This window comes from Sus scrofa, chromosome 15, assembly GCF_000003025.6.
Source record: "Sus scrofa isolate TJ Tabasco breed Duroc chromosome 15, Sscrofa11.1, whole genome shotgun sequence".
NCBI lineage: Eukaryota > Metazoa > Chordata > Mammalia > Artiodactyla > Suidae > Sus > Sus scrofa.
Window position 1 is genome coordinate 46,172,456 of NC_010457.5, and position 1,034,411 is coordinate 47,206,866.

At 38.9% G+C, this 1,034,411-nt stretch overlaps 15 protein-coding genes across 66 annotated transcripts; 9 read left to right on the forward strand and 6 right to left on the reverse strand.

The window, feature by feature from the left end:
- SLC25A4 (solute carrier family 25 member 4) lies at window positions 21,043–25,534 on the forward strand. Its single transcript, XM_003133345.4, has 4 exons — window positions 21,043–21,505; window positions 22,771–23,257; window positions 23,787–23,927; window positions 25,024–25,534. The coding sequence occupies exons 1-4, from the start codon at window positions 21,395–21,397 to the stop codon at window positions 25,179–25,181; spliced, it is 897 nt and encodes a 298-aa protein (XP_003133393.1). The 5' UTR covers window positions 21,043–21,394; the 3' UTR covers window positions 25,182–25,534.
- Window positions 35,326–85,023, reverse strand: CFAP97 (cilia and flagella associated protein 97). The gene is given in 7 exon segments (XM_021075563.1): window positions 35,326–38,504; window positions 40,804–40,954; window positions 63,548–63,619; window positions 63,622–63,749; window positions 63,752–63,814; window positions 74,633–75,675; window positions 84,917–85,023. Coding segments are annotated over 7 exon segments (1,602 nt in total). The 5' UTR covers window positions 84,934–85,023; the 3' UTR covers window positions 35,326–38,376.
- Window positions 134,512–215,949, forward strand: SNX25 (sorting nexin 25). Its single transcript, XM_013984049.2, is given in 19 exon segments — window positions 134,512–134,692; window positions 135,053–135,082; window positions 135,085–135,268; window positions 141,320–141,492; window positions 142,661–142,847; window positions 166,656–166,726; window positions 183,661–183,842; window positions 185,274–185,405; window positions 188,299–188,571; window positions 191,085–191,249; window positions 194,629–194,760; window positions 198,300–198,440; window positions 201,330–201,443; window positions 204,869–205,033; window positions 207,158–207,275; window positions 211,282–211,348; window positions 214,024–214,205; window positions 214,732–214,832; window positions 215,305–215,949. Coding segments are annotated over 19 exon segments (2,679 nt in total). The 3' UTR covers window positions 215,386–215,949.
- On the reverse strand, window positions 210,978–273,233 carry LRP2BP (LRP2 binding protein). 10 transcript variants are annotated; one of them, XM_021074535.1, is made up of 12 exons: window positions 272,854–273,203; window positions 271,919–272,010; window positions 257,750–258,036; window positions 257,166–257,292; window positions 256,345–256,457; window positions 252,560–252,673; window positions 233,090–233,232; window positions 232,661–232,766; window positions 231,462–231,685; window positions 229,675–229,849; window positions 222,498–222,610; window positions 210,978–214,225 (listed from the first exon to the last, which is right to left on the reverse strand). In XM_021074535.1, the coding sequence occupies exons 4-11, from the start codon at window positions 257,269–257,271 to the stop codon at window positions 222,545–222,547; spliced, it is 1,047 nt and encodes a 348-aa protein (XP_020930194.1). In that variant the 5' UTR covers window positions 257,272–257,292; window positions 257,750–258,036; window positions 271,919–272,010; window positions 272,854–273,203; the 3' UTR covers window positions 210,978–214,225; window positions 222,498–222,544.
- Window positions 273,334–277,591, forward strand: ANKRD37 (ankyrin repeat domain 37). Of its 2 annotated transcripts, none has more exons than XR_002339222.1 (5): window positions 273,334–273,680; window positions 273,812–273,964; window positions 274,812–274,903; window positions 275,728–275,931; window positions 276,173–277,591. XR_002339222.1 is itself a non-coding variant. In XM_013984052.2 (5 exons), coding segments are annotated over exons 1-5 (477 nt in total). In that variant the 5' UTR covers window positions 273,336–273,580; the 3' UTR covers window positions 276,174–276,498. The 2 variants fall into 2 exon arrangements, 1 of the variants encoding a protein (XP_013839506.1); XM_013984052.2 differs by having other exon boundaries at window positions 273,336–273,607; window positions 276,173–276,498.
- UFSP2 (UFM1 specific peptidase 2) lies at window positions 276,463–298,161 on the reverse strand. 2 transcript variants are annotated; one of them, XM_005671721.3, is made up of 12 exons: window positions 298,075–298,160; window positions 294,462–294,540; window positions 291,335–291,518; window positions 291,187–291,253; window positions 288,897–289,054; window positions 288,295–288,487; window positions 286,569–286,715; window positions 284,065–284,229; window positions 283,748–283,872; window positions 281,961–282,037; window positions 280,804–280,928; window positions 276,463–276,629 (listed from the first exon to the last, which is right to left on the reverse strand). In XM_005671721.3, exons 1-12 carry the CDS (start codon window positions 298,075–298,077, stop codon window positions 276,543–276,545), a joined length of 1,410 nt encoding a protein of 469 aa, XP_005671778.2. In that variant the 5' UTR covers window positions 298,078–298,160; the 3' UTR covers window positions 276,463–276,542. The 2 variants fall into 2 exon arrangements, 1 of the variants encoding a protein (XP_005671778.2); XR_002339221.1 differs by lacking the exon at window positions 281,961–282,037 and having other exon boundaries at window positions 298,075–298,161.
- On the forward strand, window positions 298,225–439,718 carry C15H4orf47 (chromosome 15 open reading frame, human C4orf47). 10 transcript variants are annotated; one of them, XR_002338985.1, is made up of 9 exons: window positions 298,377–298,584; window positions 300,600–300,776; window positions 302,454–302,673; window positions 308,274–308,411; window positions 308,506–308,581; window positions 310,764–310,943; window positions 386,554–386,817; window positions 393,700–393,828; window positions 439,459–439,718. XR_002338985.1 is itself a non-coding variant. In XM_013984045.2 (8 exons), exons 2-8 carry the CDS (start codon window positions 300,677–300,679, stop codon window positions 317,363–317,365), a joined length of 933 nt encoding a protein of 310 aa, XP_013839499.1. In that variant the 5' UTR covers window positions 298,225–298,327; window positions 300,600–300,676; the 3' UTR covers window positions 317,366–317,555.
- On the reverse strand, window positions 322,080–331,221 carry CCDC110 (coiled-coil domain containing 110). 2 transcript variants are annotated; one of them, XM_005671722.3, is made up of 8 exons: window positions 330,951–331,221; window positions 330,538–330,642; window positions 327,618–327,673; window positions 327,291–327,356; window positions 325,390–325,500; window positions 325,231–325,290; window positions 322,478–324,563; window positions 322,080–322,153 (listed from the first exon to the last, which is right to left on the reverse strand). In XM_005671722.3, the coding sequence occupies exons 1-8, from the start codon at window positions 330,958–330,960 to the stop codon at window positions 322,104–322,106; spliced, it is 2,544 nt and encodes an 847-aa protein (XP_005671779.1). In that variant the 5' UTR covers window positions 330,961–331,221; the 3' UTR covers window positions 322,080–322,103. The 2 variants fall into 2 exon arrangements, with proteins under 2 accessions (XP_005671779.1, XP_020931243.1); XM_021075584.1 differs by lacking the exon at window positions 330,538–330,642.
- On the reverse strand, window positions 343,723–374,203 carry PDLIM3 (PDZ and LIM domain 3). 3 transcript variants are annotated; one of them, NM_001001637.1, is given in 8 exon segments: window positions 344,398–344,677; window positions 345,928–346,039; window positions 348,051–348,184; window positions 349,999–350,262; window positions 354,848–354,915; window positions 363,073–363,157; window positions 364,870–365,021; window positions 373,879–374,091. In NM_001001637.1, coding segments are annotated over 8 exon segments (1,098 nt in total). In that variant the 5' UTR covers window positions 373,972–374,091; the 3' UTR covers window positions 344,398–344,487.
- SORBS2 (sorbin and SH3 domain containing 2) lies at window positions 413,144–738,224 on the reverse strand. Of its 27 annotated transcripts, XM_021075566.1 has the most exons (30): window positions 554,969–555,024; window positions 512,073–512,122; window positions 506,484–506,576; window positions 501,576–501,602; window positions 501,205–501,329; window positions 499,731–500,372; window positions 490,411–490,446; window positions 489,984–490,151; window positions 486,602–486,740; window positions 482,772–482,944; window positions 477,569–477,635; window positions 476,851–476,895; window positions 473,934–474,123; window positions 471,481–471,595; window positions 463,684–463,842; window positions 462,916–462,999; window positions 460,979–461,035; window positions 456,216–456,265; window positions 452,867–453,054; window positions 446,566–446,654; window positions 445,127–445,173; window positions 439,940–440,054; window positions 439,726–439,854; window positions 437,471–437,674; window positions 433,678–434,454; window positions 431,847–432,041; window positions 427,717–427,824; window positions 421,366–421,415; window positions 416,972–417,078; window positions 413,144–415,303 (listed from the first exon to the last, which is right to left on the reverse strand). In XM_021075566.1, the coding sequence occupies exons 2-30, from the start codon at window positions 512,080–512,082 to the stop codon at window positions 415,242–415,244; spliced, it is 4,251 nt and encodes a 1,416-aa protein (XP_020931225.1). In that variant the 5' UTR covers window positions 512,083–512,122; window positions 554,969–555,024; the 3' UTR covers window positions 413,144–415,241. The 27 variants fall into 27 exon arrangements, with proteins under 27 accessions (XP_020931225.1, XP_020931226.1, XP_020931223.1 ...); XM_021075567.1 differs by lacking the exon at window positions 462,916–462,999; XM_021075564.1 differs by lacking the exons at window positions 427,717–427,824; window positions 431,847–432,041; window positions 433,678–434,454 and adding an exon at window positions 448,975–450,540.
- Window positions 793,807–805,319, forward strand: TLR3 (toll like receptor 3). Its single transcript, NM_001097444.1, is given in 8 exon segments — window positions 793,807–793,860; window positions 795,147–795,296; window positions 796,551–797,002; window positions 797,772–797,963; window positions 802,840–803,317; window positions 803,320–804,524; window positions 804,527–804,690; window positions 804,921–805,319. Coding segments are annotated over 6 exon segments (2,712 nt in total). The 5' UTR covers window positions 793,807–793,860; window positions 795,147–795,296; window positions 796,551–796,558; the 3' UTR covers window positions 805,150–805,319.
- FAM149A (family with sequence similarity 149 member A) lies at window positions 822,895–865,479 on the forward strand. 2 transcript variants are annotated; one of them, XM_013984057.2, is made up of 14 exons: window positions 840,454–840,912; window positions 844,647–844,757; window positions 845,113–845,251; window positions 847,953–848,095; window positions 849,838–849,963; window positions 851,839–852,009; window positions 852,847–853,037; window positions 854,120–854,274; window positions 857,029–857,132; window positions 857,564–857,773; window positions 861,140–861,260; window positions 862,739–862,867; window positions 862,955–863,033; window positions 865,147–865,479. In XM_013984057.2, exons 4-14 carry the CDS (start codon window positions 848,010–848,012, stop codon window positions 865,284–865,286), a joined length of 1,512 nt encoding a protein of 503 aa, XP_013839511.2. In that variant the 5' UTR covers window positions 840,454–840,912; window positions 844,647–844,757; window positions 845,113–845,251; window positions 847,953–848,009; the 3' UTR covers window positions 865,287–865,479. The 2 variants fall into 2 exon arrangements, with proteins under 2 accessions (XP_013839512.2, XP_013839511.2); XM_013984058.2 differs by lacking the exons at window positions 840,454–840,912; window positions 851,839–852,009 and adding an exon at window positions 822,895–822,919.
- CYP4V2 (cytochrome P450, family 4, subfamily v, polypeptide 2) lies at window positions 865,623–895,860 on the forward strand. 2 transcript variants are annotated; one of them, XM_021075585.1, is made up of 11 exons: window positions 873,700–874,326; window positions 880,448–880,560; window positions 880,936–881,021; window positions 882,121–882,311; window positions 882,948–883,017; window positions 884,339–884,465; window positions 886,461–886,646; window positions 890,520–890,622; window positions 891,678–891,812; window positions 891,905–892,084; window positions 893,593–895,860. In XM_021075585.1, the coding sequence occupies exons 1-11, from the start codon at window positions 874,116–874,118 to the stop codon at window positions 893,763–893,765; spliced, it is 1,575 nt and encodes a 524-aa protein (XP_020931244.1). In that variant the 5' UTR covers window positions 873,700–874,115; the 3' UTR covers window positions 893,766–895,860. The 2 variants fall into 2 exon arrangements, with proteins under 2 accessions (XP_020931245.1, XP_020931244.1); XM_021075586.1 differs by lacking the exon at window positions 886,461–886,646 and having other exon boundaries at window positions 865,623–874,326.
- KLKB1 (kallikrein B1) lies at window positions 899,126–927,817 on the forward strand. The gene is given in 15 exon segments (NM_214074.1): window positions 899,126–899,161; window positions 899,788–899,846; window positions 909,540–909,702; window positions 911,237–911,343; window positions 913,097–913,256; window positions 913,709–913,818; window positions 918,229–918,388; window positions 919,156–919,265; window positions 919,408–919,570; window positions 919,665–919,777; window positions 919,936–920,104; window positions 923,223–923,398; window positions 924,639–924,734; window positions 926,422–926,561; window positions 927,362–927,817. Coding segments are annotated over 15 exon segments (1,932 nt in total). The 5' UTR covers window positions 899,126–899,138; the 3' UTR covers window positions 927,545–927,817.
- LOC100049687 (ADAM3b) lies at window positions 932,149–1,022,731 on the forward strand (the record flags this gene model as incomplete). Its single annotated transcript, NM_001098595.1, is given in 20 exon segments — window positions 932,149–932,206; window positions 932,745–932,827; window positions 935,576–935,631; window positions 938,827–938,905; window positions 957,853–957,929; window positions 958,395–958,572; window positions 961,806–961,868; window positions 965,431–965,502; window positions 965,735–965,901; window positions 966,948–967,029; window positions 968,642–968,781; window positions 977,591–977,777; window positions 987,466–987,564; window positions 991,022–991,217; window positions 991,700–991,790; window positions 992,054–992,246; window positions 1,001,913–1,001,999; window positions 1,003,812–1,003,926; window positions 1,015,016–1,015,190; window positions 1,022,682–1,022,731. Coding segments are annotated over 20 exon segments (2,248 nt in total), but the record flags the coding sequence as incomplete, so codon positions are not given.

The following is a 1,034,411-nucleotide window of genomic DNA, read 5'->3' on the forward strand; positions in this document are numbered from 1 at the left end:
GGATCTGTCATTGACATGAGCTGTGGTGTAGGTTGCAGATGCAGCTTGGATCCAGTGTTGTTGTGCGCTAGCATAGGCCAGTGGCTACTGCTCCGATTAGACCCCTAGCCTGGGAATCTCCATATGCCGAGGGAGTGGCCCTAGAAGAGGCAAAAAAAAAAAAAAAAAAAAAAAAGCTGTGTGGTTTTTTGAGGCAGGTCTCTTGGTCCCTGAGACCTTGAGTCCCCCGGCTCCCACCTTTGATTAAGATAAGTGTCTCTGTGTTTTATTTTATGTTAACTTTTTTCTTAAGTTCCACAGCACCAGTTCTTCAGCCCTCACCGGCCTACAGAGAACAATGGAAGCACCGAGCAACCAAACCAGGATAAGGACAGGGAAAAGCTTTCTGGGGGAAATGGCAGCTAATCTGAGATGCAAAGGATGAGAAGAAAATATCAAGGCCTAAAGGAGGCCAGAGATCACAGTCAGAAAGAACACATGCAGAAGTCTGCGAGTAATGAAAAGCCTGGTGCTTAAGAAGTGAGAAGAGAACATTCAGAGACATGGTGACAAAGACCACCAGGTCGGATCCAGGGGGATCAGGACCCCACGTTAATGAGCCTGGAATTTTCCTGAAGGCAAGAGGGGGTCACTGGAGAGAGCCAAGTGTGGAGTGGACAAGATTAGATTCAAAGTTCAGGAAGACCCCTCTGGCTCCAAGGTAGAGAGTTTTTCTTTTTTCTTTTCTTTTTTTTTTTAACAGCCTCTCTTGCAGCATATGGAAGTTCCCAGGCTAGGGGTTGAATTGCAGCTGCCGCTGAGGCCTATGCTGCAGTTGCCACAAGGCCGGATCCTTAACACACTGAGCAAGTCCAGGGGTCTAACCAGCATCCTCATGGATGCTAGATCAGGTTCTTAACCTGCTGAGCCACAACGGGATCTCTCAATGTAGAGAATGGATTGAAGGGGGTCATGCCTGGTTGAGGGAGCCTGTTTAGGGGGTTTCTGCAGTGAGTTTGGTGAAACAGGCAAAGAAATAGCCAAGGTCATGTTGTATTTGTAGTTTGGGACTTGTGCTTTTTTTACTAAATAGCCTGCAATTTAGTATTTTCCCATTTCATTAAAGAATGTCTTGGTAATAATTTTTAATGCCTGTATGGTATTGCACTGTGTGGGTATTCCATGTCTTTCTTTAACTACTTCCCTATTTTTATTTTTTTTATTTTTTATTTTTTTTATTTTTTTTTATTTTTTTTGTCTTTTGTTGTTGTTGTTATTGTTGTTGTTGTTGTTGTTGCTATTTTCTTGGGCCGCTCCCGCGGCATATGGAGGTTCCCAGGCTAGGGGTTGAATCGGAGCTGTAGCCACCGGCCTACGCCAGAGCCACAGCAACGCGGGATCCGAGCCGCGTCTGCAACCTACACCACAGCTCACGGCAACGCCGGATCATCAACCCACTGAGCAGGGGCAGGGACTGAACCCGAAACCTCATGGTTCCTAGTCGGATTCGTTAACCACTGCGCCACGACGGGAACTCCCCTACTTCCCTATTTTTAAAAGTTATTTCTAGGTTTCTGTCATTTAAAACAAGGAGGGTGCATATTTTGGTGTAAGAGTTTTATCCAAATTTTATGAGTATTTTCATAAATGTTAAGATTTTTACTAATCTCTTACAGCAGATGGCGGAAGAGATGTAAGAGAAAAGATTATAATCCAGATACACAAGGCAATGTTACCAAGGAGGGTGTGTATGTGTGTATATGTGTGTGTGTGAATATAAACAGTTTTACTTTATCCTAAGGGACCATTCTGGATTGCAGATCTTCCAAAGAAGACATAATCTAACAGGTACATACTCTAAGTGCAACAAGGAGGGCTGTGGGTTTAAACTCCACAGTATGTTGCTTTATGCCAGCAAAAGGTCAAGTGCTACAGATCAAAGCTAAAAATAAAGTGTAGCACTGGGAAAATTCAGGATGTTCAAGGGGAAGTGAGTCAGAACAATTTAGCACTTCTGTATTTTCCCATGCACTGTGGTAACCTCAGCCATGAAAGTCTCTGTACTGAAAATACTGATAATTTTAGTAACAACAGAGAGTAGTTTCATTGCTGTAACACCTTTGTTACTAACGGCCAACTCTTTGTTTTGTTTTGTCTTATGGATTGCACCCTCAGCATGTGGAAGTTAGAAGTTCCCAGGCCAGGGACTGAATCAGAGCCACAGCTACAACCTAAGCTGTAGCTGCAGCAATGCCAGATCCTTTAACCCACTGTGCTGGGCTGGGGATCGAACCTGCACCTCCGCAGCCACCCAAGCTCCTGCAGTCAGATTCTTAACCTACTGCACTGCAGCAGAAACTCGAAGGCCAGCTTCTTATGGGCCACTGTGGACCAGGCTGCCCCTTGCCATAATTCACTGTCTCCAGGAAGCCAAGGAGTTGAGTCTCACTGAAAGTTTATCAATGTTCTGGTAGGACTCAGTGGATTAGAAGAATGGCAATAACAATACAGAGGGTCCATAGAGCATGTGCATGGGCTTCATCACTAAGATCCAAATAACTAATGCCAGTTGGACTATTTAAAAGGTTGCATCTCTACAGGAAATCATCAAAATATTCTTTCTTCATTGTTTATATATTTTTTAAATTTTTATTATTTAATTAAAAAATTTTTTTTGTCTTTTGTAGGGCCTCACCTGCAGCATATGGAAGTTCCCAAGGTAGGGGTTGAATTGGAGCTACAGTTGCTGGCCTATACCACAGGCATAGCAAGGCTGAATCTGAGCCTTGTCTGCAACCTTCACTACAGCTCAGGGCAAGGCCGGGTCCTTAACCCACTGAGAAGGCCAGAGAGCGAACCCACGATCTCGTGGATGCAAATTGAGTTCGTGACCACTGAGCCACAATGGGAACTCCAAGATATTCCTTCTTTAGATGTAAGTCAAACTGAAAAATCTACTTTTCCAACCTCCAAGAGAGATCACACATTGCTGATTTACAACGTTTCCACAGAAATCATAGGTTTGCGTTTAAAGTTGTTTTCTTCCTGTTACGAGTCATGGAGAGAATGGTGAGGAACAATTCGGGAAGTGTGTCAGCATATTTTTTTTAAGATCTACTATGTACACATAAGACAATAATTCTATAAAGTCATAGTGACTATCTTCTTGGGGCTTACGTTATAACTGGAGAATTAAAACTCCATGCTAAGTCATTTGCACAATGTAACAATTACATACAAGGTGCTACAATATTCCAAAAGAAGGAAGGCTCATTTCCTGCTAAAACATTCAGGAAAAGGAGGGTAATGGAGTTTTTTGTTTTTTTGTTTTTTTTAAGGAAAGGTTATTTCTTTCTAATTAGAACCTGTACATTTAAGATTATTTTAAAATTTTATAAAACTTGCATTTATAAAATGATGAAAGAGGAGTTCCTGTTGTGGCACAGCGGAAACAAATCTGACTAGTATCCATGAGGATGGGGGTTCGATCCCTGGACTTGCTTAGTGGGTTGGGGATCCCTCATTGCCTTGAGCTGTGGTATAGGTCAAAGATTCGCCTCTGATCCTGAGTTGCTGCAGCTGTGGTGTAGGCCAGTAGTTGTAGCTCCAATTTGACCCCTAGCCTGGGAATTTCCATATGCTGCAGATGCAGCTCTAAAAAGCAATCAATCAATCAATAAAAGAATATGTATATATACATAAATGCTTAACGGTTGGATCAAGTATACTTTCTAATTGATAATTTAATCTGTAGATTCATTCTCAATCTTCATTTAACTCAACTGATTCATATCTTTGGCAGAAAACTAAAAACCAAAGCAAATTAGGTTGATTTTGTATATTGTTTACTGTGTCCCCAACTTGCCTAGATTTACTGCAATTTCTAAAAATCAGGGAAATGCTTTTCGGAGACTCACAGTAAAAGAAGAAAGCAGAGTGCCTTGATAAGACACAAATTGGATAATCAATATGGGGGATTATTTATGTGAATAACAATTATATACCTTATAAATCTTGAAATTAATAAAAACAACTTAAAAGAATTTAACAGAACTTTAAGAAGTTAATGAAAACAACTTAGAAGAAAATAAGAATTCTAATCAGGCTAAGCCTATAGAACCTACTGGCCTATTTGTCTTCAAGTTGATTTAAAAATGTAATTCAAATGGTAAGTATCTACCAAATGCCAATTATGTGTTCCCCTGTGGGGCCACAAAGATCAGAAAGACAAGGGCTCTAGGAGTTCCCGTCATGGCTCGGTGGTAACGAATCGGACTAGGAACCATGAGGTTCGGGTTCGATCCCTGGCCTTGCTCAGTGGGTTGAGGATCTGGCATTGCTATGAGCTGTGGTGTAGGTTGCAGACACGGCTCAGATCCCGAGTTGCTCTGGCTCTGGCGTAGGCTGGCAGCTACAGCTCCGATTAGACCCCTAGCCTGGGAACATCCATATGCCACTGGAGCGGCCCTAGAAATGGCAAAAAAAAAAAAAAAAAAAGACAAGGGCTCTAGCTTAGAGAAACACTGTCTCATGGAGAAAGTAGACATGTCAATATAGGTTAAATGACAGATACCATTTACAACCATTAAACTGATTTTAGAAACTATTAAGATTGATAAACCCAAGTATAACAAGTGCTATGGACTGAACTGTGTCTTCCCAAAATTCATACGATGATATTGCTTCTTTAACCCTCAGTACCTCAAAATGTGTCTGTATTTGGAGACAGCATCTTTAAAAAGGTTATTAAGGTAAAATGAGGTTGTTTGGGTGGGCCCAAATCCAATATGACTGGTATCCTCCTAAGAAGAAATTCAGACACAAAGACTCTCATGGAGGGAAAACCACATGACAGCACAGGGAGAAGGCAGCCATCGGCAAGCTAAGGAGAGATGCCACAAAAGAAACCAAGCCTAGAGTTCCCATTGTGGCACAGAGGAAACGAATCAACTAATATCCATAAGGATGTACGTTCTATCCCTGGCTTCACTCAGGGGTTAAGGATCTGGCATTGCCATGAGCTGTGGTGTAGGTCGCAGACGCGGCTCAGATCCAGCATTGCTGTGGCTCTGGCACAGGCTGGCAGCTGTAGGTCTGATTAGATCCTATCCTGGGAACCTCCATATGCTGCATATGCGTGCTGCCCTCCCCCCCAAAAAAGCAAAGAAACCAAGCCCGACATTTTGATCTTTGACTTCCACCCTCTAGAATTATTGGAATTAATTTCTATTGTTTAAGCTACCCAGACTGTGGTAGTATTTTGTTGGTTGGCCTTAGCAAACAAACACAGCAAGGTTATAGGCAAATCAGAAAATTGTATACACTGCTGGTGAATAAAGTGGCACAACTGTTTGGGTCAGTTTTTCCATGGGAGGTGTCTACCCTGGAGAAAGTCTTGCAGATGTGTCCAAGAAAATGTATAGAAAGCTCTTCCATATAGCATTATCTCTATGTAGAGAAATTAAAATTAACCTTCTTTTAGTAGGAAATTAGCTCAATAAATAAATGATTCATTCACACCACAGAACAATACACAGCAGTTAAAATGACTGAACTAAAGTACCTGCACGTATCAACTTGGATAAATCTCAGAAACAATGTTCGGTGAAAAAAATTCAAAAATCTTCGTACAGTATGATATGTACGTGTAACTTTAAAATTAAATTGTATATATTGTTCATGGATATATGTATGTGTGCGTGTAAAGTACATATATGGGCATGAGAAACATAAGATTGTGAAGACTGTGGTTAAGAGCATGGACTGTCACGCTCCCTTGCTTACCAGTTACACAATACTTTTTTTTTTTTCTTTTTAGGGCTGAGCCTGTGGCATATGGAAGTTTTGAGGCTTGGGGTTGAATTGGAGCTGCAATTGCCAGCCTACACCACAGCCACAGCAACGCCAGATCCGAGCCACATCTGCAATCTACACCACAGCTCACGGCAATGCCAGGTCCTTAAACCACTGGGCAAGGCCAGGGATCGAACCCGTGTCCTCATGGATACTAGTTGAGTTCATTACCACTGAGCCACAATGGGGATTCCTATATAATCTTTGATAACAGGACACATTCTGTGTCTCAGTTTCCTCATATGTAAAATGGGATGGATAATAGTGCCTACATTATTGGATTGTTGCAAAGACTGCATGAGAGAATTACATAAAATGTTTAGCTCCATGTCTGGCTAATTGTAAGTGCCCAATAAATATTAGTTTACTAGATAAAATATGAACTTAGTAAAAAAGAAAACTGTGTTCAACTATACAGTTAATCAAATATAAGCAAAATAAAATGGGCTGTTAGTTTTGGCAAAGCTTTATCTTAAAATGAAAATACCGTGATAGTCTCCAGACCTTGATATGCATGTCCTTGTATATGCCCTCCCCTCAAACATGGGCTGGACCAACTGACCTGCAGTAGCAAATAGAATATGGCAACATCATGAGTCATTGCTTCCAAAAGAAGTTCGAAAAAAAAGAGAGAGAGAACTTGGGCTCTCCCTCCCTCTCTCTCTCTTGCTTGCTCTGAGGGAGGCCAGCTGCCCTGGGGAGTGGCCCACATCACAAGGAATGAGGGTGTCTGATTAACAGCCAGTGAGTGAACTTGGAAGTGGCTCCTCTCCAGGTTGAGGCTTCATTCAGCAGCCCTTTCCAACAGCTCTACTGCAGGCTTATAACAGCCCCTGAGCCAGAGACACCCAGCCCAGCTTCCCCACCAACAGAAACTTGGAGATAACAAGTACCCATGTTTTCAGCTGATAAATTGCGGGGAGGTGATTTGTTATGTAGCAATAGATAATTAATACCCCCAATGTAGGCCAGGGAAGCGAATGCTGGGGTATGAAATATAGTGTTAGTTATAATGTGAATTGGCATAAATTTCTAGATAGCAATTTTAGCAATATTCCTAAAAATATTCACATTTTTACCTTAACTAAATACACAAAAGCTGATGCATATTCACTGAAGTATTAAATATAATAGATATAATAGTCAATAACTGGTAATAACTCACATGCCCAACACTTATTGGGGAATTGTGTCATTGTGATAGAATAAGAAATACATATTTTGGTCTTCATCCCTGGCTCCTGGTCAGTGCTCCCACAACTTTTGTAATTTCTTAAGTTATAAAAGTGCCAGGAGCATCTTTTGTTCTAATATATTGTCATTGCCCCAGTTTCTTACCCAGGGCTCCTAAATCCCTTGGAATTTCCTGGGTGACATGAGAGCCTTTTGTTTTAACGAGGCAACTCTTAGTGGGCTCCTAGATGGGGGCTGGTCTCCAGAAAAACCAAGCCATAATTAGAAGCTGGGACTGGTGGGCCCCACCCATCAACCTTGGGGGGGGGGGGCTGGAGATTGTGTTAATAATCCATTATCCCCACCTGATGAAGCCTCCATAAAAATCCCTAAAGTTTTCTAGGTTGGTGAATAGGTGCTGAGAGGGTGGCACACCAAGAAGGGGCATAGAAGCCCCCAACCCCTCCCCCATACCTTACCTCATGAAGATCTTCCATTTGCCTGTTCCTGAGTTGTACCTTTTTATAATAACCAGTCATCTAGTAAGTGGGCTGTTTGCTGAGGTCTGTGAGCTATTCAACCAAATTATTGAACCTGATAAGGGGGTCATAGGAAACTGACTCATAGCCAGGTGTTCTGAAGCACAGGAGACAATCAGGACTTGCAGCTGGTATCTGGAGGGGGGAAGGCATTCTTGTGAGACTGAGACTGTAATCTGAGGGATTGGATGCTACCTCCAGGTAGCAGAATTGAATTAAATGGTAGCACACCTGGTTGGTGGCACCCATGGAGAAATGGAGAATTGGTTGGTGTGGCAACATCCCACACATGTTTGGATACAGTTAAAGTATTGAGCATAGAGTGTTGAGAGTAAAGTAGAAAAAAATAGTTTTTTTATATGTCATTTCATAAAATCTTGAGCAGATATTAAAATTCATGTTAAAGTTCTAGTTAATGGTTTGTTGAAATGTTCACAATAACTACGTTCACAAAATAAAATCGGGAAGGACCCTAATTTGTTTTATTTATTTAATTTTTAAAGGACTAGATAGAAATATATCAACCTGATAATGGATAATGGTGATGGTCACCAAGTATAAATTATGAGGTGATTTATATTTTCTTGGTCATACATTTTCTTAAGTTCTAATTTTTCCACAGTGACTAGGTATTATTTTTAATCTGAACGATCCTTAATTATAAAATGATTAAATGTGAGCCTAGTATGATTTTTTTTTTTTTTTTTTTGGTCTTTTTGCCTTTTCTAGGGCCGCACCCGCGGCATATGGAGGTTCCTAGGCTGAGGTCTAATTGGAGCTGTAGCCACGGCCTACGCCAGAGCCAGAGCAACTCGGTATCCGAGCCATGTCTTCGACCTACACCACAGCTCACGGCAACGCCGGATCCCCAACCCACTGAGCAAGGCCAGGGATCAAACCCGCAACTTCATGGTTCCTAGTCGGATTCGTTAACCACTGCGCCACGACGGGAACTTCTAGAGATAGTTTTAAAGTGCATATCTTTTTAAATGTAACAGAATCTTCTACTATTCATAGCAAAAAAATAAGAACTCAGAAACATTTTCCTTTGAGACAAAAAAAAAAAATTCGAATGCTTAGCAGTTATATAGCTATTGCTAATTTTGCTCTATTCAATTCTAAAACAATGTTTCTGCTGGGCTTCATATGCAAATCAGATAATCATGGTCACGCTATACCATTAAAACTCTAAAATCTGTGGGTCACAGCTCTTGCTGCTGTCACCCGATGTACTACAAGGGCTGGAGTTTCTGATCCAATCCCCAACCTGCCCCAGTTGCAGTCTCCATTCCTCGGTCACTCCATTCACACTTTGGCCAGCGCCTTCCAACTACTCCCTTGGAGGCCCTAAAATACTATGGAACGCCCCCCCCCGGGGGGGTGCAGGTAGGGAGCCAGATGGAGCGAGTCCATAATGCCAGCGTCGCTCGGATGCAGGACCAGTCTCCCGCTTGGGTCCGCGGAAGCTCAGCGGCCCTGACCCAGGGTCGCCGAACCCCGCACCTGCGGGCCGGCTCCACTGCGGGGTCAGCCCAGGAGAGCTGGTGCCGCTTTGCGGCTCTCGGGGCGGCGTTCTCCCCTCCCGCCGCGACGCGGGGTCAAGGCAGCGCGTCTGGGAGGGACTGCGGGGATGAGAAGGGGGCCGCCCAGCAGTCAAGAGCCACCGAGAGTCGGCGAGCGCTGCGTCAGAATTTCTATGGGGCTCGGCGCACACAGGCACAGAGAACGCAGGGGGCGGTGATCCCCACCCAGCTTCCTTCCACCTCCTTTGGGCCCCCGCCACGCCCCTAGTCCCCTTCCTCGCCGCGTTCCCGCAGCTGCGCGGCTGCGGTGCAGTGCTCCAGAGCCCACCCTCCTGCTCCAGAGGAGCTGGGCTCCGCTCTCCGTAGGTAGGAGAAGGTTGCCACAGCAACGTGCCCCAAAGCCCAACACCACTCATCCAGAGCCCTGTGGAGAAGGAGAGGAGGGATGAGTGCAGATGGCCAACTCCGAGGCACCCAAGCCTGGCAGGAAAGGGTGTCTGCAAGAAAGAAGTTAATATAAGGGTAGCTCTGTTCTTTCTATATTAAGCAAATCATCCCTCTGCAGCCAATGTCGACTAATACACTAGGTGCTGCTTCAGAAACGCTTTTTATGTTACGTGTATTTTACCACAATTTAAACCCTCCCCCATAATTCATTCCTTTTTACTGCTGAGTAGTATTTCATTTTATGGGTGGTTAAATCAGATTTTACCTGTTCATCTGTTGATGGATATTTGAGTTGTTAGTTTGGTTTATCATTTATAAAGTTGCTAAAATATTTATGTACAAATCCTTGCATGAACATGTATTTTCAGTTCTCTTAGTATCTAGGAACAGAATGGCTGGATCATACAGTAGGTGTATGTTTTAAGTTTTTAAGAAAACCCCAAAACTGCCCAGTCATTTTCCAAAGCGATTGTATTACCTCACCAGCAAAGTGTGAAAGTTCCAGGTGCTTTACATACTTGCCAACATTTGGTATGGTTAGTCTTTTTTTTATTTTAGTCATTCTAAGAGATATGGAGTGATAGCTCATTGTGGTTTTAATCTGCATCTCTCCAAGCTAACAGTGAGCATCTTTTTATGTGCTATAGGCAATATCTTCCTTGGTAATGTGTCTGTTCCAATCCTTACCCTCCCTAGTTTTTAAATAAAACTGGATTATTTGTTTTCTTATTGAGTTTTGAGAAATCTTTGCATACACACACACACACACACACATATGTATGTATGTATATTCTGGATTCAAGTCCCTTCTCAGATGCATAATTTGAACATATTTTCTACCAGGATGTGGCACAACTTTTCATTCTGTTAACAGTGTCTTTAAAAGAGAAGTTTTTGTTTGATGAAGTTCAGTTTATTACATTGTTCTTTTACTAATGATGATTTCAATAGTCTATCCAAGAAATCTTTGCTCAATTCAAGGTCACAAGGATTTTCTTCTGTTTTCTTTTGAAATGTTTATAGTTTAGGTTTTACATTTAGGTCTATGATTCATTTTGAGTTAATTTTTATATTGGAATTAGATGTGGAGTAAAGTTTTTGTTTTGGGTTTTTTTTGTGTGTGTGTGTCTGGATATCCAATGGTTCATGTATTATTTGTTGAAAAATACTATCCTTTATCCACTTAATTACTTTTGCATCTTTGTCAAAAATGGTCTAAATATGTGTGGATCCATTTCTTGTATTTCTATTTTTTTCCACTGATCTGTGTGTTTATCTTCACACAGACATCACACTGTCTAGATTATAGTTTTAAAATGTCTTGAAATCAGGTAGTGTTAGTTCTCTAACTTAATTCTACTTTCTCAAGGTTGTCTTGGCTAGTCTATGTCCTTTGAATTTCCACATGAACTTAAGAACCAGTTTGTCAATAACTACCTCCAAAAAGGCTTGCAGAGATTTTGATCAGGGTTGAATTTGATCTATTTTGTCAGATTTATTCCTAAGTATTTCGTATTTTTGATGCAATTATAAATGTTATTTCTTAATTCAATATCCAAGTGTGTTCATTGCAGTTACATAGAAAGACAGTTGTTTTTTGTACATTGGTCTTGTATTCTACTAAACCTTGATTTTGGATTTCTAGCTTCGAGAACTGTGAGAGAATAAATTTCTGTTGTGTTCAGCCACCCAGTTTGTGGTAATTTGTTACAGCAGCCCTAAGAAACCAGTAGAGAGATAATGAATGAAATCTCTATGGATTTATCTATTTCTCCTTGCAGTTATCAAATTTTGCTTTGTGTATCTTAAAGCTCTGCTTTTAGATGCATAAACATTTAGGATTAAATGTATATCATCTTCATGAATCAACCCTTTTATCTTTATGAAATGACCTTCTTATTCTTAATAATGTTCTTTCTGTTATGCCTTTTTCTATCTTTTTTTGTTTGTTTGTCTGTCTGTTTGTTTGCTTTTTAGGTCCGCACTTGCGGCATATGGAAGTTCCCAGGCTAGGGATCTAATCAGAACTGTAGCCCAGGGCCTATGCCAGAGCCACAACAACGTGAAATCCGAGCACATCTGCGACCTACACCACAGCTCAGGGCAACACTGGAGCCTTATCCCCCTGAGGGAGGCCAGGGATCAAACCCGCATCCTCATGGATACTAGTTGGATTCGTTTCCACTGCACCATGACGGGAACGCCTCTATCTTTTTATTTCTAGTCTCTTTATGTCTTTATGTTTAAAGAGCATTTCTTGTTACAGCATGTACTTAGACGTGCTTTCTTTTCGCATAGGACAGTCTCTGCTTTGACTTAATTCTTTTTGTATACTATTTTGAGGCTATACGAATATGTTTTTTTTAAAGTAGAAAGTTTTTTTTCCTCTCGTTTTAGTGTACCATTGACAGGTTTTTAATAAAGGAGATTTAGAATCCTGTTCTGAGGATAGCTATATGTGACCTCCCCCTACTGGCCATATTGAATAATGCTACAAAATTCAAACAATTTCGGAGCTGGTCTTTTTTTTTTTTTTTTTTTTTCCAGAGCTGGTCTTATCCACTGCGAGCTACACATGTTTCACAGTTAGTCAATTCCTTATTAATTTGGCTTTAGTGTTTTCTGAAGTAGTGAATAAATTGGCATCACAGTCTGGAGAGATTCCCCTAAATAGGCCAAGAGGGGAAATTTGGCATTCTCAGAACCTGGCAAAACAATAGCCACCTAAAATGATAATAGTGTTATTAACACCTTAGTATGTAATTCAGAAACATATATAATGGTAGGCATAGGCTATTCCTGGTAAATAACTGACATAAATGGCAACTTTCGGAGTTCCCTTCGCAGCTCACGAACCCAACTAGTAACCATCCAGTTGTGGGTTTGATCCCCGGCCTCACTCAGTGGGTCAGGGATCTGGCACTGCCATAAGCAGTGGTGCAGTTCGTAGACACAGCTCACATCCTGCATTTCTGTGGCCTAGGCCAGCAGCTGTAGCTCCGATTCAACCCCTAGCTAGCCTGGGAACTTGGATATGCCAGGGGTGCGCCTAAAAAGACAAAAAAAAAGAAAAAAGAAAAAAAGAAAAGGCAGTTTTCAAGAACATGAAGACAAAGGAGGACAAATAGAAAAAACATAAAATAAAATGGCAGAAATAAAAATTTAAAATATGTGAATTGATTCCTTTTTAGTTTCTTTTGAATCTCTAATTATTTCAAATTTTAAAAATATATCAGTGGTCTCAACAAATAGAAATGGATCCAACTCCAGCTAAAAGAATAAGATTATCGGAGTTCCCGTTGTGGCTCAGTGGTTAACGAATCCGACTAGGAACCATGAGGTTGAGGGTTCGATCCCTGGCCTTGCTCAGTGGGTTGGGGATCCGGCGTTGCCATGAGCTGTGGTGTAGGTTGCAGACATGGCTCAGATCCCGTGTTGCTGTGGCTCTGGAGTAGGCCAGCAGCTATAAGCTCTGATTAGACCCCTAGCCTGGGAACCTCCATATGCTGTGGGAGTGGCCCTAGAAAAGGCAAAAAGACCAAAAAAAAAAAAAAAAAAGAATAAGATTATCAACTTATCCTTTTTTTTTTTTTTTTAACTTTTTATGACTGCACTTACAGCATGTGGAAGTTCCAGGGCCAGGGATTGATTCTGAGCCACAGCTGTGACTCAGGCTGCAGCTGCAGCAATGTCAGATCCTTTAACCCACTGTACTGGGCAGGGTATCAAACCCACACCTCCACAGTGACCTGAGCTGGCCACAGCAATAGAATCTTGACCCACTGTACCACAGCTGGAACTCCTAGACTTTTTTTTTTTTAAGAAAAAAAGAAAACATAAAGGTTTATGGAAAACATACCTCAAACATACAGGAATAGTTGAAAGCAAAGGAATATAAAAATGTAAACTAGGCAGGCAGATGCAACTAGAGATTATCATACTAAGTGAAGTAAGTCAGAAAGAGAAGGAAAAATACCATATGATATCGCTTCTATGTGGAATCTAAAGTATGGCACAAATGAACCTTTATATGAAACAGAAACAGATTCACAGACACAGAGAACAGACTTGTGGTTGCCAAGGGGGAGAGGGGAGGAAATGGGATGGACTGGGACTTTGGGGTTAGTAGATGCAAACTATTACTTTTAGAATGGATAGACAGTAAAGTCCTAGTGTATATAGCACAAGGGACTATATCAAATTTCCTAGAATAGACCATGATGGAAAATAATAATTTTAGGAAAGAATATATGTATATATATATATATATGTATGACTGAGTCACTTTGCTATACAGCATAAATTGGCACAACATTATAATTCAACTATATTTTAATAATTTTTTTAAAAAGAGAGACTAGGAAAATCCAAACTAAAGAAAAATAGCTCTTGCTCTGTTCATTTAGGGGACAAAGACTTTAGGGCATAAATATCACTACAGAGGAAGAGGACTAAAACTTAATGATAAAAACCGGATTGGCCAAGAAGCAATTCAAATTGTGTATGCCTTTAAGAACAAAGACTTAAAATGTGTAACGGAAAAGTTGACAGAACTATGGTAGAAATGATCAAATCCACCACTGAAATGACTATGGTTTTTTTGTTTGGTTGGTTTTGGTCTTTTTTGCCTTTTCTAGGGCTGCTCCCACGGCATATGGAGGTTTCCAGGCTAGGGGTCTAATTGGAGCGGTAGCCGCCAGCCTACGCCAGAGTGACAGCAACTGGGGATCCGAGCCATGTCTGCCACCTACACCACAGCTCAGGGCAATGCCGGATCCTTAATCCACTGAGCAAGGCCAGGGATCGAACCCTCAACCTCATGGTTCCTAGTCAGATTCGTTAACCACTGTGCCACGACAGGAACTCCCATGGCTGTGGTTTTCTATGGCAACACGCGTTGTAACCAGTAATATTTATGCTAGTCCATATACTCTTATAAAATGACCAAATTCCATGTACCTGCATTTTATGGTGCTCCACAAAAGTCAGGGTGGGTTCCGGGTGCTCCATCATTGGAAAAATTTAAGAACGAGTGCACTAGAAGTGAATCACAGTATTTCTCCATTCATTTAATAAATTTTTACTGAACAACTATTATATTTAACAATCATGGAGCTTATACATTAAAAAATAGTTATTGTACTTATTCAGTTTAGACATTTAATAGAAATGCATAAGCTGGAGTTTCATAGAGATTAGTAGAGAAAACTTCCCGGAGTTCCTCCTTCCCCTAACACCCCCACCCCCACCCCCACCCACCCACATGTTCTCAGCTAAGATTACCTCTTCTTGTTGAAGAAATGTGCTTGATGAAATGAACAACAGTTAAGAGTCTCCAAAATTATGATATGTCTTTAGTATATTGTTTTTTAAAAGGAAGACAATACCATAGCAAGTACTAATATTGCCACAAAAACTCAGCTGCAAAGCAACTTAATTTCTACCAAAGGGCTCCATTCTGCCAAGCGGAGGAAACAACGCGAGCCCCCTTTTTTTCTTAGGATTCATTTACATCCCAGGGGTGTCTGTTGGAAAAAGGGTGGGGTGGAAGGGACCTGGGGTCTGGATCTCCCCATGTTGGTTTCAGCTGCCAGGTCCTTCCTTACTCCCTTCTGGATTTCAGTCATTGCCCGGCGGAGGTCACGCCTGACACCTGCCTCATTTCCAAACACGGGGCTCATCAGGTCTGGCTTTCCCTCAGCTGACTTTGGTGTCCTTGGTTACAGAATGTTATTCTGCTGCTCCCACAGCCTGTAGGAGCAGGAGGAACGTAATGGGGCTTTCTAGGCCCTTCATGTGGGCAAGCTAACCTGCAGGTGCCTTTCATGTTGGAAGAACTCTGCCAGGCTGCCTCTGACCTGCGTCCTACAACACCACCCGGCCGGGTCTCCCCCCACTTCTCACTGCCACCCTGGGCAGGGGAGGGCACAGGAACCTGTCTTCTAGCGACCCAGGCGGACATCTCCCCACTTGCTTTCTCTCTAACCCTCTTCCATTCTCCCCAAGTTTGGGAAGATTTATCGCAGTCTTTGGAGGGATGGGCTGGGCAGGTAGTTCTGCTTTCCCTCAGTGCTCTATCAAATCTCCCAGGCAGACTTGAATTCTTTCTCTTCCTTTGTAAAATTCGAAGACCGAGAATAGGTGCTTTGTTTACTTTGCTTTCTGAATATCTTCTTTTTCCGAAGCAATGACACAGAACATCTAACTGACTGAAAAGGAAAGAAAGGGTCATGGGGTAAAGGCAAACCTATGGGGAAAAAGACTTCATACACTAAAACAGCAAAATATTGTTCTTCAACAGCCAGGGGAGCAAAAAACGGTCTGATAACATTTTTAAAACATTGATTAAAATAACCATAGGAATAAAGCAAGCGTTTTAAAAAGCAATTGCTGGCATAAGGAAACACTAACTACTAGGGGAGCCAATTCAAAACGTACTTAGTGAAGCAGTCAAGACAAGTCCAGGCTTTATTCACAGAGGCTGGAATTCAATGAAGTCAGTGAAACATGGAGGATGGATGGTTATACTGGGAAGACATTATGACAGGTGCATTTAAAAAAAAGGGGGGGGTTAACTATGCTATAGAGGATGGCCTATGCTTATTGGAGTTGTGGATAAAGTCAAGAGGGGATCCTAAGTGAGAAGAGGTTATGGACCTCTCCTTAGGAAGAGGGGGGTCCACTTCTGTAGGTGGGGACAGGCTTCAGGGGCTGAAAGCACCCAGGCTCCCTGCCTTTAGTAACTGCTGAGCTAGTTTCTCCACAGACAAGTGTCTTCTGGGAGAAAAAAAATCCCACGGACCATCTTTTTGAGAATTCAGTGGATCCTCTGCCGCAGAAATCACCTCCTTTAAATGATGCCTAAAATCTTTCTAACAATTTTTTGGGTCATAAGTATTCACAAAACGTAAAAATGCAAGCTCTGATCAGGGTAGCACTTTGAAAGGCATTCACTGAAAGTACACCCACAACTCTACTTGGACCCGTGTCCCCACCACCCCCTGCCCCCACTTGAACAACCTTGCAGGCAGCACAAGTGAGTCTGCTCCTGCCATGTGAGCTTGACAGCGGTCTTATCCTTCTGATTTTTATAGCACCAGTGCCCAACAGTGTTTGCATTCAATAACACCCAATGAAAATAAAAAGGAACCAATGAGTGAGTGAATGAATGAATGAATGAATGAATGGTATGTGAGTACTTCAGATAATTTCTATTTTGATGGATAAAAGTAGAAAGTGGAAACCCAAGGGAACTGATCAGAAAAGGGTAAGAAGATCCTACAATGAACAAATGGGTTTAAAATAGGACACATTTTTGAAGTTCCCGTCATGGTGAGGCGGAAACGAATCCAACTAGGAACCATGAGATTGCGGGTTCGATCCCTGTCCTCGCTCAGTGGGTTAAGGATCCTGCATTGCCATGAACTGTGGTGTAATTTGCAGACATGCCTCGGATCTGGCATTGCTGTGGCTGTGGCATGGGTTGGCAGCTGTACCTCTGATTTGACCCCTAGCCTGGGAACCTCTATATGCCACGGGTGCGGCCTAAAAAAGGTTAAAAAAAAAAAAAGGCACACTTTGTAGTTTCATAATTTTCTTGGCATGAACTAAGTAGGAACTGGCTGTTGGAGTGTTTTGCATGAATATGCATGGGCTTTACCATTAAGGCACCTGATTTTAAATAATTTGTTAATTAAGGTATTGTTTTAATTATTAAGATCCCTGAGTGAGAACTGTAGAGAAATAATGTGTTCATTTTGTTTGGTATTTTTTTCTTTTTTTAACTTTTTAGGGCCACACTTGTGGTATGTGGAAGTTCCCAGGCTAAGGGTAGAATTAGAGCTGCAGCTGCTGGCCTATGCCACGGACACAGCAATGCCAGATCCTTAACCCACTGAGTGAGGCCGGGGATTGAACCTGAATCCTCATGTATACTAGTTGGGTTCTTAATCCCCTGAGCCACAGTGGGAACTCCTTATTTGGTCTTTTTGAAATAGTGCATCAATGCACAGATATGAATGAGTCTGTAAATTCCTTTGACTGATTCCACAATTCATATATGATCAAAAAGTAAATTTTTAGAATTCATTCCTCTTTGCTTAATGCCCGTATTTACCACATGAACAAATAATAACAGCATGTTCTAATTCCTAGCAGTTTTAGAGATACATGTATACACAGGCGGTGTGTTAGCCTCACCATCATCAAATCCTGGAGTGTTTTTCTTTATTTCTTCCTCTTTAGCAGCTCCCATCCTCTAGCCCCAATTTGGTAAGAGACTAATTCTTTAAAGGCTGCCACTAAAATCCAAAGATTCACTCAATACCCTACTCTCATTTCTAACAGCCTTCTCCCCACCCGCCCCAGTGTCTGGGATACTATGCCACATTTGAAAGCAGAGTTTTCTCTCTTATCTCATATGCCTTGTCCATTCTCATGCTGGCAGAAAGCCACCAAGTGCTGGGATTGGCAGGCAGACACATGTTCTGAGTGCCACCCTCTCCCCTCCCTGTGTAAGTGATACCCAGATCTTGTGATCCAAGAGCTCATGCTCTTGGGGGCACCTGAGGCCTCTCCTTTCTGAGAAAGTCCGTGGAAGCAGAGGACAGTGTATGGGTTTCCATGAAAAACCTAATCAAGTATTCCAGCTACAGCTCCCTTGATATAACAGGATAATTGGACAGAAGCCAAGGAGAAATATGCTATCTCCCATTTAGAAAATACTAAAAATTCTGATCGGTAAAATTAGGTGTAACTTCCCGAATTAGTATGTTAAGTTAATATTTAATTTAACTTACATGATTGTTAAAAAGTCTTCCTGTGATGTTAAATAATTGGACAACTGAACAATAAAAATAAATCCAGGCAACTATTTTTAAAAATATTATTACTATCATTATTATTTGCTTTTTAGGGCTGCACCTGCAGCATATGGGAGTTCCCAGGCAGAGTCAAATTGGAGCTGCAACTACCAGCCTATGCCACAGCCATAATGATGCCAGATCTGAGCCATAGCTGCAACCTATGCTGCAACTTGGGCAATGCCGGATCCTCAACCCACTGAGCAAGGCCAGGGTTCAAACCCTCATCCTCATGGATACTGACCCATCAGTTAATAATCTGCTGAGCCACAATGGGAACTCCTGTTTTGTTTTTTTTTTAAATTGAAGTATAGTTGATATACAATATTATGTAACTTACAGGCATACAATATAGTAATCTATAGTTTTTAAAGGTTATACTCCATTTACAATTATAAAATATTGGCTATATTCCTTGTGTTATACAATATATATTTGTAGCTTATTTATTTATTTTTGGCTGCACCCTTGGCGTGTGGAAGTTCCTGGGCCAGGGATGGAACCTGCACCATAGCAGTGACCACACCAGGTTCTTAACCCACTGAGCCACCAGGGAACTCCTTTTGTAGCTTATTGTATACCTAACAGTTTGTACCTCTAAATCCCTTCCCCTCTGTTGCCCCCTCCCCCCTGACTGGTAATCACTAGTTTGTCTTCTATATCTGTGAGTCTGTTTCTTTTTCTGTTACATTCACTAGATTGTTGTATTTTTTAGATTCCACTTATAAGTGATATCATACAGTTCTTCCAAAGAACAATCTCTCAATCTGTAGTGGGAACAAAAACACCTTAAAGATGTTCAATCTATGTATTCCATTTTGGGAATACATGAGAAGGGAAAAACTTAAGGGGAAAACGAAATTTATGCAGAAGTATCTATATAGCAGCATTACTTTCCATAATAAAAATAAGGTACATCTCTATTGCACAATTCAGAAGAAAATGGTTTAGGCACCTGCTCTACATTAACAGGAGAGAATTCAGCACACTACCATAATTTAAAATAACTAATATGTGGGAGTTCCCTGGTAGTTTAGCGGGTTACAGATCTGGTGTTGTCATTACAGTGGCTCAGGTCGCTGCTGTGGCATGGATTTGATCCCTGGTCCAGGAACTTCCACATGCCCACTGCCTGCGCCCACCAAAAATAAAAAATAAGTAAAACGACTAATACGTGGATTGTGTCTCAGGGAACTCTATATATGAAGCCATAATAAAACTGAACAAGTGACAAATATGTCCTCAGCTGCCATGGGCATATTTGGGGGGTTCTTGGAGACTGAGCCATATCTTACTTATATTGAATCCACAGAGACAAACTTAGTTCCAGGTACTCAGTAAGTACAGAAGTGTTTGTTGAGTGAATGCATAAATGGCTTTTGTGTTTATGCTGAATTCTTGACCTTCTGCCTGCTCTGACCTTGGTAAATTTGCACTTCGATAAGCTTTCATACAGTTCACTGGATTTCTGAACTCTAGCCTGCTCCAATCTCGGATAAACGCATACCCTCTGTGGTCCTGGCACCCAACAAGTGACCTCTGTTCTACTGGAGCCTCTAGACCCAGGGTGACACAGAGGGGCAGCTCGCTCAATACCAACACTATGTCTGTCTGCACTCAGCAGTAAGCTTGTGAAAAAATGAATAAACTTTGTCCAGTGTACAAAGGAACACTGATAAACTTAGCAAGAGAACTGAGAAGTGTAAAGAGTTTAGATCATTCTAGGGAAAGGAACAGATGCATTTGAAAACCTGTATGATTATATTACCTGTCTAAAAAAAATGAGTTAAGGAAAAATCAAAGCTCATAGTAATATGGTTGAAAAAACAAATTGCCATCAATTCCTAGGACTAGATAGTATATATCTCCCCAACCCAAGGTCTCTATTAAAAAGAGACAAGTACAGCTAAGGCTTCGACTTTCTCTTACTTAACATCCTGGTCACCCAGCTATTCCAATGGAAAGGGAACTGCACTGACCCTCTAGAAGCCGCCAGCTGCCTGAGAACATTCTGCCCAGAACATGTGCTGAGATTCCATTGAGAGCAGAGCGGAACATTAAGCCCTTAAGGGATTTACAAAAAGGAAAAAAAAAAAAAAAAAAAGGAAGGAAGAAAGAAAGAAAGAAAAAGTGTTCTATAAATTCCTGTTCTCAGTGTTATCAGGGGCTGTGTGTCACGGGGTGACAGCCTGACCTGAGAGTAAAGCAACATACAACTTGCTAAAACAGGTATTCACCTAGCGGCCCCTTGTATTTGGGCTGTCCTGGTGCCACTGGGTGCTGGGCACAGAAACATTTGATAGCAGAATGAATGACTGAAAGATTGAATGAAGAGAAGAGGGATTCAGCAGTTCGCCAGATTATATGAAGCAATCACGGCATCAAGTAAATTTAGTGTATTTATTCTGGCGGATCTTAATTTATCTGTGAGAGCGCACAACTCGGAAGAGGACCACATCCAGGCAGGGAGTTCTGGTGAAGGACACCGTTGCAAGGAAGAAGAAAAAATAACGTGAAATGCCTTGGCCAGTAGCGGGTCGCGTGCAGGCCGGAGGTTAAGGCGAGCCCGGCTGGAGGCCGCGGGTCCCGTGTCCGTGCCCAGGTCCGGCCCGGCCTAAGCCTCCTTGTGCTATAAATACAGCTGCCCACATGCTGCAGAGACACGGTGTTCCCTCTCGTCGCGGGACAGATAACATGAATTTGCCCTTTAAACGTCCCAGGTGGAGGCACAGCCCCCGGCCCACCCCTGCCTCCCGGAAGCGCCTTCGCCCCCGTTGCCCTCTGGAGAGGTGGGGGCGCCGGGGGGTCCGAGCACCTGCCCAGCCAATGCGCGGGGCGCGCACGGCCCCGGGGCCCTCCTCCTCTCGCGAGAGGCTGGGCGGGGCATATAAGGCGGGTTGCAGGGCGAGACAAGCGGCCCCTTCGCGTTGCGCAGGGACTGAGCAGGGGTGGCCGTGTCAGGCCGGGCAGAGAAAGCGAGAGCGCGGCTCCCGGAGGCGGTGTGCGCCCGGCTGTCACCATGAGTGATCAGGCTTGGAGCTTTCTGAAGGACTTCTTGGCTGGCGGCGTCGCCGCTGCCATCTCCAAGACCGCGGTCGCCCCCATCGAGAGGGTCAAACTGCTGCTGCAGGTGAGGACAGCGCGGGTGCGGCGAGGGGAGCGCGGGGCCGGACGCGCGGGGCCCAGGAGAGCCGTGGGGCGAGAGGGAGCAGGGCGCTGGGCTGCCGAAGAGCCGCGCTAGGCCCGGGCCCAGCGCACGGCCTGCGCGAAGGGGAAGGTGCCCTCTGCGCAGAGACGGGTCCAGCGTCAGTAGCGGATTCTTGGTGTCGGGTGGCGCCCCGCGCGCGGGTGTCTATATATGGAAACCCACCCCAAGTAGGTTGCAGCCAGCCAGATCCTGCTCCGGGGACAGCGCGGGCATAACTCTTAGGCCTCTTGGGTCAGACTCCTTTCTTGTCAATGTCCCTTGCACCCTCTTACCTGCATCCACCTTTTACAATAAAGACATTAAAATAATTATTACTCAAGGTTATCACGGTGTCCCGATCGCTGTACTCTAGACTGACATAACCTATTACGTTATTCATCTTTGTATGACCTCTGCAAGACAGGTGTTATTTCCCCCATTTTACACATGAAGAAACAGGTTTTGAGAGACTAAGAAAGAGTTTTCATCAACTTGGATCGACTTATCCTTTTCCCACATCTTTTCCTCTCCAGCCTGGTGTCTAAATGGCTTGTGCTCATCATCTCTTTTTTTTTTTTTCCTCCTCCACTTGCCCAAAAGGCAAGGGACCCTCAATGAGGAATTAGGCCTCCTCAGTTGGGAAGTCAGAATGATCACTAACAAGAAAACCCCCACAAATTGCCCAGCGAAACAACTCCTCAGTAATTAATTACTTGGATAATCTCCTTGAAAATTTCAGGCTGTAATACCTAGCAGATTCTTTCTACTTATGTTGGAGATCCTTCTACTCAGAGATCTTGGTTTCTAGGGAGACTAGAGACAGACTGAAGAATGGCCATCTCCTGCCCATCACGTCTATTAAGTCAGAGCAGGTGTCCTTTGGTGCAAGGATCTTTAATCATTTTTGTCCCCCAGTAAGCCCCTAGTTTAGTTCTGGCACCTAGGGTAAATGCAACAAATAAATGACTCCCTTTACACAATTAAAGCATCTCTTCCACTTATTTGGACTAGAACCTTTTCTCTCAAATGCCCAGATAATTAAGGCAAAATTGGATTTGGGGGGCTTATTATCCAAGTAGCTATTTGCTCATCATTCATTAGATTTTCCCCATGCTTTTTAAAACAGGGAAATCAAGGAAGTACAGACCTTATTCTCCTGTGCTCTTTCCTCCTCTCTGCCCTGCCTGTCCTCCCGCTCCTCCCCACAGGTCCAGCATGCCAGCAAACAGATCAGTGCTGAGAAGCAGTACAAAGGGATCATTGATTGCGTGGTGAGAATCCCCAAGGAGCAGGGCTTTCTCTCCTTCTGGAGGGGAAACCTGGCCAACGTGATCCGTTACTTTCCCACCCAAGCTCTCAACTTCGCCTTCAAGGACAAGTACAAGCAGATCTTCCTGGGGGGCGTGGACCGGCATAAGCAGTTCTGGCGCTACTTTGCTGGTAACCTGGCTTCCGGTGGGGCAGCTGGGGCCACCTCCCTCTGCTTTGTCTACCCGCTGGACTTTGCTAGGACCAGGCTGGCTGCCGATGTGGGCAAGGGTGCCGCCCAGCGTGAGTTCACTGGCCTGGGCAACTGTCTCGCCAAGATCTTCAAGTCCGATGGCCTGCGGGGTCTCTACCAGGGTTTCAACGTCTCTGTCCAGGGCATCATTATCTACAGAGCCGCCTACTTTGGAGTCTATGATACTGCCAAGGGTGAGAGAAGGGCAACGGGGTGCAGAGAAGGGAGGAGGGGTGTGTATGCACAGGGGATCCTGAAGGATCTCTGGCTCATAGACTTTATGTTGGTTAATCTCCTTTTCCCCTAGTCCCTGGGCTAAACTGAGGCTTCTCAGTGAGGAGGTGGTGAGGCGTGGATGCATCGCTAGGGGTTCTCCTTGCCCTCTACTGAAGTCAGCTCTGGCCTTGAGTTACTCAGAAAGGACAAAGGGGGGGGGGGTCAGCTCCCTCTATCGGTCACCGAATTGAACTCGGAGCCACTTCTTCACGCCCTGTGCACTGGGCACAGCTCTGGCTTCTCAGATCCAGAGATGGTGCCACCAGCTTTTGTTGGCTGCCTGGTTACTCTGGAGGCACTCATCACACATCAAGGGGCAGTCCTCTCTGGAAGGCTGGGGCATGGAGTTGGAGGTTCCGTGGACTTTCCTCCATCCCCACCTGCTTTTTGCTCAGCTTCTCAAAGGAATCACGTCATAGCCATTTGGCCTCTTGGCTCTGCCCACAGGGATGCTGCCCGACCCCAAGAATGTGCACATTATCGTAAGCTGGATGATTGCCCAGACCGTGACGGCGGTGGCAGGGCTGGTGTCCTACCCCTTTGACACTGTCCGCCGTAGGATGATGATGCAGTCTGGCCGGAAAGGGGGTAAGCTTGAGACCTAGCTAAATCTTGTTTTTCTGCTCAAGAAGAACACTAGTCAGTGCTCTTTGGAGCGCTCATTATTCTAAGTTGTTAAAATTATGTGAGCTTAGAATGATTATAATTATAATGACTCCTCCCTAACATTCTCAGCTATTCCTTTAGAGAAAAGTTTTTATTTTTTAAATCAAAGAAATGATAAGAACACCAAAAATGGGATATTTAGAAGTGAATTTGGAGTTCCAGTCATGGCTCAGCGGTAATGAACCCAGTTAGTATCCATGAGAATGCGGGTTCGATCCCTGGCCTTGCCCAGTGGGTTAAGGATCCATCATTGCTGTGGCTGTGGTGTAGGCCGGCAGCTGCAGCTCTGATTTGACCCCTAGCCTGGGAACTTACATATGCTGCTGGTATGGCCCTAAAAAGAAAACAAGAAAAAAAAGTGAATTTAACTAGATATCTAGCATCATTGAGGCCTTAAGCCCTTTTCCCTTGGAGTCTGGTTGCAGAAACAAGGGGAAAGAATTGAAGTAATCAGCTCATTTATTTAAAACTACTTATCTGTTATTACAAGTATTTGGGGGGAGGGTGATTTAGATGGGGGAGGAGATGGCCTGAAGGTCTGTTGGAGTAGAATTAGTTTTGGCTTCCATAGGTTGAAACAAATGAAATTGCCACTTTTAAAATAAAAAATAACTAAGTGTTTCATGTGGTGCAACTTAATAATTGCATCTCTTTTAACTGTGTTTTAACTTGGGCAGTGTAATCTGAGATTAGGCTTCAATTTTCTCATCTATAACAAAGGGGACCACCCAGCTTAATGCCTCCCCTCCAGCCTCCTCTCTTCCTGTGAGGCATCTGTGAATTAGTTGGTTCATCACCCCAATTCTTCTCTTGATCTTGAGTTGAAGTAGGAATGACAAGAGAGCCTGCCCAGCAGTTATGCAAGGGAAGGGGGTGTCCAGCTGAAGGTACATGATGCTGGGTCTAAGGCTCAGTGTGACCTTCCTTTTATCACACTGGTAACACTGTGCAGGTGTCCTTTGGAGGAAAAGTCTCTCCTCCAGAATTATGGAACCCTTACCAACCTTTGTTTCCACAGCGGATATTATGTACACTGGGACAGTGGACTGCTGGAGGAAGATAGCAAAAGATGAAGGACCCAAGGCTTTCTTCAAAGGTGCCTGGTCAAACGTATTGAGAGGCATGGGCGGTGCTTTTGTATTGGTATTGTATGATGAGATCAAAAAGTATGTCTAATGTAATTAAAACTCAAGTTCCTTGGTTCCAGATCCATTGTGTGGTTTAATAGACTCTTCCTAGGGGAAGTCAAAGGAAAGATCTGGGATAAAACCAGACTGAAAGGAATACCTCAGAAAAAAAAAAAAATGCTTCACTGAGTGTCCATTAAACCACAGATGTATTTTGTATTTATTTTACATTTAAATTCCCATAATATAAAGTAACTTATCATACTTATACAATTAACTGAAGAACTGATAATGAAGAAAATAACTGAATGTGAAATGTCAATAAAGACCACTTAATGCATGTTCTCTATTTTACTGAATTCTTATTAACTGCCAAATGGATTAAAACAAGACCATAAATCTTATTTTCTAGCATGACTCATTTATAACTCAGGGGCCAAGCTTCTAAATGTCAGATATTATACTGTGTATCACGTGAGCACCTACATTGCTTAAAGTTCTGGTTTTCATCTGGAACAGGTTCTGCTCTCGCTTTACCTTACCTCACGCCATGCTGCTGTGGACTCCTAGTGGTAACATGATCCTGGCTTCCATAGTCTCACTTATTTTATGCACACTCACATTTTTCAGGAATTCGGAGGTTCTGCTTAAAGCTTTAAATCACTGTTTCAAGAGTTTTGCATGATTAAGAGATGTCTCTGTTAGTACCTTCAGAGAATTGAGATACTTAGAATTTTATGACAGGTGGACAGTATTCATTGAAAATCAGTTAGCAAGCTAATATTTCATGCCTATTAGGTCCTGTGGAAGATCCAAAAAGGCAGGAGCCCATTCTGAAAAAAGCTGAAATGGGGTTAGGAGAGAGTGAAATGGCATTGTTAAATAATCTAACATTTACTACAGTGAATCTTGGCTGAACGACTAGAAGCAGAGGTCACCTGGGGGCAGTGGTAGAAGATGGGCTTTGAAAGATAATGACTAGATTAATTTCAATCTTAGAGTTTCTTTACAGTGTTGTGGTAGTTTCAGTTGTACAGCAAAGTGATTCAGTTATACATACACATATATCCTTTTTCAAATTCTTTTCCCATATAGGGTTATTGAGTTAGAATATTGAGCAGCTCCCTATGCCATATAGTAGATCTTTGTTGATTATTAGATACGTGGGTATAGAAAGTATCAGCCAGCACTTCTTTTCTGTAACAATTTATCAAGACCTCAAGGAAAAGTCAGTTTGGGATTTGACTTTCATAAATCTGTGAGCAAGAGGAAAATAATTACAATTTCAAGTTGGAAAGTAAGTGTTTTTGGTCCAGGAGACTGCACAGTTCATGTGGTCCTGGCTTTTGCCAGGAGTGACCTGGAGGAGACAGTCCTTCCATCCCAGGTGAAGCCTGGAGGGCAGGCACGTGTCTTCTGTGGTTCCCCTGCCAGGTGGTTGGGGGTACCCCTGTACCCTCTCTTCCCTACCCTCCTTCCCAAGCTCTTCTATCTCCGTACTTCTGGCTCCCTGGTAAAAAATTGGTTGCCTTGTTTTACCACAATAACTAAGTTCTGTGTTTTGTTATATCCAGGTTCCATCCATGCTAATCTAGCAATGATCTCTGCCAGTGGAAAAGGCTAAAGAGCTAAAAAGAAAGTCACTCAAGGCCAGGTCCCAGACATGGGTTGTTGGGGTTTTCTGGATACGTTGTCGTCTGAGGGTCTGGGAAGCTGGGAAGGGTTTGAGTTCAAGTAACAACTGGGAAGAGAAGTGAGTGCCTGCCTCCAGGAACTTCACCCCTCACCCCCATACAAAGTTGTCTCCCTAAATGCAGCCCTCCTCCTACCAGCACCCCCCCCATACGCCCTTTTCATGTTTATGAATATTCTCCCTAAAAGCCTCACCTATGAGCATCTTCTGTCTTTATAGTCCCTTTATTCCATACTTTGAACGTAAGGGAAAAACCATGGAGGAAGACAGAGAAGCAGAAAGCTCATGATGGTAACTTTAAAAGAAAGCTTGCCTCCATTGTGTTTTAACCTCAGTTAACTGAATAGCGACTTCCATTCCATTTTACCTTGTGTAGAATATGCAGCATAAACTGTGTTGAAGCAAAACACCCACTACGTGTGAGACGATGAGAGAATGCAATAAGCTCAGTGAAAGCAGGGATTGTTTTTCATGGCCTTATCCCAGGACATGGATGGTGTTTAATACATATGTGTTGAATGCAAGAATGAATGGGGAAAAGGTGCATCTAGGAAACACTGGGAACCTGGAGAACATGGGGAAAGGTGAGTCCTCCAGTTGGGTGGAATCTTGAACATGCAGAGGGTAGTAAGTGGACAAGCATATCATGTGTAATGTCACAGGTGAAATTTTTTTTTTTTTTTTTTTGCTATTTCTTGGGCCGCTCCCACGGCATATGGAGGTTCCCAGGCTAGGGGTTGAATCAGAGCTGCAGCCACCGGCCTACGCCAGAGCCACAGCAACGCTGGATCCGAGCCGCGTCTGCAACCTACACCACAGCTCACGGCAACGCCGGATCGTTAACCCACTGAGCAAGGGCAGGGACCGAACCCGCAACCTCATGGTTTCTAGTCGGATTCGTTAACCACTGCGCCACCACGGGAACTCCACAGGTGAAAATTTATAGCTGCCTTAAAATCAAATTTCAAGTCCTTAAATACAATTTCACAGTCTATCATGCCATAAATTCCTTTTTATGCTTTTGAATATCAGTTTTTAATCAATGCATGAATAAGTACTGTTAACCCTCATTTCGAGATTCTGTATTTGCAAAATTAGCCTGTTCTCTAAAATGTATTTCTGAGCCCTGTGTGTTCACTTGCGGACATGCACAGTGCAGTAAAAAACTTGCCTGACACGCTGGTTCCCAACTGAGGTCAAACTATGTCATGATCTGCCTTTTTGTTTCCAATCTGCCCTCACTGCCCTATTTTTTTGCATTTTTGTGATTTCTGTTGAATTCATTGCTCAAAATGGCCCCCACGTGTAGTGCTGAAGTGATGTCTGGGGTTTGAGTGCTAGAAGGCTGACGTGCCTCATGGAGGACAAACCTGTGTTAGGTGAGCTTCCTTCAGGCAGGGGTTACAGTGCTGCTGGCCATGAGCTCAGTGTTAATGGGTCAACAATAGATATTAAATATATGGCTTTACCCACAAACACACATAAAATAAGGTTATATATTCACCGGTTGACAAAAGTGACCAGAGGCTTGGAGGAACCTAACTTAAAATTCCTTTAGGAGCAGTGGTTCAGTATTCGTTAATTCAGCATTCCTGGTAACATTATAGGACCTGACCACCACAAAGAATGAGGATCCACTCTATTATAATTTTAATGTATGGTATATAAAGATTATCTTTAACATGTCTCACATAAAACATTACGTAGAATATAATTTTTCTGCATTCTGCATATTCTTTTTTAACACTTGTAGGCCTTTACTAGAGCACCTTTACATATTTTAGTGTAGTTCAGTATCCCTATTTCTCACAAATATTGATGAGTGATACACTATGGCCTCACATTTGGCTGGATGCTACGGCAGATCTCTGCACTCAGGATTTTCTTTTGCTTTGGTTTGGGAAGTAAAACACAGACTAAAGGCAGTACATGAGACTGTATGACTTAAGTACCAAACCACATATACATAATCTTAAGTCAGTGCTTCCTAAGCTTTCTGCAGCTAATAAAACCCATTTCAGTAATCTACCTATGATGTGATAAAAGTGTGGCGTAGGAGGATGGCAGTGAGAATAAGGGATGTGTTATATTTTGAAGAATGGACAGGATATAATTCAGATACTGAAGAAAAATGTTAATGCACAAGAATGCTGTGTTAACACCCTACTGTTTGTTACCCCAGTGGCAACAGAGGTCAGGAGGCAGTCCTTGGGAATGTCAGTGCCTTAAATTTTGGGTGTAATGATTCTGAAGTATTGATGTCAAGTGAAGCTACATAATACACTCAGTGTGCTTTTCTGAAAAACCACAATTTTCAATCACAGTCTAGAGAAAGCCATTGAACCTTTTTGTTTTATTTGTTTTTATAGGGCCACACCGCACCTGCACATATGGAGGTTCCCAGGCTAGGGGTCGAATTGAAGCCACAGCTGCCAGCCTCCATCACAGTCACAGAAACACAGGATCTAAGCTTCATCTGCGACCTACACCACAGCTCACAGCAATGCCAGATCCCTGACCCACTGAGCAAGGCCAGGGATCAAACCCGTATCCTCATGGTTACTAGTAGGATTCATTTCCGCTGCACCACAATAGGAACTCCCCATTGAACTTTTAAAGCAAGGAAGCCAAGTGATCTCATTTCTACTTTAGCACTGGGATAGCAGTTTGGAGAATGGATTCAGGGCAAGGAGATGGCAGTAGAGTTGAGGAACGACTGCGGCTGGGATCAAAGCAGGAACAGCAGGATGATGTGCGCACTGGTGGGAGTACAGTGGGTTCAGCAGGAGTGCAGGGTGAGCAAGAGGGAAGAGGCTGGGGTTACCCTAGGATCCAGTCACTGATGAGAACCACCCTCCCACACCTGCCACCCTGGGGAGCAAAGTAGGGGCAGAGAAAATGGGGCTGCTGCATCTGACAGCTGCCCAGGCACCTTCAGGTTCAAGACTAACACAATGCATTTGGCACTTTCACTGTAAGATCCAATAATTCTCTCTAAAAGCAGAGTGTATGTATCTAAGACTCATAAAGGATTTCCATACTGGCAGACGAGGTAATGCAAATCAGTGCTCACTCTGAAAATAACTAGGAAAAGGGTTCACATTATTTCAAATAAAAATTGGCTTGAAGGTACTGGGGGGCTATCAAGGCATGGGAAAACAAGGCCAAGGTTTGAGAGAAGACATCAGAGAAAAGTCTGGTGTTGGGAGCCCATTTCCCCTGCTGGGTGTCTGAGAACCATGGAAATGCAGCTGGAAGACTGGGGAACTGGAAGGAGAGTCTAAAAGTCTCTCCGGGAGGGAGGGCCAAACCCTGAACCCAGGGCCTGCCTGGGAGGGGAGCCCCAGGAACCTACCCATGCTTTGGATTGCGGCCCCAAAGGGTGATATTGTAGAGTGACCAAAAACAGTGAGGCCGCTGTAGTCACTGATGTCAACCGACAGACCACCCTGATCCCTTTAACTGGATAAAGACAATTTGAGATTGAAGAAAAAAAAAAAGGTAAATCTTGTCTGGAAGAAAATATTATCCAGAGCAGGCGTCAACAAAGTTTTTCTCCAAAGGACAAGATAGTAAATATTTTAGGCTGTGTCGGCCAGATGGTCTTTGACACAGCACAGCTCTGCCCTGTTGCAAAAGCAGCCCTGGACAAGACAAATGATCCAGCGTGACTGTTCAGGAAAACTCCATGTACAAACACTAACATGTGAATCTCACATGTCACAAAATATTCTTTTGATTTAAAAAAAAAGCATTTAAAAAGATAAAAGCCATAAAAATGGGCTCTGGGCTGCTGAATGTAGCCACTGGGCTGTAACTTGCTGAACCCTGATCTAGAGCTTTCAAGTTTTCCCTACAATTTTTTTCATATAAACCAAAACCACAAGTATAACTTTAAAACATCCTATTAAAATACAGTTTCAAAAAGCTATGGGGTAAAAAGTGGGAATCAGAATGAAAACTCGAAAACATTTTGAACTTGAAAATAAAATACCATATTATCAAACTTGTGGGAAACAGCTAAAGCTATGCAGAGAGGAAACTTATAGCCTTTGACGCATAACCTTAGGAAATAAGGGCTGAAAGTCAGTGAATTATACAACCATTTCGATATGCTAAAAAAAAAAAAAAAAAAAAAAACAAACAAACAAAAAAAACAAACCAGCAAATGAAAACCAAAGAATAAGGCTGCAAGTAAATAACTAAGGTAACAAAATTAGTGAAAAAGAGATAATCAACATTGTCAGGTAAACTGCAGATCTAAAAAGTATGAAAGGCAAAACTTCTAGGAGTTCCCATCATGGCTCAGTGGTTAACGAATCTGACTAGGAACCATGAGGTTGCAGGTTCGATCCCTGACCTTGCTCAGTGGGTTAAGGATCCAGCATTGCCGTGAGCTGTGGTGTAGTTTGCAGACGCGGCTCGGATCCCGCGTTGCTGTGGCCCTGGTGTAGGCTGGCGGCTACAGCTCTGATTAGACCCCTAGCCTGGGAACTTCCATATGCCTTGGGAGCAGCCCCAGAAAAGGCAAAAAGACAAAAAAAAAAAAAAAAAAAAAAAAGGCAAAACTTCTAGAAGATAACAGAGCAGCATATTTTCATGCAGTTTGATAAATGAAAAATTAAGAACCCCAAGATTTAAAGAAAGTACTAACCATACAAGACTGACAAACTAGACTAAAATCAAGACTTTGTTTAGAGACACCATTTATAGTGAAAGGGCAAGCGAGACTGGGAGAAAAGTTTTGGAACACTCGCAAGGAGATTGATCAATTCCAGGATATATAACCACTCCTACAATTCAACAAAGTAAAAGACATCCAACCAACAGAAAAATGGACAGAAAGCTTGCAAAGGTACTTCACAAAAGCTATCCCAATGGGCTGTGTTCAATCTTATTAGCCAGAGAAAGGCAACTAAAAAATCACAAGACATTGTTACATACCCACCCAAATGGTTAAACTTTAAAAATGACTGACACTAAATATTAGGACACGGAGCAACACGAACTAATACACCTCTGCGAGCAAGTAAACTGGTGTACTTACTTTGGAAAACTCTGGCATTATCTACTAAATATGTGGACTCTGCCCAGAAACTCCACCCCTGAGCCTGTGCCTAACCAAAATTGCACACACAGGCAATCATCTACAAAAATCATCATATTGGTTGGAGTTCCCGTCGTGGCACAGTGGTTAACGAATCCGACTCGGAACCATGAGATCGTGGGTTCGATCCCTGGCCTTGCTCAGTGGGTTAAGGACCTGGCGTTGCCGTGAGCTGTGGTGTAGGTCACAGACGTGGCTTGGATCTGCATTGCTGTGGCTCTGGTGTAGGCCGGCAGCTACAGCTCCAATTTCACCCCTAGCCTGGGAAACTCCATATGCAGCGGGAGCGGCCCAAGAAATGGCAAAAAGACAAAAAAAAAAAAAATCATCATATTGGCATTATCTGTAATAGTCAAAACCTGGAAACCACTTCAAATGTCCATCAACCAGACTGGAGAAATGGATCACGGTATAGTCATATACTACAAGACTCCACAGAAATGAGCACAAATGAGTCACAGCCACAGGTGTCGACATGGAAGAACCTTACAAATATAAGTATGTTCAGTCAAAGCAGTGAGATGCAAAAGAATGTAACTCCATTTCAAGCAACGTTCAAAACCAGGTAAAACCTCACAGTGGTGTAAAAAGTGGAGATGGTGGTTACCTTGTGGCAGGCAGAGTTGTGACAGGGAGGGAGCCCAGGGATCCGGTGAGTTCTGGCACCTGCAGGTCGCCGAATCCGGGAGAGGTGGAAATCACAACCCCAGAGGTGCAAATGACTTGAGAGAAGTAGTCAATAAACCGATTCCAAACAGCACTGGGTAAGACACAGAAGAGGCTTGCCAGCCTATTTATCTGCTCCATGATGACTTGTTAGAAAGGTAAAAATGCTGAAGAAGACTAAGTTTGAACTGGGAAAAACTCACGGAGCATCCAGGAAGGTAGCAGTTCTGGAAAAGGTTGGGGAGGTGAGGTGCTGAAGTTGAACAAGCTGGTGGAGATGACCACCAGTCCAAGAACCTGCTGAAAACTCAAGCTTTGAAGAATGACAAAACAATTTTATCTATGAAAAAAGGGGGGTGCCGTTGGGGGCAGGGGGCAGATTTTGTGAGGTTGTGGCTGATAGTCTAACTCTTGATCCAGTTGGTGGTGAGCCAGGTATCTGCTTTATGACAATCTGCTTTGCAACAAGAGTTGTACATTTGTTTAGTGCCCCTTTCTGTATTTTTGTAGTACTTAAAAAGTTAACAAAATATCTATGTCATTTTCTTATGGATATTCACTTAAAAGACTACAATCCCAGAGTTCCTGCTGGGGTGCAGAAGGTTAAGAACCTGACTGCAGTGGCTCGAGTTGCTGCGGAGGCTTGGGTTCGATCCTCTACCCGGTGCAGCGGATCAAATGATCTGGTGCTGCAACAGCTGCAGCAGAGGTCACAGCTGCGACTTGGATTTGATCCCTCACCTGGAAACTTCCATATGCTGCAGGTGTGGCTATGGAAAAAAAAAAAAAAAGAGGACCACAATCCCTCTCACATTCCCCAAAATATAATTCAAAATGAAATCTTCTCAAATTAATAAAATGAGGTTTTTCTAGCTTCTATAACTATATAGGAAGCAGATACATTTGCTTAATTTTGGACATTTTCTTCATGAAATATAAAAATTCTCAGAAGGAAATAAAGAAAATAAAGCACACTTCAAACTTGGAGATCAGCTATAATCCCCAAATATATGAAATAAATGTTATATGTGATTTTCAGTGAAGACTATCTTTTTAATATATAAACTCTTAAGAATTTCAAACCATAGTTGGTGTTTTTTTTTTTCTTTTTGTCTTTTCTAGGGCTATTCCCACGGCATATGGAGATTCCCAGGCTAGGGGTCTAATCGGAGCTGTAGCTGCCGGCTACGCCACAGCCACAGCAACACCAGATCTGAGCCGAGTCTGCAACTTACACCACAGCTCACAGCAACGCCGGATCGTCGGCCCACTGAGGAAGGCCAGGGATCGAACCCGAAACCTCATGGTTCCTAGTCGAATTCGTTAACCACTGCACCACAAAGGGAACTCCATCAAACCATAGTTTTTAATCACTGTTGGGGTGACTATCAAACTCTTTTATTATAATAATGGACACAAAATTAGATTCATAGGAAAAAACCATGTCTCATTAAAATGGTAAAGTGACATGTTACCCTGTAAATTTTACTCTGTAAAGCAGTGAAACCTTAAAAATACCATCTAGAAAGAAGAGTACAATTTGAACTTACAAAGTGGGTTCTGAAATAAAGGCATAGGACATTAAGACTGAGTTATGGCGGCTCCAGAAATATCTTTTTGTGGATTTAAAAAGTCACCAGAATTTTAAAACCATATAAAATTTTCTGCTATAATGTAATCTTATTTGCTGTAAGTGTCCTTTAACTTTATGGTTAAGAGCTTACATATACTACAGTAGGAACACTCTGATTTATTCCAATGGCATTGTTATTTAACCCTCATCAAAAAAATCCTAATGTTTTTGCAGGAAGTTTTAAAAAGAGTACTTCTTATCATTTATAATACATATGAAATGTAGATGTGAACTTAAAAAAAAAAAAAAAAAAAACACCACTTCATGGAGTTCCCGTCATGGCTCAGTGGTTAACAAATCTGACTAGGAACCATGAGGTTGCAGGTTTGATCCCTGGCCTCGCTCAGTGGGTTAAGGATCCAGCGTTGCTGTGAGCTCTGGTGTAGGCCGGCGGCTAGGGGTCTAATTGGAGCTGTGGGCCGCCGGCCTACACCAGATGCCTACACCATATGCCTCAGGCACGGCCCTAGAAAAGGCAAAAAGACCAAAAAAAAAAAAAAAAAAAAAAAAAAACCAAAAAAACAACCCACTTCTTTAAGCTATAAGAGTGTCTGTTGTAGCATCATAACAATTTGACAGAACAAATTAGATGCTGTGGTTTAAAGAGATGATGATCATGAATGTAATTTTAAGCACTTTCCCACATAAATACCGTGCTTTTAAAGATATAAATGACTAATATCCTCTTTCTAGCTTTGATCACACTAATGCTTAGTCATATGAGGCACATGAAAGCTATTATTTTCCGTTTTTTTTTAAATGGCCACACCCAAGGCATATAGAAGTTCCTAGGCCAGCTGTGATCTACGCCACAGCTGCAGCAACACTGGATCCTTCAACCCACTGCACTGAGTCAGGGATCAACCTGCACTTCTGCAGCAACCTGAGCCCCTGCAGTCAGGTTCTTAACCCACTGTGCCACAGCAGGAATTCCTATAATTCTAATTTTTAAAATGGGAACAAGACAATGCATTTGAGGGACAGACATAGGATCAAAACTCAGTTATCTTTCTTTTCTTTCTTCATTATGCCAAGCTAACTCTTCATGCTTAAAACACATTATAGTGGACTGGAAAATTAAAAAAGGATGTTGATTTTTAAATTTCTTACTATTTTTATTCATAGAAATAACATAGCCATGAGAACTAAACATATCTTCTAGGATAGTTTACAATCATTTATAGGTTAAGACTTTGGCATTTAAGATATTAAACATTTTATGAATTTAATTATTAAAATTGTGTAACTCAAACTTGTGTCTCCAACTGTATACTGGTCATAACACTTTTCATAGTGTTCAGTATTTGATTTTGAAGGTGAAACATATCCATCCCAATGGCCTCTTTTTAAAACTACTGAGATCTCCATTTTGGACATTTGGGTTAACAGGCTGAAAACAACTGTGTTATACTATAGTGATTAGCAAACAAGAAAAATTTTATTTGGAGTAATAGCTAAGAACGCAGCTTTTTATGGAGATTGAAAAAAGAGGGTAAGTACTACATAGTTGCTATCCTTTAGGAAATAACTTTAATAGCTCAAAATCTTTCATAGAATCTTATTAAAAAGGATGCAACATTAGTTTAACACTTGACAGATATGAAAATAACTCTCAAGAAGAACCTTGCCTAATAATTTCAGGCCCTGGATTAATATAATTTCTAACTGCATGTGTAAATCTTCAAAATATATTTTTAGGTATAAGTGAACCAAATATAAAGTAGTGCTAGATGATCCTTCACTTTTTTATGTTCTTGAAAATGAAAAATAGTATACTTATGACTCCTTCATAAAAATACCCCTTAAACCATACAACTTCAAAGTACCATGACTTATATCAGGGAATATCACATTTTCAACTCTTATCCCTCTATTTATAGTTATCGTATAAACTAATCATGACAACAGAATTGTATATTCCACTTTGAAAAGATGTGATTATTGCTCTTCCTGACTTTTACTTCAAGTTGAATCCCTGTTATCAGTAATACTTAGACGAACCTCCCCTGTCAAAGTAGTAAAAATAAAAGGTATTAAATTAATATCTAAAATCAAAATACTAAGAAAAGATTTTTAAAGATCAAAAATAAAATAAAATGACAGTTTTATCAATAAAATTATAACTGTATCATGACATATGGCAGCAAAGACCATATAAGATGTACTCAGAGCCTAACACTATTACATAAAAGGTTTCATAAATTTTTTTTCCCTAACAACTTAAAAATCAATTTTTAAAAACCGGTTCACTATTAGGCAAATATTCAAATGCTGAACCTACTCTTATCACTCCTTAAAGATAGGTTGTTATAGGTTGTTATGCAAACATTAAAAGTTGCAATAACAAAACAAAACCTTGGTTTAGTATTAAGTTTATAATATAAAGCAGAACAGTAAGTAATGTAAAAATCTGTTCACCAGCACAGAATATCAAATAACAATGAACAAACATTATAGCTCAAAGAAAGCAGCAGAAAAATTTCAGTCAGGCCATGTTCACATGGATTTTTTAACCTCATCCTTTTCAGGCTTCACATGCCCTGTCCTAAGCAAAGTTTGTCAATACAAACTACGAACAAGAAATTCTGAATCAGTTTTTAGTAAAATGCAGTTTGGCTTACTAACAAAGGTGTTAGGAAACATAAGTTCAGTGTACAGGCAACAGAGCTTGAGTTAACTTGGAAAACCAACAAATCTTATTGGGCTACAGATCCAAAATTCACACTAAAAAAGGGAAAGAGTTGGCATTTAATATAGAAACTTTCTAACACATTCTAAGGTATACAGAAAAGGCCAATAGTGAAAACAGTGATAACTTGGACAGCAGAAGCTACATGACCAAGATATACTTCCTTACACAATGTAATAGCCTAGAGATTGACAGAAAAATATTCTAATTTTAAAAGTCAACTATATTATACCCTATTTGCTATTACTAATTACATTAAGATCACCAGGACTTCAAAAGTAGGACTGGCAAAAATGATACTTCCAGGATTCAACCCAAAAGACCAAACCAAAACAAAGGAAGAAAATTAGCTGACATTTAAAGCAGCCTCAACAAATTGGTGATTTTTTTCCCCTTTATTGTTCATATTTTAGTTTTCTTTTTCAGCCCTTAAAAACACTAGCTGGATTTTTTAAAGCTATGAGACAATGCATGTCTTTCCTCATTTTTCTTCTCACTTAAAACAAGAAACACCAAATTTAACACAATCTGTTTACAGCATCACTCAAACACTGTTCTAACAACTCAAGATTTGCTTCTTGGCTCTTCAAACTGGTGGTGCTATTTTGCTAATTCAACAAATACTTGCTTCCGCTTATGATGAGTTGGTCTTTGAACAAGCTATTCACAATGCAGTAGACTGTAGCTCTAAAGAAACCTAATTCCTCAGAATTATTAACAGTACTTCCCCCGAATGTATAAAAAACATGAAAGAGGAGCTTCTAAGGTGAACTTTCTAATACAGTTAGAAATGGTTTGGAATGGGTGATAAAGGGTTTAAGATCTAACTCGGTGCACTAGAGGAGTAGTAGAGACCTCTGGTGAATCACAAGGATGCTCCAAGCCAAGCTTCTCTCAATTTGCTCATCAAATCTAAATGAGCTCCACCAATGAAAACAAATTTCAAGATTTGTTTCATTATATGCAAGTGTAACTATCTTACAATGAAGTTATAAGTCACACCACCCAAGTTCTGAAGCAAACAGGAAACAAAGTCAGGAGCTATGCCCATGGTATAAAGCTTACAAGAAATGAAAACAAAAAAACAAAAAAACACATTAAACAAGACCTATATAGCTAACACCTCAGGTCCAACGTGGAATGATACTGTCACAACTCTTTTGCCTGTCTGACAGCTGAACCTGTTTCTATGTTGAGAAAATACACATGCATGCTACCATTTCTCTATGAAATACATGTCTCCATATATAAACACCTTCTCACAGGAAACACTGATTTTATATTAAATTGTCTTTCTGAAAGCAATGTTGCATTGAATTACAATAAATTACGAGTCATTGTTATACACTTTAAATTGCTGAAAACAGTATTATAGATTTTTACACAGAGAATTATGGTAATATGCAAGAGCACTTCAGTAAGAATTGGATGAACAATGTTTAAAGTAAAAAGAGTTTTATAACCAAGCTGTACGGACATTAGGGGGCTTAGGTCTTAGCAAATGGCCGCTGGATGTGTCAAAAGCTGATCGCTCACTCTTACAACTGAGACCACTGGTAGCACTGGATGTCCTGGAAGCATCTCCTGAAAATATAACAATGAGAAACTGAATTTTTTAAACTAAATATGTAAATCATCATCTGATAAACTTCCTCTCCTAATTTGAAGCCCAGAATAAAATTTTCTTCCTGTCTCACATGTATTTTTAATATTTTAATTTGATTCTCAATCAGGAATGCATTTCAGAATTCCCCATTGAACTTAAAAATGTAACAAACATGCCCAAATTCCATGCCAGAGCATTTTGATTCAATAGCTTTGGGATGAGAATAAACGTTTTTAAAAGCTTCTCAGGAGTTCCCGTCATGGCTCACGGTTAACGAACCCAACTAGGATCCATGAGGATGCGGGTTCGATCCCTGGCCTCACTCAGTGGGTTAGGGATCCCGTGTTGCCATGAGCTGTGGTGTAGGTCACAGATGTGGCTTGGATCCCAAGTTGCTGTGGCTGTGGCATAGGCCGGTGGCTACAGCTCTGACTGGACCCCTAGCCTGGGAACCTCCACATGCTACAGGTGCAGCCCTAAAATAGCAAAAATAAATAAATAAATAAAAACTTCTTAAAGGATTCAACTGGAGGGAAAATCTCTCTATATATAACCGTTTATACATTTATTCAACAAATACCACATTCAAAGGATAATACTAAGTAGGAATTACTGGAACAAGACGCTATCTTAGTCACTAACTATAACAAAGAAATGATGCTTGGAAGATAAATGAATGGAATCACTAATCGTCTGGGTATTTAAGACTCCCATGAGCACTGGCAAGTCGTGGATTACAAGTGGTTCCAACTTTCTCTTAGGATTGGCTTCTATTCTTTATGATTTAAAATGCATGTATGAAGTGGCAGCACAGACTTCTGCACGGGAAAAGGTCTGGCATTTCTGTGTGTCACATACCCTAGCACTAAGCAGTCACTCACACCCTGCATCCTCTGGGCTATGCGGATCATATATTGAGTACTAAGAGGGATTATATCTGATGACTACAGATTGCTAACTTTTGTTTTGATTACCAATGAGGAAGACAAAGCACATAGAAGGAATGGAACATACTACTAAAAATTCTTAAATGGCTAATGAAAATGTTTTGGCAACTTATTAACAGCATATTTGCTCATTTCTTCCTTTAATAAACATATAAAATTAAAAGTCTCTCCTCCAAGAGACTGCTGATATTTTCAATTGTTTTATTTCCAGGTTTTCTTCCTGTGCTGCCATTATATACTGTAAATGAGACCTGAAATTAAGTGAACTAACACACATAAAACAAAGCATGGCAGTGAACTATAGTAGATTGCATTGCAACATAAAATGCAGAAGCCAAAGTTCCCATTTGGCTGAGTGGTAATGAACCCGAGTAGTATCCCTGAGGATGTGGGTTTGATCCCTGACCTCACTCAGTGGGTTAAAGATCCAGCATTGCCATGAGCTGCAGTGTAGGTCATAGACCTGGTGCAGAACCAGCATGGCTGTGGCTGTGGCAGAGGCCAGCAGCTGCAGCTCGGATTCAACCCTAGCCTGGGAATTTCCATATGCCATGGGTGCAGCCCTAAAAAAAATAAAAAAGGAGTTCCCATTGTGGCTCAGTGGTTAACGAATCCGACTCGGAACCATGAGGTTACAGGTTCGATCCCTGGCCTTGCTCAATGGGTTAAGGATCCAGCGTTGCCGTGAGCTGTGGTATAGGTTGGAGACGTGGTTCAGATCCCATGCTGCTGTGGCTATGGTAGGCTCAGCTGCAGCTCCAATTGGACCCCTAGCCTGGGAACCTCCATATGCCATGGGAGTGGCCCTAGAAAAGGCAAAAAGACAAAAACACACACATAAAAAAAAAAGAAAGAAAAAAGAAAGAAAAAAGAAAAGAAAACGCAGAAGTCAGGGAGTTCCCGTTGTGGCTCAGTGGTTTAAGAAACCAACAGAATGTCTATAGGGATGCGTGTTCCATCCCTGGCCACGCTCAGTGGGTTAAGGATCTGGTGTTGCAGTGGCGTAGGCCTCTACCACAGCTCCAATTTGACCCTTAGCCTGGGAACTTCATATCTCACAGGTGCAGCCATTAAAAAAAATCATAATAATAAAAATATTAAAAAAAGGAACCTAAGCTAGGAGTTCCCTTGCAGCACAGCAGGTTAAGGATCTGGTGTTGTCACTGCATCCGCTTGGGTCGCTGCTGTGGTGCAGGTTCAATCCCTGGCCAGGGGAATCTCCACATGGCCCAGGTTCGGCCAAAAAAAAAAAAAAACAAAAACTGAAGTTATACATTTTTAAAAGAACAAAGGATACAAACAAGTACAATAGAATTTTGACTATGCTTACTTAATGGGCTGTATTGGCCAAGAGTGGACCTCACACGTCTAGAGGCGGGGGAAGAGCTGAGGTAGCCCATGTTGCGGTGATAGTCCATCAGCTGTTCTGAGCGTTTCATACCAACTGTTGGTTTCACAGCTTCAAGCCTTTTCAATAAAGCCTTCATTTAAAGACAATCAATTTAAAAGCCAATGTTAGATATGGAGCAATAGTTTTTAAAGAGGCAAATACATTCTAGAACCTGAAATTCACAAAATAAAGTAGAAAAGCCTTTAAATCACTGAGAAAAAATATTTCAAATATTGTACTTTCAGGAAAATCTAAGGGTTTTTACCCATTCTGTAGCTGAGCTAAACCACTATGATTTTAACAACTGATTGTAGGCACAGTTCTCTTGTATATCAAGTTACGAATCTTAGGAAAGGGGCTGTAAGCTGAAATACATTAAACCTGATTTTCTCACAGGATTGACATAATGGGAGTAATAATGCTAAGAGCCTAGTGCTCAACCCTAGAAATGACTGTGAATCTATCTAAGCAACTCTAAGTTCTACCTATGCTTACAGAGAAGTGACTATCAACCTGTTTATTTTCCAGTGGTAACTCAAGGGCTCCTATACTGTGAGGAAAGGCCAAGTGGGCTGGGCTCTCAGGTCTCCAACTCCTAATTCCTATTGGCCCATCTATGCTTTCAGTACTGCTTTTTTTTCTTTCAATTATTGGCCACCCTGTGGCACATGGAGCTCTCGGGCCAGGGATCAGTTCTGAGCCATAGTTACAACCTAAGCCACAGCTGTGACAATGCTGGATCCTTAACCCATTGTGTGGGGCTGGAGATAGAACCTGCATCCCTGTGCTCCCAAGATGTCATTGATCCCACGTGCCACAGTGGGAGCTCCTGAACTGTTTTATAAATTGAAGATCCTTCATAAAATTTAGTTTGGGGAGTTCCCTTCATGGCTCTGTGGTTACAGAACCTGACTAGTATCCATGAGGATGTGGGTTTGACCCCTGGCCTCGTTCAGTGGGTTAAGGATCAGGCGTTGCCATAAGCTGTGGTGTAGGTTGCAGATAAGGCTCAGAACCTGCATTGCTGTGGCTGTGGTGTAGGCCAGTGGCTATAGCTCTGATTGGACCCCTAGCCTGGGAACCTCCATATGCTGTGAGTGTGGCCCTAAAACAAAGGAAGACAACAAAACAAAACAAAACAAACATAAAATTTTGTTTGGGAAAAATAAAATTTTTTCTCTTAAGAAGTCTGAAAATTGATTCAGGGATTAAGATGGAGGAATAGAAGGACTGGAGCTCAACGTCTCTCTAAAAACAACAAAATTTAAAACTAAATGCTGAGTAATCTTCAACCAAAGGGAGGGAAACCTTAAAAAAGATATCCTACTCCAGAAGACAAAGAGGAGGCCACATCAAGAGGTAGGAGGGGTGATTACATGATATAAGCAACCCCAAACCTCCTGGGTGGGAAACCCCACAGACTGGAAACTAACTGGTTCACAGAGACTCAACTACAGGAGTGAAAGTTCTGAGCCACACATCAAACTCCCATGTGTGGCAATCTGGCACTGGGAGAAAGAGCCCCCAGAACATCTGACACTGCAGGCCAGTGGGGCTTGTGCGCAGGAGCTCCACGGGAGTAGGGGAAATGGAGACCCCATTCTCAAAAGGCGCACACAGACTTTCATGTGCACTGGGTCCCAGGGCAAAGCAGTCTCCATAGGAGTCTGGTTCAGACCTGACTGCAGTTCTTGGAGGACATCCTGGGAAAACAAGGTGAGTGTGGCTTGTGTGGGGGAAGGACATTGGAAGCAAAGCCCTCAGGAATATTCAGCAGCCTGCCTTTTTCTGGAGGTGGCCATTTTGGGAAAATCTGGCCCCACCCATCAGCTCTGAAAAGTCCCAGGCCAAACAACAATCCAGGTGGGATCACAGCCCTGCCCATCAGTAAACAGGATGTCTAAAGACCCCCCAGGCACACACCACCTCAAATCCCAAACTGAGACAGAGCCCCACCCACCAGAGGGATAGGAATCAGCTCCACCTACCAGTAGGCAGGCATCAGTCCCTCCCATCAGGAAGACTACAGCAGGCCCCCTACAACTTCAGTGACAAGGGGGGCAGACACCAGAAGTAAGAGAGGCTACAACTCTATTATTTGAAAAAAGGACACCACACCAAAAACCTAGAAAAAAATGAAAAGACAGAGAACTATAACTCAGATGAGGGAGAAAGGAAAAAACCCCAGAAAATCAGCTAAGTGATAAGGAGATTCCCAGCCTCCAGGAAAAAGACTTTAGACTGCTGATGCTGAAGATGATGCAAGACATTGGAAATAAACTGGAGGCAAAGATGGATAACTTACAGTAAACACCCAGCAAAGACATACATATATCTTTATAAAACTTAAACAAGAAGAGATGCAAAATACAATAACTGAAATAAAAAATTCATTAGAAGCAGCCAACCACAGAATATAGGAGGCGGAAGAACGAATAAGAGAGGTGGAGGACAGATTAGTGGAAATCACAGATGTGGAACAGAAAAGAGAAAAAAGATTGAAAACAAATGAAGAGAGTCTCAGAGAACTCTGGGACAACGTTAAACACACCAACATCTATATTATAGGGGTGCTAGAAGGAGAAGAGAGAGAGAAGGGAACAGAAAAAACACTCAAAGAGACAGTAGTTGAAAACGTCCCTAACATGGGAAAGGGGCCACTCGCTCCAATCCAGGAAGTGCAACAAGTACCATAAAAAATAAACCCAAGGAGGAACACCCTGAGACATACATTAATCAAACTGACCAAAATTAAAGACAAAGACAAAATACTGAAAGCAGCTAGGGAAAAGAAACAAATAACATACAATGGAACCCCGATAAGGTTCTCGGCAGATGTTTCAGCAGAAACTCTGCAGGCCAGAAGGGAGTGGCATGATATACTTACGTGATGAAAGGAAAAAACCTCCAACCAAGATTACTGGACCAGCAAGGCTCTCATTCAGATGTGAAGGAGAAATCAAAAGCTTCACAGATAAGCAAAAGCTAAGAGAATTCAGCAACACTAAACCAGCCTTACAACAAATACTAAAGGAACTTCTCTAGGCAGAAAAGAAAAGGCTGCAACCAGAAACAAAAATACCACAAATGACAAGGCTCACCAGTAAAGGTATATATACAGTAAAGATACAATATCATTCATGCACAATTATGCCACCAAAATCAGAAATTTTGAGAAGAGGACGGTACACATGCAGGACACTGGAGATGCACTTGCAATTAAGAGACCAACAACTTAAAACAATCTCATATATATATAAATGCTTATATCAAAACTTCAGAATAATGGCAAACCAAAAATCTACAATTAAAACACAAACAAGAAAAATCAACTCAAATACAGCACTAAAGATAGTCATCAAACCAGAAGAGGAGAGAACAAGAGAAGAAGGGAAGAAAAAAGAGCAACACAAACAAATCCAAAGCAATTAATAAAATGGAAATAAGAACATACATGTCAATAATTACCTTAATGTTAATGGAATAAATGCCCCAACCAAAAGACATAGACTGGCTGAATGGATACAAAAACAAGACCCATATATATGCTGTCTTCAAGAGACCCATTTCACTTCTAGGGACACATACAAATCGAAAGTGAGAAGATGGAAGAAAATATTCCACGCAAACGGGAATCAAAAGAAATCTGGAGTAGGACTCCTCATAACAGACAAAATAGACTTTAAAATGAAGAATTAAAAAAAAAAAAAAAAAAGGAGTTCCTGTTGTGGCGCAGTGGTTAACGAATCCAACTAGGAACCATGAGGTTGCGGGTTCGGTCCCTACCCTTGCTCAGTGGGTTGGCGATCTGGCGTTGCCGTGAGCTGTGGTGTAGGTTGCAGACGCGGCTCGGATCCTGCGTTGCTGTGGCTCTGGCGTAGGCCAGTGGCTACAGCTCCGATTCGACCCCTAGCCTGGGACCTCCATATGCCTCGGGAGCGGCCCAAGAAATAGCAACAACAACAGCAACAATAGACAAAAAAAAAAAAAAAAAAAAAAAAAGAAGAAATAGAAAAGATGAACGGACCAATCACAAGTACTGAAATTGAAACTGTGATTAAAAAACTTCCAACAAACAAAAGTCAGGACCAGATGGCTTCACAGGCGAATTCTATCAAACATTTAGAGAAGAGCTAATACCTATCCTTCTGAAACTATTCCAAAAAATGCAGAGGAAGAGATACTCCCAAACTCATTCTATGAGGCCACCATCACCCTGATACCAAAACCAGACAAAGATTCCACAACAAAAGAAAGCTACAGGCTGATTTTACTCATGAACATCGATGCAAAAATCCTCAACAAAATACTAGCAAACTGCATCCAACAATACATTAAAAGGATTGTTCATCATGATCAACTGGGATTTATCCCAGGGATGCAAGGGTTCTTCAATATCTGCAAATCCTTCAGTGTGATACACCACATTAACAAAGTGAAGAATAAAAACCATATGATCCTCTGCATGTAGATGCAGAAAGGCTTTTGACAAAATCCAACACCCATCTCTGATAAAAACCCTTCAGAAAGTGAGCATAGAGGGAACCTACCTCAACATAGTAAAGGCCACATATGACAAACCCACAGCGAACATCATTCTCAATGATGAAAAGCCAAAAGAATTCCCGCTGAGATCAGGACCAAGACTAGGATGTCCACTTTTGCCACTACTCTTCAACATAGTTCTGGAAGTCCTAGCCACAGCAATCAGAGAAGTAAAATAAATAAAAGGAATCCAAATTGGAAAGGAAGAAGTAAAAGTATCCCTATTTGCAGATGACATGATTCTATACCTAGAGAATCCTAAAGATTCTACCAGAAAACTGTTAAGAGCTCATCCACGAATTTGGCAAAGTCGCAGGATACAAAATTAATACATAGAAATCAATGGCGTTTCTATACACTAACAATGAAAGAGCAGAAAAGGAAATTAGGGAACCAATCCCATTTACCATCGCACCCAAAGAATAAAATACCTAGGAGTAAACCTACCTAAAGAGGCAAAAGACCTGTACTCTGAAAACTATAAGCCACTGATGAAAGAAATCAAAGATGACACAAATAGATGGAAAGATATACCATGCTCTTGGATTGGAAGAGTTCATATTATCAAAAGGACTATACTACCTAAGGCAATGTACAGATTCAATGCAATCCCTATCAAATTACCAAGGACATTTTTCACAGAACTTGAATAAAATATCTTAAAGTTTGTTTGGAAGCACAAAAGACCCAGCATAGCCAAAGACATCCTGAAAAAAAACAATGGCGCTGGAGGAATCAGGCTCCATGACTTCAGACTAGACTACAAAGCAACAATCATCAAAACCGCGTGGTACTGGCACAAAGACAGAAACAGAGATCAGTGGAACAGGATAGAAAGCCCAGAATTCAACCCACGCACCTACGGCCAACTAATCTATGACAAAGGAGGCAAGGATATACAATGGAGAAAAGAAATCCTGTTCAATAAGTGGTGCTGGGAAAACTGGACAGCCACATGGAAAAGAATGAAATTAGAACACTCACCACAAAATAAACTCAAAATGGATTCAAGACCTAGATATAAGACCAGACAATATCAAACTCCTAGAGGAAAACATGGGCCACAACACTCTGACATAAACGACAGCAACATCTTTCAGATCTACTATAGAGTATGACAACAAAAACAAAAATAAACAAATGGGACCTAATCAAACTTCAAAGTTTCTGCACAGCAAAGGGAACCCTAAACAAAATGAAAAGACAACCCACAGAATGGGAGAAAATCTTTGCAAATGAATCAACTGACAAGGGATTAATCTCCAAAATTTATAAACACCTCCTACCACTCAATACCAAAAAAACAAACAACCCCATCAAAAAATGGGCAGAAGATCTAAACAAACAGTTCTCCAAAGAAGACATACAGATGGCCAAAAAACACATGAAAAGATGTTCAACATCACTCATCATTAGAGAAATGCAAATCAAAACCATTATGAGGTACCACCTTATACCAGCCAGAATGGCCATCATCCAAAAGTCTACAAACAAGAAGTGCTGGAGAGGGGGTGGAGAAAAAGGAACCCTAGTACACCCTTGGTGGGACTGTACATTGGTGCAACCACTGTGGAAAACAGTATGGAGATGCCTCAGACAACTACAAACAGAACTACCATTTGATCCAGCAATCCCACTCCTGGGCATCTCCCCAGGGAAAACCATGACTCACAAAGACACATGTACTCCGATGTTCATTGCAGCACTATTTGCAATAGCCAAGACATGGAAACAACCTAAATGTCCATTGACAGAAGAGTGGATCAAGAAGACGTGGTACATATACACAGTGGAATATTACTCAGCCATTAAAAGGAACAAAATACCACCATTTTTAGCAACATGGATGGACCTAGAAATTATCATGCTAAGTGAAGTCAGCCAGACAATGAGACACCAACATCAAATGCTTTCACTGACATGTGGAATCTGAAAAAAGGACAGAATGAACTTCTCTGCAGAACAGATACTGACTCACAGACTTTGAAAAACTTATGGTTTCCAAAGGAGACAGTTTGGAGGGTGGGGGGATGCTTGGGGTTGTGGGATGGAAATCCTGTAAAACTGGATTGTGATGATCATTGTACAAGTATAAATGTAATAAATTCACTGAGTAATAAAAAAAAAGAAGTCTGAAAATCAACTACTATAGAACACAAAAAGTTTTAAAAGAGGTATATAAACCAACTAGCCAAGGCAACATAGTATCTAATACATGTATCTGCAGTAATATGATTCATTAACAGAATAATGTAGACAATTCCTAATTTATCTCATAATCCTTTCTTCATAAATCAGGTGAAAGAGTTTTTGCTTTATTTTCACAGACTTCAGTGAGAAAAGAATGTTTAAGTAGAGAAATGGACTGGGGAATTGATCCATGATTGTGTTTTATTATTTTTTTTCTTGTCTTTTTTTCTTTTTTTTTTTAAGGCTGCATCCGCGGCATATGGACCCAGGCGAGGGGTCTAATCGGAGCTGTAGCCACCAGCCTATGCCTGAGCCACAGCAACCTGGGATCCGAGCCGTGTCTGTGACCTACACCACAGTTCATGGCAACGCCAGATCCTTAACCCACTGAGAGAGGCCGGGCTTGAGCCTGCAACCTCATGCTTCCTAGTCAGATTTGTTAACCACTGAACCATGACGGGAACTCCTTATTATTTTCTTTATTGTTTTGAACTTTCTCAGCAGCAAACTAATTTTTTTTTTTTTTTTTTTTTTTTTTTTTGCCACAAGTGGAAGTTCTTGGGCCAGGGATTGAACCTGTGCCACAGCAGCGACCCAAGCCATAGTAGTCACAATGAGAACTCCAGCAAGCTGAGTTTTATTTGAGAAGAGAACACTGTTCCGTACTAAGATTTGCATTAAAAAAAAAAAAAATCAGCCTCATGAGTTCAGACACAGGACAAGTTTTCTCTGTACAATCTTTTTCAACTCAGTCTTCTCCTTTTATTGTGGTAAAATCCATCTAAAATTCACCATGCTTAGACATACAGTTCAGGGCCTTCAGTACACTCACTTTCTCCAGAACTTGTTCCAACTGTTATCAGCCCCACTCCTGCCCTGCTGTTCTGAGGCTCATTATCAGTGATCCTGAGCCATTCCAGAGAAGGAACAGATGGTGGGAGAATAAGCTAAAGAATTCACTGAAGAGCTGTCAAGGAAAGGAGGACAGGGGCTGCAGAATGAAGGGCACCTGCAGACAAGCAGCAGGTGTGCAGGAAGGAGGAGGCAGACCCACCAGGAGGACTCAGCCTGCCAGCTCATCCTCATGCAGGAAACGCCCTTCCTCAGACGGTTGCCTTCAAAAGCAGGAAAGAGTCAACTCCTCAGTGAAGTATTCTCCAACTACAGTAATGGAGCCTTTTGCTGAGCTCAGACTCAGGATCCATGTGACTGTAAAGTCTATGGTCTTTCCATCATAACATATTCTCTCTCTTTTGTAGACAGAGAAACTATATATAATTTAGGTGCCAAAACCTATTAATAATATATTTTTCTGGAGTTCTGAGTCATGGCTCAGCAAGTTAAGAACCCAACTAGTATCCATGAGGATGCAGGTTCGATTCCTGGCCTCACTCAGTGGGTTATAGATCCACAGTTGCTGTGAGCTATGGTGTGGGTTGCAAACGTGGCTTGGATCTAGTGTTGCTGCATCTGCGGTATAGGTCAGTAGCTGCAGCTCTGACTGGACCCCTAGCCTGGGAACTTCCATATCCCACAGGTTTGGCCCTAAAAAAAAAAAAAAAAGACTATATCTTCTCTACCTGCAGATTACACCTGAATAAGAAACTTCTCATGTATTATGTCATCAACAATTTTTACTAAGAGCAACATTTGCTGTTTTATATGATTATCCTATTAACTATGACTGAGCTATGCATGGTGGAATGGACAGGACAGAAAACTCAGTATTTTCAGTTACCTACTAATTTTGTTTTTGGACTGGTAGAAGATTCAATGTTTTTTAGATAAGCTGTATTTTAGATAAATTAGCAGTTGTATGTGTATTTTTCCCTTCTATAAACGTAAAAAAAAACCCCACCATCATACTTATTTATCAAATATAAAACATGATCAAAATTAATTTCAAAATAATCTGACAATACAGCAAAAAGGTAATAAACCCATTCTGTAGTCCTGATATATCACTTATCAAGTTTACATGCAGGAACTTGGGAAATAAGACAGCGATGATTTGGTTCAGCTGTCCAAATCACATGAAAACATGTCATTATCTGTGTGTTATATGAACATAAGAAACTAAGCAAAAGCTAAAGGAATGAGGAGTTCCTGCCATAGCACAGTGGGTTAAGAATCTGACTGCAGATGTGTGGGTTTGATTCCTGGCCAAGCACAGTGGGTTAAAAGATCTGGCACTGCTGCAGCTATGGCATATTAAAAAAAAAAAAAAAAAAAAAAAAAAAAAAAAAGATGAAGAAGAAAAAGAAAAAAAAAGAAAAAGGAATGATTTCAGATAGAAACAGCTCTTACTGGGCGTTCCTATAGTTGCTCAACAGAAATGAATCTGACCAGGAACCATGAGGTTGTGGGTTCGATGCCTGGCCTTGCTCAGTGGGTTAAGGATCTGGTGTTGCCATGAGCTGTGGTGTAGGTCACAGATGCAGCTTGGATCTGGCATTGCTGCGGCTGGCAGCTACTGCTCTGATTCAACCCTAGCCTGGGGACTTTCATATGCTGTGGGTGCAGCCCTAAAAAGAAAAAAAAAAAAAAAAAAAAAGAAAGAAAGCAAGCAAAAAAAAGAAATAGAAATAGCTCTTACTTACAGAAACAATATCAAAAGATCAAGTATTAATTACAGTGTAAAAAACCCTAAAATTCAAAGTATCTACTTTTCAATCAAGTCACTAATTTAGAAGTCCTGAGTAAAACTTTTAACAGGTTAGGAGTCCCTGTCATGGTGCAGCAGAAACAAATCCAACCAGGAACCATGAAAAAAAAAAAAAAAAAAAAAAAAAAAAAAAAAAAAAAAAAAAAAAAAAAGAACCATGAGGTTGCAGGTTTGATCCCTGGCCTTGCTCAGTGGGTTAGGGATCCGGCGTTGCCATGAGCTGTGGTGTAGGTTGCAGACGTGCTCGGATCCTGCATTGCTGTGGCTCTGGCGTAGGCCGGTGGCTACAGGCTCTGATTAGACCCCTAGCCTGGGAACCTCCATATGCCACAGGAGTGGCCCTAGAAAAGGCAAAAAGACAAAAAAAAAAAAAAGAAAATATAAGTTATCTATCCAGAGAGACCTGGATTTAAACCTTGGCTCTGCCATTGTGTGACCTTGGTCAAATGACTCAATGGAGATATTAACAATGAAGTAAAACTCAAAGAGTCAATTTTGAGTAGTAAGGCATATAAAATGCTCAGAACAGTGCCCAACATATAATATGGACTTATTAAGTATTAATGTTACCTTAATACCGCTTTAATTATTTTCTAACTGTTTGACACCTAGTACTATCTTCCTAGCTAGGTTATATAGCACATTACAGGGCAGTATTTTATATTTTTTCTTATATTCATTCCAGTTTCTTACATAGCTCATAGCAGACATTAAACAAGTATCTGTTAAATGGATTGAAAAATGGTAAGAATGGGTGTTATATTCCAATTTATGGTTAACAAAATCTTAGAACTGCTACTCAAATCAGACTCTAATAATGAATCCCAACAAAGTTTGTCCAAATATATCTTCTATTTAGGAAGTATCATTCTTTCTGGAAAGAAAATTAACCCAGCCTGAATCTTGTCTGTCTTCTGTGGTAAAAAGATTAAAACCAATGAATGGACAAACAGTGAGTTAAATGATTTCTGCAGTTGTCAGCAGAATAGAATTGCTTTATTGTTTCCAAAGTGAAAAAGCAAAGACTCTGAAGGACATTAAAGAGTAACAAGTGTCCTACAGTCAGGGAAAATCAGGACAATTCTGCACATTTTTTCATAGCTGGAGTCATATTTAGTTATCTTTGTTCTATGGACAATAACCAGAGGCGGAAAACCAGAGTGACTGAACTATAAATTATTTCAAGATCTTGGGACAAAGGTTCTGATTAATCCAGAGATTGATAACTCATCAGGTATGAGATTTGCTATAAATCTTCATCTTTGTGACAATTTACCACCCTCTCTTTAATAGTTTTCACATTCTATCTAAAATTACCTCTCTAAACCAGCAAAGAACAGAAGAGGGAGGAAGGACTTTACTTTCATTTAATGTTTTTAAGAACGGTTTGAATTTTATAAATTTATACATGCATTGCTTTTACTTTAAAAATAATACTTAACATAGGAACTACTGAGTGGAGAGATTATGGTTTATTTTATTCAATTGCTCTTCCCACCCACCTTCTTCCACAGCTCAGCACACTGACATACATGCATGTAGGGAATGAGATAATCTCATTTCTTTTGGAGAGTAAGGTGAAACTGTAAGTATCCTACTGACCTCTCTTCCTTCTGCTAAGATTATCCTTCCATTCTTTCATAATAACAGAATTCATATTATGTCTAAATGGATATAAGGAGATATAATTTAACAAGAATACTTCAAAATTCATGAATTAAAAAATTTGTCCCTTTCTGAAATCATAAATTTCTAATGTAATTGAGTTTATATGTAGCAAGGACGCCCTCTACTGGATAGAGTTACTTTTTCTTTACTATTTGATTTATTTCCTGTGTGAATGAGAAGGAAAGGTAGTATTTGCTTATTGAAACAAATAATGAAGAGCTCAAACTTCACCAGAAAGACAGATAAACATTCTGCTTTCAACCATAAAGCACAGGACTCAACTGATTCAATATCTTGCTCTCCTTTTCTACCTTTTCTGCACAGCACTACTTTGTCCTGAGTTCAACAGCGTCTGGATTGCTAAGGAGCTAATGTGGGAGTTCTGGAACAGAACTGCTGTAGTCATCATGCCCACCAGCCATCTGAACTGGCCTCAGGCTTTAGAGATGGAGCAAATGAAGGATTATAAATCATAAAAATTATAAAGTAATGGTGGTCCTGACTGTGCAGGACATATGACACAAAAGTGCTGTGTATACATGTGTGTTTTGACTGTGAACAGTCTAGCAAACAGGTTGAAAAGTATACCATCTCACACTGAAGAACTATTAGAGACAATGTGGCTCTAACTAAGGGCTTGATAGGTGGCTGGTTATACAATAAATACACAAAAATTTAGAGTTCACAAAAGTAACCAGTTAGAAAACATGATGAAAGACTTCACGGACAATAGCATCATAAAAACACATAGTTTTGAAAACTACAAAACCTTACCAAAGCAGAGTATAAGAAAGCTTGAGTAAATGGAAAGAAAAACCATATTTCTAGATAGGAAGGTAGTATTTTAAGAGTGTCAAATACTCTGCAATGAGAATGTGAATTCAACACAATTCTGACAAAAATTTCTAATAAGAATTTATAAGGAAAAATTTAATCAGTCATTATGACTATTATTATGAAGAATGCAAAGAAGTAGCCAAGAAAAATTTTTAAGGGTATAATATTAGTTTTATTTTGGTTTAGAGGATAAAGAGTTAAGCATAAATCTGGAAGATTACTTTTCCTTACAATAACATAATAAAAATATCTTATAATAGGAGTCCCCATCATGGCACAGTAGAAATGAATCTGACTACAAACCATCAGGTTGCAGGTTCGATCCCTGTCCTTGCTCAGTGGGTTAAGGATCCAGCATTGCCAGGAGCTGTAGTGTAGGTCACAGATGTTGCCATGGCTGTGGTGGTCATAGATGTTGCCATGGCTGCGGTGTAGGCCAGTAGCTGTAGCTCCAATTCAACCCCTAGCTTGGGAACATCCATATGCCACGAGTGCAGCCCTAAAAAGCAAAAAAAAAAAAAAAAAAAAAAAAAAATTATAATAAAATTGTTTATTTTCCTGTTTAGCTTTAAGCTACCTTTTTCCATGTCTCATGAATTAAGTTTCTGATTCAGAGCTGCACTATCCAAAGCCACAAACCACATGCAGCTATAGAGCATTTAAAATGTGGCTGGTCTAAACTGCAATGTTCTAAGTAAATATACAACAGATGTCAAAGACCTATTTAGTATTAAAAAAAGTAAAATCCTTCACCATTAATTTAATATTCATTATATGTTGAAACATAATATTTTTAACTAATTCAGTTAAAGATTATAGCAGAAAAATTTCACATGTTTCTTTGACCTTTCTAATGTGACTACTAGAAAAATTTAAATTATGTATGTGGTCCACATTATATTCTACTGTTCTTGAGGGTAACAAGTCAGATCTTACTCTGAAAGGGAGAAAAATATTGCTCATATATACAAACCACTATACAAAGTAAAAAGAATAAAATAGTGGTAATTTCCCACTGTTTATTAAAATAGCTGAGATGTACAACTGGTATGGGGAATAATAAAAACTGTAAACAGAAGCTGCTTAATGGTTTGCATCCTTTTTGTATACAAAATGGCCACTAGGCATTAGTGGTTTCAACTTCTCAAAAGCAAACACAGGTTCCTTAAAAACATAAATACAGAATTACTACAAGACTCAGTGATTCCACTCTTAGGTATGTAGCCAAAGGAACTGAGAGCAGTGACCTGAACAGATACTTGAATGTCAGGGTTCCCTACAGCACTATTCACAACAGCCAAAAAGTGGAAAACAACCCAAGTATCCATCACCAGGCAAATGAACAGTTGAAGTGTGACTCATACATAATAATGGAATATTATTCAGTCACAAAAAGGAATGAAGTTCTGTTATAGGCTACAACAAACACAAACCTTGAAAACATGCTAAGTGAAATAACCCAGGAGTTCCCTTCATGGCGCAGTGGTTAACGAATCCGATTAGGAACCATGAGGTTGCGGATTCGATCCCTGCCCTTTCTCAGTGGGCTGACAATCCGGCGTTGCCATGAGCTGTGGTGTGGGTTGCAGACGCGGCTCGGATCTTGCGTTGCTGTGGCTCTGGCGTAGGCCGGCGACTACAGCTCCAATTTGACCCCTAGCCTGGGAACCTCCATATGCCGCTGGAGCAGCCCAAGAAATGGCAAAAAGACAAAAAAAAAAAAAAAAAAAAAAAAAAGAAATAACCCAGACACAAAATGACAAATATTCTATTATTCCATGTATATGAAATATTTAGAATAAGCAAAATCAGAGAGACAGAAAGTAGATTAGAAGTCAGTAAGGGCTGAGGGGAAGGGGGAAAGGGAGGGTTACTATTCAACAGGTACAGACTTTCTGTACAAGTGACCAAGAGAGTTTTGGAAGTAAGTAGTAGTGATAGTTGTACAACCTTGTGAATGTTATTAATGCCAATGAAAGAATCACTTACAGTTAAAATGGAAAATTTTATGATGCATATATTTTACAACTTACAAAGAAATAAATAATATACCAGAACCCATTGAATTTTACACTTTAAATGAGTATGGTATGTAAATTTTATCTCAAAAAAAAAAAAAAATCTGTTAAAAATAAAAGTAACCCCAGGAGTTCCTACTGTGGCACAAGGGGATCCATGGTGTCTCTGGAGCACTGACACGCAAATTCCACCCATGGCCTGGCAGAGTGGTTTAGGGATCTAGCACTGCCACAGCTGTGGCATGGGTCACAACTGTAGCTTGCATCTCATCCCTGGCCTGGGAACTTCCACATGCTGCAGGGCAGCCAAAAAAGAAAAAAGGAAAAGGAAAAAAAAAGTAACCCCAAATCTAGGTAATTCAGATAGGATTCTGCCACCTGCTTGTCCTTTAACCTTGAGGAAATTCCTGTGTTGTGCTCAGGGGCTCATTTTCATCTCCATGACCATAGTAACTTATCTCATTAGATTGTTACGAGGATTAAAAGACCTAAAATTTGTAAAACAGTATGCACTATGTAATTGCTCATTAAATAAAATGGGCTCCAGAGCCATGTGGGAGAGTAAAAATAAGGTAAAACCAGATGTTCATGACATATGCTAATTCCGAATTTTCATAAATCAGGAATGAATCTTGAAATTGCTAGAGTGACACGCAAAAAGCTCACTACCTACCAACCTCATTTCAACTTGTTTTGTTGTTATCTATTCCCTACTACATGGAGGATAACTCTCTCCAAGGGCTTAAGACTATACTATTTTTTGTAAATTATTATTACCCTGGCTTCCCCTAGTGTTAGTGATTGTAATAAAGAAATTTAGGAGTTCCCGTCGTGGCACAGTGGTTAACGAATCTGACTAGGAACCATGAGGTTGCGGGTTCGGTCCCTGGCCTTGCTCAGTGGGTTAAAGGATCCAGAACTGCCGTGAGCTGTGGTGTAGGTTGCAGACGCGGCTCGGATCCCGCGTTGCTATGGCTGTGGTGTAGGCCGGCGGCTACAGCTCCGATTCGACCCCTAGCTTGGGAACCTCCATATGCTGCAGGAGCAGCTCTAGAAATGGCAAAAAGACAAAAAAAAAAAAAAAGAAATTTATGAGTTGTTACTCTTGCAAGTTCAGGTTAAGTACACAGTTAAACAGAACTATAGTGATGATGAAATGCAATGAGGGCGAATGTTGAGAACTAGTCCTGTAATTCTAATAAGAGCTTTAACAATTATTTTAGCTCTGAATTAACATGCTCATTAAGAGTCTTATTTTAGTTTAAGATGCTACCTGGGACTGGATCCTGGGGCCAGAGCCTCCTTGCCTGCCTGCTTGCACCTCTCACAAACATCTTATCTTAAAGTCTATTTCTTGCCTATCACTTTGTCTCTCGCTGAATTCCCTCTGTATGGAGCCATAAAAACATGAACCTCAAGAATCTAAGTTTGTAGATGGCGGAAGAGAAGGACTGGAGCTCAACTTCTCTCCTAAAAACAACAAAATTCACAACTAAAGACTGAGCACTCTTCACCCAAATGGCACAGAAACCTTAAAAAAGATATCCTACTCCAGAAGAAAAAGAGGCCACATCAAGAGGTAGGAGGGGTGATTTCACAATATAAACAACCCCATACCTCCTGGGTGGGAAGCTCCACAGACTGGAAACTAACTGGTTCACAGAGATTCACCTACAGGAGTGAGAGTTCTGAGCCACACATCAAACTCTCACGTGTGGGGATCTGGCACAGGGAGAAAGAGCCCTGGAGCATCTGGCATTGAAGGCCAGTGGGGCTTGTGCACAGGAGCTCCATGGGACTGGGGGAAACGAAGACCCCATTCTTAAAAGGCGCACACAGACTTTCACGTGCACTGGGTCCCAGGGCAAAGCAGAATCTCCATGGGAATCTAGGTCAAACCTGACTGCAGTTCTTGGAGGAACTCCTGGAAAAACAAGCTTGTTGTGAGGGAAGGACCTTGAAAGCAAAGCTCTCTGGAATATTCAGCAGCAGTGCCTTTCTCCAGAGGTGGCCATTTTGGGAAAATCTGGCCCCACCCATCAGTCAGCTGCTGAGAAGCCCCCTGGCAAACAACCCAGGTGAGATCACAGCCCCGCCCCTCAGTAAACAGGCTACCTAAAGACCCCTCAGGCACACAGCTGCCTCCAATCCCATCCAGAGACTAAGCCCCACCCACAAGAGGGATTAGAATCAGCTCCACCTACCAGGGCATCAGCCCCTCCCATCAGGAAGCCTACAGCAAGCCCCCATACTGACTTCAGCCACAGGGGGGCAGACATCAGAAGTGAGAGAGGCTACAACTCTATTATCTGTAAGAAGGTCACCACACCAAAAACCTATAAAAATGAAAAGTCAGATGAGGGAGAAAGGAAAAACCCCAGAAAAACAGCTAAGTGAGGAGGAGATGCTTAGCCTCCAGGAAAAAGACTTTAGACTGTTGATGCTGAAGATGATGCAAGACATTGGAAATAAACTGGAGGCAAAGATGGATAACTTCCAGGAAACACTGACCAAAGAGATATAAGATATAAAACTTAAAAAAGAAGAGATACAAAATACAATAACTGAAATAAAAAATTCACTAGCTAACAGCAGAATACAGGAGGCAGAAGAATGAATAAGCGAGGTGGAGGACAGATTAGTGGAAATCACAGATGCGGAACAGAAAAGAGAAAAAAGATTGAAAACAAATGAAGAGAGTCTCAGAGAACTCCGGGACAATGTTAAACACACCAACACCCGTATTATAGGGGTGCCAGAAGGAGAAGAGAGAGAGAAGGAGACAGAAAAAATATTCCAAGAGATAATAGCCAAACACTTTCCCAACATGGGGAAGGAATCACTCACTCAAATCCAGGAAGCACAACAAGTACCATATAAAATAAACCCAAGAAGGAACACTCTGAGACACATATTAATCAAACTGACCAAAATTAAAGACAAAGAGAAAATCTTGAAAGCAGCTAGGGAAAAGAAACAAATAACATACAAGGGAACCCCGATAAGGTAATCGGCAGATTTTTCGACAGAAACTCTGCAGGCCAGAAAGGAGTGGCATGATATACTTAACATGATGAAAGGAAAAAACCTCCAACCAAGATTACTCTACCCAGCAAGGCTCTTGTTCAGATTTGAAGGAGAAATCAAAACCTTCACAGATAAGCAAAAGCTAAGAGAATTCAGCAACACTAAACCAGCCTTACAACAAATACTAAAGGAACTTCTCTAGGCAGAAAAGAACAAGAGAAGAAGGAAAGAAAAAAGAGCAGCAAAAACAAATCCAAAGCAATTAATAAAATGGAAATAAGAACATACATATCATTACCTTAAATGTTAATGGACTAAACGCCCCAACCAAAAAACACAGACTGGCTGAATGGATACAAAAACAAGACACATATATATGCTGTCTTCAAGAGACCCATTTCACTTCTAGGGACACATACAAATCGAAAGTGAGAGGAGGGAATCAAAAGAAACCTGGAATAGCAATACTCATATCAGACAAAATTGACTTTAAAATGAAGAATATTTTAAGGGACAAGGAAGGTCACTACATAATGATCAAAAGATCACTCCAAGAAGAAGATATAACAATTTTAAATATCTACGCACCCAATATAGGTTCATCACAATCTATAAGGCAACTGCTAACAACCTTAAAAGGAGAAATCAGCAATAACAAAATCATAGTGGGGGACTTTAACACCCCACTTACAGCAATGGACAGATCATCCAGACTGAAAATCAATAAGGAAACAAAGGCCCTGAATGAAGCATTAGACCAGGTGGACTTCATAGATATTTATAGGACATTTCATCTAAAAGCAACAGAATACACATTCTTCCCAAGTGCACATGGAACATTCTCTAAGGTTGATCACATCCTGGGCTACAAATCCAACCTCAGTAACTTTAAGAAAATTGAAATCACATCGAGCATCTTTTCCGACCACAATGCTATACGACTGGAAATCAACAACAAGAAGAAAACTGCAAAAAACACAAACACATGGAATCTACACAACTAGCTCCAAAACAACCAATGGATGACTGAAGAAATCAAAGAGGAAATTAAAAAATACCTAGAAGCAAATGACAACAAAGATACGACACTCCAGAATCTATGGGATGCAGCAAAAGCCGTTCGAAGAGGAAAGTTTATAGCAATACAAGCCCACCTCAGGAAACAAGAAAAAACTCAAATAAACAAGCTAACTTTACATCTAAAGCAGCTCAAGAGAGAAGAACAGACAAGACCTAAAGTTAGCAGAAGGAACGAAATCATAAAAATCACAGCAGAAATCAATGAAATAGAAACAAAGAAAACCATAGAAAAGATCAATGAAACGGAAAGCTAGTTCTTTGAAAAGATCAACACAATTGATAAACCCTTAGCCAGACTTATCAAGCAAAAAAGAGAGAGGACTCAAATCAATAAAAACAGAAAAGAAAAAGGAGACGTAACAACAGACACCACAGAAATACAAAGGATCATCAGAGACTACTATATGCAACTATATTCCAATAAAATGGAAAACCTAGAAGAAATGGACAAATTTTTAGAAAAGTACAATCTTCCAAGACTAAACCAAGAAGAAATAGAAAAGATGAATGGACCAATCACAAGTACTGAAATTGAAACTGTGACTAAAAAACTTCCAACAAACAAAAGTCTAGGACCAGATGGCTTCACAGGCGAATTCTATCAAACATTTAGAGAAGAGCTAATACCTATCCTTCTGAAACTATTCCAAAAAACTGCAGAGGAAGAGATACTCCCAAACTCATTCTATGAGGCAACCATCACCCTGATACCAAAACCAGACAAAGATTCCACAACAAAAGAAAGCTACAGGCTGATTTTACTCATGAACATCGATGCAAAAATCCTCAACAAAATACTAGCAAACTGCATCCAACAATACATTAAAAGGATTGTACATCATGATCAACTGGGATTTATCCCAGGGATGCAAGGGTTCTTCAATATCTGCAAATCTATCAGTGTGATACACCACATTAACAAAGTGAAGAATAAAAACCATGTGGAGTTCCCGTCGTGGCTCAGTGGTTAATGAATCCGACTAGGAACCATAAGGTTGTGGGGTCGATCCCTGCCCTTGCTCAGTGGGTTAAGGATCCGGCGTTGCTGTGAGCTGTGGTGTAGGTCGCAGACGCGGCTCGGATCCTGCGTTGCTATGGCTCTGGTGTAGGCCGGCAGCTATAGCTCCGATTAGACCCCTAGCCTGGTAATCTCCATATGCCGCGGGAGCGGCCCAAGAAAAGGTGAAAAGACAAAACAAAACAAAACAAAACAAAACATGATCCTCTCAATAGATGCAGAAAAAGCCTCTGACAAAATCCAACACCCATCTCTGATAAAAACCCTTCAGAAAGTGGGCATAGTGAGAACCTACCTCAACATAATAAAGGCCACATATGACAAACCCACAGCGAACATCATTCTCAATGGTGAAAAGCCAAAAGAATTCCCACTGAGATCAGGACCAAGACTAGGATGTCCACTTTTGCCACTACTCTTCAACATAGTTCTGGAAGTCCTAGCCACAGCAATCAGAGAAGTAAAATAAATAAAAGGAATCCAAACTGGAAAGGAAGAAGTAAAAGTATCCCTATTTGCAGATGACATGATTCTATACCTAGAGAATCCTAAAGATTCCACCAGAAAACTGTTAAGAGCTCATCCACGAATTTGGCAAAGTCGCAGGATACAAAATTAATACATAGAAATCAATGGCGTTTCTATACACTAACAATGAAAGAGCAGAAAAGGAAATTAGGGAACCAATCCCATTTACCATCGCACCCAAAGAATAAAATACCTAGGAGTAAACCTACCTAAAGAGACAAAAGACCTGTACTCTGAAAACTATAAGCCACTAATGAAAGAAATCAAAGATGACACAAATAGATGGAAAGATATACCATGCTCTTGGATTGGAAGAGTTCATATTATCAAAAGGACTATACTACCTAAGGCAATGTACAGATTCAATGCAATCCCTATCAAATTACCAAGGACATTTTTCACAGAACTTGAACAAAATATCTTAAAGTTTGTTTGGAAGCACAAAAGACCCAGCATAGCCAAAGACATCCTGAAAAAGAACAATGGAGCTGGAGGAATCAGGCTCCATGACTTCAGACTAGACTACAAAGCAACAATCATCAAAACTGCGTGGTACTGGCACAAAGACAGAAACAGAGATCAGTGGAACAGGATAGAAAGGCCAGAATTCAACCCATGCACCTACGGCCAACTAATCTATGACAAAGGAGGCAAGGATATACAATGGAGAAAGGACAGCTTGTTCAGTAAGTGGTGCTGGGAAAACTGGACAGCCACATGGAAAAGAATGAAATTAGAACACTCCCTAACACCATCCACAAAAATAAACTCAAAATGGATTCAAGACCTAGATATAAGACCAGACAATATCAAACTCCTGGAGGAAAACATAGGCCAAACACTCTCTGACATAAACAATCATCTCAGATCATTAAAGTCATGACAGTAAAAACAAAAATAAACAAATGGGACCTAATCAAACTTCAAAGTTTCTGCACAGCAAAGGGAACCCTAAACAAAATGAAAAGACAACCCACAGAATGGGAAAAAATCTTTGCAAATGAATCAACTGACAAGGGATTAATCTCCAAAATTTATAAACACCTCCTACCACTCAATACCAAAAAAACAAACAACCCCATCAAAAAATGGGCAGAAGATCTAAACAGACAGTTCTCCAAAGAAGACATACAGATGGCCAAAAAACACATGAAAAGATGTTCAACATCACTCATCATTAGAGAAATGCAAATCAAAACCATTATGAGGTACCACCTTATACCAGCCAGAATGGCCATCATCCAAAAGTCTACAAACAAGAGGTGCTGGAGAGGGGGTGGAGAAAAAGGAACCCTAGTACACCCTTGGTGGGATTGTACATTGGTGCAACCACTGTGGAAAACAGGATGGAGATGCCTCAGACAACTACAAATAGAACTACCATTTGATCCAGCAATCCCACTCCTGGGCATCTCCCCAGAGAAAACCATGACTCGCAAAGACACATATACTCTGATGTTCATTGCAGCACTATTTGCAATAGCCAAGACATGGAAACAACCTAAATGTCCATTGACAGAAGAGTGGATCAAGAAGACGTGGTACATATACACAATGGAATATTACTCAGCCATTAAAAGGAACAAAATACCGCCATTTTTTGCAACATGGATGGACCTAGAAACTATCATGCTAAGTGAAGTCAGCCAGACAATGAGACACCAACATCCAATGCTTTCACTGACATGTGGAATCTGAAAAAGGACAGACTGAACTTCTTTGCAGATCAGACACTGACTCACAGACATTGAAAAACGTATGGTCTCCAGAGGAGACAGTTTGGGGGGTGGGGGGATGTGCTTGGGCTGTGGGATGGAAATCCTGTGAAATCAGATTGTTATGATCATTATACAACTACAGATGTGATAAATTCATTTGAGTAATAAAAAAAATCAAAAAATAAAAAAAAATAAAGAGGAAAAAATAAAAAAATAAATAAGATACTACCTGGGTTTAAAATCTTGGCTCAGGAGTTCCCATTGTGGCTCAGTGGTTAACGAATCTGACTAGGAACCATGAGGTTCCAGGTTCGATCCCTGGCCTTGCTCAGTGGGTTAAGGATCCAGCGTTGCTGTAATTATATAATTTTTAACAATCAGTGTCTTTCATACAGCAGCAGACCACCAAATTTGACATATATTGAGAATTTTTTTTTAAACAAATTATTTTAGCTTTCACGGCTATAATAAAGTGAAAGAGATTTAGCCAGTGATTGACTACTTCACATAAGACATACATATCTGACCCCTGGACACCATTTCTTATATTACTACACTGACTGAACAGATCCAGTCAAATAAATAATGGAGCTTTCAGTATTTTTTCTTTCTTTCTTTCTTCTCTTTTTTTTTTTTTTGTTTTTTTTTTTTTTTTTTGTTATTTCTTGGGCCGCTCCCACGGCATATGGAGATTCCCAGGCTAGGGGATGAATCGGAGCTGTAGCCACCAGCCTATGCCAGAGCCACAGCAACGCAGGATCCAAGCTGCATCTGCAACCTACATACACCACAGCTCACGGCAACGCCGGATCGTCAACCCACTGAGCAAGGGCAGGGACCGAACCCGCAACCCCATGGTTCCTAGTCGGACTCGTTAACCACTGTGCCACGACGGGAATTCCTTTTTTTTTTTTTTTTGTTATTTTAGGTCTGTACCCGTGGTATATGGAGATTCCCAGGCTAGGGGGTCTAATCAGAGCTATAGCTGCCGGCCTATGCCAGAACCATTGCAATGCCAGATCCGAGCTGTGTCTGCGACCTACACCACAGCTCACAGCAACACCAGATCCTTAACCCACCGAGCAGGGCCAGGGATCGAACCAGCAACCTCATGGTTCCAAGTCGGATTCACTTCCACTACGCCATGACAGGAACTCTACTTTCAGTATTTTCATTCAATATTTCCTTACAATATAGTTTCTGGATAAAAAAGTACATGCCATACCTTCCAGGCTCAAAGCTTACCATGTATTTCATTCCATACATATCTATCTACTCCTACTTTCATATAGTTAAGTTAAAAAAATTTGGCCATATTGGGTTTCCTGAAAGTTGGACTTACAAATCAGTACAAATGCATCTTCTTTGGTGACTGAAAAATGTTACTTACCAAATTTTCTCTTTCAATCCTTTGTTGTTCCCTCTGTCTGTTGAGAGCACTGTGATATAACTTAGGGGGGGACCAGTCGATCTTCTTGGAATCGTACTTCTGCTTCCTGGTTTTTCAGCCTGTCTTGACAGTTCTTTCAAAAGCCTCTGATTCTCCCGATCAATCTGTCTAACCTCCTCTCTTGAGAAAGAGTAGTTTTTCTAGGTGCTACTGAAGGCTGATCAAAGTGATGTTTTTGTGGTCCCTTTTTATCTAATTGCAGAAAAGCTACAAAAGTGAAAAAAAAAAAAAGAGGAAAAAATGACTACACAAAGTAGCATAGAAATATGATGGTACATGCTTCAACTCCTGTAAGTGGAAACTACATTAATTCATGAAAAGGGATGTCTGAAATAATGTCAATGACATCCAGACTACAACTGTGTAGAAAAAAATCTCGAGGCGGTTTAATGTTTTATGCTCATTGGCTTCTTTGGGAATAAATGCTATACACAAAACAATGAAAATGAATAAGAAATGTACATGGTACTGGGTGATCTGGCCAGTATAATTTATGAGAAATGCCTTTGTCACATTCACTTTATGTTTCCCTAAGGGAGCTTAATAGTTGGAAACTTCTGGTACAGTGCAATGACACAATTCTTGGCTGAGAGGGTTTTCGTTAGCTGGAGGGTATACTTCAAAAAGTAAAATGTTCTCAACAATGAAATAATGGCTAGAACATGACAAAAGCAAACTGTGAACATTCGGAAACTTTCAATTTAACTTGAAAATATGTTACCACACAAGATTTATGCTCTTAACATTGGCATTGAAACAAATATTTCTACTGCAAAAGTCAAACTTTTATTCCTGACTGAACATAAGCCAAAACGAATATATTATATAAAAGCAGTTTTAACCAAGAAAAATATTTTGCATACTATGATTATCAAGTGAATACTTAATTCTTAAAATTTCATATTATTTTAACAATTTTCAGTAAGTCATAATTATTACATTTGTTAGAAGCTTCTAAAAATATTAAGCCTGCTGAATGTTTCAGCTTAAGCCTGTGCTAAAATGAATACATCATATCAGATTAACAGATTTGCATCAACAGTATTTTTTAAAAGTAACCAGTGTTTGTTCTTATTACGGTACCTTTATGTAAATTCTCTTACTTGCTCAGCATTTTATGCTGTTAAAAGCACAGTGAGTATATGGGAAAGAGACTGTAAACCCCAGTTAAAAATGTGACTGGGAGTTCCCATCGTGGCTCAGTGGTAACTAACCTGACTAGTATCCATGAGGGCATGGGTTTGATCCCTGGCCTTGCTCAGTGGGTTAAGGATCCTACGTTGCAGTGGGCTACGGTGTGGGTCGTATAAGCGGCTCAGATCTGGAGTTGCTATAGCAGCTGCAGCTCTGATTCAAGCCCCAGCCTGGGAACCTCCATATGCGACACCTGCGGCCCTTTTAAAACAGAAAAAAAAAAGTGACTGGTGTAGAAAAGTTAAATTCTTTGAGCAAGGTCACAAAAACTGTAAATCTACCTCCCAACATTTGAACGGAAGACTAGCAAAGGTTACAGAAACTTTAAAAAAAAAAAAAAAAAAAAAGGTTAACAGAGGCTTCCTGATAGCACCATTAGGGTAATTTGTTGAAAACAATACCAAACTAATGACAAAGTCTGAATGAGAACACATTTAGAAAGACAGGTATGTACTGAATATAACTGAATTATCTTGCTTCCAAGAAATATCCATTTTGTAGACTCTAATAAGGTTTCGGGATTAATTTAGCTACATGAGAGCCTTTAAAATTAAACTCTAGAGGGAATTAAAAGTAAGCTATTTTCCTAATATCATTTTAAGAAAAAAGGTTTTAAAATAAGGCAATAGCTAAAAATTAAAAAAGAATTTCAATCTAATTTATTTTAAAAATAGCATTCTAACTCTCCTTGATGGAAAAAGTATATATGGAGTACTTATACAGTGATGCTGGGTATCATCAGCACATTTTCTAAAGTGGCTATACGTTTTAGTATGAGGCAACCTCTAATACATGATCCATTGTCTTTTCAATTAAGACCTGAACAATGTTAACTAGATTAAATGTTCAGGGACACAAACGTTTATATAAATATGTACATACTTAAGTTCACACATTTAAGAAATATTGCTTTTCCCAATTTTCTTTAATGAAATAATTTTGTTCAAACTCTTTATAGTATTTTAATATGTCCATCACCACTGGAGCTACTTCTTAAGTCATTTAACACCATTTGCCAAAAGTACCTGCTTAACTTGTACCTAAGCTAATGGAGATACAGATAGCATTTAAGTTTTATGTGCAATGCTATCAAGGGTAATTTTACCCCAAGCCATATAATGTCCTTATTCACATAATATCAGTTCTGAAAAAATGCATCTTATAGGCATTTTCATGATCCCTATTTTAAAAACCACTGATGCTTGTTCTTTAAAACGATTTTTTAAAGGTTAAAAAAATCCAACACTTATAACTAAGTGGTGACAATTCAAGGTATAATAACTAAATATACTTAATTTCTTCGTCTTCTTTATGAACATTCCGTCAGATGAGAAATTCTGTGCCATTCTTCTGGTCTCCTTCCTTTGCATCCGGGCAGGTGACTGAATGGACCAAGACGATACAGCCCAATGCTAGGCAAAAACAGAGATGCAGGCACCCCCACCGCACCCCCTTGTTCGCTGGAACCTTGTGCTTGGGGCCCTGAGCCACCCTTGGTGTCTGACTACCCTGAGCCATGAGGCAATCAAAGCACACAAAAGGGCTATTTGTTGGGTAGGCACTATGATCCTAGCCTTTGAGTCATCCCAGGTTGCTGCTTTACACATCTAAGTTTTGTGATTTGTTATCAGAGCAATAGTAACTAACACAGTGTAGTGCCAGGAGTTGGGAACTATTAAAACAAAATCCTAAAATACACTGCACTAGCTTTGAGACAGAATGGTTAAGTAGAGCTGGGAAGGGCTAAAGGAGATTGATAGTGAAGATGATGAAGTAGCAGAATTTTAGTGACACTGTTAGCTTTGATGACAAGGAAAATGGAAAAAAATACCTATGCCACTGGTGGATTTTGCTAAGCAGATTTCCATGCAGAATCTTGAAAGTATCAATGGTTTATTTTACCGTAATAATAAGAATGGAGAGAGATGAACAAAAAAAGGAACTGTCAGGCTTGAGAATGTAAGAGTCGGAACTGCTGGGGTTCAAAAATGTAACTACAACTTCTCTCCTGGCAGAAGATTCTCAAAGTATTCAAAGAGCTATAATCAAGGAACCACGTCTGAAGAGCCACAGCTATACCTGGACTTGATTTAAACCCTGGATCTTGAGGTTGGGGGGCCTTGGGAAAGGGGGAGCATATTTTTTGCATTTGGGAGGAATGTAAATCAATGTATGGCCAGAGGTTGGACTGAAGAGGTTTTGAAACATGTCCATGTAACTCGACATTCTTCCTATTAAGGAGGTTCTAGGCCCTCCTCTTAAATCTGGGGAAGTTTATAACCATTTAAACCAACAGAACATGGAAGAAATGATGCTATGTGACTTCCAGGCTAGGTCATAAAAGGTAATGAAGTTTGTGCCTTGCTTCTTGGAACACTGAGCAACTGCCAGATGTAAAGGAGCCAGGCCACAGGGAAAGGCCACAGCGGTCCATCTGCTCAGCAGTCCTGGTCTTCAAGTCACCCCAAGCCCAGACACCTGACACGTGAGTAAACCAACACTCACACGATTCCAGTCCACAGTTGTCAAGTTACCCCTGCCTTTGAGTTTTTCCAGACCCTAAGAGATGGGGTAATTTGTTATCTAATGGTAACAACTGATATTTCATCACTTAAAAAACTATTGTGTGACAGACAAACAAAAATACCCCTGGGCCAGGTGCAGCCACAAGCAGATGGTTAATGCTGCTTCTTCTGGCCGAACTGATCTATCAATCTTGCACAGTGACTATGGCTTTGTCAATTTCATCATCTGGTTCTGTTTTGCTTTTATCATACATTTCAAATCAGTGGCTGTTGAATTTTTTTAGTGTATTTGGTCAGCTTATTAATGTAAAACACTCTTCTTTGTCCCTTTTAGTGGTTTTCACATCTCGAATTCTATTTTGTATACTAATAGGATTCATATTTCTATTTTCTCCTTGTTACCTGCCTGGTTATCTTTTTTAAGCCTTTATTTTCATTCTTCTTATATTATTTTAAATATCTTTACTGAATTTGAATAAAAATTTTAACTCCCTCTGATATTATCTTCTGATAAACTGAAATCATATAAACATTGTTTCATCTCTTTTCTCACAATTTTACTTTTAAAAAATGCTTTTGTGGTTCTTTTTTCTCCCATTTTCTTTCCCTTTTTGGAAGATTGCCTATGCTAATTTTTTTTTTCCTCTACTAGACTACAAATCCTATTATTCTAATTCTATTCATCTAGAATAGAAGTTCTTAACCTTTTGGTCTCAGGACACTTTTACATACCTTAAGATTACTGGGGACCCCAAAGAATGCTTATGTGTGTTATATCTATCAATATTTACCATATAGAAATTAAAAGTTAAAAAATTTAAAGACATTTGTCTGAAAATAATAAACCAGTGATATATGAACATCACATTTTTATAAAAAAATAATGAAAACCAATCATACCTTAGTTTTATTAGTGAAAATAGTTGTCCTCACAGTTCCTCTCTAAAATCACTGCACTTGATGCTTTAACTCTGTTTCAAGTATTACATTCTTCACCTGAGTCTGTTGCCTCTGAGGATTTTAGCTTTTCTTGAATGTCTGGTAATATTTGGTGGTGTGTTGAGGATACTGAAATTCCCACTGGCCTCTCTGAATCCTGCTTGCTGCAGCCTGCCAGCAAAGGGATAAAACGTGCTGCCAGGGAGGATGGCCAAAAGCCACTAGTCCCAGCACGGGTATCCTCTTCCCCTCCACTATGGCACTCCATTTCCTCCTATGCTGCTATCACTTTAGCGACAGGTTTAATCAGTTTCTCTGCTCATCAATGCTTCTCTCTCTCTCTCTCTTTTTTTTTTTTTTTTTTTTGGTCTTTTTAGGGCTGCGCCTGTGGCATATGGAGGTATCGACACCAAATCAGAGCTGCAACTGCCGGCCTACACCACAGCCACAGCAATGCAGGATCCAAGCTGCATCTGCGACATACACCACAGCTCATGGCATCGCTGGATCCTTAACCCACTAAACAAGGCCAGGAATTGAACCCGTATCCTCATGGATACTAGTCAGGTTCCTTACCACTGAGCCACTATGGGAACTCCTGAGATGGTGCATTTCTAAGCCATCTCGAGTTTGCCCTCCAGATTCTTCCTAAACCAACCTCATTTTACCAATACAAAGGATGGAATGTACTGCCAAAGTCTAGTCATGTCAACTTTGCTTCTTTCCAAACAGAAGTGATAACCCAATGCCTAACTTTGATTTACTCCACTACTCCATTTTTAATGCCCTCTGCCTATTCAGGGATAAACAGCTGAAGGCTAAAGAAATATCTCCAGGGAGTTCCTGCCATGGCTCAGCGGTTAAGGAACCTGACTAGCATCCATGAGGATGTGGGTTCCATCCCTGGCCTTGCTCAGTGGGTTAAGGATCTGGCATTGTCGTGAGCTGTGATGTAGGTCGAAGACACGGCTCAAATCTCCCATTGCTGTGGCTGTGGCGTAGGCCAGCGGCTACAGCTCTGATTCAACCCCTAGCCTGGGAACCTCCATATGCCTCAGGTGCAGCCCCAATAAGACCGAAAAAAAAAAAAAAAAAAAAAAAAAAAGAAAGAAAGAAGGAAAGATAGAAATAACTCCAACCACACTTTCCCAACATTTATATAGCAAAGGTAGGCTTGGGGAAGGGGAGAGGTCCCCCAAATCAGGCCAACTTATTGAGCTAAGAGAGGCTGAACATTCGGAAAATCTACAAAATTTCAAGGTCTGCTTGAATTCCCATCGTGGCGCAGTGGTTAACGAATCCGACTAGGAACCATGAGGTTGTAGGTTCGGTCCCTGCCCTTGCTCAGCAGGTTAACAATCCGGCGTTGCCGTGAGCTGTGGTGTAGGTTGCAGACGCGGCTCGGATCCCTCGTTGCTGTGGCTCTGGCGTAGGCCGGCAGCTACAGCTCCGATTCGACCCCTAGCCTGGGAACCTCCATATGCCGCAGAAGCGGCCCAAAAAATTGCAAAAAAGAAAAGATGTCTAATAATTCATAATTCTAATAGTCTCTACTCCATCTTCCCTTCTTCTAATATTTCTCAGAGAACCCCAGAACCCGGAATTTAGAATGAACCTTAGCAACCTATATCAACTACCCCATCCTACAAATGAAGAAACTGGGGCACAGAAAAGTTACTGCTTATCTATGATCACATGGAAAACATGCAGAACCGAAAATGTTCTGATTCCACTTTCGGAATTTTCTTTACCTCTCTATGTAAGTATTCAAGTTCAACATTGTTTCATTATTCCATGGCCTATAATTGGGACACTTGATTTTACATTCTTTCATTATTCATCTTTGCTTCATAGGCTTAATAGTTCATAGTTCAAACTTACACAACTCATTAACAAAAGTTTTTTAAACCAATAAATAACATTAACACTGTCAGCTAAGAGAGGGATCCCGCAGCGTCTCAAATCTTGCCCAATATTTGCTGTAACAGTTTGCAAAATTTTTACCTCAGAATTCGCTCTAAGCTAACAAACTGTTTTACTGTATCTCTGTACTTAAGCTAGTGAAATGTTTAAATTAAGTGGATGTAGAGCAGATTATGTTCCCACTCAGCTGTTCTCTGAAGGTCCAGGTCTTGCTCATAATTTTTTAAAAATGTGTTACACATTATCACTCTCATCTTCCTCTCATTAAGTTAATTTATCTTCCAAGGAAGCAGAAAAGGCTGGGAAGAAATCAGGTGAGCCAGAGGCCTAGAAAGGCCCACAGAGAAGAAACACTGAAAGTAATAAGGCTTATTGAGATCTGAGTGCAGAAGAGGGGACAGCGGGGTCACACACACATTTCATCTCACCATGTCCTTCCTGTTTCTTCATTTTCCGCATGGCTTAGTTCTATGCAGAAAATGAAGAAAACTTAATATTCTTGGATCTGAAAAGCTTTGGTGGGTATATCAATCACAAATAATAAAATGTAAGATCAAAACCAAGCAATAAATTCTAATATAACAGACTACAATTTAATACCAGTTTCAAGTTGCACATTGCAACTGACATTTAAGAAACTACTTATAGAATCTTGGTGTGGTATCAAAAAATATCTAAAATTAAAACACTCCATTTCCAGTCATATAAATCTTGTGAGGCCAGATTTTCTCTATACGCTTCAATCAAAACAGTTTATCACAATAGTTGTATGCAGAAGTTGATATGAAAATCCAGCTACTGCCAGGTATTAGAGACTGGCAAAAATCACTAATTTGTTTGGAACTATAGTTATGTTGCATAAAACATGCTACATTAATTCATGATGGGTTTACTACCATTATTACTATTATTATTATTATTTGCTTTTTAGGGCCGCACTCATGGCATATGGAAGTTCCCAGGCTAGGGGTCAAATCCAAGCTACAGCTGCCAGCCTACATCACATACATCACAGCAACGCCAGATTCCAGGTGCATCTGTGACCTACACCACAGCTCCCTGCATTGCCACATCTTCAAGCCACTGAGCAAGGACAGGGATCAAACCCACACCTTCATGGATACTAGTCAGGTTTGTTACTGCTGAGCCACAATGGGAACTCCTACTACCACTATTCTTAAATAAACTAATAAATATATGTTTATTAAAATATAATCTATTAAAACATAATAAATAAATGTTATACATTTCTGATATAATTTCTAATATGGTAACTATTTACAAAGATATAACCCACATAAACAAAAGCTCCTTGGGGTCATCAATAACTCCTAAAAGAGTAAGTACTTATGATCCTAAGGCCAAACATTTTGAAAACTGTTGTGCTAGAGCACTGGAGCTGGTGCTGGAAATCTAGAAGAGATGAAGACAGAGGCAGTCCTCAACCCACTGAATCATACAACTGATCTTACAGTCTGGAAAGTGAACATTAGAACTTTTTTAAGTGGAAGCTGTTACACTGGATGGCTTGATAAAGAGCAATATTCCCTAGAGAAGAATACTAACCAAATATATGAAAATATATGAAATATATGAAAGCTTATAATTCAGACTTAGTCTATGGCAAACCTGAGACTAACGGGTAACTGTTACAAAATCAAATTTCAGTGAAACATGAAAAACATTTCCTAACCATTTGGGTTGTGAGCAACAGAAGCAGCCCCACAGTTCCTTCAGTTAACAAATATTGTCTGCTGGAGTTCCCGTCGTGGCACAGTGGTTAATGAATCTGACTAGGAACCATGAGGTTGCAGGTTCGGTCCCTGCCCTTGCTCAGTGGGTTAAGGATCTGGCATTGCCATGAGCTGTGGTGTAGGTCGCAGACGCGGCTCGGATCCCACGTTGCTGTGGCTCTGGCATAGGCTGATGGCTACAGCTCCGATTAGACCCCTAGCCTGGGAACCTCCATATGCCGAGGAAGCGGCTCAAGAAAAAGCAAAAAAAAAAAAAAAAAAAAAAAAAAAAAAAATATATATATATATATATATATATATATAGTCTGTTATGTCCCAACACTTGCTAAATTTGGAGATTCCAGCAAGGAATGAGATCCTGCCCTCATGCTGCTTACAATCCAGTGGGAGAGAGAAGCAAACAATCCACACTAACTCCAGCATCTAATGGATGGAAACAAACTTTTGTGACAGAGAGGCAGGGGTGGGGTGCGAAACTACTACATGGAACAGTCAGAAAGAGGATCCAGAAGGTGACATCTAAGCTGAGACCAGAGAAACAGACATAAGTAGCCCATTCAAAGAGAAAGGGCAAGGGCAAGTGCGAAATGCCCCATGAATGCCAAGTATTCTGAGAACAGTAAAGAAGCAGTGTGGGAGTTCCTGTCATGGCTCAGTGGTTAATGAACCTGACTAGCATCCATGAGGATGAGGGTTCAATCCCTGGCATCGTTCAGTGGGTTAAGGATCTGGCGTTGCTGTGAGCTGTGGTGTGGGCTGCAGACGAAGAGCAGATCCCATGTTGATGTGGCTCTGGCATAGGCTGGTGGCTATAGCTCTGATTGGACCCCTAGCCTGGGAACCTCCATATCCCCCGGATGCAGCCCTAAAAAGACAAAAGACAAAAACAAACAAACAAACAAAACAACAACAACAACAAAAAAAGGCACTGTGACTGGATCAAGGTAAAGGAGGGGAAAATATAGGAGCTGAAGGCGGTATCCATGGAGAGCAAAGGCTCTCCTCAACTTTAACTGTGTATCTGACCAAGTGCATCAGAATCTCCATGGTGAAGCCTAGGCATCACTATTTAACATTTTAATAGTCCTCCCGGTAATGCCAATCGACTGCCTGGGATGAAAATCACTGATATAAAGTCTGTTAGGCTATAATAAGGAATTTGGATTTTATTTTTAACCTAAGAGTAAGCCCACTGAAGAGTTAGGAAGGAAATTAGTATGATCGATTTACTTTTTTTTTTAAATTATTACAGTACAGTTAATTTACTAAATTTTTAAAAGATCACTCTGGTTGTTAGGAGAAGCAACCAAGGGGCAAGAATAGAAAATTCACTCTGGAAAGTTTTAAGAGAATGAATGAGCATTTATCAGGAAAGAGAGTAAATGCAGACTCAGCCACTAGACAACATCAGCCAGTGCCGAGTCCAACTTTTCAGACACACCAGACAATCAATAGGCACAATCAGAGCAATAAAAATCTACAAAAGAGGGAACAAATTGTAAACTGCTCCAAAATACAATCTGACTAGAGAATCATTTGACTAAATAATGGATTGATTTAGGACCTTACATTTATACCATAGGTAAATTATGTTGCAACATTTCAAAGACAGAGAGTCCAATTTACAACTGAAAAATGCTATCTTCGACTGCTCTAAAACCTAACCTGCAAGCTCAACATTTTTACAGTTATATTAACTAGTGCAAAGATGAAGTTCAAAGTCACTTTTATTTCATTGTTCCTTTCAAACGAAATACTGGGTAACAATAAAATGAGACAAATATAGCAATAAGGATTATCTTAACTCTGAAATACTTAAATCTTAAAGCAACTAAAACTTGAATTATGCTATTTCACCCACTTGGTAATTATTTTCAAGTAATGCTCTTTAGCCTTTAGCTTGAAATCTGAGAAGTCCTCTATACACTTTACTATGAGTTTTCTAATTTGCAAGCATTCTTCCCACTTTCCTTGAAGCAGGTCAGGTTATTTCAACCTTAGCGCAGTAGCCTTTCTCAAATAAGAAAGTGACACATCTTATGTCCACATCTCTACCAAACGTGGGAAAACATCTGACTCCACTTCTGTCGTTTATTTTATACATCTGGCCTCTCTAGGGATTTTGGGTTTGTGAGGCACTAAACAGAATCTGTGAAGTAGCTTCTAGTCCCAGTTGATTAGTTCTGCAATAATATAAATAATGATACTCCACTTTTTTTTTTTTTTGGTCTTTTTAGGGCCATACCTACAGCATACGGAAGTACCCAGGCTAGGGGTCCAATCAGGGCTGTAGCTGCTAGCCTACACCACAGCCATAGCAAGGTAGGATCAGAGCTGTGTCTGCAACCCATACTGCAGCTCACAGCAATGCCGGATCCTTAACCCACTGAGCAAGGCCAAGAACAGAAACTGCATCCTCATGGATACTAGTCAGGTTCATTACCACTCGGCCACAACTGGAACTCCGATATTCTAGGTATTTTTAAATGGAATATTTGGGAAAGTTACAGTAATATTAATTATCTCCAATGATAAAGTATACCTACTAGGAAAATCAAGGCAAATGCATGGCATTTAAGCTCACTATAATATATAATATTAATATATAATTAGTAATATTAATATATAATATTAATACTATATAATATTAAGTTTAACATTTGAATCCAATATATAGTTTTTTAAATTACCTTTTAAAAGATGATTCAGGTCCATTGTGTCATGTATGGCTTTTTGTTTATATCTGTGGTCTAAATTGGAATCTAACACTGATGACTTTGAGGTGAAACTGGGCTCCTGTTTTTCTTTTCCTTTTTTGACTGATTTCAAAGATTTTGAATTATCTTTAAAATCCTCAACATTTTCATATACTTCCTGACCCACGTTTTCTTGCCTTTTAACTTTCACTTTTTGATTGCTTGATGCCCCCAGTTCAAAAGACTGAACAGGGCTAATGTCTGGAGTTGATAAAGGAGTGACATCTGTCACAGTGTCTTCAGATTCCTCGGTGTAGTCACCAACTTTTGGTTTAGTGCTAGAAGGTTGTGCTCCTGCCGATTTTTCTGCTGGTCTGTATTTCTGTTTGGCTGACAAGGGGGTTACACCAGATTCACGCTTCTTTAATGATGGAGATGAATCAGATATACAGACATCAGACCCAGTGTCTGAAGAGTCTGAACTTGAAGACGAGGAGGACAAAGAGGAACAGGAACTTCTTTTAGAATACCTTTTACTTATACTTTTTTTAAAGTTATGAGATGGTTTAACTGACCTGGACCTGACATGAGGCTTTTTCTCATCATCACTGCTTTCCTCCCCATCTGTATAGTAATCATGTTCATCTTCTTTAACAACTTGGGGAATGCTACTTGGAATGGGCATGTGGATTTTATGTTCTATTGGAGCATCACACAATTTCGATCTTGAAGAAGTGGTCAATGACAAAGAATTTGTAGTTTGCATATTATCATTTTCTACAGGGTGCTGTTCTGTAGGAATTGTCTCGTTTCTTTCTGTTCCCTTCTCAAGATCACTTTTCCTTCTCTGCATTCCAACTCTTAAGTCTTCATTTTCTGTATCCTTATCTATCTCCTCTTTAGGGTCATCATTTTGCTTGTCAAAAACTGAGTTACTTTCACATTTCTTTGCCTCTTCAAAGTCACTGTCAAAGAAAGAATGGTCCACTTCACCTTCTGATATATCTCCAAACCGATCCATGATGGCAAACATATATCTGAAAAGCAGGAAAGTGTAACCATCAGGCTAAAGGGTAACTTCCAAATACTTTTCATTTTTATACAATAATTGCAAATTTTCCCAAAATGAGGTTTGGGTAATATATAAAGAGAAACATGAAAAAAAAAAAAGTACCAAGAAAACCCAATAAACTCAGTGAAATGATAACGGGGCTATCATTTCACTGGGATATTATCAGGTTGCACCAGTGATTTGAAAAATAAGCAAGTCTAATAGTTTGGTTCACAAGAAAATAAAAATAGACTATCAAGACAAGAATATCACAAACATGATACCTAGGGGAACTCTAAGGAAAATGTGAATTCTATAAATTAAGTACAATTAGAGATTAAAATAAGAAAGGATGGTGTTAAAACCTCATAAGATCAGCTAAGCTAGTCCAAACACACATTATTCTAGTAAAAACAGTTCAGTGGAGGAGTTCTCATCATGGTGCAGTGGAAACGAATCCGACTAGGAACCATGAGGTTGCGAGTTCGATCCCTGGCCTTGCTCAGTGGGTTAAGGATCCAGCATTGCTATGAGCTGTGGTGTAAAAAAAAAAAAGCTCAGTGGAGCTTAACAAATTCCCCTACTTCAGTGCTTGTTTTTGTCCTATTCTGCTCCTTCACTGCAGTTACTGGGGAAGCAGCAGGAGAGAACTCCTATTAAAAGTAAAGGCTCCCCTGTCTCTTCTTAAAAAGGAAGAAAAACTCTAAAGACAAATATATACACAGTACAGGTAGCTCAGAGGAAAATCTTCTGATTATTTAATCACATTGTTACATAACCACAATAAAAAAGATAATGGGGGAAAGTATACATGTCTCATTGTGTTAAAGGGAGTCTGGCATGAGATTTAATATTTACTGAGATAGTAGACAGATGTCTAAAATGTAACAATTAAGGCATACTAGATATATGGAGTTAAATATTAGAAGTGATGGATAAAAGAGTTCAACACAGTTGCCACCAGTGTGGTGCAGGGACTACTATTTTGGTTTTAAATCCTAAATTATTAGTTGACTTGTAAATTGTACTACTTATACTACTGAGATAAAACATTAAAGTATTTTAATACTTCATACAATTGGAATTAAACTGGAAACATCACTATAAAGTCCTATTTTTCTTTCTCTCTTACTACAGTGGTCTATATAGCAGTATCATACTATTTCACTATAATCTAAAATTCATACTATATTACAATAGCAATATCATACTATATTACTATAATATTAAAATTCTTTAATACTATTCTCCACATAAAACAAAACCAAAAACAAAACTCAGGATTCCTTGGAAGGCAGCTGACTCCATTTCTGGAGGTAAAGACAAACAATAAGCTTAGAGCAGTGGTAAGAAACAAAGGATTCAGTTTAAAGTGGCTTCCACTGTCCAAGCTGGACAATTTTGCACTGCAAAACACAAAACACACTAAAAAATGAAAAAATAATTCTGTGAAAAGCCATTAGTCCATAATGATAGTCAAACAAGGCAAACAATATGAGTGATGCTAAAGGAAAGGTATATATTTTATTTTAATAATCACATTTGGCCAACAATCAAATTATGGGTTCACTATACTAAAATCATGATTAATTCCATAACATCACATCAAGCAACAAAAGACCATGCAATCGGTATTCTAAATCAGCCATGATACTACTCTACAGTTTTTAAGTGACCCTGCAATCTATAAAAACAAGTGTACATACACATGATTTAAAAAGCAACCAAACTTATACTGCTAACACTAATGGGTTAAGTTAATATGATAGGTTAAAGTATGTACGATATAATAACATCACTGGGTAATTTTTTTCTGCCTTTAAAGTTTTGAAAAATTTAAGAGATTCTGACATACTAAACTTGTAAAAATTTAACTGTAATCAACTTCTAAACACTTAAGGGAATCTGATTAAATTAGTAAGTTTAGACTTAGGTTTACAAAAAAAATCTAAGTACTCAGATTTCCTTTATGAGATCTGTGGGTGCCTTGTCAGCTGCTTGAGGTACTAAAGAAAATCAAATATACTAAAATTGTAATCATGCCATTAATAAAGCAAGTTTGAAAATGGTAAGGAGATATTCAAGAAGATTTAAGCTAAATGAAGATAAATTAAGCTAGCAAGGATAAGTGAGTTTTAACTCACTAAGTACGAGTTTTAAAATTCTCATACGTGGAGTTCCCGTCATGGCTGAGCAGTTAGCAAACCGGACTAGCATCCATGAGGACATGGGTTCAATCCCTGGCCTCACTCAGTGGGTTAAAGATCCGGCGTTGCCATGAGCTGCGGTGCAGGTCACAGATGCAGCTCAGATCTCATGTTGCTGTGGCTCTGGCGTAAGCCTGTGGCCACAGCTCCGATTGGACCCCTAGCCTGGGAACCTCCATATGCCGCAGCTGTGGTCATAAAAGACAAAAACACCAAAATAAATAAATAATAAATAATAAAATTCTCACGTTATATTTAAGCTGAAATAAGATGTAAGCAGATGTTAAAAGACTGAAGAAAAATTAGATTATAATACCTAATAAGTATTAAATACAAGAAGTATTATTTCCTATGGAATAACACTCTTTATGTTTTAAAATTCCAATCAACAGAGGAAGCCTTCTCCCCACATCTCAAAAGAAAACTATCTAATAAGACTTTAGAAATGGTAGAAAAACAAAATTCATCCAAGTAAATTGTAACAATCTAATTGGCATCCCATCTAGAGAGCAGAGGAGAGTGCCAAAGGGCTACAGAAAGGGAAAGGTTTTTTATTTTATTTTATTTTTTTTTTTTTGTCTTTTTGCTATTTCTTGGGCCGCCCCTGCAGCATATGGAGGTTTCCAGGCTAGGGGTCGAATCGGAGCCTTAGCCACTGGCCTACGCCAGAGCCACAGCAACGCGGGATCCGAGCCGCGTCTGCAACCTACACCACAGCTCACGGCAACGCCGGATCGTTAACCCACTGAGCAAGGGCAGGGACCGAACCCTCAACCTCATGGTTCCTAGTCGGATTCGTTAACCACTGCGCCATGACGGGAACTCCCAGGGAAAGGTTTTTTAAAACAAGACAAGGAAATCATATACAAAAGACTACTTCTGGCTTAAGTAACCTACAGGACAGAAAGGGGTCGACGTGGCTCCTTACCTCATCTTCCTAAGGGGGGATGGAGAGGGCCAGTGTTAAACTGTCTCCCTGGGCCTGACCAGGAAACTTCTGACTGACTGGTTAAGAATGCATCTCTGAGGGAGGCAGAAGCTTCAAGTAGGTTAGGTATGAAGCTCTGGTTTGGGGGTGACCTAGCATACGTGACACTCCATCTGGAGCCTGTAGTTTTGTTCTTTTGGGTTTTTTTGGATCAGACAGCTTAAATGAGAGAGGTAATCAAAATTTAAGGCATTATTGCCATTCTCAGCTACGGCTCTGAAGTTCTCGAAGTTTTTCTTGTTCCTGTGTCTGGTATTCATAGGTTATGATGTTTTTGCTTAACCCATGTGATAATCACAGGTCATAGCTTCAGGCTCACATGCTAAGTCTTCTTTACTTTTCCGACAGTCCGTCTTGGGGAGATCATTTCCTTGATGGTCAGTGGATGTGAATATGCATTACAACACTACTTGTAACACTGAAAAACTTGAACACAGGAATATTACAAGTCCATTAAAATAATTATTTAAAATCAAGGGTCAGCAAGCCACTGTGTATGGGCTAAGTCTGGTCTGTGGTTTGTTTTGTAAATAGTTTTATTGAAACACAGCCCCACTCACAGGTTTAGGAATTGTCTCTGACAGCCTTCCCCCTAGGACTGCATAGTTAAGTAGTTGTGACAGAGACTATAGGGCTCACAAAGCCTAAAATATTTACCAACTGACCCTTTACTGAAAAAGGTTGTGGACCCCTGATTTAAGTGCCATATCAGCATGAAAAATGTATAATACAAAACTGTTATCCATCTTGGATGAATAATACAATTTAAACATTTCAACAAAAACTAGAGGGCCAAAAGACAAAAATGAAGAGTTGAAAAATCAATACTCCCACTGCTTTTTTTATATTTCCATTGTTGTTAGTGTAATAGTGTTCATGCAATAAACTAAGGAAGTAAGTGATGACAGGGAGTTTGCAGAGTAAACAAGAAAGAACTGAGTCAGACACTCAGGCTTACAACTTGGTTCTGCAGCTTCCCAGTTGTGTGTTCCTGGCACATGTACAAGGATGTGCATAATAACAAATGATGCACAGCAATTACTTAGAAAAAACTCAACATCTAGTAAGAGGAAAGTGGATGAGCTAAAATCAGTCAAAAAGGATGAACAGTCAAAAATGACGAGCAGAGATCTACAAAAATCATGTTTACCAAGAGGGCAAATTAAATGAACAACAATACAATAATGAAAAACTTAGCGCACACACAAAACAATGCTAAGTTCTTCAAGGGCACAAACATAAATACAATTCTACAGCATGGACTGGGAGGACATACAGTAAACATCCAAGAGTAGGAGCACATAAGGGGAGGGAGGAAAGAGGCTGGGAAAGAGGGACAGAGGAAAAATGAACTTGGGCAGAGGCCTGTGATCATGGATGATCAGAGATGTAAGGAGTATGACTGATCATTATCAATCTATTTCTGCCTACCTGAGTTCAAAAAGAAAACACAGCTACAGAATGATGAATAGCACTTATTAACATTGTCATTAAATTCCTCCCAAAGTTATCTGTTTTTGGTATAGTAATTTACCCTTTAATCCAAAATGTCAAGGGCTGGAATAAAAGAGCTGTGGTTACTATTTTTTCCATGGTTAAGAATGCCTTTACTATTAAAACAATTTTTTTATTAAGTTTCTACAAATTTTAAGGCAAATGGTTTCATAGCATAGCCCAGAGCATAAATTTTCCTAGCCCAGTTTAAAACACAAATCTTTTAAAAACAAATTACCCCAATCATTCCAACTTTCATCAGCAAATCGTGTGTATATATATATATGTTTTTATATACACATTGTCTTTTGGCCTTTTTAGGGCTGTACCCACGGCACATGGAGGTTCCCAGACTAGAGGTCTAATCAGAGCCGTTGCTGCCGGCCTACATCAAAGCCTCAGCAATGCCAGATCCGAGCCGCATCTATGACCTATACCACAGTTCACAGCAAAGCTGGATCCTTAAGCCACTGAACGAGGCCAGGGATCAAACCTACAACCTCATGGTTCCTAGTTGGATTTGTTTCCACTGCACCACGATGGGAACTCCAAAACATTTATATTTTTAAGGATTACTAAAATATACTCATTTGCACTAGTGGTGTTACTAATAGCTAAAAAGTACTGAGTACTTATATGCTAGCATTGTTCTAAGTGTATTATAAGCATTAACTCATTGAATCTTTACAACTTTAGATTTTGTTAGCCACTTATCCGAGAGGAAACAGAGGCAGAGCAAGGTTTCTAAAGCACAGCCAGGATTCTAAAGCAGGATGCTTTGAGGATTGTGTTACTAACCACTGTTCTCTGTTTTAGAAGCATGGCCCTTCTGTAAGGCTTTTTTTTTTTTAAATCCCCTGAGATCCTTTATCTCCCCCCCCTTTTTTTACTGATATCTATGATTTGAGGGTAAACAGTGAGCAAGATAACAAGACCCTTCCACCTGCCCATCATAGTGATTTTTAAGGGAAAACAGGACTTGTTTAGCAATATAGCTTTAGAAACAGCTCTCTGCAAAAAAGAAAAAAAAAAAAAAAAAAAAAAAAAAAAAAAAAGATGGCCTATACAGTTAGGATTAGATACATATGGCAGAGTTGGCCACACATTTTACTTGCTATATTTGCCATATATCAGTTTTGCTCTAACAAAGTTATCTGGGATGAATCTCATTGGCAACACAAATTAACCAGTAGCCTTAGGTAAATGTGTTTACTTAAGCAATAAGAACTTGGACTTAACTTGTGACTCTCTACCCCTAACTTAGCTTGTGACCAAATCCCCTTTCCAAAGAGTTATGAATTCCAAAGGTGTTCTTGGTAAAGAGAGCGACAATTCTGGAAGTCACTAATCCTGAAATATTTCCAGCATGCCTCCTTTTTGTGTGTGGCATAGCAGAAGAATTTCTCTGTGATCCCCGGAAACCTTCAATGAAATTTATGCCAAGTTCTTCATGATGGTACAAGGCATATAATAAACGTCAGAGCTAATGCTCTTCCCCAGGCCTGCCCTCACCTTTCCCCAAGAGATTTGAAAGGAAAAGATTTTACCCCCTTACATTAGGAAAGAAAAAACTAAGTCCTGGCAAATGGAAATGACTTGATGGATTATTTTGTTTGTGCCAAGTGTGCCTTCTCTAACTTTAAGTGTTATCAAACTGGTGAATAAAAGAAAAATGTTCCTGTTGTGGTGCAGCAGAAACGAATCCAACCGGTAACCATGAGATTTCAGTGGGTTAAGGATCCATCGTTGCTGTGAGCTGTGGTGTAGGTAGCACACTCAGCTCAGATCCCGAATTGCTTTGGCTGTGGTGTATAGGCCGGCAGCTGTAGCTCTGCTGACTGGACCCCCAGCCTGGGAACCTCCACATGCCATGGATTCAGCCCTAAAAGGCAAAAAAAAGTAAATAAAAAAAATTTTTAAAGAAAAATGAAATGGATAGTTGAAAGCAGGGATTCAAAAGGTTCTGGATAAACAGAAAAGAAGCTGATATTCATAGAGACTTTATTACATGCCAAGCATTGTTATAAGCACTTTTTCACTGACAACTCATTTAATACTGGTAACAACTTTGAGGTTGGAGACATAGAAACTGAGGGGCATACAGGTTAACTAACATTCTCAAGATCACATAACTAGAAAGCAGCAGAGCTGAGATTTGATTCCAGGCAGTTTGGCTAGAGTCAGCACTCTGAAGGATTATACTAAACTGAAACAAGCAGAGGAAAATTTATAAGCCAAAAACCTAGCAGAGAGGGATACTCTGAAACAGCCAAACACAATAATAGTAAAGAATGGGGGGAAGGAGAGGAGGAAAGGCCAACTGAGTTTTAAAAGAAGGTTCAGTTGAAAAAACTGGGGCTCTCCATGTAGCAAAAGCATGACATGGAAACCAAAAGACTAGTATGTTTTTAAGTCACACTGGGGTAGCAACATATAGTTTAAGATAACTTGCATTATATTCTGTGTGGTCAAGCAACTTTTTTAATAAAACACTTACTTCTGGGTGCTACAGTGAAGAGTCTAGAATTTAAGTTATAATATTAGAGACCAAGGGCTCATAGGAATAAAGGGAAAGGGTAGGTTCAGATATTTGAAAGACTCTGATATGAAAAAAAGGCTTTAGAGTTGTTACTTGTAGTTCCAGAGGTGGAACTTGTATCAACAGATGTAAGAAAGCTGTTCTAACATTAGAATTGCTCAAAAATGGAATGGGTTCAGAGTTCCCGTCGTGGCTCAGTGGTTAACGAATCCGACTAGGAACCATGAGGTTGCGGGTTTGATCCCTGGCCTTGCTCAGTGGATTGAGGATTCAGCGTTGCCATGAGCTGTGGTGTAGGTCGCAGACGAGGCTCAGATCCCACATTGCTGTGGCTCTAACCTAGGCCAGGTAGCCACAGCTCCAATTCAACCCCTAGCCTGGGAGCCTCCATATGCCGCAGGAACGGCCCAAGAAATGGCAAAAAAAGACACCCCCCCCCAAAAAAAGGAATGGGTTGCCATCTAAGATTAAGCTAAATAACACTGAAGCAAAGACTGGATATCCATTTGCTGGGGTGCTGCAGGGGGGATGTATGCATTTGAAGGATATGGCCTTGCCCAACCCAGCATGAACTAGGTCTGTATCAGTCCATCCATAAGCCAAATGATTACAGATACTTCTTTGAAATCCCTTTTTTTTCACAGCTGTTTCCTGCCTTGTCTGTCTTCTTCCCAGACTGTTATCATGTTCATCTTTATGTCCTGGTGCCTAAAGTAGGACCTGAGAAACACTACGTTCCAGGAATGTTTATCTGATGAAGGGGTTTGGAGTCAGGAGTCTTAAGATTGAGCCCCAGTTTTGCTCTTTGCTGGCAGGCTGAGTAAGCACCTCTTTCACTTGAGCTAGTTTCCTTGAGTTTCCCATAGTTTTCTCCCCTCCCCCCATCACTTATCTCCTCATGTGCATTTACATGGTTCCTGTAGTCCCCAGTAGTTGTAAGCATCTATGTGATCGCAGTTCAAGATAGGGGATGCATAGTCCAGTGCCTGGGAGACTTTTCCGGTTTAAATTTAGGTTAATAACATCCAACAGATGGGCTACTTTTAAGGACTTACACATTCAGGCGAGTTAATTTACGGAAAAATTATCCACCTATCCCATCCACTAACCAATCCTTTTGGTAACATTCATTTAAAAATTAATGAGATTTAATTTGCATTAGAGAATAAAAAAAATATAGATTTAATAAGACAGTAACGTTTCTCTTTACAACATACTGGGAAAGGGTAAAAATTAAATGACAGTTCACCTCACCACAGTAACCCTGCTGGTGCTCAAGGAAGACAAGTATTTGCCAAAGCTACCGGGAGTCACTTGGATGCTCACCGTTTGTTCAGCTCTGCAGAGCCTCCAGGAGAAATATTAACGGTTTCATGTTACATTAGGAAAACGCACATAAGAATCTGGCATTTTTTAAAACTGTCATTTTGATACCGTGACATTACATTTCTGTAGTGAGATGTATGATTTGATCCAAAGAAGGGAACCAACTGGGTACACGAAAATCTCCGCCCAAAGTAAACTGTTTTCCAAGAGCTCAGATTCCTTTCAGAACCCCCTCCTGACCCCGCGAGGTAGCTGATAACTGACATCCCCTCCCGCCTCAGGGTTCCGGGTTAAGCCCGCGGAGGTGCGCGGCGGTGATCGGAACCGGCATCCTGGTGGCGACCACATCTTAATTCAGGGCCGAGCCGACCCCCACACCACCCTCGAATGCGCCCCGATGGTAAACCGAGCCCTCCCATCCCGGCGGCTGGGGGTCTGGGCCCACGGCTCCGCAGCCCAGATGCCTCTGTTGCGGTTACACCCGCAGCCCAAGGGGCTGCCCGGGCCGGAGGGGTGGGGGGCCCTGGCCGGCCCACCTTCCCAACGTCCCACACCAGCTTCCGCATACCGACCCCGCTTGCTAGCCGCAGCCTGGGCTCCGGAAAAGAAAACGGATCCCGAACCGGGGCTGGCACGCCGCGGCGGGAGGAAGGGGTCCCTCGCACGCGCTCACCTGGACGCCGCGGCCATGGCAGCCGCCCCGCGCCGCCGCGGCGTTCCGGCTTCGCGCACGCGCACGCGCTCCCGCAGCCTCCTCCTCGCGCCGAGGCGGCCGGAGCTTCCGGAGGCGGACGGAGCGGAAAGGGAAAGAAGTCGCAGCGGGCAGGGCGAGTCCTGCGGGAACCGGGCTGTCCCAGACGCTTGGCGTGGAGCGGCTCCTCGTGGCGGGCGTCGCAGAGCGCGGTGGGCCCCCACAGCCCTGGGAGGCGGGGAGCTCGAGGCCGGGCCGGCGACTCTCCTCTCGAATTGGAAGGGACGCAGGAAGACAGAAACCCCCAGACCCTCAGCCGACCGGTGCACGGTCAAGGTGTTCCCTGCTGCCCCCTCCGCTGTCAGTGGCAGTGCGGGTGGGCCTGGAGGTTAAGGTTGCTGGTTTAGTAAGGAAAGCTGCTCTCTCCTGTAATTTCGTACCCAAACAACAACAGCAATAATAAATATGTAGGCGACTATGTGATTGTATCAGCAGTGTTCAGGTCAAACAACTAGTTAGTTCAACGGGCGATTGGCTGGTAATGTGTTAGGAAGTACTCTAATTACTGGTAAATGAAATTTGTAGTTAAAACCGTCTAAGAGAAAAATGATTTCTGTCCAATATATTTAAATGCTGCAATTTTTCGTTTTTGAACTCACAGGCACATAGTAGGGGTGGTAGAACAATAACCCCTCACAGTTGTCCACCTTCTAATCCCCAGAACCTGTGACTATGCTGCTTCACGTGGCAGAAGGGACTTTGCTCTGTGATTAAGGATCTTGAGATGGGAAAGTCAACCTAGGTTATTTCAGGTGAACTCAATGTAATCCCAAGGGTACTTACAAGAACTTTGAAGTCAGTAATAAGAGACAGGGTCACATAAGCAAGAGGTTGTAATGTATAGCATGGTGACTTTAGTTAATATTGTGTTGTATATTTGAAGTTTCCTGAAAGAATAGATCTTAAAAATTTTCTGCCTAAGAAAAAAAAAAAAAGTGTATGTGTGTGAGGTTGTTAACCAATGGTAACTAGAGTTGTGATCATTTTGTAATATGTACCTAAATCATTTTGTTGTACACTTTAAACTTATACAATATTATGTGTTAATTATACCTCAATAAACTGCGAACATTTTTTAGTTAAAAAATGGAAGTTCTCACTGTGGCTAATATCCATGAGGATGCGCATTCAATCCCTGGCCTCCATCAGTGGGTTAAGGATCAGGAGTTGCCTGTGGACTGCAGTGTAAGTCCCAGATGGGCTTGGATCCCTGCTGCTGTGGCTGTGATGTAGGGTGCCAGCCTGTATCTCTGATTCAGCCCTTAGCCTAGGAACTTCCATATGTGTGGGTGCAGCCCTAAACATAAAAATAAAAAAATAAAAGGCAGCAAGATGTCAGAGTGATGTAAGAGGCAGTGATCCAAGGAGTGCAAGGCACCTCTGGAAGCTGAGGAAGAGAAAGAAAGGAATTCTCCCTGAAGCTCCCGGAAGAAATGCAGCCCAGTTCGTACCTTTTTTGTGCACTTTGGACCCCTAGGATGGTAAGAGTATAAATTTGTGTTGTTTTAAACCATTTAATTTGCAGTAATTTGTTATAGCAGCAATAAATGAATCCAATAGGTACTTAATCTTTTTTACATGAAAGTGTAAAGAAAGTTAGGAACTTTCCCAAGGAGTCTCACTAAGGAGTTGACTTTTCTTTTCTTTTCTTTCTTGTCTTTTTGCCTTTTCTAGGGCCGCTCCTGTGGCATATGGATGTTCCCAGGCTAGGGGTCTAATCGGAGCTGTAGTGACTGGCCTACACCAGAGCCACAGCAACTCGGGATCCGAGCCACATCTGCTACCTACACCACAGCTCACGGCAATGCCGGATCCTTGACCCACTGAGTGAGGCCAGGGATTGAACCTGCAACCTGATGGTTCCTAGTCGGATTCCAACCCCATGCGCCAAGACAGGAACTCCATTTCCTTTCTGTCTTCATAATGCATTTTGAACTTGTTGGTCCTGACTATCAAGTACAGAGAATCATCTTTCTGTTCTTTTAGTAGGCTAAAAGGATTTTACTCAGTTTTGCTTGATAAAACAGTGCTGGTACCATTTTCCAGGGATGGTTGTCTACTCTGTGGTCAAAAGTTTATTATACAAAGGAGTTAAATAGCTGTTTCTCCAAAGAAGATGTTGGTAAGCATGTGAAAAGCTGTTCGGCCTCACTCATTGTAGGGAAATGCAAATTACAACCATGAGATATCACTTCACATGCATTTGGGTGCTATTTTAAAAATTAAAAGAAAATAACAAAGATTGGCAAAGATACAGAAAATTGTGAACCCTTGTGCATTGTTTGTGGGAATGTAAAATGGTGTGGCTCCTGTGGAAAACTGTGGCAGTTCCTCAAAAAATTGAATGTGGAATTACCATATGACCCAGCAATTTCATATCTGAGTGCATACCCAGAAGAATTGAGAGCAGAATCTCAAATAGATATGTATACACCCCTATTCATAGCAGCATTACTCACAAGAGCCCAAAGATGGAAACAACCCAAATGTCCACAGATGAGTGGATAAACAAAATGTCGAATATACATATAATGGAACATTATTCAGCCATAAAAGAAACAAAATTCTGGTACACTCTGCAACATGGATGCCCTTGAAGACATTATGCTAGGTGAAAGAAGCTAGACACAAAAGGACAAATATTCTACTTAGATGAGGTACCTAAAATAGGAAAGTTGTAGCAACAGAAATTAGAATAGTAATTCCAAGAGGGAGAAGGGAATGGGGAAAGTTATTGTTTAATGGGTACAGATTTTAAGTATGGGATGATAAAAATATTCTGGATATGTATAGTGGTGATGGTTGTACAGCAGTGTGAAAGCAGTACTTAATGCAGCTGAACCATATACTTAAAAATGGTTAAAGCAGTAAATTTTGTGTATATTTTACCATAAGGAAAACAATAAGAGATTATTATATCTCAAACTTTAATTTTGAAAGCCCAGTGAATGCCATCATTATTGTATTGGTTTTGTAAGAACATTTTCGTATAATGTAGAAAGCAGTTTAGCTTTGTCCTTTGACTTCACTTCTAACTATTGTATTTGAAGAATAGTATAATGAAGGAGAATCCTACAATTTAGATCCTATAACCAACAAGCTATGTGATTTCGGGCAAGTCATGTAACTTCTTTGAACCTGTTTCCTCATCTGCAAAATGGGATTTTAATATTTACCTTATCTCCTTTATAGAGTTGTAGTGAGAAACATGTTGGAAGTTCCCTTCCAAATAGGAAATATTCTTGCCAACTTTTTTGTCTACTCAATATTCTAGATATATTATCCTAGGAGAATAACAGATTTATTCATTGAAAAATATTTATTAAGAGCCTACTCTGTGCCAACCCTCTTCTAGCACTAATTTTTACTTCCCCACAGTACATTCTCTTTCCTATAGTAAATAAATGACAAATCAGAGACACTGACTTCTTTTAGGTAGGGTATAAAAGCTTTATATATATATGATTTTAAATATGTAGTGCTACTCTTAAAATAGTCAAGATCTTAATTTATGCTAGCACACTTAGCAATTGTGCACTGCCTATTTCATATTTTACTCTGCTCATGACAAATATCATGAAACAAGGTATAGGTGAATTCAAAACATTTTTCAGCCCACATATATTTTGGAGAAATTAGATAATAAGTAAACATGGTTTGTTTTATTTCTCTCTAATCTGCTGCCCAGTAATACAGGATATCAAAATCTAAATGAGTTTAGACTTTTTTTAATGCTTTATGTTTCATAATTTGAAGACTTTAGAGGAGGAATTCTCAAAGTGGGTTAAGAATCTGACATTCTCACTGTAGCAACTTGGGTTGCTGCTGTGATGTGGGTTTGATCCTTGGCCCAGGAACTTCCACATACTATAGGTGCAGCCAAAAAAAAAAAAAAAGAAAGAATAAAGAAAACTTTAGAGCAAAATAAAGCTAATGCCTATCTCACCAGACTCCCAATGGGCAAACATAGTTGAACACACTGCTTCCCACGTCCCAATACTTCCCCAGGCTCTTTTCTCTATCTCATAGTTAGATGGGAGCATATTATGAAGAACTATCAGTTCCAGGAACAAAAAATGTGAACTTTAACATATTTGAGTGATAAATCCTTAGATGCTACTGATTTTGGTGAGCAGCTGGATGACCCATCAGAAACTGAGTAGTATATTCAGCCAAAGTAAATTGTGATGGCTTGTTAAAGTAGTGGACCCTATGAATTTCACCTCCCAGTGTTTAAATCCATGTGTAGGCTCCTTCTCTTATTTAACTCCTGGTTGGCCATAGGATTTGCTTTAGCCAATGGATCACTGGCAAATGCGACACGAGCAAAAGCGTAAAAAGAACTTGTACACCACATCCCTGAGGTCGTCATGTGAAGAAGCCCAAGCCACCTCTTGGAGGATAAGAACACAGAGAGCAGAGACCAGACATCTCAGTGGAGGCCCCAAGCCCAGGCAGTCCCAGCCTAGGCACCAGGTGATCATTAGTGACCCAGGCAAGAAGAGCAGAACTACCCAGCTGACCCCAGCCCAACTGCTGCTCTACAAAATCACAAGCAAATAAAATAGTTGTTATCTGGTTACACAACAGCAGATAATTGACATACCCTATTCCCCTAAATTTCACATCAAAACTTAGAGAACTGGGGACTTCCTGTGTGGCTTACAACTAACTACTCGGCGTTGCTTCTACAGTGGCTGTGGCTCGACCCCTAGCCTGGGAACTTCCATATGCCGCAGGTGCAGCCGCTTGTTTAAAAAAACAAACAAACAAACAAAAAAACTTAGAGAATTGGAAGTAAACTTTTTTGTGATCTGCCCTTGCCAATTCTTAATACTAGTTGATTTAGTTTGCAGTATTTTATGATTCTTTCTCTTTGAAGATTACTATAAAAGCATTTCTGCCTGAAAGTTTCCTAATATGAATATTTTTACTTACTAATAGAGAATTCCACTCAGCATAATTTATATATCTAGGTTCTAAAATTTTTAGAGAGTCACCTTCCTCTTAGAGTGCTGCAATGTTTCCTTAAGCTTTAGCTTTATTTGTTTTTAAAGCATTTTATAATTTTTTCACTTACTTTTTGAAGTGTGGCCACACATATATCCATATTTTCCATAAACCATACTCGGCTTGAAAGCTTATAGGAAAGAGAGGGGTTAACGGGACTGTTAGGGTCTTATAGTGAATCAGTAGAAGAAATTGTAATGATACCTGTGCCTTTTGATTCATGTTAACATCTTTACTCACAATTTTTACCCAAAGTGGTCAAAAGCAAATACTATGGTTTTCTCTCTAATCCTGTAGCTACCTCCAAAGAGAGCCAGGGGATTTAAGAAAAAATAGACTAAATATGAGGGGAATATGCATCACATATTTTGACAGAGTTTGGGTGTTGTCTGCCTATTTACACTAATATTTTATTTTATATGATTTCATTTATTTATTTATTTATTTTTGTCTTTTTGCTTTTTCTAGGGCCACTCCCGCGGCATATGGAGATTCCCAGGCTAGGGGTCGAATCGGAGCTGTAGCCGCTGGCCTTCACCAGAGCCACAGCAACTCGGGATCCGAGCCACGTCTGCAACCACCACCACAGCTCATGGCAACACCAGATCCTTAACCCACTGATAAAGGCCAGGGATCGAACCTGCAACCTCATGGTTCCTAGTCAGATTCATTAACCACTGCGCCACAACAGGAACTCCACACTAATATTTTAAATGTCAATTTTTCACTGAATTTATCCTTATAATATCCCAGGGATGCCATTCCCACCTTACATAAGGGAACAATGAAGATAGCCCATGGAGCCTCTAGTTACAGCTTGTCAGAATGTGCTCGCCATAGGGAATGTAAATAAGGCATCTCTACTTCATTTAGTCTTTAACTTAGACCTGGTGGGACTCAACACTGACTTCTAGAAAAGAACACCTGACATCTCCCTCAATACCTCCTGATCCCAGACACTCTGTTGTATACCTTATCATCTCTCAATGTTCCTCAGACCTTGCGAAGGTTAGAACCTAACTACTATTTAAGTAAGTGTTTGAATTGTCAGTGCTGACTTCGCAGCAATATGACTTGTGCTTTAAGGAAGTCTTCTGACTAGAGTGTACATTTCTTCCAATCTGTATTTTTGGGAGAACAATATATAGGTGTGTTGGAAAGGTCATGGTCTAAGAGTTACAGACCAGGGCTCTCAAAGTTAGTTGCTCCTTTGCTGATTGTGGATTTTACTGACTTAAGTGATTATTATCACTTAGCGCTTGTCAGGGAGTTGGCTATGATACTGGTCATACAAAGCAACAAAACTAAAAGCTTAAAAGCGTGAAATACAGGTATTAAGTTCATGTTTTTTCTTTTTTAGGGCTCCATGTGTGGCATATGGAGGGATCAAATTGGAGCTGCAGCTGCTGGCCTACACGACAGCCACAGTTACACTGCTTTTGAAAATGGAGAAGACAAAAGAGGACTGGAAGGTAGTAACTTAAAGGGTGAAATACAGGTATTAAGTTCATGTCTTTTTTTTATTATTTTTTTCATTTTTAGGGCTGCACGTGTGGCATATGGAAGGGATCAAATTGGAGCTGCAGCTGCTGGCCTATGCCACAGCCACTGCAATGCAGGATCTGACATGCATCTTCGACCTACACCACAGCTCATGGCCACGCCAGATCCTTAACCCAATGAGCAAGGCCAGGGATCAAACACGCATCTTCATGGTTACTAGTCAGGTCCGTAACTCGTTGAGCCACAACAGGAATTCCTACTCCTGTTTTTTCTCCTTTTTAGGAAGTACCACGGCATAGTGCTTATTAAATGCACAAGCTGTAGAGCTAGACCACATGTGGGTGGTAACCAAATTCTGGCTCTGATATTTATTTGCTTTGTAATGTTGAACAAGCTGTTTTACCTTCTGTGCCTCAGTTTCTTCCTGTGTAGAAGGAAATAATTTTATAGGGGTTGTTGTAAAGATTAAATGAAGCATTTCCAGTGCTTAGAACAGTATCTGGCATACAGTAAGTGCTCAACTAGTTACTAGTAGTGTCAATTATAGTAAACCCATATTTTAGGACATTTTAAATATATATAAAGCCCTTTAGCACACTGTCCCTGGCATGTTAAGTGATAAAAAAAATATGGATATGATTGTTGGTAATAACAAACACACTTTATTTGAAATAATTTGGAATTGTAGGGTACACTTTGAGGAATTCCAGGGGGATGAACATTAACTATTTTAGAGGCAAAAGGGCTCCTTCAAAATAAGTTACATAGCTTTTGAAAATAGAGAAGACAAAGAGGTCAGGAAGGTAGTAACTTCTTTCAATGTCATCACTTAGGTATGGCGAAGTCACATCTTGCATAAGACACTATCTCCTTGTCTTGGAGTTTTAAGATATAATAATAATAATTATACTAATATTAAAAACAATAAGCTTTGTTAAAGTGACAAATGTGAGCACCTTTGTTTTTATAGAGATACATAAAATAATTCATTTCTGTGCTATTTTGTTAGAGCTTAATACTAGGGATAATTTTTTTTTATAGACCTCTTTCATCTCTCTTTCGAAATCTGTGCCATTCCAGATTACAAAGATATGAATACATGACTGGTCTTTGTTTTCTATGGATACCAGCATTTCTTTTGAATAATACCCTCTTGGATAATACTTTGTTTTAAAAAATAAATATCCACTAAATATTTTAGTTTACTTCATACAAATGTTATTATTTTTTTCTGTCAAAAGGACAGAATACTTACTGAAAAACACAGTATAGTCACAGTATTATAAAACTCAATGTATTGTTGGAGTTCCTGTTGTGGCTCAGTGGTTAACGAATCCAACTAGGAACCATGAGGTTGCGGGTTCAATCCCTGGCCTTGCTCAGCGGATTAAGGATCTGGAGTTGCCGTGAGCTGTGGTGTAGGTAGCAGATGTGGCTCGGACCTGGTGTTGCTGTGGCTCTGGCGTAGGCCGGCGGGTAGGTGGGTACAGCTCTGATTCGACCCCTAGCCTGGGAACCTCCATATGCCGCAGAAGTGGCCCAAGAAATGGCAAAAAAACAAACCCCCCCCAAACTCAATATTGTAATAATAATAGCGCTTTCTTTTCTTTTCTTTTTGCTTTTCAGGGCCGCACATATAACATACGGAAGTTCCAGGCTAGGAGTCTAATTGGAGCTGCAGCTGCTGGCCTACACCACAGCCACAGCAACGCCAGATCTGGGCCAAATCTGTGACCTACACCACAGCTCAGGCAATGCTGGATCCTTAGCCCACTGAACAAGGCCAGGGATTGAACCTTCATCCTTGTGGATACTAGTTGGGTTTGTTACTGCTGAGCCACTATGGGCAATCCAACAATAGTGCTTTTAAACTGTTGACATTCTTCATGATTGCTGTATGGACAGAGTTCTGGGCTTTTGCTTTTTATTGTTTCCCATATCCTTCAGGGCTTTCCTCTATTTATCCATTTACTTCCCCTTTTCTTTCCTCCCCCATTCTATTCTCGATTTGCCCTCTTTATTCTATCACCTCCTTTTAAATAATCATTAATCTCTTTATAATGCCTTCATTTCCTTTACAATTCCTTTATATATCTGCTCCTTTATTTGTCATAGTAGTTTCTAGTATTTATCTAGAATATTGGCATCTTCTAAGTAAGCATTATCTGTATATTAATGCTAGAATCATGATAGAAGAAAATATGTACTCTAAAAATTACTTGGAACACTCACTTGTGTGGGGTAATAGCATTTGTACTGAATCGTTGGCAACAAAAATACAGGGACTTGGAGCCAAAGAAATTATGGCAGCTGTGTACACCCTCTGGCACCAGGCTGACTTTTTTGGGCCTTTCTGTAACTAGGAATTGCAGGCTTCATTTACTGCTCCACATTTGTCGGATTCCGTCCCTAAGGCTGCTGGATGGGAAAGGGAAGGTTGTTAGGGGACCTGTGTTAAAAGTGAGAATCAGGAACTGTTGCCTATGTAATCTAAATAGCAGGTGCAAACAAGGCAGGAATTTTGCGGGCTGTAGGCACTAGAGGAGGTGATTTAGCGATGAGCGTGGAGAGGATTAAGGGATCACCTGAGCTTGAGAATTACAAGAGCTTCTGACACCTGAGGCGAAATTTTCCATCAACAGACGGCATCCTGGGGGAGGCGCGGGGAGGAGCGCAGGAAAGAGCAGTTTTCGCCGGGATTGGACGCGCCCCCTCCCCGGGGGCAGCGGCGGTCCGACCCCGCCCCCACGCTGCGGGTGGGCGGCCGGGCGGGGCGGGGCCGGGCGCCTCCCAGCTGTCACTCAGCGGGCCGCGGTGGCTCCCCGCCCCCTCCCGACACGCTCTCCTGGGCCGCCCCCACCCCCGCTCCGCCCCGGGCCTCGCCAGCTTAAGTCAGAACCGGGTTCGGCTACCTGGACACGCCCGGCCGGGCAGCTGCGGGCCCGGCGCCGGCTGGCGGCGCTGAGGGGTCGCTGAGAGGAGCTCGGCGGCGTCTGTCGAAGCCGTTCCCTCCGTCGGCCGCCAGCGAGGGCATGAACACGGACTCTCTCTGCCTCCGGAGCGGCGGGAGCGGGGCGGGGAGGAGGCGCCGCGCGGAGGCCACCGTCCAGGGCAGCGCTGGGGGACAGCAGAGCGGGAGATGTACCTGTCCTTAGCGGCCCAGGAAGCAGCATGCACCCCGATGCCACCGACAGCAGCAGCGCCGGCCTCACAGGCTCCCCGGGCGAGCGGCGGCCGGAACCCCGGCAGGACGCGGCGGCCCCAGTGGGCCCTGGCGGCTGGAGCTGGCGGGTGCCGGTGGCCGTGGCTGTCCTCGCCGCCGTGTCCCTTTCCTGCCTGGGGCCCGGCTGCTGGCTGGCGGCGGGAGGCGCGGGGCCGGGAACCGTCCTGCTCATGCTCAGCCTGCACCTGGGCTGTGCCGCGGCCGCCTTCCTGCTGGGGACCCTGTTATCCCTGGTCTGCCGGAGCCGCCGAGCCCCGCCGCCCGACTTCGCCGCCGCCTGGAGACGGCTGGCCGCGGCCGCCTGCTGCCGGCCGGGGGTGAGTACCGGTCTCCCCCGTTCAGCGCGCGCCCGCCCGCTTCCGGCGCCCGCTCCGGGAGAGCCCGGGTGGCGGCGGGCCCTTCCTCTCGGCCCCGCTCCCTCCGGGGCCCCGGACGCCCGGGGGAAACCAGAGCTGGGGTTGGCGGGCCGCTGGGGAGGTGATCGCGTCACTTCGGCCGCCGCGCGGGCTGGCTGCGGGCTCCGCGGGTTTTACCTAGGGGCATGTTAGTAGGCGGTGTGGCTGTTCCACACCATTCTCAGGCACAGCCCGGATAGTTGAATAATCCTCCCGAACCTTCGCTGTGGCTTCGCAGTTAGCGAGTGGGAAAGCGGAGTGCGACGCCCTAGGTTGCTCCTTACAGTGGGTTCTGATAACCGTTCTCTGTGGGAGGCAACTTGGTGCCTATTTACAGACGAGGAAGCTGGCGCAGAGGGGTTGACTTGGCTTAGGTCACCCATCGTGCCCAAGCCTGGGTACGCTTTTTACCACAGCATCCTGCCTTCCACCATGTTGATATATATCGCAGTCTGTGATTTAGAAGGGGGACGCCCGAAGTCACTGAGGTTTTCATCAAAGGGAAGCCTCTCATCAGTGAGGCATGGCAGAATAGTAAAGAAAGGTGGTTAGGGAATATAGGAAGGAACGATATTTTAATGAGTTCTCCTCTTCCTTGGTGCAAAACCACTACTTTCTCTTCCTCCTAGCTTCCTTATCATAACCCTTTAAATGAAACTTGATTCTGTGTTCGCTGGACACTTACCACTTGGTTGAGTGATACTGCCATTAAACTGAAATTATCTAAGCACTTTGGATAAAGGAAATGCCAGTGGCTCAACTTCATGTTTGTTGGAAGCATCATTACTGACCACCCCCCCCGGGGGGGGTTTGTATGTGGTTATGATATGACCTGCTCACTTTTACCTAAAAACCATCACACTCTTCATCAAAAGTACCCTTTTCTGAGTGTGTCATTTCAGAATGCAGAGCTGAGATAATGGCCGAAGAGTTGTAGGCAAGGAGTCAGGTGTCCTCACTTTGTAACCTGGGCAGCAGCTCAGTCTATTAAGGAACAGACACTTCTGTTTTCATCAGTAGTCTCAAGTTAGTCGTGTTTACTTCTATTAAAAACCTTCACTCATCTGTCCATTTTCCTATACCTAGAGTTGGTGAGTAGGTGTATTTTTCCTTTTGTTTTTTCTCCTCAATAATAAAAAGGACCCCAAGATTTTACTAGATGGTTTATCAATCCATGAATGACATTACAATTCTTTAGAGTATTGTAAGATGTTGTAAATTTATTCATTATGTATTTATTGAGCATTTCATATAAACCAGGTCTTTTGGAAGCTGGTTTGAATCAACAGGACAGACAAAAGTCCTGCTTTCTGGAGGTGATGTTCTTATAGGAGATCAGACAATAAACAGATAAATAAGTTACTTTTGGGTAGTGGTAAATGGTTATGAAACAAAAACTAACTAAGAGTTAAGTGATTAAAAGTGCCTGGGAGAGTTCCTGTTGTGGCTCCAAGGCAATGGATCCAGCTAGTGTCCTTGAGGATGTGGGTTCGATCCCCGGCCTCGATCAGTGGGTTGGGCATTTGGCGTTGCTGTAGGCTGTGGTGTAGGTTTCAGACACTGCTTGGATCTGGTGTTGCTGTGGCTGTGGTGTAGGCTGGCAGCTGTGGCCCAGATTTGACCCCTAGCCCGGGAACTTACATGTGCTGCAGATGTGACCCTAAAAAGCAAAAAAATAAAAGAAAGAGTGCTTGGTATGTGGGTTCAGGATGTCTGGCTGATGGGGTCAGGGTCAAAGCCTTAGTATTGCAGTCCACTCAGAGGGTGTGAAAGCTTCATGTTGTGGATTATTTCCCTTTTTTCCTGGGTAATACATTTCCCCAAACCACCCAGCTCACTTGTACTTCTGATAAAATTTGGATATTCAGAAATCCAAAAAGATGCTTTAGTAGAGGAAATAGAGAAAACGTTAAAATGGACAGAAAATGAAACAGCATATCTAACCTCCCATGCATACTATCTGAAGTATAATTTAAGGGAAGTAGATTATTGGTCATTCTTTTTGCATTCAGATTCTTATAATAGTGTTAAGAAAGTAAGTACATTTTGAAGTTTGGTTTCTAAGTTATGCTACTTAGAGTGGAAATGCATGTTGTTCACATAAAAGTATATGTATTTTACAGTACCAGTGCAGTTTACTTAGGCCTTTTGTTGTGCAGTTTGCTTAGGCCCTTTGTTCTGTATTTCCAGTAATTTATGCTTAAGGTTTTAAAAAAATGTTCTTTATGAATGGAAGCATAAACATGTGGTGTGGTATAAAATATCTGTCAGTTCTGAGGGGGTAGGAGCCGGACCATACAGGTCATCTAACATATGTGGCGGGGGAGGCTGTTTCATAGTGAACCAAATGGTGCTTCTTAAGATACAGTGATGACTTTACTACAGAAATTTTGAATCAGCATTAAGAAAAGAATCCTCATTTGTTATATATTTTGGGTTCTTCTAATGTCAGTTAGATATGTCAGACACTGGTATCTGTCCTCTCCTTCTTCCTTCCTCCCTTCCTTCCTTCCTCCTTTCCTTTCCTTCCTTTTTTTCCTTCTGGGCTTCCTTCTACAGAGAAAAAAAAAAAAGCATACACTATTAAACGTAGGCAACCAGGTAAACCTCACCTAAAAGGGAAAAGGTGTTTTTATGTCTAGGAATGTTCAAACGCTGCTTCACCCTTCACAAGGTAGTTATTGGCTGTCGACTCTATGTGGTTAGGACCTATAATTGACATCTTTTAAATCCCTTATAGCTTGTGGGCTCTCCAGAAGTGTATGCCGATGGTAATGAAGAAAATTATGTCTGTTTGTGGTCACTAACTCAATGCTTTCCTCCTTCAACTAATCTGGTATTTATTGGGCATCTCCTATGTGCAAGGATTTTGATTTTACTTGATTGGGAATCACTATGAAAGTGATAAAACTATTTTTCTTCTCAGGTATAAATACTATCCAGTGGTATATTCAGGTGGTAAAAAAGCTTCGTGTAAGGTCATGAAGGTTGACACTAAAGTCTTGACAGTTGCTGTCTGGGCTCCGCTTTAGAAAAACTTGAACTTTGTTGCAGGCCAGCTGACTGGAGATGTGATGCTCTGGGGCTGGCCTGCTCACTTGTTAGCTTAGCTTTGCTGAGTCGGCTGTCATAGTGTGATATTCCTAGTACAAGACTGGGGTTAGGTCTTATGTATTGCCAGTTAACTCATGTGGACCAAGAGCCTAGGATTCATTAGCTGCAGTTACTTGACCCTAGCACATGGTCTGACCCAAGGCAACAACAGAAAAAATATGGGACTAGCGAGTCAGTCATTTAGAAAACTTGCTTGCGTCACTGGACCAGCAGTACAAAGTGCCTCTTATAATGGAAACAGGAAAATTATTTTGTATACTTTGAGGACAGGAGGGTAAGAGGGAATAACTTCTTTAAATTATTAATTTAATTTAATAATTAAAATTAATAATTATTCACATAATTTATGGATTTTCTTTTATAGTTTACTAGATACTTCCTAATTTATGTCCCGTAAGTTCAAAAATAAGTGGTTAACTAAGGCGCACTAGCAGACTGATACCAGAAAGTCCACAATATTCAGGCACTTGGTAGCATAGGGGAAATTAAAGACCATGTGAAGAAATCAGTGAAAGACTTTTCCAAGTTTGGGCAGAAAAGTTCAAGAAGTCCATCAGATCTAATAAGCATTTACTGAATACTATCTGCTGCATATCTGCTCTTCTGATGTCACGAGATCATTTTTGGCCTAGGTAGTTGCTGAGTATCAGTGCCAGGCACGTAGTAGGTTCCCTATGGTGGATGTTTCCCCTAAATGAATAGATTATTATTTGTTGAGATGAGAACAGACTTGAGATGAAGAACAGACGTGAATATTTGCCTGACATTTTTAGATTTGAAATTTCAACCGCCCTTCTCTAGAGAAGGGATCGTAGGCTTGCAATAGGTGTCACTAGGAGCTTGGATAATTGCTTTCTGTTAAGTGCATGGCAGTGTTTTTAGGGTTGGGGAGGATTCAAAGATGAACAAGATAGTCCCTGTCCCTGACCTCCCAGGCTGAGTAGATTAGACTGATGGAGAAGAGTGAATGAGAGGGCAGTTGTTTATAAAGACAGTAAAAACATTCACACAGCAATCCATGAAGCCATTCGGCTTGGGTAGGACATCTAGAATCCCTAAATGAGTTCTTTTACTAATACAAAAGTTCTTTTGAGGAAAACAAACTTAATTTAATTACTTGAGGGAAAAAGGAAAAGAAACAAAACTTAGGGAGGCTGTACACAGCCTCTTTGTGACTTTCTCTTATTGTGCTAATGTGATAAATTATCCTCCATGACAGTGCATAGTGGCACAACACACTGTCTTCAGAATATATGTTTGTATTTTAATTGGGAAATTTAAGTCATTGTGGCTAGTTGGAAGAATGTTTTTGAGGAAGATGGCCTTCGAGTGCACCTTAAACCTGTATAACTCTGGCATAAGTTGTTTTCCTTTAAATTCATCCAATTCATAATTTTTAAATTTAATTATGTAGGTTATCCAGTCACATGGCTTTAATAGAAAACATATAAAAGGATATGTAGTGAGGGAAAAAACCTCACTGCCCTATGGGCAGTCGTTATTACCAGTTGATTATTCTTTCAGATATAGATTATGCATAGACAAGCAAATGCAAATATTTATTCAAAAAGGGGAGCTTTTGATGCCTGTAATCTCTTGGCATATGAACAATGATTACACAGAAAGGAAAATTATTTATTTTCTGTATCTTTATTATGAAGGAACTATTTCTTAGGATTAGTAAACATACGTTATGGAAAAATAGTGATAACTTCAAAGTAGGAAGATATAGTACACAAACCTAGAACATAAAAACTGCTAATGAAAATCAGCGAATGTATCCTATGAAATGATCGTGTGTTTTTGAATTCAGTAAAACTGTCTGAAGGAGGCAATATATATTTTCATAACTTTCACAAAACCCAAACAAACCAAGCCGACTGTTACAGATGGAGGACATGTACCGTTTGGGGTTTCGGTTGCCAGTGAGTACACGAGGTGACTCCTAGGAGGCAGGCTGCAAAGGTAGTTTGGGCCAGGTTGTGGAAGTCTGCAGCTGAGAGAGTTGAACTGGCTTTTAGTCTGAAGTCATGGCACCTACTCTCACTTTCTGAGCACTGAGTGTAGCAGCCACGCCGGGCTTTAGAAATGTCAGATGGAAATGTGATTGGGAGGGACTCAAGAGGGGAAACATTAATCAGTTGCAGTGATAAAAAGTGAGAGTTAATGAAGCTATGTGAATGGAGACCGGAGGCTATAAATTCAAGAGTGAGTGGGATGTTTCTTTCACATTAATTATCAGTAGTTATCATTACAGATTGGCTCAAGAATCTTTTCAAGAGTATCTTAACATTCTCTTTAACTAATAAATTCAGCCCCCAAACAAAGGGTCCTACTGTTTATTCACAGATCTGAAGATCAAAGTCTCCAAGCTTGAACTGTCTACTTGGGGCCTAAATTCTAGGCATTCCCAGGAGGTTTATTTCTAACTCCCTGAATCATAAGCTGCTTTTGCTTTAGGAATATGCTGTGGTGTCCTTGGTTATTGAATGTTGCCTTCTAAAAAACGTCTTAGGTTTCATTTCCCAACCTTATCATTTTGGGGTAGGAAGTGCCCTAGATTCCTTAGAGCACTTGTGTAGTCAGAGTCGTGCACACAGTTGTACTAAAAAAGGTGACTCAGCAAGTTCGGTGCTAAGGGTTTAGGCATTAGAAAAGAAGTAGTGTCTGTAGAAGGATGTTAGTGTTAAAATGAAGGCATACAAACTTGCCTTTTTTTTTTTTTTTTTTTCTTTCTTTTTAAATTGCAGGTTTGCTTTTGAAAGAAAAACTTAGAACCTGTATTTTTACCAGCTTCACTGTTAGGTCACTTTCTGAATGAGGGTTGGTTGTTTGGGTGGAGATGACAGATGACAGGGGTAGATAGGCAGCCCCTCTCAGGAGCTCTGCTGGGTATCCCAGGGGCTAGGACTTGGGTTCGGTTAGTTGTTTCTACACCCACCTTTAGTCCTGGGATGTGTGCTTATATAGTTTCTCCAAACACTGTGGACCTTTCTAGAAAGCTTAGTGGGGTTTGGTTGTATTTTGGTGGACTTCTCAGCTCGGGTGCTTCTTTGGGGGAATGCAGTTAGGAGCGTGAGGTGTGCTGGCTGTCTCCAGGGCTGGCCAGCCAGTGCTTATCAGTGACTCTAGGCACTGGCCAGTCCTTGTATGTTTGTCAGCCACCTAGGGCTTTGCATGTGTGAATAGCCATGAGCTGGATGTAAAGAAAAATAAATACAGCGACTCCAAGTAAAATGCCTCTGAGGCCAGGGGGGAGACTGGAATGAATGGTGCGTTTTTAGGTGAGACACTGGAACTTGCTTGGGGCACTAGCATCTATTTAGTAAGCTTTCATTTTAGTGTAGAACACACCTCCTGGAAAATCAGATGCATGTTTAACAAATTCTCATTTCTCAAGTACCCTGCATTTCTGTAGTTCTCACCCACCTTATATGTATGAGTTTACACTAATAGTAGTAAATAAAATTGTATAGCGTTTGCTCCTGTCTGCTCACGCAGGACCTCATCCTGAAGCACTCCTCTCATTTCTGCGAGCCTGCAGGCAGTATTTACATATTTAAGGACATATTCACTTATGTTCTTCCATTCCTAGTGCCTGCAAAACATTTAAGAGAGGTTTCTCTTTCTCTGTCACCAGTGCCAATCTGTGAAAAAGCACGGTTCTTCTTGGGCTACTGCTGGCTCTGTCCTGTAAAACCTGGTATCTGGAGTGCCTGTCCCTTTTTTTTTTTTCCCCTGAGCCAAAAACTGCCTTATGTGCTTTTTAGAAATTGAAAGTGTAGCCTTGTTTCTCACGCAGGTATACTTAAGGGTTTTGTTTTGTTTTGTTTTGTTTTGACCTTCTAGAAGCTGAGGAGCTTTGGCCCTTGTATCTCCTGTGAGCTGTGTCCCTCTGTCTAGCTCCAAGAAGCCCTGGGCTCAAGTGCCGGCTTTCTGCTTTCTCTCGTAACTCCAAAGCCTTCTCTAGCCTCTAGCCTCCAGCCCTACACACAAGGCACCTCCCCAGAGTCCTCTTCCTCATATACAGATACACACCTGAGTGCCATATGCAGATTCTGCCAACTCATTAGATATGAAATTAGCATTGTAACCATTTCGGAGATTTCAGTGTGTTTTTCCTGAGGCACAGTTGTTAATCTCATAATTTTTCCTTCTGATTTTTTTCTTTCCTGTTTCACTAAACTGTCTGGAGATTTCAACCCCTAGATAAGCTCAGGAGGTTGCCTTGTTTTCTAGATTTGAATTTTGATCATTCTTGAGGTCCCATTGTTTTGAATTATCTCATCTTTAGGCAGTCTCACCCTTGGGCCCTAAGCAGTGACCATCTCTATACTGAAGGTTAGAGATTTATTCCTCTGGCCCAGACTCACTTATTTAGTTACTTAACGTGACCTTTCCACTTGAGACTCTCAGTGGTGCCTGCAACTCAACAAGTCCAAGTATCTCCATCGTCTTATGATCAGTGTCCCTGTCCCTCTCACACTGCTCCTTTTGTCGGTGACTGTACCACTCAAAGTCCCCCAGCCAGCAGTCAGAGTCTTCCTGACATCCCCTCCTGCTCGTTCCCCAGATACAGTCCATCCTTGAGACAGGTCTTCTTATATCCTGAATATCCTATGTCCATCCACTTCTTGCCTCTCTCCTGCTTGGTCCCAGCTACCATCATGTGCCTCCTAAGTGACTGCAGTAGCCCCTCAGTTCATCTCTCTGACTTCCTGTCTGCTCCTCCAGTTCATTCTCTTAAAATGCAGACCCAGTCCAATCTTTTTCTGCAACATGTTTAATTAAGAGCCGCCAGCAGCTTCCTGTTCCAGATCTCCAGGCTAGTCTACTGTGCTAATTACCCTCACTCCTCATGCTCTATCATAAGTCCTCAAAGTGCCAAGCCCCTTCTGTCAATGGAACTTTGAACATTGCTTCCTGTGCCCAGAGCCCCTGCTGCCCCCTTACCTCATTACCTTCTTCTCAGACCTCAGCCATTCTTCTGCAGAGAAGCCTTCCTGGTCTTCCAACAGCATGATAAACCTTCCCTTCGCTGTTTAGTACAGTTGTAATTGGATACTTGGATGATTCCTTGTCCATCTTTCTCATTAACCCTTGAACTCCTTCCCCTCTTTATCTTTTTTTTTTTAAACATCTATAGCGTGATTAGGTAAGCAATAAATATTTCTTGAGTGAATAACTAGGCATCGGTAGAGCATAGGCATTAAGAGAATAGTATTAGAAGGCGTGCCTTTGTGGCTCAGTGGGTTAAGGACCCAGCACTGTCACTGCTGTGGCTCTGGATGCAGCTGTAGAATTGGTTTGATCCCTGACCCTGGAAATTCTGCATGCCTCAAGCGTGGCCAAAAGAAAAGGAAAAGAGAATGGTATTAGAGTCAGCCAGTCCATTTGAATTTGAATCCTGACTCTGTTTTAATAACTCTGTGACTATGGGCAGCTTAAGATTTCTAAGCCTCAGTCTCCTTATCTGGGAAGTGGAGATAGTAAATACCTTCAAGCTTTGTTTAGAACAATGTGATAGTATTTGTAAAAACAAATACTAGTATTTGTAAAAATGCTTTGAATTAGGTGTTAAATGTAGATTTTATCCTTTTACCTTTTAAAAAAACCTTTAGGGAGTTGCCATTTTGGTCCAGCGGGTTATGAACCTGACCAATGTCCATGAGGATGTGGGTTTGAGCCCTGGCCTCGATCAGTGGGTTAAGGATCCAGTGTTGCCATGAGCTGTGGTGTAGGTCACAGACGCAGCTTGGATCCTGTGTTGCTGTGGCTGTGGTGCAGACCAGCAGCTGTAGCTCCTGTTAGACCCCTAGCCTGGGAACCTCTGTGTGCCACAGGTGTGGCCCTAAAAAGAAAAATAAATAAATAAAACTTAAAGATTCAAGATGAAGATTTAAAAAAATCACACAAAGTAAATGTGTATTTGAATGAGAGATTGTAGAGACAAAACCCTGTAACTTTCAGAAACCCCAGAATCCCCTCTCTGTCTCTACCCCAATGTCAGCCCCTTCCCTTCCACCTAAGCAGCAGCATCTTGACTCTAGGAATCAGTTCCTTACATGTTGTCATAGTTTTATCACTCAAATGTGCATCCATGAACATTATAGTTTAGTTTTGCCCATTTGAAAATAAATGAGTTTTCCCTTTATCCTTTTCTTTCCCCTGTGAGTTATCTGTTGAAGAACTTGGAGGTTTGTCCAGTGGGTTCCTATAGTCTGCATTTTGCTTATTGCATGTGAGTTACAGCTCAGCTTGTTCCTTTCTCCTTTATATGTCCTTCAAATTGGCTCTGGACTCAGAGGCCTGATCAGACTTGTGTTTGATCCCTTCAGCAGGACTGTAGATGGTGGCGCTGTATTCTTTTTCATTGTCAGTTTTCCAAGATAATGACTTGATTCCCCATCATCCTCTAAAGGTGACTAATTAGTTATGTGTTTAAAAAAAGTGTGAACTCATGGGTTTGAATGTATTTGATGGGTTTCAGTTAGTTGTAATGATCATCTTTTTCGAAGCTTATGCGTTTATGTCTTTGGTGGTAGGAACCTTTTCGAGTTGGTTCCTGAGTCCTTTTGATATGACCCTACAAAGTCTGGGAGTTTTCTTGTAATCTGGTGTAATAAGCTATTTCGGGTTCATTTTGTCCATTTTCTAGTTACACTTGGAGTTAGCCATTTCTCCAAAAAGGGCCCTGATTTATTTTAAGGGGAAATAGTATTTCAAAAACTCCTTCTGAGTGGCACAGCTAGACTCAGGCCCACCTGCTGGGACTTTACCTGCTCATTTGTGGGTGACCGGATGTCCTGGTTTGTTCAGAACTGTCCTAGTTCTAGCACTGAAAGTCCTATGCCTGGAGAGGTCGGGGGCAATCATTCGGGCATAGAGAGGCTTCTTGCTTTTGGTTTGGCCATTGTATCTTGGCTTGGCTTTTGCTGTGGAGAGGTTGGAAAATATAATGTATGTGATCTGTCTTTTGCAGAGAATAATCACTCAGATTTATATACGCTATGTTGTCTTCAAGGCAAGTTAATACTTATTTTGAACAGTACTTTGCAATCGTCCTTGCCATTTGCTTATTATAGCCTGTAAACTGACCATGTTAATGGCTTCAGGAAAATGGTTTCTGACCTCAGTTTGATTCTGAGTTTGAGCCTCAGTTTAATCTGTGGCTGTGAAGACAGTGGACAGTTACATGTACTACAGGAGTTAGAATGTGAGTGTTGTAAAGCAAATGCCTTCAGAATTGCTATAGCTAAATTTAGTATGAATTGCATTTACTGTGTGCAGGTGCATATATGCATTACCCAATTTAACTTTTATATCTTCCAGGTGAGTTAGGGACTGTTTGTCTCATTTTACGGATGGGAAAACTGAGGTTCAGAGGGGCTAATTCATGTGCCCAGAGCAAGTGGGAGAACCAAATTGAACCCAGGCCTTTCTTACTTTGGAGCTTCTATACTTAACTCTATTATTACTCTTGTAATTATTAAAGATTAGTCTGGCCTGATTCAGGATTAAAAAAACTTGAGAGGGAGTTCCCATTGTGTTTCAGTGGAAACACACCTGACTAATATCCATGAGGTTGCAGGTTTGATTCCTGACCTCACTCAATGGGTTAAGGATCTAGCATTGCTGTGGGCTATGGTGTAGATCACAGATGCGACTTGGATCTGGCATGGCTGTGGCATAGGGCAACAGCTGCAGCTCCAATTTGACCCCTAGCTTGGAAACTGCAGTATGCTGCAGGAGTGGCCCTAAATTTAAAAATAAAAAATAAAAATGTGAGAATCTTTAGGATCGTTCTAGGATCTGTTTAGGAATTAGTGCCATTTTAGAGGTCTCAGAATGATGTCACAACTGCCCTTTCTATGCTCATGGCAATCAATGCTAATTAAGTAAGGCTTTTTTTTTTTTTTTTTTTTCTTTTTTTTCCCCCCTCCTGAGTCTGGATGAGGCCTCAGAATCCTTCTCAACTTAGCATTCCAGGAAGCCACTCAAATTTTACTTGAGTTGACACACAATGTAAGACTCATCTGCCATTCTGAGCGAGAACCTTGTAGAATGGCAGTCAACCCTCTGGAGCCCCACAGCACTTTTCTGTGCTCTTTTTGCCATCACTGTACTGTGTCACAACAGTCAGTTGTATGTTCTCATCATCTGTTCTAGGAAAATTCAGTTTTCTAAACTATGGCCCGTAAACATTTAATTGCAGAGATGTTTTTAGGTATACTGTAAAAGCAGAAGATGAAGGAGAGGCCTGTTGAGGGGAAGTCAAGTACACTTGAAGAACAAAGTTTTTAAAGCTTTACGTTGTGCTCTGTTACATTAACATTCCTAGAAATTGTAGTAAAGGAACCCATTTAGCTATTTTCTGAACATGACTGATGCCTGTAACCATGAACCCCCCCCTGCTTTTTTTTAAACAACAGGGGGATTTATTAATAACTAATACATAACCCAGAGGTAGGGGAGGCCCAGGAATAGTAGGGAGGCTCCACGTGGGAACGACAGGCCTCCAGGTCCATCTCTGTCTTTCTAAGCTCCGCCCTCACCGTGGGGGAGACCCATTCTAGGGCTGTTGTCCAGATGGCTGCAGGAGTTTCAGGCTCCACGGCCACACGGGACGAGATCCAGAGGAGGAAAGGCCCTTTCTGGAACAAGGAAAAATGTTCTTAGAAATGCAGTAGCAATGTTCCCCTTGAATGCATCTTCTTGGCCAGGTTTTGGCAGAGGGGACACCATTTCTATCACTGGCCTAGCTGGTCCTTTAGAGAAGAAGGAGGCAGTGGAGTCAAACCGATGAACACTTACTTATTAACGGTCTTCATGACTAGGACAAACCTCTTTTTAGCTTGTCTTTCACATCTTCACACACTCCTCACTTTAACGCACCTTCCTTCTCGCTGTTCCTGAGTTTCCCTTAGTGGGATATATGTATGTGTTGTACTCAGGTGCTTCTGGGAGGATCTCTGCCCCCTTTCTACACATTCAGTTCTTGTTAAATGCCCACTTCACTGCCCTTCCATCCCGACATCTCTACCATGCTCTTAAATTTTACCCAATAAACATTTGCGGAGGGAGGAAAGGGAGAAGTTGAGTGAATTCCAGTTGTTTGGCTTGGGTGGCTGAATGTGCAGGTTTGGGATGATGGAGGGCGAGGAGATAAGTTTTGACCATGTGAGCTGCATGTGGTTATTTAGCCTGCAGGTAGGCAAAGGAGTGAGAGAAGGAACATTGTGTGATGGTGAATAGGAGAGAAAAGCCCAGAGAAGCCGAGCAACAGGGGTTGGTGGCCAGCGGTGTCGGATGGCTGGGAGGTTCAGTAAGGCAGGGGTGTCCCAGGTTTGACCACTCGGGGTCTCTGGAGCCCTGTGCTGGTGGCATGTGGGGAGGGCAGGTGGATGTGGGGGCAGACGTGGTTTTTATCCTCTCCAGGGAGGAGGGGGAGGTGAGGAAGCAGAGACAGGTGCAAGGTGCTCTCTGGAAGCTCGGATGAGAAGGAGAGAAGAGAAGGCAGCTTTCACAGGTATGTGTGTGGTGTGAATGCTTTGGGAATTTTTGTGGCTGAGGAGAGATTTCATCATATTTTTGGGTTAAAGAGAAATCTTAAAGTAGCACGGAAGGGTCTGAGAGTCCCCGAGACCGAGAGCCGGGGCAGTGTGGGCACGGGAGCAGAGCCCAGGCCAGGGCTCAGGCTGAGATGAACGGGGCAGAGAGAGCCTTGCACAAGGTGGCCAGGGCACCAGACCCTTCAGGTGGGTTGCCTCAACTGTCCTGGGAAGTGGGGGCGAGGGGCAAAATGAATTGCTGATAGCGAGGAGGAGGATGTGTTGAGGGTAACTTTAAGAGGTAGTAAAAAGTTGGGGGGAAAAACATTTATTGAGCCCTTACTGTGTACCAGGCCCTGTCCTAAGTGCTTTGCACCCTCATTTAGTCCTCATGGTGACCCCATAACACATGGACTGTTATCTCCATTTTATGGCTCAGGAAACGGTTTTAAAGAGGTTAAGTGACTCCAAGGTGGAGATTGAAGGTGCTGGAGGTAGCCCTCCTGACCTCTGAGGACACAAGGTGGTGGGTGTGGTTTGGGGTTCAGGGCCCCATGTGAGTTGGAGGCCAGGAGCGTGTGGGAATGCCTTCAGCATGGCTGGGCTGGTCCTGCAGGGCTTCGTGATGGGCTCGGTGTCGAGGTGGGGAACAGGCGAGGTGGGGCACAGGGTTGAGCCATCAGAGTTGATCAGGTGGCAGCTCAGTGAGTGAGGGGGGAGCTGAGAGCTTCTGGAGGGGACCTCTGACTCGGTGGATCTGAACTGTCCTGCCTGGTTGGATTGGGGCCAAGGGGGCTGGAGAGGAGGGTTGCTGGAGCTGAGGAGGTCGGCACTGTGGGAATGACCTGCCGTGGGCCGCACGTGCTTCCTCTCTATTTCTCTTCATTTCTCTACTTTCATTTCTTCATTGTTTTGGCCTCATGTGCAGTATATGGAAGTTCTTGGGCCAGGGATTGAATCCCAGCTGCAGCTGCGACCAGTCCTGCAGATCCTTTAACCCACTGCAAGGGGGCTGGGGATGGAACCCACTTCTGCGAAACCTAAGCTGTCAGATTTGTAACCCGCTGCGCTGGTGGTTCCGGAACTGCCCTTATTTCTTATTTTGACTAAAGGAATTGCCTCTGGAAGTTCTCTAGTTTAATGCTGTATCAGGCAAAGGCTGGAATGGATAGTGGACTCTTGACCTCTGGCTGTGCCAGTATCCTTCAGGGCATCTGCTTGTAACTGTGCTGGGGGCAGTTTTTACTGATAAATGTAATAGAAGTTAGGTGTCAGGAAACATAGTTGTCCTTACTCTTCTTTGGAAGAATATGTTTTAGCCAAGTTAAATTCCCAAGCATGGTTTTATTCAGTGCCTATACACAGTGCAGACCATTCCAGGAATACAAAAAATTTTTGATTCAAGCACTATGTTTAAAACTACCTCTCATTAATTTAACTGATTTTCTTTGCATTTTGAAGGGATTAATGGTTCCCTTCAAATTGTGTAGTAGAAATTCTATACAGAAAATAGTTCATGCTACCTCTTTTCTGTATGAGAAAGAATTAGATTTATCATTTCAGTTAACTGAGCAGAGTCTAAGCTAGTGAATCTTTGACTCCCAATTTATGTAAAATGATTGCTCTACTTCTGTATAAAATAAATCTTCCAAATAATAAAGCTTCCCAACATTTTTCAGGGGTCATAATCTTTTGTCATCATGACCACTTAGTGTTTCTCAAAATGTGGTCTAAGAATTCATAAATAATTTGCTAGAAATGTTGTATTTCAAAGACAAACCTTAAACTTTTTGAAGTCAGAATCTTGGGAGGGTGAGAGAGAATAGGATGTAGAAATTTGCATTAGAACAAATTCCTCAAGTGGTTCTTGAAAATGAGTTGGTGTGCTTTCAAGCAGGGGAATGGGGCTTCCTGATGTCAACAAGGACTGAGCCGACTCAAAGCCACACCTGTGTCCTATGTGTTCGTAGACCCACATGTGTCTCTCCGTCCTCTCTGTTCACAGGTGGAATGGTTGCTCCACTAAGGCTTATCTTCACCATGTTTCTCCTAAGAGGTTTTGTTCTTTGACTTTCAACACATTTATTTTAGACAGAAACAAAAGAAAGGCCTTTCATGATCTAGATTGAGGCTGGGGCAGATAATTTTTCTTCTCAAGTTAGGAGGAATATAAAAGCCTCTTTAGATTCAGTTGAATTGTATTTTCAGTTTTTTGCAACTAGTATTTTTTTGTTGGATCATACGCAGGATATTTTTATCGTATTAGGCAACTGTACCACCTTGTTATCATCTTTATTTGGGAATTAAGCATGTTTTTAGGAGATGTCTATGGAAGCTAAGTTGACAGTAGTTCTACTTGGGTTGATTTATGTGTCACCTTGGCTAGGTCATGTTACTGGCATTAGGTTAGACGCTAATCTAGGTATTGCTCTAAATACTGTCAAAGTAAATTTTTTTTTAGGCCCACTCCTGTGGCACATGGAAGTTCCCTAGCTACGTCTTTGGCCTACACTGCAACTGATGGCAACACCGGATCCTTAACCCACTAAGCAAGGCCAGGGATGAAATCCACATCCTCATGGTTACTAGTTGGGTTTGTCACCACTGAGCCACAACGGGAAGTCTTGCACCTAGTATTTTTACAGCAGTAATCCATCTCACACATCTCAATGTCTTCTCCATGTGTGTCCCCAGGCCACTGCCAAGAGCTCAGCTTTTTGCTTCAAGGGAACTATGAAAATCGGAATCCTGCTGAATCAGATTACCAGTGTGGTATTTTTCCAACCAGGTCCTAAATATTTTATCACCAGTTTTCATTTAAAAGCCAGTCAACAAATTTAATAAGAACGGTATTACAGTACTCCAGGACAGTAATGGATTAAAAAAAATTATTGACTTCCATTACTAAAGATCCCTGTGGAAAAAAAAAGCAGCAGTTCTGTGTGACTCATTGAGTTGTTGAGTTACAGGATGGCTTTGAAGCAGGGGCAACCACTCTGGCACCTTCTTCATTTGGATTCAGTGGTTTCAGTGAGAACTCTTAGGAAATGAGGATAATTTTTGTAATTTACTTAAATATGTATGAACGTCAAAATTCTTATGAAATGATCTCATGGATTGATTGTATATTTGAGTAACTTTTCTTCCATGACCCTGATTGGAGAGCAAATTGCAGAGGAGCTACTAAAATAGGAAGAATATTAAAATTCGTAAGCAGAGCCTCCCACGGTCTTATAGCTCATTAGTTACTCTATTATGAGCTTCCATCAAGGATAGATTAAGCCCCTTGAGCACAGAGAATGTAATTTATTTACCTTTGTCTTTCTGGTACCCAACTAAGTGGCAGACACACAGAGTCCTCAGTACATGTTAGATGGTTGAGTTGTTGGAAATGTGATTCTTATTGTGGAAACCTCTGATTTCCCTTATGAGCTCAAAATTACAGTGGAAGCTAGTGATAAAAATGGCTACAGAATTTTTATTGCACAAACCTTTGCAGGAATGCAAAAAGCCTTTGCCAGTTTTCAGTGACCTTTCCTAAGCCAGTTTCCTTTTTCTTCCTTCTCCTGTAAACCTAGGCTCTGTTCTATACTTGCCAGTTTAGACAAACTGCTGTCTGCCTATATACTTCAAGTGTACCTTCTAATTTCACTTTCCAAATCTGTGTCTGGTTTTAAATATACTCATATACTTGAATTTCTCTTGTAATCAAGTGGAGCGTGTTTTCTAAGGATCTTCAGATTTGAGTCCTTGGCATTAGAAATAAAGCACATTTTTTTTTTCTTCCCATGAGTCTGATTCTTCCAACAGAATGGAAAAACAATCCTTTGGTATATTAACTTGTCTCAAAATCTACCTCCATTGATCAGTTAATAGAGATTTTGCCTTTGCATTAATAATTTTTCTCACAGAAAGCAGATTAATAACCAAGAAACATTACTAAAGGAATCTGCTTATGAAATCTGAAAGAATAATAGGTCATAATACTAATCATATGTAATAAAACTATGATCATTCTTTGACAAGGAAATTAACATTGTAAAAAAAATTTAGACTCTGACTTTTGGTACCATAATAAAAGTCTATATATGTATACTGCTCTGTAATTAAAAAAAAACTCTTATACATTAATCCTTCTTGAGATGCATAATAATCCTTTAAATGGAATAGACATTATTTAAACTGAACCTGAGAAATAGACATATTCATTACAGTTCAGCAAGAAAATGGCAAAGAATCAACCGCAGCCTACTTTTTTCTGGGTCTTAAGTGCTCTTGCCACCATCATGTGATGTCATGTGCTTTTGCCATAGTTAATAATAATGGCATTGTGCCCCAGCCTGAGGCACACTTGAGTTTCATATTTGTTCATAGAAAAAAATCTGATTTCACCACCAGTCATAGGATCTAGACTCAAGGCCTTTCCTCACTGATTACTTTTCATTATAGAAATAGAAACAGAACCTTGATTCCTACATTTGCATGCGGGTGGGGTTGGCCTTTAGCTTTAACACAACAATACTTTGGTAAATGGTGTCATAAGCCACAGAAGCTAGTGGTAATCTAATCTACCATTTATCTCTTGCCAAGTTCATGTTGAGTAAAATCTTCATAGGGATTTATGCTTCTGGAGGCCAAGGTGGTTTACATGGCTGCCTGAGGATCCCTGAGGGTAGAGGAGGCCCTGACCTGCCCCTGCTTCCTGTGTTCCTTACTCATTTCCTCATCTAGAAATACCTTGCAGTGTTGGGCTTTCGGGGCACACAGGTTCGTGTTGGTTGAAGAGGCTGGAAGGGGACTTTTCCTGTTGAGATTTGCATAGTTGGTGCTTCAGAGCGTTCCTATCCGCCACGCCTTGCTTTTCCTTCAGTTCCGTCTTAGCTAGTAGAAGACTCTTCTTAAGCACGACAAAATTCTTGAGGTGCAGTCTCCTTTGAAGTCAGAGTCCAAATCCATTGTATATTTTCATAGACTCTTTTAGGTCTTTAAAGAACATTTTTGGTGGTACTATACTTAGATCATCATAGAAATGAAAATATTTTTAATTTAAAAAAGTAGTGAGGAGTTCCCATCGTGGCACAGAGGAAACGAATCTGACTAGGAACCATGAGGTTGCGGGTTCAGGCCCGGCCTCGCTCAGTGGGTTAAGGATCCACTGTTGCCATGAGCTGTGGTGTAGGTCACAGACGTGGCTCGGATCTGACATTGCCGTGGCAGCAATAGCTCTGATTAGACCCCTATGCTGGGAACCTCCATATGCCGTGGGTGCGGCCCTAAATGGACAAAAGACAAAAAAAAGTGAGAACAAAGTAAATGCCCAGTAATAACGACAGTATATCATTCAAAACAATATATATATATTCCAAATCTTTTTTTTTTTTTTTTTTGTCTTTTGTCTTTTTGTTGTTGTTGCTATTTCTTGGGCCGCTCCCGTGGCATATGGAGGTTCCCAGGCTAGGGGTCGAATGGAGCTGTAGCCACCAGCCTACGCCAGAGCCACAGCAACGCGGGATCCGAGCCGCGTCTGCAACCTACACCACAGCTCATGGCAACGCCGGATCGTTAACCCACTGAGCAAGGGCAGGGACCGAACCCGCAACCTCATGGTTCCTAGTCAGATTGTTAACCACTGCACCACGACGGGAACTCCTATTCCAAATCTTTTATTACATAAAAGATGCTCATATAATATTGAGTGTGAAAAACTAGGTGCAGAGCAGTGTGAATATTGTGATCCTAATTTCTTGAAAACCATACAAAAATTAAAAAAAGAACCAATAGTAATTTTTAATTAATAATGTGTTGCCAGGCATTGTTTTACGTGCTTCATGTGTATCCACTCAGTTAATGCTTATATCAACCCTAAGAGATAGGTACTGTTTTTATTTTTGTTTTACAGATGAGGACATTGAGGTATATGAAAGTAAGTTTGTCTAGAGTTACAGAGAAAGGATTGGAGTCACCGACTAGGAGGAAACAGTTCAAAATATCAATAGTGATTATTTCTGGACAGTGGTGTTATAGGTCAATATAATTCTTTACATCTATGATACAGAATCTCTATTCTTGATGTAATTAGTAATAGCATTTTTAAAAGATATTGAAGCATGTTTGGAATCTAGAAAAACAACGAGTACGTTTGTAGGTTTGAATTTCAAAGAATGCCTTTTCTTTCATATATCTGAAACAGACATTGTATTTGATTAAAAGGGGTGGGGGAGACCCAAAACCAATCCTTTCTATCACTACGATCTCTCTATGTGATAACCTCTCCGTATATGTTTATCAGTTTTCTTTTATGGATAAGGAGAACAAGACCTTCTTTAGTTCATGATCAAACATTATAAAGCACAATCCAGGAAACTGGTTTTGATCAAACCAGGTTTTGTTTGAATGCTGAAGTACTTCACCGGTCTTAGAAAGTATAAAGGTACATACGCAATAGAACATCTTCAGGAAATGGACACTTTCCTTTCTGGAAAGTACAGCCTCAAAGGCAAAAATACTTAAGAACAATATGTTCTCTGTTGTTGTGTTTTAACTTGCAACCCTTCTCTCTTGCTTTCATTTCCACTCTTCCTTTCCCTTCAGAAAACCACCCAATCAACCAACTAATTAGCCTCAATTTGTTAAAGGTTGATAACATTTTGAGTTTCATTAGCAATGATGGCTGTACTTTGCTACAGTGTGCCAGGCATTCTGCTGAATGCTTTCTGTGAGTCAGCAATTATAGATTAGATGCCTAGGGTTCGAATGTGGCTCAGGGTTTGGCCCACAGTAAGACCACAGTGTTTGGAATCGAATTATTTGGAGATATGATCTAAAATTCTTGATTTGTATTTTTCGTCGAAAAGAATTGGACCTCCTAGCAATCCCCTCAACTTTGTTTATATTCCTTGCCAGGCTCCTGTTGTCTTTTTTCTTTTTTGGATCCCTGATGTTATTTTATAAGTCCACTTAAACTAGAGGGGGAGCAGCTGGGTCAAGGATCCATCATTAGTAAAAAGTCCTGTTGGACTTGGGAGCCTGTGTGCTTGCTGCTCTTCTGCTCTCATAGCTCTTCGTGGCCACTCAGTTTCCATGCTGGGCATGACTGTTGTGACTCATGTCACAGTCTTTTGTCAGGGTCTTAGTCAAGTCAGATGGCCTTTCTAGTTACTTAGTCCCTTCCTATCCTCCTCAGAAGGGATATGTGTGGCTGCTTTGTTTCTTCGGTTTTGAATAAATTATTATTACTATTTTTGCTTTTTACGGCCTCATGTGTGGCATATGGAGGTTCCCAGACTAGGAGTAAAATTGGAATTACAGCTGCCGGCCCATGCCATAGCCACAGCAATGCAGGAACTGAGCCACATCTGCAACCTAACCCACAGCTCACAGCAATGCCAGATCCTTAACCCACTGAGCAAGGCCAGGGATCGAACCTGCAACTTCATGATTCCTAGTCAGATTCGTTTCTGCTGCCCTACAACGGGAACTCCAAATAAATTATTTTTTGAGGATGAGGCAGAATATGGTTAGTTTGAAAGGAGCCATGGTTTTGAGAATAACATAGTTTAAGAATGAGAACATTAGTCATGAGATCCTGGTAGACTGTCAGATGCTGGGAAGACTTGGCCATGTGACAGCTCCATGTGGATAATGATGATTGGGGGTTTGTGTTTGTTTTCCTAAGAAATTCACTATTTCACCACCTTTACAGGAAATTATACCCATCATTCCTTCAACTCTGTACAGTTTTTTATTTTTAAAATAAAAATACATTAAATTTTTTTTTTAATGTAGAAGTATATAGTGAAGAGGAAAGGCACTTGTTTATTTGAATAATCAGGTAATAGACGTGAAAGGAATTACAAGTCATGGACTGGTTGTTCCAGCCCCATCTCTGCTCCCACAGGAAGGCTCACAGTAAACAGTGGCAAACTTGTAAACAATGGAAAATGAGGTGTATGTCTCCGCTGGATTCCAGATCGTTCCTGGTTGTTTAGTTGCTAATGGTGTCAGAGCACCCAGGTCTCCCTGCATGGATTCTCTCTGGATGTTGTTTCCACAGGAGAGGGACTCTTAACGCTGACTCGAAGACAGTTTGAGTGTATTATGGCTGTGGCCTAAAAGCTGACATTCAGAAGTAAACTGAAAGCTGATGTGTACTCAGGAAAGGGTTTGTTGATGTGGCATCTGCTTTTCGATGCTGAGAATCTAGTTACATATCTCAGAGAAAAGCTTTCAGGTTTTGCCCTGCCTTTGGAAAACATTTGAAAAGTGAGCAAATGAGGTTGTTCCTGCTGTGGTGCAGTGGGTTAATAATCTGATGTTGCCTCTGGTGGCAAGGGCTTGATTCCCCGGCCCTGTGCAGTGAGTTAAGGATCCGGTGTTGCAGCTGCGGGTTGGATTTGATATCTGGCCAAGGAACTTTCATATGTGCAGGTACAGCCAAAAAAAAAAAAAAAAAAAAAAAAAAGGAAAAGCAAATTATAGGTTGAGATCTCTCACTTTCTCTAGAGAACTCAGTGAGTGGAAAAAAAAATGATCTCAACAATCTTAAGCTCGGTTTAAATCTTAAAACGAGGATGGGTTTCATTTATTTTACTTAAAAAATAAGGTGTATTTTATATGTGGCAGACGTTCTGGTTCACCAGAAGCTCTTCCATTCTCAGTATTGGGATATGGATGCTGAACTTCAGATGAGAGCTGACTGGTAGATAGGACTACATTTGAAGTCCTCATTTCTGAAATCGGGCAGTGAAGATGTGTATCACTTACCCTTTGTGACGGAGGGAGAAGGATCACATTCTTCGCTCACCTTTCCTAACACCATTATTAGGAAGGTGATTGTCATGATGAGCTTTACCTGAGAAGTGGGACCTGCGACGCACAAAGAGGGGAGGTTAGCATTTGCCTTATTAACGTGTCCAAAGTCTCTGCCCTGTTGGGTTCCTTTTTTCAAACCTGTAAGTGGAAAGAGAATGAAGACAGGTTTTGCTCCACTGCCCTCTGGGCCACAGAAATGCTCAGGTGCCTGTGTTTTAGCTGCCAGCTTTCTTCCCTCCTCTGCTCCTCTCCTTCCTTCCATATGGCTCCTCCTTTCCTTCTCTCTCCATCTTGGTATAACGATTAATTGGTGAGTTTCAGCTCTGGGATCTGAAAATGAAGTATGTGGTGACTGATGTACACTCGTGTAGTAATTTAGTCACGAGATTCTGGCTCCGTAAATACTAAACCCTTAAAAACAGAGTTTCTATGCATGGTACCCTGTACTTTGGGCTCATGATGTTTCCTTTTAAATTCCTGTTTTCCTTACTTATGGACTCTCCATCAGGCTATGGGGACAGGACAGGGCTGAACTTTTTTTTGTTTTCTTCCCAGTAAGGGCCAGTGACCCCTGGGTTGGGGGGAGGGGTGCAGGGTAATCTAGAACTAGATTGGGAAAATGAAATTTAAAAAATAATAGCATTTTTTGGGGGGGTCTTTTGTCCTTTTAGGGCCGCACCTACGGCATATGGAGGTTCCCAGGCTAGGGGTCTAGTCTAATCGGAGGTCCTGCTGCCGGCCTACGCCAGGGTCACAGCAACGCAGGATCCGAGCTGTGTCTGCAACCTACACCACAGCTCACGGCAACATCGGCTCCTTAACCCACTGAGCGAGGCCAGGGATCAAACCCGCAACCTCTTGGTTCCTAGTTGAATTCGTTTCTGCTGCGCCATGATGGGAACTCCTGATAGCGCTTTTATGTAAAGAACCAACATAGAAAACATTATTCTCACAGGCTTTTTATTTTTATTTATTTATTTTAGTTTTTTTTTAGGGCCGCACCTGTGACACATGGAGGTTCCCAGGCTAGGGGTCCAATCAGACCTGTAGCCTCTAGCCTATTGCCAGGGCCACAGCAATGCGGGATCCAAGCCGAGTCTGCAACCTACACCACAGCTCACATCAACGCTGGATCCTTAACCCACTGAGCAAGGTCAGAGATTGAACCTGCAACCTCATTGTTCCTAGTCGGATTCGTTAACCACTGCGCCATGATGGGAACTCCTCCAGTAAGCTTTTTAAATTAAAGAGAGTCAGTAGTGATAAACATGTTTAATATAGGTGTTACATCTAAGTATGAGGCAGAGAGAAAAGAAATATTCAGGCAGATGGCAAGAATTAATAGAGCCGTGACTAGGGGGACAAAGAAAAGGTAAAAGGTAAAAATAAAATTGTTTTGAAGGAAGTTGTAAAGATAGACACAGGAGCGCTAAGTATGCTTATATGTGTATGTGCTGCCTCAGTCTCACTCACACCTGCTTCTCTCCACCCTTAAAGACAGTTTCCCATTTTAAGAACCCAATTCAGGGACTTCTCAATTAAGTGTCATCTGGCTGTGGTTTCTTCATCTGGTTAGTATTGTGCACAAAAACTACCTTTACCTGTATTTGGGAAGCTATACCAAACTGTCTGAGACTTGAGCAGTTGTGTGTAAAGTTATTTTTCAGTATAGCTCTCTAAAAATATTAATTCAGTTAAAAAATCATCTCCAAATTCTTGTTGTTTCAGTATCTGCCACATGTTCTAAAGAGCACTAGAATTTAAAAATTCCTCTTGTTCCTTACATTTTTTTCATTAATGAACTAAATTTTTTAATTACAATAAAATGGACTTACTCAATTTTATAGCAAGTTACTTAGAGACTAGAAGATAGTTTTAAACTATCTTTTATCTTCTAGTTGAGTTTTGGGCATTAAGTGGCTTTTAATAGGATTATGGTTAAGGGTTTTTAAAAATAATTCTTTGGGAAAGGGTTGGATGTTATATTCTAAGTTGTAGCATAAAGGGATTTTTTTCTGAGTGTAGCATGTACATCTTAAGGCTTTTAAAAGTTATTTCAACTACGGAACCTTAAGACTATGGCTTTTTTTATAATAGCAGTGATCACAGAAACAGATGATACTCAGCATTTGACCCATGGATAGAGTGAAATAAAGCCAAGGACTAGAAATTCCCCACTCATGGTTGGGTGATGGAGGGCCATGGGTTGATTGCACCTGTGTTGAGGGGCCTGCCTGAGAACAAAGGCATTTCCTCACGCTCATTTACTGGATTCAGGTGATTCTAAAGTAGCCATTTAGCTCTCCCGAGTGGTGTAGTGGTGCTAGTCAAGCACTTTAATATTTCCCATGCACAAAAAAGAACTCTGCATCCCACAATATTAGCTTCTTTTTATCCTCTGAAACCAATAACTAGGCCCAATTTTACATGCTTTTGATTCTTTGGTATGTGATCAATTAAACAATTTTCCTCTTTAGTGTAGTCTTACTGGCCAGATAGATTTAAATCTTGGATATTGTCTGATTTTTTTGTTTTTTGTTTTTACTTTTGCCAATTAGTTTCTTTTCATAATTAAATTTAAAAAATTACTGTTTATACATACATTTGTGGAGGGAGAAGTTAAAATCCTATGTCCCTGCCTATTAAGGGAAGCCACTTTTAATAGTTTAGCATATGTGCTTCCAAACATTTTCCATCACGGAAAACTTCCATAAAGGTATAATGTATCCCTAACTCATTCTTTTTTTTGTGAGCTGCATAGGAAGTCCCATAACTCATTCTTTTTAACAGTTGCGTTATATCCTAAAATAGGAGCATATCATAATTTAACTCGTTGACTATTGATATATACTTGGGTTATTTCCAGGTTTTTTGCCCTTATAACAGTGAAATTCTTGGTATATATATATACTTTTTTTGCAGTGTGCAAGTATTTTCCATTGGCTAAGTTTCTAGGAGTGGAATTGCTGAATGAAAAGATAGTGAATTTAAAATTTTGATACACAGCTCAGTTGCTTTCTTAAAAGCTTGTAGAAATGGACATTTCCCCCAACAGTACCTGAAAATGACCATGTCCACGTATCTTTGCCAACATTAGATATTATGACTGCCCCTGCTTTGGCAGTATTATGGTATCTCATTGCTGTAATTGGCATTTCTCTGATTAAAAAGGAGGTTTCATGGTTTCTCCATAAATTGGTGTTTCTCATTCAGGATTGTCCTTTCAGTTTCTTTGCTTGGTTTTCTTTTGAGTTCGTTTTCTTTCTTTTTTTATTGCTCAATGAATTTATTACATTTATACTTGTACAATGATCATCACAATCCAGTTTTATAGGATTTCCATCCCACAATCCCAGTGCATCCCCCCACCCCCCAAACTGTCTCCTTTGGAAACCATAAGTTTTTCAAAGTCTGTGAGTCAGTATCGGTTCTGCAGAGAAGTTCATTCTGTCCTTTTTTCAGATTCCACATGTCAGTGAAAGCATTTGATGTTGGTGTCTCATTGTCTGGCTGACTTCACTTAGCATGATAATTTCTAGGTCCATCCATGTTGCTAAAAATGGCGGTATTTTGTTCCTTTTAATGGCTAATATTCCACTGTGTATATGTATCACGTCTTCTTGATCCACTTTTCTGTCAATGGACATTTAGGTTGTTTCCATGTCTTGGCTATTGCAAATAGTGCTGCAGTGAACATGGGAGTACATGTGTCTTTCCGAGTCATGGTTTTCTCTGGGGAGATGCCCAGGAGTGGGATTGCTGGATCAAATGGTAGTTCTATTTGTAGTTGTCTGAGGCATCTCCATCCTGTTTTCCACAGTGGTTGCACCAATGTACAATCCCACCAACAGTGTACTAGGGTTCCTTTTTCTCCACCCCCTCTCCAGCACTTCTTGTTTGTAGACTTTTGGATGATGGCCATTCTGGGTGTAAGGTGGTACCTCATAATGGTTTTGATTTGCATTTCTCTAATGATGAGTGATGTTGAACATCTTTTCATGTGTTTTTTGGCCATCTGTATGCCTTTGGAGAACTGTCTGTTTAGTTCTTCTGCCCATTTTTTGATGGGGTTGTTTGTGTTTTTGGTATTATGAGTTCGTTTTCTTGTCTTAGGATCTCTGTATATATTAAATAATAGTATTTTGTTATATGTGTTGTAGATATTGTCACCTAGTCAGTCACTTGTATTTTATAGTATTTGTCAAACAGGAATTTTCTATTTTATATAATCACACTTGTCAGTTGTTCATTTTCCTTTATAGCTATTAAATTTTGTGTCTTATTTTAAAGAGGCCTTTTCAATACAAGATTATATGCAGTGTCTTCCTTCTTTCCTTTAAATACTTTTTTAAATTAAAAAAAATTAGTTCTGGGAGTTCCCTTGGTGACGCAGTGGTTATGAGGTTGTGGGTTCAATCCCTGGCCTCGCTCAGTGAGTTAAGGATCCAGCACTGCCCTGAGCTGTGGTGTAGGTCACAGATGTGGCTCGGATCTGGCGTGGCTGTGGCTGTGGCATAGGCTGGCAGCTGTAGCTCCAATTAGATCCCTAGCCTGGGAATCTCTATATGCCGTGGGTGTGGCCCTAAAAAGCAAAAACCAAACAATTTTAGTTCTTTAATCAGTTTGAAGTTATTTATATATAAAGTGTAGGGTAAGACTAATCTTTTTCACACATAAATATCAAATTAAGTACCACTTACAGAATAGTGTTTTCCTCACAGATTTCAAATTCTTATTATGTTCTCAATTCTCATATATATATATTCATCTATGTATAGACGTTTTTGTTCTTTCTACCATTCCATTGACTTATTTATTCCTGCACTGGCATCATACTGTTTTGATATTTGGTTGGGAAAATCCTTCCTTAATTCTTTCGAAAAAATTTCTTACCCTTAAGCATTTATTTACTTTTCCAGAAGAACTTAATTAAGCAATATTTCAGTGCTTGTTTAAATGGTATTTCATGCCTTTGGTTTTACTTTTGTATATGATTTATTCATTCTATAATCTGTATCTTTTTTTTCCTTTTACATTTCAGAGTCCTGTGTATGGGAACTCACATGAGTCAGTTCAGTCTAGAAGGGTAGTCATTTCTCATAATATGGACAAAGCTCTGAAAGAAGGTAAGGATTAAATGAGGGTGTATAATTACCATGTGAAGCAATTCATTATATTCTAAAAGGAAAATCTTAATTTATATTAAGTTTATCCTTCTTGTATGTGTGTAGCATTAGGATTTTTTCTTTATGAATTTTTACTTGAATGCCAAATAAATACATCCATGTTATAGTCGAACGGATAGGATTTAAACATATGTTAAGTAGCAATTTGCAGGTTACTTGAAACTAGACAGTTAAGTGAAGCTAATTCTAACATATGAAGCAAGGATCTGTTCTGTTACCTAAAATAGGTATCAGGAAGTTTTCTGTCTGTTTTTTTTTTTCTTTTTTTTTTTTTGTCTTTTTGCTATTTCTTGGGCGCTCCCGCGGCATATGGAGGTTCCCAGGCTAGGGGTCGAATCGGAGCTGTAGCCACCGGCCTACGCCAGACCCACAGCAATGAGGGATCCGAGCTGTGTCTGTGACCTACACCACAGCTCACGGCAACGCCGGACCCTTAACCCACTGAGCAAGGGCAGGGACCGAACCCGCAACCTCATGGTTCCTAGTCGGATTCGTTAACCCCTGCGCCACGACGGGAACTCCTTCTGTCTGTTTTAAGAAATAAACTGGAGAAGGTGCACTGGGGATAAATACACTCAGGCTCACTCTTGGGCAAAACAATTAGCCAAATTAAGGGGGATAGAGCAACCTTACAAAATAATGAAGGACACACATGTGAAACTTGTTTTGAGGAAGATTGAGGCAGGGAGTTGTGGCGGTACAGTGTCATATGTCTGGAAATGGGGATAAGTAAGTGTAGTTACAAATAATAAAATTTAAAAGAATATTTTGGTCAAGTTAAAGTTTGAGAAGGTATTTTAAATAAAAGTTCTAGAAGCTTGGACAGTTTCAGTTACACATATAGGAAAAAAGTCTGAAGTTTTTTGTATGAAAATACATGGTGGGAGTTCCCGTCATGGCTCAATGGCTAATGAATCCGACTAGGAGCCATGAGGTTGCGGGTTTGATCCCTGGCCTTGCTCAGTGGGTTAAGGATCCGGTGTTGTAGGTCACAGATGCGGCTCAGATCCCGTGTTGCTGTGGCTCTGGCATAGGCCGAAAGCTACAGCTCCGATTAGACCCCTAGCCTGGGGACCTCCATATGCCGTGGGGAGCAGCTCCAGAAAAGGCAAAAGGACAAAAATAAGTAAATAAATAAAATAAAAGTTGAACACGAATACTTTGTAAGACAGTTCGAAATTGTGTGGATTTATAGGATTTTAGGACTTTGAGGACCCTAAACTTTTAAAATATTTTTATTATATTAGAATATGATGACTTTGATAAGATTTATTGGATTTAAAATTTGACTTCTGTTATTCATAATCTCAAAATCATGGTTTAAAAAAGAGTAATGCTTAATTTATATACTTTGAAATGCACAAATCTTAAGTGTAAAATTCAGCAGTTTTCTGAAGTGCATATAACCACATACTCACCATCCTAATCAAAATAAAGAACATTTCGAGAGTTCCTGTTGTGGCTCAGCAGAAGCGAATCTGACTAGTATCCACGAGGATGCAGGTTTGATCCCTGGCCTCGCTCAGTGGGTTAAGGATCCGGCGTTGCCATGAGCTGCAGTGTAGATCTCAGATGAGGCTTAGATCTGGCATGGCTGTGGCTGTGGCATAGGCTGTGGCTGTGGCAGAGGCCAGCAGCTATGGTTCCTATTGGACCCCTAGCCTGGCAACCTCCATATGCTGCAGGTGTGGCCCTAAAAAAAAAGACAAAAAATAAAGACAAAACAAAAAACAAACATTTCTGTCATCACTGAAAGTTTGCTTCATGCCCCCCTCTAATCAAAACCCTCCCTTCATTCTTCTAATCTCTTCTCTCACATAGCTTTGCATGTTCTTAAACTCCAAAGACATAGAGTCATGCAGTATGTCGTCCTTTATGCCTGTCTTCTTTTGCTCAACCTAGTGTTTATGAGGTTTATCTGTGTTGTGTACATCAGTTCATCCTGGTGACTGCTGACTAGTATTCCATTATACTAATATGACTCTGTCACAGTATATTTATCCTTTCTCCTTTTGGACATTTGTTGTTTCTAATTTTTTTTGAAATATATATAGTGAATAAAGTTACTCTAAACAAGTATTTTCGTGGATATATGTTTTCATTTCTCTTGGATAGATTCCTAGGAGTAGAATTGCTGAGTCGTAGGGTAGTTGTATGTTTAACTGTATGATAAATTGCCAAATATTATTCCAAGTTGGTTGTATCTTTTTAGACTCTCACCAACAACGTATGAGAGTTCCAAGTGTTTGATATTATCACCAACATTTGCCTTTGTCATTCTATTTTAGCCATTCCAATGGTTATAAAATGTCATCTTACTGTGGGTTTAAATTGTTCAACATCATTAGTCATCAGGGATATGCATCTTTTCATGTGAATATTGACTATTTCCATGCCTTCCTTTGTGATATGTCTGTTCAAGTCTTTTTATTTTTAACTTATGTTTATTTATCTTATAACTTGTTTGTAAGGATGTTTAAACTATGTATTCTGGATTCACAGCCTTTGTTAGATAATAGGTATGGAGAATATTTTTTTTCCCAGTTTTTAAATTGACTCTTATTTTCTTAATATTGTCTTTGAGCAGAAGTTTTAAATTTTTATGAAGTCCAGTTTACCAATCCTGTTCTTTAAATAGAAGCATTTTTATTCCTTTGTCTTCAAGCTCACTGACATTTTTTTTCTCCTGTTATTTCCAATCTGTAGTTAAGTGTATCAAGCGATTTTTTAAATTTCAAATATTGTACTTTTCATGTCTAGAATTTCTATTTAGTCCTTTTTTTGTAATTTTTGGTTCTTTGCTGAGATTTTCCCATTTGTCATTTATTATGACCACCTTTATCTTTAATTCCTCAAACATATTTAAAATGTTTTTATTATATATATTATGTAATATAATTTATAATAGCTGCTTTGCAATTCCTGTATGCTAATTCTAACATCTGGGCCATCTTGGGGTTAGTTTCTATTGGTTGCTTTTTCTCTTAACCATGTGTTACTTTTGGTTTTTTCTTTTTTTTCTTGGCATGGCCACACCTGTGGCCTATGGAAGTTCCTGGGTTAGGTGTCAAAGCAGAGCTGCAGCTGAGGCCACAGCAATACCAGATCTGAGCCACATCTGCAAAACATGCTGCACCTTGTGGCAATACTGGATCCATAACCCACTGAGTGAGGCCACAGTTCAAATCCGCATCCTTACAGAGACAACATTGGGTCCCTAACCTGCTGAGCCACAGTAGGAACTCCATTTTATGGGGTTTTATTCTGAGGTTGTTATTCTTGATTGTATAATGAACAATGTAGATACTGCTTTCTAGACATTTTAGATTTCCTCTGATGCATTTTCTTAAATGCAGTTTAATTTCTGACTGATGACCTTGAAGATACTTGGTTTTATATGTGTGTGTGTGTGTATGTGTATATATATGTATTTATGGTCATTCTGTTTGGATTTTGTCCTTAGTCTAAAGTGAATCCCTCAATTTTGGGACATAGGCCTAACTCCAGTTCACAGTCCTCCCTCAGAGGCCCCTGGCCACACCTCTAACTGGGCAGGACTCCCTGTGACCGACAGCACTTGAAGTATCTGCTCAGCCATTTCATTCTCCTAGCTGCTGCTTTGCACTGATCTCCTTGTAGTCTTACCTCCATATGTGTGTGGTTCACGTTTAGCAATGGGTTTGAGAGTTTGTATGCAGGTTTTTTTGGTACAGATTGCTCCGGCAGTTCCTAACTCTGTTTTCCAATATCTTAGACTGAACATTCCTTTTTTTAAAATTTAAGTTCACACTGCCTTGTGCCTCAAGGACTGTTGAGTGCCTTCAGGGGAAAGGTGTATAAATATGAGTTGTATCCATTCCCTGTCCTTTCAAGGGTTGATTCCTCTTCAGTTTCTGCTCATTTTGGTTGTTCCCCTGTGCCTTTAAGTAGTTCTTTGATATTTTCTTTATGTTCCTGATTGTTTTCTGTATGACAACTAGTCTGTTATAAGCTATTTCACTGTTTTTAGAACTGGAAATCTGTCTTTATTTATTATTTTAAATTGTAAAATACACATAATGTAAAATTTATCATCTTAACCATTTTTAAGCATACAGTTCAGTGGTATTATAAGTACATTTTCATTACTGTACAAAGTTTTTTTTTTTTTTTTCTTTTTTGTTTTTTAGGGCTGCACCAGCAGTGTATGGAAGTTCCCAGGCTGGGGGTTGAATCAGCTGTAGCCACTGGCCTACACCCCAGCCGTGCAGGATCCTTAACCCACTGAGTAAGGCCAGGGATGGAAGCCACATCCTCATGAATTCTAGTTGGATTCGTTTCCCTGCACCACTGCAGGAACTCTGTACAAAGTTTTTAGAACTCTTTTCATCTTGCAAAACTGAAACTTTATATCCATTAAATAACAATTCCCAATCCCCCTTCCCCTAGCCCCCGGTAACCACCATTCTACTTGCTGTGTTGGTGACTTTGACTCCAGGTTCCCTGTGTAAATGAAATCATATAATGTTTGTCCTTTGTGTTTAGCTATTTATTTAGCATGATGTCCTCAATGTTCATCCATTTTGCAGCATGTGTCAGAATTTCCTTCCTTTTTAAGACTGATTAATACTCCATTTTATGTCTGTAACCCCATTTTGTGTATCTATTTATCCATCAGTGGACGCTTGGGTTGCTTCCACCTTTTGGCTATTGTGAATAATGCTGCTATGAACATAGTGTCTCTTTTTTATTATTATTATTATTATTATTATTATTTTTTTTTTTTTTGTCTTTTGTCTTTTGTTGTTGTTGTTGTTGTTGTTGCTGCTATTTCTTGGGCCGCTCCCGCGACATATGGAGGTTCCCAGGCTAGGAGTTGAATCGGAGCTGTAGCCACTGGCCTACACCAGAGCCACAGCAACGCAGAATCCGAGCCGCGTCTGCAACCTACACCACAGCTCATGGCAACGCCGGATCGTTAACCCACTGAGCAAGGGCAGGGACCGAACCCGCAACCTCATGGTTCCTAGTCGGATTCGTTAACCCCTGCGCCACGACGGGAACTCCGTGTCTCTTTTTTAAGATGTAGAGTTTCTTGGAGTTCCTGTTGTGGCGCAGGGGAAACGAATACAACTAGGAACCGGAGGTTTTGGGTTCAATCCCTGGCTTCAATCAGTGGGTTAAGGACCTGGCGTTGCCATGAGCTGTGGTGTAGGTCGAAGACGTGGCTTGGATCCTGTGTTGCTGTGGCGTGGGCTGGTAGCTGGTGTTCCGATTAGACCCCTAGCCTGGGAACCTCTATATGCCGCGAGTGTGGCCCTAAAAAGCAAAAAAAAAAAAAAGTAGAGTTTCTCTACACTTAAATATGACATGTTTATCTAGAGTGGACCAACTTGTTTTAGAAATGTTTATGAAAAAAAGATGGGATAAGGGTTGAGGCCTAGCTGACAAAAAACAAAAAAGAACAAAATAAAACAGAATACATTATCCTCAGGCTAATTCCTGTGAATGACTTATTTTAAGTGGAAAATTTTATCTAAAGCCAAAGGTTAGATTTATACTTTGATACAGTAATTTCTTTCTTTTCTCTTTACCATATTCTTAATGTTTACAACTGCCTGTCTTTTGTTTTAAACAAAATGATTTCCAGGGAAGTTGAACATTATATCATCTACCAAAAGGGGCACAATAGGCTGCTGTAAAATTGGTTATTGGGAATTAAATTTGTGCGTTTGGCAGTAGTTGTTAAAAAAAAAACCCACAGGAGTTCCTGTTGTGGTTTGGTGGGTTAAGGATCTGGTGTTGCTGCAAGGTGTGGCATAGGTTGCAGATGTGGCTTGTTGTGGTATTGCTGTGGCTGTGACATAGGCCTCAGCTTCAGCTCTGATTTGTTCCCTAGCCTGGGCACTTCCATATGCCATGGGTGTGGCTATAAAAAACAAAAATACAAAAACAAAACTAAAATTGCCTTCCAAAAATTTGAACGTTTGTCTTAATGGGAAATTAGAATCTAGAAATGTGTGTTGAGAAGCCTAACAGGTTTCATAAGAATTTAGAAAATCTCTGGTGATTATAATTTGCATCTCAGGATTATTTTAATTTACATTTCTAAACTCTTTAATTGAAATTCTGTGTGTTATTAGTTAGCTATAATAGACTTGAACTGGTAAAATTGAGGATGTCTTGTTATGATTGCAGAATCTAAATAATAGGGATGCTTGTTAAGGCTGAAGTCATTTGAGTTCAGTTGATATAAAATGTTTATGAACTATTTCTTTATTTTTGTCTTTTTGTCTTCTTACGGCTGCACCCGAAGCTTATGGAGGTTCCCAGGCTAGGGGTCCATTCGGAGCTGTAGCCGCCAGCCCACGCCAGAGCCACAGCAACTCGGGATCCAAGCTGCATCTGCAGCCTACATCGCAGCTCACCAGCAATGCTGGATCCTTAACCCACTGAGCAAGGCCGGGGATCGAACCTGAGTCCTCATGGATGCCAGTTGGATTCGTTAACCGCTGAGCCTCCACGAGAACTCTCGTGAACTATTTATTTAAATTAGTTTAATTTAAAACCGGATTAGTTTAAACTAGATAATATCATTTTTCCATTTTATCTTTATGTATTTTACTCCTTTTTAAATATGTAATTTAAAAACATTCACCCAGAGTTAAGTAAAATCTGTAAAGGCAGATGTATACATGTTCATGTGTGGATTTTTATTATGAAGTGAGCTGTGTTGTAACTCAGTATAAATTAGGTCTCAAGTCTTTCTAGGTCAAATTAAAAAGAAGAAAGAAGTCATAGTAAAAAATGCGGCACAAAAGAATATAGTTAGGCTTTCTGTGGAATAATAAGAATTACTAAAGCTACAAATGCTGGAATTTTAATGGCATACTTGGGGAAGATAATCAAAGCATATTGTTACCATGTTAGCCAATTTAAAATGTAAAACTAGGATTTCCATCGTGGCTCAGTGGAAAACAAACCAGACTAGTATCCGTGAGGATGTGGGTTTGATTCCTGGCCTCACTCAGTGGGTTAAGGATCCTGTGTTTCGGCGAGCTGTGGTGAAAGCCAATAGCTACAGTTCCGATTAGACCCCTAGCCTGGGAACTTCCATATTTTGATGGTTTGGCCCTAAAATAAATAAATAAATTAATACATATATAGAATGTGAAACTGTCTTTCAGCAGTTCAGATACAGTATGAAGGAACTATGTCTGTCAAGTCAGAACAGCTACTCTTCTCTACCAGATACCCTTAAATGTTTTTCTCCTAAAGTTCTGTTTCCTGGAAAACTGACAGAAGATAGACTTTTAAAAATCTTTTTGACTTACTATTAAATCTCGCTAGATCCATAGTCTAATTTTCACTAGGCTATCCTGAATTATCTCACTAGTATGGGCCAGAGAAGTTAATTCAGTAATTACCTGCTATTTGCTCAGTAGAACTTTCAATTTAAGTTCTGGAATTGAAAATCCAGTTTTGGGTAAGATTTTTATCTGTTTTAAAGCACTGGGGATAGTGGTGGCAGCACTTTCTCTCTCTCTCTTTTTCTTTTTTCCTTTTAGGTCTACACCCTTGCCATATGGTAGTTTCTAGGTTAGGGGTCCAATCAGAGCTCCAGCTGCCGACTTACGCCACAGCCACAGCAATGCTAGGTCCGAGCTGCATCTGAGACCTACCCCACAACTTGCAGCAAAGCCAGATCCCTAACCCACTGAGCAAGGCCAGGGATCAAACCAGCATCCTCATCGTTACTAGTTGGGTTCCTTACTGCTGAGCCACAACAGGAATGCCAGCAAGCACTTTGTCTCATTAAGGGCCTGTTTTAGAAATACCGTTATCTTCATTACTTTTTGTGGTGGTCTTCACAAATGTAATTAATGTTCTATATGCATTTCAAAGCAAATAGTTAGTTTTGAGTGGCTCTTACTACTTTTCTAGATTTCAGTGCTATGTGTGCCTGTAAATAAATAAATTGTCCAGGTTTATGCAAGAGGGCATAACTGGCATTTTTTTTTTTTTTTTGCTTTTTAGGCCCACATCCGAGGCATATGGAAATTCTCAGGGTAGAGGTTGAATCAGAGCTACAGCTGTCACCCTGCCCCACAGCATGGGATCTGAGCTGCATCTACGACCTACCCGACAGCTCACAGTAACACCAGATCCTTAACCCACTGAGCAGGCCAGGGATCAAACCAGCATCCTCATGGATCCTAGATGGATTCATTACCGCTGAGCCACGGCGGGAACTCCAAGAGGCTGTAACTCGAACCATCGTAATAACAGAAGATATTACAGTCATTGTCCAAGTGTAGCAGAACTTTGTTTCTTTGGAACATGTCCTAGATAAGGTGAACCTGATGTGGTAATCTCTTTTACTAGGCTCCCTCTGGCCAATTCCAGAGGAGGTTAGACTGTCCAAGGATTAGATGCTGACACAGAAGCAGCAGAGCTAGTACCTCAAAGAACATGACACCTCCCTCCCCGTAGGCTCTACTTACTTAGTTCATGACTCTTTACCCACCAGTAAGAAATACGTGCCTATTTTTGTTGAATGAATGAATAGATTCATTCATTCAACAGCCTCAGGTCTTCCCAGAAGATGGCCTTCCTTCTGCACACAGAGTGATTATTAATCACATTTCTAAGAACTTTGCAAACCTTAAATGGCCATCAACAGAATTACTGTTTTTTAATCGTTACGATTAGGGCAGTTCCTGTTTAAATGGGGACTGTTTCTTTGTTCCAAGAGACTCAGGTCACGGTCATTTGGGACCTGTGGGGCTCTACCTCTTGGGCATGCAAGATTGCATCCTAGATTGTCCTGGGGGAAAGGCAGAGATGGAAAGTGGCTCTCTTGGAGTGTTCTCTCATATTGTTTGCTTAGTTTGAGTCATTCCTTGCTCTGAAAATTTATAGCGATTACCTAACATCACATTATGTAGCTTTTTAACTGGTATCCTCACCTCTAGTATTTCTCTACTTTGTTACCTTAAATCCTCTTCTCAGATTAATCTAACTAAAACTAAAATTCTAATCATGTTATTCCATTCTCTTTAACCTTCAATGATTCTCTCTTACCTGCTTCTTTCTCTGAGAGCAGTCCTAGAAAATAGATGTATTTGAGTGGTTATAGCATCTGAATTTTTGTTGGCTGCTATTATGCCTTTAGACAAGATGCTCTTTGCTTGGCCGTGAGAATAAGTGCTCTTTCATTTCTCATTGTGGTTACATTACTTATGCTTATTTCCTAATGAAGGCCCATAAAATGATTTTATGATCATGAATTTCTCCAGCTCCTTGAATTGACCCAAAAGGCATATTTTAAAATATTTTGTTTGTGTACTTGTGTAAATGACTGTAGGTAGTTATGTAATACCTACTTAAAATCATGGTTTTGTTTTGTACTATTTATTTATTTTGTCTTTTTGCCATTTCTTGGGCCACTCCTGAGGCATATGGAGGTTCCCAGACTAGGAGTCCAATCGGAGCTGTAGCCGCCAGCCTACACCAGAGCCATAGCAACGCAGGATCGGACCCATGTCTGTGACCTACACCACAGCTCATGGCAACTCTGGGTCCTTAACCCACTGAGCAAGGCCAGGGATCGAACCCGCAACCTCATTGTTCCTAGTTGGATTCGTTACCCACTGAGCCACGACGGGAACTCCTGTTATGTACTTTTTAAATCTGTTATATTTTTATGACAGTTTGAAGAGAGGTGCTGATGGACTATTGATAGAAGATATGCCTGTGGCTAACACATCTCTATTACTGAGTATAGATTTTTTGCCAATATTCGTTTTTATTAATTTCTAACCAAGAAGTATAAACAGGAATATTTTAGAGCTATAATAATTAGAATATGCAATGTCGTTAACAAATTTAACGAGACATTATGTAGGTGAAGACGCCCTTCACATAAATCCTCTAACCTGTCAGAAAGATCTTATTTTTAGATATTTAGTCTCTTATAATTGCTCTAAGTTTCTTGCTTTAATTTGAGATTAAATTTTAATGAAAGGAAAATGCTTCTATTTTCCAAACATTTTTGGTTTGCAGATTGATTTGTTATGAGTTAAAAATTCTGTGGCATGAGAACTTCTGGTTTTATAAAAGAGTAAGAGAGAAGACATTTTCACTGTGGCTTAGTGGTAATGAGCCCAACCAGTATCCATAAGGATGAGAGTTCAATCCCTGGCCCTGCTTAGTGGGTTGAGGATCCGGTGTTGCCATGAGCTGTGGTGTAGGTCACAGACATGGCTTGGATCCTGAGTCGCTGTGGCTGTGGCATAGGTCGACAGCTGTAGTTCTCATTCGACCCCTAGCCTGGGAACTTCCATGTGCCTCAGGTACAGCCCTAAAAAGTAAAAAAAAAAAAAAAAAGAGAGAGAAAGGATTGCATGTGAACAAAATAGCAGTGTGGGGGGTCTTTTTGTTTTTTTAATTTTATTGGAGTATAGTTTACCTACAGTGTTGTGTGAAGCACTGTTTACAACAGCCAAGACATGGAAGCAACCTAGATGTCCATTGACAGAGGAATGGACAAACAGTGTTTTATTGCCAAGGTGTGTTTCACCTTGCCAGTATGCTCTTGTTGCTTGGCACTGGGATGCCTAGAAGGAGGATAAAAGGATATAAAGGCCTGGAGGTTGTGAAATCCAGCTCAGGATATAATTTTTCCATGTCATCCTTATCCATTAGATTTCCAGCTTGTTTAAAAATTTCTTATGATGGGGAGTTCCCATCATGGCTCAGTGGGTAGCAAATCTGACTAGGAACCATGAGGTTGCGGGTTTGATCCCTGGCCTTGTTCAGTGGGTTAAGGATCTAGTGTTGCCATGAGCTGTGGTGTAGGTTGCAGGCACGGCTCAGATCTGGTGTGGCTGTGGCTCTGGCGTAGGCTGGCAGCAATAGCTCAGATTAGACCCCTAGCCTGGGAACCTCCATATGCCGCAGGTGTGGCCCTAGAAAATGCAAAAAAAAAAAAAAATTCTTATGATGGAACATGCATCATTTAATATGGGAATCTCTTGAATAACTTAAATATTTTTATTTCTCCTTATGTTGAATAGAAAAAGCAATTTCCTTGTTATTTCCACCGATTGGTCCTATTTGTACCGTCTAGAACAATTTTTAAAAGTAGAGCCATTTACATATTTTTTTATACAAATGTGTTTTAAACAGGCTGGCTATCCAGTGGACAAGGGAGCTATTTCAGATTTCTCATTTCTTTCTTTTGTTCCATGTTTAGGCAGGACTACAGTGTACTAAGCAGAAAGAGCATTTGACTGGCAGAGGAGACTTTGGTTTTGCCACCTGTTTGACTTTGAGCAAGTTATTTCACTTCTCTGAGTCTCAGTTTCTTGAGATGAAACTCAGTTACTGTGTAGGAACCATTGTTCTTGTTGCTGATAAATGACATTATAGGATTGACCCATTCCTGTTTTTGCCGTAATTTCTTAGATGGGTCAGAAACCATTTCTACATTCTTTCTGGTGGAAGAGTCCAATTAGGGGTGAGATATGGCTACTTTTTACAAAACACAGAAAACGTAACAATGATTTGTTTAAATAAAGATCTGGACATGAGCAGAAAGTAGCTGAAATGTTTAGGAGGCGGTTTGTTTGTTGGTTTTCCTTTTGTTTTGCCTTTCCTTTCATGCTCTGTGGCTACTGATCCACGTTATGCACTGAAAACCCTCTCTAGATATTATGTAGTGAATAGTGAAAGATTGGGGCAGTCTCATTTTTTTCTTTTTTTCTTTTTAATGCCTGCCCCGTAGTCTTTGGCAAGTAATAGTTCTTGGCTCTTCAGCTCAGTTATCCAGAAGGTCTTATCCTCACCATGGAGGCCAAAGGAATGACTTTGAGGACTTACCCAAACCTTTGTGTGCAAAGTTTGTGTCTGTGAACAAAATTCTTGATGCAGTACATATGTTTTTGAGTCTTAGGATTTAAGTCGCCATTTCATTAATTGCTATAAGGCTGCATTCCAGAAATCCTGGAAATGTGGAAAAGCGTTGGATGTATTGTCATAGTTGATATTCTGGAAAAAAAAAATCACGGAATACTAAAACAAGAATAGTGCCTCCTCTGACGTGTCTGCTTTTGCAGAAACAGGGGGTCCTCACACAGGGTGAATACTGATCCTGAGCTAGGGGTTCCATTTTTTATTCAGTTTTCTAAGAAACCTGACTCCCCCCACCAAAACCTCCCCAACATTTAAAAGTTGGTGTATAGTGGCCAAGATGAATAAAAAGAGCACTAAATCTTATGCTAAAAAACTATTTGAGAATTGTTGGTTGTTCCTCTGTCTGCCAGGCGTGAAGCAGGATCACAAGTTATGGCTTGTTGTCAGGATTCCTGGGGATAAAGTAGTGGGTAGGCAAATAAAGCAGGGGGATAAATTATTTTTCTAAAATGATTTAAGATCACATCAAAATTAAGCCAAATCAAGTGATGGTTGAAAAAGGAAGGAAAAAACCTTGAGCAATAAGCAGTAATAAAAAGAAAATATCCCAGGTATCCTTAGCTGAAACAGGATGTGGCTCAATGTTTTTCTCCTTTGAGTCCCTTTGGGGAAGCAGCACTTAAATTGAGTAACATTGGGGAGGGCAGAGCCTTGGCCTGGTTGATGGTGGAGAAGTTTGAGAGAGACCACAGGCTGAGGGAAGCCACCCACACGGTGCCAGCCGAATTCCCTGGGAGGCTACTCTCTGGGTCCTGGGAACTTGCAGGGGATGAGCACTGTCCAGGGAGCTGCAGCTTCCAGGAATGATGAGAGAAGAGCCCCTTCCTCCTCCAGTGTACCGCCCCCTCCCTCCCCCCAGCATCCTCCACAAGTAAAACTCAACCCTATGCCAGTTGGCAAAGATATGTTTACAGAGTCCAGCTCCAGTACCGTAAAGCAGGAAAAATATTGTGAGTGGGAGCTGAGAGGCAATTAAATTGATAACTGGCACATTCCACATTTACTGTATAGTATGCTCTATTTAAAAAATGTTTTTTAAAAATGTTTTTAGAGAGTTTGGTACCAAGGTAGAATATTTAAAAATTGGGCTATCCAAGACATATGGTCACAACAAGCCAGAATTCTAGTTAGATGAGAGTCCCTCATTTTGAAAGGTTTTAGAAAAGGAGTATATCTTCCCTTGTTTTCTTACTCTCTTTGTATTTTAAACTGTGACTGTTAACTGATAGGTGGCCAGTTTCCAGTAGAAAAGGTGTCTCAGTGTCTGCTTTTACCTACGCTTGACATGTTGCTTTGTCTGTTCCTGGTAGTGTTTGACTACAGTTACAGAGACTACATCCTGTCTGGTATGGAAGCCTCAGCAGAGACGAGGGCCAGCTCTACCACCTGCTCTCCGAGGACTTCTGGGAAATTGCCAGACAGCTGCGCCACAGGCTGAGTCACGTGGATGTGGTCAAAGTCGTTTGCAGTGATGTCGTGAGAGCGTTGCTCACTCACTTCTGTGACCTGAAGGCGGCGAATGCCAGGTGACTGTTACAAATCGGAATAACCCCCCCCCCACATTATTCACATTAAAAATTTTATCTTGTTGTGAAGGGGGTCAAAGTCAAGACAAAACTCTAGCATATTCATCCTCTTGCTGGGATCTGGCTGGAAAGGTAGACATGTCTGGGGGAATAATCATAATATTTGGATAGAGTAATTTTTTAAAAAATTTTAATTAAAAAAACTTTATTCACTTGTTTGATTTGTGTGGATATATGAAATGTATTTTACTGAGCCAGCATTATGTTGAATTTATTTAGCTTAGTATTAAGGGTACCTTAATATTTAACTAGTTTTGGAGTTCCCATTGTGGCACAGTGAAAGCATATCTGACTAGGAACCATGAGGCAGGTTCGATCCCTGGCCTTGGTCAGTGGGTTAGGGATCCTGGCATTGCCATGAGCTGTGGTGTAGGTCACAGATGTGGCTCGGATCTGGCATTGCTGTAGCTGGTGTGAAGGCCTGCAGCTGTAGCTCTGATTCGAACCCTAGCCTGGGAACCTCTGTATGCTTTGGATATGGCCCTAAAAAGCAAAAAATAAATAAATAAATAAATAAAATAAGTAAATAAAAATTAGCTAGTATTAAGGGAAACAGAATTTGATGACAGTGTTTTATACTCTGAGAGAGTGTCGGTATGTTTTCAGTTTTCAGGGAAATTTAAATAAAGCTCATGTCTCTTTTTGTGAGTCCCATGTTAAGAAGTCTATTGTGTTACAGTATCCCCAAAATTGATTTTTAAAAGGAACTCAGTGTTGGAGAAAGTGGGCTGTAATTAGAGAAGGTGTGTCAGTGTGAAAATTGCTTGTATTTAGGCTTAGCAGCTTTTTGTACTGTTACACAGGAAAGGCTTGTGCCTGAGAGTCACCCTGCCTCAAGGAAGATTTCACCAAGGCCTTTCTGTGCTCATAGCAAGTTCTTACTCCCAGGTTCACTGATGGGATCTTAAATGCCTGAGAGCGTGGTGAATCCTAGCACCTCTAACTTGGACATAAAGTGCAGTCTTGGAGTTCCTGCTGTGGCTCAGTGGGTTAAGGACCTGGCATGGTATCCATGAAGATGTGTGTTCGATCCCTGGACTCACTCAGTGGGTTAAGGATCTGGTGTTGCCATGAGCTGTGGTGTAGGTCGCAGATGCGACCTGGATTCCGAGTTGCTGTGGATGTGGTGTAGGCTTGCAGCTACAGCTCTGATTTGACCCCTAGCCTGGGAACTACCATATGCCGAAGGTGCAGCTGTAAAAACAAAAAAATACAGTCTTATTGCAGTGAGTGGCCTTTTGCCCGTTTGGATGTGGCCTCAGTTGGAGCAGGAACGGAACTCTCTGCGGTTAACATGCCGCTTCTCACTGACACTGCTCTGCCTCTGCTGTAGGGAAGAGAGGAGGTATTGCAGACTGCATAAGTAAGCAGAGGAATCTTCCTTGAGCGGGTGGTAACTCCTATTCCTCTAAGAAGCCTGGTTGTGAGCCTCTGTCTGAAAGCACTTTCTCGGCCTGGCCACTGGGGGTAGTGGTGCAGCAGCAGCTCTCATCCTCCGCTGGGCTACCTCTTCCCACAAATTGTCCTCACTCCCATGTCCCCAGCTCACGCTTGTGAGGCTAGCTTCCATAGAGCTACCATGTGCCTTTTCTTTTCCATTTTGCTGCCCCCAGTGTTTAAAAATAAAACTGGGAATACATTTTATATTGTGACCAGTTTCATCCAAAAATATTCATTACCTGTGATAACTTTGATATTTTTTATTGTTTACCATTTAAAAGCATGGCCTTTGAGACTAAATTTTGTGGGAGTCACAACCCACAGTTTGAAAAAAATTACCATAGATCAGCAATTTTTAGATTTCGTGGTCTCAGAATCCCCCCGCCCCTTAAGTTTTTAAGGCCCTAAAAGAGCTTTAGTTTATGTGGGTTATGGCACGTAGTGTCCTGGGGCAAGCCTGGCTGGTTTGCAGGAGCTGACTGTGCACAGCTCTTCCCAACCCGGAGGTCACATTGTCCCATCATAATTGGCCACAGGAAAATGCTGCACCTTGAAGCTTTTTTCACCCTGGAGTGCGAGTTGTTAAACTTTTACCAGCTCACCACTCATCATATCTGTCAATATTTACCATATTCAGTATTAAACTAAGAAACTTTTTTAAGTGTAAGAATACAAAGTACACCTTCCACTCACCATCAGAGTGGCAATGTCATCACACATCAAGTAGTCTCTGAAAAACGCCACCACAACCCGTATGAGTGAAAAAGACACATGGAATTTTTGTAGTACTGTGAATATGGTTTGGACCACCTGAAAGTGTCTTGGGGACCCAGGAGCCTCTAGACCACCCTTTGAAAACCACTGTTTGGAGAGAAGATGACTTCCTGTAAGGAGATATGTGAATCATAGGAAAACAGGAGAAATAGACTCTTGGGTTAACTCCCTGGGGTCTCAAAGTTAGCCTTCTGAAGTGTTCAGCAGCCCCATGCAGCACCTAATTTGCTGTAGTACCTGTTTTATAAAGTGCTCCCTAGTTCTGCCTGGCAGAAAGTGTCAGACACTTGTTTAAATTCAGTGGAAGCTCACTTTAAGGTATTTAAAATATGATTCAATAGAGAAGAGTATTTTAGATCATTATTTTATTCCAGTAGGAAGACTGATGAATTGAGATTTGGGAGAAGAGCAAGTAGTTAGAGAAATTTACTGTTTTTATGATTATCTGATTTCAACATGAGACTGTATTTTTCACTGAGGCACTTATTTACCAGCTTCTGAAAATTGCTGCTTTTGCAGATGATATAAAGATGGTTTGGGTCAGCCCCAAAATAATAGAAACAGAGAATTGATTCCATTTTAGGAGCTCCTTCTCTTTGGACTTCTGGTTTTCTTCTGCCAAGTGTAGATTTATTTTACTGCTATGTAGGCTATGCCTAGAAACTCTAGTTGATGATTCTTATTAAAGAAAAAAAATGCCTCTGTTCTCTGAGATTATGGATATTTGGAAAAATGCCAGTAAGTCACCGGTGTTTTGCATATAGATGACCATGCCCTGGAGGTGAAAGCTGGGGATCCAGTATCTGATTATGCATCATCTTCTACCAATTACACAACGAGGCTGGCAGAAACACATCTGGATTTAATTGTTGTTTCTGTACTTGCCTGCCCCAGGTAAACAGTGCCCTCGCCCTGGAAATCACTGTTGGTATGCAAATTTCCATTGGCTGCAAAATGACTTTGGCAGTCAGGGAAGTGCCCAGTTGAATCAGCTGCTATCAGACAAGAGAATAATAAATTGCATTAATAAAAGCAACACATCCTCTGCTGACTGTTAAGCAATTGCGTGGAGGCAGCTTTCCGGTCAGCCTGTATTTATTCTCCAGCTGACATTCTTTTGGCTGCTCTAAGCCAGTCCAGATCATACTTAATTCTTGCCTCTGCTTCCTCTTGCTTTGCCCCATCTGTTTGTTCTAGAATGTTTCAGGAAGATCTGAAAATAATTGTTTTTATGCTGTTAAATCAATAGCATCTTTCACAGCCTCCTTTTCTAATCTCTGTGTGCTGTTTAAGGGAGAAATAATACTTTTATTCACATATTTTTCTTCTTTCATTCTTTTCCCCTTTTCATCTTAACCTCTGATTAGGGTGTAGAGTCTGGACTTGAAAGTCAGGCAGGACAGAACTTGAGAGTTGTTTGTATCCACTGTTTATTACCTCTGTGACTTTGGACTATTTGCTTAACCAGATCCTTAATAGTCTCATCTATAACATGGTGATGATGATATCTCCTTCTTGGTGTGGGTGGGAAGAATAAATATATTGCACAAAGGAATTTACAGAAGGTTAATGTCCTTTAGCTCACTCAAGGCATGAGAACCCAGTGGTAAGTTCTGGGAAACAAGATTTTTTTTTTTGTCTTTTTAGGGCCACATCTGTGGCATATGGAGGTTCCCAGGCTAGGGGTTGAATTGGAGCTGCAGCTGCTGGCCTACACCACAGCCACAGCAACGCTGGATCCAAGCTGTATCTGCAAACTACACTGCAGCTCACAGCAATGCTGGATCCTTAACCCGCACAGCGAGGCCAGGGATGGAAACCACATCCTCAGGGTTACTAGTCAGGTTTGTTACCGCTGAGCCATGATGAAAACTCCAGGAAACAAGTGATTGATCCACACTGACTGAAGGACTAAGGCTTCAATCCACCAAAATGCTGGGTGGACACCTCTTGGCCCAGAATAGGCATCTGCACCTACCCCTTCCTCAGCTTCTAAATGAATGCTTGCTGCCCATTTACTAGGGGCATCATAGGAATATCCTTCTTGGAGTTAGCAGAGAGCTCCAAGGAAACATTCACCTTTCCTTTTTTTATACAGCAAGCTCCTTTGAACAGCTGTCTGGGCTTTGGTTCACTCAGTGTTTTTCCCTGTCTTTAATTGTTTACCCTCCATGAGGACAGAGAAGGGACTTTGAGAGGGATTTTGATGTCCTATAAAGAAAGCTCTTTTGTTAAAGTGAATTTTGCAGGGGTGGGGCAACTCCCCCCAATAAATATTAACTGTATATATATTGTAAAATAAAGTTTTACCTTTGAAAGTGCTTGACATGACAAAGTAACATCTATATCTTACTGTATTAAAATATCAACTCTAGCTGGTAATGAGCTGGAGTTTAAAATAAATGAAGAGTCCATTTTTTTTAAAGTAAACATGTATTAGTATATATCCAAAGGCTTACTCTTAAAGTTGTTCATTAGTGTTGACTTTGTTGACAGTCCTAATTGTTGACACGTTAGGATTCAATTCCTCTTCCTTATTGTAGAAGATAAAGAGGAAACCTTTCTTTTTTCATGTATGTACACTAGAAACTAGTCTTTAGTTTTGAGTGCAAAAAGAAATCAAGGTTAACTCCTAGGACACATTAGTCATAAAGGCATCAATATGCGTTTATTTGTTTCATTTCCTTGGTGGTACCTGGTATGCTTCTTACCTTTCTCTTTAGTGTTTTGCTTTTGTTTTTGTTCCCACCATTGGCCACTAGTTACTATAAGAAGCCCATAAACTGCCACTTATCTGGAAGATATTAGAAGTATTATCTTCCACTCTTTCTTGAATTGCTATCAAGATACTGTAGGGGAAAGGAGGTAGAGGAAGTCCTACTTTCCACTCTTCTTCAGTCAGATCATCCAAATTAATGGTCCTGGCATGAGATTGGGTTAGTGCTGACGGGTAGTCTGTGGCCAAGGTTGGTAAGATTGGCTGGAAAATACTTAGGAGCCTCACAGAAGGCAATTTGCCATCAAATTATGTAGCATCAAGTTGTGGATCTTTTCCTCGGTGGGAATACCCATGCATTTGTTTTACCCCTTGAGCCCCCTAGTCAGGAAAGCTGCCTGGTGACCCTGCTTTATGCTTTGTGAGTTGTTGTTGTTGTTGTTTTTTTAAATGAAGCTGTATATCACATTGAAGAGCTCTGGGAGGGAGTTCCCATTGTGGCTCAGAGATCATGAGCCTAAATGTTATCCATGAGGACGCGGATTCGATCCCTGGCCTTGCTCAGTGGGTTAAGGATCTGGTGTTGCCGTGAGCTGTGGTGTAGGTCGCAGACATGGCTCAGATCCCACCTTGCTGTGGCTGTGGTGTAGGCCGGCAGCCTCAGCTCCAGTTGACCCCTAGCCTGGGAAGTTCCATGTGTGGCGCGTGTGGCCCTAAAAAGCTAAGAGGGTAAAAAAAAAGAGTTCTAGGAGACTCAAAAATAATTGAGTTATATAGAGATGTTCATTCCTTTCTGGATTGTTGCTGTGACTTGAGAGTCATGTATAACTCTTGATGCCACTTAAGGTTAGAAATCCTAAAAGGTCATGCATCTTCATTTTTCCAGATTCATCTGTGGTTGGGAAAATTGACTATTGATATTGTTGAAGAGTGGACACAGATATTAAAACTGATATGTCGCCCATTTGAAATTTTTTTTTACCTGATGGCACATAACCAAATTGTTTTTATAGAAATTTCCTTCTTGCCTCTTCCATCTCTTCATGTATTTTTCCTTTCAGACATGAAGAACAGCCGAGGCCTTTTGTGTTGCATGCATGCTTGAGGAACTCAGATGATGAAGTAAGATTTCTACAGACGTGTTCTCGGGTTCTGGTGTTTTGTCTCCTCCCCTCAAAGGATGTCCAGTCTCTCAGCTTACGCATAATGCTTGCAGAAATTCTCACAACAAAAGGTAGACTTTTATAAGTAATTGGTATTACTAATACAGTACTTATGCAAACTAACATGCTTCATGCTAATGTGATTACACTTTATATGACACCTGTGCATACCTTGTATACTGTGGAATATATGGGAATTAAAGTGCTTTCCAAACGTCAGGTTTAAATGTCACTTAAAGAAGGCATTGCTTGGCCATGCATGATAAACAAATTTTTTGTATAACATATTGCCAGATACATGGCCCATTCTGTTGTTTATAACACATGGCCAGTTCTTTGGCTCTCCACGGTGTGGCATCCATTTGGGTTAGTTTTTTGAGCTACTCAGGCCAATTATATGCATTAATGAAAGAAAATCTGTACTAAAACTCTAGTATGCATTTACCTAAAATATCTTTGCTATTTACACAATTCATTCATAAGACCTATAAGTAACTTACAATAAATAAAAAAGGAACTGTACCACAATATATGTGATTACTATAAAAAAGTGTATCCAGGGAAATGCTTAGCCAGGATAAGAAAAATGGAAGAACGTATGATGGGAGAGAAATTTTTCTTATCTTGGAATCTCAGATAACATTGTGTTTGATATGCATTGATTGAATATCTCATTTGTTATCTCAGGATTAGCCAGCTGTTCCCATTAGCTCATTCAGCCAACCACAGAGAAAGGGGGAACATTTTAACCTAAAGTTAGGATGAATCTGTCAGAGTGTCATTGACTGTTTAACAACTTCCTCCCTGAGGTCTGCTTTCACCAGTTGGGAGAATGTTGACTTTCATCTTTTGGCAGACAAAACATATTGAGCCTTATAAAAGAAACAAAAGGGAAAAAAATGAATGTACTTAATTTTGATAGTTTTGTTAACAACTTGGGTTCCAAATTATATATTTTTTTCATTATTTTTTTTACATGTAACTCATTTGCTAAAGCAACTACTTGGTTGTAGCCATAGCTGGTAGCAAACCCAGAGGGATGGGTAGCTGTGTGTGTGTGTGTGTGTGTGTGTGTGTGTGTGTGTGTGTGTGTGTGTGTGTGTGTGTGTGTGTGTCTAGGGCCCATTTGGGCAGCAGTTTTAGAATGTTTCCCAAATGTAGTTTCAATTAAATAACATAAAAACAATCCCTTTGAAGAAGAATACCCTTTTCAGTGGTGCTTTCTTCTCTGTTTCACAGTCCTGAAGCCAGTAGTGGAGTTGCTTAGTAATCCAGATTATATTAACCAGATGCTGCTTGCCCAGTTGGAGCACAGAGAACAGATGAATGAACATCACAAGAGAGCCTACACGTATGCTCCTTCTTATGAAGAGTTCATCAAGCTTATTAACAGCAACTCTGATGTTGAGTTCTTGAAACAACTAAGGTATTTGGTCTTGAATTATAGCATGACAATAGCAACTAATTATCCTCTTCTGCCTAGCTAGGTAAAAAAAAAATGTGGTTGTCAGGGAAGTGGAAATAAAGGAAGTTCATAAATCTTACTAATTAGTAACAACAAGATTTATCCAGCCTTCTCCTTTAGCAGTGGAATTTGTTTGTTCAAAGTATCATGTTTTGGAAATAATTAGGGTATAATAGAAAGCTGTTCAGTTGTTAGAACCTGTGTAGCTGCTTAGATGCTTACCTTGGAAAAGCAGTGGAAGGAAATGTGTTTTTAAAATTGTAATGTAGAACATTGTGTTGATTTTCATTTTTCTTAGAAAGTACAGAGGCCCAGGTTTGGGAATAAAGTGTTCTCGATTCGTTGTTTTGAGAAAACACTTTTGAAGTATATCCCAGGAGTCTCATTTAGAGGGGAGTTCAGTCTCCTTTATTGCACTTGAGATATTTTAGGGGTGAGTGTGTTTATTTTTTGTTTTTAAATACAGTGTATGCATATACAGTATGATTGTATAGTATCCTGTGGTTTGTGTATTTTCTAGTTTCTGTTTCTCTTGTTAGCCCTCTGTTTTAGTGTCCCAATCAAGCCTGCATGGGGAGAAAGGAAGCTCTGGTCTGTGAGCTTTGCTTTTGATGGATAATTTTTGTAAATCACTGATGGAAAAGTAAGATATTGGCTGAAATTGGGTCTTTGGACTGAGGAGTTTAGCCACATTTGCCCCTGAAATGGGGTCAACAGTAAAATGAGTTATGCTGGTTAATTTTCTAATCTGAATAATACACCTTCTAAGAAACATACGCTGTGGGCAGCACTGCTGTGTTCTCATCGACTGTGCCATATGTTAATCTAGGTCCCACAAATGTATAATGATGGGTTTGATTGTGTAGCTTTGTTTACAAGTAGTTTAGTTCTTGTGGGATATAGTCTCTGAAGATTTTAATCATGTTTCTCTTCCCATATGTAATCTTGAAGAGGCTATACGGTATTTATCTGTGATTATTTATGTCTGAACCTAGAAATTCCTTCTTCGTAATTGTGATACTTGAACTGATCAAGGACCCAAGAGCCAATATTCGAAGCTTGCTATCTGAACCTTACAGGTTACATCTACTCAAAGATCATCTTTACTGTGGTTTCCAGTGACTCCTTTTAAAGTGTCATGCCATGGAAAGTGCAAGAGCCCGCAGTGTCACACACCCTTGTTGCCTCCCTGTCCCCTTAAAATTCTCAACACACAACACACGCACCAAGCTCTGGTTCTGTAGGTGCTGTTCAGGCTTATACTCTAGTGTTCCTCTGCCTGGTGCTTTTATAACATTGTTCCCAGATGTGCTGTGTGTGGTGTGACCAAGGTAACGGGATGCCCTCCATGGAATTAATTTCCTTCTAAGATGCTGTTTATGAGCAGATGATCCCTCATGTTAATAAACTGTGGGTGCATTGAATTCCTAAGCATTTCCCTTGCCAAACAGTCTCTCCACAGTAAGGCCAGACATGGATCATTTGCTAACTGCAGGGAAGTTTAAGATAACAATCTCAGATCAATAGTGGCAGATACTTAAGTGCATCAGTATTCATTCTTCTTCCAGACTTAAGGATGAGTATTCTTTTTTCTGAACCAAATGAAAGACTCCAGCACTGCACACATGGTGACAAAGTTAATGGTGTAACAAAAAGGTGCCAAAAGGCATTTATTGATCAGAACTAATTATTTTGAATGATCAGCTATTGGTACTGTAATACTGTCTATCATTTTGTATCTGAGCACAGTTCCTCTATTATGAATGAATCTTGTTAAAAATTAATGGTTCGGAGTTCAGTGGCTCAGTGGTTAACGGATCCGACTAGGAACCATGAGGTTGCGGGTTCGATCCCTGGCCTTACTTAGTGGGTTAAGGATCCGGCGTTGCCATGAGCTGTGGTGTAGGTCGCAGACGTGGCTCGGATTCTGCGTTGCTGTGGCTCTGGTGTAGGCTGACGGCTACAGTTCTGCTTAGACCCCTAGCCTGGGAACCTCCACATGCGGGCGTGGCCCTAGGAAAAAAAAAAAAAAGAATTAATGGTTCATCTTCTTCACAGTGTACTAGCAAAAGGCTCTGGGCTATTTGAAATGCTTTAAATATCCTAATATTGGCAGTTTGTCATCTAGTAGGTAAAGAAGTAGCTCAGCAAGTACTGCCCTTTAAAAAAAAAAAAAAAAAAAAAGCACGATGTCTATTGTCCCAGGATGATTGGACAGCCTGCTTTTGTCACAGTAGGAGCATTATGGATTTTCTTCACCCTGTGCCCAAAGATACTGCTGAAAGTTCTTTTTTTTTTTTTTTTTTTTTTGGTCTTCTCTTTTCACAGCCACACCTATGGCATATGGAAGTTCCATATGTTCCTGGGTTAGGGGTTGAATCAGAGCTGCAGCTGAGGCCTAAGCCACAGCCACAGCCACACTGGCTACAAGCCACATCTGTAGCCTGTGCCACTGCTTGTGGCAATGCCAAGTCCTTAACCTACTGAGCAAGGCAAGGGATCGAACCTGCATCCTCATGGATACCATGTTGGGTTCTTAACCCACTAAGCCACAAGAGGGACTCCTTCAGTAGAAGTTCTGATTTTACACTTTCCCTTTTCCCTCTAATGTGTGATGGAACAAAAGTATTATAAGCACTTAAATCTCTTTTTTTGGCCATGCCCACTTCACACAGGGATCAAACCTGTACCACAGCTGCTACATGAGCCACAACAGAGACAAGGCTAGATCCTTAACCTGCTGAGCCACCAGGGAACTCCTTAAATCTTTTCTTGACATCACTTCTTGATAATAGGGTATTACTGAAGGGTAGCCCACTGGGGGTTGAGCCCTGGAGACTTAAGGGGCAGTAGAAGAGCTAAACTAAAGAATGGCTTTTTCAAGAATTGAGATACAATATACATACTGTAAAAGTCATTATTTTACAGTGTACAATTCAATGGTTTTTAGTATATTCAAAGGCTGTGCACCTGTTATCACTAACTAATTCCAGACTATTTTCATCACCCTGAAAATAGTTTCTACCTTGTACCTACTGACCGTCACTTCCCATTCTTCTTCTCCCCCTGGCCCTTGGCAACCACTAATCTGCTTTCTGTCTTGGTGGATTTGCCGATTCTGGACATTTCGTATAAATGTAATCATACAATATATGTCCTTTTGTGTCTGGCTTCTTTCACTCAGCATGATGTTTTCGAGATTCATCCATGTTGCAATATATATCAATACTCCATTGTATGAATATATCACATTTTGTTTATTTCTCAGCTGATGGAAGATTTGGGTTGTTGCACTTTAAAGAATGCCTTTGATCCTTGAGCATCTTCAGTGGTATTATCCATGACTGTTGAGAAATGAGACTAAAGTAAAATGTTGGAGGTGCCTAACCTCTTCCCACCACCATCTAGATCCCTGCTACCAACAAGGAGTATTCCTGGTACAGACAGCAGGAAAGGGTGTCCCTTTAGTGCCTTATTCCTTTTCTATATATTGTATTCTCTTTTATGTCCCCCACCCTCCTGTTAGAAACACCTTACGTTGGGTTTCAGTGAAATGGATACCTGGAGGTGCTTTGGTGATTAGATAATCAAACTCTTAAAGGGCATTGTCTATTAGAAGTAAAAAGAATCCATTTAATTAAGTTGGTGGAATGACTTATGCTTCTGATCTCCTTCCCTTTATAAACTTTGTTCCTCATGTCAATCTTGGGGAATAGGTTGATAACCTCTTCTAGAAGGACTGTGAAATTCTCTTATAACAAGGGGTGTGAGCTTCTTTAAAGAGTCATGTGTACCTGGCAATATCAGCTGTGGGGTCAGCGTAATCCTGAAGAACTTACAGTCCCCTTGGCAAGTCTGGCAAGGAACCTTGGGAGAAAAGACTGTGAAAGTCATTTTAGTCGACGTTCAGTGTGCACATCCAGAGTTGCTTTCCATACACCTGTGTAAATACCGCATTGTCTAGGGGCATCTTTCCTGGACCTGTGACTACAAGACAGTTCCTTGGGCTTTGCTGTGTTGAAAAGTTTCGTCAGTTCTCTTTGATGCGGCAAGTACCATGTCTTTTATCCACAAGGTGGTTATCCCTGCTTTGTTGTATCTGAGGCACAGACCTGAGGACTAGTTCTTATTCCCTGCTTCTTGGACTAGAGAGGCTACCGGGAACAGCTCTGGGATGGCAGAGATTGATGTTTTTCCCCCAAGAGTAAGGGATGCTGCATAAATTAGCTCGTTACTTGGCTACTTACTGTTTACCCGATAAGAAAAATTGCCCTCTATTTAAGGGTCAGTTCTGCTCCCTCTTACTGACAGGCAGAATTGCTTTTTATCAGACTCCTATCTAATACCCACATCAATGAGGCTTATCAGCCATGTAGCACTAGTGGAGCTGCTTTCTTTAATCATAGTCTCCACTATTCTGTTGTTTCCCTGGTTCAGTGAGAGTATTCTGCCATCTGACTTTATTAGTGTTTTACATCACTGTCTTCAAGTTGCTTTTGATAAAATTTTGGGATGCACTGCCTGAGGCAGGGAAAGAGTCTAATTTAGACTAAGTGAAACCATCCACTTTCATTTCATGTGTATTTGGGAGATAGATGAATGTTTTCTGAAAGAAGTAGTCATTCAACTCTGCTCGGCTGGAATGCAGTAAAAAAACCCAAAAAAGCCCCTTGAAGGTGCTGTTTGTAGGTCTGCAGTAGTTTGTTTTATTCTGAGTTGGCATGAGCTGCTTTCACAGTAGGATTATAGAGCTAGAAATGTGTCTTTCAGGTATATTAAATTTGTGATTTTTAACCCTGGCCGTATGTTAGAATCTAACAGGCTTTAAAAAAATTACAGTTTGATATCCTGCTGTCCCTTTGAGGCTCCTTCCTTTTTCTTCTCTAGCCTCGAAGTGAGGATATGGTAGCTAGACTGGTTTATTATTTTGAAGTTTCTGGATCTTCTGGTAGGAGCGGTGATCAACTCTGCTAACACAACAGAAGCCATAGATCTGAATGCCATGTCGATGTGGATATTAAAGGGCAAACAAATGGATTGCCACTGCTGCTGTGGTTGGGATGACAGCCATGGTCAAGGGAGGAAAACTCAAGTTCAGAGCAGAGATGCATCCATTAGTGAAACTTGGCAGTCACAACCATACTAGAGAAAGGATTGTGTGTGCCTATATTTTGAAGATTAAGCAAAGGAGAAGTGAAAGGTTTTGCCCTGACAGAATCTATTGTAAAGAAGTAGGCAGAGAGTGGCCCAGGAATCGGGCATATCCAGGGCTGCCTGTGTTCTGTAATTCTTCAGGGTATTTGTGAAAAGTGCCCTCATGAAAATCATTTCCTCCTCCATGGAAAATACAGATGCCTAGGCTTCACCTCTGGGAACTTTTATATAACTGGTCTGCAGTGGAACCTGGGTGTAAGCTCCCCAGGTGATTATAAAATGCAATTAATATGCTGAGAATCTGTTTTAAATGTAATGCTCTTTCACATGCTGCCGATCTGAAGGCTTGGCTAGATGTTGTGTCATGTAATTCATTGTATTCTGATTCTTTGAAAACTGTTGGGGTCAAATTGGAGCTGCTGCTGCCAGCCTACGACACAGCCACAGCAATGCCAAATCTGACCTACCCCGAAGCTGGTGGCAACACTGGATCCTTTAACCCACTGAGCGAGGCCAGGCCAGGTATCGAACCTACCTCCTTATGGATACTAGTTAGATTTGTTACTGCTAAGCCTCAACAGGAACTTGTGAAAACTGTTGATTCCTGTTTGAGATATATGGTAACTCCGCTGAGGAGAATACTGATTACTCAGGCCCCCTCATTCTCCTGCCATAGTGAACAAAGAGCCTTTTATCGCTGACTTTCCTGAGAGAGGTGTTTGACCCAAGGTTTGTCAGCCTTGGCACAGTTGACATTGGGGCTCGATAATTCTTTGTTGTGGGGGTTATAAGCAGCATCCCTGGCCTCTGTCCACTGCCTGGCGGTAGCACTCCCACAGTTGTGACAACCAGCAGTGTCTCCAGATGTCGCCATGTGTCCTCTGGGGGTCAGAATTGTCCTTGCTTAGGAGCCGCTGGTTTAACGCCATGAACAGTTTGGAGATGTTGTACTTTTATTAGTTAGGACTGGATTTACTGAAAAATTATAGAATACTCAATAATGACAGAGTATTATTTGTCATACTTTTGTATGACAAAAGTACAGAGGGTTTTTTTCCCTTCGTTACATAAAGGGAGTCTGGAGTAAGCAATCAGGGACTGGTACGGGGCTGCACTCCCCTCAAGGCCCCAGGTTCCTCCGAGCTCACTGCTCTGCCATCCTGTGTTCCACAGCCCTCCTGCCTCAGGATGTTCTGTAGAATGCCGTCCATCATATCCTAATCTCAGCAAGTGGAATAAAGGCAGGGAGAGATGGTGGCAAAAGTCATGTACTGGTTGTCTTTTTTTTTTTTTTTTTTTTAATTTTGTTGTCTTTTTAGGGCCACTCCTGTGGCATATGCAGGTTCCCAGGCTAGGGGGTCTAATTGGAGCTGTTGCTGCCAGCCTACGCCAGAGCCACAGCAACACCAGATCCGAGCCATGTCTGCGACCTACACCACAGCTCACAGCAATGCCGGATCCTTAACCCACTGAGCAAGGCCAGGAATTGAACCCACAACCTCATGGTTCCTAGTCAGATTTGTTTCTGCTGCGCTATGATGGGAACTCCTGTACTGGTTGTCTTTTAAGGAAAGTTCTGGAAGCTACTTCTTGACATTTTTGTTTATATTTTGTTGGTCAGAAAAATTGAGAAAAAACAAGAAGTCTTATTCTGGGCACCCTTAGACTTGAAAAGGGAATGGTATGGGATAGGCAGATAGCCATTTTTGCTGCACTGCTGCCCATCGAGGCTTGGGAAGAATGCTACTTTCCTGGGCTGGACATTGCCTGAGGTTAAAGAGATGCCAGATGCGTGCTCAGGATGGGGGGAAACGTTCTTTTTTTAAGCTCCCATTTGTTGAATATCTAATATGTATTGAGCACAATGCCAGATTCTTTATAATCTCTATTTGGTCGTTCTAAAAATTAACTGTATGAAGTTTGAACTGCGATTCTCATCATGCAGTTGAGAAGGAAGCGACTTGCCCTGGACAACATAGCTAATAAGTGTAGGGCTAGGATTTCAACTCCAGTCTGTCTGACTTCAAACCCTGTATGTAAAGCCAGGTAACTTGCTAGCCAGGTGGGTGGAACACAGCAGTGATACAGGACCCCGAGCCTGTGAGATTTCCTGCGGTGTGGAGATAGCTCTCTGCTCTTCGTGAGTCTCTGCAGGCCTGGGGAATGATACCATCAGGAGTATCACCATCTTTTATTGAGACAGCAACAGACTGCCAGAGAAACAAGTAGTAATGAAGAAAATCAGAGCCAGAGCAGCCTGTTACTGCCATAGTCTCATTTACTGCCAGCCCAGTCTTTATTAGATTTTCTAGGTCTGTATTTGTTTATTTCTGATCCTCATTTAAAGAGCAATGTGGAGAATCTAAAAATAGTGGAGAGGAAATTCTAATAATGAATGAAAGGTTTAAAATTAAAGAGATTAAGGGTTATTTAGCTTGGAGAAGGGAAGGAAACCTTTTATCTAGCACACAAGAGATTGGTGTGGTATTTTCAGTTTTATTTGAATAAAGCAAGAGGCAGTGGACAGAATACATGTATTAATAAGAGATCCTAACAGTAGAGTGGGTTCCTGAGGAGGGTTGTTAAATATTTCTTGTTTAGCTCTCATAAGGGGATGGATTTTCATTTCTGAATCAGATTAGGTTCATTTGCACATGAAGATAATATATTAAAAATAATAAAATTCTTAAAATTGTATGCTTTTGTGTGGAAGAATTTAAATTATTTGAATGTCCAGTGTTTTGAACAGTGATTCTGGAAATGTGAATCTTGAGCAGTATAACAGGATTACCATTATACAGGATCAGAAAGAAAGAAATGGTGCATGCCCAAGACAAAACTATTGCAGCATGTCAGAAATCAGTGAGCATGTGTAAACTGCTAAGGAGGGCTAGTGTGGGCGGACAGGGAGATGGAGATTCATAAAGTGTAAAACAAAGAGAAGCCTGGCTAATTTTTATGAAAAGAATAAATGAATATAAATTTAGTTTTAAAAAAACACATTAAAATGCAAGGCTGCCTAGGAAAAGTGTTTTGAAAGATCTTTCAGTTTCATGAAAAATACAGGTATTTAGACTTTAGAATATGATTCCTTCTGGTGTCTGAGAAATGGCAGAGAGCACAGAAATTATTCCGAGAACAGAAATTATTTTCTTTTAGGGAATAAAGATAATTGTTGGCAGCCATGTAAAAATTTGATACGAGAAGGGGAATTTTGGTATGAAGTTTATGATGTCTTTGAAATTAGAGAATTCATCCTGTGCTTATTTGTGGAGCAGCACCAGTGCCATTCAGGTGTGGGTGAAGTGTTACTTGCTTTGACAGGTTTTTGCTGTGGTAACCTTTTTACAGATAATAGAGTTGTAGCCTCTCTTATTTCTGATGTCTACCCTCTTGTGGCTGAAGTTGGTATGGGGGACTTGCTGTAGGCTTCCTGACAGGAGGGACTAATGCCTGCCCACTGGTAGGTGGAACTGATTGCTATCCCTCTGGTGGGTGGGGCTTTGTCTCTGGGTTGGGCTGTGTGCCTGGGGGGTCTTTAGGCATCCTGTTTACTGATGGGTGGGGCTGTGATCCCACCTGGATTGTTGTTTGACCTGGGACTTCTCAGAGCTGATGAGTGGGGCCAGATTTTCCCAAAATGACCACCTCTTGATGTGGCCTCCTCTTTGTCTTCTAGAGTAGGATATCTTTTTGAAAGTTTTCGGTCCATTTGGTTGAAGATTGCTCAGTATTTGGTTGTAAAATTTTGTTGTTTTTAGGAGAGCAGTTGCGCTCCAGTCCTTCTATTCTGCCATCTTAATCCCATCTCTCTGATGACAGTTAGGACCACAAGTCAGTTTATGTAAAACACTTTGCCCAGGACCTGCATATTCCTGATTGTTAAGCTGCTGCTCTTATTGTTATCATTTATAATCATTAGACCAAGGATTGCAGTTAGATTTAATTTCATTATGAACACTGAGCAGGTCTTGGTGGTCCCCCGGCCGGGATGCAGTGTTTTTTTGGGAGTTTAAGGAGGCCCAAGAAACAGCAGTGCTCCTCTCTTCATCCCGAAGTCTGACCTCCTTAGGGCCAAGGAAGAAGGCAGATGAAGACCACAGTGACCGATCCGGGAGAGTGACGTTTATACATGTAGGCAGTGCACACTCTAAAACTGAGTTTCAGGAGTTCCCATCATGGCACCAGTGGAAACAAATCCAACCAAGAACCATGAGGGTGTGGGTTCGATCCCTGGCTACGCTCAGTGGGTTAGGGATCTGGCGTTGCCATGAGCCACATGTGGTAGGTCATAGACACAGCTCATATCTAGCATTGCTGTGGCTGTGGCGTAAGCCAGCAGCTGTAGCTCCAGTTAGATCCCTAGTCTGGGAACCTCCATATGCCGCGGATGTGGCCCTAAAAAGACAAAAAGACAAAAAAAAAAAAAAATTAGGTCCCCCATCGTGGTGCAGCAGAAATGAATCCGACTAGGAACCATGAGGTTGCAGGTTTGATCCCTGGCCTCACTCAGTGGGTTAACGATCCAGCGTTGCCATGAGCTGTGGTGTAGTTTGCAAACGCAGCTCAGATCTGACATTGCTGTGCCTGTGGAGTAGGCTGGCCGCTGTAGCTCTGATTAAACCCCTAGCCTGAGAACCTCCATATGCCGTGGATGTGGCCCTAAAAAGACAAAAAAATAAAATAAAATAAATAAAACTTGAGTTTCAGTATTAGACATTCTTTTCCACCTTACACTGTGGGACCGTAATCCTTCTCCTCGTCCCTTCTTCTCCCTCGTCTCCACAGCAGGCGCAATCTACCTGCCAGCTGCCCTTGGGAGACCACATGCCCTTAAGAGGAAGGAGGACAGAACTGTGCTTCACATGCCTGGTTCCTCCTCTCTTGTGACCAGATTAAACCCTCTCCCTCTCCAGGGAGGAGAGAAGAATGAGTGAGAGATGGAGAGAGGCCAGGGGTGGAATTTCTTGAACTTGAAACCCACTGCCAACCAAAAAGAACTTGATCTATAGGGTGGTGAAGGGTGGTGAACACGGGGTGCAGGGTGCGGTAATTTTTAACAACTGGCTTTGTAGGGGGAGGGGTAGGAAAACCTGACTTATAGCATTTGACGATTTCTCTGGTGCTAATACCCCCATCACAGCCAATTTCAAGCCACCGGCATCACATCAGCGCATGTAGAGCTGGGGAGAGACCTGCATGGCTCACCGTTATGTTATGCTATGTTATGGTTATGTGTTATGTGTGTAGTGTTTCTGCTATGCTGATGTGATAGAGGTAAATATCCACCAACATAGATGATAGTAAAATGAATGAAATTAGGAGATGATGAGTTTAATTTTAATAACAGTGGGTTTAATTCCTGAAATGCTGTGATCATCCCTGCAGGGAAATGGGGAATCCTGGAAGAGAGATGGCGCGTGCAGTATAACAACACACAAGACTCTTACATTTAGAAAGTGGGGGCCCAGGAGGCACTCTGTTCTGCAGAACAAAAGCTAGGCTTTAGCCCGTATCTTTTTATTAAGGAAGGTGATGAAATTATTATTGATGGGATTAATGAAGGTGTCAAGATTAGTGGGCAGGAACAGGCATAGGCAATGATGAGATTAGCTTCTTTGTAATATCAAAAGAGGGTATCCTTAGGACATAATGCAGCTATAGAATAACATGGTTAATGCATAAGTCCTTCGTCTTGTCTTTGAAGGAGACTGCTGTCCTTTAAAACTCTTGAGTCCATAGATATTTGCTTTCTGCAGAGTTCTGCTGTTCCATGGTCTCCAACACTGAAATTCAACATACTCATCATTGCCCTGAGTATTGGCCACACGTGCCCTGTTTTTGGATTGCCCTGCACTTGACAGCAAAGTAGTTCTTCTAGAGACAGATAAGAGTTAGCATCACAAAAAGTCAACCTGTAGTGACAGATAAGCATCGAAGGCAGATCCTGGCCACAGACATGCTTGGGGGTCTAACAGGCCTGGATTTCAGACTTGGTTTCCCCTGTGGCTTCACTGCTTGCAAACTGTATGGCCTGAGGCAAGTTATTTGCACTCTGAGCTTCAGTTTTAACTGAAACAGAGAACACAGTTCTGTTGCAAGGGTTAGATGAGATAATGCAGGATGTGTAGCGTCCCAATAAGAGCTGAAAAAACAACAATGTGTGTGTGTGGGGCGGGGGGGAAGAAACATTCTCAGACCCTGACTTGAGTAGGATTAATGGATGAGATGAGGCAACACAATATCTTTCAGAAAAGCTTCGTTCCTACAGATGTGATAAATTCATTTGAGTAATAAAAAAAAAAATGGAAAAAAAAAAGCTTCATTCCGAAGCTTCATTCAAAATGTATAAAAAGTCATCAGGACATTTTCAATATAGAACGTGAACTAGACAAATTGAGAATGGAACATATGGAAATATAAATGATATTAATAGCTGACATAGAAATATGGAAACACTAGAAGAAACTTGATACAGGAAGCAGCAAGAAAAATTTGGCCTTTTTTTTTTTTTTTTTTTTTTTTTTTTGTCTTTTTGTTGTTGTTGCTATTTCTTGGGCCACTCCCGAGGCATATGGAGGTTCCCAGGCTAGGGGTTGAATCGGAGCTGTAGCCACCGGCCTACGCCAGAGCCACAGTAACACGGGATCCGAGCCGTGTCTGCAACCTACACCACAGCTCACGGCAACGCCAGATCCTTAACCCACTGAGCAAGGGCAGGGACCGAACCCGCAACCTCACGGTTCCTAGTCAGATTTGTTAACCACTGCGCCACGACAGGAACTCCAAATTCGGCTTTCTTAAGGTTAACTAAAGGGCACTGGTTAGTCAGTGGTGACAAAGTTTTGACTGCTTCTGTAACATGTAATTTATGTAGGCTCTGGAAACTAGAAAATGAATATGTGCTAGTTATTTTAGGAAGATTAAAAGCTATAAATAAGATTAAGAAAATAGAAATCATTTATTATGGATGAAACTGAATACTTGGTGTGTGTATGTATATATATATATTTCCAGATTATATTCTATGTGCATAACATGAGTGTGTGTGTGTTTACATACACTCAGGATTCCTTGGGCAGCTGTGGTGTAGAATTTTCTAGCTGATGTGACTCAAGTACAGAGCCCAGGTATGCAGAAATGACGGTCCCCTCAGCCTACAAGGTGGCAGGTAGGGCCTGGGATAGCTGGTTGCCCCAGGATCCTGATCAGACATTGTCATTTGCTGTGTGTGCCACAAATGGAAAAAGGCTGGGAAACGTGCCTTAGACTTTCTGTGGAATTAGCTGCCTTGCACCCGCTAGAAAAGTGGAAAACAGATTTAAAGCCCCTTGAGTGAAAAGAGCCTTCTCCTCCTCCAAGCCCTAACTGAAAATATTTTCCCTGCTTGTACTACAGCTCCCGGGCACTTCCTGCTTAATAGCATTATATACACTGCATGGAGAGGCAGCTCTTCCTTCAGCAGTGCTCAGTTAGAGGAACTAAACTGAGGTACTTTTCTTTGTTCATAATATTGGTGAAGATTAAAAATTTGGTACCTAGTGTTGTCAGGAATGTAGGAAAATAGACAACTTCAAGTCCTGCTTGTAGTAGTAAAAATTATCCCTTTCTGTTAGTTTTTATAATCTGAACAACTGGTAACAAAATGTGTATTCATTTTGATGTAATTATTATTCATAGGAATTTATCTTGAGGAAATAATCATGAATATGTGGAAAGATTTCTCCAAAACATTTCTTGGAGAAATTTAATGTAGTTTATTTAAAATTGAAAAAAAAATTGAGAAAAGCTTGAAATAAACAAAAAATCCAACCATATGGGTTTGGTTGAAAAAGTTTTGGTTCATCTATGCAATGGATTGCCATGTAGTAATGGTGTTGCATCAGAACATTTAATAATACTGGAATATAGTAACTATAAATTTATAAATTTAAAAGGCTCTATGCCAGTATTTAAAGCATAAATCCAGTCTTAGAAAACAAAAAAATGTTAGCATAGAAAAAAGGTTATAAAGATATACCAAACGTTAATAGTAGTTAACTTTTAATGTTGTCCTTTGTATGTTTTGCCATTTTCTTAAAAGAGCATCTGTTATTTTAGAGAAAGCAAAAATTGGCTCAGAATGTAAAAGTGAAATCTGCCTGTCCATTAATCAGGCTGGGATAACAGACACTAAGACCAGCTACAAAATTAACAGGAAATAATATTTCTTCCAAATACATGCAGCGGCTGTAAAATGTCATAATGATTCTCTTCTCTGAGTGACTACTGCTTTCTTATTCACTGAGAAGTTTTGCTGTGTGAAATGGTATCATAAGAATGACACATCCTCCTCCCACTTGGACGATTTCAGTCTCTTTGACACAGAGAAGCAGCCTCATTTATAACCCAGACAGAGTGGCAGATAAGGGGTTTCTGGACTCAACATCCCACATTTAGCTTAACTTCGTAGTTTTCAAGGCAGCGGGACCCTGTGTCCATTTGAAGTTGACCCCTTCACAAGCTCTGCTTTGAGCCTGTCACAGTGCTGCTTCATTGAAATTTCATCTATACCCACCCTTCCCCAGGGCCGTGTGGTAACTGGGGAGATGCTCCTTGGCTCCTCTTGCTCAGAGCAGTGGGGCAGTAAACCCAGTTTTGTTGGACTGCAATGACCCTGGTGGTCTCTGATCAGGCTGACTCTTTTTTTTTTTTTTTTTTGTCTTTTTGCCTTTTCTAGGGCCACTCCTGCGGCATATGGAGATTCCTAGGCTAGGGGTCTAATCGGAGCCGTAGCCACCGGCCTATACCACAGCCACAGCAACTCAGGATCCGAGCTGCATCTGCGACCTACACCACAGCTCACAGCAATGCTGGGTCTTTAATCCACTGAGCAAGGCCAGGGATCGAACCTGCAACCTCATGGTTCCTAGTCGGATTCTTTAACCATTATGCCACGACGGGAACTCCCGACATACTCTTATAGTCAGGAAAAAAGTAAGACTACTTAAAATGGTTTTTGTATGTATTTTTACACACACATACACACCCACCCACCCACACATACACACACCCCATCTCCCTAAACAGCACATAGCTGAAGAATCAACAGCAGTGTTAAGGAACAGTAATTTTTAGTCATTAAACTCTCACTATAAGGGAGGTCCCATTAGGGATCAGCAGTAATGAACCCAACTAGCATCTATGAGGATGTGGGTTTGATCCTAGGCAACCCCCCTCTGTCAGTTAAGGATCCGGCATTGTCATGAGCTGTGGTGTAGGTCGTAGACTCAACTTGGGTGTGGTGTTGCTGTGGCATTGCTGTAGGCTGGCAGCTGCAGCTCCAATTCAACCCCTCGCTTGGGAACTTCCATATGCTGCTGGTGTGGCCCTAAAAAGCAAAAACAGACTCTCACTGTGTGGCAGGCACTATTCCAAATATTTTGAAGGAGTTATCTCATTTAATCCACATAGAAACCCTATGAGGAAAAATACTGTTACTCCTCTTTTTTTACAGATGAGGACTCTTGAGTTTCAGAAAGCTTGAATAATTTTCCCAGGGTGACACAGTGAGTGCTGGAAGCAGCACTGGAACACAGGCCATCTGAACACAGTGCCAGGGTGCACATTCGTAACCGCTCTGATATATTCCCTAAATTATCTAGCAGACCCGGCAGTCGTCCTGTGGGTGTGGGAAACAGCTCCAGCTTGGGTAGCGGAAATCAGCATGGCTTCCTTGCCTAAATGCTTTAATTGATACCCCTTTAATGAAAACATATCCCTAGCCTATTACAAAGAAGCCTGTGGCGAAGTTCCCGTCGTAGCGGAGTGGTTAATGAATCCAACTAGGAACCATGAGGTTGTGGGTTCGATCCCTGGCCTCTCTTAGTGGGTTAAGGACCCGGCATTGCTGTGAGCTGTGGTGTAGGTTGCAGACGCAACTCGGATCCCGAGTTGCCGTGGCTCTGGCGTAGGCCGGCGGCTATAGCTCCAATTCGACCCCTCACCTGGGAACCTCCATATGCCATGGGAAGTGGCCCGGGAAAAGGCAAAAAGACAAAAAGACAAAAAAAAAAAAAAAGAAGAAGAAGCCTGTGGCAACTCCGAACTTTCTGATTTTTTTCTTAAACGTTTGTATGTATATTCTATTCTATTCTGTAATAGACCCTTGCTAATTTTGATATAAAACAGTATTTTAAACCATTTACCATATTGTACACCTTGACGAGGATTTGTGAAGCCTTTAACTCTTCTAAGACATTGCAGCATGTGCATGCCCAAGATAATACTCAAGCTAAAATGATACTTTAAAAAATCTGTGTAAGGTGTGCCTAATGAAATGAAGACACTACTTTTGGGGGCATGGCTTCTGAATAACTTTGAAATCAGTTCCAGTGGAATCCCAAAGCTGTCGTGAACAGTTGTCATAAGGTGTTGACTTCTACAATGATTGATTATTTTATAGGACTGTGTAGCATTCAGGCGAGATTAAGCTTGGTGGGAAGAGTTGGTAAAAACAAAACTTCCTAAGCATATAAAACTAAAGAGAGGTGAGGTGGTAGCTCAGAGGGGCAGGCAGCAGCTAGCTTTGTTGACTTTTTCTTTATCCCTGAGACAGTGGATGCTACCTGATAGGGTCTTGCCAGAATTGGAAAAGAGCTGAATTATCATTATGCTACTTCCTCCTGAGACTTGAGTTTACGTTATCATTTTGGAAAAACATGTGCTAAGGATCTCTGCTCTTCTAATCAAGAGAAGGCTTATTACAGGTATCGTCCTCCAGGAGTTCTTATTGTGGCTCAGGGATAACGAACCCGACCAGTATCCATGAAGTTCGATGGGTTCGATCCCTGACCCTGCTCAGTGGGTTAAGGATCCGGTGTTGCCGTGAGCTGTGGTGTAGGCTGGCGGCTACAGCTCCAATTTGACCCCTAGCCTGGGAACCTCCATATGCTGCAGGTGCAGCCCTAAAAAAGATTAAAAAAAAACACCCCAAAAACCCCAAATAACAAAAAAAATCAAATATTGTCCTCCTGATTGTTGAATCAAACTGGGCACCAGCAAGGCCATGTCCTCCTCTGGAGGAGGAGGGCCGAGAGGGTGACTGGTTCCCCCAGTCGAGAGGACAGGGAAGCCTGTGCCATCAAAGATGGTCAGCATTTGGATGTGTGTCCTTGTACGGTCTTGTTGAGAATGAGAAAGTCCCTCATTTCTTACTGGGCTTTTGGTATCAAGTGAAAGAGAATTCTGCAAATGCAGTAATCATCTTCACATGCCTCCTGTGGGGAAAGTACTGTGTGCGGAGGGTCTGGTATTTTTAGAGATGAGCTGTGTGGATCCTCGGGTTCTTACCCCTGCCATCAAGTGTTCATTGTCTGGTGTAGGAGACCCCTCTGGGTGTAAATAGCTGAATATGGAGCAAGTTATTCAGGCCAGAGGGAGAGTGTGAAGAGGCAAAGACATGGGCAGGAGCACATATTTTATCCTGTGGATAAGAGGCATCTCAGAAGCTTCAGAGAGGAATGGCTGGGTACTTGAGTTCTCAGGAGTGAATGGGATCCAGCAGATAAGGGGCGAAGTTGTATATAAGAGGGAGAAGAAATGAAGCAAAGTCTGGGAGTCAGGAAAGAGCTGGAGTGTGTTTGGGGTGTCTCATGAGGTCCGGTTTGGCAGGAAAATGGTATCTAAGGAAGGTTATGGAAGGCATTATTGCTGGAAAGATGGCCTGGCCTTGGCCATGCTGATATACTTTGAAGGGCCTTAGACAAGCTGAACATTAATCTGTATTGAATTTTAGGATAGTTGGAAAATGGTTAAGAACATGAGCTTTAGAATCAGGCAGCCGTAGGTTGTAATTCTGGCTCTCTTACTTAAAAGCAGTAAGAGCTTGTATAGACTTCTTAATCCACCTGAACTCTAATTTCTTCCTGGTAACCTGGGGCTAATTATAGCACCTTGTGAGGATTCAATGAGATTATATAAATTAAAGTATCTAATCATGTCCCTAGTACCTAATGAAAGGAGTCTATTAGCTGGTATTATTCTTAGGATTTTATAGATCCATATGAACATTTTACTTCTTACTCAGTGTATGATGTGTATTTTCTGCAGTACCACTGATGACTTGTTTGTCCCAGAATGTGAATCACTAAGAATATCAAAAGCACAGATTGTTCAGAAATGTTATGTGTACCTGTTATGTGTTACAGATGTTAACACATTAATTTAGCTCATTGTCTTAGTCAGTTTGGACTTTTATAACAAATTGGCCATAGAATGGACTGCTTGACAACAAACATTTATTTTCCTAGTTCTGGAGGCTGGGGAGTCCAAGATCAAGTTGCTGATAGGCAGATTGGGTTTCTGGTCAGCTTCTCTCTCTGTCCTCACTCAGCAGAGAGAGTCCTCTAGGGCTTCTTTTTTAGGAACACATATCATCCTCATGACCACCTAATGACCTCCCACAGGTCCCACCTCCAAATACCATCACATTGAGGCTTAGGATTCAATATGTGAGTTTTGCAGGAGATGAAAACATCCAGTCCTTAGCACTCATTAATATTTACTGCCAAGCAAGGTTCTGTAGGTGAATCCAAGACTCAATCCCTGTCTTCAAGTTGGAGAGAAAAAGGTAGCATATCTTTTTTTTTTTTTTTTTTTTTTTTTTTTTTACTTTTTTAGGGCCGCACCTGCGGCATGTGGAGGTTCTCAGGCTAGGGGTCTAATCGGAACTACAGCTGCTGGCCTACGCCACAGCCACGCGAGATCTGAGCTGCATCTGTGACCTACACCTACACTGCAGGTCATGGCAGTGCCGGATCCTTAACCCACTGAGTGAGGCCAGAGATGGAATCCGCAACCTCATGGTTCCTAGTTGGATTTGTTTCTGCTTCGCCACAGTGGAAACTCCTAACATATCTTTTTTATAGACAAAGCCACAATTTTGTCTTAGGCTCAGACATGTTACCATTTTGAAAAGAAATGCGAGGCCCTGAAAGCACTGGACACAACGTTTTCTTTGTTCACAACATTCTTTGTGGAAATGCGACTCTTTAGCAACATAGAATAGTAGATAAATAGGTACTATTATAGAGCAGAAGTAATTTAGGATTTCAGAAAGGTGAAATATTAATGTGAATTAGAGGGATTGGGGATGATTTGAGGGAAGACATAGTATATGTAAGATCTAATTAAGTGGACAAGTAGGGAGTTTTTTCATTTTTGGTTTTTTTTTTTTTTTTGCTTATTAGAGCCTAACCTGTGGCATATGGAAGTTCCCAGGCTTGGGGTCGAATCAGAGCTACAGCTGCTGGCCTACACCACAGCCACAGCAACGCAGGATCCAAGCTGCATCTGCAATCTACACCACAGCCACAGCAACGCTAGATCAACCCACATCCCATTGGATGCTAGTGGGATTCGTTTCTGCTGTGCCGCAACAGGAACTCCCTAATTTTTTTATTTTGGGGCAGATTGTCTTCAGAAGGAGAGAGCATGAGCAAAAGCCTGGAAAGTGACTATAGTTTGGGGAGAGCAGGATGGAAACTCTTCTGGGTTGAAGAGAGCCAGTGCCAAGTTGCAGTGGTAGTGTCAGGTTACTCCTTTGGCAGGGGGAGAAGGGGGGTCGCTGGAGGGGTTGAGCAAGGGAGGAGGCGATGAGAGAGTTCTTTGAGGAAAAGTGTTTCCTCAAGGGTGCTCAAGTTGAGTTGGATGGGGACAAGGTTGACGTCAGGGAGACGGTTAAACTGTTTAACACATTCTAGAAGGCCTGAAATAGAGTGGTGACAAGAGGAAGAGAGGGACCTATTTAAAAGATTCAAAGGACAAATCAGTAGGGCTTTAGATTCTTATTTACTGGGAGGGTGGATATCTAAGATGATGAGATTTTCGAGCCTCTGCATAGAGACTAGAAGGAAGGTCAGAGAGGCTAGTGTAGAAATGGGGAGGTAGGAAAAGCTTCTTGGGTAGGAAACAAGGTAAGGCTAGTTTGAACTGGCTAAGATAGATAAGCAGTTTGGGAAATTTTTAAGATATAATTCTGCCATTTAAATACAGATGCCCTTCATTGTTACCTCTATTTTGCTTTGTAACCCTGGTTCATATACCCACAGATTTACAAATCTGCAATCATAAATGAATGTTCCATTTTGCATTTTAGGATCAGTGTGTCATTAAAATCTATTTTACTGTGGTCTTCATAATTACAAATATTGTGAGCTGAGTGTTTTCCCTTTAGTCTGATATATCTCCAGAGCTCTCTGAAAGCAGATACCACATTGGTGGTATTCATTTCTGTGTGTCTAGGACATGGGAGACAATTAACAAGTGTTTATTTAATGAAAGCACATCGACCACATAGATTATTCTCATGCTTTTCTTTGTAGAAATTGCTATAACAAGCATATGTTTGGAGTTTGGAGACATGTGCTGGAGTTGAGTGAAAAGTCAGTGCTTTCCACTTTTAGAACCTAAGTCCAAGGTTAAATTAAAGACTTGGTGAAAGACTGTTAAACTTTGATGATTCAAGGTTTGCGTTTGCTTCTTATAAGCTATTTTCTTATCTGTTCAGTAACCGGAAGGAAAAGTCACAGAAAGGCTGTTTTTGTGTTTTATTGTTAATGGAGGAATGAAGGCAGTTTCATCAGAAAACTACCTATCTTGGGAGTTTGTGTTGTGGCTCAGAAGTAACAAACCCATTAGTATCCATGAGGACATGGGTTTGATCCCTGGCCTCTCTCAGTGGGTCAAGGATCTGGTGTTGCCCCAGATGTGGCTGGGATTGGATCCCTGGCTTGGGCACATCCATATGCCCTGGGTGTGGCTGAAAAAGGAAAAAAAGAAAAACTATCAATCATTAATGTTCTAGTAAGCCTTCATTGGAGTGGAGTTTCCTAGTGGCACAGTGGGTTAAGGATCCTTTGTTGTCACTGCTGTGGCACAGGTTCAATCCCTGGCTTGGAAACTTCTGCATGCTACAGGCACAACCAAGAAAAAAAAAAAAAAATCTTCCTTTTAGAGAACATTGCCTAGAGATAACTTTTCTATGTATGGAGTCTTTAGAGCTGTCAGTCAGATGGCACTTGGCTGTGAGACTTTTTGATGCAGAGTTACCTAAACAAGTTAGGGATTTATTTTCCTTATGTAATAAGATGTCCTGAGATGGACAGGCTGGGGCTATTATCTTGGCTCAGCGATGTCACTGGACACCTGAACACCTGCTGTCTTCTCCTATCACCGTGTGGCTTTCATCCTCATGGCTGTCTTCATCAGTTACATCCTTGTTCCATGCTGGGAAATTGAGGGAAGGGCGAGAGGAAGAGACCAAAAGGGCTTTTCCATGAAGTCCGCCCCTTTAGAAAGCCTTCCTGGAATCCCCTCCAGATAATTTCTGCTTATATCTCATAGGCTAGAACTATATCAAATGACCATCCCTATCTGCTAGGGAGAAGATTTGCATTTTTAGTGGGCTGCATTACTCTCCCAGATAAATGTGGCTCAGTTAGTGGGGAAGAAAGAGAGAAAAAGTGTTGGCAACAGCAGTCTGCCACAATCTCCAGGTGACACACCGGCAATGCTCCTGACAGCCTGTTCTTTGAGGTGCAAGAGGCAGGCATTGATATTTATATTACACAAGGGAAGAAATAAAAAGGTGGGAATTTGTGAGGCATCCATGAATAGCTATGACTGATGAATTCATGTCTGTCATCTGAGTTTTAGTTGAAAAGCAACAGAACATATTTTGTGCTATAAAAGCGAGCCAAACATAGCATTACATCCTAGAATGCTGTGAGATTTGTGTTCAGAGAGTTGATGTTGAATAGGTTTATTATGAGCAGATTCTTTTTTTTCTTTTTTTAGGGCTGCACCCATGGCATATGGAGGTTCCCGTGCTAGGGGTCTAATCGGAGCTGTAGCTGCTGGCCTAGGCCACAGCCACAGCAACACCAGATCCAAGCCTCTCTTGTGACCTGCACCACAGCTCACTGCAATGCCGGATCCTTAACCCACAGAGCGAGGCTAGGGATCGAACCTGCAACCTCATTGTTCCTAGTTGGATTCGTTTCCGATGCGCCCTGATGGGAACTCCTGAGCAGATACTTTTTTTAATTTTTTTTTTTTTGTGTGTGTCTTTTTGCTATTTCTTTGGGCTGCTCCCGTGGCATATGGAGGTTCCCTGGCTAGGGGTCGAATCGGAGCTGTAGCCATTGGCCTACGCCAGAGCCACAGCAACGCGGGATCCGAGCCACGTCTGCAACCTACACCACATCTCACGGCAATGCCGGATCGTTAACCCACTGAGCAAGGGCAGGGATCGAACCCGCAACCTCATGGTTCCTAGTTGGATTCGTTAACCACTGCGCCACGACGGAAACTCCCTTTTTTAAATTTTTAAAAATTTTATTTTTTATTAAAGTATAGTTGATTTACAATGTTAAGTTAGTTTCTGATGATTCAGTTATACACATAGATATATTCTCTCCCATTATGGCTTATTACAAGATGATGAATATAGTTCCTTGTGTTATAAACTCTAAGTCCTTTTTAAAAATCTCTTTTATATATAGTAGTTTGTATCTGCTAATCCCAAACTCCTATTATTACCCCCTCCTTTCCCCTTTGGTGACCATAAATTTGTTTTCTGTCTGTGAGGCTGTTTCTATTTTGTAAGTAAATTCATTTGTGTCATATTCTAGATTTTATGTGTAGGTGATATTATATGATATTTGTCTTTGAGTTACTCCACTTAATATGATAATCTCTAGGTCCATTCATGTCATTGCAAATGGCGTCATTTCATTCTTTTTTATAACTGAGTAGTATTCCATTGTATATATAAATCACATCTTCTTTTTTTTTTGGTCTTTTTTTTTTTTTTTGTTTTTTTGGTTTTCCAGTGGTTGAATCAGGTGTCTGCTACTCAATGCTTGTCTTTTTAGGGCTGCACCCTTGGCATATGGAGGTTCCCAGGCTAGGGGTTGAATCAGAGCTGTAGCTGCTGGCCTATGCACAGCCATAGAAATGCGGGATCCGAGCTGCCTCTGCAACCTACACCATAGCTCATGGCAAGATCCTTAACACACTGATGAAGGCCAGGGATCTAACCTGAGTCCTCATGTTGAGTCCTAGTTGGGTTCCTTAACCACTGAGCCATGACGGGAACTTCATAAACCACATCTTTTTCTGTTCATCTGTTGATTGAGATTTAGGATGCTTCCCTGTCTTGGCTACTGTAAATAGTGCTGCATGAACATTGGGGTGCATGTACCTTTTCAAATTAGTTTTCTCCAGGTATATGCCCAGGAGTGGGATTGCTGAATCATATGATAACTCTATTTTTAGTTTTTTGAAGAACCTCCATAGTGTTTCCCATAGTGGTTGCACCAATTTACATTCCCACCAATAGTATATGTTTCCTTTTTTCCACACCCTCCCCTTCATTTGCTCTTTGTAGACTTTTTAATGATGGCCATTCTGACCAGTGTGAAATGGTATCTCATTGTAGTTTTGATTTGCATTTCCCTAATAGTGATCTCGAGCATTTTTTCATGTGCCTTTTGGCCATCTGTATGTCTTCTTGGAGAAATGTCTGTTTAGGTCTTTGCCCATTTTTTGATTGGTTTGTTTGTTTGTTTGAGTTATATGAGCTGTTTGTATATTTTGGAAATTAAGCCCTTAATTAGGTTAGGTTGCATTGTTTGAAAATATTTTCTCCTATCCATAGGTTGATGGGAAAATTGTTCATCAGTCAGTATAATTAAGGGATAAGAAACACTGAAGATAGATGAGTTTGGTTAGGGCAATACTTAATAATTGAATAGCCCTTAAGAACTTAGGTTTACAACCTACCTGATTGAATGAGCTCAAAAAGCCACAGCCCCAGTGTTGTACTTGGCACTTAAAATGTAACCTTTATTTTTCCTGACTCAGAGGTGTTCTCAGTTACATGTACATATACCTGGTGTTCTGCTCCAGTGGTTGTCAGCCCTCTCTGTACATTAGAATTACCCGGGGAGCTTTTGACACTTTGGATGGTGGAGTCCCACTGCAGATGCCTTCATTCTCTTGGTCTTCATGTTCTTCTAAATGAGAAGTAATAAGGGAAATTGCGAAGGTAGTGACAGGGGGACTGGAGGATAGCTTTGAGAAGCATGTACCATCCAGTAGAACTTCCTGCAGTGATGAAAATGTTTGCACTGTCCAGTATGGTCCCTGAGGTGCATATAGCTGTTGAGCACTTGAAATGTAGCTAGTGCAGCCAAGGAACTAAAATTGTAGCTTAATTAAAATAGCCCACGTGGCTCGTGGCCACCTTTTTGGACGGTGCACACCTGGGAGGTGGAATCAAGAGGCTCTGGTTACGGATCAGGAGAGGAGGGCAGAGGTGAAGGGTGAAGGATAGAGAGTAGTTGATTGTAACCTCAGAGTTTGTGTCTTCAGTGAGGGGGCAGGTAGTAAGGTTTCTGTACAGAGGTTGGAGTAGGGGGGAGTAAGTTCATGATTCTTACATTGAGGTCTCAGAAATGAGCAGCACCTGGACCACTGACTTAATCCATGTTGGGTGGTTTTAATAATACCTTAAAAAGTAGTATTTTATTCCTATTCAATCTTTTCTTGTTCTCTCTTTTTAAAACTCAGGTATCAGATTGTAGTGGAAATAATCCAGGCAACTACCATTAGCACCTTCCCCCAGCTGAAGAGGCACAAGGGTAAGAACCAGTTTGTTTTCTTCAGTTACACATCCTAAAGGTTCTAGATCTACCCGCAGTCTTCTCTGTCAGACCTTTGGCAAGTATGAGCATTGCATTTAAGTATTTTAAATTTGTTAAAATAGTGGTGTAATGGCATAAGAGAAAATACGTATAATTTCATTCTAACAAAAACTTTTGTTTTTAGTCCTGTGCTCCCTTATAAATTTTATCCATCTGTAATCATAATTTTTAGAATATTAGTCAGTAGATATATAGTGCTTCTGTTTTTAAACTAATCATGGTTTCACAGTTTTTTCTCATATTAAAATTTAATCTTGCTATTCATTCATATTTCTACATTGAAACAATCTTGTAGTCATTTAAATGACTTCTGTGAGTTGATGTTTCATAATTAACCTTTTCCTTTAGTTAAACATTTGTATTGTGAACATCTTTTCTCCTTCTACTCATGTAGATTGAAAAATATACATATAAATGTTCTGTATTTTTTTGTTTCTCTTCAAATAAAGAGATGCTTACCCAGGAATTGATACTGAGGAATTATCAAGGTCTGCATTGACCCCCGACTTCCTTATGTTCCCCTCATATGAGATGTCACAGGGCGTATTACTCTATTGAGGACCAAGCAGCTCTGGATTTGCATCTGGCAGGCAGCTAACACTACTGCCTTGTAGACTAGACTTTCCACAAACATCTCCGCACCCCCCTCAAGTTCCTGTCTGGGAGTGGAGTGCCACAAGGACAAGGAACACTCAGTCCAGAGACTTTAACCTGTGCCTGGGTTTTAATCAACACACCCAGGCAAAGGGATGCTTGGGACTTGTACTTGTCTCTCTGAGTCACACAGAAGGTAGGAGCCATGTTTTTTTAAAAAATGAGGGTATAGACTCTGAAAAGGCGCTTTATTAATCTCAGCCCAGTAAGGAAGATTGTTCAAATGCATTCATTTAAAAACGTTTCCTGGACACAGATAGGTGGTTATGATTTAGTAGTAACACAGTGAAATCTCTGCATTCATCAAGCCCCGAAACTGGGCTGGGAGGCAATCAGATAACACATACAATATACAGTATTTCAGATGGTAACATGTGCCTTGGAGAAAAACACGTTCTACACCTGTTTAGCTGGGGGTGGGGCGCTGGCGTGGTAAGGAATGCTGGCTCCTCTGGAAGCTGGTGGGGGCACTTGGGTAGGATGCTCTCGGGAGACCTCACCCAGGTGGTGACCTGTGAGCCAAGCCTGGGGGCCCTGAGGAAAGTCTGGGAAAGGACAGGTGCAGAACTCTGAGGCAGAAGCACACAAGGCTTGCTTGAAGTGGCCTTTGTGGCTGGAAACGGGTGAGGGGGCAGCAAAACCAGAATCAGAGGTGACAGGAGGCTTGTACTTTTGGGCCTTCTGTGTTTACCTTGACTGAGGATGTCTTTGGAAGCTTTTGAGCAGAGATGTGATGTGATGATTTCTTCTGAGAGTCTGGGCTCTGTTCCTCTCCTTTCCCTCACTGTTCCCGCAGAGAAGATGCTTTATTTTCAGACACTTTGACAGACATTTTAAGGAGAATGCTAAAGAGGGATTTCTTATTGCCACCATTGTCTTTTCTCAGTGCCCCTCCTTGTTATGTGAGTTTAGATGGAAACCTACCTTTCTTACCTTGTGTTAACTGTTAGCTTACTGGGGCTGCTGTAACAAGGGCCATGGAGTGAGTGGTTTAAGCAACAGAAACTTGATTTTCTCACAGTTCTGGAGTTTCGAAGTCTGAGACCAAGGTTGGCAGGGTTGGCTCCCTTTGAGGGCAGTGAGGGGAGAATCTGCTTCAGGTCTCTCTTCTTGGCTTGTAGATGGCTGTCTTCCTCCTGCGTCTTCACATCATCTTCCCTCTGTCCATGCCTGTGTCTGAATTTCTTATTCTTACTAGGTTACCAGTCGTAATGGGTTAGGGTCTTATCCTAAGATGAGCTCATCTGAACTCGTGTCCATCTGTAAAGACCTTGTTTCCAAACAATGCCACACTCACAGATACCAGGCTTTAGGACTTAAATGTATCTTTTGCAATGGGGGTGGGGGTGGCAGACAGAATTCAACACCCAACTTTTTTTTGTTTTGTTTTGTTTTTTTAAGGGCTGAACCTGTGGCATATGGAGGTTCCCAGGCTAGTAGTTGAATTGGAGCTACAGCTGCCAGCCTACACCACAGCCACAGCAGTGTGGGATCCGAGCCGCATCTGAGACCTACACAACAGCTCACAGCAATGCCAGATCCTTAACCCACTGAGTGGGGCCAGGAATCAAACCTACGTCTTCATGGATGCTAGTCAAATTCATTTCTGCTGAGACAGGATGGAAACTCCCAACCCCAAATTTTGTAACTGATAAGTTCAAAATAGCATGGTAGTTCCTTTTTTGTGAGAATACTAAAGGGACTTATTTTCAGTAAGCTCTACAATCACATTCTTATTTACTACATTACTCACCTTTTGGGTTGATTCTGTTACCAGTAGTTAGCTTTTCCTAAATTACTCTTCTTTATGTCTATAGGTTCAAAGTAAGACGTAAAATCTCAGAAAAAAGTAGGATAGCTAAAGCCATATAGGCAATTTCAGCCACAGTGTATCTTCATGTCCAGAACAAAGAGCCCGTGGAATCAGTGTCCTAGCAAATTGTATGGGTCTTTCAAGAATAAGGTGAAGTATAAGTGACAAGAAATGTAAATAGGACTTTATCAAAAATTAAAAACTTGTGTCTGCCATCAGAAAGTAAAAAGACAGCCCATAGAAGATATTTGCAAATCATATGATGTAGAGCTTGTATCCAGAATATGTAAAGAACTCATACAACTCTGTAATCAAAAGACAACCCAATTGAAAAATGGGCAAAGGATTTGCAGAGACACTTCTCTATGCAAAGAAGATATACCAATGGCTAATAATCACATGAAAATATGCCCTAAACCATTAGACATTAGGAAAATTCAAATTCAAACTAATATGAGATACCACTTCGCACCCACTAGAGTGGCTAAAATAGGAAATGGACAGTAGAGTTCCTGTTGTGGCTCAGTGGTTATGAACCCATCCACCTAGTATCCATGAGGATGAGGATTCAATCCCTGGCCTTGTTTAGTGGGTTAAGGATCCAGCATTGCCATGAGATTTGGTGTAGGTCGCAGACATGGTTTGGATCTGGCGTTGCTGTGGCTGCAGCAGCTCCAATTTGACCCCTAACCTGGGAACTTCCATATGCCGCAGGTTTGGTCCTAAAAAAAAAAAAGAGAGAGATAGTAACATGTGTTGGTTAAGGATGTGGAGAAGTTGGAAACCTCATACACTGCTGATGGAATTGAAAAATGGGAAACAGTTTGGAAGTTCCTCAAAATGTTGAGCAGAATTACCGTGAGATGTGGAGGTTTATACCTAAGAGGATTGAAAGCATGTCCCCAGAAAACTTGAATGTTTGTAGTACCATTGCTTATAATATTCCCAAAATGAACCCACTCAAATGGCCACGCACAAAAAGCTGATTTATCCATATAATAGACTCTTAGCCAGCCATAACAAGGAAGCAGTATTGATACATGCCCCAACATGAGTGAATCTTGAAGACATTATGCTAAGTAAAAGAAGAAAGTTCTAGAAGACCACATATTATGGATTTCATTTCTGTGAAATGCCCAGAATAGGCAGATCCATAGAGATAAAGTAGATTAGCAGTTACCTAGGACTGTCAGGGTGGTGAGATGAGATGGCATGGAAATGAGTTGACTGCTAATGAGTACAGGCTTACTTTGGGGAGTGATGAAAATGTTCTACATTTAGATTGTGGTGATGGTTGCACAATTCTGAATATGCTGAATACCATTGAATTGTGTGCAGTAAATGGGTAAAATTTAGAGTATGTGAATTACATTTCAATAAAGCTTTTTTTAAAAACGAATGAGAAAGTGGAGACTGAAAATTCAGTTTCTGGCAAAGCTAGAAAGTGTGTGACCAGTGGCTGCCATAGTCGATAATATACAGCTAATTAGGAATTTCTAGGGGTCCTTAGTGCTTACTCAGTGACTAAATTAAGTAGCATGTTCAAGGGTCTAGCCTGGTTTCTGGCACGTAGGTACTTAGTAAAGTCTTATTTTATAAAGAAAGTTCTCTGATCAAGTGTATTTCTCTGAGTCCTATTTTAAATTACAATTGGGTAGTCCTGGTTGGTTTGGTTTGACTTTGAGCCAGAGAATCTCTTCCTTTCTTAAAGTGTAGGACTCTGCAAAACCAGCTTGAAATAACCTTATAGGCTTAGAGTTGGGGAGAAAGGATTTTCATGCCTGGTAACTTCACATTGGGTTTTGGGGGTTCTGATTTGTTTGCTTCCATGAAAGTCAAAGATCCCACTGTAAAGTAGACCAGTGCCCCAGGGGCTTACTTGGGCCCCTTCATTTAGGGATAAATATCTAGAGCTGTGAATAAATCAGATAAGCCTTTAGAGGAGAGACATAAAGGTGACTGGGTGTCATGTGGTGTTAGCATTTCTGTCTCACTTTGACCATTCGTTCAGTAAATAGAGAACATGTGCTGGGAAATTCTGGGGTGAGGACCAACTGTGACCTCACAAAGCAAATTATTGTGCTTTTTATAGCCTCATGTAGCAAATAAATGTGATGATGTCAGTGTGACCAAAGACTTTTCTATTTAACTTTCCACGTTAGTCTGTATATTACTGGCATATTTTGGTATAATATTTACATTATATTTTTTATCAAGTCCATCAAAAACATGTTCAATATTTTTCGTAAGTTATTTGAGTTCTTAGACGTTTGAAATCATATAAAATTAATTTTTTTTTTTTTTTTTTTTGTCTTTTTAGGGCCCCTTCCATGGCATACAGAGGTTCCCAGGCTAGGGATCGAATCAGAGCTACAGCTGCTGGCCTATGCCACAACCACAGTAATGCAGGATCCAAGCCGTATCTGTGACCTGCACCACAGTGCATGGCAACACCGGATCCTTAACCCACTAAGCAAGGCCAGGGATCGAACCTGAGTCCTCATGGATACTAGTCAGGTTCGTTAACCACTGAGCCATGATGGGAAGTCCTAAAATTAATTTTTGACAAAAGTAATTTTAAAAGTTGATTTCTCATTATTTTCAGGTTGTTGTTTTATAGCATGGTTACAAGTCAAGTCTATTTATGTTCATATTTTTATAATAAAACATTGAAATGTAGTGCCACTGGATGGACATTATAGTCCTGACAGGGTTGGAGAAACAAATGTAATGCCTAGTCATATATGGAAATGGGGAATGGAAATTTAAAAATGTAAAAGTCAATTAGCTATGAAATTTTTAAAAAACATTTTGAAGGATTTCCTGTTGTGGCTCAGTGGGTTAAGAACCTGACTAGTATCCCTGAGGATGCAGTTTTGATCCCTGGCCTCTCTCAGTGGGTTAGGAATCCAGTTTTGCTGCAAGCTGTGTAGTAGTTCTCAGATGAGGCTTGGATCCTGAGTTGCTGTGGCTGTGGTGTAGGCTGGCAGCTGTAGCTCTAATTCGACTCCTCGCCTGGGAACTTCCATATGCCACAGGTGCAACCTTAAAAAAACAAGACAACAAAAAAATGTTTCTGGAATATTCCATTTGGGAGGGTGATGCAGTGCCTAGGAATGAAGCCTAGCAATCTATGGTCCTGATAATGGTGGTGAAAAGGAAGTGATCAATCAGGAAGGTTGTGAAGGTAAGGTCACCTTGCTAGTGACTGATTGGATACAGGGATGAATCAGATGGTGAGCAGTATGGTGCCTGCTGACTTAACAGGTGAGGACACGGCTGTCCAGGGAAGGTAAGTAAACTCATCTGAGGTCGTAAGTCCTTGTCTCCTGCTGTTCCTATTATGTTCCACTGATGCTGGTTGGTGAGATGAGGTTTGGGGGCAGAAGGAAAAGTGCGAGTTAGGAGACCTTGGTTCCAGTCAGGTTCTCCGCCAGCTTCCCAGTGAAACGTGGGCATGTCCTTCATTCCTCTGGGACTCAGTTTCCTTGGTCTTTAGGCTGCCTGCTCTAGGTGACCCTAAAGGGTTTCCCAGTGAAGACGCTGAAGGAGTCAGGAAATGTGTTGGTGTGTGGGACAGCTCACTGGTCCTGGGCGTTCTGGATCCGGACCACAGGAGGATGGAAGAGTGCCTGGCTGGCGTTTCTAAGCTGGGATTCACTCCGTGGGAGAGAGAGCAGTCCTGAAGAGAAGTGTTTGAAAGTTACCAGCATAGGGGTAACAGTTAATAGTCTTCTGTTTCCGCTGTGCCAAGGCATGTATCTTCACACAACCCGTGATTAGAGGGGACCGATGTATTAACAGTCTGAAGTGACTTTTCCTCATAAATAATACCATCTGCTGTCTCACTCTTGAAGCTCATGTGTAGGTGGTTTCAGTTTTAAAGGATTATGTTATAATTTAAGTGCAGATTTTTTTTTTAATGTAAAGGTCACATTGAGCATTTCCCATTGTCCTTTTTCTTTTAATTGAATATCTAGTAGCATATTATTATTGGAAGCAGTTATTGCTTCTCTGTGACCTTTGGAGTTTTGATGTACAGTTGTCAAATAGTTACTTTATCTCACTCTTTCCCGAATTGATCTCTAGTTTATTTCCAGACAGATATTTGTGTTTCTTCTTCCCTGTAAAAGTCACCAAGGAAACCTTGATTTTTAGCATTAAAAGGCTCCCCCTAAATAGAGTTGCTTTGCTGGTTTTTTTTTTTTTTTTTTTTTGAGATCTCTGTGGTTTAGAGAGAGCATGATCTAGTGAAGACAGCATCGGGGAGAGAGTCTGGGAAGAGCCTCAGTCTGTACGTTGCCTTCTTGCTGCCCTGCCTGTCTGCCCTGTTTCCTTAAACTGGGAGAATCAGGCTGTGCCTTGAGTGACCAGGTGGTGATGCTGCCAGGTTGTGTATACAGTTGTAAGCGTTTAATTTCCAGTGTTGTTTCTCCTTATTTCCATGTTCTCTTTGTGAGTAGGAAACTGAAGAAGTTTTAAAAAAGAATGAACAGATGGCAGATCCTAAGAATATTTAGGATTCAAACTAGAGATGGGATATATATACTAAAACATTATGTTGCTACATATAAATGTTTCAGGCAACTCTTTTTCATTTATAATTGTTGATGACTAAGAAATGATATGCAATTGTGAATATATTTTGAGGATTTAAAGAAAAAAATGCCATGTAACAGCTGGGGAGAAATTACCTGATTGTATACCCCGTGAAAGCTTAAGGAATGAACTTGCTGATTTTGCACTGACTTTTCTCAGGATGACAGGAGGGCTGGGGGACCTCTTTACTTTACATACTCAGGATGGTTCAAATAAATCTTCCAAGGCTTCAGCAGACTCCAGCAAATCCACGTAAAACTCTGCACATGCTTTGGGTTCATAATAGATTAGTTTATCTTAAATGAGGAGCAAATTACTCTCCTTAACAGTTTAGAAATTTCAGTTTGATCCTTTTCTTAATGGCTTTTTTCTTTGAAAATTTTGATTTTTTTTTTTTAAGAAATAGATACCAGATGATCTTAAAAGTCTTCACAGTGCCTCAGCTAGTTTAATTGCTAACGTAATTCTAAGGAAGGATAATAATAGAAATAAGAAAAAAAAATTTCGAGACTATCTAACTCAGATCCTTGTCTTTTGAGCAGGAAAATTCGGTATAATTAGAGAAAGAGGTTCTATAGGGCCAATTTACAAATACAGAACAATTTGAAACACTTGGTATCAGAGATTTTAGTCTTTTCACAACATTTTCTTGCCCTGACTGTACTTTATCATCCATTCTGGCCAAACATTGACTGAGTCCTGAATTTTAACTGCTAGTGACATCAGCTGCTTGCTGGTCATGGAATTTGGGAAGTTTGGTACGTCCAACTAGCTGGTCTCAGTGAACATTTTCCCATCTTCGACTTGGCCATCCTGCAGCATGTGGCATTGGCGACGACTCCCGTCTTCCCACACTCCCCCCTGCCTTGGCTAACTCACACTCTGTCATCCCAGTTTGTTTCTCTTCATCCTTATTCATCTCTATTCGGCTTTTAGGTGTTGGAGTTCCTCACGATTTGTTTCTCTTTTACTGTTTTATGCCTGTGCTATACAGTATAGTCACTGTTAGCCAGATGTGGCTATTTATTTATTTATTGCTTTTTGGGGGCTGCATGTGTGTCATATGGAAGTTTCCAGGCTAGGGGTCCAGTCAGAGCTACAGCTGCTGGCCTACACCACAGCCACAGCAACACAAGATCTGAGCCACGTCTGCATCCTACACCACAGCTCATGGCAATGCCAGATCCTTAACCCACTGAGCGAGGCCAGAGATCGAACCCACAACATCATGGTTCCTAGTCGGTTTCATTTCCACTCCACCATGCCAGGAACTCCTGGATGTGGCTATTTAAATTTAAATTAATTGAAAGTAAATAAAAACGTAAAATGGTGGTCCTCAGTCACACCAGTTACATTTCAGATGTTCGGTAACCATGAATGGCTTAGATATGGTTACATATTAGATAGCATGGAGCCTTTCCATCATCACCAAAGGGTAGCACTGCTCTGTGTTATTTCCCTGGTTAGTCTTATCTTTTCCTTTTCTATATGCTGATGACTCTCCAGATTTCTATCTACAGAACCTCTGTTCTGTGCTTTTCTACTTACCCACCTGTTGGCTGAACATTTTTAGCTGGATATCAAAAGACACCTCCAAATGAAAATGTCCAAATTAAGTCACACATAATTGGTCATTTTCTGTAATTTCTTGTCTCTGAATGATATCCTGTCCATCCCCACAAGTCAAAACCTCAGGAGTCATTCTTGTTCATTCCTTGTCTGTCATGTTTTAAAACTAGTCCATTATTGTCACATAGACTGACCTAAATATCTCTCAACTCTGCTGTTTCTCTGCACCACCATTTTCTGCCACCAGTCTCTCTCAAACTATGGTAGTGGCTTCTCAGTTGGCTTCCTTATAGCCACTCCTGCCCCTGTTTAATATATTTTTCATACTGAAGCCGTAGTGATTTTTTAAAAGTACGAATCTTAATCATGTTGCCTCCTTGCTTACCCTTCATTGTCTTCCCATTGTTCTTGGGATCACAACTGTGTGAGGTGAAGCCTCTGTGGTGCCATGGTCCCTGCTTGCTCTGGCTCCACCTCTTTCCTCAGCTCTCCTCCCGTCAGTCCTTCCTCCCTTGGGTCTCCAGCTGCACTAACCTTTCTGTTTCCTCACCTCACCCCCGTTCCTCCTGCCTCATATGCTTTGCAGATTCTGTTTCTTCTTCTTGGAATGCTGCCCTACACTCAGTGTCACTCTGCCTAGATAACTCCTACTTGTCCTTTATATTTTATCTCGAATTTCTCCTCTTTGCTCACAGCCCCACCTCCATGATCCTGGGAAGATGAGAGAGCCCTTAGTTCATGTCTGTAGAGAAAGGACACTGAAGGTTATCTCATCACCAGAAATAGGTCTTCAGTCATTCAGCAAACATCTTTTGAGTGCCATGATGTAGCAGGCTGTTCCTGACCTTCAGGAGCTCACAGTCTAACGAGGAGACAGGTAGACAGACAAAAGTACAGTACAATTGATAAATTCGGCAAATGTGCGGGTTCAGAATTCAGTAAGTAGCACAGTGTGGAGTGTTCAGCTGTACCTAGGACAGAGCTTGAGAGAGGCGTTCCCTTAAGCGTAGCAGAGTTTGGTCAGAAAGACTGAGTGGCTTTCATACCCTTTGGGGCTTGTCAGGTGGACCCGGCTAGATGGCACCACACATGCCGTTCTGTGTGGGTTCTGTTAGGTGAGACCCTGTGGATGTTGGGATGTAATGGAGCAGTGGGCCTTGGCAGGAAGGCAGCAGCTGATCCTAAAGGGCTGTATGAACTGTCTGAACTGCCCTAAGAAGTCTGGGCTCAATCCTGCAGAGCAGTGGTCCTCCGTGGTTGAGTGCCTCAGAATCACCTGGAGGGCTCGCTGGGCCCTGCCCCAGAGTCTCTGGTTCTGTGGATCCGGAGTGGGCCCTTAGCATGTGCATTCCTCGCCACTCCCCAGAAATGCTGTGCCACTTCTCCAGGAGCTGCTGCTGCAGAGTCGTGGGTCTGTTCGCCTTTGCCTTTTAGCACCCAACTCTCTAGTTCTTTATTTACAACTAGAACAGCCCAAGTAGCTGAGAAATGGGCTAGTCATGTTAACTGGCTGCTGTAGTCTGAATACTTGGGTCCCCTTAGCTTCTTTTATTGAGGAGCTCCCGTCGTGGTGCATCAGAAACAAATCCGACTAGGAACCATGAGGTTGTGGGTTCGATCCCTGGCCTCGCTCAGTGCGTTAAGGATTTGGTGTCGGCATGAGCTGTGGTGTAGGTCACAGACACAGCTTGGATCTGTCGTTGCTGTGGCTGGGGCGTAGGCCGGCAGCTGTAGCTCCAATTAGACCTCTAGCCTGGGAACCTCCATATGCCGCGAGTGCGGCCCTAAAAAGCAAAAAAAAAAAAGGGGGGGGGTCTTTTATTGAAATCTTAACATCCCAACCTGATGGTATATGGAGGGTGTGAGTCGTTTGGCTAGCAGCCTCCTGAATGGGCCTGGTGGCTTATAAAGGAGACTGCAAGATCCCCAGCCTCTCCCAGCTCATGAGCACACAGCAAGGTGGCCATCTGCAGCTGACAAGAGGACCTTCACCTCATCTCAGTTGTGCTGCCACTCTGACCTCAGTCCCAGTCCCACTGTGAGAAATACATTTGTGTTTTTTAGAACCAGCCAGTCTGTGGTGTTTGGGTGTAGCCTCCTGAACTAAGACACTGGCCAAGTGTAGGAATTCCAGTAGTCATGGAACATTTGCTAAATTTTCCCTGTGGTTTGATGTGAATGAGCCCAGTATTTCAGCTCCCTTTAAAGCTTTTTTCCCTGCTACTGTTCTGGATCTGAAATGTTATCAAGAATCGTTAAACTGATTCAAGTGTAGTATTTACTCAGCTGACTGCAGAGAAGAACATGATGTTGATTTGAGTCTGATAGAAACTGCTCTACATAAGAACTACACACGTGGGGTGACACGCCCATGTGTAGACTGGGGGGCGTTGGTAACATGTGCATCTTGTTTAGGGTATAAGTAAAGAGTTTGGGAATTGAATATATCAAGAACTGTAAAAGAACTTCAGAATACATTGACTGTGTATACACACAGAGTTGTTGATAAGAACCATAATGATTTCCATTAGAAATTACTTTTTAATAATATTAATTATCCAAAGTGGGACTTAAAGATGTCCCTGCCTGAAAGAAAGAGCTCGTCTCTCTCTTAGGCCTTAATAACACTCTGATGTGATCTGATTTCCTAGTGTTGTAGTCCTTGGACACAGTTTCTGATTTATGAATGACCTCAGCTTCATTAGGTGTTGCAGGGCCCTTGCCGGGGTTTCTCCCTGTCCAGCCCTCCTGCCCGCCCTCCTCTATCAGGCTTCGCAGCCCTATCCCTTCTCCGCCTTGGGGACTGAGGGTTCGGGGCACTTCTGTTATACTCTCTAGTCTCATAATTGTGTATGCGGCTCTACTCCCAACTCTTGACCCCAGAAAACCCTAGTCATGTGTTCTAAGACATGCATTTATACAAATAAAGTTCAGGTCCAGAGATTTTAAGCAGGGTACCCAGTTAGTCACACCCTGACCCAGAACTTGAACCCACATCTCCTGGCTGTAGTCTTGGACTCTTCCCACTCCCCTGCTCACTCACACAGGTGGATGCTGTGAGAGTCATGCTCAAAACTTAGTAATGGGCCAGATCTGCATTCTGAGTGTCTGTCTACCATCTGTTCAGGTCATAGTTCTAATTTGGGGGCAGGGCTGTCCCCATAAGTTCATGTGTGCATTTAACTGATAGGACATTATTATTTTAAAAATGTATGCCAGGCCCGTTGGAAGGCCTTAAACCAAAGGAAGTGCTGGGTGTTTCAGCACCTGTGCTATTTAAAGGAGAGAAATAGAAGCTATGCTGCGGGCACCCTGACAAGGCCTCGCCAGGACTGCGAGCTCTCTGTGAGAGCTTTACAATGTGAGAGGTTCTGCCATCAGCTCCTGCTAAGATCTCTGCTCATCCTCACATAAACTTGCTATTAAAGTGGAGCGACACCGTAGACTTCAACATTTCAGGTGTTTGGTGTGGTAAGAGAATCCCACTTTGGCCTCAAGTTGAAAAGTATAGTCAGTATTTTTTAGTTCCTGGGCAGCTTTTAAGGTGAGTTTCAGATAACTTCGAAGAAGTATGTGACAATTGGTGACTACTGAGAATGGCCATCAGCCTCATGGTAAGAAGGGAGCATCAGTTCTCCTTTTGAAACTTGACTAGTTCCTCAGTAAATACGTATCTGCTTCTTGAACCCTCTTCTCAAGGGGACTTCTCAAAACTCCTTTTCTGTGTTCGAGAAGGATTTGAGGACCTGTTAGCCTGTCAGTGTGGATGGAGGGCTGACATTTTCAAGTGAGGAAACCCCCTAATCCCTTCCCTGGATTGCCTGGGGATGGTGGGGGGGCGTATGAGTGTATATGGGGAGCATGACCTCGTGCTGGGAAATCAGGGGAGGGGGGAGTGCAGCCTTGTCTCCTTTACCCTCACAGAAGCCATGCCTCTGTTAGTACTTCTTATGGGGTGGGGGTACAGTTTTGCCCCCTAGGGGAATGGGGACATTTAACAAGGTCTGGAGACATTTTTGGTTGTCACGTTTTGGGGGAAGGGATGCTATTGGCATCTAATGGTAGAGGCCAGGGATGCTGCTGAACACCCCACAATGCATAGGACAGTCTCACAGCAAAGGTTTATCCACTCAAAATGTCACTGGTGCTGAGGTTGAGAGATCCAGCTGTGTATCATTCATGGAAGTCCTCAATTAGCCTGCCAAGGAATTAGCTGCAGTTCAGCTCTGCCTTGGAATTCAATAGCATGCTGGAGAAAAGAAATACTCTGCTATTGCTGATTTTTGATAATTAAAAAATACAGTGGTGCCATCTTTATCCAGTTATACTTGAGCTATTTTTAGAGTCCTTGGTTGCACTGTAAGTTACTTCATTCCCTTTTGCCACATTAGAAATAGAACCTAAGAGTTGTCTCCTGGTGTTTTTGTTTTTCTGCAAATCACTTTACTTTTTTTTTTTTTTTTTTTTTTGTCTTTTGTCTTTTTGTTGTTGTTGTTGTTGTTGCTATTTCTTGGGCCGCTCCCGCGGCATATGGAGGTTCCCAGGCTAGGGGTTGAATCGGAGCTGTAGCCACCGGCCTACGCCAGAGCCACAGCAACGTGGGATCCAAGCCGCGTCTGCAACCTACACCACAGCTCACGGCAACGCCGGATCGTTAACCCACTGAGCAAGGGCAGGGACCGAACCCGCAACCTCATGGTTCCTAGTCGGATTCGTTAACCACTGCGCCACGACAGGAACTCCCCAAATCACTTTACCTAAGGAAGAACTCGGCAGAAGTTTGAGAGCAGAAAGCAGTTGTATGGTAATGTTCATAGGTCTGCTGAAACGTCCTTATGGGACTTGATTTATGTCTAATACAAATGTCTTTAAATGACCCCATTTCCTTTTGTTCTGACCACCGTAGACTCTAGACACTCTAGGGGGAAAAGCAGTAAACAATTATAATAAATTGTTATCACTTGCATGTTCTTCAGCACACATTTAAAGAGCCACTGTCACCCAGTGAGTCACCTGCCACTGTTTCTCATCTCAGCCTTCTTTGTTTTTTTGCTTTTAAGGACCACACCCATGGCATACGGGAGTTTCCAGGCCGGGGGTCGAATCAGAGCTACAGCTGCCACCTCCACCACAGCCACAGCAGCTCAGGATCCTTAACCCGCTGAGCAAGGCCAGGGACCGAATACTAGTCAAGTTTGTAACCGCTGAGCCACAATGGAACTCTTCAGCCTCAGCCTTTTTTTTTTTTTTTTCCCCTGTCTTTTTTGTCTTTTTAGGGCTGCACTGCGGCACATGGAGGTTCCCAGGCTAAGGATTGAATTGGAAGTACAGCTGCTGGCCTACGTACGCCACAACCACAGCAATGCTAGATCGGAGCCGCATCTGTGACCCACACCACAGCTCACGGCAATGCCAGATCCCCAACCCACTGAGTGAGGCCAGGGATTGAACCTGTGTTCCCATGGGTGCTAGTCAGATTCGTTTCTGCTGAGCCGGAATGGGAACTCCTCAGTCTTCTTTTTTTAAGCTAGGTTAAACATATGATTAACCCGGTTTTTAAGGGCTCAACAGAGAGACCACTGCGGGAGTCTGGCTTGAGCTGGGCCTGTGCCTCGTGCACCCACTTGCCTGCACTTTCTCTCGATGTGGAGATGTCTTGACTGGACAGGTTCACAGGTCACAAAGAGGTGTATTCATCTGCATCTCCGGATTTATAAGGATTTTTGCCTGGCAGCCCCTTGGGCTGCAGGAGCTCCCTGTTAGTCACTTAGCCCTGAACGAGGCATTATTTTCTGAGACAAAAATAAACAGGCTTGTCTGAGCAACAAGCTGCTGTTGTGTTTGTTGGCAACAAGCTTTGTGATCAAACAATGGCTTTGTCTTGACCTTAACAAATGGGAGGCATTCCCGAGAGCAGACAACATTCAGCCAGGACACTAGAATGTTTTCTCAGCCCTGCAGCTAGGTTTTAGGGGAAGGTTGATTGTTTTTTCCTTCCCTTTGTAAATTGCCTGAGTTCTTGTCCTTTAGGAAGGCTTTTAAGTTTTCTCAGGAGAAAAATGTGGTGGTTGTTAAATGTGTGTCAGTTTTTTCCCCATATGTGTCTCTCTCTTGGTTAGCCTATTTCAACCCAAAATTAAAATTATGGTCTAGGTTTAAATTTTATAAAAGGCAACTTTTTGGTCCCTTTTTAGGGTAGCTTAAATGTTATACACAGAATTTAGAATTTAAGGATATATGTTTAAAATACTTAAATGCATCTAATGCAAAATGGTTTAAAGATATATGCTCTAAATCTGTTTAAAATAATGTAATCAATGCAGAATAATGGAATTTAACTGTAGGAGTTTAAGCTTCTCATAATCTAAGTAGAATGTAAATAACAAGAGCTTTGGAAGTAGGAAAAAAAATGAATGCTGAAAAATGTACTATTCCAAGCATGTATTTCTTTAGGTACACATACAGATAATTTTAGTTTACAATAGGCTAATTTGGGGGCAGACTTCATTTACTTTCATCTTCCCACTAAGGGGGCTCTGAAATGCTCTTTTTTTTCCCTCTCGAGATATATGGTGAATGAGGCTGTTCTTTGCTCAGGGCCTCTCTTTCAGCCAGCCATAGGACCAGTTGAGAAACCATCACTGAAGTCAAATGAAAATACCTCCTCAGCACACAGATGAAAAACATCCTATAATATCTGAGTGGCCCTCTTGAACAAGGCCAACTGTTGCCCTGAAGTCGTTTGTGATAAATACCAGAAAAAGCTCCTCCGAAAGATAAAATGTTTTGTGGTCCTTATCTAAGTTTTTTCAGTGAATTTGCTCAGCCTGCCAAGCGCTATTTTAAGTCTTTGCGCAGATTGACTCAGTGTGACTTGAGGGTGGTCACGGCTACCCTGGGGAATTGGAGGTCTCCCCAGGTGTGTAAAGCTTCACTGAGACTCAATGTCCAGGGGCGCCGAGAAACAAAACACCGACCCTCTTGTATTACTGGTAGTTCCAGCCTAAGCCAGGTGTGTTCTGACTCACCTCAGAGCTGTGACCTGACCTGCCCAGGAAGGTTTATATCCACCCAGTGGTGGCCATGGCCTTGAACACTGCCTAAAACAGCCTCATTGTGTTCCTGAAGTGAGCTTGCCTTCCACTTTACACCATGGGTGTCATACTTTTCACACTTTCCCAGCTTTCCACCAGCCTCTGACCCTTGCCCTTTTTACCCACCTTCCTTTAAGCAGATAACATCACTCCCTACTTCCAGAGAATAGAATCCACATGAGGGGAATTGCCCCAGCTCCCAGCCACAGTCTCCAAACTCGCTTGTGTCTATACCCATCTCCTGTGCCCTCTGTGTTACTGCAGTGGAGGAGATGACCCTTCCCAAAGTCAGTCTCTTCACCTGCCTACTGGACACCGCTCTAATCTGTCGCCTTTTCCCCTCTTAACTGGTTCCTTCTCATCAGTTTTAAAACCAGCTCATTTCTTACCCATTAAAAAAAAGAAAAATGCCTTCTCTCAACCCCAACTCCTCCCTGCCTTCAGGTTGTATATGCAGAGCCAGTCCATTCTCCACAAGGAAAGGCTCAATGCTTAGTTGTTTTTAAAAATTAATTTTGAGTTCCCATTGTGGCTTAGGTTAAGAATCTGACATAATATCTGTGAGGATGTGGGTTCCATCCCTGGTCAGTGGGTTAAGGATCCAGTGTTGCCGTGAGCTGTGGTATAGGTTGCAGACGAGGCTTGGATCTGGCATTGCTGTGGCAGTGGTATAGACCTGCAGCTGCAGCTTGGATTCAACCCCTAACCTGGGAACTTCCATATGCTGCAGGTGTGGCCATAAAAAGGGAAAAAAACAGGTGCATAAAATGTCAAAAAAATTTAATTTTGTGTGAGTTTTTTGCTTTTACTTTGAATTATGTAATGTCTGCTTAAGGATACAAGCCATTGTAAATGTTTTTAATTTTTTAAATGTCTTGCTAAGACCACATAGCTTTCGGTAGTGGAGCCCAAGTTCTAACCTGATTCCAGACTCCAGTGGCAGCTGTCCACTAGAGTTGATGTGGAGGTCGTGATCTTGGCCACAGCAAGCACCTCCATACTCTTTTCCATAGTGGCATTTCTTTAGCACCCACTGATGTTCAGAAGGTACCACATCAGACACTAATCTGGCCCAGAGTTGTTGTGTTCCCTCCTCTGTACCTTGTCCTCTGACCAGCTATTGACCATCTATCTCATTCAAGGAAAAGAGACTGCGGCCATGAAAGCTGATCTCCTGAGGGCCAGGAACATGAAAAGGTACATCAACCAGCTGACTGTGGCCAAGAAGCAGTGTGAGAAGAGGATCAGAAATCTGGGAGGCCCTTCCTATGACCAGCAAGAGGATGGGGCCTTAGATGAGGGGGAAGGGCCTCAAAGCCAGAAGGTAGGACTTGATAGTTTCTTGATTTGCCATTTCCCATTTGTTACGAACACTGGTGTAAGAGCAGCCCTCACTTCTTGGTATTTAACCTAAGATATAGATCCAGAACACAGACTCACTCACATGTTTGTTTTTGTGTGTCACAGAGCTGTATTGCTTAGTGTCCTTGTGAGTGGTAATAGGTGTGATAGGTGTGGGGTGCCTGTGTGTGCACGTGCCTGGGTGTGTCTTCCTGTCCCCCCTTTGCCCTTCCACAATCCCACGGGAGCATTTTATACTGTCAAGGGCCCAGTCAGGTTCCCCACTATGAATTGGATAGAAGTTACCACCAGTGAAGTAGAAGGTCTCTTATAGGTTATTTTCTTTAGAGCACGCACCACAATGCTTCTCCCTATCCCCTTTTTACAGGTGAAGAAACAGAGTGGTTTAAAGTAAATTGCCTAATAAGGCCACGTGGATAGGAAGAGGCAGAACTAGATGAAAACCCAGATCTGGTTGATTCACAAATCTGAGTGCTTTCTCACCAAACGATAACATGTCAGCAACTGTTTTTGTGCAACAAAACTTTGGACTGTCTGATACCAGTCCAAAATCTTAAATCACAGACTTTAGTATATATCAGTTTTAAGAATCTTAAAAAGGCAAGTTTCCTTTTCATTGCACTATATTTAGAGGTCATTTTTTTATTACTAATTAATAACAAGGATATAAGATTTAACTTCCTTCTAAATTAATTTGAGGCATTTCTCCTAATTGAATCATGAATTATTGTGAAAGTCATCTGCTTTCTCATATTACAGGGGTCCATACTCAAGATCCTTTCCACTATGTCTTTAGTTTTTCTGGAAGTATGCAAAATAGTAAATAAAGGTGTAATTTTGGTACATCCATACAATGGAATATTGTGGACCAACTAAAATGATGCTTACAAAAGATTTTTTAATGAATGTGATATTATGAACAAAAAGATTTTAAAGTATAGAATCATTTGTAGATTTCCTCTGCTATATAAAAATATGGAAAGCAAAAATGCCAAATTATTAAACTCCATCTTCCTGGTCTTTTACACATTTCTTTTCACTTTTTCTTAATTGGCAGGGATTGCTTTTAGCAATACATCCCATAAAGGTAGGGATTTTCGTCTGTTTCATTTCCTAGAAATGTGCCTGATACAGAGATGTCAAATAAATCTTTTGCTGCATAGGTGAATGATTAGTAGAAAATTGGTATTATTGAATGTATAGATTTTGAATATTCAATAGACTTTTTCCATTGAAAATTTAGGAAGGTGAGAGACATGTCGTATTACATGGACTATGACCTTAGAAAATGGGGCATTTTTTCCTGAATGTAGAAATGAATCCTTTGGCAGTTCAAGCACACCAGTATTTAAAATTCAGTTTTTTAAAGCTTTTTCTTAAATTCTCTTACTAGATTCTTCAATTTGACGATATCTTGGCCAGTACTTTCTACCGAGAGCACTTTCGAAATTACATGGAAAGGATGGACAAGAGAGCTCTGATTAGTTTTTGGGAGTCTGTGGAATATTTAAAGAACGCTAACAAGGTAGGGTATATAGGCTTAGAGGAATATTAATTACTAGCTGATGAAAACTTGTGTTTTAGACAGTATCTGTGTTTCTTCGTAGAGCTGTAAGTATATGTTAAGAGAATATCTTAAACCAAATATATTGTTGGCATTATGTTCTAGCCCATAATGGTAAATATAATTAGATTTTATTTTTACAGAAAGTTTGTTTTGTTTTGTTTTGTTTTGTTTTTGTCTTTTTAGGGCCCGTACCCACAGCACATGGAGTTCCCAGGCTAGGGGTCAAATTGGAACTGTAGCTGCCAGCCTACACCACAGCCACAGCAATGCCAGATCTGAGCCTAATCTGTGACCTTTAGGACAGCTCACAGCAATGCCGCTGGGTCCTTAAACCCACTGAGTGATGCCACGGATTGAACGTGCATCCTCATAGATGCTAGTCAGATTCGTTTCTGCCGAGCCACGACGGGAACTCCCAGAAAGTACTTTGAATGTGTAGTCAAGAGAAAAAGATTTGCCAGTGTATCCAGATAGTGAATTTAGTTTAGGTAGTTATTTTTTAACCCATCATAAGATGTCATATAGGAGTTCTCGTCGTGGCAAAGCGGTTAACGAATCCGACTAGGAACCATGAGGTTGTGGGTTCGGTCCCTGCCCTTGCTCAGTGGGTTAACGATCCGGCGTTGCCTGAGCTGTGGGTAGGTTGCAGACGTGGCTTGGATCCCGCGTTGCTGTGGCTCTGGTGTAGGCCAGTGGCTACAGCTCCGATTCGACCCCTAGCCTGGGAACCTCCATGTGCCGCAGGAGTGGCCCAAAGAAATAGCAAAAAAAAAAAAAAAAAAAAAGAAGTCATATATATTCCCACATTGCTATTATAATGAATTTGATCTTGTCACCTATACCTGAGTCTCATAACCTTATTATTTTTAATATCGTAATGTGCACGTTTTATGCTACTGTTCTTTTATTTCATTTAAAATATGATTGTGTTAAGGAAGACGTAAAATAATTTTTGATTACAGATGCCTATTACAGTACAAAGCCCAACAATAAGCACTGTTATTGCACTTATCATGTTCCTAATGTATATTTAAGAATTAAATTGAAGAGTGTGAATTATGTCTATAAACATATGTATGTACAACATGTATAATACATGTATTTTGAAAAGCTTTTTAGAATAAGCACAAAGAGCACCATGTCCATTATATGAAGCACCACTTCATATGAATGTTGCTAGAGCCAAATGCCAACTTAAAATACATAGGTCACAAACTACATTGGTTAAGAAACTAAATCAAGTCCCAGTGTTTTTAAATCTTCTCAGGAATGTCTTTCATTGAATTTATAAGCCGCAAGTTACCTCATTTTAGTCAGTGTAGTATTTGCCAACTTTATTTCTCATGTTCCAAACTTGACTTCAAACTTGACTTTTGGCTGCTCTCAGGGAAATATTGTAAAGACCAATCTAAAAAATTTTTCTACACTACTACTGAAAACAAGTTGAACAATGTTAACGGAATAAGAGGATACAGCGTCCTCAAATAGCTAGCTATATGTTGACCTAGCAAAACTGATTTGGATGCTCATTTTATTCCTAATAGTCATTAAGTTATTTGTGTTCATTTTTTGCTACTCTTGAAGACTTTGCATAACATTCCTAGAGTCAATGAGTTGTCTCTTGTGGCAGTGTAAAGATTATGTTAATACAAAGAGATTTCCAAGAAGTGACCTAAGTGTAATGTTTAAGACCAAGCTGTCTGGGAGTTCCCGTCGTGGCGCAGTGGTTAATGAATCCGACTAGGAACCATGAGGTTGCGGGTTCGATCCCTGCCTTGCTCAGTGGGTTAAGGATCCGGTGTTGGCTGTGAGCTGTGGCATAGGTCGCAGACTCGGCTCAGATCCTGTGTTGCTCTGGCTCTGGTGTAGGCTAGCAGCTATAGCCTGGGAACCTCCATATGCTGCGGGAACGGCCCAAGAAATGGCAAAAAGACAAAAAAAAAAAAAAAAGACCAAGCTGTCTGATAGAAAGCACACTTGTGGTTTCTGAGGATGGGGGGGCGGGGGGCAGGGGGATGGACTGGAATTTGGGGTTAGATGTTGCAAACTATTACATTTAGAATGGATAGCAGTAACGTCCTACTGTATAGCACAGGAACTATATATCCATTTTTTGGGATAGACCATGATGGAAGATAATATAAGAAAAGGAATGTATCGTGGCAGGTAGCGCCAGACACCCATTAAAGAGCCCGTGTGACGCTTAAAAAAAAAAAATAGAAAAGGAATGTGTGTATATGTATGACTGAGTCATTTTTCTGTACAGCAGAAATTGGTACAACATTGTAAATCAACTATATTTTAAAAAAAAGTAAACTTTTTTTAAAAAGACCAAATTATCTAACATCAGCTTGATTACAATATGTCATCATTCTAAAGAATATTTCACTTGCTCTCTTAAATTATACAATTATATTGACTTTCTTCTGGAGTGAGAATTTGGCAATTGTAATTATTTATATTAGATGAGAAAGACAAATTGAATTTAGCTGATAAATTGTATTCCTGTGGAATTGAGATTTATGAGAAGGAATCGATTGCAGAAAGAGAACTGTTCTTATTCTTACTTTTTTCCTTCTAGCCTTTAAAAGAAATTATATTTGTTAACTGTTCAACATAAAGTGCTCATTTTAAGGCACCAGTTGTTTTTTCAGGGTTCAACATTCACACCTTGGCCCCAAATGTGTGCTTACTGGCCCCCATTCTAAATGTCTGCACATTCTAAAAGCTGCACACTCGCCCTGCGTTCTAAATGTCTTCCTTCCACCTTTAAAATGCAGAGAATTCAGAATAAAATAGTGTTTCTCAGAGGTGGTATTTCTTACTTTCCCTTTTTTTCCTGTCTTTTCAGAGTGAAATCCCACAATTAGTTGGTGAAATTTATCAGAATTTCTTTGTGGAGAGCAAAGAAATATCCGTGGAAAAGTCACTTTACAAAGAAATACAGCAGTGTCTTGTTGGAAATAAAGGAATTGACGTGTTTTGCAAAATCCAGGGAGATGTTTATGAGACCCTGAAGGATAGGTATTACCCTTCATTTATTGTCAGTGACCTGTATGAGAAATTGATGATGAAAGAGGAAGAAAAGCTTGCCTCGCAGCTGACTTCCAACAAGGATGAAATGGTGAGTCATGTTTAACTTGCTGTTCCCTTTTGAGTGGGTAAGTTTTGAAAATGATTATGTGGGCATGGGTTGTATAAGCCAGATTTGTGTACCTTCACCTCTCAATATACAGGACTTGAGGTGGAACTTTAAGCTTGGATTATGTTGTTGCTTCTGGTCTTCTGTGTTTCTTTCTTTGTTCTTCTGACCAGCCGGGTACAGCCAGCCCGAATTGAGTCAGAGACCTCCCTGCCTGCTCTGTCTCTCTGAAACTCACCTGGGTTTGACTCCTGAAAAGTAAGGGCAGAACATTTGTGGGGTGGAACATTTTGTGGCATAGGCCAGGTAAAAGAATCAAGTACCACAACAGAACAGACCAAAAGGATGGGGGGAAAATGAGAGGTAGAGAATGCAGGAAGAGTTTTGGGAAATAGTTTGGAGTTTTTAAAAACGCAGATAAAATTAAGATGTTTTGGAAGTAGCCTTGCCCAGCCATTCCTGTAGTCTAATCTTAGTGTCCTGGGTCATTTTGGATAGTCCCAGTTGCCGTCTTCCTTTTCTTTTCTTTCTTTTTTCTTTTTTTTTTTTTTTGGTCTTTTTAGGGCTATATCCGTGGAATATAGAAGTTCCCAGGATAGCTGGGAATTGAATCAGAGCTGTAGCTGCTGGCCTTATATCACACCCACAGCAACGCCAGATCTGAGCTGCATTTGTGACTTACACCACAGGTCACAGCAACGCTGGGTCCTTAACCCACTGAGTGAGGCTAGGGGTCGAACCTGCGTCCTCATGATTACTAGTCAGATTCATTTCCACTGAACCACGACAGGAATTCCCCTATCTTCCTTTTCTACTGATGACTTATATGAGTTTGAACCTTTGGAAGGTACAGAGAAAAAGTGTCTTAGAGCCACCTTACATAGAATATAATTTATCTCAGATTCTTTCTTTCTGTCCAGTTCACTGTATCTCAAGCCCTTAGGAAGCAGATGCTTATTCATGATAGTATTAGAAGCCAATTATCTCTGACTGTTGTTAAATTCATTCATTAAGACCTTTATCTAAAGTTTTGTTGCTTAGTTCTTTACATTTTCAATGTGTAAAACCACTAAAATAATTGGTTCAAAACATTTTATTTTTAGGATGGCACAGCTAAAACTCTCTGTCTCTCTACCTCAAAATTCAAATGGTTAATATGTAAATATTGTGAAATTCAAATTAGTTTATTCAAATTAGTAAAAATATGAGTACTCAACAGATAAATTGAATAAGGACTTGAACTGACAGTTGATATGAAAGGTAATGAATAGTAAACAAACATGAAAAATGTCCAACCTCACCTAGGATTCAAAGAAGGATAAGTATTACTGACTTTTTGAAAGTTCCCACTCTTTGTTCCAATAATCCTACTTCTAGAAATTTATCCTATGAAAATGACTAATATGTAGGAATAAAATGCACAGTGAAGCTTGTTTTAACACCTGGGATAGCAAAATGCAGAATCAACCCATGGCAGGAATAGCAAGAGGAATATGCCTCAGTCTATTATTGGTAGGATTCTATGCAGCGGTAGCAATTATAATTTTGAAGACTATAACACCCTCAAATTTTCAGTATTGCATATTATATCACAAAGGCAGAATACCCTCTCAAATGTATACAAGACGAAGAATAATGTCATAGTATATATACTTATGGACAAAGATTGGAACATACAAAAATGAAAACAGGTTAGAGTTCTATGATTATTAATCCTTTCTCTTTGAAAAAAAAATTACTGTCTGTTAAAACTAATAAAAATTGGAAGAAAAAAATTTGGAGGAAAACTGAGGAGTAAACAAATCAGAAGACAGTCCTCAGCAGTTCTTTTCATGCTTTTGCTACCCATGAATTTAATTACTAATATGACGTTTGTTGGTAACCTTCAGATTTTTCCAAGTTATGTAGTCCTTATGAATCCTAAGACACTTTCAAATGCTAATCATTTTACTTTTAAAATAATCTACCTATTGATTAGTAAAATACATCTTTAAAAGAAGGACTGTGCAAAGTATGTATTGAAAATAGTTCCATCGGTGGGAATTTGGAGATTTTATTTTAAAAGGACTCACATGAGTTTTCCATAATATTCTTAGGAAACCAAAAAGGAAGTCAAGTCTCAGTGTTTTTGTCAAAATTCAGTCACAGAACGTGTGGGTTGAGTTGGGAAGGTAATTCAGTGCAAGTTCCGGGTGTATGATTTAGGAAATAATAGTATGGAATTTTGTACACATTCTCTAGGCTATTAAGTGTTTTTTTTTTTTTAATTGAAGTTATAAATACTAGTTGCTTTGGTTCTAAATATTTTGATTTTTCACTCTGCTGAGAAAAAGCAGTCTACTTCTAGGCTCTCTACCATAGATTCTTTCCCTAGTGGAATCTAGTGCTGTGGAACCATGTACTGTAATGATATAGAACCTGTACTCTATAGGTGACATGTACTTGAACATTCCATCACTGTAAGATATGGTGGATCACGGGATGTTTTCCCCCAGGGCCCAGGAGGTGAGGCTGGCGAGGAAGCTGTGGATGAAGGCAGCAGTCGGATTAATGAACAAGCTAGTTTTGCTGTAAACAAACTACGAGAACTAAATGAGAAACTTGAGTATAAAAGGCAAGCTCTAAATTCTATTCAAAATGCGCCAAAACCTGATAAGAAGGTAACTCTTCCAATTTTCAAGGTTGTCTTTAAAAGTTTCCCTTTTTCTAATTTGATAAACAGTAGTCTTCAGTTTATGTTGAGAAGTGCCTGAGTTTCTTTAAAGGTCAATTTTAACCATAAGTTCAATTTTTTTTTTTTTTTTTTTTGTCTTTTTGCCTTTTCTAGGGTCATCCCTGCGGCATATGGAGGTTCCCAGGCTAGGGGTCGAATTGGAGCTGTAGCCGCCAGCCTACGCCAGAGCCACAGCAACGTGGGATCCAAGCCGCGTCTGCAACCTACACCACAGCTCATGGCAACGGCAGATCCTTTAACCCACTGAGCAAGGCCAGGGACCAAACCCGCAACCTCATGGTTCCTAGTCGGATTCGTTAACCACTGCACCACGACGGGAACTCCCAAATTCAATTTTTTTTTTACTTCTGGGGTAGAATTAGAAAAGCACGTTATGATTTGGGGTCCCTCCCCATCTTCAGCTGTAATTCTTTGTCTTTTATCTGATTTGCCTACAGTGCCTTTGGGGAAGGGGCAGAGCTTCCATTTGTGCCAAAGTTGTTTTTGAAAGTGAGATAACCATGCAAAGACAGTCTTTTTTTTTTTTTTTCCTTTCAAATGCTGCAAGTACAATTTGAGCACCTCTCAGAATTATGCAAGAAATACATTGTGTTGGTAAAAGCCAACAGAATTTAAAAGTTAAAAAATGTAAACAGTATCTCACTACTTGGCATTCCCCAAACCTATGTGGTGGTGTGGCTTTCTGTCTTATGTTCATGCCTCTTTGGTCCAACAAGGAGGTTTCCCTAATATAGGTATGGCTGGTGCTCTGCCTTGCCAACTCAATCTCCTCTGGCACTTTCTGAACCTCTGTTCAGAAATCTGTGTGATGAGTACGTGCAGCCTGCTGTGCTGGTCACTGTGAAGAGTCAGTGAAACACCCGCCCTTGGGGAGGAAACATACTGTGGAGCCAGACCTACTCTCACGAAAATGAAACAGTCATGGCTCCTTGCTGCTGATAAAGTGCAGGATGTGACTAGGGCAGGGGGTGCTTCCTGCAGGCTTCCGAGGAAGGAAAGGGCCCTCGTGGACTGCATGTTCAGGAGGGTTTTGAGGCAGAGCTGCTGACTTCAAACTACAGTTACATAACCCTATAGGCTTTCTCTAAAAACATCCAAGGAGATGGTGAGCACAGAATTCTTTAAAATAATTATTTTTTTTATTGTAGCTAAATATATATAACATAAACTTTACCGTGTGTACAATTCACTGGCATTAAGTTGTATTCGCATTGTTATGTATCCATCTCTAGAATTCATTTCCAACTTGGAAAACTATAACTCTGAACCCATTTCACAAAAACTTTCCATCTCTCTGCACGCCCCCTCCCCAGCCCCTGGCAACTGCCTTTCTCTTTTTGTCTTCTATGAGTTTAACTACTCCAAGTACCTCCTGTGAGTATAGTCATACAGTATTTGTCCTTTGTGATTGGTTTATTTCACTTAGCATAATGTCTTCAAGATTCAGGCTAAAGTACTGAAGGTTCATCCATATGGTATAGCATGTGTTAGAATTTCATTTCTTTTTAAGGCTCATGTTCAGTTGCATGTATATACAACAGTTGAGTTTATTCATTTATCCATCAATGGACACTTGGTTTGCTTCCACATTTTGGCTCTTGTGAAAAACACTGCCATGAACATAGATGTACAGATATCTCCTTCAGTTCTTTGAGGTACACACCCAGAAGTGGAATTGCCGGGTCATATGGTAATTCTGTTTTTAATTTTTTGAGGACAGTGTTTTCCATAGCAACTGCACCATTTTACCTTCTCACCAGCAACACATAAGGGTTCCAGTTCTCTGTATCCTTACCAGCACTTGTTACTTGCCGTTCTTGTTTTGTTTTCTTATTTTTTTTTCTTTTGTTTTCTTTCTAGTGGCTGCATCTGAGGCATGTGGAATTTCCTGGGCAGGGATTGAATCTGAACTGTAGCTTTGGCAACACCAGATCCTATAACCCACTGCTGGGCCAGGGAGCAAACCCGCACCTCCGCAGCAAACCTAGCCAATGCAGTTGGATTCTTAACCCACAGTGAGAACTCCAACTTTCTGGTTTTTTATAGCAGTCATTCTCATGGGTGTGAGGTGGTATCTCATAGTGGTTTTGATTTGCATTTCTCTAATGGTTAGTAATGTTGAGCATCTTTCTGTGTGCTTTTTGGCCATTATCTGTTTTCTTTGAAGAAATGTCCATTCAAGGACTTTGTCCCCCCCCCCCTTTTTTTAACTTTGCCCATTTTTTTAATCAGGTTGTTTGTTTTTTGGGGGGAATTGAATTTGAGTTCTGTATACATTCTGCACATTAATCCCTTATTAAATATTAAATATATGATTTGCAAATACTTTCTCCCATTCTGTGGTTGCCTTTTTACTGTGTTGATAGTCTTCTTTGCACAGAAGTTTTTAAATTGATGAAGTCCAATTTGCCTGTATTTTCTCTTGCTGCCTGTTCCTTTGGTGTCATAGCCAAGAAATCATTGCCAGTCCCATGTCATTAAGTTCCCCCATGTTTTCCTCTAAGAATCTTATAATTTTAGTTTTACAGTTAGCTCTTTTATCTATCTTAATTGTCCTATATGGTATTAGGTAAGGACCCACTTCATTGTTTTGCACGTGGCTGATGATCCAATTTTCTGAGCATCATTTGTTAAAAAGACTGCCCTTTTCTCTTTGATGGTCTTGGCACCTTTTCCAAAAATCATTTGACCATATACTTGAGGGTTTATTTCATGGCTTTCTGTTCTGTTGGTCTGTGTGTCTGTCTTTATGGCAGTGGCATGGCACACCATTTTCATTCATGTGGCTTTGCAATAAATTTTGAAATCAGGAAGTGTGAGTCCTCCAACTTTGTTGTCTTTCTTCAAAATTGTCTTAGTTATTTAGCCTCCCTTGAGATTCCAGTTAAATTTTAGGATGAATTTTTCTATTTATGCAAAAACATCATTGGGATTTTGATAGGGGTCACATCGAATCTCTAGATTGTTTTGGGTAGCCTTAACACCTTAGTAATATTTAGTCTTCCAGTCCATGAACATGGGATGTCTTCCCATTCATATATGTCTTCTTTAATTTTTTTTAATCAGTGTTTTGCATTTTTCATTGTAGAAGTCTTTCACCTCCTTGCTTAAGTTAATTGCTAAATAATTTATTATTTTTTATGTTACTGTAAATGGAATTGTTTATTTCCTTTTTTGGATTATCCATTTTTAGTGTATAGAAACACAGCCGATGTTTGTGTGTTGGTTTTGTACCCTGCTACTTTGGTGCATTGCATAGCATTTTAAATGGTTTCATAACTCCCAGGGTGTTTTCCCTGTGGCAGATTGTTTCTAAGTTGAAGGAGGAGATAATTCTAATAGAGAAAGAACGCACAGATCTTCAGCTGCACATGGCAAGAACAGATTGGTGGTGCGAGAACCTTGGCATGTGGAAGGCCTCCATCACCAGTGGAGAGGTAGGTTTGGCTGCTTTTCTTCTCAATTTTTTAGGCATTTATTCCCAGACTTTTAAGTTTGACTTTATCAGATAAGATTTTGTCCTAGAGAATTAAGGTTGGGAATAGAAAACTTCATTTGTTCTTTTAGACTGCATTTGTCCTGTCTTCCTCACCCTGCATTTTCACTCTGATTTGCCCATGACTGGGAACTATTACTGGGTTGCCTCATATCTATTTGATCTCCCTCCACTGCAGACACTAAGTTGTCTTTGTTCCCTGGAATCATAAGCAACTTTCATAGGAACAGTTAATGTCCTTGAATTACTAATTGGCTTTACCATTGAGAGTTGAAATAAAATGGGATGCACCACTTGAAATTTGGAGATGAAAAATTTTTAATGTGTTTCTGATTGATCTGTCCTGCTGACTGCAGTGGCTCAAGTATCAGTAGTGCTAAGATCTTTAATAATGAATATTTTTTCCTTTAAACTAGAAAATATTTTGCTGTTCTCTGAGGGATATGGGAAAATGGTTTCTAGAATACACTCTATCTCTTTTCTTTTGTCTGTAAAACTAATTTCATTTAAAGGAAAGTTGCTTATAGGCATTTAAATTGTTAATGTTGACAACTTCTTCCTTCCCAATTCACCTGACTATCAAAACCTGGAGATAAAAGTCAGGTTCACCTCAGAGCATACAGATGACAAGATTCTGAGTAAGACGGTGTGACTGTTTGGCCCCATCATTGTTTCAAGTGGCTAATTACTCAATGAATTTATTACATTTATAGTTGTACAATGATCATCACAATCCAGCTTTATAGGATTTCCATCCCACAACCCCAGCACATCCTCCCACCCCCGAACTGTCTGCTTTGGAAACCATAACTTTTTCAAAGTCTGTGGGTCAGTATCTGTTCTGCAAAGAAGTTCATTCTGTCCTTTTTTCAGATTCCACATGTCAGTGAAAGCAATGGATGTTGGTGTCTCATTGTCTGGCTGACTTCACTTAGCATGATAGTTTCTAGGTCCATCCATGTTGCTAAAAATGCTGGTATTCCGTTCATTTTAATGGCTGAGTAATATTCCACTGTGTATATGTACCACATCTTCTTGATCCACTCCTCTGTCAATGGACATTTAGGTTGTTTCCATGTCTTGGCTACTGCAAATAGTGCTGGAATGCACACGGGAGTACACGTGTCTTTGCGAGTCATGGTTTTCTCTGGGGAGATGCCCAGGAGTGGGATTGCTGGATCAAATGGTAGTTCTATTTGTAGTTGTCTGAGGCATCTCCATACTGTTTTCCACAGTGGTTGCACCAATGTACAATCCCAGCAAGAGCGTAATAGGGTTCTTTTTTCTCCACACCCTCTCCAGCACCTATTGTTTGTAGACCTTTTGATGATGGCCTTTCCAACTTATTTTTATCCATCCCTGCTTTTCCCATCCCTGACATGCTTCCTGGGGGGAGGGCTTAAATTCACTATCTGATGTTCATTCTTTTTTTTCCCCTCTTTTTAACTGTGATTTTATTTTATCTCATTTCATTTTTACTGAAATGTAAAAAAGTTTTACAGTTTTAAATTCACATCTAGTTTAGGTAGCAAAATAGCACACATTTTCCAAAAGCCACCCTGAAAGCACATGCATTATGTGAGAGCTTACTGGGTCTTTGGCATGCATGGACATTCACATTAAGATGAACTGCAGGGCAGTTACCTTTCCTGAGGAGAGGCAGGGGCCATGGAGCAGAGCCTTGGAGAGCCATGTAGAAACGCTTGATCACCAACAGGTGTAATTATGTTTAGAGTGGAAGTCTAGGAAGGGGTCGGCTCAGGGTATGTAATGTCAAGAGATAACAGAGGGTGGGAGAGGAACGCAAATTCTGTCACCTCCCAAGTTTTGCCTAGAGCTGCCTCTGACATTTCACAATTTATTAAAATAATCGTCCAGAGACAAATACTGAAGGGAGGAGGGAGGGAGGGAAGGAGGAAGCATTCTCATGAGGCACTTTGCCCTGGTGATCAGTTGTTACTCAGGAACTTGCTGTAACCTTGATCCCAGACAAGATAATGGAAGTGGACACAGAGGAGTCACCTGATTGTTAGGAGTTCAAGAAGCAGCCCCATATGGGAATGTGGAAGATGTGTTTACCTCATATCGGGCTCTCCAGGTTCTGAGACCAGCTGAGCCCCCTGTGAGCTGTGGGGTCCCAGGCAGCCCAAGGCCTGTCTGTGCTTCCACCTCCCATCCTCACAGGGGACTCAGCTGGTGCCCAGCAAGTCTGGCCTCTCATTCCTTTGCCTATCTTTCTGTTGACTCTTTCTCTCTCATTTGGTTCATTTACTAATTCAAGCTAAATTCAGTGTATTTTCTTTTTGTTTCTCCTCTTATCCAAATTAAAAGCAATAGTGGCCTATTCTGAATTGTGCTAGACTGTGTGCATAGATGTTTAAGAATTCTCTTAGTTGAGAAGAAGTTATGTTTCCCAATATGCAATTATGTGAAAATGGAAATCATGGTTTGTTGAATCCCATGTTAAACTGGGGAAGGCCCCATCCTCTGGGAGAGGTTTTGGTCTATCACATCTGTTTGCTTACTGTTAATTTGCTTTTTCAAGGAAACACAGGGTATTAGGTTTGCTATGTTAGTTTTCTTTTGCTGCATAGCAAATTACCACACAATGCATGGCTCAAAACATCACCCATTATTAAGCTCACAGTTCTGCAGGTTGAAAGTCCAGTGCTGTGTGACTATCCTCTGCTCACTGTATCGTGAGGCTGAAATCAAGTTATGGACGAGACTGAGTTCTTGCCTGGAGAACATGGGGAAAATCCACTTCCAAGTTCATTCCAGTCGTTGGCAGAGTTCAGCTCCCTTTGCTGGTGGGACTGAGGTCTGTGTTTCTTGATGTCAGTGGGGTGGTGTTCTCAGTTTCTGGAGATACTCCCAGAGCCTATCCCCGTGTCCCTTCCCATCTTCACGCTGGTACAACAAATCAAATCCTTCTTGTGTTTCCTCTGACTCCTCTACCACTTGCCAGAGAAAGCGCTTTGCTTTGAAAGGCCTTGTGTGGTTAGGATAGGCCTGCCCAGATAATCCCTCAGTTTAAGGTCAGCTGTGCTGTATAACATAACCTACCTTCCAGAATACAACCCATAATTTTCTTTTTTTTTTTTTTTTTTCCTTATGGCCACACCTGCGGCATATGGCAGTTCCTGGGCCAGGGGTCAAATTGGAGCTGCAGGTGCTGGCCTATGCTGCAGCCACAGCAATGTTGGATCCGAGCTGCATCTGTGACCTACGCTGCAGCTTGCAGGAATGCTGGATCCTTAAATTGCTGTGCCAGGCCAGGGATCGAATCCACGTCGTCACAGAGACAACATTGGGTCCTTAACCCTCTGAGCCACAACGGCAACTCCAGGACCCATCGTTTTCAAGTGTTGGAGATTGGGTGGGACGTACACACCAGGCAGATGAAGAGTGTGGGGGACACTTAAAAGTCTTAACTGTTCTGCTCACCACGCTTGTTGCTGTTGTGTCTGCTTTTCCAAGGTTACAGAAGAGAATGGTGAACAAATGCCCTGTTACTTTGTCACGGTTAGCCTACAAGAAGTGGGAGGAGTTGAAACTAAGAACTGGACAGTCCCCAGGAGGCTCAGTGAATTTCAAAATTTACACCGGAAACTTAGTGAGGTATGAATACCTGTGAACACAGATTTAGAATTACTGAGCAAGAAGAGATTTAAGGGCTTACTTCAGTTTTTACACACAAGGAAGCTGATTGACCTTTCTCCTGTGCTGTTGATACTGGCAAAGTGGCATTTTTATTCAGAGAGCAAGCATCTAGGGTCTAGTCTAAATCCTTTAGGGTAGATAATTGTCTGACCTCTGCCGAACCCCACAGAACCCCAGAGCTGGAAGAGAGCTGGGGATAATCTATGGGCAGTGGTTTCCAAGCTGCCAGTCGTGACCCATTAGTGGCTGGTGAGAGCAGTTATGGGTTTATGGATTTTGCAGCAATAGAAAGAGAATAGAATAGAAGACATTTCATCACATAAAGGAATTAATCTGTAAAGTGTCATGATTTTTTTTTTCCTGTCTTTTTGCCATTTCTTGGGCTGCTCCTGCAGCATATGGAGGTTCCCAGGCTAGGGGTCCAATCGGACCATAGCCGCCAGCCTACACCAGAGCCACAGCAACGTGGGATCCGAGCCGCATCTGCAACCTACACCACAGCTCACGGCAACAGCGGATCATTAACCCACTGAGCAAGGGCAGGGATTGAACCCGCAACCTCATGGTTCCTAGTCGCGGATTCATTAACCACTGAGCCACGACAGGAACTCCAAAGTGTCATGATTGAAAGCAAAGATGCTGGAGCCAGGGTGCTCAATTTGGATCCACTTTGGATCCTTGCTTTACTACTTACTAGCTATGTGGCCTGGGACCTGTCACCCTGTCTCTTTGTGCTTCTTTTTCCTCATCAGGGAAGTACAAATATTGATAGTACCTACTTACCTGTCTCACAGAGCTGCTGTGAGAATGAAGGGAGTAAGCGGGTACAAAGCCTTTAGAGGAATATGCTGCACAGAGCAAACCTCATCACCTTTAGTAGCAGCTACAGTGGTCATATGAGCATTGCTTCATGGAACTTTCGTTTCAGTTTTATGGGTGTGTGTATTTTAAGTATGGGTGTATGTGCTATAGGTATGGTGTGCGTATTGCATGCCTGAGTCGTATATGTATGTATGTGTGTACACTGCATGTGTGGGTGGGGGTGTGTGTGTGTTACATGTATAAGTGTGTATATCTGCACCTGTGTGTGGGTTGCAGTGTAGTATGTGTTTCCTACTGTGGGTTTTAGTTTAAAATGTTTGAAAGCCACTAATATAGGTCAGTTCTTTTATTTGATAGATGAGGGAAACTGATCCCAGAGAGTTTAATTGACTTATCACAGGATGTATACGTCACGGCCAAACCAGGACTAGAGTCCGGCTCGTCATTCGTTATTTTTCCATTTTTCTCGGAAGTTGAGTATCCTCTAACTCTCCACCTACTGGAGCTAATTTCCCTTTACCCCAGCAATTAAAGAGCTCTTCAGTCATTCTACCTTCATTTAAGTCCATTTTTCTCTTGCACAGATGAACTGGTGCTGGTACAACCCTGTGTTCACCTCACTGACCCCTCTTTTGCAAATGAAATATGTCTGTTTCCTTTCACCTTTTCTCCTAGGAGATTTTTTTAAAAAAACTCTTTTAATTACTAACTTCTTTCAAAAACAGTTGCACTGAAGCATTAAAGGAAACAAACTTTATAAAATTTCATGTCCGCCCTTTCATCTCGTTACCTTTCTTCATCTGTGGCCTGATTACTGGGTTCTTCTCTCCCCCTTGATAGTTCCTGTTGTGTGAGCTTTTCTTTTCCTTTGCTTTTTTCTTCCTTTTGTTTGTTTGTTTTGTTTATTCGTTTTTTGGAAGAACACTTCCTGTTGACAGTTGTGACAGGAACCACCTTTGTGGGTCCCTGGTGGTCTTAATCTTCCCTCTACCTCTCACTGCCTGTTTCATTTCCCTCAGATTTTACCCTGAACTTGAACCTTGGAGTCCTTGGGTGAATGCCCTCGTACTCGAGGTGCGTTACTGGGCTGTGTAGAAAAGGCCACTGTTTCCTTTTCCACCAGCTGAGGCACTTACATACCTTTGCTCTGAGTAACTTGCACCGGCCGTCCTTGCTGTGGCCAGGCTGGCGGGGGCTGCTCTGATGCTGAAGACAGCAGGAGGAAGCTGCGGCAGGCAGCCTCTGTCTGTGCTCACTTCCTTTTCAGTAGCAGCTGATTTATTCAGCATTTCCCAGTGGCCCCAGAGCCTTAATGAAGCGGCAGAGTCTGTAGCATTTGGAACCCAGTGTTCTCCCAGTGTCTGAGGGGCAAGTCCTGTGGGCGTTGGCACCAAGATCAGACTTTATAGTTGGATGATCTGGGCTTTGATCCCGATCCTGGTGTCTCACATGTGAAATAGTCCCGATCCTCCGAACTCAGAGCAGTTCTGGCACAGTGTGTGGCATAGTGTAGGACTTAATCCCCAAAGGGAAGTCTGTTGTTATTTATAACATTGTATTATTACTGATACATTTACGTTCTGCAATTTGCCCTTGAAAGGCAGTAGTAAAGCTGCAACCCAAGTAATTCTCTCTTTCCATCATCTTCTTTTGTCAACCTTGATAACTTTTTAGAGATGTTGTAAACAAAACAAAGAGAAAAACCCTCTTGCCATGAGCAGGGGTCCATACCCAGCACCTCGTGCTCTGGGCAGCTTGTGCAGACCCATCTTCTCAGCCCTGCTCCGGGACTCCCAGCTTCCAGGCGTCTGTAAGTCTAGGGACCAGCGTTTCCTTTTTTCATCACATATCCCACTCCTCCACATTCCTTGAGCCTGATTAGAACAAGTAGGTTTTCAGTGTCTTCAGTCCTAGAAGCCAAGTACAAGAGGAGGATATTTGGTTTGTTCTTATTAAAAATCTAAAATCTTTTTCATATTAAAATATAATTTCACAATACTAACATTTAATTTTTTTCCCTCACAGTGTTTCCCTTCTTTAAAAAAAGTCCAGTTGCCTTCTCTTAGCAAGCTGCCTTTCAAATCTATAGATCAAAAGTTTATGGAAAAGTCAAAGAATCAATTAAATAAGTTTTTACAGGTAAGCAACTGAAAAAGTTTGCACATGGGAGGGAACATCGGTTACTTGGGGTTAAACTATATCAAAGAGTTTGCCTGTTTGCTTTCTGTTCTCACATGTTGAAAATATCTTTGGGTTTTGGGTTTGCTTGGTTGTTTTTTTTCATTGTTAAAATATACTAGACATGCAGAAAATGCAGATACCATTTGTATAACTTTCTCCAGTTTAACAAACTGAACACCCCTTGTAACTAGCACCCAGTCCCAGCCGGGCAGCCTCACCACAGGTGACCACGGTCCTGGCCCCCACCATACATCACTGCAGTTTTTGAACTTAATGTGAAGGGATCACGTGGTGTGGTTCCCCTTCCATCTGAGTCCCTTCACTCAGATCTTGTTCCCGAGGTTCTCCCATCATGTTTCTGTAGTTGCAGGTCGTTCTTTAATTTCATTTTCAGTTTCATTGTTGGTGGGCTTCTGCTGGTGCCAATACCCCCCAGCCTCTCCAGGCCCCTGTTGCTGGGCCTTTAGCAGGTCTCCGGGCGGTGCCTGTTGGGAAGAGCATGGGTTCATGCTTCTAGGACTTGTCTTTGGTGACAAGCTGCTGGGTAATCCTTGGGCTTTAGGTTTTTCAGGTTTTTGCAGTGGTCATAGTAGTATACTTTCTCCAGCAGCATGTGGGATGCTGATGGCTCCACACTGCATGGTCTCTTTTGTGACGTTAAAGTTGTGTCTACTTTCCTGTGTAGTCTCCTGTCTCTTCTGTATGGGTTTGCAGGAGTTTTTGGGAGTGTTGGATGTGCATCTCTTGTCAGAGCATATGTGCTCAGAAATCTTTCTGTGCCTTTTCACTCTCTTAATGAGTTCTTTTAAAGAGAATAAGTTCTTGATTTTAATTTAGTCCATTTATCCATTTTTTTCCTTTTATGGTTAATGCTTTTTGTGCATGTTAAGAAGTCTTTGCCCACCCCAAGAGCCTAAAGATAGCCTCCTAATTTCCTCTAAACACTTGTTTTTCTTCAGTCTATTTGTAGAGCATAAGACCAGACAAAGGTATGCTGTCTCCAATGGCAACCACTATTTATTTTTCCCTTAGCTATGCCTCTGTACTCAGAGTATAGTTAGTTGCTCAAACTGTGGACTTCAAAGCCCTTATAGTTCTTAGGGGGTGTGAACCTTTGCCTCATCAAACATTTTTTGCCAATGCAGTAGCAGCTATAAGACCTGAGACTTGATAGCAGATGTTGCCAAATTCTTAGTAAGGGCTATATTAAAGTATATTCAACTGAATCAGAAGTATGGATCATAGTTAGAGTATATAACTTAAGCCAGAGTTGCCTTGCAAGTGTTATCAGTTTCACTTTTTCTCTCATACCTTTCTCTCTCTTTAAATGTATGTAATTTATAAAAATGTATGTGCATATATACGTGTGTGTACGTGGATGGATAGATAGATTGATTTCCCTCAGGAAATACAATAATTGCACCCACTTCTGGGTGTGCACTGCTGTTCTCTCTCCCCGGAGTGCTTTACACTCTTCATTGTCTGCTGCGTATCCCTCTTAGGTCTCCCCAGTAATAGAATAACATGCCCTGAGCTTTTGGGGGGAAGGAGTTGGGAATAGGATTCCATCCTCAGCTTAAAAATTGTAAAACCCCAATTATACCTTGCCTCACAAATGTGAGAACATTTCTAACTCTTCATACATATTCAGCTTGGTTATTTTCCTTCATAATAGAATATAACTTAGTCCAAAGACTTTTCATCCTTAACGATTTCATTATTTATATTGATAGTATAATTTTTGTGGCTGCACTCGCAGCACGTGGAAGTTCCCGGGCCAGGGATTGAACCCACACCACAGCTGCGGCAATGCCAGATCCTTAACCCACTGTGCCACAGGGGTACTTCCTGCTTTTATTATTTGAAACTTAACCATTTGTTATCATTTCCTACTATTTTATAAAATGGTGTTGGAGAATAGATTAGCCAAAGGAGATCAAGGTAGGGGACTGTCTCCCTCCTTCTAATCCACCTTCACATAACTGAACATTTAATACTCTATAGAAGCATAAAGGCTCTGGGGCCAGGGAAGGCAGGAGGGACACAGTGACACCACCTGCCCATTGCCTAACCCCCTTCCTTATGTCTGAGGCAGCACTTCACCTTCAGGCCAGTCTTCCTCAGGACATGGGAAGCTGAGAGCTACTAGAATTCTGGGGGTGACCCTCGGACCCCCATCCCCAATGTGGCAGTATTGGGTACCCTCAGAGGTACCCTTTCTAGGGTGGGTCATGGGGTTTATCAGTTTCAACCTTCATCTGGGACAAATATAATGTGAACATCATGGACCATCCCCCCAGGGGATTCATGCAGCAAAGTCTCCATTCATGCAGCAAAGTCTCCACTGGTTCATTTTTTCCTAAACCCTGTGTCTTGGTTTTTTTTTTTTTTTTTTTTTTTTTTTTTTTGTCTTTTTCTAGGGCCGCTTCCTGTGGCATATGGAGGTTCCCAGGCTAGGGGTCGAATCAGAGCTGTAGCTGCCGGCCTACACCAGAGCCACAGCAACACGGATCCAAGCCGCGTCTGCAACCTACACCACAGCTCACGGCAATGCTGGATCCTTAACCCACTGAGCAAAGCCAGGAATTGAACCCACAACCTCATGGCTCCTAGTCGGATTCATTAACCACTGCACCACAACAGGAACTCCAACCCTGTATCTTTGAATGTTAGACATTTACACATTCTTGTGGTCGCATTGGTGACTCTCCCGTCTTACCAGTAGCACTGGCTTTGTACACACACACTTGCTGCCTGTTCTCCTTCCCTCTCTCTTAAGGCCAGAGAAGTGTATTGAGAACTTTAGGAAATTTCCAGGTTATGGACCAGTAAAAACAGTTGTATAATTATGTAAACAAGCACTGCCTGTGGAGTATGGCAGCACAGGGACAGAAAACTACTCCCAGTAGTTCCTTCCTACCATGAGACAACTCAAAGCTCTTTTTTTTTCCGCTGATGGGCAAAGTCTGCACAGAGCCTGGAAAGGGAGTCAAGTGGAATCCACCGTGTGATATGCAAATATGTACAGTGTTCAAACACAAATGAGTGAAAGTTGACTTTCAAAGGTGGTGGCCCTGGGATCCAGGGCAGAGTGCACAACGTGAAACTTTATGTTGCCCTGAGCAGTGAGTTCTGTTTGCTGCACACTGTCTCCTGCCTGCAGTGATTCAGGCACTGGGTTAATCTAGAGAGGGTTATTTGCTATTAAGATCAGTGAGAATTGAGCTGATGTATTTTATCTTCGGGGCAGAGGGAAGTGGTTTTAGGTTCAGAATTAACGATGAAAGTAAATGTCCTTTCAACTCTTTGCCTTTACTTCTCGTGGCTCCCAGAGCACAGACCTGTTCCTATCATAGGAGGAATTAATCCTCTTTCTCCCACAGAATCTGCTTTCAGATGAAAGACTGTGTCAGAGTGAAGCACTTTATGCCTTTTTGAGCCCTTCTCCTGACTACCTCAAGGTTATTGACGTGCAGGGGAAAAAATCCACTTTTTCATTATCCTCATTTTTGGAAAGACTCCCTCGTGACTTCTTCTCCCATCAGGAGGTGAGCTGTTTGAAGGTTGTGCTGTTTGTGAAGCATATTTAAGCAAATGTATTGAAGGCTGTTTGAAGTAGCAGATATTTGTTGAAAGTTTGCTACAAATGGGGAAAAAGAAAAAACATTTCAGTTATCACTGCTGTCATATTTAGGGACAGAATTAACAACCAGGTAGGTGGGTGGACAGGGCTGTCATCATGGAGGAGTTGGTGCTAATAGGTTCGGGAGAGGAGGATGTGACTGGGGAACAGTCAGTATGTCTTTGTTTGCGGAGAGGGCTCCCGTAGTGAGTGGGGCTGGCGGAAGACGAGGCAAAAAGCAGAAGGGAGGGGTAAGGCTGTGCCGAGCTGAGAGTTCAGGCTTTATTCTCAGGGAATGGAAAGTCATAGAATATTCTGAAGCAACATGAACGTAGCAATGATGTGTGTGGGTGAAGGAAGAGAGACATGGCAGACCTTCGCCACCTCCTTCCTGGCCTGCAGCGTCCCTCCAGGGTGAGCTCCTTCCTGCGCTGAGGCTGCTGGGGCCCCTCACTTGGCTCTCCAGCAAGTTGCACGAGCCTGTCTCCAAAATTGGGTACCTTCTTAGTTCAGTGCCAGATGCCACCGCCTCTTCACCAGCGTTGGTTTAATGAGTTTGGACAGAAGGAACCAACAATGAAAAGGAGCATCTGCTTTACTGCATCCCAAGCCTCCAAGCATCTCTCCTGCCTCTTTCCTCATGGCCGCATATGCAGTGTTTGACCGCACTCGGCCCCGTCTCCTCCATCATCTCCCACTTCTCTCTGAACCTCTTGGGATTTACACTATGGCCCAGTCGCTCCAGGAACTGCTCTCTGAAAGGGAGGCCGGTGACTGACCAGTGGCCTCCTCTCCATCTGCAGCTCCACCACCCTCGGCAGCATTGGATGCTGCTGGACTTGTAATCACGCTGTGGCGTTTGGGGGACTCCTCCTGCCTCTTGACTCCCCAGCCTTCTTCTCTGCTCACCCGGCCCCCCAGAGCCCTGTCGCTAGATCCCATAGCTTCAGCTGCCACCTCTCTGCAGACATTGGAATGAATATCTGTCGTTCTACTGCCCAATATTTGCACCCCTGTTTCAGCACTTCATCCTGCTTGTAGAAACAGCCACGCGTATACTGGTTGCCTCCCCACAGAGCTGTGGGCCACGCCAGCTATTACACTAGCCCAATAGCTGGCGTATAATGTGTTTTCAGCTGAAATTTGCTGATATACAGATGAGATGGGACTGGCTAAAATACAGAATAAAAGCTTGAATCAGAAATTTGAAAATAAATTACTTTAAAATATACATGTCTTTTAAAAAAAAAGTGAATTTAAAATCATTTAATGCACATTCTTCTCAAGCACACATGGAACTAGTGGGCCACAAACCAAGCCTAAGTAAATTAAAGAAAATTTAAATCTTGTAAAGCATTTTTTATCACTACAACACTGTAAGACTAGAAATCAGCAACAAGAAAAAAACTGCAAAAAACACAAACACATGGAGACTAAAATCATTTAAATTAAAAGGCCTTACTTTTAAAACTCAAAATGGTTAGAAAACTATTTTGTTAATCGACTCACTCATTAGTATAGTGACAGAGGTTTTTCAGAATAATTTTATTATTTATTTATTTATTTATATTGGTCTTTTTGCCTTTTCTTGAGCCACTCCCGTGGCATATGGAGGTTCTCAGGCCAGGAGTCCAATCGGAGCTGTAGCCTCCCGCCTACGCCAGAGCCACAGCAACTTGGGATCCGAGCTGTGTCTGTGACCTACATCACAGCTCACGGCAATGCTGGATCCTTAACCTACTGAGCAAGGCCAGGAATCGAACCCGCAACCTCATGGTTCCTAGTTGGATTTGTTAACCACTGCGCCATGACGGGAACCCCCCAGAATAATTTTAGACCTTGAACAAGGCTTTCAGATCAGGCTTTTCCCTGAGGTTAGATGTACTTTGGCCTCTTTTTAAAAATGCATAGATTTCTGCATGTAGGAGGGTTGAAGGGCTATGTGAGGTTGAAATATGAGCACAGCTTGGAATTGACAGTTGGAGGAGAGGAACTCTGATACCTTTCTGGGGTGAGTGACCTGCTTCCTGTGACTTTTCTGTTCCCCCAGGAGGAGATAGAGGAGGACAGTGACCTGTCAGATTATGGTGATGATGTGGACGGAAGGAAAGATGCCTTGGCTGAACCCTGCTTCATGTTGATTGGGGAGATTTTTGAACTTCGTGGAAGTAAGCCTCTTTGTGATTATTCAGTGATGTTTCCTGGTTAAGTGGTTACATCTGAGGATACAGCCTCGGGACAGATAATCATGTCTGTACTCATGGAACCTCCTGAGTTACTCTGCACTGTGTTCCTCTGAATACAGAAAGGTGGAAGGCTTTGATTTTTTTTTTTTTTTTGTCTTTTTGCCGTTTCTTGGGCCGCTCCCGTGGCATATGGAGGTTCCCAAGCTCCAGGGGTCGATCCGGAGCTGTAGCCACAGGCCTACGCCAGAGCCACAGCAATGTGAGATCTGAGCCACGTCTGCAACCTACACCACAGCTCACGGCAACACCAGATCCTTAACCCACTGAGCAAGGCCAGGGATCGAACCCGCAACCTCATGGTTCCTAGTCGGATTCATTAACCACTGTGCCACAATGGGAACTCCTTTGAACTTCTTTTTATGGGACTTAGCATATAGCCTCATTGCTTTGGCACCAGAAGGTATGCCGACACTGATCTTGCATAGCAGAGGAAGAGCCCTGTTGTTAAAGGTGCTTATGTGGCCAGGGACGCAGGGACACCCAAGCCTGCTTTCAGCCACCTTTGCTCCCTGGAGGAGTGCTCATCAGTGGAGGTGCAGGGGAATTTTGTCTCCATGTCTGGAAGCATTTTGGGCTGTCACAACTTGGGGGAGTTGCTACTGGCATCTTGTGGGTAGAGGCCAGGAATGCTGCTGAATATCCTCAGAGCACAGGATGTTCCCCACAACCAAGAGTTACCCTGCCCCAAATGACAGGAGTGCCAAGATGAGAGATCCTACCCTAATTCTTGAGAGATGTACTAAGAAGAAACCAGAGTGAAAAGAGGATCAAAATATTATTTTGTGGAGTTCCTGTTGTGGCTCAGTGGGTTAAGAACCTGATGTAGTCTTCGTAGGATGCAGGTTCAATCCCTGGTCTCCCTCAGTGGGTTAAGGATCTGGCCCTGCCTGCAGTGTAAGTCACAGATGCAGCTCGGATCTGGTGGTGTTTTGTGGTGTAGGTCGGCAGCTGAAGCTCCAGTTGATCCCTAGCAAAGGGAACTTCCATATGCCATAGGTGCAGCCCTAAAAAGAAAAGAAAAATACTGTTTTGTTAAGACCTGTGCAAGTGCCCTTCTCCTAAAGCAGAACCGGGGTGAAAGATGAAACTGTTCTACTTGGCTTTAGTCTTGGGTCCTTAATAGGACTTTCTGCCCACCCTCACCTCCCAAAGCACCCCCCTCTCAATGCTCTGAATCTTGAGACCAGCGTATTTGGTCATACCTGGAGCTGCAGTTCTAGCTAGAGGTGTGACAGATGCATAAAGGCACACCTGACCACCTAGAAGAGGAAGCACTTGAGAAGAGCAGGGTTTTGTAAGACACAGTAATGTGACCAACCAGTAAAACGTGTCCTGAGAATGTCCTGGGCTCTGTCCACTCAGAAGAGCATACTTTTCCTTGGGGCGGGGAGGGTGGGCTGAGAGTTGGTCCTGTACAGAAAGTGGGGCTGTGCATTGCTTATTATATATCCCTTAACATGTCACTTAGAGAGTTATTCCCAGATGAGAAAACTTCAGGTGCTCCTATAAACCTATGCACGTCTTTTGTGTCTTTTAACCCTCAGTATCGAATATAGTGCCTCTTCAGTAGTAGGTGCCTGGACGGATGGATGGATGAATGAATGAGAAAATTTTCAGTGCTGGAATTAACTGTTCTGGTCATTGAACTTTTTCTTCCTCTAAAACAAATCTAAAATAATCAGCGAACACTTTGGGCCCTTATGTTTTAGATAGGGTCTGTAGAAGAAACAAAAGTATGTCAGAGGTAGGTTCTTCCTTCAGTGAACTTACAATATAAGGGTTTTAAAGTTGTAATTCACATTAAGCAGTAGACACAATTAAATTCTAAACCACAGGCTGAGATTTATATATAAAGATGTTTATTTGAGCATAATTCATTTCAGCAATACCGAAAAGTTGGAACTTAAGCTCAACTTCAGAAACTGATGATAGTTAAATTAAGAAATACCCACCTGACGGAATATCATCCAAGTATTAAGGATCCTTTCAGGTGAAAAGCTATAGCTGGTCTGTATCACAGAAACTTTCAGATGTATGCTGATGTTTGAATTGGTTCAGTATAGGCAGAAAAAAACAGTCCTCCCCCCAAGGTCTGGCTCTTCCTCAGTGAAATCTGCCCATTAAATCATGAGTCCACCTGTCTCCCTTGGAGGTGATCAGAATGAGGAAGCACCCCCTGAGTCCTTTGCTTAGTGTGTCTTTGCAACAGAGACTGAGATGTGGTGGATGGTCAGAGGCGGGCAGGGCAGGAGCAGGGCTCTGGGTCATTTCCTCCCTTGTGTGCCTTCTCAGGAGAATATTAGGTTTTGCTAGTGCCATTTCAGAGGGGCACAGATAGAGCATTGTTGATAATGAGATGTGATATATTTGCCAGCAGCAAAATCCTAGTATTGCTGCAGTGGCCTCTGTGGCTTCGAACAAAGGAGTCCTTGGAAGGAGCTGGGGGCTCTTTTGTGTGGGGCTGGAGTGGGGGGCATTGGGGAAGGTGAGGGAATGGTGGCATCGGGGGTATCAGCGGTGGAAGAGAATTGAGAATTGGTAGCAGAGCCATTTTTTTTTCCTGCTCTAGTTCAGTTTAGGGAAGGGACCAGAAATAGAGCTGGTTTAAACATTTATAGCCAGTTGCTTGGCCTTCAGGCAATCTTCCTGGAGGTGCACATGTCCTCTGTCCTCGGGGTCTGAACTGCCTCTCTCCTGCCCTAGAGAGTTCTCAGGGAGATGTTCTTGTCCCCAGCGGGCACACACCCCAGCTGACACTGGCCCCGGGTGGGCACGGCTGCAAGCCCGCAGCACCTCTGAGTTCCTGGTGTGGTTCTAACTCCATGATTTGACTCTCGCTTGAAGATTTAACAACATCACTGTCACTGGACTCTTAGATCCATTTTAAGAGCTAGAAATGATTTGAGAATCTTTTAAAGTTACAACCAAGACTGTGTTAGTTGTTGGGTTTTGTGTGTGCGTCTTCCCTTCTACAGAGGTATTTGTGAATTTACTCCTTAAAAGGTTTTCTTACGGTGCAGGGGCCCTGAATCCTCAGCTCCATCATACCCAAGTCATGCATCAGTAGCTACACATTTCAGTGGAGGAAGGTGAATATATAAATGGAGTATTTGGTTTAGGTTCTAATTTGCAGACCAAAAGTGTCCTCACAGTATTACTTTGCCTTCTTTTGGTTTATATTCGTATTGTACTTGTAACACTGTGTCTCCTAATGTAATGTTAATTTAAAAAGTTTAGATCTGTAGGATCCTTCACAAAACTCTTTCACTCAAAATATTGACATGACTCTCAACCAAAAAAAAAAAGTCCATGTTAACACTGTCCTTTTCCAGATGAGGACACTGAGGTGCTGAGAAGAGAGGGTGGTGCCCAGCTCTTCCAGGTGTTGGCACAGAAGCCCCAAGGCCATGATTCACTCAGTTCCCTTCTCTTCCCCCACAGGCATAAAGTGTATAAAGACATATGATCTACAAGTTGCCATTCAGAAGGGAGCAGTTAAACTCATTGATTCATTAATATTTCAAAATATTTGTCAACAGTTGACTGCAGATGCTCTCATTCGGAGTAGTGTGTTAGAAAATTGGGTTCAACAAGCCAGACAGACATGAAAAACAGACATTGTCAATAGCCCAGACACGTGAAGTTTTATTGCCACTTGCTAGCTCAGCTGTTGTTTCAGTCATTGAGAAGCTGTAAAAAGTCTCAGGTTTCATTTCATCACTTGCTAAGTAGAAAATGAAAGCTCAGTCATTAGAATTTCCCTGGGCGAAAGTGTGCTAACCTAGACCCAAACTCTGCGGATCTCATAACCCCTGACTTAGTGTCAGGCCTCAGATTGAGTGATGTGAGATTTTTGCTTTGTGCCACTATGAAAATGTCACGATTGTGACAGCCTGTGATAATGCTTTTCCTCTGATTTATATTTTAGTGTTTAAATGGGTGAGAAGAACATTAATTGCTCTCGTTCAGGTCACTTTTGGAAGAACCATCAACAAGTGAGTTGCACAAAATTAATATTTGAATTCATGTCCTGCCCTTTTGCCTCTAATAGTCCAGCTCCCTCCCCAATGGAAGGTATTTTAGTGTCTCTCACTTTCTGTTTATGATAGGATTCTGTGATCAGATAGGGAAGGAGGTTTCTGCAAGAACTTCTCCCACAGAATGCACGGTGCTCTAGAGGCCAGCGCTTGAGCTGGCTCTGGCAGGCTGGATGACGAGGGCCAGGAAATTGTTCTATAAAGTTCTCTTTTGACATGATGACTCGTTTGAGTATGTTGGGTACAGTGTTTTTATGTCACATGATAAGGATCCGTTTAAGGCTTAGACGCTGATGAAAGTAGGGTGAGTACTGCATGGCAGGTATTTATTGGGCGGGAAACGCAAACCATATATTTTTTAGATGACATTACAATAGTGTTTCCTCTTGTTAATATCTGAGTAGCCATGAGGGGTGTGTGTATCATGTAACAGTACTATAAGCCATAAGTGTATTCTAAGCTATATCACATTATCCATACACAGAAAAGTTATACTTTGTGCCCAGTACTCTTTATAAACAATTATGACTTTCCCACAAACAAAAATGTGAGTCAGTTGCTAAAAGGGGGGGAAAAATCAAAATTTTTTTGTATAGCAAAATATTTTAAGATGAAATTACCAGATTTTTCCAAGTGGAGAATTTAGTTGTCAAATATATGAGTAAGGTCAACATAGTTTTATCATATAAATCTTATACATTTTTATGGGAAACAGATTTTTGCTATATTTTTTTTCATTTGCAAATAGAACATATTTTCCTTGTGATCGTAAACCAAAGTTTACTTTACTTCTAAGATTAAAAAAAAATGTTAGTGGCTTGTTTAGTTGACTTAGTATTGTAGTCTTTTGTTTTAAGCAGAAAATTGTCCTGTTTAACAGCTTCAGTCTTAGGCAGACCTCTTAACCTTAATACTGACATGCCTTGGATAAAGAAATTTCCCATATGGCCCTATTTTTCTCAGAACTCTAGACCTGCTAATTTATTTTTCAGTTTCAGCAAATCATGCATGCATTCCTTGCTCCTATTTATGATGTGGGCTCTTAATTTTAAAATGAGCAGCTGTGGTTTGAAAGTGGTGAATACAGCTGGCAGTTATTTTCATGGGGCTGGGGGTGGGGCATCATGGAGAGAATTTTCAGGCTCTTGGTTTCAGTGGGCTTTTTCTCAGGTAGAGAAATTACTAGCACCTGGCCCTTTGCTATTTTTGCCTCAGGCAGATGATGACACACCATCAAATTAAGCAGCAGTACGATATGTACCTCTTGCCATGAACCAACGGTAATTTCACATCTTAGAATTACTTCAGAAGCTTCCCGTGGTTTTGGCTAACACAATGTCAGGCCTAAAGTGATAGAAACACTTAGGTGATGGCCTTTGGTAAGAGTCACTCACCAAATTTCAAGTTGCAAATTGAGATTCTCGATCTTCATTTCTTTATGAGGTGTCAGTGAGTAACCCAAACCCAAAGTAGCTGTCTGTGTAGACTTTATGTAGATTTCACCTAGGCAGGCAGGTCAAACAGGTTCTCTTAAAGTTGAAGCCCCCTGAATTAATAAAATTATTATATTTGGTCTAGATAGGAATTGCACGGTTCTTAGCAGTAAAGGGAAGTGTCTGAAGAGACGTGCAGTTACCAGCAGGATTACTGTGGTTTTGACTCCTAGTAGAGTGTAGACTTCATCGCTGACTAGACTCCTGTATGCAGAGTGCTGGGCTTGAAACATATATTTCAGATACTATTCCTGAAAACCTCACAGAGTCCCTTTAAACATCTGGCTAGGAAGTCCAGATGCTTAAAGGGTTTTTGACTTATTATTCCTAAAGTTAGAAACGTCAGGTTTTCTTGGCACTACGGGTCTAAAATGACTCTTCCCCCTTTCTACAGAGGGACCCCCTCCCAGTTCCACCACCACTTGGCTCTGAACAGTTTGTCTCTTGACAGCCCCAGTCGGGTGGTTGGCTGGAATCTGACAGGTGAAGTCGGGGGGGAGACTTGACTAACCACCTCATCTATAGCTGTAGGTCAAGGTCTCCCAGGTTCCATTCATGTGTGAAGCTGAAGTGGCTGGACAGCAGTGTGTCTTTCCACAGTCCCTCCTTTGTGGTGACAGGGGGTATCTTTTCTCCTTTGCCCTGGGACCTCTGCCCACTGTCTTCTGCCACAGCAGTCCCGAGGGCCAGCTGGAGGAAAGGCCTGGTTCTGAATCCCCAGGACTGCCGGACTCAAGGTTTTCCAGACCACTTTTCACACTCTTTATGTGGCTTAATGTTTTCAGTTTATACCACTTCATGGAGAAATTAGTACGTTAAGTACTATGCACAGAGTAGCTTGAAGCTTTAAACAAATTGGTGAGTCTATTCCCAGTTCTTGTCCTTCCAGGTTGAATGATATCATGAGGCAAACATGTAGAGAAATCAGTGCCAGTGAAAATGGCAGCTCCAGGAATGGTCATCAGGGTTACCGAAATGAAAAGTAACTTTCAGAGCCAGAGTTTAAAAATCCAATTCCTAGTTTATTCATCAAACGCTTAGATGGGGCTGTATCTTAACCTACCCACTGATAAATGCCTTTTGAGAATAGAGAATACAATTTTTGAAAACCTCATCCAAGAACCATTTTTCTCTTAAAAGACAAATCCGGGACACAGTGAATTGGATTTTCAGTGAGCAGATGTTGGTTTACTACATCAGCCTTTTCCGGGATGCTTTTTGGCCCAATGGGAAATTGGCACCACCGACCACAATCCGAAGCAAAGAACAAAGCCAGGAAACAAAACAGAGAGCCCGGCAGAAGCTGCTCGAAAACATTCCAGGTAAGGCTTGCCTTCTGATCCTGAAAGGCAGAGATTAAAAGGCCCTTTTTCACATAGGAAATGTTATTAACAAATGAAAAATGATCGTATTTTTTTCTTTTGGCTTCACTCATAGCATGTGGAAATTCCCAGGCCAGGGATCAAACCCCTACCACAGTTGGGACCTGTACCACAGCTGCAGCAACGCTAGATTGGTAACCCCCTGAGCCACATGAGAACTTGCTTCTTTCCTTTTAAATCATGTCTTTATCTCCTGCTAAGAATTTATACTGAGAATCCTAATAAGAAAGTACTGATTATGATTTAACAAGAAAAATGTCTTAGAAAAGATAATAAATGTTATGCTTTAAAAACCCTCAGTACTGTTTTGAGAGCTCAGTTTTTAGTTGGGTAGCCACATATTAAAATTATATTGAAAATTCTGTATTTATTTTCTCCTTAAATGTTGGAAAAAAACGTTTGTTTATGTATTGTGGGTACAGTGTGCACTGTAGCAGTAGCATGGAATATAAACTTAATTTTTCAGATATGCTTCAGAGCCTTGTTGGACAGCAAAATGCCCGTCACGGTATAATAAAAATATTCAATGCACTGCAAGAAACGAGAGCCAATAAGCATCTGTTATACGTGAGTAATTTAACGCCTCCCAGAGGATTCACTGTTTCTTCAGTTTTTAATTATGTTCTTACTCCTTATTATTTGTAACTCTGAGCCCATTTTCTCTGCTTCATTTTTGTCTGTTCAGTTTGGTTTAAAAAACAAACAGATAGCACCCTCCTCCTTGCCTTTTGGTTGTTTCTCTGACTTGTGAGGGAACATTTCTGCCTGGCTACCTGGCTTCCTTATTCAGCAGACTGTTTCCCAGTTGTGTGTCTGACAGCAGTGAACAATATTTAATACTATGGATGGTTAACGGGCCATGAAATAAATCAGTCTCATGCTAAATGGAGTTTATAAAATACTAATCACTTTTGTTGGAGAGTAACTTGTTCACTGAGAATCATCTCAGACCTGAAATCATGCTCTTGTCTAACAGTTTACTCATATCTATATACCTAAGAGAAAGACATTTTTCTGCATTTTTTCTTTTTTGATTCAGGTGCTGATGGAACTGCTGCTAATTGAATTGTGTCCTGAGCTGAGAACTCATTTAGATCAGCTTAGAGCTGGGCAAGTTTGAGACTGCACAAGCAAACCACCAGAGAAATGTCTGTAATAATAGACATGAAACATTTTCCTCTTTTCCACAGAGGGCTTGACTGAGAACCATATTAATCTTTTAGTTACCTCCCTCTAGTTTTATGTGAATTAAGCAGAATTGGGGGGAACTTGATGCTGTATAGTAGGCAACAGAAAAACACTTCTGTTCATTTTTATTTTAATATAACTCCTTTAACAGTCAACATACTGATTGAAATATAAATGTTAATATGTGATAAGAACCTAGGAAATATTTTAAATATTTATGAAGTTGTTTTAAATGAAGAACTATGAACTTGTACAGTTAATTTCCTCACTGAGGATTCTGAACATTCCTATATTCGTGTGTATTGAACATTGTTGTGCAGTGCTTTGTGTGAAGTTATTGTGAAAATTGTCTTTATTTTTACCAAAGATTTCCCATAGTTTGAAGCATTTGAAGCAATAAAATATAAAAATGAATCAGAATTCTGGTATTTAAGATGTTTATCTCTCAAAAGTTGAAACAGTTAAGTGCCTTTTTTTGTAAAAAAAAAAAAAAAAACCAAAAAACAAAAAAAACACCACTGTGCATGTAACATAAGTACTTCTGTAAGTATAGAGTTTGCTGCCTTTCTCCAAACAGAATGAATGTGAAAAATAGGATTTTAGTGTGAATGAGAGAATGCTGTATTAGGGAAGTGGGGTGTGAGCTGAACTTTGGAGGACGGGCAGGGATGAGCTGGGGAAACAGAAAGGAGGGAAGTTACTTCAGCCTATTGAGAACTGATGATGTCATCAAGCCTTATGGCTTAGTAGGGGCATTAATGTGAGGTCCAGGGTACGGATGTTGCTTTGTTTTTAATAGTGGGACTGTGGACAAATCACTTTAATTTTCCTGGGTTTTGCCATTTATTTTGCAGTGATAATCAAACACTTTTTACCCTTTCTAATCCTCAGGAATACTGAAAGCAAACCAACTAAGCATGAAAGAAAAATCCTATGTATATATATATATTAAAGTGGTACTGATTATATCATTGTTAAGTCATACCTGCCAAGTTCTTGATAGGAACCATAGGTTCTGAAAAACATATGATTAGAAATTTGTAAACCAAAGTTTATCTTTGAGATTCTTTTAGCTATAGCTTTCATCCTTTTTTCAAACCAAGATATTTGACACTTTTGAAAAACTCAACTTGGCTAGTTACATGGATAAGAATTATCCTTCACAGGGATGTAAAGAAGACATCCAGAGAAGAGAAGCAGGATGAAGTCAGCAAGCCCCGGGAACACATAGCAGTTACTGGAAATGTCCGTTTACATATAATTAATCATAGCTGTTAAAAAAAAAAGCTATTAAAAGTGAAGTCCCCATATACTGCCTTATTACATTTCTCTTCAGATTCTTAAAGGCATGAAGAACTGGATTGAGTGTGGAGAAGAGAATACTGGTTGGGAATTTGGATCTTCAAACAATCAAAGGAATGTTCTATGGATGGCATTAAGAAAACCAGAGCGAAGCCTCCAGGGTTGAGAGGAGAGATGCTGTCTTGAAGCTCAAATCAGACAAAAAAAGACTTAAGGACTATTACAAGAGATGAGGACACTACATAATGATTAAAGATCAATCTGAGAAGACGATATAACAACTGTAAATTTATATGCACCCAATATAGGAGCACCTTAATATAAAGGAAACGTTAACAGACATAAAAGGAGAAATTGACAGTAACACAGTAATAGTGGGGGAATTTTTAACACCCCATTTACATCAGCGAACAGATTATCCAGACAAAATCAGTATGGAAACACAAGTGTAAAATGACAAATTAGACCAATGTACTTAACTGATATTTGTAGATCATCCATCTAAGCAGAATACTCTTTTTTTTTTTTTTTTTTTTTTTTTTGTCTTTTCTAGGCTGCACCTGAGGCATATGGAGGTTCCTAGGCTAGGGGTCGAATTGGAGCTGTAGCTGCCAGCCTATGCCAGAGCCACAGCAGCGCCGGATCCGAGCCACATCTGCAGCCCACACCACAGCTCATGGCAAAGCCAGATCCTTAACCCACTAAGTGAGGCTAGGGATCGAACCTGCAACCTCATGGTTCTTAGTCAGATTCAGTAACCACTGAGCCATGACGGGAACTCTAGAATACTCATTCTTTTCAAGCACACATGGAACATTATCTAGGTTAAATAAAATGCTGCCTTGGTAAATATAATAGAAGTCATATCAAATAGCTTTTCCAACCACAACTCTTGTAGATTAGAAATCAAGGAAAAAACTGCAAAACATCAAAAATGTGGAGGCTAAACATATGCTGGTAAAGAACCAATGGATCACTGAAGGAATCAAAGGAAATCAAATATACCTAGAGACAAATGAAAACATGACAATCTAAAACCTATGGGATGCAGCAAAAGAAATTCGAAGAGGGACATTTATAGTAACACAAACTTACCTCAGAAAATAAGAAAAATCTCCCAACAGCCAAATCTTATACCTAAAGCAACTAGAGAAAGGACAAACCCCAAAGTTGAAAGAAAGATCAGAGCATAAATAAATTAGACACTTAGAAAAGACTGGTGAAATTAAAAGCTAGTTCTTTGAAATGATAATATTGATAACCTTTAGCCAGACTTATCAAGAAAAGGAGAGGACCCAAATCAACAAAATTAGAAGTGAAAATGACAGCCTCTTCAGCAATGGTACTGGGAAAACCAGACAACTGCATGTAAATCAGTAAAATTAGAACACATCCTTACACCATGCACAAAAACTCAAAATAGCTTGAAGACTTAAGACACCATAGGCAAAGCCTTCTTAAATCAACTGTACAAATGTTTTCTTAGGTCAGTCACCCAAAGCAATAGAAATAAAAACAAAATAAATCATGGGACCTATCAAACTGAAAAACTTTTGGACAGCAAAGGAAACCATTAAAAAAACAAAACAAAAAAAAAAACAAAAAAGACAACTTACAGAATGGGAGAAAACAGTTTCAAATGATGCAACTGACAGTGTAATCTCCATAATATACAAACTCATACAACTCAACAGCAAAAAAAACAAACAACCCAATTGAAAAAATGTACAGAAGACCTCAATAGACATTTCTCTGAAGATAACAGATGGTCAACAGACACATGAGAAATGCTCATCACTAATTATCAGAGAAATGTATATCAAAACACTACAATGAGGTACCACCTAATATCGGTCAGAAAGGCCATCATTAGTAAGTCTACAGATAGCAAATCCTGTAGAAGGTGTGGAGAAAAGGGAACCCTCCTACATTGTTGATGGGAATGTAAATTGGTATAACCACTGTGGAAAACAGAATGAGGTACCCCAGAAAACTAAACATAGAACTACCATATGACCCTGCAATCCCACTCCTGGGCATATGTACAGACAAAACTGTCATTGAAAAAGATACATGCATCCGTATGTTCATTGCAGCACTGTTCACAATAGCCAAGACATGGAAACAACCTAAATGTCCATTGACAGATGACTGGATTAAGAAGTGGTACGTATACACAATGGAATACTACTCAGCCATAAAGAACAAAATAATGCCATTTGTAGCAACATGGATGCAACTAGAGACTCTCATACTAAGTAAATCATAAAGAGACAAGTATCATATGATATCACTTATATCTGGAACAGACTTGTGGTTCCAAGGGGAGAGAGAGGGAGTGGAATGGTCTGGGAGTTAGAGGTTCGTAGATGAAAACTATTGCACTGGGAGTGGATAAGCAATGAGTCCTGCTGTATATCACAGGAACTATAATCACTTTTGAGGGAACATGATGGAGAATAATGTGAAAAAAAGAATGTATGTAAATGTACACCTGGGTCACTTTGCTGTAGAGCAGAAATTGACAGAACATTGTAAATCAACTATAATAAAAATTTAAAAAGAAATGAAAACGGGAAAGTTAAAACTGACGCCATAGAAATACAAAGGATCGAAAGAGACTACCACAAGCAACTGTATGCCAATAAAATGGACAACCTAAAAGAAATGGACAAATTCTTAGGTACAGTCTCCTAAAACTGAATCAGGAAGAAATAGAAGATATGAACAGATCAATTACAAGTGCTGAAACTGAATCTGTGATTTTAAAACTCCCAAGAAAAAGTCCAGGACCAGATAGATGGAATTCTACCTGAGAAGAGCCAACGCCTATCCAAAAAATTGCAGAAGGAACACTTCTGAACTCATTTTATGAGGCCACTGTCACCCTGATACCAAAACCAAAGATACCACAAAAAAAGAAATCTACAGGCCAGTATCACTCATAAACATAGATGCAAAAATCCTTAACAAAATACTAGTAAACCAAATCCAATAATACCTTTAAAGGATCATATACCATGATCAAGTGGGATTTATCCCAGGGAAGGAAGGATTTTTCAATATCTGGAAATCATGGTGATATACCACATTAACAAATTGAATAAAAAGTATATGATCATCTCAGCAGATGCAGAAAAAGCTTTTGATGAAATTCAACATCCATTTATTATAAAAACTCCAGAAAGTGGGCGTAGAGAACATACCTCAATATAATAAAGGCCATATATGACAAACCCACAGCCAACATCATAAGGGTGAAAAGCTGAAAGCATTTTCTCTAAGATCAGAGGAGAAATAAAAGGAATCCAAGTTGGAAAAGAAGTAAAACTGTCACTGTTCACAGATGACATGGTGCTACACATAGAAAGTCCTAAAGATGCTACCAGAAAACTCCTAGAGCTCATCAGTGATTTCAGTAAAACTTGCAGGACACAAAATTAATACAAATAGATCTTTTACATTCCTACACACTAACAATGAAAAACCAGAAAGAGAAATTAAACAATCCTATTTACCATCACATCAATAAAGAATAAAATACCAAGGAATAAACTTAAGGGACAAAAGACCTGTACTGTGAAAACTAAAAGATGCTGATGAAAGAAATAAAAAATGACACAAACAGATGGAAAGATTCACCAAGCTCTTGGATTGGAAGAATCAATAATGTCAGAATGACTACAGTACCCAAGGCAATCTATAGATTCAATGCAATCTCTACCAAATTACCAATGGCAGTTTTCACAGGACTAGAACAATTTTTTTTTATTTTTTATTTTTTTGCTTTTTAGGGCTACACCCTCGGCATATGAAGGTTCCCGGGCTAGGTCTACTCAGAGCTACAGCTGCTGGCCTATGCCACAGCCACAGCAACGCCAGATCCGAGTCATGTCTGTGACCTACACCACAGCTCATGGCAACAACAGATCCTTAACCCACTGAGCAAGGCCAGGGATTGAACCCAAACACCTCATGATTCCTAGTTGGATTTGTTTCTGCTGCGCCATGGTGGGAAATAACCAAAATTTAAAAAATCTGTATGGAAACACAAAAGATCGGAAATAGCCATAGCAATCATGAGAGAAAAACAAAGCTGGAGGAATCAGGCTCCCTGATTTTAGGCTATACTGCAAAGCTACAGTCATTAAGAGTATGGTACTGGTACAAAACCAGACACATAGATCAATGGAACAAAATATCGAAGAAATAACCCACACACCTATGGTCAATTTATCTATGACAAAGGAGGCAAGAATATGTAATGGAGAAAAAGCAACAGTCTCTTCAAATAAGTGGTGCTGGGAAAATTAGACAGTTACATTTAAAAGAATGAAATTAGAACATTCTCTAACATTATACACACACACACACACACACACACACACAAACACCTCAAAATGCCATGTAAGGCTGGATACTGTAAAACTCTTTGAAGAAAACATAGGCAGAACATTCTTTGGCATAAATTGCAGCAATATCCTTTTGGATCCGTCTCCTTGAGGAATGAAAATAAGAACAAAAATAAACAAATGGGACCTAATTAAACTTAAAAGCTTTTGCACAGCAAAGGAAACCATAAATAAAATGAAAAGACAACCACACAGGATGGGAGAAAACATTTGCAAACAAAACAACTGACAAGGGATTAATCTCTAAAATACATGAACATTTCATGCACCTCTAATATAAAAAAAAAATGGGCAGAATATTTAAGTAGACATTTCTCCAAAGAAGACATGCAGATGGCCAAAAAGCACATGAAAAGATGATTGATGTCATTAACTATTAGAGAAATGCAAATCAAAACTATAATGAGGTATTCACCTCATACCAGTCAGAATGGCCATCGAAAAGTCTACGCACAGATACTGGAGAGGGTGTGGAGAAAAAGGAATCCTTCTACACCGTTGGTGGGATTGTAAATTAGTACAACCACTATGGAGAACAGGATGGATGTCCCTGAAAAACTAAGACTAGAACTACCATATGATCCGGCAATATACATGAAATAATGCCACTTGCAGCGACATGGATGGACCTAGAGATTATCATACTGACAGAAAAATATCATTTATATCTGGAATCTTAAATAATGATACAAATGAGCTTATTTACAAAACAGAAATAGACTCACAAACTTCGAAAACCTATGGTCATCAAAGGGGAAACGTGGGAAGGAGAGAGAAATTAGGAGTTTGGGATTAGCATATACACTCTACTATATATAAAGTAGGTAATTAACAAGGACCTACTGTTACAGCACAGGGAACTTCACACAAATATTCTGTAATAACCTAAAAGGGAAAAGAATCTGAAAAAGTAGGTGTATGTATAATGGAATCACTTTGCTGTACACTTGCAATTAATACAACAATGTAAAATAAAGATTAAATAAAAGAATGCGGAGTTCCCTTGGTGGCTCAGTGGTTAATGAACCCAACTGGGATCCATGAGGATGTAGGTTCGACCCCTGGCCTCACTCAGTGGGTTAAGGATCTGGCGTTGCTGTGAGCTGTTGTGTAGGTTGAAGACACGGCTCGGATCCTGAGTTGCTGTGGCTGTGATGTAGGCCAGTGGCTACAGTTCTGATTCAACCCCTAACCTGGGAACCTCCATATATATGCCTCGGGTTCGGCCCTAAAATAGCCAAAAAAAAGAATGAAGGTAACATGGTATGATACCCAGGATAATGCAACATGGGAAACAGGAAACAAACATAGCCATTATAAAAATACATACGTTCCAAGGTGTTAGACTTGATGATCTTTGTTGAAATGCATTGAGGTCTAAATTCTTTGACGAATTAGTAAAGTGTGAAGTTCATCTGCCAATGCAGGATTCAGACGACAAGCCTTAAAAAAGAAAAATTTAGATATATTTTGAATTGTTGAAACATTTGTTTTTAAGAAACAGAGTACAGTGAATTAAGGGAATTTCTTAGTTACATTTCTATTCTGATTTCTAAATAATGGAAGTTCAAGTTAGCCTATGCATAATAGATCATACTAAAAATAACCATGCTATTATCATTTGAGAGAGAAAATTCAGTGCCAAAAAATGGATTTACAGTGATAGTCTTCTCTTACTAATTCTTTTTTTTCCCTTTTTATGGTCACACCTGTGGCCAGGAGTTAAATTGGAGCCACAGCTGAGGCCAACGCCACAGTCACCACAACACTAGATACAAGCTACATCTGCATGCAACCTGTGCCACAGCTTGTGACAATGCCAGATCCTTAACCCACTGAGCAAGGCCAGGGATCAAACCTGCATCCTCATGGAGACAATGTCAGGTCCTTATCCCACTGAGCCACAATGGGAACACCTGTTATGAATTATTAAAACAAGTAAAATAGAAAGCATTAACATTTGCCTGAAACTCATCATGTAAATAGCAGCATATATAGGGGGAGTTTCCCCTGTGGCACAGTGGGTTAGGAATCCAATTGCAGCAGCTTAGGTCTCTGAGGTGGCTCAGGTTGGACCCCTGGTGGTGGGTTAAAGGATCCAGCATTGCCAAAGCTATTGCCAAAGTCCCTGCTTGGGGAACTTCCATATGCTGTGGGTGCAGCCATAAAAAAAATAGCAACATGTATAAAATTATATTTAAAAATACATGGTTTCTTTATTCCTAGTGATAAGGTGCATAACATAGAACATCAAGAATTTGAAACAACTTTCCTCATCCAAACCTCGCTCCATGCAGAAATTGGTACTCTTGACAGTTGGTCACTAGATACTTGCATGGTTGCTTCTAGTGGCAAGAAGTCACCCCTTTATAGGTAGAACTTTTGTTTATTTCCTAAACAGGTTTTTAAAGAAGATCCTTTGTTTTAAGCTAAAGTCTACTATTCCCCCCACCCTAACGCACACTTTAGAATTGTTGACCGTCCTAGGAGGACATACATTGATGGTTTCCTGAGGACAGAGGGGCAGAGGAGAGGGCACTTGTGCAGCCTGACAGTGGCAGACCTAAGACCAGGCCTGTGTCTCCCGACTTTAGGCCCAGGACCTCTTCATCTGTGGCCTTACCTTCCCCATCACACGCTGCCAGGTGCTGTAGGTCTCCTCCCGTTCATCTGGAGAAGGCCACCATCAGGAGCCCTTCATGTCCTTTTCCTCTGAGTGAAACACTCAGCATCTCTTATTGTGCCTCACCTGACATGATTCCAGACACTGCACTGTTTTACTTTTTTTTATTACTCAATGAATTTATTACATTTATAGTTGTACAATGATCATCACAATCCAGTTTCACAGGATTTCCATCCCACAACCCAAGCACATCCCCCCACCCCCCAAACTGTCTCCTCTGGAAACCATCAGTTTTTCAAAGTCTGTGAGTCAGCTTCTGTTCTGCAAAGAAGTTCAGTCTGTCCTTTTTTCAGATTCCACATGTCAGTGAAAGCATTTGATGTTGGAGTCTCATTGTCTGACTGACTTCACTTAGCATGATAAACTTAGCATGATAATTTCTATGTCCATCCGTGTTGCTAAAAATGCTGGTGTTTCATTCCTTTTAATGGCTGAGTAATATTCCATTGTGTATATGCACCACCTCTTCTTGATCCACTCCTTGGTTGATGGACATTTAGGTTGTTTCCATGTCTTGGCTATTGCAAATAGTGCTGCAATGCACACTGGAGTACATGTGTCTTTCCGAGTCATGGTTTTCTCTGGGTAGATGCCCAGGAGTGGGATTCCTGGGTCAAATGGTAGTTCTATGTTTAGTTTTCTGAGGAATCTCCATACTGTTTTCCACAGTGGTTGCACCAATTTACAATTCCACCCACAGTGTAATAGGGTTCCTTTTTCTCCACATCCTCTCCAGTACTTTATTGTTTGTAGACTTTTTGATGATGGCCATTCTGGCTGGTATAAGGTGGTATCTCACAATGGTTTTGATTTGTGTTTCTCAATAATGAGTGATGTTAAACATATGATTTCTTCTACTAACTTTAGGTCTTGTCTGTTCTCTCTTGAGCTGCTTTAGATGTAAAGTTAGCTAGTTTATTTGAGCTTTTTCTTGTTTCTTGAGGTGGACTTGTATTGCTATAAACTTTCCTCTTAGAATGGCTTTTGCTGCATCCCATAGGTTTTGGAGTGTCGTATCTTTGTTGTCATTTGCTTCTAGGTATTTTTAAATTTCCTCTTTGATTTCTTCAGTGACCCATTGGTTGTTTAGGAGCATGTTGTTTAGTCTCCATGTGTTTGTGTTTTTTGTAGATTTTTCCTGTTGATTTCCAGTTGTATAGCATTGTGGTCGGAAAAGATGCTTGATATGATTTCAATTTTCTTAAAAGTTACTGAGGCTGGATTTGTAGCCCAGGATGTGATCAATCTTAGAGAATGTTCCATGTGCATTTGAGAAGAATGTGTATTCTGTTGCTTTTGGTTGGTATGCCCTATAATATCTATGAAGTCCATCTGGTCTAATGCTTCATTCAGGGCCTGTGTTTCCTTATTGATTTTCTGTCTGGATGATCTGTCCATTGCTGTAAGTGGGGTGTTAATGTCCCCTACTGTGATTGTGTTATTGTTGATTTGTCCTTTTAAGGTTGTTAGCAGTTGCCTTATAGATTGTGGTGAACCTATGTTGGGTGCGTAGATATTTAAAATTGTTATATCTTCTTCTTGGAGTGATCTTTTGATCATTATGTAGTGACCTTCCTTGTCCCTTAAAATATTCTTCATTTTAAAGTCTATTTTGTCTGACATGAGTATTGCTATTCCAGGTTTCTTTTGATTCCTGTTTGCATGGAATATTTTCTTCCATCCTCTCACTTTCGATTTGTATGTGTCCCTAGAAGTGAAGTGGGTCTCTTGAAGACAGCATACATATGGGTCTTGTTTTTGTATCCATTCAGCCAGTCTGTGTCTTTTGGTTGGGGCGTTTAGTCCATTAACATTTAAGGTAATGATATGTATGTTCTTATTTCCATTTTATTAATTGCTTTGGATTTGTTTGTGTTGTCCTTTTTTCTTCCCTTCTTTTCTTGTTCTCTCCTCTTCTGGTTTGATGACTATCTTTAGTGTTGTATTTGAGTTGATTTTTCTTGTTTGTTTGTGTTTTAATTGTAGATTTTTGGTTTGCCATTATTCTGAAGTTTTGACATAAGCGTTTATATATATATGAGATTGTTTTAAGTTGTTGGTCTCTTAATTGCAAGTGCATCTACAATGTCCTGCATGTGTACCCTCCTCACGATTTCTGATTTTGGTGGCATAATTGTGCGTGGATGATTTTGTATCCTTCACTGGTGAGCCTTGTATTTGTGGTATTTTTGTTTCTGGTTGCAGCCTTTTCTTTTCTGCCTAGAGAAGTTCCTTTAGTATTTGTTGTAAAGCTGGTTTAGTGTTGCTGAATTCTCTTAGCTTTTGCTTATCTGTGAAGCTTTTGATTTCTCCTTCAAATCTGAATGAGAGCCTTGCTGGGTCAAGTAATCTTGGTTGAAGGTTTTTTCCTTTCATCACGTAAGGTATATCATGCCACTCCCTTCTGGCCTGCAGAGTTTCTGCTGAAACATCTGCCAAGAACTTATCAGGGTTCCCTTGTATGTTGTTTCTTTTCCCTAGCTGCTTTCAGTATTTTCTCTTTGTCTTTAATTTTGGTCAGTTTAATGTGTCTTGGGGTATTCCTCCTTTGGTTTATTTTATATGGTACTCGTTGTGCTTCCTGGATTGGAGCGAGTGGTTCCTTTCCCATGTTAGGGACATTTTCGGCTAGTTATCTCTTCAAATATTTTTTCTGTCCCCTTCTCTCTCTCTTCTCCTTTTGGAACCCCTATAAGATGGATGTTGGTGCATTTTATGTTGTCCCAGAGTTCTCTGAGACTCTCTTCATTTCTTTTCAATCTTTTTTCTCTTTTCTGTTCCGCATTCGTAATTTCCACTAATCTGTCCTTCACCTCGCTTATTCGTACTTCTGCCTCCTGTATTCCTGTTGGCTGCTTCTAGTGAATTTTTTTATTTGTTATTGTATTTTGCATTCTTCTTACTTAAGTTTATATCTTGTATCTCTTTGCTCAGTGTTTCCTGTAAGTTATCCATCTTTGCTCCAGTTTATTTCCAGTGTCTTGCATCATCTTCAGCATCAGCTGTCTAAAGTCTTTTTCCTGGAGGCTAAGAATCTCCTGTCACTTAGCTGTTTTGTGGGTTTTTTTTCTTTCTCCCTCATCTGAGTTATAGTTCTCTAGCTTTTCATTTTTTATAGGTTTTTGGTATGGTGACCTTTTTACAGATAATAGAGTTGTAGCCTCTCTTAATTCTGGTATCTGTACCCCTTGTGGCTGAAAGTTGGTACAGGGGCTTGCTGTAGGCTTTCTGATGGAAGGAACTGATGCCTGCCCACTGATAGGTGGAGCTGATTCTATCCCTCTGGTAGGTGAGGCTTTGTCTCTGGATGAGATTAGAGGCACTGTGTGCTTGAGGGGTCTTTAGGTAGCCTGTTTACTGAGGGGCGGGGCTGTGATCCCACCAGGGTTGTTGTTTGCCCTGGGGCTTCTTACCACTGACTGACGGGTGGGGCCAGATTTTCCCAAAATGGCCACCTCCAGAGAAAGGCACTGCTGAATATTCCCTAGAGCTTTGCTTCCAATGTCCTTCCCCACACAAGCACATTCACCCGTTTTCCCAGGAGTTCCTCCAAGAACTGCAGTCAGGTCTGACTCAGATTCCTATGGAGACTTTGCTTTGCCCTGGGACCCAGTGCATGTGAAAGTCTGTGTGTGCCTTTTAAGAATGGGGTCTCCATTTCCCCCAGTCCCGTGGAGCTCTTGCGCACAAACCCTGGCCTTCAATGCCAGGTGTTCTGGGGGCTCTTTCTTCCAGTGCCAGATCGCCACACGTGAGAGTTTGATGTGGGGCTCACAACTCTCACTTCTGTAGGTGAGTCTCTGTGAAACAGTTACTTTCCAGTCTGTGGGGCTTCCCCCTCCCCTCCCCGGGAGGTATGGGGTTGCTTAAGTCATGTAATCACCCCTCCTACCTCTTGATGTGGCCTCCTCCTTGTCTTCTGGAGTAGGATATCTTTTTGAAAGTTTCCAGCCCATTTGGTTGAAGATTGCTCAGTATTTGGTTGTAAATTTTGTTGTTTTTAGGAGGGACGTTGAGCTCCAGTCCTTCCATTCTGTCATCTTAATCCCCTGGACCTGGTTTACTCTTAAACTGGAAAAAACTTAGAGGAAGTATCTTCCATAAAATCCAGTGGCTGAAATTGACAAATAGGGCTGTGTATCTCCTATCACAAGGAAAATAGTTCTAAGATTGCAGTCCTGTTTATGATGCTATTTTATTTAGCATGAACATATACCACATTTCAGGATTTTTTTTTACCCAGAATTCTCTGCTTATGTCTGTTTGGAAAGGATACGAAGGTAGCATAAAATCTAGAATGAACTTTCTTTGGAAATTGGTATAAAACAGAGAAATTGAGATTTTTAAAAGACTATTAGAATGGTGTAATGTAAATACCTCGAAGGTCAGCTGTATTTTTGTTCTGTGCTTCTATATTTGTGTGGGTGTGGGTTTAATACTCTGAAAATGTTAACTTCCAACAAAATAAGGTTCCAAAATTGTCTACACATTGGAGCTAAAATCTGCTTGTGTCTCACTCTGGGAGATGGTGATTTAATTGTTCTGAAATAAGGCCCAGACTTTGAAATTCTTAAGAGATTCCCCATGTGGTTTTTATATGCAAATAAACTTGAGAACTACTACTGTAATGCAATCTGATTCAGGCAGGGGACTTTGAAAATTGTTCCTTGCCTTGTTCCCCTGCTCCAGCTGAGCAGTTTGTGCACCACACAGATTTTTATGATGTGATTTTAATTTGGACTTCATGCAAGTCATGGACCTAAGGTGTACAACCTTTTTATTTTATTTTTTTAAAGAACTTGCAGTTACTATTCCTAATGATTCCCTTTCACACTCCCCCTGTACTTTTAACAGCTGGTTTTATATGTGAAATACATTTGGGGTATAAATAAATTGATCACAGGCTTAAAACATGAAAAGGCTTATTTTAACCGATTACCCCAAACTCATGAATATCCACCCACGTATTAAAAAACTTTAAGGAGGGGGAGTTCCCGTCGTGGCGCAGTGGTTAACGAATCCGACTAGGAACCATGAGGTTGTGGGTTCGGTCCCTGGCCTTGCTCAGTGGGTTAAGGATCTGGCGTTGCCGTGAGCTGTGGTGTATGTTGCAGATGCGGCTCGGATCCCGCATTGCTGTGGCTCTGGCCTAGGCTGGTGGCTACAGCTCCGATTCAACCCCTGGCCTGGGAACCTCCATATGCCGCGGGAGTGGCCCAAGAAATAGTAACAACAACAACAATGAAAAGACAAAAGACAAAAAAAAAACCAAAAAAAAAACTTTAAGGAGGGAATTCTCGTTGTGGCTCAGTGGTAATGAACCCAACTAGTATGGGTTCGATCCCAGGCCTCCCTCAGGGGGTTAAGTATTCGGCATTACCACAAGCTGCTGTGTTAGTCACAGATGAGGCTCAAATCCCACATTGCTGTGGCTGTGGTGTAGGCTAGCAGCTGTAGCTCTGAGTAGATCCCTAGCCTGGGAACTTCCTGGCCCCAAAACAAAACAAAATACCAAAACCTTAAGGATATGTACTCTACTATACTGGAATGAAGACAGAAGGGTCTTGGTGCTGGGCCTTTGGCTGAAGATAGTGAAATAGAATAATTTGCATCAAAGTAGAAATTTTACCATCTGAGCTTCATTATGCTAAAAAATGACAGAATTTTCTGTACATAGGCTGCACGTCTGACAACCTCTTGGTAGACAGAGGTTATCTGCACAATAAATATGAAAAAATATTAATTTATAAAGATGTCCAAGTCTCCAACCAAAAGCCTAGACGTTCCTATTGAGTCCATTTATATTTATTGTCAGGCTTACTTTAGAATAGTAGTGTTTAGCTGTTGCTTCATCTTTGGTGATGCCCAGGCCAAGCTGCAGACACCGGGCATGGTAGAAAGATGCCATGGCCATGCCTTTGCTGATGAATTCTGGCAGACAGTCCGTGAGCTGGGCTATCATGGGGATGTCGTGAACCTCATCGTAGTCAGCAATCCTGTTACCCAGTTATGAAATTAAAAATGGTATTGGTTACAGTTCACATTTTTATAAACATGCCCAGAAATCATCCTCGTGCCCCAAGTGATTTCCCTCTTCTTTCTCCCAGTTTGAGAACTTAAGTTTGCTGTGTGGTGAAGAGTAAATATAACCTTCAGTTAATACCAGGGGAAGAGGAATGAACAGCAGTCATTACTTTTCAGCCTCCTTGGGGTTACATTCCTCAGGCTTAATGATCACTAGAAAACATTAAGTTTAAATTAGTACAAGCACTCTTAGCACCTTGCAGATTTAAACAGTGGCGAAAAAAAGCACTTTTCTATTTCTTTGGCTATTTAAACATCAACCTTGAATTTGAACGTTTGTCACACAGGACTAGAAAACACATTAAGAAACTTGTACTTCTATATGTTAATGAGCAATAAAAAGGCATTCTTTATAAACCAGACACAGATATGGAGAATTCTGTGAAAATGAGTGAGCTCCATGTCAACTGTAAAATGGAAAATGGGATCATGGACAACAACGGAAAGTTCCAAAGTTTTTTTTTTTTTTTTTTTTTTCTTTAGTCTTTTTGCTATTTCTTGGGCCGCTCCCGTGGCATATGGAGGTTCCCAGGCCACGGGTCTAATCGGAGCTGTTGCCACCGGCCTACGCCAGAGCCACAGCAACGCGGGATCCGAGCCACGTCTTCGACCTACACCACAGCTCATAGCAACGCCAGATCCTTAACCCACTGAGCAAGGCCAGGGGTCGAACCCTCAACCTCATGGTTTCTAGTCGGATTCGTTAACCACTGCGCTACAACGGGAACTCCCCAAAAATTTTTAAAGAACTATTTGATGTCTTGCTTGTAACCAGAGGAGCAGTCAAGATTTGGGACAATGGAAACCACACCTGCAAGATAGCTGCTATCTGGAGACCAAGATGTTGGGGAGGAGAGGGTAAAATTCCTTCATCCTCCAGTGGGCTCTGTCAGAGGGGCATTCTTGGGAGGGAGACAAAACAGCATAGCCTTGCAGCCCTTCTAGAGGACATCCAGTTCTGTTTCTCCTTGTATGTTGCATTTGTACCTTGTGGATAAATGGAGGTGAGTTCATGGACTCAGAGGAAAATTTCCATGTACTTTATGTTAGTCTGGGAGTCTCTCTTCACCATATCATTTTACAGTCCTCAAACTATATTGCAGTTGTGCAGTTATAGAACCTTTGGCTGAGGGTGTAGGAAGAAAAAGTTTAATATATCTGATGTGCCAAGCTATGTTAAACACTTTCTATACACTACTTTTTAAAGATAATTTTTCTGCAGGATTACAAAACAACTGCTGTCCCCCAAATTAAACTTGTTTAAGGTCATGCAGCTGGTATATAGAGCAAATAGCACTGAACTCCTGCAGACTAGCAGCAGAGATGGACTATCCAATGGTAGCCACTAGCCATGTGTGGCTGTTTAAATCCCAGTGACACTTAGGAGTTCAGTCCTCAGTAGCACTGGCCACTTTTCAAGTGGTGACAGCCATCATTCCAATACCACAGCAAATTCTTTTGAATAGACCTGGCACAGAATATCTATAGGAAGTTTTCATAAATACTTTTATCCAGCTTATTCACCTTTTGGAAAATGCAACACACTTTGTGAAGAACTTCATCTTGTAGTAATACTCCACGAGGTTCCCTTGAGCATAGACATTTCCACGCTCCGCTGCTTCCCTCAAGCAATGCAGGGCAGCCTCCGTGTCCTGACGGATGCCTTGTCCGTAAAAGTACATGAGCCCAAGCGCACCCTGGGACTCCAGGTTTCCATTGCCACAAGCTTCTGAGTGCCAATAAAATGCCTGAGGAAAAACACAAGTCCGTAGTACAAGCTGGAATTCTAAGGGAATGTATAAGCTGGTACTATCAGCTCACCTCCAGGACATGGTTCTAGCCCCTTGAACATCTGTCAGACCAGCACCGGTTTCACAGCCTGAGGGGATGTGGGGTGGGGTGCAGTGGGGGAGCCAGCCTGTTGTCTGCCCATAGTGCCTCGCAGGGGCACCGCTGAGAGTTCAGCTGATGGATCCCAGGGTTCAGATTTTCCACAGTAGGGATCAAGAACATGGAAAATGGGAACCAAGCGTCTGCAAGGCTTTGCAATGAGGCCCAGCAAGGAGAGGGGAGCGGCTGATGCTGCGAACGCTACCACGTTAGATCCCCTTGCAGCTTCATTGGATGGGAGACAACCCAGGAGAGAAACCTGCGCGTGGCCTGAGCACATTTGGTTAGCACTCAGCGACAGTGCAGTGAGTTAGAACTGATTTCCAGGTAGCTGCTCAGTGACTTGACAAGGGTCTTGGGGTTAGGTGCCTCTTACCAGTCTGCCCTTAACGCCTCCTCCTTCCCTTCCCTCTGTGGGATTCCTTGGAGAGGGCTGCCATCGTTGATGGTCAAAGAGACTGTACAGCTTCTCCCTTCTTCTTTATCTAGTACGGTAGCATATTTGGTAGGTGTGCTTTTATAGCCTACAAAATGCTCACGTCTGTGAGCTCCTTTTTTTTGCAAAAGCGCAGAAGGCAGCATTCATAGTTGAGAAAAGGGTGATATGAGCTTGGAGAGCCTAGAATGTAAGCTTTCTTTACACTTGAAAGAAATAAGAGCTATTTAAGACTAGATACCTTTTTCCCCCACAGTAGTTTCAGGCTTTGATACCAAACGGTGTAAAAAACCAGATGCGTCTGACCGCCCCCTCTCACCACCCTCCATTCACAGAATGGTGAAACAAATGTCATCTACACAGGATGCTGGGATTTAAACAAATAGATCGCTGTTACCTTCTCTAACTCTTTGGGTTCCTTTGTTGAATAATACAATCCTAGGATACTTTGAGCCTTCACACTAGCTTTTGGATTTCCATTATCGGCAGCAAAAAGCCACAATCTAAAAAAGAGGGCAAGGCAGTTATTCTTCATTTCAGCTTTTCTTTTTAGGGCCACACCCACAGCATATGGAGGTTCCCAGGCTAGGGGTCAAATCAGAGCTATAGCTGCCGGCCTATACCACAGCCACAGCAATGCGGGATCCAAGCCTCATCTGCGACCTACACCACAGCTCACGGCAACGCCAGATTCCTAACCCACTGAGCAAGGCCAGGAATCGAACCCACCTCATGGATACTAGTCAGGTTCATTATCCCTGAGCCACAACGGAACTCCTGTTTCAGCCTTTGATTAAAACAAAATCTCATTCTCAGGTCAGATTACCTTTCAGCTTCCTCATCTGATCGTTTAACGCCTTTTCCTTCATAATAAGCTCTTCCCAGGTTGTAAGCTGCTGCAAACTGTAAGTGTCTTGCTTTGGGACATGGAGAATCGACAATTTTCTTCATATATTCCACTCCCTTTTCCTTCCATGAAGGAAAAGAACAAAACAAAAAAGTCCTAGTTTAGTTTTATTCAAACTAAGTTCTTTTCCCCAGTAATGCTGTAAAGCCTTATGTTCACCCACTGACATGATGTCTAATGTCGAATCTATACCTAACCAGTGTGGTTGTCCCAGCTTCTGCAGGGTGAGAAATAAGTAAAAGTCCATCTCCTGAGTCAGCATTCCCTCCTTTTATAGCTTCCAGAATCGCATTATGTCTCTTTTTTTTCTTTTTGGCTTTTGTCTTTTTAGGGCCGCACCTGAGGCATATGGAGGTTCCCAGGCTAGGGGTCGAATCGGAGCTGTAGCCACTGGCCTACACCACAGCTCTTTCTCCTTCTCTCTTCATGGCCCTTATCCCAAGTGGCACAGTTCTTAGAATGTAAAGAATTGCCAGTAACTTTCCCATGGATACGCCTCACAGGACATGTATGAGCCCCAAATACTGTCTTCTCTCTTCAAGCGCTTTCACTAGCGTGACTTGTGATCAATTTACATCTCACACAATCATCTTTATCTGACATGTGCATAGTCACGAAACAAAGACAATCTAACCACCAGCAATAAAAGCTCCCCCTCTCCCCACTCCCCCAAACCTGGACGCAAACAATTTACCAAAGCCAATTTCCTTGTGCCCAATAAACAGCAAGCCGAGATGCCAAGACACCGAGGTTTGCAGCAACGAGCTTGCAAGGCAGCCAAGTAGGAGATGGGAGAGCAAATCTCCAATCCACCTCTTCAAGGCAAGGGATTGGGGTATTTATGGGAAAACGAAGAAAGCAGCAAGGGGAGGGGGGAGCCGGGTTGGGGAGATGGTGGCTGGGAAAAGGTGCCGGAATCCTCAGGTAATTGTCTCTGCGCTGGTGTCACTAAGGTACAGGCCTCTGCACGTTCAGAAAGTCACCAAGCAATAGACACTCGTGCGTGTCCGGTTGGAAGGTCGGTGGTCCTGTCTCAGTTCCATCTTTCCTCTCTCCACAAGGAGGGGGGTGAGGACCACTCTGCCCACTTCCTGCTGATGCAGGGCACAGGCCTAACAGGGTAGAGGAATCAAAACTATTTAGCACTCACGTGAGAATATTCTCTTGTTCCAATTTCAGGCTAACGTTTTAATCCCAAATCCCACCAAGCTGTCAGGCATCTACAGGCCCAAGATTGGTGATAAAGCTATAGACAAATATATACCCTGTGGGGGCATGGAGAATGCCAGATGTGCTCAAGTTTAGACCCTATTTTAGGAATTTTTACCTGGCACATTGGCCAGCCATGCATCAGTGTCTTATTTTTTTAATCTCTTGGAGTGCCTTGGTCATTTTAAGTTTGACTGAAACACTTAGATAATATGGAAGGGACACAGGCTGGAAAAAATAAGTGTGGTTTCCTGCAATATCTTCACCAAATACAACCTTGACAGGGTCGATGCCAGAGTTTTTTGTTTTGTTTTGTTTTAAATTAAAAAAAGGTTTTTTTTTTTTTTTTTTTTGTCTTTTTAGGGCAGCACCGGCGGCATATGAAGGTGGCCAGGTTAGGGGTTGAATCGGAGCTGTAGCTACCGGCCTACACCACAGCCACTGCAACACAGGATCCACTGAGCGAGGCCAGGGATCGAAACTACGTCCTAATGGATGATAGATTGTTTCTGCTAAGCCATGATGGGAACTCTTTTTTTTTTTTTTTTAAATCTGAGGACATGAGAAGACCCAAAATTTTGGCTTAGTCGAAGAAAAAAACCACCAAATTCTGTTGATTAGCCTAATTTGATATGTAACATCTGAAAGTAGTGAGGTTACGGATGGTTGAAAATTAAGGACAAGCACACTCAAGGGTCAGCATGATCCACATACAAAGGTTTGGCATGACAAATCCAAAAGCTCAAGAAATTACCTACTTGTGCCAACATTTGAGAAATCCTAAATTACTGAATTGTCCTTCTAAGCCTGGAAAGTTAAAAACAAAGAAGGCATAACAAAAGAAAAGAGTTTATTTTGGTAATATCAGAAGTTAGGTTGCTTTTTGAGGAATGTTACTTTCCCAAAGCCACCTCTGCCACAAGTCATTTACCTTCATTTCTTTCCCGAGGCTTTTTCCTGAAAAGCCACTTGAGATCTGCTAGGGGCTCGCTTGCCCACTGGGAGAAGTCAGTGTCGGGTTTGGAACCAGTGCAGTGCTGCTTCTGCAGCGTGGTTTCTCTTTCCCATCAGGATCCTTGGAAGGTTCATCCAGGCTTTGAAGTCTCTTTCTGGAAATTCTGCTTTATCTCCTGTACTTTATTGAGGCTTCTTTGTCTTGGGATCCCTATATGCAATCCTGCAAGAATGCAATCTTTTGTCTTTTTAGGGCTGCACCCATGGCATATGGAGGTTCCCAGGCTCAGGGTCGAATTGGAGTATGCCATAGACAACACCAGACCCGAGCCACGTCTGTGACCTACAGCAAAGCTCATGGCAACGCTGGATCCTTAACCCACTGAGCAAGGCCAGGGATTGAACCGGCGTCCTCATGGCTGCTAGTCAGATTCATTTCCGCTGACCACGATGGGAACTCAAAGAATGCAATCTTAATGGTCACGTTTGGGCCCGTCTCCAGCATTCCCATCCCCAGTAGGCTCCGCAGTTGGTATAGCCACGCTTGCAGTGGCCTTTACCAGGTTGCCGGGGGTTTCTGTGTGAAGTAGATCTGCCTCCTCCCAAGGTTTCATCCAATGCCTTTCTACCTTCTTCTGAAGTGAAGAGAGTATTTAATAAATTTTGTGTTTTTTATTTGGTTGGGTTTTTGTCTTTTTTTGTTTGTTTGTTTTTAGGGCCACACCCGCGGCATATGGAGGTTCCCAGGCTAGGGATCTAATTGGAGCTACAACTGCTGGCCTGTGCCATAGCCACGTTGGATCCGAACCACATCTGCGATCTACACCACAGCTCACAGCAACGCCGGATCCTTAACCCATTGAGCAAGGCCAGGGATCGAACCCACAACCTCATGGTTACTAGGTGGGTTCGTTAACCACTGAGCCACAATGGGAACTCCATATTTAATAAATTTTGAACATCTGCCCAAGTAGAGTTGTGAAAACAGAAAAGATCTTCCATTCTTCTTGGTCCTTCCTTAAGTTGTCATATTATTCTTCCAATTAGGTAAATCTAAAGTGGAAGTGGGGGAATGGACCCAGATCTATCACCTGCCCGGTCTCAGCATTCACACCCACCACGGGGACTTGCCTACCTGCATTTGTGTAGCCCCTGGCAGGTATGAGGAATGATCATCCCCATCTTCAGAGACTGGCAGGAGTCGGGTGGGTGGGAAGCCTGAGGCTGCGGTTCAGGTGCTGACAGTGGACGAGCAGCCGCATCACATGTAAGGGTGGAGGAGCGCTTCCGCTAATAGCAAGATCTCCCCCTTTTCATTAGAATCGAGCAAAACAGGTTGGGCTTCCTTTTTTCCCACATAGATTTATTCTGATACAACGACATAAGAGACTGTACATAAAGTATTTCATCCCATTTTTCTTCCCATTTACAATGTAAGTCTACTTCCAAAGTTGTATTATAATTTAAGGATTCATTTTCAGGCCATTTTCCTCGAGTCTAGAGGATATTGTGGCGAGGCAGGGTTAAAAAAAATAGCCATCTTCTTTTCCATGGATTCATAACTGCAAGTCTGCTAATTTTGTGGAATGCAGCCTAGAGGACCGCGAGAGAATTGAATTAACATTGCCCATATTTTGAGGGGGTTTTGCTTCCAGGTATCACAGCAATGAAAAATAAGAGTCCTTACTACCATCACCAAGCAGCTCAATCTCCAATAGCCAATTAACAATTAAGATAATTAATAAGACAATAACATAATCAGACACAGAGTGGACATGGACAAATAAGACCAAACCACTACAAAAACTGGAGCTCTGGGCCTTTAACCTAAATACACAGCATTTCAGCAGCTGTAACCTTTTAGATTATCTGCCAAATCCCACCAGATGGGCCTCCAACCCATCAGCCACTCAGGTATGTTTTCTTTAATGAATTTACCCCAAAGACATTTTCTAAACCTAAAAGCCCCAAACGTCTAAAAACCTGTTAACTGCCTAGTGGGGTCAAACTATTTGCCACTAAAAAGCCAATACCTGAGAGGCAAGGTTGATGGAAAGGAAGGCTCGCTTTATTCCTGAAGCCAGCAACTGGGGGTGGGTAGACTCAGGTCCAGAGGCTACTCGCCTCCCCCCCCCACTGACAATCAGTGGGCAATCACATTTTAGAGTTTTAGAGAGGGTATAGGTGGAGGGAGGGGTTAAATGCAGAAATAGCATGGTCAGCTCTGAGAGTCTTTTTTTTTTTTTTTTTGTCTTTAGGGATGCACCTGCTGCATATGGAATTTTTCAGACTAGAGAATCAGTGCTGCAGCTGCAGCTGCCGGCCTGTACCACAAGGGATCCGAGCCACGTCTGAGCCCTCTACCACAGCTCAAGGCAGTGCTGGATCCTTAAGCCACTGAGTGAGGCCAGGTATAGAATCCACATCCTCATGAATACTAGTTGGATTCGTATCTGCTATGCCACAGTGGGAACTCCTGATGGTCATCTTGAAATGGGCCATGCATTTCATCAGTGGTCTGATCAGCATCATCTTGGTTGTCTTGAGTACAGCTGATGCTTAGTTCCAGGGTCCGTTTGTTCCCATTTCTTTGAGGCCAGTTCTTGCAATTGTGGCAGCTTAAGTGCTGGCTACAATCTTGACATCATGTAGCTAACTTCTTCCACCTGGTGAAGGGGTTCCGTATCTACAAAAGAGCTCAAAGGATAGGACTCAGAATATTTCTATAGCCCTTGAGGAGGAATTAAAGGTGCCTTGACTTCATTTAATGACTAAATTTTTTTTATTTGGTCTTATTTGACTTTTTTTCCCTCTGCTTCTGCATTTTTCTCACTTCTCTGATTAGATTCATTCTTTGACGAAAGTTTTCTGCAAAGGCAAGCATTCAACATGGACGAGGCGGGGGAAGGACTATGGGTCCTGCTCTTTTTCATCTCTTTGCTACAAAATGAAACCAAGTCCAGAGAGAAGATCAGGGGCACCTCCCGGGGATGTCCAGGACAGCTCCTGGAACAAAAGGACCAAGCAGCTACTCTGGCTCGTCCACAGTTCTCAGTGCCTGCGAGAGGCCATCAAACCATGGGCGAAAGTTTCGCCTGGGCTTACCACCTAGTCTGTCCACCAAATCTGTTACAGAACCAGGTTTGTCTTGCCAAACGCACAGCAAGTCTAATGCTGAGCCACTGAGGTTTGCAGCAAAGAGAAGGTTTATTCACGAGGCAGCCAAGCCAGAAGAAGGGAGAACAGATCTCAAATGAGCTTCCTGGCAGCCCAGCGGCCCAGGGTATCTATGGTATAACCAGCAGGGCAGTGGGAGGCGTGGGCAGTATGGGCAGCATGGCGGGGTGGGGAAAGGTGATTGGAAAAGGTGCTATAAAATCCTTGGTAATCTTTGCTCTGCGCAGGTGTAACTAAGCTACAGGCCTCTGCAGGTTCAAAAGGTCACCAGCAACAGACACTCGCACATGCCCAGTTGGAGGATCAGTGGTCCTAACTAGCTTAGCCCTAACCAGGCACAGCTGAGTCCAAGTTCCTAGAAAGCAACTCAGGCAAACATCTTATTTAGGCTAAGTGCTGCTTGGCTGACATGTGAGTCTTAAAACCACCTTGGTTAGTGACGGCAAATGAAATGCGTTTAACCCATGGTTTCAAAACCCTCAAAAAATACTTCAAAGAAGAAAATAATATTTGACATTCAAGTACATTTTTGTACATGCCATTCTAACTCTTACCCCTCAGAGCCCTCTCAAAGTGTTATTGCTGGCTAATCAGCGTAGGAATAGATGAGAAAATACAGTTGTTTTGCTGAGACCCAGGTCATACGGATTTATTTTTGTGACATGTAAAGTAGGTGGCTACCATTCTTTCCCCCAACTGATCAGTAAGAGAGAACTTACAGTGTAATGATTGTAGAATTTTTGTGTAACCACCCCCCACAATCTGGACCAAACATGAAGAACAACTTTTTAAAGGCATTGGGAAGTTTCCCAAAGCAAACATAAGCTGGAATAGGAGTAACACTAGAAAACTGCGACTGAAAGGGATCCCTGAAATTCACTGAACCCCAAATGGGATAAACAAAACTCTCTCCTAGGCACACATCACAGTCAAACTGCTGAAAACCATAGAAATCTTGCAAGTAGTCAGGGGAAAATGGCACAGTATGTACAAGGAAGAAAAATACAACCAGAGACTGACCTCTCATGAACAGAAATAAAGGCCAGAAGATTTTAGAATGACACTTTTCAAGCGAGGAAAGAAAAAATTCAACCAGCAAAACAATTCATCAAGAAAGAAGGTAGATTGATGACATTTTCAGGTCATCAAAATCTGAGACAACCCATCACCTGCACCCTGTACAAGAGATGCCCTTTAAAGGAAGTTCTTCAGATTGAAAGGAAAAGGAATATGGAGCCAGATGGCAACCCAGGTGGATAGGAAGGAATGATGAGCCCCAGAAATGGTAAATATGTACAAATATAAAAGGATACACAGGACACGACTATACATATGTATTAAGTATTTTTTCTCTTAATTTCTTCCAAAAGATATATAACTAAGGAAAACACAACACTATTTTGTATTTTGGGGTTTATAACATGTACATTTCATATATATACCATGACAAATGGCACCAGGGATGAGGGTAACTGAAAGCATACTTGTGCAAGGTTCCTACATTTTACACGAAGTAATTGAATATTCACGTCATTTAAGTTGTGGTAAGTTAAAAACGTGTATTGCAATCTCTAGAGCAACTACTAAAACAAATATATAGCTAGAAAATTCATAAATTAAAATGGTCATCAAAGTCCCATCATCATTTCCCATAGATTTGAAACAGCAATTTTATGGCATACTAAATACCCATATATCTGTGTTGGTGTGTTTCTGGACTCTCTATTTTGTTCTTTTGCTCTGTTGTCTATTCCTGAACAAATACCACCTTGTTTTAAGTACTACAGATCTATATTTGGGTCTTTGGGAGTGTAAGCTCCCCTGCCATCTTTATTCCTTCTTTAAAATTGGCCTGACGGTTACATGTTTGCTCTTTTATATGAATTTTAGAATCAGTTTACCAAGTGCCATAAAAAATCTTGTAGGGAATTTCCTTCTGATTACATTTAATACATAAAGTTGAATCTAGGGGGTGGTTAGAAGTAAGAGGTAAAATAGTGTCTGGAAAACTGATCAATGAGGGGCAGTGCCTCTGCCTGATGAGCCCGTGGACCATGAATTCCATAAACCAAACCACAGTCTGCAAACGGTGCTCAAGTCACTGAAATGATTACTGTCTTATGCTGAAAAAGTGTTTTAAAAAACTTTTCAGAATATATATGTTGTCATTTTAGGGCCACACTGGCGGAATTTCCCAGGGTAGGGGTTGAATCAAGCTGCAGCTGCTGGCCTATACCACAGCTATAGCAACACTAGATCTGAGCCGTGTCTGCAACCTACACCACAGCTCACAGCAATGCTGGATCCTTAACCCACTGAGCAAGGCCAAGGATAGAACCCACATCCTCATGGATACTAGTTGGATTTGTTACCACTGAGCCACAACAGGAACTCACTTTTCAGAATTCTGATGGTGAGATGTGGAAAGAAAAGCTAAAACAGGTGAACTTCTCCTTACCAAAATTTTATCTCAGCAAAAAATTGGTTGCTTTTGTTTTTTTTCTCAGCAGTATTTCCAAATTCCATCTGTAGCTTCCCCAAATGTTGAGGCCCACGTGTGTTATTATCTCTACGGGATAATAATGTTTTTTGAATGCTCCTTCGAAAAACAGACAAGTCTACCATGCAAAGCACATTTGGTTCAACTAGACTCTGGACCGATTTAGTGTCTAGAACAACTCAGTGAATAAGTAAAGTGATAAAAATGAAAGGAATTTGCTCTTTGCCCCTTGGGTTAATTGAAGGGACCTACAGAGGCCACCTTATTTTTTGCTCCTCTGGCCTCCATGTATAATTACAGTCAAGCCATTCTGTTGTGGAGTTGCCATATGCCGATCCATTGAATCGACCAATTTTCCTGGTCTTTCTACACTTTCATGTTCTTCCCACATTATCAGCTTATTCTGTATCTGTCACCATTCCTTCATCACCATTCTCATTCCTTTGTCCCTCTTTCCCTCCATGACCCTCACTCATGTAGCAAATATCCTATTTCTCCATCTGCTCTGCTGTACTTAAGCCACTGAACGTGGCTGAAGAAAAACATAACCTCAGGGACAGGTACTTCTAAAATTTGTGACTACAAATTTCAGAGCGAGTTCTCATCCCTCGCAATCAATATTGTCATTTGTTTCATCAATGATCTCCCCCACCTACCTAGAAGATTTTTTTTTTTTTTTAATGGATGCATCTGCTGCATATGGACGTTTCCAGGCTAGGGGTGGAATCAGAGAGCTGCAGCTGCCATAGGAACGCCAGATCTGAGCCACATCTGTGACCTACACTGCAGCTTGTGACAATACTGAAATGTACCCAGGGATGAACCCAAATCCTCATGGATACTAGTGGGTTCTTAAATCTGCTGAGCCACAACAGGAACTCCAAGAGAAGATACTCTTTCGAAATTTTTCCTTTCTCTTCAAACTTCTGCTGCCTCCTTGCTTCCCCTCCTTGGTCTCAGCTCATGGCTTTGCCTTTTTAAAGTTATTTTTATTACAAAATATGGAACGGTTCATGAATTTGTGGGTCATCTTTACCTAGGTGCTATGATCATTTTCTCTGAATTGTTATAATTTTAGGATACATGCGGTCACATCAAGCACATGGCTTCACTTTTATTGCACTGAGAAAATAAAATGAATTGAAAGAAACACAAAATCTATCAATTTGCCTGATTCATCATCAATTTTTCCCTCTCTACCAGATCTTATGTATCAACTTACAAATATACTGTAATATCTGTGATCTGGGAGAAAACTCTCCCTGAGTCCATGATCCCTTCCAGCTACTGCACATATATTTGTTCCACTCTATAACAAAGCTCAATGCTTTCTCTACTTCCTCACCTCTGCATCTCCTCAAGCCCCTCCAAACTTGGTTCCTTATGACTTCATGGAAATAATTTTGTCAAGGTCTCCAAAATGGGACCTAATTAAACTTAAAAGTTTCTGCACAGCAAAGGAAACCCTAAACAAAACGAAAAGACAACCCACAGAATGGGAGAAAATCTTTGCAAAGAATCAACTGACAAGGGATTAATCTCCAAAATTTATAAACACCATCTGCAGCTCAATACCAAAAAAACAAACAACCCCATGAAAAAATGGGCAGAATATCTAAACAGACAGTTCTCCAAAGAAGACATATGGATGGCCAAAAAACACATGAAAAGATGTTCAACATCACTCATCATTAGAGAAATGCAAATCAAACCATTGTGAGACACCACCTTACACCAGCCAGAATGGCCATCATCAAAAAGTCTACAGACAATAAGCGCTGGAGAGGGGGTGGAGAAACAGGAACCCTAGTACACCCTTGGTGGGACTGTACATTGGTGCAACCACTGTGGAAAACAGTATGGAGATGCCTCAGACAACTACAAATAGAACTACCATTTGATCCAGCAATCCCACTCCTGGGCATCCACCCAGAGAAAACCATGACTCGGAAAGACACATGTACTCCCATGTTCATTGAAGAACTAGTTGCAATAGCCAAACATGGAAACCACCTAAATGTCCATTGACAGAAGAGTGGATCAAGAAGACATGGCACATATACACAATGGGATATTACTCAGCCATTAAAAGGAACAAAATACCAGCATTTTTGCAACATGGATGGACCTAGAAATTATCATGCTAAGTGAATCAGCCAGACAATGAAACACCAACATCAAATGCTTTCAGTGACATGTGGAATCTGAAAAAGGACAGACTGAACTTCTTTGCAGAACAATACTGACTCACAGACTTTGAAAAACTTATGGTTTGGGGGTAGGGGAAATCCTATAAAACTGGATTGTGATGATCATTGTACAACTGTAAATGTAATAAATTCATTGAGTAATAAAAAATGTGCTTAGTTTTCATTCTATTCATATCTCAGCAGAATTTAAGACGGACGGTCACTCCTTTCTTGAAACAATTTCACCCTTTGACTTCCTGATCACCAGGCACTTCCGATTTTCCTCTGTCCTCCCTGGCTTCTCCTTCTCTTTCCTGACTAGTCCTTCTTTTCTGACCATTAAATATTAGAGGGCTTCCAGTCCTTGGCCTTGGCCTTTTGCTCTTGTCTATGATAGTCACTCATCCAGCAATTTTATCCAAACTGTAACTCCATCACTCCACAGATAGCCCTGCACGGATTTCTCCCCACTTGATGGCACCATTGAGCTCCAGACTCTACTTGACTGTCTCTACTTATGTGTCTTAACAGGTACTTTGAACGAACATTCAAACAGAAATGTTTCACTTTTCCTCCTATGCCCCATACCTGCTTCTCCCTCAGTCATCCCAGTGTTATTAAGTGGCAACATTATCCACTCAAGCCCAAAAGTAGAAGTGATCTTTGGTTCCTCCCCTTATCACTGCCCCTCTTCTGAATAACAGAAAGTCCAAAGCCTCTTAAAGGATATCCTAAATCTGTCCAATTTTCTCTATTATAACTTATTTTTTATTTTTTTTTTTAGGGCTGCACCCGTGGCATATGGAAGTTTCCAGGCTAGGGGTCCAATCAGAGCTGTAGCTGCCAGCCTACCCACAGTCACAGCAATGCCAGATCTAAGCCACATCTGTGATCTACACCACAGCTCATGGCAATGCCAGATCATTAACCTACTGAACGAGGCCAGGGATGGAACCCATGTCCTCATGGATACTAGTCAGGTTCATTACCACTGAGCCACAACAGGAACTCCCTGCTATTATAACTTTAGATAAAGCTGCTATTTTATCTGAACTATTGCAATGGCTTCCTAACTGGATTTCCTGCTTCTGCTCTGGTCTCCATTCAATCCTTTCTCCATACGACAAACAAAATGATCTTTAAAATGTAAATCATATTAATTTCACTCCTGTTTGGTGTCTTCACACTGCATTAATAATACAATCCAAACTCTTGGCCATAGTTTGCCATGTCCCATGTGGTTTGGACACTGTCTCACTGTTGACTGTATTTCAGCTGTACTATCCTCTCTCAGGTCTAAACACTAGCTATTTCCTCTGCCTAGAATGTGAGTCACCTAGACCTATACATGGTTGCTCTTTCTTGTTGCTCAGATCTTCATTCAAATATCAGATAAAATGATGGAATGACACAGGGAAGAAAACTGTAATTCCAGAGTCAAAGTCTTTAGATTAATATTAGGGAATGACCAATGACCAGGAAATTGATAAAACCGGGAAAGCAATGAGTTACTATGAACTTCAAAGAAGATACACTTTATGCCTGAGGTGGAGAAATAACAGCTGAACAGTGAATTGGGAAATGAAAATCATACCAGCTCCACCTTTGAGCACTCTGATACTTTGGAATGTTGTAAGGAGAGCCCTCCTCTAAAGAGGACGGCTTGTGGGACAACCAGGTTTCTGATGAGGCAAGGAAGTGAAGGAAGTAGCCTGAGAGAAGGCTGAGAGGTGAGGGACTTGATTCACCATTTGGAAGGCTTAGGAGTGGGGCAGCAAGAGTGAGAGAGAGGAAACACAAAGCAATAAGGACTCAAGAATACGTGAGAAGCCAGATGACCAGAAGCATCCATTTTGTGTGGTGGCCAAGATGATACAGCTCTGAGGTTGCTGCAAGCAAGTAATACTGAGGTTCCAGATGGAATTCTGGCGTCAAGTTCAGATATGGTTACAGTGGGTTTGCCTCATGATCCCTGGTGAAGCCCTACTGATGGCAGCAATCAAGCAGAGATAGCAAACTTGGGGCTTGGGTGAGGGTTTAGAATGACAGTTATTGGTTTGAAAACTAAAGAATTTATGAAGTAAGTGTTAATCTATATGGCTTCTTGGTGGCCAGCTAGCCACAATGTGATATCACCAGGGAGAATAAGATGTGACCTATGCTGGAGAGGAGATAAAGGAACAACCACAAAGATGAAGACTAGAGAATAAACATTTGGCATAAACAAGAAAAGCAGGGGTAACTGTGAGACTGTAAGCTGCTCAAAGAATTAATTTTAAAGCTCTTGAATTTGACAATCTATGAAATTAGAGTTGTAAGGGAAAACTGAATGCATTTTATCTGAAGCTTAAGGAATAAATGGAGTTTTCTCTCATAAATTTAGGGTGGGGAGGAGGTTGTTACGATCTTTGTGCTCAAACACAAGCTTAGTATATATGTTCTATTTTGGCAACAACAAAGGAGTCTTAAAATTTCATGGTAGGAATTTTATTGTGTGGATACTGAATAGTTTATTGAACTTTCCTATCATATATTGAAAATTATCTATAGTATTCAGATATTAAAATTAATATTTTATCTACTTTTAGCACAATATCTTTTAGGTAGTTTGATGCTGTGATCTTTGGCACGTATACACTGTTATGTTTTTCATATTGAGCAGAGCTTAAGTTTCTAATCTAATCTAATCTAATTATAATAATAATTTCTTATTAATTTCTATTCATTCTTTCTTTCTTTTTTTTTTTTTTTTTTTTTGTCTTTTTGCCTTTTTCTAGGGCTGCTGCTGTGGCATATGGAGGTTCCCAGACTAGGGGTCTAATTGGACCCTGTAGCCACCCGCCCATGCCAGAGCCACAGCAATGCGGGATCCAAGCTGCATCTGCAACCTACACCACAGCTCAAGGCAATGCCGGATCATCAACCCACTGAGCAAGGGCAGGGATCGAACCCGCAACCTCATGGTTCCTAGTCAGATTCGTTAACCACTTCGCCAAGACGGGAACTCCTATTCACACTTTCTTTGAATATGTTTGTTGAGCTATTAAATTTTTTTCTGGGAGTTCCCGTCGTGGCGCAGTGGTTAACGAATCCGATTAGGAACCATGAGGTTGCGGGTTCGAGCCCTGCCCTTGCTCAGTGGGTTAACGATCCGACGTTGACGTGAGCTGTGGTGTAGGTTGCAGACGTGGTTCGGATCCCGCGTTGCTGTGGCTCTGGCGTAGGCCGGTGGCTACAGCTCCGATTCGACCCCTAGCCTGGGAACCTCCATATGCCACGGGTGCGGCCCAAAGAAATAGCAAAAAGACAAAAAAAAAAAAAAAAATTTTTTTTCTGTCATTTGCTTAAGTGAAGTACATATTTCCTCTTTTATAAACTTATTTTTTATTGAGGTATAATTAATATATAACATTACATTAGTTTCAGGTGTACAACATATTGATTTGATATTTGTATACACTGTGAAATTATCATTACAAGTCTAATTACCATCCATCACCATGCATAATTACACATTTTTTTCTTTTTTTCTTCTGATGAGAACTTTTAAGATTTACTCTCTCAGCAACTTCCAAACATGCAATACAGTATTATTAACTATAGTCACCATGTGTACATTATATCTTTTATATCTCTATCTATCCTCTATTAACAGGGGAATTTAGACAAATTACATTTTTCTCATCATTATATGAATTATGAGTTTCTTTAAACTTTTAAAAACTTTTTATATGAAAATTTTTAAGCATGCAGAAAAGAAAGAATGCCATAAAAATTTACATAACTACCACATAGATTGTCAATAATAATATTTTGCTATATTTGCTTCATCTATTTTTTATGACTTGCTTCAATTATTTGCAGATATGAAAATATCAGGACTCTTCACTTCTAAATATTTCAGTACACTCTATAAAAAAAGACATTTTTCTGCATAAACATCATATAAGTGTCACCTCTAATAAAGTCAATATTATGAAAAAAGGCAGAAGAGAGAACTAATCTAGATTAAATGAAATCTGCAGACATTATAACTCAACGTACTGGGTGGTCTCTGACTGAATACTGGCTTGAAAGACTTTGGGACAACTTGAGAACACTGAATATAAACTGGATATTAAATGGTATTAGAGAATAACTATTGGTTTTGACAGATGTATTCTGTATTAATTCAATTTTTTGAAAGTAAAATTTTTAAGATTTGTTTTCACAAATTTTTGTTTCATTGCAATTTGTCCCCCAGTCTTCTCATGTTTGATTGACAAAATGTATTTTCTTAATTTTTAGAGATAAGAGTTCAATTGTCATCTAATTTCCACTGTATTTTTTCTAGACAGATCCTGTCAGAAATTAGGCATTTTTCAATTTCTGCTTTATTCTATTTTTGTACACTAAATATTTCTCACTGATTCCAAATTGCTTTGGGAATTTATTATTTCTTTAGTAAATTCAAATTGATTCTTTTTCTTGTTGTAAATTCTTTCTGGTTAGAGTGTTTAAAGGCTTTTAAAAGATATAGTTTATGAATATTATCCTACATTATTACCATTTTCTTAGGACCTATTTGTTAATTCCACGTTAAACAATCCTATTACTTGTATGATGGTATAGCCATGATGTCATTAAATATGAATAGGGGACCATTGAGTTAGAAAGCATAAATATGTACAAAACCAGTTTTTTTGGGGGGTCATTTTGCCTTTTCTAGGGCCACTCCCGCAGCATATGGAGGTTCCCAGGCTCGGGGTCTAATCGGAGTTGTAGCCGCTGGCCTACACCACAGCCACAGCAACACCAGATCTGAGCCACGTCTGCGACCTACAGTACAGCTCACGGCAACACCAGATCCTTAACCCACTGAGCAAGGCCAGGGATGAACCCTCAACCTCATGGTTCCTAGTCGGATTGTTAACCACTGAGCCACGATGGGAACTCCCAAAACCAGTATTTTTGAAATGATTCACATCCTAGAGAGAGACTTAAGAAGTTTTATGGCAAGTGTAACTGGTTAATGAATACATTCTAGTTTCCACTTACATCTCTCATACTTTCTTGGTCCCCTGTACTCTTCTAATTCCCAGTTAATTTTGGCAGCCAACTGACTGTTATCTCTCATTATAATGAACATAGGTAAACACCAAGGAAGCAAATGGCATGGTGATAGAGTAAATATCTGAAAAAAACTCCACACTTTTTAAATAATATCTTTTCTATGATGTTGGCTTTTTATTTTGCTTCATTTTCCTTTCAGTTTTGAGATGTAATTGACATACAGCACTGTATAACTTTAAGTACAGAATGTAGTGATTTGACCTACATATGTCATAAAATGATCACCACAATAAGTCTAGTGAACATCCACCATCTTATATAGATACAAAATAAAAGAAAAAAGTTTTCCTTGTGCTAAGAACCCTTATGATTAATTCTCTCTCTCTTTTTTGTCTTTCTCTCTTTTTTTTAGGGCTGCCCCTGTGGCATATAGAGGTTCCCAGGCTAGGGGTCCAATTGGAGCTGTAGCGCCCGCCTACACCACAGCCACAGCAACACTGGATCCAAGCTGCGTCTGCGACCTACAGCACAGTTCATGGCAACGCCAGATCCTCAACCCACTGAGCGAGGCCAGGGATCGAACCTGTGTCCTCATGGATGCCAGTCAGGTTCATTAACCACTGAGCTACGCTGGGAACTCCATGATTAATTCTCTTAATAGCTTTTATGTGTAATACAGGGTAGTGTTCACTATATCAATCATGTTGTACATTTTATGTCCCTAGTACTTATATAATCCTAAAACTGGAAGTTTTTTTGGTAATTTTCCCCCCTTTTTTGGCCACACGCACAGCATATGGAAATCCTTAACCTGCTGGCTGGGCCAGGGATTGAACTGATAAAGCCACAGAGACAGCTGGATCATTAACCTACTGTGCCACCATGGGAATTCCTGTAATGTATTTTTAAAAGCACACTGGAGATCCTAAGAACAAGACAGATATAAAAATAAAAGACTCCTGAAAATCTAGCAGGTAAAGAAAATTAACAAAATAAAATGATACTTTCAAGTTTCTCTGAACTTGTAGGCAATTTGGAGAGTCGGAATCACTTGAGATCAATTTTTTTGACAGATATTTAAATGTCAATGTGAATCGGTGAAATAATAAGCATAGTAATCTTAAAGCTTTTAACCATCTTACTTGTGAATCATCATATTTAAAATATTTTCTAGAATGGATTTTAATACTATTCCCTAAAAACTGCATTATTGTTTGAAGATCACAAAATATTTATAAAATTAGTATGTCAATCTACATTTCTGGCTTTAATTATTTAGTATATATCAGGATATTTAAGAAATCGCTAACTGCCTCACAGAGTATGGTGAGATGCAACTATAATTTATATAATTGGTATTAAGACTACTGTTCTGGCCCAGGATTCTATATACAAGATTCTCAAGTGCTTAGATGCCCATCTATATACAGCACAGTTAATGAGTAAGAGTTCTAAGACTCTTTCAGTCAAGGTAGTGAAAGGTGCAAAAAGACAGCTGAAGAAGTTGGATCTAAGCTACTGGAGGAGGTTTCCTGACATTGCTCATGTTGCTTCCACTATCTAAATGTCTTTCTTTCCCTTATGTACTGTTCTTATCTTTTAAGATTCAGCTGGTGTCAGTTCTACCAAAACTCCCCTGAGCCTATAGCACATGTATCTTTCTCAACCTAGGACACTTAACTGCACTTATTGTTTTCATACTCATCTTTGCCTCTCCAAAATCTAGGACTGTTTCTGACTCATAAATGTTTGTGGAATGAAAGTGTGAGTAAATAACACCACAATCCAACTAACTGGGCCTGGAAATGCATAAGAGCAAGCACATACCTCATGGATTGCACAGTAAGTGCTCACAGGGCAAAAAATAGAAATGGGTGTTCTAGTTGCTTTTATGTCCTTCAAGGTAACTCCAAGGAGGATGATAATCCTATGAATGGAACTAGTTCACAAAGAAACTTCATTGCCTTAAACATTAGGACCTGTGTATACTTTAAACATTTGTAGATGAACTAGATGTGAATCAAAGAGATGGGGAGATGCTTATTAAACATCTAGAGAGAGAAAGGCATTTGAATATATGGATCTCAGAATTCAGTTCTGGTATGAAGACAACAATTTAGGAGTCTTTAAAATATATACAGATAATTTAACCATGGGGCCAGATGAGCTTACTCAAGGAGGGAGTAAAATGATAGTAAGAGGAGCTGAAGCCTAGGTTCTGACCTACCTCGACATTTAGAAAGAAGAGAAGCAGCTAGCAGAGGTGACAGAGGAGTGGCTTGTGAAGAGACAACCAGAAAAAAATTTATTACAAACATATAGACAATGATAGAATGAAGTGTGCAAGGTATGAGAGAGAATCAGATGAAATAAAGATATCCTAGCACGAAGAGGAGGGTATTTAAAAGAGGGTTTGGTCAGTGACATTAAATTTGAAGTAAGTACAGGCAATGTAGTCATAGATTCTACATGTTACTTTTTTTTTTTTTTTCGTCTTTTGTCTTTTTAGGGCCACACCCACAGCATATGGAAGTTCCCAGGCTAGGGATTCAACTGGAGCTGTAGCCACCAGCCACAGCCCCAGCCACAGCAACGTGGGATCTGAGCCACGTCTGCAACCTACACCACAGCTTAATGGCAATGCCATATCCTTAAGCCACTGAGCCACAATGGGAACTTCTTTTTTTTTTTAAATTAATTAATTATTTTTACATTACTAAACTTTTAACAGGTTAAACTATAAATAGATTAAAGTGAGTATCTTATATTTAATGCAAATATTTATTTTTATCACTCATTCATTTCATCATAGGGTGCAATGATTATAAAAAAAGTAAAAATTAAGAATTTCAGAATTTCAGGAATGAAATTATAGTCCACATGAATAGCTTTATACAAGATAAAAAGTCAGGGAGGAAAATGCCTATTGGGGTCCTTACTCCTTGTGCCCTGTATTAGTTATTTTTATATGTTGTCCTTCAATCTCATTAACAACTACATAAGTTAGGCTAATGGGTTTTATTTTATATGCTGACTTCAATGGACTGAATCAATAATTCATCCTTAAAGTTTTATATTGATAAAAAGTCTGAGGTTATATTTGGACTCAGCTAGAAAGAAGTGTTGGCTATGGCCAAAAGATGGGGAGCAATGCCAGATGTATCTTTAACTTAGGTTTATTTATCTTCATTTTATAATTAGGACATTAAAGCTCAGAAATAATTTTCCAAAGATCATATTGCTAATAAGTGGTAAAGCCAAGATTTGAAACCAGAGGTAAAGCCAAGATTTGAAAGCCTGTGCACTTTTCACATTTCAGCTTTTTAATTAGACCAGTATGGGTAGGACACCTTTGCTAGTGAACTTAGAGAAATTAACTTCTAAACATCTTTAAAAATTTTTAAATAAATTTGATAGGAAATTTCTTTGTAAGATGAGGCCAAAAGAAGAGAAGGAATTAAAAAATAAAATTCATTGTTCCTGCTGTGGCTCAGTGGTAATGAACCTGACTTGTGACCATGAGGATATGGGTTCAGTCCCAAGCCTCGCTCAGGGGGTTAAGGATCCTGCATTGCCATGAGGCATGGTGTAGGTTGCAGATGCGGCTTGGATCCTGTGTTGCTGTGGCTGTGGTGTAGGCCAGCGGCTGAAGCTCTGATTCTACCCCTAGCCTGGGAACTTCCATATACCATACAAGTGGCCCTAAAAAAGAAAAAAAATAATTCATATAGAAGAGAGAAAATTGTAACACTGATATCCAAATCTCACACTTTAATTTATTCTTTATCTTTTTAAACACGCCAAAATTAATGAGGCCTAGAAATATTATTTATATGAGATTATTATGTAGATATTTAATGTAGATTTATCTATTGAAAAGGAAGGACATTCAAAATACATTGTTGGGTGAAAAAAAAAAGATATTATAAAACAGTGTATATATTATGTTCCTATATTTAAAAAGTGTATGTATGTATACACACACACATAAATATTTTTTTTTGCATAGGGCAATACATAGAAGAATATACTCTAATAAAATAACAATGTTCATATTTGATAGTAACATTTAGAGTATTCATATTTTTGTTTATTTTCTAACTTTTCCCCATGTTCAGGTAGTTTTGAAATAACTTTAAAACAAAGAAAAATATTTTAAAACAGGAATGTTATTGATGGCTAATAGTAGCAAGGAGAGAGGCGAAGAAATTTTGTTTTTCACATAAATAAAATATAAATCATTTTAAATTTATCAAATAATCCATAAACAATGAAATCTTAAACACTGTGAACAAAACACTAACTTACAGCATCTGTGGTTGTCCCCAGGCCATCATAATACATGACTCCTAGCTGGTAAGTTGCCTGATGATCCTTTTCCTTGATTTCTTCAAACTGTTCTAATGCTTCTTCATACCATCCCTATAAGCGCCCAGAAAATATTGAATTATTTTCATTTTTATCTTAAAGTAATCCCAGATACTTAATTCCCACCTGAATCTAACTAGCAGCATCAAATAAAACAACAAAAGACAGCAAGAAATTTATGGAATTTGCAAGTAAGTCACTGACACCTAGCAACACACTATAAGATCAATAAAATAAACCTAAATAATGCAACTGAGGGAAGTGACCAGGAGGAACCTGGGTGAGACTCTGGCTTTCACTCTTATTCTTGGCTACTAGCAAACCTCTCTCTAAATGATACCCTGGCCCTCTGCTCATTCCAGCCTGCCGTTTCACCCACCACTTCTGCAGTCTGAGAAACTCCAGAGCTGGGGCCAAAGTCTTGGAGAAAATAAAACATCAGGATATCCACTATTATGAATTACATATCTACTGTTAAGTGGCTCAGATCTTCCAGTTTTGCCATTTTCCAGCTGGGGAGACGACAAGGGAGAACAAATGTGTGATTCTTCCAAATTATCTTTCTTCCACACGTCCTTAAAAACCTATGTGTTACGTGTCATTCATTTAAGGCTCCTCAGTGTTATAGGATATAGTAACAAATATACTAAAGTGTAAGCTATACTGCTGAAGTTGGAGTGACAGTTTTCACAGGTCCTCTAGATCTACTTTGCAAACCTCAGCATCACGTGGATAAAGATGGCAATTCCCTCCTTACTCCACAGAGGAACAGATAAACCTACCTTTGAGTACTAGATAAGAACTAGGATTTTAAATTGTTATGTAAGCATAGTTTTGGAAGTCCTAGCCACACCAATTAGACAAACAAAAGAAATAAAAGGCATCCATATAGGAAGAGAAGAGATCAAACTGTCACTGTATGCAGATGACATGATACTATACATAGAAAACCCTAAGGACTCAACCCCAAAACTACTTGAACTGATTAATAAATTCAGCAAAGTAGCAGGATATAAGATTAACATTCAGAAGTCAGTTGCATTTCTGTATACCAGCAATGAAACATTAGAAAAGGAATACAGTTCCCGTCGTGGCGCAGTGGTTAACGAATCCGACTAGGAACCATGAGGTTGCGGGTTCGGTCCCTGCGCTTGCTCTGTGGGTTGACGATCCGGCGTTGCCGTGAGCTGTGGTGTAGGTTGCAGATGCAGCTCGGATCCTGCGTTGCTGTGGCTCTGGCGTAGGCCAGTGGCTACAGCTCCGATTGGACCCCTAGCCTGGGAACCTCCATGTGGCGGGAGCGGCCCAAAGAAATAGCAAAAAAAAAAAAAAAAAAAAAAAAAGAAAAGAATACAAAAATACGATACCTTTTAAAATTGCACCTCACAAAATCAAATACCTCGGAATACAACTGACCAAGGAGGTAAAGGACCTATATGCCAAGAACTATAAAACTTTAATCAAAGAAATCAAAGAAGATGTAAAGAAATGGAAAGATATTCCATGTTCCTGGATTGGGAAAATCAATATTGTAAAAATGGCCATCCTACCCAAAGCAATCTACAGATTCAATGCAATCCCTATCAAATTACCCATGACATTTTTCACAGAACTAGAGCAAACAATCCAAACATTTATATGGAACCACAAAAGACCCAGAATCGCCAAAGCAATCCTGAGAAACAAAAACCAAGCAGGAGGCATAACTCTCCCAGACTTCAAGAAATACTACAAAGCCACAGTCATCAAAACAGTGTGGTACTGGTATCAAAACAGACAGACAGACTAATGGAACAGAATAGAGAATCCAGAAATAAACCCTGACACCTATGGTCAATTAATCTTTGACAAGGGAGGCAAGAACATAAAATGGGAAAAAGAAAGTCTATTCAGCAAGCATTGCTGGGAAACCTGGACAGCTGCATGCAAAGCAATGAAACTAGAACATACCCTCACACCATGCACAAAAGTAAACTCAAAATGGCTGAAAGACTTAAATATACGACAGGACACCATCAAACTCCTAGAAGAAAACATAGGCAAAACACTCTCTGACATCAACATCATGAATATTTTCTCAGGTCAGTCTCCCAAAGCAATCGAAATTAGAGCAAAAATAAACCCATGGGACCTCATCAAACTGAAAAGCTTTTGCACAGCAAAGGAAACCAAAAGAAAACAAAAAGACAACTTACAGAATGGGAGAAAACAGTTTCAAATGATGCAACTGACAAGGGCTTAATCTCTAGAATATATAAACAACTTTTACAACCCAACAGCAAAAAAACTAACCAATCAATGGAAAAATGGGCAAAAGACCAGAACAGACATTTCTCCAAAGAAGATATACAGATGGCCAACAAACACATGAAAAAATGCTCAACATCGCTGATTATAAGAGAAATACAAATCAAAACTACCATGAGATATCACCTCACAACAGTCAGAATGGCCATCATTAATAAATCCACAAATAACAAGTGCTGGAGGGGCTGTGGAGAAAAAGGAACCCTCCTGCACTGTTGGTGGGAATGTAAACTGGTACAGCCACTATGGAGAACAGTTTGGAGATACCTTAGAAATATAGCCATAGAACTTCCATATGACCCCGCAATCCCACTCTTGGGCATCTATCCGGACAAAACTCTCCTTAAAAGAGACACATGCACCCACATGTTCATTGCAGCACTATTCACAATAGCCAGGACATGGAAACAACCCAAATGTCCATCAACAGAGGATTGGATTCGGAAGAGGTGGTATATATACACAATGGAATACTACTCAGCCATAAAAAAGAATGACATAATGCCATTTGCAGCAACATGGATGGAACTAGAGAATCTCATACTGAGTGAAATGAGCCAGAAAGACAAAGACAAATACCATATGATATCACTTATAACTGGAATGTAATATCCAGCACAAATGAACATCTCCTCAGAAAAGAAAATCATGGACTTGGAGAAGAGACTTGTGGTTGCCTGATGGGAGGGGGAGGGAGTGGGAGGGATCGGGAGCTTGGGCTTATCAGACACAACTTAAAATAGATTTACAAGGAGATCCTGCTGAATAGCATTGAGAACTTTGTCTAGATACTCATGGTGCAACAGAACAAAGGGTGGGGGAAAAATGTAATTGTGATGTATACATGTAAGGATAACCTGACCCCCTTGCTGTACAGTGGGAAAATAAAAAAAATATTAAAAAAAATTGTTATGTAAGCAATGATATCCTGCTGTATAGCACAGGGGACTACATCTAGTCACTTGTGATGGAACATGATGGAGGATAATGTGAGGAAAATAATGTATGTATATATGTATGACTGGGTCACTTTGCTGTACAGCAGAAATTGACAGAATATTGTAAATCAACTATAATAGAAAAAATAAAAAACAAAAAATAAATATGAAAATAATTTGTAAATGACGTTAAATATTTTGGGCAAAATATAAAACTTAGATTTTTAATTTATCATATGAAAATGGATTTCACACCAAAATGACTCCTATAAATGACATTCATTAGAATGAGTTTCATGGAGAAAGGTCTGGTGTCTCCTTAAGCTGGGACCAATGGATCATACTTAAAGCCACAACCATAATCTGAAACTTGACAAAATTTCCCTAGTTTAACAATGTAAGGAATGCTACAGGGAATTTTGCTATGAGGATCTAACAGCAGCTTTATATATGAAATGAAAACAAAACAAAACAAGGTACCTCTTCAAAATATAGTTGACCTCGTAGGAAATACGCCAGAGTATCCCCTCTCCTTATTCTTTCCTTCAAGAGCTGCAATGCCTTATCCACCAAATTAGCATGGTTGTAATGATCTGATTTTTAAAAAGCAAAGGATTCCATCTTTAGCCATGCAATAGAAAATTCTCTCTTGAAGTAATACATTATTAGAATTCCTCTGACACTGTTTATACTAGTTTCCTTCCTAGTTCTCATTCCTAAAACTGGCCTCCTTAGTTCAAGGGAAAAACACTACCTTAAAAAAAAAAAAAAAAGCACTATCACAGTCACAGTACCTGATATTGTGCCTTTTATAATCAGGAAATATCATGGGGGTTGGTTATCAAACTAACCCTCTTTACTACTAGGCAGGAGGTCTAGCAATGCACTGTATGTGCAATTCTTAGGAAAAACTGTCTTGTGGGTGCGTGAAATTCTTAATTTGAGCCTTAACTAGAAATATTCTAACTAATGAGCTAACCAGCCCCAATTTCATTTTTTTAAAGTCCGTGGGAAAACAAATGATAGGTTCAAATGTCAGTTTCAAATAAAGTATGGCATTGTTCTAATAGAAATGACATCTGGCTTGTCTTTTTTCAGAAGGGTGTCCTAAAGTCCATGATTAGGACCTCATTATGAAACCTCTTCACTGATGATTTGCTACCAGATAAGTTCGGTAGCAATTTCAGAGTCTTACAGAAAAAGCTAAAAAGGACTGTAAAGTTAACCACTTCCTTGCCAGCAATATTTCTTCTCTCTTTTGCTCTGGTGTACGTATTAGAAAATATCATCAGGATTTGTACCAGTCTTCTCCTTTCTCCACTGGAAGAGTTTTGGGTTCTTAGCAGCATAGGGGGACAGAGAGAGATAAAAGGGGTTCTTGGGCAACTTTTCACTGGTCAACTTCATCCTGTTTCCACAGTGGGTATTCTATAAACAAGAAAAAAAAAAAGTAAGATGTAGAAATATCTTTCTTCAGAAAAATGCAAAAAGAGACTGAACTCCCACTTGGCAGTCATTATATAAAGCACCCTCCCCTTATCACCTAGGGCTAGAGCACCAAACCACCAGCTCTGGGATGTGAACATTCTTTCTTAGGCAACCGGGACGTACCATAGCTATGAGAAGCACAGCCTGTCTCCATGTCTGTTTCCACAGCGTGGGACTAATGATGAGAGCTGTCTGCAAGCCCTCTCTGGCTATGAGATCACACACTCCAGGGAGGCATGTCACCCACCACAGCTGCTGCCGCTAGTGGAAATTGGTGACACTGCCCATAGATACAGCTCTTGTGCACTGCACCTTCCTGTTGCCTTATTCCTGAAGCTCATTGCACTAATGAAAGCATTTCATTTCCAATGAAAGCATAAGCATCTGTCTGTTTTACCTGGGAATACACTTTATTTTAGCTGTGCTGTTTGGTTTTATCTTCCCGTCTGTATTGGATTGCCATGTTATAAGGTGGATCACAGTTGAAAGGAAAATCAGAGTCTTCATATAAAATGTAGAGGCCGCCACATTTAGGATGAAGGAGTCCAGGTTGGCCTAGGCCGAGGGGAGTGAGGCAGCAAACTCAGTTGTTGCTATGCTTTTTGTTTACTCCTTGGAACTCTACTGTTACAGCAGCCCTTCACCAATCAGGAATGAGCTTCCCATAAAGGTTCCTGATTGGTGCTGAAGAGAAGAATTCAATAGACCTTTAGTGTGATTGGAAAGCAATAGTTATACAATTGTATGATGCTATTTTGGATAATACATTGCTTCATTGATGAGAATGAAGTACAGACAAAGGGGATAATTCAATATACTAGAGAAAAAAGTCTCTAAAGTCTATGTGATTTTGGAAACTGATTTTTAAAAAGCAGATTTTTTGAATTCCTGTTGTGGCTCAGCAGAAATGAATCCACTAGGAACCATGAGGTTGAGGGTTCCATCCCTGCCCGCTCACTGGGTTAAGGATCTGGTGTTGCTGTGAGCTGTGGTGTAGATCGCAGATGCGGTTCATATCTGGCATTGCTGTGGCTTTGGTGTAGGCTGGCAGCAACAGCTCCGATTGCGATTAGACCCCTAGCCTGGGAATCTCCATATGCCATGGGTGAGGCCCTCAAAAGACCAAAAAAAAAAAAAAAAGCCAACTTTTAAAGAGTCAACTTCCTCATCTGTAGTTTGTCCTATAAGTAGTATGAACCAGTGGACTTCAAAATGTCTGTTCCTAGACATGCAAAATTCTTTGCTTATATGATTCCAAAAATCAATGGTTGCACTAGTAAATATAAAAGTTTCCAAAGAACTTTAGGGTGAAGCAATATTAAATAAAGTATTTAGAAGAAAGAGTCCAAATTGATTGATGTTTATAGCACTATCGCTCTACTCAGAAACTGGTTATAGCAGTTTTAATTTCATTGAAGATACTAACCCCATGTGCTACTGTATCCAAAAAGGCTAAGAAAAGTTGGCACATTTAGGAAGTTCACCAGAAATGAAACAAATCAGAAAACAAAACTTTACCTAATTTAAACTCATGTTGGGAGTACCCACTGTGGCTCAATGGTAATGAATCCGACTAGTATCCTTGAAGATGCGGGTTCAATCCTGGCCTCATTCAGTGGTTTAAGGATCTGGTGTTGCCACGAGCTGTGGCATAGGTCACAGATGTGGCTCAGATCCATGTTGATGTGGCTATGGCATAGGCCAGCTGCAGCTCCCATTTGACCTGGGAACTTCCATATGCCATGGTGGGTACAGCCTTAAAAAAAAAAAAAAAAGGGCAAAAATAAATAAATATATAAATAAACTCATGTTGCCAACTGTGGTTATATACTGCACATGTATTTTGTTGCTGTAGCTTAAAAGATTTGAAGAGCATCTATAAAATATAAGCAAAAATTTATTGAGCTCTTACTATATGCCAGAATTTGTTCTTCTAAGTTCTTTTCAGATGGTAACTCCTATGAAACCTTATGAAATACCAGCTATTATTAGGCCCACTGAATGTATGAAGAATCTGAGGCAACAGTGAAGAAGTTTAGTAACTTGCCTCAGGTCACAGGGCTGGGAAGTGGGACAGCTGGGACGCCATAGCACCTGTGCACTTCACCAATATTCCATGCTGTTCTCCAAAGTGCAGAACCAACATGATTGTTCAAAATGGCAGGACTCTTATAAGAGAATAAGCCAAAATGTAGCACTTTTTTAATTTCAGAAAATGAGAACTAAGACATGATTTTAAAAAGCAAAAGGTATATATTTCTGTAGCCATCAAGACTCCTGGTAACCTCCTTTCTATACTCTGCATCTATAAGTTTGACTATTTTAGATACTTCATGTAAGTGGGATCATGTTATATTTGTTCTTGTATGTCTGGCTTATTTCACTGAACAAAATGTCCTTCAGGTTCATCCATGTTGCAAGTGGAAAATTTTCCTTCCTTCATAAGGCTGAATAATATTCAATTTATGTAGCTACCACATTTTCTTCATCTACTCATTCATTAATGGACATTTAGGTTGCTTCCATGTCTTGGCTATATGAATACTCCCACAATGAACGTGGGAGGGAAAATCTCTCTGTGAGAGATTTCAAATCTTTTGGCCACATACCAGAAGTGAGATTGCTAAATTACATGGTAGTTCTATTTTGAATATCTTGAGGAATAGCGATACTGCTTTCCATAGTGGATGCACCAATTTACAAAACTTTCAACATTCCTTTTCTATCTTTGCCAACACTTGCTAATCTTTTGTTTTTTGATACTAGCCATCCTAAAAAGTGTGGAATGATATCTTACTATAGTTTCGATTTGCATTTCTCTGATGATTAGTGATGTAAAATACCTTTTTATATAACTTTGTCCATATATATGTTTTGAAAAATACCTATTCAGGTTTTTTGCCTTTTTTTTTTTTTTTTCCTTTTTAGGGATGCAGCTGCAGTATATGGAAGTTCTCAGGCTAGGGGTCAAATTGGAGCTGTAGCTGCCAGGCTACCCCACAGCAATGTGGGATCCAAGCCGCATCTGTGATCTACACCAGAGCTCTTGGCAGTGCTGGATCCTTAACCCACTGAGTGAAGCCAGAGATTGAACCCACATCCTCATGGATACTAGCTGGGTTTGTTACCACTGAGCCACTGAACTCCTTTTTGCCCATTTTTTAATTGGGCTATTTGTTTTTTTGTTTGTTCGTTTGTTTTCTATTGAACTATAGGAGCTGAAGTTCAATTTTTCTAATTTTTTCTCTCTTTTTTTCTATTGTGCTTTAGGTGTCATATCTAAGCAAACCAATGCCTAATCCAAGCTCACAAAGATTTACCCTTATGTTTTAAAAATTTTGTAGTTTTAGCTCTTGTACTTAGGTCTTTGATCTATATTGAGACTTTTTTTTTTTTTTTTTTTTTTCTATTTCTTGGGCCGCTCCCACGGCATATGGAGGTTCCCAGGCTAGGGGTCGAATCGGAGCTGTAGCCACTGGCCTACGCCAGAGCCACAGCAACGTGGGATCCGAGCTGCGTCTGCAACCTACACCACAGCTCACTGCAACGCCGGATCGTTAACCCACTAAGCAAGGCCAGGGACCGAACCTTCAACCTCATGGTTTGGATTCGTTAACCACTGCGCCACGATGGGAACTCCTATATTGAGACATTTTTGTATATGACGTGGGGGGGGTTGGTCCAAATGAATTATTTTGCATGTGGATATCCAACTGGCCCAGTACCATTTGTTGAAAAGACCAATATTCCCCCATTGTTTGTTATACCTTTAACTGAGTAGTCCTGTTTTAAAGCATTGGTATTAAATCTTTTACAGGTAACTTTAGTCTTTACACTTTGTGTTCAAATTGTGTTCAAAGGAAAAAAAAAACCCTGTTATTTAGAGATAGAGTTAGAAATGAGGGAGTTCCTTCTGTGGCACAATGGGTTAATGATCTGGATTATCTCTGTGGAGGCGCTGGTTCAATCTCTGGCCTGGCAAAGTGGGTTGAGGATCCATTTTGCCACTGCTTTGGCCTAGGTTGTGGCTTCAGCTCAGACTTGATCTCTGGCTGAGGTACTTCCATTTGCTGAGGATGAGGCCTAAAATGCTGGAGGGGCAGGGAGGGGGGCAGGGGGATGTTTGAAAAAAAAAAAAAAAGAGAGAATTTCTACTTTAAGTGGTAATGTATCCAATTACAGAAGGAAACTTCTATTGATGAATAGCTTCTACTTGCATATTATCTGTAATAGGTAAAATAAGTATTTAGATTAAGTTTGCAGGTATTTTAATGGTACAACTAAGTATTGAAATCATTTAAATTTTAGACACAATTTTGTTTAGGTGAGAGTGGTTTTATATACTGAAATAGAAGGTGACTACCATTATGCACATACTCCATTTGGGAATGTGGCTTTAGAAATGGTGAAAACATGGAAGACTAGACTTTCCTCATCCTCTTTCTATAGTGAAAGATTACAGAAAATATTACACGAATAATATGGATCAATGGGAAAAATTTTCACCATCAAACATGGCCAGTCAGGTATCAGATCTGGTGAGGGGAGCCTAGTAGAGGAACCAGGCTGCTGGAGCTGCAGAAGACATGCCTGGACCTTAGTCATGCTGGAGATACCCTTGTCTCTGATTACAATCAGTCTGGACCTAAACAAGCTGAAAGATACAACTAGGGAAAGATGACAAAGTCAGAAAAGGTCAAGTGAAATAGTTTCTGGGCTCAAGATGCAGGGGAGGAGAATGAAGGCTCAGATGAAAAACTGACACAAGGGGAAATGGTTAAGCTCTGCAGTCCTTGGTGAAGTTGAGAGTAAAGACCCAACCCCAGAAGCAAGCAGAGGCTTCTGGTAGGAGCATCTCTCTTGCCCGGAAACAGGTACTAGCTGGACATGCAAAATGATATTCTCTTGTTAGCTATAATGTAAATGTAAAGTTGAAAGATCGAGAACCACACAGGGTCACTGCAACAAATCACAGATACTTAAAAAATTACTCCAACCAGGTCCAAACTTGTTTGGATTTTGGGAAAATCCCATCCCATCCTTGGAGGATGCTTGAATCTTGTATACCAGGTAGCCTAGAAGAAAATGCCTTGTGCTTCTCTCTGTGTTGATCATACATTAAACACACTATGCACATTGGGGCTGGCGTGCCATTTTATTAATGTAAAATTTTGGATATTTGCACTGAGACCTCCTAAATAGCCATCCTTGCTATACGATCTCTCCTTCTCTTTTTAAATTACCTTAAATAAAAATGTAAACCTTTGTGGATTTCCTGTTGCGCCCAACGGGTTAAGAATCTGACTAGTATCTATGGGGATGCGGGTCCGATCTCTGGCGTTGCTCAGTGGGTTAAGGATCTGGTATTGCTGTGGCTGTGGCATAGGCTGGCAGCTGCAGCTCCAATATGACCCCTACCCTGGGAACTTCCATGTGCTGCAGGTGCGGCTCTAAATAAAAAAAGAAAAAAAAAAAGCAAACCTCTGTGAACATGATAAAATGCTCTAAAAAAGGTTTGTAAATTCTTATGGAATAGCCAAAGGTAATTTACTTATTTATTTATATATTTTTTGCTATTTCTTGGGCTGCTCCCGCGGCATATGGAGGTTCCCAGGCTAGGGGTTGAATCGGAGCTGTAGCTTCCGGCCTACGCCAGAGCCACAGCAACTCGGGATCCTAGCCGCGTCTGCAACCTACACCAAGCTCATGGCAACGCCGGATCCCCAACCCACTGAGCAAGGCCAGGGATCAAACCCGAAACCTCATGGTTCCTAGTCAGATTCGTTAACCACTGCACCACGACGGTAACTCCGCCAAAGGTAATTCAAATGTAAAACTTCTACAAAATTAGTTTTAGGTATATTAGTGTCTTTTAGGGGTTATTCTTGTGTACCTGTGCATAAAAGAATTAGCATAGATGGGAACTTCCCATCAGTAATGAACCCAACTAGTATCCATGAAGACATGGGTTCAATCCCTGGCATCGCTCAGTGGGTTAAGGATCTGGCATTGCTGTGACCTGTGGTGTAGGTCACAGATGTGACCCAGATCTGGTATTGCTGTGGCTGTGGTGTGTGTTGGCAGCTGCAACTCCAATTTGAACCCTAGCCTGGAAACTTCCATATGCCATGGGTAAGGTTGGTTCTTGGCTGGCATCTGGGAACTTGACGCTTAAGCTGTCCTTTAGACTTACTAGCCTAATATGTAAGACAAATTTGCTATGCTTATATTACTTGTATCAATGATGTGATATATGGTGAATACCTGCTTTCCCTCTGGAATTCTATAATCTCATCAGTTATGGAAGATGCCAACATGATCAGCGCCCAATTGAAAAAAAAGCTTGGGTGTTGAGTCTCTAATGGGCTTCCTTAAGCAGAAACACAGCATATATGTTCCTGCCTTATTCACTGCTGGAAAAAGGCACACACTTGGTGGGTTTCTCTGTGGAGGGGAGAGAGCAAAAGCCAGTGCATGGATTTCTCCAGACTCTGTGTCTTTTTTTCCCAGCTGATCTTGTTGTGTATCCTTTCCCTGAAAAAAAACTTTAGCCATGAGGGCAACAGTAGACTGAGTCCTAGCCCCAGCACAGTGCCGTCGAGTAGGTTGTGAAAATATGAGGCTATACACTCTTTGTAACTTTTAGCAAGTTTTAAAATTCTGTTATTAATTTAATGATATTTGCTGATGTTTCTACTTGGTTCTTTTGGCACTTAAAGAATGGTTAGCCTAATCCAATACCGAAATAATGAAAAACTCTATTTAAAAGTTCTTTTAAAATTGAGATTCGGCACTAAAGTAACTGTTATAATAGATGAATAACATTCCTGGTGCCCATAAAAGCAGGGTTAAACAAGTATTTGGGCAAAGGACAAAGGCCTGTGTTTAATGTCACTGTTCTTGTCTTTGCCATTGTCCAATAGTTAGTTTTAAAAAGTAGTGTTCATATAATAACTGGAAGCATAATCTATACATATATGAAACTTAGCATATTCTAATTATTAACGAGACCTAAGAAGACAACACTGAATCCGGCAATAGCTTTCTATTTTTCCTTGATTTTCCCCCCCTTCCAGTTAGGTACATTTGTTTATTTAGAACAAAAGTGTTTTTTTCCCCATGCCCTTCCTTTTGGGTGTGGTAAATTTACATCATGCCATGAAATGAGAAAAAAAGCAGGGGAAGAGACAGGATGTTTTTTACTACCAGATAAAAACTGGTAAGTACTTATGGGAGAGCCTAGCAGCTTTTAAATTTTATTTTTCTAAGACACACGCACCCGTATGTTCATTGAACACTATTCGTAATAGCCAAGGCATGGAAACAACCTAAATGTTCATTGACAGATGAATGGATTAAGAAGATGTGGTATATATTCGCAATGGAATACTACTAAGCCATAAAAAAGAACAAAACAATGCCATTTGCAGCAACATGGATGGAACTAGAGACTCTCATACTAAATGAAGTCAGTCAGAAAGACAAATACCATATGATATCACTTACATTTGGAATCTAATACACAGCACAGATGAAACTTTCCATAGAAAAGAAACTCATGGACTTGGAGAACAAACTTGTGGGTTGCCAAGGGGGAGGGGAGGGAGTGGGATGGACTGGGAATCTGGGGTTAATAGATGCAAACAATTGCATTTGGAGTGGATAGGCAGAGATCCTGCAGTATAGCACTGGGGACTATATCCAGTCACCTGTGATGGAGTATGATGGAGGATAATGTGAGAAAAAGAATGTATATATATGTGTGTGACTGGGTCTCTTTGTTGTATCGTAGAAAATTGACAGAAACTGTAAACCAACTAAAATGGAAAAAATAAAAATCATTAAAAAATAAATTTTATTTTTATTTTTCTCTAATAAATAAGCAAAAAAAAAATTCTAAATTGATTTGTTCAAAATCTTAATGGGACTCACATGCCTTGATTGTCTTGTTCCCATTGTGTGGCTTTTTTGGCCAGTTAGGGCCAACATAGGGGATTCACTCAACATCCAAAGGTAAGTGAATAGGAAGATTAGTGACTGTATTTATTTTCTGGATTTATGGAAGTTAATATGTACAGAAGAGTTGCTGTTGTTATAGTAACAAATACACTAAAGATTTTATGTAGTAAAATATATGAGTAAGTTAATCAATGTGTAATAATTGCTCATCCTCGAAGTGTACAGAAAGTTGAGAAAAGACACAGAATCATAATGGGAAGTGACGAAAATCTGTTAACAACACAAATTTAAATTGACCTGCTGTCCTAGTGTCCTAATGATCTGCTGACCATGGAAAGCCTCACTGAACAGGAAAACTGGCTTAACTTTTTATAAAATAATCACGAAGGAACCCACAACATTGCTTGTCTCCACCCCAGGTCCTTAGACAACTTCTAGATAACAGTAATAATATCATCTTTCTCAATTTTGTTGGGTAAGAGATCAGATTTCATGAAGTCCTAAATATCATTATTAGTCTAGGTGATTTATGCACTTAATGGTATTTACACAAGGAACTCTCAAAGTATCTTGGTTATTTAATTCTTAAAAACATTAAGCATGTAAGAAGTTTATATTATCAATTGAAACTTGCATAAAATAACTATAATGAAATTATTTATTAGATAATTTGGGAAAATATGTTAAAAATTTGGAACTCAGTTCTTCTATTTTAAAAATACACATTACTTAAAGTAGCTGAAAAATGTAGGATATTAGATATATGCTTTGAAATTATCACAACATCATATATTACTGTTGTCCACTTGTTTTGTTGCTTGATTAGCAAAATCAACATTTTTTTTTTTTTTTTTCTTTTTAGGGCTGCACCCACAGCATATGGAAGTTCCCAGGCTAGGGGTCGAACCAGAACTGTAGTTGCTGGTCTACACCACAGCCACAGCATGGGATCTGAGCCTCATTTGTGACCTACACCACAGCTCATGGAAATGCCAGATCCTTAACCTACTGCCCACTTAGCAAGGCCAGGGATCAAACCTGAGTCCTCATGGATGTTAGATTTGTTTCCTCTGAGCCATGATGGAACTCTCAACATTTTATCTATATACTTTTTCCTCTTAAGAACAAAGATTAATTTGGGTAGGATATTAACAAATTTTGACAAATTTGATTTACTATAAGAAAACGCGTTTCAACTTTCTATACTAGATAAATTATACATCAAATATATCAATTAGCTATGGCCTGCAAAAATATTATAATGTATGCTTTTTCTGAAGGTAGCTATATATTCAGCGACTCTCTATTTCTTAAAGAAATAGGTTGTCCATGGAGTTCCTATCGTGGCGCAGTGGTTAACGAATCCGACTAGGAACCATGAGGTTGCGGGTTCGGTCCCTGCCCTTGCTCAGTGGGTTAACGATCCGGTGTTGCTGTGAGCTGTGGTGTAGGTTGCAGACGTGGCTCGGACCCCGCATTGCTGTGGCTCTGGCGTAGGCCGATGGCTACAGCTCCAATTCAACTCCTAGCCTGGGAAACTCCATATGCTGCAGGAGCGGCCCAAGAAATGGCAAAAAAAAAAAAAAAAAAAAGAAATAGGTTGTCCAATCAATGCAGTAAGAGCCCTCTTATCTAGTATTGTTACAACTTGTAGTTGGTCAATTAAACAACAAAGTGGAAATTAGTGAGAGTATACAAACATGATATACATTTTAAAATATGTACATATATATAGTTATTTTCCCATCTTTCCACTTAGGGTCAGAAGCTATTTCTTTAAATAGAGGTTAAATGTGAGTGTTTAGAGCTGTCTTTCTTGCATAAGCTGTATGGAAATGAATTCCAGATAATGATTCCTTAGAATGGATTATGAACTGAAAAATACCTGTGGAACAGTCTGAGTATAGAACTACTTATCCTCATCTTTTATAGTTAATTTATCTTAATCTACTATGAAAGCACTTTTTTTAGCTACTTGAGAAGTATGTAAGCATTCAATTTACTTTTCTTAAAAATTACAGCTCTTGGAGTTGCCGTTGTGGTGCAGTGGTTAACGAATCTGACTAGGAACCATGAGGTTGCGGGTTCGATCCCTGGCTTCCTCAGCAGGTTAAGGATCCGGCATTGCCGTGAGCTGTGGTGTAGGTCGAAGACGAAGCTCAGATCCTGAGTTGCTATGGCTCTGGCGTAAGCCAGTGGCTACAGCTCCGATGGGATCCCTAGCCTGGGAACCTCCATATGCTGCGGATACATCCCTAAAAAGCAAAAAAAAAAAAAAAAAAAAAAAAAAAAAATCACAGCTCTCAGAGTTCCCGTCGTGGTGCAGTGGTTAATGAATCCGACTAGGAACCATGAGATTGTGGGTTTGATCCCTGGGGGTTGGGGATCTCGCGTTGCCATGAGCTGTGGTGTAGGTTGCAGATGCAGCTCGGATACCGCATTGCTATGGCTCTGGTGTAGGCCAGCGGCTAAAGTTCTGATTGGACCCCTAGCCTGGGAACCTCCGTATGCCAAGGATAAGTCCCTAAAAAGCAAAAAAAAAAAAAAAAAAAAAAAAAAATCGCAGCTCTCACTTCTCGTTCATATTTCTCCAGTTATGTATTTAATTATATTACATATTATAATATCCTTATAGGCGTGGAAAAAAGTTCAAACTGATGTGTTCCCCAATAACTGAATATTCTAGAGAACAACAGCCTGAGACGACCTCCCAGTGATCAATGCAATGGGCAGGGTGTTTTACAAAGGAACTAACATATGTTGGTCAGAATAAAAAATTTAGCAATAGTTGTGATAACTTTGTGACATTTTTTGTTCCTTGTCTTGTTAAAACTAGCTTCATGGCGGTTTAGCTATCTTCTGTCATTACTATTTCTGGAAAGTTAACTAAGTGTAACAATTTGAGGTATGACAGCAAAACTAGCATGCATTTCCTTTTCCTTCTTCACCATTTCACAAATAGAAGTTTTGCTCTTAATGTAGATCCTAAGAACCTCAGCATACAATTTCTTACCTTTCCTTATTAAAAACTTTCATCTTTCCCTTAAAGGAAGCACTTTACAGCTTGTCTGACATATCTGAACTGCCTGCATCACTACTCTTGTGCTTTGGGGCCATTATAAAGTAAATAGAGATTATTTGAACACAAATTAATCTGGTAACCCAGATGGCTACTAGGTGACTAACCTGGACACAGAGATGATTCACCTCTGGGCAGGATCGAATGAGATTTCATTACCCTACTCAGAGCAGCATGCAATTTGTAGTCTCTGAGTTGTTTATTTCCAAAATTTTCCACTTAATATTCAGACCATGGTTGGCCTAAAACCACAGAAATTGAAAATGTAGACGCGGGGGCAGGGGGTTTCTACTGTGATTTCCTCTTTCTGTCCCAGGATCCCATTCAGGTTACCACACCACACTACACTACTTTAGTCATCCTGTCTCCTTAGCCTCCTCTGGTCTATGGCAGATTCTCATGTTTTCCTTATTTTTTGTACTGGCTAGCCAGTAGAATGTCTCCCAATCTGGGTCTATCTGATCTTTTACTCATGGTTAGACTTGAGTTATGGGCTTTTAGGAAGATGCAGAGGTAAAGTACCCTTCTCAACACATCATATCAGGAGTGCGTGCTATCATCATGACCTATCACTGATATTAACAATTACTAGCCAGCATAGTGTTTGACAGGCGTCTCCACTGTAAAGTTACTTTTGTCCCACTGCCCATACTCTACTTTTTGGTGGCAAGTCATTATGTGCAAGCTACACTCAAGAGGATGGAGTGGGGAGAGGATTACTCTCTACTTACTTCCTGGAGTGGGGAGTATCTACATGAAGTGTTTGAAATTCTTTTGTCTTTCTCCTCTTCGTCCCTCCTTTCTCCCTCCCTTCTCCTTTCTCTAACTATCCCTTGTGCCCAATATCCTGGAGCAGCAGTTGTGTAGAATAACTATATAATTTATCACCTTCTCCAAGAAGTTTGAGTAAGTGAGGCCGGAAGCATTTATATATTAAGGCACAAAAATTTCTTTGTAGGAAATCCTTTTACTTTTATAATCATACTAGGATCATGGATTTCCTGACTGCCCATGCCAATGAAGACCAGAATTGTATTTGATTAGTTCAAGTAATTTTCAATCTGTGGATGTTTGAAAAACTGTTTAAAACCAAATACCATTTATTGAAATGCCATCTTCTATCTTTGAAAAGTTTTCATACATCATCCTTGGTGTGTGAGCTATAGAAATACGATTGTCATGCACCATTATTAGTAATTAATATTTAGTTACTTTTAAGGCTCAGTGGAATATGGTCAACATTAAGATAAATAACATGGCTACCTAAATAATTTAAACATCATATTCAGAAATGTTTGGTGAATATTACTTGAATATATTTTGGGGTTATAAAATTCTCATAAGATTTAAAAGTAATACATGTGAAACCAAGTCAACTAGTTGAAACTTTTAGTTTTACTTTATATTCCTTCACTTTCTTCAGAGCTAAAGTTTTCCATGACATTATTACTAAATGTATACAATTTAGTGAAATGTTATATAATAGTGATAAATGGAGATTAGTAGGTATTTGTAATTACTCCTGCTTTCAAAGCTATTCATTTAGGGAATATTTTCCAGTTATCTTTTTGGTCAATAAAGGCAAATAGGAAATAGATGAAATTAGCCTAATTCTAATTCAGCCTATCCAACAAATACTTTTATTTAATAAATTTCACCTACTAGCACATATTCATTTACTCAAGAGGAATTCCTTTTATAGAAGGCACTGAGCTGAGCACTTTGGGATATTCAGTTCTAGAAACAAGGCTACATTAATGGTCATCAAATGAAAGAACTGTTTTTCAATGGATTGTAGTAATTTTTTCTAAGGACTTTCTTCTGCTTTATTTATTTGTTTGTGTATTTATTTACTGCCTTTTCTTTTAGGGCCACACCCATGGCATATGGAGGTTCCCAAGCTAGGGGTCTTCATCGGAGCTGTAGCCGCTGACCTACACCACAGCCACAGCAATATGGGATCTGAGCTTTGTCTGTGACCTACGCTACAGCTCATGGCAATTCTGGATCCTTAACCCACTTAGCGAGGCCAGGGATCTAACCTGCAACTTCATGGATGTGACTTGGCTTCATTTTCATTGTGCCATAAAGGGAACTTTTTGCTGCTCCCAAAGGGAACTCCTCTTCTGCTTTAATCTTAGTATCTTTGAATCTACCCAATGATGACCACAATTCTTTAAAATATAGATATATAAGACTGTGGGCTCTGGAGTCAAACTGGCTGAGTTCCAGCTCCATCTCTTAATGATATGATCTTAGATAAGTTATTGAAACTCTTAAGTCTCAGTTTGCTTTCCTGTAAGACAACCTGATAATATGTATCTGTATTAATCTTGGGACACAGTTAAGTGCCCAGTTAATGCCAATTTAATGTACTTAAATTATATTAATATAATAATAAATTGGAATAGACATTAGTGGTCATTTAATATAATTTTTCATTTGTAAGTCTTTATTTCACATCACTGCTGTTCGTGTAACCATACTGCAACCAGACTGAACTACACATAGTTTTCTTAACATTGTTAAGATATTTTACATATATAAATCCTCTTCCCTCCTGGACTACCTAGGAAAGCGCTTCCCTTTCAAGACTCATTTGGTCACTTAGCCATCACCCAACATTTTTCTTTTTAAAACATTCCCTCTAAAATGGTATATTCCTTCTGGAAACACATCTATCAGCAAATTAAGCATAAGCAGAATTATCAATTCTTAGAAGAGTGCCTGTTGAATATGCATCTTAGACCATCTTCCACTCTAGAAAATTGATCCTACCGGCTACATGTTTAGTAAAAAACTCCAGTTACTTGCCAGTAAGATATTGTCCCCCAAATGTATTTATTCTGTATATTTTTTGTACTCTACCAGCTTTGTTTAGTTTCTAGAAAGCTTTTAGGCCCATTTCTAAGAGTAAACCAGATACTTAGCTGACATATAAAGAATGTTTTTGAAACATTATGAGCAATGGACAGGTGTGCAGTGATTAAAGGGGCAAAAGCTTTAACAACTACTCACAAAATTCTCTTTCCTCGTGAAAATTACATACGTAATAGGCAGCTAACAATAGTTACAAGATTCAATGCATGCTGAACAGAATCTTGTTTTCAAGAAAAAGGATGCAATATGGATGTGTAGCATCACACAAATATCCCATTGCATATGTTAACTGCAATACCTATGTCCAGAACTCTAGGAACGCTCTCATAATAATTCTATTAGTTAGGAATTCCTGATAATGAACATCTGTGTAAACCTGAAGCTTAATATATGCTTTGAAAAATAGTGCTTATCGAATTGAAAAACACGAGAAAAGGAAAATTGGCAACATGGACAGGTATTCTCATATATCTCTCACATTCTTTAAATATAAACAAGGTATTGTGACTAGTTTAAACATAAAAAACAGAACACAAGCATGATTCTATAATATGTTTGAACACAAATATACATGTTTATGTTCAAGTATGCGTATAAATGTTTAAAACTACCCCTTGGAAACAAAAGAGCAAAGAGCAATTTGCTCACCATCCAAGTCTTCAAGATTAACCTGCTGCAGCCATGGGCCAACAGTGCAATTGATGCCTCAGAGAGATTAAGATGATGCCATGATGGGCACTCTGCTTCAGACAGAGGAAATTAAAGGTGATAAAGGGATGCTCTGTGCTTTGGACAAACAAGCCTTCAGGCAGTTAGACACATTTCACCAAGAATTTTAACAAACTCTGCTTTTGCACCTTCCCATGCATAGAAAAACACTACAATCATTAAGCTGAGCTATTTGTTCTCTGTGACTAGCAGTGATCTTTTACCAAGATACATGTTAACTGCATGGATTTCCTAACAAAAAAAATCACATGTAAACTAGTCTCCTAACCACCTCTTAGGAACAGTTCCTCAGAGCTATTTGAAGGCTGTCTCCGGGGCTAGAGTCCTCAGTAAAGTCTTGAATAAAAAACTGAACCCACAACTCCCACGTTGTGCATTTTTCTCAGTCGACACCTTGGACCAGTGCATAGTTCAGTACTATGAATTACTACCAAATTACTTTATGGCTCTTACAAAATATACAATAAACTATAACCAACAATTGGAACTAAAAGGACACCGATCTCAGAGAACAAGCTTGTCCTCTAAAAGTATAGCAATAAATTATTTTTCACTCCTGCTTTCAAAGATGTCAGTAGATAGAAGGAGATCACTGAAGATGTTAGGGAAAATAAATATATGGCTGCAGCTGTAGCTTTTAGCAGGATTAATCTGGGGAAAAAAAAGTGCTGAGGAAAGAGTTCAGAGATTAGATGTGCGAGTCACTGGCTACAGTCTGAAGTGAGGAAGTCTTTTTCTAAAGTTTTACAAAAAGGAATGACTCCAGCTAAACAGTATAAAGAGCTCCAGGAGAGCCTTTCCCCCAACCCAGCTTTCCCCCAGAGCAGCCAAGAGGCAGTCGCCCCTCCACCTACCCCCAAACCCCCAGATCCCGCTTTCTTCCCCAAGTGTCCAGGGCCCAGGGGACAGAGCGAAGCCTCGGGCAACTCTGAACGTGCAGCTAAAGAATTGGAGGCTGCGGCCAAGGCGTCAGCCCCACGCGTGGTAGCTTCCAAAGGTGGTATTGCCACGGAGCGCCTCGTAGCTCCCTCGTTTCCTGGTTACGTGCGTGCCAGCAGAAACCAAAACCTCCGCCCGCGACTCCCGTTTCCCCAAAAGCACTAGAGCTGGGAACTACCGCGTCCGACGTGGGGACTCCGCACGCCTCATGGCGGGCGCTGCATTCCAGCCGCGCAGACTGCCGTCGCTCACCGCGCACGCGCACCGGGACTCCGGGGGAGCGGCCCAGGGCCCCGCCTCAGGGTGGGCGGACCTAACAGCTCCACCGCTGGCCAATCGTCTGGCGGATCCGCGCTGCCTCCGCCTCCTTCCTCCCCGCCAGCCTCTCTGGCTTCCCGGTTGCACGTGCCAGTGTTTTGTGTACGTGCGGCTGCAGCTGGGCGGAGAAAGGCCCGGAAGCCAAGGGTTGGGCAGCTAGGGCTCAACCAGAGTTGGGGCGCGGCGGGGAGGGGCTGGCCCGCTGGCCCTGGCGATCTTTAAATTCTCCTGCTCTTAGGCAGCTTGTGCACTCTTACCTGTTTGCAACGAGTGCCCCACCGTTTTGCTCTCCCAAGGACTCCAGTCCACTACTTTAGGCGGGAAATGCAGTTGCTTGATAGCAACCCAGAGGTGAGACTCAGGCCGCTTTTGTCCTGCAGGTTTAAGCTTCCGGAGGTCTGACTTCTTGGGAGCGCTAGCTAAGGTAATGGTGGATCAATGGACCCTGTGTCTTCAGAGCTGGAAAATTTTTGCAGGGGGGAGGATGTTCAATTTTGGGAGGGCGTGAGCCTGGACAAAGGCAAGAATGGTGCTGGAGCTGTTCTCTTCTCGCAGGTAGATATTCTGAAGCAACTGCTAGAGACGGGGGCCTCCGTCAACGCACCTCCGGATCCCTGTGAGCAGTCGCCTGTCCACCTGGCTGCAGGTGGCGGCCTTTCTTGCTTTCTTCTTTGGCAACTGCAGACTGGCGCTGACCTCAACCAACAGGTAACTAGGTAACTGATTGTTGTGTGCAACCCTCCCCTCCACCCCAAATCCCCTCAAACAATTCTTAGGCACCAGGATATTTAGTGGTTTCACTTTCATGAACTTGACCGTCTCAGCGATGTCCAATAGAAATAAGTGAGACACATAGGTAACTTAAAATTTTCTAGTCGCCATATTAATGAAGTAAAACGAAACTTGTAATTAGTCTTAGTAATTTAACCTAATTAATCCAAAATATCATTCTAATATGTAATCAATATAAAACATTACTGTTAAGTATTTTACATTTTCTTTTGATGTGTCTTCTCAATCCGGTGTGTATTTTACATTTATAGCACATTTCAATTCAGACTAGCCACATTTCAGGTGCTCATTAGCCATATGTTGGGCTGCTGGTTAATATACCGGACAGCATTTCGAAGGTCTACGATTCATTTCCAAAGGAACAATTGCTCCATTACCAAATGAAGTCTCAGGGTAGCTACTGACATACTTGTGACTCATGCTCATAAACAATATAATTTCTTACAGAACTGAAGGTAGTTTGCATCTTCCACTGAATATTAAAGCATGGTGAATTTTAAATTGTAATTTTTACTTTTATAGATTTCGATTTCGCTGTTATTCACTTAAAATTTAATGAATGTAGCTGTGGCTGCACATGTTTTTATTAATGACAACTCTATTTATTAGGGTACCAAGTGAACTTTATTTAAAAAAAAAATTAAAAAATTCAGTCCAGAACAATACAGTTCTAACTGGCTTCCTCAAACAATAGACTTTACCCAGCAACTTCCACAAGCAAGCGTTTTGGGGAGAGACTAAAATGTGCTGTCTTATTTGTAAGGATGTTTTTGGAGAAGCTCCACTACACAAGGCAGCAAAAGTTGGAAGCATGGAGTGCCTCAGCCTGCTTGTAGCCAGTGATGCTCAAATTGAGTAAGTATGAAATCAGTGGCTTCAAATTTTATATTTTCTTGGATTATACTAATCAGATCCCTGCAGTTTAATGACACGATGCTTGCCTAATTGATAATTTAGTATTATCATTTAAATGTCACCTTAGGCTATTAATGATATCTAATACTAGTTAATTTGAATAAATAAAGAATGGATCCTAAGCAATCATAGACGTAATTCTGTTCATGTTTTGTCAGTATTATATTTTAGTTCTGGTTTAGAAAACCCATGCTACAGGAGTTCCTGTCATGGCGCAGTGGTTAATGAATCCGACTAGGAACCATGAGGTTGCGGGTTCGGTCCCTGACCTTGCTCAGTGGGTTAACGATCCGGCGTTGCCGTGAGCTGTGGTGTAGGTTGCAGACGCGGCTCGGATCCCGTGTTGCTGTGGCTCTGAAGTAGGCCGGTGGCTACAGCTCTGATTCAATCCCTAGCCTGGGAACCTCCATATGCCGCGGGAGCTGCCCAAGAAATAGCAAAAAGACAAAAAAGAAAAAAAAAAAAAAAAAAAAAGAAAACCCATGCTACAGAAGTTCGCATTGACTTCCACTGTGTACTTAATCACTGAACTGAAAACAGAATAGTTAACTTTCATTCATTCAAAAGTGAAATGCCCACTCTGTGCTGTACTCTCTGCTAGCCACTGAGGATATAATAGCAAAAATAGAATTCCTCTATGCTTCCTTTGCTTCTGTTCTGCAACCAACATTTGTATCAGCAAAAAGCACCTCTGTTAGGAAGATATTAAAAAAGTCTAACCAATTCCAGTTTTTTACTTAACTCATATTTTGCCTCAAATTCAGTTTATGTAATAAGAATGGGCAAACAGCTGAAGATCTTGCGTGGTCATGTGGATTTCCAGAATGTGCCAAGTTTCTTACAACAATTAAATGTATGCAGACAATAAAGTCAAGTGAACAATCAAATATAGGTCATTGTGTTCCAGCGCTCAGACAGAAACGAAATTTTGAAAGTGAAGAAAATACAAATGGGAAAAGGAAGTGTTGGTAAGTAACTCATAGTTTTCTTTTCTTCCTCCCTCAAGGATTTATTTAGCACAGAATTTGTTTTACGTAAATATTGGCGGTCTTATTTCTAATATATCTTTTCATTCTCATTAATACATTTTAACACTGGTCGTAGTAACTACTACTAGATTCTAAAGACCAAAAATTGTCCTGCATGGTGGAAAGTTGGGGAAGAAACCTTTAAAAAAAAGTTTGTAATGTTAATATTTTTTAACAACAGATGTTGTATTGGTTATGAAGAGGTATGGAGAAAGTCTTCATGAAGGTCTACCGCCCAGCTATAAACCATGGCTTTTGGTTCATCAAGTGTGTCTCAATTTCTTCTAAGAAGGAGGAAAACTTTCTTCTAAGTGAAGATAACATTCAAGAATACATGTATTTACATGCCTATAATGTTCTGGTTGTGCATGCTTTGTCTTTTAATTTATTAAAGGAATGTCTAAAGAAAAAACTCTTTGTGCAATACAACCTTTGGAAAAAAGAATAGAAACCTTCAAACTACACCCAGGATTTAATCTGAAATTAAATTTATTCTTTATTAACAAATTGATAAAGTGCAACTTTACTACAATCTTTGAGTCCAAGATATTTTAAATAATATTTGGTCGCTGAGGAAGACATAAATTATAGTAAGCATCCTTGTTCCAAAAATCTGGGCCCTTCCATCCACACCAGCCCTAGATATGGGAGAAAGAAAACCTTTTACAAAGTGATAGGACCTCATGATCAAAACTGTAACACTTTACAATCCTGTTCTATCAGCAGGATCTGGGAATAAAATTCTAAATACCTATAAATCAAATATTTGAATTCCTATACAACACAGAAAAATAGCTTATGTGGACCCATTTCAGACAGAATTTTTAAAAATTTTAATTCTATGATATTTAAACATAGAAATCATTAAAAAAAGAAAAGCTTCATAATGGTACTGTTATTCAATACCACATTTTATTGATTCTGAGATGTACCGTTTTACAATTCTCATAGTTGAGGGCATGTGATAGTTTAGCATCTGTCCATACAAGACATACAGACAGTGAGGAAGACTGCCATCCAACTAGAAAGTGGGCCTTGCCAGCCACTGAATGGGCCAGTGCCTTGATCCTGGAGTTCCCAGGAGTGGCATCTCAGCCATGAGAAATGTGAGCTTGGCCCTGGAGTTGCTTTCTATGTCCTGCATTTTTCTCAGGCTGTAATCATTCCACTTTCCAATCTTCATGTCAGTATAAATCCTTTTCCCCAGCAGAGAAAATGACTTTCAAACAAAATCTCACTATGAATATAAAAGTTTGTCAAATTTCTTCTAGGGCCATTGATTTATTTACTTAAAGACCCAAGCTAATGACTGGTCTGTTTTACATCTTTCTGAAATGAAATGCTTTGTTTGCAAATACTTGTGAGGAGGCTAGTGAGGACTTATTAAAAATGCCATGGTGTGAGTGACAGGTGGTGGCCTTCCCCTTATATTACCTAATGGGCAAGTTGCTGGGCACTCTGGCAGGGACCTGGAGTCAAAAGTCATAGTTACTACAGAAGAGTGTTAGCTTTGTTTTTCAGTGTGGAGGCAGGAGGGTTGACTAAAGGTGTTCTTTATTTTTTTCATTTTTGTTTTTCTGATTGTAAAAATAAGACATACATTATAAAAATTCAAATGAGATAAAGTTAAAAATTAAAAAAATCCTCCACCAGTGCTGTTCCTCTGTTCCCAGGTAACTACCATTAAGTTTATTTACCATTGTTTATTGTCATTGAGGACTGTTTCTTTACTAAACAAACTTCTTTTTATTATCTCATTTTTCAGCAAAACTTTATTGAATTTAATGTCTTAAAATCTGTTTTCTTAGTAAGTAGAAAAAAGGCTTATACTTCCTCCATTTTAATCTTTTCATGGTCCTTTCACACATGTGGCCATCTCCAGGTAACCAGACTTACACTTTTTTCAAGAGAAGTGGGTAGAGAGGGTGCCCAGACCAGAAACTGTGGAGTAAATGGGAGCTGGGCTTCTTTCCTTTGAGGTGACCAACTTAGGAACTTCAAACAGGAAAGCACTCCAACAGTGTAAAGAGGTCAGGCAGAGGCAGAACTGTCCTTCTGGCCCCTGCAATGGGCTTCATGTGTTCCAGATTCATCTGCTGAAACCTAATCCCCAATGTGATGGTATCTGGAAGTGGGCCTTTGGGAGGTGACTAGGTTCAGAGGGAAGGGCCCTTGCGAATGGGATTAGTGGCCTCATTAATAAAGAGGGTCCAGAAGCTCCTGTTGTGGCTCAGTGGTTAACGAATCCAACTAGGAACCATGGGGTTTCGGGTTCGATCCCTGGCCTTGCTCAGTGGGTTAAGGATCCAGCGTTGCCGTGGGCTGTGGTGTAGGCTGCAGACGTGGCTCAGATCTGGCTTTGCTGTGGCTGTGGTGTAGGCTGGCAGCTGTAGCCCTGATTAGACCCCTAGTCTGGGAACCTCCATATGCCATGGGTGTGGCCCTAAAAAGCCAAAAGCCAAAAAAAAAAAGAGGGTCCAGAGAGCTCCCTCATCCCTTTCATCATTGAAGACAGTGAAAACGACTGCTGTTTTTGAATTAGAAAGCAGGCCTCACCAGTCATGGAATCAGTGTTTGATCCTGGATTTCCCAGCCTCCAGGACTGAGAAATAAATTTCTCTGGTTATAAGCCACCCAAGCTATGGTATTGTTAGAGCAGTGTAGATGGACTAAGACAGCACCCTAGATTCTTGAGTCATGTGAGAGTTAAGAGCTCTTCTGCTGATGGCTGGGCCTTGGCCTCCAGGATTCTTGGAAGTGTAAAGAGAGCAAAGCATTGTTTGTGGTTGCAAAGTTCTACAGAAATATGACTAGCAAAGGAGAGTGCAATTCTCAGAGAAGGTAAGCAGGGACAATGCCTTACTCTACCTAACTGCTTCAGAAAGCCCTAATTAGATAATTCCACCTAGTGCAAAGTCCCTCTAGCCAGCCAGAAAGAAGTGATTTTATTATCTGTATCATGCCTCTTATTAAAATAATAAGGCTTCTCATTGCCTGTAAGATAAAATTTAAATGCCTGCTTCTCCGCTTGGCTGACATGACACTATCCCTGATTTAGCTCCTGCCTATCCCTCCAGCCATCAGCCACACCTCTCCACCAGCGCTGATCATGCTAAAACTGCCACAGCTACCAGAACATGCCCTGCTTTCCTCACTGCCTCCGCAGGATCAGCCTTGTTGTACATTCCACCTTAGATGCCATATTTTTACTGGTAATCCTTTTTGGGCTCTCCTCTGTCCTACACTACTAAGAGCTCCTTAAAGACCCCTTTTAATACTCTGTGCTTAGGAGAATGGATGGTAAACAGTAGGTATTTAATGAATGTTGAATGAATGAACAATTTACTACAGAGAGTGAATATTGCACCTATTTTCAGTAAGACACATGTAACACCTAAAAATATTTCATAGATTTAAAAGTTCAAATGCCTTGAGAAAAGTGTGTGGGTGTGGGGAGAACTTACAAATTTTAAGAACATATTTATATCCTGTTAGTATTTATAGCTATTCCTATAATTAGCAAAAGACTTTATTACTAAAGGAGATATGAATTTAGCTACACACACTAAAAAAAATTTTTTTTTGCTTTTTATGGCCACACCTACAGCACATGGAAGTTCCCAGGCTAGGGGTCAAATTGGAGCTACAGCTGCTGGCCACAGCCATAGCCACAGCAATGCCAGATCTGAGCTGCATCTGTGACCTACACCATAGCTCATGGCAACGCCGGATCTTTAACCCACTGAGGGAGGCCACGGATCTAACCTCCCTCCTCATGGATACTAGTCCGGTTTATAACCCACTGAGCCACAACTGGAACTCCTAAAAACTCTTTTACATACTAAATATCGTATCCATAAGGCTTTAGTAACCTCATGTAGTTCTATTCTTTTCAACTTCTGAAGTTATCTCACAAATGAATTTAAATGTTAAACCATCCATTTTCCCAGAATTCCCTAGGACTTCTGCTTTAAAAAAAAAGCAGAGAAAACTTTTTATTGGTACCAATGATGTTGACTTAAGTGACAACATGACAAAAATGAAGGGTAGTGGATAATAATATAATACATTCATTAGTTTATGGCTGAAAAGGCTGCATGCATTCTTTGTAATCAATCTTACCATACTTGGCAAAGAATATAAAAATTATTTAAAATTCAAGATAATTACATTTTGCCTCCTAAAGATTTAGTACTGAATTTCATGAAATTTGGTACTAATTTCTTAGAAAAACTCAATACTAAATCTGAATTAGTTGCCTATAAATTAAATTTATACCTCCTTTAGCTGGTAGTTTGAGCATCAACAAATACTCTTAAATCTGTTTCAAATTCAAATCCTTTATAGAATGGTATTAAGTTATATGTAAATAAATAAAAAATAGTCAAGTCTCTATAATATCTGGCATACTATTTAGCTAATTTCTGGTTAATTCTAAAATTATAGAGGTTATATATTCCACTCTATTCCAAGACATTGATAAACCTCACCATATTTATGTTTATGCAAAGCAGTAGTTTCCAAAGGAATGTATTTATGAGTTTTACATTCCGTTATTAAGTTTACTGAGAAACTCTTTATAAATCAAACCTAAATTTTGTCTTTCACAGTTTACTTTAGTTCTCCCTTCTCCTCCATTTCTAGAGAGATGGGCACTCCTCACAGCCTTAGAATCCCTCCTTACCGTGAGGATCACCACCCTAGGTTTATAATCCATCTTTCTGTTAGCTGCCTGTTTTCTATCCTTTGGTTCTGGATTCTTTGCCTTTAGAAAATTTGCCTTATCTAAATTTATATTAAATAGACACATACCTTTTCCAAAATAACTTGCAGATCTTCAGCTCCTGTATAATGTGGATCTAAAATTAGAAATTTTATCTGTCCTGTAATCTCATTCCATGCAACTCCTAGTATTGTATGGGCCAAAACTCCTCCCCCTGTAAAAGAAATATGAAATGAAAGAGCATATGCTTATCTCAACTTACCGTTCAATTTCTAGTTAAAAAAAGATTATTTTGCCTATTAATTGATCTAATAACAAAGCATTAAAATTGACTAGCCTACATTCTAAAAGGCACAATGTCAAATATCCTAGAAGAGATAAAATTACATCTTTAAGGCAGAAAAGATACAGTCATATGTATATTCATATTAGGTTCATGTTCCACTGCAATATCCATGGAATTACCTAAGCTGGATTTAAAAAGGGCCACAGAGGGTCTAAACTCCTCCCAACAGAGTAACAATCATTGCTGTGGCAACTCTCTGAGCAGATGGGCAATGCTACCTCTGCTCTGAGTTCCTCCAATAGTGCAGCGTATCTCCTCATTCAGAACTTTCTGATATTTTGCTGAAATCTGCCCATTTGCATTTCTTACACACCAGTCTTAGCTTGCCTTCTGTCATCACAGGAAAAGTCTTATTTCTCATAGAGTTGTGAATCTTTAGATGAGCTAATCCAATCCTCTTATTTTACAAATAAAGCCCAGAGAGGTCAAGCAATTTGCATAATGTCAAAGAGCCAGCCAAGTTAGTGACAGCTGTGACTTAGGATGCTCATGTGACTGACCACTGCCTCTTTTCATCCCTCTTTCAACTCTTTAAGTATTTGAACCATTGTTATTTCTCATCAGGCTTTTCTACTCCTGGTTATTATAATCTTTTTTGTAAACATCTGCCTTGGAAATTAAAAAAAAAAATGAATTTTAATGTTTTAAAATGACTGTTTTTTGGGAGGGGAGAGGGGAGGCATTGAGTCTGTGCCATGTACACATTCCCAGGCCAAGGATCAAACCACACCACAGCAGTAACCTGAGCCATAGCAGTGACAACACCAGCTCTTTAATAGCTAAGCCACCAGGGAACTTCCTAAAATGACTGATCTTATGTGTCATAAATATTTATATAATAAAAACTTTTACATAATCTTCACTCTACCAAAAAACCTCAAGATGCCCAAAACACCTTACCAATCATTACTGGAGTTCCTTCAGTCTGGAAATGATTAGCCAGTTCCCGTCCCTGAGAGGCCATTTCAGAACCTTGGCTAGAAAGAAAACCATTTTCTATCAGATGAACTATTTCTAATGTCAAATAATGAACTTAGGAACTAATACTTTCTACTTTTTTGGTTTCTTTTTTGCTCATTTTGAAAAACAATATAAATTTAAATAAAGTAAGTGGTAGAGAACTGAAAGAGCAATTTAAAGCAATACAACCTCGCTAAATATTTAAGGCCACTAAATGTGCTAGGAAAGAAAGCTCTGCCTTTAAAAATGCAGAAAGAAGGTCCTGGATTTTTAACATGAGATTGAAAATGGTTACTTTGATAGCCTGGGGAGAATTGTGGGTGGATTTAATTTGAGTTTTACATCCTGGGTTGTCTTTTTGCCATCAGATTCTGAGCCTGTATTTCCTCATCTTTAACTAGGACCAATAATACCTGCCCTTCTACAGGACAGGAGATTCCAGGACTAAAACAGACAAAGTTTGTGAAGCCAATGTGAAAACTGAAAAATGTTTTCAAGTACAACATATTTTTAGAGAATATTTCAAGGTCCTATACAATTTTTACTTTGAGAGGAGAAAGATGAACAGAGGAAAGAAGGAATATATATATATATTTATATATATATATATATATTTTAAAAATATATTTACAATGGAGGTGCCAGGTGGTGCTAAACCTCAGCTCTTGCTTTTTGTAAAGGATGTATAAATACTGTTTTAATACACCACAACTTTCACTTCTTAATCACCATATGCATTACTACTTAATCTATCACTTATTTGTTAGCACTGATTTCCGCAGCCAATACAATTATAATTGTGAACTCAGATGTATTAAAGTACTTGGACAAAAAGGATAATGACATTATAGTTACCAAGGCTGTCGTAATAGAAAATGTATTGAAAACATAAGCTCATAAATAAGGAGTAGGTTTAGGGATGGACATAGAAATCAACATTATTTCATACTTGCTCATATTTAAATAATAGAATCATGATTAAAATATACTGGAAAAGATATAATGAATGTATTATTTGGACATATTATTAATTAAAATCTTAGGAAGAGGAGTTCCTGTTGTCACTCAGTGGTAATGAACTTGACTAGTATCCATGAAGACACAGGTTCAATCCTGGCCTCACTTAGTGGGTTAAGGATCTGGTGTTGCCATGAGCTGTAGAGTAGGTCACAGACTCGGCTCAGAGCCTGCGTTGCTGTGACTGTGGTGTAGGCCAGCAGGTGTAGCTCTGATTCGACCCCTAGCCTGGGAACTTCCATATGCCCCAGTGGGGCCCTAAAAAGCAAAAAATAAAATAAAATCTTGGGAAGAAAAAGAGTAGGAGGTAAACAAAAAGGTCAGTCACAGATCAACATTTGGTTTTTCCTTTCAAGACTTTAATGACTTAAGCATTAAAAAAAAAAAAAAAAAAAAAAAAAAAAAAAAAACAGACTTTCTATAACACTACTCAAAGCTGACACACTTCCAAGTTTTCCTTTTTCAGACTAAAATTAGGCCTAGACCATACAAGCAGCTATCTCAGTTTACTCATAAACTCAAACATTTTCTAAAAAGTAACAAAAAAAAAATACTTAGGGCTAGAAAAATCAGATTTATAAAGCAATGAGGCAATGTGAAGGAAGAGAGAGGAATGGAAACAAATGTGGGAAAAAGATGCAGATTTTCTTTTAATAAAAAAGACAAATCACTTTGAAATGATTTCTCAAATTTCTTAAAAGTGTCCTTACCTGACAAATAGTATTTTTGAAGTTATACCAATCAAATGGTTCAGTACCAGCTGTACCTCGATAGATCCAATCCACTGCCGTGATCCAACAAATGTTGCTGGTTTGTCCCCAGCATCAACTAGAGCCTTTGTGTATTTAAACATACAAAAAATCCATACACAGACAGCTATTAAAAATTATGTTTAGGGTATTTCCCCTGATTACCAGTATATTTTTTCTTCAAAATAGAAATAAATCATGAGATAGGAGTAATTATTAATGGTATATTAAGGGTTAATGAATTTTATGATTATAATTCAAAATGGCATGTTCTCTACCTGCTGAATTTCTCTGTGTGTTGGAATGGGTCTCTCTGTGTATCCCTGATGTTTGAACCAAGAGCAGATAGTCTGCAGAGATCGATAAGCACAGCCCCAGCCATTGTCATCTACCCGGTCCTGCATATAATGATGGTAACCATATGTGCCCTGGACCACATAAATCTATATAAAAAGAAGAAACATAGTAAAATATTAACTTAAGATGATATACTTATAATACACACACAAAATAATGCTAGTCATGTTACTGTTCTCAGGGCTAGACTGCTACTTTAGTTCTTATAAAAAAATCTTAAAAAAAGAGGAAACACTCCCCAACTTTTTCAACAAGCCAGTATATTATTGATACAAAAGTGAGGTAAGAACAGTATGAGGAAAGAAAATTGTAAGATAATATACTATTCATGAATATAGATGCAAAAAATCTTAACAAAATATTAGCAAACTAAACCCAGCAGAGAATAAAAAATGGTGAATCATAACCAAACTAGGTTTATACCATGAATGCAAATCAATTGTTTGGAGATTTGGGTTGAATGACTTGCCTGTAATTTTCTTTAAAACGGCTCAGGGGAAAAAAGGACAAATGAAGCAAGTGTTGGCACATATGTAACAAGAGACACATACAGTAATGTTCATAGCAGCATTGTCTAAATAGCAAAAAACCCAGGAAAAAAATCATACCAAGTTATATTATCCAGCAATAAAGACAAATGAACCACAGTTAGGCACAATACCACGGATAAATCTTAGATACATAATACTGAGTGAAAAAGCAGGTTGTAGAAGACTGTACACAAAATTACACCATTTTTGTAAAACTCAAAATCAAGGAAAATTAAAAGCTACACTGTTGAGAAAACATATACATGTATGTTGAAACTATTTAAAAAAAGGAAGTAAATGATGAACATGAAACTCAGGATAACAGTTCCTCCTGGGGCCTGGAGGAGGCGGAGGAGTGGATAAGGAAGGAGACCACAGTCAGATGGGTCATGTTCTAGTTCTTAAATTGGGTAAAGAGTTCCCCAGTACTCATTTTTTTACTGTGCTTTATAATTTACATATATGTACATATTAAATATCATATAGTAAATATCAAGAAATATGTAAATGCTTCTTGTATTTTTGTAATACAGATCATGAACCCAGTTTATTGTCAAAAATCAATGAGCATTTATTCAGTACCTTCTGAGAAACCAGGTGCTTAGTAAAGAACTATTAGGAATTGAAAATGAATATATAATACCTACCCTAGAAGAGTTCCAAACATAATTTGAGAGAAAAAACATTTATGTAATAATTTACTAGAAAACCATCAAAAGAGTTATGTTGTTTGTTACACAGACTCTAAGATTTGTATTTCCTATTCCTGATTCTATGACTACGACAGAACAAGATTTTCAACCAGGAACAAGTCTCTCAAGATTTCTTCCCATAGCAAAATAAATGAAATGATTTAATATCACTGAAATGCTGATGAAAGACTCATTTGTGTACGTGTAACAGAGTGCCCAGCAGGGCCTCTCTATGTGAGGCTAGTCTGCCTAGAGGCTTGCAGATGTAGCTGCTGTCCCAAGGGCATGCTGATAGTCAGGACCAGAAGTGGGCCCCTAACTCCCCTCGGGTCAACGCTGTATCATGTATTCATTTTCTAGTCTTAAGATTTCCTTACAAAGCACTTGGAGATTCAGCAGGTACTGAGTAAATGCCCTAACAAGGTGGGTCCATCAAGTTTTTTCTTGGGAATTTGAATTGAGAGGTACAGGGTGAGTCAGGCAGTAAGGTTAAGGTGCAGGGAATGAAATTGAAATGATGCATACAAAGAGTGGCTAAGAGGAAGAGTAGGAAAAAGTTATATTAAGCTGAAACAATGAGGAAACAGAAGATGAGGCCAAGAAAAGATACAGCAAGTGAAGGAATAGGCCAGTTAGGATCAAAAGCACCCACATAATGCTTGGGACAGTGCATGTTTGGGACTGAGAAAGCTGCCAGTCATGGGGCTGCTTTGTTGTAAGAGGCCCAGCTATGAAACTTCTATTCTTGGTTGCCCATCAGATCCTCTCTTACTGACCTACATGTATCCTTAAAGGAACCCCACCTTAACACTCCTTTTCTGAACTACTTTTAATGAAGATCTACCCTTTAGAACTAGGTACAGAACTGTACAGAAACCATGTAGTTCCTTATAGCAGTCTCTACTGTGTCAGTTGGGTAGAAATATCCCCTTATTTAGCATGATTTATCAGGTTCAGAATAAAAATAAAATGGGATAAACCTTTAAAAAAATTAAGGAATGGAATTTTAGTAAGAGAAATGTGTTACATATGATCTATTCCTAACTTTTTTGGTGGATTACTGCTATCTTAAGCAATAAGCATTAAAAGAAATGGATGATAAATTGTTATGAATCAACCCTTAGAACTTCCATTGGCTACAAGCAAAACACAACTAATGACATTAAGGATTAATTGACTCCCATAAAGAATTATTAAACTCACCATACCAGTCTCTATGTTTGGTGGATTGAGATAAGTATGTGGATTTCTAATGTAACCATCTTTGTATGGTTCATCTGGAAAGTGATAAGCGTTAGACCTTTTGAAACAAGGTCGGTCATGAGGTAGATTGAAGAGATCGTGTAACTCCTAAATGAAATCAGAATCAAAAGGAAAGAGAGAAAAAAAGCTAAATAATTTAGATTCCTAGTCAATAAATAAACTCAAACTAAAGATATAAAACAAAATTTAATACATATTGGTTATAAAAATTATCAAACACATATAATTTAATTCACTAACATCAAAGAGGTAAGATTTAAACTAAAACCAAATAAGATGTATTTTTGTTTATCTATGTATACTGATAGAAACTGGAAAGGAATGTGGAAAAATAAAATGATTTGTTAAAGTGAGAGAACTAAGATAATTTAAAATTTTTTACTGTAACACATCTGTTAAAATATATACAGGCAAAAGACTGGTTTTGAAATAGCCTTATAAATGAGTAAGTTATAATCAACAATGATACAATTTCACTGAAGTTTTTTTTTGTTTTTGTTTTTGTTTTTGTCTTTTTAGAGCTGCACCTGCGACATATGGAGGTTCCTACGCTAGGGGTCAAATTGGAGCTGTAGCTGCCAGCCTACACCACAACCACAGCAATGCGGGATCCGAGCCTGCGTTTGAGACCTACGCCACAGCTCAGGGCAATGCTGGATCCTTAACTCACTTGGGTGAGGCCAGGGATCAAACCCACATCCTCATGGATACTAGTTGGGTTTGTTAACCGCTGAGCCACAATGGGAACTACGAAGTATTTTTTAAAATCACACTTAAGAGTACCTAACATATATTAAGGGGGTAGTGATTACACTACAAAGTAGAAACTGGTGGTATGAAATCAATCAATATGACATCAAAATAAAGATACACATAGATGTTTAAAAAACAATATATTCCTGAGTGTATAAAACTACGTAACAGTTACGGTGAAAAGTCTGACATCTTCTTTTTGGTATCTCCTGTATATTCTGGCAGTCTGAATGGGATCATCAGTTTGTGCAACTGCTGCCTCTGCAAATCAGCTCATCTGGCACTCACAGAGAACAGAGGTCCAGTGTTTTATCTCTTCAGGGACAGAAACTGGGAAGATGTTCCCCTGGCATAATTTGATGGGTGACAGACAAGGTCACATAAAAAACGTACTCTAAAACAGTCATTTTGCCAATAAATTTCATTTCTTTGAATGCTAGTCATGCTCTCTACAAGACGCCTCTGGTAAAACCCAAATAACTCTGGGAGGTGAGGGATGGAGTGTTATTATAAATTATACTTAAAATCAGCACAAATATTAATTTCCTTTCCCTAACTGTAATCATGTCTCCTTCACAAATCTGGAAATAATGGAAGATAAATGGAATTTATTAAATAACACTCATTAGCTGCTCTAGGCATGTAAGCATCTTTTCATTTCTAAATTTCATTACAGAAAAATAACTACACTGGACACAATTAAAATGTTTCAAATGGTTTAGCATAGTATTTTTCCATTAATAATGCCTTAGAAAGTTACATGAGAACAGAAGTTAAATTAGATATAAAACTAATAGTCTGTGTCCACACTTTAAAATTAAATACAAAACAATTTATACTTATTAGAAACACATAATTAAATACAATATGAATGATGGTCATATTTTTTCTAAGATTAATGAATTGGTATCACCTTTCTATAGTCCTGCAGTTGACCATCTGGAATACCTGATGGGTATGAAATTGTTACAAGATTTTTTCCCCCTGGTAATAAAAAGTGCAACGGTTCAGGGACCACAATAGATGTTCCTTTTATGTATTTCAAAATGCATTTTTCCATGTCTGTTAGTTGATTATGAATTGCATCAACTAGAAGTTTACGAACTCTGTGGGGGAAAATATACAAGTGCATTAACTAAAGTTACAGTGGTTGTAATATACAAAAGTATCGAGTAAATACATGCCTAATTAAAAAAAAAAAACAACAAAAACACATCAAACCCTTGATTGGACCAGGTTTATTAAAGTCTACAGAATACAAAGCTAAATGTTAAGTAAACTAAATCTCCTCATGTAGATAAAGGGAAAACCCTGTAGGTTTTACCTATTACTTCTACTTCTTCCAATAAACATTTAATTACTAGATGACTCTCAGTTTAATAATAAACAAGGAGTAAGTCATAGTAAAAAACAACAGCAATCCTGGATATCCCTATACGATACTTAAAATGGGCTCTTATTCCTCTGGGGGGAGGTCCTCATTTAAATGTGGCAATAGTATTAGAAACTACTTACTTTCCCCATGTTTCTTCTGGAGCAACAGATATAACTGCATCAACTGGTAAAGTCATATTAACATAGTGATGTCCTCCACTTTCTCTTTCAATGATGGGTGTTACAGCTGCCAGAGGAGTTGACATTTCCAGCATAAGGTCTATATTTACTATTTGATGCTATAAAGATAAACAGTAATAGTTAACACACTGAACAATAATGTCAAAGGTAAGGTAAAGGACTTTTTAAGGACCATATAAGCTATATTACAGTAAATTGTTTAAAAGCACAAATATCATCTTAAAGAAAAATTCTCTGCTTCAAAATAGATAATCTGAGGACAGGTAGAGAGTGAGAGGGAGTGAAGATGAAATCAGACTGATCATGTATTGATAAACATTAAAGCAGGTATAGGTTTATCAGGGTTCCTTATACCATTATACTTTTGTATAGAGTTAAAATTAAAAAAAAATTCAAATGAACAAGATACAAAAACCACACATTGAAGCAACTTTTAAACTTATGACTATATACCCCTGATCTAAACACATAAGCAACTGGACTCTATCAGTAGGTTTGATTTTGACAGTGGTATGGAAAAACAATTCTGAAAATACTTTCTATATATTAAAAAAATTTAGCAAAATATTAAGAGTACTGGAAACCAGGTTTCTCACTGGGAAAAGGTTAGGAATTGTGTGAGGATGAAGAAGAAGTGGAGGTATAAGTATGATTTACATAGCTAAATATGGATGTATGTGTTATATATATGTAATATTTATGTATATATGTGTGTGCTCCTTGGAGAACTGGCTGATTCCTGAGCTGGAACAGGGAAAGTACATGATGTATCTGGAAATTTTGTGGAAGCAAGTAGAAGTACTCAAAAATATAGTGTCAAATGGACACTGGAGCCAGCATGAAGTTTCTATTGGTCAAATGTGAACATCAAAATAACTAATGAAATAAATAAATTAAAAAAATAACTAATGAAAGAGTAACAGATTATAACTCACTGCAGAAAATAAGAATCCATGCTTCCATGCAGTTCATAAATAATAGGGAAAAGAAAAAGCTCTCCTCACAACATAATGTCACCTAATAAATCCAGAAGGAAACCACAGACTTAGAAAAATCACCACTTTGCAGCCATTAAGGGAATGCTAGATCCTGGCAAAAATTAACTGATGCTAGAAGTGATGGGTAAAAATTTGATGAGGAGTAGTACATGTGTGTGTATACACACACACACACACACAAAGTAGCGTGCACGCGCACACACACACACACACACACAAGTATCTCACAAGATACTTGCTAATTATAACGGCAAAAAAAATAGTGCCCTCTCAGCGGAGAAAAGTGGGGGATACCACATTAAGTGATCAAAATGACCATCAATACGAGAACAAACCGAACATGTCCCTCTTTCATACGAAGTGCTAAGAAGGACACACGTTAACTTCTGTGGTATTCCGACCAGCAATGACCATCTGAATCTATCACAAGGAAGCCTAAAACAAACCCAAACCCAAACTGAGGCACATTCGACAAAATAACTGACCTGTCTCTCTGAAAACGTCAAGCTCCAATTACTGGTAATTTTCAAATCCCTATCCTCAGCCCACAGTTTTTTTGTACACCCACATTTATAAATCTAACAATTCATGTGGATGCCTCACTGGTATCTTAAGCATAACATGACCAAAAGTGATCTCATGTCTTCCTTATCTTCCATCTTTACCTAAGCAGAAGCTTGTCATCCCAAATCCAATTAGTTCTGAAGTAAAATCCATTTTATCCCCTAAATATCTCTTGTAACCAATCCCTCCTCTCCTCCTGCCTTGAAGTAGCAGGTCCACTTCTTAATCTCTAGTATCAGGCAAAGTTTGTGGCACATGGCAGGTATTCAATAGTACTGGTTCAAAAATCAATCAGAAGCAAAAGAGTGTGAAGAAAAGTGAATCATTTATTATTTACTATCTCACATAGCATAATGTGACACTGTCTTGCATAATGTGACACTGTCTTGTTTTATTTTTCAATAATTTTTAAACACACTCAAGCTGTTTTATTTTTGTGGGAGCAAAGAAAGCATCCAAAAGACCCATTTAAGCTATGTATTATAATAGGATCAAAGTTTAGATATGCAAAACAGAGATAACCTCTGGCAAGTCATTTAATTTTTCTGGACCTAAATAATCTGGTATGTAAAAAAATAAGAAAGCTGGGTTAAGTAATTTCTAATATCCCTCTCAACTCCAAATTCAAGGACTTAAAATGTTTATAACTAAGACAGTGATTTGCTTACCAGGTCTGATAACTTTTTCTCTCTCTTCCTCATGAATTTTCGTTTTGTATCTTCTTCCTGTTCAAATCTAAGTTTTTAATACACAAAGATGTTTATAATATGCAATGACATTGTGAAAACATTTCTAGCAAACTTCAAGCATACTCACTGAATGAAGCGCATTATGTTCTTACAGGCAGAACTATCAGTCAGTTCTCCTGGGATCGTGTTCATGTCACTGTTAGGCCATATATAGACTGAGCTGTGGCAAATTCTAAACACAAGTGCATTTGAAGAAAGCTTGGTTGACAGGTCACTCAACACATGTTTTAGTGCTTTCTTGACAAAAATTTCTAAGTTAAAAGAATATAAACAGAAGTTAATAAGAGCAATTTAAAACATTCAACATGAATGCTTCCAAGTACACAAAAGTAGAGCGTAGTAAAACTGATCCCTATATAGCCATTCTGCAGAATCCATGATATATTTTTTGCCTTTCTTTTTTAAAAATTGAGATAAAATTCACAGACCATAAAATTCACTCTTTTAGTATGTACAATTCAGTTGCTTTTAGTATACCCTAAGGTTTACAATCATCACTATTTAATTCTAGAACATTTCATCACCCCAAAATAAACCCTGACTCACCAGTGTCATCCCCCATTTCCCTCCACTTACCAATGGCAATCACTAACCTACTTTTGATCTCTATAGATCAGCCTATTCTGGACACTTCATGTAAACTGAATCACCCATTACATGGCCTTTTGTGTCTGGCTTCTATTATTCAGTATAATATTTTCAAGATTCATTCATACTGTGCATTCATCCATATCACGATCAGGACTTTATTACTTTTTATGGCGGGATAACATTCCATTGTATGAATAGGACATATTTTGTTTATCAGTTCATAAGCTGATATACATTTGGGTATCATGAATAACGCTCTCATGAACATCTGTGCACAAGTTATTGTACGGATATATATTTTTAATTCTCTTAGGTGATAACCTAGAAGGAACTGCTGGGTTAAATGGTTAACTCTCTTTTTGAGTAACTGCCAAGCTGTTTTCCAAAGGAGCTGCACCATTTTATATTCTCATCAGCAACATATGAGGATTCCAATTACTCCTAAAATACCATCATATCATTTACAGCAATAAAACTGTTTGACTTTTTTTTTTTTTTTTTTTTTTTTTTGCCTTTTCTAGGGCCGCTCCCTAGGCATATGGAGGTTCCCGGGCTAGGGGTCCAATCGGAGCTATAGCTGCCAGCCTATGCCAGAGCCACAGCAACGCCATATCCAAGCTGCATCTGTGACCTACAGCACAGCTCACGGCAACGCCGGATCCTTAAACCACTAAGCAAGGCCAGGGATTGAACCTGCAACCTCATGGTTCCTAGTCAGATTTGTTCACCACTGAGCCATGATGGGAACTCTCTAAAACTGTTCAGATTTAAATTCTTTGTAATTCTTTTCTTTCTACATACCCACTAAGACTGTACACGGTATTGTGTTCTGAAGCCACAGTTTTTTTTTCTCTGTGTGGTATGTCATCATTTTCAGGGATTTCCTTTTTACTTCATAGAATTTTCTGAATATGAAAAACATTTTCATGGTTCCAAAGTCAAAACTATATAAGAAGATATACCTGAAGAAGACAATATTTAAATACTTGTCCTAGCTTTATACTCTTAAATCCTAAACCTATTTCATCCTGTAGTTAAAATATTTAACTATGACAGTGAAATCTTGATAAATAAGTATCTTGAGGTTGTGGTAGAGAAAAGATTACTTCTGACAATCAGATTTAAAGCTATCCTGATATGTTTCAGAAAACCAAATTTAAAGATTTTTTAGCTATACTACAAAAGACAAACAATTCCTGGATTGTCTTCTGTTTATCCTTAAAGGACCATGAGGTAAAGTAATCTAAATAATTGTTATGTCCTCAAAGTTAAGCATTTCCTTCCTCTATATTCTCCAATTAATGATGCCTTTCCTTGTTTGAGAGAAGGAATACTATCAAGTCAGAAGACAAGCTCAAATAAGAGTGGTTACCAGATAAAAAGTATCGGCAGTCCTTGTTTACATTTGAAGTGACAACATTATATCTGTTGACTAATAGGTTATAAGTTATTTGTTGCAATAAGTTCATAGCAAAGTATATTTTCAATTTACATTAAGTTGTGAAATGTACAGCTTTATCCATACAAGTAACATATTAAGGAACAACTAACTATACCTTAGTAAGGTAGGCCTAAAAATGAGTTTGATTCAGTCCTTACAAAAGGACTCATCTTGATGGCACATTAGAGAATCACCCAAAAAGCTTGCTGATGTACAAGTCTCTGTCCTAGAGACTTACTTTAACTGGTCTGAGAGAGGGGAATAGAATGTGAACCAAGACTGAGAACAATTTTCTAATATGAAGGGATGGGTCCGAAAGAACATTTTGCTTTCTCTCCTTCCTCTTTCCATGAAATCAATAAACAGTGGTCAGCTGGTGATCTCCTTCAACGAACTCTGACATTGTTTATTCCCTATATTTCTGACCTTCTCTGTGGGGTCCTGACACCACTGATCATACTTCTCTCGAGTAATTTCATTTAGTATCGAGGTATTAACTCTCAACCCTGAGAGATGCTAAGCTTTCTATCTTCACCACTGACCATTCTCCCCTAGACTTTAGACTCAAATTACCAACGCTTGTTGGGAATTTGCACTTGATGTACTGTGGAATCTCGAATTTAACACACCTCAAACACAGCTCCGCAACTTCCTCCCCTGAGATTCTTTACCTCAGTTTGTGGCAGTAGTCAGAAACAGGAAGACATCCTAGAATTTATACAAACTCTGATGATTTTTTGCCAACAGAGCTTGCCTACCAGTCCTAAGCAATACAACATTCAAGAGAGTAGGTTCTGGAGACTCAGGGCTACGTAGTTCCGAGTCTGCAATGCACACGTCTGGGCGCCTCATTTACACTGTGCTCATGGTGGATATTTATATTTATTGGGACAGTTGTCCTCAAGAGGGAAGTAAAACTTAAGTAAGGGATCAGCTCCTCTGTGCTTTCCTAAACTGCACAGAGGAGCCCCATGGGCTAGGGGTGATGGGGAACACAGCATCAAAGTTTAAATCCAATTCATATCACTTACTAACTATATGACCTTGGACAGTTTATTCATAGTCTCTCTCACTCAGCTTCACTTGAAAAATGGAAAGACTCTCAGTATATTTCATCATCAATTTTATAATAAAAAAAAGGAGAGTAGTTTGGCAGACCTACCATTAGGAGTAGCTAGCTGAAAAGCTAGATCAAGGCCTCCTCTTATTCTGAAGAGTATATCCATAGTCTCTGAAATCACCTAAGACAAATAAAACCAAGATTCTTTTGTAAAACAAAACAAAGTCATCCTCGAATAAATTAGAATCTAACTGAATTTAAGTTAAAGCATTAATTAACCTTAACTTTTCAATTATTTCATGAGTTAATTCCTTGTTTTATGGAAAAAAAAACAAAAACAAAAAACACCCTAAATTCTAAATTTGTTCCATACTGAAATCATCTGAGGAATTTAAAATACTGATTCTTGGGCTACACCTCCAGAGATTCTGATAATTGGTCTTGGAAGGCTTGAGGCACAAGGATATTTAAAACCTCTCCCATGTCGGTGATTCTAATATGGAAAAAGTTGAGGACCACTGTTTAAGATAATATTTCTATGTTTTAGTCTTAACAACTACAGGGTTTAAAAATGACATGAAAAGATCAATGGTAAGGAACTAGTTTAAGAATGAGACAGGAACACTGAACTTATTATGCTAACAACTGATGGTCAAGACAATGAAAGGAAACTATGATGGTGGAAGTAAAAACTCTTACAATTCTTCATAGGGTAATGTGGCAATAAGAATCAAAAACCTTATATTCACATTCTTGGCTTAGTAATTCTCCATTTAGAAATTTAGACTAAGGAAACACAAAAAAGCAAAACACAAAGATTCAAGTATATTAGCCTGTCAAAAAGAGAATGATTAAATAATTATGAATATTATAAAGCAATGAAAAATCATGCTTTATAAGAATATTTAATGGCATAGGAAAATGCCTGCAATTTCTTGCAACTAAGGGGAAAAAAGCACTTGTAAAATGGTTATCAGTAGTTCTTTTTTTTCTTTTTAAATTAAAAAAAAAATGGGGGGGGCACACTCTTGGCATGTGGAAGTTCCCAGGCCAGGGACTGAACTCACGCCAAGGCAACAATCTCGCCCACTGCAGGATCCTTAACCTGCTGAGCCACAAGGGAACTCAGTTATCAGTAGTTCTTAATTTGGGTTCTATATGCACATTTTGGGTAGTTGATAACCCATGGCAAAAGACATACATCATTTTGTTGGGAGAGAGGGGTGAGCACCTCTGGGAAACAGTTTCAAAGATTTCATCAGATTCTCAAAGTACTTCCTGAACAGGCTGAAGAACCACACTACACAGTAAGAACCCTATTTTGAAATAAACGAGTAAGTACTAACATTTACTGAGCTCTTAAAAAGTAAAAGATGGAGTTACTCAGTTTTCCTGGGTCTCTCCCATGTACATGTGTTATTAAACTTTCATTTAATTTTTGTTTTTTTAAAAAAGTAAAAGGCCCTATGTTAAATGAGTGGACACAGAGGTACTCTGATTCTCGGAACATTATTAAGTAGGTACTGTTACTATTTCTTTCACTTACAAATCCCTGGTCACATTTTTTTAAGGGTGACTGCTTTTATTTTTCATAAATTGTAACCTGTTGAAAGGTCATGCTCTTTGTCCTAATTCTACTTCTTAGAATTTATCCTAGGAGTTCCCACCGTGGCTCAGTGGTTAAGGATCTCGACTAGGATCCATGAGGACGCAGATTCAATCCCTGGCCTCGCTCAGTGGGTTAAGGATCCAGCGTTGCAGTGAGCTGTGGTGTAGGTCACAGAAGCAGCTCAGATCCCGTGTTACTGTGGCTGTGGTATAGGGCGGTGGCAACAGCTCCGATTCAGTCCCTAGCCTGGGAACCTCCATATGTCGCAGGTGAGACAAAAAAAAAAAAGGAAACTACCTAAATAGCTATCAGTAAAAATGTTAAAAAAAAAAACATGAGCACTAAGAAAAAAAAAAAGGAAACTACCTAAATAGCTATCAGTAAGAAATGTGTTAAAGAAAGAAATTGGTTAAACATGATGCACCTAGAAAAAAAAAAAAAGGAAAGGAAACTACCTAAATAGCTATCAGTAAGAAATGTGTTAAAGAAAGAAATTGGTTAAACATGATGCACCTATTTGAATAAAAATAGTTAATGTCACTGAAAGATACTGGAGATAAAAGTTAAAAAGACAGGCAAGAGAAAAATTTAGTTGTTAATTACTGTATGACCTTATAACTAACCATTCAAGTCTGTCTTCTCCTTTGTAAAACTGGAAAAATACACAACTTCACAGAGCTGTTGTGAAGGTTCCATAAGAGATCTTACATGAATACACTAGAATCTCCTTACATTTCTGAATTAAGATATTCTGAGGAAATAATATTAAGTTGAGATCTAAGCAGTCAATAGGTAACAGTATGAATAATTCCAAAGGAAAGATGGGGGTGGAGGTGGAAGAGCCCAGCCCAGGCAGGTGCTCAGATTGGCCAAGGCTTTCTTAAAAGACCATTTAAGGGAGTTCCTGCTGTGGCTCAGCAGATTATAGACCCACTTAGTATCCAGGAGGATGTGGGTTCAATCCCTGCCCTCCCTCGGTGGGTTAAGGATCCAACACTGTCTCAAGTTGCAGCGTAGGTCACAGATGTGTCTCAGATCCTGAGTTGCTGAGCTGGCAGCTGCAGCTCTGAACTGATTCGACTGACCCCTAGCCTGGGAACTTTCATGTGCCACAGGTGCAGTTGTGTTAAAAACAAGACAAAACAAACTAAAACAAAAAAACCCCACTTAAGAGGCCAAAGTGGATGGTTGGATCTGATAGTGTTAGAGTAAAGGAGTGACAACTGAGGCCGGTTCCTTACGATGTGATTACTGAACAGATGTTCAGGAGTTGAGAAGAGAGAGATGTCACGGATGATTTCCAGGTTTTTGGCTTGAACAACCAAGTAGTGGAAGGGCAGCACAATGAACTGAGATGGGAATCACTAGAGAAAAAGCAGGTGTGGAATGAGGGGAGGTGGGAATGGTCAGCTTTCAACTTGCTGAGTTTGAAATACATATGAGCTACTCAAGTGGGGATACATTTAGTAGTGTGCAGGTCTGAAGCTCAGAATAAACATCTAAACTGAAGATATAATTTTGGAGAGGAGTTCCTACTGTGGTGCGGTGGGTTAAGGATCTTGTGCGGCCATAGCTGCACAGCTGTGGCACAGGTCTCAGCTGTGGCTCGGATTTGATCCCTGGCGTGGGAATTTCCCTATGCCCAGGGTGTGGCCAAAAAAAGGTTTTTTTGTTTTTGTAGAAATTATAGGGCGTAAAGTACTTAACACCACATGATTAAAGGAGCTGGCTGAGCCATCAGGAGGGAAAACCAAGAGTGTGTGACATCACAGCAGCTAAGGGAATAGACCATTTGGAAAGTTACATCTTCCCCAGGTCCAATCCTTTTTCAAAACCCTCAAAAACCCCTAATAAACAAAAACGCCTGGTTCGCAAACTGCATTCACAAGTAAAAGGTGGAGCGCGTAGTCAAAAGTGGCTGCGCTGGGGGCCAGGGCCAGTTTCCCTCCGGCCCTAACTAGACAGCCCATGGACGAGATAGCCCAGGCCACTGAGTCGCAGCTGCCACCAAGACGCCGGCGGGACCAGTTCTTTCAAGGGCTGTGGAGCGGTACTAGTGAAGCCTGAGAGGAAAGGCAGTACTCGGTGACGAGAAGGGGTACTCACCATAACTGCTACGTGGCCAACACAGAGGACGCCCGCCTACCGCGCAGAACGCTGGGCCGGAAGTGGCGTCATCGACGTCTGGGCTTTGAGAAAGGCCGACTACAACTCCCAACATTCCCTGCAGCATACGTCATGGACGTACCACTCCACCACATCTCGCGGATGGATAAAGAGGCGGGAAAGAGAAGACTCACTTTCGGACAGTTGTGTTGACTGCGTCATTCGTATCCTACAGACACTCTCACGTCTTTCTGTGAGGTTCTCCAATGGGGATTCTAACCTTTACACATCCTCCGGTAGCGTTCTTGGAATGGATTCTCCCGTAACCGAGGCAACGTCCCAAAATAAACCTCCTCGCAAAACTTGCTGGGTTGCTGAGTAGCAAGGGCCGGCGCGGGAAGGGCTCTTCCTGAGGTTGCTCGTGGCTCTGGTCGCTTCCGCAGTTGACTTGACCCGGGCTGGAGCTGGGACGTCTGATCTCGCTTCTCGGATTGGGTACCCTTCTTAGAGGTGACTTGGTCCTTGGGGCCCCCAGGTGTTGTCCTTTAGATACCTACCTACTCTGAGCCTCCGTTTTCCTAGTGGGACGTCATTTTGTTCATCACCTCAGCCAGAAGTTTACTGTTCCTCTGTCCCACCTCACCCCCCGCCCCAAGGCACTTTATCCGTAACTTTCGATGGGAACTTGCTGTTCCACCCTGTTATACTTAGTTAAGTCTTGTCTACTGCTCCCTAGGGTCAGGATCTGTGCATTTATTTAAAATCTGTTTTCCTAGCTTGTACCACAGCCCTAGTCAGAGTGGCTTGCAAACTGTGAAATCATTGAATGAATGGATTTGTAAATGTTGCTCAAGAAGAGTTAAGCAGTGCAGAAAATGCAAGACAGGGACTCCTTTTCTATCCCTCCCCGTCACCCCCGCCACCCTGTTTCCTTTCTTTATTTTTTTTCATTCTGGTAAGGAAGAACCTCCTTCTTGGAAACCACAGTTCAGCGGGAAAGAGTTGTTGGTTAAAGGATCCCTACAGTGTAACATAATCCATTAGTTAACCATGGTGAGGGGTTGGAAAGAGTAGTAAAGAGAAGAACGTGCCGCTATGACAGAGGGATTTAAAGAAGTGAGGAATGAACTAAACAATTAGAAGGATCAGTATTAATTGGAGGAATGAAAGCGGTCTGCATAGTGGTACCTGGCTAAAGTGAAACAGCATATGCTAGGGTCCTGTGGCTGGAGAGAGCCTGACTTGAGAACTGAAAAAGGACAATTGGAACCCAGATGCCATGGAGGGGGGCGGTTCCCATGATGACAGATGAGGGCGATAGTGGCCTTGATAGAACCATTTCAGGATTTGAGCCTTTAAGGATTTAAGCCCCTGTAGCATCACAGGAAGCCTTTGTGGATGGTCGGTGAAGATGGAGCTTTGAAATCGATGCAAATCGAATTAATACACTCTGACTGACTTTTAGGTTTGTTGTTTTTTTTTTGCCTTTTTCTAGGGCCGCATCCGCAGCCTATGGAGGTTCCCAGGTCAGGGGTCTAGTCAGAACTGTAGCCGCCAGCCTATGCCAGAGCCAAGCAATGTGGGATTCTAGCCGCATTTGAGACCTACACCACAGCTCAGGCAAGGTCCTTAACCCACTGAGGGAGGCCAGGGATCAAACCCGCAACCTCATGGTTACTAGCTAGGTTCATTAGCCACTGAGCCACGATGGGATCTCCTGACTTCTAGTTTTAAAGCATACCTGCTCAGAGGAAGAGGTAGGATGCAGGGAGAGAAGGAGATGGGCCACAGTTCCAAATAGGCAACCTTGTTTAGTGGCATTGAAACATCTTCAAAATTTAAGACAAAATTTCTTAGCTTGGATTATAACGTACATCCAGTGCGTATAACTAATTGGTGTTAAAAAATATTACAGTGAAATAGAGGCAATTGTTCTTAGCTCTTTGGTCATACTTTTTAGAACGTGTCTAATTTAAAAGCAGTATATCCAAATAAATAATTATATATTTAGTGTGATATTTCATAAAAAAACCTCAAAAACAATAGGGTAATACCTAGGTGTCTTGTTCATTCTGAAAAAGGAAATTCTAGTATTTAATATGAGGGACAATGTAGTATGTTGACATAATTTTATCTAAACTCAATATATCTGCCTTATGTAATCAAGTTCTTTCAATCTACTTTGAACTTCTCAAAAGAAGGATTTATTTACGCAGTATTTATCCCACATTGTACAGTAATAATTTTATTATTTTGGACAGATGAATGGCAATGCAACAGATACACATTTCTTTATAACTTATGGCTGCTTTACCTGGAGAGTCAAAGGGAGGGTTCATGGTGATAACTTTGAATCCCTATTATTCCTGCTCAGGCCCACAAAGTAGATTCTTTCCCCACAGAGTTTGGGACTCTTGTTTTATGATATAACTATGTGCATGTTAACACTCAGGCTGAAAGTAATTTGGAGTAAAATTTAGTAATCACCTTTCCCCTAAAAATTTTCCCTGTATTTTTCAATGTAGAGTAGGAGTTTTGTTATAAAAGAAGTGACACTAAGAACCCACTGAAGTTACAGAGCATACCACCTCAAGAAGTAACCATGCCTGGGGAAGGAGGGAAAACTGATATGGAGAGAATTGGCCTCTTCAGTGAGATGGAATATGTTACTGTTGGTGATAAATATGTGTCACAATTTAATCGTAAGTATATTTGGTTTTCTTTACTGCTTAAGAGTGGTTATTTTCTATATGAACATGTGTTTAGTATTTGTTAAATGATATTTTTTAATGTCTGGATTTTTAAAGCATTAGAGTTAAATAAATTTTTGAAATTTCAATAGAGTTAAATAATTTTATAGGAGCAGGGAGACCATTTTATTGGGCTATCCTACCTTCATGTATTCTTCTCATAGATAATTTTATTTCTTTCCAAGGTGCATGGGGTTTCTTCCCAGAATATTTTGTTTTTAGCTTTTTTGTTTCTTAGGATACTTTACTATGCAGATAGCATTTGCATTTGAATCTGAAAAGGCCATCCATGATCACTTTCTTGAAAAATGAAATGCTGAATGAATAGCTGAGGGATTTTTAGGAGAGTCTTAAAAAAAATAAGAACAACACACTGATATGAGACATCTCTAAGATACATTATTAAATAAGAAAGTCAAGGATGCAGAATAGTGTATGCGTATGCAAAGCATTGAAAATGGAAGAGAATGTACATGAAAATATTCACTGGAGAGTGCATAATCATTCTTGGAAAACAAAATTACTGTCATGGTTGCATGTGGGCGAGGAACTGGGTAGCCGAAATTGGAAGAAACATTTAATGTAAAAATATTTACACTATTGAGTTTGGGACCAAGTGCATGAATATATTACCATTTCAAAATCTTAAGTTAGGGAGTTCTGGCTGTGGTGCAGAGCAGCAGGTTAAGGATGCAGCATTGTCTCTGCAATGGGGTGGGTTCGATCCCTGGCCCAGCCTGGTGGGTTAAGAATCTGGCATTGACACAGCTATAGCAGAGGTTGAGGCTGCAGCTCAGGTTTGACTCCTGGCCCAGGAACTTCCATATGCTTCAGGTGTGGCCAGAAGAAAACAAAAACAAAAAGCCCCAAACCCCAAAACTTAAGTTTAAAAAAAAAATCAGTGATACAAATTCACATTTAAATAAACAGTTGCATTAAAGTTTGTTTGCTAATCAAGAAAAAATTTCACACTATGGAAGGACTTTACAAATTGAGCTTTCCTAGAGGTACATTATAAAAGAAGTCCTAAGTATTCATCAAACCCACCTTTTAAAATTATTGGGCTACTAGTATTTCATTGTATAAGCATATTGCGACTTATTTATCTGCTCCCTTATTTGATGGACATTTAAGTTGTTTCTGGTTTTTGATTGTTATGAATGAAGCTGTGATGAACATTCTTGTTCTTGTCTTTTAGTTGATTTAGGCATTCACGTGTCTTGAGTATTTACCCAGGAGGGGAACTGCTTCATTTTGAATGTGGAACAACATTCCCCTTCAGCCTAAACACCTGCAAACACCCCCCGCCACACACTGACATCTGACACAAACAGTTTTCCTAGCGTATAGATGGGAGAGGAAGCACTGATTAGGTGACTTGGAAAGTCCAGCTCATATTCAGAATCTAACAAGAAATTCAATCTAATTATTAAAATGTTTTAATGTAAATCTCTTAGTTTTTATTGCCGGTATAGCCTTTAACACAGACCTTCAGCTGAACATTTTGAAACAGTGTTTAAGAGCTCAAAACTTACTGGCATCACATGTTGACACTTTTCTAAGTTATTTTTCATGTTCTTTAATTATTAGTGAGCTCAAAACTGTGAGATACCTAATTTATTTTTAAAGGATCCTTTAATGAGGCTGCAAGCAAAAACAGACAGATGCTACCTGGGGGATCCAAAGAAATGTCAAGTCTCCAGGCAGGCTATTTTGATCCTCATTTTGTAAGGATTTTTGAAGGTGAAGGCTACGTAAATCTGAATCAAGTGAGGAGACGGCATATGATGGAAGAAGCCAAGAAAAATTTAGGCAAAGCATTCCTCCCTAGTAGTGGAGATAAAAAGCCGTAAGTATTTGGGAAGAAGTCTTAAATATATCCCCTGCATCTCTCCTTCTTCTAGCTTAAGTTAAATATTTGTTTTTCCATAGGACTAACTTATGATTCATTGTTTAAAGTATGATTTTAGGTTAAGTTTGCTTAGATGGAGACGATTAATTTGGATGATTTAGGTTGACAGGTAATTTTAAGTAGATTCCATTATCACATTAATTTTTTGGTTATCTATATCACTGTTCTCTATCAGTTTATGTTTAAAAAATCAACTAAATAATGAAAAGAAGTTTATTAAACTTGCAATAGTCAGATGCAGGAGAAAATTGTTTTGGGTTATCATATCTGTGCCCTTCACTATTTCTTCTGCTTTTTAGAACTTTTCAAAAAGTATAAATAAAAATATGAAATTAGAAGAAATCTTTTTTGGATAAAGAAGATAATTTATCAAAGATGTTATGTAAAAATCACATCTGAAGATACACTTACGTGGTTTAGCAATATTTTAGTTGTGAAAATTGTCAATGTGAGATTTTTTTTTCTTGCCTTTAAATCCTTAAACAAAAATCATACAGTCTATATGATATCATATTATACAGCTGAAATTTATAGTATGTTGCCAGTTAACACTCAGTCACATTGATTCTCAATTTAGAGTTTGTGACTGATGAGGACTGGTTGAAAAATAATTTTGTGCTTATTTGTGGTATTGAGATTAGTGAAGCTGCAGTCTTCAAAGTCAGGTTATTAGGTTTTTATTAAAAGTGGAGAAAGTCATCTTTTTTGTTATTATAGTTTATTTTTTCCCATCTCTTTACCCTTTGGAGAGGTTTGAATTATTTCTTTTTATTATTATTACTTTTTCTTGGGTTTCTTCATTTTATCCTTAGATAGAAATTCAAACATGATTTTTTTTGGTTGCTACTTCATTTTTTCATGTAATATATATATATTTTATTATTCCAATAACTTTTTCTAATTTTTCAGCCTCCCACACCCCCCTTGATGAATTTTGACCTCTTGTAATAACCGGGAATTGCTGCCTTGCCACATTAGTTTATAACTTGCTTATATTCATTTTTCTACCAAGAAATGATAACAATTTTACAATAGGACTAGTTTTTCTTTCTTTTTAAAGATCACAGATATATGAAAACCATCAGTAAGTTAGTGGCACACAGAAAGTATCTTCAAAAAAGTATTGATATTATAAATAAGTCCTCATACTGGTAATTATTCAACAGAAAATTATGGCATTTAATAAATTCCATAGGGATTTAATATATTCTAAATGGACTGATATTTAATGCTTGCAATAAATCAAATTCTAGTTAGATTATGTCTGTGCATAATTGTCCTTTTCTCTGTGATATCATTGCTTTGTTTCCTAACTTTCAAAAGAATTTTATGACATGTTTATAAACAGCAGTCACTGAAAATGAATATCTTTTCTAATGGAAACTTTATTTGTAGGCCAGAGATAGTAAGTTATTAATGTTGATGTCTTCCCAGTTTTTGAAATTGTAAATTCAAATTGATAAATGTTGTCAAGTTCTCATCATAATATGGGTTTCAGTTGTCTTGTAGAAAATTTTTTTTTTGTCTTTTTAGGGTTGCACCTGTGGCATATGGAGGCTCCTAGGCTAGGGGTCAAATTGGAGCTGTAGCTGCTGGCCTACACCACAGCCACAGCAATGCCAGGTCTGAACTGCATCTGTGACCTACACTGCAGCTCAAGGCAATGCTGGATCTTTAACCCACTGAGCAAGGCCAGAGATCGAACCTGGTTCCTCCTGGATACTATTCAGATTGTTTCCCTTGAGCCGTGATGGGAACTCCTTGACAATTTTCTGATTATTAGAATTTGTTTCATCGATATCTTGGAAATTAGAGATTATGACTATTACAAACATTAGTTATCCTTTTTATTGTGAAAAATTTAAAGCCTTTATTAAAATGAAGTACTAGAGGATTGTCTAATGATTAAATAGATACTTCATGCCTAGGAAGTTTAACATTAAGTTGAAGAAAAGAAAATATTTGGTTAATTTTTTTCTACAGTGAAGTAATAAGTATAAACCAAAAAAGAAGAAAATCAGCAGCAAAATTCCATTTCCTATCAGCAGTAGAAACAATGCTTTTAAGTAGTATAGTTGCTACTGAGTATCCCATAGGGAATTTGTTCCAGAATCCCTCCACCACCCTCATGAATATCAAAATCTGTGCATGCTCAAGTTCCTTACAATTAGCCCTCTGTATATAAGGTACTGCGTCCATGAATATAGAATGTGCACATGCTTGCTTACTCTTGGGAACAAGGTAGAGGAAGCAGATTGAAACTGCTCAGGGCTCTGGCTTGTCTCCCATGATCACCCCAGAATGCATCCTGGGCCATCCTGCTCCTGCACCTCCACTAGGGTGAAGGCTGCCAGTGCCAAGAAGAGGAAGAGAAAGGAGTCAAAAATGTATCTGATGAAGTTATGGCTGAAAATGTCCTGAACCTGAAGAAAGAAACCAATATCTAGGTACAGAGATTGTAGAGCATCCCAAACAAGATGAATCCAAAGAGACCCACACCAAATCATATAATTAAAGTAGCAAAAGTTAAAGATAGAATTCTAAAGGCAGCAAAAGGAATATAGAGTCACATACAAAGGAACCCCTAAATAAACTTGTCAACTGATTTTTCTGTAGAAACTGTTGGACAGAAGGGAGAGGCATGGTATATTTAAAGTGCTGAAAGGCAAAACCTACAATTTAGGATGTTATACCCAGCAAGATTATCAGTCAGTCTTGAAGGGGAGATAAAGAACTTCTCAGACAAGAAAAAGCTAACATAATTCATCAATACTAAGTCAACACTAAAAGGAATGTTAAAGGTCTTCTCTAAGTAGAAAAGAAAAGACTACAACAAGTAAGAATTTATAGGAAAGGAAAAGTTCCACTAGTAAAGTCTGTAGGTCAACTGCTTATATAAGCTAGTATGAGATTAAAAGACAAAAATTATAAAATCAACTAACTACAATCAACAGTTAAGGGATGAACATTAAGATGTTAACAAAAAACCTATTAGAACTATAAATGAATTCAGAAAAGTTGTGGGATATCAGATTAATAGAGAAATCTGTTGATTTTCTATACCCAATAATGAACTAAGAGAAAACAATCTCATTTAAAATTGCATCAAAAAGTAAAATACCTAGGAGTAGACTTAACCAAGAAGGTGAAAGACCTATACTCTGAAAATTATAAAACATTGATGAAGGAAATTGAAGATGTTGTAAAGAAATGAAAAGAAGTTCCCCTTGTGACTCAGCAGAAATGAACCCGACTAGAATCCATGAGGATGCGGGTTCAATCCCTGGCCTTGGTCAGTGGGTTAAAGGATCTAGTGTTGCTTCAAGCTGTGGTGTAGGTCACAGATGTGGATTGGATCCAGTGTTGCTGTGGCTGTGGCATAGACTGGCAGCTGTAGCTTTGATTTTGATCCCAGCGTGGTAACTTCCATATATCACATGTGTGGCCCTAAAAGTAAAAAAAAAAAAAAAGAAATGAAAAGATATCCTTTGTTCATGGATTGGAAAAATTAATACTGTTAAGATGGCTGTACCACCCAAAGCAAGCTGTAGATTTAATGCAATCCCAGTTGAATACCCATGACATTTTTCACAGAACTAGAACAAATAATACTTAAATTTACATTGAACTGCAAAAGACCTGAATTGTCAGAAAAAAAGAGCAAAGCTGGAGGTATCATGCTCCTGACTTCAGACTATACTGCAAAGTACAGTAATCAAAACTGTATGGTACTTGAACAAAAACAGACACATAGATCAATGGAGCAGAAGACAGCCCAGAAATAAACTCATGCACTTAGGGTCAATCTATAGCAAAGGAGGCAAGAATATACATTGGGGAAAAGATAGTCTCTTCAATAAATGGGGAAACTGGACAGCTACAACAACATTAGAACATTCTCTAATACCATAGCAAAATAACTCAAAATAGATTAATAACTTAAATCTAAGACTGGAAAATCCCTAGAAGCAAACAGGCAGAATGTACTCTTTTACATAAATGGTAGCATTAGTTTTGGATCTGTCTCCTAAGGCAAAGGAAATAAAAGCAAGAACAAACAAATAAACTTGGAAACGCTTGTACAACAAAGGAAACTATCAACAAAACAAAAAGACAACCTACCGAAATGGGAGAACGTATTTGCAAAGTATATTACCAGATTGTACAAACAAGTCATACAACTCAGTATTAAAAAATTAAAAAAAAAATGTGTGGAAGACCTGAATAAACATTTTTTTCACAGAAGACATACAGATAGCCAGTAGGTACTTGGAAAGATGCTTAACATCACCAATCATCAGAGAAGTGCAAATCAAAACCACAATGAGATATCACCTCATACTTGTCAGAATGGCTGTCAAAAAGATCACAAATAACAAATGTTGGTGAGGATGTGGAGCAAAGGTACCCTCATGCACTGTGGGTGGGAATGTAAATTGGTGCAGCCACTATGGAAAATAGTATGGAAATTCCTCAAAAAAAAAAAAAAAAAAAAAAAAAAAAAAAAGCTCTAGTCTATGTCCAGTGATTCTGTTCCTGGGTATATATATCTGAAGAAAACTAATTAAAAAAAAATGCATGTACCCTAATGTTCATGGCAGCATTATTTATAATAGCCAAGATATAGAAGTAACCCAAGTGTCTATCAATAGATAAAGATGAAGAATATGTGGGACATTCTTTAGAACAGATAAAACAGATAAAGAAGATGTGGGGCGCGTGTGCGCGCACACCCACACACACATGCAATGGAATACTACTCAGCCATAAAAAAGAATGAAATTCTTCCATTTGCAACAACATAGATGGATGGACCTGGGGGATATTATAATATTATGCTTAGTGAGTTAAGTCATGCAGAGAAAGACAAATACTTTGTTATCACTTATATGTGGAATCTAAAAAATAAAAAAATGAATATAACAAAACAGAAACAGACTTGCAGATATAGAGAAGAAATTAATGGTTACCATTGGAGAGGGAGAAGGGGGAGGGGCAGTATAGCTGTTGGGGACTAAGAAGTACAAGCTACTATGAATAAAATGAATAAGCTAATTAGATATACTGTACAGCACAGGGAATATAGCCAGTATTTTATAATAACTTTAAATGGGGTATGATCTATAAAAATATGGAATCACTATGTCATACATCTATACTTAAATAAGTTTTAAAACAACAGGGAAAAAACACACAAAACGTCTATTTATTATTATAGTTAACTGAATTAATGTAAACTCTTCTAACTTCCTAGAAATTAGTAAGTGTTGTTTATGTGGAACATTTAAAATGAGCATAAAAATTTAAAAGAGCTCAAAATTCATGACTTTGAGAAACAGGGAAAATTAGATTAAAAAATAACAAAATTTTTTTCTTACCAAAGTTAGGCAAATTAATTCCATTAATAATTTAATTTAATTCCATTAAATTAATTTCCTCTCAATCATATTTTATAAATTATGGTAAAACATATATATATATAACACAAAATTTGCTATTTTAACTTGCTACTTTGTTGTTGTTAAACTGTATTTAAGATGTGGATTAGGAAGTTACTATGGAACCATAGGCGGACCAGTCCCATTTTTCAGTGCACAGTCAAAACCCAAAGAAAAATATGAGCCACCTGGAAAGAATTTATACACAAACCCAGGAAAGAAAGGAACTGGATATGGGTAAGATATTTTAAATATCTTCTTATCATTTGTTTTGAATTAAAAATACGAATTTCTGAACACTGAAGTCATTATTACTATTTTCCTCCCTTAGCTATGCAAATATTACCATAGGCAATCAGTTTTCACACTCTACTGATTTCTATGATGCAGCAAAACTAAATTACAAGGTAAAAGAATCTATTTTAAATTTTTTCAACATTCTCATTTAATTGACCAGAGAATTCACTTGTGATCGAATTAGGGTTTGTTAATTTGAATTACTTGGGAAATGGCAGATTGATGTTTATGAATTGTGATATTTTACTTTTTTGCTGTTAGATTCCCAGGATGAGCTTTTTTTTTTTTTTTTTTTTTAATCCTTACTTTCTTTTACCCTTTCTATCTTCTATCTCTAAACTAACTGTGAGTGGTCTGTTCACTTGGCCTGATCAACTATGTTTGATTTTGAGTAGAAGAATCACATTCTGCTCCTTAGCCTCATTCCCCTCACACCCTAATATTTTGTGTACTTCGTAGTGGTAACACTTTTGGGCTGATCAAGCTGTTAATTATGGTGAGTGAATGGAAAAGGGGAGTGATGGGGAGATGGGAGGAAGTGGGAAGTAGAGAATGACAGGAGCATGAAAAGATAGGAGAAAACAACTCATTTTATTAAATGGCAGAAACAAAAATTGGGATGTACTAGCATATGCCTCTTGCACTCACTTTATATAATATTTGACTTATAATGAAGTATATTCATGTATGTGGAAAATGCCTACTGGTAGATGAAGAGAGGAACTTGTAGAAACTTTGGAGCAGTGTCAACATAATTTAACAATTTTGATATAGCTTAAAGAAAGCCGGTAGTAATGAAAAGTTCATTTGGATGTCAAGAAACAGAAATGGAATTATGTCTATTTTATCAGTTTTTAAGTTTTTGGTTTTTTACACACGCAGCCTTCAGTAATTTTGGCTGTGATGATTTTAAGTGACCATGGGGCTGTGAGAAGGAATAGTAGCCCGTTTTGCAAATGGGCATATATAAACCCAGGAAAGGTTTTCTGTTAAATTGGACAGAAACCTTGGTTATTTGAAAATAAGCATCTCTTGTTTCTATATATGGATTATTCACTTTATATAAAATTCTGTGTAAAATACTTCTCATTTGTAGGAACAATAATACCTAATATATAAATACATACAAGGCAGTTTTATCAATGAGTCAGTAATTAGTGTTTCATCCTAAATTTATGGGTATAGGATACTTTCCCTTTTTTATAGTAAATCTCTTTAGTTCTTATAATTATAGTATAAAAATGTTGTAATGTAAAAAGTAAATATTCCTTATTCTTAGGAGGAGAAGCTGACATTTATTGAAGGGCTACCATATACTAGATATATACACATATCTCATAATTTATACACATAATATCATAATATTTAAAACAGCATTAAGGTGGGAGGATATTATGGTCATCATTTATAGTCAAAGAAAATGTGACACTAAAAGGGTCAGTAACTTTCCCAAGTTCTGTAACAAATGCTAAAAAGCAGGAAGGAGTTAGGGTTTGAATTAGAGACCATTTTTTTTTTTTAATATTAATTTTTTTTCCCTTTCTCTGTCTTTTCAGAAAAAAAAAAAAAAAAACCTTTTTAGGTCCACACCTGCGGCATATGGAGGTTCCCAGGCTAGGGGGTCTAATTGGAGCTGTTGCTGCCAGCCTACACCAGAGCCACAGCAACGCCAGATTCGAGCCGTGTCTGCGATCTACACCACAGCTCATGGCAACGCCAGATCCTTAACCCACTGAGCAAGGCTAGGGATCAAACCCGCAACCTAATCGTTCCTAGTCGGATTTGTTTCTGCTGCGCCACTACGGGAATGCCATTTTTTTTTTTAACTGCATTATATCACCCAGATAGTTTATATTTGTTCAAGTGATAAATAGATACCTATACTTCAGATAAACTTATATCCAAATGAACAGTCATAGTTGTGCTTGTTCATAAGTAAGCATATCTTTTGTACCAAAAATAAAATATAACGAAGGAATGTTTTAAAGAAAGTGAACCCAGCAGTATATATCAAAAAAATCTACTTGCTTATTGAGTTCTCTTTGTGGCTCAGCAGTTAGCGAAACCAACTAGGATCCATGAGGATGCAGGTTTGATCCCTGACCTCACTCAGTGGGTTAAGGATCCAGCCTTGCTGGGCTGTAGTGTAGACCAGTGGTGGTAGCTCCTATTTGACCCCTAGCCTGGGAACTTCCATGTGCCACAGGTGTCGCCCTAAAAAGCAAAAAAAAAAAAAAGTGCATGCTTTCTGGGTAATTTTTGCTATATAATTTCAAACTCTTTAATTTATAGAAAGAGAATGAAGAACACCGTCGTTTACTTAAAGGGACAGCTTTCAAATTAAATCTTTACCCAAGGGAATATTTTGATGCCAATCCTTATTTTTTTGAGAAACCTTTACCACCAATTAAGAAAGCAGAGAAGAAAGAAACACTTGCAAACCCTTTCAAGCCCTCTTCTCCTGGTAAAAAGGTAAGTTAAAAACTTTAGAATGAAAAAATATTTAGCATTATAAAGAAATGTTGCCTCTTGCTGTCATACTGTTTTTTTACCCATGTAAATGACAAACTTTTGTTTATATTCATGCCATGAATCGTAAAGCTTTTTATGAAATTATGGAAACTTACAAAGCATGGATAGCATTGGGAATAATGAAGCACTTAAAATGAAATAATTATTAATCATTTTCAAAAGTATTTTAATTTACAATTAGTTTCCTAAGTGCCTCTCTAGATCTTAGCCATAGTTTTTCTCAAAACATAAAATGTCAGGCCCTCTTTAGTTTTTGAAATGGTGATTAAAGTGAACTGTTTCCCTTCTGGTGAGGCTTACAAGTGTAAGTAAAAATGAAAATGCTTCTTACATTTTCTAAACCTTAGTTTTATACTTTGGTTTTTCCTCTGTGAATTGCTTGTTCATTTTCCTTGTGGATGTTCTACTGAGATATTTGTCTTTCTTGTATTGATTTGTAAGATCTTTTCTTATATTAAGGATATGGTTTTATCATTCGTGTTGAAAATAATTTTTCTAGTCTGTTGAATCTCTGACTTTGATTATAGCATTTTGTGCTGTTCAGAAATTTAATAATTTGATATAGTCAAGTTTATCAATCCTTTGTGCTGAGGTGTCATTCTCAGAATGAGTTTCTTGAGGAGCTGTATTAGAAAGATATAAATTCTTGCTTTATTTTACTAGTCTTAATCTTTTGCATTTAAATTTTGATCTGAAATATATTTTGACATAAAGATCAAGGTAAGGATTTAGCTTTTATCTTTTTCAAAATTCAATTTTAAGGGCAGAAGGAAGCATGAGGGGGAGTATGTTCTGTATGTTGATTGTGGTTGTGGTTTCCAGGGTGTATACATTTTGTGAAAACTCATAGAATTATAAACTTTAAGTGGGTGCAGTTGACTATACTTAAATTAGATTTAAATATAACTGAATTTTTAAAATGCCAGTTGTTCCTAATCTCACTGATAGAATATAGAATAATTTTTAACACCACTGCTTTGAAATGCTATCCTTATCAAATCAGAATTCCCATTTTTGGTTTTTATTTTTCCCTGAGTTTTCATTCTATTTGATTGATATTTGTTTATTTCTACCAGTACCAAACTACTTTTAACTGTTATTGCATTTTAATATTGGGTGGTCTACTCTCTTTTTCTTACTTTTTAAAAAAGTTATTCTTTAGAACTTTGGAATTATTCGTAAAGTTCTGGGAAAAAAAAGACTTTTGGTATTTAACTCTAAATCTTTAGATTTTTGCTTTTATTAGCATATTTATATTTTGAATCTTCTGATCTAGAAATAAGCTACTTATAAAACCCTTATATCTCTTGTAGATTTTAATATTTTACTTCACATAGATTTATATATCTTATATTTATTCTTACTTATTTTAAGGTCCTGGTCAATGGTTTCTTCCCCCATCATATTACTTGTTATTAAAACGTTTGATTTTTTAAAAAAATAACTGGCCTCGTCATTAAAGTTTCTTATATTCTATTGGGTATTTTCTTGATTCTCTTTGAATTTTTAGGTTATGTGATTATATTACCTGATCATAATTTTGCTCCTTCCTTTACAATATTTACATCTCTTATGTCATGTTTGTATCCAGTATTTGGACATGATGTGGTCATCATGGGAATTCCTCTAGTGTTCATTTTTATTGATGCCAAAATAAGAATAAATTAGGAATGTATGTAGAATTATATTGAATGTTTTGGTATAATCTATTTAGACCATTTTTTTCTTTCTCTGACTTGTTATAAGGTGAATAACAATGACAATTTTTTTGGAATGATTCCCATTTTGTTGTGTTGTATTAATCTTTAAATGCAGTACTGTTTTATTTATTAATATTTTATTCAGTATTTTTGCATCAGTAATTTTTAAATGTGATTGGTCTGTACTTTTATTTGTTTGTTTCTTTTTTGGCCGCCCCTTGGCGTATGGAGTTTCCAGACCAGGGATCACATTCAACCTGCAGATGAGACCTGTGCTGCAGCTGGCAATGCCAGATTCTTAAGCTGCTGCACCAGGCCAGGGATTGAACCTATGTCCCAGTGCTCCAGAGATGCCACCAATCCCATTGTGTCATTGGTTCAAAGTATACAGGAGAATGCCACCTGTATATTTATTTTTATATGCAGGAACTCCTGTACTTTTATTTTTATATGCCTTATCCTATTTGGTCTAAGAAGATGCTTGCATCATAAAATAATAGGGATATTTCCTTCTTTTTCTGTGTTCTATAAGAGTTTAATTGCACCAGAAATATCTGTCCCTAGAAAGGTTGAAAAAATTCTCATAGGAAATGTTCTATGCTTAATTTCTTACATGGTGCCCTTTTCCCATAGGCGTTCTGTTTTTTTTTTTTTTTTTTGTCTTTTCTAGGGCTGCACCTGCAGCATATGGAGGTTCCCAGGCTAGGGGTCTAATCAGAGCTGTAGCCGCTGGCCTCCTCCAGAGCCACAACAGCACGGGATCTGAGCTGTGTCTGCGACCTACACCACAGCTCAGGGCAATGCCAGATCCTTAACCCACTGAGTGAGGCCAGGGCTCAAACCCGCAACCTCATGGTTACTAGTTGGGTTCGTTAACCACTGAGCCATGACAGGAACTCCATTTTTTTTTTTTTTTGAGTCAATTTTGATTATACTTTCTTTGAATATCATTCATTTCACTCAGGTTTTCAAATTTATTAACAGTGATTTACAAAAATATTATTTTATAGATTTTTTCCCACCCATTTCTTAATGTTAACTATAACATAAATTTATCTGTTTATTTTCTAAGACATCATCTGGTGGTTTGGTTTGTTTATCATGTATGTTTTTCCACTTTCAGTTCATCCATTTTGCTTTTACATTTATTGATTTATTTTCTTAAGATTCCCTATTATTTGTTGCTCTTAAAAATAGTCCGTGTGTCTCAATTTGGAAAACTTTAAAAATTACAACTATATCTTTCAAATGCATCAAGTTTTCATGTATATCTGGCTTAGACATTGTAAGAGAAAGGATAGATAATTAAATAGGTTATTGTGATTGTATAAAGCTTTCTTGGTTTCCATGTGTAATATGATAAAAATCCTGTTAGTGAATCAGTTTAAAAAGTCAAAGCAAATGCTTGTTTGTTTTGTGTATAGGTAAAAAATAATTTGATTGACTCCTCTTAATAGATTATAAAAAAAGTATAATGTATGGTACAGTTGTCCCTCAGTATCCATAGGGGATTTGTTCCAGAATCATTCCCACTCCCCCACACCCATACCAAAATTTTAGGATATTCAAGTCCCTTATATAAAATGATGCAGTATTTAGCTATAACCTGTGCATATCCTCCTGTATGCTTTGAATCAACTCTAGATTACTTATAATATCTAATGCAGTGTAAATGCTTTGTAAATAGTTTCTTGCACATGAAAAGTTCAAGTTTTGCTCTTTGGAACTTTCTGGAATTCTTTTTTAAAAATATTTTTGATGCGAGGTTAGATGAATCTGAGGATGGATAGGGAGGGCTGACTGTGGATCACATTTTCCTCTCACTTTCTGTTTCTATATGCTATTCCTTTATTTTTATTTTTTAGTATCTTCCCCAAAATTTACTGACATTTAGGGAACTCATGTTGTTCCAGGCTCCCTGTTGGACCAACCTCACCCTTGGCTTCTTCTTTCATCCTCTGGTTCTGAGCCCCAACTCCCTTCTCTAGCAAAATACACATGACCTGGGTCTCATTCCTTCAGTAATGGGCTCACCTGTTAAGTAGATGATCCTGATCTGATAAACTCTCAGTAAAATATTAGCCCCTCGTAATAGTTTAGAATATTACCTTCTTATAAGCATTTGCATTCTAATAGAGAACTGTTGGAATTACAGTGTCTTAACCCCATAAAGTTGGTGGTAGGGAGACCCTTTCTTTGATGGTATTTGAATTAAACAGTATAGACAGTTTTCTTTAAATGTAAAACTAACTCCATATACAATACACAAGTATGTATGAACTGAAACTAATTTTGTTAGAAACATTTTCACAAAACCACATTAAATTGTCTCATTTTTGTTTGTAGGCTGGTGGAATGAAGGCAGGAACATTTGATCCTTACCCTTCACATTCTGCTGACCCTTATGTGGTTAAATTGACAAGCCCTATTTCCAGCAAAGGTGCTAAGATTTTCCATCCACCAGGTGGACCAAAAAGCAGACCAATTGAAAGTGTAATGACTTTGAATGTCAAAAGGTAGTAATGTGTTACATTTAGCCCTTAAGCCAAGACAAATTACTTTCAACTTTTAGATTTCTTCAGATCTAAAAATCAAATCTTTTATTTCTACATGCTTTAAAAATTGACAAATTTGGAGTTCCTGCTCTGGTGCAGTGGGTTAAGAATCCAACTGCAGCAGCTCCAGGTGCTGTGGAGGCGCGGGTTTGATCCTCAGCCTGGTGCAGTGGGTTAAAGGATCTGGTGTTGCCGCAGCTGCAGCCCAGATTCAATCCCTGGCTCCAGAGAATTTCCATATGCTGCAGGTTGTGGCCATAAAAAGGGGCCACAATCTGTAGCATGTAGAAATTAGGGGGACTTTAGAAATCCGAGCTTCTTCCTTATAGAAGTTCTTTCCCATCTTCTGAAATTCCCAGTTGAAAACACTTAGTTTATCTGTACCAAACTATACTGTCCCTAATTTGTAAAACAAATCTATACCACCTTATTTAGAGTAGTTTGAGACTATTTAGATATACATAGTTTGATTAGCAGTGTATGTCTGTTTCTCAAAATGATCTTTTGACCCTTTTAAAATTATTATCTCTATGTGGGCTCCAGGTTCTCAGTAATTGTGTGGGATCCTAATGACACTTATTCTATCCTTAACTTTTAAAAAACCTTCTATGAAACAGGAACTATTCTGATTAATTAAAAATGGTATTGCCATCACATTATAATAGTGTGAGGAAAAGTATATGTATATTATTAATATATCATAAAACTTCAATTTTACCTAGGCTTTGAGTACTCTTAAAACTAAAAAGAAGTTCAGAATGTAAATTAGAAAGCTACAATTCATTCTTTTGGTGTGTATACAAGATCATAAGTAACTGAAGAATTCATTTGATTGCCTTTCTACATAGTCACTTAAAAAGTTTTAATGCTAGTCAAACTAACTAACATTTCTAACTTCAGCATAATCATACAATGGATTTAGCTAAAGGATATCAAATTCACATTCTTTCCTTTTACATAAACTGTAGTACATCTTTATCACTTGTGGACAGTGATTATAATACCAACATTATTATTATATCACAAAAGTAAGACTGCCCTTCATTATTTATATAATTTAACTGTTGTCTACAGGAATTATATGCCACATGGGTTAGTTGGTAGAGGATTGCACTGGGAAACAAAAAGATATGGACCTTTTTTCCCATGTCCTTTGACCTTTATTCTTCGACAAATTGCTTATCAGTACTCTGTCCAACTTTAGCTATACAATGGAATTGACAGTAACGACAGAATTGACAGTAAAATTAGAATTTTCCTCACCACATTCACCCTCAAATAGATGGAATATTTTTTGGGTGTGGGAAGAATGGTTTCAGGTTTTCTGTGTGTTCTTTTCTATACAGAGAATAGATCTGGGAAAGTTGAAACTATATATATATATATATAGTATGATGTCCTAGCGTATATGTTTAGAGCAGAGAAAAGAAAAGAGTAACTGATTGTTCCTTTGGAAAATTAGAAGTTTACCTTTTCTTTAGTAATTTTGAGTTTATTGAACTCTCTTTTTTTTTTTCTTTTTTGTCTTTTTAGGGCCACACCTGTGGCATATGGAGGTTCCCAGGCTAGGGGTCAAATCAGAACTACAGCTGCTTGCCTACACCACAGCCACAGTAACTCCAGATCCAAGCCACATCCGTGAACTACACCACAGTTCACGGCAACGCGGATCCTTAACCCACTGAGTGAGGCCAGGGATTGAACCCGCAACCTCGTGGGTCCTTGTCAGATTCATTTCCACTGCGCCACGATGGGAAATCCTCTCTTTTAAAATATTATCACAAATGTTATCCTAAATCGAGTTTTGGCTTCTTTTGTCTTAGTTTTAAAACTAATAAAGCTCTGGGCAGCAGTATTTAAAATTGGTCTCAGAAATCATTTTTCTCTCTTAAATTACATTTAAAAAAGTATTTCTGACATATAATGTGAAGCTTTTTATTTGGTGAGAAAATTTGATTTTAGATTGTTAATTTTTTAATTGCTAAACGTTTTTAAGAGAATAATGAATATTTTAACTGCTCCTTTAAAATTAAATGTGCATTTATTTTCCACTTTTAGGGCACTAAATATGAAGAACTACAAGACTGCTTCAGTACAGTCCTATTAGCATATGGAAGACAAATAGCTTATAGGTCTGACTACCAGAAATTCATTATCAAGTTCTAATTATTTGAAAAAATATAAAATGTTGTGTAACAGATAGCTGAAGCATTTAAAAGAAGTTTAAGCCCATGACTCGAATACTCTTCCTTCTTTTAGTACTATTACATAATAAATAGTATTTGTTAATAATTTAACATATGCTTGCTGATCTGTGTTTAGATCTGTTTTTTTGAGGAGATGTTTAGGAATGTTTAGAAATGTTATAAAAATCTTGACGTGAAGGCTATCATTTGAAAGATTTTACTCCTAATGTTCAAAAATTGCAGGGTTGGATGGTAGGGGTGTTATGGGGGCTAAAGGGGTAGAAAGTGGACAATGAATTTTTAATGTGCTCTTCCTTCTCGGAGGTATTTGTCACTTGAGTTGGTAGCTATCCAAGTGTCATAGTCCATTAATTCATTCTTAACATCAAAGGAAAGTATCAGTCCAGTCATATTGCATAGATTTGTGCATATACACATCATATAGGGAGGCAGATGTCTCAGTTTATGTGGTATAATGCCTTCTATTGATGGCCTGTGTAAAGCATCAGATCGGCTAATGGCAGCCACAGTATGAGCTGGGGGAAGGGAGAGCGGAGAATGCACTTGCAGTTCAATATCTTATAAAAAATGATCAAGCTTCAAGATGGATGAGGTTGGTCTTTGTTGTCCTCTTGTGTCCCTCTATAGCTGTCCAGAGCTGCCTCTGCCATAGCTGCCTCTGTAGGACTTACCCTCCCCTTCCCAAGGTGACTCTTCTTCACTCACCCTACCACTCAGAAATATCTGTTCTTAAAAGATATGATTTAAATACATTACTGTAATTCATAGTGAGGTCTCTATCAATAATCCTCATTAAATTGGGGCAGGGTGGTGGTGGTATTTAAAAAGGGAAATTTACAATATCTAATATCATGTATTGAGGGAGTTAATTTTGATCCATAGTGCTTTCTTAGTACTTGTCCCTCTGCCATTCTAGGCTTCTCAGATGTGAAAATCAGAATGTATAAGGGTTGAAGTATTCTTCTGGACCTGTATTTTTCCCAATGAAGTGGGGGAGAGACTGTGTCAATATAGATATATACCTGGCCTTTAAAGGGGTTGCAGGAGCTCCGTAGTGGCCTAGTGGTTAAGGATCAGTGTTGTCACTGCTGTGGCTCCCATCACTGCTGTGGTGCAGTGTCAGTCCTTGACTGAGGAACCTCCACATGCCACAGGAGCACCCCCAAAAAATGTGTTTGGGAAAGACTTTTTCAGTAAATTTATTTTTTTACTCCTATTTCTTTCCCATCCTCAGTGCTTTCCCTGCTCAGGCAACCCAGAATTTTACCCTCCAGATTAAAAAACGAAACGTCTTGTCTCTGAACATTAGAAGAGCTACCTAAGGAAAATTGGGACTACAAGAGTAAGGTTCTTATTCTGGCATTATTATGCTGGTAAGAATAGTTCTGGTTCTTATCCTGGAGGGCTCTGTAGGCTAACGAGTGGCTCTCTGCTTATACATCTTAAAGTGAAGATTGCCTGGTCAATAGCCTTGTACACATAAACTCATAGTTACCGGCCACTTCTTTATAGCTGGGGGAGATTTGGTGGGAAAACATATCTACATATACCAGCTATCTAGAAAAATCAATATTATGTTCTCTCTATTCATAGGACTTTCCAAAATTCTCAAACTTGACTACCCCCAATTGGCTCCTGGCCAAGACAGAGTAGCAGGAATTGGATTTATACTTCTTTAAGGAATTAGAAACTAAACAATTTTATATATACAAAACATGCATAATAACTCTTTTAGACACTGGACATAGCTCGCAAGACTGAGCCATGAAGAAAAGGAAACAATTGAGGTGGGCCCTGCAATTGCTTTTTGTCTGGAGGCACTTTGGGACTGGAGAGGATGGAGGACTTGCGACCTCTTTTTTTTTTTTTTTGTCTTTTTGCTATTTCTTGGGCCGCTCCCGCGGCATATGGAGGTTCCCAGGCTAGGGGTGGAATCGGAGCTGTAGCCACCGTCCTACACCAGAGCCACAGCAACGCGGGATCCGAGCCGCTTCTGCAACCTTCACTACAGCTCACGGCAACGCCGGATCATTAACCCACTGAGCAAGGGCAGGGATCGAACCTGCAACCTCATGGTTCCTAGTCAGATTCGTTAACCACTGCGCCACGACGAGAACTCCAGGACTTGCAATCTCAAAGTATAGATAAGAGCCTCACTGAATTGAAACAGAAATTGGAACCTAAGGAATCTAAAATGGTTGGAATTTGTGGGGTAGAGTTCTAGAGAGGAAAGAGCTACATAGGAAAAGAGTTCAGAAATCCACATAGGAATCTCCTTAACTCCTAACATATGCATGAATATGGTTAAATTCCATAGGCAGTACAAAGTACAACATGGGCATCTCTGGTAACTGGTTCCTGGAGCTCAATCAAGGCTGGGAAGTTCCCCCCTCTCTGCATTCAGGTGAATCCAGAGGATCTAGAATAGGTTAGAGGTTCTTTAACACCCTAACAGAATTTTAAAAAACAAGCCTCAAAAGGATCACATTGAAACAGAAGTAATGTAATGCCTAATGCAACCAATTCCAACCATCTGTCAAGGAAAACAACAAAATTTGGGCAATTAGCAATGTAAATTTCACAACAATTCATCTTGCAGTAAAAAACTACTAGACATGCCAGGAAGCAGGAAAATATGAGCCATAACTGGGAGAAAAAACAGTCAATGGATATAAACCCCAAAATGGTAAAGAAGACGGATTAGCAAATAAGGACATTAAAATAGCGATTTCAACTGTGTTAATGTCTTTAAAGGAAAATCTGAACACAATGGGAAGAAAAAGCAAAGATATAAACAAGAAACAAATGAAAAATCTGGATATGAAAAATAAAGTAACTAAAATGAAAATCTTCATAAAGTGGGAGTTACAGCAAATTGGCATTCCAAAATAAAAAAACCAGTGAACTTGGAGATACAGTAATAGAAAGTATCCAAAGTGAAACACAGAAAAAAGACTGAAAAGAAAATGAAAATAATTCCAGTGAGCTCTAGGACAATATCAAATGTTCTAACATATATGTAATTGACTCTCAGAAAGGAGCAAAGAAAAAAAGATTTAAAGAAATAATGCCTGAAAATTTCCAAATGTGCTGAAAATTATAAATCCAAATCCAAGAAGCTCAGAGAATCACAAGAAATCCCAAATTATCATTGTCAGATGTGAAAAATGGGACATCACCACAGGTTCTCTGGACATTAAAAAGATAATAAGGAACACTATAAACAACTTCATAGCAATACATTTGAGAACTTATAGGAAATGTACAAATTCCTCAGAACATACAAATGATCAAAACTGACTCAAGAAGAAATAGAAAATCTGAATGGTTCTATATTAATGGAATTGTTTTTGCAGTGTAAAACCTTTTCATTTAAAAAACTCCAGGCTCTCTGGTGAATTATATTATGTATTTAGAAAGAAATAATATCAATAATACCAATTCTACACTAATTCTTTCAGAAAACAGAGGAGGGAACACTTTCCTGTTGGAAAACCTGGTGTCATATTTTCCTGAATATGAAAATTCCATATTTTCCTCAGGATTTTCTTGAACATCGAATCAGATAAAGACATTTAAAGAAAATAATAGACACCAATATCCTGAACATAGAAGCAGAAATCCTTAACAGAATATTATCAAATTGAATCCAGAAATGTATGTTAAAAGGATAATACATGATATCTGATGAAGTTCATCTCAGGAACTTAAGTTGGTATAATGTTTCAAGATTAATAAGTGTAATTACCATATTTACAGATTAAAGTGGGAAAAACACATGATCACCTTAAGATGCAGAAAAGGCATTTGACAAAATTCGACATTTATTTGTATAACAAGCAGTCTTGGAAGCTAGAGATAGTGTCTCCTCTGGAGCAAGACAGGTATGCTAACTGTCCTGTATAATAAAGGTAATGTTTCTGTCTAGAACAAAGGGCAGGCATGCTTACTGTACTCATAAAAGAAATGGTTTCCTAACCCAGAGTTTCTACTTTTTTTTTTTTTTTTTTTTTTTTAGGTCTGCACCCTCAGCATATGGAAGTTCCCAGGCAAGGAGTTGAATTGGAGCCGCAGCTGCCGGCCTACACCATAGTCACGGCAATGTGGGATCTGAGCCGCATCTTGACCTACACCACAGCTCATGGCAACATTTTTAACCCATTGAGTGAGGCTAGGGATCAAACTGCATCCTCATGGATCCTAGCTGGGTTCGTTAACTGCTGAGCCACAAAGGAAACTCCCAGAGTTTCCTCTTTTAATACAACCACTATGTAGCCTTTTTCATGTTGTCTATAGGAACTGGGGCTTGGAGAACCAGTGGAAAAATGATGTTACTTTGGCTACCACTCTTGCTGTGAGCAACAAGCTATCCTTTGTCTCTGACCCAGGGATTTCATGTTTTCCACTAGACCCATGAAACCGTGTCAGGCTACATATTAGCTTACAAGTTTGATAAAAATCTCAGACTGTTTATAGTTCCTGACAACATAAAAATATATACGGATGCCAGTTTTTAATTAAAAAATCAGTCTAATCAATTATAAGGTAATTATAATCATATGTAAAAGTGAATATAAAATTCTTCTGCTGGGAAAAAGGTACTTGGACAAAGGATTTTGAAACATTGATCTTAGAAATTTATTTGCATGTCTTGGATGGAAGCAATTGATACAGTTTACTTGGAATTCCTGTAAAAAAAAGAAGAATTTTTTTAAAGGTAGTACTGCTGTGTGTACTTCAGGAAAATAATAATTAAAAAAAAAATCTCTGCTTGCTGCCAAAGTTGCTTTGAGCATGCACAATACCTGGAAGTAGTATAAATAAAATAACATGAATTTCATCAAAAGAGCAAAATCTCTGAATAATTTCACTGTATAAGAAACCAGATACAAATCTTACAAAACTAAATTGTATTCACCTTAAAAGTTTCCTTATTACTGTCCTCTGGCTAATGCCCAATAGGCTAAATGAGTCTTCAACACATTTCTACTAATCCACCGTGATATACATACCTTTCAAACCAGGAGTTAAAGGCTTACTCCTAGAACTAGAGGTGTCCTCATAAATATCATAGTTGTCAAAATGGAGTTTCTCTCTTCTTGAAACATAACCCATTTTTGATAGGTCAATATGCTGACTACAGATTTTTTCACTTAGATTTAGATAGACTCTTTGAAGATTCTGCATCTCAAATTCCAAGGCATCCCTTTCATTTTCTATACTTCTTACATAGTTTTCTAAAAGTATTTTGTCTTCCTCAAGTCTACTGATGCTGTTTTCAAATTTTATACTTTCTTGACTCTGTTTTTTTAATTCCTCTTTTAGGATCTGATTATCAGTTTTAATTTCTATTACCATTTTTGATAACATTTCGCATTCATTGCCCATTTCTGACAAACTATTCTTATAAATATTTGCTTCTGATTTTGCATTTTTTATTTCTTGGAGAAAATTCTCTTCAGTGGTGGATTTATATTTTTGAATATCCTCAATTTCTCTTTTCATCATTTCTCTTGCAGTGGTAGATTCTTGTAAGGTAGTTTCAAGATTAAGCTTTTCATCTTTAACTGTTTCTATTAATTGAAGAAGTGTCTCTTGTTCAGTTTTTGCCAGTTTTTCTTTCTCCTTCAGCTGCATTATCTCTAGGTGGTTTTCTTTTAGTTCATTTTCAAGTGAGCCTTTTTCCTTTAGAAGTTGGTATGTTTTCTTCTCTAATATTTCCTTCTCTTCTTGTAGCAATAGAATGTTTGTTATCATTGATTCCATTTCTATGCTCAGTCGCTTATTTTCATTACTGACAATGGCCATGTCACTTTGAGTTTTGTGTTCCTTACTTTTTAGTTGATCTAATGTTTCTATCATTTGTTGCTTCTCTAAAGAAAGTTGACTATTTTTTTCCTGTAGGGTTTTATTTTGTCCTTGGAGAATATTATAGTTACTAATTATTTTTTTCAATTCGTTAAGACATTCTTTGCTATCTTCTTCTGTTTTAATTAACTTGGACTGAATAGTGTTCTTTTCTTCAACAAGATTCTTAAGTTGCTTTTCATATATTTCAATTTTCTGTATCAGAGATTGTGTGGTAAAGACAAGAGGTTTAATTTTGGACTTAAGAGTTAGGTTTTCATTCTCTAGTTTCATTACGTTTTTCTGGATGTGCATAGACTCTCTCAGGTAGTTCTGTAAGTACTGAATTTTTGCAATACACTGCTCAGTAACAGAATTGGCTTTGGATGTTTTCTCATTTTCACATATTATTGATCCTTGTTTTACTGCAAATGGTTGCCTTTCTTCATCTTTCATTTCATATTTTGTTGGGTCAAAGAATGACAGTGTATGTCTTGGAATTCTAGAATGGAATTTTAAATCTGTGATACTCTTGTCAGTGATAGGAATTTCTTTATTGTTTTTCTCATTCTTTCTCCCTCTGTTTATTTCACTCCTAGATAATTTTCTGCACTTCCTACAAAAATTCACGTGGAATTTTGACACTGTTTCCCTGAGAGGGAGTAATTTGTTGACTAATGCCTCTAATTCCAAAATTCTCTTTGATTTTATATCTTCATTTAAGTTACTCTCAATATTTTCTTCCTTAATAAAGTTAATTTTTTCCTTGTGAATGGGGGACAGGTTATAGTTACCATTGTTTGGAACAGCTTTTAAAGTTTGAAGTTCATTTGTAAGTGCAAGTTCCCTATCATGTGACTTTTGAAGCTCTTCCTTCATTTGTTTGATAGACTGGCAAATATCATCTAAATTTTCACAAAATCCATGTTTGAGAAAAGGCATAGTAATTCTGGACTTATCCAGAATTACAGTATCAGCTTGAGACATCCCATTTTGAGGTGTGTTAGGTAGAAAATTATAAAGGTTATTACGATTTTTCAACATGTCAGGGTTTTCTGAAGCTGAATTATCTATTGAGGTTCTCAGAGTTAATATGTCCTTGAGATGTATCTGGGATGGAATATTTACACCTTGAGAGCGACTGTTAATGCTATCGGTGCTGACTTTTTCTTCCACTGAATGAAGAGTCCTAGAATCCTCAAAATGATGAATTTTCTCCATAGAAAGGGTTTCTTCTTGATTCTGTATAGGCTAGTAACAATAAAAGGTACACTATAAATGTACTTTCACTTGCTATTTCACCAGCAAATTAAGATAATATTTTGTGGAGGATTTATTTTTACCATCAGAATGAACATTTTATCCATTTCTGCAGCAAAGAAGCCTAACAAGTATGATTCATTTTCTCCAGAAAATTTAACCATTCTTTAGAGTTCTGTAACTCTGGGTCACAATTTGCTTAGAAATTGCACCTATTTCCTTAGGGGATGAAATAGAAGGGCTAACCCCTCAATTCCAGAAATGGAAATTCAGCATTTCTCAAGAGACCATCAGAGATAGGTGGAGAAGACAGGTAATAGGTCAAAGGGAAGTTTAAGGAAGCGAAAATTTCCACGTCTGCTATTTGTCAACCTTAGTTTGGCTTCCTAGTTTCAGATGAGTCTAGGGCTATAGCTGTGCTGGAAATGTGGGTTCTAATAAGTGTAGATAGAATGACTCTAGCTTGGACCTGTTCTGGAGAATTCACTCTGGGTCTAAGTCACTCCTAAAAGTAGAAAAACTCTTAAGTGGACAGAAACGCTATAAAAACTTCCTTGTATTTCAGTTTGCTTTGTATCTGGACTAAGTCAAATGCCCCCCCCCCCAACACTTTCCTAAGAGAAACTAGAAAATTACAGAAATACAGAGGTAAACGCACGTCTTTTGTGGCTTTTAGGACAGGACTTTCCTTATTTTCATCTCCGACAGCCCAGTCACCCTGTGAAGAAGGGGAGAATGTAAAGGTGACAGTAAACTGGTTGTAGAAACATTTTTGATGTATCTATATATAGATATGATTTTGTACCGAATAACATACCAAAGCCTTTTCATTGCATGTGCCGAATACTAGATTTTTTTCTGAACTAAATTGTGGGTTTTCGACTTCAATAATACTTTTGTTCAATATCTCACTGATTTCAGACTGCACCTTTAAAAGATAAATGAAGAATGTTAGACTTTGAGTTCAGATTTATAAACTTATGAATGCATAAGAATAATAAATATTTATAGTTAAAAGTTATCTTTAATTTTCCTACCAGTAAAAATTCTTTTCCATCATATAAAATATAATTAAATTTATTTAATTTATTGTAATCTGTCATTGAAGGAATCTTTAAGTGTGCCTTTATTGTATGATTATAAAATCAGAAAGGCGGAGTTCCCGACGTGGTGCAGTGGTTAACGAATCCGACTAGGAACCATGAGGTTGCGGGTTCGATCCCTGGCCTTGCTCAGTGGGTTAAGGGTCCGGCGTTGCCATGAGCTGTGGTGTAGGTCGCAGACGCGGCTCGGATCCCGCATTGCTGTGGCTCTGGTGTAGGCCAGTGGCTACAGCTCCGATTGGACCCCTAGCCTGGGAATCTCTATATGCCGAGGGAGCGGCCCAAGAAATAGCAAAAAAAAAAAAAAAGAATAAATAAATAAATAAAATAAATAAAATCAGAAAGGCAATTTAGGAAAACAGTAAATCTTACGAATAAAAATAATTTTAGATGTTTGATTTTTACATTGTTGAATAAATCAGAGGTCTTTGATCTCTGTCATCAGAATGGAATCTGGTCTGTCAGCCTCGGGAGTATTTTATCTTCTCTTCCCATTTCCCTGCAGTTACTTTGAGTACAGGGCTACTAGGATGAAGTTTATATTGGCTCTTTAGTGAATATGTGTTGTGTTATATACCCCTGATAACCATGCCCTATCCTTCTATTAACACCACCCCTTATTCCTTCTGGATAAAGTCCATGTGCTTTTTTGTTTTTTTTGTTTTGTTTTGTTTTGTTTTTTTCAGGGCCCGATGTACGGCATAAGGAAGTTCCCAGACAAGGGGGTGAATCGGACCTATAGTTGCTGGCCTATGCCACAACCATAGCAACGCCAGATCTGAGCCACATCTGTGACCTACACTGCAGCTCACAGCAACAATGGATCCTTAATCCACTGAGTGGGGCCTGGGATCGAACCCACCTCCTCATGGATACTAGTCGGGTTCATTTCTGTTGATGCACAGGGAAGTCCTCATGTGCCTTTGTTAATACAAATCCCACTTCAGCTCCAAGAGATGGGCATGGAACTCAGAGTTAACCAGTCAGAGGGTTGGCTCCCTTTGAATAGTGATTGCTTCAGCATTGCATGTGGGGCCATCGGAATCAGGCCAAGAACTCATTATAAACCATTAAGAGAGAAAAGCACAGCCTCTTCTCTGTCTGACTAGAGTCTGAAAGGATAAAGGTGGAACTTCTAGCAACCCTTTTTCTACCACATGGAATCCGAGAAGCCATAACTGTCAAAAACAGAACTGAGATAAGGCGTGAGGCTGGTTTCCTGAGGGTGTGAGTCCTGGTCTCATGGATGAAGCCCTCCCCAAGTGAACTGTCCTTAGGGTTTTAGTTGCCAGAGCAGATAAGGTACATTTTTCCCTTAGTGGGTTTGAGTTGGATTTTATATCACTTATAATGAGAGTCCCTATTTGTAGATGATATTATATAGGTAGCATTTTAAACATATGTTCTAAAAAAATCAGTGAGTGTTACTTCTATTGGCTTATATCCAAATACAAGTATAACAGAATGTACCCAAATCTTGTGTCTAGAATAGGTTGTGGCCTCTATTTTATTACATTTGCTATCAGTTGATCAATTGACTCGTGACCATTAGCTTAGAAATGTAGAATGATAGCCTAAGTTTGGGTATTTTCTACATAAATTAAAAGAAACTTACCATGCTAACATTCTGTAAAGTCTGTATTCGGAGAGCCTGAAATGATTCCAGTTGATGCTGAAGGGCCTATGACAAAATTATACAAGATACAAAATTGAACATTTTTAGGTAGGTGAACATATACTTTGTTATGATTATAAAAAACAGCCCCCAAAGTCGCCTATTACAAGGACCATGTGAGGGTAAGGTGACTCACGTTCTTAATCTTTCTTGCTCACTCTCCATTGCATTTTGATGGAAATTTTTGTGGAAAACCCATATGTATTTAGGAAGTACTCTAAGAAAGATCAGACAGGTTTTCAGAGCAAACAAACTCAAATTACTCACTTTCAGTGCTGATTGCGGTTGGATTTGATTTTCTGATTCTGATGTGCAGCTATATTCTAAAAAGCAAAATTGAAAAACTCCATGATTTAATTCTTAAGTTTCATTTTTAAACAACATTAATAGAAAGCAGTCTCCTAGCTTTCTTGGATGATGAGGTAGAGATAATGAGGTGATGGATGGTCACACTGGGAAGAACCCATTGCTAGCCACATAATGAGTTTAAGAAATGATGCTCACTTGACTTATAATACTGTACCTACTCGAGATTTCAATAGTGTAACAGTGGTTTTACTTTTACAATAAACCACTAACTTTAAACATCAAACTTAGAACTCTCAGAAACTCAGATATCTTTGTTTCTGGGATATAAACTACATTGGGGAGGGGGTAAAGAAACTAACAATTCTCAAGTTATGAGAGACCCTTGGCAGAGTGCTATATAGGTCTCGGCATCTATGAAACAGCCATATGAAGTTTTTCTTCCTTGACGTCGAAAACAGTTTGCATTGATAGAACATAATTTTTGTCATGCAATTGAGCAAAAAGTGCTATGAAGATCTGTGTGTTCCTTCCTAGAAAACAGATTATAGATCTGAAGCAGGGGAGAGACTGTATGATTCTTGCAAATTTCCTGATATACATTCCTTAAAATTTTTTTTTTATCCTGGTTGATTTATAATGTTCTGTCCATTTCCGCTATACAGTACGCAGTTATACACACACACACATTCTTTTTCTCATATTATCTTCTATCATGTTCCATTGCAAGTGATTGGATATTGTTCCCTGTCTATACTCTTTTTTCCCAATGTTAGACAACTTCTTTTGGAAATTTTCATAAAAAAATTTTAAAAGTGTGTCCTGAATGAAATGAGAGCTGTGTTAGAATGTTCCCTCAGGCTGACAGTTTCTGCTATAAGAAAAGGGTTTATTTTTTGTTTTAAGAGGTCAGCACATCTTTGGAGCAACGGTCTCCAGATATTATAGAAGCTGGTTGAAAGTATACACCCCCCACCAACCCCATTACGATCTGACCCTCATCACTGAGAAAGCAGCTGTGGTTAAGAGCCTGGAGCCCTTTGACCACCTGAAGAATCTGCCTTCATCACAGGGCAGGGATGGACCATGAGTCCATCTGGATATTGCTCAGCTTTGTATCTTACTGGGAATAAAATGTAGTTAGAAATGTTCATCTAAGGGAGATAAGAAAGAACTCAAGTGAGGTCTGGATCAGTCCAGCAAGGCATCCCAAAGTTTCTCAAACTCTAAAATAACCTCTTCTGATGCACTCAGAGCAAAATGCAGATCAAAAGGAATATATAACCTAGAATCCCACAATCCAGAATTACCTCTTGCTAACTTTAGGTACTCACCCTTCAGTCAGCTGGTAATACACATATGTGGGAAAAAAATAAATGATTTTGGAGTGAATCGGGTCAGCGTTCTTTTGGTCAGCACTAGGGAATGGATCACTTGGTGACAATTGAGTGTCCCTAAGAGGACAGAGAGAGGAGAGGGCACAAAGTCACCCTTCCTAATTTTGCCTTTGTTTTACGCAGGAGATCCCTGCTGTCCTTGATAGAGCATGACTTGGGATATCTCTCACATATGGCATCCCTGTCCTTATGCTGGCTATGCTCTAGCACGGAAGACCGGAACTCTTACACAAGCAAATTTTGCATGTAACTTCTATGAATGCTGGCGTTTTTCTCTAGGGCTTTTCATCCTGCTTAGGTTCCAGAACAATCACATGGTCTTGCTAAATTAATGTCCCTCAGTTTCTTCTGACCTTAAATGCTCTCTGAAGTGCTGAGTTGTCTCAGTGTCTAAACTCTCTGGGAGGACTTTCTCCCCAGCTGGAGCTTTCCATTACCCTCCTATTGCACAGGGACACCGGTGGGGCTCACAAGATTGGAGAGGGGGTGGTCAGCACACTGTCCTGCTGGCCTCCACTAAGGTGTGGCTCATCCTGGTGGTCCCTGGGCCTCCAGTTGTCTTGTGTCTTATCTGTGAGGGTGTAGCTGCTCCAGCCCTTCTTTTGGGGCCCTTGACAAGACCTATATGAAGGTCCTGGATTTGGGAAGGTGGCAAATCCTGTGCTGACCTCAGGTCTCCACCTCACTGCTTTTCCTGGCACCTCTGCATCTGGGTCACCTGCATGTCCCCTATGGGCTGTGAGCAACTGTCAGATCGCAACCTGGCCCATCAGTTTAGATGTCACCTTCTGCCCACAGTACTCTGCTACTCCCCTGGAGTGTCATGCTGAACACCAGCCCCCTCTGAGGTATGTAGCCTCCTAAGGCTTCTTTCCAGGGAATGAGACTTCAACTTCAGTGTTCTCAGATCCCTCCTGGCTGGGTATTTACACACATCTTATTCATGATTTCTATGGAGCTTAAAAACTGCAGCTCTTTTAAAAAAAAAAAAACTTAATTTTTCTTTTTTTTAACAAAATAGGACGCTCAGCTGTGTTTCAATCTATTATTTAACATTTGGGTCTTTTTTCCTTTAATTTTTTCTTAATTATAGTTGATTTACAATGTTCTGTCAATTTCTGCTGTACAGAAAAATAACCCAGTTATATACATAGTTATATATATATATATAATTTTACTTTTGTATATAACTATATATATATATATATAAAACAACCTCTCTGTGCCTGTTTCCCCACTTGTAATAGGAGGAAAATGGTAGACTGACTTCATAGGGTTGTGAAGATTAGATAAGTTGATAGATTAAAGTGTTTAGAACAATATCTGGCACAAAGTAAATGCCAGATAGCGGTGTTAGTTTATTATTATATGAGTAGTTAGTGGAACTACACCAGGTGGGCAGTGGATTTAGGCAATGTACTGGCTGCCTGTAGTAAAAGGCAGAAACTTCACTGCCATCCGAGCCTTGACCTGGAAGGTTTTACCTTTTTCACTGCCACCATTTTCCTTTACCCCTTCAGAGGAATTTAGGATCTTGGACGCTGAAAGGAGAACGCAGGCCACCTCATCCTCTTCCTCAGGATGCTTTTCTGTTGGGAGAAGAGGCAAGGCCTGGGGATTCGGGACGCGGGAGCCCTGAGCCGCCACCGGAGGGCGCGCTGGAGCCACGCTGGGGCGGCGGGACTGGTGGCTCCCAGACCAAAGCCAGGCGGGCTGGGGGAGGGAGGCGGTGCTTTCCGTCCCGGGGTGAGCGAGCTGTGCAGCGAGTCTGGAAGATTCGCTCTCCGGACAGGACCCGTGTGGAGGGAGAGGCGGCTGGGGAGGCGGCGCCCTCCACTACCACCGGTCCACTTCCTAGACCGTCCCCCCAAGGGCCGGCTCCCGGCCTGGCTCTTACCTGGGCTCATTTCTGTTGCTCAGGCTCTCTTCCCAACCGACTTCCCTAACCCCTGGCATTCTGCTCAGTTGCTTCTGGCAGCCTGTTGCTTGGTAACGTGGTGGCCGGGACTCCTCGAGCGGCAGTGGCCCGCGCCTGGGTGGGGGATGGGGGAGGAAGAAGTTGCGAGTTGAAGTCGCGGGTCCGAGTACCTGATGTTCGCCCTGCTAGAGCTGCGCGGTGGGAAGGTCCCAGCTTTGCTTTGCCCCCCAAACCCAGAGGCAAGTTCATTAGGACGTTTCTCCCCTCCCCTTTCGTCTCCCCTGCTGACCCAGAACTTCATCGTGAGCAGACTCTTGATTAACACAGTATCTGTTAGACCGAAGCTGTGTGGAGAGAGGGGAATGTTTGGGGACACACAACCCCCCAGGAACCTCCCCTTGTCTGATCGCCATTTCGTTGTTTTATTCTGTTCTTGTTTCAATGCATCCCTCCGATTAGTTTCAGCGATTGGGGGTTCAAAGGGTCCTAGACCAATATTGTGAAAGGACTTATGTTTGCTGTGCTTAAAAGAAGACCCCTCTTTCCAGTAATGAGCTTAAGATAACTTGAAATGTACACAAACGGAGTTCCCGTCGTGGTGCAGTGGTTAATGATCTGACTAGGAACCATGAGGTTGTGGGTTCCATCCCTGGTCTCGCTCAGTGGGTTAAGGATCCGGCATTGCCGTGAGCTGTGGTGTAGGTTGCAGACATGGCTTGGATCTGGTGTTGCTGTGCCTCTGGCATAGGTCGGTGGCTACAGCTCCGATTAGACCCCTAGCCTGGGAATCTCCATATGCCGCGAGAGCGGCCCTAGAAAAGGCAAAAAGACAAACAAACAAACAAAAAGTACACACACATTAGAGCTGTCGCAGAATAGATCTTCATTTGTAGAACATGCTGATTTCCTATACACTTGGATAAACTGCCTGCCAAAAGATGGATGTTGTGCTGAAAGCTGGAGCTTGTTCAGCTGAGAACTGGTTGGCATGATGTGTCAGTCAAAACTTAAATAGAGTTCTTTAAGTAAAAGCTTTAAATGAGTATATATTATTTAATCTTGTGAGAACAACCATTACAGATAGAATATAAAATAATTGAAAATTCAAAATTTAAGACCCATAAGTTATGGTTTTATGAACTAGGATAATATTTCATCTAAATTTTCCAAAAGTATAGAGGAGGTATAAATTATTAATGCTGGAACTGGAAGTTCTTATTTCCTGCCATGGTGTCACACATCACCTGTACTACTTTCTCATTGTGGAGAGGTTTTCTGTTTCATTTGCCTTCATGTTAGATAGATGGGGGCACATTTCCTGTCAGATATGCTTTCTCTTTCCGTAGTTGTTGGCAGTCCAACAACTTCCCTGAAAATGTCTGCTTTATTTTTTATTGTGAGCTTCATTGCTAAAAGTTGGAATTAAAATCTGTACTGCCAGTTTTTTTTTTTTTTTTTTTTTTTTTTTTTTTTAATCTGTGAGTCACAATATTTCAGAATCTTCTAGTGGCTCCTCTTAGAGAACCCATTTTCACCTGTTGACTAACAGCTGCAGATTCAAGAATCTGGAACAAATTCAAGAGCTTGCACAAAAACAAGCTAGTCAAATCTATTCTTAGCAATTTATTACCAGACTAAAATACTTTGTTGTTTTTTAGCTTCAGAAGATCTTTTTAAAAATCTGAGATCACAAGGCTATCATTAATCATAGCTGAGATCTGTAGTAGTGTGAAAAAGTAACCAAACCACTCCTAAAATATAACAAATTTGGGCAGTTATCATAAGGTCAGTGCTTTAGTCAGAGAAGCACTGTGTTGGTGACTTAGGAAGTCTTGGATGGGTAGTGGGCCTTTGACAGCTCAAAGGCTTGGTGCAAATGCATATCCACAGCAGGCTTCCTCTATGTTTCTTATAGAATTAGTTTTAACCTAATTTTGTCTATATAGGAGATGGAACCCCACAAATCACTAAGAATAGCCACTAGCTTTGGCTCTTAGGAATTTGATTGCTGCTTTAAGGGGACTTATTAACATCAGTATAATGGGGATTCTGAGAACGTGAGTTGATGTACCTGTATGAAGTCTAGTGTGCTAAGGGATAGACAGAGAAATATCAGGATAGCCTGAGAAGGAATAGATGTTAGGGAAAGAGATATTTTTAGGATGGTGTGGAGTACTTGAGCATGCTTGCAGGCTGAGACGAGTCGGAGATTCAGAAAGGCTGGGTGGGAAAAATAAGTTGGAAAGAGAACTTGAGGAATAGAGCATGGGCATGGGTTGGATGAAGAAGACAGAGGGGCTCACAGTCTTTTCAAACTCGAGAAGTTTTGGCCATTCTTCAAAGGTGTTGGAGAGCTTTCCTCCCTCTGACCAAGGCCTGAGCAAAGGGGAACGCATGGCATGTAGGTCAGATAAGTGCTCTGTTTGTGGAGCTCCCTAAGGGTATGTAGGTGTTTATTGGTTTGAGTAAATAGAGCAGTCAGAGTCTCTGTAGCTTCTTCAAGACTTTAGTTCAGATTGAAGTATGTGACCCTCTTCTTCCTGATGCAAAGCTGCTTTATGCTTTTTTAGATACTGAAGAAACTGCACTAATTCAGGCCACTCAGTCACACATTAGTAATAACAGTGTGTTTCTCTTGCTATATAAAGATACTTAGAATATGTAATGAGTTTTTGTAAAAATGATTTTAATTTTGTTTCCATTATAGCTGCTTTACAGTGTTCTGTCAATTTTCTACTGTACAGCAAGGTGACCCAGTCACACATACATATATACATTCTTTTTCTCACATTATCATGCTCCATCATGAGTGACTAGATATAGTTCCCAGTGCTAAACAGCAGGATCTCCTTGCTTATCCATTCCAAAGGCAATAGTTTGCATAATGAGTTTGCAGTAATAAATCCATAGTCCTTGCTTAACTTCAGCTGTGAGCTATGACATGAGTCAGAGGTGGTATTGGTGACCAGGGGACAAAATGAAACTTCTAAATTGAACCAGGAGCTTGGCCACACTGACAGCATTCCCTCACTAAATGGAATGATCAGTGAGTTAACACCAATAAAGACAATGTCAAGAACAGATCAGGGACTTTTGAGCTGGTAGAGGTCCCAGGAGTTGTCCTGTCCATCTCCCTCTTTCTGCAAATAAGAAGTTGAAGTCCAATGCCAGAGCTGCAGTTAAAGTCCAGTCCTTTTATTTTAAAAAATTATTTATTTATTTATTTATTTATTTATTTATTTTCTTAGGGCTGCACCTGTGACATATAAGAGTCCCCGGGGTAGGGGTCCAATCAGAACTGTAGTTGCTGGCCCATACCACAGCCACAGCAACGTATGATCTGAGCCAGGTCTGTGACCTACACCACAGCTCACAGCAATGTCAGATCCCTGACCACTGAACGAGGCCAGGGATCAAACCTGAGTCCTCATGGATACTAGTTGGGTTCATTACCACTGACCCACACAAGAACTTCTAGAGTCCTGTCCTTATCCAGAGCTATTTTCATGACAGTCTTCTTACTTACTCTTTACTTAAATCATTAGTTAATATTTTTGTTATTCCACATTACCTTTCCCTAGCACTCACAGAAGAGATGGTTTTTATTATAAAGAGGCAAATATAGACTGTAAGTTAATGTTGAAATAAGTAAAACGATACAACAGAGAATTATACTAATGTTTAGAATTCATAGGTTTATAGAGTCCCAAGCCATATTACTTATTAGTAGGGAATATTAATGAGTCTAAATGCTGTTTTTAACTCCTAGTTGTTTGGCCCTGTACCAAAGTTAAACTCTCTGAAACTTTTTCTCATCTATAAAATATTTATTTGACAGAGTAGTGAGGAAAGAATCATGTATGAATGTGACCAATATTATGTCAAGAATTTTGTAAGGGGGTTCCTGTTATGGTGCAGTGGCAATGAATCCAACTAGTATCCATGAGAATGTGGGTTTGATTCCTGGCCTCGCTTAATGGGTTGGGGATCCGGCATTTTGGTGAGCTGTGGTGTAGGTTGCAGACTTGACTCAGATCCCGCATTGCTGAGACTGGCTGGTACTGTAGCTCCTATTTAACCCCTAGCCTGGGAACTTATATATGCTGCAGGTGTAGCCCTAAAAAAAAAAAAAAAAAAAAAAAAAAAAAAGAATTTTGTAATCATTCCATTAAAAAATACATAACAAATAAAATACATATAGGCAATCAAGGGACCTTAGTTCTCTTTGTAGCTACAAGATTATGATGTAGAGTATTGCCAGTGAGTCTTTAGTGGGGGCAGGTGGCTTGTGAACTCAGGCTTTTAAAATTGTCCTCCTCAAATGAAGAAAAGTTCCAGTGAACTTCCTGAACCTGATCAGTTTTAGTGTGAAATGTCAACTCTCCTGAAATCATCAGGAATAGGAATTGAGTTCTGTGACTCCTCCAATTTGATACAGTTGTACTCATGTAATTGGCCCAAAATTTCCAACACCAAAGAACAATTAGCAGGAATAAGGACATAGTTTTGAATCTAGGATTAAATGGTGAGATGTATGCATAATACTAGTTTGTTAGGTGTTTACTTACATATTACTTAATAGGAAATGTGTTAGATATTTTTGATACAAATTACCTTTATTCATTCCTTACAACAAACCTGTAACTTAGGGATTATTATCCTAATTTTATAGTTGATGAAATTGAGGTCCAGAGAGTTTTCATGATTTCCTTATATCTTATAGCCGGAAGATTGCAGAGCTTAGCTTCACTTCAGCTCTGCCTGTGTCCAAAGCTCATTTTTGTAAGCTCTGAAATCTGGTGCAAGTTAAACTGCAATGGAATCTAGGAGATAATTTTTACAAAGCTTACAGAGGGCTTTGTTGTTCCCATGAAAGCCTTATAGTCATCTTAAAGGAAAATCTATTAAATCTCTTGTGCAGAAGTAATGAGAAGCAGCACAGGGAGATCGTCTACAGCATGGAAGCTAAAACCCGACCACCCACAGTCAAATTCTGGCTCTACCATTTACTGCAGGACAAACCTTGGATAACCTCATCCAAGGTTTCAGTTTCCTCATCTGAAAAATGGGAAGGAAGATTATCTGCCTCACAACGCTGCTGTGAAGATTGGATGAATTAATATCTGTAAAGTACTTAGAACAGTCCTTGGTACATAGTAGGAGCTATGTAAGTGTTGGCTGTTGCTATTGTATCATCAGTGATCAAGCATTTTCCAGAAAGGGAACTCTTGAAACATTTAAATAAGAATGAACACTCCCACCTATGTTGTTTATTTTGGTCCTGTCCATTTCTGATCTTAGGAATCTATCTAATAGATTAATGATAAATACACATTTATATTAATAGTGTTCTTTTAAAAAATAAAAAAAACAGCATCACTCAGTGTTCTGTGATAACCAACATGAGAATGGGTATGTGTGTATGTATGGCTGAATCACTTTGCTGTATAGCAGAGACTAGTGCAATGTTGTAAATCAACTATACTTCAACAAAATTTAAAAAAAGAATAAAAATAAATAAAAGTAACAGCACTCACATAGCACGTAATTTGCTTACTTGACTTGTGATTCTGTGGTTCACAATATAGTTATGGAATTGTGCAAACCAAGTTAAAGACTCTTCAGTCTAGAAGAGGCTATGAGACACCTCTTGCTAAGTTTAAACACCTTCTCACCTTCATTAAGTTTCACAAACAGAGTACTTATCTGACCTAAGTGCCTGGGTTAGGAGAAAATGCATTCCTTATTTCTGGCCTTGGTCAGAGAGTGGAAAGCCCTTGATCACTGCTCCAGAATAGCCAAACTTCTCCAAGTTCAAAGAGACTGTTAGCCCCTCTTTATTCTCCTGGGCCCAACTCATGCCTGTTGCTTTATTCATCAGGTTCTCTTTCCAACTTTTTTTCTTCTATATCTAGAATTCCTACTATGACAGGCATTCCTTTAAGGAACTGTCTCCAGAACAAAACACAAGTATTTGGCATAAACAGGGGCAGTAGAAAATTATTCGTGTTTGTTAGCAGGAATTAGTCTTTTATATTGGCTGGCAGAGTGAGCACTGATCAGAGAATTGTGATCAAGGGCAGTATTGGTAAGAAGGAATGAAAAGGTTTGCAGCATGAAGCAGTGTTCTGGAAGGGTCATGGTTGGGAGCTTTGGGAACTCAGACAGCAGCATCTGGAGCCCAGGTGTGTGAAGGGGCAGACGGAAAAGCATGTGCGCCTGGGGCACAATGCAGGCAGGCTCTTGCATGTGACATTGGCAGCAGAACCTCAGTGCTTTATTGAACCACAGATAGCTGTGCACCTTGGCATACATACACATGATGGGTAATTCACACATCTGTGTTTTTCAACCCCTCAACTGCAGAAAAGAAGATGGAATTGGAATTTGGTCTCATGAGAGGCAGTTCTGAAACTCACAACATAAGTTTCTCTTGGTACAGAAATAATAACTTGTATATACTTCTTCACCAGATGAATAATTGAACAGAGAAATGAATGGAGTGATTTTCAACCCAAACACATATTTGGAATTTTATGGAATCTTAATTTAAAATCTTTACATTTAATACTTATGATAGGGAAAGCAATTAAGTTTTAGGAGCAGATATTGTATTATTCTTTGAATAATGGTTAATATAATTGTGCTCTGGGTTTTCATAAGATGTGCTGACATGCTTTATTCTTAGAGAAAGGAAAAACGTGTTAGACATTCTCTGCATACTTGGACAAACTTTTCAGTAACTAAAAAGACAATGTTTATATCTCATTTTATGTTCTGAAATGAGCAATTAGTAGTATTACTACAAAATTTTACCTCTTCCCTTCCAATTTGGATGCCTTTTATTTCTTTTGTTTGTATAATTGCTGTGGCTAGGACTTCCAATACTATGTTGAATAACAGTGGTGAGAGTGGGCATCCTTGTCTTGTTCCAGATTTTAGTGGGAAGGATTTCAGCTTTTCTCCATTGAGTATTATATTGGCTGTGGGTTTCTCGTAAATGGCTTTTACTATGTTAAGGTATGTTTCCTCTGTACCCACTTTGGTAAGAGTTTTGATCATGAATGGATGTTGGACTTTGTCAAATGCTTTTTCTGCATCTATTGAGATGATCATGTGGTTTTTGACTTTTCTTTGGTTAATGTGGTGTATGACGTTGATTGATTTGCATATGTTGAACGCTAAAGAGGTAAAATTGTCACTGTATGCAGATGACATGATAATATATATAGAAAACCCTAAGGACTCAACCCAAAAACTACTTGAACTGATCAACAAATTCAGCAAAGTAGCAGGATATAAGATTAACATTCAGAAATCAGTCACATTTCTATATACTAACAGTGAAATATTGAAAAGGAATACAAAAATATAATACCTTTTAAAATTGTACCCCCCAAAATCAAATACCTGGGAATAAACCTGACCAAGGAAGGGAAATACATGTGCTGAGAACTATAAAACATTAATCAAGGAAATTAAGGAGGATTCAAAGAAATGGAAAGATATTCCATGCTCCTGGGTTGGAAAAATTAATATTGTAAAAATGGCCATACTACCCAAAGCAATATGCAGATTCAATGCAATCCCTATCAAATTACCCCTGACATTTTTCACAGAACTAGAACAAACAATCCAAAAATTTATGTGGAACCACAAAAGACCCAGAATTGCCAAAGCAATTCTGAGGAACAAAAACCAAGCAGGAGGCATAACTCTCCCAGACTTCAGGCAATATTACAAAGCCACAGTCATCAAGACAGTGTGGTACTGGTACCAAAACAGACAGACAGACTGATGGAACAGAATAGAGAACCCAGAAATAAACCCAGACACCTATGGTCAATTAATCTTCAACAAAGGAGACCTGAATATAAAATGGGAAAAAGACAGTCTTTTCAGCAAATGTTGGTGGGAAACCTGGACAGCCACATGTAAATCAATGAAACTGGAACACACCCTCACACCATGCACGAAAATAAACTCAAAATGGCTTAAAGACTTAAATGTAAGACAAGATACCATCAGAGTTACTGTCATGGCTCAGTTGTTAACAAATCCGACTAGGAACCATGAGGTTTCGGGTTCCATCCCTGGCCTTGCTCAGTGGGTTAAGGATCCGGCATTGCTCTGACCTGTGGTGTAGGTTGCAGACACAGCTTGGATCCTGCATTGCTGTGGCTGTGGAGTAGGCTGGTGGCTACAGCTCCGATTGGACCCCTAGCCTGGGAACCTCCATATGACGCACGTGCAGCCCTAGAAAAGGCAAAAAGACAAAAACAAAACAAAACAAAAAACAAAACGACAAAAAAAAAAGCAAGACACCATCAAACTCCTGGAAGAGGACATAGGCAACTCATTCTCTGATATCAACCTTACAAATGTTTTCTCAGGTCAGTCTCCCAAAGCATCAGAAATAAAAGCAAAAATAAACCAATAGGACCTAATCAAACTGACAAGCTTTTGCACAGCAAAGGAAACCATAATAAAACCCAAAAAGACAACTTACTTACAGAATGGGAGAAAATAGTTTAAAACTATGCAAAGACAAGGGTTTAATCTCTAAAATAGACAAACAACTTATACAACTCAATAGCAAAAAAACCCAACAACCCAATTGAAAAATGGGCAAAACACCTGAATAGACATTCCTGCAAAGAATATATACAGATGGCCAACAAGCACATGAAAAAATGCTTAATATCACCGATTATTAGAGAAATGCAAATCAAAACTACTAAGAGGTACCACCTCACACCAGTCAGAATGGCCATCATTAATAAGTTCACAAATAACAAATGTGGGAGAGGGTGTGGAGAAAAATGAACCCTCCTGCACTGTTGGCGGGAATGTAAATTGGTACAACCACTATGGAGAACAGTATGGCGGTACCTTAGAAAACTATACATAGAACTACCATATGACCCAGCAGTCCCACTCTTGGGCATATATCCAGACAAAACTTTCCTTGAAAAAGAGACGTGTACCCACGTGTTCACTGCAGTACTATTGACAACAGCCAAGACATGGCCACAACATAAATGTCCATCAACAGACAGATGAATGGATTAAGAAGTTGTGGTATACATACACAATGGAATACTACTCAGCCATAAAAAGAACAAAATAATGCCAATTGCATCAACATGGATGGAACTAGAGACTCATACTAAGTAAAGTAAGTCTGAAAGAGAAAGACAAATACCTTATGATATCATTTATATCTAGAATCTAGTATATGGCACAAATGAACCTTTACACAGAAAAGAAAATCATGAACATGGAGAATAGACTTGTGGTTGCCAACAGGGAGTGGGAGGGAGTGGGATGGATTGGGAATTGGGAGTTAATAAATGCAGACTGTTGTCTTCAGAATGGATAAGCAATGAGATCCTGCTGTATAGCACTGGGAACTATGTCTAGTCACTTATGATGGAGCATGATAATGTGAGAAAAAAGAATGTATACATGTATGTGTAACTGGGCCACCATGCTGTACAGTAGGAAATTGACAGAATACTGTAAACCAACTATAATGGAAAAAGTAAAAATCATTATAAAAATAGTATTACTACAAAATTTGAAGAAATTATGATAAATTAACCATTTCTTTTAGGAGCTTGATCATATGAAGCATTCTAATTAGCTTGAAAATGTCAAATTGTAAATATAGCCAGCGTATTCAAAAATCCACTTTGTTATGCCTAGTGTTCAACATCTCTTACTTGGCACGTACTCAACTAAATATTTATTGGGTGCTCTCCAACATGAATAGAAGCTTAAGACAGTTATCTTGAAATAATCATGTTGATCAGGTACATGTTTTATTTACTTGAATTATCTGAATACTCTTAATCTTTCTTCAATTTTCTTTTTTATGCTTCAGATTCAGATGGCATAGTATAAACAAAAAAAGAACATTAGGCCATGATGACATGATAATAAAAAGTAATAGTTATAAGTGGTAGTTTCCAAGGAGTGAAATCAAATCTTGTTCAAAGGACAACTTGACAAAACTTTTGAAATTCATGTTTTTAATAGAAGACTCCTAAGGCTCCATTCTGCCTATCTTGGGACATTCCCATATTGGACAAACTTTAGATTATCTCATGTAGAGATCAGTAAACTGTTTGCAGGTCACATTAGGCATTATCTTTACTTAGTTTATACAGGAGCAAACATATGTGATAATTACAACTTTTTTTTTTAATTCAAAGGTCATCCTATTGATAGGGAGTGTAGCAACTCAAAACTGGGTTCCTGAAAAAGCAACAATTTAGTTAATCATGAGTCCAAAGTTCATAGGTTCCCAGTTCTCAATCACAGATAGTTTCATTGATCATTGCTAGTTTTTTAAAAATTATTATTAAAGTATAGATGATTTACAGTGTTTCATCATGTTCTGTTAATCATTGCTAGTTTTAGTGAGTTTGTAAATATAAAATAGTGACTGTTTCTAAGAAAATATGGTTGAGTTCCCTTTGGTGCAGCGAGTTAAGGATCCGGCATTGTCACTGTGGCGGCTTGGGTCACTGCTCCGGTGCAGATTCTACCTCTGGCCTGGGAACTTCTGCATACCACATGTGAAGCCAAAAAAAAAAAAAAAAAAGAAAAGGGGAAAAAGTATCTTTGTTTATGGCACACCTGGTGTGAATTCATTATTAAAGAGCAAATGCTAGTATAGGGGGAAATTTTTTAAAGCATTAGCTTGCTTTAAAAAAATAATTAAATCTTTTCCATTTTTTTTTTTCTTTTTAGGGCCGTACCTGCAGTACAAGGAAGTTCCCAGGCTAGGGGTCAAATTGGAGCTGCAGTTGCTGGCCAAAGACCCAGCCACAACAATGCCAGATCCATCTGAGCTGATCCTGTGACCTGTGCTGAGCAATGCTGGACCTTGACCCACTGGGTGAGGCCAGGGATCAAATCTGCATCCTCATGGATACTAGTTGAGTTCTTAACCCCCAAGCCACAATGGGAACTTCAAATCCTTTCCATTTTAACTTGATAAATGTTCAAGTACACGGTGAAAACCCTGTACTTTATATATTTTAAACAATTTTTATATTGTATTCATTTCTATTGATTAATTCTGTCATAAATTCCTCTGCATGTTTACATTTCTAGATTTAATTGTCAAAAGAATAATTTTTATTAAAAATAATGAAGATGCAATTTTAGGGAATGCTTTGCAAGCCTTAGTCATATAGACTAAATGATCAGCTTTAAGCCACATCTCTCCTGAATTTCAGATTAGAACTGTACTGCTCCTTTTTTGAAAAACTATACTATTTTTTTCTCTTTATTGAACATCTCAATAATAAGGAGCTCACAATGTACTCTACTATATATAAATATGTAAAATATAATTGTAAGGAAGTACTGTGATGTGTAGCATAATATATATATTAATGTACAACTTAATATCTGATGCACACTTTTTTGTCATGAGGCTTTCATTCTTATTTAATTTAGCTTCTTTTTGGTATGGTACATATACCCCAGACTGTGCTTCCTGACTTATAGAGATGCGGTTTTACCTTCTCTGGATAACACCTGCTGTGGGTGTGGGAGGGGGAGGGGCAGAGAGGGGACATGGTGGGTGTTAAGTGCTTTTCCAACAGCTAGTAGGTATTCCTCATCATAACTCCACTTTTATCCCCCAGTCCAGAAATACTGATGCTGTCAATTCCCATGTCTTTTCAAGATGCTGGAGAATAAATTGAGTTGGTTTTTAGTTTTCTCCATTACTGCTTTGGATTTTAACTTTCTCAAGTTTCTGAAGCCAGTTACCATTCATTTGCTCTCTAGCTTCCAAACTTTTAAGATTATGTCCTTCCCAGAAAAAAAAAAATTAAAAATAACATCTGAACAAAAAAAGTAATGTATTAGCTACATTCATTTCTTTGATTTCAAATTTCCTATTTCCTATTTGACTAGCTCTGTGAATGGATTTGTGTTTTGGTGCAAGGATTCCAGTTTCAATCTCAAGTGCCTTTAGGGGCTGGGCAGGTGTTCTGACTCCTCTCACTGGTTCAAAACCCCAGACAGGTCAGGGTCAGAAATAATTGGTTAATTTTGGGAAGATCCCAGAGCAGTACAGCTTTGGCCTTATTTTATTTTCCATTTGGGACACTAGGAGAATCCTTGCTCCAGGCTTAGGGACAGCAGCTGCAGTAAGGTAGAAATGACTTTGTGATAAAGTGTTAAGACAAGACCTGAGACAGTCCTCACCTCCCCAGCTTGCTGGGTCCTGTGGTTTTTACTGAGAGGACACATTCATAAGTTCCCAGTTGCCCCCAGGGATAAGCAAAGGAAGTAGGTTAGACAGGCAAGTCAGAGGCATTGCCATGGAGCCACCATAGTGAGAGGTAAGGTGACAAAGCAGAGCCAGGGGCCAGATAGTTTTCATGTCTGAAATGCAAAGGATCTTTGACTCCAGGGAAGGTTAAGCTGAGACTTTGGAGGTGGTGGTAGAGGTTGGGGTTGTTGCCTGGTTCCCAACTAGGTTGAGAAAACAGACCACAAGTGGAACCATGGATTTAGGCAGAGAATATAAGCAGAACTCCAAGATCCGAGTAGCCAGCACCCCCTTCCCCAGAGAGGGCCCTAAATGTCTCTTCCTGGAGAAGCCATCTTGGGAAGGAGAAGGTGGCAGTGGAGAGCCTTGAGAATATTAGATGTAGTCTTGATGGAGTCTGAACCTTGACTTTGAATATTTATCTGAAAGAGACATTTAAAATGAAAGAGACTATTTCAAAGCAAAAGAAACTTTTAATCTTAAAGAGACTACATTACCTTTTGCAAATTTAAAATTTCCCCTCCTATCAGCAGAAATTGTGGGCTCATAAGAAAGAGTAAATTAGTTCTAAAAGCTAAAGAAGCCACATTTTTCTTAAAATACCTGAGTTGTTAGTGTACAAGACAAAATATGAGTGGAGCTTCTCACTGGAATGTTGATTTCATCTGAATTCATTGAGTGCCACTTCATTAGGTATTTTAAAAATATTTTATGTATTTATTATGTATGTTGCATCCAGTGGGATAACTGTTTGAAGATGAAACTAGAGAGATCTAAGGAATCTCTCCCCGACATGCACTATAATAGTTAAAACAGATAACAGACACCTGCAGGTTGTGTTAGAATACAAGACTGCCATTTGGCATTTACTGCAATTGCAAAGTCAACTTGTTAAGGAAAGACAATTAGACTCCCCCAAATATCTTGATGTTTACATGTTTGGTGGTCATAATATAAATGTAAACTGTGGAGTATGACACAAAACATTTTTGCTTTAAATGTCATTAAATTATCGCTAGCTCCAAAGATAAAAAGAGTTGAATGTGTGTTTCTGTTACAGCAGGCATCTGCCTCCTATTCCTTCTCCTGAGAATACAGCAAGAGAAACATCCAAAAGCTAGGTTCTAGATTGGGAGTCGGCAGTTGGCTAGACTTCTGCCCAAGCCACTAACTGGGGTAGGTGCACGGAGGTGAGGGCATGCTCCGCTGACCTAAGATTTAAGCTTTGGGATAGAGAGTGACTGTGTCATAGCCCTCTGGGGGCCTCATGCGGGCTCGGGCATGAGTTTCGCAGTACAGCTCCCCCTCCACGAAGAAGTAGCCCTTTTGTTTGAGGTTAAGGTTGCAGTCAGCACATACGAAGCACTCTGGATGTCTGTACTTGTCCCGCGCCTTCACGACCGCACCGCTGTGGGGGCAAAGGGAGGTCTCGTGAAAAAAAAAAAAGAAAAAAAAAAGAAAAAAAAAAAAACCCCACAAAGCAAAAACTGTGATACAAAGGGATACAACACCACATCTGAGGCTGCAGTGTTTCATGTTCAGGAAACACTTGCCGCCAGCTGTGAAACTGGGCACAGCTGTGAAATGGATGCAATGGTTAGGAAGAGCCAAGACAGTCATAATAAACCTTTGCGTGTTTCTTTCTGAGGTTGACGTGTGGATACTTTTCAGATTTTTTTTGCAGACAATTTTTTTTTAGAAAAATGGTAGGATCTTACTTGACAATCTTTCTCCTTTGTTTCTTTGAAGGAGGAAGAGGTGATCCAGGTAAGACAGACACCTTTGCAAAGTGTTCTGATTTTGACCCAGGTTGTTGTCTACACAACTAAAAGTCCCTTGGATTATTGCTCTCTATTTTGGTACTCCAGCCTCTATTCTATGGAACACAGAGAAAACAGATCAAAGGGCAGACATGGAATTTCCATGGGTGGGTAGACTCGCCTCTACAGTCAAAACAGTTTCCTCCAACTTTGGAGCAATAACTTGGGTAACAACAGAGACTGTGGTATTTCATGAGGTCCTCTCTGCTCCTGAGCTCCCTGTCCGGCCTATTTCTCTGTCTCACCATCCATTCTCTGCTCTGCCCTCCTGGGATGTGTCCTGAATGATTGGACAGATGGTGCCTTAGTGTATAAGCTAATGACAGAGGAACAGAAAAAAGGGATTGAGGTGGCCACACAGGGCGTGAGGTGGAGAGATTGAAATGATCTGGTTCACCTGAAGATTTGAAGGAGCAAGTGTGGTTATTCACACATAAAGTCGCTTGACATGGAAGTGGACTGTATTTTTTAAAATCATATTTCAATATTTGTGCAATTTAAGAAACAGTAAAGATAATGTGTTTTAATTAACAACCGGATGACCCCCCCATATTTGTTTTCCTGGGTTTATACAGAAAAGGAAATATTTAAAGACTATACATTAAAAAAAGGGAGGGCTTTTTGCAGTGAAGTTATGAGTCTTGGAACTGATTTTTAAAATATACTTCTGAGGCAGTTTCTTTTCAGGAGAATCTATCTGAAATTATAAGTTGAGATTTCTGACTCACATTTTATGCCATAAAACTTAGTCTTTTCTATATAGGGAGTCTTAAAGTAGAAGAAATAGTGAACTGATGCCAAGATTTATGATGAATTTTGGGTTTAAAATGAAACTTACACAATGCCACTCCCACATTTGTCACAGAGTGGCATCTTCTGAGTGCCGCCAGCACCACCATGGATTTTTGTAACTGGAGCTCTTACACTCCGAGTTCCAGCAGGACGGTCATCTGAAAAACAAAGTGTTTCCATTTATGGCAAGGGAACAGCTGGCTACAGTTTATACTTTGCTTCTATTTTAAGGTGAGCACTTAAACCTAAGGAATTCTTAGTTGCACTCACACTATTATTTTGAAAGAAGCAAGACTGGTTCAAGTATAATTTGTTCTGAAAGAGGACCTTACAAACAAAATGAGTTAAAAATTGTTGTTGTGGTGGTGGTAGTTATTGTTGTAGGGAGCTGTTACAGCATGCCTAAAGGGGCAGAAAACATTTTGCATTTTTTTTAATTGTGATAAAATATGCATAACATTAAATTGACCATCTTAGCCCTTTTTAACTGGGTAATTCAGTAGCATTAAGGCATTCATGATGTTGTACAACCATCACCAGTATCTATTTCTAGAACTTTTTCATCATCCAAAACAGAAACTCTACCCAGGAAACATTAACTGTGAATTCCCTCCTCCTTCCTGACCCTGGTGACCTCTGTTCTACTTTCTGTCTCTGTATACATGGATTCATACAATATTTGTCCTTATGTCTCTGGGTTATTTCACTTAGCAGAATGTTTTCAAGTTTCATCCATGTTGCAGCATGTATCAGAATTTCGATCTTTTTAAATTTTATTTATTTTTAAGTTTTTTAAAAAATTAATTTTTTTAAATGATTTTTTTTTCCACTATAGCTGGTTTACGGTGTTCTGTCAATTTTTTACTGTACAGCAAGGTGACCCAGTCACACATACACATATACATTCCTTTTTTAAGGGTCAGTAATATGCCATTTTATGGAAATACATTATGTTTATCCATTCATCTGTAGATAGACATTTAGGTTGTTTCCAACTTTTTGGCTGTTGTGAACAATGCTGCTATGAATGTCCGTGTACAAGTATTGGTTCGAGTCTCTGCTTTTGATTCTTCTGAGTGTATACCTAGGAGTGGGATTGCTGGATCCTACGGCAATTCTCTATAACTTTTGGAGGCACTACCATACTGTTTTTTATAGTGGCTGCACCATCTTACATTCCCCATCAGCAATGCACAAAAGGTCCCCATTTCTCTACATCCTCACCAATACTGACTTTCCTTTTTTTTTTTTTTTTGGATAATGACTATACTAATGGGGCATTTTGCATTTTTCTGCGGTTTCTGAGGGACAGTATATATTTTTTGAAGTGGAGAAACATTGGTAAGAGTATGAACTCTGAAGACAGCAGTAATGAATTGGAGACCCAACTCTGTTTCTTTCTTTTTTTAGGGCTGTACCTCGGCATATGGAGGTTCCCAGGCTAGCGGTCTAATCGGAGCTGTAACCACCGGCCTACAAAACAGCCACAGCAATGCCAGATCCGAGCCGCGTCTTCAACCTACACTGTAGCTCATGGCAACACCAGATCCTTAACCCACTGAGCAGGGCCAGGGATCAAACCTGCAACCTCATGGTTCCTTGTCGGATTCATTTCTGCTGCGCCACAACGGGAACTCCCCAACTCTGTTTCTCACTTCCTGAGTGATTTTGTACAAATCCACTCTCTCTGTGCCTCCATTTCTCTTTTGTGAATAGGAAAAATAATAGCTCCTACCTCATTGAGCTCTTGTGAGGATTAAATAATCATGTATGCAAAGCACTTAGCATAGGTTTGAAACACAGTAAGGGTTCATTCTAGCATTATTTAAAAATTTTGATGATCATGATGTGGGGGAGGTTGGGAAATTTTGCCATATCAATTCAAAAATGTATTTATGATCTGTAAGCTAAGCTAGTCCTTGACTGCTGCGGATGGGATTTATCATTGGTGCCCTTTAACCACCAAGTTCGTGGCTACTTGGATATGCCCCAGGAGTGCCTTTCTTAAACCAGGCACCACCCACATCCTTTTTAGCAAAGATTAATTTGATGACTGATTATAATTGGTTTTTGGACTCTCATTCCCATTATGTTTGCTGTCCTCCTAGCCCCTGACACTTCCAAGAGCCTCTATCAATCACGTTTCAGTAGACGTTCATGACTGCTTACCAGGGCCATCATTAACTAGTTCCTGGAGCACTCTGAAGGAGCCTGACTGGCGAGGCTGAGTAGGTTCATTCCGGTTGTCATGGAGCATCCGGTACACATCTGATTGTGGGGGCACGGAGGCAGTGGTGGGTTCACTGAAACACAACATGGTGGGCAAAGCAGCATCAGGAGCATTGTGTATATGCAAGAAGTCACAAGATATCAATAAGCAGTGACCACTATATTTACAGCAACAGAGATTCAGTATTTTCAAGCAAGCCTCTATTATAGTTAAGAATATAATGTGAACTCACATGGGTTGTCTTAAAGATATCATTAATTAATCTGAGGGGTCACATCAGCACTTCTCCATGTGGCACAGTCTTTTGGAGGGCAACTAAAATGTGTTAGGAAATAGTAATTTAAAAAATAATGCTTGTGTCTGATGAATATATAATTATATTAACCTTTCTCAGAAAAAGAGGCAACATGCACATGATAGAAAGTGCAGGTGTGAGCCCAGTTTGATTATTGTCCATCATAAAGATGTCAATGAAATTCAGATTCATTTCTGCTGTTAAACCAAAGGATATGGTTTGGTTTTGTTAGCTCCTGGAAACAACACATTTTGCTTGTAAATTGAAGAAATTCAACTGGTCAGTGTTTGAAATGTATATATAATACAGCAACTTTCACATAGAAGTCAGTTATATTGGCTACTACCTAGCCACATTATAATTCATCTCTGAAAATGATAGAAGTTTTTTTAAAAATAAATTTTCTATAAATATATTCATGATAAACAAAAAAAATGCCACAATAAAACTACATGTCAGGCACTAAATGTTTTATTATTTTATGTCATTTAATTGCATTATCTAGTTGCACGTATTTTTATTATCTATATCATATTCAGAAATAACCACCTTACATATCTGAAATTCCTTGCAAAATAACTTGGAAATATATTATGCTATTATTATTTCATTGTATTCATCCCAAGAGTTATCTTTGGCACTCATGAGCATTGTAATACTTTATAAGAAGTGGTTCTATAATATTGAAAGAAAAATTGGATTTTTTTTTTTTTTTTTTTTTTTTTGCTTTTTAGGGCTGCACCCATGGCATATGGAAGTTACCAGGCTAGGGACTGAATCGGAGCTGAAGCTGCCTGCCTACACCACAGCCACAGCAATGTGGGATTTGAGCCACCTCTGTGACCTACACCACAGCTCAAGGCAATGCTGGATCCATAACCCATTGGGCAAAGGCAGGGATCAAACCCTCATCCTCATGGATACTAGTTGGGTTTGTAGCCTGCTGAGCCACAAATGGGAACTCCCGATTTATCTGATAATAAGTCTTTTTAATTGAATACATTTGATGGCAAAAGTACTTTGAACAAATATGCATAATAAGGAAGAAATTAGTCAAAATAGAGGCCAGTGTTAACTAAATATCTACATTAATAGCTTGAAATATTCACTTATAAACCCTTCCTTATTCATGGCAAAAATTTTTAATGGAAAAATAATTAACTCTCCACAGATGCCATTAGAAGAGAGAAGAGGTATCACCTCTTTTAAAACTTCTCTGAAGCTCCCTGCCCTCCCCCAGTTTTTGATTCCCAAAAGAAGAAACATAGTCTACTAGATTATGAATCACTTTGAAGAAGAATTATACTAGAACTTTATAAAGTTCATTGTAGTTTTTCAAAAAACATATATCCATTTGGTCTTTCCATGATTTCATTTTATTGCAATTTGTCACATAAAACTCTACTTGGTTAATTCTTCGAATCACCTTTATCATTAGGCCTAGATATTTGCAATAAATCCTTAGTATTTTTTTCTTGAAAGCTTTTCGCATAGCTTTCTCCCCATTAAGACAATGCTACAAAAGACCAGTAAAGTCGACATTGCCCATATGTTTAGTTAACATGCCCACGGTTCAAAAAGACTCATATTACCTCATTGAGGGTGTTTCCCCTAGAGCTGTTGAAACCTGACCCTGAAGTGTTTCCATAATATTGTCATCTGAGTACAACTGCATAGGTGTATTAAACTGAGCATGTACAATCTTCACACCAGGAAGTTCCATTTCCAAAGGAATGTTAGGGGCCATCTTAGCAGCAACTTTCAAGTCACCTGGGCAAATAGTACTAAGAGTACTGACAGAAGAAGGGGTGCTACGTCCACTGCCACCGTCAATACCGGACGGAGTACTGCATCCACTGTGTTAATGACCACGTGACACAGAGATGACACAGGAACCAGAACATCAGACAGGAGAACACAGAGAACAAGTGCAGAAAGGTTAGAAGGAATTGAAGACAAAAAGTAAGAGGTGAATTAAATCCAGTGAAAAAGAAATGTTTATTTCTGGTGAGAATTTATTTTGAAAGGGGTAGACAATTAAAACTTCATAATTGAAAAAAGTTTAACAAAATCAAAGGGTACAGGTGATATTGCATTTTTTGGCTCTATTCTACTTGACCATATGCTCTCCTAGGCAGAAGTTACACATAAAAAAAGTTGTGTGTAAAGGAAATGGTTCAGGGAAATTACTGGATATCATTTTACTTTCTGAGCTACAGTATTTAAAACTAAAGTATTAATGAATGATAATACCTGAATATGGAGCATGACTATCCAATCAAATATTTAGGTTAAACGTTTCAAAATAAGTATTTTCAGAAATGCAGTTGGGCTTTAATTAAATAGGAAATGGCCACTTGTAGGTTATATGATAATTATATTTTAAGACCATTTTGTAAATGTTTTATTGTTACTATTTTAACCTTTTCTATTTTCATTCTTTAATTTTGTGAAGACTACACTTTAAATTGTTCGGTGATTTAATGAAAGCTCTAGAAATAGCCAATAAATGCCTGTCACCTTGAAATTAATGATTAGAGGGCAAACAAGGTGATTTCAAACTCTTTGAGTGTGACTTAGGGCTAAGATATAAATATATATATTTCTTTTATACAGTTATTTTGTGTAAAATTTTGGAAGCACACATATATTTCCATGCACATTTCTCATTTCCTTTTAGAGGCAAGCTAAGTGAACTTGTTATTAAAACATCAGAAAGGCCAATCATGCAATTTTAAGAAATTTCATATTTTCTATGAATAGAATTCTCTATGGATAGGAGGTTAGTCATAACTGACATGCTGATGACTAAAAAGTCATTTTTTCTATGTTCATTTTAAGTGCAGCATGAAAAATGCATTTTTTGAAGAAAATGCTAAAGACAAAGCCAAAAGAAATATTAGTATTCATGTAAACCTCTCTCATGCCTGCAGATTAGTGTTGCTGTAAGCTGAAGACAGAGAACAATTTATATACTGTGTTTAAAGTCAGTATTCTCTTAGGGCTCAATTATGGCCCCATAACTCTTTAGGACTACTAATGCCATCCTCAGCCCCATACAGAGAGCAAAAGCCAAAAGGCAATATTTATTAGTCATTGATTTTGTAGGTTTCATCAGTGTGTAGCCTGATCAGTCTGGGCAACCCATATCACTAAGTGAATTAAAAAATTTTTTGTGTTGTGTTATCCAATTCAACCACGTGCGCAGATTAAACGAGACAGACTAAATGAGAATGTGAACTTGCTCCTTCACTCCCAGCTGCTGAGAACCTATTTGAAACTCAATCAGTAGATTGGTTGATCACATACAAAAATATCAAGTGGTTTATTCACTGTTATCATAGGCTCAACACTATACTGGCTGTTGAGATCTACTCCATTTGGTTAAAGAAAATAAATAAAATTTCAGTTATAGTCCTGAAAGTTTAGTCAGGATCATATTGATGTGACCTCAGTAGTGTGAAGTTTATGAAATTGCCATTTAGGGATTTGAAACACTGAGTTCAGCACTGGGAGACTTGAGCTCAAAATAGTGAAACTTTTCAGCAAGCATTTATAACCACTCTGACCTTACTGTGTGCCAGATATACTGCGAGATAATGGAGAGGTAAATAAACTATGGCCAACTTGGAACGTAAAGATATACCTTATTTTACAGGTGTAATTAGTATTATTAACACTTTTTCTATTATTAGTGTTCTTATGTACAGGCATGTTTGTATATATAACTTTAAGCAGATATGGCATCTTCTATTTCCTAGTTTCCTTATTATCTGTTTAGAGGCTTCTGCCTATTGACTAGATAGGGAACAAACCCTAGGCCAACAAGAATTACCTTTTTATAAATATCTAGGACAATTTTAAAAGCTCTCTTGAACTGATGCTTTAAATGGTATAGTTCTCATGGACTCCAGTCACTGTGCAGACCATCGTGGGTCACCATAACCTATTCCTGTGACCTGGAAAGGTAGATGCTACTAAGATTTCTTGACATTGACTTACTGGCTTGGAAACCTGTAAGGCTATCTAAGGTGTACTATCATACACCTGGATAGATTGTTAGGCAGAACTGATTTCCCTGTTATGTATACAGACTTTTGGGGACATGCTTCTGGAAGCAACTTGTGCAAAAATCACTCATTGGATAGTATTTTATGTTTTGGATCTATAACATGCCTTCTATATATTTTTAATGATAGCTTTGGCTTTAAACATTTTAATATTTTCATGTGAAAATGCTGGTCTTTCAATATGCTTCAATTATGATGAAATCATTAAAAGAACCATAAATAGTAGGAAGACTCTAGGAAGATGAAATATTAGCATATCTAACTTCTGATTCAAAAGTTGTTTGGTAATGATATACTTATTGCTTGATAAATAGCCACTCAAAATTCCACCTTGATGAAGAATCATTTGGTAACAGCACAAAATTCAGAAGCTAGAGCAAATAGTGTGGGGGTACAGGAAGAAAGGACAGATAGTAGAAGCATCTTTACAATTTTTAAGGGTTTGTACTGGTACCTGCTTTTTAAGCAAATCCTCTCATCCCTGTTTTTCCTCTCCCCTCTTCCGAATATAGCTAGATTGAAAGGCAACTTACAATGACCAAATTATGAGTGGCTTGTAATTTTCACTTACATAACTATATCTCTCTGACTTTCCCTGAATTTTTATAAAATTAAGTGTTACTGGTCTTTAGCAAAAGCAAGATCTGTATTACCCTATCATTTATGCAAGCTTCCTGAAGTCCTCTAGCTCAAGTGAGTGAACCTACAGTTATGCTCACCTCAAAAGAATGCAAGTACACCAGTTCTACTGTGTTTTTTAAGGAAGACTTTATATACATTATATATATATTCAATAGCAAAAGAGCATTTTAACTTTTAATCCAGTTTTTTATGTTATTGAGAGTGGGGTTGGGAAGCCGTTGAATGTGGAGAAATAGAGAAAAGACGCAGAGGAAAATGGTATGAAGGAGGAAAAACCAAGAGAAACAAACAAAAAAGAAGGATTATATGGATTTGCCAGTGTGAGCGAGGGGTAACAGCTCCTGATTCTTCTTGCTACTTAGGAAGTATGATTAGGCACTATTGAGATTCTGTTCCTTTACCTAATGAACATTTGATGAGCATTTACTCTGTCCCAGCCTCATTTCTAGATGCTGGGGATATAATACGTCTACATTTTGGTAGGGTAGATGTATTTGGTAGTCATTGCCTTTTTAGCATCCTTTTCTTGCTCTTCTACTCCATTGCTTCTGAGTCTGATATCACAAAATTTCCTGGCTTATTTTGAGGTAATTCTCTGCTTCACTAGCTTATGGAAAAGTCTGCACATAGAAATCTTACATCAAGTTGATGACGGACCATCCTTAGCAGGCATCATAAATTCAGATGTTTCCAGGGGCCAGGAGAGTCACACATATATGAAAATGGACCAGGTATCATATGCTTAGGAGTGATGGGCATTTTGCCAGAGTAGATGTTCCATCTAAAGGCACTTCCTTAAATTTAGTATTTTTAAACAATGAAAGGGTTAAATAAAACACTGTGACCTGACTCCACCTATGGAACAGTATTTGGGACACCTGGTGTAGATCATTATTCAGTGATCCTAACCTGTTACGATCAAGCCAGCCTAACCACCAACTTCTTTCCTCTGGGCTGATTGTTGTAGCTGAGGTCAGAGGAATGGGTTTGAGGTTTCTTGAAGTCACTGTTTCCTGATGTGTCAATACAGGGCATTAATGTCTTTCCTCCTTGGTTGGAATTCAGTTTCTAGAGATGATATGAAAAGGATCATCTGAAGATGATCTGTTTCTTCGACTGACAGACAAGAAGAGAGATTGCTCATTATCATTCCAATGTGTGCACAGTTATCCATGAGGCTGACCCGCTAAATCCCCTTCCCTCCCAACTCTTTCTTTCTTTACACTTACTATTCCCCAGGTGGAAAGTTCCTTTTCAATGGACTCTCTTCCTTGGCAAGTATCCATAAGAATGTGGTCTCAAACATATAAAGCTACACCAGCCTTTCTACGTTTGCTTCACCTGCTTCCCTCCACCTGACCCGGGGGCTCATTTTCATTTTTGTTCCTGCTGACGGGGCCTTCCTGACCTGGGTTGGGGATGTCTGCCTGCCTCAAAGGTCACCGTGTTCTGGATGGGATCCTCAGAACAGCAGGGGTATTAGTTATAAATACACACAGTGATTGCATAATATTTCACAGCTCTATAATCTTTTCAATATTTACTCTCAGGAATGGAGGCTGGTTGGTGCTTATTCTCTGCTAAGTGAGCTTGTTTTTTCTTTTGCTTTTGAAATAAGCTTCAAAATGAGAAAAGTCACTGCAAACACCTAAGAGTTACATTTCTTGGTGATTAGTAGGATTGTTAAAGAGGCATGCACTCCAAACTTCACACTCTTAAAGCTTATGACCTGCTTCGGCCTGGGATTATGAAAGGTTTGGGCCGAATATTGTGCTTGTGTTCAAAGTAGTTCACATCCTGTAAAAACAAAGGGTTAAAAAAGTCCCTCAGTAGAAGATTAAAATATATATTTTAGGTAAAATGAAATGAACAGTAATTATACAGAAAGGATTATTTACGACCAAATACTGACATGACTAGGAAGTGTGAAGATGGCACCAGAGTGATTTCTTCCCTTTAATCATCTATTTACTAAAGATTCGGGAACTGGTGGATTGGACTCCAGAACCTTGGAAACATGTTCTAGATGCTTGTCTTTAGAATAAAAATCTGCGCTCTCAGGAAAGTGAAAATAAAACAGCAAGAGCTGGACTTTTGAAAGGAAAAGAAGCTGTACTGTCACCATTAACATGGTGGCCAGAGACCAAGTCGGATACTTACTTTTGCGGTGAACTAGGAATGAGACCCCGCAGCTGTCCGTGAAGCGCATCTTGTATATTGCTAGTTGAATAGAGCCCAATGGGTGAGTTATAGGAAGCGCTCACTACCTGTCTTTTGTCATCAATGTTTGCTGCTGCAACAAAAGGCTGGGCCCTTCTGTTGTGCGCGGCACCAATGGGTTTGAACTCCTGTACAACGGCAGACAAAATACACAGAGCCACAGAATGCACCACACAGCCGTTAATGCGCAAACCAACAGCATCGCTCTTGTTAATCAAGGCTTCTTTACCCACTACAAGATTAATGGCCAGGTTAAAGGAGGACTACATTTGAGTGAACTTTACATGTGTCGTGTTCATCCACCGGATATTAAGGTGCAAAGGAACTGACCTTATTTAAAATATTATAAAATAATTCAAATACTGTACCTTTTGTCCACTCCCTACTGACTTCTACATCGAGAGTTTTAAAGAAATTCTTGTATGACTCATTTGAAAACAGAAGTTTTGTTTCAGAAATGAGATTTTTGGCATACAAAAATTATTCTACTTATTTTCTCAAGTAGATCACACATATGCTTTCTCTTCTATTAATATCTTAAAATTTCCCCAATTTTTAGGAAATGGGAGAATAAAACAAATGGAGTGAGCATTTATGAATAACTGTACTGAGTTATCTTAACTAATCCAAGTATTTTTCTTAATACCTACAACAAAACCCAAAATTCTTAATTGGCCTTAAGATATAATCTTAAATTTAGAAAAAATAATGAGTGAAAAGATGTTCCTTATGAAGCAGGAATAACATTTATAGACAGCCCTCCCTTTTTTTGTGATGATTTAATATTGTCTGTTCATGCTTATTTTAGTCCTAGAAAGACTCAAGTCAGAATTCAGAGATGGCTAATGTATATGATTCACAGAAGGATTTTCACTTTATTGCTTGGAGAAAAGGAGCAAACTTCAGTTCTAAACTCTGAGTTTGAAACATGTCTGAATGATCAGAAACTCTGTATTATTATCTTTTAATGTAGGAGTCAAGTTTTCCAGTTTCTATACAGATTTGTAGTTTTGTAGAGGCATTGATTTTTTTTCTAAGCAATAGAAGAAAACCAAAAGGGAGTGCTAAAAATACACATGAGCTGATTCTTTTTCCAAATCTTTTCATTTGGCAGAATTTGTAAGATATATCTTTATCATATTTTCACTCACATTCACATCCACTTCCTTTACTTCTGTGCCCGTGCCACCAGTGTTTCCTGGGGATCTCAAATAGTGCAAATATTTATGACTATTTGAACTGTTAATGGAGACCATTCTTATTTTTTAAAAAAGATCTTGTAATATTCTTGTTTGTGTCATTTTTTAATGACACATTTTTAAATCTTCTTATCATTATAGATGAGTAAGTTGTGGGATGGTGATTTTTAGAAAAGAAATTGTATTCCTTTTTTAGGGGTGGAACCAGAGTTCCACAACACCTTCCTTTAGGAAGCTGCAGGATGTTTCATATTAGTTCTCCTGAGCACGCAATTGTCATACATACTGCCTATTCTCCTTTCTGGGCCTATTGGCAAAGCCCACTTAAAAAATAGGACAAAGCAAATGGGGTTCAGCTTTAAATACTAGCCCTACTGAATCTTTGACTCCAGCTGCCCCACATCTCATGCTACCTGAACACTTGTAATGTGGGAAAGAGGAGCTTTTCTCTCTTGTCAACCTTGGGCAACATATTTTAATAGCCTCCTGAACTTGAAAAGAAGATCTGAATTGAGTACAACAGCCAATGATTCTATAGTATGATTGAATTGATTAATGTCTCCTTGACTCAGTTTTTTAATCTCCAGAATAATGGCTCACTGCCTAGGACTTAGTTGGGTGACAGTATTATTGGTGATAATAGCAGAATGATTGCAAAACATGGCTTTACAAAAATGCTGAATCCCAGAACATGTGAAAATGTGGGTAGTAAAACATTTATATAGCAGTATAATCTGATTGTTTTGGAAGATTTAAAAATGAATTTGGATTGGCCGATTTATGATTAACCATTATGATGAGCCATTATTATGGCATGAAAAAAGTGAATGGGAAATAATTGTAAGTAATGACAATGGCCATGATTCAAGCTTTTGTTACTTTGGATGTGAAAGGAGACAGAAGGCTAATTGCTTAATTTACTTTTGGTGGATTATAAATCTCTCAGGTTAATTAAAAGAGTGACTCAGGCAGTACTGAAACACTCAAGCTTTGTGTAATTTAGCTTTTTTAAAAAAGATAAGTGTGATATGCCTTAAAGATCTTGGTATATAGAATTGAATTTACAAAAGTTATCTGTGTGATGGCTTTATGGGAGAAAAATCTCTGTCCTTATTTCTTCTTAGTCTTAAAATGATAAATAAACACGGATGGTCCTGTAAGCGAGGCATCTTCCCTGAAAGTATTTGTGCAATAATAATCGCTAGTATTACTTCCAAAAAGCAGCACATAAGTTAATCAGCTCCAAGCTTTTTCTTCACCATTTTCAGTTTTAGTTTTGTATTGCGAAGGTCACAAAAGTGTACTTTGTTAAAACAATAAAACCCTCTTTTTTTTTTTTTTTTTTTTTTACTCAGATCATAAAAGGAAGTGTTTCTAATAGAGGCTTCAAACATTTGTATTCAGGCTTCGCAAAGCATTAGTTTACAGGCTGCTGGAGTCATTCCAAAAAAAAAAAGCGCAATGAAGTGTATAAACTAAAGGTAAACAAAAATGTAAATATGGCACTGAGAGAGAAGGGTCTATCCTAGTCTTACATCATTGTTGATGGGCAAACAGAATCAAAAGACAAAACAAATTAGAAGTTCGCTATCCCACTTTTATTCCTTTTTATTTTTTTCCTGGAAAATCATTAGTAATGGAAAATACCAGCAACAAATTTATATAGCAGTTAATATAGTCCAGCTCTTGTGTTTATTCTATCCAGACAAAAGCATCCAAATCATCCCTTCTCTTAGGAATTCAATAAGTGATCATTGCAATTAATTAGATTTTTAAAGATCATTTTTAAGTGTTAGGAGCTCATATTAAGGAATAATATTTTGAGTAAAAGCTAAGTAACTTGACAGGGATCCACTGACTCTGGGAGAATGAAATTCTTGACAACAGTCTCCCAAGTCCTTGAAATTACCTCAGCAACGACACCATTCAAAGACAGTTCACCTTTCAGCTTCCTGGACAAAGATTCATTCTGAGCACTGAGGCAACCAACCCTAACAGAAACAACATGTTTGATGCATGTGTGATAATATACAGATCTATTTGTTTATAAGAAAAAATGGTGGCAAAATGAGGGAAACAAACTATATCAAGTGATCATATATTTGATCAAACCACCTTGAGTAAATGATTATATTTTATTGTGTTTGGGATTTATGAGAAATCCTCACCCCCCCTTCTCATGCTCAGCCCTAAAGTGAAAAATAGTCATTCTTATAATTATTTTTTCTTCAGTGATCTGTTTCAAGGTTTCCTCATATCTCATTGGGGCAGAGTTTGGGAAATTTTCTGAAAATTTGTTTTGTGTAAAATCATTGTAGCATAAAGTTATTTTATGAAAATACAACTTCAACCCATACCCACTTGACTTTGCCTGAAATGTCTTTATTATCAAATCTTTATTGAAAGAATGCAATCTTTTATATGAAGATGGAAACAGCTATTTTCTCATTTAGACAACAGCATTTTTATTTCTGAAAAGCACCTTTCCTGTCCTGTGGCAAATACATTATAATTTTGAATTGTTCAGCTAATATTAAACAAAGATGAGGGTAATGTTTTATTGGAAAATGTAAGCTTTGAAGAAGGACCAAGAACTCTTAACACATACCTTTAGTTTAAAGCAATGCTTCATATAGAAAAATGTACCCATCTGCTCATAGGCCATGTTCAGGATTGTATAGAAGGGATTTAGTGAATGGCAGGGGACTGATCTAAACAACATTTAAGGTTTCTTTTCAGCCTAAGATTCAAGTCTAAATTCATAAAACTAAAATTTAGCTATTTAATAATACATAAAAAAGAAAATATTAAATTTTTTAAATCAAAATCATTTATCACTATAATTGTGTAAGAAAAAAGTCCCCAAAGCCTGAACCTATTTCTAGGGGAATAAAAAAACCTAGAGATAAATACACTAACATTTTGTTATTTGTGGCTGAGCTTGGATGGTAGAATATAATGTTTTTTCCCAATGAATATATATTGCTTTTAAAATAAAAAACTGTATTTTAGTTCGATAGCAAAGGTCACATAACCTACAACAGAAGTTTAACTTGGGTTGAGAAATGAGAACTCAAATATTTTATCACTCAATGGCATTTTACTATTCATCTACGATAGCATTTTAAAGATTTAATGGCATTCGTTTTTCAGACTGACACACCTGGATTGTCCAGAAGGGATTGCTTTATTTGTAGAGTTTTCATTTGGGGAAAGAAAAGATATTTCTTTGCAAGACACCTCTTTGCATAGCTTTGTATTCCTTAAATAAAAGGAATACAAAGAATTACAGTTTAGTCTTTCTCCAGTCTTAGCCTAAAGGTCTTAAATTCTCTGTTTGATATTTATCACTGCATTTTGTTCTACTTTGTGCTATAGGATTTTTCAATAGGAGAGGTTAAGCTATGTTTTATAGGGAATGTCTGTCCTGAAGTGCCAAGTTATATGAACTAGTCTTGCAGAAATCTGGCCTGAGAATTCATAAGTATGAATATTTGGTCCTTTAGGGGAAGAACTGAAATGTTTCTTATCTCTGAGCCCTTCAAACACTGGCCTCTTGGAGAGGGTGCAAGTAAGAAATTAGTCATGACTCAAACTAATGGAATGTTCAAAGGCTCCATCTGACTGATTTCTGTAGCCCTTAACCTGTTCTTGACCTTTAAAAAAAAACCTTTCTCATTCTTTATCTTTTCCCCAATTGTAGTATCATAAATATCCATATATTGTCTTAACCCCAGAATGGAGGACACACACACTAATAAATGATTGACAAGAGGCCAGAATATTTAAAATTTGGATTATCTTTTCAAATTAATTCTTGGAATAACCATAGTCATACACTGATACTTAGAGATCTATAAAAGGGGCTTCTTCTAGAGAAAAGCTCAGACAACTACCTTGAAACTCCAGTTTGGGAGCGGTATTAGCAAAGCACAGGTTCCCATCATGCTCGAAGCTCACCCTGTGCTTAATCAAATACGCATTTGCTGAGTCACCCACATGCCAGAATGGGTGCTGCAACATGATCAGGGATCACTGGGGGTTTGGTTCTTTGGTCAAATATGTGTAGTTGGTTCCATATCTTAGCATCCCATGTCGTTGAAATCGGTTTTAAAAAATTAGAATAGACTTGTGGTTGCCCTGGGGGGAGGGGGAGGGAGTGGGAGGGATTGGAAGCTTGGGGTTAATGGATGCAAACTATTGCTCTTGGAGTGGATTAACAATGAGATCCTGCTGTGTAGCACTGAGAACTATGTCTAGTTACTTACATCGCAGTACGACAATGGGAGAAAAAATTATGTGTACATGTATGTGTAATTGGGTCCCCAGGCTGTACAGTGGGGAAAAATTTTTTTTAAAAAATTAGGAGAAATTTCGAATGGAAATGTGCAGAAGGGTGCAGTACAATTTTGGATGTGTACTCTATATGGAAGAAGGAAATTCAGAATTCTATCCAATTTGCACTAATGATAATAAGAGATTGGGGGGGGCAGTCAACACATGCCTGGATGTGAGTTTTTCCCATTTTTGTTTTTTAAAGAAAAGATTTCTTTTTCTCATGTGTTGCCTCTAAGTGATGAGTTAACGAGGGTTAGAGGAAGCAAGTGGGCTTGAGCATTATTACAAAGGGCTGTCTACAGGTGACAGCTCTGCCTGGAGAACTTTGTCCTTATTATTTTTTCCAACTGTTTCTTCTATCAGAGAAGACGCTGATTAGGGTTGTTATTCATCTACCCACTTGGGATGCTGGTAAGCCACTGTCAGCATGTAGCTCCTTTCTCACCATAATGATCACCTGTTTCATCCACTTTTATCTTTTACTCACCTACCCTGAAGAGTAGAACTCTTACCTGACCTAAATATCCCCCTCAACTTTGCTGTGCATGCAGCCCTGAGGGAGGTGCCAGAACACCAGTCTGGTTCCCAGGATTGCAATGATAGAATCAAGTTTATCTTTAGGGCCTCCAGTTCCTTTCATTCATTCATCAGCTATTTAGTGAGCATCTGTTCTGTGCTATGCCTGGGAGATTCAGAGTGAGGACAACAGACACACTGGTTCTGCCTTCATAAATATTCCGTATCCTGTTCACTCCCTTTGGGGTCTGTTCTTTCCTTCTTTTGCTCTTTGTGATGTTTAGCCTCTTCCTTCCCTCCAATCAAAAATCTAGGACAAGAGTCTGATAACGCATTCCCTTTAAAAGTTAAACTACTTAGGATGTTTCTTCTCTGGTGGTGGGGAGGGTTGTATTTAAACTGAAATATAAAATTTTAATCCGACTTATAATGACCCTTGGATAGTAATGAGGAAGACATTTCTGGTTTCCGGGAAGCTCTGTCACATAGGCAGCCTCCTTTCTCACTGTTAAGAAAGGCCAGGAAGCCTTCTGATTACAGCCTGGTTGGAGGGGATGCCATACCTAATAATAATGAGCACCCATTTAATTGAGTATCTCTCTGAGCAATTCAATGTGCCAAGTCCTTTTCTACATTATTTGAAGTCTTCAGAAACCCTATGAGACACATGTATAAATGTATTCTATATATTTTACCAAGAAGAAAATGAATGGAGGCTTATGGAGACAAGTGGAAAACTTGGACAAATTCAGGAGTTGATGATCCTGAAAGGGGAAACCTTGCCAAAGCATAAATTATGAATGTTTTCAGTTTGTTTTCTTTAAATATATATAGAAAAACCATTATTTTTAGGACTATATAATCAGTTTAGTAAGGATATTTATTTGAAAAGGTATATTCAATTTACATATCGCTGTCTCTCTAAACTTGGGGAGCTTCTGACCAAGTAGAGTTTCTAAACTCCTTTTCTTGGTTAGATTTTCCATACAGCACAACAGAGGATTGGTTTAATTTCAGTTTTTTTGGAGCTTTGGAAAGTAGACATAGTCAGATAAGCATCAGGTTATTGAATTAATTTAGCTCATTAGATAGAGCTCCCTCAAGGAAAAATCCGTGAGGATTTTTTGTAATTTTGTAATCTTTTGTAATTCAGTTGCACAGTCATGATTACATAATGCAAAACTCTTTTTCCTATTGTAAACTTAACCATAGAATGCCAGAACTGATAATTAAAGAAGGATGTAACATAAGAGCTGGGTGAAGACCTTGAGGAATTGAAGTTCACAATAACTATTAGATTAGAGACATCTGTTTCAATGGTTGACCCTATTTTTGTTTTGCTTTGTGTTAATATATTAAATTCTTGGATTACTTCATGGTCATTTGGCAGACATCCATCATAAAAAATGAAAAAATAAGTGGACCATACATAGATAGAGCCAACTTTTTCCTGATGAGAACATATTTGTCTTTTAACAAGATATTTGCCTAGGCATATTGCTCTTTTTTTTCTGATATAAGAAGGTATGGATAATATGAATTCATCTCAGAGAATAAAGACCACTGCTTTATCAGGTGGCTTATTCCAACTTTTTATATTTGCCACTTTTATCTCTTGGAAGGCATCTACTTAATTTAAAAGGAAACATAATGTGAACTTCACTTACTCCAAAATTCATACCTGTGGTTCTGATTCTAAGTTGATTTTGAAAGGATGAGCCTTCCCATCTTCAGTTACCTGTGGAGACCATAAGCGAGTTTCCGCCCTGTAAATAAAATAAAGTTTGTAAACCCTAAATTCGAATGGTTCTCTAGTGTTAGTATACTTTAATTTCCTAAATTTGTGAAAATACTATCAACCCCTCACAATTTAAGCAGAAGCAATATTCCTTGCTCATTATCCTGCACTCTCTTATTGAATCAGTATTACGTTTTTAGTGTACTTTGGAGAAGACTTGAATAGATCAAGATTGCCTTGAGCATTTCTATGGACTGAATGTTTGTGTCCTCCTCCTGCCACCCAGTTTTTTTTTTTTAATGATTTTTATTTTTTCCATTATAGCTGGTTTACAGTGTTCTGTCACCCAAATTGCTATGTTGACATCCTGATCCCCTGTGTGATGACATTTGGAGGTGGGGTCTTTGGGAGGTACTTAGGATTAGATTAGCTCATGAGTGTAGGGCCCTCATAGTGGGATTATGCCCTTAGGAAAACAAGAGGTGTGAGATTCTCTCTCTCTCTTTCCCCCTCACTCTTTCTCTTTCTCACTCTCTCTATGCACACACCAGGAAGGACTCTGTAAGGACAGGGCCAGGAACAGGGCTCTCAACGACACTGGCACCTTGACCTTGGATTTCCAGCCTCTATAACTGTGAGAAATAAATGCTTTTTGTTTAAGCCACCCAGTCTATAGTATTCAGTTATAGCAACCTGAACTGACTAAGGCAAGGACGTTGTACAGTTTCTGGAGAAAGTAGGTCTCCAGTGCATGTGCGAAGCAGTACAGGAGAGGAAGGTTCTTGAGGCACACCCTGCAGATGACCAGAGGGCAACCCTAGGTCTCCTCAACTTCCTTCCTGTCCTATCCAGGGCACCACAGGAGGCAGTGAGTGATTTGACAGGTGGATTTGTTGGCATCAAGGAGATATGCTTGTTCAACCCTTCTCATGTACCTCCTTGGGAGCATGTGGCTCCTAAGAAACTATGTGCTTGGCAGGAACACAGGTTAGACATAGATAGGGAAAGAGTCAATTTCACCCCATGATTAGCTGATTGATTGTGCCTTCTGTACCATGGCAGGAAAACAGTGAATACTACAGCAGCCGGGTAAACACACACCTTAACAACCACTATAGTGGGTATAACAATCACTATTTTCACAATTCCATTTCAGATCACGGAAATGGCAATAGATCAAGTTCAATGTCCTAATATTGTTTTTGGTCAGAAATGTCTCATTGACTAACAACTCATATGGACATGCATTCTTATGCCTTGTAAGATTCTTCTGGGCTGAATTCACTACATAAGAGCCAATGGCATACAGGATGTTAACCAGTTTTTAACATGGTCACATTTTGATGAGCATGGGATTCTTTTAGGAGCATCTCTAAATTCCATTCCATTCTCTGCCATGTTTAGAATAGCAGTATAACTAGACATGCTGCTCAGTGCTTATGAGGCCAATACCTTTAGTGGTTCTATTTTCATAGATAACTAACTGGGTTAGGAAAAAATTCTTCCAGCTACTTTCATTATTTTGACTTTCCAGAGACTTCTCTTTAGAAATCATTTTTTTAACAGCTACTAGATTGACTGGGCTTAGTGAACAACAGACCAGAGTGGCTGATAAAAAGCCAGTCAAAATTCTGGAACTTGTGATTGACCGCCTCACTGGGAAGATGGGATCATTTATGGTTCTGGTTCAGGTTCTTCTGCAAAACAGATAAAATTTTAGCACCATTAATGAAAGAGTACCTGTCAATTTTGAGACACAGCTGGTGTGCTGCTGCTTTAATCCTGTCCTGTGCATCAGCATGAGTCATGGACTCCGTCCCGTAGCCATCAATGGCCAGGATGACATCTCCAGGACACAGGTTGGCAGCTGCTGCCTTGCTTCCTGGAGTGATCTGGAAGAAATCATCACATTTTTTAAAACAACATCCTACATTATCTTGTCTTGTTCTCTTTTAAAACATCTTCTGCAACTCTCTGTTTGAATCATTTTCTTTGCTTTAAACAAAATAATTTGATTTTTATAGGGTTTTTTGTTGTTGTTGCCCAGAATTCTCCATTGGGAATATACCACCTTTGGGGAGTTTTAATATTTGAACTGAAATGATTTAGCATTCCTGTAATGCTCCTAGAATGTAGAAATCTGGAAAGATAGTCACTCTTGTATTAAAAAGAAGAAGCCAGATAATATGCAAAATTATAACTTATTGTGGACTCTTCAGAGAGCTGAAGTTGCAGGGCAACCAACTGGCTTGGGATCTAAGAAATGAGAGGAACCTCCAAGGAAAGACAAGATATAAGCATGGGCTCACCTGTATCAGAGCATAGAGGAATATGGGGCACTATACTACTGTTAAGAATTCAGCTTAAACTATGAACACATTGCTAAAGGCTGAGTATGAGATAAGCGCTGAAAGTCTGGAACCCCAGGGAACCTCAGGCACAAGGAAAGTTTGTATCTATGCAGTCTCTTCTCCATAACTGAAGAATAGATGGAACAAATATAAAACAACTAACAAGGAGTTCCTGTCATGGCTCAGTGGTTAATGAATCTGACTAGGAACCATGATGTTGTGGGTTTGATCCCTGGCGTTGCTCAGTGGGTTAAGCATCTGCTGTTGCCATGAGCTGTGGTGTAGGCTGCAGATGCGACTTGGATCCTGCATTGCTGTGGCTGTGGCATTGGCTGGCGGCTACAGCTCCAATTAGACCCCTAGCCTCCATATGCCGAGGGAGCGGCCCAAGAAAATGGCAAAAAGACAATAAAATAAAATAAAACAACTAACAAGATGATATCTTTTAACTAAACCGTACCAGTCATTACATTATACATAAATGGCCTAAAAACACATCACAGCCTGTGTTTTTAGCAGAGAATGTCAGACTAGATTTAAAAAAACAAAGAGCAAGGTCTAATTTTGTGCTGTCTATAAGAAACCATATGGTTTTCTTTTTTGTGGGGGAAGGGCACGGGGAATGATATGGGGAAAATACGGTTATTAAATGTTTAGAAAATAGCAAATCTGTAAGTATTATTTCAGATATTTCAAATTACTTCAATAAATGTCAAGTATACAGTTAAAGGCAGTGATTCCAATTGCTCTACCTGCTCCCAATTTTTCTGGGTAAACCTCAACTATTTACAGCTGCCCAATAGTTCCTATCTGGTTTTACTCTGCCTGCTTCTCTAATGTCATCTCACACCACTCCCTGCTCCTCTCATCCAAGGCTCCAAGGCTTGTTCAGTTTCCTTACAGTTCCTCAAAGAGGCTAAGCTTGCATCCACTTCTGGACTTTGCAGACCCTATTACTTGTGCCTGAAATGCTCCCCCCACTCTTTACCTGGTTGCTCTTTCTCATCCTTTAGGTCTAGAATTAAATGTCATGCTCTCAGAGAGACTGCCCCACATGTCTGACATAGCTTCTGCAGCCCTCTCCCATCATTCTCCACTGTTACACACTGTTTTTTCCTTTATGAAGACAATCTGTACATTTGTTTACTTACTTGTGTATTGTCTGTCTTCCCAACTGGAAGTTCTAGAGAATATCTGTAATACGTGTATACTCCTAATGCTTCATGGTGCGTACTCAGTGTTTGGAAATAATGAATAATTACTTGAAAAAATGAATGAAAAAGACAGTTAACTCAGAGCATGTGAAATAAAAAGAACTAGTCCTTATATACCCAAAGATTATGGCTATTGATGTCAACTTCTCCTTGTGTGTTTTGCAAGTTCCCACTATTTAGAACAGAATAATATGTAGGACTTGACTGAAAAACCTCAAGCTGCTCCAGGAATAAACTAGATCATTCCTGATGTTTAACTTGAGGATTAGTCATTAATTCATGTTTTTTGGTCTATTTATTTAACTTGTTGATTTGATTTAACTTTATGGCCTGAGATCTAAAGATTCATCTAAATGAATAAAATTGCTAAAATAAATTGTCATGTATCCTAGATCTTCACTCTCATCACAAAAATGTTTATTGTACTCACTGCATGTCTCTGATCATCTCACTGTAGCAATCATGATCATTTTCCAGTAGGGACAGTTGGTGGAAAGTGGATGAGGACAATTGAGGATTATTACAGCTTTGGGGAGGCATTTCATAGCTGCTTTTCCATTTAGAAATTCTCCCAGACTAAGAACTGTTAGAAGAACAAAAGTTTCCATCCCTGATGTGACTTGTAGAGATAAAAATAACCTCAAACTTTTAATTTTCTCTAGGTTGGCTTGTCAAAATCAGTACAATCTATTTTTAAACTTCTGGACCAGGATGCTTTTATGGGGGGTGAAGGGGGGTTTAAAACATGAGAAAGCATGGCTCAGCGTGTTTGCATTTAAGGCCTCACCTAGCTTTTCTAACGTAACCTGAAATATATAAACCAAACCTGAAATTTGGTTTATATAGAACACTTGATCATGGTATAGAAAAACCAAAATTATTTCTGAGCTCTGGTTTGGATGAGTGGAAGGTAGGGTTCTGTGTGTATCTGTCTATATAAATTTTAAACAGAGACATCTGGTATGCTGAACTTAGATACTATTACTAAATTTTATTAATAGCATTAATATGGAAGTTAACACTACCTTACATTTACCCAAAATATTACATTTGCAAAGCTCTTTCTGATACTTTGACCCTTACAATAACTCTAAGACAGGCTGAACAAAGAAGGCTGCCTCTCTTTTTCAGAGGAGATGAAGTGACTAAGGAGCCTACGGCTTCTCACTAAGGTGGGAGCAGCTGTACCACTATGTCACCAATGGTTTCATTAATCAAATAGGAAACTAGTGGTTGATAGTGATGCCAGGACCAACTTCTGACTTTGCATTCAACCTGGTAACTGAGGTCCTGGGACCTCCAAGGTGGGAGCTGATAAGAAAGAAAAACACACGTAGAGAAAGGGATGGAGACAAGGACGTGATCCTTCACTTCCTTGGTCTCAAGTTCAGTGAGGCTCATGATCAGCAAAAGACCACTAACTTGACTTGTTTTAAGTAAGTTAAACTATCTCTTTAATCATAAGAATATATTATTTCCCTGCATGATTTAATATTGTTACTTTATTATAGTATTAGTTCGCTTTTTATTTTTATTACTTTATATTATTGCTCGCAGTTTATTTTTAACGTTTTCCCAAATTAGGAGACGAGAGAGCTAAAATGAGCCAAAGAATTGTTCAATAGGTTTTTATTATTCTGTTTCATCAAGGTCTCAAATGTCAAAAGCATTTGAGAGATCATTGAAAATAGTACTGTTGGCAATCACTTAGCACATGTTTTCAAACTTGTCTGATTAGAACAATCACCGAGGGTCTTTGTTTACCATAAAGATTCCAGTCCCATTGTAGATGCCTGGAATCATGAATCAGAAGTGCTAGCAGAGGGACTAGGGAATGTGTGTGTTTAACAAGCCCCTCAGATGATTTCCATTATTCACAGCAACCTATTACTTGGGTCCGTTTGGGAAAAAAAAAAAAAACTTATTCAAATCTTGGGTGAAGCATCTATCATGTCCTATTAACTGTGGGAGACATGAGGGAAGTCCAAGATATGGATGGCCCTGATGGGATTTGTGTTAAGAGTAAAAGTGATTGAAATAGTTATGGAACAAGACAAGTATATACTGAAGGGCTGTACTGTGGGGCATGGATCTAAATGGTGAGAAATCCTAGTGTTCAGTTGTTCCCCATTACCTACAAATAAATTCCAGTGCCTCACCGGACACTGAAAGCCCTCCAGCACCTGGCTTCAATTTACATATCTAAAGCCATACCGTATACCTGTTCACCGAGTAGCTCTGTAAGTAGCACCTGGGCATGGGTATTTTCAAAAGTTACCTGGACAAGTCTAATATGCAGCCTCGGTTGAGAACTATAATGATATTTTTATACTATGGTACTAGTACACTTTAAGATGAAAAAACTGATGCTCGGAAGGTATAGGAAACTTGCTTAGGGTCACACGTCCTGTGAAAATTTGAAATTCTTCATGGTCTGTGTAGAACTACAGCTCAAGCTCTTCCACTATCCCACAATGCTACCCTTGCAGGTGATCTCTCCTCCCACTCCTCCTAACTGTTTGGCCATACTTTTTTCATGGAATCCTGAACAAGTTTGTATCATGGTATTTTGTTTACATGTCTCTTCTACTGATACAGAAACTTCTCAGGGTGTAGAAGCCCATTAAGTTATAAAAGTATCCGTCACCATGCCTTTGACATGCAGTACATTCTGCACTTAATACCTACTGGTGGGAGGTATAAATATTAGGAACAGATGAACCAGTGCTTCCATGAAGACAGGTCTTTGTTAGAACAAAATTAAGTAAATAGTTACCCTCTGAATTCACAGGTTCCATATCCAGGATTCAACCAACTGAAGTTTGAAAATATTTGAAAAAAAATTCCATAAATTTCCGAAAAGCAAAACTTGAATTTTCCACATGTTGGCAACTATTTACATAACATTTACATTATCTTATGGTACTATAAGTAATCCAGAGATGATTGAAAGTACATAGGAGGATATTTAGGTTATATGCAAATACCATTTTATGAAGGACTTGATCATTCTGGGGATTTGGGAACCCTTGAAGGGGGAATGGGGGTTGGGGGACTAAAGGGGTAGGGATGGGGGGCCCTGGAACCATCCCCCAAGGATACTGAGGGCTATCTGGAAAAAGATTGCATTCAACTATAAACATTTCTTTCTAAAAGTTCCAAATTTCCAATATAGTTTATATTAAACTACTATACTTTTCTGTGTCAAAGCCTGCAAAACTTAAGAATACAATAACAATGTACCCAAGTCCATACAGCATTCTGAGTTACAGTGATCTTGATCCTGGGTGTGCTCTGTATAGAGAGGCGGGAGGAGAAGGAAGGGGAACTGAGTGGGAAGGGACACACTGGCATCAGATGTATACAGTAACTTTACATCGTGTACACAAAAGAAGCTTGTGCTTTATTCCAAATTGGACCATTTGTGAAAACAAACCATCTGTAACTTGGCTGTGATGGTAAATCCACCTCCTGGGTGGTCCAAACACTTAAGAAAGAAAGAGGCTCCTTAGAACTTTCTTGCCAGAAAAAGAAAAGTTGCTCACTTAGAGATGTGAACCTTAAACTTTATTCTTTGTAACTCTTAGGCCATTTGTATATGGTGTTTGCAATACAGTTCCCTCCCCTACGCTGAACATCCACAACTTAAATTTATATTGAGCAAAGTATAGCACACCCTTGCCTAGAAACTACTCTCCTGCAAATCGTATCACAAGCAAACTGTTCAAAAATTTTTTTGAGATTATCTGGTGTTTGATTTACCTTACTTCTAATGTTTGTTGATGATACAAAGTTTTACACAGCCGATTAATTGTGATTTCAACTTATGGAGAGAGTTCCACTTGTAAACCCCTCCCCCAACAGAGGGTGGCGCAGAGGATCAGGGTCTGAGGACCTTGGCAACAGTTTGCCTTTGTAGAGTGTGAGGAAGGGAGGGGAGGGTATTGCTTGTAGGAAGACAGAAATTCATTTAATTGGCTTGAGGAATACAACTCATTTAGGGGACTTTTTTGAGCAAAAAAGTGTAGGCATTGGCATTTCAGTTCCTTGCATACTTAAGAATTTATCTAAAACAGACAAATCAATGAATAATAACACAATTCTTACTTTTTTTTTACTGTGGACTATTACTGAGGACAAATCTGCACATATTATGACAATAAAATTATGCCAAAGGTGAATTAATCACTCATATTGTGTCTATATTTATTCTATAACATTTATGATTTACTGGACACTGTGTTTGGCAGTTCTAGCCCTGAGGGGAGGGAATGCAGCCTGTTGGAAACAGATGTATCCCAACATCTGTGGTACAAGGCACGATATAAGGAGAGGTTGTAGGTCAAAAGCTATAGTAATTAAATGCAGGCAATGATTGCCACTGGAAGAAGGCTGGAGGGGCAGTATTTGAATGGTTTCCATAGGCACAGAGGACAATGAGGTGACTGGGGAAGAGAATTCTAGAGAAAAATGATAGCAGGAGAAAAGCCATGTTAGAGGAGTCATAAGTGGTCCAGAGTATCAGCACCAGTACCTATTTACGGAGTGAGGAAGAAAGGAGAGAGGAGGAAGAGAGGGAGGAAATGAAGTTGGAAACTTGAGTTGGGATAGCGGGTCAAAGGCACGAATACCATGCTAAAGACCACACATTCTCTTTTCTATAAATTGGGGGTGCCATTGAAGAATTTCTAAGAATGGGAAAGATGGGAGCAATCAACCATTTCATATGTATGGTGAACATGCAGGTTGAATTGGAGAGGCAGACAGCATCTAAGGGTTAAATTATAAAATCTTGACTAGGGACAATGCTAGAAAAAAAGTAAAGTGGTATATCTTGAAGACATAGACTCAGTAGGACCAGGTGGTAAGTTGGATGGCACAAAACACCTATTTGGAAATATCTGTACAATAAGCAGATTTTTTCATGTGTGTGGGGGCTTTAGGATGCAAACTTTGGCAGATGGACCTGGCAGATTCTGTCCTGCCACTTGTGGTCATTGGCAGGTTAATGAATCTCTTGAAACCTCATTCTTCTCATCTGCAAAAAGGGATATTACTACTACTACTCTTAGAGGATTATTGTGAGATTTAAGTGAATTAGTGCAACTAAAGGGTTTAGAAGAGTGCATGGCAGGCAAAAAAAATATGCTAACATATATACAACCTCATTCACTGCCTTTCAACACAGTATAAAAATTATGAAATTAACAATTATTCTACTACCTCATTACAACACTAATAATTATTTTTGTGTAATATATAGTCTTTTTCCAAATGATTTTTTTAGTATTCTTATAGTTTCAGTGGAAATATTTTCAGTTATATGTCCACTAAGGCAAAAAAGTGCAAGTGAATATGTTTTCATTTATTCAGCAAGAATCCACTGTGTGAATGGCTTTGGGGACACTTGGAATACAAAACAGTTTAGTTTTACCTGCTCTCCTTGAGTTTAAGTTAATTGAAGAGAAGAGCCATAGTCAAATGAAATAATCATATATGGTTGTGTGGGATTATTGAATCAGGTGTCAATATGAGTGATGCAACTTAGTTATGGGTTAAAAATTCAAACAGAATTGGCTTCCCAAATAATAACTGTCATTATATCAAATGTATTTACCAATAGCTCCTGCAGTCAACTCCAAAATGTAAGTTCTGCTTTCAAATAAACACTGTTGATAATGTCAGCAACTCAACGTTTCAAACATAAGATTCATCATATTGACATGTTGCACAGTAATAGCAAGATATTTCTTTTATAAATCACTGAAGGACTTTTGTGACAAAATTAGTTCCTTAGGATTTAATATAAATCTGATTTATCCTTTGTTAGGATTCAAAAGCTTATTTAATTTAAACAAATGAAAACTATACTTTAGAAACTTTAAAAATATTTTTTGGTAGAGATAATGGAAACTGCTTTCTTTAGTAAATCCATAAAAGGCATTGCTTGGCCCAGATCACTGAACCATTTTCTGCCTAATTTACTTAGGAACTTTTGGGGGGTATGTTAAGTTTTTATGAAAACACATGTCAGATGTGTTTATATGTTTTTGAAAATGTAAAACAAAGCTTGAAATGGTCCATGGTATGCATCTGTGTGAAACATGTTTTGAAACCCAAAAGACACTGGTTCTTAAAACTCTTAAGTCCAATGGAATATAAAAGGCATCACCTTGCTTAAAATTTATGTGAATGTATCAGATTATAAATTATAGTTATGAAATACATTATAAGCAGTAAGGAAGGAAAATAAAGCATAGTAAAGGTACAAATATTATGAAAGTTTGCTTTTAAAATTAGGTTCAATATGCTTTATATGTGGTAACTGAAATAAAAACAATAATTTTCTGTTAAGTAAACACATGTTGAAAAAATCAGGTAGACCAACTATAAAGTTACTGACAGGACAGATGCTGAAGTTTCCATTTTCTTTTGTTCCTAATTAGACAATACTTTAGAGAATATCAAGTCAGGAAAGCTTGACTTTGATACTGAAGTATGACCTTCAGAGTTTTAGGCTGAGTGATGGTCCTCCATCAAGTAAACAAAACTATCTGACACGTTTTCTTTTTAGTTTGAGTTATAGATGATGATTTCTAAGCCAAATTCTAGCTTTGGAAAATATTTATTCAAAATGCCTGGAAACCCAGGAATACGGATTAGTAATATGTTCCCTGTCTGGGCTGATATGAGCAGTTCCGACTTGGCCGGCCCAGGTTGTGCCCTGCTGAAGTTTTCATCCAGTCAAAGAAGGCATTCAGATGGCGTTTGTTCTGCTCCAACCACCATGGCTACTGTCAGTTCTCTGTCTCTCTTCCTGGACCCCACCTGGTTTGTTACTGAAAGGAGACCGGGAGTAAAGGACAAAAAGGCAGCGCACCTCACAGCCTAGCCTTCTCTGAGCCCAGAGAAACCACGCTATCAGTTCACCTCTCCTCGGAAAGTTGCTGGGGTCCAAGAGGCTGCAGAGACCATTGCAACTGACTTGGTTAATTCTCAAAGCTGCTCTGCATCTTCCAAACCTTAGTTTGCCAAGATGCTGCCGTCCCTTGGGCTGTGACCCCATCCCGAGGCTGAGGACCCACCTAGAGCACCCCAGTGGCTCACTGGCCACTCTCCTTTCCAGGGGGACCCGCGGCACTCCAGAGTCTCCGACCTGCAGCAAAAGATCGGTAAACACCTACCCTGGTGATGATCAAGGGCTGGTTGAAGTCTATGCCCCCCGAGAGTCTGAAGCCCCAGGGCGCAGGGCCCGGCAGGATCACGTTTTGGGGCATGGTGCACGGCCTTCCTCAGGCGGGGGTGCAGCGAGTGTCCCGGGGCGGGAAAGCCCACTCTGATCCCGGGGCAGTGTCCTCGCGGGACCGCGGCCCAGGAGCTTTATCCCTGCTCCCGAGTGACGTCACCGGCCTCCCCTCCTCCCCTCCCCCTCCCACCAAGGAGAGCTCCAACTTTGGAAGAAAGACGCGCCAGACCCGCGGAGTTTACAGACGCTCACCGGCCGCCGCGGGCGCAGCCTCCCAGACCTCTTGGGCGGCCGCTGGAGGAGGCTTTGGGTTACAATTCTCATTACTCTCTTAAAGAAACACCTGTCCTCCAGTTTATCTTCTGCTTGGAGAGCAGCAGTGAGCTTCATTCGACTGTAAGCCGCAGCTGTTAAGCCACAACCTCTATGTTTTCAACTAAAAAAACCACAAGCATCATCAATGCAAATGGTTATTTTACAATTTTGATTGTGCTAAAGTTTCCTTACTAGTTGTGTAGTCTTGGTTAAATTACTTATCGTCCTTAAGCCTCAGTTTCTCATCTGTAAAATAGGGGTAATGATGGTACATCTGTGGTAGGGTTGATCTGAGAATTAAATGAGCCATCTCTGCACAGTGCCTGGCACAGCAGGAGTGCTCAGCAAATAGCAAGCCTTTCTGCAATTAAGTAATACGGTCAGATATATTCGTAGGTATATGTAATATACATTAATACAAATACATTAAAATTTTATCTTTATTTTTATTTTTAGTTTTTTTAGTTTTTTTTCATTTTTTTATTACTCATGAATTTATCACATCTGTAGTTGTATAATGATCATAACAATCTGATTCCACAGGATTTCCAAAATTTTATTTTTTGTCTTTTTTTTTTTTTTTTGCTATTTCTTTGGGCCACTTCCCGCGGCATATGGAGGTTCCCAGGCTAGGGGTCAAATCGGAGCTTTAGCCGCCAGCCTATGCCAGAGCCACAGCAACACGGGATCCGAGCCGCATCTGCAACCTACACCACAGCTCATGGCAACGCCAGATCGTTAACCCACTGAGCAAGGGCAGGGATCGAACCCGCAACCTCATGGTTCCTAGTCGGATTTGTTAACCACTGCGCCACGACGGGAACTCCCTAAAATTTTATTTTTAAAAATAAAGAAATCTAAAGTGAAAACGTCACACAAAGGTACTCAGTCCAATAAACCATCTGAAAGTATGTATGAGAAGATGATTTGTCAGTATACTCAAAGTATAGTTTAATTTTGTTTGGAGTAATTGTCACTTCCCTCAAATTCAGGCTGTAAACTTATGTTTTTGACACATGAGTGATGAGTATAACAGAAACCTAGGAGTTGAGACTGTCTTGTGTGGCTCCCACAAGAGGTCTAGACAGGATGAAACTGCTTAGAGGAAAAGGAGGGGTTGGGTATTCACTGAGCATCTTCATGGTCCAGGTCCTCTAGTGATTGCATTACCCATGTCATCTTCATCCTCATGGCAAGTCCATCAGTTGCTGTTATTATTTCTTTTTTTTTTTTTTAAATCAAGTAGAGGAAGTAATTTCTTAGAAGTTGAGTTACTTGCATAAGATCATACAGCTAATAAGTGACACAGTTGAGATCACAAACCCAGGTCTGTTTGTCTCCATTGTCTGCCTGGTATAGGTCTGAGGATCGGGAGATTCTGAGGAAGGTCCTGTCATAGCCTCAGAGTGTAATCAAGTACTTCTGGTGTTATTCACCAGTTTGCTCTGATTCCCAAAGAGAGGGGTAAGGATGAGGGAGGAGAAGTGCGAAATGTTTTAAAAACTCAAGAACAAGGATCTTGGACTTCAGGCCTGATATGATAGTGTATCAGTCCAGGAGAGCAGAGCTGCAACATACTTTATTAACAGAGTGCTCTGTTTGGATGTCGTTTAAGACTCATAGAGAAAAGAGATTCAGGAAACTGTAAACAAGGTGGACTAGCCCAGGGATAGTGTGAATTATAAAACTGGGTTGGAACTATGTTGTCTACTGTGGTGGCTTATATAAAAGTCCCAGAGGATAGGTGTTTTCTGTTCCCACATATTTTCCAGTGCCCCACCTATGTTACGTTATCAAGGAAATAATCATATATGTGTTGATTTTTGCCTATTTGGGATGGCTGTTTTTATCACAAAGCACATTTCCTCTGTCAGTCACTGGCTGTGTCTGCATGGTACACACACACACCCCCCGAGAGGTCAATTCAGGAAAAAAAAAAATCAGACAAGTTACTTGGTACTGTGTAAGTGTAACAATCGTTTATACCTTACCTTATGAGCTGGCTTATATAACAAATTGATTATATATTTTTTAACATTTTCTGCCGTTTACCTGTTCGTTTTGGCATCATTTAGATTAAGCAGTATCTATGCAACATAAATTAATACAGTATAATACCTGAAGAGTTCAAAAGAATTTGCAGAGAGCCTGGAAAGCAGGGATGTGAACTAGGTAGTTTCCCTACATCCTGCTATTTACTGAGGTCTCTAGGAAGGTATTCAGAGGTGACTGTCAAGGTGGAGTTGAGAATAACTGTGAGACAGTGTTCTAGGGAAGAAGCAGTGACCCAGTGCTAACTAGTCCTAGAGGTTCCTGCTTTTGGTTTGGGGACTGTCCTAAGAAGGTTTTTTTTTTTTTTTTTTGGATGAGTCTTTCATGTATTTTCTTTTATATATTTCCTCCTTTAAAGGATTAAGTTAAACTATGATTCCATTAGATATTACTTTTGTGGTTATTATTTCAAATCATATTTAGAAAGCCCTTCAACTTTTTCCTTTTAAAGAAGGTTAATGAAATTGTTCATTCTACTCTCATATAACTGGAAAAATTTGTTGATTAAAACAATCATCTCTTCTATTTTAACTCTCAGATCTAGACTTTTAACTTTTTTTTTTAATTGTTTTTTAACCATACCCAGCATATGGAAGTTCTCAGGCTAGGGGTCAAAGTGGAGCGGCAGCTGCCAAGTCCAAGCCCCAGCAATGCCAAATCTGAGCCACATCTTCGACCTTCAAAACAGCTAATGGCAATGCCAGATCCTTTAATCCTTTAACCCCTAGCAAGGCCAGGGATTGAACCCGAGTCCTCATGGATACTGGTCAGGTTCATTTCTGCTGAGCCATATGGGAACTCCAATATAGTTTTAACTTTCGTCTCTTGAATTTGAACTTTTATCTCTTCTGATCCTGTTTTTCTAACCACCTACTGGTACAAATACAGCTCAACCTGTGTAAAACTAAATCCATCCTTTTCTTTAATCACCTTAACCCGAATTCATGGCCACCCTCTTTAGAGGAAGAGTATGTGTTTGTGTAAGTCTGAGATCTCTTAGCCAGTGCACCTTAAGAGAGCCTAGGGGCTTATTATAAGAGAGGCAGATTCCCAGACTCCACTCTCAAGAGATCTAGATTGAGTTGCTGGGGCCAAAATCTGTGTGGTCTGTGGACCGCACATTAAGAAAAAGTAACTCAAATCAACACACAGGATTATAATCTCTTATACTATGTCTTTATGTGTATGGTTCATCCTTATTGGATTATTATTTTTTCTCTATCACATCTCATTCTCTTTCCACATTTTCTGGGAAGACTCCATTGACCACCAGTATCTAAATCAAACTTTTTCTCTACCCAACTCTTATTTCTTGTCAATGTATCTTGAGTTTGAACTTAGCTAGTCTTCAATATAACCAAGCACCTGGTGATGTGGTAGGTGCTGGACTTAAACAAAACGACAAGGCATGGACCTGCATTTTGAGAGGTGTATAATCTTATAAGAATGACTTTGGCACAAGAGCTATTTTTGCCTTTCCAACCAGACAATAGGCTGCTCTAGAGCAGGAGTTGTAGTTCTTTGTGTTGACAACCGCCATCCAGTGATGGGCCCTAAGAAAGTGAGGAGAAGGTCCAAAATTATTGATAGGTAGAAACTGGTTTTGTTCTTGACTGGAGCTGGCTGGATCGGGGAAGCTCATTCTACCTTCTCAATTCTGCCTTCCGCAATAGTCCGACGAAGAGGCACCTTCGTTAACAGTTGCTGTTATACCTATTGTTTACAGTTTCATCTCCCCCAACTTCACCTTGCTGTTGCTGTATCTGCATGTACTTGCTGATTTGGCTGCACAAACCAACTTAGCCAAGAGCCCGGGCAGCCAGCCAGTGTCCCAAGCCCTTCCATGCATTGTATCTGACTTCCTCTTTGGTAAGAGCCCGTGTGATTTTCATGCTTTGGAGGATTTAGGCCCTTGTGAAATCTCTTCTGGGGAATTAGCCACACTGAATTCCATGCTTTGTGTCTGCTCTTTGTGCTGGCAGGAGCCTATATTGTTTCATTCCCACGTCGTCACACTCCTTCGGACCATGCGATGGTTCAGCTCAAGTTCATTTGGTATTCCCCTCTGACATGTCACTGATTTTCCCACTGTTTTTACTGAATTAACTAATAACAATCAAGGGAGTCATTAGTATGCTGGAGACATGAACTGAGGCATTGTGGGCGGAGCAGCAAATAGAGGGGTCTGGCAGGCATCAGCCTCTGTTACTGCTTATGGCTGCCATTTTATTTTATTTTATTTTATTTTATTTATTTTGTCTTTTTGTCTTTTCTAGACATGCACCTGTGGCATATGGAGGTTCCCAGGCTAGGGGTCTAATCAGAGCTGTCGCTGCCGGCCTACGCCAGAGCCACAGCAATGCAGGATCCGAGCCACATCTGCAACCTCCACCACAGCTCATGGCAACGCCAGATGCTTAACCTACTGCGCAAGGCCAGGGATTGAACCTGCAACGTCATGGTTCCTAGTTGGATTCGTTAACCACTGCGCCATGACGTGAACTCCAATTAATTTTTTTTTTTTGGATGCCATTTTAATGTTAGTACCTTTGTAAATTGCAGAGTTGCAGAGAGAGAGAGAGAGAGAGACAGCAAGAGAGGGAGAAAGAGAGAGTTGGTCAGAGGAGGGGAGATTCTAACCTGTTTTCGCATTGAAACAGGCTACCTGGGGCATCTCCGTCCTTACTGGGTGGACTTCAAGCTAAATGAGGGCATGTTTCTTCCTGCCACTAACAGGGTGAGAAAGATGATTCTTTCCTTGTGGACTATTGACCTGTTTCTGTTCTGCGAAAGTGAACTTGACCAGAAGGGCTATTACAGTGTGTCAGGCATAGTGCTAAGCATTTAACATGCTAATTATTTCTAATCTTAAGACAATCCTGCAGAACAGATATTATCATCCTAGGATTTAGGGACTGTGAGAAGATAAGGAATCTGTCAAAGTCTTATACCTGATAAGTGGCAGAGCTGGATTCAAACCTAGATCTGCCCCTTTCTGCCACTTCCTGATGGCACTATTTCACGTTGCGTCTTAATGCACATTCGCTAAGGTTTATTGACTTCAAAGTGCTTCTAACAACTTTTCCAGACTGTTTAGTGCAATGGTTTGAGGTCTTTGAAGAGCTAGAAGCTCTGTCCACAGTGGAGTTTCATTTTCCCTGTGGAACAAGGTAGAGTCACAAGTCGCAGTGGAAAAGGACTCCTCAGGAACTTGAAGTCGATCTCACCCATTGCAGCCTGTTACTGCTATTGTCAGGATCCTAGAAATTCCTGCCTAAATGTGTCCCAGAAAAAACAAAACAAAACAAACCTAATCTTCAGTTGAATGGTGTTTTACTTGGCAGGGTTAACTGCCCTCAGATTCTCTCTAGATGTACCTTCACAATTTAAATGACACTCGCAAGCAATTGGAGGGGCCAGGATGCGTAGCTATAACAGAAATACACCGGAACCCATTCTTCCGTAACAGAGACCATGTGTTTTGGGGCTTTTCTGTTTGGAGTCAGTTTATCACCACTATAAAATCATTTTGGATGAGAACAGAGTGAGTGGAAACCCTGGGGAAATGTACAGGGAGCTCTAGATTTGGATGGCTGAATGCCTGGCTTGGGTTTAGTCAAAAGGTTTGAAGCAAAGCACTCATGCTAGAATTTAATCTATCACAGACGCCTTGGCCATCTCCCTGAGCATTTCCACCTGCTTCACCGCTGGGCTTTATGGCTGGTGTCCTAATAAATAAAACGTGTGTGTTCTGTACTCAACACATCGGTTTAGGCAGGAGAGAAATGTGTTCCATATATAGTCGTCTTAGTGGCCTCTCGTTTTATTTTTTTTTAACTTTTAAGACTTAAGTTGAAAAATGGAGATCATAACTAATGAATAATGACTTTATATAGTCCATGTTTATATTATTTGGAAAATATTATTCTTATTCTAGAATAATGGGCTCAGCCTCCTCTTATGTGGGAGACACATTCTGGAGTGGAGGAAAATTAACCCTTCTGTCTTGTTTTCCCCAGTTTTCTGGTGATACTGGGAAGGAAATGAACATTTTAGGTTCCAAGCCCAGGAAAACCATCAGCAAAGAACATACACTTGCTGCTCCCCTAGACTAGTGAAATCACTGTGTTTTAGACAGAATTGGATGCTCATGGTACAAATTAAAACCGAACTTAGCAAAGGCTCTGGGCTAGGCATTCTGTTAAAATGGTCCATCTCTTAGATCCTGAATTAGAATCTTCTGGACTTTCTCTGATCTATATCATTGGAAGTGCCTTCTTAGTTCCTTCAAGAGGCCCCTTTAATAATTGCCTCTTAAAGGCTGGTGATTCCCAAGCTCATCCTGTGTTCTGGAATCTTCAGTGAGTGGTTTAATTAAAACTTATGGCTTTTTAAAAAATAAAGCCTGTCTCCCCCAATAGAATATATATCACATTATTACTTAAAAAAAAAAGGATGTATGATCTATATATTGAAGTGTCTGTTAACTTTTTTCCCTCAGAGAAACTCAGGCTCAACTTGTCCAAAATGTAAACCTTTAGCTTCTTTCCCCGTCCTCTCATCTGTTCTAGTGAAGTGCATCACTGTGATTGTCATTCAAGGCTCAGACCTGAGTGTGGTCTTCCCCTCTCATCTTCAGCCACTGTGAATAATGACCACAGCCCGAGTCTTGCGGATACATTATACATCAACCAGTTCTTGTTTCCAACCCCTTGACTCCAAGTCTTGCTCCTACAGAGTCTTTCTGGGATGATGAGAAAGCTCTCATTCCTTCCCTCATTCTTGGTTTCACCCCCTCCAGTTCACTCAGCACATTGCTGCCAAGGTGATCCTCTCTAAACTATAAATGGAATCATGTACCGTATCTGCTTCAAGTTCCTCAGGGGCTCCCAGTCACATCCAGGATAAATGCCAGACTCCTTAGTTTGGCCTACAAGGCCCTGAAGCTGTGCCTCAACCAGATGGCTAGTCTTAACTCCCATACTCCTGACCTCCAACCTATAAAACTTCTTGTAGTTAACAGAACTCACTGAGCTGCTTAGTGTTTGTATAAGTTTTTGACAGCAATGCTTCTCTGGCCTGAAATTCATCAGTCCATTCATTGATTAAATAATTTAATAAAAAATGTTTGTTGAACATTTATTCTGTACTAGGCACCATTCCAGTTACTGGGGACACTTGTAGAGAAATTAGAACCTTTGTACAATGTTAGTGGGAATGGAAAACGGTGCTGCCACTATGTAAAAGAGTATAGTGGTTTCTCAAAAAGATTAAACAGAATTACCACAAGATCCAGAAATCCCACTTCTGGGTATATACCCCACAATAATTGAAATCAGGATGTTATAGAGATAAATGTACTTCCATGTTCACAGCAGCATTATTCACAATAGCCAAGATATGGAAACAACCTAGATCCCCACTGGCAGATGAATGGATGAAGAAAATATGGTATAATAACTAAATCACTTTGATGTACAGTAGAAATTATCATATTGTAAATCAACTATACTTCAATGAAACTTTAAAAAATGAAAAAAAGAAAATGTGATATATACATGTAATGAAATATTATTCAACCTTTAAAAATAAGGAAATCCTGCTGTATCTGACAACATGGATGAATCTGGAGGACATTATGTTAAGTGAAATAAGCCAGTCACAGAAGGACAAATACCGCATAATGTCACTTAGTCAAACTCATAGAAACAGAAACAGGGGCCTCAGCATAGGAGAAAATGAGGAACTTCTGTTCAATGGGTATAGTTTTTCAGTTATGTAAGATGAATGAATTCTAGAGATTGGCTGTACAACATTGTGTCTGTAGTTAACAATACTTTACTGTAAGCTTCAAAATTTAAGAGGGTAGATTTCATATTAAATGCTCTTACCACACAAAAAAGTTAACATGAATCCCATGGAAGAGATTGGATCCATAATTCACATGTAATTATTCAGTTTACCAAAGGTGGTCAGCGAGGCCGCTGGAGTTCTTTCATGCTTTTGATAAACTCTCCACCCTGATACTCGGCTGGAGTTTGTAGTCTTCTTTGAAGATTTTCTGAATTCCTACAGTCACAGAGTGATTATCTTCTTGGAGCCAATTGCCTGAAAGTTAACCAGGCATGTCAAGTTGGTGCATGTTTTCCGTTCTCAGGGCAGTGAAAGGTAGCACTGTTCTTGGGACCATCTGTTTTCTTAGAAAATTGAAAGAGGTAGATGGAAATCATGCAGTCCTTTAGGTGTGAAAATGAATGACTTTCAATAGGTCATAGGCTTGGGGGGGTGCATTTTCTACCAACAGTTATGGATATTTTTGCTGTTCTCTATGTAGTTCTCGCTTAGTTTCCCTGCACCTAAGGACCTGCCTGCTTGAGGTGCTTGGCTGGGCTCCTGGCTGTGGTCTGAGGATGTGAATTGAGTTGAAGCCAAACTTGTTATTATGGCAATTGAATCTTTTGATTTGTATTTCCTTAAGTTCCATTCTTCAACTAACAACTTGACTTACCATGGATCACAAACTTCCTGAAAATGAAAGCGTGCAATAATTTAAAAACTATTTTGAGATGTGTCAGATATTGAAAAATGTTAGTTGATTATGTATTTCTTAAGATGGCGTGCTGCCTAAAAATATCAGTGAAATAGTTTGAACATTATGCTAGTCTTCAACTGAAACATAAATAATGAATTGTACATTTACCTGGCAGCATGATATTGAAAAGAAGCCAACACAAAAAGGAAAAAAATTGCATCTGTGGGTATCACAGAGAAACTACTGTAAGGACGGCCTAACATTCATGTACTGCATGTTCATCTATTTTGTGGAAATATCCTCCTTTGTCCTAGAAAAATGCTGTATTCTCTGTCTCACTCTTTCATAGGTTAAATTTAGCCCCTCTCTCTACCTCCCTCAGCTTACAAGTTACTTTTAAATAACACAGAGCCTCACTGGAAGCAAGATATCCTTTTAGCTAAATATTTTTTGAAGGTGGATGAGATGATGATTGACTTGAGAGGTCGGTGGGAGGCTTAGCAGGCATTCCTAGAATTGCAGGCACGTCTGATTTCATTTTGCAAAGCAGTTTAAAATAGAGGGCATGGAATTAGTCTGTCTGGGGGCTTTAATATTGCCTGTTCAACCAGCTGTGATGGGGAGGCCAGACGTGGCAACCAGGGCATCTGGAGCCCTCATCTGGAGTCCTCACAGTATGTCCTCTTATGGGTCTTTCACTAGGGCCCTCAGGTTAGAAAACCTCTCTGTATCCCAGAGTTGTCTAAGAGAGTCTTAAGATCCTTATACTGTGATGTCCAGTTTTGAAATTCAAATTCAACTGATAAGTGAATTGTCAGGAACTGAGAATTTCTTTTCTTTTCCTTTTTTTCTTTTTTGGGCTGCACCTGCAACATATGGAGGTTCCCAGGGTAGGGGTCTAATTGGAGCTGTAGCCGCTGGCCTACACCACAGCTACAGCCACGTCAGATCCAAGCTGCATGGTGACCTACACCGCAGTTCATGGCAACGCTGGATCCTTAACCCACTGAGTGAGGCCAGGGATTGAACCTGCATCCTCATGGATACTAGTCTGGTTCATTAACCACCGAGCCATGACTGGAACTCTGGGAATTTCTTTTCTTGATGTTAAGTTTCTTTACCAACTGATGTAAGGTTTTGATGGGCTCTCTCAGGATCAGGACATAGGTTTTAACTTGTTGAAAGAAGGTTGTGAGGTTACTTTTAGAGACACAACAAAAGAAAACAAAGAAAAACAAAACTACCAAGTAATCAAAATTGAGCTGATAGCCTATGATCTTTGCAGCTCAAGGTTTGTGTTTTTGTTTTTGTCTTAGTTTTTTTTAATGGGAACAGAAAAGAGTTTTATTTGAGCCAAACTGTGGGCTATAATCCCGCAAACGGCCTCTTGGATAACTCTGAGGAATTGTTCCGCAGAAGCATGGTTTTCATCTTTATATTTTGTCAGAACAAAGAATATAAAACAAGTCAGGGATCCATTCCTTCAAGGTTTCAAAAACAAAAACAAAAACAGATCAACATATACACAGCCAGTCAATATGGCCTTGGCACCTGGGAAAGAAGTCTTGTCTTTGAAGGAGTACCAGCATTGGCTTCCAAGGAAGGAACTTTAATAGGGCAATCTTTACTTCTGGACAGTGCACCTTTTTTTTTTTTAACGATTAAAGCAGATATACAGTATTTATATTCGAGAGACCACAAACAGGCTGTTTCAGTTAGCATAAAATTTGAGTTAAATTATGTAAAAGCCAGGATGACTTTCCCCATACCTCAATATGTGAACATTTCTTCCATTAGTATCTAGTTAAAAAAAAAAAAAAAGAGGGATTGCAGTTTAATTTCATGTCCTCTTGTTCAAAGGAAGTCTGTAACAGGATGGTCCAGGATGCCAGAAGAGAAAAATGCACATTCTAAAAGCACTTACGACACATCTGAGTCTGGAGTTGGGATAATGAGGTTTTGTCTTTTAACAATAATGTTTGATAGGCCCGCCTACTGACGTGAAAGTATGAAACAGGATTAAACGATACTAGAAGCAGAGCATCAAAAACAATATTTTATTTTTATGGCCACACCTACAGCATATGGAAGTTCCTGGGCTAAGAATAGAATTGAAACTGACAGTATTAATGGCCCGAACCCAGCTGAACACAGATTGGGACTTGAACCCATGTGCCAGGACTCGAACTCAGCCTAAACCCAGATTGGGACTCGAACCCAAGGTTTTAAATTAGAATCACCCTGTGTCTGGACTCACTGAGGTTCAGGTTCTTCATGTCTCCACGCAGAAGGAATTCAGCGAGAGACAAGGTGATAGGCAAGAAATAGATTTATTAAGATAGGACGCTTGTGAGAGATGCAGTGGGCAGGTACGTAAGCTCTGCCGCAACTCAAGTTTTGAACTTCCAGGCCTGTCTACCACTTGGCATGAATAAAGATAAGTTCATTTCTCATTGTCTCTGAAGTAAATACTCTCAATAAAAGAAACATAAGTTTGCAGCAGGCAGACTCTGGAATTCAAGATTATCTGGGCATGTGTGAAGAAGCTTGTGAGCTGACCAGGTACTAAGTAGATTTTTAAATGAACAGTAGTTACATGAGTAACTTCTTCTGAAGAAATTGATCCCAAGGGGAGAGAGGATAAGAGGTTGGAACAAGTCCATGGTGCAAATCCAAGGTGAGGGGTGGGAGTTTGGATGGGGGGAGCACATTGCAGACTTGTTGTACCCAATAGTTATCATTCCAGATCAGCTGTATCAATGTGTTTCAAAGCCCTAAGGCAAGAAGTTATAAGGATGAGAAAGAGTGGTTTTATGAAAATATCAATGTGGTTTAAGCACACATACTGCCAGTTACACTAGTACCAGCAAAATGGTGGCATTAGAGGGCAACTTTCTTAGCCAGCAGCACACTCAACACTGGGCATGGTTAGCTTCCTGGGCTTGGTGGATCAGAACATAAGGGGACATTAGCAACCCTATCATTACCCCTGGGAAGGAGCATGTTGCAGACTTTATTGCTCACTCTTCTTGGAACTGTTATTGCAACCAGTGACTTCAGTGAGCATAGGCAGGAGTGATGGCAGCTTCTCTGGGCATTGGTGATTTCGACTTCATCATGTTTCTTTGGCCTAGTTGCCATTTTTGGTGTAAACAGTTCTAGCACCAGACCATGAAAGACAGCATCATGGAGTACATGTGATGTACGCCTGGGAAGAACAGAGAAGTTGGAATTACAGACTTGTGGGGGCAAAGCCAGTGTTGGAGCCTTCTGCTATTGATTGTGACCTTCTTTTTATCCCAGGTTAAAGCAACCCACGAATGTGATTTGATCAGTTTGGGCTGGATAATCAGCTTACATTTTGATGTTTTAAAATTTTAGGCATTTAGGGGGAACCAATGAATAACTGAGAAAGGAGAGTAGTAAAGCATTTTTTTCTATTTTCTTTCCATCTTCCTTCTATTTATATTCAAAATATTTAAAATTTCCTTAATTTCAAGATTTCCATCTTAATTTTGTGTTAAAATAAGCTTTTGTAAAAGCAAATATTACATTTATATTCTTTTCACAAATGTAAAAAGAATATAAACGAGGATGAGTTTTATTCAAGCCCTATAGGCCAGAGCCAACTAGATAGGGCCTTTAAAAATACATTATGGCAGTTACTCTGGAAATGAAACATCATTGTTTTCCATTCTCTCATTTTCTCCTCAGTGGCTCAGCTCCATATTGATTGTTAGAATCAAGCGTCATCTCTGAGTTTGGCAAACAGCTGCCCTAACTTGGTTCAGGACTAAAGCCTATTCTGGCAAAGAAGATGGATCTGCTCATTCCAGATGAGAAGATTTGGATGGAAATGGTATGGCCATCTGCCAGAGCTTCAGGGATCAGAGGGAAGGCTGCAGTACACGTACACTGTGAGCTGGACCCAGGAGTGTGGATGAAACCTATAGACTCAGGAGCCTGTGTGCTAAAGGAGTAAGTGAGCTCTCTAGCCAGCAAAATCCAATCATGGAACAATTAGTCTTGTATCTAGGCATATTGCATCATATCCCCTGAATATACTTACCTGTGGTAAAGCTCAGTTATACTTCGGTTCTCTTAGCAGAAGATAATTAGCCTGGTACCTTATAAAATTCCCTATCTGTATATCATGCTTAATGATAATAAGAGAAATAATTTATTATTCCTATAAGAATATTTTAGATAATATTGTGTTAGATTAGCCATTAAGTAACCATTCTGAATCTGCCAGCTTCTTGCTTATTCATTTCTTTAATAAACTTCTATGTGTCATTGAGTAATGACAGATAAAAATGGACAAGAAATGACATTCCTTAACCTTGAGAAGACAAGATATGCTCATATAAAATAACTTGAGGATATAGAGTTCCCATTGTGGCTCAGTGGAAGTGAATCTGACGGGTATCCATGAGGGCGCAAGTTCGATCCCTGGTCTCCCTCAGTGGTTAAAGATCCAGTGTTGCCATGAGCTGAGGTGTAGGTCACAGATGTGGCTCAGATACAGTGTTGGTATGGCTTTGGCGTATGTAGGCCAGCAGCTGTACTCCAGTTAACCTCTAACCTGGGAACTTTCATATGCTGTGGTATAGCCCTAAAAAAGCAATAAAAAAAGAAAGCTAAAATTAAAGATCTAAGAGTTAAAATAGCTTCATTTTGACCCCTAGCCTGGGAACCTCCATATGCCACTGGTGTAGCTTCCCCCCTCCAAAAAAAGACAAAAAAATAACTCAAATAATACAGGGGTTGGATGAGCGTTAGAGGTTTCAAAAGTTAAAGACAATGCTGAAAAGAATCAGGGAAGTATACCTGAATGTTTTGCACATCATGAGGAAAATGGTTTTTGAGTTTTTTTTTTTAAGGCCACACCTGCAGCATATGGAAGTTTCCAGGCTAGGAGTCAAATCAGAGCTATAGCTACAGGCCTACAGCACAGCTCATGGCAATGCCAGATGCCCCAGCCACTGAGTGAGGCCAGGGATCGAACTGGAATCCTCGTGGATACTAGTCAGGTTCATTTCTGCTGTGCCACAATGGGACATGTATGAGGAAAATGTTTAATCTTAGTTGTGAGAGAAGAGAGGATTTGGCTTTGCAGGCTAGTAAACATTAGCAAAACTATGTAGGTGGAAAACAGCATCTTGTATGATTTAAGGTCAAAGGAAAGACAGTGGGGAGCTTGGATGATGGTTGGAATGGTGGGGGGAAGACTGAGTATTGAAGAGACCAGGGTAAAATTTTTCTTCTTAAGGTTACTGGAAAGAAAAATTGGATAGGATGGTGGATTCCTCTGATGGAGGTTCTTAAAGTCTGGGAAGGGCCTTTCGATTATCATTCATTTATTCACTTATTGTTCATTTATTTAGCAAATGTTTATGTGTTAGGCATTGGACTAGACATTGGAAATGAACAGACCCATTGCTTGCTCTAAGGAATTCACATTAGGGAAAAGTGGCACATAAACAGTCATCACAACATAATAACAGTTTTAAAGAGGCCTGTAGGAAATAGCCTAGTAACAATGCAGAAAGATTCATTTTGCCTGGAATAGAGGCCGGACTGAAAAATCTTGGGGAAAACATATGTTCTTAAGCAGATGGAGCTGGTGAAAAAAATCTTAAGCAGATGAAACTGATGAATTAGGTTGTAGAAGGTGTTGCAGAACGGTGGGGACACAATGAGAGTGGAGTATATGCTGTAACCTAAATTCCAGTGGGTGCCAGCAACAGGGGAGAACAGGTGAAGTACCTTAAAGATGCACACAGTGGACCTAGGTTTGGGCTGCTGGGAAGAGGCAGTGACACAGAGAAGTTTGGTGCTTCCAGTTAGAAACTGCTGCTGTTTTAAGCAGAGATGAATTCCTGGCATCAATGCAAGTAGCAACATGCTGTGTGGGGTGGCTGTTGGACTGTAACCTGAGATCCCATTCATGGAGACAATGATCTTGGTCATTTTCTTTGCTGGTCCTCCAGTACTTCTGGCGTGCGTGCGTGCGTGCGTGCGTGTGTGTCTCATCTGTGATATTTCACTCCTTTCCCCCTCCTTGAATGCCCTTGTTCTTCTGGAGAAATCTTATTCCTCTTTCAAATGTCACTTCTCTGACATCCCAAAGAATTCTCATTCCTATAGGTAAATACATCTATTTTGTATATTGCTCTACTTCGGCACTTACATCTTATTATACCTAGTCTTTTACATGTGAATCTTCATGGTAGATTGTTCATTCTTTAAGGCCAGAGATTGTGTCTTATTTATAACAAAAGCGGGATTGAGCCTAGTCTTTTTTTTTTTTTTTTTTTTTTCACTTTCGTTTGAAATTTTATTTTCTTTTTTCTGGTAGGTTTTGTGTTTGCCTTTTTTTTTTTATTAGAGTATAGTTGATTTACAGTATTGTGTCAATTTCTGCTATACAGCATAGTGACTCAGTCATACACATACATATACATTCTTTTTCTCATACCATCTCTCATCATATTCTATCCCAAGAGATTAGATATAGTTCCATTTTTGGCTTCAAATCCCTACTTTACCACTTACTAGCTCTGTGACCTTAAGAAACATGGTTATTTCTCTTTACCCATGTTCCTCATTTATAAAACGAGGCAAATAATACCTAACTAATAAGATTACTAATTAAAAGCTAATTAAGATAATATATGTAAAACACCTATCAGAGTGATTTACTCATAAAACTTCATAAACATTTTTTTCTGCTTCCTTTCTTGTTTGTATTCACAGTGTCTGGTATATGGTAGAAATTCAGTAAACTTTGGTTGAATTTACAAACTTTAAACTTTATTGAGTGTTTATCACATCTAGGCATTGTTCTAAGCGCTATGGCTGCATATGAACTCATTTAATGCTCTCCACAACACCATGAAGCAAACACCAATAATATCCTCCTTTTGTCTGTAAGGGATCCAAGACACAAAGAAGTTAAGTACATACTAAGGCAAGCCCACAGAATAAATGCCAAAGCAATATTTGAATCCAGGTAATGCAACTCTGAAGTCCATGCTCTTAACCTTAATTCTACAGGTTAATTTTACGTAGTTTACATATGATGGTGAACCTTCTGGACATTTTCTGATGGTGATGATCTGGCCCACTCAGAGAGTTCCAAAAGGAGGATTTCCCTATACCTTGAACAAATCCATTCCTCATATATTCCTACAAGGACTTCTGACTGCTCTTAAATTCTTGAGAAATTATTTCCCAAATGAAGACCCAATTCTTTCTTTCATGGGAAATTTTCCATCTAGGACATCCATTCAAATTAGAATAGTTTGAATGGATGTCCACACTAGATGGACAGATGAGGAGTTCCCACTGTGGTGCAATGGAAAAGAATCCGACTAGTAACCATGAGGTTGAGGGTTCAATCCCTAGCTTCGCTCAATGGGTTAAAGATCCAGTGTTGCTGTGAGCTGTGGTGTGGGTTGCAGATGCAGCTCAAATCCTGTGTTGCTGTGGTTGTGGCATAGGCCAGCAGCTGTACCAGCAGCTATAGCTCCGATTCAGTCCCTAGCCTGGGAACCTCCATACACCGTAGACGTGGCCCTAAAAAGAAAAAAAAAAAAAAAAAAAAAAAAGGAATTAACCAAGTAACTTATTCGTCTGAGTTGTTCTTAGTAGTGGCTTAATTGTTGTCAAGCTATGGAGGTGTAAGACATTGTAGTTGCCTTTGATGAATAATCACCACCACCAATAACAACAGCTTCCACTTCCTGAGCTTCTATGTGGAAACACTATGGAGTAAGTCCTGCTATAGCTTCCTTTTGCACCTGAGAAAACTGAACCTCATAGAACTAATTTGCTCACAGATGTAGAGCCAGCAAATGTTTATACCTAGGTTTTCCTGACTCAGGCTATATTGGCAAAGCAAGAGCTACATAATTAGAGAAGCTGAATGATGGCTCCATAGTGGATTGTTTCTGGTTTAACTCAAGAGGAAAGAATGCAATATATGCAGAACTCTCTTGGGTAGAGTTTTCACTGTCTCTGTGGCATTCATGAGACTCTCCTGTTATTTCAGGGTGGCAGTGCAGAAGAGGAGAAAAGAGCAAAAGACCTAATGCAGGATGTCTTGGGTTTGAGGCTGGCTTCTCCACTCAAGTCACCTAACTCCTTGATTTATTACAAAAATGAGGGTAATAATGGTACTCACCTCAAAATTTTGTGAGAATTAGTTGACATTATGAAGGTGCCTCAGTAAAGTGAGACACTTTTGAGGACGTCTGTTGTTTTGTCTGCTCAGCTTCTATGAGAGTGAGAGGCATTCGCTTATGAGTGGGAGCATAAATAAAAAAGACACATGAACATGAAGCAGGAGAGTCCTGAACAAACCACCAGCGAGCCATGAGTATGAGGAGCCAAAGGGCAGAGAAGCAAGTATGTGGGCTGTTTATCACACACAGATGGTAGGAATTGTCATATTTCTATCCCTGAGGGGCAGGGAGCTAACCCAATGCATTGGTGTTCTATTGCTGAATATATACAGATGACCACGAATATAGCAGCTTGAAACAAATAAATTTACTATCACACTTTCTGTGGGTCAGGAGTCCAGGTATAGCTTAGCTGTGTCCTCTGCTTAGGCTCTCACAGACTGAAATCAAAGATTAGCTGGGGCTGTGGTCCGATGAGGCTCAGGGTCTTATTCCAAGCTCATTGACCATTGGCAGAATTCATTTCTCGTGGTTGTAGGACTGAGGCTGTCTACTCCCAGGGGCTTCCAGTCCACAGCCCTTTCTACATATGGTGGTTTGCTTCTTCCAGGCCAACCTGGGGATCTCACACCAGTCTTCTGCTTATGTGTCTTATGTAACAATGCAGTCAAGGTGTGACTATCATACCATACTCACAATTCTCTCCACATTCAAGAGGAGGGGTTGTAAGGGGGTGTTCACCAGGCAGTGGGAATCTTTAGGCCATCTTGGAATCCTGCCTACCACACCCAGTCTGGTCCCGGATGCCCCTAGAATCTTTCAGTTCCTGAGCTGTATTCCAGCTTCCTGGGTTCCCACCCAATTCCTGTCTTTCTCAGCTGCTAAATATTATAATTCCTTGAGTGAATCAAAAAACCCTATATAACACACATAAGAAGGAAGAATAAGAAAAACTATTTCTTCTGATCTGGGAAATGAGCATTTCTAGTGAAAAAGAAAAAAATACATGTCAGTTTAATTATTCCTGATTTAAATATTAGTTTATATATGAATTTTGATTTTAGCAGTATAGTGATTACATGACCTACAACTACAGTTCTCTAAACTCAGACTTTTTCATTAAGAAAAATAGAAAGCTTCAAAATCAATTCATTTTCTGACTATTTAGATGGAAGAATATTTTTCTATAATAAATTCCACTTTAAAATTAGCTGATGGGACAATAGTTTTCTTTTTTCTTAACTCACTATATAATTTTTCAATTTGTAGGGAAGCCAGAAGATGAATTTCTTTGTAGGAAATGAATCATAACAAGTATTTTCTCAGAAGAGGCCTGCACAGACAGTATTAATTATAATTGATGAAATGGTATAACCTCATGACATTTAATTTGGGTTGTGTTTTAGCATATTGATTGATGGAATTCAATTTCCTTTTTACTTTATTTAAACCCCATTTTATGATTCCTGAGCAAAACTCTTAGAAACGCGCAAACATGATAAATAAGATTAATGGGCACAAGGTACACATTCCTTTCCAAACTGGAAAGTACATACCTTCCTTTTTTTTCTCTTCTTTCCAGCTAAGCACAGACTGTACTTCTGAATAAGTCAAGAATAAAGTCATAAACTTCAGGTGTGCAGTGTTCAAAATTGATTGATATATGTTAATTTCCACATAGATGACATTCCATGGGAAGTCAGTACTGATGCCGAGCACAGACATGACTGTGCCTTTCTCCCCTGGTTCAGGTCTCCTTGAGGCTGGCATTAGTGTGCTGCAGAAGACAGAGAATAGTGACAACACCAGCCTCTGATGCTGGGAGAATGTGGGGCAGTCATGCTCCAAGTTTTCTCATGTTATTGTTTTTGGTCTCTTTTTCTCAGACACTAACTCTCAACACAATAGGAACAATCTACTCAATTACTCATTCTTGGGCTCTTCCTTTCAACCCAAAGGCAGCCCAGACACAGGTGATGAGAAAACATCTGCTTCTGTTTTACTGCGAGTCATACTGGTACTTAAGTGATGGCAGGCAGACTCACGGGGTTCCTAGAAAGATGGAGCCCATGAGCTGGATGTTAGTGCTTCTGGCCATAGGCCGGCCCCTGCACCTTCAGGTCTCTCTGGTCACTAGCATTTCTGCCTCCAAAAGGGATTGAGAGGACTTTTTCCTTCTGGTGGTCCCTCAAGCTCATGTTCAGCCAAGAATACCCCACAACAAAACTCCTTGGGTCCCAGGCCTTACAGCTCTTGGTGACACACCTTTTCCTATTACCACGTGTAGCCATTTGCCTTTTAGCACATAGGCTGTGACAGAGTGGCTAGAGTGTCAGGCACCCCTGACCCAGGATAAGCAATTTTTCTACCTAGGTAGGACCTGATCCATCCTCCAGATGCCCTTCTCCCATCATTATGATTAATGTCTCCATTGCCCTTTGCTGTTCCTGTGACCCACATAAGATTATGCTAATTCGGCAGGCATATGTTGAAATCTTTGGCTTTTAAACAGAAAGAGTATGGTTCCCAATCAATTTTTTTCTAGGTCCTCTGGCCCTTAGTAAACTCATGGTTGCAAAATGATGCCTGGGGAAGGGCAGCATGCAGTAACCTTAACAGCTGAAATGCAGATGGATATGTTGATGGAAGGTGACGTCTGTCTCCTCCGCAGGTGGTGTCCGGGACTCAAGATCTTGCCATGCCCTACATGACGTGAGGATAACCAAGGGATTTGAGTTAGATCCATATGGTGATGACTGAGTGCTCACAGCATTCCAAATACAATGCCACTTGCTTGCAGGTAACAGCTTCTGCTCTAAACAGTTGCCTCTGATGAGATTCCATTTATTTCTCTTTATGTGTTGAAAACTTTTGCAGTTGCCAAGAGGTTTTGTGTGGCATGTTTATCAAGTAGTGTGATGACAGAGGGATTCTTCTCCAAAGCACTGTCATGAATGCAGGATTCTGTTTCTCTCCTGATTCTAAAGCAGTACCTTCATGTTGAAGTGACGTTTTTCCTTACTCATGGACCTGTCCCTCTTAATGATAAAATTCAGGTTGGGGGACCTTAACAGCATTTCTTTCTCTTTCTTTCTTTCTTTCTTTCTTTCTTTCTTTCTTTCTTTCTTTCTTTCTTTCTTTCTTTCGCTTGCTTGCTTTCGAGGCCCTCACCCATGGCATATGTATTCCCAGGCCATGGGTCGAATTGGAACTATAGCTGCCAGCCTAAGCCACAGCCACAGCAACGCAGAATCTGAGCTGCATCTTCGACATACACCACAGCTCATGGCAATGCCAGATCCTTAACCAACTGGGTGAGGCCAGCGATGGAACCTGCACCCTCATGGATACTAGGGAAGTTCATTTTTGCTGACCCACGATGGGAGCTCCTAACAGCATTTTCTTCAATGTCTCTTTCCTTTATTCCCGAAGCAAAGCCCCTTCTGGTTCTGAGGCAACCGCACATCCCTCTGTACACAGAAGGAGTGTTTGCCAGTGCCTCCTCCTTGGGACCAGAGAGGAGCTTCTGAAAAATACAGCCACTGGAGCTAGAGAGGAGCTCAGTCAGAAGTTGCCTGATAGCTTGAGGGAGGAAAAGTACATTTATCAAGGATAAAATAGTATTAGCCCATCAGCATCTCTCTCTCTTTTTTCTCTGTCTCTGTAGATTTACTTTTTCTGGACATTTTGCATAAATACAATTATACAATATGTGGTCTTTTCCCCAGTTTTAGAAGGAAAAGCATTCAGTATTTTACCTATAAGTATGACACTAGTTGCAGTTTTTTCATAGAATCCATTTATCAAGTTGAAGAAATTCTTTCCATCTCTAGTTTTTGAGACTGTTTATCATGAATGGATGTTAGATATTGCCAAATGTTTTTTTTTTTGCATGTATTGACATAATCATGTGGTTTTGTCCTTTATTCATATTATTATATAAAACAATTTTACCTTGATTGATTTTTAGATATTAAGCCAAATTTATATTCCTGGGGTAATTCCATTTGGTCATGGTGTTTAATTCTTTTTATATATTATTGGATTCATTTGGCTAACATTCTGTTGAGGATTTTTGCATATAGACTCATGAAGAATATTGGTCTATAGTTTTCTTTTCTTATGATGTCTTTAATTTTAATATTAGTGTAATACTAGCATCATGGGATTAGTTGAGAAGTGTTCTCTCTTATGTTTTGTGGAAGAGTTTTGAAGGAGTGGTGTTGTTTGTCCTTTAAATATTTTTATAGCATACATCCGTGAAGACATCTGGCCTAGTCGTTTCCTTGGATGGTTTTCAATTATAAATTCAAATTCTTTACTTGTTATGAATCTATTCATGTTTCATCCTTTTCATTCAGTCAGCTTTGTTAATGTTCACCTTTCTATGAATCTTCCTATTTCATCTATAATACCTAATTTGTTAATATAAAGTTATCTGTAACATGTTCTTATAATCCTTTTACTTTCTGTAGGATTGGTAGTGATGTCTCTCTCCTCTTTCATTCCTGACCTTAATAATTTGCGTGTATTCTCTTTTTCGTTGGTCAGATTAGCTCAGGTTTCTCAGCCTCAGGACCTTTGAAATTTGGACCCAATAATTTTTATTATGGGGGGGCTTTCATGCTATGTAAGATGTTTAGCAGCATCCTTGCATGGCTGGAGTAACCATTCATCTGCTTTTTGTCACTGTGGACTTAGTTCATATTTTCTAGAATTTTATATGAATGGTATCATGCAGTAGGGACTCTTTTGTGTCTGGCTTCTTTCATTCAGTGAATGATTTTAAGATTCACCTATTTTATTGTATCAGTTGTCCACACGTCATCGTCCCCTAGCTTTTTTTTACGGAGTAGTATTCTACAGGATGTATATTCTACAGTTTATCTTTACCTGTTGATGAAAATTGGGTGGTGGTTTCCAGTTTTGGGTTATTATAAATAATGCTGCTTTGAACATTTGTATGTAATTCTTTGTATGGACTTATGTGGTGAATTCCTTGGAGTGGACTGACTGGATACTATGGAAAGTATGTATTTAACTTTTTAAGAGACTGACAAATAGTTTTTCTTTGTGGTTGTACCATTTTGCATTCCTACCAGCAGTGTATGAGAATTCCAGTTACTCTACATCCTTGCCAACATTTGGTATTCTCAGGATATATTACATTTTCTTGAAGTGTAAATTCTATAAATGAATGGTTGTAAATTTAAACAATTGTGTATATTACAAACAATCTTAAAGAAGTCTTGTGTTTTAGTGACTGAAGTAGTTTTTAGATCTCCCCTTTCTTTTCTTCCCTTATGTTCTATTAAATCAGACACTTAGGAAGGAAATATTCTAATCACAATTTAACCCATTGTAGCTGAGGTTAACAAAGGTACTACTTTTAGTGTCCTGGCAGGAAAAAAAAATGTGCTTCTTAAATCTCTAAATTACAATTGGGGAAGAATGGAGACGAAAAAAAATGACTAAAAATTGTATGTGGAGAAGAGGGACTAAGTTGGTATATATCGATTTCTGCAATAGTTCTAATCATATATGGATACATTCCTCTCCTCAGACCATAGTTTCCACCTATAGATTTCAAAGCCTGGGTGGTCAGATTGAGCCAGACCATATCTATTGACTTCTAGTGTGTTTTAAACTCAGTTTTTCATTTTCCACCATCACTCTCTGGCCATGTTAACAGAAGCTCCTAGGAGATCAAAGGTCATGAGAAGTTGGCAGCAGTCTTCTTGTAGACCTTAATGCTGCCCATTACTGCCTTTACTCTTAAGTTACCAGCAAATAGAGCAGCTAGACTTGGGAATGGGGTGGAAGCGCTGGGTGAAGAGGGGACGTGAGTGGGGTGGTCACTGAAGTACCACTGACCATAGCAAGTACCCTGGGAAGTCTCATGAGAGCTTCCCTGGACATGGTGAGGGTATAGAAGAATGAATGGGGCTCCAGTGTAAGGTGAGTGTGTAAGAGTGGAGAGAGGAAGGAGAAGAGAGGAAGGGGTAGAGGAAGAGAAAACAGAAGGAAAAATTTTGTGACCAAGGAAAAGAGCTTTTAAAAAATGCTAAAACAAAATACAACAAGGTTTCCCACTTTTACAGCAAAAATATGTACTATGACCTCTGCTCATGCAATGGCACTTTTTGGTGGGAGAGTATCAGCACCGTAGAAATCGCCTGTTATACCCAGAAGTATCAATGTAGTTTTATCTGAATCATAGCATGTGCAGGGTGGAGGCTGGATGAAGGGGAGAAGCAGTCCTGGCTTAGGTGGGAAGCTTAGCTCTGCTGACTACTGACCTCAACTCCTCTGGGCCTCAGTTTCCTCATCTATAATGCAGCAGAGATAACATCCTTATCAAAGGGCTATTGTGAAGATCAAAATGAAACAGCCTAAAAGTTGACACTTAATATACAGGCTTTCTGTTAACAATATTTTTGCATTTTCCAGTTTTGAAACATTATTCATAGAAGTTCAGTTCTAAACAGCCTCTTAATTGAATGTGTTTTCAAGGACATAATGGGAATACAGGATTCACATAATTTCTTCTGGGTGTCTTTTACTTTTATTGCTTTGATTACTAGCAACCCTAATACTTTCAGACAGGCAGCACTTGAAGGATCATGGCTCACAAAAGATTAATTCTTTCCTTTCAATTACTGAAGCTTAGCATTTAGTTACCCTCATTTTTTTTAATTTTTAATTTTTTTAGGTTTTTATTTTTTCTATTATAGTTGAGTCACACTGTTCTGTCAATTTCTTCTGTATAGCAAAGTGACATTCTTTTTCTCACCTTATCCTCCATCATGTTCCATCATAAGTGACTAATTACCCTCATTTTAGATTTCGTACTATCTGGCCTCACAGAACTACACCAACTGTCCTTCTCTCTCGAGGATTCTCCACATTTTTTCTCCATTAAACCCGGTAATGAGTTTTGTTACCAAGAGGTCTGTTGTTTCCATGCCTACAAGTCCTGTTTTCCAAACTGGACGTTCTCAGGCTGGCAAGAGGGAACTGATTTAACTCCAGAAACATTTTAAACTTCCTGCAAGCGTCACTGGCCAGAGGTGCTCCCACAGATCCTCTGCCATATTCTTTTTTTTTTCTTTTTTTTAATTAAGTCAAGGTTTCTGCTTCCTTTACAGGTATGATGATTTTCTGTAATTCTCTCTAAAATGCAGCCTCCATCAAGGCTGCTCTGCCATTGTCAGCAAACAAACCTGTCTCCCCACTGCTCCTCCTTCACCAAATCCCTTGAATGCTTTGATCGCCAGCTGCTTTTTTGGTGATTTTGGTTTCCAGAACTTTTACCTGTTCTGGATGAACAGGTAGTCCTTGAACTGCCTGGGTGATGGCTTCCCATGGCGTCTGACACTGATGACTAAAAATAGCAGGATGAGGCCCAAAGCATTCAACAAGGAAATAAAATCAAATAACGTAACTGAATTATTCTTGGTTATCTTGCAGATAATCCGTGTGACCAGACGTCTACAAATGGCAGTGAGATCACTTCTAGTCGCCTTTTAATCTGTTGGCAGCTGCCTTCTGAAAGCTTCTTGAGAATTTTTTTTTTTTTTTTTTTTTTTTTTTGTTCTTTTTTCCCCCAAGTCAATGGCAGCCAGCAGTTTTGAAACTTTCCGTATTGGATTGTCATTTTTGACTTTGGCATGTAACTTTGTAAGGTCCCTTTTCCCTTCTTTCCTCCTTTCAGGCTTGTTTGAGGGGGAGGGGAAGTAGGGTTGTACTTTTTCACAGTGGTTGCTAAGAACGCATCCTCTCTGTTTATAGGCCCCTAACAAACAGTGACAGCTGAGAGACAAATATGGTGTTGTGTTTGCAGGAGGAGGATGGGAGGCGGCCAGCAATTAGCAGCCTCTGAACACAAACGCTCACAATGAGGCCTTTGAGAGTGTTGGCTGGCATTATGCTTCTACAGATTGCTTGAAATAATTTATAAAGGTGCTTGCCTCATGCCTTCAATGACAAATGTATTTTCAGATACCAGCCAGGGTAGCATAGCTTGATAGGATTGTAAAATGACATGGTCTTTTCTTTCTCAAAGAAGCCTTTGCTTAACAGGAGCCAAATCTCAGAATGATTTGTGTCCGTTTTCAGAACAGGGGTCTTGGGCCTTGAAATCAGAGGCTGCAGTGTCACCAGCCAATAAAAGGAAGCCAGGAGTAGTTTTCTTCATGTTCACCTTTCTTGCCTGTTTGTTTGGGGGGGGGGGGTTACTCCATTCTGGTGTGTTTCCCTAGAACAGGATGGTGTCAGTTGGGCTGGAGTTTAGTTCTTTTTTTATTTTTACTTTTTTTGGTCTTTATTTATTTATTTATTTATTTTTAGGGCTGCACCCATGGCATATGGAGGTTCCCAAGCTAGGGGTCCAGTTGGAGCTGTAGCTGCCGGCCTACACCACAGCCACAGCAATGCGGGATCCGAGCCACATCTGTGACCTACACCACAGCTCACAGCAACACTGGATCCTTAACCCACTGAGTGAGGTCAGGGATCAAACCCTCATCCTCATGGATGCTAGTTGGGTTCATTAACTGCTGAGCCACAATGGAAACTCCTAGTTCTTTTTTTTCTTAAATATAATTTTTATTGAAATATAGTTGATTTACAGTGTTGTGTTAGTTTCAAGCATACAGTAAAGTGATTCACAGTTGTAACTTTATATATACTTTTACATTCTCTTCCACTATAGGTTATTATAAGATATTGAGTATAGTTCCTTGTGCTATATAGTAGGTTCTTGTTGGCTACCTTTTATTTATTTTTTTTATTTTATGGTCACACCTGAGGCATATGGAAATTCCTGGGCAAGGGACTGAATCTGAGCCACAATGATGACCTATTCGAGGGATTGAATCTTAGCCACAGCCATGACCTATGCCACAGCTGCGGCAATGGCAGATCCTACGCTGGGCCGGAGATCAAACCTGCATCTCAACAGCAACTCAAGCCACTGTAGTCAGTCTTAACACGCTGGGCCACAGTGGGAACTCTGTTTATCTATTTTATATATAGTATTGTGTATATTTTAATCCCAATCTCCTAATTCATCCCTTCCCCCCTTCCCCTTTGGTAATGAAAAGTTTGTTTTTAGAAAAGCATTATGCAGAAAAAAGAGAAAATGAAATTGTCTTTATATCTAATACTAATATCTCTGTGGGCATTTGGGGTCTTCATTTCCTAGTTATAGTATAAAAGAAATGGTTGCCTAGGATAAAACTGAAGGCCCTGGAATGATGCATGTAGAAAGGGAGGCCTAGTGGAAAGAGATGAGCAACTAGTCTTCCATCAAGGAGAACAGAGAGAGGACAGAGACTGATGGGTGATGGCCAGGATGACAGTGGTCAGGCCTCTTCTAAAGTTCTTCACATGTGTATCAGCTCATTTAGTCCCCACCACAGCCCAGGTGGTAGGTCTGGTCATGATTTCAGTTTACAAGGAAACAGGGGCACACCTCACTTGTCCCAGATTTGCAGTGACTGGTGGATCTGTGGTCTGAATCCAGGCATCTTGGTTCGGAACCAGTGTTCAGGACCGCAGCACGCTGTCGCCTCTGTTGGGAGGCCTCCATTCTCATAGCCTCAACTTTTGGTCTCCATCTTTTCATTTTGATCGACAGCTCTTATGGTTCTGGTGAGACTGCCCTGAACAAACTTTCCCACTGATTTGGTAGGGAAAATGCTTTGCTTGCCTCTCTTCTTCCCCTGTAAACCTCCTCTGAGGGAATGTTGTGTCTGTAAAATCCTGAGATGACTTTGGAATAAACACATGAAGCTTAGAAATGAAAAGAATGGTAAAAGATTTGATATTAATTTTTTTCCACCTTGGTACACAGTATCAAATCTGAACTTCTTAGTTTGGTGCTATGATCTCTGTATTTTCTTGAACCCAGAAGTGCCTGGATTTATTTATCCTGGGGTTCAAATTGTGTCAGAAACCATACCCAGGCACATGATATCAGGTCATCGGAGCAGTAAAATTCGAGTTCTTTATCGGAGAGATTTCAATCCCATTGGAAAGCTGAGATACAGATATATCAATAAAAAAATCAGATTAAGCAGGGTTTGTCCTTTGCTTCAGAATGAAATTCAGATTTCTAGTTGTCAAGGGCACTACTTCCCTTTACATCCTCTGGCAGGTGATTCTACAAGTTTGATTCTCTCTGCCTTTAATTCTTCTTGTCCTTCTTTTCTTAAAAAATCTCTAGCATCAAATCTCTCCTTTATTCAGGTGATCATACAGTACTGTAGATGATTATTTAAAAATAAGCTTGAGGAGCAAAACATGGGGAACAACATAAATTCCCATAAACTGGAGCCTACCTGAAATCATTTGGGGCTCAATGGAGATTTCTTTTCATTTTATATCCACTTGTGCCATATGATTATTTTGTAAAATTTGCATATTATTATTTTAAAAAGAAACCTAGCTAATTAAAAATAACAAGCCTTCAATTACTTGTAATGTTTAGTGAACATACCTTTTATGTGGCAAGGATCTGAGGGAGGCCTTAGGAAGCACCTCACCTGGGCAGTGAGGGGTATGTGGGGTTTATAACATATGGGAGAGAACTTACGTACAGTGGGTTATAATACAGCCTACAAATGCTCCACTGGCAGCAAGATTCACTTGCTATGGAAACACAGACAAGCAGTGGGCGTGGGGGGAGTGGTGGGAACATTAAAAAAGGTTTGCAGAACAGGTAATATTTGAGACAAATTTTGAAAGATTTATTCACCCATTCAAAAAATGTTGAATGCCTACTATATGCTAGCCTCTGTGATGGGTGCACGGTGTCCAGTGGGGAAAAAAGTCCCAGGCCCACCCTCAGTGTGCACACACAGGATCGTGAACTATCAGGGGCCAGGAGTTGGCAGGAGGATGCTGCTGTGGCAATGATCTGGATGCTGGGAGACAGTGTCAGGCTCAGATGTCAGCAGCGAAGGGAGCCATCATCTGCCAAGAGGCCAGTTGGGACCAGTTGTCCTGAGGGGCACAGATCCAGAGCCCAGCATTGTCAGGCCCCCACCCTGCAAGGCCTGAGGAGAAGGACAGCTCACCCTCCCACCATTGCTAACAGGATTCCCGAGGTTTCCCTATACACAGGTCCACTTGGGAAGGAAGGAGGAAGGGGAGAAACAATCTCTTAGCAAGTATACTTTAAGCTTAGTGAGTCATTACCAGAATTAAGTTGTCTTAAACTAGAAATTCTGAGATATTAATTGCTCAATTTGATCTAAAGTAACTTTTTACTGCCACCCAATGGCCGAGGGTCGGGGGGAGTTCACAGGGGCAGTTTGGTTGGTTACATAATATATGATCCAATTGGTATTAAATATATAAAATAGGCAAAGGGATAAATACAGAAAATAGATTAGAGCTTACTGGAGGCTATGGGGGAGGGGAGAGAGGAGTGACTGCTAATGGTGCAAGGTTTCTTTTTGGTGTGACAAAAATGTTCCAGAATTAGATAGCGGAGTGGCTGCCCAACTTTGTGAATATACTAAAAACCACTCAGTTGGACACTTTAAAAGGATATGGTATATGTGAATTATGTCTCAATAAAAAAATACACGAAAAAGATTAAATCAGTGTACAATAATAAGGAAACTATGATTTTCTACACATATCTGAGTAGTTGTACCAGTAAAGTCCACTCTGTATGATCATTGTTGATAAAACATGGATTTTCCAAACATCCTAATCTGGTACCATGTTGGACAACAGTCTACATAGAGCTTTATATTATTTCTACCAAAATAATAAACTTCAAAAAAACTCAACTGGTAATCAGAATTCCATTCAACTCCCACTTGAAGCAAAAAAATACTCAGATAATTATGTAAAAACAAAGCAATCCACAAGGTGTATAAACTCAGTGTGAGATGACACTTGTCAATTCAAATAATTTAAGTCACTGCTTTATCTTTTTGATTTCTTTTATCCTTGGAAGATAAGAAATGACAAACTTTGTATTCTGAATCAGAGTGCTTCTTATTGTTTTTAAATAGACTGATTCAGAATGCATTTTTGAATTTAAAAATTTTTCCTTCTTTACCTTTAGGTCAACTGATAATGTTATTGTTATAACAGAAAACTTGTAAGTGGAAAATGAATTAATGTTCTGTTTTAAGAGTGATACTCCACTATACTCCACTATACTCTGCAGTATATTCCACTATACTTCCACTATACTCAGCCCCTGCCCCGAGGGGCTGAGCATAGTGGAGGTAAGATAAAAGCTTATTTTATATGTTATTATTCCTGAAGTTAGCTTAACTTGGAGCTCCTACTTGTCATGGACCCCACCATTTCCTTCAATCTTTAATCCAAACTTTGGCCAAGTCTTCCTTATTTTATTTATGTAACCCGTCTCATATGTATTCCACTGCTGCAGCCTTAATTTAGACTATCCTTTTCCTCCACCTGGACCAGCATGGTTGCTGGCTTCTTGGCTTCCATCTTGCTCCCTCTAAGGCCTCCAGAGTCATCTTTCTAAAGCTTTGGGCTGGCCGGGTTACCTCCCACAAACTGTCACCCCACCTTCTTTGATTAAATGATCATTTTCTTCCATAGCTTGGGTTATCTACTTTACAAAGCTATGTCATTTCCAACGTTTCTTTCTTTTCCTAATTAAACTTTTTCTGTGTGAACTAGAGAGTTTATATCTTTAAATGCTTCTAAAATAAACATTCTATTTTTTTTTTCACAGCTCCTTAATCATATACCATTCATTTTTCCTGTAGAGTGAGAGTTATTTCCATCAGCTACTTGGAATCCATTCTGGAACAAGATGGTAGACAAATAAATGAAGACATCAGTGTTTTGATTATTTATCTTGGTCTCTAGAAAGTTTTATGCTGATAGCTGGAAGATTGTGGCTAACATAATTATTACTCTCTGAAGCAACTTGAGTTTGTAGAGAAATATATTACACATACATAGGACATTTTAGCTCTTATCTTTCAAACTGTCTCTGTGGTTTGCACTGGTTTCTCTTAATTCCCCTCATTCAGCATCCTCCAAGTGTCAGTTCACCCTTTTTGGTGTCTCCCCGTTTTATCTAGGTGTGTACTTAAGCTGACTCTTTTTCTGAAATAACTTTATAATAGAGCTAAAGTTTTAAAGTAATTTTTTTTTGCTTTCTTGAGTCAAAATCTTTGCCTCTTCTGCCTTTAGCATCCATTTAAATGTAATTTTTATAGGGGACATGCCAAGAGAAAGACCAAGGTAATATTCATTATTAATATCATGTGATTGAAAAATGTAATGATATAAACTATTGTCATGTAAGCTATTTCTTGAGAAAGGCTTCCTGCATCCAGTTATCAAATTAATAACTGAGCATAGAGATCTATATTCAGAGAGTCTTTTCATAATTCAGAGAAGATACCCCTGGTATAGCGGGGTGGGGGGGGTTGAATATAGTGGAAGTAGGAGAAAAGCTGAGCCATATTCTCCCTGGGAAATGGTGGAAAGATGGAAAAGGAGAGAGAGAATGAAGAGAATGGGGTGTCTCTTTTTTTCAATGATTTTAATTTTTTCCATTATAGTTGGTTCACAGCATTCTGTCAGTTTTCTGCTGTACAGCAAAGTGACCCAGTCTCTCTCTCTCTCTCCTCTCTCTCACACACACACACACACACACACACACACACACACTTTCTTTTTCTCACATCATCCTCCATCATGCTCCATCACAAGTGACAAGATATAGTTCCCAGTGCTATACAGCAGGATCTCATTGCTTGTCCATTCCAGATGCAATAGTTTGCATATATTAACCCCAAATTCCCAGTCAATCCCACTCCCTCCCCATCCCCCTTGGCAACCACAAGTCTGTTCTACAAATCCATGAGTTCCTTTTCTGTGGAAAGGTTCATTTGTGCCATATATTAGATTCTAGATATAAGTGATATCATATGGTATTTGTCTTTCTCTTTCTGACTTACTTCACTTAGTATGAGAGTCTCTAGTTCCATCATGTTGATGCAGATATGGCATTGTTTTGTTCTTTTTTATGGCTGAGTAGTATTCCACTGTGTGTGTGTGTGTGTGTGTGTGTGGTGTGTGTGTGTGTGTGTGTATATATATATATATATATACCACATCTTCTTAATCCATTCATCTGTCCGTTGATGGACATTTATGTTGTTTCCATGTCTTGGCTATTGTGAATAGTACTACAATGAATATCCAGGTGCATGTGTCTTTTTCAAGGAAAGTTTTGTCTGGATATATGCCCTAGAGTGGGACTGCTGGGTCATATGGTAGTTCTATATTTAGTTTTCTGAGGTACCTCTATACAGTTTTCCATAGTGGTTGTACCAGTTTACATTCGAGAGTGGGGTGTCTCTTGATTTCCCCTCTGGAGGTGTATGCTTTAAGGTGAATTAACTTCAAGGGTGATCTGGACCTCAGGCACATCAAGGTAAGCTGGCAAAGCAGTGAGGTCAGGCAGGAAAGGGGCTCTGGGGTTTTGCTTTTCCAAGTGACCTTCCTTCTCTGTCTGATGGGGATGCAGAATTGAGAAGCAAAGAGTCTACAGTGATACACACAATGGCAAGTTGAGGTGACCCCACAGCAGAGGCTGGGTGTGTGCCAGGTCAGGAGGCTGGAGGAAGAGCATGACAGATGTTCAGGAGTCTGTAGCCTGCAGAAGCTAACATGAGGCTAAGTCAGCCAGAAAGTGGTCATCCTGAACAAACCAAGGGAGATAAGATTGCCAGCTATACCATCCTCAGATTTCAGCCTGAAGGCCAGGAGATACTCAGGGGGTAAAGGACACAGCCCTGGAGTTCAGAAGAGATAGAGGACATCCTGCTCAAGAACTCAGGTCTGTCCCATCAACATGAGGATGTTAAACTTCCCTTCTTCTCATTTATCTGGGAACTCTTTAGGAAGGAAGCATAGGAGGGAGGCTATTTTGAAGGACTAAGTGTTTTTCCTGATAAGCGCTTCTTTCCTAATAGGAGTGCTTAAATCTTTGAAATATATTACATGAAATAGGATTAGACATCTGGTTAATTTAACATATATATATTTACATAATACATAAATACATACTATATTATAAATATATAAACATGAATTATATGCATATACATATCTATCAATCATAATAGTTTGAAAGCCAGAGTAGTTAAGAAATTACATTATGTTGGGCTTTTTAAACTTGTATGTAAATTAAATATTTGATCTCATTAAAACTTTTTTCTTATATCAAAAGAAATATACTTAAATTATAAAAAGTTTGAAAAATAAAAGTATAATCACTGAAGATATGGCTATAGTCAACATTTTTGTGAATATTTTTCTAGTCTTATTCCAGTGTATATGCGTTCATATAATAGGTGGAACCCTATGAAATAACTGCTGTTTGACCATTTTTGACTTACAAATTGTGATTTCATAGGGACAACCTAATATATTTGTTTTTGTATACACACACACACACACACACACACACACACACACCCCTCTATTTTCTAGATACATATGTAAAAGTATACATCCTCTTACAATAATGGGATCACATTGTTTTGTAACTTTTTTTTACTTAATAGTGTATTGTGAACATGTTTATACGTCATTCAGTATTGTTCCATGAGGCTTTTTTAAGTGATTACATGGTATTCCCTAGTTAAAAAGTGCCACAACTTAACAATTCCTTTATTGTTAGATATTTTAAGTTTTTCATAATTACTTAATGTCAGAAATATCATGACAATACGTACTTGTGGCTAAAAATTGAACATTTGTGATGAATAAATATATACGTAGAATAAGTCTAGAGAATCTATAGAAATAATATATAAAGATTATTAGAAATATACATAGAATAAATATATAGAAATGACATGACTGGCAACAGGTATGGAGCTCTTTAAAGTTTTTGTTACGAACTGTCAAATTGTCGTCCACAAATTTTATCAATTTATACTTCCAAGAACATGATATGGAAATGAACTTTTACATGGCTGCCAATTTGCTAGATAAAAATTCTAACATTTTATATTTGATATCTGGGGTTGTATAATCATTTACATGCTTAGTAGTTCCATGTTTATTTTGTCTTTATCTTAAAAACAAAAAACAAAAAACAAAACCCGTCTCTTCATGCCCTTTGTTTTGTGCTGTATTCTTACTGAACCTGCCCACACAGGAGACTGAGCTCACAGTCTGGGCTCTAGTCATTAATTCCTGTATCAATCCCAAGGCAGGATTTTTAGCCTCAGAACCAATGTTTCTGTGTTTACATTTCTTTGAGATCCATTTCCAGTTGCCACGCAGTCTGCTGGTATTTTGGGGAAACATTTCCCATGAAGACTTCATGGGCAGTTTAGAAGTGGAAGGACCTTGATCATTCAGTTGTTTTTCTTCATTTTACCAATGAGGATATTAACATTTTGGCCATTCTGCTAACTTACAATGTCACAGATCGCATGAGGACAGAATTCAGGGCTCTGTAAAGCCGCTCTGGATGTCTAGTCTTATTTCAGTGCATATGCATTCATATAATAGGCGGGACCCTAAGAAATAACTGCTGTTTGACCATTTTTGACTTATAAAATTGTGATTTCATAGGGACAACCTAATCCATCACCCTCAGTCCTCATAGGGTTTCTGAAGATTGAATAGACCTGTGTTGGCACCATCAAAATAGTTCATGGATGGTAGCATTTTATCCAAATTTCCTGCTCTGTTCTTTTTCTATTTCTAGCTTCTAACTTTGTTTTTATGTCAGTTCCTTCTTAAGAACAATTAGTTTATATGAAAAATTATAATGTGTGTTTTATACAATAGGATATTTGCCAAAAGTCTTATTAATTTAAAATATTTTTAGTGCTGTATTCTGACTGTCCTCTTCAGACATCTAGACTCTAAACCTTGGTACTGCAGCCTCCAGGAGCATCTTTATCCATAAATCCAAACATTTGATGCTTATTAGAATCAGCCAAAAAGGTAACTTCAAAGGGAAAAGAAGATCAGGGAACCAGCCTTTATTTAGAGCTGACTCTACTTGTATATTTTTGTCTCGTTTACTCCTCTAATAAACATTATGTGATTTGTAAAAAATTGTATCCATTTACAAGCTAACTGAAGTTGTCACCAGTTCAGGGCTACTTCCTTAGAAACCTAAGTGAGTCTGAATTTGAACACTTTGCTTTTCATACAGCTTTACAGGCTTTGTGTTGGCAAAGCAAGGCGTCCACTCTCTTAGGCTTTTTCTCTTGCTAAATTCTGAATTCTAGAACAATCTTCAAATAATATGTCACTAGCAGCACCCACACACAATCAGAAAGGAGGCGTAGCTACATTTGGATTTGACGTTTACACCATAGCCTTTGTTGTTTCTTTAATTTTTTTTTCTGGCAGGGAAAAATAGCTCTTGCAGTAGGAAGATTATTCACGACCCCGTTTAGAAAATAGGTCATCTCATCTATGCATCATCAGTGTTGAGACGTGCTGTGGTTTTCAATACAGCTGTCTTGCAATCTATCTTTGATAGTGAAAGAAATACCAACCCCATTAATCCATGGGCAGATGTCTGCTAAGCTTGTTGTCATATCATCTGACAGCTGACCAAAGGCATAACTTTATGTGTTGAGGGATGTTAGGTGGGTGGAAAGTCTAGATAGCAGTAGCCCAGACTTCATATGCCTTTTGAGATTCCCCCATTAGAAGAGAGGAGAGAAAGAGAGTGAGGGAGAAGGAAGGAAGATGGTATGTTAGGGGCCTTATTATAAATACCAGTGTTTTCCTCAGGAGTAGGTCAAAGTTCAGCTTGCTAGTTCCAGCTCATTTCTGTCTGCCAATAACTATCTTTCTTAGCTGAAGAGTTAGTGGCGGAGGGTAGGGGGGAATGCCAGTAATTCTAGAGGGAAGCCTATGCTATCAGCAACTCTGTTAAGTTATTGAACAGCTGGTTAGTTTGTACAGGGGCAGCCTTTGAAGGGGGTAGTCTTACTAAAATGTAAGGCTACAAATGGCCAACAGACACATGAAAGGATGCTCAGCATCACTCATCATCAGGGAAACACAAATCAAAACCTCAATGAGATATCACCTCACACTGTCAAAATGGCTATCATCATAAAGACAAATAACGAGTGTTGGTCAGGGTGTAGAGAAAAGGGGAAGCTTTATGCACTGTTGGTGGGGATGTAAATTGGTGTAGCTCTTATGGAAAAAGTATGGAAGTTCCTCAAAAACTTAAAAATAGAACTACCATATGATCCAGCATTCTACTTCTGGGTATTTACCTGAAGAAAACAAAACTAATTTGAAAAGATAGCTACACCCCCATATTCATTGCAGCATTATTTGCAAGACATGGAATCGACCTAGGTATTCATCAATAGACAAATTGATAAGGAAGATATGGTGTATATATACAACGATTATTCCTCATCCATAAAATGAATGAAATTGTGCCACTTGTGACAGCAGTAGATAGATCTAGAGGGTATTTTGCTAAGTGACATCAGTCAGGTAACGATTACAACATGATCTCACATGTGGAATCTAAAAAACAAAACAATTGAACATATGAAAAACAGAGACTTATAGAGACAAAGAACAAATGAGTGGGTGCTGGGGAAGAGAAGGGGAGATTGGGTGAAATAGGTAAAGAGGATTAAGAGATACAGACTTTCATGTGACTATAAATGAGTCATAGGGATGTGCTATGCAGCAGGAGGAATTTAGTCACTAATATTGTAATAATTTTGTATGGTGACAGATGGTTACTAGACTTGTCATGTGGTAGTCTTTTCATAAAGTATCTGGCCATTAGATCACTAGGTCGTACACCTGAAATGAACATGGTATTTTATGTCAACTATGATTCAGTAAATTTTTTATTTTCATTAAAAAATTATTTTTTTGTCTTTTTAGGGTTGCATGCTTGGCATATGGAAGTTCCCAGGTGAGGGGTCAAATCAGGCCCACACCATAGCCACAGCAATTTGGGATCCAAGCCTCATGTCCTCTGAGACCTACACTGTACCTTGTACTAGTTAGGTTCTTGACCTACTGAGTCACAATGGGACTCTCAATAAAGTTTTTAAAAAATAAGCAAATCTCATGTCCCCGGTGTGGTCTGTGGTGACATACACAGGCTATGAATAGCCTGATGTCTGTGTACATGTTTTGTTTTGAATTAAACATCCTCTATCCATATTGAGTGACCAAAATGAACTCAGCAGAATGATCAAAAAGAGTCGTGTCTTGCTGTGTCAAAGCTCTGGGTCTCAGTTCCCAGAAGTGTGTAGTTGAGATGTTGGCAGCATTCAGTCAGAAATCTTCAAGCCAGAATGCCTTGAATGTGTTGTTTTGATATCCTATTCCACGTATCAAAGCTCATCTGCAGAAAACCCCAGGGGCACTGCCTCAAGTAAAGGTGTGTATATGAGCAATGAGAGTAAAAAAGCACTATGGGTTGGCATTGCATTAGAGACCCAATAAAATCAATGTTTATGCTAATTTAATTTTGAGATCAATTTTACTTGATATGGTTAAAGAATGGTGAGTGAATCATTAGAAAAGGCATACTGATTCCTTGCCATTTTGTCCAAGGGAATTTTATCAGAGTATTATCTATAAATTCTTGAGCTTATACCTTATCCTGATCTTATCCATACTTGCACCCTCTGGAAAAACATTAATATTTCATGAGGATCTAGATAATAAGTTCTGATATTATTAGCTTTCATTTTCTGCCTTGTTGTTATTATTATTTGTCTGAGCTCTGGTATTAGGTCTCAGATGCACTTCAGATGCTACGTTGCTGTGGTGGTGGTGTGGGCCAGCAGCTGCAGCTCCAATTCCACCCCTAGCCTGGAAACTTACATGTGCTATGGGTGTGGCCCTAAAAAGGAAAAAAAAAAATATTGACGGCATGATTCTCCTAAGTAGTATAAGTTCCCCTAAGGCAGGGGTTCTGAACCTCAGCACTACAGACATTTTGGGCTGGATAACTCTTAACTGTGTGAAGACTGCTCTGTGTAGGATGGGGAGTTTAACAGCATCCCTGACCTGTACGTACTAGCTGCCAGTAACACCCTCAGTTGTGACAGTCAAAAATGTCTCCAAACATTACCTAAGGTCCCCTAGGAGAGGGACAGAATCACCCTGGATTTAGAAGCACTGTGCTAGTACCCTATAAATATATCTTAGATCAATTTTTTTTCTGGACTATATCTGCTTTCAAAATAAATTATTGTATGTTTTCTGTTTTGATTCAAAACTTGTGCACTTAGCTGTCTCCCAGGATGGTTTGGATGTTGTATCTAACTGCCCTGTACTTCATGCATTTCTCATCTTAATATCTCTCTTCCTTTAGCCACTCCTTAGCTATAAAAATGCCTCATGCATGTGATGGCTTATGGTAGAGAAGTAATAAATATTCTTTTCTTTTCTTTGGTTATCTTTTCTTTCCTTCCTCTACCAGTTCCTCAGATTGCAACAGATTTTCTGGCCTAGAGGTAATTCTGTAGCTCTTGCCACTTGTCTTTGAATTAATTGCATTTTCATGAATCCTAGGGATTGACTTTGATTTTTTTCTCACTTTTTTTATAAACCTTGCTAATGTCGAATTGACTTGAAACACGATTTATTCACTCTAGTTCAGAGTCCTGTTCAATGTTGAGGGTAGGTTGTAAAACAGTATGTTCAGTATGATTCCACCCCCAACCCCCACTCTAACAAGCCTGTGCAGGAAAACACTCTGGAGGATTATGTTCCAAATAGTAATCTTTACCCTAAATGGAACTCAGCAATTCCTTGTTTCTCCTTTTTGCTCATTTCTATTTTCTGATTTTCCCTATAATACGCATCTATTGCTTGCATAATTGAAAAAGAAAAAATGCTTTACAAAGTCATTCTCAAGCTTTCTGTATGATCAGTGCAGGATTTGACACTCATCTGCTGTTTTTGTTGATGGTAACAAGAGTTTTGTTTGAAATGGCACTTATTTTTGGAAGACACCAGGACAACTGAGTCACCCATCGTATTTTAGGGAAAAGGATGAAACAAGAAACCCCAAAGGAACAGGTGAGGATTCGCTAGACAGATTTCTGTCTTGTACTGAAAGTTTTTTGGGTCAAGATATATGTATGTGCATGAGCTCAGATGGAACTTTCCTGAGCTACTGGAGGGGCTGAATTTAGCAGTGAGCTAAGGCTCTCAGTCACTTAGTACGTCATGCAGCAGAGAATGGCTAGTGAGTGCATCCTGGGGCTTTGTACATTGAAAAGATGTCCGTTAAGCACACCGCGTTCTTAGAGCACACTGGCCTTGCCTGTTTCCAAGTGGCTCAGCAACACCAAGCACTTCCCAAAGCACCACCAGCTGCCCATCTGACTCACAGGCAATGGGCTCTGGACCTTAATGAATCACAGCTCATGGGCAGGCTTATGCTCAGTTAAAACATCAAGTAATTGAAGTTAAATCCTCACTGGTTACTGTGTACTTTTAGAAACCAAATTAGCTTTCCTCAGGAACACGTTGCACTAGGCAGGGCATATTCCTCTTTCTTGTCATCTTGTGAACAGCAAGATCCTATTGTGAATGGCTGGCTGTTCACGATGGCAGAATTTGCAAGAATGACGGAGAGGGAAGGAGATGGATGGATGAATAATGGCTGTTTAACTTGGAGTGCACAGTTTGATCAAAAGTGTTTAGCACCAACCTCGGCTCTCAGTGAGAGCTTGTGGATATTAATAGAGTTGGCCATACCAATGGTGATAAAGCTTTTAGGGCAAGGATTTTAAAACTGAAGATAGTTGAACTGGGAAAGTACTTAAGACGTCTTATAATTAACTTTTTAGAAAAATAGCTGTTTTTGAGGAAGAAATATTTTAAAATGTGTTGTTTTAGCTGAAGAACAGTGTTTAGCTAAAGAATATTTAGCAATGAGGTTTGGTGGTGGGTTTAAAAAAATTTCTTCTCTGAGCTGATGCAAACACATCTTTTCTCCATTTGTGTGTCAAGATAACACAGAGCAAATGCATTTTCTCTTAGTTTATCTAACAGATTGGGATAAAATATACAATTCACATAAAGATAAATGTCAAGAAGAAAAACTGAAGTATACTTCCAAGCAAAATTTATTAGATGTCTATTCAAGAAAAACACAATGACCTTTGCTTGTAAGAATTCAAAGTCAATTACCTAAAAGCTAGGTATGAATATTTTTCCTTTTAAAATCAGATACAGAGAGTAGAAACAGTCATTTTTCTTAAATATTACAGGCAACAGATATTGAAGTCTTTTCTCATAAATGGCATCAAAAGTAATTATTCATTTATCAGCAAAGCTGCATGCAGTTGACCTAATTTCAAACCCAAAGCCTTTAAAATATAAAGCTGGCTGTGAACTTGACAATAATCAAGGTAGGCTACTCAAAGATGTTTCTTTACCTTCTTCCTAATGAAATTCCTCTGTAATCAGTATTTACATACATTTCAGTTTGGTTGCTAAGATATTTTATGTTCATAAACTTTTGCATAAGTGCTATCTTACAGAATCGCACTATCAAGGCATAATGATGATCTGTGGGAGATGTGGAGGATAATCTGTGGAAAGTGTTTTAGCTTAGTTTAAGTGAAGGATAAAGACCAAATTAGGAAATTCCCCTGTGATCTCAACAACTCAATAGTCTGTACAAAAAAAAAAAAAAAAAAAAAAAGCAAACATATATACAAAATTCTAGAGTCTACATACATTGTGAAAAGATCAATCACTGTCCACAGAAGAAATGCTGTAAAAAGTTTTTATCTATAAGGTGCTCAAGATCCAAATATGAATAGTTCTTATGCAAAGTCATAAGAAATACAAAGCTAGTTCTCAGGGTATGTGTAATTCAGGCACTGTTAACCACATTAAATCTTTCAGGTCCCAATATCATCTTGTAGGTTTCTACTTCAGGGAAGAAAATATAACCTGAAGGATTTAACATTGCCTCTAGAAAGTGCCTAGTGTTTTCCGAGGAAATATTTTACACATACCAGAAAATCAGGCTCAACATATTCCTGTCCTCAAATGTGCCAGGATTCTGAGTTCCATTGAAGAAAAATAATTATCATAGTAAAAATAATTGTATGGATCACAACCCTTGCTAAAACCAGCCTTAATACTTGTGATGCTTTTGAAGTACTCTATTTCTATAAAATAATGTGTGAGATTCTTTTACATTTCAGTAAAATGTACAGCATATCATATGGATTGTCTGTTCTCATACAATCTCAAATGTGTATGTGTACACACAGTGAAATCTTACCTATGAATATTGCTTACAGATACTTTCAAGTGTCTATATTAGAATAGTTCTTTGCACCTCTCACTAACACTGCTTTTATTTAAATTTTATCAGATAAATAAAACACTAAGAGCTCATTGTTCATGATGCTGATTATTACACTTTAATAGAAAATAGCAATGCAACTTTACAACACAATAGTTTTTTTGTAGTCTAGCTAAACCTCTTATATTCTCATGATTATTACCAAAGGCTCTTATTCATTTATTGTTTGCACTTCTAAAAAGTACAAAAAAACTGCAGGAAAAGACTCCTATTTGAAACTCACGTTCAATTCAACAAAATCACACTCATTCGAATTAACTTTCCTACTCTTGCTTTAGATTTTGTAATCACTGTGCATATTACAACATATAAGTGCAGGCAAACAATAGCTGAAGTACAGTTGTCATATCGTGTAAACCAGGACACTAGGCAGACTTGTGAAAGGAAAATATACTGCCAAGCTAAGAAGGTGAAAATGCAAACCACAGCAAGTAGTAATAAACTTGGTTGCCTGGGGGAGAACATCTTCCAAAGTGGACCAGGGAGCCTCTTTGAGACAGTAATATTTTTTTTTTTTTTGCCTCAAATACTCAACCCTCAATAAGTATAATGATTTTCTTTCTGATGCCACATATCGACTTATCGAAGTTTAAAGCAGAAAGCAGGAATAAGTGCTTTCACGTGGAAGCAGATCCGCCAATCTCCCCAAGGCTTGGCGGCGGCAGGTCCGTTGCTGGTGGTTTGGTGGCAGGTGGAGATGGTGACAGTGGGTGATTTCTGTTGGAAACTGGAAGGCATAACAGCAGGAGGCCTGCAGGGATCTTTCAGGCAAAGTTCTGCAGAGATGGGGCTGAGATGCGGCATAAATAATGCAGGAGAGTGATTCACAGCCTCTTGACATAGTTTCCGGGAAAAGTACCAAAGAATTTGGTTCTTCTTGAGGTTCCTGAAAATAGAAGTGATAAATGAAAGGAGGGTAACAACAGTGAAATATCAGTTCATATAGGTGGGCTTGAAACTCACTAAGAGAGTAAACCTACAGGGTTTGGAAAAGAAGAGAGAAAAAAATCATTTTAAGAGATAGGAAGAGAAAGTAAGCAGTTTTATCTGTACTGCCTGATGCGTTATTGCCTCTGAGCTCTGCCTTCAATCTGAGGGGAAAGACAATCTTGCTGAGGAGGTGGGTTTAAGTCTAGGGATACTTGGGCATGCTGAGGGTCTGTCACCAAGGATGCTGGACAGGAGTGAGGAGCAGAATAGGAAATGCATCTGGCAAGTGACATTTTCTAGGACTATCTTCTGAATAAGGAGGCTGGCAGCACGATAGGATGGACTGGAAAAGCACAACAGTAAGGCTTGGTTCAATGGGCAGGTGGTCTGTCACAGCTCCTTGGCACAGGTGTGGTGTTAAGGCTCTATTGGGAACACTGTCATTGTCCAGTTTTATTATCACATAGGAGGTCATGCTGAATGCCATATTATTCATTTACAAATTGTACTTCCAGGATCCTTAAAATAGAAAATTGAACAATTTACCAAGTCACTAAAGAAAAAAGGATAAATCACTCTTAGTGGTGGGCGTTCTATCATTGGGCATTTTTCTGATATGAGGAGTCAAGCCAAATGCATAAATTGGCCATCATGATAATCGCCTTTAGTTTCAAATAATGTCATTCCTTTGAAACTTTTGGAAGAGCTGGTTCACTAAGTTGTTCCTTAGGATTTCCAGCTCACGTAGAATGGACAATGTCTCTATACTTCCCTTTCTCATTTACACTCTGGAAATTCCTGTCTTGGTTTGATGACTGATTTTCTTTTTCCCAGTGTAGGTAAGCCTTTTTATTCTTCTGAGTGGGGAATTAATACAAACAGAGGCAGATGCTTGTGGCTGCAAATGTGGCCTTTACTCTTTTATATATCCCCACTGTTGGCCTATCTATCAAAAGTCCTCATTCCCTCATCTTTTGTCTCATCAGCCCTCCTTTGCATCTATTTCCTTTGCATCTCTCTCTTCTGCGATCTGGTGTATGATACTCTTGCCTACCGAAGTTTTATCAGAAAAACCTCTAGTTTTCTTTTAGGATGGTAAGACTAGGATTTTTTTTTTAAGTGGTAAGGATGGAACTTCTCTCTTTTTCAACCACAAATTAAAGCTGAGGTGAAACACTGGATTTCTAGGGCACCTGTAGCTGACTTAGTAATGGGTGAATTGTTCATTTCATCTTGTTTTTGCAAATTAGATCCTCACTGCTGACGACTAACATTCTCCACTGGACCAGATTATTTGTATTTCTCATCAAGGGAATATCTTTGTTGTTGTTGTTCTTTAGATCTCAGTCTTTCCACATTGGTGCTATTTATTTAAAGATATTTTCTTCTCATTTCAATTGGCAGTAAAACCAGCAGAAATTCACCTATACCTGAAGCAGGAAATACTAAACTATATTAAAAATGCAACCGCCTTGGGATTACATAATGCATATGGATATATAAAAGAATTAAAGGCATTATGAAATCAAAGAAATCCTGACTGTCATATCAAACCATGAAGGGGAGCAAACATTAAGCAAATTGTAAGATGGCCACGTGTGTCTGAAAGGAAATGTACACATACCCACAAACCATCCGTCATCACATTTTTCCATCACGTCAATGACATCGCTTTCTCTGAGCTCCAGCTCATCTTCGTTCCTAGGAGTATAGTTATACAGAGCCTGAAACCTTAAACAGGACAAATGGATGTGTTAAAAACTTTACCACTTTGTGGAACTATAGAAGAGAGTACAATATCTACTTGAGAATATTTTTATTCTTACTAACATTAATTAGGTAGTATAACTCTTTGGTAAGCATGTAAAAAGTAGAAGCATTTAGACTTTCATGGGAATTAGACCATTCTAATAGCATTTCAAAACTCACAATGAGGAAAATTTAGGGACGATTCTAATATCCACCAGCTGGATTAAAACATTTTTAACATTTATAAATTGGACCTGCATTTCAGTTGTCCAGTCATACAAAGATATCCTTCAGACATTAAATAATAGTACAGAATAGAAAAGTGATATGTGCATTATTCAGCTCTATAAAAACAAGAAGGAATTACAGTTTTCACTACCTATAATCAGGAGCAAATAATTGCCGCTTGAAAGTAGAATTTTTAAGTGATTCTAAATTGAGATGTACAAAATGTCTCAGATACAACTTTCTAAATCACTGTGTAGGAATTACTATAAAAGAGAAGGTTATTTCTTTTTTTTTTACCAGGGGAATTCTTTAAAGTAATTTAGTTTCATAGTTTGAATTAGTGTAAGTGGTGATCTCAAACAGTAGGTTAGGGAAATAGCTCCTCTTTAAAGGGGTTCTGGAGAAATTGTGTTTAATGTAAGAACTCTCTCGAAATAATTTTATATAAAAAATTACTCATAGAATGCTACCACTTTCCCTTCTCTGCTGAATTATTTGAACGCGTGCGCGCGCACGTGTGTGTGTGCATATATATATATATATATATATTTTTTTTTTTTTTTTTTTGTCTTTTGTCTTTAGGGCCACACCCACGACTTATGGAGGTTCTCAGGCTAGGGGTCTAATTGGAGCTAGAGCTGCTGGCCTATTACAGCCACAGCAATGCCAAATCTGAGCCAAGTCTGCGACCTACACCACAGCTCAGGGCAACGCTGGATCCTTAACCCACTGAGCTAGGCCAGGAATCCTTCGAACCCACAAGCTCATGGTTCCTAGTCAGATTCATTTCTGCTGCCCACAATGGGAACTCTGAGCGCATGTATTTTGATGACCTTGATCAGAAACAAATTCAGACACTGGATTTTTGTAATAAAATAGAAAGCATTTTAATGCATGTTAATATAGAAGGACACAAATTCTAGCAAGTTAGGAAGCATTTGATATACAGTTAACGTGAAAACTTCATATTACTCCTAAAATATTACCAGTATTATCAGGGTTTTTTTTTTTTTTTTTTTTAAGTTAGTGAGTTGTTTCTGTTCCTCTTCATAGCAGTTAATGTAATTCTGCCAGTGAAGGAAAATAAGAACCACATTTCAGGGCACTTTGGATTTTTTAAAGCTAAGTCTAAAAGGTTGATAATATTGGAATCTGTTCAGGAACAAGAGTGATTTATTTCTGATTACTTCATTCAGTCAGAAAATTTGGTCGAACAAAGCTATTCTGTCACTTGAACTCAAACATTGTGTGATAAATCAGGGACACGGCTGCACTGGCTTCCCTGCCTGTCCCTGAACTTGTTCAGACTTGGGGGGGGGGGCTGGATAAAGCTGGACTGGGAGAGGGTGTATTGGGGAAAGAGCTGGTAAGATGTGGTGCCTAACACCCTTTCCTAGAAAACACTATCTTCCCTGGCCTGACAGCAAAGCCTGAAATGACAACATTTGAGCTTCCTTCCCCCTGTTGGCATATTGTTCTCCTAGTAAACCCTTTAGCCACTTGGGCTTTTGAGGTCTTCTGTGGAAAAAGGATTCTGACTGTGGGGAAGTACAAAGAAAGGCAGCCTGAATCTCATGTCAGTGGCCAGACAGCTAGGGAGGTCTTGAATACCAACTTTCCTTAATTTAGATGTTTGCATGGGGCCAGCCCTGGTTGGAGCATCACGTTTTTTTTGCTGTTTGATTTGAAGATGCTCCAGAGAAGGAATGGTACCTTGTCTATCCCCAGGGAAAGCTAATTTCACCATCATTCCTTTTCCAATTTCACATTTGAGGGATATAGGCATTCCTGGGCCATAATTCAATGGATATTGCATCTCTCACTTTGGAAAACACTGATTTTATGAGCTTTTCAGGCTTCAGCCTTCACCCAGGCACATATCCAGTGAACTTACAGAGACAGGCCTATTTAAGGCCATAAACCCCAGCTGCTTGAAGAATCTCAAGGTCCCAAGAGCTAAAAAACCCAAAATTGGCATGAACTCCTGCTTCACTTAGTATGATGAAAGCCAGTGTGCTTGTCAAAATTTACTTACCATTCTGGTTTAATTAGACCATTAAAAAAAAAAAAGAAAAAAAAAAGGGAGTTTCATGGAAACATAAACCTTCCGGAAACCACCCTGCCTCTGCTGGCTTTCAAAAATCAGTGTTGCACGACAGGAAATGCAGTTGAATTACAATAAAAAATGCTGTTTTGAAAGATGTGTTGGTGAGATGAATGATGGTGGTGGGGTCAGGATGCCTCAGAAAGAAATTTGTCTTTTAAATGGGAAATACTTGGCCAAACTTGAAACTATTTATAACTTGCAACTTCTATAACATATTTTACCATGCTTCTGAATCTCAGGAACATTATCCTATTTTCATTCAAAATCCATTTCATAAACGAAAGAGACTGAGTGACATCCCATTGTCTTACTGGGTGGGATTGTAGTCAAATGGAAGTTTTTTTTTTTTTTTTTTTTTTCTTTTTTTTGCCTTTTGTCTTTTTTAGGGCTGCACCTATGGCATGTGGAGGTTCCCAGGCTAGGTGTCCAATCGGAGCTGTAGCTGCTGGCCTACACCACAGCCACAGCTACTCAGGATCCCAATCTCATCTGCGACCTACACCATAGCTCACAGCAACACCAGATCCTTAACACATTGAGCAAGGCCAGGGATAAAACCTGTGTCCTTGTGGATACTAGTCAGGTTTGTTAACCACTGAGCCACGATGGGAACTCCCAAGTGGAAGTTTAATTAAGAAGTTTATAATGTCCAAAGCAGGACATTAAAAATGTGCCCTCTCTCACCTGTGAGCTCGTCAACACACATGAGCATAAACTGAAGCATAAACTCCATATGACATAAAACAGTGAAACATCATTTATACTTTCATTCATAAGTTCATTAAAAGCTACTTGCAAGATAATGCAATAAACCTAAATAGCCTTGGGGTTTACTTTTTGTGATGTGATCCTATCACCACTTGCGTAAATAAGAAAACAAAGAAAACCTTTAGAATTACAAGATGTAGTTAATTTTTTTTCCAGTTAAATGAAATTTTTAATGACTTATACCTTTAACTGTTCTTTTCACAGTCTTTTCACAGTCTTTTCCTTAACAACAAAAAAACATCTTTCTGGCTGTACTCAGTGAGAGCCAGTTTCAGGTTAGAGATGGTTTCTGAGGAGCATGCTTTTAGTTCTATGAGGAATGAGGAGGAATTGATGGTGAGCAGGCCACCAGACCACAGGCCGGGCCCGATGGTTAGCTCTGCTCCTGGGGCGCAGAGCTTGGACAGTGCGCAGGAGGTGCATTGCATATGCTTAGGTGAGCTAACAGGGTTTAGTCCTGCAAATACTCCTTCCCAGGGGTCTAGCTCCTGACTCAGAATAGGCAGTAGCCAACAGGAAGTGGAGAACCTCTAAATGGAGCAGAAAAAGACACAGGGAAAAAAAGCATCTTAAATGTATGACACCTTCAGGTTGATTTGACTTAGTATAAGAAAAGAGAAGGAATTTGAAAGAAAGTATGAAAAGACATTTTCTGAGTCTTCAGGGTAGTGAACATCATGTAACTGAATGACAGTGCGTGTTTTAATACTCCCAAGTCCAAAGGAATGTAACTTTGGAATTATGTTACTAATTTATCGCTTTAGGTCTACTTTGACATTCTCTTGCTCGTCAATGTGTAAAAACAATGTTAGGACATTTTCTGTGTGTCTTTAAGGCTGTAGTTACTAGACTCTACATACTGAGTAGAACAGAGAGGGAGACAGATTCAGAAGTCTTAGGAAACCCTGCAGCATTGGAAGGTTTTTCTAATGCATATACCAAAGTCTTCTCTGCAAAATCATAGATTTTTTTTTTTTTTTTTCAAAACTAGCTTCTGTTCTCTGTTGTTGCAGACTACTGCAATTTCTCTTAATCTGGGAGGTCTCATCTCATTTTACTCTGATCCCTTTCACCTGCAAAGTTGTACTGTCCTCTCAGAGTACATCAGTGGTCCATATTGTGGGTCAAGTTTAGTCTCAAATTTAGAATATAAGAAGAATACTTACGGTTCCCCCCCACCTTGAATGTTTTCATGAGTAAACACAGGACGCTGTGGCTGAAATGAAATGATTTTCAATGTAATCAATGCTTAAACTGGTACTAATTAAAAGATAATTTGGATAATGGCATGGCACTTTTCTTGACATTTAATATTTCCTGTTGTAAAAAACCAAGAGGAAGGAAGAAAAACCAAATAAAGGGTTTCTGCAGGATTAATAATTAAAGTATTTTGAAGAGTGCTTTAAAATAAATTGAAATGACCAGGGTTCAATTGTTTTGAACATATCTGCAATCTAGTCTGTCAAGCTTTAAGGAAGAGTCAGGGTTTAGTCCCATTGATTTTTCAAAAGCCAGGAACATGGCAAGAACATAGACACCAAATTACTAGACCGGGAAGTCTGGACACCTTCATACAACCTTATGCTTCAGCATTATCTCAAACAAGCAAAAAATAAACCACATTTAATCTAACATTAAATTATCCACATTCATTCTAATATACTTTTCCTTCACAGACAACATTTTCACATACAGTACAGATGCACGTCAAGAGGCAGACATCCCATGCTACATTTGAATTAACACTCTCTGTTCTCAATGCGGAGGAAAGACATGCATTTTTTAAAAAGAGAAAAACAGAGAATTTGAAATAGAATGTAACAAACAATATCCAGGTAACATGTAACATTTTACCTTAGAAGAGAAATACTGGTAGAAATTCCCAGTGCACTGAACTCTCAAAAGAGTTTCCTTTCTTTTTAAACTAAGCATCAAGACCAGTATCTGTAATAGATACTTATAATATTGGAAATGACAAGCCTTCACATCCCATATATCCATATAAATATATTGCAATGAATACAGTTAACACGTTTCTCGAATATGTAAACTCAATGTAGTTTATATCAACTCCCTAAATGTTACCTTTTAAGGAGGACAAAAGCATTACAGTTCATTTATAATACACTTCAAAGGTCATCTCTCCTTGATGCCTACTTGGTAAAATGAGATAAATGAGATAAACTAAACTTTGCATGGCAAATTGAATGACAGTTATAAGAGGAATTCCTTAATGATGACTGCATCATTAGTTAATAGATCTGTGTCTTTAGACTTCAGGGCCAATTCCTGGATTCTGGAGGTATGAATGGATTACTGTGAGTAGGGAATTCCTCCTGCAAATTGTCCATGGAAACCCCATTGTCCAAGAATGGAGCGGGCCTCTGGGGTTCCTTTCAGTCTATGAGTCTCTAATCTGCTCCCTTCCTACATTCTTTATTCACTCCCTTCCCATCCAAGCTGTCTATCTAGCAAATAAATCTAGGTGATTTCTACTAAAACTTTAAGCTTTCAATTAATAGTAATTGGAAATGTTTATGAACAGTATTCTTAGAAATTTTACCTAACAGTGTGCATGGAATACATAAACATAAGATTAAAGAGTTACTTAAGAGTATAATACTTATCCTATAAATAAAAATAAAGTAACTAACAATGTATCTATTATTAAAATTATAAAACATACTATTTTAAGAAGGATTAAGAGTAAACCACTTTCCCAGCCATTTTTAAGTCATTTAATTCAACATGTTAAAATCAGTTTAAATATATGAAGTAAATATAAGTGATTCATAAGCCTCTATCCTATTACATTTCTTCTATATATCGTATATATCTTATGTATAAATATATGCATAAATAATATTTGTATGTATCAATTTCTATTAATATTTTGCAATAATTTCCAGTCTCCCTTTTTTAGTCTTCTTTTTCATTTTAAATCACTGAAGAATAATATTCTCTCAAATGTGTATATATATCTTTTTTGGTTGCCAATCATTTCTCTTTCTTTTTTGGTTTTGAGGTTGAGATTGATCTAGCCTTTTTCACTGTCATAAATAACAATGCTATAAACATCTTTATACAAAGAACTATTTTCTTCTTTTGAACTATTCCTTAGAACACATTTTCAGGAGTAAAATTTTAGGCCAAAGATTATGCATTCAAGCTACACTACATTGAAATGCTGATATTAGTTACTCAAAAGTACCATATTTAAAAATGTAACTTAAAAAAATTTAAAGTGCTATATTTTAAATCATATACCAAAGTAGCTTCTGTCCTCTAACAGAAACAACCATAGCACCATTTATGGTGCATAACAAAGTTATAAATAAAATATTATTTGTTCTTTCCTTGAGAAAATGTTTTGTAAAATGTTTCATTGTGCTCTAAAAATGGTATGCCTATTTCCACATATTTAAACATTTCTAATATTTTTGAGTCAAGCGAAAGTTTCACTTTTACATTGTGGCATCCAGTGTTTGGTAAAACTAGTTGATCTTATTTCATTGTTCCCTTATGTTAAAATGTGAATATTACTTTAAAGATCAGATTGTTCATCAATATAAAACAATCTACTTATAAACCCATATAGCACTTTTTCGTTACTGTCATTACAATTCTACCAGTTTAATTCCTTTAATTCATCTCATCTCGAAAATCATTTAGATGAACCCTCCCTTGACAAATATGAAAACTGGGCTATTACCAGAAGTATGTGACTCCCTTAATTCTACTGGCCTCTGTCCTAAGAACTTGTGTTCCTGGGTATGTCAGCCAGTAACATCCTTTTTTTTTTTTTTTTTTTTTTAAACCAATTTTCCTTAATACTTCCTTCATATGCTTTAAAAGGATTCACTCCCTCCTTTTTATGAACTACCAGTTTTGTCTACTGCTAACATACTCAGGCCAGGATTTATCACAACTTTTATTAGCAGAGAAGTTGCATATCTATAATAACAGAGAGGTTTAGAACTTTTCTGATGTTCCCTTTAATGGGAATCATCTCCATGTGAATGAGGGTAACTAGGGTCCAGTTTTGACGAAGGATGACCTGTTAGTAGGTGAATTAATTGATGTGAAAAGTATTTGGTCAATAGTGGAATAAGCAGCATAGATATTTATGAGGGCATGTTTGTGTCTTTCTGGTGTTGGCAGTAACTATATAACCTTGGATATGCACCTCAGCTTTCTTATCTCTAAAATCAAGGAGTTGGACAATATAGTGGTTTAGAACTTGTTCCCCTAAGGGAATCCATAAAGGAATGGATTTCCATAGCTATATTTCCTCTGTTTTACAAAGGTGCTGTCATCAACCTTACCCATTCAGTTGTCAGAGAGCTGTGACAACTGACACTGTTTAGTTCCCAAGTGTCTCAGTCGTGTAAAAACAATTTTTAAACAACAATTAAACTTCATTTTTTTCCAGGTCGGTAAACCAAAACCCAAAGATAATTTCTTAATATCACAAATAGGTAAGGAGGGACAGAATTATAATTTTGACTCTCACTTTTATTGCATAAAATATTACTATGGTGAACAGATGGTGTAGGCTTAAATTAATTTCTTTCTTTCAGGCAAGTCTGTATGTTCTGTGTGGATACTCTGACTAATTGTCTTATGAGGCTGTCTTTTGCCTTTCCCCCTCCTGGCATTTTAACTTTGGGCACAAACCTTGAGGCAAAGACCTGTAAAGTATCTGCACTTTGATGCCACCTATTGGTGAATAATGGTAGCAACATGTTAAACGTTTATGCCTTTGGACAGTTCTCACCAAATTCCTTCAGCCTGGCTTCATTTTGAAAGGATATTTTAAAGACACAGAGGGATGTGGAGTGGCTACTCATCTGTTTTTCTGACTATGTTCTTCCTATCCCATGTTTTAGAGTCTTGAGAAAGGATCACTCTTTAGCTACCATTATTTTTGCTCTGTGTTCATTTGTATTTTCACTATCTGCTCAGGCATTTCTATTACTCATATAACTTCTTAGCAGTTTTGTGATAAATATAGAACAAGATACATGAGTCGCATTCAGAGAAGCCCATGTGAGCTGTGAATTTAAGAAGATGATTTTGCAGTTAACAGGTTACAGTCACTATGCTGGAAATTTTGAGAGTGAATTATGTCATATTTATATTTCCTTAATGAGTCTTAAGACTACAATAAAAATTAGAAAATCCAATAAAACATTATGCTGTTTTTATAGAATACTAAATATTTAACTTTTTCCTTCGCAATGTAACAGTCTTTTTTTTCCTGTCTCTTTTAGTGTAGCTACTTTTTAGTGTTGTCAAAAGCAAATACAAATGAGACAGGTTTTATTTTTATTTAAAATTTTTTTTGGTCTTTTGTCTTTTTAGGGCCACACCAAGGGCATATGGAGGTTCCCAGGCTAGGGGTCAAATCAGAGCTGTAGCTGGCACCCTACACCACAGCCATAGCAACGCGGGATCCTTAACCCACTGAGCGAGGGCAGGGATTGAACCCATGTCCTCATGGATACTAGTTGTGTTTGTTAACCACTGAGCCATGACAGCAACTCCAAGACAGGTTTCAAACACACACTAACTTTCAAAGCCAGAACCAAACACAAACCATTGTCATAAGGAAGCTGGTTTGAAATATCCTAGAATCTCTGGTAGCAGTAAAATATATACTTTTCTAGCCCAGACGGTGAGGTACGGTCTCTCTAAAACTTGTCTACTTCTCCATGCTTCTGCTGAGGAATCTGGAGGATTAGGTATCTCTTAGGTAAAGATTGAACATTATTTTAAATGCTGATGTGGAAATATCTTTGAAAGAGCTGTAAGCAATTCTGGAGTTCTTAAGCTATTATTTTTTTTTCCAGAAAATGTTAGGTGTAGTACTTGCCATCCATAATTAGATGAAGTTCTCCTAAAAATAGGACCATGCTTATATTCGTAGACTTATTTTTCTCTCTTACATTACACAATTATTTTAAATATTTAAAGTATTTTATAAATTAAAATACAACTTTTCCTAAATCTAGAGAATGTAGAATATTTATGTTCCACACAAACACATGTGATAGAACATATAGGGTTGTAATGTAAAAATCTGACAAAGAAATAAACTTAAGGTGACCCAGAGCAAACCATCACACTGAGCCACAGGAAACTTATGGATGGATCATCCATATGAATTCTGGAAGAAGCTTTTTCTTTGGCTTTGGAAAATCCTTACATGAAGTCTAAAAATCTCCCCAATCAACAGTCCACATTCTCTATGGCAACACAAATCTCTGCCTCAGAAACAAAACCAGGTCTTATTATACAAAGCAAAAAGCTCAAAAATGAACTAAACTCATAGATATATCTACATTTTTAAAAAGTGGGAAAGGAAATCTTCACCATCAAGCCCTTAAAAGCTACAGAACCGTGGTCATGTAATGGAGCATGTAAAGTTAAACTAGGGGCCAACAGAATAGAAATGGGTTCAGCATAGGGAACTATGTCCAGTCTCCTGGGACACAACATGATGGGACATAGTATGAGAAAAAGAAGGTATATACATATGTATGACCGAGTCACAATGCTGTACAGCAGAAATTGACGCAGTACTGCAAATCAACTACACTCTAAGAAAAAAGAAAGTATAGAAATGGGAAAGGACTGACTTATGCAGAGATGAAAATTCGCAAACTCCTTGGCTGTTGTCCTCAGAATTGATGGTACTGTTTAGAATCCATTTATTTTCAAGTGCTGTCAATGCTGTAGAACTATGTAGTTAAAGGGAAAGTAATCTGACCTTTGAGTTCAATCAAAGCTGCCAAGAGACTGGGAATACCTAAGTCCAGAGAAGCAGCACTGGCTTGAAAAGGTCATGGAGTGAATGCACGAGAGCAACAAGGTATTTTACAACAAGGATGATGGATTAAAAAAAATCCATATAAACTGAACAGCACAGAAGCAGATATCACTGGAAGGGTGTGGGTTCAGTATGTGATCGGCCATAGCTTTATTCTTTGCGCTAAATATAGTCACGGGAAAGCAGTGATTTACAGAGAACATTTTCATAGAAGCACAAGATGGATGTGGAAGACAATATACACCACAGCCTTATTTGTACAGAGGAGAACTGGGACGTTCTTTTTGGATCTGGGAAAACTATGCACACATATAAAAGGGAAGCACATTGCCCAAAGACTCTGTTGATCTGACTTCATAACTCATCATTGGTGGGTCATTTCCTTTCTTTCCTTCCTTCTTTTCTTCCCTGCTTTCCTTCCTCCCTCCTTCCCCTCCTTCCTTTCTTTCATTTGCCACACCTGGGGCATGTGGAATTTCCCAGGTCAGAATTCAAACCCACACCTCAGCAGCAACCCAAAACTGCTACAGTGACAAAGCAGATCCTTCACCTGCTGAGCTACAAGGAAGCTCCATGTATTTCCTTCCAAGGGTACTTCTAGTTGGACTTCACTGGTAAAGCACAGCAATGACAACTAAGGAAGAGCCAGCCCACTGAGGGGGGTGGGCAGGTGTTATGACCCTACCCTGTGGGAACTGCTGAGCCCTCTGACTGGTGAGCTGCAGGATCTCCTGGACATCACTGGGCTACGAGGAGGCTTACCCAACACAAATAGCTCGTTTTTTAAATCAGCCTGGAAAAGCCATAAGAAGTTAGTTAGTTCTTGTCTTCTTTGTACAGTCTTCAGGAGGAGTTTTCCTGTTTTGTTTTTTTTCCCATGCACACGCAGCATGCCAAACTCCTGAGTAACTGCAGAGCGGAAAGGGTTAATAGTCTGCAGACAGCTCTTTGGAGGCCCAAAGTTTTCACAGCACAGGCATCAGTTTCTGCTTTAATAGGGGACTCACAGGCGGAGCAGAGAAAGATTTACAGAGAGAAGTTGGCATAGAGATGTTCGAATGCAACTTAAATGGTTAAAAATGCTTACAAGTATTCTATTAAATAGAATGCTTAACTAACAATTGAGTTCAAGATGCCCTCAGATCTGACTTGTCTTTTTTGTGCTTATTTGAATAGGGGCAAGGTATGATATGGGGAAATTTTGCTTAATACCCATCAAATTTCATAGAAAATGTCAATCATTCGTCACAGGCAAATTTTCTGACAAATGCATACAAAGGAAATACAGCTTTTCTGGGTGAAATGGTGAAATAATTAAATACAGAATATTGTTCTAACTCTAAGACTATTTTGGTATTCTTTCAAAGTAAGATTTTTAATATGACAGTGAATAAGCTAACCTTTCTTGTGTGTGAATATGTTTTATTTTCTTTCCATTAGTAGACAAGACCTAGTAATGTACCATCTGGTATTTGACTTGGCTTACAGGAACTTTAGCAGGACTAAAGGACTTTAAATAAAAGCATGTGGTTTTCTCAACTCTCATTTAGGAGAAATTTTGTAATTGGTAATGATTGACCTCATATCTTCAGTCTCTGGGAATGAAATGCATCAGGCATTTTTTTCTTTAAGGGTTGTGGCAGAGAATGCTTGATGTTCTCCAGTATCCATTTTCTTCTTTGACATCCTCAGCAATGGGATCCCAGATGTTGGGTAGGCACAGGCCTTTCTGAATAAAGACTATTTTCCAACCTTCCTTGTGTCTAGATGTGCGCTCATGGGATAAGTTCTGACAGATGGGAATATGTGTAATTTCTGAAAAATGGCCTTTAAGGAAGAAGGCATAAGTTTCCCTCCTCTCTTTTTTCCTTTCTGTGGGCTGGAATGAGGAAGGGGCTGCCGGAGTTGTTGCAGCCACTTTGGACCTTGCAGTGGAAGCTTCTTGTTGAGTATGGTGATGTGCCAAAGGAAAATGGAGTCTCCTGGGGTCCCTGATGACTGTGGAGCCCTGAATTCCCTACATTTATGCATATTCTACTTTGTTTAAGCTAAAATTATTTTGAGTCTTCTGGCACTGTATCTGCCCCAATCTTGACAAATACAAGGGTTCTTCTATAAACATCAAGACTTATAGAAGAAAAAAAGTAGCCATTGGAATGATGTGGATAAACAGCTGGAAAGATCATTTGAATATTCTAAGTAGACTTAGGGCTTGATTTCATGTTGGAAACTGTGCTCCAGGGAATCACCTTCTGATGAGATGGCTTTAGGGTGAGGAGACTTCCTTTTGGGACCATTATAACTGGAAGAAACCCAAGAAAGAGTCTTTCTATCCCTCCACAAAGCACTTTCACTGCAGTTTGAGTTCACATGTTATAAATCTCTTTTACAGAATATTCTTAGATGGAATTAGAAGCTCGGCTTATAAAAAGGCTGAAGATTACAATAATTTTTGACAAAAACCCTTATTTAAAAAAAAAGATGCTGAAAAGACTAGAGAAAATATTGAATTCTGACTTACATATCAAACTTGTAATTTATATGTACATTTAGGTCTTCTGTTAATCTATGAAGTGGTGGTAACTTTTACTTTTATGGAAGATTTTGGATTTCATATGACAGACTTACATTATCTCAGAAAATACTTTAAAAGAATAAAATTGCATTACATTTACATGGGTTAAGTAAAACAGTAGGTTAAGTAAAAAAAAATAGGGGTTGAGGAGTTCCCTTCGACTAGGAACCATGAGGTTTCGGGTTTGATCCCTGGCCTTGCTCAGTGGGTTAAGGATCTGGTGTTGCTGTGAGCTGTGGTGTAGGTCGCAGATGCAACTTGGATCCTGCATTGCTGTGGATACTGCATTGCTGTGGCTCTGGTGTAGGCCGGCTGCTACAGCTCTGATTAGACCCCTAGCCTGGGAACCTCTATATGCCACAGGATCAGACCAAGAAAAGGCAAAAAGACAAAAAAAAAAAAAAAAACGTGGTTGATAAAAATGTAATGATTTCATTCGTACTACACTGTGCCTATTAAAACATTAAAATTTTATTTTCTCTTTGCTTTTGTGCTAGGTTACTTTCCTTCTTTGTAATGAACATAATTTCTAACATTCAGATGAGAGAAACAGGAAGCCTTCTTTAAGGATTCACATCATCAATTTGTTACTGTGTCAGGTGTGGATTAAACTATAAATAATAGCCTAAAATTTGTAGTTGAATCAATTTGTATTTATACTTACAGGCATAACTTCAGTCAACTTATATTCTTTCTATGACTACAAAAATAGATTTATAAGGTTTTCAAAAAACTCAGTGGGATCAAAATTAGCATTTGCTCTCAAAAATGAGATAAAAATAGAAGAGACAATTTCATTGTACTGGAATTAGTTATTTGATGTAGTTATTAAAGTGTTCTTTAAAAGCATTGTTGCTGTGAATGCATCCATTCTCTCATATCATTCTGCAAACAACTGAAACAGGAAGAATGTATGAAATGAGCTTTTTTTTTTCAGGAGAATAAACCTATTTAGATTCTAGTTTTGTCTTTAATACTGCAGTGGTGAGTGTGCCATCTCTCTAAATGAGAGAACTCTGCCAAGTTACTTGCTCACTTATTGACTAAGCATAAAGGCTGAAGAACAAGTAGGAAAGACAAGGAATAAATATTTTGGCCTTAAAAAGAAAATCACGGAGAGACAGAGAGGAAAAAAAAAAAAAAAAAAAGGCAAGTTCTTAGTCTGAGACCCTATCTAAGTATTATTTAAAAAATTATCCTAATCATTTCCTGCCAGCTAAGATAGAAATCTCAAAGGGCAAAGAGGCAATTAGTCTTTAAAATATATTACATTTTCACAAAGACTCCTTTTCTACCTAAGATAAAATTCACATAGATGGACTATTTTGGTGGATACATTTGGTGATGGGGGCTTGGAAGAGTGTGTAAATGTCACTTGTTAGGTGTTGGTACTTCCTAGTTCAAAAACATGACTCTACCAGAGTCTTCATTTTTTCTTTTCTTTTCTTTTTTCTCTTTTTTCCCCCACTTATCTGCAGAAGCTCTTATTTCAAGTTGAGAAGATTGAGTGTGAGGCCGAGTCATTATTTGAAGTCCTTTTGTCTAAAAGTAAAGGTTTCAGGATCATTCTGAACACAGAAGTAAAACTTTTCTGTGATGTATTGAGTTCATGCTGTGGTTGTCATCTCTTTCCAAGACCATTCATTAATTTTGTTAAAAAATCTTTTATCATGGTATCCTAAGAGGGACTTAAATACCAGCAGAGCTGCCAGCCAGCCAGCAAGACTCAGAGATGGATGCTTCGTTAACTGCTACAAAAGGAGCCTCCTTCCCACATCCTCATTACTTTATTTCAGTTTTGTGGAAGAACAAGGCTCAAGTCAGTGCCAGAGATCATCCAGGCCTCAGGCTTTGCTGAGCATGCTGATTAGTTGGGAAATTTGGGAGGCAATGAGCCCACTAAGAAGGGACAGAGGCTTACACCTTGAATGGGAGGCTTACACCTTGAATGGGAGGGTTCATCTGCTGACCCTCAACTTAAAAAAAAAAAAAAAATCTAATGATTACTTTTTATTCTTACATAAATTTTAGTTTGTTTTTCTCCTCAATCTAAGTATAGTTGCTATGCACATATATCTTTTAAATTTTTGGACAGAGTCCAGGTTAATGATGTTAAAAGTTAGCAGCTAATATTGAATGACTTTTTAGATCTCATAAGATGGCACACATCTAAATCCGTACATCTAATTAAGTAAGCTCATTGAAAGACATGCAATAAACCACACTCAAGATGCAGTTACCTTTGATTTTGGTGAACTTATCTCCTGTTGATAAGAGTATTTAGGGAGGAGCAGAGATGAATAGGGCTGGGTAGACTGAGAAGGTGTGGGGACCAAGTCAGAGGCAGTGGCCAAGGAGGAATAAAAGGGAGGGGAGGAAAGCAGACAGCTGGGGAGAGATGTAGACATTCGGTCCCCCGAAGAAAATGAAGATGGCTTAAATATTGAGGAAAAACAAGATGCAATTATGCTTGTGTCCAGAATGAGGTTACATGCTTTTTAGAGAATTTCCCCCACAAAGAAGTAATTTTAAAGTTACCGAATATCCCAGGGGTATATGTAACATTTATGACAAATTCTTGCATTGAAAGCACTAACTCTTTCTCTGAATTTGATCCCAAAATCCCAGTGGTGATGATCAGTTTCGCCTTTATGACATAAGTGGCTGGAGATCAGAACCCCCATACTCTACAATTTTATAATGTTATCTGTGTGATGAATCCTTCTAAACATGAAGGCAAAAGGTATACCACTGGGCGATGACTCTTTGTAACTTGCTTGTAAAGTAGATTACGATTTATAAATAGTTTGTTGCAAAGCTAGGGAAGTTAGGACCTCTGCCTGTGGGTGTGCAGTGCCTGGTGGGAACTAGTTGTGAAACTAACTCCCTGAGCCCCACGCCTAGGGTCCTGCCTGCGCTGGTAGAAGCAGTTCCCGGAACCAAGCCATATATCTAATATGTCTTAAAATTGATTAAATTGAAGGGGAAATTAGTTATTTAAGTACTTTACTTAAAAGTGTGTTAGACTTAACTGCCATGAGTGAATGATCTTTATTAATGAGCAGCGTGTTTATTTTATACACATGCAGGTGTGGCTGGGTTCTCTGTCCAGATGATATTTTCTCACCTGGCTGGGCAACAGCCAAGGCTTAGGGTTTTGTGGGGGTCCAGTGGCCTTATGGGCATTCATCATTATTTACCTCAAGAATACCCTGTACAGGCCAAATGCCTCTAGCTTTGTTATTGGTAAGATCCTAATAGGAAATTATGCGGTTTTAAAAATGATCTTCATTTTGAGAGATTTCTAAATAGAGGGGCCATGGGGGAAAGTGACTTGTATAATGGCATAATATGAATCATTAATTTTGTTTCATAATTTCAATATTTTCCAGTAATCACATTTGCTTTTCAAGTCACACATTAAATATTTGAGATATCAAGGTTTGTTTTCGTCGTTTGTTTGTAAGGCAACAATGCAGGCTGCCACTCTTAAGTAACCACCAACTTGAAGAAATGACCTCTTCAGAAATAGGGAATTGGAGTATATCCTTCTTTTTTGTTTGCTTTTCTTTCTCTTTCTTTTTCAAACTGCTACTATATCAAAGATATGGCATGTAGTTTTCTTTCCTGGAGGATGAGACTAATCTAATCTAAACGAATCTCTCTGGTATCAATTTCCTCAACTCTAAAGTGGGGATAATAATACAACTTACCCTGTTGAGTTTTGAAAAGTAAAAATGTAGTATTCTTAGAAAACTGCTTGAAACTCAATAACTATTGCTATTATTATTAATGTTAAAATTAGAAAGACTTTAAATTACAAAGACTATTTAAATATGAATTTAGAGTAATAAATAAATAATGGAATACTATCACATATTTACATCATCTTATTAAAATTTGGCATGTGGCCATCCATCCCTCCACCCCCACCTTGAACAGTGCTTGTGGTTTCTGCATGGAAACCTTCTAAGGCAATGTCAAAATGGATGTTTATTAATATAATTAACTGTACTAGCTAAATGTAATAAGACTGGTTAGTTCTTTGGGAATTAGGCAAAATTCAAGTACCTCGTGACTCATTTTTGCTGCACTGCTCTCTTCCTTAGGGGTCCTAGGATCTGTGGGGTTGGCTATCAGATATTTTAAGCAGTCAGGCTTCCTCTCCTCTTCCTCCTCTTCAATGTGCAGGTGTGGTGTCACGTTTGTGCCACTGTGACCGTCCCACATGGCATCTGGTTCTTGAGATTCTGGCCCTCTTCGGATGCCTGTCATGACCCCCTCACAGCTTTCCTCATTTTCCTCTCCAATGACAGGAAGGATGCGGGGCAAGGGACCCACATTAGTGTGAGCAAAGGTCACAAACTTATCACCCAGGACTTCGGGAATTTTTGCAGGGCCTGCAAAGCCCCTTCTCATTTTTGTCAAATCTGCAAACTTGTTTTGAGGTGTTTTTCTGGGATCCTGAAGCGGCATTGCCTCAGGAGGCTGGGCTGTAGCTGAGGTCATCCCCGTGCGGGGGAAAGTTAGCAGAGGAGAGGGTGATTTGACGGGCACAGATGCCGGGGGCACTGGGAAGAGAACAGGGGACTCCTCCTTAATTTCAAGAGCCATCTCCCCAAGGGTATTTGGTTTGGCTTGGTCATCTGGTAAAGCCAAATTGCTAAGCTTCTCTAGTTCATCCAAGAAGCTGTCCAGAAAAGGAGTTGGTGTTGGGGCCAAAGGCTTTGCCGGTGGACACTTGGCTGTCAAGGACAGCCACCCCTGGGTGATTCCCTGGAGCGCTCCTTTATCTGAGCCAGGTGAAGCTTTGTGCAAGAGAGGGGGCACTGGTTCACTGGAAGCCAACTTAGAAATGAGCGGGGATTATGCAGTAAAAAAAAAAATAATAATGCACACAGAGACAGAGAAATGCAGAAAAGTATGACAGTGAATATAAAAAATATTTTATGCTATAGCCTAGATTTGCTGATAATTTGTTGAATTTAAACACATAAAATCATTAGCATGTTAACTAAAGATTTATCTGAAAAATGAAACTATGCTAGTATTTGGACTAGGTCTATTAAATATCAAATGACAAGATAAAGCTGTCGTAGAGACAGCTTTGATAAAGACAAAACAGTAAAATCTTAAGAGATTTAATAAACTAGTTCTTTCAAACTGGGTTTCCATATATTTGGTATAAAATGACTCTGAAGTAATGTTAATGTAGAATGAAAATAAATAATTAAGCCTTTTTATTCCCAGATTTTATTTAGTATTCTTTCTTCCTGTGCCAAATCTTTTGAACTTTTATCATTTTCTCACTTACTTTGTGAGGTGATTATAGCATATGGCATAAAATATTTTTACATCATTATGCGTTAACACATTTCTAAATGAATCAGCTCTGAACAATATTTTTTAAGAACAGAAACCTGTGATCCAAATGAGATTGAACTTAACATAACTACCACTTCAAAGTTTTAAAAAATCCAAAGTAAGAAAGGGGGCATATGATGTGAACAGGGACTTCCATTCTCCTTTTCTAAAGCTTAACATTTTATGTAAACTAGCAGAGGCCAAATTTATGAAACTATCTCCAGAGGTAAAAATATATTTCTGTATATCTTAATATTATTGCTATATTTTAGATATATTGAATAAAACAATTTTTTATGTAAATTCATCATAAGTTGTTCTAGAAGTGCTGCCTCGGAGCATTCTAGTACGTTTATCTATTGTTGTTAGACTAGGGAGGATGTTACATGCTACACACATGAAGCCTTGAGAGAGGCTGGTGGAAGATATTTTACCGTAGTTCTTTCTGGGTAGATGATTTGAGTTTGGAAAGAAAAAAATCTTTAAGAAAGATTTTGGAGATGAACTTTCTGGTTGTTTTTTTTTTTTTTTTTTTTTTTTCCTTTTTAGGGCCACATCTGCAGCATATGGGAGTTCTTGGGTTAGGGGGTGCATTGGAGCTACAGCTACCGACCTACTCCACAGCCACGGCAACTTGGGATCAAACCACATCTGTGACTTATACTGCAGCTTGCAGCAGTGCCAGATCCTTAACCCACTGAGCGAGGCCAAGGATAAACCTGCATCTCAAAGGACACTGTGTCGGGTTCTTAAACTCACTGAGCCACAACAGGAACGCCTGGTTGATTATTTAGGGTGAGACTTCACCGGTGCACTCAGCACTCTTGGTCAACTTAGTATGGATCAGTGCACAGTAAATTCTCCACTTAACCTTTCACTTCTGTCCTATAATAGGAATGGGACTTTAATATAACTTATTTAGATTTTTTTAAAGGAAATATGATGTCATGTCACCATGGGATGGGCCGAATGAAATGAAGTGTCACAAAACACTTATGAGCACTCTTATGGAAGAGTCAAGATTCAAGGCTACATAGCAACTTCAGCGCTAGAAATATTCTGTGAATGGGGAAGAAAGCACTTTAAATTCCATTGTTCTCATGACTACCACTGTCACAATGATACACACTGCTTCTCCTGTTCCAATGCCATTACCAATGCAGTTACTATTATACATGTTAATGGGTTCAAAGTGCTTAGCTTTACAATGGACTTGCTTCTGCTGAAAGTTAAGTATCCCAAGATGCCTATATCACAAAAATATACCTATAATACAAACATCGTCTAACTGTCCTGTCATCCAAAAGCATCAGTATTGGATTCTTACGATACTAAAAGCATAAATATCAGAAATAATACCAACCTACATTTGATTGTGCCCTAAAACAAAGATAGTATGTCAAGAAACATGATTTGAATGTGTCTAAGAGTGATTCATAAATCATTTAATGAATTCCTTCTTCTATTTACAAGTATCAGTTAGAAAATAGGACATTTAACATTTAGTATATTTTGGGTATCATGGTTTAGAAGTACATTACAGCTCTTTTTCTGAAGATGATTCAATTTAACACTACTGAGAAGTTTCCTTCATTAAGCCAATAACATCAGAGCATAGATGACCAGTTGGTGAAACCATTAAGTACCTTTTACATTTATGGTTATAAGATTTTCAACACATTTTTCCTGGTAGTGAGACTAAAACACTAATTAGTTATTAGTGAAATATGTATATTTCTCTATTTATAAAATGTAAAATCTGATATTCTAAAGGAACTTGGGAAATTAAAAATACATTTAAATCGTATTTACAACAAAGATTAAAACATTGTGATCTAAAATATTACATTGCCCCTCTTAGAACACTAAAGAAGAATTTCTTAAATTTTGCATAATCCTTTGTAGATACATGGTTATTATTTCTTAGAGACTTTTATTTGAAGGCACAGTCACTTTGAAATTTATCTGGTAGTTCTTTTAAGAAGACTGAATGGTGGATAAGACAAACATGTGGATGAAAATTCTTTTTGTCAATAGGAGCTACTGAAGGTAGGGTGTTAATCTCTAAATGCCGAGCTCTGCTAGTGAAGTAAACACACTAGAGAAGATTCTGGAGAAATTTATAAGCAATCACACAAATTGCAAAGTGCCAAATTGTTCCATTATCCAATGATAAAAGATTGAGAGTAATTACCCAGCAACCCAGTCTTTAAAGAAAAGAATAAATAAGATGCCTAGCTCTTTTAAAAGAAAGTGTCTCTCTTAAGAGAGTGGATTCTTTATGTAGTTTCCCTTTATGTAGCTTAAACCTTTATGTCAGCACCCATTAGAAAAATGAATTATATTGACTTGACCTGGCACACACACTTGGAAACAGAACACATAAACCTTTTGCTTTGTACTAGATGTGGTGTTGTAGTCTAATGTCCTAATCTCACGTATGGATTATCTTATTCTGAGCTCCCAAATATTATACTAAAATTCTAGAATGTTTTCTTACCTTATTTGAACTTAAGCTGTGGATTCTATCACTAGAATAGCTGTGGGGTATTGGAGGGTCAGGGTATTCCTCAGCACCTTTGGTTGTATTCTTCTTGACGACTTCTACATAGGAAACAGGGAAGATGCCTTGTCTGTTGGTTCCTGGAATTTTACCTTCATACCAGTTTTGATCAACCCTTTTAAGAAGAATAACTCTATCTCCCTGTAACGAATATTAGGAAAATGCATTATAAATACAAGTGTGATGACATAAAATTATAATTTATCAGTATTTTCTAATTATATTATAATTTGTCAGTAGTTTCTAATAAACAATTGTTTTCCATCTGGGAAAGTCTTATATCACCAGTGTTTTGTTTTGTTGTTCATTAGGAGAATGCGACTAAAGCCTCAGAGCTTCCTCCCAAATTATAGCTTATCAACATATATTCAATTTAATCATCTATTCATGACATTAAAATCTTTCTCAAGGATGCTTACACTTATCCATGTTCATATTGGTACTGTGGCAAATGACATATGTAAGTTACTTCAAAAAGCACAGTAGTTTTAACAGGCAGTGTGTCGATGACAGTAGCATCATCTGATGACTGACAGAGACAAGGGAATGACCTTCTGTAGGAGGAGCTTCAGAAAAGTGCCTCATGGCTTGATGTGACAGTGTGGCAGAAATGAGTTACAGCAATCAACCTCTAGAAGGGATGATGCTGGATAGCATACCATATTTATTCTTTAGCTACATGTGTTGAGTAGTAACAAAGAGTGATACTAACAGAAGGGAGTAAAGATAGCATCTTGCATAAACCATAGCTGTGGCCAGGGATGATATCCACCTAGTCTGCATCCAGGTGATGTAACACAAGCATCCATTCTGATGAGTGGGTGGCTGTACCATGGCAGTCAATAATATTTTGATAGAACCCTTGGCTTTTGCAGTGATAGGACTTTGTAACAACCATTATTCCCACTACCTGCAGGATCAAGCCAATATCACAAGACCCAGTTTACATTTTAACTCAAAACCACACGTGTCCCAGAAATGAGTAAGTGAGAAGTGGTTGAAGAGCAGACACTCTGCAGCTGTATCCAGCAGGTAGTACAGATAGGGCCTGCCTGCTGACGATAGGGCAATGGGGGAGACGCATGGTCAGAATGTCAGCACAGCAGGGAGCCTTCTTCAAGTGGTACCCAATGTGCAAGTTTTCTACTGCCAGAATGCTGGATGGCTTATATAGCCTGTCCCTCCACCAGCGAGCAGAACATATTGAAGAAAAGTGAATCTCCCTTATCTTAAAATGGCACTGACTTTCTCTTTAGTACACTGCTGTTGCTAGGCTGTGACTTGAATATAAACTGCACTGGCAGAAGCTTCTCTTAAAAGTATGAAACAAGCTGATACCATCCATGTAATGTGTGTTGCAGCTTGGAGGGCAGATGATAATCAGTTTTGATGTAGGACTAGGACTAAAAGGGGAGAATGAAATGAGGTTCTGCCAGGACAAGAAGAGTGGCATCCCCTTCACTGCTGCTGGCTGAGGATTTCACCTGTAGGCAAGCGAGGTCCTAGAACCACCCTGCATTTTACTATCTGTGTTGTGTGCAGACCTGTGGTTACCTCAAACATGTGTATGTGGTTTCCTGGCAAATGATAGCTCATTTCATCATTCCCACCCATGTAAAGTTAGAAAGAGTTCTTTTTGATGTGGTTAGAAAGAGATGCTAGAATTGGAGAGGTTGCTAGTGAAGTTTGGGTCAGTTGCAAAACCTAGAGAAGGCTGATCAAGGAGATAATGCCACACTGGTGGCTCCTCAAAAAGGCTGCCCTATAAGATCTTTATTGCTTTGGGACCATTTGATTCCAAGATAACAGAGAAGTATGTATTGGGACATCTCTCTCTCCTTTTTTTAATTGAATAATAACACAGAACAACAATATTTTGAAGTGTATTAAAATGTTATTTTCTTTTGATGTTTCCACACGTATAGCTCCTGGTATTGAACCTGAGGAACCCTTTGGAGAGGATTTGGAGCCTCCCAGCTAAACCACAGGGGTAAACTCTCCTGAGAAGCTCTGCATCCCACAGGGACCTCATCTAGAAGGACATAGGAGCAGTAGGTAAGGGTGACTCAGGGCCTAATGGAGTTCTTTGCAGAAAATGAGAAAGACACAGAAATGTCTAAGGGAGAAGATGACCTATTTTGGTTCTGAAAATATGCCTCCTTTCAAAGGCACCAATGAAGAACGCAGGTTACCTTTCTCAGTGATAGCTCCACATTTGTGTCCGCACTGAAATTATATTTGGCTACAGCTTCTCCGATTTCTCCAAGCTGGGCTGGGGGAGGTGGTCTTGCGGGCTGTGCTTTCTCAGGAGGTGTGAGTTTCTATGAAGGAGAACAGTTCTTGATTGTTGACCCATGCTGACTTTGGAAACAACAACCACGTAAGAGGGAAGGGGAGAGGGCTTACCTCCACGTATGAGATGGGGAAAATGCCCACTCTCCCGTGGTGCTCTCCCTCATACCAATTTTGATCAATTTTTCTGAGAATGTAGACGGTATCTCCTTTCTTAAATGATAGCTCCCTGGAAGAGATAACGTTCACATGTTTTTTATTCTTGATGTATAGCCATTATTCTTAAGATCAACATTCTCTCTAGATCTGTATTTTGGCTGGGAAATATACTCCTGATATCGAAAAATCCATTGAGGCCAGTTGGATAAGGATTTTCCTTGAAAATTTTTTAGAATTTACTTGTAATGCTATAACTTTAGAAATGCTTTCAAAAAGAGCAAGTAAAACATCACATCTGATTGAAATCACAGGCAGATTAATATGAAACTTAAAGGCGGGGACAGACTATAGCTAGCTATAATTGGTTTATAGTAGAGGAGTTGTGATACTTGCCATAATGTTGGATTTGTTCTGCACTGATTTTTTTTTTTTTGTCCTGAAGCTAATTAGCTAGTTACTTCTCTCGCTTTCTGTCACCTTTTGATATGCTAAAGCTTACAGTGAGGATACCAATATATTTAGCCTTAGTACAGAAGTGCCAACATGAGAAACAAATTTTATTTATGGATCCTTTAAGCTGGTTGATAGGTATTTAAATAGACTATCTCAATAATGAATATATTTTGTGAAACAGAAAAGATTTTATACTTTGATTTTTCAATGAGCCACAAATATAAACATTTTCCAACTGAAGTATAATTGACATGTAACATTATATTAGTTTCAGGTGTACAGCATTTCAGGTGTACAATATTTGTATATATTGTGAAATGACCACCACAATAAGTCAACACCCATCACCATACATAGTTACAAATATTTTTCTTGTGATGCAAACCTTTTAGATTTACTCTGTTAGCAACTTTCCAATATACAATACAGTATTATTAACTATGGTAACAAAGATAAACATGTTTTAAGTGCAAAGACATGCACAGATTACTCGTAGCCTATTTTATATCTTTTGTTTTTTTAAAAATACAGTATGTTTTTCCATTTTGGCTGTTTCTAAGGATACAGTAGGCAAATTTGAGTGTTTAATTTTAAGTTATAAAGACATTACTCATCATGAATAATTCATGTCTACATTCTCACCCTCACAGCTTCAGTTTTTCATGGCTTCATCCTCCACAGTAATTGTTTCTCTGTGTTATTTTGCTTCACAATTATGTCCCATTGGATGGTACTTATTTCAGATCTTTTGCCAAGAGTCCCACTTTCCCACACATCTGCTTTCCCACTCACGAATTTTCTGCATTGTTTAATTCAGAATCTCAAGTTGGATCATTTATGTGTGCAAAATGTATAATGGAGAGGGATAGAGGTTTATATCATATGTGGAATATTTCTTATTGATTAAAATAATTAATTGAAAAAAGTTGAAGAGTAAAAAGAATTATTACACATTTAGAAGTGCTAAAATCTTCACATTGAAAGTGTGCTAGGGAGTTCCAATTGTAACACAGTGGCAATGAATCCTAGTATCCATGAGGATGAGGATTCGATCCCTGGCCTTGCTCAGTGGGTCAGGGATCTGGTGTTGCCTTGAGCTGTGGTATAGGTCACAGATGTGGCTCGGATCCTGCACTGCTGTAGCTGTCGTATAGGCAGGCAGCTGTATCTTTGATTTGACCCCTAGCTTGGGAACTTCCATGTGCCGTGGGTATGGCCCTAAAAAGCAAAGGAAAAAAAAAAAAAGAAAGAAAGAAAGAAAGAAAAAAAGCATGCTAAATGTTCAGTAACCCTAAAAACAAAGAAGATTCACAGAGCTGTATATTCAAATACAGTACTTCCCTCATTTATGCAAATGCCTGATGTAGCAAACAAAACCCAGAATTTAGTATTTACAATGCAACAGTTTTAATTATACCAGTTATGTTTTTTTAAATTAAAAAAAATTTATTATTATTATTATTTTTTGCTTTTTAGAGCCTCACCCATGGCATATGGAAGTTCCCAGGCTAGAGGTCAAATCAGAGCTGTAGCTGCTGGCCTATGCCACAGCTATAGCAATGTGGGATCCGAGCTGCATCTGTGACCTACACCACAGCGCACGGTAACACCAGATCCTTAACTCACTGAGTGAGGCCAGGAATGGAACCTGAATCCTCATGGATGCTAGTTGGATTTGGCTGCGCCACAATGGGAACTCCCTACAACAGGTATGTTTGTTTCTGGAAATGAGACTAGCAAACCTAGCCTTTTAAAAAAAATAAACAAGAAAAAACTAGTATTTTTCTTTTAAACACGAAATCCTTCCTATGTGCAAATACTTTGTGTTTAAATTTTTGAAGTCATGTAGAAGAAGGACAGTGCTCTTACTCTCCAATTTTCAAGGTTGTATCTCTCTCATCTCAGAGCTAGAATCTCTGAGAGTCTAATTTTGATAGGTTTGCTCCACTGCTAACCCCCACTACTTTCAAATAGTGACCATTAACAACCTTTGGGAATAGCACTTTACCATTATTTCTTCTCTAACGATTAAGATGTTATGGTTGGTGAGTGACTTAGCTGTATTTTTTAAAATTAAACTTTCCTATGTTAGGTACAGAAAAATAGTTTTTGTTTGTTTGCTTGCTTTCAGAGGTGCACCCATGACATATGGAAGTTCCCAGGATAGGGGTCAAATCAGGGCTACAGCTGCCGGCTTACCACACAGCAATGCTGGATCCTTAAACCACTGAGTGAGGCCAGGGATTGAACCCGCATCCTCATGGATCCTAGTCGGGTTTGTTAACCGCTGAGTCATGAAGGGAACTCCGAAAAATAGCTTTTAAAACAGATAATTATTTAAAACAGAGATATGTGTCCCTTGTTTGTGCGGTGTTAGGCACAAAAAGCACTCACATCTCTTGCAGGACATTTGGTCCTGTCCAAAATGTCCATAAGAAATTCAGTCCATGCCAAAAGGCCCTTGATATTTGGTCCTGTCCAAAACCATTTGGCAGGGACCGAATATGCCCATATTGGATAGGACCAAATTTCAAGGACTTTTTGGCAGGGACCAAATGTCTTCTGGATGTTTTAGACAGGACCAAATGTCCGCTAACCTTTATATCTAGACAATGATTGAAATGACTTTAAAATGTGGCTGATCTTCCTGTAACTTTCCGTGCTGTCTGGGTGTGTGAGCCTTTTTTAAAAAAAGCTTCATGAGTCATCCACAACTTTGGTTTTGTGTCAAATGGATAACTACACTGGGGGTAATGAACAGCCACTCTTTGCCTCTCCTGAGAACACAACAAGAGGAATGTGGTTAAGCTGCAATCAGATAAATTTATTCATAGTATGAGGGAAATAATTTTTTCTTACTAAAATTATAGGATGGCTTCCATGGGTGATTATTCAATCCACTTCTCTGAAGCCTTTTACAATTAGATTTTGTTGGTTGAGGGAGACCTTGGTGAAAGGTGGGGGTGGTATAGACAACTCTTCAGAAAGGCTGTGCTGTCTACACTCCCAGGGGTAGTGTGAGGGAGGTCTGGTTTCCCTGAACATTTGCCAACTCCAGGCATTCATGACGAGGACGTGGCCTTAGGGGAGGGTGAGGGGCTTGGCACTTGGGTCAAACAAAAGCCAGTGACATAATCATTACCACAAACACCTTTCCCCTGCAATGTACCTCATCTTTCTTTCAATGCTTGTTTCTAATTAAGGTTTCTCCAAAAGCTTGTGAGCCCTGGGCATATTTTAATATGCCCCATCATTCCTCAGGGCTTCACACATCTAAGGACACTTTCAATTGACTGTCACAAAGAAGAAATGAAATTTATATGTTTTACGTTGTTATTTTATAAAACGGACATGCCTGGTACAAATTATTGCACCATACACAAGACCAGAGTGTAGTTAGAAACAGCAGATGTTACTCATCTCATCAAAAAAGATGTAACCTTTCCTTCAGAATGTTTTTCACCCCCAGATTTAAGCCATGTTCATCATCTTCACTTCTAAATAGCAGTTTCTTATTTAGTTTAGTCCCTGTCTCAGCAGTATTACCAAATTCTGAGTGGTTTTATTTCTTACATTCTTTATTTCTTCTTTCAGAGACAGATTCTATAACTATTAATTCATATAATATGCATTTTTGTGGATAAATATTTGAGTTTATATGATATATATTCAGCCTAAACAACACAGTGTAATTTAGTGCCAATATCTTGAATTCTAATGGAAACTAAAGCTTCTTAAATAAGGTCTGCAACATGGGTCTTGACAGAGCTGAAAGACTCCCTCCTATTTAAACCTCACGTGCTTGGTACTAGCCTTCCTCAATCACATGCCATCTGATGAACAAGTTCCTAAGGCAAAAAGTTAAAAAAAAATCACAACAGGAGTTTCCATCCTGGCTCAGTGGTTAATGAACCCAACTAGTATCCATGAAGATGCAGGTTTGATCCCTGGCCTCGTTAGTGCGTTAAAAATATGGTGTTGCCTTGAGCTGTGGTGTAGGTTGCAGATGTGGCTCAGATTCTGCATTGCTGTGGCTGTGGCATAGGCAGGCAGCTACGGCTCCAATTTGACCCCTAACCTGGGAACCTCCATATGCCGTGGATGCAGCCCTAAAAAAGATCAAAGACCAAAGACTAAAAAAAAAAAAAAAAAAAAAAAAATTACAACGCAGGAGTATGGAAACACTGGTATCAAAAGACCACAGGATAGAACTTTGCTCAGAATCTTGAGAGTATTGAGAATTGGAGATTTTCCTATAGGAGTCTTTGTATACAGTTCTAGTCTTTACCCACAAACTATCCTTGAAACAGTTGAATAAATGTTATCAAATCCCCCCAGTTAGTATTAATTATTCCCAAACACTTTATTTTTACTTCATTCTTGACACAAAAATTCTAGAAACAAAGATCCTTAAATTTGTTTTGTTTTTCATATCCTTTTGAACTCATTGTTCTCTATCAACATGTTTAATATAATTTAAAATTCAATGTTTCTCAGCTAAACTTAAAATGAAAGTAAAATTACACACATCCCAGTTAATTCAGAAGGAACCATTTAATTAGAGTAGATTGCTGAATTGGAAATTAGATCTTATTTGTAACACATCCCATTGCAATATTTATCTTATAAAGTATTAGTAATGTATTTAAAGTCAACTTAAATCATATGATGAATACTTATTTCACTTACTTGGATGTCTGGGCCTTAAAATCGTAAACAGCTTTTGCAGGCAATTTCTGAAAAGGAAGGAAACGGTACTAACGTAAAATTTGGATTTTCTATAAAAAGCAGTTTCACGTGAATTAAAAGAAATGCAATCTCAAGGAATGACTATGCATATACAATGTAAATCATATATGCAATTTATAAATAAATCAGTTCTTCATTTATATATTTAAATTATAACAGGAATACAACAGATGACTTATTCACCATAACTATTGAATATCACATTTCATCTTAGCATCTACGGTAAATGAATACCATAAATGGGGAATAAAATGCTGGTGGAGGATCTGGTTCTAGGTATTATTTAGGCTTTTCCTGGAATAATTGTGGAGGGTCAGTTGCTCTATGTCCTAAATATTAACACAAGTTCTCCTGAATCATATTAGCAGGACCAAAAAAAGTCATGAAAGAAGTTATCACTCCTTTTATTAAACATTTATAAACATAATAGCAAAGAAATATTAGCCCAGTTATCATTGGGAGGCTCATTAGTGGCCAGGAGTATGGGCATGGGCATCTTGTATTCCCTGAGAGTTCAGGAATTCTTCCGCACACAGTAAACCAGCTGGTAATTTTTGAGTCATGATAATGATGTGACAGGTCCCCACACTCAAAACTTTGGGGCCCACAGATCTGCCTGGGCTCTTGCTCTCTGATTCCAGTAATCCCCTTACTGCACTCCCTTTCCCTGTGTTTCTGGTGAACTTTGGATTATTCCTGACTTCTTTGGGGGAGAGGAGTCCCCACAGGCACTGGACTATGTCACACACCTGTAGAGAACCTTTGGGATTGGCTGCCAGCCCAAGACCAGCCTTCAGTTTCTATCATACTTTCATGGCCCAAGATAGTACAAGGCAGACCACCAGCCCTGGCTCAGGACCATGAACACGAGCCAGTTGTTCAGTTCCCAGGTAAAACAGGTTTTGTTTGTCATCTGCTCCCCCCCGCCCCCCACATACACCAGGGATCGTCTCCAGCGAAAGCAGGCCAGCAAAAATTGTTTCTGTATGATCTGTATTGATTTGCGACACAGCTGATCTAGGGTTCTCCCCTACATCACTGGGCCAGAAATTTGCACAGGGTAAATCTTCTTCCTTCAAGAGGCAGCCTAGCTCAAGACTCAGACACAGCTGATACTTTATGGGTGTCAGATCAAGGCTCAGAGGGGCCTCACTGTCAAAACTGGACTACAGTTGGGAGAGATCTGTGGTTAGGGTCAAAATGCAACTGGCTTCTATTCCTTTGCTCAGGTTCCAGGGAAACTGTTTCTGGAAGTCTCTCCATCATTATTTTTATGTTTTTAATCCAGGTTCTTGACTGGTTTTGAATGTAACTTTGGCTGGCAAATGTTTTATTAAGTATATTGTTGAAAAATACTCAAATACTATTAAACAGACTACCTCTTTTTCTGGAGTTACTCTTCTTTCTCTTGATGTGCTTCTTCCCAAGTCAGTCAATGTGGACGAGTAACTTCTAGGGGACTCATGGTCTATTGGAAAGGACAGGGCCAGAGTGAGTATCCACTTAATCAAAAGCAGACTTGTTTAGCCATTTTTCCTAAAATGGCAATTATTTTCCCTGTCCAATTTGGAGAGACACCACAATGGAAAACGTAATATGGATCTAAAACTCATAGGTGATTATAAAGTTGTGATATAAGACACAAAAACAGAGCATTTCAAGAGGACAAATATCTGAGATTGCAGAAGTATTATAATCATAATTGTTGCATTGCTGATGTAATTATACTACAGTACTTGGTATAGACAATTCATAGTCACAGGGATTTTTCATCTCAAAGATTTAATACTTTCTATTTCTATTCTTTTGCCACCAGTTTATAATTACTATGACAGAACCTATAGAGGATGGAGAAAGTACCAACAATTTATAAAGACTGAAACACATTGTGGGACAATTTAAGGATGTAGTAATGAAAAAAGGAGAAAATTAAAGAAGCATGATGATGACAGAACTATGGTCATGGCCATTCTCTTCTCTCTTTCTCTCTGTTTACTTATTAAGTCTGAAGATATCATCTTAAGGCTTAAGGCTTAAGGCTTAAAAGGTATAGTCTTGCCTTCCTTTGTGCTCAATTACCTTATTAGAAAGTAAATTTTATTCCAAGAAACAAAGGTATAAATATTTCCTAAACAGAAAGTGTTATATTGGTTGCCAAATTACTTATGAACTATTGCATTGTTTTTGTTCACCTTAAAGTATATCTAATTAATTACATCATCCAATTATGATCACAAGTATCTCTTAATAGTATCTTATACATTTATACATTGAAATGTATCTGATACAGAATTACTGGAAAAAGTGGCTAATTTATTAAGACATTAGGTTCTGACATGCTTCAGTCAGTGAAAATTTCAAATTGTTGACAATGATTTTAAAAATTCAAATTTATGATTCTTGAAGCACGTTGTATAGTATAAGTGGCAGCAAAGATAAATACTAATATGATAAGCATATTTGTGCAATGGCAACTAACAATTGGGGCATATATATTACATTAATATGAAATTGGAATTATGTGTCTTTTTTTTTTGCTCATAGAGATTATATTCTATATTACAAATTCTGAATTACAAGAGTTTGAATATTGTTTCTCCTCCTACTCTCTGCGTGACCTTGGTCAACTTTCTTGTCCTCTTTGGCTCTTAATTTCCTCAACTGTAAAATAGTGCTGACAAAAATACCCACTACCTAGGTTTATGCCCATGTTAAGTAGATAGCGTATGTAAAACACTTTGTAATATCTGGTGCGTAGAAGACTGTTGACAATCTAAGCTTCAGCCTGGAATGTTCATTTTAGCTTTGAAAAACTTACACAGCAAACAGAGCATTAATGAAAATAATTGGATAAAAATATCAAAATGTCCTTTGTTGTTTAGTAATGTAAACCTGAAAGAATAACCTCTGCATTTGAATTGCTATTTGTTCTTGTGTTCCACTCCAAGGATAATCCATCTATGAAAATGAAGTTAGAGTCACTTTTAGCCTAAATAGTCTAATTCAAATGTCAATATAGGACTGTTTTAGCAGAAATAGAAAATAAATTAATTAAATAATGGAAAGAAAGAGCTAATGAATACACTTATAGTAATGGAAATGAGACTTTTATAAATACAGCTTAAAGACATATTCACAAAAATTTTATCCCAATCATATCTTTTAAATGGAGAAAGCTATTTTAAAAATCCCTATTCGCTTTTAATTGTCCATCAATTATTATACTATGTATTTCAGTTTTGCTTCCTGAGTATTCTGACATAGTAACTTCTACATAGAATGTCAGCAAATTTTTTATTGAGTGAATGACTATAAAGTTAATACAAGAATCAAGGAAACAACTATTAAACTATTGGTTTTGATTCATTTTACAACAAAAAAAAACAGCTAATGCAAAGTTGTCAGTCTCTTGAGGATACTGATATCCAATTATGATTTCTGCCTTGAAATCTTTTTAAATTATTAGAATAAGTTTAATCTATTGTTTCAATGTAACAGTTGTTTCATCCCTAACATCAAGCTACAAAATGGTTTTCCCCTTTGATTGTGAATGAGTAAATTTTTGTGAATTGATGATCACTTTAAGCTCCACATCAAGTCCAAATATCCCATGGGCAAATGAGAACTATTCAGTAGGACATGTTTGCATAACAAGCATTTGCTTCACAACACATAATGATGTCAAATGGTCTCACAGCTCAAGAATGATGAGATGTAGGAATGGAAAATGAAAGAGCTGGAGGGTGGGTATCTGAACCACAAGGGAAAAGAAAGAAAAGTTCATCCACCTTGGAGGCTCAGTGCACTGTCATGGTCTTGGTGGTAGTTGTTGTTGGTGTCATCTGGGAAGGAGGCACTGTGAGGCAGTCTCCCACAATCATTCTGGTACAATGGACAATGAATAGCACCATCTTGAGGCAGTGGGTGGAAAGGCTGGTGCATGGGGCTCCTTTTTAGAGCTTTGAGTGAGGAATTCCTTTCAGGAATATCTGGCAGCAGTTCACTGATAAGACGGTGAAGTATACTGTTGTCTGGCAAACTTCCCCTTCTCTTTTCGGCCTTAATTTGGTCACAGATGTCTTTAAGGGCAGAGTCCAGAGCTTCAAATACAGATGCTTTACATTTTGCTTTTTCTGTCTGTTTTTTGGGAGTCGAATTTTTTTTCCTCCGAAAAGGCACGGGACTGACCAGAAATGCCAGTTTAGAAAGGCCAGGGTCCATTTCTTGTCGTCTGGGCTCTTCAGTATTTTCATGTTTAGCTCTTTCATGTTTTAACATTGTGGTGAATCGAGTATAGGAGGCAGGGCATCTACCTTTGCAGGTGCTGATGAGGTGCCGGTGATGGTGGTGGTGATGATGGTGATGATGGTGGCTGGATCCATAAAAACTTTCAGAGGAAGTGAAAGAAAAGTGATCGAAATCACTCTCGCTGCAAAAGGACGATCCTTCTACATGAATGTAGTCACTGTGGTCAGACACCACTCCGTCTTGGTCACTGTCAGAAAACTCCATATGAGTTCTCGGTTGCTCATCGCTGGTGACTTCGATGTGGATCGGCACCAGGGTTTTAGACGTGTAGCTTCGCTGTACCTGAGATGGGTGCCTACTCTGATTTTCTTCCTCCAGCAAGGACTCAATGGAAAATCGCCTTTTGGGACATAAACCATTTTGTTGTGGTTCTAGGGTTACAGGTGATAACATTTCATCTCCTAAATTTGGCATGGATTTTGACTTCTGAATCAACTTTTCAAATTCGGAAATGCGGGTGGGTACCATGTCCCTGGGCACCTCCTCAGTGGAGGACTGGCTCCATCCATGGAGCAGGCCCTTGTGTTGCTGCTCCTTTTCATACTGCATTATTCTCGACTTCACAGAGCAGATCACCTCTGAATTCATCAAATCCTTGCGGTTGATGCGGTGCATTTTCTTGTACATCTTTAGGAACCCTGGGGCATTGTGGGCTGACCTGTATCGAAGCCTTGATCTGCCCTCCTGGATGTAGGGGGAAGCCCATGGTATGGGGCAGCTCTCCTTGGAGTCCTCTTCACATAACAGAGAACCCATACTTTCCGACTTGGTTTTGGGGTCAGGGAAGCTATCACAGTCATCATTTAGGAGATCATCACAACTACGGGATTTGATTTTGGGGGAGACTGTTTCTTCAGTGCTGCTCCAGACCTCTGCATTTTGCCGGGCCATTTGCCAGCCGTTTTTGAAAGCAATGGCCCTCTGTGAGTCATGCGGGACGTCCAAATGCTGTCTGTAAGTGTTACAGTAATCTAACTCATGGGAGGGGTTGCCGTTGAGCCCTGAGTAACTGCAAAGGGATGGACACATTTTGCTATCATCCCCACCTTTCAGTCCAGGGCAGCGTGGTGGAAGAGAGATGTTTAGAGAAGTTAAAAGGCTCATAAAGAGGAGAGCATGTCAGTTAGCATCAGATAGCACAGCAAAGAGAAAGCAGTTAGTGGGGTTTAATGCAGACACTGTTATATATGTAGCTTCAACTTTAAGGAAGAAGTCTAATTCTAAAGCAAGATAATACTTTTTTGATAAATGTAGCTTGGCAGATAGTAGTTAACAAACCCATGTATAGTAAGTAATTGGTGTAGCTAATACACCTATTTCTATCGCATACTTCATCCATCTTTCTGTAAATACGGTTTGTCAAAAAATGCACTAGTAAAGCTAATAGCCGGACTTAGTAGTGATTTAGAATTTTTGTAATTAATACTAAAAATGTTATAGATTTAATCATCCTACTAGTGTCAGGATTTGAATATTATTTGATGTATAACACCACAGAGGTTGAGTAGCTTATAATTTTACTTTTAATTAATACTACCATAAATGTATCAAATAATTTTTCTCGGGCATTAAATAGAAAAAGCTTCAAGATAAAATATTTTCCAAAATTGCAAAATCAGGTTCATTGCCGTGAACTATTGCTACTAACATTTTTCTAAGAAAAAACTAACTAGCACCTATGTAAGTGAACACATTTACCTCTAATTTCTCTACCTTCAACCTCTTGTTAGGCAGGCTTCCCATAAGCAAAACTGGATATAGTGTAAAACTCTCATTGGAGGTAAACACACTTGCTTTCTTCCAGGAAGGGTCTTATTAAAAAAGTCATTTGCAATCTAATTACGTAGAGCTAAACCTAACCTCAATTTCAAATATCTGTGGAAATAGTCTTCTCTTTTGTGTTGCTGAGTTAATTGATAAATGAGAGGCCAAATTACATTTAATGGGACATTTTCTTCTTAGAAATATGCCTAGTGGAGGAAAAATCTCTATTGACAGCTCCTGCCTTTTCCAAACCCTTCAAAAGTAAACAAGCACATTGAGTAGCTATGTAGTAAGTATTTGGAAAAGAAAGTTACTTCAGATTCCCTAGAATAAAGACAAAGATCTAAATTAATCAAAGTCTTTAAAAATGTTGGATGGTATCCAAGCATAATGAATCAATGGCATTTCATGACCTATTGGTTTCCTTAGGGTATTTGTTTGTGATGATTAGAATCTTATAAGGGTACCTCTGTTAATTTGAGGAATGATATGATGAGAAGGGCTCCCTCCCTCTGAATTTTCCAGCAAGTATTCTCAGCTTTACTAGGCCATGGACAAGAGCGGGTGCCTCCTGCCTATCCAGAGCAAATCATCAAAACGAGCCTATCCTGTGCACACAAACAGGCTATCTCCTAGCTTAAATATTATGTGGCAACATTTTCAGTGCCTACATTTGATGCGTGCCGTTGAATCTCTGCTACTTTATGGAAACTTCAGATATAGTTCCTTTTCCTCACAATCTTCAAATTTCTCCTCTCTCTTCTTTTCCAACCCCAGAGGATAGGAGGAGACCTTGGGTCCCCAGATCCTAGGTACTAATGGATGCTTGTTCAATCCTAAGGTCTCTGTCTTAGGAATATTCCCATTACAGCTGTAGTAATACACTAAACAGTATTTTAGAGACCTGAAGGAGGGATTGGTCCCTTTCAACACAACTCACTCAATTTCCAGAGAGGTGACAGGCCTTACAGGAAAGTGGCTTAGTGATACCTAAACTTCACAATTATGGCCTGAAACCAGTTAGTTCCTACTAGTGGACTGATGTGAATTGAACACTATGTTACAAGCAGAATACGGATATTCTCTATGTGTATGAATATTGACCAAACTATAAAGCAAATGATTAAAGAAACAAGTTCCATAGGTAAGACACATTTTTGCCTAGAATTAAATAATTAAAAAAACCCAAACCAATTTATGTTTTAAGCAACAGTGTTCTCTGTTGCTACTTCTATAAATCTGATTAATTTTGCTAGTTGTACTAACATTAGACAATTTTGACAATATGCAAATGTTTATAAATGTAATCTTTTAATAGTCTGGCATACATTTTTTGATACTTTGAATTTGTTCCAAAAACCAAAAATGATGTTTTTGGAGGAAAGAAAGCATTAGCAGATGATAGAGTCCTTTAAGACACTCAAATGGCTCACTAGCCTCATTTAGTCTGTGTATAAAGAAAGCTGTTGTTCTGAAACTATGTTTTATTTAAGACACTGTATTTCAGTGCTAACTATCTCTGGGTGGTTATCACTGGACAACTTCTCCCAGGGTACTCTAGGTTAAAAAAACTAGTAAATTGTTTGCACACCATTTATTGTTTCTTACCTTTTGCTCTTGATGGGGAAGAAGGAGAAGAACTAATGAAAGACTTTGTCAGGGTAGTGCTTGATCCTGGGAGGTCCGCTCGACCTGGGCTAGTCCTGCTTGCACTTGGATCCCCCAAGCCCCTCGGCTGTCCCACCGCAGGCTCGCTCTTCCTCCTCTTCCTAAAGTCACTGGCCATGCTTGCAGAACTGAAAGAAGGAATCAGCTTCAGTTTGGTTCATGTCCCAATGGATTCACATGTGCACCAGAAATACTAGTGGAAGGTGCTGGTGGTATGACTCTTACCTCTGGTCCCCAAATTGCATTTTTCAGAATTAATTCCTGATACTAAAAACTATTTCTTTATAATCACTTCTTAAAAATTAACAGACTCATCTGCAAACAGTGACAGTTTCAATTTCAATTTGGATTCCTTTAATTTCTTTTTCTTGTCTAACTTCTGTGGTTAGGATTTCCTAGACTTTATTTTTTTAGAGCAGTTTTAGATTTATGGAAAAATTGCTTGGAAAACAGAAAGTTCGCATAGACTCCCTTTCCCTTGCACTCAGCTTCTCCTGTTATTAACATCTTCTATTACTGTGGTACATTGTTTACAGTTGATAAACCGTACTGATACATTATTAGATATAATTAAAGTCCATGGTTTACAATAGGGTTCATGTTTTCTGTTGAACATCCTATGCATTTGACAAATGTATGATGACATGTGTCCATCACTACTGTTTCATGTAGAGTAGCATCATTGCCACAAAAATCCCTTAATGCTCTATCTCTTCATCTCTTCCTCCCTGTGTACACCTGGTGACCACTGATCCTTTTATTGTCTCTGGTTTTACCTTTTATGTCATATAGTTGGAATCAACAGTATGTAATCTTTCTAGATTGGCTTCTTTCATTTAGCAATATGCTCTTAAGGTCCCTCCATATCTTTTTGTGGCTGGACAGCTCATTTCTTTATAGAGCTGAATAATATTTCATTATATGGATGTACCACAGTTTGTTTATCCATTCACCTATTGAAGAACATCTTGGTTGCTTCTAAGTTTGGGTAATTATGAATAAAGCTACTCTGAATATTCATTCATAAGTTTTTGTATAAACATAAGTTTATAATCACCTTTTAAAGTAAAAATTCTCCCATTAGTATAATATGTTATTACTGACAATTCAGTGTTATGATTTGTACCATATATCTTTTCTCTATTTAGAAAGTTTGCAGCAACATGAATATATCCAGATAAGGGATGCCAAAATGGAGGAAAGGATTGGAAAAAAAGGAGGAAATCTTGAAGGAATCTGATAAGACCAATTTCTCTTTCTCTTCTTTTCTCAACAATCTTAACTTTACAAACCTTACACTGGAATTCCAACATTTTTCTGTTTAAATAATGAATGACCAGTCATCTTGTCATCAAATAAATTATTAGATATGTTGACAGTCTGTCAGGGCAGGGAATTTTTACCATGGTTCTGGATCTAAGTATACTATTATTTAAGACAAACATTAGTGAATGAATATATACACATCGCACAGGATGCAGTCTGTCAAATCATTAGGTAAAATTACACCACCACCAGCAGCAAAAGCACACTAGCTCCTATGAGCCAGAAGTACGCTATTTTGCTCTACTGACATCATTGTCTTATATGGCAAGCACAGCAACCTTTGAGATGTGCTGTTGTCATTGTTTTACAAATGAATGAATGGAATGCAGGAGCTTCTCAGGTATGGAGGTGGAGCCAGACTTCAGAATTTGCACTCTTCTAAAGGGGATGCCCATCTTCTCCTAGACCTGTTTTCACTGTCATTACCCTGTCATGTGAGAGTCTGTGTGTCTTTATAGCAATCCTTAGGTCAGATAATTTCAAAATTCAAACATTTTGGGGGATTTCTGTCATGGTGCAGTGGAAACGAATCTGACTAGTATCCATGAGGGTGCGGGTTCCAACCCTGGCCTCACTCAGTGGGCCAGGGATCTGGCATTGCCATGAGCTGTGGTATAAGTTGCAGACTCGGCTTAGATCCCACATTGGTAGCTGTGGTATAGGCCAGAAGCTGAAGCGATGATTTGACTCTGAGTTGGGAACTTCCATATGCCATGGGTGTGGCCCTAAAAAAGGAAAAAAAAAAATCAAAGATTTTTGGTGCATACGTAATTGTAAAAGAATGAAAGGAGGGGTTTGTGGAGCTTCTTTCTCAGTGGCATTAATACTGTTGAATGGCACCCACAAAACCAATTTATAGAAGATCCAATTTACCAAGATTTCCACTTATGTTGATGGAAAATCTGCAGAAGGACAAATTGTTGTTATGTGAATATTTGTTGCTGATGTTACGATATGGCTAGGAGTTTGTGTTATTCAATATTGCTATTGAACTGTGTCTGAATTTCTATAATAGTTTATTTTTAAGATTTTAATTTTTTTCTATTATAGTTGATTTACAATGTTCTATTAAAGTAAATGTGATATGTAAAGCCTACCAATAGAACTTACCTGGGTAGATTCTTAGGGTGGTCAGGACCAGTGGTTTTAAGCTATTTTGGTTCAGATCTACTTTGTCCCTTGCAAACTGTGTAAACTTGGTATGTTATGAAGCCCAAGTTTCACTTTGCTAGAGGTAAAATGGGGATGATAGCTCTTTATTTTTCTTCTTTTGGTCATATTTGGTGGCCCCGCAGCACATGGAGCTCCTGGGCCGGGGATCAGAGCCACAGGTGTGACCTAAGCCACAGCTGCGGCAGCGCCAGATCCCTAAGTCACTGTGTAGGGCAGGGGGTCAAACCCACATCCTCGCAGCATCACTGATCCTGTTGAGCCACAGTGGGAGAGTCAGGATAACAGTTCTTAACTTATAATGTTTTCTTAAGGATTGAATATGTTTATGTACTTAGAATGTCTGGTGTACAGTAAATCCTCATTTATCAGTTATAACAGCGTTTCTGACTTGTGTGGTCAGATTACAGTGAACCAACATATGTAGAACATAATTTATAAATTTTAAAACAATTTGTTACAGTTTTTTTCAAATACATCATTCTTGTGTCATCTGACAATATTCAAAATTAGATTTTTATAATCCTTATCTAAGGAGAAGAAAACTGGTATGGAAGAGACAGGGAAGTCAAGAATTCCTAAGACTGTAGAGGAATCCAGAATTACTTCACTTAGTTTTTATGCATTCTTGAATATGATCATATAAAGTGATGCAGATACAAATTAAAACAACTTCATGAATTATGGTGCTTAAAATAAAGATAAGGGATACATAATTTCTCATTTCTATTTCACTGGAAAGGAAACCACTAGTATTGAATATTCTGGTTGCATAATGTAGGGAGATTCTTACCTAGCAGGTCTTTCCAGGCTCCTGTCTATAGAGGATTGATACAAGGAGGCCTGTTAAGATAGAAAAATAGTACCATGAAAAGTTTTTACCATGAAAAAATTTCATTTATCCTTGGACATTAAATTAGATATCCTAAAAGAAATATTGTCAAAATTGAGATTAAAAATATATCATTTATTATGAGCATAAAACTGTCTTCCCAAATAGAAATCATGCAACCTAATTTCTACTTTCTTCTTATCTACCTTCTCTTCTGATATGCAGTCATTTGTTGGTATCTGGTGAGGGGGACTGGTTCCAGGACCACCCCCAAGGATACCAAAATCTGAGTATGCTCAAGTCCCTTATATACAATGGTATACTATTTGTATATGAGCTATCCACATACTTCTGTATACTTTAAATCATCTCCAGATTACTTATTATATTTGATATGGTATAAATGCTATGGAAATAGTTGCTGGTACAGCAAGTTCAAGGTTTTCTTTTTGGAAATTTCTGGAAATTTAATTTTTGGAATATTTTTGTCCCTAAGTTGGTTGAATCTGTGAATGTGCAATCCAGATATGGAGGACTGACTGTACAGCACTGCATTTCTCCCTATAACTCAAAATATCCACAACTCAAACGTTGCTTGGAGAAAAAAAAAATCATAACCACCTTCATGAAGAAATAGACTGTAAGTAGAAATCTCTTACTTAAAGGAATGGTTTGATATTTACAGAAATATCTGTAGTCAGCATGTGATCCTTATGAAACATAAACCTTTCTGAATTTGTTGTCATGTTTCCACATGTTCTTTTTAGGTAGACATAAAACTTAGCAGAACTTTTTTCATCTGTCAACATAGATACGACTTTTTACAGAATTTGGTTTGAATTAAACTAAACTACCTGGTTTTTAAATCAGGTACAGATTTATACCTTTGAAATTTGTTACATTTAGGGTTAGTTTAGAATAAATGATTTAATGCACAAAAATATAAACTTTTTTTTTAAAGTAGGCTTTTAACATTTCAGTCAGAAAATCAACTCTCAGTTGTCCATGGTTGTAGGAACATAGAAAAATAGCAAATACAGATTGATAAAAATTTTGTAATGCTTATTGTATGCACCATTTTCATACTCCTTCATTCTGAACAATACAAATGAAATAGATATGAAACAAAAATATCAGATACCTGAATTTGAGATGAAAGTAGTTGTGGTATGATGTATGACATCTCAGATATATAGGGAAACGCCTACTAAGTATATACATATACACTGTACATATAAAATATAAAGTCTTGGTTTTGGTCATATTTGATGGTCAGTTCTTCATAACAAGTAAACTCTGGTTTGATAAACAACTGAAATTCTTGTTTGAAAATATTCTTCTATATCAAAGTTAAAAAAATGCCAGCCAGAAAGGCAGGATTTGACAAATTTTATCTTAGGTCCTATCACATAGAAATATTTTACCAGAGTTTTAACAACCTACTTAATGGAAATTAAACCATACTTTAAAAACTATAACTTTATTTTCTACTTGTAAATTATCACCAACTAACCAGTTAAAATATTAGTAAGTAATTTTGACATTCTTTATGTAGATCAGTCTGACAATCCCCCTTATGCATAACTCTAAAATTGCTTCTATTAACTATATTTTCATTTAAATCCATCTTACTGAGTGGAAGGGAAATGACCAGAAGCAAAGGCATCTCTCTGCAAGAGAATGTTCCTCCTCCTTTTTAGACAGAAAAAAATCATACTATAATACTTTAGTTCCTATAAAATGTTTAGAATCTGAAATTTTCAAAATGTAAAGATAGGAAAAAAATTGGCCTGCTAATGGGATACGTTTACATGACTGTTTTAACTTGCTGAACTCTGAATTGGACACTGGAAAGGTGGAAAGATAAATACTAACTAAGAAGGAAGGCAAATAATAAATAAAACCAGATAATTATATTCTGATTTAGAAATATTAATTCCACATGTTGGCAGAAGAGCCACACCAAAGAGCCTCTGAGCCTTGGCATCTGTGTGGATCACATCTTTCATGAGACACCAAGCCACAAACCACAGCTGGCCTTCGAAAAGTGTCTACTTTGGAACACTCTTAGAATAGCCCTAGAGTGATCAGAAAATTTAAATCACCAGCTTGAGATGAGCCTAAACAATATTGTAATGTGAAATAGAGCATAGTGTAAGAAGTGAAGGCTCAATATTGATAAGTTAATTGTGTTTTAAACTTAGGCTAATAAAATACAATTATTCCTCCTTGTGCTGGTTTCCATAATCTAAAATAAACTGAAACCAGTATTGTTATATGTGTTCAGAGGAAAAAGTTCAGTATTAAATTATAAGGAAACAATAAATAGATGACTATGAGAAAACCTTGTGTGATAATTATATGCATGGTACACATTCTGAAATGGAAAATTGCCTCTAGAAAGGAGTTATCTATTTGACCTATTATGGTCTACTGAGTATTTGCATATTACCATTATTTTAGCAACCTAAATGAAGGTCATTTTAATGAAGTATAGACTCTGAATTGCTCTTTATGCTAAGGGATCATGCTATTAAACTTCGCTTAAAAGTCCTTAATTGTCCTTTATTAATGCCAGTCTCTCACTTATATTTATGAATTAAAAAGTATGTTATTTGTGGCATAAACTAGGCATTTGATAAATGGTACCTTAGATAATGTCTAATCAATTACAAATTTTACCAGAAATGTTTCACATAAGGTTATTAGAGACAGAATCTAGTACCTTATTAGAGTATTTTTAACACTCTGAAAAACCCTGATGTGACATTAATAACATAGTTAATATGCTATCAGAACATATAACATCCTCTCCTTGATCTCAAAGAAGTAATGAAAAATCAGTTTAACCATTAGCAAAGTGCTTTTTTGTGTGATTTTTTTTTAACCGCTATGGTAACTTTATAGAATGCATAGAATTAAATTTCCATTATTTTTATCCCAAGGATTATTGTGTAATAGTCACTATGGGAACTTTTTTCACAGAAATCAATAGTTAAGGAATAGTATTAAGAAAATAATTTGTTTCTAAAGGATTTGAGCTTTAAATACATCTCTTGGAAGTGCTAAGAAGTATGGTATAAAGGAAATAGCACTGAAATGAAGGTTAAGAGAGCTGTGTTTTATTTTGAATTTGCCACCACACTACCATCTGATTGTGGACTTCTTAAAATGGTTGGACTCTACTTTTCTTGACTGAGTTAGAGATGGCAATCTCTAAATTCCATTTCATGTCTCAATTAACTGTCTAAAAAAATCCTAAAAATATCTGACCAAATTGTATCCCAAAGTAAATTATCTGGCTGTTCATATGTTTAAATGATACCCTTTCTCCCAGTGTGGAGGGAGCATGGCACACAGAATAGAATTGCTTCTTGTATTTGATTTTCTTCAGATTACATGCCTTTCTATAGCAAATAAACCTTTATGTTTGGATTCAATAGCTCAGAATGTTCCTGGTTACTCTATTTTACTTTTTATTTAGTATATAAATAATCAACACTTCTCTGTTTTAACATGCACTCTGATGCATACCTCTAGGGAAATAATTTGGAATTGCAAAATGCAAGTCTAGAAAGTTGGGTATTTCTCCTGAGACTGTGCCTGCAATTCCAGTTGTCACTACCATGTCAGTAGTACATCCTGCAGCATAGGCATTCTACTAGTTTTATTTTCTAGTTGCACATATTTAACTGAGAAAGACCTTTCAATGAAAATAAGATATTTATTAAGTGTTTTTGTTTATTTAGAACCACAGAGAAACTACTGTGTAAAAATGACTGCAAAAAACAAGTTTATTCCCTTTGCTCCCATCCTAGATGCTTCTACGAATTCCCATAGGAAGTCTTTTTTAAACAGCTGATGTTTAGAACAACTGTCACTTTTGTTTGTGTCCACTAATGAGTCCTAAATCTGCTTTCCAAAATAATTTTATTTTTCTTTGCAGCGAGCGGGACAAAAAGTTTTCGACTCTGCATTGATTCTGCCTTTTTCATATTCTCTTTGACTAGTTCAAATAACACTTTACATTGCCAGGCATATATATATTTTTTTAACCTAGCAGATTGTCATGAACATTCCTAAACAGAGATGGAAAAAATGTATTCATCTCATGTGCCAGGGATAATCTATTATAGTGGCTGCCTGGATTACCATGTTGAGAAGGATTAGTAATGTCTGTCAAGGAGGTGGATCTGGGAAGTTGTGACATGTGTGCCAGTTATTTGTCAGTCCTATTCTTGACTTTTATCTGATGCTAAAATCCACAAATTTATTTAGGAAAATGAAAGAATTAAAATTTAAGAATATGTGGGGCATAAAAATTTGATTATCTGAGAATCTAAACTGTCATTCTATACCTCCAAGAATGGTGACAAAATGGCTCTGAGGAGACACCTAGTAGTATTTTACTCGTCTAATCAATTATATGCATCAACACTACCACTTTTGCTTTTTGATTGTCACACTCCTGGATACCAGGATGCATCGAATAGTTCGCCTGGAAGTAATGATTTGGAATGAGTCTTCACCTACTTTTTAGAAGGAGCCAACTACTTTGGTATAATTAATGTCCAGGCAATGATACTGCATACAACACAATGATGCAAGTTTAGATTTTCAAAAACTGCTTAGACACTGTAGTGAATTGTAAAACACGGATGTTCAGAATCACAGTAACAGGTCCTAAAGAGAGAAATCTGAAAAAGAGAATAATTTGTTTTTACCTCATTGGAAACACCAGAAGAATGATCTTGAACATAGTCCAGAGCCTTTTTAGGAGGCTGGGTGGAGATGCACCACATAAGCGGAAGTGTAGAGATGGAATGGAGGAGAATCAATGGCAGCAAGGAATGGACATGTGGAAAAGGTGACAACAGTTAGAAATTGAGTGCTGACAGCATCAGATACACATAAAGAGGGACATGAATGGAGCAAAATGGGGGTAGCCCGGGAGGGAAAAAGTGCCATGTTTGTAAATATTCTCAAGCACTGGGCAAAATTACTAGTGATTTGATTAGTAGATTTATAAACTCATTTCATCAAATCAAAATTAGAACTCCTAGTCTCTTGCCACAGAGGAATGCAAGGTATATTAAAGAAACATTGAAGGAGCAGGTGGGTAGCATGCTGGTGAGTTTCCATGTGTGGCTGAAAATGATTGTGGAAAAATGCTGATAATTGAGGCTCAGAATAGAAATTGGCTGTGTCCCTATAAACTGTCTAATCAACAATAGCAATATTTATAAAGCAAAGCTAGGGAATTTTTTCTTTAAAATAAAATGCATTTATGTGAATACCTGGCTACAAAATAGGTAAAAGATTCTTCCTATTAGTTATAGAAATTCTAAAAAAATTATATTAATTTACAGTCCCTTTTGATCCAGTTCAGTAAGATGTAATGAATCTAGCCATTTTAGATTCTTTATAATCTAATGAGTTAGATTGCATTTTAATGAACAAGAGGGATTAACTACTATTATCACCTGGTATACAATATATGGTTAGTATAAGAGTTCATAAATCAGTATATGATGTGATAAAAGAAAGATTGTACTCTTGATCTTTAATAAAATTGTTGTGCAATGTATTCAGTATGTTCTTTTAGTGTTTAGAATTCAGAAACACCAGTGAGAGGATTAAAAACTATGTAACTGACTGACATCAGATGTGCTGTTATTGGTAGATACAGTTCCCTAATAAAACTTGAGTTAATAAAGGAAATTGTGATTTGAAGCTTGGGTTGACTCTTCATCGCAATAGATTAAGCAGTTCTCATAATGTGCACCTTTGTTGGTGGTTTGGGGACTAGAAATGTGGTGGTTTGGGGACTAGAAATGTGGTGGTGGTTTGGGGACTAGAAATGTGGTGGTGGTTTGGGGACTAGAAATGTGGTGGTGGTTTGGGGACTAGAAATGTGGTGGTGGTTTTCTGTAGCAGGACGAGAAATCAAGGTCCACAGAGTTTATCTTTCCCTTTCAGTTTATTCCTAAGCACAAACAAGGTATTTTAGAGTGGGGATATTCTGGCAATATATTTTGGTGGGAGTTTCCCACAGGTGTTTTTTTGTTTGTTCATTTTTATTTTTTGATAGGTCTGGTTTTAATTTTTGGCTCTGTCACTTACTGTCTTGGGCCTATGGTTTCTTCTTCCTGGAGTGACATTGTGAGGACTCACTGAGATAATTAGTACAGAACCCAGCACTCTCCAGGTGCTTAGTGATTCCTCAGCAAGCTATCATGATAGTAATTATTATTATTATAAATTCCACGGTGCTTTTCCTATTGAGCTAGACCCAAATGGACTGTAAACAAATATAATTTTTCTATAAATCTGTAAAAATTGTCTGACTATTCTAAGACAGAAACTATTTCAATATTTTGAATTTGCGATCAGTTAGATAAAGAGCAATCCTAATGCAAGATTTGGTGGTAAAGAAAACTACGTAGGAAGTATTTGAGCATGTTTAACTCTGGTAGAGAAGTGAATATGGGCTAAGCTGTACCAGATTTATGTATATAAAATATATTCTTTTCAGTGTATTTTGAGTGTATATAGTATTCAGCTTTTGTTTTCTAAATGACCCCTCTCTTCTGATAATATGTTTTATAAATCAAACAACATTCTCCTAATTGTTTTATATTAATAGTCTAGCCTCACTTACCGGGCGTCCAAACTCCAGTTCTGAAAAGAATTTATACCAGGGCTCATTTTCTAAATCTATGTCATCTGGATTTATGCGATCAGTCTGGAGCAGATGTGAAGGAAAAGGGAAGGAAAAGTCACACTGAGCTAAGTGAGGGCAACACTGTGAGGCATGAAAAACACACATTCGCGCACAAACATGCATCAACTCTCATCCAACAAATCTCAGCCAGAGAGAACAAAGGAAGTAAAGTAAAATGAGTAAAATTAGGATATGAAGATGAGCTTTGATGGCATCACTTAGGCCCCTAGTTATTTCCTCTGCCATCAATTCTAGTTTTCTCCTTGGCTTGATGCATAAACTATGTCAAACTCTCTGTGACAGTGACAATGAGCATTGATAGCACAGCAGGGTATTAAAAATAGGCTCAACTCAGTCATGAAGTAGCTCTTCTGGGTGAGTCACTCCATCGGCCCTGCCCTCATTGGCCTGTGTGTAGTAAGCCTGCAGTCTGCAGACCATTTGCTCAGGTTCAGGCATCTGGAGAGCCCAGGGGAGGGAAGGAGAGACGTGGGGGAAGAAGTTCAAGGTGGGGCGGAGTGAGAGGTGCTGCGAGACTGTTAGGGGTTGGTTGACATGAAGAACCTGGGGTCTGGGTGAGAAAGAAAGGGTAGCAAGGTGGGGGTGTGGTAAGTAGCCAGCCTCTGATTATCTTCTTAGCTTCTAGGGAACAAGGGCTACACCTGAACTTCCCTACAGCATTAGGTAAAGAAGGAAGGAGCTCACCCAGATGGGAGAGAGAGCCGGGGTGCACCGGCTTGGTGTGGGGATGCTGGTCCTGGGCGGAGGGGAGGGGCTACCAGTTACTTCTCCGTAGGGTGACATAGAAATAGGCTTCCGGCCAGGGTCCCTTGGAACAGGTGTCGGAGTGGTTGGGAGAGGGGGCTGTAAGAAAAAGGGGTGAAGGAAAAGCTGATTCATTAGATAGAGATTCTTGATGGAACCAAGAGGACACCAGCTAGAGCACTTTGCGTCCTACATTAGGTAAGGCAGGAGGAAACATTCCAGAAAGTTAAAATGTCCCAGGGGTCCCAGATAATTTAGGGATGGTCTGGATTACCAAGAATGTGTGAAGACAAAGAGCCTTTACAAAGTGAAGAAAGGTCATGTTTTATGAGATACTCCAAGTATCACCTCCTACCTGTCTACCTTGAGCTAGAGAAATGGAAATGGATGTGGGTGGGTTGGGTTTTTCATATTTCTGCGGTTGGTCAAGGTTGAGGATGAGAGAGGGTCAAAATCCCACCCTTGTTTGGCTAACACTTTAATTTAGATAAAGAACCAAGTTTTGTAGTTGACTTACACCCTTCCAGTGGTTTCCAAATGTCGTATTTAAGATACAAAAACTAGTACTGTTAATATAAGAAGGTTGAGAAAATATATGCAATTGCTTTAGTAACAGAAAAAAACACACAGAACATTTATCTTACCCTGTGATATCCTTAATACTTTTAAATAATACATGCCTGACCAGATTGACTCATGCCATTGATTTTACACTTAAAAGGGGATGCTTAAAGTACTACATATGGGTTATGACTTCTTTGAGAATGTATTACATGACACTAATTAAACCTGGAGCAATTGGACTGTAGTATTTTAAGCCAGGAGGAAGAAAAGCTCCAGTTTCCTAAAAGCCATTCACCTAGGCTGGGAGAGAATGTGTTCTAGGAGGTCTATGATGTGCTCACTGCCTCAAAGCAGATCTGTATCAGTCCCTTCCAATTCCTAAAGAGCTCAAGGACCTCCACAGTGTAAGTGCATTCAGCTCAGGAATAAATGATCTCCAATCTTGTAATACAACCTTGTAACATGGTGCTTGGCAACACACCGTATTCATACAAAAGCCATTATTTTGACATTAGCTTGTCCAAGCATTTTATTGACCTGTTGCATTTGGAATAGTTTGTTAATAAGACACAGTCTATATTTAATAATCAGTCTATCCAAAGTCTTTTTTAGAGATGTGCTTTTTATTTCACTATTTTAGGAGATTATAATAGTTATACGCAGTGATAGAAAAGTTTTAGACATTATAACACAAAGTGAAAGGGCCTACATTATCCAAAATATGTGGTGATCATAAGGATAAAGACCATGCAGTATCCTTGGGACGTGTTTACCATGGGGCCCCAAGTGATAAAAACAGACTATAATGATAGGTGTGGTGGTGTCACAAAGCCTATGTCTGGTAAAGCACAATATTGAGATTGTTCTGTCCTTTTAAAATATTATCCTCCTTTACTGTTACAATGTTATAGAGAACATCCTATAATTACCATGAGAAATGTTGCAGAAATCTTAATTTATAATCTCTTATTTATGTCAACATATTACATATACATTTCGGATATAACAGGGAATTTGATAGAAAATAATATTCTGGTAACTAATTTACCATTTTTTTCGGTTTAATTTAAAAACTTGGTTTGATGTATATCTGATTCAATAGTGCAAAAGCAGTAATTGAGATTTTGATAGCACTAAAATATTGTTTTTCTCAATTATCTTTTAGATAACAGCTGCGGCATGTAGCTAGTTTATGGAATAGTTTGGCTGGAGCTGATTTGGGGAGGTCATTGACGTTAGAGAGAATTTTCCAGTATTTTGTCCTCTCTGCAGAGGCCCAGTACTGCTTCAACAGGAAAATGAATCTTTGCTTTTTCACATTTTCTAATATTACATACTTAATGATATTAGTAATTCTTGACTTTATAATCGCTGTTTTCACGTATGATACTTTATTTGGCTAAGGAGAGAGAGAAACATATCTTCGAGGAAACAAATTTGTTTAAAAACATCTTGAACAGTAGAGGGCAGCAAATTTACTAAACAAATAAGTACCTTGACCAGTGGTTACAACTTCACTTTGATTTCCATCTTAAATGGTATGTGCAACAAACAAATATACTAAATCCTGATTTATAGAAAGCTCTTCCTAGGATAGAATATGGAAAAGGGAGCAGAATATCTGCTATCCTTCACTGTACTTGAGGATGGCAATTTTCCATGAATTACGATTTTGTAGATTAAAACTTCAGTTTATTGTCTCAATGGGCAACTATCCATGCCAATAGAAATTAGAAGAGAAAACCCCACAAACAATAATATTTGGTGATTATCTATCTTTGAAACATAATGAAAGGCACATGCTTGAGCAAAGCCTCTATGGTAGAGAAATGGTAAGTGGCTGAACTAGAATTTTCTCTTTGCTGTGGTTGACCTTTTGAATCTCTTTAGTCAGGCAACAATTAAACTACAATGTAGCAACCTAGTGTCACTCTAAGGTACACAGAGGCCTCACAAAATTAAAAGTCAGTGATATTCATATAGATGGTCAGACATACATGCAAACCTACTCATGATCTCACTAAATCAGCATTTTCCACTGGACTTGAGAGGTTTTTTTACTCGTTCAAAATGAAAGTTAACACTCAGAAACTCTTGATTTAGCTTTTACTATAATTGCTCAAAATGACAACAACAACAACGAAAGAGCAGAGATACTACTGTACCTCTTTCTACCCTCTTTTGGTCTCCTCACTTTGAAAAACTCAGCACACCTGTGCCTACAATTAACTCAGCACACCTGTGCTTACAATTAATGTGTCAGCATGAGCAGAGTGTTTAAGGAAACCTAAAACTATAAATTGCACAGGATTCTTATTTAAAGGTAACCAAGTTTTTAAAGTTTTGTTTTCTACAGTTTGAAAGTGTTGCATTACTTTTCAGGTTAAAGATTCTAGCTCTCAGGCTTCTTATTGTAGGCACGGCATTTCTATTTGCTGTTCTGAACAAAAAGAAATTGCCAACATTGTTTGGTTCTTTATAACTCATGCTCATTATATTTTTAAGCTTTAATGGCATTGGCTACTATGTTTATTTATTGAGATTCCTCAATAAATGCACTGTGCATTGTTAGTTGGGATAATTTTTTATGCTTCAAACCAACAGATGAAACTCTTAAAATTTTTATAGCTTAAGTAAGCTTTGAGTGACAATTTTCATTGCTAAAGAAGCTTAATTTCCCTGATGGTTTAAATTTCATTTCAACTTGGCACAGTGTTTTCAGTGATTGTTTCTTTCACTTGTATCATTATGTGTGGATTTATTTCTTGTAGAGAGAGGTAACATCTCAATATTATTTTCTATTTTCAATAATAACAGGGTCCTAAATAAGTGCTTAATTGAATTTATTTTATTTTAATGTGGGTTATCTATAAACATAGCCAACCCAGATGGGATATAAAATTTTTATTAATATAATCTCAGTAGAGAGTCTGTATGATTGTCTCATGGAAAAAACTGTGGATCAAATCAGTTTAAGATAAATTCCTGATGATTGCAAAGTGCTTTCCTTAGGCCTATTTAATCATAATTTTTAAATTTAGAGTAGATGAATATCTCGACACTTCAATTTTTTTTGTTTGTTTGTTTTTTGTTTTTTCAGGGCTGCACTCGAGGCATATGGAGGTTCCCAGGCTAGGGGTCCAATCAGAGCTGTAGCTGTTGGCCTATACCACAGCCACAGCAATGCAGGATCCGAGCCACATCTGTGTCCTACAACACAGCTTATGGCAACGCCTGATCCTTAACCCACTGAGCAAGGCCAGGGATCGAACCTGCAACCTCATGGTTCCTAGTTGGATTTGTTTCCATTGTGCCATGATGGGAACTCCCAAAAAATTGTATTCACTTTTACTTTCCTGTACCTTATATCCTAGAATCAGTGGACCAGAGTTACTAATAGCAGTTTGTGGAATCCCTCATGGGTGCTCTGATGAGACCCATGGTGCCTTTGTCATTAGAAATGTATATACTTCAGAGATAAGCAGCAGAACAAGGACTCAGTCCCACCAACTTTATCCACTAACTGCAAGTGTAAAACCTTCATTTATTCACTTACATATTAATTCAATGAGTACTCACTGAACACCTACCATGTGCCAGGCATTGCGCTAGGTGCTGGGGATTCAGCTGGTGCACCAGACATGGTCCCTGCCTTCAAGGAGCTTAAAGTCTAGTGAAGGACACAGACAGGTAAACAGGCCATTACAATTCAGGGTGGCGATGGGCAGTGCAGCAGCTGTGGCTCACAGCAGGGGATGCCTGGCCCTGAGTGTCCAGTTGTCAGGATGGTGCCCAGGGGGAAGTGAGATAGGTGGAGGATGAGCTGGGATTTTCCATGGGAAGAAAGAGGTGGTGGAGAGAGCTCTCTTGCCAGAGGGAACGCCTGTGCAGAGGTCCAGCGAGGAGGAAGTGAGAGCCCTCTGTAGAGCTGGGACACAGCCAGTGAGGCAGGAAGGGCTGGAAGATACTTGAGACTGGAGAGGTCAGCATACTTGAGGCTGCGGCCGGGGGGGGGGGTAAGACCACAAGTTTTCTTTTTTGTATATTATGTTAAGGACTTTTGGATTCTGCTCTAAGGATACTTGAGAGCTAGGAGAAAGTTTCGAGCAGGAGGTTTTCTAAGATTACTCAAGCCGAGGTGTGGAGATTAAATTGGAGAATTAGAAACATCAGTTAGTGGCTGACATTCTAATCCAGGCAATGGACAACTGTGGACCAGAAGACAGGCGTGGCAGTGGCCTTTCTCCTGTGGCATGGGACTTTGAGATCACTAGGGAGAGGGAATCCAAGATGACCCTTGGGAAAACTGGGCAGATGATAGAGTCATTTCGGAATTCAAAAGAACAACAGAGAAGAGTCTAGCTGTAGTGTATTATTTACAAAACTTGATGATGCAGGGAGCAAAGAAATGCTCACAACCTTCTTGGAGTAAAAAGACCTGAGAGTGCTTAAACCTTGCGATCCTTAGATCCTTAGGTGTTGCTCATTTGCTCTTCTATCGCTCTTATTTAGCAAACCTGTTATCCATCTTCTCTCTCTGAGGGCCCCTCCCCCTTGAAGGCACTTCAAATCTTATGCAAACTGTATCAAGATGTAGCCAGTCTCTGCAATACCACTGTTCCCATGGGCCTTTGTTTCTGACTTAGGCAATTGGGATGGATTCCATGTTGATGAAAAGAAAAATAACGAGTCCTGTAATACAAAGCCAGGCCAAAATGATACAGATGACTAGTTCAAATCATTTTGCATAAGGCTGGCCCTCAGCAAAATTGTTTAGGAAAGATAAATAATTTTTTTCCCATTTCTTCATAACATATCCAGTCTCATTTCCTTCCATGTTTCTAGGTTCCTTCCACTACTCTTTTCCTGTGGCTGCAGAGACCCATCCATACACAAATCTTCAGCCATACCCACGCTCCAGATTTTTCCATTCTTCTTAGAGCTAGTTGACTATACTGGTCATATGGCTTAACTACTCAGGGATCAGGTTGCTGGTAAAATAAATCTAGTATACTAACATACTATAAATGAACAAATAAATTTATACTGCAAAATAACTAAATAATCTAATTAAAGTAATAATGCCTTTTAGCTAAATGTACTTTTGACTTTAATCCTGGTGGTGTGGCAGTATGGTGGTGATTAAATGCACCAGACATGAGTCTGCTTGGCTCATTCCCAGGTCCAGCATTAACCAGCCACATGAACTCAGGCAAGGTTACTTAATAAGTACTCAGTCTCTCTATCTGTAAAATGGGAATACCGCACTTCTATTTCATAGGGTTGTTGGGATCATTACATAAAGTATACATTACTAATTACAAGGCCTGGCACATAAGTAAGCACTCAGTGAGGCACTCCAACAGTTGCTATTATTGTTGCTATTATTGCTGTTTTTACACTGGGAACCTTCAAAGCTCTGGGTCAAAGACATGAGTAAAGTAGGAATTTTAGCCACAATGACAGGGTCTATGAATAAATTCTGGAAGGGGCAAATCCATTCGGTGTGTCTCTGTTTTAACCATACAGAAGATGACCTACTTCACACAAATGTGGGTCTACTCTGTGTATTGATTAAATGATAGACTCCAAGTTCCTTGAGGTAAAGACTGTGTCTTGTTCACTGCTACGTCCCTTACACCTACTACAACGTCTGGCACATACCTGGTGCTTCATAACTTTTGCTGCATCATTTAAACTAGAAATTATCCTTATGGGTTAGATTACCAAATCCATCCTGTTTCTTGACACCACAGCTACAAAAAGCATTCCAATACAAGTACAACCCTCATCATCCTAATTCTCAGACACTGTTAGAACGATCATTAAAGTTTTGTTATTTACACTTATCTGAGATTCATTATTTTGCATGCTTGTTTTGCTAACTTTCAATTTTATGCAATGGTGATACCACTCAACTTTCATCCTAGAAATTTCCAAGGTCTTGGTATTTAATCATATAACCTAGTAATGGGTTATATATTTGCAATGGAACCTGCAATTCAGCGGTGTTCCCTTTTTTTCTTTTAGTTTTCTTGGCAAACTCCTGTTACTCTAAAAGATAGGATTTATTTGAAGAAAGGCAAAGAAGGCTTAGAAAAATATCCTGTATGAATTATGTGATTATAAGGTTTTCGAACATGTTTCTTAAGAACATAACCATAAATATGGGGTTTTAGAAACTAAATTAAGGATGCTCATGTTGGGTGTGGTGAGCAATGCGCTCTAATCCAATGTCGGGGCTGGCCTTATATATAACAAAGTGGTTTCTTATATACTCTTAAAGGCACTAACAAGGAAAACTCTCTCTATCCTATTCACTGACACCTAAAATTCTTTTAAGACAAGGATGAGTAAATTGCAAATGACATCAATTGTTTCTCTAGAAGCAGGTGTTGACAGAATGGTACAGAGGAATTATAGAATTGCAAAGGGATTCTGAAGGCACTGGTCTAGGAGAGAAGCAAAAGACTCAGAAAGGAGAACTGGGAAAATCAAAACAAAAGCGGGCCAAGGGAGAACCTATTTGTTCAGTTACACTTTGAGGAGGCAAGCAGTTATTTTCAGCTGTATATCTCTTTTCCTTTGCATGTAATTAAACTATATAATTGCAAAAATATTGTAACGTTAAATATAATCTTGATCCATTAGATTGACAGTCAGTCAGGAAGCTTGAGGCTTGGTAACCTGAGAGAGATTTAATAAGAATCCATTAAAACAACTTGCTATAAAAAAGGGCTTTTGGAAAATTTCCCTTTAAGCCAAAGAAATATTAAGAAACCAATATGGAAACCAAGGGATGGAACTGCCTGGTCCATTTGTATTGGAGAGGTCAATGAATGAGTGTTCTCATTAGCCATGTAGACTGGCAATTCAGTGTTGCTTTTGAGTGTTATTTTTTTTTTTATTATTAAACTCAGGGTCATGATTAGGCACCATTATAGTTACATGCGAATGAGTCCTATATTTGGTTAGGGACAATATATTGGATAATGCATCTTTAATTCTGAGACAAGATGCACAAATCATGATACAAAATAAACATGACTTCTAAGTAATATGAAATAAATTACCTTTGTGATACAAAAGTTGCTAAAAAATATGAAATTCAGATTTATTTGGAAACCCAGGAGACCTAGAAAACTGACATTCTGATTAATGACAAGTGCTTACTGGTCTTTCATGCTGCAGAATTGATGATTTCCCAGGTTCATATTCAAAAATACTCCTTGGCTCAGAACGAAATTTTCTCGTGTCCACTTTTCTGTCTGGAGGATCCCAGTCATGCCTAGAAATCAACAACAAATTATATATTAAAATAATTCTCTATACTTGAAGCAGGTGCATAAAACCACGAATTACCTGTTCCCAAAGTAAATTTTAGTACAGAGTTAAAAAAAAAAGTTGCAGGATAAAATGTTAGTCTGCCAAAAATGCTGCATTTATGTTCTGTTTTACCTAAATGATTTAAAGAAAGCCATTTCTTTTATTTCATATTACATTTTCTTCTTCTTCTTCTTCTTTTTTTGGTACAAGGACTGTCCTCCTGCTGGCTCAATAACTCAAATGAGGGATTTGTAGCTATGTAGCCAGTGATCTGCTAGTAAACCCTGAGGTCACGAATGGTAGCAGTGTGTGTTTGTGTTTAGACTAAGTGGCAGTTATGCTCCATTAAGCTTCATGAGTTTATCCCACCATGCTGGGACCTGGCATCCTTGATTTGAAGTGACAAAGAGTAATGCACACGTCATGTTTGTTCATGTTTACCTTGCAAGTGGCATCATAGTTTGTCTGTGAAAAGTGTAAAAGTATCACTCAAGTTGCCATATACTGCAGCAAGCTGTGTGGCCAGGAAGACCCGCCATGATCTTACTCTTGAAAAATCAGAGCCTAGTATCTATTCATCACATAGGAGACCTCGGAATCAGCTCTTTTTCCTGAATAATATCCTTCAAGAGACAGTCAAGAAGGGACTTCAAGAGTAAAGCTTTTCTAGGAAGCTGAGGCTGAAGAAGCCTTCCTTTGGGTGGCTAACTTTTGAGGAAGAAGGATTTTCTGACTATTGACTATAGATGGGGGCAACTCTTTTTTTTTTTTTTTGGCTACATCCATGTTACTTAGGAGACCCCCAGACAGGAATTGAACCTGTGCCACAGTAATAGCCACAGCCACAGCAGTGACAATGTCAGATCCTTAACCCGCTGAGCCATCAGGGAACTCCAAGATGGGAGCAGTTCTGACCATGGAATGGGATGAAATTCTGACTCCATGGCATGCTGGACATAGAGGTACACTACTAGACAGGAGTATTAGGGGCAGGTCTGGGCTTTCTAGTAAACTGATGAGCAATATTCAGCAGAGGTACTTTGAACACCAAAGGAGGCAATGTATATGAAAGCCTTATAGAAAATTTTAAGGGATTATCATGTTTCTTCATGAAAGATTTATTTTTGCTAGACATAGGGGACAAATAAGATATTTAAATCTGACTGAATCTGGGTTAGTTTTTAAGGCAGAGATACTGTGTTTTTGTCTAGACAATTATTTTCAAACTTAAGACATCAGACTTATGTAATTTATCATAAGGAAATTGGCATTAAAATGAGAATCTCTTCACACATAATATATGTCTATTTTTGTGACATCTTATACTCTATGTGATCATCAGTTACTCTTAGGGTACAGTGGGGTGTTGAATATAATATTTCTGGGATGGGTATGATAGATGGATGCTTAATAAGAAGTATTAATACTGAATAATTCTGATGTTCATATTTATTCTTGCTACGGCTTTAGTCAGAGCTGGGTGTGAAACCTGGCTTGGACAAACTAGCTGAGCTGAGCAAATTAATTTTCAAAAGCACAGTTTCTTTCTTCTAAAATGGGTTTAAAATAGAACATATCTCATTGGGTTGTTCTCGGAATTAAGTGATATAATACAGGAAAAGTGCTTCGCCTAGTGTTTGGCTCATAGTGAGGTCTCAATAAAGGTTACCTATAAGTGGAATTATTAGTCATCATATGAATAAAAGTGGCACAATAAAACTATGTTTATAAATTTTTATTTTTGTGTGAATAGTTTCCATAAAAATATTTTGGTGAGGAAATTAAAATTAGTGTGTGGAAATGAGTCACAGGTAGACACTTATTAACCAGTGCCTTACTTATGATTTATGAATAACCTCTGTTTTCAAAAAGACACTTTTGCGTATCCAGGGGGAAATTTTAAATCACTAATAGGCCTAATATTTCAAATCTGAGGAGACTGAAAGTTAACTGCACAGTCTCTGACCTGCTGTGCCAAAGGGAGTAGAGGCCACTTATTTGTATTTGTTTTCTATGCATTTGTTGATCCAAGAGTAGAGATGGTACTCAGTATACTTCAGGTCTGACTTAGGTGGCTATCTTACTATGAACCCAGATTGTGAAGGTGTTTACTACAGTCTTGATAGAGGAGGTCAACTGTAGCACCCATATTGACTAGTAAGTATACATATAAGACTACTAGTAGATTATATATACATATTTTGTCTTGGTAAGGTAGGCAGCAATTCTTCTGCTGAATGCCATGTGGGCTTATTGTTATCCTAGGCTGAAGAGAGGACACTTTGGGGAAAATGCCTTACTTTTCTGTTGAAGACCGATCTCTTGGTCGCAGAGGTGGGACTGGAGGAGGAACATGTGGGGGAGGGACAGGTGAGGAAGCATCCTTAAAGGCGTCGGTGCCATTGTCAGAGTGGCTTTTGGAGAGGGGTCTGTAGGTCTGGGTCTTGGCAGCAGGATGTGACTGAGCACTGTAGGGTGAGTTGTACAGGCCTATTGGGAAACACAACACAGCAAAACAAAAACAGAAGAGAAGCAAGTGACACTTAAAAAGTGCATTACATTATGTGTATCCCACAAAATAGCCAATGACTTTACTAAGATTATTATAATCAAGATTATTCTTTACCAAGAATATAATATATTCATAATGCATGCATTGGAATGGTATGCTCTTCATTTATTAATATTATTAATTCACTAATCATTATTGATATATTAATGCATTAATGTATACACAGGCATTGGTTACAGTAAATCTTCATCAATGATTATGGGATTAGTAATAATTCAGACTGGTACTAGAAATAAGCTCACAGGCACTCAGCAAATTTTCTCCTGGATAATGTAAATAACATAGTTAAGATTTCAGAAGATTAAAAATTCTTAATAGAACTGTTTCCAAGTATCTTCTATTACTTTAAAAGCTCTGGTATGCCTATGATAATTGACATATTAATTGTAATCAAACAAAATGTTGAGCAAGTTATACGTGTGCTGTGCAGGGCATAAAGTAACATAAACCTGCAATAAGCCTATAGCGCATCTGGGGAAAAGAGACAAATAGAATCATGATGAAAATAATTGGTAACATATGACAAAGGCCACATGAGGAAAATATATATTAGGAGTTAAAGATTTTAGAAGATGGTGGATTGTCAATACATATTTGTCTTTTTAGGGCCACAACCCCGGCATATGGAGGTTCCCAGACTAGAGGTCAGATCCGAGCTCTAGCTGCTGGCCTACCAGATGCGAGTCACGTCTGCAGCCTACATCACAGCTCACAGCAATGCTGGATCCTCAACCCACTGAGTGAGGCCAGGGATCAAATCTGCGTCCTCATGCATGCTAGTCAGATTTATTTTCACTGAGCCATTATGGGAACTCCGAGATATTATAAAATTGATGCCACTAGAGTGAGCCCTGAAGGATTGGTCTGGGTGGGTAGGGGAGGAAGGTAGCTGAGGTGACAAAGGAAAAAAAAGAGGCAGAAGATGCAAGGCACAGAACAGCGCAATGATGTAAAGTTAGTAGAAAAGGAGGAGACTGGTTATAGTTGCTGTGTCTACTGATTACATGGTAAAGATCTCTGCAAGTTGACATGTAACTGCTGTTCGACTAGTTACTAATGGATACAAACTTCAATATTAAAAATAATTACAAAAATTCTGAATTTCCTGTAACCTTGAGCTTTTGAGCTAAGTCTGCTTTCACTCATCCTGAACGGAAGGTCAGTGCAAATCAGCTCTGAGAGACAATGTCTGCACTTTTCTTTTGCCTCAGTTCTACAGTCAGATTTCCACTTTAGAGCTTGTTAAACACCAAACAACAGACATAAAATGGGGTTGCTCATGCTAAGCCCCATGTCACCAAACCGAGACTTAACTTCGTTACATTTTAGGCTCTCCCAGAAATGGAAACTGAAACCAGTCCACCAGCATCACCTGGTCAGCACGCCTTAGACACTCTGCCTGCTGGACCTCTGCCCTCCCCTCAAGGAAAGCCACCTTGCAGTAACCTGCCCCCTCTTTTGCTTAGTCTTACTTCCTTGTCTCCACTCCCTTCGGCCTATTTAAAGTCTTCTGTTTTGTACAGCTCCTCAGAGCTCCTTTCTGTCAGCTAGACTGGCTGCTGCCTGGTTCAGGAATCATCGAATAAAGCCAGTAAGATCTTTAAAATGGTCTCAGTCAAATTCCGTATTTTAACAAGTGAACACAGGAGGGGTGTTAGGAGTAGCTGTGACCAGGAATAGAAGCTGAGGGAATCCATAGCGGTAGCAGGCCTCCTACCAAGGCCTGAAAACCAGATTCTTGCAACCTGCTAAGCCTGTTTTGCTTGTTTTTTTCTATTTGTCCCTGGACACTAGTAGCAGAATCCTAACCAGTTGAGCGGCCTGTTCAGGCCACACAGAGGGGACAACCTTATCCAGTTCTGGGGCCAGGCTGGTGAGGGGACCCTGATGGGAGGTTGCAGCTGCTGAAGGGGACATGGGCCTCAAAGACTGTGCTGAAGAAGGGAATAACAGACTGTGCCCAACAGTCCCGAGCCTGGGGCTGGGAAGTGACAGGAGGCCCTGTGTGGGATCCCTTGATGTGACATTTAGGAGAGAGTGACGATGGGCAACATTTTTCAGGGGTCCCTCATGCCAGCCTGCAACCACTCTGCAAGCTACAACTCACTCAAATACAAGTGGAAATGCCTAGAAATGAAGTCATTCCATTATGACCACTGGCAAATCTGAGTCAGAAAAGCAGCCCAGCAAAGTGGGATTTTTAAAATCCTTCAATGAATGGTTGCATTTGAGCAAAAGTACGGACAGGGTCACAAAATACCGCTTGACTTGTTTTTTGTGAAGCGTATCTGAAAGATGTTATGTAATTGTAATCATTCTCTCTACCGATAAAAGGAGATCTTTATCTTATTTTGCACCCCCTGTTGCAGTCTGTTCTTTCCTGCTGTCCTTCACACTTTGGGCTAAACATTCCTGAAGAAAAAATTAACAGTGTGGAGTGAGAGAGATTAAAGAGTATTAGTTCTCATTTCAGGAGGAAAGATCAAAATTTTGTTATGCATGCTCTGAGAAAAAGATAAAAAGCATCTTCGTAATTGTAGAAACTGAAATTTCCACACTCACACGGAATGGTAAAATAAGTGAGAAATTCTTCCAAGCATGTCAGGGCACAGCATATTCATGGCAAGCAAGGAACCCCAGCCTACCTGCATTATATGTATAAGGAGTATTATACATGTCTGTGTCATCATCTAGAAAATGAAACATAAATATTATGGTAATACAGATTCAGTCACCACATCCTAATAAGATAGCAGAACTTCAGAGAAACAGCAGACTTGTTAGAAAACCAACATATTTTGCTGGGTTCATAATACCGGTTTAAAATTTCCAAATATTGTGGTTTTTTGGCTGGGCCTTGGCAAATTGACTTCTCTGGATTGTTCTGCTGTCCACTTCATAGCATACAGACATCAATCTCTTTCCCTCCTTTCTGCCTGTTCTGGATCATGGATTTCCTTTAGTAAGTGCTTTAAGATCTCTTGTAAACTCAGTGAGACCCAGCTATGCATATTCTCTTGATAAGGGGCAAATACATGTGAACAGAGAAATAATGCATCTGTTTAAGCAGACAATACACTGCATCCATTTATTCCATGCATAGGGAAGGATGATGGGATAAGGCCAGGGCCCCTGGCACTCCTTCAAGGGTCACCTTCTAAGAGGCTTCCTGGTAGCTCAGGGGTGAGGAAGGCATGCAGGTGTCTGGAAGTCAAGGGGTGATCTAAGAATAAGGAGGAATGTTGAAGAGAATGCAGGGCTGTGAGATTTTCTGGGGTCTTGACATTTTGTGTGAACTCAAACTACACAAGAGAGTATATACATCCTTCCACCCACGAGGACCTGATCAGAAAACATAAATACCTGGCTTGTGCACCATGTGGATTTGCTTAAACATGGTCTTGTACCAGTCCTTCGGTCTGTCAACTGTCTGTAAAAGACAATGTACAACAGTTACAAAACTCGTTCTAATTGCAATGTATACATGTAAGGATAACCTGACCCCCTTGCTGTACAGTGGGAAAATTAAAAAAAAAAAACAAAAAAACAAAAAAAACAACAAAAAAAAAAACTCGTTCTAAAAAAACATTGTTTCCTTGATGGTTTTTTTTCTATATTATTTATTTATTTATTTATTTATTTTGCTTTTTAGGGCTGCACTTGAGGCGTATGGAGGTTCCCAGGCTAGGGGGCAAACAGGAGCTACAGCTGCCAGCCTATGCCAGAGCCACAGCAATACCAGATCTGAGCTGCATCTGTGACCTACACCACAGCTCACGGCAACGCTGGATCCTTAACCTACTGAGCAAGGCCAGGGATCAAACCCACAACCTCATGGCTCCTAGACAGATCCATTTCCACTGCACCATGATAGGAACTCCTATTTTATCTTTTTAATAGCAGATTTCTCTTCTGTGATAAAATTGTCTGACTCTTTACTATTTCATGATGACAGTATCAATAATTTATCCAGGTATGCATGCAGTTTGTAATCATATTACTTCTTGTTTGAGTTTAGGCTGAGTGGAACATTATATGCTATGGTTTGATTTTTTCCAGGTCACAGCTGTGCCCAATCTTAGACCATTGATATTTGAACACGCTTACTTATATAAAATTAACTGAATAAAAGTTATAGCCTTGTAATTGTTTGCTTCTCTCCTTTTGGTGATAATTACCATTCTTCTTAAAACTTGTTAGCAAGTTTACGGCTCAAGACATTATTTTAAAAATTAACCAGGAAATATTTTGGATGCAAACTGTATTCTGACCATCGGCTTAGAATTAGAGAAATAAAGATTGGATAAAATTTACTAGTCTAAGTTACTAAAATCCTGAATATAGTAAACAATCTTGAGTCCTAGAGAAGTCCAAAAACATAGATATTGTTTCAAAATTTCTTTAACATGATAATAAAATGTTGGCAACATTTGAATGCTAAGTCATAAATTCCTTAAGTGCAGAAGCTTCTATCCACCTGCTTTTGACATAATATAAACAGTTGGCTGTAGTGGAAAACTGAGATTAATGTCAGATCAATCTAGATTCAAATCTTGGGTCCTTTAATTTTGGATTTTAGTACTTCCAAGCAATATGAATTTGGGCAAGTAAGGTAACCTTTTAGAACCTCAGTTTTCTCTTTTCTAAGATGAAACATTTGCACCCACATCATAAAATTGTAATGGAAATTGAAAGAGTGTATACAAAAAGACCTAGAACATGCCTTGAATATAAGAAATGCTCAATAAATAACAATAGGGAACCTTGAATATTCATAGACTAAAATAATGAATGAATCCAAGTTATCAGATGGAAGTCTACCTAATCATATACTTGTAAAGGTGGACATATACCTTTGCAATAATAATTAAAGATTGCTTGGCAAGATCTTCATCTCAACTCTTGCAGAGCTATTCTGGTAAAAAGCTCAACCATTCTGTACATAGTAACTAAATATACCAGATTTTTTGAGATGGTTCTCTTCATATAAAATATCCTGTTAGAATGGCCACAAAAATATTCTTGTATTTGTTAGACTGAGCTTTGGTGTAGATTTTATACCCTGATTTTCCTCTCCAATATGGTCATTGAACTTTTCATCTGGAAATTGAGGGTTTTGTGCTGTATCTAAATTTATTTTGATCTCTAAGAATATATAATTCTGGTAATCACCACAAATGTGGAGGAGCATCAAGGGCTACTGGAACTTTTTGGGAATCACCTCTTCATTTATTCCAGATCTTGCTACAATGGAAATTTTGAGCAGGTCATTGGCTGACTTTATACGAAAGTGGTACGAGCTGGTGGGAGGGGTGGTGATAACCAGAGTCTAGCTATTATTTGCTGGTTTAAACAAAGTTGCTGAACATGTATCTTTAAGGGGCATTTATTTTCATAAAAGATGGATTTCTCTTTCATTAAGCTTTGGTTCCTTTGCAGTCTTTAGCAATAAAAAATAAGACATAACTTCGTGTAAAAATGTTTCCCAGCCATATCTGGACACAACCAGTGGCCACGAAGAAGCTGAATAAGTGAGTTATATCGCTGTATATGGCAGTGTATCCTGACAGACAGGATTTTTTCTTCACTTGCTGGAGGGCACATATCAGGCGGCGGGATCTCAGTTGTGCCATCTGCCAGCTTTATATGGCAAGCACAGAGATGCCAGGAAATGCCCAAGCTGGTTGGCAAAGAGGAATATGAAACTGGTAAACCAGAATACTAAAACTCTTCCCTTTCTAAAAGAAATCTTCTAAGCATTTAAAGTTCCTTTTATAAATGCCATCAGTTGGTTAGAGTGTGGTGCTTATAAATGCCATCATGTAGGTTGTTATGCCAAATATTGAGATTAGGTAAACAGAAGTCTACTCAAATTTGAGGAAGTTTCGTATGTGTTCCTCAAAATGATTTTGCATGACAGTAACCCTAGTAAATCACTATTCAGTTTTCTATAACCTTGGCTGAATCAACCTGAAATCTTACATTCCTGTAGTTTACAAAACATCAGAACTCTACATTGACTTATCATGCAGAGATTTCCAAAAAAGGAAAAGACATATTTTCTACACACGGTAAACGGTATATATTCTATTCTATTTTTGCCTCCTTTCAGCTTCAAAAAGGCTCAAATGTTGTTATAGTTGAAGTAGAAGAAAAGAGTCTTATATTTCACTTAACTAGCTGGCCTTAATTACACAATCTCGTGGGATCTGAACCCTAGTGGGTTTTGTTGTTGTTGTTGTTAAGGATGGCAGTAAAAGGCTAACATCGAGGTCCCAGGTCACATAGGAGAGGGCAGTCTGGGGAGCTGCTTCCCTTCATTCAAATGGCTCAAAGTTGCATTTGTTTAACTCTTGGCTTTCTAGAGTTTCTCGGTTACTTTACAAAGTCCTGTTTCCTTGGTCTGTGCTGGTTGTCTGAAATGAGACTAGAGATGATACATTGAGAAGTACGGCCTTTGGTATGTACACAGCCCACAGCCCACGTGAAGCAATGTAAGTCTGATAATCATTACTCTCTATGCGGATGAGAAAGAAAAACAACCTTGGAGATTCTTGGCCTGCTGTGGCTCAGAGATGGCCTGACTCCACATTTATAAACACAGCTATACTTGGGGATGTTCTCTGCATGGCTGAAAAATAGGAAACGTGAATAAGAGTCTTCAGACCTGTATCTCCTCTGTAACCTTTTAAAAGTCTAAATGAGAGCATAGCTGTCCAGAAAAATGCTGGTTCCTTACAAGGAACTTCTGGGTTGCTTATATTTTATTTTCTACTTTATAGAAAGGAAACTTGCATTTAATGTCTAATATATGTGTTTGATTATGCATATCTAAACATGCTTTTGATTTGGCAGTAAACAATATGAAAGTTGTAATAGTTCTTGATTTTCACTAAACATCTCAGTGTTTTCCTTTTAAAACATAAGCAAGTGTTTTCTTGTTATTTAAGAAAATTATGTCTATGGATAAAAATAGTTCCAGCTCTGCAGGTCTATTGGGGGGATCACTTATTGACTTAAAAATATACCTAGAGGTTCAGATAAAATCCTTTCAGACCAAATCTATTATTACATAGATCAGGGATCTCTTAATTTGTGTATCTATTATGCTTCGAGGGTCAATTAAATGAAACCAGTGACACCATACCTGTCTGACACTGTATTCTTACATTATTAGGTTAACTTTAATTCAAATTAAACCATTTTAAGTCAGAAATCTCTAAAGAGAAACAAACAACAAAAAGCCACCACCAGAAACACGTAGTCACCATAAAATTAAGAGTGTTAGTCACAATCCCTGAACTTTTCCTGTCACTTAAATATGACAATCATCAGTTCCAATATAGTTTTCAGGACCTCATAATTAGTCAAGATTCAACATCCCCAGAATCTAATGTGTCTAAAGCCCCAGCACCCGCTCTACGGATTTACTTTCTGGCCTCTAGTTCTAACACAAATGCTTGGAATAATGAATGTTTACCTCTTCTCTCTGAACACGGGATCCTCATCTAATAAATGCAAATTCAAAGAGAGGAAAAAAGCTCCACTCTTTGCCTTTCATTCTTTTTGAGCGATTCCAGTCTTCCCCCTGATCTCTTTTTCTTGTCGCTTGCCCATTCTTTTCCTCTATCCACTCTTCTCTTTCTCCCCCAGGTTTGCATTCCAGGCCAGCAGCTCTGGCGACAGCCCAGTCAGGTATGTGGGTGCTGGAGACCCAGTGTTAGCAGTCCGCGCTCCCTTCCCTCTCCGCCCCCCAGGTTCACCTGCAGAGGTGTGGCGGCTCTCATCCTGGCGCCCCCGTTGTCGTTCCCGCCGCCAGCACAAACCTCCGCTCCAAGTGGACTGATCAGCCAGCAGCTGCCTGCCCAAGCCCGGCCTCTGCTGCTGCTGAACTTTGCCAGAAGGGGCTGCCCTGACACACTGAGCAATGCTCTGGCAGAGTTTAAAGACTTAAAAAAAAAAAAAAAAAAAAAAAAAAAAAAAAAATCCAAACACTTTCACTTATCGCCCCGGACAGCTCTCAGCAGGAGGAGCTGACGAGGGGACACTAAAATGTGGTGTGTGTTTTCTTCAGACTGTTTCTCCTTTCCACGACATGAACTCCCTTCCCTCCAATCATCTCCCTTCCCAACTCCCAGTTCACAGCTCCCAGTCTCCTGGTGTTACCACACATCCATTTCAAGAAACAAATCACTGGGTTATTTGCAATGCGCGTGGGAATTCAGTGCAGCCAAAGAATCCACATTTTCTCCTTCCTTCGCTTTTCTCTCCCCATCGCCTTAACACTCCTTGGTGAAAGGTAAAGCCAAACATAGCATACTTTTATCGTTTCACAGAATCACAATTTTCGTGATTTTTAATTTAAATGGAAAAACAGATGGGGTCTTTCTCTTCAATCGACAGTTCCCTTTCTCTGCCACACACAGCATAATATTCATGAGCGCTCAGATGGCACAGAGGGCAATCCTCATTATATAAGACCGTAGGAATGCACAAAGCCATTGACAATCCAGCCTTTGTGGAGTCTGTGCACAGCCCCAGAGCGACGCGCGCTGGCATTTCCTACCGTTCTAATTGCTGTGGGGATTCCGGATTCATCCACGGGCCCGATCCCCGGGTAGTGTGGCGCTTTGATGACCGTCACTCGCTTCTCCTCCTCTGAGGATCTGTACAGTGGTATCGAGCTTCCCATGGTGCCGTCCAGAGACTGTGCGTGCTGGGGATATGTGTCTGTGGAATCTATGGCGAAAATTTGGTGAAATGTATTTATGCACAACGAATCAAATGAATGGAACCTGTTGTATATTTGTGTCTACTGTGACATAATTATATGTATTATGTAATTGTATGTAGTTATATATAAGCATATAATGCTATGCTTATAAATAAATATAGAGCATATTTCCACCACTATTTGATCTCATTTACCTTAAATTTGAGCCACTCATTGTTAACATGTAGGTGTATACTGAACAGATCTATAGCAACAAGATCCTCATCATTCAATGATAAAAAGACAAAGGACAAAAAAAAAAAAAAAGTGAAGTAAGTCAGAAAAAGACAAATACTGTATGATATCACTTATATCTGGAATCTAATATAAGGCACAAATGAACCTTTCCACAGAGAAGAAAATCATGGACTTGGAGAACACTTGTGGTTGCCAAGGGGGAGGGGGAGGGAGTGGGGTGGTTGGGGAGTTTGGAGTTAATAGATACAAACTATTGCCTTTGGAATGGATTAGCAATGAGATCCTGCTGTGTAGCCCTGTGAACTATGTCCAGTCACTTATGATGGAGCATGATAATGTGAGAAAATAGAATGTGTACATGTATGTGTAACTGGATCACCATGCTGTACAGTAGGGAAGAAAATTGTATTGGGGAAATAACTATTAAAAAAATAATAATTACCAAAAAAAAAAAAAAGAAATCCAAATGTATAGTTGGATGTGAAGATTATGGGCAAAAAAATGATCATAAATTATTAGTATTAATTTTGGGGGAGGCTGTACCTGCTACATATGGAAGTTCCTGGTCTAGGGATCAAATCTGAGCTGCAGCTGCCAGCCTGTGCCATAGCTGTGGTAGCACGGGATCCCTAACCCACTGCACTGGGCCAGGGATAGAACCCATGCTGCCACAGAGACAATGATGGATCCTTAACCCACTGTGCCACAGTGAGGACTCCTGTTAGTATTAATTTTTATTTAAGACTCCATGGTGGCCAAAATGGCTTTGCTTTTACTTTAAAGTAGCAAGAACCATGACTTCTCATCCCCTGAATATAAAAATTGCCCTAAGCATACATTTTTGATGAGATTTATCATGCTCTTATTTTCAAACCATCTTTGTTAACTTTCAGTGTATTTTCATAAGAAATAGAGAGGACATGTATACACTCTATATTCCACTTACTCATAGTTTATAAGTATTTATGAAGATCAATGTTATTATTTATTTGGTACAATTGATAATATGACTTGCTGTTTTTCTGTAGTAAGTTTCAAAATTTTGCTGATCAAGAATGACTTTTAGCCATGATTTGTCAGATCTGTCACTCTGGATATGGAAAAGTCCTTATGTCAGAGTAGCTGTCATTGATTGCATGTAGATATAGATATAAATGTAGATATAGATAGATAGATCTAAAAAAAGACCATGTTTTTATAACAAGTTTATGCAAAACTTCATAAGTAAGATTTTAAAGAATTTAACTCATCATTATAAGCAGAGATAACCCCCTGTACATTCAAAGCCATTATAACATTTATAACTGCTATTACTATGGTTATGTTTTAGTTTACAACAGAAAAGCACTTTCGGACGATTTCTGATGAAGAATGAATAAGGCTAGGAATAAAACTGCTTCATGTGTCATTGTATGTAAAAGTAATATCTTTTCCAAGCAACTCCAAATTAAAATGCAAAGTGATGTTTGACTCTGATTTTCCATTTAACTATAGAATGGATTTGTGAATGCACAACCATGATGCTATCATTTCTATCGAATATTTTTTGAGCACCCAGTATGTGCAGAGTCCCAGCCTAAATGGTGTTAACTCTGTCTTCATATATGGTTCATAAAATTCTCTGAACTTATAGTTTATATAATACAGGTTAGCCTTTTATTATGTTCTTCTATGATCCACTCACTCTCATTCTTGCAGTCTTTTGTCCTCAGCTTTATATTTCCTCTAGGGTAGAATAGATTTGTATATCATTCTCAGGATCTATCTCAGCATTGGCCAACTGGAATTTGTTCAATATTTAAACACAGAATTATTTTCCCTTGTAGTATAGTTTGTATGTAAAATCTACCAATTGATATGTCCTAATATAAAACCTGTCCACATTCAGGTATTTATATATTTTGTTTGTTGGGGTGGTAGGGACAAAATTATGTTCATTAAGACAAAGAAGACAGAGAGTCCAACTTTTGACAATAATTTTTGGGGAAAATATTATGGCTAGAATAATTTATAGAGTTTTATTATAGATGTGTAATTATGCATAGCTCCATAAAAAAAATCTAGATATAATGGACCCTTATTATAGTACTACACTATGCACTGATTATATAGGGCAATATTTTAGCATCAAGACGTTCCACTTTCTTATGCTCTAAAAGGACATCATTATAAGAGTCACAGATATCTCAGGAGCAGCATTAGAGAAAGCACAAGTATATTTAGTCTTTTCTTTAGTGAGTCTCATGGTTGCATGTAAGTCTTAGGTTTTGTTGGCCACAGAAGGCGAGTCCTGTAGTCTATATGCTGCATATTCCTGGGTGACTAATAGCCTCGCTTTCTTTCAATACAGCGTTGGAGAGGAGAGGGTGCTGCTTGCTGTTCATGAGGAATGGGAGTTAAAAGGCTCGCGTTCCAGTTTCTTTCCGTCTGCTGGTTGGTCGTGGCTAGAGGATCAGTCTCCTGCTTTTCTGAGAGGTAGGCTGCAGTTTCATGGTCCCCGTTTCCTTCCTGCTTCCTGCTGCCCTGGAAGCCTTCTAGTTGCTCAATATCATGGAACTTTTTTCAGCTTGAATTCACAAGATGGTTCTGTTTGGTCTGTTTTTCAATGTTTGGTTTTTTTTTTTTTTCTCACACTTTTAAAAACTAAGAAATATTTATTATGATTTTTAAAAATCATTCTTATGTATTCTGCTGAGTAAAAATGTTTCTAGCATCATATAGTATAGCTTCTTTTCCAGGAGGCTTTCAATAGTTCATAAACCCCATGAAATTATGTGTTTAAAATTTTATATGAATGGTCTAATGTTCTTTTTTTTTTTCTGGAGGAGAGAGCTATCTTTCATTTAATTCTTAATTTCCAAGGGATTAAGAACGACCTTTCTATAAAATTCTGGAATCATCACTTAAAGGAACTTGCATCCCTGACTGATGGTCTTCTGGTCTTGGTTTGAATAGTTTTTTACTACTTTGTGAGGCAGCCTATCCCCTTGTCTTAATGGTTAAGCAGTTCTTCTTTATGTATATCAAAAGAATTTTCTACAGTGAAAGTTTTCCATAAAAAAAGGGCTGTCTCGAACATGGATGGCATTTGCCACCCATGGAAATGCACTCCTCGAGTGTTCTGGTGATATGAACTCTTCTCTCCCTAACTGGCCATCTTTTTCTTTCTTCCCCATCACCCCAAATATCCAATAGCCTTCTCCAGACTCAGTCATCATCTTGGAATAGCTGGGTGCCTATTTTCTCCAGTGTTAATTCCTCTGCCTTTAATTCCTATCCTAGAATAGGTTATTAAATAGTGGAGTGTTGAATGTTTCTGCTTCCTTTTCCCAAATTACTCTGATGCTTTACATTTTTCTCATGTGGTTTAAACCTGCTATATTGAAATTGTCATGAAAATAAATCATGGCTATCAGATGACTTACCAAGTGACCGGCCATGCTGCATGATAATGCTTGAATTGAATGAGCCAGGTAGCGAGTAAGCAGAAGGGGAGAACGGCCTTTGATAGTAACTCATTGGACTCACAGTGCCTCCGGAGTTTCCATTCACTGTTATCTGGCTCTGGGAAAAGTGCAAAGACATCCTGTTAAAGCACACAGTCCACTATGAATTCCTTTAGATGACAATAAAGGCTTCCAATCACATGACAGTAATCAGTTGTCAAGTATTTACTTTGAAAACTGATGTCAAGAAGGGCATGGGGCATTTTTTTTTTTTTTCAGTATCTTCTCTATCTTCCTTTACTTCTGAAAATCACTCTCTGTATGTCAAAGGGCACAGGGGGTGATTGGAGAGTAGAAGAGCTGACCAGTGGGCATGCCATTCTGCCAACAGTGATGTCCGAAGAGATCAGTAGGAATCAGTATAAAATAAATGTGGAGGATGAATCTGTGTCTATGTCCTGACTTAAGTAGTTAGAACACTGTCACAGTGCTCTGTGTGTGTGGTTTGAAATGAACATTCTTTAACAGAAGGAAAGGGACTGGTTCCCAGACTTGGTCAGGGATGTAAATCCTCTAGTGAATCAGTGTTCCTGGGGCAAGGTGACTAACATAAGGTGGACAGTTGTTTGGATTTATATATCATGAGGCAATCTATTCTGGAAGAATCAACAACCTGGCAGAGCATCAGAAAGACATTTTAAACCCCTGGCTTCTTCCAAGTCTCATCTCATTTTGCACTTTATAGGTCTCTTTTTGGTTTCTTAATAATTTATTGTTTTGATTGCTTTATATTTGAGTGTTTTCATATCCCCAGTGGTATCTCAAGATTCTTGTTAGAGATGGCCATATATCTGCTTTCTAAATATATATATATTTTCTATAACATGCAAGCTGGTGCTAATAGCATAGTAAATATTCAATAGATACATATTCTAAATAAATTGAATCAGCTCAGTTCAGAGAGGTTGAGCTCACTGTTATTAAGCTGCCTGTCTGTCCACAACACAGCACAGAACTTTGTGGAGATTGCATAATGTGCAGAAAAAAGGTAAAATGTTAGTTAAAGCATTTAGTTAAAGTACCTTAAACAGAATACACACTACACACACACATGCATATAAGAAGCATCATTTGTGAACTTTATCTGCTTATTTTAAAACAAATTAAACTGCTGTTGTATAGGCCTGAAACATAGGTAGTCAATTAATTTCATACTTGAATGATTTTTCACTTTAAAGCAGCTATTTTCAAATGATGTAGAATTAATCTAATTTCATTACTTTATAGCTATACCACAACTATCCTAAGGTCAGTAAGCACTTCATTATAATGATTGTGCTTAATAATGAAGTCCTTCTCTGAGCTGTTATAGAAATCACTCTTATATTATAAATAACCCTGAAAAGCACTGGCCACTCTAATAAGTGGAATGCACAGATCTATCCAAATTTTTCAGAGCACTTATGTATCTTTGATGAATTATTCGAGAATATTTTTGCCTCCTTGCTCAAATCCAGTTTGGTTGATCTTTGTAAATATAATTTCAATACTATTGCTATAATATGTTATATAGTTAATGTTAAAGGCAGGAGAATTCTTCTTATTAAAAGCCATCATATTACTATGTAACATCACATTACTATGACTCCTATTTTGATGGTTTCAACAACATTGGTTACGGGTTAAAAAAAATGTTGCAAATAGAGTTAGTTTTCATCATGTTAAATCAATTAGAATTTTACTAATGAAATACTACTATTAGAATTTTAGAAAATACTTTACTGTTATAGTGAAATAATTATTAGGAAAATCATCTCACAGAAAAGGTATGTGCAATTTTAAACTGTTACTTGAAAATAAGTTCAGTTACAGTTAGCTCCCCAAGACTATATGTATGCCTCTCAGGCTCCTAAGGAGTCTTAGAAACAGTAAATTAAATAGGTGAGTACATAATATATTATCACTGCTTTGTATTTTTGAGTAAAGGCATTCCATAAGGTTTTAGACGTAAAGAGCTATTGAAAGTATAATAGAACATGACGAGGCTTATGCCTGCTGGTACTAGTGGCAGGGAAGGTGTTAGCCATGGAAAATGAAGTTGCTTCTGTAGCTAGTCTCTGAATGGAACATTTCAATGAAAAGTTTTATACCCAGCCATGGAATGAATACTGAAGCCCACACAAAGTATTATTAAGTATTTAGCAAATATTCTAAGAAGTATCTTTTATGTTTTGTAATTGCAATGTCTTTAAAAACATATGCTTTTTTAAAATTCAAGTCTCCTATTATTTTTTAGGTATTTATTTTTTAATTTCTTAAAATACTTAATGAATTTTATTACATTTATAGGTGTACAACAATCAAAATATTTCTCCATGCATGAAATTCAGATTTATGACCTTAATACAACATACAAATTATGTAGTCCAGCTAAAGTTTTCTCTATGGTAGTGCATATTTAGGATTTCATTATTAAATCAATTTTAGAAAAGGAATTCCATTTATTTTGCCTGAAGTTATGCACCTTTTAAATTGAAGTTATTATCTAAACATTATATGCAATTGAAAATTGGCTCTATAAATTTTTGAAACCCTTTAACTCATTCATAAATCATTTACTAAGGACTGCTTGTCAAATAGACATACTTAAATGATATAAATGTGGTGGTAAATATGTATATATTGCACTAAATGGAAGAGAGATTATTGATATATAAAACAGTAAATATTCATAAATTTACTGGAATGTCTCAGGAAAATAATTCCAAAAATCATAGGACTAAATTTCTGCTATGTAAGTTAAGATTATTTACATCATTTAACTCATCAGATATATGGGTTCAAAAGATGTAGCAGTTAATGAAGGGGGGGCAAGAAGAGTTAACTTCATTCAGTGAGTAATTATGAATGTGAAAAACAAGGAGATGTGAACTGTTCACATAGGGCACATTCAAATGAATCTCTGAAATAAACTATTATCTACCAGGATTTTATAATGGGTTAACATTTTAGATTTTCTCTATAATCTAATCATCATCATATTTTGTGTACCTACCTAAATTTCTGAGAAAACTTAATAAGGCAGATCACTGTATAACTCATGAGCTAGAGCAACACAGTGTAAAACATAAGGGCCTCTAAAGTGAAGAAATATAATTGACCTTTTCAGCCCAAAACAGGCTTATGAGAATGACTGTAATGGATTCTCTAACAGGTTGTACAGAATTGGTTTAGGTGGAATCAACACCTGTGCAAATAAAAATGCTCAGCAGCAAAATCAGATGGCAGACAAGAAATTGATTCTTTGGCCTTTGGAGATTTGTTTAAAAAATGATGGAGCAAAGGAAGGAAGAATAATTACATGCATGATACCAGGGATGGTTAAGGTGGTGCCATCTATCACCGCAGACTGCTGACCCAAAGTTGGGGAAGGTGTTTCAGAACGGTCAGTGGTGTCAGAGTCAGCTATCTGCAGCTCATCTGAGGTTGCTGAGGAGGACTCCCTGGAGGAGCAGGAGGAGTGCTCGCCCTGGGAGAAATCTGTAGTGAGAAAGCCTGTGGTGTTGCCATGGATAAGGGGAGGAGGAACAAGGAGAATGACTTTATAAAAAACAACGTGAAAGGGTTGGAGGTATTTGCAGGTGTGAAGGCCCCAAATCAGCAGGTGTGGATGCTGGGCCAGAGCTACAGGCTGGTGAAAAAGTGGTTGAGTTAAAAGGTACCACAGAAAGAGGGCATGAAGAAGAGGCTTCTGGTGGGGTTTGTCTGTATGTCTGTGAAGCATTTACCTCCAGCACATTGGCAGTTAAGTTCTGGTTTCCAAGCTGAGTTTGAGGAAAAAACAGTGAGAAGAGATATAAATTATCCAACTAATAAAAACATCTTTTGCAATGTGGCAAAGAAGGCAAAGCATCAGTTTTATTTGCAAGCACTTGAAAGAAATACATTCAGAAGGATTAGGTGCCAACATACAGTAGAGGAAAAGCATGAAAACATGCAGAAATGGAATCCAGTAAGTGTTTTTTTGGAAATAAGATCAATTTTCACACAGTTTTAGTTTTGGGTGGAGCTTAAGGGTATTGGCATAATGGATTTTTTTTTTTTCTCAGAAATTTTAGTTTTGGTACTTGTGAGAGCAAATTAGTATCAGGTTATCCATTGGTTGGAAGAATTAGTTTTCCCTCTGCCAGAAAAATCTTAGAGTGGATTTCTCCTTACTGCCTCTATCTTGGAAAATACCCCCAAATATAAGCCAGTGTGCCTCATGTTTTTCTGACTTAGAGATCTAGAGACTGATCAAATTAAAGACAAGTAAGTGGAAAGGGAATTTTCTTTCCTTTCTGCTCATTGAATCTCTCTTGATTTCATTATAAAATACCAAAGGAACTGAACTTTAAAAATCCTAGCAGTGCGTATAGTGAAACCCTCGCGTGAAAATGAAAAGGAAAAACAAACAAACAAAAACAGCTACTGATAATGTTAGCGTATACCCTAGCTGGTTAGAACTATAGTTGGTTTTAAATCTTAGGTAAAGGAGAAAGAAACTGAAGGAGAAAGAAAAGGTTTAGTACCTCCAAGGGTATATAACCCAAGAGGCTAAACATGGCAGAGGGGTAGTCTATAAAAGGAAGAGAGTGGATGGCCCATTAAAGATGCTGTAACTATTTGTTCTAACCTTCATGATGTCTCGCCACACAGATGAAATATGACAATAAGCAGCAACCTCAATGTGAGTGAATGAAACTCAGAAGCCAATTTTTTTTTTTTTCCTTACTCCTCATACCCCTATCTCTAGAATAGAGGGTTTTTTTTTTTTTTTTTCAGTGTTTGGTGTGGTGCCAGTTGTCACATAGATAGCCAAACTATTATAGGATATTAATGTAAGGATGGGGATGTATTAAAGGGAACTGTATAAGCTTAGAAATCTTGCTTGGCAATCCTGAGAAACAAAAACCAAGCAGGAGGCATAACTCTCCCAGACTTCAAGAAATACTACAAAGCCACAGTCATCAAAACAGTGTGGTACTGGTATCAAAACAGACAGACAGACCAATGGAACAGAATAGAGAATCTGGAAATTAACCCTGACACCTATGGTCAATTAATCTTTGACAAGGGAGGCAAGAACATCAAATGGGAAAAGGAAAGTCTATTCAGCAAGCATTGCTGGGAAACCTGGACAGCTGTATGCAAAGCAATGAAACTAGAACACACCCTCACACCATGCACAAAAATAAACTCCAAATGGCTGAAAGACTTAAATATACGACAGGACACCATCAAACTCCTAGAAGAAAACATAGGCAAAACACTCTCTGACATCAACATCATGAATATTTTCTCAGGTCAGTCTCCCAAAGCAATAGAAACTAGAGCAAAAATAAACCCATGGGACCTCATCAAACTGAAAAGCTTTTGCACAGCAAAGGAAACCCAAAAGAAAACAAAAAGACAACTTACAGAATGGGAGAAAATAGTTTCAAATGATGCAACTGACAAGGGCTTAATCTCTAGAATATACAAGCAACTTATACAACTCAACAGCAAAAAAACCAATCAATCAATGGAAAAATGGGCAAAAGACCTGAATAGACATTTCTCCAAAGAAGATATACAGATGGCCAACAAACACATGAAAAAATGCTCAACATCGCTGATTATAAGAGAAATGCAAATCAAAACTACCATGAGATACCACCTCACACCAGTCAGAATGGCCATCATTAATAAATCCACAAATAACAAGTGCTGGAGGGGCTGTGGAGAAAAGGGAACCCTCCTGCACTGTTGGTGGGAATGTAAACTGGTACAGCCACTATGGAGAACAGTTTGGAGATACCTTAGAAATCTATACATAGAACTTCCATATGACCCTGCAATCCCACTCTTGGGCATCTATCCGGACAAAGCTCTACTTAAAAGAGACACATGCACCCGCATGTTCATTGCAGCACTATTCACAATAGCCAGGACATGGAAACAATCCAAATGTCCATCGACAGAGGATTGGATTCGGAAGAAGTGGTATATATACACGATGGAATACTACTCAGCCATTAAAAAGGATGACATCATGCCATTTGCAGCAACATGGATGGAACTAGAGAATCTCATACTGAGTGAAATGAGCCAGAAAGACAAAGACAAATACCATATGACATCACTTATAACTGGAATCTAATATCCAGCACAAATGAACATCTCCTCAGAAAAGAAAATCAATCATGGACTTGGAGAAGAGACTTGTGGTTGCCTGATGGGAGGGGGAGGGAGTGGGAGGGATCGGGAGCTTGGGCTTATCAGTCACAACGTAGAATAGATTTACAAGGAGATCCCGCTGAATAGCATTGAGAACTATGTCTAGATACTCATGTTGCAACAGAAGAAATGGTGGGGGGAAAAACTGTAATTGTAATGTATACATGTAAGGATAACCTGACCCCCTTGCTGTACAGTGGGAAAATAAAATAAAATTTAATAAAAAAAAAAAAAATAAAATAATATCAATTGCAAGGATAGTAAGTGAAGATACAAAATATTTGATGAAAAAAATCATAAGGCAAGACCCTCCATCTAGTATGCTATTAATGTAGTATTGCATGTGAGTGGTGGAATATGAATCTTTGTCCATATATGAAAGAAATAAAGGAGGCATGTTTTCTCAAGAAAAAAAAAAAAAAAAAAAAAAAAAAAATAGTGGTAATACTCTGGATTCATGTAAAAAATTACCAATTGTCATTTTTCTTGGAAATAGTGTCTCACAATTTGTAGTCTAAGAAGTTATACTCTCTAGGCAGCATTAATTAACTTATTATTAATAAATTATAAATAAGCAGAAAAAAAAAAAAAAAAAAAAAAAAAAAAAAAAAAAAAAGAAATCTTGCTTGGTAAAGATTTAAATGGTTCTTGGCCAGCCTCATCTTCACAACTGTTGATGGCATGCATTATACTTAATTTCTCTCCTCTGACTTTTAATGGAAGAATTTCTAAAAATCCACTATATAAAAAGGTCTCTATTGGTCACAGTTACCTTAAAAATCTGAGAACTGATGATCCTTCTCTTAAAAAAAAATGCACAAATCCATGTATACATAAAATTTTGGCATCAACTTTAAGGGTTATGGATACTTGAAAGCACATCTTTAATCTAACACGTTAAGAAACTCCGACTCTGGATAAAAGGACAGATTTTCTTATTCTATTTTTATCTAATAAGATTTTGTTGTTGTTGTTTAAAGACACAAATTTTGAATGTGATACTTTGATACTACATATGGTTTTAAGATTTCTAGAATTAACTGACAGAAACTTTAAAGTTATCCATAACTTAATATGTTAGTTATCCATGAATTAAAATGTTTTAATAGGAAAATATCCTTTTAATTAGTAAATTTTAATCTATTTTCAGAGTTTTGTGGAAGTGAAATTGTAATATTATAAAACTATAAGAATTACAACCTAATAGGTTAGAATCTTGCTGCAAGTTGAATGGAATTCAGTATAGAGCAGTCTTGGGTTATATACTGTCAATGAAATTTCTCGTAACAATGCAGTTTCACTAAAGAGGTTTCCACATAACATGAATTTCTTTAGTTTTGCTTATGTTAATTTAACATTTTATTAAATAATATAAATCATTCAAAAGAATTTGAGTAATCTACTTAAAGGAAGTTTTTGTTCCTTTAAAATTGAAAGAAAAATTTAATGACAGTACTCCTCAGGGATTATCTTGCCCATATCCTTTGGACTTGAAACATGTCAAAAGCTAAAGCATATTCTCTCTAAAACCACCATTCTTATGGGGAATATGCTCAATTTGTATAGCTTTGTATCAGGAATGATCTTTATTCATTTGTTCTTCTAAAGAAAGTTGTCTACAGAAAACAGAGTTCTGTCTACAGAAAAGAGAAGGATCAGAGTTTCACTTTCTGAATTTCTCTTATCACTGGCTGATATGCTCAAACTTTTCATGTGTATGTGTGAGTCAGTCACAGAAGAAATGCCTCGTGTTGAGTCACACCACAGTTAAATGTCCATAGATAAAACTCAAAAGTTCAACAGTCTACTGGTCACCCACACAAAAGCTTTGAAATATCTTGGGGTTTTAAAGGTGTAAATTCCTTCTTAGACTAGTTGGGGCTGACCCTGATGTCCACGTTAATGAAATGCCCTCTTAGACACGGGAAAAGAGAGAACCACAATATACATGCTAACCTGATGAGAATGTGAGATGAGTGGGATAGAAAGTGTGAAAAAAAGGGAGGAAGTATTTTTCTCAATTTGGACTACTTTGAAGTAGGGAAAACTAATTTAAAACAAGTTCATTCTTTTCCCCCTACTGAATTGGTGGCAGATAGATGACTGCAGAAAATAATCATAGAGTTGTTTTGTGTCTCCATTTTTTCACAACCATGTAAGGTGAAGGTGTTTGAATATAAATCAAGGTCGCCAACTTTTTGTGAGTTTAAGTCCCCCCCCCTTTTTTGGTCTTTTTTGTCTTTTTAGGGCTGCACCTGCGGCATATGGAAGTTCCCCAGGCTAGGGATCAGATTGGAGCTGTAGCTGCCAGCCTACACCATGCCATAGCATGCAGGATCCGAGCCACGTCTGCGACCTATACCACAGCTCATGGCAACGCCGGATCCTTAACCCACTGATCAAGGCCAGGGATCGAACCCACAACCTCATGGTTCCTAGTTGGATTTGTTTCTGCTGCATCACGATGGGAACTCCCTACATCCCTTTTTACTTTTCCCCACTAGTTGAGCTATAAAGGAGGGAGGAGCTAGAAACACAAATTTGCTGTTGTCTGGTCTCTACAAAGGAAAGGGACAGCACTTAAACCTAAACATATTTAATATTCTATGAGAGAATGCCTAGTTATTCAGAATAGCATTGAGCCTCTTGGTCCCAAAGAATTCAGCCCATAATGCTAAGGAGATCCTGTGGTGAAAGAGATCACTAAATAGATTGCATTCCATGAGGAATTTGGGAGCGAAGGGACTCAGAAAAGGTGAGCTCTAGCAGTAGGAAAAGTTGGAGTGGTTTGGATGTGGGCATTGCAAGCTTGAGTGCTGACCCCGAGCCAGGAGTATATCCAGAATATGCAAATCAGGCAAGTAGTTAGATAAGAGAGAATGATGGAAACTGGTATAAGGGAAAGGGCATATTTCCCCTAAAAGCAGCCAAAGTAAAAATAACTTAGTGGCAACCAAACAAAGCATATCTATAGTCATAAACCCCTAGGCCATCGATTTGTTTACTCAGTAGATGTAGAAACTGGACGTGCACAGAGAGCAGTTAGTTTTGGGCTTGGAGTAGAGCTGAGTACAGAGAAAGGGAGCCACAGCTACAGCAGTGCTAGAGCCTTAACCCACTGTGTTGGGCTGGGGATCGAACTCAGTCTGCTGCAGAGACAACATCGGCTCCTTAACCCACTGCACCATAGCAGGAACTCCTGAATCCTGGATTTTTAATGGAAGCAATAATACTCTGTATTCTATCATCACACACGACTGATATCCATTCATTGTGTATGACAATTATATTATTTCATAATAGAGGAGCCAAGTTTATCCTCCTGAAGCAAAGGGCACGGTTCTAAAAAATACCAGAGAAAATGTCTAGGGTGCAGAGGTTGTCTTTCAAAGCTTCTGGTTTAGACCTTCACTTATCTGACACTGAGAACAGTGTGACATTTTTAGCAACAGGATATGTGTTCACAGAGTGACAGAAGGATGACATACCTCATTTTGTGTCCTCTCTATTTGGGAGGTAAATTAAAACATATGCAGTTTTAAAACAATATGTTAAAGTATCAAATATGGAGAAAATGAAATTCCTAATGGTAGGCTGCAGTTTTCCTCTTATACTAATGGCCATAATTTTAAACAACAAAAGTACACAAATGAAAATTCTGGAACACTAAAGTTTCCATTTCACCTTTCAGTGCAGGGCACTTTTGTTTCTTGGGACTGCTAATTTCTAGGGAGGATAATTCTTTGTAATAGAGCATATACTTGGCTGATTCGTGGTGTATAGCTGACAGCTCTTGGCACTTAATGTAACTTCTTGCAAGAATGTGGAATGTAAGTATTTAAAATGAAAAGGTCACCATTGTGAAAGACCATTACATGGAAAATGAGACTTAAAAATAATGTATATCACAATAGGCAAGATGTGAAAACATGTCTAGATACTGATAAATGGATGAATGGATAAAGAAAATGTGATATAGCTCTCTCTCTTTCTCTACCTATCCATCCATCCATCCATACACACATACAATAGAAGATTATTCTGCCTTAAAAAAGAGGAAATCCTATTATATGAGACAATAGGGATGAACTTTAAGGACATTATTCTAGGTGAAATAAGTCAGACACGGAGGGTAAATGTTGCATGATTCCACATATGTGAGAGATCTAAGATAGCTAAGCTTATGGAGGCAGAGAGTAGAATGGTGGTTGCCAGGAGCAGGGGAGATGGGAAATGGGAGTTGTTCTTCAATAGATCCAGTCCCATTTATGCAAGATGCTGAAGTGATTATGTTCCAGAGATCTGTGGTACAACATCGAGCCTACAGTAAACGATATTGTATTGTACACTTTAAAATGTGTTAAGTGGGAAGATCTCATGTTCAATATTCTTACACAATAAAAAAAAAAGTCAAATCTGCCGCAGTTTTATGCCACCTTTTGACAAAGCGTTATGCAAGACTACACACTGTCATTTTGGAACAAACTGCTGGCTGGAGGAAACAAGTTTTTATCTACCCAAAAAATGTATTGTGGAAAATAATATAATTCCTTTTCTGAGTCAAATGTGTAGTTTGGAAAAAGGATATTATTTAAAAATAACAGTGACTACTCCATATTGAGAGATTGTTATGTAGCAGACACTATGCATAGCTCCCTATGTGCCATGTCTTATTCAGACCTCACAGCAGCAGTCTGAGATGAAAGCTATTATTATCCCCATCTTATCCCCATAGATGAAGGGACTGAGGCTCAAGGAAGGGGAATAACTAGATGAAAGGTTTTACATTAATAATCCCTTAAAGAACTGACTGTCCAATTGCTTTGCTCCCAGTGTCTCTTAGGCTCACTTCAAGAAAGCGCGCCTCCCTCCAAGTCAGTGGTAGGTTAGCAGATTTCATCTTACACATGTCCTATCAGCAGCATTTGTTCAGTCAACCATCTCTTCTTGATATCTTTGTCTTTTAGGGGGCCATATTTTCCTGGATTTCCTCCTGCCTTCATGGACCCTCCTTTTAATCTCCTAAGCTAGTTCCTCCTCTTCCTGTTGGAATGCACCTGGGCTTAATCCTTGGGCTTCCTCTTTCCTCTACTCATGTCCTGCATTTCATTCAGTCTTACGGCTACAAACCGTCTATTAGCCTATGACTAATATCTCCAACCTAGACCTTTCCCCTGAATTCCAGACTCATGTATCCAACTGCATACTGGACCTCTCCATGTGTATGTCTAATAGACACCTTAAACTTATCATATCCCAGATGGAACCTTTGATCTTTCCCCACACCTGCTCTATACATGGTTATCCAGTCTCAGTAGATGAAGGATGGTAAATTCCATCCTTCCCTGTTGCAAAGATGCAAAACTTCGGAGTCAGTCTTGACTCTTCTCTTTCTCTCACCTCCCACATGCAATCTGTCAGGAAGTCCTATTTACTGTAGTTTCAAAATACATTCAGAATGCAGTTTCTTACCACCTCCACTGCTTCCACCCTGCTTGGAGCCACCACCATTTCTCACTTAAGTTGTTGCCATAGCCACCCGCCTGGGTTGCCTGTTCTCCTTCTTGCCCTACCATAGTTCATATCAACAAGCTGCCAGAATGATTCTGTTGACTATAATAGTAGTAGCTTCAGAATCCACCAATGACTCTCATTTTTTTTGAGAGTAAAAGTTGACATTACCTTAATTCAAAGAATTTACTCTAATGAGTGAATTTTGAATATCATGATTAGCTAATGAAGGAGATATCTTAGTAAAGGTATGAAAACACCCACTTGTTTTTAATACCTAAGTTTAAGGTTCTGCTTTATGGTGGGGGCAGGGAGAGGATGTTGGCGTCAGTCAGATGTCTGTTGAAGATTTTCTATGAAGTTTGAAAATATGTACCTTCAAGAATAGGTCTTGAATGATCTTCAATAGCACAGCTAGAGGAAATAGTATTATACAAATTATTTACTTCGGTACTAGTGTTTTCGGTGCTTCCACTCCTGCAGCAGTTGTTAGTATATTTTTATAAATGGCTGCCAGTCCTGAGTAAGTTACCTCTGCTCTCTCCCTAGTCTTTGCAACTTATGAATGAAGGATTAATTAATATTCAGACTCACGGGGAAGTTAGGATGGTTGCCTCATCACATAGCCAGTGATAGAGGTTGGATTGAAATCTACAGTTTTTCTTTAAAACTTATGCTCTTAACATTACAACATTTTGTGGAAAAGCCAAGAAGAGGAACACATTTCTCTTCTAACTATTAACAAATGTCAGTGGAATGACACAATGCGATTTTTTTACATATAAGGAAATAAAGATTTACTTCTTAACAATTTGAGTACTAAAGATTGATTTATGTACTTTCTGAAATGATAAAAAGGTAGAAACTGATCAAATTTCAATGAAAATGAATACTGACCTACCAAAAATAAACTCTGCTTGCATTTTTTCTTGCCAAAGTGAATTATAATGAACAATTATTTTGAGATTTTACACATGTAAATAAGGTAAAATCTAGGCACTCAAAAATCTGGCATGAAAAGTATTTCTTTAAAACTTAAAAGTACTTTGCAGTCTTAAGTGATAACCAATCATCAGTGATTTCTAACAAAGACTGAGAAGGAAGAAACTTTTAAAACATTATTTCTAGATTAAAGAGCTGTAGATATTTTTAAAAATTAAAGGATACTTAGAAACTTATGGACAGATTCAGTAGGGATTTCAATAGGAAGATGGTTTCTTTCTCCTTTCCCTTCTTGATTGGAAACTAACAAAACATTCATTGGGTTACATAAGAAGCCCAAACCAAAGGAGTTAGGGTCTCAACATGCTGAAAGAAGAGATGGGAAAGTATAAGGTACCACTTGGCAGTCTGAGGGCTGAGAGGCCGCAGCACCTGCAGATTTTTGTCTCTCTGGCGGAACAGGTATCTTTGCAGTCTCTGGAGAAAGCTCAGGTGGCTGTTTGTGGCTTTCAGGACCGTGTCCTGAAAGGGGAGTTATCTGAATGGAAAGAGATGCTGTGTGTATCTCAGGCGCTGGATTAGGGGGTGGTGAGCAGGACCTTTTGAGAAATGATGGTACTTCAACAGATTTGGAAAACTGTGGAGGATTAAACGGGATGCTACTTCCTGGATCCTGACTATGGATTAGTTTCAGTGTAGAAATTCTTCGAGTTTGAGAATCTTGCATATAATCCTCTTGTAGAAATGGGGTACTTATGTCAGCCTTTGCTGGGGCATTTGTGCCAGAAGCTGATGGTAGTGGATTAGTGATTTTTTGTGTATATGACACAGTTGTGTTAGATTCCTCAGAATACAAAATCGTCTGGTTGGAGTCATCATTAGAATACATTGTTCCCTGAAGAGGTGTTTTGTTAGTAAAGAGCTCTGTACAGGAGGGAATTTGTGTGTTAGTTACTAATTGGTCTAAAATGTCACCCTTTGTGTGATTGGTTACCAAGGAGCTACAAAAGCTCTCTTTTCTGGGTGGTAAAGGGGGTGCCTGGATTACCAAAAGCATCCGGAGAAAGAAATAATGTTGAAGGAAAAACAGAGAGAGAGTCAAAGTTAATCATTAAAGAAACCAGCGTTAACTCTACCCTTAAAGAAAGTAAAGCAACATTATACCTTCTTATTAGGCTATGCATTTCATTGGTAAGATTGAGTGATCATTTTTGTTTTGTTTAGAATGTGTTTTAATTTACTACCAATAGTTTCCCTTTGGGGAAATAATTTTGTAAAGAATACAAACATTATAAACTTTGTTTCTGCCTACCTTTTGAGAAATTAGGTTAAAAGTGAACATATGTTCTTTTGGAATATTTTTAGACCTTGAGGTATATATATATATATATATATTTATGTTTAGTATCTAGTCACATCATTTTGGTAACACTTTTCATGCCTGTGACACAATTTAACTAAGAAGTAATTAACAGAGTTCCTTTAGTTAATATAATGAGTACTTGCATAACTCATATTTATTGTATAAATAATGTACTGCTGACCTCATAACTTTGAAATGCTAATAATCAGCTGACAGTTTTTCAAGAATTAGAAAATATCCTAAAAATTATGTCAGAAACTGACTTGCTTATATAAGCTGAATCAGAAAACAACCAACCAACCAACAAGACCAAAAAACCAATTTTGAACTTAAGACTTATCTTCCATGTTGTAAATACAAATCTGGCAAGCAACACAAATACAAAAGCAAAAACATATTAAAAATAAAACATATCAAAATATGCATGTTACTAGAAAAGAGGCTCTAGACCAGTGGTCTAATAACCATACTTTAAAATAACACAGTATATAACATTATGAAGGGTTACCTGAGTTGGTGATTTTTTTTCTTGTAGATTTGGTCGAACGCTTCTAAAACCTTTTGCTGCAAGAGAGGAATATGTAGCATCTCCATTCAGTGTCTCTTGATTTCGATCATTGTAACATCTCCAAGCTTTTATTAAGGGAAAACAAATCGGATACAAAAATATCTACATTCACTTTTAACACTTTTAAAGTGAAATTTATTTTTATTTCCAATTTTCCTAAATTGAAGTTTTCTTTTGAGAAACTTAATACACATAACTGTATATTTCATCTTAAGTTTACTGTCGTGTTAAGGATGTGGCTATGCATGTGTTTAAGAAAAAAAAAACTCACAACAAATGTAGTGGTTATTCAGAATAGGTTTTTTTTGTACCTGAGTCAGGGGACTGAGAATCACGCCCTAGAAGAAAAAGAAATGTTGAAATTAATACTCTGAATAAAGAAATGAACAATCCAGTAAAGATTATTTGGCAAAGAATCATATACATTTTTTGAGGGGCAAATGTAATCTCAATTCTAAAACTCTGGGTACATTAAATATACTAATAGCTTTTTTTGGTGCAGTTATTTTTACTTCGATCAGACTGCAATTCATTAAATATCTGTAATATATAGTTAATACATGTATCAAACATGATTTTCCCCCTCAGTGATATTGCAATCATTTAATTTTATCTTATTATTGCCTAAGCTGGATATTTGAAATTCTAAATGTTAAATTAAAGGATCAAAAGTTTTGTAAACAATGAATGCTTCTCCCGGCTTTGAATCAAACCACCATGTCCTTAGTTTCCAATGCTATCAATATTTCGTAGTTTGCATTTTTTTTTTTTACTTTAAGAAAGCATATATACAACTATCATATTATGTGACATTTTAAAATCATTCTTTAGACTTTGAATTTTCCTCTCATTGCCATTTAAATGTCATTTTACATTCAATTATAAAAGAGCTGCTACAATGTATTCCATTGTCTTGCAGTAAGCATTTCAGTACTCATAAACTACTTTTGATAATGCAGAAGGGAAGTGGCTTAATGACATATTTCCTATCAGTTTTATTTAGAATTATACACTCCAGAATCTCCTATAACTATGCATAATTTTAGGTAAGCAATTTGTATTGCTTGGCTCTATTATACCACATAGTCAGCTTCACCTAGAATCATGAAGTCTTAATTTTGGAAAGGATCTTAGGGTCATTCAGCCTAAACTTCTGTCTAGGTCTTGGGTTTCTTCTACCTGTTCCCTGAAACCATTATTAATTGCTGTTATTTCAATGCCTAATAGAACTTGAAAGTTCCATATAAAAAGTCTTTAGACTCTGTTTTCTTTCTAATGCTTAAGGAATAGTTTTAAGTCTAAACACATAAATGTGAAGTGATAAAAATTTGTTGAGAAATCCAAGATTTGACTTTTAGATAAAATATTTGTAGTAATAAGAGTCTTTCCAAGTCAAAAGAAGAAAAATAAATGTGAACTGGCACCAAGAGCATTAGAATGTTTCCAGCTCAGGTGAGTTAGAGAAGACTAACAAATCTTCATTCTTTATGATAGTTGCTAGTTTAGGGTAGGCTTTAACTCCAGTGAATTCAAAACCAGAGTAATAAAATGAGTACCGTTAAGTAAAAATAACTTTAGTAGGAATTCCCGTCACGGCGCAGTGGTCAACGAATCCGACTAGGAACCATGAGGTTGCGGGTTCGGTCCCTGGCCTTGCTCAGTGGGTTAACGATCCGGCGTTGCCATGAGCTGTGGTGTAGGTTGCAGATGTGGCTCGGATCCCGCGTTGCTGTGGCTCTGGCGTAGGCTGTCATCAACAGCTCCGATTGGACCCCTAGCCTGGGAACCTCCATATGCCGTGGAAGTGGCCCAAGAAATAGCAAAAAGACATAAATAAATAAATAAATAATAATAATAACTTTAAAGAGTTATACGTGAAATATTTACTGGACTCTATTTCTAGGATTTGATGGCAGCAGAAATGACAAATTCTTAATCACTTCAGTGATGAAGAGGACTCAATGTAATGAAAATACACACAGTGCAGCAATGCAGAAATATCATTAGAGTTCTGCTTTAGGCCACCCAAGGAGAGAGATTTAATAAGCACCTGGGTGCCACATACTGTTATTGGACAAGGAAAAATTTGGGGGATTTGGGGAAATGGCAATGAAAAGAGGAGCAGCATGAATAGTTGTAGTTATTATTTATAGTCTAATTTATTTGCTTGAGAATAGAGAATTAATTTTTGTGGTAAATTGTTTCATTTAGTTTCTTCATTTACCCCTACTGAATTTCATTGAATTCTGACATACCCTTATGAGTTGGGAAAATGATTATTCTCAGAGAGGTAGAAAAATGACAAATACATTCTAATTTTTTTTTTTTTTTTTTGGTCTTTTTAGGGCTGACCCACAGCATATGGAGGTTCTCAGGCTAGGGGTCAAATTAGAGCTATAGCTGCTGGCCTATGGCACAACAACCTACATCACAGCTTATGTCAATATTGGATCCCTAATCCACTGAGCGAGGCCAGGGATCGAACCTGGGTCCTCATGGGTGCTAGTCAGGTTCGTTTCCACTGAGCCATGGCGGGAACTCCCCATTCTGATTTTTAAAGAAAGGAAACTTGGGGTACAAATAGGCAAATTTTCCTAAAGATGTAAAACACTCAGGTGGTTTTGGCATGACCCTGTGAATTGACACCATTTCCTGGTCACCGCAGCATACCACCCATATCAGTGTGACCTTAGCTGCCAACTGTTTTTTGTAAAATAAAATGTACTTGGAAAAAGCTTATTTTATCTCTGTAGTCATTGTTTTGGTGCTAGTTTAGGTTTATCATGAATTGTCCACTGGGACTTTACTTCTTGTAAAAGCAAGAGAGAAGGACTGATTTAGTGGACGAATAGTTGGTGACTAGTAAGCTCCTATTGACTCTCTGAACTGAGAGGAAGGAGAGGGAAGGTTAGAACCTTTTGTGGAGGCAGTCCAATTTTTATTTAAAAGCTGTTCTAGTTTAGCAATATCCAAAGCAATAAATGTTTATTAATCTTTTGATTCACAAAAACTCTGTAAATAGATGCTTTTTATGAAGACTACCACATAATGTGAATGGGCATGAAAAGAGACTGATTTCTTTCTTCAAAATGTTATTAAAACTTCTTTGAAAAGGGGATCATACCTTACGTGTCTAATTAATACAGAAAGATCTATTTTTTTTTTTTTTTTTGTCTTTTTGCTATTTATTGCGCCGCTCCCGCGGCATATGGAGGTTCCCAGGCTAGGGGTCCAATCGGAGCTGTAGCCACGGCCTACGCCAGAGCCACAGCAACTCGGGGAGCAGCGTCTGCAACCTACACCACAGCTCACAGCAACGCTGGATCGTTAACCCACTGAGCAAGGGCAGGGACCGAACCCACAACCTCATGGTTCCCAGTTGGATTCGTTAACCACTGCGCCATGATGGGAACTCCAGAAAGATCTATTTTTAATGGAACAATTAAATCCAAAATTGAGGGGATCTTATTCTCTAGAAATCTTACTCCTATTTGATATAATGAGTGATATAAAATTAAAAATGGTCCAGAGCCACTACATACTTTTATTAAGATTTTATATTCTTAAAGTAGTAGATCTTTTCTATTATTTTGATTCTAAAGCATTAAATATTCCTATCAAGTTGAATGATATGAAATTACTAATATTCTAGTGTTGACTCTCCAAAAAGGTAGTCTCTAGTTCAATATTATTCATTCTATGATTACTTTTATAAATAATAACAATTTGGCATTATTGAAGTAGTGCCACGTTCCCTGGTGGGTGCCTTAACGGTCCAAATCTGAGTCTGGGCTAGAATTTTACTTGGTTGAAATGGCAATGATATTGATGTTTTAGGCATTCCAATTGTCTGATGTCCCTGGACTTTATTTTCTTATTTTCTCTTCATTCCCATTTCCCTCAGGTGTCCAATGTAAATACAGTCATAACATTTTTCATGCCCACGTACACATAAACAAACATGTACCAATACATATATAAAACTTTTTTTCAAACCAAAATGAGATTAAACTACATACATTGCAATGTGATTTACATTTTTTTTAAAATATAATACATTATGGGACCACCTGTTATTTAAACTTAGACATTGAAATCCAGTTATGGAAGTTGTCTGGTTCTTGTTACTGCTGTGTTGTGGGTTTGATCCCTGGCCCTGAACTTTACATGCTGCTGGTGCAGCCAGGAAAAAAAAAAAATTCTATTTCTGGATTGGAGGTGGTCGGCAGTAGTGGGAGTCTCTCTGTGGAAGCTTGTTTTTTCCTCAACAAAGCTAAGCAGTTTAGGATGAAGTGACTTTAAAGCCACGGGCATCCTGAATATTTAATAAACTGCTAAATGTATATGTGTAAAAGACACTAGTACATACAATGAGAATTAGAATTAAACACTTTTCGTCCCTTTCCCACTTCTGCTGCAAATCCCATGAATATTATAGATAAAAAACAAGGAACCCCCAACTAGCCAACCAACAATCAAACCAACTACCCAACCAGCCAACCAGTCATCAAAAGGTAGGAGTATATTTCAGAGTCTAGAGAGACCAGACACTGATTAAAAGAGGCTCACATCAGTGGATGCTGAAATACCACACTCCCAGTTAGTTTCCAGAGTTTATTTATACTTGTGGGTACGCATTAATCTTAATTGGACCAAGATGTTTAAAAATATATATTAGAAGGGTCTTTGCTGATTAGATTGAACGAATGTTTAAGGTTTCTTTCAAAACTAATATTCTATCATATTTGCAAACTTAAGCAAAGGAGCAAATCAATAAATATTCAGTTTTCAGCCAAATCCCACTTCCTAATCCTCTGTCCCCCCACCTCCCAATAGTTTTCAGGTGAAAAAAAACAACCCAAATACCTATGAATTATCTTAATTAAATATGATGTTACTTTAGTTCATGGGATACAAAAACTTCAATATTTATTAACACTTGCAGTTACTTAACACATTTTGGCAAATGACTGTTGTTTTAAATTAGATTTTTAAAATGTTTTCTACAAGATATCAGTTTCCTTTGACTTCTTTATTTTTAGAACAAAACAGTCATAAGAGATAGGAGCTATTCTTGAGACACGAAAAATAAGAACTTGTGGGGCATTAGAAAGGTATTTACAGCCACTTTCATCATCCAAACAGGATAATTCTGGAAAGAGAGAAAGGTCAGAGAAAGCCATTCAAATGTGACATTCTGTGAGTTAGTGATATTATACCTGTAGCCAATAGGTTTGGAGAACTTTGAACTCTCTTCACAGATGTTAATGTAACAGACATGGCGGCACGTTTGCGAGCACACCCACCGCTATCTGGAAGCAAAAAAATGATATAGCAAAGGCCATAGCAAAGGAGAAAGCACATGCAGTATCATGCGTTTTCAGTGAAATGTGGCAGACATCCATGAGAAAGATGAATAGTCAGAATTAGTAACCATGGGATACTTCTGCAAAATTTACACTCACCCCAAACTAGAACAAACAAAACAAGAAAAAAACAGGGGTCTGTCTTGGAAATAGATGCCAGCGATTTAGTAAAAAATCAGACTTTATACTTAACATTTTACAATTTTCCTTTAAAGAACACACAAATATAGAACTCAACTTTGTTTATACCATTTGTTTTATTTTATTTTATTTTGTTTTGTTTTGTTTTTTGGTCCTTTTGACTTATTAGGGCCGCCTCTTTGGCATATGGAGGTTCCCAGGTTAGGGGTCCAATCGGAGCTGCAGCCTTGGGCCTATGAGGGATCCAAGGTGGGTCTGTGACCTACACCACAGCTCATAGCAACGCCAGATCCTTAACCCACTGAGCAAGGCTAGGGATCAAACCCAAGTCCTCATGGATGCTAGTCAGGTTTGCTAACTGCTGAGCCACGACAGGAACTCCATGTTTATACCATTTAAATTCAATTATTAAATGTATAAGCAGTGTGACTAGCTTTTGGAATTATGGATAACCTGTATTTCAGGACTAAGAACTATGGTATAACATACTTGTGTATCTGTCATTTAGGTTCTACTGTATTTTAGCAACTATGATTGCTGAAGAAAGTTTGAAGGACCTCTTGAAGTAAAAGTTGTTAGCTGTTATATACATAGTATGTTTTATATATAAGATTCATGAAGGAACATATGATGTTATAGAAATTTTCTGTCTTCCTATAGTTATTATTAGACATGGGAGTAATTTGCCTAATTGAAATCAAAGACAATATTAATATATGCAGTATTGAAATGACCATGTTTTAAAAATTTTTTTTGTAATTTTGAACAATATATATATTATCTATATATTTATACTTAGGCAAATCACAACACGAAGCAAAATGAGAGAAAATTCATCAGCTATTGTAGTGTGATTTGAGAAGTTTAGCGTAACAAGACTTCTAAAATTGGAAGGGTAATGTTCTATTTATGAACAGATTCCAATTCCATTCCCACATTCCTTTGTGTTTGGAATGTGCAATAAATAGTTTTGCTCATTCCGTGGAACCAAAAGAACTTTAATTATTTTTGAAAGCTGTAACAAGAAAAATAAATTCTATAACCACTAATATTGTAACATAATATTTATATATTGCCACATGCTGGTCTCATATATTTTGTCTTTATTTTTTAAGGAGTGTACCCACTTTGTTTACTGAATGTGAGGGAATTTGAGTCCTTGAAAGTATGATTTGAATTAATTACTCGTAAAATCACAAGTAGTAAGGTCAGAAGACTTTATAAATTGGTAGAATGATTCTCATGTCAAAATATTATTTCTTAAATATATACTTAAAACAACAATTTCCTAGTTCAGATAATTAAAACAGAAAAATGACTTGAAACAACACAAGAAGGTAAGTCAACGAAATTAAAAACTGTAAATCAAAAACAAAATATAAAAAGACATAAATGGTAGAAACATACAACTAAAGATGTCTTCAGGAGGGACCAATAGGATTTTAGCAAGCTCTGCAAACTGAAAATAACTAAGAGGGATGTGTGTTTCTGAAAAAATGGAGATAATGTTACTGAATATGCAGTGAATCGCAGCTCCCAATGTTTAAAAGGGTGTTGCAAGTGTAAACGGAAGGTTTTCTAAGAGATTTAATTTTCTCTTTCTTTTAATTCTGAATCTCTGAAAACAAGCAGAGATGCAAAGGGGACATTTCAGAATGAGGAGCCCCAAGGTTACTGGTTAAGCCCTTGGTTTCCAAAACTGTGTGCTGAGCGCCCCAGGGGTCATCTCAGTGGATTCACAAGAGTCTGGGTACATAGTTCACATTTTTGAGGAAAACACGGTGATATCTATCAGACAGATGCTGCAGACGCCACTAGCCTGAGGTAGTTAATGTTTCAGCATAAAAGATTATACTATCTTCCTTTAGATGACGTCACATTTTTGAAAAGCTGGGCTTTTGGTGATTGTAGTGATGGAAAGCAAGCACCCTGTGAAAGTAATTTTGGACCAGCAAGTGCAAGTGGTGATATACGATCTAATTCCAAATCTAAGTTTTGCAATGCCCAATATGCATGCACATTCCATTAACAAGTAACTGTGGTCGTAAAGAATGAGATAAAATGATTTTTTTTTCTCAATGGACATACATTTTTTTTTTTTCAAATTGCTTCTGGGTTGGTAGAACATGAGTACTTACTAAGTTATTTGTGCCTAACTGCTTAACTACTAGGTATTTCTCTTGGTTTGAGAGTGTGGTGAAAAACTGCTGAGCGATCTTGGCTCTATAAACCAGGAAGTGTAGGAACCTCTGGATGAAATAATTTTTGGCTTTTTTTTTTTGGCCACACCCCTGGCATATGCAGGTTCCCAGGTTGGGGATCAAATCGGGGCTACAGATGCTGGCCTATGCCACAGCCACAGCAACATGGGATCCGAGTCTGCGACCTACATCCCAGCTCACGACAACGTGGGATCCTTAACCAACTGAGCAAGGCCAGGGATAGAACTTGTGTCCTCATGGATACTAGTCAGATTCATTTCTGCTGAGCCAAAACAGGAACCCCTAAATAATTTTTGTATTCTAGGAAACTCTAAGGTCTAGATAAAATAAATGGAGAATCTGTCTTTATTAACAGTTTAAAGAAGAGCTTAATTTGAAAAGTTGAAGCATTTGTGAGATGGCTAGAACAGGAAATCTATTAGATTTTGTTTTACTTACTTATATGTTTATACTTTCTGCTATTTCTTGAAGATATTTTTAAGATCTCAAAATGAGGGTGCTGTCTTGCATATTTAGGTCATCCTAAAGAATTCTAGTGGTACTCTCACCTTCACACTCATTAATGACCTGCATGCTTCCCTCTGTGCACAATTCTTGGTAGCTGTTTCTACTGCTGGAAAATACTCACATGGGTAAATCACATACAGTGAATCATTTGGTGTCTCTCTTTCCTTTCCTGCATAGCTAAGATTTTCCTTAGAAAATAGTGGGTCAAAATTTCTAAGAGTACAAATACAGTGTATTTAGTATGTTTTATATATTATTTAGATGCTTAAAAATGTATCATCACTCCCTTGGTTCGTTTATTATGTATTTGACTAAAAATAAGGAGGTGATTTAAAAGAATCTTTTTTTAAGCTTTATTGACTGACACATGAACATTGAAACAGCAATATATCTTTTTAATGACTCATCGATAAATAATGAGGACCCATTTTATTTATTAGATATTTAGGAACTAATTTCTACTTCATTTGAGATACAGTAACAATGCTTTCTTCAACTTTCTGCAGTATTATTTATATATATTTTCAAAAGTGATATGTTTTTATAGCAACATTATATAGTATTACTTTGGAATTTTAAATGAAAAGTCCAGGCACTTCTAATCAATTTTTGATGCATGTTTGAATATCATATTTTACATGCATACATAGATGTGTAAATTCACTCATATAATCAAAATAACTGTGCAAATTAGCATTCCATATAAAGCCCAGATCACTCCTTTTAATGAGAGTGTGCTTTAGAGTGTTATAGTCATGCTCCTATAGCAGTAACTTGGCTCAAGTATCCCAGAGAACTAAACAAATTTTCAAATTTCTTTTGCCTACTTTGCTATTATGGGTTGATTTTTATGAATAGGAAGATTAATTATTGAATGCATTGTAATGAATATGTATATTTAGTATAATCATATATTATACACCTGTCATAATAGGGTTATTTAAATGGGAAAACAAGACTCAACAAAAATGAAGGATCTTCAACTTCAGTTTAGAGGAAGACATTGTGGAACAATCAGTAAACATACCTTCCTCAGATGTACATTCTGCTGGAGTGATTTTACAGTTTCACACAGTATGACTTAGCCTAACTCAGCTGTGAACTCCCTATTCTATTTGCTCTCTTCAATCTCCTTCACCTAATGATATTTCTCCTTTAGTTTTCCATGTATAATTCCTACATCTGCAATTGTCCAAATGGCTTTACATGGCTCATTTCCAGGGTTATAATTTCTCAGCCTTCCTCGTGTATTTTGACTGTCTCCAATATCCTAATATTGTCTGGTGCTCTGTACATTTGTGAACTGACTGCATCTTTAGGGTTAGCTGACCTAGAAGTCTCTGAGGTCGGTTACAGTGGGTTTCTGCTAAGGGGCAGCCATAGAATCATGTTCAGTAGCACATGTCTCTGCACTTGAGCTAGGGATTAGATATTGGTTCTCTCCAGTGGCTCTTAATCCTCCCGTGAGGGATTTTGATAACAAGAGACAGTAAAAATGCCACCAACTTGATGCAAGAAAATATCTTCCACCATCCTTTCTCTTTTGCCTTAGTGTGACGTGGCTAACACAACTTTGCACTGATCACTTGTGGATAGGAAGTGGTATTTTTTAAACAAAAGTTACACAATTTCAGTGAGAAAGTTTTTCCCAGGATTATTCAATACTGACTATAAAAATTTCAGAGGAAAAACTATGGAAATATAAGCTAAAATGCTTTATGGTATGGAAAAAAATCATATATACCTAGCAAGTATTGCAAACATTTTTCTTTTTTCTTTTTTTTTTTTTTTTACTTTTTAGGGCTGCACCATAGAAGTTCCCAGGCTAGTGTTGAATTGGAGCTGCACCTGCTGGCCTACACCACAGCCACAGCGATGGGGATCTGAGCCGCATCTGTGACCTACACCACAGCTCACGGCAATGTTGGATCCTTAACCCACTGAGCGAGGCCAGGGGTGGAACCTGAGTCCTCATGTATACTAGTTGAGTTCATTTCTGCTGAGCCACAATGGGAACTCCACAGACACTTTTATAATTAACCTATATGCAATACAGTGTTCAGAGCACCAATGCTGTTAAGGCTACTTGGAGATACTGTTCTCACATTTAAAAATATAATGCTTACTTTAAGTGTGTTATGTCTATGGATTAAGATGATTTCCTGTAAAGCTTTGCCACTCCACTGACTTTGTTAACATAAAATGTTTATAGAATAAGGAATTTTAAATCTTTTCTGCTAGAGCAACTTGCCTATGAATTTAGCTTATTATCAGTGAGGGATTTCAAATATATCATCAAATGGTATGCTCCCTCTTTCTAGGGCTTATAGAAGTTAATTTCAAGATATGATTATAGAAAAAGGGAGTAAGAATAGAAAGCAAAAGAGAAAATTCTACTTTTGATAGCTATAAGATTGAAGCACAAAAACAAAGAAATCAAGTGATGAATTGAGATCAATCAGAAACTCAGTATCACATTTCGAATCAGCAGACTTCTAAACTAATGATTTAGGGCCAAGATGATTTTTAGAGAGCCAGGCTAAAGAGTTTAAAACTAACAGAGACAGCATACCTGTATTCATTTTGACCTTGGAGGGTTTGTTATTAAAGTCTTCAGTTTTCCTGTAGAAAAAAAATGATGTATTAATTTGTTCACTAGCGTGAGGTACAAAATACCATGAAAGAGTGTCTGTTTTTGTTTTGTTTTGGTATACCTGCGAGTTAATATCACATTACCTTTAGTCTTATTTAAATCAGAGTTTAATAAGGTGGGCAGCATTTACAGCTCTATTCAAGCTAAACTTGAATTATTCTTGGTCCAATTATCATAAACCTGTGTTTTTGTTTAATAGTGACCATTAATGGATGAAAATGAAGAGGAGTTTTCATTGTTAGAAATTACATTTCTTTTACAAACATTTATAACAGCTTTTGTTCTCTGATCCCGAGAGGACCACCAGTTGTTAGGTCTCCTCTTCCAGAATTTTAAAAGGCACTTTGGTACCTTGAAATCATTACCTTACATTATTCAATTTATGGTATTATTTAATTTATTCTATTTTGTTTGAGTTTTCTACTTTATTCAATTTATATTAAATTCATTATTGAGTCAATTTATTACCAGGGAATATTTAATGTATTTAATTTTCAAATATTCAAAGAAAATGAGATTCATCAGTTTTTATTACGTTGCAATAAATAAATGATTACTACAAACCCATTTTTCAGTATCAAATATGATGGTTTTTCCAATTGAAGTGTTTGCTGTATAACAATTGAGATGTGGTTGGGGAAATGGTGCTTGTTGTAGAAGAAATTTTAAAATGTTTGTATTATTTTATGACATGTGAGAGGACTTAGTTCTTTCCCTGGCATTTTCTCTTAGCCCATTTTTTAGAGTTTCATACTTATCCATGCCCTACAACCAAAGAGAAAGGATAGGCTCTCTAGGAAGCAAGTCTTTTAAGAGGAAAAGTCGATGTTTAACTCTGGCCACTTTGCCTTGACTCTTGAGTAGGGCCTATTGAAATGAACACAAACTTCCCCTGTACCACACAGACAGTTTCCATGTACATTTGCCTCTAACATCTGATAATTAAAAAAGTACATTTATACCTCATGGATGAGTAGGGATAAGGTTGAACTGAAATTATCTGTCATGATCTGTCAAGAAAGACTTTCAACAAATACATTTTTTTTCATTCTCTAAAAAGAGCCCCAGACGAGCTTCCTGGATTTCTTATTTTTGTCTATCATAGTTCTGGCCCTCTCCTCCTTTCTGACCATTTTCCCTGTCCTCATGAGTTCTGCTCTAGTTATCATCTGCCATTTTCTTTCAATGTGGATGTTAAAGTGCACCTCTTATAGAAAGCCTGGCTCTGTTCATTACTACTGTGAAATTCCAAGAATAAAGTTAAAATGTTCAATTGGGAAGACTGGACAGCTACATCAAAAGAATCAAACTAGACTACTTTCTCATACCATGCACAGCAATAAATTCAAAGTGGATTAAAGGCTTTTATGTAAGACCTGAAACCAGTAAATGTCAGATGAAAACATTACTTGAAGTTGGTCTTAGTAATATTTTTTTGGATATGTCTTCTCAGGCAAGGGAAACAAAAGTAAAATTAAACAAGTGGGATTGCATCAAACTAAAAAGCTTTTGCACAGCCAAAGAAACAAAATGAAAAGACCACCTACTAAGTAGGAGAAGATATTTGCAAATGACTTGTCTGATGAGGGGTTAACATAAAAAATATACGAAGAACCCATACAACTAAACATCAAAAAAATCAAACCCCCAATTAAGAATGGGTAGAGAATATGAATAGGCATTTTTTCCCCAAAGAAGACGTACAGGTGGCCAACAGGCACGTGAAAAGATGTTCAACATCACTAAGCATCAGGCAAATGCAAATCAAAACCACAGTGAGATGTCACCTCACACCTGTCAGACTAGCTATTACCAAAAAGACAACAAATAACAAGTTTTGGTGAGACTGTCAAGAAAAGGGTACCCTTGCAGACTACTGGTGAGAATGAAAATTGCTGCAGCCGCCATGGAGAGCAGTAAGGAGATTCCTCAAAAATTTAAAAATGAACTACTATAAGTTCCAGCAATTCCACTCCTGGTATTTATCCAAAGAAAACAAAATCACTAATGATGTATCTACCCCTGGTTCATTGCAGCATTATTTACAATAGCCAAGATATGGAAGCCACCTAAGCACCCATCAGTAGATGAATGGCCAAAGATGTGTTATGTATGTACAATGGAATCTTAGCCGTAAATAAGAATGAAACTTTACCATTTGCATCAGTGTTGGTGGAACTAGAGGGTATAAGTGAACTAAGACAGAGAAAGATAAATACTGTATGATTTACTTACATGTAGAATCTAAAAAATAAAACAAATGAACAAGCATAACAAAACAGTCATAGATACAGAGAACAAACAGGTGGTTGCCAGAGGAGAGAGGGATTAGGGAATGAGAGAGAAAGATTAAGAGGTACAGACTTCCCACTGCAAAATAAAGGTGTCACGAGTGTGAAATGTACAGTGTGAGGAATATTGTCGACAATTACATAATATCTTTGTGTGGTGACAGATCATAACTAGTCTTATATTGTGGTGATCATTTTGAAGTGTATAAAAATAGCAAATCACTATGTTGTGTAACAGAAACTAACATAGTGGTATAGGTCAATTATACTGCAAAAACAAATGAACTAACAAACTTACAGAAAAAGAGATCAGGTTTGTGGTTACCAGAGGCAGTGGATAGGGATAGGGGGATTGGATGAAGGCAGTCAAAAAGCACAAACTTCCAGTTATAAGAGAAATAAATCCTAGGGATATAATGTACAACATGATGAATATAATCAACACAGCTGGATGTTATGTATGAAAGTTGAGAGTAAATCCTGAGTTCTCATCATATTGAAAAATACATTTTTCCTATGTCTTTAATTTTGTATCTATACGAGATGATGGAGCTCATTAAACTTATTGTGGTAATCACTTCATGATGTATGTAAGTCAAATCACTATGCCTCACACCTTAAACTTATACAGTACTATATGTCAATTATACCTCAGTAAACCGGAGCAAAATTTTATTTAAACTTGCAAAAACAATTTAAGTATGAATGCCTGCTAAATATAATGATAGCTATCTTCCCTCCCAGGATAGAAGGAGAAATGGGGAAATAAAATAGCTTGAAAAAATGATATGAGATGTATATATGAGCCAAGAGGAGAAGGATTTTATCGTTTTTATGCTGTGCTGAATTTCTAATGCCTTGATACTCAATAAATACTAAAGAGATGAACATTTAGAATGGTTAAAACCACTGGACTGATGTTTACCCAATATAATTTTTAGAGCTATAAACTGAAAACAACAACAGATGGTATCCTTATTATGCAGTGTTTTGGTATCACCTGTTTGTGTTTAGTGTGCCATTCTTGCCCATCCTCCCTGAAACAACACTGCAGTGTAGGAGAAGCAGGGCAGGGGTAACGGGTAGGGCTGCCACAGTGTCTGGGAAATTAGCACAACGTTACAATGATTTTACGGTAAGATTTCACAGCCAGGTCGACTTTAAACAGTGATTGAAGGAAACTTCTTATGATGAGTTGTATCTCTTATTTTTCAGCTAAGACAGAGAAAGAGGCACATTTCTACTTTCTTTTTCAGAATCCAAAAATAAACGCGGTACATAGCTAAGGAATTCTACCTCGGTAGCCTTAATACCGCCTGGATTGAAGGGATGCCAGCGAAGTCAGGGAATAAGGCAGTGGTCAGTGCAGGAGCCTTGAGAAAGCTCCATCAGATGTATTTATTTTAATGTCTCGGTAGCAAAACTCCTAATATGTTTACCTTAAATGGACAAAATAAGTGGAAAAGAAAAGCCTCAGGGGATGTCTGTGACCAAGGCTGAGGCCACTGCTAAAACAAGAAGGAATAAACAAGTCTCCAGAAAAAGAGGACTGTCAAGACTTCTCAATTCTATTTATCACTCCTTTTCAAAACACTTGATATTTAAAACTGTTTTTAAGTTTTAAAACGGAATGACAGTGTTTGAGCTGAAATAATACCAATTGATAAAGAAGACATCAAACAGAAGGGAGCTTTACTCTCAGAACACAAAATCTGCTACTATAGTAATGTTTTTATACCAAGTTAGGGAACTGATTATCAGCATTTGAATTCAAATGCAGATATTTACAAAATATCTGACACTTAAAAAGTAAAACAGGATTAACAGGAACAAAGAAAGGCGCCACAAATGCTTGAGTTTTTCATCTTTAAAGTGATGTATCCTGTTACTTATAAAGGTAATTTGTGAGGTTTTTAAACTTTGCATTGTTTTAGATGTCAAATGTAAAATGACTAACTTCCTAATCAGGCAAGACATTTTCCAAGTTGTTAAAAGAAGAGCCACAGTGATTGAGCTCTGTAGAAGAACCCGAAACCCAAGGCTTCTTGGGTGACTAATAAAAATGCATGATCCTATTTCCATTATTTGTACTAAAGCCATTAACAAGTCCACAACTGAGAACTCTCTTTAGACAGCTGGAACTAAAGCGAATCTAATCTCTTTTGTTCTGTTCTGAAAAAGTGTCTTTGATTGTACTTACATAACAAGCACAGATTATTCTGGAAAGCATCAAATTCCTAGAGTGTTTGCATGCTGCTAGAAGAGACAGTATTTCAAGTATTCTCTTAAATTGGAATTGAACCGGGGCCAAGACTATGAAAACTGACCATAAAATGCAGACTACCTTGAACCTCAGCAGATAATCCATAGAGCAAAAAACTGTCCTGCATTAGAATGTCAAAATGATTTTCAGCTGGTGGTGTGGAGCTGTACTACTTAAGTTCAATTCTTGCCAATTTTTTTCTATAAAAGGACACATTATATGTATCTTAATTTGTGTATAGCAATGGATTTTTCTCATAGGTCAAAGTAGGCTTCTTTCCCAATGTACGTATGACAGTAGGGTTGTGCTGGTTGTTCATGCATGAGCAACAAGACTTTGTAGCTATCGTCTTTTAATTTTGCTTGAATTTCTTTTAGGGATCAGATATCCCATTTTTTTTCTTTCTTATGGATCAGAGTAGCCTTTATTTCCAATATGCATATGACAACAGATTGAATAATTTAGTTTTGAGTGAGGATCCTAAAATGTTTGATTGTTCATTCATGGGCACCAACATGACTTTGTGCCTATAATCTTGTAATTCTGCTTGAATTCTTTTGATTATCAGTCATCCCATTCTGAAGAGGAGCAGAGGCAAAACCTCCCCTCAATTTTGGCCAAGAATTCTGTGTTAGTCATTTTGTTTTTGTAGACTTGAATGTAAGCACCAAGGCCATCTATATAGCTATAGGACTCCATTTTAGCTCAGTTAATGTGAGGGGTTTAAGACTGGAGACCAAAAGATTTTCCATGGAATAATTTTAAGTCAGTAAATTGCTAGGGTTGTTTTTAAATTATTCTATTCACAGTTCATATATAATTCAGAAGAAAGGACACACAGTCAAAGTGGTGGGAAAACACTGAGGGATGTTAGAATTTTTTAGAGATACATTTTAAACACAAGAATAAAAATATGATGCATATGAATATTAAGCACTGGATTTTAGCCTGAACTGACTTTGAAATGGGATCATATATACCACTCTTTCTGCATAAACTACCCTGACTGGTCAATGCATTTTTCTCTCTCTTTGCGGGAGGATTAGAAGGATTCATAAGTGCCAAATGATTTCACTTTTCAATTATAGCCAAATGACTTAGGTTGCTGGCATTTATCTTTACTTATCTTTGTGAATATATTAATGTGCTGCTTTGAAATTTTCACAGGAAATACCCCCAAGTAGTTTATTATGTCTTTTATAGTCCCTAAGTTTAGAAAAATGAGAATCCAAGTCATGGTTTTTCTGAATGGTTTCTCTGAGTTGACAGCCAATATATGATGCTAACTCAGAGACTCCTTTGCCTCTGAGAGGGTGTACACATCATCATAGTCAATAAGGAGGGCGTGCTTGTCTGTGCTCAACCTCCGCATAAGGACTCCAAAATCCCTCCCAACATTCCTGAGCAAATGGTGCTTGTAGATGGTCCTTAGTATTCAGAAGCTAAGTTATACACAGCATTCATACATGAAGCTGGGGTCAGAGCACAATTAATGTCATTTCTAGGAATAAGACGAAATCATTGCTGCGAATAGTAATGAACAAAAGGACATGAGGCCATTGATTCTTTTCAAAAAAATATAGAAAGTGTTCTTTTTAATTATACCAAATTTCATGATAAACTGGAAAAATTTCCTGAACAGCACAATATGTTGTTCAAGGAAACTAGCAATTTTCTTTCTGAGACTTTGCAATGCAAGTTAGTCTAAATATGTACAGATTTTCCTTAAAAAATGTGCTAATTAAGAAGTCAGTCCTGGTGGATAATTTTCTTTCTGATGCTATTCCAAAGCCTCAAATTTTGTGATTTACTCTCTTATTTAATTATAAAAGACTACCGGTTACCTCTTGTACTAAATGGTCATGGGATGTAATATTACTCTAAGATCTCACTTTCATGATATCTTTTGATTTTATACTGTAATATTTAGGGATGATTATAGGGTACATTTAAGTACTAACAAATGCTTTTTTTTTTTCAAAGACAAAGTTGTTGTTCAGACTGATAGTACAGTACCAATTTCCATTGGTTTCTAGTCTATAAATCAAAAGCCAAATGTATTCCTAATGAAAATAAAATAGAACCCTAATGGGAATCTGGTGAGTCAGGCATATCATCAAAGAGATACATGAAGAATTAATCAGACTATAGAAACACATGTTATAGGTGAACTGAATAGTGCTGGAAGGATAGGTCTTGACATCAAACAGACCTGGATTCAAGTCTGGTTTTGCCTACTTCCAGCCATCTAAATGATTTATGGCAACATCATTATCATCTTCAGAGTAGCAAGAGCAGCAGGATCAAACCCCCTCCCGACTGCAACAAACCATCCCCAAATTGGCATCATTCCCATTCACCAACATTATAAATATTTTGAAACAGATCTTTAGCTTTGATGGAGTCATGAGAATATAATCTGGACTTTCCTGAAAATACACAGACAGTATTTTATCCCTTTAGATTGACTCGAACCCCATAGTTTACAAGGTTAATTTGTATGCATTTTCCCATTTCCCAATTATCCCATGCCCAATTTAGCAACATATTGGGACTGAAAAGGAATTCTGCTTTCTAGGCAGCTTTTCTTTTTTCTTTAAACAGAGCCTTTTTTAGCTGAGATTCCCTCCTCACTTCCCACAGACCTAGAGAATAATTGAATCCAACACTTGTCTCCCACCCCAGCTAAGTCATTGCTACTGAACCTAAGGGAAGGTGACACTTGAAGTTTGTGACAAATTAACCTTTTAAAAAAACCTTTCCATTACCTGTGACAGTTTATGATCCAAGGTGATGGTTAGAGGAAAGAGATATTTCTACCATGAGGAGCAAATCTTTTCTTTTAAAAGAACTGTTTACAGAGTTCCTGATATGGTTCAGTGGTAGCAAATCCAACTAGTATCCTGAGGATGAGGGTTCGATCTCTGGCCTTGCTCAGTGGTTAAGGATCTAGCATTGCTCTGACTGTGGTGCAGGCCAGCAGCTACAGTTCTAATTTGACCCCTAGCCTGGGAAATTCCATATGACATGGTGAAGTCCTAAAAAGATAAAATAAAAAAAAATAAATAAATAAAATAAAATAAAATAACTGTTTACTTCTCTCTTTCTGATTTGGAAGAAGTAAAGGTGTCTCTATTTGCAGATGACATGACATTACATACAAAAAATATTAAAGACTCCACCAAAAAACTGTTAGAACTAATACATGAATTCAGTCAAGTTGCAGGATAACAAAATCAACATGTAAAAACCAGTTGCGTTTCTATATGCTCATTACAAAATATTATAAGAGAAATTAAGAAAATAATCCCATTTACAATTTCATCAAAAAGAACAAAACATCTAGGGAAAAACATGAAACCAAGGAGGTGAAAGGGGGTATATATCTGAAGGAAATGGAAATAGAACATTGAAGAGATACCTACACTCCCATGTTCATTATGGCATTATTCACGATAGTCAAGATATGGAAACAATTTAAGTGTTCACCAACTGATGAATGGATAAAAAATGTGGTGTATTTACACAATGGAATATTATTTGGCCAGGAGAAAAAAGGAAATCCTGCCATTTGTCACAACAGGATGGACTTTGAGGGCATTATGTGAAGCAAAACATGTAAGATGGAGAAAGACAAATACTGCACTGTATCCTTTATATGTGGAATCTAAAAAGATAAAAAAAATCAAACTTGTAGAAACAGAGAATAAGTGGTTGTCAGGGGTGGGTTGGTAGGGGAAATAGGGAGAAGTTGGTAAAAGGATGCACACTTTCAGCTATAATATAAATAAGGAGGGGAGTTCCTACTATGGCCCAGTGGGTTAAGGATCTGGTGCTGCCTCTGCAGTGTCTCAGGCTGCTGCTGTGGCATGGGTTCATTCTCTGGCTTGACGTGGAGGGTTAAGGATCAGGGATTGCCTCAGCTATGGCATAGGATTCGATCCCTGGCCTGGGGAACTTCCATTTATCTCAGGTGCTGGAAACAAAGCAAAAAAAACCATGGTGGCTATGATTGATAACGCTGTATTGTATAATTGAAATTTGCTGAGAGTAGAACTTAAATGTTCTCACCTAAAAAGGGAAAGATTAATACATTTCATTTTATATATTGATATTACCAATTGTCTGATATAAGAAGAAATTTTGTCATCTAATTTAGTCTTATATATGTCATATTTAGACTTTAAGTGGAAGCAGATAAAAATGCCGTGGTGGTGACAGAGAAGAATGACTCTGTGTGTATGTGTGTATGTGTGTTTAAATTCCATCTTCTGAAAGGGACTTGGGTCAATCATTTTGCTTTTGAAATTAGGCTCTTTAGGATAAGAGAAATGACTGCTCCAAGATCAAAAAACAAGTTGACACTCAAAAATGACTTAGCTCTCCTGACCATTAGTGAAGAAAGGCATCTCCTTTTAAGACATCTTGAAATGTCAAATGAAATCAAGTTAATTCTCCTCAACACATTACAGTTAGTTATAATACATTACATTAAGCATAGTGCCTAATTGAGTGCTGAATCCTCTGTGGCAGGGGTTAGAGGAAAGAACAACATATCAAGAGAAGATGTGGTAGAAGGCAGGTCTGACTGATGAATAAGGAAGGACTGTTAACAGAGGACCATATACTTATTCTTCTAGAACTAATATGGATATAATTGTGATTTATAACAAGGATTTCTTTTGCCCAGCTACTGCAAAAGCCCAACTAGAAAGCTTTATTTAGATTTAAGCCCACACCAATAGGTTTAAATTTTTTTCTGCTATTTTTTCACAAAACCTCAGAATTTTGAGTTAATGAAAATGTTTATTTTAATGTATTTCCATATTTCCATAATGTTATTTTATGAAATGACTACAGTTAAATAATCCTGCTTACTGTTAATTGACTATTAAAGAAGCGGTCACATTTTTTCTTTTGATTGAACACACCCGCTTCCTGAACACCTGAAATAATGTTTACATAACTTAGCAAGGTCAAAAGCCTGCAGTATACTGCCAGTAGTATTACAAACCTGTGTTTGTATGTGTCTCAGATATGAAATGGTGAAACTCTGCTTGCTATGTGCAATTTGAATTTTGTGGAGGGTGGTAAAACATTTGCTCTAATTTGGTCATTTAGTCCTAACATTTAAATAATATTTCTCTTGCAACATTTATCTACATGAACATATATCTTGAATTACTTCCCATACATTGTAGGACAATTGGACTAATTTTTGAAAATTCAAAGAAGAAAATAAAGGACCACTGGGGGGAAAATAACTGTCTCTGAAGAAATTTGGAATTTATTAAAATTTGAAACTTTTGGTATTTTTATTATTGAGTAGGCAGTTTTATCATACTCTTCATTTGGAGCCAATGAAAATAGATAATAAAAGTAGATACCTTCTATTTCATTGTTAAAATTATTTATTTCTGGAGTTCCTGTCGTGGCTCAGTGGTTAACGAATCCGACTAGGAACCATGAGGTTTCGGGTTTGATTCCTGGCCTTGCTCAGTGGGTTAAGGATCCGGCATTGCCATGAGCTGTGGTGTAGGCTGCAGACGTGGCTCAGATCCTGCTGTTGCTGTGGCTTTGGCTGTGGCGTAGGCCGGCAGCTATAGCTCCAATTAGACCCCTAGCCTGGGAACCTCCATATGCCGAGGGAGCAGCCCTAGAAAAGGCAAAAAGACACACAAAAAAAAAAAAAAAATTTATTTCTGATACTAGAGATGTAACATTAGGCGTACCAAAGTAGATCACTAGATTTTTAGCAAGAAATTTGGCAAAATTCTTTATGACATCTCTGTGTACTAATTGTAAAAGTGTTGGGAGGAATTATAGGTGAATGAAAAATCCTTTCAGGAGTGGCTTTCCCTGGCTGTGCGTCTTCAACATTTTTATTTTTGAGAAAAATACCTGGCACACTCATCAGTTCTACAGAAGGCATACATACTAGAAAGGATTAGGTAATGAGTGGAAAGACAGATTATCTTGACAGGCTGAATTAAAGTTTAACAGAGGGTAAATAAGTCTTGCAATTTAGCTCAACCAAATTATTTCATGATTAGGTTGAAAAGATTGATTTCTCAAAACTTTCTCTGAAATCTATCTAGGAGCTTTAGTGGGCTGTGAGCTCAGTGTGACATAGTTTTAATTATATCAATATAAAAATGGGCAGTGGTTGTAGAAATCAAGAAAGATTATGATCCCAGTTTTATGGCCATGTTGAGGCCTCGTTGCCTCAATTAAAAATTGACCTCTTTTTGCGTTTGGCAGTGAACCAGTCTGGTATGGATGTGAGTGTATAACCAGGTTTTCGAGGCTGGTTCTGAATGCTGAAGGGAGGTGGTGGGGTTACTGAGTGATTTGTGGAAAGAGCTGCCATGTGAATGTTAGCAGCAGTAAGAAAATTATTAACAGTACTGAGATTATTTTTTTTTCCATCTCAGGGGAATCACCCCAGTGGCTCTTAGGATTAATGATCTCAAATCATCCACATTTATGCCTTACATTGACAAGGGGGCAGATAACAGTTGCAATTAGATGTTTCAGTATGCCCTTAAGGTCTACCTGCATTTAAGCAACATGATGTCCAAATGAAACTCTTTCTCAATGCTGGGTTTTTAACACCTGGTTTACAACTCTCATCAGAAAGGATGTAAATGACTCCATCCTAGAACTAAGTGCTTTAATAATTCTGAATTATACAAGTAGTCTTGGGTTGACATCTATTACTCTTTTGCTCAGCAAAATGCCAACCCAAATAACCTTGCTTCTAGGTCTTAACCCAACTCACATGTTCCCAGCATTCTTCATTTTTTTATACCTAATATAGTCCTTCATACCCTGCCACTATTTAAAGCTAAAACTTTCACTCAATCCACCAAAAATAGGCAAAGAAAACAACATACAAATTTATACTTAAAATATACATTGGAGAACAGTGAAAATTATTTGAACAAGAACTTTGTCATTTCATAACACCCTTACTTATTTGACAGTTTTTACATCTAGAAATGGTTGTAATACTCTTTATGATGATTGTTGGGAATATTTTAATTTTAATACATATAGATTAAATCTTATTTGAGCTGCTGTTTCTTAGCCCTTTTATCTATGGAAACAAGCTCTTTACTTTCTTTCTTTTTTTTTTTTTGGACTCCTGCTGCTCTTTGAAAAGCAGAAAAGACCTCATCTTGACTTCCCACCTGCATGAGAACAGGAACTCTTTCAGGGCAGGGTGGGTTCACCTCCAGGGTAAGCTGTGGTATGGGGTCATGACCTTAAAAACCCACCCTTGGCTTTTTGTTCACGTGAATTCTACTGTTCTACTTCAGGTTCACAGGTAGAGACTGTATCTGCATGAATTCACCTTCCCCCCCAACCGCCATGACAAAAATCTGACACTCACTGACTTCAGTGTCATTTCTTTCTGTTAATGGAGAGCAAAAGCATTCCCTCATTTCTCTTGCAACATTTGGAGACCTAGAAACTGTGTTGGGACCATGTGCCATCACACTGATTCTAGAAAATACATTTGAAGAAAGCAATCACTTTTATTTTGTAATGTGAACTCACTATTGTTGGGATGTTAGCTGTCTGCCCTTCCTGTGTAAGGGTAAGAAAATAGAGCGCATCATATTACAATATATAAATGTATCAAACTGACAAGTCGTACACCTAAACTTACCCAATGTTGTTTGTCAATTATATTTTAATTTTTTAAAAAAATGTAGCTCATATTAGGGGGGAGCAAAAGATAGTGGGTGGCCCAGAAAGTTAGAAACTTTCTTTCTTGTGGGAGGGGCAACTTCAGAAATAGATACATACCTTCATCAGCAGCTAGTAAGTGGCAAGAGTTAGGATTCAACAACTCATGTTTTAAGGGACTTTCAGGTACATGTTTTTAACATTCCATCATATTCTTCATTGTTTTAAAGAGGGTGTTTGTATTTAGTCTTATGTGCGAAAGTGTGCTTGGGAAAATCTTTGCACTTCTTTCTGCCTCAGTGTTTTAATTTATAAAACAAAAAGAAAGATTTGTTTTAAAATTCAAAAGCACACAAGGTCCTTTTATGGCCTGAAGTTTTCCTAAATCCAAGAAGGGTATATTTATTTAACTTATATTTATAGAACTTAACATGCAAACCAGTATGCTTACTAACATGATTGTGTATTATATCAAGCAGAATCTTACTGGAAGTCAATGTTGTAATGACCCATTTACACATTAAAATTCAGAAGAAAGAGATTTTTAAAGATCTGTGTTTCTAAATGCATTAGGATGATATATATATATATATATATATATATATATAGTATATGATATATGATCTATGATATATAGTATATATTTTAGCAGAGGTCCAAGCCATCATCCAAGGCTGGCTTCCTCTTAGCTGCCTAGTTTATTTATGTCCAGAAATGAGATCTATAGCACTCTAGGTAATATTATCTCAAGTGCCCTTCAGTGGAAATGATCAGCTTTAGGATTTCATCTTTCCTAAAATAATATCCATTTTTCAAATGTACATCCAAAACAATTTATATAAAAATAACTTCAGTCAATAAATTTTCATCATCCTTTTTAAAGACTTTTTTCATCTTGGGTGGTGTGATGGTAGCAGGGACATTAGGGGTGATAAGAATCATTGATTTTTTTTTGTTTTTTTTTTGGTTTTCTGTTAGTTTGCAGTGAAGAAGTTCTTCAAAATAGATAAGTCAAGAATGTGGTTAGGAATTCCAAAATGTTTTGCATATCTTGTGTTTCAAAAAGTAAAGTCTATTGACCTTTGAAGAGACAAAAGGCTAAAAGATCTCAGTACATTGTGTTCCAAACCATTTTCTTACTGACTGAGTCAGTCATGCCATCACATGCTAAATTATAATAGCATGGGAAGTACAGTGGTATTTTGTGTTATTTTTCATGTGGATGATTGCTGTTCTAGGTTTCGGTTACTGTTGAAGAAGTTTGGCATCAGGCTCACAAACAAACTGCCAAAGTCTTATGGCCTGCAAAAATTTCAATCAACATCTTCCCCTTTTCAGAAGTTTCGGAATTAGAATGTTTACTTAGCATAAATGATGATTTAATATATTTGGTCGTTTGTATGCCAACTGTGTGATAAATGTGGCATTAATTTAAAATGATTGAGAAAGACAAGTGAATTAGAGAGAAGTATGAATTAGGGAATGTTTGTGAAGAAACAATTTATTCTCCTTCAAAAATATAGATTAACTCTAGGTCTAGGAAATAATGCCAAAAGTGGGTCCTTTAGGGTCCTATTTAAATAAACACTTAAGAATGATTTGTACATATGATATCAATTTATGTGTAGTGAATGTTTCAAAAGAAAAGGTTTATTTTTATGTAGTTTAGGTATTTATGCTAGCCTACACCAGAGCCACAGCAACGAGGGATCCAAGCCATGTCTTCAACCACAGCTCACAGCCTGAGCCACAGCTCATGGCAACGCTGGATCCTTAACCCACCAAGCAAGGCCAGGGATCAAACCCACAACCTCATGGTTCCTAGTCAGATTCGTTAACCACTGAGCCACTATGGGAACGCCTATGCTAACAGGAGTTTTCTTTTAAGAAGCTAGCTTTTAATATCAAAAGTAAATGACAGCCAAGATGCTCATCCAATTATCCTCATTTGTAAATTGATGCATCTAAGTTATAATTCAAACACACTTCATATTTTTTTCCCCCTTTCATGCTGGGTTCATGAGAGTCCCCTCTTCTTAAACCTCACCCCATTTTATAGCATTCCCTAACTCAGAGAATGGCACCATTCATTCATTATTTAATGCATTAGTTCATTAATCAAACCTTTGGAAAGGCAGGTGTTGTATAAACAGAACTTGGGATTCATCCTTGACAACTTCCTCTTCCTCAACTCTATGTGTTTTGAGAAGTAAAACGAGAAACATGTAGCCCTGGAAAGAACAATATGTCTATATCTCAGCCCCACAGTTCATTTGGCCAAGAGATTTAGGTGTGAGAGGATAAGCATTTTTAGCTTGCTGGACTTTACATGGGCCAAATACAGGTTAAGTATAGTTTAACATCCAGGGTCAGGAGATGGCAGCGCATGAGGGTAAATGGTGATGCAGGGACTAACATTATTTCTTCATGTTCCTATGACAGCAATGAACATTAAATGGATAATCTTCAAGTGGAATGTAGGTAGGGGGCCAGCAAAGAAAATAATATCAGCTCTTTACCTATTTTACTGCACTTATCCAAGCAAAATTAGATCAACATAAAGCAAACAAGCAGTCCCTCAACTGACTCTGTTGTATTTAATGACTTGTAATATAACAGTAGTGGAAGTGATTATAACCATGCATGATGGGGGAGTTCCCATCATGGCTCAGCAGAAACGAATCTATCATCCATGAGGATGCAAGTTTGATCCCTGGCCTCATACAGTGGGTTAAGTATTCGGCATTGCCATGGGCTGTGGTGTGGGTTGCAGATGTGGCTCCAATCCTGCATTGCTGTGGCTGTGGTGTAGGCTGTGGTGTACAGCTCCAATTTGACCCCTAGCTTGGGAACTTCCATGTGCTGCAGGTAAGGCCCTAAAAAGCAAAAAACAAAACAAAACAAAAACAAAAAACAAAAACAAACAAAACAAAACAACAACAACAAAAATCACACAGGAAAATTACAACAAAAAAACAGTGTGTGATGGTTGTTGCTACTTTTGGCCCACAACTGGATAAACTGTATCCTTGGTTCATGACAAAGTCTTTATCATAGTCCATGTACATCTCCTTCCCAACTGTCCCTCTCTTACTTATCCATTAATGACTACACATCCATCTAAAATAAGATAGACTTTGATAAGAATCTACATCTAACCAAATGGTCTTGACCATTTTTCCATCCTTCGCCTCCAAACACTGGAAGTAACCATCATTCAGAACTTCACGTGGGCCATTCTCTTGCTTTACTTTTATCTGCTTTCATTGAATATATACATATGTGTTCAATATAGAAAATATATTTATTTTAGTTGTTTTTAGTCTTTTTTTTTTTTTTTTTTGTCTTTTTGTTGTTGTTGTTGCTATTTTGGCGTCCGCGCATATGAGTTCCAGCTAGGGTGAATCCGACTGTAGCCACCGCCTACGCCAGAGCCACAGCAACGCGGATCCGAGCCGAGTCTGCACCTACACCACAGCTCACGCACGCCAGATCGTTAACCCACTGAGCAGGCAGGACCGAACCCGACCTCATGGTTCCTAGTCAGATTCGTTAACCACTGCGCCACGACGGGAACTCCTGTTTTTAGTCTTTATAATGATGTCATCATGCTGGATATAATCACATTGCTGAGATTTATTCATATTGTTGCCTGTTTCTATAGTGTGTTCCTTTTGTCTTCTGTATAATATTCTATTGTGTGAAAATACCACAGTTTATATATTTAGTTCTTTGTGGATATTTGGGATGCTTCTAGATTTTGCTGTTTTGAATAGTACTTCCATGAATATTAATATATGTGTTTTTGTTGCTTGTTAACAAACTGCTTGCTGGGTAACTTAATCATAATAGCTCCTATTTAAGTGCTTTTATGTGCTGGGAACTGTTCTTAATGATATTACATACATATTAATTCACTTGATCCTCACAGCAACCAAATGAGGTAAACACTATTGTTATTTTACTGATATAACCCCCCCAAAAAAACTCAGAGAAGTTACGAAATTTACCCAAGGTCACACAGCTATTAAGTAGCAGAGTCAAGCTTGGGAATCCAAGTGTTTGGCTTCAGAGTCTGTGTTCTTAAACACTACACTATAATGTCTGTCTTAGATCTAAGAAGCTTTGTGAATACAACAGTTTATAATGTATAGCTTGGTTAGGGACCAAAATTTGAGCCTGGGACTGTCATAATTTGGCCTGATGAATGTATAGTATACTCCGCAATGAGCAATACTGAAAATGCATGTGCCTATTATTATTCTAAAACATATTTCACATAAACTTCTTTGTATGTTTTGTATCATGGTCACAAGGCTCTTAACAAATTTGTTTCAGTGGGATGAGCCCTGATTTTGATGCTGAAGGTAACTGCTTGCCCTGCCAACCCAGTGGTGGCAGTTCCTTGATGCCCTTCTCACTTCTCAGACATCTCTGAGCGCATCCCTCCACATCACAGTGGTAGGCTGCTCATCTTCACAGTCAGCCTGCTCATCTTCATCTTCCTTTAAGATGCCCAGGCTTTCTCTATGCCTTTGTGCTAAGGGCACAACCCAGACCCTGGGTGATTCTCAGGGAATCAGATAATGAGCTAAAGGCAGAGACCATATGGATTCTCTCTTCCTAGAGGAGAAGATGGTCCTACATGAAGGGTGAAAATGCTTATCCACCAGTAAAGCAGCAGCCTCAAAAATATAGGGACATTCTGGCAAACATAGGCAGCATATCTTTCCTTAAGTTTACCTTTGTTACTATGTAATAATGCATAATAAACAAATTTGGTCAAGAAACTCTATTGCCATATATATACACATAAAATATAAAGATAGGAAGCACAAGCAACATTTGATTCCTTTGCCAGGACCAAAGCCAACATCAGAGCCATACTGTGTAGCTCCATTAGGTTCTTGTTCATCCTGATTCTGAAGGTTTAGTCCCAAGAGGAAGAATGAGCCATCAGATGAATGAGTCATATTTTAGTTATAATCACAGGAACATTCAAAAATGAAATCATTTTATTCAGCTGAACAAACCTTATAAAAAGTAAATTACTTCACATACATTTGGCAAAAGACTAATTAGCTATTTTGAGTTCTCCCTGGAATTATCTCACCCATTCTTTCCACCCTCTGTGACGCCTGCTTCCATCTCTCCCTGTTCCCAGTGCTTTCCTGGTCACACCAGTAAAACAGGAAAGGAGGAGGAAACATGTGGTTTTGACCACCTTCACATCATTAAGGCAAGAGGGAAAAGGCCCAACAATCAGTTATCTTTTGTTTTTTTCTTTTTTATAATGATTTTTATTTTTTCCATTATAGCTAGTTTACAGTGTTCTGTCAATTTTCTACTGTACAGCAGGGTGACCCAGTCATACATACATATATGCATTCTTTTTTCTCACATTATCATGCTCCATCATAAATGACAAGATAGAGTTCCCAGTGCTATACAGCAGGATCTCATTGCTTATCCATTCCAAAGGCAATGGTCTGCATCTATTAACCCCAAATTCCCAGTCCATTTCACTCCCTCCCCCTCCCCCTTGAAGAAGTCTGTTCTCCAAGTCCATGATTTTCTTTTCTGTGGAAAAGTTCATTTGTGCCATATGTTAGATTGCAGATATAAGTGATATCATATGGTATTTGTCTTTCTCCTTCTGACTTACTTCATTTAGTGTGAGAGTCTCTAGTTCCATCCATGTTGCTACAAATGGCATTATTTTGTTCTTTTTATGGCTGAGTAGTATTCAATTGTGTATATATACACCACATCTTCTTAATCCATTCATTTGTCATTTGGGTTTTTTCCATGTCTTGGCTATTGTGAATAGTGCTGCAATGAACATGCGGGTGCATGTGTCTTTTTCAAGGAAAGTTTTGTCTGGATATATGCTCTAGAGTGGGACTGCTAGGTCATATGATAGTTCTATATTTAGTTTTCTGAGGCCCCTCCATACTGTTTTCCATAGTGGTTGTACCAATTTATATGCCCACCAATAGTGTAGGAGGGTTCCCTTTTCTCCACATCCTCTCCAGCATTTGTTATTTGTGGACTTATTAATGATGACCATTCTAACTGGTGTGAGGTGGTACCTCATAGTAGTTTTGATGTGCATTTCTCTAATAATTAGCGATGTTATCTCTTAAAAGTGATAAAAGAAACAAAATACTTTCAAGATGGCTTAATGTTATCTTTATCATTGCTTTGATGTACCATCTTGTAAAGTCTGAATTAGAATATTATTTCTGGATTTCCAAACTTTAGTTCTATCTGTATCTATCTCTACATGTGTATAAGTGTATGTCTTTCTCTCTCTCTTTTTCTCCATGCAAGTTTTTCAATATTTATTGATAATTAATATAAGAATCAGAGTTGAATATGTGTAAACTTGAATTCCTCTTGTTTTGTTCATCAAAAATTTCAGTTCAGTTCTTGTGAACCAAAGAGCTCTTTGGGTTCTTTTTTTTTAATAAAAGGAAACAATTTATAATAAAGGAGCTTATGTTTTATTGACACTAAATAGAAGTTTTAAAGAAAGACTAATCTGTTGTATTAGAGTTGGGATAATTATTGGTGACTTCCTTCTGTGATTTTCCAAAAGTTTGTGATGCATTTTGGTTACTTTAAAAATGAAATAAACACAAATATATAAGTAAATGATATCATATCCACACACTTGTATTTAAAAGAATATATCCCTGCGACATGACAGAAAAATGGACATACTCTTCTCTAACATAAACCTTCATGTGCCTTTGAAATCTTTGATCACCTGAAAATCCTGTCTTCTCATACTGAAAGCACACTCACTTGCTTTTCAAAGTTTGGTTCAGGCTCTTCGTATGTCCCACTCTGGCCCAGTCACCCACATCATTGCATACTTCTCCAGGCTCACCACATGTGCCATTTATTTGATATTAAATCAGAAACTCTCTTGCAACATTCTGATATGACTGCTGTTGTACTTAATGTTTTGTATGCATTTCTTTTCCAACCATGTTATAAGTTTCTGGAGAGGAGAGACGAAGTCACTCAAAGTTTTTGGCCTCAGTTTCCTCATCTGTAAAATGACAAGGATGACCTCTACTTTTCCTTACCTCTTGCATGCTGTGCTTCTTCTTCCCAGGACTTCAAATCACTGTTATTATTTTAGCTTTGCTTTCACAAAACCTCTCCTACCCAGAGATCTTAAAGTCTAAACTGGAAGATACAGAATGCTCTCTTAGTCTTGAGGCCTGCTGGCTGCGAATGCTTTCATTGTTCTTCATCTTGGGACATAACCATACCATGTTAGTGGCCAAGATGTATGAAGGGTTTAAACTTACTACTTACATTACTTTTTCTTAAACAGGCCAAAGGGAATTTTTCTACTACCAATTGAGTGTGTTAAAGTTGTTTTGTTCTAAATTAGAGCTATGTTTACCCAAATTTTAAGGATGGATTAAATGTGTTTCTATCTCTATTTACCACTTAAATTCTCTCCCACGTGAGGGCATGGTACCTGTATTTGTATTATGGTTGTTAGTTTGCAGCACTTGAGGGTTTTTTTGTTTTGTTTTTGTTCTCTGTGTGAAATACACAGCTGGTTTTGAGCTGTGGGTGCCCTCATCCGATCGGTTATGTTCCTGGAGTCCTGTGATAGCTGTGGCTGCTAATGGCAGCTGAGCACTCCCCAGTCTGTTGCCCACACTGTGTGGGAGGCGAGAGGGGCCACTGCCAGTGGAGATGCAGAGAGACCATGTGCCTGATGGGGTGAGAGAAACCAAGCTCTTCTGGTAAACATTGATGGGCCTTAAGAGATGCAATATTGAGTCATAGCTCTGTTTGTAAATTTCAAATTAATACATCCCAAACATAAGAAGGATCTTTATAATTCAATGTTTTGAGTTATTTTAAAACCAAAATACTGCTTTCTACAATTTAACAGGACAGAATTATGTAACTGTAACAGATCTAGACAACTTTTTTTTTTTTTGGCTGAACCTGCAGCACATGGAAGTTCCTGGACCAGGGATTGAACCCATGCCTCCGTAGTGATCTGAGCCACTACAATCAGATTTTTAACCCACTGTGCCACAGCAGGAATTCCAGAATTGGACAAGTTTTTGTTACAGATATTTAATTTCTCAGGTTCAGCTAGAGCAATTTGCATAAATGCATACATGGGTCTAACCATGGTTTCAGATCACTTGTTCTCTTGCTGCACAGCCTCATCCAAGTGAGCTCCAAGGGTCAGGCACCTGCCAAAATGGCAGAGCAGGTGAAGCACACCCTTGGTGTCCTTCCACCTTAGTTCCATGTTTTTACCTCCATCATCTTTTTGTATTATTATTATTATTATTTTCATCACAATTGGATCTACACTCAGTTCAAACAAAATCCCCAAACTTGTGTTGGGGTTTAGGCAATCATACTGGAGGCAGTGGCAGAGTAAAATATGGATGTATTTGAAAGAGGGGCTATGTAACCTAAAAATATGGCTATTTGAAGATTCTTAAATTACTTCTCAAGTCCCATATGTCCCCAGTGTGCCAGGCTTGGAATATCACCTGCCTACTCACCGTGTCCATGTGAGTGGCCGTCAATCACATCAACCTGACCTTTCATTTCACCCCACCACCTACCCTCTCCACCTACAGCCTTTTGCTTCTCTGTAAATGGCATCACCATTTTGGTTGCTCAGACCAAAAACAGTGACATGGTATTTGACTCATATTTTCTCCTACATCCCTGACCCTCATTTATGAGCAAATCCTACCATTTCTGCCTTCCAAATATATCCAGAATCCAAGTTCTTCTCATCACCTTCTCTACTACCGCCTTCCAGCTTAGTCTAAATCTAAACTACTTCAGTAGGCTTATGATTGGTCTCCTTTCATCCGCTTACATCACCTGCATTATGCTCTTCCTAAAGTACTCAGAATGATGTCTCCAAAATCTGAGCATGGGCACGCAACCCCCTGTTGGAAACCCCCTTCATGTCCTCTCATCTTCCATTTTGACCACAGCCTGCAGGGTCCTCCATGTTCTGGGTCCCCACTATACCTCAGGCTTTGTTACTATCACTCCCTCCTGGCTTGTTCTGTTCCAGGCTTGCCGCCTAGCTCCCTGCTCCTTGGATATGCCAAGCTCAAATGGCCTCAGGGTCTTTGCCTCTCCCTGAAGTACTTCCTCCATCCCCAGGGTTCTCCCGTAACCCTTCAGGTCTGAGCTCAAATGCCACTTGATCAAAGAGATCTTTCCTAACCACCCTGTATAAAATTCCTCCTCCATATTTCCTTTCCCCATTACAAAGTTTTCTTCAGAACCCTTCTTATCATCTCTCATCTTCCATGTTTGTTTACTATCTCTTTCCCACCCTAAGAATGTAAGCCCAGCAGACCAGGAACTTTTATCAGGAGAATGTGATTTAGAGACAGGAAATTCAGCCATGGGGTGGAGCCTCCTGAGAGGTTCTCCTACTCACTAGCATCCTGTGGCTCCACATAGGGTGGTTAGGGAAGGAATCAGTATTGCAAATTCCAGAAATCAATATCCCCACCTCCTTTAGTAAATGCAAAGAGGTAGTCAACTTTCCCACTTAGGCAGCAGTGGGAAATATTGCTGTGGTGGACCAGAGTGCAAGAGAGCGTCGAAGAGTGGACCAAGTTAGTGTTTTATAATTTGATCAGTAGAAACTATCATTCTAGAAATCATCATTACCATTTGCTAATTGCTCCACTGTCATTATGCTGCAGCATTGCACAAAATAATCCTGCTGTGTGTTCACCCTGAACACCATTATTTGCCTTTGTTGTCTTCTCATATGAAACTAGACAAACAATCATGGTCCAACTTTGGACTCTAATCATGGGCATTGATTCCAATAACACTGATGCAATTCAGTGAAATTTGGAATCACCACCACTACTCATGATCTTAATTTTCAGTTCTATAAATGGGATAGAGTTAAACCACCTATCCTTATTGTAATAAAAAAATTGCTTTCTTGGAGGTAAAAACCTTCATTACATGACAGATTTCCTATTTTACATTGACAAAACATTGAGTTTTGTTAAGATTTTGAGTGGTGAGCTTTTGCCTTATAAAAATAACACATTTGTGTTTTAATAGGTTGTCTTTAATTTCTTTTTAAATAAGTTCCCTGAATAAAGGGAGGAGCCAACAGGCTGAGCATAGTATATTTTTGAGCAGCATCTTACAGTGAGCCTCAAAGCACCATTGGTCCCCCTAGCAAGCCCTCTGGTTATGTACGTGGTCCATACCAGGTCTATACTTGAGTTTCACAGACATACTAAGCTAGCTTCCTGTAGGGTAATAGCAGGTTGCATAAGTTTCATGTTTATTTAAATCTTTATTTGATTTTGGTTTAGGTCTTTTTCTACCTCATTAGCACACAGAACCTATACCCTAAAACTTGCACAGCGTTATATCTTACTCTTACAACAGCAATAGGTAATACCATCTTGCTACCTGTGTATCGCAAATGACATTAGGCCTTCCCTTAAGTCAAATTCTGAACACATGTTATAATTCTATAACATGGTAAGGAGTTGTATTTTTGGACTACAAGTTAAAGGTTTGTGAATCATTGTAAAAAAAAAATCTACTTTACAGTGGCATTTTTCAAGAAAGCTGCCAGGAAGTATCAAGATTTTCTAGTAAATACACATGAATTAATCTGCAAATAAGAACAAGTTTATTTTACTTAATACTGCTTTTGGAAAGCATATCTTTGTAGTTTGTCTAAATGGAGAGAGCAGTGTTAAGAGTAAAAGGGGAATGTCATTAATATTTATGCTGACATAATAGGCATAAAATGGAATTATATCAGACAATAAAGCAAAAAAGGAATTTAACAAAATTCATTCTATTTTAATATTAATTTAGGGTCCAGAAATTTATAGCTTTTCTCTCCAAGAAATATTCCTGCATTCTAAGAAAGAGGCAGAGTTGAGGAAAGCCATATAACAAGGTGAAAGGGACAGATGTAAAACAAAATAGAATAACTTTTCAAATTACAACAAGAAAAATTTTAATTTAACTCAGAATAATCAAGGCTGAAAAGAAAAACAGGACTAAAATTTTAAAATCAGAAAAAATATTGGTAAATTAATTCTAATTTTTCCTTAAGCCCTAAGGCTTAACAGGATTAAAATATACTCCTTGCACTTTGAAAAAGTTTTTTGATAAATGTAGATGAAATACTGTTTTATATAGGGAGTAGAAAATTTCAATAATTTGAACTATAAAGACTGAAAATGTAGACAGAATCAGAATCCTTTATAAGTTTGCATGAGTAACAGCCCCATTCATGTCTCTTTTTTGACTATAAATGGTTTAGAGACAGAGATCATAAATAGTAAATGAAAAATATGAAATGCTTAATAGATAAATACGAAATACTAATGACTCAGTATAGGTTTTTGGAATGTATAACAGAATAGTTTTAAAAGAAGTATATCAATGCTCACCGCACAGTTTCCTAAGACTGCTACTGTACTGGAGGGGATGGAGAAAACCTAAAGCTGATTACATTTTTCAGTCTGCTCAGAACATGAATATTTTTCCATATGCAAACCACAGTAGGAGACCTAAAAGAAAGCAGTCCTCTTCCTCTTCTTAACAAATCAAAATAAATGTTGCTGTATCAGAGGCTTTCATAGAACTATTTCAGAACTAATGTTTGTGATCCAATTCATAAGCATTTTCAAGCAATGGAGCACCATCACCTTTTGCCCTCAGTCTCCACTCAGAGAGTTGGGGGGTACCCATTAATGCCTGCAGCTGGGGCTAGCTAGTATGGTGATCACAATTTTGGGGCCAAGCCACCTGGGTTCAAAGCCCATTCTACCATATCCACATGGATAACTTCAGGCAACTTATTTATCCCGTCTCTGAACCTAACTGAGCTTCCTGATCTATAAATAGGAATAACAATAGTGCCAACCTTCTAGCACTGCTGAAGAATCCAATGATTAACATACATAAAGCATTTGGAAGTGGATCTGCCACATAACGTCAAATATTACAACTACTGCTGCTAAAAAGTGAATGTTTCTTTGGTGTTGATACTTGTGACTAGTGCCTGACTCACTTCAGATATGAGTCCCTTTCTTGCCATGGTCATTCGTTCAAATGAATTCTTTACTTAGGTTTTTTCTTTTTATAAACTAAAAATTTGAAAGGCATGTACTAAATCTGGGTTTGAAGAGATGAAATGAAATCTCCTGGTGTCACATTTGCTTCTTTAATGCACAGATGGCTGAATAAAATCTGGTTTGACTGCACCTTCATTTGGCACATGAAGGATCCAAGGGTACCGGCTTCCCCAGACTGACGAGGAGCTGATTTTGATTGACTGGTTTCATCAGCACAGCAGACTGTGGGGGGCAGATAAGAATCCCACTGGGGGGGGAACATCAAGGAAGGCAAGGATGCTGTGATGCAGTCCAGCCTTAGTTGACAGATGTCCCTTTATATTGAGAGAGTTGGGGAACAGGCTTCAGTAAAGGGGAGCTGCAGAGCAACCAAATGATCTTGATGACTAGTGCCATTTCCTTGCAATTAGATTTATAGTGACAACAAAAAAAGATTATAAAACTCCTCAGTTTCTTTCACCTAAAACTGCCCATGCTTGGGACATTTTAGTGGCCATCCTTCCCACAACGTCATCAAAAATGGGTTCACTGTATCTGCATGATATTGAAAAGAGTTAATGGCCAGAACAGGAGTTCTGCTGTCCTCAAAGTTCAAAGTTATATGCGCTCAGACTCAGCCACACAAATTATTCCCAAGGAGTAATCTTCAGTGAGTTGCTAGGAGATGACTGGTTTATGTTTTTCCTTTGATTACAGGGCATAGCCGCCCCACTGTCAGGATGCCAAAGTTAAAAGAAAAAAAAAAAAAGGCAGTGATTTCTTAAGAATAATTTTTTCCTGTTACTTGCGATGAGGTATTGAAACCTGGACTGATTTGCATGAAGGGAGATTAAGGGAACCACAAAGATGGATGTAATAGAATTTTAAGGATTGTTATCTGAGCAGAGCTAGCTCCAGTGTGGTTGTCATATTACTGATACTTAATACATATTATTTGTTTAATCAAACAGAATCTTAATTTTTAGTGATTTCTTAAAAAATAGTATCATGCATAGGTACAGTGGGTGGCTTATGGCTTAAAAGAAGTGCTTAAGTGTACATGTAGGAGCTTAGCATGGGTCAAAAGATAACTGGTGTCACAAACCGAGGAGGGTAATTAGCTCAATCTTCTGAAGTAAAATTAAAAGAGAAAAGACCTTGAGTCTTCTGGCCCCAAGACTAGGGCTCATTTCATTATGCCTCACCATCTCCTATACATACTATATATCTACAGCTATATATGTTACGAGTTACAGAATTCTTTTTCTATGTGAGCCAACATGTTGCAGTGATTGCAGCTGGCGAATTGGGTTTAAACAATAACACTTGCTACTTATTATCTGTGTGACTTGGGGTGATTTACATGCTCTGTTCCTCAGTTTCCACAACTTTGTATTGGGGGAAATAATGTAATAATAATAATTGGGGTCAATGTGAGGATGGAATGAAATAATATACTTAGAAAATAATATGCTAGGAAAGTGCCTGGCAATAAAAATGATTAAGGGAATAGAAGCTCACTAGGATTATAAGCATTATTTTTTTGCTCTCTGAAAACAGCTCATCACCATCCAAGAGATAGAGGATCAGGTGTATGAAACTTTAAAAGGTTGGAAAGCCACATGTTTAGCTAAATAGGGCAGACTCACCAAAGCAGGTAAAGCTCAAGAAAGCAAAGAAAAAGCTGAGGTTTTCTTAAGTCTCCTGTCGTCATAGCTGTTGATTATCACCTTATTCTCAGGGACAGTTATGAACTTGGTGTGTACGAGCTCCAGGCTACCTAAGGCTGGCTGCTATTAAGCAGATCCTGTGCACAAGGACATCTATGTTTATCCCACTTAAAAGTCCCGTTGTGGAGTTCCCGTTGTGGTCCAGTGGAAATGAATCCGACTAGTATCCATGAAGACCTCGGGTTCAATCCCTGGCCTCGCTCAGTGGGTCGGGGATCCAGTGTTGCTGTGAGCTGTACTGTAGGTCACAGATTGCTCTGGCTGTGGTGTAGGCCGGCAGCTGTGGCTCCAGTTCGACCCCTAGCATGGGAACTTCCATATGCCGCAGGTGCAACCCTAAAAAGAAAAAAAAAAAAGTCACATTTCCCCGAGTGTCACACAATAGACAATGCACTTCTCTGGGATTTGGGAGAACCTGGGATCCAGGTTCTGTCTGCTAACTGGGTGGAATCTTTCTACCTCTTGTGTACTTCTGTGTGTCCTCATTCGCAAATGAGAGAGTTGGACATTTAGACAATGTTTCCTTGATCATGATTTTCAAATCCATCTTTATAAGAGCAGTCCTATGCTATAATTTCCTTTGCAGATTACCTGTAAGCAAACCTGCTATGTGGAAACCTGAAGTTATAAATCAGGAACTGTTAGATGATTTACTTTTGCTCTACAAATGAGTCATACTCTCTATAAATGTATTATCAAGTTCCATTAAAAGGCAAGTTTGCCCAATGACTCTAAAAAAGAATCTAGTTTTCAAAAAATCAGCTTATCTGTTGTCTATTGAATAAAGAAAGGTGTGTCACTGAGTTGTTAAATGGTTCATTTTTAAAACTACTCTGGAAAATCATTTTCTTAGAGAGAGGTCACCAACAGAAAAAAAAAAAGGAAAATTTAATCTTTCTGATTTGGAGAAGCAGCAGGTGCAAGTCACAGCTCTAGTACTAAATCGAGAAAGCTCCTTAGAGAATGATGTTTACAGACTTGCCTGTAGTATTTTTACAGAGACTCTCATACCAGCATCAACTGTACACTGTAATTAATTATTAATGTGACCTGAGTTGGGCAGTCTATGCTGACACAATTCAGATACGTTTTTCTTTTCAGCATTTGGTTATCAGTTATGTGATATATAGAGTAACAGTTATAAGGATCAGTTTCTGCAACTCCATCCCTCAACCTACTTTTTTATTGTAAATAAACCCAGACGAGGGGAAAAAGAGGAAAAGGGAGAAAGTACCATGTTTCAAGAACATTTGTCCTGATATTTTAGTGACAAGCTTGTTCTAATTAATTGTATTTGGCTCTGACTAGCTTAGCATAAGGTGTTAGCTTTCAATTGCAAGAGGGTAGCACTTGACAAGGTGAGAAATCCTCCTTTGATTGTTGAAGCATCCAGCATGCATTTCTCATCTGCTTTTGAAAATGAAAGCTCTAGGAATATGTGATAAAAAAAAAGGCTTTTTTCACCCATAACAGTGGAATTCTACAGTAGGAGATTGTAGCATGGTTACCACACATGGCAGAGGTAACCAGCTGTACTCCTGTACCCAGTTTCTCCTTCCTGCCTTATCTTGGGAGTTTTAGCTGGGCGCATGGCTTAAGCCAGGTGAAGACTACATTTCTCAGTTATCCTTCTTTTGTGACCAACATTTGGCTGGTGAGTGTGAGAGGAATTGTGTGCTCCCACCAAGAGGCCAGGATCTTACAGGGAAGCAGGTGCCTTCTGCTTTCCCTCTGTCTCCTCTCTGCTGGCTGGAATGCAGACCTGGCATTAGAGTCTGGAGCAGCCATCCTGACCAGAAGAGGGATGCCTTATGTTGAGGGTGGAGGAAGGAGACTGGGTCCCTGGTAATTATGTAGACACTCCCCTGGCAATCGGGCAGTACCAATTTGCACTTTCACATGAGTGGGAAATGAACATCTCTCTTATTTAAGCCTCTATTATTTTGGATCTTTAACAGCACTGAGCTTTTATCCCAATGAGTGGACTGCCACAGTTGGAATCCAGCAAATTGTAATTTCTCATTCACTTTATATTCATGCATAAGGAGAATGTCTCCAATTTTATAGTGAGTTGTATTTTCCTTCTGTTACAGACTGAGTGAAATGTTGGTTAGCAAACATATTCCTGGTGGCATTATAAACCCTGCATCTCTTTCAAAGATTTTATTTCCTTCCTTCCTACCTTCCTTCCAATTTTCCTTCCACTCTTCCTCAAATGTCTTATCATTTCCATTGGACTATAGATTCCTTGAGGTCAAGACCTACATTCCATGTTCCAATGTTTACTATCTCGCAGTCTAAACACAGTGTTTTGCACTCAAAAAGTTCTGAGTGAGGCTTTGTTAAAGAAATACTCCAAAGACATGCACAGAGCCGTATTAATTTTTAACATTACCTTTCACGTAATTGAATTCCTGAAATGGACAATTTAAAAACAAGTGGCTAAATTAAATATGAACAATTAAATATAAAAATTAATTTCTAAGTTTCCAGACAGATACTATTAATTGTTAGTGGTAACATATTTAAGGAAAAATTTCAAAGTAGTTTAAAGTGATTCAGTATCTCAAGAAACAGCCCTAGGAATAACAAACAGTAGCATGATGTATTAAATAAGATGGAATTCTTAAATCCATAAAGACTTTCAAACCCAGTATTTATTCCCTTATTGATCATTTCCAGTAAGAATTATTTAAAGGTTAAGAGGACCAAAAACTATAAAAGGCAAAATATCCATGGGATGTCTTATAGAAAACAAAATAAATTATTCTGAGGTTTATAAAATAATTTTTTTTTTTTTTTTTGCTTTTCAGGGCTCCACCCGCGGCATATGGAGGTTCCCAACCTAGGGGTCAAATCAGAGCTACAGCTGCCAGCCTTCACCACAGCCACAGCCACCACAACGCTATATCCAAGCCGTGTCTGTGACCTACACCACAGCTCATGGCATTGCCAGATCCTTAACCCACTGAGGGAGGCCAGGGATCAAACCCACAACCTCATGGTTCCTAGTCAGATTCGTTTCTGCTATACCATGATGGGAACTCCTAGAAAATAAATTTTTAAAAAGCCTTAAATTCCTTATTTTTCCTGAATTCTTCACTTTTCCTGAGTTGATATAATAGTAGATTCTGATTATCCACTATATAATGTAAACATTCTTTACAAGTGAGAACATTATAATTAAACAATGAATCATGTTGTCCTTTACCTTGTGTGCACCATGTGTGCATAGAATCTACTCTGTCTTTGCAGCGTAGAAACAGGGACAATATTAAATTTTCTGGATATTTTCTTAAAAAAAAAAAAGGAGTTTCCACTGTGGCAAGTAGGTTAAGGACCCAACATTGACACAGCTGTGGCGTAGGTCACAGCTGTGGCTCTCATTTGATCTCTGGCCCAGGAACTTCCATATATTGTGGGTGTGGCCACAAAAAAGAGAATTTCAGAAACATTTCTTGGCCAAGAAAGGCAAAATCTTTCCTGTAGCTAAGAGGTGTTCCACCTCGCTAATCCACCTTATGTGAAAACATTTTGTTTATTATCCTTTGACTTTGAGACCTGGAGAATATATTTACTGAATTTTAAAAGATATTTACATTATCCCCACAAAGAATAAATTGTTCTTTTTTTTCCCCATGGCAGAGCTATTGATAAATCTATCCTGGGTCAGTGTGGGATGAGGAACATGGAACCAGGGTTTTAAAAGCTTAGATTCTGAAATTTGCTAAAAGAGCAGACCTTAGACATCCTCACCAAAAAAAATAAAAATAAAGAGAGTAAGAATGTAAGGTGATGGAGATGTTAATTAGCTCCATGGGGAAATCATTCCTTTCACAGAGTATATATATATCTCACCATTACAACGCACACTTCAAATATTTTATAATTGTATCTGTCAATTATACCTCAGTAAAGCTGGGGAAAAAAAAAAAAAAAAAAGCTTAGACTCTAACAGTGACTCCAGCACCTGATTATCCATGTGACCACAGCTATATATCACTTTGTTTCCTGGACTTCAGTTTTCTCACGTTTGCAGTGGGAATGACGCTAGAGTTCCTGATCTGTCTACCTGGTGGGGAGAGTCAGAGACTAAAGTGAGACAATCTAGGACAAAGTACACTGTGAACAAAAAAATCAACTACAATGAAAACTAACTTCCTAATTCCTTCTTCTCCTCTGCCTGCCCCACACCTCTTGAAGTATGATGGAAATGTTTGATCTTTAATCTATTTGTAGATAAAATCACCATGGTGATTGAATCTGTGCCCTAACTTTCTCAAAGAATAACAGAACAGGTAGCAGCTAACTCTTTGAAGCTTGCATAAGCAAACTTTCTAGAGCAACCAATCAAAGTCTTGCCCTCATTCCTGTTTTGTCACATTTAATTGGAATTCTGATCCAGATGTGAAATGCAAATGAGGTCAAGAACCAAACAATTATTGAGAAGGAATTTGGTGGGGGGGGGTATAACCAGAAGATGAACCCAAGCCCACAGTTTCAAAAAAGCCAAGTATTTCACCAAAAATGAAAGAAAAGAAAAAAAAAAGACCCAGATCTTTCTGAAGAGTGAATTGGTTTCTGTTTTAACATGCACTAGAAAAATGGGGGAAACAAGAACTGTTTTAGGAGACTGAATCAATCACTAGAGGAAGAGCCCTGTTCCAGAGAACTGAGGTCTTCCTCTTAATTATAGACTTTTGTTCCTGTGTTGCTCAACTTCCAAAGAGTTTAGAGAAAACTCTCATGGAGATTATATTTTTTTCTCCAAAACAACCTTCTTAAATGGTAGTAAAATGTAGTAAGGGACAAAAATGAGAAGTTCTTCAGATTTTAGCCAAAACAATAACTAAATATATAATTTATATTTATAACTAAATATTTATATAATTTATAATTATATTTATATAATTGAGCACCATTGATACCTGTTAAAAGATCATGATATCTCTAACAGATGTTAGGACAAATCGTACTTCAGAATAATCCACAAAAAACAAATAGAAAGGAGATATGTTTTGTCACGGGGCCCAGAGAGGATGATGAAACAGCTATGATCCTGTATAAGCTCTATCTGCTTATCTGGAGAATGGTGTCAGGGATGAATGTGCTACGTTTTGAGTTTTTTTTTTTTTTTTTTTTTTTAAGAGATGAAAAACATCCATGAAAATCTAATAAGACCGGAGGATTCCTATTCTTTGGATCTCAAAATGATCCTTCAATCTGAATCAGCTATGACCTATTACATTTATTTTTCTTATAATTATTGTTCATGTGGGTATTTAATTAGAAAGTGGTATTATTTGGGAAACTGTTTCTGCAATTTATTATGATTGAGTTTAACATGAAGCAGCTATGTTGCCTTTTGGGATACATTTAGAGATGTGAAAATCCTGAATGTCACTTCAGGCTTTGCAGAATGGTGCTCTACAATGAATCTGTTTCTGGCATATGATCGGTGATTAAAAAAACAAAACAAAACCCAGGAATGGGTCACTAGTTATTCTGGGATAGAATTTTGAGAAAGCTGTTGAAAGAGGAGGACCTGAAGAGGTCTTTTCCTTCATCTCCTTATTGAGCCTAAGAACTTCATCTCCTTTTTCCTATAACTAATGGTTGAAACATTGAGAATACTATTGATATTCAATGTCCACTAACAAGAAACACCTGGGCTTTTCTTAGCATCCCTTTACTGTTACCCAAAACTCTCCCCAAAATGGGCAACCAGAATGCCAGGTTTTAAAATAGGCAGTTTTTAAAGACTCAATATAATTGTATTTGTGTGAAAGTTGGAGTGGGCCAGAGCTGAATTTCACATCATCATGGAGGGAATAAGGAAAACATCTGAGAAATTAATCAATCCCAGAGCCACTTACAGGTATATTGTATTGGGGCCACCACTTTGGCCATAAAGGTAAGCACCTGAAATAACACAGATGCCTTCTTGCCAGAGTGTTGCAGCAACTTCACTGAAAATACAAAGAAAAGGACTCTTTTGTTCCATCTTCCCTTAAGAACTTTGAAAACAATCTTATGTTTTTGGAGAATAGGTATCAATTTAGTTTAAATTACGGATCTCATAGAACAAGGTATGTTCTAGTAAGCTTAAACCTAGGTAATGCATATTAACAGAGCAATCTATTTCTTTGAGGATCATGAAAAAATAATTATGACGCTTTACAAGAAGCCAGGAGGAGAAAGATCTGCTACACCAGTATAAGCGGGCTCCAATATCATTTGCTCCAAGCACTACTCTGTCTTATTCCCTTCATTTCCTTAGGATAATTTCCACTTATGTTAAGGCATACAGAATCTGGAGGCCTGAGGTTGTTAGCGTGTCTTAGTCACATTGGAAATATTATAGCTTTGGGGAGTTTTGGTAATGCTTCTTTGTAAAGCATTCATCTTTCTAGTTCAATGATCTCTGTAGAGCTGAGGAAGAAACAGTAGAGTTCATAGTCACCGAGCCGGATGTTGACCTTGCTTCCGTGAATGTCAAGGTCCTGGGTTCATGAGGCGTGAGGAGAGAGTGGCAGTATGTTAATCCATGGATTCCAACTGCCTTGCAGCTACATATTTTTAATGACTTGACTTTAAATTTTTCTTGATATGCCACATACACAAAGGGGGGACACACAGAAGTAACAATTTTCAGTGTTTTTAGCATTTATATTTTAGCAAATTACTTGAATACTGCAGATAGTGTCACTCCTCTATTCTGAAGGCCAATTTCTTTACTATTGGATAACAGGAAGCAGTTTCGAGGGTATAAATTACCTTTTGTTGTTTCAATTTCCAAGCAGTTAACAATCCAAGAAGCTTAGTATTAAAAAGATCTTTGGGGAGAAAAAAAAGATCTTGGGCTTCTTGACTTACATATAGAACCTTTGGTTTTTCTCAAGGATGCTTGGGGGGTTTTAAGAAAAAAAAAAAGAAAACAGTAAATTTAGATCTTGAGCTGTGCTGGGACTACTTTGGTGTGTTTTTATTGACTATTTGAGGGTATTTTCATGCACAGAGAGTGAAAGAAGACAAAGGAATAAGCAGCTACTCAATGGTCTTCACAGCTACCAGGAGGAGCTAGCTATCTTCAATAGCAAATATTTTCCAGAGTGCTGTGATATTTGCAGAATTGACCTAGCAGTTTCCTATTGCACCATCCAGTGATCAGATCCATACTTTGTCTCTGAGATATCAGGTCAGGGTACCTAATGAAACTCCCCTACATCTTGTCACCATCATTTATACTATTGCCAGAGAACTCTTCCTAAAACCTAGCTCAATTATACCACTCCCTTCTAAAACTTCTCAGGGCCCTCTGCTGTCCAAGAGGTCAACTTCTAACAAGTGGCCATCCCCTGACCTGACTCCACTCTCCGCTTTCAATGTCATCTTCCACCACAGCCTTCACTACAGCCCTGTCTACATGCTTTTCCTGAAATCCACCTTGGACAGTCACGCTGTTTTCCCAACCCAGGTATAGAATTTCCTTAACCTTTTGTTTCCCCCAATCCCACCCACTCTTCAGCCTACCTCAAATGAATTATTCTTTTCTTACTGTGTTTTTAAGAATGTTTTTAATCTATTCAAATCCTGTAACATATAATTTATCTCCCCCCCGTCATGTCTCTGAAGTCATGCATGTATTCCTCATAGCCTCAAACATGAAAAGAGACTTTAGAACCAGCTTGTTCATATGCCTGATACACTGACTGTCATCCTCTGTGTTCTTTGGCACTACTAGAATACTTATCTATTTCACGTCTGTCTGTTTCTCTCACCGTAATAAATGTGAGACTAAGGCTAATTTCTTTTTCACCATTTATCTCACATTCCATCTAGTTCAGCACTGTGCACATCTTATGATGTTTTTAAAGTGAATCACATATAAGATTGTGTTGCCAGTTTATAATTTAATGGAGGGTTTTTTTTTCCCAAAGCAATTAAAGTAAATCTTTGACTTGTCCCATAAAGAGAATTAGACATCTATTTTTGAGCATTTCTCCTGTTAATATTTACAATGAACTTCAGCCTTCTGCTGGTCAATAGCTATAAACTATCACAGCCTACTCTAATTCAGCAGTTACAAAAGGGTGGCAGTTATCCCGCAAAAAGCGCTGTGCTGCAGAGATTCTAGTTTGGAATTATTACCACTGGTGCTGAATATTCTAGCTAATCATTTGTATTCAAAAGAGAAGCTGCATTTGACAAAGCTCCAAATGTGGGCTTCTGACACCTACCATGTAGAATTCTATTGCAGAGGATCAAACAAAATGTGGCATACTAATATAGCTTCTAGTAGAGCTTCTTTGAGGAAGTTACTTAATCTCTCCAATTCTCAATTTCATCACCTATAAATGTGTGAATTACAACTTTGTAGTAAGCGTCCCAAGAGGTAAATTAATAGAAATTTTTGCTTTGTGCTTGGCTATAACATGGATCATTAAATATCAGCTGTGGTTGTGTTTCTCATTGTTTTTGCTGTTGTTCATAGAGTTCTTATGACTACTGCTATTAATTCTAGGGTCATCATTTCTGTCAATTTATCAAACAAATTATCTTCATAATCTTTTGATTAGTTTTCCTAAGTCTAGTCACCCCCTACCCCCATCTCTCTCAATCTCTCTTTCTCAATTGGATGGTGCAATTGTTGCAAGGCTGATCTTTTGAAAAGGAACAATGACTTGACTTTATCTATTGGTAAATTCCAAATCGAGCCCAACAAAATATGTTCCCATCTGATTTTCAAGATTTATATTCCCTTTCCCTTCTCATATTCTGTTTTTTAGTCCAACTAGACTTTTTTTTGCTCCTTTTTGTGCATATTTTATGTTTCAGCCTTCATTTGAGTTTAATTGGCACATTTTAACTGCACGCCTACTCTGTGACAGACACAGTTCTGGGTCTCAGGATGCTCAGATCATCAAAACCAGTCCCCGTCTTCCGGGACTCCATGACTGGTGTAGCAAGGCGGATGTAAGTCACATCTTTCATGATATGTTTCCTCCACTGGGATTATTCCTACTCACTCTTAAAATCACACCCATTCTTTGAGGTCCACCTCAAAGTTGCCCACTGTATATACAACATAAATTGCCGTCTTTCATTTAAATGAATATAGTTCCTTGTCTGCACCACCTCGTCTTGTCTTACTTTCTGTTGTTTGTGATTATGTTTTCTTGAGGACAAGGACCATGGTTTATTCACTTTTATGTTCTTCATTGTGCCTTATACATAGAAGCTTTCAGTTAATACTGGCTGAATATCAAAGGAACATATTCATAGAATTTTATTTAAGTGGAAAAATACCCAGTTTTCATAGGTCACTTTTTTTGTTTCAAGCTCTATCCCCAAAGATACTTCATCTAACAAAGCCTCCTTGATAGGAGCTCCCTGCTACTTAAGAGAAACAAATGACAGTTTGAATATAAGCATGGAGAGAGAGATATACACCTGCAACTTGACCAGACTTAGGTTGAGTGAATAAGGAGATTGACAGCTTATTTTCTTGGTGTTCTTATCTGTCTTACAAGTACGTATGTGTTAATATATTGGATATTATGGAAACAGATGCACGATAAATAGAAAGACACAAATATAAAGATAAATATAGTATAGGAGCCTGGAGATTGACCAGCGATTTCAGAAATAGAAGTAGTAGAAATGTGTCTGGGAGTAGGGCCTGTTTTTAGCACATTTGGACACACATCTTTAAATATGAGACACACTTCTGGAAAGAACATAGGGTCCTGTGAGTGAAGGATTGGGTTGCCTTGTTTTATATTTACTTGAGGCTATTCTAGAGAAACAACAAAAGTGTGAAGGGAAAGCCAAACTCAATGAGTTTGGTTTTTTGATACACTGAAAGTGCTTCTAACAGATCTGGACCCTTGAACAGATGCCCCCACAAAAGCAGCAGCATCTGGAAGCATGTACACACGTTCCTCCCTCCATACTCCCCGGAGTTATTTCCATGGTTCCTGAATGAGTCACTCACTTCAGTCACCACTGATGTGATAGAAATAGCTTCATCACAGCAAATTTTCTTCCCTTCTGAAAAGTCGACAGATTACTAAGGAATGTCCTCAGTTTGCATTAATGGTTCTTTTACTCTGGTAGTCACAATTACACAATTCCAGCTAAGTAAATAGGTGTCAAAGTCAGCAAATTGTATTGACAAATTACCATCAAAGTAATAATACTCACAAGAAGAAGTTAGGAGGATTTTCATAAATTCAGTGATTGGCCTTTATTATACTCTCAGGTGAGGGATTTTTAATGAGTCAATCTCATTGGTTATTTCAATATCTTTGACTTTTTTCAAAGTTAGTGAAAAATTAATGACTCTTTTAGCAGATTACCAAATTAAGCCTTTTATGAGATCATACCTACATTAAGAAAGACATGCTGGAAGAGGTTTATTTCATTTCAATAAGCTCCTTTAACTAAATGTGTTCATTAGGACACAAGCCTTATTTATCAAGGTTATTAAAGTATTATGCAAGAATAAAACTTGATTTCCAAATAATGTCCCATGATTAGGCTTATTTTATTTTGATAAAGCCAGGTTTGCTATACATTTTAAGATAAAGCAAGAGGAACAGACTGCTCAGGAAAAATAATTAAACCCAAGTAAAATTACCTCAATCACTGTTTTGAATTACTGATTAATGATTCGTCCCTAAGTCTGCTCCAGACAGGTTTTATGCTTTCTTTGATGAGTAACTCTCAAGGGATTATGACTTACTTTTAAGAGTAAACTCATCCTGGAGGTATAATCCTTGACTAGGGGTCCAATATTAAAAACCATTTGAGGGAGTTCTCATATTGGCTCAATGGTAATGAACCCAACTGGTATCCATGAGGATGCGGGTTTGATCCCTGGACTTGTTCAGTGGGTTAAGGATCTGGTGTTGTCGTGAGCTGCGGTGTAGGTCACAGATGTGGCTCGGATCCTGCATTGCTGTGGCTGTGGTGTAGGCCAGCAGCGGCAGCTCCAATTGAACTCCTAGCCTGGGAACGTCCATATGCCGAAGGTAGGGCCCTAAAAAGAAAAAATTGAAATTTGTCAGTGTCTTAAAATTAATTTGAGTTTTAGTAAACCTATTGAGAGTAACTTTTGTGGACATTATTAGAATGTTCAAGAAAACATTTTTATTCCAAAATCAAAGTACTTGCTTTCTGGGTCTGTGGGTTTTTCCAGCCAGCCCAAGAATAGGACACAGGTAAAGTTTTCTTTTCCATTATGAAGACCAGAAGATCCTGCAGGTGTCAGTACTGTGTTCCCTAAACAGTCTCCTTGCATGGTGGTTGGCAAGACTGTGGCCACAATTGATGCTCCCAAGCTGATTCTACCGACTCTCACTTGGGCAGATGTTTTCACCTGGTGTGGGTTGTTAAGGGCTCTTGGCTTGCCAAATATAACAGTATTTGTGGATGGGGATCACTTGAAAATATTTGCTAGGGTTCTATCTTTGCCATTCTGTCTAATTCTGGCCACGGCGATGAGTTTTGTGTTCTAGGGAAATACTGGTGTACTTCACTTCTGTAAGCATTCTTGTCTCTTTTGTGGTGTTTGATAAGACTCTTTTTAGTGAAGCAGCAAAACCACTGGGCTTCATTTCTAAATCTGGTTAACCAAATGCCTCCTGCCTTCACCCCATCACCACAGAATGATGTGCAATAGCACTAGTTGTTTTCATCCTGATTTCTAAATTTAATCACAGTGAGTCTCAAATCAGGAAGAAAATAAATTAAGACGCAATACTATTTACTGGTCTCCTGTGAGATCTCAGGTTTCTTTTTAAATAGCACTGTTGGTGTTGGATTCGGTGCTTTAGGGATGGACTGACAGATGCAAATCCCACCTGTGAGTCCTGTCCATTCGGGAGGAGGCAGAGATGATGAGCGTTTTCCCAACCGCGTCTTCTGCATTCAAACCATGCGGGCCACACATTAGGAACCAAATACATATTTTTTGAGGGAGTACATGGGAGAATGAAGTCAGCCCTCCAGTCTTTCCTTCCTCAGCTGTAGAATAGATGATGACATATACCTACCACTGATTGTATGAGAATTAGATAATATATATAAAATGTTTAGCATAGGGTATAGCATATGATAAGATTTCCATCACTGGCAATTGCTTATCTTCCTACATCAAGGCTGTATTTCATTAGTAGAAACTGGTTCTTTTATTTCCTACGCTCCATTATTTTTTTATGTGGTAAAGTGTAAGTGCTCTGGGTATTAAACATGTAAACTGGGGATAAAGCTGCTAAGACATTTAAGTCTGTGTACTTGAAAAACCAAAGGACTCTAGATATTTCATTGAATTTCTACCCAGCCCTCTCTGGGCCAGCTGAGCAAATCTCTGCTCTTTCAGAGGACTTTTCTCGAAGAGACAGGATTTTCTTCTGAATTTTCCTCTGTTCTTCCAGTTTCTGAAAACGTAAAGAACAGGACTAGATGCTTAGTGCTTAGTGCTTTCTGTCTGCCCTGTCCTTCTGTTAAACTGATTTGGGGAGAATGCCCCTCACCATCAGGTCAATTGATGGCTGCAGTTTTGTAGGCACACAGATCATCAATACTTAGGGTCAGTTAGTTCTGGAAAATCATCCAATCTAAGGTTTGCCCAGATCCCTAGTTTCCAGCCTGTGAAATGCAAGGAATAATGCAGTGCTTCAGGTTCCTGGGAAGATACTTTGTTTCTTTTTCTTCTTAGTCTAATTACTCACATTCCAGGTGGTTCTGCCTAATTTTAGAATTATCATGATCTACTTTATAGGGAAAAAAACCCATAACGTTTCATGTACAGTATAACTTAACATAAATTTTTTAGGGAGTGAGGAAAAATACAACAGGATTTCTGTCTCCTTTAAGATTAGGAGATATATAAAATTTTAGTAGTTACCATTGGGTTGTGTTGTAATTTACTTACAGTGTAACCACTTGTGCAGCCAATTAACTTGCATTTTCAGAGAATACTTAATGAATGAAAAAATATTCTCAAAATAATGAAGTAAAATTGAAGATGCAAATCAATACAGTGTAATTCCAATTTTGTTTTTTTTAATTTTTAAAAAATTTTTATGTCTTTTTTTAAGGCCACACCCATGGCATATGGAAGTTCCCAGGCTAGGGGTTGAATCTGAGTTGCAGCTGCTGGCCTACGCCACAGCCACAGCAATGCCAGATCTGACCTGCATCTGCAACCTACACAGCAGCTCTTGGCAACCCTGGATTCTTAACCCACTGAGCAAGGCCAGGGATCAAACCCATGTTCTCATACATACGAGTTGGGTCCGTTACCACTGAGCCACAACAGGAACTCCCAATTTTTTTTAAAAAAAGGTCACTGTGAAATTGTTTTAAGAACAGGGGAAAAATATCCCCAAATGTTCATTTCATCATCTCAATGGTGGGTTGAATTTTAATAAAAGTCACCTCTTTTTTCTCTTTTGTGAGCATGCCTTCTCTCATTCATGAGACACTGTCAGGACAACCAAGGAACTAATAATTCATGTTTTAGCTTTGATAAATCTTCACAGATACAGGCAGCATATGCATTTAATGAGTTAGAGTACTGATAACTCAGCTTTTCTGATAAGAAGTCCTTGAGCGAGGCCCTTTTAAGTTCCTCTAAGAAAGGACAGTTGGAGAGCCCTCATGTGAGTTGCTGCAGCCCAGTTGGCAATAGTCCATTTGCCACTAGAACCCAGGCTTAATAGCCTAGCTCAGGGCCCTGCTCCAGAAGTCATGGACTTGAGGAGGTCCAGGCTTTAAATTCTGCCCAACTTTGGAGCTGGGCACCCAGGCAACTGCCTGCCTGCCGAAACAGGTGAGCAAGTAGGGACCATCTTGAAACCTGGAAGGGGCTTTGCCCTGACCTTACTGCCCATCAGTGTTCTACCCAAATTCCATTGTTACTGATAAAGTGTCATGTTGATATTTTTTAAATAACTGATGTTATCTGCTTACTGAATACTTTTCCTATGAAAATCACTGAACGGTCATTTCCTTCTATTGGGGAAAAATGACTCATGCTCCTCACTCTTTTGTATCTTTTTTACATGGTCAAGTATTCATATTCTTTAAATGGCTAGGGATTAAAAAAACTCAATCCCATTGGTTAATTTAAAACCTTACTTTATCTATACGTAGAACTTATTTTGATACACAGTCTCATCTGAACAGATTCAAATACAGAGGCTCTAATGCTACCCACCTAATATGGAAGGACCTGGAACGCAGACTAGAACATTCTTCCAAGTGGAAAACAGCTCAGATGGTTAATGCAAATGAGGAATTTCAATTGGCTTTGAACATAGCATAATGCAAAATAACCATCTCATAAATTACTTTCTCTCGTATCTGTGTATCAAAATATTTATAAAATGTCTTGCACTGTCATACCTAACTAAGCCTCTTGGTATTTACTTTTTCAGTAGGATTCTCTTTGTCTTAACACAAAGTCAGATGCAGTGACTAAGCACTGACTTAGAAAGTGGACTTTCTCTCTCTCATTCTGACTCTGTCTCTGTCTCTTTTTGGATATACAGTCAAATTAGTGTGAAGATGGAGGACTAAAAAATATCACACAGATTATTATGGTAAATTGTGGATAGTAAATTCCACAATCTGATATGTGATCTGCTTTCTTGAAAAATATGTGCATTTAAAACCAACCCAATTTACAGTTGAGGAAGTCAAAGTTTCCTTTTAAAAGTTATCTATGAGTAGAAAATGGGAAGTTCAATGGAGATTGATGAGCTTATAAATTGTCTGTTTAGGAATAAGTAACTCCAGGGTATTCTGCAAATCTCTAAATTCAGAACAATCAAGGGAACCCATGAGCTTTTAGGAAAACTCATTCCCTTGGAAGATAATCTCAATACTGTGTGTGGATCGGAAGAGCATCCAAGTGTGACAGAAAGAATGTGAAAAAAAGAATGAACACTGTAAACCAACTATAATGAAAAAATAAAAATCATTATATATATATATATATATATATATATATATATATGAATGATCTATTATAGGATGGTCATAGTACTTAGGAAAAAGAAACTTGTGGGTTTAAAGTTCACATGGACCAAAGTGCCTGAATGATAGTGAGGGGTGATTAGTCCTCCATGCTCTGACCTCACTCAGAAATAGCCTGGACCAGGTGGGCCAGTCTGGGCGGTAAGAACTCAGGCCACGGCCCTGCATGGCCCCTGCAGAGGGTGAGTGCTGAATCTGGGGACTGAAGTGTGTGCTTCAAATTTGGGATGCACACATGGAAGCTGCCTCTTGCTCAGAGATGACCCATGCCCAGTAGTGGCGATTGTAGGGTAAGCAGTGTCCCCAGAATCATATGTTGAAATCCTAGTTCCAGCACTTAGGAAAGTGACCTCATGTGGAAGTAAGGTCCTTGCAGATGTAATCAAGTTAGGATGAAGCACAGAGGAATAGAGTGGGTCCCAAATCCAATGACTGATGTCCTTATGAGTAGAGAGAGATCTGGAGACACATGCACAACAAAAAGGAGCACTACCACGTGACAACAGAAGCAGAGATTGGAGTGATGCTGCCATTAGCCAAGCAATGCCAAAGATTTCTGGCAACCACCAGGAGCAGGGAAGAGGCAAGGAAGCATTCTTCCCTAGAGCTTTTAAAGCAGTGTGACCCTGCTAACATCTTGAATTCAGACATCTAGCCTCAGAACTGCCAGACAATCGATTTATTTTGTTTTAAGCCACTCAGTTTGTTGCTCTTTGTTCAGGCAATGCCAGGAAATGAGTACAAGGACTACAAGGTACCCTTTAGGCATCTCTTCTTTTGCAATCCAAGGTTGCAACAATTTGCCTTGAAGGGGTAAGAGAACTACTCAAGGTTTCCAAGGGGAAGGGGGTAGGTTTGGGTAGATTCCTCTGTGATGAGCTAGATGAACAACATATGGTGGAGTCCAATCCAGATCACATCTGGCCAGGGTGACTTCAGAAACAAAGAGGGTCAAGAAGCCTGGGCATTGGCAGGTGAAGCAATCCAACCAGCCTGAAGCCACAGACAGTGACATCCAGGTGAGGGCTTTGCTGTCCTGTCCACCACTGGAGCCTAGTTGAGCCAGGTGGAGAGCCAGGGAAAATTCCACATGGGCACATGGCTTGGAGGCCCACAGCAGTCCTGCCATCAGGGGTGTTCGTGGTGATAAGAGACTTCCCTGTACCCCATGAAGTGTCAGTGAGCAAGAAGCTTCCACTCGCTATAGCAAATAGGACTATAGGGCCTGCCTGTAACTGAGAAGCAGCAGGTGGGAGGATTTTTAGGACAAGGGTGGGGCCTGGTTCTAGTTTCCTCACAGATTTCCTAAGACCCTCCAGCCAAAATATTTCGTTCTAAAATAATGCAGAGTAAAGAATTCTAAAACCACCCATCTGGCCTTTCCCTGCCTCACTTCCTCCGATTTCCCCCCTGGCCTCCTTTAAATCAGCGCAAATCAAGGGCATGTCTGCGGAATCTCACCAGAAATTCCGCTGGGACAGGATAGGAATGGATGTCAAGGGGAGGTTAGAGGAGCCTCGTATTCTTTGGCGCCCATCATTTTATTTCCTTGACTTCCCTGGGAAAACATTTTGTTAAAACACATGCCTTGATTCCCGCCTGGCCTCGTTAGCCCCAGGCAGCCGCGGTTCCCATGAGCACAGCGTACCTTCTGAAGAAATGCACCCAGATCAGAATGGTATATGAGTCTGTCCTATTCTGGCTCTAGAAAAGAAACGTTACAGTAAATAAGTGGGCGGGATTGGCACCGCAATCACAAAAACAACCAAAACAGCAATGAAATCAAACTGAGGAAAACTTAACTTTAGCATCATATATACACTCTTTGACTGAGTTGGACTGTACTTCTGCAAGAAACAACTGCAAAAAGGAAACTGTGCAAAGAGTTGTCATTATTTTTGGTGTGTTGCATACTGCAGTTAACCGTCAGAATTAAATAGAATTGGGTAGATTGGGGGTATTTTCAGGTGGGTCTCAGGTGGGCTGAAGCAGGCAGCGTGGCTTTGGCAACCCTGCGTTGTTTTGCTAATTCGTTCCTACTTTCTTTGCGCTTTTTCTTGAAAACAAACTTTCTCCAACAAAGCTTCATCACCACATTTTCATAGAATGAGTAGGCCAAGACTATAGTGTTTGTAGGGTTTATACCCACTATTCCGTCTCCTCTTTGCTTTTCTAGGCCCACCACCGTCACCAAGTGCCAGGCTACCATCCCTCTGCCCACAGCCAACTCCTCCTGCACGGAGGCCCCATCAGGCCCCCCTCCTCAAAGGGTCCTTTCTCCCAGCTCTGGTCCTTTCTTTACAGTTTAAACCTCTGTCGGCCAGACGCTTTGCACGAATTGAAAATCGCCTCTGGACTACTTCCATCCTTAAAAGGGGTGCAGGAGCTTACCTGACCATTTAAGGTCCCTAAAAGAGGCTAACGGAAGTTGCACACACTTTCCTCTCACAGGTAAATTCATTTTAAGCAGGTTATCTGTATTTTTGAAACATAGGATTGACCCCATGGGCAGGAATTTCGGACCAGCTAGGATGCGAGGCTCACGGGGTGTGGGGAGCTACTTGGGGGCTGGTGGGAGCTGGTCAGAGGTCCTCATCTCTTTTTCAGGAGGCAGTTGCCCAGCCAGCCTATTTCAAGGGATGACCCTGGTTTTAGGGGGAGAAGTGGTACCTGTTTCTGCAGATAAATCAATCCTCTCACAGCCATAAATACTCCATTTTGATATTCTTGGAGATTTGCTTCAAATGAATCATACTAGCTCTTTTCTTCCCTTCTGGGCAGAATACTATTTGCAGACATCGGCAAATTTGGGAAAAAAGCTTGTTTCCTAAGTGGAACCATTCTGAAAACAAGGGAAAAAGGCAAACTGCACACTCATATGCAACCATTCCCCCTGAATATCCCCAAGTTTTCATTGTGTTTAAACTACCTGTTTATAAATAATATCTGATGAAAACCTCATTAAAAATGTATCTGCTTCTATGTTAAACTTTAGTTAAATTTCCACTCCTGGACTATATCTTTAAAGTATTTGAGTGTGTGTGTGTGTGTGTGTGTGTGTGTGTGTGTGTGTTTGTATTTTTAGGGCTGTACCTGCAGCATATGGAAGTTCCCAGGCTAGGGGTCGAATCAGAACTGCAGCTGCTAGCCTGCACCACAGCTCAAGGCAACCCACTGAACAAGGCCAAGGATCGAACCTGCATCCTCATGGATACTAGTCAGGTTTGTTAACTCTGGGCCATGACAAGAACTCCCTAAATTTTTTTTAATGGCCACACCCATAGCAAATGGAAGTTCCTAGACCAGAAATTGAATCCGAGCCACAGCTTCGACCTAAGCTACAGCTGTGGCAATCCCGGATCCTTTAATCCACTGCTCTGGACCGGGGATTGGACCTGTGCCTCCCCAGCAACCTGAGCCACTGCAGTCAGGTTCTCAACCCACTGTGCCACAGCGCGAACTCTATGTGTGTGTAATCTTGTCTCCTTCATCTATGATGGATCAGCATAAATGGTTTACCTGCAGAAAACTAAACTCCTATACATGTGCCTTAATGAAGTTCAGATTATTTAATAGTAGCAATTAAGATATATCTCAGAAAATGTTGATAATATGATTTTTAATACAGTCCTAATGTTTTGGGGGTCCCAGTAACACAATTACAGTATCTATTGCAGCCAACATTTACCCAGGTTACTGTGCGTCAGACTCTTTTCCAAGCTTTTAATATTAACTTAGATAATCCTCCTAGTAATGCACTTGGTGGGGCCACTGACAGGTGCTAAGTTACCCAGGTCTGGGGGTGGGGGTTGCTGGTCTCCCACACAAGCAGGGCTCTGATGTTCTCTGTCACTGCTTCAGAAAACGTGGCCTCTTGCAGTACAGTAGTCCCAGAGAGTGTGGCTATCATGGCTTTTTTTTTTTTTTTTTTTTTTTACTTTTTTGGGCTGTACCTATGGCATATGGAAGTTCCCAGAGTAGGGGTCGAATCGGAAGTACAGCTGCTGGCCTACACCACAGCCACAGCAACACGGAATCTGAGCTGTGTCTGTGACCTACACCACAGCTCATGGCAACGCTGGATCTCCGACCCACTGAAAGAGGCCAGGGATTGAACTACTAGTTGGATTCATTTCCACTGTGCCATGGCTTCTTGAGAACTTGGATGCTGAGTGAATCAAGAGCTGTCTCAATAAACTTTCTAGTTCTGTCAGCCTCTGAAATCACTAACCTTCATACAGGTGCTGTAGCACAAGTCTAGGTTTGTACTAAGCTAAAAGGAAACATATGCTTTGTGTCTAAGGCAATTACAGGATTAAAACAAGTAGCATATTGGTGTTGCTATTTAAAAGTGAAGGCTAGCAGAATATACTATCCCAAGTTACACTGCTTTTGTTTATTTGTTATTTTGAGCTGTAGGCACTTCAAAAACTGCGAATGAGGGGAGGGGCTTTCTTTGAACTCCCTTGATTTGCCTAAAGACAGAATCTCTGAAAGAAGTCAGTGGTCACAGATCTCCTCCTGGGAATTTTGTTAACCAGGGAAGAGGGATGCCTGTCATGAGAGAGGAGACTAGAAATGACACCACATCCAGACCCACATAGTCACACTATCGCACCTCCTGTGTATTCTTCTAAGGGCCCATTCATTTTCCTGAAAATCATTTCTTCTCCCCTAGCAGGTCTATATCCCCCCTCTTCTTTCCCTATGAAGATGGCATTTAAGCCTGGACTCTAAGCCACCTTGGGGAGTTTCTCATTTTCCCCTAGGTATCATCCATGTATGCATGTTAATAATCTTCTGTTTGTTTCTCTCTTGTTAATCTGTCTTTTATTATAGGGTCTCAGCTAAGAACTCAGAAAGGTAGAGTGAAAATTATTTTTTCTCCCCTACAAGAGTCTCTCCTTGTCTGCAAGTGCCCTGGGGTTAACAACATAGAAGTCTGTTCATGAAGGAACTGGGCATTCTGGAGGTCATGAGGCAGACCTAGGACTCAGGAGGAAGTAGGAAGGGAAAGTGGGCTTTAAGGGGAGGTTGAGGCTGATGACATTCAATGATCACAACCTTTGTTGCTGTCTGTGTCCTTTAAACAGTCTGAAAATGAAGCTTCAGACAAAATGCCTTTCGTACATGGAGCCAGTGCTGGTGAGTCACAGCACAGGGTTGCCCTGTGGATGATACCCAGACCCCATGAGCTCTCCAGTTTTGTTCCCAAGTGTCTTCTTCAGCCCAGGGCCACTCTGACACCACCCACTCAACCCAAGGGTACTCCAAGACCAAGCTTAAGACTTGTTCGTTCAAAAATGGGCCATCCAGCCATGGCGGCTCACTCTCAGCAGTGACTTGGAATTAGGAACTGATAGTCATTATTGAGAAAACTGAATGGTTCCCCAACAGGAAAGCCTGATCCACCTTGTCTCACCCAGCAATACCATCACTTCTCCCTTGGTCCCCGTTGCTAACATTTTCACTTCAAGGTACACGTCAAGTAAAGCATAATAAAAATGTCTAAGTCCTGGGTTGCTTTTTGCAACATCTATGAATCTGCGCTTCTTACCCAATTTACTAAAGGGTAATAACCAACATAAGAACTGGCAACATTCATTACTGTTGAGGTTTGCCCACCGTTTCAGCAATTATTTAAGTGCTTTCAACACACTGCTTCTTTCACTGTTTTTGAGGGAGAAATAGAAGGAGAGATTGATTTTTCCAATGATTGTTTTGACTTGGTGTATATACCGAGAATTTCCACTGCTTTCAAGTCTCAGGTTTAGGGCTTAAAGAGGTTTGGTAGGAAGAGCAGTAGCTGTCCAGCCAGCGTGCAGCTGATATCTGCTCTGGGACCAGAGGAGAGAGGAGGCAGGGAGGACTGCGGGGATTACCAAGCAGCCTTGATCTCCTCTTATGCCATCACTGTCTGCTCCTTTAGAACCTGTGCCTCCCCTAGAATGGCCGTACTATTTAGGGAGACCTGTGCTGACAATAAGGTGCAATTCAAAAGAAATGAGGGTTTTTTTTGAAGTTAGGGGAGGGAGAGTGGAGGGGAATTCTATGTTTTGTTTGTTTGTTTGTTTTAAAAAGACAACTTAAAACATGTCCTTCTCAAAGACTAGATAGTCTATAAGACCCTTGATGGTTTGAAGGTTCTGATTCTGAAGGCTTGGGTGGGGAGGTGAGATGCATATGCTCTCATCCCAGCGTTGGAGAAATAGGGCATCTTGATGAGAATTTACATTTTTACAACATGGGAGAAATTAAAGGGCTTTCCTGCAGATAAAGCAAAATCTCCACAAAATCAGGTTTTTTTCTGCTGCCTAGAGACCCAGACCTCATGTTGAACTTTGAGGTAAAATGGAAAAAAAATAATAATTCAGTGCAGTTTCCTTTCAATAAACAAACCATTCCACTCTCCACTCAGCAGATAGAAATACACTTCGTTGACTCCAAATATGAGACCAAAAGAGCATAATGGCCTACCAGTTTTGAAGAGCTTGTTTTCTAGTTGCTTAATCATCTCAGTGAAATGGCTTTAGGAAATATAACACATTAGGGGACAAAACCCATTGAGAGAGAAAATCTCCAGAGTTAAGAAGGAATGGTAACAGCACATTTTTCTTTTTCTTTCTTTCTCTTTCTTTCTTTCTTTCTTTCTTTCTTTCTTTCTTCTTTCTTTCTTTTCTTTCTTTCTTTCTTTCTTTCTTTCTTTCTCTCTCTCTCTTTCTTTTCTTTCTTTCTTTCTTTCTTTCTTTCTTTCTTTCTTTCTTTCTTTCTTTCTTTCTTTCTCTCTTTCTCTCTCTCTCTCTCTCTTTCTTTCTTTCTCTCTCTCTCTCTCTTTCTTTCTTTCTGTCAGTCTGTCTCTCTCTCTTTCTTTCTTTGTCTTTTTACAGATTCACCCTAGGCATATGGAGGATCCTAGGCTAGGGGATGAATTGGAGCTGTAGCCACTGGCCTATGCCATAGCCACAGCAACACCAGATCCTTAACCCATTGAGCGAGGCCAGGGATCGAAACTGCATCCTCATAGATCCTAGTCAGTTTCGTTTCCACTGAGCCACCACTGGAACTCCCATTTTTGTAATTTCCATGTCTTCTTCTCTGGCATCTGCCTATACATGGGATGCAGTCAGGACAGCTTGTGTGCAGCTTTTAGCAGACACAGATACTCTGTCTATCCCAGAAGAACACATGATCCACATTTGAAGCAATTTTTGTGTAAATGATTGTGCTGTTAACCTCTGAGGGTCACTCACATATTTTCTGAGAAATTGGCTGCTTTAACTTCTTTTTCAGAATGCCATGTGTTCATTTTGGGGGCAGACAGATGACAGCCTGGGCACTCCAACAGGAGTGATTAAGTTAAATGTAACTAATCCCCATTGGGAGAAGGGAAGTGATGGGACTCATAAGGCCATTCCAGATGAGAATTTTCCTTCTCCCCCAACAGAAAAGCAAAACATACTGTGTGGTTTTGTAACTGGTCAAGTTGAGAAATGTTTTTAAGCTTTCCGCTTTGCCAAGTGTTTCAGAAAAAAAATTCTTTCTATTTCATGCCAAAAAATGTTTCCCTTTAAATATTTTTTCCCCATATCTGGCTACATGTCCAGGATTTCTTCTTTTCTAAGAATAAATAAATTTTTCTGGGGTATAAAAATGCCACTTGCTCTATCAGATTAAGTGTCTCTTTATATAGAAAAAGCATTTGAAACATTCCATCGGGGGCCTAAAGAAGAATCCTTACATAATATGATTTTGTTAAATTAATTTTGATTAAATATTTGTTTTTTGAATTCTTTTTGTGACCCTTAATGGAATGTCTAGGCTTGTTTTATAGCACTTTTAATTCTACATTTTTCTCTAACTGCCCTTATACTATTCCCTTTTATTAGAAAGCATTAAACATGAATTAATTTCTGTCTTTGACCAAAATGATACCTTGGAAATGATACCAATGCAAGGGGACCCTCTGGGTTCCATTCTCTATTTGCATACTTAGCTGGAGTTGGAAGGGTTCAGCTGTCAGGGTTTCAAGAACTCTAGCATTAAAAAAAATGTGAACTTGCAAATTAGCTGTCAAGTTTAATAGAAAGTGAATAATGCAGCCCAGAGCTGACTTGTTTCCATTCCTGGTGTCCTATTGATCTTGCTGTTATAGGTAAAGCACAGACATACAGGAACACTGAAAATTGCAATTTGTATGGGTTGGTTTTGTATTTTCTTTCTCACAAGCTGAAAATGGTAGTTACATTCACAAAGTTAAAAAGCTGGATGGTATTAGAATCGAGAATATAGGACAAAACAAAATCATGCTTGAAAAAACAGTAATAGCTGTATACCTGAAATGTGATAAATATTCATAGAGAAATAAAGAGCATTAGCTCTCATAGATCCCCAAACGACCTGGTGAAATACATTACAGATTTAAATTTGTCCTGTTATTAACATTTAATGAATCATTCTACATAAAACTAATGTAAGCTAAGAGCATTCTAAGTTGATATATAATGTTAGTGATAGATAGCTGGTTAATTTTTTAATCTCTTTGTGTTCATTAGTGTGTGAGGGTATGGGGGAGGGGTCTTATGGTCTTTCATAAATGGTTCTCTCTAAGCTTTTTGGTTTGCAAATCTTTATCATTCATTTTAAAGACTAAAAATGCAAGCTTATTCAATTTGGAGCGCATAGAAAGATGAGGACATGCAAACCTTTCAGAGAAAGCATGTGCCAATATGATTCTGAAATGTCACAAAGCTGCTATAGAATAAACTAAGATTCCCTTCGAGATTGATGATATACTGAGAAACTGGAGGATGCAGCAAATTATTTTGCTTGTCTTCAAACCCACTGTCATCCTGCCACCACTTGTACCAAATAAAATTTCCATCTCTGTTCCAGCTTATCATGGCCCTCTCCCCCCCTCATGCATGGGGAATTAGTTATTTACATTTTGAAAATTTCAGGCATCTCAAAACACTTACGTTTTGTTGAACTGGGTCTCCCATGGTAAAGGATAAAACCCAACTCAGCGAGCCTGCTTCCTAGGAACGGCAAATCAGCATGGTGATGCACCCAAGCCAGAAATAATATCCTTCATTTGCTGCAATTGGTTTAGTATCAATGCTATAAAAAATAGATGATGGAAAACTGGAGCCCTTGACAGAAATACAAGTCTGCTGTGTGTGGCTTCTACAGGGCTAGAGCAGAGCGAAGTGCTGGTCTTTGCCTATGCATTGAACTTGGACTTCACCTGTGCTGGCTGGCAAAAGCACATGCACAGAGTGCTCACCAAGGCCCTCAGCACTGCAGGTAATGCCAACTTCATTTACATAAATGATGGAGAGAACTAAGCATATGCACTGCTGCCAGAAGTCAATGGGCACAGAAACTTCAGCCTATGGAATATCACTGTGGAGTGGGCAGGCCAAGTTATATATGGTGCTTGGGTTTTCCTCTTTGCTTTTGCAAAAAGGTAATTTTAAACACAGGAATGATCTGCAGCTTTGGCATAAAGAAAGCTGGAAGTCAGTGAGATAAGGCTTGAAGGTCAACTCATGCACACTGCAGCATGGAGTGATGCTGAGACGCCAGAAATGCAGACCAAGCACCTCAGACCCATTCTCACTGCGTGTACTGCTCTCTTGGCACAGAACTGGGAGCCCAAAATGTTAAAGTCTAACTAAAAACTGCAAATTAGGGCCTGTGGTCTGTGCTTTGTCTGAACATGGCAGTGTCTATGAATACAAGTCATGAAAGAAGAATATGCTTTGCAAACTTTAACATTATGTGAGAGAGAGCAAGAGGAATCAGGAGGGAAAAGGGTGGGAGAGGAACAGAGAAATGCCTGAAAAATGCCTTTTTTTCTCCAGTCCTATCCCTGATTTAGAAGCAAGGTCAAGCTCGAGACCTCCTCTCCTCCTTACTGTCACTCTGTACCCTTGGCTTTGTGGCCCTGATTGGACACTACATGAGACTCTACACAAAGTAAATGAAAAATACTTTTTGTCTTTGTTATCTACTCTCTTTCTGGTCCTTTAAATTGAACTATCCCAGCCACAAATCATACAGTGGCCAGCATACAGGAGCAGGTGGATACTTGACTTTAGAGGTGATTATGAAGATGCTCACCACCTCCCACTCCACCTGGTCCTCCACCTGATCCTGGTCTTTATTGGTTCATCTTATCTCCTCCCTTCAGAACTGCTCCAAGCTTGATGCATCCTCAAGTCCCAAAGGGCTTGGCAGCCCTTCCTGACACCTCCATTTGCCTTTCTCAGAAACTGGTATCTCAGCCCCACTGCATTCTTTCTGGTTTAACTTGCCCCACTGGCTTCTTTATTCCTGGGGAAGATAATAATTTCTAGTTCCTGGGGGCCAGCCCTGGCTCCAGGAGTTTGGGAATGGGGTTCAAATAACCCTGGAGACTCTTATTTTTCAAGTGTGTTGGCTGGCACTTTAGGGTGACTCAATTACTAAAGCAAGCAGTGAATAAACAAAACAAAACCCACCTTATGTGAATACAGTCTCTTACAGGAATACAGTCTCCGGGGGACTGACTGCCTGGCTTTGTATCTTGTCCTCACCTTTGATTGGCCACTTAACCTTGCACGTTGCAAAATGGGGGTAATAATAGTACCTGCTTTCTAGGCTGCTCTGTCACTCACTCATCCATTTGCTCTTTCCTTCAGCAAAGATATGCTAAGTACCTACTACCTACCTCCCACCCCCAGGCAAAAGGAATCCACATGAGTCCAGAACAGATCAGAGTTCATGCCCTGGTGGAGCTTATGTCCCAGTGCAGCTTACTTCCAGGATTGAATAAAATAATCCACCAAAATGGTTCACCATAGTGTCTTTGATGTAGAAAATACTTGAGTTGTTAGCTATTATTATAATAACAACAAACTTTAGCAAAGGTTCAAAATTGGAATAAAGATATATCTGCTGGAGTTCCCACCATGGTGCAGTGTGTTAAGAATCCCACTGCAGCAGCTTGGTCACTACAGAGGCACGGGTTCAGTCCTCTGCCTGGCACAGTAGGTTAAAGGACCCAGTGTTCTTTTCTCAGAGGGTAACTAACTAAGACCAAAAAGATCTTTAGAAACATGGCTCTGCTTGCTATGGTTATGCGTTTTTTCAAAAATGCATATTTAGGAAAGTTTAACCAAGACTCTTTTAATAAAACTGGTCTTTGATAAAACCATGGGATTCCACAGCCACCAGTAGGGATCAGTGACCACTGCCATTAGTCAGCCTCTGGAAGTGGTGCTGAGGACATTGAAATATCCAGCTTTCTCAGAGGTGGAACCACTCCTGACCATCTGAGGAGGAGAGAAACATTGAAACAGTCAGTATGAGTTGCTGCTGCAAAAAGCATTAAGGTCTGGGACTGTTTTTCGAGTCACTGTCAGTGGGCAAGAGGGCCTGAAGTTGCCAAGAGCAAACAGCTCCCAGGAATTGCCCTTGCTCTGAGCCACCTCTGGGAACAACAGAGACTGTGTAAGAAGATTTAATTGCTTTGAGCTTCCTCCCTTCTTGATATCTCACTGAGAGTCAGCTTTGAGGAAGAAGGAGACCAAGCCTCAGTGTTGTATTAAGTAACAACAAGAAAGAAAAAAAGACTTTTTTTTTCACCTGGAATCTTTTTTTTTTTCTTTTTAGGGCTGCACCCAGTGGCATATGGAAGTTCCCAGGCTAGGGGTTGAATTGGAGCTACACCTGCCGGCCTATACCACAGCCATAGCAACGTGGGATCCCAACTGCATCTGTGATTTACACCATAGCTCAAGGCAATGCGGGATCCTTAACCCACTGAGCGAGGCCTGCAACTCATGGATCCTAGTTGGGTTTGTTAATCACTGAGCCACGAAGGGAACTCCCTCACCTGGAATCTTGATGGGCTTGGATATCAGAGCAAATTATACCAACTAATTAATCACATGGACCTCTGATTCCTGGCCATTCTGGATTAGAATTACAGAGACAAATGTGGGAAGTTACGTAACCTCAGAGTAAATGGACTTTTAGGCCAGTGGAATTTTACGAAGGGAAGAAACCGTAAGGATAAATTAGCTAACATATACGTTAACATATGAGGAAATAATCTGGAGATGCTGCAGAGGCAAAAGCAGAATATGCCAAAGTGGACTAGTTTGCCAGGAGTTTGCAGATCTAATGGAAGACTGTCAGTCGCCTTTAAGACAAAACAAATACAGAAATGACGATCAAAGCCTCTGACACAATCCAAAAAAGAAACTGTACACCTACGAAGTGTATACTCATTAAACTCCCTATAAACAAAAAATCAGAAAGCATTCTTTGGGGATTGTTGCTCACCTGCTGCCTTGACTGGGTGCTATGGCTTCATTTTCTGTCTACAAACAATGGTCGAGCTGGTTGCTATGTGTGTTCACTGGGGAAACAGTCAAATATTCAGATGTGACCAGTTATATGGATACTTGCAAATCCCTTCCCTTAATCCCATCAACATACTGTGGAGACATTCCTGTTGCAGTGGACTGATCTGGATGCTGGAGTGTCCCACAAGTCCAGGTTGGAATCCCTGCTCTGCCACTACTAGCTGTGGGACTTTGAGTAAGTTAATACTGCTGAAGCTCTTCCCCATGTGCAAATGAAAACGATGATACAAAGTATGGCAACTATGTGTATGAAATATGCACAAATTATAAAATCCAACTTCATTTTATCCCTGTCATACTGTGGATTTAAATTTCCTCATAATTCCAGCAATACTGTCTCTTTCCCATTGGAAAACATCAAGAACACAGAGCACATCTACATTCAGAATCTGCACCTCACAAATCATATATTTGAAAAGAATTTCACAAACTCAACAGCATCATATTACCTGTCATAACCTAACAGCTAAGATGACCAGCCTTCACCATCCCAATCATATGACTTAATAGGAAGCTATAGAGTGGATCGGTAAGTGCTGTGGAATCCCCAACATTTGATCTTTTTGGGAGTTGATTGACAAGTTGGTGTACTTTTTGCATTGTCTTTTTTTTTTTTTTTTTTTTGTCTTTTTAAGGCCACACCTGCAGCATATGGAAGTTCCCTGGCTAGGGGTCGAATTGGAGCTGCAGCTGCCAGCCTCTACTACAGCCACAGACATAATAACGTCAAATTTGAGCCATGTCTGCACCCTACACCACAGCTTATGGCAATGCCAGATCCTTAGCCCACTGGACAAGGTGCATTGTCATTTTTGTACCATATGGAAAATAAATGGACTAATTCCAAAGTAAAAAATAAGCCCCACTTTCATTCACATTTCCTGAGTTACTCATCCAAGAATTAGAAGCTTCCTCTTTGTGTAGTGAGTAGTGCTCAAGAGTGATAGAGAACTTGAATGAGAAAATGTTATTTTCTTTTTTTCCTTATTTTGTTTTTGAAATTTGGGGGTAAACTGCAAGCTACTTAGGAGTATTTCTTTTTCTTTCTTTCTTTCTTTTTGATTTCATTTCTCTCTCTTCTCCCTGACCTTACATGGGTGTTGAAATTCAAATCACAAGAGTAAATAACAATCACACTCCCATTATATATATAAGGGGACTCTAAGGGATGTAAAAATTTACAACATGATTTCTGTCTGAAAAAGTTTATAGCCTTGTTTGGGAAGATAAAACATACCATATGAAAAGATCATGATGTAAGATTTAAACAAGGGCTCAAGCAAACCATAGATGGATTGTTACATAACATGGAAACAAATTAATTGCTTAAGGAATTCCATTAGCTCTAACTACTATATGAACTTGGAAAAGAGAGGGATCTTTTGGCTTTCCAGTCAAGATGGAGGTAGGAGCTAGGGGGGGAATGAACGATTTGAACAGAGTGTGGGTAGTATAGTCAATCTGGATGTAAGAAGTAGTGCTAAGAGTCAAAGGAGGAGGAAGACCAAAACCAAACTGGAACAAGATGGGCCTGAGAAAAAGTGAGATGAACAGAAGGTTGGCGATCATCTTTGACATTTTGCTAAATCAGGTGGCAAAGGCACAAGAATAGGCAAAGTCAATCTCTGACCAAGCTTGATGACGCTGGATTGAGGACTGGGAGAGGCAGGAAAGGCAGCTGCCCAGAAAGTAGATGAGGCTTTCTGAATGCAGGAGATATATACTGATTGCAACAGAGGCAAAGTGAGCATGTCCACACGTACACATGCGTGAAAGAGGCTCGGATACCTGAGAGCATCCAGGAGACAGAGAGGAAGGAGGCCAAGGAAAGACACCTGACTTTCCCCAGGAGAAGCTCAGGCACAAGAATGACTGGGACAAATCCAAGATGCTTTGGAGAAGGGTTTTTACTAGAGTCTGTATCTACAAACAAGCAAAATCATCCCTCCATGGAGGCAAAAATCTAGGGACATTTTATTATCTAATGTAGGGTTTTATTCTCCAAGGCCAGGGTGATTTTGGCTTGGGCATATTTGACAGTCTGGAGACATTTCTGGTCTGACTGGCATCTGGAGGGCAGGGATGATGCTAAATACCCAAGAGCATGCAGGAGAATCCCTCACAACAAAGAATTATCTGGCCCCAAATATTGAGTGCCAAGGTTGAGAAACTTGCTCTAGAGGATCCCAGTAAAAACAGAACACTATCTTAAAAATAAACTACATTACTTAGTTGCAAACTAGAACTATACAGTTGAAATGGTTAGCATTACGCATATGCTAAACATGAATTTAAGCAATTATTATCGTGGTTAGAATTTAATGTATACATTTACTGCAAGACTCTTAAAAGAATATCTGCAGTTTCATTATCCTTTTTAAAAATAAACTGAAAATACTTCCATCAAAATCATGCCAATGGAAAGCAGTGATATTCTGAGGTTATTTCTTTTTAGAAAGAAATTGGATATAATGAGTGGAAAATTGCCTTAAAAAATGGAAAGAAGTGACAACTTAATGAAATTCAGCTACTGGTCCCATTTTATACTTGTCTTCCCAAACTGCTGATGAATTCTGACCCATTTAGTCATGACAAAATGTATATCCTAAAGAATCTGTACCCCTTTGAGATGATTAATAGATATTTATTAGACAAAAAATTGCATGTCTATTATTCATAATATTTGATCTTTAAATTGGCATTAATATGCTACATTTAGATGAGTGGGGGAAACCCCAGCCAAATTATATAAAACAGCTACTGCGATGAAAGACATTCCACAAAGGGGGACCCAGTCTCAGAGCCAGTTAACACAACCATGAGTACTTTATGAGTTGCTACAGCACATTAGCCACAAACAATTTCCATCCTAGGAAGTACACTTAGTGGATCCACTGGTGCATAATAAATATTTGATCCTAATTAGACGTAATGAATGAATTTTATTTCTGTATCCACTATGCTTTGTAGGACACTCACCCACAAGTACAAAAAAAAAAAAAAAAAAGGTTTTAGGGGAGTGGGTATAGAACTATGGCCATTTTAATACCAGCACTAACAATTTTTCATTTTCCTGAGTCATCTAATATGAGAAATTGTCTGGAAGCCTTTTTTAAAAGATAGGCTGTGATACAAAACAAAACACACTATCAGGTGAACTATAAATTATATAAAGATTCAATAAGATATACTACTTTGTAATAAGGAAATCTCAAATTTCCCTTTTTTGATTTATTTTAATCTATGGAGGAGTTCAAGGTAAAATATGCTTTCTAAAAATCTAATCTGGCAAATTTTAATTGAGGTACCTATTTGGAACTTGACAGGTTCAAGTCTGTTTTTAAAGATTATTCATAAAAATGTTCCTCTCATATAAAGCAGAAAGGGTAACTGCTTCATTGGGGGGAATGAAAAATGAATGTCTTGTGGATTTTTACTTGTGATAGAATAACTCTTATTCTCTTATAAGGCAGAAATATTTAATGAGCATTGTCTAGAAGACATATATGTAAGAAATACGTTCCAATGAAATTAAAAAGTTAAATTCAGTGGTTTTTAAAATTCTTTAAAAATCATGGCACCACTGGATCTGAGTTTCTGAAGCTATTCACCTATCTATCAAAGGAAAAAACTTCCCTTGAGAAATATATTTTCATGCATAATCACAAGATCTATTAGGATATGTTGACATATTACATAATAGAGTCATGTAGCTCTATAGTTTCCCTAACTGGATAAGGTTGGCTGATGTCCGTCATTGACAAGCCCTAGATTTTAGTGGCTAAACACAAGATGAAATATCCAGTGAAGGTCACTGGAGGGTGAGGGTGCAGGGGTGTGTGTGTGTGTGTGTGTGAGGGTTTGTTGGGGAGGCCTCTGTTCCAAGCAGTCATTTACAAACAGGTCTATCATCAGTCAGTTATCAGGCCCAGACCACTCTCTTGGTCTTCTGAGCAACCATGCTCTTTTCCCTTTGTGATTTACAGTCTTGCTTCCAACAGCAATCATGTCTAGTTCATGGGAAAGATTTGATTAGTGTCACCTGCATTTTTGCCTTAACATAGGGAAGAGTCACTGTTGCTTGGAATAAGACCATAGATTCTGCTATGCATAGACTATATCAAAAATATGCTCCTTGAAGTTATTGAAAAGTCACGACAAAATAACAGGCACCGAAAATACTACAAATGTGAGGAGTCTGACATGAAAGATAGTTTTCTAGTCATAAAATATACAACTTGAAGTTTGGTATAAACATCAGATCCTGAGTAACACCAGCCACATGTTGACTGACAGACATTAGCAGAGGGGATAGTTCAATGAAAATTGTCATAGAGCTTGGGAGTAGCATCAAGTCTTGAAAACCTCGATTTGACTCTCAAGTAGGGGCTAAACCATCCATTAACTTGGATCTCAAGGGCTAACAGTCTCGTCTGGACCTTCTCATCATTTGGAAAACATCACTCTGTGCAGAACACATCATTAACATAATTTTGGACTGAGAACAGTCGTAGTCACTCTTTTAAGACCTTTCCTTCCAATTATATATAAAGAAGGAAATAGCTTCCCATTCTTCGTATCTCATTGGGGTAAAAATATTTTCTTTGTTCATCTCTCTGATCCTGATCTCATACACAGTTACATCTATTAAAAGACCAAATTTAACTTTGAATGTCAGAAAGTAGGTCTGAAGTAAATATCAGTATATATATGTGTGTGTATATATATATATACATATATATATATATATATATATATATATATTTAAGCCATCTAAAAACTCAGGGTCTATTCATTGTTGCGTGTAGCTTGGACTTTGTCTCACTTTAATTATGCATAGTCAGCCCACAAAGGTTTATCTTCTGCATGTTCTTTTAGGTAATATAAGTAACATGCAGGGCTGGGTCCTAAAGAGGGTTTCCATCTCTCCACTTTGGGAATGGTTTCCTCACTGAACTGCATGGAAAATCAGGAGGGGCACTGTTCAGGGGGCCTGATCTTCTACTAGAAGATTTTAAGATATTGTCAAGTTTAGTGCACTTCTCTGGACTTCAGTGACTTCTTTTATGACAAGATAGTTAGAGCATGCACAAGCCCCTTCAAGAAAAATGAATTTGAAAAAGAAACATCTGATTGATTATGTTGTCATTTCATAACTGGCCTCGAAATGAGACAAGAAATTATTTAAGAAGGCAGAGCGGGGCAAAATACCCTGAATGCTTTTCAAATTTTGATTTGTGGGTAGGAAAAACACACAACTAAACTGCATGTCAGACTTTAGTCTTCTTTGTGTATTCAAGCTTTTAGAGATTTTTGTTAATATTCCTTCATTGTTAATATGATGTTCAAGAGAATTCAGAAGCTAATGGCTTTTTTTTTTTTTTTTTTTAGGGCCGCACCTGTGGCAAATGGAAGTTCCCAGGCTAGGGGTCGAATTGGAGCTGAAACTGTCTGCTTACCCACAGGCACAGCAATGTAGGATCCAAGCTGCATCTGCAACCTACACCACAGCTCACAGCAACACCAGATCCTTGACCCACTGAGCAAGCCGGATCCTTAACACCGCTGAGCCACGATGAGAACTCCAGAAGCTAATGACTTTCTAAAATAATTTCAAGATATGAAAATCCCACTTATCCTTAATCCCACTTGTCATTTGCTTTGTACAAACATCACAATTCTCTTTTAACAATTATTCTGAGTCCTTGGAAATTAAACTACTGTATTAATGCCTTCAAGGTAACATAATCAAGACACAGAGGCACACTAACAGACTAGCAGAGAGAAACCTATTCGGTATAGGATTTCTTCATGTTGTATAACATACCACAGAGACAAGAGTATAAATTAGTTCAGCTATTTCAAGTACTTAAAACATCTGTTCTCCCTCCAGTTAGACCTATACAACCAGATGGTAAAGATCAGCCTTAGTTGTCTAAAACTCTTCATAATGGTGGCTTTCTTGTTTTACTCTTCTTATAGGAGTTGTTTGCAAGCAACAGCTTATACAAATTGGTTGGTTCACGAATGTGGTTGAATGTAATAAATGGAAATTGCTATAGATTGTTAACATAGAAGTTTATGACCAGAATATCATGTAATTTTTCACACAATTAGTAACACTGGTGGTGCGGAAATGCTCAGGCTCTAAACAACAATTCACAGATTACCAGTCAATCAGCATAATTTTGCTTGTGTTATATTTCATTTTTTGGAGTAAATTCATTTATTGGTACCCATTTTATATAGTTCAGTGAGGTAATCTACAAGTATAAAATCATTTTTCTTTTGGCTATCACCATGGTCCATGTAAATACCCAACAGTCAGAGATGTCTACAGAAACATACCAGGTAACATGGTTAGGTTTACAGACCTGAATACACATATTTCATTAAACACTGGCATTTGTGTACTCAAGTGGTCCAGTGGCTTTGGATTATATGACTACTGGGCATGTGGAATAAAAATAATGTGGAAGTTTAAATCCATTGAAAGGGAATCAGTCATCAATAAAAACACTTCAGTTTTTTAAAATTAACTATCATGCGAAAGATTTTCCAGAATTATACCACTCCACCAAACTGCTCTTGTTAAGTCACTAATAATTTCCCAAATGTGAAATTCACTAGCCGAATCTCAGTTGTCATCTTACTTTATCCTGCTCCTCCTCTGATATTTTTTCTCTTGTTTTCTAGTGGACTTCTCCCTCTTGCTTATCCTTTCTCCTTAGGTACATTTTCTCAGGTTCATAGGCTGGCTTCTCTTCTTCCTCCTGACCTGTCAATTTTGGAAGGTCCCAGGGATCTAATACCCATGGAGAACCAGTCACTTCTTGTTACCCCTTCCATCCCCACCCTGTCCAAAGCTATCATCCTTGATCACCTGGTTATCACACTAGCTTCCTACTTAGTCTCCCTGATTCCATTCTTCCCTTCTTACAGACTATTCTCTATGAAGAGGCCAGAGTGATCCCTTTATAACATGAGTGCCTTTCTTGTCTCATCTTCCAATAGCCTCTCTCTTGGCTGCAGCTGTACCTCAAACAGGGAAGCCCTGGCTGCCTTGAGGGGCATTGCTGGGGCAGTTCCTTCTGCCTAGAACATATGTTGCCAAGAGAACCATATGGATAACTCCTTACCTCCTTCAAGTTCTTTGCTCAACATTTAAAATTCTAAGCTGCTCAGTCTCCAACACATTCTCCAGATTCTCTTTACCCCATTATATTTTAAAAGTGCTCTGTTACTTTCTTACCTACAATTAAATTACTTCTTATGTTTATCTTCTACTGTTTGTTTTGTTCCATGGGAATGTAAGCTCTTTGGAGGAAGGGATTTTTTTATTGGTGTTGTTCATTGATGTGTCCCAAGCTCTCAGAACAGTACTTGGCTTAGAAGGTGCTTGTATTATATCTGTTTGAGTGAATGATGGTACTGTTTCTAGAGTGATGAGAATGTTGGTCTTTCTAAGTCTAGAAATGTAGCAGTCCTGTGGGATGCCAAAAGCTGGAGAAAGGATAACAGTTCCTTGGTTAAAGATATGAAATAGGAGTTTAAAATATTTTTGCCTAATACAAGGAAAGCACCTTTTAAGTAACAACTTCAAAGAGTGATTGCTTTTTTCTCAGTAAATCTAATAATGCTACGCTTTATCAGGTTCATAGATGAGGGTAAGGGGTTCCATTGATATGTCTAGAAATCAAATATTGTGTGTGTGTGCGTGTGTGTGTGTGTGTGTGTTGGAAGGGAAGAGGGGATGTCTTTTTCTAAGGTTGAGCTACATGACGTAGGATATGACATATTCAGTGACAGTGGGTAGAGAGAATATAATTATACCAACACACCAAATCTCATAATACTGAAGGAGTAGAGAAAACCTAATAAACTTCTGAAAGATGAGTTTCCTATGGTTGAAAGATTTTTTTCCTTCACAGTTTTTAAAGAGTGTGAAAAATAATTTGATAAAATTTAACTGTGATTTGCATGAGTGCTCGTAGAAGTTATCCTCAAAGATAAATATTCAAAGATAGGTTTTGATATTTCAGATAGTCAATAGACTAAATCTATATTCTATAGAAATAATTATGGAATTACTTTCATGGTCTTCTCTATTATTTTTACTGAATATTGTAGCTTGGTACATTTATAGCTTGGTACATTTAACACTTGGCTGTGCTTATATTTAAGAAGAATGTCCTTACATATAAATCAGAAAGGAGGGAAGTTAGGAATTTACTATTAAAACTGACTAGTATTTTAAGTGACCATGGATAATGACTTAATGCACTAAGCAATTTCATATTTACTGAATGAAAGTTTATCACGTTTTGCAGAATCCTATACTGTTATCAATAATCTAAGTCAACTTGAGCAACCACTTAAGGTTAGATCTTCAACATCTATAAAATACTCTATGCCACAGCACTTTCATATTCCTATGGAGCAAATTTCTGTTTTCTACTGCAAGTCGGCTCATTGAAATGGCATATGCTCAAGGGTAGCACAGCTTAGGGGACTACAACAGATGTTTTGATTCTACTTTTCAACATTTCTCTATTGCGCATCCATGCCCAGATTTCCCAGCTCTCAAGTTCGACTTTTAAATCAGGAACAACTATCTACGTACTTTGTTTACTACTCATTGACTTGGAAGTGACTCATTGCTTATCACCCTCTTTCACTCCTTTTTGTTACTGCTTATGGCTCAGCCAAACATCAGGGAGGAAAATTATGAATAATTACCAAAAAGTATCTGTACAGATATCCACTTCATGATTTCAAACAGAATTTTCTAGACCAATACTAATCCCTGGAAAAGAAATGTCATGAAAGTGCTTAGCTGCCTTTTGCAAATCTAAGTTCATGAACAGTTGCAGAAAAGTAAAAATGTGTAGTGCATTAAAAACCATGTTTCACTTTTTTCGTTGCATGCAGATATTTTTGTTGGAAAACACTAAAATTCTTAAAGTAAGCTAGCCTCACTGCAGATTTCAAAAATGTGAATGAAGGTATAAGGAGCAGAAGAAAAAATTGTTATCAAGCCTACTCTAAATAATGCTATTAAAGCAGAAAATATTTTAAATAATTGCCATTTCAGATACATAATAAAAATTGACAGCTATCACTCCAACCACAGATTTGATTCACACATACACATATTTGTGTTGGTCTATGGAGGAAATGTATATTTTATGTTGAAATTATGTATTTCTTTGAAATGTGGTTCAAAGTGAGGAAGAAAACTTTAAACATTTTCTTTCACGCTTTACATGCCTCAAAACAAACACCTGACCGTATATTAAAATACTTGAATTCAGAGCTGCAATCAGTAAGGCCTTTATTCATTGAGAAATTTTGTTTCAATATCCTTCTTGTTAGATCTTTCCTTGGATGTTTATCTTGAAAATCCTACTCAAAGCTCAAATAAGTTTTTCTCAAAGTCACATTCATCTTTCATAGATCATTTTGGAAATCATAGTCGTTCAATATTTAAATAGTAGCAAATACAACACTATCTCTATAATCCATGGAAAATCTATATATACTGGTGCAGTTAGCTATCATTCTAAAGATATTTTCCTCAGGAGACAGAGTCCATCACATAAATTCACTTGTATTTGGAGGGTGGATGTTTACAGTGATGCCGACGTATCTGTTTTTGCCCATATTTCTTTATTCTTCATCCTCAATTGCTTACAAAAGGGGCTGTCACTCTTGGCACAGAAAATGCTTCTTCTGGAGTTCCCGTGTGGCTCAGTGGTTAACAAACCCGACTAGGAACCATGAGGTTGTGGGTTTGATCCCTGGCCTTGCTCAGTGGGTTAAGGATCCGGCATTGCCATGAGCTGTGGCATAGGTCATAGACATGGCTCAGATCCTGCGTTGCTGTGGCTGTGGTGTGGGCCGGCAGCTACAGCTCCGATTAGACCCCTAGCCTGGGAGCCTCCAAAAGCTGCAGGAGCGGCCCTAGAAAAGGCAAAAAGACAAAAAAAAAGCTTCTTCTGATTGCTGCCATAGTAATTCACCATCCTGATAATTTCACTAAGTTCCAAATTTAGTAGTTTTGTTATTGACCCTTGGTTCTCAAAATTGTAGATTCTGCTTTTATAGCCTCTTCATCTTTCTTTCATGACCTTTATTACAATTCTAATTATTGATTCCTTAGCCAATTGCCTTTCAATAGCTATCTCCCGTTGCACGAGGGAGAGTAAAGACTAGTCCACAGTGACCATCACAGAGACCAGAATGGATTACCAAGTAAACTCTTAACAAATGATTATAGATTAGATGACATAAAGAGCAATGGTGCCATAAATGTTAAAAGATCCAGAAGACTGGTATTTAGAATTTCTCCCTTTACATCATGCTATTCACATAAAGTTGTATTTACTTAAATTATGACAATAATTCAATGATTGGGACATTTCTGCTGTTCCAGAATATAACTCCATCACTTGTTTTTGTATTTTTACTGAAGATTGTAGCTTGGTACATTTATAGCTTGGTACATTTAACACTTGGCTGTGCTTATATTTAAGAAGAATGTCCTTACATATAAATCAGAAAGGAGGGAAGTTAGGAATTTACTATTAAAACTGACTAGTATTTTAAGTGACCATGGATAATGACTTAATGCACTAAGCAATTTCATACTTATTGAATGAAATACTGTCATAAGGATCTTTTTATATTGTTTTAGTCATGTCTTTTTAAATATGTAGCTTTGAAGATATTCACATTTTTTTAGACTTGAGTGGCTATCATCAAAAAGATAAGAAATAGCAAGTCTTGTTGAGGACGTGGTGCAAAGAAATCCTTGTGCACTGTTGGTCGAAATGTAAATTGGTGCAGCCACTAGGGAAAACAGTACAGAGGTTCCTCAAAAAATTAAAGTCATTTATTTCTTAAAGATTTCTTTCACTGTTATCTATGAATCATATGGTGTTTCTGATTTAAAACTTTGCATTCTGGCTATGGTCCAATTTTTTAAAAGTTTATCATTTAGCATTTACCTACACCCTTCACATCAGTACACAGTAAGTGGCAATGAAACAGGTGATTTGCAAACATTGTCATTGCTCTGTTAGGAGAATCAGCAAAAAGGTTCTTTAAGAGAAGTAAAGTACTGACATTGGATCTCTGTTTCATGACTGGCACAGTAAGCCACACCCCATTCTTACTAAGGAGTCTGGAAAGGTTGCCAGCTCTGCCTTTTATCTGGGAAAACAGAGGGCTATTTATGCCTGAACACCATGTACTGACTTTACTTCCATTGGTCGACATAGTCATCTTTCCTGGTCCTTCAGCCTGAAGAGAGAGCAAGGTGAATGTACTTGCTATATGGTAGAAGAATTTGGGAGATGGGAAATGTATATGCAAAGCTTGTTTATTTTGGTAAAACAACTCTGGCTTCAAGGGATTACACGGGAAGGCAGAGAGAATGGATGTCAAGAGTGATCCGGTAGTAGTGAGAAATCCTAGTAAAGAATGTTGCAGTGGCCTTTACACTAGGGAAAGGGGGGGTATTGAAAATGTGTGTGTGTAGATAGAATTAACAACAGTGACTAAGCTGATGATGGAGGAAATTTTGAATGCTTGTTTAAGATTCTAATTCTGAGTAGCTAGGTGATACAGTTATTAAAATGTAGCCCTGGGGAGGAAGAACACGTTGGGATTTGGAAGATGATGAGTTTTAAAAGCATTGAGTTTGAAGCACACTGAAAATATTCCTATGTGATATTTTCCGGTTACCTGGAAATGTGAGTTTGGAACTTGTGTGATAGATCAGGGATAGAGACATAGTTTTTTGTTTTTTTGTTTTCTTTTTAGGGCTGCACCTGCAGCATATGGAAGTTCCCAGGTTAGAGGTCGAATCGGAGCCACAGCCACCGGCCTATGCCACAGCCACAGCCACAGCCACAGCAACACCAGATGCAAATCATGTCTTTGACCTACGCCAGAGCTCACGGCAACTTTTGGCAATGCCGCATCCTTAACCCACTGATCGAGGCCAGGGATGGAACCTGCATCCTTGTGGATACTAGTCAGGTTCATTTTCGCTGAGCCACAACTGGAACTCCCAGACATAGATTTCAAGATTTTCATAAAGGAGGAAAAGTGAAATTTCTGCACCGAGATTGACCTACAGAATGTCAGAGTGTAAAAGTTTTAAACCTCAAGCCCCATATGATTTATATATCACGGTGAAGGGAGTCTTTAAGAAGTAAATGACTGAAGCAATATAAAAAGATCCTTATGACAATATTTCACTCAATAAATACGCAATTGCTTACAGTATTAAAAGTTATTTATGATCACTTAAAACACTATTTGGTTTTACTAGTAAACTCCTAATTTCCCTCCTTTCTGATTTGTATGTAAGATTCTTCTTAAATTAATAAGCACAGCCAAGTGTTAAATGTATGAAGCTATAATGTTCACTAAAAAATTCAAACTGGCCAAGTGTTTTTACACATATGCATTTATGCAGTCATTTGCAATATTAGTGAGAAAAAGGATGTATGTGAATATGTAAAATTATGATTTAGGTACAAGTGATTATTTAACCCTCAATCAATGATTTTTATTTAATTTCAATACCAAAGTAGATAAAATACTGTCAGGAGGATAAAAAGTCTCACTGCAGTCTAGTTTTCTCACCTTAGCACAAATATTATCACTTTATTTCCAGACAAGTTTTTACAAGTTTTTCACAAGCTGTAGTTATTACGTGATGGATCTCACTACATGAGGCAAAGCCCGAGTGCCAACTTTAAATCAATTTTAAATATGAAATACATCCACTTATTTTTAAAGTAAAGTAGCTCAAGCACAAACTAAAATGAAATCTATTTTATACTGAAGACGAGTAGTCAACTTTAAAAAAAATTTTTTTTTATAAAATCAGCTTTAATTATTCTTTCTACAGAAAAATCATCTGTTACAGAATTTACCATTTCACTCAGTTTTTCAGTCTTTTACTCGGTTTTTTAAAGTTTCTCGTCATAAGCCACAGTCCTTTGTGATATCAAGATAAAGTTTAGAAGCTCGTTTACATCTACTTTTGTTTTTTTTTTTTCTGCCTTGAATGAAAATGATATTTGATAGAAAGAACAAATTTTAATTATTTATTTTATGTCCAAAATCAATAGTAAGTGATTGATTTTTGTAGTAAACACTTTGTAAGCACTTTTTTATGCTATAACAGTTTATATTTCAGGTTATAAAACAATTCATAAATAAATATAATACAGTATTTTATTTATTTAAAAATTTACTTAAATACATTAAAAATATAAAAAAATTATATTTCAAATTACAAAATGATTTTTGTCAAAAGCAATTTGATTTTTTTATTTAAAATAAGCTATGGAGAAGTGATACTTCGTAAGCTATCTACTTCTCCTCAAGGGTATCATTTTACTTCCCTGTACAGTCAGGAATAATGACCTCCTTGTACATCAGAATGAGGCCTGGATCTCTTAGTTTGACATTTGACATCCTTCTTGAATTAGCACAAAACTTCCTCCACTGTCTATCTCCAGGACTGCTCTGCTCAATCCTTTAGTACAGGCTCACTTTTCTGGACTACTCACAGATGTGCACATGAAGGTCAACCAGATGCCACCATACCTTCCAACACTTGGCCCAGCCAGTACCACAAGGATGTGGTTTCTATTGTAACTGCACATTTAGATGGCCGTATTTGGCTTTGGATAGTTTTCCATTCTTAACTGTGGTCTTTAATCTCACTATAATAACAATTTTTAAAAAGTGAATACTTTCATGGTAAAACAGATAAATGTGGAGTAGAAAACATTTTTGATCTATAAATCAAAACTGTATTTGTTAACTCTTCTTGGTTATATGGTCATTAAATTCATAGAAAATGTACCAATGTATAACTTTTTCAATATCCTTAGGTATTTTTAACAGTAAGAATTTGTTCTGAAAGTTAAATGTTGCATAGTTTTAAAATACTTAAATGGTCAGGTCAAACAAACACAAAACTTCTGAACATTGCTTGGAGCTAAATTCGAAACCAATCAAATTTCTTAGCTTTGCAAAATTGAGCAAGAAAACCACTGAGCTGAATGCATGTCAAGAGCAACGTCTCTACTAGAATTAAATCAATTCAAAGTTGTACTTGGATTAGTATTTGCAACGGGTCAAAATAACCAAAACGCAAGTCTTTAAAAACACATGCTGGGAGTTCCCCCTGTGGTGAAGTGGGTTAAGAATCCAATAGCAACAGCTTGGGTTGCTGCAGAGGTGTGGGTTGGATCCCTGGCCAGGAGCAGTGGGTTAAAGATCCAGCCAGCTGTGTGCAGGTCATAGCTACAGCTCAGATTCTATCCCTGGCCCAGGAACTTCCAGGTGTGCTGTACTTTTGTTTTTCCATAAAACTAAATTCGATTTCTTTTTTCAAGCCCAAATTTATCTTTAGAACAAGAGATTAGTGTTTCCATCCGATCTTTTCTAATGCTGAATTGACCTTTCAGTAGAGAGTACATTATTTTATTTAAACCATGTCAAGTTACTAACCTGATTCTTTTCGTTGACCTGCATCCTTGGTTTTGATCAACCAAGTCATAACTACTGGTTCTTTATACCACTGACACATACTTGTCTTTCTCTGTAATCCTCATCCCTTTTTTGCTTATGTTTTGCTCTTAGTGAAGCATAGAAAGTCAAAAGTTGTTATTCCAAATAGCTCTTTTATTGCTTAGACCAATCGTCTTCTCATTATCCTTTGACTGTTATTTTTAACCTGTTTTAAATTTTTGTATTTTATAATGGAGTGAAATGGTACACTTTCAAAGTTCTTGACGTGAGAGCCAACATTCCACTTGCTATTACTAGCGATATAAAATGCATGATGCAAGCAATTCTGGGGGGCACCTGTACTTTGGGAACACAATGCCTGCAAAACCAACCCCATATTAATAGCAATACCACCCTATGGTACTGGAACTCCTTAGTTACTAATGTATCAATCCTGGTCCTTCAACTATAGCAAAGTTACCATATTAATGTCAGATATTAATAATAGGGGAACTTGGTGTGGGTTATATGGGAACTCTGGTCCTATCTTCACAATTTTTCTGAAAATTTAACATTGTTCTAAAACAAAAAGTTTGATTTGAAAAAATGGATATTTTGTTCTGACCTGAAGGATGGCTGTCAGGTCCATTTTATTTTTATTTTGGTATGAATTCTTCAACAGACCTCCGTTATTATTAAACCCAACTCTACCTGTGACACTTATGCAGATGTTCTTCCAACTCCGGGCCCATGGACTAGCTTTGTAATGTGCATGAATCTTACAGCCCCCAGAGCTAACTACCTTGGGATTTTTTCCTCCTTTAACAACGTAGGAATGGTGACATTTGCAAGGAAGGCCTTTGTTTCTTTTGGGAAAAGATAAGTGGAAATAGCAGGAAACAAAGATAATGCCATGAGAAAAGAAAAAAAAATAGTTGGACCAAGAGACTCTGGGAGGCCCTCTGCCCTAGTACAGAGAAAGAGTGCCCTTCTCTTCCCTCCTCTGTTCTAACTCTGGCAGGTGGACATTTCCCTGGGTGTAGAGGTGATTTAAAGGGTCACTAGGGCTTCTTACTCTCTTATTCCCCAGGATAAAGCCCGGAATGAGAGTGGTATTAAAGAGACCTGACTTATCCCCTGACAGCTATCTTTGTAGTTAAACCTTCCAGAAAAGCCCACATATTTTGACAGTCTGTCTTGATAAAATGAAAGAAGCCTTTACGATCATGGTAGCTTTGGGATTGTTATTACTAAAGCATATTTTCAGTACTATTTCTTATTTCAGAGTAAATAATAATATCTAAGTAACAAACAAAAATTTAATTAGAGAATGATGACTTTCTTGCTTCCAGTAAATAACCATCTTTGGTCTGTCAGGGGAGGCACCATATTTTATGTCATCATGGTCTGATCAGACTGATACTAATTTTTTTTTTCTGTCTTTTTGCCACTTCTTGGGCTGCTCCCACGGCATATGGAGGTTCCCAGGCTAGGGGTTGAATCGGAGCTGTAGCCACCGGGGCTACGCCAGGGCCACAGCAATGTGGAATCCGAGCCATGTCTGCAACCTACACCACAGCTCACGACAAAGCTGGATCCTTAACCCACTAAGCAAGGCTAGGGATCAAACCCGCAACCCCATGGTTCCTAGTCGGATTTGTCAACCACTGCGCCACGATGGGAACTCCTGATACTAATTTTTTTAAGAAAACAAATGCAATGCATATCTAAATTTAGGCTATAATAGTATATCCTTAATGAATGAATAAATATTAGGTGGATTCCATACTCTGACAGAAAATTAAGCATGAGAGAAAAGGTTTTTTTTTTTTTTTTTTTTTTTTTGTCTTTTTGCTATTTCTTGGGCCGCTCCCGCGGCATATGGAGGTTTCCAGGCTAGGGGTCCAATCGGACCCATAGCCACCGGCCTACGCCAGAGCCACAGCAACGTGGGATCCAAGCCGCGTCTGCAACCTACACCACAGCTCACGGCAACGCTGGATCGTTAACCCACTGAGCAAGGGCAGGGACCAAACCCGCAACCTCATGGTTCCTAGTCAGATTCCAGATTCGTTAACCACTGCGCCACGACGGGAACTCCGAGAGAAGAGTTTTTGCATTCTTAAATGGCTGGTGAGGCCGTTTTTGAAAGAAGAATGATTTTATGACTTAAAGAAACATCTGCATATGCAAAAATTTAGAGTTTATTTTCAATCTGATATCTTCATCCTTTCCTTTACAATTTTTTATTAAAGTATAGTTGATTTACAATGTTTGCATCAGTTTCTGCTGTACAGCATAGTAACCCAGTCATATACATATATACATTCTTTTTCTTGTATTATCTTCCATCACACTTTCCTTTTTCCTATTTTATTATAGATGATGGTTGTTTCCAAAATACTCAATTCTTTATACTTTGATATGTTTGGTGAGAACGTTCATGTAGGATGGTCATGAATTGTTTTCTCGTATTTTCTTTAGTAACTTCCATTGAGTATCTTCCTTTCCTCTGCTCTCTTGGGCCTTTAGTAACTTCCATTGAGTATCTTCCTTTCCTCTGCTCTCTTGGGATAGTTTGGGGATATAAAAATCAGATATATATGCTGACAAATGTATACTATGAATAGTGAAGTCGGTGTTAAAATGCAGCTTGTACATATAAGACCCCTAAATTTGTTATTTTTTTCAAATGTTTTACTTAGTATGGGATCAGTTTCAGTCATTTTACTAGTCACTTGCTAAAATGCAAACTTTAACAAAAATTTCATAAAAACAAGATTATAAAATTATAAAAATGAGAGTTGATGGCAATTTATTTTATAATGAATAACTATATATTCACTAAGTTTAATCTGACTAAAGGTCACAAATTCATTTTTATGAAAATTCTTCAAATGAATCCAGAAATACTCCAGCTAATAAAATGACATTTAATAATGTGGCTTAGCATCTATAATGGCCATAGAATCATGACGATATTTCTGAGATGGATTCATGGAAGCCCACCTACAACTATGTAGGTCTCCCAGTTGGTCCTATTTTCAATGGAGAATATTTACCATTTCTGGAATTCTAATGATCAGAATTGTAATCCTTTGGGTCTTTAATGAGAGAAAGAATACCACCCCAAATGCAATGGCCAGTCAACATGAATTTATATGGTCAATAAAAGAAAAGAATGTTTTCATTTTCAGATCCTGGACTTGGTTATTTTGGGTTTAAATGTGACAGATTTGCTGAACAAAGATCACAAATCCCCTCTTCTTTTTCAACCACTCAAAACACCACACACACCTTCACAGCCCAACCCTTTTTACTGTTCATCCACAACAGCTCTAGGTCAAGGTTTTCAGAAGCAAATTGACTCTGCTGGGTACTCCTTTATCCTCTGTAGACATTACATTAGAAGTAATGGAACTAAACTTTTCAATGCTTACAATGTTCCCTAGGAGTCTATAAGCTGAGCAGGCAAAAAAAAAAAAAAAAAAAAAAAAAGCTGGAAGTTTGTTATTTTTCCACCAATGTATTTGACACCACCTTTGGATAGTGAACAAAAGACATACTGTCAAGCAGATAGACCTGGACAAAATGTTACTGTTTGTTTCACACTAGCACAGAAGTATATTTAAACAAAGAAAGACATTCCAGGACTCTCCTGGGACTGACTTCCTTCAGCTGAATTATACCAACATGTTCACACCACTTGGTTCGGACTGTGTTGGAATGTAAAATGCAGACTTCTATTTGCCAATATTTTAATACCACAGCTATAAAAATTCATATTAGAATTGAATCTGGCTTTAAAATATCATAGAACAAATGGGAGTTTATTGGAAAAATGTGTGTACTCGTGAAGTTACAGTTGGAGATATGAAATAAGGGGCGTCCTTGTTTGACAGATTCTATACTTCCATAGTACAGCCTCAAAGTTGCCAGAAGTCGCCTGGTTGGGGATCAGGTTTCACATCAGGCTCACTGACATTCATGAAACTTTTGGCAACACATGGGCCAAGTTTCGAGCAAGGCTGGATAGAATACTTCTTTCATGTGGAACCTGTGTGAAACTCAGTGGTTTTGGCTAGGTTTCTCCTTGAGTTTCATATTCAAACAAACCAAAGTTTCAGAGTAAAATTAAGGGGCTAATGGAAACAAACAAACAAGAAACCCCAACAGAACAGGAAAAAATGGCTTGCCTAAGAGTGGAGTGGCCTCTCTCATGTTCCTAACCCATTTCATCTTGCTGCCCTTGGCTATATTCCTATACATGCGTCCTCAGCAATGCCAAAATCAAGGCCTTCTAGAACTAAGGGGGAGAGAATTCTAGATCCCCCAAAGGCAGTGAAGTATATGCTCAAAATAACTGGAAGTTTTGACTGTACACACATCACAGAAATGGGATGATGAATAAACTTCGTGTAATGAAGATCTGAAAGGAAAGTTAGCAATTAAATGTCCAGGTTTTGGAAATTAAAAAAAAAAACAAACAAAAAAAAAACCTGAACAGCTCTAGGTTTTCCTACTGTATTAGTCCCAATTTTAGATCACATTGCATCTGCTCCTAATCCAGAGAGACCTCTCCCTCAGCTTACTCCCTAGCTCCACCCCTTGGGAAACGTGTCCTGCAGCCACTGGCTTCCTCCTTCCTTAACAAGGTGTGCGACGCAGGGGACACACTGTGCCAGCTCTGAGGAGCCACAGTCCTTGGCTGGGACTTAAAACGGTCTCCTGACAGGATTAGGCTCATTCTCCTCTTAACCTTCACCAGGCTCTCAGGGACAGCTTGCCGGGGAACATCAAACTCAGAATCTGCTGAGGACTTTGAAAATAACCTTTGCTTACAGCAGAGAACAAGCGAGTGACAAACAAATATCATATACACATGAGTTTTCTCTAAAATAAAGAGAACATCTAAAAGTTGATTGAATGGCTGGAAAGTGCTACCCTCTGCTTACGCTGAAGAAGTACATGTTTTTTCATTTCTTATTCCTCATTCAGCAGAAGCTTCACTAGCATAACAGACTTCTGGCTACAGAGACTTTCTCCCCCCACTCCCCCCTTTCCTTATTTAAAGTTTCTTTTCTCTCCTTTTAATTTTATTCTTTATTTTTCTTAACTTTTTTTCAAAAAGTTATTTTGGAAGATGTATGTTTAAAATGTGTATTTTCCTTTGACATGCGGTCTGTGATACCAGCAAACTTTTTGGAAACCAGACTCTGTAAATTCCAAGGACTTCAGTGTCCATGTTAAAAAGCAACAGCGAAGCCCTGAGGCACATGGTAATTTGGAGGCACTCAAATGAGGGTTGATAGAATCTGGTCCTGGGCACCATCATTTGCTGCCTGATTTTAGACATCTGCTTGGAGGGGAGCAGAGAGTTGTCATAAAGTCTATAATGGTCAGAGAAACCTGCCATAAAATAGTCTTTGCCTTTCAGTTGGGGAGTTTCTGTACTAACAAAACCTAAGACATATCAGTGAGAAAATACCGATAGATTATTCGAAGGAAATGATATAAAAACCTTAAACCAAAAAAAAAAAAAAAAAAGACTTTTTACTGAACATAGTAAATCCCCCAAATCAAATTAAATGTTGTGTTTGAAGTTAAAGTCCACAGATCAAAGTACTTCACAAAATGTCAAGACCAATCATAAGGTGGGGGAGGGGAAGGCACAGAAAGTTCTCCAAAATATTATATATTGTCACATTAGAGAAACATGCTAGCCTAAGACATTCAGCCAGGTGAGGGAATCTCAAAACTGAGTCACCAGATTGTGCTAGGAATATACAAAAACCAAACAGACAAACCCAAAACCATTCTAATTCCATAATAGCAATGAACAAAACAGTAATGAAAGAATATAATAAGACAGAGCTATCTCATTGTCCTTAAAGAAAAATCACCAGTATATTTCCTTTACTCAGGTAGTTGCATCGTTTTCCTTTAAAAAAAAATGCCTTTAGAAAGTTAAAAATAAGTAAGCAGTCTAAACAAGAAAATTATGATGTCTGAAAGGTTCTGGAACAACGCTGGCAATCAGGCTTGATTAGCATTCTGATGCGGCTCGATCACAGGCGAGTCTGTGCTGCAGGTCAGCATTACAGAGCACATTCAGCAAAGTTTAAAATTACAGCCACAAAAATGCACAGATGCTACTGCTGTATTCTGGAACACCATATTTACCTGAAAATCGCTCACAGCCCTCATTCATTTTCATGATGAACAAGTTATTTAAAAAACATGAGTCCTAAACATATCAGAAACCAATAATTCCAGAATAAAAAAAAAATCTTACCTACAGTCAGCCGGGTTCAACAGTTGCTCTGAAGAGAGGAAGTAGGAGTCAGTGGCCTTTTACATGTGGAGATTGTTTATTTAGCCCTTTTTAAAAGGTCTTGAACTCCAGAGGTTTAAGATTAAGTCCAATCCAAGTGTCTGAAGGGAAAAAAGGCAAGAGAGAAGGCAAATAAGAGAGGAAAAGAATCCCAGCTGCTGGGTGGTGCTACTGTTCTGAGAGCATTTGAGCTATTTTCAGCATTAACAGCAGCCAGGGTTGTCTGCAAGGGGATGAAAAAACCTTGCCCGAATCGCCACACACACACCCCTCCTCGGGGCGGTGGGGCGGGTACAAACCAGGAAACCCACAACAACTTGCTTCACTGTGCAAATATTCATTTACATTTTGAGGAAAACTTCCAGCACTATTGAAAACAAAACACAACAAAAAACTTGACTAAAATCTTAAAGAAACATGGTACTGCTATAATCCTCGAGTTCTCAAAATGATTGACCTGATTCGTTGAAAATAAGATGTTCTATTTATGCCTTTTTGAAAGGATAGATTTTTCTTCTGGTATTTCCTTGCTTGCTCATATGGGTCTTAAAAATATTTTCGATTTTTCTGGGAGGAATAGCTGCTGTCAGCCTACCCTTCTTAAGTCTGAAGACAAATGGTTTATTTCTAGCATGCACCCAAATTTCCAGTTTCACCAACTATGCTATTTTTGAAAGCTACTGGGTTAAGCTGTTGACATTTCTTATCTGCTGGCAGAGATTGGGGGCCATTCAGTGACAAGATGTAGACAGGCACCCATCTCCTGCTTCTCCCTTCGAGAGCCAATGAAGACATACTTCAGATTGGGTCGCCAACAGTGACCAACAAATTCTGAGCTTTCATTTTGTTGCTGGAACAATGAATTAAGAGCTAGACATTGTATCTGTTCATTCATGCAACAAATATTTTTGTGGCAAGTACTTCTGCATCTACTACATGTCAAGCACTCTGAGAATACAATAGTGGACAGAATTAACAATGTCTTTGCCTGGGATGATTGACATCCCACAAACACAGCAAGGAGAAAGACAGAAGTTGCTATAAACTTTTACAGCTTCTTTTCCGCATGCTGTTCAAACCATAGCAACTGGCGATGGAGATCTCTTTCTTCTCTGACTGAAGGAAGATATGCGTCATCAGACTGACTCCTGACTTCCATGGTCTCATTATGCCTTTCGCAACACCCCTAAGAGGGAAAATTAGTTACTTCCTACCAAGGAAACACTTAGGTATTTTTTTTTTTTTTATAAAAGCCTTTATTCTCTGTAGATGAAATCCCGAATCCTCTCAACTCGCTAGTCCTCATTACAAAGAGAATGCTGGCGCAGTCAGGAAGGACTCCTGGGAGGTAAAAGGAGGTGAAAGAAGATTCTCTGATCATGGTCCAGTGTAAAAACCACCTTCATCTGTTTTATAGTTAATACTACGAAGGTGGGTTCCCAGAGGCTCCGATCATATCTAGAAAATACTAAGGAAAGAAATAGGTGAGGAGGATTAAGAGGTACCAATTCCAGTTGCAAAATAAAGAGTCACAGGTCTGAAATGTACAATGTGGGGAAGACGTAGCGTCAACCACCATGTACTGTCTTTGTATGGCGATCCAGCAGTAACCAGACTGATTGTAGAGATCATTTTGAAATATATGGAAATATTAAATCATTGTGTCCTGTAACAGGAACATAGTGTTGTAGGTCAATTATATTTCAAAAACAGAGAAATTCATAAAAGAGGTCAGATTTGTGGTTATTAGAGAGACAGGGTTGGAGGAGGAAGGGGTCAGATGAAGACAGTAGAAAGGGACAAACTTCCAGTTATAAGATAAGTAAGTATGAGGGATATAATGTATAACAGGATAAATGTAATTTACACTGAAGTATTTGATATATGAAACTTGTTAAGAGAGTAAATCCTGAGTTCTTGTCACAAGAAAAAAAATTTTCTGGTTTCTTTAATTGTGTCTGTTTGAGACGAGGACCATTCACTAAACTTACTGTGATAATCATGATGTATGTAAATCAAATGATTACCCTGTATACCTCAAATTTATACAGGACTGCATATCAATTATATCTGGAAAGAGAAACAAAGAGAATATTGAAGACCATGTATGATTATGTTAAAAAAAAAAAGGTCACATGACTGCTCTTTCAGTTACAACTACTACAGTAAAATAGTGAACTCTTTTGGTGCAATACACCTATGTTAAAACTATGCAGATATTTAAATTAAAAAAAGAATTATAACATGTTTGAAATATCTAATCCACATTTTTAAATGAGATCAACTTTAACAAATATACAGCAGGATTATTTAAAAAATCTCTGTAGAATAATGCATTTTTCTGTTCATTTGTTTCAAGTGGTCCTATTTTAATATATCTTAAATACCTGTCAATTTAAAATTGGATATTTACTTTCCTTGGTCAAAATGATAAATGGTAATTCTGGCAAGAAATGAAAGCCTAGCCTCAGGAAAAAAAAATTTTTTTTAATTGTTTTTACTTTTTCCTCCTAGTAGTAGTTTCAAATGAAAAGGAAATGTATTTAAAAATTGGCCTTCCTTGAGAAACTATGGAAGTTAAGGGAACAGATAAAGATTAACTATTTGAGTACTAAGTCAACCATTATTTTTAAATTCCAAACTGACTGCTTTCCACACCAATACTGAGAGAAGCCCAATGCCTCACCTTTAACTATTTATTATTAGACTCGTTTTAATGTCAGTCTGCACTTGGATGAGCAGGTTATGACCCTGCTGGCTGCTCCATTTAGGATGAGTCCTACCCTGCCAGGTTTCCTTTGTTCCCCCAAATCCAGACTAACTAGGCAGCCTGTCCATAAGACCTTTCAACAGATTTGATGTAACAGAACAGTGCAAACTGGACTTGAGGCATATCTTAAAAGTTAGAGGATAGTAAATTTGGGCTTTTCTACTTACCCAACTTCTACGACTTTTATAAGGTATTAACACCTTAGCAATTGTACCAACTGTACTACTTTTAATCATTTTATTTAGTTTCTTTCTATTTTTACAAATAAATTGATTTAAACTAACTGGGAAGTGCTTATATCATAGTAGTCTTCTTATATTGGTGAAACACTAAATAAGGCTTTGGCATAACTCTTTTCCTGCATAAAATAGGGATAATAACGGTACCAATCCACAGAGCTGTGATAGAGCTTCTATGATTATGCACATAAAATGCTTAACCAGGAGTACCTGCTGAGGCACAGTGGATTAAGAATCTGACTGCAGTGGCTGGTGTCACTGTGTAGGTGAGGGTTTGATCCCCAGCCGGGAGCAATGAGTTAAAAGAATCTGGCATTGCCACAGCTGTGGTGTAGGTCACAGCTACAGCTCAGATTCAATCCCTGGCCTGGGAACCTCCGTATGCCGTGTGTGCAGCCATTAAAAAGAAAAAGAAAAAAAAAAAAGCTTAACCAAGTAATGCCAGATACATAGAAAGCATTAAATTTAATGCTATTATCACTATAAGTCCAGAGCTTGGCTATCCAATATGGTGGACACATGTGGCTACTGAGCACTTAACACGTGGCTCATCAGAACTGAGATGTCATGTAAGTGTAAAATGTACACCAGACTTTGAAGCCTCAGTATGAAAAAGAGAATGTAAACAATCATAGTCCTTTTTTTTTTAATGTTGATTTTATGTTGAAATCGTATTTCAGACATATTGGGTTAAATAAAATATTTGGTTAAAGTTAACTTTATCTGTTTCTTTTTACTTTTTACTTTTGGTGATAACCAAAAATGTTTAAATTGCATATGTGGCTTGCTTTGTATTTGTATTGGGCAGTGCCATTAGGTCAGTGGTTCTCAAACCCTAGCAAGCATTGGAATCACCTGGAAGTCTCGTCAAAACAGTATTTTTTGGGTCCTAGCCTTAGTTTCTGATTTAGTATGTCTGAGGAGGGGCCTGAAATTTTGCATCCCTGACAAGTCCCCAGGTGATTCTTGACCATACTTTGAGACCCACTGGTCTTGATCCTTGCTACTCAAAAGAGTGGTCCATGGATCAATGTCTAAGTCATCACTTGGAGTCTTATAAGAAATGCAAAATCTCAAGCCATGCTCTTACTGAACCAGCAAGCAAGTTTTAACAACACTCCGAAGTTACATGTATGTACATTGAAATTTCAGAAATATTGATGTAGAGTAGTATCTCTCATGCCTGGGTACACATGAGACTTATCTGGAAATTTTTCTTAGGTACAAGTACTCTGGATCCATCTCTAGAGAATTTGTTTTAATTAATCTGGATGAAACCCAACCATCTGCATCTCTAAAAAGCTCCCCAGTGATCCTAATGTAAAAGCAAGCACTGAGAGTTTGATAGGGAGTGGGGCCCATCAGATAAGATGCAGAGTGACCTAGAAATCAGACATGTTCTTCTTAGTGAGGGGTGGATGCTTGGGGATTGTCAGGTGCTAGGGGGACAAGACCTGAGCAGGTGGTGGACAGGGTGGAAACCACACAGCAAGGGTAAAGGCATGTTGCAGCCAGCAGGGGGCGCCTGGCAGGAGGTGCTTCATGCCTTTGTGGCTCTGACAGAGGGTCCCCAGCTGCTCTGGGTTTGGACTTTAAGGGAAGACTGGATAAAGCAGAGCATAGTCTTAGTTTTGGAGGAATGAAAACACTTGGCGGGTTATCCAGGCAGTGATGCAGGCTCCAAAGAATAAGGACCTAGTTACAAGAACCCAAATGCAAGGCAAGAGTGGGACTGGCCGCCATGTTCACTGAGGTTCTTAAACTCTCCAGAAGGACTGGTTTCAGAAGTTTGAGCAGGAATAATCTTTCAGAGATGAGGTGTGTGTGGGGGAGTAGATAGGAATGTTTACAGTTGGTTTAGTGATACATTTCCTTCTCTCCCTTCATAGCTCACAAGAAAAACTGAGAGTGTTTTCAGCTAAATATTGGTCTAATCAAAACAATATAACAAAAGCACAGTTGCTATAGAACAAACCATCCTACAGGGTATGTATATCTCAAGACAGGATCTTCTTAACTTAGGAAACACTCCAATTGTTAGAACCAGGAGGAAGACTGGTATTTTGGAATAGAAAGTCTTCTGTTATTCTCTGCCCCAGCCTTAAATAAGTGAGCACACAATACTGAATGATCCTGCCAATTTGCCAGATGACTTCTCACTTCTTCAGGTGGCTTCAAAGGGCTTCTTAAAAATAAAATCCTCATTATAAGAGAGAATGCGGATCCACACTGATAATTTTTAAAAATCCCAATTCTGTATGCCGTGACCATTTGTAGCTTTATGTCTCACTGGTTGTTTGGTTGGTTGTTTCAGAAAACTTTAAAATAACCTGTATTGCTGAAGAATCTGGAGCAGTGTGTCTGGGTCTGAATCTCAGACCTGCCACTTTTGTGTGATCTTGGGACAGTTCACCTTGCTGTGCCTCAGTTTCCTCCTTTGTAATAAGACCTATCTCAGTGGGTTGTTGTAAAGATTAGAATACTTGTCATTTGAAAGGACTCTAGAAAAGTCTGGCACATTGTAAATGCTATTATTGGTTAAATAATTAAAATATAGTAGAATAACTGCAGACTTCCATATATGGCCAAATTTAGTAATTTGTTTTCAGATACCATATTGATTTCCACGGACTTTTATGTGCATGGTTTCTTGAATACATGTATTTTGAGGGCTGCACTTTGAGAGCTGTTTAAATTTTTTTCCCAAGAGAACTCCAAATTCTCACTTGATTCCTCATCACTTCCTATTATTTGAGAGGATCTCAGTAGGAAGGAAGTGAATGTAGTTTTCCCATGAATATTGTGTTCTAGGTTACATTTTTTTTCCCCCTGAAGTTCTTTGAAAAGTGAGTTGCACTATAAATGTTTGAAGGTTTTCGTGGCCATGTCAGTCGGGTAGCATTGTCTAATATTCCAGGAGAACAATGCGTCATTCTCTTAGTCAGATATTTTAGTGTTTAGGGAGAGGCAGTTCGACTGCCTGGAACACTGGCATAAGTTTCAAAAATGTGTTGAAAAGGCAGTCATATTCTCATATTATGGAGATGGTAGAAATCAGATAACGCTGATTAAAAGAAGGGGTGGACCCCTGAAGCCAGGCCTGGTGGGTGCAAAGTGAAGGCTAGATGAAGTGTAATAACATCTTTGACACTTGTCTGCTTCATCTGCAAGAAACAGAGTGAAGCACATGCAATAAAAATGGTGATGCTTCATTACATCACGCACTTAGCATCAGCAGGGCTGTGGCTATGGGAACCTCAGTGTGTTGGATGCTGAACAGTGAGTAAAGGCACTGAGAAGGGAAACCTAAGCCAAAAAGCTTGAGTGATTTCAGACTAGTCATGCAAGCCCTATGTGCATGTGCCCTGAAACAGACGCAGAGGAATTGGGCTGTAAAACCCTTCCCACCCTAACATCTTGACTTTTGCTTGGACTTACAGAGGTTCTATTTGGTAATTCCCCATCACCCTCATAATCTACATCTGCAGGGGTAATTACTTTAAAGTTGTCAAATCACATGTCTGCTTATTTCTACTTCCTGATTAGGAATGTGAAGCCAATGTGTTTTAGGAGGTGTTTGGCCCTCCCATATGCCATTATGCAATCTGGGACTGGATTTTACCACAGAAGGTGAAAATCTGAATGGAGGGTTAGATAACTATTATCAAATGCAGGAGATCCTATAGACATAACTTTTTTTTTTTTTTTTTTTTTTTCTTTGCTTTTTGGGGGTTGCATTCACAGCACATGGAGGTTCCCAGGCTAGGGGTCTAATCAGAGCTACAGCTGCCAGCCTACACCATAGCCACAGTCACGTCAGAATCCGAGCTGCATATCTTCGACCTACACCACAGCTCATGGCAACGCCGGATCCTTAACCTACTGAACAAGGCCAGGGATCAGACCCGAGACTTCATGGTTCCTAGTCGGATTCTTTTCCACTGCACCATGATGGGAACTCCCTATAGACATAACTTCTTAAAACCTTTTTTACAAGTCACTTTTCTGGTTAAAAACTTTGTTTTTCAACTTACTGTCTGAACTACATATGTATTTAAGAAGTGTCTCTGCTGTTTTATATAACCATGACTTAGCTTTTCTTGATATTTATATTCCATTGAAATTGAGCATATGCAACAGTTGCACATATGGTAGAAAAATCTTTAAGATAAGCCTTCGTAAAGTGGCCTATTTAAGGCTCTGCGCGATCTGCTATCTTCTCACATCTCCACCCACATCTCCCTCCCCTCTTTCTAGTTCCATTTCCCCCAGCTTCTCTGCTCTTCTCTTGGCTGGTTCCTGGGACTGGCGGTGTTCAGGGCCTTTGCGTGCTGGCCTCCCGCCTCCCTGCTCAGTGCTGAATGCCTGCACCCTTTAGCTCTCAGCTGGAGTACCCTTTCCTCAGGAAGGGTTTTCCTGCTCCAGCCAAGGTCAAGCTTTTTTTGTTCTTAACTCTTGAAGAATCACATTCCTCACATTCTCTTGAACATCAAAGTCTAGGTTGCATTTATCTGAGTGACAGATTCATGTATTTCTCCTCTAGTCGCTCATAAGCTCCTGTTTCCCCTTCACATCATTCTCTCCACACATGTATTGTGTTTGTGCCTGGCACAGAGGAAGAACTCAAGGTGTATTTGTTGAATAAAGAAACCATTAACTAAGTTCTGCAAAAGGCATTAAGCAACACATGATGGCATTTTTGTTATATATTTATGAGAACTTATAAAATAAAAAAGTGTCTTATATTGTATTCTGTATCCAAATTAAGCAAGCAGCTGTTTCTAACCAAGAGAATTCTCTGAAATATACTGCCTTATAGCTACGTATTTGTTTTAAAAGCTTTTTTAAGAGACAGGTAGCCCTTGTTTTCTGCCTCAGGATGTAAAATATTTTCTTATCTTAATAATTTGCATTTATTTTCTAAAATAGGCTTGAAATAAATCAAGTTATCTGCATTCTTATGTTATACCTCCAGACCTTTTTTTGGAACCAGGTAATACTCCATTAGGGTGTGTGAATCCCTCAGTTGGGGTCTCTGATCAAAATTTCTTTTGATGAGGTTTGTTGAGAGAATGATATATTTGTCTGTTATAAATTGCTAGACAGTTATACCACCTGGTTCCCTATGAGGCATACCCAGTGTTGTTTATAGAGTACTTGATAAGCAGACAGACAGACACTAAATTTCCCACCAACAACACTACCTGGTCAGGCCATTGTCAATCCTGTGGTGTGAAACCCTTTGTTATGTCCATATAGTACGTTAGTTATAAATAGACAATGAACTGTCAGCCACTGAGGAACTGGGAGATTTGTGATCTTGTTATCTGGCAAAGGGCCATATGTTCTCAACAGAAGAGGAAAGGAGAGCTTTATGTGGCCTGGGCTACAGAGCAGAATTGGAGACTGGGCTTGGTCTTTGCTCTGTTGCCTTGGAAGAGGCTGTGTAACACTTTCTTGTACCATGGAAACAGGGACACTGCTTATAGCTTAAGAACATTTGAAGATGTACTATTTTGTACATGCTTTTTATACATTTGTGAAACAGCTTGAAATCACCAAAGCACATCATGAAAAAAATATTTTCTGAAGCATTCAAAAAATAAACTAATTAACCCAAAAGCCATGGCACATTTCCATCGTTACTATGACCACAAGAGTTAATTTTGCAAAGATAATCACTCATAAGTGATACATAAAGTGTTAGGAAAGTGTCCTTGAAATTCAGAGATGAAAGGTGAGTAAATAATAAGGAAGAGTTGACCAGCATTCTAGGGTTATAAGGAACTATAGGTTTGTTGTATCAAGTACAGAAGAAAAATGTCTTCCTAAAAGTTCCCACTGTGGCACAGCAGGTTAAGGATCTGACATTGTCTCTGTGGTAGTGCAGGTTTGATCCCCAGCTGGGCAAAGTGGATTAAGGATCCAGCATTACTGCAGCTGTGGTGTAGGTCACAGCTGTGGTTTGGATTTGATCCCTGGCCTGGGAACTTCCATATGCTGTGGGTGTGGCCAAAAAAGAGAAAAAAAAAAAAAGAAAGAAAAATGTCTTCCTAAAACACATGCGGATTAGAAGTGAGAGAACCCTTAGATATTGGCCGTATTAGTATTTTCTATGTCATCTGTCCTCTTATCCAGACCTTCCTACCTCTTTTGTGTGCCCTATCAGTGTGTCCCAAGCAGGTTACAGATGTTGCTACAATAATGATCCTCTCAATTGTCACAAGAACAGGTGAGGACAGGGGTGGCTGGAGCTTCTGGACCAGTCACCTCTGGCGATTAGCAACCACATCTATTTACCTCAGTGTGCCTATAGATATCCTCGTGTTTATGTATGCCAGACATAGAAAAGTTTGGGAGTGAATGTTCTAACCAGCAAGGTCAACTTACTAAAAACAACAACAATAGTCTTATTAACAGAAAGGAAACAGAAGAAATAAGATGCTATGGGAGAGGCATGTTAGAAATGTCAAGAAATGAGTAATCATATCTCAATTTAAAAAACAAGGGGGGAAATCATTGTTCAGACTCTGTCCTGAGCCAGAACTGGCCTGGTCTCTGGAGGAAGGTGTTACAGACCCACCCTGCCTGTAGCAACAGGTAGGGTAGTTAATGTTCAGGCAGAGGGATGGGGAATGGACATCTGAGTCAAAATGCTCACATTTTTATCATCTAGTGAGGTTCCTTTTTCTCAGCAAGAATTCTTTAAGGGACATTTTTGAATGAAGATTCTCTTCAATACATTTTATTTTACAATCAGGTCATTATTTCCAGACTCTTTATTATTTCAAATAAACACAGTTGTGGCAGACACAGATTTCTACCTATGGAGGATCCATCTTTGCTTTCAACTTTGCCACAGCGTCCTGTTAACATATCTGTTGAAAAACTTACCTTCTCAGATCCCTTGTAGTTTGTTCTGGCCGATAAGCTACATGCAAGATACCCCATATGCACAGTAATGATACGGAACCCCTGAGGAGAAGGCTTCTCGGCTCTTTGCCTTTTAACCTGGCACTGTTCCTCTTAGCTGCTGGAAATTCAGATGTCATTCTAGGAGACACCTGCTAAGGCAGAGTTGAACCCACCCCAGGCTTCTTGTTGTTTCACAGAAACCAACCTCTCACCTGGTTAAAGGTAATCTGTTCCTTGAAGCTAGAAACACCCCTGATACCAAACCTCAGAAGAACTTTCTCACATCATATTGGCTGAGAGACAGGAGAAGACTGGTAAGCTGGCCATTAAGATCCATTGGTCAGCACATGAAAAAATGCTCAACATCACTGATTGGTAGAGGAATTCAAATCAAAACTACCATGAGATACCATCTCACACCAGTCAGGATGGCCATCATTAATAAATCCACAAATAACAAATGCTGGAGGGGGTGTGGATAAAAGGAACCCTCCTGAACTGTTCCTGGGAGTGAAAGCTGGTACAACTACTATGGAGAACAGTATGGAGGTACCTTAGAAATCTATACATAGAACTACCTTATGATCCAGCAATTCCACTCTTGGGCACCTATCCGGACAAAACTTTCCTTGAAAAAGACATATGCACCCACGTGTTCATTGCAGCACTATTCACAATAGCCAAGACATGGAAACAACCCAAACGTCCATCGACAGGTGATTGGATTAGGAAGATGTGGTATATATACACAACAGAATACTACCCAGCCATAAAAAAGAATGCAATAATGCCATTTGCAGCAACATAGATGGAACTAGAGACTCTCATGCTGAGTGAAGTAAGTCAGAAAGAGAAAGACAAATACCATGTGGTATATATCTGGAATCTAATATATAGCACAAATGAATCTTTCCACAGAAAAGAAAATCATGGACTTGGAGAATAGACTTGTGGCTGCCAAGGGGGAGGGGGAGGGAGTGGGATGGATTGGCAGTCTGGGGTTAATAGATGCAGACTATTGCCTATAGAATGGATTAGCAATGAGATCCTGCTGTGAGCACTGGGAACTATGTCTAGTCACTTATGATGGAGCATGATAATGTGAGAAAAAAGAATGTATACGTGTATGTGTAACTGGGTCACCATGCGGTACAGTAGGAAAAAAAATAATGTATTGGGAAAATTAAAAAAAAGATCCATTGTTCAAAATAGTTTCAGGAGTTTTGAAAGTACTACTGGACATCAACATTTAGCCTCACAACAGTGGCTGCATTCAGCTTCAGCCCCATTATCATTTCCTAATGGAGTGAAAATTACCATGAAAACTGGAGCTAAAATGTTTGAAGGCCTAAGAGCTGCATCACTTGAATCTTTTTGACTTTAAATGTAGTCCAATAGTTGGCTCTTCTTTCTAAAACTAACATTTAATGATCAGTGATATCAAGAGAAATAAGTACATCAAATTAATCTACAGGAAATACAAAACAGGAACCCATTGTTTATCCTGTTCTCAGCGTACACTGCCAGCACATTGTTCAGAAAACTTTGAACAGGGTCACTTCAATGTAGTTTACCGAACTTTTAAAAATCTCAGTTGAATGATGGAATCTGTCCTTGGTACAGAAAAAATGACTTTGAGAAGACCTTCAAAGCTAATAATGTATTGAGTTTAAATATTAAATAACCTTAAAGATTTCTACTTACAACTCTTAAAATGGTAAGTGCTATGAGTCATAATTGAGGCAAAGGCATATTGAATTAAGAAGCCAATAATTTTTATAGTTTTAAATAAAACTAAAGATACAGTGTGGACATTATTTTAAGTGTTCTTGTCTCATGGCTTCTGATTAAGCACCATAAATTGAAGAAATGCATGTAAATCATAATACATTTCATTTTATAACAAGCAATCATGTATAAATATTGTCTTTCTATCCATGTTTGTGAAGTATATGATGATTGAGAGGAAGGTTCCAGAGGCTGTTGTAGAAGAGGGTTTGCTATCATTTTCCTACCAGACTGTAGGCTCCTTGAGGACAGGTCTTCCTTTAAAAACATAAGTATTGCCAGTTCCCAGCACAGTGTCTGGTCACTGGAACATACTGAGTGAATGTATATCTAGTGAAACCAGGTGGTATTACCCTGAACGGAAAACTAAAACAACCATAGTTACAGAGAAGGCTTGAATTGTTTAATTGAAGAGCTGAGAGTGACAGGCATTGACCAATTGAACTGCTATTCTGGGGAACAGATTTATGTAAAAAAGTAAATAAAAGACATCAACAACAAGTCAACAAATAACACGTGCTGGAGAGAATGTGGGAAAAGGGAAGCCTCCTTCACTGTCGGTGGGAATGTAAATTGGTACAAACACTATGGAAAACAGTATGGAGGTTCCTCAGAAAACTAAAAATAGAACTACCATATGATCCAGCAATCCCACTCCAGACAAAACTTTCATTCAAAAAGATATGCACACCCTCTAAGTTCACTGCAGCACTATTTACAATAGCCAAGGCATGGAAACAACCCAAATGTCCATCAACTGATGTATGGATTAAGAAGATGTACATATATACAGGGGAATACTACTTAGCCATTAAAAATAATAATGACATTTGCAGCAACATGGATGTAACTAGAGATTCTCATATTAAGTGAAGTAAGTCAGAAAGAGAAAGACAAATACCATATGATATCACTTATATGTGAATTAAAAAGTATGGCACAGGATCTCATTGCTAATCCATTCCAAAGGCAATAGTCTTCATCTGTTCACCCCAAGCTCCCAATCCACCCCACTCCCTCTCCCTCCCCCTTGGCAGCCACAAGTCTATTCTTCAAATCCATGATTTCCTTTTCTGTGGAAAGGTTAATTTGTGCTATATATTAGATTCCAGATATAAGTGATACCACATGGCATTTGTTTTTCTCTTTCTGACTTACTTCACTCAGTATGAGAATCTCTAGTTCCATCCATGTTGCTGCAAATGGCATTATTTTGTTCTTTTTTATGGCTGATAATGTGAGAAAAAAGAATGTATACATACATGTGTAACTGGGTCATCATGCTGTACAGTAGAAAAAAAATAACGTATTGGGGAAATAAAAAAAAAAGTTCTTTAAAAATGTGGCACAAATGATCCTATCTACAAAACAGAAACAGATCACAGATATAGAGAGCAGACTTGTGTTTGCCAGGAAGGAGTCGGGAGGGAGCAGGATGGACAGGGAGTTTAGGGTTGATGGAGGTAAACTATTATATTTAGAATGGATAAGCAATGTGGTCCTGCTGTATAGTGCGGGGAACTATATCCAATCTCTTGGGTTGGAACATGATGGAAGATAGTATGAGAAAAAGAATGTATATGTATGTATGACTGGGTCTCTTTGCTGCACAGCAAAAGTTGAAGGAACACTATAAATTGACTATATTTAATTAAACAATTTTAAAAATTAAAAATAAAGTATGTTTTATGAGAAAAAAATTAAAAAAACCCAAAACTAGCATATTGTCAATGCTTAGAATCCCTTTATTAAAATGTATTTTGTAATAAAAGAAAAATATTTTACTGTAAATAAAGAAAAAAGTAAGTAAAAGACAACCTTTTCCTTACACAACATATTTAGAACAGAAGACAAGGTGTAAGGGACAGAGAAGGGTTGTCTCAGGGGGCATTATGCTACCTGATGGGATTATAAATAGCAACTTTAAATGAGACTATTTCTATATAGCACCTATATTTTCTTCCTTTGTAGAAAGACAGTAATGACATTAGTTCATGATTTCTGTGAATGTTGTCTGATTTCTTCTTTGATTTACAGGAATTTCTATATAAAACCCAGATCTTCTGATTTCTCTTGGCGCCTCCTCCCCCACCCCCACATTCTCTTCCTCACATTGAGGGAGTGTCTCCACTGTGGGGACTCATGAGTTTTATGCCTCCATCCAGTGACAGTGATCCTAGGGAGGCGGGCTTTATGTGTGAGTCCTATCCTAGGTCTCTGTTACACAACATACATATCCTTGGATATGGTACAGATTTGGGGCACCGATTTTGGCTTCCCATATTTCATATCTTTCTTAATCTTGAATTATAACTGGAAGGAACACTCTACAATCTACCTAATCATCCCCTTTAAATTTTGAAAATTGGGGAATTCCCATTGTGGCTCAGCAGAAAATGGATCTGACTAGCATCTATTAAGGATACAGATTCGATCCCTGGTCTCACTCACTGGGTTAAGGATCGGAGTTGCCATGAGCTGTGGTGTAGGTCACAGACACAGCTCGGATCTGTCGTTGCTGTGGCTGTGGTGTAGGCTGGCAGCTATAGCTCCGATTTGACCCCTAGCCTGGAAACCTCCATATACTGTGGGTGTGGCCCTAAAAAACAAACAAGAGAAAAGAAAACAAAATAAAAGACACATAAAGTTTGAAAATTGGGGTGCAGAAGGTCCTTTTATAGAAAAGCTATCACTAGGACCAGGGTCTGAGGAACTTTGTGCCAGTAAGGCTGAGAGGGTATGAATAGCATCAACAGCAGATTCTAGATCTGAGTTGGGAAGAGAATTCCCACAGGGTCCTGTCGTCGGTACCACGAGTGCCAGGGCCACTCCTTCACCACTGCTACTTTCTTTTACCTGGGAGCAGCTTTGATAGAGACTTGTATTCATACCCCTGATGAACTAAATTAGAGATAAATGCTACCCACAGTAGTAGACTCATTAAAGTATCAGCTGTTGGCCTCAACTGCAACAAAAAGAGGTTTTCAGAGAGAGAAAAAAAGGCAGAAACAGTAGAGAGGATGAGATGTGTAATAATTCTAGTGAGAAGGGATTCAGTGGGGGAAAGAATGAATAGACAGTGTCCTAAAGAGAAAGGAAGTAAGATTTGGAGCTTCAAAGTTCAATATTTTAATTGAGGCATAGTCAGACACGCAAGTAGAATAAAGTGATCTTGGAATCAAATCAATTATCAAAGAAGAATAACCCTGTTTTAGATAATTAGAAAAATGACTCAGAAATAAGATAGTTCTCAGCACAAAACTATTTTTATTAATGCACGGATTGCTGAGTAAAACTCTTCTAAAAAAAATCTGCAGCTGAGTTCATTTTATGGCATTACATTAGGGTGCACTTAATTGCCCAGTTTTACAATTCTACTCTGTAATGAATCCTACTTGCAAAGACAGATAAAGAGGGCTAAATTCAGGTCGCCTTTAGGTTTGCATATACCACGCTGGGTAAGGGAAGAAGGAATTGGAAAATTCTTAACAAACGGTGCCCATCACTTGTGCCAAACCAAACCTGAGCTATAAATTGCGGTATCTCTACCATTCTGTAATGCGAACTCTGTTTTCGTGTCTCTGTTTGACATCTATCCACTTGACCTCTTTTTAAAAGCCTTGTGGACATTTGAACACATCTTTGAGACTCCAAACTGGACTTCTGCACCCCACTCTATTTTGGGTTACCACAAAGGTGCTGGAAATTTCAAGCAGTCACAAGTACCACAACCTACAACTGAGGAACATGAATTAGTGAATACCTGATTCCCAGGTGTCAGAGCACACCTGGGCTGTGTGCTGCAATTTTTCTTTGCGGTTGTTGGACTTACAGATTTAGTTCAGGTTAGGCCACCTTTGTTGTGATGATTTTAGTCTTCCAGTTAACATAGTATTGCTCTTTTTTACCTTTAACTCTCAAAATTCAGCTGAAGGTCCATTTTTAAAGCTTGCTTTTGTGCTGCCCTGAGATGATTATTAGGTACTTTTACTGTTCATAAGAAACAGTAGTGCCTGCCTTCTGCTAAACATCCCCATGAAGAACGCATTCTCATTCATCGTAGCTCATGTTATCTGGATTTTAATTGAATACAAAGATATCAAAGCCTTCATGTCTCATGCAGAAATTATTCACAATAGAGTCATAATAAATTGATTGTCAAAATATAATTTGTCAAATCAGTTATAAATTACATTTATAATTATAATTTATGTATTATGTAGTTAAATAGATATATTTATAGAAGAATAAATTTGTGTGATGCCTTCAGACTATATGTTTCTTACAACAGAATCATTCAGACAGATATAACATTGAAATCATCTTGATTTTGAATGCGATATTTCATGAATCTCCTTTTTAAATATTAAAGCATCTTGAAAACATGCAAGGTGAGGAATGGTTATGTAATTTTGCTGCTATTCCTGTTTCTCAACCATCTTCTCACTGTCTCATTATATTTAGAAGTTAGTTTTGAGTTTGAAGTTTCTTCCCACACATATAAATTCATAAAAATTCTTGCACTGGTTCCAAATCAAAGTGAGCAGCCTCAAGGGCTGTGTTTGCCATTTTTGTCTCGATAAGAAACAGTATATGTATGGTGATTAAAAGGCTTATGAATGGTCTTTGCTAATTTCTAAGCTGGTGAAAAATGGCTCTAGTTTCACACACTTCAGGAGGCAGGAGATTTGGGGTCTTATTTCTTATTATCTCCACTCACTGCTTCAGCGATTATGTTAACTTTGTTCTAGCAGCTACCATTGGGTTAAGATATAAAGCAAGAACAATGAAGTAAGTAAATCAGCCTATTAACACATACTGATTAGTGCCCAGACTTACACACAAAAACACATTTAAACTAAAACAGTCCTTGTTCTCGCTTACATGATAATCACAGTGGCTCTACAAGTAAACTAAATGTTATCTTTGTCATTTCATCTGTTGGATATGTACTAATGGTTTCCCGCAAATGGATAAGGACTATAAACTTCAGGAATTATTGCAAGACACCTAAGTAGCTGAATGACTCTAAAATTGGAATGATTTCTATCTCAAAGGAGCCAAGAAATCTACGGGCTCATATTTCACTTCATTTATTTGCACAGCCAGTCACACTTATAGATGGTCTCTTCATGTAAAAGACACTTTAACAATTTTTAAACGGAAGTATAGCTGATTTACAGTATTGTGTTAGTTTCACTTGTGCAGCAAAATGATGCAGTTATACATATTTTTGTTCAGATTCTTTTCCACTATAGGCTATCACAAGACAATGAATATAGTTCTCTGTGCTATACAGTAAATCCTTGTTTATTTTATATATGGTCTTATGTATCTGTTATTAATTTCATACTCCTAATTTATCCCTCCCCCACTTTACCTCCTTGGTAACCATAAGTTTGTTTTCTAGGTCTTTAAGTCTGTTTCTGTTTTATAAATACATTCATTTGTATTATTTTTTAGATCCCACATATAGGGGATATCATACAATATTTTTGTCTTTCTCTGCCTGACTTAACTTAGTATAATAATCTCTAGGTCCATCCATCTTGCTGCAAATGGCAATATTTTAATCATTTTTAAAGGCTGAGTAATATTCGGTTGTGTGTATAGATCACATTTGCTTTATCCATTCATCTGTTGATGGACACGTAGGTTGCTTACATGTCTTAGCTATTGTAAAATGCTGCAATGGATGTTGGAGTGCATGAATCTTTTCAAATTAGAGTTCTTGTCTTTTCCAGATATATGCCCAGGTGTGGGACTGCTAGATTATATGGTAGCTCTATTTTTAGTTAATTTTTTAAAAATTTTTATTTATTTATTTATTTGCTTTTCAGGGCCGCACCTGTGGCATATAGAGGTTCCCAGGCTAGGGGTCTAATCAGAGCTGTTGCTGCTGGTCTGCGCCAGAGCCATGGCAATGGCAGATCCGAGCTGCGTCTGAGACCTACACCACAGCTCAGGGCAATGCCGGATCCTTAACCCACTAAGCGAGGCCAGGGATCAAATCCGCAACTTCATGGTTCCTAGTCAGATTCGTTTCCGCTGCGCCACGATGGGAACTCACTCTATTTTTAGTTTTTTTAAGGAGTCTCCATACTGAGAAACTTTAGCATTTTAATGTCAAGAATGTTAATTTCCTTATTCTTACAATAGTCCCTTGGGCTAGTAGAAAGTGTCTCTCATTTTATAGATATATACTCTAGAATATATTTATCACTTAACCACTGGCTTTATTAATTTAGGGCAGAACTCAAGATTTCCTGAACATGCTTTCCTGAAACGAGTGACTTTCATAACACAGCATTGATTCTGTTTCATTGAAATTGCTTTCCTCTTTCACATCACATAAATGGAAAAAAAGAGCTGATTTTGGTGCTTAGTTATAAGTATTCCATAATGTTTGTCCTCTGAACAGTTTGAACATTGAATTGAAAGCTATCAGTGTGGGGGAAAAGCAATAAAAGGTGTCATGTGATTTAAAAGCCTGGCCATATGCTGCTTGTAATGATGCTTATTAACACTTTGCTCTACAGTAGAAATCGACAGAATACTGTAAATCAACTATAATGGAAAACATAAAAATCTTTAAAAAATGACATTTTTCATAAACAAATTTAAAGCTTCTTCTAAGTATTAATTCTGAAAAGTATGCTCATTTTCAGTGCACTTTAAAAATGACTCTATTTAAGTTAGAATATGAGTATACTTTTGCCCGTGACCCATTTAAATATCATCCACCCACATTAGAATAAATATAGGAAATATATTAATGAATACAGTAAATGTTTAAAAAATCTTTTCCATATTTCATATCCTCAAATGTGTTTTTGAACAGGCACATACATTCATGCATTGGGCCATTCGGCCTCATATACAAATTATAAATAGATCTTGAGAGTACAGCCTCAATGAGAGCAAGAATTTCTGTTTTGTTCATATAATACAGTCCTAACTCATAGAAAAAGCTTACTTAAGGCCAGTGGAGAGTGAATGATGAAATAATGGAAGAACCAAGGCAGGTAGGGCAAGCCACATAATGTATACTGAATAACAGATGTATTGAAAAATGATCTTTTGAATTTTTTCCCCTCTTATTTTTCTTATTTTAAATGCTTTGGATAATCTATTTCACCAAGTATGTTAGGACTTAACCTGTGAAATGTAATTTACCATAAAGTTATAGGACTCTTATTGGCGATCTAGCTTACTAAGTACTCTTAAAAATGTGCAGAAAATAAGATTGTTTTTCCCCAAAAGCTCACGCTCTCAGAGTGGCCACTTTCTTCTTGAGCTCACAGTGCCATGGTTAACAAAGGGAAATTGTTCCGCATGTACGTAGCCACAAGACTCTTAAGTCTTTTCCGAACTCCAGTTGAACTGTATTTGGTTCCAAAGTAGAACTAATCATTCTTAATCCAAAGGTAAAACCATCACAGCCAGTAAACAGGCCCATTAACGTTGAGCACAGGAAATGAAGCTGGCAGTGATCAGTGTTTCAGTGGTACATCTCCCAAATAACCTCCCCAATTAAAGTGGAGGTGAATTATGACAATAAAAGGGAATTGATAAAGTATTTATATCCAGAGAGCCACTTGCTTTTAATTTCTATTGCTTAGCATTGCAGCAGCATCGTTAAATGTGTGAACATGATGGGTACCCCACAGGGTCCTTCAGTCCTCACCTATGTGCATCTCCTTATGTTTAATTTTTCAAAACTGGAAGTTGATTTAAAAAATATGGACAAGCAAAGGAAGAAAAGATAAATCATCTGCAATCTCACCACAAAGAAATATTCATTGTTGGCCTGCCTTCCTGTCTCTATTGTTGTGCTCTTTCTGGTCTTTGAGAATAAAGACACTTGGTATAGTCTTGAAAATAAATGTTTTCATCGATGCCACCAACAGAAATACAGAGAGAATGATAAACATGGGAATTATAACATTTTGAGGGGGTGGAAGCTAATCTGAAGTTTCCACAAAGAGGCAGTCCAGAAAAATGTCAGAGCACAGCGTTTGGAATCTGGCTGACCCAAGTTTGCATCCTACCCTCCCCACAACTGTGACCCTGTACAAGATGTTTAACTTCTCAGAGCCTGTTTCCTCTTCCGTAAAATGAGAATAATACCCTCATCAGAGTGTTTTTGTGACTAGTCAATGAGAGGTATTTAAAGAATTTGGCAAGCTGCCCAACACAGTATGCATTCAATGAATGGTAGCTGGTATTATTATTTATAAGAATACTTACTGTAATTTTACATTCCTTACTAACCTTGCAGATCACAAAGTTCAATACCAGATGACATGATTAATTTTAGATCAGCCCAAGAGAAACATAATTAAGCAGGTAAATCTATTGGCAAAAGACTATCGAATACATTCTGAAGCAAGTGCATTAGGATTGTAGGATTAATTAAAACTCGTCTTGTTAGCTTAGTTAATGGCTGGATGGCTATTCTTTGGAATTAGGATCTTTAAAAACAGTGATCTTCTCCATTCTCTCCTAATGCTGTGTTTGCAGTTAGTACTTTGCATATTTTGCATTCATGTGACATAATTCAGACAAGACCAGAAGTGTGTGGTTAGACTCATCTAGAAATTTCATCTATGTGGAAATTCATTTTTATTTTATGCAATTTTGGCTCTGGGCCCAGTGAAGCTTTATTAGGTCAAGATCTCTGGTAGAGTCCCATTTTTCTCTCACTCTCTCTCTCTCTCCTTTTTTCCTTTTTTGGCTGCCTTGTGGCATATGGTTCATTTATCTTTCATCCCAGGAGAATTTTTATTGACAACATTTATTGAGAGCCAGTTATGTGCTAAGTGCTGTTGTGGGTCCTTTGCATGAATTATCTCATGTACTAGAACAAATGGCCTGTAGTCCAGATATAATGTCCCCATTTTTCTGGGTTCGGACCTGTGGTTGAAAGATGTTAAGTCACATGCCAGCAGGTACATCTCCGTGAAGATGGGTTCCATGACTGGACCCTACTCTACAGTTCCCCACAGGCTTCTCCCCCCTGCTCCCCCCTTTCCTGAAAACTCGGAGGGACTTTCCTACAGAATTGGAGAAAACTTGCCTTTGATGAGGCTCATACAAAGGGAAAATAAGTTATAGGTTATCAAAACATAGAAGTACATAATTCAAACTGTCATTTACTGACTTTTAAAACTAAGCAACTGAGACTATCAAAGTTATTTACTAAATACAATAAATGGTGAATTGAACTATACTTTGGAATTTTTACAATAACCATTGTAAAGAAATGACCTTAGACAGGGAAAGGAAAATGGAGAGACAGATGGAGGAGGAGGAAGGACACACCAGACCAGAGTAAGGGGGTCTGGGGGGTACACTTACATTCATGCGTGTCTTGGCATCTGGTGCTATTCAATGAGGCAGATCCCTACTTTCTTATATAAGGTACTACAAGTAAAATCTGAAATTGGTCATTTTATTTACATTTTTAAGGTAGGGGGAGTTCTACTCACAGAAAACCGTCAATACAAAAATCCAAATGTGTCTTTAAGCCTTGGTCTGAAATTAGAGCAACTGAAAGCAGCCCACCCCAAACTCTCTAGCTATTCTGCTTGCTGGAGGAATTCCAAGTTATGTGTCCTTGACCCTCCTTGCCCCATCCTCTAAGGAGGTTCAGTCTTCCCACTTTCTGAGCATGTGCACCTTACCCTGTGCTTAGAAAGGCCGGCTGCTGGGTTTAACCCTCTGTAGTCATCATCTTGAAATTATCAACAATTTTTGAATCAGAGGTCTTGCATTGTCATCTTGCACTGTGCTCTACATGTTACATGGCAGGTCCCATTTGTATGAAATTTCAACACAGATAATCAAAGTCTCCTGAAATCTGAAACTCACATCCCACATCCTTAAAAGTTAAAAGATCAAGGTTGGGGTAGCATTCTTCCTGTGATTAGTACAGTCCTCCTGTGTGAAATCCTTGCATTTAGTCTTACCCGCCCTGTCGTACTTTTACACCAGAGTAGATGTTTTATGGTGGAAATCTTATCGTTTCACTTTCCTGTTTGAACTCTTTCAGTGCCTTTTTTTTTCCCCCAGTGCCTTCTTATCTACCTGAGCGTGACACAATGATGCCACAATCTGGCTCTGGTCTACTTGTCCATTAGTGTCTATCTTTCCACATCAAGCACTGTGCATTCCAACCACACCAAACAACTTGACTTTCAGTCTTTAGAACATGTCCTTCTTGTTTTGTGCTTTACTTTATCACATGCTGTTCCTCAATCATGGGGGCTCAGCACATTCCGAAGCACCTGAAACATTTTCTCAGTGATACTCGGGACCTTCTCCACAAGCAAAGTAGATCCAGTGCGTGTCCTCCATTTCTATTACTGCAACACCACACTGAATCAGAATCACCTCTTTTTTTTAAGACTGTTGAGCAGTCACTGAGATGCACTGTGGTTACCAAGGGGTCAGGGGAGGGAGTGGGAGGGACTGGGAGCTTGGGGTAAATAGATGCAGAATGTTGCCCTTGGGATGGATTAGCAATGGGATCCTGCTGTGTAGCACTGGGAACTCTGTTTAGTCACTTACAATGGAACACGTAATGTGAGAAAAAAGAATGTATATATGTATGTGTAACTGGGTCACCATGCTGTGCAGTAGAAAAAATATACATATAAATAAATAATTAAAAAAAACACTTAGAAGTGCCGATCACCATATAGTAATCTTGACAATAAACCCTCACTTTTCTCCCAGACCCACCACTTTTGTTCATGCCTGTTGTTCTCTTGCTTAAGATGCTGAAACTTTCTATAACCATTTCTTGCTCTCTTCATTTAATTTAATAGACTCTTACCAGGTGTATCTTTGTTTACACACAAACATGAGCATGACTTTTACCCACTTAAAGAAACCTCTCTTTTAGACAAAAAAAAAAAAAAAAAAAAGGAGTTCCCGTCGTGGCGCAGTGGTTAACGAATCCGACTAGGAACCATGAGGTTGCGGGTTCGGTCCCTGCCCTTGCTCAGTGGGTTGACGATCCGGCGTTGCGTGAGCTGTGGTGTAGGTTGCAGACGCGGCTCGGAACCCGCGTTGCTGTGGCTCTGGTGTAGGTTGGTGGCTACAGCTCCAATTGGACCCCTAGCCTGGGAACCTCCATATGCCGAAGCAGCGGCCCAAGAAATAGCAAAAAGACAAAAAAAAAAAAAAAAAAAAAGAAACCTCTCTTTTTTTTCTAGAGAGTTAATCCAAACTTCATCAGGAGGCTGATCCTGATAATGGTGATAAAAGTGTGGCTACCATTCCTCCTGTGTTTTTGATATGTCGGTGCTATGTCAATCACTCACAATAATCTCATATAATCCTAACGTTAATCCTCAGAGGTGAGTGCTATTATCTTCACAGGTACTAAAATAGAGATCTAGAGAGGCTGAGGGACCTGTTCCAACATACTCAGCAATCACATGACTGGAAATGAAATCCAAGTCCGCATGACTGCAAAGCCCATGTATTCGCCCCAATCCACGCCAGGCCCAGTTCTCCTTCTGGTTCCCTCATTCCAAATCCACCAGCCCACCTCCAGTGTTCTCTCACACCCCATTCCTGTGCACATATGTCTGCTCCTCCTACAACCTTGCACACTTCTGAGATCGTCCAGGTGGTCATTACACCCTATTCTAAGTGCTCATTTACTTCTGTCTTGGTATTTGTGATCATTAGCTTCCCCTCCCTCATCCCTGAAGACTGTGAACAGTTCTCAAGCACTGAGAATGACTTGTCACCATTGAACTTGCACAGCCTGGAGAATCACAGCACATGCCTATTTAGCTCACTTATGTAAAAATGATTGCTAATAATATTTGCTAATACTTCTTGAGCATCTTCTACATGCCAGGCCCCATTCTACACACTTAGCATGCATAATCCATTTAATCCTCAAAAACTCTTTGAGATAATTTGTCTTTTTAATCCTTATTTATTTTTCCCAGGAAAATTAAATCCATAATTTAATAAGTGCTCATAAGTTCAATGGGAAAAATAACTTTTGATGGATACCAAACTACGTAAAATAACTAATGTTGATCTAATAGGCCGGCGTTTGTTAATTTGCATTATTTCTTCCCAATAATTACATTTAGACCAGTCACATCCCATATCTTTTTTAAAACAAATTTAAAAAATTTTAAATTATTATTTGGTTTTAAAATCTGTACATGAAGATAAATGGAAAAAAAAAAACTGATGGAAACAGTTTAGACATTTTGACCTAAGTATACTTAGCAACCATATTCAATGGCTTAAAATAAACCAACAAACCAACAAATGCCACACAGTTTTTTGAAATGTGGAACTTTGCAGAGTAGCTAAAAAGATATCATTATAAACTCTCATTAATGGACCATGTTATAGTCAGAAAAGTGACTTCAATAGGGTAATAATATATTAATAGAAGTAATAATATAATATTAATAGAGGTAATATATTGTCAAGCTTTATTCAGTCATTAGTCCATTCCTATCTTATACTACATTTATACTACATTTGAGGTCCTGATTTATTCCAGATTTTGCCTCACTTTTTCCTGATAGCTAGAAAAGTATTTCTAGCTGTCTACTAGGCATCTTCACCCAAACGTTTTCAACAAATACATCAAGTCATCTCATCAGACATTCAAAATCATAGCAATTTATGCTAACAGTTTAAAAAATGTGTCTTTAGACATTTAGAGCCAAGACATAAAGGAGGACAGAGTGTGAGCCAGTGCTCCTGACTCTGGCTCCACTGGCTTTTATTTTATCTTCTGTGCCTCCTTGTTGATTCACTGCTGTGGACAAGACAAGGTTGACATTCCATCTCACATGGACCTGACCCATACCTCGTTGTAATAAGACTGTCCTTTGGGATTTCCTTTCTAGCCCTTGGGAGTTGATCCCATTTATTCAGTTCCCCCTGGAGGTCCCAGCCTCCCTGGCTCCTTTTGAGGCTGGCTGAGCTGTTCCTTGTCCTTGGGTCTTAGCTCTCTTTGCTGCCCTCTCTGGGGTCTTGTCCTAGAGTAGTCCCACTTCCTCTAGCACCTTTCTTTTCTCCTGCTGGTGCTTTTACCATGACTGTAAATGGGCTAAGCTCTTTGCCAACACAAATTTCTTCATTTTTCTCCTTCCTTCTTTTTTTTTCTTTCCACTCTCTCATCCAGAGTCTTCTCCATTTATTTTCTAGTTGTATCTGTTGCTCCCACATCCTTAAAAATATTCTCTCTTTTTAATCTTTAGATATACTTTACCCTGCCCAGGAATAAAATGCTCCTCAAAGTTAACAAATGACCCATATATATAAAGTCTGATGGACCTTCCACTGAGCCTCAATTTCTTCTTTTTTCATGTAAAATGGTGATGATAGTTCACACCTCACAGGTTGTCTGTGCAGATTAGACAATTTATGTGAAAGCATTGATGGAATGCTAAATAAATCAGTGGAGCAAGACAATTCAGGATGCCTACAAATCTTGTTTTTCCAAGCTCTCAAAAATCCCACCTCATTCAAGGCCTAATTTAAAGAGCATTTTCCCTAAGTCACTTTCCCTGACCCTCTAAAAAAAACTCCCTTTCCAGAGCTAGTACCATCTTCTTTAATTCATGAAACAATTAGAAGACATCTACATCCACCTGGTATGACAGTTACTTTTATGCATGTCTTTTTGAAGGAATAAATAAATGCACTGTTTATACTTCCCTTTTAGTACTTATCACCTTCCATCTTCTAATTATAGCTAATAGTATTCCTATTTTATCTCTTTTGCTAAACTATAAGCTTTTTTTTTTTTTTTTTTGCCATTTCTTGGGCCTCTCCCATGGCACGTGGAGGTTCCTAGGCTAGGGGTCCAATTGGCGCTGTAGCCACCAGCCTACGCCAGAGCCACAGCAACGTGGGATCCGAGCCGCGTCTGCAACCTACACCACAGCTCACAGCAATGCTGGATCCTTAACCCACTGAGCAAGGCCAGGGATCGAGCCCACAAACTCATGGATCCTAGTCGGATTCATTACCCACTGAGCCACGGTGGGAACTCCAACTATAAGATTTTTAATGGCTTTCTGTTTTGTATCTTTTTATCCACGCTAAATGCATAAGTCCTTGATGAGTGAGTATGTGAGAATGAAAAAAGAATGATATGAAAATTATTTTTAAATATACAGTTACAACTTTGATATCTGTATTTGGGTCTGGTCTCTCCTTACATTGTTTCCAGAACTTAGGATATTTCTCATTCTCTCTTTTCCCTATGAAAGCCTTCTTTTCAGTATCAGATAAAATCAGAAGCCAGCTAACTTATATTAACATACCAACAACTGAGACAATACTCTTCAAAGGTCTGGAAAAAAGACAGTTAGAGAATCTTATTAGTATATGGTCAAGCCTATCTACAGGAACAGGTGACAGTAGATATTCTAGTTCACTTAGCAGTTCTGAACTCGTGGTTCCGATGTGTTTGTTAGCCAAATAGAGTTTGAGGGTAGTCTTAAAATCATTTGTCCCTGGCATTATACTGCCAGATGCAATTCTGATTTTATTTCCCTAAAGAATACACTGACTAATTAATAATCTGACCTTTTGGGAAGTGATATTTCTCAATGACAATCAGCAATGGACCATTCTGTTTTCTTGGCCAGATAAAATACTCTCACTCTGTGAGCTGCATTACATAGAATGTGTTTAGAGTTCTCTAAAAATGCCTTATTTTTGGCTGAAAATCAGAATATGTGACTTTCAAACTTTTCCTAATTTCTCTTGAACTCAAAGATCTTGTGGTTGAATGACCCCATCCAATAACAAACACTTGGGGGATTAGGGTTCTCCTTGTTAAGCTCTTGTCCTCTCCTCCCCATAGGCTTTATATAGATCATGGAAGCCAGCACTTCCTCTCACAGGCTGGGTTAGAAGCAAAATGCAATGAAATGACAGGGGCATCTGGGAACAAGGCAGTTCTTGAATGCACCATTCCCCAGGAAACCTAATTTTACAATCGTTATCTTTTAGTTCTTGACAGTTGCAAAGTTAAATATCAGTGCCAGGAAGAATGAACCAGAGTTTTCAGGGTATATTTTCCCAGTTCATTTCAAAGGGAGCAAAAGTCTAGGGTTCAAAATGGTTATGATGTGTTAATATACCACATGATAATATATAGATTAGGTGAAATTGTCTTACCAGAGAACTGTCAGTCTGAGGCACTGAGAGGACATTTGGGGCTTTGGGTCAAAAGGAAGGTGATTTTCAAATTAAATTAGATTTTTATGGCTTCGTCACTTTTATTTATAAAAGAGGAATGATGAAGCTCCTCTCTGCTGCCAGTAAATCTAAAATTTAATTTAAAATGTATTAAAAGCACTTTGTGAACTTCAGAAAGAAGGGTTTTCTTTAATTCAAGAAAGTCATATTAATTATATAAATCAGTTATGTTAGTCCTTTGAAATTAAATTTATGGTAGAAAGGAAGTCAGTGATATAATCGGCTTTCAGACCACATAGCATATAAAAAGTCATGTTTCTAAGTAAAGAAAGTGTCAAAGAATTCAGGATATATTACCAGTCATCTTAATTATTGACCTTAAAAATCCTTTTCCCAAAACTGATACATCTTCAGCAAATGAATAATGGTTTTTCTGGTAAGGGAGATAACCATGCTTTCCCACATTTTTATTGTTTCCTTGATTGTCAGAGATAACCAATACAAAGTTAACTTGTTCAGGAGATTAAATTCTGGGGGAAAAGTCTATAGTGTTTTAAATGAGTCTGATCATTTTTGATAGTGTCATAATTTCCTCTGTTGAGGAAGTCTGATATCTTAAAAAGGATTGCTCTGACTTTTAGCTTAGTGGTTTATATGAAAACATAACTAACCCAAAACAACAGTAAAACTATAATGAAACAAATCAATAAACATTTAAGGATATGTAGACAGAATTCGTTTTCTCATGATGGTTACATGGAATTACATACAGTTTTTATTACCCTAACTCCACCTCTTTTTTTTTTTTTTTTCTTTTAGGGCCCCACTCATGGCATATGGAGGTTCCCAGGCTAGGAGGCAAATTGAAGCTACAGCTGCTGGCCTACACCACAGCCACAGCAACATCAGATCTGAGCCGCATCTGTGACCTTACACCATAGCTCACAGCAACGCTGGATCCTTAACCTACTGAGTGAGGCCAGGGATCAAACCTGTGTCCTCATGGATACTAGTCAGATTCGTTTCTGCTGAGCCACGATGGGAACTCCTCTTTTTTTTTTTTTTTTTTTGCATCAATTTTATTTGTTGACATTTGATTCATCAGCTTACTTGGGCTAATCATCTAGCTTCATCTGCCATTCCCATGACAAAATGAAGAGAGTAAACTAGAAATAAAACACTTGGCTCCTTCAGTAAAGTGTTTTCCGCTTTCATATGGAAAGATTAAATACATATAGAAAAACTTCATTAAAATGAAATAAAAAATAATATAATTTACAAATGGTATGAAAGCATTTAAGAAAGAGCAATTAAATGTGTTGTTCATTCAGTCCCTCTCTGGAAACTAATTTAAGATCATATTTTGGAAAAGTCCAGTTAAAATATCCATAAAAGCTTTGTGATTTCCAAATCTTTCCATTAAGTTAATATATATTACGTTCTTGGGATAGTAGCTAGCACAGAATAAACTCCATGTACAATAGCCAAGATACGGAAGCAACCTAAGTGCCCATCAAAAGGCGAATGAATAAAGAGATCTGGGGGGGGGTGTATAATGGAATATTAGTCATAAAAAAAGAATGAAATCTTGCCATTTGTGATGGTATGGATAGACCAGAGGGTATTATGCTAGGTGAAATAAGTCAGAGAGACAAAGACAAATACTGTATCATTTCACTTATATGTGGAATCTAAAAAACAAAACATCACAAAACTGAAACAGAGTCATAGATACAAAGTACAAATAGGTGTTTGCCAGAGGGGAGGGGGTTGAGGGAAGGAAAGCAACAGGTGAGGGAAACTAAGAGGTACAGACTTCCAGTTGCAAAACAAACAGGTATGAAATGTACAGTGTGGGATATATAGTCAATAATTATATAATATCTTTGTATAGCAACATATCATAACAACAAAAAAATGTTAATATATATAAAGCTCTTGGGATAGTAGCTAGCACAGTGTAAACACTATATGATTTTTTTTCTTATCAATATCTTTTGGGTGGAAAATATTGAATATTTTTCTGGAATTTATTGAAATCTTGTTATTCAGGTTTTTATTTTTATCTTTAGATTAATCAGAGCAGATATTTTGATTGGCCATGGAAGTTCTTACAACCGTTATGGTTTTTAACTTGAAAAATCTCCTGGAAGGATACTTTTTTCTATTTTGAATTCTGTTTAACTGTATTCTAAAGGCTTAAAATAAAGCTCTTAAAGTTTATAACTCTAGGTTTAAACTTTTCTCTCTTATGCTTATCTAAAAAGGAAAAAAATTACTCTTTATTGTTGATCACATTGCTTGATGAATGTAATGGTAATCTGAGACTTTAAGACAGTTAACAGTAGAAATCAATTTTCTTGGTGTCTGAATTATTCACTAAAAGATGTGTTGCCTTTGAGTTTTAGCTAAGCTTCTGGTAATATTTCTGTTTTATATCATTGTTAAAATATAGTGCTCTCATCAGGAAGACGTGTTTTCTAAAATTTACATCTTTTTCCTTCTCCTCAGTTTTATGATTCCCCCCAAAAAATCAGAAAACCCTGCAAATTACCATTTTATCTTTAAATTCAAGCAACGTCTTCTAATCAATATGTTGAGATTAGCACAACATTGAAGGAAAACTGTAAGCCATTCACTCATTCATTCTGCAAATACTGAGCGAATATTTAATAGGTTGACTTGTTATGTGCCTATAATGTTCCAGCTGCTGTTCTAGAGCAAGTTGAATCTTCCCTGCAACTTTAATTCTGCCCAAGCAATCTGTACCTTTCTTTTCCTGTCCTCTTGCTTCTTGCTACTCTTGGGATATCCCTTGAACCTAAACTGATTCAAGCCGGTGTTCAAGGTATATCAGCCAACACAAGTCTGTTCACATTGTTCCAGAACAACCAAGTGGTTATTACATTTTTATCTTCACTACCACTAATGTTATGCTATAGATGTCTCCAAATCTAGATATTGAGAGGCAAGACCTTTTACAAATTATGTATACCCAGAGGATATAATATATAGTATTTACTGTATTGCATTTATATATCTGACAGATTAAGTGGACTTGTTTCAGAAAGTACCAAATGGTTCACCAGATGATACAGTTAGCACAGAGAACAGTTGAAATTGTTATCTAATCTCTTTTCCTTTGTTGACTTTAGCCCAGAGAATTGAAATCATTAGGTGTGAAGGCATTTGATAATCTACAAAACAGCTCACTTTTAAGCAACCAAGTGTTTCTTTTTTAAATATTTGTGATTAATAGCATAAAGTGGAGAGGGACCTTCTAAAGCATTAAGAGGTGATATGAATATGAACCAAGAAGCAGAAGTAGCCAACACGTGCGTAGGTCACAGATGATCCCCCACACAGGTCAAAAGCTTAAGCATGTTTCTTTCCATCAGCAAGGCTGCTGTCTCTACAAACAGTCACCTTAGTGACCAGATGTCTCCAAAGAAGCTGACTAGACATAGGAACAGGGACTTCAACCTTTTAGAGGAGGACAGAATGAACATTTATACTAGCACATTTTCCCCAACATGGCCAATTACTCAGAAAGTCTCATACATTTTTACATATGCATTTAAAAATTTTTCCATCTTTCACACCATTCCTTGCTTGGACTCTTAAGGATTTTTATAATAAGTGTTGCAGCTCTTGGTTTAGGTGCCTATTTTTGCAACAAGTTTTTTTTTTTTCCTTTGGATTCCCTTATGGCTGATCGTTAAAACCACATTTATCTCTAAAGGATACTAAATTGTTTGGAACGTGGGAGGTTTGTTTATGACGTCCCTCACATTCAACCATTCCTGAAAAAAAAAACTATCAGGAAAAGGAATCTAAAAAGGAGGATTATATCTACGTTGATTGGGACTAACTCTCCTACTTAAAGCAGAGAATACGATTGATTATAAGAAGGTATTTTTGATATGCAGTTTATACCAACTATTGAGAAAATATCTCAAAGGAAAGTTAGAAGAGTGTCTAGGTTATACATAAAAATAAAATAAAACATAGGCAACAGTGCACATTCAAAAACCAAAACCACTAAAATTTTCAAAGAATGTTATTAAAAATGAAATTTCCTTAAATTCAAACATGGATAGAAAAAGAAACTAGGAAATACAGTGAGAATACTGTAGGGTTTTTGTTTGTTTGTTTTGTTTTTGCAGTAGGAAAATTTTCTTTGAAAGTGAGACCTTTGATTAGAGTTAGGAAAAGTAAAAGTTTTCTGGACTTTTGTTCAAATAATGCTTTTCAAAGGTGCAGAATTAATACTGGATCTGCATATACCAGATGGGGAAGAGTAAATCATTGTCTTTTTGGCCAAAATTCCGAGTCAGCAAAATTCTGTTCAGGATTAGGGTGAAGTGTCCTTCCACAAGGACATATCATGTTGCCAAAACCCATAACTCTCTCTTGGTTCTCTGTCATTTATTCAAATAAGATGATCCTAGCTGAGCCTAAGCTGGAATGAGGTTCTTATTTGTCAGTATTTAGAACTAGAAAGTTAGAGAAGTGTATCCTTGTAGATAAACATGAACGACCTAACTTTTTCAGAAACGATGTAAATAAAAGATTTTTAAAATCTCCATATAATTCTTTGCAGAGATAATTTAGAAATTAATAGGCATCCATAATTACATTATTAGTTTGAGGAACTTTAGAAAAATTATCTAATATAATTATATAGCACAATTACTCCATTATAAAATGCAACAAGCACACACTCATTTCATTTGAATGGCAGCAGAGGTATATATAATTTAGGCCTTCAAACTATTATAATTTACTTGAAATAGAAAATCTTAAAAATGTTGGAGAAATACTATGGAATCTTGTTTTTTCTGAAATCTAATTACTATATGCAATATTAAAAAATTGATTAAACACGATTAGCCTTAAAGATGAACAGACCCAATTTCAACTTTAGCTATTATTTAATTAGCATGCTATACATTAAAATAAGCTGGAAGATAGCAAAATAAACCTTTAAAGGACAGGATAATACTTAAGAGTTGCTACACATCTTATTTTGATGATAAACTTCAGTGCTAGAAAATAGTGTAAAAATGTCTAGAAATAGGAATTTAAGTAGTTTCCTCAATATTTTGCTCTCTATTTCCAAACATTTGGATTTTTAAAATTTCCTAATCTTTACTATCTTACATACAAAAATTCATACCAACGTTCATACCAAATTAATTCCAACGTTTGCTTTTTTAGATGTATATATTAGAGATGAGGGATTATATATTTATTAATCCTTAAATCATACATTCTTATTTTTTATTACAACATTGTGATAATTTTTCCATGAAAAGGCCATAAAAATTTAGGCTTTAGTAAATAATAATCATTCCATCTAGTAGAGGAAAAATGTTGGAAGTATCAATAACCGAAAGCCTATCTGTATCAAGACTGATACTAACATACTGTTCTCTCTGTCTCCCAAGAGCTCAAATTATAGGGAAATATAGTGTAACCAGTTATTACCAGTAATCTTTCAGGTTTATTTAAGAAAATCAAAAGAAATTCTGCCATTGTAGGCTTTATTTAAATCTTTTGGTCTCTTCCAAATTCATGACCTCTGCTTTCCTCTGGTTTTAGTATGAAAAACAATTCCATAAGTAACTTTTTTATAATCAACTACTAATCATCATCAATTCAACATTAATTTTAAATGACCTGATTTGAGACTACATTTCTAACAGGGATATTTACTGTATGTATTTTCCCCTGAAAATTCTATAATAGCTATAAACAGAAAAACAATATCCTCTAGATACTAAAGCTTTCAAGCTGTTTTTGTTTAAAACTTATATGCTGTAAAGTTTCCTTTCAGAAAATTCTGATATATTATAGGACATTTATAGCTTTCATCAAACCATGATCTTGAAGCTATACTTTCATACCAGGGAAGTTAAAGCCTCACTGCTGGTTTTAAATGTTTTGAATTTCTATGATCAAATGCAGTATAACAGATAATAGGACCTCTATTTCAAGATCAAGCCTATATATATTTATGGTAACTAATAGGAAAACAGTGAAATCCGAGGAAAACAGTGAATGTCTGAATGCCAAGTGCTAGACACTGGACAAAGCACGACGTTCAGAAGTCAGTCAGACCTTGGGAGCCCATGAGCAGAGACAAATGTGCTACAGTGCAGTAGCCAGATCTACAGACAGATTCAGATGTAGCCGAAGCAGGTAGTGTAAGTAGGTGGGAAGTGTCTGGGGAGACATTGTAGCTGATTTTGATGGCAGGTAGCTGCCACTGTGGGGGATCTGAAGAAACACAGAGGGGGGTGGCTTTGCAAGTTTGCTGTAGTGAGTTTGAGAAACTACAAAGTATTTGCTATTGGTAGCAGGTGAGTTGGGAAGCGGCAGAAAACAAGAGTACCTAAATAGATAAAAACCAAGGAAAAATGTCTTGAAGGATAGAGACTGTATCTCTGTGACTGGTGCTCAAAACTGTTGCATTAAAAACGAAGTAGATGTGCCATGCAGAAGTGGATTTACAGTGCTAATCTATCATAGCATGTCACCTTAAGAGGTTATTAATGTGGGGCGGGGGGGAAGCACAGGTGTAAAGTTTGTGTGTCACTCTTCCCGTCACACACAGTGCACCACAAAGGCAGCAGGGCACACAGCCTTAGGTATTTCCATACCTGGATCTTCTAAAAGCTCCCCCAAGAAAAACTAACATGAAATCATTTTCTTGCTGCAGAACTTTTCACTGTATTAATTCTAAAAATTCCTTTTGCCATGCAAAGCTCTGAAAGGAATTAAATCAAAGAGAGACTTCTCTTCACCTTTCATTCTGCTATAGCAGAATCACTTTCTTGGCTGATATTTTTATTTACAAAATCTGACTCAAAACTAAGTCTGTTTCTCCACCTTTCCTTTGAAAGGTAGATGTAAGTGAAGTGCAGTTCTGTCACTTTACTATTTTACCCTGTACGATGTCTCACATGCACAAATAGACATATTCCTATTTAGAGTTCTGATTATCAAATGTTTGGAGGTAACTTTCTGGACTGAGATTGCTTATATCTTGAGTTTTTTGGAATATTTTTCTATCTTGGATATCGATGACATTTAGAATAGAAGTTTTGAAAATATTCTCCCTATGCTTTATAACTCCCTTACCTGAGGGCATATTGGCATTGCTGTATTTGTGAAACAGGTGATGTGTGCTGCTCTGTAGCAATGAAAATTATGTTATTATACCTAAAATTAAAAGGTGACTCCTATGCCATCCACATTTTGGGGAAAAGGATGACAAAAGTATACTTCTTAGAAGTAGCTCTCAAATACTATTTATTTTACGTTTCATGGTAGATTCCATCTTTAGCTCGGAGAATTTTTTTTTTTCACGTTTTGAACATGATGTTTTCCCTTAAATGTTTTCAGGAGCATTGTAAATGATGTGACGTTTCTGGTAGACCAACAATAGAACTGATTTACATAAAGCAGAAATGTTGCTGAAACAGAATTTAATCATTTTTTGGTCACTTTCTTACCAGGGATTTTGATGTGACTGACTAATTTCAATCCATAGGAACAGCTCTGCTCCTAAGAGACTATAAATCAAAGAAATACTTGGTAAGGGGTAATTCCAACTGCAATTCAAAGTCTGTGCTACTGTCACGTAGTGATGGACAGCAAACACCCACTGCAAATATTAGTACATTTGTAGGAGGAGTGTCGTGTTTTGGGTTCCCCTCTCTATCTCTGAAACCTATCTGCTTGTGAGAAAAATTGTGCAATAAAAGAAGTTTTACAGACACATACTATAGCTGTGCTTGAACTCAATGCAGCCATTCACTTCCATTCTTTCCTTGGATTCCAAGCCAGGGAGCACAATGAGGGTGTTGTGCTCTGGGCTAGCGTGGCATGCCTGATCGTTGGAAGGACCTGTGAGCTGTTTCCAGTACCTACACCACTTTACAACTACCCCGAACTAAATTAAACAGCACACTAGCATTCTGCATTCAGAACCACCAAGGGCATGATCCACCAACTATTCTACCTGCATAGGGAACGGAATTCCTTAGTTTAAACATATTTAGAGGTACGTTAAGAATTAAAAACCTCACTTATGAGGCTTATAAATAATGGCTTCACAATTTTTGAGCTGCTGATTTTCCATGTAGTTTTCTTAATGTGTGTCAAAGTGCAGGGCATGAAAGAATCCATTGTTTGTGAGGGAGAAAGGTTGCTGGTTATGAAGGCTGTCCAGAAGGACAAGCTATCGTGGTTTGTTAAAAGAGCAAATATTTATTTAAAGCCCAAGGCATATCTGTAATTTTTGAAAATCATACGATTTCTAGAACCTGAACTTACTGAGACAACCCTATATTTCTGACACTATTTTGTGGCTGTGTGTATCTGTGTGTGTTTGTGTGTGTGTGTCTTGCTTTGGTAAATCCAAATAACACAATAAACATACATGTGTAGATTAAGTTCTGCTCAGAGTTATTGTTATGCTGTGATTTAAAAAGGACAAAAAAAGCTTACCTCTATCAGTCAAGTGGATACACAGGGACCTCCTTCTCAGCCGCGGCCTCAGTGTGCAGGCAGATGCTCTCGGAGCCAACAATCTGTTAACAGGAAGCAGGTAAACCCGAGAGCGTCCGCCTGCGTTACAGTCCAGTGCTCATACGAACACACACCTGCTTCTTCAGACCTGCCACTCATATGCCACAGCCACGCACAGGACCCGTATCCGCAGACGGAAACACTTCCTTTGGGGTCGCTAGTTTTCAGGGTAAGCAGCTAGAGGGCTGCTGAGATAATGTTGCAGGGAAGGCTTGCCTTCCCAAGACAAAAACCTTTTCTGCTGTCTGATAGCAGATAGGCAGCATTATCTCTCTGCATTCCACGTTCTCAAATCAGCTACTAGGAAAGGCAGTCAACAGCTCGTCCAGATGGCAGCTTGTAGGCATGCTTGGCTCGACTAATTGTCTACTAACATGCCCACTACTTCTCTCTTCCCTCAATAGATTTTTTTTTTTAAATGCTCCTTCCAGGGTAAAGCTCAGCATAATATGCCACACTGTTTTCCATAAGTAAAATGGCTGGTCCTCCCAGCACTGCTGCAGACAGCTCATTGGGTTCCACTGGCTTTTCGTAGTCATAGCAACAACCAACAGACAGACTTAGCAAGCATGGCTGATCACGTGCAGCACACCGACACAGCCTGTTAATTTCTTTCATCAAACTCATCATTTCTGGAGGACGGTAGCTTCTGTTATCGTTCTAAATATTTCGCCAATAGTACAAGTGCTCTGAGTTTTCTAGCTTTCAGAAGGAACTTTCGTTATCTGAGCCAGTGCTTCATGTGAAATCAAGAAAAGGGAAGCCCTTCTCAATAGATAAATTGGGGTCTATCGAGGTTAATAACATGCAAATCACTGTAGAGACAGGAATTGAAACCATTGTCAAAACAGGTTCTACAGTCACATCACAGAATGAGAGTCAAGGAGATTGGCAAAGCTGGGCAGTTACATTTTCTGTTTTTCAATGATAATCTTGTAGCCACTTAACTGAAACAAAGCCCTGTGACTCATTATATGTGGCCAATATAACCAAATCAGATAGGCTATTTTAACAAGCTGTTGTCTATGATTCCATGTATTTAATTATTTTAATATACTTTTTATGTGTTACAGGATTTAAAATAAAACTTTAAAAATTCCTGTTGTTTCCTACTGCAGAAAATTATTCTTTAACTCAATTATAATTTATTTGTAAGATTAACATACTCTGGAAAATCCAAACCAAATTAAAAGTCCTTTGCTTTAAAACTCAACTTCAGTGCAGGAATGGTTTTACTTCCTCAGCGAGACAGATCACATCCCACCATCCCCTTAAAATTTCACCTCTTCAGGGAATTTCCCATAATACTCACCATTAAGCATTTATTCTTTCTGCAAAATCTCCACCCTTTAATACTGTCACCAGTCGTATTCTATTTGATATATTTCCAAGTTATCATCCCATTTATTTTTGTTTCTAGCAACTTGCTTGATGTAGTCATATTCATACTTTGGACTTATAATCATAGATGTTTCCTTCATATGCTGATAGTCATTGATTTATTGTTTTGTAAATATTGCATTTCCCTACCCCTATTAGGGCTCCTGCCTTAACAATGCCCCAAGCTCAGTCTGCATATAATCCTGTGGATGCAGATTTGGGGATCTCATTTTCCTTCCTCTCCAACCCTATTCACATTTGGTAGGTTTGCAGCTGCTCAGGTTAGCATATCTGCTGGAGAGAAGTGGGTGGGCTCTTAAGTCTTCTCTGATTTAAGTTACCTTCCCTTAAGTTGTTTCGAATTTGCTGCTCCTGAACTTGCTCCTGCCTTCAACTTTAGCCTTGTATTCTATTCTTCACTCACCATGTTCCAGCAGTTTTGAATGATAGCCCATTTCTTGCTTCCTTGCCCTGCAGATGTCCCTGCCACCTAAAAGCTTCTGGACCAGATCCCATCCCCCCAGCACCTTCTGCCTCCATCCCAATCTGCCTCCTAATCTATCTTTCAACACCTTGCTCAAATAGACCAGTCCGGGGCAGGATTTGCAAGTGGCTTCCTCAGTGCCTCCACTCTACCTGGAATCTGCTTCTACTATTACACTCCTGTCATGCACCGTGGATTTTTAGCAGTTTTCCTTTCTTGTCTGAATCCTGTCCTGCTCTGTCAGCTCCCTGAAACCCAACCTGGTTCATGTCTTATTTGCCTTTTATGCTTGGAATATTCTGATTTCTCAATATAATTTGAATGAGGACCTAAAACACTGTGGACAGGTATTGAATGATTGGATACTGTGAAAGCTGGGCTTTAACTCATCTTTTTAATACCTTGCATTTTTGACTTATTATAACTCCGGAAGAATTTAAGTGATTTTGATTAAATGTTGGCACTTTTTTTTTTTCTTTTTATGGCTGTACCTATGGCATATGGAAGTTCCCAGGCTAGGGGTTGAATTGGAGCTGCAGCTGTGGGCCAGCCCCACAACCACAGCAAGGCCAAATCTGAGCCTTGCCTACAACCTACATGGCTACACTGGATCCTCAACCCACTGAGTGAGGCCAGGGATCAAACCCATGTCCTCATGTATATTAGTCGAGTTCATTACTGCTGAGCCACAATGGAAACTCCAAAATGTTGGCGTTTCTTAAAAGTTATCAAGAAACATCTAAAGTTCATCTATGGTTTCAGGGTGGTTTTTTTTTTTTTTTTTTTTTCATTATATGTCTGAAAATATCTTTATTCTACCCTCATGTGTGATTGTTTGGCTAGGTTTAAGAATCTTTGAAGTCCCTATCCTTATCCTTTAGAATTTTGAAGGTCCAAGAAGGTGTCTTGTACCTTCTTGCCCCAATGCACCATCAACTATACTTTCCTGAGGAAGAGGACTAGAAAACATCCAAAGCTGCATAGGGTTAGGAACTGGAAAGCTGGCAGGAACTGAGATGATTTTTTTTGCTCCCACGGCACCTCTGTTAATCATTATAAATCACTCTGTGGGAGGCTGTGTTCTTTGCATGCTCTGGCTTCATCACCTACCCCAAGCCTCTCCTCTCATAACTCTGGCTGCCGTGGCCCATCACTGTCACTCTGGCTCTCTGGCTCTGCTCTACAGCATGTCTCTGAGTTTTATTCTCCCTTTAGCAACTTGTTAAATACAGATTCCCAAGAAACAAATACGATTTTCCCAGCTCATCTTTCTGAGCCAGATAGATAGCTCGTAAATTGCCAACAGCTGTATACCTGGATTGTCCTAAGTCAGGTTCTAATCCTTGGTCTGATCAGCTATGATAGGGACACTTGGCATTATCTAGTTTTCAAAGTTTTACCAATAAAGTAGGTGTAAAGTAGTAACTGATTATTGTCCTAATTTGCATTTCTCTAATTACTGAAAAAATCGAACATCTCTTCATGTTCAATGGTCTTTTGGCTTATCTTTTCTACAAATTTCCTGTTCATAGCTCTTGCCTATTTTCTCTGTTGAGGTTCGTTATCTTGGTATAGAATATTAAACAAAATGGCCATGAAAGTACTTTCAAAATGTTTATATATTTAAGCATTACAATTAAGTTGTTACAGAATTAAAAGTTAATAAGTTATCCATTGATGTAAAAGGGAAGTCAGCAATTTATTACTAAATGTTCTGGTTTTCTATTATGCAGAATTTGTTTCAGAATTTTTTTGGTATGAAATTATTTTTCAATATGAAAGTATGTACTACCTATTCAGAATGTTTTTTAGCATGAAAGTATATACGACCGCACTGTAATATGAAGAATGATTTTCTAAAACACAAGGTAAGGTCATAAATCACATCCCATTAAAATATTGTCAGCAAGAGTGCCTTTCAAAATTAATATTACTTTGAAGTTCCATGGAACCCAACTAGTATCCATGAGCATGCAGGTTCAATCCCTGGCCCTGTTCAGTGGGTTAAGGATCCAGCATTGCCCTGAGCTGTGGTGTAGGTCACAGATGAGGCTCAAATCCCACATTGCTGTGGCTGTGGTGTAGGCCAGTAGCTACAGCTCCTATTTGAACCTTAGCCTGGGAACTTCCATATGCCATGGGTGTGGCCCTAAAAAGCAAAATAATAATAATAATATTACTTTTATTTTAAAAATAGCAAGTATCATGAAAGAAAAGCTGAGAGAAAAGCTGAGAAATTGTTGTCTGCAATGAACATGTATTGCTTGTAAAATTAAAGCAATGAATGTCATAAAAAAAAAAAAAGGCCGATAAACTGATGCAGATGAAAGGAGACTCTAGACAAACTGCAAGCGATGTGTGACCCTGGGTTGGGCACAGGATCAAGAAAAGGATGCCATAAACTGTACTGTGGAGACAATCCATTTGAATATGACTGTATGTTATATCGCAGTGTTGTTTCCATTTTACATTATATTATGGTTTTTAAAATATATCTCTTTGTTCTTAGGAAACCCCTGTTGAAGTATTTAGGGTAAATGGCTATAGGCTCTGCAACTCGCTTTCAAATGACTCAGCTGAAAAAATAGTAATGCATAATAATGTATTTGTCTTATCGTGTTTTCATGATATAGTTTAGCTTTTATAAAATAGATAGATGATAGATGATGTAAGGATAACCTGACCCCCTTGCTGTACAGTGGGAAAATTAAAAAAAAAAAAAGAAAAAAAATAGATAGATGATAGGTTTATCTGTATAAACCTATATCTATCCTTGTAACTATCTATCTATCAAGGGCTAACACTAAATGTGGCAAAATAATAACACCTGATGAATCTTAGGTTAAGGATATTATCCATTTATTTTATTATTCTTTCCATTTTTCTGTAAGTTTGAAGTTGTTTGTTTTCAAGATAAAAAGTGTGGGGAAATGAAATAAAATGAGAACAAAGCAATGTTCAGCACAAACACAGCCTTTAGGTAAGAGTACTTGATAAGGGCATGTTTATCAAAGCTAAAACTAAAGTTGATAAGTTATGGTCTAAGACGATGATGATGAATATTATGAAGAGGCTACTTTGGTAGAAAGTAGTAGAAACATTTTGTACTTTCTTGAAAGAAGTTTGTTATTTGCCTACATTTACCACTTCCCAGAATCCTGACATGAGCCATTTATCCCTTGTTCCTCATATTGAAATCCTTCTTAATTTGGGCCATTCACTGCTGTAAATATTCAGCAAGATCACTGCTGATTGAAGCAGTATATTCTCCAATCACACCTGTCCCCACAGCCTCCACAGCTAGGTGTCAATATTCCAAGGGATCTAACCCCTAGTATAGCAAGGAAGCTCTTTGTATAACTTAGAGAATAGATAGAACTTGAGCATGGTTCGCTTAATGGGGTAGCATAGACTGTTATAAAGCTTACACTGAATTTTCTAATTCCTAACAACACACAGAATATGCCAAAGGATCTAAGTCTTATATAATTAGTTATGTTAGCAGTAACATGAAAAAATGTGCGGTTAAATGGCACCAGGATGGGAAGTGTGACAACTACCTTGGAGAGGATTAGAAAGGGGCTTGGGGTACCTCTGTGAAGCAAATTGGATTTACTTCTAAGATTCCATCCTCTGAGAAATAAATACTGGGAAGCCAACTGACTCACAGGCTATTTATCAAATGGCTTCATATCCTCTGAGGAAGTCTGATAAGTATCCAGAATGACCTTGATAAATCAGAGGTACCTGAAACCAAAACAAACTCAGCAGAGTGAAGACTTTGTGGAAATCCACTTATTGAATGAATGACAAATGAGAAAATGACCATAGAACAAAAACACCAGAGGACGAATGATAAGAATATAAATGTCGAATGCATTAAACTGTTTTTAAAAGCTGAATTAAAGTGAAATCTATGAACACAAAATATCCTATGGAGACCACAGAAGAAAATTCCATTAATAGCTACAAGTACCCACTAGAAATTCTGTATCCCCTCTAGATCAGGAGGAAGAGGAAACTGTAACAGGAGGTTTAGAAAGAAGACCTGACCAGGTCTAAATCAAGAGAACTTGGTCTTGACTGGCCAATAATAACAACGTTGTTTTCAACATTTCAGGTTTATCAAGTTCTGGGCTTACAGATGCCTATAATTGTAGGGCTTTCAAGAATGACATCTGAAAATGTCCATTACTATGTGTCAGTACCAGGTAGGGAAAAAATTGAGGCATTAGCCAAAAAGCAAACAAAAAACTGACCTACAATGACTCATCCATGCCCTGTAGGCCCCTCAGCCCTAGTTAACAGCCCCCGCCCCATGCCCCATACATCTTGCTTGCCCATATCTCCCCCCAACACAAGCTAAAGAAAAGTGCAGGGCTTTTATTAAGCCCACAGTATGATGGATTCTTTGAGCCACATAGAAAAGGCTGCACTTGCTTCCAAGGAATTTGATTGTTTATACCTCATAATGATAAGCTTAAAAAGCTGCCTAGAAAGAGGAGGCTGGTGGCTTTTACTCTCCAACAAGGGGCTGTGCTTTGTTCTCTAAAAGGCACTCGGACCAAGTTAACAGAGTGTGTCTCAAGGGACCTTTTCCACTTCCCATTGTTTCCTATGGAAACAGTGGCTCCCAGGTACCCTGGGGCAATGTGGCACAGTGCCTGACCCCACAGAAAACCACCCGGCTCTGCCGTCACTGCATTATTGAATTAGTGAAGAAACACATCAGCCTCGGCAAACAACACCGGGCAAGAGGCATTTTAAAACAAATGCTGCTGGTTTCACCTGAGCCACTGAAATGAATTATGAAGTACAAGGTGAAACTTGGCAGCCTCGGTAAACTCTGAAGAGGCAGCTGCCAGAGCGCTCAGCAGCCAAATGCGCAAATCTCAGAGGAATGAAAATTAGAGGGGGTCGCCCTTTACCCTTTAGAAGCACCTCTGATATAATTGTTTTTCAGTGAGATTTATTCATCAAAATGAACAAAAAATGAGGTCTGAGCAATACGTGATTTGGTACCTGTTTTGGAATCCCAGTGTCTAATACCAAATGAGAAAAATGTTGAAAACAAACAAAAAAACCTCAAAGAGACAAAATGTACTGGACTTAGCAGACGCATAGTTAAAAGCCTCTCAGTGACAGTATACACAGCTAGAAAAAATAAACAACCCGTGTGCGCTTGCAGAGTACTGGATGGGAGCTCCATTTTATCAGGGTAGGACTGTAATCCCGAATGGCAATTATCTTACTGAATCTATCCCAAAGAGCATTCATTTCCTCTACTATCAAAAGTAAGCCTCAGGTCCTAATTGTTGGATAGTTACCTTGACCTGACAGGTGGGCAGAATGTTCTTCTTCTGGACATTTTCAACATCAGAGAATTTTGATCAAGAAGGTTAACTTTGTAAACAGTCCTTGTGGGTTTGAATTAGCACAAAATATCCTTTCACAACCACCTTTACTGTGGGCTTGAGAGGGTATAAAGGAAACTCTTCTAAGAGCTGATACCTAAACTGTATTTTGAAAGCCATGGAGGCCTTAATGAGGGAAAGACATAGAAAAAAGTCTGCAAGCCAAGGGAATAACATAAGCCACGCCTAAGATATGTAAGGGAACTTGGTGGGTTTTCTGCCATAAATTGGGTGAAATGAATGTATCTCAGTCTAACTGCCTAACAGGACTTTTATGAGGATCAAATAATATGTGAAAACCTCAACATTGTAAACAAACTCAAGTTACTGTTCAAATTTTTGGTAAGACATGAGAAACCGTTCTATTGCAGTATTTATTAGAATTAAGACTTGCCACATATAGGAGAAAATGCAAACCACAGTGCTTAAGTTAGACAGTGTATTTTCCTCTTGCTTTTAGAAGGGCTCATAGACAATTAGCCCATGATTATCAAGACTTTAGTTCCTTCTCTCTTTTCATCTTTAGACAATAGCTTCTGTCCTCAAGTCATCCTCATAGTCTTGAATGGCTACTTGTACTCCAGCCATCATGTCCTTGTTCCAGGCAAGAAGAAAGGAAAGAGGGCAAAGGGATACACTTCCCATACATTTCCCAGTTGAATAGGCCTCTTCTTTTTTATGGACATATAGCATTATTAATTGGCTCTTGAAAAGAGCATTTCTACAGCTCTCTCCCATTGTTTCTAATCTGTCAATGCCCATTCCTGGCTACAGAGAGGCTCAAAAATATCATCTTTCAGCTGGGCACTGTGGCCCCAGGTAGTCATTATTCTGTTATTGAGGGGGAAATGGCGAATGAGAATGGGTAGGCAATAAGCTGCCTCTGCCAGGCATCAGCCAGGAGTCTTCAGCCATGACTCAGCTCAGGGTGGTCCTTTCAGGAAAGTCACCTTTTTCTTCAGGGCTTCTAAGCTGGACTTTGAAAGTGATTCTACTTATACACAGGGTGCTGGGGCGGCCCAGGTACAGACAGACTACATGCGCTGGTTATATTTGCTTGTGGATTTAAGTTCTGTCTGTCCTGCTGGATCATAAACGTCATAAGAGCAGGAATCATTTCTATTTCACCTTTAGCTCATTTCCACTTCTTAGCATAACACCTGGCACTCAGAAACAGGCACGTTGAATGAACAAATGAATGAATGAATAGGCTGGGGAAGTCATGGGTGAATTGTATCTTCCTCCATAACCCTCCCCCCCATATAATCCAACAAACATTCCTTTAACCTGTACTTCCTGCCAAGAACCTCATCAGGTGTCAGGTTACTGAATTACAGCTCACATTCTGAGTGGGGGAAAACACAGTGACCCCAGTAGTTATGCTACAATGTGGATCGCTCTCTGTGCAATTATACCCAGATAGCCGGAGAAAAATGACTAGTGCCTGAGCTTTTTGAAGGGGCTCTACTTGAACTGGGCCCAGTTTAGGAGGGGTTTTGCCAGTCTGGGAAGTCAGGGACAGGATTTCCAGGCTGAGGAAGCAGCCTTTGTGAGAGCACAGAGACAGGAAAGCAAGTCCAAAATTTGTAGAACCTAAGAGGTTTTGCGTAGCTAAAGCACAGGCTGGGGCAGGCGTGGGAGGAATGAGATGGAAAAGACAGATGTGTGACAGTTTGTGAACTAACTTGTTCTATACGTTAAGTTAAGGACTTGGGACTTTATCTTTCAGGAAATGGGAAGCCATCACAGGGTTTTAAAAAGAACAAAGATGGGACCACATTTGCATTTGAGAAAGATGGCTCTGGAATGTGTTTACGTAGGCAGTACATTTTAATGGAGCAACTTCTAGGGCTGAATGCTTTTCATGACTCATTATTATCAGATGTTTCTTGAACGTCTTTATGTGAGGTATTATATTAGATGCCGAAGATGTGCCAGCAAAATGAAGAACCCCCAAATCATAAAAAACATCAATATTTTATGTTCCTCTCAAAAGAAAAAAAAAAAACTTGCCAATAACATTGTAACATAACATTCCATTTTAGGTTCGCATTTTTATTATTTGTCGGAGAGCTCTTTTAAATGTACATGGATTAAATTTCATCATCTATCCCTCTGGGCATGTCAAGAAGAAAGACAGAAAAAAGTAGGGAAAGTAGTTAAGATAGTCCTAAAATTCTTCATGTTCAGTGTCCAACTCTTCTGAATGGCATTTAGATACCTTCCCTTCCCTACCCCCCACACAGAAGTGTCATCTATGTCATAGTTTTCAAATTTTGGTGTGTTTCAGAATCACTTAGAAAGTGGTAAAAAAAAAAAAAAAAAAAAAAAAAAAAGAGGCCCAGGCCATGCTTCATTCCAACAAGCCTAGGCTTCTGTGGTTTTTGCTGTTATTCTGGGAGATTCTAAGACACTCAGAATTTGATCATCACTGCTCTGTGCCATAAGGAGAGTTGATACAGGAGCTTAAAGTGGGTGTATACCTTCTGTTTTCTGAACTCTCTGACATGCGGTGTTTCAGTGTACATGCACAAGATAAGGCTGTCATGCTACTGCTTGGCGGAGAAGCATTTCATTTCCTGAGATATTAAATGACAGAAAGCATGCCTCTTAGAATTATTGAAATATGATATCTTCTTTTAGAAAGAGGATGGGAATTTTACAAAGTAGGCAGGGAGTACATTAAAGATAATGATTACTTGATTTCTGTAATAGGGAAGTGATTAAATAGATTATGGTCCTACACACCATGGGAGATTTCAAAAAGCGTCCTTTCCCTAGGCATGGTTTCTGACCCATGGGTGGGCTTCTGTGTTCTCTTCAGACATTGATTTCTGAGAAAACATGTATGATTTCATTGCATCTCCAAAGGCAGGCATTTCTTCTTATTTCAGACTCGCCCAGGCTTTATACCATTCTCTGATTGTAGGTCAAGCTCTTTTAGTAACTTCAGACCACCAGTAATCTACAGCAGTGAGTGCAGCTTTTGAATGTACCTAAAATCTCAGAGAATTATTAGGTACATGGAGAACATTTTTTTGTTGTTGCTGTTCATTTTCTTCTTTTTATTTTTTACTATATTGAAACTCACTTGCCATTTCAAAGCATAGTTTAATGGTCCCTTTGCTGTGTCAGTATAATTTATTGAGATTTACCATGCGCCAGGCACCACGCTACAAGTTTTATAAATATTAAATCTGTTCTTCACAGGAAACCTGCCATGTAGAAATTATTTTTATTTGAAAGATGAGAAATGGAGAAATTAGGCTTTGAAAAATCATGACTTCCAAGGTCAGAGGATTACATGATCTTTCTACCATGCTAAATTTCTTTTTTTATGCTAAATTTCTTATTGAAGCACTTTGTAAATTAATTTTATGTAAATGCAGGGACTCCTGTTGGTTCTGTTTGGATCAGATAAATGGAAGTCAGCTATAAAGGAATGGTGATATTTCCATTTTTTTTTTTTTTTTTTTGCTATTTATCCAGGATAAATCATTTTGATCATTCTCATTATAGTTTCTGCATCTTAGAATAAAATATTATATTTTTTCATTGCTTTGAGGTAATGCACATAGGACTGTGGAAAGGGAGCAAGTATTATTAGAATTTAAGTGATTTAGAGCAACAGTTATCACATGACTATCACACTAAAGAGTTGCTCCTGACTAAATGAAACAACTTCTGCTTCCAGCTGTTTTATACACTAGGTCTAAGTCCACTGTGAAGAAAGAAGAATAATGGTTTTGATTTTCTCTCAGTTGCAATGACCTGAATTGCTCAAGATTTCTTCTCTCAGCTATAGCATATCTTCACCTAAAACCCCTATGAAGTGAAATATCTTAGGTCACCACAGGGAGTTTTTCTGCAGTTAATTAAACAAGCTAGCCTGAAAGCATTTAAAGTCCATGGCTTAACCAGCCAAACAAGAACTTGATTCAAGCAAAATCAAAGAGGGGAGCAACATTTTAGTCAGCAAAACTTAAATCGGTGACACCTCATCAAATGTGGACTCAAATGCTTGTCAATTGATTTGACACATCAATGCATTTATATCATAATAAACATTTCTTAGAGCACAGATACTCTTCAGAATAAGGTGAGTTTTCTCTACCTCTAGGACTTAGCAGAGGTCATTTTTACAGAGTGACCCATCAGGTCCACTCACCAAGCTGAGTGAGGTATGTGCACTTATTGACTGTTAATACCTGTTATTCAAGTTATACTGGACTATGATAAACATAAACCCAGGAACACAGCACAGTATGTTAGCGTGTCGTGAAAATATTTCTTGAGTATTCTTTTGAGAATTTTCTTTTTCTTGGCTCTGTGCATTATTCTTATACAAGTCATATTTTGTAGACAAAATAATTTGGTCCTGTCAGCTGGTGAGTATAAGCAGATTTATTGAAAACATAATTCAAACTATTTGAAATTATGATTATCTTGCAAAATCAGACCATTAACCTAAAAAAAAGGCACCCATTCCATCCCCATCCTCACCCTCACTAGACACACAGACACACAAACCAAGAGATAACTTTGAAGGACTATGCGAAGCAGATTGAATATCCCACTTACCGAATGGTAGAGGAATGAGTTTTCCTTTAAGTTTTGCTCCCTATCACCCAATTTCTATCACCTAGTCTTTATTTATAAAATGTTAATAACTACCCTGTACCTATGCACTGGAATAGAATATCATAAAGAATGTCAAGATGCTTTTTCATTATTAATTCCATCTGCTTTGCACAATCCACAATCTAATTTCTCCACCCAACTCTTTGAGTGGTAGCAAAGATATATTGCTAAAGAAGATCCAGTAAATAATTGCTTTTCAGATTTAAATCTTCAGTTGAAATGACTTTACTAAATCAGCCTAAGAAGGGGATAGGACGTATAATGAACACTTTCTGCATTCTACATCTTTTAATTCAGTAGTTTTCACTATGATTTCCTCAAAGTTTCCATCTCCTTGTATAATATAATTTTAAGAAGCACAATTGTAATTGCAGATCACTTGATTATACATATATATTGACAGTTTTGCAAGTCAAATTGTATTCTTTTCCCTTCTTTACATTTTTTTCCTTATTTCCATTTCTCTGATTACTATTATTAACCTAGACGCAGCAAATTGAAAGGAAAATAGTGAGAAAAATTCACATTGGGTTGGCCATCTAGATGTCCTTAGGCCATGGTTTGGAGACTGAGACACTAAACTATTGTGAGTTTCCCAATTAGTGAGTCTGCATGATAGTCATAGAGAGGCAGGAACTCCAGAACACATCAGAGGGGACTCTGAGGTGATAAAGCACATTTTTACCCAGTCGTTCTTTGAATTACCCAACATCTGGAATTTGAATCTGTAAACAGAAAACAGTTATGAGAGGAAACAGCTGAACAAACATCATTATAAACACTGTAGAAATAGGAGCTATATCTTTAGTGTGTTGGAAAGGCCTCCTTTTGATCTCTGAAGTGCAACCAGGTCCAATTTAAGAAAGGGATTGGCTTCTGTAGTAAAGGTAAAGAAGCTGATGTCCAAAGAATAAAGAAAAACTTCTCAGGATGGAGCCTGACTGGTACTAATGCTTCTTTTTTCAAGGCATAACCCAAGTGGCTCAGATTACTGCTGTTTGTCAAAGTAACATGGTTAATTATTTACCTTTCTCACCATCAGTTCAGATTCTTTTCTTATCAAACTGCTGTGCCCGAACCCAAAACAAACAACCTGCCTAGAACAGTTAGTGATCAATGATCTCAGTGATCGTGTTAAACGGGGTTTGTGTTTTTCTATCCCTTCTCTCATGGTTCCTCTTATTTCCAGTAACCCATTCTACTAGAGAAAGTCAGGACTAATTTGTGCTGCAATGTTGATACTTATGATTTGCCGTGACTTGGTTCTTTCTGACCTTTTAAACCTACCATTGAAGATTTCTTGTTTTGGGGCTATTCTAATTCCTCCATTCAGTAGGGTATTTCAGATTTCATGAGAGAAATAAGCCTATTTTCCTACCCAAGGTTTTTCTGCTGTTTGGATTTTTGATCATTTGCTCTAAAATAGACCTAACATGATCATCTAAAATTGGAATGATTTAATGATTGAAAAATAATTAGGCAGCAAAGCTGATATTTTGGGCTTTTCTCTTCTCTTTTCCAAGAATCCTTCCAGGAGCAGAATGCTCTGTCCAAATGTGGCAGAAGAAGAGTTGATAGGTGGGGTGGTTTCGAGCACATGCTCCTTTTCTGCAGCAACTTTCAGTCTAAATTCCACGCTCAAATGAAGCAGCTATTCTTATCCTTGACTTGGGGTGTAGTTTTTCCCCTCTTAAAGTACTTCACACTTGATCTTTCATCCTTACTTTAAAGGTCTTATGTTGTTGTATCTTGTATTATGACATTTGAAATCATTTTTGGAAGCAAGGAAGATATAAAATAGGAAAGAAATTTTAAAAAAGAGTGGAGCCCAAAGGGGTTAAGCAACTTGACCAAGATTATACTCTGAATTAGTGGCCCATTCAATCAATCATTCTAGAAGTTCTCATTAGATATTCATACTGTCACAGGTATTAGGGTAGAATAGTAACCAAGACAGCGTCCTCAGGGAGCTTTCAGTCTAGAATAGAATGCAGATCTCTTGAGTCTCAAAGTTCTACTTTTTTTTTCAACTATACTCTACTGTGTTATTGTGCAATTGGTGTTTTTTAAAAAAATGCATTTCCTCTGTGTCCTCCTAGGGCCAAATGGAAGCAAAACTATGAAACTATAAAGACCTCAATTTCCTCATCTCTGAATTGGAACTAATAATAGCATCTAACAGGGCTACACATTAAATGAAATAATTCCTACAAAGGCTTATCCCAAGATCTAAAATATATTAACTGTGCAATAAGTGTTAAATATTATTATCACCATTGTTGATGTTCTCTGCTTATAAATATAGTCCATTGTATAATTATTGCAACCTATTTTCAAAGTCTAAGTTGGGAATCATTGCTGAACCAAATGAAACTCTTCATCATTAATCATTTGTCTGAATTCAAGTGTAATGGTTGAGGTTTAATATTTTCTAAAGCGTGTCTTTACTTTTTTTGAAAAAATTCCTTTCCTCTCTTTATAGCAGAGTTTAGCAGGTTTGATATTTATTAGATCTTGCCTTTCTAGCTATTGCAGAGTATTAAAAGTATTACTGTACAAGCTAGAATGTTTTTCAGAATTACATTTTCCTCATACGTGGTCTTAAAATGGCTAATTCCAAAGAACAAAGGCTAAGTTATCCATGGAAAATGAAGTCATAATTTTATTTTTATCTCTCCTGTCTGAGTATAACTACCACGGCACATCATGTCCAAGTAATGCAAACATGTCTGGTTGGCACAACTACAATAGCAGGGCTGATAAGTAACTGATCAGCTTATTCACAGCATTCTTTTCATGGGGAGGTCACTGTCCCCTTTGTTCCTGAAAGTTGCAACAAAGCTTAAACATTCCAGAAAATGGTCATTGAAATTAATTAATGGCCTCATGTACACTACTCCTGGGATTATCTTCTTATAATACTGTAGCTTCTGTGCTTTTAGGTTTGCCTAATTAAGCCTTTCAAATGTAAGAAGTTAAGCAATTAGTACTACTAAACCACATAATTAATATATGTCTTAAACACACTTTTAAAAATAAAATGGTATGGGACCGAAATATTTTGAGTAATAGATTACTACTCCATATGAAATACAGAAGGATTATCAGTATCTAAAACTACATGACTATGGAATATTATCTTAGTGATTCTTCATATATAAAATGGGAATTACAGTATCTAATTCACAGACTTTTATAAGGATTTTCACAGGGAAGTTAATTCAATTAATATTTAACTTTGATGTTTAATATACAATTAATGTTTGATACCAATTCTCAACTCATTTTTCTTTCAATTAATACAAAGCTAAAATGTAATAAAATGCAATACCATAATTCTCCTTTTTTTTTTTTTGCTTTTCAGGGCCACACCTGCAGCATATGGAAGTTCCCAGGCTAGGGGGTGAATCAGAGGTTCAGCAGCCGTCTACGTGACAGCCACAGCCATATGGGATCTGAGCCGCGTCTGTGACCTACGCCCCAGCTCACCAAAATTCCAGATCCTTAACCTACTGAGCGAGGCTGGGTATCAAACCTGAATCCTCATGGATCCTAGTTGGGTTCGTTAACTGCTAAGCCACGAAGGGAATTCCCAATACTATAGTTCTAATGGAAATAACTATTTTAAAATTTTGATTCAGAAGGCACTTGATGTTTTTTCATCACATAGATAATGACTAACTCCCTCACTAGACTGAAAGTTCCAGGGGTGTAAGTCTGCACCAAGCAGTACACAGTTCCTGACACATACCGCATGATCAACAAACAGTTCTAGAATTAATCAATGGATGATATGAATATAAATTATGACATTGGAAATGCAATTAACAGATATTTAGATGATAAAAGAATGAGAAAGCCAGCTTCTATAATATAAACAAAATATAAAATGTATACATATGATACCCTAAATAAACATATATATTTTACAATGTGCTTTTAGCATGTGTACATCACTACCATGTGTTTAAGAAGGAAATATGCCCCTTGCTCTTGGAAAGTTTAGGTTCATGAAGTGAAGAAAAAAGTATGCACAATTATTCTTAAGTCTGGCAGGATTGGATCAGTCCTAAATACTATACCCCTCTACTAGATATATGCTACTAGATCCTAATGAGAATTACTCTTCATGTTACCAAAATAGTGAATATAAATATTGCTACCTAACATAATTTCAAGGTTGGCCTTATAAATTTTAAGACCAAAGATGACCCAATTTGGATGTTATGGTATATAGGTATACATTTGATTTGATTTGTACCCAATAAAAATTTTTTTTTTGCTAGCAATTGCACTACTGTTTTTCAAGTTTGTATTCCCAAAGCAAAAATGTTTGTAAGTTGTAAAGTAGCCTAGCAGCAGTAGCTCTGATTAGACCCCTAGCTTGGGAACCTCCATATGCCACAGCTACAGCCCTTAAAAAAAAAAAAAAAAAAAAAAAAAAAAAAAAAAATAAATAAATAAATAAATAAAGTAGCCTAACCAGGGTAGGTAGAAAAAACATTGAAAAATCTCCAAAAATTAATTTCAATAATTTTATGGAAAAGGTGGAATGAAATAAAACATGCAAATGACTATAAAAATGTTGATCAAGGAATATAAAAGAATATTTTAATTCCAGCAAAGCTCAAAATTCTATTGACTTGTTTAATGGAAAAAGGAATGAAACTATTTTATCTTCTATTCAGGTGATCCATTGGCATTTTCCCCTAAGGAATCTAGACAACAGTAGAAAAAGAACTTGTCAAGAGAACGTTAGACTGTGCTTACATAAATAAAATTGTATATAAGCAATGTTCAAAAAAGTGATAAAAATGGAGGGATTTAAAACGTTGGGGTGTGTATGTTTCCAGCAGTATTCAGCTAATGGGGTACTAAGCTACAGAAAAGCACTTTGGTCAGTTCTCTTTACCCAGGAACCAACATAAATGGCATGGGAGTCAAATTTCAATTTTTTAGGAAAGCTCCCCTTGATTGTGGGTGACTGGTTTTCTTCACAAGATGAGGAATTTCTGAAGAGACTAAGTCTGACTCGTTGCCTATTTTTTTAATTTTTTGACATAGGGTTGATTTACAATTTATAGTATTGTTGGTTTTAGGTGTTCAACAAAGCGATTCAGATACATACGTGTGTGTGTGTGTGTGTGCGTGTGTGTGTGTGTTTGTGTGTATTTTTCAGATTCTTTTGCCTGATAATCACAAAATATTAAGTATATACTATGCAGTAGTTCCTTGTCAGTTATCTATTTTATATATAGTAGTGTGTATATGTTTATCCCATAACTCCTGATTTATCCCTCTCCATCCTTCCCCCTTTGGTAACCATACTTTTTTTTTTTTATGTCTGTGAGTCTTTTTCTGTTTTGTACATAAGTTCATTGGTGTCTTTGTATCTTTTTTTTTTTTTTTTAGATTCCACATATAAGTGGTATCACATGATATTTGGCTTTCTCTATCTGGCCTACTTCACTTAGTATGATAATCTCTACATCCATCCATCTTGTTGCAAATGGCATTATTTCATTCCTTTTGCAGATGAGTAACATTCCATTATACATATACATACCACATATTCTTTATCCATTCATCTGTCAGTGGACATTTAGGTTGCTTCCACGTCTTGACTACTGTGAGTAATGCCACGCTGAACATAGAGGTGCATGTATCTTTTTGAATCATAGTTTTTTCTGAATATATACCCAGGAGTGGGATTGCAAGATTATATTGTAGCTCTATTTTTAGTTTTTTGAGGAATTTCTACAGTGTTCTCCATAGTAGCTATATCAATTTACATTACCACCAACAGGGTAGGAAGGTTCCTTTTTCTCTACACCCTCTCTAGCATTTATTATTTCTAGACTTTTTGATGATGACTATTCTGACCACTGTGAGGTGATACTTCATTGAGTTTTGATTTACATTTCTCTAATAATTAGCAGTGGTAAGAACATTTCTTTCATGTGTCTGTTGGAGAAGTGTCTCTTTAGATCTTCTGCTCAATTTTTGGTTGGGTTGTTTGCTTTTTTTGATATTGAGCTGTATGAGCTGTTTGTGTATTTTGGAGATTAGTCCCTTGTCGGTCACATAATTTGCAAATATTTTCTCCCATTTTGTAAGTTGTCTTTTCATTTTGTTCAGAGCACTAATAAATATTTTTTCCCCTTAAGCATTTCGAAAACCTCAGAAGAAAAGCCAAGTATGAGGAAAGTTCTCATACAATCCTTAATCAAATGCAGCTAGGGTGAAAGAAGATATATGTGCATTGCTCTGCTAAAGTGGCTTTCATTCTAATTAAGTTGAGGTAGATTATTCTTCTTTAGACTTATGAACATAACCCCTAATATAATTGTTAACATTCATGCAGTCATATCATTCCATACAAATATAACTCTTTGAGACATGTGAGATATTTCCTTTGAAAAGCTTATAAATCTCTATGTAGTTACTCATCATAAAAGTACTTAAATACACAGTCCTAAATATCAAAAAGATCTAAAGAGAAAAATTATGTAAATTATTCTAAGACTACACAAACTATCCCCAAAAGGTGTAGCTTCTTTAATAAAAACACAACAAAAACAACAACACTGCTTCAAGAAAAGGAAGGATTTTTTGTGGTCTGTTTGGGCAAGTCACCTAACCTCTCCCATTTGAAATTTTTTTTATGTGCAGATGGTCTCTAACAACTCCTCCACTTATCCCAGTCTCGGAGTCTGAATCCCTACTGAAATTCTGCAACGTCCTTTATAATGTTCCCCATTTGATGCTAATTTCTGGCATGCTAGAAAGTGCACAGAACCCGTATTATATGCACCCTAGTTTGGGTGCATCAGCTTCCTGTGTCTTCCTGGCTTCCCAGCTGTAGTGGTCCCAGCCATCAATCATGCCATTCCTGTGGCTGCAAAACCATAGCTGCAGCCTCTGCTGTCTCCTCTCCTCACCCACAGACTGCCTCCACCTCCCTGGGGGTGTGGGCAAAGCCACCATCACATCCAGCAGGTTGGAGTCACAGTAACCCACCACCCAGGTCTCTCCCAGCTCAACTCACAGACACAATGGTTTTCCCCAGAGGGCTCACATTGAAGAACCTGGGCGTGTCAGGGGATTAACACCCACTGAGAGAATAAAGAAAGAGAGCCAGCAGAGCTGAGATGTAGTAGTTCACTCCTGGTGACCTAATAACCACCCATATTTCCTTGAGAAACTCTAGCCAGCTCAACAGTGTATTACCTCTTTCCCTGCCTCACTTTTTATTTTATTTTATATTTTATTTTATTTGTCTTTTGTCTTTTGAGGGCCACACCTGTGGCATATGGAGGTTCCCAGGCTAGGGGTCAAATCGGAGCTGTAGCCGCCAGCCCACAGCACAGCCACAGCAACGCAGGATCCAAGCTGTGTCTGTGACCTACACCACAGCTCACGGCAACACCAGATCTTTAACCCACTGAGCGAGGCCAGGGATTGAACCCGAAACCTCATGGTTCCTAGTTGGATTCATTTCCGCTGCACCACGACGGGAACTCCCTTCCTCACTTTTCAGTTTTTCCCTTTCTTACTTCTTGGGATTTCATATCCCTATCCCTCCCCATAGAGCATTAGCTTAGCACACTGGTGGAGACCTAGTAATAGCACCCATCCAGATTTTTCTGTCCTCACCTTGACATAGACCCTTCTCTCACTAAGAGCTCACCATGAGGGTCTGAGAATCCCTGGGAGGCATCACACATAGGCTCACAAACAGGTCTGTGCAGCCACCTCATGGCATCTGGTGTGTTGATTTACATGACATGTACTTGTCCTTCTAGCAGGTCCCGCTGTCTTCTTGGGGCATCAGCTGGGCATCCCTTTCTCTCCCTGCCTTAGAGACATTAAAGCTCCAAAGTCCTGATGCTAAATGGTGTTCTCTTCCAAGTTTGGAGAGAACATTTCTCTTTGTTATATTGTGAAGACTGTCTTTAGAGAGATGCTGTAACAGCAGAGCTTAGGCTCTATTGTGAAAAAAAACCTTCTTTAACTTTAGGCAGGGAACTGAGTCAGAAGACAAATTCAAAAAGCAAATGCCTAGGATAACTTGGACACCACCCTCTGATTCAATCTCAGAGAAAGAGGGCATATGGAAGATGGATAAAGTTTCTGAGAATTTCCAAATGAATCTCTAGACAGGCACTGAAGCAGATCTGGGAAAAGTGGGATATTTTACATGAGATCCATGCCCTTAAAGCAGCTCTGGGGACTCTGGCAGTGACTCAGGGATCAGGAAGGAGAGCTGCAAGGGATTGCCTTTTACTTTTATTTTTTGGTGGTATTTATGACATCCAGGTGCCCTGCGGTCCCATTCCAAAGAAAAAGCTCTAGAGCATTGGGTGTTCCCTAGGGAAGAGGCCAGGAGAAAAATGGAACTTCTCATGCACAACAGTGCTTCATGCATTTTCTTCTGTTTATAGTGCTGTCATGAGTTGTTTTTTGATGGGTCTATCTTCTGAGTCTTGTTCAATAAAGGGCACATTAAAAAAAATCCTGGGAAACACATTAAAAGCCACTGCACCATAAAACTAAAGGCAGTTTGTACAAATTAAAATGTTATGTGCTTTGGATTCTGGGGAGGTAAAATGAGAAATCTTAAATGACTCTCAGGATCATTAGGTACTTGGCTGGGTAAAGGAGGGCCTTCAGAGGGGCAGAGTCATAAAGTCAGGGGAAACGGGCACCAGAGAATGGAGAGGGCATCAATGGGTGGGTGGAGAAAGAAGTGTCATGAAACGTGTTTATTAGGTAGGATGTAATCTGGTGCTTTCCACGAGCCATTTCTCATGGAAAAAATGGAAAGAGAGAAGAGCAGCTGTGAGCAGGGTTTCACCCTAGTGCTTCCCTGTACGTGTGGACATAGCTGCCGTCAGCCTGGGAGCACAGATGTGGTTCACTAGTTCTTTTCTTTTCTTTTTTCTTTTCCTTTCCTTTCCTTTCTTTTGTCTTTTGTCCTTTTAGGGCCATACCCATGGTATATGGAGGTTCCCAGGCTAGGGGTCTAATCAGAGCTGTTGCTGCCGGGCCTATGCCAGAGCTACAGCAATGCTAGATCCAAGCCACGTCTGTGACCTATACCACAGCTCACAGCAATGCTGGATCCTTAACCCACTGAACAAGGCCAGGGATCGAACCTGCAACCTCATGGCTCCTAGTTGGATTTGTTTCTGCTGTGCCACGACAGGAATGCCAGTTCACTAGTTGTGAAGATCAGTAAGGAGGTTCTGTGCTATTTAGGTTATTGGTAGATGGAAGATGTTTTATGGATGAACAGGGCCTGTTCATTTTATATATTATTTAGGTAAACAAAGAAAAGTCAGACCTTCCCGTATTGTAGAAATGCTCTGAGAAGAAAAAGCAACTTTGCAAGAATGGTCTTTTCGAAGACATAAACACCTACGTATTGGTAAACAAAAAAGTCTCTCATTCATGCTGGATGGAATCAGGGTGGATTTGGCTGTGGCTCTTTCATAAGCATCTCTCTTGTGCGGCCAACTGCCTGTAGTCATAAGAACAACAACGCTCCTACCTAGCATATCTGATCCACCTCCCCTGCTATCAGTTCCCCCCAGGTTTGTCTGTCAGCTATCTGACCAGTGAAAAACCTTTTTAGTTCCAGGCCAATCTTCTTTTTCTTTTCTTTTTTTTTTTTTTTTAATCAAATACAACTAGGCAGAAGGAAAGAAAATGTGTTACCCTTGGAAAAGAAGTCAGAGGTAGTCTCTGAGAAATGTGAACTCACACACCTCTAATACATAAGCAAATGCTATAGATTTTATGGTTCACATATCTCAAATGTACAACTCTACTTCATTTCTCTTCAATTCTTTCCTTGCATATACTCAGATATTAAAAGTAATTAAAGGGGAGTTCCCATCATGGCTCAGCAGTAATGAACCCAAGTAGTATCCATGAGGACGCGGGTTCCATCCCTGGCCTTGCTCAGTGGGTTAAGGATCCGGCATTGCCATGAGCTGTGGTGTAGGTCACAGACGTGGCTCAGATCCGACATTGCTATGGCTGTGGTGTTGGCTGGCAGCTACAGCTCCAATTTGACCCCTAGCCTGAGAACTTCCATATGCCTCAGGTATGGCCCTAAAAGGAGAATTAACTAATTAATTAACTGGTCCAGCTGCATGTAGTATTTATGTGTGCATGTACTCATTCCTTCATTCATTCAAACATTCATCAAATGTCTGCTGTGTGCTCTAAAATGCCAGGCACTTGGTGCTAAGACAAGTTGGCAGAATCTCTCTTCTGAAGGTGATCACTCTTGCAGCAAAGACTGATGCATGAACTGACTCGATCATATGAAAAGGAGTGCCAAGAAGATGTGGCTAGCTCCGATTGAATGTTGACATTTGCAGAGGGGAAAGTGAGAGGAAAGGGAGAAGGGGTGAAGCAAAGCTTTTGGGGAAGGTGACACCTGGGCTGTATCTTAAGTGGAGAAGGGTGGGAAGCATACCAGGCAAAGTGGATGCGATGAAGAAAGGCCAAGCCATGTAATATGCACAGTGTTGCAGAAGAATAAAGGATGTCAAAAAGCCAGGCCACTAGTCTCTGCTGTGGAACTTAATTTTAAGGCTTAAAGCAAAGGAGCAACACAATCAGCTTTGTGTTTAAAAAAATATCACCAGAGAAAACAGCTTGTTGAGGCATATGGAGAGGGTAGGATTAATGGAGTAAATATTAGAAATATTAAATCTGACATGGCTCTGGGACAAACAATTGGCATGAAATTGAATAAATAAGCCTTCTGGGAAAGGTCTGGTATTGAATACGGAATTAGAAGTCACATGCACATAAGGGACATTAGATATTCTAAGAGTATATGAAGTAACCCAGAGGGTGTAAGTAGAAAGAACAGAACATCTAGTTAGGGCAGACTCTGTGGAGTTGTTAAGGGTAGCTGAGTAAGAAAGTCCTACAAAAGAGATGGAGGAAGAAGATCCAAAGGGAATCTAAAGAGTGTGGCATCACAGAAGTTAAGAGAGTTTTAGTAAAAGGAGTTACTGCTTAGAAGGTATGAGGTTTCCTTTAAGAGTGATGACAATGTTTGAGACTAGATAGTAGTGATGGTTGTGCAACACTGTGTGGTAAACATCACTGAATTGTACACTTAACATGTATAAAATGGTAAATTTAATATTATATGTAATTTACCACAAAAAAAAGCTCTAAGGCTACAGAAGAAAACAAAGAAGAAAATCTTCATAACCTTGTGTTAGGAAAAAAAATTTCTATAAGCACACAAATGCACAAGCCATAAAAGGAAAAATTAATATCCTGAACTTAATAAAAATTTAAAACCTGTGTATTTTCTACTGCTAAGACAGGGAAGTCACAAACTGTGAGAACATATTTGCAAAATATATATCTGATTATAGACTGGTAGTTAGAATATATAAAGAACTTTCACAATCCAATATGAAACAGACAACCCAATTTTTAAAAAAATAGGTAAAATCTTTGAACCGAAATTTCACTGAAAAGAGATACAAATGGGAAATTAAAACATGATAAAATGCTCAATATTATTAATCATTAGGAGAATGCAAATGAAAACCACAATGAGGAATTCCATTGTGGCGCAGCAGAAACAAATCTGACTAGTAACCATGAGGTGGCGGGTTCAATCCCTGGCCTCACTCAGTGGGTTAAGGATCCTGCATTGCTGTGGCTTGTGGTGTAGGCTGGCAGCTGTAGCTCTGATTAGACCCCTAGCCTGGGAACCTCCATATGCTGCAAGTGTGGCCCTAAATCAAAAAAAAAAAAAAAAAAGAAAAAGAAAGAAAACCACGGTGAGATATCATTACACACTTATTAAAATGGCTAGAATTAAAAAGAAAAGCATGACAGTACCAAATAGTGGCAAGGATATAGTACAACAATAACTCTCATTCATTGCTAGTAGGGATGCAAAATGGTACAGCCACTTTGGAAGACAGTTTGGCAGAGAAACATAAATTTCACTAGTAATCCTACTTCTTGGTATTTTATCTAAGAGTAATGAAAACATGTATCACCAGAAGAACCTATATACGAATGTTTATATGGGGCTTTATAATCACTGAAACCTGGAAACAACACAAATATCCTTCAACCGAAGGATGGATGAATCCAATATGGTACATCCATACAAGCAAATGCTTCTTGGCAATAAAGAGTAAAAACTACTGACGCATCAAACGACATGGAAAATATCAGGAGTTCCCGTCGTGGCGCAGTGGTTAACGAATCCGACTAGGAACCATGAGGTTGCGGGTTTGGTCCCTGCCCTTGCTCAGTGGGTTAACGGTCCGGCGTTGCCGTGCGCTGTGGTGTAGGTTGCAGACGCGGCTCGGATCCCGCGTTGCTGTGGCTCTGGCGTAGGCCGGTGGCTGCAGCTCCGATTCGACCCCTAGCCTGGGAACCTCCATATGCCGCGGGAGCGGCCCAAGAAATAGCAACAACAACAACAACAAAAGACAAAAAGACAAAAAAAAAAACAAAAACGACATGGAAAATATCAAATGCATAATGTTAGTAAAAGAAACCAGGCACAAGAGGCTACGTGTTGTATGTCTCCCTTAATACTGACATTTTGGAGAAGGCAAAACTGTAGGGAAGGAAAATGGGTTAAAGTTGCCAGGGGCTGGAGTGCAGGGAGGTCACTGACTACAGTGAGACACAAGGAGCCTTTTTGGAGTGATGGAAATTTTCCGTATCTTGATGTGATGGGAGTTACATGATTGCATACCTTTTTCAAAATTCATATAACTGTACACCTAAAAAGAGTGAATTTTACTGTACAATAAATTACACTTTTATAAATCTGACTTTAAAAAATGACTGAGAATACCAGTCGGTTAAGCCAAATGAAAGGGCATTGACAGTCCTATTGAGGACAATTTCACTGGTAAAGCTTCAAGCAAGACTGAGATAATAGCATCCATTTATTCAGTGAGGTAGAAAGCGAGGCATTCTGCAGAGAAGGAGTGAGTGGGCCTCTGCCGCGTGCTCCATTAATCAAGTTAAACTGCCATGTGTCTTTTCCTCTAGGCTTGTAATCCAAAACCAGGACAGTTCAGGGGGTGGGACAGAAGGAGGGGGATGTGGGGGTCATAATTCAGGATCTCCAAGGGCATTTGTGTTTGAAAAATCTTACTTATGATATTTAATTTGGAGAAAGAACCCTATTTATCAAATAAAAAGTAGGCAAAGTAAAGCTTGACAAAACCTTTTTGTTTGATGAGAATGCCCAGAAAAAATAAGATGACTCACTGTGGGTTCATCATCCCTGTGAGTGTGCTTTAGTGTGGCAGGAGTGGCAACGGAGATGAGATATTTGATGACAAAAGGGAGCATAGGCTAAGACAACAAGAGAAATTCCGCACTTACACTCATCTTGTAGTTAATAACAGATCCAATATTGATATTATTTTAATTTTTCTTACCAGCTCATGTTTAAGTCTTAACTAACAAGAAACAATTTGTTTTAAGATTTAAAAAAAGTCCTAATTTTGTTTCTACCTACTGAGTAAATGGTGAGGTAAATCCCTTTCTTTTGGAGTTGGAAGAAATGATCTGATTTGGTTTCCTTTTGCAAACACCTTCCGTATCTTTTGGACTGATGCACCAAATTCTCACCCTGCCCAGCGTGGAGGTGACTGCTGAGTGCTGAAATGCTGGTACCATAAAATCAAGCTGAACAAGTGAGTCATGGTGACCAATTATAGCTCAGAAGCCATCCTTGCAGGATCTGGGGTCCCTGTGTTTGGATCGTCCAGACACATCTCCACTCCACCCCACAGGAGCAAGTCCAAGCCAGACCTCACAGGATGCGTAAGCGACACATGGCATGTGTGAAATTCCCCTCCACTCTGTGGCCCTTCCCAGAACTGCTGTAGTGACAAGTATAGTAACCTGGACTCCATAAGGAATGTGACAGCTTAAACCCCATAGACTACTTAGCAATCTGTTATTCCAGAGCAGTAATGTGTACCCTAGGGCCCCTGGAATGATGACTAAATTTCGGAAGCTCACATCTAAGGAGATTTGTTCTTCCTGTGAGAAATTGGCTTGAGAAAATGATTAAATTGTCTAGAACGAGTGGTATCTCTTACACAATGAAAAGGATTTTTTTTAACTATCATTTTTTCTTATTTTTTTGTTTTTCTTTTATTCTCTTTTATTATAGTTGATTTACAGTGTTACATCAATTTATGCTGTACAGCATAGTGACCCAGTCATACATATATATACATTGTTTTTTCTCATACTGTCTTCCATCATTGCCTATCCCAAGAGATTGAACACAGTTCCCTGTGCTGTACAGCAGGACCTCATTGCCCATCCATTCTAAATGTAACAGTTTGCATCTACCAACCCCAAACTCCCCATCCATCCCACTTCCCCTCCGCTCCCCCTTGGCAACCACAAGTCTGTTCTCTAAGTCTGTGAGTCTGTTTCTGTTCTGTAGATAGGTTCACCTGTGCCATACCTTAGATTCCACATATAAGTGACATCATATATCCAGACCAAACTTTGATTTACTATCATTTTTGATGCCTAGTCTCATCAAAGAATGGTTGACTCATCTTTCACATTAGAATTAGCTGATTCTTTGTCATTCCGTAAGCTTCTCACATTCATGCCTGGACGCAGGACTGACCTGGTCTGTACTTTAGGATCTGAACAATCCGGAAATTTAAGAATGCCGAAAAATTTTCCCAAGTCATGGTGTGGGATTGAGGCAGTCCGGAGAATCTGATCAATCTCAGAGACCCTGGGGACTATGCTTTAAGCTCTAGCCTCAGATACCTCCAGATTATACAGGTACAGTAAAATGGAGGCAATAAGGATGTAGTTCCTGGCAATTTTTTATAAAGGCTCTAGGACTCAGGTCAACTTTAATGGTCCCAATGGTGACTGAGGTATTAAAGGGCATTCCAGGAAAAGTCGAACATCATGTGGGCGATAGCCAGCCTACATTTAACCACATATCCCCTAATATCATGAAATAAAAGTGGAAGTAGAAGTGAATGCATTGGGAGGTGAGGGTGGATGATTTTTAATCCCGTGAAACCCCACTGAGACACACAGTTTTAAATTTTGCTTTGGCAATTTTTTTCATGTCTTTGACTTCTGTGACTCTTGTGATTTTTGAAGTCAGGGAAACAACCTGAATGCAAAAGGAAATTCAAATGGACACAAATTTATGAGAAGTAAATGTTACAAAAGTAGGAGGAAGCTTGTCGCAGAAATGGAAAATGTCATGGTTCATAATTAAACCCAAGCTTTAAATGTCCTTTTTATAAGGACATCGTTATCTAAATCTGTATCTATATCTATAACCTCCTTATAAGGACACTTCTAACAAGGAGTTTGAATCTCTCCCCTAACTATAAAATCTTCCGGTGCAGTTCCGTACTTCATTCCTATAGATAACACATCCTAAATATTTTCAAGTTGCTTGAGATCATGAGATGCCCTTGGACAAAGCAAAGTGAAATATCTACTGTGGCATTTTTGTCACTGGAGTTTATTTATATCAAAGAGACAAATAATAGTGACACACCCATGTCATAGTGACTTTGCTGCTAGCTGGGCTGAAAAAATTTTGGTCTTGTTTTTTGGGATAATACCCTTCAATCGTGAGAGTAGTATCTGAACCTCCTGTTTAATACAGTGACCGCTGGTGTTCCATTTGTCAGATCCACAGAGCAAGTCTTTCCTATGCAGGGTCTGGTAAGGTCCCTCCACCTTGGCAAATGTTTGTGGGTTCTGTCACCATTCCAGAGAACAGGCACCCTATGATGGAGCCAGGGGAGCTTCCCAAGGCCACTATGATATCTGGCTTGAGATTTTTCAAGACAGCCCTTCGTATTTTGAAGTCAGATTTTTCTTAATGGAAAAGTCTTTCTTCATGAGTTCTGTTCAGTTGACAAGTAAAAAATTCATGGATTCAAAGTGACATTCTGAATTGACTGCTTAAACTGGTAGTTGGGTTGGATTGTCACTTACCACTGTCCCTCCCCTTGCTTTTTCATTATATATAGTATATTTTAGTAGCATTCCCATGATAAAATAAGTCATCTCCAATGCAAAGATAATTCTTTAGTATACACCCTGAAATTCTTTCTCCTAAGTGAGCCCTCTCCTGTCTGCACAATTACTCTCTTTTAGCCACAATCTTTGATGCTTCAGCCCTCATTGTAGAAGAAGACAGTAGCCCAGCATGCCATGTATTCACAGGGTAGGCTTGGGTCTTTGCCTATAAAAATGGAAAATTAGCAGCCCATTATTTCAAGTCCAGTGAATGTGTCAGAACTATAAAAGGCCTTATTCCATCTGGTCTTCTTCACAGGAGACTGAAAGAAGACAGGCAAAATGTTGATGGCGAAAACCACTTAATTTCTACTGAGACTAAAAAGGAAATAAAGAGCAGATCTAGGTTGCCAGAAAACCGAAGACAAGCATACGGTTGTTAAAATTACATGACCTACTGGAATAGTGAAGGCAATGTGGTTTCAGTGGCACAGGATTTCTCCATTGCTTTTAGATCCACACTTACCCTGGCAACTACCTCACTGTATATAAGCCTTTAAATCTTCAAGATTGTGGAGGTACTAATTTAGACATGGTCCCTACGTCTAAATTGGTTTGTTAAGAAATGAAGCTCGTTCACAGCCTAAGTGAGAAGCAGAAGAGAGTCTGACGTGAAGATGCCTATGAGGCTTTCTTCTCATCCTGACTCTCAAGCGTGAGTCACCATTTCCTCTTAAAATATGGAGAAGTACCCAATGTGGCTTTCACGTGGGTTGTAGGATTGGTGATGACTGAGTTGGCAAAAACGCACAACTCCCTAACCATCCACATGTCATGGGTTCTCACAGCAATCTGAGAGAGGCTGTGCTATAGCAGGAAGTTTAAAATTCTGTTCCACTGGCTTATCCCATATGTCAAGTCTAACATCTCTGTGAAAAAATTGCTAGAAGGAAAGAGGACAGTTTCTTCATGGTTGTCAGAGAAACACAAGCAAATGACAGGGTGTAGCTCCTTAATATCCTGGCATCATTGGTTTTAGAAAACTTTTACCCCAAATGATAGCTCTGTTCTGGTGCATCTGAAAAAGGACGCCATGCCTTTGATTCCTGAGTAGTATTACAAACCTGCCCTCTTTTCTTTAAGAAACAGTAGTTACCCTGGCCAGCCACCTGTGCCAAAAATGTTTTGCATGGGGTCAGGATCTACTCAGAGCCTTTATTGAAAACTGTGTAGAGCCGAGAAGATGAGCAGCTTTTCTTTAGATTTTGCCGATAGCATGGCTGTCGTTAAATGCAAAAAGCCCATATTTTCTGAGAAATGAAGACATCTACCTTAAGCTACCACAAAGACCATGGTTTGGTATTTACAAACCAAATTATTTATTTACAAGCAAATGTCTTTTTTTTTTTTTTTTGTCTTTTTTTGCCTTTTGTACGGCCACTCCCATGGCACATGGAGATTCCCAGGCTAGGGGTCTAATCGGAGCTGTAGCTACTGGCCTGCGCCAGAGTCACAGCAGCTCGGGATCCAAGCCACGTCTGTGACCTACACCACAGCTCAAGGCAACGCCGGATCCTTAACCCACTGAGAAAGGCCAGGGATCGAACCCGCAACCTCATGGTTCCTAGTCAGATTCGTTAACCACTGCGCCACGACAGGAACTCCAAAATAGATGTCTTTTTAAATGTTCTCTTTCTCATATTCCTTTCGGGTAGTATAATAATATCATTACAAAGGAAAAGGTGGATTTATTTGTGGTCATTTTTCTGAGATGGCTTCACCATTCCCATGAGAAATAAGGGAGGGGTTACAAACATTTCATAACTTACAAGCAGTCCTTATGGGATCTTCATGATCCATGTTCACTTTTCCGTTTTTAAATGACATCCTGTGGTTGTAGAGAAAAACCTTCAGAGACCCTCACATAACATAGGGCCTGGCTGCTATCAGGATATAATTCTTTGTTAAATGAATAAACCCTTTTAGGGTATTAAAAAAAAGGTCTTGATAAATTTAGTAGCAAAACCCCACATAGCCCATGATGCCACAGGCAGAAGTTCCCTATAAACATTTCCAGGGCACACTTTATAGCTATGAACTCTGTTCCTTACATTCTGATATACCATCTTCTAAGTTGCTAGTCATGATATCCTTTCACTCAGGTGGATTGGAACAGAAAATAGATTAAAAACTAGTGCTTTGGGCCTATTGCCATTCTTGTTCATTGATCTCGTTATCACCTTTTGGTTCCAAACAGATGTTTACAGAATGAGGCACTATTGTGTCTCATTGAGGATTATAACCATCTTTCACAGATATAAAGTGATTATAGTTACCCAAGTTCAAAACCAACCAAAAATGGAGCTTCAGATAAATGGTATCAAATGCCACAATCATCCTTTCTGTGGGTGTTATATGGCTAATTTTGTGGGTTAAGAAATTGAAGCTAAAAGAAATGATAAAGTATGTATCCTTTCCCAAATATACAATGTAGAACCAGAAAGTACATTATCCTGGTATTCTTTGAGGCATGATCTTGGCTTCATTTAGTTCATACGTAGGATTCCTACCACACCCCAAATGTGTGCAATGGGGCGGGCTTGGGAGAGCTGTTCAATGGTGACAGATTAAAGCAGCTGTATAATTCTTTCTTTCTTGTGGGTATTATAAGGAGAATATAAAAGGGATGTATTAATGGGTTATACTGCCTGTCTACCTTTGGGGAGAAATATGCAAACACTTAATTTCTCTAAATGAGCTATAAAATAACTGTCGAGACTTCTTTCTCTATATTATTCTTAGAAGTTCTTAAGCACTTTCCTAGATATATGTGTATGATATTATCACATCATCATCAGACAAAGAGCAGAAACAGTGAATGTGCCAGAAGATTTCTTTCTGATGGAGCTGAAACCTAGGAACTCTGAATAAGGTCTAAGGAAGAAATGGAAAGAAAATCATTTTTGTATTTTCTATGGTGAAGGCAAGACTATGGAGTATTTGGATTGTATCTCGGATTTTTTTTTCATGCTCTCATGTTATTAATTAATTTAATTGTGGGATAATTTTTAATTGTGGGATAATTGACACGTATCCTAGGACTATTGGTAAGGCTTTCAGTAAGTACCAAATAGGTAAATAATTAAATAGAGACAGATAGAGATAAAGATGTGTTGTTCAGATGTTATTTTTAGGTTACTTATAGAAGCCAGACATTTGTACTACTGAGGGTTATCTTTACATAAGAGTTTAAGAAAAGAGTTTCTGAAACAAAATATTCAATACATAAATCATTCATCACAGGCTCTAAGCAGGTAATTATACTAAAGAGTGTGGCAAGTGTTTTTTTTCAAGTGTGAGCTGTAGATGTTACTAAATAAAGAGGGAAGGACTTGAGGAAGGCATCCCAGAGTAGAAACTTGAGCTGAGTTTTGAAGGTGAGCAGTAGTTGGTCAGCAAATGTGTGGGAGGATGGAGGGCAGACACGCATTCACAGGGAACATGAAAAAGATGAATGGTAATAGCATCTTGTTTTGAAGTTTAGCTATGAAATACAATGATCCCGTTTGAATTGAAAATTCTTTACTTATATAAGGTCAATGAAGCAGACGTACTGGTTTTTTTTCACCTTTGGCAGGGAGCCTGTCCCCCCTCTGAATACTTATTGTTGTATTGGCAAAGCAGCATATTCAGACCACCGTGCACTTGAACCTGTGGCTGCAGCTGCCTGTCTCAGGGAAAGGCAGCAGTGCCAAGCTAGCAAAAACATGACTGTTGCGGTAATTAACATCCAGGATGTTAGATTAGCATTAAGAAACTGTTTTCTTTTAGTCATTTGAGGTACATTTGGCTCAGTTGTCAAAAGATGACAAGGCACTGCCTTGGTTATCCATTTTGTGGAACTAATCACTATGTTTTAATGAAATTGTGCCTACTGTGAATCTAAATTTGGAGCTAAAAGATTCTGTTCTCAAACTGATTCTCTTGATAAGAGAGAGGCTCAACTATAAATTCTTGTGGTAGCCAGAGAAACTCTGCACAGTAGGGAGGAGGAATGAAAAAGCTGCTGAGAGAGAGAAAGGGAAGCAGACACAAGAGACAGAGAGAGGGAAAATTTGCATCCTTACCCTTAGGTGCCATGAAACTTCTCCCATAACGTTTAAATGCTTTTTGCTAATTTCGAACTGTATGGCACTAACAGGTTTCTCTTCCTTAAAGATAAAAGCATTTTATGTGTACATATGTGTATGAAGGCATCGTAAAGACTATAATCTCTGTATATATTTATAAACACATTTAAATGATGGCACGATAAAGACCAGTCTAATGGTTTACTCACCTCTGCAAAAAATCATCATAGATTATCAGTTTATCAAAGAATTTGCTACTTTATTTGGGGCATAGTGTTTCTACCCACTACATTCTTAAGTTCTCTTCTGGACTTGAGGAGCTAAAATGAAAGCCTACTAGCTGTGTTTAGGCTAACAAGGAAGGTGTTTCCTCTCTGAAGTCCTGAGACTTAAGAGTCCATTTAGAGATGTACACATGGTAAATTGAGCTTTATCTACACAATCCAAGTGTACGATGCCCATAAAGCTTTTGCTTTAATACCTACTGTGGACATGCAAATTCATCTATGGGGGGGTGGCATCTGTATCTTTGCAGTAACCCTTATGAAGTGTACCTCAGAATGCAAAAAACTGCAAGAAGCACTTTACACAGAAAGCACTAGATTTTATTAACCACTTGAAATCCCTAGAGGGAAATGTCATTTCATTAGGAGGCTTCTTGGCGGCTAATCAAGGGCTTTTCATTTCCTTAAGCACATTGATCTGGCAACTACTTTCCTCCTCTGAAAAATGAACCATTCAGGAAAGCACTTTCTGAAAGCACACTCAGAGAGGTCTGTGTTTGGTAAATATCAATACTGAAGAATTATCAGGAATCAAAATGGAATAAAAACCCAGCATCTATATCTTGATTAGATGTTGGAATTCACACTAAATCCTTCACTACCTACCGAAGCGCTCCTTCTACCACCATGATTCTCCCTGTGGTGTGTGCTGTTGTCATTTATATGGGATCCTAGTTTAGCATTAAGATGCCATTTTCTTCCAGTCCCTTAAAGTATAAACTGCTATTGATTGTCCAAAGATGATTAGACACTACCTTGCTGGTAGTGAAATCAATCACTTTTTAAAATAATAATAATAAAAAAGCCATCATGCTTCTCAGCATATACTCCACACTCAATAAATGTAAGTCAAATATAGATCTGCATTGTAGATTACGACACTCTATTTCCAACTCAAACTACTGTTTATTGCTAGGATTCAAATCAGTGCATTTCTCACATTCCTTTCTGTTATTTATTTAGTCCAAAGTCCAATTTAAATCATGCATGTAAACGAGGATGTTCCTCGTTTAGGATAAGAAGCAAGGTCATGAAGCTGAAAGATCTTGGGCTTTTGGATCAGACTAGATTCAACTGCATCTCCTGTACTGCTGTGCGGCCAACTCAGGTTACTAGCTCATTGAGTTTTAGCTTCCTTATAGGTAATATCCTAATGGTGCTATCTGACTGTGATTTAAATCATGGCAAGTAATAAATAGGATTATGAATTAATATGCCAAGGGAATGCATATATACATGTGTGTGTATATATATGACTATGTATATGTAATTTAAATCATGGCAAGTAATAAATAGGGTTATGAATTAATATGCCAAGGGAATACATATATATATACACACATACATACATACATACATACATACATATATAACTGGTCACATTCCCACACCATAAATTGGCACAATGCTGTAAATCAACTATACTTTAATTTAAAAAATAAGATTACAAAAGGAAAAAAGAGAAGTAATATGCCCAGGTCATTGCACATCAGAAGTTACATCCTCCTTCCTCCCACCTCCTCCCTTTTAACATCACCTCACAATCTAATCTACACCTAAGACCTTTGTGAGCTTCGCAATTCCCTAGATTTTTCGCTGGAGTCAGGGCCCCTCTAGCCACTCTTTTCTTCGAGCATCACAAGTTAAAATGCTCTGTTTTTCTTTACTACTTATTTTTGTATTTGCTATTCTCACCTTTTCTCCCCATTCTCCCTTATGCAGCAGAAATGAAAAGGGCTTCAGTAAAATAAGGCACTCTGCCTTTCTTGGGGGTGGCAGATTGCTATTTGACACATTTTCTGTCCACCAAGTCCATAAATCGCTTTTTTTGCTGAGGTTGCCATAAGCACTGTCTTCTTTTTAGCAAGCCTGCGTTTCAGAGCAGGCCGCTGAAGGGAAGGCACAGAAAAAATTGTAAAGGAGCTCACATCTCCCACCATGACTAATAAGATTAAATTCTACCTTTAAACAGAAAACTGAATACATTTTTATCCAGAGAATAAATTGACTTCATGAACTTTGTGTAATAACTGGATAAAATCCAAAATATATGGGCAAAAAATGTGACAACCTTCCACTTTCTTTCCTTGTGACAGTTTCATCTATTTTTACAATAAATGTGAACAAGGCTGAGAATGTCAAGAGGAGTCGAGCTATTTACAATAGTCTCCAATGAAGCCTTGAAATTACTAATTAGTTCCTGTAGAACATTTTACACTTTCTTGATATTGGAATTAGTCCATTTATGCATCATAATGAATGTGTACTAAGTTCCGGTAAACCCAAAAGGCTGGTGGAAAACAAAGATGTGAGGAAAATTACAGGAAAGTGCAAACTCAACCACCACCACCACCACTTTGGTTTATTTTGTTGTCTGCAAGGAGGTTTCTTCCAAGTTTTTAAAAAACGTTGTATTGATCTCAATAAGACAACTTTAGTCAGAAAGACTGAAGAAATTAAGTTCATTCTGAAAATGCACTATGGTTTTCTTAGGAGTCCTTAGGGTGGAAATAGATGCTTTTAGTGACCATTGTTTTCCCAGGGCTAAAAAACTCAACTATTTCAGCAGAGCACATCTCATCCTCCTAATGGCTCTGATCCATGACTTCCTCCACTCCCCTCATATCCTACACTTCCCAAACTCTGCAGTTCCTCCCAGCACTGGACTAGTTTACAGCTCCTACTTTTACTGGCCTTGCTTCCTCACTAGGAAGGCTGTTTCCTCTCTCTAAGATGGCTCTGTGGCCACGTCCTCCTCAGAGCATTTCCTGACCACCCTGTCTTGTTGCTATGGAAAGGTGGCCACTCCCTTGTGTTTTGGCTCTGCTTATTCTCTGCATATACTCATTTTCTAGACCTTATGACTCATATTGTTCTTGCTGGCTTAGATACCATTCTTCTCTTGTAGACTATAAGCTTCCTGAGGCTGGGGCCATTTTGGGGCCACCTTTGTGTTCTCAGTGCCTGGTGCGTAAGAGGTGACCAGTAAAAGATGGCAAATAAATGGAGAGAGGAAATAGAGGGGATAAGAACTTGAAGCAAGAAGAGTGTGGATAATGAGTAAAATCAAAGTGCCAGTGGCTGTTATTTCCAGGAACAGGTGCTTGGAAAGAATGAACAGGTAAAGAAAGCAATACTATGAGTCACTTAAAAAGATGAACGGCAGGTAAAATTGATACTGAGTCTTTACAGTTTTTGCCATATGCTCAAGATTCCTCCATAATTTATGAACTTTGTTTCCTGTTTCATTTTGGAGGTGGCGTGAAAGAGGCTCATAAATAAAAGGTCATTGGTAATTGTATGAGCAACTGCAGGTTCTGGGAAACTTTCCACTGGAGGCGAAATAGAATTACATGGGCATACAATGAGCAAATGAAAACAGAGAAGAGCAAGAGAAAGAAGATTTGCTCATTAAATCAGGAAACAGTTGTCAAGTCTTTATAAATCATCAGCCCTATATGAGGCACTGGATAAACAAGATAAATAAAGTTCCTTACCTTAAGGGGCTTGCATTCTAGTGCAGGGGAAGATGGGCAAGTAAACAAGGGAATATCAAGGCTCAGTAATTGCAGATAGTGGAGTTCCCATCATGGCCCAGCGGAGACGAATCCAATGAGGAACCGTAAGGTTGTGAGTTCGACCCCTGGCCTCGCTTAGTGGGTTAAGGATCGGCGCTGCCATGAGCTGTGACCTACACTGTATTCTTCTCTCTGCTTCTACTGCCCTGCCCAACCAGCCATCTCTTATCTGAACTATTGCTGCCATTACCCGGCTTCCAATTGCTTCCCTATTATCATTGCTTATAAGCAGAGTGTAGATCGCAGACATGGCTTAGATCTGGCATTGCTGTGGCTGTAGTGTAGGCCAGCAGCTGTAGCTCTGATTCGACCCCTAGCCTGGGAACCTCAATATGCCATGGGTGCAGCCCTAAAAAGACCAAAAAGGACAAAAAGTAATAGTAATAATAATTGCAGATAGTGAGGAGTGTCATGAAGGTAATAAAGAGCATCAGGTGATAAGAGTGGGACTGAAGGACTCTTTAGTTTGGCTGATTAGAAGAGGCCTTGCTAAGGAGTTGACATTTATGCTAAAACCTCAGTGAACAGAGGAGCCAAGACAGCATCTGGAAGAAGAGTGTTCCAGGCAGATGGGATGTGTGTGGGTCCCTGAGATCAGAGGGAGTTCAGAGTGCTTGAGAAACCAAGAGAAGGCTAGCGTGGGCAGAGGATAGAGCTGGAGGAAAAGAGTGACTCATGTAAGGAGGCTGGAGAAAAGGACAGAAGCAGCTAATGCAGGGTCTTAGAGTCATGGGGAGGAATCTGGATTTGATTATATAGCATTTTAATTAAATAAGTGGAAAGAGGTCTGACTTTTTGGAGTTCCTGTTATGGCACAGTGGGGATGAATCCAACTAGGAACCATGAGGTTGGGGGTTTGATCCCTGGCCTCACTCATTGGGTTAAGGATCCAGCATTGCTGTGAGCTGTGGTGTAGGTTGCAGATGAGGCTCAGAATTAGCGCTGCTGGGGCTCTGGCATAGACTGGCAGCTGTGGCTCCGATTAGCCCCTAGCCTGGGAACCTCCATATGCCACAGGTGCGGCCCTAAAAAGACAAAAAAAAGACCAAAGAAAAAAAATAGAAAAGAGGTCTGACTTTTATTTTATAAAGAACACTCTGCCTGCTGTGTAGAGTCTTGATAATAGGGAAGCAGTTGGAAGCAGGGCAATGGCAGCAATAGTCCAGATAGAAGATGGCTGGTTGGGCAGGTGGTAGAAGCAGAGAGGAGAATATTAGAACCAGAGGGAGTAACTGGGTACAGAGTGTGGAGAGGAGCATGATTTCTGGAAATATTGTGCAAATGGAATAGAACAGTGTGTGTGTGTGTGTGTGTAAAATGCAGGGGAGGGACACAGAGGGAGAGAGGAATTAAGAGTAAGTGCAGTTGAAACCTAGAGATGCAGTAGGAGTTGGACAGTGACTACAGATTAGATCTGAAGTGGTGAGATTATACAAAGCCTCAAGCCTCACAGATTGTGGTACAGAGTTTAATTCATCTGAAAAGCAGTGAAGAATGGCCACTGATAGGTTTTCAGCTGGACAGTGACATGGTAAGTTTGCCTTTGAACAAACGTTGCACTTCTGTGACTCCAGTGAAGAAAGGGAACAAGACGTTCACTAGATGTGCTCACCACGATGGTGAGAGAACTCTCTGCGAGGTTTTCCTCTTCTAAACCCCAAGTCCATTGAGATCCCTCGCGTGGCTGAGGTCACTGCTTCCCTTGCCGTGTGGTTATTTACACATAGGCCTCACCTCCCGCACTCAATTCTTTGTGCATTAAGGGTAGCTGCTAATGTGACTCATTTCTAAAACATTCAACAGGGTCCAAACAGTGTCTGGCACATAATATGCAAGAAAACATATTTCTTATATGAATATTCCAGTTTAGGATCATTTTTGTTCTGGGGTGAGGCATGGGGACTCTGCCTCTTCTTCCTCTGTCCTCCATTCCTAGCTTCCCCGTGTGGTTCCCTTGCTCTGGGGATGCTGAGGGTGTGTCTTCCCTTCTCACATACACCTGCCACCTTCTGGATGGGTCACTAAACCTGGGCTTAATTACAATAGGGCAGCTGGTAAAATTTGTTCTTTTATGCACCTACCCTGTCAGAGCTTTTTTTACCTTGCAGCTCACCCAGCTCAGTGGTCTAGGGCTGTTCTCTACACTCTCTCATCCCTATCAGAGCCCATACCCTGCACCCCAGGCCACTGGTGAGATGGGCCAGTGGTGAAAACTCTCAAATAGCTTAAATTTTCTGTTATCCTAATGTATTTAATGCGGATTAGACTAAATGCCTAATCTCCCACCATGGCATTTGCATTTTTACAATAAGAGAAGCATGGTATTAACATTTTTTAAAAGAACACTGGGCTAGAGTAAGAATTAAGAATCTGCCTTCTTTCAATGTTGTGTATAATCTGAATAACAATACATTTTTATCAAAAGTCTGTATGTGCCAGACAATGTGCCATATACTGAGATAAAATAATACGCAGTCCTATGAGGATATGTTCATTTCATCAGGGAGACATATAAGTGAATAGACAATTGCAATCCTGTGCAAAGTCCTCTCCTCATTTCATTAGGGAATTTATTACAATTTGCCATCCGCCATCCTTGCAGCTTTAACTCATCAACAGAAGACCACATGTTAAACGTACTGCTTTTGTACCCATTTGGGATTAAGTCATTTCATAAATAGGTTTATAAATATCAGTGCCATTTCCTAAAATTATTATAATTATTCAGTCTCCAGGTTTCTTATTTCATCAGGCTCCTTAATTTCATTTATCATCCTTCCTCTGGTTTGGGATTGAAACTGCAAACAGCTTTAATGGTATTTTTGTAATTTTTAAACAGTAGGATCCCACAGGAAATGGGGAGATTTGTGTAACCTCCAAAGAGAACAATCAGCTTGTCAATTTTCCCATTTTTATTAACCTCTCAAATGTTATGATTATGAATTAAATGTGACCTCTTTGGTATAGGACTTTTATCATCTCCATTTTAGTGTTACTTAGAAAGGACTATATTCAACAATACTGAGTTCTTTGTTTAATTTTTTAACTGTGAAATAAAACATAAAAAAAGATAAAAGTCTCTAAGGAACACAGATTATCATTTACAAAGACAACGGCAAGCTTCACATGTTTTCCATCCTATTTATTCTGCTCCACAAGATAAGGTGAGGTATGCAATGGCTAACTCTTGTGTTATAGTTAATTTTAACTCCCATATCAATAAGCAGATGCCTTTTCAAGTTATAAAAAGTATGCCGTTATTATCAACTGGAGAGAATGAGATCATTGTTCTTATCATACTATAAAAAGCCAGAAGGGCGAAAACATACCTCAGGGGAAAAACCTCATCCAACCAATGAAATACCTTTGAGGCAGAGAATATCACATTGAATTTTCACCACAAGAAAGGGTTAGATTCAAAGAAAGAGATTAAAAGCCCCAAATGAGTTACAGAAATGTAACGTACAGTCTTAGGGAGCATAGTCAACATTTTATAACTTTGTATGATGTTTACTCTATGAAATATAGAATCATTATGTTGTACACCTGAAACTAATATAAAATTATAAATCAACTATACTCCAATAAATAAAAAAAATAAGTCTTAAAGGGAAGTGATGGTTCAGAAATGAAAGGATTGTTGTATGTGAAGTTTACTTCATGATGCTTTATAACTCGTACAGTGAGATTTTTTTCATGCTGATTTGCAAACTCTTCTACAAAGCAGAAACATTAGGATAGAAATGCCCTGTTGAGGAGTTCCTGTCATGGTTCAGCAGAAACGAATCTGACTGGTATCCATGAGGATGCAAGCTCGTTCCCTGGTCTTGCTCAGTGGGTTAAGGATCTATCATTGCTGTGGCTGTGGTGTAGGCCAGCAGCTACAGCTCTGATTCGACCCCTAGCCTGGGAACTTCCATGTGCTGTGAGTGTGGCCATAAAAAGACCAAAAAAAGAAATGAAAAAAGGAAAGAAATGTCCCATTGAAATTTGGATTTTTATCACATTTGAAGATTTGAAATCACCACCCATCACTAGATTTATTCACTCGGATTAAATTCTAAGGAGTTGGGAAGGGGAGGCAGGAAGGGAATTATTTAACAATTTACCAAAAGAAAGTCACCTGATGGAAGCAAAGCAAATATTTAGTAGAAAGTGGGTCGTGTGTAATGAGAATGGAGGTAAAGATTAATAGAAGCTGGCGTACAATGGGAAAGTTAGCATGGGTACTTTAGGATAAATGTCCACCTTGCCCTGCCCAGCCCAAAGTTTTGCAGGCCTCCTACCTCCCCAAATAAAAGCTGAGTTTAGGCATTACCTAAGGCATCTTTCTGTTCTCTATTTTCCTGCCTTTGATGTGGCTGCCAAGGTGGAATTATTTAGAATTGCCTCTAATTGTAAAAAGGAATAATTCGCATAAGTTTAATTATCAACCTCCTGAAACTCAAGTGACTTCAGTATAAGCCACCTAACAATGGCACAATGGCTGTTCCCCTGCTGAGAAGCAAAGAAAGCCCCAGCCCACGTGACTCCAGGGCCTCTGCTGCTTTTTTCCTTGTGTCCCTCTGCTCCCTGCCCTTGGCAGTCCGCCCTCACCTAGGCCCACTAATTAGCCTAACTATATTGGAAATAATCCTCTTTGCTGAAGTGCTAGGTACAAATCTCAGACCTAAAGTCAGCAGATTAACTCCTTCCTCTCCCCTAAGAACCAGAAAAAAGAAAACTCTGACTTAGGATATATATTATATATAGAAAGAGAGAGAGAGAGAGACTTTGAAGGGCGTTATAGTCTGTAATGGGAGCATTGAAAATTGTACCACATTTACAAAAAAAAAAAAAAAAAAAAAAAAAAAAGGAGTTCCTGTCATGACTTAGCAATTAACAAACCCGACTAGTATCCATGAGGTTTCAGGTTCGATCCCTGGCCTCACACAGTGGGTTAAGGATCTGGCGTTGCCATGAGCTGTGGTGTAGGTCGCAGATGTGGCTGGATCTGCATTGCTGTGGCTGTGGCACAGGCCTGTAGTTGTAGCTGCAATTCAACCCCTAGCCTGGGAACCTCCATATGCTGCGGGTACAGCCCTAAAAAGACATTAAAAAAAAAAAAAAAGGAAAAAAGAAAAGAAAGAAAGAAAAAGAAAATTGCACCACATTATCTCAAAGAGCATCTTTCCTAAAAGAATTATCCACCTACTCAGGAAATAGTCATTGTATTCCTACCTTAACTACTAGGAATTTTCTTCCACTTCAAACATTATTGTCTCTAGTTCTCCCTAATATAACCTCTGGTTCTAGTCTCAAAGAAGCCTAATCAAGCTACAGCACCATCAGATTTTAAATTCAGTTCCCAATTTTTATCGGATACCCTAAAGCAAAAATCCTCATTCTTTCCTGATAAACATGACTTTAAACATAACTTAGTTTCTTTTGCCCATAGTTCTAACATTTTTATTTTAGTGGTGGAACAGGTTTGGCTCTGAAGTACAAACTGTCCGCAAACTGGTCTCGAATGATATGATTTAACTAGGCTTTTTGCCATGTGTCTTCTTGAACTCTCACCCAGGAAATGCAGACCATAATTTAGACAAATTGCCAAGGGAAATTCCAGAAGGTTTAGAAAGTCTCAAAAAATGTAGCCCTGTTTGAGCGGGTTTTGGTGTTTGCTAATCCCTGCTCTAGTTTCTGTAGTTATCAGCCAGTTGGCATTGTAAGACACAGATAACTGTTACTAACAGGTGGCTGAGGGAAGGTGGTATTGGGTGGGTACCAGTCAAGACAAAATGGGCCAATGTTTCTAGCTCAGCAAAACAACCAAGTGCAACAAACATGCCAAAAAAAGGAGGACTTGCTCCAAATCAAATTTCATTTCACTTCTAATTCAATTAATCCAATTGTTAGTTAACAACACTTCATTAAATAAAACATCATACATTGGAAATGAGTTTGAGTTAAATAGAACTACCTTTCTTGAATGCAAATAGTTAAACCCTCACACACGTATATTACCTAATGCACAATTTTAAAAGGGCCATGCACTTTATATAAGAGCATAATTTTTCTTCTTCCTGTTTTTCGTTCCAGCATATATAGTGGAAGTAATAATGGATTCAAAGAGCTTACTGTACATAAATTGAGACAGCTCTGTTATAATGCTTTTAGTTCAAATCACTTAAAAAATTATTTCCGAGTAAGACAGAATCAGTTGTTTTTTCTCATTTCCTCTTCTTTCTTCATCTCAAAATCTTTAATTCTAATCTGTATAACAAATCCTACTTTATGACACATTTTATGACAGCTGTCTTCGTGGCTGGCTGGAAACCTCAGTAAAATATACAGATTCCTGCCACCTCAGAATTTATCACTAGTACTATTATCCCCTGAATTACCTCCTTCAATAAATGTACATTTCTTAATTTGAAGTGCTTATTTCAGCTAGTTGTTCATCTCCATGTCAGAATTCCAGAACTTCCAGAATGAGGGTGGAAATCTGAGTTTTGAGAAAATGATACCGGCAGTGATTTAATGAGAGGAGATCTCATTCAACTGTAATGCAATGTATACTAAAATATTGAAGTTTATTTTAAAAGTTCAACTAGTACTTCCTATTAGCAAAAGTTTAAGCAAATAGTGTTTACAAATCCTGACTCTGACTGATGTCAAGATGATCCCATTCACCTGATGAGATACATAGAGCTAAAAATATGCTTAGGATGAGAGGGGACTTACATCATGACTGTACGATTAGTATTTGCCGATCTTTCCTTTTCTCTAGAAGCCATATCATAGGCGAGAATCTCTGTCTAAGAAGTCAGGTGAGGAGGGATGTTCACATTCCTCTTTTGTTTAAGTCAACTTAAATTTAGATTTCAACCCTTAAACTGGCAAGAATTGAAGCCTTAATCATGACTAGAGGTTTTTTCTTGAGCTCCATCCTTGCCATGACATGATGCTGGTGTCTTGCTAGTTCCAGAAGTGTGAGGAGAGTCCCGAGCTCTGAGTACAAACGTCCATCATCTAGCCTGTCTGTATCACCTTCAGGTCGAAGGACTCTACTGCTTATCACCACACTTGGCTGTGGACATCCTGGTATAGATATAGCTATAGATATAGATATAGATAGAGCAGAGGATCTGTGCCTTGAGGTCCCACTAACTCCCCAGGCTATTCACAGGACCAACACCACCTACCTCTATCTCTGTTAGGAAATCTCTCTCTCTGGAGGCCTGCAAAGGCTAAATTCTTTCCCCCTTCCCTTTGGGACACTGGCCTACTCTCTATTCATTTATGACCCTATAAAAGATAGGGAATGCTAAAGTTCAACAGGAAGTAGCAAAGCAGAGGAGAGGAGAGTAGCATAGGAGCTCCCTGGTGGCACAGTGGGTTAGAATCTGGTGTTGTCACTGCTGTGGCACAGGTTCGATCCCTGGCCCAGGAACTTCCATATGCCATGGGTGTAACCAAAAAAAAAAAAAAAAAAAAAAAAAAGAGAGAGAGAGAGAGAGTAGCATAGGGTGCTAGAGCAGAAACAAAATGCTCCCACTTTCTTCAGAGAACAACTCTCAAATCTAAGGATAAGGGATTCATGTTGGGGGAAGGGGCATGCAAAAAAAAAAAAAAAAACAATCAGAGTGAACACAAACACATTTTAATATTTCAGTAAATTACCTCACCACTATTTAAGATCAGGATTGTTGACTAAGGACTATCTTTTTCACTCTGTCACCCTTTGTAACTTTTTTCACTTAGACCTCTCTCCATAAAGACTTCTTAATGGAAAAGAGAAAAGCTAAGGGCCTGGGGCAAAATTCAAGAGTAGGGAAATTGTCTCCACAACCAGGAGGATGTCTCATTGTGAGAGATTCATTCTGAACCAGCATGTAAAATCCCTTGTATTGGGCACTGGCTGGACAATTTGTCAGACAGAAATCTGATGTTCACTCAAGATAGACCAGAATGTTCTGCTCTAAGGACACAGTGATAAAGACAAACAAAATCCTCTAGCATTAAATCTAGAGGAGAAACAATGCTGATTTTATGGATCGTAAGATAAATACACAATCTCCACAAAGGTCTGAATGCTCAGATGGTTGGGAAAGAATTTGCCTTTGGTGGTGAACACGAGGAAACACAATGGAAAGCATATTGGGGAAGGATGGGGACCACATCAAAGATCCAGGGATGCAAGTGCACCCCTAGAAAAGGCAAAAAGACAAAAAAAAAAAAGAAGAAGAAGAAGATCCAGGGATGATGCAGCACAGGCCGTTTTCTAGCCCAAGCAGGAATATCTAAGAACAAAGATGATAGACATAATTGATGAAAATGCTATGTTTCTAATCTTTGTGACTTACTAAAGGACTGCAGTTAGGATAGTCTTTTTTTTTTTTTTTTTTTTTTTTTTTTGGTCGTTTCGCTATTTCTTGGGCCGCTCCCGCGGCATATGGAGGTTCCCAGGCTAGCGGTCCAATCGGAGCTGTAGCCACAGTCCTACGCCAGAGCCACAGCAACGCGGGATCCGAGCCCCGTCTGCAACCTACACCACAGGTCAAGGCAACGCTGGATCGTTAACCCACTGAGCAAGGGCAGGGACCCAATCCGCAACCTCATGGTTCCTAGTCGGATTCGTTGACCACTGCGCCACGACGGGAACTCCATAGATAGTCTTTCAACTCATAGAAGAAGCCTGAAAAGCTGCAGCTTAAACAAATTAAGGGTTTATTTTTTTCTGCGAAAAATAGTAGGTAGGCAAATCAAGACGTGTGAAGGATCTGCCATACTATTACTGTCACTGTTCCAGTTTCCTTCTATCTTTGTGTTTTGCCATCCTTAGTATATGGCCTCATACCTGGCACATGAAGGATGACTCACACAACCTCAGCGATCACAGTCATACAAGAGGAAGAAACAGGAAGGGCAATAAGGCACATACTAACATTTCATGAACCCCTAGGCAATGACTGCAGCTCCTGTTTTATTGACCCAAACTGGCTGCAATCAGTGCTGGGAAATGTGGTTTTTCCCTTGGGCATGTTTTTGCTTCGAATGCAACTGGGATTCTCTTAGTAAGAGAGGAGATTGGCCATTGGGTAGACAACTTGGAGTGCATGTCATAGTCACCAGGCCTGGAATAAAGTCTTATGGACCGATCCATGAACATGGAAATGGAGCTTCATTTTTGCTTTTGACTTTGCACATTTAACAAATTTCCCAGCTGAAGAATGGACTTTTTTTTTTTTTTTTTTTTTTTTTTTTTTTTTTTAGTTGTAGGAGGATGGGTTTCTTTGAGGACTCATTTAAATGTGTCAGTTACTTTATCAAAATTTTCTTCACATAAAAGATAAATATAAAAAGAAAAGCCTCTTAGTTCCAGCTTATTTATAAGCCTCTGGGGAATAAAAAATTTAAAAATCTCTTTTAGTTGTTTACTAAAAGAGTAAGAACTTCAATCAACTATATTATACATTAAAGGGGAAATAATTGTAACAGCTAACCACTACAGTAATTTACACAGTTAACAAAACAATACATTTCCTTTTTTCTTTTTATTACTGCACCTGCAGCATATGGAAGTTCCCAGGGTAGGGGCTGAATTGGAGCTGCCGCCGTAGGCCTGCACCACAACCACAGCAATGCTGGATCCAAGCCACATCTGTGACTACACCACAGCCGGTGGAAACTCAACAGATCCTTAACCCACTGAGTAATGCCAGGGATTGAACCCACATCCCACAGAGACTGCCTTGGGTTCTTAACCTGCTGAGCCACAATGGGAACTCTATATATTTTCAAATTTATTGGCCATTGTAGGATCTAAACTTCTGCCTTTATCTGTCTTTTAATTTAAGAAAATATAATTCTTATAAATAGTGCACGTAGTTTAAGATCTAATGCAAATGGACATCATTGAAAAGTTGGATTCCCTGCTTAGAGGAATTGCAAGAGATGTGCAATCTTCAGGAGATGGAAGCTGCTCCAGGATAACATAGCATGGCCTGCCCAGGGCCCTCACAGAAAACTCTTCCCTCTCTTGATCCAGCCTCTTTTCTTTTCATGACCTACCTGCCTTGGAACTCCCAACTCTTCAACCCAATGAAGAAGACTCACTCAAACTAACTGGAAGTCACAGCCACTTGTGTAGTGTTCTATTTGCAACAGTTTGTCTCTGATCCCTTTTGAACTTTGATCATGATAACTATGTCTCTAATGAGAGTAAACTGCTGGCAGCATTAGAAAACCCAGCCTAGTAAGTCTCTGGGGTTAGCACAGTTAGACAGATGCTGTACTGATAACTCATGGAGGACTATAGGGGCCCCTGCTTTGCTTTCTCAGGTGCCTTCTGCAATGAATTATCACCACCACTCAAAAGGTTTCAGGATCGTGATAATTGCTAGGTGAATCCAGGGAGGCCAGGCCTTTTTGGAAAGTTTTAATGTTCTGTTTTGGTAAGGTGAGGCTATTGGTTGGAAGGGTTATAGTGTTGTCCTTTTTAAAAGATAAAACTAGTGTTAATTAAGAGTTTTTTTCTAAGTAATTCCATGAATGTTAAGGAAAGAAATCTCATTCATTCATTCATAAACTTTCTGAGCACCCGTTAAGATCCCATTCTGTGTTAGGGTTTGAGGACACAAGGTTATACGATGTCGGTCAGTCTCTTTCTTTAGCTTCTTTCCACATGCATCCGATGGTGTTTACCAGACCCTCAAGTACATTTTAGTGACTCAAAGGAATGTAGATGCAAAGAGAAAAGATTAAAAAAGCTATAGGTTATAAAAAAATCTATAAACTTTAGTTATCTATAAGTGGTGGAATTATGCAGAATCTGTTCATTAGAACACAAGCCTCTTGAGAGCAGGGATTTGGGTCAGTTTTGTCCACTGTTTTGTTCAGCACTGGGACAAGGCATGGAACAGTGTAAGAACGCAATAAATGTGTGTCGAATGCATTTATATTCTTAGTTGTACACATTTATGATTTTAAAATTTCTATTGCTTGTTGTAATTAAAAAAAGCATTTTTAGGGAGTTCCTGTCGTAGCTCAGTGGTTAACGAAACTGACTGGACCCATGAGGACACAGGTTTGATCCCTGGCCTTGCTTGGTGGGTTAAGGATCCAGTGTTGCTATGAGCTATAATGTAGGTTTCAGACATGGCTCAGATCCTGCATTTCTGTGGCTGTGGCATAGGCCAGCATCTGTAGCTCTAATTCAACCCCTAGCCTGGGAATATCCACATGCCACGGGTGTGGCCCTAAAAAGACAAAAGACAAAAAAAAAAAAAATGCATTTTTAGGGGCTTGCTAAAGTTAGACAGAGGCTTTAGGGCCACGTCATTGTTTAATACCATCTCCCCCGACACATTCAACTCCCTATTGCTATTTTAAGGTAGTTTTTATAAAAGACCAATTATAAATAAATTCCACCATATCTTTAAGTATTTCAACAATTGTTTTCAGTTACTTGTTGACGTTAACTTTCCCTTAATTGCCCTTGACTATAATTGTGTGGATGACCTTGCTACTGATATAGGGATAAGACCATTTATTTGATTCCAAAGTTAAATAGTTATTATCACATTTTACCCAACTTTGTTTTTTGCATGTTATGGGGTATTGTATTTAGGATAAGGTCTCACAGGGAAAACATTCATATATTTTTATATCCTGGATCTTTTTGTTTTTATGACTGACTACCAGGTTGAATGGAATGAGATTGCATCATGCAAGTGCAGGAATGATTTAGAGAATATGCTAAGGAGGCAGTGTTTTGACAATCCCCTAAAAGTTCTCACACAAGAAGTCAATGCTGAGCCACTTGTTTTATAATTCACCCAACTCTGAGGTTAAAATTCAAACCGAAACAGGAGTTATCGCTGTGACACAATGGGGTCGGAGGCAGCACCAGAGACACAGGTTCAATCCCTCTCCCCGCACAGTGAGTTAAAGGATCTGGCATTACTGCAGCCATGGTGTGGGTCACAACTGTGGCTCTGATCTGATCCCTGGCCTGGGAACTCCATGTACTGTGGGGTGGCCAAAAAAGAGAACTTTTGGAGGCATCAAAAGTCCCCTTGTGGTAAATCCCCATTGCTGTAACTGAGTGGATCTTTATGTTAAGGATATTAGTTGATGGCATCAGTTAATAGAGAGTGGCTTTTCTTTTTTCTGTGTTTGGTTTTTAAAAGTTATAAACAAGTGATATAATTCCTTTTTCTCTGTTAATGTTTTAAACAACGCAGATACAGAAAGAATAAATGTAGAAGTCATCTCTTGGCTTTTGCCTTTACCTCTTCTCTCTCCAGACAAATACTATGAACAGTTGTGCCTGGCTTCTTTCAGGAGTTTATCAGGTGGATGCTTACATATATATGCATGAGACTACACATTGACATAGGTAAACAGTTGTTGCTTTGTCATAAATGTCATCCTAGAATCCGTATTGTTTTTTGCCTTGCTTTTTTAAATTTTAACAACATGACTTGCAAGCATTTTTTTTAACCTAGTATATGCAAATCTAGTTGTTTTAAAAGCTCCATAATATGGCATAATGTGGAATTGCTGTACGTTAATAACTACCACTCAACCACTAGCGGCCATTCATATTCTTTTGTTTTTCTCCATGACAAACATTTCTCTGTATTTGCTCCTCTTCTCCATATACCTTTTGGTCTAGGTATAAAATACTTCTGTATGGCAGAATCCTAGAAGAATTGCAATAAATTGATTTTAAGTTTTAAACGCTTTGTGTATTTTAAGCTTTGCTCTTTATTGGTTAAATGCCCTTACACTCAAAAGGGGATTTACTAATTTTTATTTCCACCAAGACTGGAAGGAGGAGTACCCATTGTGGCTCAGTGGGTTAAGAACCCTACTAGTATCCATGAGGATGTGGGTTTGATCCCTGGCCTCCCTCAGTGGGATAAGGACCTGGCATTTCCATGAGATGGTGTAGGTTGCAGACGCAGCTTGGATCTTGCATTGCTATGACTGTGGCATAGGCTGGCAGCTGCCGCTCCACAAGTGCAGCCATAAAAAGAAAAAAAAAATTACTGGAAGGCATTAGTTGCCCCTAGCTGCCTATGTCCCTGATGCACTTTATCATGGAGTATATTTATTCTATATTTGAAAGGAAGAGATTGGTTTTAATATGTCAGAAAGTTTTTCTAAAAGACAGAAGGGTTATCACTAGTCTGTTTTCAGATTTAGCACCATTCTAAATGAGCCTTTTTTTCTGCTCATATATTTAAAACACTAATAGCCCAAACTATGGCAGAACCTGGAAGAATGAAGTCTAAGCTCTAAGCAGTATTGGCTTATTTATGTGCAAATATTAGTCAATGTTATTGCAATGTAAATATTAATGTGTTGTTATGTTAACAATGACAACAAAAGTAATATTCAGTTAACACGGAAATTCCAGGACAAATGTTAAACCAGATAGGACACTGGAACTATAGACATAAATTTGCACTAGACAAACTGGTGGGTTAGCAAACTATTCCTGTTCCTCCAAAACCAAACTTTAAGAATGAGAAAATGTGCTGATGACCTTAAAATAAGGTATCTTTTTAGTTGGCTAATTCTTTTTAGTCATGATTGTAGTTTAGGATTTTTTTCAATTTTGAAATGCAATTTCTTTTGGATGATGAGATCATAAGTCAGAGATCTGCTTCAGTAAAAGAATAAACTTATTTGTAATAACCTCTGGATCATGAAGGATAGAAACATAATTATATTGCCTTTAAAAATGGCTTCCTGAGAGCCAAATAAATAAATAGAAGCCATAATAATGTCATATATATATATATATATAACTATCCATGAAAGAGCTAGGGAGATAAAACCTATTACTACGGTTTGCAGTCCGTTAAACACATAAACTATAAAATTAAAGGCTGATTAAAAAAAAAACTTAAAAATTGTCTTTTATAAAATTGTCGAGGTAAGCAGAAAAAAAGAAATTTGTTTAATAAATTGCTTTTCTCAAGAAATTAATGCAATTACATAACAGTTCAAATGGACTTGCAAACTGCATTAAACGTTAATTCTAACTTGTCAGTGTTAAGAAGGAATCAGCATCACATATTTGATTTGATAATTTTGAAAGTACAACTATCTCTCCTAAAATCATAAAATTTTAGATAATCAATCATATACTGAAAAGGCGGAATTCAGCAGTCAATGCCTATTAAAAATAGAAGTAAATTGAGACAACCAAATACAGCAACTCTTTACCAAAAACCAAAAATACATATTATTCTTTTTTTTTTTCAAAAATACATATTATTCAAAAGGCATGACATTAAAACATCTTCAACTAAAATAAATAGCTAGACAGAACATTTCCTACTACTATTATCACCTTCGAAGGTTTTAGTATATACAATTAAGTTGTAAAGTAATTGTATAAACATTGAAAAAGAAAAAGTCATACTGTCTCTTATTGCTGGTGATGTTATTTTATATCTAGAAAAACCTAATGATTCTCTCTAAAAGAAATTTACAGAAATTTTATGTATATAAGATAAATATTTTTTAATGTTTGCTCTACTTTAGCAAGTAAGTAGAAGTAGGAATGTGGAAAAAATTTATTAACATAATTTGAAAAGCTATAATATTTTCAGGAAATCCATATATGAAGTTCATTATAAAATCTTATTTAAAAACCTAAAATCAGGAGTTCCCGTCGTGGCTCAGTGGTTAATGAATCCGACTAGGAACCATGAGGTTGCGGGTTCGATCCCTGGCCTTGCTCAGTGGGTTAAGGATCCGGTGTTGCCTTGACCTGTGGTGTAGGTCGCAGATGTGGCTCGGATCCGAGTTGCTGTGGCTCTGGTGTAGGCCAGTGGCTATAGCTCCGATTTGACCCCTAGCCTGGGAACTTCCATATGCCGAGGGAGTGGCCCAAGAAATGGCAAAAAGACAAAATAAATAAATTAATTAATTAAATTTAATTAAATTAAAAAATTAAAAAAAAAAAAACCTAAAATCAAACAAAGCATTTGATCCGGCCTCACCCTCTTTCTACACTGCCCTTCCTCCTTCTTCCTTATCTTGGTATGTGACACCTCCATCTACCCAATTTCTTAGGTCAAAAATTCAGGCACTATCCCTGATTCCTCTTTTTCTCATCCCACATCCAAATCTTCAGCAAGTTTTGTTGCCTTTGTTTTTAACTACTTGCTAAGCCTAAACTACTTTTCATCACCACCAATGTCAAAACCTTAGCTCGAGCCATTTTTTTTTTGGCTCTCCAGGATCATGATAATTGCCTCCTAGCTGGTGCTTTTGCAGACACTATCTCCTTTTTGCAGTATGTTTTCTGTCTAGAAGACAGGGTAAGCTACAGCTCAAATCTGCTTCTATTGCTCCTCAGTGAAGACCCTGGTTGCTTCTCACTGTAGTAGAATAAAATTCCAGCTTCTTATCTTAGCCTGCACAATCTGTACTCTGCCAACCTCTTGACATCATCGCTTCCACGCCCACCCCCATCCCCACATTCACGCTACCACAGCAGCACCCATCTTTCTGTCCCTTGATCTGGCCAAACTCATTCATGTCTGTGTCAGGTCCTTCTACAACTGCAGCAGCTATTTTAACACCAACTGTCCAGTCATTTTTTGTTGTTGTTGTTTCTTCACAAGGGCTTACAACCCTCTGAAATTATCTCATTTATTAATTCTTGGGGAAAATACCTACGACAAACAATGGAAAGTAAGCACCACAAGCACAGGGTGTTCAAGTATCTGTCTTGTTCCATGCTTTACCTCCTGTCAGTTACTGTGGCACATAGGGGGTTTTCAGTATATACCAGTTATGTGACTGAAAGAATGATTAAAAGAAAACTAAAAATATTCCCATTTTACATATTGAAGACTTGAGGCTTGGCAAGAGATGTAAATTGCCCAGGATTAAATAACTAAGATCTGGCCACGTTCAAAATCAAGATCAGTTCCAATTCTTGTGCAGTTTCCCCAATGTATGCTACCTCCCCACTCTACCTTGTTGCTATCTATATGTTTGTTTGTTTGTTTGTTTTTTGCTTTTTAGGGCCCAACCCATGGCATATGGAGGTTTCCAGGCTAGAGGTCCAATTGGAGCTGTTGCTGCTCCTATATCACAGCCATAGCAACGCCAGATCAGAGCCGTGTCTGAGATCTACACCACAGCTCACAGCAACACCGAATCCTTAACCCACTGAGCAAAGCCAGGGATCGAACCTGCAACCTCATGGTTCCTAGTTGGATTCATTTCTGCTTCTTCACAATGGGGACTCCTGTTGCCATCTGTATCTTAATTTTTCAGAGTCTACCCCTCTAGGAAAGGAAGAAGAAGCCTATATATCTTGTTTTTTAGTGAATCCAGTTGCACAAAATGATTTTAGGATAAATAGCTGTAAGTGTATTTTGAATCTTCAAATAAAACATGGGTTATGCTGACTCTGCATGGTTGGGGAGAATATGAAATTTGATGTGGTTTATAAATGCATTCGAATTGTTCTGTAATTGCACTGATTTCTTGAGAAAAGCAATCTTATTAAAATAAAATGAGGAATATTATACCCTGTCAAAACTGATCTATCATATTATAACAGGAATAAAATAATGAATGGTGTCTCGAGGAAAAGAACATTGTTTGATTATTGCAGCAGTTGTACTTAAAGACAAAAAAAAGTCTTGAAGACATATTTTTAAGCAAAGAATTCTAAACACAAAACAAACCTTCTACGAAAACAGCAATATGGTATTCATAAACAATTAGAATAAACGTAAGTTTCTCACTGATATTTTCTGACAAACAAAACCTAAAAGACCTTAGGGCCACTTGGCACTTTGCTTTCTTGCCAAACTCTCAAACTATAGGAAATCAAATAGAACAAAATAGACAATTTTCACTAATGGGCTAGACCTTGGTCGGATAAAGTCTGATAAAGGGTAACTGGTTCAGAATTCTTTCCCTTGTTCTGGGATAGTAAATAAAAGATCTAGAAAGTACTGTCTGTGGTAAGCATAAGCGTCATGGAAAATGGAATAATAGTTATACAAACATAGCATGGAGGAAGGGATAAGGAGATAAAAGAGGAGGAAAAGGAAAAGGAGAGAAAGGAAGGAAGGGGAAGAAAGTTAAGGAAAGGGAAAGGAAAGGGAAAAAGAAGCAATTCAGTGAGCCTAACTCTGAATTTTTAAAATAATAAAATTTAAACGAAGTTACACAGTGATACCCCTTTCAAATTCTTAGCACACACATGGATCCAACATAATTTAGTTTAGATGGTCAAATAACAAAACTATGATATAAAAAGGGATATTGTGTCTTAAGGAAATTGAGAAACAAAATAATAGACCTTTATAAAACAGTATGTTAGAGTCAGCAATAAACAGATAATGAGAGTGAAGTCACAGGAAAAGAGATTAAACCAAATGGAGAGAAGATAATAGGTTTGGAGACTAGACAATAATGATCCAAGTAAATAGTATTTTGGATAAAAGAAACTATCATAGCACTCAACTTTTTTTTCTATAAGAATTTTGTACCCAGGAAAAATTTCTGAGATAAGGGACAGGAACGGTGTTCCAGGGAAAATACATACAGAACAATTGATTCCAAAATATATTCTTTTAAAATGATTTTAAATGATTTGATAGCAAGCATAAAAAAAAAAAATCAGACATCCAGACAGGAAAAAAGGAAATTATCCACAAGTGATAAAAAATTTAGGCACGTCATCACAGACATCTTCAGAAGTCAGGGAATATGGGACAAATTAATTCATCTGAAAAAAACCCCAACAACTTTTGACTGTGATATTTAGCCAAATATGTTATTAATCAAAGCAAAAATGTCAAGAATAGAAAAGCAATTATGAGAGGATGGGTATGAAGATGAATTTTTTTCTTAATATTAACATTGAAGTTAACATTGTGGGAATTTTGGTTACGGATTTAAGGTGTTATAAATCTTGGCAAAATGAAGATAACAATAAAACCAAAGAGCAGCATGTGAAAAAAGTAAAAGAAGTATAAAATTATTAATTTCCTTAATCTTTCACATCATTGGGTTCATCAATAATATCTAAATTTAAAATAGAGTTGTCAAAAACTTAATGAGCCTAAGTGCTCAATGATTTTAAAATGTTTTTCATTACCCTGAAGTAATCTTTTAGACACTAATATTTCATGTGACTAAGAAATATTTGTCTGTATTTCTACACTTCACTCTGTTTTTTGTAATTTCTCCCTTGCATTAGTACACAATTGCATTTAGTACATTTTGAAAATTAAACTGGTGAAAAAGAAGTGAAAGTCAGACTGATTGGAAAGAAAGAAAAACCTGTCTTTATTCAAAGACAGTACGATTGTGTGCATAAAACTTCTCAAAGAATCTACCAGAAACAATTTATGTTCATGGATAGGGAGACTCAATATTGTTAGGATGTCAGTTCTTCCCAAACTCATGTATAGATTGAATGCAACCTCAACAAAAATTCTAGCAGGGTATATATATAATATTTATAATATTCTAGTAGGAGATATATATATATATATATATAACAAAACTTATAGAAGAAAGTACGGAAGAAAACTCTTTGTAACTCTTCTTAGAGATGATACCCAAACACAATCCATAAGAGAAAAAATTGATAAATTAAACTTTTCTAAAATTAGAAAGTTCTTTACTATGGGAGACACCACTGAGATAATGAAAACACAGCCGGAGACAAGGAATAAATATTTGCAAAACACTTATTGGGAAAAGAACTTATATCCATAGTATAAAAAGAACTTTAAGAATTCACTAATAAGAAAGCAACTCAATTTGAAAAACAGGCAAAAGCTTTGAAAAAGACAATTCACCAAAAAGACATATCAATGATCAATGAAGCACAGGAAAACTATGTTTAATGTAAGTCATCAGAAAAATGCAAATTAAAACCATAAGATACCACTATACCACCTTAGATGGCTAAAATTATTTTAAAACTTGACAGTGCCAGTGCTGGTGAGGATTCAGAGGAACTATAATGCTCATTGCTGGGGAGATTGCAAAATGGTACAACTGCTTTGGGAAATGGTTTTCCAGTTTATTGTGGTCTAAAACACATACTGACAATAGTAATTCTACTTAGGTTTTTACCCAAGAGAAAGGAAGATTTATATCCCAAGTCCTGAGTAAAAATGTTCAAAGCAACTTTATTTATTTATTTTATTTATTTTTTATTGTTATTTCCCCCAACACACTTTTTTTCCCCCACTGTAGAGCATGGGGACCCAGTTACACATACATGTATACATAATTTTTTCTCCCATTGTTGTGCTGGTTTGTAAGTATCTAGACATAGTTCTCAGTGCTATACAGCAAGATCTCATTGTTAATCCATTCCAAAAGCAATAGTTTGCATCTGTTAACCCTAAGCTCCCAATCCCTCCTACTCCCTCCCCTGCAGGCAACCACAAGTCTATTCTCCAAGTCCATGATTTTCCTTTCTGTGGAGGGGTTGTGGAGAAAAGGGAACCCTCCTGCACTGTTGGTGGGAATGTAAGCTGGTATAGCCACTATGGAGAACAGTACGGAGGTACCTTAGAAATCTATACATAGAACTACCATATGATCCAGCAATCCCACTCTTGGGCATATATCCGGACAAAACTTTCCTTAAAAAAGACACATTCACTCGCATATTCATTGCAGCACTATTCACAATAGTCAAGACATGGAAACAACCCAAATGTCCATCAATAGACGATTGGATTAGGAAGATATGGTATATATACACAATGGAATACTACTCAGCCATAAAAAAGAATGCAATAATGCCATTTGCAGCAACATGGATGGAACTAGAGACTCTCATACTGAGTGAGGTAAATCAGAAAGAGCAACTTTATTTATAATAGCCCAAACTCAAATGTCCTTCTACTGGTGAACAGATAAACAAAATGCGCTATGTTGGTGCCATGAAATATTATCCAGGAACTAAAAATAAAGAAACAAACTATCATTACCTGTACATTATCAAGGAAGAAACTCAAAAGCATTATGCTAAGTGACAGAAATCAGACACATAAAACTGCACACTGGGTGATTTCACTTTTAAGACTTTCTGGAAAAGCAAAGCTATAGAGACAAGTCAGATCAGTTTTTCTAGGACTGGGAGAGGGAGAAAGTGATTGACTAAAAATAGTTAGGAGGGAATTTATGAGGTGACGGTAATATTCTATATTTTAATTGTGGTGGAAGTTAACAGCACTGGATATGCCAAAACTCATAAAACTGCACACCTACAAAGAGTGAATTTTATTGGATGTAATTATCCCTCAATAAATCTGACTTTAAAAACTAAACTGATATGTTTATAGTTCCTGTATGTGGAAAATGTTCCCATTTGTCTTTTCTATCTGGATGTCTTTATAAAAAGATAAATATTAATATTAACACTCATGATGGTTATATATCAAGGTGATGAGACTTTGGGTGACATTTTCCATTCTTTATACATTTCTGTACTGCTTGATTTTTAATACAAGCCTGTACTATTTTTAATAAAACAACAGTCATTAGTCTTTTGTAAAAAGCCCAAAATAAAGGTTCAAAAATAGAAAGGATCAATAAGATCTTAACAAAAGAAATTCAGACTGGCACTGACAGCCCTGAGAGGGAAGATATGATTTCACTGGGGGGATCAAATCAGACTTCTTTTTGGGTTTCAGGAGTTCCCTGTGGTGCAGTGGGTTAAGGATCCAGCATTGTCACTGCAGCAGCTGGGGTTGCTGCTGTGGGGGTTCAATCCCTGGCCTGGGAACTTCCACATGCCATGGGTGTGGCCAAAACAAACAAAAAAACACAAAAATCAAAGACTTCTTTTTGGGTTTCTTGTCATGAGCTGAGGAATTTTGTAGGTGAGTCACCATATAGATTATCGCTTCCTCAGAAAAGGACCCACTTCCCATGTGATCTCTCAACATTCATTGGTTCCAAACACACCCTCGACTCATAATAAGTGTCTTACATGGTCTTTTATGAAGTCAGTATATTCCTAGTATGCTCATATAACGCAGAGTTTCTTTAAATAAGCAACAAAACTGGTAGCCCTGAATAAACTGATACATTAAGTTCACCATCTGTTCTCGGTGTGTGCATCAGCTTTTCCATACCTGTCCTGCGGTTATCTTGGAATGGATACCAATAATAAGAAAAAAAAACCCCACAAAGTGTTCAAATAATGTTGCTAGAGAAGAAAGTGCCCTTTAGCAAAACTGAACTTAGAGATAATCAGAACCAGTTCACAGGCTTCTTACAGACATTAAGACTTGAGCTAGAAGTGAATAGTTCCTGTTTGTAGCCTTCTGATAGGTTGCTGGGGATGGCTAAGATGCTGTTACGTAGAGTACGTAACCTGAGAATAACGTGAAAGCCCACTCTTGCCCTTTCACCTTCCTGCCTCAGAAGTAAGACTCAGCTCCCTGGGGCACTTGTTGCTTTGGCTTACACTGCTGAGTAAACAAATCTTTTGGGGTAGTCAACATGGTAATGAAGGCCTGTCTCAGATTGCTGGAGTGTCCATGGCCACACTAAAGCTCAGAGGCCAAATCTTACCCCACATCCCTTCCAGGCTCATAGACCCCATTCAGGTCTATGGGCCTACCTCCACTGCCAATTTCACTTCAAAAGGCTAGCATTTCATAGTTTACTTTTCAAGTTCTTTTTAGGGCTACCATGTACATCACCATATATAAACTCAAGACAGAACCAACCAGTTATTTTTATAACTTCTCATCACGCTCTTCAAAAATTTTAGGAAAGGATAAAATATGTAATGATGTAGACATGAACTTGAATACTTGGCTCTCTGTTTAGAGTTCCTCTAGAATATCCTTGGCATCTCTGTAGAGAACAAAAAGGGTAGCACGATGAATGCCAAATCGTGCTTCACACACACCCACTCCATTTTCCATTCCACTCTTCGGGGATATCTTTTTAGAGAAAAAAAAGAATTTCGTCTTATTTGTATAAGTTTCTGTAAAGTAAATGATGCTTGATTTTAAAACTTTCTATTTTATTTTTTAATTGAAGTATCGTCAATTTACAATATTGTGCTAGTTTCAGGTGTCCAGAAAAGTGATTCAGTGTGTATATACATATACATACATATATATATGTACACATTTATATATACATACATGCATACGTTTTTTTCAGATTATTTTCCATCAACAGGTTATTTTCCATTACAAGATAGTAAATATAATTCCCTGTGCCGTATAGTAAATCCTTGTTGTTTATCTCTTTTATATATCATGGTGTGTACCTATTAATCCCAAACTTCTAATTTATGTCTTGTCACTTTCCCCTTTAGTAACCATAAGTTTGTTTTCTAGGTCTATGAGTCTGTTTCTGTTTTGTAAAGAAATTCCATTTGTATTAATTTTTAGATGCCACATATAAATGATACCATATACTTATCTTTCTCTGTCTGACTTACTTCACTTAGTATAATGTTCTTTAGATACACCAATGTTGCTGCAAATGGCAATATTGACTCTCTTTTATGGGTGAGTAATATTCTATTATATAAATATATTTATATACCACATCTTCTTTATCCATTCCTGTGTGGATGGACATTTAGGTTGCTTCCATTCTGACTCGTGTGAAGTGATACCTCATTATGGTTTTGATTTTCATTTCTCTAATAATTAATGATGTGGAATATCTTTTCATGTCCCTGCTGGCCATGTGCATGCCTTCTTTGGAGAAATGTCTTTTTTGGTCTTCTGCCCATTTTTTGATTGGGTTGTTTGTTTTGATACTGAGTTGTATGAGCTGCTTGTATATTTTGGAAATTAACCTTTCATTGATCACATCACTTGCACACATTTTCTTTGAATCCCTAGGTTGTCTTTTCATTTTGTTGATGGTTTCCTTTGCTGTGCAAAGGTGTTTGAGTTTGATTAGGTCCCATTTGTTTATGTTTGCTTTTATTTCTTTTGTCTTGGGAGATTGAGCTAAGAAAATATTGCTAGGATTTATGTCAGATAAAACTTTGTATTTTAATGTATAGGTACCAAAAGGCAACTTTCTCAACTTATCCTTCCTATTTTAAAGTTCCGAGAAAATCCATGGCATTAAACATTTCTTTTCTTATAAGTGACTGTGTTCCTTGGTAAACCACCTGACAAGCTAGTAAACAAATAAATGTGTTACAAGTGGACACAAGTCCATGGATAAAGATAAAAGATTATGAACTGACTTGAAAGCATTAAAGCCAATTAATGACTTTTTCCCGGACTATGTCCCAAGGGTTTTAAACCCATGCTAGAAACTGTTTTGAAAGAAAAAAATGAGGTAGGCATCAAAAAGCCTAGGGTATTTTAGGCTGTATTGAGAGATGTATTATATTAATGTGGTGTGGTCTGGTTCTGTTCCACCAAGTACTGATCAGGCCAAATCTGGGACACGGGATTCAGTATAGGGAAGCACACCCTCAAAGGAATTTAGAACATCTGTAATAGGAAAAGGAAACAGCATGATAAGAGGACTGGGGCTTATGAAGCATAAAGAATGATTGAAGAGATCTGGGTCATTGATTTAGCCCGGAGCAAATTCAGCGTGCCAAGAAGGAACATTGTCACTATCTGCAAATATCTGATGAGCCGTGCTTTGATGAGAATTGCATATTGTTCTGTGTGCCCCAAATGGAATAACTGAGACCAAATGGTTGGAAACTGTAGAGAAAAAGATCTCAACTCAAGAAAAACTCAAGTAAGAGGAAGAACCTTCCAGCCAGTGTAAAGATAGAAGGGGCTACTTGGGAGGTGAGTGCTGACTTCTTAGGTACACTTGGGTCACACCAGCAAAGCCTGGGCAGCCGCTGGGGGAGCAGTGAAAGGCATTCCAGGATTGAGGGGATGGAGTCACTGTAACAAAGCGTGGTTGTGGAGTGAGAAGGTAGATACACTCACTTCCTTAAACACTCACAGTTCAAGTGATGAAAAAACATACGATTCCTTCTGTTAGCAGAATGCTACATGGGCTGGGGAGAAAAAAAGGTGCTCTGTGTACCGAGGAAGTCCTTGAGCAAGCCAAATTATAGTATTTGAAGAAACACACTTCCCTCTTTTACGCAGTTCTGAGGCTGTTATAAAGATTTGGTTGTTTGAAGAGTCGAAAAACTACTGCTTAATTAAGAACCACAGTCTGGCTTCAGGAAGGGGAAATCACAACTTATGGGCTGTCCCAGACTGTGGTTTTTCTTGTTGAAGAGTTTGATGCTATAAATTCACTACAGGCAGTATGCATGTTTATGGACTAGAGACGTTGTGGTTTGTCAAAAATATTTTTCTTGCAAGTGATTTGAAAACTGTTGTTTTTGATATTTCAGCAAATGAGCTACTATAACCTAGGGAAAACAGCTTCGCATTCTTAGCACCGGGAACCATAACATAGCAAGGTTTGGAAAGCCTGACGAGTGATCCTCCTCCTACCAGAAAATGTTCTTCAGTTAGTTCTATTACTGTTGCTAGCACCATTTCATTTCTTCTAGAGGGTTACTAAGAAGATGTGATTGCTGACCTTAATAGCAAAGAATCCATTATATATCTGTAAACTTTTTCCTCAAAAACTTGACCCATTATATATCTGCAAACTTTTTCCTCAAAAACTTTATCCTGTTGTTGGGTAGAAAGAGTTACTAAGTTATCATGGCTGAACAGCACAGTCTATATACATGTACACATTAAATTATTATAATTTTGATAAGTACACATTTTATGAAGCCTACCATTCTAGATTTTTTTGTCCTCTGGCATCCAACATATTGCTTGTCCAAATCTATTTATTCTGAATTCTTACTGCATTTGTTATCCTCTGTAAGGTGTTTATGATGCGTGGCAGTGGCTTTCAAAGAAACATCCATGTACCAATCTCCAGAACCTGTGACTCTTAGTATATTTGGAAAAAGAATCTTTGCAGATGTGATTATCTTGGATTTCCTGGGTGGGTCTTAAATGCAACTGTATGTATCCTTGTAAGAGAGAGGCTGAGGAAGATTTGAAACAGACACACAAAGGAGAAGGTGCTGAAAATGAAGGCGGAGATGACAGTGATGCAGCCACAAACCAAGTAATGGTGGCGACCACTGGAACCTCGAAGAGGTGAGAAATAGATAAATGATCCTCCAGAAGGAGTGTGGCCCCACTGACACCTTGACTTTGGACTTCTAGCCTCCAAAACTCTGAGAGAAGACATTTCTTTTAGCTTTAAGTCACCCAGTTTGTGGTAATGTGTTATAGGAGTACAATACATTGGTCTTCACTTCTGGAGTGTGTTTTGCTGCCTTTTCCTGACTCCTAAAAGTTGCTCTCACAATGTTATCGAATTCCCTTCCCCATCACTGTGCACTGAAATCCTGCCCATGCTTCAAGGCTTAGCTTCACACAGTGTGGCTGAAGCAGCCTCCTGTCTTCCCTCCAACCAGCCTAACAGGGGAGTCACTCAGCTCCACCACCAATCACTCAACACCGAGTATAGTCTTTTCCTCTATTTAATCACCTCCACTTCCCCTGGGACTTTGCTCTGGCCATTTTTGCTTTCTGGAAAACATTTTCATTTTATCCCTCTTTGCACCTTCCTTGATACTGAAAAACATAATAAGGCTCATTCATGTTAAAATGAAGAAAATGAAATTACTCCCAACTATCTACCACTCTACCCAACTTTTTTCCACTGTCTTTTTTTTTTTCCAAGATCACATCCAATACCTCCTCATTCACTTAATCTAAATCATTTCAAATTTGATCTCCATATTTACCAGCTGCTCCTTTTTTAAAATTCACTAGGGATTTCATAAAGTCCAGTTTCTGCTGCTTTGGCATCACCTTGTTTTCCCTGCACTTAACTCTATCATGGGCTACTTAAAAGACATTTCCATTGGTCTTTTATATTCAATATGTTTATAGCCAATATCATCACCTTGAACCCTAGTTTTATCTTTCAGGGTCCCCATCTCAGTCTCTAACCTGGCGGCTAAATGTTCATCTTCGGTATTTTTTTTAAGCTTTCTTCCACTATACCCAATCATTTCCTCTATTCTTCAGCTCTTCTTGCTGCTAATTTGATCTTAACGTCTATATAATTTATTCATTATTACTGCCACTCCATCAAATGTTATGAGGTTCTCATTACTTACTTGTCATCTGGGCTATTACAAGTACCACCTAACACACATTCTACCTCCTGCCTTCCTTCATTTCTATCTGTTACCACAAAACTCTTACAGATTAATTTCTCAACAATGTATTTATTAGCATAGCATTCCTTTGTACAAAATCCTCTAATGGCTATCCATTTCTATTAGACTAAGTATATCCAATTCAGTTTACTTCAGCTGACATCAAAGCACTCTTTGCAGTACAAGATGTGTGGCTAACATTTGTGGAGCTTTCCTATGTTCCAGGCACTATGAAGCATTTTACATTTGCTATCTTTTTTTATTCCCACAATAATCCTATATTGTGGGGGCCACTAATAGTTGGGTGTTCTAAAGGAGGACCCTGAGATTTAGCCAGGATTAGAACCAGTCCTTCTAGCTCTACAGCCTAATGAGAGAGCCCAGGAGAGAGATGGTCCCTCAAGCCCTCCTCCACACAATGCTCCTTTCCTGAGTCTCCCCCAGAGCCTCATTCTTTCCTGACTTCATGTCTTGATCATGTTGCTCCTCAATTTTCTCATCTCTGCCTGCTCAGCTCACCCACATCCTTTGAAGCCTGTGACATGTCCTAGCTCTCTCAAGTAGTCACTTATTTTCCCTTGATGGATGTGATCTCTACCTCATTTAATTCCTCACTGTGTCCCTAATGCCTCCCGGGGACCATTTCTAACAGTATAGTGCATGTGCATCGTGTCTCGCTATTGGTTTGAATGCTCACTGAGTATGGGTCTGTCTTCCTTCCCATCTTTGTATCTTCTTCAATATTGAGCACACTAGCCTGAACAAAACAGTGGCTCTGCATTTGTTGAATTTCAATGCCTAGGGTGTTTGTTTTTCTGTAATATAGGCTCTTTAATGGTAGGAATAAAACCATAGGCAATTTGTATGTGTTTTATAGTATTGGACACAATGCATCACATAAAGTTGACACCCAAATATTGAATAAAAAAAATGAATAGAATAAAAAGAGAAACCACGTAAGTTCTCTGGGTTTGTTGCAACTACAAAATAAAGGAATTGAGATAGATTGTCTCTCTAAGTTTCCTTCCAGATCTAAAATGTTATGAGTTTAAGATTCTGTATATTTTAGTATTTCTCCTGTGCACCAGGCAACGGAAAAAAATAGGTAAATTTTTCTCTCCCAAAATATAAAAAGCTATTATAATGCTTTTTTATATTTCATGCTAAATTTGATGCCAAGTTAATTCCTTTACTCTTATTTTTACCAGAAATCCTTAAGCATCAAAGTAAACTGGAAAGTTTAAATTGCCTTGGGAAATTAGCCTGACTATACAGAAGAATAAAGATTTTAAAGAATATGCCCAGCTTTGAAAGAACTTTGAAGTTGTTGATGTTTTAGAATTGTGTCATGTATCCTTAAAGGGCAAAGGTTAGACATAATCTAAAATATCCACTCAGGCAGCCCACAACATTTCCTTTTTGCAAACACCAAGCAATAAATGTTAGTTATTCCTCAGAGCAATGGCAGAATTCCAACTTATTTGTTTTATTAGGAAGGACTTTGATTGTAGACCCATGTTCATAGGAACATTATACACAATAGCCCAAAGGTGGAAGCAATCCAAGTGCCCATGTTAGGTAAACACAATATGGTATATACATACAATAGAATATTATTCAGCCTTAAAAAGGAAGGAAATTCTTATGTTTGCTACAATGTGGATGAACCTTGAAGACATGCTGCATGAAATAAGTCAGTCACAAGGAACAAATACTGTATGGTTCTTCTTACTTGGGATAGCTAAAGTAGTCATATTCATAAAGTCAGACAGTAGAATGGTGGTTATGAGGGGGTGGGGTAGGGAAGAAAAAAGAGTTAGTATGTTATTGGTAGCATCTTCATGGAAGATGAAAAAGATCTGGAGATGGATGGTGGTGATAGTTGTACAATAATGTGAATGTACTTAATGCCAGTGAAGAAATGTACACTTAAAAATGGTTAAAATGGTGAATTTTATATTATTTATACTTTACCACAAAAAAGAAACAACAACTTTGAGCAAGTAAAAGGACAACTGTGTCAAGACCCAAGAATGAGGGAACCATATAATAAATTCTCTGGTCCAAATACTCTGACTGGGTATTATCTAGATTTAATGAAGTGTCTGGTCTTGAATTTGCTAAGGATGCTAGATGTGGAGGAGAGGAATAAAGAGACAAGTGTGCATGAACTAGGGGAGGATACAGTGATTTCTGTTGTGTTATGAGGAAGAAGGATGAAGAGACAGTTCCCGTTATATTGAAGCAATGGGCTGTCTTTCGCTGTCCTACACCATGAGGAACTGAATTGTGCCCTCCCACCACAACTTTGCTATTCCTATGTTTATGCTTTAACCAGTAATGAAGTTGTATTTTGAGATGAGGCCTTTTGGAAATAATTAGAGCTAGATCAGCTCATGAGGATGGAGTCGTCATCAAGGGATTCACTTATAAGTCTGTTCTCCTTCTCCACCCCAACCCTGTGTGCACACCCCAAGGAAAGGCCATGTGAGGAAATGGCCGGAAGGTAGCCTTCCATAAGTTAGGAAGAGAGCTCTCACCCAGAACTGAAGGGGCCAACATCCTGATCCTGGATGTCTAGTCTCCAGAATTGTGAGAGAGAAAGTTAGACTGTTTAAGGCAGCCACTCTAGTTATTTTGTCATGGCTGCATGAGTTGACTCATACATATACTAGAGACATGTGTGGTAAAAAGGCTTGATATAGTGCCCTGACATTTGCCCTCTTGAGCCTGGTTGAAGCAGGATGGTCAAGTTGAAGTACAGCAGATATAGCATCCACTGCCACATCAAGGGTGAGATGCCAGGGAGTGATGGCAGGTGTTGGCATACACCCACTGAAAGACCCTGAGTTTGTGAAACTTCATCCTTCTTTATGATCTTGAGGCCCCTCACCACCTCATTCATGGAGATTATGAAAGTCTGTGTGGAAAGGAATCATGGGAATACGTGTGCATATTTTTAAAGAGTAAAAATAGTGTGGGAACATGTTAAAGGAGAAAAGATGAAAAAGAACAGAGCAAAAGGATCAAATGCAGAAGAAAATGTTGGCAGGAGGTGTGGGGGGAAAGTGGGAGTAAAACTTGCCAAATGTTTCACAGCCCCCAGCATATTCACAAAACATTAAAATTAGATTTTGACTAATTTTCCAACATATTACTTGGCTGCAGAAGTAAGAAACATAAAGAGATAGTCATTTCTGCTATTGGAATCTTCAAACATAAAAATAGATTTGAAAATCTCAGTGTGTACTTCCAGTTCCACAGACATATTCTGCAGTTCCTTTTGAGAATGGCCTTAACCCAGAGCAGTTCTGTCCATTCCAATTAAACCTCACGTTGCACTGAAGACTTGGTCAAGGATATCACAGGCACACAGATGTCTTATCCACAAGGCACCAATTTCCCCCTTTAATTGTTTGCCTGTCAGAATCGGTATCTCCCTGGGGTCTGCTTTTGGGGCCCAGCCAATCAGCTCTATTGTGCTGACACAGCTCAGCTTATGCCAAATGGAGCTGCTGCCTCAGTCCCCATTAAGGGAACAAAGCATGCGATCATCCCAGACATTGCACCCCATTGCTACGGCAAACATCACCGTGACTTGAAAATCAAAGACTGTCAGAGAATGAAGGAAGCCTGCATTTTACTGAAAAAGGGACAGAAGGGGAGCCGTCACACAGTGAGCTTGTGGCAGAGCCTGGGCCCACCCACACCTTCAGATTCTCAGGCCAGTTCCATTTTTACCCTGCCTAGTACCACAATAGCATCAGTTTTTAAATGATCTCTCCATCTAGTTACATTGCACATTTACCTTTAATTTTAAACCTAATAAAATGTGACTTACTAGTTGTGTGCTCCCAAGAACCCAAGATATAGAAAAGAAAGAAGAGTGTTCCATCCCTGGCCTGGTGCAGCAGGTTAAAGGATCCACTGATGCCGCAGGTGTGGCATAGGTTGCAGCTGCAGCTTGGACTCAATCCCTGGCCCAGAAACTTGCATATGCCATGGGTGTAACCATTAGAAAAAAAGGAAGAGGGAAAGAAAGAAAGAGAAAAGGAAGGAAGGAAGGAAGAAAGGAAGGGAGGGTGGGATAGTCTACAGAATGGGGAAAATATTGGCAAATCTTATATCTAATAAGTGTCCAGTATCCAGAATTCATTTAAAAAAAAACTCATGCAACTCAAAAAAAAAATGACAGAAGAAAGAAAGAAAAAGAAAGAAAGAAAGAAAGAAAGAAAGAAAGAAAGAAAGAAAGAAAGAAAGAAAGAAAGAAAGAAAGAAAAAGAAAGAAAGAAAGGAAGGAAGGAAGAAAGGGAGGGAGGGAGGGAAGGAAGGAGGGAGGGAAGGAAGAAAGGAAAGAAAAAGAAGAATGGATTAGAGCTCACTGGAGATCAAAATTCTGACCCTAAACCAACCTCTTCTGAGTGACAGGGCAAAAAAGTGATGTCCTTGAAGCAAAGGCAACCGACTATATCAAGATCAAGGTGTAGTGGACATTGTTTCAGCAACACATCTGCTGAACTGAGTGCCTGTTTGAGCTATTCTCTTCTGTAGGAACTTCTGCTCTCTTAAACCATTCCAATTCAGAATCTAAAAGAAGCCAGGTGCATATTTTCCCTGGACCTGTAACCTCACTCAGCCTGTGCTCCAGCCTCAGACTTTGAATAGGAAACAGAAAACCCACAGAGGTGAGGTCTGTGGAGGGCAGTGTGGCAGTGGCATGAACATCCATTCTTCAGGTTGCAGGGTTCTGGGGTCAGGGGAGGGAACTTGATGTTCTATGGCCTCATAATGTGGTTCCAGCGCCTGGCTGCTTCTGTGCTCAGTGTCCAGGTCTCAGTGTTCTTACCTCAGACTACTTTGCCTGTGATTGGTCCAGACAAGGCAGCTGAGAATGAAAGACTGGGAATCTTCTCTGAGAACTTGGCCGTAGCAATAAGAAGCTTGAATAGAGTTTAAGGAGGATGGGCACCAATTCCTCTTTATATGTTTGATAGAAAAAATAAACTCCAAATGGCTGAAAGACTTAAATATACGACAGGACACCATCAAACTCCTAGAAGAAAACATAGGCTAAACACTCTCTGACATCAACATCATGAATATTTTCTCAGGTCAGTCTCCCAAAGCAATAGAAACTAGAGCAAAAATAAACCCATGGGACCTCATCAAACTGAAAAGCTTTTGCACAGCAAAGGAAACCAAAAAGAAAACAAAAAGACAACTTACAGAATGGGAGAAAATAGTTTCAAATGATGCAACTGACAAGGGCTTAATCTCTAGAATATACAAGCAACTTATACAACTCAACAGCAAAAAAGCCAATCAATCAATGGAAAAATGGGCAAAAGACCTGAATAGACATTTCTCCAAGGAAGATATACAGATGGCCAACAAACACATGAAAAAATGCTCAACATCGCTGATTATAAGAGAAATGCAAATCAAAACTACCATGAGATACCACCTCACACCAGTCAGAATGGCCATCATTAATAAATCCACAAATAACAAGTGCTGGAGGGGCTGTGGAGAAAAGGGAACCCTCCTGCACTGTTGGTGGGAATGTAAACTGGTACAGCCACTATGGAGAACAGTTTGGAGATACCTTAGAAATCTATACATAGAACTTCCATATGACCCTGCAATCCCACTCTTGGGCATCTATCCGGACAAAGCTCTACTTAAAAGAGACACATGCACCCGCATGTTCATTGCAGCACTATTCACAATAGCCAGGACATGGAAACAATCCAAATGTCCATCGACAGAGGATTGGATTCGGAAGATGTGGTATATATACACGATGGAATACTACTCAGCCATAAAAAAAGGATGACATCATGCCATTTGCAGCAACATGGATGGAACTAGAGAATCTCATACTGAGTGAAATGAGCCAGAAAGACAAAGACAAATACCATATGACATCACTTATAACTGGAATCTAATATCCAGCACAAATGAACATCTCCTCAGAAAAGAAAATCAATCATGGACTTGGAGAAGAGACTTGTGGTTGCCTGATGGGAGGGGGAGGGATTGGGAGGGATCGGGAGCTTGGGCTTATCAGTCACAACGTAGAATAGATTTACAAGGAGATCCCGCTGAATAGCATTGAGAACTATGTCTAGATACTCATGTTGCAACAGAAGAAATGGTGGGGGAAAAACTGTAATTGTAATGTATACATGTAAGGATAACCTGACCCCCTTGCTGTACAGTGGGAAAATAAAATTTAAAAAAAAAATAAATAAATAAAAAAAAAAAAAAAAAAAAAAAGAAGCTTGAATAATAGGGATTTCAGCACACTGTGACATTAGTATTTCTTTCAGAGAAATAAAAAGTAAGCAAACTATAGTGTATCTTGTCCTTCCAGAAGTATTATTAATGAAAAAGTTTGATCACTAATTTGAAGCACAAATCTTCTTTTGGATTGTTATTAGTTAGGACTGACTAAAAGAATATATTGGTGTGATTCGAAATCTCAACAAAAATATGGCCATAATTATTCATCTCTGAAAAAGGATCAAATGATCATTACCCAAAAAAAAATTTTAGATTAGTCACAGTGAATTCATTTAATGGAATTGGGTAAGTATAAATACTTCAATGGATTCCATAGCAATTTTACTATGGAATTTGTTATGGGAAGTAGGTGGAAAAGATAGATTCCAGTGAATTTATGCATGGGAAATACACTTAAAATGGGTAATTTTTATGCATCGATGAGTTCTGAGTTCAAAGCAAACTCCAAGAGGAGATTTAAATGCATTTGCTGTTATTAGTATATTCAGCAGGTGTGAAGAATAAATAGACTGTTGGATTAAAAGGAATAATAGTAGTTAATGATAATTGTATTAACACCTCCCACAGGGCAAGGATTGTACCTTGAAGCGGTTTTCACTGCAAGAACAGGCTGTAATGGGGTCTGACCTCAGTGGAGCTGGAAACAAAGATCAAGGTCAAGGAAATGCCAGTGGTGTCCTGTTTTCATTTAATCATGGATATTAACATCAAAAGTTAATTTTGAAATCCAAGAGAAAGTTCTGACAATGGTGGAAGAGCAGGGCTTTATACCTTCTCAAATGATTACAAGAATGAAAACTCAAAAAAAGGGGAGAATATCAGAGAAATAGACATTTTTGAGATATTATTTATACTGAGCTTAACTAGAATCTTAATATGCTGATAAAGTACAACTTCCAACAGTGGAATTTTCCTGCACTAGCTGCTTTCATAAGTACAAGTAAAGAGTAACTTGGACGATAATATTTTATGTCAGTTGTACTGAGGTTACACATTATAAAGTCATTTTCTTTAACAGCCAATAACTTATTTTTGAGATATGGGAATTCCTTACTTGGTTCAACATACTCCTCTTTTTCTAAACATAGAACTACTGTGTGGCATAATAAAATGATTGATAAGGGGTGTTCTGTGACTCACAACCTCATCAATGCAGCCACGAGTAAATAAAATCATGGAACACCAATGGATATGATGGGTTCATGCCAAGATGTGAGAGAATTCAAAAAGCTGAAGTAGGAGCTCCTGTCATGGCGCAGTGGAAACAATCCAACTAGGAACCATGAGGTTGCAGGTTTGATCCCTGGCCTCGCTCTTTGGGTTAAGGATCCGGTATTGCCATGAGCTGTGGTGTACACCATCACAGACGTGGCTTGGATCCTGCGTTGCTGTGGCTATGGCATAGGCTGGCAACTGTAGCTCTGATTTGACCCCTAGCCTGGGAACCTCCATACGCCACGGGCACAGACCTAAAAGAAAAAAAGCTGAAGGATTTAACAATTCCATAGCAGAAGTTAACACTCTACCCATGCATAATGACTATAATACTCTGACTTTTGGACATACAAATAATTTTGTGTCTTTATTCCTGCAAGAGGATAAAACAAACACGATAGGGCAAGATTCTTAAAATAATTCTACTTGGGTGATATACAAGGAAACTCATTTATATCCTAAGCCATTGGAAGTTTTAAAATTTATGTTCTCAATAGATCCTTCTAGCAACTGAATAATGCATAAATGAAAGGAGGGGAAGTATAAGAAGAGAGATAAGAAAGGAAAATATTTCAATAGTCTGTGTCAAAGATAAGAAAGGCCTGAACAAAAGTCACGCATGTAAGGAAGGAGAGAAAGGGAGTTGTTTGTTTGTTTTTAAGTTAGGAGTTAAATCCGTCACACTCAATGATTCAGTAACTAAAAACAAGGACTAATCTTTTTTGATTTTTTTTTTTTTTGTCTTTTGTCTTTTGTCCTCTTATGGCTGCACCTGGAGTATATGGAGGTTCGCGTAGGCTAGGGGTCCAATCAGAGCTGAAGCCACTGGCCTACGCCAGAGCCACAACAATGCCAGATCCGAGCTGCGTCTGCAACCTACACCACAGCTCACGGCAACGCCGGATCCTTAACCCACTGAGCAAGGCCAGGGATCGAACCCGCAACCCTCATCAGATTCGTTTCAGCTGCACTATGGGAACTCCCACAAGGACTAAATTTAATCCAGAGTCCAAGGATAGTCCAAAGAAATCAGAGCAATTACCAAGTTGTCTAAGACACCGTTTATGGATATCTATTTTTTTCTGAGTCAAGGCCTACTTCACTTTGTGCAAATCCAGCATTTACAATCTCAACTAAATGAAACAAGATAGATTAGGTTGCATTTGTTTACTTTCCTAAAGAATTAGAGTCTCTAGCAATGGCTATAGGATCTTTGGATAGCATGCAAAAATAAATTTACATTTGCTAAATTATTCTTATTAAGGCAAATGTTGAAATATTTATTAGGGTTTCAAACAAAGAATCATAAGCTGCTTAGCATGGAAAGAAATGTGTCTTTACTGGACAATTCTAAGGCAAACATTAAAACAAATAAGATCTCAAGGTTAAAGTTTAAGTGGTCAGAAAATTCATGTAACCACATCATCGACATTTGTGGTCAAAAGAACTTCATGCTTTCCACTTATTTTAACTTTTAAATCTTCAGTTTTACAAAATGTGAAACAGTAGTCCCTTAGTAAAAGCATAGGTCTCATAAGAAAGATCTATTGTAGGAAGAGCTGTTTGGAGATTATCTATCAATCAGAATTTTTATGAGTAGCTTGCCCTCTTCTTTGTAAATTATATCAGGAAATAGTATTTTCCTTGAAATAATATCTTCACTGAGCATATTACATATACTTCTATCCATTCTTCAAAGTTTGGGTTAAAAATATTTCTCAGAATAGCACTGTTAAAAATGCCACTTAGAAACAATATTACTTTTTTTGAAGTTCAATTTCTGAGTCTCCCTTTGAAGAAAACAAAAGGACAAATTATTTTAAAATCCTTTATTATACCTTTTTTCTAGTATATTAGAGTAGCAGGAGTTAATGATAATATTAAGGGCAACAGAGTCTGCAACAGTTATTAAAGGCAATGTAAAAAGACCATCTTTGGCCAGGCTGAGATAAAAAAGGAAGAGATTCTAACTTGGTAGTTGTAAATATATACAGATAATAATTATTATTATTATTTATATAATGAATAACATACATTAATATTATATAATAATTGTTATATAAAAATCAATTATATATGCATCCTTTATGTTCAATCCTAGTTGCTTTATATCTTGCTAAAGCTGCTATAATACCTTCTAAGTTGTAGATTTTGTATTTTGTAAATTACTTCTGTTCACCTCTGTTGAGAGCAAATGGTTTAACTGTTCTGGGTTTTATGCAACACTCCCAAATGAGATATTAATTTTATGGCAAAGTAATTAAAAGCACCTGCTCTGGAGCCGTAATGGCTAAGTTAGAAACTGGCTTTGCCATTAACTAGTTGAATGCCTTCAGAGAAGTTACTCAACCTCTCTAATCGTCAGATTCCTCATCTGTGACCTGAGGATGACAACAGCACACTGTCCATAGGGTGTTTTGAGCATTACATTTATGGAAAGTTCACAGTGTGGTGACTGCCTGGTGCATAATAGGCATGCAATAAAAATAAACTATCATCATTTTGTTACTAAGAAATCAAGAGAATATAACAGAGCTTTATTTTTTGTAGTCATCTTTTTGGGGTTATGCCATGAGAAATGATTTGATATCTCTGGATCCAGGATTCAAAATCCTTAATCCTTAGAGGAAAAACTTAGGCTCTGTGAAGTTTAGAGGTAATAAATGTGGAGCATGTCACATAGTGACAGATACTCAGTAAGTGGTAGGAGATGCTTTTGTTAGTATTATTATCATAATTTCTTACATTTATTTCTTGTCCATTTTTGCTTGACACATAGATGATTGAGGCCCAGAAGCAGAAGTTACCCATGGCTGTTTGGAACAGTATTGTGGAGAAGCCTGTCTGTGGTTAGTGTAAATCTTTCTTTAAATTCCTTTTCTCTCAAAAAGAGGTACCCCTTAGGTACCTACTTATCTAGACCTTGTCCTTCCTCCTCTGCCAAATAAGTTTTTGCAAAAGCATTAGATAATTAACTTAAATAATTGTTTCATATATTCTTTTTAAGCTAAATTTTATGTTTTACACAGTTCATTAAGCCAAGATAACAATGGAATGGCCTGCATAAGCATTGGTGACTACCTTGTGAAAATCTTTCTCAAAGCTTCTCAAATTGCACTATAACCTTGACTCTTTCAGAGCTGACTCTGGTTATAAAGGAATCACATTCACATTCAATAATTCAGTGGAAGGTGTCAAAAGTGTTAAAATCAATAAAGCATGCAGAGAACTCTAGGATAATTTCAATGGAGTACTGTCCAGATTGTACTTGATTTAGAAAACTATTGGCCTAGGAGTTCCCATCTCGCAGTGGTTAACGAATCTGACTAGGAACCATGAGGTTGCAGGTTCAATCCCTGGCCTTGCTCAGTGGATTAAGAATCCAGCGTTGCCATGACCTGTGGTGTAGGTCGCAGACATGGCTCAGATCCCGAGTTGCTGTGGCTTTGGCGTAGGCTGGCGGCTACAGCTCTGATTAGACCCCTAGCCTGGGAACCTCCATATGCCGCAGGAGCGGCCCTAGAAAAGACGGAAAAAAAAAAAAAAAAAAAGGAAAAAAGAAAACTACTGGCCTATACAATTTTGTATTTTTGCCATTGAGAAATAATTCTCGAGCAAAAATAGCCCATTCTGCTGGAAATTGATTCCCTTGGCAACAGTATGATCATATTTTTTTTAAACTCTAGAAACTATCATCCGTTCATTTAAAACTACATTGAGACTGGAATTTTATTTACCTAAGAACTGTGGCCTCCTATTATGACCCCAATTTTATACATTTAACTTATGAGCGCATAAATGTACTAATTAACTAGTCTCCTGTCTTTCTGTGGGAAAGTAAAAAGCTTTCCCTGGGGTGACACTCTGCCTGTATATAACCTCCAAAAGCAGGTAGGAAAAAAAAAAAGAACGTTCCAGAGTTCCCACTGTGGCTCAGTGGTAATGAACCAGACTAGTATCCATGAGGACGAGGGTTCGATCCCCGGCCCCACTCAATGGGTTAAGGATCAGCGTTGCTGTGAGCTGCAGTGTAGGTTGCAGACATGGCTCCTATTTGATGTTGCTGTGGCTGTGGCGTGGGCCAGTTGCAGCTCTGATTCGACCCCTATCCTGGGCTGGGAACTTCTGCAGGTGCGGCACTAAAAAGCAAAAAACAAACAAACAAAAAGCATTCCTCTGACTTAGTATTTCTTTGAAATTTATGATTAAATAGATAACGTTACATATGGCCCAAAGACAGAAATGACTTATTAACATCCAATGTTAATGTGAGATGATCTCAAATCCAATTTTGATGTTGTGGAGTGAACTTGATGTTTCATTGGACCAAGAAGAGCAGAAAGCACAAAAACAAGCAGTTTCCCAGGGAGTTATGGCACAGCCTGGGCCTTTAAACAGAGACAAATCCACCTGAGAAGTGCAGGCAAAGCAATGATACCAGCCTAGGATTTTCTAACAGTAGCTGTATCACTCTAGTAAATCAGCTGTCCCCAATCTGTCGACTTCCAACACGTGGGGGTAAAGTGTGATTTCAGGAATTTCATAAAGCATATCTAAATTGAGCTTGTTTATAAATGATTTTATATATGTACATACACACATATACACAAAACATATATAATATATATTCCTATCCATAATACTTTCATTGTGTGTAGAAGCTACTTAAATATACTGTCAACTGTAGAATAGTGTTTTATTTTCTCAATCAAGAGATACTCAAAGTTATATAATTTTCATTACAGAGATCTGCAAAATGTTTTGGCTCAGAAAAATGACTCTCGTGAAAATGCTAGAATCCACAGAAAAACAGTATTCCATTCCTAAAACATAACAGCCTTCCATTTCTTAAGCATAATGATGTACCTATTAAAATGGTTATTATTTATTTTGTTTTGTTTTGTTTTCGTATTTTTAGGGCTACACGTGCAGCATATGTAAGTTCCCAGGCTAGGGGTCAAATCTGAGCTGTAGCTGCCAGCCTACACCACAGCCATAGCAATTCGGGATCCGAGCTGCATCTGTGACCTACACCACAGCTCACAGCAACGCCGGATCTTTAACCCACTGAGTGAGGCCAGGGATCAAACCCACATCCTCATGGATCCTAATTGGGTTCATTAACCACTGAGCCATGACAGGAACTTCCAAAATGGCTACTATTTGAGTTTGAACTAGGTTTTAATTGTTCTGCCTTTTTGCATGTGTTCGTGTATACTAAGTAATGACTTCATATGAATTACCAGGTCAAAGACCACAAGAGCAAGGAAAATAGCACAATCAGAGCCCTTCAAACAAAAATGGGGATTCTTTGCTGTCACAGCCATGAATGGAACTAGACATGTATATCAGAGTGTCCTCGCAGGTGCTTTGGGAAGGTTACAAACTCAGCTCAGCTTTCCAGTAGCCAGTGCAGAAAAGGGATCCACGATTCTTAGTGTCCTTGAGATAAAAACAGAACAACTGTTGAGAAGTCATGCAGATCATCTATTTGATAATTTGAGTTTAAGGGGTATTATTTCTCCCTGAACTCCCCATAAGGAAGGCATTCTGGAATGTACTGGATAAATGACTGGACAATATCCTTACAACTGATGTAACAATGATGCCACAAGACTCCATACAAGTTCATGGCTCCCCAATAAAATAAAAAATAAATCCAGAATGATAGTTTAAGACGATCTTGTTTAGCTTATGCACTCTGGCATCCTCATTGCCTGGCACAGTCTTGGCACCTCAGTAAAATATTGAGTGTCATCATCCACAGGATTTTACTTGCTAAGAAATGCTTAGACTGGCTGTATGATAGAGCTGGTCAGTATAGTTCCATATCCTCAGCCTAACTGATCTGGGATTAGGTTTAACACCCCTTAGTGAAAGTTGGGGTGACTAATACCACACTGTTTAATGTATCGTTGCTCTATAGTACATGTTTTTTAAATCTGATCGGGCAAATCCACTTTCATTTTGCTTTTTTCTCAAAATATTTTTCCTATTATTTTATATCACCTTTAAGTTCAGTCGTAGCTAAAATGATCTGTTCTGTTATCACTGCGTACAATATCCTTAAGTCTGCTTTACCCACGGCAGTCTAGTTTTATGCCTGGTGTCCCAGCACGTTATTTCATGCTCAAAAGTGTCCAGATTCAGATGCTGAATTGTGTATTTCTCAAGTCTGTCCATTTTATTTATTCCCACAGCTATCACCAGACTTTCCCCCTTCCTAGGGGACCATACAGATCCATTATCTATTCCATTTTCTCCTGCTTCCATTCTTCCTCTGCTCCACTCACCTCTCTACTTTATAGTCCTAATAATGCCCCTTCTGCCCTAAATATCCTAAAACATATATATGGAAAAAATGAACTAACCAATTCTCATACATTTCCCCCTAAATGTTTTACATTTATTTTGTCAAACTTCAAGAAAAAGCTCTGTTGAAATTTTGTGCTTAATTGGTCTGGATAGTAGTATACATTGTATATTGTTCTCAATCACTTAGTAAGTTTTATCTTATTTATTAAAGAATTATTTCCATCCATTTTCCCCAACACTTAACCTTTCAAATTTTATGCAGAATGCAATGCTAAGTTTATAGTGAGCTTTGTTATTTGTGAACCTTATTATAAGGATATATTAAGAATAAAGAGCCTTAGGAGTTCCTGTTGTGGCTCAATGGATGAACCCAACTAGTATCTGCAAGAATGCAGGTTCAATCCCTGACCCTGAAGCTCTGATTTGACCCCTAGCCTGAGAACTTCCATTTACCGCAGGTGTGGCCCTAAAAAGAAAAAAAAGAAAAGAATAAAGAGCCTTGATTCTTAACCTTCAATTCTAGTACCAAGGATCTCTCACTGTGGCAAATAGTTGGTGAGCCCTTTGTGTACTTTATGATAAAGCTGCTACTATACTATAATACTTTTATTCTTAAAAGATTTTCACCTAAATTCATACTTTCATTCTCATGTTGTATCTCCTGAGCAGGCATTTTATTCTGAATAAGCAGAGGAGGAAAATGAAGAGCATGGGTTTTGCTCAAACAACAAAGGTGAAAATAGAACCTTTTTGTCTTTTGTCCAGTCCTGATAACTTAATTTCTTTCTGAGATGAAACAGTTAAAAAAGAAGTAAAATTTGACATAGTTAATAATATAAAGTTATTTCCTTAATCCTCAAAAATATCTTTGTTATTTTTATGAAAAAATAATTCTGTTTCTATTTGGAGATTAGATATATACCAGCTTAGGACAATCAGTAGTAAATAGCATGAATATAAAAATATTTTGTGTACTTTATCCTTTCTCAATTGGAGTAAGGAAGAAGTTGATTTAAGTAGGACAAAGCCCTTAGCGTACATTAGATGTGAAACTATAAGTCCCATCCAAATGCTTAATAGGAAGGGCAGTATATATTGTTACAGACTAAATATTTTGCAACACAGTTTAGTTGATAAACTTTAGAGGTCCCTAAAGTTGGGTATTCTCCACCTTTAAGAGTTTCTTCTTGGTCAAATTAGGAGAGAACAGAGATTATCTACAATGAGAAGCTAAACCTAGATGGAAAAACACGTGATTACTGCTGAGGTTGTGGCAGCTGCATTTGTTGTTGTTGTTGTTTTTAAGTCCTCCATTTCACCATGTTAATTATAAAGAAAAATAAACTTAAATTTATTTTGCTGTGGCAAATAGCAAGGAAAAAACTTGATCCATTGCCTAAGCACTTGCTAGCATGAATACTTTGAAATGTTAGACAACACATAAAGGCATTAAGCACTAACCTTTCAATATTGAATGTTACCAAATCAACAGCCAGATACTGTTGACATTAACACCTCTTATTTTGCTGCATTAGTTTTATGGATACAATAAACACTCCTGGATGATGAACATTTTGTAATTCAAAGAATGACTCATGGAAAATATAGTTTTCATTTACTAAAATGCTGTAGGATTGAATTTAGAAATGTCTTGCTGCGTTGAAATTGATTTAATTTGAATGGAAATCCAAGAGCTACAATAAACTTTAAAAATGTACAAAATATATTTTGCTCCTTTCATCTATTTGGGAAAACAGAAGCAAACAAATGTAATAATGTTCCTGGGACCCACAGCACAGTTATATTCTATTACATAAACAAGCATTTATAAAACATTCATGGTTATCACTTCTATTTATAAAACCAATAAACATAAACAAAATAAATCCAGTTTTTAAAAGATGTTAGATGGCATCCAATAAAATATTGTAATTGAGGTTCATTCTATACAAAACTTTTTTGAATGTTTGTATAACTTGATTTAGATTGACCTAATGAGACAAGGTCTGGATTTTTTTCTTAAGTATCTGCTAAAGCCATTTCAAAGGATTCACTAAATGATTCTTTTAAAATAAGTCTAAACCAATACAGTTAGGATAGAATTCAGTTTAAACTTGAAATCTGTACTTGGCTTTTCTCTGATCTCAATAATTGAGTTAAAAGCCTTAAGTGGTCATCTATCATGGTTGATTCTCTCACTTTTCTTGAGGATTTAATTCCTTCAGACTCTAAAAAGCATGAGGACTTGTTGGTCATCCCAGCAAGGTAGCAGTTAGAGGAAATAATTTCTTAACAGTATGAAATGTCTTTCTTTGGGATCTCAAAATAGAGTAGATTCTCATCATTCTGGATTTTAGGATGCATGAGCGACTTTTCAAAGACTCATTCATTGCAATGATTTACTTTGAATGTATTCCCAGAAAAATAATTTTTTTAGCTTTAGAGGTTAAATTTTTAAAAGTTCGTTTAGAAAACATAACTTAATCTTCATAATAACTCCCTGTGGGAGAAGGTTAAATCTAAGTCACATTGAATTTAACTGTAGCAATTCCTCATAAAACCCTACACCTTTCTCAAGGTTTTCAACATACATCCCTTCAAATATGTACAACTGTTTACACACAAAAATTAACCGAAAGAAAGAAAGAAAGTGAGAAAGATAAAGAGAGAGACAAAGGAAGGAAGGGAGGAAGGGAGGAAGAAAGGGAGAAAGAAAATTTGAAGTACCGAAATAGAAACATCTTGAAATATTCCCTTTCTAGTCTGAAATTCCATAATTATGTAACTGTGTTGTTCTTACTGTGGACAAAACAGGTTTGATCTAGCTTTGCCAAAGTTGTAATATCCATTTGTAAGTAAGGAAACATGCAAAACACAAAGATGAAAAAATCAAACTAGAGTGTCCATTTTTCTCTAGGCAACTTAGAAATAGGTATATTCTCTCTCCTTTTAACTTTGGCAAAAGACAAATAATCTTGTATCATTGCATTTCACTAAAAGAAAAATAATCTTTATCATTGAGATTTCACTAAATCTCAGTTGAAAAACTTTTTATAGTATCATTTTCCCATTCCACTGTAATGTCTATACGCAGAGTGGTTTCATTATTTCACTCTTTCTTAAAAGTATGCTTTGATAATCTCGTCTACAGAGTTGCCATTCTAGAGAAACCGCACATAGCCTTGTTTTATGACAAGTTATATAGACTCATACTGGACTCTAATTCACCAGCTGGTTCAGAGGTTGATGGCTTATAAATGTGCAAATATATGAGATTTGGGAATGAAAAGTACTATTATGTTATTACCATGAATGTACGATTACTGCAAATACCATGGTAAGCCAGGCCTGAAAGAATCTATTAAGTTAATATTATGCATTCTTGGGGTTTTGAGGTTTCTGAAATTCATCCATCACTCAGTGCCAACTGGCATGTATAAATACCACAAAGCCTATCAGGCGGCTTTCTCTCTGCCCCTCCTTTCCCTTCTTCCTGTCCCACCATCTTTCTGACCTCTGTAACCAATCATGCTCATTTATTATCGTTTGAAAAATAGTGTGAAAATGTTTATACACAATCAATTTGTAATTAATAGGAAGTGACTTTGTGGGACTGTTTGATGCCTGCTGGTACAAGAAAGCCTCGGTTATGTCTGACGGTTTTTTTTTTTTTTTTTTTCCATCTCCTTCAGCAACAACGCGTGGCAAAAGGATTGTCAAAGAAGAAAGACTGTGTAATGAATTATGGCACTCAGGACGACCGTGAAGGACAGTTGGGAAAACAAAGGGCTTTCGTCCGATAGGATGTTCTGTGGAACAAGGTCACAGGTATCGCTTCTCAATTTTTCATGTTATTTTAAAAGGTTTTTTGGCCTTCAAACTACTTTTGGCAAAATTTTTATGCAATCAAGTGAACAAGGTGAATGGTGGCTTTAAGAGAGATCTGAATGGAGCATTTGTTTTCAAACAACTTTTGCCCTGTTCAGTTTCATCTCCCACGAGCCTGCTTCTAAGGGCGTTCACAAGTTCACATACACTCCATATATGTTTTATCTAACACCTTGCAAAGCATTTTCCTAAAATGTAAGTCTTGAGAACATTTTGCCTACTGACTAGAAACCTAAATGATAATCAACTCAGAAGAATATTATGATGGCATGGAAAAAAATATTATGCTTTGAAAAAAAAAAAAAAAAAAAAAACCAACTGTTAAGTAAGACTATGTAGGACCAGGAGAGCAAAAACAAACAGGTTGCATTGCGGTCACACAGTGATACTTGCCATCTATTTTTTTTTTACTTTTCTTTTTTACATTTCTATCCCTGCCTTCCCTTCCTCCCTCCATCTCTTCTGCACCTTCTTTTCTTTTAGAAATATTTATTTAGAATTTCCTATGTGCTGGATTCATACCAGAAGGGGGAAAAAAAATAGTAGGTCATATCTGCACAGGCTTTAAGTCTACTGGAGGAGAGACATTAATCAAATAATTGCTTCACTGAATGTATACCTGTAGAGCAAAATAAATGCTCTGAATTTGAAAGGGACATAGCTCTATAAGAAAGTTAAATTAAAAAAAAAAAAAACCCTAACACTGATAACCTTGAGTTTCTGACATCTGGCAGTCTTGTATGAGAAGCAGCATTTGAACTGGAATATGAAAAATGTGGAATTAGCTAGAAGAAAAGAGGTTGAGGAAGTAGCCTATGCAAAGGCCCAGTGGTGGGAGGAGTATATGAACTTGTGTATCAAGATAGCAGAGTGAAATGGTGGGTGGTTTAAAATGAGATTGGAGAAGGTGTATGAAAAAGTGCTCAGTATTACTAATCATAAAGAAAATGCAGATCAAAACCACAAGGAGATATCACCTGTAACACTGCCACTGTTAAAATGGCTATTTTTTTTTTTTGAAATAGATAAGTGTCAGTGAGGAAGTAGAGAAATTGCAGCATTTGTACACTGTTGATGAGAAGGTAGAATGTTGTAGGCACTTTGAAAAATCGTATAGAGGTTCCTGAAAAATTAAAATAGGACTATCATATGATCCTACAATCCCACTTGTGCATGTAAATCTAAAAGAATTGAAATTAGGGTCTCAAAGAGATATATGCATACCCATGTTATTTGCAGCACTGTTCACAATAGCCAAGATATGGAAACAATCTAAATGTCCACTGATAAATTGATAAAGAAAATGTAATTTATTTATATGTATATATGTGCAGTCTTTTATATATTTTATATATATATAAAACAAGATCATGCATACACACACACACACACACACACACACACACACACACGTACATACACAATGGAATAGTCAGCCTTAAAAAAGAAGGAAACCCTACCGTTTGCAAGAACATGGATGAACCTAGAGGGTATTATGATAGGTGAAATAAGCCAGTCATAGAAGAAAAAGTATTGCCTGATTCCACTTACATAAGGTATCTGAAAGAGTCAAATTTGTAGAAGCAGAGAATAGAATAATAATTAAGAGGGATCTGGAGGGGGATCTGGGAGGAGAAATGGGGGATGGATGCTCAATGGATGTAAAACTTCTGTTATGCAAGATGAGTATATTCTAAAGATCACCTGTACAACATAGTGCCTACAGTGAACAATATGGTGCTGTGTACTGTAAAATATATTTAGAGGATAGACCTCATGTTAAGTGTTCTTACTACAACAAATCAAAACAAAACACAAAATAACAGAGAAATTTTTGGAGGTGATGGATGTATTAAGTTTTTTTGCATTTTTTACTAAAGTATAGTTGATTTACAATATTGTGCAAATTTCTGCTGTACAGTCATTCATATATATTCATATATATATGTGTGTGTGTGTGTGTGTGTGTGTGTGTGTATGTGTATATACACATTCTTTTCTTCCTACTATCTTCCATCATGCTCTGTCCCAAAGGATTGGATATAACTCCCTATGCTATACAGTAGGACCTCATCACTTATCCATTCTAAATGTAATAATTTGCATCTACCAACCCCAAACTCCCTGTGCATCCCACTCCCTCCTCCTTCCCCTTGGCAGCCACAGGTCTAGTCTCTATATATGTGAGTCTGTATTTAGTATCTTGATTGCGGTGATAGTGTCACAGGTGCAGGCATACGTCCAAACTCATCAAAATGTATACATTAAATATGTGCAGATTTTTGTGTATCAATTTATACATCAATTAAAAAATAAATAAGATGAAGTTGGATAGATCACATGGGGTCAAATGGGTCAGGAAACTGCTGAAGCGTTTCAAACTAGAGAGTGACAAGACTCTATTTTTTCGTTGTGAAAGGGCCACTAAGGTGGCAATATGAATAGTGGACTAGATGGAAATAAGAATGAATACAGGAAAACTAAATGAGAAGGTTATTTCACAGTCCGAGTGGAAAACAGTGGATCTCTATCCCAATTCGTTGGAACTCAATTAGACGAATAGGGGTATCGCATTGTTCTTTGGTCTGTTTCCATCTAGGAAATGTTTGTATAGATGTGGCTTCCCCTCCAGGACGTGACCAGAAGTCATAGACGGGAGGATGACTTGCAAAGTTATTCTGAACACATCAGTCTTTGTGCCTGTCATGCTCAGGTCACTTTTGAGTTAGAGCCACCCAAACACCTGCTCTGAGAAGCACAGTGAGACAATTCTTTGTTAATGATTACCTGATTCAAGGTAACTCTTTTTATAGACTGATTCTTGAAGTGACCTAGTATGTGAATGGGGCATTTGATGCCCAAGAAGTGACACTCCCAGTATATCTCCCTTTGAGTAGTTCTTCTCAATGGGATCAATTTTACTTCCCAGGAGATATTTTCAGTGTCAAGACATTCTTGTTTGTTACAGCTTAGGAGCTGAGTCTACTAGTATCTAGTATATAAAGGACGGGAATACTACTAAACGAGCTGTAATGTACAGGACAACCCCACAACAAAGAATTGTTTGGCCCAAAATATTGATAGTATGGAGGTTGAGAAATGCTTGACTTTCAGGAAATAGAACCGATCAAGACTTCCATGTATCATAAATGTGGCAGACAAAACACACTTCCTAGCTTAGTAATGGAAATGTGATGATTAAGAAAAGCAGTTGAGACACAGTCGAACAGTGTTATCTGCAGTACCTTGGATGTTTGTTCAACCTTGCAGTTGATACACAGATGATATGTATAGCATATCCAAATAAATTACTTTCTATTTTATTTTATTTTATTTTATTTTATTTTATTTTATTTTTTGCTTTTTAGGGCTGCACCTGCAGCAAACATAAGTTTCCAGGCTAGGGGTTGAATTGGAGCTGCACCACAGCCACAGCAATGCCAGATCAGAGTCACGTCTGCGACCTATACCACAGCTCACAGCAGCGCTGGATCCTTACCCACTGAGTGGGGCCAGGAATCAAAGCTGCATCCTCATGGATACTAGTTGGGTTTGTTACTGCTGAGCCACAAAGGGAACTCCAAGTAAATTAAAATGAATCCACAAATGCAGGATTTCATGCACAAGACTCTAAATGAAATCAAAGTACACGTCTGAAGAACAATTCTGTACCTCTTTAGATGTTTCCAGGTGTCAGTACAGCATTTATGTAACCCATTTAGAACACGGCACTTTGAGGGAATCATGAAGATTTAATTCTTTTGTGAATTATTTAGCAAAGCCAAGTCCTTTCTCTTATGACCCAACAGAGTCAACCCATCTCCTAAAACATGGGTTTATTATTATTTAGTTCAATCTCCAGCTTCCTTGGTAGACTGAAAAATATCTCTCATGGAGCTCTTTTGTGCCTCAGCAGGTTAAGGATCTGGAGCTGTCACTTCAGCAGCTTGGGTCATACTACTATGGCGTGGGTTTGATCCCGGGTCCAGGAACTTCCACATGCTGTGGGTGAAGCTAAAGAAAATAAAAGAAAAATAATATTGTAATTATATGTGGAGTTCCCATTGTGGCTCAGTGGATTAAGAACCTGACTAGTATCCATGAGGATGAGGGTTCTATCCCTGGCCTTGTTCAGTGGGTTAAGGATCTGGCATTGCTGCAAGCTGTGGTATAGGACACAGATGTGGCTTGGATCTGGTGTTGCTGTGGCTGTGGTGTAGGCCAGCAGCTGCAGCTCCAATTCGACCCCTAGCCAGGGAACTTCCATATGCCATGGGTGCAGCCCTAAAAAGAAATGAAAAATATCTCTTAGGTATTTCATTGCACGGGCGTTCTGCCTAGAAGTCTGTCTCAAGTCATCATCTCTTCACTCTCCGAGGCTGACCTGCTAAAAGCAGAGGGTGGACAGCTCTGTGAAGTGAGATGGGCATAGGATCTGCAACCAGACATACTCAGGTTCAGACCTCATCTCAGTCACTTTTAGATCTGTGGTTCTGAATAAACTCAAATCTTTCTGAGCCTTAGTCTCATGATCTGCACAATGTAGTTAACATCTCTTCCTAAGCATTTGATCATAATTAAATGAGATAAATATAAAGTACATAGGTCATTTGTCTGTAGAGTTTTAAATTAATTATAATATCTGGTCTGGAATATACAAAGTGAGAAAAGTAAAATACATATTATAACAAGAAGCAATTTGACACATGTGCACTAATAAATCACCTCATATAAACATGCTATTAGATTGAGTAAGTAGAAAGAGATGATGCAGTGGGCTTAGCTTATTAGCAGTCTTTTTGCCTTCTTTTTCATTTTTATTTCAATGGTATGTTATTTTCTTCTTGTCATCTTTCCACACTATGCATCTCTGAGAAACCCAGCCCAAGATGAGACATATCTGATGCTCTAAATTACCTATTGAATTGTATAAGTGAGATATTGGCTTTGCTTTTCCCATGTCTTAACTTTTCTTATAGAGTCACAACAGCATCTACTACTTATATCACAATATTTCCAGGGGCACTTCCAATGCCTTTTCCATAATATAATTCCCCAATCAGCTTCACAGTAACTCAGAAAATAGGGTAAATGATTTCTGACAGTATGAACAAATATTTCAGAGTCTGACAACATGCAAAAAAAATGACTACTATTCTGAACTATTATTCAAAGAAAGGAATTAACTTTAGATGTCACCTTCTTCATTTATTTTCCTCAATAATACTGATAGTCTTAGTATTTCCATTTAAAGAAATGCAAACGATATGCTTTTCACTTTGGATGAAAAGCAATTCTAAGGAAAAATATAAAGCCAGATAAAAATAGTGATAAGAAAATTAGATTTTTATGTCACACCATTTTAAATATTAAGGGGGGGGGAATTTTAGACTCAGAGTTCTAAATTCAGAATGTTCAGGATATTTAAATGGTCTTCATACTGTCTACAAAAGAGGACTTTAAAATTCACTCCTTTTACAGATCTTGAATAGCCAGATAAAAATCGGAACTCAAACCTATTCCCACCATCTCTGATGTGAACTCCCGTTTTGTGTGCCGATGACTCAGTGGAAGCCTGGGCAGATCAATTTACGGCAGCACAAGGTGTCTCTGTCCCAGGATTTGTGTACCTGCATTAGTAGCAGGTCCAGTCATATATTACACACCTACTTTGGCTGTAACTGGAGACAGCTGATGTACAATAGTGCTGAAAGAAGTGTACTTATTCAGCCAGGGAACTTGTAACAGATCCTGCTTGTCTAGCATTGCCACACAAAGTACCCCTTCCATCCTTCCCAAAAGTGCTCAAGTGATTGAAAGTGAAAAAATAGAGCAGAATAGAGTGTGTAGGTCTGAGAGAATCCGGTCTGAGAGAATCCAAATGTGATGTAACTTAAATCTTGAATGTTTTTATTTTATTTTTTAATGGGCAACTCAAAAGAAATTGACAAGAAATAGTGTACTTATGAATGTACACTAGTTTCCCTTAAGAAGCTAGAATGCTTCAAAGACTCAATACTTTAAATCTTGGAACTTAGTAAAATTAATTTTGAGTCTATTCACAATGTTGAATTTTCAATCAATGCAACATTTTGAATTTTGAATCTTGATAAAAAGGAAAGGAAAGAATGTTATTATCTTCTCTTTTACTGATGAGAAGTTATAAGAAAAGTCACCTGCACAAATTCACAGAATATGAGAGTCCTAAAGATGGGTCATCAAAATGCTTCTTTAGTAATCCATTTAATGAAAAAGAAAGCAAGCTATGGGAGTTCCACTTTTGATGAGATCCCCTTAGCCCATAAGAGGCAGAGGCTTGGAGGAGAAGGCTGACACCTTCCTTGGCAATTGCCAGTCTAACTTCCTCTTCATCGAGGGTGCAGAAGATCAGAAAGGCAGAAAGCAGGTAAACCAGATAGCTTTTAGCTTAAGTCATATTTCTGTATTATTTGTGGGTTTCAATTTTCCATGCTTCCCTTTCTCAAAGACATAAAACAGCTACCATTTAATCTTTTCCTGGGCAGCTTTAATCTTTCTCCACTTAGCCATTTCTAAATTAGGGATAACACCAATACCACAAGGATTAGCTAAGCATATTTGTAGGTACTTAACAATCAGTGCAGGGCTTTTTTTAAACTTTTTAAAATGTCACTTGAAAACTAAATCTCGCCTCTTGTGGCGCTGATCAAGTTGACTATCTCCTAATAGTGAAAAGTTTGTGGAAGTGAAGATGAGAAACTCAAATGCTTCAGAATGGTGGCTTTGGAAGAAGATTTTCTTAAATGGCTTCCTATTATCCTGGAAGAATATGTCTAATAACAAAGTTTGAAGAGAGACAGAGATTTTTTTTAAAAAAATGGAGTAGGATCTATTTTAATTGGGATAGTAAGAAATAGAATATCCATGGGAAAACACAGGTTTATAAAGATCCTGAGCTCATAGGCTACCACAAAGTAATTGACATCTATTCTTTTATCAGCCTACCACCAAGCTGGTTGCTATTTTTAGCCAATTCTTTAATGCAGGATGTTTACAAGCCTGCTAGGATTTCACAGGAATGCCTTGGGTCTTGAAAAGTAGGTCTGCATTCCTTAGTACTTCAAGTATCAACATTCTTCAGAGCCTTCACTCCTAGGTATTAGTTTATTCAGATGCTCTACTGTTGAATCTACCTGTTACAGGAACATCACCGAATAAGTTACCTTTGGAAAAATGGGAATTGTTCACTTCATGCAAAGCAGTCTTCATCTTTTTTTTTTTTTGTCTTTTTGCCTTTTCTAGGGCTGCTTCCCGTGGCATATGGAGGTTCCCAGGCTAGGGGTCAAATCAGAGTAGTAGCCGCCAGCCTACGCCAGAGCCAGAGCAACTCGGGATCCGAGCCGAGTCTGGGACCCACACCACAGCTCACGGCAACGCCGGATCCTTAACCCACTGAACAAGGCCAGGGATCCAACCCGCAACCTCATGGGTTCCTAGTCGGATTTGTTAACCACCGTGCCATGACGCGAACTCTAAAGCATTCTTCATCTTATGAACAGATTCAGTTAACAACACAGTCCCTTAATAGGTGAGCTCTTGGTTCAGTTACGAATCGCCTTAGCCCTAATCAGGCACATCATGGCTACATATTGTGAAGTTTACTGATGGTGTTGGCTCTCTAGAGGGAAATACACTTAGCTTTAAAAATCACAGCTAGCACTTTGGGTGATTATTCTTCATTATAAAAAAGTTCTAAGACATCAATTTTTTCTAGCAGGTTTTGATAATGGTGGTTTTCACTAATCCTTCTCACTGCCCCAGTTCCCATCACAGACCATTACTTGAAATGATTTGTAAGACATTAAAGGCTAGAGGATCACACCATAGTCTTGATTCTGCCTCTGAGCAAGTCATGAAATCCTCCAGATCCCTGTTCCTTCACTGAAGTTTCCCTCTAGCTCTTATACCTTGAATTCATAGGAATGAATCATGGACTTGAGTCCCACAAATAAATCATATTCTGGTGATTTTCTAATTTTTTTCCAGGACCTGTCACAACCAAGTCATAACATTTCTGCTGCTTTTAATATTTTATCATTTGTAATTAATGACGGCTATTGACCCCCCTCTTTCCTCCATAAAATGTAGTTGATTATCAGCTCTCCATTTTTTTTCAAAAAAATCTTTGTATCTTAAATACTATTTATTTTTATCTTTTTTTGCCTTTTAGGGCCACACCAACAGCATATAGAAGTTCCCAGGCTAGGGGTTGAAACTGAGCTACAGGTGCGGGTCTACGATTACACCACAGTCACAGCAACACCAGATCCAAGAGGAGTCTGCGACCTACACCACAGCTCACGGCAACGCTGGATCTTTAACCCACTGAGCGAGGCCAGGGATTGAACCTGCTTTCTCATGGACCCTATTTGGGTTCATTACCACTGAGCCAAGACGGGAACTCCTAGACTTTCCCTATTTCTTAACATTAGTAATTGTTGTAGTTCCCAGAGCGTCTTATTATGGATTACCAAGTGACTTCACACAGCTCATCTTTTACAAATTCTATCGTATGAACTAAATATTATTATTCTAATTTCTAAATCAGGAAGGGAAAATCCAGGAAGTATCTGCTTAAGATTTCAAGATTTTAAATTGAGAGAACTGAAATTTAAAATCACATTTATCTGACTCCTAACTCGAGTTAAGACTTTGACATTAGATGCAAACCCTGGTGAAGCTTTCTAACTAAGGACATCAGGAAAAGAGAAAGCTGGGAATGATAAAACTTTAGTTTTCTCCTCTGTAAAATGACAAGAACAATGGCCAGTTGTCAGTGAGGGTGTAAGGTGTATTCAAGAAAATAACCTTTAGGTTGGGTGCTTAACAGAGTCCAGCATATACTGAGTAGATACTTCATAAATCTGAGTGTCCTTCCCTGCATTCCTACATATTCTTCTATTCTGGCTAAACTTGGATCCATGCAGCTCATGTCAGGACAGTAAGCCCTGTGACTTTTCCTGAAGAATTTATTCAGTCGTAGTACTTTTTTATATAAACCTTCATGTAAAATATTTATGAAACTCCAGTTGAGATCTGATAGGCAATGAATACTCATTTTCCACAGTGATGATTGCTCTGGAATGTAGACTTAACAACACACCACACTGATAAGTTAAAAAGGCACAAAAGGAGACAAAGTGCTCTCCACTCCTACTTCCTTAGAAACAGCATTAGGGTTCTCGAATTAGCTTCTTTAAAACATCTAAATTTTATTTATATGAAAAAGAAGAAAAATCTCTTAGTTTCATAGATCCCTTCCTCAATCTTTAAAGCAGTAGATTTTCAGGACCAGAATTTTCTATAGAATTCAATTAAGAAATTATTGGATTTCCTTGGTGATTCAGTGGATTAAGGATCCAGCATTGTTACTGCTGTGGCTCAGGTCACTCCTGTGGCGTGGGTTCAGTCCTTGCCCCAGGAACTTCCACATGCTGTAGACACACCCCAACCCCCCCCCCAAAAAAAAAAGAGAAAAGAAAAGAAATTACCATAGGTTAAGAAGTAGAAATTTCCAGTTAAAAATAAAGTCAGTCATGGGAATATAACGTATAGCATAGGGAATATCAATGGTAAAAACTTTTGTAATAACTTTGTATGGTGATAGATGGTAACTAGACTTTTCCTGGTGACCGTTTCAAAAAATATATATCAAATCACTATAGTGTGTACTTTAAATAATATATATCAATTATACTTTAATAGAAAAAAATTTTAAAGAAATTTCTATGTATTAGTTCATCCTCTGTAATATGTGTTATACCACTAGAATGTAACAGCATGAAAGCAGAGACCTGCTCTGTGCTGTCCTTTACTCTGCCTCCATAGCCTGGGGCAGAGCTGTGAATCCAGTTGGTGTCTATAAATATTTGTGATACGAGAAATGAGTGAAATGAAAATGTGAAAGAGTTGAGCCGTCTGTGTGTGTGAGGATAGATATACAGAGGTATAGAAGATGCCGTCTGCCCCCAAGGAGCTTCCTGTCTGCTGCAGGAGACAGACGCATGTCAGGGTGGCGTCAGTGAGTGGCTAGAGAAGGCAGTGTCCTAGGAGTTCAGGGGAACAAAGGTTCACTGTAGGGGTGAAAAATCACTTGCTCCTGCCACAGTAATCATTCTGACAAGGCTTTTAATGTTTTATAATTTAAAAAAAAAATTTAGATTTTTTGGTTTTTTTTTTTTTTTTTTGCTTTTGCTTTTTAGCGCTGCACCTGCAGTATATGGAGGTTCCCAGGCTAGGGGTCATCGGAACTGAAGTTGCTGGCCTATGCCACAGCCACAGAAACGCAGGATCCAAGCTGCATCTGGGATCTATACCACAGCACTCATAGCAATGCTGGATCCTTAACCCACTGAGTGAGGCTAAGGATCAAACCCGCATCCTCACGGATACCAGTACGGTTCATTATCCCTGAGTCATGACAGGAACTCCCCTGACAAGGCTTTTAAAATACACCTGGCATTAAAAGAATGACTGTACTCATGCTCAAAAGACGCCACCATTTAAGTTCAAATAAATGCTGAAACCAAAAAAACAAAAGATAAAGAAATTTGCCATGATATGAAAACATGGTTCTGTTTGCATCTATGATATTCAGTTGTCTGATTATTAGTTCAGTTTCCTGGTACGCAGTAGAATTTGTGAGACCACATTTTTTTTCTCCAAAGTGGTCGTTCTGCTTTCTGAGAATTAACACATCTTTTAATGCCACTGGTCCTTAAACTTGTACATGTACAATTGGCTTTTGGATTGATAAACACGGCACCTTGGGGCTTTAGCCCCAAATATAGCATAGGATATGGTGGGTGGTCAGAATTCATATTAGAACAAGAAAAGGACACATTTTCAAAAATTGAACACTGCTTCTAATTTTAAAGATGAAAATAGCCAATAGATAATTAGAAAGCAGCTATATATATTTACACACATGGAGGACTTAACCATTAAAATAACTTTAGCTTATGTTCTTAAAGTCATCATCACATATTCAAATATATATATTTATACACGTCAATATTAATGTATATTTGAAAAATACAATTCAGCAATGTATTAAGATATTTATTAAATGTCAAATCATTTACCAATTCTACACATTTGCTGAGTGACAGCTGTATGAGGCTCTGTATCGTAGCTGTAGTTCCAAGGTAGATAGGTGGGAAAAAAAAAAAACAGATAGGATTCCATCTTCATGAGATTACAATATAGTGAGTGAAGTAGATCTCAGTATAATCTCAAATGATATTTTATTTACAAAATGTACGAGCAATATTGAATCTGAATGCAGGGTTGTGAGATACTATAAAAAAAGGACAAATAAGGGACCCCGTCCATATCACAGTGCATGGACGTTTCCTCTGACAAAGCAGGATTTAGCTGGGAGGTCACAGATAAGAAGGCAAGTCCTTGATAGAAGGAGGAGTGGTATGCAGAAGTGAAGGATTCCAGGCCCAGGGAGAAGGATACGATAAGGGAGAACCAGCGACCCTTCTGCAGTGCAGGAAGTAGGATGGGGACTAGTGTGAAATGGGACTGGGAAGCAAGGCAAGAACTTCATCCTACGGGATTGTATCCCTGGCTGGGGTATTGCGGGAAGCAATGGAGGAGCATGGATGGCTTTAAACACACAAGTGGGTATGGTCTGACTTACTTTGTTTTAAGCAAAATTTTGTTATAGTTGATAGTTCTGTTGATTTCTGCTATACAGCAAAGTGACCCAGGTCTGACTTACATTCTTAAAATGACTACCCTGGCTGCAATGCCAAGAGGGTATTGGTAAGACACTCAATCACAGTTTCCAGGGAAGAAGTCATAGTGTCTTGGATTAGGGTGCTAGCAGTGGAGGAGATGGAGAAAAGTGGATGAGTTCCCATTATGTCTCAGAAGGAATGCCTTGGGGCCAACAGGATTTACGGCAGTATTGGGTATTGGAGATGAAAAACAAAGGAGGCGGTTACAGAGGCAATTTTTCAGTTGCCCGCCTGATCAATTCAGGGGAGGTGGAAATACTGACTCATTTGTAGATGATGAGAGGAAAAGATTTGGTTGGAAAGAATTTAGTTTTGGACAAGTTGAGTTTGAAATGTCCACACTATATTTTTTTTTTAAATAACCACATAGAATTCTATTACATGAGTCACTTTTTTAAAAGCATCTAATTTTGGAACATAGTTTGTTTCTATTTTAAACCAATTTAGTTTAAATAGTGCTCTGATAAACATCCTTGCAGATGTGGCTTTGCCCATATCACTGGTTGTTTCCTTAGGAAACATGCTAGGTTAATCGGCACAGTTAAGAACTTTTTGATGTATCACAAGACTCTTTATTTCTAAGGGAGTGACTTTGACAGTCAGGTTTGAGTACATTATGGGCTCCCCTCACACACTGCTGACCCTGACACAACTCCACGACTGCTTAAGGGGTGAAGAGGAATTTGCCTGAAGGAGAGCAGAGAAGGCAGTGGAAGCAGGAGGAAAAAGGGATTGATCCCTCAAGAATCTGGAAAGGGTTCAGGAGACCCTGCTGTCATCTTGTCATAAGCCACATGTAGTCTTTACAGGGTCAGCTTCCACTGCCAGCAAGGAAGGGCTGTGATTCTTTGCTCCTCTTAATTGCGTACCCTGAGGATGATGGTGTATGTATTTAGGCCAGTGACTACTGTTGCCATGAAAAAGACATCCCCTGCACACTAAGTGTTAGACTGGCTATATATAGGCCTAAAAACCTTGACCAAACCAATGCCATTAAGGATCTAAGCCAACTGTGAGGCCTTTTCTCTTTATTCAGAGCCAAGCTGAAAGTATGGCATTGCAGGGCTGTGTTCACTGGGAGCTCCTGAGACCAGCATCTGTGTGCAGACTCCCTGGAGCAGAGGGACCACCCTGTATTGAGCCCTCTGGGTCCTATCTATGACTTATCCTCTGAGGGGAATACACCCTTTTCCAGACACTCATGAAGTTTCTGGAGACTCTTGTCACCCATTATAAATGCAGATGTTTAGGGATCATTTCATCAATTATCCTTTTATAATGTTTTCAACTCTCAGTAATCAATACCTTGGCACTTATGGGAAAGCATTCGTTTTAAGCCTTTGGCTTCAAAATGCTCCTCCTAAAAATGTCTGCCTCTTCTAATTAAGTGCTGTTATCATTATAATATGGATTCCACGCACTCAATGATATGAAAGTTTGTTCTTAGTCTCTCAGAAAGACAAATTCTTTTTTCTTTTTTTTTTTTTTGAGGGCCGAACCTGTGGCATATGGAAGTTCCCAGGCTAGGGGTCAAATCAGAGCTATAGCTGCTGTCCTACACCATAGTCACAGCAATGTGGGATCCGAGCAACATCTGCGACCTGTATACCACAGCTCCTTAACCCACTGAGCGAGGCCAGGGATTGAACCTGCATCCTCATGGATCCTAGTTGGGTTCGTTAACTGCTGAGCCATGAGGAGAACTCCTCAGAAAGACAAGGCTGATGAAATATCACTGTGTCTGGTAATGGCCAGTTTCCTCAAGGAAGGTGTGAATCACTAGCACCAGCACTGTCCTCAAATGCAGTACAAAGCACTTGGATAATTATATTTTCATGTCAGTAAAAACACCATCCACCCAATGATCTTACGTCTACTTTAGAGTTAGAGCACTTCTACGGTATTATTGCAGTATTACTCTGAAGTGTGGTATTCAGCAGTAGCCATTAAAGTAGCAGAGCTGTGATTGAATAATCTCCATGGGTCTATTAGTTCCCTAAAGCTACTACAACAAAGTACCACAAATCATATGACTTAAGCAACAGGAATTTCTTGTCTCTCAGTTCTGGAAACTAGAGGTCAGAGATCAGTATGTCGGTGGAGTTGGTTGATTGGTTCCTGCTGAGAGCTGTGAGGGGGGAACTGTTCCCTCTCCCCTGGCTTCAAGTGGTTTGCTGGCCATCTTTGGCATCTCTTGGCTTGTACATGATCCCCCAGTCTTTGCCTTCATCTTCACGTGGTGTTTTCCATATGTGTGTGTGTGTCCAAATTTCTCCTTTTTATAAGGACACCCATCATATTGGATTAAGTGCCTATCCTCCCACTAGCAGGACCTCATTTTAACTAACTGAATTAGCAAACAATCTATTTCCAAATGAAGTCATATTCTAGGCACTGGGAGTTAGGAGTTCAAAATATAAATTGGCGGAGTTCCCGTCATGGCGCAGCAGAAATGAATCTGACTAGGAGCCATGAGGTGGCAGGTTCGATCCCTGGCCTTGCTCAGTGGGTTAAGGATCTGGCATTGCTGTGAGCCGTGGTGTAAGTTGCAGACACGGGTTGGATCCTGTGTTGCTGTGGCTGTTGTGTAGGCTGGCAGCTACAGCTCTGATTAGACCCCTGGCCTGGGAACCTCCATATGTCGTAGGTGCGGCTCTAAAAAGACAAAAGACAAAATATACATGGATTGGCAGCAGCAAGGGTAGTGTTAGGGGATGGGACACAATTTCACTTGTGACAGTGGTATTATGGTGAAAGTAGGTCACCTGAAATCAGAATCCTTCTTGAAAAGATGATTAAAGCATAGGTATAGAAGATAACCTCTGACTGGCTCTTAACTAACTCTCTCTCTCTCTCTCTCCTGCTATGCTGCATGCTTTCCAAAGATTCTAGATTTGTTCTAAATCAAAAGATTCTTCTTCAAAACATTTTTTTGCCCATAGGAAAAAAACAAAGTATTTACAAAATACACATCCTCAAACTTTGCCCAATAAGTTTTATTAGAGACCCTCTCTATTGCTGGCAGTTTTGCTGATTTTTCCTTTAACCCTCATATCCTCATTGGATAATATAGCAACTCAAAAACAATTTGAGGGGAGTGCCCGTCGTGGCGCAGTGGTTAACAAATCCAACTAGGATCCCTGGCTTGCTCAGTGGGTTAACGATCCAGCGTTGCCGTGAGCTGTGGTGTAGGTTGCAGACGCGGCTCGGATCCCACATTGCTGTGGCTGTGGTGTAGGCCGGTGGCTACAGCTCCAATGGGACTCCTAGCCTGGGAACCTCCATATGCCGCGGGAAGCGGCCCTAGAAAAAGGCAAAAAGAAAAAAATAAAAATAAAAATAAACTATTTGAATAAGGATCTCGAGAAGGAAAGGACTTTCCTTCTTTGCTTCACATATTCATTCCACAAATGGTTTTGAGGACCACTCTTGAGGATGTGATCTTGCAGATTCTTTTTTTTGAATGATTTTTATTTTTTCCATTATAGTTGGTTTACAGTGTTCTGTCAATTTTCTACTCTACAGCAAAGTGACCCAGGCACGTTTACATATATACATTCTTTTTCTTGCATTATCTTCCATCATAAGGGACCAGATATAGTTCCCAGTGCTATACAGCAGGGTCTCATTGCTTATCCATTCCAAAGGCAATAGTTTAAGGATAAAAACACAAAGAAGACTTGACTCTCCTCACTATGGAGGCTTGTACTCTAGCAGTAAAGCCAAATAAAGATACCCTTCTCAAATAAAGATAGCCATTTGAATTGGAATTTAATTTAGAAAAAATTTCACCATTCTACAAAGCAACATGAGATTTTACACAGTAACAACAGCAACAAAATTTTAAGGAGGAAAACAAGGCAGTTGTTCATGTTTGATTCTGATCAGATGCTCAGAACTAGATCCCTTTTCCTGAAAATTGTTCAATGGTCACCTGCATGCATCCTTAGGCTCCTCTAGGAATAAGGTACCTGATCATGACTCGTGCAGATGATTTATTACAAACAGCTTTTCCATTATTTGCATTTTAGATGTTTTAGTGGCACTTTCTGTATATCAACTGTGTTTTAATTGCAGATAAAATAGTTAAAGGTATCAAAATAAACCAATAACTAAAGGCTATTGCTCTTTCTCAAGTTCTTGAGAAAAATTCAGAGATACACAGTTCATACCCACAATCTAGTGGACAAAGTTCTGATTGCCCAATAGGCTACATAATAAAACCCAAGCCAAATTCAGTAACTGAGAAGCTTTTGTAATCTTAAAGGCACAAGGGGCTTAATCCAATATGCCTGCAATGTCCGTGTCCCTCTAACCCCATCATAACGGCCTAAGCAACTACTTTCAGTGCAAAATTTCCCCTTGATGATTCTTTTACTTAAACACCACTTGTCTGCAATTTGGAAAAGTGAGTGAAAGCCATGGGAGACTATGTGTTTGCTTTTGCCTCATATGCTTGTTGAGATGAAAAGACAACAAAATCATAGCAAACACATAAATAGAGTTCACTGGATACAAGCACCATTCTAAGTGCTTTGCCAGTATTAAGATATTTAATCATTGAAATGGAGTTCCCATTCTGACACAGTGGAAACGAGAAACAAATCTGACTAGGAACCATGAAGTTGCAGGTTCTATCCCTGGCCTTGCTAAGTGGGTTAAGGATCCAATGTTGCTGTGAGGTGTGGTGTAGGTTGCAGATTCAGCTTGGATCCCATGTTGCTATGGCTGTGGCTTAGCCCAGCAGCTACAGCTCCAATTGGACCCCTAGCCTGGGAACCTCCATATGCCATGGGTGTGGCCCTAAAAAGCAAAAAAAAAAAAAAAAAAAAAAAACATCAAAACACACACCAAAAAAAAGAACATTTTTACCACTGACTAACCATGGTTTGTACCCAAGAATGAATTCTCGAGACATACTAACTTCAACTAGGGTATTGATATGGGGAGTTATCAATTTGAAACTATCCAGTTGAAAACTTGTTAAGTGGGCTGCTTTGAGATGTGGACATAGGTGGAAAATGTGATTTACTCTCCAGAGAAGACCCCCACAATCAAATGGAGGTGTAACTGACAAGTAATGCAAAGCATTATGGGAGAACATGGAAAAGAGATGTAGGTTATCTCTGAAAATTGAGTGGTAGGGAGTACACAGGTAAGTTTTTAATGAGGTGGCACCTATTATTCAAACTTAGCCCCGGATGTACCTAAGGTAGTAAGCATGAAGCCTTCATGGAAAAAGTAGCAAGAAATGTAGTTTCTTTGGGCTCTGATTGGCTCCAGGTTCACCCACCTCCATGCTTTCAAGCAACATTTATTGAGTGCCTACTGAAAGTGGGCACTCAGGGATTTCCTGGTGGCCTAGCAGTTAAGGATTCAGCATTGCCACTGCTATGGCTCAGATTTGATCCCTGGTGCAGCAACTCCCACATGCTGCAGGCACGGCAAAAAAAAAAAAAAAAAAAAAAAAAAAAAAAGAAGAAGAAGAAGAAGGGTGGGCACTGAGCACTCTACTAGATGTGGGTCTACAAAGATTTGATAAAGTTTACACAAACAATGTACAATGTTATAAAGCTACTATCCCGTGTTATAAAGCTACTAAATGCATACCCAGAAGGTGTAGGATCCTTAGAAAGAAGAAATTTAGTAGAAGTTGGCGGTGGGCTTTTAAGACAGAGTATTATGGTCATAAGTGTCACAATTTCAGAAATTAATTTTCAAACAAATTTCCTCCAATCTGACCTAAGCTGTAAGCCTGGTTTTCCAAGCTGACCCTTCTATCACTGATAATAGAATAATAACTGTAAAGCTCATGCTTCTGTGTTAGTCCTAATTTTATATATTCTGTTTCTTTGTCAGGCCACATGTACCAACTTGGGGGCCAGAAAATATGGTCACTGTGGTTAATAGAGATGCTGTTTACAAAATATTGCCCTTGCTCTCCAGGTGCCAGAATGTGCAAGCACCTTCCTTTCCCCCTCCCACTTGCCATCTTCTGTTCTCACTACTAACAACACAGCAGCTCTGGGTATCAGTTTCACTAAAGGTGAAAATTCCTCAGCTAAGTCTAATCAGCATGCTTTAAAAAGTAAATTCAGCTATCTAGAGAGTAATACAACTACAGAATTAAAAAATTCCAGTATAATTTTTATTCTAAATTTAATTTAGGGAGTTCCTGTTGTGGCTCAGTGGTAACAAAACTGAACAGGATCGTGAGGTTAAGGCTTCGATCCCTGGCCTCATTCAGTGGTTAGGGGTCTGGTTTTGCTGTGAGCTGTGGTGTGGTATAGGTCGAAGACATGACTTGGATCCTGCATTGCTGTGGCTGTGGTGTAGGCCGGCAGCTGCAGCTCTGATTCTACCCCTAGCCTGGGAACTTCCATATGCTGCAGGTATGCCCTAAAAAAGCAAAATGAATGAATGAATGAATGAATGAATTTAATCGAAATTTTGCTCACAGGTATCTTCTTGAATAATATTATTCTAACATGGCATTTGATTGATTTTAGTTATGACACAGTTTACTATCTGCTTGTTTCTTTAATCTGATTTTAAGGACACTAGTGTGAGAGTGAGTGCTTTAAGAGATTTAGATGAAAATGCTTCTTAAACCTTTGAGAAGAGCATTGCCTGTCCACTTTAATGTCTTTTTGTAAAATATATTATGCTCTGCAATTTACCATCTGTCCATTTGTGAGTGAGTTATCATCTGTGGGTGAGTTAGTATCTCTCAACTCAGTCATACAGTAGGATTAACCTTTTTTTTTTTTTTTCCTTTTTTGGGTCTCACCTGTGGCATATGGAAGTTCCCAGGCTATGGGTCGAATTGGAGCTACAACTGCTGGCCACAGCCACAGCAACACAAGATCCGAGCCACATCTGCAACCTATACCACAGTTCACAGCAATGCTGGATCCTTAACCCACTGAGCAAAGCCAGGGATTGAACCTGAATCCTTGTAGATAATAGTTGGGCTCATTACTGCTGAGCCACAATGGGGACTTCTGGATTAATAATTTTTTAAATAGACATATTGTAAAAGTTAAATAAAATGGCTACTTAACCATGTGCCTGAATTCAAATCTTTTGCACTTTGGTGCAACCACAATGTGTTAATCTCAAGGTCGATGGGCTCTTGTGGTTGCGGTCATGACAGCCTTTCAGAAGTGATGAACCCTGGCCATACCTCCTGGGAACAAGAGCACACACTCTGCTTTGTTGAAAAGTACTTCTAGGTCTGGCCTCTTGCCCCAAAGTGCAAGAGATACATTTAGCAGGACTCTACATCTTTGATTAAGACCTCCTATACTCCTCTGATTCATCAAGCGATGCCTAATTTAAACCATGAAATATAAACCGCCACTTTGCTTTCGTAAGAAAAGGAACAGGGGGAAAGAAAGGAAGCGATGGATACAATATGATGTGAAAGACAGGTGCTGCCGCAGATGGCTTTGGAACTCAGTCCCAGAGATGTGTTCTGTTCATCAGCTCCCTCATCTCTCCCTTCCTGTGCAACGTCATCTTTTTTTACTTGGAGTATCTCCTCTTCCCTCTGTGCCTTCAAACTCAGTCTCATTTTTTTTCTAAATAGTACATTCATCATATTACTCCTGTTCAGATACTTTCGATGGCTGCTCACTTCCTAAATTCTAGAGAAGTAATTCTTAATATTTTGCAGTTCAGATAAGGCTTTGATAATCTGAGAGCACCTGGGATCCTCTCACCCAGAAAAATGAACACACACACACACACACACACACACACACACACACACACACCCATACACACGGCCCCTTTTATTCTGACTGAGTGCTTTAAAGCCTGTCCATAAACTCCAGGTTAAACTCTCTGCTCAAGAAGAGAAGAGCCCATTCTTCTTGCCATAAAAGTCATAACTCTTTATAACCTATCATTCATTTCCAGTGACTTGGCCATTTCTGATATCTCAGTTGTAAGGGTCCACTCTGGTAATTATCTCTTATCCTATTAGATGGCTAGTCCTAATACTGCTGCTTCAAGAATTATTTCCCTTAGGATTCCAGGCCACTGACACTACTAAGTTCAGCTCTGCTCCCCATGTGCCACTTTTATATTCAATGGCATGGCTGCCATTACCCTTTTGTGCAATCATCCCCTTGTATTCTTCCTTAATTCCCTCATCCTTCAATCTTCCCCTTGTATACTTGTCTGACAATATGTCCGGTCTGGTTACACCCAACTCTCTATGTCTACTTCAGATAATGAACGAAACTAAGGAAATGCATACACACATGCTGATGGGTCTTACTTTATTTTTAAATTTTATTTTATTTTCCTTTTTAGGGCCGCACAAGTGGCATATGGAAGTTCCCAGGCTAGGGGCCAAATCAGAGCTGTAGCCTCCGGCCTACACCACAGCCACAGCAATACCGGATCCAAGCCTCGTCTGCAACATACACCCACAGCTCATGGCAACACCAGATCCTTAACCCACTGAGCAAGGCCAGGGATTGAACCCACATCCTTATGGATACTAATCAGACTCATTTCCGCTGGGGCACAACGGGAACTCCTCTGATGGCTCTTACTTTAAATATATGACTACACATTTTTAGTAGGTATTAATATTGCCTGGCAATTCTAGCAAATTTCCCAATAAATTTTTTTTTTGTCTTTTTGTCTTTTTAGGGCTGCACCTGCGGCATATGGAGGTTCCCAGGCTAGGGGCTGAATCAGAGCTGTAGCCGCTGGCCTACACCACAGCTCAGGGCAATGCCAAATCCTTTACCCACTGAGGGAGGTCAGGGATCAAACCTACAACCTCATGGTTCCTCGTTGGATTCGTTTCCGCTGTGCCACAATGGGAACTCCCCAATATTCTTATTCACACTCCTAAAGGACTTTTTAGTCTACTTTTTATTTTTTTGCTCTTTAGGGCCACACATACAACATGTGGAAATTCCCAGGATAGGGGTCAAATCGGAGATACAGCTGCCGGCCTACACCACAGCTCATGGCAACGCCAGATCCTTAACCCACTGAGCGAAGCCAGGGATCAAACCCACATCCTCATGGATACTAATCAGGTTCATAACTTGCCACAAGGGGAACTCCAATCTTCTTTTTAAACTTTCAACCTCCACCTGCCAGCCACATGCCGTCAGCTAATGATCTTGCTTTATACTTTTGTGAGAGAAGAGAAGTATTCTGATGGGAATTACTTCATTTTCTACCCTAAGTACCTCACTTGACCTAGATTTTTCTTCTCTCCCATTTTATTAAACTGTCCCTCCTTTGCTCTATAAAAGACAAGCCGTTCCATTGCAAACTGGAGATTTTACCTCTTTCATGACTCAATAAATTCGGCCATACAATTATTTCTAACATGTCCCAGGGCCATCACTTTCTTCCTCTTCACTGGAATGGTTCTGTTATTGTCCAAATATGCTGTAATGCTTCCCATGTTAACAAAAGGATATCCTCCTTTGGCCCACATTGCCCTCTAACTGCTGCCACTCCATCTCTATTCCCTTTCACAGCAGAAATAGCTACACATTCTGCTGCAATTTTCTTACCTCCCATTCTCTTGAGAATACACTCGACCTTTCATCCCCACAATGTCAACGAAACCATTCTTGTCATAGTCACGACTCTCTCCATCTTGTCAAATCCAAATGTGTGTTCAAAGCCCTCTTCTTCCTTGACCTCTTCATAGCATTGGACCCAGCTGACATTCTTTTTCTTGAATCGTTTCTTGTCTTCTAGGACACCAGCCCTGTCTGGGTTTTACTCTGACATCACTGGCCATCTCTTCATTCTCCACTTCTACATGTAGAAATGCTTCAGAACTCAGTCCTGGGTTTTCTTATTTTCCCCTCCATTGATGATCTCAGATAGCCCCAGGCCGATGACTCCTAAACTTAACTCTCCAGCCCCAACCTCTCGTTTTATTTCCAGTGTAGCCAACAGCCCAGTTACTAGGATGACTAGTGGGGAACTCACACTCCATAAGGCCTAGACAGAACTTATTAAACTCCTTCCCTACAGACTTGCTTCTTGCATGTTTATGCTTTAATCCTCATTTAACCCATCCTATAGGTTCTTCCCACCAGAGCATATCAGTATCCTGTTACACTTTGCTCTGTCCACAACCGAGACCTCTAATTACCCCCATCCAAGCCCCTCACTTCTCTCTGGACTATGCATTTATCTCCTCCCTGGTCTCCTGCTTCCGGGGCTGTCTTTCTGCTGTCCAAGAATGAACTTATAAAACAGAAGTCAACTCATATCATTCTCCTGCTTAAAATCCTCTGATGTCTTAGCATATGTGGAATAAAATCCATCTGTATTACTATGATCTTTATTGACCTTTATACTCTGACCCAGCCTACTTCTCTGACATTTTCTGCACCCCTCTCCAGCCAAGCTGCCCATCCCGACTTGATCCTGCTTGGGGCCTTTATCCTTGTTGAGTTTTCTTCTAGAACACTCTCTCCTGGTTTTTTTCATGGCTGCTGGTTTTTTTTTATCATTCAGGGTTCTCTTCTTATTCTTCTTCAGAGAGTTCTTCTCTATCATCCTGATTGAAAGCTCTGCACCTGTTATTTTCTGATCTGGTAGGTCTTAACCAGGAGTGATTTTGCCCCCCAGGGGACAATTAACAATGTCTACAGACATTTTTGGTTGATGCTACTAGGAAGCTACTGGCATCTAATGTGTAGAGACCGAGGATGCTGCTAAACATCCTACAATGCACGAGACAACTTACTACAACAGAGAATTATCTGCTCCAAATGTCTGTAATACTGAAGTTGAAAAACTGTGCCATTGCTCTGCTTTATTTTTTTAAAGCATTTAACAGTATAATAATAATAGCTTATATTTGTTTCAGATTTACCATGTACCAGATACCGCTCTATAAATACAATAAAAATTACAAAGCTTTTTATGTATTTTTCTCATTGATCCTCACACCAACCCTACAAGGTAGGTGCTATTATTATCTTCATTATATGGATGAGACACTGCAGCATGGAAAGCTTAAATATCTTGCTTGAGGTCAAATTGGGGAACTGGAATTTGAGTCCAGACTGTCTGGCTCCACAGCCTACCCCTTTAACCATTATGTTATAGGACTGTGAGATTACATTTTTGAGTATGTGTCTATTATCTGTCTTCTCCTCCTGGTATATAATCTCCTTGTCTGTCTTGTTTATCCCTGAATCCTCTCTATCTAGACATCTAGTAGGCACTCAAAAAATTGAATGAGTGAAGGGTCCTATGTACCTGTCTAGTATTACCTCCTATGATTTGCTCAAACAAAGCCTATTTGCCAGGTAATGACATTCTCTCTATCAGTGAGGTCTTCCACTTGCTTTCCTTCTCTCTAACTTAGCCCACACTCTCTCCCAGGTCTGGTTTGTCCTCCTAACACCTTTCCTGAATCCTCACACGAATTGTACCTATTCCTCCAGCCTCACCTCAAATCTTACAGAACACATTTTGGGTTCATACATCTATATTGTGTTCTGGTGGAAAGAATTTTAGAGATCACAAACTTCAAACTGATTTTACATTTGAAAAACACGAAACTTAGAAAAACTAAGATACTGACCAAAAAAAATTTCTCTTTCTTCTCTTTGGAATTTGCATATAGCTTTGAGATTCGGTGGGAGGAGATCATTTGTAGACGCTTCTGGGGCAACATGTCCCCTGTGGCTTAGCAAAGGAGCTTTTCTCTTCCTCGGGTTGAGTACTGCCTTTATTTAACTGACTACATTTCTCCAGTTTCATATTTTCTTTATTCCTAACCTTCAGGACAATGTGTCCCCATGCTCTTATTTAGAATAATTTCCACCTGTGCCCCTGATTTATTTTCAAAACCTCAGAATTATGGTTCTTGCCTTTAGGGACTTGAGAATAACTAGGAAAGAGACAATGTATGTTTTTATCTTAAGTCTTCCTTTGTGATTCATACCAGCTCATATTCTGAGGTAATTGTTGGAAGAACAGGTCATGGCTCTGCAAACTGTTCTGATTATTTCTGGGAGTGCAACAGAAAAAAAATGTGGTTTTGGTTTATAGCTAGATGTGAAACAGACAGTGTTACACACTTATTAGGACCAGAGAAAAGAAATTCCACAGTTAACTTGTATGATATCATTTATATGTTCTATGGTATAGATGATTTAATTCAATGTACAATATGAGAGGCTTTGGCACTTCTGATGAAATGAAATTGGATAAATGGTATTTCTAGTGAAATGCTTTCTTCTTAGATCACTATTTAAACACATTCAGGAAACATATATTCAGAAAAGTTTTTTTAGGTTGTTTAAGGCCGTTTCATTGTGGACAAATCCAATAGTTATTTGGGGAATAAGATATCCCACATGGTGGCAAATTACCATTTTTCAGTCTACCTAATGATCCAAAGAGGAAAACCTTTCTTTAAAGTAGGAGGAACACTACCTTAACCAAAAAGTCCAAAAGCAGTGTGGGTGAAGTTTGACATGATTAAGATGTGTGCCTCCAGGTGTGATGCCATGGAAAACATCGCTTAGGACATGGTCTTCCCCAAAACGTATAAACAGCATCTACTTGAGCAGAAAGAACACATTCCCAGTTTATAGGACACAAAGAGAATGAGAAACCATGTAAACATTAGGATGGAGCAGCCACACACTGTGGGACATTTTCCAAGACAACTGGTTTGCTCATTTCAAAAAGTCAAGGTCATAGGGAAAAATAGTGGAGGACAGTATACTAGGTTAATAGAGACCAAGTTAATGCATGAGGCTCAAGTATAACCTGGTTGAAGAACAAAAGAATAAAATCATTAACATGGAATAATTTAAAAAGTTTGAGAATGAAATGGACGTTAGATATTAGGAAACAATTTTCTTGGTGGTGTTTTGGAACTAAGGCTTTGTAGAATAAGGTACTTACTGTTAAGGCTCTATGGGGCGGGGACTGTGTTGTGATACTTGCAACTTAACTTCAAATGTTTCTTCAAAATGCACACACATGGGGATGTAGCAATATGACAGATGTTAATGATTAAACTAGGTAGTGGATATCTTTCAATTTTTCTGTTTGAATGTTGAATGTAAAAATGTTGAAACAAAGTTAATGGTGGTGTTCTGCAAAGTTACCCACCAAAGCTATGTCCCACTCATATTTGTTAGTCTGCATTCTTTCTTAGGAACCATTTTATGAAAATTCTCTACCCTGTAAAATAACTTCAATAGCCATTTACATTCCTTTTCCAAATCTGCTGCAAATTCTAATCGGTTATAGGCAAAAATGTACTAGAGGGCCCCAAACAGAGATAATTAGATACAAAATGAAAACCATTGTATAGCTACTGGCTTGGGAGTATCAAGATCTGGATTGCAATACAGATACTTCCATTAACATGCGTATGATGTTGGCCAAACCCCTTAAATCCCTACATAGATTGAGCCTCAATTTCACTTTGTTTCAAAGGATCTGGATTTCATGGTCTTCCAGTTCTAACAAATGAGACCAGGGTATGAATTTGTATAATATAGTAAAATTAGATACCATAAAGACATGGCATGTCTAGAATTTGGATCTGCAATTGCACAAGGCAGAAATCACACAGCCCTTTGAAGCATTTACACTTTCACACTGTAGAAAATTGAAATGTGGCACAGAGTAATAAATATTTAGCAAGAAAAACTTGGCATAAGAAAAGCATTCAGCAACACATGTGTGCGAAGCTTTGCTGGAAGCAGTCACTGGACAGGTGGATCAAGTGATTTTATGTCCTGGAAAATGAAGATTAAATATAAAGGATATGAGTCTGTGAGTGTTATGAAAGTCACTGGTAGGCCAATCAATATGATGGTGTGTCTAGCAGTCATGAAACATGTTTTCTCTTTAATCCTATGACACAGGTCAGTGTAGGGATGAGTGTCACTATCAACAGCTGAAATGTATGTTGTCAAATATCAGTTACAAATCGCCTTCTAACTTAATTCCTCAAATATGGCAACTAACAACCCATAGGGAAAGGGCCCTGATCTCAAGGCTTTCAAGGATGCTCTCAGTATATGATCATTGGTACTCTGGGAACCTTGGAGATTATGAATCACATGAAACTAAGTAATCATATAACCAACATGTTCCACATTGCACTCAAAAGTTAGTGTTGATTTGGAAAGGGGCCCTGAGTGTTAAATAGTATATTGACCTTTAGCAATTATTGAGCTAAATGCTAGAACAGCATTTGTTTGACTGCTTGTAGGCTTACTCCACCTATTTGGATTCTGTCGACTAGTTGATATGGTTGATAGAATGACTCTTGCAATGAGAGAATGACCATTCTGAGAAGTCTGTGAACCCCATCAGCTCTCTTCTTATAGAATCATGTTAAATAAGTGAGAAAGCCAAACCAAATGTATAGACAGGATTACCAACATGTAAAAAGTACATCATATTAATTAGCAAAATTTAAAACTATCCCTTCGGAATTTTGACTCAGCTTAGGTCAAAAGGAAGCACATTTAATGGGCAGTATTTTACATCAAGAATGAAAAATGGGGAGTTCCTGTCATGGCTCAGTGGTTAACAAATCCAACTAGGAGCCACAAGGACGTGGGTTAGATCCCTGGCCTTGCTCAGTGGGTTAAGGATCCAGCATTGCCATGAGCTGTGGTGTGGGTCACAGACTCAGCTTGGATCCCACATTGTTGTGGCTGTGGCATAGGCCTGCAGCTTCAGCTCTGATTTGACCCCTAGCCTGGGAACTTCCATATGCCTCAGGAGTGGCACTAAAGGAGAAGCAAAAAAAAAAAAAGGATTAAAAATGATGATAATTCAAATCCCAAGTCATTGTATGATCATTGCACAATTTTGGTGAATCTTCAGAAAGTGTATTTGATTTCATATACAGCAGCTCTTATGGCATTCTATTTATTACGCTTTCATAGGAAATATATTTTTCTTTGCCGCTTTCATTATAGAGGATTCTTAATTTTCTCATCATTCATTTATTTATTCATTCAACAAACATTTATTGAAAACCAAGAAAAGATAAAATAAAACATGGTGCATATGTTAGAAATATGAACAGGGGGGCTAAATGAAATTCAGGAGAAACATCTAATCCCTGCTGGGTAAGTGTGTAAACCATGGAAAGAATGAGCAGAGGATTTCTGTAGGATGTGACACACCAAGACGGAGATGTGGAGGGTAGGAGTAGGGAAGTGACAGGATGGGGGGGATGGAGGACATGAGCCAGGGAGAACCAGCTCTAAAGGGTTGAAGTGGTGAAACAATAAGATACATTTGGCAACCAAGAGATAGCTCAAAATGCTTGAATACAGAGTGGGGGTGCAGAGGCAATTAGGAGAAAATCTCACATATTGAGAGGTGATCAAGAAAGACTAACAACAATGAAGGAAGCTAGACTTTATTCTGAGAACAAAGAGCTATCTACAAAGTTTCTAACATGAGTAAAGGGTTTAGAAAGATAAGGCTGGCTTTTACCTTCATGTTGAACAGGGTGGGACTAGAGATCTGTGCAAGATTGTTGCCGTAATCTGAACAAAAAAAAGCTGAAGATGTGAGTTAAGGCAATGGTGAAGATGAAGAAGAAAAAAGATGGTTTGGAAAGAGTAGTAAACCCACAAATATATTTGTAAGTTTAAGCTATCTGAAAAAAAAAATCTAAGAAAGTGTGAGACATAAAGTTATGATGAGAGTTAGCTGTAGCTATGAATTCCAGAAAAATCAATGTATGACATTTATTGAGCAGTCATGTTTCAAAATATTTTCCCTTGGTAGACAATGTTCTAATCCAAATGTCAGCAAAGGGAATATGAACCAAACCAAACAAAATGAAAAACAAAACAAACTTCCATATCCTCACCCACCTTATTTTCTTTCCTAAATAATGGATTTATTCTTTTAAAAATATATCGTGGAACAAGTTCAATACTTGATGTACATCTGAGCCCGATTTTGTGACTAGAACATATTTTAGCATACGTCTTCAAAATGTGAAATGTAAAGGGCTGAATAAAATAATAAAACCTTCTAAAAATGTCAGTTAGCCTTTTATTTTATCAAACAGGCGAAACACTTAATAACATAGCATGCAACATTATGAACTGTCGGACTGCTCACTGATGCCAGAATTCATCCTTCATCACTGTGTTAAGGTGATAAAATTAGACACCTCTCCTCAAGCAGAAACCCAAAATGGTCCCTGCACTGTAACATAGCATTATCAATTTCTATCCCATCCTCCACCAGCCACACACCCTGGGGAAGGATGGGGTCAAAAGACAAAGGAGAATGTTTGCCTCTGCAGTTCATGGACCTGGCATCTATAGCTTTCCCCTTGCAGTCTTCTTGAATTCCCTTTCCATCTTCTCCCTATTCCCTCATCCAGAGGAATGCAATCCACCTATGCAGTTGGTCTTCAGGGTCCACAGGCCTGGGTCTCTTACGGGATGTGCTCTATAGATGGGCAACTCTCACAGTCCTCAATTAGTTTAGTATAGAATGAAAGATTTTGTCTCTCTGGTATCTATGTTTCCTTTGCTTTCACTTTCTTGATTTTCCTCTAGTTCCAAACTTTGGGGGAGATATCTTGTTTTTTTCCTCCAATGTAATTCAACTTTTCTCCAACTACAGTCATCTCCCATAGTTTAATTAAAGAGCCAGAACAGCAGAGTAATAAAGGGTGTTAGCCCTAGAGTTAGGCAACAAGTTCAAATCTGAGCTTTTAATTCCCAGCTCTATAGTCTTAGACAAGCCTGACCATTCCTCTGTTGGGTTTCATCTATAAAATGGTGATTACAAAATCTTTTTTCTCTTGGGCTTTGTTTTTTTTTTTTTTTTTTTTTTTTTTTTTGGTCATGCCCACAGCATGTGGAAGTTCCTGGGGCAGGGGATTGAACCCATGTCATAGCAGCAATCCAAGCCACTGCAGTGACAACACTGGATCCTTAACCTGCTGAGCCACTGGGGGAATCCCTTAATGTTTTCTATCAGACCAACTGTACTTATCCTAACTGCCCCAATCTCTATCAGTCCATTCTGGTCTAAGTTTGCTTTTTTTGTTTGTTTGATTACATAGTATCTTCTCTAAAATCCCTGGGTAATCCCTGAGAAAATGATAATTTTCTCTCTATTATTATTTTAATAATAATTATTATTAAATAATTTTATAGTTTTACAGTCTATAATACACATTAGCCTTCCCTCTCTTCTTCAACCCATCTATTTGGCTCTTCATTCAGTCAAGCTATGATAATCACTTTTTTTCTATATTCAAGGAGCTCAAAATGTAATAGGGAAGATAGACAATATGTTGTGAGGAGTAGAATAATGAATTTCAATATTAATTAGATAACATGTGTAAAATATGCTTGCCTAAATGAGCACCTGGCCGGTAGTATGGATCATCAAATATTAGATATCCTATTATAAGGTATAAAGAATATCACTGAGAAGAAGGACGTGATTCTTGAGTTATGTATTCAATGATGAACCAGAGATTTCTGGGAGATAAGAGGAGGAATAAACTTTACATTCCTTGTCAAGGAAACAACACAACACGTATTGAAGCCAAACATGGTGGAATGCAGACTAAAACAGCATGTAGTGTTTGTGAACTCCAAGTATTTCCAGAAAATAAGGGGAGAAGAAGGCAGTGGACTGGTGGGCTAAGAGGTAAATCTTGTAGGCAGATGTTAGTGAAAAATCTCCTTTATACCATGCCAAGTGTTGCATTTGAACTTGACTCTGGAGCAGAAAGAATTTGCTTTCAAATTATTAAATGCCTACTCTGTAGCAGATGGCATCATAGATACTTGACATTATCCTATTTAAACTTCAAGAGAGATACCAGGTAGATAGATACCAGTCTGGCTTCACTGATAATGAAATCAAAGGGTCACCTGTGAAACTAGTACAGACAAAATTTGAATGAAGGTCCACTGGACTGAAAGTTCGTATTCTATTGTACCACCTTTTAGAAGGGATTGGATGAAGCTAGTGGGAGGTAAGGGGTAGCACTCTGACATGTCTTAAGAAAATGAATAATGTGAATAAATGTGCTTTTTAAAATCATAACTTTGCAGCAGTGTGGAAAATTGAAGGAAAAAGGAAGAACCCAGAAGCAGAAAAGCCCATTAAAACCTAAAGCAGTAATCTGATGAGAGGTGTGAGTCTAAACAAAGATAATAGGAAATTCAAAGAAAATGCTGAACTTGAGACCTATTTGGGAAAAATAACTGATACCATCAGCATTCTCAAAATGCTCATGGGCATTTTATCACATGAAACTCATGTTATGGAGGGTCAACCATCACATATAACAATCCAAGGACAAGAGGAGGGGAAAGAAAGAGCAAAGATTTTGCTACAACTGGTCATTGGTCCTAGCAAGGATATTTTAAGAATGAGCTTTTCAATATCAGGCTACAGCTCAAAATTTAACCTACTTTTTATAGCAAATAAGGAAACATTCCCAGAGCTGATGAATAAAATGAAATTAGAGGCAGGTAAAGGATAAATTTATCTGCTATAATCAAAGAGGCTGTAATCAAGGGAGAAAGTTATGATTTTGCCACAGTTAGTAAAAGAGGAGACCAGGATGGGTTATAGAAGCTCTATGTTAATGTGCAGGTTGAGGGTTTGGAGGCAGTTTTTATAAGTTAGTTCACAGAGATTCTTTATTCAACTCAAATATTTACCTAGTGTTTGTGGCTGCCCAGTAGCCTGGCTGGGCAGTGATGAATGCCTCTTCCAGGATCCCAGCAATAATGTTTTTTCAAAATGTGTATTTGGAGCCTTAAGGAATACAAGACCAGAGTTCCCGTCATGGCCCAGTGGAAAAGAATCTGACTAGGAACCATAAGGATGTGGGTTCGATCCCTGGCCTCACTCACTGGGTTAAGGATCTGGGGTTGCCGTGAGCTGTGGTGAAGGTTGCAGACGTGACTTGGATCTGGCATTGCTGTGACTGTGGTGTAGGCCAGCAGCTATAGCTCTGATTTGACCCCTATCCTGGGAACCCCCATATGCCAAGAGTGCAGCCCTAAAAAGCAAAAAAAAAAAAAAAAAAAAAAAAAAAAGAAAAGAAAAAAGAAATATAAGACCATGCTGTGAACAAAATTTTTTATTTTTAATACACATTTTGACATGTTGAGGACTTTTTAAAATTAGTATTGCCTGTTTTTCTTCTACAAACAGGATGAGTGTGCTTTAGAGAGATGCAGAGGGCACTTGAGAGTATACAGGGACCTCTACTAGGGGGCAATCTGTTCTCATGGTGTTGGGGAAGAGGAGCTCAAAAAGTCCCCTGAACTGGAGTACCCATTGTGGCTCAGTGGGTTAAGAACCCGACTAGTATCCATGAGGATTGGATTAGATCTCTGGCCTTGCTCAGTGGGTTAAGGATCCAATATTGCCATGAACTGCAGTGTAGATTGCAGATGTGGCTCAGATCTGGCATTGCTGTGGCTGCGGCATAGGCCAGCAGCTGCATCTCTGATTCAACATCTAGCCTGGTAACTATGCCTTAGGTGTGGCCCTAAAAAGAAAGGGGAAAAAAAAAAATCCCCTGAACAACATACAAATAGTCTAGAGTCGCAGGTGGTTCAAGGGGAAGCTGAATGGCCACCAAATGAACATGCAGTTTCCCTGTGTCTGCCAGGGGGAGAAAGTTCTAACAGTCCAGTTTAAAGAGGGGAAGGATGGTATCTTTGATTCCCAGGTCATAAAGCCAGACACTCCCTTCAAATGATCCCTTACTGACATCACACCAACACCAAACAAGACAGCCTTTCTTGGTGGTGTTCCAGCAAAATCACTCCATTGTTTCCCATGACCTGCATTAGAGGGATTTTATAATAACACAGTCCTGATTCTTAACAAGCAGGTACCGTCACATCACCACTTCAGGCATATTACAGAAAACAGACACTTGTCTTCCTTTCTCAGTCCATGACAAGGATTTTAAAGTCATGAGAAAGGCTTATATAATTGTAAGGGATGCAACTGAACAGATCCTACAATGCCTGAAACCTGGATTTGTGTGTTCCTTAATGATTAGAGTAGGGTTGATCACCCCGGCTCATTCTAGAAGTCCTTCATCTGACACCAGAAGGACAGCTCACTGCCTGATAGTGCTGCCCTATAGTCTTTGCTCTTCATCCCTCTTCGAAGCCCATCTTCACCTCCCAGAAGGTGCCAGATACTCCTGGTGTCCCTTTACGGCTGTTCTCACCAGCCCATCTTGATATAGGACCTTCTGGACTTGACTCCTCCACTAATGAGAGTGACCTCTTTATCAGAGTGGACTTACCAGATTTGCCTGGGCATAAACACAGTTCCCTGGTATTAGAAGTACCAGGAGGGTGCCAGGACAATTGACCTGAGGCTTCTGAGAGATGCTGAACAAAAGTAAATTTTTCCTAATTCACAGATTTTATTGCAAGGTCAAATTAAGGCTATTAATTCAGCCACTTTTTGTGTAACTTAGGTAGCTTGGTAGTTCACCTGCATACGTTGCTGAGCTTCTTGGGAAATGAATCATGTAATTGAGTTGTAAGTAAATGAATTGAAAAAACACTCATGAGTATTTTCTATGAGACAGAATTTACCCTTGCTAGGCAATGGTAAATTTGAAGTCAGATCCTATTATTTTCCTGGAAGAACTCCAGTCTGGGGAAGTAAACAAATAAATATCCCCAAACTCTAAAAAGAAGGCAGAGTATTAAAAGTGGTAGAGGAGAAGTTCCCATTGTGGTGCAGCGGAAACGAATCCAACTAGGAACCATGAGGTTTCGAGTTTGATCCCTGGCCTCGCTCAATGGGTTAAGGATCCGGCATTGCCATGAGCTGTGGTGTGGGTCACAGACACGACTTGATCTGGTATTGCTATGGCTGTGGTGTAGGCTGGCAGCTGTAGCTCCAATTAGACCCCTAACCTGGGAACCTCCATATGCCGCAGGTGCGGCCCCCAAAAGACAGTAAATAAATAAATAAATAAAAGTGGTAGAGGAGAAAAGTTAAAATAGCTTTTTATATCGTTACTTTATCCAGAAGTATTTGCATTAAAGTCAGTCAGTGACATCAAAGGTAGAATTTAACACTGGCCAGTGGGTGGGGTTGACTTTGGGACCATCAGGACCCTCCCCTTAGCCATACTCCTGGGCACTGCCCTACCATTCAGTCCTCAAGTAGCAGGCAAGCTCCTCTACACAGTCCTAAACATGTGGAATGCATAGCAGTGATTGGGAGTTAATTTAAGAAAATCAAGGAGGTACAATTGAGCTACCTTGAATGAGGGAGAATTTGGAGGGCTTCATAAATGTGAGGATTATTCCTTTTCAAAGGCTGTCTTGATATTCTCTGTCTAGACCTAAGTTGAGCATGCATACAGCCTGAGTTAGTCTTCAACAAAATCATCCTTCGAATGATCTCACATGCACCCTGGCCAAAATAATTAAGTCATAAAAATAAACATTTTGCTCTGTCCCTTAGATTTCATTTTCTGTCCCTTTGTTATTCCCCCTCAAGCCACTAAATAAGTTTTTCCTTCAAGCAGCATGAGGTTACCGCTTGCAGCAAGCATCCTCATAGGCGACCAAGGAAAACAATGTGTGTTTGTGTCATGTTTCTCACCACTATTACTGCTTGCCTAGGCATTCTATTTTATTTTGGACTCATAGCTCAATTTTATGTTCCTAGATGACCTGGTCTGTCTGCATTTACTAAGTTGTCTTGGTAGGTTTCCCAGCCTCCAAGTACCTCTTTTCTCAGGGGCATCCCTTTTGCCCAGACTCCCCACCTGCCCACTTTTTAAAAATCTCTCTCCCACTCAGCAGTCCTCTATCAGCATCTGCTCCGGGTCCTGCCGAAGACCAGGGTGTAATAATATCTTAAAGTAGTCTTGCCAAGGCTATTTGCATTTAAATAGGATTCAAAGCATTACACTGAAGGCATTGCTCTCACAAGGTAGAAGTTTAGACATTATTGGGGGGAGGGAATAGAACGGAGCGGTTGGAGGACAGCGATGAACAAGGGCCTTTCTCCTGCTTCTAACGTAGTCAATCTCCTCTTCTAAGTGTTACAAAGAATCCCGTCCACACCCAGTCAACCTCAAGGAGGTCAGACTTGACTTTGATGTCATATCTTTTTAATTACACCCTTCTCATATTTACATAAACTGATTATAATTATGTGGATTCCTCTAACTCTCACAAGCCAGCCAGTAAGGCTAATCTACCCAGGTTATATAGGGAGTAGGTGACAACGCTGGGATTTAAGCCCCGTCTGTCTGGGGCCAAAGGCCCAGCTCTGTCCATTATTTTGCCCCCACACTGGTTCAGAGGAAAATGCCCCTCATTTTGGTTTAATTTGGTTCCTTTAACCTGTCTTTCTCTTGTCCTGAAATGCTGATTGACTCTAACCTTATTTTTTAAAATTACATTTTGCCTGTTCCTTTTATGCTTTTTTTAGTAGAAATATGTTATATCATCTCAGGTATAAGGACACTTCTTACAGCTCAAGTAGAAGATATCACCCTTCTGTATTTTCTTCTGCAGAATAACACTAATTTCTGTATTTCCATTACCATTCATCAAAGTTGCTAACGAATTCCCTATGGTCATCTAGTTAATTGGCTAATTTTGCATTCTCCAAAGCAATGTCTTTTAAACATTGAAATAAAAAGGCCGTAATTTCACATATGTGGAAAATAGTCTTATTTTATTGTATACTTGATTTGCAAATTTTAAAACTTAGAATTTTAACTTTTATGTATCTTCATGAACTTATATTCCATATAACTAAATAGTGACTTTTCAAGTTTAAACTGTTATTTAAAAATATTAGTTTTATATATATACATATTATTACTTTTACGGTTTATATGACATTCTATGAATAAAATCATGCATCTTATAAATATTTATAGAACCTGAGAGTCACAAAGTGTATCATAATACATAGTTGATGATACTACAGAGGCAAAGTGTATTTAGCCATACAGACCATAATTAATAAATAAACTAATAAAAACAAGGATAAAAAAATTTAGAAACTATAACCAATGCCTTAATATCCCCCCTCTTTTAACAAATACGCAAAGAATCTGCATCACTTAAAAGCAGAGAGCTTTCGGAGATGTAATATGATAATCAACTGTGGAGATCAAAATTTTAATGGGCCATGCTTTTCAGAGATAACTAGAAAATGAAGTAAAGCACTTCCTGAATTCGTTTCTGTTGCCTGATACAACAGTTTATCTCAACTTATGCAGGCCACCAGTGATAACCCACCAATGTGTAATTTCAAATGTCCCACGTTGGATAATGCACAACTTACTGGTGAAACCGTTCCATATGACTAACAATTTAATGTCTTAGACATAAATTAAATCTTGCCTAATAAGGCATGGTACATGATGGAAAGCCCGTTACATCCATTCCTTCCAACAGATAATTGATGCAGCCAAGAGACAAAAGAAGGAACTCACCCTAAAAAATAAATGCTTCACAAAGCAATCTCATGCCTCACCTAATGCAATATGTTTCTCCTGGGTCTTTTGTTACTCTGTAACATATTAAATTATCCTCCCGATTACCTTGGCAACTAAAACAAGAGCACCTAATATGCTGATGATTTTTGGATGATTACACCAGCTGTCAGTAAGAAATGATAATCAAAGTATCTTAATTATTAAGCAAAATGAGAATACTCAAAGTGTTCGTTTTTTATCAAACTTGCGTCTAAACTGGAGAGAGGAATCCTTCTGCTGACAAAATTCTTCTTCCACCAGAGATCAGCAATGTGGCCCCTTTTTTCTCTGGGGCTGGTAGACAGCTAGATAAATTGCAACAACCTTGGAGAGGTGTCATTTCCCCCTGCCCTTTACACCCCAGTTCTTTCCCTGGGTGTCTTTAGTTATGAACGTAGCAGAATGTGATGATTTAAAGCTACATTTTTAGCAGGCTTACCTCCAGAACAATAGCGATAATAACAAAGAGTCAGCCGAATCAAGGGTTTTTAAACAGCTTAAGCCTTGTAAAATTGTCCCTTTATTCTGCTTCTTACCGTCTCCCCCCCAGAGGTTAACCATCTTAAAAGGCTGGCATTTAGACCAAAAACAGGAACAAAGCATTACTAGAAAGCAGAGGGCTCTTCCTCCAGCACCAGCATCTCTGCTTCCCATAATTCTTAAGAAATATAACAACTCAATGAAAAAGAACCGATACCTTTGAATGAGAACATTCCAGCATAGGAATATCGTCTTGTTGGCTGCTGTGCAGAATGAGTTGCTTGGGTATATATCTCTCTCTTCTTAGCTACGGGGTCTGTTTGGCAGCTGCTGCCAACATAGGGAGCATTAAAACATGTATGCGATGTTCGTCCGCAATAAAAGGAGACTAACCAGCCCAGCTTGGTGCTGCTTGTCTGAGGCATCGGATCTTTAGACCCTCGCCATCTGATTGGCTGCTTCCTAGTCTCACTGTACTCGTCTCCCTTAACCTTCCACTGTGTTCAATATATTTTCCCCAGGGATGTAGTCAGAGAATTGCTGGTTAGGGGATTAGAGGCAGGTTAAATTGAGCTGGTTTAAAAAACAGTGACATGATTTTCTGTGAATATGTTTAATGTTTAATTTTCCAAAGTTCTACATAACTGACCCAGGAGAAACCTAATAAAATTGATATAATTTAACAATAGCAGTTTTATGTTTCCTCTCTGAAAATACTTTGAGTTGAATGCACGCATAACACAGCACTGAAGTGATCAGGTGGCATCTTGCAGCACGGCGTGTCTGTGTAATCAACATTAAATCAAAACAGATGGGGATGACAGAATATATTAAGAGAGTTATTAAAAATGCCAGGAGATGCTGTTGAATAAGGCTGCTGAAGCCATCTCAAGAAAGTGTTATAAATCATTTACACAAAATGCTCTTACAGTATTTATGGCTGACTTTATATAGCTCCGATAATGAAAACCTAAAAATCAATGACAAACAGTAAAGGCTTTATCATCTCTAGAAGAAAAGTACCAGAAGGAGATATCAAAGCTTGTATTCTATTAAAGCAGGCCAAATAAGAAAAGAGTTTAAAAACTATAGCATTATCCTCTCCTGTCCATGTTCAAATTTTATATTTGACTTATACAAGGATTTAGAACAAAGTATTAAAAATACCTAATGGGGGAGTTCCTGTCGTGGAGCAGCGGAAACAAGTCCGACTAGGAACCATGAGGTTGCGGGTTTGATCCCTGGCCTTGATCAGTGGGTTAAGGTTCCTGCATTGCCGTGAGCTGTAGGTCACAGTCGCGGCTCTGATCTGGCGTTGCTGTGGCTCTGGTGTAGGCCGGCAGCTACAGCTCCAATTAGACCCCTAGCCTGGGAACCTCCATATGGCAAGGGTGTGACCCTAAAAAGACAAACAAACAAACAAACAAAAAAAACCTATTGGGGAGTTCCCATCATGGTGCAGCCGAAATGAATCCAACTAGGAACCATGAGGTTGCGTGCGGTTCGATCCCTGGCCTTGTTCAGTGGGTTAAGGATCCGATGTTGCCATAAGCTGTGGTGTAGGTGGTAGATGCAGCTCAGATCCCCTGTTGCTGTGGTGTAGCTGGCAGCTACATCTCCAAGTAGGCCCCTGGCCTGGGGACCTCCATATGCCAGAGGTGCAGCCCTAAAAAGACAAAAGACAAAAAATAAAATAAAAAAATTAAAATACCTATTGGTATGTTTTTTAAGTGGGAGTCTTCAAATTAAAGAGAGTGAATTAACTGCATAAATTTAACCTTTACTCCCTTACAAAATCTCACTATAATAACAATAAAGTTTTTATTTTAAAAACTGCAAACTCACAAAGAAAACAAAACAGAGGAATACTGCAACCAAATTTAGAGAACTAGAAAGCAGATAGAGAGTTGATGAGTGAATAGGAAAAGCTGCTAAAGTAGCAATGGAGACAGTTAAGAAATGACAAAATGTACAACATGCCAGCCTGAAAAAGCTCTAGAACTGGTGGCATAGTGAATATTTGGAAGTGGAGATAAGGTGGAGCTTCAAAATGGCAGGTGGCTGACCACCCATCCTTCACCTTAGCAGAACACTGGAGGTTTATTCTCTCGAGAGACTAAAACAGGGTGTCTCTGAACTGACATGGTTAAAAATAAAGGTACCAGAATGAAAATAGGAGAGTTAATGGGAAATGGGCCTCCTTTCCTACCCTCAGCTCCTGGGAGACAGGTAGCAGTGTATAGCCTTATCAGAAAGGGCATTTGAAGAGGGCTCTTTAGGGGGAACCATCCCAAAAGATGACTTAAAGACACTAATATTGGACACTCCCTAACAAATGGCACAGCCAGATCACCCAGTAGTAAAGCCATATTAACAAACTCTATACATGAGATTTTAGTGCCCCACTCTTATATATAAGTAAATCAGACAAATATCTAATATCAAAGTAGAGAATGGAGACAAATATGGAAAAAGTAAACTGGAGCAAACAAACAATGGGTGTGTAAGGAGAACAGTTAAATACTATCATTCATGCCCTTGTCGAAATAAGAGATGCACAAGCACTTCTCATTTTGCATGGTTCCAATATGCATGAATATCAGTTACACAGTTTAGTTTATAGCCCCAGTCCCCTGGTAATACAGCTCAAATTGCAGTTGCCATGGCATATTAACTAAGGGTAAGTGCATAGTGCACAAACTTTTTTGCTGGCTCTTCTGCCCATAGTCACTAGTAGTAATAGATACACATCATGATCAGTAACCAATCACATCACTTCTTTCAAAGTCTGTTGGTTACTGCATATCTGTTACTTCACACACAGACAGTAGAGTATGTAGTTATGTGACCACAGAATATGCAGTTATTTACTCCCATTGATAAACCCACATGACATTTTCCAGAATGGATAATGGAAAGATTAAATTGGCCAACAGAAATGAAAGTACAGCAATAAAGTGAAAAAAACAAAAACAAAAAACAACACACAGGAAGTGAAATGTGATATGATTAGTAAATGGAGATAGCAAAGCAAAATAGAAATGGATTGCATAAACCATATCGCAAAGTCCAATGAATATAAAAACCACGGTAAAGTTGCTTTAATATCTTTTAGTTTAGAATATACTGGGAACAGAAATCTGCTCAAGCCTGTATTGAGGACTGTCATTTAAAAAATTAATTTGGGGAGTTCCCGTCGTGGCGCAGTGGTTAACGAATCCGACTGGGAGACATGAGGTTGCGGGTTCGATCCCTGCCCTTGCTCAGTGGGTTGACGATCCGGCGTTGCTGTGAGCTGTGGTGTGAGTCTTAGACGCGACTCGGATCCTGCGTTTGCTGTGCCTCTGGCGTAGGCCGGTGGCTGCAGCTCCGATTCGATCCCTAGCCTGGGAACCTCCATATGCCTCGATAGCAGCCCAAGAAATGGCAAAAAGACAAAAAAAAAAAAAATAATAATAATAATTTAATTTGGTTAGCATTCAGGTCAAAGTGTTAATGTAGTTGCCACAGTAAAAGAAAACGATAATTGCAAAAGAAAGGAAGTAAAAGCTAGTTTCATTTTTTCAAAAGTTGGTGTGAATTGATTGATGTTTATCTTGTGAAATTGCTAGAGCAGAAAAGAATTCAGCTATGAAATTTGCACCTAGATTCCAAGGATTGGCTAAGGTAACTGGGTGTGATAATTGGCAACTATTTTATATGGATGAAAAAAGGATGAAGATATCTGAGAGGAAAATAATTTACATTAAAAAGCTCTTGGAAATATTTCATAACAATAAAGCACAAAATATGAATGGTTGGAAACTGATCCAAAGTTAGGAGTATGACAGTTCTTGAAGACATGGAAAAGATGCCCATTTAGAATTGCATGTTACACCACCAAAAGGAGGCAAGTATTGTTTTCTGAAAGAAAACATTTTGATTTTTAACGTTATTAATGTTTAAAATTACACCACACTAAGTAAATATTAGTTTTGTCATTTTAAATTCCCTATACATTTAAAACTGTTATGTTTTTAATGTTCTGAAAACATTATTGAAGTTCACAGAACAATTGTCATTTTCCCCATTGATTATTAAGATAGCTTGCATGGTTTCCGCTTGAAAAGTTATTTTTACAGTCCCATACTGCCATGCAAAGTGAAGGCTGACTTTATTGTATCTGAGAAACAAGAATAGGCAGTTGCAAGAAAGAAAGAAATGGGATGTAAAAAAGCTCTTGAAAAACTCAAGAAAAAGGAAGATAAAGTTGAAGAAATGTTCTTGAAAGTTGAGTAAAAAGGTACACAAAGGAAAATCATGAGAAAAAAATGTAAGAAAATTAGAGGTATAGTCTAGGAATTCAACATCTGAGAAACAAGAGATCTAGCAAGAGAAATGGAAGAAAATGAAAAGAAGAAAACTATCAAAAAATAATTCAAGAGAAATTCCCATGAGTTTCCGTATTGGAATTATACCACTGAAGTACACAATTGGCTCATGCTTGTGGAATATCAGAAAGTTACAAAGATGCAGTCCCTATTGAAATTTCCCTCTCAAGAAAATTTTCTCAGGAGTTTAAGAGTATATGCCATCAAAAAATAAGAGACTAAAACAAAAAAGAGGAGACATAAATTCAAAAGAATTTATCAAAACAAATTATCCTCTCATTTTAACACCAAATGCTTTTTATGAAACTATACAATGATAATTTTATAATTATAGATTTTACTTAATGAAATGAAAGCAAAGTTAATCAAAAATTTTAAATACTCATTTGATAACTATTGGGAGATTTTGAGAAAATCAAGGATGTTGCCAAAATTCGTCCTCTGTCCGCCTGGTGCCAAATACAAACGCGGAGACAGAGTTTGGTTGAAGGAGAAAAAGACAGATTTATTGCTTTGCCAGACAAGGGGAGCCACAGCAGGCTAATGCCTTAAAGTCTGTGCAAGAATTGTGAGGAATTTTATAGTAAAAAAGAGAAAAACACTTTTTCAGATAGGAATCAGGATTGGGACAAATATGCATTCTTCTTTCTTTGGGGGAATCTGTCATCAAAGCTGGAGTCAGGAGATCTCAGCATGATCATGATGGTGGTCTTCTGGGTTATTGCCTAGAATCATAGTACTTGTGAAAAGGGCATATTGACCAGAGATTAAAACAAGTTGGGAAAGTTCCTGAAAAACATCATGTAGTAATAATCTTTAACCCACAGGCAACTGTGCTCGGGGTTCCTAGTCTTTAGTTTACGGGTGGTTTAGGGTGCAATTAAGCCAGGGAGGCCAAGGATGGACTCTAAGCTATTCTATTTTAAAGCATTCATTTCTAAAAGAAGCGCAAGAATAAGACGCCTATCTTACCATGTGTATCCCTTGAGAGGGTTCCAGGACCCTGCCCCAAGGCTGCACTATTGTTTCTTGACTGTTCCTCCCTTGTCTATGCATCCCCTTCCTTCCCTGATAATCGAGTGTCTGAGCCTGTCCGTTGGAACTCAGGGAAGGTATTAGAGGCTGAATGAGGCCCAAAACAAGAAATGGGGGACACAGAAAGGCTTTTGTGCTCAGGAGCCCCACAGGGCCCTGCTTGGTTACAAGGATACTTGGTTCAATTGCAGATATCTGAAAGGATTTTGCAGCCATAGAAACTACCTTTTTAAATAAACCTTTTTGGTTAGAAAATAAAATAATCATTCCTTTCGTGTGTACCCCTACCCTCAGAATCTAATCTATAAGACTAACTTGTCGTAAAAGATGGCTTTTCAGAGTTGTTATTTGTATTCAATCATATATTCATTTATTTATTTATCAAACATTGAATACCTTCTTCATGTTGGCGCTTGAATTTGTGTGGAACTGTGGATTTCAAGTCATAGAAAAGAAAATTGGAGGGAATTGTATTAGAAAGAAGAGACTGATCCATCTGGTCCATTCTGTACCTTCCACTTCATATGATACACCAAGGATATTATGTATACATCTTTCTATGTCTATGTAACAAGCAGGTGCTTTTTGTAAGTCTTACTAGCTTTAATTTGGGTTTGCCATGAGCGATTATGGACTTTTCCTTAAATCTTTGCTTTTAGAAAGTAATTGAATAATAGAGTAACTTCTTCCACTGTATGGAAGTGAAATAGATAATTTAAATGGCAGACTGCCTATTTAAATAATTGAATTTGTACATTTCTAACAGACACTTTACAATACAGTAAGAGAATCTCTAAAGTTTTGAAATATAAATGTTAACTGCCTGTTCAAAATCCAAAAAATTGGGGTACAGAAAAAACTTTTGATAATTAACCAATGGTATAAAAAGGCAATCCCTTTCCTTCCTAAGCACACACTCTGTTTACAGTAGGTTTGTTTTTTTGAGCTTGTCACTGCTTTTGTCTGCTCACTTCAAAGCCATATTATGCTGCAGATCTCAAACAATGCAAAAGGCTGGTGTCTGCTTACTGGCGCTGAAATGCTCTGTTTCAGATTTGCCTTAGCATCTACACTTATTAGTCTAGGTTTACCACCTCGACCTACTTCATTCATTTATTTTCATGAAAATAGAGACTTCTGATGCTGATTCATTCACAAGAAAGGCATTCATTAGACCAGTGTGCCTATAAAACTAATTATTATTCTGATAAATTTTTCCACTCCCGTTAGCACTTCCAGACAATAAGCAGAGGAAACAAAATACTTCTATCTCTGTGAGTAATTCTAGGGAGCACTGACATTCCTACTTTAAAACATGTTTTAAAGCACCAATTTAATCCCTGATAAAAATAAATCAGCCCTCAGCTAAACTTCCTATTGTCTCCAGTTCCTTCAGGTATATTTAAATCATTACCACCTGTAGTTGACACATGCCCCCCAACCCCTCACTAAAGCAAAGGAAGATGGAGAAACAAGTGGAAAATGAACTGAATGCATTTTATTCAAAGCATCTTCCTTCTACTTTGACTCAAGAATAAGAGGGTAGAGAGAAGTCTAAGGAAAGCCAAGTCAGATACAGAGTCAGGGGAGAAATAAGGAAAATTCACTGCATGCACATTGTAGAAGAAAGCTGGTAAAGGTCAAAACACAGCAAAACTGTTATTGAGGGTCAAAGTTCCCTCAACACCCACAGAGGCCCCTTTTATGGCATTCCTCAAATGGGTACCATGATTTCAAGATATTGAATACCAAATGAGTTGCATCTATTAGATAAAAAGTCATCTCTCTTTGTCTTTAATAGATCAAATGTAAATATTAGTAACCAATAAAGCATCAATCACCATGAGATAAATGACATGCTTTGGTTAGTTGACATGATTCCAGTCAAAAGCTAAAACTTTAGGAGTTCCTGTCGTGGCACTGTGGTTAACGAATCTGACTAGGAACCATGAGGTTGCAGGTTCCATCCCTGGCCTTGCTCAGGGGGTTAAGGATCCGGCATTGCTGTGAGCTGTGGTGTAGGTTGTAGATGCAGCTTGGATCCCGTCTTGCTGTGGCTCTGGCATAGGCTAGAGGCTACAGGTCTGATTGGACCCCTAGCCTGGGAACCTCCATATGCCATGGGAGCAGCCCTAGAAATGGCAAAAAGACAAAAAAAAAAAAAGCTAGAACTTTGAAAATGTTATGGTAGCTTTTACTGCTCTGTCACAGGAAAATGACAATATCCATCATCATATAACATATTGAACACTTTTGTAGACTCCCATTCTTAATTTCTCAGATTAGGATCCCAGAATGAAAATCAATACCTGATGTAAATAATGGAGTTAGTCATAAAATTGAAAACTAAAATTCAGTAAATGCCCTTGTTTTGAATTATTAAAAATGAACATGTATTTAATTCATAGACACTTTTATTGAGTATAACCCTATTTTATTTTATTATTTTATTTTACTTTATTTTTTGTCTTTTTGCCATTTCTAGGGCTGCTTCTGCCGCATGTGGAGGTTCCCAGACTAGGGGTCTAATCAGAGCTGTAGCCACTGGCCTACACCAGAGCCATAGCAATGCAGGATCCGAGCTGCGTCTGCAACCTACACCACAGCTCACAGCAATGCCAGATCCTTAACCCACTGAGCAAGGCCATGGATCGAACACTCAACCTTATGATTCCTAGTCAGATTCGTTAACCACTGAGCCACGACGGGAACTCCAAACCCCATTTTATAATCTTTCATCATTTTTTCTGGTTCTATGACCAAAAACAGTAAAATATGAAACTATTTCTTCATTATTTATCAAGTTTTTGCAAAAAGAGAGGGAAATGAATGATATTAGGGAAAGGGGGAAGTGAGTAAAAGAATAGGAAAAAATTGTTATCCTTTAAATTGGTGATTTTCAAACTGCTCAAGGGAGTCCTACACATTTTTCTGAGGAATCGGGCAACTGGGAGCACAGAGGAGATGGATTGTGGGTGGGCTTTGACAAACTTTTGCTTTTTGCCAAATCTTTTCAACTGAATAGCCTATGGTCTGTTTCATAAACAGTGGCTCCTTGTAAGACTTCATTTGAAGAAAGGAGTCTATTGCTAAAAAGAAGGTTGAAAATCACAACTCCAAAGCAGTAGTAGCACTGAAATCTAAATGGCAAAATACCTATTCTCTGAAAAGTACTTATATGATATCACACATCTTTTCTTCCTTCTAACTGTACTCTTGTCATTATTGTATTTATCTATAAAATCAATTCATTTATACACTATGCCATTCCAAAAACATCTTGAGGCAACTCACTTATTTCTACTTTGTGATTTTAGTTCATTTGGATTCTCCTTCTCCACGAAGTTATGAACACCTTAACAGCAGATACCTTCTGTGCCAAATGTCAATGGAAGATAATCTCTGGAAACCCTGTGAATAATTTCACATTCATAGACTCAGATGTTAGACTTGGAAGCTTAGATTTTAGGTCATTATACACAGTTTGATAGTACAACCTATTTTATTAAAAATAATAAGTTAATAATAAGTTTAATTTTATTAAAAATAATAAGTTTCCATCCGGGCACAGTGGAAACAAATCCAACTAGGAACCAAGAGGTTGCAGGTTTATCCATGGCCTCACTCAGTGGGTTAAGGATACAGTGATGTCGTGAGCTGTGGTGTAGGTTGCGGACGAGGCTCAGATCTGGTGTTGCTGTGGCTGTGGTGTAGGCCGGCAGCTGTAGCTCCAATTCAACCCCTAGCCTGGGAACCTCCATATGCTGCGAGTTTGGCCCTAAAAACCAAATAATAATGATAATAATAATAATAATAAGTTGATACATGCATAGAAATACCAGGAATAAAAAGTATTAACATTGGTTACACATGAGGATGGGCTTATGGAGACTTTTATTACCAGTGGTGCCTTTCTGAAGGTATTTGAGTATATTATTTCTTTAAACTTTAAGAATTTGAATGGTATTGGGTGGATATTCACTCATCTGTTGCCCGATGGACAATGAAACGCAGTGTGCCTTCAGTATAAATAAAGATGTTTTCCTCTGTGTCTCAAAAATCCTCTCCGATCTAGCACTTATTGTTGACCCCCGTTCCGGCTAATCTGTATATAATAAGTGCTAGATAAGAGAGGATTTTTTAGACACAGAGGAAAACATCTTTATTTATACTGAAGGCATATACTGTGTTCTGAGCAGGATGAATATATCCATACCTACACATATTACAACCATGTAAAGTTAAAATCAAAAACAAAATTGTAAAGATAAAGAGGGAGAAGAGACAGTTTACCCACCAAGGTGAAACAGTTGGGTAAAAAGCACACTTCTCATTAGTAAAAAGAAATGTGGAGGAATTGTAGAATAATATCTTCAAACTAATGAAAGGAAAACAAAAGAGAAAAAGACCTCTTGACTTAGAATTCCAAATACAGCTAAAATATTAATTAATGTAGAGGAGAGTGAGCAGAAGATAAACACCAAACAAACCATCCAGAGCTCAATGCAGAAATTCATGTCATGGTGCTAATTGCTGAACACCTACCAAATTCCATGATCTTTTTTTTTTTTTTTTTTTTTTTGCTATTTCCTTGAGCTGCTCCCGCGGCATATGGAGGTTCCCAGGCTAGGTGTCCAATCAGAGCTGTAGCCGCCAGCCTACATCAGAGCCACAGCAACGCGGGAGCCGAGCCGCGTCTACGACCTACACCACAGCTCACGGCAACGCCGGATCCTTAACCCACTGAACAAGGCCAGGGACCGAACCCACAATCTCATGGTTCCTAGTCGGATTCGTTAACCACTGCGCCACGACAGGAACTCCCAAATTCCATGATCTTGATCACTAAAGACAGTTTAGTCTCTGAGAAGCTTTTAACTTAATAGTCTTTTAGTTGTTGTTGCTGTTTTGTTTTTTGGGTTCTTTTGCTTTTTAAGGCCATACCTGTGGCATGTGGAATATCCCAGGCTAACGTCAAATCTGAGCTACAGCTGCTGACCTACACCACAACACAGCAATGCGGAATCTGAGCCACATATGTGAACTACAGCACAGCTCACAGCAATGTCAGATCTTAACCCACTGAGCGGGTCCAGGGATTGAACCTGGGTCCTCATAGATACTAGTTGGGTTCATTACCACTGAGCCACAATGGAAACTTCCTAATTTAACAGCCTTTATTTAACTGTATGCACTATGTCCAGAAGTAGCCTTTGAAAAATGTAATATATTAATTTTATTTCATGCTCATACCAACCATTCATTGTTTTAAATATGATTTTATTGTAAAGACTTATAAGGGAAGACACCATGTCTCCTTTATTCATTATTTTGTTGCAAATTACTAACACATTCCCTGGCACTTTATAGGAACTCAATAAACAGCTATGGGCTAAATACATAAATTAACTGTTTGTCTAAATCTCAGCCTCTACAACTTTCCTCCCTCCCCAACCAATATTTCTTCTTGAAGTTTAGGAAAAAAAAATCTCTTTTTCTTAATCTTTTACATTTTTGCATATGATATGGAATTTTTTTTCTCAAAAGACATGAAAAATGAAATTTTTTTTCTAGAAAGAGAGTAAGAAATTAAACTGTAGGGTTGAAATTAAGAATTCCCAGAATACATCTAAATAAGACATAGATGACCTTCTCATTGAGGGCAGGAGTCCCAAAGTTTAAAAAGAGAAGATAGAAAACAATAAAAAGGGCTGTGACCTATGATAAATACAATTAAAATGTATTGAAATTTACTTCCCAAAAACTATGGATTTTCTGGAAAACGCCTCTTTAAAAACTTTTTAAATACCAGGAAGAAAATACAATAAATAAATACTCTGTTGAATAGTAACTGAAGGATATGACTCTATTTTTAGGTGTATAAACAAGGGCTAATACAGTGAGTCCCTGGAATTGTTTGCTGATACCAGAAAGTTAGTTTTGAGTTCTAATGCAGGGGAAGATAAAAGATGAGGCTTTATTTAGGTCAACACATGGTAGAATTGGAACAAGATTCCTTCACAAATCCAAAGTCCTTAAGATATTAGGCCTTTCTTGACTAAAGAATGGGTTAGGAAAAAATCCTTTTGTTGTCAAAGTGTAGGACACTTTTTTCTCAGCATCAGATGCAAGTGAGGGGAAAAAAATATTGTACTTTTAGGCATGGCCTAAAACAGTTTGTACTTCCCCCATGATTCTTCAAACCTCCAAAGGAAAAATTAAGATACTGGCTCAGGGAATTCTCTCGTGGCACAGTGGGTTAAGGATCTGGCATTGTCACTGCTGTGGCTTGGGTTGCTGCTGTGCTGCAGGTTTGATCCCTGACCCCTTACCTACCTAGGAACTTCCACATGCTGGAGTGTGCCCCCCACCCCCCCAAAAAAAGTTGTTTGGGTCAGGATTGAAGATTCCCTCAGGTATATGTTAGAAACAAGTTCTGGGAGTTCCCATCATGGCTCAGCAGTAACAAACCTGACTAGTATCCATGAGGACACAGGTTCAATCCCTAGCCTTGCTCAGTGGGTTAAAGATCCAGCATTGCCATGAGCTGTGGTGTAGGTTGCAGAGGAGGCTTGGATCCTACATTGCTGTAACTGTGGCATAGGCTGGCAGCTACAGCTCCAATTTGACCCCTAGCCCGGGAACTTCCATATGCCACAGGTACAGCACTAATAAGCAAAAAAAAAAAAGTTCTTTCTGGAGGAATGGTCCTTCAGCCAAGGTCTCTTAGAGACTCACTAGATCGCTAGATTTAGCTGAGCCAAGTAGGCTAGAAATGGCTCTCTTTGTCTTACAGCTTTCTTGAAATTCCTATTCTATCAAGAAAGTTGTTAGATTAAAAGAGTTTTAAGGTCATTTCCAACTAGGGCTTTCTGCCTGTCTTCTGTGACCTGTGTGGGATATCTAAGGTTTTTGCAACTGATATCACAGTAATTTCAAGTCATTGGAAAACACTAAGTGACTTTTCCAGTATCTGTCATTTCCCTACAAGGTTGCAAACTATGTTGGTGCTTGATACACAGCAATTAACATGATAGAAATATGAAAGATTATTTACTCAGTGAATTCCAAACTAAAAAAGCAGCTCTTGTCCATATTATTAGAAATCTTATCCTATTAAGATGAGCAAAATTCAACTAAAAAATTAGCAACTAAAATAGCATTAAATTTTACTTGAAAAACTTTGTATAGGCAGTCTAGTTCTCAATTCTGCAAAAAATGAAAACAAACATGTTTTGGAGGTTGCTATAAATTAAACAGAATTAAACACCTATATCTACCAGTGCTTGCCAAGCTGAGGAAAACACTCTAGTTAACACAATTGAAAACTTCAGCGGTGGAGTTTCTTTTGCTGCAGTTTCACTAGAGCTTTACCAGGTAAAAAATATTTCCAAATGGATAGAACTTTCAATTAGCACTGACTACTTTTGGCCTTATGTCCCTAGAAAATCCATATCAAATTGTCTAAGGCATTTCTGGCACTACTAATAGGCAAACTGAGAACAAGTCATTAAGGCCCCCAAAACAAACTTTTGAGGTGAACCTGGGCTAAAAGTAAAGGAAAGGAACTATATACATTTTTTTAATGGAAAACACACAAAATTAAAATCATTTTTAGAAATTCAAATTTAAAGAGGAAGAATATGCACAGAGACAGTAATTGTTGCCACCTATTCTAGGAAAGACTAGAACATAATTCTTCACTAATTGCTTTCAGCTGAAAAGGTCAATCGCTCCCTTGATTCATTAAGAAAAAACAAAAACAAAACTTTACAATTCATTCCTGCTGGGCTGCTAAGGCATGTTTTGGTTTGCCGCTTATGTCATTCTCTGAGCTCTTATTAGGTGGTGGAATAAAGTCAGATCTAAAACTTTTTAGGGCTTTGGGAAGGAGAGGAATGTATCAAGCACCAAGGGAAAAAAATAATTTCTTTCCACAGTAATGCAGTCCTCAAAGAACGTTTGTTAAGTTTAATTAAGTTGAATTGAGCTGAGTCAGTTGAATTGAATTCAGTCTCAATGAATCAATCACAGGTCATACCGTTGAGTTTTAGAGTAAAATTATTTTTTTCTGAGAGTCCTTGAAGCCTGTCCTTCAACAGGGGCTAAGAACTTCTATCTGTAAATCCTTTCTGGGAACAGTTAAGAGATTTAATTTATCAATTTCTAAATTTATTTATCAATATGCATATTGATTTTAGCATCACTATCTTTATGATGCAATATTAGAGAGCTTTCATATTCATTTTTTTCAGTTAGAACCATAAATTATGTTTCTTACTTCACCTCTCCTTAGCATCTGACTCCACAACTAGACTCCTAAGATGTGGGAGGATAAGGATGACATCTGTTTTGTTCACCCCTCCATCCCAGGATTGACTTAGTGCCTGGTATGCAATAGTGATTTAATAACTATTTGATAATGGATCAATTAATGAATTAAAGTAAACAGAAAAATAATAAGCTATTCATAATTATGTAATTATCATGGCACCCAGAAGGAAAAAAAAAAACTTAGAGGAAAGTGTTCATTTTTATATTTATTCTTAACCAAGCTGTGGTTGAAGTTTTCCCTCAATATTAGCCTTTAACTTTGTAGGATGTAGAAGTAGGTATTTTCTTTGAAGTGCACAATTCATTGTTGACGTTAGTAGTAAAACAAGAACAAACTGGTTTGAGACCTTTTGCCAAGAAGGCAGACCATCACATACGTGTAGTGGAACAAACAGAATGGAACTGAACTTATTTAGCCCTGACAATGGACAAAGGTTTTAACTTTTAAAGTGGATATTACATCTCCATTTTATAAGTGAAGAAACTGAAGTCCAGAGACGTTAAGACCTTGTCCAAGGTTATCGGCAGGGCTGACACATCTGCTCCACATTTTGGCTGCAACTGATCTCTGCTGAAGCCCCCACCTTTACTGTTGTTGAGATTTGGATATTACTCTGGCCATAGAGTACAAACAAGGAGTTCCCGTTGTGGCTCAACTGTAATGAACCCAATTAGTACCCATTAGGTTGGGGGTTTGATCCCTGGCCCCACTCAGTAGGTTAAGGATCCCACATTGCCATTAGCTGTGGTATAGGTCACAGACGTGGCTCAGATCCCATGTTGCTGTGGCTGTGGCTATGATGGAGGCTGGTGGCTGCAGTTCCGATTTGACCTCTAGCCTGGGAACTTCCATATGCTGCAGGTGCAGCCCTAAAAGAGCAAAAAAAAAAAAAAAAAAAAAAAAAAAAAAAAAAAAAAAAAAAAAAAACTACAAACAAAGATAAGACTCCAAAATCCCTGTTCTTTCCAATATTCTCTTTGGCCTCTCACCATGTTTTGAGTTAGGAAGCCTGAATATAATCCAAGATCTCCTTTATATTAGCTGTATCATATCCCATAAGGCCAGGTCTCTGTGCCCCTTTCACAATACATGCCCCCCCCCCACACACACACACATCAGTGGGGCAGGAACTGTGCTCCTGCAATGAAGACTTCCTCTGGAAAAGGGAGGAATGACATGCAGATTCACTGATGGTCCTTAACTGGGCAGGAATCCTGTTGATTCTCTGCCCTGAAGACTAACTGTGTCCTTGGCCAGTTCCTCCTGTCACAACTGATTCTACTTCTCTCAGAGTAACTCTGGACCATCATCTTCCTTAGCCACTGGCTGTGCCATTTGAGGAGGATCTTCCTTGTTCACTGTTTCCATGCTGATATCTGAAGTAGATGTGAAGTAGACCCTTGCTTGGGGTTTAGATAGCCATAGGCATCTGTAAGCCAGGTTTGCGATTTCAGAAATTCATCAGGCTTCTGACTGATTTTATTTCTTCCCATCAGTTCCAGATTCCAGTCACCACACACAAAATCTTTTTTGGCACATAGTTCTTATGCCAGCCTTATTTCCTGGGTTCTGGGATCCATTCTTCTTTTCCTTATTTTAAAAGCACAAGGGATGGAACAAGGGTTGGGATTGGCATAGGCACACTGATGTATATGGAATGACTGGCCAACGGGGATCTGCCGTATAGCACAGGGAACTCTACCCAATATTCTGTGACAACCTATATGGGAAAAGAATCTGAGAAAAAATGGATGTGGGTATATGTAAAACTGAATCACTTTGTTGTACAGCAGAAATTATCACAACATTGCAAATCAACTATACTTTAATAAAATTCTTTTTAAAAATAAAAAAGATAAAGGCACCTATTTTGATGATATTTAAAACAGTGATTTCATGTGTAAACACTCTTAATCTCAGTGGCTTAATGATGAGTCTTTGAGAAAGGTTGGAGAAGCAATAGTTAGGAATTTATAGCTGTTTGAAGTATAGATGCAAGAGGTATTTCCAACCCCATCTGTTCTATTTCATCTCTGCTTTGAAACTTGCCAATTCTTGCCAGTGTTTCTTTCTTTCTTGTAATACCTTGCTAAATGAAGCAAGGACTAACCAACACAAATTAACATTCTGGCACTGTGGCTACAGATTGCATAGATACACGTGGTCTTTCAAGTCATCACAGGGGATAATTTTATCAAATATTTTGCCAGAGTATATCCAGTCTCCTAACCTGCTGTATACATATCCTGATGCCCACCACATGACTACTAATCACACCTATTTGAAGTCTTGTTATGTTAGCATCTGATGCCAGGTGCCAGTTTCTATATTGGCTGTAGAGAAGCTGAGCTACTAATGTAAAGAGGTAGCATGAGCCATTGAATGAAAATAGGGGTAGTTACCATGTGATTTATTTTCATATAGTGAAAGAGAATGCCATTTATAATTATGCCAAGGCAATAAACATAAGGCAGGACCATCCTAAGCAAAATGGAGCTATGTTCATGCTATTTAAAATTTAAATATTGAAAGTTGAGAAGTTTTTTTCCTCTTTTGTGATAGGACTGAGGTGCGTGACCAGGATTGGCAGAGTGACTCCTCTGCAAGCTCCAAAGGGCCTTCAGGGAGGCTGGATCCTCCCATTTTCTTTTATATCCATCCTATATAATACCTTCCTTGTAAGTTAGTGACTCCTCAGTGGTTTAGCCCGAGATAAGAAGTATGGAAATGTGCATACTCAGTATTTTAAGACCAAGACCAGACCAAGGGACCATCACTTCATGACATTGTATGGATGGGAACTGAGATCCATGGTCACACGTATATGCCAGTGAGCCCTGAAACCGTGCTGTCTGATTGGGCAGTTATGAGCCCAGCAGCAGCTCTAGTGCTGTGGGAAAATGGAAGAGAGATTTTGTTGGGCTTCCAGCAGCTTCCACCAAACAGCAATCTTCCTCACAAAGGATTATTTCGTCATTTGCCATTTAAGGATAAAATTCCTCATGTTCCTAGGCTTTTGTGAGTTCTCTATGATGGAATCTACTTGTCTTTATAAACTCCAGTTCATTTACTAAATATCCTAGTTTAGAAGTATCTAGGGCTGAAGCCTTAACCAAACTTATTGACATAAGTGGTCTTTCACGGTTCTTTTCATCCTTATACTTAGTGCTGTAATATTTTGATAGCATACTATCTTTGACAGATAGTCTCCCATCTTCTGGGGGCAGGGGTTGACAAAATTTTCTATTGTTAAATACCAAAATCTTCCCTACTACATTAGTAAGAGAACCCTGGCTTTTTCTACTGAAGGAAAATTATTTTTTTAATTCTTCTCTTTTCCCAAATACCTGAAACATGTTTTATATGTTCCCTTACAGTGCATAGGAGTGGAGGAACCATTTAGAGAGGAATAAACATCCAGCGTACTTTGCTGGCTTGTGTCGCTTTCAGAAAGTTACTGAAACGGATCTAACAGTATAGTCATCCAGTCATCTTTATTCCATTTCAGTAGAAGCATGAACATTGCTTTTTGTGGTGGATTCTAATCCTTCTATGCACCCAGTGGGGCTAATGGCCTATCTGATTCTTTCTTTTCCCAGGAATGAGAGTTTTCCAGCACTTTTCATACCCACATAATTGACTTTGGGGCTTAGGGATTTACTAATTGGAGCCTTGACAATCTCCTACTGGTAGAGAGACTTGTTTTGGCAAAATCACTTAGAGACAGTCTTCAGGGAATGGGGAAGGCTAACGATTTTACTGGATTCAGAGGTGCTGAGGTTCAGTCTCTAGGACTTGTTAATCCTTCCACATTCCCAACTCACTTTCACTGTCAAGAATAAGAGAAGCTCCAGTGGCTTCCTGGAATCTTCATGGGAGTGGAATAATAAGTGCAAAGCGAGTATAGCAAGGTGCTTTTTCTCCTTTACCTTCTCTGGGACACATTATCCAGGCTTGAAGTCCATTAATTCTTGGAGCAAGCTGGCCAGCGTAGCATTCAGACTAGGTCACTGCAGCAATAGCCCAAAACAGCCAATGTACTTTGCAAAATTAGGAGTTTTAGAAGTAGAAACAGCTGAAGGAGTCTGACTCACTGTCCTGCTGAGAGAGAGAAAATCACTTTGCGCAAAGCGGCTTAAAGGCGAAAATGCCAATTTATAATGTGTTGTACGAACATGAATTTATGACATTACCAAGTGTGACAGGAACGATTAATGACTGAAGGCTGAAAGGCTCACACTTCTACATAGGTCATAGTTACGGTAAAGGGGACATCTGAGGGTACCCTTCTACTCCGGCTATTTCATTTCCATAAAATATTATCAGGAACATGATGGTACCTTTTTTTTAAAAATTATTTCCCTAATACAGTGTAGGGGAAAAAAATAAAGCCTTTCATGGCAATTAAAATGAAAGAGTCTTTTCAGAGTTCCAAAAATATTACCCAAACTCTGCCAAGATTAATATGGTCAAAGTTTCCATGAAAAGCATAATTTCATGGGCGTTATGCCTGTTCAGATGTGTACAAAAAAGTATGAGGTGCATACTTTTTGATATGCACCTCAAGGAAAGATTAATTTGGTTCATCCTTTCATCGTGCTATTCACACAGTCATGAGGGTTGTTACTGCCGATGTTGTCATTAGAAAGTGGAAGGTTTTTTTCTAATTTAACATTATACCTAACAGTAAGACCTTGCATTTTGTAAGTCCTTATTGCTTTTATGTTTATGTTGTACTTTGTCGGAGGTAACTTTGGCAGGTAGACTCATTATTTCTTTTCCAGTTTTTAACAATGAAGAAAGCAAAGCATAGACGACTTCAGAGACTTAAGGAAACCCATATAGCCAGTTAATGGTGAATTAAAATTCGGGTCTCCAAGTTCAATTATCAGTCTCCTGAAATACTGCTATAACATACTAAAATTTTAATAAACTGAATAATATAAAGGAATGGGTTGCATTTAACGTAATTGGAATCAGGGACCTCCACTTTTTACTACAGTTGTGCCTTAATTTTCAGAAAATGCACTGGCCACTTCAAATGATAAAGAAAACAAAGCTCTTGAAAAACAAGGTCAAATCTAGACTTGGAGCCTCTGGGTCTGCCCAGGAGAGTCTGAAGAGGAGGAGAAGATGATTAGAGCATTTACGGTAACTATGCTGTCTTTGAGAGATATCATCGTTGTAACCAATACCTTGGTCTCATTAGCACAAATTCTAATTTGGCTTTGTGTGAGATTTTCCACCCAAGTCCTTGGTTATTGTCCTTTGGTGGAGAGATCTGGCAAATGATATTTGAATGACCTCATTCCCCTGAAACATGGGCTTAAGCCAGAAGTTGAACCCTGCAAAATGGGCGTGGATTGGAGGGAAAAGAAAGTATGGAGACTGTACTATAAGTGAGAGGCTGTAGAGCGAACAAATAAAAAATATGCCGGCATTAAATCTGGCATCCCTTTTTAGAATCAATTAACGGGTGATGCAGTTCCAGGTGGACTGGTTAGAAAAAGAGTTTACCAAGTATAGATGTATTAGATTCAGTGCACTGTAAACCAAATTAACTCCAACAACAATTAAATTTCCCATAAAACGGTAACTTAAATGTGCCAGAACATACATAAGACTTGCATCATATTCTACTTCAATAGATCTCCAGTAAATTACCAGTAACAACTGCAGGTAAAATAAACTTCAAAAAATCACCAGTATATTGACTTAATTAAAAAGCAAGCATATCTTAGATTACTGTAGAATTATAGTGTCAATTTTAATAGGACTTACCATGTAATGTCTTCTACAGAATTAAATCAGAATGGTAAAGACACACACACACACACACACATACTCATACGAAAAGATGTTACAAATGAGTCTAAAACATTTTTGGAAAAGTAACAAATCTGGGGTAAATTTATAAAGTAATGCATATCGGCATACAAAAACTGGGCTAGAATTCTCTTTGTAAAGAACAACAAAAAAAGCGGTGCTCAATGTACCTTGGTGTGACATGGTTTGGCAGAAAGCACACAGAATCAGGCAGTCTAGCTGGACCTCTACTCATATCTCAGGTAAATAAATTTACATATGACCTTCGACAAGTTTCTTAATCTTCCTGATCCTCAATTTCCTCATCTGTGTAATGGGACTTGTCATAAAATAAGAAGAACTTGGCATTCAGCAGATATGTTCCCTTTCTTACTCTTAGGATAGCTGTTGCATGTGGTGGAATAAGTTTTGGCATCTAATGTCTGATTTACTAACAGTCCCGAACTTTCTAAGGCCAATGCCATAAATTAGTGCCCTGTAATATTTTTAACAACCAGTTTTTGCAATTTGAAAAATTTTATGGAATGTAAAGTTGTATTTTAATTATACATCACTTCCTGCCATATGTTCACAGATCGACTCAACTCAAACTACTCAATTTCACAGGAGTCAGAAATTTTCCATAACTCTGCAAATGATTTAGAAAAAAAAAAAAAAACCCACTACTTGCAAATGGTATTGCTTGTTCAGTAAATTGTCAATACTTTCAACTAGCTGTCTTCTGCGTTTGGTTAAAAAAACCAACCCCCTATCCATGTGTCAAAGATGGATAGGAGGAATGAATGAACACTGTATTATAACCCAGTAGAATAACTAACATGCTCTTGTTTGGTAAGAATGGAACAGTGACTGTTGCTGATTTTAGGATGTTAGGAGCCACATTCTCTGAGTTGACAGCATAATTGCTTAGAGTCTGAAAGGCAAGGATTCAGATAAACTGATCACTCATAAACACAAGATTTCATGCTCTGAATTTTCACTCAGTTATAATAATATTGGAGGAAGGAGCTTCCAGGTTTCAGATCTAGGTCATTCACATCCCACTTTATCAGAATAAACAGGTTGTTCTCTTGTGGCACAGCAGGCTAAGGATCAGGCTTACAGTCACTGTAGCAGCTTGGATCACTGCTGTGACATGGGTTCAGTCCCTGGCCTGGGAACTTCCACATGCCATGGGCACAGCCAAAAAGCATATAGATAGATAGATAGATAAGGATATAGATATCAGAATAAACAAATTCCAGAGAAATTTGAACTTTGGGGCTGAATTACATTTAGCATCATTTCACCAGCCCAATTGAGCACTGAAGGCATGTTCTAATGTCTAAGGTTCCTTGGGATGGTTTGTGTTTAAAATCTACAAAGCTGTTTTATTTGCACTGATGTATAAACCTCTAGGAGCCATTTCTCAAGCACTTTTCTTCATGCCCATAAAAATCCCAAGTATTTTCCCTTTTTCCTCTAGGTCAGTTAATATGTTCATATTTTCAATTAAATATATTGACTTTTAAGTTTCATTATTTATAGCTTTATACCATTGCCTTTGGCCTACAAAATCTGCTTTATGTATAATTGTAGAAAACAAAACATTATTTCAATAGTTTATTAGACATGGGTTTTCTTTAAGTTTACAGTAGCAAATTAATATGCTTAAGAACGGGTGAAGTGAGCCTAAATCCAAAACCCTAAACAGAATAGCTTCTCAATGTCTAGAAGTAAAGATTCAAGTTGGGTTTGAAAAGTTCTCGTTTTCGTTGCCCATTCAGTCACCTGCCTTTGTGAAGAGTGTTCTGCTTTTTTTTTGGCAAGCCATGACCTTCCTTCTTTCCTCTCAGTCCTGTGGGCAAGAGGTTCCTGAGGCCATCCCCCAGATCCAGGTGTGGAGGTTAATTCTGGTCCTGACCATGAGCATACACCATGCTTCTGGCTACACTGATTGTGTTAAGGATGGTCGCATGACTTAAGTTGTTCCAAGGGGAGCTGACCTCAGGATTTTTATTGACCTACTAGGGGGAAGGGAGCTGTCTTTCCTATAGGGCTGCTGAGCTGCTCTCGTGTGAGCCTGGGAAAGCAAGAGACATCTTGCCATCATGGTGCAAGAATCTCCCCTAGAATGAAGCCCACATCTTCAAAACCAGAGCTAAGCTATAAAGACTGGCTTTTTGCAACAGGAGTTATTCTGGGTTTGCCTGAAGTAACATCTACTCCTGGAATTTACAAATATGTAAGACCACAGTGCCCTTGTGTAGTAGGCTGGTTTGTTACAGCAATTTTTGATTGGATTAATGTCACTTGCAACCAGAGGAATCTAACTCATGATTTATTATGCATAAAGATGTCTGTTAGGATCCTAGGTTTGGGGACATCAGATGATATTTAGGTGCCACTCTAAAGTGTTTTGGTAGTCCATTCTGCTTCCTGATCTAGGAAACAGAACCCTTCCTTCCAAAAGTTAGTCCCATCATGGTACAGGATGAGAGGGGCCAGACCCCAGCCTGACCTTTACAATTGCACTCTGACCTTTACAACTGCCCACAGGACACAGGGTGGGTCTTACCTCTCTGGGTTTCTTAGAAGGTCACCAAGGGACACCATTCTCCACCACAACATGCATCATGAATCTGAAAATGGCATCTCCACTGACATTTCAACTTTAAATAAATAAACTGTAACATGTAATTTGAGTCCTATGAGAAAGACAAAATTCCTCCTGAACCCCCCCCAGCCACCTATTTATTTTTGAAGTGTTAAAATGATGCTGTAATAAGAGATATAAGTATAAAAGTTAGAAACAGAACTATCTTGATTGTAGCTCATTTTAATAATGTGCTAATGTAAGCATGGCTGTCTTCAGTTCCCAGACTATAAAAAGTGGGAAGCTGTATTGAGTGTTATGCGTGATAACAAGCCCATTTATCTACATTGAACAATAGCTGTAAGTGGTGGCTCTCATACCTCTACTGTAGATGAGGCCACAGACCCTCCTGACAAATTATTTTATGTCTAAATCATTCCAGTACTTACTGATATATTTTCTTTATTCTTTGGCATCCCTTTCCTTCTCGAAGTGTGCTTCTCCTGTCACTTGTAAGATACCAGTGACATAAGAACCTGTTTCTGAACATCTCTTGTAAAGGCAGCAGCTGCTTTGGGGTTGACATACTTACTTGATTCTTCTCCAAATATTCTGAAGGGGTTTCTTCAAACAATTTAAAAGCATCTATATTTAGGAATAAAATCTATGAAGATGACTTCTGAAGATTTTCTCCCTTCTGTTAAGAGCAATTCTAAAAGATAAATTTTCATTCTCATACCCGACACTCTCTTACTTCTGGTACCGCTTCCAGGTGTGTGTGGGTGATCAAGATTGACAGTTGATCTGCTACTGCATAGATTGATAATGTTTGCGATTAGATAAATAATCAGTTATGGCTCTGGGTGGCCAAAAAGGAAAAAAAAAAGGGAAAAAAAAAAAAGGAAAGAATCAGAGTCTCAGATTTATCTTGGGCATCAGTGATATGATCTGTAATATTCACCTAGGGTTTTTCTTTTTAACACCTTAAAAAAATCCAAATCGAGTGAATAATAAATTATGCAGGGTCTCGGAGTTCCCATTGCGGCACAGCAGAAACGGATCTGACTCTTATCCATGAGGATGCAGGTTCGATCCCTGGCCTTCCTCAGTGGGTTGGGGATCTGGCATTGCCGCTGTGAGCTGTGGTGTAGATGGAGATGAGGCTTGGATGCCATGTTGCTGTGGCTGTGGTGTAGGCCAGCAGCTGTAACTCCAATTCGACCCCTAACCTGGGAACTTTCATATGCTGTGGGCCTGGCCCTAAAAGGACCAAGAAAAAAAAAATATGTAGGGTCTCACCTGGAAAAAAAAAAAAAAAAAAAAAAAAAAAAACCCTAATGGGAGCATAATCAAAGTGAAATAAAACTGACCAAGAAAGTGTCTGGAAGAGAAACTGATTTCATGGATCATCCCACTGCATCTACCAAAATTGTAACTGATGGCCTTAAGGAGACCACCCAGTCTCTGATGTATCACTTTAACAATATCTGGAAGGATCCTTAACTCATTGCTTTATGAAGCCAATAGGAATATTTGTGAAGATGTTCCAAACCTCACAAGGAATAAGAACTATCTTCAATTTGCTGTGCACTTTACTTCAAAAGGAGTCATAAAAAGCAACAAAAGCTAATACTGTAAGTTTTTTATTTAAATTGTCCAATATCTCCATACTGAGAAACTGGTAACGATCTTTAGTCAAGTTTAATTAAGAAATTAACCTCCATTCTGATTGTATCAGGATTCCTCATTGTTTTCCCCTTGCTCCAATTCTGCTCATCATTGATTTTTAATCCAAATTTTGCCCCATATCAGTGTTCAGCTCGACAGTCTTTGTAGATGCCATTTATACAAGATCCTCATTCTGTCCATTGCTCAGACCTTAACCCTATCCTAACTAAGTACCATGTCTTCCACTCCTAAAGAAGCTTGCTCTTTCTAAAACTATCTTCAGAATGTCTCCTGCCAGTTGATGGGTTGACAAGGAATGGGATTTTTCTGCATTTTCAACCTTACAACTTAGTATTTTCTGTGATCAACCTTTCACCCTCCTATTTTCTTTGTACCTGCGTAACATTAAATACCCCTCCAATTATTCTGATTCATTGGGAACATGGTACAAGCTTTCCTTCTGTGTTTTATTTATCGAGTTATTTTGTATTCTGGTAGAACACTCTGTACTTCATTTTTTTATGTTCTTCCTCACTGCCATCTAGCCTTGAACTTATTCTCCATGGTGTGTGGAAGATAATGTTTACACTCCCAATCTTGAGAGAACTTCTCCCTAATCATCTAACAACTGTAATTAACTGAATGCAGTAATGTTGCAGGTGTAACCTGTGACACCTACATAGACTGAAGGCGGTGGAACTAAAAAAACTCATAGATATTCAGACTTTGCCACATATTTTTGCAATTGCTAATTTGGGTTGGAAGGCCAGCTCTATTGACAAGACCAGAAATGAGAACCACTGGAGTTGATTTTGCTAAGGAAAAATTATTGAAAAAGTTCAACACAGCTTAGCCTCCCAGGACTGACCACAATGCCCTGGTTCAGGAACAGCTCAGGCCTGCAGGTCCAAGGGGGTCTTGTGCTGAATCCCCCAAATGCTCTCTAAGATGCTGGACAAGGTCGAACCCAAGGCCACACATATATCCTAGTGGTTCCCAGTCTTTATGATGCATCACCGTTGTCTGGGGATAGTTTTAAAACCATCTCATCCCCTTAGAGAGCCTGTTTCAAGTGGTCATGGTGGGTCAGGTAACTAAATATTTTTAAACTGGGTGGCTAATTCTAGTGAGCTGCCAACATTAAGTAATGCTGGTGTGTGTTCGAGTGTGTACACACACACATACACACCATGTATACAGGTCTATTAACATGGGATCTACTGGAGCCTCAACCAAGTGGCTGGCTCCCTGTTGAGGACACCAGAGGCCTTTTACTTGAGGAGCCATTTTTAAGGGAAGAGGGACACGTACGTTAAGCCTTAGTCCCAGGGATGGACAGGGTGAGCTCGGCATGACATCCTCTCTCCAGTTCTGTCCCTGCCACATTTCCACAGCTGTGGGTCTGGGAGAGGGAGAGCTATAGAGGAAAAACAAACTAGAAAAGAACAGCTATTTCAGGTTGCACCAGGCAACAGAATGCAACAGAGCAATGAATGAAACATGCTCTCAGCTCACAAATGAACTTTTACTTGGCTTTTGCACAGGGAGGCCATCCGTACACTGCAGGGGTGTCTAGGGTGGTGAACATAGGCATGGCTTTTAGCACGCGGCAGAATTGGCAAGACATGTCTGGTCTCCAGGCTTCCAACTGGACCAGGAAACTGGAGCAGGAAACGGCTCTGCCAATCATTCCCAACATACACAGCTAGCGACTTTTAAACTGCCTTGAAAAAGCTAGGCAAGATGCTGTATGTGATCAGGGCTAGTGCTTCTGTTATTATTATTTAGTGTGACCCCATCTATTTATTCAGGCTAGAAGGATGCAGAGGAGCACACACACATATATACATCCATACATATATGTGTACATGCATGTGTATACATGTAACACACACATATACACACACAAATGGAGTCATCATTACATGGGAGGGTGACCGCAGGTTCACACGCCTGGGGATGTGAGAGGCAGAAAGTCAAAATGGAAGCTTCTCCCCAAACAGAAGATATTTGAACCCTACAGGCCCAGCTGACTTGCTCCTTCCACAACTATAAGAATTCTTATGAAGTGAAAACGGACCAAGTCAGCAACGCCAACACTGGAGTCCTATCTTGTCCTACGTGTAAACACACACACACACACACACACACACACACACACTGCAGGTTATATGAGTTTGTGTCTGGTATTGATCAAAATCCTTCCTCTCGTGGAACTGTAGAAAATGTAATTAGGAATATATTGCTGACATGGCATGTATATATATAATTTTAAATAGTCTTTGTCTATTTTTAATGTATCTAAAATGGACTAGCTATTTTCTTTTTAAAGGAGATTTATGATAGCTATTGAAAAATCTAGTAACTGTCTACAGCAAGTAAGTCACATCTCAAGCACTGAAACACCTACCAAGGAATTTGTCCCTACTCATTTTGTGTACTGCTGAGACCAAAGCGTATCTGTCATCTTCCAGAGCACTCTACAAAATAAATGTCTCTTAAAGCCACCCACTAGCCACAAACGTCTTCTCTGCATGTGAACTTTGACAGAGCACAACTATATATAGATGATCCTAAATTGTGGTGAGAAGGAAGTCACTTCACTGTTAAATACTTTCCGAAAATGTCTCTCCCACATTGAAGATGATGTTGATGATGTTACTTCCTAAATCTCACTGTCAGAAACCCTGCTCTTCCCACCCAGGTTTGACTATTTAATTCTTCAGGGATATCCGCACAGAGAAAGGATTTGGAGTTAAATGAGCCTCTCCTTTGGGAAATTTTTAGAAGAATTACATTCTGTAAGAAGTTTTAAAAATTTGTAACTAAAAACATCAAGTCTATGAATTAATGACACCTCTGGGATTAGCCACTCCAGATATGTGGGTCTGATGTCGAGCTTGTTTTCCAAGCTCTCTGGGGAGGCCCTGCCACACACTCAGATATTTTATCATGAGATTATTAAGTCAAGAAATCCAAGCATTTACCAAAACATTTCAAAAATTTTCAAAGAACAAAGAAATTTGATTTACTTTCTGTTTCCTTATTAACTGACAACTCCCACCTTTCCTGTTCCCATCAGAGATATTGGTACCAATTGCATGCCCTGCTAAGTGAGATAAAAGATGTTTTTATAAGAGCCCATGAAAATGACTAATTGCATGTTAAAGTTTTGAGGCCAGATAATATTTGCACCATCCCCACAGTTTTTACGGATTCCACACAGACCGGCCAATTCCTTCATTGCTATTCCTTTCAAAGGTTACATCCGAGTATTCCATATGAATCCCACAGACTAGTAAAATGCAAGACTGGTGTTCTTTGGTGTTGGATTTGTTTTGCACAGAGTCATTCTTTTGAGAATCTGGGGACATAAAATATACTCACTTGGATGGCTGTGGGTTAGATTCTTTCAAAGGTTTACAGTTGGGAAAAAGCATCTTTCATTCTCTTCTCTGTTATGCACACACACACAAAGACACACAGATACACAGTTTTAGCTCCATTGTTTTCTTTCTACATAAAGATAGAAGGACTAGACCGGGTGATATCTAGACCTGTGAGACTGAGGGTCTATCATTTTATGAGATGTATTACTCATCACTGATCATGGTCCACCTGCAAGTCCACCCTCGTGGAGAATATAGAAGGTATAGCTCTATCATCAAGAAAGCATGATTTAACTGAGAGTACATTGTTAAATTTACCAAATACCTAAATAGTTTTCTCTTCATTTATTAACTTAAAAAAATCTTGATGGTCAAATAAGAGGGATTTTTAAATATATCTTTTAAGTCCATGATTTCCTGAATATTTAATTAGATCAATCAGCCTGTAAAAATGCTGTCCTCTCACCTATTCTGTATCTAAACTATCACAGGATAATAGCCTGATAAAATCCTACGACTGTCAGATCTCTTAGTCCCATACCCTTATGTAGAGGCCAACTACTAAAGACTAAAATAAAGTGACTTAGTAAAGGTCACCTTCAACTGGATCAGGTCAAATGAGGATTGGAACGTAGACCTTCCAGACAGAAGTATTTCTTCCACTTCAGGTTCCCTCACCACAGTTAATCTTCAGGTTAATGCTAATGAAATACTATCATATTATCTAAATACAGATTAATCGTATTGGCATATTATGCAATTAAGGAAAGAAGTCTATGGAAATACTTTAAAACTATTTTTAACAAGGGAGTCTTTAAAAAGGATTTTCTGGCAAGTCTGTGTTAAGTAGAGAAATCAATTAATTTGAAAGTTTGCCACCCCAGTATTCTTATTATTCTAAATATAATTCATCACAGGCAAGACCACAGGTGTTAACCAGTATATCTATTTCATGGGTGTTTCAGATAAACAAACAGCTGGAAACAGATTGTTTTTTCTTTATTTCTGTGTTTTTTTTTCCTCTCGCTAGCTCTTCGGCTTCCTTGTATGCAATAAATATCACACACTACTGCTAAATGTTATTATAATTCTTCCTCCTTAAAATCACCCTGACTGCCTTGGGCCTATAGAGCTCTGTGATGGCCAGTGCAAGAAACCATGCCACTCACTGTCTCTGCCCCCTCTCCGCTCTATCCTCTGATTGGTAACAACTCTGTTAATTCCACACTAGAGTATATTCTTTCTCATAGATATCCATTCAGTAGGGTTTGTTGAGCCTCTACTGAGTGCCAGGCACTTTCCTGTTCTGGTGTTAAGCTGTGAGTCAATAGACAGGTCCCACGCATTGCATTCCAGAGGCAAGAGACAGAAAAATACAACACCGAAAACACAAAGGTAATTAGAATCGAGAAGATAAAGAAAACATAGATTATAGGTGACTCCTAGGAAAAGGGACATTTTCCAAGAAAAGCAATATAATCACGGTACATGATTATTTCTGCACTAAGCCAAAGCTACAGTCATGAGCATGTAAACAGGGTAAATGCTGTTCATAAATAATTGATACATACTGTGAAAGTAGAGTTGGCAATGCAAAGGGCATACATAATAGGGCCTTAGACAGCTAATCTAGCAGGTTAAACCTCACCTTCCATAATGGTGAGCTAATAGATACTGTCTACAACTGAGTAATCAAAAATAACAGCCTAAATATATTCCTTCCTATTCAGGACTATTACCTAAGAAAGTAAGAAGTGGTCACCCCTGGAGTGCCGGCTCATGAGAGGTTAATAGTAGGCTGGGGACTGCTGTTGTTGCATTGTAAGCCTTTAGGGACATTTGATTTTTTTTTCTCAAACTTTGTGCAGCTGTGGCTCTAATAATTTCTAGGGGCAGGATGTTAAAAAAAAAAAATACAATTAAAAAATAGGGAGTTCCTGTGGTGGCTCAGCAGTTAACAAACCCAACTTGTATCCATGAGGATGTGGGTTCAATCCCTGGCCTCGAGCAGCAGGTTAAGGATGCCACGTTGCTGTGGCTATGGCATAGGCCAGCAGTTGCAGTTCTGATTCAACCCCTGGCCTAGCCTGGGAACTTCCATATGCAGCAGGTGCAGCCCTGAAAAGACAAAAAAAAAAAAAAAAAAAAAAAAAAAAATTTAAATAGACCTTGATGAAAGTGACTTATGACTTACAGAAGGACGAAATATTTTTCTATTGACCAGTAGAATCAGAGTTAGAGGCCAGGCTACATGAATGCTTCATTTGTGGACCGTTCTGCACCATTCTGTGTGGTTGGACGAATGCAATAAAATAGCGTCATTGCACTTGTCCTATCAGAATCGGCCAATAAATGACAGCTATTGGTATCATAATTCAGTAGCATTGATCTGATAGTTGTGATCTTAATGCCTTTCTATCACATTTTTCTCATCTGTAAGTTAATGATAACACCTACCTTAAGGAATGTTTGTGTGAATGAGGGAGATGTCTGAAGATCACCATACCCTAGAACTCCAGAGAAGGAGTAGGCTCAAGATTTGTCCTCATGTTGCTTCCCCAAATCTGCCCCTCAGCTCTGCAACTCCTAACTCGGCTGAGCCCTGGGAAGGGCAGGTGGGCAAGTGAAAAGGAAGGTGGGTCTCCTCCTGAGTCCGACATCTTTTTTCTAATCTATCGCTCTTTTCTCCCGATCCAAATTACAGAGTTTTTATTCTTCCAAATCTAATTGGTTGTTAATGTAGTAGTTGTTTCTTATAGGCCAGGATCATAGCTACCTCTGCTATCTTAGGATATAGGTTTTAGAGTTCCTGTAGTGGCTTAGCAGTTTAAGAACCCGACATAGTGTCCATGAGGATGTGGGTTCAATCCCTGGCCTCCCTCAGGGGCTTAAGGATTCAGCATTGCTACAAGCTGTGGCATAGGTCACAGATGCAGCTTGGATCTGGCGTATCTGTGGTCATGGTGTAGGCTGGCAGCTGCAGCTCTGATTCAACCCCTAGCCTGGAAACTTCCATATGCCACAGGTATGGCCCTAAAAAAAGAATAAAGAGAAAAAATATATATAGGTTTTATAATTACTGGGGTATGGCAAGATCAGTGCATCAGGAGATAATTACCATTGGAAGAAAGTTTGGGGAGTTCTCTGGTGTTGCGGCAGGTTGAGGATCCAGCATTGTCACTGCTGTGGCTCAGGTCGCTGCTGTGGTACAGGTTCAGTCCCTGGCCCGGGAGCTTAGACATGGTGCGGGCACGACCAAAACAAACAAAACGTGAAAAGTGAGCCTTTTGAAAGGCTGAATGTGAGCTGTTTATTATCTCTAGGAATTGGTTTAACCCTAGGTCAGCAAGGACCTAGAGGCAAAGCATCAAAATGCAGCAAATACAGGAGTTCCTGTTGTGGCTCAGTGGTTAACAAATCTGACTAGCATCCATGAGGACTCAGGATCGATCCCTGGCCTGGCTCAGTGGGTTAAGGATCCAGTGTTGTCGTGGCTGTGGTGTAGGTCGGCAGTTACAGCTCCAATTTGACCCCTAGCCTGGGAATTTCCATGTGCCGTGGGTGTGACCCTAAAAAAAAAGAAAAAAAGAAAAAAAAGAAATGCAGCAAATACAAAAGGTAAAATCTTCCAATTAGGATGAAAAGTCCTGGGGACCCAGCCTGGTGACTATAATTAACAATACTATATTGTTTACTGGAAAGTTATGGGAAGTGTAGATCTTAGATCTTCTCACCACCATAACCACAACAAAGAAACAGTAATTATGTGCGGTGAAGAATGTGTTAATGAGCTTAATGTGGGATCATTTTTCAATATCTGCAGACATCGAATCCCCATATTGTACAGCCTAAACTTATATAATGTTATATGTCAATTATATCTCCATGAAGCTGAAAAAGAAGAAGAAGACGTGGTTGGTACACCTGCATTCTGCAGTGTCAAATAACACTTGGGCAACAGAAAATTCATATCTAGTCTCCCCACATAGAAGGAAAACGGGAAATATTAGGAAGAGTTAATATTGAAAAGTATTATCCCACTAAACACTCTCCACGTTTTGTAATGTGGAGCCTTGCTGATCAAGATCATCACTTTATCAATGGATTGTTTTTGTTATGGAGCTTTCCTTATATGCTTCTCTGCATGTGTAAAGTATCTTGGGTTTGAACGCTTGACCCTGCTGAAAGCGTCTTCTGTGTAAATTGTTTGGAAATCCCTGAACTGATCATCCTAGAGACCTAGCTAGTTCCAGGGCCTTCCATGATTCCAGTCCCAAAGTCTTCATTACAAAGCATCCTTTGCTTATTTTGCTTGCATTTAAACCATTTCCAGAGATTTTCACAGGTGGTAAGCTTCCACAGGCTCTTCTGGCACCATGTCTAAGCCACCTTTGACCTTCCATTTTCCTGAACTGATGAAAACATGTTAACACAGATAAACGAATATTTCTTAATGGCCCACTCTGGAAAATGCTGTGGTTAAAAGCTTGATTTACCAATTTACCCAAAACGTATTTATGGAGTGTTGATTATGTGTCAGACACATTTGCAGGCATTGAGGCTACAGTAGTGAACGAGGGAGACAAAAACTCCTTTATGGAGTTTGTTTCTGATGGGGTAAGGCTGGCAATAAACAAGGTAAACATTGATGGCGAGTCAGAGGGTAATAAGTGTCATGGGGTTAATGGAGGGCAGAGGAGGCTTGGGGAGAAAGGTCTCTGTGGAGGTGACATTTTAGCAAAGACTTTAAGGATGTGTTGAAGAGAGAACCATTGGAGAAAAAAAGAGGGAGGCAGCGGGCATTTAAGAGGTGGCAGCTAGAACTTGGGATGCTTGAAATGGAGGTTATGGAGAGAATATATAACAGCAATAGAGGGAAAAATGCAACATAAAATCACTTCCCTGACTTTGAGAACTTTATGGTCTCTTTAGGGAAATGAGGTTGATTAACATGTGATCATCGAAAATAGGTGATTAATGACAAATTCTGCTGTACGGTTCACACAAGCAAGTGGCTTCTGTGTTAAAGCTCAGAATAATCATTAAACAGGTGACAGGCTTGGTCACCCCTAAAATGAAGGCAAATTCCCACACTCATCATCATGACCCTGCCCAAACATTTCCTCAGTCTTTACTACATACAGTTTACTCTGCTGAAAATCAGGAACTGGCAAAGCCAAGCCTGTCAGTTTCCCAAGGGAGCGTATCTTTTGTGCTCTGACCCTTGTTGGGGAAGGCTCGTGGTGGAATTTAGAGGTGCCTGGGATGGCGGCTAGTGGGAGATCTGTGGCTGAAGGAGAATGAGCCGGGGGTTGTCACAGATATGTGGTGATGAAGAGAGATGAGGAGAGTTTAGCTTTGCTTGGTTGCTCTCTCAGCCTGGAGGTGGGTGGTGTATGTAGGGAGAGGCTGTGGGAAAGGACAACTTCTGGTCTATTGAAGACCTGGGGGTGGAGGGGCAGTCAGCTGCTCATGCTCCCTGGGGCACAGCTCCCTTGGCACTGCCTCTTCTGTAATGTGGGCAGCAGCCACAGAAGGAAACCTGGATGTCACGGGGCTTTGAGGGTAACGGACGTGAATGAGGGTGAGTGCACAAGGCAGAAAATAGGGCGTGTTGGTGAGACATCTAAGGATCCCCAGCAATAGCTGAGGGAAGCATTGGGAGTTGTAAAGAGGGGTTTCCTTGAGAGCTTGTGTCTGCAGGAGAAAGGACCAGCAAAACAGATCGCTGTTGTCAATGAGCTGTCAGAGGAACTGGATGCCTAGTAGTAGAAGGGAATGTCTTACATCAATATATTTCAGTTTGCAGCTTAGCCCTAGGCAAGGCATTTGTAGTAAATCTTTACTGAACTGAAACAAACTATCAGTCTAGTCTCTCTGGAAATTGCCTCAATACACAAGGTAGCAGAAGGTAAGTGCCAGAGGAACACAGATATTCAGTTCAGGAGAGTGAGAAATCTTGAAACTCCAAACATGAGAAGACTTCCTTTATAAGATAGGGTGTGGCCACGTGAGGCTTCATCTTGTTGCTGAAGTGTCATAGACCAGAAGTTATTATTTCCCGTCGGCATTTGCAATGAGCACCAGCCATACTGGCTGTGAAGCCAGGCAAAGTTAGGGATCATTACTTTGCACAGTAAAAACTTTTACAGGTTCTTTTTATATCCTCTTAGAAATGCTCAACTGTCATGCAATCGCCAAAAACTCTTTCCACCTACTCACCCATAGAAGCTTATTAAACATCCGTGAAAGCACATAATACTTTAGGTAGTGCAATATGTATTTTTATGTAGCCATTTTTAAATAGTATTTTTTATGTAGTAGTTAATCACAGGAGCAGAGAATTTTTTTCTCTCCTCCTCTCCTGGTCTTCATAATTTTTTGATGCCTAATAGTGTGATCAAAGCAATCCATTCACCTTTTTCTTTTCTCTAGGAAATGAATCAAGGTGAAAGTCTATGAGCCTATGATAACAATTACTTATCTATAGCTTAATACTTAGGAAGAGGCCTCTAGGTTTTAAAGACTTAGTTGGAGCCTCAGTGCAGAAGCTGGTTAATGAAAAGAGAGACCCTCTCCTCCCCTCGCCCTAAACCACACCACCTGATTTAGAGGCCAATGATCTGCTAGTGCTTGGGGTTGGCAGATGAGGCACCATCTAGAACTGGGGGTTCAAAGCCACATCCCTGACATATACCACTGAGATGCATCCTGTGAATGTGCGGGATAGCTGGATTGAGAGAAGCCAATATTTTATCTTACAGACAGACAGGCAATATGTGCAGAGAGAAATACTGCCCTCTAGTGGTAAGAGTAAGAATTGGACATCAAGACACTTGTTTTCATGTTTCTGCCTGATTCTTTCAGGGTAACTCCCAGAGCCAACTACTGCTACCATAGTGAAGGAAACAATTGATACAATTTACTGGGTAAAATCCAAGCCCAAATAATCCCAGTTCTGTCTGACTTGTCTTGGTAATGACGGCTGCATGGTCAGATCCAGCCTTTGGGACAGTGAATTGTGTATTCATTTTTATTCTTAATGCAGTTTTTCTAATGGCAAATTCAAGATGATTCTATCTCCATTAAATATGTATGTAGTGTTTCATCAGTTAAATGAGGAAATAATGTCTCCTTGTCCACCCCATGGATTTCTGATGAGGATTAAGAAAAAGTATATGAAAACAGTTTAAAGTATAAAGCTCTGAACAAACATTGTTATTGAGGAAAATGCATGTTTATCTGTTACCACTGAAAACAGTTCTCTAATTCATCTTGTGTTGTAGGATTTTTATGTATAAATACAACATAATAATAAAAAATACTCACAAGTAATGAGAACACAATTTACATGCTATGCAATTACCTCACTTCTAGACCTACTAATGAAAGCCTCACTATGGAGAAAATGCCTTATTGGTATTTGAAACTTTGAGAGATAAAAGTCCTTACCCTTTAATGATTCACCCAAAGGGATTTCTTTAAAGACTGTATAACCCACACCTTCAGAGCCTCCTCAAATTATGGTGCCTTTGCACAGCCATTATTATGAGACCCACTTGCTCGGTGTGGGAGGAAATTGACAGTGGAGATAGTTAACCTTGTGTCCGTGAGAATAGTTTCCTATTGACTTTCACCATCAGCTGACCTTACTTTAAATCTCTTCCTATCATTAAAATACAAGGAAGGGAATGATCCTAAATAATGTCTTGGATTGCTGAATTTTTCCTCTCTTAGGGTTAAAATTGTGTGGTAATACTTGAATTCAAATTATATAATGTGATGGGTTGTTGGTTTTTTGGTAGTTGGTTTTTTTTTCTCCCTTCACTGGAAAAATATTCTCAGTAAAATCTTATATTCTGAAACAAAACAAGGAGTTCCCGTTGTGGCTCAGTGGACATGAACCCAACTAGTATCCATGAGGACTCGGGTTTGATCCCCGGTCCTGCTCAGTGGGTTAAAGATCTGGCATTGCTTTGAGCTGTGGTGTAGGTCTTAGATGTGGCTTGGATCTGGTGTTGCTGTGGCTGTGGCATAGGCCTGCAGCTGCAGTTCAAATTCAACACCCAGCCTGGGAACCTCCATGTGCCTCGGATTTGGCCAGAAAAGAAGAGAAACAAAACAAGAGGAAACACATTCTCATCTGCTGCGCAGGAAAGATGGGATATGAAGGAACATTTCCAAATTTCCAACAAGGAAAACAATTACTTAAAGTAATTTGGGGGGGTTCTTTTATAACAACCTTCAAGATGTTGAAGATCATGTCTGGCAATGTTGACAACTGTTTTACTTCAGACTTTGAAAATCCAAACATAAGAGCAAAAGTGGTCAAAGGGATGCTAAGACAACTGAGAATGAACCAGCTGTTGAATTTGTATGTGGAATGAATTTTCGCTGTGTGGGGCTCTACTCGCCCACCCCTGCCCAGGTAAAACCTTAAATACCAAGGAACGAGGACATCCATGTGCCAGAGTTTGCAGCATCCAACTGTGGAATTTTCTACAATAGCCTTTTTTCGTTCCCTTCTATAGGGAACCCACTTGTTCCCTTAATCAGTAAAGAAAAAGGACATTTTTCAAATGCTGAAATATTTTGTTTTTTAGAATAATAAGATCTGTGCCTTTACTAAAATTTTTATGCATTTTTCCAAAGCTACTTTTCCAAGTGTATTGTCAACAAGTTGACTCTTTTATTTGTTGTTTTGTTTTTTGCTTTTTTTTTTATTGTGCCCATGGCATGGGGAAGTTCCTGAGCCACGGATCGAACCTGCACCATCACAGTGATCCCAGCCGCTGCAGTGACAATGCCGGATCCTTAACCCACTGAGCCACAAGGAAACTCCTAGTTGACTAGTTTAAAGTATCTCCTACAGTTTCCTGAGCACAGGGACGCGTGCTCATAGTTGTGCTTTGCTGGCTGTGTATTGTTCTACTTAGAACTTGTGGCCTGCACGTTTCTGTGTGTAGACCCTGCATGGTTCTCAGAAATGATGTGCAGCTGCCGGTGGAGACGAGCGATGGGATTGTGTCTGTAGGTGTGCAGGCAGACTCTGCCGACCAGTCACCTACCTCATGGGACTCCCTGGGTAGCCTGGCTTCCTGTCCTGCTTCCTGCTCCTGTCTTCGTCTGTGTCACCAGCTTCTCATCCTGGCTTTGTCCACAGACTGAGGAACAGTGTCCTCACATGCCTGGGAGATAACATCTTTTGCTCTGCTAGTAGTCAGACTCCTACTGGCCTACGTGCCATGGTCTGCGTGGGCATCTGACACTAACCACTCCCTGTTTGGCTCCACTATTCCTATCTTGGCGCAGACATACTATACTAGGCTAAAAGGACAGCTTTGGCAACTACATAGCATCATCTTTCTTTCTTTTTCTTTTTTGGTCTTTTTTCCTTTTTTACGGCCGCACCCCTGACATATGGAGGTTCCCAGGCTAGGGGCCTAATCAGAGCTGTAGCCGCCAGCCTACGCCAGAGCCACAGCAACACCAGATCCGAGCCGAGTCTGCAACCCACACCACAGCTCACAGCAATGCCGGATCCTTAACCCATTGAGCGAGGCCAGGGATCAAACCCGCAACCTCATGGTTCCTAGTGGGATTCGTTTCCGCTGAGCCACGGCGGGAACTCCAGCAGCACCTTTCTTTTCAGAGCCATGCTGCCATCTCTTCCCAGTGATGCAAATAAACCAAGAGCCAAACATCTACCCCGTTGAGGTGCAACAAACCTAGAAGTTAAGAAAACTACAAAGAGGGCAAGTGTGAATGAAAGCATCCTAGATATTGGCTTCAAATTTCTACTTTTATGAAAAAAAATACTGAGTTTAATCAAATGTGACCTACTAGATTCCCTTTGATCTAGACCTAGAACCTACTGACCTTGCAGAAATTCTAAGTTCCCCTGCAGGACTCAGGCACAGAGCTGACCGTGGCTAAGATGGGGCTGACCCACCAGACCTCAGGAAGAGAATTCTGATCCGGGCTAACCCCAGCATAAGAATACAAATGAGAATTCCATTTCCTTATTCGTGAACAAGGAATGGAAGGAACCCTTTTCTCTGGATGATGCCTCACCTTTTCTGTCTAGAAAACTCTTGCTCAAAATTTCAGAAATAATTCAAATAATTATATGTCCTTAGTGCCCCGTGTCCACCTTACTCAGGCCTGCGTTCCTGCAGTGTTTTGTTCCATTCCTATTATAGAAGTCATCACTCTGCTTTATAACATTTGTTTATGTGCATTCGCTCCCTTTGGATTGTGAGGAACTGCAGGGCAGACTGTGGCTTATTCGTCTTTTTACTCTCAGCTCTTTATATGGTGATGTGCAAGTAGTAGGCGCTTAATAAATGCCTGGTGAGTTAACAGATGTCTCATGTTGGAACCTTTTTAGCAGCACAGGTGCCTTGATCTCTTGCCCGGAAGAACGCACACTCCAGACCCCCCAATGCTGGGTCTCTAAACAGAATTAAAGAATTCTTTTTTTTTTTTTTTTTCTTTTCACAGCCAAAGCCGAAGCATATGGAAATTCCCAGGCTAGGGGTTGAATTGGAGCTGCAGCTGCCAGCCTCTGCCACAACCACAGCAACACTGGGTCCAAGCTGCATCTGTGACCTATACCACAGCTTGCAGCAACGCTGAATCCTTAACCCATTGAGCAAGGCCAGGGACTGAACCCACATACCCATGAAGACTACTTCATCAGGTCCTTAACCCAGTGAGCCACAACGGGAACTCCAGAATCAGAATTCTGCTTCCGCTTAGGATGTGGATAGCTTCAAGAAGATGTCACCCCACTTCAGCAATGAGAAAAGGCCAGCTAATCTACAGAATAACATTCTTGAGCAATCAGAAAGTAGCCAAGTGACACGACATTTTAAATCAACCATACTCCAATATAAAATAAAATTAACAAAATAAAAACCAGATAACCAACAAGGATCTACTATATAGCTTAGGAATACTTAATATTTTGTATAACCTATAAGGGAAAAGAATCTGAAAAAATAGATATGTATGTGTGTAGAACTAAATCACTTTGCTGTACACCAGAAATGAATACAACATTGTAAATGAACTATATTTCAATTAAAATTTTTTTTTAATTTTTAAAAAAGAAAGCAAGCAACCACGTGAACTCAGTTCTGAAGAAGGACAAGGCCAGTGAGGGGAAATGGGTGACAAGGCCCCTTCACTGCGGCAGAGCCCAGGAGGAGGATGGAGCTGCCATGAAAGCAGGTTGGAAAAAAACAGTTAATGTTCACAGATTCTTAAAGGCCAAGGGCAGGCGAGTGATACGATTTGGAATTATGGGAGCGTCAGACACAGGGAGCAGGTGCCCAGGCTCCTCTCTCTACCGCCCTCCACTGTGGGTGTGTCAAAGGATGGGGTGGGGGTGGGGGGGCAGAGCAGGAAACAGTCCCCCTGCCCCAGAGCTCTGGAAGGATCAGGTGCAGGAAGCTGCTCTGGGCACGAAGGAATGTTCTTTAGATGGCTGAGTGATACGCCACATCTTCTTTATTTATCATCTCTTGATGCGCTCTCAGGTGGCTTCCTACCTTGCCTATCATAAATAATGCTGCAGTGAACATAGGGGTGCACATATCTTTTCAAATTAGTGTTTGTTTTCCTCTGATAAATACTCCTCGGATAAATAAATGCTGGATCTTATGGAAGTTCTATCTTTTGTATTTTGAGGAATCTCCATACTGTTTTCCATAGTGGCTGCACCAATTTACTTTCCCACCAACAGTGTACAAGGGTTCCCTTTTCCCTATGTCTTCACCACCACTTGCTATTTCTCATCTTCTGATGATGGCAATTCTGACAGGCGTGAGGGGGTATCTCATCCTGATTTTGATTTGTGCTTCTCTGATGATTAAGGTTGTTGAGCCCCTTCTCATGTGCTTGCTGGTCAGTGGTGTGTTTTCTTTGGGAAAAACCTCTGTTCAGATCCTCTGTTCTTTTTTTAGTTGGGTCGTTTTGTTTTTTGACATTGAGCTGTAAATCTTGCCATTTGTGGCAACATGAATGGACCTGGAAGGTATTATGCTAAGTGAAGTAAGTCAGACAGAGAAAAAGAAATATTGTATGATTTCACCTATATGTGGAATCAAGAAAACAAAACAAACAAACACACAAAACAAAACTGAAACAGATTCGTAGATACAGAGAGCAAACAAGTGGTTGCCAGACAGGAGGGTGTTGGGGTGGGGATGGAAGGAAATAGCTTAAGGGGATTAAGACGTACAAACTTCCAGCTATAAAAGTCATGGGGATGTACTGCACAGCATAGGGAATATGGTCAATAGTATTGAACCACTTTGCGTGGTGACAGACGGTAACTAGACTTATTGTGGTGATTGCTATGTTGTAGACCTGAAACCAACATAATATTATGTGTTAATTATAACTCAATTAAAAAAAAAAGAAAGGCATCTTGAGATGGTTACCATGGGGTGGTTACCATGGGCGGTTGCTTTGGGGTGGTTACCATGGGGCGGTTGCCATGGGGTGGTTACCATGGGGCGGTTGCCATGGGGTGGTTACCATGGAGCAGTTACCATGGATCAGTTACCATGGGGAGAGGAGACAGAAATGTCTCTTGTGCCAAGGTGTCAGAAGCTTTGCACTCAAGAGACAGCCGGGAGAAACAACACAGCACAGATATGTCTTTGTATTAATCTCAATGCCGCCACCTGCCTCTGGGCACCTACAGTGTGGAGATCAGGCAATAAGCTTCTGGTCGAGCAATCTGGATGTGTCTACTGCTTTTGCCACCGGATTGGCTACGACCCATCTTTTCACAAGTGCCCACTGCCTGCCTCTGTCATTGCCTCCGTGGGGCCATAGTCAGACCCTAGCTACAAGCGAGTCTGAAGAGGGTCACTTGGATTTTTTATTTTTTTGGCTTTTCTGCTGCTACAGTTCAAAGAGGCATTTTAGCTATAGTTTGGGAAGGGATCCTATATGGAGGTTGGAATAAGAGTCACAAAAACCAGTCCAGTTGTACCTGTCAACCAGCTAGACACATTTCCATCACCCTGTTTATTTCCTCTGGTGCCAGCACCTACAGAACAAAATAAAATACCCACAGTTATTTCCTTTTATTTGCTCAGCACCTCCTTTTACCTCATTCTCTTGTAACTTCCACTCCTGAGGGGACCCTGCCCCCTTGTCCTTAGCTGTACACTCATGATAAACCACAATGCACAGTATGTAGCTGGCCTTCAATCAATACTGGAGAAAAATCAGCAGACATTTTGGGAATTAAATAAAAGCAAATGATGGCCCTTTCTCTGGAAAAAAAATACTTATAGTTACAGGCACGACACTTATAAAACTGAAAATACTTATGACTTGAACCTAGCCGGAACCCAGATGGGAACTTAAACCCATGGTTTTTAAGTTAGAATCACTCACCTGGTGTCTGGACTCACTGAGGTTCAGGTTCTTCATGTCTCTGTGCAGAAGGAATTCAGCGAGAAACAAGGTGATAGGCAAGAAATAGATTTATTAAGATAGGACGCTTGTGAGAGATGCAAGCGGGCAGGCACAGAAGCTCTGCCCAGAGGATCCGGTGGGCTACAGTTTTATCATCCAAGGGAAGTGGGGAGGGGGGAAAGACCGCCTCTTCCTCTTTCTTCGAGTAGACACCAGGCTTACATCCCTAGCCCCTCCTTCATATCCATAAGTGAGTATTTGACCCTATGAGGTCAAACTAGGACTGTCATAGTGCTTATTCGAATCAGCAGAAGGGCGGTCCTTAAACTCCTGCCCTTGGTCCTGAGGGTCATTGTCTTGCTGAACTTGAATTCAGGCCTGACTTTATCTTTCACTTAATGAGCTGAGGCATATCTTGTGCTTTTGTTTATGGGTTTCATAGTTAAGCAAGCCTGCTTCATTCTGGTGGCTTTCTTGAGTGATTGCAAACTTGCAGGGGTCTCCCAAAGTTCCCTAGGTTTCCCTCTCTATCTCTGGTCCCCTCCTGGGACTTCCACAACTGCCTGTGTAACTATCCTGCTCCATCTCTATCCTCACACTCCACTTGCAGAGATTCCCCAGGAAGAAAGTAGAGGGAGGAGGCTGCGGTGACATGTGCCCTCCTTACTTTGCTTTCGATGCAGTGATTTTGCTCAGAGAATGATGACAGGGTATGTGACACCCCTCCCCCACCCCCGCCAGGGGGTAGAAAAGCCATATTTGAAATGGCTCGAGCCTCCCTCTTTGCAGGTGGGAGAGCACCATGTGTTATGAGCAGGTCACTGCCCTAAAAGTGCAGGCCAGTGGCTAGGACCATGTTTGGAAAAGCCTGGCCGCCCGCAGACACTGCAGTGTCTCCACCGGGCATTTACCCAAGTTCCTGGAGCCCGTGCCAGCTTGCTTTTCAGACCCACTCACCAGCAACAGAAAAGGAAGCAAAAGAAACGCTAGGTCTTAGGGTGCATTTTTTCATTCTCTTTCTGCAGCTTAAAAGAGGCTAAAAGCCTGAGAAGGGATTCACAGTCCTTGAATAATAGCCAGAAAGGGAGATTAATAAGAAAAGAAGGTATGTGAGTTTCCAAGCGCTGGGGGATTTTCCTGGGTTTTAGTATGAGAAGAATTTCATGCTCTGTATGTGCCTTCAGCTTCCTTGTTCCATTGGTGTCACCCACTGCTTAGCTCAGGAGCTCCTATTTGCCTTCTATTTTCTTTCATGGGGAAGGAACTAAATCAAGGCCAGTCACAAGGTCACCAGGACTCGGTCTCCCAGCACCCCCTGGAGGGTTAGGGCAGGGGCTCTGGCTGCCGGTGGAGAATAAAGAGGAGGGCTTCTTTGCTCTATCCAGCTCCCCAGGGAGAAGGGGAGAAGTTCTGGTGCCTCAGAGAAACCCGGACTTGGCCTGAAGACACACTCCTGCCAAGTGATGATTTGTCAGATTTCCATATTCCAAAGGACAGCCAGCAATGAACAGGCAGACAAGTGTGCAGCAAGTTAATAAAATTGCCCCTAGCTTCTTTGTAACCATCAGCTTTCTGCATTAGTTTTCTTTTTCCAATGGAAAATCTTCCCTATGATCTTCCTTCCTAGAGTTGTGTCATTTGGCCAATCCTTATAAACTCATTTCCCCCATAGGCAATGGGATAATATTCATGAAAAGACAGTTCCTTACACTCATCTTCCTTCATATGAGGGATGGTTCAAAATGAGCATGATGGCTTTTGAAACGTATTTTCTGGAGTTCCCGTTGTGGCTCAGTGGTTAACGAACCCGACTAGGATCCATGAGGGTGCAGGTACGATCCCTGGCCTTGCTCCGTGGGTTAAGGATCTGGTGTTGCCATGAGCTGTGGCGTAGGTCACAAAGGCAGCTGGGATCTGGTGTGGCTGTGGCTCTGGCGTAGGCCAGCAGCTATAGCTCCCATGAGACCCCTAGCCTGGGAACCTCCATATGCCACAAATGCGGCCCTAAAAAGACAAAAGACAAAAAAAAAAAAAAAAAAAAAAGGAAAGAAATGTATTTTCCAAGGAATTTCCTTTCAGACATTATTTCCATTTCTGATGAATCTCTGTGGGTGGGCATCCCAGCCTTCAAGGTGATAGGTTTCAGTGCTTTAGGGGAAAAGTGGATCCCTGCCTGCAGCAATATGTTTATCAGTGGAACTGGGATTTGGTTGCTGTGGGCAGCAGGACAGTAAGACTAAAGGCTAGATTTTGGAGAGAAGAGAATTAGAAAAGAAAAAGAGTGAGCCAGAGAGAGTAAGAGAAACAGGAGATGGAGAGAGGGGGAGGAAAGAGAGAGAAAGAGTTTCATGACTCTCTTAAGCATAAAAAGATGCTGGGAAGTTCCCGTTGTGGCTCAGCAGGTCAAGGACATGATGCTGTCTGGAGGATACAGGTTTGATCCCTGGCCTGGCCCAGTAGGTTAAGGATCTGGTGCTGCCAGAAGCTGCAGTGTAGGTTGCAGCTGCAGCTCCAATTCAACCCCTGGCCCAGGAACTTCCATATGCCTCAGATGCCGTCATAAAAAGAAAAAAAAAAAAAAAAAAAAGATGCTGGGATCACAGAGCTTCTGCCCCAGTGTACTGAAGTTACCTTGCGCCAACAAGGGCAGGAGACCCATCCTGATCTACTAGAAGGATGTGATGGATGTGGGGAGTTTTGAGGGAGGGGAGCGAACTGCTGTATCTGTTCCCTTGGTGTCCAGAGAAGAAGAAGAAGAAGGAGAAGGGAAAGGAGAAGTAGAGGAAGAAGAGGAGAGGGAGGAGGAGGGAGGCAATCTAGGAAACTGAGCATCTACTGAAGGGTGATTTTAAATTTAAAAATCGGGTTGAGGGAGTTCCCGTCGTGGCGCAGTGGTTAACGAATCCGACTAGGAACCATGAGGTTGCGGGTTCGGTCCCTGCCCTTGCTCAGTGGGTTAAGGATCTGGCGTTGCCGTGAGCTGTGGTGTAGGTTGCAGACGCGGCTCGGATCCCGCGTTGCTGTGGCTCTGGCGTAGGCCGGTGGCTACAGCTCCGATTGGACCCCTAGCCTGGGAACCTCCATATGCCGTGGGAGCGGCCCAAGAAATAGCAACAACAACAACAACAACAAAAGACAAAAAGACAAAAAAAAAAAAAAAAAAATCGGGTTGAACTACGTCTTGAGTCACCATCCTGCCCCATCATCACCAGTCCCAGCAGGATGACCATCATGAGTGAGATGTGATCAGTTAGAGAGAAATTGAGACACTACCTTTTCTGGACCCACCTGAGTGCAATGTGGATAATTTTGCTGCCTAGTCCCACCATTCAACTTAGCCAGTGCCTGCGGATGTACTTTGCTGATGAATAGTCCTGCGAGAGACAAAAGGAGACTGTGAAAGAATGAACACCTGAAGTTATCTGAGGACTAAATCCTTTCTTTGGCTACAAGGCACTGAGGAAGGAAACAAACAAACAAAAAGATATTAGTCACATCAACTTCTCCCTAATCCATAATCCCCCCCAGAGAGACAGAACTTTTTGTCAACTTGAATTCCAGTCAAGCACAGGTCGGTTCAGCATCTTGAGTTATTTTCAGCCATGATCTGTGTTGAAATTAATTTCCAGGCCCAAGGTGCCACCACTCCTGCCTGGGGTGTAATATCAGCAAATGGAAACATGCATAACTTGTGTGCCCCAGTAGAAGTTGCACTTGACTGGAAATGCAGTATATCTAGTCAGCCAACCCCCCAAAGACAACTCTGGACTCTATGCTTACTTCCTGATCCTTATTTATTTTCTATTTTCACTTCCATGTTCCTTATTCTTTAAGCTATAAAAGTGTCCTGCCTTCCGCTGCACTTTACAGATCTCTGGACACTCCGGAAGAGAGACTCTGTTTCATGAAGTGTTAAAAATTTGTTTCTATCACTAAATTGTCTTCTTTAATTATTTTTAGCATCTGAAATGACTTTGCTTTGGAAGAGCAGCTGATCAACTTCAGTTTCTGTTTTTTTGAGAATCCCCAGGCTTATATCAACCATTAGAGCAATCAGCATTCAGCTCATAATGGAGTTTTTTGCTGTGACCTGCAGACAGCTATAAAGACTAGAAGACACTCAAGAAAACAAGAGCAGATAATCCAAAAATGTGATTAACCTATTCTGAGGGAAATTAAGCCAACTACCTAAGCAAAATTTCTGGCACCTCTAAAGAACATAAGTATGTAGTGAGGAAAGCAGAGGAAATTGGACTTGAATGGGCGAAAACCAACCAAACAAACAGAGAACCCCCAAACTTGTTGTTTCTTTTAAAATAAATTTTATTTCATTCATTAATAAAGTACCTATATACATGAAGATTTGCTGTATGCATATGTTTGGCTGCTCCCTGCAAGCCTGCAAGCTCTGTACCTGCCCAGCTCAAGACTGAAGAAAGAGCCCAGGGTCAGTGACAGCCAATCGGTGGTCTGAGAGATTGGGGAAGGGGTACTAAGAGGGGGTACCAGCTGTGAAGGGAAATGAAACCAGCAGAGGAGCACTCCCCTCACTGCCCCTCTGATAACCTATCATAGTGGAAATAGTTCTGATCTAAAGATTAGAGCAATCACCAGCTGGGTCGGGGGCAAGTATGTAGGCATCTACTGATTAGGCTCCATGATTAAGAGGGAAGGTCAGTCAAGTGAGTGGGGTGTAGGGACTGGTTGAGCAGGGGATGTACAGAGGGAGAGAAAATAGCCATCTGAGTGGCCTGATCATTCGACATACAAGAGTTATTATTTATTCAGTGTGCAGATAATTCTTGATGCACTTATGGATTCCCAGTCCTCTGCTATAATATTGTGGTTCATCCCATTCTCAGTTCCTACCCCTATAGGGAGGGAAATACTTCTGAAGATGTAGGATGATTCTTAAGAAAAGACTCCAGCAATTTTTCCTAAGTCACATCTAAACATCTACCCATTAATGTTATTCCAAGTCAAATTAAATCGCTATGAAACACTTTATGATGTGAAAAAAAAACTGTTGTTTTTACACATATCAACTTTTTGATAAATAATTCTTAAATAGACAATTACCAGTCAAGATCTCAGGCATTCTTTGTTTTAAATATGAAGTAGTAAATATGCTTATGCACATACTCAGTGGCTATTTTAATGGACTGGCACATGTTGGGAGAAATTTTGCTCCTGACATTTAATATAAATAATGGGAAACAGGTAGAAAAATTATGTTTCAACAGTCTTCACATTGTGGAAAATCAGTTATCTGTCGGAAAAGGCTGGGAATTGCCCAGGTGGAGGTGAGCAGCAGTCTCAACTCTTTAATATATTTATTTGCCTTTAAGACTGTTGGAGTTCCCTGGTGGATCAGTGGGTTAAGGATCTGGTGTTGTCACAGGTGTGGCTAGGGTCTGATCCCTGGCCCAGAAACTTCTGCATGTCACAGGCAAGGCCAAAAACAAAAAAGCTGACCCACAGATTATCCTTTGAAGAATTAAGCTCATTTGATTCCTATGTTTACCTGTTACTCCCTAAGGATCCAAGTTACCAATTTCAGTTTTATTTTTACCACCTTACTACTCGGATTTAAATTTCATTTGCAAGCTGAGGTGAATCCAAATCTGCCATTTCAATAACTATCTCAATCAATCCATTTTAGTGAGCAGAACTCTAATGCACGTAAGCCAGAGATAAATGTGGAAAACAAAATACCGAAACACTAGCAATTAAAATGACACAGCAGGGAAGCAGTGGGAGAGCTGCAGGAAAGATTACATGAATGAATTAACTTGAAAGGGAGGAATTTGAACGAGGGCCCTAAATTCAATTACTGGAAAAGGACAATTAAATGATCAGGACAAGTAAATAGAATGGGAAGTAGAGGGTTGGGTCGGTGGGGAAGAGAACAGGAAGGTAAGTGTTGGAGACGGATGAGATCAAGGGAGCTAGGCCTTCATCCACTTAGAAATGCTTCAGGGAGTTCCGTTGTGGCGCAGTGGTTAACGAATCGACTAGGAACCTGAGGTTGCGGGTTCGATCCTGCCTTGCTCGGTGGGTTAACGATCCGGCGTTGCGTGAGCTGTGGTGTAGGTGCAGACGGGTCGGATAGCGTTGCTATGGCTCTGGCGTAGCATGCACAGCTCGATTCGACCTAGCCTAACTCCATATGCAGCAAAAAAAAAAAAAAAAAAAAAAAAAAGAAATGCCTTCATTGCCTGAACAAACACTTTTTTTTTTTTTTGTCTTTTTAGAGCTGCACCCTCGGCATATGGAAGTTCCTAGGCTAGCGGTCTATACCACAGCTCATGGCAGCACCCAGATCCTTAACCCACTGAGTGCAGCCAGGGATTGAACCCTCATCCTCATGGATACTAGTCAGGTTCATTACTGCTGAGCCATAACAGGAACTCCAACAAGTGCTTATTTAGAATGAATTTTGTAGAAGGTTGTGTGAGAGATGAAATACAGGGAACAGAAGGGAAGAATAACAAAGGAATGAACTGGTCTTGACCAAGAATCATAAGCTCTTTAAATTAGGAAAGTGGGAGTTCCCGTCGTGGTGCAGTGGTTAACGAATCTGACTAGGAACCATGAGGTTGCGAGTTCTGATCCCTGTCCTTGCTCAGTGGGTTAACGATCTCGCCTTGCCATGAGTTGTGGTATAGGTTGCAGACACGGCTCGGATCCCGAGTTGCTGTGGCTGTGGCGTAGGCCGGTGGCTGCAGCTCCAATTAGACCCCTAGCCTGGGAACCTCCATATGCCGCGGAAGGGGCCCAAGAAATGGCAAAAAGACAAAATAAATAAATAAATAAATTAGGAAAGTGACGGTAGAATAATCTGATTCAGGAGGGAACTGATGAAAATTGTGCTCTTCTAGGCAGAGATGAAGATAAGAGAGATGAAGGTGTAGAAAAAAAGGAGCCATGTACAGGGAAGGCTGGGAAATAACAGGAGGGAGGGAGAAACACCTGAAACAGGTAGGCTCACTGGTGAGCTTGACCTGCTGAAGGGGGACGGGAAGGACACTGAGGACAGAGACTGGCCACAAGCCCAACATACCAGGTTCCAGAATCTAGAAGACAAGCAGCCCAACCTATGGATGTAAAATAGTCCTCTGGGTTTCCACAGACACAGAAGATCGGCCCTGTGGATCTTTTACTTACACCTGGAAAACCATTGGGAAAACCCTCTCCTTTTTCTATCACTGCCAGGGAGCCCAAATCTCAAGGCTACGGCAAGTCCGGACAAGTCAAACGAGAAGACAGAAGAGGTAAGGGAGGAACAAAGGACAAGCTCAAACGTCTAATTAGTCTCATCTCTGATTAGCATAGCTAGTCACCTAATTTAAAAATGACATTTAATTTTGCCAGTATTTAGACTTTCAGGACGGAGATGGAAAAAAAAAATGATCTATTTGCTCCATCTAGTGTTGCATCTTGAAATGACACCTCTCGCAACCCAAAGGAACTGCAGTGTTATGCAACCACATAACCGGAGGTTGAATGAGGGACATGGTAAGATGAGCTTTTCTGTTATATAACCCTGTGCAGTGTTCCAAAGCAAAAAATTATGCCTTCAGAGCCCCAGATGAATTTCCTCCAAGATCTCTCAGGACATCCCCAGATCTAAGGAGAGGCAGTAATCCATGATCCAGTTACTGACTTGTAAGTTCAGGTATAAGACTCTAGCTCCCAGTTCAATGAGAAGAAACATGGCCTAAAAATGTAACCCCTACAGATTAACTTCAACATCAGCTTTTTCGATAATGACATCAATTACATCATAGACTGTATGTATGTATAATTCTAGAAGGAAAGAAAGAAAGGTGGTTATATCTATACAACCATACCTGGTAAAAAAAAAATAAGTAAAATGCAGGGTCGTAAGGCTATTGTAATCAGCATATTGCTAAAAATGTAAATCAGCATATTGCTAAAAATGTATTAAGATGTATAGTAAAATTATCGAAAGACACTAATGGTAATGGCCATTAATTGAATATTTACTATATGCCAGACAGGTACATACACTATTTCATTTAACCCTCACAATAGTTCTCTAAGGTAAGTGTCATTATAGCCATCACCCAGGTATAGAAATTGAGGCCACCCAAGGTCATACATAGTCATTAACTGACAGAACTATAATGTGAACCTCAGTCTTTCTGATTGTAAAACTCTGCTTGTCACTGCTGTGCTGTGTGTGCCTCCTCTTTCTGTCAGAAATGGCATGACTGAGTATAAATCTAAAAGCTCAACTTCCTCTTTATCTGTCTCCTATTTCCTTAATCTGTTTCCTATCATTTTCATCAGACTAGTTTAAAACTATATCCAGAAGTAAACATTTGATGCTGGGAAAAGTGCACCGTGGCTGAAATGATCATTGAAAACTTGGACCACACCCAAACTGCGAGGTGAAGGAAGAGGAATTTCAGAACTTCAAATAGTATTTGCAAACGCTAAGGTGCAAGTCTCCACATGTCAATTGTCACAAATAAGTCTTTTTTTCCGGAAACCCTGGCTCACTGACTTAATTAAGCAACAGCAGGTTTGCAGTCTCAGCACCAAAGGGAAGATTGTCAGATTCTCTCCTTGCTTAGCAAATTAGCCAATTCCCAAGGATCTTACATCTCCTGCTAGGACTTGTCATGAGCTTTCCAAAAGCAGAAAATAGGAGAAATATTCTCTCAAGTAGCATTTGATTTGTTCAGAGCACGCTTTATGCTGTCTTAAGTGAATTACATTCCTGCTAATAATTTTGTTCTATACAAGGACCCACCATCCTATAATGCTCTGGGTCATTAAACCCTTCAAGTTGGGAACAGAAAAAGAAACATTTTCTCTGTGAATGGACATACAAGAGTGTTGGGCCAAAGTAGCATTTTTTTAGGTCTCCAAAGTTTGAGTTAGGACTAAAGTGCATTTTATTGCTAAAGTAGTCAAGCTTGATAGTAGAACTGTTATGGCAAGGAAATCTTAAAGATGTCATCTACTTCTAGAAATTGAGAGTTGATTTTTCCCATACTTTAAGGATAAAAATCATTTCTAAGTTCAAGTCATCAGTAAAACAAAGAAAGGTTTATTTTTTAAATGTTCTTGGGTTTATGTAAGGGAGAATTTTAGGGATCTGGCTGGATATAAATTTACATATTCGAAAGTTGAATGCTTACTTAGGTTTGTCAAATGCTACATCCCCCTAATTTCTCCAGCATGGATGCTGATATGATGCTGATCTTATGGATGCTGACAGCTTATCCTTACCCTCTGATACTTTGCCAACTAGTTTTGTGCCTCTGCAACAAAGATTCTAAATTAACTTAAATATTTGCAAAGGTACACCAATTGATAAAGCTTCATAGACTTAATCAGTATGGGGCTCAAGTTATAATTATTGGCCTCATCTGGAGCCCCACCATATTTAAGCATGGTAACCTTTATAATCTCAGGAAAATAAATATAAAATAGAGAAAAACTAATTATGCTTTGCCTAAATTTCCTAAAGACCATAAATATTTTCAAAAATATTCCACAGTGTCATAGACACCTAGCACAGTGAGTAAAACATTGAAATCAAATTAAGTTTTTGGCACTTACAAATCAGCTTGACAAAATGGCACTCCATGGATCCCAGTTAAGATGGTTAATATAGCCCAATGTAAATTAAAACAGGACCTTTCAAGGATTGAGATTTATTAGGTAAGACCTAATTAATGGGTGGATGATTGTTCTCCCTGCTTCTACATTTTTTAGGTGTTCTTTAAAAAAAATTTTTTTTAATTAAAGTGCAGTTGATTTACAACTTTTAAGGGTTCTTAACCCTGGAAAGAATGAATGATTTCTCACAGTGGGTTATACAACCTTGATGCTGTGGTTCATCTGTGAAGTCCCCCATACCAAATACCCAGTATCATTATAAGCTCTAGGCATTCTATCAGCAGCCAGGGGTTATTTGCGATTATAGATTTGGCTAATGTTCCACTCAGTGACTATTTCAACAGTCTCTCAGCTAGAGTTTTCCTTCATCTCCAGGGGGACACAATATACCCTTTTCTGGCTACCCGTGGGGTACCTCCATGGTTCAGCCATCACACACCAGCTTTGCAGACCAGATCTTAATTGCATCTGTCTTTTGCCAGGAGCATAAGAATGACATATTTATGATGTCCTTCTCAGAGGAGATTCACTTGACTCCCTCCTAAGAGCATACAAGTCCACAAGGCCAATATCTTTTAGTGGTTTTTGGATTCTGGAATCAACATATTCTTTTTTTTTTTCAACCAGTTTTACTCAGTCTCACTAATGCTGCTACCTATGGATCAGCACACCTTAAATGAAGCCCCTCTAACAAAAAAAAAATCTCTAGAACCTATTCAAATTAAAGTCAACTGGCACTCCTGTTAGTGCCCTCAGGGACTCCTTCACTGTAATGGTGTTGGCAATCTCTTCCCATGCTTCCTGGAGTCTCTAGACCATGGTCTAGAAACTGCCCCTCTTTGCTCCACACTATAGGTCACCAGAGCAAAACTTGCTGTCCATGTGCTGGGTTCCCCTGTACATAGAAGCTCTCAGAGACTCTGAACCTACGGCCCTCCACACCCAGCTTCCCATCATGTCTTGGGTCGTGGAAGCAGCATCCCAGACAACATTGCCCTGGCCCAGGGCCTCAGCTGCTAAAGATGACATTACTCCCAACATCAGAGAGACCTTCACCCTCAACTCACATACCATTGCCTTGGCTTCCTGTCTAAGGTGCTGACAAACTGGATGTGGGCTATCGATTACTTTTCTTCCTTTTTTTCCTTCTTTCTTCTCTATTTCATTTCTTTTCTTTTCTTTTCTTTTTTTTAGAGCTGCACCTGCAGCATATGGAATTTCCCAGGCTAGGGGTCAAATTTGAGTCACAGGTGCTGGCCTATACCACAGCCACAGCCACAGCCACAGCCACACCCGATCCAAGCTGCATCTGCTGCCTATGCTGCTGCTCATGCTAACACCGGATCCTTAACCCGCTGAGTGAGGCCAGGGAGGGAACCCGCCTCCTCATGGATACTAGTCAGATTCTTAACCTGCTGAGCCACAATGGGAACTCCCTTTTGGTATCAGAAAGGCAGTTACACTTCCTGGGCTCAGTCTGCTCACTCTGTGATCCTGGTATGCACCTGTTCACCTTGCTCTCTGCCTGTATCCTACGCTGCCACGTCTAAAGGGAAATCTTGGAGAAGTTACTACCCTCTGTGCCATTCTAAAAATAAATGACATTTCCTAGTCTACCCCTCATTCCTAGCAGAGAGGGCCTCCCACTTCGCGGCGCCTTCTCTCACAGCTTTTTACCACAACCCCGCACTCTACTGTCTGACCATGACCTTCACAACCACCCTTTCCCTTTGCTTACAAATGAATATCATTAATCTTTACATATCCCCTCCTAAATAATTAATGTATACCCCCAACAAGGTAACTGCTACACCTCCCCCCTTGAACCAAGAAATACACCTATTGTCACAAAGAGACAATTCATATTTTAGCCCACTTTTCAACTGCACCAAGATATTTTTAGAGACCCCAGAAATTTCAGATCTGTTTTCTTGGCTGATACTAAATAAATGAGGAACTTGGTTATGGGCTCCCCACCAAGACTCCTTGTACTTCTTTTCCTCCTTTCGAGTCTCATGACAAAGTGTTTTCTATGCTATTTAGAGCAACATATGTCCTATCTATAGAAATCGCCTTTATTATTTAGGACCCTCATATATCCCCCCAAAACTGAACTCAAAACTAATGTCTAGACATCAAGGGGTCAGTGATAGCAGAGGCTCCTTTTTTTAATGCTTTCTTGACCCAGTTTTGAGGAGGCCCTTATGGGGGGCCAGTCGGCTGCTCTTCTTTTTTTTTTTTTCCCCCAGGCTAGGGGTCCAATCGGAGCTGTAGACCCTGGCCCATGCCAGAGCCACAGCAATGCAAGATCTGAGCCGTGTCTGCGACCTACACCACAGTTCATGGCAACACCGGATCCTTAACCCACTGAGCGAGGTCAGGGATCGAACTCTCAACCTCATGGTTCCTAGTCGGATTCATTAACCACTGAGCCACGACGGGAACTCCTTAGCTGCTCTTCTTGAGGAGATGCTCCCTCACATCCCTATGGGGAGCTCACACTCCAGGCCAATGTTGCACCAGTAATTCAAACAGAAAGGTTACCACTTCTTTTGATGATGTTGAAGTGTACATTCAGCTCTTACACAGGCCTATTTCTAGGTAGAGAATAAGGTTCATCTTTTATGCAGACTGTAAACCTTTGATAGCAGCTTTCTGAATGCCATTAGGTTTATGTGCTTTATTTCCAAACCTTTAGCATAGTAAACCTTCCCCTCCTCACTTTCCTTCCACTTCTACTTCTCATTTTTAAAGGACCAGTTCTCTTATATTCTTGGCATAAATCATCCCAGACACAGATACAGCTTCCTCCTAGGAAAAAAACAGGAAGCATATTCAAAAGCAACTACCTGTCCTTCCCAACGGTGGACTCTCTTTAATATTCCATGTTGATTCAAAATTTGTGTGATAAAGTGGAATTCCATCGGCATGAGCATTAACTCTCACCAATGATCAGTTCAGTGCGATTGCAGTAAATCTTTAACTGTTTTTGATACTTTGAACTTCCTTGTATGGCGTGTGATTGTTTAATGGTTTTGTCTGACATTTATGACTCCATTCAATGGCTGCCCACTAGCCAGCAATCTGTTCATACTTAATTAGGATGTTTAAAATGTAGCATGAACGTGAAGTTGGGTCTAGAATTTTATTTTTTATATTAATAAATGAATATCAAATTAAGGGGGGGAGAGAGTGGGATGGACGGGGAGCTTGGGGTTGGTGGCACACTGTTACATTTAGAATGGATAAGCAATGAGGTCCTACTGTACAGCACAGGGAACTATATCCAATCTCTAGGGATAGACCATGATGGAAGGTAGTATGAGAAAAAGAATGGACATATATGTATGACTGAGTCACTTTGCTGTACAGCAGAAATTGGCACATTATAAATCAACTATATTTTAATTTAAAAAATAATAAATAACATAAAAAAGTTTAAGACATAGAGTTTGAAGAACCCTTCAACATTTCATGAGGCAGTCAGTGAAGGAGAGTGAGACCCCATTCACTCGAATCCACCTCACAGATTTATAACAGCTGGAAGAGATCACCATTTTTCATGTACAGTTACAAAAATAAAAAATAAAAAAATAAAAAATAAATAAAAGTTCAAGTTGAGCTAGAAGCTCTGTGCATCGAATATTGCTTTCTTTTTCAGAGGGGAAGTTCAAGTTCAGTCCTGCTTAGTAGATGTGAGTGAGAGTAACAGGAAGGACAGTGTTATTCCTCTCTCATTAAGGTTCTTGCTGAGTTTGTTGTCTGGTGGGCAACTTAGAGTCAACCAGCTGAAGCTCAGTGTGCTGATATAGAAGTGACGCTTGTAAGAGGGATTGTACCTTTACTTTAGAGAAAGATTTCAAAAAAAGAGAAAAAGAAATGCCTTCTAGAATTTTAAACACGACAGAGCAGGACTGTGTCCTTTCTGAACGGTGGCTGTGAAGGAAGACCAGTGAGCACTTCAAAACGACTGTCTATCCAGAGTTCCATGGTGGCTCCAGGAATGAGGATCCATCTTTGTCACTGCAGTGGCTCAGGTTTGATCTCTGGCCTGGGAACTTCCATATGCTGTAGGTACAGCCAAAAAAAAAAAAAAAAAATTTGCTGTCTAACTAATTTTCTAAAGCCAATGTAACTGGTCTTCTAGGTCCATAATATACTTCTCACATTATAAACCCACGGCAAGGTTTTTTGGGAATCAGAATTAACATATCATATTATATTAGTGTCATGTGTACAACATAGTGATTTGATATTTATATGCATTATGAAATGATCGCAATAAGTCTAGTAAGCATCTGTTACCATGCAAATTTCCAATATTATTGACTATATTCCCTATGCAATATATTTATTTTGTAGCTAGAAGTCTGTACCTCTTCATAAAAATAAAATGGGGATTTTGGTTTTTTTTTTTTTAAGGGCCACAACTGGGGCTTATGGAAATTCCCAGGCTAGGGGTCGAATTGGAGCTGTCAGCCGATGCCACAGCCACTGCAATACGGGATCTGAACCATATCTGCTCACAGCAACACTGGATCTTTAACCCACTGAGCAAGGCCAGGGATGGAACCCGAATCCTCAGGAATCCTAGTCAGGTTCATTACCACTGAGCCACCACGGGAACTCTGAAACTTGGTCTCTTCTTTGATCAAAAGGTTGATTTCTGGGAGTTCCCGTCGTGGCGCAGTGGTTAACGAATCCGACTAGGAACCATGAGGTTGCGGGTTCGGTCCCTGCCCTTGCTCAGTGGGTTAACGATCCGGCGTTGCCGTGAGCTGTGGTGTAGGTTGCAGATGCGGCTCGGATCCCGCATTGCTGTGGCTCTGGCGTAGGCCGGTGGCTACAGCTCCGATTCAACCCCTAGTCTGGGAACCTCCATATGCCGCGGGAGCGGCCCAAGAAATAGCAACAACAACAACAAAAGACGAAAAAAATAAAGAAAGAAAAAAAGAAAAGGTTGATTTCTGGAATTCCCGTCTTGACTCAGCAGTAACGAACCTGACTAGGATCCGTGAAGACAAGGGTTCCATCCCTGGCCTCCTCAGTGGGTTAAGGATTCGGCATGGCAGTGAGCTGTGGTGTAAGCCAGCAGCTGAAGCTCCAATTAGACCCCCTAGCCTGGGAAATTCCACATACCCATGCCGCAATATGGCCCTAAAAAGAAAGAAAAAAAAAAAAAAAAGGTTAATTTCTGCATTATTTGTCTTCACAAGGTTGCTAAGAATGAGATAAGTGAAAGTTCTTAGCTTTGATAAGGAATTGAGGTTATTTTTTTTTTTCTGTTCCATTGACTGCACTCTACTAAATGCTGACAGTCACACATCAGACTTTGTTTAAAAAAAAAAAAAGAGGAATTCACTCTCAGATATTCATTAACCTCCTGAGTATAAGCCCGGCCCACATCAAAGGGTGAGGTCTTAATCCTTTCAACTTTCTCTGTTACTAAACCTGTGACCTTTTAATAAAACCCAAAGGGACTGTACCTGAAGAAGATAAACAAGGCATTTTAATGGTACAATGTAAAACACCTCCGGCTGAGATTGTGGGTTTTTTTCCTTTGTCCTTCTTAGACGGTACCAACGTGTTTTTTTTTTTTTTTTCTTTAACTTTAGTTTCACTTTCAAGATTGCAGCAAACTTGCCACACTTCCCAGATGAAAACGACTGGAATTGGACTAAAGAAAAAAGGAATGGCCAGCTGTTGTCAGAGTAAATGAAGGTAAATATTTTAATCTCACTGGGATAGGCTCTCTCATATTTGGTAAAGCTAGAAGGCACGTTGGTTTTAGCATTCTTGGCTCTTTTTTTGATCTGGTGCTTGAGATCTAGTCAGAATCATTCAGCAAGGAGAGAAGAAAAGGGAGGTGAGATGGGTGGGGAGAACTCTATCCTAACTCAGAGGACAAGCGACAGTAATTAACAGTAATTAATGAACTTCTAATTAACGTGATAAATCATTTTATGCAGTGTTTTTTTTTTTTTTTTTTCCTTTGTGGTGTTCTATAACTGGGAAACATGTTTGGGAAGTGATGGAAATCAGTTTGCCACAGCCTTTTTAAAAAAAAAAATCACATTTTGTCTTAAAGATACAAAACCCCATGGGCTGAACAGAGTTTATCTCCTTTCTTGGCTGGAGAGGAGTTGGGAGCTGGCATTTTGTCATGGGCTTGACAAGGAGAAAACACTTCAGGTGTTCCTAGGTGTGAGAAAATGGCTTTCTTTGGCGTCAGAAAGGAAAATGGAGGAAGAGGAGACATGGAAAGATGTGCAGATGTGTAGAAAGGTCGGAAATCTGGATAAGTGAGACTCATGCAGTCTTGGTTTCAGGAATCTGCCTCCCAACTTTACATTAGGATTGCGTGTTAGTGTGTGTCTGCGTATAGGTTTATCTGCATACATTAGGGGAGAAATCCTGTGAACTTACAAACCAAACTGTACAAGCCAAACTGTCAATGTGATTGACTCTAAGCAGCCTGACTCCAGACAGCACATCCAACCATGATGCAACGTTGTCTTTCACTCGAACAATGAAATGTGTGAGTAATCTGCTTTTCATCTCTTTTAAGCCTGCTTTGTTTCTGTTACATTTCATGCAACATCAACTCTTCACTCTCATTTCATTCTCTCCCTGTGTTTTTGTTTGTTTCACTGAAGCACATTTCAGGATAACTTTTCACGCAGGTTGCCTAGAGATAAACTTTCTGAGTCTGTGCATATCTCAAGATAATTTTTAACCTCATCTTTAATCTTTCAGCTGGATATGAAATTCGGAGTTCGAAATTATTTCCCCTGAAAGTTTTGACAGCTTAGCATGATTGTTTTCTAGTGGCTCATATTGTTGATGAAAAGTTCTGCAGCTTTCCAGATCTTTCCTTTGGAAGTAATTGAACACATGTTCTCCTCAGAAGGTTTTAAAAAGGTTTTTTTTTTTTTTTTTTTTTTTAACATGTGAATGGTTACAGTTCTGAAGTTTCATAACATTCTGTGTATTTTTCCTTTTTCAGTCACCCTGCCTAGCATTTGATGAGTCTTGTCCATCAGGTGAAGTATATCTTCAGATCTGGGAATGAATATCTTTCAGTCCTTATGTGTTTTGTCAACGGCATAGTCCTTCTCAGTATTTCTGCTCTCTAACTACAACCCTTCCAGAAGAGGTAAACATCACCTAGACAAGTGAGGGGAATGTATTGCATACACTGTAATATGTTTGTTATATTATTTTAATATATGTGTTAGTTGGTAAATAGAGGTAGTACCCTTATGGTACTGGAGGAGAGGTTTAGGATTAGCCTTTACAGTTAGAAATGTAGCAACAGATTAGGTGAAATAAAAAATAACAGGACATAGGGAGTCTGGGGTTAATTGATGCAAACTATTGCATTTGGAGTGGATAAACAATGAGATCCTGCTGTATAGCACAGGGAACTATATTCAGTTACTTGTGATGGAACATGATGGAGGGTAATGTGTGACATATATGACAGGGCACTTTGCGGTACAATTGAGAGAACACTGTAATCAACTATAATGGAAAAAGTAAAAATGATTTTAAAAATTAAGGAAAAACGTGAAGAGAATGAGAAAATAGTATGATTAATTTCCTTATCTTTCTAATGGAAAGAAAATGCTTAAAGTCAGGAAATAGAACACAAGCATAGGGTTCCCATGGTGGCTCAGTGGGTTAAGAACTGGACTAGTATCCATGAGGATGTGGGTTCAATCCCTGGCCTCACTCAGTGGGTTAAGGATCCAGTGTTGCCACAAGCTGTGGTGTAGTTCGCAGATGTGGCTTGGATCCGATGTTGCCACAAGCTGTAGTGTAGTTCGCAGATGTGGCTTGGATCCGATGTTGCTGTGGCTGTGGTATAGACTGGCACGGCAACTCCCATTAGACCCCTAGTTTGGAAAATTCCATATGCTACCTAAAAAGAAAAAGGAAGAAGAAAGAAAGAAAGAAAGGAAGAGAGAGAGAGAGAGAGAGAGAGAAAGAAAGAAAGAGAGAGAGAGAGAGAGAGGGAGGGAGGGAACGAGGAAGAAAGGAAGGGAGAAAAGGAAAGGAAAGAAAAGAAGGGAAAAGAAAGGAAAGAAACATAAGCATGTTATTTAGGTTTGTGAAAATGACCATGAGAATTAAAAGTAGAAACTGTCAAGAGGTTTGCCTTGGAACATTGCTGCGGGAGTGGAGGTGAAGAGTGAGGAAGGAGGTTGTATGTTCCATTTGTTACTTTTTTGTGCTGATTTCCATTTGAAGTATTACCTGTTGACACATACTTGAATATCATAAAAGTTGTGAGTAGCGAGGTCACACAGTCACACTTGGTTTTGTATCTTATAAGGAATAAACTAATGCATATGAAGGCATATGCTATTAATGTTGCCCCTTACTTTTTATGTTTTTCTTTTATAAGGCAAAATCATGAGCAGGAGTTTGCCTTGTCATATCTACTCCTTTTGGGTACTGTTGCCCTTTTGGATACTGTATACAACTTCTACCAACAAATGTACTGTTAGACATGAAATAGCTGACTGCAGCCATCTGAAGTTGACTCAAATACCCGATGACCTCCCGGCAAATATAACAGTGTTGAATCTTACCCACAATCAACTCAGAAGATTACCACCTGCCAATTTTACAATATACAGCCAACTTACTACCTTGGATGGAGGATTTAACACCATCTCAAAGCTGGAGCCAGAATTGTGCCAAAGTCTCCCTTTGTTGGAAATTTTGAACCTCCAACACAATGAGCTCTCTCAGCTTTCTGATAAAACCTTTATCTTCTGCATGAATTTGATTGAACTCCATCTAATGTCCAACTCAATCCAGAAGATTCAAAATAATCCCTTTAAAAACCTGAAGGTAAGATGGAAATGAACATTTCCATGAATGCAATAAAAAACATGTTATCAAATGTCGTTTTCAAATCATTTCTTCACCTTTAGACTTCATATCTAATTATCAAGGTGAAGAATAAAAAATCTGATCTCCCCAAATGGCAGAGGGGGGACCCCACACACCAACACAGCCTTTGTGATTAGAAACATTTGCAAAAGAGAAAACATCATCTTAAATCGGTTTCAATCTTAATCTTAAAGAACTCTGCCAAACAAACAAAAATTAACGTTCTGTACTAGCCATGATGCAAAGTTTACATAACTACCAATATTGCTCAATATAAAAATCTTTTTTAAAATTTCATGAACAGCAACATTCTCCTCATACTTAAGAAAATATTTTTTCATCTTTTCTCTTGTTTAATTTCAAAGCTGTTGCATGTCACTATATGTTTGATTAACCACATGAATATTTCTTAGATCATAAATAATGCTTATATAAATCAGTAAATAAATTCTTATTATGAATATTCCTTATACTATGATATGTAAGCTTAAATCCTTTTATCTTGGTAAGAGGAATAAAGTGATACTTTGAAGTAAAAAATTAATCTTTATAGAAATGGTATTTTTATCACCACCAAGATTTTTTTTATTACTCTGATTATCAATTTTCTATAAAATTATAGAAATGTGACATTTTACTCTTCCATTATTTCTAATATTCATGTACATTTAGAAGAACTATTTTTGATGGCAAGATGGTAACTTATATACATATTTTTTCTCCTCAGAATTTAATCAAATTAGATCTATCTCATAATGGTTTATCATCTACTAAATTAGGAACGCAGCTCCAACTGGAAAATCTCCAAGAGCTTCTATTAGCAAATAATAAAATTTCTGCACTAAAACGTGAAGAACTTGATTTCCTTGGCAATTCTTCTTTAAAAAGATTAGAGTTGTCATCAAATCAAATACAAGAGGTAAGATAAAGATTTGTATGTTATACTTTTAAGTGTGGGCAGCCCCAAATTTTGTCAGGTGGAAAAGAACCTAGGAGTTCATGTTGTGGCTCAGCAGGTTAAGGACCCAGCATCTGTGAGGATGTGGGTTCCATTCCTGGCCCCACTCAGTGGGTTAAGGATCCGGTGTTGCTGAAAGCTGTGGAGTAGGTTGCAGACATGGCTGGGATCTAGTGTGGCTGTGGCTGTGGCTGTGGCTGTGGTGTAGGCAGGCAGTGCAGCTCTGATTCAACCCATAGACTGGGAACTTCCATGTGCTGCAGGTACAGACATTAGCAGGAAAAAAAGAATCTAAAGATAGAGGTAGTGAGGAGTTCCTGCTGTGGTGCAAGGGATTGGGGGCATCTTGGGAGCGCTTGAATGCAGGTTCGATCTCTGGCCTGACACAGTGGGTTAAGGATCCGATGTAGGCGCAGCTGAGGCTCAGGTAGCAACTGCATCTTGGATCTCATCGCTGGAGCATGCTGAGGGGGTGGCCAAAAAGGAAAAAAAAAAAAAAAAAAAAAAAAAAAAGGTCTAGTGAAAGTGGTGATAACCTTTATGATGTCTTCCAGAAATCCTTCACACTTACTGCTTGGGGCCATTGATATCATCCTCACAAGAAAGGGAGTTTGGTAGCAGTTGGGAGCTGGGGCTCTGCTCTCAAACAGAAGTGGGTTAAAAAAAAAAAAAAAAAGAAGTGGGTTAAAATCCTCCTTCCATTGTAGACGAGGACTTTGGCCTTGGGGAACTTATTTAATCTTTCTGGATCTAGCTTTCTTGACTGTAAAGTGGAAATAATACTGTCTATTGCACAAGATCCCTGGAAGAATTAAAATATATGATGGTTAAGAGCACAGGCTTTAGAGTCAGATGAGCTGACTCCCTTCTGGGTTTTTTATGTGTTGCTAATTATGTAATTAGGCACATTATTCAGTTCTCTCTGCTCCAGTGCTTGAGTTTTAAAATTGGTATAGTAATAACACTTCTCCATAGGCTTGTGTGACAAAGAATTTAGCACAGTGTCTGGCATATAGTAAGTGCTCAATAAATGGTAACTAGCATATTTTTACAAAAACCTTTTATAATGGGGTAAACTTAGCTAACCTTCCCTATTTGGATCCATGATCTCCATTTTTTTTTTTCAAACTTCTCTTATTTTTGCATAGTAGTGTGTCTGTATTTTATTCTTTTACAAACCAGAAATAAGAATACTAGGAATTCTTAATAAAATCAGACTTTTTTAAAGCTGTATTAGTCTTCAGACACAAAGATAGACTGAATGATATTATCCTGAGTAATAATTAAATATTTTATGCAAGCTACTCATGTTGATTTTTGAACAGCATTTTTAAGAACATTTATTGTAGGAATATACAAATAAATGTAAAGTATATAAATAATGAGGAGAAAAATAAAAATCATCCAAAAGCCCACAATCCAAGGACAATCATTTGAAGATATTTATCTCCAGCTTTTCTCCATGTAATAAAAGAAGAAACAGTAGCAGCTGAAATTAATAGAATATTTATGTGTCAGGCATTGTGACAAGTTCTTTGTGTGTGTGTGTGTGTGTGTGTGTGTGTGTGTGTGTGTGTGTGTGTATAGTCTTTTTAGGGCCAGACCTGTGGTATATGGAAGTTCCCAGGCTAGGGGTTGAATTGGAGCTGTAGCTGCTGGCCTACACCACAGCCACAGTAACGCCAGGTCCTTAACCCACTGTGCAAGGCCAGGGATTGAACCTGCATCCTCATGGATACTAGTCAGATTCGTTTCACTGAGCCACGATAGGAACACCATGTAAATATAATTTTATAAAGCCCTGTAATAAACTTAAACTTATTATCATTTTGCTCAAGAGTAAATTGAGATGAAGAAAGATTAAAGAACCCTGTCCAGAGTCTCATAGGTGACGGTCTGGTGACAGAACTGGGTTTCTGGCCATGTGAGACCAGGGGCCATGCTCTTAACCACTGTGCTGTGTTGTCTCTCTGAGGATGACAGTGGATCCTCCCTTTTAAAAAGTAAGATCATTTACATGTATACCTTCTTTTTTCTCGCATTATCATGCTCCATCATAAATGACTAGACATAGCTCCCAGTGCTACACAGCAGGATACCACTGCTAATCCATTCCAAAGACAGTAGTTTGCATCTATTAACCTCAAGCTCCCAATCATCTCACTACCCCCCACCCTTGGCAACCACAAGTCTATTCTCCAAGTCATGATTTTCTTTTCTGTGGAAAGGTTCATTTGTGCCTTTATATTAGATTCCAGATATAGGTGATATCATATGGTAGTTGTCTTTCTCTTTCTGACTTACCTCACTCAGTATGAGAGTCTCTAGTTTCATCCATGTTGCTGCAAGTGGCATTATTGCGTTCTTTTTGATGGATGAGTAGTATTCCATTGTGTATGTATACGACATCTTCCTAATCCAATCGTCTGTTGATGGACATTTGGGTTGTTTCCATGTCTTGGCTGTTGCAAATAGTGCTGCAATGAACACGTGGGTGCGTGTGTATCTTTCAAGGAAAGTTTTGTCTGGATAGATGCCCAAGAGTGGGATTGCTGGGTCATATGCTAGTTCTATATATAGTTTTCTAAGGTACCTCCATACTGATCTCCATAGTGGTTGTACCAGCTCACATTCTCACCAACAGTGCAGGAGGGTTCCCTTTTCTCCACAGCCCCTCCAACATTTGTTATTTGTGGACTTTTTAATGATAGCCATCCTGACTGGTGTGAGGTGATATCTCGTGGTAGTTTTGATTTGCATTTCACTAATAATCAGGGATGTTGAGCATTTTTTCATGTGCTTGTTGGCCATCTGTATATCTGCCTTGCAGAAATGTCTCTTCAGGTCTTTTGCCCATTTTTCAATTGGGTTGTTGGCTTTTTTGCTGTTGAGTTGTATAGTTGTTTTTATATTTTAAAGATTAAGCTCTTGTCATGCATCATTTGAAACCATTTTTTGCCATTCTGTAAGTTGTCTTTTTGTTTTCTTTTTGGTTTCCCTTACTGTGCAAAAAGCTTGTCAGTTTGACTAAGTCCCATTGGTTTATTTTTGCTTTTATTTCTGTTGCTTTGGGAGACTGACCTGAGAAAATATTTGTAAGGTTGATGTCAGAGAATGTTTTGCCTATGTTCTCTTCTAGGAGTTTGATGGTGTCCTGTCTTATATTTAAGTCCTTAAGCCATTTTGAATTTGTTTTTGTGCATGGTGTGAGGGTGTATTCTAGTTTCATTGATTTGCATGCAGCTGTCCAGGTTTCCCAGCAACATTTGCTGAAAAGACTGTCTTTTTCCCATTTTATGTTCTTGCCTCCTTTGTCAAAGATTAATTGACCATAGGTGTCCAGGTTTATTTCTGGGTTCTCTATTCTGTTCCATCAGTCTGTCTGTCTGTTTTGGTACCAGTACCACACTGTCTTGATGACTGTGGCTTTGTAATATTGCCTAAAGTCTGGGAGAATTATGCCTCCTGCTTGGTTTTTGTTCCTCAGAATTGCTTTGGCAATTCTGGGTCTTTTGTGGTTCCATATAAATTTTTGGATTGTTTGTTCTAGTTCTGTGAAAAATGTCATGGGTAATTTGATAGGGATTGCATTGAATCTGTAGATTGCGTTGGGTAGTATGACCATTTTTACAATATTAATTTTTCCAACCCAGGAGCATGGAATATCTTTCCATTTCTTTACATCCTCTTTAATTTCCTTGATTAAAGTTTTATAGTTCTCAGCATATAAGTCTTTTACCTCCTTGATCAGGTGTATTCCCAGGTATTTGATTTTTGGGGGGTGCAATTTTAAAAGGTATTGTATTTTTGTATTCCTTTTCTAATATTTCAATGTGAGAAAAATATGTATACATGTAAGTGTAACTTGGTCACCATGCTGTACAGTAGAAAATTGACAGAACACTGTAAACCAGGTATAATGGAAAAAAATAAAAATCATAATATTAAAAGTTAAAAAAATAAAAAATAAAAGTAATATATTGTGACAATCCACCATGTCATTAAGAATTATTCAAAAACTTAAATTTAGTGACTGCACAATAATCCTATCATATGTTTTACCATAATTATTCTTATCACTTCCTGCTTTGCATTTTGACTCACCTTACTTATTATAAAGCACACTTTTCTTCCATATTTCTGTCATTTCTTCCATTAGTCCTAACATCACCCACATGACAGTAGAAAGACTCTCCTGGTAGCCTTAATCCCTATTCTCTCTGGATTCCTTCTCTCCTGCCTTTTGCTGTCTTTCCCAGCACTGAATCCCAGAGCAGCCCAGGCTTCCACTGAGGGAATGGGCGCCAGAGTGGAAGGGAGCTGACAACACATAAGGAAATAAAGTCAGGAGAAAACCTTAGCAGGAAGACACAGGGGAGCACTGAAGCTCAGAGTCACAGGAAGGAAAATGCATATCAATGTTTTGTGATAAAATCCACCTATTCATTCCAGGATGTTCACTGAGAACAGTGGTCACCAAGAGAGAAACAGGATCTGTCCCAGAGGTGGCTTTACAAATAACTTATTAATTACAATTATACTCGGTATGAGGAAGTAAGAGTCCCAGAAGCCTTAACCGAGACTAGGAGATCAGGGAAGACCCTCTGAAGAGGTGGCATCTAAGCTGAGTCAGGGATGCTGAATAGAAGCTAGCCAGTGGCCAGGGGAGGCAAGGGCTAGAGCAGCAGGGGAGGGACACACGGGGATGGAGAAAAGACCCAGAGGAGGTGGGAAAGAGGAGAGGGTATTGAGTAAAGAATTGTGCTTAAACTTTTCAAGGGCCATACAGACTCCATTGTATTTTAGTTACTAACCTCTTTTTCCATCCCACTCTTAGTTCTCTCCAGGGTGTTTTCATGCCATTGGAAAATTATTTGGCCTCTCTCTGAACAATGTCAAACTGAGCCCCAGTCTGACAGAGAAACTTTGCTTAGAATTATCCAACACAAGCATTGAGAATCTATCCCTGAGCAACATCCAGCTGTACAAAACCAGCAACACGACTTTCTTTGGACTAAAGCAGACAAACCTCAGCATGCTTGATCTTTCCCATAACAGCTTAAGTGTGATTGGTAATGATTCCTTTGCTTGGCTTCCACATCTGAAATATTTCTTTCTGGAGTATAACAATATAGAGCGTTTGTCTTCTCGCTCTCTTTATGGGCTTTCCAATGTGAAATACCTGAATCTGAGACGATCTTTTACTAAACAAAGCATTTCCTTGGCTTCACTTCCCAAAATAGAGGACTTTTCCTTTCAATGGCTAAAATCTTTGGAGTATCTCAACATGGAAGATAACAACTTTCCAGGCATAAAAGGAATACTTTCACAGGATTGATAAAGCTGAAAAGTTTAAGTCTATCCAACTCCTTCTCAAGTTTGCGAACTTTAACAAATGAAACATTTATATCACTCGCTGATTCTCCTCTTCTCATACTCAACCTAACCAAAAATAAAATCTCAAAAATAGAGAGTGGTGCTTTTTCTTGGTTGGGCCACCTAAAGGTACTTGACCTCGGCCTTAATGAAATTGGGCAAGAACTCACAGGACAGGAATGGAGAGGTCTAAAAAATATTGTTGAAGTCTACCTTTCCTACAACAGATACCTAGAGTTGACTACCGACTCTTTCGCCTTGGTTCCAAGCCTTCAACAACTGATGCTCCGAAGGGTGGCCCTTAGAAACATGGATTGCTCCCCTTCACCTTTTCACCCTCTTTTTAACTTGACCATTTTGGATCTAAGTAACAACAATATAGCCAACATAAATGATGAACTGTTGAAGGGTCTTGAGAAACTACAAATTCTGGATTTGCAGCATAACAATTTAGCACGGCTCTGGAAACACGCAAACCCTGGCGGTCCTGTTCAGTTTCTGAAGGGCCTTTCTCACCTCCACATCCTTAACTTAGAGTCTAATGGCTTTGATGAAATCCCAGCAGATGCCTTCAGGGACTTATCTGAATTGAAGAGCATTGATTTAGGATTGAATAATTTAAACATCCTTCCACCATCTGTCTTTGATAATCAAGTGTCTCTGAAGTCATTAAGCCTTCAGAAGAATCTCATAACGTCAGTCAAGAAGACTGTTTTTGGACCTGCATTCCAGAAGTTGAGTAATTTAGATATGCGCTTCAATCCGTTTGACTGTACGTGTGAAAGCATTGCCTGGTTTGTTAGTTGGATTAATAGTACTCACACCAACATCTCTGAATTATCCAGCCATTACCTCTGCAATACTCCACCTCAATATCATGGTCTCCCAGTGATTCTTTTTGATACATCACCCTGCAAAGACAGTGCCCCATTTGAACTCTTTTTCATGATAACTGCCAGTATGCTACTGATTTTTATCTTTATTATACTGCTCATCCATTTCGAAGGCTGGCGGATATCTTTTTATTGGAATGTTTCAGTGCATCGAGTTCTTGGTTTCAAAGAAATAGACAAGCAGCCAGAGCAGTTTGAATATGCAGCATATATAATTCATGCCTATAAAGATAGGGATTGGGTCTGGGAACACTTGCCCCAATGGAAGAAAAAGATGAAACTCTCAGATTTTGTCTGGAAGAAAGGGACTTTGAGGCAGGTGCCCTTGAACTTGAAGCAATTGTTAATAGCATCAAAAGGAGCAGAAAAATTATTTTTGTCATAACACAACATCTACTGAAAGATCCATTGTGCAAAAGGTAGGTGAACCCTGTGAAATCTGAAGTGTGTTCTTGTTTTTAAATTGAGCTTTCATAATATTACTAACATTATTGCTCACTACCCAAAGAATTTTAAAAAATTAAGAAAAAACATAACCTGGTTTTTAGTGACAGATTAAAGTTAACTATAAGGGGAATTTTAGATTTTAGAGCTTTTGGCTATTAAAAATTATGTATTGACATATAATTAATAATTTTTTTAAACTTAGATTCAAGGTGCACCATGCAGTTCAGCAAGCTATTGAACAAAATCTGGATTCCATTATACTGATCTTTCTTGAGGAGATTCCAGATTATAAACTGAACCATGCACTCTGTTTGCGAAGAGGAATGTTTAAATCTCACTGCATCTTGAACTGGCCCGTGCAGAAAGAACGGATAAATGCCTTTCATCACAAACTGCAAGTAGCACTTGGTTCCAGAAATTCAGTACATTAAGTTTATTTAGAGATTAAAGGAGTAATTTTCCTAATTTAAAAAAGTTCCATGGTAAACTTGCATTTTACTTGACAATAATGTAAATCTACTTTTTCATATCTATAGGTAAGAGTATATTATATTACATCTCTTCTAGGGAAATTGATCTCCCTAATTAAGGCTTTTTATTACCAATTAACTTCATTTAACCCAAAATAAACATATAAGAATATCCTTTACTGATGAATACACAATTGTTTACTGAGGCTTATGGGAAAAAAAAGTTTCAAAATACTCCTCATTTAAAGAAACGTTAGAATTATATGAAGATTTGTGACTATTATATTGGGGTTTTGTCTGGAGGTACTCAGAATAAAATATAACCATATTAATAGGTACAATTTTTTTCAGTTGTGAGAAAGTAAAATATACCTTCATATTTTTATTTTTAATTTTTTTATTATTATTATTATTATTTTGGTCTTTTCAGGGCCTCACCCACGGCATATGGAAGTTCCCAGGCTAGGGGTGGAATGGGAGCTATAACTGCTGGCCTACACCACAGCCACAGCAATGCAGGATCTGAGCCACGTGTGCGACCTACACCACAGCTCATGGTAACGCCAGATCCTTAACCCACTGAGTTAGGCCAGGGATTTAACCCTCCTCCTTATGGATACTAGTCAGATTCATTACTGCTGAGCCACAACAGGAACTGCCTACCCTCCTATTTTAAAAAGTTTCATCACAGTAATTTCCAGTTGAAGTGCTTTGTATTCTAGTGGTGCCTGTCGCACTGTTGGTTTTGTTAAATGTTAAATGCCGTTTTAATATACACACTCAAGGCAGGAAACATTTACACTTCCTTTGGTCATTGAATGAAATAAATATTTTAATAATATTTATGTTTTTCTGATATTTGGCTCTACGGCCATATAAGAAACAATTCTTTTAACCCAAGTGTTGTAGAAAGGCCCACTTCCTGAGGGTTAATTAGTAGGTTGGCTTTGTGGAAACAAAATGTTGCCTTCCCTTGGTCACAGACTCAGGAGATGGCCCTACTCAAATCACTGGGTTCCACTGGGATTTTTCGACTGCTGATCTTGAAAATCATGGTGATAAACAAAAGCTTAGCTCTTTCCATATCATTAGTGATGACAAGTCTGGCAAAATACATTCACAGAGAATATTTTATTGTACTATAAAGGAGAATGTTGTGTGCCAATTCATCCTTATGACTGTTTCTGTTTTATTTTGGTTCTACAATAAAAGAGTCTAATTATTGAAAATAGATGTGAATAGCTTTTTAAAGTCTTTATACTTCTAGTATTCAAATATAAGGGAGAGTTGAAATGATAATGTTGAGATAATTTCTATACTTGAAGCACTCACTTCTCTGCCAGGTTAAGGGAGCATTTGAGATGTCACGTTTTGGAACTTTGATTTAAACAGTTCAGTATCCTCGGGACTAAGTTCACATAATCCTAAAAAAAAAAGTCATACCCATTGTACTGCTGGTTTCAAGACTCTATGGTCTCCTCACCACATGAGTATGTGGAGAACTTTTTTCACTCTCATATTATACACGGCCCTCACACTGGAGACATTTGTTTTATAGCTTTTCGGGTTAAGATTTGTTTTCTAATGGTGAAATAATCTTGTTTTATTTGGGCATCATAAAATAAAAATCACAATCGCTTTTTTCTTGATGCATTTTATGTGTTATCTATCAATAGTCTCAACTTCATTAAAACATTTCTATGATGATGATGATGAGTTTATCAATATATTATCAGTTTGTGAAAAACAGCAGGAAGCGATTTGGCTTTGTTTCTCTTGTTTATTTGCTTGTAAGGTAATTGACCAAATAGGCACAATTTAAAATGACTTCAAATGTCATTTTTAAAAAGTTCCTTAATATTTAAGAGGTTAGATACACAAAGGATGGCCTGTTTAACGGAATATGAGTAAAACTAATACAAGGTGTAAGGCTTGCCTTGTGTTTGACCTACACAGGAAGCGACATGCTCAACCTCTGCAGGCTGTCCTTTCTAATTGTTCTCAGAGGAGAACATCTCCCTTGGGTTCAAGACAAAGGGAGTGCAGAAAAGGATGTTTGTCTGACCTATTTAATTTCCACACGTGAATTGACTTGTCTGAATGCTCCCAGGATGTCATCATGTACTCTGTTCATCCCAATTCCTTCCTGTTTTCACTTTCAAAAGAAAACCCAGAGTATCAACAATATGAAGTTTAAAATACATCTAGGTTCTTAGAATTTTACCTAAAAATGATACCTTTTTAGGCTGTGATAAGAAGTAGATGTAATCAATTTGTTAGTGAGAGGGGGGTTCTTGTGCCATTTATTTAACAATGTTTACTTTTCCAAAGGTCTACCTTAGATTATTTGTGAAAGGGTCTCAATAGGTGATCATTAGAAAATGTAAGGCTCTTCCAAATCAAGAACACAAAATATATTTCTTGAAATCTAGAGAGCCAGTGGCATCAGAGATCTTTTGGGGGTGATGGAAATGTTTTAAAGTTGGATTGTGGCAGTTATTTCACAACTATGTGCATTTACTAAAAATTGCTAAATCATACACTTAAAACAGGTGAATTTTTTTGGCCACACCCCTGGCATATGGAAGCTCTCAGGCCAGGGATTCAATAAAGCTTCAGCTGTGACTTATGCCACAGCAGTGGCAACACTGGATCCTTACTCTCTACACAACAGCAGGGACTCCTATGTGAATTTTTGGTATGTAAATTATATATTAATAAAGATGTTAAAAATATTATTCATTGAGGATCTAGGTACATGTGCCTAGCCCTGTGCTAAGCAATATGGGATACAATTGGATATGAGATACAAAGTTGAAGAAAATGGGGCAATAGGAGTTAGGGTGGGAAGAGCTTGTCAAAGGTGGGCTGGACAAAGAAGGCTCCATGGAAGGCTCAGACCTTTCAAAGTGGGTAGTATTTGGGTGGGTGAGGAGGAAGATGGCAGAGTGATTTATAAGATGGAAGGGAGGGAGACATGAACTTGATGTTGGAAGACAGTGGGGATACTGCAGAGGATGGAATCATGCTGCGGAGGGCATGGCCGAGGAGTTTAGGTTCAAGAAGTTAGGTATTTTGAAATTGTAACTTTAAGGGTTTCTATTAAAAAACCAAAAATTATAATAAAATTCCCTCTTGGGGTCCATAACTTGGATTTATGGGACATCTAGTTGAATAGAGAAGCATAACTTATAACTCCACAGTCCAAACAGCAGGCTTAGACTCACATAACAGAAGGGGATTTGAAGCATTTATTTTTTTCCCAATAAATATATAAATCTGTATTAAAATAGCAAAGCATAACAATCAGTTGATCATTAGTTACTAATTACACCAGGTGATATGTTAGCCATTCTTAGCTCTTGCAACTCTCTCCCTTTGATCCATCTTTCCGTCCAAGGGAGAAGCAGATTCTGTTTCATGACTTTCCCCCACCAGTTTAACAAACAAGCCATTGTATCCACTGGGCAGGAGTCAGGGCACTTTTCAATGGTGGAACTTTTCCATTCTATATGAGAATTTCTGGGAAACCTGTTTTGAATTCTTAGCTCATTTTTTCGTTAAGTCAGTTCCCCAGCAAACAGATTCTGAGATGGAAATTTACATGAAGCAGGTTAAGGGAGTGCTCAGACTTACAAGGGAGAGAGATAAGCTGAATCAGGAGCACAGAGATTGATAAGTTGTGGTGCAATTGCAATTGAGGCCTTAGCAGACCCCATGGGGAGCTCTGGAGCAGGAATGGCCCTGCAGCGTTAAGGCTAATCTAGGCCAAGGGGCTAGACCGCTATACTCTCACATCAGCCAGTCAACGTATACAGACAACCCCAGGAAAGAAGTGTGATCTGAGCAAAAAGCTTTGCCACAAAGCAATTCCAAAGAAGGGCTTGGTTGTGAAACACTGGAAGCTAATGCTCTGGACAGCTCAAAGAATAGGTGCCAGGTCCTTGAAGGGGTGAGTTTGGTGGTTCACTACAGCATCCACTACACCTTTAAGATATTTAAAGTTTGGTTGGTTTCTTTAAGCACTTCTGCAAGCTTGCAGCTATTTTTATTTATTAAAAATAAAGTCCCAGGAGTTCCAATCATGGTACAGTGGAAACAAATCTGACTAGGAACCATGAGGTTGCAGGTTCGATCCCTGGCCTCCCTCATTGGGTTAAGGATCTGGCGTTGCTATGAGCTGTGGTGTAGGTCACAGATTCGGCTCAGATCCCATGTTGCTGTGGCTCTGGTGTAGGCCGGTGGCTACAGCTCCAATTAGACCCTTAGCCTGGGAATTTCCACATGCCTCGGGTGCGGCCCTAAAAAGACAAATAAATAAAAAAATAAAAGTCCCAGAAATTATCAATCTACCCTGATCTATGGATTTCGAAGAGGCAAAAAGAAGTAAACCAACTCAAGCTCTGGAGCTCACAGAGGACGATATTAAGAGAATGGCATTGTCTCCCCCTCGTCATGTTAAGTTTCAGAGTGTTAGCGGTGTAGCTATATTTGTTCAGTCCAATCAAGATGAAGAAGAAATGAAAGAATTTCTTATTTTACTCTCACTGGTACTCCAGTCTAGTCAACTCCTGTGGAATCCTTCTTCACTATACCACCCACCCTCTCCCTGCCCCACCACACCAGGCAGAATGAGTCACTTCACTACTTATGCATCCATAGTATTTTTTTTTTTCTTTTTTCTTTCTTTTTTTTTTTTTTTTTTTTTTTTTTTGCTTTTAGGGCCGCACCTGGGCATATGGAGGTTCCCAGGCTAGGGGTCTAATCAGAGCTACAGCTGCTGGCCTACACCACAGCCACAGCAATGCCAGATCAGAGCCACATCTGTGACCTACACCACAGTTCATGGCAACACTCTATTGTTAGCCCACTGATTGAGGCCAGCAATTGAACCTGGATTGTCCTCATGGATACTAGTCGGGTTCATTACTGCTGAGCCACAATGGGAACTCCAGCATCCGTATATTTTATTCAAACGCTTAGTCCAACTATATGTTGGGTTCTGCACACTATTTAGATCTGACTCCACCCTGGTTCCCAGAATATGAGCAACTTGAATACAGAGAGCTTCATCTTATCCATCTTGGTATCCTTGATATCTAGAAGAATGACTGGAGCATAGCAATTTTTCAAACAAGATTCTTCTGAAAAGTAAATGTTAAATTGGTGTTGTGGCAGTGGACAGAGAAAGGAAATAGACATATAAGGATTTTTTCTTTTTTTTAATGTATTTTGCCATCAGGAAATTTTGTATTGGGTAGTTCTGTTTCTGGAGGGAAAACGAACGAGAATCTGAATGTTCCAAATTTCCTCCAGCATCCTCTAACTCTGCAATATATATTCCAAAAACATGCCAGAACCCCATATAGGAATGGTGTAAGGAGTGCCAGGTCCCCACTTAGACAAAACCTTAGTTTACTTTCTAAGTTTTCTCATGGTCTTCTCTTTCTGTTCATGCTTCATCTCCAGTCATTTCCTCATGTTTATGTAGTGCCTGACACATAGTAAGTAAGCAGTCACAAAAATGCTTGTGGATTGGATGAGAAAAGGATTAAGTGAATGAATATACCGTGAACTTCAGTTACCCAGAGCTACCTGCAGTTTTCCCAAACATGCCTTGCCCTTTCAAACTTTTCAAATCCTTACATAAGTGTGGTTCTGCTTTCACTGCTGTCCTATCTCGTCTTTCTTGGCTGATTTTGGCCATTTCAAGGGTTAGATCGGGTTATCAGCTTCTCCTATAGGAGATTTAACTCTTGACTCAAGCCAGACTTAAACCTTGAAATTCATAGCCTTCCTAAACACACCTCTTCTGTAGGACTTTAACCCCGTCCATAAACATAAACTTATAAACTCTCAGAGCGCCGGAGAGTCTAAAGAGGCTGTAACCTTAAGATCTCCCGCTAGGAGAAAGGGCTTTGCATTGGCTGTGGCCTTGGAGGGGGCTTTCAGGTGGGGCGACTTTTCTCTGGTCTGTCTGTTTGCCATAGATAACCTTTCAGTGTAAGGGGATTAGAGAGCTATTCTTCTGCTGGGGTTGTTTTGGTGTGAAGCCGTCTCACGTGGGATAAACACAGAGTCAGATGAGATCGTCCTTCCTCAGAGAAACCCGGTTACCTAAGCAGTGGTAAGAAACAGAGGTTCCCTCTAGACGTCCCTGATAACGGTTCCACCTTCCCGGCCTGGCAGCATCGTGATTCTGCAGCCTCTTCTGATGTAACCTGTCTCTGGTGGTTCACAGGGCATTCCCCAGCTCCCAGTATCAATCCCAGCCCAGAAGAGAGTGGAACATCCCTCCCTGGCACCATACCCACACTCATTAGGGGGCACCTGGTGATTTCTGAACAGAATAGCAGTCTACAAAGGGAAGACAGCATTTAAAGGATGGGCCAGGGCTGTGGTTAGGAAACTGAAGTTCATGTGAATCTTGGCATAATAGGCATTGAGGATCGCACCTCTGCATAAATTCCAGGAGGAGCCATCAGACACACGTCAAACTTTCAGGGTAGACTAACCAATTACATCATATACCCCCCATCTTCCTTCTCTCCCTCTTACTTTTCTTTTTATCTACCTTCAGTCTCCTTTTTTTCCCCTCTCTGTTCTCCCTGAATTATGCCCCACCATGGAAGCATGCTTAGCAGAAAAACACAAACATTAAAAAAAAAAAAAAAACTCTTAGGAATTTTTATCATCCCCTCCATTGATCTAAAGGACTATACCCTAGAGCAGAGGAGCTAAGCTGCTTGGCCATTTGTATTACTCCTGAGTTTGTAAATACTGAAAGGCATTCTTTTGGGGAGAAAAAGTAAGAGAAAAGGTCAGTGGGCTCAGGTGGGGAAAAGGCTTTATTTCATGTCCAGGCATCACTCTTGTCTTGGCCATAGTTAGAGAACATTACACTTGTGGATACTATCAAAACAACACTGAGGAGTTCCTGTCATGGCTCAGTGGTTAACGAACCTGACTAGTATCCATGAAGACATGAGTTCCATCCCTGGCCTCGCTCAGTGGGTTAAGGATCCAGTGTTGCTGTGACCGTGGTGTAGGCCGGCAGCTTCAGCTCTGATTAGACCCCTAGCCTGGGAACCTCCATATGCTGCGGGTGCCGCCCTAAAAAGACAAAAAAAATTTTATAAAACAACGCCGAAATACAGGGAATCCATATCAAAGATATGGCTGAGTGAAATATCTCACATATAACTTGAAGATTTAAGAATACATATCTGTTCAAGTCCTTAACCCATTAAAAAAAATCAGAATATCAGGTTTTTGTTTTTTTTTTCTTTTTCTTTTGTCTTTTTAGGGCCACACCCATGGCACATGGAAGTTCCCAGGCTAGGGGTCTACAGAACTGTAGCTGCCGGCCTACGCCACAGACACAGCAACACAGAATCTGAGCCACATCTGTGACCTACACCACAGCTCACGGCAGCACCAGATCCTTAACCCACTGAGCGAGGCCAGGGATGGAACCCCCAACTTCATGGTTCCCAGTTGGATTCATTTCTGCTGTGCCATGACAGGAGCTCCTTTTTTTGGGGGGGGTTGTTTTTGTTTTTGTTTTTTTGCTAATTGTCCTTATATATTTGAAAATTCCCAAATGTTCTAGAACAAATTTCAATATGTGGTGGTGAGGCTGGGGGTTTCCACACAACGAAGAGGTTCTCTAACACAGCTGGTGTCCTATAATTCCACTCAATTCTGAAACTATCTGCTTGGAGATAACATCATATCCCACTGACTGGGAGCTCAGTCCTACAAGACTGCCCTCCCCTGCCCTGCCCACTGCAGGTGGTAGTTGCAAGTCTAAGTTGTCACCAGATTGGAAACTAGGTTCCAATGCCCCATTCCTTGGTTCCATTCATTTGCTTCAGTGGCTGACATTTCACTTACTAGATTAATGGTCTATTTTTAAAGGATATAACTCAGGAACAGCTAGATGGAAGAGATGCATAGGGCAAGGTATGGGGAAAGGGCTTTGGAGCTTCCATGCCTTTCTGGAGCTTAGCTCTCTCCCTGAATCTGCGGGTGTTCACCAACCCAGAAGATCTCCAGGCCTCATACTTTCGGGGCTTTATGGAGGTCTCATTATAGAAACATGATTTAATTTTTTTCTCTCTCTCTTTAGGGCTGCACCTGTGGCATATGGAATTTCCCAGGCTAGGGGTCTAATCGGAGCTGCAGCTGCTGGCCTACGTGACAGCCACACCAGCTCCAAGCCATGTCTGCAACCTACACCACAGCTCATGGCAACACTGGATCCGTAATCCACTGAGCAAGGCCAGGGATCAAACCTGAAACCTCATGGTTCCTAGTCGGGATTTGTTTCCACTGCACCACAGTGGGAACTCCCAGAAATATAATTGATGAAATCATTGGCCACTGGTGATTGAGCTCAAAGTCAAGCCCCTCACTCCTCCCCAGAAGTTAGGGGGTGGGACTGAAATTTCCAACCCCCAATCACATGCTTGGCTCCCCTGGCAACTAACTCCCATCCTTATGTGCTTTCCAAGTCACCTCATTAACCTAAACCCAGCTGTGGTGAAAGGGACTTGTAAATAACAAGACACCAGCTTCACTTTTATGGCTCTGAAGTGATTTCAGAAACTGTGAACAAAAAACTAAATATAACAGAAGCTGCTCCCATTGGTCTTATCACTAACTAAGGACATTTCAAGGGTTTTAACTCTGTCCCAGAAATGAACAAAGGCCAAATATATATTTCATAAATAAATCACAATATCACAACCCCTTATCAGATATATGGTTTGAAAATGTCTTCTCCCATTCTGTAGGTGGCTTTTTACTCTATTGGTTATATCCTTTGCTGTGGAGATAAACTAAAAAGATAGCTTTTTAGTTTGATGTAGTCCCATTAGCCTATTTTTGTTTTTGTTGCTTGTGCTTCTAGTGTCATATCTGTGAAATCGTTGCCAATACCAAAGCCCATGAATGTTTTCCCCTGTATTTTCTTCTAGTACTTTTACTGTTGTAGGTGTTATGTTTAAGTTTTTAATCCATTGAGTTGATTTTTGCGTGTGGTGTAAGATAAGGCTAATACGTGTATGAAAAGATGCCCAACATCACTAATCATCAAGGAAATGTACAGGGAAACCACAATGAGTTATCACCTCACACCTGTTGACATAGGTATTAGTGAAAAGCCAAAAGACAACACTTGTCAGTGAAGTGGTGGAGAAACTGGAAACCTTGCACACTGTTGGTGGGAATTAAAATGGTGCAGTTGCTACGGGAAATAATACAGAGGTTCCTAAAAACATTACAAATATAAATACCGTATGATCCAGCAATCCTTTTTGTGGGTATCTATTCTGTAAAAATTTAATAAACAGAGACCAGAAGGGGGAGCTCTTCTACCTTGTGAGGATAGCAGAGACAAACAGGAAGAAGAAAGACCTCTCTTCTTTCCTGGCAAGGACTGAGCAATGACAAGCCAGTTTGCTATAGCCCTCCCCACTTCCTTTTCCTCCCTAGAAAGATGATCTCCTTTCCTTGCTGTGTGGGGACTTGCATGCGTCTCACCATGGTTACAGACCCAAATTGCAATTCTATGCTGATCCCCAATAAGCCCATCTTTTCCGGAGAACTATCTGACAGTCTGTTTGTTTCAGGTCAACAATGCAAAAGAGTTAAAATCAGGCTCTCAAAGAGATATTAGTGCTCACTGCAACACTGTTCGCGATAGCCAAAATGTGAAAGCAATATAATTGTATGTTATAATAATCTAAAATAATCTATGTATCTATGCATATATGTATATACGTATATGTAATTATTTTTTATTTATGAGATTCTTAAAGATAAATTTACTTACATGCATCCTGGACAGGAATTAATGTTTTGTCCATGCTATGTAAGAAATTACTTAAAATAAAAGGAGGTATTCACATCTTTCCTTGAACTCTCATTTCTATGATTCTCTTTTTAATCTTCCTCTTTTCCTTTTGTGTTCATCGACCAAAAGTCTTTAAGCAACCAGGGAAAGTTTATTACTAATTACCATAACAACAAAGAAGTGGCTTCAAGAGGAGTCCAAACAAAGAAAGTCCTTGATTGGCTTCCTGGCTGATCGAATACAAATTGATAGGCTGTAATTTTTAAAAACTGTTTAAATTAATAGTATAAATTATCACTAGTCTTTTTAAAACTTGTTTTTATCACAGTGGACTTTTCTTGCTACTCTTTAGAAGTTAGAACTATGGAGTTCCCGTCGTGGCTTATGGAAATGAATCTCACTAGTATCCAATGAGGACATAGATTCAATCCTGGCCTTGCTCAGTGGGTTAAGGATCCCATATTGCTGTGAGCTGTGGCATAGGCCAGGGGCTACAGCTCTGATTCGACCCCTAGCCTGGGAACTTCCATATGCCACAGGTACAGCCCTAAAACGACAAATAAATAAATAAATAATAAAAGTCAGAACTAGGAACTTATCATTTATAACCTAAACTTTAAACAAAATATTCTAAGTCAGTACAAAGTAAGAATATTTTACGCCCATCATGCCTTGTATACCACTCCAAAATGTGTGACGCTGGCATAAGGGTTATTTGGAGCTGAAGGCAACTGAGAAAGAGCAGACCCCAGGAGGAGTGGTCTGCACCCCTCATCTGCATGAAAGCAGAACATAAATTCTCCTTGTGAAGGCGAGCCCCTCCACTTGCCTTCCAGAAGCAGGAGAATCACCTCATCTCTGCAGATGAGATGGCACCATGAGGCAGTCTACACTAACAAACCTTACTAACCAGCCTTGTCTTCCAGTACTTTCCCCATGTTTTTACCCTCCCACAATTTGCTGCCCTTAGAACTTAGAAACTTGAAGTTCCTTTCCTTTCCTTTGTCTTGTCACTTCTCTTTCAATTTATCTTTGTTTCTTTTTCTTTCTTTTTTCTTTTTCTTTTTTTTTTTTTTTTTTTTTTTTTTTTTTTGCTTTTTTGCCTTTTTATCTTTTTAGGGCCACACCCACGGCATATGGAGGTTCCCAGGCTAGGGGTCGAATTAGAGTTGTAGCCGCTGGCCTACCCCCATAGCCACATCAATGCCAGATCCTTAACCCACTGAGTGAGGCCAGGAATTGAACCCAAGTCCTCAAGGATGTTAGGAGGACAGGAACCACTGGGCCATGACAGGAACTCGCAATTTGTCTTTCTTTTGTTAAGTGCTCTATCAACTCAATTTCTAACCACTTCTTTTAGTTACCCATCACTGAGGTCTCCTGTATGTGCAATGAACACATTAATAAGCTTCTTTGTTTTTCTCTTATTAATCTATCTTTGGTCAGTCTAATTTACAGGGCCCTAAGGTGGGTAGAGAGAAAAATAATTTTTTTCCTCTCCTACAATCGCAATTCCTTTTTTTTTTTTTTTTGTCTTTTTGCCTTTTCTAGGGTCTGTTCCTGTGGCACTTGGAGGTTCCCAGGCTAGGGGTCTAATCAGAGGTGTAGCTGCTGGCCTGCGCCAGAGCCACAGCAATGTGGGATCCAAGCTGCGTCTGTGACCAACACCACAGCTCATGGCAACGCCGGATCCTTAACCCACTGAGCAAGGCCAGGGATCAAACCCGCAACCTCATGGTTCCTACTCAGGTTTGTTAACCACTGAGCCACAACAGGAACTCCTGCAATTTCTTTTTTTTAGAACTAGTTCTGAAGTTTCCTCTCCATCCCTCTTTTGGAGCATCTTGGTTTGTGAAATGTCTTTCATGAAGATTCAGGGATCTTTTACTCTTTTTTTTTTTTTTTCCCAGGGCAATTACCTTGCTTCTGTGAATCTTTTCAGATTTCTATTTATTGGTCTTTCACAAGATGTGTAAGTGTTGTGGAACGCAAGTTCTAGTGCCCGAAGCTCAGTAAAGCAAAACAAACTGAAACGTTGGAGTTTGGAGCAGAGAAAAGTTGTTTTTTTTTTGTTTTTTTTTGTTTTTGTGGGGGAGCCAAGCTAAGAGAACTGGTGGCTTGTGCCCAAAAACCCCAAACTCCCTGAGGGTTTTCAGGAATGTTTGTGTAGGCAAAATTTAGGCTGAGGACTGCAGGGTGTGTGACTTTCTTCTGATTGGTTGGTGGTGAGATGGGGGCAGTGTTTCAGGACTCAGAGGAAGTTACAGTCCTCTACAGGGGTGGGGGTCTTCATTCCTACCAAAAACCTCAAAGGTTATTGTTATGTATATCCCTTGAAGAGGAGAGCAGGGACCCTGATTTAATTGCTGAACTGTGTCTTCTTCATTGTTCCTTTGTTTCTGCATTCCCTCACTGCCCTGATTAGCAGCTCTTTGAATCTGCCTTTTGGCACTCTGGAAAGAGCAGGGAGGCTGAAGAAGGCTTTTGCCGCCAACAAGAAATGATGCCTTCAGAAAGGTTTTGTACCTTAGCGAACCCCACAGGGTCTTGCTTGGTTTCATAAGTCCCATATAGCAGTTACGATGGGCTAAAACCAATGCTTTATTCTGAATCAAACTCTCAGGCACAGGGCTGCTCTCTACCTCCCAGTCCTCTTGAAGCACAAACTTGGAACCAACAGCACAAACAAGGAACATGCAGACACTTGAAGTAGACAGAAATCTGTGGATGAGCCCTTAATGCCATTAAGCTCAGCAGCCCCACTGTACACATTTATTTCCTGTGCTCAGCCTGGGAAGGTTCAGAGCACAGCTTCCAGTGGCTGCTGCCTGAGCCCTAGGCTTCATCTGCGCTGAGACTCAAGAGGATCTTTTCAATGTAACCTGGCATCACTGAGAGCTTACCCTGTCCTAGGCTCTCTTCCAATTTCCAAGCATATATCAATTATTCTAACTCTCACAAAGTCGCATTATTTGATATCAGAACTGTTGTATTTGTTGAATCAACAAATGCCCTTCCTTGTCCAGAAGTTTAGTTTGTTAGTTTTTTTAATAATAAAATTTAAGGGAGTTCCCTTCATGGCTCAGTGGTTAACAAACCTGACTAGGATCCATAAGAATGCAGGTTTGATCCCTGGCCTTGCTCAGTGGGTTAAGGATCCTGCGTTGCAGTGGCTGTGATGTAGGCTGGTGGATATAGCTCTAATTCAACCCCTAGCCTGGGAACTTCCATATGCTGTGGATGAGGCCCTAAAAAGAAAAAAAAAAAAAATTCTTTTTAATAGAATCTTGGCCTTGGCGTCAAACTTAGTGAGACAATTTAAACCCCTAAACAGATTTTTTTTTTTTTTTGTCTTTTTAGGGCTGCACCCACAGCATATGGAGGTTCCCAGGCTACGAGTCTATGGAGCCGTAGCTGCCGACTTACACCACAGCCACAGCAACCCCCAGATCCAAGCCACATCTGCGACCTACACCATAGCTCACCGCAACGCCAGATCCTGAACCCACTGAGTAAGGCCAGGGATCGAACCCTCAGCCTCATGGTTCCTAGTCAGATTCGTGTCCGCTGCACCACGATGAGAACTCCTAAATCCCCAAACAGATTAATCCTCAGATTATTTGTTTTAACTTTCAGGTTTCCAAAACATAACATTTTTTCATAGCGACATGGTCATAACTTCCTAATACTTTCTTAATGATGTAGCCAAACATTATTATACACAGCAGAAAACCGGTTCATCACATTGTTAATTAAACCAATATAAGCAGAAGAATTTTATCACATAAAACACAGCTTTGAAATTTCTAATAAAGTCTTTCCAAAATCAACACAGCCAAAGTTAGAAACAATGATGTACTGCATTTACTTTCATTTCATTACTCTGCCTGAGCCAGACCATTGTGCTACATCACCTGGGGCTCCTGTTATGAGCATGGGATACTGCTGGTAATTAACAGAAAAGCCCAGTAGCAGCTAATGTCTGTGTGAAAGACTGTTGATGGATGAACAATAGGTATAAAAGACCTCGCATCATTCAAAGAATTGTTTATCATGTTGGCAATTATAGTTCATTTTCAAAGGATCTTCAAACAAAAGGATCAATCATGCATTCATTGTGCCTTCCTCATAAGGCTGGCCAGAAATGTGACATCCAGTGTTTAACTAACAATGATATTTCTTCCCCTCTGCCCCCGTCCTTTTTGTGTTTCCTGTCATCATCCCTGTAGATGTTGTAGACACTTGTTATAATTATTTTAATGTGTAGCTTTTTCTTTTTGGTCTTTTTAGGGCCTCACCAATGGCATAAGGAGGTTCCCAGGCTAGGGGTCGAATTGGAGCTTGTAGCCACTGGCCTACGCCACAGCCACAACAAGGGATCCAAGCCACATCTGCAACCTATACCACAGCTCACAGCAACGATAGTGCCTTAACTCACTGAGCAAAGCCAGGGATCGAACCTGTGTTCTCATGGATACTAGTAAGATTCCACTGAGCCACGATGGGAGTTCCCAATTTGTAGCTTATTTTTATTTTTATTTATTTTTATTTTTTATTTTGCTTTTCAGGGCTGCACCTGTGGCATATGGAAGTTCCTGGGTCCAGTCAGAGCTGCAGCTGCCAGCCTATGCCACAGCCACAGCAATGCCAGCTTCAAGCCTCTATTTTGACCTACACTGCAGCTCACTGCACCACGGGATCCATTATCTGCTGAGTGGAGCCAGGGATGGAATCCTCGTCCTCCTGGATACTAATTAGTTTTGTTACCACAGAGCTAAAACAGGAACCCTTAGCCAGCTTTTTAGAGCAAATACACCCATTGAAGACTTTCACAGAGGTACCAGAAAGATTCTATTATTATGAAGCACCCCAATAATTAATTACTACCCCAACAGTGTATTCCTAGGGCTGCTAAAACAAAGTGTCACAAATTGAGTGGCTTAAAACAATAGAAATGTATTCTGTCATCATTCCGGATACTAGAATTCTGCTATCAGATGCCAGCAAGGCTGTGCTCCCTCTGAAGCCCACAGGGAAGGCTCTTCCTTGGCCCCTCCTGACCTCCGGTGGTGCCTTCACTCACTGACATCCCTTGGCTACCAGCACATCACTCCAGTATCTGCTTCTGTCATTATATGGTGTCCCTTTGTGTTTGCGTTCCTTTCTCTCTTCTTGAGAGTATTGGATTAGGCCCATGCTAATGACCTTGTCTTGCGTTGGTCTTCTCTATAAAGACCCGATTTCCAAATAAGGTACATTCACACACTCTGGAGTTCAGACTTCATCATATCCTGTTTGTTTTGTTTGTTTTGGCTGTGCCTGCAGCATTTGGAAATTCCTGGGCTAGGAATCAAACACACACAGCAGCGACCTGAGCCACAATAGTGTTAATGCTGGATCCTTAACCTGCTGAGCCACATGGGAACTCCTTTTGTTGTTTGTTTTGTTTTGAGGACTTCATCATATCTTTATGGGAAACACAATTCAACCCATAACAGATAAGATAACACACCTCAGAGATAGACTAATTTCACAGCTGAGATTTGGAAGAGCATGAGCTTTTCTGTAGCCTTATTAAGAGTATCTACATCCTCAGGGAAAAGCCTGTGCATAGTAGGGAAGTGGTTAGTAAGAAAGGCATAGAAAAAAAAATTTTTTTTTTTTTGCTTTTTTAGGGGCTCACCTGCGGCATTTGGAGGTTCCAGGCTAGGGGTCAAATTGGAGCAATAGTGACTGGCCTACAGCACAGCCACAGCAACGCAGGATCTGAGCCACATCTGCAACCTACACTACAGCTCACGGCAATGCCAGATCCTTAACCCACTGATCAAGGCCAGGGATCGAACCTGCATCCTCATGGATCCTAGTTGGGTTTGTTAACATCCGAGCCATGACAGGAACTCCAGCATAGAAATATCTAAAGTCGGAGAGCTAAAGACATGTGAGTGAATCCCTCAGGTTTATGTGGGGTTGCTCTACCAGGAGTGATTTGTTCTTATGGTTACTGTTCCCTACACATAAATTTGTATTGTACATATGATTCACTCCCTTTGCTTTGATTCTACGCTCAAACAATCTTCCAACTTAATTTGATCTCAGCAAGAATTCTTCTCATACAGAAAGAGCAAAGGACAACACTGCAGTTGTACAGTTATCAGCTAACACATTTGAGTTGAGACTTATGTATCAGTATTTTACAAGTCAAGTTAGCTGGGCTCCATCTTAAGAGGCTGGTCAGCTATGAAGGTCCTGGGTCTTTAAAAATCAGGAACCCTGAAACGTGGCAGCAGACAAGTGCTTCTCCCAAGGAACTGGGTGAATTGAATTAAGCCTCACTTGGCAATGGCCCTTTTTTGCTGCCTGTCACTTCAAGTTATATTACATATGTTCAGAACAATCAGGTGATTAGCAGCTTAAATACAGAAAGCCCATACTCTAGAAAGATTTGAATAAGTTTCTCTTTCTTCCTATTAGAGAACTGGTTCATTTGGTCTTGTCAGACTGGGTAAGTTTCAGATCTTTTGGAATCAGGGTTATGGTTCCCAGGTCTATGTTCAAATTCCTCACCATCAGTCCAGAGTTCTGCGAATCTGGAGAAGCTCTACGAGTGATGAGAAATTGGAGAGTGTTCCTTTAAGGCAGGATCATGGAGGGGAGCCAGAGTGTCTAGTGTAGGCATAGCCCCAGGCTACAGTCTGGGGCCCAATTAGCAATGAGCTAAGCAGGGTTTTTGTTTGGCTTAGCAACCACCTGTGCTATCCCCGGGGGCCGTCGGGGTATCTGCAGCGGGCGGCAGGCGGAGGCTCCAATCTCCATCCTCAGCCTTGGTAGCGCTGGCAGCTGCCGCTGTGGCCTCCGTAGGCTCCTGGACCCCTGGCCCTCAGGATCTCCCAGCGATAGGGCAGAGAAGGGAGTGATCCTCGCATAGGGTGGAGGGCCCAGCGTTGAGGAAGGTCCGGCCCAAGTGTCTCCAGGCCGAACGTCCGGAGGGGTCCTTCCGCGTGGATACAGCACCAGAAGGTCCTAGGGTGTGCGGCCTGCGGGGACCCCAAGACCCCTGACCCTGCCCGGGCCTGCCTCCTCCAGATCCTTGCCGGGGCGGTGGATGGAGCCCAGGAGCCTGGCTCCCTGTGGACTTGAGGTTCGGGCAGCAGCCAGGACAGCATTTCAAAGGCCAGAAGATGAAGGTCGCTGTGTTCGACCTTGGGTCTTTCTTTGCCAAAATCTTCAAGACCTCGACGGCGCCCCCAGCAGCCCCCTCGCCGATCACCTCCTCCAGCCACTCCCGAGGCGCTGCCACTGCAGGGCGGGCGGGCTCCGGCGCCGGCACCTCGCTTAGCACAATCCCGACTTTGACCCTCTTTCCTGCCCTGGCGCCCGATTCCCCCTCCACCTCGCGGGGAACGCCAGTCCTGCTACCACAGACACCCGCCCCGCTCCATCCTCTGCTCACCGCCTCCTGCCCCCGGGTGTCCGTCGCGGGCCGCGCGGCAGAAGCAGTAAGGACGCCCTCTCGCTGCCAAGTAGCCCGAGAGCAGCCAAAGTCCAGTCCTCGCCCCAACCCCTGCCCCTGCCCCTGGCCCCCTCCAGCTGCTGCTGCAGCGAGGCCGGCTCCCCCGCCCACCTTGCGGCCGCGGCGCGGCCGCCCACCGGCCCCGGAGGGGTCTGGGCGGCGCTGCCGTCCATCGCGGGCGCCGCTGGCAGCACCAGTGCGGCCGCGAGCCCAAGGAACCCTCGCCCTCCCGGCCCCGGGGAGCGAGAGCCCAGCCCTTGGGTGCCCCCCGGGCCTGGCCCCAAGACCCTGTTCCTCACGCTGCCAGACATCGGCGAGGAGTGGACCTCGGACGGCGACTCGGAGGACGGCAGAGAAGCGTGAGTAGCGCCAGGGGCCAGGCAGGTCGTTCCTGGGTTTGGGCTCCTACCCCTCCACCTGCTACACCTACCGTGCCCGGCGGCGCCCGATACTAAACTGCTGTATTTGCAATAATTTCCACTAACTCAGTTGGGCAACTCTTGCGCTTTCCCCGGTCCTTATTACTTGGCTTTCTGTTTTCCTTCCTTCACCGCTTTCCCCACATCCTTCCTTTCGTTCTTTCCCTTCCTTCCCTCTCCTTCCTTCCTTCCCTCCTTTCTACTCCTTCCCTCTCTTCTCCTTCTTTCTTTTGCAATCTCTCTCTCTCTCTCTTTTTTTTTTTTTTTTTTGCTTTTTATTAAAGTGTGGTTGATTTACATGTTCTTTTCAAACACAGGCAGTGAGAGCCTTTTGCTCAGCGTTCTCAGAGATAATCCTCTGCTGTTTATCAGCGGAGAGGAAGGTGAAGCAGGGCTTGAAGGAAAGGAGGACAAAATTTTCTTTCTTTTCTAACTGAAGCCTTGATTCTTAGATCACCTGATAAGTCTGGTTTCCTTAAGGACTCTGAAAGGAGCTCTGAAGTCCCTTTCTCTGAGGCAGGGTTTGGCAGGTGTGCAGGGTGACCTGATACCCATGTTGGCAGGTATAATTTTAAGAAATGGTGAGACATTGTTCCTTCCTTCTTTGCAAGGGTCAGCTCCAATTCTTACCCTAAGTGAGACTTTTTTCCCTGAGAGACATTGAGTTAATTTATGTTATGTATAACATCATCTGACACAAATGGAATTTGTAATGCTCAGGACACAACTGATCACACCTAAGAGCTCCTATGTTCTTGCCATGGGGCCCTGAGATGCCCCAGAAATGCTGACTGACTTAGCGGGAGCCATCTCACTGGGAACTGGGCGACCCTTAGCTGGCATCTACACACACCATCCTTTCACCACCAAAGGCAGTGATGAAATAATTCCTCTTGTAAAATCTGGGTTGTAGAACTAAGGCAAATTTTATTTTTTAATGAGCAGATGATGTTGCTGTCCTTAATCGGGTACAAATTAATTTTACAAAAAGGTAGTGAAATAGTCAAAGGCAAAGCAGAAAATCCTATTCTGGGATGGAGATTTATACACCGAAGTCTAGTAAAAGAAGAATGGTCAGGCATGCTCACAGAGAAGTTGTAAGTAAGTTGTAAGATGTTTGTTTTCATTTAAAATATCGTGTTTGTGCAACTTAGAACAGATTTACAAGGAGATCCTGCTGAATAGCATTGAGAACTTTGTCTAGATACTCATGTTGCAACAGAAGAAAGGGTGGGGGAAAAATGTAGTTGTAATGTATACATGTAAGGATAACCTGACCCCCTTGCTGTACAGTGGGAAAATAAAAAAAAATATTAAAAAAATAAAATAAAATATCGTGTTTGTGAAACAGATTAAACACCTGATTTTCCCCCCTAAGGAAAATCAATTGCATTTGGATAAGTGGCTAGAATACGTATGCTTAAGGAATTAGAGCTTTGTCATTGGCTACTGGTCCTTAACATTTATGCAATTAATGTTTAATGAGCAAATAGATATACACACTGACCTTAGACTCTAGTCTCAGTGGTTTTTTTCCAATAGGCACTGAAACATTCATCATTCTTGAATATCTTCATCCATGTGTGCATTGTCCAAAAATTCTTGATAGAATTAAGGATAACTTTCTGAAGACACTGTATTTGGCACTGTTTACAGAAGTGACTATTCTGCATTAGCAAAGATATCCAATTTTATTGAAAAGGCAGACATTGAATTTTATACAGTTGCTTTGAGAAGAATAGGCACTGATAGGTATGTTCAAGGAGCTTCCTGATTACGTGCATTAGTTCTCTCTGTGGGGCATCTGACAGACCTTCAAGTACATTAGTTTTCTTTTTTACATATACAGATAGTCATATTCCCTTCCTTTCATATCTCATTTATTTATGTTTGTTAGTCTGAAGTTTACAAAGGGGCAAGGGGAAAGGAAGAAAGTCATTTTCCCTTCAATCTTACAGACCTTTTGCATCTGTATTTTCCCCTCCTGGATATCTGGGGTGGCTCTTTATCATGTTGAGGAAACAAACATCATTTGGATTTAAATTATAGAACTATCACCTTGTCTGTCAGTGTGCAGATAGCTGTTGCTTATTATTAGCCTGTTTGATTATAATAAAATTGTATATTTAGTTTTTTTTTAAACCCAGGGACTTGGAGAATGGAAGGTGACTAAAGTAAGAATAAGAGGTGGGGGTGGGACGTATAGCTAGAGAGTATGTGGATATATGTAAAACAAATGTAAGCAAACCTTGAGAAACATTAATCTAATTTTAAGATCATAATGCTCAGTTGCTCAGTTACAAAGGAAAGACCTCATTCACAGCTTTTTTTTTTTTACATTTGACCTAATTCTGTCCTTGGCCTTCATTAAAACTAAAAATAGTGAAATTAATTTGAGTGGGGACATATACAAAATTTCTTTCAAATCAGAGCCTTTTTAATTTTTCACTAAGATGCTGTGTAACTGTATGAATTTTGATCTCTGATTCATGGATTAAATAAATGAATGGCCCACAGAAGAAGGGTTTGCCCTTTTCATTGCACAAGACATTCTGGCTGCCACATTGGAAGTGAGTTGCCTTCTTTACCTCACTCTCTTGCACCCCCAGATATGTGATCCAGCATGTTTTATCCTCACCTTCACTTCCCTGTGTCTTTCATTTGTAAGCAGCACCTCATTCATGCTGCTTTTCAGTCTCCCTGTCATGTTTCATTGCCTCCTTTTGCAGTTCTAGCTTGAACTACACAATTATCACTTTTTAAAACGCATTATTCTCTGTTCTGCAAGTAGAAGAATTTCTAATAGTAGATAATAATAAGTAGATAAGATAGATCATTGCTGTATATGAATGTTGGTGGATTTAAACCTCATATGGTCAGGAAATATTTACATGTTTTTAAAGTTGTCAGTGGTAACATATATAATCATTGCTTTTTTGAGTGATTGATTCCATTGTAAAAGTCATGTTCATGTAGAAATATTGCATTAACTGCATTCAGGGTTTCTTAACTTGGCTACAGGGACTTAACCGAGTCAGCCCAGAGCTGGAGTGACACTTGACCCAAGAAGCCATTGAGTTGGATTCCAATCTCAACCTTTTGCTAGCTGTGTAATTCTGGGCAAGCTGTTCAGTTTTCCAAATTGGAGATTTTCCACCTTGTTAGGATGGTGCTAATAATGACACTGTCCTCATAGGGATGTTTCAAACATTAATTGAAATAATATTTCAAGTGCCTCACACATGGAGAAATGTTTAAAAATATTATCTGATTATTATCTGCTTCTTATCCCAGAAATGAAAATAGAAAGAATGTTTCACTGAAGAATACACTCCAGGAGAAGAAAACAGTGACAGGAAAAAAAAATTCATTTATATTTATTTACAACTGTAGTAAATGACATATTTTAGACCAATTATGTGGGAGGACAAATGACAGTACACCCTAATCTTTCATCATTTTCCCTGCAAAACTCACAGAGGATAAAGTTTACTTTAATTAGTATTACCACTGGTTGCTGTATAATACCCAGAAGAAAATGTATAGGCTACCCTAGCATCAAAATTTTCATTTTCAGAGACAATGAGGAATAACCAGTAGCATCACAAATCAAATAGCACACAGTCAGGACTTGATATAGCTCTTGCCCATTCCTACCCAGTGACCATATTACTTATATACACATCATATCTTTTTAAAAAATATAAACTCTTTGTCCTGTGACATTTAAGACAATACACCCACAAAAAGCATTTATAAGTGTTTATTAAATAAATAATATCTTCTTCATTAAAAAGTCCACTTTTATGGGTTCCTAATCGTAGAAAATTCTAGAGGAAATTTAAATGTCCTTCTTTAAGGGTAATTGTCTTGGGTCTTTCTGTGTCGTTGTCTTCGAGTTTTCCCAGAGTTAGTAATGCTTTCTGCTGGGACTTTGAATTTCCACAGGGATAAATGATGCTCTCAGTAGATAATAATCATATGACTATTGCTTTCTATTACAGTCATATGACAAGAAATTTCATTAAAAACAGCAATGAACTTGATTTGGTTGTTCATGTCTAGCATTTGCTTAAACCCAAGAAAAGAATTTTGTTCTTAATATCTTATACAGTAGGTTTTTAAGCTCTAAGTTATCTTCTTTGCTTTGTTATTATATTTAAAGTCTCAAAAGTTGAAATTGAGTTATGTTCTGCTATGTATTTTTGTTTTGTTTTGTTTTTTTGTTTTTGTTTTGTTTTGTCTTTTAGGGTCGCACCAGCAGCATATGGAGGTTCCCAGGCTAGGGGTCGAATCAGAGTTGCAGCCTCCGGTCTACGCCACAGACACAGCAATTGCAGATCTGAGCCGCATCTGTGACCTACACCACAGATCAGGGCAACACCGGAGCCTTAACCCAATGAGCAAGACCAGGGATCGAACCTGAGTCCTCATGGATGCTAGTCAGGTTTGTTAACTGCTGAGCCATGACGGGAACTCCTGTTCTGCTATGTATTTAAAAACATACTTCGACTTTTTTCCAATGTAGTAGCTAATGTAATAGTGTATAATACTTGATATGTTCCAGGGCCAAGGCAACAATCCTATGATAAAGGATTTGAATCCTCTCTGGTTGTAAAATGGTAGTAGATAATTTAAATTAGTGTAGTTTGTAGAGCATACCTTTTAAGTCAGATTCTTTGATTCAAATTTCACTTTACGTTTTTTTTCTGGGAATACTTTATACTCAGTAAAGTGTTCACCTAGAGTACCTTACCCTCTTTAAGCTTTTCTCACCCATAAAATGGGAATTAATAATAATACCTATTCAAAGAGCTATTGTCAGCATTATAAGCAATAATATATAAAAGCTTCTCTCTATGGTGATGGGTATCTAAGCACCCAATTAATAGCTAGTGTTGCCAAAATTCGGCCTCTGTACATTGGTGCCCAATTAAATCTTGGAGTTGGAGTTCCCGTCATGGCTCAGTGGTTAACGAATCCGACTAGGAACCGTGAGGTTGCGGGTTTGATCCCTGACCTCGCTCAGTGGGTTAAGCATCTGGTGTTGCCGTGAACTGTGGTATAGGTCGAAGATTCAGCTTGGATCCCCCGTTGCTGTGGCTTGGTGTAGGCCAGCAGCTACAGCTCTGATTAGACTCCTAGCCTGGGAACCTCCATATGCCGCAGGTTCGGCCCTAGAAAGACAAAAAAAAAAAAAAAAAAAAAAATTCTTGGAGTTTATGTGAAGTAGAAAAAAATAGCTTTACTGCTTTGGTAGGCAAAGGGGGCCACAGCAGGCGCCCTCAAGACTGTGTCGTGCCCCTCCCCTGCCCCTGCATGCAGGGGCATGGAGGAGGCTTACTGTGTTAAAGGAGCAGGGCTTCATCAGCTCGTGGACTTTCTTCCCTTTTTTTTTTTTTTTTTTTTTTTTTGCCTTTTCTACAGCCGTTCCTCTGGCATATGGAGGTTCCCAGGCTAGGGGTCTAACCAGAGATGTAGCCACCGGTCTACACCAGAGCCACAGCAACGAGGGATCCGAGCCTCGTCTGCAACCTACACCAAAGCTCATGGCAATGCCGGATCGTTAACCCACTGAGCAAGGGCAGGGACCAAACCCTCAACCTCATGGTTCCTAGTCAGATTCGTTAACCACTGCGCCACAGTGGGAAATCCCTCGTGGACTTTCTTCTGATTGGTTGGTGGTGAGGTAATCAATCGGAATGAGTGTCATCAACCCTCTGGTTCCAACTGCTCTGGGATCCATGTGTTTGTGGGGAGCATACAGTTCACTTCTTCCACCAGGTGGGGGTCTCAGTCTCTGAAAAACAGCTTCAAGGACATGGCTCAGAATATTATCTATAGTCCTTGAGGAAGAATGAACAGTCCTTGATTTTGTTTAATGGCTAAAATATCATTATTTTGTCTTGCTTGACTGTCTCCTTTTTTTTTTCTGCATTTTCTCACTTCTCTGATTAAATTTATTCTTTGACTAAAGTTTTTCTACAGACAAAAGGCAAGCGGAGGACATGGGTAGGGCGTCTATTCTGGGGAGGCTTCATAGGGTCCTGCCAGGTTACACTATTACTGTTAGTTTCTAATTCTCATGATTCTAAATATATATATATATATATATATTTTTGTCTTTTTGCCATTTCTTGGGCCGCTCCCGTGGCATATGGAGGTTCCCAGGCTAGGGGTCTAATTGGAGCTGTAGCTGCCAGCCTACGCCAGAGCCACAGCAACGCAGGATCCGAGCCGCGTCTGCAACCTACACCACAGCTCATGGCAACGCCGGAACCTTGACCCACTGAGCAAGGGCAGGGATCGAACCCACAACCTCATGGTTCCTAGTCGGATTCGTTAACCACTGCGCCACGACGGGAACTCCGTAAATATATTTTTATCTACCACCCACAATCAGCTTCCTTTGTACAAAGCACAGTTTATTGCTGTGATGTGAAGGAAAGGTTAATATATTATTTTCCAAACTTTAATTGGTGACTTGTATTTATAAAATATTTATCTCACCTAAAACCCAGATGGAGCTAGGCTTTTTGAGTAATAAGAGCAATAATTGGAAATGGATCTTATCAGCAATGAGTAGGAAAAGTAAGACTAGCAGTCCAGAGGTTTCAAACAAATTGACAAGATCACATGATTAAGAGAGAAGAAGTCCACAGAATTTGTCAAGGGGTGGGTCGGGAGTTTCAGCCCTAAAGGATGTGTACAATTGGGACATGTAGAGACTGGGGTTTGGGAGGACAGTTCAGGAGATGAAAACTGTGTAAGTAAAAGCAAGGAAGTACAAAATGACATGTCATCAAAGGATTTCAATTTGTTAGAAGTGTAGTGTTTGTGAATCGGTATTAAGAGAAAACTAAGGAGAGCCTTGGATACCCGACTCTGTTTAGTAAACACTGGAAAAGCCACTACATGTTTTTTAGGCAGAGAAGTGGCAAGAAGGCTGAGCTTTAGAAGGACTGAACTAATGCACAGGAGAGGGTAAAGGCAGAGAATAGCAGAGAGATTCTACAATAATCTGCCTGTGTGTGAGGCTTGGGGGTGGGGGTGGGGAATGGGGAGGGGCTGGGAATGAAGATGACGCAGATAAGGATATTGGATGATAAACAGCACAAGACTTGGCATTGAATTGGTGAGGGTGAAGGAAGCAAGAGTCGATAATTTTATGGGTTAGTCAAGTAGGGACACAGAAGTGTGGGCTTGTCAGGTAGATGAGGAATTCACTTGGAGGTACACATTGAGTTGAAGTCTTAGGTAAACATCTGCAGAAGGTTGGCAGGCAGAGAGCTGGACATGCATGAGTAGAGCTTGGAAGAAAGATCAGGGCTGGAAATATAAATTTGGCAGCTTTCCATATACAGTTGATGGTAAAGATACACAGCAGTTACAAATTACATAACAACTTACATAATTACACACTGTGCAAGATACAGAATGTTGTTTATTCTTGTTGCTAGGTGTTTTCAGATCTTCTAAAACTAGAGATGTCTTCTTTCTGTGCTAGACCAGTGCTTTTCAACATGTGTTAATTAACTGTTAGCAGTTATCACTTACCTGTTACCAGTTCATGATAAGATAAGTACGGAAAGGGAGAATAAGTGTTTAGAAAAGTCGCTAGCAATTGACAGAGTAACTTTGTCTATTGACTGACAACAGAACTTTTGGACTTGTATTTTCTGCATCTTTCTTTCCATTTTATTTTCTATTAATTTATTCTGACTATACTTAAAAAGTATACATCCACAATGAATAATTTTTTTGGAAAAAATTTTAAATGGTTAGAGGTAACAATAGTTTGAGAAGCACCAAAATAGACTACTTAGATACCTTTAGGGCACAACTAGCAAGAAATTTCTGGATATCAAGAGAGAAAAAAACTGCTAAATGATTTTACTCTTCTAAGATACAGGGCTAAGCAATATTTGAAACTATCCTCTGATTAAATATGAGATTCTTTTTTTTTTTTTTTTTGGTTGTACCCTCAGCATGCAGAAGTTCACCACCACAGCAGTGACCTCAGCCATAGCAGTGACAACACCAGATCCTTAACCTCCAGGCTACCAGGGAACTCCAAAGATGAGATTCTTTAAACTATTCAAATGATATAGAGTTGAGAATATGTTCTATTAGAAATGTTTTTGGGAGCTGTGGCTATGGGGATACCCAGAATCCACTGCTCAAAAGGAAGGTGTTTCTCATACTTACTATTACTTTTTTTTTTTTAAGTTGTACATAGTGACCACATCAGAGCTCTCATAATTCATTCACCTTGATGGCAACTTCTCTCAAAGAGCCCAGTTTACAGGAGTTCCCCGTTGTGGAGCAGCAGAAATAAATCCAACTAGGAACCATGAGGTTGCTGGTTGATCCCTAGCCTTACTCAGTGGGTTAAGGAACTGGCATTGCCATGAGCTGTGGTATAGGTTGCAGACGTGGCTCAGATCTGGCATGGCTGTGGCCATGGCCGGCGGCAATAGCTCCAATTGGACCCCTTGCCTGGGAACCTCCATATGCCGTGGGTGTGGCCCTCAAAAGAAAAAAAAAAAAAAAGCCCAACTTACAAACACACAGAATGTCCAAACAAAAGTGACTTTTGACAGGAAATGTACAGACATGACACACTCTCTTTAGTTGCCCATCTGTAGTCTTTCTGGAAGAGTCCCTGACTATGACTAATAACATAACGTGTTAATCCCTCTCTTGAATTGAATAGGGCAGTGGTCCTACGATCCATCAAAATAATTTCCCATATTTCAAGTTTAATTTCCATTGAAAGTTCACATTCTGCCATGGCTGGAAACTAAAACCAGGTTATCTGGGATCACCTCATCTTTATCTTAGGCTCGAGCCTCCTTCTGGTGGTGCTTTTGTGGGACCAGGACATTTGGTGGTGGGGAGGAACCCACTTGTTCTTTGATAACCTGTTTCTTGCCGAATCCACTGAAATATCCAGAATCTCATCTTGTGCTGTATAACCCAGTTCTCGTGCACTTATCCGCAAATGCCCTTCAATTAGGAGTCTCCCTTACTTCTGTGGTACTTATGGGAAACTCTGGGAACAGCCTGCTGCTCTCATACCAGCATTACTGGTTGCATGACTTCCAGGAGGATGCCAGCCCACGCCACACAGACATTCTTTTTTTCTGGAATTCTCCCACCTTACCTAAGTTCTACAGAAGGATCAGGGCACTCTCATGCCTTACCTCACAAACCTCCACTACACCCAACCTCTGAATTTCGTGCCTCTGAATCAGTTTGTAAGGGCATCGTCTAGGCACCCCTTAGTGCTCAATACCTAATCAGGGCTCCCCCAGCCCATGGGAATAAGAAAGGACACTCCTTCCATTAATTTGCTGTGGTGGAAATCAGGTGAAGGGCTGGCTAGATTTAGCCATCTCTTGCTTCCTGGCTGGGTGCCTTGTATAGGGCAGAGCATCCCTGATGGACTCTTTGGCTTTGGAGGGGCCCCTCAAGTCACGACCTCCGCCCCCTAACCTCCCTGAGATTCCCTCTCTCAAAAATATGGAAAATCTTAGAGTTCCTGTTGTAGCTCAGTGGGTTAGGAATCTGACTAGTATCCATGAGGATGTGGGTTCGATGCCTGACCCCACTCAGTGGGTTAAGGATCTGGCTGGTGTTGCCATGAGCTGTGGTGTAGGTTGCAGACACCACTTGGATCTAGTGTTGCTGTGGGTGTGACGTAGGACGGCAGCTGTGGCTCTGATTTGACCCCTAGCCTGGGAACTTCCATATGCCATGATGAGGTCTTAAAAAATAAAAGGAAATCTGAGCCTATGAAATCTCCCTTCAGAGGATTGGCAAGAACCTGCCTGATATATCTGTTTCCTCCTAAATCTTTTTCTATGCTAAAAATTCATAATCATGCACGTTTAGGCTTCACACACAAAAAAGTTGTAAACCAACTATAATGGAAAAAACAAAAATCATTTAAAAAAAAGCAACAATAACATAAAAATCAAGAAAAAATCTGCACTCTCCACTTTCTGAAACAATAAGTAAAAAAGCCTTGGAGCACTCTGTGTGGGAAGGGACAAAGTAAAACGAAAACACTAGGGGAAATGTATCAGTTAGCAGTTAAAAATACTTTATCACATACTCTTCCCGTACAGAGAACACTTTTCCCCTCTTACCAGTGCAGTGAAGACACTTGTTTAATTCAACAATAGTCAAATCACATACCTCTTTGGATAGGAATAATTTTGCAGTCCATAAGCAAGAATCTTGCTTTATTTATTTATTTTTTTTTGGCAACTTGTGTGGCATGTAGAAATTCATGGGCCAGGCAGCGATCCCAAGCCACAGCAGCAACCTGAGCCAGGCAGTGACAATGCCTGATCCTTAACCCATTGAGCCACCAGAAAACTCCAAGAATTTTGCTTTGTAATAAAAAATTATCCGAACATTTTATGGTCCTAGGAGTACTAGGTATTATATGCATATTAAATAGAATGTGATTTCATTAAATACTATATGTTATCCATTAAATAAATAAATAAATACTATTCATTAAATATGTGTTGAAAAATTCAAAACTTGCCCATTTATTCTTGAAAGGTGGAAACAGTCAATGAAGACACCATGTTTTATAAAGCACAGAAACTAAATAAAGCCTTTGACATGGTTAAATATCTGGTTGTATATTTAAGTCAAGCTAAGACTTTCCCTATTCTTATTTAATAGACAGATTATTACGGATAAGTTGACCTTAAAAATGTTATTCTCATGTGCATATATACATATATATCCTTCTTAGGATCATTATCTTCTTAAATTTATTATAACGCCAGTAAGGAGGATGAGGACAAGTCTCAGCTAGGAGCTCACAAGTTACATCAGGCTTTTAATGCTAATAATTATATTTCAGGGAGTGTCAGGTTGAAATGGGGATTTATATAAAAATGCAACATTTCATTCAAATTCCCAACATGGGACAGTGAAGTCTTAGAAACCACTCCTGTGCATGCATGGTTTGGGGGGATTTCATGAATCTCTAAAACAAGTATAGAAGTAGGATTTTTTTTTTTTTCCGGCCACAGCAATGACAATGCCAGATCCTTAACCCACCGAGCCATGAGGGAACTCCCAGGTAGGAATTTCATTTCCATTTTTTATATGAAGAAATTGAGGCTGCAAAGGGATAAGAAATGGTTTAATTCCGTATGGTTAATATGTGGGAAAATGAAAGATTCAGATTAAAGCAGTCATCTTTATGATCCATGCATATATGTAACCAAATGTTTTAATGACTTAGTGGTAAGGATTAAAATCTACTTCCAAGGGAATTAGTAGTATTTTTCTTGGAAACAAACAAGTCTCAGAAATTATACTCTTTCCAATAAAAATAAGTTTGAAAAATAAAATTCATGTTAATAAGTAATCTAAAAGTATCTTCCTCAAAATAATATTCCTATTAATATTGATAAGGAGACCAAAATTAAAGCTTACTTTTGTTCGTGTTGAAGTACAGATAATGAATACTTCTATCGTAAAACTATGATTTCTTTAAAATAGAAGCATTAGTTTTGCCATTGTTCTTCTGATTATATATGTGTTTCTTATAAATGATTTTGTGTATATTTAGTAGTAAATCAAATTTTCTCTTCATACAAGTAAGGCAGATAATTAGCAAGCATCGTCTTACTAGAAAAAAAAATGGAGAAGAAGCAATTAGATATGGCCCTTAGTAGGGGAAAGGATAGATGTACACATTAGCATTTTCTTAATTAGACCTTTCACTTAAGGGTTTAGCAGAAGCCTTATAATTAAATATTGACAATGGTAAGAGTATGTAGATGAAGGTGAAAGGGATAGTCTTGGTAATACTCCATTTTAAAAATGCTAATCACTGACAAAATTAAGTCCCAAATTTCTTGGTTCAGACCTCACAACTGAGGCTGAGGTGAAGGACCATGATTTTAGGACTTCCCATTGTGGCACAGTGGAAACAAATCCAGCTAGTAACCTTGAGGTTTCGGGTTCAATCCCTGGCTTCGCTCAGTGGGTTAGGGATCTGGCGTTGCCATGAGCTGTGGTGTAGTTCGAAGACGTGGCATGGATCTGGCATTGCTGTGGCTGTGGTGTAGGCTGGCAGCTGTAGCTCCATTTGGACCCCCTAGCCTGGGAACCTCCATATGCCGTCAGTGTGCCCCTAAAAGGACAAAAGACAAAAAGAAAAAAAAAGTCTTTCAGCTAGATGTTATTAAAACAAAACAAATATAAACAACTACAGAACCCTCTGTGGAACACCTTGGTACACAATACTTTTTTCCTTCCTATAATGAGGAAAATGTAGTTTTGCCTTTATTTTAGCCAAGGATTGAGCTGTGCTTAAAGGAAATGTGTCTTACTACATTCCAGAGCTCATGGTTTTTTAAGGTCGATATGAAATTCAGTTTAGGATTGGAATGTCTATCTTTATTATTTAATGTACTTCAGTTGTTTATTTGGTTAATATTGACACTGAGCTTAGCACTCTATGTGTGTGTGTGTGCCCGCGCGTGCGCGCGCGCGCGCATGCATGCACACTCCAAATACACTTCTAAGCCATATGTTCTGTTGGAAACTTCTGTTTTTGTACCACGGTGAAAACATGCAGTCCTGCTTTCACGGTGAATTGTTCTTGCATTAAAGAATTAGGGGGAAATGTATAATTTATTGAAGCTCCCCTCAGGAGATGAATGGTGACTGCTATCACATATTGTGCAAAATTTCAATAGAAAAATTCCCTTAATTCTGCTTCTAACTGTGGTAAACTAGATTGTTTTAGAAAAGCAGCTAGAAAACCTGAACAATAAATAAAAACCACTCAAGGGTTACGGTAAACTGGAAATAAACCAACCTCACAGGGCCTGAAACCCAGATTTAAATCTTCTTAATTCCTGATTGGATTACGATGATTTGCGATTGCTAGAGCCCCCAGCCCTGTCTGCTGTAAGAACTGTATTTAATTCCCTCTGTATTTAAGATGTAAGCAAAAACTATACATTGTTCATCAGAGACAGAGTTTAGGGAGTTCTCATCGTGGTTTAGTGGTGGTAAGGAACCCATGGACTAGGATCCATGAAGATGTGAGTTCGATCCCTGGCCTTGCTCAGTGGTTAAGGATCTGGCATTGTGGTGAACTGTGGTGTAGGTCACAGACACCGCTTGGATCCCACCTTGCTGTGGCTGTGGTGTAGGCCTGCAGCTGTAGCTCGGATTCCACCCTTAGCCTGGGAACTTCCACATGCCATTGGTGCAGCCTTAAAAAGAAAAAAAAAAAAGACACTTTAAATATATAAGATTATAGAAATGTTGAATACAAATGTATGAAGTGTTTGTATATGCAAATTCTAATGAAAAGAAAACTGGAGTAGCTTTAATAACATCAGACCAAGCAGACTTCATTTTATTTATTTATTTCTCTTTTTAGGGCCACACCCACAGCATATGGAGTTTCCCAGGCTAGGGGATTGGAGCTGTAGCCTCTGGCCCATACCACAGCCACAGCAACACCAGATCCGAGCCACATCTGTGGCCTACACCACAGGTCACGGCAACACCAGATCCTTAACCCACTGAGCGAGGCCAGGGATCAAACCTGCAACCTCATGGTTCCTAGGAGGGTTCTTTTCCACTGCACCACAATGGGAACTCCCAAGTAGACTTTAAAACAAGAATTAGTGGAGGTAGCAAGGGCTTCTTTCTAAAGATTAAAAGGTCAATTTATTAGAAGATTTTAAATTTGTAGGCACCAATAACGGTTTTAAAAATATACATAGATACATCTATTTTTGACAGACCTGGAGCAGTCAACATCTGCTGCTAAGGTTTCCACTACAGAGGCAAGAAAAAGTGTTTCATGATTTCTTGCCTTTTGATTGTGGTGGCCAGATTGAATGAGGACATACAGGAGGAGAAAAATTTTAAATTCAGAAATGATTAAACTAATAATTTCTCTTTCTGCTATCTCTTTTCAGAAATAGCATGTCTCTACGTTTTAAAACTTTTTAATATGCTTTGCTAAATATAGTGAGTTTGGTTTCTCCATATTATTTGCCAAGGGCTCAGAGGGGTGTGCCCTGCATAGAACATTGAAGTATAGTGTTGAATAAGCTTTCTCACCAACAGCTTGCATTAGAATGTTGGTTCTGCCATTCCATCAATTTCTTTATGCCTCAGTTTACCAATCTGCAGAATGGCACTAATAGTTGCGGCCCCTTCAAAGAATTACCGTGAAGCTTAAATGTGCTAATTTTATGTCAAATACTTAAAACAGGGTGTGGTAAGTGAGAAATGTTGGTGAATATAGTTATAGAACATATTTTGTATATCTATGTCTATAAGAGATGCTCTTAGAACATCTTTAAGAAGAACTTCAACAGAAGCTGCAAGTTAGTAGTTCTGAGATGAATCCCAGAAAAAATAAGCTTTTGAAGTCAGGCTGGACAGATCTGCATAAAACTGCTTACCCTTGATAATTTACTTTATGTTTCTCATACTTGGTTTTCTTTTCTGTACCAAAAAAAGAAAAAAGTAGTCACCTTGACTTGCTGGGTTGTGAAGTTCTGAAGGAAAATATGTAGGCCCCCGACCCCCTTTGCCTGCAGAAGTGAAAGCCTTTCATCCATGGAGGATGTTAGTATCTTGACACTCTCTGTTGGCTGTGCATGCAAGATATTGTTCACTGAAATAGTCATTTCTGATCTAAACAGGAAGCCACATCTAAAATGAAAGTTCACTAAATCCTAAATATTGCAAAAACATAATGGAATTAACATCTAGCTGGGCATGGTTTTCAAAGTGATAAAAGGAGTGACATCTAGTGGCTTTCTGGTAGTACTGCATTGCAGGCATTTTTTTCTTTTTTTCTTTTTCTTTTTCTTTTTTGGCTGCCCTGAGGCACATGAGGTTCCCAGGCCAGATCCAAGCCTCAGTTTCGGAGCAATGCTGGATCCATGCCACTGTGGGAACTCCTGCAGGCATTTCAGTTTTAAGGACTTGGCTCTCATAATTAGGGAGCCATGGTACATCCAAAATCCATAGGGCAGGCCAGCAGACTGGAGACCCAGGGGTTTCGGTTCCAATTCAAGTCCAAAGGCGAACGAACTGCTAGCCAAATTCCTTCTTGGTCTTCAGATCCAGAGGACATGCCCCCAAGATCGAGATGACATTTTAGGGGATTCCTAAGTGTAGCAGGCCTGTGGGAGGAGTATAAATAATGTGTGGCCAGAAGGGGATTATGGCAGAGTAAAGAGGCCTGCACATTCTTTGAGCCCCTTCTCATTGAGAGGGGCGCGATGTCTTCTAACACTTTGAATCTGCAACTGCTTTGATAATGGAGTGCAATAGAAGTGACACTATGTCTGCTTTGGCCCAGCCTGCAATAGAACTGACAGCTTCTGCCTTGGTTTCTTGGAGCAGCCCGAGGAGTTCTGACTATTTGGGGAGGTCTTGAGACTACATGGGAGAAGGGCCCAGCTGCGCTCAGCCTTCCAGGATCCCCACAGCCCGAAGTGATGTGATAAGTAGGGGAAACCCTCTTGAAGCCTCCGGCCCAGCCCAATGGCCAAGTAAATAGCACTGAATAACCCAGATCAGTGATATATAGAGCGGCAGAATCACCCAGCCAAGTCTTCCTGGAATTCCTGAAATAGGTGGCTTGTGAGCATAACCAAAGGATGGTTGTTTTAATCCTGGAAGTTTGGGGTGGTTTGTTAAACAGTAATAGATACCGGGGACATACACACATGTCACATCCTAGCTGAGTGACCTCGAACATGGTATGTGAGGTGTCTGCCATTGGTATCTTCATCAGTGAAATTGGATACTAGTAGCTATTTATCACGGGTGTGAAAAAAAAAATAAACAAAATAAGCAAAAATAAACATATAAAGCAGCCAGCATATGTTTGTATCATAACATTCTTATTTACTTTTTTTTTCCTGTCATTTCTTTCATATAAATAGTATTTACAGATATGTGTTAGATACCATCAGTTACACACACACACACACACACACACACACACACACTCACCTCCTGCATGTATACATCCATGTGTGTATCAGGACTTTAAATCTCACTAATTTTAGAATTGGTAACCACTTACTACTTTAAAACTGATGGTTGATAAATGTGGTAAGGATCCTAGTATCCTTAGTTCAAGAAATGGATTATTATTTTGCTGTTGGTGGTGGTTTCTTATCATCATCTTAGGGTTATCCATCGAAAGTGAGATTCAAAAAAAATAAATTGGTTTTCCACTATTAAATGGACATGGTTTACCACCATAAATGCAGAGCACTGAGTAGGAGGAATGGCTTCTCTGTACCAATTCGGACTTAGAAGGCCTCGCATCTCAAAGGAGAAGGGATAGGCAGGGCAGGCTGGAAAGTATATCAGCGTCCACTTTATTCACTGTAATTATTAAGACTCTCTTAATGGGGAAAGGCATGCCATAGGTAGTATCCACTTTTGGACATCTTGCTTTGAAAGTATATTTTACTTCAGCAAACTCACTCTTACTTCTTTTAGCTTATGGAAATGGTGGCTTGGCCATTTTGCCATCTCACAACACGGAGTCTGGTGACTCTCGTCCTGGTATAAATGTATAACTCCAAGATTGAAACAAGCACATATTAATAAACCAAAACATAGATATGCTCTATGGTTTGTAGAAAAGTTATTGGACTGTATGAGATAAAGCATCTATTTGAAGATGGAGAGACTGGACATGACAGAAAACAAATCTTCCGTGCCTAGACCCAGAGTTCCTGTTAATCAGATTAGCTATCTTGCACTTACCAGGTTGAGACTTCAATTTTTTTTTTTTTTTTTTTTTTTTAAGCTCTCCCTCCACTTACCTCAACCCCACCCACCACTTCGCACAACTAGGAATTTTTTGAGGGAGGAGGGCAGAGGGTGAAATCGTCTGTAGTGTTCTTGGCCTCTCTCCTAGTCATTAAAATTCTATTTAAAAGAATGAAGGGAATTCCCCTTGTGCTGAAGCGGAAATGAAGCTGACTGGTATCCCTGAGGATGCGGGTTCAATCCCTGGACTCTCTCAGTGGACGGGAGATCCTGAGTTGCCCTGAGCTGTGGTGTAGGTGGCAGAGGAGGCTCCTATTCTGCATTGCCCCAGTAGCTACAGCTCCATTCAACCCCTAGCCTGGAACTATGCCACCGGTACGGCCCTAAAAATAAACAAACAAACAAATAAATACATAAATAAATAACAGCAAACACCTGTCTGGGCAAACCCCGGGGAAGGGGTGGGAAGGTCGGATCAGTGTATCTGACGCCCAGAGAAGGCGGTGGGGCCAAGAAGGTACCAAGAGGCCGAGCAGCCTGCGGCGGAAGCTCAGGGCACTGTACTCTGAAATGTGGCCCCCTGCAGCGGGAAGGTGGAGCCGCGTGCTTTGCAAAGGTCAGTATCGGGGAGAGCGGGGCGCGGCCGACGGCAGGGGACGGCGGGTGGGAGCGCCGCGGGCGGATCGCCGCCTACCCCGGCCAGACCTCGGCGAGGGGCGCGGCGGCCGGGAGAGGAGGAGAAAGGGCGGGCGCGGAGGCCGGGAGGCGTTGCCCCGCCGCGCCGGAATCGGACGCTCTCCGGGCCGAAGGAGCGAGAGGGAGAAGCAGCGCTGGGCGCCCTGCGATCACCGCGCCCATGGACCGCGCAGCCCCCGCCGGGAGCGCCCCAGGCTGCGTCGCTCCAGACTCGCGGTTCCCTGCGGCGCCGCGGCGGCAAGTGCAGGGCTAGCTGGCTGGGGCGCAGGGCTGGGCGGCCGGGGAGCCCCGGCCCCTGGGGCGCCGGGGCGCCGCAGGCTAGGGGCCGGCGCCGGCTGGCAGCGCCCGGCGGCTCCCAGGTCTCGGGGCGCGGGGCCGCGCCCCGAGGACGAGCACCCAGGCCTGGGGCTCGTGGTGGTTGGGTAAGTCCTGATCTGGGAAGGAAGGGAGGGGCGCGATGAACTTGCCGTCGTGTCACATTTTTTGTGCCTTGCGCGTGATTTTTACTGCTTGCAAAGCTAGAATCCATCTGGTCTGTTTCCCTGCATCCATTCATGAAATCTCTAGAGCTGACATCGTCGGGCCTCCCCCAGCCAAGCTGCTCCCTTGCTCTGACAAGCATTCGCGGCGGCTAAGATGACGTCTTGTGAGTCCCAAGAGCCGAGAGCCTCGGAAGCTTCAAGGATGCGCTCGGATAAGTCAGGGTTCACCATCCGGCATTCCCACCCCTCCAGAATAGTCCTCATTGCAGACAACCCCTTTAAGCAGAAATATAAAATGTTGAAATCTGTGATCACTTAAATAATTGAATTTCTACAGGGCAAAGTGGCAGAAGCATGCGGGTTATCAAGAGGCAACTTAGCAAAAATAGATAATTGAGTCATTTCCTTGACAACTGGAATGGGGTGACTTAGGAAGATTGGGACTCCTCCTTAATTTAACTTTGGTGCACCAACAAATTAGTAGCAATATCGCCCAGGGGCTGCACTTCAGTCTACCCTAAAATTCAGATCCTGACCCCAAATGAACAGCCTTAAATGTACCAACTAGCATCATTTTATCTTCTCTAAAATATAAGCAGTATGGACGAGACTAGGGTAAAACCGTTATATATCTATGTACTACGTAATACAAGCTTAATAGACATCCTGCCACTATCTTCTTTCTGTAAGATATTTATTGGGCACATCCAGTAAGTTCTGTACACTTTCCTAGACTGTATAGATTAAGTAGATTATATAGGAGTTGATAGTTTACAAGGAATTAAAAATGTTCAACATAGTGCCTGAAATAATTGTACACTGCATGGTTAGAGGACAGAGATTCCTCAAGATTCAAAAACAAGACGTAAAAAGAAGAAAGGCAACTTCTATACTCTGTTCGTAGTTCACGATGCCCGTTATTTGTGGTTCCTGGAGAGACAGGCAGGTCAGATGGCCTGGGTCCTGGGACCAGCTCCAGCCCTGTCTTCTTTGGAACCTTGGGCAGTCATTGGGTTGATGGAGCTCAAATTCCTCTTCAGAATTCCCCTGCACTTTGTGGTCCAATATACATGTTATTAAGCTGAACCCTGAAGTTTAAGACATTCCGTAGAAATAGAGGGACTTTGAAGGAGATGAGGCAGGGAAGAGCAGAGGAGAAAAAAGTTGGAGAAGTGGTGTGGAGGTAGCTGGCCTTTCCAGGCATCTGTTTTATGGTAATGTACCACCTCCCCAACATCCTTGCCTCTTGAAGACCTGTCCTTAGCTACACCCTGAAGTGAGCAGGAATGCTGACCTTTGCAAGGATATGGTATAACATGAAGAAAGGAATTCGTTCTTCCATTCTGTAAACAGCTTTCTTCTTAGTTTGAAACGTCTCCCCTGTTCCGCCCTTAGAAAAAGGGTGAATTTTCCAAAGGAAAAATTATTGTTCATTGAAAACAAAACCAACGGGCCTGTGAATTTAGCTTTCAAGTTGCACAGAAGGCAGAGGAGGAGCTCGGAGCAAGCCAGGTGGACATGAAAGGATTGGACGCTCCATAAAAAAGTCATTTTGGAGACATTAGCTAAGAGCTGTGGATTTTCTTTATTTATAAGGGATAAAAAAAAAAATTGCCAGCAATGTCTTAAATGTAGAGGACATTTTCGTGTCCAGTCACAATGTCATCTTATGTATTAAGCATGAACATTCAGAGTAATTATAGGGCGAAAGTCCCTTCTTTGTTTAAGGTACTAATATAATCTCTGCCTATTGATTCTTTCGATAAATAGCATCTCTAGGTGACAGGCAGTATTTGAGGTACTACAGATAGAAGAAATTAATAAAGAGTCAAGACCATCCAATAAAACACTAAAGTAACAAAAAAGATGTATACAATAGGACATGCCATGAGAGGTGCAAAAAAGCAAAAACATGGGCTTTTCATCAAGTGGTATTATGCCAGCAATAGCAACCTGATTTATTTAAGCCTGATTATGTAGACACTTGGAAAACTAACTTATATACTAGTATGTATTTAGTAGTGTTTGAAGCAGATCTATTTGATGTGATTTTTAGTTGATTGCCTCTTTTATGTCATAAGTATTTTTTATGTTTATCTAGAGTTACTGAGTCATGTGGAAATGACAAATAATTGATGATTTTAAAACAACTGCATAGGGCTAGAGGTCAAAACAGTTTATGAACATAAAAGCTTGTCTTATAGTCTCTTCCCTGCTACTTTTCTTTAATAACTTTATTCTCAGAATTGCTTTGTTGTACTTAAGACTTAGCAATAGAGAGGGAAAAAAACCATGTCATTCTGTTATTCTTTCTTGTAAAGACATTTATATGAAAGGCAGAGGTTCTTGCAAACCTCCGTTTACAGTAATTAATTTGTTTTTAAAATTCCCTTTGTTGTAGCGTACTACAGGTAAATAACTTTGGGGAAAAAATGATTGTTATTAATATTTTTTGAACTCTACTTAAATTCAAAGCTACAGATGTTGAAAATTAGGTACCATTTAACTGAAAGCAAGAGCAAACTTTTCAAACGAATGCCGGAGTGGTGTCCCTGTTAGAAATATTGAAAGTTGACTTTTTCCCCCCAAATGATGATCATGTCTTGTGTTAATATAAAATATAAGTTGTTTATATGGGGAAATATGATTTGAGTAAGAGAGCAGAAGTTGTTCACTGTTAAGCATTAGGAAGGTATTTTGACTAAAGGGAAGTAAATGTTTTAAGAGAGTCATCGAAAGGGCATTTTAATGATTAACACCAACTGGGCTGCACCAGCCAGGCTTAATAACTTATTTAAAGTTGAGAGATTTGTTCTGTTTTAGTTTTCCATTATTTTACTTTTAATATTTTAAAAACTCTCTGCAAATCACACTACCCCCTAAGCCACAATGCCAAATGAAAGTGAGTTATGGCTCATGTAGTTCAATCACTTCTTTTATTTGTTTAGTGATTCAAAAGATTTTGATATATTTCAGAATTAATATGGAATTATCAGTCTTATTCATGCAAGGCTGGTTGGCTTTTGCAAGCCCAAGGGCACCTGGTCGAGGGACAAGTGAGACCTGAAATCCAGCTCATGTCGCACTGGCCATGCTTTGGAGTAAGACTGTATCCACCGAAGTTTGGGGCAACTTTTATTAGTCTGTTTGAATCACAAGAAGTTGGTTGTTTTTTTCCCCGCCATTATATATCATGCATGTAGGCTAATGACAGCCTTGATTCTAAGAAAAAGATAAAAATGATAGGGTCCTAAACTTCTTTGTCTTGAGGTATATATGGAGTGTATGTGTGTGTTTAGGGGGACCTGGCAGGAGGAAAGGAAGTTTTAAATGTCTTTTTTTTTTTTTTTTGTCTTTTTGCCATTTTTTGGGCCTCTCCCGTGGCATATGGAGGTTCCCAGGCTAGGGGTCCAATCGGAGCTGTAGCCACCAGCCTATGGCAGAGCCACAGCAATACGGGATCCGAACCGCGTCTGCGACCTACACCACAGCTCACGGCAACGCCGGATCCTTAACCCACTGAGCAAGGCCAGGGATAGAACCCGCAGCCTTGTGGTTCCTAGTCGGATTCGTTAACCACTGCGCCACGACAGGAACTCCAGTTTTAAATGTCTTTTAATGAATAAAATCATACTATTACATTACAGGTATTTTTCATATTTTATTTTTTTCAGAAGAGGACTGTCAGAAGGATCTGGAAAGCAGAGTTTGGCTGCGAAGAGCAAAGATCCTTTACCTACACAGTTTACAAGAAATGTCCAGAAAGCCATTGATAAATATAGCCGGTAAGAATCAGCCTGTTAAGTGCTTCCAACTGTAAAATCAAAATGTGTCCATAATGAATATGGGAAACAAAGTCACTGATGGGCCATGAATTTCTGCAAGTGGAAAAAAAGAAAAGAAAAGACACAGTTTATTTTTAGCCCAGTGAAATTTTGCACTGCATAAATCTTTTAAAATCAGTGGACTGAAAAAATAAAAAAATAAATAAAAATAAATAAATAAAATCAGTGGACTATGAAAATTAACCAATATATTTAAAGAAAGAGGAAATAGGCTCAGAGAGGTAAAGCCACCTCCTAGTAGAACCTCTTCCCAGTAGGTGTTATTTATGTTACTTATTTATGTTTCTTCCTGCAGTGAATCCAGGCCATCATTTTCATCAAGTGGAAGCCCCACGCCCACTGAGGCCCCCAACTCTTGGTCCGGGTCTGGGACACAGAGTTCAACCACTGGCTTATCTACTGAGAGGAGCTCCGTTTACTCTTGGAGAGATGATGTATGTCTCAGAGAATGTTGGATAATCCCGTGATTGCGATTTAGAGGGATGACATGCTTTCTTAATTTTAAAAAAATCTTTCTACCAAGACCAAAAGCATTACCTAGTACACACATACCTTTACATAAATATCAAAGAAATCACATGTTGCACATAAAAACTAAAAATACAGATGCTCTAAGGAAAAAGAAAAATCGCCCATAATCTCATAACCCAGAGTCCTAGCTGTTGATAGTTTTGTTTTTTCCACCTCCCAACCCTCTGCCTCAGGTTGTTATGTATGATTTCTTGCTTAATATCTATGGCTGGAAATTCAGGAGCAATTGACAGGAACTTGAATAAGAGAAAAAATGGGAAAAATAAAAGCTGTAGAGAAAAAAAAAAAAAGCACCATGAGTAGGAAATTTACCTTGAATATTCTAAGTCAGATATTTTACCTGTAACCCTAGAGGAAGATATATGAACTCTTTAACATTGTAGCCGGACTCAGCTGGGTGAGACTTGAGTCTAGAGCTTGCGTTCACATCTCTGTGACTCTCTGTGATTGTGATTGCACAGTTTCTGATCTCTTTCTCCCCTCAATGTCCCTGAGAATTCCAGAACACAGCCTTGGATGTTCTAACCCCTGCTCTTTTTTTGCTGTGTTCCAGTTTTCCAGTTTTCTCTGCTTTTTTTGTTTTTGTTTTGTTTTGTCTTTTTGCCTTTTCTAGGGCCACTCCCCCGGCCTATGGACATTCCCAGGATAGGGGTCTAATTGAAGCTGTAGCCGCCGCCAGCTACACCACAGCCACAGCAACGTGGGATCCGAGCACGGACTGCCACCCACTCCACAGCTCACGGCAACACTGGATCCTTAACCCACTGAGCAAGGCCAGAGATTGAACCCACAACCTCATGGTTCCTAGTCGGATTCGTTAACCTCTGTGCCACGACTGGAACTCCTTCTCTGCTTTCTTTAAAAGCAGCTCTCTCCCCATCAGGGCACACATGCGTCTGCTCCCTGGATGGTTGTTAGCAGCTATTCTCCAAAGGGCTGGAGGGAGAGGGGCGTGGGGGCGGGGGCAAGGGGTTTTAGGAGACTAAAAGCGAGTCAAGCCCTGAATCACTCTGGCCCTTTTCAAGCCCACTTCCTGCCACCCCCACTCAACACTCTTAGGTCCTAAGTGCGTGGATAGGAAGAAGGCTGAGGACCATTTTTTTAACACTGTCCGCATTCTGGGATGCCTCTAGTACCAATTTTTGAGTGATTATCCGGAGAGGGTCTTATGACTTCCATTTATAGAATTTAAATTACTCCAGCCCCCTACAAGGTAAATTTCACTTTGAATTTAAAAACTTTTACTTACTTTTTGATAGGTAAGATTTGCAAAATATTTGCAACAAAATTCGAAAGATAGAAATACGAAGACAAGTCCTCTTCTACGACCCACCCACCTACTCCCTTCTTAGGTGGCAAATATTATTTTGAGTTTTCTCATTTTCATTTTAAAAGAAGCAATTCAACTTCCCTGTGATGGATCTTATTTATTATCAATTTGAGGGAAGAAGTAAAAGAGAAAATATTGAATGGCATTCTGTGAAAATCAACCTGAATTGATCATTTGGGATCATGTATGAATACAGGCTGAATACATAGTTGGTTGCACTGAGTTGGGGGTTAGATTTCGGGGCCACACAGCCCCTGGGAGAAAACTGGCCAGGGCTCTTGCCCAGGGCAAGCCCACCTCTCCAATGTTGGTTCTTCCAGTTGTAGTCATGTTTATGTTTTTGGCATTGCCTTCCGGGGCTATCGGTCTTTTACTTCTAGGTCATTGAGAATATGAAGAAAGTCTAAAAGGTTTTCTCACAATTCACTGCAGCCAAGAACCTCTTAAATCCAGATTAAAAAAAATTAATATTCTGGCCTCACCCTAATAACCACATCTCTTAGGATACCTAAGGTGGTTTGTTTTGTTTTGCTTTTCTGTTTCCTTGACTTAAAAAAGGAACGGGGAGTTCCAGCTGTGGCGCAGTGGAAACGAATCCTACTAGTATCCACGAGGATATGGGTTCCATCCCCAGCCTTGCTCAGTGGTGGGGGATCCAGCATTGCCAGTGAGCTGTGGTGTAGGTCTCAGATGGCTGTGGCGTAGGCAAGCAGCTGCAGCTCTGAATTCTGCCCTTAGCCTGGGAACTTCCATATGTCAAGGGTGCAGCCCTGAAAAAGCAAAAATAAATAAATAAATAAAAGCTATTTTTAAAAAGGTCAAGGCCCTTTCAATGAAATAATTTTCCTTGTCAGTGTCATCATCATCAGAAAAAAATAGCTTGTCACATGCAGAGATGCTTAGGAGTGTCACACCAAACTGTATCACAATTATATGTGTAAATATGTGTATGCACGTGTGTGCTTGGTTATATAGGTATGTGTGTGTATATCGCCATCAATATTTGTGTCAATATGTATATCTATACCTATAACTGTGTTTATATAAACCCTCGAATAAGCCTCAGAACTCCTGTGGTAGAAATTATCTATTTAACAGTTGAATTGGAATCTCAGAGTGGGATGTAGTTTTTCAGAAGTGTAAAAATTGGAGCACCAGTGTATCTGGGTTTTATCATGTAATACTCCCTTCTATAAAAACTTGTAAGGATCATTGATTCTGAAGCCTGTAGTTACAACTTTTAGTCTTGTAACTAAATTGCATTTCTATTTTAGGAATTTGACAAAGCTAATGCACAAAAAGTACAGCAGTTATTCTGGGAGGTTGAGGAAATGCTATTTGAAGGGAAAGTAAGCCCTCAGACCCAGAATCTACTAGCTGAATGCAGTGAGTGGGCAAGAAGGTCCCTCCATCTGAGGTAAGGAGATTGTTCATAGTAATTCTCCAGAATGGATTTGGGAACTGCTCACTCTCAACCTGTTTAATAAATTGGCATATTTTGAATGAAAGCATTTGCATCATCAAAATATGTATCCTGGACACATGTCCTTTACTGAGAAATCACATCCTTTGAAATGATGTTTGAAGACATTCCAATATTCAAGTGCATTTTCATTTGTGAGAAACAAATCTAGCTCATCCTCAAAAATGTGTGCATGCATCGCAAATGCAAGAATGGAAGAACAGGGGAGTTCCTTCACCTTCACACTTACTAACTAGTCTGTGAGCACCACGTCTGTACATCTGTGTCCTCACCACCGAATGTGGTGCATGGGGTGGGGTGAGCGGAGGAACAGAGGGAATATTTGCTGAGTGATTGGACAGATGATTTGTACCATCTCAAGAGTCCTTATGGAAGTTCCTGCTGTGGTGCAGCACGTTAAGGATCCCGAGTTGTCTCTTTGGAGGCTCTGGTAGCTGCTAAGGCTTGGTTCCATGCCGGCCCAGTGAGGTGCAGTGGATTAAAGGACCCAGCATTGCTGCAGTTGTGGCATAGGTTGCAGTTGTGGCATGGATTGGATCCGTGGCCCAGGAACTTCCTAAGATGTGGCAAAAATAAATAAATAAATAAATAAATAAATAAATTCCTACAAATGGTTGCATTTGGAGTGAATAAGCAATGAGACCCTGCTGTATAGCACAGGGAACTATATCTGGTCACATGATGGAGATTGATGGAGGATAATGTGAGAGAAGGAATGTATAGGTGTATCACTTTGCTGTACAGTAGAAGTTCACAGAACACTGTAAATCAACTATAATGGAAAAATAAAAATTAAAAAAAAGAGTCCTTATGTAGAGGAAAATTCATCTATTTTTTATATCCAAGATAAAGGCAATAGATTGGGGATAAAGGGAAAAGCCTAGTCTTCCAATTACTCAGCCAGACCTCCTTAGAGGAAAAAAAATCCATGTCAGTTGTCTGAAGTTCCTCTATAAATTAGAACACTCATACAGATATTGATCTCTTGGTGACCTCATCTAGGTAACTCCTAAAAGATCGCGACTAAGTAGGTGTTTTATTTTCCCTCTTCAGTCCATTGGAAGCCCCTGCCTTTGGGTCAACTAGATATTAATGAAGGATGCAGACTTTTCTAGGCTTCATGGTGGCCTTGCCTGAAATGCAGGAGCTCAGACCTGCTTCTGTCACTGCTGTCTTAAGTAGTTAAGATAAAAGTGGAGGGGAGGCTGGAAAGAAAGAAAAGATGGCAAGGACCAGAAGCCAAGAATATATATCTTTTTTGTCATTTTGTAGATATCAATTAACATTTATAGAAAGGGTATAGCTTCTGTGCACCCAGCATTAACCATTGTCTGCATCCAATTCTGTTATCTCTCAACCACTCATTAGTCCAACAAGGAAACTTTTGCTCTGCCTTGCATACAAAATCAAACAGATAAAATCAATAGTTTTGGGAGCCTGAAAACTTTGCCTCAAGTTTCTTCATGGGCAGGAACAGCTTGTCCTGCTCCCTTGAAGCCTGTGATTGTCCTGTAACCCCGTTACATTGCTCATGTCCCTATATCTACCTTATTGCTTCATACATACTCCTTCAAAATACTGCTTTACCCAACTTCTAAAATTGTAAAACATCTTTCCCTTTCCCATCAGAAATACTGGTTTCCTTTTTTTTTTTTTTTTTTTTTTTTCACTTGCAGAGTATTAGGAAGACAGCTCATCCTGCCCACTGATGAAGGGGTCCAGCATTTCCAGGGCAGCGGACCTGCTTCTGCTGTCCAGAGACCTTTCTCTGATGCCTGCACACACAAGAGCAATGTCAGAGAGTATGTTGCTAGAAGTTGCTTTTGAAATGTATTTTAAATTGCATTTTAATTGTCCTTTTTCCTGTGAATTTCAGCCGTGAGCTTTGGCTTCATCAGTTTGAAAGTTTAGATTTCTGTGAGGGGCAGGTACAGCGCATTTTTTTTTAACCCAAGATGCTTCTGATTCTTTGCTGATGATGGTGTGTGTGTGCGTGTGTGTGTGTGTGTGTGTGTGTGTGTGTGTGTGTGTGTTACAAACATCAGGGAGTTAATTTTTTTTTTCTTTTGCTTTTTAGGGCCGCACCTTCGGCATATAGAGGTTCCCAGGCTAGGGGTCTAATCAGAGCTGTAGCTGCTGGCTTATGCCACAGCCACGGCAACACAGGATCTGAGCCGCATCCGCGGCCTATACCACAGCTCACTCATGGTAACGCCGGATCCTTAACCCAGTGAGCAAGGCCAGGGATCGAACCTGCGTTCTTATGGAAGCTAGTCATGGAACCTCTGAGCCATGAGGGGAACTCCCAAGGAGTTAACTTTTAAACTAATGTTTCAAAGACTCTGAAAGGCAGGCTAGATGCACAATCAGAACTGCCTCACTGTGATGGATCCTAAACCCCAGGGCAGTAGCAGAAGAAATAAAGCTCTATTCGGTTTCCTTTTGTTCACTAACAGATTTTGGTAAACCCTTTGTCAACTCAAAAAAACACACAATCTGAAAGTTGAGAGTTAAGTTTTATCTGGGGCAAAATTAGGACTTAAGCCCAGGAGAGAGCATCTCTGGGAGCCCTGGGAAACTGCTCTGAGGCTGTGAAGGGGGAGCTAGGATATATAGGAGTTTTTGCAACAAAGGGCAGGGAGCAGGAACAAAAGAGGCCTGGGCTCACTGAATTCATTGCTTTGATATGCACTTCCGCTATCAGGGCCAGCATCCTGAGTTTTCCCCGGCTAATAGGACTCACTGGCTCTCTCCCTTGGAGGTGACTGCATTCACAGATGATCAGGAATATTTGGGTGGTATTCAGCTTGGGCTGAAATACAACCCAAGGAGGAAAGGGGGGAATATCAGGATATGACAAAGGTGGGTGGGGGGTGTATGCAGAACACACACATTTTACAAAAGTTTGTTGATCTCCTGAAGGTTACTACCAGTCACAAGGAGCAGACATCGCCATGAAGGATTTGAGGAGATGTAAGAATTGGGCGCATAAAGTCTTCTCCTAAAAATAACTGACAATCTGAAGGCCTGTTCTTCCAGTTTCCCCAGAGCCCAGAGGGCCTCACTCCTGATCTCCACCCTGAGTTCCCTTCAGGGGATGCTGTGGGTTGGTAGCTGTAGTGGCCTCAGATTTTACTCTATGTAGAGGCTGATGGCAAGTGCCAAACTTCAGTTCGTACCTTCTCTGCCATTCACACATATTCAGGACTAAACCATGATAGCCCTTCCTTATGGCAAAGATGCAGGCTTTGAAGAAGCCCTTAAAATTTTTAATGATGCTTGTCTTAAAAATGTTGCTCTGGGGAGTTCCCATTTTGGCTTGCCAAGTTGAGAACCTGACTAGTATCCATGAGGATGTGGGTTCAAACCCTGACCTCACTCAGTAGGTTAAGGATCTGATATTGCTGCAAGCTGTGGTGTAGGCCAGCAGCTACAGCTCTGCTTGGACCCCTAGCCTCGGAACTTTCATATGCTGCGGGTGTGGCCCAAAAAAGGGGGGAAAAAGTGTTGCTCCAAAGTGTATGGCTTTTGCCGAATGCAATATTGAGTGATTTTTTTTTATTTTTTAATTTTGGATTCTGTGACTTTATGGATAATTTAATGATCCACCATGATCATGTCACTTTGTATGGTTGACATTCTACAAGCCCTCATGGAGAATCTCACTTTCTCCGTAGGTTGTGCATCTCTGGCTCTCAAATAGTCTTGGCATCGCTCCCAGCCCCTGCCCCGCCAGGGCCTGAAGGCACAGGAGTTGCCGACCTGCCAGCATGTCCTTCCCTGGAAGAAGAGGTTTATGGCATGGATGGAAAGATTGAAGAGTATTTCGCTTTTGACAGAAAAGAAGAGTAAATAGAATTTTATTTCACTTTGATTTAGTACAGCAAAATTTATCTATTGGGCATGCATTTTGATTATATCTTCATTTAGTGCTGTGTGTAATTTTCACTCGTCCAAAAGATTTTTCATTCTTTTGAGAATAATGTGCTCCCCAAAGTTGTCTCCCCGCCTCCGCCCCAAAGTTTTTAGACTTTGTTTTTAGACAGTTTTCCTGGCAAGACATGGATATGCTAGAGCTGTGTTTCCCTTTCTTACTGACAAATGTGGCACAAGAATGATGGTGTTCAGCACGTTGTCAAAAGTGGACAAGGCTGCTAGTTGCTTTTGTTCCCCCAGGGCCTCCAGGTGTCATACCTGGCTGCCTAGGAGGGCGAAGGGGAAGGTCTATTCTCTTCACTAAATGCATCTTTGGTTCTCAGACAAAAGCTATAGGTATAGCATGGTAAAAACTTGCCTCCTGGGAGTTCCTATTGTGGCTCAGTGGTAATGAACCTGAGTGTATTCGTGAAGCTGCGGGTTCAATCACTGGCTTCGCTCAGTGGTTTAAGGATCCAGCGTTGCTGTGGCTGTGGTGTAGATGGGCAGCCGCAGCTCCAATTTGACCTCTAGCCTGGGACTTCGATATGCTGCAAGTGCAGCCCTAAAAAGCAAAAAAAAAAAAAAAAAAAAATTACCTCCTGATTGAAAGTTGGTCCATTAAAAAAGAATATGCTATTTAAAAAAGAATGTTAAGTTTATTTATATATGTATAATGTACATATATGCATGCGTGTTGGATAGATAGGTAGCATTATTTTAACTTTAACTATTGTCACTTTGGTAATGAGAATGGGTTTTGTCCTTAGTGACGAGGACTGTCTTGAAAAAAGATCAGCTCACCATCACAGCACGTGGCGTAAACACGGACTTCCTCCTGTGTCCCCGCATGACTGTATCAGAGATGCAGTGGCTGCAGAAGTGTTTGATCACGTCTGGACAGATGTGGTAAAAATACTGGAAACGCTGATTAGAAAACACTGGGAAATTACACTCGCAGGTACTTAATTTGTAGAATTTGGCCCAATGAAAAGAAAAAAAGAAAAAATAGGAGTTCCCATTGTGGCTCAGCCGGGTAAGAACCCGACATAATCCCTAATGATTCATTTTCCATCCCTGGCCTCGCTCAGTGGCTTAAGGATCCGGTGTTGCTGCAAGCCGTGGCATAGGTCACAGATGCAGCTCAGATTTGGTGTTGCAGTGGCTGTGGCGTAGGCTGGCAGCTGCAGCTCTGATTTGACCCCTAGCCTGGGAACTTCCATATGCCATAAGTGCAGCCATAAAAAGAAAAAATCAAAACCACAAAAAACCCCGTTCCTCAGCTTCCTGCCCCACCAGCTTGGCCAAATCTAGGACGTGACTGGGGTGAGAAGGGAAGTAGATTTTCTGCCTTTCTTCACAAAGTGATCTTTAATCACTTCAAATAGTACTTTTTTTTTTTTGAGCTATAAAAATGGGAGAGGCACTCCTGAAAAAAACAAACAAATATACAAGAAAGAAGCTAAAAGTCAGCTAGCTTTGTGGTTAAAAATATTACCTAGTCAATCTCTAGTAACTGGATGTGGTTTTTAATTATAGATGATGTTATTTATAAAATACAATCTAAACAAAGCTAATTTTTTAATTACTTCATTTAGCTATGTACAGTGTTCTCTAAACTACTTGAAACTGAGCAGAAACAAATTATAGACATGTCAACGGTGGGCACTGATGACTGGAGTTAACCAGCTTGTATAATAGGGTAATAATCCTGTTAATTAAATATTTATTTTTCCAATCAAAGGGGTTGGGACGTTATAAAATACCAAGAATCTTTCTTGCCTCAGTGTATAATCCATTTTTCTACGTCCCATTGAAATGATAGGCATTTCATTAGATGCTTTTGGAAAAGTATCACATCAGCCAGTTGCTTTCCGGTGGTCTCTCCTGTCTATAGCCAAAGTCAGTGGCCACAGCTGACTGGTGACAAATCCTCTGAATGGTATTTGACTCGAGAACAAATACTTGCTCTGAATGGTGGATTTTAGGTACGTATGTTAGGTAACACAATTCTTAATGATACTGATTTTTCTCTTGGCACAGAAGGACAAAAACCGAAAGAAAAATTGAAAGCAGCTGGGAATAAATCTCCACCTGTATTCCTATCCCATGTTAATACTGATGTGTCAAGTGTCCCCCCGTCCAGAAATTCTCAAACTCGAAGTGTATCCCTGGCTTCTCATCTTAATCCTCTTCAGGTAGCTGCTTTTCCTTTCTCTGTCTCTCTCCTTCAATCTTTTTATCTCTGGCCTCTGTTGGCCAAAAAGACTAAAATTTAAAAATAAATATTTCATGGAGTTTAAGAGAATAGCCATATTCTTTGGTAAAGTAGGGACACACAGATTTGAGACGTTCCACCCACTTGGAGCTGTAGAGCTGCTCCCATAGTTTTGAAGAGAAAAAAAAAAAATGTTTTCCCCTAATGTTTGTAGCCAGTTTGAAAGTTACAGATGTTCTCCTGTCCAACCCAAGTGTTGGGTCCTGTCCAACCCAAGTGTTGAAGGACTCAATTAATGAGTGTGCTTTGGATTCCTTTACCATTTTGAGTTTGTACTAAGTGAGCTGTATTTGATGTTTTAAGGAGCTGTGTAGATGAACAAAGCATCATCCCTGACCTGGTAAAGTGAAAAGTATGATACAAGTCAAATGCAATGTTTTCTGTGAGTGATATGCAAAAAAAAAAAAAAAAAAAAAAAGAATTGTAGGAGGTTCAGGAAGACAGTGATTTATTATGACTGGAGTGCAGCAATATGCATCCACCATAGGAGCAACAGGGCACGTGGTCAGGGAGCAGTGGCTTAAAACAGAAATAGCTGATAGGGAGTTCCCATCGTGGCGCAGTGGTTAACGAATCCGACTAGGAACCATGAGGTTGAGGGTTCGGTCCCTGCCCTTGCTCAGTGGGTTAACGATCCGGCATTGTGGTGAGCTGTGGTGTAGGTTGCAGACACGGCTCGGATCCCGCGTTGCTGTGGCTCTGGCGTAGGCTGGAGGCTACAGCACCGAGTCAACCCCTAGCCTGGGAACCTCCATATGCTGCGGGAGTGGCCCAAGAAATAGCACAACAACAACAACAACAACAACAAAAAAGAAATAGCTGATAGGATTTACTCTCTGTTCAAAAGAAGCTTCCTGGAATTGCTACCAGTTTATTTTATTTTTTTGGTCTTTTTAAACAGCTCCGACAGGTTCAACAGTATTTCCTCTTTTGCATATTAAAATATGAAGTAGGAACTGCATAAAAAATGAACAGTTAACTATCACGCAATATTAATACACTTGAGAAATATGGACATTTGTACAGATATTTTGGAGTTTTTATAGTTTTTTATGTTTTTGTTTTTGTTTTTGTATTTTTAGGGCCACACTGTGGCATATGGAGGTTCCCAGGCTAGGGGTCGAATTAGAGCTACAGCTGCTGGCCTACACCATAGCCACAGCAAGATGGGATCCAAGTTGCATCTGCAACCTACACCACAGCTCACTGCAACGCCAGATCCTTAACCTACTGATCAAGGCCAGGAATCGAACCTGCATCCTCATGGATGCTAGTCACATTCATTTCTGCAGACCCACGACAGGAACTCCTTTTTTATGATTTTTTTAAGTGCTTTTTATAGCTATTTTGTTGTTTTCATTTGGATAAATGTTAAAAGAAAGTGAATGAGCAACAGAATTAAAAGTAAAAATAAAATACTAGTAGTGTTTACTTTGAAATAGTCAAAACATTTTAGTGGTAATCACAATAGGTCTTAATTTATTTCCCTAACATTTATTTTACGTATTTTCAATGTAAGGAAAATGTGATTAAAGTTGCCACATTTTTCACAAACTGAACTAGAATTCTAGTTTCAGAAATCCTCTTTGCCTGAATCTAAAAATTATTTTAAATCCTAGTTGATCATATTATGGGGTGGAATAGGAAATCAATCATTATTTAGCCCTTCCTTCATGCTTTCACCAAGGCTATTGTATTTAATTCTCCTAATAACTCTATGAAGTAGGAATCATTATCCCCAATGTAAAGATTAGGAAAGTAGGAGTTCCTGCTGTGGCACAACAGAATTGGCAGCATCTTGGGAGCACTGGGACACAGGTTCAATCCCTGGTCTGGCACAGTAGGTTAAGTATCCAGCGTTGCTGCAGCTTCGGCATAAGTCACAACTGCAGCTCAGATCTGATCCCTAATCCCTGGCCCAGGAACTCCATATGTTGTCGAGTGTCCAAAAAAAAAAAAAAAAAAATTAAGATTAGGAAATTAAAACTCCCAGAGTAAGCTTTCCAAGATGACCAACCAGGAGGCCTTGAGAATGGGATTCAAATGCAAGCCTTTCAGATTCTGGTCCTGGGTTTTTCCCAGGCTCTCGTGCTGGTCTGGGAAGCTCACTGGGTGAGCTGTGAAGGTCAGGTCCAAGGCAAGCCAGCCATTTGGGAGCTGGGGCACCTTTTCCTTGCTAGTCCAGACCCTCTGTCCATCCTCTTCACACTGCTGCAGGCTGACACACAGCAACTGGACAGAGTCATTAATTTTTATACTTACTGTGTTCTATCTGCAAAATAGATAGGTCCTTGCCCTGCAGTCTTTGGGAGCTCAACGCATGAAAGAGAATGAGGCCAGGCTTGTTTCTGCCTGGCTACCATGCCGGCTCACAGTGGGGTAGTGGCATTTCTCCAGCAGCTACCCTTTCCAGATTTCAGAAAACTTTCCTTCACTTCTTGCCACTCCAAGCCTACATGTGGTACTGTTAGCAAGCCTTGGGGAATCCAGTCATTCCTTACACACGTCCTTACCAAATATCTCTTCACACATCCTTACCAAATATTGTCCCTTTATTAAATGTGCCTCCGATTGGCCAATTTGTGTCCTTTGTTTCCTGTGGGTTCCTGATAGGCATCAGTGATTGTAATGGTTCTGGATGCTTTCTAATTGTTACTCTTTTTACTTTTCTCAGATTCATCGCTTTTCCAACAATTTTTATAGTGACTTGAATGGGGTGATGACAATTCAAGCAAAACCACTTCAGCAGAGACCTACCTATTTTGCAGATAGAACACAGTAAGTATAAAACTGAGTGACTCAGTCTCTTCCCTGTGCTGGACACATAAGCCCTGAAGACCACAGAGGATGAGATGATGAGACTGGCATTTAATCCATGCTCCAGGCGTGCCCAGGCACATGCAGCCAGTGTGAAAGAGTCAAAACACACTATTCTGATATCCACCACAAAGCAAATCCTGTTAGGTTGGGGCAGATAAGAAAAAGGGAATGTAGCTGTGAGTTCTTAATCTTCTGGGTTTGATTACAGATTAGAAACATTGGTCTTTTTTCCCCGTTGATGATCCTTCATTGAAACTAAAATTGAACTAGAAACACTAATCTTTCATTCAACACATAGGATTTGTTCTGTGTTCCAGGCCATGCTGTACACAGTCTAATAACAGGCATATGTGTAAGTCCTTGTAATTAACTTGATTTCCCTCCCCCAGGAATGAACAGGAGGACAAAGCTCTGGGTGTAGGGGCCAGTGCTTTTTCCTCAGCCCAGCATCGTCTGGCCCGGATCTCAGATGCTCGCGGACTGCAGATGCCCGCAAAGAAAACACTGGCACACAGGAGGCTGCCTTCGCTTACTTCAGATGCACAGAGAATAAAAATCCCCAGTGTGTACAGTGATGAAGTTCTTAGGGGAACAAAACTGTAAGTCTTGTTTCTCTTATGGTAAACCAAAGGTCACAGAGGACAGAGATGCTTGTCAGTTGGGGTTTATGTTTTATTCCTAACAAAGTGTCCCCTGTCAAATCTTTTTAGGGCTGCAATGCGGCATATGGAAGTTCCCAGGCTAGGGGTCAAACTGGAGCTGCAGCTGCCCACTTACACCACAGCCACAGCAACGCTGGATCTGAGCCGGATCTTTGACCCACACCACAGTTCATGGCAATGCCGGGTCCTTAACCCACTGAACAGGGCCAGGGATCGAACCTGAGTCCTCAGCGATACTAGTCAGGTTCGTTACCGCTGAGCCACAATGGCTGCTCCTCCCATCAAATCTGATATGGGGCACTTTTCTAAATAGTTCATTCATTTGGATGTTTAACATGAATTTGCAAATTTATGGGATTTACTTAGCTGGACTCTTTACACCAGACTCTAAAGTAATGGCTATGAACCCACAGTACAGGGAAGAGGTGAAAGAAAACTGATGGCAAAGTGATCTTGGATGGGTTTCAATGGCAGAGTCTGTAAAAATAATAATTAACTACTGCTTTTAAATTATGTAATGAATCCTTTCATTGTGAGGTGTAAAAAAATTGCTGTACATAAAATGCTGTAAAAATAAAAGGGACATATACCTATTTGTTTTTGTTGATCTCTAAGGACAAGTTCCACTCTGTGTAGGGAATTTCAGAAAAGCTTTTGACAATAGAGATCAACCTCAAATTGTTGCCTTATTGGAAAGGAATTTGTTTCTTCCTTTATGGTAGGATTACATAGGAACGTTCCACTTTTCTTAGTCCCTCAGTGTCAGGCAATACTTAGGTTAACAGTTGCTGGTGTTTGCTGATTGCTTTCATGTTTCCAGCACCAGCTAAGTGGATCGCATTCATTCTTTTATTTATGAGTTACCACAAACCTTTAAGCTGGTACATTATCCCAAATCTAAGATGAGGAAACAGGGGCTGAAAGAAGTTGAGTAACTGGCCAAAGATCATCCCACGAGGGAGAGGCAGAGCTGGGATGCCCCTACAGTGCTACCTAGCTTTGAGATCACTTTCTAGGCCACTCGGCCACCAGGCTTCCTGCAGCAAAGGAGGGGTTATTACAGGGACTGTATGTAGGATCCTCTGCAGGGGTGGGGGGTGTAAGCAGCTGCCAGTGCTTAACCAATGACTGGACACCTTCAAGAAGCATCCCACGGCCCCCCTTGCAGGTGTACTAAGTTAGCATTTCCTCACGATTAGAAGTGCTCTTTCTAGGTTTGAGTCTGCTCTGTTCAATTCTTTCAAGACCTCACTCCCTCCTCTGTGTCACTTTGGCCCCCTGGGACCCCTTCGCCCTCTGCCTGTGTCAACAGCATATTCCTGGCTCTCTCCACTTCCTCCTAGCCCACCTGTCAGGCTTCCGTCCAAAGCCTTTTCTGTTTTCTATTGAGGTAAATTCAGATGCCTCCAATGTACTTTCACTTCTTGTCCTGGCTGCCCCCACCCCAAGCTGTAGACCTGTGTCTTTCAACATTTTAAAAAATTATCGCCATGCTAAGAAGTCTTTTTAGAGTATCTTTTCTAATTCCTACCCCACCTGTGAAATTTTAATTCCACAAGTATACTGTAGAGTTTTTGTACTATTTTTGATAACTGTGTTTTATGCATAAAAAGAGTAAGTGTTTTTTTTTGTCCCAAGAACCAGCATTTGCCCTTTGGAGGCCAGATCATGTCTTTGATTATGGCGTCTCTTTCTGTTACTTCTCATCACTTAACTTGATTCTGGTCAGCATTATCTCTTCTCTGACCCACAAATATACCAGCTCAGCACTTACATGATATTTTTTTTTTGGTCTTTTTTTTAGATGTCACACCCACAGCATATGGAGGTTCCCAGGCTAGGGGTCCAATTGGAGCTATAAGCCGCTGGCCTGTGCCACAGCCACAGCAATGCCAGATCCAAGCCACATCTGTGACTTACACCACAGCTCATGGTAACGCTAGATCCTTAATCCGTTGAGTGAGGCCAAGGATTGAACCTGCGTCCTCATGGATGCTAGTCAGATTTATTTCCATTGAGCTACAGCAGGAACTCCACACTTATATGATTTTGTTAATGCTCTGTCTTTTTTTTTATTAAAGCACCATATTTTTTCTAATTATCAGAGTGCTGCAGGTTCACTGTGGACCATTAGGACAATACCAAAAATATAAGTAGCAACCAAAGATCAACTGTCTGCTAAACAATAGAAATATAAAAATGATAACTCTTGCTAAATTTACCATCAATTTTGCCTGTGATTATATTTCTTCTTTTCTTTCCATTATTGTTTTTTAATACTAGCATGATCTCACTACTGTATAATGTAGCACTTTTCCATATATTTTTATCACTTAACATTATTCATGTTTTCCATATTATTGGATATTTTTGAAAGCATGCTTTTAATGACTAAAATATAATTATGTGATAATTCATTAAGTATTGCTCTATTACTGGAAATTTTCATTTTTTTCTATATTTTTACCATCATAATGTACGGTGAATATTATGTAGGAATAACTGACAATTTCCAATATTAGTTTTCTATACCTCTTCCTTTTATGTCCTTACATGAAGCTTTGTGGTTTTCCTCAGCTAGCCTTCCACATTTAGAATTCATTATATCCTTCATTGATTGCTCCATTTCCTAAACTTCTACAATACTTATATTCAGAAGCATACACCATAGCACTATATGACATCAACTGCATTACACAGTAATCTAATTACTTGCTGTATTCTCTGTAACTAGTCTCCTTAAGGTAAGGAGCTAAACCTTCAATAACTTCTGTTTTGTACAGAGGTTGAGCACTCAGTTTTTTTGTTGCTGTTTTGTTTTTTATTTTATTTTTTCTTGTCTTTTTGTCTTTTCTAGGGCCGCACCCGCAGCATATGGAGGTTCCCAGGCTAGGGGTCAAATTGGAGCTATAGCTGCCAGCCTATGCCAGAGCCACAGCAATGTCAGATCCAAGCTGTGTCTGCCACCTACACCACAGCTCATGGCAATGCTGGATCCTTAACCCACTGAGCAAGGCCAGGGATCGAACCTGCATCCTCATGGTTCTTAGTCGGATTTGTTAACTGCTGGGCACGATGGGAACTCCAGCTCTCAGTTAATATAGCTGAGCGCCCTTGCTAAACATGGAGGTGATTGGAGCTGAGGCTTGGTCTCCCACAGTGTTCCTCTTCCTGAAGCTCAGCTCATCCACCTTGCCTTTCCTTTGGGAGGCAGATGTGGTTAATAAGCCAGATGAGGAGTTTTGTGCTTTGGTTGTCTCTCTCTCTGCACTTGGATGCTCAATCATGACGTTGTGTTTATAGGCAAACTGGCATGGATCGCACGGCCTCCCCACCAGTTCAGACCTCGAGGAGCAGGTTACCCCCAATAGGCTCAGAGACGGGGGAGCAGAATATGCCACTGCCCGGATCCCACCCTGTTGCCGTAAGACAGATTTCCTTATACTTAAGTGCACCGTTTAGAGAGTCTTTTGTCAAACAAAGAAACAAAACATAATGTGGACACTTCCACATGAACTCGGTAACATAAAACATCCCTGTGATCTGCTTTCTGAAAGTAAATGGCTTGTGAGAATTTACAGGAGGTGGGAGGGTTAATTCAATACTTTATGAAATAAAAACTCGGCTTGAACTAAATCAGAACATCCAGGCATCAGGGAAATACCTGATGGTCATAAGGGTGTGGTGAACAGGCTAGCATGAAGGTTAGCTCAGGAGCCAGGTAGATCTGTGTTTGAATCCTGCCACACAAACTCTCTATATGACTTGGTACAAATTAATCTCCCCAAGCCGTAATTTTTCTCATTTATAAAAGGGCATGATTCCTTCCTCAAAGAGTTCTTATAAGGACTAAATGAATTTATGGATGTCAAATAATGCCTGGCATAGATTAGGAGCATAGTAAAATACACTGCCATTTGTATCAGCTCTCATTTTTACGGGTAACCTTTACCATATTCACTGCAGTAGAGAGGCAATGTCTTCTTCACACTAGCTCAACTCAGCCATAGCCTCATAAAGGGTCTGGGGAAGATAGAACCTAATTTCCCCCAGATTACAGTGGAGGCCCACTTGACTCTGATACAAGTAACTGGTATCTATTTTACAAAACACAGAAGAACCCCAACTATGGAAACATAAAGGCCGAGAGAGAGAAAAAGCAGTGGAGGCAGTGTTTCTTTTGCCTTCCATGGGCCTCCTTGAGCACAGCAATAAAACTCATTCCCAGAATGCAGGAGTTGCGAAGTTTTAATATTTAACCTTAGAACCTTGTGGCTTAGAGTGAAATTGTAAAAGAAATCAAATATGTTGAAAACAAAGGTTGGATGCTTCACAAATGCAGAATTACATTTCTATCATAATTTCATATTGATTTTTAGGTGATTAAGTTTTTTGGTTTTTTTGTGGGGTTTTTGGATCTTTTTAGGGCTACACTTGCAGCATATGAAATTTCCCAGGCTAGAGGTCAAATCAGAGCTGCAGCTGCTGGCCACAGCAACGCCAGATTCAAGCCACATCTGTGACCTACCCCATAGCCAGCTGGAGCAACATCAGATCCTTAACCCACTGAGTGAAGCCAGAGAGCGAACCTGCATCCTCATGAATACTAATCGTGTTCTTAACCTGCTGAGCCACAATGGGAACTCCTGGTTAAAGCTTTTTAATCCATATTTATTTATTAGAGCATTACCACTTTATCAGGTTAAAAAATACAATTACATAATTAAAGTATATTTTGATGTGTGTTCAGTAGACATTATATGTAGTAATATCTAAATAAAAGCCAACTAAGCAAGTGAACGAATGAATAAACGAGTGACTGATTGAAGCATATATAGATTCTCCTTTGTCTTTTTAAGGATTGCATTTATTTTAAACAAGAACATATTATCCTTCATTTAGTTCAGAGGAAGGCATCCACAAAACCGTGTGTTGAGTGCAATACCTGACAGTGTAGAACGATCACCTCTTCGAGAAAGATCTCTGACCGTGGAACAACTTTCACGGCCCAGCACAACTCATACATTTCAGGTAGGTTCTCTATGAACCAGAACTTTGATTTTTAAACATATTTGAAATAATAAAACTCATCCCTCATTTTATTTTTTCTTCTGACAGTCAGATACACCTCGAAAAAGTTCATTGACACTGATGGAGTTTGCTGGTCACATGTGGACAGGTCAAAGTTTTTTGACAGGTCAGTGTTCTCCATACACAAATAAAATGATGTAATATGGGAGGTTTCAAGTTTTGGAAAGAGAAATTAAAGATCATCTATCTGGAGAGGACAGTTTTGACCATGTAAGAGGGAATTCCAAGTGTTTGTAGCCTCTGGCTCTATTTCGGGAGTCTCTATATAAACAGCAAAACTGCAAAGGCCAGCACTTCGCTACTGTTGGTTAAAAAACAACAATCAACCGAGTACACGAGCCGATCTAACTGGTTTTGTTAAACAATTCATGAATCAGGCAGCATCTCATCTGGCAAATAGATACTCTGAGGGGTTACAGGGTTTGGAAAGTTTTTATAAAAAGAGGGCAGGATAAGGAAAGGAAGTCATCAGCAAGGGAAAAAATGAAAGTTCATTGGAGGAAAGTGTAAGTTTGAGAGATGATGGCTTCTCATTGGCCGAACCGCTGGGTTTCCCACTGGATTTCCCACTGGATGGGCTGTTGCTGGGCCAGAAGAGAGTCTTCTTCCTGCTGGGTAGGAATGTAGCTGCACTTCCTGTTTGGGGTCAGTTACTGATGTGAAGGTGAGTGGTAGGTAGGGTGTGAGAGCGCCCTCTATAGGCCTTCTGACCCCAGTTTTGGCTGAAGTTTCCCTTTATTAATTTTTGATTGAAAGGAGAAAATGCCTACATGGTCTTGATAACTTGGGGCCTCACCCTCATAAAAAATGAAAATGCTGTCTTATGAATCTTATGAGAAATCACTATCTCTGCTGAGCGTTTCCATGCTTTTCTTCTAATGAAACCCCCATTTTAGATTCTCTTTGAAGATCTATATTATAAAAATGCTTCACAGAATTAATACAAATATTCGAATTTTATGAGGTCGAGTTTTACAGGTAAATACTTATTCTCAGCTAGTATGCTATTTAAATGATAAAGCATCTAGACTGAATTTAGGCCAATGACGTTTTGATTTTCAAACTGTTACTGACATTTCTGTTCAGAGAAGCAACATGGCATTGTCAGGAAGTGTACCAGCTGGAATCAAATGCCAGTTTCTAGTATGTCTTAGCTGAGCACATCTTAAGAGAGCTTCAGCCTCTCCAGGCCTCAGCTTCTTATATAACAGACCAGATGGAGAAAATAATTACTGGAAAAACATATGGACAGGACCTAGCTAGATGCCAAGCATACACTCTTTGCTGAAAAATGAGGAACCACTTGTATTAAAGATAATCAAAAATGTAGAGGATAATTTGCTGTTTTAATGGCAATACTTAATATATTATAATTTTAAGGAATTCCCATTGTGGCTCAGTGGTAACGAACCCAACTAGTATCCATGAGGATGCAGGTTTGATCCTTGGCCTTGCTCAGTGGGTTAAGGGGCTGGTGTTGCTGTGAGCTGTGGTGTAGGTCACAGACACGGCTCAGATCCTGAGTTTCTGTGGCTGTGGTGTAGGCCTGCAGCTGCAGCTCCAATTCTACCCTAACCTGGGAACTTCCATATGCTGCCATTGCAGCCCTAAAAAGAAAAAAAAAAAAAGAAAAAAAAATTGAAAAGCAGAAAGAGCTATTGACTTATCGACATTTCTTCTATAGCAGGAAAAAAAAAAAAAAAAAAAAGAAAGAAAAGAAAGAAAAGAAAGGAGAAGCTGAGAGGCCAGAGGCAGGAGGAACTCAAGGCAGTAACGTGGCCTTGGCTCCTGGGCAGTTGCAGGGCTGCCAGAAGTCCCCACTCAACCTCTTGTGCTCTGGGGATCCACATTTGAGTAGAAGGATACTGCAGACCCACCAGCCCTGGGAGAACACAGGGCGGGGTCTAGACCCCATGGAGGGGACAGCCTCTCCTTCTTCTCAGCACCCAAAAGGGCAGTTTTTGTGTATTTCCTGATTTGTGTAAAAAGTGACATTGAAATGTTTTTTCTTTTAAAAAAATACCATCTGCATAGACCATACAACACAACCCTTTAGAGAGCTGGGATTTTTAACATTTTAATGAGGGGAGGGATGGACTGGAGGTTTGGGATAAAAATGCTGTAAATTTGGGTTATGATGATCATTGTACAAGTATAAATGTAATAAAATTTATTGGTTTAAAAAAACATTTTAATGAGAATTTTGCTTGGTGTTTCAGGTTCACACTATCCGCCTAAATCTTTTCAGAGGACAACTTTGTCTTTAAGAAAAGATTCCAGGTGGCCTCTTGATGTGGCATCACCAGAAGGACAAACTTGCTGGAACATTCAAAGCCTCAGCACACCATCTAGCCCTTGAAAAATGCAAGAAGTATTATGTTTTGTATCTGCCTGACAGTCTGAGATGTTAGACCACCTGAGAGAAATGCAGACAAATAAGCAACTTAGTTTTGAACACTTCGCGTTGTGAAGAGAATACAAGTCAAACTCTCCAACCTTCGAATTGATGGGAAGAATTTCAATAAAGATTCTTTGGGTTTAGCTGAGAATAATCTAAAATGTGTTGTGATCTACCCTTTATCAATTATACACAGACATACACATGCTTCGTGCATGTATTCACACCCGATTTAATATATATTATCTAGGAATATGCCATTTTTTAATCTGGGAATATGTTACTTTGTCTTGACATATTGTTTGTCTCATTCTATTATTAATTCCTTCAAAATCCTAGTCACTAATAGATATTACTCTCTCCTTTAGAAAACAGCAAAGTCATCTTTGGTGCAATATACCGGGTTGATTGAGACTGGGCTGACTTTCTTATCCCTTTTTTAAAAAGCGCTTTAGTCTTGAAATGTTGTGGAAACCGCAAAAACCATGGCAGTGGAAGGAGACAAACAGTACTCGGAGATGTGGAAAAGCAAGGTTTATTCAGCACCGGTGCGGGCTCAGAGGAGTCACCTCCAGAGTCTGAGCACCAGGTCTTTGTTCTCAGTAACTTTATACACTACAAGGTCTTGATTTTCCCATGTAAGCATCCCAGACCTCCCCCATCCCCAAGCAGTGTTCCTTCCCTAAGAAACTGAGCAAGCAAGGTTACAGAAGCGGAACTGATAAGCAATGCTGGGTACATGATTAGCAGGGCTGCTGGCTTGGACAGAGGGCACACAGTTGTTACATTATTACAAGAAGGGTGGTATAGTGACAAGCATAGCTAGAAAGGCTTGCAGCTGCCTTCTTAGCCAAGGGGCGGGGGATTGTTCTTTAGTTAAAACTCTATTTCAGAAGCTCTTTGAGGAATGTCAATGGCTAAATCTCAAGCCAATTTTGTTTTATTAGTTTCCATGTTCAAATTCAGACAGTTTATTTAAAAGTAGACCAAATTTATTGATGTTGTTTTAAAGCTGAATGTAAACATAGTTAAAAGATATTGCATATGGTTTCATCTTTAGTGTTTATAGTGGAAGTGCTCATCCACTAGAGGTAAGGCTTTGGAGCAGCATCTTCCTTATTTCATTACACTCTGATCTCGGGGCAAATGGAAGCCTTCCCAGATCCCTCTGTCTAAACAGTAGTTCTTTCTGTCCTCTGTCCCCTAGCCCTGCTTTATTTTCTTTCAGAGCACGTGTCCCGAACCTGACATTAATATAGAAAATGGAACAGAGAAGGCCCAGGAGCAATGCTCAATTGGAAGCAAGGCTGTAGGGTCCTTTTTCTTTCTTTTTTTTTTCTTTGCAACTAACACAAACCTGTATTTAAAAAATATAGCTATGCAAGAAAAAGAAAAACGAAATGGGAGTTCCAGTTGAGGCTCAGTGGTAAACAACCCAACTGGTATCCATGAGGATACAGGTTCGATCCCTGGCCCCACTCAGTGGGTTAAGGATCTGGCATTGCTGTGGCTGTGGTGCAGGCCAGCAGCTGCAGCTCTGATTCTACCCCTAGCCTTGAGACTTCCATATGCCATGAGTGTGGCCCTAAAAAGACAAAAAAAGAAAGAAAGAAATGAACCCTTATTCACATATAATCACTTTCAACCTTTTGCATTGAACATTATATTGTCAACATCTTCCTATGATGTTAGGGTCCTTCTTTTGCTCCTTTTCCCCTTTACCTACCATTGTTTTCTTTTACAGTGAGTTAAATCCTTAGACTCAGTTTGATATTCTTAGATCCTTGTGGCCATGTTTTCTTCTTTTCTATCAGATCATTATATTTTATCAATCTAACTTTCATTAATCCAACATGAGACACACACACACTCTCTCTCTCTCCATATATATATATGACTTTTTAGATATATTTATAATGGATGATAAATCCTTTTCAGACATTTCTGGTTGTGAGAAGAGAAGACTGTTTCTACTTATAGATGTCTGGAAATTTAAAAGTATGTTGGGACTGGAATTAGTGCTGTCCTTTATCACCCAATGGATAAAACAAAATGAGCCCAGAGCCTTCCCTCTGATAGACAATTTCTCCTTACACCCTCTGCTCCATTTTCATGGTAATGGAACTTGTTAGGGAGAACTACCCCTGTCTCCATCCCTTCTGGTGCTCCATGATTCTGGACAGTATCCCTAATACTTACCCTCACAAAGCAGACCAAAGCATTTTGAGAATTTTCTGGGCTATCCCTAAACATGAGCTGTAGAAACATCCAAGAAAAAATATCATTTTGAATTTCATTGTTGTCAGACATGAAAGACATATGAGCAGCCTGAGCCCCCTTTCCTAAGGGCCTCTAGTCAGCTGTGATTTGGTCCGTAATGGCTACTATAAATCTGCCTTTTCTATCCACTCTGCTCTTTCAGAAGCTTTCAGACTGTTTTATATCAATTTCTAGGAACCATCTAACTCCTTCCCTAATCAGCCCAGATTTCTTAGAAGGGAAAATGACTGATACCCTAAACTAACATTAAGGTAGACTATCCAAGATAATTTTTTTCATAGAGGACAATTGAATGATTTCATGGTAGTTTTACTTTATTTGGCTTCGGAGTTTTGCCAATAAGAATCTATTATGATATATATTGACAAAAATACTTTAAAAAACAGAACTAAGTACAGAGATCTAGACTCATATCTTTACGCATTTACTATTAGAAGACAAAGTACTATTTAAGAGATAATGTAGAGACTTGGCTTGGCCACTGACTTAAAAAGAAACCCTGCTCATGTGTATATTTTTACACCTGTATTAAAGACAATACAGATAATAATAGAGTTTAGTAAATAATGCTTAAATCAAGAATTGTGCTTTTAAAACTGATGAGTTAAAAATTAGGGCAGTGTTTTCATAATTTACTTTGATAAATAAGTCTCATTTTAGAATTTCTCTAGTGGAGTTTGAAAAAGGCAAATTGAATTATTCCCAAGATGAGTTTTTAAATTAAGGTTATGACTACGTTAATTAAAATGTCAGTTTATCCAAAACCAAAGAAGGAATGAAGAAATTTTAAAATAATATAAAAATGTATAAAATACCACAGAAAGCTACTAGATATTGTAATTTTAATGTTAAGAAAGTATCCATATTGCTGTTATTTCAAACTAGAATGGAATTTCTATACCAATTAAGAACTGCATTTTTTATAATATCAAAAGTCATTTGGGTATTTTAGGACAACATCCGTGGCATATGGAAGTCCCCAGGCTAGGGGTTCAAATCGGAGCTACAGCTGCTGGCCTACTCCACAGCCACAGCAATGCAGAATCTAAGCCGCATCTGCAATGTACACCACAGCTCGCTGCAACGCTGGATCTTTAATCCACTGAGCAAGGCCAGGGATCGAACCCGCATCTTCATGGATACTAGTTGGATTCATTTCTGCTGTGCACAACAGGAACTCCCGGGTATTATATTTTTATTGTCATTGTTTTCTTATGACTACAGGTTATTGTTCAGGATTTTTAATTCTTTAATTTTTAATAAAATAAAAAGTGTTGAGTTTTCAAAAATTCATTACATTCATAAAATCTTCTTTAGATTCCCAATTTTCTTATAATTTGTGTAAATATCTCTCTATTCTGCACACAGGTTATTCACTTATTTTTTTCTAACTCTAGAGCAAATGGTAAACCAAAATGTATTGCCATATATCTTTATGAGGGTTTTATCTAATTTATGAATACTCCAATTTAATCTTCACTTCAGAAATGGCACTCCTGTGCTATAATCACCCTGCATTTATTATTTCATCAAATATTTATCAAGCACCTTCTTTATGTAAGATTCTGTCCTAAGCATTGGGAGAAACAAGACAGTTTCTTTGATTTGTTTTGTTTTGATTTTTAGGGTCGCACCTGTGACATATGGATGTTCCCATGTTACGGGTCGGATTGGAACTGCAGCTGCCAGCCTGTGCCACAACCACAGCAATGCGAGATCCAAACCATTCTTCGACCTACACCACAGCTCACAGCAATACTGGATCCTTAACCCACTGAGAAAGGCCAGGGATCAAACCTGCATCCTCATGGAAACCAGTTGGGTTCATTACTGCTGTGCCACAACGGGAACGCCCCAAAATCTTTGTCTTAAAACTTCTATTCTAGTGGAGGACACAGACTTTAAACAAATCAATAGAAACTTAAAGTCAGATAACAATAAGTATTATGAAGAACATAAAAATAGAGCCAAATGACAGAGAGTGGGAAGAGCTAGAAGTTTAGATAGAATAATTAGGGAGAGCTTTATGGCAGAGGTAGTATTTAAGACTCAAGGAAAATGAGAAGAAGCCGTGTAGAGATGAAAAAAAATTCCAGACAGAGACAAAAAACACAGAGCTTAAAATAGGCACTTACCTGGAGGTTTGAAGATCAGTAGAAAGGCCATTGGGACGTGGGATGGAATTAGCAGGGGATAAATAATAAAGGATGAGATCAGCAAAGTAATAGGAGCCAAGGGATTAAGATCTATTTCGGCCTTGGAAAGTTGTAAATTATCTGAAATGGGAAGCCACTGGAGAGGTTGAAGAAAGAGTGATGTAATCTGCTTTCTGCTTTTTTCTTTCTTTCTTTCTTTCTTTCTTTTTTTTTAATGGCTGCACCTGCAGCATATGGAGATTCCCAGGCTAGGGGTTGACTCAGAGCTGCAGCTGCTGGCTTACACCATAGCCAGAGCAACGAGGGATCAGAGCTGCATCTGCAACCTACACCACAGTTCACAGCAACTCACTGAGCAAGGCAAGGGATCGAACCTGCCACCTCATTGTTACTAGTCAGATTCCTTTTTGCTGCACCACAATGGGAACTCCACGAGTGATATAATCTGACCAAGATGGTATTTCAGATCCTATGATAGTGGTGTACCTAGTGATAAGGCAGGGACTTTGGATATGTTTTCAAATTTAAGCTCATAGGATTTGCTGTTGGATTGGGTGCAGAGTCTAACAAAAAAGAAAAAAGATTCACTTCAAGGCTTTGGCTTAATACTTGGAAAGATGGTGTTGGCATTTACTAAAATTGCAAAGATTTCAAGAGAGGTAGATTTGGAAGCGTGTTGGGATGTGTTTGTCTGAGATTCGGAGATGTTGAGGTGTTTGACCTTCTGCATCTGGGGCTTTGAGGGGAGGAATAGACTGGGGGTACACATTTGGCAATTGTTGATATATAGATGGGTGAGATAACCAAGAGAGTGAGAGGAGAAGCCGGGGAAAAGGAGCTCTGAGCCCTGAGCATGCATTTTAACATCTAGAGGAATGGGATGTGAAGAGAACCTAGCAAAGCAGGCCGAAAGAACGACAGGGGAGTGAAAATAAAAATCAAGAGAATGTGGAATCCTCAAAGTCAAATGGTGGTTGGGGGGCTTTTCAAGGAAATGATAAGGATGCAGATATGTTGAAAGCTGTTAACAAGTCAATTTAGATAAGATCTAAGAAATGACTTAAAGATTTAGCTATGAGGGAGGAAGGCACTGGTGATTTTGACAAGATCTTTGCTGGGGGAATAGACAAGGCAAAACTCTGCAGAGGGGTCAGGAGAGAATAAGAGGGGAGGAATGGAAGACAATAGGGATTTACACTGATAGTCTGATACGTGTGAGTATATAGATAACATCATTATATATCCAGCCAGAAATTTTTTTTTTTGGTTTTTTGATATTTCTTTGGGCCGCTCCCGCGGCGTATGGAGGTTCCCAGGCTAAGGGTCGAATCAGAGCTGTAGCCACCGGCCTACGCCAGAGCCACAGCAACTCGGGATCCGAGCCGTGTCTGCAACCTACACCACAGCTCACGGCAACACCGGATCCTTAACCCACTGAGCAAGGAGAGGGACTGAACCCTCAACCTCATGGTTCCTAGTCGGATTCGTCAACCACTGCACCACGACGGGAACTCCCAGCCAGAATTTTTAAATCTAAATTAAATACCTTTTTCATATTAAGAATCATTCCAGGAGACATAAAATTGAAGGAAATCAAAGTTCACATTCACAAAGCCTTTCTGTACTTTATAACATATTCTGGCCCATGACTAACTTTCAAAAGCACTTATTTCAATCTGGGGAGAGTAATAAATAAAGATACCTTTGCTATAGAAGGAATATTCAGGAGAGAAAGTAAGGGCACACCTCCCTACTTTGCTGGATTAGTTCTGTGAAGCTGAAGATCAATGTGGTCCAGAGATTGGCACAGCACTATTTCCTATGCAGAGCATTGTGGCATTTCATGGTGGACATTCTGTGGTGTGGTGCAGTGCTGTGTGCTTTGTTGCCACAAGAGAAGGATGGGACCATGTATTTTTGCAGCACCGGCCACTTGATTAGTTTTGTCTGAAATTTCAATTTTCCAAGGCACTATGAGAAGGGTCCCAGCTGGTAACAAGGAAACCAGAGGAAAGGTGAAAGTGAACAAATGAGACAAAACTTTTATTTTGTTGCCCCCCCTCCTTTTAGGGCTGAACCCCCAGCATATGGAAGTTCCCCGTCTAGGTGTTGAATCTGAGCTGCAGCTGCTGGCCTACACAACAGCCACAGCAACTTGGGATCCAAGCCATGTCTTCAACTAAACCACAGGTCACCGCTATGCTGGATCCTTAACCCACTGAGCAAGGCCAGGGATCGAACCCTTAACCTCATGATTCCTGGTCAGATTCATTTCGGCTGTGCCACAACTGGAACTCCTATTTCGTTGACCCTTTTAAAAAAATCTTCAGTGCCCTCCTCCTTACCCACACACTGGTTTCAAAATAAAAATAATATGCCTAAGCCTAGCACTCAAGGTCTTTTTAAGCTAGCTCCATGCCACCCATGAACACTGTCTTGCTCTAGTCACGAGGAGCCACCCTGTGCTCCAAGCGGGGCCTCTACACTGCCTCTTCAACTCTGCACACCCTTCCCTGAGTTGGAGTATTTCTTTGCTCACATTTGCTGCTGCCTGGAGCACACCCCCCAGACTCTCTTCCTCCACTTCCCAAGGGCAGCAGTTATAGGTTATATCCCTTGCTTTGTCTAAAGGACATAGCAGAGAATCAAATGTAGACACATCCTGAACTTTTATAGTTGTAACTGACCTTATAGTTCAGCCTCGGTCCTTTAGAGGGAAGGAAATGAAAGCCTAGGAAAATATACTTAAAAATATTACACAAATACATCTTTAAGTCTTAAAGGAATTAAACAATATAGAGGTGAATAACATGAAAAGTAAGTTCTTCTCCATCCCCACACCATAGAGTTGATCAGTATTTTTCTCAGATATTAGTCTAGTTATAGAGAAAAAAAAAAATTCTCTCAAAGAGGGCATTACATTATAGACTGTGTTCTACAAGTTGTTTTATTATTTTTTCCACTTAATATTTCACAAATGTTTTTCTGTGTCAGTATATATAGATGATTTGAAAAAATTCAGTTGGAGAAAAATCTTAGGTATGTTTTTCTCTACATCAAAGAGGCTCGGCAGGTGTCTGTGGGCAAACTGTAGGGTAGGTGTGAGTAAAACAAATCTCATGAAGCAAAATAAAAATGCCAAGACTTGCATAATATTTCATCCTCTTTGGCACTTTTCCTACAGTTTAGGGACCAGCTGCTAGGAGAGAGGCAATCCCACCCCAGCCCCTTGGTAAGAAGGATCAAGTTAGACAATGGATCCAGAGTCAGGACTGGATACTTGACCTGGAGAAAAGAGAAACTGGTAGTCAGGGGACACAGCTGCTAGACAGAACTGGAACATCCTTCTCACTGTCCTTACCTTTTCCTTCTACAGGCTCATAACTACTGTCTCCTTATCAAACCCACCTCTCCCAGCATCGCTGACCTCCACCCCTTTCAGAGACCTTGACTTCCATCATCTCCCACCCGCCCCTGTCTTGTTCTCTTGGGTGCTAGCTTTTCTTGGCCCTGAAAATATTTTGAAAAATAATTGGATCACAGCTATACCTTGCTCAAGTCTCCTGTGTCACAATCAGCCACCCAATGTAGACTGAAAACTGGTGCTCTAAGGCTACTTTGGGTCAAAGTAGGTGGCTGCTGGCCTGGAGTAACCCTGATGCAGAAGCCAGGATGCAACTCACCTCCAGCCGGGCAGGGAGTGGACCACTGCTGGATGTGCGAGGAATCGAGATTAGATACCCAGCCAGGAAAAAAATGGGTTCCAGCGGCTGAATTTCAAACCAGATGCTTCTTTATTTCAATTTTAAAATATCCTTTTCCCTCTATCCTGAATTGTCACCTACCCAGCATGGGGGTGGGGAGGCTGTAACCCAAAGCCCAGCCCACTCCGGCCCCAGAGTGCCTCTCCACCCTTAAGCTGCCTTCAGTTTCACCTTATTATCGTCCCCAGTCCACCCCCTAACGTGCCTTCGTTCACATTGGTGCAGACCATAGAGAGCTGAAGTTGTTTTCCGGACTTTCATTTTCTGCTGGAAGCAAACAAAGAGGCCAGTGCGCGTTACGTAGGCTGTGGCCTTGCTCATAACAACCCCCGCGGTGCTGAGAGGTTAGAGGACGGCCAGGGCTGTCTCTACAGCCAGGCCTGTGCCCAGCCCGGGATGAGGGGGAAGTGAGAGGCCCGGCGCCACCTTCTCCCGCTCTCCCACTGCCCCGCACCCTGAGGCAGGCCGGCCACCCGCATCTCCAGAGGCCGGGAAATCCTTCCCCGGCCGGCCCATTTGATCGCTGGAGCATCCCGGCCCGCGGTGCCCGCAGGCTCAATCTCTGTGCAGAGCGGCCCCCGGGCGCGATAATGGTGCTGTGGCTGCTGAGTGTCGGGCAGAAACTGCTGCTCTGGGGCGTCTTGGGCGCCGTCTCCCTGGCGGGCGCCACCCTCACTCTCAACCTCCTGCAGTCGGTGGCGAGATATGCATGGAAATGGCAGCAGTTGCGCTCCCTCCCGACCTTGGAGGGTGCCTATCCCTTGCTGGGACACTCGCTGATGATAAAGCCGGACGCCAGAGGTAAGAAACAGCGCCTGGGCCGGCCGCGCCCCCAACGGAGAGCCGCGGGCGGGGGGATCCTAGCTGGCGCAGCCCCGCAGGCCCACTTACAGCCCAGACCTCATCCTTGAGATGCTGGCGCTGGGAGAGAGAACCTATTACCCGCCAGAGGATGGATTCCCAATTCTATCCAGTTTCCCGGTGTCACTGACAAAATTGCTAGTGCCCCCGTCTAAAGGAACGTTTTCTTGTGTACAGTATAAACTGCAATATTGCTAAAGTCTTGCCCTGCTTTTTCGCTTCTTTTCCCACCTCGCAGCTGCCTCTACCTCAAAACACTGCTGTCTGCTTCTGCTTTGGCTAAGCCTTAAGGGCAAAAACTTCCCTGGAACAGTGCAAATGCCATAGAACACACACACTCTCTCTCTTTCTCCCTCTCTCCAACAAGGAACTGACTAGCTATTCACTTGAGGCTTTTCCCCACCCAGACATCAGAAGACTTGACGGCAACTTTGAGTCCTTCTTGACCTTCATATTTTAGCCTTTTAAGGAGGTTCATAATAACAAAGCTAATACCTAGGCCTTCTTGAAAACTCCTACAGCAAGTTTCAAAAGTCATTTATTTACTAAAGAGTGAATTTTTTAAATTGAAATCATTTTGAAGAGATAGATTTATGTATATATATATATATTTTTTTTTTTTGATGGAAAAAGATCACTTTCAATTGGAAAGTTCTCAAAAGTATCTGCTATTTGCGATTCTCCACTAGGGAGGGTGACTTAGATTTTAGCACTTTATTTTCATGCAGGTATAAATTGAAATATCCAGAGTGGAAAATATTTGCCAAATATGACATATTTTTATTTTTTAATTAATTCATTTATTAATTTGCTTTTTAGGGCTGCACCTACAGCATGGAATTTCCCGGGCTAGAAGCTGAATTGGAGCTGCAGCCCTATACCTCAGCCACAGCAATGCTGGGTCCAAGTTGGATCTGTGGCCTGCACCACAGCTCATGGCAATGCTGGATCCTTAACCCATTGAGTGAGGCCAGGGATCAAACCCAAATCTTCATGAATTCTAGCCAGGTTCTTAACTGCTGAGCCACTAGAAGGAATTCCCATTATGACATATTTTTATTTTTATTTTTAATTTTTTTTTGTCTTTTTAGGGCCGCACCCGAGCACATGGAGGTTCCTAGGCTAGGGGTCTAATTGGAGCTGTAGCCACCAGCCTACACCACAGCCACAGCCATGCCAGATCCGAGCCGAGTTTGCGATCTACACCATAGCTCACGGTAACGCTGGATCCTTAACCCACTGATTGAGGCCAGGGATCGAACCCGAAACCTCATGCATCCTAGTCAGATTCATTTCCGCTGTGCCACGATGGCAACTCCTCACTATGACATATTTTAAATGAGCCTGGGACCAGAATCCAGGTCCCCCTCATATTGATTGTATATACTAGTAGTTTTACAGGCTGGACAGTAACTCCAACACTTGAAGGATTATTTCTTTTCCATTTCTGTTTCCCAAAATAAAAATAGTGCTGTCATTTCAACCTCACAGGAATACGATGAGACCTCATGGGAGAGTGTTTATCAAAATATTGAATATGTTTTGGGGCAGAAGAAATCCAAGTAAATTCTCCACCAGCCAAAAATCAATGCGACTAATATCACAAGTTATCCAACATCACATTTAATCTATGAAAACCTCATTTGTAAAAATCATCTTAGCTAACACTAAAAGCAGAACCAACCTCTCCGCCCTGAGGGCTTTATTGTATTAAAAAGTAGTTATGTAGAAATATAGTTGCTCCCTACAGCCTAATGAGAGTTTTTCTAAGAATCGAAATCTCTAGTAAGTAAGACCATTTTGAAACAAATTGTGAGTTGATTGGAGGATTTAGAGTAATTCTCTTGGGAGTTCCTGTTGTGGCTCAGTGGGTTATGAACCCAACTAATATCCGGAGGATGCAGGTTCAATCCCTGGCTTTGCTTAGTGGGTTAAGGATCTGGTGTTGCTGTGAGATATAGTATAGGTTGCAGATGCGGCTCAGATCCCGAGTTGCTGCAGCTGTGTGGTGTAGGCTGGCTGCTGGAGCACCTTTCGACCCCTAGCCTGGGAACTTCAATCTGCCACAGGTGTGGCCCTAAAAAGCAAAAATAAATAAATAAATAAAGTAATTCTCTTTACTTTCTGAGTGAGGAGCATGACCGTGTATTGTCTTTTATAGAGGGACTTTTTAACCCCTCATACAAGTACTGAATTTTGGCATCAGGCAAACTATTCCTCAATTTCTATCTTTGCAAGTTGTTTGATTTTAGAGGTTTTTTTTTTTTTTCCTTTTTTTAAACCATTTACTTGTAAATGTAATTACATTACAGAGTACTTTAAGGATTAAGTTCTGCATCACTGCCTAGAACTTGGTTAGAATAAATTCTTTAAAATTTTTAATCAACCATTTATTGAAGCTGTGCTTTGTGCCCAGCATTGAGCTCAGAAAAACTGAGGACAGTAAAATATTCTAAGCTATATCCCCTGTTCTCAGCATCGTTGTCTCTTTTAATGGGAGGCCGTACCTCTCATTTTGTGGCTACTGTACAAGTTCTGGTTCAGTAATTCCACCTGGTGTATGTTCCTGCCTCCCCACGACCCTCTTGAACTTCATCTCTTGCTTTTCCGCTTATGTCAGCACCTATGTGCTACCTGCTATTGCATCTGATACCTTCAAACCAGATTCAGACTTCCTTGTCTTCTCTGTCAAAGCAGGCCAAGGCCAGTGGCATATTAGCATGAATACAGTATTTTAACACTATTGACTTGACCCAGCTCTTTTCACAGCAGTGTTACCAACTGTTTTTGACCAGAAGATGTTTTGAAGCAATATGGTAATATGGTTAATGGTGCATTCTGGGGTCTGACTGCCTTGAGTACAAAGCCAGGTTCCACCATGTACTAGCCTTGTGATATACTGGGCAAGATTCTTAACTGTGCACAATTTCCTCAGTTGTTTAATGATAGTAAAAATAGTGCCTTTCCCTATGTAACTGTGGCGAAGCATAAAAGACATAATACACCTGAAGCCCTTAGAACTAAATCTGACATATAATTAACTTGCCATAGGAAGTAAATGCGATGTAATGAATGTTAATTATTTTAAGATTATTATTACTAGGTTTGGATTGCCAAAATGTGCAAATAAGGTTTTTGTTTTGTTTTGTCTTTTTAGGGCCACACCCATAGCATATGGAGCTTCCCAGGCTAGGGATCGATCAGAGCTACAGCTGCTGGCCCATGCCACAGCCACAGCAACATGGGATCCAAGCTGTTTCTGTGAGCTACACCACAGCTCACAGCAATGCTGGATCCTTAACCCACTGAGCGAGGCCAGGGATTGAACCCACATCTCCATGGATACTAGTCAGGTTTGTTACCGCTGAGCCACAATGTGAACTCCAAAAATGTGCAAATACTTTTTTAAAAAATCAAGGCTATTGACTCAGTTTTAAATACAGTGGCCATTCCTGGCCTTAGCCCCTCTCCTGCTTTGAACAGCTTGCCCTGAAGCTCAGGGGTGGGTGAAGCTTTAGGATGTAAGAGGGCCAGGGATGGGCTGAGCATGTGCATATTTACTAACATTGAAAAGAGATGAAAATCTTAAAAGCTTGTTTTTTTTTATTCCATGCCAAATTGTCCCCAGTGCCCAAAGCCCTGCATCAGAAGAACCTGACCAAAATCTCAAGCACCATATTGGTAACCTCACAGTGGGATTGAGATTAAGCCTATTGTTGTCCATCAGGGATTCCTTTTGCCCAGGAGAAGCCCTGGATACACATATGCCTCCCAACTAGCTGTTCCCTCCCAAAAACTAGAAAGGAAGAAGCAAAACAATCACTACTTGCAGATAGCATGATATTATAGAAAACCCTAGAGACTCCACCAAAAAAATGTTAGAACTGATAAACTACTTCAGTAAAGTTGCAAGATTCCAAATCAATATATAAAAATCAGTTGAGGTTTCTACACACTGATAAAGAACTATCTGGAAGAGAAATTAACAAAACAATCACATTTACAATTGCATCACAAAAAATAAAATGTCTAGGAATAAATTTAACCAGGGTAGTGAAAATCCTGAAAACTATGAGACATTGATGAAATAAATGGAAGAAGATACAAATAAATGGAAAGATATTCCATGTTTATGGATTGGAATAATTAATATTGTTAAAATGTAAATATTATCCACAGCAATGATCAGATTCAATGCAATCCGTATCAAAATTCCAATAGCATTTGTCACAGAAACAGAATAGTACTAAAATTTGTATGGATACAAATGACTTCAAATAGCCAAAGCAGTTCTGAGAAAGAAGAGCAAAGCTGGAGGGACCACGCTTCCTGATTTCAAATATATTACAAAACTATAATAATTAGCTATAGTAATAATAGTAATCAGAACAGTATGGTGTTAGCATAAGAGTAAACACATAAATCAGTGGAACAGAATACAGAGCCCAGAAATAAACTGATGCAAATATGGTCATTAATTTACCACAAAGGACCTAAGAATACATTATGGGGAAAGGACAGACTCTTCAATAAATGGTGTTGGGAAAAGTGGAAAGACATATACAAAAAATAAAATAAAATAGGAGTTCCAGTTGTGGATCAGCAGAAATGAATCTGACTGATATTCATGAGAACGCAGGTTCGATCCCTGGCCTGGCTCAGTGGGTTAAGGATCTGGCATTGCCGTGAGCTGTGGTGTAGGTTACAGACGCAGCTCGGATTCTGCGTGACTGTGGCTGTGGCATAGGGCAGCAGCTACAGCTCTGATTTGACCCTTAGCCTCGGAACCTCCATATGCCGTGAGTGTATAAAAAGACAAAAAAAAAAATAAAATAAAATAAAATAAAACCGTACCACTATATTATACTATGCACAAAAATTAACTCAAAATGAATTAAAGACTTGAGGGTAAGACCTAAAGCCATAAACCGCCAAGAAGAAAATATAAGTGATAAGCTCCTCAAATTTTTTGATTTGACATCAAAAGCAAAGGCAAAGAAATCAAAAGTAAACAATTGGGACTACATAAATTAAAAAGCTTCTGCACAGCAAAGAAAACCATCAAAAAATGAAAAAGAAACCTACCAAAATGGATATATGATGTGCAATCATATATCTAATAAAGGATTAAATACAGTTAAAAATATATAAAGAACTCATACAAGGCAGTAGCAAAAAACAAACAAACAAACAAAAGAACAAAAACAAAACCCAACAGTCTGATTTAAAAATTAACAGAGGATCTGAATAGACATTTTCCCAAGGAAGACATATGGGTGGTCAACATGAAAAGGTACTCAATTCACTGCTTCTCAGGGAAATGCCCCAATTAAAACCACGAGAAGATATCATTTCACACGTATTAGAATGGCTATAATCAAAAAGACAAGAAATAACAAGTGTTGGCAAGAGAAAAGGGAACCCTTGGGCACTGTTGGTGAAAATGTAAGTTGATGCAGGTGCTGTGGGAAACAGTATAGATTCCTCAAAACATCAAAGCATTGAAAATAGAACTACCATACATGATCTTGCAATTTACTTCTGGGCATGTTTAACAAGAAAATGAAACATGTTCTTTCAAACATTAAGTTGAAAGGATATATGCACCCCATGTTCACTGCAGCATTATTTACAATAGGCAAGACATGGAAGAAACCTAGGAGTTCATCACTAAATGAAAGAATAAAGAAAATGTGGTGTGTATGCACATGCGGGAGTGTGCGCGCAGACACAGACGCACACCAGACGCACACGCGCACACACTGGAATATTATTCAGCCATAAAAAGAAGGAAATCTTGCACTGTGAAAGCCTAGATGAACCTTGAGGGCATCACACTAAATAAGTCAAAAAAAGAAAAACAAGTATTGTGTGATCTCATTTATATGTGGAATCTAAAACAACAAAAAACAAATAGAAAAATTTCTCTAGGAAATATTGACTTGCCCAAAGTAAAAGAAAAAAGAAAAAGAAAACACAACAAAGAACTCAAAGACACAATATGGAATTTAGTACAAAATCCTTGTCTTGACTGAATTTAAGATGAAATATTTTCTCCCAGATTTTTTTCAGCAGTTAATTCGTTACACTGAAGAATACCGACACCTGCCACTGCTGACACTCTGGCTTGGGACCATTCCTCTGGTCGTCCTTTATAATGCAGAAAATGTGGAGGTGAGTATGTGGCAAACGTGATCAATATTCTACAGTGTATTTGATGGTATGAAAATCTCATTAGAGGTGGTCATCCTCTAGATTCACCCCCCTTTCCCCTCTTAATGACTGCTTGGTTTCTTGTTCACAGCAGGAACCTGGGAATTATCTTAGATATTGTCTTTTCTTTCAAATCCATTTGGTCCTCAACTGAAGACAGTTGTATGTTCAAATTCTAATTGAATTTCTTTGAGACACAGGAATGAAAATGAAGCACAGAGAAATAACAGTTATGAAATCTTGCTTTAAAAGGTAGTTGTGTCCTAGCCAGTTATTCTTATACTTGAGATCGTTTTGATGTCAATTATCTCTCAAATTTTTTTTTCTCTCTCTAAGGTAATTTTAAGTAGTTCAAAGCAAATTGACAAATCCTCTATGTACAAGTTCCTAGAACCATGGCTTGGCCTAGGACTTCTTACAAGGTATGTCAGTGGAAATTTGTAAAGTTGCCTTGTAGAAACAGGCACTCCTATGGGTAACTTGTTATGTCAAGAACTGGCACAAGGTATTCTTCTCATAGCAAGACTGAGCTCTCAGAAAGTATGGGAGAAGCCGAAAAGAAAAGTTCAGGTGACAACAGACCTTTGACAGACAGAGTCCAGGGTGTGTGGTCATCTCTATCCATTATCATAATGATAATAACCAGCATTCCAAGAAGAATTGAGAGGTACTGATGTGTGAATGGAGTAAAGCAAAGGAGAGTTTGCAGCAGAGAAATCTTGAAAATGCCATGGAAGAGGCAGTTGGCCCCAGAGAAGTGTGTGTATTTATATATATATATATATATTTTTTTTTTTTCTTCTTTTTGCCTTTTCTAGGGCCGCTCCTGTGGCATACAGAGGTTCCCAGGCTAGGGGTCTAATCGGAGCTGTAGCTGCCAGCCTACACCAGAGCCACAACAATGCAGGATCCAGGCCGCATCTGCAACCTACACCACCGCTCACGGTAACGCTGGATCCTTAACCTACTGAGCAAGGCCAGGGATCGAACCTGCAACCTCATGGTTCCTAGTTGGATTCGTTTACCACTGAGCCATGATGGGAACTCCCAGAGAAGTATACTGAGCACAGTAACCTCAGTCCTTGAAATGGCTCCCAGGGACAGGGCTCCATCCTCTGAGAGAGACTCTACCACGAGAAAGGGAGGACCCTTGTGGGGACTCTGGAGAATTCAAAGATAGTAGAGATTAAAGCAAATCATGGAGCATGTGGATTACAAGAGGACTACAGTATTGGTGGGGGGAATTAGAATTTTTAGAAACTTAGAATTTAGACATTTAGACAATTCTCAAATGTTTCCACTTTTAATGAATACCCTTTTAAATATTAGTAATATGGAGCAATATCCAAAATATTCACATTCTGTAACTACATATGAGTCTTTAACCTTTTGACCAAAGCATTTGAAAATCGATAGATTAAGCTGTTTCAGGAGAATTTGGTGACTTGACTGTATTTGTATTTTATTTGTTTCAAATGCTGCTTCTTTTTTACTGCTAACCATGTATTGTATTTCTTCTAGTACTGGTAACAAGTGGCGCTCTAGGAGGAAAATGTTAACACCCACTTTCCATTTTACAATTCTGGAAGACTTCTTAGATGTCATGAATGAACAAGCAACTATATTGGTTACTAAGCTTGAAAAACATGTTAACCAAGAAGCATTTAACTGCTTTTTTTACATCACTCTTTGTGCCTTAGATATAATCTGTGGTAAGTCTCATTAATTTTTTTTTTTTTTTGGTCTTTTGTCTTTTTAGGGCCTCACCCACAGCTTATGGAGGTTCCCAGGCGAGGGGTTGAATTGGAGCTGTAGCTGCAGGTAGGATCCAAGCCGTGTCTGTGACCTATACCACAGCTCAAGGCAATGCCAGATCCTTAACCCACTGATCAAGGCCAGGGATCGAAGAGGCATCCTCAGGACACTAGTTGGGTTCGTTAACTTCTGAGCCATGACGGGAACTCCTGATTTGTTTTTAAAGTTAGGATGTAAAGATAAAATGGCCCAGAAAGAAAGTAACAGTCCATGGGGAAGGCAACTGAGGGGATTGGAAAGGACCCTGGGTTCTTCTGGGTGGTCCTGCTGCTAAAATAGCCACCTGAGAATCAGCGGTCATTTATAGGACTTTGAAGTGAGCAGTCACAGAGCCACTATGACCAGAAGGTCAGAGCAATGGAAGGGCAGGAAGAGAGAGTAAAGAATCATAAGATACAAGAAGAGAGGGAAAAAAACAATTCTTAAATATAGGGGAACAGAGCAGGACATAATGTCTTTTTTCAAGTGTCTGCCACTGGAAAATGTACCCAAGACATGTGAGTTGAATGGTTGTTTCTCACTATATTTTACAGAAACAGCTATGGGGAAGAACATTGGTGCTCAAAGTAATGATGATTCTGAGTATGTTCGAGCAGTTTATAGGTAAATGAAGTGCTTTTAATTATTTCCAAAATTGTTATTGATTAGGTCTTTAAAAATCGTTGCTAATAATTTCTGTCTTCAATAACATCGAAATGAAACATTGTATTAAAATTAACCTAATCATTAAGCATGCATTTCAGTAATAGAAGAAGGATTGTGTAAATCATGGCACATCCAGATTATGCAGTACTTAAAAATGACTATTTTATAATATATCGAGAGATTATATTATGATGCTAAATGGGAAAAGAAAGAGTAAATTTTTTTTGGAGTTTGATAACCACTGGGTATAAAAAACTATTCATAGAAAAAATAGAAGATACTACATGTTACCTGTGGTTATTATAATTTTTATTAGTGTGTGCTCTATTTTTGTTGTGATTCATTCTCCTTTTCTATTATTTTCTGCACTGAATATGCATTAGTTTTTGATTGAAATAATCAACTTTACTTTTAAAATTGTTTGCTATTACTCAGTGATTAAGTGGCAGGGCAAGGATTTGACTTGACTTTTTTGATTTGACTTTAAGTCCACTGCTCACTTGCTTCATCTTAATAACTACTTATTGAGCATCTGTATTCCACCGTTACTGCACAAGGTACTGCCTAATTTTACAGGGGCACACAAAACAGACAGACTAGCAGGGGAGACAGGAATTGATGCATGTAAATATAAACTTATAAATTAAAATAATTGCTTAGAAAGAAAAGATCACATTGATAGGAGAGATGAAAACAAGGCTATGTCTTACAGAGTGGCCAGGAAAGGTCTTTTTGGAGGAATTGGCATCTAAGCTGGTCACAAAGGAGGAGATGGTGTAAAGGTCTTTCTGCTTTTCACTGGAAATGACAAGGGCGGTACTCGGGACAGCTGGGAGACAGATGGGTATTTAATGAGCACTTTTCCGTGGAAGAGGGCAACCAGTTGTTTTCTGGCACTCCAGAGGAGTGAGTGAGCGAGCAAGTAAGTGGACATTAAAAGAGGCAGATTTCATATCAACCCATGGTACCAGAGCCACAGGCAGCCGGAGGAGGTCCAGAACTCTCCTTGGAGAAACAGAAGCAGAGATCTGATGTTGTAAGGATGTTTTATAATGGATTATTCCTTCCTCTAAAGAGCCCATTAAATGTTTAAGCTTCACCGCATGTGTAATAACCTGTGCATTCATTGTTGAGCATAAAGCTTGGAGCTCTTAGCAGCCTCTAAGATGAAGCTTCATCATTGCCACCTATCAGCCTCATTGAGACTGGGTATCAAATAGGTGCTCAAGAAATACACATCTTCCATGTATCAGCTGATGTCTTTTTATCCTACTTATAGGGTGAGTGATTCAATACATCGAAGAATGAAGGCACCCTGGCTCTGGTTTGATTTTTTGTACTTTATGTTTAAAGATGGACAAGAATACAGAAAGAGCTTAAAGATCCTACATAATTTTACCAGCAATGTAAGATTTCCATTTTTTTAAATGTGATAAAACATACACAACATAAAATATACCATTCTGGCCATTTTAAATGTACAATTGAGTGGCATTACGTGATTCCCAATATGCAGCCATCACCACCATTTATTTCCAGATCTTTTACAAGTCCATGATTTTAATGTTGTGTTAACATACCCTGGAACCTGTGTCTCATAAAACAAAGGTTGAATGGAATAATAATGGAAAAACATAGAGAGCAGATTACATTTTAATTAAATATTTGCTAAATATTAATTAAACACTTGTTAGGGGGCAAACATGGTATTGAGTACTCCAAACAAGTAATGAGTAAGACACGTATGCCCCTACCTTAAAGAGGTTAGTCTAGTAGAGGAGCTTGTCTATTAAAAAATTAAAAATGTGATATGAACTATAAACATTTATTAACAAACAGGGTTATTCATTCAAAGAATAAAGAGACAAGGATTGATGTTATAAGAGTCTTCTGGAAAATGTTTAGATTAGGCAGTAGTTTTCAATGCATAGGGCATTTATAGCAGTATCTCAACTTGGAAAAGAAGAAAATTAACCAGAGACTACTATTTTACTTCCAGTTCAAAATAAGGAGATAGTGATATTGTTTCGGGATATAGAAGGTCAGTCTTGGGTTAAACATGTGTTTTTGACAGAGCAATATTTAATTGAAAATAGACATCAAGCTATGATTTTAGTGTACTGATAAAAACTCTGATTTAAATATATTCTTGCTTTGCTGTAAGTTCTGGTTTAAAATATTTGAGGATTGCTTCCTTCAATGAGGCACAACCTATCACCAACAGATCATGTAGTTACCAAGTCAGCAGATGTTAGATGACTGAGCTCTTGGGTTTAGTTGGCCACAGTGGAGAACAGATTCATCTCCCTTACTGGGCAGTAGAAGAATGACCAACAGTTTGCGTGTTATAACTGCCATTAAATTTTTCCTCAAATTATATGCATTACTGTCAATATCAATGACTAACGAATTCCAAATTGGGTGAACAATATTATTCATTTAATAAATTTTGAAAATGGCACATTGAGTACCAGGCACTAAAGGTTCCCCCCAGGATGAAAGGACATGGAATATTTTGTCCTCAAAGAACTTAGGATCTATTCATTCAGACCACTTAGGAGCAGGTTTGGTCAATTGCCTGATAGGAGAAGAAAGTTGATATGTATAACTAAATTAAGTTCATGGGCTTTAATTTTTTATTCATTCAGAAAAGATCTAATTGAACATTTCTAAAATGCCAGGGGTTGGAAATATATCAGGGAACAAAGACAAATTTGCTGCCATGTGGATGGTACATTTGAGTTATGCCTTATGTTATAGAACAAGTATAATATAAGGCCAGGGGGTGAGTGAAAAAGAAAAAAAAAATAGAGTTAGGAAGATAGTAAATGCTAGGGACCAAGGTAGCTGTGATCTGGGAGGTCTTTCTGATAGTGTGAAAAGGGGCCACAACTTTAAAGGAGGAGGGAGCCAGGCACACTGGAGTCTGAAGAAAGAGAATTCTAGGCAGAGGGGACAGCAAGCATATAGGGTGAATTGACTAATCAGCTTGCTGTTCTTTTCTCCAATACAACCTGTAATTAGAATGATCCATAATTAGTCTATTATATAATGATTGCATTTTCTCCACTACCTAAAGTTTTCCTCATTAGCTCATTCAAACCTCTATGGTACCCTTTAGTAGACTACTAACTATTCTAGTGTTGAAAAAGATGACAAAAATAGCACTTGAATATTCTGAATTTATCTGATATGAAATTTGTTTCAAAAATCTTATCAAACAACATCCTAAAATGTTAAAAGGAAGCTTTACTATATTTTCACAAGAGCCTGAATTATTGTTGAGTTAGAACAGCAAAGGTTTAGAAAAAAAATCCATTAAAGAAGCTAGTCATAGGAAAATGTATTATGAAGGTAACTCAAATTCCAAACCAGAACATATGATTGTTTAAATCATATAGGTCATCACTGAACGGGCTAGTGAAATGAAGAGAGATGAGGAACGTAGCCATGATGACAAGGACATTCCCCCACACAAAAATAAATGCAAGGCTTTTCTTGACTTGCTTTTAAATGTGACTGATGACAAAGGTAACAAGCTGAGTCATGAAGATATTCGAGAAGAAGTTGACACCTTTATGTTTGAGGTATTTTATCTTATGTTATTTTCGGATATCATTAAACAAACTCCAGTTTTGTCTTTTTTTTTTTTTTTTAAGAATCTTTAGCGTTATTTTTATTTGTTTAATTTTAATAAATTTTCAGGCATACTCACTGCATGTGGAAGTTCCTGGGCCAGGGATTGAACTGACACCACAGTAGTGATGGATCCTTTACCTGCTAAGCCAGGAGAGAGCTCCTAGCATTATTTTTTAGAGTTTACTCAAGTTTTAAAGTAGCTTCACATAACTGAAGATGAGTCATTAAATTATAATTAGAAATTACAAAATGTAAGACCCTGATTAAGTACCAGCTCAACTTTCTTCTTCAGAAAAAGCTTTTGACTTGTGGTGGGTACTCGACAGACACATTGTTTTCTCAAGAAAACCTTAAACTCATCAGATTTTTCCAAGCAGCAAAGCAGCTAGAAATTGCTCTCACTTCCTTATGTGGCTTCATCCCTTTATTTTTTAATCTCTGAAAGCCAGAAGTCTGTCTCAGCACTACTTCCTTTTTGAAGTTCTAGCAACCAAGTGCTTAGTTCTTGATATGAGTTGCTGTAACTAAAGAGAAAGAGTGCTCTGAGAGAGAGTTTGACACATTTGCAATTCTAAAGGGATTTCTGGTCTTAAAATAATGAGAAGAAAGATGCAGTTTTTACAAAAGGTAATTCTGACATTATTAAATATTAAAAGAATGACTCAGTGTGTGGATTGCCAAATATAGACTAAGAAATGGGTTTTTTTGTTTGTTTTTGCTTTTTAGGGCCACTCCTGCATCCTATGGAAGTCCCAGGCTAGAGGTTGAATTGGAGCTATAGCTGCCTGCGGACACCACAGCCACAGCAATGCTGGATCTTAACCCACTGAGGGAGGCCAGGGATATAACATGCATCCTCATGGGTACTAGTCAGATTAGTTACTGCTGAGCCACAAGGGAACTCCCAAAAATGGTTTTTAAAAGCACACTGTGGCAATATCCTGGAAGTGGAGGAAAATGAAGGGTATCAGCAGTGTCTGAATGACTCAGCGGTTGCCAACTGTCGGTGGTATGAGTCGGCCCCTTCTTGCCATCTGGGCCCAGTGTACCTGGGGTGCAGCGTGCGCCAGGGCCAGCGCATTCTCCCTGGGATGCTGTGTAGAAAGCGAGCGGTGTCAAGGGTCCCTAGGCCCAAGGTCTCCTTCTGGCTCCGTGCTCGCTGGCGCTACAAGATTGAGCCAGTCATCCCAGGTCTTTGTCACAGTTTCCCTGTATATAAAAATAGAGAGATGGGGAGTTCCCGTCATGGCGCAGTGGTTAACGAATCCGACTAGGAACCATGAGGTTGAGGGTTCGATCCCTGCCCTTGCTCAGTGGGTTAAGGATCTGGCGTTGCCGTGAGCTATGGTGTAGGTTGCAGAAGTGGCTCGGATCCTGCGTTGCTGTGGCTTTGGCGTAGGCTGGTGGCTATAGCTCCGATTCGACCCTAGCCTGGGAACCTCCATATGCCGCTGGAGGGGCCCAAGAAATGGCAAAAAGACAAAAAAAAAAAAAAAAAAAATAGAGATTTGATCATTGGTTTTAAACCTCTTTTAAAGCAGAACACTTTATCGAAATTACATTTTATGCGTAAACTGGATATCTAAATTAGCTGAAAAGTAGAGCAGTACTTAGCCTGCGGGCTTTGGGGCAAAATCCCAGCTCTCACCTGTACTAGAGGAAGGACCTCGGGCACCTGATGGAGACTTTCTGGACCTCGGTGTCCTCGTTGACATAGACTGTGCCTAGCAGGATACTTAAGAGGGTTAGACTACAGATTTTTTTTTTTTTTTTTTTTTTTTTTGGTCTTTTTGCTATTTTTGGCTGCTTCTGTGGCATATGGAGGTTCCCAGGCTAGGGCTAATCGGAGCTGTAGCCACTGCCTACGTCAGAGCCACAGCAACGCAGGATCCGAGCCGCGTCTGCAACCTACACCACAGCTCACGGCAACGCCGGATCCTTAACCCACTGAGCAAGGCCAGGGATCGAACCCTCAACCTCATGGTTCCTAGTCGGATTCGTTAACCACTGCGCACGACGGGAACTCCACGACTACAGATGTTTTAAAGTGTGCCGAGAACCGTGCAGGCACTTGGGAAGCACGTAACAGGTACTGGCTACTGTTATTTGCTGTTGAGGTGGAGAGACCAGCCCACATCTCCACCCCGCATGCGCACACGCACCCATGGCCATATATCGGCACACTTACACATACATACACTCTCATACACACACCTTCACATCCACACACGGGCCCACACACATCCTTCTCCCACAGGAAACCTCTGCCTTTCTTGAAAACAGACTAATGATCTCTTTCTTCCAGCGCTAGTGTTCTCTGCAATTCTGTTTTTTCTTTTCGCATCAAATAGGAGGCGTAGCACTTGCAACTGTCAGATTGTGTCCTCCTCCGTGAGGCCGAGGCAGGCTATTACTAGACACTAAGGTATCCGCCCCATCCTGGCGGGCTTCTCTCAACTGTGTGTTTTATGCTTTGTTTCCTTCTGCTTTCTTCTGGGAGCAGGCAAGCTGAAATAGGAAATTCAGCAGACATCTCTTACACGCCTGGATCAGACTTCCTCTTATAAATTATGGAGAAGTTATTAAGAATTATTTCGCCAGAGCCCTTCTTTCTGTAACTTTGGTAAACAACTGAGTGAAATGGGCCAGAGTTCAGTAGATCTTGGAAAGGAACAGCAAGCACGGGGCAAGGCAAAGACATGAGAATCAGAGACTTGTAATCTCTGTTTTTAAAAATTGCAGAATAAACCTCAAACAATTCAATTTAGAAGCTAACAACTGGGAGTTCCAGTAGTGGCGCAGCAGAAACGAATCCAACCAGGAACTATGAAGTTGCCAGTTCTATCCCTGGCGTCGCTCAGTGGGTTAAGGATCCGGCATTGCTGTGAGCTGTGGTGTAGGTCGCAGATGTGGCTCGGATCTGGTGTTGCTGTGGCTGTGATGTAGGCTAGTGGCTACAGCTTCAATTAGACTCTAGCCTGGGAACCTCCATATACTGCAGATGGTGGCTTTAAAACAGGACAAAAGACAAAAGACAAAAAAAAAAAAAAAAAAAAAGCTAACAACTGCTTTGGAGCCTTCTGCACAGAAAAAGAAAAATTGCAACCATCAACTGTGTCGAATAGGGAAAATGGAAAAGTAAGATCTTTCCAAGAGGAGATAATTCATTTTCTCTCTAGTTCCCTTAAAAGTCTTATCCATAGAGCTATAGTAATATTATTATTAATTTTCCATTTTTTTTTCTGAAAAACTCATGTAATGTGAATAATGGTGTCAAGTATTTCATGGTGTTTTTCTGAAGAATAATTGACTTAGTTTCAGCAAAATACTTAATATTTTGCCCATAGCTCAGCAAGTATTACATAAGGCTAGTCATCAACTTCTTGGTGTGGCAGATGTTACTCAGAACCACACGTGTACTCCCTGGTGTCCAGTGTCAACAGGTAAAACCTACCTTACAAATGCTGGAAGGTAAAGGAGTACAGATCTGATAAATTGGCTCTTGAAAGTCAGACTTTTTTCCCTTAAAAACCATCTAGGTCACCTAATTTCCTTGAAATAACCACTTATTAGCACAGCCCCACCACTTCTCATCACATAGGCAACTATGTGTAGTGTTGAAATGTCTCCTTAAGGATGAACTGCCCCTTTGAAGAGATTGTTCTATTTGTGTCTCAACCAAGGTGAAATGCTGTCCATTAATTTGTTACATTGGGTCACAATGCAGCTGTCAAGTCCAGAGACAGTTCAAGATAGAGTCATCTCTTCTCATCTTCTCAATACAACTCTATTGTTATTTCTTTTTCCCCTTACCTTTGTAGGGCCATGATACGACTGCAGCTGCAATAAACTCTTCCCTATATCTCTTGGGTTTTTATCCAGAAGTCCAGAAAAAAGTGGACAATGAACTGGATGAAGTGTTTGGTATGTTTGGTCCCTTCACTAGTTCCACTCTGGGTACCACGTGTTTTTCTTGCACATGATGGATACGTGGTAGGACCTATTCTAGAGATACTGCGGTAGGCAGGAAAGCTCCCATATGGGGTCCCTTCCATTACCAGTCTTTACAAGGCCTCATGGATTCACTTACACGATACAGGCATTTGCTAATTGCATGGCATGTGATGGTCCTGTTCTCAATGCCGGAGAGGCACAGGTAAATGTTACTGTCATTTACATGTGCCTCTTACTTATTAAGGATCTTACTCCTTAATAGATGAAGCAGACATATGTACATAAAGCATGGAGTCATGGCTGTGTGCTTGAATGATATGAAGAAGACTCCACTTGGGAGCAGAGAGGAGCAGGTGACATTAGATAGAGGGGTCAAGGAAAACTGTTTGATACAGCATCACTTCTGGCCACAGATGAGTGAGTAGATGTGTTAAGCTGATAGGACATACATTTCTATTGCACAGCAGCAATCGCAGGTAAGCAGCCCTAGGCTGATGCCACTAGTGATGTCATCAGAGTCCCAGCACCCCTGTCTTGTGAATCAGCCACTCCCTTCCTCTTCCTCCAGCCCCTGGCAACCCCTAATTTACTGTATGTCTCTATGGATTTACTACCTGTTCTGAGTTTTTCCTATAAATGGATTCCCACAATATGTGACTTTTGGTGACCAGTTTCTTTTACTGAACATGGCATCTCATTTTCTTCTTTTCTTTTTTCTTTTCTTTTTTTTTTTTTTTTTTTTTTTGCTCGCTATGGTTCCTATTATCGACTTCCACCCCCCCCCCCCCCCCTGCCCCCCCCCACCCCCTGACCCACTGGCAATCCCCCCTCATTTCTGTCATTTCCTTCCAACTTCTTTTCTTTTCTTTTTTTTTTTTTTTTTGATTATGGGTAATGTTAGAAATTCTACTCTAGCTCTAGATATTTAACATTCAGTGTTTCGATAAGGATATTCTTCTTCGATATCCCACCCCCAAGCTCAAATAACTCTTTCATTGTTATCTCATGTATTTATTTACAACCAGGGAAGTCTGATCGCCCTGCTACCTTAGAAGACCTGAAGAAACTCAAATATCTGGAATGTGTTATCAAGGAGAGCCTTCGCCTTTTTCCTTCTGTTCCCTTCTTTGCCCGTAGTATTAATGAAGACTGTGAAATTGGTAAGAATTCTACAATTTGAATAGTAGGGAGAGTGGATGTTTTGATGTCTGTCTTGCTCCATCCTCATGGCCTGTTGACTACTTTTTGACAGCGGGTCACAAAATTGTGAAAGACTCTCAAGTAATCATCGTGCCCTATGCGCTGCATAGAGATCCAAGGTACTTCCCCAACCCTGAGGAATTCAGGCCAGAACGGTTCTTTCCTGAGAATTCCAAAGGACGACATTCATACGCATACGTGCCCTTCTCGGCTGGACCCCGAAATTGTATAGGTTTGTATCCACCGGAACTGGTTCGACCTTTCAGGCTAGCAGAGTAGCGGATTTCTCACAAAAATTTCTTGGGATGTAGTATCCCATAAGCAGCAGTCTTAAAAAAGAAAAGAAAGAAAGAAAAGAAAAACCAAACAAAAACTGGCTTCCTCTCCCTTCCACTATATTATATATTATTGTTTTAAACTATGGCTGCTATAAGATGTATTAGTTTGCCAGGGCAGCCATAACAGAGTACCGCACACTGGGTGGCTTAAAGCACAGGAATTTATTTTCTCGTAGTTCTGGAGGAAAGAAGTCCAAGGTCAAGGTGTCAGCAGGATTGGTAACTAACCTCTCCTTAGCTTGTAAATGCTCATCTTCTCCCTGTATCCCCATATGGTCCTTCCTCTCTGTGTGTCTGTATCCTAATTTCTTCTTATTAAAGGGACATTAGTCAGACTGGATTAGGATCCACCCATCTGACCTCCTTTTAATTATCTTTAATTTAAAGGTCCTAGCTCCAAATACGTGCATATTCTAAAGTATGGAGGTTTAGGACTTCAACCTATGAATTTACGGGGACACAATTCAGCCCATATCATAAAGCACAATTAGTTTCATGGTAGAGCTTGAAAATGTTGTAGCTTTTAGAATAAAGCAGACTATATTACACATGGTAGAAAACTTATTTATAATGATGAGTTGTATTTAACTCACTTTTTAGTTTGTTTCTTTAAAGAGTTTGCAAAACCGAAACACCAGATGCTTACCACAGGGCCAGCCGAAGTGCTTCAGCAAGATGAATACGCATTACCATGCATTATAATCACTGTTGGCTTTGGAATCTCTAGCATTTTATTACTAATGTAAATGCAGGCATTTGTAAAATAAGGGCAGCTTCAAATGTATGAATCCGAAGCTTATTTGGTGACTATATGGCAAATTAAATTAAAGGTCCAATAACAACAACATCAAAAAAAGGAGTTCCCATCGTGGCAGAGCAGAAACAAATCCAACTAGGAACCATGAGATTACAGATTTGATCCCTGGCCTTGCTCAGTGGGTTAAGAATCTGGCATTGCTGTGAGCTGTGGTGTAGGTTGCAGATGTGGCTTGGATCTGGCATTGCTGTAGTGTTGCCTAGCCCCTCAGCTGTAGCTCTGATTAGACCCCTGGCCTGGGAACCTCCATATGCCGCTAATGCAGCCCTTAAAAAAAAAAAGCAAAAAAGAAAAAAATGAAGATCTAATAACAAAGTACTTTGTGTGGTGATTCTCATGCTTGAATGAGCCCAGGATTTATCTGGGGTTTTGCTAAAATACAAATACCTGGACCACCCCAGCTGTTCAGATGCACTGGGTGGGAGCAGGGAAAGGCACTCAGGAATCTTCATTTTTAACAAGCATCCCAAGTGATTCTGACTCTCCCAGGGCCCATTGTGAAAATACCATTGCTTGCTTCCTCTAATTGGATTTGTGGTTTTCACCTTTGAGATCTATCACTAAAGTATTTACATTCATTTGAAGGTCAAAAGTTTGCCATAATGGAAGAAAAGACCATTCTTTCTTGCATCCTGAGGCATTTTTGGGTAGAATCCAACCAAAAAAGAGAAGAACTTGGTCTAGCAGGAGAGCTGATTCTTCGTCCAACTAACGGCATCTGGATCAAGTTGAAGAGGAGAAACACAGATGAATCCTAATGATACTCTTGGGCTGTGTTCTTATAAAACGGCTTTCTTTAAAGGAAACTTTGCATTTATGCTTTGTAGATCATGAATTCAGTATTTTTAATCTCTGGACCTTATTTTTCTTGTCCTTACTTATTGGATCAAGTCTACCAGAGACAGAGTTTTCGTATCTTTGTCACCATGGTAGCTCTGATCCCTGGCCTTGATCCCCAAAGTGGAGTTAACTATTGACTATACCCAAATAAACATACAAAAGCTTCTCAGCAGAGGGATCCACAGGCCAAGTCAATTTCAATGGACAGACCCAAAGGATATAATTTAATTGTAGTTCCAAGATATTTTTAATGTACTCTTGTTGACTCAGGAACTTATATTCATATCTATTCATAGACATTTATTTGAAAAGAGTAAGTAAGTCCTTAGACTTAAGAAGCTTGAGTTTCAAGAATTTTATCAGTGGTGTCAGTTCTGAAAAGAATAGTCATTATGATACTTTTCAGATTTAATCATCTACAGTTGATCATTTATAAGCTGACTCATAGGTTCTGTTCCTACATCCCTTTGGACTCTATACTTATAGCTCTCCTTTCATTCCTCAGAGCATCATACTTCCCTTTATATATCACATGTTATTGGGAGAGATTCCTCTGAGTAATCTCCAGTCCCTCACGGTGCCTCAGGGAGTTGACTAGAGGCTTTTGGACCTGGAAGGACCTTAGAGCTTATCTAGTTATGCAGTGGCCACTCCCTCTCCACAGGTTCTGAATCTATGGATTCAACCAACCAGAGTGGAAAATATTTGAACAAAAAATTCCAGAAAATTCCCCAGAGCAAAACTATTTACATAGTGTTAAGTATTAGAAGTAATCTAGAGATGCTTACGGTTGGATGTGCATATCCGTATGCAAATACTATGGCATTTTACAATAAGGGATTTAAGCATCCATGGATTTTGGTATCCTTGGATGAGCCTGGAACCTGGAACCAATCCCTTGCAGATACTGGAAGATGACTGCCTTTTTATTAGAAGGGAATTGGTTCAATGGAAATGTAGGTTTCTTCCCAAAGCCATGCCACTACTGAGTAATAGGACTGGCAACAGAGGTCTTTACTCTAGATCTCCCTACTCCCAATATGATGACACTTCTGCAATATGCTCTTGCTTTATGGAACTCATGTCTATAACTAGATGCATCATTAGAACACAGATGTTCTTCCTCTCATTTTGGCATATCTCTTCTAGAATTCTTCCATGATTGAAGGAAAAGAGAAGCACTTTATCCATATGAAGTAATTCAGGAGTATCTCAGTTTAGGGTTAGACTTCCAGTAAATTCAGTCCTCCAGAATATACTGTCAAGCTGATGACTGACATCCATTCCCTGAATTTTAATGCCATGGACAATATCTCTACTCCCTTACTCAGTGACTTTAAAAAACTTTTTAATAAATAATTGTCATAGGATTATTTCTTTAATTTTCTGACGGCAATAGCTGATAGAAACGACATATTAAGAAGATGGAATATATATTCAATGGATGTCAAAGAAAGACGTTACAAACCCAAAGCCTTTTGGGAAGCATCACAGGCTGGGACAAGGCAGGGTCAGCAACTCTACCCACTTTAATATCCCAAAGATCCCAGTGCAGACAACCCAGCCCCCAAAGCAGATGAGGAAAAGTCAAGGATATATATGATACAGTTGAAAAAGATTCTCATCCTATGATTGACCTTGTTATCTAGAAAGTGGATATGCTAGAAAATCTTGTTCCCAGATGACTTTGGATCATGGGAGTTTTATTTGTGGAAATCAGTCTTATTTCTCAATTTTATGCACTTACTCTTAAATCTTATTTTTGTTTTGTTTTTCTTTTTTTTTTTGTTTTTTAAGTGACTCTATATTAGATGTGAAATTAAATGTAAAGTAAAATGTTGCTAAATGTTCCCTTTTTAAAATCTTTGTTTAGCCTCAGAATAATTTGTTATTCATATTTTAATTGGAAATTTTCTGAAACTGTGTCAGAGTTGGAATTGAGAAATTATGTCATCTTCTGTAGTACTGAAATGCAGATTCTGATTACTTTAAATAAAAGGATTATCAAATATCTGTTTGTATCTCCACTTACCTGTCTTACTTCTACTTGAAATAAGTATTGCAAGAAAAATAAGTTAGGTTTTAAACATGGGTGCTACATTTTATTCTAAGTATTAATGGCAATTTGAAATACGGTTAACTTTAAAGACAAATTAGTGGGTGGCTGATTCATAATGCAATAAAAGAAAAAGCACTTTCGAGTTGATGTCATCAGTGTCACTCAGAATTTCTAAAAAATGATCCTCATGTCATTGCGATAGACTGATTTTGAGTTTCCCTGAATCTGAAGAATAAACTGGAGGAGAAGTAGAGATTTGAAAACACTTTGTACAGCTGATATCTGAAAATGAAATCCCTCAGAACTACCTTGGAATCAGCAAAAAACATTTTAAAAAATTTAAAAAAGCATCGCTGGGTCCCAGGGACTTACAGTCTAGAAACCTCTCCTGGTGGTGGACTATGAATTGATGCTTTATTCATTGTCACAGACAACTGAGGACCAACTGAGCTAGCTTACAAAGAGATGCTGAAAGATCAGTTTTTACCCTGGAATGTATCTAGAAGGTCAAAAAGTATTTGCAGCATCAAACAAGAGGCTAGTGGGTACATTAAAGATTTTTTAAATCTGCCTAGACACCCCCTTTTTCTAGGATTAGCAGTGATAAATCTCCTCTACCTTTTTTTCTGTTCTCCTCATCCGTTGGCTTCCCCCAAACACACTCGTTGTTAAGTATGTGGTTCTAACTGATCCTGCCTGTGTTCTTAGGTGTTTCCACTCGACAAAAATTGATTAACCCAAGTGGGATCCAATCAGAGTGTCCCCTGTGACTTTTTTAAGCTGGAATTGAAGAAGAGAGACAGTTAATCTCCTCGGGTAGAAACTTCAAGTTGTAGGACTGGGGATAGACTGGCAGTTGAACTTCTGGAGCAGCTGCTAGGAGTTGGAATGAAGATGATGAGTAGAGAGGATGCAGAGATAAGAAATGGAGAGAACCTTGGGAGGGGTTGAGTCCCACATTCCAGATGCTGAGTTTCAGCTGTTCAACCCTACTTTCCATCCAAAAAGTGAGGATTTTGCTATTTTGTTCACATTGATTATCTTTCACTTTTAAGCAAAAACAACTTAGTGTTTGTCAGGATAAAGAAAAGTATCTCATGATTTTAGGGCTTCATCTTATTTTTTTCTTTTGTTCAATAGCATCTTAAAACAACATTAATTTTAATAATTTGCACTTTTGTTTATATGTAGGTGAACTTTGGGTTCTCTGTTTAGTAACTCACAAGCTCAAAATCAAGGTGTGAAGGTTCTGGGAAAGAATCCTCTTCCAAGCTCATTAAGTTTGTTGGAAGTATTCAGTTCCTCGCAGAACCGAATTCTTAATTTTCATTCTGGCTCCTGGCCAGAGACCACTCTCAGTCCTAAAGGTCACTCTGTGGTCTTTGCTACCATCCCTGTCCATTTCAGAGCCAGCAATAGAGAGCTCTCTTCCTGTCCAACCCCTCTCACACTGAATCTCTCAAGCTTCTCTTACGCTAATAGCAGAAGAAAGCTGTTTTTAAAGGGCTCATGTGATGAGATTAGACCCATGCAGGTAATCGCCATTTGATTAGCTTGAAGTCGATCATTTAGTAGGCTTAATTACAACTGCAAAAACTGCTTTTGTTGTAATGCAATACAATTGTGGACAGACAGGGTATCCCAACATCTTCAGTCCTGGGATTAGAGTAGGAAATCTTGGGAAACATTTTAGAATTCTGCCTACCACGCTCTCTTTTCAACTTCAATCTGATTTGGTTCTTCTGAATCCACAAGGAAAGCTTTAGTTTTATTGCATCATGAGAACACATTTTATGTTCCACTGTAAAAAAAAATTCAAAAGAAACCAATTATATTTAAGTAGGTTAAAACTGATAATCACACCTTTTAGGGGAACAACCTCAGAGTGTTTCTGCTGTGATTTGGAGACAGGGTAGTTTGTTGTTGTTTTTTTTTTTTCCTAGTCATTTTTTTTCCTGAAAAGACTGGTGGCAAGTGAAACTGTAAATTTAAATTCTTTAATACTGCACAAACCAGAGGATTCCCTTTTGTTGTTTGCTGGTGTATCCGTTGATGCTCCGAATCTAAAAGTCAGTGCAGCATGTATGTTTGACATATGCTGCTTAATTACAGCCAGAAAATATTTCATTGGTGACACTATCTTACATTTTTAATGAGTACAGTTCTGCATTGCTATAACAACACAATAAATATTTAAGAACCAACTCCCTAAAAATCTAATTTACTAGCCAGAAAGATGTATTGCATTTTTGAAGAACAATTAGGAAACAATGGAGATGTAGTGGGCAAGGAATTATAATCTTTAAATATTTTTAAAAGCTCAAAAAGAAGGATCAATCATTTGTTGTGAATCTAGTAGGTCAATCTAGGAATGAGGGGCAGAAATGGCAAGGAAGTATATTTCAAAAAAGAGGGAGAATTTTCCTTAAAAATAACAATAAAATAGAATTCCCTGAGCAGGAACAGGCTCTTGAGAAAACCAGTGTGTTTCTTTCAGGTTGAGGTATCCTGACAGAGAAGTCTGAACCCCATACTAGGAGTGCCCACCTTATCTGAAAAAGGACAGATGGTAGGTCTTTTCAGCTTTGCAGGCCATTCTGTCTCTGTCACAACTACTTAACTCTGTAGGGTGAAACAAGCATGACTCATACAGGAATGAATGAGCATGACTGTGTTCCAATAAAACGTTATTTACAAAAACAGACCGGATTTGGACCTGGAAATAAAGAGTCTTATTTCCTGAATTGGGTGGGAAGAAGACCTAAACCTTGACCAGTTCCCTTCCATCCTTAAAACTTCACTGTTATAGGATCCTTTCACTAGGATTAGGCAGGCATTGATATCACTTGTCAAATTCTCTTTGTGCTTTCCAGGATGATCTGTCCATTCCCACCCCTTATTCAGTTGTGTAGCTGGGCCATTATACTGGAAAAGTCCAGTTAGACAAGATTTCTTATGACCCCAAATAACTGGGAATGTTATAGGACACTTTTAAGAATGAAAACTTGTGCATGAATTCTATGGTCCTATTATGAAACAGTTAAGGTATTAAACAGCGGAACACAGGAATGGGACTTTCATAGGATATGTTGACAAGACAAAAAGTTGAAACTGTTGGCGGAAAACCAAAGTCAATATCAGAGCCAAGCAAATACTGCCCACAGAGCCCTATTAGGAAAGCTTGAAGACCAGCCATTTTTCAGGAGCGAGAGACCTCCTCACCTCCAGAGCCATGGAAGTAATTGTGCTTTTCAGGTAGAGAACTTCTATTATTCTGATTGTTTCCAAATAGATTTTTCGTGAGGTACTATACTTACTTGATGAAGAAGCTATTAGTTGATGTTCTAATTTTCTGTGCATTTAGAAAATGGAGATGGAACTGATGTTCTCATCTGTGGAGCTGAGTGGAAGATACTGTTAAATCAAAGAGAATATTGACTGATTTAAAAATTTTAAATGGGTTTGAATATTTTGAGTATCTTTCCTTAGGGCTTCTGGACTGATAGCATTGCCATGGTTTACAATAGTTTTCTTTTTGCTCAAATCAAGAGGCTTCACAAGTGTTTAACTCCGTTCTATCAGTTCACTTTCCACAATTCCTAAGACCACAGGTGCCAAATGAGCAATAAACACAACAGTAGTCTAGTGGTCTCAAATTATATCTTGTGCCAAGTCCTTGGGTACAGAAGATAAAGAAAACCTTTGCTTTCTCTACTGGTAATTGTGAGCTTAGATTTGCAATTCAGACATTTATAAGAAAATCTGTATCACCTTTTTATAAGAATAGACATTTATAAGAAAATCTGTATCACCAAATTAAGGTTCATGGTAAATATGATCTACAAGCAGCAGGGTCATGTGTTTGCTTCTTTCTCTTTTAGGATAATTTCATTCAGACAAGCAGTTTACTTCATGTGCCTGTTTGCTGCAGTTTCCTGTGGTGAGTGTGGATTATCTATAAGACATAAAGTTAGAGATGGATGGGAGAGAAATAATCAAGTGAGACATCCACCCTTCAGGACACATATCCTTTTAAGGTTCAGTACCCACTACCACTTTTCAGATGTATTGCTCTAGATACACCAGAGGGAGGAGCCCAGAAGTGAGAATGTCCTGGGCAGACGGTAACAGAAACTTCTCTTTGGAAATGACACTCCACAAAGCAGTGGACTCTTTATTTTTGTGATCAACATTTAGAAAATCAACTTATATGAATATTCTAAAGGGCTCTAGGCATTTTACAGTGTCTGGGTCCAACCCAAGTATCATCATAGTATGTACTCATTAGGTTGGCTTACTCTTTTAGACCTCTGGGGAAACATTTCAGAAATGAAAGTAACTGGTTTATATTTAATTGAGTTTCAACATCAGGTTTTGATCTTATTTCTCTTTCTATCCATTCCATTAAATTTCCAGAGAATAAGGATGACTCTGGACACAGTTTTTCATTAATCATTGTAGAATGGAGTTTCTACAGTGCCACCATTATGGGGGGTTTCTAAATCTATGTTGACATAAGAAGACCACATCGCAAGGGATGGGATAAACACCTCTTGAGTAAGGGTTATGTTTGAAAAGAAATATAATTTCTTAAGGAAAAAGATTTTTTCCGCCTAAACCAAACATACCTCCGCCTGTCCCCTCACTACTATTTGCTCTTCTGAGCCATAATTGTTATCATGCACAAATCCATTGAATGCTAAGAAGTAGAAACCAGAGGTGCTTTGAACATGGCCACTTCAATTTTGTTATTTTTGACCAAAAAAATTATGATCATGCTAGGAAAACTAGAGGTGCAAATTAGCATAAAATGAGAAACTACATATTGTCTGTAGTCTTACGATTCAGAAACAGCCTTTGTTAAAAATCTTTTGTTTAGTCTTTCAGATCTTTTTTCTGCACATATCTTTATACATTTAACAAAGATGTTATTAATTCTAAATACTTTTGTTGTAACTTATGTTTCCCATGGATAGTGATCCTTTTCATGCAAATAAATGTATGTCATGTTTTGGGGCTTAATATTCTTCTCTGTTCATGGTATTTTGGGTTTTTTTATATCTTTTTTTATTACTCAAATGAATTTATCACATCCGTACTTGTATAATGATCATAACAGTCTGATTTCACATGATTTCCATCCCACAACCCAAGCACATCCCCCCTCACCCCAACTGTCTCCTCTGGAGATCATAAGTGTTTTTCAATGTCTGAAAGTCAGCATCTATTCTGCAAAGAAGTTCGGTCTGTCCTTTTTTCAGATTCCAAAGATCAGTGAAAGCATTTGATGTTGGTGTCTCATTGTATGACTGACTTCACTTAGCATGATAATTTTTACGACTATTCATGTTGCTAAAAATGCCACTATATCATTCCTTTTTAAGGCCAAGTAATATTCCATTTTGTATATGTACCACTTCTTCTTGATCTACTCCTCTGTCAGTAGACATTTAGGTTGTTTCCATGTCTTGGCTATTGCAAATAGTGCTGCAATGAACATCGCAGTACATGTGTCTTTTCGAGTCATGGTTTTCTTTGGGTAGATTCCCAAGAGTGGGATTGTTGGATCCAATGGGAGTTCTATTTGTAGTTTTCTGAGGCATCTCAATCCTTTTTTCCACAGTGATTGCACCAATTTACTATGCCACCAAGAGTGTACTAGGGTTCCTTTTTCTCCACACTTCTTGTTTGTAGCCTTTCGGATGATGGCCATTCTGGCTGGTATAGGTGGTACCTCAGAGTGGTTTTGATTTGCATTTCTCTAATAATGGGTGATGTTGAACATCTCTTTGTGTGCTTTTTGGCCATGTGTATGTCTTCTTTGGAGAATTGTCTGTTTAGATGTTCTGCCCATCTTTTGATGGGGTTGTTTGTTTTTTGATATGGAGTGGTAGGAGGTGTTTATAAATTTTGGAGATTAATCCCTTGTAAATCGATTCATTTGCAAAGATTTTCTCCCATTCTATGGGTTGTCTTTTTGTGTCATTTAGGGTTTCCTTTTCTGTGCAGAAACTTTGAAGGTTGATTAGGTCCCATTTGTTTATTTTTGTTTTTATTGTCAGTAGCCTAAGAGGTGGATCTGAGAAGATGTTGCTGTCATTTATGTCAGAGAGTGTTTGGCCAATGTTTTCCTCTAAGAGTTTTATAGTGTCTGGTCTTATATCTAGGTCTTGAATCCATTTGGAGTTTCTTTTTGTGTATGGTGTTAGGGAGTGTTCTAGTTTCATTCTTTTCCATGTGGCTGTCCAGTTTCCCCAGCACTACTTATTGAACAGGCTGTCTTTTCTCCGTTGTATATTCTTGCCTCCTTTGTCATAGATGAGTTGGCTGTAGGTGAGTGGGTTGAATTCTGGGCTTTCTGTCCTGTTCCACTGATCCATATTTCTGTCTTTGTGCCAGTACCATACGGTTTTGATGATTGCTGCTTTGTAGTCTAGTCTGAAGTCAGGGAGCCTGATTCCTCCAGCTCCATTCTTCTTTTTCAGGATGTCTTTGTCTATTCTGGGTCTTTTGTGCTTCCAAACAAACTTTAAAATATTTTGTTCGAGTTCTGTGAAAAATGTCCTTGGTAATTTGATAGGGATGACACTGAAACTTTATATAGCCTTAGGTAGTATAGTCATTTTGATAATATTAACTCCAAGAGCATGGTATGTCTTTCCACCTATTTGTGTCATCTTTGATTTCTTTCATCAGTGTGTTATAGTTTTCAGAGTACAGGTCTTTTGTGTCTTTAGGTAGGTTTACTCCTAGGTAGTTTATTCTTTTGTATGTGATGGTAAACGGGATTGCTTCCCTAATTTCTCTTTCTGATCTTTCATTGTTAGTGTATAGAAATGCCATCAATTTCTTTGTATTAATTTTGAATCCTGTGACTGCCAAATTCATGGATGAGCTCTAACAGTTTTCTGGTAGTGTCTTTAGGATTCTCTAGGTATGGTATCATGTCATCTGCAAATAGGGATAGTTTACTTCTTCCTTTCCAATTTGGATTCCTTTTATTTCTTTTACTTCTCTGATTACTGTGGCTAGGTTGTCCAAAACTATGTTGAAGAGTAGTGGTGAGAGCGGACATCCTTGTCTTGTTCCTAATCTCAGTGGGAATTCTTTCAGCTTTTCACCATTGAGAATGATGTTCGCTGTGGGTTTGTCATATATGGCCTTTATTATGTTGAAGTAGGTTCCGTCTATGCCCACTTTCTGAAGGGTTTTTATCAGAAATGGGTGTTGGATTTTGTCAAAGGCTTTTTCCTGTGTCTATTGAGAGGATCATGTGGTTTTTATTCTTCAGTTTGTTAATGTGGTGTATCACACTGATGAATTTGCAGATGTTAAAGAACCCTTGCATCCCTGAGATAAATCCCACTTGATCATGATGTACAATCCTTTTCATGTATTGTTGGATGCGGTTTGCTAGTATTTTGTTGAGGACTTTTGCATCGATGTTCATCAGTGAAATTGGCCTGTAGTTTTCTTTTATTTTTGTGGTATCTTTGTCTGGTTTTGGTATCAGTGTGATGGTGGCCTCATAGTATGACTTTGGGAGTGTCCCTTCCTCTGCAATTTTTTGAAATAGTTTCAGAAGGAGAGGTGTTAACTCTTCTCTAAATGTTTGATAGAATTTGCCTGTGAAGCCATCTGGTCCTGGACTTTTGTTTGTTGGAAGTTTTTAATCACAGTTTCAATTTCAGTACTTGTGATTGGTCCATTCATCTTTCCTATTTCATCTTGGTTTAGTCTTGGAAGATTGTTCTTTTCTAAGAATTTGTCCATTTCTTCTAGGTTTTCTGTTTTATTGGCATCTAGTTGCACATAGTAGTCTCTTCTGATCCTTCACATTTCTGTGATGTCTGTTATTACTTCTCCTTTTTCATTTCTAATTTTTTTCTATTTGAGTCCTCTCTCTTTTTTTCTTGGTATGTCTGGCTAAGGGTTTATCAATTTTGTTGATCTTCTCAAAGAACCAGCTTTTCGCTTCATTGATCTTTTCTATCGTTTTCTTTGTTTCTATTTCCTTGATTTCTGCTCTGACCTTTATGATTTCTTTCCTTCTACTAACTTCAGGTCTTGTCTGTTCTTCTCTCTTGAGCTGCTTTAGATGTAAAGTTAGGTCATGTATTTGAGCTTTTTTTGTTTCCTGAGGTGGGCTTGTATTGCTATAAACTTTCCTCTTAGAATGGCTTTTGTTGCATCCCATAGGTTTTGGAGTGTCGTATCTTTGTTGTCATTTGCTGCTAGGTATTTTTTAATTTCCTCTTCCATTTCATCAGTGATTGACTGGTTGTGAAGTGGATCTCTTGAAGACAGCATATATATGGGTCTTGTTTTTGTATCCATTCAGCCAGTCTATGTCTTTTGGTTGGGGCGTTTAGTCCATTCACATTTAAGGTAATTATTGATATGTATGTTCTTGTTGCCATTTTATTAATTGCTTTGGATTTGTTTTTGCTGGTCTTTTTTCTTTCCTCCTTCTCTTGTTCTTTTCTGCCTAGAGAAGTTCCTTTAGTATTTGTTATAAGGCTGGTTTAGTGTTGCTGAATTCTCTCAGCTTTTGCTTATCCGTGAAGGTTTTGCTTTCTCCTTCAAATCTGAACAAGAGCCTTGCTGGGTCAAGTAATCTTGGTTGGAGGTTTTTTCCTTTCATCACGTTAAGTATATCATGCCATTCCCTTCTGGCCTGCAGAGTTTCTGCTGAAAAATCTGCTGATAACCTTATTGGGGTTCCCTTGTATGTGATTTGTTTCTTTTCCCTAGCTGCTTTCAAGATTTTCTCTTTGTCTTTAATTTTGATCAGTTTGATTAATATGTGTCTTGGTATATTCCTCCTTGGGTTTATTTTATATGGTACTCGTTGTGCTTCCTGGATTTGAGTGATTCCTTCCCCAAGTTTTTGGCTATTATCTCTTGGAATATTTTTTCTGTCCCCTTCTCTCTCTCTTCTCCTTCTGGCACCCCTATAATATGGATGTTGATGCGTTTAACCTTATCCCAGAGTTCTCTTAGACTCTCTTCATTTCTTTTCGATCTTTTTCTCTTTTCTGTTCCACATCCATAATTTCCAATAATCTGTCCTCTGCTTCACTTATTCGTTCTTCTGCTCCTGTATTTTGCTGTTAGCTGCTTCTAGTGAATTTTTTATTTCAGTTATTGTATTTTGCATCTCTTCTTGTTTAAGTTTTATATCTTGTATCTCTTTGGTCAGTGTTTCCTGCAAGTTATCCATCTTTGCCTCCAGTTTATTTCCAATGTCTTGCATCATTTTCAGCAACAACAGTCTAAAGTCTTTTTCCTGGAGGCTGAGAATCTCCTCATGGCTTAGCTGATTTTCTGGGGTTTTTCCTTTCTCCCTCATCTGAGTTATAGTCCTCTGTCTTTTCATTTTTATAGGTTTTTGGTGTGGTGACCTTTTCACAGATAATAAATTCAGAGCCTCTCTTACTTCTGGTGTCTGCCCCCCTTGTGGCTGAAGTCAGTATGGGGGCTTGCTGTAGGCTTCCTGATAGGAGGGGCTGATGCCTGCCCACTGGTAGGTGGAGCTTATTCTAATCCCTCTGGTGGGTGGGGCTTAGTTTCTGTATGGGATTATAGGTGGCTGTGTGCTGAGGGTCTTTAGGTAGCCTGTTTATTGAGGGGCGGGGCTTTGATCCCACCTGGATTGTTGTTTGCCCTGGGGCTTCTCAATGCTGATTGACGGGTGCAGCCAGATTTTCCCAAAATGGCCACCTCCAGAGAAAGGCAGCTACTGAATATTCCCGAGATCTTTGCTTCTAATGTCCTTCCCTCACAACAAGCCACATTCACCCCTGTTTTCCCAGGATGTCCTCCAAGAATTGCAGTCAGATTTGACCCAGATTCCTATGGAGACTTTGCCTTGCCCTGAGACCCAATGCATGTGAAAATCTGTGTGCGCCTTTTAAGAATTGGGTCTCTGTTTCCCCCAGTCCCATGGAGCTCCTGTCACAAGCCCCATTGGCCTTCAATGCCAAATGCTCCAGGGGCTCTTTCTCCCAGTGCCAGATCCCCACACGTGAGGGTTTGATGTGGGTCTCAGAACTCTCACTCCTGTAGGTGAGTCTCTGTGAACCAGTTACTTTCCAGTCTGTGGAGCTTCCCACGCAGGAGTTATGGGGTTGTTTATATCATGAAATCGCCCCTCCTACCTCTTGATGTGTCCTCCTCTTTTTCTTCTGGAGTAGGATATTTTTTTTAAGGTTTCCGGTCCACTTGGGTGAAGAATGCTGTCTTTAGTTGTGAATTTTGTTGTTTTTAGGGGAGAAGTTGAGCTCCAGTCCATGTATTCATGGTATTTTGCAGGCGCATTCTTATACCCATATATTTCTGTAGAATAAATTTTCAGAATTTATTGAAAATACTAGATATAAAGATGTGCATATTTTTGTAGGTTTTATGACATGCACCATAAAATTATCTTCCAGGAAGAGTAAACATTTACCCCACTTAGGTCAATTCTAAAAATCGTCTATGTTTGGGTGGCCTAAATATATTCACCCTTCTGGAAACAATATCGTTAACTTATTTCTTCAAACTGCAGCCTCTCAATTAGGGTCTATGTGACCCAGGCAGGCTTGACCATTGAGAAAACACACACATCCTGCTGTCTGGAATGACCTGACCAGAGCCAAAGTCTTTCAACCTCTAGACATAAGATTCATTTTTTTTTCCCTCTGATTAGACTTCAATTATGTTAGAATGCAGAGGCCTGAGTTTCTGGCCTCATCTTGCCATTGTGTGGAGCTTGAGGGAAAAGACAACACTTTACAATAAAGCAAATGTATGAAGACAATTAAATTGTGTCTGATAGGATCAGCTTAGCATGAAGTCCAATTATTCCAGACGCAGCATAAGTTCTCTGGCTTTTGAACCAATATACTTCATCTGTACTTGAGTCACTTTGAACTAGTTTTTTGTTTGTTTGTTTTGTCATTTTCAACTAAAATCAGTATATCAACATTGGTTAATTGAAAACTTTTGTTAATCTGTTGAGTAATATGGCATGTAGTTGTTTTACCTTGCCTGTATTTATAATTCTTACTATTTTTCAGAGACTTACTAGTTGCTTCTCTTTCTTCTTTTTTTATTTTCTTTTCTTTTTTTTTGGCTCTTTAGGGCTGCACCTGCAGCACATGGAGGTTCCCAGGCTGGGGGTCAAATCGGAGTTACAGCTGCCAGCCTACACCACAGCCACAGCAATGCCAGATCTGAGCCAGGTCTGCAACCTACACAACAGCTCAACCCACTGAGCAAGGCCAGGGATCAAACCTGCAACCTCTGCATCTTAGGCAGATTCGTTTCTGCTGCACCACGATGGGAACTCCAGTTGCTTGTATTTCTTTTGCAAATGACTTTTTCATATCCTTAGCCCAATTTTTAAAAATTAAAATGCTTTTCTTCTTATTGATCATTTAAATTTTTTTTTTAACAAGACTGAATAACCTACCCAAAGTCCTTGGACACAGGGGCTAGTGTGACATAATATAACATAATATTTTATGTTTTAACTTATATAACAGTGCTTTACATACACTCTAAAATATACAAACAAGCCTGTCATTTTTGTCATCATTACCACCATGGTCACAGTCATTATTACCAACTTATGAGGATAAGCAAGACCACTTATTAGAACTTTCTTTCTACTACACTCCAAAGTTGGAATATTTCTAGTTACCCCCTTTCATCAGCAGAGCCACGTGGCAGTTCACAGAGGCTCAACTGCAGAATGGGAACTCCTAGGCTAGCACCAGCCATTGTTTGGGATGGGGGAGGATGGCTGCTTGATAATTATGAATCAGCCAAAAGCACCCATTGTCTAAAACACAGGCCACTTTGCAGTAGAGACTGTCACTGGATGAACTGCTCAGTGTTTTGTGTGAGTATATGAAATCCAGGCTTGTACACTTGGCAGCTTGTATTCCCAGAAGCTTCTACCCGAAGAGATCTCTGCTTTTTCTAAATATAAACTTCACCCATGGCTTAATCATCCTGGCATCATCTTTGAGGAGAAAAGATCTTGCTGGGTTGGATACCATAATAGGGAGAGCTCAGGGCCAGAATTCCCAGAGGGATGGGATGGGGCAGAGGAATGTTTATCTTCAGGGCTTAATGAAATGCATGTGTCTGGAGTTCCCCTTATGGCTCAGCGGGTTAAGATCCAACTACTATCCATGAAGATGCGGGTTCAATCCCTGGTCTTGCTCAGTGGATTAAGGATCTGGCATTGCCAAGAGCTGTGGTGTAGGTTGGAGATGTGGCTTGGATCTTGCGTTGCTGTGGCTGTGGTATAGGCCAGCAGCCATAGCTCCCATTCAACCCCTACTCTGGGAGTTTCCATATGCTATGGGTGTGGCCCTAAAAAGAAAGGAAAAAAAAAAAGAAAAGGAAAGAAAAGAAATGCATGTGTCTAAACTGCCCATTCTGCTGATGTAAAAAATAGGTATTACTAAAGTTGAGGTGTGCTTACTGCCGTAGGGAATGGACAAGGTTGTCCTTGGAATATGCTGTGGTTAATGGACTGTTGACCAACAAAAGTGAATGTTCTTCCTGAGTTGGAAAGTCTTATTAGGCAGACTTTGACACCAGTCTTGAGCAATGCTAAACAGCAAAGAGTTCAAAAAATATTTTCAGTTTGGCATATGTGTGCACCTGCCCAAACTATCGAAAAATAGAGCTTGCAGATGTCGAGCAAATATTGCCTCATTTGAACTCATTCCTAAAGTAATAAATATTTAATAACTGCTAGATTGCTTGAGTTAAACTGAGATGAGGAACAGCATTTAACCTTGCACACAAGAAAAGAGAACAAGTTTGGGAGTCAGAAGATTTAGGTTTATGTCCCAAGACATTCATTAGCTCTGTGGTGTTCTTGGGCAAACCTGTACTGCTCTGAGACTCACTTACTTAACCTCTTTCTTTAGTAAAAGGGGGAGGGATGCTTATGATAAAACCTGTCTCTAGCTTTGCTTACAGAGCTGTTATGAGACTCTACTGTGGAAGTTTGTCCTGCAGGTGTTTTGAAAGAGAGATCATACATTGTTACTTTTAATAAATGATATTTTTATAGAATATTAGAAGGCAGGGAGAAACCAAGATAAGCCTACATTTGTGAGTGGAATAATTTTTGTACAAATTGTTGTATGGTTAATAAAAATCAACTGAGTTTTTAATATAGAAGTACCCATAAAATAACTTCGACATCATACATAATACTATAATATGTTTCATTCCTTTTTTTATTATTCAATGAATTTATTACATTTATAGTTATACAATAATCATCACAATCCAGTTTTACAGGATTTCCATCCCACGACCCCAGTGCGTCCCCCCACCCCCTGAAATGTCTCCTTAAAAGTTTTTCAAAGTCTATGAGTCAGTATCTGTTCTGCAAAGAAGTTCATTGTGTCCTTTTTTCAGATTCCACATGTCAGTGAAAGCATTTGACGTTGGTGTCTCATTGTCTGACTCACTTCTGTAATTATTCATGTCATAAAGGTCTTTGGATATTCCATGTACAAAGTCAGAAGGTTCAGAGCATAGATACATTTCTGTTAAAATTATTATTTGCCTTTGTTCCAAATTGATGTCTCTCTTCTTTTAAATGATTCTATCACAGGATGCTTGCCTCAACTACATAAAAATACCTTCTTCCGAGGTGGGGATGTATCTGCCATGTACACCCCTAGTGCCCGACACTGCCAGATGATGTGCACCTTCCATCCTAGATGTTTGCTGTTTAGTTTTCTTCCTGCAGATTCAACTAGTGTCACAGACAAAAGGTAAAAGTTGAAGTTTCACTGCTGGAGAAGCCAGTCACTTTTCAAAATTGAATAAGTTGTGTGCAAAAAGGTAACATACAGCAGGGTTAAGTTTCTAAGTGGGGTTCAAGGACCATCAGAATCACCTGGAATAGTTCTAATCTAAGCAGATTCTTAGGCTCAGGCCCAGACCTACTGAACAAAAGTCTCTTGAGCCTGGAAATATGCATTTTAAACAATTGTTACATTCACTTACCATAGTAGAAGGTAGTCTCTTCATTTATTTAGTTATTTAGTTAGTTAGTTAGTTGCGCCTGTGGCATGCAGAAATTCCAAGGCCAGGGATCAAACCTGAGCCACAGTGATGACAATGCTGAATCCTTAACCTCTAGGCCACCAGGGAACTCCTGAAGGTAGTCTTTTTCTATCCAAAAACTCAAAGAAAACACTTGAAAAATTATTGGGTTAGGTGTTATGTCAAGAAAGTGTCTAAAATAGGTGAATATTTCACCTGAACAAGAGAGATACTTGCTATCTGACCCCCGGCCACATGTCTGGATAGCATGATATATATATATATATAGCATATATATATATAAACTGGAAATTTGGAAAACTAAGAGCATTTGAAAAATAATGGGTAATTAAAAGTCTTATTTGGTCATAAAATGGTCTAAGTACAAACATAGTTTTACTATATATTTTTTTCTTTTTAGGGCTGCACCTGTGGCATACGAAGTTCCCAGGCTAGGGGTCGAATTGGAGCTGCAGCTGCCAACTTACGCCACAGGCATGATGACACCAAATCTGAGCCGAATCTGCAAACTATGCCACAGCTTGCAGCAACACCAGATTCTTAACCCACTGATCCAGGCCAAGGATCAAACCTGCATCCTCATCAGATACAAGTCAGGGTCTCAACTAACTGAGCCATAACAGGAACTCAGATTTTCTTAAAATTTGATCAATATCCAGAATAAATATTTATTCTGTGTTCCCATTTCCATAATTTTTTATTTTATTTTTACTCTATTTGAATAAAAATAAAGCTTGTATAGACAACCCAGACTGTATGTGAGAGGCAGCAAATTTTCACAGAAAGTTAAGTGCTAGAATCCTTATGAATAATGAAATCACATTAAGGTCGATATTAAAGACAGAAGACTCCATTAGGTGCAGAACACCGTATATAGATGCAATTCTCACAATTGATTCAATTTCTTAAGTAAATGAAAATATGTATAAAAATAATCACAAAGTGGGAACATAATTCCGCCAAGGTTTAGAAGCACAGAAAACAATTACCTCTTTACTATGATTGACTTTCTGTACTTTAAAGTGTGAATATAAAGGAAAACATTGCTGAAGTTATGTATTACAAAAACCCTTAGATATTTTGGAATCGCCTCTAAGAATGTTCTTTTCAGCAGGTGTCAGGGAAGCTGCATTATCATCCTTATTCCAGGCTATACTTATGAGTGTATAAAGATGCCAGACCTTTCTTCAATATGTGTTTATTATTCTACTTCCTAAGTGAAGCTGCTTTTAAAAACAGGTTTGGTTGCTTCTTGAAAGACAGTGTTACAGGAATGCTGCCAAGAGTGTTGCGGAAAAATGCAATTTCTGGACATTCCTTGAAGCAATGTGGCCATCAAATTAGGGGTAAGGTATAGATTTCTGAACTAACTCTGAATGGTTAATGGGTTACCTTCGAACAGCTTCTGCTCAAACTCTGTACTGCCATGGGTTTTTGGAAGGGAGGGCTCAGACAGATAACAGATGTGGCATCAGAGTCGGGAACCATCCCCTTGGCTGTAGCAATCATCTCATGTGTAAGGGGCCCTTATGATTTATGAGGTTGGCACAGATGTACAGAAAGTGGATACATACCCAAACAAGAGGAAAGAGAACACAGGGCATCTCTCTCCCTGTTTCCCTGGAGGGTTGTTTGTATACCAGCGGATCTCTGTGTTTCTCAACCAGAGATGTTTTGTCTTTCCACAATGGGGCATTGGCAGTGTCTAGGGACATTTTGGTGGTCACAATTTGGGAGGATCCTATTAGTATTTAATTGATCGAAGTAGAGATGCTGCTAAACACGATACAGGGATAGAGAAACCTCCATGACAAAGATTTTCTAGTTCCAAATGTTAATAGTGCTGAAGTTAAGAAACCACTTTAGGCCCCCAATCTGAAAGACTGGACTCCATAAATCTTATTAAGAATAACACATATTAGAAAAATTGTGAAGACAAGGAGCCCAGGAACTTTCTTTCTGACGCTTCTATTTCCCACCCTATCCTAGTAAATTTAGGGCAAATGAACTATTTCTCTAACATGACAAATGTGAAAGTGGAAAGTACTGAAAAGATTCTCTCAGCTGATGGATTGGCAGAACCTTAAAATAACCATACTGGGGCTATACATCATTGCTATTTTTACCTTTACTATATACAGGTCATTTTGTAGATTTTCATTTCAGATGTTTTTAAAATTTTTCATCCTTTCCCTGTCATAGTGATCCCACTGCCTCAGTGCATGCATGTGTGCACACGTGTGCACACACATGGGTTATACACATGCTTTGTGCCTGCAGTTTGTGTAGTAACCAGCCCTAAGCTCTAAATATGGGAGCCTGGCTTAGTCAATACATAGTTTAACTGAGGAAGATCCTATTTTATAAGATCAAATTGATATCATACCATTTAGTGTGAATTCTTCAATTAAGCATTAATTTTTATGATAGCATAGTAAAATTTAAAGAAAAAATAATACTGTGCCTTTCCCATTGCTCCTTGTTTGTTGTTTCTTTCCCCAGACATAGTCTATTCACAGAGCTTTATTTAGTGTTTCCTTCTGATTCTCCTCAGATAACAAAAGGTGAAATTAAAGTGAAGAATTGCTCCCAGGCACATAAAGTTTCTAAACTCAGGACCAATTTTAGCTTAAGACATTTAGAGGTAGGTTTATGGCTTTCAATTAACCATTAAGAAAAGTTTTAGTTTTTAAATATTCCATCCCAATTCTTAGCTTGTTTCCTTTCTCACATGCAGCATAATTAGAAAGAGACTCTGTTTCTATAACCTTTAGATCCCTGTCATTATTATTACTGTCCTGTTTATCTTCATTGTTCATTGATAATTCCGGCGTGAACTATTACTTGTATTGCTGTACAGACCTTGCAGTTTTGGAAGTAAACTAACCCCTTTTCCATGCTAGTGCTCTAAAACATATTTGGATGTAATTATTTCAAGCAGAGTTGATAATTTAGTGATAGACTAAAAATTCTAAATCCCCTAATTAATAGAGCCATTGCCCCCAATTAAATGTTATTCTTCAAAACTACCCAGCCAAAATGATGATTTATTTCTAGAAGGTAAACTGACTGAATTTGCTTCTTGTTTCATTTATACAGCTTGCCACCGTGATATTTATAAAGGAATTGATATGAGAGGAGTCAATTTCAACGTGTCTAAGGTGAAAAGCGTTGAAGAATGCCAGAAAAGGTGCACCAACAGCATCCACTGCCTTTTTTTCACATATGCCACGCAAGCATTCAACAATGCAGAGTACCGGTGAGTAACATTTATCGTGTTTGTTTTTTCTGATAGTGTTTTTAGGATTTAATTTTACTCTTCATAACATTTTTTTTTCAGCTGAAAACCAGACAGGGTTTTTAGATCTAACCATTCATCTTATTTATTTAATCAATTTTGGTGTCATTTTTCCCTGAAGAGAATAATTTCCATTTGGTCTGCAGAGAGGCTGTGCTTGAGGAATGGGAGTTCAATGGGATAATGTCTTGTAGAAGAATGTCTCCCACTACATCCTTTCCTTGAACTTCCCTCTGCAGAGGGGGAAGATGTCTATTTGATTAAGAACCCACTCCAGCTTACTCACTGCCAAGATTCTCGTTCTCATTGCTTTATTTATATTCCACTGACCATGAGTCATTTCAACTGGAAATGGACTTCTGCATGCACCCCGAAGTTTAAGAAGCAAAGTAATTTCTGTTTCTCACACCTAGGAACAACTGCCTATTAAAGCACAGTCCAGGAGGAACACCTACTAGTATAAAGGTGCTGGCTAACGTGGAATCTGGATTTTCACTGAAGCCCTGTGCAGACTCGGAAATTGGTAATCGTAAAGTTCCTATTTCATTATGTGACTGTAATAAGCAGAATACCCCCCCCCCACACACACATACCCAAAGACAACCACATCCTAATCCCTGGAACCAGTGCATATACCTTACAAGGCATAGGGGCTTTATTAACAATGTGATTACAGTGAAGACATTGAGATGGGAGATTATCCTGGATATGTGGATGGATCCAATGTAGTCACAGGAAAAGGGAACAGAAGGATCAGGGTCAGAGAGAGAGATCTGAAGAGGTTACACTACTGGCTTTGAAGATGGAGGAAGGGTCCATAAACCAAGAAATGCAGGGGGCCTCTAGAATCTGGAAAAGGTAAGGAAATAGGTTATCCTCCAGAGCTTCTGGAAGGAACAAAGCCTAGCTGGCATCTTGATTTTAGCCTAGTAAGACCCATTTCAGACTTCTGGATGTCTGATCTCCAGAACTGCGAGAAAATAAATTGGTGTTGTCTCAAGCCACTAAGTTTGTGATAATGTGTTGCAACAGCCACAGGAAACCAGTGTAGTGACCTTGTAGAGAAAACTATAAGGTCATTTCTTGATGGTGTCCATTATCTAGTGAAATGATTCTAGCATAATGAATCAATGAAACTCTGTAATTTCAGACAAAGAGGTAATTTTAATGGAATTATCCAGAAAATTTGCTCTGACATTCTATCTTATTTAGGATATCAGCATATTCATGATAAGAGGATGTTGAAACCAAATTACCAATAGCCACTTTTACACAGTATCAAGTGCCAGCCCTGTACCAAGCCCTGTACAGGAAGCTGGGCTAGGACCCCTCCTTGGAAGACTGGGAAGTTGGCAACAATGCATCTCTTTTCCTCCTTGTTCCCTTATTACCCCAACACCCCTTTTCCATGGTGTAGTGTGTTCTAGATCTATTGGTTCAAATTAGCTGATTATTTAATTTTTTAATATTCAGATTTGGTTATTTATAAAATATAATTTCAATCTTTCTTGATTGATAATCTTTATTTAGCAAGGCACTATTTTCAGACTTTTTTTCAGTTCTTTAGATATAGTTTCCTTCAGTTCTTGGATCATATTTAAAATAGCTGACATAAATTTTGGTTTACTAAATTCCATGTTTGCACTTTCTTAGCAATGGTTTATAGTGCCTTTTTATTCTGCGTATGGACCATATTTTCTTGTTTTTTTAATATGTCTTATAATTTTTGCAAAAAAATTATCATTATTTTTTTAAATGGAAGTTCTGGGGTCAGAGACTGAATCTGAGCTGCTGCCGTCCAATTCTTAACCCACTGTGCCATGGTGGGAACTCCAGATCTTTTATTTTATTTTATTTTATATATATTTTTTGCTTTTAAGGGCTGCACCCACAGCATATGGAAGTTGCCAGGCTAAGGGGTGAATCAGAGCTGTAGCTGCCAGCCTACACCACAGCCACAGCCATAGCAATGTGGGATCTGAGTTGCATCTGCCACCTGTACCATAGCTCATGGCAACACCAGATCCTTAACCTACTAAGCGAGGCCAGGAATCAGACCCTCATCCTTGCGGATACTTGTTGGATTTGTTTCTGCTGAGCCACAAGGGAAACTTAGAGACCTTCTAAATAATAGCATGTGACAACTCTGGTAATCAAATTCCCTCCTTCCCCAGAGTTTGTTGTGGTACTATTTTGTATTGTTGTTGCTGTTTTGCTGGCGATTCTCCTGAACTAATTTTGTCAAGTGTTTAGTTTTTATTGTCTATTACCACTGATGTCTCTGCTTGGTTTTTTAGCTGTTAGCTAATGACGGGACAGAAGTTTCCTTCAGTACCTGGAACCAGAGAGTTTCCCAGCCCAGGACAAGGGGCTTTTTGTGAGAGTTAGGCATGTCTTCACTGCTCTGGCAGGGACTTTACACTTTTGCCTGGGCTTTGCTTTCTGCTGACACGGAGCTCATAGAGGTCAATGTCAGGCTGTGGTGAGGGCCCAGGGCTCTCTCAGGTCTTTTATGAGCATTTGCACAGCGCTGGCTGACCACATAATCAGCGCTGTACGTTGCACATGGCCTTCTAGAGTCCCAGGAATATGTCAGAGATTTTCAAACTCTCGCTGGTTTTCCTTTTAAGATGTTTTAGGAGTTCTCTTGTCACACAGTGGGTTAAGGATCTGGCATTGTTTTGGTAGCAGCTTGGGTTGCTGCTGTGGTGTGGATTTGATCCCTAGCCTGGGAACGGCAACCAAAAAAAAAAAAAAGATTTTTTATTGGCTTGTTCTTTGTCCTTTTGTCCCAGAGTTTACTGCTGTCTTAGGCAGCTACAATGTTATATAATTGCCACAGTTCTTCTTCTTCTTCTTTTTTTTTAATGTGTTTGTTTTTGACAAACATTTCCAAGGAAAAAGCTGTTAAGACTGAGAAAGCTCTGCATCAGGTCAAACGAACTCAATCCTTCTGAGTGGGGTTTTCCTGAGAACTTCTAGATAGATCAAGAAATGGCAATATCCAGGGACCAAGCTTTGGAGCAGCTCCAACTCTCTTCTGCCCCCTCCAGGGACTGATAGACCATTGGTTTTCACTGTGATTTTGTGGGTATTTTCAAGGTTTCCATGGAGCTGAGGAGAGTGGAAAGGAATAGGACTGGTTAAAACCCCCCAAAACTTGCTGCTCTTACTGAGATTTGGCTGTTTTTCTTGAATAAACAGTCCCTGGACTGTTACAAACTTTTGGTTAATTCCTAATCTTCGGAAATATTGATTTGGCTGGTTTTTCCAGGGCTCTCGTTGCTTTTATGGAGGAGAGGATTTGGAGAGGTCTTTACTCTGTCATTCCCACTAACATCCTCTAAGTGCTTGTGATTAAAAAAAAAAGGCAAAACAAATGAAAAACAAACTAGCTTTAAAAAAGAACATGGTCATTGGAAGAATCCCCTGTCCTTTTGAAATCCGGATAGATCAGACTGTGACCGAAACTTTGTATTCAGTTCTATGTTCCCCATTTTTATGGTGCAGTGGTCAACTGGAGCCTTGGAAAAGAGCGTACCCAGGATGGAAAGATATCTACAAGTCATGGAAAATAAGAAATGACTGAAGAAACAGGTTAAAGACATTTACCATAAAAACTTGCCAGGTTGATTTTTTTTTTTTTTGTCTTTTTAGGGCCGAACCTGCGGCATATGGAGGTTTCCAGGCTAGGGATCAAATTGGAGCTGTAGCTGTTATGTTGGGCAGTCTCTCTTGATCCGACTACATTCATTTAAATTTGTGGCCCATACCACAGCCACAGCAACTCGGGATTCAAGCCACATCTGCAGCCTATACCATATCTCATGGCAAAGCCATATCCTTAACCCACTGAGCAAGACCAGGGATCGAACTTGCATCCTCATTTCCACTGAGCCACAATGGGAACTCTTAATTTTTTTTTTTGAAGAACCATCTCTGGGAAAGGGATTAGACTAAATTGCATGGTTCCATTAGGCAGATCTAGGTAGGTATCACCGTAATGAAAATTCAAAAAATAAATTTCTAGCATCTAGAGTGGTTCAGAAAAGAAGTGAGCCTTGTTATAAGGTAGTTAATTCCTTGTGCCTTTAAATGTCTTCAGGAAATGGTGAACAACTTGTCAAGGGTATCCTTGAGAAGTTGCAGTTATAAGTTGATATGGATGACCCATAAGTTCTCTTCTGGCTTCAAGAATCTGTTTGTTTTTTAAAAAGATTTAATTAGTCGAGATCTAATTTCCTAAACTATCCATCTGAAGATACTATGTTATGTTGGGCAATCTCTCTTGATCCGACTACATTCATTTAAATTTGGATTCTTTTTGTCTTTTCCATAATTGCTATCATTGTTCTTTAAGCTTGCATACTTTTATTAGAATGTATGTGTTTTCCAATTGAATAATTTGAGTAAATAATATGAACACAAAAATGTAGTCGATATATGATTATGTTAAGGAGAATGAAAGTGGATTTCTTCTTGTTCTCATTTCAATGGGTACATGAACTTTTTGCTAGAAACTCAGATTTTTGTTGATTTCTTTTTGTCAAAATTTTTTTCAAAATATTCTAGAAAACATAACACAAAACCTCATGTTACTAAGGCCTGGAATTCAGGGTCAAGCTAATATAAAGAAAACATGAACACAGGCTAAATCACATAAATAATTCACACTGATTAGGATGGAGGCAGGAGCATAGGTTAAGCTGTTGTATTTCTCTGACATAGGAATCTGTCTTTTATCAGAGTTCGACCAATTTCTCCTTCTCCCAAATGGCACAACACAAGTTTGGGGATGATTTAACAGATATTTTTTCACTTGGAATGTGCATTGCTCTGACTAACAAATAGTCATAGTTTTCTTAGTGATGATGACAAGGTACAAGCACGTTTAGCATCATGTCACGTACATCTTCCCTCTGTGGGTTCACAGGCTGCCACATGGACATTTTCCAGCATCTCGCATTTTCAGACGTGGATGTTGCCAGAGTTATTGCACCAGATGCTTTTGTATGTCGCACCATTTGCACCTACCACCCCAACTGCCTTTTCTTCACCTTTTATACTAATGCCTGGAAGATAGAGTCACAAAGGTGCGTATGAATGTCTAACATTTGCTGATGTCCTGACATTCCTTTACTTTTATAATTTGAGGTTTTAATAAGTTTTGTTCATTTCCCTCAAAACAGGTGAACTCATTGTTTAAGCAGGAACTTTTCTGCCAGGTGCAGATTAATTAAGAGATTAGCAGACTTCTCTACCCATCTTCCTTACCTGAACATACCATTGAGTCAATGGAAAAACAACCATGGGGGAAAAAATGATCGGATACCTTCCCTACTGATCTTAATGTTTTGTATTAGATTGCAGTAAAAAAAAAACAAAAACAAAAACAAAACAAAATAAACAAACAAACGAAAACACTCCTTGGGAGCATAACCTTTAAGCTCACTTCAGAAACCAGAGACCTGTTTATCCTGATCAAGGTTCTGGTTTGACCTCTTGACCTCAGATAACCTGTCCTTTTCTTTATACACAGAATGCACCCAAGAGAAGGGTGTATAGTTATATAACAGCATCAGTACCATAAATCCCCAGAATTTGTTCTTCCCTAATTAGAAGGTGGAACTTTACCTTCCTTCTCTTTTCAGATTATCTATGCCTATCAGTTTTCTTCAGAGGGAGGTGTGGCTTGATTTCCATTTAATCCCTATAATTTATTAGAGACCTGTAGTCTGATTTACTTTGAAGAGAATTTCTCAGAAGAATAAAATTTGCAGGGGGGTGGTTTTTTGATGTGAGGTCCTTTTGCATTTGCCTTTAATGTTTCTTTCTTTCTCTTGCTTATTTTAAAAAACAGAAATGTTTGTTTCCTTAAGACGTCCCACAGTGGGACACCGAGCTCCCCCACTCCTCAGGAAAACGCCATTTCTGGATACAGCCTCTTAACCTGCAAACAAACTTTGCCTGGTAATGTGATTCCATGGTACTATTACACAAATCGTGACACATTTGATGATCTTCCTACAATTCTCAAAGTACCAGAAACTTGTGCAAATGTGGCTTATTGTCGTTGGCATTTTTTATCTTTTTTTGTTTATAATTGGCACAGAGCCCTGCCATTCCAAAATTTACTCAGAAGTGGATTTCGAAGGAGAAGAATTGAATGTGACTTTCGTTCAAGGAGCGAATCTTTGCCAAGAGACTTGCACGAAGACAATCCGCTGTCAGTTTTTTACTTATTCGTTACACCCAGAAGACTGTAGAGGAGAAAAGTTAGTGAAAATTTATTTTTCAGAGACAGTGAGCAGTTTCATGAGCTTTCCTCCTCTGTGAAGGTTTACTCTTTGTACTGATTGCTTTATCTAGGTGTAAGTGTTCCTTACGATTGTCTTCGGATGGCTCCCCCACCAAGATTACACATGGGATGCGTGCAAGCTCTGGTTATTCTCTGAGGTTGTGTAGAAGTGGGGACCACTCTGGTGAGTGCGTGTCGCTTTTTCATAGAACTGTAAAGGGAGGCCTGGGTTGTTCTCATACCATGTTTAGTTTTATCTAAGGGAATTGTGGGTCTTGTTTTCCTCACCTGAAGAGGATTCATTTCTGATTCCAGCCATTAACTTCAATGCTCTCTTTTCAGCCTGTGCAACAAAAGCAAACACACGCATTGTTGGAGGAACCGACTCTTTTTTGGGAGAATGGCCCTGGCAAGTCAGCTTGCAGGCGAAGCTCAGAGCTCAAAACCACCTGTGTGGAGGGTCAATCATTGGACACCAGTGGGTCCTAACTGCTGCCCATTGCTTTGATGGGTAAGATTTGGCTACATCTTATTTGGGGTCTTGCCTCTTTGTTTGAAGACGCTATAATCCATTTCACCATCAGTGTCAGTTTGTTAATAGAAGTTTATTCTATTTTTTAAAATAAAAGACATTTTAGAGTAGAGGTGATATTCAAAATGTTGAACAACTAGTAGGGCCTGAATGCTAAACCACCTGGCCCATCAAAACAAAAATATAATCTGATATAATATTTCTACTTCATCACACACATGGCACATATGATAGGGTTTTAAAGTTTTAAACCACTTAGACTAGGTAGTTGGTTGGAATGGGGTTTGAGTCACAGCTCTGCCACTAGTTAGAGTTAGGAATAACTTTGAGCAATAATTTGCAAATGCTCTGAGCTTAATTTTCCTATCTGTAAAATATGAGTAAGAAGAGTATCTAATTCATAATGTTATTGGAAGAATTAAGTGACACACTTAAAATGCTTAGCTAATATCCTTGGCATGTGAAAATTTCTCAAAAAGTGAAAGCACTGATTAAATAAGAAATGTAAAAATGGACAAAGCATATGAATAAGCGCTAATAGCCCTAAAATAAAAGACACTTGATCTCTTTCCAAAAGAATTTTTGCTTTTGTAAAATTTCCCCTCTTCCCCTGTCTAAAAGGGTGGGGCTTGGTTGCTGTATCTGCACCAGGACTGAGGATACTGCTCAGGAAATACAGCAGTCAGTAGCACAGTGGGTAGGGCAAGGCTCATCTGAGGCTGCTTCATGGCAGCTGGGCCCCCAGTGAGGGCTTTTCTGCAAGTGGCTTTGCTAAGCGGAAGGCTGTTGGCTTGGAAGGAAAGACACTGTGAAGGGAAACTCTAGAGCACCTTTTCACTGAATGCACCCCAATGTGGGACCAAGGATGTTCACCCATTTTTTCCAACCTTACTGAGCTATCATTGACTTAAACACTGTGTAAATGTAAGATGTACAAAGTCATGATTTGATATATGTATATACTGCAAATAAGGGGTTAACAGTAAGGATAGTTAATACATCCATCACCTCACAAACGTACATTCCTTTTGGTGGTAGGAACTTCGAAGATTTACCCTCTTAACATCTTTTAAATACAGACTACATTATTGTTAAATACAGTCACCATGCTGCAACGGACATTACATCCCCAGAATGTATTTCTCATAGAACTAGAAGCTGGTATCCTTTGACCATCTCTACCCATTTCCCATCCCACCCCCCATGCCCTGAGACAATCACTAATCTCCTCTCTGTTTCCTTGAGTTTGGTTTTTTAAATTCCACATATAAGTGAGATTATATGGTATTTGTTTTTTGTCTGTCTGACTTATTTCATTAAGCATAACACCCTCAAGTTTCATCCATGTTGTTGCAATGGTAAGATTGCCTTCTTTTTTATGGCTGAATAGTATTCCATTATAGATACATAAAAATATATATTATATATATGAAATTTAAAAACACACATATATATATACACACATATGTATAATATATACACATATGTATATATATACATACACACATATATATACACAACATATATACACATATGTATAATATATATATACACACATGTATATATATATACACACATATGTATAATATATATATATAAAATCCCATTTTTTAATCCATTCATTTGTCAGTGGACACTCAGGTAGTTTCCATGTCTTAGTAGTTGTAAATAATGCTGTTCTGAACAAAAGATGCAGATACTTCTTCAAGATACTGATTTTATTTCCTTTGGATGTATACTGGAAGTGGAATTCCTGGATCATATATTAGTTCTACATTTAACTTTTTGAAGGACCACCATACTGTTTTCCATAGTGGTTGTACCAATTCAAGTTAAGAATTTTCTTTCTTGAAGTTTCCGTATTATGAATTGATAAGAAATAACATACATGGAAAACACTGTGATTTAACTGAAAGCAAGCCACCTTGCATATGGTATCATCCTCATTTCCTCCAGAGTTTGGTGCCAGTATGTCTAGCACCACTAAATTGATAATAAAAATTTCTAGATCTTTGCACAAAATAAGACTTTGCTTTAGACAATAGTTTTATATTTATTTTGTACACATTCCTATTTAAAGAATTTTCCCAAAATATAGATATAGATTAAATAGCACTGAAGTTCCCTTCACTTGCCCTATTATAGATATTACCCGAAAACTGGGTTCACCTCTTGGTGGGTGTTGAGTGAAAAGACACAATCAAACTAAAGAGTGGGAGAAGGAAGGATTTATTATTTGTAGCAAGTTAGAAGGACACTGGGAATCTTTCCCAATGCAGTTTTTCCCAAACAGCAAAACTGGGGACATTTTAAGCTAAGGACACATGCATATTCATGAAGGAGCTTGGGTGATAGAGTACAAGCTTTCATTGTTTGAAGTCAGGAGGGTCAGAAAAGGTGCACATCATCCTCCCTTGGTTTCCAGTTGATCTTGTAGTTGAAGGCTTCAGGCTAATCTTCACCATTGAAAGAGAACTGAGAGCACTTACCACTGTTTATCATCTTTGCTATTGCTACTTCTCTTGCCTGTAGCAGTCATTTGTTTCTACATTCTTTCGTTCCTTTAAGATCGTTAATTACCGAGACTTGTTCAAGGCCAAGGATTGTGCCAGACTTAGATCACAAAATGGATTAGCTCAAAAATGGCTTCTCTTAGGTCAAGAAAGCCATGCCTGGTTCTCTTTCTCTGGGACCCCATACCCCCTAATCTGGTTACAGAGGGGCTTGTATAAAGTTATTCCTTCTTGCCAGTTCTGAATTTCATGAACTGACAGTGATTTTTCCAAGATAAATTGCTAGACATCTCTGGAACACAGTTTCTCTCACAGAGAGTAACATTCTTTTATTTTCACTTATAGTAGATAGGACATAAGTGCATAAATGTACATTTTCCAGTATTTTAAACTGAATCTTCAGAGATTTAGCACTGCTGCTGTTGGTGATAAATTGCCAGGAGGGTAAATTAGGTATGTAAATGCATCTTATATGGAGTATTTTCTTCCCAGTGCTGTTTTGAAAGGTCAACGGAAAGGAAGAAGGACCAATATCAAAGGCCAGTCTTTCTTGTTTCAAATTAGTATTTATTTTTCCCTCCTAGGCTTTCCCTGCCGGATATTTGGCGCATTTATGGTGGCATTTTAAATATATCAGAGATAACAAAAGAAACACCTTTCTCACAAGTAAAAGAGATTATTATTCACCAAAATTATAAAATCTTGGAAAGTGGTCATGATATTGCCTTACTAAAACTTGAGACTCCTTTGAATTATACTGGTACGTAGCATATTTTAGGAGAAATGTACAGCTAAATTGTGTTGGTTTAAATCTTTGCATCAGTTTGAGTGAGAGGTCAGAGTCTAGAGAGATTGTCTTTATTTTCCAGTTAACAGCATGGCAGGAAAGGCGAGTGTTGCCAGGAAAGATAAGACCTGCAACTTGACATAAAAATCTCTTGTACTTAAAAACCAAGATATGTTAATTAGTTCTTCCAGGAAGGAATATAGCTTCATAAACACTATTAAAATAACAGACATAGGAAGTGTCTTTGCCATCTAGGAAGAATGGGTCCTTTTGACAAGAGTAGCCAAATTAGCATTGCCTTCGGCTTAGACATATTAGGAATATATGAGGGCAAGCAGAGTCAGTTATTAACTTCCAGGTGTACCTTGAGTAGAGAAGAGACTTGCAGAAGGAAATTCTGGGAAGGCATTAGTACTCAGGTTGGAAATACAATGCTCCATAGTTTCTGAATGCCTGTTGTATCTTCTAATGATTCTGTGAGCTCAGGTTAGATGCTTTTACCTCTTTGCACCTCTGATTACCCCATAGGATTGCTATACTATTTAAATCAGCTCATAAGTTAACAGCATGTAAAAATCATGCCTGAAACAGGGTGGACCCTTTGCTGTTACTACTAAGAAAACCACACTCAGAATAAGACCCAAAAACTTCTAAGTGTTTTTGACAGTAAATTGGGGTACTGAGTTTGGGTTAAATCCAGAAAATTTAACACCAAAAATGACTCTGATAGTGAGAAAATTTCTTCAATCGTTGACCTTAGAAATTAAGCAGAAACAGGAGTTCCCGTCGTGGCACAGTAGTTAATGAATCCGACTAGGAACCATGAGGTTGAGGGTTCGGTCCCTGCCCTTGCTCAGTGGGTTAATGATCCGCCGGCGTTGCCGTGAGCTGTGGTGTAGGTCGCAGACGCAGCTTGGATCCCACGTTGCTGTGGCTCTGGTGTAGGCCGGAGACTACAGCTCCGATTAGACCCCTAGCCTGGGAACCTCCATATGCCGTGGGAGCGGCCCAAGAGATACCAAAAAAAAAAAAAAAAAAAAGAAATTAAGCAGAAACAAAGGAAAATAAATAAATAAATAAATATTGAGCAGAAAAGCAAAAGTCTTATTCTACTTGGTGCTACTCTATAGAAATAGAATATGATAAAAGTATTTATTTGTTAAGTCAATATCCATAACATTAGCCACATTTTCATTTTAAAATTACCTTTCAGATTTCCAAAAGCCAATATGCCTACCTTCCAGAGATGATACAAATGTAGTTTATACCAACTGCTGGGTAACTGGATGGGGCTTCACGGAGGAAAAAGGTACAGCATGACATTTTAAATGTTGTTTTCATAGCTCATCTTCTGTGTTAAAGTACAGGGAGTGGATCCACTTCATTGGGCTCTGTCTACAATTATATCCAAACTCACGATTTTTTCCAAACTATTCATTCTGAAATATTCATTCAGTGATTTTTGAGAAGATGGATTTTTGCTCAGGCTTGGAAAAATGTAAAAGATAATAATCTCTTAAGCATCTTACTTTACAATAAAGATCACTTGTTTGCCTTTAATACAGGATTGGCCCCATATAGGGCTAATGAGCCCACTCAAAGCTGTCCTGCCCTCAGAATGAATGGAGTCTCCATCTTTCAAAGCACTGTTCTCCCTTGATATTAATGACGGGGAGTCTAGGCAGGCACACCATCTCTCTTTCTGGCAGGATTTTAATCTTCTTTTGTTTTTATGCATGCTTCCTGAAATCTGATGAAGCCTATGAATCACTTCTTTAATTATGCTTTTATTTATTTTTATTTTTTTTATTTTTTTGCTTTTAAATCCTTAAATAAAAAACATAGGATTACAAAGGGAAGCACTAAAATCGCAGTACTTTATCAAAATGCTTTTAAATGTGACACAGTAATACACATTTAATTTAATTTTTTTGCTTTTTAGGTCTGCATGTGCAGCATATGGAAGTTCCCAGGCCAAGGGTCAAATCAGAGATATAGCTGCCGGCCTACACCACAGCCACAGCAACGTGGGATCCTTAACCTAACCCACTGAGCAAGGCCAGGGATCCTCATGGGATACTGGTCGGGTTCGTTACCACTGAGCCACGACCGGAACTCCCCATATGATTATTTATTATTCCCTTTTCTTCATATCTTCACCAGCATTTGTTATTTTCCACCTTTTTGATAATGGCCATTCCGACCTGTGAGGTAATATCTCCCTGTGGTTTTGGTTTTCATTTCCCCTGTGATTACTGATGTTGAGTTATCTTTTCATGTTCCTTTTGGTCATTAATTATCTTCTTTGAAAAAATGTCTCTTTGGGTCCTTTGCCCATTTAAAAATTGGATTATTGGAGTTCTCTGGTGGCTCAGCAGGTTAAGGATCTGGCGTTGTCACTGTAGTGGCTCGGGTTGCTGCTGTGGCACAGGTCCAAGTCCTGGCCTGGGAACTTCTATATGATGTGGGTGAGACCAAAAAAAATTTCTAAATAAATTAAAAATAAAAATTTGATTATTTGTGGGGTTGTTTTTGTTTTTCTTTTTACTATTGTTCTTTAAATATTTTGGAAATTAACCCTTTATTAGATATACAGTTGCAAATATGTTTTCTCATTCCATACGTTGTCTTTTCATTAAAAAAAATATATTCAAAGGGATCATATTGAATGTAAGACTGAATAAAGACCGAAAGATAAAAACTGCTAGGTTTTTGGATTATAGGTGATGAAAGGAAATTGGAGAAATTTTATAGAGATGAGAAAGATGGTAGAGCAAATGAGAGCTGGTTCTTAGCCAGGTCTAGGGTGTTAAGGTAGGGCTCACCCTTTCCTCTCCATGTTTTTGTGTAACTCTACATTCTCACCCTTACAATTTTTGGCTGAAGAAATGACCTTATCAAAAAGTTCATCATTCTTATTCATTTCAAGACTTTAGTCTTATTTCCATATTTATTGTATTGCCTCCTTCTGAAATTACATACTATTTACCTCATAGGTAAAATCCAGAATATCCTACAGAAGGTAAATATTCCTTTGGTATCAAATGAAGAATGCCAGAAAAGTTACAGAGATCATAAAATATCCAAACAGATGATCTGTGCTGGCTATAAAGAAGGAGGAAAAGATGCTTGTAAGGTAATGCACTTGATTATGAAAAACAAACAATAGGGCACTTGAGAAAAATCATTTCAAGATATATTGTTTCACTATAGCCTTTTAAAAAATTCAGAGCCAAATGATCTTATAATTTCATAAGTCACTTTTGACAAAGTAAATACACTGTAATATAATTTTATATATTATATATTGTTTAGATCACATATAATTTTTATGTATTATATATACCACAATCTTTGCAGGAGCATGCTGTATTTAGAGGAAGATAATTGTAATACAATAATTGTGCTAAAATGTAAGAGCATTACTTTTTGGAATTATAATGTAAAAATTTCTTTGTTGGAAAAAGTGCAACCATGTACTATTGAATTAAGTTATTTTCACCACATCTGACAGCTAATGAGGCACATGAGATATCTGAAAAACTATAAGAAATTGTTTGTAGGAGTTCCTGTCATGATTCAGTGAAGACAAACCCAACTAGTATCCATGAGGATGTGGGTTCCATCCCTGGCCTCCCTCAGTGGGTTAAGGATCCAGCATTGCCATTAGCTGTGGTGTAGGTTGCATATGCAGCTCAGATCTGGGAGTTGCTGTGGCTGTGGCGCAGGCCGGCAGCTACAGTTCTGATTCAACTCCTAGCCTGGGAACTTCCAAATGCCGCACCTGTGGCCCTAAAAAAATTAAAAAATTAGTAAAAATAAAAAAAGAAAGAAAGAAATTGTTTGTATGTGGTGCATGTGGTGTGACTATAGAATTTTAAAGGCACATATGTTGTAACCTTCTATCATTTTATTTTTCCACCCACTGTGACACAGGGTGATTCAGGGGGTCCCTTGGTTTGTAAATACAATGGAATATGGCATTTGGTGGGCATCACCAGTTGGGGTGAAGGCTGTGCCCGCCGTGAACAACCAGGAGTCTACACCAAAGTTATAGAATATATGGACTGGATTTTAGAGAAAACACAGGATGATGATGGTCAGTCTTGGATGAAGTAGCCACTCTGAAGAAGCATCATAGAGACAGGAAAGAGCCCAGCTCAGAGCATTAGTTTTACAACCTGGCTTCAATTCAGGTATGGAACCTTGGGGTTCTCATCTGAAAAAACATGGAGCATGGGATCTACCTCCTGTCCTTGTTGTAAGGATAAAAAGGGACAATGCATAATGCTTTCAGCATCCAGTAATAATGCTATAATGTGAGATAAGACAACTGAATATCTCCATGATTGTTTGTTTTGAAATAAAATGGCCAAATAGTGTGATAAAAAAGTGTTTTCTTCTGGAGTTCCCTGGTGGTTTAGTGGGTTAAGGATCCAGCATTGTCATTGCTGTGGCTTGTGTTGTTGCTATGGCACAGGTTTGATCCCCGGCCCAGGGAATTTCTACATGCCATGGGCCAGCACCCCCCCCCCCCAAAATGTTTTCTTCTGATTGTGAAACAGAATGGAAGATAAATGACCCAAGATTCTAGTCCAGCACCTGGGCTCATTGCAATCATACTGCCTCCTCTGGAACTCAGTCTGTCTCAGAGATAACCAATTCTCTTAGCCTCACCTGTGAAGTCATCTATACCTATTACCAGCTGCCTCACTTGGGGTAAAGAGCCAGGAAGCTTGGATTTTATTCCGCCAAGTGGAAGTGAAGAAGCCTGTGTAACATGTACTTTTCCAGGAAGAGTTATTGCACCTAATAATGGTGCACCTTTTCATTTTGTCTCCTACCTTGGTTCCCTGGGCATTGACACTGGCTCCATGCTGGCCATGCAGGGGACACCTGTGGACCTGCAGTTCTTTGGGTGCAGCTCCTGCAATAGGCTCATCACACAGCCTACATGGAAGGCAAGGGATCTGGTTTTCTTGGCGCTCAGGGATATTGGGTTCTGCCATAGTAACCCCAAAGCAGTATTAGGTAAATTCATAGTAGTACGAAGTAACCCTGGAATGAGTATGCCAGGAGTTCTTATGCAACATAAATCCCAGACTTGCCAGTGACCACCGCAAGTGAGATGGATAGTTGGATTCTGTTCTGTTAAGCTGCCTTGACATTGACCCAGAATTGACCATTTACAGCATATTAGATAAATTAATTAGAAAAGTAGAAAAGCAAAGTCCCTAGAAGGGATTTTTTTTTTTTTCTTCCATGCTTAAAAACACACTGAGTGGTAGAAAGGACTAATCTGACTGGATTTTATGAAATAATTAAAAAAAAAAAAACCATAACTTTAGCTTTCACTTTTGCATGCAAAAAGGATACTGGTTTTTGTTCTGTGGTGGTGGTATTTTATATTTAAAAAGGAAAAAAATGGCTCGCAATGAAAATATTTCATCTTGGCTTTTAATATTCTAAAGGGTGTTTGACTAGGATTTTGAAGTGCTTGCAGAATAACCCTTGGGCTTTTGTTGGTCAGGGAATGACCTCCTTTGGGCAAAACTGAGGAGAATTTTGAAATGTGGAATTGTGACATCCTCTGGGGTGTGATGATCATTTTTAAATTGCCAATTGGAGCCAGTGGTGCTGGAATGGTCTCTCTGTTACCCACCATGTGTTCAGTACAGAGGGGAACAGAAAAGCCCTTCACCCAGTAGGAGCCTCCTGGGACGAGAACTGAGGGTGTGCGAGAGGCTAAGAATTTGAGAGGTCGGGATGACTTCACCCTCACGAGGGAGAGTGGACTGGGAGGCCTGGGTCCCAGAGAGAGAGTGGTGGCTGCACCCAGCCTGGAAGCCAGCACTGAGCTTGCCCTGTGACAGACAGTAGCTTGTGTATCTGTGGAACATGCAACACATGGACATATCTAATAAGAGGTTAGCCAAGGGCTCTGACATCTGTCTCGCTCTTCACCAAGGTGTGGAAACCTCCAATTTACGTATAAACCTTTTTTTTTTTTTTTTTTTTTTTTTTTTGTCTTTTTAGGGCCACACCCGTGACATATGAAGTTCCTAAGCCAGGAGAGTTGAATCAGAGCTGCAGCTGCTGGCCTACACCACAGCCCTAGTAAAATGGGATCCGAGCCACATCCTCGACTTACACGACAGCTCATAGCAATGTCAGATCCTTTAACCCACTCAGGGAGGGCAGAGATGGAACCTGTGTCCTCATGGATACTAGTTGGGTTCATTTCCGCTGAGCCACAATGGGAACTCCATGTATATGATTTTACATGTACATGTGATTAAAGTGAAATAAACATAAATTTATTCAAATATTCAGTGATAAGCCACTGATTTCTACGTTTCTTTTCTAAATATAGTTTTTATTTAGAAAGCCTACAATATGCATCAGAGCACTGGCTTACTTTGAGTTTCTGTATTGCTCTGCCCCTTTTCATAATTTTTGTCACTTTGATCATGAAGTGAAATGAAATGAGAAATTCATGCAACAAAGAGTATGCAAAACATGAAGGGTAAATATAATTATACTAATAATTTATTATCTTAAATTGTCCTGGTCATTAACCAGTGCCCTAAATTCAAACTTATGTAATATTTGCTACACTTATTAAATACATGCTATTTTAAGCCTAAGGTAAATGACATTTTAACAATTTTGCTTTCATAATAATCTTTCCTTGGCATATTAAGGCACGTCAGGCCTAGGAAGACAAAATAAAAGGCTAAATCTGAATTTTTCCCAAACTGTGGAGTTCACACATTGAAAGGAAATAGAATTAACCTAGAGAGAATTTTGACGTTTTAATATACAGACTGGTGACTTGTCTAATTTAAGTTGCTTTTCAAAATTAATTTCTTCCTTCCTTCCTTCCTCTTATCTTTTCTTTTCTGGGCACCTGCATGTAATATGAAAGTTCCCAGGCAGGGATCAAATCCCAGGCAGAGCTTGGAGATAAGCCAAAGCTGCAGTAGCTCCGGATCCTTAAGCTCCTGTGCAGGGCTAGGTATTGAACTCCACAGAGATAAACCCACTGCACTACAGTGGGAGCTTCTCAAAATGTAATTTTTTATAACTTTTCTGTTTGGTTGGTTGAATTCTTTGTTGTTGTTGTTGTTGTTGTTACACTTGAATCCTCCTGTGGAAGTTTCTGGCCAGGGTTTGAGCCTACACCACAGCAGCAACCAGAGCCTCAGTAGCAACATCACTGGATCCTTAACGCACTGCACCATAAGAGAACTCCAGTATAATAACTTTTTATACTTATGTTAAATACACATAAATTTCCCCATCTTAATCATTTTTAAATGTAAGCTTCATGCTACTTAGTATATTCACATTGTTGTGCAAACATCACTACCAAACAACTCCTAAAATCTCCATCTTGCAAAATGGAAATTCTATACCCATTAAGCAAGAACTCTCCATTTCTTCCTTTCCCAAATAGTGACAATCACCATTTGTAGTTTCTGTCCCTAGCAATATCACTAATGAGGTACCTTATGTTAGTGGACTCATAAAAGTTTGTTTTTTTTTTATTAGCTTATTTCACTTAGCATAATGTCCTCAAAGTTCATCCGTGTAATAGCATGTGTCAGAATTTTCTTCTCTTTTAAGGTTGAATGGTGTTCCATTGCATATATAAACCACATTTTGCTCATCTATTTATGTTTATGGTTGCTTCTACCTTTCAGCTCCTGCGAATAAAGCTGTGATGAATATTGGTGTGCAAATATTTTTTTCGTGAATCTTCCTTTGATTATGTTGGCTAATGCCCAGAATATTAACAAAGTAAAAGGAAACCCCAAATGGGAGGAAATTTTTTCTAAGAAACAAACCTATAAGAGAGGAATTGAAAATTGATTTTTTTTTTTTTTTTTTTTGGTCGTTTTGCTATTTCTTGAGCCGCTCCCGCGGCATATGGAGATTCCCAGGCTAGGGGTCTAATCGGAGCTGTTGACGCCAGCCTAAGCCAGAGCCACAGCAACGCGGGATCCGAGCCGCGTCTGCAACCTACACCACAGCTCACGGCAACGCTGGATCGTTAACCCATTGAGCAAGGCCAGGGACCGAACCCGCAACCTCATGGTTCCTAGTCGGATTCCTTAACCACTGCGCCACGACGGGAACTCCTGAAAATTGATTTTTTAGGGTCTGTTTCCTTTGTGTGTGTGTGTGTGTGTTTTGACCTGAAACTTAAAAAAGACATCTGACAGTATATATTGTTAAAATAGGCAACTGCCCGCTAATAAACATATAGTGAACTCTATTTTCTTCCTCCATTACATTCAGCCATCGCACCAGAAGGCCATGATATGGACTCTTAATATCCCTAAGCCCTCCACCAGCAAATGGCTTATATGCAGAGGAGAAAGTGCTCTTTATAAAACTTAGGTTACTCCCAGAACGGGTTAAAACATCAAGTTTTTGGAAACACAGCATAATTAGGCAGGAAGCAGGGCTCTCCTGTGCCAGCCACACGCAGCAGGCCTCTGGGGGGCGCCAGAAGCCTGAGGCTGGGGCATCCGGGACGGAAGCTGGGGCGGGGCCTGACCTGCAGCCACATCCCCAGCAACCCCGCCCCCCGCCACTCCGCTTCCACCCCCCACCCCCGCCCCCCGAGTCCGGACCTAGAGCCTCGGGCCCCTCGAGCCAGCTGCTGCAGTTTCCAGTCAACCGCCATCTCTATGGCGAGGCCGGCGGGCCACGCAATGCTATCTGTCCTGCTGATTCTCTCAGGGCTGGGCCAGCTGACATCCGCCGGCCGTCGTAAGTGAGGACACTGCAGGACAGGAGGAGGGCCGGGCGCAGTGCCCCTTCGCGTAGGCGGGGCGGCGTGGCCCTCCTGGCCCCAGAAGCCCAGGCTAGGCTTGGGGGGAGACCATGGTCGGGTCAGAGACCGCCCAGTTTCAGGGTCCTGCTAGGCCTCCTGGTCAGGGGGCTCAGAGCACGCCTGGGACGGTTGTCCCTCACTTCTTGACCCTGCCGGGAAGGAGCGGGCGTCCGCCTTCTAGCTGGTGGGGGAAGGAGGGAGCCTGAAGGGATCCCCGGGACAGCCCTTCTTCACATACTCAGGGCTGAGGTCCAGGGCTGAGTGGGAAGTAATAACACTCCCACTTCCAGAGCAGCCTCTTCCTGGAATCCCGCAGAGGAAGATTCTGTGGTGTGCGCGCATGCGTGTCTGTGTAAGTGTGTACACGCGCGCAGGGGCTTGGAAGGTCCAAGACTGACCTGATGGGACAGAAAAGGGTAAGGATGCTGGCATGGCGGGGAATTCTCACACTCACACCTGTTTTCCTTACCGCAGACTCTGTAACATCACTTCTGCAAATTACAGTGCCGCAGAAGATTGTGAAAGACACCAAGGACGGCAGGGCTTCAGACACGAATGTAATTAAGAAATCACTTTAAAAATTTGAGGGTTCTATATTTACTGGACTGCAAGACTCAAGTCAGTTCATCCCTTCATGGAATTTTGTGTTCTAAATGAATGTTCAAGTGACATTTTGTCTGAGGGGAGAGCAAGTGTTTTGTTTTGTGTTCCTTACCCAAGTAATAGATGAACATTACAAAACAATTTTAAAACAGTGACTCAGAAAAAAAAAAAAAAAATACCAGAATTCCTGGCCAATGGGTGGCCAGTATATACCAATGACATATATAATCTAATATATTTTTTTCTAGAAAAGATGTGCATTTAAAAATATATTCCTTGGTAGTGGGGTCATTCTGACATTCACCTTGTAACAGTATGACAATATATAAAGTGACAATATATAAAGAATATCTTCCTGCTTTTATTTATATATGCATGTGCACATATAAATCTTAGTAAAAATGAAAGTAATGTTATTTTTGATCTGATTAAATTAGTAAAGCATATATTTGGTAAAATTAAAACTAGACAGTGCAGAGAGTTGTTGAGTCTGCTCATTTCCTCATTTTCCAAGTGTTATCCACCTCATTTTCCAAAGGCAGTCAATTTGAATGAAGTTTCAGAGATGTGCCTACACACATGCACATGTATTTTTTTTTAATTGCCTGGCTTTTCTTGTTTTTTATTTTCTTAAGTTTGGCCGGCCTGTGCCACAGCCACAGCAACACTGGATCCTAACTGCATCTGCAACCTAGGCTGCAGCTTGCAGCATTGCCAGATCCTTAATTTACTGAGCAAGGCCAAGGATCCAACCCACATCCTCATAGATACTATGTAGGGTTCTTAACCCGCTGAGTCACAACAAGAACTCCCTGAAGCCTATCTTAATATGAGAAAAATGAGTAAATCAAATCACTTCACTGCATATTTTAGAAGTAAGTACATGTATCCAGGAAGAATATTACAGAAAATCACTTGCACATTTACACACACGTACTCACCAAATGCACACCCAGTACCTCACTTTAGAAGAGTACAGCCTCAATTGTGATTTAAATGGATCTATACAACAATAACATCACCAACAAAAGCAGACTATAGAAATATCATACCTACTTAAATTTAGATGTTTACAGCATTCATTTTAGGGTCAGAGCAATAGTATAGGATGCCTATTATTTTAATTGTATTCCATGATTCACAGTATTAAAAAATCAAGGTAGAGAAATACAGGACAACAAATTTTTTGCCTTGATTAATTGTGTATATGATGCTGCCATTACTTGATATGCAGACTAGAGAAGAAGGGGAGATTATACAGATTTGCCCTCACACGAAAGATTTATTCTGCAAAAAATAGGATGACGTAGGGACACTAAAACAGCAGTACTTAAGTTGATATGTTTTCTATGTAGTTTGCATGTCTAAAAATATAGTTGTGAAACCCACTGTGAAATAAGATTTAGAGGTATTTTTACACTAGTAAGTCCCTGGAAATTGCAACTTGCTTTTTATCTTCAGAATGCTTCTCTAAATTAATAGGAATTTTTTTAAAAGTTTAAAAACCCTCCTTGTTACATAAAAATGGATCAAGAGTTAAAAATAAAGAAGTGAACGTATCAAACACAAGCTGTTATGGCCATACAAATACTAAAGTAGAATTTAAAATCAGAAGCACTTCTAGGAAAAAAGACGTCTTATTCTTGATAAAGTGACCAGTTTATCCTGAAGCTATCACCGTATTAAGTCTGTTTGCACCCAACCACAAAGCTCCAACATATGTAAGGCCAAAAGTACAGATTCCAAGGAGAAAGAAGCAATGTCACAGTAATGGTGGGGGAGGATGCCAACACCTTTTTTCCACTAGCTACAAGTTTATAGAAGATTGAATACAAGAAGACTTAAAACACAGAAAACTGTACCTTACGACAAAAGTCATGTTCTTTGCCAATGCAGAACATTTTCCAGAATTAACCACATGCTATGGCTTAAAGAAGGCATATGTTTTATGATGCTGTCACTACTTCAGTTCTTTGGGATTCAATCTCTGAGAAGATTTATGTGAAGACAGCTTCTTAGGATCTGTCCTTGGAATGAGCCCCTGCGGTAGAAAGAGGGGGAAGCCAGAGTTGAGAGGGGGAGACCGAACTGAGGCTCAACAAAGTGTGAAGCTGGCATGGTCCATCAGAATACCTGGAGTTGGAATGAAGGGGCTTCTCACGAAACGTGGGCTGTCTAGCAAAACTTGGTGTCTTGGTGTGAGGTGACCTTCTCTGGTCACCTGGCCCTAGAAGACAGGGGTTGGGGGGAGACTGTAGGTAGCTCTCCCAACAACTAGTGGATACTTCCTGAATATTAAAAAAGAGATTGCCCTATATAGTTTAATTTTCAAAGTATTGGTTTTAGAAACTGCAGAGTAGGGAGAGATAATAAAATTCAAGTTTATTTCAAGATTACTCAGCATTTCTAAATGTAACCATTTTAAGTTACAATTTGATTATGATACTTAACTGCTAATGAAAAACACTTTTTGAAATAGATTTTAGAATTCCCTTAATTTTATTTAATTCTAAGTCTGTAACACATTCCCAGATTGAAGAGTTCTATAATTATAATTATCTACCTATATAAAATTTTTAGACTCATGATACAAACTATATTGAGTACAAATGGAAGAGTACCTATACTTTAAGAAATTAGGGCTTTTGACTTTTAAGAATTTGAAATACCTAATTACTTTCTCTCTGAATACTTTGCTATAGGTCACTTATGCCATCAAAATTAATAGGAAAACGTTCACTCTCCATCTTGAAAAACAGTAAGTGGCTGTTCTTCTTTTCATATGATTGTTTACAGTGTCTTAAATTTTTATAATCACTACCTTAAATTGAGCCTGGGTTTAGAGCCTAAATATTCCAGAGCATAGATATTATATTTATTTAACATGGTATATCTTCTTTGTGATTCATATCAGACTAGAATTTAGAGTCTTTATCTTTAGAATAAATCTGTCATTCAAACTAAATTCTAGTTCCATGATATCAATATGAAAGTATATCAGAAAGTGAAATCACTTACTGTAATGCCTTAAAATGTATTTACAATTACAACTCTTAAGGGAATAATTTTATTTGTGCATAATGAATTTTGTTCATTTCATGTCATTTTACATAATTATGTGATTTTAAGCATTTTACTTGAGATTGCATGGTAGTTTTGTCTCATTTTGCTAGTGTATATTTTTAATCTCTTCAGTTTTCACTCTGTGAGGAAGCCAATATCAGTAACCTGTGTGTATCATTCCATGATTTTCTATTCAAAATTCCATCTTTACCTTAAGTCAAACATGCAGAACCTTACCCCCCCCCCAAAAAAAAAAAAGGAAAGAAAAAAACTTTTGGCACTAATGGAAATAGTGTTCTGCAAGTGTCAGGTGTTGTTTAATAATGATATTTACCTTCTTGCTCTATTGGTATATTTTTACTAGATGAGATCCCATAGTATATGATATTGGTAGGTAAGGGGGTTAGTTCCAAGGATTGATACAATAGGCCCTGGAATAAACATCCTTATCTGTGTATTCTTACGTAACAGAGATTCTGTTTCACAGACTTAGCATCACTAAATGAGTGTTTGGATCAAGAAGGATGAATGTTAATAAGGTGATGATGATGATGATGATAACAACGAAAGTAACTGACATTCATTGAGCAGATATCATTTTGCCGGCAATTTGCGTGTAGTAACTGATTTAATTGTCGCAGCAGGTCCATGGCTTTATCCTTCTTTTTTGCTGTTATGGATGTTGTTATTTTCACTGATAATTAATTTTGGGGGAATTTTGTTTGACACTTTATCTCTCTTCTGTGTTGTAAATATGCCACCTAGATTATTGATTATCTTCTCCCTTTGTTTTGGGGATGTATTGCTATAAAAATGAAATTTTCATGTAATCATTATATTCATATTTTCTGTTATAAGTTCTCAGATTCCTCTCTTGTGTCTCTCAGATCCTGAAGTGCTACTGTAATATTCCTATAGATTTAAAAAAAAATTCTTTGTCAATTTTAAATGTGCATCCACTGCTTCCAGTTTCTTTAACAATGGTATTGAATTTTCCAACTTTCAGCAAGACTTCTTTTTTTTCTTTTTCTTTTTTTATTGCAGCTTTATGCTGACTCATGCATTGTTTGGTTAGGATACTTTCAGATTATTTTTTTCAGGTGGAATATACAGAGGGCAGGCTTTCCGATGCTGTGCATATCTGCACATGTCTCTTTTGTTCTTGTAATTGAATAACATTTTGGCAATGTGTAGAGCTTGTGAGTTATATTTATTTTCTGTAAATTTTTGCAACTTGATATAGTCTATATTTAGTGAATGTTCCAATACGTTTTTGTGTGGGTGAGTTTTGTGTCTGTTTGTGTGTGTGTTACATTAATACTCCCTGATGTATCAATAGTCCCTTATTTTTTTATTTTAATTTTAAATTCCTACACCACTTTTCTTCTATGGGAAATCTATGCTTTCATCCTGGATCTTATTTCTCTGTCCTCCACATTGTAGTTTTTTTCTGTAATTATGATCAAACCTTTAATTTTGATATGCATTTTACCAGTATTTGTTCTCTTTGTTGGCTAGGCCTAGAATTCTCTTCACAGTAGGAGAAAAAGAAAGAGTGAGAGGAGATATGAAATGGAAAGCAGTGGTGAAAAGGGTACTCTTTAATGCTCTAGTTTCTCTTCCCTTCTGCCCTTCAACTGCTTTCTTGGTGTTTGGAATCCTTGAGAAAGTCCAGTGTTCCCTGTTATGGACTAGGGTCCTTGGACTCTTTAATCAATAGAAATTGATAAGTGGCCAGAGAAGGCATTCAGGCAAGACTTTATTGGGATTTGTGCTGAGGCAGGAGGGAACAGATTCCCTCGCTCCCTCTCTGTGGAAGGTGGGCTGGTTCCTTAAATGGAATGAAGGTGGGGACAGATAGGTGATCTGCCCATTCCCTTGGTGGCGCTGTGTTTAGGGATCATACACAGTCCCCTGCCTTTGCTCTTGGCACCTCAGAAATAGCAATTGGTTTGTGGCCTTTTCGTATCTTAATTGTTCATAATTGCCCAGACTGCTCATGCCTGCAGAATTTTGAGTTTCTTTGTATTCTGTTGCTCCAGGGGACATTGGTCCTGGTGCAAGAGCCGCAGCCAAGGGTCCCAAGGGTCCCAGGTCCCAGGTTTGAGCCTGTCTCATACCTATAATAAATAATGGTGTTAGATTTCTCCATGATAATCACCATCTCTTTTGTAAGAAGAGTATAGTTCCGTACCATGCTTATATCAGGTTTTTCTATAGAAGTAATTTAAGTTATGAAATTTGGGCAAATTGCTAGAATCCCACTTCTAATTAAAAGCTTTAAGAATTCTCATGTGCTTCTACCATTTTTCTCCTCCTGCTATGGAAAAAGCATATGTCATGGAGGGACCATGCCTTTTCCTAGGTCCCAGAATGGAGGCAGTGTGGAGCTGAAGTTCATTGTCATTTTAAGACCCTGGGACTTTGGAGGTTTTTTGTTTGTTTGTTTGTTTGCTTGTTTTTTAAAACATAATGTTACTTCATGAAAACAAAACTAATGAAATAAGCACATATTTCTTGTTTGTTTTTTTTATCGATCCATGGCTATTTGTTAGCAGACTTTTAACAAATTTATACCATGAGATGTATTGATGGCTGAATCTACAAGAAAACTTTGCTATGGAAATCTGGAATTCCTGAATTTATAGACAGCAATCTGTGTCATGACAGTGCCCACACTGGGGTATCTGGATATCCTGGTTATTATTTTCTCTCCTAAACATACTATGCTATCAGAAAGAAAGCTAGATAATTGAGAAATCCAATTAATTTTTGCATATTTTGCATATTTGAGCTTATCAAGTGGAAAGTAAATTTGTTTAATCTCGTCATTCTGTAGGTTATTTTTATTAATGCTCTTACATGAAGTATTCTTATTTTGGTTGATTAGATCATTTTTAGACTCTGGCTTCCTGGTATATTCATACAACAAGTCAGGGATATTGCATCCAGATTCTTCATTTATAAAGGTAAATTTTACTTTATGTTGTGTAGATTGATATTTTTACAAGGTGAAGGAGCCATTGGTGGGAAGAAGAATAATGCTTTATACACCACAGATTGATTGGGTAAACAGATTGATCACAAACCCAAATGTAATGTGGCAATTGCTATGAAAGCATATTGAATAGAATAATACTTTTTAAATTGGGAAGTCAGGAATCACTTACCTGAAAAGGTCGTGTAAACTATCTGGAAGTATTAGTAGGAGTTTGAGAAGGGGGAAAAAAGTTGGGAAAGGTCTAAGAAGCCACTAAACACAGGGAGAGGTTTAGTGGCTTCTATGGAGGTACCATAGGTACCATGGGACCTGAGCCGTGGAGGGAACAGGGGTAACCACTTTATAAAAAGAGCACAGAAAAGTGAAGTTGCAAAAGCATATTGGCTGCAGAATCTGAATAGTCTTACACGTGATACATAGGAATTTGAATTCTATCCCCAAATGCAAAAAAGGAGTCAAGAAACATTCAAAATATGTGAGAAAGCATTGGTGGTATAGTGGTGAGCATTGCTGCCTTCCAAAATATGTGAGAAAGTTAGCTTTAGTACAAGACACTTATTTTGCCAGAATAGATAATTGGGAAGAGGCAAAGGTGAGTGATTAGTCTGATTCTGTTGTGATGTAGCAATTGGGAAAGAATGAAATTTTTAATTTAGTAGCAGGTACATTTGTCCTTCTCATCTTCCACAAGTAGAATGCCAGACAGAATCCTCGAGGCACGTGTTTTCAGGCACTTGACAATTAAAAATCAGATCAGGATTTTCTCTCTGATAGAAAGCAAGCCCAGAAAGTGGGTCTCACATTGAACTAAGCCCTCTGGCTGGGGATATAATATGTCTGAGGGTGGAACCAAGCAGGACTCTTTAAGCATTTGGATTTCAAGGCTGCTGAAGCAGCTGGAACTTGTAGGACACAGGACCAGAGATAAAGAGGGCTTGTGGATGCAGGTTTTTTCAGGGGAGAGGATTTGTCCTTGTTTCCCTAAGAGTTAGGTTGCATATATGGGGGTTAAGACTCTACCAAAAGGTAGAGAGTAAGATGGGGATAATACTAAAAATGAAAGAGTACTGGGAGATGTTGGATTTTCAGCCCAGGCAGTGTCTAGTGGCCCTGCTAAAACCCCAGGCATTCAGCTGAGATGGAAAGGCTCAGTTTTAGGAGGAAAGATCAAGCTTCAGAGTAAGAGACTCTTTCTACCCCCATTCTCCACCTCAGAGCCTAAAACCTAGCAAGGAAAGGATGAAGGAGCATGACCATTACATTCATGTTTTCCAATATGAACCGAGATACTCTCTAAAGGATTAGAACCTAGTAGAGGAAGACAATAATGCAATCAGTTCAGAAACCCAAGAGATAGTGAAGAAAAAGAATGGGAGTTCTGGTCATGGCTCAGGGGAAACGCATCTGACAAGCATCCATGAGGATGCAGGTTCAATCCCTGGCCTCGCTCAGTGGGTTAGGGATCCGGCATTGCTGTGAGCTGTGGTGTGGGTTGCAGACATGGCTTGGATCCCACGTTGCTGTGGCTGTGGCGTAGGCCAGCAGCTGTAGCTCTGATTTGATCCCTAACCTGGGAACCTCCACATGCCATGGGTGCAGCCCTAAAAAGACAAAAGACCAAAAAAAAAAAAAAAAAAAAAAAGAGTGGTGGCACAAGTGAAACTGAATTTAGTTATTTAGAAGGACTAATAGAATCAGTAACCCTGGGTGAAACTTGTCTAGATCAGAAACAAACCCCACCAATATTAGGGACAAAAGGAGATATTCCTAGTCATACAGAAAATAAAATGGCATTTTGGAGTATTATAAGAATTTTATGCCAGTGAATTTGATAGTTTAGATGAACAACTTCCTTGAAAAGTACAACTTAGCGAAATTGAAAGTAAGAGAACGTCTCAATCATGTGAAATCTACTGAATTCCTACATGACCACTTTCCCACAAAGAAACACCAGGTTTAGTTGTTCTCCCACTTTACCAGTTGAGAAAGATTTTGGCTCTTCGAAATCTTTAGGGATTGAAAATAATGCTTCTGTGAAAATTCACGTGCAGTTTGTTGTGTGGCTGTGATTTCTCTGGACTATGTGCCTAGGAATCATTGTCAGATCATATGGTGAATGTATGTTTGTTTCTGAAAGAGATTCCCAATTGATTTTCCAGAGTGGCTGCACCATGTGAACTTTCCATTGGCAATGTATGAGAGATAAAAGACTCGCTGCACCTTGCCATTTTGTAGGGATTTAAATTTTCAATTTTAGCCATTATGATAGGTGTGAAATTCATCTCATGTAATTTTGACTCACATTTCTGTGATGACAAATAATGTTGAATAGAGTTTCATGTACTTATTTGTCACCTTTTGTGAAATATCTGTTAATGTCTTTTACCTGTTTTCTAGCTGGAGCGGTTGGTTTTTCCACACTGCTTTCTACGCAGTTCATGTATTCTAAGTCCTTTGCCAGATAATGAGCTTTGCACATATTTTCTCCCAGTTTGTAATTTGTCCTTTCATCGTCATTATAAGGTCTCTCATTGGCGAGAATTTTTAAATTTTAATGAGAGCTAATTTATCAACTTTTCCCTTTAGGAATGGTAATTTGGCTATCCAGCCTAAGAAATCTGTATAGCTCTAGAGTTCCTGAAGATGTTATGTGTTTTCTTTCCCTAAATCTTACAGTTTTATTTACATGTCATGGTATGTTCACTTGAGACGCTCTTGTATAAATTTTGAGACTTGGATCAAGGTTATCTCTTTTATTAGGGCTGTGTAGCTGATCCAAATCCGTTTCTAGAAAAGGCTTTTTTTTTTTTTTTTTTTTTTTGCATTTGAGCTGCTCTGGCATCACCATCGAAAATTCAAGGGAGGCGACTGTATATATGTGAATATATTTCTGGGTTCTTTATTCTGTGCAGTTCTTCTATGTGTGTATCCTTCTGCCAATCTCCTTCCGTCAGTTTGCCGGCCTATTCAGCATTTATGGAGACTATAGGAATTCCTCTCCCTTTCTTCTTTTTCAAGATTTTTACACTATTCTAGATGTTTTTCTTTTTCATATAAATTATAGACTAAACTACCCTATGTGTATGAACAACCTTGCTAGCATTGTGACTGACAGGGTTAAACCAAAAGATCAATTTGGGGAGAATGGACATCTTTATTCTGATGATTCTTCTAATCCATGAATACAGAAAGACTCCATTTTTTTGGTCTTTTTTAAAATGTCATTCATTAGCATTTTGTATTTTAGCATTCAGATCCTGTGCATATGTTTGCAGGTTTATTCTAAAACATTTCAATTTCTTTGATGCAATTGTAAATGGTATTGCATTTTAATTTCACTTTACATATGGTTGTTATCTAGAAATGCAACATAGTTGTGTTGATTTTGGTTCCTTACAAACTTGCAGAAGACACATATTAATTCCATGTGGGTGTTTTTCTTTTCTTTCCTTTCCTTTTTTTGATAGATACTTTAAAAATGTCTCCATAGTCTGTCTTTTACAAATATGGACCTCTGTTTTCTTCTTTTTTTGATCATTACACTTTTTTATCTCCTTTTTTGCCTTACTGGCCTTGCTACAACTACTTGTAGTCTATCAAGTAGCAATACTGATGGGAGACATCCTCACAATTTTCCCCACCCCACCTTTAGGATAAAGTATTCAGTCATTCACCATTAAGGGAAATGTTAGCTATAGGGCTTTTTGCTTTTGTTTGTTTTTAATATACTCTTTATAAAGTTGAGGAAATTCACCATTTTATTTTTTATTTTTATTTTTATTTTTTATTTTCCCACTGTACAGCAAGGGGGTCAGGTTATCCTTAGATGTATACATTGCAGTTACAGTTTTTTCCCCCACCCTTTCTTCTGTTGCAACATGAGTATCTAGACAAAGTTCTCAATGCTATTCAGCAGGATCTCCTTGTAAATCTATTCTAAGTTGTGTCTGATAAGCCCAAGCTCCCGATCCCTCCCATTCTCTCCCCCTCCCATCAGGCAGCCACAAGTCTCTTCTCCAAGTCCATGATTTTCTTTTCTAAGGAGATGTTCATTTGTGCTAGATATTAGATTCCAGTTATAAGTGATATTATATGGTATTTGTCTTTGTCTTTCTGGTTCATTTCACTCAGTATGAGATTCTCTAGTTCCATCCATGTTGCTGCAAATGGCATTATGTCATTCTTTTTTATGGCTGAGTAGTATTCCATTAATTCACCATTTTATAGGGGATTTTTGTTTTGTTTTCATTCGTTTTTTTGTTTCTTGTGCCCCATCAAGTGATGAATGTTGAATTGTATTAAATGCCTTTTCTCCATGAGTTGATGAGATCATATGATTTTTCTTTTTTTTTTTTTTTTTTTGTCTTTTGTCTTTTTGTTGTTGTTGTTGCTATTTCTTGGGCCGCTCCCGCGGCATATGGAGGTTCCCAGGCTAGGGGTCTAATCGGAGCTGTAGCCACCGGCCTACGCCAGAGCCACAGCAACGCGGGATCCGAGCCGCGTCTGCAACCTACACCACAGCTCACGGCAACGCCGGATCATTAACCCACTGAGCAAGGGCAGGGACCGAACCCGCTACCTCATGGTTCCTAGTCGGATTCGTTAACCACTGCGCCACGACGGGAACTCCTGATTTTTCTTTTTTAGCCTGTTGATATGGTGGATGGCATTGATGGTCTTCAAATATCGAAATGATATTTCACACAGAAAACTCATAACTTGGCCTTAGTGTATGATTCTCTTGTTCATGCCTGGGTTGATTTGCTAATAATTGCTTGAGAGTTTTTTGGTTTTTTTATTTTGAGCAAAGTTTCTGAGAAGTATTGAGCTATGATTTCATATTTTTTCCTGCCTTTGTCTAACTTTTGTACTAGTGTAGTCATGGCCTCACTAAATAAATTGAGAAGGATTACCTCCTTGTCTATTTTCTGGAAGACATTGTATAAAATACCTGTTAATTTGTTAGGTATTTGGTAAAAACTTTCCAGTGAAATCACTGGTCCTAGGGATTATGTATGAGTACGCACATGGGGGAATTTTTAAATTACCGATTCAGTTTATTTAATACTTGTATAAAAATTTCGTTTCTCTCTCATATGTATTGTTTTGGTGGTTTGTGGTTTTTAATGACTTCGTCTGTTTCCTCTCAGTAGCAAGTAATGATGGCTGTGTCTTTGGCTTTTGTCTGCTATGATATATATGTATTTTTCTTTTTCTTTTTTTCATCCTTCTTTTCATGCTTCTCATTCCTTTTTCCTTCCTTCCTTCTTTTGGATCACTTGAACATTTTTAGGTTTACATAATGGGTTATTTTTAATGTTTTAAAATAGTTTCCTCCTTATACTTTTCTTGAGTATACCTATAGAACTTAGCCTACTCTTATGGCCTTTTTACTTCTGCAAGTGAAATACTGAAGCCCTACCCACTTCCATTTAGGATTGTTTATTCTCTTGCTTTATAAATGTAACTGCTCAAATATTTCTCTTTGTACATTAAGTGTCACAGGATATGGCATGACTGTCATTTCAGCTACCACCTGTGATTTAAGGAAACTCAAAAGAGAAAAGATAGTCCATTAGATTTACCCCTATTTTAATCCATTCTATTTTTCCCAATTCCATAAGATTACCTAAGCCTTTTTGTGATATACTTCCTTTGTTTTTCAGAGTTTCTTTTTGCTGTTACCTTGGGGGATGTGTGCTATAGAAACAGACTAAATCTGTTAGTTTTCCTTTGTCTGAGGAAGTCTCTCTTTTTCTTCATCTTTAAATGGTGAGGTTGCCAGATGTCAAGTTCATGTTTGACAGTACCTTTCTTTACAACATTTGAAAACTGTGCTTAAATTTCCTCTGAGTCTTCCTGACTTCAGATGAGAAATCTACTGTCATTCATATTGGTATTCTTCTATAGGTTATGTGACATGGCTCTCTGGTTACTTTTGAGATATTTTTATTGTTTTTTATTGAATCATGATTTTTTTGTTATTGGTGGTGACTTGGGGTCCATTCTGTATGCAGTTTGATCAGTTTCTAGAATTGACATGTTTATGTTATTCATCAATTTTGTGAGGATTTTAGTCAATATTTTTTATTAATTCATATATGTATATATGTGTATATATATTTGTATATAAAAATATATATGTTATGGTGTTAAAGATACGTAGTGTGATTTCTATTCTGGTGACAAATTTTAAGTATATAATCCATTACTTTTGACATAGGTGTGTTTTATAGAAGATCCTGAACCTTATTCACCTTGGTTATCTAAAACACTGTGCCCATTAAATAGTACCTCCTTATTTACCCCACCTAAACCTGTGGCAAACACCATTCTGCTTTTTTTTTTTTTTCTTTTTAGGGTCAAACCTGTGGCATATAGAAGTTCCCTGTCTAGGGTTCGAATCAGAGCTGTAGCTGCTGGCCTATACTACAGCCACAGCAAGGCCGGATCTGAGCCACATCTGCAACCTACACCACAGCTCACAGCAATGCCGGATCCTTAACCCACTGAGCAGGGCCAGGGATAGAACCTGCATCCTCACGGAGACTAGTCAGGCTTGTTACTGCTGAGCCACAATGGGAACATTCTGCTTTTGAGTGGTGTGAATTTGACAATTTTAGATACTTCCTCTAAATGGAATCAAGCAATATTTAGCATTTTGCGATGGGCTTATTTCACTAAGCATAATGCCCTGAAGGTGTATCATGTTGTCACATACTGCATAATTTATTTCTTTTTCAAGACTCTATAGTATTCCATGGAATGTATATACCACTTGACTTTTTTACTCACTGCTGGCTACTTAGGTTTGATGCACATCTTGACCATTGAACTCAATAGCCAATTCAGTTCTTTTGGGTAACTGCCCAGAAGCGACATTGCTGGATCACATGGAAGTTCTTGTTCTAATTTTCCTGTACTCTGTAGCAACTGCTTCATATTCTTAGTGACAGCGTACAACAGCTTCACTTTCTCCATATTTTCAAGAGCACTTGTTGTCTTTGTTTATTTGATAACAGCCATACTTACTATTGTGAGATGGTATCTCATCTTGGTATTAACTTTCATTTTTCTGATAATTATTGATATACCTGTTGGCCATTTGTATGTCTTCTTTGTGTCTCATCTAATCTCTTTCATCAATGCTTTGTATTTTTCAGAATACATGTTTCTCACCTCCTTGGTTAAAATCATTTGTAGGTATTGTGTGTGTGTGTGTGATCTTGTAAATGGAATTGTTTCCTTAATTTCCCTTCCCTTACAAAGAGTTTTGTGTAAGCAGAGTAATACAACTTAACTTGTGTATGTTGACTGTATATTCTGCAGTATTAGGAACTTATTATTAGTTCTAAAAGTTTGGGGTTTTTTGTGGAGTCTTTAGGTGTTTCTACATATGAGAACATGTCATCTGCAATCAAAGACATCTTTCCAATTTGGATTCCTTTTCGTTTTTTCCCCTCTCTTTGTCTAACTGCTCTACGCATAACTTCCCATCCCAGGTTGAATAGAATTGATGAGAGTAGGCAGCCTTGCCTTGTTCCTGATCCTAGAGGAAAAGTTTTCAGGTTTCACTGTTGAATATGATGTTAAGATTGTGAAAAATAAACATCGTTATTTTATTATCACTATTCTTCTTCATTGGTCTGCCTTCTGGATGTAGGTGCAAGTTTCTTAGATCATTTTCCTTGTCTGTACAACATTTTTTCAAATAATTTCTTTTTTTTAAATGTCTTTTGTCTTTTTAGAGCTGCACCTGTGGCATATGGAGGTTCCCAGGCTAGGAGTCCAGTCGGAGCTATAGCCACTGACCAACACCACAGCCATAGCACCGCGGGATCCGAGCCTTGTCTGCAACCTACACAACTCATGGCAACGCCAGATCCTTAACCCGCTGAGTGGGGCCAGGGATTGAACCCTTGTCCTCTTGGATGCTAGTCAGGTTTGTTAACCGCTAAGCCATGATGGGAACTCCCAAATAATTTCTTGCAAATAAATCTACTGGAAATAAATTTCCTCAATTTTTGTTTGTCTCAGAAACTCCTTATATCTTTGTCATTTTTGAAGGATAATTTTGCAGAGTAAAAATTCTAGGTTGGTGATATTTTATTCTCTCAACATTTTAAAGATTTCATTCCAATGCCTTCTTATTTGCATGGTTTCTGAAGAGAAATCTGATATATGTCTTATCTTTGTATTTGTTCTCTGGCTTCTTTTAGGATTTTTTCCCTTTATTTTTGATTTTCTGTAGTTTTCAAATGATAAACCATGGTAGAGGTTTTTTGTTTTTTTAATTCGTTCTTTTTTTCTTTGTTTGTTTTGCATGCATACTGTTTGCTGTTCTCTGAGCTTTCTGGATTTGTTCTTTGGTGTGTGGTATTAATTTTGAGAAATTATCAATTTTGTTATTTAAAATTTTTATTATGTTCCTTTCTCTCTTTCTTCTCCTTTTGGAATTGCCATTGCCTTCATGTTACGCCTTTGTAGTCCTCCCATACAGTCTCCTCTGTTGTCGTTGTTCTGTCTTGGTTTCTTTTCCTTTAGAATTTGAAATCTCTATTGCTGTACCCTTAAGTTCAAAGGTTTGTTTTTCAGCCAGGCTGACTACTGGTGAGTCCATCAAAGCCAGGCTGACTACTGGTGAGTCCATCAAAGCCAGTCTTCATTTCCGTAACAGTTTTTGCTGGTGTTTTATTTTAATATCTAGCATTTCTTTTTATTTTTTTGCTTACGATTTCCAGCTCTCTGAGTACATTGCTCATCTCTTCTTCCACAATGTCTGCTTTATGCATTAAACCCTTAGTGTAATAATCATGGTTTTTTAAATCCAGGGTTGATAATAGCAACATCACTGTCAAGTCTGGTTCTGATGTTTCCACTCTTTCTTCAGATTGTGGGGATTTTTGCCTTTTGATACACTTGTAATTTTTGTCCTTGATAGTTGGACATTGTATACCATGGAAAAGGTACTACTGTAAATATTCCATTAGTAATGTAGTGATGAGTCAGGTGTGCAGGGGGAGAAAGTCTTTTATAGTCCTAGGATTAAGTCTCTGGTTTTTAGAGAGCCTCTGTTTCAGGACTATGAATATCATGAGTGTGTTTCTCAGTGGTTTTTTTTTTTTTCCTTCCTCCTTAAGTGCCACAGAATGGCTAGACTGGGCTGGAATTGGGTATTTCCCTTCTAAGGTCTGTTAGGTCTAATAATACCCCAGTAAGATAGTCTCTATCTAAATAGTTTCAAATGGGACCTTCCCTCTCCCCTTGCTGGGAAACATGAGGACTTTTTCTCCGTTATGAGCTGCGACGTCTTGGTTGAACTGTTGAAGGTAGATCTGGCAATTTTTGTGCAGGGGCATTGATGGGTTCTCTGGAGTTTTTATTTCTTATAATTTTCCCCACTGATCTTCCATGGGGACAGTTACATTCAGGTTTTCCTACCCTGGTTCCAGCAGCACTTTGCCCCACTGATTCTCTGCTCCACTGAGCCATGCCTCCCTGTTCCCTGTCTGCCTCTCCATCTGGGGGCTGTGGTTTGCCCTGCATCATCACTTCTCTTACAAATCCAAGAAGGGCTGTTGATATCTCAGCTTTTACTTATTGTCAGAGTGGGGTCCCAATGTCCAGCCCCCTTACATGGAAAAACAGAAACCAAATGTCTCTTTTTCATTTCTTGAGTTTTGCAGTGTATAATATATTTAATTGATTTTTACCCTCCAATCTCAGCATTTTGACTGTATCACCTCACTCTCTTCTTGCTTGCAAAATTTCTGCTGAAAAATCTTTCTATTGTTAAGTCTTATTACACCTAAGTCACTTTTGTTCTGTTGCTCTCAAAATTCTCTTTCCTTTTGACTTGGACTTTTTTATAGTGATATATCTCAGTGAGGATTTCTTTAAGGACATTTTATTTATTTTTTTATATCTTCTAGGAAGTGGATATCATTGCCTTCTATAGGATTGGAAAGTTTTCAGCCATTTTTATTAAAAATCCTTCCTGTTTTTTTATTATTACTCAATGAATTTATTATATTTATAGTTGTACAATGATCATCACAATCCAATTTTACAGGATATCCATCCCACACCCCCACCCCTGAAATGTCTTCTTTGGAAACTATTAGTTTTTCAAAGTCTGTAGGTCAGCATCTGTTCTGCAAAGAAGTTCACTCTGTCATTTTTTCATATTCCACAGGTCAGTGAAAGCATTTGATGTTGGTGTCTCATTGTATGACTTCACTTAGCATGATAATTTCTGGGTCCATCCATGTTGCTAAAAATGCCACTATATCATTCCTTTTAATGGCCAAGAAATATTCCATTTTGTATATGTACCACTTCTTCTTGATCTACTCCTCTGTCAGTAGACATTTAGGTTGTTTCCATGTCTTGGCTATTGAAAATAGTGCTGCAGTGAACATCGGAGTACATGTGTCTTTTCGAGTCATGGTTTTCTCTGGGTAGATTCCCAAGAGTGGGATTGTTGGATCCAATGGGATTCTATTTGTAGTTTTCTGAGGCATCTCCATCCTGTTTTCCACAGTGGTTGCACCAATTTACTATGCCACCAAGAGTGTACTAGGGTTCCTTTTTCTCCACACCGTCTCCAGCACTTCTTGTTTGTAGACTTTTGGATGATGGCCATTCTGGCTGGTGTTAGGTGGTACCTCAGAGTGGTTTTGATTTGCATTTCTCTAATAGTGGGTGATGTTGAACATCTCTTTGTGTGCTTTTTGGCCATCTGTATGTCTTCTTTGGAGAATTGTCTGTTTAGATGTTCTTCCCATCTTTTGATGGGGTTGTTTGTTTTTTGATATGGAGTGGTAGGAGGTGTTTATAAATTTTGGAGATTAATCCCTTGTAAATCGATTCATTTGCAAAGATTTTCTCCCATTCTATGGGTTGTCTTTTTGTGCAGAAAAAGGGTTTCCTTTGCTGTGCAGAAACTTTGAAGGTTGATTAGGTCCCATTTGTTTATTTTTGTTTTTATTGTCAATAGCCTAAGAGGTGGATCTGAGAAGATGTTGCTGTTGTTTATGTCAGAGAGTGTTTGGCCTATGTTTTCCTCTAAGAGTTTTATAGTGTCTGGTCTTATATCTAGGTCTTGAATCCATTTGGAGTTTCTTTTTGTGTATGGTGTTAGGGAGTGTTCTAGTTTCATTCTTTTCCATGTGGCTGTCCAGTTTTCCCAGCACTACTTATTGAACAGGCTGTCTTTTCTCCGTTGTATATTCTTGCCTCCTTTTCATAGATGAGTTGGCTGTAGGTGAGTGAGTTGAATTCTGGGCTTTCTGTCCTGTTCCACTGATCCATATTTCTGTCTTTGTGCCAGTACCATGTGGTTTTGATGATTGTTGCTTTGTAGTCTAGTCTGAAGTCCGGGAGCCTGATTCCTCCCACTCCATTTTTCTTTTTTAGGATGTCTTTGTCTATTCTGGGTCTTTTGTGCTTCCAAACAAACTTTAAAACATTTTGTTTGAGTTCTGTGAAAAATGTCCTTGGTAATTTGACAGGGATGACATTGAATCTGTAGATTGCCTTGAGTAGTATAGTCATTTTGATAATATTAACTCTTCTAATCCAAGAGCATGGTATGTCTTTCCACCTATTTGTGTCATCTTTGATTTCTTTCATCAGTGTGTTATAGTTTTCAGAGTACAGGTCTTTTGTGTCTTTAGGTAGGTTTACTCCTAGGTAGTTTATTCTTTTGGATGCAGTGGTAAACAGGATTGCTTCCCTAATTTCTCTTTCTGATCTTTCATTGTTAGTGTATAGAAATGCCATCGATTTCTGTGTGTTAATTTTGAATCCTGTGACTTTGCCAAATTCATGGATGAGCTCTGACAGTTTTCTGGTAGCGTCTTTAGGATTCTCTAGGTATGGTATCATGTCATCTGCAAATAGGGATAGTTTACTTCTTCCTTTCCAATTTGGATTCCTTTTATTTCTTTCACTTCTCTGATTGCTGTGGCTAGGACGTCCAAAACTATGTTGAAGTGTAGTGGCGAGAGCGGACATCCTTGTCTTGTTCCTGATCTCAGTGGGAATTCTTTCAGCTTTTCACCATTGAGAATGATGTTCGCTGTGGGTTTGTCATATATGGCCTTTATTATGTTGAGGTAGGTTCCGTCTATGCCCACTTTCTGAAGGGTTTTTATCAGAAATGGGTGTTGGATTTTGTCAAAGGCTTTCTCCACATCTATTGAGAGGATCATATGGTTTTTATTCTTCAGTTTGTTAATGTGGTGTTTCACACTGATTGATTTGCAGATGTTGAAGAACCTTGCATCCCTGGTATAAATCCCACTTGATCATGATGTACAATCCTTTTCATGTATTGTTGGATGTGGTTTGCTAGTATTTTTTTTTTTTTTTTTGTCTCTTTGCCATTTCTAGAGCCGCTCCCGCGGCATATGGAGGTTCCCAGGCTAGGGGTCCAATCGGAGCTGTAGCCTCCGGCCTACGCCAGAGCCACAGTAACGAGGGATCCGAGCCGCGTCTGCAACCTACACCACAGCTCACGGCAACGCCGGATCGTTAACCCACTGAGCAAGGGCAGGGACCGAACCCGCAACCTCATGGTTCCTAGTCGGATTCGTTGACCACTGCACCACGACGGGAACTCCTGCTAGTATTTTGTTGAGGATTTTTGCATCGATGTTCATCAGTGAAATTGGCCTGTAGTTTTCCTTTTTTGTGGTACCTTTGTCTGGTTTTGGTACCAGGGTGATGGTGGCCTCATAGTATGAGTTTGGGAGTATCCCTTCCTCTGCAATTTTTTGAAATAGTTTCAGAAGGAGAGGTGTTAACTCTTCTCTAAATGTTTGATAGAATTTGCCTGTGAAGCCATCTGGTCCTGGACTTTTGTTTGTTGGAAGTCTTTTAATCACAGTTTCAATTTCAGTACTTGTGATTGGTCCATTCATCTTTCCTATTTCATCTTGGTTTAGTCTTGGAAGATTGTTCTTTTCTAAGAATTTGTCCATTTCTTCTAGGTTTTCTGTTTTATTGGCATCTAGTTGCACATAGTAGTCTCTTCTGATCCTTCATATTTCTGTGATGTCTGTTATTACTTTTCCTTTTTCATTTCTAATTTTTTTCGATTTGAGTCCTCTCTCTTTTTTTCTTGGTATGTCTGGCTAAGGGTTTATCAATTTTGTTGATCTTTTCAAAGAACCAGCTTTTCGCTTCATTGATCTTTTCTATCGTTTTCTTTGTTTCTATTTCCTTGATTTCTGCTCTGACCTTTATGATTTCTTTCCTTCTACTAACTTTAGGTCTTGTCTATTTTACTCTCTCGAGCTGCTTTAGGTGTAAAGTGAGGTTGTTTATTTGAGCTTTTTCTTGTTTCCTGAGGTGGGCTTGTATTGCTATAAACTTTCCTCTTAGAATGGCTTTTGCTGCATCCCTTAGGTTTTGGAGTGTTGTTTCTTTGTTGTCATTTGCTTCTAGGTATTTTTTAAATTCCCTCTTTGATTTCTTCAGTGATCTATTGGTTCTTTAGTCTCTACACGTTTGTGTTTTTTGCAGGTTTATTCCTTTTTTTTTTTTTTTTTTTTTTTTTTGTCTTTTGTCTTTTTGTATTATCTAGGGAAGCACCTGAGGCATATGGAGGTTCCCAGGCTAGGGGTCGAATCGGAGCTGTAGCTACTGGCCTTCACCACAACCACAACAATGCGAGATCCAAGCTGCATCTGCGACCTACACCACATCTCACGGCAATGCTGGATCGTTAACCCCCTGAGCAAGGCCAGGGATTGAACCCACAACCTCGTGGTTCCTAGTTGGATTTTTTAACCACTGAGCCACTAGAGGAACTCCCAGTTTTGTTCTTGTTGTTGATTTGTAGTCATATAGCGTTGTGGTCGGAAAAGATGCTTGATATGATTTCAGTTTTCTTAAAGTTACCAAGGTTGGATTTGTGGCCCAGGATGTGATCAATCTTAGAGAATGTTCTGTCTGCACTTGAGAAGAATGTGTATTCTGTTGCTTTTGGATGGAATGTCCTATAAATATCTATTAAGTCCATCAGTCTAATGCTTCATTCAGGGACTGTGTTTCCTTATTGATTTTCTGTCTGGGTGATCTGTCCATTGCTGTAAGTGGTGTATGTCCCCCACTATATTGTGTTATTGTCAATTTGTCCTTTTAGGTTGTTAGTAGTTGCTTTATATACCATGGTGAACCTATGTTGGGTGCCTAGATATTTAAAATTGTTATATCTTCTTCTTGGATTGATCCTTTGATCTTTATGTAGTGACCTTCCTTATCCCTTAAAATATTCTTCATTTTAAAGTCTATTTTTCTGTTATGAGTATTGCTATTCCAGCTTTCTTTTGATTCCTGTTCGCATAGAATATTTTCTTCCATCCTCTCACTTTCAATTTGTATGTGTCCCTAGAAGTATAATGGGCCTCTTGGAGACAGCATATATATGGGTCTTGTTTTTGTTTCCATTCAGCTGGTCCATGTCTTTTGATTGGGGTGTTTAGTCCATTAACATTTAAGGTAATTATTGATATGTATATTGTTATGGTTGTTTTATTAATTGCTTTGGATTTGCTTTTGTTGCTCTTTTTTCTTCCCTTCTCTTGTTCGCTCCTCTTCTGCTTTGATGACTATCTTTAGTGTTGTATTTGAGTTGATTTTTCTTATTTGTTTGTGTATCAATTCTAGATTTTTGGTTTGCAGTTATTCTGAGGTTTTGATATAAGAGTCTATATGTATATGAGATTGTTTTAAGTTGTTGGTCTCTTAATTGCAAGTGCATCTTCAGTGTCCTGTATTCGTATCCTCCTCACAATTTCTGATTTTGGTGGCATAATTGTGCATGGATGATTTCATATCTTTACTGTATATATACCTTTACTGGTTTTAACAAAATATAATTGACATGCAACATTGTGTAAGTTTAGGATAACCAGTGTGTTGATTTGATACATTTATATATTACAATGTGATGACTGTCATAGTGTTAGCTAACATATTTATCATGTCACAGAATGATTCTTTCTTTCTCTGTCTTTTCCTTCTGAGACTCTCATACTGTACTTTTCCTTTTGATGGTGTTTCATAAGTCCCTAAAGTGTTTACCACTTTTTGAATGTCTTTCTTTTGCTCCTTTGACCTGTCTTTTGAGTTGAGTGTGTCTTTCTCTTGCTTGATATAATCTTCTGTTGAACTTTCCTAGTGAATTTTTTTTCAGTTCATTTATTATTCTAGAGAATAATATGATTTCTATGATTTCTGTTTGGCACTTTTTAATGTCTTGTGTATCTTTTTAAAAATTCTCACTTGGTGCATGCATTGTTCTCCTGACCTCAGTGAGCATCTTTATGAGTGTTAAATTTAATGATTTTTTAGGTTAATCATTTCATGTCATTAGTGTCAATATCTGCCTCTATCTTCTTCCTTTGTTTGAAATCTTTTTTCCTTATTCCACATTTTACTTGACTCTTCATTTTGGTGTCTGCTCATTAAACAAAGCACTCACCTCCCTCAGTCTTCATGACTTCCCATTACAGAGGAAGACCTGCACAAATTAGCCTGGCCAGTGATTTTGCGGTCCTCTACAAGCTGTTTCCCTCTCCAGGTAGAAGCAGGCCACTGTGGTATTTTTCTGCTCTGTTTCTGCTGGACAGGAGGGAAGATTATTGTTTTTGGTTATCCCGAGTTGCTACCTCTGCTCTCCTTCAGACTAGTACACTGTGCCTGAACCATCAGTGCTCCAAGATTTGTGAGCCAGTGTTGGTTCTTTGAGCAACATTGGTGAAGCGGGGGTACTGCACTCATCCATCAACTATTGCCTCCCCCAGTGGAAGTGGAGAGGTGGAATTTTTCATCTGCTCACTCTGTGTTGAATGTGGGAAAGCAGGAAACGGAATCAGTAGAGTCTACTGATCCAAATAACCACCTCCATGTGGTTTGGGTGGCTAGACTGTGCTGAACCAATCAGAGCTCTGAGTCTGGTGATGCTGCTCCTTGGGTATTCTCAGGAACATTGGGACACTGGGTGTGTGAACAACACCTTCTTCTCCACTGAGTCAATCTGGGCACTAGAGTGTCTGTTGCTAGTCTTATAGTAGTACTCTGGAGCAAAGTCTCTGGTGAAAGGGCATCTCAAATCTCCCTACTAGCTTTGTTGCATCTGATTTTGCATTCTCCAAATGTGTGCAGGAGCCTGTAGATTATTTTCTGATTTCTCACAAAGGGAATTTTTCCATGAATTATTATTGCCTTGGTATATTTGTTGGAGGATAGATGATAGAGGACTTTTTGAATGTCTTTATTTTGTCCCTTTGACGTGTCTTTTGAATTGAGTGTGTCTTTCTCTTGCTTGATCTAATCTTCTGTTGAACTTTCCTAGTGAATTTTTTTTTCAGTTCAGTTATTATTCTAGAGTTCTAGAGCTTTCTAAACTGCTATCTTCATGACTGTATGTCATCCTTTATTTCTTTCAGTACTTTTCTACCCCACATTCTTTCTGGTATCCTTATTGAATTTTTTTTTTTTTTTGGTCTTTTTTGCCATGTCTTGGGCTGCTCCTGTGGCATATGGAGGTTCCTGGGCTAGGGGTCAAATCGGAGCTGTAGCCACCGGCCTACACCAGAGCCACAGCAATGCAGGATCCGAGCCACGTCTGCAACCTACACCACAGCTCATGGCAACGCCAGATTCTTAACCCACTGAGCAAGGCCAGGGACCAAACCCGCAACCTCATGGTTTCTAATCGGATCCGTTAACCACTGAGCCATGACAGGAACTCCCCTTATTGAATTCTGACATGTATTTTTAGCACAAGGAACTATGTCCAGTCTCTTAGGTTAGAATATGATGGAAGACAGTATGAAAAAGAGAAAAGAGTGTATACGTATGTATGATTAGGTCACTTTGCTGAATAGCAGAAATTGAAGGAATGTTGTAAATCAACTATAATAATTTTTAAAAAATCTTTTGGTAATGTTCCACAGGTCCTTGAAACTCTCTTCATTTTCTTGAACTCATTTTTTTTTTCTGTATTGTTGTGTATGGTGTAAATTCTAATGATCTATGTCAAGTTCATTTATTCTTTTTTTTTTCTTTTAGGGTTGTACCTGTGGCATGTGGAAATTCCCAGGCTAGGGGTTGAATCAGAGTTGTAGCTGCAAGCCTGTGCCATAGCCACAGCAATGTGGGATCTGAGCCACATCTGTGACCTACACCACAGCTCACAGGAATGCCAGATCCTTAACCCCCTGAATGAGGCCAGGGATTGAACCCATGTCCTCATGGAGACTAGTCAGTTTCGTTTCCATTGTGCCACAACAGGAACTCCAAGTTCATTTATTCTATCCTTTGCCATCTCCACTCTACTCTTGAGCCTATTCATTATGGAGGGGTTTTTGTTTGTTTGTTTGTTTATTATCTTTTTAAATTCTAATATATTTTATTTATTCTTTGTAATGGTTTCTATTCCTTTTCTGAGATTCCTTTTCTGAGATTTTCTATTCCTTTTCTGTCCTTTCTATTGTTTCAGGGTAATTTGTAATTGTTTACTGAGGTGATATTATCATAGCTGCCTTAAAATCCATCCAATAGTTCAGCAAATGGCTCATCTCAATATTGGCATCATATGGTTATCTTTTCTCATTTGTTGTGATATTCTTGGTTCTTGGTATAATGTGTAGTTTTAATTGAGTCCTTGACATTGAAATCTTCTATCATTGAAGGCAGTTCCCCAGATTAGGTTCAGATTTTGTGTGGTCTGTTTTTCTCATGAGAAATTTAGCTTTGTTGTGCTCTGCTGGAGTTTACTGAATCTCTGCTGGTTCAGCCTATAGCAGTAAAAGTTTCTTTTCCTGCACTACCTTGTATTGGTAGGTGATACTGGGTGATGAAGGACCCATGAATATCAATATGCTTTTTGCTCTGTCTCTGCTAGTGCCCTGGGAGGGGAAAGTTCCTATCTAGGCCACTTTTTGCTGCTTAGAGTTATGGGTGTTGGGAATTATCACAGGAAGATAATTTTTTCCTATTGGGTGCAAGGCCAGGAGGTGCATAGACTGGAATGTTCTCTGATGCTGGGTAAAGAGTTGGTACCTGGTTTTACACACTACATCTTTGTGAAGACTTGTGGCATACTTTTCTGGCACCAGTGCAAGCAGAAGTGACTGTTGATGTTGCTTGGCCTTGAGCAGGGTATGCTCTGCCACTGTCAGTGTGTGGGAGATAGGACATAAGCCTAGTATCAAGATGAGTGAGTGGTTACTGATAGAGCTGTATGTCTGGGAGCTAATGACATGTGAACACATTCCTAGGTGATAATATGATGGCACCAAAGTTGTCATAGCACAGGATTAACAAAGGAACAAGACTGATTTTAGATATAATTGGACTTCCAAGGGAAGAGAAAGGAATAGTCACCAAAAGAAAATATCATGGGGAAGAATAATGTTGTGAAAGTCCATGGGAAGGAGAGTTTGAACTAAGGATGATCAATACGGTGAGATGTCAAGGAGAAAATAGTGAGGAAAAGTCAATTAAGGTATTTTGGGCAAACTTAGAAAAAACAAATGTAATGTTCACTGTTGAAGTCAAATTAATGTTGTTAATTACATCGAGGTAGCATTTATAGATTCTGCATGTTCAAGGAATGGAGGTAAGAAAGAAAAGATGCAGATCAGAAGGATGTCATCAAAAGCTTAGAATTATATAGCAAGATTCATTTGGGAGAGGATGGGAATTGTGATTATTTCTGGACAGAAGAGGTCAAGAGGAAAAGATTGTATGTAGATAACAAGGAAATGGAATATCTGGTGAATAATATTATGGTAGTGGCAAAATCTGAATGTTCGTTGATGTCTAGGAAGTAAGGATAAAACCAAAATTTTTATTTTGAAGTCATTAATGAATGTGTCTTTATATACTCCTGTGTAGGGCCATTGCTTTTATCAAGGGTATGCCAAAGAGATTCCAAATTCAGTCGTGACAGTTAGCACCTGTTCCGGACTCAGGTAATGGCATATTCTGGAGATATGTGTGATTACAATCCTCTGTACCCTTTTCAGTTTTAGAAACTTTTTGAAAGGTAGGGTGAAGGCAAAGAAAATATTTTCATTGAGTTTCTTCTGATCTACTTTCTTTTCCTGCTTGTCTTTTGATCATGTCCCCTGTTTTCTTTGTCTCTCTCTCTTAGGCTTACAGTCACAAAATTTATTCTGAAAAAGCTACCACTAGTATGAGTTATATTTATAATTCTGAGCCACACTAGAACTCCAACCACTGTTAAATGCTATTATATATAGAAGAAGGTATAAAACTGGTTTTGAAAGTTAATCCAGTAAGATAAGATGATTCTTAGCTATTAGAACACAAAGGTCACTATCAAATTTCTATATCATGTTTTTATTTAATGTTGATTAACATTTACCACTGAGAAGTTTATATTTTAACTTCCTTTTATATATTTAAATTTTCAGGGGATTATTGCAGCTGGAGAATATCAGTTATGGAATTGAACCATTGGAATCTTCAGCTACATATGAGCATATGATTTATCAGATAAAGGATAATAAAAGTGATTTTCCCCCCATAGTAAAAAATCATTCTACAACTCAATTTCCAGATCAGCCCTTCAAAATCCTCGTGAAATCAGAAGTAAGTGACCACTTTTATGAGATCTTCATTTGTGCAACTTTTGATATGCTTATTTACATTGAAATTTGTTACATTTGGAAAACAGATTTAAATTGATATTGATTATAATAAAACATTCTCTTGTATTCTATTCATTTTTAATATATTTTTGTTTATTCCTGGGAGTTCCTGTTGTGGTATAGTGGAAACGAATCCGACTAGGAACCAGTGGGTTAAGGATCCTGCATTTCCATGTAGGCAGCAGATGCAGCTCGAATCTGGCATTTCTGTGGCTGTGGCGTAGGCCAGCCCCTGTAGCTCCGATTAGGCCCCTAGCCAGGGAACCTCCATATGCTGCAGGTGTGGCCCTAAAACGCCAAAAGAAGAAGAAGAAAAAATATATTTTTGTTTAGTCATATAATATTTAGAAAATGTAATAGAGATAAACATGTAAATCAAAAATCAAAATTCTCATGTGTCTCTAATTGCAATTATTTTTATGCATGTATGCACAGCACTGCAGTGAATTTGCATCCTAACATAATAGTACTAAATTTGCTGATTATTGCTATGGCAACATTTTTGCTATGCATTTTTTTGTTGTTGTCAAAAGGTTTTATTTTGATAAAAAGTATAAAATTAGAATAGAGGCAAGAAATTGCCTATAATCTCATTGTATAGGTACAGTAACCTTGGAGTATTTGTTCTAATTCTTTTTTTTTTTTTTTTTGGCCACTTTTCCAGCATGTGGATGTTTATGGGCAAGGGATCAAACCCAGGCCACAGCAACAACCCAGACCACATTTGTTGGTGCCTTGATCTTGAACTTGCCAGCCTCTAGAAATGTCAGAAATAACATGTTAGTTGCCTAAACCACCTCATCTATGGTATATTTGTTATAGCCCAAACTAATTAAAATCACTCTAAGATTAGGAATAATGCAGGATTGTCTGCCTTCATTACTTCCAGTCAACATTTTACTGGCGTTCCTAGATAGTATAGTAGGAAAAAGAATAATAAGAAAGGGTGTACTTTTTTGAAAATTACCCTATTTCTTTGGAGACCTGCCTCTACATAGAAAGTCCTATAAAATCCCCATCAACACTATCAGGACTAATAAGAAAGTCTAGCAAAGTCACAGGAACAAAAGAAAGAAAAGACGTTTATTTCTCCCAAATTGATCAGTAGGTTCAGTGCAATCCCAGCCAAAGTTCCAGAAAACATTTTTTGGAGAAAATGGTTCTCACATTTATAAGCAGATACAAACGTCCTAGCAGAGTCAAAGAGTTTTGAAAAAAAAAGAACAAGATGAAGGACTTATTTTACTCTTTCCTAAGGAGCCAGGTAGTAAATCTGTGGGCCATGTGATCTATCATCTCTACTTCACTCAGCCTTTGTAGCATGAAATCAGCATAGACACAATAGAAACAAATGGATGTGGTTCTATTCCGACAAAATGTTTTCTACAAAACAGGTGGTCATGCCATGGGCTGTCGTTTGCTGACCCCTGCTATGGTGATACACATTGTGTTACTGGTGTCATTGTATACATATAGAACAGCAGGACCAAACAGATTAGAAGTAAACCCATGTGCTATTGCCCAGATTATTATCCACAAAGGTGCTAATGACTTTGAAAGGTAGAGAATGATCTCTGCATCAAATGATGATAGAAGACCAGATCTCCATGGGAATAAAATTTGTCTTGACATTTATTTAAAACAAGACAAAACAAAAAACTGAACCAGTGCATAGACTTAAATATCAAAGCTAAACACAAAATTTCTAGTATAGGACTTAGGAGAAACCAAATTAATAAATCACAAGCCTTTGAAGATGTTCAACATCATTAGTCATCTGGGAACTAAAAATTAAAATCTCAATGAGGAGTTCCCATTGTGGCTCAGCGGTTAGCAAGCCCGACTAGCATCCTTGAGGACTCGAGTTTGATTCCTGGCCTCCCTCAGTGGGTTACAGATCCGGCGTTGCCGTGAGCTGTGGTGTAGGATGCAGACATGGCTCAGATCCCATGCTGTTGTGGCTCTGGTGTAGGCTGGCAGCTACAGTTCCAACTGGGCCCCTAGCCTGGGAACCTCCATATGATGCGGGTGCAGCATTAAAAGACAAAAAAACAAACAAAAAAACCCAACCTCAATGAGATATCTATTCAGACTGACAAGAATGGATTGATGCAGAAGAGTGACAATACCAAATATAGAAAAGAATGTGGAGGAGTTGACACTCTTAATAGTTCTTGGTGAAAATGCACAACGATCAAACTACTTTAGAAAACAGTCTGGCACTTTTTTGCTACTTTTCACATACGCAAGTATCATACAAATCAGATTTTCCAACTCTAAGTATTTAACCAGGAAAAACAAAAGACTATAACTGCCCAAATAACTGTACATGGGTATTTACAGTACCTTTATTTGTAATAGCTAAGATGTTTATATAAAATCCAAATGATCTTCAACCATTAACTGTATAAACACATGGTGATGTGTTTTTAAAATGGCACACTTCATAACAATGAAAATGAATGAATTATTGATAATCTCAGCCACACAGATGAGTGCTGAGTGAAAGAAGGCCAGAGTAGAAGACGACATGCCATGTGGCTCCATTTATATGGAATTCTAGGATAAATTATTCTAACCTATGGTGAAAAAGCAGGTCAGTGATTGCTCTCCGACATATAGGCTATTGACTGGGACGAAGCTGACTGAAGCATTATTGATCTTGGGGAAATGGTTGCATGGGTGAATACATTGCTACAAATTCGTGGAACTGTATTGTTAAAATAGATGTGTTTTATTGAGGGTAAGCCACAGTGAAGTTAATATAAATAGTTGCAAGCACAAAAATAATGAAAAATAGAGACAATGCTGGGGGGAAGTGGATGGGAGTTTGTTTAGCTTGAAGGTGGGGGTAGGGAACTGAAAGAATGTTTTGAGAAGGAAGAAACATGGATTCTCCCTTGTTTTAGTAACTTTTTTGAGGATTTCTGATTATCAAGAATATAAGATAAAAGCTTCTGATTTGTTCCTAAAATTTTTATTCAGAATCTCTTACTCAGTGGGTTTTGATCCTCTTATTTTTCTAGTATCTATATCTTTAGGTCTATCTATCTATCTATCTATCCCTCTGTATGTGGGTGTATATGTATATATAAAACAATATAATGTACATGATAATTACAAACAGCAGAAAGACTTCTTAAATGTATTTAATTTGTACTCTCTGTTTTGCAGAAAAAATCAGATGTGCTATTGAAAAGAATTCTGAAAATACAAGTGATTATAGATAAAGCCTTGGTATGCATTATTGATGTTTTCATGTCTTTTTTTTGTATTTGAGAGCTTATATGTAAAAGAATTATTAATTCTTTGCAATGCAGATATATTTTACTCTTTTCAAAATATATATTTCACTGTAACAGGACATAAAAATGTTGTCATTTGCCTTTACATTGGCATAAGTGGGCCAGTATTTATGGCATTGATTTCCCAATCAGTATAGAATTCTAGCCATAACATATAAATTTGTACTTAAGGGAAGATTCTATTGCACTGTAAATTATTAGGTTATGACTAGTTGCATATTCTTCTGGATCCAGCCAAAATTGTGGTGAAACTCTTCCTTATCAATTTCCATTCTAAAGCTATTTCATTTATTACTAAATTGAAGATCCTTCTTATTAATTGTATCTTTGGTAAGATTATTTTATGCTTTATAATTGCTTGGGTTGTCTAGAAGTTCCATATTTTAAAAGGGGAAAGACTAATTCATAGAAACACTTACTTGATTATGGAACTTTTTGTTTATACAACTAATTTTAGCAAAGACATATGGGCATGAAGTTAAAAAACCTGCTTTGTCCATTATCACTGACCCTTTGCATAAGTGTCATGATGTTTTAATTTTTTTATAAAAGGAAATATTCAGACTTTTCATTAACTTTTATAAAAGTAATATCATGAATTATGATGGATAAAATAATTCAAATGTACATGTAATTTTATTAGAAGGATATAGATTATGTATAGATATAGCTTGGTCTTAATACATAAACACCTGTGTGTTTATGTTCATATGGCGTTATTTTATTTTATGTGATAGTTTGTAAATTATTTTGCAGTGTTTTATTACATATCATCTAAATATTTCAAACACTGCAGGCCAGGGGTTCTTGTTGTGACTCAGCTGAAACGAACCTGACTAGTATCCAAGAGGATGTGGGTTTGATCCCTGGCCCTGCTCAGTGGATTAAGGATCCAGCATTGCCATGAACTGCGGTGTAGATCGCAGATGTGGCTCAGATCCCAAACTGCTATAGCTGTGGTGTAGGCTGGCAGAAAGAAAAAAGAAACTCTGTAGGCCAGAAAGGAGTAGCACAATATATATAAAATTTGAAAGTGAAAAACCTGCAGCTAAGAATGCTCTAACCAAGAAGGCTCTCAGTCCAATTTGATGTAGAGGTCAAAATCTCTACACACATGTAAAAGCTCAACACCACAAAACCAGCATTACAAGAAATGTTAAAGCAGTTTCTCTAAGAACAAGGAAAGTCCAAAATGAGAAACCTGAAAATTATGAAAGTAAAAAGATGATCAGTCAAGGCAAACATATCATAAAGGTAGAAAATCATCTCATGCGTAAAGCTAAAAGGAAGGTTAAAAGACAAAAATAGTAAAATCATCTATATCCTCAATCAGCCATTAAGAGATACATGAAGCAATTAGATGTAAAATATGATGTAAAAAACAATAATCATAAGTGAAGAAGAGTACAATGCAGGGTTGAAATAGTCTATTGATTCTTTTATTGTCTATTTCACTTACTGTTTTGGTCTTTATTATTTTTTTTCCATAAAAACTGAACTGGAGAAAATATTTACGTATTATATAACTGATAAAGGTTAACATGCAGAATATCTGAACAGCTCATCCATTTCAAAATCAAAAATCCAAATAAAAAATGGGGAGAAGAATTGAATAGATGTTTTCCCAAGGAAGGGTATAACGCTGACTGAAATAAGTCTGCAGAGAAAGACAAATACTGTATGATATCACTGATATGAGGAATCTAAAAAATAAACCAAACTAGTGAATATAACAAAAATGTAACAGATGCACAGAACAAAGTAATGATTTCCAAGGGAGAGAGGGATGGGAGAGGGTCAAGATAGAGACAGGGATTAAGAGTTATAAACTGGTATGTATAAAATAAATATCCTACAAGGATATATTCTACAATATATAGCCAATATTTTGTAGGAACCATAAATAGAGTATAACCTTTAAAAATTGTGAATCACCGTGATGTATAGCTGTACTTTATAATATTGTACATCACATGTTTAAATTAAGTTTTTTTTAAATGTAGGCACCTTACAGTAAAATTCCATTTAACCCCTTTATGAAGTTATTAGCAATATGTCTTATTTCTCCATTTGTTATAAACCACAAAATAAATTATTTTAAATTAAATATCCAAATGTCATTTGAAGGAATTAAGGAAAGGAGAAAACTATTTCATATTTGCTGTTTCCAAAGGTCTACATTCCTTCTGACATGTTGGTGTCTCTGATTTTTCTGTTTAATATGTTAATGAATTCTCCTCAGTTATTGCTTATCTGAATTGACCATCATTGTGTTTCTACTTTTTAAATATTTTATTTGGAAACATTTTCCAAATTTCAAAAAAGATGCAAGAATAAGAAAATACAAGGAACACCTATATTCTCCTTATGCGGATTTATTAACATTTACCCCTTTATCATTTGTGCTCTATGTGAATGTAAGTTGTAAGTTGCATTTGTAGCTTCTCATCACTGCACATTTACCTAGAATAAGATCTTATTGCCAAGGGTGTGGCCCTAAAAAGACCAAAAAAAAAGTCTTTTATGTATGTGTATGTGTGTGTGGTGTGTGTGTGTGTATATGTATGTATATGATCAAGTTATCCATCTAAATAAAAATACCCATCACAGAAATACTTTTTATCAAGTTTAGTATGATTTGATTATGTTGTGATTGGACAGTGTGATCTATATGACACTACATTTTGTATTCTAAGAAATGGTTTTGATTTATATAAAATGCTCAGATATGCTTAAAAAATACATATCTCATTTTACATGAGTATGAGTATTTTACCCAAAGTTTGCTTGACTTGTTAAATCTTGAATATCATTGCTGTAAATTTGTCTGCTTGATCTGTTAATGACTATGAGAACTATATTAAAATCCCTCACTATGATTGTAATTTTATATATCTAATTCTGTTAACTTTTGATTTATATATATATTGTACTGCAATCCTATTAATTATAAGTAAGCTAAGAGTTGTGTGTGTGCACAAAACTAGAAATGTTTCAGAGAAAATGTTGTGAATTTTGTTCCCTTGCATGAGAACATGTTCTTGAAATTATTCACTGTTGTGGTACTGAGAGCTCTGTGCTTAGAAAGTGTGTTTTTCATCCAGGATTTGTAGTCATGTTTTCTTACTGGAATGAAGACAAAAGATGCAGCACTCTGTAGCAAACCAAAAAAAAAGACTTAGGGGTTCAGTTAGAGATTGGAGTCTTGGTTCTTAATCTTGTGGCTTTTGCAATCTTGGAACCTTAACTTTTGTTCCTAAATGACTACATGTGTAAAGAGGAAGATAATCACAACTGTCATATTTTAATATTATTAACTAATATATAAAGTCCCTAGGTTTGCGCCTAAAACTTACTAAGCCCTTGTTAAATCTTAATTCTGCTTTTGTCCTTTCACTCAAGTGCACTAAATTATTTTAACATTTTAGATCCATTAAATGTATTAATTTAGTCATTTTCACTAGTGATTAAAAAAAATAAATTTTGTCTTTCAGTATGATTATATGGGCTCTGAAGTGGCACTTGCATCTGAGAAAGTTGTCTATATCTTTAGCCTTATCAACAATGTAAGTATTGACGTTCATGTTTCAATAAGGAACATACCTGTTAATACAGTACCATTGTTCGAGTAATAGCATACACACATTTATAAAAAGGATAGTCCTCCCAACTAGGTTCTTCCACCAGTCATTTCATTTCCCCAAAGTAGTCAATAAAATGTATTAGCATAACATTTAGAGATATAATGCTATGTTTAGGACTGCCTAAAACCATTTATCATGTATCTCATGTTTTCAGATGTTTTCCCAGCTTAAAATGACTATTATGTTAACTTCTCTGGAGCTCTGGTCAGATAAAAATAAGATTTTAACTAATGGGGATGCTAATGAAATGCTACAAAAATTTGTGTCATGGAAAGAAAAAAAATTATTCCAAAGGTCCCATGATATGGCATACTTGTTGATGTAAGTAATTTATTTTAATTGGTATAGGGTTTATCGAATTGTTTATAAGTTAACTATCAAAATTATATCCCAAATTCATTATTTATAATGACAAGACTACTCAAAAGAAGATTATGTGAGTACTATGTTGGCAAAACGCAAGCTATAAAAATCTAATATTGTTGTGAGATATTAAAGCCATCATTATCAGATTGGGCTGCTTACCCATGGAATTGTGAAAAACTAAAAACATGGAAAGCCTCAGGAAAACATAGGGCCTCTCAGATTTTAAAGATTTTCTTTGAGGTAAATAATTGAATCCATCACTTTAAGAAATCATAAGTTAGTTAACAATCCAATCATAACCTAACTATAAAGCTGATTAGGTTAACAAAACATGAATACAGGAATGTGGTGACCTTATGGTATTTCTATCCTGACCTAAGGTGAAGCTATTTACTGCTTGCACTGTATCTTTCAAGAATCTTCATATAGATTTTTTTTTTTTTTTACTAACTTGATTATTTTAGGTGGAAATAAAAACAAAATGATGGTTCTCAAGATCAGTATGGAATACATTTATAAATCTATAAGTTATCAAGTTTGGGGGTTCAGAAGCAGAATTCACCAGGAACTGAAATATGTGACGACACTTTCTATGTCCCATCTCTTATTTTCCTAGAGACTGTGCTGCATATTGTCTCTTTTGCTTTCTGTCCTCCAGTCCAACCCTTTCCATGCACTCTAAAGGGGTTTGCTATATGCAAATCATGGCAGTGATGCTAAATCTTAGAATCCATTGTTGACAACTATGGTGATTCATTTTGGGAAGCATTAGTTACTTCTGGATTTGGGGTTGTGTATCATATAATGTTAAAGTTGCCTTTAGAACTTTGTAGGGACTCTGGGAGATTACCCAAACATAAAATGATTAAAAGCTTTAGACATGATATGTAATACTCACTTAAAAAAAAAACAGCTTTATTGATGAATCCAATTCTTAAAAGATTATTAAGTTATTAATAATTTAAAGTGCTTTTATCCACAAGAAAACTTTTATTATTTAGTTATAGGGACCATCCTAATTACATAGGAGCAACATATCACGGAATGGCATGCAATCCCAAGTTTGCTGCAGGAATTGCTCTGGTAAGCATTTTATTCCCATCTCTTCATTAATTGTATCACATTTTGATTTCCACTTTAAGGAGCAAAAGTACATATATCACATCTGCCATTTTTATAAAATTTATATTTTTATAAAATGCTGTAATTTTACTTTAAGTCTCAAGTGTTATCATTTTTAAATAGTTTTTTATTGTGGAAAAATACACATTACATAAAATTTACCATCTTAACTATTTTAAGTGCATTGTGCAGTAATGCCAAGTCCATTTACATTGCTGTGAAATAGACATTCAAAATTTTTCATCTTGCTTAAATGGAAGTGTTTATCCTTTGACCAAATTGCCCCATTTTCCACATCTCTGAACCTTGGCAACCATCATTCTACTCTCTGCTTCTGTGACTATGATATTTTTAGGCCCCACATGTAAGGAAGATCATATAATATTTGTTGCTGTCTGGCTTACTTCATTTAGAATATTACATCCAGGTTCATCTGTATTGTTGAAAATTCCAGGATTTCACTATTTTTATGGCTTAATAATATTTCATGGTGACAGTGCACCTTGCTCAGTAGGTTAAGGATCCAGCGTTGCTGCGAGCTGTGGTGTAGGTCACAGATGTGGCTCAGATCTGGCATCGCTGTGGCTGTGGTGTAGGCCAGCAGCTACAGCTCCGATTTGACCCGCATTCTGGGAACTTCCATATGGTGCAGGTGCAGCCCTAAAAAAAAACCGAAAAAGTAAAAAATAAGAGAAATTAAAAAGAAAATAAAAAATTAGCCATCAAGCAATTAAAAGACACGGAAGGCTCTTAGACACATAGTGGTTAAGTGAAAGAAACCAATTTGAAAAGGCTCCACACTGTATGATTCCAACTCTATGACCTTCTTGAAAAGGCAAAACTATATTGATGGTAGAAACATCATTGGTTATCAACCAGGGCTTTGTGTGTTGCTTATGTCACTACTTCTCAAGTTTTATTTTATTTATTTATTTATTTATTTTGCTTTTTAGTGCCACACCTGTGGCATATGGAGTTTCCCAGGTTAGGGGTCTAATCAGAGCTACAGCTGCCGGCCTACACCAGAGCCACAGCAACGCCAGATCTGAGCCACATCTGCGACCTACACCACAGCTCATGGCAACGCTGCTGGATACTTAACCCACTGAGCAAGGCCAGGGATCGAACCCGCAACCTCATGGTTCCCCGTCGGATTTGTTTCCACTGTGCCACAGTGGGAACTCCTCAAGTTTTATTTTTTAAGACCAGTATTCTACCTTTAGAAAAAAAAATTTTTTTTTTTTGCTTTCCTAAAACTATTGCTGAAGTCAAAACTGATTTTCAATTAAACCCTTAAGTTTATTGGAATTAAATCAGTATGTGTCATGAAAACATGATAATATTACTCTTATTTTGTTATTTGTCAAAGCCATTTGGATTGAAAATACTATTACTCAAAAATAATAACAAAATTTGACTTTTTTATATTTCTAAAAAAATAATGAGCCTGGTATATGAGTATTTTAAGTGAGTCCATATATTTAGGTAATATGGCCACAGTTATTTGAAAAGATTAAAGGTGGAAAAAAAATTCAAGCAAACTTCTGTGTATGTTTTTTTTTTTTCTATTTAGTACCCAAAGATGATAAGTTTAGAGGCATTTTCAGTTATTTTGGCACAGTTGATTGGAATTAACCTGGGATTAACATACAAAAGTGACATCTACAATTGTGACTGTCCAGGAAATATATGCATAATGAATCCTGAAGCAATGTAAGTTTTATCAAATCCTTGTCTCTTTTGGGAAATGTTTCCAGCCTTTGATGTACAATTTCTTTCAATATAACTTGAATGATAATATTTTAATTAAGTACATATAAGTTATTTTAAAGTTTATTAAAGATAATGAGTATTCGATATTGCAGGAAGTGTGCTTCATAATTCTATATTCAGTCTTGATGTATTGAGAGAAAGTGGAGGTTGGTAATGAGTCTGTGGTGTATTAGAATCTTGGAGTGAAATTCATTCATTCAATCAAGAAAAGTTTTAAAGCATATGCTGTGTCACACATATTGTGTTAGTTCATCTTACAAATGGTTAACACGATTGAAAAGGGCTACATATATTAGTCCATCAGGGACACACCATTAAAAATGGACATAAGAATAAATAAAATTTAAACAGCTTATGATAAGCACCAAGAGGGGAATAAAAAGGGAATACATGAGAGGAGAAACTTTCTGATAAAGTAGTCTAGGAAGTGTTCTGAGGAAAAACTTAAGTTGGGAACTGAAAGAGAAGAAATGAATCTGGGAGTTCTCACTGTGGCTCAGCAGGCTAAAAACCAAACCAGTATCCATGAGGATGTGGCTTTGATGCTGGTCTCACTCAGTGGGTTTAGGATTTGGTGTTGCTAAAAGCTGTGGTGTAAGTCACAGATGTGGCTTGGATCAGGTGTTTCTGTGGCTGTGGCATAGGCTGGCAGTTGCAGCTCCAATTGGACCCCTAGCCTGGGAACTTCCATATGTCAATGGTGCAACCCTAAAAAAAAAAAAAAAGAAAAAAGAAAAGAAAAGAAATGAATCTGGTCATATAAAGAACTTGCTGAAAACTTTTCATGGAAAGCAGGTCAAGTGATGCTTGGACAGCAGAAGTTTTAAAAGCTCAAAAGACTGGAGAAAGGAGATGCAAGAGGATAAAACAAACACTAGAAGTAGCTACAACTATCAGGAAGAATATTCTAGGCATAGAAATTTTTAAATTAAGAAAGTCACATACCATGAGGTTAAACAACACTGAGTCAGAGGAGGAAGTCCAGGAGGTAATAGGAAATGTAGAAAAGAGCCAAATTAATCGATCACAATGCAGATACTGGGATTTTTATGATAAAGGCAAAACAAAATTTAATTTATTTGTGCAGTATGGATAATAAAATCTATGTTGTAACACGAATGTTAACTATATCAGGGAAAACAACGTTATAGTATTACTGTTACTGAATTAAATTGTACTGGACCTAGGCTCTCTGCCTGGTCTTCTGAAGGTTCTGTTTTTGTTTTGTTTGAGCAGCAGAATAAGAAGACCTAAAGTGAGAGCTACACCACACAAGCTTTATTGAGTGGGCAGAGGGTGTAAAAGCAGGAACTAAATTCGCAAATCAAGTTCGCACCCACAGGGTGTGAAAGATTTAATTTGAAAGAGTAAAGACAAAAAAGGGAGAGGAGTGAGAGTAATGATCTGGAGGCATATGCATTAGTCTACTGAGGAAGGAGGAAGGCTTTTTCAAGGGAGTGGGGTACCACCCTCTTTTTATCCTTTTTAGTCCTTAATGTCCAGTTATGGCCACTGATAGGTGTGTCATTTTCTAAGCTAATATAATAAAATCAATGTATAATGAGATTCAGGGTCAGTTGGAGGTCAGATTCATCACCATCTTGGTCCCAGCTGGTTCCCTCTGGGGTTTTTTGTTGTTTGTAATTTCCTCTCTAATCAATGGACTCTTTACCTTAAAGATTTTTTTTCAACTCCTGTTGAAGGTGAGGGTGGGCAGGTTTTCAGCAAGGAGACTCCTGCTAAAGGCGAGGGCTGGTGAGTTTTGAGGAAAGAGCCGGAGTACCTCTGGCAACAATATTTGGGAAATGATGAGTCTGATATTATCCGTAGTGATTTCATACAACTGAGAGAAAGGGAGATGTCAAGAATTATTTATGAATATTCTGGCTCGAGATGGTGAGTGAGGAAGAACCAGAACTCTTGTCCTCCCTAGGACAAACCAACTCTATGGCTACATTTTATAGATGGAGAACAACTGCAGAACAAATGTAGATGTAGAACAAATATAGATGTTAATTGTAGATGTTGAACAAATGTAGAAATAGAGAACAATTTCCGCAGAAAAAAACAAACCCCAAATCCCCCCAAAACTAGCACTGGACTACAAATAGTACAATGAGAAGAAACCCACATCAAAGAGAGTAGGAGAGGCTAGGAACCAAGCTCATCATAATTCCTACCCCCAGCAAGGTGACTCACAATCAGGAGGGAGCTCAAACCAAGAGATTCTCTCTGAGGATCAAAAGGCTTGAACACATTGGACACCCTAACTTTGAAGACCTGCAACTGAGACATAAGCCCCAAAATATGTAGCTTTGAAAAACAATTAAACTTACACAGATGACATGCACAACACTTCTCCTATAGTGAACTGAGAAATGAATCTTAAAATATTGAACTCCCCTACCACAGGGACAAATGCTGAGGCAGCCTATTGAAAGGTACCCAGACTTTATGTGAAAGAGGCATATTTCCTGAGGCTACAGTGTTGGTTGGAAGTTGAAGCCTCTGAGTGCACATCTAGGGGCTGGCTACGGTACTCCCCAGAGATGGAAGCTGGTAGATGCCATCCCTCTGCTCTCCTGCTGCCTACCTATGGCTTGCTGTGTTCTGGAAAGGAGCTAGTCCCCTCCTCTGACACCCTGATTTTTGCAGTAGCCACCCACAGGATAGCTCTAGATTGCTTGGCTCTGGTGGCCAGCTGATTTTAAATTTGTAGGTCCCACAAGATTGTAATCAATGGAGAAAGATTTCTTAAACAGCTACCACCCCCAGGGCACAACAAAAGGGCACAGTCCTAGGAGTGAAGAATTTCTCTGAATGAAGCCCGTTAGCTTCATAGCTGTGGCCTGAGGGGCAGGCTTCTAATTAAGCACACATCCAGAGGCCTACTGTTATCCTTTTCAGAGGCCTTGGAGGATGGGAATTCTCTCCAAGGTCTTCCTCTCATGTTGTAGAGCACCATTATCTCCAGTTGGGGAGTTTTAACAGAGGTCTCTTGCTGTGCCTTGCAGGTGGTAACTGATTGAAACTCTTTCTCTGTAGGTTACCATCCTGTGGTACCCAGGAGTATAAGTCCTGCTTGCCACTAGAACCATGCAATCTACATATGTTCCTAGGCAGCAGCAACAAAAATCAAGATGCCAGGCAAGGTTCCTTCTGGGAAAAGAACCATGAGCTGGAGCAAGGTAGGGGGAGAGTGAAAAATTAGGTCCTTCAGCCTCTGTTAATTGACAGAATCACCGTAGGGCCCAAGATGTGTGCCAACAAGAAGCCTGCCTCTTGGGAAAAATCCCCTGGACAAGCAAATAGGCCTGTTTCATAGGACATCTGGGGTATGTTCCAGTCTGCTATCTGCACAGTACCCTGGGTGATAGCTGGCCATGAACTACTTCTCCAACTACAATTGTTACAAAGAGAGTCTTAAAAATAGCTGGAGAAAAACAACTTGTTACATACAAGGGCACCCCTAATAAGGACATGAGCAGATTTTTCAGCAGACAAATTACCTTCCAGTGAGTGGTGGTGTGGCATATTCAAAATGCTGAAGTAAGAAAATACTCAAGGTTGTCATCCAGAAATGAAGGAGAGATAAAGAGTTTTACAGACAAACAAAAGCTAAATGAGTTGATCACCACTAGACCAGCCTTAGGACAAATAATAAAGGGAAATCTTTAATCTGGAGAAAAGGCACTAAAATTAGTTCCAGGGAAACATATGAAGTATGCATCTAGATGGGAAAGCTAAATATATACTGAAATTCAGAATAATCTCATCTGTAATGTGGGTGATTAATCATTTATCAACATGGTAGGAAGGTTAACTGTCAAAAGTAATGAAAATAACGATAACTACAATAATTTGATAAGGTATATACAAGATAAAAATATGCAAAATGTGATATCAAAACAAAACGTGTTAGGAGAGAGTAAAAATGTCCTAAGAAGAGTGTTCGGATACATCTACATTTAAATTTTCTATTTAAAATAAAATTTACATCTACATCTAAATTTTCTATTTAAAATAAAGTGTTTCTATTTAAAATAAAATGTTATAGAAGTATGTTGTTATATGTAAGCCTCATTGTAAACACAAAGCAATAAAATATTTTTTAAAAATGTAGATTCACAAAAGATAAAAAGAAAGGAGTCTTAGCATATGACCGAAGTGAACCCACAAGGAATAATGAAGGAAGAGAGGAAGAAAAGAGGAAAGCAACAGAGGAACTACAAAACAGTTAGAAACCAAGAAACAAAATGACAATAAGTGCATACCTATCAATAATTACTCTTAAAGCAAATACATCAAATTCTGCAATCAAAAGACCAAGTGGATGATGGATGAAAAACAAGACCCATCCCTATCCTACTTACAGATGATTCCCTTCAGAGGTAAGAACACACCGACTAAAAGTGAAGGGATGGAAAAAGATATTCCACATAATTGAAAATCAAAAGAAAACTTGGGTGGCTATACTTATATCCAACAAAATAGACTTTAAAACAAATACTATAGTAAGAGACAAAGAAGGGTATTACTTGTTGATATAGGGGACAGTTCAATAAGAATTCAATAAAATACAGCATTTGTACATAGATATGCACTCAACATGGAGCACCTAAATACATAAAGCAAATATTAACAAAATAAAAGGAGAAACAAACAGTGATCCAATAATAGTAGGAAACTTTAAGAACTTATATACTTCACTGGATAGATCATCCAGACAGAGGTCAACAAGGAAACATTGGCTTTAAATGACATCTTAGACCAGACAGACTGACAAGCATCTGGTCTATCCACCCAAAAGAGACAAAACTTATAGTCTTTTCAAGTGCAGGTGAAACATTCTCCAGGATAGATCATATGTTAGGCCACAAAATAAGGCTCAACAAATTAAAGAAGATAGAAATCATATCAAGCGTCTGTTCTGACACCAATGGCATCAGTTACAAAAGGAAATTAAAAGAAACTGTAAAATTTTCAAGTACATGAAGACTAAACAACATGCTGCTGAACAACCATGTGCCAATGAAGAAATCAAAGAGAAATGAGAAAGTACCTTGAGAATAAGAAGAATGGAAATACAACCTAACAAAAAATATGGGATGCAGACAAAGCAGTTATAAGTAGGAAGTTCATGGTGATAAGTGCCTATATCAAGAAAAGAATAAAAAGATCAGATAAACAACCTAACTTTATACCTCCAGGAACTAGAAAAAGAAGTTAAGGCAAAATTAGTACATAAAAGGAAATAGTAAAAATCAGAGTAGAAATTGATGAAAGAGAGACAAAAAAAGATAATAGAAAAAAAATCAATGAGATATTTCTTTGAAAAAATTTTTTAAATTGAAATTTAGCTAGACTCTCCAAGAATAAAAAAGGGAGAGTACTCTAATTTTAAAAATGACAAACCAGAGGATATACTTAAACCAATACTACAAAAAAGTAAAGGATCATAAGAGACTACTATAAACAATCATACATGAACCACTTGGACAACCTAGGAGAAATGGATAAATTCTCAGAAACATAGAACCTTCCAAGACTGAATCATGAAGAGATACAGAATCTGAACAGAATGATTTATAGTAAGGAGATTGAATCAGGAATCAAAAACCTTACAATAGCTGAAAGCTGAGGACCACTGGTTTCCCTGGTGAGTTATACCAAACATTTAAAGAAGGATTACTACAAATCCTTTTCAAAGCCTTCCGCCAAATAGAAGAAGGAACATTTCTAATGAGGCCAGCACTATCTTGATACCAAAAAAAAAAAAAAAAAAATGAGAAAAGAAAAATTATAGGCCAATATTCCTTCTATGAACATATATGCAAATCTCCTCAATGAAATATTAGCAAACTAAATTCATCAGCACATTAAAAGGATCATGTACCATGATCTATTGATTGAGTGGGATTTATTATAAGGATGCAAGTGTAAGTTAACATCTGTAACTCAATCAGTGTGACACACCCCATTTATAAAATAATATGATAATTTCAATAAATTTAGAACAAGCATTTGAAAAAAAATTCAACATCCATTTATGATAAATATTCTCAACAAAGTATATATAAAAGGATACATATAACAAACTACACCTAAGAGCGTACTTGACAGTGAAAAGATGTATAATTTCCCTCTAACATCTGGAATGTATACAAGGATGCATGTTCTTGCCAGTTTTATTCAAAATAGTATTAAAAGTCCTAGTCAGAATAGTTAGGCAGGAAAGAAAGATAAAAGTCACCCAAGTAAAAAAGGAAGAATAAAACTGTCACTATTTGCAGATGACATGATTTTACACCTAGAAAACCCTATGGACTCCACCAAAAACTGTTAAAAGTAGTAAACAAATTCAGTAAAGTTACAGGATGCAAAAGTAATATACAAAATCTCTTGTGTTTCTATATACTAATAACAAACTATCAGAGAAATTAAGGAAACAATCTCATTTACAATAGCATCAAAAAGAATAAAATTACCTAGGAATAAATTTAACAATCAAGAAGATGAAAGCTCTGGACTGAGAATCAAGATATTGATGAAAGAAATTAAAGAATACACAAGTAAATGGAAAGATATTTCACGCTCATGGATTGGAAGAATTAATATTGTTAAAATGTTATTATCGAAAACAATCTACAGATTCAATATAATCCCTACTGAAGCTCTGTTGACATTTTTCACAGAAATGAAGCAATCCTAAAATTTAACAGAAACCACAAAAGATTTTGAATAGCCATAGCAATCTTGGGAAAGAAGAATAAAATTGGAGACATTGGGTTCCTGATTCCAGGGCATCAGACAAAATACAAATGTGCCTGGAACATCTTGTGGCAGAGTATAAGGAGGTGTTCAAAGAATTATGGAGATTTGTCACAGGGATGCAAAGTCATTTTGAAGGAGGCTCCCAAATGGCAAATCTGGGACAATTTGAAATTCATAAATGCGAGCAATGGATTATAATCCATTTAGTGTAATAGGAAAGTATGACTCCCTAGTCATCATAAAAATACTTTAATGAATAAATTGAAGTATAATTAGAAGAATTCTCTTGTGGCAGGTTAAGGATTCAGTGTTGCCACAGCTGTGGCACAAGTTACAACTGCGGCACAGGTTCCATCCCTGGCCCTGGCCTGGGAATTTCCACATGCCATGGGTGCAGCCAAAAAAAAGAAAAAAAGTTAAGAAAATGTGATTATAATGGGACCTTACTGTATAGCACAGGGAAATGTGTGGGGGGGGGAGAAAAGAAAATGTAATTAGAAATGAGATATTTACATGAAATTTCCCTCCAAATAATGATTAAGTGAAAAGGAAAAAAGGAAATGTTAGAGTGAAGACTGGCGGACACCTCTTAACCAAACAAAGTGATTTTATACAAATTATAACAAATTGAAATCATGTGCTGTCTGTTATAACACAATGAAGCCGACTCAGCAACACTTCTGTGATGAGGTTGCCAAGATGCATAACCTCACTCTATGACAGAACATTTCATAAACCTGAATTGAGGGACATTTTACCAAATAGTCAGCCTGTAATTATAAAACTTTTCAATGTCACGATATTCAGCCAAAAAACACGGTCAGTAAAACCAAGGAGACCTGAGAACTGAATGCAGCAGTTGATTCTGAACTGGATCCTTTTGCCATAAAGTGCCAGAATTGTGATGAAGGGAGTTTTGAATGTGAGGATTAAATGTTAGTAATGTTATCATTATTTCCTGATGTTGACGGTCTGTTTTAAGAGAATTCATTTCTATGTGAGAATTTATACATATAACTATTTAGAGTGATCATGACATCCCATTGGCAAATTACTCGACTTTTTCAGGAAACAAATTTCTTGTTTGTGTTTTTGTATCATTTCTCTAAGTATGAAATTATTACAACTTTAAAAAAACTTATTAAACCATGTACCTAGAAATATAGAAATATCAAAAATAAAACAAATCTAAGGCTTATTCCTTTTATATACTTGGTATTGAAATATTTAAATTAATTAATTTTATTATCAAAGTGCAAATAATCCAGACTTTTTTTTTTTTTTTTGCCTTTTATGGCCACCTGTGTGGCATGTGAAAGTTCTCAGGCTAGGGATGGAATTAGAGCTGCAATTGCTGGCCTACACCACTGCCAGAGCAACAGCGGGATCTGAGCCAAGCCATGTCTGAGACCTACACCATAGCTCAAGGCAGTGATGGATATCTTTAAGCCACTGAGCGAAGCCAGGGATAGAACCCAAATCCTCATGGATACTAGTCAGGTTTGTAATCTGCTTAGCCACAACAGGAACTCCCAATCCTGACTTTTAATACAATCAACCCTCGTTTATTCCTTCAGCTTTCTGTATTATTCCTGGTATGTTTGAATTTTCTTAATGATAATTAGTGCTCTTATAATAATGATTATAATTATGATGAAGTTGACAATAATAATGAAGTAATAAATAATAAGACATACTACTGAAATAGAGCTTTTTGTGTACCAAGCACTGTTTTGTTTCAATATATTCTAACTCATGTCACCTTAACTTCCTCAGCTTATTAGGTGTGTATTATTATATTGAATTACAATAGATATGAATTTTTAATTTACTGATTGTATTAAAAATAAAAACGCTCTCCACTTCTTGGCTTTTCTGTAAATGAAGTAGTACAGAATTCACAGCATGTTCTTGAAGAGTGTTACTTTGATAATGATTTTATTCCATTTATCTGAAGAGTATAATTTAATTTTAGACGTTCCCGTGGTGTGAAGTTTTTTAGCAGTTGCAGCATAGATGAATTTAAAAGTACAGTTTCACAGCCTGAATTTGAATGTCTTCAAAATCAGATAATTTCCAAAGTGGTTTCCCAAGGACAAGTTGCATCTTGTGGGAATGGAGTTTTGGATGCGGGTGAGCAATGTGACTGTGGAGATGCAGAGGTTAGTGAGAAACATTAATAACTTATCTAAAGATTTGCTTTTGTGTTTGTCGTATAGTTTTATAAATATAGATGTGATATAAAAGGGAAGGATTTTTTTTTAAATGTTGCACTGTTTAATCAAATATCTCAGATGGGGAGGGATGGAACATGCAATAACTAACATACTGAATTTGAAGCATTTGAAGAATTTAAGTATGGGGTAAGTGCAGCACGGATTAAAGAAGTAGATTTTCTTTATTGTGTAAACATGAGTAGCAATACACACCTTTCTGTATAACCGTCAGTTCCAGCAATAGTATTGTTATCACCTAAATCATCCCTGAATTCCCCCAAAGTAACTGAATTGGATTCACTGAGCTGTTGGAGTCACATCTATGCTGTTGTTCACCTTCTCATCTCCTAGCTTCAGTCCTTGCATCTGGAGAGCTTCATGCATTTTAACTTGGTTTCATAGAACTGAATTAATCCTAACCTTTGGCATGCTATTGGTTTGTTTAGCATTTGGCCATTATCTAATTTTTTCCGCATGTACTGGGAAAGAGTCCTAATCATTGAATTTTGTTGTGCCTGCCTTCATACATTTATGCATGGTGATTTTTTTTTTTTGAATTCTCCATAGTTGCTTGAGACTATGAAAAGTCAACAATTTTTAGGAACAAAATTCTGTATATCCTGATTATATCATAATTTTTAAATTAGTGACTCAAATCTTCTGTATTTTTAACAATTTTGATTGCCTGAACTCTCAGTACTTGAGAAATAATATTGATAGTCTAATTATGCCATTGAATTTGCATAATTTTCACTATAATTTACTTTTTCCCTGCTTTATGTATTTTCAAGTTATTCTACATAGTGCAAACTTAGTTATTCTATCTTCCTAGAAAGTTAAATTTTTACCTTCAAACAATGAATTTCTATATTTTTAAGGTTTCTTTCTGTTTTAAAGTCTATCTGGTGTGACATGTCTGTATTTTTATGTATCTATATCTATATTTGTCCACACACTAGCTTCCTTTAATTAATATTTGCCTGAGAATAGAATACTTTTCTATTCTCATTCAGTTTATTTTACTATTAAGTTCAAAATCTATACTGTCTTTTTTTTTTTTTTTTTTTTTTTTTTCCCCTCTTTTCGAAGGCTGCTCCTGCAGCATATGGAGGTTCCCAGGCTAGGGGTCCAATTGGAGCTGTAGCCACCGGCCTATGCCAGAGCCACAGCAATGCTGAATCCGAGCTGCGTGTGCAACCTACACCACAACTCACAGCAAGGCCAGATCATTAACCCACTGAGTGAGGCCAGGGGAACCTCATGGTTCCTAGTCAGATTCATTAACCACTGCGCCATGACGGGAACTCCCACACTGTCTTAATATATTATTTTTTATATCTGGTTTATAAGATTAACCCCCTAAACATTATTGTGATTAAAATATTTTCATATTTTAAAATTAAAGTACATCATTATTTTCAGATTATTATATTTCAGATTTCTTTTGTTTTTACCTAATTGGCCTCTTTCTGTCCAAGGATCTTTTCCAGCATACCTTATTACATTTAGCTATTACATTCCTCTAGATTACATATGTTTTTTATAATTTTAGTTGTCCCCAAATTTTTATACTCTCTATGTTCCTCTTTCCACATTTAGTAATTAATTGGATTTGTATTTATTTCTTTTGATCTATGTGTTCTGTTTTCCTTTCTTCTCATTATTTCCTTCAGTGATTTATTGGCTATAACCTTTTATTTCCCTTTAGTGATGATTCTTGCACGTTCACATACCTATTTAAGGTTTAATCATATCTGGACTAACTTACCCCTAAATATCAGGTTTTATAATCCAATTAAATTACATAGTATTTTTGTAAAAATTTTATCTCTGTCATCTTTACTCTTTCCAATAGATAGTACTATGAAGACTTTGTTCAGAAAATAGTTGCCTTAGTTACCTACCATTCCTTTTATTTCTTAGTGAATTTTTATTCAGGGTTTTTTGTGTGGGTGTATGTGCCAAAGTTTCCTCCTGAAGTCATAGTAATTTCCTTTTGAATTATATTCTATTTATTAAATATACATATGCTTTAGGGCAGTTCTCTGCCCTCTTTTGTTAAGTAGTAAATACTTATGTAATTCTCATAATTTCATTGAGGTATATAATAAACATAAAATATACACATGAGATACAGATGAAGAGTATATTGAATAGACACTTAACAAGCACCTGAAGAATTTGCCCTCAAGCCACAACAAACTTTATCTCTGACAAAAGAAGTTCTTTTGTGTTCCTTCTCAAATACATGCCTGTTCCTTCCAACCATCATTTATAACTTAATCGTTTCAGTGCTTTACTTTTCATCACAGTTTTGCATCTTGTTTTTTGCATCCTTACATAACATAGTTGGACTATTTCCTACTTTTATATAATTTCCGATCATAAGGTTTTATAATTTTGTAACTTGGACTAGTACTTAACAATAATTTTCACTGATTTCAGTATTAATTTTATAAATGTTTAGGTTTATCCATTCTATGTCAATGAAAATTTAAGTTTGTTTCAATTTTTGACTATTAAGTCTCAGGCATATATGACTTTTCTTGCACATGTCTCCTCTGGCATGTGCCTACATTTCACTTGGATGTATAGATACCAATAAACTGATGCACTGTGTCATAAAGTATACATAATTACATAACTTCAAACTGAGGATGTCTCACTTACTTTGGGTTTTCTTATCCTTGAGTGTTTTTTTCATTTCTTTTACACATTTTTTTCTGTTATTTCATCAGCATTCACATGAGAATTATAAGCAATTTTTCATCAGTATGGTAGGAGGATACATGCTCATTTTCCTCTTAACTAAGATCTCTCAGACTGAGACAAGTTTTGTAGAGAGGACCCACATTGATCTAATTGTTTAGGTAAAAACAATAGGTGGGCTATTTCTGTTCCTGTAGGTGGGTAGCCTCTTGTTTATGGAGTTCACCAGTGTCAGAGGCCAATCTATTTATAGTGGAACTTTGGGGGTTTTTCTCACCCCAATTGTTTTGGATTGTTTCATAAAGGGCATTTGTGGAATATTGGAATGGGAATATTAGAATCAGATCTTTTCTTCACTTAACTGTGGAATAAAGTTATGTGGGTACAAATTGCAGGAGCCAGTAAATAACAAAGGAAATTCAGGGCCAGTGGATGAAGTCAGCTGTGTAAGTGGTCAGAAATGCCAGTGGTTGCAGAAGGTCCAAATCAGATATAGTGCCCAATGGCCAGGCTCCCCCCCTCCCCTTTTCCTGAACTGCTTTCATCAATTCCTGTTGCTGAGCTCCAACTATTCCCATTGAAACTTAGCTGCTTTTTAGGTAACTCAATTTAGAAGCATGTCAAGAGCATTATTTGGATGGTAATATCTGTCTTTAGTTGTATTTGTTTAAATGGCACACAATGAACAGCAATTTTCTCAGTGTAGGTCATTATAAAAGTATTATTCTTATGATACAATATTTACATACTCAATAGCATTTTGCCTATTACAATAATTAGTATAATCAATAGTATTTTACATTTTACATGAATTGGTATAATCCAGTGATACATCATGTGAGAGTCCAGGACGGGAAAGCTATGCTCTAAGCCCCTTCTTATGAAATTAAAATGTTTGGCCAAATTCCCAGAATGGTAACCCTAACATTTCAATGTAGTTTTGGAAGTCCTAGCCATGGCAATCAGAGAAGAAAAATAAATAGTAGGAATCCAAATTGGAAAAGAAGTAAAACTATCACTGTTTGCAGATGACATGATACTCTACCTAGAAAATCCTAAAGACACTACCAGAAAACTGTTGAATGAAAACTCTGATGAATACAGTAAAGTTGCAGGATACAAAATTAATACACAGAAATTGATTACATTTCCATATACTAACAATGAGAGACCAGAAAGAGAAATTAGGGAACTGATCCCATTTACCATCACATCAAATCAAATCAAATCAAATATCTAGGAATAAATATACCTAAAGAGACAAAAGACCTGTACTCTGAAAACTATAAAACACTGATGAAAGAAATCAAAAATGACCAGACAGATGGAAAGATATAACATGCTCTTGGATTGGAAGAATCAGTAGAGTCAAATGACAGTACTGCCTAAGGCAATCTACATGTTCAATGCAATCCCTATCAAATTACCAATGACATTTTTTACAGAACTAGACCAAAAAAAATTTAAATTTGTGTGGAAACAGAAAAGGCCTCGAACAGCTGAAGCAATACTGAAAAAAACCAGAACAGAGGAATCAGGCTCCCTGGCTGCAGACTATACTACAAAGCTATATTCATCAAAACAGTATGGTACTGGCACAAAACCAAAATATAGTTCATGGCACATTGCTCCTTAGCCCCTCAGGCTGTCTCCACATAGCTAACCCTAGTCCTCTCCCTGGAACTGACCTCTGGAGCCCGAGTCTCAGCCCCCAGCCCCCACCTGAGTGTCTCAGGCTGTGGTGTCTGGGGTGGTGGTGCAGATGATCTGTTTGGCTCTCACTCTACTTTTCCATCCTCAGGTCAGCTGCTGTGCTTTTCTCAGCAACTTTGAGGTCCCTACATCTCAGCTGATTTCCTGGTTGGTTAGGTGGCTTCCCAGGTTGTGGATTCCTTTTCTCTTTCACAGCTCCCTCTCAGGAATGCTAGCCCCATCCTGATTCCTTTTCTCTCTCTCTCTCTCTTTTTTTTTTTTTAGACCTGAATAGACATTTCTCGAAAGAAGATATACAAATGGCCAAAAAGCATATGAAAAAATGCTCAGCATCACTGATTATTAGAGAAATGAGAATCAAAACTACTAGATGTACCACCTCATATCAGTCAAAATAGCCATCATTAATAAGTCCACAAATAACAAATGCTGGAGAGGGTGTGGAGAAAAGGGAACCCTCCTGCACTGTTGGTGGGAATGTAAGCTGGTACAACCACTATGGAGAACAGTAAGGAGGCACCTCGGAAAACTAAATAGAGAAGTACCATATAACCCATCGGTCCCACTATTGGGCAAAACTGTCCTTGAAAAAGACACATGCAACCATATGTTCACTGAAGCACTATTCACAGTAGCCAAGACATGGAAACAACCTAAATGTCCATTGACAGAGGAATGGATTAAGAAGATGTGGTATATATACACAATGGAATACTACTCAGCCATAAAAAGAACAAAATAATGCCATTTGCAGCAACGTGCATGGAACTAGAGACTCTCATCCTGAGTGAAGTAAATCATAAAGAGAAAGACAAATACCATATGATATCACTTATATCTGGAACCTAATATATGGCACAAATGAACCTTTCCACAGAAAAGAAAATCATGGACCTGGAGAACAGATTTGTGGTTGCCAAGGGGGAGAAGGAGGGAGTGGGATGGACTGGGGTTTGGGGTTTAATAGATGCAGACTATTCCATTTGGAATGGACTAGCAATGAGATCCTGCTGTATAGCACTGGGAACTATATCTAGTCACTTATGATGGAGCATGATAACTTGAGAAAAAGAATGTAAATATGTATGTACAGTAAAAAATTGACAGAACACTGTAAGCCAGTTATGATGGAAAAAATAAAAATCATTTAAAAAATGTAAATAGTATATTAAAAGAGTAGCACAGGTAAAAAAACAAAAAACAAAACCAACCAACCAAACAAACAAACAAAAAAAACAAAACCAGAAATACAGATCAATGGAACAGGATACAAAGCCCAGAAATAAAATCCAAGCACCTAAGGTCAACTAATCTATGACAAAGGAGGCAAGAACATACAGTAGAGAAAAGATAGTCTCATCAATAAGTGGTGCTGGGGAAACTGGACAGCTGCATGTAAAAGAATAAAATTATAACATTCTCTTAGACTGTAAACGAAAATAAACTCCAAATGGATTAAAGACCTAAACATAAGGCCAAGTACTATAAAATTCCTAGAGGAAAACATAGGCAGAACGCTCTTTGACATAAATCATAGCAACATCTTGTTTGATCCACCTCCTATAATAATGACAATAAAGACAAAAATAAAGCAATGGGACCTAATTATACTCAAAAGCTTCTGCACAGCAAAGGAAACCATTAAAAAAATGAAGACAACCCACAGAATGGGAGAAAATCTTTGCAAATGATTCAGCCCACAAGGGTTTAATCTCCAAAATATACAAACAACTCATACAACTCAACAACTAAAAATAAACAACCCAATGGGCTGAAGACCCAAATAGGTATTTCTCCAAAGAAGACATACAGATGGCCAGCAGGCACATGACAAAATGCTCAACATCACTAATTATCAGAAAAATGCAAATCAAAACTGCAGTGAGGTACCACCTCACACCACTTCAAGTGGCCATCATTAGCAAGTCAGCAAATAGCAAATGCTAGAGAGAATGTGGAGAAAAGGGAACCCTCCTTCACTGTTGGCGGGAATGTAAATTTGTACAACCACTATGGGAAAACAGTATGGAGGTACCTCAGAAAACTAAATAGAGAACTACCATATGATCCAGCAATCCCACTCCTGGGCACATATCCAGACAAAACTTTCATTGAAAAAGATACATGCACCCCATGTTCATAGCAGTGCTATTCACAATAGTCAAGACATGGAAACAACCTAAATGTCTATTGACAGATGAATGGATTAAGACAATGTGGTACATATATACAATGGAATACTATTCAGCCATAAAAAGGACAAAATAATGCCATTTGCAGCAACATGGATGGAACTAGAGACTCTCATACTGAGTGAAGAAAGTCAGAAAGAGAAAGACAAACACCATATGATACCACTTGTATGTGGAGTCTAAAATATCACACAAATGATCTATCTACAAAACAGAAACAGATCATGGACATGGAGGGCAGACTTGTGTTTGCCAGGGGGTGGAGGGTAGAGAGGGGGACTGATGGGGAGTTTGGGGTTGGTAGGTACATACTCTTACATTTAGAATGGATGGGTGATAGGGTCCTACTGTACAGCACAGGGAGCTGTTTCTGGTCTCTTGGGTTAGGAAATAAAAAGAATGTGTGTGTATGGGTGGCTGGGTCACTTTTCTGTACAACAGAATTTGAAGGAACATTGTAAATCAACTATAGGTCAATTACATTTTCTTTTAAATTAAAAAATATATATATATTGAATCAATTCTTCCATTTCTACTCCTTCCCATGCCTCTAAAAAAAAAGCTGAGCTGAATTTTGATTGGGATTTTCCTGAGTCTATAAATGAATTTTAGGAGAACTGACATATTCACAATGTTGTGATTTTCAAGTAATGAACATGGTACATTGTTCCATTTTTTAAGGTGTCTTTAATTACTTAACTATAACCCTAGTTATTTCATGTTTTTGGAAGTATAAATTGTATACATGTTTTTACATTTCAATTTCCATTGTTCTTTGTAGGCATGTAGAAATAGAATTAAATCATAAAATTATTGATCACTCCTACACTCAGCTTAACATTGCTTTGAATGATTCATATTTTGGAAGTATCTGCAAAATATCTAAATAAAAATAATCAATTAATTCCAATGCATACTTGAGTTTGTTCTAGAAATAGAGAAACATTTCAGTGTTTTTCAATACATATCATTGATTTTACAAAGAGATAAACATTGGATGATATTAAGTATTGAGGAGACATTTGATAATGTTTGGGCAACTGGGAGTGAACAAGTATTCCTTTGCTTCTCAAATTTATCCATGATATAGCACAGCTACAAATTTTACAAGTTTTTGGCTTCCAGTCCCATGATGATATTCTAGTCCTAAACCGCATGTCTATTTCTAAGTCCAGAATTAGTCTAGATTTACATTGTGTATTGTCCAGTGTATGATGGAAATTTAGACTAATCATACATTGGAGGTTAGGTTCTCTGACTGTAGCCTTTGGAATTTTCCCTTTCATGTTATTGATTTTTGCTTTCTTTCCTCAATATTAATATTTAGTGTGTGTTCAATATTCAGTCATTTTTCATTACTATATTTGTATAGTGAAGTGTGATATAGTCTTCTTAATTTTGAAACATGAAAATTCAAAAAAGACATCTGACTTATGTAAAGATTAAAATATGTTGTATAGTAATAGTTTTAATATACTTTAATAAGAAATAATTTTGAAGTTGGTATACCTGAAAATACTGTATAAAATTTTATATAGGATGTTAAATGATAATCCAGGTATGACAAAATAGCAGGTATAAGTTATTATTCCATAAATGAACTCATAAATATACTGTTTTGTGGGAAAAAAATCCAGATTACAGCTTCTCTCATAACATAACTACTCAAATAATTCAGTGTAAAATAAATATGTGTGTGTGTATGTATACATATATATATAAATATACACTAACACTTTACACACACTAATTAATAGAGCAAAGTTTTATCCATAAACTCAAAGAACAGAGCTATAAAAAAAGATGATGTTTCTCAGATTTCATAAAAGATTTCCATTTCAATATATCACAATATCAAATAATCACCAAAACAAACAAAAAATACCCACCAAAACAAACATAGGTTATCATGACCAATTATTCAATGTAATAACATGTATTAGTATGTGGGAGTTAATATAATTAATATAAAAGTGCTTAAAAATGAAGGAAATAAACAGGAATACCTCAACAAAAATATGGGCACAAAAATATAAAATAAACCAGAATGTTCAGATATGTAACATTTTTGACATTAAAAAAAATAGTAAAATGAAAAGAGATGTGAACAACTTGTTATTTATGCCTGTCCTCTTTACTAATGTTTTTTTTTTTCTTTTCTTTTGAGGGTCTCACCTGGGGCAATGGAGTTTCCCTGGCTATCGGTTGAACTGGAGCTACAGCTGGTGCCTACACCAAACCACAGCAAGGCCAGATCCGAACTGCATCTGCAACCTATGCTGCAGCTTGCAGCAACCCTGGATCCTTAACCCACTGAGCAAGGCCAGGGATCGAACCCACATCCTCATGGACACTATGTCAGGTTCTTAATCTGCTTAGCCACAATGGAAACTCCCTACTTTACTAATTTTTAAATATTGCTCTCAGTCTTAAGAAACACAACTCCTGCACAGAATAGATAACCATAAAGGAAGGAGGAAATGAGAATGTATTATAAAAAGCCCTTAATATTTTTAAACTCCATGACCAAATAACTTATAGAACTAACTTTTAATATGAAATTCTAAAGATAAATAAGATAAAATTTTTCTTTGAAATGTTAGTGATAAAAAATGTTACTATAATTTAGAAACCCCTTTTTTGTCACATCTGTAAATTATTATGTATTTTCAAAATGTTTCTTGAGAATACCTAGTAAGACAGAAAAGTACTTATGATGTAATAAAAGAAAAAAATCTAAAAATTTACAATGTATTCATTTATGAACACAAAGAAGTTTGAAATAAATTGCATTGCATTTTTAAGAGCTTAAATTATTGAGCATGGAATTATGAATAATTTCTTGATCATCTTTTTTTCCTATATCAAAATGCATTAAGTTTAAATGAACTGGTGTTAAAAATACAGAAGAAAAATCATACTGTGATTGTAATTAACTTAGAGACATTTTTTGACAATAAATAAAATTATTTATTTGATTGAAAATCACTGTTACTTAACTTGATAATATTTGTTTTTAGAGATGTAGTCATAAAAAATGCTGTAATCCTAAAACTTGTGAACTGATTACAAATGCAGAGTGTGGTACTGGGATTTGCTGTGACAAAGAAACCTGTCAGGTCAGTTTTCAAAATATTGCATTATTTTCTTTAATGAAATTTTTATGTTTGCATGGGCTCATTTTTTAGTTTTTTACAGTCTTATTTTTACTCATTTTTCATATATTTTACTTTATGTACACCACTCATAAAAGTTGATTTCAGATTTGAGAGGGGGTCCTTGGGTCTTTATCCATCACCTTTTGAGCTCTGCTTCTCACTGTATTTTTTCAGTCTCTACTCAAGACCCCTCTTATGACTGCATTAAAAAACAATCCCAGATAATTTGGGTGCTATGAGTTCCTGTTGGTCATGCCTGAATGTAGCCCTTTGTGATTAAATACCTTCTGATAAAATTATAATAAGCCCCCAGACACACATTTGACGTGCAATATGCAATGTTTAAATAAACAGACAATAGTAGTTTAAAAATCTAATTTTGAAAGTAGTATAAAAGTTGTGTAGCACTGGGAACTATGTCTAGTCACTTATGATAGAGCATGATAATGTGCAAAAATAGAATGTATACATGTATGTGTAACTGGGTCACCATGCTGTACAGTAGGAAAAAAACTGTATTGGGGAAATAACTATTCAAAAATAAAAATATAAAAAAAAAGAAAGCAGAAAAGGAATCCATATAGAATTGTCAGCAATATATAGCATATCTAATGCAGAGGATTAGCTTTGGCAGGTTCTTGGACGTGACTGACTGAATCTTTGACTTCCCTTAGGAAGTTTTCCCTTTAATATTCCTTCAGAGCCACATCTGATAGGAGACTGGGTGAAATCTGTGTTCTAGGGATTGCTTTTCATTCTAGCAACTTACCTTCTTTGCATCACTTTCAGGAGTCTCTGACAAACATAAAAGCTGATTAATAAGAGGTTTTGATTGTCAGATTTTTTTTCCCCCATCAATGAAATCTCTCCTAATATCATTCCTGTGTGGGTTCTTTTTTACTCTATGGGTTAGGTATTAAAGCCAATGGTCATTTGTTTTCAATGCACATTAATGTACTTCCTAGGGATTCTGCTTCTTAGCAGTAAACCTTGTTGCTTTTCCTTCACCAGAGTTCTCATCTTAGTCTTATCTCCAAATCAGTGGGGTTGAGCAGTAAGACTTTTCTAAACAGCCCACTGCCCTCTACCTACATCCCAAAGCATAGTTCTTTAAATGGAGATAATTGCTACATTTGGTTAGTGAAAATTCATAGTATAAGTTGCTAGGGAGGGCTTTAAGGTAATAGCTAAATGTACTATGCACTCTGTCAGTTCACATTCATTTTAGTATGTGTTATAGCAGAGAATTTGGCCTTCGATGGCATTTAAAGGCTCACAGGTGCCTTACACTCTACTCTTTTTTACTAGTGGCCATAAGATAAAATGGCTTTCTATTTTCTTCTCTATCTACTTCAGTTAGGCTAGTTTTCACTGACATTTTTCTGAAATTTAGTGATTTGATCCAGCTTTTCTCTTACAAATTTTCATTTTAGATAAACACAAGCCCAAGTACAAAGAGAAAGACCAATAGTTTAACTGGCTGTTTTTCTGACACATAACAGTAATTAACATGTTTTTAGCCAGTATCCAGACATTTCTATATGAATTTTAAGAATTTGTAGTTGGTACTGCATAACACCAATTATGTATTGGTTAGTTGCGTCTTGATGACAAACAGTGAAACAAAGAAAAACAAACACTTAGGAAGCTTAAGAAATGAGTCTAGCTTCATTTTCAGGTGCATCGCTTTAAAACAGGAACAACAGAATTCTTACCCTGTACATCTGTTGGAAATCCTTGCCTTTTTGTTGGCAGTTCTCAAACAAGCTTTTTCTGTATGTGATACAGAGAGCTCATTACTGTTCCTGGCTTTTCTAGTCCAGAGTATATGATATTTCAGAAGAGCAGAGGGCTCCTCTCTTTCCCAACATCCATCTCCATTCTGGTAGTGGTGGAAATTCTGACCTCCTCCCAACACTTCATTCTAAGTTAAATTTCCCACTATTGTGTCTAGGGAGAAGTGTTCTGACTATCATCCTGGGTCACAAGCAGTTTTATGGAATTTATAAACTCCTCATGGTGGAAGTGGAATGGGTCCTGGAAGGAAAATTACTTGAGATACAAAAAGGAGAAAGATATCCATTAAGAAACATTTTAGAAATATGGTAAAGACTGGCTGAGTTAGTTACAGTATTTCATGAGTGCAATTAATGTCTCCAAGAATCAGAAGATGACAAACAAATACACATATTTTTATGTCAGATATTTTCTCTTTATCTTAAAGCAAATATCCAGGACAGCCACAGCATTTTAATTATGACAGCTTTCATTAGATCTAGTTTTAGAATTGAAGTGAAAATCACTCAATAGAAAATTACCATTTTCCTTTTTTTTTTGGCCTGTGCCAGCATTATGTGGAAGTTCCCAGATTTAGGGATGGAGCACTCACAACATCTACCCAAGCCACAGCAGTGACAATGCTAAAGTCTTAACCCACTGCATTACCAGGAGAACTCCAAAAAATTAACCATTTTCAAGTGAACAATTCAGTAGCACTTAGAGTATTCACAATGCTGTGGAACTACCACCTGGATCTAGTTCCATCACAGATTCATCTCCCAAACAGGAAACTCCCAACCAATTATGCACCAAGCTTCCTTTATTATTGAATTAGATGGGACTTCACCCCCACCCCCCTTTGGAGCCCTATCTGAAACTGAAGGCCCTCTGTCTCAATCCAGGAGTGCTTTCCTGCTTAGGTTTGTTCTGCCGATCATGAAACTGTGCTTCATGCAAGCGAGACGGGCTTTTATTCAATGGCTGGAAAATGGAGAAGGGGAGCTCATGTTCCAAAAGCACCTTGTCCATGACTACAAGTGGAGTCAAACTTATACAAAAAAGAGGAGGTTATAGCAGGCAGGGGTCTTTTGTCATTCTGATTCATGGAAATGGATGGCGATTTCCCAGAATGCATTTCAAGCACCTTTTCTGCCCTTGGCAGTTGGAAGTAGGTCAAAACAATATGGCACTGCAAGGGGGAAATCTTCGCATTAAGACAAGACATTAAGGAGCTGCAGAGGACCTTTGTCCCACTGAAATTCAGTCAGCTTATACCAGTTTAAGTTCTTTTTTTCCTGTCATGTAGTCACAGCTAGAAATACACAGTTTTGGTTTTCTGCAAGTTTGCCTGGAGGGAGGTTTTTATTAGAAGTGGCAGAGGTTGGGCTTGGGTACTCTATTCCTTTATGTGGCTGAAAACATTCAGTTGTACAGATACTATAATTTGTTTATCCACCCATCCACTTAGGGATATTTGGGTTCTTTCCAATCTATTTTACCAGAACTTTTAAGTAAACTTATAACTTAACATTAAATAATTATAGAAAGTGATAGTTAAAAATACAATTTTGCTATTAAAATTTTTCACGTTTTGTTTTACTACTTTAAAAACAAATGTTTGTTTTTCTTTTTCTCACAGATAGCTGAAAGAGGAACTCTATGTAGGAGAAGCACAGATGTGTGCGATTTTCCAGAATATTGCAATGGGATAACTGAATTTTGTGTACCTGATGTGAAATCTGCTGATTTAGAAACATGCAATAATAAGACTGCCTTTTGCTTTCAAGGATTGTGCCGAGATCCAGATAAGCAGTGTGCAGAGTTATTTGGAAAATGTAATAAGTTGTATCTCTCTCTTATTTTGAGGTTTAATTTAATTTTTTTCTAAAGTCAATAATCTATGCTATATCCATAATAATAATTATTGTTTAAATTTGGTGATAAAACTGCAAATCAAAGCAACTTTGACCCATGTCAAGAGGTAAAATAGACCTAATAAGTACAGGACAAAAGAATAGGATTTTAGTCCAATTTCGGGTGATTGCTGGAAATGGAGTAGACTATTAGAATTACAGATAAGGAAGCAAATGACTGTTTTACCTCTTAATCATTTCTTCATGATCATAACAATTTTTCTCTTCTCAAGTATGTATGTTTAGTATTTCTCCTTCATGTATAGCCAGTAGATGGCACCTAAAATTTATAGTCGATGACATTGATTGGGCTTTGTTGTCTCGATGTCTCTATATAAATATTACCATTTTTAGTTTTTAATGTTTTTTGAGATGAGTAATTGAAACTTTATCTATATTTTCAGTTGCAAGGGGAGGTTCTGATCTATGTTCACAACATGTGAATGGCCAAACAGATAACTTTGGAAACTGTCGTGGTCGATTTTGTCGTTATCGGTGTGTATTTAAGAAAATATACATTTTCCAAATGCTGTGTATGTGTAAGCGTATATACTACAAAGAATCAGTACAAATGAGAGATGACTGTAGTATATAAAGTTAAACTTACATGTTGTACTTCATAAGGTGATGTGTGTTCTGAATAACCTTGGTGTTATGATCATAATAAAATTATAAATTGTCTTCATATTTTGAACTATTAAGCAATATATTGTGTTACTAGGTAACACATGAGTAATTTTCTCTGTCTTATATAACAGGGATTTGGGTTGTGGAAAGATAGTTTGTACCTGGATGCGTTCAGAAGTAGTGCCATTTAAAAATTTTGATACTCAGTATACTTACTATAAAGGCCTTTTATGTGTATCTGCACAACTAAGAAATTCGACACCAGTAAATTTACCGGAGGATTTTACCTATACATGGGATGGCACTATGTGTGGTCCAAAACAGGTAAATAAAATTTTTTCTTGATGTTATATGTGGTGTGTGTGTGTGTCTGTGTGTGTGTAAGAGCAAGATTGAGAATGAGAGAGCTTAAGATTTTTTATTTTTTATTTATTTTTAATTTTAATTTTTTTCTTTTTAGAGCCGCACCTGTGGCATATGGAAATTCCCTGTCTAGGGGTCGAATTGGAACTACCACTGCCAGCCTACACCACAGCCACAGCAGTGCGGGATCCAAGCCACATCTGAGACCTACATACCATAGCTCATGGCAATGCTGGATCCTTGACCCACTGAATGAGGCTGGGGATTCAACCCGCATCCTCATGAATACTAGTCGGATTCATTTCCTCTGTGCCATGACAGGAACGCCAAGATTTTTTATTTGTAATTGGTACCATTTTGTTTACTGCATCCTGATCTTAAGCCCTAAAAGGCAAAATTTCTGTTGATCAAAGAAACACTTGCTTTATTATGTGTCACTTTTCATAATGAATTTTACTATAGGTATTTAAAGTGAGATACACTTGAGTATCTCACTTAACCTCTTCCTTAGGCCAGAATCTGGTGTGCAATAATTTGTGTGAGAAAATGGAAGAAAAAATTATCAAATAAGACATTCAAAAAGCAGGTCAGAACAACCTGAATAGTAGCAACAACAGAGAGTTAATTTGGTTGTAAAGAAAGTAAAACATATATTTACTCATTAGCCTACTTCCCTAATTCTTTTTCTAAAAGCATAATATACTTATTAAAAATTGCCTTTCTTAAGCCATAAGAATAAAACAGGGAGCTCCTATTGTGGCTCAGTGGGTTAAGAACCCAACAGTGTCTGCAAGGTTGTGGGTTTGATCCCTGGCTTCACTCAGTGGGTTAAGGATCAAGTGTTGCCACTGCTGTGGTGTAGGCCACAGGCGCAACTCCAATCTGGCATTGCTGTGGCTGTGGGGTAGGCTGGCAGCTGAAGCTCCAGTTGGACCCCTAGCCTGGGAACTTCCAGAGGCCGTGGGTGCTGCCTTAAAACAAAACAAAACAAAACAAAACAAACAAACAAACAAAACAGAGTTTAAAGACATGAAAAATAAGAAAAATGGAAGCAAACAGTAAACTTATCCCACCAATGGGAAAGATGTTCTGTCTAGTTTCCTGCCACTTGGGCCATGTCACCTTCCTGTTGATAACTAGTTCTCTTCCTGCTCTAACAACGTGACGGTCTATTTCAGAAGCTGGCCTTTAGACCTTGGTACTACCAGTAGTTTAATTGGAGAGTGCCTATTCTAGAGGACACACCACTGCAGAAGCCCAAATTCTGTAATCGCCATGAATTCAATTGCTTTAAGAAATAAAATACTCTTCTAATTTTTCTCCCTTGGGATAAAAATACTGTGCTGAGGGTGTCCTGTAACTGAGATAAAGGGAGAGGTGAGTAGTGAATATGGAGAACTAACTAGTTCTGTGGTTTTGCAGATAGGCTTCCATTGATCATTCCACACTGTGGCCACCCTTTTCAATCTTGTCCTTTCAGCTCTTCATTCTGTTTTTTCCTTAGGACTCTGAGGCTGCAGCTCCTCTAGTATGTTGTGAGGCTAATCAACTAGGTTCTCTCCTTTGCCACCGTGTTCCACGTAGTTGCTTTCTCACTTCCTTTCATCCAACAGTGACCTTCATTTTATTTCAAATCCCAGGAAGTTCTAATTGCCTGTCTCTGATTTTCCTTTACTCTCATTTATTGGGAAAGAGAGGCACTGTGGGGGGCACCACACCTGTGAATTTGAATTGGACTCATTCTGTGGTTATTTTAAAAATTCATCAAGGATGTACCTTATTTTCATTTGTTATTCTACAGTGTTCAGTTGTTTTCAGAGAGGTTAGAAAGAAAAGGTTTCTTTACCACATTCTCATTAAATGTGGGTCCTTTTAAAAATCAATCTGTTGATTGATAGGAAAGACGAGAGAGAAAAAGAGGCGTGAGTTTTTATTATTTATCAACATGAAGAGGAGTATGTCTTCCTTATTAGTTATGATAAAAATTATAAGTAAATACTAAGTTTAATACTGTAATATATTGGGTGAATAATATATCAGAGATAGGTAATATTCCATTAAAGTGAATTTGCTTAATATTGGTTGTGATAGAAGGCTTCATTAAACTATTTATAAGACAGGACAGGAGTTTATCAAGCTGATCATACCACAAGTAAGTAAGAGACATTAAGTTCATCTGAGGACATTCATTTAAAACTTCAAAAAACAATGTCCGGGACATATAATTGTCCAAAAATAGATAAGCTAATCAATGAATGAATAAATAAAATTGTTTTTTCCTTACCCATTCTTTTTTTAGCCCATTTTATTTTTTTAAATAATTCAATGAATTTTATTATAATTGTGCAACTTTCATCACAACCTAATTTTAGAACATTTACATCCCAAATCCCCAGTCCACCTCTCCCTCTCCTGACCTGTTCTCTTTGGTAACCGTAAGTTTTTCAAAGGCTGTGAGTCTGTTTCTGTTCTGCAAATAAGTTCATTTGTAGCCTTTTTTCTTTTTAGATTCCATATATTAGTGGTATATGATATTTGTCACTCACTATCTGACTAACTTTACTTAGTATGACAATCTGTAGGTCCATCCATGTTGCTGCAAATGGCATTTTTTAATTCTTTTATATGGACAAGTAATAATTTCACAATTCCTTTGTATGTATGTACCACATATTCTTTATCCATTCCTCTGGCGATAGACAATTAGATTGCTTCCATGTCTTTGCTGTTGTATATAGTGCTTCATTGAATACTGGAGTACAAGTGTATCTTTTTGAATCATGGTTTTCTCCAGATAGATGCCCAAGAGTGGAATTGCTGGATCAGATGGTAATTATATTTTTAGTATTTAGAGGAACCTCCATAGTGTTTTTATTGTGGTTGCACCAGTGTATATTCCCACCCACAGTGTAAGAGGGTTTGCACCCTCTACAGCATTTATTGTTTGTAGGCTTTTTGATGATGGCCATTATGGCTGGTGTAAGCTAGTAACTCAGTAGTTTTGATTTGCATTTCTCTAGTAATTAATGATGTTGAGCATATTTTCATGTGTATTTTGGCCATCTGTATGTCTTCTTTGGAAAAATGTCTGTTTAGATCTTCTGCCCATTTTTTAGTGGAGTTGTTTGTTCTTTTGATATTGAACTGTAGGAGGTGTTTATACATTTTGGACATTAATCCCTTATCAGTCACTTCATTTGCAAATATTTTCTCCTATTCTGTGCGTTGTCTTTATGTTTTGTTTACAGTTTCCTTTGCTATGCAAAAACTTTGAATTTTAATTAGGTCCCATTTGTTTAATTAGGTGCCATTTGTTTACTTTTGTTTTTATTGTCATTACTTTAGGAAGTGGAATTGGGAAGATATTGCCACAATTTTTTGCCAGAGAGTGTCCAGCCTGTGTTTTCCTCTAAGAGTTTTAGAGTATCCATCTGGTCTTACATTTAGGTCTTTAATCAATTTTGAGTTTATTTTTGTGTATGGTGTTAGGGAATGTTCTAATTTAATTCTTTTATATGTAGCTGTCCAGTTTTCCCAGCACCACTTACTGAAGAGACTGTCTTTTCTCTGTTGTTTAGTCTTGCCTCCTTTGTCGTAGATTAGTTGACTCTAGGTGCGTGGGTTTATTTCTGGGCTTTCTATCCTGTTCCATTGATCTATATTTCTGTTTTTGTGGCAGTAACATACAGTTTTGATGACTGTAGCTTTGTAGTATAGTTTGAAGGGAGGCTGATTCCTCCAGTTCTGCTTTTTCTTTTCAATATTGCTTTGGCTATTTGGTGTCTTTTTTGTTTCCATACAAATTAAAATTTTTTTGTTCTAGTTCAGTGAAAAATGCCATTGGTAATTTGATAGAGATTGCACTGAATCTGCAGATTGCCTTGGGTAATATAGTCATATTGACAATGTTGATTCTTCAATCCAAAAGCATGGTATATCTTCCCATCTGTGTCATCTTTGCCTTCCTTCATCAGTGTCTTATAGTTTTCAGAGTACAATTTTTTTGGTTTTTTTTTTTTTTTGGTCTCTTTAAATAACTTTATTCCTAGATAGTTTATTCTTTTTGATGTGATAGTAAATGGGATTGTTTCCCTGATTTCCTTTTCTGATCTTTTGTTGTTAGTATATAGAAATTAAATCTATTTCTATGTATTAATTTTGTATCCTGCAACTTAACCAGATTCCTTGATGAGCTCTAACAGTTTTCTGGTAGCATCTTTAGAATTTTCTAAGTATAGTAAAATGCCATCTGTAAACAATGATAGTTTTACTTCTTCTTTTCAAATTTGGATTCCTTTTATTTCTTTTTCTTCTCTGATTGCCATGGCTAGGATTTCCAAAGCTGTGTTGAAAAGAAGTGGCAAGAGCAGCATCCTTGTCTTATTCCTGAACTTAGAGGGAATTCCTTCAGCTTTTCACCGTTGAGAATGATGTTAGGTGTGGGTTTTTCATATATGGCCTTTATTATGTTGGGATAGGTTCCCTCAATGCCAAGTTTCTGAAGTTTTTTTGTTTTTTGTTTTTTTTTTATAGGAACGGGTGTTGGATTTTGTCAAAATCTTTTTCTGCATCTATTGAGAGGATCATGTGGTTTTTATTCTTCAGTTTGTAAATATGGTTTATCACACTAATTGATTTGCATATATTGAAAAATCCTTGTATCTCTGGGATAAATCCCATTGATCCTTGGCGAAAAGGTATATGATCCTATTAAGGTATTGCTGGATACAGTTAGCTAGTATTTTGTAGAAGATTTTTGCATTTATGTTCAACAGTGATGTTGGCCTGTAATTTACTTTTTTGTCTGGTTTTAGTATCAGGGTGATATGGCCTCATAGAATAAGTTTTGGAGTGTTCCTTCTCTGCAATTTTTTGGAATAGTTTCAGAGGTAAGTGTTAATTCTCCTCTAAATTTTTGATAGAATTTGTCTGTTAAGCTATCTGGTCCTGGCCTTTTGTTTGTTGGAAGTTTTTTAATCACAGTTTCAATTTCAGTACTTGTGATTGGTGCAGTCATCTTTTCTATTTCTTCCTGGTTTAGTTTTGAAAGAGTGTACCTTTCTAAGAATTTGTCCATTGCTTCAAGGTTGTCCATTTTATTGATGTATATTTGCTTGTAGTAGTCTCTTATGATCCTTTGTAGTTCTGTGATATCTATTATAACATCTTTTTCATTTCTAATTTTATTGATTTGAGTCCTCTCTCTTTTGTTCTTGATGAGTCTGGCTAAGGGTTTATCAATTTTGTTGATCTTTTCAAAGAAGCAGCTTTTAGTTTCATTAATCATTTCTATTGTTCCCTTCCTTTCTATTTCATTTATTTCTGCTCTGATCTTTATGATTTCTTTCCTTCTGCTAACTTTGGGTTTTGTTTTTTCTTCATATAGTTGCTTTAGGTGCAAAGTTAGGTTGTTTATTTGAGATCTTTCTTGTTTCCCTGTGTAAGCTTGTACTGCTGTAAACTTTCCTCTTAAAACTGCTTTTGCTGTATCCCACAGGTCTTGATCCTTGTGTCTTCATTGTCATTTGCTTCTAGACATTTTAAAATTTCCTCTTTGATTTATTAAGTGATCCATTGGTTGTTTAGTAGCATGTTGTTTAGTTGCCATGTGTTTGTGTTTTTTGCAGTTTTTTTTTCTTGTTGTTGATTTCTACTTTTACAGCATCGTGGTTGGAAAAGATGCTTGATATGATTCAAGTTTTTTTTTTTTAATTTTTCAAGGCTTGATTTGTGGCCAAGAATGTGATATATCCTAGAGAATGTTCTGTGTGCACTTGAGAAGAATGTGTATTCTTCTGCTTTTGGATGGAATATTCTATAAATATCTATTAAGTCCATCAGATCTAATGCATCATTTAAGGCCTTTTTTTCCTTGTCGATTTTCTGTCCAAATGATATGTCCATTGCTATAAGTGGGGTGTTAAAGTTCCTCACTATTATTGTGTTATTGGAGATTTCTCCTCTTAAGGCTGTTAGCAGTCATCTCATATATTGAGGTGTTCCTATGTTGGGTGCGTATGTATTTACGATTGTTATATCTTTTTTTGGATTGATCCTTTGTTCATTATATAATGATTTTCTTTGTCCCTTGTAACAAACATTCTTTATTTTAAGGTCTATTTTGTCTGATATGAATATAGCCACTGCAGCTCTCTTTTGATTTCCATTTACATGGAATATCTTCTTCCATCCTCTCACTTCCAGTTCGTAGGAGTCCTTAGAACTGAAATGGGTCTCTTGAAGACAGAGTACATGTGGGTTTTGTTTTTGTATCTATTCAGCCAGTCTCTGTCTTTGGATTGGAGCATTTAGATCATTTACATTTAGGTTAATTATTGATATGTATGTTATTACTGCCATTTTGTTAATTGTTTTGGATTTGTTTTGTTGGTCTTTTTTCTTCCTTTCTTCTCTTGTTCTCTTCTCTTGTGGTTTGATGACTATATATATATATATATATATATATATGATTGTTTTAAGTTGTTGGTCTTTTAATTGCAAATGCATCTCCAATGTCCTGCCTTTGTACCCTTCTTTTCTCATGATTTCTGGTTTTGGTAGCATATTTGTGTGTGGATGATTTCCTGCCTTTACTATATTTCCCTTTACTGGTAAGCCTTCTCATTTGTAATTTTACTATTTTTAGCTGTTTCCTTTTCTACCTAGAGACATTCCTTTAGTATTTGTCATAAAGCTGATTTAGTGGTACTGAATTCTCTTAGCTTTTGCTGTCTGTAAAGCTTTTGATTTCTTCTTCAGATCTGAATGAGAACCTTGCTGAGTAGAATATTCTTGGTTGGAAATTTTTTCCTTTCATCACGTTAAGTATATTATGTCACTCTCTTCTGGCCTGCAGAGTTTCTGCTGAAAAAATAGCTGATAAACTTATCAGGGTTCCCTTGTATGTTATTTGTTGCTTTTCTCTAGCTACTTTCAGTATTTTATCTTTGTCTTTAATTTTGGTCAGTTTAATTAATATGTGTCTCAGGGTGTTCCTCCTTGGGTTTATTTTATATGGTGTTCATTGTGCTTCCTAGATTTGAGTAAGTGAATCTTTCCACATATTAGGGAAGTTTTCAGCTATTACCTCTTTATATATTTTCTCCAGGAATTTCTCTCTCTCTTCTCCTTCTGGCACTCCTATAATGTGGATGTTGGTGCATTTAAACTTGTCCCAGAGCACTCTTAGACTGTCTTTATTTCTTTTCATTCTTTCTTCTTTCTTCTGTTCTATATCAGTAATTTCCACCAGTCTGTCTACCACTTCACTTATTCCTTCTTTTGCCTACTGTATTCTGCTACTGGTTCCTTCTAGTGAATTTTTTTTTTTTGTTATTGTATTTTGAATCTCTGCTTTCTTATCCTTAAAACTTCTCTTTCTTTGGTTAGTATTTCTTGTAATTTATCAAACTTTGGCTCCAGTTTTTCCCAAAGACCTTGAATCATCTTTACTATCTTTACTTAATGTCTTTTTCATGGAGGCTAATCCTCAAAACACTTAGCCATCTTTCTGAGTTTTTTTCTTGTTCCATCACCTGTGTCATATTTCTCTGCCTTTTCATTTTGTATAGATTTTTGTGTGGGTCTCCTTTTTTCAGGCTATAGGGTTGTAACATCTCTTGCTTCGGGTGCCTACCACCTTGTTGGTAAAGTTGGTACAAGGGCTTGTTGCAGGCTTCCTTATGGGAGGGACTGGTGCTTGCCCACTGGTAGGTGGAGCTGATTATTATCCTCTGGTGGGTGGGGCTTTGTCTCTGGCTATGATCAGAGACAGCCTGTTTGCAGATGGGTGGGGCTATGTTCTCACTCTGTTGGTTGTTTGGCCTGGGACTTCTCAGCCCTGATGGATGGGACCAGATTTTTCCAAAATGGCTACCTCCAGAGGAGTTCACACTCATGATTATACCCAAGGTCTCTTCCTCCAATATCCTTCCCCAAGGGGAGCCATAGAAGCCCCCTTTTTCCCAGGAGATCCTCTGACCCAGATTCTTCTGGAGTGTCTGCTTTTCCCTGGGACCCAGTGTACATGAAAGCTTGTTGCACCCTCCTAGAGTAGAGTCTTTGTTTCCCTCAGAGTATTTTGTTGATGGTTCTTCAGCAGTTGGTTGTAATTTTGGTGTTTCCATGAAAGAAGGTGAGGTTAAGTCCTTCTACTCTGCCATCTTAATTGCATTCTCCTATCCATTCTTATACACAGAATGGTATGAAAATATGCTTACATAATCCACACTTTTCTCCTCAGGAAATAGTTTTAAGTCAGTGATTTATTTATTTTTTTTAACTGAGATATGATTTCTTCTAGGACACTATATTGTCTCTTATTTAAAGATGGGATCTTATATGATAGTTAATATTCAAAACATCATCCCAGCCATTGACAAAAGCTGAGTATTTTCATACTGTCCCTTGCTTTTCCTGTTGTTATAAAAGATCCAGCTACGATTTCATCTGTTTGGATGAAGGAAATTATCTCAGAAGAATGGTTCTTAAATTTTCATGGCTATTTGTCCCCTAAAAACAACCCAAAGAAGTGTGACTAGTTTATTGTTGCTTCAATTACAATGTTTAAGGAGCACTAGAATTAAAATAATTTTGTGGACAGATAATTCTGGTGTTATTCTTGCTGGTTTCATCAAAGCACTTTCAGTTAATAAACAAACTGATATTTGTTCTTTTCTTAATTAGTGATGGTGATAGAAAATAATGATTTTTTTTAGACTATTCATCAGATAGTGAGTATTCTATGACATATTTAAGAAAATTCATCAGGTAGTCTTAGTAGATTCTCTCAAAGATACTCAAACTAAAGTGAAATTTGGATAGACAAATATTAACATAAAGTCTACATAGAAATTAGATTAAATAGATAGATACTCAAAATAATATCCTGTATTTAGTGAGCATTTTACTATGTGCTAAGCATGGCTTTTATTCCTTTATGCATAACAAGCTACTTCATGTCCATAACCTATTAGTTATAATTATTACTCTAAATTCAAGGACAGATAAAGTGAGGTATGGAAGGATGAAATAAATTTTTCAAGGTCACTTTGCTAATGATGCAAAATTTAAGAGAGATTGTCAGTAAAGTTGGAAAAAGTAAAAAGTAAAAATGACGGGAACACTGGTTTTGATGAGCATTGATCATTGGGCTCTATGAGTAAAGTAATTCTTGTACTGAATATTGGCTCTGTCAGTCACTGGTGCCATGACCTTAAAAGTATACATTTAATTCTTATTAACTATGAGGATTAACATAGCTCCTTCACAAGGTCAATATGAGTATATGTTATAAAAATGCATAGAAAAAGTGAAGACAGATCCTAGCTCATTGCAAATGGTCAATACAGGTTGGCTATATTTGTACTTATACTATTTAATATCAATAAATGCACAGTTCTGCTCCTTCAAGGGAATAACAGTTTTTGATTTTCAAAATCTGATATTTGATTAGGTAACAACATACCATTTGACTCCAAGTTCCCTTATTAAAATGAGTATATGTGAAATGCAGATTCATCTTAAGTATTTATATCTTGTGCACCTAATTTTCATACCTAACACAGTTGTTCAATTCCTGATTTTACATTTAAAATTTTGTTGTTGTTTGTTGTTTTAATATTTTAGTTTTGTATGAGAGGATCTTGCACAAATATCAGTGACTACGTACAAAGACCAAACTGTAACTCCACAGCACGATGCCGTGGACATGGGGTATGTACAATGGTTAATCTATTTTTAATAATAGTTATTTTGATCCATGTCAATAACACTTTTCAGTGTAATAATGCGTAAAAGTATACGAGGTGTAGGGAGTTTCTATCGTGGCTCAGCACTAGCGAACTTGGCTAGTATCCATGAGGATGTGGAATCGATCCTTGGCCTCGCTCAGTGGGTTAAGGATCTGGCGTTACCATGAGCTGTGGTGTAGGTCACAGATGTGGTTCAGATCTGGCATTGCTGTGGCTGTGGCATAAGCCAGCAGCTACAGCTCTGATTGGGCACCTAGCCTGGGAACTTCCATATGCCGCAGGTGCAGCCCTAAAAAGACAAAAAGAAAATTATATGAGGTGTAGAAAATATTTAAACATTCACACAATATATTTATATTACACATATTACTTATAATCTAATATTTTTATAGGAGTTGTTTTCTGTTCATTCTGATCTGCTTCATCATTGAATAGCTTCATTGAGTTTCCCCGCATGTCTCTTCCATACTATATTTGAAGATGGACTTTCAGATAATATAAATTTTAACTATTGTACATAAATTTTTAACTATTGTTAAGTAGTGGTACAGTGATGCTGTTGTACATTCACCTTTGGAGGTGGTTTAAATCACTTGCATGGGGACAGTCCTTCTGGGCTTCCTCTGGCCAATCATCTTGCTTCATCTGGCCTTGAGTCCATATTTAGCCTGACTCAGGGCCCTTGTCTGTGTGCGTGTGCATCTTTTAGCTAAGATAGATTCCAGTACCAGGTCTCTAGGAAGTTGACAGGATGTTCTATGGGCTGGCGCCCCCTCCCTTCTCTGACCCCTCAGGACTTTTCTGTACATGTGTAGTTCTGAAGGTCTCTTTGACCCCAAGAATGAGAAATAAGTGACCTGTTTTTCTTTTATCCAAGCAGGACTCAGCTTGTCTTTGCTTCTGCCATAATCTTTATTTTGAAGTGTCTGTCCACAGGGGACAGATTCTAGTTGCTAAACCTGGGACCCATCTATTTCCTATCTCACCTCCATGCATGCATTTGGCTTTAACTTTATGGCTAGTATCTCCTGCCATAGCAAAGCTTCATATTTTACATAGTAGCCTAGGAAAAAAAGTGACCTGTCTGTGTCTTTTATCAAATTCTTCTCCCAGATCACTTACATGTCCTATTATTGACATTTCCTTTTCTGTTTCTTTCCTTTCTTATTTAATTTAAATTAATGCCTTATCAAGTTTTTAATGAAACTATTTCTAGGTTCTTTGTTTGGTTTTGGTTCTTCTTTCAATTCACCCATCAGATCACATTTATACATATTTTCCAGGCTTCCCATTTCTAGCAAAATAAATTTTGCTAACTGTGTCTGATTAAGCCAACCTCTTCCTTTAGTTTTTCCTCATTTTTTTTTTTTTTTGGTAAAAATTGACTCTTATCACTGCTGATTTTTTAAATTAGCACAATTCATGGTATATTCAAACTCACAGTATTTTATAATTTCTAGCTTCATAATCCTTATGCTTTTCTAGAATAAGGCATTTCAGTTGTATCGGAATATACTTTTATTTAAAAGTACAAGAGATAAATAAGAGAAAATCTCTACGACATTTGAAAATGTCGTAGAGATTTGACAATAAATTTGAAAATAAATTATTATATTTTTATTTTTTAAATTACTTATCACATTAATGTAAAAACCACCTATAATATACTAAATTATAGTACTTTAATAACTTATATTGACCTAAAGTAACAAATAATGTTTAAATTTCTATATTGTACATAAAATACTCTTTTTAAAGTTAGTTTTGGTTTTAGGTTTGCAATACTCAGCTCAATTGTCACTGTGATGCTGGATATGCTCCTCCAGCATGTGAACCATCACCCTCATCGCCAGGAGGAAGCATTGATGATGGGTTTTGGATTTTGGAAGGTTAGTATCTAAATCACTGAGAGCTTTCTGCATTTATAAAAATATCATACATCCCCACGGTCCGTGTGGCTTTTGAGCACCCGACATGTGGATAGTGCAACTAAGGAACCAAAATTTCCTTTTTATATCACTTTATATAAATTTTATTTATTTATTTTCTTTTGTCTTTTTAGGGCTGCGCCTGTGGCATATGGGAGTACCCAGGCTAGGGGTCCAATCGGAGCTGTAGCCGCTGGCTTACATCACAGTCACAGCAACACCAGATCCAAGCCACATCTGTGACCTACACTGCAGTTCATGGCAATGCTGATCCTTAACCCGCTGAGTGGAGCCAGGGATTAAACCTGTGTACTCCTGGATATGAGTCAAATTTGTTACCACTGAGCCGAAATGGGAACTCCAGATTCAATTTAAATTTAAGTACTTACTTGTGGCTAGTAGCTGCTGTATTAGACGGCACAGGTCTAGATCACACTGTCGATAAAAATTTTGTGTATGGTTTTAATTTAAATCTAGAAATGAACACTTTAATAGACCTTGTCTTAGTTTTAGCAATGGTTCCCAGGAATTTTCTATTTACACAGCAGCAATTTCTAAATAGTGTTAGTACAAATTCATGTAACTGTCACACAGTGAGGCCACACCAAAATGTCAGAGTTTGGAGCAGAGAAAAGTTTATTGCAGGCCATTCAAGGACACAAAATATCTCACAATATTTTGTGCTCCCAAAATATCTCACATTCCTGAACTAAATTTGTAAAGCATTTTTATTTATTTTATTTTAATTTTTTAGCCTTTTTAGGCCCTCAACCATGGCATATGGAAGTTCCCAGGCTAGGGGTCCAATCGGAGCTGTAGTTGCCAGCCTACACCACAACCACAACGACAAGGGGTCCGAGCCGAATTTGCAACCTACACCACAGCCCATGGCAATGCCAGATCCTTAATCCACTGAGCGAGGCCAGGGATTGTTCCTGCATCCTCATGGATACCAGTTGGGTTCATTAACCACAGAGCCACGTCGGGTCACTGTTATCTAGATGCTTCAGAGAGGAGTTAAAGCAGAGGATATGGGAGAAGGCCTACACCAGGAAGGCACCATAGGGTTCTGCTCAGTTACAATAGGTATTGTTAAATTCTAGAATAGGTGACAGTTTTATTATGTAGTCTGTATATTCTGAGGATGTTAACTATTGTGACATGCTACTTCACAACAGTGTTGCATCTTTAAAGTTAACTCTGCTGTTGAAAGGCATAAATAACAAAATCTTACATATCCAAAGTATTATTGATAGGAGATTGCACAAAACATTTTTTAATTTGGTGAATATTCCTGAACAATTGTAGAATATTTGATTTTTGTCAACTTCACAATGTAAAAACTCTCCTAACAATAAAATTCCATTAATGTCTTTCCATCACTTGTGCTTCTGTTATGATCTATCTTATTTATGTATATGTTGTAAACCTGACAATAAGTCGTTGTATTTGCCTTAAAATCCCCAATGGAATGTTAAAGAATTTTACTGAAAATATTTACATTTACCCACCTGTTTACTGTTTTCAAGGGCTTTTCAACTCCTCCAGCACATTGAAATTTCCATGTGGGTTGTTTTCTTTCAGCCTGAAAAACTTTCTTTAATATTTCTTTTTGTGTGTACCTAATAGTGTTATGGGAAAGATGTTACCAGAATCCAGGTTCTTGTTCACGGAGACGGTGAACTTTGTGAACACACAGGCAGCAAGCAAGGAAAAGTCTTTATTACAGGAAAGCAAATAGCTCCCATCACAGACACTGGGAGGGGGGAGGAAGAGTCCCTTTTTCTATTGTTCTATGGAGGTTTTTATCTCTTAAAGACAGGAGAGCCAATGCGGGGTCCAGATATCAGTTCTTTTTCCCATTGGCCTTACCCAGTTTACCTATATCGGGCCTCGTCCAATAGGGACTTTAGAGTTAGGGTAGGCTCCATAAGTTTTTCATCCTTTTGCTATTCATTCCCCTAGACTTAGAGTTGCCACTCTATACATTCTTTTGCTAACAGTCGAATGTATAGTCAGGGGTTAGTTCCCACGTTGATGTAAAACAAATCCACTTTCAATAGTTAATCTGACACAAGCAAGGCCTGTTTGTCTTGATTAGTTTTTACAAATCTTAAACCATGGACATCAATCAGGGAATATATCGAAGCCCGTGTTCCTACAATAACTACCTAAAATCATTATTCATTACTTTGCCTCAGTAGTGACCAATTGTCTCAGCTTTTGTTCGTTTTTAAAATATCCTTATGATATATTAGTTCGTGAAGGGTATTTTCACTGGAGAAAGAATTCTACAGCGAGAATTGTTTCTTTCAGCAGTTCAAACATGGAATCCCACTGTATCCTGGCTTCCATTTTGTGATGAGAATGCTGCTGTCATTATTATTATTCATCCCAGTAATATAATGCTTCTTTTGTTGCAGGAAGGGGGACCCCTTCCCAGACCCAAGAATGGTCTCTGGTCTAACACTTGGAAATAAATTGTCTAAGGAGACACACATGCTGATAAAACAAAAGACTTTATTGGGAAGGGGTGCCTGGGCAGATCAGCAAGCTGAGGGAGCCCAGGAGAACTGCTCCGCCATGTGGCTTACAGTCTCGGGTTTTATGGGAATGGGGTTAGTTTCTGGGTTGTCTCTTGTCAGGCATCTTGCTTGGCTCATACTTGGTCTGGCGTGATTTTCTTTGGATTATTCTCTTGGGTTGGTGGGAATCTTAGTGTGGGCATCTCTTAGCCACAGTGTATTTCAGGGAGGTTGGTCCTCTCTTTCATCCTACTGGCCCCTCTCACATCCTCCTGGTTAGTCTTCAGGGCAGCACCATGTTCCTGTCAGAGCCTCCTGTTGTGAGACAATTCCTGTAAGCAGCTATTATCGTGCCTGGCCAAGGCGGGGGGATTTCAGTCAGCAGTCCCCTGACACATCCATTCTTTGAGTTTCATACTTATTTTATATCTTCAATTTTCCATGGTTTCACTATGATTTACCAAGATGTGCTTTTCTTTGGGTTCATTCTCTTGGGTTGGTGGAGATCTTGAATCAACAAGTTGTATTTTTTGAAATTTTGGAAAAAACATATTCACCATTGTCTCTTTTTTAACATTTACTTTTAAAATTAAACATATTTGACTTAAAAAAAAATTACACACAGGAGTTCCCGTCGTGGCGCAGTGGTTAACGAATCCAACTAGGAACCATGAGGTTGCAGGTTCGATCCCTGGCCTTGCTCAGTGGGTTAATGATCCGGCATTGCCATGAGCTGTGGTGTAGGTTGCAGATGCGGCTCGGATCTTGTGTTGCTGTGGCTCCAGCATAGGCTAGTGGCTACAGCTCCAATTAGACCCCTAGCCTGGGAATCTCCATATGCCGCGGGAACAGCCCAAGAAATAGCAAAAAGATAAAAAAAAAAAAAAATTACACACAGTAATATTCACTCTGTCATACATAGTTCTATGAGTATTGAAAAAAAAGGTACGTGTTCTTGTTCCTACCATGATAGTCATGATACACAGTTGAGCCATCATCTCAAAACTTCCCTCTGGCTTCTCTCTATGTTTATCTCCTACCATGAATTCCTCACAATAAACCACCTGTTCTCTGTCACCATAGATTTGCCCTTTCCCGAATGTCTTGTAATGGAACATAGGCATTTGAGATTCATTGCCATTGTCATCTGTTTTAATAATTCATTCTTCCTTATTGTTAAGTAGCATCCTATTGAAACTAAGTACTATAGTTCTCTTACTCATTCACCCAATGAAGCATATTTTTTTCTCTAGATTTGGCAATTATAAATAAAACTGCTATAAACATGCACATATAAGCTCTTGTGTATATATAACTTCTCAATTTTGGTGAGTAAATACTTATAAATGGTATTGCTGGATCATTTACTAAGTGTATTTTTTTTTTCTTTTTCTGACTGCATTTATAGCATATGGAAGTTCCTGGGCTAGGGGTCAAATTGGACCTGCAGCTCAGGCCTATGCCAAAGCCATAGCAATGCAAGATCTGAGATGCATCTGTGACCTATGCTGCAGCTTGCAGAAATGCTGGATTCTTAACCCACTGAGTGAGCTGGGGCTTGAACCCACATCTTCATGAACACTATGTCAGGTTCTTAACTTACTGAGCCACAAGGGGAACTCTCTAAATGCATTTTTTTTAGTAAGTATATTTTAATTTTTTAAGAAACAAATTATTTTCCAAAGTGGCCTTACAATTTTCCTTCTCTGCCTTTACCTGTGAGAATCCCATTTACTTTGCACAGATGACCCACACTTCACAAGCACTTGGTATTGCCATTTTTGTTGTTGTTGTTTCTCTTGTTTGATTTTGTTTTGGCAACTTCAGATATGTAATGATATCTCATTGTTATTTTTAGTTAACCTATTATGTTGAAATAATTATAGGTTCATAAACAGTTGCCAAAAAATTTAGAGGAAAGTATTGTGTATCTTTTACTCAGCTTCAGTAAGTGTTAACTTTTTTCAGTACTACAGTAGAATATCAAAACCGGAAAATGGACATTGATGAAATACACATACCTTTTCACATTTCACCAGTATATATGCACTTACTTATGTGTACGTGTGTGTATGCATTCATGTATGTGTATATTTAATCCTATGCAATTTCACCACGTGTTCAAATTTGTGTAACCACCGCCACAGTCAACATATAGACGACTATCACCACTACATGGCCCCTAATATTGTTACTCCTCTGTATAGCTACACTGATCCTCTCTTTCCCCATTCCTAACCCTTGACCACTAAAGTGCTCTCCCTCTTTTCTAATTATGTTATTTCATGAACGCTATATACATGGAATCATGTAGTTTGTATCTTTTTGAGATTGTCTTTCTCGCATAATTCCCATGAACTGGATCAAAGTTGTTGCATGTAGGAATTTTTCATTCCTTTTTTTTGATGACCTGTATTCCCTTGTATGTCTGTATCATAATTTGTTTAATTATCCACCCATTGAAGGACATTTGGTGGATGCCAACTTTTAGTTATTATGAATAGATCTGCAGTGAAGATTTGCATGGGAGATTCTACATCAAAATAAATGTTTAATTCTCCAAGAATGAAATTGCTATGTCTCTGGTTATTCATTAACCCATTGAAGCATATTTGGTTTTTTTTCCCTAGATTTGGCAATTGTAAATAAAACTGCTATAAACATGCACGTATATAGTTTTAAAAGCAACTGCCAAGCTATTCTGCAGAGTGACTGTGCCATTTGACATCTCCACCAATGACATATGAATGTTTTTTTTTGCACCCTTGGCAAATAATACCACTTTTTTAAAGCCATTCTATTGGTGTGTACTAATACCTCATTGTGTTTTTATATTTGTGCTTCTCTGATGGATAAAAATATTGAGTACCTTTTCTCTTGTTATTTGGCACCTATCTACTTAAGTGAAAAGTCTGTTTACATGTTTCACCCATTTTTAAATTGTTTTGTTTATTAAATGTTGAGTTTTCAGAGGCATATGCATTTTGTTGGATTTGTGATTTGAACATATTCTCCCAAAGTCTGTATTTGTTTTTTCTCAGACCCAAAGTGTTTTTTTCCCCCCAGTTCTTATTTTGAAAAGCTCTTTTTTTTTTTTTTTTTTTCATTTTTGGGTCTATGCTTTTGGTATCAAGTATATGAATTCTTTGTCAGTCTTGAGACTTGAAATCCTCCGCTGTGTTATCTGTAAAAAGTATACCTTTATGTTTTATACTTAAGCCTGTGATCCATTTGGAGTTAGTTTTTACAAAAGGTAGAAGATTAATTTTCTAATTTATGAGTGTCAAATTGTTCTAGCACAATTCTTTGCAAAGCTGTCTTTTGTCCACTGAGTTGATTTTGCACCTTTGTTAAAAATTAATTGGACACTTTTGTGTTGGTGTATTTTCTCAGACCTCTATTCTGTTCCATTGATCTATGTGTCATTCCCTCCACCAGTACGACACTGTTGTGATAACTGTAGCTATATAGTAATCTTTAACATTAGGAAAAGTGAGTTCTCACACTTTATTCTCCTTTTTCAAAATTGTTTTGGCTATTTTAGTGTTTCTCCTTTCCATATACCTTTTAGAATAAGCTTGTCTGTGCTCACAAAGAATCTGCCCATGATTTTGATACAAATTGTGTTAAACCTATGGATCAATTTAGGAAACTTTTACATTTCACTACTTATTATTGAATCTTCCAATCTATGAACACAATTTATTTCTCCATTTATATGTCTTCTTTGATTTCCTCCACAATAGTTTTGTAATTATCACTAGCTACTGTACATGTTTATTATTTCAGTTTTATTATTTCACTTTGTTTAGAACTATTATAAATAATGTTGTACTATAATAGAACATAATTTAATTTTATATTTACAAACATCAATTTAAATGATTAATCAATGCTTAGCACTCCTACAACATCTAACTCCTTTGTCAACTTAGTGTATACATTTGCCCAGATGTAAATTATATCAAATAAATGTTCATGTACAAATATGATAAAAGGTGAAAAGATACTATTCTAGATCTTCACAAATACAAAATGATCTAGGTATTTGTGACAAAATATTGCATGCTGAAGTGTGACTAACTGGATGAGAATATGATATTTCCTTTTAGTTAGTAGAAACATTCTGTTCATTCATTGATTCTTGAGTTGGAGAAAAATTATTAACATCATCATATTATAAAAGGAGAAGATGTTTGCAAATCATATATCTGATGAATGATTACTGTTATGTAAAATGCTCCTTCAACTCAGGTGTAAAGAAACATGTATGCCCAATTTAAAAAATAGCAAAGGACATGAAAAGACATTTCTTCAAAAAAAGATATATGGATGGCCAGTAAGCACAGGAAAAATTGTTCAACATCACTAATTGTTAGAGAATTGCAGATCAAAACTACAACTAGATACTAATTCACACCTATTGGAATGGCTATTATTTAAAAAATCAGAAAGTATCAAGTGCTGATGAGAATGTGGAGAAATTGGAAACTCTGTGCATTGTTGGTGGAAATGTAGTGTTACAGCCCATGTGGAAAATGGCATGGAGGTTCCTCAAATAATTAAACACAAAATTACATGTTATCCTAAAATTCCACATCTAGATATATACTCAAAGCACTGAAATGATGGACTTAAACAGATATTTGTATGCACGTGTTCTTAGCCACTTTATTCACCATAGCTGAAAGGCAGAAACACTCAAATGTCCATCAGTAGTATACACATACAATGGTATATACATACAGTGGAAAGTTATTTACCTTTTAAAAAGGCATGAAAATGATTCGGCATTGCCATGGGCTGTGATGTAGGTCACAGATGCGGCTAAGATCTGGCATTGTTGTGGCTGTGGTATAGGCTGGAGGCAACAGCTCCGATTAGACCCCTTCCCTAGAAACCTCCATATGCCGCAGATGCACAAGTGGGGCCCTCAAAAGACAAAAGACCAAAAAAAAAAAAAAAAAAAAAAAAGGAATGAAATTCTGACACATGGTACAATATAGATGGAACTGGAAAACCTTATGCTAACTAAAATGAACCCGCACAAAAGAACAAATATTGAATGATTCTGCTTTTATGAGGTACCTACAGTAATCAAATTCAGAGGGACAAAACAGAAAGGTAGTTGCCAGGGGCTGGAGGGAGAGGAAATGGTAAGTCGATGTTTAAAGGGTAGAGTGTTTCAATTTAGGAGGATGAAAAAGTCCTAGAGTTTGATGGTAATGATAGATACACAAAGGTACTTAATGCCATTGACTCTCCATTCAAAACTGTTTGAAATGGTAAACTTTATATGTTGCGTATTTTACCACGATAAAGCAAAATTGTTAGGCAAAAATACCATTTTATAACATCACCCCAAAAATTGTTTAGAAATAATTTTTTATGAAAAGAATTAATAGGATAATACAGTGAAAGCTAAAACTACATTATTAAAATAAAGATCTGCATAAATGTAAAGACATCTCCTGATAATATATTGGAAGACTCACTATTGTTAATATGGAAATACTCCCAACATTAATCTACAAATTCAACACAATCCTTAACTAACCCAAGCTATCTCTTTTTCAGAGAATGACAAGCTGATCCTAAAATTCTTACAAAAATTCAAATGATAGGATAGTAAAAAATAATCTTGAAAACAGTTTGCAAGAAAACTTGAAACTGAAAACACTTTTCCAAAACATTACAAAGCTAAAATAATCAATTCAGTGTAGTATTGTACCAAGGATACGGATTGACATTTATTTCAATAGACTAAAAGAGAAAACCCAGAAATAAAGCTTCAGGCTTACAGTCATTGATTTTTGACAAAGACGCCAAAACAATTTAATGGAGAAGGTACGGTCTTTAAAAAAAAATGGTGTTGGGGCAAGTAGATATCCACATACAAATGACGCTAGATTACTGCATCACAATGTTCACAAAAATTAACCGAAATTTCATCATAGATCTAAATTCAAAATCTAAATTTATAAAACAGAGTACATATTAGTAAACCTTTGTGACCTTGGCATAGACTATATTATCAAAGATACCAAAGCCAAGTGAAGAAAGAAACAATAGATTGATTTAACTTCATCAAAATTAAGAACTTTTGTGCTTGCAAAGATACCTCCAAGAAAGTGAAATTCAAACTAAAGAGTGGGAGAAAATATTTTGTAAATATCATATCTCATGTGGGACTTGTCTTCAGAATATATAAAGAATACAAGTCCATATTAAGCAGACAACCCAATTAAAAATGAGAAGGGATTTAAATAAATACACCTCCATAGAAGATATACAAGTGGCCAATAAGCTCATGAAAAGATGTTCAACATGTTAGGAAAATGCCAGTCAAAACCACAATGAGCAACTACTTTCCCACTCATTAGGGTGATTATTACAGTAAAAAATACAGGCAACAACTATTAGTGAGAATGTGGTGAAACCAGGATCTTTTTTTTTCCAGCACTGTTCAAACTCTAGTATTTCTTTCCATCCTCACCCCAATAAGAGCTGCTAACTAGCTTCAGGTTGTCTCCAACTATGTATATGTATATCTATACATCTATGTATCTGTGTATCTACATATGTATGTATGCACATATGTCTCTCTCTCTCCCCGTCTCTCTTTCTGTCTCTCTCCCTTAGCTTACTGCCAGGGATACCTGTGTTGGATCTCCCCAACACTTTTGGAATCTTTAATCTACAGCAACTTTCTGGTCCATGCTGCACCCGTCAGTTTCAAACCATTTCTGCTGCTGTGAACTCTGTTCTCTGCCTCCTTAACTCCATGGGAATGCTATATGCCTAGGACTCCGATTCTCTGTGCTGAGATTGGCAAATTATCCATAGGTAGAATGGTCTTTCCATAAAATCAACATCTTGTTTTCTCTTCAGATATAATAGCTCTGTATTTCCTGTTGACTTTCAGAAACCATTTCCCCCATGCATTTTGTCTTGTTTTGTGTTTTTATTATTGACACACTTAAAGGAAAAATTCCATCATGCCCCAAGGTGGAAGTGCCCTATTTTTCTTCCCTAGAATAATGGGTATCTCCCAATTTATCTAATAAATTACCTAATCAGTCTTTGGAGGAATTAAGCACATGAGAAGGAAGCTCCACTTCCAACATGGTAATTTTACTAAAGATGAATTAAAGGAGAGTTGAACTTTTCTGATGGATGAAGCCAGGAAAAGAGAGTTTTAAAAGTGTTGATTCTACCATAGCATGAGACTGATGCATGTTTGATTAGTGTCAATATTTTTGCTTATATTTTCTAATTTATTTCTTATAATACATACGTCTTGCTAAATCTTTTTCTTTTAGGTGAATCACTTTTCATCAACACATAATTGGCTGTGTGTGTTTCAAAGTTACCAATTCTTGGGGTTTTCTTGTGCTGCACCGGATTAAGGATCTCCCATTGCCACTCCAGAGGTTGCTGCTGTGCTGTGAGTTCAATACCTGGCCAAGGTTCAATACCTGGCCAAGGTTCAATACCTGGACTGGGAACTGCCACATGCCACAGGTGCAGCCAAAAATAAACCCAAAACAACAAAGAAAGTGATTCTTTTGTCTTTTTGAGTGGGAACTAAATTCATGTACAATTAAATCATCATAGTAGCTTTGGTGGTGATTCTGATTGCATAGTTTAGTTGGTTTTTTTTTTTTTGTATTTTAGTTGTCTGATTTATTTATTTTGCTTAATTGAGCCAAGTTTCCATAGATTTTTGTTTTTTAGATTTATTTAAAATTTTTTTTATTTGCTATTATTATTTTTTGTCTTTTAGGGCCGCACCAGTGGCATATGGAGGTTCCCAGGCTAGGGGTCTAATCGGAGCTGTGGATGCTGGCCTACACCAGAACCACAGCAACACAGGATCTGAGCTGCGTCTTCGACCTACACCACAGCTCATGGCAATGGCAGATCCTTAACCCACCAAGCGAGGCCAAGGGTCAAACCCGCATCCTCATGTATGCTAGTCGGGTTCGTTAACCACTGATCCATGATGGGAACTCCTGTTTTTTAGATTTATATGCCTTTATAACACCTAGAGGAATAAATATTTTTCTAATTAACACAAAATTTTTAACATATACTTTATATATCTATTATGGAAATTTAACCTAGTCTACTATTGTTAATTGTTTTTTAAAATCAGTTTCAGTTATATCAATAATTTTTATTAAAAATTTTTAAAACTTTTTTTTGCTCTACTTTTACATGGAATAACCTATTAGATGATAATATCAATTTAATGTGTTCCTTCCTTATAGAAGGGATATGATAGATTAAAATACATTAGAATGTAGCACATTAATATTAAATATACATGTAAAATTAAAAATAAATACTAGATATATTTGACATAAATATATAGTGCACTTTGGGGCATAGTCACAGACTATTCTTCTAAATTTATTCATTCTGTGACTATATTCTTTGATCCCAAATTTTTATAATTCAAATACTAATTGCTTCAAATTCATTTTTGAAAAAGTTAAAAAGTACTCTTATTATGTTTTCAGATGAAGATGTAAAATATACAAAACTCTTGTTAAAACGACCTCGTGCTTCTCAAAAAAAAGGTCTCTTGATCAGTTTCTACATTTTCCTACCTTTGCTCATTCTAATTGCCCTCATTACTCTTAAATGTAATAAAAAGAAGATATTTCAGGACAAAGAGGGTACAGTAAGTGAAGAGTAAGTAAACTCATTATTTTTTATATTTAATATTAAAAATGCTTTGTGGGAAAATTCAAATGTTTTTCAGAATGTTTTAAGTAGGGATTCTTGAATGGATTGGGTTAATGTTTAGAAATATTGAGTATTAGTACACACCAGTTTTTTTTCAGAATTCATACAGGACCAGGAACAACTGAAGTTACTCAGTAAATCCTCAGTACCTTTCGAATAGAAAGATATGTTGGCTGTAATTGCTTTAGAAAGTTCTATTTCCCAGACAACCACATTTTCCTTGCATTATTCCTTGGAATAATGTTGCTCATGTATTCCTAAAATGAGAATTTAAGCACCTGTGCAGCTTTTTTTTTTTGACTTCGGCTGTGCCAAGAAGATTACTAGAGACAGGGCAGCATAAATATGAAGAATGTAAAGATGAATAGAAATAGGAAAGCATCGAGTATGGGAGGTGAGAAAATATAAGATGATAAAGAAAGAGGCAGAGAAAACACAGGACACTGTTCATTTTACACTTAGCTAATGTTGCTCATGTATTCCTAAAATGAGAATTTAAGCACCTGTGCAGCTTTTTTTTTTTTTTTTTTTTTGGTAGAGCAGAACTTGATTAGGTCTTTTTAAAAAATGAGATATAATTAACATATGACATTATATTAATTTCATATATACAGCATAAGGTGTTGATATTTGTATATATTGCAAAATGATCACCACAATGGTTCTAGTTAACGTCTGTCACCATATATAGTTACAAAAATTTAATTTTCTCCTGATGAGGAATTTAAAGTTCTATTCAATTCATTATTATCAACTATAGCCGCCATGATGTATTTATTTGATAACTGGAAGTTTGACCCTATTTACCCGTTTTGCTCACACTGCCTTCCTCCCCCTACCTGCCATCACCTCTGGCAACCATCAGTTTGTTCTCCGGATATATGACGGGGTTTTTTTTAATTTTAATTTTTAGATTCCACATATAAGTGGGATCATACTTTGTCTTTCTCTGCCTGACTTATTGCACTTACATACAGCTTTTTTTCTTTACTGGGACATCAGTGCAACTCACAGTTGGGCTTAGTAAATATTTAGGAAGATGAGAATGCAGAGGGTAGGGTAAATAAGTGGGTCTCATTTTCTCATTGTAAAGAAAATGATTTTTGTTTCTCATTTGTATAGACAGAGATGAAATAATGATAAAAATTTCGATAAACACCTCTATTTCCCAAGTTAGTTCATTTTATTTATGAACAAGTCAGCAGCCATCTGTTAAATTCAGGGTAGTATTCTGCATGATTCATATGGACATTTACATAACCACTAAATTATTATAAATTGATTTAATGAATAATATCTGGTATAAGTCTTCTTGGACTCTGAAAAATCTGAATAGTTGTAAGAACTAAATACAAATTTTGGAAGAGATGATATAGTAGGTATCATTGATCATGAATAACAAAATCTGCTCATGACAGCCTAAAGTTTTTTTTTTAATTTAATTATTTAAAAAAATTATTGTAGTTGATTTACAATGTTCTGTTAATTTATGCTGTACAGCAAAGTGACCCAGTTATACACATATATATGTATATAATATATATATATATACACACACATAGGCATATAATATATACATTCTTTTTCTCATATTACCTTTCATCATGTTCCATCACAAGTGATTGGATGTAGTTTCCTGTGATATACAGCAGGACTTCATTGCTTATCCACTCCAAATGCAATAGTTGGCGTCTACTAACCCCAAACTCCCAGTCCCTCATACTCCCTCCCCCTCCCTCTTGGCAACCACAAGTCTGTTCTCCATGTCCATGAGTTTGTTTCTTTTCTGTAGATAGGTTTATTTGTGCCATATATTAGATTCTACATATAAGTGATATCACATGGTATTTGTCTTTCTCTTCTGACTTACTTCACTTAGTATGAGAATCACTAGTTGAATCCATGTTGCCGCAAATGGCATTATTTTGTTCTCTTTTATAGCTGAGTAGTATTCCATTGTGTATACGTACCACATCATCTTAATACATTCATCTGTCACTCAGATGTCATCTGTCATGGACATATAGGCTATTTCCATGGCTTTGCTATTGTTAATAATTCTGCAATAAACATAGGGGTGCATGTATCTTTTTCAATGAAAGTTTTGTCCAGATATATGCCCAGGAGTGGGATTGCTGGATTATTTGGTAGTTCCATATTTAGTTTTCTGACATACCTCCATACTGTTTTTAATGTGGTTGTACCAACTTACATTCCCACCAACAGTGTAGGAGAGTTCCCTTTTCTCTGCATCCTCTCCAGCATTTGTTATTTGTAGACTTATTAATGGTTGTCATTCTGAGCAGTGTGAGGTGGCACCTCATTGTAGTTTTAATTTGCATTTCTCTAATGATGTTGAGCATTTTTTTTCATGTGCCTGTTGTCCATCCATATGTCTTCTTAGGAGAACTGTCTATTCAGATCTTCTGCCAAATTTTCAATTGGATTTTTTGCTGTTGAGTTGTATGAGTTGTTTGTATATTTTGGCAATTAAGCCCTTGTTGGTTGTATTGTTAGCAACTATTTTCTTCTATCCCGTATGTTGTCTTTTCTATGTTTTGGCCTTTTTTTCTATCTTTTTTTTTCCCCCACACCTGCAGCATATGGAGGTTCCCAGGCTAGGGATCAAATCAGAGCTATAGCCACTGGCCTAAGCCACAGCCACAGCAATGCCAGATCCGAGCCGTGTCTGCAGCCTACACCACAGCTCATAGCAATGCTTATCCTTAATCCACTGAGAAAAGCCAAAGATAGAACCTGCATCCTCATGGATTCCAGTCAGATTTGTTTCTGCTGAGCCGTGACGGGAGCTACTTTTCTTTCTTCCGTTTTTTTTTTGTTGTTGTTTTTGTTTTTGTTTTTTTTATGGTTTCCTTTGCTATGCAAAAGCTTGTCAGTTTGATTAGGTCCTATTGGTTTATTTTTGTTTTTGTTTCTATTGCCTTGGGAAACTGACCTAAGAAATCATTTGTAAGGTTGATGTCAGAGAATATTTTGCCTGTATTTTCTTCTAGTAGTTTTATGGCGTCTTATCTTATGTTTAAGCCTTTAAGCCATTTTGAGTTTATTTTTGTGCATGGTGTGAGGGTGTGTTCTAGTTTCATTAATGTACATGGAGTTGCCCAGTTTTCCCAGTACCACTTGCTAAAGAGACTGTCATGTCCCCATTATATTCTCACCTCCTTTGTCGAAGATTAATTGACCACAGGTGTCTTGATTTATTTTTGGGCTCTCTATTCTGATTCATTGGCCCATATGTCTGTTTTGGTACCAGTACCACACTGTCTTGATTACCTTAGCTTTGTAGTATTGTCTGAAGTCTGGGAGAGTGATGCCTCCTGCTTGTTTTTTCCCTCAGGATTGCTTTGGCAGTCCTGAGTCTTCTGTGATTCCATATAAATTTTTTAGATTGTTTGTTCTAGTTCTGTGAAAAATGTCATGATGGGTAATTTGATAAGGATCGCATTACATCTATATTTTGCTTTGGAAAGTATGGCCATTTTAATATTAATTCTTCCAATCCAGGAGCATTGGATATCTTTCCATTTCTTTGAATCCTCTTTAATTTCCTTGATTAATGTTTTATAGTTCTCACTGTGTAAGTCTTTCACCTCCTTGGTTAGGTTTATTCCTAGGTATTTAATTTTGGGGCATGTGATTTTAAAAGGTATTATATTTTTAGATTACTTTCCTAATATTTCATTGTTAGCATACAGAAATGCAACTGATTTCTGAATATTAATCTTGTATCCTGATGCTTTGCTGAATTCATTGTTCAGTTCTAGTAGCTTTTACGTGGAGTCTTTAGGTATAGTATCATGTCATCTGCAGATTTACCTCTTCTATTCCAACTTAGATACTTTTTGTTTCTTTTGTTTGTCTGACTGCTATGGCTAGAATTTCCAATACCATGTTAAGTAAAAGTGGTGAGTGGGCATCCCTGTCTTGTTCCAGATTTCAGTGGGAAGACTTTGAGCTTTTCTCTGTTGAGTATTATATTGGCTGTGGATTTGTCATAAATGGCTTTTATCATGTTAACGTATGTTCCCTCTATACCCATTTTGGTAATAGTATTTTTCATGAATGGATATTGGATTATGTCAAATGCTTTTCCTGCATCTATTGAGATGATCAGGTGGTTTTTGACTTTCCTTTTGTTAATGTGGTTTATGACATTGATTTGCCCAAGTTGAACCATCCTTCCTAACCTGGGATGAATCCCCCTTGGTCATGGTGTGCGATCTTTTTTATATGTTGTTGGATCAGATGGCTAAAATTTTGTTGAGAATTTTTTCATCTATATTCATCAAAGATATTGGCCTATAATTTTCTTTTTTGTAGTATTTTTGTCTGGTTCTGGTATTAGGGTGATGGTGGCTTCACAGAATGTCTTTGGGAGTGTTCCCTCTTCTTCAACCTTTTGGAAGAGTTTAAGAAGGATGGGTATAAGTTCTTCTTTGTGTGTTTGGTAGAATTCATCTGTGAAACCATCTGGTCCTGGACTTTTATTTTTAGGTAGTGTTTTTATTACATATTCAATTTCATTTCTAGTGATCAGTCTGTTCAGTTGATCTATGTCTTCTTGATTCAGTTTTGGCAAGCTGTAAGTCTCTAGAAAGTTGTCCATTTCTTTCAGGTTGTCAGATCTGTTGGCATATAATTTTTCATAGTAATCTCATGTATTTTTGTATTTCTGCAGTATCTGTTGAGATTTCTCCTTTTTCAATTCTTATTTTGTTTATTTGATTTCTTTCTCTCTTCTTCTTGGTGAGTCTGACCAGAGGTTTGTCAGTTATGTTTACCCTTTCAAAGAACCAGCTCTTGGTTTTATTGATTTTTTTTTCTATTGTTCTTTGAATCCCTATTTTGATTATTTCCTCTCTGATCTTTATGATTTCCTTCCTTCTGTTGACTTTAGGTTTTGTTTGTTGTTCTTTTTCTAATTCTTTTATGTGGTGGGTTAAGTTGTTGATTAGAGATTTTTCTTCTTTTTTTGAGGAAGACGTGTAATGCTATGAACTTCCCTCTTAAGGATTGCTTTTGCAGCATCCCATAGAATTTGAATGCTTGTGTTTTCATTACCATTTATCTTGAGGTATTTTTTAATTTCCCTTTTGATTTCCTCATTGACTCATTGTTTGTTTAGTAGCATGTTGTTTAGTCTCCATGTAGTCAGTTTTTCTCATTTCTTTTCCTGTGTTTGATTTCTAGTTTCATGCCACTGTAGCAGAGAAGATGCTTGAAATAATTTCTATACTCTTAAATTTGTTGAGGTTAATTTTGTGCCCCAGTATGTGGTTAATGCTTGAGAATGTTCCAAATGCACTTAAATGAATGTGTATTATGATTTTTCCTAATGTAATATCCTGAAAATATCAATTAAGTCTAACTTTTCTAATGTGTAATTTAGGATCTCCGTTACCTTATTGATTTTCTGTCCAAAGGATCTGTCCATTGATGTGAGTGTGGTGTTAAAGTCTCCTACTATTACTGTATTCCCATCAATTTCTCCTTTTATGTCTGCTAATATTTGTTGTATATATTTGGGTGCCCCTATATTAGGGGCATATGTACTGACAAGTATAATATCCTCTTCTTGAATGGATTCTTTTATCATTAAATAGTGTCCTTCTTTGTCTTTCCTTATGCCTTTGTTTTAAAGTCTGTTTTGTCTGATATGAGTACTATGACTCCTGCTTTCCTGTTTTTTTTTTCCATTCACATGAAATATCTTTTTCCATTCTCTAACTTTCAATTTATATGTCTCTTGTAGGCAGCATATTTAGGGTCTTGTTTTTTATCCAGTCTGCCATTCTATATCTTTTGATTGGAGCATTCAGTTCATTGACATTTAAGGTAATTATTGATAAATATGTGTTCTTGCCATTTTAAACCTTGTTTTCCAGTTGATTCTATGTTTCTTCTTTGTTCCTTTCTTTTTTGGTTGGATGATTTCCTTTTATTTTATGCTTGTGTTCTCTTTAGTTTTTGTGAATGTATTGTTTTTGATTTGTGCTTGCCCTATTTTTCAAGCATGTTAACCCCTTCCTGTATCTGCTAGCTTTAGCCTGATGGTCATATAGGCTTAAACACATTCAGAAAAAAAAAAAAGAGTATAGATTTTCTTGCTCTCTTTCCCCACATTTTATGATTTTGATTTTTTTACATATTCATGTTTATCCCATTGCTGTTCCTTTTGTTTATCATCACTTTTACATATTTTTTTCTTTTTAGATCTGTATACTGGCTTGTTTAATTGATTACTTTCCAATTGTGAATTTCTCCATCCTATATCTTATTTCTTTCCTATTTAGAGGAAACTTCAAGTATTTCTTTTAGAATGGGCTTAGTGTTGCTGTATTCTTTTATTTGTTTGTTGGAGAAATTCTTTATTTCCCCTTCTATTTTAAATTATATTCTTGCTGGGTCGAGTATTCTAGGTGATAGCCTAAAATTTAGAGCACTAGTAAAAGGCTTCATGGCTGCAAGGGCAAGAAACTATATAGAAATGAAACACAAAAGGGTGGTAATAAACTGGGTGGTCATGAATTAAGTCATTCTCTCCATCACTCAAAGGCTTTATGATTGACGTCATCTCTTCTTGTCTATGTCCATTCTCTCCAAAATGACTGCTCTGCTTCCACATGGCCCAGAGTAGCTATCTCAACTTTTTCTAGTTTCATTTTCAAATAAAAATCCCAATAATCTGTCCACAACAAGTGCCTCTTAGTTCATTTTCTCAAGACACAGAAAGAAATTTATGTGCAAGTGTATCTAATTTCAGCCAGTGTTCTGTCTGGATTTATAATCCTGAATTGGGTGTTCAAGCCTGGTTTTATCATCTGTGGTCAAAGAATTGTAGCCAGTTAGTAGGAACTTTACACCACCACATTCTTCCTCAACAGGAACCAAAGAAAAGGAGTGTAGTAGCCAACGAAAAAAATGGAGGCTGCATAAATACCACAAAGTGTAACTAAAGAACTGGAAGACAGAGAGGCCTCATTAAGGACCTCATTAACAGAAGTGAAGTAATGAATATTCACATATTTATTTGATGAAAATAATAGAGTTAAAAATATGATAATTTAAGAATTTATAAGTAAATTTTCTGTTTAACTTTGGAGAAGCATCATCATACATATTTTAATACTTCATTCTGTCTTCCATGTAGACAAAATAGAGAAAAGTAAGTAATAGATGGACTTTTGATTTGAAATTTTAAAAATGCTTAACATATTTAAAAGTTAGACTAACTTTAGAGAAAGACCAAACACTAGAATATATGATTCCAAAGTGGGAACATGGGAAACAAAGTTGGTATTGGCACACATTAACTGAGCAATTAGTACAAATCTAGATTTTTTTTTTTTTAGCATTTCTGGACTTTAAATTACAGTCTTTCCTAACCTTAAAAATAATCCTATTTCTTTCATGTAGATCTCTATCAGAAGCCAGCAGCAGTAAAAGCAACAATCTTACATTTAAAGGTGAAGTAAACTAATAAAATTATTGACAAAATTATATCATTCATTAAATACTTTAAAAAGTATTTTTAACAGTATCTCAGTCTAAGAGAGTAGACTGTTAAAAAGTATTTTAAACAGCATCTTAGTCTATTATTCCCATGTTTCATCAACTTGATCTCTATTTGGTAATATTGAAGCCTAAAAGATTAAAACAAAGCATTTGATGTTAATTTTATTTTATGCTTATCTAGAAACATTTAATGTTAACTCACATTAGCCACGGATTTATTAACCAGTATTCTGGGAATAAGAAGTGACTTTTATAGAGAATTTAAATATGTTCTTAAAATATTTATGAACAATCATGCATTTGGTTGGTATTTTTAAGGTTCTAACTGATAATTTACACAAATTGTCTCCCAACACTTATATTTCTTCCTCACTAACTCCCTGGTTAATACATTAATAAGTTCTCCTTATTTTAGAAATAAGAAAATAGACATAAGGAATATAAATAATTCCCCACCTGTATAGAATTTTAGAAAGCTTTTGAGTTCAAGTTTAAGACAATCAGACTCCAGGTTTAAACTCTAAAGAACTCCACCATGTTGATGCATACTTTCTGATATAATCTGGGAATGGGGAATGGAATTTACATTTATTGAGGACCTAGCAGATGCCAGGCAAAATGCTAAATACACTCACCATCCAAGGCATAAGAACAATTCTTTACTATAAGATGGGATAAAGTTGACTTCTGCATATGTTGTTCAAATTTATAGCCCGTATGTGCAAATAAATTGTGATATTTTACTTACTAAACATCACTAAGCATAAAGGAAAAAATCAAAAACTCATCTAAGTGAGATGGAGCGTTCATCTGTTTATTTACCTGCCATATCTGACTTTGATCAAGAATAAAGTCAACAGACCTCTCTTTCCTTATCTGCCACCAAAGAAAACATGTTAACTCCCTATCCTCTATGCAGTCTTGTTTCTGCCTGGGCCAGTCTCTGCCTCTTCTCTGATCAGTTTATTAAGTGCCCAAATCTTAGGCATTTTGGCTCTTGGCAGTCTTCTTCTCATGTCCTTCAATCATAGTTTCATCATTACACTGTCTACACTCAAATTCCTCACCTCCACTCAACATCACTCATTTTCTCATAGAGCAATAGGCTGAGCACACCACTTTCTCTATTTTCCAACTCTTAAGCCATGAATTCAATATCTTGCTCTCTTTTACTTTTGTTTCTATTTTTCACAGTCTTCTCCTGCCAACATCACTTTATGGTTATACCAAGGTCTTGCCTCAAGAATTTGGCACAGTGGGTGAGGCATCCACTCTATAAGTGACAAGCATATTTTATACAGTGTAGTGAAAGGTGATTAATTATGTGGAAAAGCTGAGAGAAGTAGGGGTAATTGGGAACTGGAGAGCAGTTTTAAATTTGGCTGAGTAGGCCCTACTGAGCAAGGGATGTGTAAGCAAAGAATTGGAGGAGGTACAAATTATTACTCATTTTATCTCTTTGAAAGGCATCACCTGTCATCACAGAGTCAACTCACAGATGGCTTTTATTTAAATGCAAATAATACAAAAAATAAAAAATAAAAAAAATAAATGCAAAGGATACAGTGCAGCAAAAGAAGAATGTAGGCAAGCAATGACGGTTATGAACAAGGTCTCCAGGTTCCTTATCCTAAATTTTAAGCAGCCCATCATAAATCCCACTGTCCTTATCTCGGCAAAAGGGGAACACAGACATTCAGGCTCTCCCACAGATAGCAAGGGAGCTTTTCCACTGCAGCTGTAAATCAACTCCACATGACACGGGCATCAAGCTGGCAGAGCTTTTCAAGCACTTGAATGAGACAATGAAGAAAAGAGTCAGAAGTGTTTGATGAGTAACAGTGATGGAGCAGAGTGAGCAAGAAGGCCATGGTCATGATGAGGTCAGAGAAGTTGGGTCTGGCAGGCCTTGGGGACAATCTGTGCTTACTCTGAGCAAAAACAGAAATCATTCAAGGATTCAGACTCCAAGCCCATGACAAACTTTGAAAGGCTGGTTTGCTGAAAGTCATCTTTATGATTGCAAAGAAAGAAGTGGAGAAACCAGTTAGTGGAGAAGTCACCCCAATAACCCAGGAGAGAAAGGATGTTACCTCAGACCAAGTGCAGTACAGATGCCCTTAGGAATAAATTGTGAAGGTGGACCAACAGAATGAATTGACAATTTGGAAGCAGAGTGTAAGAAAGGGTGCTTAAATTACATTAATTTCCATAAAGCAGGAGGCTATCGAGGCTACAATGTAAACCCAGCCCTCCGTGTTTCTCAAGCTGTGTTCTTAATATATTTATTTATTTATTTATTTATTTATTTATTTATTTATTTATTTTTGTCTTTTCAGTGCCACACCTGCAGCATATGGAGATTCCCAGGCTAGGGGGTCCAATCGGAGCTGTAGTCGCCAGCTTACGCCAGAGCCACAGCAGCAGCGGGATCTGAGCTGCATCTGTGACCTCCACCACAGCTCACTGCAACGCCGGACCTTAACCCACTGAGCAAGGCCAGGGATCGAACCTGCAACCTCGTGGTTCCTAGTAGGATTCATTTCCTCTGCACCACAGCAGGAACTCCTAAAAAATTCATTTAAAAATGTATGGATGTTGGAAAGAGAAAATCTGCACAGGTCATCATGAGCTAAGACAAGTGTCTGATATGCCGCAATAAGGGGTTCAAATTTTCTTATCTATGAATAGGAACGTAGAGTATTTTTGAAATGATGAGGGAGGGATTTTGCGATATGGTCCACTTTCTACAAGTTTCACAGGGATGAATTAGGAGAACATTCACTCAGGTTCAGTCAGAACCAGAGACTAGTGATATGAACACACAGGAAAAGTGTGATGTGGGCGGGACAGGAGAATACAGAGAGACCAACCAAGTTTTGAGAGATGTGAGAGAGGGAGATTTGATTGAAGCTGTGACTGGAGGATACTTAACATTACTTGTACTGGATGGTACTTGGGTTAGAAAAAAGAGAACCACAGAGACTCAAACTCTTCTGACACAGTGGATACAACACCCTTTACATTATCACACAGCAAGTGAGGATGAGTTTGGTATTGGGGTGATGAAGTGAAGAAGAGGGCAGAAGGAGAGGGCTTTGAACATGTGTCTGTGGGACTCCTCTTGGAAATGCACAAGGGACTGTTGGAAGGACTCTTGCTCTGCAGATAAAAATAGAGAAAATAATAGTAGCCATTGTGTTGTATTCATCTATTGTATTGCTCTTGCCTTCTCTGTGTCCTTGTGATTTTCTTTGACCCATGGCAAAGGTGGGTCATTTATATAGGTCTCTACAAATGAGACCTATATAAATGCCAGTGTAGAGTCTTTCCTTTTAATGTGGCCATACCAAATGATTCAAGGGGGGAAATATCAAAACAAACAAACAAAACCCCAGGTTTACAATTCTGTGGAGCACAGGCATAGACTGTGACAGTATAAACTGTCTTATTATGCTAATGAATTGATATACCTGTAGTTGTGAGTTAAAATTAGCCAGCTTTTATAAACAATTAAAATGGAGCATTTCTATTTTTCTATATTTCTTTTACAACACAGACTAAAGAAGGCTGTCAAAAGCCATAGCTCGGAGAGAAGATATCACCAAGAAATTCACCTTTAATTGGGCTGATTCAAGAATGAAACACATCAGCTTTTTTCTCCTTTTGTGATGGCTTAATGCTTTCAATTTCATAAGCCCAAATAAATCCTATGAGAGAATGTATGTAAAGCATGTGTCTATTGATTTTTCTACCACCATGATACTCTCGTAGGAAATAAGCAGGTTGCTTCTTTTGAACCTGGAAAGCTGTTACATCCCAAATGGAAAACATCCCAGGGTCCACTCCTGCTGCTGTCTCAAGAGAGGACACTGACAGTCTGCCCCTCTCCGGTAGTTCACGATTCTCATACCCCATCCATTCCAAGCGCTAGGATACTGAAAGGAAGTGTTGCTAGGCAAGACCAGCCCCAGAGCCCTCAGACAGTCGATAGCATCCCTTCTACCCTCAAGGAATTGCTCCAACTGAGCTTCCGGTCATAGTCCGCTGCTCTGTCTCCAGGTGTGACTTCCTGGCCCAGTGGACCTTGTGATCCAAAGTGTATCTTTGTCCTTTGAAGGAATCCAGACTGGCTGCTCTTTCCTGCATGAAGCTGAGCTTGCCTGGGTGATATTTTCTTGCTTCAATGGCTCCTCTCTTCATCCCCTACTTACTGAGACCGGTTTGCTTCTGCACACCTCAAAGTATCTATGGATTAGGGACCCATCAGCCTACCTGGAGTCTAATTAGGACCTACAGAGTCTCCATCAGTATAAACAGAGGTGCTCCTGGGCAGGGGTGGGAGTAGCTCATCGCAAAGGCCAAAAGTTTCCTCTTCCATTGTTCAGCGACTGATAAATGGGTAAACAAATGTGGTCTATCCATCCAGTGGGATATTCATCCATAAAAGGCAATGAAGCACTGATACTGCCACAGCGTGGATGGAACTTGAAACTGTGATGCTAAGTGAGTAAAGCCAGCCACAATAACCGTGTCTTCAGCATTTGTGTGAAACGTCAGAACAGGGACGTCTGGAGAAACAAAGATTAGTGGTTATTTACTGCTGAGAGTGGGGGTGGGGCGTGGTAATGGCTAAAGAGTAGAGGAGTTGATTTAGAGATGAGGGAACCAAAATTGACTGTGGTCATGGTTGCACATCTTCGTGGATATAGTAAACATCCTACAAGGATTCAGTTGTGTGTCTTAAGTGGGTGAACTGTGTGGTAAAAATTAATGATTCCATCATACCTTTCCCTCATCCATGTTGCCACCAACTTATTTGGGACCATTATGATCAGTACTCTGCCTTATTCAATAACTTCTCAAGATCAGTTTCCCAGGTGTACTACCAACGAGCAGGCCCTGACTGGAGGTCGTTTTTGCAACTGTTGATACAATACACCCTTGCGGTAGAGTATACTAGGAAAAAGGAAGGTTTGGGTGAGTGGCAGGCAGAGGCTGAGTCAGGTTTTGAGTGTGTGCAGCTTAAGATATATATCAGAAAATACAAAGATGATTGCATGTTCTTTCTTCTGTAGCAGTTTCACTTTTCCTCCCTCAACTCATCCAGCTGGCTTTCCCATTTCGACACTTTCCTTTCTAACATTCTAGCAGTAACCGTTAACAAAAACACACTCAGGTTCCATTTTAAAGTTTCCCTTTCCTCCTCAGGTTATAATCTCACATTGTAAGGCTAGGCACACAGCTGAAGAATAGTGCTTTTTATTGCCTAATGCAGGATCATGTTTAAGATTTTTTAATAGAGATAATTATGGTTTTACACACTCTATGTGTTGCATATGTACAACATCTTTCAACCTCTGTATATAATACAGTGTGCTTATCGCCAAATTTTTAATTTCCATTCCCCATCCCCCCTCCCTTCTGATTACTCTTACTGTTTTCTCTCCTGTGGGTTTGATTTGGTTTGGTTTATTTTTCCCCACATATGAGTGAAATCATGTAGTATTTGTCTTTCTCCATTTGACTTATTTCACTTAATGCAATACCATCAAGGTCTATCCATGTTGTTACAAATGGCAAGACTTCATCTATTTTTATGACCATGAACCCATTGTATTTACATACAGCATCTTTATCCATTCACCCACGAGTGGTCAGTTAGGTTGTTTCCTTATCTGGGCTATCATAAATAATGCTGTAATGAACACAGGGGTACATTATCTTTTTTTATGGCCCCACCTACAATATGTGGAAAGTCCCAGACCAGGGATTGAATCTGAGCCACAGCTGCGACCTACACCACCACTATGGCAATATGGGATCACTTAACCCATTGCACCAGGCCAGGGATTGAATCCATACCTCCACAGCGATCTGAGCCAATGTAGTCATATTCTTAACCCACTTTGCCACAGTAGGAACTACTGCATATATTTTTTTGAATTAATGTTTTCATTTTCTTTGTATAAATACCCAGAAGTGAGTATCATATGGTGGCTCCATTCTTAATTTATCTAGAATCTCTGTACTAGTTTTCATAGTGGCTGCACAAATTTAAATTCCTACCAATAACATATGAGGATTTCCTTTTCTCCTCAGCCTCTACAGCACTTAATATTTCTTGCCTTTTTTGATAATAGCCATTCTAAAAGGAATAAGGTGATATCTTACTCCAATTTGGATTTACATCATTTCCCTAATTGTGATGTTTGACATATTTTCATGCATCAATTGGACATCTGTGTGTCCTCTTTGGAAAAATGATTTTTTTTTCTTTTCCTTTTTTGGCTGCCCCTCAACACATCCCAGGCCAGGGATCAGATGGGAGCTGCAGGCTCAAACTAAGCTGCAGCTGTGGCAGGCCTGATGCTTAACCCACTGTGCTGGGTCAGGGATCAAACCCACATCCCTGCACTCCCAATATGCTGCCAATCCCGTTGCACCACAGCGGGAGCTCAAAAAATGATTGTTTATATCCTTGTCTGCTTATTAATTGGTTTGTTTGTTTTTCCAGTATTGAATTGTATGAGCTGTTTGTCCATTGTGGGGAGTCAATCCTTCGCGCCTAAGGGAGAAGCTTCTGGGTTTTGAGTTTCTAGCCAATTGTGCACAGTGCACTAGGGCACTGTGTTGGGGGTGGGATTTATGATGAGATCATATCTCAGCCGTTCCTACCCACTTCAATAATGTTGCCCTCTTCTAAACAGGTTACTCCACCAGTTTTTTAGGTTTTCTTCCACTAAAGGGTGTTCCATATATCGCTGTAGATTCCATGGGAGGAGGTGAGTTCAGGATCTTCCTACTTTGCCATCTTGAACCAGGAGTCCAGTAATGGCACTTTAATTCCTCTTTTCTATCTTTGATTTTCTATCCTTGATTCTATTTTTCTATCCTTTTCTTGCTTTATTGTCTCACTGGCTTGCCAGTAATTACAAATGTATTGTGTCCATTCTTAACTTTTCCCCCACCTTATAGAGTAGCCATTTTCTGTAAGAATCATGTTAGCTATTGGCTTTTGGTAGATAACTCTATAATATTGAGGGAGCTTCCATAAATTCTTAGTTCTCTGACATTACTTTTTTGTTTATCGTGGACTGCTATTAATTTTGTCAAAATCTTTTTTCTGCACCATTGAGATGATCAGATATGTTTAAAACCTTCCTTGTTTCTAAAATATAGCCTAGTTATTCATTCTATTTCATCAACTTTTTTCAAATTAGAGATTTTTTATTTAACATACTGGTTAGGATATCAGGATTTATGAAATAATAGTATTTAATGTTCCTTTCTTATGTTTTGTTTCGCTGTGGTATAAAATGAGTTGAGTTTTATTGTTTCTATATTATGTTCAAGAATTAATGCACTCTGATGATCTCTTTCATATATATTTGAAAGAATTCACAATTCTGAAGCCATATAGTTGTAGATATACAATAGTTCCATTGCTCACTATTGCTAGTGATAATCTCTCTTTGTGCTTTAGTTTTATGATATAAAAATAAACATTCCTACAATAGTATTTATTATCCTATAGATTTAGCTTGAATTTCCCCCAAAATATTGTTTTTCTAGTCCAGCCTCCAATCTAGGACCCAACATTTCATTGAGTTGTGAAGTCTGCTCTCTACTAATCTATTATAGTCTTATATTTTTTCTTTGTTTTTCCCAGACCCTGGCACCTTTCTTTGTCTTTCTTGGTAACTTTCTTGTATTGGAGAATATTTGGCAGTTATATTGCAGAGGGCACCTCAGTGTGAGTTTGCCTGATCTTTTCTCATGTTAGAGTGAGAATCTGTATTTTTAATAAGAATACCCAAAAAGTGATTCTTTCTTCTTAGTTGTAATGGTAGTGCTGGTTGATCAAATTAGGATAGCTTACTATTTCCCTATATTTTGGAAGATTTCATGTATAAATGTTTTATTCCTTTGTTAAATATCTGTAAGAATTCAGGAGTTCCCGTCGTGGCGCAGTGGTTAACGAATCCGACTAGGAACCATGAGGTTGCGGGTTCGATCCCTGCCCTTGCTCAGTGGGTTAACGATCCGGCGTTGCCGTGAGCTGTGGTGTAGGTTGCAGACGCGGCTTGGATCCCAAGTTGCTGTGGCTCTGGCTTAGGCCAGTGGCCACAGCTCCAATTCGACCCCTAGCCTGGGAACCTCCATATGCCGCCGGAGCGGCCCAAAGAAATAGCAAAAAGACAAAAAAAAAAAAAAAAAAAAGAATTCACTTTTGTAGCCCTCCCAGCTTGGTGATTTGGTGACTTATTCTTAAAAAGATTTATTACATATTTCAATTTTTAGAGTTATATAACTATATATTTTTCAACTTTGTGTCAGTTTTGGTAAACAGTGTTTGCAAAAATATTTTCAGCTTTATCAAGATATAAAAATTATTGGTGTAAACAGTTTTTATTCCATTATTATCCTTTTAATACTTTATAGGATGTGTAGTTTGGGCCCTCTTTTATTCCTTTTATTTTCTTGATAGGACTTATTAGGCATTTATCAATTGCACTTATATTTTCAAAGAATCTATTTTTGGATTTCTTGATTTTTAAATTTTTAATTTTTTCCTTTTTGTCTTGATTTTTTAAATGTTCATTTCCCAGTTTATTACTTTTCTTTTCTTTGTTATTTACTCCTTCTAATTACTTTGATTTAAATATTAAGATCACTGATTTAATTACTTCATATTTTTTAATATAGTCATGGTTAAAAAGTGGTCTCCAGTCAAAGAGTAGCTATATATACAAGCTTTTGTTTGTTTGTTTGATTCTAATAATAGAAGTTGTGATGTATGGTTTTATCAACACTTTTAAAAAATTATCTTTATAATTTATTTCTATGTGTATGTATGTGGGGTGTGTGTGTGTGTTTGACCCTGGATAACTTGGAATTGTATTAGATTCAAGATATTTGGGGATTTTTAAGTTATATTTCTGTTGCTCATATCTAGTTTTATGAGCATGATCTTAATGATGTAAAATTTTTGCAAAGTGTTGTGATTTTCTTTATGGCCCAGTATATGGCCAATTTTGTAAATGTTCTGTGTGCATTCGGATAGGATTTATTGTATTCTGCCCTTGTTGGATGCAATACTCTATACACGTTAATGAGTCAAATATTATAACTATGTTCACTATCTTCTATCTTTACTGAGTTTTTTGCCCTCTTGTACTATCAGTTACTGAGAAAGTTGTGTTTATATCTTGAACTATTATTGTAGGTTTCTTAAATTCTCCTTTTCATTGTGTCATTTTTGTTTTCGATATTTTGATGCTATGTGCTAGTTTCTACAAATTAAACATTGCAATGTGTTCCTCATTTGTTGATAATTTTGTCCATTTTAAATAAACCTTTGGAACTAGTGATATCTTTCAAAATTCCATGATATTTAGTATAGGAAATTATGCTTCTACTATTTGATGATTGTAAATATTCACAAACAGACTGTCACAAATAAGGACTTCCTTTTCTTTTTGCTCTTTAGGGCTACACCTGTGGCATATGGAAGTTCCCAGACTGGGGGTCCAGTCAGAGCTGTAGCTACTGGCCTATGCTACAGCCACAGCAATGCAGGATCTAAACCACATCTGCAGCCTACACCACAGCTCATGGCAACACCAGATCCTTAACCCACTGATTGAGGTCAGGGATCGAAACTGCATCCTCATGGATCCTAGTTGAGTTTGTTACCACTGAGCCATGACAGGAACTCCAATAAGAATTTTTCTTATTTGTGTGTTTTAAAGGAGAATGTTTTGTATTTCTAATGCCTGCCTAATGCAGTGTCTTTTGTATTACAAAAACATTTTGTCTAGAAGATACTTAATTTTTAATTCATCCAAAAGAAATATGTAATTAATTTTCATTATTACTTCTTTTTATCATTTGCAAGCAGTAAAACCATTTAAAAATAACTATTGTAATTGTGAGTGAACACATTGTACAGATTTCTAAGATTCTATTGGATTCCTTACTTTGAATGTGTAAAGTTGGCAACTTTTGTGGGGGTATTAAGCATTTTCCAAATACAAATCCAAAAGCAGATGTAATCATTAAGCTCCTAAATGAGTCCATATCGTCTTAAGAATTTATCAGTTTCAGAAACAGCTTCTTTCCTTTCTCCCTTCCTTTACATTATTTCATTTTATTCTTTATGAAGCCTTTTTGAATCATTCATTCCACATAATTTATACTTTATATCATTGTGATTTTTGTCTTTTTCTTTGTAGAAATAGTTGAGCATCTTGTATTTTATATGCTTTTTACTAATCATGCAACAGAAGATAATATGATTCCCTCTGTGTCACAGAAAATTTCTAGCTCAAGAAATCCCTTTATATCACAGAGGAATTTGTAAGATTATTTTTAGTACCTCTTGATGATGTCAATTATTTCTCCTGGAGAGTGATAAAATATACAACAAATGAGAGTCTCCTTTGAATGTCCAGTTATGATTTTTTCTTTCTTTCTTTCTTTTTTTTTGTCTTTTTAGGGCCACACCCGCAACATATGGCGGTTCTCAGGCTAGGGGTCCAATCAGAGCTGTAGCTGCTGGCCTACGCCACAGCCACAGCAATGCCAGATCTGAGTCACATCTCTGCAACCCACACCATAGCTCATGGCATTGCTGAATCCTTAACCCACTGAGTGCGACCAGGGATTGAACCTGCATCCTCATGGATACTAGTTGGATTCGTTTCCGCTAAGCCACGATGGGAACTGCTGATTTTTTCTATGTGTAGTTTTCTTTGGCTTATGAATGCTATCTCTTTATATTTAATTTAAATTATTTGACAACTCCTATGATTCTCTTGCCTGGCATCATCAAGATATGTTCACCACCCCAAAACAGTTGCTATCAATTACATTTTTTAATGATTAAAAATTTTGTTATTAAGTGTGATTACATGTGATTGGAAATGATAGCTCTAATGCATAAAATTATCCAGAGTCTCTGCCTTGTCAACAATGTAAATTTTAACTTTTTTACATTATCATTTTAAGAAAAGTCATTTAAAATATTTTCCTTTCTATGATGACAAATTAATGACTTAAAGGCCTTTAATTAGTAATATACAAAATAATTAACTGGACATTTTCTTTATTATGTGCTCTTTTGATGTAATAATTTATGTTACTTGAATAAATATACTATAAATCATAGTTATACATTAATAAAGAGATACACATAAATAATTGGCTATATTGGCTATAATATATGCCTGTAGCTTATTTGTTTTATGCATAGGAGTTTCTCCTTCTTAATCCCCTACCTTTATCATGCCTCTCCTCCCACATTCACTCACCCCACTCTTAATCACTAATTTGTCCTCTAGATCTGTGAGTCTGTTTTGTTATAATTCATTTATTTTTTAGAGTCCAAATATAACTGATAACACAGTATTTGTCTTTCTTGGTCTGACATTTCAGTAAGCATAATAACATTTGCAAAAATATGGATGGCCCTAGAAGGTATTATTTCAAATATTTTTTCTGTGTACAATTGCACCCGTGACACATGACAGGTCCCAGGCAAGGAACAGAACTGGAGTGGCAGCCACAGGCCTACCGCCTGGATCTGAGCCACATCTGTGCCCCACAGTGCAGCTTAAGGGGCAACAG

Excerpts from the sequence above, each read along its gene's own strand:
- SLC25A4 (XM_003133345.4), top strand. The coding sequence starts at position 21,395 with ATGAGTGATCAGGCTTGGAGCTTTCTGAAGGACTTCTTGGCTGGCGGC. Across the intron at positions 21,506-22,770 it reads GGGTCAAACTGCTGCTGCAG|GTCCAGCATGCCAGCAAACA; the intron begins GTGAGGACAGCG and ends TCCTCCCCACAG. Across the intron at positions 23,928-25,023 it reads GCAGTCTGGCCGGAAAGGGG|CGGATATTATGTACACTGGG; the intron begins GTAAGCTTGAGA and ends TTGTTTCCACAG.
- FAM149A (XM_013984057.2), top strand. The coding sequence starts at position 848,010 with ATGCTATTTGAAGGGAAAGTAAGCCCTCAGACCCAGAATCTACTAGCT. Across the intron at positions 854,275-857,028 it reads CTCATCTTAATCCTCTTCAG|ATTCATCGCTTTTCCAACAA; the intron begins GTAGCTGCTTTT and ends TACTTTTCTCAG. Across the intron at positions 857,133-857,563 it reads TATTTTGCAGATAGAACACA|GAATGAACAGGAGGACAAAG; the intron begins GTAAGTATAAAA and ends TCCCTCCCCCAG.
- ANKRD37 (XM_013984052.2), top strand. The coding sequence starts at position 273,581 with ATGCAGTTGCTTGATAGCAACCCAGAG. Across the intron at positions 273,608-273,811 it reads TGCTTGATAGCAACCCAGAG|GTAGATATTCTGAAGCAACT; the intron begins GTGAGACTCAGG and ends CTCTTCTCGCAG. Across the intron at positions 274,904-275,727 it reads GCCAGTGATGCTCAAATTGA|TTTATGTAATAAGAATGGGC; the intron begins GTAAGTATGAAA and ends CCTCAAATTCAG.
- PDLIM3 (XM_005671716.2), bottom strand. The coding sequence starts at position 373,971 with ATGCCCCAAAACGTGATCCTGCCGGGCCCTGCGCCCTGGGGCTTCAGA. Across the intron at positions 363,158-364,869 it reads CTGTGTCTCAAAATTGACAG|GGCGGAAACTCGCTTATGGT; the intron begins GTACTCTTTCAT and ends TTTTATTTACAG. Across the intron at positions 346,040-348,050 it reads ACTAGTTAATGATGGCCCTG|ATGACCGTCCTGCTGGAACT; the intron begins GTAAGCAGTCAT and ends TTTGTTTTTCAG.
- CYP4V2 (XM_021075585.1), top strand. The coding sequence starts at position 874,116 with ATGGTGCTGTGGCTGCTGAGTGTCGGGCAGAAACTGCTGCTCTGGGGC. Across the intron at positions 883,018-884,338 it reads TATGTTCGAGCAGTTTATAG|GGTGAGTGATTCAATACATC; the intron begins GTAAATGAAGTG and ends TCCTACTTATAG. Across the intron at positions 891,813-891,904 it reads TAATGAAGACTGTGAAATTG|CGGGTCACAAAATTGTGAAA; the intron begins GTAAGAATTCTA and ends ACTTTTTGACAG.
- UFSP2 (XM_005671721.3), bottom strand. Across the intron at positions 280,929-281,960 it reads AGGAACTCCAGTAATGATTG|GGGGAGGAGTTTTGGCCCAT; the intron begins GTAAGGTGTTTT and ends TTTCTTTTACAG. Across the intron at positions 276,630-280,803 it reads TGCAAGTTATTTTGGAAAAG|GGCTGGTGTGGATGGAAGGG; the intron begins GTATGTGTCTAT and ends TCCCATATCTAG.
- SORBS2 (XM_021075564.1), bottom strand. Across the intron at positions 490,152-490,410 it reads TAACTGCCAATGTGCTGGAG|GGCGAGCACTCCTCCTGCTC; the intron begins GTAAATGCTTCA and ends GATTTCTCCCAG. Across the intron at positions 415,304-416,971 it reads TGATGACGGATGGTTTGTGG|GAACCTCAAGAAGAACCAAA; the intron begins GTATGTGTACAT and ends TTCTATTTTCAG.
- C15H4orf47 (XM_013984045.2), top strand. The coding sequence starts at position 300,677 with ATGCCTGGGGAAGGAGGGAAAACTGATATGGAGAGAATTGGCCTCTTC. Across the intron at positions 308,412-308,505 it reads AAGAAAGGAACTGGATATGG|CTATGCAAATATTACCATAG; the intron begins GTAAGATATTTT and ends TTCCTCCCTTAG. Across the intron at positions 315,220-317,316 it reads ATGACTTTGAATGTCAAAAG|GGCACTAAATATGAAGAACT; the intron begins GTAGTAATGTGT and ends TTCCACTTTTAG.
- CCDC110 (XM_005671722.3), bottom strand. Across the intron at positions 327,674-330,537 it reads AAATGGTGGCAGTGAAAAAG|AATATAGCTGCACATCAGAA; the intron begins GTAAAACCTTCC and ends TTTGCTTTTTAG. Across the intron at positions 325,501-327,290 it reads CTTTACAGAATGTTAGCATG|GTGCAGTCTGAAATCAGTGA; the intron begins GTAAGTTTCTTT and ends TATCTTTTAAAG.
- LRP2BP (XM_021074532.1), bottom strand. Across the intron at positions 252,674-256,344 it reads GTCAACTATATTTTGAAGAG|GGATGGTATGAAGAAGCATT; the intron begins GTACCTTGTTTT and ends GGGCGCTTATAG. Across the intron at positions 229,850-231,461 it reads TGTGTTGCATTTTCCAAAAG|GATTGCTGACTACGATGAGG; the intron begins GTGAATAAGCTG and ends ACTGGGTAACAG.